This window comes from Triturus cristatus, chromosome 8, assembly GCF_964204655.1.
Source record: "Triturus cristatus chromosome 8, aTriCri1.1, whole genome shotgun sequence".
Lineage (NCBI taxonomy): Eukaryota > Metazoa > Chordata > Amphibia > Caudata > Salamandridae > Triturus > Triturus cristatus.
This window is the reverse complement of record NC_140591.1, coordinates 1,411,126,441-1,412,279,873: the sequence shown is the minus strand read 5'-3', so window position 1 is coordinate 1,412,279,873 and position 1,153,433 is coordinate 1,411,126,441. Positions and strand designations below refer to the sequence as shown.

Below are 1,153,433 nucleotides of genomic sequence, written 5' to 3'. Positions count from 1 at the left end.
ACATGATGTGCATGAGTGTGCGTTACGCATAGTGCAGGGATGTTAGCGTGTGTTGCAGTCATTTCCATTCAGGAGCATGGAGTTGTGTGGCCACTACTGTCCCCAGGGGCATCTTTTCCTAGGTATCATGTATGTAATCCGAGAATGTCGACAATCTCTGTGTCTACAGCATAGGTTGTGCTCTGTGCCATTGTCCCCTGGCACCATGTTTATTGACGTGAGATGTATTACAAGTGTCCACTGTCCAGCCTGACCTGATTTTCCAAGTACATACTCACGGTGGCCATTGCCTGTGTGTCTTGTAGCAATCATCTGATGATGCCCGTTTGTACATGATTCTTTGGACAGGCGCACCTTGGGTATTTGGTGTGCAATCTTGAATTATTACATCCCATGTGTATTTCACCCAGACTAAGAGATGTAAGTGCTTCCTGTGTCTCCACAGATTTGTCTCATGTAGGGGGTGGGTGGGGCGGCCATGGCCTACATGTCAAGACCTGTCATCTCCTTGCTCGGACTGGCCAGTGTGTGATGTTTGTCTGGACATACACTCAAGGTGCAGCGTGCCAGTCAGGGTGGGCATGTTCTCAGTATTACCTATGCTGCATGTGCCTCTAGTTCCTGGATTTGGTCCCTGCTCATCCCAATTTCCTGCCACGCTGTGTGGTGCAGATGCAGTGCTGTATTGTCCCCAGGGCCTTGCTCCTCAGTCAGAATACCATGTCATCTCATTTGCTATTGTGTCATGCTCTCCATAGTTTTTCCATGGCATGGTGGGTCACACAACTGTGTCTTGCAGGGCCTACGTATGTACCTTGTTTTGTAGTTGTAACTCATCCTTTGTTTCAGGCTATGCACTGTAACCTACGTAGATTGTACTCATGTGACATATGTATACAGGTGTATGATTACTTTCTGTCTCTTCACCCTGCCCACAGCATCGTAGGGGGACACGGAGGGAGACATGGACACAGACGGCGCAGAGGGACCGAGCACCAGTGCCAGCGGTGACATCGGGGCTGGCACTTCGAGTGGGACTGAGGCGGAGGAGAGTGAACCCGGGGACCTGCCGACTGGCACAACAGAGTATGAAGCTGACGGGTCCGAGGATGATCTCTCCGAGTGGGCGGTGGCTGCACCACCATCTGACAGCAGCCCTACATCTGGCACCGCCCCCTCCATTGGCATCAGCCGCCTCCCACGTGCTCGTGTCCCTTCCCAACGTGCCCGGTCACCACATGTCTCCTTCCTGCCAGGCACCGCACCCCCTGCCCCTGTCTCCACTGCTGCCGCCAATGCTGAGTCTGTGGACATCCAGCGGCAGTTGCAGATTGGTCAGACTGCGATCCTTAATGTCCTCCATGGCCACAGCCAGGTCCTCAACAACATGGAGGCATACTTGGAGGGCATTCATTCATCGCAGGCTGACCAACGCAACTTGCTGAGGTCCATAGACTCCACACTGACTGCAGCAGTGGGTCTCCTGCAGCGCTACGTCCCACCCCCTACCCCTGCTCCTTCCACAATTCTCACTCCCATGCCTGTCCCACATACACCCAGACGTAAGCATGCACCCACCACAACAGACACAGGCACCACACCAGCAGGGAAGGTCCGCCGCACACCTCCTGACACGCACACACAGGGTGCAGTAGGCACACCCACTGGGTCGGGGGGCAAACGTGTGACACGCAGCCAGAGTGGGAGTCTGCATTCCACCCAATCCACTCCCTCCAAATCCCCTCCCCTCAGCTCTCCTGGCCACATCTCCCCCAAAGACTCCTTCATGGCCGCTCTGTCCCTGAGCCCCACAGTGACACCACCCCGCAAGCGGTCAAGGAGGTCCCCGGTCAGGGTGCTTGAGTCCCCCCCCCCCTGTCCACACCCTCCCCCAGTGGCGCTGCGACCCATCCCTCTGACCCCCCCCTCCTTGGGGCCTGTGGTTCCTTCGGGTGCAGGGGAGTCCCTGGAGGACCTTGCTAAGGTGTGCAGCGAGATCCTGGCCTCCGCCTTTGGCCCTGCCCCACCCCCTGTGGTGGAGTCCTCCATCCCTGCACCCACGACGCCTACCCTTCACCCTCCTCTCCCTGCGGTGCCTGTTTCTTCCCCCCCACATGATGCCCTCACCCCTGTGGAAGACAACGGATTGTAACTGTGCAGGCAAGCTAGGGGACACGCATCCCACTGTGTCCCCCATCCAGCTGGGACTCCTGGACTGCCCTATGGCCTTTGTTAATATTGGACTTACGTCATACTAGTTTTTTGCTCATGCTGAATAAAGCTATTTATTTTTTGCCCTTGGAACTCTCCTGCATTGCTGGCATTGCTGTTGGTGGGGCTGCTACATGGTTGTGGGTGTTGGTCATGTGTTGGGTGTGTGGGAAATGTAGTAGTGTGCTGCTCATAGGGGGGACCCTGGGATCTGTGTGCCATCACACGGTGTTAGCTACCTTTCTCCATTCATGTAAGCAGTTGCTGCATGTTGCAATTGTCCCAAGGTGTATTCCTTCCTCTGTGTACCCTGACTTCTTCCCTGCAGGGTGTCCCCTGACTTTGGCACAGAGCTGTGTGTCCATTAGCTGGGTATGTGACGTAGTCCTTCACCTTTGCACATGCATGCTGAGCGATGTCTCCACCTGCATCATTCGTGGCATCCTTGGTAGTCATTGTACTTGTGTATGTGGCCTATTGACATGACTTCATGTGTGCATGTTTTCTTTTCTGCGCTATGCATGCGTATACTCCCAGCCTCGCACACATGTGGTACATGTACTGCAGGGTCTTTGTGCACCTGACTGACATTTGTGGGCATGGTATCTGTGACTACTCCACCCTTTGCGTTCCATGGGCACTGCTGGGAGTGATGGGCCCCCACCCCTCCTGTCTCAGGGCACTGCTGGGAGGACTCTGCACACACCCCTCCTGCGTCTGGGCACTGCTGGGAGGACTCTGCACCCACCCCTCCTGTCTCAGGGCACTGCTGGGAGGACTCTGCACACACCCCTCCTACGTCTGGGCACTGCTGGGAGGACTCTGCACCCACCCCTCCTGTCTCAGGGCACTGCTGGGAGGACTCTGCACCCACCCCTCCTGTCTCAGGGCACTGCTGGGAGGACTCTGCACCCACCCCTCCTGTCTCAGGGCACTGCTGGGAGGACTCTGCACCCACCCCTCCTGTGTCTGGGCACTGCTGGGAGGACTCTGCACCCACCCCTTCTGTCTCAGGGCACTGCTGGGAGGACTCTGCACACACCCCTCCTGCGTCTGGGCACTGCTGGGAGGACTCTGCACCCACCCCTCCTGTCTCAGGGCACTGCTGGGAGTGATAGGCCCCACCCCTCCTGTCTCAGGGCACTGCTGGGAGTGATAGGCCCCCACCCCTCCTGTCTCAGGGCACTGCTGGGAGTGATAGGCCCCCACCCCTCATGTTTCAGGGCACTGCTGGGAGTGATAGGCCCCCACCCCTCATGTCTCAGGGCACTGCTGGGAGGACTCTGCACACACCCCTCCTGCGTCTGGGCACTGCTGGGAGGACTCTGCACCCACCCCTCCTGTCTCAGGGCACTGCTGGGAAGACTCTGCACACACCCCTCCTGCGTCTGGGCACTGCTGGGAGGACTCTGCACCCACCCCTCCTGTCTCAGGGCACTGCTGGGAGTGATAGGCCCCCACCCCTCATGTCTCAGGACACTGCTGGGAGTGATAGGCACCCACCCCTCATGTCTCAGGGCACTGCTGGCAGTGATAGGCCCCCACCCCTCATGTCTCAGGGCACTGCTGGGAGTGATAGGCACCCACCCCTCCTGTCTCAGGGCACTGCTGGGAGTGATAGGCCCCCACCCCTCCTGTGTCTGGGCACTGCTGGGAGGACTCTGCACCCACCCCTCCTGTCACAGGGCACTGCTGGGAGTGATAGTCCCCTACCCCTCATGTCTCAGGGCACTGCTGGGAGTGATAGGCACCCACCCCTCATGTCTCAGGGCACTGCTGGGAGTGATAGGCCCCCACCCCTCATGTCTCAGGGCACTGCTGGGAGTGATAGGCACCCACCCCTCCTGTCTCAGGGCACTGCTGGGAGTGATAGGCCCCCACCCCTCCTGTGTCTGGGCACTGCTGGGAGGACTCTGCACCCACCCCTCCTGTCTCAGGGCACTGCTGGGAGTGATAGGCCCCCACCCCTCCTGTGTCTGGGCACTGCTGGGAGGACTCTGCACCCACCCCTCCTGTCTCAGGGCACTGCTGGGAGGACTCTGCACCCACCTCTCCAATTTCACAATATGTACGCTCATGACATACACGGATGTGGGTACGCTCCATGCATTCGAGGTGGGGGTACGTGTCGTACTTACACTGTTGGGGTGGGGCTACGCTCCATGCATTTGAGGTGAGGGTACGTGTCTTACTTACACTGTTGGGGTGGGGGTACGCTCCATACGTACGCGGGTATGGGTACGGGTCGTACTTACACTGTTGGGGTGGGGGTACGCTCCATACGTACGCGGGTGGGGGTACGAGTCGTACTTACACTGTTGGGGTGGGGGTACACTCCATACGTACGCGGGTGTGGGTACGGGTCGTACTTACACTGTTGGGGTGGGGGTACGCTGCATACATACGCGGGTGGGGGTACAGGTCGTACTTACACTGTTGGGGTGGGGGTACGCTCCATACGTACGCGGGTGGGGGTACGGGTCGTACTTACACTGTTGGGGTGGGGGTACGCTCCATATGTACGCGGGTGTGGGTACGGGTCGTACTTACACTGTTGGGGTGGAGGTACGCTCCATACGTACGCGGGTGTGGGTACGGGTCGTACTTACACTGTTGGGGTGGGGGTACGCTCCATACGTACGCGGGTGTGGGTACGGGTCGTACTTACACTGTTGGGGTGGGGGTACGCTCCATACGTACGCGGGTGGGGGTACGGGTCGTACTTACACTGTTGTGGTGGGGGTACGCTCCATACGTACGCGGGTGGGGGTACGAGTCGTACTTACACTGTTGGGGTGGGGGTATGCTCCATACGTACGCGGGTGTGGGTACGGGTCGTACTTACACTGTTGGGGTGGGGGTACGCTCCATACGTACGCGGGTGTGGGTACGGGTCGTACTTACACTGTTGGGGTGGGGGTACGCTCCATGCATACGGGGTGGGGGTAGGGTCCGTACATATCCGTCCCCACGCTATGTGATGCTTGTGCGGGCCGTACCCAGGCCTTTGCCACGTGGGTACGAGCTGTCCCGCCATTGTTGGGGTGACGTGGGTGTGGGCGTGGTACGACTCGTACCCACGCTCTTCAGGCGTGGGTACGGGACGTACCGGTCTGGTTGTGTTGCCGGTTCGCGTCGTGACGGACTTCCGTTGTGGCGGTCGCTGGCTTAGCTGGACACGCCCCCACCCCCTCGTAGTGAACAGGGCATGGGAGTCAGGTATGTCCTGGGCATGTGTGCTGTGTGACTTTGGTGGGGGGTTTGTGGCCTGCCCTGGTCCTGCCACCCCCGCCCCACCCCACTTTCCCCCCTCCCTTAGTTGTTCTGACCTTCTGCGGCGTCTGCGTCCGAACCTGTAGAGGAGGTCGACTGCTATGAGGGCCGGGATGACACCTAGGTTCGGGTCCATGTCTGTCCGTCGCATATGGGTCCTCCTTGTTCGCGTCGTCCTGTCTGTCCGTCGCGTACTGGTCCTCCTTGATCGCGTCGTCCTGTCTGTCCGTCGCGTACTGGTACTCCTTGTTCGCGTCGTTCTGTCGCGTACTGGTCCTCCTTGTTCGCGTCGTCCTGTCTGTCCGTCGCGTACTGGTGGTCCTTGTTCGCGTCGTCCTGACTTCCCGGCAGTTTTTGGCAGCCGGAAAATATTCACCGTGCGGAATGACGTCGGTGCGAATCGTAATTCCTGGTTCGTGAATGGCAGGCTGCGAGCGTCCCGATGTCAGGTCGGCGCTTTCCCGGATCGCATTTGTATGTTTATTTTGTTCGGTCGGGGTTTTTTGCGATTCGTACGGAAATGGTGTTCCCGTGCGAATCGTAATTCCATGTTTGTAAATTTTGACGACCGGGTACGCGTCGGATGGAGAATATGCTCCGTCCGACGGTTCGTACCCGGTTTTTACAGGATCGTAATTGGCACCCAAATCATGACTGTCGATATTACTCACTTCTATATTATTTAAATCGATATTTTATTTCTTACCTGATTTTCGATATTCTTCACCACTATATTTTGGCAATTCGATATTCTGTCCATTCTATATGAAAAACTCGATATTCTGTCCTGTCGATATTTTTAATTCGATATTATGTCTGTTTACCGCTAATAGGAAGGCCGCGCGCCCGGACGGGCTCTCCATGGATACTTTCAAGGCACATGTCACTTTATGGGCTCCCATGCTAACAGAAGTATGTAACTCCACAGTTAAGGGTTTTCTCCCTGTTTCTTGGACCGAAAGCACAATTGTCCCAATATTTAAAAAAGGACTTTAAGGAGACCCGAGATGCTCTCGCCCTACATCCCTCCTGGACTCTAGTGCTAAATTAATGGGTAGAATCCTCTTGGGAATGTTGGAACAATGGCTGGAGGAGAAACATGTTCTTACTGACACACAGTACAGGTTCAGGAGTGATATTGGTATGATAGAATAATGTGTTAATTTACATCTACTTATTAACAAATATACGGTTGCATGTGCACTTATGCTTCGCAGATTTAAGTAGTATGTTTGATTTTTTAAACCATAATAAGTTATGGAAAACCCTTTTGAACATGGGTGCTTCAATGGGTATTGTAAATTACTTGCCCCAATGATACTCTCATTTGACTACATGGGTACGCTATGGTCCAAAGGGGGAATGTACCGAAGAATTTAAAGTTCCCCGAGGACCAGACAGGGTTGTGTCCTTGATCTCCTGCTTTTCTCACTCTATATAAATGGGGTGGATGAGTGTCTAGAGAAAGTTAAGGCTGATGCTCCCAATTTTACTATATGCAGACGATGTTGTCCTCTTATCTAGAACAGCAAACAGGCTTCAGCATTTGATTGATAACTTTGTTACCTTTATGGAAAACAAAGATATGAAAGTAAACCTAAAGAAAACTGTCACCATGGTGAGTGGAAAGGGAAGAGTAAAAAAGAGGATACATCATACATAGGGAGAGAGACTAGTTGAGTCTCAAATGTTTTCATATCTGGGAATACAAATTACTGCATCGGGGTTCTGGGAAAGCCTAATAAATATCTCTAAAATAAAATTTCTGAGATCCATAGAATCCAGTTTTGATTTGTGAATAAAATAGGCCAGAAACCAATTAAAGAGATACTGGTACTGTATAAATGTAAATGTCTCCCAAGTGCTGGTCATGGTGCTGCTTTGTGGGGGTGTACCAACTGTGCCCTGCTGCAAACCCTTGAGAATACATTTTTGGCTCGACTGTTGACTGTCCCAAAAATAAACTCAACATATATAATTCATAAGGAAGTGGCATATAGATAGTCAACTAAGAAAAGTGGACAATAGCATTGGAGTCAAGGATACAGACAAAGTCTTAAAATACTCCAAAACTGATGTTAGATCTATACTTAGGGGCGAGACAGGCTTAGAAAGAGACACCCAAGAAAGCAACAAATCCATGATGTGTATTTATCCGTTGGGCCCTGTACAAGTGGACTTTCAAAATTACCTGACAATTGTTAAGAACAGTCAACACAGGTTCTACCTCACTAGATTACGTTTAGGATCATTGCACTTAAGGATTGCCTTTGCTCAAATTGGGGCATGGACTGTCACCTAACAAATTGTCCATGCGATGGTAGAACTAGCCAAAGCACAATGCACTTTGGGGCATATTCTCAAGGATCTATCGCCGAGTAATTGGCACTTTATCGCAGCCAAAGTCGCAATCAATTTATCGCCCCATTCACAAGCTGGTGCTAACAGCCGTTAGCACCAGTTTGCCTGTGATAGCACCCGCAAAAAACATCGCCATAGATGACCCCGACAACTATCGCTAATGAGATGCAGAGTAGGCTTTCCCGAGCAAAAAGCCGTGACAACACCACACCTCAACATTCTCAACGACCAGCCAGATCAGCGATAAGACCACAGAACAGGTGCTAAGGCGCGTTAGCTGCAGGAAACTAACACCTGCTCTGGCCTGGGGCAAAGTCAGATGACAACCTGCACCAGAAAAGGGAGTTCAGCCCACAGCCACACCTGAAGAACAACAGATGCCATGGAGCCACTGATCTTGCAGCTTGGAGCCCCAACAGGGCCACGACACCCACTGCCACCACCCCCAGGACCACCCCCCCGAGCCCCTGCATCCCCTCGGACCACCACAGAGGTAGCGCAGACAAAGACAGCGGACCTTCAGGAAATGCACCAGCCTCACAGACCTAACACCAGACAATGTCATTGCCCACTACAGGCTCAAAAGGACAACCATCCTCCGCATCCTGACCATCATTGCCCACAGGCTGACGGTACCAACACAGCGGACAACCAACAACCCACCTCAGACAAAGCTGCTGGCTGTGCTGCACCTGTTGGCCTCTGGTACCGCCCAACCAACAACCCCCAGAGTTGGAGGAGTCTCACAGCCAACCCCATCCAAGTTCCTCACACCTGGCCTGGATGCCATCATCAGCTTGGTAACCCAGTACCTGTACGTCCCCCACAATGCGCAGGAACAGCTGGAGATGAAGCTAGGATTATACGCCATAGCTGGATTCCCGCACGTGCTGGGGGCAATCGACTGCACACATGTCCTACTTGTGCCCCCTGCTGACACTGCACACAATTACCGCAACAGAAAACACAAGCATTCCATCAATGTGCAGGCAATAGTGGACCCCCGGGAAGTCTTCACCAATGTCGTTGCCAACTACCCAGGCAGTGTGCATGATTCCTACATCTTCCGACAGTCCATCATCAACCAGCGCTTCCAGGAGAGCACATGTGGAATGCACTGCTCGTTAGTAAGTACCAAATGAACACACCACACACCTCAACTCCACAATCATGCAACTCTGGCAATGCACACATTACAAAATCACATGCAAAATGCCAAACAACATGCTCACCCACCAGACACGACAGCACAATTTACTGTGGCAACCTGGGCTAGCCATGTACATTAGCCATCAATGCCATGGTGGGAACCAGGCATGTGCGAAGGAGGCAAGTGACCTCTGAATGAGAATATACACAATGCCAAGTGTGGCAGAGATGTGCTGGACAGACTGCAGTATGCAGACCACAGACACATTCATGTCTACATGCACTGCTGGTGTTTGGAGTGTAGTGGACAGTGGACGCAACCATGTCACCCCAGCCAGTGGGGAAGATCGCGGAAATGTAGATTGTGACGTCCCCCCATGTAAACGTGTGCAGAGTGGGCTGGCCCGGCGTGTGCCAGGCCAGCATAGGGGTGTGAATAAAAAGCATGTAGCTCTGGGCGTGGTTCTCTTCCGGAATGCCCAACGTGTCTGCCAGGGCGGCGCCTCCCACCCCGCCACGGGGCCGATGCCATGAGCGGTGTTGCCTGCGATCCTGTGCGCCTGTTGCACCCCGGGCTGCTGGTCCCTGAACCCGTCTTGCAAGCCCCTGCGCAGCCAGGCCTCACTGCTCACCTGCCGACAGTGGCGTGTGTCAAAGAGGGCCCACCACGTGCTGGCGCAAGCTCCAAGCCTGCTGTACGCCTTTCTTGTTGACGTACTCTACCGCAGCATCCGGTCTATACTACAGTCAAGTAGGTCACACATTTGGAACTAAGTCTTCATTATACAATGGCCGAGTACACATATTAATGCAGAGTTTAAATCACTATACTCCCTTCGAAGTGGTGACACCAAGTCTGTGCATAACATCCCAACCACACGTGTTTGTGGGCCCTTGATGACTACACCTTTGACCTACACTGCTGTCCAGTAGGCCTCACACCAATCCAATCCAGTCCGTACCAGGCAGGACACAGCATCGTCGCTGGCTAAACACCCGCTCAGCTCTGGTGCTTTTACCTCCGTAAACCACAAGTCATCCCCACATGTCATTTCAAAGTCTTGTGTTAGAGTTCCAGGAGGAGCTTGCTGAACAGTGGTTGGCCCGCACTGACTGCTGCCTCTGGCCTACACAGCGGTCAAGTAGTTCACACATGTGAAACTGAGTCTTGATTTGTGTATGGCAGAGTTCATATCATTGCACACAAGGAGAGGTGTAAGAGGAAGACGCCTTTAGGTCTGGAGGAGAAAAGGATCATCGTTACAGAGGTGATCGAACACTGCCAACAACTGCTCTGGTGTCTCTAACTCTGTGCATCGCGAGCCAACGACACGTGGCTGTGGGCCCCTGCTGACCGCTGCCTCGGGCCTACACTGCGGTCAAGTAGGTCACACATTGGGAACTCAGTCTTGATTTATTTATGGCAGATTTGATATCATTGTACTGGCCTCATCGCAGACTGCATCCCCTTTCAGCTCCGGTGCCACTAAGTCTGTTCCCCGACATCCATGGACACTTTCTGGTTGAACTTTGGTGGCGACTGAGTCAATGGACTGGGGGTTGTCTTAATCATCATGTCTGTGATACTGACTTTGTGCCAAAACGAGGCTGTAGCATTCCACTCCTCCATTTGTCGCTTCCAGCCGGCTTCTGCCCTCTGCATCATGCCCTGAAGGCCACCTTCCACTGTCCCCCGCAACCCTTCACTACATTCACTTTCGACATCAACGAGGACATGATCAGCTCGTGTGGCCATATCTCACTGCATCGCAAGTCACTGTCCTGTGGCGGTGTGCCTGTGCCGGCCGCAGTGCATCCGGGGCCACTAACTCTGTGCATCTCAAGTCATGGACCCTGTCTGATAGCATATTGGATGGCCTCTGAGTCGATGGACCGGGGGTCATCAAGGCCATGAGTCTGTGGCCCTGCACTGTCCGCTGCCTCCGGTCTCAACTGCAGTCCACCTGAGCTCACACATCAAATTGAGACCTGACCTGCCCGACGTCGCATCACAGCAGGATGCACACGCCACCACCGCCAGGACAACTCCAAACAACAGGTGCCAGAGTCGGAAGTGTCTTACTGCCAGACTATCAGAGTTGCTCACACCTGTCATGGGTGCCATCATCAGCTTGATAGCCTGCTCAGCTCTTCAGGTGCCACTAACTCAGTGCACCGCAACTCATGGACCATTCTGGTTGCATATTGGGTGAACACTGTACTTTCTCCGGCTACCACCATGATGCTTCACAGTTGTTTCTGTTATGCTGGTGTTTTCTGTTTCCACTTTAATTGTGATCACTGTTCAAGTTGTTGCCAGCACCAACGACTCCATGAGGGCTGGCTTACACTCACCCCACACACATCCAGCACAGGCATCACTGTACATGTGACCCTGGCAATAAAGATGTCGATTGCACGTGCCCGTAGCCAGTTCAACGAACTATATGAGTGTGTCTGTGTGCTCATGATGTATGCATTAGGGCCCTGGGCCCTACAACATTACTTTGTGCCATGTACAGGGGATGCAGCCATGTCACCACAGGCAGTGGGTGAGACCTTGCACATGTAGCTTTGTCGTGCCCCCACTCAATACATAAGAGGAGTGAACTGGGCTGGCGTATGCCAGTCCAGCGTGGGGGTGTGGATGATTATCCCGTGGCTCTGGGTGTGGTTCAGTACTGGAAATGTGCAAAGGCATGTGGCTCTGTCACAGTGTGGGTCTCCATTGGGGAGTGTAGGTGGTCCCTGAGGGGACTTAGACACCCCTGTATTTGATCTAGTTCGGCTTCCATGAGGTAGAACCCCACCCACACCTGTTCGGCCACCCCCTTCTGGCAGTCTGACACCTGGCCTTGGAATGCGATGTGTGCTTCGGTGGGCTGCTGGGAGCCAGCCGTGTTGGTGGGTGCGTCCAGCTGTGTGGTCTGTGCAGAGGGTGGGGTATCCTTAATGCAGCTGGGCTGTCCTGCTCCTGAAGGTTGATTGCCTAAGATGTCCATGAACTGCTGTAGGGCGTGGGTGTCAAAAGTGTGGCGGTCCTCTTCAGCATCACTGTAGAGTTGTCTGGTCTGCTCTGCTGGAGGTGTTGTTTGTCCCTCTGCAATGTGAAGAGGAGATGGTTGTTGACATTGTGTTGGCATGTATGTTGACGCATTGTTCAAGTTAACACACAGACTGCATGACAATGTACATAGTGACTGTTTGGGAGGAGCGGACTATTTGATGCGGGACAGTGGACATTTGGTCTACATGACGTAGGTGAGGTTGCACACATACATTTTCATCTCACAGTTTCCTGCTATGTCAGATGTGATTGGCCACTTTCTATGCACAAGCGGACCCAGTTGTGTCCTCTGTTCTAAAGTGTAAGTGTTGCACTGTGTACCACCTTGTCATCCATGTGGATGTGCTGTCATTGCTATGTGTGTGTGCTGCATTGTGGGAGAGTAGCCCCTGCAGCTGTGATTTTGCTGCCCCTTATCCCTTGAAGGCGGTGTGCCTTTGACTTTTGTGCTTTTAACGTGCTGTGATGTTGGCAACATGGGTCATTTGTGCTCTTGGATGTTTTTTGTGCTCTTGTGCATTGTTTGTCTGCAGATGTATTGTTGACGTCAGTGGTTGTTTGTGCACGTGGGTGTGTCAGAGTGTGACCTGCTCCTTTATGGATGTGGTCCACACTCAGCCACCTTAGGCTCATGGCGTGCACAATGTCATGGTGATTGTACTCCAGCCATGCTGCTCGTCATGTAGTGTCACTTGCATTGTCAGTGTGGCTCACAAAGACGCATCTTTGCTGTGTTTCACATGGGTGCATGTGTGTGTTGTGGAATTGGTGATGTGTGGGATGGGACCCCTTTGGGCACATGGTAGATGGGGGCCTACTTGGTGTTTGTATGTGTGCTGCAGTGTGCCACGGGGATCAGGGACATGACCCAGGGTCATTGTGGGTGTGCGGTGTGTTACACGTCATTGTGCATGTGTACCATTGTGCCAGTCACCCCCCTCCCCCAGTCCCTGTTCTTTACTAACCTTGTTGATGTTGTGTCAGGTCATGTCGAGAAGTGTCTGGACTCCCGACTCCTTACACCATCTCCACACTGATGACTGTGGCCACCATTTGCTCCAGCTCCTCCTGTGGCACAGGACTCCCACCTCCATTCGCTTTTGATGCCTTCCTGTTGGCAGCAGGTTTCTGCTTGGTTTGGCTTTTCACATCATGCCAGCGCATCGTAGCCTCCTCAACACTCCGAATGCATTCACGATGGAATCTGTGTTGCCAATGACATGATGGAGGTGATGGACAGATGTTGTTAGTGTTCTGTCACCTCCGTGACGACGATCCGGTTGTCATGTGGACTGTACCCCGCCTTCCTGTTCCTCTTCTCCTTGGCCTTCCCCGACCCGAGGTTCCTTACTGGTGGTCTGTGGGGCTTGTGGGGTTCGCATTGACCTGGGCACTCAGTCCGGGTGCATCCATGTTGCTACGCAGTTTATTTCGTTTTTGGTGTGTTTTTCTTGTTCTGCTTTTATGGTGCATTTTCCCGCATGACGCGTGGGAATTGCAGGCCTGTCGATGGTTATCGAGGATTTTTGTATCGCGATGGGCCTCATCGCAACTTCTTTCGGGTTTCACATTTTTGCGGCGTCGCGTTGATTTTAACACGGTTATTTGACGCGTCATCGTGGGACTGTCGCATGGTGCCGCCGGGTTGAGAATACTACGTTAACACGGCGTTTTTTTCCCTCGATAGACTGCGATATGCAAAGTTGCGTTAAGCTAATTTTGCGATGATTATCACACGCTCTTGAGAATATCCCCCTTTATTTTATTCCTGCAGTTTTTATAAGGACCTCAGGAAACGATTGTGAGCGCCGATCGTTAAAACAATTATATTTATATATTTTTAACTATTTATGTGCTCTGTAAAATGGAAATATCTATCTATCTGTTATAGCATTCATCATATCTGCAGTGGGAAGAAGGAAAAACCTTGCTTTTCTGGAAGCCTTAACTTATGAGGCTATTTTATAAATCCATCTCCCATGAACTGTTTGATTATAATGACATTCGACGATTGATCAAATTGTACTTAGTGACGGGACTGTGTCTATTGATATAACCGGATTGCTAAATAGGACCTGGCCTGCCTTCAAGAGATGGATCCCATGATGCCATACAACAAATGTTACAGACTACAGACTTTAGGAACGACATTCAGACGTGTGTTTTGTATCTTTTTAAGGTATTTATTAATTGTATTCGTTTTATTGGGTACTTTCATGGTTTTATCTTTATAGTCGAATAAAGATTTTTAAATGACTGACTGACTCACTTTCTGAAATGTATACATTTTCAAGCACCCCAGCATTGAAGTGGTAAAGTCTACCTCTCCTAAACTCTGGTTCATCGAATTGTAAATTGTACATGATGCCCCAAGTACAACACCTGTCTGTTGCTCATGATCCCAGTGTTTCTGTCAAATTGAATTCTTGCACTCTCTTCCCTGATGATTTCCTCCTGTTTGTGACTACTCTTTCTCTGCCCACCATGCTTGTTCCTGCTGTCTGTCTCTTCCTCCCTCTACTGCCACACTTCCCACTTGTGTGTTTGACACTTGTTCCTTCTGTAATAGCATTCACTTCCAGTGTTGAGTACCCCTTTTCTACATTCTGCTCTGCTGGCTATTGCTACTGTGCTTTCTCCTTTGAACTTGCATGCTATCCAACAATCATTTAAGTGCAGAGGAGGGTAAAATTAAATCTCACATTCTGTGTCTCCTCCTCCTCCTCCCCTATGACTTGTGGGAGTTGTCTGTATCAGAACAGAAGACATGAACACACTCACCATGTGGTTTGCAAAGTAGTCATGCAGAGACATTATGGCCCCAACTCCTGACTCCACATCTCCTTTACGCTTGACACCAGGAAGGATGGGTGGGAACTAAGGAAGAGTGTCTTGTTGATTGCTCGCACTTGGGACTTGTCTTGGAGCTATCGAACCTTAAAGAAAGAGTGCAAGTCAGTCATTAGTTCCTACCTCTCGGAGCTTTTCTGCAGGTGAGCGCCTTCCCCGCCCTTGTTTCCTCATGTACCTGCGAATCAGTTTTCTTGCCCATGGCGCCAATATACAGTTGTGGTGTGGTTAGTACTCTTGTAAATTTGTTATATGAAGTCTGCAGCAGTTTCCACTTCTGTCTTGTGTTTTCTCCCAGGAGATTCTGAACCTCTGATTCTTACACAAACTCTCTATTTTAATCATTCTATAATGTTTACATTCATAAAATGAGTACCTTTGAGTTCTCAATAAATGTTTCTCGGATTTCCACAGATAGTCCTTCACACTTGCAATCAAGGTTTCTACATGCTGTTTGCAAAATTCCTTTCTGTCCATTTTTTTCCCTCTGGATTAGTGTCTCTTTTTAGCCTGATACCTTCGATTGTCTCTTGTGTTTTTTTTAATTTTCATTCAGATTGCAGGACTGTGGACCCACGGAGTTCTCAATGGCGATAGTAAGGATGTTGGAGAGTGGCCTGTGCAATGGATGATTTGCAGGTAAGTCTTCGGCATGCAAAGAGTTGTCTCTTGTAAGTCCTCAGGACAAACAATGCTCAATTCCTTGGGCGTGGTTTAAAAAATAGTCAAGCCCAAGATGGCAGCTAAGACTTGCTGATATCTCACAAGACCTCAGCAACTCGCGTGGTTAGAATCAGAGCTGGCCCAAGGGGTATTGGAGAAAATACAATGGTGCTACGCAACAGTCATGTGGCAATACTATGGCACATGTCTAGCATTGGTTTATGCTTTGTCATATTAAGCAGTGCTTGGGGGGCTGACATCTTTTCATGGATGATTCAATGATTCATTAACGCATGCTTGGGGGCCTGAGAACCTTATGTTGAATGCTACTCTCTAATATTCCACAGATTGTTCATTGGACCCGGAAGTCTCACAGGTGTTGGAGTGTTGCGTTGGGGTGATAAAAGTGCTTAGTGCAAACAAGTCTTCTGAGAAGTGAGGTAATCGGACGACGAATCATGACAGTCTGTTCCTAAATACTCTTGGAGTTGTCCTCATTCGTCAATTTTGTTGACCATTCATACAGGAGTTTGGTATTTTTGCAGATCATTGATCTGCAGAAACTCTATTGTCACCAGGATGCTATAGTTTTTCCAGAGGTCACATCAGCGTTTGCCTTTAGGTTTTAATCCATCAGCCCTGAAAATTCTTTGTTCACCTGAAGTATCTCCTACTCTGTATTTTAATTCGACACGGCACAACAATGTGGATGGGAACATTGGCATTATCATCTGAGTTATAGGGAGTGATGGCAGAATGAGGGGGCTCTTGTCACAGTTCCAGTGTCAAAGGGACATATGTATCTAAAAATCGGTTTGCGAGTCCTTAATAATGAATTTTAGTGAATCACTAAGAAGGACTCGCAAAATGAAATGTATGTAGGTTTCGCAATATTAATTGTGATTCCTAAGTATTCAATTAAGAAAATACCTTCCCATTCATTCCTGTGGGCCTAGAGGCCCATAGGAATGAATGGGAAGACATTCGCAATTTGCTAATGCAATTTCAAGGGTGCAAGGGTGTCAAAAGGACACCCTGTTGCACCCCTGAAATATGCATGTTTGCACATGTGGCTCAAATAGATGCCCTAAGGACATGTATGTGCGTCACATGGCACTTTGAAAAAATGCAAAAAAGTGAATTTTTCTAGAAAATCGCAAATTACCACCAGCTTGAAGTTGGTGGTAATTTGCGATCTCTTATGGCAAATTCACACAACTTGGGTGCTTCCAGAATTGCATTTAAGGAATCGCAATTTGCGATTCCTTAAATGCATTAGCAAAATGGGGAATTGCAAATTTTGCAATTCCCTATTTTGCGATGACCTTTTTGAGGATGATACATCCCAAAAGGCTTTTTCCCGTTTGCAAATGGGCCGATTCTGAGAATCGGCCCGTTGGCGAACGGGAAAAAGGCTTGATACATAAGCCCCAAAGACATTGATATGAATGTCATGGGGACACACCCTAAAAAAATGCTGGCACTTTCGGAATTACAGGATAGCAATACATTAAATGGAGAATCACAGGGAAAGAGATGGGTGCTGTGTCAGACCCAGGTATGGGCGTTGTGCTGAGTGGACTCATAGGCCACATAGAATAACCCAGAACGAGTATAACCCTGGAGTACTGCTCCCAGCCATCAGGGCCGGACTGCCTACCGGGCGTTTTGGCATGCTGCCGAGCTGGGGGCTAATGTCACTGCGGTGGGGGCTAATTTCGTTGATGGAGACCTGCGTGTGCTTTGAAATAAACAAAACAAAACGAATTTCATTCATCACACGCAGGTCCCCATCAACGCAATCAGCCCCCAGCTCGGCAGCATGCCAAAACAGTCCGGCCCTGCCAGCCATTTGTAATGAGACCTTAAGGAATGGCAGCTGGGCTTTAAGACACTTTAAGCAACGTATGTCACTCTGCTGCATTTCATCCTATGATTATAAATATAAATACAATACTCCTATAAATAAATAAGCATCAGGAGCAAGGAGAGCCAGTAGTGTGCACACATATAGCATTAGATTGGGAATGTTTGTAGTCAATACTTTTACAGAGATGATTCCAGGGACGGACTGGCCATGGCGGCACCAGGCGTTTTCCCGGTGGGCCGGTTTTGTGGCCACGGGTGCCAGTTTTGTCACTGGGAGCTGGTTTTGCATATCGGCCCCCCTGTAACAAAAACGGGAGCGGTGCTTCTTACTAGCACACCACAACCCCCCCACCCCCCTCCTTCTCCCAGGGCCAGTAGAGCAGCAATCTGCCAGGGCTGGTTGCAGTTTCCAGTCTGGCCCTGGCAGATTCTACAGAAACCACTCCTCCACAATCATGTGAAACCGATGGGTTGTAAGGTCCTATGTCCACCATGGGCAATGATGGACAGATTAAGAAGAGGAACTGACAGAATACATTTAAAACAATTGCCTACAGTATAGATAGGATAAAGAAACAATATATTGTTTGAAGCAAGGGGAACTGGGGAAGAATGTATCCAATGTGGCACATTAGAGCCACACTCTGCACAGTGCTTACCAATTTGCTGCACAAGAGGATGTGGGTGGTAAATAAAACACAGTGTTCTTGTACCAAGGAAGCAGATATCATCTGGGTCACCAGACAATGCATATCTGATGTGTTGACTTGAACCTGATAATCTGTATAAGGATGTGTCATATTCACAGAAAAAGAGCATGCCATTAGTAGCTGTATGTGTAGTCCAGGCACAGTCAACAGTGGTGCTGCAACAATTTTAAGAGTGGGTGTGCTGCCATCAATGTTACATCACGAAGTCATTGGGACTGTGAAAATTCCAAGTGTCACACAAAGAATAGGTATAGCAAATGAGCCACCCGCATTCCACTGGAGAGTGGCGAGGGTGTCCTATCCAGTTGATGGTGCATTTTGGAGCATACCATAGCAAATCTAACATTTTACAGAGCACATTTTCCATTTAAAAATAGCCACGAAATTCGCACTGACGAGCAGTTTTCTCCTAAAACCATAGCACACAATCAATGAGGTGTGAACAGCGGGTTTCAGCAAATATTTATCATTTGCACATAAACAAGTAAATTATCTTGATTGGTTTTGATCCTATTAAAATCTTTGTTTTCATCACACTTTAGAATTATTAAAAAATGTGCTTTATTTGTGCTTTCCTAACTGCAGATATATTTTGAAATATTTGATCGTTCATTTACATATTTTTCAAATTTGTTGTACGAAAAATAAACTGACATTCTACAGCCTCTCCTATCACACTCCTTGGAACCCCTGCATGATTGTCAGATAGTCCACTTTACAATTGTTCTAACTTTGGAATTTTGAGAAGAGTAAACACCAGTCTCCCTTTTAAAAGAATAAGAAGCAATTTTGTCAGAAGACATATCCTGACATAAGACCTCTGACTTTGAAGGCACCACGAATGTGTCAAGATAAAAACTAAATTTAACAGCATTGTGCATTTACCTTCTGAACTCCAGCATGATTATTTTTGGGGTGCTGCAAACCCTCTTACCCCCACCTCGCCCCCCTACTTCCAGCGCCTATCACAGTCACGTGAACGGCTTGCATCAAAGTCAGCATCTAAACCTAGGACCACATTTGTGCATCGACTAAAGAGGCAGTGTTGAAGACGAGTAGACATGAGGGTCTGCAAAGCATTCTTTTAATATCCACTGAGTTCTGCAGTGAACACATTCATACACGTCAATACACTGAGCTACCGTCAAATGGGGCTTCCTAACAACCATAAGGTAAAGGCATGAAACAATGCCCTTTTTGTATATTAAATAATGTCAACCCCACTGAATACGAATAGTCAGGCTACCGAAGCATCTAAAGCCCTTTGAGAAATTAAACGTTTTACAGTAATTCAGAGCTTTCAAATAAAGCATAATTTGGTTGTTTTGAATTACAGCATGCGCTTTGAAGCTCAAAGAAGATGGCGGACTAGTTTCGTCATACTTTACCTGCATGCCGAGGTGTTGCTTGAAATATCTCCTCCAAGCAGACCCCTGGCCACCATTTTGAAAATTCCTGTAATATGCTTTTCATTTTTTTTGTGTGTGTTTTTTTCTACTGCTAAACTCATAACGAGGCTCAGGATTTTCTTGGCTTTCAGAATGTGCAGCACAGTGGGATATAAATGCGCTTATCTCTGAGTCTGAGAACATCTCCAGACCTCTCGCTGTTATGCGTATCGCTCTGCTGCAAGATAAGAACTCAAACGCTTCTAGTTGGTACTTGAGAAGTGACACCATTAGACGGAAATCTGTAGCATTCTTAACTACAAAGCTTTTGAGCATTGACAATTGCACATCTTCACTGGAGAATTCGCTCAAATCTAATGTACTTTCAGGCTTAGACGATCTGAATGGCAAACTTCCAGCAGTTCAGTTCTGACTTCATACTGCCAGCCATTGAATGAGTTTTATCGGAGAAGTTCATAAGTAATATATTATTGAAAAGTTGGATGAGCCGACAAGATTTCAAGTTAACAGCTATTGTTTAAAATGTTCGTTTCCTACCTGCACCATGATGTGAATATTAATGGAGGCCTATAAGGTTTTATCCAATGTTTGTCTCTCTGATTCTCCATTTTTCAGTTGCAACGCATTATCCACAGTTTTGGAATGTTATATTAGCATAGCTCTCTGCTATCCCACTTGTTAAAAGCCCTTGGCAATGTGCTTTAATGTTATAGTTGGCAGAATTCACATCTGCCAATTACCAAGGCAATAATAGAAAATCTGGCCAATTTAAACTGTTCTGTTGGGTAGAGATATGATGATTATTTTTACAGCAAAACTAGCAAAAATGTATTTCCGGTCGTAAACTTGTACGCATTTCTTTTAGTTTGCAGAAGAATTGGAAACAGCCACCCATGTAGTTTCGTAGTTGCATACAATTCTAGCAGGCATAGGGCGTAACCAGTTTTATAGAAAATTTACTAGAGAACTGTAATTCACGAAAACGTTAAGCCGTGCTTGCAAAGAAGAAAAAAACTGCATAGACGAATTCGAGGGGAAAGTGGAAACCCCTACATAATAATGTCAAGAATACTAAGCAGAAATGTCACAAAACTTTTCCTGTTTCATAAAATGTGCATACTCCTGACAACCTTCGTGACTGTATCTGCCATGGGGACACAATGAAGCGAAAACTTCCTGTGTAAAATCCACCTGTGCCCTTCACTACTGTCAGAGTCTCCCCCAGCCAATTTGGGCCTGGGAAATGCATTGTCATTGTTTTCTCATGTTATGCACACACATCTCACTTTTCTAACATGTTGGAGGAGAAGGGAAAATATTCCCAGCAGGTTAGGGGCACTGTTAGACCTGGCATCTTAGGTGTGTTTTTTCCCTTTGTCGTTTTTGCGTCTGACCTCCTGTTTTTGACTATGTGCTGCATGTCATGTTTGCTGGTTTTAGAGCTCTGGGCACCACCTCTGCTGGTCACTGCTAAAATGCACGTGATCCCTGTGTACATTGTGATGGTGATTGGTTATTCATGATTGACATATTTGATTTACTGGTAAGTCCTTAGTGCAGTGCACTGTGTGTGCCCAGGGCTTGTAATTCAAATGCTACTAGTGAACTTGCAGCACTGATCGTTCCACCCACATGAGTAGCCCTGCCACCATGTCTCAGACCTGTCCCTGCAGTGACTGTGAGTGCAGTGTTAAACTGCCATGTCGGCCTGTCAGGTGCCCCCACTTGTCAGGTCCTAACCTTCCATTTTACTACATGTAAGGCACCCGTAACGCAGACCCAAGGTAGCCCCATGGGCAGGGTGCAGTTTATACGAAAGGTAGGACCTGTACTGGTGTGTTTTACATGTCCTGATAGTGAAATGCTGCTAATTTCATTTTTACCTATAGCAAGGACTATCTCTCCTATAGGTTGTCATTGGCGCTGCTTAGTAATCTCTTACAAGTGTAACTTCAAATTGGGAAGAGATAGAGATTTGGAGTTTGGGGCCTCTGAACTCACAATTTAAAAATACATCTTTTAGTGTAGTTGGTTTTTAAATTGCGTGTTTGAAAATGCCACTTTTAGAAAGTGGGCATTTTCTTGCTTTACCATTCTGTGCCTCTGCCTGCCTGTGGAATTCATGTCTGAGAGGAGGGGGGCAGTTAGGCTGTTTTCATTCACTCTAGACAGTCACACAAAGGGAGCTGAGGTGTGCCCTGCATATCCTCATGGCCCATCACCAGGCTGATGATTCTTCCTGTGCTAGAGTGGTGGGAGGAGCTGTCACTGACACCTGACGAGGCCTGTGCCTGTCCTCACACAAAGCTGTCTCCACCCCACTGTAGTGTGTCTGGAGCCAGGTCAGGGAAAGACAGGGTTTTATGTACTACAAATACTTTGATTTGAAGTTTGCCCGCTTTAAAGGCAGAAAGTGGTATAAGTACTGGATCTGTGACCCCACATTTTTAGAACACTTCTGGACTATGCTGACATTCTGCAAAGATGAAGAGCTGGAGGGACTACCACTTTGCTGTGTTGGCCTGCTGCTTGATGCTTCTGTCTTGGGCAGTGATAGGACTGGACTTTGCTTTCTGTGTCCTGCTTTCCAAAGTTCTTCAAGGGAATGTGTGTGCTTGCCTACTGTTAAGAAGTCCCAGGGCCATAAAATACTTCACCTGCAGCCCCATAACTCTTCTGCTGGCAGTTCTGACCTGCCAAATGGTGCCAGTTCAAGTTCTGGGCCCTTGGAGGTAGTTGTTTGTAGTGAAGATGCTGGAGCCACGGTAAGTTCAGAAGATTTATTGTAGAGGCTACAAGGTTGACAGGTCCGTCCAGCTGTAAGCCCACCAGTAACTGACCCAGTCAACAGTCCCTACTTGAACCATAACATTTTCAGAACGACATTCATGACAACATGAGAACTACTGGCAGAGAATGGTAAGACTGTTGAGGACAAACCATTCTCTGCCAATACTACATTACTACACTGTTTCTGCAAAGCAGCCCGAAAATCCATGCATCGATCTTCAGTGCCTATTTTTCCTGACACAGTCCCACCATACGGCTGAAAACCAACAAATCACCGCAGTGCAGCTGAAGAATCGACTCAGCATCTGCCATGCAGCCGAAAGATCGCCACAACCCAAGTCTTGAGCACCGTATCTCTTACGTCTGAGGCACCCCCTCCGACTCAAATGCAGGCCCTGCTGTGCAGCTGAAGAAATCAACACATCACCTGCCACGAGGCTGTAAAATGAACGCAGTGTCTGTTTTGCTGCCACAACGACCCAGAGCATCCAGGCTTTCGAAGCATTGCACCTGTGCGTCAAGTTCTTCATCGACGTGGCCCAGCAGTAAGGAACCGATGCCACATGTCCAGAGATCGATGCAGCACCTCCCCTGGCAGTAAGCAATCAATGCATCACCTTCCCTGACAATAAGGAATCAATGGATCACCTCCCCTGTGCTGCAGTAAGGAATCGACGCATCACCTCCCCTGGCAGTAAGGAATCTATACATCAACTCACTTGGACATAAGGAACCAACGCATCGCTTTGCTTTTCCAGTGACTCATCTCCCCTGTAACTGTTTTCGTCTTTGATTTTAATGCATCCCAGGTACTTTGTTATAACAGTGACACATCCATAGTTTCCTATGGACTGAACTGTTTTTAACCTTTAAAAAATGATATCTTTACTTGTGTAAGTTGGATTTTTGTTGTTTTGGTCCAGTTTGATTCAGAATAAATATTGGTTATTTTTCTAAACTGGTGTGGTGTCCTTTTTGAAGTTTTCTGTGTTACTGTGGGTGTTGGTACAAATGCTTTACACATTGCCTCTGAGATAAGCCTGGCTGCTCATGCCAAGTTACCAAGGGGGGAGCAGGGGTTAATTTAGATATGTAATCCCCTTACCCTGACTAGAATACTGGTCCCTACTTGGACAGAGTGCACGCCACTGCCAACTAGAGACACCCATTTCTAACAGACACCATATGTAACTTCCCATAAAAGCCTGCTGTCATTTCCATGGTAGGCATTCACAGCCCTAACTCCATCAGACATAGTACAGACTAGTAATCCAACACTGAGATGTTGATCCATCACCATATCTGGCAGAATTTACTTTAACTCTTGAAATAGCTGATGCGGACATGGAACAGCTTCCAACTAGCCTACCTGAGTTTACACTAAATATGGGTGATGAAATCAGGATCGGTGCAGATGGGAATCTGCTGTTTTGTGGCCACATCTTAGCCAATACATTGCTTTAAACCAGGGCAGCTGTGTTTCACAATTATGTAAAACACAAATAATACAATGCATTACATAGTTAGCACAAGATCTTTACGCAATATTGTGATGAGGGTATACAGGCTCATTACTGGATGATACATTTATCAAATATACGTATATAATGCATGTGAAGGGGCAGAAAGGTTGTCAACTCCTTCGATCACATTCAGAAGCAAAGAAGCGTCAGATGATAATTTGATAGATAGAGCTGCCACCAGCTCCACGGTGAGCGGGATGGCCAACTCCACCAATGCTGCGGCTGCAACAGATGGTTCTGCTGATTCCAGTAAGTCATGTTTATTACTATTTCTTATTTTTAACTATTATCACTAGTAATTATGGCCTTCGGTGTTTTCTTTTTTTGAACTCTCCTACATAGATGCCGATTCTGATCCGGGTAAAAAAATTTGCGTACGACTCGTATCCGTATATTTTCACGTACGAATCGTACAAGTACCGTACAAACTGCGAAGTACGATTCGTACGTGAAAAATACATACGAATTGCGTCGGAAAAATGGTCCAAGAGGGAGCCGTAAATTTTTACGTCCGAATAGCGTCGGGAAAAGTGTCCGATAGGGAGCCAGTCATTTTTACGTGCAAATCGTAAAACAGAAGTCCGAGCGCGCAAGTACGATCCGTCCGAATACACAACCGCATGTAAAAGGCCCCGTGCGGAGCGAACGCTGTAGCACACATGTCCACGGGTAAACTTGTGCCCGGATACGAGTCGTACAGCCCCCCCACCCCGCACATGTCAGCACCGTACCCCGTATGTCAGCACCATACCCCCCCTCCGCACCGTACCCCAACACCGTAGCACAGCCCCGCACCTGTACGCGCCGCACCCCAGGCCTGTCTCCCAGCCCCGCACCTGTACACCCATACCCCAGGATCATACCCCAGCCCCCCGCCTGTAGGCACCGCACCCCAGCGGTATAAAAGGGGTGGTGATGGACGGAGCATCAGAACCAATCAAATACTCACACCCAGCAACAGATCTGGGTTTGATCCATCACCGTTCTTTAGCCCACTCTGCCACCCCAGTTCAGACATGGCCATATGCAAATCAGTCTGACCCTGTGCCTCATGGGAACAGTCCAGCCCGAACTGCCAAGCCATGCCTTCCCTGGACCGGAAACAAGCTTCCTAGGACCGGTTTCTGGCATTTCAGCCGTCTTCAGCCAGGCTTGCTCTATTCCAGTGGCAAAGTGAGCAAGGGACTCACGTCTGAGCATACCCTGCCAACTTATGGCAAACAAAGCGGTATAAAAGGAGGTGGTGATGGACGGAGCATCAGAACCAATCAAATACTCACACCCAGTCAACAGATCTGGGTTTGATCCATCACCGTTCTTTAACCCACTCTGCCACCCCAGTTCAGACATGGCCATATGCAAATCAGTCTGACCCTGTGCCTCATGGGAACAGTCCAGCCCGAACTGCCAAGCCATGCCTTCCCTGGACCGGAAACAAGCTTCCTAGGACCGGTTTCTGGCATTTCAGCCGTCTTCAGCCAGGCTTGCTCTATTCCAGTGGCAAAGTGAGCAAGAGACTCACGTCTGAGCATACCCTGCCAACTTATGGCGAACAAAGCGGTATAAAAGGGGATGGTGATGGACGGAGCATCAGAACCAATCAAATACTCACACCCAGTCAACAGATCTGGGTTTGATCCATCACCGTTCTTTAGCCCACTCTGCCACCCCAGTTCAGACATGGCCATATGCAAATCAGTCTGACCCTGTGCCTCATGGGAACAGTCCAGCCCGAACTGCCAAGCCATGCCTTCCCTGGACCGGAAACAAGCTTCCTAGGACCGGTTTCTGGCATTTCAGCCGTCTTCAGCCAGGCTTGCTCTATTCCAGTGGCAAAGTGAGCAAGGGACTCACGTCTGAGCATACCCAGCCAACTTATGGCGAACAAAGCGGTATAAAAGGGGGTGGTGATGGACGGAGCATCAGAACCAATCAAATACTCACACCCAGTCAACAGATCTGGGTTTGATCCATCACCGTTCTTTAGCCCACTCTGCCACCCCAGTTCAGACATGGCCATATGCAAATCAGTCTGACCCTGTGCCTCATGGGGACAGTCAAGCCCGAACTGCCAAGCCATGCCTTCCCTGGACCGGAAACAAGCTTCCTAGGACCGGTTTCTGGCATTTCAGCCGTCTTCAGCCAGGCTTGCTCTATTCCAGTGGCAAAGTGAGCAAGGGACTCACGTCTGAGCCTACCCTGCCAACTTATGGCGAACAAAGCGGTATAAAAGGGGGTGGTGATGGACGGAGCATCAGAACCAATCAAATACTCACACCCAGTCAACAGATCTGGGTTTGATCCATCACCGTTCTTTAGCCCACTCTGCCACCCCAGTTCAGACATGGCCATATGCAAATCAGTCTGACCCTGTGCCTCATGGGAACAGTCCAGCCCGAACTGCCAAGCCATGCCTTCCCTGGACCGGAAACAAGCTTCCTAGGACCGGTTTCTGGCATTTCAGCGGTCTTCAGCCAGGCTTGCTCTATTCCAGTGGCAAAGTGAGCAAGGGACTCACGTCTGAGCATACCCTGCCAACTTATGGCGAACAAAGCGGTATAAAAGGTGGTAATGGTCAGACTGATTTGCATATGGCCATGTCTGAACTGGGGTGGCAGAGTGGGCTAAAGAATGGTGATGGATCAAACCCAGATCTGTTGACTGGGCGTTAGTGTTTGATTGGTTCTGATGCTCCGTCCATCACCACCCCCTTTTGTACCGCTTTGTTCGCCATAAGTTGTCAGGGTATGCGCAGACGTGAGTCCCTTGCTCACTTTGCCACTGGATTCAAGCAAGCCTGGCTGAAGACGGCTGAAATGCCAGAAACCGGTCCTAGGAAGCTTGTTTCCGGTCCAGGGAAGACATGGCTTGGCAGTTCGGGCTGGACTGTTCCCATGAGGTACAGGGTCAGACTGATTTCCATATGGCCATGTCTGAACTGGGGTGGCAGAGTGGGATAAAGAATGGTGATGGATCAAACCCAGATCTGTTGACTGGGCGTGAGTGTTTGATTGGTTCTGATGCTCCGTCCATCACCACCCCCTTTTGTACCGCTTTGTTCGCCATAAGTTGGCAGGGTATGCTCAGACGTGAGTCCCTTGCTCACTTTGCCACTGGATTCAAGCAAGCCTGGCTGAAGACGGCTGAAATGCCAGAAACCGGTCCTAGGAAGCTTGTTTCCGGTCCAGGGAAGACATGGCTTGGCAGTTCGGGCTGGACTGTTCCCATGAGGCACAGGGTCAGCACGGTAATCCGCGCCATGCTGAAGGGGTTAAGCGAGGCAGATATCCCACACATCACCTCCATGCCTATTACATTTTGCTACCTAAAGGTGCAGTATTGTTTAATTCAGCGCAGCAGTGTAGGCAGTGAAATGTGGGTCTGCTTAGTTAATAGCGCAACACTAAGTCTGCAGTGCATACAAACCAAAGGCAAGGTATGTTTCTTAATACCTTCTCAGTCACCCAGTAGTACTTCACTTAATAATTCTTTCTTTCTATCCTAGCCTACCAAAAAATGTAAATTTCATATCAGCATGTGGCACATTGTTCTGCTCTCATGACTAATATTTCATGACTTTCATTACCAATTTAAGGATCCAATTTTTTCTTTCCATCTACCAATGTGACTAAGCACAAGTGAAAAACATGATCAGTTACACCCTACCATTCCATGGCTAAACCTCTACCTAGCACAATCCCTATAACCTACCTTCCTGTAGACTACCTTTCCCCACTTCCAATGAAGGTATTTGCTGAAAATAATTTGTGGTAGAAGACAGGTCGTAATGTGGGACTAAGGGCCTGATTTAAGTTTGGCAAATGGGGTACTCTGTAACAAACATAGCAAATAAAATATATCCTATTCATTGCATCAATTATATTCTATGCACTGTTGTTTACTGTAATATGGTGGATAGGATATCTGTTATCCACCACATGTGTGACAGAGTATCCCATCTGCCACACTCTATCAGCCCCTAAGTTTGGACTCAGGGTAGAATTGAAGATGGAGTAGGAGAAGAGCAGGACCATTGGAATTAATAAATATGAGTTAATAATTAATAACATGCCATCATAACTTCCCCAAAAACTTGCTGCAGCTGAATAGCAGACCTGTCAGCATTGTTTCATTAATGTTGCACATATATAGTCAAGTAATTGTGCAGCATATACACCTTACTCATCATTAATGGCAGCTACTTCATTTATTAACACCCATAAAGTGACTGTTTAGTTTCACCAAGAAATCCTTCAAACTAAAATCCCTTTTTGATTATGTTAGTAGTCAGTGTTTTTGCATTACGTGATGCATGTGTAAGAGAAACTTGGCCCTGTGACGAATCACATCAAAATTAAATTTCAATGGCCCTATGAGACCAGCAATGTTCTGCGAACGTGCCACTGTAGACAGTGTAAACAAGTTTGCATTGAGCATCACAATTCATGTTTTATTTCTTTCTTTATATAGCTACTCCTGCTGTTTGAGCCAGCCAGCAGTAACCAACCGGCCGGGAGATAACCGACTGAGTGCTGCACCAAAATGTGGAAGTTGGGGTAGCAGAATACCACCAGCTGATAGTCTTGTAGGAGGAAGGAGCGGAGGCACAAGTCTCTAGTTCCTTGGGCCTCCAACAGCATGGTTACACTGCCTCCCAGAACACAACTAGCCCCCCTCCTTGTCCTCATATTCCGATCAGCTCCTCCACTGCATCCTATCTGAGCTGGTGCTTCTTAGGTGTACGCAACAGAACCTGGCCGGGGAGGTGGCAAATATCAAGAAGGAGATGGACGCCATCAAAGCCCTTTTTTATTAAATCTATTTCGTTTTTTGGGGAGAGCATGTTTTGGGTGGAGAGGGTGGGAAGGGGATTTGGGAAAAGGATCAAAGGGACTTGTTGGTTTTTTGCATGGGTAGGGGGGTGAGCCTATTATGGTTGGAGAGGGTGGGAGGGGGAGTTAGAGAAAGTGTCAAGTGACATTTGAGGTTTTTTGCTTGGAGTTAAGTGGGGGCTGTTGATGGTAGAAAAGGTGAGAAGGGGAGTAGGGGAAAGGGTCAAAGGGACATTTGAGGTTTTTGCTTCGGGAGGGGTGTGGACCTGTTTTGGCTGGAGAGGGTGGGTTTCTTATGTTAAAAAATTAAAATGGGCCTTTCTATGTCATTGTATCTGTCTTTGCATTGCTAGCTAGAGTAGTATTGTGATTTAGTGACAAGAGTGAGACGAGAAGCTGACCTGTGAAATTGTCACACAGTATATTGTACATCAACTTTTCCCCTTGGCTTCTCCTACCTGAATTCCCTTGCCATGTATTTATTCTTCAGTTGGTTACTTTCTTTTTCTTGCAGTCCAGTATACCAGAGCAGGAATGGAAGACTAATTATGTTGGACTTTATTGCTTGAAGAGGTTTTGCAGCACCCAGCCACCTACAGCCGCGGCCCGTGGAGGGAGTTCCGTGGGGCGGTAAGGCGGGGCAGGGGAGGGGCAGGGTGGGGGGTTCTAAAAACCGGAATATGGATAATTGCAGGTAAGTAAACAATGAAATAAATAAAACGAATTTCGTAGCGCGCTGCATCGCAAAATGCGATGCAGCGCGCGTTACGAAATTCGTTTTATCTATTTAATTGTTTACTTACCTGTAATTATCCATATTCCGGTTTTTAGAACTCCCCACCCTGCCCCTCCCCCGCCCTGCCTTACTGCCCCACGGAACTCCCTCCACGGGCTGCGGCTGGCCACCTATCAGTAAATACTGTATACTAGTTAGTTACTGCCCTTGTTCTAACCTCTTTAACTAATATTGAGCGCTAATGTGATCTGCCGACAACATAAACAAAAATCAGAATCTTTTCTCTCCTTCCTAAGAACAATGTCAGTTGTACTAAGTTTTTAATGAGTTTATCTGAATAGATTAAGCAATCGCTGCTACCTCCTTCAATCTTCCCAAACCTTATTGCAGGGTTTCCCAAAGGGCATTCTTAATGCTGGTGGTACTAGTGGACTAGCGCTCACAGGAACGACATCTCAAAAGGAGGTCCCACCTATTCCTAATGATGCTTGAGAGGTAAACTCCAGTGTAGGATTATTCAGAAGGATTATCCATCACAAGCATCTTGACTGAAAGAAAACACAGATCTAGTGGATAATCCAAGACTGAGACCACCAGGACAAAAAAGTCAAACAAACAACAAATAGCAGCAGTAAGCAATCCAGGGATCTAGTATATAATGTATTAAAAAAATTCAAACTAAACTTACAAAATCCTTGACTCAGGAGTTAGGACTTAGGAGAAGGTTACTCCATGTTGCATAGATTTTGTAAACAACACAAGGCTTGAGTCACAAGGGTAAAGTAAGTTACATGTTTGGTGATTCTTGCAGTGTAAGTTTACGACAAGTAACTTTGCATCAGTAACTTTACCTTATGAGTAGTCACCTTGTGTCTAGTAAGTAAGTAACTACTAATATTTTAAAAGGAGTTACTACTGGTAGGTAGTTTCTACTCTTAAAGTTATGACTCGTAAAGTTACTGGTAGTACAGTTTCACTTCAAGAGTAAACTTACCTCAAAAGTGTAAATTTACCTTTGTGAATCAGGTCATAGTGCACACTAGTAGTAATACCGATCTGGGACAGACATTTTTCTAAGACTCCACACTATGTTGATGGCCTTTTCATGCCTGGGTGGGTAGTAGTGCTGGTGTGGGCTATTGTTTAGCTAAGAAGATACTGTAACAGTTGGCATCGCTTTTACCACGTCTGCGCACCCAAGTGTATGATCCATTTGTGGTGTAAATTATTAAGTCACAGCTCAATAAATCCCACACACACTGGGGGAAGAGGGTAAGGGCTATCATGATTGAATGGTAAGGAGGAGATGAGAAAAGGTGAAACAGGCAAAGACAAACACTCATCAGGTCAATGAGCAGCACATCATCATCTTCACATCTGTTGTGGAGGGAATGACACAGTTCAGTTACCAAATGTAAACAGTCCTTCAGCCCCAGAGTCCTGAGTTATCTAATTGTTATGTTACCTAAGGGTGAAAAATACAAAATAGGGAGGACCCTCTCAGTTCCATATACTGTTACTGTGAAGACAAGAAAAATTATACTGCAAAGCGCCATAATGGACAGTATATCTGCATTCTTCTTCTTGAAATGTCCATCTTGAGTGCAGGGCTGAACAGGTCCAGTAAGCAGTAGTGTCATTGTTATGGATCTTTCATGCAGAAGTAGAGAAGGCCCGTGGAATGCAAAAAAGTAAATGTCAATATTGTAGAGTCAAGGTAAGCTTCATGGTGGATGACGATCAAGAGGGCAGAGCATAGTCTGGAGCAGTTGTGTGCTATTAACTGAGAAGTGAACACTCTTTGCCACCAATCCCAGACAAGTAGCTGCATGTACCTGGCTGACCAATCTCACAAATGTCAATAACATTTAGCTGTGCGTGTCCATCATGTGACATTTGTACAGTGACAGTCTCCCCAGACCACAGCCACTTAATTAGAGTTTGAAATTGGAGCCAGCCCACTCCTCTCCATTTTCCAAATCAATTAACCTCTCGCCATCTCACAGTTGTAGGCCTTTTTGAGTCATGTTGCTTGTTTTCCATTGAAGTCAATAGTCATTGTTCCTAATGTCCTTCTTCTGGCTGTTGTCATAGTCCCGTCCTGACTCCTGACCATAATGAGATAGACCTGTAGTGCTGATGAACAAGAAAAGCAAAAGAATATGAACATTTTGTGAGGCTTTGTTAGCTAAAATAACTGGTCTCTAAAGAACCTGAAAAGAAGAAGAACAGGATTGGAGTGGGTTATGTAAGTAGTCATAGTGAAATGTGAAAGCAAGGCAATCATCCAGGAAGATTCATCCCTAGGTCTCAAACATTACAAATCAGGTTTAAAAATTAGTTAAAACACCCTCCCAGTCAGCACAATTAATCACTCAATATATCACTCATAGGTGCAATTGATACCTGTTCAAAGCGTGGTGCACATTTGTCTATTGTATCTCTTTTCCCATGGAAGTGATGCAGTCTTGTATAATTAATGATCTTCAGTGTCAGCCCAGCTAGGGAATGAAGAAAAAGATAGGGAAGGAAGGCATTGTTTACTTCATGTCCTTTAAGCGAATGGAGGTTTCATGTGATGTGGCTAAATGGAACAGTATTTAGTCACTTAACTGATGACATCATCCAGTGACTACAAGTGTTTTTAAAATGTTTATGAGTGTTAAATATATATATCAAGGGATATTGGTGAATCAGTGGGTGTTTGAGTGCCTGTATGGATGATTCAGTAGGTTCAAGACTGACTTTATTAGTGAGTGATTACGTGTCTCAGTGAATGTATGGTGGTTGACTGGTTGCATGAATGTCTGTATCAGTCTGTCAGTTGGTGTCTAAGTGGCTGTATGGGTGTGTGAGTGAGTATGTGAGTGGCGATATTGGTGAGTAATTGGCGGTCTGAGTACATGTATGGTTGTCTGAGCATCTGTGTGGTAGGTGAGGGGGTGAGCCAGTGGCTATTTGGGTTAGTTAGCATTTTTGTGAAGGGCTGTATGGGTAGATGAGAGTGTATATGGCTATGTAGGTAAGTAAGTGGATGTGTCAGTGGTATCTGGGCAAGTAACTGGGTATATGAAAGGTAGTATAGGTGAGTGATGGGGTATATGAGTGACTGCTTGGGTGAGTGAGTAAATGTGAGAGTGACTGTATGGGTGGGCATGTGCTTGTGTTAGTGACTGTATAGGTGAGTGAGTATGTGTTAGTACTTGTATGAGTAAGAGAGTGGGTGCCTGTGCATCGTATGGGTGAGCAAGTAGCTGTATGATTGACTGTATGTTTGAGTGACTAGGTGTGTGAGTAGCTCAATGAGTGACTGTGAGTGGCAGTATGGGTGTACGAGTGTATATCTCAGTGGCTGTATTAGTGACTGATTGGGAGTATGAGTGGTGTATGGGTGAGTAAGTGGATGTGTGTGTGGGTCTATGAATCAGTAAGTGGGTGTGTAATGGTGTGGGTATGGGTCTTTGAATGGGTACGTGAGTGGTAGTGTGGGTGTGTGAATGGGCATACAACAGGTTGTATGGGGGTGTGAGTGGGTACATCAGTGGTTCTATGGATGATGTTATCAGTGATGTCATCAGTGATTTTACTGACTATCTCATGAGTAATGTAATATGTGAGGTCATAAGCAGTGCATTGCAGGGGACACAAGTTATAGTTAGGTCAGCTAACTAACCGCTGAATTTCACTGGTTTTGTAACAGTGAAATCTGAGCCTAACTATAACATCCCCGTAATCTTTGTGTTTTTCAGTGATTTTCTAAGTTTTTCAAAATTCCATTTGCTAACTATAACGTCCCTCTAACCTTAGGTTTTTTCAGTGAATTTCTAAAGTTTTTTAAATGCTAATTCTTAACTATAATGTCATTGTAACCTTTGGTTTCTTCTGTGGATTTCTATGTTTTTTAATTCTATTTCCTGACTATAACATCCCTGTAACCTTTGTTTATTATATTGAATTCCTATGTTTTTTTTACATGTGTTGCCAAGTGTCTGCTAGGCTGTTCATGCTTAGCATGTTGTTCAGGATCCGCTGGGTATGGGGGTGAATAGTCTGCCGGAGTGCAGTGCTAATTGTACATATTAGTGATGATTACAAGGGGGGCTTAATCTGCTTCCTTGGATGTGCTGCTGCTGCCGGATATACAATGCAGTGCTTACGACTGGGCAGGACTACTAGCGTTGTGTCCATCCCAACTGATAGTGATGTCCTGAGCTGATTTATGGGCAGGTGGGCAGAAGGGTCAACCCCCACACAGAAACATGCCAGGATGAAATCAAATCAGTATGTCTGGGGCTTGGGGGTTCAGAGACAGCCATATAATTCTTCAGTATCCTTGGTGTCCCTCTTGCTGTCTATATATACATACCAATGAGGGAGTCAGGCACTGTACCACTTGTAGAGGCTGGAAGGTGAAGTAAAAAACATGAACAAATTCCAAAAATTACAGATCCCACCAGTATTAATGAGCACATGTGGCCCAAAAAACAACAGTTGATAGCCTGAAATAAGCAGACCTAAGTGAATAGCATGGGGCACACAGTGACACAACAAGCAGCCGTAAAGTGCTTGACCTGCGTTTTTTGTTAATTCCTGTAGCATCTCATTCTACATGAATAGGAGGAGGCTGTAATGTATGATGAACGCATATCAGTGTGGTGATGTGGATGCCAGCAGTAAAATGTAATAGTCTTATCCCGGATGAGTGGCACTTGAAGGGCTGTGTTGATAATTGCTTTTGCCACAGAGATCCTTTTATTTCTTGTGGTTCAGACATAGCTGCAGTTCAGCTGTAGGTGCAAAGTTGTGCTAAGAGATAAGTTATGAGTGTAAAAGCTCTTGTTCGAGAAGTACTTGTCTAGTACTAGTTTCGAGCCACCATAAAGTAGCGCAGAGGGTTAAAATGCATTCTGTAAAGATTAGTTGCTAGTTTGTGATATAGAAAAGTTTCCCTTATTGTCATTGCCAGCCTATGCAATCCTCACTATCTTTAGGAAACTTAACTCCTGTGAATGGTTGGGATGTACTTGAGCCAGGAGACATGCAGAATATTTTCACATTTTTCAGGCGTCTGTTTAACCATACCATTTTCCAAAAGGTAAAACAGTTGAATTTCTGGGATAGTTAGGCAATTCCAGTAGCATTCTAGCTAGCATTTTCTGAAAATTTAACAAGAATTACTAAATTAATATGTGGTGTTTTGGACATGCTCATGGACTTTATCGTTATGCACATGATTGTAAATGAATGGGTATGTACACTGTACCAGGCACATGAGCATAGGTGGTCAAAATGTCCTTTGCAGTGGCAAAATATAGCGTAGAAAATAACCCCAGATTTATCTACTTCCTTGGCATATTATTCTTGTGGCATGTCAAACTAGTGCTGGAGTTGTTTATCATCTCTAATTCTCCTTGACATTTAATTAATTTATATATATTTCTTATTTGATGTACCTATAAATAGCTGCTAATCGATCAATATAAAGTGCCATAACATAGAACTGGTGAATGAAGACTGGGTTATCCCTTACTTCTTCAATGAAGAACATTTTATTCCAGACCTTTAGATTCTGATTAGTAATGTTCGAGATTTGCTTAAATGTGCAGTGTAATTTCTACAATCACTTTTGTAGGATGGTTTTTCAGGCTGAGGTAAAGTCACAAATTGATAAAGTGTTTGCATTTTGGTATGGAAAGTAGTTCTTAAATTGTATTCAGTTAAGTGTATGCAGGGCCAGCTTTAATGCTGCTGGCACCCGATGCAACAATGTTTGTTGGCGCCCCCACAATGACCACCTCCGCTAAAGATTACCTCCCCACCACCCTTTAACAGTACCCCTCAAGTCTCCATAACCACTCTCTCCCAGATGCATTTAACAGTTATGTAGTGCCACTCATACCAGTCTAAGGTACCAGAGCACATTGCATCACACAGGGACAATTAATCATATGTGTGTAAAAAAGTGTATAGGAAATGTTACATATGTTAGAGGAATACAAGGTGTAAGAGAGATATGTCATCCATACTGGCAGCGTTGTTTAAGAGTGCTTGTTCTAGAGAAGTACTAACTGTTAATTTAAAACAGAACAGCATAGTTGGGGGTTCTATTTAATAATAAGTATCAATTTCTACCTAAATTAACCCGTTTTGCAACATTAATCTATGCTCTAATCTATACCTTGTAGTGTGCTTGCAGTTCTTTGATGACAGTTAGTAGTTAGCAGTCCATTTGATTCGAGGCGCGTGAGGCCATGCTACAAATTTTTAAAAAACATTTTCGGGGTGGTTCGCGCATCCAGCGCTATTGCCGCCAATTTTTTTCTTTTTTTGCATAAAAAGTTTTATATATGGGTATATTAAATAAGACACATTTTAGAGATTTGTTAAGTTCATTTATATCAACTTTGTTATGTCCTACTGGATACTCAGATCTAGTAAAGTTTTAATGTTGCTAATAAATATATAATGACAATTAAAAAAAAATATTTATAGAAGAGAAATACTTAAGTATTAAAATAATAATGCCTTAAGGAGTAAAATTATGCTTTTTGATAACGGTTCTACTATTTTAAGGAACTATGACACCGCCGTGCAGCGTTACCCCATGTATTTCTGGGGTCGCGTTGGCGTCGCGACTCCTACTGTTTGAAAAAAAACTTTGAAATAAATTTATAGACATTTTTAATTTGTATCAATCATGAAGAAGTTAATAAAAATACAATAAAAGTTTTAACTTTATCAATACTTTGTGTAATTGAATATGTTTTAATATGTTACAAAAATATATGAAGGTGACAGTGGCATATAATCAATGCTATCATATATGCAATTTCCAGGAAACAAATTAATACAACAAACAGTAAGGTGTGCTCAATGGAACAGATAACACCATGTCACCCAGATGGTGTTAAGTATATAGGAAACAACTCCCTGATATACAAACGATATATATTAAATGTCCAGAGCACCACCAGTTGATTAATATGCAGTCCATCAATACCTTGAGGATACTATATGTCATTTGTGAGTTTTAAGGTTCTGAAATGTTTTGATATTTTTCTACTTTTTCTACATTAGCATCTTTGTCGCTCACCTTGAAAATGATAAGCTTAAGAAAATCCTTGCTTTTCTTAATACAGCCTTGAAAAAGTCGTCGAAAATGACAAAACACTTGTCTGCTGTTTTCCAATATCAGATTGTACAAGAAAGAGAAGAATTTAATAAAGCAACTGGAACCATCGGTCTCTAATAGTAACTTTGCTAAGTTTGGATTTTGCTATACAAATTTGGACCTGTCAAATTGATGGACTGCATATTAATCAATTGGTGGGGGCCTGCACATGTTTTAATATGTTTTCCGGAGTCACGCTCCAGGCTCAGTGGAGTCGCACCAGAGTCGCACACCTCATGTGACAAAGAAAAAATGAGTTTTATTGGTGTAACAGCTTTCAATCACAGGTAAGTTAAAAGTCTCGCTTCTAGAAATTGGAGGGAGTGGTTCTCATTTACATTTCTACTTCTGAGATAGGATGCAGGGAGAATTTTTCAGTGTTTTTTTTAATTTTATCATTCAAAATCAGAATGGCAGCCAGCTCTCAGCAGCAAGAGGAGGAGGAGATGAAACTGGTCAAAGAGGTGGTAGAAAGTATTGTTCAGCCATTTTTTTCAATTCCTGCAAGAGAGAAAAAAGGAAATGCGAGAAAGGTGACATGCAATATATGTCAAAAAGTCCTTTCTTGAGGAAGTGAGCGTAAATATAGTTGTGGTACATCAAGTATGTACAAACATCTCAGCACAATTCATTTGGCTCGCCTGGCTCACACAAAGATGCAAAGGCTGAGAGAAGAACAGGATGCAGCAGGTGGAACTGGTGCTGGAACTTTATCTTCAAGCAGGAGCCAAATTACAAATGTTCCAATAACTATTACAGAATTGAGAAAAATTGGCATTTATTGTCCAAAGTGCCATACATCATTGAGTGTGGGGAACACATAGTTTCCACACTCATTCAGACAATTAATTAATGCACACAAGTGCTAATCTGTTTTTTTCTTTTTTGTTACCAAAGCACACATTATTTCTCTCTGTGCATTGTTTGAGAATGATTTCATGTTACTTTGAAAAATGAAATAAAAAACACCCCAAAAATTAACAAAAAGAAAACATAAAGAAACGGTTCTTGTTAGAACCACCTATTCCAGTTACAAAAAGATGAAATATATGTTAAATGTATATCTGTAAATGTAAGTCTGTGACTGGATGTGTAAGTATGTGAGTGAGACTGTGAGAATGTGTATTAGTGTGTATCTAGGTATAGGTGCATATATCACTTTGTGAGTGGGTTTTTAAGTGAATGTGCGATTCTGAGTGGATGTGTGAGTCTGTTTAGAACTATATAGATATGTGTATTAATTGCTATGTGATTGTCTAAACAAATGTGTGTGTGTTTGTGAAAGTGTGTGAGTCTGTCTAATAATGGGTGCATGATTGTTTGAGTGGGTCTGTGACTGGATGCATTAGTGTGTGAGTTGGTCTGTAAGTTTGTGTGTGAGTGTCTGACTGTCTGTGAGTGGTTTTTGAGTGTCTGTGTAGGTCTATGAGTATGCGCATGAGTGTCTAATTGGGTTTGTGCGTAGGTCTGTGAGTGTGTGACTTCGACTGTGAGAAGATGGATGAGTCAGTAAGAGAGTCTGTAGGTTGGTAAGTGAGTCTGTGAGTGGGTCTGTCAGTGGCTGTGTGCGTCTCTGACTGGGTGTGTCACTGGGTGCATGAGTCTCTGAGTAGGTTATAAGTATGTGCATAAGTGTCTGAGTGAGTCTAGAAGTAGATGTATTAGGGTCTGACTGGGTTTGTAAGTGGGTTCATGAGTCTCAGAATAGGTATCTGAGTGGGTGCATAAGTGTTTCAGTGGGTCTGTAAATAGGTGAATCAAACTGTGAGTGGATGCGTGACTGTCTGACTCATCCTGGGCATGGGTACATGATGTGGTGAATACTGACTGTGTACGTTTCTGACTATGTGTACGAATGTGCATATAATTGTCTAAGTGGGAATGTGAGCAGCTGTTTAAATATTTAAAACGGTGTATCTGTGGGTATATGAGTACCAAGTTGGAAGTTGGCCTAGCTGCAGAACTGCATGTACAGACACAAGTATACTAGGCCTACAGAATGTTAAAAGGGCTTCTTGTCTAAATCGTTCACTTGGAAGTGTAAGACTTCTACTGTATATCTGAATACGTGTCTCAGGTCCTATGTGTTTTTTTTCCTAAATATACTAAACTCTCTTAGTACATTACTGACTGTGTTTCTGAATGTTTTGTTCTGCAAATCTACATACACCAAGTAGCATGAATTGTCTGTTGGACATGTTAGTCAGTAGTGAGTTATTTCAGTTAGCGTTTAATTGCCTTGATTTGCGGAACATACATAAGAGTAGTATTCGTTCCTGAAGGTCAAAGTGTACATGAAGGTCAAAGTGTACTGTGTGAGAACATTTAGAAGTAGCTTTGGCCTTACATAACTACTTACATGATGTTAAATTCAATATAAAACACTGGATGTATAAGTCCGCATATGTCCCTAAAACTGTCCATGCACCTGTGAAAAACTTCTAATTACATGTCTTTGCTTTTTATATATTTAATTTATTCTATGGACTAGCTTCAGGCAATCTTAAGGCGTAACATTTAAGTAGTAAAATTGCAGAATAACACTTGCCAAGGAGTTTGAAATATCAAGTCGGCCTAGCAGTAGAAGTGCATGCCCAGGCTCAAGTGCACTAGGCCAGCAACATTTTGAAACAGCTAATTGTCTGGATGGTTCACTTGGTAGTGTTAGACCGTTAGTACATATCTGGATAAGTGTCTGACTTCCTATCTAGTTGTTTTTTCTATATGTAGTAAAGTCTCTTAGTACATTGCTGCCTTCATTTCTGGCAGTTTCCCTCTGTAAATCTAAATGTAAGGGGTGGCAAGGATTGTCTCTTGGGTGTGTCAGTCACTAACAAGTTGCTTAAGTAAGAGTGTAACTGCCTCCATTAGCACTAGGTACTATACATGTGAGTGAAGGTGTAGATGGTTGTAACACTGTCTGAGAAGATGCATTATTAGCTCTTCCCTTTGATATGTACTTACATGATATTAAACTGAATTTATAATACTGGATGAATAAGTCAGCATATGTGTCTAAAAGTGTTTTATGTACCTGTTAAACGTCTATATACATATGTTTACTTTTATGAACATACAATTTACCCTATGAACTAATTACATACTAGCTTACGGGTGACTTTTAAGTATAACTACAGTAGGTTGAGGTTTTTCAAGCGGTTTCAAATATCACGTTGGTCTAGCTGTAGAAGTACATGTACAGGTTCAAGTGTACTGGACCTTAGACATGTTGAAAGGGCTACTTCTCTGGGCGGTTCTCTTGCTAATGTTAGAGCTTTACTACATATCAGGATAAGTGTCTCAGTTCCTATCTTGTGTTTTTCTTTATCTGTAGCAATGTCTATTAGCACATTCACTGGGTTGTTTCTACCTGTTGCTTCTCTAAATCTTTAAGTAAGGGATGGCAAGGATTATCTGTTGGGTGTGCCAGTTACTCCTGAGTTGTTTAACTGAGAGTGTCATTAGTGCAAGATACATAAGAGTTATGTCTGTGCATGTGAGTGAAGGTATAGATGTTTGAAATAATATTTCACCGGAGGTATGAGTAGTTCCTCCCTTTCATAACTACTTGCATAATATTCAACTGAATGTAGAATACTATACCTATCAAAAAACGTCTATGGACATACTGTTTACCCTCTGACCTAGGTACATACTATATTAGCGGTGAGTATTAAATAGAAATAAAGCAGGTTGAGATTTGTCAAGGGGTTTGAAATACAAAGTCTGCCTAGCTGTAGAAGTGCATGTAGAGGCTAAAGTGCAGTAGACCTGAGACATGTTGAAATGGATAATCTATGGATGGCTCTTTTGGCAGTGTTAGACCTTTACTACATAACAGTATAAGTGTCTCAGTTCCTATCTCAGTTTTCTTTTTTATCTGTAGCAATATCTATTAGCACATCTGTAAATCTATATGTAAGGGGTGCATGGATTGTCTCTTGGTTGTGTTAATCCGTAATGAGTTGTGTAACTGAGAGTGTCACTAACTTTATTAGCACTAGACACATAAGAGTTGTGTCTCTGTATGTCAGTGAAGGTGTAGATGTTTGAAAGACTGTCTGGGAGGATATTTTAGTAGGTCTGAGGTTTATCCCATTGCCGGCCTACAAGCTATGTTAGAGGTAACGTTTAAGTGGTAGAACAGCAGAACAAGGCTTATCAATGGATTTTAAATAGTAAATCAGCCTAGCAGTGCACCTGCATGCACACACTCAAATGTACTAGGCCTGAGACATGTCTAAAGGACTATTTGTCTGGATGTGTTTTTGGTGATGTGAGAGATTTACTAAATATCTGTATGAGTCTCTCAGTTCCTATCTAGGTGGATTTATTTTGTATATTTAGTAAACTTTTAAATTACTTCTAGTTCTGTTTCTGGCTGTTTGGTTTTGTAAATCTACATGTAAAGAGAGCCATGGACAGTGTTTGGGGTGTGTTAGTCACTGATGAGTTGTTTATGAGTGAAGGTATAGGTGGTATTAACACTATTCAATAGCATATATTAGAGGTTACTTTAAGTAGTTCTACAGCAGGTTGAGGGTTGTCAAGAGGTTTGTAATACCAAGTTGGCCTAGCTGTACAGCCACACTTTTACGCACATATATTGAATATTTGAATCCAGTGTTCTACATTCAGTTGAATTTTATGTAAGTGGTTATGAAAGGACACAACTACTAATGTATACTATTGAATAGTGTTTAAAGCATCTATACTTTCAATCATATACACACAAATAACTCTTATGTGTATCTGGTGCTAATGTAGGCAGAGACACTCTCCCTAAGCAACTCACCAGTGACAAACACACCCCAAACACTGTCCATGGCACTCTTTACATGTAGATTTACAAAACCAAACAGCCAGAAACAGAACTAGAAGTATATTAAAAAGTTTAATCTATATACAAAATAAATCCACCCAGATAGGAACTGAGAGACTCATACAGATATTTAGTGAATCTCTCACATTACCAAATAAACATCCAGACAAATAGTCCTTTAGACATGTCTCAGGCCTAGTACATTTGAGAATGTGCATGCAGGTGCACTGCTAGGCTGATTTACTATTTAAAATCCATTGACAAGCATTTTTCTGCTGTTCTACCACTTAAACGTTACTTCTAACATAGCTTGTAGGCCGGCCATGGGATAAACTGCAGACCTGCTAAAATATCCTCCCAGACAGTCTTTCAAACATCTAAATCTTCCCTGACATACAGAGACACAACTCTTATGTGTCTAGTGCTAATAAAGTTAGTGACACTCTCAGTTACACAACTTATTACTAATTAACACACCCAAGAGACAATCCATGCACCCCTTACATATAGATTTACTGAAGAAACAGCCAGAAACAGAGCCAGGAATGTGCTAATAGATATTTCTACAGATATAAAAGAAAACTTAGATAGGAACTGAGACACTTATCCTGTTATGTAGTAAAGCTCTAACATGCAGAGAATGAAGTGCGCTATGCCTGTCATAGGTTGAAAGAGCTTCTTGTCTTAGTGCTTCAGCTCCTCATGTAGGACTTCTACTATGTATCTGAATAAGTGCCTCAGCTCATATCTAGAGTTGTTCCTATACATACTAGTATTCCTCAATTTCTTCCCAAAATTGCTCAATCTTTAGGCAACCCCAAACAATGTAAGTCCATGTGCCTCCCCTTCTGCTAAGCATCGAAAACATCTATCCTCTATCAGAGGATATACTCTATGCAGAAAGGATGGAGTCCTATATATCAGCCATTTAGTGTAGAAAGGCATTCTCCTGAAATTGGCGACTTTTAATAATGGAGTGTTGAATTTGTTAATTCTATTCCAGACCATCCTTGAAATCTCCAGGCCTTCTTTCTCATGCCATTTATCTTGCCTTTTTCATAAAACTTTACAGTCTCATTTTTATTAAAAAATGTTACCCAACTACTTATTGGTCTCTGTTTAGTTGTTTCTAATAAAGCCTCACTAAGTTCTAGACTTACACTAAGGGGCCGATTCCGATCTCGCTCAGAAGGGCTCCTGACGGCATCAGTCAGTAGCGAGTCCGAGTCGTACCCGTGATTTCCATGCGACTCGTACAGCTGTAAGAGCGAGCAAATACGATGCAATAATTGCCTCGCGCTCCAAGCGACTCGTACGCATCAGCGATCCCTTCCGGACGACTCCGCCATGGCCGACATGCACAGTGCAATGGGGCGGATTCCCGGACGACCAAGTACACTGCGCGCGCCAAGCAGCTGGAGAGAGCCGGAGCGTCCGACTCGAAAAAGCTCCAGGAAGCGGAATTCGGGGGTCTGTAGCGGGCCCTCTTTCACCCAAGCCCCTACGAGTCCATCTCTGGGGGGGACCTAAGGGTCCCCTCTACACATGCATGCACTGTGCGGGTGGGACCGAGGCATCCCCATGACAGGGGGTGCCATCCGAGATGTGCGTTTATTGTCTTTGGGAGCCTATTTACGCAATGTACACCAGGCTCCCATAGACTTCAATAGGGCTCTGAGCGACCCGAGTCCATCAGCGCTGCAGCTCATCGTACTCTGTTGCTCAGTGCCCAGGAGCCCAAGTCTCTCGGAAATCTCTACGGGCGTGAGTCGGCCGTAGGGCTTTCCGAGCGAGATTGGAATCGGGCACTTAGTGTAGATGGATCAATGCTTTCTAAAAGACGCCTTATTTGAATAAAAGATCATTTAAGTATATCTCTGGAATGACTCAGGTCGCTTTCTATCTCTGTCCATTGTTCCAGGTGTCAGAGCTGAGAAAATCACCCACATAAGTATATCTGCTCTCCTCCCATTTCTGAATATATTAGATTAGATCAGCCTATGCTCCCCACCTTGAAGGTTGGCAAAACATGTAGAGCCATTTATCTTAGGTATTTCAAAATACTTGAATAGTTGGGCTTTTTGTTTTAAAAACCACTGGAATTTTGTATTCTTTCAGTATCTTTATTATAAAAAAGTTATCCATACTTGGAGGATTAAAATTGTTAATATAGGTGGTGTGTGCAAAATTTGCATATTAATATTCCCTCAGGTTTGGAAGGACTAACCCTCCCTCCTCATGTGGGTTACTTAAAGTGACAAGTGCTAAACTCGCTACCTTGTTGACCCCTATAAAAGATGAGAATACACCATCTATTTCTTTAAAAAATTACATTTGTAATGCACAGGGGATTGCTGCGAATAGAAAATAAATAATGGTAAAATAGACATTAGTATTAGTGCTACCCATCCAACTATTGCAATTGGGAGTTGATTCCATTTTACAAATAAAGGCTTGACTTTCTGCACTAGGGGAACCATGTTCAATGTATGTAATTTGTTCACATTTTCAGACCCAAATATACCTAGATATCTCTAAGGCCACAAATTGTGTAATGGCTGGAGAGCAGGTAGTAATATGTGACCTAGACAAATGCAGAGTAAAATATCAGTCTTAGCAATTATTTATTTTGTACCATCCCAATGCTTGAAACTTGAATAAATTGCTAGAATTTCCTTTTGAATGCTCTCCCTAGGCCTAAGAAATAGAACAATATCATCAGCATATAATTTTATATTTGACATGCCTTGCAATGGTGCTGTTTGTAGTGTTTTTTGTCTGATAGCTATTGCCAGAGGTTCTATGAATAGGGCAAACAAAATTGGAAATAGAGGACATCCCTGCCGTGTCCCCCTATTTATTCTACTGCTACCTACATTTCTCAAATTAATAATTATTTGTGCCATAGAGTCCTCGTAACATGTTTCACTATGTGTATACATTTTTCAGAGAACCCAAATCTAGCGAGAATTAAAATATTACATTCCCAGGACACCAAATCAAAAGCCTTTTCGGCATCTAAAAATAACACCTGTGCCTCTATTTTGCTCTGGGTAAAATAGTCCAAAGCTTCTATTAAACACTTTGTATTTGAGGAGAGCTGCCTGCCTGCTACAAAGCCACATTGATGCCCATGGGTGATTGATTCCAGGATCTTATTAAGCCTATTGGTAAGTAACTTCGTGAAGATTTTATAATCGACATTAAGAAGGCTAAGAGGTATATAGGAATTGATGTTTCCCATATCTTTGTCTTTTAAAAAAATACTAACTACCACAGTGGTGTGGAAGGATGCTGGGGGTTCTCCTCCTTTTAATATGTGGTTGGCAAGCTTTACCATTTGTATATTTAAAATTGGGACAAACCTCTTATATATTTCTACTGGTAGTCCATCTTCCCCAGCTGTTTTGCTGTTAGCCGTTGAACTTACTACTGTGTCTATCCCCTCAAGAGAGAACTTAGCCATTACCATTTCGCTTTGCTCACTGGATAGGGATGGAAAAGGCTGTTTATTCAAAAATCTTATAATGCATTCTGCCATTATTTGTTGATCCATCTGATTGGTTTTCCCATAGTGGCTTAAAAAGGCCTTCCCAGTCTCCAAAGAACTGGTTATCTGTGTGTTAGAATCCATTTATATAGATGAGAATATTCTATTTTGAGTCTGTCTATCCTTTGCCTGCCACACCAGTAATCTCTCTGTGTATTCGATCTCCTCGTATACCCTCTGGAGGTAGGCAGTGTTGGCAATATTAACCTGCAGGTAATGATATTCCTGCATATCTAACTTTGCCTGAGAAAGCTTATGTTTTTTAACTGAATTCCTATTGTTGGTATGCTCTCTACAAGCTTGCTCAAGCCTGGCTTCGAGCTCGTATCTTATTTCCCTTTTTCCCCTCAGTTGTAGGATTTATTTCGATGTAATAAAACCCCGTAAAACCGTTTTAAAGGCATCCCACACAATGCTTACCCGGGCAGTATCTGTGTTAATAAAAAAAGCTATTAATTTTGTTTGTTACCTCTGTAAACCATTCCTCCATCTCTAAATGAATTTTATTAAAATACCATCTTCTGCGTGGTCTTACGAAGCCTTCCCCTATCACTTCCATTTTGAGTGATGCACGATCTGAAAAGGCGTTTTGAATACATTCATGAGAAAACATTTTCAGGCCATGTGAGAATCAGAAGTAGTCTATTCTAGAAACAGAATTGCATTTTGCTGAAAAACATAAAATGGTTTGTTTCCTAGGGAAGATAGAGCGCCGTGGGTCTATCAGATCTAAATCCATTTTGCAATTAGATACAGCATTAGCCATTTGTGGCTTATTTTATTTTTGAGCTTTAGAGGAAGAATCGATTAGTGGCTCTTGGAGAAAATTAAAGTCTCCATCTAGAATGATAGAACCAGGGATATTGGTTAAAGCCTGTTTGAGTTGAGTTGAAGCAAAGGGAGTGGGTTGCCTGACACCGGTGCATCGATTGTTGCTATGGTAAAATTGAATTGATTAAATCTCCCATTTACAAAGGCCCATCTCCCACTGGAGTCTATCTGCGTGGCTTTCATCTGGAATGGTACATGTTTACCTATGTAAATCCCTACCGACTTCTGTGCGCAGCTTGCGTTAGACAGACAATAAAAACCGGCCCTCTGTTGAAAAATCCTACTTGAACTGCTTGTGTTCTTAAAATGGTTTTCCTGCAGGAGTATGATTTCCGGGGTGTGGCTTCTCAGCAAGCTTTCTAATGCCTGGGCCTTTAGTTTATTGTTCAGACCATTAGTGTTAAACAAGATTACTTTCAGAACTTCTTTACCCATTATTTAATAATAACGAGACTACAATGACTAAAATGACTTGTACTAATGTAAACAGATAATATGACAGATAATAATCAGAAAAATGTTGTGTGCATTGCTTCCTATTATAACTATATACCATCCGCTAAGATTTAGTAACATATTCAAAGTGCATCAAATATTCATAAAGTGACTCATTAATTTAACAAGTGTTAAAGTGAATCAAGTGCTGCATTCGGAATAAAGTGACCTGCGCAATTTCATCTTCCCCCATGCTTTCTATTCTCAGTCTCTTATGCCAACAGATGATATGGCTTCTATACTCCATTTGATACATCCCCCGCGTTCGTCAAGCACTTAGATTTGAACTCTCGTTTTAAGTTTTGCCTCACCCCAACTACCCCCACTATCCTCACCAACTCTTCATACCCTCCCTGTAAGATGGAATTGCCACTATTCCCTCTCCCCCCTCTAATACTGCATGCCATTATATTGCATCCTTTACGTGCTCCTGCTCCCCGTTGAGGACTAGTGCGGTGAGCACCCCTCCTCCCACCCTAAACAATGTGTATACCATGAGACTAACTGAATTACAGCCCTGTGGGCTAACCTCACTTGTCCCCAGCAGACATATCTGATAACAGGAAATATGTGAAAGTGTCCTTTGGCTAAATTTTTAAGTTTTGTCTGTTGTACTATCGATGCCTGAGCCCTCTGTTCTTTGAACAGGTTGTTCATTTTAACCAACTCTTTTCTTCGCCGGGCTGTTGCCGCCAACATGTCTGAGAATATCTTAAGCTGCAGAATTTCCGAAGTAGAGAAGGACCTCTTAGCAATAGCAGTGCTCAGTATTATTTCCTTAACACGATAGTCTGCGAAGTTCAGTAATATTGTCAGAGGGAATCTTGCATTTGGCTGTTTCTGAATGGGGACTCTGTGAGCGCTTGTAATTGTTACGTACCCTTCCAGCTCCAGTATTACTTTTTGTAGTAACAATCCTACCCATTTAGATACCTGAGCGTCTTCACAACCTTCTGGGATTCCCACTAGGCGAAAGTTTGAGCGCCTATTGTAGTTCTCTAAATCCTGGATCTTCAGCTTTATCTGATTTTTGCTTTTGCCCAGGTCTAATAAATCTCCCTGAATGACAGTCAATTTATCCTCCAATTCTCTGCCTCACCCATTCTTTTTGGTGTATTGGGCATACTTTCCTCCAACTCAGCCTCTCATGCAGTGAAGAAATCTCTAGGGCCTGAGACGATTTTAGGTCCTTAATTTCGCCCAGTATGGTGACCAGCTTATTTTGAATCGATGTCTCTCCATTTTCAGCCTCCTTCTCGGTAACAGCTTCGGCCTTATCGTTTCATCCCTCTCTTCGTTTTCACTGACTGACGCCTGTGAGGACCTGGCAAGCGGATAAATGCCCTCGGGAGACACTGAGCCATTGGAGATATTTAGAGACAGCCCCGGCTAAATATTTTCTAGAGGTTGCGCTAAAGGCTGAGAACTTGCCTGTTTTCTAATGAGTGTCGCCTCTTCTGAAACAGGGTGGACTGAGTTCTGATGCTTTTGATATTTCTGGAAGAGGGGGTATTGTTTAGGGGGAATAGGGCTAGTACTCGCGCCAGTGTTTGCCCCATGTAGCTCTGTTCTTTTAGCCTCTAACTCGGCCTCACATTCCGCATTGCTGGTTGAAGCCAGCTGGAGGTCCAGCATTGGATCAGAGGGCTCTCCGTTATTCTCTATCTCAGGCGTTCTCTCAGTGTCTGAGAGTTCATAAAGCTCCTCTTGCCATTGATTGATTGATTGATTGATTGAGGTACTTATAGAGCGCAGCTATCACCCTACGGGCATCTTGGCGCTTGCATTGGGAACCCGTCCTGGTTTTTCCCTGTAAGATAACCCGTACTGGGCATCCCCAAGGTGAAAGCCAGGCATCCCGCCGCGGGGGGCCGTTGTGGAGATTAAGCAGGCTTGTTGCCCAGAGCTGCATAGTGTGAACTCGTGCTTAGAGTGGGCACCGAAGCGAGAATTATCGAGTCCGTGGACAATTGGGTTCTGGACCCTGCTGCGTCAGGAATCGAACCCAGGTCCCGGGTCTGATCTCTGCTTCAGGGTATGCCTCCTCTAACCAGTGAGCTACACTTCTTCACTTCTGTCTTTAAAAGCGCATTAGCTTTAGGTTCTGTCCTGTATTGGGCATTTCTTTGACCCCTGCATTTAGCTCTGGGGGCTGGTGAAGGGGTGGTCTGGTCTCGCATTTCGCTGTTATTTTTCTTCGCTGTTTTGAGCTGTTTTGTGCGCATTCTGTTATCTCAACCCCTCAGGAAACAAAGCCGAAGCAGGCAGAGGCAGCTGAGAGTCATCAATCCTCCTAGATTTAAAAATAAAAAGTCTCTATAACGTCAACAGGTTTCACCGAGACTCTTAAGAGGACCCCCCCACTGTGAATACTTCCTCTTAAATGCTTATTCTTTTTTCTGTCCAGAAAACCTAGAAATTCCAGCACCGCTGGTATCTCTTCTGCAGCCGCGTTGCTGCTACCATGCTGCATGATGCCACGCTGCCCTTACTGTGGTCTAGTCAGAAAAAGAAGGGAGTAAGGAACCACAGAGGGGCATGAAGAAAACCAAAACAGTCATAGTCACCCCTGGTTTAACCCCTGAGCTCGGCTTGACTTGCCTTTTCTGCTGGTGGGGTTACCTTCCATTGCCCGAACAAGCGCAGTTACATGATCCACGTTTCAGGCACTGTCACCACTCCAGCCCGGCTGCCAGAGCCACTCACACAGTCCACAAATAGCGGGTATCTTCCCCCCATCCGTACTGCCCCTGTTCGAACCTCCGTAGCCACAAGGAATCACCGCCACCTAGTTGACCGCGGCTCTGTGTCTCGTGTCAAGCTTCCTCCATGGTATCTCCTTGTCTCAGCAAGTGAGGAAGTGGGTGGGGGAGGCGAGAGCTGTTGCGCTAGCGGCTGGTTAGCAATAGTAAATTTGTTTTAAATAGCAATTTGGCTTAGCACTTGAACTGCATCTCTAAGTTCAAGTGCATGAGGCCTCCGAAATATTAAAAGGGATACTTCTCTAGATGGACTACTTGGTAGTGTAAGAGCTTTAATACATATGTAAATAATTGTCTCAGTTCTCTTCGCAAGTTGAATCATTCTTCGAATATGCTTGTTGTTTACGAGTATATGGCAACACTGATACTCGTGCTTAGAGTGGGCACCGAAGCGAGAATTATCGAGTCCGTGGACAATTGGGTTCTGGACCCTGCTGCGTCAGGAATCGAACCCAGGTCCCGGGTCTGATCTCTGCTTCAGGGTATGCCTCCTCTAACCAGTGAGCTACACTTCTTCACTTCTGTCTTTAAAAGCGCATTAGCTTTAGGTTCTGTCCTGTATTGGGCATTTCTTTGACCCCTGCATTTAGCTCTGGGGGCTGGTGAAGGGGTGGTCTGGTCTCGCATTTCGCTGTTATTTTTCTTCGCTGTTTTGAGCTGTTTTGTGCGCATTCTGTTATCTCAACCCCTCAGGAAACAAAGCCGAAGCAGGCAGAGGCAGCTGAGAGTCATCAATCCTCCTAGATTTAAAAATAAAAAGTCTCTATAACGTCAACAGGTTTCACCGAGACTCTTAAGAGGACCCCCCCACTGTGAATACTTCCTCTTAAATGCTTATTCTTTTTTCTGTCCAGAAAACCTAGAAATTCCAGCACCGCTGGTATCTCTTCTGCAGCCGCGTTGCTGCTACCATGCTGCATGATGCCACGCTGCCCTTACTGTGGTCTAGTCAGAAAAAGAAGGGAGTAAGGAACCACAGAGGGGCATGAAGAAAACCAAAACAGTCATAGTCACCCCTGGTTTAACCCCTGAGCTCGGCTTGACTTGCCTTTTCTGCTGGTGGGGTTACCTTCCATTGCCCGAACAAGCGCAGTTACATGATCCACGTTTCAGGCACTGTCACCACTCCAGCCCGGCTGCCAGAGCCACTCACACAGTCCACAAATAGCGGGTATCTTCCCCCCATCCGTACTGCCCCTGTTCGAACCTCCGTAGCCACAAGGAATCACCGCCACCTAGTTGACCGCGGCTCTGTGTCTCGTGTCAAGCTTCCTCCATGGTATCTCCTTGTCTCAGCAAGTGAGGAAGTGGGTGGGGGAGGCGAGAGCTGTTGCGCTAGCGGCTGGTTAGCAATAGTAAATTTGTTTTAAATAGCAATTTGGCTTAGCACTTGAACTGCATCTCTAAGTTCAAGTGCATGAGGCCTCCGAAATATTAAAAGGGATACTTCTCTAGATGGACTACTTGGTAGTGTAAGAGCTTTAATACATATGTAAATAATTGTCTCAGTTCTCTTCGCAAGTTGAATCATTCTTCGAATATGCTTGTTGTTTACGAGTATATGGCAACACTGATATCTGCAAAAAAGAAATAACAGCAGTCTGATTTTAGTCTTAAAGCAAGTGGAGAATGTTGTTTTGTAGACATAAAAATCTGCTTTTGGGTGTTTTCAGAAAACAAACTAATGAGCAGTCCCTACATGTTGAAATTAGCTCAGCAGATAAATGATATTTCTGAGATATGTACAGTTCATCACCAAGACTAGGTCACATATTCTTACCTTTCAAGTAATTAGGATAGACCATGCTGAAAGGGGATTCTTGGCATAACATTCTCCTAAACCCTGGTGTTTTGAAGTGCCTGCTATTAAAAGCAAAAAGAGAAACAAAATATTAATATATTATCGTAAAAAAATGATGTCATATTATATTTTTCATAAATACTAATAGTGTATTATAATCAAATTCAAATATTACTTTCCCTTTTATACTGTCCATAGCTTTCATACTACTTAACCATGTATGGTGATCTGTATGTAGTGTCATCTTCGAACAGTGGAGAAAAAACAATCAAATGGATTGTACAAAAAAAAACAGGGCATAGTACATCATTATAAATATGTGTAACTATGCTTTACGCTCACTGCAATTTCTTAATTAGTTGTTTCATCTCTTTTAACTTTACTACTTGACATAAATAGATTTGAAATAATTTTCTACTACTATTAGACCTGGTACAGTACAACACACAAATATGTACTCTAGTTGTTTTTTGAAGACGTTTTTCTGAATAAAATGTCCATTAGACCAAATAATAAGCAAAAGAGTAATCATCAAACTGAGAAATTCCAATCCATTCCGTTTTTTAAGGACATCACGCCTAATAGGCTGAATCATGTCCTTAGAACTTTGGCTGCAGAAACAACAGGTAAGAATTTTGTAGTTTAGGAGGCAATCTAGCTTTGAAAAATAAAAAATAATTGCCAGTGTTGTATAAGTTCTTCTTGAAATAGATATTTGACCTTCTTTGAAGTTTTAATTTCTGTTTTTAATTTTGTTCCATCTAATCTACATTGTTTCAGCATTAAAATGTTTCCACTTCATTGTATTTGCAATATAGACATCATGTTTGATCTACAATTTGAGCAGGTCATATTTTGATTTGCTGTTTTGATCAATTTGTCAAACGATACTGTTTTGCAATCTGGTAGTGTTAAGTATAGGAATCGTTCTGCATGTGTTTCAGTGGTAGATGTAAGCCAACATTCTTCACAGTCATGCTCCCATTTGTAACTTAGGCCAAATAAGTTATCAATATTTATTTATTCTGCTTCTAAAATTCCATGCATGACCATTATAAATTCTTGGGCATCTTGTTGTATATTGAGAGTAAATGCCACTGATACGCTATATATAGTCAAAATATGTTGAATGCCAGAAGCAGTATGTCTTTTACTTCTGTCAGTAAGCAACTGTTGGAGTAAATGATATGGTGCAGGACCGGATCTTTTCTCACAGTTTTGCATGATTTCATTAAGAAGAGAGAACCACATTAGCTTTGCAGTTGATACCTGAACTGTTTTGTAACTGGTATCCTTCAATATCACCCTCACTTTCCACTTTTGTCTTCTTTATGCCTTCAACTTTGACTTGATTGCCTTTCTATCCTGAAGTTCAGTTGAATGTCTTATATATTTCCATTTTGGACATAGTACACGTTTCTCATAGATTGGGTATTCATCTAAATTAGGTGCATAGAGACCTCTTAAGCGATTGTACTCTCTTACACAAGTTCCATCAGCACTAACTTTTCTGTCATCAAATTCAATCAAATATAAACTGGATAATGTTCTTACCCGAGATAATGCAACAAATGCCATTTATTCTTTAAACACACTACTTAGGATGTTTACAAAGGCTCTGTCTATACTTAATACTACAAAAACTCCCACTCGACCTATATCAATTTACTCTAATCAGATTAAATACAAAAGTTAAATTCATCATCAATATTAAGGGACCGCAATAGATGCAATTTGTGCAAATCCAATGCACATGCCACATTTCATCCTAAGAAATAACATCCTGAAATCTATCTGGTACATTTACAAGCAGTCACAAGTCCCCACACTCACATCACATTCACATCCTCCCCTAGCAAATCAATCACACACATACCTCCCATCCATACACACCCCAGTACAACACAAAATACACAGATGTAATCACAGGGGTGACTCATCAACCCTCAATGACTGTGTTGGTGACTTGGATGTCACACCATCCGGTCGGCGTACGTTTCAGTGGAAGTTATCAATTAGCTCCACCTTCTTCAGGACCACTCATCATTAACTTAATACGAAAATATGTATATAGGTGATCAATCAGAGCTTTTTATCATTGCTCTGTTCTTGTTTAGATAGATGGTAAATACTTTCCCAGCCTATTTAGAACCAAGGATAGGGTCACAGTCAAACCATCACCAATACCTTTGTGGTCAAAGAAATGACGACAGGAAAAAGATTGTGTAGAAAGTTTATCCGGACTGTCGGACCATTAGTGAACTATGACACAAGAAACAATGGTGCATTGAGCCATATGTGGTTTAGAACCATCATCTGTGCTATGAAAAAGAGGCAGACCTCTGGAGCGTGCTTATCCAGGGGTTCAATTCTTTGAAGAAGATGCAAAACTGCAATAGTAGCGGCTGGAGGGTACATAGGCACAACTGATGGGAGCAAAGACTTTCTTCAGTCAACACCCGTGTGTCCTTCACTCACTCTATACTTCTCTCCAGTTGTGTGTTAATACCTGATGTGCCCTTTAGATGTGACTAGCGCCAATGTGTATGATACAGGCAGATACTCTATGTACAAATGCAGTAACCTCATTTACCATTTAGGGTCCCAGTATGTTAGCAAAGCTTCTTGGGGTGGACAACGAGTTGACACCCCCGAAGAGTGTCCAATATCTAGTAGGACTTTTAGTGCAATACGCAATCGCCTCTGAGACGGTTATAGATAGTCTAAAGGGAGGAGAAAAGGATTATTTAATCAACCGCTATTCTCAGACTCTAAGTTGATAAGCTACTTTCATTCAAAGTGCAATTACCGTGTAGATCTCGCAGGGCAGATTCGTCCCTTTGTGGAACAGGAACGGACTGGCTAATGCCGTTTTTCACACGGGGTTGGATTTGCGTAGACACATATTAAGAAGTGTCGTGAATACCGACGCTGTAATTCATACTTTGCAACAGTTCCTGAAAGACAAGGCATCGCCATCGTGACACTACTTTCAGATACAACTGATACTACCAAGTCTTACAAGCGCCATAAGTCACGCCGGCCAGCATTGGATCACTGATATATTATGGCATCTAGTTATATTGCCCGTCTTGATGCGTACAGTTGATTTAAGCAACCTCAGGGTTAAATGGAAATAAGTGAAACTGCCAGTTCCCCTTTCCAATCATTAAGGTTAGTGCAATGTTGCACACACCGTCGGTTGGGCACAGAAAAATGTGTACTTTGTCAGCACTGGCTAAGGGTTAAGAACTCCCATACCACAGTTGTCCTCCCACTAATAATGAGGGCAGGAGTAGGCATTACAGGGACCACCGCTAGTTTTACACTGCACGACCGTGTTCGACACTTACCTAGCGTCACTACTCTTACGTCCCACATCTGTGTTCCCCCAAGCCATCTGCCACATGAAAGGGGCAACTATTGGCGCAGACCGCTTTTTGAAGGTAAGGTCCAAACTTTGGTAGGATGCTCTCGCGATATGACGCATAGAGGCACGTTCCAAAATGTAATGCATGCCTGAAGCGCCATCTTGTAGTATGGTAAAATACTTGATTAAGATAAAAACCATACAGCTAGTGAGCTACACATGAGTGCCATCTTGTAGTAGTATAGGGTCGATTTGTAAGCTGTTCCCCTTTATCTACATCTACACTTCATATGGGAACAGATAAATACTCCCAAAAGGGGAAGAAAATAACATGATTAATACACAATGATGATACTGTTTCACTCCCAATATAAAATGCTAAAATACAGGGTTGATTAGATATATTCATCAGTATGTTTGCACGTGAAACCCCCTGGGTGTATGTCGATATTAGGCGATAGTGGAGCAGTGCCAATGGTTCTTAACTACATGTCCTCTCCTGGTCTGTATCATGCATCAATATTATGTGCCTGTTATGATAGGTGGGTTGCATCTCGCTAAGATCCACCAGAAGAGAAAGAAATTTGATTTTAATAAAATATTCCTTCACAGATAAATGAGTATTACTAAAGGGCATTCATACGAGTCTATCTTTTGATTACAATCTATATCTCAATATAGTGTTGCATAGTGCACAGGTGTAAGTGAATATATAGCCAATTGGGAAATGCATCAGATTTTTGTTTGAGTTGTCCATAACGATGGCAGTTGATGTGTGTGATACATCCCCACATATATTAGGGTTTTAATTCTCATTAATGCCCCTATGGCAGATTTAGTGAAGGTAATGGCACGTGTGGGAAAGAATCATGTTACTTTCCACACAATTTCCTCGTTTAATCCCTCCTTTACTGTATTAAGTATAAATATGATTTCCTTTGATAAGTGGGAGGCCCATAATAGATCCTGTGCAACCTGAGATCAGTATATCTAAAAATTCTACTGCTTCTGTGCTGTAATGAGCTGTACATGTTAGATTGTTATCACTGACATTTAACCATGAGGTAAATTCTTGTAGGGCCATCTCATCTCCCTCCCATATGAAAAAGATATCGTCAATAAATCTTCGCCATACTTTCACATTTTTAAAAAATGGTGTGGCTTCATTGTATATATGCTTGAGCTCGTACTCACCCATATAGATATTAGCTATACTGTGGGCACAGGATGCCTCCATGCTGGTCCCTTTTATTTGGTGATAAGTGTGACCCTTATACTCAAAGTAGTTGTTCTGGAGTACTATTTCCAGGCACTCTAAAATAAACTTATCTGGCCTGTCACCTGTAGTTCTACTTGGGAGGGCTGCAACTGCTTCAATGGCTGGCTGCTGAGGTATATTTGTACACAATTTCTCTATATCTAATCTAACCAGAAATTCTCGTTCTGGATTGAATGTCATATAACCCTGGGTGCAGCGCTACGCTCCGGCCGCGGAGTGTGCGTAGCTTTGCCTACTTCGCAATCCGCAAAGTAGGCGTAGGGCATGCAGGCTACGCACACCCACGGCGGAGTTGCCCGCCACCCGCTTCCCTCCCGCCCGCTTTTAAAATACATTAACAATGATCCTAAACTTTAAAAAAACAAGGTTTAAGTAATTTAAATAACTCACCTGAGCTGCGGCGTCCCGGGGCTCCCTCTCCCATCTCTCACTGACTTCTTCCTCACAAATGCGCATGCGCGGGCGGCTGCGCATGCGCATTTGTGAGGAAGTCGTTGGCGAGAGAAGGAAGAGGGAGCTCCGGGACGCCGCAGCTCAGGTAAGTTATTTAAATTACTTAAACATTGTTTTTTAAAAGTTTACGATTATTCTTAATGTATTTTAAAAGTGTGCGGGAGGGAGGCGGGTGGCGCGTAGTGGGGCTACGCGGAGTGTGTGGGTGGGCGTAGATTTGCCCCCACTCCGTGATGCTCCGCGTAGCCCCACTACGCCCACTATGCTCATGTGTAATGTCATATGCTCTATTATATTTATTATGTCTCCTGTGTCCCTAGTATGGGATTGATAATTAAATGTCAGGGTACATAAAAAGGCATCAATGTATTTTGACAGGGGTTCTGTGCTAAAGTTAATGAATGATACAATGGGGCACGAAGGGGGATTGTCTATGCTCTTATGTAGCTTTGCTACACCATACAGTGCCGGCGTAACTGAGTACATTTTATTTAAGAATTCATGTTCTTGACTACAAATAGTACCTACTTCAATGACTTTGTTAGTTACAGTGCTAATCTGAGAGTTCAATTTAGTAAAGACAGATGCACCTACTGGTTTCTAGTGGTCAGGAACTGCTAACATTGCTTGGATCTTATTGTTATATGTTTGAGTATCCATTATGACTATCCTTCCTCCCTTATCACAGGGTTTCACTATCCTGAAGTTTCTTGAGGGTGCATCTTTCTAACTTAGTCAGATTAGAATGACTGTTGTAGGGATGCTTTGTTATTTCCTGTGCTTCATTAGGCACAGTTTTTTCAAAAATTGCCATCTCGGGACCTACCATTTCTAAGGTAGGAGTGAATGTAGATTTGGGTTTACACCCTGAGAGATTGGCTTCACCGTCTTGTGTCTCTATTTGGGAAAAAAACTTTTTCATCCTTGTCTTTCTAAAAAATTAAAAGATATCTTGGTTGAGTTGGAATTTGTCGCATGAGGTGCTAGGTACAAATGATAAGCCTTGCCATTTTATCTTGACTTAGACAATGTCGGGACAGATTAAAAATAGGAATGGTACCTGCACCTGGGCTGATTGTACTTATTAAGACCTCCAATTCTGCTGGTTCCACGTTCTCATATATAATTGTGGAGGTGGAGGTTGAGGGTCCATCTGATGGTATCCCCCTCTGTCCTGTCTCTGGTATCTGTTTCTGCCCCTGTTCCGGCCTCTTGCTAAAAAAGGATGTGGGGCTTGATAATACTGATATTGTTCTCCTTGTCTGCCTCTTTGTGGTTGATGGTCTAAATTAGCTCCCTCTGATGCATTGGAGCCATCTCCATCTGAGTCTGTTGAGTAGGTGTCTGAAAATGTTAGGAATTTCCTCCTCTGATTACCCCTGTAAATGTGAGCTTCTGGCTCGTGTTGCCATTCCTGATAGTAGTTGGTCCTTAGATAAGGATACGCCTTTTCTTGCGTATACCATCTAATATCTTTCTTTAATTTGTCTGTTTTTTTCTTAATAAAATATTCTTCAAAGTCATGTAGCTCACTGTTAAGGTTTTCTAGTCTTAGTTTGGCCTCTTCTAATGCTGTGGTGCTTTTCAACTTGTCTTCCAATTCTAAGATTTCCTTATTAAGAATAGCCACTACTTGCCGTCACAACGATTAGAATCATCCAATCTCTTGAACATCTATTCCCTAAATGGGACTATTTTTCCCAAAATTTCCGTATTTCTATGAACAATACTGGAATGTTTCGTACTCTCAGGCCAGATGGAGTCACACCCACCTGAAGGTACTCTAGCATAAATTGTGTGTGTGATTCCATCCGCATGGCTTTCTTTCTCAAATTGAGGAGTTTGGTCTATTCATTGTTATCTACATTCAACAATGTTACCCTTTTATTGGTTGTTGGAATTTCACCTATAAGGGCAGAAAAATCTACGTAGGTGAAGCCGAATGTTTTTAAGACTTCCATATTCTAATGGTTAGTTCAGCCACCTCTATCTGAACCTATAATACAGAATATCAGTGTCTACAAGTAGGTGTAATCTACCCTACTTGCTACTCAGTGTTTGATACACTAGAAGGCTCTTAGATATGAAATGGAGTCTAAATAGAAAGATGTATTTCTATCTATTTTATTTTAGAACAGCTGAGATGAGCTTAATAAGCCCTATGAAAGAGAAAAAAGTGAAATAGACAAATAATGACTAGTGGTGATGAAAAAGAAAAAAGAAAGTATGTGGGAATAGTATTCACCTCCTCACTATAGCCATATATGAGAAAGGCGCCCCCCCCTGAAATAAGTCTCAAGGTCTGGGAGTAAGGGGGAAGATCAACAAATCAATACCACAAAAACTCACACTCAACCTATATCAATTTACTCTTGGCTTATACAGGTCTCTAGGCCACCATCTGTAACACAAACTCATGAACATTTGTTTTCCTTTGACTTCATTTTATTATTATTTTTTTAATTCATTTTATATAAACAAGAAAAACTTTTTTTCCATAGTAAGACATTGACTAATAAATAGTGCTTATTTGCAAAACATAATAAATACAAAAGTTAACATCATCATCTCATTAAGGGAATGCAATAAATGTAATTTGTGCAAATCCAATGCACGTCACATTTTATCCTGAGAAACAACATCCTTCAATCCATCTGGTACATTTAACAAGCAGTTACAAGTCCCCATACTCATATCACATTCACATCCTCACCTAGCAGATCATTCACACGCATACCTCCCAACCATGCACACCCCAGTACAACACAACATACACAGATGGATTAACAGGGGTGACTCATCAACCATCAATGACTGTGTAGGTGACTAGGATGTCACACCATCCGGTCGACGTACGTTTCAGTGGAAGTTATCAATTATCTCCACCTTCTTCAGGACCGCTCATTATTAACCGAGGATAGGGTCACAGTCAAACCACCACCAATACCTTTGTGGTCAAATAAATGACGACAGGAAAAAGATTTTGTAGCGAATTTGTCCGGACTGTCGGACCATTAGTTAACTATGACACAAAAAACAATGGTGCATATACTTAAACCTTGAGATTTATTGATAGCTACAGCATACACTAGAGACACTGGGATCTGCTTTTGTCAAACATACAAGTCCTTTACAAGCAAAAGACGTACAACACAATGCCATTATTCCATTAATCTGATCACATTTTACAACAAAAAATTCTATCTGATCCCTGTTTGGAAAATTAACGAAATCAAAAAGTTTAACAGTAGCACTATTTACTAATCTTTTCTCTGCATTCAAATTACGTTGCAAAATAACACAACAGTTTTTATACATGTGTAAATACTTTTCTTATTCTGCAGTCTTTAATAAAGACTTCTCGAAAGAATTTACATTTCTTTGTTGATTTCCGCTTAGTAAAATTGTTACTCCCTGGTGTTCCATTTTATCAATATCTGTCAATTCCAAAATGTTTTGGTTTTCCAGTTTGAGTATTACTTCATTAAAGTTGGAACACACTTGCGGTGTAGGCATTAAACAAACTATGGAATTGTGTTCTGCAATCATATTTTACATTAGTGGAGCTGGTGTCTTTTCAGATGTAATCAGTTTCTTTGTTAGTCGACTTTCCAAAGCTTGTTTATCATCTTTTGACAAAACTCCTATTCTTATGTCTTTAAGGATATGTCCATAGTCTTTATCAAATGCTTGTTGTATAATCCCTACTTGTTCCACATATTTAAAGTTTAGACAAATGTTTAAATTTCCAATGCTTCCCAAAGCATTCCTTGTTTCATTGTGGAGTAGTGTTTTAAAAACAGGGGGGCAGATTTACACGCTCCTTGCGTCACTTTTGCACCACCGTTGCATCACATTTGTGACACAGCGGCGGTGTAAAGAATGCGCCATGTTGCTGCACATTTACAACATGATGCATCTAGAGAGATACGTCACGTTGTAAAGCCCTGCGCCACATTATATCTGCGTCAGGTATAATGTATGCAGGGTGGGTGTTCCCACGCAGGAAAGCCTCATAAAAGTGACTCAGTGAAATCTACACGATTTCACTGCTCAACTTCTAGGACGCCACTGTGTCAAAACCTTACGCCTGCTTGAAGCAGGCAAAAGGAGTGACACAGCACAATAAGTATAGGCCTCCCAGAGCATTGCTGGAGTTGCGTCATGCATGCAACACAACTCCAGCAATGCGTGACCTTTGCGTCAACAGATGCGTGACGTATCTGTCAATCCTTGCACCATGGTGCGCTGCATTGTAAATGCGATGCATCCATGGTGGCGCAAGGAAACTGACACATCTCTGCTATAAAGCAGCGATGCGTCACTTCCTTGTAAATCTGCCCCAGGTTGTCCTTTAGCAGGAGTCAGTTGGAGTAGGTCTCCAAATACAATTAAATGCTTTCCACCAAACAGCACATCATAGTCTGTTTTAAGAATCTGTTGCATTCTCAACTGTACAAAGGCAAGCATTAAGTTTGACTCCCTGCTTACCTCATTGATGATTAAAAGTTTCTGTTTTTTCAGAACCCTTGAGACTTCATGACAAGCTTAACCAGATAACTTCTGGCATTCTAGTTTAGTATCATATTCGACAGTTAGCATAAGTAGTCGATGTAATGTAATCCTTTTGATGTTGTGCGCACCTAATCCAGTAGGTGCAGTGACTACACATCATATATTTGATTCTGTAGACCTGTGTAGATAACCAATTAGACCTTTAATTAGGAAACCTTTTTCAGTTCCAGCTTGACCACTGACGTATAATAGAATAGGTTTAAATGATGAGCATTGGCATTCTATTTTTTCATGCAGGAAGCCACGATGTAGTGTGTCTTTTCCTTCTTTAAAGATTTCTTTCTGTTCACTGTTGAGTTGTCCTTCAACATATTCAAAATCAATAGTCTCTTGTCTTGCTAGCTCCATTGCTGTTTCCACTTCATTCATTGCTGTTGCTGCTTCCTTCTGAATAATCGGTTGTCCACGTGGATCTTGAATCTATGAGTCTGAACTTTGACTACTTTGTGAACTTTCTCTTGCTGTTGCTACTACAATGGTTTCTACTTGTTTCATCAATTAAAATTTTCAAATTCAGAGGAAAGACTGAACACTGATCACTTATTTACAGCATTAAAAGAATCTTCATAGGAATAATAATCTCCAAGCAACTCTGTTTCATCATGCCAAGGATTGAACAGTTGTAGACATCCCAAATAGAAACATTCTTTCTTTTCTGGAGATTGACAGCTGAGTTTTCAAAGGTGGATTAGATTTCCTTTTGCAAGTTTGACCAAACATCCATCATACCCAAATACAGCGTATTCTTCTTCTTCTATGTTTTCTTTTACATTTTTTTTAAACTTGCACTATTGAAGTACTTCATAAAGGCACACATTTTCCAGATGTGGACTTCTTCTAGTATAGTATGTGTCCAAAATATTTGTTTTGACAATATGAGTACTTTGTGACTGAAACTCTGCTAAATATTGGATTTCTGGTAAAGACTTCAATACTCTGTTTCTTGTGTTGGTAAGCCCTAGGCTTACCCAAATGATTCCTCTTGACTTTGAAAATAAACTGGCTGAACTTAACCGATCTGAGCACTCATAGAATCCTATCTCTCTATGAGAAAGCATCTTCAAACTAAAGCTGTACAGTTTCTTGCTCAGACTCCTCTCCTCAGAAATATGCTCCCATATCTCTTTCATCTCAGATTTCTCTGATTTTGTAATGTATGATGTTACATATTGTGCAGCAGCAATTGAAATGTCAGCAACAATCTGTATATCTATATTTGCATTCCACATTTTCAGCATGACTGGATTATAATTAAGGCTCCCAGTTTCCCATTTTTACAGATAAATACAGACAGAAAACTATTTATTTTCCTGTCTGTTTTTATTTTTAAATACAGAAACATACGGAAAATAGGCCTTCTTTGAATGATTTTTTCTACTGTCAGTCATGAGTGCCATGTCAGTAGATGTTCAGACTGAGAGGTAGGAGAGATGAGAAAAGATAACAGATTTCCTAAATAGGCTTAATTAAGTCCAGATCTACAGTTATTTATGCTATTCTGCAATGCAAGTGTTTTCAGATAACACTATTGCACTGTATACTGCTAAAACCCTTCTGAAATTCAAATGCGACAATACATTTATCAGTTAATGAAATGTGGAAAAATACACATTGCAGCTTCATTTATACAGAAAATACAAAATAAAAATGGATAAATACAGAAAATCTGAGCAAAAAACTAAATATGGATAAATACAGATGGAAATGTTGAAAAAATAAATACCATAAAACCGGGAGCCCTAATTATAATCATTAATATATTTTGAGTCTTCTGTTCTTTGTAAGATATATGTGTTTTTTGGTGATTTGCGAGTGAGTGTTTGTCTTACTGCTGACAGAAAGCTGTTTACTCTTCCTTGTAAAATCACAGGTAATGGAAATCCAAAACAACATTTTGTATAAAATGTACATTTAGCTCTGTATTTACTATAGCAGTATTTTCCTCATCTGTGGCTTTGATGTCATATGTTATGTACCGTTCTATAAAACTCAGGAGAGCCTCATCACTATTTGGTGTATCCTTTATCCATAAGAGCATGTGTATATGAGGTGCATCTCTGTCTTGGTACTCCTTTTGCCAAAAGAATTCACTTACTTCTCCTAGTAGTGGATTTATTTGTTACAGATGAAAGACATTATAGCTCCAATCCTGTGGTTGAAATACCTGCAAACATTTGCAGGGTCCAAAGAACAAAGTCTTTAATTCAATATTCTTGATGTTTGAATCTGCTTCTGCCAGGAACTCAAGGGGTTCATCCCATGCATACTCAGCGCAACTGAGTGTCAGAATTCAAGTAAGTGCTCCTAAGTTTCTTAACATGCATTTAAGTTCTCCATGTCAATGATACCAATACTTGTTGGTGCCACGTTGTCACGCCATCATATTAATTAAACTATAGTCTAAGTTTTCATCTCTTTCATAAACTTTGCCCATGAGTTCTCTTGCAGTGAGATGTTGTAGGTGTAGTCCTGTTTTCAACACATGGTTAACACCTTATTAAAGACTGGATAAATCACTTTCAAATAGAAGATGAAATATGAAGGGAATGGATTGTTGAAATCTTGGGTCTTCTGGGTATAATCTTGTTGACCGTTATTAAGATGCAGGTATTTGTACAGGCCGGACATCAAAGCGTTCACCTTCTCCAATGGGGAACAGTTGTGGGAAACACAGAGCTTCCAAACTTTTCCCCCACACACTCTTGGGCATTCCTTTTGCTTGCTTCATTTGAAATAATTCAATGGCATCACCGATCACTTCTTTTGAATGTAGAAAATATAGGCTGTAATGTCCATAAATCTCTTCTGATTTGGATTTATCTACTTTTTCAAACTGTCCACTTCTAAAAAACCTTTCCTCCTGCACACATGTCTTCGACAACATCAACATTCTTATAAAAAACATTATCTTGTACCAGTTGCAATTTTTGTATTCTTTGTAGGCACACCATTTACTAGAATTAAAAATGGTTCATTATCCTCTATATATCTACCAATAGTTGTAATATTCTGTGTAAAATCTAAAGGTAAGTACAGAACTCTGCTTTTCAGGCCTTTTTGTAGATCAACTTGAAAGTATGGCCTGAAATGGAAGTACAGTTGAATTGGAATAGACTCATAAACATTTAAATTGGCTAGTTCTTTGTGAATAGTACCAACTCTAAGTTGTTAGATACAGCTCTAGCTAGCAAATCGTTCTTCAACAAATAAATTAGCAGCAAATTTTTGCAATTATCATTGTTTTCTTCTTCACTTTTAGAATACAAATCAACAGTCTGAGTTTGATTTTTATAGGGAGTGCATGAAATACTAACACAGTTTGGTTTTTCAGAATAAACTCTGTTAAACTTTCTAATCTCTTCTACAAAGTTATTAATAGTAGTCTCTCTGTACTCTTCTACTACAGCTGTAGATATAAAGTCATCACTTTCCCTACACTCCTCTTCAGGCCCAAAGAAACAACACTGAAGATCATCACAAACTGTTTGTTCAACTGCTATTCTACCATGCAAAAACCTGTATTCAAATCTCTTGCTAAAAGTATATTTAAAAAAAAAGTTTCCTAACAAACTTTTGCATTCCAGAGTGATGAACATTCTGAAATGATGAAAAACAAACATGCAAGTGAATGTCCCTGTAAAGTTCTATACTTTAAAAGACGACACTTTCGGCTTTTCTGATGAAGATACAACCAGTATTTACTCATTGATACAAGAGCCAGAATGCGTATCTTTAAGCACAGGATCAGTGAAATCCAATATCAAACAATTATTATTCACGGCAAAAAGGGAGATCAACCGGAGACTTCATGCCAGCACACTTATAAGGTATCATAAAGTCCAGAGGATACCAAGAGGGTTACGAATACCCCTTAAATCCACATTATGCAAGAATAATGCACATTTCACTGAACGCTGGTTTGGCATTTTGAATAAGTGTTCACTTGATTTAATCTTGCTAATAATTGAGGAACTATCCAGAGCACTTGAAGAACTTGAAAAAGAAGTCGGACAACTTAAACAAGAGTTAAGTGAGAAATTATTACCTGATGAATGGAAGAAAACCTTAGACAACATTAATTCCCAATTTGAAAAATACACTATGGAAATCAACGAAAGAAAGTTAAGAAAATTCAAAAGAGACACAGTTGATTATAAATTAGGAGAGGTCTACAGTTGGGCTGAGGCTTATGCCTCTTGGAGACATCAAAGACCCTTCGGTAACAGATCAACGGAAGAAACTTCATCGTCAGACGATTCTCAGACTAAATCATACCAAAAGGGACAGCCACCCAGAAGCATCACTACGGACAGCAGACCTTCCACTTCACAAGCAACCAACCTAACTTCGGCTCCTTTTTTAGGAAGAAACCAAGGCGTACCCGCAGAACCAGGCGGGCAAAATATCACAGAAACAGATTTACCCATAGCAAAATCCACCAGAAGCCAGAGAGTTTAGTTATTAATATCTCTCAAGTTGAACTGTCTACATTCGAAATACAAACCTTACAAAAAGGTACATCTTTCGTCGCATCTTACGATTCCAATGAACTTGAATCTCAAATTTGTCTATTCAAATTTATGCGATTATTACGTCTCAAACACTTTTTCAGTAACGTAGTTGATCAACCATCAACAGGAGAAAATGGCACACTAATGGATTTAAGACCCAAAAGTTCATTTCTAGCACCGATAAGTCATAAAGTTCTGGATTCATTTGAAAAGTGGTGCAGAGAGAACTGCATGAAGAGTACAAAACTAAAGTGATCAGAAAAAACAATCTTACAACCCGAGAACGCGCTGCAATAAGAAGATTAGCAAATAATGAAAAAATCTTGTTTAGCAAAGCTGATAAAGGTGGCGCTTTAGTTATACTTGACACTGATTTCTATCTTGAAAATGTACGTGCTCATGTTTCGGATAAATCCATTTACATGAAACTTAACTCCAATTCTACGCACAAATTTTCCCTTGTTCTTAAAACCATTATAGACAAAGCTCTACATTGGGGAGCAATCACTGACCGTGACAAGAAATATCTTATCAAAGAGTACCCTAGCACACCGTACTTGTACATGATTACTAAGATTCATAAAAGCCTGACCAAACCACCTTTCAGACCGATAGTGAGTACCAAAAATTCTATCCATGAACCTATCGGCAAGTACATTGATCGTCATTTACAACCACTAGTACAAAAGAAGACAACCTACCTTCAAGACACCACAGATTTTATTAACAAACTCAATGACATTGATATTCAAGGATATGATGATCTAACATTGTGTACAATTGACGGGAATTCTTTGTATACTTCAATCCCACATGATTTGGGTCTACAAGCCATGGAATCTTTTCTCATTGAAGCTGACATCAATGAAGATTTGAAAGTCTTTTTACTTGAATTGATGCACTTTACGTTGTATCACAGTTACTTTTCCTGGCAAGATCGATTTTACACTCAACTCTCAGGCACATCTATGGGCAATTGTGCAGCACCGGCGTATGCGAATCTTATCATGCTCCGTTTTGAGTTAGATCACATACTGTCCAAACCCTCCTGGCATTACCATCTGGTTACTTACCATCGTTATATTGATGACATTTTTTTAATTTGAAAGGTCCAGAAGTTCACCTTCTACAAGAGATCAACTCCATCAACACCATTGATGACCGTATCCAGTTCACACACTGTTACAGTAAAAGCATTATTTCTTTTTTGGATGTTGAAATCACTCTTCAAAGCAACACGCTCATCACTACTGTGTTCTTCAAACCAACAGACAGGAACAATTTTTTACATTTTTCCAGTTTCCATCAGATGAGCTTGAAAAAACATTTGCCATATTCCCAATTACTCAGGGTTAAGCGGATCTCATCTACCCCTGAATTATCCTTGGAGAACAAAAATAAAGTTTTAACAAAATTCCGACAAAGGGGATATCCAGAGACTATTCTTAAACAAGCTGAGACACGAGCTGATCTAAAAAATAGAACCAAATTACTTAAAATCAATGCTCTGTCTCAAAAGAATGCTGAACGCATGGTATTTTTTTCCAAATACTCGACACGCAGTAAACACATCAAAAGCATTATCTGCAAATATTGGCCGTTACTGCAATCAGAAAGCGATTTTAGAGGTGTATTCCAACAATTACCTATTTTTGCTTACCAACAAATTTTACAGATGAAATCCGACAAAGTCAACCAAGTGTATAGTAGCACCATTCCCTGTCACAATTGTGGGAGTTGCAATAACATCATAAAAGGTACTACTTCTACTCAAGGGACACCTATCAAACTACAAGTATCTGCCACTTGTGATTCTACCAACGTTGTATATCTATTAAAGTATCCCTGCGGATTACCCTAGGTAGGGAAAACCGAAAGAAAAATTAAAACATGTTTAATTGAACATAAATTCAACATACGATTGAAGAACACCAAATCAACAGTAGCAGCACATTTTTCCACTGTGAATCACAATATCAGTCAGCTACGATTTTTGATACTGGAACAGGTTCCTTGCAAAGAAGGCAGAGACAACAAAAATGTTGATACAGCGTGAACTTTATTGAATATACAAATTTAACTCAATACAACCGAAAGGCCTCAATGAACGATGTGAATTTAATTGTTACCTTTAAGATTCCTCTCAATATCTTGTTACACGTGTATAATAATGTTTATTGTTCTTTATTGGATTGCACAATTTATTATTTCAATCATCATTTTAATTATTATTTTAATTATTAGTTGACTCAGTCTTAGACTTTCCTTCAGAAACTACTTTCGTACTTTCTTTCTCTCTTTTTCTCTTTTCTTTTTTATATATATTTCTTCTCATAATTTTCCCCTCACTATTTTTTATACATGTTGTTTATTTTTGTACCATTCAATAGCGGGTCTACTTAGGTTAATCAACTATTCTCAGCCTCGTTTGATTCTTTTTTTATGTTAATATGCATTATATTATGAGTGTTTTGATTAAGTTTTGTTTGCACACCACTGTTCTTTTTCATAGTTCAGTCTTCGATTAAATCCATTAGAGTCTTTTTTTCATATTCAGACACCCGACATTGTTTCTTATTCACCGTCACTTTCCATGATTCACAGCGCGTTAACTTCCGGGTTCACTATACTAATCACCACCGGGTCTTAAGATGCTGACAACAGCATTTCCGATACGAGAGAGTTGACTAGCGGATGCTTGTGTGAGCACTCTTCACAGGTATTAATCTTTAGGTTGTACTGTACGTTTTCTCCCCGTTTAACTTTTCAAGGCGTCGGATGTCTACATTTTTACTTTTTACTAAGAACTTAACACACTCTATATTCATTATTTTCTTTATTTCTTGGCTTCTTTGTTTACATCACCATTTACTCCCAATTTACCGCATTCGGGTAAATCTTTTTGAGCGTCGGACGTTCACATTTTTACTTTTTACTAAGAACTTAACACACTCGATATCCGTTATCATTATTCACTTTCGATTAACCACATTTTGGTAACTTTTAGAAGACCCGCGATTCAGTTCAGTTCGTTGAATTTATTAAATGCAATTTTTACCGTTTTTTGCACAGTTAACAGATAACACTTATAAGGAAAACATAGAGTTTTTTTTTGGTGGTGGATTCTTTAGCATGTCACATTTTTTAACACTTCTTAATCACAGATATGCATTCTACTTTAGGTGCACTTAGCACCTTATTTTTCCTTTTTAGGGATTTCCCCCTGAAGAAGGGTTGTACCCGAAATGTTTTGGGGTTTTGACACAGAATTCCTGTGAATGGAAATATTACCCAACTACATATGTCTTTTGTAATGGAGAATTAAATTACAAGGATTTGTTACTACGGATTATGGATTAACCTAAAATACAATGGACAATTAAAGATTTTCCTAAAGTGATTACCACATGTATTTATTTGGTTTATTGATAAGTATATCGCATCAAGGAGTGCTTATTTGAGTTGTCTTCCCAGTGGTGGGAGCCATATATTGCATTTGGAAAGTTCTATACTTTCTCAGTTTGCATGGATCTAATCCCTGCAGATTTGCAATTTTCTTCTTCAAACTTCTGCATGAATATTCACGTAGAAAGCGTCTCATTTTATCAATAATCTCTTGTAAAACACTACAATTCTGCTACAATTCTACTTATATACAGCAGTATGTCTATGTCTTCTCTGTACCTCTTCTGCTATGACTTCTTCAACATTCCTAGCAACTATTTCCTCCTTTGCAAACGGAATACTATCCTTTACTTCATAAAATCGGCCACTTGTCTCAACTGCATGAACTAATGTGTTCTCTTCATTAACTGAAAGGCTCTGTACTAGATGTATGTTTCCATTCTCCTCTAAATATTTTACAAAAGTTACTTTTATTCACACGTTTTTTTCTGACATTTCCTCTTCATACTCAACAATGTTTTATCCAGTGTATTCATCCTATTTAAAATTAATATCAACAGTTTTCGCTTCAAGGGAAATGCTTATCTACTACACTTTCTTTAAGTTGTCTTTGCTTATAAGCTGATGGTCTTCTCCTATAGTGTTTTGAATATCTTTTTAAATTTTGTAGTACTCTACTTTTAAACATTCTTCTTCTTATATCTTTACACTATTTCTGTCTAGCTTTTAGATTACTTTTTCTTTAGAACCCTTTCGACTTTGAACTTTTATAATTTGTTTTTGTTTGTGAGTTGTTGGTAAACGTTCCGTTTGTTCACTACATTTTCAATACTTTTTTTTGTAAGAAATTTTTTAAGCAATTGCTTAGGTCTCTTACCAGCCAATTTTGTTTCCTGGAGTGTATTCTGTCCATTATGTCCTTTTTTTAAAAGACTTTTTCAAATAGTACTGTTTCCTTTGTGCCTTTCTTCTTCGTTCCCTGTTTGTCATGGTAAATCTTCTGTTTCAAGCCAAATAGATGTCAGAAAGGAAAATAGAGTATAAATGTAATGTTGTGTAACTACATGTCTTAGCTTTTATGCACATAGGACTGTACCCTATAGACTAGCTTCAGGCTACCTTAAGGATGAGTTATATGTGGCAAACAGTCAATTAAAGATTCTACTCAGGTTTTAAATGCCAAGCCACCGTAGCAGCACTACTGGATTCACACTCTCAATTGTAACAGGTTTAAAACATGACCTGCTCCTATGGACTATACCTTCAATGGAAAAGGTCTACATAGTACTATAGACTATGGGCCCGATTCACAGAACTAACTTAAGACAAAATCCTAAACTTACTACCATTTTCCTATTCACAGAAGGCACTTACTCATTTTGGTATTCACAGAAGACACTTACTCACTTCGGTATTCACAGAAGTTAGGAGTCCTAACTTTAGGACTCCTAAATGCCTTCTGTGAATACCGAAAGTCTTAAAATTAGGATTTTTCTCAGTTTAGGAGTACTAAAGTTAAGAGTCCTAACTATACTACTACTACACTGAGAAAAATCCTAATTTTAAGGCTTTCGGTATTCACAGAAGGCATTTAGGAGTCCTAAAGTTAGGAGTCCTAACTTTACTACTACTAAATTGAGAAAAATCCTAATTTTAAGACTTTCGGTATTCACAGAAGGCATTTAGGGATCCTAAAGTTAGGTGTCCTAACTATACTACCACTAAACTGAGAAAAATCCTAATTTTAAGACTTTCGGTATTCACAGAAGGCATTTAGGAGTCCTAAAGTTAGGACTCCTAACTTCTGTGGATACCGAAATGAGTAAGAGCCTTCTGTGAATACCAAAATGGTAGTAAGTTTAGGACTTGGTCTTAAGTTAGTTCTGTGAATCGGGCCCTAAGTATTCTTGACAAATAGCCATACTTCCAGACTTCGCTCTTTTACTGTTGGTGACAATTCACTAAGTGACCATTTTCCACTATGGTTCTCTATATCTTTGCCATTAAGTAAACCTGTTAGGCATGATAAATTTGACCAGGCCTTACCCAACATTATATTGGACAAAACAAATGGATATACCTTGCGGTGGTCACTGGTGGACCCTCTTTTGATTACAAAAAAAGTGCTAGAGAATTGTAAATCAGCTTTTGAGATTTGCCTAAGTGATTTAGCTGCCCCGGTCAATATCTTGACCTCCTTTCAACTTATTTCAGCAGCTGTGAGGGAGGCATTATTTGTTCAGAGTACTAAAAACAGGAAAACTCAGGGATGGTTTGATTCAAACTGCACCCAAGCCTATACCAACCTAAAAAAGGTATTACACAAGACCCCTAGAAATCTAAATGGTGTGAGGCAGGCAAGAGCTGATTATAGATTAGCGCTTAAGAAAAGTAAAATCGCTTTGCGAAATGATGCCTGGGAATCCCTGCATAAGGCCTCATTAATGGGAGACAGCTAGGCTTTCTGGAAGGCTGTTAAATTACCCTACTTGAACCCCGGAGGTGGCCCGACAATGGAAATCGCTATAAGTGAGGACCACTGGGTTGACCACTTTGTAAAGGTATATGACCCTGTGGGTAATCTTGAGACTAGCCACGAGAAAATTTCTTTGGATCTTTCACTCCAATATTGTAATCTCCAGTTTACACTGGATGAAGTTAACCGGGCTATTTCTGCAAGCCTGGGGAGCAAGGCACCCGGTCTAGACGGGGTGCCGGATGATCTGTTTAAGGCAAATATGACTTTATGGGGCCCAATCATTACCCAGGTGTTAGATCTGGGGGTCTCTAGTTGGCAGAGGTATACACCTTAGACCAAATAGGGACCGTTGCTTCTAGTCAGGGTACAGGGACACACACAGTAGATAACCCCTGCTCACCCTCTAGGTAGCTTGGCTCGAGCTGACAGGCTTATCCCCAAGGCAATGTGTAAGGTATTTGCACGTAGACACCACAATGGTCCCCCTTCCGTACACCACAAACTTAGACCACACAGGTGAGTTATATCAAAATTAATATATCTTTATCTAGTTTCCGCAGTTGAAATCAAGCATCACAGGTTTACACAATATTCGCTTTCTTGGTTGGTCGGGATCGTAGGACGATAGTCTCTAGTCTCTTGTGTGATTCGATACTCACTGAGAATGAATCAGTTTGTAGGCTCTTGATGTTTAGGCAGCTACATTGCTCCGGCGGTGTCGCTGCACTCGTTGTAAAAGCGCTCCTCGGGCTGTTCGGTGCAAGGTTTCCACAACTCCCTCGACGAGCCCCCAGTGACGATGTCGACGTCACCGGAGTCAGCCACTCACAGCGCGGCTTCGTAGAGCAGGGAAGTACGACTCTCGATCCGCTTCAGGCCTCCGGGTCGCGGCAAGGCACGTGCCGATGAGCACGTCAGTCTTCTTGATGCGGCGACCGGTGTCAGGCCTGGATCAGCGCGGCACTCTCCAGCAAGACAGAGAGCAGCCAGCCCACTTCACAGGCAGATGTTGAGAAGCTTGGTAGAACAGTCCACGGTCCCTGCGGCACACAGCAGCGCAGGGGGGGACACAGCAGAGTCTTGAGTTTTTGGCAACCTTTCTATCCTTGGGTTGCGAAACAGCTCTTCTCAGGCCCTTGGAGATTCGGTTTAAGACACAGCTCACAGCAAAGTCTTGTTTGGTCAAGTGGGTAGGGTCAGCACACAGCAAGACCCCTTCTCCTCCTCAGCTTCAGTTGTACAGCAGAACAGGTCAGCCCTTAGAGCACACAGCAAGGCAATCTTCCTTTAGTTCTTCAGCGGTCCGTCTTTCAGCAGAGGTTCCTCTTGATGGTAGAATCTAAAAATCTGTTGTCAGGGGTCTTGTACTTATACCCCTAAAAGTCTTTGAAGTCTTTGTGCAAGTGGGTCCTGAGCCCGGTGTGATCCAGTTCTGGGTGTTGCTGGAGCACTTTGTTTTCCTGGCTTCTGCTTTCTTTTCAGAGTGAGGGGCAGAGTCGTCAGCCGCCCAGCAGGAGGTGGAGCCAGCAGTGTGGCAGGCAGGCACAGCCCTATTCACTCCCAGGTGCTATCTCCTCCCTCCACTCTCCTTGCAAATGTCGCCATTCAGCAGAGGGCTGACTCAGCCAACCTCCCGGGGGATCCCCAGCCCCTGTCACTCGCAAGCCAGACAGTCAATCCACAAGAGTGCCCATGCACACAGAAGGGTCAGACAAGAGAACAGCCACTCTCTAAAAAGTACTGTCCTCCAACTCAGGATTTAGAAACAACCTCTCCTAAAAGATGTGTTATTAAATGCTGAGCTCAGGGATATCAAATACTCATGTCTTATCTTGTTCCTATGAGAAGATAGGCCGATAGCCATTGGCACCGGCCACACCCATGTTAGCCTATGGAGCAAGATAACCTTGCAGCAGTGAACACGCAAAATGGCCGCGGTTCACTACCAGCGCATGGTACCTGCACTAGTACATGCGCTACCTCTTATATGCACTGCACCCTGCCCAGGGGGGTACCTCGGGCCTTCCATAGGGATGACTGATGTACACAAAAAGGGAAGGGTTAGGCCTAGTCAGTGTGGACACCGACCAGGGTGACATGGCAGTTCGGGGACTGCGGTAGGCCTGCGGCGGCAGGCCTGAGACACCATTTTAGGGCTACTCATGTGGGTGGCGCAACCAGCGCTGCAGACCCACTAGTAGCATCTGTCATCACCCGCCCTGGCACACACACAGTGCACTTTACTCGGGACTTCCGGGTGATACAGATATGCCAATCAGGTATATCCAATCAATATGATATTTTACACAGGGAGCACTTACACTCTGGCACTGATTAGCAGTGGCAGAGTGTCCAAAGCATCTAAACCAGCAAAAACGAAATCCAGCATAGCATCAAAATCCAGGTAGCAGAGGCAAAAGATAGGGGAAAAACCCACGCCAAGGATGTCAGGTCTAACACGTGTCCCCTCCAGCTGAAAGTGGGGAGAATACCCACCCTCTTGGGAGTTCTCATCACTAAGGCGGAAAAACCTGGACAGACCATCAGCATTGGCGTGTTCTGTACCGGGACGGTGTTCCACCGTAAAGTCCATTCCCTGTAGGGAGATGGACCACCTCAACAGTTTTGGATTCTCACCCCTCATCTGCATTAACCATCTGAGGGGCCTGTGGTCGGTCTGAACACGGAAGTGAGTCCCAAACAGGTAGGGCCTCAGCTTCTTCAGGGCCCAGACCACAGCAAATGCTTCCCTTTCAATAGCGCTCCACCTCTGTTCCCTGGGAAGTAGCCTCCTACTAATGAAAGCTACGGGTTGGTCCCCACCCTCGTCGTCCATCTGTGAGAGTACTGCTCCCACGCCTTGCTCTGAAGCGTCTGTCTGCACTACGAACTCACTCGAAAAGTCAGGCGCCTTAAGCACCGGTGCTGTGCACATTGCAGTTTTCAGGGCATCGAAAGCAGTTTGACAGGCCTTGGTCCAATTCACTTTCCTGGGCTGATTTCCAGAGGTTAGTTTTGTCAAGGGGGCAACAATGGTGCCGTATCCCTTGATGAACCGTCTGTAATACCCGGTGAGTCCTAGAAAGGCTCTCACCTCTGTCTGGGTCTTGGGGGGTTCCCAAGCCAGAATGGTATCAATCTTCGCCTGTAGGGGCGCCACCTGGCCGCTCCCCACCTGGTGTCCCAAATACACCACTGATCCCTGCCCTATCTGGCACTTGCTGGCCTTGATAGTGAGGCCTGCCTTCTGCAGAGCCTTCAACGCTTCACAGAGGTGTTGCAAGTGTTCCTCCCAAGTGGAGCTGAACACAGCAATGTCATCCAAGTACGCGGCGCTGAATTGCTCCAGCCCGGTCAGTACCCGGTTGACCAGTCTCTGGAAGGTGGCAGGGGCATTTTTCAATCCAAAGGGCATGACGCGAAACTGGAAGTGCCCCTCTGGTGTTGAAAATGCCGACCTCTCCTTAGCCCCCTCAGTTAAGGCAATCTGCCAGTACCCTGAAGTCAAATCAAAGGTGCTGAGATATCTGGCAGCTCCCAACCGAACCACAAGCTCATCAGCTCTGGGGATGGGGTGTGCGTCAGTCTTGGTGACCGCATTGAGCCCACTGTAGTCCACGCAAAACCGAAGTTCTGGCGGGCCACCGGGTGTAGCAGCTTTCTTGGGAACGAGGACCACTGGGCTAGCCCAGGGACTGCTGGAGGGATCAATTACCCCTAACGCCAACATCTTGGAAACTTCTTCCTTGATGCTGGCCCTGACCTTGTCAGCTACTCTGTAAAACTTCTGTTTCTCTGGTAGACTATCTCCAGTGTCCACATCATGGACGCACCAATTGGTGTCACCTGGGGTCAGGGAGAACAGGGAGGCAAACTGACCCAACACCTGGCGACAGTCTCTCTGCTGTTCTGGGGTCAGGGTGGGCGAGAGGACCACACCATCCACTGACCCGTCTTGCTCCTTGGTTGCCAGGAGGACAGGGAGAGGATCACTATCCTCTTCCCCACCATCATCTGTAGTCTTGAGCATTGTCACTTCAGACCTCTCGAAGTGGGGTTTGAGGGGGTTCACATGCAAGACTCTAAGGGGCTGCCTAGGAGTCTTCATGTTGATCAGGTAGGTCACTTCACTCTTGCGCTCTACCACCTCGTAGGGCCCGGTCCACTTGTCACGGAGCGCGCAGGGCTCCACCGGTGCCATCAACCATACTTTCTGCCCAGGATGAAATTCAACCAGAGTGGTATTCTGGTCGTACCATCTTTTCATTTCTTCCTGGCTGGCTTCCAGGTTCTCTTGAGCGAGCTTCCTGAAGCTCTGCGTTTGGTTGCGGATGGCCAGCACATAGCTGAACACATTCTGGGGGGTTTTCCCACGGGACTTTTCCCACCCCTCCTTCACCAGTGTGAGAGGTCCTCTAACAGGGTGGCCATACAGCAGTTCAAAGGGGCTGAACCCTAAGGACTTCTGAGGCACCTCCCTGTAGGCAAACAACAGGCATGGTAACAAGACGTCCCACTTCCGTCTCATGGGCTCCGCTAGGCCCATAATCATACCTTTCAGGGTGAGGTTGAACCTTTCAACCAACCCGTTTCCTTGAGGGTGGTAAGGAGTGGTGAACTTATACGTTACCCCACACTCCTCCCACAGTGACTTCATGTACCTAGAGATGAAGTTGGTACCTCGGTCGGAGACCACCTCTCTGGGGAACCCCATACGGGAAAAGATCCCCATCAATGCACGGCCCACCACGGGGGCTGTGATTGTCCTGAGAGGGACGGCTTCCGGGTACCGAGTGGCGTGATCCACCAAGACCAGGATAAACCTGTTGCCTAAGGCGGTCTTGGGATCCAGGGGCCCTACGATATCAATGCCCACCCGCTCGAAAGGGGTGCTCACTACAGGAAACGGCTGGAGGGGCGCCACGCACTTCCCTCCGCTCTTACCACTGGCTTGACATGTTTGGCAAGACTTACAAAAGGTACCGACGTGCTTCTTCATCTGGGGCCAGTAGAAGTGGGTGACAAGCCTGTGATAGGTCTTGTCTTGCCCCAGATGTCCTGCGAGAGGCACGTCGTGAGCCAGACCCAGTAAGAAGTTCCTGAAGCGCTCGGGTACCACCAGCACACGGGCTGCACCGGGCTCAGCGAACTTAGGCTCACTACAAAGTAAGTCATCCTCCCAGTAAATCAAATGTTCCTTGGTCCCTAGGCCTGCTGCCTGGTCTGCAGCCTGTTGCCGCACACCGACGAGAGAAGGGCACTCCTTCTGAGCCTGGCAGAATTCCTCCCTAGAGGGGCCACCCTCTTGCTGCCAATGGGTCAGCTCAGGCAACTCCCCCAGTTCGGCCACCTGCTCCCCTGTAGGTTCCAGGGCATCCCCCTCAGGTTCTGCTTCCTCCTGGACCGTGGGAACAGTGGGGGCCGGTTTCCCGCGCCCTCTGCCCCTTCCTCTCCTGGCAGGTTCCTGGGCCATTGTTCCAGGCTCCAGTTCTACTAATCCACCCTTACTGGCTGTCATGGCACGTGTGGATACACAGATCCATGCTGGCAGTCCTAACATTTCCAAGTGAGCTCGATGCTCTACGTCCTTCCATGGAGAAGTCTCCAGGTCGTTACCCAACAGACAATCTACCGGCAAGGCATCACTGACACAGACTTCCAAGGTACCAGAGACTCCCCCCCCATGTAAAGGGAACACGCGCCATCTTGCAGAGGCGCACTGAAGTGTCAGCGGCCACTACTGGGCGGAGCACATTGGGAATGACTTGCTCTTCAGACACCCACTGACACCTGACAGATGTCACACTCGCCCCGGTGTCTCTCAGAGCCTCTATCTCCCTCCCATTGATGGTCACCTTTTGCCCGTATTTCTTAGTGTTAGCGGGTATCAAGGTATCCTGGACCATCTCTTGGTCTCCTAAAGAGACAAGGGTCATCATAGCTAATCCCTCTTCCCCACTGGAAATCAAATCCCCTCCCAAAGCTACACTAGTTAACCCTGGGACTGGAGCAGCAGCTGGTGCTGGGGGTTTCTTGGGACAGTTAGGGGCTATGTGGCCCACTTCCCTACAAGCATAGCAAGTAGGCGGTGGTCTGTTGCCCTTAGGGGGCCAAGACCTCTTAGGCTTGGGGGCTTGGGACTCCTTCTCCTGGGAACTGTTTTGGGGCCCTTTAGAGAACTCCTTACTGTTACCCTTGTCCTCCCCACCTTTCTGCTGGGGACCCTGTCCACCCTTGGCTGGCATACTTACCACCCCTTTGTTGACCCTGGTGCTAGTCCAGCGGTCTGCCTCTTTAGCAAGCTCACTGGGATCAGTTAACTTGCTGTCTAAAAGATGCTGGCGCAGCTCTGGAACACATAGACTACTCAAGTGCTCCCAACTAATCAAGTGACACAACCCCACATAATCAGTTACTTTGCTGCCCTTTATCCAACCTTCCAGTGCACGCGTGTACATACTCACACACTCCACCCAAGTACTTGAATCAAGCTTCTTGAAGTTCCTAAACTTCTGGCGGTACTGTTCTGGTGTAAGCCCATACCTGAGGCATAAGGCCTCCTTCATAGTGGGGTAGGTTAAGGTCCCTGCTGCTTCTAAGGGTGCTAAGACATCCCTCCCAGAGGCCTCAAAATGCTTCCACAAACCCGCTCCCCAACTCTTTTCAGGCACTTTATTCATCTTCAAGGCAAGCTCATAGGATCTAAACCATGCATAGATATCCTCACCCCTCTGATAATTCTGCACCAAATCTTTCGGTATGTATACTTTACCCGCCTGTACTGGTTGTGCGCTGCCACCATTCGGACTGGACTCCACCTGTTTAGCTTTAATGTCCAGCTCCCTCATGCTCAACTCATGAGCCAACTGGAGTTTTCTCTCTTCCAAAGCGAGAGCATTCCTCCTCTCCTCCGCCTCTTTCTCACTGTCAAGGCGCAGTTTCCTTTCTTCTGCTTGAGCTTTGAGCTTAAAAAGTTCAATCTCATGGGCCCTAATCCTCTGATTTTCCTCCAGCTCCTCTGGAGAAAGGCTCCTACTGGAATGGGTGCTGCCAGCCCTCGACGCTGGCCTATTCACTGGTAAATCATCGGATCCAAATCCGTGCTCCGGTGTACCATCCTCTCCAGTAGCTTCCTCTATTGCGCCATTCTTGGCCTCCCACCAGGCCCTTAGAGCTTTCTGTAGCTCCGTCCTGTTGGCGCTGCCCTTCACTGGGCATCCAAGGTGCTTGCAGAATTGCTTTAGTTGCTCATTCTTATATGTGAGCAACTCTTTCACTTCGAATTGCAATTCCGGCTCCTCACCTACTCCATTCAGAGACATGATGCTTCGTCGATCCTCCAAGAGTAGTCTTCAAAAAAAAACTTCGTGCAATTCTACTGCTTACTAGACTAGTGATGTACAAAGAATCACTGCAGGTCAAGTGCAAATACTGGTTCTAATCCGCACCGCTGACCACCAATGTTAGATCTGGGGGTCTCTAGTTGGCAGAGGTATACACCTTAGACCAAATAGGGACCCTTGCTTCTAGTCAGGGTACAGGGACACACACGGTAGATAACCCCTGCTCACCCTCTAGGTAGCTTGACTCGAGCAGACAGGCTTATCCCCAAGGCAATGTGTAAGGTATTGCACGTAGACACCACAATGGTCCCCCTTCCGTACACCACAAACGTAGACCACACAGGTGAGTTATATCAAAATTAATATATCTTTATCTAGTTTCCGCAGTTGAAATCAAGCATCACAGGTTTACACAATATTCGCTTTCTTGGTTGGTCGGGATCGTAAGACGATAGTCTCTAGTCTCTTGTGTGATTCGATACTCACTGAGAATGAATCAGTTTGTAGGCTCTTGATGTTTAGGCAGCTACGTTGCTCCGGCGGTGTCGCTGCACTCGTTGTAAAAGCGCTCCTCGGGCTGTTCGGTGCAAGGTTTCCACAACTCCCTCGACGAGCCCCCAGTGACGATGTCGACGTCACCGGAGTTAGCCACTCACAGCGCGGCTTTGTAGAGCAGGGAAGTACGACTCTCGATCTGCTTCAGGCCTCCGGGTCGCGGCAAGGCACGTGCCGATGAGCACGTCGGTCTTCTTGATGCGGCGACCGGTGTCAGGCCTGGATCAGCGCGGCACTCTCCAGCAAGACAGAGAGCAGCCAGCCCACTTCACAGGCAGATGTTGAGAAGCTTAGTAGAACAGTCCACGGTCCCTGCGGCACACAGCAGCGCAGGGGGGGACACAGCAGAGTCTTGAGTTTTTGGCAACCTTTCTATCCCTGGGTTGCGAAACAGGAGGCCAGCTCTTCTCAGGCCCTTGGAGATTCGGTTTAAGACACAGCACACAGCAAAGTCTTGTTTGGTCAAGTGGGTAGGGTCAGCACACAGCAAGACCCCTTCTCCTCCTCAGCTTCAGTTGTACAGCAGAACAGGTCAGCCCTTAGAGCACACAGCAAGGCAATCTTCCTTTAGTTCTTCAGCGGTCCGTCTTTCAGCAGAGGTTCCTCTTGATGGTAGAATCTAAAAATCTGTTGTCAGGGGTCTTGTACTTATACCCCTAAAAGTCTTTGAAGTCTTTGTGCAAGTGGGTCCTGAGCCCGGTCTGATCCAGTTCTGGGTGTTGCTGGAGCACTTTGTTTTCCTGGCTTCTGCTTTCTTTTCAGAGTGAGGGGCAGAGTCGTCAGCCGCCCAGCAGGAGGTGGAGCCAGCAGTGTGGCAGGCAGGCACAGCCCTATTCACTCCCAGGTGCTATCTCCTCCCTCCACTCTCCTTGCAAATGTCGCCATTCAGCAGAGGGCTGACTCAGCCAACCTCCCGGGGGATCCCCAGCCCCTGTCACTCGCAAGCCAGACAGTCAATCCACAAGCGCGCCCATACACACAGAAGGGTCAGACAAGAGAACAGCCACTCTCTAAAAAGTACTGTCCTCCAACTCAGGATTTAGAAACAACCTCTCCTAAAAGATGTGTTATTAAATGCTGAGCTCAGGGATATCAAATACTCATGTCTTATCTTGTTCCTATGAGAAGATAGGCCGATAGCCATTGGCACCGGCCACCCCCATGTTAGCCTATGGAGCAAGATAACCTTGCAGCAGTGAACACGCAAAATGGCCGCGGTTCACTACCAGCGCATGGTACCTGCACTAGTACATGCGCTACCTCTTATATGCACTGCACCCTGCCCAGGGGGGTACCTCGGGCCTTCCATAGGGATGACTGATGTGCACAAAAAGGGAAGGGTTAGACCTAGTCAGTGTGGACACCGACCAGGGTGACATGGCAGTTCGGGGACTGCGGTAGGCCTGCGGCGGCAGGCCTGAGACACCATTTTAGGGCTAATCGTGTGGGTGGTGCAACCAGCGCTGCAGACCCACTAGTAGCATCTGTCATCACCCGCCCTGGCACACACAGTGCACTTTACTCGGGACTTCCGGGTGATACAGATATGCCAATCAGGTATATCCAATCAATATGATATTTTACACAGGGAGCACTTACACTCTGGCACTGATTAGCAGTGGCAGAGTGTCCAAAGCATCTAAACCAGCAAAAACGAAATCCAGCATAGCATCAAAATCCAGGTAGCAGAGGCAAAAGATAGGGGAAAAACCCACGCCAAGGATGTCAGGTCTAACACCAGGTAATTAACGCAAGTTGTTCTGCTCCCTTTTAGGAAACTTGGGCTGAGTCCAATACTGCGCCAATTTTAAAAGAAGGGAATCGCCAGGACCCTGGATGTTACAGGCCCATCTCATTATTAGACTCCTTGATTAAAGTCGAGGGTCGAATAATCTTGGAACGATTACGTGCCTGGGCTGAGGATAATAAAGTCCTCTCTGATATCCAATATGGGTTCCGAAGGGCCTGGGTACAACAGAGCAGAGTTTAAACTTAGCCATCCTTGTAGGGAAATACGCGCAGGTGAAAGGGGTTAGGCATTTTTTTAGCTTCTGTGGATCTCACTGCTGCATTTGATTGTGTCCAACATGAGAAGCTTTGGGAGATTCTTGAGGTGATGGGGGTGGAAGCTCAAATAATTATTTTCCTTAGGTGCCTATATAAGAACGCCCAGGGGCGAGTACGATTTAGTCTGAGTGGCGAATGTACCGCCACATTTCCTATAAAGAGTGGGGTCAGACAAGGATGTGTTCTGGCCCCCTTTCTTTTTAATCTCTATATTCATGGTCTGGAAGAGGCGCTGATTAAGGATAGCTACAACTTTCCTCAAATAGCTGGACGTCCCATACCTGCTCTCCTTTATGCGGATGACGCGGTTTTAATGTCACGCACCCAAGTAGGTTTGCAGAGGGTGTTAGATAACTTCTCTAATTTCATGAGTTTTCTTGGCCTTAGGTTTAATACATCAAAGACCTTCATAATGAGGTGTGGTTGTGGAAGTCATAGATGTAAGAACATGTTTGTGAACGGCCAAAAGATAGAGCCCACAAAGAGATTCTCATATCTTGGAATACTCTTTGATCAAAAAGATTTATGGCCTCAAGCTGTATCAGAAAAAAAACTAGCGCTTTCGAGGACTATTATTGCCCTTGTACATTTTTCAATAAAATCGGGTAGGTGACCCCCTGTGGAGCTTATTAAGATATACAAAGCCAAAAGCGTCTGCACAGCTATGTATGGACCCGGTGTTTGGGACTTTGCTGATACTTACTCATTGCAAACAGTAGAAAACATATTTTTGAGATACATCCTGTCTGTCCCAACCAGCACATACTTGTATGTTTGTCATGCCGAACTGGGCCTGCCACATATCTCGGACCTTATAAAACGAGAGCCCATCCTCTTGTGGCATAGAGTGTGGAAAAAAATAGAGACCCAGCTAAATAGAGACATCTTGGAAGGGGCCCTAAAGATTCCTTGGGTAAGGTATGTCCGTGATTTCATGTAGGATCTCGGACACTCTGAATACTTTATCGACCCAAGCACCTAACATATGGTTAGCAGAAAGGATTTTAAAAAAGAGGGTCTCCAACTTTTGGACACAATAAGATTGTCAGCTGAGATTTTAAAGCCTAGCGTCCAGTAGAACCAGCTGATTTGAACTACTTTTAATATTCAGCCATATTTAACAGTCGTTCCTGGGGGTTATGATCATTTTTTATTGACACAATTTAGGCTGGGGATCTTTCACAGAATTGCTAGCCTTCCAACAATGAATGACTGGGCCCGAAAATTGCAAATGTGTCCATGTGACAATCATTCTGCTCAATCCACCATGCAGGTGTTTCTGTTTTGTAACTTCTATAGAGAATTAAGGAATGTGTGGATTGTTCCAATGCTAAAACGCTTAGAGATTAGACAATGCCGTTCAGCGTTTATTGCGTTGCAATTTTTGGATAATGTACATAGTATTTGGAAGATAGCAATGTTTTTAAAGCAAGTAGTCAACCACAAGAAAAGCATGGTAATTTAAGTTTAAATGTCATATAGACGCAAAGGGCATATTTGTATTATGGATGAATTTACAGACTATATGAATCATGCTTTAATTGCTATTTTCATGTAATAATGCCTCTGTTTTTAGTGATTTTCTTTTCTTTATTTAACAGTATGAACAATTAAATGAATGGTGATTTATGCACAGGACATTCATTTTATAATACTTATTTTAATTGATATGTATGTTTTATATATGTGCTTTTATGATTGTATGAAATAGCAGTCAAATAAAGCTGTCTTTGACTTTTGAGTGCGTCAGTGACTTTTGGGGGTGTCATGACATATGTAAAGTAGCCCGTAGGTATTAGAGTTCCTCTGTATCAGAATGTGTGGCTCTGTAAAAATGTGTAGAAGAAGCTTCATTGATCATTTTGTTGGTATCATAGAGACTACTAGGGTATGAAACTGTGTAGTAGTGCTTCCATTAGTTCTACTTAGAAATAAAACTGTGTGTGTGAATGAATGGTGAAGTAGCTTTGTCAATATGTGCTTTGGGGTGTGAGAGACCGTACAGTTTTTAAGTTAGGGTCATCAGTTGAACAACAGATGTCAGACAACATGTAGAAGTACAGACAAGGGTGAGAAATCATATATGCCAGACATTCAAACTTGAAAGGATACGTTTTCAGTTTGAAGTACATTCATCACTATCTATGGCCTACTTGCAGTGCACCTTTGAGGTGAGATATATGTACATTTTGGAACATGTTTTAAACCTCACATTTCTCCATGAGTTTAACTAGAGCAACAGACAGTTTAGTGCCAGGCGTGACTCAATATAAAAGGTTGAATCATATGCATCCCTGCCTTATTAGTGTCAGTGCCTTTCCAGATACCTGAATGAATGTGTCAGTGCCTTTTTGGGATGTGATGACACAAGTAAAGTAGCATGTATGTATTAGAGTGCCTCTGTTACAGACTGTATGGCTCTGTAAAAGTGTGTATAAGACGCTGTATGGATTACTTTCTGGGTATCATAGAGAATACTAGGGTAAGAAGCTGTGTATGGTAGTGCTTACATTAGTCCTACTTACAAAAGAGGTCTGTGTGTCTGGTACTGAATGGTGAAGTAGCTATGTCAATATGTCATTGGGGCTGTGAGAGGTTGTGTAGTTTTATAGATAGGCACATCAGTTGCACTTCAGGTATAAGACTACATCTAGAAGTACAGACATGACTGATACATTGTACAGGTCAGACATTCAAACTTGACAGAATACGTTTTTAGTTTTAAGTACATACATCACTATCTACAACTTACTTGCAGTGTACCTTTGAGGAGAGTTATATGTAGTAGGATAGTGCTTAATAGACATGGGAACATGTTTGCAACCTCTCATTTCTCTATCAGTTTTCATTAGAGATACAGAGCTCCCAGTGCCAGGCCTGACCCAAAATGAAAGGCAGAATTCTGTGCATGCCAACCTTGTTACAGTCAGTATGTTTCCAGATGCCTTAATGAGTGTGTCAGTGCCTTTTGGGATTAAGATGACACATGTAAAGTTGCCTTTAAGTATTAGACCTCCTCATTTATGGACTGCATGGCTCTGCAAATGTGCATTGACGAAGCTGCATGGATCACTTTCTGGATATTATACAGAACACTGAGATGCAAAGCTGTGTGTGTAAGTGCTTCCATTAGGCCTACTTACAAAAGAGCTCTGTGTGTCTGGAACAGAATGGATAACTTACTCTAGAATTATGTGACTGAGGGTGGGAGAGGCTGTATAGTTTTTAAGTTAGGCATATGAGTTGGACCTCAGGTGTCAAACTACATTTACAAGCACAAATATGAGAGAGAAATTGTAGATATTAGGCATTCAAACTTGACAAAATAAGTTTTCAGATTTTAATACATACATCACTACTTACAGATTTCTTGCAGAGTACTTTTGAGGCAAATTAAATGTACTGGGATAGTCCTTAATACTTCTGGGAAGATATTTTAAACCTCACATTTCCCTACCAATTTCATTAGAAACATAGAGTTTCCAGTGCCAGACCTGAAACAAGATGAAAGAGTAAATCCTGTCCATGCCTGTCTTGTTAGAGTCAGTACCTTTCCAGATATCTATATTTTTCACTTCTTACACTTACTGTCATACTCTCTATTGTTTCAGACCTCAAACATGCTAACATTCCTACTTATCTCTAGAAATAACTACTTAGTACATGCACATTATTACATATATAACTGTTAGTCTCATTAGATATCATTCTGTGCTACTCTACACATATCAAACTATATAGATATGCCATTATTTACACCAATACGAGACACACTGAATACAACAAATGTTTTTCTGATTAAATGATTTGCAACTTCTATAAACAGTTCATCTCATAGTTTAAAAAAGTAAGGAAAATCACTTAAGTGCTTCTACCAAATAGATGACACCCCTTCCTCTTTTGTAACTTACCTGTGAAATTCCTCTGTAGATTCTAAAAGTATCAGAAACTCTTCAGTAATTCTCTTTTTCATGCAATAAATGTGATGTATCACTCTCAATAAGGAAGAGCCAGTAATGCCAAATTTTCCCTCTGTTTTTCCAGAAAAATGAATGTAGCAAATCAAAATATTCCCTTAATTTTTTTTAAAATCTAAAAAGACTTTCTATTGAACTGTTATATTAACCATTTATTACTCTCTTCTAAAGAAGCCCAATCTGGTTTTGTAACTGGCTGGAGTCGCGACCCCCATGTAATTTCACAGTGGAGACGCGAACCTTCACAGGAGTTTTAAAAGCCATTTCCAATAATACTACTATCATTTTTCAACAACATTTCACATTCAAACATACTACTGAATTGGAAAAATTTAATTTTTGAACTTATAAGAAATGTAGAGGACTCCAATTTATATTTAAAAGGCACACTGTACTTGAAACCCTTCCCCACACTGCTTCACCTCAGTTTCCATAAGAACGGTTTATGAAACATTCTACTGTACCAGTAAGTCAAAAGTTCTGCATCTTTTTAACTGCAGCACACAAGCTTCCAATTCAACAATAGCAGGTGTGGTTGAGTACTTGAAAATGTTAGCATATCCAGTGTATCATACCTTTTGAAGATTTGTCAACAGCCAATCAGAAATATACTTATTTTTCAAAGTAAGATTGTTAGAAATGGGGGTCTCTAGTTGGCAAGGACTTGCACCTTTGTCCAAGAAGGGACCCTTCTTCCTAGTCAGGATAAGGGAGTTACACTGCTAAAATAACTCCTGCTCACCCCCTTGGTAACTTGGCACGAGCAGTCAGGCTTATCTTAGAGGCAGTGTGTAAAGCATTTGCACATAACTAACAGTAATACAGTGTAAGCACTACAAAAGGTCACCACACCAGTTTAGCAAAATAACCAATATTTTTATAAACCTAAGACAAGACCAAAAATGATAACAATCCACAATACATTATTCAGAAATCTTCAGTTATCAAAATAACCTTGAAAAACAGTTCTTTGATAACGATAGCTCTGTCCGGGGCTATCACAGCATCACGAACAAACAAATCCAAACAGTTCTGACTGACCGTTGCGTCGCAGGCCAGCTACAGTATCGGCAAGACCCACAAAACAGTACCTTTATAAATGCAGGGCATTGGCGACCTCTCGTTGAGCTTCCAAAAGTACGGCGTCCACAGGCGTTGGTTCCGGTGGTCGGTGCAGGAGTCTCCGGGTCCTTGAAGTCACACATGTTGCAGATCGAACTCCTCGCGGTTGAAGTCAGGAGCGCTGGTGTCGGCAGGTGTTGAGTGCTGAGGGGTGAAGTGCAGCAGTGCGGCGTGTGATGCCCTCAGGTTGCGGTTCGAGCAGCGGCTCGGTGGCGGCATCAGATGGCGGCGTCGGTGAGACCAGAGTCGCGGTGCAGCATTGCAGTGGTGCCCTCTGCGGTGACTTCAGGACACGGAGTCTGCAGCCGTGTCGTAGACGGCGTCGGGTTGCTTTTGCTTCCGTTGCAGCACAAAACACACAGTTCCAAGTGCTGAGGGCAGAAGAACTCAAAGTCTTTGCTGTTCCTGAGACTTCTTGAACAGGGGGCAAGCTCTACCTCAAGCCCTTGAAGAAACTCGCAAAAATAGATTGCAGAAAGTTCAGTCCAGTCCTTTCACTGCCCAAGACAGAAGCAGCCACTGCAGGCCAACACAGCAAAGCACTCAGCAAAGTGGTAGTTCCTCCTCACAGCTTCTCTGGCTCTTCTTCTTGGCAGTCTTCTTGGTCCAAAAGAGCTCTAAAGGTCAGGGGTTTGGGCCTAATATGTCTACCACAAACTCCTTTGTCCTCTCAGGCAGAGAGTGTCTGTGCCCAGCCAGAACCAGTTCTGCCCTCCCTGGTGTGGCTTCCTGGCAGGACATGAAGACGGCATTGTCAGAGGCAGACCAGGCCCATTCAGGTGCAAGGCAATCTCCTCCCCCTACTCTAAATGGAGCCCAGGTCTATTCAGCACTTTCCTAACCCACCTAGACTATCTGGAGCCTCTGCTGCTCCCCAGCCCCTGTCATCCAAACCCCAGACAGTCAATCCACAAACCCAGCAGAGGCCTGCTGGATGGCTGTGCAAGAAAATACCTACTTTCTAAAAGTGGTATTTTCAAACACAGAATGTAAAAATCACCTTCACTAAAAGATGCATCTTTAAATTATGAGTACAGGCATACTAAACTTTATTTTCCTACCTAGTTCCCAGGGCCAGTTATGTTTATAAGATATTATAAACAATCTCCCCATTCTTTCCTATTGGAAACAGGTAGCCTTGCAATGGTGAAAAACAAAATTGGCAGTAATTCACTATCAGGACATGCCACACACACCAGCGCATGTCCTACATTTCACATACACTGCACCCTGCCCACAAGGGTACCTTGGGCCTACCTTAGGGGTGATTGACATGTAAGAAAAGGGAAGGTTAGGGCCTGGCAAGTTGGTACACTTGTGAATTCGACATGGCAGTTCCAGACTGCACACAGGCTCTGCAATGGCAGGCCAGAGTTACATTTACAGGCTGTTTGTGGGGGTGGCACAATCCAGTGCTGCAGCCCACTAACAGCATTTGATTTACAGGCCCTGGCACACTCAGTGCACTTTACTAGGGACTGACACATAAATCAAATAGGCCAATCAGGTACTAGACCTGATAACGATTTTAGCAGCTTACACAGCAACCCCACACATTTCCCTACTCCCTGCTGACGAGAGGCAACTACCTCAAAACACGTGTCCAGGGATGGCACACGCCACGCATACTTGCATTCACACTCGAGCATAGGTGTATCCGCCGACGCTGACCTTCAGGGACCATTTTCATTGGGGGAACACGCCTGGTAGGTGTAGCAGTGTGCGACCAATCTTGTTTACCTTTATATTCAGGCTCCCTTGAGCCGGTGGAGTCGACGGACTCATGGTTACGCACCTGCGCGCTACGAGAGGTACTAGACCTGATAACGATTTTAGCAGCTTACACAGCAACCCCACACATTTTCCTACTCCCTGCTGACGAGAGGCAACTACCTCGAAACACGTGTCCAGGGATGGCACACGCCACGCATACTTGCATTCACACTCGAGCATAGGTGTATCCGCCGACGCTGACCTTCAGGGACCATTTTCATTGGGGGAACACGCCTGGTAGGTGTAGCAGTGTGCGACCAATCTTGTTTAACTTTATATTCAGGCTCCCTTGAGCCGGTGGAGTCGACGGACTCATGGTTACGCACCTGCGCGCTACGAGAGGTACTAGACCTGATAACGATTTTAGCAGCTTACACAGCAACCCCACACATTTTCCTACTCCCTGCTGACGAGAGGCAACTACCTCGAAACACGTGTCCAGGGATGGCACACGCCACGCATACTTGCATTCACACTCGAGCATAGGTGTATCCGCCGACGCTGACCTTCAGGGACCATTTTCATTGGGGGAACACGCCTGGTAGGTGTAGCAGTGTGCGACCAATCTTGTTTAACTTTATATTCAGGCTCCCTTGAGCCGGTGGAGTCGACGGACTTATGGTTACGCACCTGCGCGCTACGAGAGGTACTAGACCTGATAACGATTTTAGCAGCTTACACAGCAACCCCACACATTTTCCTACTCCCTGCTGACGAGAGGCAACTACCTCGAAACACGTGTCCAGGGATGGCACACGCCACGCATACTTGCATTCACACTCGAGCATAGGTGTATCCGCCGACGCTGACCTTCAGGGACCATTTTCATTGGGGGAACACGCCTGGTAGGTGTAGCAGTGTGCGACCAATCTTGTTTAACTTTATATTCAGGCTCCCTTGAGCCGGTGGAGTCGACGGACTCATGGTTACGCACCTGCGCGCTACGAGAGGTACTAGACCTGATAACGATTTTAGCAGCTTACACAGCAACCCCACACATTTTCCTACTCCCTGCTGACGAGAGGCAACTACCTTGAAACACGTGTCCAGGGATGGCACACGCCACGCATACTTGCATTCACACTCGAGCATAGGTGTATCCGCCGACGCTGACCTTCAGGGACCATTTTCATTGGGGGAACACGCCTGGTAGGTGTAGCAGTGTGCGACCAATCTTGTTTAACTTTATATTCAGGCTCCCTTGAGCCGGTGGAGTCGACGGACTCATGGTTACGCACCTGCGCGCTACGAGAGGTACTAGACCTGATAACGATTTTAGCAGCTTACACAGCAACCCCACACATTTTCCTACTCCCTGCTGACGAGAGGCAACTACCTCGAAACACGTGTCCAGGGATGGCACACGCCACGCATACTTGCATTCACACTCGAGCATAGGTGTATCCGCCGACGCTGACCTTCAGGGACCATTTTCATTGGGGGAACACGCCTGGTAGGTGTAGCAGTGTGTGACCAATCTTGTTTAACTTTATATTCAGGCTCCCTTGAGCCGGTGGAGTCGACGGACTCATGGTTACGCACCTGCGTGCTACGAGAGGTACTAGACCTGATAACGATTTTAGCAGCTTACACAGCAACCCCACACATTTTCCTACTCCCTGCTGACGAGAGGCAACTACCTCGAAACACGTGTCCAGGGATGGCACACGCCACGCATACTTGCATTCACACTCGAGCATAGGTGTATCCGCCGACGCTGACCTTCAGGGACCATTTTCATTGGGGGAACACGCCTGGTAGGTGTAGCAGTGTGCGACCAATCTTGTTTAACTTTATATTCAGGCTCCCTTGAGCCGGTGGAGTCGACGGACTCATGGTTACGCACCTGCGCGCTACGAGAAGTACTAGACCTGATAACGATTTTAGCAGCTTACACAGCAACCCCACACATTTTCCTACTCCCTGCTGACGAGAGGCAACTACCTCGAAACACGTGTCCAGGGATGGCACACGCCACGCATACTTGCATTCACACGCGAGCATAGGTGTATCCGCCGACGCTGACCTTCAGGGACCATTTTCATTGGGGGAACACGCCTGGTAGGTGTAGCAGTGTGCGACCAATCTTGTTTAACTTTATATTCAGGCTCCCTTGAGCCGGTGGAGTCGACGGACTCATGGTTACGCACCTGCGCGCTACGAGAGGTACTAGACCTGATAACGATTTTAGCAGCTTACACAGCAACCCCACACATTTTCCTACTCCCTGCTGACGAGAGGCAACTACCTTGAAACACGTGTCCAGGGATGGCACACGCCACGCATACTTGCATTCACACTCGAGCATAGGTGTATCCGCCGACGCTGACCTTCAGGGACCATTTTCATAGGGGGAACACGCCTGGTAGGTGTAGCAGTGTGCGACCAATCTTGTTTAACTTTATATTCAGGCTCCCTTGAGCCGGTGGAGTCGACGGACTCATGGTTACGCACCTGCGCGCTACGAGAGGTACTAGACCTGATAACGATTTTAGCAGCTTACACAGCAACCCCACACATTTTCCTACTCCCTGCTGACGAGAGGCAACTACCTCGAAACACGTGTCCAGGGATGGCACACGCCACGCATACTTGCATTCACACTCGAGCATAGGTGTATCCGCCGACGCTGACCTTCAGGGACCATTTTCATTGGGGGAACACGCCTGGTAGGTGTAGCAGTGTGCGACCAATCTTGTTTAACTTTATATTCAGGCTCCCTTGAGCCGGTGGAGTCGACGGACTTATGGTTACGCACCTGCGCGCTACGAGAGGTACTAGACCTGATAACGATTTTAGCAGCTTACACAGCAACCCCACACATTTTCCTACTCCCTGCTGACGAGAGGCAACTACCTCGAAACACGTGTCCAGGGATGGCACACGCCACGCATACTTGCATTCACACTCGAGCATAGGTGTATCCGCCGACGCTGACCTTCAGGGACCATTTTCATTGGGGGAACACGCCTGGTAGGTGTAGCAGTGTGCGACCAATCTTGTTTAACTTTATATTCAGGCTCCCTTGAGCCGGTGGAGTCGACGGACTCATGGTTACGCACCTGCGCGCTACGAGAGGTACTAGACCTGATAACGATTTTAGCAGCTTACACAGCAACCCCACACATTTTCCTACTCCCTGCTGACGAGAGGCAACTACCTTGAAACACGTGTCCAGGGATGGCACACGCCACGCATACTTGCATTCACACTCGAGCATAGGTGTATCCGCCGACGCTGACCTTCAGGGACCATTTTCATTGGGGGAACACGCCTGGTAGGTGTAGCAGTGTGCGACCAATCTTGTTTAACTTTATATTCAGGCTCCCTTGAGCCGGTGGAGTCGACGGACTCATGGTTACGCACCTGCGCGCTACGAGAGGTACTAGACCTGATAACGATTTTAGCAGCTTACACAGCAACCCCACACATTTTCCTACTCCCTGCTGACGAGAGGCAACTACCTCGAAACACGTGTCCAGGGATGGCACACGCCACGCATACTTGCATTCACACTCGAGCATAGGTGTATCCGCCGACGCTGACCTTCAGGGACCATTTTCATTGGGGGAACACGCCTGGTAGGTGTAGCAGTGTGTGACCAATCTTGTTTAACTTTATATTCAGGCTCCCTTGAGCCGGTGGAGTCGACGGACTCATGGTTACGCACCTGCGTGCTACGAGAGGTACTAGACCTGATAACGATTTTAGCAGCTTACACAGCAACCCCACACATTTTCCTACTCCCTGCTGACGAGAGGCAACTACCTCGAAACACGTGTCCAGGGATGGCACACGCCACGCATACTTGCATTCACACTCGAGCATAGGTGTATCCGCCGACGCTGACCTTCAGGGACCATTTTCATTGGGGGAACACGCCTGGTAGGTGTAGCAGTGTGCGACCAATCTTGTTTAACTTTATATTCAGGCTCCCTTGAGCCGGTGGAGTCGACGGACTCATGGTTACGCACCTGCGCGCTACGAGAAGTACTAGACCTGATAACGATTTTAGCAGCTTACACAGCAACCCCACACATTTTCCTACTCCCTGCTGACGAGAGGCAACTACCTCGAAACACGTGTCCAGGGATGGCACACGCCACGCATACTTGCATTCACACGCGAGCATAGGTGTATCCGCCGACGCTGACCTTCAGGGACCATTTTCATTGGGGGAACACGCCTGGTAGGTGTAGCAGTGTGCGACCAATCTTGTTTAACTTTATATTCAGGCTCCCTTGAGCCGGTGGAGTCGACGGACTCATGGTTACGCACCTGCGCGCTACGAGAGGTACTAGACCTGATAACGATTTTAGCAGCTTACACAGCAACCCCACACATTTTCCTACTCCCTGCTGACGAGAGGCAACTACCTTGAAACACGTGTCCAGGGATGGCACACGCCACGCATACTTGCATTCACACTCGAGCATAGGTGTATCCGCCGACGCTGACCTTCAGGGACCATTTTCATTGGGGGAACACGCCTGGTAGGTGTAGCAGTGTGCGACCAATCTTGTTTAACTTTATATTCAGGCTCCCTTGAGCCGGTGGAGTCGACGGACTCATGGTTACGCACCTGCGCGCTACGAGAGGTACTAGACCTGATAACGATTTTAGCAGCTTACACAGCAACCCCACACATTTTCCTACTCCCTGCTGACGAGAGGCAACTACCTCGAAACACGTGTCCAGGGATGGCACACGCCACGCATACTTGCATTCACACTCGAGCATAGGTGTATCCGCCGACGCTGACCTTCAGGGACCATTTTCATTGGGGGAACACGCCTGGTAGGTGTAGCAGTGTGCGACCAATCTTGTTTAACTTTATATTCAGGCTCCCTTGAGCCGGTGGAGTCGACGGACTCATGGTTACGCACCTGCGCGCTACGAGAGGTACTAGACCTGATAACGATTTTAGCAGCTTACACAGCAACCCCACACATTTTCCTACTCCCTGCTGACGAGAGGCAACTACCTCGAAACACGTGTCCAGGGATGGCACACGCCACGCATACTTGCATTCACACTCGAGCATAGGTGTATCCGCCGACGCTGACCTTCAAGGACCATTTTCTTTGGGGGAACACACCTGGTAGGTGTAGCAGTGTGCGACCAATCTTGTTTAACTTTATATTCAGGCTCCCTTGAGCCGGTGGAGTCGACGGACTCATGGTTACGCACCTGCGCGCTACGAGAGGTACTAGACCTGATAACGATTTTAGCAGCTTACACAGCAACCCCACACATTTTCCTACTCCCTGCTGACGAGAGGCAACTACCTCGAAACACGTGTCCAGGGATGGCACACGCCACGCATACTTGCATTCACACACGAGCATAGGTGTATCCGCCGACGCTGACCTTCAGGGACCATTTTCATTGGGGGAACACGCCTGGTAGGTGTAGCAGTGTGCGACCAATCTTGTTTAACTTTATATTCAGGCTCCCTTGAGCCGGTGGAGTCGACGGACTCATGGTTACGCACCTGCGCGCTACGAGAGGTACTAGACCTGATAACGATTTTAGCAGCTTACACAGCAACCCCACACATTTTCCTACTCCCTGCTGACGAGAGGCAACTACCTTGAAACACGTGTCCAGGGATGGCACACGCCACGCATACTTGCATTCACACTCGAGCATAGGTGTATCCGCCGACGCTGACCTTCAGGGACCATTTTCATTGGGGGAACACGCCTGGTAGGTGTAGCAGTGTGCGACCAATCTTGTTTAACTTTATATTCAGGCTCCCTTGAGCCGGTGGAGTCGACGGACTCATGGTTACGCACCTGCGCGCTACGAGAGGTACTAGACCTGATAACGATTTTAGCAGCTTACACAGCAACCCCACACATTTTCCTACTCCCTGCTGACGAGAGGCAACTACCTCGAAACACGTGTCCAGGGATGGCACACGCCACGCATACTTGCATTCACACTCGAGCATAGGTGTATCCGCTGACGCTGACCTTCAGGGACCATTTTCATTGGGGGAACACGCCTGGTAGGTGTAGCAGTGTGTGACCAATCTTGTTTAACTTTATATTCAGGCTCCCTTGAGCCGGTGGAGTCGACGGACTCATGGTTACGCACCTGCGCGCTACGAGAGGTACTAGACCTGATAACGATTTTAGCAGCTTACACAGCAACCCCACACATTTTCCTACTCCCTGCTGACGAGAGGCAACTACCTCGAAACACGTGTCCAGGGATGGCACACGCCACGCATACTTGCATTCACACTCGAGCATAGGTGTATCCGCCGACGCTGACCTTCAGGGACCATTTTCATTGGGGGAACACGCCTGGTAGGTGTAGCAGTGTGTGACCAATCTTGTTTAACTTTATATTCAGGCTCCCTTGAGCCGGTGGAGTCGACGGACTTATGGTTACGCACCTGCGCGCTACGAGAGGTACTAGACCTGATAACGATTTTAGCAGCTTACACAGCAACCCCACACATTTTCCTACTCCCTGCTGACGAGAGGCAACTACCTCGAAACACGTGTCCAGGGATGGCACACGCCACGCATACTTGCATTCACACTCGAGCATAGGTGTATCCGCCGACGCTGACCTTCAGGGACCATTTTCATTGGGGGAACACGCCTGGTAGGTGTAGCAGTGTGCGACCAATCTTGTTTAACTTTATATTCAGGCTCCCTTGAGCCGGTGGAGTCGACGGACTCATGGTTACGCACCTGCGCGCTACGAGAGGTACTAGACCTGATAACGATTTTAGCAGCTTACACAGCAACCCCACACATTTTCCTACTCCCTGCTGACGAGAGGCAACTACCTTGAAACACGTGTCCAGGGATGGCACACGCCACGCATACTTGCATTCACACTCGAGCATAGGTGTATCCGCCGACGCTGACCTTCAGGGACCATTTTCATTGGGGGAACACGCCTGGTAGGTGTAGCAGTGTGCGACCAATCTTGTTTAACTTTATATTCAGGCTCCCTTGAGCCGGTGGAGTCGACGGACTCATGGTTACGCACCTGCGCGCTACGAGAGGTACTAGACCTGATAACGATTTTAGCAGCTTACACAGCAACCCCACACATTTTCCTACTCCCTGCTGACGAGAGGCAACTACCTCGAAACACGTGTCCAGGGATGGCACACGCCACGCATACTTGCATTCACACTCGAGCATAGGTGTATCCGCCGACGCTGACCTTCAGGGACCATTTTCATTGGGGGAACACGCCTGGTAGGTGTAGCAGTGTGTGACCAATCTTGTTTAACTTTATATTCAGGCTCCCTTGAGCCGGTGGAGTCGACGGACTCATGGTTACGCACCTGCGTGCTACGAGAGGTACTAGACCTGATAACGATTTTAGCAGCTTACACAGCAACCCCACACATTTTCCTACTCCCTGCTGACGAGAGGCAACTACCTCGAAACACGTGTCCAGGGATGGCACACGCCACGCATACTTGCATTCACACTCGAGCATAGGTGTATCCGCCGACGCTGACCTTCAGGGACCATTTTCATTGGGGGAACACGCCTGGTAGGTGTAGCAGTGTGCGACCAATCTTGTTTAACTTTATATTCAGGCTCCCTTGAGCCGGTGGAGTCGACGGACTCATGGTTACGCACCTGCGCGCTACGAGAGGTACTAGACCTGATAACGATTTTAGCAGCTTACACAGCAACCCCACACATTTTCCTACTCCCTGCTGACGAGAGGCAACTACCACGAAACACGTGTCCAGGGATGGCACACGCCACGCATACTTGCATTCACACTCGAGCATAGGTGTATCCGCCGACGCTGACCTTCAGGGACCATTTTCATTGGGGGAACACGCCTGGTAGGTGTAGCAGTGTGCGACCAATCTTGTTTAACTTTATATTCAGGCTCCCTTGAGCCGGTGGAGTCGACGGACTCATGGTTACGCACCTGCGCGCTACGAGAGGTACTAGACCTGATAACGATTTTAGCAGCTTACACAGCAACCCCACACATTTTCCTACTCCCTGCTGACGAGAGGCAACTACCTTGAAACACGTGTCCAGGGATGGCACACGCCACGCATACTTGCATTCACACTCGAGCATAGGTGTATCCGCCGACGCTGACCTTCAGGGACCATTTTCATTGGGGGAACACGCCTGGTAGGTGTAGCAGTGTGCGACCAATCTTGTTTAACTTTATATTCAGGCTCCCTTGAGCCGGTGGAGTCGACGGACTCATGGTTACGCACCTGCGCGCTACGAGAGGTACTAGACCTGATAACGATTTTAGCAGCTTACACAGCAACCCCACACATTTTCCTACTCCCTGCTGACGAGAGGCAACTACCTCGAAACACGTGTCCAGGGATGGCACACGCCACGCATACTTGCATTCACACTCGAGCATAGGTGTATCCGCCGACGCTGACCTTCAGGGACCATTTTCATTGGGGGAACACGCCTGGTAGGTGTAGCAGTGTGCGACCAATCTTGTTTAACTTTATATTCAGGCTCCCTTGAGCCGGTGGAGTCGACGGACTCATGGTTACGCACCTGCGCGCTACGAGAGGTACTAGACCTGATAACGATTTTAGCAGCTTACACAGCAACCCCACACATTTTCCTACTCCCTGCTGATGAGAGGCAACTACCTCGAAACACGTGTCCAGGGATGGCACACGCCACGCATACTTGCATTCACACTCGAGCATAGGTGTATCCGCCGACGCTGACCTTCAAGGACCATTTTCTTTGGGGGAACACACCTGGTAGGTGTAGCAGTGTGCGACCAATCTTGTTTAACTTTATATTCAGGCTCCCTTGAGCCGGTGGAGTCGACGGACTCATGGTTACGCACCTGCGCGCTACGAGAGGTACTAGACCTGATAACGATTTTAGCAGCTTACACAGCAACCCCACACATTTTCCTACTCCCTGCTGACGAGAGGCAACTACCTCGAAACACGTGTCCAGGGATGGCACACGCCACGCATACTTGCATTCACACTCGAGCATAGGTGTATCCGCCGACGCTGACCTTCAGGGACCATTTTCATTGGGGGAACACGCCTGGTAGGTGTAGCAGTGTGCGACCAATCTTGTTTAACTTTATATTCAGGCTCCCTTGAGCCGGTGGAGTCGACGGACTCATGGTTACGCACCTGCGCGCTACGAGAGGTACTAGACCTGATAACGATTTTAGCAGCTTACACAGCAACCCCACACATTTTCCTACTCCCTGCTGACGAGAGGCAACTACCTTGAAACACGTGTCCAGGGATGGCACACGCCACGCATACTTGCATTCACACTCGAGCATAGGTGTATCCGCCGATGCTGACCTTCAGGGACCATTTTCATTGGGGGAACACGCCTGGTAGGTGTAGCAGTGTGCGACCAATCTTGTTTAACTTTATATTCAGGCTCCCTTGAGCCGGTGGAGTCGACGGACTCATGGTTACGCACCTGCGCGCTACGAGAGGTACTAGACCTGATAACGATTTTAGCAGCTTACACAGCAACCCCACACATTTTCCTACTCCCTGCTGACGAGAGGCAACTACCTCGAAACACGTGTCCAGGGATGGCACACGCCACGCATACTTGCATTCACACTCGAGCATAGGTGTATCCGCCGACGCTGACCTTCAGGGACCATTTTCATTGGGGGAACACGCCTGGTAGGTGTAGCAGTGTGTGACCAATCTTGTTTAACTTTATATTCAGGCTCCCTTGAGCCGGTGGAGTCGACGGACTCATGGTTACGCACCTGCGTGCTACGAGAGGTACTAGACCTGATAACGATTTTAGCAGCTTACACAGCAACCCCACACATTTTCCTACTCCCTGCTGACGAGAGGCAACTACCTCGAAACACGTGTCCAGGGATGGCACACGCCACGCATACTTGCATTCACACTCGAGCATAGGTGTATCCGCCGACGCTGACCTTCAGGGACCATTTTCATTGGGGGAACACGCCTGGTAGGTGTAGCAGTGTGCGACCAATCTTGTTTAACTTTATATTCAGGCTCCCTTGAGCCGGTGGAGTCGACGGACTCATGGTTACGCACCTGCGCGCTACGAGAGGTACTAGACCTGATAACGATTTTAGCAGCTTACACAGCAACCCCACACATTTTCCTACTCCCTGCTGACGAGAGGCAACTACCTCGAAACACGTGTCCAGGGATGGCACACGCCACGCATACTTGCATTCACACTCGAGCATAGGTGTATCCGCCGACGCTGACCTTCAGGGACCATTTTCATTGGGGGAACACGCCTGGTAGGTGTAGCAGTGTGCGACCAATCTTGTTTAACTTTATATTCAGGCTCCCTTGAGCCGGTGGAGTCGACGGACTCATGGTTACGCACCTGCGCGCTACGAGAGGTACTAGACCTGATAACGATTTTAGCAGCTTACACAGCAACCCCACACATTTTCCTACTCCCTGCTGACGAGAGGCAACTACCTTGAAACACGTGTCCAGGGATGGCACACGCCACGCATACTTGCATTCACACTCGAGCATAGGTGTATCCGCCGACGCTGACCTTCAGGGACCATTTTCATTGGGGGAACACGCCTGGTAGGTGTAGCAGTGTGCGACCAATCTTGTTTAACTTTATATTCAGGCTCCCTTGAGCCGGTGGAGTCGACTGACTCATGGTTACGCACCTGCGCGCTACGAGAGGTACTAGACCTGATAACGATTTTAGCAGCTTACACAGCAACCCCACACATTTTCCTACTCCCTGCTGACGAGAGGCAACTACCTCGAAACACGTGTCCAGGGATGGCACACGCCACGCATACTTGCATTCACACTCGAGCATAGGTGTATCCGCCGACGCTGACCTTCAGGGACCATTTTCATTGGGGGAACACGCCTGGTAGGTGTAGCAGTGTGCGACCAATCTTGTTTAACTTTATATTCAGGCTCCCTTGAGCCGGTGGAGTCGACGGACTCATGGTTACGCACCTGCGCGCTACGAGAGGTACTAGACCTGATAACGATTTTAGCAGCTTACACAGCAACCCCACACATTTTCCTACTCCCTGCTGACGAGAGGCAACTACCTCGAAACACGTGTCCAGGGATGGCACACGCCACGCATACTTGCATTCACACTCGAGCATAGGTGTATCCGCCGACGCTGACCTTCAAGGACCATTTTCTTTGGGGGAACACACCTGGTAGGTGTAGCAGTGTGCGACCAATCTTGTTTAACTTTATATTCAGGCTCCCTTGAGCCGGTGGAGTCGACGGACTCATGGTTACGCACCTGCGTGCTACGAGATGTACTAGACCTGATAACGATTTTAGCAGCTTACACAGCAACCCCACACATTTTCCTACTCCCTGCTGACGAGAGGCAACTACCTCGAAACACGTGTCCAGGGATGGCACACGCCACGCATACTTGCATTCACACTCGAGCATAGGTGTATCCGCCGACGCTGACCTTCAGGGACCATTTTCATTGGGGGAACACGCCTGGTAGGTGTAGCAGTGTGCAACCAATCTTGTTTAACTTGATATTCAGGCTCCCTTGAGCCGGTGGAGTCGACGGACTCATGGTTACGCACCTGCGCGCTACGAGAGGTACTAGACCTGATAACGATTTTAGCAGCTTACACAGCAACCCCACACATTTTCCTACTCCCTGCTGACGAGAGGCAACTACCTCGAAACACGTGTCCAGGGATGGCACACGCCACGCATACTTGCATTCACACTCGAGCATAGGTGTATCCGCCGACGCTGACCTTCAGGGACCATTTTCATTGGGGGAACACGCCTGGTAGGTGTAGCAGTGTGCGACCAATCTTGTTTAACTTTATATTCAGGCTCCCTTGAGCCGGTGGAGTCGACGGACTCTTGGTTACGCACCTGCGCGCTACGAGAAGTACTAGGCCTGATAACGATTTTAGCAGCTTACACAGCAACCCCACACATTTTCCTACTCCCTGCTGACGAGAGGCAACTACCTCGAAACACGTGTCCAGGGATGGCACACGCCACGCATACTTGCATTCACACTCGAGCATAGGTGTATCCGCCGACGCTGACCTTCAGGGACCATTTTCATTGGGGGAACACGCCTGGTAGGTGTAGCAGTGTGCGACCAATCTTGTTTAACTTTATATTCAGGCTCCCTTGAGCCGGTGGAGTCGACGGACTCATGGTTACGCACCTGCGTGCTACGAGAGGTACTAGACCTGATAACGATTTTAGCAGCTTACACAGCAACCCCACACATTTTCCTACTCCCTGCTGACGAGAGGCAACTACCTCGAAACACGTGTCCAGGGATGGCACACGCCACGCATACTTGCATTCACACTCGAGCATAGGTGTATCCGCCGACGCTGACCTTCAGGGACCATTTTCATTGGGGGAACACGCCTGGTAGGTGTAGCAGTGTGCGACCAATCTTGTTTAACTTTATATTCAGGCTCCCTTGAGCCGGTGGAGTCGACGGACTCATGGTTACGCACCTGCGCGCTACGAGAGGTACTAGACCTGATAACGATTTTAGCAGCTTACACAGCAACCCCACACATTTTCCTACTCCCTGCTGACGAGAGGCAACTACCTTGAAACACGTGTCCAGGGATGGCACACGCCACGCATACTTGCATTCACACTCGAGCATAGGTGTATCCGCCGACGCTGACCTTCAGGGACCATTTTCATTGGGGGAACACGCCTGGTAGGTGTAGCAGTGTGCGACCAATCTTGTTTAACTTTATATTCAGGCTCCCTTGAGCCGGTGGAGTCGACGGACTCATGGTTACGCACCTGCGCGCTACGAGAGGTACTAGACCTGATAACGATTTTAGCAGCTTACACAGCAACCCCACACATTTTCCTACTCCCTGCTGACGAGAGGCAACTACCTCGAAACACGTGTCCAGGGATGGCACACGCCACGCATACTTGCATTCACACTCGAGCATAGGTGTATCCGCCGACGCTGACCTTCAGGGACCATTTTCATTGGGGGAACACGCCTGGTAGGTGTAGCAGTGTGTGACCAATCTTGTTTAACTTTATATTCAGGCTCCCTTGAGCCGGTGGAGTCGACGGACTCATGGTTACGCACCTGCGTGCTACGAGAGGTACTAGACCTGATAACGATTTTAGCAGCTTACACAGCAACCCCACACATTTTCCTACTCCCTGCTGACGAGAGGCAACTACCTCGAAACACGTGTCCAGGGATGGCACACGCCACGCATACTTGCATTCACACTCGAGCATAGGTGTATCCGCCGACGCTGACCTTCAGGGACCATTTTCATTGGGGGAACACGCCTGGTAGGTGTAGCAGTGTGCGACCAATCTTGTTTAACTTTATATTCAGGCTCCCTTGAGCCGGTGGAGTCGACGGACTCATGGTTACGCACCTGCGCGCTACGAGAGGTACTAGACCTGATAACGATTTTAGCAGCTTACACAGCAACCCCACACATTTTCCTACTCCCTGCTGACGAGAGGCAACTACCTCAAAACACGTGTCCAGGGATGGCACACGCCACGCATACTTGCATTCACACTCGAGCATAGGTGTATCCGCCGACGCTGACCTTCAGGGACCATTTTCATTGGGGGAACACGCCTGGTAGGTGTAGCAGTGTGCGACCAATCTTGTTTAACTTTATATTCAGGCTCCCTTGAGCCGGTGGAGTCGACGGACTCATGGTTACGCACCTGCGCGCTACGAGAGGTACTAGACCTGATAACGATTTTAGCAGCTTACACAGCAACCCCACACATTTTCCTACTCCCTGCTGACGAGAGGCAACTACCTCGAAACACGTGTCCAGGGATGGCACACGCCACGCATACTTGCATTCACACTCGAGCATAGGTGTATCCGCCGACGCTGACCTTCAGGGACCATTTTCATTGGGGGAACACGCCTGGTAGGTGTAGCAGTGTGCGACCAATCTTGTTTAACTTTATATTCAGGCTCCCTTGAGCCGGTGGAGTCGACGGACTCATGGTTACGCACCTGCGCGCTACGAGAGGTACTAGACCTGATAACGATTTTAGCAGCTTACACAGCAACCCCACACATTTTCCTACTCCCTGCTGACGAGAGGCAACTACCTCGAAACACGTGTCCAGGGATGGCACACGCCACGCATACTTGCATTCACACTCGAGCATAGGTGTATCCGCCGACGCTGACCTTCAGGGACCATTTTCATTGGGGGAACACGCCTGGTAGGTGTAGCAGTGTGCGACCAATCTTGTTTAACTTTATATTCAGGCTCCCTTGAGCCGGTGGAGTCGACGGACTCATGGTTACGCACCTGCGCGCTACGAGAGGTACTAGACCTGATAACGATTTTAGCAGCTTACACAGCAACCCCACACATTTTCCTACTCCCTGCTGACGAGAGGCAACTACCTCGAAACACGTGTCCAGGGATGGCACACGCCACGCATACTTGCATTCACACTCGAGCATAGGTGTATCCGCCGACGCTGACCTTCAGGGACCATTTTCATTGGGGGAACACGCCTGGTAGGTGTAGCAGTGTGCGACCAATCTTGTTTAACTTTATATTCAGGCTCCCTTGAGCCGGTGGAGTCGACGGACTCATGGTTACGCACCTGCGCGCTACGAGAGGTACTAGACCTGATAACGATTTTAGCAGCTTACACAGCAACCCCACACATTTTCCTACTCCCTGCTGACGAGAGGCAACTACCTCGAAACACGTGTCCAGGGATGGCACACGCCACGCATACTTGCATTCACACTCGAGCATAGGTGTATCCGCCGACGCTGACCTTCAGGGACCATTTTCATTGGGGGAACACGCCTGGTAGGTGTAGCAGTGTGCGACCAATCTTGTTTAACTTTATATTCAGGCTCCCTTGAGCCGGTGGAGTCGACGGACTCATGGTTACGCACCTGCGCGCTACGAGAGGTACTAGACCTGATAACGATTTTAGCAGCTTACACAGCAACCCCACACATTTTCCTACTCCCTGCTGACGAGAGGCAACTACCTTGAAACACGTGTCCAGGGATGGCACACGCCAAGCATACTTGCATTCACACTCGAGCATAGGTGTATCCGCCGACGCTGACCTTCAGGGACCATTTTCATTGGGGGAACACGCCTGGTAGGTGTAGCAGTGTGCGACCAATCTTGTTTAACTTTATATTCAGGCTCCCTTGAGCCGGTGGAGTCGACGGACTCATGGTTACGCACCTGCGCGCTACGAGAGGTACTAGACCTGATAACGATTTTAGCAGCTTACACAGCAACCCCACACATTTTCCTACTCCCTGCTGACGAGAGGCAACTACCTCGAAACACGTGTCCAGGGATGGCACACGCCACGCATACTTGCATTCACACTCGAGCATAGGTGTATCCGCCGACGCTGACCTTCAGGGACCATTTTCATTGGGGGAACACGCCTGGTAGGTGTAGCAGTGTGTGACCAATCTTGTTTAACTTTATATTCAGGCTCCCTTGAGCCGGTGGAGTCGACGGACTCATGGTTACGCACCTGCGTGCTACGAGAGGTACTAGACCTGATAACGATTTTAGCAGCTTACACAGCAACCCCACACATTTTCCTACTCCCTGCTGACGAGAGGCAACTACCTCGAAACACGTGTCCAGGGATGGCACACGCCACGCATACTTGCATTCACACTCGAGCATAGGTGTATCCGCCGACGCTGACCTTCAGGGACCATTTTCATTGGGGGAACACGCCTGGTAGGTGTAGCAGTGTGCGACCAATCTTGTTTAACTTTATATTCAGGCTCCCTTGAGCCGGTGGAGTCGACGGACTCATGGTTACGCACCTGCGCGCTACGAGAGGTACTAGACCTGATAACGATTTTAGCAGCTTACACAGCAACCCCACACATTTTCCTACTCCCTGCTGACGAGAGGCAACTACCTCGAAACACGTGTCCAGGGATGGCACACGCCACGCATACTTGCATTCACACTCGAGCATAGGTGTATCCGCCGACGCTGACCTTCAGGGACCATTTTCATTGGGGGAACACGCCTGGTAGGTGTAGCAGTGTGCGACCAATCTTGTTTAACTTTATATTCAGGCTCCCTTGAGCCGGTGGAGTCGACGGACTCATGGTTACGCACCTGCGCGCTACGAGAGGTACTAGACCTGATAACGATTTTAGCAGCTTACACAGCAACCCCACACATTTTCCTACTCCCTGCTGACGAGAGGCAACTACCTTGAAACACGTGTCCAGGGATGGCACACGCCACGCATACTTGCATTCACACTCGAGCATAGGTGTATCCGCCGACGCTGACCTTCAGGGACCATTTTCATTGGGGGAACACGCCTGGTAGGTGTAGCAGTGTGCGACCAATCTTGTTTAACTTTATATTCAGGCTCCCTTGAGCCGGTGGAGTCGACGGACTCATGGTTACGCACCTGCGCGCTACGAGAGGTACTAGACCTGATAACGATTTTAGCAGCTTACACAGCAACCCCACACATTTTCCTACTCCCTGCTGACGAGAGGCAACTACCTCGAAACACGTGTCCAGGGATGGCACACGCCACGCATACTTGCATTCACACTCGAGCATAGGTGTATCCGCCGACGCTGACCTTCAGGGACCATTTTCATTGGGGGAACACGCCTGGTAGGTGTAGCAGTGTGCGACCAATCTTGTTTAACTTTATATTCAGGCTCCCTTGAGCCGGTGGAGTCGACGGACTCATGGTTACGCACCTGCGCGCTACGAGAGGTACTAGACCTGATAACGATTTTAGCAGCTTACACAGCAACCCCACACATTTTCCTACTCCCTGCTGACGAGAGGCAACTACCTCGAAACACGTGTCCAGGGATGGCACACGCCACGCATACTTGCATTCACACTCGAGCATAGGTGTATCCGCCGACGCTGACCTTCAAGGACCATTTTCTTTGGGGGAACACACCTGGTAGGTGTAGCAGTGTGCGACCAATCTTGTTTAACTTTATATTCAGGCTCCCTTGAGCCGGTGGAGTCGACGGACTCATGGTTACGCACCTGCGTGCTACGAGATGTACTAGACCTGATAACGATTTTAGCAGCTTACACAGCAACCCCACACATTTTCCTACTCCCTGCTGACGAGAGGCAACTACCTCGAAACACGTGTCCAGGGATGGCACACGCCACGCATACTTGCATTCACACTCGAGCATAGGTGTATCCGCCGACGCTGACCTTCAGGGACCATTTTCATTGGGGGAACACGCCTGGTAGGTGTAGCAGTGTGCAACCAATCTTGTTTAACTTGATATTCAGGCTCCCTTGAGCCGGTGGAGTCGACGGACTCATGGTTACGCACCTGCGCGCTACGAGAGGTACTAGACCTGATAACGATTTTAGCAGCTTACACAGCAACCCCACACATTTTCCTACTCCCTGCTGACGAGAGGCAACTACCTCGAAACACGTGTCCAGGGATGGCACACGCCACGCATACTTGCATTCACACTCGAGCATAGGTGTATCCGCCAACGCTGACCTTCAGGGACCATTTTCATTGGGGGAACACGCCTGGTAGGTGTAGCAGTGTGCGACCAATCTTGTTTAACTTTATATTCAGGCTCCCTTGAGCCGGTGGAGTCGACGGACTCATGGTTACGCACCTGCGCGCTACGAGAGGTACTAGACCTGATAACGATTTTAGCAGCTTACACAGCAACCCCACACATTTTCCTACTCCCTGCTGACGAGAGGCAACTACCTCGAAACACGTGTCCAGGGATGGCACACGCCACGCATACTTGCATTCACACTCGAGCATAGGTGTATCCGCCGACGCTGACCTTCAGGGACCATTTTCATTGGGGGAACACGCCTGGTAGGTGTAGCAGTGTGCGACCAATCTTGTTTAACTTTATATTCAGGCTCCCTTGAGCCGGTGGAGTCGACGGACTCATGGTTACGCACCTGCGCGCTACGAGAGGTACTAGACCTGATAACGATTTTAGCAGCTTACACAGCAACCCCACACATTTTCCTACTCCCTGCTGACGAGAGGCAACTACCTCGAAACACGTGTCCAGGGATGGCACACGCCACGCATACTTGCATTCACACTCGAGCATAGGTGTATCCGCCGACGCTGACCTTCAGGGACCATTTTCATTGGGGGAACACGCCTGGTAGGTGTAGCAGTGTGCGACCAATCTTGTTTAACTTTATATTCAGGCTCCCTAGAGCCGGTGGAGTCGACGGACTCATGGTTACGCACCTGCGCGCTACGAGAGGTACTAGACCTGATAACGATTTTAGCAGCTTACACAGCAACCCCACACATTTTCCTACTCCCTGCTGACGAGAGGCAACTACCTCGAAACACGTGTCCAGGGATGGCACACGCCACGCATACTTGCATTCACACTCGAGCATAGGTGTATCCGCCGACGCTGACCTTCAGGGACCATTTTCATTGGGGGAACACGCCTGGTAGGTGTAGCAGTGTGCGACCAATCTTGTTTAACTTTATATTCAGGCTCCCTTGAGCCGGTGGAGTCGACGGACTCATGGTTACGCACCTGCGCGCTACGAGAGGTACTAGACCTGATAACGATTTTAGCAGCTTACACAGCAACCCCACACATTTTCCTACTCCCTGCTGACGAGAGGCAACTACCTCGAAACACGTGTCCAGGGATGGCACACGCCACGCATACTTGCATTCACACTCGAGCATAGGTGTATCCGCCGACGCTGACATTCAGGGACCATTTTCATTGGGGGAACACGCCTGGTAGGTGTAGCAGTGTGCGACCAATCTTGTTTAACTTTATATTCAGGCTCCCTTGAGCCGGTGGAGTCGACGTACTCATGGTTACGCACCTGCGCGCTACGAGAGGTACTAGACCTGATAACGATTTTAGCAGCTTACACAGCAACCCCACACATTTTCCTACTCCCTGCTGACGAGAGGCAACTACCTCGAAACACGTGTCCAGGGATGGCACACGCCACGCATACTTGCATTCACACTCGAGCATAGGTGTATCCGCCGACGCTGACCTTCAGGGACCATTTTCATTGGGGGAACACGCCTGGTAGGTGTAGCAGTGTGCGACCAATCTTGTTTAACTTTATATTCAGGCTCCCTTGAGCCGGTGGAGTCGACGGACTCATGGTTACGCACCTGCGCGCTACGAGAAGTACTAGGCCTGATAACGATTTTAGCAGCTTACACAGCAACCCCACACATTTTCCTACTCCCTGCTGACGAGAGGCAACTACCTCGAAACACGTGTCCATGGATGGCACACGCCACGCATACTTGCATTCACACTCGAGCATAGGTGTATCCGCCGACGCTGACCTTCAGGGACCATTTTCATTGGGGGAACACGCCTGGTAGGTGTAGCAGTGTGCGACCAATCTTGTTTAACTTTATATTCAGGCTCCCTTGAGCCGGTGGAGTCGACGGACTCATGGTTACGCACCTGCGCGCTACGAGAGGTACTAGACCTGATAACGATTTTAGCAGCTTACACAGCAACCCCACACATTTTCCTACTCCCTGCTGACGAGAGGCAACTACCTCGAAACACGTGTCCAGGGATGGCACACGCCACGCATACTTGCATTCACACTCGAGCATAGGTGTATCCGCCGACGCTGACCTTCAGGGACCATTTTCATTGGGGGAACACGCCTGGTAGGTGTAGCAGTGTGCGACCAATCTTGTTTAACTTTATATTCAGGCTCCCTTGAGCCGGTGGAGTCGACGGACTCATGGTTACGCACCTGCGCGCTACGAGAGGTACTAGACCTGATAACGATTTTAGCAGCTTACACAGCAACCCCACACATTTTCCTACTCCCTGCTGACGAGAGGCAACTACCTTGAAACACGTGTCCAGGGATGGCACACGCCACGCATACTTGCATTCACACTCGAGCATAGGTGTATCCGCCGACGCTGACCTTCAGGGACCATTTTCATTGGGGGAACACGCCTGGTAGGTGTAGCAGTGTGCGACCAATCTTGTTTAACTTTATATTCAGGCTCCCTTGAGCCGGTGGAGTCGACGGACTCATGGTTACGCACCTGCGCGCTACGAGAGGTACTAGACCTGATAACGATTTTAGCAGCTTACACAGCAACCCCACACATTTTCCTACTCCCTGCTGACGAGAGGCAACTACCTCGAAACACGTGTCCAGGGATGGCACACGCCACGCATACTTGCATTCACACTCGAGCATAGGTGTATCCGCCGACGCTGACCTTCAGGGACCATTTTCATTGGGGGAACACGCCTGGTAGGTGTAGCAGTGTGTGACCAATCTTGTTTAACTTTATATTCAGGCTCCCTTGAGCCGGTGGAGTCGAAGGACTCATGGTTACGCACCTGCGTGCTACGAGAGGTACTAGACCTGATAACGATTTTAGCAGCTTACACAGCAACCCCACACATTTTCCTACTCCCTGCTGACGAGAGGCAACTACCTCGAAACACGTGTCCAGGGATGGCACACGCCACGCATACTTGCATTCACACTCGAGCATAGGTGTATCCGCCGACGCTGACCTTCAGGGACCATTTTCATTGGGGGAACACGCCTGGTAGGTGTAGCAGTGTGCGACCAATCTTGTTTAACTTTATATTCAGGCTCCCTTGAGCCGGTGGAGTCGACGGACTCATGGTTACGCACCTGCGCGCTACGAGAGGTACTAGACCTGATAACGATTTTAGCAGCTTACACAGCAACCCCACACATTTTCCTACTCCCTGCTGACGAGAGGCAACTACCTCGAAACACGTGTCCAGGGATGGCACACGCCACGCATACTTGCATTCACACTCGAGCATAGGTGTATCCGCCGACGCTGACCTTCAGGGACCATTTTCATTGGGGGAACACGCCTGGTAGGTGTAGCAGTGTGTGACCAATCTTGTTTAACTTTATATTCAGGCTCCCTTGAGCCGGTGGAGTCGACGGACTCATGGTTACGCACCTGCGTGCTACGAGAGGTACTAGACCTGATAACGATTTTAGCAGCTTACACAGCAACCCCACACATTTTCCTACTCCCTGCTGACGAGAGGCAACTACCTCGAAACACGTGTCCAGGGATGGCACACGCCACGCATACTTGCATTCACACTCGAGCATAGGTGTATCCGCCGACGCTGACCTTCAGGGACCATTTTCATTGGGGGAACACGCCTGGTAGGTGTAGCAGTGTGCGACCAATCTTGTTTAACTTTATATTCAGGCTCCCTTGAGCCGGTGGAGTCGACGGACTCATGGTTACGCACCTGCGCGCTACGAGAGGTACGAGACCTGATAACGATTTTAGCAGCTTACACAGCAACCCCACACATTTTCCTACTCCCTGCTGACGAGAGGCAACTACCTCGAAACACGTGTCCAGGGATGGCACACGCCACGCATACTTGCATTCACACTCGAGCATAGGTGTATCCGCCGACGCTGACCTTCAGGGACCATTTTCATTGGGGGAACACGCCTGGTAGGTGTAGCAGTGTGCGACCAATCTTGTTTAACTTTATATTCAGGCTCCCTTGAGCCGGTGGAGTCGACGGACTCATGGTTACGCACCTGCGCGCTACGAGAGGTACTAGACCTGATAACGATTTTAGCAGCTTACACAGCAACCCCACACATTTTCCTACTCCCTGCTGACGAGAGGCAACTACCTCGAAACACGTGTCCAGGGATGGCACACGCCACGCATACTTGCATTCACACTCGAACATAGGTGTATCCGCCGACGCTGCCCTTCAGGTACCATTTTCATTGGGGGAACACGCCTGGTAGGTGTAGCAGTGTGCGACCAATCTTGTTTAACTTTATATTCAGGCTCCCTTGAGCCGGTGGAGTCGACGGACTCATGGTTACGCACCTGCGCGCTACGAGAGGTACTAGACCTGATAACGATTTTAGCAGCTTACACAGCAACCCCACACATTTTCCTACTCCCTGCTGACGAGAGGCAACTACCTCGAAACACGTGTCCAGGGATGGCACACGCCACGCATACTTGCATTCACACTCGAGCATAGGTGTATCCGCCGACGCTGACCTTCAGGGACCATTTTCATTGGGGGAACACGCCTGGTAGGTGTAGCAGTGTGCGACCAATCTTGTTTAACTTTATATTCAGGCTCCCTTGAGCCGGTGGAGTCGACGGACTCATGGTTACGCACCTGCGCGCTACGAGAGGTACTAGACCTGATAACGATTTTAGCAGCTTACACAGCAACCCCACACATTTTCCTACTCCCTGCTGACGAGAGGCAACTACCTCGAAACACGTGTCCAGGGATGGCACACGCCACGCATACTTGCATTCACACTCGAGCATAGGTGTATCCGCCGACGCTGACATTCAGGGACCATTTTCATTGGGGGAACACGCCTGGTAGGTGTAGCAGTGTGCGACCAATCTTGTTTAACTTTATATTCAGGCTCCCTTGAGCCGGTGGAGTCGACGTACTCATGGTTACGCACCTGCGCGCTACGAGAGGTACTAGACCTGATAACGATTTTAGCAGCTTACACAGCAACCCCACACATTTTCCTACTCCCTGCTGACGAGAGGCAACTACCTCGAAACACGTGTCCAGGGATGGCACACGCCACGCATACTTGCATTCACACTCGAGCATAGGTGTATCCGCCGACGCTGACCTTCAGGGACCATTTTCATTGGGGGAACACGCCTGGTAGGTGTAGCAGTGTGCGACCAATCTTGTTTAACTTTATATTCAGGCTCCCTTGAGCCGGTGGAGTCGACGGACTCATGGTTACGCACCTGCGCGCTACGAGAGATACTAGACCTGATAACGATTTTAGCAGCTTACACAGCAACCCCACACATTTTCCTACTCCCTGCTGACGAGAGGCAACTACCTCGAAACACGTTGATGAATACAAGCCCCAGCTAGGCCCGCAAGAGACAAGGGTTCGCTCTTCTGTAACGAAATCTATAAGGAAGTTGGCACGGAAACTGCAAAGTACAAAAACAACGTTTATTAACCCTCAAGGGTGGTCCTACAAATCCACACAACACTCTTCAGTATTGCAAGGAGTAGCACAAAGAACTTGCATACACAGTCCCCTTTTATACACAGCAAAGGGGCTCATGGTGGGTGGATACCACAGAGTTGAAGAACATTACCATTTAGGGTCATTCTCGATACCGAATCAATACATGGGCGGAGCCAACACGCTTTTTGGGCCCGCGAAAACACATGGTCAAGCAAAGCTAATTATAACAGATGTGGTCAAGTCTGGGCATGCGCCAGACGGACAAGAGAGAGCTATTTATAAACTGTTGCTAGGCAGATTACAAGAGCAACTAACACAGAGGTCGGACTCTCCTCGTGGTGAACACATGGCAGCATGTCAATACAAATGGAGTCCGGACTTCGGCCAACATAATGAGGAAAACACGATAAAAGGGAAGCATTAATGTTTTCAGTAAATGCTTAATCACATTCTGCCTTAATTTACAACAGACGACCCTTTCAGCATTTACTGAAGACATCCGGTTTCCAAGAATAATCATCATATATGTCAATTATCATCATTCCTTTAACCTCTTTAGCTAGACCCTTCTGGCGGGCAACATCGGCAATAGTTTTCTTATCTGGAATGCAGAGTGAAATGCATACGGAACAGCACAATGGTCCACATTGAATACACATACAGAAAAAGAACAGAATTGCTATAATAATGCAGAGACCAGTTAAGACCTTCCATCCCCAGGCAGTAACCAACGCCCAAAACCATCCAGAAAAGGACCAAGTGCCGTTTTCTGTGTGGATTTCAGCTGCTATTTTATGCAGCTTATTAATGGCGTTATAAACGGATAGCGTATGATCAGGAATGAACACACAGCAGCTACTTCCAATAATTTTACAGGCTCCTCCTCGATCAGCTAGCATTACATCCAATACCATACGGTTCTGCAATGCAACAATTCTGGTAATCTGTAATTCTTCCGTAAGATTCCCAAGAGCAGCAGCAGTCTGATTAGTCACAGCTTCTACCACTCTTGTTAATCTTCGGATCTTCCTACTATTCAAAGCAGCTCCAACAAAAAAGAACAATCCTAAGTTAAAATCAATATACTGTTGCAAGCTGGTATCTGTTTGATCCACCTCATCAATTGATAGAGTACGTTTATATCTATTTACAGTCACATTATTCAACAGTTTTAAATCCTTATGATATGACGCAGGTGCTAAGAATACAGGAGGTAATAGGAATGATACATAGCATACCCCAGACCACCCAGCCGGCAAACGGTAATAACCTTTATTTCCACATACAAAGTAGGTATTATGGGACGCTAAGAAGGTGCTGTTGTTTAACCCATCGATGTTTAGTACGGTTACACAATCACTGACACCCACAGGAATAAAACCCACACTCTGGACACACAGGTCCGCTTGGGCTTGTGCTACTTGGATTACGAACTTGTCCTTCCCCACAGTGTCTCTGGTGTTTGTGAAGATATAGGGGATGGATTCATTGTCCGGTCGGTACTCTTCCCATTCCCAAATTGTCCCATTCGCTTGTGGATATCCATTCTTGTCCTGATGGCATTCTTTATTAAGTCTGAAAAGCAATCGTCCCACTGTCGGTTTCCGAGTGGCAAACAACAAAGTGTACCATGCTCTACAAGAGCCATTGTGAGAGAAAGGAAGTGGTATGAATGGCGTACCTCCTTTCTTCTGATGGGCTGGCATCATCCCACATATCCAACAGTTCGTAGCGTTCGTAGCAACGTGGGTGTGATGCAGCATCTGAATGAAAGTGTTATTCAAATAGGATTGTCGATGCTTCAACTCTTGATATGGCAATGTATAAAAGTAGTGCTCCGCAGGCACTGGAGTCGTCAACACAAGTGTCTTTCGAGCAGGAGTTGCCTCCTCCACAAACCATGCGGTTATACCAACGATGGCTACTGTTAGCATGAACCCCAATGCACAAAGAATTTTCTTCTTCTCCATGTCAAAGGAAACAATACCCTGATATCTTCCTGAAACTAAAAAGGTCTGTCAGAACTCTTCCCCTTGGGCAGCGGTTGATTTCTTCACCAGCGGGCCAAGACGGGTGTCGCTACACTAATGCAGGGCTGATCCCCCCCCCTTGCCTCATCGGCTCTCCGTTTCACTAACCCAAGGGCCGTTCTGACAGTATGTCCCGGTACTGGAAATCTCACTTCCTTGGTCGCAGATGATATCGCCTTCCTCCAGAAGTCGTGTGGTCCGAAAAGAGCTCCTCAGTGTCGTTTGGCTCTGCAGCACGGCCTGTCTCTGCTGCTAGGATGTCTCGTTGATCAGTCAGCACGGCAGACTCCACCAATCCGGGCGGTACCTTTCGACAGTGCAAGGAATGGATCCAATTCTTCCTGTTCGAGACTCGCACAGCCGTCCTCGTTGCAAGAAGGACTTGCTCAGGTCCGACCCATCTCGGCTCCAAACTGTTCGATCTGTCGAAAACCTTTATCATCACATGATCTCCAGGCCGGAGACCATGTCCTTCGCCAGTAGACCGATCAGGGAGCGCCTCTCGGACCTGTTGATGAATAGAAACCAAGTTATCCGTTAACTGTGCCAGATAATCACTCATCATCACACAAGGTACATCATACACAGCCTTAGGCCTTGGTGGACCCCAAATATTCATTGGGCGTCCAAATACTATCTCATAGGGTGTAAGGCCGGTTCGAGAGTGTGGCACCGACCTAATTGACAATAACGCCAGTGGCAAGGCGTCTGGCCAAGTCAAAGATGTTGAAGCTTGAATTTTGGCGATCTTAAGCTTCAGTGTACCATTATACTTCTCGACTAGTCCTGCAGACTGGGGGTGGAACACGGCGTGGAACTTCTGGGTGATGCCTAGGCCCTTCAAGACATACTTTATAACATCCGCTACAAAGTGAGGGCCATTATCACTCCACAGAAGTCTACAGACGCCGTATCGGGGGAAAAACTCTTTCAGCAATAGCTTCGCTGTAGTCATTGCAGTATTGTCTTTCACAGGGTACGCCTCAACCCATTTACTGAAGGCGCAAACCACTACTAGAACATACTTCAAATTGTTACAGCGCTCAAGCTGGATGTAATCCATCTGCAGAACCTCAAAGGGTGCAGTGGGCGTCGCAAATCCTCCTGCTGGAGTTCGCGTGCCTTTCCCTGGGTTATACTTCAGACAGATCATACAGGTCTGCACCACCCTCTTTGCTGTGCTAGCAATCTCTGGATGCTCCCAGACTTGGGTAAGCAATTTCACAATTGCGGAAGCTCCAACATGTGCTAGCCCATGTGCCATCTGGACCATAGGTTGTACAAAAGCCGTGGGTAATTTCCATCTATCCATCTGCTTATTTCTCCAGCAACCCTCGTCATCCAGTTCTCCTTCGCTAGCCCATTGTCCCCGCTCTTTGTCAGAAGCGGTCTTTTGTATTTCTCGCACTTCCTCCTTCGCATCATGCCATCTCTCCACCTGTGACTTCACTACATACATGGCAGTAGTACCGGGCTGCATCGCAGTCTCCCGTGCTACTCGATCCGCTAACGCATTCCCTTCTCCAACCTTATCAACCACTTTCCTATGGGCGCTACACTTAACAATGGCGATTTTCTTTGGGTATGTCAATGCAGTTAAAAGGTTGTGGACTAACTCCCCATGCATTATCTGCACCCCATGTGACGTTAGAAACCCTCTCTCCTTCCAGAGTAGGCCGAAATCGTGCGCCACTCCGAAGGCATAGCGGCTGTCTGTGTAAACATTCACACACAACCCTGTACTGAGCTCACACGCTCGTGTTAACGCTATCAGTTCCGCTGCTTGAGCTGATTTCTGTGGTATGCGTGCTGTCTCCACTATCGTCTGTAACGTGGTAATTGCATACGCTGCTGAAGTCGTACCATCTGGTAGCTTCAGGCATGACCCGTCTACCCACAACTCTCCAGCTACCTCTGAAAAGGGCGTATCCTGGAGATCAATACGACCCTTTGTTTGTTCCTCAGTCACAAGAATACAATCATGCGCTTTCTGCGCCTCAGGCTGGGTCTCGGGGTATGGCAACAATGTGGCCGGGTTTAATGTCACGCACCTCTTTAACGTAATATGAGGAGCCAAAAGCGTCAGCTCATATCCCGTTAAACGGGCACTGGTCAAATGCTGCGTCTTTGTTTGATTAAGCAGGGCATCCACAGCATGGGGAACTAACACCAACAATTTATGGGACAACACAATTCCTTCACTTTGGCGTATTGACACAGCTGTCGCCGCTACCGAGCGAAAACACCCTGGTAATGCTCGGGCGACAGGATCAAGCACAGCCGAAAAGTATGCACAAGGGCGCTGCTTGTCGCCGTGCATCTGCACTAAAACTGACAATGCACATCCATCTTTCTCATGCACATACAACGAAAAGGGTTTTGCATAATCAGGGGTCCCTAACACTGGTGCTGAACAAAGGGCCTGTCGCAGTTGCTGAAAAGCAGCATCACACTCATCTGACCAAGGGATTGGGATAGGCGTGTCTTTTGTCAAAAGAGCTAGTAATGGCTTAGCTATGTGTGAAAACCCCAATATCCACTGCCTACAAAAAGAAACAAGACCCAAAAATGCACGCACATCCTTCTGCGTGGATGGCCTTGGTGTGTCCAAAATTACTTGGATACGATCTGGTGTGAGTGCACGCCCCTCCTTAGACAAAAGGTGACCCAAATAAGTCACCTTTGGTCTACAGAATTGCAATTTCTTCCTAGAGACCTTGTGATTGTGGGATGCTAAAAAGGAAAGTAAGGCTATCGTACTTTTCTCGCACAACTCCAGGGTGTCAGCCGCCAACAGGATGTCATCGACATATTGAATGAGGGCGACCCCCTCGAGTAAAACAAAGGAATCCAACTGTCGCTTCAAGGCCTGACTATAAATACTAGGGCTTTCTGTATAGCCTTGGGGAATTCTACAAAAACGATAAGATCTATTGTTTAATGTGAACCCAAAAAGAAATCGGCTATCAGGGTGAATGGGAATAGAAAAGAAGGCATTTTTCAAATCAATCACTGAGAACATGGTCGCCGTAGGCGGGACCAAGGTAAGCAACGTCGTGATATCGGAAACCACCGGGTACTGAGGTATCACGATCTTGTTTACCTCCCTCAAATCAATTATGAACCGATAGACCTTTGCATCCGTGTCCTTTTTCAGAATAGGGAGAATCGGACTGTTACAGATATTATAGGGAACTTCTTCCACTACTCCTACTGCGATCAGGTCTTGCACAATCTGTATGAGAGCCTCCTCGCCCTCCTGGGAAATACGATACTGTGGGAGGCGCGGCAACACCGCCCCCTCCTGGACACTAATGTGGACCGGAGGAATCACCATTTGTCCCACATCTGTGTCCGAAGTCGCCCATAAAGCTCGGGGGAGGGTAGCCAACAACGCATCCTCTGATATCGTACACATCCGCCCAGACCGGGGATAGTTGTCATTTAAAATCACCCTCACACCCTCAGGGGAACAGCGGATTGTAGCCCTAAAGTACTTTAACATATCAAGGCCCATAATGTTATCCGGTGTGTACGGAGCAAGCAGAAACGGACAGGGCGCAGAAAAGCAATCAACTTTAAATGCAAGGGGCTGTGAAAGAGGGCTTCGGGAGAGTGTACCGTCAAACCCTACCGATGTAACTATTGAGCCGGATGGGGGAGCCCCCGGAACCAAGTACCTAGACAATGCACTACGTGTCGCTCCTGTATCCACTAGGAACTGATCAGTAGAACCTAAAACCTCAGCCGATACATAAGGACCCGTCTGATCGACCGGCACCTCAACTGATTCGGACCCCCATCCTACGCATTCCTATGCATGCTGAGAATCATGATATCCCGATCGATCGATGTCCGATACATGATACTGGTGCTGGCGATCGAAAACGTTTGAGCTATCTCGGTGCTGTCCGGCAGTATCGAAACGGGCAGTATCGTTGGAATTCCCTCTAAAGTTCGAGAAGCCCCCTCTACCTCTCAGGCCACCCGGAGCGTGCCCCTGACGCGAAGCACGCAACGCTGGGCAATCCCTGGCCCAATGGCCCAACTGCTTGCAATACGCACACTGGTTCCTATTCAAATCAGATCGGCCCGAAGGGGGACCATAAGATCCGCCCCTTCCTCTATTATTATTACCCCGGCGGGGCGGGCCATATACTTGTGCTAACATCACTTTGGTTTTAAGATCTTTCGATTTCTTCTCCTCCTGGCCCTTCGCCTCGTGCTCCTGACGCTCATAATACTGGGCGATGGTCAGAAGGGCCGTCGGTGTCGCGGAGGACCAAGAACTCTCACTCGCTTTTAACCGGGCCGCAACTGCCGGCAGCAGATTAGCCACATATTTGTCCGCGAAAAGGTGGCGGCCCGTGTCGTCAGTAAGCGACTGGCCACTAAAATCATGAAACGTCTCCTCAAAGCGCGTAAAGAAGTCCGCGACTGACTCGTCAACTTTCTGTTTACATGCAGCTAACATATTCCAGTCAATCTTTTTAGGGGGGGATAATCGTCTTCAACTTAGCCACAATAGCCGCAGGGAGATCTAAAATATTCTGGGGTGGTTTCTGTGCGGGCTTCCGTTCCCTATCCTCATCCTCAAGGTCAGACCACCGGGCCTTGAAGGCAACCGCATCATCTACCTTTCGGACAGAGCGCCACGTATCCGGCGGTAGGATAAGGCCAAAGAACAAGTCTATATCCGCTAAGGTCATAATGCAAGAATTCAAGGCCCCCTCGACTTCTTCATAGAAGGCCGCTGGATTCTTGCGGGGGTCAGGCAGCGCATTCTTTAATGCCATAACATCGGCCCTATGCCATGGAGTATAAACCCAATTATACACAAAATATCCCCTAGCATCGACAGAATTAATATCCGAGCTAGTCCCTGCTCCCTTGGGAGGAACATACAAAGGCGCCGCCTCTCGCATTGGTTTAACATGCACTATGTCATCCTTATCTGACTGGGAGGCGGATGAGTGGCCCCCTGCTGCAGACGAATCCGACTGCTTCTCCTCCTCCGTTTGTTGACGTGCTTTCTCTCTAAGGGCCAGCACCTCGTCCCGCAAAGCGAACAGCCGCCGAGCCGCCTCAGAAGCCTTAGGGGGAGAAAAAACACCATTACGTAATGCTCCGGCATCCGAAGACACTTCGTCAGGCTCAAGGACACTAGAATATTTTCGGAAAGCAGCAATTACTTCATCCGCGAAATGAGACAGAAAATACACCCTCTCTCTATCTTGCCACGACCCCCAAGTATGGAACAACTCATCCTTAGACATCTTGCCCTTAAGTGCACGGAGGGAAAGTTTCCGAAGATCAGCCATGTGCTCGGTCGATAACATGGACCGCGTGTCGACCTTACCCGAAGCCGGGCCAGAATCTTGCGGCCGCGGAGCAGATGCGCCAACATAAGGGGGCGGAGAGCGATCTAGTAAATAAAAATCGTCATCAGGATTATTAAGGACAGGATAAAGTGGCTGACGAACAACATATTGACCCGACACTTGTAGCCTACGCTCTTTCTCTTGTCTGTCCGTTTGCTCTTTGTCCTCCCGACGCTTCGCTTCCTGCGCTCGCACATGATCATTCTTTCGTTGCTCCTTATCAAACAGCGCTTTCTCACGTTTCTCTCGCTCACGCACTTCCTTCACCCATAATCGCACACACTCAAACATATCCTGACGAGCACGTCGCTTACACATACACTGTTCCACATACTCAATCTTACGTATATCAAACGATCCATACAAAGGCCATCGCAACTCAGGATCCTTCCTCGTATATTTCCTCCATAACGTGCTGTACATTATGGAAGAAAGACCATGCTTCACGTACATATCCCTATTAGGAGTCCCCTCTGGGGGAGCTGGAGCAGATTCCTCGAGGTTTCCAAGACAGCAGCACCACTTACGAAGTGCGCTAAAAGCAGGCATGCTAGGAATAATGCAAAATATGCAGTATTATCAAGAAAAAAATGGCACTTAATCGTTGCGCCGTTCAAAGTTTACACAGCTCCGGAGAAATTTCTCCACATTACCTGCCTATATGTGTTGCAACGCATATATTTTCACAAAGACAAATTCAAAATATGACTAGTCACCATCAATCAAACTCAAATAGCCAGACCAGGCTTCAAAACTCGGAGCAAGTACCGTACAACGGTTCTTACCAATCAAGAGTCCAGGTTCCAACTGCCAAGCTCCACAATCGCCCAAACGGCTCTCACGGCAGGACCGACAGAAGAGGTCTCAGTCGATGACCGGCGCCACCCAGATGGTCAGCTCGGAAGGGAAGGAAGAAAAACCTCGGGATGCCAGGGCTAAGACGCCGCTGGCAGTGATCACGTCCCCGGCCAAACTCCTCACCTTCGTCGCGACCAATCCTTCGAGCATCCGAGTCGCCGATGAGCCCCACGTGACGGGCGCCAATTGATGAATACAAGCCCCAGCTAGGCCCGCAAGAGACAAGGGTTCGCTCTTCTGTAACGAAATCTATAAGGAAGTTGGCACGGAAACTGCAAAGTACAAAAACAACGTTTATTAACCCTCAAGGGTGGTCCTACAAATCCACACAACACTCTTCAGTATTGCAAGGAGTAGCACAAAGAACTTGCATACACAGTCCCCTTTTATACACAGCAAAGGGGCTCATGGTGGGTGGATACCACAGAGTTGAAGAACATTACCATTTAGGGTCATTCTCGATACCGAATCAATACATGGGCGGAGCCAACACGCTTTTTGGGCCCGCGAAAACACATGGTCAAGCAAAGCTAATTATAACAGATGTGGTCAAGTCTGGGCATGCGCCAGACGGACAAGAGAGAGCTATTTATAAACTGTTGCTAGGCAGATTACAAGAGCAACTAACACAGAGGTCGGACTCTCCTCGTGGTGAACACATGGCAGCATGTCAATACAAATGGAGTCCGGACTTCGGCCAACATAATGAGGAAAACACGATAAAAGGGAAGCATTAATGTTTTCAGTAAATGCTTAATCACATTCTGCCTTAATTTACAACAACGTGTCCAGGGATGGCACACGCCACGCATACTTGCATTCACACTCGAGCATAGGTGTATCCGCCGACGCTGACCTTCAGGGACCATTTTCATTGGGGGAACACGCCTGGTAGGTGTAGCAGTGTGCGACCAATCTTGTTTAACTTTATATTCAGGCTCCCTTGAGCCGGTGGAGTCGACGGACTCATGGTTACGCACCTGCGCGCTACGAGAGGTACTAGACCTGATAACGATTTTAGCAGCTTACACAGCAACCCCACACATTTTCCTACTCCCTGCTGACGAGAGGCAACTACCTCGAAACACGTGTCCAGGGATGGCACACGCCACGCATACTTGCATTCACACTCGAGCATAGGTGTATCCGCCGACGCTGACCTTCAGGGACCATTTTCATTGGGGGAACACGCCTGGTAGGTGTAGCAGTGTGCGACCAATCTTGTTTAACCTTATATTCAGGCTCCCTTGAGCCGGTGGAGTCGACGGACTCATGGTTACGCACCTGCGCGCTACGAGAGGTACTAGACCTGATAACGATTTTAGCAGCTTACACAGCAACCCCACACATTTTCCTACTCCCTGCTGACGAGAGGCAACTACCTCGAAACACGTGTCCAGGGATGGCACACGCCACGCATACTTGCATTCACACTCGAGCATAGGTGTATCCGCCGACGCTGACCTTCAGGGACCATTTTCATTGGGGGAACACGCCTGGTAGGTGTAGCAGTGTGCGACCAATCTTGTTTAACTTTATATTCAGGCTCCCTTGAGCCGGTGGAGTCGACGGACTCATGGTTACGCACCTGCGCGCTACGAGAGGTACTAGACCTGATAACGATTTTAGCAGCTTACACAGCAACCCCACACATTTTCCTACTCCCTGCTGACGAGAGGCAACTACCTCGAAACACGTGTCCAGGGATGGCACACGCCACGCATACTTGCATTCACACTCGAGCATAGGTGTATCCGCCGACGCTGACCTTCAGGGACCATTTTCATTGGGGGAACACGCCTGGTAGGTGTAGCAGTGTGCGACCAATCTTGTTTAACTTTATATTCAGGCTCCCTTGAGCCGGTGGAGTCGACGGACTCATGGTTACGCACCTGCGCGCTACGAGAGGTACTAGACCTGATAACGATTTTAGCAGCTTACACAGCAACCCCACACATTTTCCTACTCCCTGCTGACGAGAGGCAACTACCTCGAAACACGTGTCCAGGGATGGCACACGCCACGCATACTTGCATTCACACTCGAGCATAGGTGTATCCGCCGACGCTGACCTTCAGGGACCATTTTCATTGGGGGAACACGCCTGGTAGGTGTAGCAGTGTGCGACCAATCTTGTTTAACTTTATATTCAGGCTCCCTTGAGCCGGTGGAGTCGACGGACTCATGGTTACGCACCTGCGCGCTACGAGAGGTACTAGACCTGATAACGATTTTAGCAGCTTACACAGCAACCCCACACATTTTCCTACTCCCTGCTGACGAGAGGCAACTACCTCGAAACACGTGTCCAGCGATGGCACACGCCACGCATACTTGCATTCACACTCGAGCATAGGTGTATCCGCCGACGCTGACCTTCAGGGACCATTTTCATTGGGGGAACACGCCTGGTAGGTGTAGCAGTGTGCGACCAATCTTGTTTAACTTTATATTCAGGCTCCCTTGAGCCGGTGGAGTCGACGGACTCATGGTTACGCACCTGCGCGCTACGAGAGGTACTAGACCTGATAACGATTTTAGCAGCTTACACAGCAACCCCACACATTTTCCTACTCCCTGCTGACGAGAGGCAACTACCTCGAAACACGTGTCCAGGGATGGCACACGCCACGCATACTTGCATTCACACTCGAGCATAGGTGTATCTACCGACGCTGACCTTCAGGGACCATTTTCATTGGGGGAACACGCCTGGTAGGTGTAGCAGTGTGCGACCAATCTTGTTTAACTTTATATTCAGGCTCCCTAGAGCCGGTGGAGTCGACGGACTCATGGTTACGCACCTGCGCGCTACGAGAGGTACTAGACCTGATAACGATTTTAGCAGCTTACACAGCAACCCCACACATTTTCCTACTCCCTGCTGACGAGAGGCAACTACCTCGAAACACGTGTCCAGGGATGGCACACGCCACGCATACTTGCATTCACACTCGAGCATAGGTGTATCCGCCGACGCTGACCTTCAGGGACCATTTTCATTGGGGGAACACGCCTGGTAGGTGTAGCAGTGTGCGACCAATCTTGTTTAACTTTATATTCAGGCTCCCTTGAGCCGGTGGAGTCGACGGACTCATGGTTACGCACCTGCGCGCTACGAGAGGTACTAGACCTGATAACGATTTTAGCAGCTTACACAGCAACCCCACACATTTTCCTACTCCCTGCTGACGAGAGGCAACTACCTCGAAACACGTGTCCAGGGATGGCACACGCCACGCATACTTGCATTCACACTCGAGCATAGGTGTATCCGCCGACGCTGACCTTCAGGGACCATTTTCATTGGGGGAACACGCCTGGTAGGTGTAGCAGTGTGCGACCAATCTTGTTTAACCTTATATTCAGGCTCCCTTGAGCCGGTGGAGTCGACGGACTCATGGTTACGCACCTGCGCGCTACGAGAGGTACTAGACCTGATAACGATTTTAGCAGCTTACACAGCAACCCCACACATTTTCCTACTCCCTGCTGACGAGAGGCAACTACCTCGAAACACGTGTCCAGGGATGGCACACGCCACGCATACTTGCATTCACACTCGAGCATAGGTGTATCCGCCGACGCTGACCTTCAGGGACCATTTTCATTGGGGGAACACGCCTGGTAGGTGTAGCAGTGTGCGACCAATCTTGTTTAACTTTATATTCAGGCTCCCTTGAGCCGGTGGAGTCGACGGACTCATGGTTACGCACCTGCGCGCTACGAGAGGTACTAGACCTGATAACGATTTTAGCAGCTTACACAGCAACCCCACACATTTTCCTACTCCCTGCTGACGAGAGGCAACTACCTCGAAACACGTGTCCAGGGATGGCACACGCCACGCATACTTGCATTCACACTCGAGCATAGGTGTATCCGCCGACGCTGACCTTCAGGGACCATTTTCATTGGGGGAACACGCCTGGTAGGTGTAGCAGTGTGCGACCAATCTTGTTTAACTTTATATTCAGGCTCCCTTGAGCCGGTGGAGTCGACGGACTCATGGTTACGCACCTGCGCGCTACGAGAGGTACTAGACCTGATAACGATTTTAGCAGCTTACACAGCAACCCCACACATTTTCCTACTCCCTGCTGACGAGAGGCAACTACCTCGAAACACGTGTCCAGGGATGGCACACGCCACGCATACTTGCATTCACACTCGAGCATAGGTGTATCCGCCGACGCTGACCTTCAGGGACCATTTTCATTGGGGGAACATGCCTGGTAGGTGTAGCAGTGTGCGACCAATCTTGTTTAACTTTATATTCAGGCTCCCTTGAGCCGGTGGAGTCGACGGACTCATGGTTACGCACCTGCGCGCTACGAGAGGTACTAGACCTGATAACGATTTTAGCAGCTTACACAGCAACCCCACACATTTTCCTACTCCCTGCTGACGAGAGGCAACTACCTCGAAACACGTGTCCAGCGATGGCACACGCCACGCATACTTGCATTCACACTCGAGCATAGGTGTATCCGCCGACGCTGACCTTCAGGGACCATTTTCATTGGGGGAACACGCCTGGTAGGTGTAGCAGTGTGCGACCAATCTTGTTTAACTTTATATTCAGGCTCCCTTGAGCCGGTGGAGTCGACGGACTCATGGTTACGCACCTGCGCGCTACGAGAGGTACTAGACCTGACAACGATTTTAGCAGCTTACACAGCAACCCCACACATTTTCCTACTCCCTGCTGACGAGAGGCAACTACCTCGAAACACGTGTCCAGGGATGGCACACGCCACGCATACTTGCATTCACACTCGAGCATAGGTGTATCTGCCGACGCTGACCTTCAGGGACCATTTTCATTGGGGGAACACGCCTGGTAGGTGTAGCAGTGTGCGACCAATCTTGTTTAACTTTATATTCAGGCTCCCTAGAGCCGGTGGAGTCGACGGACTCATGGTTACGCACCTGCGCGCTACGAGAGGTACGAGAGCTGATAACGATTTTAGCAGCTTACACAGCAACCCCACACATTTTCCTACTCCCTGCTGACGAGAGGCAACTACCTCGAAACACGTGTCCAGGGATGGCACACGCCACGCATACTTGCATTCACACTCGAGCATAGGTGTATCCGCCGACGCTGACCTTCAGGGACCATTTTCATTGGGGGAACACGCCTGGTAGGTGTAGCAGTGTGCGACCAATCTTGTTTAACTTTATATTCAGGCTCCCTTGAGCCGGTGGAGTCGACGGACTCATGGTTACGCACCTGCGCGCTACGAGAGGTACTAGACCTGATAACGATTTTAGCAGCTTACACAGCAACCCCACACATTTTCCTACTCCCTGCTGACGAGAGGCAACTACCTCGAAACACGTGTCCAGGGAAGGCACACGCCACGCATACTTGCATTCACACTCGAGCATAGGTGTATCCGCCGACGCTGACCTTCAGGGACCATTTTCATTGGGGGAACACGCCTGGTAGGTGTAGCAGTGTGCGACCAATCTTGTTTAACTTTATATTCAGGCTCCCTTGAGCCGGTGGAGTCGACGGACTCATGGTTACGCACCTGCGCGCTACGAGAGGTACTAGACCTGATAACGATTTTAGCAGCTTACACAGCAACCCCACACATTTTCCTACTCCCTGCTGACGAGAGGCAACTACCTCGAAACACGTGTCCAGGGATGGCACACGCCACGCATACTTGCATTCACACTCGAGCATAGGTGTATCCGCCGACGCTGACCTTCAGGGACCATTTTCATTGGGGGAACACGCCTGGTAGGTGTAGCAGTGTGCGACCAATCTTGTTTAACTTTATATTCAGGCTCCCTTGAGCCGGTGGAGTCGACGGACTCATGGTTACGCACCTGCGCGCTACGAGAGGTACTAGACCTGATAACGATTTTAGCAGCTTACACAGCAACCCCACACATTTTCCTACTCCCTGCTGACGAGAGGCAACTACCTCGAAACACGTGTCCAGGGATGGCACACGCCACGCATACTTGCATTCACACTCGAGCATAGGTGTATCCGCCGACGCTGACCTTCAGGGACCATTTTCATTGGGGGAACACGCCTGGTAGGTGTAGCAGTGTGCGACCAATCTTGTTTAACTTTATATTCAGGCTCCCTTGAGCCTTTGGAGTCGACGGACTCATGGTCAACATCCTTCATAGATATCAAACACACAAATGTTGATGGGAGTATGCTTGCAATAAGTCTAACCACTGGCAATCACCAGGAGCAGCATTCCAAGCCACCATTATTTTACTCGCAATGCCACCTCAGATTAGGCTCAGCCATATACAAATCAGTATTGACCCTGCTCCAATAGTAACATGGTCAAGACTGATTTGCAGATGACTTGGTCTAATCTAAAGTGGCATCGGGAGGAAAATAATGATGTCTTGGACTGTTTGGAATTCAATAGGAACAGTCAGGCCAAATCTGCCAAGCCAGGAATTCTCTTAAACAGAACATACCCCAAGGCCAGTTAAATCCTGATTGGGGATCTTCAGTAGGTTGGATCCAGTGAGCAAGGGCCCCACATCTAGGCATATCCTTGGCTACTCAGGTCAGTACAACAAGCACACAAACATTGATAGGACGTTGCTTGCAAAAAGCCTATCCCCTGGCAATTGCCTGGTGTAGCATTCTAAACCTCTGTTCCTTTGCTCCGCAAGCCACCTCAAGTTAGACCCCGCCATATGCAAATCAGTCTTGATCCAGCTCCAATAGTAACAATAAAGCCCAAAAAGCCAAACCAGGTCCTATCTAAACCAGAACACAAGCAACCCAAGACTGGTTTACCTCTGATTGCAGCTCTTCAGTCGGGTGTAATTTGGTTCCAGTGGCACAGTGAGCAAGGGATTCATGTCTGGGCATACCCTTTTCCACTTAGTGTAGAACATCAAACATACAAAAGGTAATGGAAGGATGCTTGCAATAAGTCTAACCACTGGTAATTGTTTGGGGTAGCATTCCAACCCATTGTTCTTTTGCTTGTACTTTTTTGTATGCTTTTTTGTATCCTTCATGGATAGACAGACTTCACATACATGACCATCATGCACAATATCTAAGAACCCTCTTTCCAGAAAGTAAATTATTAAAATTGTTCTCATCAGTCTTTGTTTTTGTGACATACAGTCCCTATATCTACTAATTTGTTAATAACAAATGGAAAAGTCAGACTGTAACAGTATGATAAACTGATGTTTTCAGCTGCCAATGTTCAAAGTTCTTGTCACAACCATCATGATTGGCTTGCATGTGAGATGGCCTTAGTGTCTCCACTGACGCTAGGGCTAGCTTTAGTTTCCGGGTAGTGGAATGCAGCCATTATTTTGACATGTGCATGTATGGCCAGGGAACGAAATGTAGGCCAATTGAGCTCAGGCACTCGGCCTGCAACCATGCCAAGGATCACAATAGGTGAGAAGTAGTGTCCAGAAATTACTGCTTTCTTGGCCATGCAAAAAATATGAATGTTCTACCCATAAATCCTCTCTCTTCCTCAAATAATTGTTCCTCAATATGAGGGTCAAGGCAGCATATAAATTCAGTGAGATGGACAAACACTTTCTGTTTGCCGGAGTCTTCTTTCCTCATGTCGGCAGGCTACGTGTGATTGGTTGATGGTGTAATGAGTTTTAGCCATTGATGAGTGTGGCTTTTTATGTAAGACATGTGTATTATAGAACCTGAATCTAAAATTATAATTTTTTATTTTTTTAATGAAGAAAGAAGGTCCAGATGTACAACTGTTTTTTGCGGTCACAAACAGGAGATGGACCCGTTTGCGCCCGCAAAAAAGGTTCCTGGTATGTACAAACAAAAGTTTGCGAGTCACTGACTCGCAAAATAGCGTTTGCGACTCTCGCTATCAGGAATGGGTGTCCATTCATAATAACGCGTTTCAATGCAATGTACTATTGTTTTGCGACCACATTTGTGGCCGCAAAACACTCGCAGTTTACCACCTACTTCCAGTAGGTGGTAAACTGCTCACAAACGATAAGGGGTTTCCCAGGGGACCCCTTCCCCTTTGTGAGTGTTTGCGAAAATATTTTTTAAGAAAAGGCAGTGGTTCCAGGGACCACTACCTGCAATTAAAAAATTTAACTGAAAAGTTTAATTTTTCTTTTTTAAATGCATCCCGTTTAAAAAAAAAAACTGCTATATTTAAAAAGCAGTCACAGACATGGTGGTCTGCTGACCCCAGCAGGCCACCATCCCTGGGAGTGCTTGACATTCCCAATAGGGTCACAAATTGCGCTTGCCTCATGAATATTAATAAGGCATGCAATTTATGACCCCATTGGGAATCGCAAACAGTGTGTGAGACACTGTTGTACATTCACTTTTGCGAGTCGCAAATTTCGAGTCGCAATTCGACGCAATTTCCAACTCTCAAAAGTGAATGGGCGTACATCTGGCCCGAAATCATTTAAACAAAAATTTAAAAATAATTTTCCAAGTATTTTCTTACTTCTCGCTATGTGGGGGCTGATTTACAAATTAAATTTTAAATGTGAGAATCTTCCTCACATGTAGATATACACCAACAACACCAACACCTAGGAGCAAAATCTTTTAATTGACGGAATTCACCATTCCCAAGTCTAGATCTCAGTGTGGGTGTGGACTTAGGAGTCTCCACCTTTTCAAAGGAGGGAGTGGAGACTCTCAAGACTGAATTTACAACTGAAATTTCAATAACTTTCTGTGTCTTGTGGGGATCTCTGCAATGGAAATGCAGATCTCCAAATCAATCATAAAAGGCCATTTTTAGAAACAAATGTTAGTTAAAAATAAGGATTATTGCTTAATTAAAAAATATTACAGTGCATTTCATTATGACCTAAAACTACAACAATAGCAAGGGACAGCAGACTTGCACTAGAAGTTAACATTTAATTTAATTTTGAATTCATCAATTTTTATTTTTGTTTAAATTAGTGTTTAAATTAAATATTAATTATCTCCGAACCACCTCTTATGGTATTATTTGCGCTGAATGTGTCATAATCTTGAATTAAAGTTTTGTGTTATCATATTTGTGATTTTATGATTTACAATAGATTATTTAATTCTAGTATCGGAATCAGAAATTAACAGGTTTTTTATTTTAAATAAATTTAAACTTCAAATTAAACATAATTTAGATTATGTTAAATTTAAAATGATGTTTATTTTTGTTTTTTATTTTTATGTTCCCTTGAGTGTTAATGTTCTTGTCTGCCTTCAGTGGTTTTGATGGGAGTATGTTTCAGAACTAGTATATGTCATTTTTTAGGTTGAGCCGTGCGGCAGCGTGTACGTGCTGCTCGCTCTGCAAGACTGCTGTAGTAGAGTATGGGAGAGAAGCCACGCCCACTCTTCTACCATATTTTTCATTGGCTTGTATCATTGGATTTCATAAATATTGCCTTCTGATTCGTTAATAGGCCTGTTAGTCCCTCCTTAGGACGGCCTTGTCTTCATTTGTACTCTCCCATGGCTACTGGTCTTACTTCTATTGTTACACGGGACCTGTTATATAGTCTGTAAGCACTATTTACTTTAATTAGTTTCTCTTACTGCCGGCCGGACATGCGCTGCTTCAGCTGAGACTGCTCGTGTTTTTTTAAGCAGCACAGCCACCACCATAACACAGGCGCCTGTTTTCATTCACTTTAACCCAGCATTATCTCGTGTCTGTTTCAACCCAAGTAAAATGGATTTAGAAATGATTGGCGAATTAAGTCATGTGAATTCCAGGTAGCATATAATCCTGTGCTAATGGACTGAAGCTGACAACAGCACATCTGTGTTACGTCTGTACTAAAGCTACCTGACGGGTTGATTTCAAAAGCCTGTTTTATTAACACCACCACCTCCACCAATACCAACCCCACCAATACTGCTACCATTGCCAATACCACCACCAATACCACCACCAACAGCAATACCACCACCAATACCACCACCACCAACAATGCCACCACCACCAATACCACCACCACCACCACCACCACCAATACAACCACCAATGCCACCACCACCAATATCACCACCAATACCACCACCAATACCATTACCACCACCAACACCAATGCCTCCACCACCACCAATGCCACCAACCACCAATACCACCATCACCAATACCACCACCACCAATACCACCACCAATACAAATACCACTGCCAATACCAATACCACTACCAATACCGCCACCACCAATACCACTACCAGTACCACCAGTACCACCACCAATACCACCACCACCAATACCACCACCATCAACACCAATACCACCACCAATACCACCACCACCACCACCACCAATACCACCACCACCACCAATGCAACCACCAATACCACCACCACCAATATCACCACCAATGCCATTACCACCACCATCACCAACATCACATCTGTGTTTTATTATCACCACCACCTCCACCAATACCACCACCACGAATACCACTACCGTCACCAATACCCTCAACAATACCACCACCACCACCACCACCAATACCACCACCATCAACACCAATACCAACACCAATACCACCACCACCAATACCACCACCACCAATACAACCACCAATACCAACACTATCAATATCACCACCAATACCATGACCAATACCATTACCACCACCAGACAAATACCTCCACCAGCACCAATACCAGCAACAACCAATATCACCACCACCAATACCTCCACCACCATCAATACCACTACCACCAATACCAGCACCACCACCAATACCACTACCACCAATACCACCACCAATACCACTGCCCCTACCAACACCAATACCACCACCAATACCACCACCACCAATACCACCACCACCCCCCACCACCACCAATACCAACACCAATACCACCAATACCAATACCACCACGAATACCACCAATACTACCACCACCAATACCATTACCACCAATACCACCACCAATGCCAACAATACCACCACCACCAATACCAGCACCACCAATACCACCACCAATACCACCTCCACCAATAACACCAATAGCACCACCAATAGCACCACCCATACCACCACTGATACCACCAATACCACCACTAATACTAATACCACCACCACCAATACCTCCACCAGTACCACCACCACCACCAATATTACCACCAATAACACCACAACCCCCCCACCACCACCAATACCACTCCACCAATACCACCAACACCAATATCACCACCACCACCAATACCACCACCACTATCAATACCACCACCACCACCAATACCACCAACAATACCACCACCAGCAATACCACCACCACCAATGCCACCACCAATACCACCATCACCAATACCACCACCAATACCACCACCAACAATACCACTACCAATACCACCACCAATACCACCACCAACAATACCACCACCACTACCAATACCACCACCACCAAGCCAATAGCACCACCACCAATCAAATACAAATACCACCACCACCAATACCACCACCACAAATACCTCCAACACCACCACCAATACCAACACCACCACCACCATCTATACCTCCACCACCATCAATACCTACAATACCACCACTATCACCAGTACCTCCAATACCACCACCAATACCACCACTACCAATACCACCACCAATACCACCGGGAATACCAGTACCACCACCAATACCACCACCACCAATACCACAACCACCAATACCACTACCACCTATACCACCACCAATACCACTGTAGTATTTTTCCTATTTCCCTAATAGGCTCTGCACATTGGAATAATATACACTATAGTTTTGGCATAGGACTGAGGTCAGTATGCCCCTATCGAGTATATTAAACTTAATTACTTTGTGTGTCAGCTAACTCAGCAGCCACTAGAAACTCTGTGTGAAACAAGAAGGGAGTAGTTTTTGGCAACCGCATAAACATGACAACTTTGTTTCCCTTTAGAATAGGAACACTCTCAGAATCGTGGAAAGAATAGATGACAGTTTCACTCAGCTAATTGTGCATGCTTAGTTTCTGCAGAGTTTACACAGAAAGAGTAGATGGGTGTTTCAATAAAAGGATTTAATGAGCAGTCTTATTTCTCGTGTAAGAGCTATGTGCTGTTGCAATCATAAGACAGTATGCAAGATATATTATGTACAGCGTAAATAGTAGAAAGAAATAACACTGCGCTAGCATTATCTTTTAGCTATGACACATATATTCATATGCACAAATAACATAGGCTAAAAATGCGAGTACTCATACGATGCATTCTCTAACTTGTTCTACCCCAGTGTACCTAAGTGTAGGACACGGTAAGAAGTAGGTGCTGTATTCTATAGTATGGTATGCTATAGTTTGTATGCCAAGTTTGTATGCCAAGAGTCCCTCTAGGTTCTAGTCAGCTTCATACCTTAAGAATGAGAGAGGTTGGAATGTCTATCCGGTTCTCGAAATCTAACACCCTGCGAAGGGAGTCAGAACACTGGAAGCTGGATTCTCTGCAATCAGGGATGACAGCGTCTTGTCAGTGCATCAGGCTGGGACACGGGCTCCTCTAAGTCGAGTTCTCCTCCTTGCTTGCCACCGTGGCAACCAGTATCAAGTCTTACAGCCGAGCTGTGGCTTGCCATGGTAAGGGAAGGTATATTTATACCTGGAAGGTGCATAGGAATGTTTGCATTGACGTAAAGTCGGGCAGAGGAAGACGTCATGAATAGACCCTTAGGGTATAGCGGTTCATGCATAATAAATGAGTTCTTGGAGAAATCAATAATCCTGGGCTAGGGAAGCTCCCAACAGCTTAAGGGTCTGTTTTCTAAGAACTCGTTGTGACGTTGGGGTGGACGGATATAGGTGACCATACCAGTGTTTGGATAGCATGGCTAATGCCTAACTAAGGACTGGGATCCTATGCCTATATAAGGGCAATGCAAATTGTGCCTATATAAGGACATGTATCATGAAAACCTATATACAGACACCTAAAGCGGAATACAACACCACTACCACCAATACCACCACCACCAATACCATCACCAATACCACCACCACCAACAATACCACCACCAACTATACCACCACCAATACCACCCCAATACCACCACCACTACCACCACCAATACCACTACCACCAATACCCCCACCACCACCACCTCCTATACCACCACCACCAATACCACCACCACCAATACTGCCACCACCAATACCGCCACAACCAATGCCACCGTCACCAACACAAACACCATCAATACCACCACCACCTATACCACCACCAATAACACCACCAATACCACCATCACCAATCCAATACTACCAATACCAATGCCACCACCAATTCCACCAGCACCACCAATATCACCACCCCCACCAATACCACCACCACCACTACCACCACCAATACCACCAACAATACCACGATCACCACCACCACCAATACCACTACCCCCACAACCACCAATACTACCACCCCAATACCACCACCCACCACCACCACCGATACCATCACCACCAATACCACCAATACCACCACCAATACCACAACCACCAATACAACCAACACCAATACCACCACCAATACCACCACCACCAATACCACCAGCAATAGCACCAGCAATACCGCCACCCGAAATACCAGCACCACTGCCAATACCACCACCACCAATACCACCAGCAATACCACCCGCAATACCACCCCCACCAATACCACCACGAATACCACCAGTACTACCACCACCAATACCACTACCACCAATGCCACCAATATCACCATCACAATACCACTACCACCAATACCACCACCAATACCACCATCACCAATAGCACCACCAATACCACCACCAATACCACCACTAATAACCCCACCACCACCAATACCACCATTAATACCAATACCACCACCATCACCAATACCCCTACCAATACCACCACCAATATCACCACCAATACCACACCACCAATACCACCAACACTAATATCATGACCACCACCACCACCAATACAACCACCACTATCAATACCACAGCCTCCACCACCACCGATACCACCACCACCAATACCACCACCACCAATACCACTACCAATACCACCACTAATACCACCATTACCAATACCAACACCTCCAATACCACCAAGAATACCACCACCACCAATACCACTAGCAATACCACCAACAATACCACCGCCAACACCAATACCACCATCACCAATACCACCACCACCAATACCACCAGCACCAATCGAATACCAATACCACCACCACCAATACCAACAACACCACCACTATCAATACATCCGCCACCATTAATACCTCCAATACCACCACCACCAATACTACCACCACCAATACCACCACCACCAATACTGCCACCACCAATACCACCAATGCCACCATCACCAATACCAACACTACTAATCCAATACCACCAATACCTCTGCCAATACCAATACCAACTCCACCACCAATACCACTACCACCACCAATACCACCACACCACCAATACCACCACCACCAATACAAATACCACCACCATCACCAATACCACCAGCACCAATACCACCACCACCACCAATACCACCACCACCACCGATACCACCAATACCACCACCACCACCAATACCACCACCAATACCTCCAGTACCAATACCACCACCACCAATACCACCAACACCACCAATACCACCACCACCACCAATACCACCACCAACGCCACCACCACCAATACCAGTACGACGACCACCAATACCACCAATACTAATACCTCCACCAACAATATCAGTACCACCAATACTGCCACCACCAATACCACCACCACCAATACCACCACCACCAATACCAACACCAATACCACCATCACCAAAACCAACATCCCCAATACCAATACCACCACCAATACCACCACCACCAATACCACCAACTCAGCGCCTCTCGCTCACTAGTAATAGCAGGGGCACTGCACGAGGCTGGAGCTGCAGCCAAGACCACCCCTCCCTCCATGCTTGCCATAAAGCACATCCTGCCCTGCACCAGGAGGTGAAGCCAGAGCCCTACTGCAGCTGGAGTGTTTTTTATTAGGCCAAGATAGCAATGACATTACGCAATGCCGCACTGCACACTCTAATCACGGAGAGGGGCAGTGTAATCACAGAGCAAAAGATGTTGGAGCACTTTGTTATTTTTTTTAGCTTGGATTCTATGTAACTCTCACTTCACACTTTGTGTCTGTGTAATTTAGAACACTTATACATCTTCTTCACTGCACTATTTATCACTACTGTGAAGACATCGCAGGCGTTCTCTTTCTCTGATATTTACAATCTAACAAGCGGTCGAGAAGGCCCTTTATTGCAATGCAAAAGGTCTGGCATTTGCGAGAGTTTAAGCTATTAGTATTGTAAATGACATTAAAACCCAAAGCATAAAAAAGGCATTGTCATTTACAATGTCAATAGCTCAAACTCTCGTGAACGCGAGACCTTTTGCATTGCAATTGCTTGTTTAATTAAACTGAGTGGAATCTACGATGCCATCTACCAGTTCAGGAAAGCCTGCTAAGAAAATAAATGTATATTTTGCCTCACAAGTGACTGCGCATGGCAATTTGAAATTGGATTCTGTGTTCTCTATCTATGCGCTACTGCACCTTTTATACCTTCAGAGTCCTGAGACCTGTTACTAAAGAACTTTTCAAAGGAGGATGTAGACTAGTAGTCTCAAATTGGTGAGACTACACACAATTATTACTCTGATTATGACTTTTTTCACTTGTGCAGTGAGGGTGTTTGACACTGGTGGTTTGTAAATAATGGAATGTTAACTGCATACTGTATTTTGATATATGTTCCTTACAGAAGGTGGACCTGAATACAGCTGGTACCACTGATCAATGCCATATCAGTTACAGTATGGTGTTCTCTTTATGATTTATTCACTGTTTTAGCAGAGTGACAAAACATTTGGTCCTGAGGAATGCCAAGAACCATCCGGTCTCACTAGGCAGAATCATGTTGACCAGAGCCCAATAGGGAATATCCATATCCCTATTCTCACTTATCTGTTTTTAAATCTATCCACTGGGGAAAACAATAAAGGATTGACTTTGTCTATCCAGGAGATAGTTTTGACCCACTTTCTGACCTTTTTGCACTCTGCCCCTCACTCCTACCTCCATTGGATGACTTAAAACACCTCATGCTCCTCTCCTGCGGGAGAGTTGTAGCCCACACTGTGTACCTTGCGGTCACAGTGTGCAAGAAGGAACCCAATGATGAAGCATGTCACCTTAGGGTGAGTGAGGGTTCTTGTCTTAACACATTTCTGTTCCCCCACCCTCATAACTTACATTTTTGTGAGTTATGTAGATATACCATCCGGCTACCTATTTTGTGAGTTTTGATTATATGGAGTGGTACAGTGGATGGGTATAATTCCTCCTTATAGAACCCCAACAGTGTGATAATGCTCGCTATGTACTCCCTTTTTATTTAAAATGTATTATAACATGTTCTGCTGCTTTGAATACTTTAATACTATCCCCACCAAAAGAGTTTGTATGTTGTAATATTTCAAACATTTTTAACTCATTTTTTACACAATTTTAAATACTTTGACATTGTCAGTAGGAGATGAATTCATGTGATATTTCTTATTTTATTTCATTTGTTAATCTCAGCAGAGGTTCTGATCAATAAACTTAAACTGAAAGTGAAACTGAGCCCTGTCGCATGGAGGTGTCTGTGTGATTGGTGTCAGGAGATGTGACTGTTCAGATAAATGAGGCCTAAGTTGTGTAATGACTTGAATATGTGTGAGGAGTTTGAAATGAGTGTATTTGCGTAGCACAAACCAGTGGAGCCCCTAGGCATGGCGTGATGTGAGTTCTCTGTGGAAGGTTGAGGATGATTCTGACTGCTGAGTTCTGAATGGTTTGTTGTCTTCTTGTGTGTTTCTTAGTGATTTCAGAATGGAGGGTGTTCCTGTAGTCCAACTTGGTGGTAACTAGGACATGACTGACGTGTTTTTCAATCAATCAATCATTTAATTTGTAAAGTTCACTACTTACCCGTAAGGGTTTCAAGGCGCTGGTGTTGTGCCGCTGCTACTGGTCGAAGAGCCAGCTCTTGAGTCGTATCCTGAAAGTCAGTAGGTCTTCGGTTTGTCATAGGTAGAGGGGGAGGGTGTTCCAGGTCTTGGTGGCGCGGTAGGAGAAGGACCTGCCTCCGGAAGTGGTTCTACGGATGCGTGGGACCGTGGCCAGGGCGTGGTCAGCAGAGCGGATTTTCCTGTTGGGTACGTAGAAGGAGAGTTGACTGTTGAGATAGGCTGGTCTGGTCTTGTGCAGTGCCTTGTGTGCGTGGATCAGGAGCTTGAAGGAGATTCTCCTGTCGACGGGGAGCCAGTGCAGGTTCCTCAGGTGGGGGCTGATGTGATCGCGGCGAGGGACGTTGAGGATCAGGCGTGCAGAGGCATTCTGGATTCTTTGCAGTCTGTTGATGAGCTTGGACGAGGCTCCGGCATAGAGGGCGTTTCCGTAGTCGAGTCTGCTGCTGACTAGGGCCTGGGTGACTGTTTTCCTCGTGTTTGTCGGGATCCATCTGTAGATCTTGCGGAGCATGCAGAGGGTGTTGAAGCAGGTGGAGGAGACTGCATTGACTTGTTTGGTCATGGTGAGTTTTGAGTCGAGGATGACTCCCAGGTTGTGTGCGTGGTCGGTGGGGGCCAGGGGTGTCCCCAGTGATGCGGGCCACAATGAGTCGTCCCATGCTGAGGGGTTGGACCCGAGGATGAGGATCTCCATCTTGTTCAGCTTAAGTCGGCTTTCGTTCATCCAGTCGGCGACTGTCTTCATTCCCTGTTGGAGGTTGGATTTGGCGGTTAGAGGGTCCTTGGTGAGGGAGAGGATCAGCTGCGTGTCGTCGGCGTAGGAGATTATGTTGAGGTCGTGCTGTCGGGCGATGCGTGCTAGTGCTGCCATGTAGATGTTGAACAGCGTTGGGCTGAGGGAGGATCCTTGTGGGACGTTGCAGATGATCTCGGAGGCCTCGGATCGGAACGGGGGGAGGTGGACTCTCTGAGTTATGCCGGAGAGGAAAGAGGTGGTCCAGTCCAAGGGCTTCTCCCGGATCCCTGTGTCTTGGAGCCGCGTGCATAGAGTGCGGGGGCAGATGGCGGTGGAGCGATCCAGAAGGATGAGGGCCTCCGTCTCGCCATTGTCGAGAAGGATCCCGATGTCGTCTGTGGTGGCGATGAGGGCGGTCTCGGTGCTGTGGTTGCTGCGGAATCCTGATTGGGAGGGGTCCAGGATGTTGCTGTCTTCGAGGTGACGGGGGAGCTGGGTGTTAACAATCTTCTCGATGACCTTTGCTGGGAACGGAAGCAAGGAGATGGGCCGGAAGTTCTTGAGGTCGCTCGGATCCGCCTTGGGTTTCTTCAGTAGGGCGTTGATCTCTGCGTCCTTCCAGTTCTCAGGGAAGGTAGTGGTCTCGAAGGAGAGGTTGATGATTTTGCACAGGTGGGGTGCGATGGAATTGCCGGCTTTGTTGAAGATGTGGTGTGGGAGAGGGTCGGACGGGGATCCGGAGTGGATGGTGCCCATGGTCTTGATTGTGTCCTCGATGCTCACTTTGGCCCAGGTTGTCAGGGAGTCGTGGGCGGTGGGGTGCGGTGGGTCCGGTGCGACGAGGCCTGCAGGGGTTGTCCGGGATTTGAAACTCTCATGGATGTCAGTGGTTTTTCGGTGAAAGAAGGTGGCGAGGGAGTCGCACAGGGCTTGCGAGGACGGGATGTCGTTGGCGCTGGAGCTGGGGTTGGAGAGTTCCTTCACGATGTTGAAGAGCTCCTTGCTGTTGTGTGCGTTGTTGTCAAGGCGGTCTGTGAATGAGGTCCTTTTGGCGGTCCTGATGAGGTGGTGGTGGTTGCGGATTGCGTCTTTGTGGGCAGCACGGCTGTCCGGCGTCTTGTCGCTGTGCCATATGTTCTCCAATTTCCGGCAGGTGCGCTTTGAATCGAGGAGTTCCGGGGTGAACCAGCTGACTCTTATGCTGGTGTCTCTGTTGGTGGTTTTTTCCAGCAGGTCTACGGTGTTGGTGCAGTCGTTCATCCTGCGTTCGAGGGTGAGTGCACCATCGTCGGGGTTGGTGGGGTTAGTCGGAGGGTTGAGTGCGAGGCTTGTCTGTAGTTGTTCTTCAGTGACTTTGCCCCAGCAGCGGCGGGGGGTCTGTAGGGTGCGGTGGTGTGTGAGGGGTTTTCGGAAGGAGAAGTGGATGCAGTGGAGGTCTGTCCAGGTGAGTTCGGAGGCGTGGCTGAAGGTGACGTGGGTGCTTGAGGAGAAGATGACATCAAGTGTGTGACCGGCAATGTGGTCGGCGTCATGACGAGCTGTTTCAGTCCGAGGTTGGCGAGGTTGTCGATCAGGGTGGAGGAGTTTTTGTCGTTGTTGTTCTCCAGATGATAGTTCAGGTGTCCGAGGAGGATGTAGTTGGTGGTGGTCAGCGCGTGCGTGCTGATGGAGTCGGCGATGGAGTCGCAGAATTGAGGCCGGGGTCCTGGCGGTCTGTAGATGAGGGTGCCTCTTAGGGTGGTCTTGGGGTCTGTGTGGATCTGGAAGTGCATGTGTTCGGCGGTGCTGAGGGTGTCGTTGGTGTTTGTTGAGACCCTGATGGTGTTTTCGCGGACGATGGCGATTCCTCCTCCGGCCCTGTTGGTTCGGTCTCTGCGGGTGATCTTGTACCCGTCGGGGATGGCTATGGTGATGTCTGGCGAGAAGGTCTCGGTCAGGAAGGCAACGTACGGGGATGCGGTGTCGAGTAGGTCCCAGAGCTCGGAGGCGTGTTTGTGTGTGGAGCGGGTGTTGATCAGGATGCATATAAGCTGGTTGGGTTCCGTCGTGGCGGGTGTCTCGGCTCTTTCGAGGCAGGAGAAGCTGCAGTTCAGGCAGGTGAAGGGACCGTGGGTGCGCTTCGGGTGACCTTGCAGCAGGTGTGGGTCCTTCCTAGGTTAAGAGCGCCGAGGGTGTTGGCGTCATAGCAGTGGCGGTCTTCGTGGCTGGTGCGGGGGGCAGGGGTTCTGGCGCTGGGCGTGGTCCAGGTGCGGACAGGCGCAGACGGGCTTGCCTTAGGCATGCCTTCGGCACGCCAGCTGTGCAGCTGCGCAGCGGCTGCCATATACGGGGAGGTGGGGAGGGAGGAGCAGCTGGGAGGCGGGAGGTGATGGTCGGGTGGAGCGAATGGGCGTGGAGGGGCGGGGCCACAGGGGAAGCAGCGGCAGGGAAAAGGAGACAGGCACGGGGCACGGACTCGAGAAGGGGGCACAGAAGTCAGCACAAGGGGTACAAAATAAAAGGGGGCACAGAAATCACAGAAGGCACAGAAGTCAGTTGGTACAAAATAAAAGGGGGCACAGAGGTTGGCAAGGGGTACAGAATAAAAAAGGAGGCACAGAAGCAAAGCGGCGAGCGGGGGGCAGGGGGGCACAGAAGAGGAGCGGGAAGATAGGTATAGGCACACACAACAAAGCGGATACGAACCTAAGGCCACCACTGGCCACCAGGGATGAGGTGTAGGTGGAAGCCTGCGGGTGGTGGAGGACCTCGACTTCACCGGCGGCAGTAGAGACAGCGGGGGTGCAGGCGGAGTTGCAGCGGGGGGAGCAACCTACCAGGGAAGGTCAAGGGTTGCTCTCCTCACTGCGCAGCGGCCGCCATATATGGGGAGGTGGGGAGGGAGGAGCAGCTGGGAGGCGGGAGGTGAGGGTCGGGTGGAGCGAATGGGCGCAGAGGGGGTGGGGCCGCAGGGAAAGCAGCGGTGGGGAAAAGGAGACAGGCGCGGGGCACGGACTCGAGAAGGGGGCACAGAAGTCAGCACAAGGGGTACAAAATAAAAGGGGGCACAGAAGGCACAGAAGGCACAGAAGTCAGTCGGTACAAAATAAAAGGGGGCACAGAGGTTGGCGAGGGGTACAGAATAAAAAAGGAGGCACAGAAGCAAAGTGGCGAGCGGGGGGCAGGGGGGCACAGAAGAGGAGCGGGCAGATAGTTACAGGCACGCACATCAAAGCGGATACAAACCTAAGGCCACTACTGGCCACCAGGGATGAGACGCAGGTAGAAGCCTGCGGGTGGTGGAGAGCCTCGACTTCACCGGTGGCAGTAGAGACAGCGGGGGTGCAGGTGGAGCTGCAGCGGGGGGAGCTACCTACCAGGGAAGGTCAAGGGTCGCGCTCCTCACCGCGCAGCGGCCGCCATATATGGGGAGGTGGGAGGGAGGAGCAGCTGGGAGGCGAGGGTCAGGTGGAGCGAAAGGACGCGGAGGGGGCGGACTGCAGGGGAAGCAGCGTCAGGGGCGGGGGAAAGGAGACAGGCGCGGGGCACGGACTCGAGAAGGGGGCACAGAAGTCAGCACAAGGGGTACAAAATAAAAGGGGGCACGGAAGTCACAGAAGGCACAGAAGTCATTCGGTACAAAATAAAAGGGGTCACAGAGGTTGGCGAGGGGTACAGAATAAAAAAGGCGGCACAGAAGCAAAGCGGCGAGCGGGGGGGAGGGGGACACAGAAGAGGAGCGGGCAGACAGTTACAGGCACACACAACAAAGCGGATACGAACCTAAGGCCACCACTGGCCACCAGGGATGAGGCGCAGGTGGAAGCCTGCGGGTGGTGGAGGGCCTCGACTATACCAGCAGCAGTAGAGACAGCAGGGGTGCATGCGGAGCTGCAGCGGGGGGAGCGACCTACCCGGGAGAGTCATGGGTTGCTCTCCTTACCGCGCAGCAGCCACCATATAAGGGGAGGTGGGGAGGGAGGAGCAGCATGGGAGGTGGGGAGGGAGGAGCAGCTGGGAGGCAGGAGGCGAGGGTCGGGTGGAGCGAATGGGCGTGGATGGGGCGGGCCGCAGGGGAGGCAGCGGCGGGGACGGGGGATAGGACACAGGCGCGGGGCACAGACTCGAGAAGGGGGCACAGAAGTCAGCACAAGGGGTGCAAGATAAAAGGGGGCACAGAAGTCACAGAAGGCACAGAAGTCAGTCGGTACAAAGTAAAAGGGGACACAGAGGTTGGCGAGGGGTACAGAATAAAAAAGGGGGCACAGAAGCAAAGCGGCAAGCAGGGGGCAGGGGGGCACAGAAGAGGAACCGGCAGACAGTTACAGGCACACACAACAAAGCGGATACGAACCTAAGGCCACCACTGGCCACCAGGGATGAGGCGCAGGTGGAAGCGTGTGGGTGTGGAGGGCCTTGACTTCACCGGCGGCAGTAGAGACAGCGGGGGAGCAGGCAGAGCTGCAGCCGGGGGGAAGGGACCTACCAGGGAAGGTCAAGGGTCGCTCCCTCCCCGTTTTTGTGATGTTGCTTGGGAGTAATTTCAGCATGGCATTGACGTGTGCGGTCATGTCCAGTTTGCTGTCTATGATGCTTCTGAGGTTCCTAGTGTGGGTGATGGGTGTAGGTCCAAGTTCAGCTGGTATCAGCTGGAGTCCCATAGCATGGTGTTCATGTCAAAGATCACTACTTCTGTCTTGTCAGTGCTGAGCTCGAGACAGTTGACTTTCATCCAGTCAGCATCTTCAGTCATGCAGTTGGTTAGGTTGTTTTGTGCGTTGGGGTCTTTACTGAGAGGGAGAGTATGAGTTGCATGCCATCAGTGTAGGAAAGTATGTTTATGCCATGTGTGTAGATGATGCTGACAGAGGAATTGTAAATGTTGACGAGAGTGGGGCTCAGCTATTAACCTTGAGGCACTCCACAGATGAGATCGCGGGCTTCAAAGGAGTAACATGTCAGGCTAAAAGTTTGCATTCTATCCATTAAGAAAGAGCAGATCCAGCAGAAAATGCATACTTGGATGTCAATTGTGTGCAGGTGCCTGATGGTGACTGATCAGGATGGGGTGTGAGATTGTGTCAAATGCTGCCGAGGGTTCAAGGAGAAGGAGGGTTCCCATGTCACAACTATCAAGAATCATGCAGATGTTGTCTTTGGTGGTGATGAGTGTTGTTTTGTACTGTGGTTGGCCTGAATCTGGACTGTGTGACATTGAGATGGTGGCTGCTGAGGTGGTAGGTAAGATGCCAGTTGATTAGTTTCTCCATGACTTTGGCTGGGTATGTTGTGGAGATGATTCTGTATTTGACAAGTGTAAAAGGGTCAGCCAATGGTTTCTTGAGCAGGGGCATGATGGTGTTATGCTTCCAGGTCTCCGTGAAAGTGGATGAGTCGATGGAGGCAATAAGAATGGGTATTAGTGCTTCGCTTTTCGGTAGGTGTCGTTTGGTAAATGTGTGGTGAGGGCAGGGGTCATGTGTGGCTGTCGAGTGGATGGTCTTCATGGTAGCAGTGGGTTTTAACAGTGTGATGTTGGGCAAGAAGCTCAGGGTTCATTCTTCGGCTGTAATGGGAAGTTAAGTTGCAGTGGTGACAGGGTCTATTTGAGGGTGAAGTTGTCATATATGGAGGTGATTTTGTTGCATAAGAATTCCAATATTTTGCAGCAAAGGTCCTGAAAGGGTGTGATGCTGCTGGAGGTGGCAGGAAGAGTGGTCAAGCCTTTGATGATATCAAGGATTTCCTTGCTGCTGTTTGTGCCAGCATCAATCTTGTCTGCACTTGGTGTTCCATACCTGCTAGTGGTAGAGTCTCGGGCAGATTACCCACATTCTCTGGCTCAGCAAACAAGGTGACCAACAACCCTCAATGTGTTTGGCACATGTTGCTTGGGTTTGTAGTTGTCGATGTTCCTTAGAAGTGGATTATTTATTCAGATTGTTGCTCCTGTATTGGGAACATTCAACTTATACAGCCATCTTGATGTGTGCCTATAGCGTGCCCCAATTTTCAACCTGTAACTGTATGTCACAGTGAACTATTTACAAAACAATTGCCATTGCGTCTGATAGACCCTTCTGTTCAAGGAGATATAAAGTGTTTGTAGGTTATACAAAAACATTGAATATTCAATAACAGAGCTGCCGCTTACAGTGATTTTTCATTTTCTTCCAACTTTACAGCAATGCATATGGTAAAATATAGAGAATGAAAAGTGAGTGTGAATGAATCCTATTTTGTTCTAAAATGTACATAAGATGCTGAATTTAGGAACAATAGCTGCACCTCTTAATTTGTGGTTACCCATGCAAACATGATTCAGAGGGAATTTTGAAAAAGGTTTTCTTTTTTGCATGCTGGTTTACATCTAGAAGCCACAAGTGCAGAGAAATTCAAACAGTGATATCAAATATTTTACTATTTTGTGTTCCCAGATGTCTTCTGATAAAAACAGCCTCTGGGTGCATGGGTTTTTATTTATGTCAGGGTATAGTAGGTTTCCCTGGGAGGCAGTTGAGCTAGGGTTCAAATTCTGCAGCTACCCACTACATAATAGAAAGTTTTGATTTTGCTGGTTGAACTTTGATTTCTCCAGTTGGTATTTTGGTGCATTTTGTGTCACAGACACTAAGCCCAGCCACACAAGTGGGGTACTGTTTTTATCAGAAGACATCTATGGTTCAGAGTCGGCAGTCCCTGAAAAAAGTAATTCACTACAATTGAATTAGAGTTTTACTTTTTTATTGTTAAATTCTGCACAACATTACAAAAGGAAAGTACTAAAAATGTATGTATAACACATATATAGCTATATATGTATCACAGTTTGATCAGTACAACCTTAGGGTGGTACAATGGACTCCTTGTAATTTTTCCATAGGGGCCAGTAGAATTCTATGGTCCACCATTTTGTATGCAGCAAAAAGCAAGATTGTCAACTGTCGTTGTTGGGTCAGTCAAACATTTGTGGTGCTGTAGTCGATGAAGGTGGGAAGGTTCAGAGTGGATGAAGTCTGAATTCCATGTCCACGAAGGCCCCAATGTTGATCGGATGCTGCTCGGTGTTGGTCCCAATGAAGCCCCCTACATTCAAATTTAGTGACTTTTTTTGAAGTTGGATCTTCCTCAGCAGGCCAAACTAGAAAGTTGAGGCTGACCAGCGATTCAACATTGACGACTGTGGCTTCGACAGCGACCCCGTTCTCTGTCTGGCAGAAAGTAGGAGAAGAGTTTCTAAGTCACACCAAGTTTGGGGACAGGAGGAGTACACTTAAACAACAGCTAACTTTCCAGGACCTAGGGCACCACTTGGGGGTTAGGACTAACTCCACAGAGGCAAACCACAAAGTCCAGGGCAAAAAAGAGGTCTGTTTGGTCCACTTGTATGCCCAGTACCAGCCTATGGGTGGAAGGCAAGTCTTTGTACACCTCTTAAACTAGTTCTCACCAGCTCCTCTACTGCAACTGGGTTTTATTGGGTCTCTGATGTGTTTGAGTTAGCTTGAATCTCTATATCAATCTTTGAAATCTGGTCCTCAATGACACCTTAAACTGGATATTTGTTCAGTGTGCTATGCACAAAAGAAGGGCATTCGGCATTGCTTCATGCACTGTCCATTCTCAAATGTTTGTTACCTGTTCTTTGGTACCAAAAGACCTCAGGGGACTCACTCCCCCCATGCTCATTGCACCAGGAGGCACAGAAGCAGCAGCTTGCTAGAGGGGGCGGGTCCTCCCTTCCACCCGATATAAAGTGCTGTGCAATCCTGTAGCACGGGTGACTTTGGCTGCATTCCCAGGGGCCCACCATCTCTTTGGCCCCCAGGGACGTCAGGGGACTTACTCCCCCAATGTTCATCATGCCAGGAGGAGCAAGGGCAGCAGCTTGCTAGAGGGGACAGGGTCTCCATTCCTCCCGATATACAGTGCTCTGCAATCCCGAAGCACAGGTCACTTTGGCTGCATTCTCGGGGTCCACCATCTCTTTGGCCCCAAGGACCTCAGGGGACTCATTCCCCCAACGTTCATCACGCCAGAAGCCGCAGGAGCAGCAGTTTGCTAATGTGGATAGGCCTCAGTTCCTCCCGATGTACAAGGCTCTGCAATCCACCAATGCAGTAACTTTGTCCGCATTCTTGGGGGTAAACCACCTCTTTGGCCCCCAAAGACCTCAGAGGACTCACTTCCCCACCGTTCAATGTGCCAGGAAATGCAGGAGCAACAGCTTGCTGGAGGGAACGGGACATTCCGTCCTCCCAGTATAAAGTGCTCTGCAATGCCACAGTAAGGGATGCACGTGTGCGAAATCCCGGGCCAAGGGCAGGCCCATCCTCACCTGTCAGAGCCAGAGGAGGCTGGGCTGGGCCACTCCTCTTGGTTTCTAAACTTGGGCAATTTATCTGCCTGAATCTGGTGGATCATCCAAAAAAGATCACTTTGATTGGGCACAGGTATTGTGGCCATATCGCCCTCAAGAAGTCTCTTTATTTGTGCTCAGGGTAGGCTTGTGCACCAAAAGTGTTTGCGTATTTGCATCCTGATTGCTGAACTTAAGTACTCAAAATACTTGAGGTATCCTAGACCTACATCACACATAGCTGGAATTTTTCACCCCACAGCATTAACGGCAACTGTTCCTGGTCTGTCACAAGATTGATAAACTTTACTAAACCTCCCTTCTTAGAAGTTGGCTGCCAAATTTAGACCACCCATTTATTTTCCATATTGACTGTTGGTAATAATATCAGGATTGGGGAAAGTTTTTCTGTTTTGGACAATAAAATTACGGAATTATTCACTGGAGCATAAGTGCCCATTTCTTGGGCCAGGGGGTGATGTCCTGTACGGATATTGATATGTGGAAACATAAAGAATGCGAAGCACTCCCTGGTAAGGGGGAAAACACGAAAATAATGCGCAATGCGGGGGACAACTGCACAATGGCTGAAATAGATAATTTAATAGAAATATTGAGTCTATGTTGGGAGAGAAGGTCACAAACATCCCACCGTCCAAATGGCAAACCCATTGAAAATAACCTACTTTTAAAAAAAATAATGAGGGGGAACAACTGGGCCATGTACCACAAACAGCAGCACCCTTCCCTATAGATGTAAATATAGTTTCCTCAAATCAGCCACTGGGTCACTTTCTAGGAGAGAGCAGAACCCCTGCCTGGATCTGGGGAAGGGGGGGAGAGGGTGGCCTTTAGCCTTCTGTGTCCAAATAGATTTTCACCCCTGACAGAAGAGGAGTTAAACATCACAGCCGCAGTCCAAGTGTCTCAAAGTCGTACCCCAAGAACATATTGTAATAGTAGAAGGAATTAAAGTGGGGGTAGAATCAATCCATCCACAGGGAACTCAAAAGGCGTAGCTGTAATGCTGCGGAATTGGTTGAATTGGCAGAGAAGATTAACATCTCAACTAGTGAAGTTTCAGACCTAAAGGGCCTAGTCAAATCTCTGCTGCCCCAGTTAAGGAGTTGTGAAGGGTCATCTTGTAGCAAGAAGGTAAATTTGAGTAGTGTGCTACCCAAACCAGTCTATTCACAAAACTAAAGACTTAAAACTATGCATAGTAAACCGTTGACTACCACAACCCACCCGAATTATAACTCCAGTGAATTTCCTCCCTGGCAAAGAAAGTATGGCACCGAGCAAGGGATTACAATGAGTATCGATATTAGACCACCAAATGTAGTAGGCCTTAGTTCGCAAAGGATAAAACAAGACCAGAAGCCACTTAGAGTAGCTCTACATCACCAAACATCACACCCTTATCTAATGGGAAACATACAAACGCCTTACACCAATCACCATTATTGGGAAGATCCTGATCTCACAAATCACTATTCTGATAGAAAATCTATCAATAGAACAAAAAAACACATGGTGCACCTAAGGAATGTACCAAAATTAAAGCATGCAAGCTGATAGGATGGGGACGCCCTAAAAAACAAAGTAATCAACTCGATTAGGCATGGACGGCAATGCTTGTCGGTGGTGTGCTCTGATATATTGAAGGCAGAACGATTACAAGGCAAGAATGGAGACAATGACACCTTTGCCCTTAATTTTAGTGACAAAGCATTTAGTGGATGGCCTGATTGCTATGGATCTGAGATCCAGTGCAGTGTTAAAACCTGTAATGAGGTTTAAGTTACACAGACTATTTCCCACTCCAATTTGTACACTGAGAAGTTGTTTAATCACACCTACTGAAGTACCCTTGAGCCAAAATCTGATGAATCTCGAGGCAGTACACTGATTTAGCACATTGACATCAGCTGGCCACAGCACCTCACTAACACCACGCATCCAGAGCCAAGTATTGGAGGGAATGGGAGCTGCAGAGTCAGATAGAGCTGTCTGCTAGCCAGCACAGAGTGTAGGAAGTAGGGAATTGAATGAAATCCCAGATGTTGAAATTTGGCAAACTGTTACAACAGCCACCCCCTGAATACTAGACCAGGATCTCATAAGCTTGAGCTCATGGAATGTAGCAGGATTAAAATATAAACTTTTGGATCCTGATTGGCACAAGTAGATAGACCAATTCCACTTCTGCCTCTTTCAAGAAACTTGGTAAATAGATCCGCCGCACAAGTCAAGGTACAAAACTTTTTACATTTGTGCATCCCCCTCTTGGATCACTAAATGGCCTAGAAACTTTAATGGAGCACGAGGATATGGTTAGAAGCATCTCTCAATTAAAACCCGGCCCACCCATGCCATGTACTGTAGCAGCTTTGCAACTGGTAAATTCTACATTAGAACATGGCCTAAGAGCATAAAACAGCATGATTAGCTCCATGAAACACCACCTCTCTATACACTTTTTAAAGGGGCAGTGCAAATTCAAAGATAGATTATGTACTTCACAGCCTTACTACCTGGCATAGAATAACAGCATTAGACGTTGTAGAAGATAGCGACCATTTCCCTCTTTGTATGGAGACGACAGGATGCTTTACAGAGACAAGATCAACTGGTAGAGATTATTTGGCAATTTTTCCAACATTTGGAAATAACCGCAGGACAGTTAAATGGGTACGAATTAATTCTAAACAGTATAAAGACTATGACAAATATTTATAATGTCTTTTCTGAGGTGCTGTGCCCGAAGTCTGAGCATGTCCAAATGGGAACCCCAGCTTCAGCCATGGCCACTCACAATCAATGGTTACTGCTTTAAGACCAGTCCTAACAAGAATGCCGGAAAACAAAAAAAACTCATGACATGAAATGCTCCTTCGTGTAATCCGTGGTATTATGCAAAAAGGAAAGAGGCCAAGAAGACCTTTCTTAGGGCTCCAAAAGGTGAAAGTGTACCGATGGTCAGAGAGGCCAGGGACAGCTATAAGAAAGCTCTCCTTAGAGCACGGTGAAGCTGGGAGAAGATAACTTGGATGACCTGTTGTAAGCAAAGATGCTGTGAAATTTTGGAAAATAGTTGCCCAAAGATGCAAAGACACTGCCACCCGCACAGAGCATTACTTGGACCCAACTACCTGGGTTCTACACTTCACAGACCTTTACTCCGAACCAGAAGAGTACCTGCATGAACAATATCGGCCTCTGAATAACCCCACAAATGCAGATATGGAATACGCTATCCATTTTGCATTAGAAGAAAATGTGGAGGCAATTCATGCTGTTAGGTTGCGTAACGCCCCTGGTATGGATATAATCCTGGGTGATCTGTTGAAACATGATAAAGAGATTTGGGTCCCTAATGTCAATCTAATCTGCAATGCAGTCACATCCGGAGCACTAGTTCCTTCCACATGGAATGGGGTTGAAATAGTACCAGTTTTCCAGAAGGAGAGTAAACATGAACCAAGGAACCACAGGCCGATATGTCTCTGAGACCTAATGCTGAAAAGTTACGCCAGGCAAGTCCTGAATAAACTGAATGAATCGATCCCCGATAAAAACATCTTAACAGTTTTTCAGGCAGTATTTAGGACCCGCACAAGCATGGTTTACCATGTGGTTAGGTTGCTGTGCATCCAGTGGAAGTGCCTCAAAATTAAGTGAAGCCACATATACATCGCATTTATAGACCTGGACCTGAGGGCTGTGTTTTACCTTGTCCCATGAGGGCCTCTATGGGCCACACTAAAGAACCAAAGTGTGCCTGATGATATTTTGACCCAGAAAATTAAGTTGCGCCAAGATAATTTTGCCAAAGTACGCTGGGGACTAAATGAAGCCATCCCTATAAACAGCAGAGTGAGGCACGGGTGCGTACTCGCACCTAGCCTGTTCTCGCTCTACTTTAATGATCTTGTAGACCATCTTAGGAATTATAGCCACAATTCTGCAAAGCTCTGTATTTTTGCTGCTTATACCATTTGCGTATCACAGACGCCAAAGGGCCTTCAAAACCTATTAGATGGTTTCAATGCATACTGCATTGAAAAGGGATTGAAAATAAATACCAGTAGGACTACATGTATGGCCATAAACCCCCACAGGACTTACAAGTGAAGCTTAATAGTTAGCACACAAATACTGGATAAAACGCTAGTTGTTTGAGAATAACACCTGATTCTAGATAATGATGGAATCTCTAAATAAATCGAGCAAGAACAATCCACACTAACTGCTCATGGGCCTTTTTTAATAAACATCACATGTCCACAACCAAGATGATCTCACCAGCCATGGAGATCTACAAACATAAGGCCCAAGCTGCAGCTTTATAAGGGAAAAGCTGTGGTGGACAGGCAATATAAAACAGCTTGACCTCGGTGAGAACAAGTTCATGAGAGGCTTATTAAACTTGCCTTTTTCGACACCATTAATACCTATGTTCCATGATCTAAACATCAAACAGATAGAGCACATGCAGTCTTGAAACCAATACTCTACTGGATCAGAATATGGATTACACAGGAACTCGTACATTACAAGGAAGGCCTAAGAGAATTGCTGACATTAGATAGAACTTTAACATTCCCTTGATTGCAACATTTTGAGACTTGGCTTATCAAACTTGGCCTAGACTCTTATTGGAGTGAGCCACAAGCATTGACAGCAAACTCCAAGAAACACCTGAAGCAAGTATATTGGGAACATATTTTGGCAGCTGCTCACTCTAATCCAAGTTTAGGGAGGCTGACTTTTCAATTTCTTGCCATAAAACCGAGCCCCAGCTATGAGGAGTTCCTTGATAATGATCAACTCTATCTAGCCAACATATTGTAGCTGAAGTTCTGTTATGAAACTCTCCAAGTCAAAGCCTTTACTGTAAAGTGAAAACCACACAAAAACCAATGAAGAGTCTATTTGCACTTTATGCACCCAAGGTAGCATCGAAAATCTCTCACATATTTTGTTCTTTTGCATGGCCTATGACTAGATCAGGGAGAAATGGATCCCCCCACTTTGCAACAAAATGGGGTTCAGGAAAATCAAAATGCCCTGAGAGTCCAGAAACATGACACTTCCCCGTAAATATTTTTTAGTTTGAGCTTATATCTACTAGCAGTTGGATTTGCACTCGATAAGATGAGTCAAAAATTGCAATGAATTCATTTTTATTACAAGATAGGTCTACTAATGTTTCATTACATAAGTAGAACATGATTTTAACTGAATTTTGCTTTGTTTCAATACTGTTGGGTTTCTGACACAATCGAACATGTATGAATTGTATTGATTTTATTAAATGAAACATAGGATTGGATGTATGCTCTCAATGGTTTTTACCTTAAATTAAAGCTAATACTCACTCAAGTTAATAATGGTGGCATTAGGTTAATCTAGTGTTAAATTAGTTGCTCTAGAGAAGGATTCGGGAGAATTTTTGATTCACAACCACAAATAATTCATTGATCCCTGTGCCACATTGAAAGCAGACCAATATGTACTTACACTGCCTGTTGGAAGTGAAAAGAAGGGTTTGTTCCAACCATCACTATGAATGTTTTCATTCTAGGACTTGCACCAAGACTGTGAAAGGCAACATCCTCAATAGACATCTAGGGTTAGTGCAGTCTACCAAGTCATTTCCGACAATTGATGTCAAAAGGCTGGATGGCTCCCTCAGTCTCATCATTAGTTAGCAACTACGCAGTGCAGGCTACCATTTGACTGGACAATAAATGAGAGTGTAAGATGACCCCTTTCTCTGAGCAAGAGAATTTAGACTTAGGAACCAGACCCAGCCGGCAACCCTCATCAATTCAAAGCATTGCAATCTCCTTACTCAGGTCCAGCCCCTAAGTGTTCACAATTATTTCCTGGAATGTCTGCATGAAATCTTCAAAGTCAAGAGGGCATTTAGTTTCTGACACAATGGGACATCATATTCCACCAGGAAACCTGGTTTATGAAATCAGTACACCTCAATTATGTTCAGGAATATTCCAAACTTGTGATTTCCAAAAGTACTCATTAGAGGCCATCTGGAGGTCTAGCTATTGTCTCCACGGCCCCCAGAGCAAGGACCAATCATTTCAAGTAATTTTCTTTTAAGCAATGGTTCTCTATACATTAAGTTGTGAAAAAATAAATATCAGCATTCTTCTGATATCTATCTATCTAAATATTCAGCACAAAGATTGAAAGGCATTAGTATTATAATTCATCAGTGTTAGGTCATTTTCACCCATATGTACGAACCTTATTGGTTGCGATTACCAAATTGCAAATGTCTGCAATTCGCTACTCGGCAATCGCAATCACAAATGTACAAAAGTGTGTTTTACACTTTATGCAGTTCGCAGTGGGTCGCAAATAGGCCTAACTCATAAATATTAATGAGGTAGGTCTCAGTTTGCAACCAATTGGGAACATAAAACTTCACCGGGATGGTGGCCAGCGGTGGTCAGCAGACCACCATGTTTGTGATTGCTTTTAAATAAAGCAATGTTTTTTATAAATATAGCCCTGTTTTACTTAAAGGCAAACAGGGTGCATTTTAAAAAATAAATAAAAGGCTTTCTGTTTCAGTTTTTTTTAGATAATTTATTTAGAGTATACAGTGGCCTGTGGGACCACTACCTGCTCTTAAAAAATATATTTTTCATTCTCAAACAAGAACGGGTCCGTTTTGCGCGAGGCTTATGACCAACTGCCAGTTTGTGGGAAAATGAAAATATTTTCAGGTCATAAAACATTTGTTCATACCAATGCAAATGGTTATTAGAAAGGAACGCTTTAAACACGCCCCTTCCAAATACTGATTCGCAATCCCACATTGTGATTTGGTAAAGTGTTACTGAATAGCAATTTAGGCTTTGTACATTTGAAAATGTCTTTTTGTGTTTCTAAACTGCCCAATTATGTGAATCAGGCCATTTGCAAACGCAAAAAACTTCGTACATCTGGCCCTTAATTTTCTCATTTGCAGGCTATGAGTGCATAATTACTGGAGACTTCAATCTAATCTTCACTGGGGATGAGGTGCTCCAAGATAATTTATCTTGGCAATCAGCAATGCAGCTTTGACATAAGCTGAAATAAGATCAATTAGGAAAACTAATCAACCCTTTTTTTCTCCAATATTCAGATAACTACTTTGACTGGTTGTAGTAAATTCAGCTCTGCTGGCAACATCACCCAGTGCTCGCATAGCAGATGTGCCATCCTCGATTACATCTACTTTTCTAGTTTTCTTTTTTCTATATTCAATAGTGATCATTTGTGTGAAACAGGGTTGTTGTTTGAGAAGGGTGTGAGCTATTCTCAAGCAACAGACACAGTCCCCGTCAGGGTGCACCACTCTGGTAGCTTGGTACTAAAGCAGTCAGGATTAACTTAGGCGCAATGAGCAATGTATTTATGCAGCACACAAATAAGAATAAAGTGAAAACACAACACCAGTAAAATAATACACCAATTTAGTAAAACAGAGTGAATTTTAATAAATTATTTGACCAGCAAAAATCCAATCAGTAGAAAGGAATAATTCATTTTTAAAGTTTAAAGTGAAAACTACTGCCTAAAAATCAAAGCACCAACCACGGGCATATAGCAGCATGAGACAAGGACTGTAGCGGACGAGTACTCCATGAGGCTGGATAGCCCTTCTGCAAGGAGCAGCAGAACAGGGTGCACCTAGGGTGAATCATCGAGCAGGTAGGTCCAGGTCTCCTCTCGGTTCTCAGAGCACTTTTTAGCCTAAAATTGCCATGCCCCAAGTTTGTATTCTGGCTATCTGGGCACCTCTAGCAGCACTTCCGAGGGTTCAGGTCTGGAGGGGCACCACTTGGAGGGTGATAACGCAAGAAGCTTAGTCATTACCTGTTCCTTCTTAGTGACATAATTGTGGAATGAACTACCCATTAGATTTAGAAAGACAGACAATGAAAGCTGTTTCCGGAAACTATTGAAAACACCTCTGCTTGCGTAATTGGGGCTTAATAGGTACTCAATAGTCTTAGAGCGCTGTGAGGCCCTTTTGGGTAGTCATACACTGTGTAAGCCCTAATGAATTGAATTGAATTGGAGGGTCAGGATTCCAGGTGAAGGTTCAAGATGGTTGTATGGTTGTATCCTTTTCTGTCCCTGAGGTTCTGATGAGGAAACCTGCCAACTAGCCCTTGGAGTCACTTCTGGAAGTCCTCGGTACAAGGAAAAGAGCAGGGCAGACCTCTGGGGCTAAGAGCAGGCTTCAGGCAGCAGAGAGTCCTTCTTGGTGCAGCGATGCAGTCCCTATGAAGTACCCAGCAGGCCAAGCAGCAGGCAGTCTTCTGGAGGTTCTTCCGCAGGTCCAGGAGTGAATGGAAGAGTGGGTCTGAGAGACTCCTTTTTATCTCGGATGCCTTCTTTGAGGTGGTAGAAACTTTTGGGGCTTCTTAAACAGAAGTGTCTGGAATTTCCTGCATCCCTTCCCTAGCTTCAGCCTCGCTACAGGCACAAAAGGCAAGCCTGAAGTTCCTGGTCTGTGAGCAGGGACCAGCCTATTGTTGTGTAATTGGGGCTGTGCACAGCTCCGGCTCCCCATCCTGTCAATGACGGCTCATTCAGGCATACTTAATGTCTCTGTTGTGTGTGTGTCTGGGAGGAATAAGCAAAGGACAAATTAGCCCTGCAGGAGGTAAACAGCCAGGTTTTAAGTCCTTTCCTGGAATTCATCAGTGAGGGTGAGGCTTGGAGGTGAAGAGGTAGGTCGTTCCAGGACTTGGCAGCAAGGTAGGCGAAGGAGCAACCTCCACTGTAGCTTCAGCAGATACAGGGTGTGTGAGTAAGGAAGAGGGAGACAGAGAGCAGGTGTCTGGTAGGTTGGTGGAAGTTCAAGCAACGGTTGATGTATGTTGGTCCTTGGTTGTGTCGTGTCATTCCTGCATGGCAGAAATTACTCTATAAACTATACAGACTTGCTTTCACAAGGAACCTGCATATGTTTTTATGTTCTGTTCTTTTAGTGGGATTCAGTCTGAACATTATAGACAAGATCAAACAACAATGCCCCTTGTTAATCTCTCTGGTCAGACACTAGCACCTATACATACAGCTGCTATTTGTGAGTACACGTTTTGCATTATACCTGAGCACAAGAGTTGAAGCAAAAACACACACTGAGCAAAGGTCCGGAGACAGGATTGCTATTCCAGCTGAGATGTAGAACATCCATCTGTGTATGCTAAGGTACGGGGTCTGCCTCTAATCCCAGATAGCTTTGATATATAATTATTTAGCTTCAGTAGAAGAAAGGGGTGGTTAGGATTTAGGCTAAATCTGTCTTATAACATGGCAGGGCTATTCATAGTATATGGTTCATTAGCCATGCTAATGGTAGTTTTGATATGCATTCGATTTCGAATTATGGCATTATGCTGCATTTTAGAGCACAATAGTTTAAATAAATATCCCAAACTTCCTGTGGACGAGTATGAGTAAGAGAACAAAAGGGTGTGTCCTGTTACCGCAATCCCTTAGAGGGCCGAGAGTGTTGTGTTCTGGCATTCCAACTTATTTCTCCGGTAAGGTTAGGATGGCAAGTGTGGCACTATAGCTAGTCGGACTGTGGCTCAAATGTAGATGCCAATGTTCTATGGTCCCATGCATAGTTCTGTTTCTGAGCAGAATCCTTACAACAATTGTACAGCATTTTGTAGGAGTGGATCAGCAACTTGAAGGGACATCTTTTCTGAATGAGCAGCCAGTGAAGCTTACTTAGGGGGGGTGATGGGGGTTCATCTGGGAAGGTCGAGGACGAGTCTGGCAGCTGAACTCTGTATTGCTTGTAGTCTTTTCAGGGGGTGTGAGGTGAATCCTGTATAGGGTGTGTTGCCGTAGTCCAGCTGGCTGGTGACTAGGGCTTGAGTGATGATGGGGAGCCATTTGAAGATCTTACAGAGCATGCAAAGGGTGAGGAAGCAGGTGGATGAGACTGCTTTGATCTGGTCTTTCATACTGCCTGCTGATCTCTGCTCTGCTGAGGACAAGGACTGGACCCATCTCATTTGAAACCAGAGTGACTCCAAGGGCTTGCTGGCTTGCCCGCTGTTCTGAAGTCTTAGGGCCATCAAAAACTTTCTTAAACTCAGCAATAGTACCTGGCTCCGCAATCTGTGCGTCCTGCCCTCCCAAGTTGTGCCAATCCAGTCCTGGGCCCTTGAATGGGGATTTCTACTGTCCAGAATCATCAAAATCAATGTAGTGATGACTTTGTGCCGATTGGAGTCTACTTATTGCCCTTCGATGCCGAAGCTGGAGTCGATCAACAGCTTCAATGGATTACGCTGCTTGATAATGACGGACAGCATGGCTCAATGATGATGCAGTGCCTGCATCATAAAGGGGTTCATCCATGTAGCCTTCATCGCCTGCACGGATCAGGACCGACTCCTTGAGTCTTCGACGTTGATGCTTGCTCCATCAAAGGTACTTTTTCAGTAGGACCTGTGTGAGTCCTGTCACTGGCCTGTCCTCCATCGCGGTCAACCTGAACTTTGGATTTACCCTGATCCAGCGTGACTTCAATTAACCCCTAAGTGCTATTTGCTTCTAAGTACTGCTTTTTGATTTATTCTTTAAAAATTAATAACTCCAGTTGTACTTATTGGAAGTTTGTAGTTTTGGTCTTGTTTTACTCATAATAATAATAATATCTATTTTCCTAACACTAAGGAATATTTATGTGGTGTTATCATTGTGTTACTGTGTCTGTGTGCGTTGCACAAATGCTTTACACATTGCCTCTTTAGATAAGCATAACTGTTCTGTGCCAAGCTACCAGAGAGTGAACACAGGTTGTCTTTTAGTGTGTATCTAGCTTACCCTGACTAGAGTGGTGGTTGCTGCTTGGATAGGGTGCATACCACTGCCAACCAGAAACCCCATTTCTAAAATTGGTGGCAGGGGAGGGATGGTTCATAAGATCCATGAGCCCTCAAATGCTATCAAGTGTAGGCAATGCATCACAATCAATGGGCAAGGTGTTGAGGCTTTGAGGGATACAGGTGCCAGCATGAGTATGGTAAGAGGACAGCTGGTGTCCCCAGAGCAGATCATTTCCCATTCATTCACCAGGTTGTGGTGGCTGTCCTGTGGCCCTTGTTTCATTTGAGGTGGGGGAATTCAGGACTTCTGAAGGTTGCTGTGAGCTGTGCCATGCCAGTGGACTGGTTGCTTGGTAATGGCCAGGAGCACACTACCTGGAAGGAAGTATCAAGGCTCACCTGGGGTTTCCACGGGAACGAGAGGCAGGAGACCATTGCACAAGTCTCAACTTCCCGCTATTGCTAGTCCGGCCAACTACGTCAAAGCAGAGCCAATGAGCAGGGGGAAGAGGGGAAACAAGGGGAGAAGACAACAGCAGAAGGACCCTCGACTCGACCTGGCAGTAGAACCACTGGAGGAGAACCCCTAGGCACGACCTGGGCAGCAAGGACTCGTCACTGGAGACGCTGAAATCATGTGGACCAAAGTACCATCAACGATCTACTCTAAGCTGTTACTGAGACTAATAACATCCCCATGCATGGTCATGAAACCAAAAATTCATAGATGGCTATGTGTTGGCTTCCCCTCTTTCACTTGTGTCCATCAACTGTAAAACCAGGGCTTCTAATGCGACACTACCTAAATAGAGCAGAAAGGAAATTACTCACAGCACGGGGCCCAGTAGTGTATTAGATGATATGATGGAAGCTTACCAGTAATGTGGTGCAGAGAAGAGAGGAAAATAGCCCAAAAATGATATTGACTAACGGCCTAGAGTCAGTTTGGAAAAGGTAATCAAAATGTGCAAAAAGTGTGGGCTTCGCTATCTAGTATCTTCGTCTCTGCTGGAATACGAGATACAGAAGCTAAAGGAACTGTCATCATACAATCATCAAAAGTCTCCTTAATCTCAAGAGTTGAAGTATATTCAGAAAGCCCCCTTACATCAGGAGAGCACCCTTTAATTCTTACATATGATGCCAAAACGTTATGCTCCCCATCAGGGAAATGCAGATGCTCATGAATCACCCCAGTACGTGAGCAAGGTAATGCCCCGTTTAAACACACAAACAGACGTCTGCCATTCACTCAATGCCAAAGCGAGTTACCGCATTGTGTAAGGTGCTCGGTTTGAATTAACAAGACCCCAGAATGGTGCTGAGCGGATGGCCAGAAACAGGAGACTGAAGGACCCCTACACGGGCCTGCAAGGCTCGAGGAGAAACTGCGGTGCTCTAGGAGGCGAGGAGCCGGGCGTTCGTGGATGCGGCAGCGGCCGCTGTGAATCCGGAAGTGAACGCGATGAAGAACCAGACAGGAAGGGAATGCTAGAAAGGCTAGTACGCGAAGCACTCCTCCTGTCCGGAAGCAGGAATTTAACTCCCTTCAAACTCCGCCCCTTGCACCAACAGCAGCCGGGACGGAGCGTTCCTGACAGGAAGGTGATCTCAAGGCTCATGTGGAGAGGTTGGGGTTACCTGACTGGATCTGTGCTACCAAACAGTCTGGCGCAGCCCAGGATGGAAGTCAAAAAGGGATAGAGCCTGGAACAATGGCCCAGCCAGCTGCTAAAAAGGAGAGAGGCAGGGGGTGCGGTAAACCAGCTCCTGAATATACTCCCAGTGAGATAAATGTGGCACCTGTGGTGACCGGCCCGGAGTCCACTGAGGAAGGCGTTGCTTCCCTTGGTGCTCTGCCTATACTTGATGGATGGCATGCAGAAGGAGGACCCACCAAGGAGCAGTTTTGTAGGGCACAAAGGGAGTGAGGGCATGAGGCAACAGGCTGAAGCCCAAGCAGCAGGTGATGTCACTAGGAGTTATCGCATTTACTGGGAGGACAACCTCCATTTACAGTGGGCCTACGGCTAACCCTGGGCGGTAAACTCCACTCCGCATGCAGAGTTTCCTGCACTCCGTGTTACATGGAGATTGCGGAGTTCCGAAAAACTCCGCTTCGCGTTGCGGAGAGTTTTTTCCTCAATCACAATCATCAACGTCAAGTTGGCGACTGCAACCGAGGAAAATCAACCTTCCGGCGAGTTTTTTCCTCATTCGTGATCGTCAACTTCAAGTTAGCGAACTGAAGCGTGAAAAATCAACATCCCGGCAAGATCTCTCAATGCGGGGGTTCAGGTTTCTCATTGTGAGTGGTGCATATGCTCGCGTTGAGAAACTGCCGGTTTGTGTTGAGAAAGCTGCCGCTCGATTAAAAATCTGCTCAAGTGGCAGAAAAGGAAAGCAGGGACCGCTTGCACTGTGCATGGTGCCGTTGGCAATGATTGCACAGTGCAGTCAAGCATCCAGCACTGTGCAATCACCGCGAGCGGCATTTTTCTATCTTACTCCGCCGCTCGCGTAGCTCTGCGTAGTGTGGCGGAGTATTTTTGCACTTCGCGGAGTGCAGCGGAGTGCAGCGGAGTGCAACTCCCGAAACTCCGCCCAGGGTTACCTAAGGCCGCTGTGAATGGTACAACAAGGGCCCTTGTCGTCCCTCAATGCTACAGGGCCTTCCTACTGGAGCTAGCCCATGAAATTAGCTTCACAGGACACCTGGGCCAAGACAAGACATTTTCAAGGCGTGCCAGCCCCTTTTATTGGCCTAGGGTGAGGAATTCCTCAGATGCATTATGTAGGACTTGTGTAACCTGCCAGGCCAGTTGGAAGACAGGGCAGAGGCTGAAAGCCCCTCTTTATCCCTTGCCTGTCAGTGGCACACCCTCTGAGCGATTATGCATCGACATTGATCCCTAGACTGCATCAGGCAACAGGTTTATCTTGGGTCTGGTGGATCATGCCACTAGGTACCCAGAGACAATCCCTCTGAGGACCATTACTGCACCTGCAGTGGCCAAGGGTATCTTTTACCAGAGCAGTTTTCCCCAAGGAAGTTGTGTCTGAAAGGGGCACACACTTCATGTCAGCATACATGTAGTCACTGTGAGAGGAGTGTGGGGTAACCTACAAGTTCTCCACCCCTTAGCATCCACAAACACATGAGCTTGTAGAAAGATTCAGCAGGACCCTGAATAGCATGATTAGAGGCCTACCTGAAGCCCTGAAGAATATGTAGGAAAGCCTCTTGCCATGCCTGTTGTTTGCCTACAGGGAGGTACCAAGGAAGGGAGTGGTATTTAGCCACTTTGAGATTATGTATGGACACCCTGTCAGAGGACCTCTGAGTTTGGTCAAGGAAGGATGGGAGCTAGAGCCAAGGCAGATTCCCCAGGATGTATTGAGCTACATGCTGGCCTTCAGTTGCCAAATGGCTAAGTTGTGGAAACAAGCTTCAGACAACTTAAAAGCCAGTCAGGTTGTGATGAAAGAATAGTGTGACAAAAATTCTAGAACTGTAGAATTGCAGCCTGGGCAGTAAGTGTGGGTTTTCGGAACCTGTGAAACCCACGGTCTTTCAGGACCATTGGACTGGGTCCTATGAGATGATTGAGAGGAATGGTAAGACCACCTACTTGGTTGACCTCACTACCCCTAGACAACTCCGCCGCGTGCTCCATTTCAATTGCCTTAAACACTACTTTAAGAGTTCTGAGCTCACCATACTATTAGTGACAGATGGAGAAGAGGAGGAAGAGAGTGAACTCTCCCTGACCTCCTAGATGCCAAGGAGAAATATGGGTCTGTGGAGGGAACATCCTTTCCCCAGTCTAACTGCTGAACATCAAAGAGACTGCCACCAAGTGTTGGGACAGTACTCCTATCGGTTCTTTCTTATTCCTGAGATCCTGGAACCCACCTGTGTACCCATGATGTGGACACAGGAGACTACCTCCCTGTTAAGAATAATTTCTTACAGGTTGTCGGATAAGGGGAGGGTCAGCATTAAGAGTAAAGTCTCTAAAATGCTAGAATTGGGGTGATATAACCCTCCAGTAGCCCCTGGTCCAGTCCTGTAGTTCTGGTACCAAAAGCTGCCCCACCTGGCACCACACCTGAGCTGAGGTTCTGTGTGGATTATAGAGGGCTAAACTCAGTGACAAAGACAGATGCTCATCCCATCTCCAGGGCTGATGAGCTGATTGACCAGTTAGGGGCTGCCCAGTCTCTTTGATCTTACATCAGGGTGCTGGCAGATCACCCTATCAGAAGGTGCCAAGGAGAGGTCAGCCATTTCCACTCTAGAGGGCCACTACCAATTTTGTGTGATGCCCTTTGGACTCAAAAATGCCTTTGCCACCTTCCAGAGGTTAGTGTCTACAATAGCAGCTGGAAGGGCCACCTCTTTCACCTCCAGGAAGTGCTTCAGGCTCTGCAAAAAGCAGGCCTGACTATCAAGGGCAGTAAGTGCTAGATAGGGTAGGGGCCTGTGGTGTACTTGGAAACTTGGTGGGCAGCGGTAAGGTGCTGGCCCTCCAGGCCAAGATAGAGACTATCATGTCCAGGGAGCCCCCCAAAACTCAGACAGGAGGTCAGAGCATTCTTGGGCCTCGCTGGGTTCTACAGGAGGTTTTTCAAGGGATATGGCACCATTGTGGTCTCCTTGACAGAGCTGACTTCTAAGAAGCAGCCCAGAAATATGATGTCTACAGAGACATGCCAAAAAGCCTTTGACTCCCTTAAGCAGACCAGGTGCACAGCCCCTGTGATCAGGGCACCTGACTTCTCCCAGATGTTTATCATTCAGACGATGCCTCAGAACATGGCATAGGGGCAGTGTTATCACACCTAAGTGAAGAGGGCCTAGACAAACCTGGGGCCTTCATTCCCAGGAGGTTACTCCCCAGAAAAGAAAGGTGGAATGCTATTCCTGATCAAAACTGACCACAGGCACCTCAGGAATCCAAAATTGTTGAGGTGGTCCATTTCCCTACAGGGTATGGACTTCAGGGTGGGACACGACCAGGGATAGACAGGCCAGTGCTGATGGCCTTTACAGGTTATTCTGCCTTAGGGAAGAGAACTCCCTAGAGGTTGGGTAGATCTCCTCACTTTCAGCTGGGGTGGACACATGTTAGACCTGTCATCATTAGGGTGGTTCTCCCCAAACGTTTTGCCTGCGTACCACCTCTTTTTGCTGTATCTTTTTGTTCGCTTTAGGACTCTGAGCACTTTACCTCTGCTGACCAGTGCTAAAGTGCATGTGCTTCTCCACTAAACATGGTGACATAGGCTGTTTACAGGATTGGCATATCTAGTTTACTTGTAAGTCCTTTGTACAGTAGCATACCATATAGCCAGGGTCTATAAATTAAATGCTACTTGTGGGCCTGAAGCACTGATGGTGCCACCCACACAAGTAGCCTTTCAAACATGTCTCAGGCCTGCCCTTTCAAGGCCTATGTGTGTAGTTTACTGCCACTTCAACTTGGCATTTAAAACCACTTGGCAAGCCTTAACCCCCCCTTGTATTACACATACGTCATCCCTAAGGTAGGCCCTGGTAGCCAAAAGGCCAGGGTCAATGTAAGTAAAAGATATGCCATGTACTTTTAAGATTTATATGTCCTGGTAGTGACAAACACCCAAAGTCGGTTTTCACTACTGTGAGGCCTACTCCTCTCAAAGGCTACTATTGGGAATTCCTTAATAGGCTCCGCTTATAAGCATTAATTCCTGATTAGAAAGGAGTAGCTGCATCATATCTTTGGAATAGTAATGTAAATCCTCTTTACTGGGAACATTGGATTAAATATTATAGTCATAAAAATGCCACATTTAGAAAGTGGACATTTATTTGCTTTTACTACTCTGTGTGGCTTGCAGCCTGTCTCCAATATACATCTGGATGGGTGACAGCTTCACTTTGTGCATTCCCTCTAGACAGCAACAAACATAGGAAGGGTGGGTGTGACAGATATCTTTTAGTGTGTATCTAGCTTACCCTGACTAGAGTGGTGGTTCCTGCTTGAACAGGAGACATACCTCTGCCAGCATGAAACCCCATTTCTAACATCTGTCTTGAGTTTTAGGCGGTTGTCTATCATCCAGTCGGTGATGCTAGTCATGCATTTGCAGAAGTTGACTATGGTGGTGGAGGGGTCTTCTGATAGCATGAAGATGAGCTGACTGTCATTGTCATAGGAGATGATGTTTAGTCTGTGGGTTTTGACAATGTTGGCGAACGTGGTCATGTAGATGTTGAACAGTGTAGGGCTGAGTCTTGAGGGATGCTGCAGATGATGTTCTTAGGTTCTGTGGTGAACGGAGGTAGGCAAACTCTCTGTGTTCTTCCAGTGAGGAAGGAGGTGATCCACTTGAGGGTGTTTCTTTGAATTCCAATATGGTGGAGTCTCTTGATGAGGGTGTGGTGGGATACGGTGTCAAATGCGGACGAGAATACCAGGAGGATCAGTGCCTCTGTTTCTCCCCGGTCCAGGAGGGTTCTGATGTCATCAGTTGCAGTGATCCTGGTGGTTTCAGTGCTGTGGTTACTGCAGAATCCAGATTGGGAGCTGTCTAGAACACTGTTGCTTGCCAGGTGCTCTATGAGTTGGTGGTTGAAAGCCCTTTCGATGACTTTGGGAGGAAAGGGGAGTAGATAGATGGGACGGTAGTTCTTGAGTTTGTAGAGGTCAGCCGAAGGGTTCTTGAGGAGCGGCTTGACTTCTGCATGTTTATACTCTTTAGAGAGGATGTCTGTGGAGATGGATGCATTGAAGATGGTAGAGAGCTCATTGCTGATTATCTTGCTCCAGAGGTTGAAGATGTGGTGGGGACAGAGGTCAGAGGGTGATCCCGAATGGATTTAGTTCAAGATGGTGGTAGTGTCCTGAGTGGTGAGCTGGTCCCAGGTGGTTTTTGTAGATTGTGGCGATCTTTTCCTGGAAGAAGTTTGCCACAGTGTCACAGAGTTCCTGGGAGGGGGTGATGATGTTCTCGTTTGCTGAGGGGTTGGAGAACTCTCTGTCAATGCTGAAGAGTTCTTTGTTGTGGTTGTAGTTGGTTTCAGTATGGTCAGTGAGGGTGTTCCTTTTCTTCTTTTTTCAGGAGTTGTGGTATTAGTTGAAGGATCAATTGAAAGTGGCTCGATCTGAGGGCTCCTTGTGAATGCGCCATCTCCTTGCAAGACGCTGACTTGTTTGGGGGGTTTCTTGAGTTTGGTAGATTTGACGGGGCGACTCTGTCAGAGCATTTGGTGATCCTATTCGAGAGGTTCTTGATGACTTTTTCTAGGTTAGTGGGTTTCTCAGGGTGGGTGGCGGTAAGGGCATTAGTCCATTGGGTATCAAATTCCTTGTTCCAGCTATGGTGGTGTGTGCCGGGCAGCATGGTGGTGGAACCGTGGGATCCCGTAATGGTGAAGTGGACCATGAAGTGGTGTGTCCCAGTGAGCTATATGACATGGCTGTACTTGACTCTGTTGCTGGCCATGAAGATGGGTGGCTGTACTTAACTCTGTTGCTGGCTGTAAAGATGAGGTTGAGTGTGTGACCTGCTATATGTGTGGGGCTTATGACAATCTGGGAGAGGCCGATGTTGTCTATGCTTTCTAGGAAATTGCCAGTGTTGGTGTCATTGAAGTCGTCAAGGTGAAAGTTGATGTCTCTGATGAAGATGTAGTGCTTGGAGTCAATGGCAAGCATGGCGATGAATTCAGGGATGGCATTGCAGGAGCTGGGGCGAGGTCTGGAAGTCGGTAGGGGAGGGTGTATATGATGGTGGTTTTTTCTCAGTTTGGAGTTGGAAGTTTAGGTGTTCGATGAGTGGTCTGGCGTCGTCCACTGTGGAGGTGCAGAGGATGTTTTCTTTGTGGATGATGTCAATGCCACCTCTGTGTTTTTTTATGCTGTCTCGGTGCAAAGTTTTGTAGCTGTACGGTGTTGCTGAGGTGATGTAAGGCTTGGAAGTAGGGTAGAACCAGGTCTTGGTGAGGAAGACATCATCCGGCGTGAGGGAGGTGAAGGTGTCCCAGATTCCCTGGCATATTTGCGTAATGATTCAGCATGGTGGTGGATGCCTTTCATGCGGGTGCTTTGGTGTTGCAGGAGAAGAGGCAGTGCTGGCAGGTGAACGGTCCCTGCATGGAGCACGGCAGCAGTTGTTGTTAAACGAATTAGGGTTCAGAGCTCGGAGCAAAGTATTATCAGGCAGCGGGAGAGCCAGGGTTCCTGGTCCTGGGTGCACTGCAGGCACAGATGGATATAGATAGGCTTCTCTTTGGCGTGCTGTCAATATGTTGGCAGCATGCCCGCTGTGCGCATCCGCTGCGCGGCCGCGCTTTGTCCTCCGTTAAGTGGGTTGGGAGGAGAGAAGGGCAGAGTTTAACAGAGAAGCAAGCAAAACCACTTGAGGACAGGGAGGAGTGAACAACTGTTTGCCCGGGAGAGCTGGAGAGAGGGAGCCTGCTCCATTGTCCAACTTTACCATTAAAGAGGACTTTAAATTACAATTTCTCAGATACCAAACATGACTTTACTACCTGCTCCCAATCAAATGTTCGCACTTATTAAATGTTGTACGGTAGCCCAATGTCATATTGGAGAGGCTGGCCTCGCAGCAGGAAAAAACGAACTTGGGCATTTTTCACTACCAGGATATGTAAAACCTAAAAGTACATGTCCAACATTTTAATTACAATGCACCCTGCTCTATTGGCTGTTTAGGGCCTATCTTAGGGATGGTTTATGCATAATAAAAAGGGAGTTTTAGATTTGGCAAATGAGTTATATTGGCAAGTCAAATTGGCAGTTTAAAACTCCTGGCAGGCTGCAGTGTCAGGCCTGAGATTGTTAATAAAGGTTTGACTGCAGCAACTACATGTTACCCAATAAAGAATGTGCTGAAATGGTTGTATGATACAACAATGCATGCCTTAACCATCCATGCCTAAACAATGTGGTCTGAACCACGACTGCATCTTTACTACGCATACCTTTGCAATGAATTTTATTGTAAAGGTATGATTGGTAAAGGGATATATGTGGTAAAGATCACACCCCAGCCCCCCCACCCTGTCCCCTAAAATCCGATACTCCAGCTCTGCAATCCACCATGTCCCAGGTCTAAAAACTACTGACTCCTCACCCTGAGCAATAAAACCATGCCCCTTGCCCAAAAAACTACCCTGACCCCAATCCCCCCGTCTTGAGCCCCAAAACTGACCCAGCCCTGAAAACTGCCCCTTCCCCCACCCTGAGCCCTAAAACCCATCCCCCAGCCCTACAAAATGCCCCAACTCCCCTGAGCCCTAAAATGAGTCCCCAGTCCAAAAAACTTCCCCCCCAAAACCCGGCCCCAAGCTGCGACCCAGTCTTTCCTCTCCTGATCCTTACTGTTTCCCTCCCATCCGCTCTGCATCTAGACTGCTGACTGCCTTAACTACACATATGCCTGGTTAAGGCATATGCGTGGTTCAGGGAAGCTTTGTTCCGCTTATTTTGAACCCGCACGCTTGTCTCAGCCCGCTTGTAAATGCAGTTTCTCCACTGAAACACAAGAAACTTATACTCCATGAAACTAAGATGGCCACCACTGGTGCAAATCTTATGAGCATTCTGTAGCTATCTGAGAGTTGTAATCTGCCTCCCTATGTGTGCTTTGCATGTGTTACACTTGTGAAGCCTCGCACTAAGCATGACCCACATTTTGCACGTATGGCTGACCTCCTCTGCTGTGAAGTTCAGAGAAGTGCATCTCCTTACCTATCCAGTATGTACAAGGGACCACAGTCTATGAATCATGACATTCACCATTTTGAACACTGTCAAGTTGGAGGGATATATTTGAAATGAACACCAGATGGTGTGAGGTATTTCTTTCAGATATAACTGAGAGATATATACATATGTTTAGCAGCATTTTTCCACAGAAATGCATTTTTTTGGTGTGCTTGTATCTTTGACACCATTTGATGAATCTTCAGGAAACTTTCCCAATTTTATTTTTTTCTAACTCAACTCCTAACTGGAAAGTTCCATGGAGATCCGTTTTCCTGTTTCATGCATGAAAATAATCATCCCTGCAACGTAGGCACCCTTGCACCATGGGAAAAAGGAAAGGAATGCGCCATTTCTAATAGATATACCATAGGGCAGCGGAGCAGCAAGGCCTGCTGCGCTGCCCTACAGCAAAAAACACATAAATGAGGACCTCGGTTTACTCATCAGAGGTCGGAGTGCATAATAAAAGTATGAGAACGTGATGCCGAATACAATGGGGACCGAACCAATGTGTGTTATGCAGGGTGTGGGGCATTGCTAAATAAAAAAAAAATCATAACATTTTTTTGGCCTTCAATTTAGGTAGCTGCTTATAACATAAAATGCATCCATACAGACAACTTAAATGATAAATGCATGCAAGTGAAATTTATCTGTTTGAAATGTATTGTTGTGGTAGGAAAGCTCAGTTGGATAATGCAATGACCTCAGATGGTAGTGTTTGTAACTGGAAATTCACTGATCTTAATCATGCTTGGTACATTGATAAATAGCACTGTTTATTTGTAGTTCTATTTGGTTTCAGCCTCTGACTGAAAGCACAAACAATATATGTCATTAGTTTAAAATGTATTAGACACAGTAAATGATAGGCTGACAAAAATAGTTTACAATGAATCAGTATTTCGCACATACTTTTATTATTAGGCAATCAGGCCGTACCTATTGCAAACTTTCTTTTATAGGTTCCCATTATAAAGATACATTCCAGAACTGGCTACAACCTTACAGTACGTCTCGAAATCTCGGTCATCATGAAGCTTAAAATTGTCCTATCACTTAAAGCCCATATCGGCTCCCAAGCTTCCTTTAGATCTGTTGATCAACCAATTGCATACATTTACATTTTTAGGTCGAGCGTGAGCCAGTGTGCAAGCACTGCTCTGCGAAGAGCTGTGGTAGTGAGTATGGAGAGAAGTTTTGCCCACTCCCCCGCCCTTATTTTTCATTGGCTTTTGTGTTTGTCGTTTGTAAATGATGTCTTCTGATTCATTATGAGGCTTGTTAGTCCCTCCTTAGTCTGGCATGTCGTCATTTGTATCCTCCTACGGCTACTGGCCCATTTACTTTTGTTGTTACATGGTATGAGATATTTTACACTCTGAGCACTATTTTCTTTGATGAGGGTCTCCTCCTCCTCAGGCCTGACATGCTTTGGTGCCTTCTTTAACCCCTGCCCTATCTCCTGTTGCACGTACATTCTTCCCCCACCTGCCCTCCCGTTCCTTGTGCCTTCTCTCCCCCACCCACCGTCTGCCCTCCCGTTGTCCATGCTTTCTCAAACCCCCCTACAGCCCTCCCTCCCGTTGTCGTGATGCCTACCATTTACAATGCAATAGGTCTCGCTTAAATGCGACACCTATTGCATTGTAAATGCTTGTTTACATAACCAGCGCTTTTTAACAAACATGCAGTTTCTAAGTATTATAAATAATATCTTACTGTGACACAAGGTATAGTATTTCTATTTACCGACCACAGGGGAAAAGGAAGCTGCGAATGCGTTAGACGTATAGCGGCTATGTTTGCCATCCTACTGGCTTTTGATGAGCAAAACAATGTATACCTACTCTGTGTACTTTGACTTAATGCCAGTGTTTTATAAGTGCCAACATAGTGCCTCTTTGCCAAATCAGAGTGTCATTTATGCACCTGGAACCCGGGCACTGGATACTTTGGGAAGGTTGATTCAGGAACAGGAATAAGACAGTGACAGCGAAGTACAGTGGCAAAGCATGGGTCAGTGTTGAATTGCACTGGCCGAGCCGAGTCCGAATAATAACTGTTGTTTTACACTGGAAGTGCCAAGTTGGAAGGGGATGGGTGCCCTGGCACAGCTGCACCACAGTTCAGGTGTACTCACAGTGCTGAGGTGGGATTATGGCTTAGGTGCACTGGTAGAGCTGAGTCTGGCTCAAGACTAAGATGCAGTGGCAGGAGTGAATTTGGATCAAGGTTGGACTGCAGTGAGCGAGCCAAGCGTGGATGACGATTGAACTGCAGTGACAGAACTGCCTGTCTCAGAGTTGAGTTGATAGAGCTGACTGAACTATGGTGGAGGTGCAATGTAGGAGCCCAGTTTGAATCATGGCTGAGGTGGGTGATGTTAGGATTTGGGTGGTCCAACATGTAGGAGACGGGAGAGGTGTTGACAAACTTCCCCCCAGCATGGACATGGTGGTTGTTGCTGCAGTCACGTGCAGGGAGGACAGATAATAAAAGAGGTTGAGGCCCTGCCGCCCGCACCTCTCCATGGTCGTTGATCTCCACAATGCCGTGCCATGAGTTGAGTTGAGTGGCGTTCTTTTGGGGACCAGGGACATTCTGCGTCATCAGGCCTGTGGGGGCCTCATCACATTGACCTCGATGCAACAGGGTGCAATGAAAGAGCCGAGTCTGCATTAGCGCAGTGGCAGAGCTTGGTCAGGAACCTGGTGAAGGGCTGAGGTGCGCCCAGAGAGGGCTCTATCAGGACTGAGGTACAAGGGCAGAGTGGAGTTTCTTGGGTTTGAGGTGCATTGGGAGAGGTGAGTCGGGATCAGGCTCGAGGATCACTCGTACTGTGCTTCTCACGCACTGCTGAGGGACCTCTCAAGTGATAAAGCAAGCACACTTTCAGGCCTCATAATACCCCCTACCTGCCTCAAAACATAGTGCTCCTTTTATGCTTATAATATATTATAAAAGCTGACAATATGCCCGAGGGTTACATTTCCAATTATCCACAGTAACATGGTATCGCTGGTTTTTATTGTATCTAACCAGAAATTGTAGGGAGGCTCGGGATATTATCTGGGGGACAGAGATTACACCTGCATTTATATTCAGCAGGGTCCGCGTGTGTTATCTGCAGGTGATTTGTTGGAATCTCACCGAGATAGGAGAGTGGGTGAATGCACTCACTGCTGACATCTACACGTAACCTGCAGTTCTCTAGCATATTATAGTTAAGTAAAATAGCTATGTTAATGAACACACACGCTTTAGAGGTACCTAGATTGCAACACGAGGTACTCAGCTCCTTTCTAGGTCGAGCCTATAGCCAGCGTGCATGCGCTGCTCTGCAAAACTTGTTGCAGTGGAGTAGGGCATAGAAGCCCCGCCCACTTCCCGCCCATATTTTCCATTGGCTTGTGTCATTGTCCGTCCTAAATGCTGGCTTCTGATTCATAAATAGGCTTGTTAGTCCCTCCTTAGTACCGCCTCCTCTTCATTTGTCACCTCCCATGGTGACTGTCCCCTTGACTTCAGTTGTTACACAGTACGTGTTATTTAGACTGTGAGCACTATTTTCTTTATCTAGTTTCTCTTTCTGCAGGTACAACGTGCTTTGGTGCCTTCTTTATTCCCCCGCCCTCCCTCCCATTGTCGTGCCTTGTTTACCACCCCTCTCCCACCCATTGTCTGTGCCTTCTCCCCCCCACCCGCCCACCTGTTGTCTGTAATGCCCATCATTTGCAATGTAATAGGTCTCGCATTTACGTGAGTTTGAGCTATTGGCATTGTAAATTTCAATGCCTTTTGTTTATGTTTTGTTTTGAAAGCAAAAATAAAATACTTTGTCATTCACAATGCCAATAGCTTAAACTCACGTAAATGCAAGACCTATTGCATTGCAAAAGCTTTTTTCTGGTAGCAGACATTTTGGAGAGAAGGTATGTGTTAGGCCTGACACCTTTGTGTGCTAGTCTCTCAAACATGTTGCCTTCACCCCTCCTGTTTTGTCAAATTTGTTTTTGTTGGCTTTAGAACTCTGCACACTTTACCACTGCTAACCAGTTCTAAAGTCATTGTGTTTACTACTTTCAACTTGGTAAAATAGGATTACACCCAATTGGCACATTATATTCACTAGTCCCAAATAAAGTGGTACCATTGCTACCCATGGCCTGTAAATTAAATACTACGAGTGTGCCTGCAGCACCTATTCAGCAACAATGCACTCACAGGAAAGGGGACAGGATGAGGCATGCCCATAATTAAGGGCGCTCTAACCCAGAAATACGGTCTCACCCCAGAAAAGAATAGGCAGATATCTAGGATAATCAAAACGGTTGCTGATATTGATGATATCAGCAACCGTTTTGATTATCCTAGATAGCCAGGAGTTACCCCAACAGTCCAGGGTGGATTGTGTGTATTACTTTAGGAAGGCACTGTATTGTTGGTTGGAAGGGCAATGATGTGAATGATTACAAGGGGCTGTACAATTTGGTTGCCAGGGTGGATATGTTCAACAATTGTTTCCAGAGCTGTGCCAACACCTTGTGAATAGTAAGCTACTGAACCCTAGGAGCTTGCTAAGGAGGCAAACCACTGGCTCAACTCCTGTGTCCACAAGAAGATATCTGGGGGGTTTACCCAAAGGGTGGACAGTGTCGTCCACAGAAGAAAGAGGGGGAGAAAAATTAAAAAATAAGGGAGTTCTCAACAGGCCGCAGAAGAGTTTTCGCAGACAAATCCTGACCCCTTGACGTCACTTCACCCCTAAGTGCTTTGAGTTCCACAGGTAAGGCACTCAAAGGGAGACCCCCCAACTACCTGAAAAGACAGCAGACCCCATAAGTGGGCAGACCCCAGGAATAGCCAGTGCAGTTCTCTGGGAGAAGGTTGTCCCAGTCAGTACGTGGATAGTGCAGAGGTCACCTTAGTGTCCCCGGGAGACAGAGAGATGGTACCCAAGACTCTTGTGCATAGTAATACTAAGAAGTATAGGCATAGGGTCACCATCAATGGGTGGAGGATTTGAGAAACTCAGGAGACAGCATGACTACTGTCATGTGTCATCTGGTGTCTTCAAAGCAGGTACTTACCAATCTAGTCCATCAGGTGGTCACTGATGAAAACCAAATGAGAGACTACCCTGTGGCTCTGGTTCCCTTTGAATGGGGGGCTATCAGGTTTCTTGAAGGTAGCAGTGAGTCAAGCCATGCCAGTGGATTTTCTCTTTGGTAATGATGATGTGGTGCACATCATCTGAAAGGAGTTGGAGCTCTGGCCACACTTGGAGATGCTTACGGCGCCTGAGCCACAGGGTTCTTGGCCTCCAGAGAGGAAAACCCAAAAGTCCTGGAGCCTGAAAGAATGGTCCAGTGTGAAATACAAGAAAGGAGGTACGCTGAGATGATGTTAAATCCAAGAGGTAGACTTATTCTTCGGTTTAATCAGGACAGGAACATTAGATGATAAGATAGTTGTATCAAGAGTAGAATCAGGAGGATCAGCCCCACTGGGAGCAGTATCCCTGCCACTCAGCTCACATACAGAAACTGACAATTCAACTCAAACATACACAATGTAGTTTGAGTAACAGTATCAGAAGAACCCATCACCACTCAGAAGAAATTTTAACTCAGAAAATGTCCAGCACCAGACAACAGTAAATGCACAAATGGAGAGAAAGCGTCCCGTAAATGAGGTTTGAGTATCAGTATAAGAAGAACCCACCACCACTCAGAAAAGGTTTGTACGCAGCAAATGTCCATACAAAGATAAGGAGGCAATATGCTATCAATAGGTAGCATGAACTTAAATATCACGCTCACCAACAGTCAGTTCAAGTATAGTTTCAGCACAGCAAAAAGAAAAAAAAATAGTTTAGGATGTAAGTAACCAGCAATCCAAGCACTAGTAAACAGTAAATGTAAAAAGATTTGAGCACAAAATTTGCCCATCACCAGAAATTTTCAACCTCAAAAAGATGTACCATTAAAATGGTTTGAGCTCAGTAATTTGCTCACCAACCCGAAAAATACACGCAAATTAAGGACGCAAAGCACCCCCTCAAAATGGTATGAGAACAACATAACCCAACACCATTAGCACACAAAGTAAGAAAGGTTTGGGAAACAGGCACTCACCACAAACCCAGCAACAACAATATAGTATGGGAAACAACATGCTAGATTGAACCCCAGTACTAGTAAAGACGCATAACGTATGGGTGACAAGATAACCCCTATCACAAAGAACCTTAAAGACACAAGCACAAGGCACACTACTCATACCTTCATTCATGCATTTCACACAATGGGTTCGTATCCCATCCTCGTCGCCAGTGTGGAATACAAGAAAGGAGGTATGCTGAGATGATGTTAAATCCAAGAGGTAGATTTATTCTTCAGTTTAATCAGGACAGGAACATTAGATGATAAGATAGTTGTAGGAGTAGAATCAGGAGGGTCAGCCCCACTGGGAGCAGCATCCCTGCCGCTCAGCACACATACAGCAACTGACAATTCAACTCAAACATACACACCTGGAACATTATGTGATATCACTTACACTGGCTGAGCAGCAGAGAACAGAACACAGAGAAAGGACTAGACAGAGATGAGAGCAGGATACCACACACAGACACCTGCCAAGAAGAGGAGAAGCAGGAGCATGAGAACCCCACCACAGAGATTTCCACCCTCTGAAATGAAGCAGGACCTGGGGTGAATTCTCTGGAACCTACAGGGAAAAACATTGCTGCACTGGAAGACCTACCTGAAGTGGCTTGTTGGCAAGGTGAAGGAGACTTGTCCAGGGCAGAATTTTGCCAAGCACTGAAGGAGTGCCCCACTCTCAAGGATGTCTGTGCCAGGCTGAAGCCCAGGCAAAGGGAGAAACCTCTGGTGATCACCTCATCTACTAGGCAAATGATGTCCCATGCAGCAAGCCTAAGGTTCCTGCGCCTGGGTCAACATGTGTTGGTGGTCCCCCTGCTACAGGGCTTTCCTACAGGAACTGGCTCATGATGTATCCCTGGTAGGACATCTGGGGTGGACCAAGACCTTTGAAATGCTGAGCGCCCACTTTTGTTGGCCCTGGATGAGAAAGGCCTTAGATACATTCTGTAGGTCCTGACCTGTCTATCAGGCCAGTGAGAAGACCGGAGGAAAGCAGAAAGCTCCTTGTTGTAGGCACCTTCTTTGAAAGCTTGGGCATTGATATTGTAGTGCCACTGGACCCAAAGGGAGCTTTGGGCAACAGGTTCACTCTGTTCTTGGTGGACCATGCCACCCAGTATCTGGAAGCCATACTTCTGAGTACAGTAACTGCACTTGTTGTGGCCAGGACACTGATGGGGATCTTTGCCTGAGTGGGTTTCCCCAAGTTGGTGTCTGACCAAGGCTCCAACTTCATGTCTGTGTACATGAAGTCCATGTGGGACTTCCCTACAAGTTCATGTGTAGACTAACCTACAAGTTATCCACACCCTATCAACCCCAAACCAATGTGCATGTTGAGAGATTCAACAAGACCATGAAAGGCAAGATAAAGGAAATATCAGAGCCCTTGAGGTGGAAGTGGGATGTCCTCTTCCCATATCTGACAGGGCAGTCAGAACTTGAGCCAGGGTGAGCATCCTGAACTCGACCTTCCACATGAAGAAGTTCCAAAAGCGGAGGTCTAGCATGGGACAAAGGCCCTCATCCTTTTTTCGGTAGCAGAAAATCACAGGCGTACCAACCAGTCTCAATCACTGAAGCCCGCACCCTCTCTATTGCTCCCTTGGCCCAGAGTGTAAAATCTGAAATAATCAAACATTAGATGATCTTCAAATGAAGTTTATTTCCAGATAAAAAGGCCCAATGGTGAGAAGCCTAAAGCGCAGCCGCTCTCTCCCAGCTCAGTTTCCAACTGTCCCAACTTCTTATCAACATTCTAAATAACCTCAAAGAGTCAAATGATCAGAGTCCTAGCCCAAAAGCACTTGGCTTTTTGAGGGGAAGACATAGATCTGAAAAACACCATATCCAAGATGGCTCTAATGAAGGGGAGCTGTTGTGAAGAAGGTACGTGTGACTTCAGCACGTTGATGGAAAAACCCAGTGAGGTCACCAGGGCAGCCATCATCTGGAGGTGGCTTACAACTACTTGAGCGGAGCCAGTCTTTAGCAGTCATTCGCTGATATATGGGAAGACTAGCATCCCAACCTCAATAGGTGGGCTGGGGCCACCACTGTCAGTTTTATAAACACCCATGATCCACTGGTATTGCCAAAGGGAGCACAGAGAAACAAAAGTGCTCTTAGCCTCCCTGAAACCGCAGGTAACATTTGTGGGACTGTATGATGTAAATGTGAAAATATGCATCCCGCAAGTCCAGCACTACCATCTAATTTCCTGGATCCAGGGCAGATAGAACTTGAGCCAGGGTGAGCATCCTGAACTCGACCTTCCAGGGGAAGAAGTTAAAAAAGCAAAGGCTTAGCATGCGGGAGTACCACCAGTCCCAATCACTGACACCAGCACACTCTCTATTGCTCCCTTGGTCTAGAGTTTAAAATTTGAAATAATCAAACATTAGATGATCTTTAAATGAAGTTTATTTCCAAATAAAACAGCCCACTTGTGAGAAGCGGAAAGCGCAGCCGTTCTCTCCCAGCTCAGCTTCCAACTGTTTCAACTACTTATATGCCAACTGCTTTTATGCTTATGTTTGCATATATAGCGGTGCCTCAGGAGGGGGGTACGGTTCATCCCCTTTGAGCTTCTGTATGGTCATCCTGTCAGAAAGTGTCTTAGCCTTGTAAAGGAGGGTTGGGAGCACACTTCCAAGAAACTCCCTCAGGATGTAGTCAGCTACATGTTGGACCTATGATCCCAGATGAAGCGGTTCTGTAAGATTGCCACTGAGAACTTTGAAGCCAGCTAGAAAGTCATGAAATTCTGGAATGACCAGAAGGTCACACTGGTCGAGTTTTAACCTGGTCAGAAGGTGTGGGTGATGGAGCAGATGGAGCCCTGGGCTTAGCAGGACCTGTGGACTGGTCCATATGAGGTAAAAGAGCGCAAATGGGAGGGTTAGCTACTGGGTGGGCCTTCAGACACCCAGGAACCCTTTATGCATCCTGCGTGATAACTGCCTCAATCCACAATTTGAGAGGTCTGAGGTCATTATGCTTTTGGTAACAGATGGAGATCAGAAGAATGAGAGTGAACCTCTCATGGATCACCTCAAAAGAGCATGATGGATCAGTCCCATGGATCTCCTCAAAAGAGCATGTGAACCTCTCCCCCTCTCTGACCCCCCAACAGGAGAGAGACTGACAGAAGCTATAGGAGCAATTCTCCTCCCTGTTCTCACTTCCCTTGGCTCACTCATTTGTGTACCAACAACATTGGCACAGAGGTCAGATGTGTTAGCTAGGGCTGATTGAACATTCCAATAGTCTTGGTCCAGCCCAGTAGTGCTGGTACCCAATGTAACCTCACCAGGCTCTATCCCAGAACTCTGGTTCTGTGTGGCTTTTAGAGGGCTCAATTTAGTCACCAAAACTGATGTGCACCCCATTCCCGAGCTGATGAGCTTATTGATAATTTGGGAGCTGCAAAGTTCCTGAGTACCTTCGATCTAACATAGGTGTACTGGCAGATTGCCTTGAATGAGGGGGGCAAGGGGAGTTTGGCATTCTCCACCCCAGAGGCACACTTCCACTTCAGGATGATGCCCTTTGGGTTAAAGAATGCCACCTTCCAGAGTTTGGTCAACAGGGTCCTGGCTGGGTTGGAGGACTTCAGTACCGCCTACATCAATAAAATTGTGGTGTTCAGCTCTAGCTGGAGGGCCACCTGAACCCCTCTGGACAGTGCTTCAGGCCCTGCAGCAGGCAGGTCTGACTATCAAGGCCAGTAAGTTTCAGATAGGGCAGGGCTTTGTGGTCTACCTTGGTTACAAGTTGGTGGGGGCAGTGTGCTGCCATTCTAGTCCACAACCAGACCATCCTGGCTTGAGAACCCCCAAGACCCAGACTGAGGTGAGGGCCTTCCTGGGCTTCACTGACTGCTATGGGAGATTAGTCTAAATCGCAGCCCAGGAAGGTGACCTGGAGCGAGATTTGTTACAAAACACTCAAAACCTTGAAGGAGGTCATGTGCACAGCTCTCGCGCTCAAGGCAGCCCACTTTTCTAAGGGATTCATTGTCCAAACAGATGTCTCAGAGCATGACAGAGGGGCTGTGCTCCCACGGTTAAATGAAGACAACCTAAACAAACCTGTTTCCTTCATCAGCAAGAGCCTACAACCCAGGGAACAGAGGAGAAGTGCCATAGAAAGAGAATCCTTTGCAGTGGTCTGGTCACTGAAGAAGTTGAGGCCATACTTGTTTAGGACTTTCTTCCAGATTCAAACAGGCCCCTCAAATGGCTCATGCCACTGAGGGGTGTGAATCCCAAACTGTTGAGGTGGTCCATCTCCTTACAGGGAATAGACTTTATGGTGGAATTCGGTCCTGGGAGTGAGCACTCCAATGCTGATGGTCATTCCAGGCTCTTCTACCTTTATGATGAGAATTTCAATGATGGTGGGTAGTTCTCCCTACTTTCAGCTGATTCCCTTGGGAGGTAGTCCCCCAAGGTTGCCTTCACCCATCCTGTTTTGTAGAATTTGTTTATGTTGACTTTAGGACTGCACATTTTACAAGTGCTAAGCAGTGCTCTAGTGCTTGTGCTCAATCCTTTCACCTTGGTAAAATTGGCTTACACCCAATTGGCACATTTAATTTACTTTCAAGTCCCTAGTAAAGTGATACTACAAGGACCTAGGGCCTGTAAACTAAATACTACTAGTAGGCCTGCAGCACTTATTGTACCACCCACTTAATTTGTTTTTTTAAACCTGTCTCATGTCTCCCACTGCAGCCATATGCAGTTTTAAACTGACGTTTTAACCTCCAAAACAAACCTTTTGCTAGGACTAAACCTTCCTTTCTAAGACATATAAGCCATCCCTTCACTAGGCGCTAAACAGACCATAATCAAGGGTGCAGTGAATTTGAAAAGTTGGCCTTGTACTTTTCAGTTTACTATATCCTGGTTGTGAAAAAAGTAAATGTGTTTTTTCCTACTGCAAGGCCTACCTCTCCCATAGAATAATATTGGGTTACCTTATTACATTTAATAAATGATAACATTTGATTGGCAACAGGTAGAAATATCATGTTTACACTCAAATAAATTTTAATTTTAAACCCTCTTTAATAGTTGTCAGTTTTTAAATCACAGTTTGAAAAATGCCACTTTTAGAAAGTTGGGGTTCCCTTGTCCTAACCATTTGGTGCCTGCAGCCAATTCCTGGGTCACATGACTATGTGTAGTTGTCAGTTGGCCTTTGTGTATTCCTCCCAGACAGCAGTGGCGGCTCCTCTTCAATGGTGAAGCATCAGCCCCGCCCTTCAGCTGCCTTAAAACAGCAGGAAAGGAAAAATAAAATGATAATAAACATGTTTTATTTTTTCTTTCCTGCTGAATCTTTGGGGGTAGGGCTATGGAGAATGAAAGGCTGCAGGAGGAATGGTGGGCACTGTTGTCAGTGCGCATGATGGTTTGGACGGCCATCTCAGGCCTTCCAAACCCGTCATGCCCACTGAAGCCGTCTCTAACCCGAGCTGCATTGCTGGGTTGGAGACAGCAGGAGCAGGCTCCCAGTCTCAGGCTGAGTAAAAATTCAGAGCGCATAGGCCAAACCTGACGATGCTCTCATGACATGACAGCAGCGTCAGGATTGGCTGCAGTGGAGTCTGGCAGCCTATGCCTGCGAGGAGAGTAGCAGAAGAGTGCAACACTGCCGGCATCAGGTAAGGGTTTTGTTTTTGTTGTCTCACGACCCCTTGCCACTTGCCCTGCCACTCTTCCACAACACCAGGGCTACTGCCAGACAGTATCACAAAAGAGGTACTGGGTGTTGGCTGGAGGATATTCTTTCTTAATGGGAGGGGCGGGTTCTATCACAACTGCACTTCAAAGGATCTAACTCAGCCCACACACAAAGAACTTCACACTATACTTTGTGACCCCAGTCCCAGTGGAGAAAAGGTAGGGAGGCAGAAAACTCCAGACACCTCTGTGGGGGGAAAACTCCAGATGTTTCTTCCACTTCAAAGCGGGCACTAGGTATAAAGCTAACACTCTCAGACCCACTCTTTAGTACACTCCTGGATGAGTGGACACTAAAGAATAAGGACTGCCCTTCTGCTAAAAGACTGCCCTGCTTCCTAAGGCCTGTCCTGCTGTCTGCAACGGAAGACTGGACCTGCTTACTTCATCTGAGGCCACCTGAGTGACTAAGAGATACAGTTAGCTGGCCTCATAGTCTGAACAACAGGGACAAAATAAGTCCCAGAGTTATGCTGCCCAGCTTACCTGCTGCACTGGACCTGCCTGGACCTGCAACCAGACCTGCCTAAGCCCTGCTGGCCTAATTAGTGATTGCTTAGCATGCAAAAAAGGTTTGTCCATACCCTGGCTGGCTCATGTGAAGAACGCATTTGAGGAAACTGGCCTTAGTCAAGCCTTTTTTAGTGCCGCACACCGCACTTTACCTGGGAAAAAGCAAGTTCAAACCCTTTTATTGAAACAGGCACATCGTCACAGGCTGGATGTAAAATCCCTCAAACTTACGGTTGCAAACTATTTGCTACTATGTCCTGAAAAGTCCCTCACTAGTTATCTGTGGAACACTGGAGGAAGACGGGATTGAGCATTATTATTTTGGTTTAGGGCTGATACCATTAAATACCTGTTGTCTTTCCCTTAAGGTCATCAGCACAATCTCGATTCTGAACTGTGCTCTTGTAATGATCGTTTTGGCCATCAATGCTGCATTTTCTTTTCTTTTGTGGGTACTACATAAGATTTACCAAGCAGTACCTGGTCCCCTTACTGAAGAGCAGAAACCAGACACAGTGCAGGTTTGCATATCAATACCAAAGGGAATTCTTATATGTTGAAACCTGCTTTTGTGTCAGTTCATTTTTGCGAGCTGTTGTTTGCTTGAGGGGCACTATGCACTTTGACTAACTGTGCTCTTTTTGGAAATGTTTCATAGTATATTTATAATTACGGCTGAACACGGCCTTTCTGATCAATAACAGTCAATTGCAACATGTGATACTGCTGAGAAATAATGGCTGGCCTGGGTTATGTTGTTGTATTTTTACTGACATAGTGAACCTGCATTTAAGTGCTAGACACGGTTTTGTTATTTTATTGTATGCTTGTACTTTTATGACCGTGCTGGTGGCCGGATAAAGTTTTATGAAATTAAAATTAAATGAAGCCCTGCTGGTCTCTGCTGGAGTGAGTACCAGATCCCCAAGAGTTGCCTTTTAGGTCCTGGACCCTTAGTGTGGCATCAGCTGTGGCCCTCTTGAAAGAAATAGAGGAGTCCTGAAGTTTTGGGCTTTTCACAACTGTGAACAAGTCAGTTCGCGCAAAGATCCTGCTTCCACATCAGACAGCCAACCCGGCACGCTGTTGGACCCGCTCTTCACACTACAGCGAACACCAGCAATGCGAGATCTGCTGTTTACGCTACAGCATCGTTAGCCTGCCGTGACCGCCAATGCATAGCTCCAGCAATGACTGTCTGCGATGCACAAGATCTTCGCACTACAGCAATGGCGTCCACAATGCCCAGCCTGCTCTTTGTGCTACAGCGTTTGTGGTCAGTCTAATCTTTTGACTTTCTACCAGTCTAGCAGGACCAGATGACAGTGAGTGGTGCTTTGTGCTTTTAGCTGATATATTTACCTAAATCTTTGAAATCGCACAACTTGGGTACTGCTGATTGGATGTTTGTTGTTTTGAGTCCAAATAAACTACCAAAATGTACTCTATTTTTTTTAATTGGTGTGGGATTTTTTTATTGTGTTTTCACTTTATTACTGTTTGTGTGCAACAGACATACTTTACACATTCCCTCCAAGTTAAGCCTGACTGCTTTTGTGCCAAGCTACCAGAGGGTTAAGCACAGGTTAATTTAGTGATGTTTGTGCTTCACCCTGTTGTGGCTCTTGGTTGAGAAGGGCTCAGACCCCCCCCCCAACCAACAACCCAATACCTCACAGTGTTAGATCTCTACTGTTTCTATCCCTTTACAGTGCAGGAGATTCTCTCCATCCCTTTTACCCTAAGGCTGTCATTACCGATTCAGGAACGGTTGTTCTTTATGATAAAAGAAAAGGGACTGTTAGGGTACAATAAAAAAATCAAGGATTATTATCCCCAATAGATCCCTTCCACTTCAACCTCTACTCCTGATGAAACGTTTTGCCACCTCTCAAATCCAGCCGGCCCATGCAAATGGCTATGTATGAGGCCAGCTTTGAATGGCTGTTTTAAAAAGAAGGCAAGCTGTAGATGTGCACATTTATAATAATTTAGCATTTTTATTTCTGTCTTGAAAACCCCTTTTTCTTTTCGACACTCTCTTTTAAGAAAAGTAAAAGAAACTAGAGTCATATCACAGGTCTTTAATACTGTTCAAAAATACCTGACTGTACATAAACATCAACTGTAACATGATGTAAATAATTTAGAAACAAGCAAATGCAATTTTAAAAATACCAAAAATAAATTACATTTATACAAGTACAAAGCAAAACCAAAGCTGATATAAACGTTTTTGTCCATGAAAAATCATCCTCATTTCACATCGAAATAATAACATGGCATTCACAAGTTCCTTTAGTAATATATGCAACAACAACATAAAAAGATAAACTGCCTGCAGAAAGATTAAAAACATGTAGTTCTGTTATATGTTAATGCAAATAATTTAATTACCCACACGTGTAGCCCACACAAATCTGTTTTTAGAATTGGCACCATCATTCTAAAACATTGATAATGAGTTCTAATTACAAATACTGTACCACCAGCTGCCATTGCATTCTATAAGTACATGTAATATACATGGTATATTATTTGGCATATCGTAGAAATGTTGCCATTTATTTTATGTTTGGAACATTATCACTCCCACAAGAACATCTATGTACACCTATTTCCATCAACAAGATGAACCTTGTTTTTCTCTATGCTCTGTAAAACATTTGTGTTAACATTTCTTTCACAGTATATAGTGTAAGAATCGATAGTGTTGAGTCTGAGACATCTAACAGACGTAAAGTAATAAAGCAAAAGTTGAAGTCTACGACTGAAATAGGGGAGCCATCTAGCATCACATCGGGCAAACTTACATATGGAATATTGGTCTTCTCTACACAAGTGTTTTGATTCCAAGAATGGCAAGCATTATGTTGCGGTGGAAGTAGTTGTAGTTACCTCACAAATAATTGGATCAGTGGTACGAAAAGTATGAAACACACTTAATCAAATGGAATTCTCACATTTCAAATGATAGAACGTTTACCTCATGGCTCAGCTTTCATTTGAATTAACATGTCCTTTTTACTATACTGTTTTCTTTTTGTTCTTTGAGATGCTGCACAGCCATAGTCTCTATGCCCATCAGTGAGCACAACATCCAAATTAAGCAAAGAATATGGAAAAGATGAATTTGCCAATTTCAACGTTCTATTTCTTTTAAACACCAATCACAAACTGAAACAAGTTTGAGTTCAGGGGGAGCACAACAGGGGCACATAAATATTGATATCAAATAATCAGCAACAGGCAAACTATGGGGATTTTTTCACATTTGTTTTCCAGTGTAAATTTGATCATGGACAAATGATGTATTGATTTTTGAAAAAATTATTTGGGGATGATTCACAAACTTTCTCATCTTAAATTGTGCTTTGTATAAAACGAGCATTTTATTGAAAAGCCGTTAAAGTGGTTTGCTAAGTGTCCTGAAGAATGACGTCACAGTCATGGAAGTGTTTTAGACAGAAGAGGAAGGGAAATAATTCACAGTTAGGAAATATTTTACAAAAATATTTTTGTTTTTAAAAATCCTGACTGATTAACTTGCTTAAATCAAGTTATACAGGGAAAAATGACAACTATAGCAAAAAAGGGCTAATCATTTGCTACTGATTTGTAGGTCAGAAAAAACTATTTATGAGTTGATGTAGTTTGTTTATGTCTGTCTTCTTCCCACATAGTATGTATTTAAGTTATGCATTTTTGCTTTCAGGACACATCAAACCACATGTGAGTGACTGGAGAGAAGGATAGGTGAGCAGGCCATCAACTTAAATATTGTTCTAGAAAAAACGAATGATGCCTCATAGAATCTTGACGTACTAAAACGTCTTATTTATTTAGTTTCATTTGGAATTGTGTTTTAATTATGACACAAATCACTTGCATGAAACATAATTCTATTTCCTCTGTGCTGTATTAATATATTTGGATTTTTTGTTTTCCTCTGTGACCATGCATAATGAAGTCTATAAACAAAAATATTGAGCAAAAACAAAATAAGAACAGATGGATGCCTTACCTTAAATTGTTTGTTGGGAACATTAGGGTTGACACAGGCTTAGGGCTCAGTGTAAAGCCAGAAGGATAGAAGCTGTACTGACTCTGCTGATCTGAACTGTAGTTGTTTCCTTCTCTTTCATCATGAGACATTCCAATGTCTAAAAAGCATATGTTTCTGCATCTTTGTGAAAATTTATTTCATAATGATGTAGAACAATATCTTCCAGGAAATACCCCTGTGTGATTTTGCTATTCCTTGGCCCAGTTCTCAAAGTCATTTGAGAATGTAATCTGAACTTTGGTCCACAAATTGCTAGCTCTGCGAATCAGAAAATGTGGTTGGAAATCAAAAAAGATGTATTCATACATAGCTGTATTTTTGCATAAATGTGCTTGCGTGGGATGAACACCGGTATTCCATGGTGGAGATAATCTCCCATGTTAGTAAATGTCCATAGACATTTAGAATTGTGGTTAATCACAAAGATTTAATAGACCATTCTAATCATCAGCACAGTGGAAACTGTACAGCTTGTACATTTACACTTCTGAAGATGCCTTCTCCTGTCCAACTTGAAGTTCACAAAAGAATTCCAGAATAACACATGGGAAACTGTGACCATCTCATATGAGAACTCCTGGAAACCTCTATGAAGTAAAAATAATCTGAAATTTGCTCCAAAGGTAAGTGTGCGTCTGTATAAGTGCATTTTTTACTTTATTGGGAAAAGGACCTGCTGTGTCTCTCAGAAAATTTGGGACATTCCTGTCAGACACCAAAGGCAACAGGAGCACCCAGAGTTATTCTACCACCAGAGTAGGATCCTGGAACTAGAACTCATTAGAAACAAAAAAGGCAACACAAGGCGGGAGTCGAAGTTTAAACACGTCTTAAGTGTGCTGCAAAAAAGAAGTTTGATGGTGAAGGGTGGGAGTTACATTGTTGGCATCTCACTAGGCATTTGGGTTGGTACACCAGAAAAGTTTTGTAAAGTTTCTGCATTTTTTAATTTGTAAAGTTGAAGTAGATTTCTTTACTTTATTTTGTCTTCACCAATGCATCGATTTTCTATGTACCATGGGAACATTTTCAATCTGATAAAACCATCCACGAAGGAAAATGTATTCAGAGGTTTTTTTCAGCAAGTTACCCTTTTGCAGCATAATTTCTAAACAAACTATCGGTAAGTGTAAAACTTTGCAACCTTCCATAGAACTTCAAGGCTGCGAGGAAAGACTTTGTACATTCCTACTCATAATGTGCAGCCATTTGTATTGTCCCTTCCGAAGAAAGGGAGCACCAGTAATCCTATTGAATTGGATAGTGCCAAGGGACGAGTTAAATTGTAAACCTAACCCTTCAACTAATTAGCAAAGATAGGGGGCTTCCCAAATTCATCCAACTTCACTTATGAAAACAGATTCTTCATGACATTTTTTGCAGGATAATTTTCTCTCAAGCCATTTTCACAATAGAAATTCCCCACGAAAAGAGTTCCTAAAAATAAATGTTCAGTGGAAATATTCACCAATCTTTTTTAAGAGTTTGCAGCTTTTGTGTAGCTGATGAAGACAGCAGTGTTCAAAGTAGCAAAAACTTGATGCAATTTATCACACTCCTAAACCGTAGTGTCATTTTATGAGCGTTGTTATATTTTTGACTGAAAACATGGGTTTCCACAGAGATTGAGCTGTGCACGACACAATGCTCAATTGGTTTATCGAGGAGAGCAGCCAATTAATTCCAACCTACTGATTGGGTGATACATTACTAACAGAGGTAAACATGCGTGGTTCCGCAATAAACAGAGAAAGATAAGGCTTTTTCTGTGAACTAATCAAGGAAATTATAGAGGACATACCTAACAACCTTTAAGTGTAAAATACATTTCAAGTAAGTTTCTTTGTGTGGGTTTTGGACTGTACTCATTTATGTATTTCAAATCATCAAGTGTTCTTTTCTTCTTTTTAAACTTCCGCCATTATTTTGATAAGCCCACAAATGTAATGTGTTACACCAACTTCAAATTCAATGCCAATAATCATATCTACATCATGTTTGTGTGCACAAAAAGGCTCCTGCCATCGACCCACTATTATCTGCATGCTGTAAAATCAATAATGAGCATGCGGGAGTGTAACGTGTGCGACAACCCATTTTGAACAAGGAGTGAACTGCACAAAGGCAGTATTTCCATATTTGCTCAAACAGGAACTATTAAAGCATAGAGAAGTAATAGGATTTCAGTACCTGTCTAGCATTTTGAAGAGCAAGATATTATAATAATAATGCAACCCTGAAATTCAGTTACTTCATAATAGTAGAGTGGCAGTAGTTATCACCACACCTCATCAGATGCGAGGGACCCAGTGCACCCCATCTATAGCTGCCTTTTACTATTAAACCATAGGGCATGAAGAAAGGCTCCACTGGGCCATATCTTCCTCTTCACTTGGATCTGACATCTAATGCAAATTCACCATGCATAAGCTGGATTTCTTTCTCTATGAATATGAAATTAGAAGGCAAACAGTGCAGCACTGCAGTACATGCAGCGCTCTGAACTCTGCAATTATGTGCCTGCTCATATAAAACATATGCACTTTCTTCTAATTGGCTAAACCATGCTTCACTTCTTCTAAATTGGCCCAGGCCTTTTTTTTATCACGTTCAACAGACAGCCGTTTTACTTGCAGATTTTATCCATCAGCAAGTTTAATGGATGCCCCTGCAGTCCTATTTTTTTGTTTCAGAACGAAATTTGCATAATGCGCAAGCCGCTCGCATGAAGTGTTTTTATAGCACATAACACATGTATAGTGTGGTGGTGGCTAATCAAGCTGTTCAGCAATGAGGCATTCTGGCAAGGACTGATCATGTGATGTCTTTTGCATACATATTTTAAAATCTAGACTGTAATAGACCCATCACGGCGAGCTCTGACCATTAACTCATCCTCAGTGCATCTTGATAATACATATGAATGATGCTGCTAAAGATAGCTCCAAACTGAAAGCCACTTCTGTATGAAGGGTTTCAGAAAAGAAAGTTTTCTCACTCGAAAAATGAAGTTGTTGTGGGAGACCTACAAATAAATACCCTTTTTCTAGCCCCCATTACCTTAAATACTTATGCTTTGCTTGTACATATTTTTCGTGACTTTCTTGCTTCTTTATTTTGACAGGCAGTTTCATTTTCTAAGTCCGTTCCTGCCTATATTGTCCTGGTTGTTAATGGTTAACTTGCTGCTGAGGTTACTCACAACATTAATTTGGCACTAATTTAACAAGGTTGTCATTCAAGCAAAGATGCAATTATGGATCTCAAGTAGCCTGGTTGGAAAATGAGTCCCACAAGTCTCCTTGTGTCCCACACATCTACACCTTGTGAAAATTCATGTTTAGGAACCAGATTCAAAATGGACCAGGTGTATATGTAAGTTACTTAATGTTTTTTATAACTATGAAGGCAAATGTAAACTATTCACATATGTTCATATTGCATGTCTATTATCCTCCATTGTATATGTGTGAGTCTAAGGGGCATAGAGATTGACTCTGTGTAAGACTAAGTAAAAAAGTGAAATTACAAAAACATATTGTTATTTTTTCTGTTCTCATGGAAACATTTTTTATTGTGTGTATTACTTGCTGCAGCAACCCTCTGAAAAGGGGCAATACTAAAGCATTACACTTACGAACTTTGAACAGCACTTTCATATATCATTTTAGAAGTATATTATTGAGTGCACATAAGTGTGGAATATGTATTATACATGTATTATTCTTGTTTGGAAATACCCTCAATATTTGGTGATTGAGTACAGGGAACCAGCTGATTTGCAGTGTTTTTCGCTGACCATTGATCTTACAATCCCTGGCAGGACTCAATTATAATCATGTAGGTGCTACTTTACAGTACCAAAGTTATTTGCACTTAGTGCAAGTTCAGCAATGTTTGATGACATATTTCCATGACTAAGATGTTTCTGGCACTTTGAATATAAACTAAACTAAGTATCCTTGACTGCAGCTGCAAGTGGGTGTGCGGCAGGCAAATAGGTCCAAGGTACTCTTGTATTTTTAAAAGTCTTTATTATCCAATTAAGTTTTTCAAGTTTAAGGAAACATGAATCTCAGCCAACGCTTAAACAAAGACAAATGGAGGGCTTAAGTCAAGTAAAGCACCAGTCATGGCTGCCGCGCTTGGGTTTCTTATTCGGATCTTCTCTGTTGGGCACTACCTTGCGCTGGGAATTCCCTGGTGTTTCCAGTTATCACACAGGGGCACTCACACTGGACCACATCAACTTGTCTTTTCGTAACTGGTGCTTTACTTGACTTAGCCCTGATAAAGTTCTCGGTTGATAAAGAAATGCATGGGTTGAGTTTAACGTTTCCTTAAACTTGGAAAAATTAATTGGATAATAAAGACTTTAAAAAAAAAAAGAGTATCTTGGACTTCTTTGCCTGCCGCACACCCACTTGCAGCTGCATTACTCATGATCTGGAACGCAGAGGCATCACGTAATGGCTGGTGCCGGGGTTTCGGTGTGCAGGAACTTTGAATTTGGGAAACTGATGTGAGGTGCAGAACCACCAGTCCGCCATTTAAGATTTGCTTTCTTTGTAATCATCCGTGACTATTCACTTTATATTTCGGGCACTTTATTTTGCACAATTAAAAATGTTTGTGAATCGGACCCAAAAGAATTACTACAAAATAGTCTTCTGAAACTCGGGCAGTGTTTGCATTGCCCCCTCTATGTTCATGCTAGTCAATAGCAGTGTGTCTACAATGGAATTAGACATTGATCTAGGCGTGTTCTCAGCTGTAACTTAGAGTCTTGCTTTCTATGTAATCCTTTTCACAGTTTGTGCCACCACATCTGAAAAACTTGAGAAAGGTGAAGCACTCTTGAAATATATCACTCTTGAAATACATTTTTGTCAACTTAAGATCATAATTGCTGTTCGATGTATAATGCGTTATCGATAAAGTAACATTGGGCCAACTGAAAACTGAATTCCGAGACCACATTGAAGAAAGGGGTTCATCACAAGCATAATGTTTTAATAGGCAACACAGATAATGTGTCAACCGAACAGTGGGACCTAGAGCTGGAGACAAAACCTTGTTACTTCTCCTAACCATCTCCAACACAAAGTTCATTGTAACTATTGTACACATTTACAATATATTTAGAAAAGGTATTTATGTGCTGGTGAAAGATGAAAATACTACATAGATTGATAATCCACAGTTTTATAGTGACAATGTTCAATAAGCGAATCCCTTTCAAAATCACAACTTATAAGATCCATGCACATATACATTCAAGGAAATCAGATGAATCTGAAGTCCACAGAGCTATCAGCTTTCTTTTTCTGAAGGTTTAGATTGTGTCCACACTTTGGCCCAGATGTATTAGAAAAACAGCTGCCATGTGAATAGATTTATTTCTACAAAACACAATGTGATGACAGCAACATATACCACAGTGTGTTCATGATAGCCCCCTCTATGAACTGCACTGTTAAAGAATGACAGGATTCAATACAGGTTTTGAATCCTGGTGGGGATCACTGCTAAACAGAAAGAACAAGAAAGTGACTGGGGGCCAGGTGTATGAGAAAGAGACGTGAGAAGGGAGAGAGATAAAGAAAAGGAAAGACACAAAAAGATAAAAGGAGGGAAGGATTGTTCCAGTTGGCGTATACTGAACCAGCACAAATGATTTTGTAATGCCATGGTCTCTTTAAAGATATTCTTTGAGATGATCACACAATGAGCTATAAATTGTATAAAGCAGTGTCTATGTGTACTGTACATGTCCAAATTTCAGTAAAACCATTGACTACGTAAATATTTTTTTTATTTAACTGAACTAAATGTAACATGCACATCTTGTATGGATCTGGCCTTTATAGACATATGTTGGACACCCCTGATCTAAGATTAGTAGTTTTTTTTTTACTTTGTCACCAAATTTATTTCAAAAGAACTGAGAAAGGTGTGAGCTATGTGTTTTATGAAGAAAGGAATGGCATTCACAGGGCACTGACCCATTTCAAGAACTATTTATTTGAGCAAGTTAAAAGTTATTGCTCTTAGATGAGTTATAAGACTGAGAAGCAAACATTCACTAGCTACGCTGTGTAATTGGTTTCTGTCTGTGAACAAAAATCTTATTTTCTTACTTTGTAATCTAATTCAAATATTTTTGTATATTGACGTTTTATATTTTCTTTATAAGTCTGTTTATCAAACTCAAATAAAGAAATGTGCATTTAAATACCCCATGCCTGAGACATACATTTGCTGTTGGTGCAAGCCATCCAGTTGTAAGCTGCATGACCCGGCAGGTATGAATAGGTGTTCCTCACACTGTCGAAATGCATTCTACCACTTCACGTATCTCAAATGAGAATCAACGTTTTGCTCACTACAATGTCATAGCACAGCTTAGGACTCTCCACAACTCACCACTCCTCTCCATCAGAACCAGCACAGCTGGTCCACAAAGGGGTGGGCAGAATTGTGATAGGGAGTAGTAAAGAGCAGTCTAAATTTAAGGGTTCACATGAGCAACTCTCTCTGCTGTAAAAACAATCCTTTGCATCACTGGAAAGCACATAAACCACAAAGGATTTCCTCTAGGTTTTGAAATTGGATGGATCTTGGCAATTTATTTTTCTTGAAAGAAGTTAAAAAGTGTTCAAAAGTATATATTTTAACATGAAAAGCCACATTGCGAAAACCGTAGGAACTACAAACAGTAGTAGTAATGTTCAGGGGAATTACAGGACGATTGAAAGAACTAAACTATTCACACCCTTCACAAATACTATGATTATATTTATATTTCTGTATTGGATCATACAGGAATAATGAGATAAAATAGTGTATAACTGTATGATCTGTTTGTCGGGTGGCATACACATGAGGACCTCAGCACAATATGACAGTGAAAGACATTACATTGTGGTTCACATACATATATGCCAATTGGAAGAATCTGTGAGTTGTGAAAAGACATTGCCCCCCACTCTGTGTCTCTTTTTTGTACTCCTTTGGTCTTGCAACATCTTAGCTAGAAACTTGAAAGTTCCAGAATATTCTGTGGATGATCCTGCAGATGAGAAAATGAGTTACATCTAGGCCTACGGTGGGAGGACAACACTACCAGTCATCAAAAGAAGAGCACAATAAAAGTTACAAAATAAACAAGAAATATACAAATTTTTCATGTGAGATATAGAAGACTGTATTACATGGTTATTCAACACTCATTTGCAATACACAAACCGTAAGCGTTTAAGTTTTACAAAAAGATAGTAGAAATATTGTTCTGAAATGGCTAAATGTGCTTCAAATTGATAATCAGATATTGTTATTATTTCTTTGACATTAGCAATATTACAAGAAAAGAAAAACAGCAACTTTTTTTGTAAATTTCCTTCGTTTCTCCCAGTAAAAAACACGCCAGCCTTTTTCTCAAGACTGTTTTCCCTAAGGCTCTCTCAAAATAAGGCTGCATCATTCTGAACTGCAGTAAACCTTTTTCCTCGAGTGCTATCCTATTTAGACTAATTTGGCACCTTAGGATAGCTGTCTGATGAGGGCAAAACACGTTTCAGCATTTGTGAGGGATGTCTTAATGTCAACACACATGGATGGAAATCAAACACACTGCTACTCTCTCCAGGCATGCAACGAAGTTAGCAATGTGCTAGGATAATAGGGTAGTATCATAGAGTTATAGGGTTAAATGTTCTAGGTTATTTGGGGGATGTGCTGTCAACATTATTTGCACCTTAAATCATCCATTTGTCTTTGTTTAAGATTAATAACAATTATAGCTTTACCTAATCTGGGACCATATCACTTTATCTGCCCCAGTAAAATACAATTCTGCACTACCCTTTGCACTTACCAACTGGTGCATAAACAATATTTGGACCACATGTCCGGTAAAGACATTAGCACTGAACTTCTGGCGCAGAATGACATTTGCACCAACTTTCACCAACTGATTGGGGCAAAAGCTGGATTTTTTTTCACTTGGTAAGAATAAATGCTGCTTTTTCACTGTTTGGTAGGTACGTATGTTGGGTGAAACTGTTTTTCTGCTAGGTATTGCTTTTAAAGTGATAGTTTGCACAGTCCACCACTGAAAGCCACATAAGGTGCTGATCAATAAAAATGACATAGCCTTTCTTAGGAAGGTCTTACATTTTTACTTTTATAACTTTTAGGGAACACTTTTGCTGGCATTTGGTTATCATACTCTAAATTTGAAATCCTGGGCCCAAAATGTTTATTTGTGTTATCCACCCAGATAGGCATAACATGCTCAAAAACAAATATGCAAAAAGCCTTATAGGGAAGAAGTTTGTAATTGATTCACAATAATAATGCAGTTAGAAATGTATTGTTCCCCTAAAACAAGTTACTCTAAAAATAAATTACAAAAAAGTGCTCCAGAAAATATTTTTTGCTACTCTGGTGTTAGTCAGCAAGAAGGTGAAAAAGACAGGGAATCTTAAACAGGGTTTTTTCGGCGGACCTTCTTTTTTTAAATGAGGGATGGAAAATTGAAGTTAATGTTAGATCAAGATGTATAAAAACAGATTCTCATAAACAAATTTGTATTTTTAGGTAAGTCTCTTTAAAGCCCTAGATCACGTAGTCGCTTACGGGAGGATGCCAGCTATCCTTATGTGTATCGTGTGCCTCACACATTTTGGGATAGTTTAGTCGGTTGTGGATGTACTTTGCTGCCCTTTGTTTCCTTCGTTAAAAAGCCTGGCGTTTTGGTCCCATATTTTTGAGTCTGTTAAAAAATGTACATTCATGTTTGGTCTTCTCTTCTTGCTAAAAGGTCATGGTTCAACTCTGGGTAGAGAATCAAAGTAAATGAACAAAACTTTTCACAGTTGTTCTACAATCTGATTTGTTCTTGTACTGTATATGCAGTTACATGGATACTCTAAAGAAAAGCACTTGGTATGTTATTGTTTGAACCATCTCTTCATTCATTCCATCAAAGGCGCAGTGATTCTCAAAAGCCCCTGTGTTTTAAGGCCACTAGAAAGAAATTCTGCCCCTTGTCTTCAAAAACCATCTCTTCCAAGCCATTAGTGGTTCCTCTCACTTCGCTTGTAACGCCGCAGAGATCGACGCCTCTTCCTGAATCTGTGCAGACAGTGTTTAGAGTGCTTGTATCTGCCTTCAATGGTCTGTTCACAGTTGTGGAGCCCCAATGTGACCTTGAAATACATTCACAATGATGAGGAGCTTTGAGTATAGTCTCTCAGGATAATAGTGTCGTATTTAGGGGAGGCTGGCATACAGAGAGCTGACTCTGACACTGGGGAGGTAGGGGAGGAACTCCCGGAGTCCACAGAATCTCTAAAAGGTGAAGGCGGTGTTAGAGTAACGAGCTCCTCAAGATCTGGCTTTGCTGCAACAGCCTCTGATGGCCCATCTTTGACACTGTCGTTAGGAGGTTTACCGGTGGGCTTGGCACCACCATTGGCATCAGTAGCAGGTGCTGGCTGGATCTCGGCAAATGTGGTCATAGTGGTTGGAAGCTGGATCTCTCTTGGGATCAGGTAGGAGGAGCAGAGAGGTGTTGGCACCATGGTTCCTGGAGCATTTACCGTAAGCATCATAGAGTTCAGCTCACTGATGTTTGCAGTAAATCGAGTGACAACACTACTGATTTGATCCATCAAGGACCCTTGGGAGGAGCTGCTTCTCTGTGCTTGCTCAGAGTGAAACGAGGGGATATCGTCATCCATGTGGCTGACAGAGGCAGCTCGCTGGCTCACCGTGCTGATTGGCGAAGGAGTCTGGGGCCGGTACTGCACTGGATAGTGTTCCTCTGCCTCTGAGACATCATAAAGCATTTTGGCACTGGCATCTGGGAAACTGGTGTTGCTGTACCGGCTCTCTGTGTTGCTTTTCGAAAAGGGCTTGATAACAGCGGTCTGATTAGGATTCTCTTTCTTCTTGATGTGGACAGAAAGTCGCTGCCAAAGGTGTTGCCCTCTGCTGCTCTTCTCATTCTGAGCCCATGTGACTGATTTCCCATTGGAACTGAAAAACAAATTTAAAATTAATTTACCTAAACTGTATAATAGAGTGATAATATAATGTGTACATGTTAACATATTCAAAATTGATTATTGGTTCTATGCACCTGCATCAGCTGAAGGTATTTTTTTAATTGCAAGATAATGTTTTACAAAGTCAAAAACCAATTCAAATCCATATAATTAATTTATTGAAATGTAAAACCACAAAAACATCTCTGCATTCAATGAACACTATTCAAACCTCTCTTATGTTTGTATGAAATTGTGCAAGAATATATCCCTAAAATATAAAAGGCGATTCTGATGTCGGCAAACAGTACAATAGAGGCCTAAAATCATTAAGATCTGATTCATATATGCTTTGTAAATATTCGATTAATACTCAATTGCCCTTACAAAAGCTTTAGATGGATGTTGTAATCAGTGGCGGCTCCTCCGCCTTAGCAGAGGAGCGTTACCCCAATGCTTTTTGCAGTGAAAAAAAAGGAATAATAAAATCAGAGCTCAACATTATTATCATTTTATTTGTTCCTGCTGCAGCATCTTGGGGGGGGCGGGGGGATCTGCTCTGTTCTCAGAGCAGGGGGAGGAGTGGTGAGCACTATGTAAGTGTGCATGAATGTTTGGCCAGCCCTCTCGGGCAGACCAAACATTCATGCGCACTTTGCATGTTCTCCACCTAGGCTGCATTACAGCATGGGTGGAGAACATGCCCAGGATCCCATTCCCTGGCTGAGCGCCGAACCAAGGCGCTCAGACCAATCACAACGCTGCAAAGCAGCATTGTGATCGGCTATGGAGTCCAGATGCTTCCTGCTTCTTGTTTGCAGCCAAGAAGTCAAGAAGAGGATGGAGGATAGGTGGCGGCCGGCCGGCAGGTAAGAGATTTTCCCCCGCTTCCCCCGTTCCTGCCCCACTGATACTTCCTGGGAGCAGCTGCCACTGGTTGTAATGTCATTTACACATTCTCAGAGCATAGCGATAAAAATGAGCTTTAACTGAGCATTAGTGTAAATAGGTGCTCAACTCCGAGCACTCAAATAGTTTGAGAATTTAGGTACTATTAATGGTGTTCAGCTTTCGTAAATAATTAATGAGCCTCCATTTCAAAATTTGTCCGACTGAGCCAGTTCTGACAGAATCAAATCTGTGCTTTTTAGGTTACACACAAGCATATCAAAATAATGATTTGAGGTATACCTCTTCAGCAAGGCCACGACTGGTAAAGAATAATTCATTTTACGAGTAAAATATTTTCTTATCATAGTTTTGAATTGTGTCGAAATAATCACGTACCTATTTTTGGAAATTGCTCAAACATCTGAATACATCATTCAATACAATATACAAACAATGGCCACATATAAGAGTTTCCATTGTGTAAAACAAAAAGCATAAACACCTTAAATGTTGTACTAGCTTTTAAAAATACTGCTAAAACTTTAAGCATATATTTCGTATTAGGTGTTAATCTTTTCCAATATAGACAATTCAATTTTAGATCTTCAAACTGAAAGCTCGATTGGTTCTGCAAAATACGATGTGATAATAAAAACCTATGAAAGACCTTATAAGACAAGGATCTCACTTTAAAAAAGAGAAACGCAAATATTATAAGGCATGTGAAGTTTCTAGGGGTAGAAAGTTGCAGATTGGCTGACTTAATACATTTTCATGATCAATTTGAATAAAATCTAAGTGCATTTTGCTTTATCAGTGTATCCCAATTAAAGGAAGAGTAAATCTTTATTTGAATAGGACACCTATATCTATATTTTTAGGACCAAACAATTAAATCATCACTAGGCTTTTACTGAGGTGTGCATTGGAAATGTGCACATTTCACATATAACTTAGATAAACTATGATATTTTCCAGATGTCATCATTCAATGTACAATATTTGTGTAAATAAAATAAAATTCTCAGGATCTGAATTTTGTATGGAAATGTATGAGCTGATCGGAGATTTGTAGTATAAAAAAACACTTTGATTCATAACCTTTGAGCATTGCTCAACCCACATTTTATATAGCAGACTGAACATGTAGAATTCCTTTATTGTATCCACTTATACATTACAATTATTCTACAAACAGTGAAAATGGCATTCTATTTTTAATAGCAACAATCGGATATGTCTCTGACTTTTTGAATGATAATTGAATACAATCTTGGAATCAGTTCCAACTGTCATATCCGTTTTTCACAGAAACTCAAACATTTGAGAAATTCAGTGAAAAAGATGTTTTAAAATAATAAAACTGTGTAACTAGACCTAGTGGCCTGCAAAATCACAACTCGGGGCCAAATGTACTATAGTACTGGTCACAAAAAGCAGTCCTAAATGATGCCCCTACTTGTTGTGACCAGTAATTTCTTTGCAAACTAACCTTTGTACTTATAGGTCAGTTTGCAAATTATGGAACTGGTGGGTGGTCACAGAATGACCCGCCTAGTTAACATTCATTAGGCAGGTCACAAAACTGAGATTCCCTCTGATTGGCTACCTTCACATTGATGGTGGGAAGCAAGGGACAGAAGACCATCGTCCAAGTGAAAGTATTTAAAAATGTTTTAAAGTAGTTTTTCTTATAGGAAACAAGACCACTTTTAGGAATAAAGGGGGTCATTATGATGTGGGGTGGACCGCCACTGACAGGCCGTCGTGTCAGTCCATTCAACATCCTGGGAATCAGACTGACCACTGGATTACAATATCAGCTGTCGGAGCTCAGAGGTCAGGAGTAGGACCTCCGCCTCTGACAGGACCAAAGATCTTGTTGGGACGGCGGTCTGATTCCTAACTCTACAAGGTGCAGGCACCGCCATAGGGATTAAGATATCACTTTCTGACTGCCTTTTCATGGCGGTCCCACCACCAATGGCAAGGGAGCCAGAAAGGGACTTTGGGGGACCCAAAGCAGGATCCCTGTCCCCTGTAGGCCACTTAGCAGTGTGGGACACACGTGAGGGACACATGTAGGGCCCCCACACATCTAAGCACCCTTTGTCTGGCACCACATGTTGCCTGGCACTCAGTGCATGGATGTGCACAAACTGCCTTCTTCCATCGCGGCTTGTGCTGCGGCCCTTTTCCTGGGCCGAAAAAGGCAGTTTCTGACTGCCTAAACAGCTGTATAATTGATATATGGTGGCCTCTGTCATGCCATTGTAATCCCAAGGTTTCACTAGTTCGAAAAACTTGAGTGAGATTAGCCAGTGGTCTCATGGACCACTCCATACAACCCTTGAAGTTGCTGTTATGATCCCCACAAGGGAAGCAGTCCAAAGGGGACCCCTTCACTTGTGTGAATCGGTTGACACCCCAATTTGGGAGTTGATAACTGGTCAATGCTTTGCGATGGGCATTTGGGTCACCTTCCATGAATATTTAGCTCACGGATTCACAATTTGGAAGGGATGCCCCAAACACAGCCGTTCCAAATTGTGAATCATAAATTATTAGTAAGCACATTTAGCAATTAAGAAAAACCTTTCCTAAATAGGTTTAGTACATTAGAAATATATTTTTATTGGTAACAAACCTTATGATTTAGTAAATCGGAAGTTTGCGACTGATAAAAACTTACCCTTAATCCCCCGAAGTATCAGATATATACAAAGTCCAATGGGCAATACACATTAAAGCTTTAAATATGAAAATGTGTTAATGGTGGTCATTATACCAAAGGCCATTTCATCAAATCTCCATTAGTGATAGCTGCTAATTCCCTCCATTCTACATGGGAACATGATGCCCGGGCTGGTCCTTTGATGCTGGATTTTTCCAAAGCCCTAGATATGGTGGATCACTCCATTCTTCTATACCACTTCAAAGGGATGGGCCATGTAGAAATAGATCTGGACCTTTTTCATTGTTTCATGCGGCTGACTTTAGTTAGTTTATCTCCCACTATTTCGATCCAGAGAATGGAAGCTGAACTGTAAATTGACACAAGGCTCTTCCCTTTTACAGACACAAATTGGAGGCTGAAACTACACATTAGTTACTCCAGAGGCTGGGCATAGAAACTGAAAAGGATTCGTGAAAGGGCAGATCCTTGTGATAATTTATAGTTCACCTTCCACTCTCTGGATTGAAACTATGAGAGGAAAACAGACTGCATTCAGTCGGAGAGAAACAGTGAAAATCTGTCCAATGCTAGTCTTACAAGGATAATCCCTTATATTTGATTTAGAGAAATGGAGTGATCCACCATATTAAAGGCTGTCAAAATGTACAGAATCGAAGGTCTAGTCGGGGCACCTTGCGCCCAATTCAGAACATAGGGAACAAAGAACTATCTCTTGTCTTGGTGATGTGGCCTCCTCTAAAGCCAAACTGAGACAGGTCAAGCAGTTTCAGAATTTCTCTTCTCATCATTGTTATCTTCCTACAAAGTGTCCCATAAATTTTGGAGACGACTTTATGAAGAGTAATAGGTCTTCAGTTAGTTTGGATCCAGGCCAACTATTTTCAGCAGACTATGCCTTTCTTGCAAAACTGGGGAGCAATACCCATATGAAATGTGAGTTCCTAGGCGCACATAAAGCTGGAGTAGGTGCTCTAGATTTTAAAGCAGATGGAGAGCAAAGGTAATCAGCTGACCCCAATTTTAGGTATCCAAGTGCTGAGATGACCTTCGCAGTTCATACAGCTTTTTAGAAGGTCCATTACATACTAGTAGAAAGTATGGCACTTGTTCAAGCCACCACAGGAGCATACTCCGGTATGTGTCAAAACAGGCCTGGCCATGCTGGCAGTGATTTTTAGCCAATCAGGTCTAACTCAACTAAATCAATCAAAAACAACAAGACCTGGTTTTTAAGGCACCTACTGTTAGGCTACTCAATTTCAAAACGGAGGCGGGGATTCACCAACTTTGGGTTCTTTTCACGTTGTTACACGTTGATGGAACTATTATAAGAAGTGGTGACTGCCAGTTGTTAAAACTGTTTTATTCTTAAATAAAGGCGAAAAACGTATCGCGATTACCTCATAAAAAGAAAGAGAGGAATACATGGAATTCACAGTTGGTGAATCTCCGCCTCCGTTTTGAAATTGTGTAGCCTAACAGTAGGTTCCTTAAAAACCAGGTCTTGTTGTTTTTGTTTGATTGTTGAGTGGAGGACGACCTGTGTTTTTTCTTCCCTCTAAAGCTCCTTTTTTAATGTAATAACTCAACTAAAGCCATTGTGGTCTAAGAAAGCATTGGGTCTCCATGAGGATGTAGTCACTGGGAATCAGCAACACATCAGCAGCACTTGCAGTTATTCTACTCCAAGACTATAGTATCATCATATTGCTCTGAAATGTTCCTTTAACTCTCCAGGCAGAGTGATATTTCTCTCAGAAACAGGCTAAAAGACACTGGAAGTCTGGTGAGTGAGACTGATAAATTTTAAAAGCATCACAGAAGCAAAACATGGAGCACAAACTGCTTCTCAGCCCTATACATAAGTACCCTTATGGCTTTGTTGAGTACGTTTGACGCTATAGTTCTTGCATTTTTAATGCAAAATGTTATAGAAGGAATGGATGGTATCAGACAAATACAGCATGGGCGCACAAAGTTCTCTTCCCAGGAGTACTGTTGTTCAAAGGTATTTGGTCCATACTCATCTGGTGTACTCAAGGTCTCATTTCTTTGAATTACATAAAGACCCCTGATAATGAGACGCCAAAGAATACCTAGCCTCGATTTAAGCAGGTCTATTTCTTAGAATATACTTTTCTACAATATGGGTTCTAATGGGACCCATGTCCTTACTAATACCTCTGAACAAAATAGGCTTTAATATACACAGAAACATGTTGATAAATGAGACATGAAGATACCTAATTAGTTTTATAATTAGAAACAAGATTCCTATCTTTAGACGATTATGATTGATTTTTGGAAGCTTCCTGAGAATTACAAATAGATTTGTATGTTGTTTCATAAAGAGATAGGTCTGGAAAGCACTTACACAAACAGTTACTTTCACAAAAGTACTTTTTCAGCTTTGTATATTTTGGCAATGCCTGGGAATTGAAAACGTCTTTGGAAGTTACAAAAGTAGTAAGGTATGGTTGTTTACTTGCTCCACAGCTCATTAAAATCTAAGGATAGATACATGTTTAATGCATGATGGAGCTTTGGTTCCTTTTCTTCTCTATTCCCATGATGCTACCCTTCCTTTTAGGACAAACCTCTATCTGCCTTTGAAAATGATTGTAGCTACAAATATTTAGAAACAAATGTTGCAAAATGTAAAACTCAAATTGTTGTCAGCCAACATATCCCTGGAAAAGTGTTTACAATAAATGGTGCTATATTTAGTTAGTTGTTGAGTTTGAATAGTTGGCTTTTGATTGTGTTTTAGTGGAATGTGGGATTCAAAAGTCCTATAAAGCTCTAATATACGTATACATTATTTCCAAATGATATCCTGATTGCAGGCAATTACCTGTTACCTGCCCCTCTGGAAACACATTGAGCCAAAGTAGAACTAGGTGCATTATAGTGAAATGAACTTGGGTGACGTGCAAAATTAAATGTTGAAACCACTCCATAAAGCTTTCCTAAGAAGAGTTTACTGCTTTCTAAAATCGACTACAATGAAATTATTGTGGCTTGAGTTAATTGTCAGGAATGTGATAAACATAGCCCCTGTTAAACCTATTCTGTTTACAGCTAACCTGTGTAGTAATCCAAATATTTCTCTTTATCGGTACAGCTGCTGTGATCGGTCAAAATTCAATGCTGCTCTTAAACTTTAATTCTTTATGCATCTCTGAAGGAAGCTTTTGGATATGACCTTAATTAATTATGGGCAGAATTTATTTCTATTAATAAATCCATTATTCAATTACTAACATTGTGTGACTGGAATATTGCCCTCTGGAGGATGTAATTGCTTAGTATTAGACACACTTGGAGTCCTGTTGTCTATGCTATTGTGAGAAAATGATTCATTAATTGGGGGGATAGTAGTGCACCACTAGAAATAAAGTCAGTAACCTCTTAGGTCCAGTCAAAGGTTTCAGTAATTTAAACTTGAGCTCAACCTCTGGTAGCTATGGAACAGAACAGATCGTCTTAATGAAAAATGTGTAAAGCATATAGAAGTAGCAGAAAAGTAAAAATGCCGAAGACACAACCTAATAAAAATCCCACTGCAATTTATAAAAAAGAGAGAATAATTATTTAAACAAAACAACAACATAAGACAAAAATCCAATTAGGGGAACAAGAGATATAAATGTTTAAATATTTTAGCAAAAAAGCGTCAAGAAAAAGTAAAACACGAATTATAGTCAATAGTCACAGTAGACCAGGAAGAAGGTGCGCTTTAAGACTGATCAGGATGAGGCCCGGTTCAGATTTACAAAGTATATTGATCCAGATGACACTTTTTGTGTGGTCACCACATTGTCTGCTGAATTATACTGCTGTTTTTTAAGACTCTGCACACGGAGGCACTGCTGTCCAGTGCCCAGTGTTTGTGCTGACCCCTACAAAATGTGGAAATTGGCTAATCCATGATTGGCATGTTTAACATTCTTGTAAGGCCATAGTATTAGTGCAGAAAATACACCTATGGCATAGAAGGTTAAAATGTCACCTGTAGACCGCAGCACTTTTGTGCCATCCACTAGTGGACATAGAAAAACATGTCTTCAGGCCTAGTATTTTAGCCTGACTGCTTCAGCGCAAAAGCAGCAGTGCAACCTGTTGAAACAACCATTTTTAACATAAGGTAAAAAAAAAACCTTTTCAATATTATTCAGTACTGTAGCCCACAAGGGAGATTGCTTTGCATTTAAAAAACAGGACATGTAGAAAATTAGTGTTATCATGTCCCTACAGTGACAAGCCCTAGAATGCGGTAAAGTCAGATTTTAAAATAATTGGAAGGCAAAGTAACTTTTAGAAAGTTAACCTTGTCCCTGCCTAAAAATCCTAGAAGCTAATTTGGATTACCCATCATCTTCTCCCAGCCTGTGCTCAGATGTAAAATTACTCCCAGACGCACACAACAGGCTGACCTTAATGGCCAGATATGACTATTCTGACTTCAATATAATGTACAGAGTGGGGTTGTGGTCTGTTGACACCACTTTATCAGGCCTTGCATGACAGGTCTGAAGCATATGGAAAAGCTTTGCCTTTTCAAAGGGAGCAAAAAGGATGGCAGGACACTTTGTGTGGATAGCCTGTCTGGTTGCTGAGGGCCCTGCTTTTGTCCTACCAGACCTCTGTCTCTGAGTTTGTTGTGTGTACAGTGCCTGCTTCAAACTGGAGTTTATTTATGAATGATTGATTAAATGAGGGAGAACACTAGTGATTACCATAGTGCTCTTCCCTACACACTCACAACCTTCAGAGCCCAAGTTTAGCATGGACGAAGATTTTCACCATCTTGAAACTTACCTGATAAATGTCATTTTGGGCCTGTTTTTCAGTAGCTCAGATTTACCTAACTGCAAAGAGGGTAGGGTGCCCCTTGGAACTTTCATCCTATTGGTTAGGGAGTGCCCAGGAGTGATCCCCATCTACTACTAGCTAGTCCCAGGCATAGATGTGGTACCCCAAAACCCCCCATTGGAATACTGCTGGAATTGGAAAGGATACCAGATGGACTTAACCTGATGCACTTGGCAATCACCACCTGTGGGAAGGACCTGAGTAGGTTGGAGCACTTCCACTTGAACTCAAGGACAGAAAGACCTTCAATGATCATAAGGCTGATCCACGAATATAACATAAAATAGCTGAAGAGGACAGTGCTGTGAAGAATCCCAGCTGACCAGTGGCAAATGGACTTTTTCTATTGTCCTCTGCTTCACACCCAGAGAATTTCAGAAAAACAGCAAAGTCCCTTTCCAGATTGGGACTTAGAATTTTTTTTTAACCTTCCTACTTTCAGGACCTAATAGAGCTAATCTATTTGGAGAAAATAACCTGTGCTACATCATAAATTGTGCCTACATCTACCACTATCTACACTGGCCTGACTAACAGACTGTGGACATTGGAACTAAGCCTTAGCAAGGAGTAATATTCAATTATGAAGTATGTTATATGATAGGAGTGAAGGTTTGACGGCCTTTTACTGACACTAGCGCAGTGCTTGTATGAAGGCAGAGGGGCATCTACATTAGGCTTATTCACGCCATATGATACATTTTTAAATATTCATACATTTAATTCAAGCCTCGCCTAACAAAAAGAAGTTAGACAGTTCAAGCTGATATGCTTGGACTAAGCTAGATATGAACCTACAACATTATGTCCCATTAGTACACATGGTCTGTACTTTGGCAATAAATGTTTTTAAAAGTGGCTTCACACAGTATCCAGAATAGTGGCCCTCGCTTTAATGAGATCGATGGTACCAGCTTTAGATCTAGAGGTTATAGTATTGATACTAGTAGTCCAGGTACCTTAGCATAATTTATTTATTCATTCATGCATTCGTTCATTCGCTAAATGCAGTGACGTAACGAAACTTGAGGGGGCCCCCAAGCAAAGTACACAGAGGGTTCCCCGTCTTCACCCCACCACATATATTTTTCTGCTGAGGGGGCACCCTGGGTCCCCGCCCCACATTGGCTAAATGGTAGATTTAGTCACCCCAGTGATTCAATAGCCCGGCACTACTACTTCAGGGACTGGATGGTAGATATCATGATGTACATTGTCATGTATAACATCTCTCACATAACTGGTGTTATTAAAATTCTTGCTTTTCTAGCACAGCCAAAAGCACTGATGAAATATAGATTTAGTTTTCTTGATCACATTTTTCGTTTCACTTCCATACATAGAAGCTGAGGTCATAAAGGCAAGTAAGTGATTAGTATTCTTCAGGCATATGAGTTTTGTTCAATTCACTGATTTTTTTATGCTCAACTCAATAGCATGAAGGCAAATTACACTATGTTCCTGCCAAAAGTCATATTGTTCTCTTTACGGAATGTACTTTGCCGAAATCGATAGCGTGACAGCAAGTATGCCGTGATTTCCAGCACAACATGGTATTATCAATTTGAATAACATTATAAATTCAACTCAAGCATTATGACAAGAGCAATGTGATTCTTACAAAATATTGTGTAAATTTTTCTACTGACTTTCTTTGCTGCTCTCCATAACATGAAGAGACGCTTCCTGTGTTGCTGAAACAGGGTGATTTTTTGTCACTAGCCTCCTAAGTGGTAGAGGGAAGTCAGAGTCCTATATATAGAACCCTGACACCTCTCAACTTCATTCTACACTCCTAGCCAGTAATTGAGCAATCAGGGCTTTCCGAAGGCGGGACCTTCACAGTGAACATATTTGTAAATCTATATTTAAGACTGTCCATGTATAGCTTTATGCATTTTGTGAATCCAAATACTTATTTTTGCATAAATAAATGTAAATCACTGCTGGCCTATGCCCTTATCTTTACAAGTGTTTAGCTATTATCTGTTTCAAACCAAATGTATTATTGGTGATTTTGGTTAAGACAATCACACATTTTATTTGCTAATAATACTTTTAGTCTTGCCTTATAAATGTTTTATTGTTATGTAATGTACATAAAATGTACTATTCAAAAGAAATTCAAAGACATGCCCAATACGCATGCTGTCACAAAAGAAAATCATGCTTCTGTTCATTTATGTCATCATAAGTTAATGTTATGCTTCCAGTGTATTTCTATTTCTTGTCACCCAATATGATTTTGTGGCATTTCTGTTTTTACATCATATATAAAAAATAATTATTCTTTGATTATTGCAAACAGTGATATTTTGTAGTATCTCTCTTCATCCTCGTCACCTATAGTCAAAAGTGGCAGCTTATTTTAACAAGCTTGAGTGGCAAAGGTTATTTGCTTATGAGACATTGCTATGAATGGTAACTTTTTGTATCATTTTATTGAAATGTTATATTATATTTACATGAAGAAGTGTACTTATTCACTTACGCGTGTATTCAATTATCCGTTTCAGCAGGAAACCAGGGAGCGAGATGTGAGTTCAGGACCAGGGTTGAAGGAGAAGAAGGGCCTACGCCACTGAATAGACACAGAATGGAGGCCACAGCACCATAGATGATGAAACATCTACCAGCAGGGAGGATGCACTCAACCAAGATCAACTTGATTACAACCAAACAGACTCAAAGAGGAGGCAGGGGTGACCACTTAGGGGAAGGCTAATTTGGACAACATATGCCAGGAAGAGGAAAATGATGGGACTTCTCCTAGCCTACAAGGAGTACCATACAGGCTCCTGTTGTCATTGTGGCTTGTAGCTTCAACCATCATAATCAGTATAACTCCACACCAATTGGGCTGCAAGCCGCATGACTCATTACCCTTTCGCCTACTGCAAGTGCCTGCGTGGAAATTACAGTGAAGCTTAAGGCACACTGAGCGGGGTATGCTGGCAGTACAAAGAGATATGCGTCTTTTTGTCTCACTGTACTGCAGCCTTATCTACATGTGCGATGTCTCAATATCCACTTGTATCTTATTAATTCAAATTTGTTTACTGAGAAACAGCATGAGTTATTTTCTAACACTACTAGTTGCACCACTAAAAGATTAAAATGTGGTTCTTTAAATTTAATTAGATGCAGTGTCAGTTGTGTGAGTGGTCTGTGACTTTGATCGCTGACTGGAGAAAGCGAAGGAGCATCCTTCCTATAATGTTAGTAAGTAGCATCAGCATTCTGAGTGTACCCTGGCTTGCATTCTCTGGCAAACCATCCCGTATTGTGTCTAGAGCTGTTTAGAGAAGGCTTGGTTTCAAAGCAAAACCAGTCAAATTGGTGGGCCTGGACCAGGGCAGCGACTTTCTCTCCGGACATTTATAGTGCTTGAATATTGGATGCATGAATATGGACTGCCAAGCAAATTTAAATGATGATCCCCATGGATATCAACCATGATGATAAACAGCTCAATCAGCCAGACTTTCAGAATGTTTAGGTTGAAAGGTTCTAGTGTTGAAAGAGAGGGCTCCAACCATGTCATACATTTGCAAGTCAATTTATGGGTGCCATTCTCAGCTTTGTGACCAACCTGTGAAGTTTAGTTTAACGGATCAGAAGAGCACCTTCAATTCAAATTGTCAGTACAGGTTATACCAGCTGTACTGCATAGGCAGTGCATAAAGCATGCCCCTTTATTGACATTGGACCTTCAGCTGAGTCTTCTACCATTAAAGGGTTGTGTGTCAGTGAGAAAGTACCAGAGTGCTGAGCATTGGGGGTTTAGTAATCTGCCTCTGAAGAGGTTGTAGCTAGTGATGAACTTGATCTATATTTCATCAGCAGTCAGTAGAGGATCCTAAGTGTAGGCCTTGGTGGCCATAGTATAGAAGACATCAAAAGAAACTAGCCACATGATTGTGACCTCTCTGAACCCTGTAGAGAGGCATGCACAGAATGTTTGACAGAAATCTAAGAAAGATATCGGCATGAAAAGACAAGTGTAGTCTTGTAACAAGAAAGGACAACAAATTGTGTCAACTGGGTTCTTGAGCTGGATTTTATATGTAGGTAGGTCCGGACTTCTCATAACTAATTCTGCCCATGCTTCAGAAAGACCAGCACTTGTTGTTATTCCTTACCCCCCTCTAGCAGGCTGGGTATCTCTCAAGACAGAGGCCAACATTCTTTGAACTGTCACTTGGCGATTAAGGCCAGGACTTTCAGGTGGTCAGTGATACCAGGTACAGCGGGACTACTTGTAGCTTATCCCTCTCATTTACCAAGGACTTACTTTGCCAACCCCCATATCTGACTTGTGTGTCAGTAATGTAATATGGGAGGAAATTAGCAGTCCATGGCAAGGGTGCAAGTATAGTTATTTTAGGGCATGCATTATAGTTACATGAGATAACTACAACTGGTGGGGCGTATGGGTGCGCCTCATGCTTGGAGGCCTGCATATTGTATTAACTGCCTGACTACACCAATGCCTTCTTTTTTGTTTTTTATGGGTGTCCCAGTCCCACTCAGGGGCACCCATCCACATCCATTATTTACATTGTGAGCAGTGGAAGAGCCCCAAAGCCCCTTAGGCACATCCATGCTCCTCACATGCTCTGCACAGTTCCTGTGTGAGACATGGGAGCTGACTTCCTTCCTTGCTCCCCGCAGGAGCAAGACTGCCCTTCTACCCACCCAAGGTCAGCATGTGTGGAAGGTTGTGCATTGATCTCTCAAGTGGGTCCAAGAAAACGGGGTCACAAAAGTGCAATTTCCTATAGGAAAGTTTGCTCTCCAATACAGAAAAAACAGTTGCATAGAATTACACCAAATTTTGCGAAGTGTTAGACCTTTTCTCAGAAAAAGTGTTATGTTATTTTGTGCAAATCCGTTCAGCCGTTTTCCTGAAATTAACATTTAGAAAGGTGCTTGAGTGAGCATGAAAGAGTTAACACTGGTAAAATATTATCGACCACACTGTTGTTGTTGAGGTATGCTCTACTTAGCACATTCAAAGTCGGTGGGAGGATCCTGATTTGCTGGCCACAATATGTACTAATGGAGGGAGCTGACTCAGTGGAGCACAAAATAAGTACATCTGCGCTATTTGTTTACCTGTCCCTGAGGGCCTCCATCTCTTTGGGGAACCAGAGTCAGAAGATCATGCCCACACTCCTCACGGCCCCATGGGGCACATGTCTGGAGGACAACCATCCTCAAGTCTCCCACCCATTCTGACCTCGGCTGGGAAGAAGTGCTGTTTCACTCCTGCAGGGGAAAGGAAGGAAGTCAGCTCTAGTGTGATACACAAGAACTGTGCTGCGCATGTGGGAAACCCGACAGGTGTTGGGATGCTATATTCAATGTTGCTTAACCCCAGTCCCACAATGAAAATAATGGGACTGGGATTCCCATAAGAAAGGAGGGCATTGTTGCTGCAAGGCAACTCATAAAATGTACATGCCTCTAAGCATGAAGCACACAATAAACCCTTATGAGCGCCAGACTATTTCAATCCTGGTGGCTAACATATCTTGTTTGATGATTAATAGGGTGTTCTGAATTGGACAATGGAGCTGGAAGGCTGAACGTCAAGCGGTAGTGATTGAGGAGGCAATTGCTCTACAGATGCCATGAATGTTGAAGATTTTCTATTATTTCCTATTTTCCAATATTTATTTTTGCTCTACTTTTGTGAGGGCCCAGTAGTTTCTCATTCTCTCTTACAAGGTTGCTTACAGCTGCTTGCAGTGCCCCACGTCCATCACAGGCACTCCTATAGCAGCCATCTTAAAATGAGGTTTCCCATTCTTCTTTATTATCAATAAAACAATACAAAGCAATTCAGAGATGCTTAACAAGTGTGGTGGCCATCTTTGAAAGATTTTTAATAAACATTATTGCAGAAAGCTTTCAAGATGCTGCTTATGTGTGCACATTTGTGTAGATGCATGTACAGCCATCTTTGAGTGCTTTGTGTTATGGTTACAACAAATAACATTTCAAAATGACTGCACATTAATGAACATGCATTTTCAAGCATCTGTGGCCTTCTTTTAATGTTTGTTGACTAGACCTTAACAAAAACCATTCGTACATTTCTGCACACACATCCATGTGCATGTTCATGCATAGACAGCTCTCTTGGAAAGCTTTATTTATCACTCCAAAATGACTGACACATTGCTTCCAAAGCATCAGCTATATAGGGCAGACTATGGTTGTTCCTCAAGTTGCAAAAGAAAATGAAGATCCATTTCCTCAGATTAGCGTTTGAGTACAAGATACACCATCAGTCTTTGTCATGCAACAACTCATAAGCCATAAGGCATTACTGCCCAGTCAAATGACTAAAATGGCTTGCGTCTTCTGACAACCCATCCACTTTTTCACTTAACTTCATTCCAGTTTGGTATGCAGTATCTGCTGTTCTCCACAGAAAACCTCACCATGTGTGAAAAATGTGTCTGGGGCTAAAAAATTACATATTGGAAAAAATCAAAGTTATCAAGCTTTGCTTCACTGGAAGAACCACAACTTTGCAAAGATGTACCGCATTTTGCTTGAATTAACTGAGAAGGCTACTGGGTCATGTTTTACTTGAAACCCCCAACTGAAGGCTTGCTTTGAGTTCCAGTCCTATTTAGAGTGCAGCCACGTGGAGGTTGTTTCACTAAACTTCATGGTGATCTCTGACAAGGTGTTATCATCTCACTGCTTATGGGAGGGGATTTATAAAAGTTTGATTTGAATATCATGCTATTCTTCCTGGACCTAGATGGTACTCTAAGTGTATCTATACCAACCACCTTGTTTGTCCTTCTACCTAGTGTATACCCCTCCTGATCCAGTTTCACAACCCATGCCTTCTAATAGGAGACCACCATGAGAGTACCTTCAGACAACATTGTTGAGCCAGCTGTAAACTATTCAGTCCATTGCAAAGCACTCATATATGGATTACATGTGTAAAGAGTTTAACCCAAAAATATGTCTTTTGATAATTTGCTATCTACAACCAGATGACCAGAGCTCAGGAGGTTCAGTCAGGTTTGCATAGGTCTTTCAGTATTAGCAAATTAAAGTGATTTGATTGGCAGATTAATTAGCCATGCTTCTGGATACAGAGCATGCCAGGATTACAACCTAATCATACCACATCAAATCCACAATTTACCACTTACCTGTGAACAGAATACTCTCTAGAAATCTTGTCCAGTCCACTAAAAAATAAGAGTGATAACAGTTAAAAACAGAACCGCGCAGCGGCTGCAGTAGTCCAAAGTATACATTTTAATGTCTACACCCAGGTTTTTGAGTAAAAACCTTGTGCTCTGGTTGATTTAGTGCAACATCTAGTTTTGGATAGCCATCTTTGTTAGAAACACTTTTATATAATGTTTAATGCATTTTGATATACAACAAAATAAAATCATTAAAATATCTACACTCCTTTTTTCCTGGACTTTTACATTATTCATTTCTATAAAAGATGAAAAGCAATTGAATGTTAGCAATGTCATGCAGCATCCTTGTTCTAAGTGATGTGATCTAGACATTTAAAACCAACTCTTTAAATCTGTATGTCATGTGTGGCAGTACATGCAGCCATTCCTGGCCTATTCGATAAGCACACAAGCTATGACGCTCTGGTGTGTATTTCTATTTGGGAATAGAAACTGTAGGTCGTAGAATGCAAAGTGCTAAAAAGCCTTGACTGATAGGAAGTGTGACACCGGGCTATTTAGCATCTCTTAATTTCGAATAAGCAACATCAAAGCTCAACACAGGTCAGGTCACTTGAGCCTGTTACACCGGTATTGGCATATTATTACTTTTCTCAAGACCTGAGTAGAAAGTAGTACAAAACTTTCTAAATCACACCTTTTTGTAATCAGGAGAGCAGAGAAAAATGCAAGACTGATTCACAGACAAGTGGAAGAAAATCATGTACTATCATATAATATCACCAGTATGTAATTTGTACAAAAATAAGTGCCGGGGCTCTAGTCAGGAGGCGACTGCAGCTTGCGCCACACATTGCCCCAGCCATGCTGCCAATGATAGTAACAGCACAACGACTAATCATCACACTCCTGCAAGTGTGATAATTCAGACTATTTCAGGCCCCCCAAAGAAATAAGAATGAGTTGGGAGGCAGGTAATAGTCATTTTTTATGTATATTGAATTAATAATTAACAGATGCTGTGGTCATCTCTAAATTAGCCAGAGAGTGCCACCTTGTGGCAGACTGTCACAAGCATCTGTGTTGACAATTAAGTACCAGTGCCGAGCACCGGATACCAGCAGCTCAAATTAAGCACCGAATATCAGGAGCAGAGAAACATGTGTCACCTTTAACTTAGAAATGTATTAGCGACTTATACATTTACGAATAACATGATGTTTTAATATTTATGTGTTTCTGTTTTAATAACAAGCTTCTAAAATGTACCAACACACTGTTATTAGGTGTATGCTGTGAAGGATCTAGATCAGGGATAGACATACACATAGGAACATGTGTAAATATCCAACTTTTTATATTTCACAAAATTCTGAGTTGTGTGGGAGCCTCAGACGGCTGGGATTTTCATGGGACACCCACCATTTTCCCACTGCAGATTTAAACACAGGGTATACATTTGCATATAATTTTGGCTTGGGGAAATTCAGTCAGCTGTGAAAATGCAAATATATTTTACACCTAAGGGAAACTATTTATGCAAATTTGGGAAGCCTGACTGCAGTGCCATCTGTTGGTGGGGAAGCTGTGGTTACAGCCTCGAAGATCCCAGCCCCAGGGTTTCACTCATCTTATCAATTTCCAGAGGCTCATCAATAGCAATACCTGCCATAAAATCTCCGGAGGATGTCCAAAGAAAAAGTTTCATGGAAGCACATATTCTTTATGCAGTTACCTACTAATATTGGTACTCAGCCACTAAAATTGGACATTAAAACTATTCTCCTTTGATTAATTCCAAATCATTGTGCTTTATCCTCTATCTACTGAAGTTTCATTTCGTTCATCTTTTATTTCACCATTCATACCTTTTTTAAGGGAGTCATCGGCGTGGCAAGATTCCGCAACCTACCTCTTCAGCGGCAAACTACAAGACAGGAGTGGAGATACTGCAAATGGAAAAGCACTAACGGGACTAAAGAATTTTCGTCTTAACGAAAACAGGACGCCGAAATGGGCTGTGTGAAGCCCGCAATGTAAATCTGCTGCTCTACTCTCCCGCTAGGTTGGGACTTAGTTCCCCAGCCTGCACCAGTGAATGGGAGGGGCCTCTACAGCTGTAAAAATGGCGTGGGTCTCCCGCAGTGTGGAACGCCGAAACAGGCTGTGTGAAGCCCGCAATGTAAATCTGCCGTTCTATCCTCCCGCTGGGGTGGGACTTGGTCCTCCAGCCTACATCTGTGACTGGAAGAAGCTGGGCTGGGCCCAGTCTCTTGCCTTCAGCATTTGTGTCCATCAGCAGGCAATTTGGTTAGATCGTCTGCAAAGAAGTGTTCCCCAGCTCATTCAAGTGCAACTAAGGTAACTCTGTTGATCCGTGAACCCTAAAATGGGGAAGAGAAAGGGGAGTCACCAAGGCCCAAGTGGGGAAACGGGCAAGGTGCAATCCAACTCCTTCAAAAGTTCTTTGACATCTGTCATGGGCACCATTGAAAATGAGATCGATAGGGTTGAGGCAAGGATGGGTTCAGTGATAAAAACAGACTGTTTCTCCTGTTCCCAATACTATATCTGTTGACCTAACTGAAACCACATGGAAAGACTCTGTCTGTCGGACTCCATCCGAGGTCTTAAATAGTGTGTGATTATCATCTTCCTCTACGAATATCGACAGTACTCTTCACCCAACTTCTAATGAATGCGCGGTTACAGACAACAAGCACTATTGGCACCCAAAGCCATATCATCCCCCCATGTAAGAAAAGCCGACAAGAGATGACGAACGTGGCACCCCATAATTATACCTATTCTGAATCTAACCCCCACCCCCTGCCAAATCTAAGGCCTAAATAAAAAGAACAAATGGGGAAAAAGTATACAAAGAAGACTCTCAAAGGTGACTATGATATTAAGAAACCTGGCGCAAATTATTTGGGCAGATTTGATCAACTAGGAAAACAGTTGTATTCTATGGCTCAATTATGTTCTACAGCAATTGCAAAATTAACCCTCTCCGAGAGAAAGATTGATAATATATCTTTGGTCCAAGAAAAGCTTATATGCAGATTGGTTGCCTTGGATGAACAGGGTTAGTCTCAAGGGGCCCAAAGGGTAAACGTGGAGTCACTCAAATCAGAACATGTTACTCAGCACAGTGAAGAATTAATGCATATGCCAGTACAGGATTATGAAACACCTTTGTCTACCTTGCAGCCAAAAGTAAAACAAGCAACACCAGAATTACGGGACATTGACAACAGGGTGCCGCGGGTAATATAGTGACAATCGATCTGACAAGAAGGATATATGACCCCACCTTCCCCCGGCATGTACACCCTATATAATTGTATTAGAGAATGTCCCCCTACTCCGGAACGCACAGATCGAATCTCATGTATCCTTATTTAACAAAGTCTCTTTTTGGCTAAAGGAAAACTAACTGGTCAAATGCTTTATCCAAGGTAATTATCACCACAAGAAGAGTGACCTGAGCGGGCTTAACCCCAAAGTCATCCCCAGTTGACTGTATTACTATACATTTTCAGAACCTAGGCTTGGTTAGAGCTTTATTACAACGCCTTCCAAAAATATTTAGCCCTCAGTGAGTATTAGAGCACAACCTCTAAGATTTTTTTTCATCAAAAAATCCTCGAATGTCCAGCCTATCGAAACAGCCCATCACAGTTACGCTCCCTAACCGATGAAATTGTTCTACAGAGATCACAAAACAACTTACCCCTGTCTAATTGATTTAAGGTTTTGTCAACCTTGGAACTTCAAGATTGACAGCCACAGACAACAGAAAATACAACCTTACAAAATGACCTCTCAATATTATCTGCTCTGACCCATGATGTGTCCAATCTGGGAACTATCCAGGATGAGACTTTTAGCGTGATCTCATGGAACGTTGATAGAAAATCCTGACTGAAAAATGCTGGTAGAGCAATATACAATTATCTGCTGCCCAGAGACCTGGCTCATGGACTCACCCTATGTTGATGAATACGTCTCCTATTGTGTTCCAGCAATTCCCTCCAGGTCAGGTCAAGCAAAAGGGGGTTTGGTTACCTTTATTACAGTGACCCTGATAGACATTACTGTTAAAGAAGGCTTTAGATCCCCGTATTATCAGCTGCTCTTAATTACCTTACAAAAGTCATTTGATTTGCCTTTAATTAATTATTATTACAATATATTCAACCTAACTGAGACCAAGATTATAGATGGCCTAGAGGATGCAATACGTCAAGCTCAATATGATCATGTAAAGGATCTTCAAATTATTTGGGTTGCAATTTTAACATAGATGTATGTGAGCCTAGAGCACAGGCATCATGTGGTATCTGAGATGAGATGGATCAACACTTGACGCATTTTAAACATGCCCCATATGGAGTATAAATTGAGTTGCTTTTGCTAAAATGTGATATTTCCCCAAGAATCTGATGAGACAAATTCTCCCCAGGTTCCAACATATGTGGGAGCGACCTCTAATTCAATTATTGATCACATTTTAATTGATAAAGGCTAGACTGTAATGGTTAGTTGTATATGTGATCATAATCCCCTAAAATTAACTCTAAACTTATTTTTTGGCAATACGTTGGGTAATACACCGTAATATAGGGCTTCATATAATAAGAAGTGGGGTGTAAGCATTAAATGGGAGAAAATCAACAAGGAGGCCTTTTCTAGAGACCTTATAAGAAAATAATAAGACACATATTGATGTAGCTCTATCAGATTTCTCTAGCCCAGATGACGTCATACAGGCCTTTTTGTCTCTTAACAGCTATATGGCAGATAAATTAACTAAATGTTCCAAAAAAAACAGCTGACACCCCAATAGTCCTTGTTCAGAATCCCACAGATCTATAAGGCGAGCCCTGAAAATAACCCAAAGGAATAAGGATGAGGTTGCAAAAGCCAGAAAAAGCTAAAAAGAAATAATTTTGGAACAACAATGTACTTTATGGAGAAGGCCTGGGAAGACTTAAAATTTACCTCTACAACAAAAGAATCACGAGCCTCTTGGCAGGTTGTGAACTCCACTTCTTTGCTGGGAGATGAAACACCCAAACTAGAGACTATTGTGTTAGCAAAAGATTGAGTAGAATATTTCTCAAAAATATTTTCCTGCAACCCCCAGACCATCAATAAAGTTTTGGACCCAAAAGCTCCCTTTGACATAACAGCAGCTCAGGCTCTGTGTAATCCAGTTGAGGTACCTGATGTAACATTAGCGATAGAGAATAGTCTGCCAGAGAAAGCTCAGGGCCCTGACAGAATCCCAAAAGATTTGCATAAATATCTACCATATTTGGGCCTCATTGATAACCAATGTAATAAAAGCTGCTAAAGGGGGACCCCTAGTCAAGAAATGGGAGGAAGCTAATATAGTTTTGATTTTGAAAAAGGGGGACAAGAGTCAGCTTAATTGTTATCACCCTATTTTTTTGCTGTTTGGTACAATTAAAACCTTGGGCAGGGTCATTTTGGCCAAATTAGAACTCTGGGCGTCTCAGACTCAGGCGTCTCAGTCTTTCAATTTGGGTTTCGACCAGGGCTTGGAACTGTGGAGCAATCGTTAAACCTTGTACTAATTGTCCAAAAATATAAAAAAGGCTCTGTGCATCTAGCCTTTATGAAGTTAAAGTATTTTTTTAATAAGGTGTTTATAAACACAGTGTTGATCACATTCATTAATAAATTGTGTCATCTGACCAGAGTGTCTCCCAGATCAACTATGATATGAAGGTGTATGCTAGGATGTTATCTGCAAGGTTGTGCAGGGTAGCAGAGGGCAGGGTTGATCTAAGTCAATCAAGAGGTATTTATCCCTGTCAGGAATCTGAATCTATTACAATACCTTTGTATTAACTATGGACTTTGCAAAACAAATGAGTCTCCCTTTACCAATTTGCACTTTTTTATGCTGACAACGATTTCAGCTGTGGTTATATCTAAGGGAGAAGCTCAAGTATTTTGACTTGCCAAAGAAAACAGATCAATGATAACCCTGCCCTATATGAACAACAGACATTGATGGAAGTGGTGGAGGATCATACTTATTCACCATTTAATAATCTTCAGGGTACAAGATGGTATGGCCCTTTTTACATTATTAAATACAATAGGAGTTGAACCCCTAACACAAAGTCTGTATATGGAAGAAAGGATCTCCCTATTAATTTATAATTTTTAGTCTTTTAAAGTTTGGCTTTATACACATAACTTTATTTTATACATCAGTGGTGTTGAATCATTGTTGAGAGCAGCTCATACAATGTTAGCTGGGATGTTATCTGAGTATAAAATGATATAATACAAATTAGATGCAATGCAGTGGATCAGCCCATTAACACAAATCTAGATAACAATCATCTCAGATACTTTGGATATACAGTTTTCCATCTGAATTACCAAGATGTTTTAGAGGTGGCTAGAGCACTCCTCAGCTCTCTTGCAGGAGTGAGAACAACTTTATCTGCCTTTTACTGGCAGAATTAATTCACGAATCATGGGTAGTCACTCAAAGTTCATCTTCCTTCTCAGTAGACTAAAAGAAGTGATAATTATTTTCTAGAAAGTACCGTCTACCATCACTAGGTTTGTTTGGGCATTAAATTCTCTAGATTTGCATGGAGGAAATTATGAAATTCTCTGAAGGGGTGGGCTTTACAAGATGCAAATCAGGGTTTTCCTATGCTTGGAGTATGCAATCAGGATAGTTCGCTCTACTAAATAACGTTATTTCTAGCTGTGAGGCCCTTTATAAACCTTGGGATAAATTGTTCTAAAAAAAGTTAGCTTAAGATTTTAAAAGGGTTGTTGCAGATAAGCTAGGAAATAAGGTGGTCTTTTGGGTTTCCAATGAGATCTGATTACTTTCTGGAGTGGTGTTATAGTGGGCTGAATGAGCTGAACAGCTTGAACTGTATGCTAAAATAGGTGGTGCTGAACAAATTAGAGGTCCTTTTGTAGAAAACAGACTTTGATTGCAGAAAAGGTTGCAGTGGAAGGGATGACTTGCCTGCAGTGTCTCTAGTTCAGGACATTGTAGACATTGATTTAAGGAGCTGACAAGAGCAATCTAGATAAACATTGTTCCATCTTTGGAGATGTGATACTAGGGTGTTTGCAGTCAACAATAATATGCACATGGAGACCAGTGATGTTATCCAGTCTAATCAAGCAAAGGCAGTGGCAGAATTGAACCGCCACAAGGCAGTTGGGTATTTGGTTTGCAAATACACTTTTACATTAAGTTATAAAACCTGCCAACTACAGGAATTACTACTTTTTGTGTCATGCCTCATCTCCATTATTCACCAAACAGATTGATAAGCATTGCTGGTCATATAAAATGCATCCATTGCTAAAAGTGCAAAGAAAATATATTAATTCTTTTTTTGCTAATTGTGTAGTGGAATTCCCTGAATATTGCCATTTTATTCCCATAGTAGATATTTTGATGCCAAATAGCAGGCATTGAAGAGTATGTAAAGAAGTACTACCTCACATAGTCATAAATGCCTTTGTAAATTGGCCCGCATTCTAGAAATGTGGTGCGGCCTCGTCTGAAGTGTTGCATGCAACCTTACACTCTACCCAAGGATAAAGACATAATGGAGACACTTACACTGAGAGACAGACTAACAGTAGTGCTGATAATGACCTTAAACCTTGACAACATGAGCCTTTACTTATGACATGCCAGATTGTGATAATAAACATATGAAGTGTGCAATGTTTGATTATGCTAATTAGCACTGGCCATATTTCTAGAGAAGTTGAAACTTTTCTAATCTGCATGACAGAAGTAGAGGAAAATGTGAAGGATAAACAACTGTAATTGACATGTCTTTCATTTTTTTACTTTCATTGTATTAACTTTTGAAGTATTCTTTTACAGGCATAGACAGTACATTATACTATGGTATGTTGCAATTTGCTGTTGTATTGGACGTTTCAGGCCTATAACAGGACTGTGTCCAAATACCTGTATTTTGAATTGTTGATATTGTGTGATTGTAGTAGACATGTTCCCTTCTAACTCTATTGTTTTCTCTGTTTGATTCATTTTCAGGTTAAATTGCCTTCTTTAATTGAGATATCAATATAAATGATTCTGGGCCTGCTTCACAAACAGCATTGTGTGGTACATAAAGTAGTACTCCAGTAGTACTACTCACAGATTACAAAGTCAAATTTACAACCTACGGCAGGAGACCCCCACCTCCTCCTCAACAATAGTTCCTATGGCAGAGACCTACACACACACAAGTATACATTTTAGTAGTAAATGTGGGAGAGCCTAGGGGGAATTGGGGAAAAATGGGGAATAATTACCACTAAATAGGAAGGGCTTAGGGAAATTTAAGAAGGATTTTAGTGAGAAATGCTAATACAAAACACATCCCACCAAAAGAAAACAAAAATTGTAATTCCCAAAATACACTTCTATAGCAACTATAACACTATATGTATTAAACCAGGTTCAAATGTAGGGTAATCCACCCTCGGAATACATCTGGAACCACACTTGGTCAACCATTGGAACTTCAAAACACTCACTTAGAAAACAATGGATGATGGGCATTAAAATAAAACCATATAGGAACTAATCTTAAATGAATTAAATTAATTCTACATTTAAAGTATATATATATATATATATATATATATATATATATATATATATATATATTCACTTAAAAAACCATAGGTTTCACACATGTTATAGTTAGCTGGACATTTCACTCGTAAAAAACCAATGAAATTCCCCCGTTATAGTTAGTGCAGGCAACTATAACTCACGCGACCGCAATCCTCTGCAGATGACGTCAGATATTACATCACTGATGACATATATGTCTTTATGAAAAATAAATATTTGTAATATATGTATAGCTAAAGATTAATGGAAGAAGACATCGGTAAATAAGTGTCTAAATACAGTGATGTAATATCTGACGTCATCAGCAGAGGATTGCGGTCGCGTGAGTTATAGTTGCCTGCACTAACTATAACGGGGGAATTTCATTGGTTTTTTACGAGTGAAATGTCCAGCTAACTATAACATGTGTGAAACCTATGGTTTTTTCAGTGAATATATAAACATATAAATATAATCTGCATATCTATATAAATATAAATTCATGCAAACATATACATATATGCATACATATGCATGGTATGTACATGAAAGTTTGAAAAACTCTAATACAAGCAAAGCTAAAAAGCCACCTAATTACAAACAGAATTGCTTTAACTTAAACGAGGGCGAGACCTATTGCATTTTCAATGCTTGTTTACTTTGATTCCATCAAGAAGGCATTCAGATATGTCCCACATTTTCCATAAATTCTGAATGGTAGCACTCTAGTTGCTCATTAGATCACTGTAGTAAAGCTACTGCTCACCAGGGAAGTCTGCTGCTGGTATTGAAAGTGCATGTTTCAGTCTGCATGTCAGAATTTTTTAATGAAATAGAAGAGGATTTGATAAGTCACTCAAAATGTGCCCTAATTTTTCTTTTTTCCTCACTAATCATAATTTCTATGGCAAAATGAACCTCCTCATTGTGTTCCTTTTAAATTAAACTACTCACTCTCTACTACTCACTCGCTACTACTTTCTACTACTCACTCTCTACTACTCACTTTCTACTACTCTCTACTACTCTACTACTCTCTACTACTCACTCTCTACTACTCACTCTCTACTACTCTCTACCACTCACTCTCTACTACTCTACTACTCACTCTCTACTACTCTCTACTACTCTCTCTCTACTACTCTCTCTCTCTACTACTCCCTCTCTACTACTCTCTCTACTACTCACTCTCTACTACTCACTCTCTACCACTCTCTACTACTCTCTACTACTCTCTACTACTCTCTACTACTCACTCTCAACTACTCACTCTACTACTCTCTCTACTACTCTCTCTACTACTCACTCTACTACTCACTCTACTACTCTCTACCACTCACTCTCTACTACTCTCTCTCTCTACTACTCACTCTCTACTGCTCACTCTCTACTACTCTCTACTACTCTTTACTACTCTCTACTACTCTCTCTGCTACTCACTTTCTACTACTCTCTACTACACACTCTCTACTACTCACTCTCTACTACTCACTCTCTACTACTCTACTACTCTCTACTACTCACTCTCTACTACTCACCCTCTACTACTCTCTACTACTCTCTCTCTACTACACACTCTCTACTACACACTCTCTACTACTTGCTCTCTACTACTCACTCTACTACTCACTCTACTACTCACTCTCTACTACTCCCTACTACTCACTCTACTACTCACTCTCTAATACTCTCTACTACTCACTCTCTACTTCTCCACTACTCTCTACTAATCACTCTCTACTACTCACTCTGTACTGCTCTCTACTACTCTCTCTACTACTCTCTACTACTCACTCTCTCTACTACTCTCTCTCTACTACTCACTCTCTACTACTCTCTCTCTACTACTCTCTACTACTCTCTACTACTCACTCTCTACTACTCTCTACTACTCACTCTCTACTACTCTCTACTACTCACTCTACTACTCATTCTCTACTACTCATTCTCTACTACTCTCTCTCTGCTACTCAGTCTCCACTACTCACTCTCTACTACTCTCTACTACTCACTCTCTAATACTCACTCTCTACTACTCCCTCTACTACTCACTCTCTACTACTCTCTACTACTCCCTCTACTACTCACTCTCTACTACTCTCTACTTCTCACTCACTACTACTCTCTACTACTCACTCTCTACTACTCACTACTACTCTCTCCTACTCACTCTCTGGTACTCTCTCTACTACTCTCTACTACTCTCTCTACTTCTCTCTCTCTACTCTCTACTTTCTATTACTCATCCTCTCTCTACCTCTCTACCTTTCTCTACCTCTCTCTCTACTACTCTCTAGCTCTCTACCTCTACCTCTCTACCTCTACCTCTCTACCTCTACCTCTACCTCTCTACCTCTACCTCTCTACCTCTACCTCTCTACCTCTACATCTCTACCTCTCTACCTCTCTCTACCTCTCTCTACACGCACACATATGCACATATATGCATTTATATATATGTATGTGTATAGATATGTATATACATACATATATTAACATATATATAATCTGCATATCTATATAAATACAAATATAAATGCATGCATACATATACAGATATGCATGTTATTTACATGAAATTTTGAAAAACACTAATAAAAGCAAAGCTAAAAAGCCACCTAATTACAAACAGAATTGCTTTAACTTAAACGAGGGCGAGACCTATTGCATTTTCAATGCTTGTTTACTTTGGTTCCATCAAGAAGGCATTCAGATGTGACACATTTGCCATAAATTCTGAATGGTAGCACTCTAGTTCCTCATTAGATCACTGTAGTAAAGCTACTGTTCAACAGGGAAGTCTGCTGCTGGTATTCAAAGTGCATGTTTCAGTCTGCATGTCAGAACTTTTTAATGAAATAGAAGAGGATTTGAGAAGTCAAAATGTGCCCTAAGTTTTCTTTCTGCAGCACTAGTCATAATTTCTATGGCAAAATGAACCCCCTCATTTTGTTCCTTTGCAAATTAAATGTTTTAAATGTTACCACTTTATTCCAATCAAGATGGCTGCAGGTGTGCCATACCTTTGTCATAAGTAAGACTGTTAGCGCTCTAGTTGTTCTTTAAAACACTCTGGGATTTTTGTCATTGGGCTATACTTGGGCTACATCTCGGTGATATTTGTGCTACATTTGGGCTCTTTTGTCTCTGGTGGCCATCTTGGGAGACTTGTTATGAAGTTTCCTAATTTCCTCATTTACTGCAGTCTCCTCAGTAGGCATACTGTCAGTTTTTTACTTTGATTCAATGAAGAAGGCATTCAGATGTGTCACACATTTGCCATAAATTCAGAATGTTAGCACTCTAGTTGCTCATTAGATCACTGTAGTAAAGCTACTGCTCACCAGGGAAGTCTGCTGCTGGTATTGAAAGTGCATGTTTCAGTCTGCATGTCAGAATTCTTTAATGAAATAGAAGAGGATTTGAGAAGTCACCCAAAATGTGCCCTAATTTTTCTTTCTGCAGCACTAATCATACATTCTATGGCAAAATGAACCCTCTCATTTTGTTCCTTTTTAAATTAAATGTTTTAAATGTTACCACTTTATTCCAATCAAGATGACTTCAGGTGTGCCATACCTTTGTCATAAGTAAGACTGTTAGCGCTCTAGTTGTTCTTTGGAACACTCTGGGAAGCTGCAGTAGAACACAAAGGAATCAACTGACAGTCTCTGCCCTTGTTGGATGTACATGTTTTACTGAGAATGTCAGACTTCATTCTCACATGACTGAGAAAGATAATGTGAATTTACAGAAAATATGCTCTCAGTTTAGCTTATAGATCACCTTCCAAACCTCTGTGGGAAAAGCATGTGAAAATAGTTTTCTCTCAAACATGATTCATGATATCCCAGCAGAAGGCTTTTTCACATGGTAAAATCACCTTAGAACAAACTACAATTCCTAAAATGAGTATGGTACCATCAACAAATGATTTATAATGTAACTAAAGTCTTAAATTAAAACCTTCTATTAACTGCAATGCTTTTTAATGAGGTGCTATCATGTATATTGGTCCCAAGTTGGCTGCCAACACTTCTTGGATGAAGTGCTGACAGCCAATCAGATCTCACAATGAGATGTGTGGTTAGGCTCCGCCCAGATATGTATATGATTTTACTTTTGATTTTCTCAGGAACTACTGAACGGATTTACACCATATATGCAAAAGGCACATGCCTGACCTGAGAACTACCTCTTTGCCAAATTTCAAGTAATTCTGTTTAGCCGTTCTGGCTATAGCTGTGTCTAAAGGTCCTATGGAAAAATGCATGGGGAAAACGCGTTTTGGGACCCCCCTTTTTTCTCGGCCCCCGCTTGACGAATCACCCCGAGACTTTTAGGGTAGGAGCTGAACGGAGCGCCCCATTAGTTTCGAAAATTTTGCGAGGATTCGTCAACCGGCGCCAAAGTTATTCAAAATAGAATTTTGAGATTTCCGACCGCCAGTAGATAATATATATATATATATATATAAATATATATTGTACCAAGAAAAAATGTAGAGCCCAACTCCGACTTGTTTTCAAGCCTGACATTTATTTGTCTGCATGACAGCATTGATTAAAAACCACTCATATACCTTACGCGTTTCAGCGTTTGCCGCCTTGCTCACTGAGTGTCATTGAGTCCCGGAGTTGGGGCTCTACATTTTTTCTTGGTACAATCTGCAGCAACAGGATTCTCCGTTCCTGTTTTCAGAGCCCGCCCTGCAGGGTCGGGTGCCCCCGGTAAAATGGAGCTTTTCTTGGAACATTAAATTGAGGGGGCATGGCCCGCTTTACGAGCGTACCACTGACATGGTGTTGAGTTGCACACCGTTGTACTCTGTTCCTTTGAAATGTTTATTCGTATTGTAATGTACTCCTACTGTTTCTACTTTGTCGGCGTGCTCGCTCACTCCGCGCTCTGCCCACTTGCGCTGCAAATTATTGAGAACACGATGGAACCTCATTGCGATTCCCATTAAGCTGCACAGCCTATTAGAATGAATTCAATGAATTAAATTCATAATCAACTATATTTTTCTTCAACTATTTTGTCCATTAATAATGATCCTTTTTTCTCTTTCAATTTCTTCAATCCATTGTACCCATTCGCTTTTTCTTGCTGTTCATAAAAACGAAGGAGAATGACTGTTTCCACATGTCACGCTTTTATTAAAATCACCCAATGCATTTCGGGAATGAATCCCTTCTTCGGGGGTTTCGTGACATGTACTGCTGAAATCTTGGAATCACGGAGCTTGGCTGCATCTCCTGTTTCATTTTGTTTCAATACCTCTCTCTGAAGCGCCCACGCGCTGTTAACTTTCCCCTTGATAATGAAGACTCAAACGTACCTGCCATCGGATTACCACGGCTATTGGGTAAACGTGAGTGAGAAAGGGAGATGAGAAAGGTGATCCCTCTCTTTTGCAAAACTGCATCTGAAGCAAATATCAAGAGGAGATGCCTTTCTTTGAAACACCGCAATTCAAGCAAGTATCAAGAGCATGACAGCAACAATATGCATTTTGCTAAAGAAACTAATTTACGCATGCACCTTAAATGAAAACGCTATCAAGCATAATGAAATGATGACATTATATTTCATGACATTTGGCAAGTAAAAAACGCTATTCAGCGCAACGAAATTACTTTACCTTGTCATACCATGAAGTTGGATACCGGTGCATGATGGGGCCTGTAGTTGTTTTCAAGGCCATGTGACCACTGGGACTCAGTGACACTCACCTGTGAGCAAGGCGACAAACGCTGAAACGCGTAAGGTATATGAGTGGTTTTCAATGCTGTCATGCAGACAAATAAATGTCAGGCTTGAAAACAAGTCGGAGTTGGGCTCTACATTTTTCCTTGGTACAATCTGCAGCAACAGGATTCTCAGTTCCTGTTTTCAGAGCCCGCCCTGCAGGGTCGGGTGCCCCCGGTAAAATGGAGCTTTTCTTGGAACATATATATATTTATATATATATCCAAAACAAAGTTTCTTTAGCCTTCCAAAGCTGGTAACGCACTCCAAGCCAAAAGATTTTTCAAAGTGCTTTATTCCACCATGCTTGACAAACCGGTTTCGGTCATGACGACCTTTCTCAATGTCAAAAGTCCATTTAACATCGATCTCTTAAATACACAGATGTAAAACGATAAACGGTTATGGAGTCTTCAATCCGTACGAGGGTCCTCCGACTCGCCGCCGAATTGGCTCCTCCTTCACCAGTGTTGTTGCTCTCGCTCTGATCGGGATACAATGTAACTCGATCCGGACTTGCCGTTTCGCTTTATCCGCGTCTCCGTGTATGCTGTAAATCTTCCCTTTATTCCGAAGCAGAGCAGGCAGTACTCATTCGAATTTTTTGCCAGTTCCCGCCAAACGCCGCCGCTCACTTGCTTCCGGGTGCTGTTACCTCACGGTGGCAGACCGTGAAAATATCCAAAACAAAGTGCCCATAGCGGTACCTTGTATTTGGATGTACAGCTGGTTACCAAATAGGAAAATATTATTGTACAGGCAAAAAGTCATAAATTCCAAGATCATTTGATTATGTTCCGCATATTGAACGGATCTAGACTTCAAAAAAGTTTCTACTGCTTCTAAGCACTGTACATGGTTAATACTAGTGTAAAGGCTGGTTATATCCATGGTGACTAATATATAGTTCTCCTCCCATGGTATGTCAGCAATTTGTTTGATGAAATCAGATGTATCTTTAACATATGATACTAGATTGCATACAAACGGACTCAGTACAGTGTCAATCAATATTGAGGTGTTTTCAAGGAGGCTTCCTTTGGAGGACACGATAGGCCTCCCAGGAGGATTCTTACTTACTTAATAACTCAAATAATGTTTACAAAAAATGTTGGCATTATAACAATAACAATCAGAGTGGATATTAACACTGTATGAATGTTTTATGCCTTTTTTCAGTCAATATACCAATGAATTAATCTTGGATAAATAATACAATGTTTAGTAAAGAGTGTCTTTAAGATGGCCACTGTGTTGCAATTTAGAAGCACTGAGGCCCTTCTTTTATGTTTATGTATCTGAACATGGAAATCCTCTCTCTATATCGTTTTACATCTGTGTATTTAAGAGATCGATGGTAAATGGACTTTTGACATTGAGAAAGGTCGTCATGACCGAAACCGGTTTGTCAAGCATGGTGGAATAAAGCACTTTGAAAAATCTTTTGGCTTGGAGTGCGTTACCAGCTTTGGAAGGCTAAAGAAACTTTGTTTTGGATATTTTCATGGTCTGCCACCGTGAGGTAACAGCACCCGGAAGCAAGTGAGCGGCGGCGTTTGGCGGGAACTGGCAAAAAAAAAAAAAAAAAAAAAAAAAAATTATATATATATATATCTATCTGTCTATCTATCCACCTATCTATCTATCTATCTATCTATCTATCTATCTATCTATCTATCTATCTATCTATCTATCTATCTATCTATCTATATATATATATATATATATATATATATATATATATATATATATATATATACACACACACAGATGGAAAAGAGGACGCCCAGCCAAGCGGGTCAGGTCGGGCTGGGTTAGCAGATGCTGCCACTCGAATATACAGAAGAAATTGTTTCCCAAAAGTGTCCTGGGAAAAGAACCAGCCACTCCAGAGCTGTTGTAAAGGTACCAATTGTTGATTTAGCGGTAGACATAAGATAACGTGTTTCGACTCACCAGAGTCTTGATCATGTAACCACAACAGTTTCTTTGGCATCTAAATACTACGTCAGTGCGAGGATATGCAAACGAAATACAAAACAGATGCTTGTTTGGGCTTCATGAGCCTGTAAACAATACACAAGTTGTATCTCTTATAATAAGGAAGTGTATGCACGGGGTGTAAAATAATCCATTATGTACAAAGTGTATTAATTCAAAAGATAAATTAAATATTAATAAAAAAACAAATAATGTACTGAACTCCTCTGTGGTACACTCGATTTCCCATAATGCCCTATAAAGTTTAGCAAAAAACAAATCTATACTATACATTACCTCATCTTGCCAAGTGAAGAGGTGAACTATAAAGTGGTAGCAGTGTTAGTCAAGATGCCATATAAAGTGGCGAAGAATGACCGCATGTTCTGGTTATATAATCATTTGAAAAAGGGTCAAGTACCCAGGTACATTGTTCGATTTCTCCCTTGTGTAGGGGTGAGCAATTAGTGTAGTTCAATTGGGTGGATCAGCATTAAGTAATTAAAATATTTCAGAGGATAGACCGTACCCAAAGACAATATCGATGTATTTTGTTAGGTAGTTGCCAATGACATTCTATCTCTTAATAGACAAACCAACAATGGGAAACTATGCAAACGCTACAAAAAGTCTCCACCCTAGTGATCAAACCTGTGAACCAATGTTATGTTAAAGATATTTCTAAAGCGCACGTACACCACACAGTTTCATGGCGCTAGAGTCCAAGGGACACTACCTATAGATCATTCAATCAGACGCTTGGTGGAATAGCCAGGTCTTTAGGAGTTTCCTGAATTGAGAGTAAGATGTCAACAATCTGATGTCCAGAGGGAGAGAGTTCCAAAATTGAGGGGCCAATACCGCAAATCTAAGTCCCCCAATTTCTTGTGTTTAAAAGATGCAATAGCCAGAAAATTACGATGGGAAGAGATTCCGAGATGGGAGGTATCCCTGAATCTGAGAAGATACAAACAATGGGCATTTGCCATGGAGTGCTTTGAAGATAAAGCATCCCAGCTTGAATGTGCTGCGTTCGACAACTGGAAGCCAGTATAGTCTTTTCATCAAGGGGGTGACATGGTGCCATTTAGGCTGGTGGTAGATTAATCTGGCTGCCTGATTTTGCACCAGTTGTAGTCTTTTCGAATTGTATGCTGGTATACCAAAGTAGAGTGAGTTGGCATAGTCAATATGAGAAATGACTAAAGCCAATACTACTTGGGTTATGGCTTCAGTGGTAAGGAATCTGCTAATCTTCCTGATCTTGTGTAGATGGACCGAGGGGGAACATAGTCCTCATGTGTAGAGAAGACTACGTGAAGGAAGCCCTACAGCAGTTAAGGAACACTCAATGTTAAGTTAGAGTTAAGATGAATTACATTGATAAATTGCAGGAAGAGTATCATAGAGTATCATAGAACACTACAAGGCTGGTGCAACTCACACCTTTTAATGTGGGATGAATTACATTTTATTAAGAATACCACCTGACCACACCCACCCTCTATCTTCTAACCAAAGTCCACAAATATCTAACCAATCCCCCTGAGAGACCTATTGTCTCCTCGATGAATAGTCTCTGCGAGAACACTTCAATTTCTTTTGACCTCTTCCTCTCTCTCTTTGTACAGAGTTGCAACTCATATGTATGGGACACCAAAGATTTTTTACAAAAATTCCAGAATTTGTTCTGGGGCAGAAAATGCTGGTTAGTTTGTCTGGATGTTGAAAGCTTCTCTAAGAGCATGTAAACTATACCTATGTACTAGGAACATCAGCATGCTGGAACACACACATATGTTGTTAAAAATTATATATCTATGGCTGCATGAAAATTGTTTTTTTTTAAAGGTTTTGTACTTACAGTATCAAGGAACTGCAATAGGCATCTGTTTCGCCCTGAGTTACGCTAATCTAGCGATGGGCTGGTGGGAGGAACAGATGTTCTGGGGCAGTGATCTAGCTGTTTGGACTGAGAGGATCAACATATGGCTAGAATACATCGATGATGTGTTTTATGTATAGGAGGGAAATGAGAGAGATGTAATTGTTTTTGTACAGAAATTTAACATCATTGATGTAAATCTAAAGTTCACCATGCATCCCAGACAGGAAACAATCACATTTCTAGAATTGAGAATAAGCATTACCGAGGTTAACCTGCAAACTAAGTTATTTAAAAAATCCATTGCAGAGAACTCTGTCTTGCATTCTGCCAGCTGCCATTCCCCCAGTTTACGATGGAGTATTCTGCATAGTGAGTTCCTGAGAGCTAGGCGAAACTGTAGCTCAGATCTGGGCTACGTGAGAACTAGAACAGAGATATTAGAGAGATTTTGTGAAAGGGACTACCCACAAAACAAACTCGATTTGGCCAAAAAGAGAGCTGACAACACCCCTAGAACACAGGCTTTATTTCGCACCACACCTAACAAAGACCCAGTAAAGAGTAAGTGAATATGTTTCATCACACAATAAACCAATCAAGCAGGCAAACTAAGAGATATTCTCAAGAAAAGATGGGGAATTCTAACTCAGGATACAGTGTTGAAGAGTAAAATAGGGATAACCCCGAACATAACATACCAACGAAATGTGTCCTTTCAGGAAAGGTTAGTCCAAAGCCACTTAAGACCCAAAAACACTAATTGGCTTGGGGGGATCAAGGGCTTCAAACGCTGTGGGACCTGCAAAGCATGCAGACACAGTAGTAAAAAGTCAGATACCAAATTTCAAAGAGTTAATAAGAATTGGAAAATTCACAAACTGATCACATGTAAGACCGACTTTGTGGTCTGTGCCATAACATGCCCTTGTGACAAGTGGTATATCAACCACTTTCCCGGTCTAGAAAAGAATTCTGGAAAACTGGAGGGCCATAACAAATAATGACCTGAGCTACAGCACAGCTAGAAATTTCCATGAGGCACACCAAAGTGGCTTGACCAAAGCTGAGCTCTTCAGCATAGATACTGTACTGAAACACCCCAGAGGATGTCATAGAGAAATGTAGAATTGAATCTAGATTTATTCTGCAAGCTGGTTGGTTGTTTGTTCCCGGATGGGATGAATAATGATGAAGAGTTACATTCACACTTATGAGCCCATGTTGATGTTTTTCACAGTCCCAACTGTTTATCCTCCTTTCTTTCTTTCCTCACACACAGTTAGCTTATTGACTGGTGTATTTGTTGTCTTGGACTTTGGTTTCTATTTGATTGTACCACAGATGTACTGTGAAATGTCAGGCATGGGGTAATTACAGGGAATTCTTGAGGCATTCTTATGATTGATAGCTGCCTCTGCTCTCTTGATCCTAGCTCATATTTACTCTACTTTATGTACCTTTCTCTCCATTCTCACCCTCCCCAGCCTTGGCCCAATGAGGTGATAAAAGTGGGTTTGTGAGCATTATAATTATTTAGAGTGATAATCGATGATTTGATAGACAGGGCATGATTACCAAATGTTAGTTATGCATTTAATTTTTCAGATTTTAGATTTGCACATGGCAAATTGACTATGGTCTGTCCTCTAATATTCTTTAATTACTTCTTGCTGATCAACCCAATGGACCTGCGCTAATTGCTCACCCCTACACCAGGGAGAAATCGAACAATGTGCCTGAGTACTTGACCATTTCTCCAATTAATAAATAACCAGAACATGTAGTCATTCTGAGGCACTTTATATGGTGTCTTGACTAACATTGCTATCACTTTATAGTCCACCTATCTCCTTGGCAAGACGAGGAGCCCAGATTTAATGTGTAGTATAGACTTGTTTTTAGCTAAATAATATAGGGCATTATGGGAAATGGAGTGCTACTAATTGCAGGTACCACAGATGAGTGCAGTACATTAATTGGTTTTTCATTAATTTTTAATTTATTTTTTGTATTAATGCACTTTGTATATAATGGATTATTTTACACCCCGTGCACACACTTCCTTATTTTAATAGACACAACTTGTGTATTGGTTACACGCTTGTGAAACCAGAACAAGCATCTATTTTCTATTTTGGTTGCATATCGTCGTACTGACGTAGTATTAAGATGCCTACGAAACTGTTGTGGTCATGTGACCAAGACTCTGTTGAGTCAAAACGTGTTATCTTACGTCTACCGCTAAATAAACAATAGCTACCTTTGCAACAGCTCTGGAGTGGCTGGTTCTTTTATCGGGACACTTTTGGGAAAGCGATTCCTTCTGCATATGCATATTTTATATATATATATATATATATTACCTACTGGCGGTCGCCAGTAGGTAGTTATAGTTAGGATCTATTTTCCATAGGAAATCCGCAGCATTCTATTCCCAATAAGTCTGGCGCCGGTTGACGAATCTTCGCTAACTTTTCCAAACTTTTGGCCAGCTCTGGTCCGCTCCTATCCTGAAAGTCTCGGGGTGATTCGTCAAGCGGGGGCTGAGAAAAAAGGGGGGGCCCAAAATGCGTTTTCCCTATGCATCTTCCCATAGGACCTTTAGCCGCAGCTACAGCCCGAACTGCTGAACGGAATTACACCAAATTTGGCAAAGAGGTAGTCCTCAGTTCAGACTCGTGCCTTTTGCTTAAATGGTGTCAATCTGTTGAGTAGTTCCTGAGAAAATTGCAGTTAAATGTACATATATATCTATGGCCTCGGAGAATCCGCGCACCCTATGCGCACCCTGAGCGCACCCTCTGCGCACCCTACACGCACCTTCCCGATCACGCGCTGAATGCTGATTGGCTGTCAAGTGGTTGTCAACATTCAAAACCAGGAACTGTTGGCAGCCATTTTGTGCCTCGGTAGAAGCGAGGCTGAAGAAGTCTGTGGAATAAGTGTGTAAAATATATAAAGGGGGCAGGGTAGAAATACTATGACCCTCTAGACCCTCATCAGTGATGTCATTTGAGATGTCATCAGTGATGTCACTGACCATGTCATGAGTGATGTAATATGTGACGTCATCAGCAGTGCATTGCGGGGGCGTGAATTATAGTTAGCTGAACTAACTATAACAGGGGAATTTCAATGGTTTTGTACGAGGGAAATGTCCGGCTAACTATAACGCCCCTGAAACCTATGTTTTTTTCAGTGAATATATATATATATATGAAAAAAGTAAATATATTTAATAAATATTTTCTAAAATGCAACTACAATAATATCATCTGTCTCCAGGAGACATGGGAGACTGAAAATAACCTTTTTTTGATGGTTATAAAACCTTCTTATGTCCGGCAGTGGGCTCAAGTACGGGAAGAGCAAGGAGTGGCTTAATTATTTGTATAGATCTGAGGCTCTGCAGAATTGTGATGTACTTGAACTGGGATTCTAAAATTGCACGAGGGCTGACATTAGCGGTTGGCAGATTACCTTGTTTCACTTGAATTCATTTTTATAACACAAAACAAAAGACCCACGGCCCCTCAAGTCTGGCACAGCTAAATGGCTGTTTGGAGTTGTTACAGGGTGAAGGTTTTTTACAGGGTGATTTTATTTTAGTGGGGGATTCTAATTGCCATCTATGTACAGATTTAGTATTGAATACATGTGAGGGGGCTACATGTGCGATCAGGGACGGGTTGCACATGGAGCACTCTCTACAAGGACAGGAATTTAATACTCTGCTAGATACTTATGGACTAATATATACCATAGATTTGGGGGTGTAGCACCCTGACCTCTTTTCATGGCCCACCTATAAAGGTAGGGGCTCTGCAACAATTATTGATTTTGTTTTTATTTCCTTTTCCTTGAAGGGGTTTATACTCTCTTTTAAAATCCAGCACAGCCCTTTTAGTGATCACAACCACTTGATTTTGGTGCTCGAACTGCCGGGTAATTTGACTGTGCACCGTAAGGTAATTGTAGGTTCACTTGTTGCAACCAATCAAGGGAGGTGTTTGAGGTGGTCACAGCTGGATATTACTCTTTTTAACCGAGCGCTTTTTAATTTGAGGCAACAGGAGATTTTAAAGTGCTTAGACTTAGTCATGGGAGAAGAAATCATATATGCATTTGTTACAATTGCACAATCAGTCACCAGTATATTGAAAGTACCCGTTGCTACTGTTTGTGCGGATTCACTGAAATGGGTTGATAGTGAATGCTCCCCAGACTTGCGGCAACTTAAGAAGGCTGTGAAACAGATCCCATGTGACAGTGCCTGGGTGGCAACTTGTCGAAGTAATTATAAGGGGGCCATTAAGGAGCGGAAGCGCTTGCTACAGAAACAAGCGTGGGAGGAGCTGAAAGAAGCATGTGAAAAGAAAGATTGTACCTTTTTTGGGAAGATTATTAACAGCCCCTGTTCTAAAGACCCAGAGCAGTGGAAGGACCATTTCGAGGGTGTGTATAATTATGGTCATAGTGAGGAATCCATCATGGACGGCAGTTCTCCCTCTGGCACCAGAGTTATCTCTATTAGTTTTGATGAGCTGAGATTGGGCATTGAGGGCTTGTCACAGAATAAGGCCCCTGGTCCTGATGAGATCCCCCCGGTCCTTTTTCGTGACAACATAGAGGTCTGGGCCCCTGTTTTAACCAGGGTACTAAATACTGCTGTGAGGACAATAATGCCCCCTTAGTGGTCTACGGCCACTATTGTCCCAATATTCAAGAAAGGGGACAGGGACAATCCTCACTGCTACCGCCCTAAATCCTTCATTGATGCCACAGTGAAAGTCATTGGCCAAGTACTATTAAACAGGCTCTTAGACTGGACGGACACTAACCAAATCATTTCAGAGGTACAATATGGGTTCCGCATAGGTTGGTCAACAACGGACCAATGCCAAAACCTCTATCTTTTGAAATATACAATAGCTAAGCCTGTTGCTCTTTTTTCGGGTTTTATGGACCTTACCACAGCATTTGATCGGGTGAACCACCACAAACTTTGGTCCCTGCTCGGTGACCTCGGGGTTGACCCTGCGATTATAAATGTTTCAATGACCTTACATGTTAATACTACTGCTACAGTCAGGTACACCCAGGACGGGATCATGACTGACCCTTTTAAATATTCTGGAGGGGTGAGACAGAGATGTATATTGGACCCATTATTATTTACGTTATATATTATTGGACTGAAAGCATCTCTGACCGATTTACAGGCTGATACCCCAGAATAGGCAGAAGATCAGTCCCAGTCCTGTTGTATGCAGATCACACAGTATTGTTAGTTCGAACATCTAGAGGCTTGCAGGTTTTATTGGATGGATTCATGGCCTTTATGAGTGGGATGGACCTTTCACCGAACTTGTCAAAATCGTACGTTATGGAATTCGGTAAGCAGGCCACCAGAAACAATACCTATAAAGTAGGTACTCATAGGCTAGCAAAGGTCCCGGCCTTCTCCCATTTATGCTTTTATTCAATGAAAAGCTTCATTTTAAACTTTTGCAGGAGGGGAAGACACTTTATATGAGAAAATCAATTGGAGCAATCGCAAATTATGCACACAGACTAAGTACATGGTCATCGGGGGTAATACTAAAATTGTACAATTCTTTCTGCATTTCTAAGGTGCTGTATGGAAGTGGGGTATGGGGTTATTTAGCAGTTAATATTCTTCAAACCACAGAAAATAAATATCTCAGAAGAATGTTGAAAGTTCCCCAGGGTATCACCGCATACACAGTACACGAAGAATTAGGAATGAGGTATATTATGGATTCTGCAGTGGTTATACCATTGTTATGTTGGGTAAAGATTTGGACCAGTAAGGAGGTGGGTTTCAATCAACTAATGATTGAGGATTGTCTCTCACTTGACCATGGATTAAAAATCCCATGGATGAGATACGTTAAGGATACCCTTATGGCTCTAGGCAGAGCAGATACCTTCATACAACACGACGCAGTGAAAGTACAGGACAAGCACATAGTGAAATAAAAATTTTATAAGCACGCTATGGCCTCTAGGGAGGAAATGGAGCTTAGAAAACCCAGGGTAAGAGGACATGTCCTAGTGAAGTCAGTGTTGGAAATGAAGACCATTAACAAATGCCTATTATAGATTTTTAATTACCCGTTTTAGATTGAACTTGTTGCATCATTTATTGGCATCACCTCTTGGCTTGTTGTGCATTTAGAAAACAGAGGTCCCTGTGGCTGCGACAATAGGTCTCCACAGGATACCCTACATTTTGTTTTTTATGCCAATATTTTATGTAGTCTAGGCGACTGTTTCTTAAACCACTATTAAAAGAAATTAGATTTAGTCATGTCCGTGTAGCTTTACTGTATCTACAGCTTCTGCCTAATGCCCATACGCTATTTTGTGCTGTTAACTTTTTAAGAGCTGCACTCAAGTCTAGACATTCTAAAGGTGACTAAAAAGGTGTGGTGATTATGCACACTCTGGGGCCGATTCCGATCCGGGTCGGAAGGGCACCGAATGCGATCCGGCCGGAAAAACTACGCGCCGTATGGGTGTTTTCCGCCCAACTCCTACAGCTGTACGAGCGAGCAAGTACGATGCGAGCTACATGAAATTCACCGACCGACTCGTTTTCGGGTCCGAACCGCTCCGTACGTCTCCGTCAGAAGCTAACCGTGGCGTGCAATGGATGTGATTCACGACCGAGCCAGTACGATGCACGCGTCGGACAGCCTGTGCGAGCCGGAGTGTCTGGCTCACAAATCGTTCGGGTGGTTGCCATTGGGGGTTCGCGTCGGACCCCCTGTCACCCGCAGCCCTATGACTCGGACTCAGGGGGAGACCCATGGGTCTCCCCAACACAGGCATGTACGGTGCAGATGGCACCGATGCGTACTCACATTAGGGGGCACACTTGTCCGCGACGTACCCATTCAGTCAATGGGAGCCCATGTAGGCGTTGTACAACCGGCTCCCATTGACTTCTATGGGAGTCTGACGGAACCGAGTCCGACAGCATACGGCCGCATCGTACTCGTTCGGTCGGACTGCAGGACTCCGGCTCAGTCGGAAAACACTCCGGATCCGGCTCGGTCGGAGTGCTTTCCGACCCAGATCGGAATCCGCCCCTTTATGTGATAAGTTGGCCCTAACGAATTGGTCCAGGATTTTAATCATGGGTTCTCTTCTGTGTCAACAATCAGATCTACGACTCTAAGGTTTTTTGGCCAATATGTGGTGTATCAATTTTTAACTAATTGAATATGACAATTGTGTTATGTGTCGTGGGTCTGATAGTCTATTCAATTGTACTGTCTGTTTTTATACGTTTATAGGTTGTTGTATGCTGCATTTATTCTGCTAGTATTTTTTAAACGTTTTTCTATAGTTTTTATGAAATTATCTGTCGAAATAAAGCTTATGCAACAACAACAACAATCAGCTTGGTGGGAGTATCAGAACTGTATCTGGATTCTCATTTGATGGTGGAAGTGATTAATATTTATATTGTTAATTTGTGATTCTTGCACATTGGCATTATGATGCTAGCAATTATCCTGTTGTCAATATTTTTATTCTTTGTAATGTTTTTTCTTTTATGGCTGTGACTCATGTTGAATAAATATTATTATTATTATTATTATTATTATTAATATTAATGTAAAGACATTAAATTAAAATGTTAACTTATTTTTCAAATATAAAATGTAATTATATTATTTAAATGCATATCATGCAATGCAATTTACAAAAAATCTATTAAAAATATAACTGTTAGTGAGGGTAGTTTTTCATATATTACAACTTATAAATGAAATCAATATATTAAACTATTTTATTATTTAATACACATTGAATTTGATGAGTTAACATGCCATCAAACTATGTTTTATTACTTCCATGTAAAAAATTATTATTTTATATAATTCACTAGAATATTGTTATTTTTTAATGAAAAACCTCTTTACATATCTCTATAATTTCCCATAGGGATTTGCTCCTCTTGGTGGAGAACTTCACCAACAGGTGAAAATTTACTAGTAGTAACTTTAAACTCTTAAATTGTGATGTAGGAGGTACTCCCCTTCCAATTTAAGGGGAAGACATGTCTGTCCAGACCCATGTGTAAATCTTAAAAATGGTGAAGAGTAGAAAAGCATAGAGTTACTCCTAGGTATAGGAGTAGATGTACATCTCAGTAGATCTACACATGTATTCACATGTGTGAATTTGGACCAATATGTTTAAAGTGCATCTTTACTGCTCTCAGGAAGAGTCAAATACTCTAAATTGTGATACTATGTTTTGGAACAAGTGAAAGCAGGCATATGTTTCCTGCTGGTATGTTGTGTTAATTCAATAAAATGTATTACAACAAATAGTGTGGATTTTTAGATTGGATTAACATACCAATCTAACCATTCTTTTCCTGCAGAGTCTAAACACCCAACTCCACAGGCAAGATTTCGGACCACATTTGCCATACTCTCCCACTGTGCAGTGGTAAATCCCCTTTTTCAAAAAGATACCGACAACCACTGGACTAGTCTTTGACTCTGCCTCATAGTTTTTCTTTCAGCAACAGGAAATTCCAGATGTCAGTCCTTACCAAGACTTCTAGTAAAGGATGAATGACCAGCAAGTGTATCAGTTCTGTAATCACTCATCTATCATGACTTTAAAAGCATTGGCCAAGATGACAGAACTAAATTTAATGAATGCCCATTCTATATACTGTTTCAACTATAAAAGTATGTACATATCACTTTGTCAGAACCCCATTCCCTACTTTCCGGTGGATGTGTGTCACCATGTTCCATTTTCTTTTTGTTTTGAGGCCAAGCAATTACAGTACTGAATTGTAATACACTTTTCTGCATGTTATGACAACATTTAGCAATGATATCAATGTTTGAACAATCCTAAAGAATAACTTAAACAGAGTGGAGGATTTTACTAAATATCCAAGCAACAACTTGCCAGAGAAACCACGTGAATTTAACAGAACATGTGCACAATGACAACTCATGATAACATGCTTTCTTACTGATATGGTAAACAACGAATCACAAACGTAGACATAATTTGGAAACTACAAAAAAGAAGTTTCTATTTTGTTGTTTGACACAATCTTAAAAGATTAGGTAGTGGTGAAGTTCTTGCACAAACATGCATTTTGTGATAATTTAAGGTTTGCAAAGTTAACAAATTGTAATCTTCAAAAAGTGCTACACCTGTCAGTTCCACAAATGTTTGCGGGCACACTTGATTTCCACATGTCCCTAGAGTTTGCTGAGCAAAAGATTTTGTGATGTCAATAAAAAGCTACATGTAATACTGCTAAAATATGATCATTTTGATGGAAGAACAACCATGTATTAGAATCTAATAGAACTCAGCAAGATTGAATTTTTGTGTGCTTACTTATTCACAACCTGGTCAGAAGGCTGTGCTTTTGCTTATTGTTTTACTTTGTTACGAGCACTCCTTTGTCAATTTCTCTTCATAATCAATGTGGGATGCAAGGCTCTAAAAACATATGTGAACATTTGAAAAAAATACATAACATTCTCAAGCATTCAATGTTACTCTAACAGTAAGTAATTTCATTTTACTGAAATAGTACAGTAATCAGGACTTACTGTCAAATTGTGATCAAACATAGGTATATATGTCCTTAGCTAAATCATTGCAAATGCAATCAATTTACGGTGACTCACAAAGTTTAGAGACATTCTCACCTTGCAGGACCTACAATATTTTTGGAGGACCTAAGAGCTGGAAGGATGGCAACAGATGGGTCAATAATTAGTGTCAAGCAGCAAAATGTTAATGAATATGGGCAACTTCAGGCTGGCGAGTGAAATGTTATGTTTTTTTAAAAAGGTGGGAGTGACTCACACGCCTCTCACATAACTATCCCACTGACATTTACATGTGTTTCACACTTCAGTGCACTAGATTGTGCCTGCCAGTCTTCAGAGCTAACTTCTATGGCTCTCTGAACAAATTGCTATCATTAGATACCCTGTCATTGAGTGCAATTCGGGCCTCCATGGGAGAAGAGCCTTTTCCATGTAATTCTACCATTCACCATCATTATCAGGCCTTCCAAACTTTATTTCACGCATCTGCCTTGATGAACGACTGACGGACCCTGCAGCCATACCTCAATTCACTCTCTCATGTAATATTGCAGATGAACATGAAAAAATTAAGCGCTTACATTCCGATTGGCTGATGACAATAGACGTGAGTAGGCCCAGGTGTAAATGAAATGCTAGAATAAAGAGAATGGATGAATTAATAAATGAATTGGTAAAATAATAATAATAAAAATGTAATTTTGAATTTACTCTAAAAACATTAGTTGCAGATATTCCCCAGATCATGACATACATGTTGAAACATGCATGTATGAAGAAATGTATTCATGCCCATAATCAAACACATGGATCTCTTAGTCGTTTAAGAAAAATGCAGTCCATACTATATGTACCTCTTATTGTCTTATTTTATTGACGCATTTCTTTTTTCACTTTGCACTCAGTGGCAAAAAAGTCCTTTCACAGAGAATACGCCTAAACATAATTCTTTTTATTTTATCCCCTCACAAACTGTATCATTTGACCTTCATATATTGAGTCTGGGTAATGTCTTCAATGTATTGTAAAGAGATAACAAAAAAACCTAACGTGATATGCTTCCTCACAGCAATTCTGGAGTGAGGCAATATGGCAATACATCCTGGAAAAATCATAACTGTTACTACAATAAACAGTTGGTTGTCGCTACTCTGCAAACAAATGTGGAAATTCATGATTTCTGCAGATGAGCCAAATTTATGAGTGGAAAATTCGAAATCAGGAATCATGACGCTCGTTGTAAATGCTTTATGATTTTACCACTGTCTTAGCAGCCCACTCTGAATTTGGTGTTTGTGGGAAAGATGCATTTCACAGTTGTTGATCCAAGCTGATTTTCAGGCATATTTATATTTTTGCTTGTTTACTTTTTTTTAAAACAAATAAATAATGAAACAACATTTTTCAAAATATGGATGTGAAGAATGATACATAGTAGTTCAATAAATATCTGTAATATTAAATTGAACAAGATGAATATTTGTAATAAGAAATACATTTATTGCATCTTTTATGATATCTATGATAGACCACTGCACTGGGAAAACCTCAGTGCTGCATGAAGAGACAGACTCCATAAAGAACAGTTTGGAATCAGACACTGAGCATGGAATAAGTGCACTCCTGTACCTATGTATATGATCTGTAGAGAGCATTTCAAAAGAATCCAAGGGCAAATTACTATGGGCATAGCGAGGTTGGTAGACCATAGGCACAAGCTCCTATGTAAACTTTTCATATTACCATGGAAAACAAATATCAAGTATTACATACACTAGGACACATGCACTCGTGTCATGCTGTGAAGGTATATTTAATTGGACAGCAGATGATACATTAATGCTCCAACCATTGTGATAGAGGCTCAGTTTGTAGCCGTTATTTGTCGTCTTGTCAAATCAACCTTCACTGCATGACTCCTACACTGTTCGGTGTCCAAATCAGTTGGCGATTAGCATGTCTGAAACAATGCTGTTTTTGCATGTGCACAGCAATGCTGACTTTCCATGTCCCTAACATTGCTACAGTCACATGCCCATATCAATGTGGATGGGTCTGACCAAATCAAAGCTGGATTTTCATGTCCAAATCAATGTGGAATTCGCATGTTGTTAGTCAATGATGGATTTGCATGTACAGATCAATTTGTATGAATCCTGCCAAAAGTAGTGTGAGCTACTGCAGATGTCTTTATTGCCAGTTTAAAATCTACACATCAAGTTCAACATTCAATTTACAATAACAGTTCAAATCAGTTCATTAGAATGCACAGAAGTCTGCACTTTCCTCTTTTAATTGGATATGCAATGCTGAAAAAATTCCATTGTTGAATGTATAACGTTACTACGCCATACATTACCACGCAGTAGGTTACAACGCGGACGTTACATCGTCCGCGTTGTTACCACGCATGGCTTTACATCGCATGTCATTTCTACGACTTGCACTAGATGGTGTGCAGGACTTAGGAATAGTATAAATTACTATTCCTACTCCAATTAGCGCAACAGCAGGGAATGTGTTGGATTCCAACACATTCCCTGGTGTTGCGCGCCATCTAGCGCAAGTCGTAGAAATGACTTGCGATGTAATGCCATGCGTGGTAACAACGCAGACGATGTAACGTTCGTGTTGTAAGCTACCAGCGTGGTATTGACAGCGTTGTAAACGCTGTTTCCCTCCATTGTTTCATCGGATTAACGAGCAGGAGATGTCTAACCATGCTGATAGTACTCCAAGTACTTTTGAAATGTTTTTAATAGCTTTGTGCTCAGTTGACTCGAAAACAATGTTTCACTGCCATCTGATTATCTGGAATGCTTGATCAATAAATAATCATTGAGATTTGAAGCTACTATAAATTATGGGCTTGAGGGAATACTGATCAACTTTTTTTGTGTTTTATGCTGCTCTTCTGATATCTAGCATTCTTTAAGTATATAAGGAAAAAACATCAAATAATATATTATTGTCTTTGATACATTTTTCTGAAGGAAAATCTGACATTCAGCAAAGAAACTCAGTTTGGCTTGGAGAATTGCTATCTCTTAAATGGAACTAAAACTGCATTTGTTTGCTTGTTTTGCAGTTATTTTGCAGTAGTAGGTTTAAGTTTTCAATAACGGTTGATACCTCTAAATAATGAACACCAATATAAATGCTATCCAATATGATTTTCATTGTGCTGCATACACATTATAGAACTTCTTTTATTTCCCTGAATTATTTTTTTGCTTATAAAGCAGACATGCTTTTGTCTACAAAATGAACCTCCATCTATCATCGCTGTCATTTTTCACAGACTGCAATAACTGTCAAGATCAGATTAACTGCATTAACCCTTCTAGCTTTCATACTCCATCCACAGTTGCACTTATATCTAGAGGAATTAAACATTTGTGATCTCAAACGCTGCTTTCTAATTTAGTAGTACAGGCTCCTAAATATTTGTCTCATTATAATATGGCCAAACTATGTCAGAGCTATTAATAACTGATAGTGTGCCTACTTGAAAGTAATTCTCATAACATCAGTAAACTTCTTGTGCTTATGTGTGTTATTACTTGCATTTAAAACAGCGAGAGAGCTTAGCATGCTCAGCAGTTTAGAATATTTCCTTATGTATCTGGCATGGTCCAGATTTGATCCCCAAGCTCATTAGTTTACTATCATTCTGAAGTCCATAACATTAGCCCCATTGAGCTGAGTAATATTACCAGCTGTTATCTACCTTGAGCCACAGGGCAGGAAGTGCTATTCATGAAATATTTTTTTATGAAACATCATTCAAGATGTATGCTACAGCTCTTTCCCTTCTTTAGTCGCCTATGCTCAGCTTCTGCAGGGACCATCTATCTGAATGTGGTTAAGCAAATGGCTCAAATATTTTACTGAGTGTAAGTTAGCATTTTACAGCATCCAAGGTATCACCAAAGGTTAAGTGAAGGACAAAAGTGAATTTGACTCTCTAGATTGACTTTCTCAGGGTACTAAAAAGAAGGGTGCTATATTGACAGACATATGCTGCTACTAAGAAAACGGCTTTATCAAAAGCTATTTTAATAATTGAATATTGATTATGCTTCTGAAAACCATATGGTATTTAAGAAGTAAATGACTCCAAGCAGTTTGTTCCAGGCGGCTGCACCAATTAGTTAAAAATAGTTGAAAGGTTTGTTATGGACGTCCAACATTGACTTTAAACAGATGTCTATTTACTGTTATCACATTGTAATAATGGGTTATCTAAATTACTCACACTGTTAAGTGTTCCTTTGAGAGTTCTATTGGTGAATGAGATGGGAGGCTTACAGATGGTAGAGGGCGATTGTTTACATGTTAAGGTAATATAATTGTGTAGGGCAACAAGCTTATCTTGTAAAAGCTCCCTTGGTAAGACCATAAGAATGAGAGAACAGATACTTTTCAAACATACCCAGAGTTTCATAGGAAAGAGCATGAAATACATAGGGTAATGCCATTAAAATGTTAATAGTTAGCCAAAATACTAGTGAGTCTATTTGGGTACCTGACCAAAAGTGTTTGGCCAAGTGGAATGCACCATGTTTGGTAGAGGGAGATAGAACATGCGGGCCTCATGCACAATGCAGAGAGTCTTGCATTTGACATGGTCCTGATCATAAATCAGTGAAGTGACATCAACGTGGAGAGGTGTGGCCTATATATTTAAATCAGAAGATTTGAATGATTTTGTTATCACTGGAACATGAATGCCATCTTGGAAGGGGTATCTATTTATTTATATAGTAGATTTAATAGCACACAGCACCACAGGGATATTAAATAACTTTACAGATGAATGTTTTGGAAGAGGAAAGAGACAATAATTGAGTAACCTGGTAATGTGAAAGATAAAATGCAAAGAAAGTAGAGAATAAAGAAAGGAAAGGATCATTCTTAGTTCAGATAGAATTGAAAGATTTGTACTTTTAAGTGTTTCCCAAATTTGAGGAGATTGGGTTTAGTACTGTTTGCAAGGAGTAAGAAGTTCCATTAAGAAGATATTGTTCTGGAGAAGCAGAGTGTTTGTGCATGAGAACATTTGAAACAAGAAACTTTGGCTTTTTAGATCACTTAGTTTGCCTGAGATGGTTTGGAGTCGGCCGAATAGGTGTGTTTTACAGGAGAAGAGGTGTATACGAAATGCTACATGAGTTCAATACAATTAGTTTAGAAAGTGAGTGAAAAGACGCACAGTATCCACAGGTGTTCCCATTTTTGTATTTTTCAATAAATATATCAAATGAGTGTATTACTTCCTTTATCGAGGGATGGGATATGTGTGGGGTTCCTATGAATATTGCATTGCTGAAATACATTATTGAGATGAATTGAGCTGGAATAACAGTTTGAAGTTGGTTTGAAGAAAAAAGATGATTGGCTTTTTTGACTTGATGGAAGTTATTTGCAGAGTTGGTAATTTGGTTGGTGTGGAGAAAGAGGGAGAGAGAGCAGAGTCTGAAGGGGAGAGCAAAAGAAAAAGTGTTAAATGGTCAGGATATATAAATGAAGGCTTGAAATGGACGCTATGCTTACATACAATAAGGGCAAAGTTTGTTTTTTGTGGATTTAGCCTTGGGCAGTTTTTGGACGTCCATGAGTAAAGCGTTACCAGGCTTGAGTAGAGAGAGGATGTTCACAAGTGTAGACATTATTAAGTATAACTGTTTGATCCACATTTTGATTCATGCAGACACCTGATTCTTTGAAAATCAGACTATGTGGCACCATTTCAATGTTGAACAGTGCAGGGGTTAAGATCAAGCCTTATGCAATGCCACAGGCCACTGCAGCTTTCCGTGAAATGAAACTCACAATTTGTACCACACACTGTATTTTGGAGAAAAAAGAGGTGCAGCCTCCCAGGGCATTACCATGGAAATAGACAGGAATCTCCCTTATCCCAAACTTATTATACATAGTGCAATATTTGCAAGGTAGCTGTTTCTATGTTGCACCCTGGCTGGAAGCCAAATCTGATGATCAATCGATAATCCAAAAACAGCTGTGTCAGGAAAATGAGGACATTTATTTGAATTGTTCTACATTTCGCCATATACTTCCCTAAGCATGGGAGACTTGATACTGGACAGTAGTTAGAGAGTAGACTGGGTTCAAGATTTGAATGTTTGAGGATATAGGGAGTTGAACAGTTTTTAAGATGTCTGTAAAATCCCATAAATTAGAGAACCATCACTAGTGCACACCAACTGGAGTCAAAGATATAAAAATTGGCATTGTTGTTAGAAGGAAAGCAGGCTATGAAGTAAATAGCTGCTTTTAGTTTTTAGCCTAAGACTGGGAGTACTCAATATGTGCTCAGCACAAAGGAATATAAATGATTTGAAGATTTTGGGGAAAGTGAGCAATTTGTAGGGAGTGTAAGTAGCTATAACCGATTTAGTCTAGTAGGAAATATAGGGAAGGAATTCTTTACAACAAAAAAAATTAAGGGCAAGATGTTTTCAGGATGTAAGGTTATGGTCCAGTGTATGTGCCAAACAGAAACAGAATACCACAGACGATGCACCAATATAAATAAAGTTTCAGTGACCTCACTGACATTTTGGCTATTTCATTTTAAGTTACAAATAATTTTAGCACTTATTATGATATACTACTGTGAACAGATTTCTACTTCACCTGCAACTAGGTATTGTTTTCTGAAGGTTTTCATATATTTATATTTCTAATTTTAATAATAATTATTATTATTTTGTTATAAATACTAACACATTCAGTTAATGTATCAGCATTAATAGACTTACCGGTAGTTTCATTATTTGCTGCACTTGTTGATTATAGCATTCCAAAAAGATGAATACAGGTGCAATCGCAATGTATTCTGGATTCTAGGTAGTACACAATCGTGACATTGCAGATGTAAACATGAAATCTCAATGTCTAGATTAACTAATCTATCTTGCTTGAGAGAAATAAAAATCCATATTCAGAAATATATTGATGATCTAGCTGAGAATAGTACATACAATGTATTTAATGAAAACTGGATAAAAGGTAAAACATTTATGACATGATCACAATTTTGTTAGATCTGCTGTGCTTCTTTCAAGGGTAGGTCATTAAGTTGATAGTGAATTAGCAATTTGCCATTATATTTCTAGTAATATCAAAATATAAATAACTATATTAAACTAACACTATTTACGATCTGAGACTTGTTCTAGTATCTTAGATGTTCATTTAGGGCATAAGTACCAATCCTAAAATTATTGGCAAAGATGAAACCTGGTTCAAGTGATGAATTTTGTCTAAAATAAGAAATAAAACACATATCTGTTTTACTTTTTCTTCAACACCATGAAATTGTTTTGCTTTACATTGTTTATAAAATCAATAGTCTGTGTAATTTCAGAATCTGGGGATTTGGATGATGAACTAAGTTGGCATTTATGTTCCAATTTGAGCTAACATTTGTAACTTTAAAATATATCATGATCAATTTTATTTGATATTTTGGAGTGATTATTTATATGAAATATAGATATGGTTGTGAAAAATTAGCACACAAAAAAGAATACTCAAATCTGTTTGTGTTAAGAAAATAAATGTTGAACTACATCGGAACAGCTTATTGTTGTACTTTACGTTAAACACCTTACCATTTGAAAATGTTTTGAGAACGTACATCACTATGTCAGACTGCGTAGTTCCCTTGCTGTGCTTACAGAGAAGATGCACATTTGCCTCTATCCACCATCATTGGGCTTTGAATAGATGCAGATGCCTTCAGTGAATGAATAAATGAATCAGCCTCTTGGCTATATTGATGCATAAAATTGATTGAAAATAGGCAACTAAAAAGCAGGAATAGAAACAGGAAACTATTCTTTGAGGACAGGGTGAATAATTAGTGTTAATTGCTATTTTCAAAATAGCAAAAGATTATGCATGTTTGAAAATATGAATGTCTTAGACCTGACATGCTGGGCGTGGTATTTCCTGAAATATTTTCCCTTCACCATTCCTGTTTTACTCAATTCATTTGTGTTGGCTTCACTACTGCTAACCAGTACTAAAGTGCTTGTGCTCTCTCCCTAAAACATGGTACATTGGCCTACACCTGATTGGGTCTGATAATTAAATGCTGCTAGTTGGCCTGCAGCACTTGTGCCACCCACTAAAGTCGTACTTTAACACATATCTCAGGCCTGCCTCTGCAGTCTGAAGTGCAGTTTTAAACTGACATTTAGACCAGGCAAAATAGACCTTTTGCCAGGCCTAAACCTTCCTTTGTAATACTGCTATGTCACCTGTAAGGTAGGCTATAAAGCCTCATAGGACATGGTGCATGGTATTTAAAAAGAAAGACATGTATGTTCTGGCAATGAAAAACTCCTAAGGTCTTTTTCACTGTTGTGAGGCCTAACTCTCTGTTAGAAATGGGGTTTCTGGTTGGCTAGGGTATGCTAAGCCAGGCAAAAACCACCAGTCTAGTCAGGGCAAGTAAGTTACACACCAAAGATAACCTGTATTCACCCTCTGGTAGCTTAGCGCAGAGCAGTCAGGCTTATCATCAGAGACAATGTGTACAGCATTTGTGCAACAGATTCACACTGAAACACAATGACTACACCATAAAAGAGACTTCACACAATATGATATAAAAATTATATAGTATATTATAAATAACACAAGACCAAAATTACATAAATCATAATTACTGTGACTATTATGCAGTCATTTATATAGCACTCGTTATCCTGAACAATACCAGGCAAAAACTAGATATATCAGTGAATCTCTAGGACATGTAATGCATACCAGATTATGAAGACACACAAGAATCATCACATGTCACCATAAATGCATGGATCACAAATTACCCCCATAAGCACATAGGGGGCAGCGCACCTGCACTCCTATTATGCATTATACGGTAATTTACGGTGAGTCCTGTGGACACAATGGCATTCCGAAACAAAACGTAGGGCACAGGAATATATACCATATACGGGAAGAACAGGGAAGGATCTTTGTGATTACCAAGTAGGCAGTTGTGAAGCTTTAGAGTATACATGTTACTTCCCCTAGCATCCGAGCAATTGCAGGCCAAAAATCCCTGCGTGACTTCTCATGGCTTTACGGTAATACCAAATTAAGTTGCGCCTCTAATGTACCATATACGTCAATATTGAAGAACTGCACACAGTAACAAACTTTCCCCGAGTGGGGCATACATGTTCCCTGCTGTATCTTTTTTCTTGTCATACGGAACAAAGGAGGCACCCCAAACCTACAGCGGGTCAGAAGCCCTGAATGTCCAAAGTCTTGCTGGCTTAGATTGACTCCCGCAGTCCGGCAGGTGTAACCACTTAGAGACCACTGCTGGGGGGAGCATAGCATGGCTAACATGGACCTTTCGAGTTTACTTGCTAGTATGAGTAGAGTCACATGAGGCCACAGAACTGGGGCTAGCTGCTGGCTAGCAGGGGTACCCCAGTTCATCTTGTTAGAGACAAAAGGTACCTGGATACAATGCCACAAGGCTGGGGTACATCTCCAGTGGCATTGAGGTTGTTGCTGGTCTTGGCATTCTCGTTTCCCAGGCCTTGGATAGGGGAGGTGAGGGGCTGTGGCACTCGAATGCAGCATGCTGGACTCAAGCCAAACTCAACTTTTGCATAGAGACTAAAGTCTTTCTCATCACTCTGCCTCCACTCGAGGTTAGAGTGCGGCTTCTGGTTGCTAAATTACCCGGGGCACCACACTCCACTGTAGAACGAGGAAGGTGAAACACGGATCCCTCGGCGAGACGCCCAAGGCGGAGTTAAAGCCAGTAGGCACTCAGGCCGCACTACCCTTCATGATTAGAAAGTGCCGAAATCAGTAGACACTCGGGCAATGTGGTCATGCAGTTCCTAGCTCCCGGAAGGCAGAGCACTGGTTCTACAGAATGGGCCTGTGCAGAAATGTTGGAAGGAGCCGGCAACAGCTGTCCCTGAGACCTTAAGAGAACAATGGGGAAGCTAACAAGCCCTTGGAGAGCACATTATGCAGGGCACAAAGAAAGGTAGCAGGCCACCACATCAGGCAGGTAGCAGAATGGCAGTTTCCCCTGGCAGCCCAGCAGTACTCTGGCAATGTGGACATGTGTAGAGCCAGCAGCATCTGGTTACAACTCACACACAGTGTCTGGTTAGACCAGAGTCAGGGAGCAGTAGGCAGAAGGCAGTCTAGTTAAGTCCTTTGAGCAGGGCAGCAGTTTGCAGGCAGCAGGGCAACACCCAGAAAAGCAGTCCAGATGAGTACTTTAAGCAGTGCAGCAGTCCTTTCTGACACAGGTTCAGTTCCAGGTCTAAATGTGCTTCAAAACACATGGGGTCAGAGCCCCTGTACTTATACGCCAAAATGTCTCTGATCAGAGGGGGACTTCAAATGAACCCTTTCAAGTGCACAACACTCCCTTTTCAACGCAACCCTGGCTCTAGATGTCAGTAGGGAGTGAATCAGCCCTTTGTGTGAGGGCAGGATACAATCTATACAAATATAAAGTGTAAACAACCTTTCCCACTCCCAGCTAGGAAGACCATCAGTCTGCAGATTAATGCAGCTGTAACCTCTGTCACACTCAACCCTTCCTGTGTTGTGGCTGTCTGGAAAGTATGCAGAAAGTGTAGCGGTCACCCAGGCCTTGATGTGTATTGCAAAGCACAAAGAGTCATAAGTATAGAGAAACACCCACTTTCTAAAAGTGGCATTTTGAAAATAGTAATGCAAAATTCAACTACACCAGTAAACAGGATTTGTCACTACCATTCTAAACATACCAAACATGGCAACGCCACTCCTTTCAGATCAGGTATTGCCACTTAACAGCACAAGGAAATTTCCAATGCTGGCCTAGGAGAGGAGTAGGCCTCACAGCAGCGGGAAACAAAATAGGCTGATTGTCACAACCAGGGCATGCCACACGTGAGGCACATGTCGTACCTTTTACTTACACAGCACCCTCAGCATAGGGCCTACCCTATGTGTGAAGTATGTGCATTACAAGGAGAGTTTAGGGCTTGGCAAGTAGTTTAAATGCCAAGTCAAAAAGGCAGTAAACTGAGCATGCAGGCACTGCAGTGGCCTGCCTGAGACAGGTTTGAAAGGCTACATCTGTGGGTGGCACAAGCAGTAAAGCAGGTCCATTAATAGCATTTAATGTACAGGTCCTGGGTATATAGTATACCACTTTACAAGATATTTACAAGTAAATCAAATGTGCCAAACCGGTGTAAACCAATCATACCATGTTTAGAGGAGACAGCACATGCACATTAGCACTGGTTACCATTGGTAAAATGACGAGGGTCCTAAAGTAAACAAAAAGAAGGTCAGAAAAATAGGCATAGGAAGGCAAAAAGTTTGGGGATAACCCTGCAAAAAGGGCCTGGTCCAATACTCTCCCATTAACTAAGAATCGGTTACCATATTACACTTAATAAGTGCTTACTTTAGACTGGGAGCAGATAGAAATGTACTGTTTACCCACTAATGAATTATAATTTAAAATCCTCTTTATTGGTGAAGTCGGTTTTTAAGTTACAATTTTGAAAATGCCACTTTTATAAAGTTTAACTTTTCTTGTACCAACCAACAAGCTTCAGAGGCTTCCCTGCAACTGCCCAACTGACCAGCTGCAACTAGACCTGCTGGACCTGCTTGAGCCCTGCTGCTGGTCTCTGCTGGAGTGAGTCCTGATCCCCAGGAGGTGCCCCCTGGTTCTGGACCCTTGGTTACCATCAGTGCGAGCTCCTCCAAGAAGGAAAGGCAAAAATCCTGAAGTTAGTCTCTGCGTGATGTCAGAAGGGCCTGTTTGCACTGAAATTCTGCCATTCATGATGACTGACAATGCGAGACATACACTTCACGCTACAACAACGACAGCCCACAATGACCACCAACGTGAAGCTCTAGCAACAACCAGAACTTTGCGCAACAACAATGATTGCCCACAACGCTCGACCTGCTCTCTGCACTAAAAGTCACCCCCAACATGAACAGAACTCTTAAAACCAGGCTTGAGAAGGCAACTTTTCAGCGGACCTAACCTGGTACCTGTATCCAACCCACACTCCATTGTGGTCAACCTGAATTTGTGAATTTCCCTGGTCGAGTACCACCAGATGATCAAGTAGTCCCTTGTGGTTTTTAGCACTATTTTCACTAAAAACATTCATATTTAATATTTCCGCTTCTATTGATTGCATTTTTGTCGCTCTGGTATAATTTTATTAAAATGTAATCTATTTTTCTATATTGGTTTGGGATTGTTCTTGTGTTGAGCTTTCACTTTGCTACTGTTTGTGTGCTGCATAAATACTTTACACATTGCTTCTAAGTTAAGCCTGATTGCTTTTTTAAGCTACTGAGAGATAAACGCACGTTCATTTTGTGTCTTTTGAGGTTCAGCCTGCCAGGGACTGTGGTTGTTGCCTGAGTGGGGCTTCCACCCCCTCAACCAATAACCCAAATTCTTACAGAATGGCATACTCTTGTATACAACTGGTGCCAGTACATCGAAGTCAATGTTTCCTTTCTTCTGTTTGGCAAACTGAGGCACAGCAAGTAGGCACTGGGTAAAGCTCGAGAAATGTCCTGGAGAGTGTTGCACTAGTTTCTCCTTTATAAACTGTAAAGATTCTCTGGAAAAGGGCAGATAAAGAATGCAAATAATTTTACATTTTGTTATCTGGACTTACCATGTTCAGCAGGTAGGACACACAATTGTATTTCCTGGTACCTTAAAGAAGATGTGGCATACCGTTTTGAACTAGCTGAAGTTAATCTTAAAGTTTCATGGCCAGGTTCAAATGATAGGCATTGCCTCAAACAAGTAACGGGCCAGTGATGGTTGCAAATTATGAAACTCAAAATGTGCAGTGGGGTTAGGAGGATTCAATTCAAATCTTGAGGTGGAAGATACAAACAGACACTGGCTTAACAAGTGACACAGATATTCATCCATCTAAAAAACAAGATTTTCACTATTTTTACCATGGCAGAGCAATCTGCTATGCTTTGATGCCAAAAGGTAACAAGGTAAAAGGTAACTATGGTCTGGTCAATGTTAAGTTCAGCCACTCGTACGTCTTACAGTTGCTGATTAAAACCATTCACTGTTGTAACTGTGCTAATGTGGCCACCAGCAAACCCTAAACTCTAAGGCAAAAATAGGGTATAAATGAGACAAGCCAATGTACAGACATAGATTATGATCAAGGTCGCTAAGAAAAATCATATTGGGAACGCTGGAAATTCTGTAGAGTATGCATGCAGCGAAACTGATTATATCGTGTTGGGCAGAAACTTAAATACTTCTGTGCGTTGTGAAATACGTTAATATCCTTTAGAAATCTGATTTAAATGTAATGCTGCACATGGCCAAACCCTACTGAAAAGTCAAAGATGATCTCCACCACCAATGGATTGCTTAAGAAGACCATTAACAATGGAAATAAGCACAGGTTCAGTGCACTGAGGTGAATAGGAGTCTGACAAGGTATCCCAACGAGTCAAGGTAGTCCCCTGCATTAGTCCAAAGATATCATGCAGACAATGAAAAAAAACTGCAGCCAACGTAGAAGTGGATCTAAGTTTGTTTGGGCATGGTGGGTTCAGACAAGCCTTCTTTAGATTGCTGCACAATACATCCTGTTTCACACCAACTGGAATGACATGACTTGCAATGAGTTCTTAAGTATTATAAAAAAGACCCTGCTGGAGCAGGTGTCTGCAATGCCTTCATTGGACCTAGGTTAAAGTGAGAGTTACATAGGAAGTTATTGCTAAGCAATCTGAGTGAAGGTGATAACAGAGGCTGGTATCGAGAGGGAAACCCCACATTATTGGTAATATCTGACCTTTCATATTTCCCTAAAAAATGAGAGCACACCATGATCAGTAGGACATTTGCATCTCTAGCCTTCTTTCCAAAGAGATAAAATGGTCCCACATTGCCCTTTTAGCTTGAGTTGGTCTTCTAAGGTTAGATCCAAAGGTGTAGAACGCTCTTACTGGAAGGCTCATCGACATATGCTATTTTTTTCTATCCCTTTCATGGAAGGCCAAGGGAACCTCACACCGCTATTTAAATTCAATGGGAGCTCGGGTTTGGGGTAGCATTTTATTACAGCTTGTAGAGTAAAGGTTTAGAAACCTAAATTCCCCCAAAAAACATCTTATTCTTTTGTACGAATACAAATTGCCTTTACCTTGTCATTTTTATATAGAACTGACAACCTCAGGGAATCATAACTTTCAAAATCTAAATGAATTTTTTTTAGTTTAGATCTACTAGAAAACAGGACTAGTGTTGATCTTCCAAGCAGTCAAGAGCTAGATCTAGTACAGAAACTGGCAACTGTGGAGAAGTGGCTTTCTTTCCAATGCAAACTTTTTGTAAAAAGAAATGTAGCACACATCTGTATTGATGCACTAAGCTGTGGCATATCCATGAATTAATTTTATACCTAAAGTAGCACTTCTTAAGTACTCTTTTATGTACTCTTACATGTTTTCATAAATTAGCCCTAAAACAGGAATGGAAATAAAACATAAATATTCAGGGAATATGCACGTACAATTAGTACAATAGAAAGGACGATGGCCTCTTCGTACTTTTATGAGTAGGGAGTTGCACATTTCGGCCATTTCACAAAAGCATACAAGTGCATGAAAAATGCATTGACCTGTATCTTTGTGGGTGCTCCTGAAAATATATGACTGGTGCAGATTTCCAGAAGTGCTCTAAAGAGTCTGCATTATTCCTTGAAGTTGAAAATGTGCTCTAGGAGTAATAATGGGGGATCAAACGTATAACTTTTTCAGATGAGAACATAGTTCAAGTGGTCAGAAAGAGTATCATGTGTTTTACCCATTGAATGCTTTGCTCAGTTCAAATAATTATCAAATTTTTTCTGAGAAAGACCACATTATATGGTATGTACAGTAATGCATGTGTGTGAAACAGCTGTCTTGCTAGTTTGCTTCTAGATCTACAGACATTGTTTACAAAATAGTGAATTGAGTTGCCCATTCACTCTGTAAAGCATTAAGAGTGTTTCTAATTGTTTAGTAGCATACATGCCACACTTTCAAAATTGACATGGTTCACTTCATTAAAAAACTCAAAATGTCAATACTTTTCTACTCAAATTAAATATATAAATATATATATCTTTTCAACAAGACATTTTGGACTCACTGTCCATAACAGGCACATTTAGTGATCTATTTACCTCAGCGTCTCTCCAGATGATCCTCTTCGTTTCCAAAGGTTCACTAAGCTACTTGATCGGCTGGCGGCTGAAGAAGACTTTCCATCCCCCACGTGCATGCGGACCACAGTGGATGTGGTGAATGCGCTCCGTACATTTCTTTCTGGCTTGGCAAGGATAATGTACACCTTTGGCACAAACATACAGCCGAGCGCCACTGTGGCACTCAGGCTTACTGAGAAACACATGGTGATGATTTTGTAGTTGCTTCCAAAATATATTGGCACAAAGGCCAGCCATATGATGCAGGTTGTATACATTGTGAAGGCAATATATTTTGCTTCGTTAAAGTTAGCTGGGACATTTCTGGTCTTGAACGCATAGAAGGTGCAACTTAGGATCAGCAATCCATTATATCCAAGGGGAGTCACGACACCCATGTTGGTGGTGTTACATATCAGATAGACTTCCCGTATGCTTGGGTAATGAAAGATCACATTCGGTGGTTCCATTATGAAGAGAGCAACGATGATGCCAAACTGGACGCAAATTAATAGAAAAGCAATGACCAGTTGAGCACAGGCACTCATGAACCTTGGCTTCTTCGTACAAATTTTCTTCTTGCTCCCAGCCAGAATTCTTGCAATACGATTGGTTTTAGTTACCAGTGCTGAGTAGCTCATGGCTGGTGAGAGGCCGATGCCAATTCGCTGCAGATAGCAGTAGATCCACTGAGGCTTTGCAATGAGACAGAATGTGCACAAGTACCCTAAACAGATGCCTGCTAGGATTATGTAGCAGAGTTCTCGGCTCGATGACTTGACCACTGGAGTATCCCGATAAAGAATGAAAACTGCTGTCACAAACATGGTGGCCAAAAGTCCCAGGCATGCAAACACCACAGCTGCAATTGGTTCAGGGTCACCCCATCTAAGGTACTCCACTGGAATTAAATCACAACCTGATCAAGAAAAAAACAAGCAACAGAATTAGAAATCATGTATACTGTTAGGTTATACATATTATGCAATGACTAATTGGCAATGGTGAATGAAGTAACACTATCTAATAGGAAGTCCAGAGCAAAATATATATAACCAAATTGAGTCACCATAGAAATGGTTAATTCGAAAAAATACATTAGAAAAGGTTTAGCAAACCTTGCAATAGTCTAAAGACATTACTGGACAGAGCTCAAATGTGACCCATTACATAGGCAATCGATACACTTTAAAGACTCTTTAAAATGAAACTTTGGTTATGACACTGGTTTTACTGTCAATGAATCTTAAAATCATAGCTGACACATTTTTACTGGAAAATGTGATCCGAATCAATTTTCCCATAAACATGTCTGTATGTGAACCTATATAGTGTGAACCTAGGCAGCAAACAACATAATGCTGTGTAATCTGTAACCTATTGAAGAAGCCAGATACATTCTTCTGTATTAGCCTCAAAATAGCTAAGAGAGTTGGTGTGATCAACAGGTCACAAAACTAAATCCTAGAAAGGCCAACTCTGCTTTATCCATCCATGGATCACAAACTGTGTACCATTAAATTAGTTAATAGTACCACACGGTATTTACTGCGCTTACAGATTGCAAAACTGTGTTATTAGAAGTTTTTAGCATTCCCTCTGAGCCTAGGTTTTTATCTAGTGTGGCTTCGGCCATAAGGTTCACTTGTTTTCTGATTTTCTTGGTGTTGTGTGTTCACTGTTCCTCTCTTGGTATGGTGCTACTCCTGATGAAAAGTAGGCCTGGGCAGTAAACTGCTCCACCGGTGGAGTCCACAGAGTTTTTGCCGCTTGAGCGTGGAGTTTGGCAAAAGCTCTGCACACCTCTGCGCAGCGGAGTTTCTTGGCACCCACATCTTCTTCGCCCGGGTCTCACTAGGCATCATAAGGAAAATAGTCAAAGTTAAGATGGCCACCATGTTTACATTCACGCATTGGGCTTTGCCTTTAAGTTTGCTCTCTGCCTTTGTCCATGGCACAAGACTTGGACAAATGCTTCCCCGCTCCTGGGCCCGGGTTCGCTGCCCCACAGGTGGAGGGAACACTCCTCCCCTGCTTCTGACATGGCTAGGCATGTGTGAATGAAGTCGGCGAAGTGGGTGCTGCTGTCTCAGATGGCCCAAAGACCAGAGCTGTTGTGTGGAGCCATCACCCTGACCTGTGCTATCATTGTAGCCCTCAGGTTTCTCTGCAGGTGTGGAAGAGTTTCAAGGAGAGACCGGAGATATAAGTGGTGATAAAGTGGGTGTATGAATGAAACTTGTAATTTTCTCTCTTGCACAGGCAGCTAAATCTTAATGAAATGAAAACCTAAAAAATGTACGAATAAAGAGCAGGAACACAATCTACTGGCCTCAGATGGCCAGAGTTACCAACATGGCTTGTTGTAATGGAATGACATTTTTCCAGCTCAGTACTTTGCTTCTGCAACCCATTGCATTCTGGTACAGACAGTCTGATTGGTTTTTGTGGAAACTTTATTACAACTCCCAGAATGGACTGGTGTGTTGAATTAACTCCATGGCCTGGAAATATGTTGTGCACAGATGACATGACATGACACTAATGCTAGGACAAGCCCTCAGTTAAACAAGATAAATGTTTACCAGGACCCAGTGTTGCACGCTATGTAGGCCTGGGCGAAGCACTACGCTACGCTCGCGTAGTTTGCGAAGTTCGCGCTACTTCGCACTACGCGAACTGCACGTAGCACAGTGCGAACACGCGTAGCGTAGTGTTGCGTAGTGCTGCGGTCATTTTTTGCTTGCTCGCGGTCCTCAACGTCAAGTTGGCGACTGCGAGCAAGCAAAATGACATCCTGGCGAGACTTTTACCTTGTTCGCGATCGCGAGCATGGAAAATAAACCTCCCGGCGAGATTCCCAACGCGAGAAGGTCAGGTTTCTCATTGCGAGGGGTCGCGTATGCTCCCGACCGCTCGCGATGAGAAACTACCAGTTCGCGTTGAGAAAGCTGCAGCTCGAGGAAAAATCTACTCGAGCAGCAGAAAACTACAGCTCGCACTGTGCAAGATGCCATTTTCAATGATTGCACAGTGCCGGTTGCTTGTCCGCACTGTGCAATCATTGAAAACAACATCTTGCACAGTGCGAACATGTTACTTCGCAGTTCGCAAAGTGCTACGCGTAGCTCGCGTAGTGCGAACTTCACTTTGCGTAGCTTCGCGAAGTGCTACTTCGCGAACTACGCCCACCCTTAACGCTATGGCACATGATGCAGTCAAAGCTCGTGAAGCTTCCGGGCAGGTGTAAGCAACTCAACCAGAGCACTTTAGCAGGGTAGTTAAGTAATGACAAGTTAAGAAAATAAGTCCATGACAGAAGAATTTGTGCCTGTTGGCTGGAGCTGCCTGCCTAAATCCCATGGGTTATTAAGCACTCCACAGGTTTGACAGCAGCGACACGTGGTGGTTAGTGATGTCGGTTTTCTTTAGCACATTATTTCCTGTCCTTTAATGATTTATCTACCAGAGGTCTAATGTGGCCAATGTTTGTGCATGGGCACTGGGTGACAGCTAATCACACTGGCTGAAAAAAGAGGCAGACCTTTGGGTGGTGCAGAGATGTTTCGATTAGTACAGCGGGGGAACTGACTCCGGAGCCTGCTGCACCCCAATTAAATTGCTTCACTGCCAAAGCGTGCCCATACTAAATGTTTGCGTTAGGGCACATAACACGACCAGCCCACTACCACTCCTGCCCCTCTTTGCAAAAAAGGGGGTCCAAACTTCCTGCTCACCATGAGCCTGTGGTGTTAGCTATCAGATTCATGGCACGGGTTGCCTTTAGCAATCCCACAGCATGAAAACAAACCCAATTTGGTGTACACACTGCCTCTTCAATCTTCAATTAAAAACGATACATATTGGAGTATGTGCTGTGGCATGCTATAAAAAGTAGGTAGCTGGGGGTGTGGCCAAGATGGCGGCTGTGTAATATGCTCGGTGCGCTGCTCTGGTCCCTAGGCTGCTCAGGTGGCACCACTAGTCACAGGCGGAGGTCCCAGAAGGCCAGGAAAGGAGCTGAAGCTCATCTGTGATCAAGGCACAAGGGGCCCTGGTTTGAACTGCAGGGCTGGTGTCCTGAGACCAGTGGAGACCATGGAGTCCCTGATGCGGCACCCAAATAAAATAGCAGCTGCAACCTAATGTAGAACTAGCACCCACCTCGTCACATGACTGCCTGCTGCAGGAATAAGAGACCTCGATCCTGCCTGGACCCGCGGCCCATGCCCCTGGGTCCTCTGCAATTGGGATTTGTGCAGCTCTGCTCACTGCCTGCTACGGCACCACCACCTGAGAGTGGAGCCCTGAGGGGATGGTGTGGCGTGGGGGGTCAAGGCCCTTCTAGGACCAGGGGGCCAATTATCAGCTTTGAGACACCTGGATCCGGTGGTAGGCTCTAAATAGAGCTACTGAGAAAGCTCGAGAACAGCGCAAGGACTTTGGGGTCGATCCTCCTGCCACGAGGGCCAAGGACCTACATGAGCTACACACAAGAGAGTGCTCTGCACCCCTTTGGCAAATGGAATGCCAAGGTGCTTTTCCTACCTTTGTCCAGAGACCTCAATTCACTATTTCCTGGTGCTGGGGAGGCATGGGCTCGCAGGAGGTTTGAGAACTCATGGCAGTGTGACATAGGGGCCAAGCTGCAGCCTGAGATGCATAAGCAGAGAGTTGTGGGTCAGCATACAAGGGCTTCCTCAGACCAAATCCTGAGCGCCTTTCCCGTCATGATGCCTAAAGTCGTCTGAGACCAGTGCCACCAGCGGAGGCCATTGGACTCTTAGGGGAAAGAATAGTGTTTATACCAGCTTGCTCCACACTTACGCACCCACCTGCCCTAACTGCCAGGATCACAGGTGAGGTGTGACACCCAGTGCATGTCTACGAGTGCACTCTGACAGCTGAAGAGTCCCCAGCAACCCACTTGGCTTCTTCAAAAGGCAAAAAGGACCACAACCTGTGGGACATGCTCATCCACTCTAACAACTCTTCTTCCAAATTGACCCCTCTGCCTAACACACCACTTCACCAAAGAACGCAGAACAGGAGGCCACCCGATCACGCAGGCCTTCTTTTATTCACTAAGAAGGTATTTGCAGATGGTCTAACATGATTTGTCTGATGAGCTGCAGGAAATGAGGCACAATCTGGACTCGCTTCGAGAGAGAGTGTCCTCCTTGGAAGATGATTAATTCACCCGAGGGGAAGACATTGAGATGCTCCACCAAGAAGTATTCAAACTCCAGGTGTAGTAAGTAGACCTGCAAGCCCACGCAGGAGATCTCAAAAACAGATCAAGCTGGAACAACATATGGGTCAGAGCAATACCATCTGCAGGAGAAGGACCAGATATCAGCAATTTCGTGCCTACCATCTTCCTACATGTTCTGGGCCGGGAGAAAGGCAGCCACCTACAACTGCATCAGGTCCGTAGAGTTTGCCATCCTGGGATCAACAATGCACACCCTCCGGCCATTCTAGCATGCATACACACCTTCCAGGTTAAGGAGGGAATCATCAAGAAATATGGAGACCTGCAACATCCCAATTCCAAAGGCACTTATTCTCCCTCTAACAGGAGTTCTCACATGTCCCCATCCAATGGCGCAGGGACTTTAAGCCCATCACGGAGTTCCTCTGCTCCAATTCCATCCCATATGGATGAGGACACCCCTCCACATCATCTTCCGCTGGAAGGGCAAGAAGAGCTAACTACACCAGCTGTGATCACTGAGGGATGCTCTCCGAATCTTAGGCCTACCAAGAGACGAGACCCTCCAGAATCCCCACCTTCACATACCACCTACTGGCAAAGGCTCCCTATAACTTTGAAGAAGTAGTGCTTCAACCCTGGGATGATAAGGCAAGAACACAGGGCATTGTAGGACAAGCTCTCACAGAACACAATAGGTGGCCCAGACACACCCTGAAGTCACCTCTCTGGGCACAGCAGCTCGCTTTATACTTCAGTGCCAGGACTCACCTCCCACGACCTATATGCTCGCCCGGGAGGGAGTGGAATGACCTTCCCTATTGCGGATGAACTCTCAAGCCCACCTCTGGCACAACACGCCAGACTGAATTGATGGACCAACATGGTATATGGACTTAATTTTGGTACCCTTGTTACGGTTCTTGTTGGGGATTGTTTGGTTTTTCATTCCGCACAATATGGTCACACATTCCACTACATCCACCTCATTCATGGCCCACTTTCTGCACCCCTGGGTACTGCAATCTGCCCTCAGGCACATTGCACTCTCCAAAGCCCAAAGCATTAACCACCTTCCCTGATCTCCTATTAGGGGAATTGAAATTCTTATTCTCAATATTAAGGGTTTAAACCTCCCGGTCAAGGGGCCGTTATCCTGTCCCTCCTATAGCACAGTGAGAGCAACATATGTCTGCTCCAGGAGACACACCTGTTGCCAAAAGACGCTTGAGAATGCACTCCTCCTTCAGCAGTTCTGGTACTCAGGGGCCACTAAAAAGGGGGGGGGGGCATATACATTTCCCAGACTTTCAAAGGGGAGGTGATCTGCAAGAGTTCTGACATCAAAGGGTGACTCCTAACATACCACTTGTGGCTCTGCTCCTTCCCAGTTATGATATGGCCTGAATGAGCTTCAGGAATATTTAATTGAGGAAGCCGTGTCTGAAACCATGCAGTCTCTGACCATAGCTGTCTTGGTAGGTGGCAACCTGAACCTGGTAATGGACAAAGACCTAGATTGATCTGGACAAAGAATCGGGGAGACATGGGCGGTCACAAAGAACAGTCTGACATGGTTTTGGGAATGCAGCCTATCTGGCCCATGAAGGTGCACGCACCCAAATGACAGGAACAATACATTCTACTAAGCTGAACACAAGACCTATGCCCGCATAGACTATTCCTTAGGTACTCCCACAATCACAACCCGAGTCACAGAGGTGAGCGAGCATAGACCCCATGTCGCTGTCTGATCATGTCCCCATTATGATGACTTTACATGTTGATGAAACACAAATGATGTCCAACAGCTGGAGCTGTGTGATAGCCGTATCCAAAACCCAAGTAACATTGCCTCCATAAACAAGGACTGCATACTTGAAGTACAATGACATGGACAGGGTGATTGTCTCCACACTCTGGAATGCCCTAAAATTGGTGATCAAAGGGGAGTCATAGTGCTGGTAGCCCAATCAATCACATAGAGAGAAGCAGGCACAGCTACAAGGGGCAGTGAAAGAATTGGAAAATATTCATAAACACACTGGGGCTCCCAGAGTGTGGCATTAGCTGAATAGAGCTCATACGCAGCTCAAACGCCTTGACCTGGAAAGGACAGAATATGCCCTGTTGCATCTTACACATAAATGTTTTGTGGGTGGTAACAAAATGATCTCTGCCTTAGCTAAAACGATGCTGCTAAAGTCCCCAGGACCAGAAGACCTTTTCCCCCTTTTCCACAAGACCTTCTATCACACACTGGCCCCCATACTTATAAGATCATTCAAAACCTTCATGGATCCCAGAGCATTACCAAAGACCATGCTGGAGGCCTCCATCATGGTCACCCCAAGCCGGAGAGGGATAAACTTTCCCTCCTCAAAGTTGACACGAAACCATTCACAGGTATTTTAGCGTCCAGACTCAATGCATATATGCTGGGACTGATTGAGTCCGATCAAGAAGGTGTCATCCCTAATAGAAAATGCAGGAACGGCATTAAATGTATTCTTCACCTGATCAACAAGGTCCATCACTCTAAATGAGAGGCACTTGTACTCAGGTTTGATGCAGAAAAGGCATTTGATAAAGTCCATTTACCATATTTATTTGCTACCCTGAAGCCCTGTGGCTTTGTGGACAAGTTCTATCACTGAATCTGCAACATCTATAGCACTCCCCATGCCAGGGTGAGGGTAAATGGGGTTTCTTCTGAACCCTTTCCTGTACGATGGTGCACACAACAGGGATGTCCTCTGTCACTGCTTTTGTTCACCCTCTATATGGAGCCATGTTCTCAGCGAGTTTGAGCAGACCCTCATATCAGTGGGCCCCATATGGGAATAAAAAACATACAATTAGCCTTTATGCAGACAAGGTGATAGTGACACTCACTGACCCTACATCTTCGCTGCTTGCCCTAATGGCAGCACAGCACTTCTTTGGTGCAATTTTGGGCTATAAAGTTAACCTCCAGCTGTCCCAAATTCTTAACCTGACAGTCCCTCTACCCCTTGAAACTCAACTCTGTGACCAGTCCATGATCAAATGGTCGTCCACCGATGCCTCCTACCTGGGAGTGTGACTCACACCCATTACAAACCAGACCACTGAGATAAATTAGATAACCTCCTTGCATCTGTCTGATCAGAACTTGTCATCTGGAGTTGCCACCACCTCTCCCTGTTAGGCAGGGAGGCAGCGATTAGGATGAAAATCCTCCCTAATATTCTGTTCATAGTGCACTCTCTCCCAAGGACACCTTCCCGCAATGCCCTCTGGTCCTTACAGCTCAACATGATAAAGTATGTTTGGGGCAGCAAGCAACCCCGCATGCAGAAGCAAATTGCCTATAGTCCAGCAGGCAATGGAAACCTGGGCATTTTCCATATCCAACAAAACTTCCAAGCTATGCAACTTTGCTTCATGGTTAATTAAGTTAGAGCGGTGACAGAGAAGCACTAGTGCTTCATGAACCAGACAATAGCGTGTGCACACATTTGGAAGATTTCACAGCTGCACTGCTGCCCAAAAAGCATAGGGTGTGGGGACTATACTCCTCCCCATCACAGAAACTGCCCTGTTGGTGACGGACAGTTTTTTTAAAACAGAGGCCTGACTAAATTCCCTCCACCCAAGACTCCTGTTTTTGCCAACCCGAAGTTTACTCTGGGTCTACCCCTCAAGAGGCATCTTCTGTGGAAGGAAGAAGGCTGCAAATAAATAAATAAATAAGCTATTTCTATGCCATAGCTGGGATTATCCCTTTCAAAAGCATTAAAGCTGAGTATAATCTCTCAGAAACACACTGCATACCCTACCTGCAAATCATACATATGGTAACCAACACCTACGTTAAACCCTAAGCACAGAGAGCGCTATTGCTTTTTGAGAAATGGATCTACCTCAAAATCGATGACAAAAGCCTTATTGCTGAACTATACACTCTTCTAGCCCAACACTGATCACACGAAAAGATAGTGGGGCAGAAGTGATAGGAAGGGCTGTTAGGCTAGGAGGATGGGAAGGGGAAATGTCTACTACAGAGCAAAGCACACAACTCATCTAGCACTGACACTGCCTTTAAGATTGCTTCACACAGGTACTTAAACCAGTGAGATCCAGAAATGGAATCCAGAGCTGAACCATGAGTGCTAGTTGCACCATTTATGAGATACCTCAAGTTGGCACAATACTGAGAAAACATACTGGATGCCATTGATAGGGCCTTTGATAACAAATCCCATGGTTCCCTGCCTACACGCTGCTGGGTCTACCTAACCCCCTAACCTACTCCCTCAAATATACACAAGGCCGAAAAATAGCTGTCATCCTGGACAAGGCCCACCAGACTATCCTTGCCCTCTGGGGCACAGCCAAGGTTCCAAACCACACAACATGGCTACACAAACGGTGGTACATCCTAGGCATGGAGAAGCCATTACTCGATACTGATCTCAAGCTAGACACATACTGTGTCCTGTGGGCTCCCTTTATAAGCAACTGTCTACAGAGTTCAATGAACTGACTTGCCCCAAATACTTTCAATTATTGCATCTGACTCCAGACCCCCCCCACAGACATTGCCCCCAACACAACATGTCACTTACTGGTAGGAGGGGAGCTACAGCCCTGAGAGACTCACAAGGGGTGTTAAGAAAGGTATGCATGGTGTCCAAAAACAATTTATCATAGCGAACGAGTGAGACAAGGGGTGGAGTGCTGTGATTGTTAGCGTTTGGTTTGGTTTGGTTTTCCTGCCACAGCCTAAGATTGGCTGCCAACCCCAGGTTGTAGGCGAAAAGCTGTGTAATTAACCTGTGGCATAAAGTTTCTCAAAAATAAAAGGAACTGATACTTGAAAAGTACGTAGCTTACCCAAATAAGGAAACTCTGGTTTCATCTTGAATGCATCAGTAAGAAAATTATGGAGACACTTTGGAAATCAGGTTTTGTGAAAGCAGTGTGGCAAAACATGTTCTTTATGTTCACTATTATATACCAATGAATCATGGATAATTGAATTCACATTTGGACTATTATTTTTTATTGTTATTGTTCCTTGAACTCAAATCTGAGGATTATGTAAGATGTAAGGTTAATTGGATACCTGTGTACGGAATCAAAATGGCACTACCTGGGAGCCACAAACTATCAGGGATTGATGTCCCACGTCAAAGCCATGAAAACCATGGGTGTTGCTTAGATATTCATCACAAGTTTCTTACAATATTCAATAAACCATCCATACTCTTTCCATTTAGATTTTTTATGTATTTTTGGTAACTTTTATAATTTTATTTTCCAAAATACCTAATTTCAACATGAATTATGCTTTCAATGTTCATCCCTGAAGAACAAATATGCAGTTAACTTTATCACCCTTCCAGGGGTGGAACTGATATCCTCCAGTAACCAGCAATGTATACTACCCTCTGAAAAGCCCATCAATTGTATGTGGCTTGTCTTAATTCCTGTGGGTGACAAGGTTTCTTAGAACCCCACGTTGTTCAGTTTAGGCTGCCAAAATTGGGCTTTGTTGTGTCCCCTACAGAATATATTGCCATCCTGTCTTCAGTGGAATTAGTTCCCTTGAATGTGCAATATATAACTTTCAAAAAGACTTGCCCACACCCCTGTAGATTCTTCTTCAAACAGTATAATTCCTTTTTTGTTCGGTTTTATTCAGTCGGTATATTATCAGGAGATTTAGTGTACACAAAAGTAAAACATTTTCCCCACTTTCTCCACTGCATAAACTCAATTCTAATGATATGGCGAGAATAAGAGAAAAAAGGTAACTACATATACTAGCAGGAATTTCTGTGCAAGAGACTTTCTCTAATAACCTACTAAAGCTCTATAGGAAGATATAATTAAAAACTCACATAGCCTTAATGTGTATTTAGAGGGACAAATACCGTCTTATTCGATCCATCAAATCTGGTATTTGTCACCTATTTTGAATGACAAGACTTTCTCTACAAATATTAATGATAGATTCTCTGTGGTCTAGCAACAACATGGGATTCATTTGTTCAAACAACTGTTTGGTGAATACAGGCTTGATATGATCTTCCTCATGCCCAGGGGGTCAAATATGTCCATTTTAGAGTAACCACTCAGAAAACTTTGCCAATCCCACATAATTGGAACTGCACAAAATTGTAAGAGCTTTCCTAAAGACTAATCATATCTCAGGCTATAATTTATCTCTACGTGAAAATCGCTACAGGAAGTATTTTCAAATACAGTGCATTATATTAAATCAGTTAATATTTGCATGCAATCATACCGCACTATGACTATAAACTATTACACTCTACAACTGTTCGTCTGTAGAGGCTTGTGGCCAACATTTTTGCCCATCTCTTCAAACAATCTATGTGTCTACAGGGCAATAATCCTGATCTGATGCATATGTTTTGTAATTTCCCACAATTAACCACAATAGAGGAGTTTCTTTTTTAACTAAATTTAATAAGCAACATTACCCTGCCCAGATGTATGGTTGCCATTATGTTTGGACTTAACCACATTTTTATCATTGCAAAGCAATTTAACCCATTATGTTTAACTGCATGGAATTTGTATGTCACTTGTCTTGAAGTGTTGGATTGATATAGAACTTTGTGAACTGTCTTGGCTCCAGGAAGGTATTACTTGTTTCTCCCTTGAGCAGACTAACTACTATGCAAGACTGGAGTCAACCTTTCAGTTAAAATGTACACCAATTATAGGCTAGTTCATGGAACAAACACTAGTCTGTCTGAGTGAGGACCAACTAGCTGTATTGCTGTTTTGTGTATCTCTTCTTTCTATTTATGTGTGGTTTGACAGTACAGCTAACTCCATTACCAATTGTTACCATTTCTTTACATAGAGTGGGCTTTGACTCTGCCTGGAAGACTATTTCACATCTCCCAACTCATGCAGTTGGTTTGCGTATCAGTTTCCCTCCAATGAAGTGCTTACATTGCAATGCGTGACCCCAACCCTTTTCAACACGCACATGATACCTCTAGCTACCCATTCACTCAATGTCCTCTCATACACCAATGGCACACAGCTCATTCTCTCCCTCATGAACAAGATTTCTAGTACCTGGATCAAGTTCAAAGCCTGCATTACTGAAATTGCCTACTGAATGAAGGCCAATTGTCTGAAGCTGAACATCAACAAGAACAACAGTCTAATCTCCAGGAAGAGCAATTCACTGTAGGACTCCACCTAGTGACCACCAGCGCAAGACCCGAAATCCACACCCACCAGTCACACAAGGAACATCAAGATCGCCAGCATCGACAGCAAACTCGATGTGACTGCCCAAGTAAATGCTGTCACAACCTCATACCTTGAGGATGCTGAGGAAGATTTTCAAATGGCTTACAATAAGTACCCGAAAAACATTCACAAAAGCCTTTGTCACAGACCAAGCTGGACTATGGGAACACTCTCTATGCTCGGATCAACAAAAAACTCACCCAAAGGCTGAAGACCATTCAAAACCCGGCAGCCAGAATCACTCTCAACCTCCCATGCTGCACTCACATCACACCAGACCTGAAGTACCTCCACTGGCTCTCCATACACAAATGCGCACAATTCAAACTCTTCATCCACACCTTTAAAGCACTACATACACTAGCTCAGCATATCTCAATGATCGCATCTTTCAAAAACTTTTCAGACAGATCCGCTCGTCCGAACTATAACTTGTACACATCCCATGCATACAGAAAACCAGATCCGGTGGTCGAGCCTTTACCTACATCGCTCCTAAAGTGTGGCACAACCTGCTGCTACACATAAGAGCCTCCCCTCACTTCTTGAATTCTGCAAGAAGCTGAAGACATGGCTTTTCGAGTAGTCCCACCAGACCCTAGGTTTGGCTAGACTCACACCTGCTCACTGCCATGACACCCTCCCGGTGAGAGTGCGCTCTACAAATCTGCAGAACATAAATGGGTTGTAGCAGATTGCAATTGTTTTTTGTTTTGTATATTTTTCACTGAACCATGCCTTTTAAATATTTTGGTCAGGAGTCAAAATTCTGTCATCTTTATTGGCTTTGCCAATACTTGTTATTGTTCGGCTTTAGGTGATACTTTGTATAAAGTTAAAAGCTGTCAGTCCATGATGGAGGTTGGTCTTTCCTGAAATTTGATAGGATTGCATCATGCAGTAGCTGCTGGGATCCAGGACTACAGAAACTTTGACTTTAAAATCCACAGGAATCAGCAATAAGCAAAACTGATTTCTACATTCCCACCCAGTAGCGGCTGCTATTGGGCAGTATCGATGGGGCGGGGAGGAGGGGTGTTAAAAAAAGGGGAAATAGAAAAAAAAAATCGCTTACCTTCCCCGCATCAGTCTTTTCCCCGTCCTTGTCCTCTTCATTCGATGAAACAGGAAGCATCCAGGCTCCCAACTTCCCTGACCAATCACAACGCTGCCTTACTGCAGCCTTATGATTGGACTGGTTCGGTGCTCAGAGAGGGATTGGGAGGCTGGGCATGTTCTTCACCAGGCTGTACAACACAGCCCAGATGGAGAACATGCCAAGTGCTCATGACGGCTTGGCCAGCCCAAGACGGCCGGTCAAACGCCATGCTGCGCAGTTAGGAGAGTGCCACCACTACTAAAATGATAATAACATTCTTATTTTTATTTTATTTTATTATTTTATTATTTTATTTTTCCAGTGGGGCGACTATCCTCTGCCTTAGTGGAGGAGCCGCCACTGTTCCCACAATGTCCAGTCAGTGAAGCAGGTTCCAGCATCTCTCTCATCCAGGAATAGAAAGAAACGCTGCTCTACCATGAACATTGAAACATTTTTATCAAAGAAAATAAATGCTAGGGTAATCATGACGTGTGTTCTGCTTGTATGTGCTGTTTATAGTACCATTTACAATGGACTATTTGGAGTCAAAGGCCTGAATCCCTCAACTATTTTAGCTGCTACTTTGGACTTGAATTTCCATCTGTAAAATGAAAGACTTCCCTGTAATACTACATCAGTATGGTTAAACTTTAGGCTTAGTTTTATATGGATGGACCATCAGCATTCCTGGAATGGGAAAGCCATCCTTAGAGTCATATTACCTCGCACCCGGATCAGTAGTCAGCATTTATTGCAGCCGATGAAATCTAACTCCTTAGTGTTTAGATTTATACGGCTTAATAAATAGCTCATATGCTGAGATTATTTTTTGGTAAGAAGGAAAAACATGAGATTTTTGATGCATACTGCACTGAATTCCCAATGTCCTGATATTTATCAGACACTTATCAGACCTTTTCACCCCTTAAATTTGTGTTTGGGTTTGACCTCCTGAAATGTAAGTGGGGTTGTGAACCTTATCACACCTGTGAATTACCAGGTGTGATAAATATCATACATCATACCACGTATAACTGCAATCCCTTTACAACCAGATGCAATTAAACCGGGCACATTTAATTAGGTCCTTTGTAGGTGAAATCTGGTGTTTGTTTTTAAATACTTACAAACCTTTGGTAGGCAGATTCAGAACCCAGAATGCATCAGAGATTTACTCCTGTCAAGGACACAAGTAAGTAATTAATGTATTGTAAAGAGATGGATTACTATTGAAATAAAAGGGGTATAAGGTAAGGTGTTTCTCCATCAAGAAACATAAAAAAAGATTAAAATGTGCAAAGGCTAGTGTACCTTATATTTACATGTGTTAACATGCACCTGTTAACTTTAGGTGTTTGAATGTATGTACACTTGTACACTCCTGGAAAACTTTAATACACTGCTTCCCAGCTGTCCTCCAAGTCTACCTGAGAATTACAAAACTGTGGATAATTTACTCCAAACGTAGCTGTACGCCTACAGAAATACATTTCTGAGTTTATGGCTCAGAGCTGTTAATCATGTTGTGATTGTGAGCTACACTCCAGAAAGGTGGATGAAGCAATAAAGATTTCCGTCTGCAAACTACGATTTTTTTTTAAACTTCAAAACATTTTGGAAAAAATATTAAAATTGCATGTTTTATTTGTGGTGGAACCCACTAATTTCATACAACACACCCTAGGATTGCAGGATAAAATAAAAATGTTGTATCTTCTCTAGTTTACATTATAGTCTTTGTAGTAACAGAATGTTGCAAAACCCCTTTTTGCCTCCACATGCTTTGAGGATTTTGTTCAGCTCTGTCATAGTTTCCTTTCATTCCCTCTCAAACTTCTTAGTTGTAATCGTCATCAACATGGTTTCTGGTATTACTAGCTTCTGATGGCATTACATATTCCTGTGTCAACTTTATAGGATAAAGTTCCCCCTGAATACAATATAAGGATATTTCAAGCTACTGAGGAGGTCCATGACCATAGAGAGGAATGAGGCTGAAGTCCAGGTTCTTTTTAAGGACATGGAACTCTGAGGTCACTTGCAATATTCTTTTACTATACGACAGGGGTTCTTTTATTCCTGATAATACATGGTCACATCCTCACCCAACCCATAAACCGATTAAATGCTTGGTGTATTGCTCTTTGATATAAAGGAGACAGTAGGGCTGCAGACATGAAGAATAAAAGCAGAATCTGTAGTGTGAAATTAAAAACACCACAAAGAATGTAGCAATTTGCTGCAAAGGAACTATTAGGATCAGTTTAATGTAAGTCAGTTGAACACACTATGGCTTACAATGTGTAGGAACATGCAGAGAGACTTTATCTCTCTGGTAAAGACTGATAGAGTGCAAAAAATCAATACAAGTTGCCAATATTAGGTCCTTTCTGTTGATCACTGTTCAATTAAGAAAAAATAGATCAGAAGTGGAAAAGGTCAGTTCGCGTTGTCCCTTGTTTAGCCTGCACCCTTTAATTATGGCCCAAGGCCTGCCTTTCAGCTTGGCTGCTGGGTCTGGCAGGAGGCAATATGATGTCACAGCTCAACTGTAATAACTTATTACAGTTGAGCAGCAAAGTCTTTCTCTTATTACAGGCTATTGAAGACGTCGCAACTCGACTGTAATAAGGAAAATGGAGACAGGAATTTATGCAGGGATTGCAGGTTCTTACTTATTATACTATCAAAGAGCAAACAACACTACGCTGTAGAAGGGGTATTAATCACACAAAAAAAAATTAAGTCAGATTTTTTCCAGTAAATCAGTAGTTGATGCTATAGTCTTGACTATTACGTGTATTTAATACCTGACCAAAATATTGTACAATGTAATGGTATGATCAGTGTGGCTTTATTGTACAAGCGGAATATGAATATAGGGGCACATGTATCAACATAAGGAACTGTGATTCCTTAATAGCGATTATTAAGGAATCGCTATTTAGGAATCGCAATTTCTTATGCATTTAGGAATCGCTAAATAAATTGCGACTCCTGCACATTCCCTATTCCCTATGGGAATGCCTTCCCATTCATTCCAATGGGCTTAGAGGCCCATCAGAATGAATGGGAAACTATCTGCAATTTGCGATTACCAAAAAGGTAATCGCAAACTGCTCATGCAATTTCAAGGGTGCTAGGGGGCCAAAAGGCCACACCTGATGAACCCCCAAAATTGTCATGTGTGCACATGTGGCGCACACACATGGCATGTGTGTGCGCCACATGGCACTTAAAAAGATTCTATTTTGTGCATTTTTCTAAGAAATTGCAAATTTCCATCACTTTGAAGTCGATGGTAATTTGTGATTCCTTAATGCAAAGTTGCATTCTTAGAATGCTTCTTGCATTGCATTTAGGGAATCACAAATTGCGATTCCCCAACTGCATTCGCAAAATAGGTAACCACAAATTTTGCGATTACTTATTTAGCGAACGGCTTTGGGCTTGATGCATCCCAAAAGTCTAATTACCGGTCGTAAAGGGGGCGATTCTGCGAAGTGTCCCGTTTGCGACCAGTAATTAGCTTAATTCATGTGCCCCATAGTACCTTCCTGAGCAGACTATCACTCAGCGTGAGTCACAACCCACCCAGCGCAATTGCTAGCACCGCTCAGCTGTCAGAGTTGACCTGCTAAAATACCGAAGAACTGCCACAATCATTATCCTGTTCCCTCGGGGAAATAGACCTGCAGAATATCTGCATGCATTCTCCTTTTTATTGGAACTGAAGCAATTCATTTTGAAAAACCAATTGCGTGAGAAACATGAGAAAATGAACATAAAATGAAACAATTACATTTTGCTATATTTTTGGAAGGCTTCTATGCATACTAATGATTACATTTAATTTCCGTATTGTTTCATGATGTTGGCTAGGAGTCTGGTGCTCAAGGTCAATGGGATGAAATAGAAGCAATGTTCCATGCACTGAATATTATGCTGCCTTAAAGGGCAGAAGCTGGCATTTGTACTGCAGACTAGACTCCCACTGCATGTGACTTAAAATGCACTCTTTAGCGATATTTTTTCTTCTGGGAAGTGCTGAGCATGCTCACCTATACAGAGCAGTGCAATTTGGGCTTCTGACGTCCTTTCTGTAAAATCTGAATATATTTCAAGAAATAGATTTAATATTTTATACTGCAATACCCCAATTATTCCATCACGCTTCATTCTGTCAGTGCGACCCTGTGATAATTATGCTTGTGATAATTATGCTACAATTTGGTCTGGATTTCAAAGGAAATAATTAATTTACTGAATTCTGTGTCCAATCCTCAACCTCTCTGGCATCTTCAGGATTTGTAATGTTTTACCGTCAAGGCTGTCAAGGATACATGAGTGTCCCACTTGCAAACATTTTTGGGGTTTAGGAACTTACTTCAAAATAAAATCATTGAGGTGCAGGGAAATTACAATGATTTCAGAATTTGATCAAACATGATCTAATATATATAGTTTTTTCTTTTTGTTTCTTTTTTTTCTTCTTTTTTTTTGCTCCCCCACCAGTCTTCGGCTGCTCCCCCACTCACCCTAGGACACCCACCCCTGCTTCCTCATGGACTTGATGTTAGTCCGTTTTGGTGCACCACTGAGTGCCCATCACCAAAAACGAAAGTGTGAGTATATTCGTGAAAATCCCCGCCCCCGCCTCCCTAGAAGGAGCGAGCAATAACCTACAATCACTCTCTCATCCTGAATACTATCTTGCCCACCCTTGTCAGCTTAGATTATTTTCCTGCCCATCCCTTCTTAATAGCCTCTAACAACTCATCTGCCTCTCTATGACCTCTTAAATTGTGCATTTTGTTATTGTGCATGTGACTTAGAGAGGCAGAAAATCTATGCTGTGCTGTGGCCCCTACTTATTAAAATTCTTCGAGGTCCTTCCCCAGCTCCCATTGCCTATCTAAGGTGGCTCGAGATAAGTCAGATCTACTCTCAAAGGAGAAGTAATTCCATCTTAATGTCTTCATTTTCAATGCATTGGAGAGAATGTTTTCCCCGAAAGCATAAGTCTGAAAGTTAAGGAGAATCATCCGGGGTTTAACCCTATTGGGATTTTTTATGAACAGATGTCTATGCACTCTCTGGATATCCTTTGCTTCATCTCGCTCACTAACCATAATCTGGGCCCCTACTTTTATAAGAGAAACAACAAATGCCTTTAAGTCATCACCTTCCTTTCCCTTCAGGACAGTCCAAATTTTTAAGTTATTACTTCTTGAGCAGTTTTCCAACTGTTCCAACTTCTCCTGTATCTCTTGCTCATCATGTCTCAGGGCCTGAATTTCCCCCTTACTATTCCTCACATCTTCTTTCAAAATCCCAAAGGTATTCTCAAGGATCTGCGGTCTTATGTAAAAGAAATCTATTTTTTTCTCAAGGACCTCACAGAAGATCCATATTGCACCCTGGCTTGCTTCTGAAACAGCAAAATCGTTCCTGATACCCACAGTAAGTGAAGAAAACCTGCCTTTCTCCAGAGCTAGCTGAAACCTCTAGATTTGTGTCAATAGTTTTTCCTGCTGACTTTGGGGCTATGTCTAATGGAACTCTGTCCTGGGTAGAGTCACTAACTGGGGAACCAAATCTTTCTCCAGTTCGTGATGTGTCTGTCCTAGCGCTGTTTGAGTATTCATCCTGATTAATCAGAGACCGGGGTCTCCACACCTCTGGCTTGGACGTTCTCCCATCTGCTGGTAAGGCTGCCTGTCCCACCTCCTGCTTTGCCATGCCTATAGTTTGTTTTCTAATGGTCATAACGGGGGTAGAACCTTAAAGAAGGACCTTAGCGAGGGAGTAATTTTTAGCCTTCTCTCTAAGGCCTCAGGCTTCTTCTTGAGTCTCCCAGTTCTCTACAAATCTCTTGAAATCTGGTCCTTAGGTATGCACACCTGAGGCCGGGGGAAATCGTCACCCACACTATTTACTGGTGCATCAAATAGGCAGGTACCTACCTGAGTGAGTAAATGAGAGTGCTTTTTCCTGGCACCCAGTGCTTTAATGCGCCTCCCTTTTGCAGAAAGCTTGCCCAAATCCTGTTGCTCCCAACCACCCACACTAATCCTTCTGCCTCTTGTTTAGCAGCTGCCAGTCGCCTCTTCCCTTTTGTCAGATGTGTGCACCTTTTTTCCTGGTTGCTCTGCGTGCACCTTGGTGCTGCAGGGGCCACGCTTTTGCTGATGCTGCCCCCGCTCCGCTGGAGGAGATTTTGCACTGCTGCCCTGCGGCGCTTCCTGAACTCCAGGGCTGCTTCAGACCAGCATGTGTTTATGTTGGTTCGGCAAAAAACAGCTCCTCCATGCCCTCAACCAGAGCGGTAAGGCACATTCCACCTCTGTGAATTTGAGACAAGGGAAATTTAAAACCTATCTGGTGGTGGGCGCCAGATATGACAGCACTCAAGCGACCTGCCAATATCGTGGCCACCATGATCTAATATTTTTATTGTACAAATGTCAGTTTATTGCAACTCCAGCAATTAATATGCACACAGCTGACCCCCTCTTCATGTACTATATTTTGTCCATCTTGCTATATTTGCTAAGGTCAATAGGTTGGCATGTATGGATAAGAAATTAGCATCTTGTGAAATGCACAAAATTTATCAGCAGCATGTAGTGCAATATATTTATTAAATTAATGTTTCCATGTGCTGAGAGTTATCCCTGAAAAGTAGCAGTATCACAAGGATGTACAAAAAGGTGTAAACAGATATACATCGAACTGTAATGAAGGTTACCAGATAACTCCATGTCACTAAGTATATAATGCTCCAGTCTTGGTGTTTGTTTTCTTTTTTTACAAGTCATTGAGCTCCAATGATGAAATGATGAAGTGAACCAGGACTACAACTCATTGTATGATTTAGGATGTTAACTCAAAACTTAGTACTAAAGCACTGCCCCCTTAGAGATGTGGAGTCGTCGGGCAAACTTAACTGTGGGGAAGAAGGAATTAAACAGCTTTATGCATGCCATTATTTTTCTTGACTGTATTTTGTATGCAGTTAAAATGTGCCTTATTGCCATTTTACTGACTATGGGCCTGATTTACAAAGATAACTTACACTTTTGAGTAAGTTTGCACATTTTGGTAAACACAAACTCCGAGTATAAGTCACAACTAAAACAAACAGCAGTAAGTCCAGCATTGCACATGCTGCAGCAAGGTGTTGCAGTTCCTGTGCTTGGCAATGTTTGGTACTGAACATCAACTCTGAGCTGGAGTCATTTACTATTGTTTTGGCTCCCTTTTTAACTTTACTAACTATGTAAATGCACTTTGTGAATAGCAATGGGCTTACTCTTTTGTGGGTAGGTAAATGTCCCTCCCTAAAGCACTCCTGTAAGAAATGGGATTTCTGGTTGGCTGAAGTATGCATCCAGGCCATGCAGGAACCACCACTCCTGTCAGGGTAAGCTACATACACACTAAAAGATAACCTATGCTCACCTTCTGGTAGCTTTTCACAGAGCAGTCAGGCTTATTTAAAGAGGCAATGTGTAAAGTATTTCTTCAACACACGTTCAGTAACACAATGAATACACCATAAAAAAAGTCCACACACGTTTAGAAAAATAGAGAATATTTATTTGAGCAAAATAAGACCAAAACAACAAAAATCCAATCAGTAGAAGTCAAGAGTAGAATTTTGAAAGCTATAATGCAAAAACAGTGCTTAGAAGTCAGTAACGGTCAAAAGGTTACTTGAGGTAGCGAGGGACTGGTGAAAATCCAAAGTTCAAGCGGACTGCAATGGATGGCAGGCCAGCTGCAGGACCCACCTAGGGCCCACCGAGAAAGTACTTTGGATGGGACAAAGCATCGACACTGAGGGCACGATACTTCGATCTTTTCCATGGAGTTGAGTCGTTGCGTCATTGTCGAGCTTTGCTGAAGTGAAGGTAATGTGTTTTCGTCATGCCACACAGGCTCTCGAACCTCTGTTGTCGAACACTCTGCGTCGGCGGCAAAGGGGATGCATCAGTTCCAATTCGTGCAAAGTTGACAATGCGCTAGTTTTGTAGCAAAACCCTCTTCTGAGGCCCAGAACTTGGAGAGGACACCTCAGGCAAGGGTAGGACTTACAGAAGGCAGAGTGCAGCAGCACTAGCAGAATTGCAGGACATCTTTTTTGTCCCTGAGACTTCAGAAAACAGGAGGCAAGCCAGAAAGCCCTTGGAGATCACTCGCAAGGAAGGCAGAGCTCAGTCTCCTTCAGTAGAGTCAGAGAGAAGCAGGCAGCAGGGCATCAAGCAGAAAAGCAGTCCATTTGAGTACTTCAAGCAGCAAGCAATCCTTCTGACAGAGGTTCAGTTCAAGATCCAGAAGTGTCAGAGACCCAGTACCCAAAAGTACCTTTGATGCAAGGGGTGACTTCAAAGCAGATATCTGAAGAGCACAAGGATACCTTTCTACCAGTCCTGTCTGCCAGGCTATCTCTGGGGAATAAATCAGTGCATTGTGTGTGGAGAGGATACTACCTATTGAAGTGTAAGTGTCAGCCACTCCCATTACTCCCTGCCCAGGAAGACCCATCAGAATGCAGTTGAATGTAGATGAGTGCTCAGAATGCAGATAAGCCTCCCCTTCCTGTGTTTGTGGCTATCTACAGAAAATGCACAAAGTGTAGCTGTCACTCAACCCAGGTGTGTATTGGAGACATGCTGTAAGGCACAAAGAGCAGTAAGTGCAGAGAAATGTCCACTTTCTAAAAGTAGCATTTCTGAAACAGTAATGTTAAATCCAACTTTGCCAGCCAGGAGGATTTATTATTACCATTCCAAAGATATAAAACATGCAAAAATGTCTCCTCTCTGACCAGTAGTTAAAGCTTAAAATTGTATTAAGGAATTCTCAATGCTGGCCTATGCAAGGGGTAGGTCTCACAGTAATGAAAAACGAAATCGGCTGTCTGTCACTACCAGGACCTGCAAAACATAAATGTACATGTCCTACCTTTTACTTACATGGCACCCAGCCATGGGGTTACTTCGGATCTACCTTAGGAAGTGACAGTAAACTGCACACACAAGCACTGCAGTGACAAGCCTGAGACAGGTTGGTTTGAAAGGTTACTTCTGTGGGTGGCACACTCAGTGCTTCAGCCCATTAGTAGCATTTGAAGTACAAGCCCTTGGTAGATGGTATGACGTTACAAGGGCCTTAGCAGTACAGCAAATATGCCAATCCAGTATATTTCAATCTGATCATGTTTTAGAAAAGAAGCCCTTGCACTTCAGCACTGGTTAGCAGTGGTAAAGAGCTCAGAATCCTCAGGCCTACTAAAAGAATCAGCAAAAAGAGAAGGAGGAAGCCAAAATGTTTGGGATGCCCCTTCAGAGAGGACCATTTTCCAACATCTCCCTAATCCTGCCCTAACTTCACCCTACTCCTCCCTATCCACCTCCCCTTTATTAGTAAGTATTTCCCATTTTTAGGCCACTCCCCTATCCTTCGCACATTTACTACTAAAACATATACTTTCACGTGCGGAGACTCGGTGTAGGTTGGTGAAGAGCATTTTATAGTTCATCTGTAGTACTAGTGTAGTACTACAAAATGCAGTATGTGAATAGACCCCAAAGTCTTCTTTTTCAGACAGAGTTTTATGCTGCATTTCTGCCTCTTCTAATCACTGAAGAATACCCGTGTTGAAATCGCGCAATTTAATGGTAATTCAGTTACCAACCTCAGAAGGATGGAATGCTGAATTGGCCTTCTCAGGATCAGAATGTCAGACTTGATCACTGCATAATTTGGTTGTGTAAAAACATACCTCATCAAGCCATCCTGCATGATGTTCTATCTGTGGACGCCACTGTGATGTAATTATGGTCATGACTCTATACTTTAAGACAGGAGAACTCTTATTTTTATTTTTTTTTATTGAGCAGAGCAGGGATAAAAGCAAATACAATCAAAAGAAGTAACTCTTCATGTACGTCAAATTCATATTCCACATAAAACATAATTGAAAACTTTTTCCATAATATGTAGGTGTGTATACAACTGATTTAAACCACAATGTTGAAAGAAAAAAGAAAAAATAAATAAATAAATAAAAAACACAAATCAACTTCAGGCCATATCAGAATAATCAAAAAACTGCCAGGTCTTCTTAAATTTGCTCATTGCTCCCACCCTCAGCGCATATGCTTCTTCAAACGCCCTCGTACGCTTCATTTTATTAAACCATTTCATAAATGAGGGTATCTCAGGTGATCTCCAATTTTGCAAAATTAACGATCAGTGAACAAATCATTACAAATGCCTCTTCATATTTAGTCAAACCTGAGATAGTGCTGGAAATTCCAAATAAGGCAATTTTTTCTTGAGGATCTATCGATTTATGGATGGCCTGACTTATGCATTGAAAAATATTTCGCCAGTATTCATTAAGCTCCGGACAGGTATAGAAAATATGAAGCCAATTCCCTTCCTCTCCAGCCTGACAACGAAAACATCTATTTTCTACCTCCGGAAATCGTTTACTCAGGGCCAACGTGGTAAAATATGCTAGCCATCTATTTAGAAAAGCCATCCGTTTGAAATTAGCCGCTCTCAAGACCTTATGGCCTAACTGAGCTTGAAGGTGCCATTCTTGACTTGACAAAACGCACCCCGTTTCCCGCTGAACCTTGTCCAAAAAATTATTCAAGATAGGGAGCTCACTATCCTTCCGTAAAAAAGAATACCATTTTCCTATGCCTTTCACTTTGGTTTCGTATAAAAGGGAAGCCAGATGTATCGTTGCCGAAGGAGGGGGAAAATTGGCCATTTGGAGAAAATGAGAAATCTGTGAATAATCAAGAAAATTAAGCACAGTTTGATCTGGATATTTGTTCTGAATCTCCTGCCACGAGATGATCTTATTATTCTTAAAAAAATGTCGCAATTCCTCTAGACCCATTTCCTTCCATTTCAGAATACGTCCTGGATGTAGAAATAGTCCCAAAGCCTTACATTCTTGAAGCTTTAAGTAAAGCCATCCTGGGAAACTATTTTGTTTAAATAGTGATAGCAATCTAATTGAAAAATCACGTAGTGTTTTATACCTACTTTTTTTTGGCAATTTGATGATTTTCAAAAAAATAGGAAGTTGTACACCTGCCTCCTGAAGCATTTTGTTTAAGAAAAAATGATCTTCTGAATTATTAATATCTAATAAACAAGCTATTTTATCGAGCATGACCGCCTCATAATAAGTTCGCATTTTTGGAAGAGCGAGCCCCCCATTTTCTACCTCAAGATGTAAAACCTCTAGTTTAACCTTGGATGCCTTCTTAGCCCAAATAAAATTCCTAAATAAAGAATCAATTTCTTTAAAATAACTCGCATTAAGTTTTAAAGGTACATTACTGAAAAGGAACAACAAAAGCGGGAGAATCGCCATTTTAATCTGGGACACCCGTCCAATTATAGATAAAGGAAGTACAGACCATTTATCTAGAAGGGTTTTTATTTTTGTCAATGTGGCCCTATAGTTCAGAGAGAATAATTGATCTATTGATTTAGAAATAAAAATACCTAAATAACGTACCGGGGCTGACTTGGCTGCTTGCAATTGTAGAGTGGGTGGTAAAAAAGAGTTGTCGTTTAGGTTTAGTAGAATGATCTCCGTTTTATTTTGATTAATTTTATATCCCCCTATAGACTCAAAATTAGAGAATTCCGCCAGCAGATGATCTAAATTCGATTTATCCGGATGTAAATAAAGAACAACATCGTCGGCAAAAAGCTTCAGTTTCTCCATCCCACCTATTGGAGGTCTTATTTCGAGATTTTCTCTAATTCTTATTGTAAGGGGCTCTATAAAAAACGTAAACAACAAAGGAGAAAGGGGGCAGCCCTGTCTAGTCCCACGTTTAATAGATACTGATCCTATCTGCTCGGCATTCAAAACTACTCTAGCTTCAGCTCCCGAATATATGTTTCTTAGCATATGTGTTATTGAAGATGGGAATCCAAACTTGTTTAGCCCGATAAATAATGCCTCCCAATTAACTAAATCGAAAGCCTTTTCGGCATCTACCATCATAAACATTGATGGAATTTTATTACAAGTACAATAATCAAGAGCTTGGATCAAATAGTTAGTATTAGATGACATAAAGCGACCGGCTATATAACCTGATTGATTACTATGAATTATTTCCTGGGCGGCGGGTGTAAAACGCTGAGCCCAAATTTTCATGAAAAGTTTATAGTCGACATTAAGCAGACTAATTGGGCGGTAAGAATTTACATCCTTTGGATTTTTACCTTTTTTAACAAAGCTAACAATCAACGACTCTTTAAAACTAATGGGAATGTCTGAGCCATTTTTAATAACATTGAAAAGCTTTGTCAAAAATGGGGTCAGCTCCTGAGAAAAAGTTTTGTATAGTTCTGCGGGAAAGCCATCCGCTCCAGAAGCCTTAGCACCTGAGATAGACTTTATCGTTTGTATAACCTCTAATTCAGTAATTGGTTGACTAATTAACTCACATCGATATTCTGACAGATGAGGAAAAGAAACCGCCTCAAAATATTCAACTATTCTTTCCTGAGATATGTGATATTGAGTGGTATATAAATTTGAATAGTGGTCCATAAAAACCTGGGCTATTTGTTCTTTTTCGTACGTTGTGTTCTCAGTTCGGGGGTCGATAATCTCATTTACCGATGCAGCTTCCTGCTTAAATTTAGTAGTCCCGGCCAGTAATTTGCCTACCATCTGGCTTTCTTCATACACCCTCTGCTGGAAATTTTTAGTATGAGTAATCTCTTCTAATATAAAAAATTCTCGCAGTGAGTGTTTAGCCTTATCCAGAAGAGATCAGGGGTTAGGATTGACGGCGCCTTGTAGATTATTTAGACGATGTAAAGCTATTTCTACATCGCGCTGAAGTTTAACAATTTTATCTCGCCGTAATTTATTCTGAGCTGATGAATAAGCTATTAATTGACCGCGTAATGTCGCTTTAAATGCACCCCAAACCGCTAATATCCCTGCTGAGTCCAGGTTGTGAGAAAGGAACTCAGCTATCCACTGTTTAGTATTTGCCACCCAGATGGGGTCTTGCGTTAAACGCCGGTCCATCTGCCACCTGGAGCGAGCTTTTAATTGTTCAAAAACCTCAACTTCTATTTTAATAAATGAGTGGTCAGAAAAAGAATTAGCCCCTATCTCCGAACTCAAACACTTTAGTGACTGAGATAAAAGGAAAAAATCAATACGAGAGGCCGTAAAAAATTGACGCGAAAAACAGGTATATTGATGGACGGACCGATGTAGGTGCCACCAGGTATCATATAAATGATGCTCCGATCTGAGGGCTTCAAGCACTTTCTTAGTACGTGGTTTCAGCTCTTTTTTATTTACATTAGAAGTGTCTTTTTTAATGTCTTGAATAAAGTTGAAATCTCCTCCCATAATTATTTTTCCTGGGGCCCCCCTTATTAGATTTGCAATTTTAGTTAACTGTAGGGTCTCATCAACCACAGGGCCATAATAGTTTATGAAATTAAGTATTGCACCATCCAATTTAGCCACTACCCAAATCCATCTCCCTTGCGGATCTCTCTCTATTTGAGAAAACTCCCATGAAAGATTCCTGGAAAAATAAATTGCGACCCCTCTTTGCGCTAGACCAGACAAAGCAAAGAACGCATGAGAAAAAAAACCAGGAAGAAATAATTTAGGAAAGTTGGTTTTCAGATGCGTTTCTTGCATAAATAAAACATGGGGGGAAAAGGAGATGAGCCATCTAATTAATCCACCATATTTCTGCTTATTTAAAATCCCATTTACGTTAACAGACATTATGATACTTTTATTACCTTTACTAATCATTCTCATGTAGAATTATCCTGGTCGTAATTTCTTTTGATTTTTCCACATTATAATTTTCCCTGATACTGCTCATTTTATTTTTTTCAGCCCTAACCCCCCCATCCCACAACCACCTAAACCCTAGAGATGTGGGACTACCCTGCTTTTCACATCTCTCCCACCCATACTGCATGGGGTGCTTTGTTGTTGCACCCTGTGTGTGTGACCTATACCCCTCCCACCCCAGTAAAGGCACAAGGTATTTAACAGACTTAACTCGCCTGACAACATACATTCTCCTAGTCTTTTCCCTCCTCCCCTCTTTCCTTGCTTCTTTTCCCCCCCTTACCCTTTCCTTCCCTTTCTTCTCTCTCACCCTCACACTACTTTCCTTCCCTCCCCTTCCCTTACTCTCCTAATACCCTTCTACTCTTCTCTCGGTTTTCTTCCACTTCCCTTACCCTCACTTCCCTTCTATCCTCTAACTCTCCAGTCTTAAACCCCTAGAGAGACATACTACCCTGTTGAAAGCTCTTTCAGTAGATCTTGGTCTTCCTCAACAGAGGAAAACATTAGAAATGTGCCTCTAACTAACACCTTTAGTTTAGATTGCTGAGCTATGGAGGCTTGTGCCCCCTTAGCTTTGAACAGATGTAGAAGCTTAACAAACTCCTTGCGTCTCCTAGCGGCCTGCGCTTACATGTCTGAGAAAACACAACACTTTGATGTCTCATTAACCGTAAATTGTCTCAATTCAATTGCCTTAGTCAATATTTTCTCTTTAACTCTGAAGTCAGCAAAGTTGACTAATAAAGTACGTGGTATCCGAGAGTTAGGAAGAGGATGCGATGGAATCCTATGTGCCCGTGTGATTGTTAAATCATCCATACAGCCTGGAAGAATCTGCTGTTTAACGAAAGATTCAATCCACTGGATCGGTTGTGCTCCCTCAATTCCCTCCGGGACCCCCACAAAGCGGAGATTGGTACGCCTGGAATGATTCTCAAGCTCCTCCAGTTTATTTCCCAGAAGGCGTTTTTCCTTGACCCCTTCTTTGACTCTCACGGACATACTAGCCATCTGATCCTCTAATTCTGAAATTCTTGTCTCGGCTTCTTGCATTCTAGCAGGGAAACCTGCCATAGTCTCTTCGATTTTATCCAGACGACGATGAATGGATGCCGTAACTATTTCTTGAGATTGTTTTAAGTCTCGGATTCCCTCTAGAATCATGTTGAGCATAACCTTGATATCCATTTGAAGGGTAGTATGTTCTTTGGTCTGAGCCGACTGAGGCGGGAAGGATGATTGAACAGAGAATATAGACCCTGCTTGTTCCCTGGTTGGTGGGAGGGATTCTCCTCTTTCTATTTGAAGATGATCCTCCCTAGACTGCGTAGCTAGGATCTCAGAAAAGGCTGTTGCGAGTGAGGAACTTACTACTGTCATATTCTCCCCCACTGCTTGAAGGATAAAGTCTGGGCCTAACTGTAGGGGAAATATGGAGGTAGGCGTTAGAACAGTGGATGTCATTGCCGGAGAGTCTGCAAGTTGGATAATTAATTTAGGGGGTCTCAAAATAGACTTTTCAGATGACTTCTCTGAAGATGAAACCGAGGCTTGAGATATATCCAGTGATTGAATTGATGTCGGAGTAGAGTTATTCAATCGAGATGGTGAAATATCCTCTCCCCCGAATGCTTCTAGAGCAGATTTATCCTTAACTAGTGCGGCATTAAGAGTATCAGATGATATTTGTGAACCATTTTTTTTTTTAAATAACGGAAATTCTCTTAAACTGGGCCCAGCAGTTAAGGCTAGATGAGCTGGAGGCAGACTAGAAAGCAAACTTGAATTTTCCGGAATCGAGCCTATCTCTGTACTGGAGATTAATGTCGACACTTTTGGGGGGAAATCAGCGTCTGCAGATAAACGCGCCTCTTCAGCGACGCTAGCTTGAATAGAAATAGCTGTCCCAAAGAGTCTCCCAACCAACGCACTCTGGAGGGCATATATTGGATCCTTTTTTTACAAATCTCACGGAAGCTTCAATACGCTCCGTGTCGCCCCTCGGATGGACAGATCATTTTCTAGTGGATATTCAGGTTCCTCTACCTGATACTATTCCAACTCCTTTAGCTCGATCTATTCCTAGAAGACATTGGGGCAAGCTTAGGTTAGAGGATCTTCATCTCGCCCTAACTGCTGATCCGCTCGAACTCTCGAGTGATGTTGAATTGGGCTATGATCAGTTCTGTAATTGGATTACCAGGGCGCTGGACTTTTTGATTCCCATTCGGACTAGTAAGATCAGTCCAAAAAAGTCTAACCCCTGGTATGACAGTGCTCTACGTGCACTGAAAGGGAACTGCAGGCGTGCCGAGAGAGAATGGCGGAGATCCTACGATACGGCGAAGAAAGCGCTGTACTTGGCCTCTATTAAAATCTACCACCGTGCCATCTGTAGGGCTCGCGCGACGTTCTACTCTCTGGAATTTCGGAATAGCCCTAACCCATCTAAGACTATTTTTAAAGCTCTTAAGGATCTGCTGTCAAAGCGCTCCATTCCTACAGTCACGGCCTCTACTTCGCACTGTGAAGCCCTAGCTTCTTTTTTTCTGGAAAAAGTGCAGAACATCTACCGTGCCTTTCCAAGTTCTGGGCTCGTTCAGAAGACTGCGGTGACTGCCCCTGCCTGTTCCATGCTGGCATCTTTTTCGCAACTCTCATCCGAGGCTTTTGATATTTTGGCTCAGAAGGTCAAATCTGGTTCGCCTCTCGATCCGGTATGTCCTGCCCTGTTTAGGAACCAGTGTTTTGTGGGGTCTTCTACGGTTTGTTCCTTGATTAATACTTCATTGGCTACGGGCACGGTTCCATCCAAATGGAAGTGTGCTGTGGTTTCTCCTATTCTGAAGAAGCCAAACTTGGATGCTTCGGGACCGGAGAACTACCGGCCCATTTCCTTGCTCCCATGGCCGGCCAAACTGATGGAAGCCCATGTCAATCAGGCGCTTACTGACCATCTTACTCAAGCTAACATTCTGGACGAGACCCAGCATGGGTTCCGAGCTGGGCATAGCACGGAGACTGCCCTTCTCGCCATGGTAGAACACCTCCGGTCGGTCAGGGACTGACGGCGGCGCTAGTTTTATTAGATCTGAGCGCCGCCTTCGACACGGTCTCGCACCGTATCCTTCTACACCGCCTGGAAGAGATCGGCGTTACGGGGCTTGCCCTTCAGTGGTTCCGCTCCTTTCTCGTGGACCGGTCTTTCTGCGTTGCCATACCCCCCCATCAGTCCAAATTCCATCCTCTGGACTTGGGAGTACCACAAGGTTCCTCACTGAGTCCCACTTTATTCAATCTCTATGTGAGACCGCTGGCTGATGTCGTCAAGCAATGGGGCATGTACATGGTCTCTTATGCCGATGACACTCAGCTGGCGGTTACCATCAGTGGGGATACCGATGTGGATGCTCCCAAGTTCCAGAACGGGCTAAGGGCGGTGGCTAGTTGGATGACGGCCAACTGTCTCCAGCTGAACGCAAAGAAGACCGAGGTCATGATCGTCGGGAAGGGTAGGGACCTCTGGGGTGACAGATGGTGGCCGCCGGAACTTGGTGTGGCTCCAACCCCAGTTGTGGAGTTGAGAAACTTGGGAGTTTGGCTGGATTCTACTCTCAGCTTTGTGGGGCACACCAAGAAAACCGCGGCGTGTTGCTTTGGTGTCCTTCGGGGCTTAAGACCTGTCCTTAAGTTTTTTGATCCCTCTACCAGGCAGATGGTAGTGCAGGCAACAGTTTTATCTCGCCTGGACTATGCCAGCTCGCTCCTGTTAGGGAGCAATCAGGCAGAAATTGTGCGGCTGCAACGCGTTCAAAATGCCGCTGCCAGAGCAATTGTCGGCTTGCCTAGGTCTTGCTCGGCCTTTAGCACTCTTCGAGCACTGCATTGGCTGCCGATTAGGTCGCAAATTCATTTTAAAGTTTTATGTCTGGTTTTTAAAATCTTGAAAGGATCTGCTCCCCAGATTCTCTCCAATCTTATTTCCGGTTATGTACCAACCCGTGCATTAAGATCTTCGGAGCAGGCGCTTGCAGTAGTCCCGAGGTTCAGGCTTTGCCGAGCTGGTGGGCGCTCTTTCCGGGCGAAGGCTGCAGCGTTATGGAATTCGCTCCCGCTTCAGCTCCGTACAATTAACCATCTTTTGTTATTCCGGAAATCCTTAAAAACCTTCTTGTTTTAAATCTGTGGCTTTCCTGTGGTCTTGTGTTGGTTGTGTTGTACCTTGTCGCGCACCAGGACGCCCCTTAGCTGGGGCAGCTGTGCGCGTAATAAATGCTATTAACATAACATAACATAGCCAAAATTCGACCTGGATTATTCTCTGGCATCGCTATGGGTAGGGTTGATTTAGTCTGACCCAGGCGTGTCTTGGCCTTACGTTTTGCGGCTGCATCAGGTATTATGGCAGATTTAAGGCTTTTCCCCATTTTTTGCAAATGACAAAGTTGAGAAAAAAAAAACTTTGTTAGAGTCTTTAAACTTGCAAGAATGGAGAAGCGGTTAAGTACCTTACGCCTCCCCAACAGTGTGAAATAGGAGAGTGGAACAGCAGTGGCCAAGCACAATATGATATGAGACTCACCGCTTAGCCGGATTGACTAAAGCTATGCCTTAGACCTGTAGAGACACTCTCCGTCGAGGAACAGTCAAGAAGCTCATTAACGATGCTTTTACGTTTTTTTACACTGGTTCAAAGCACACACAGGAATTTAACCGCTTTTCCGCCTTTCCGGGACTTGATTTTAGCAGGGAGCCGCCTGCATAAAGCCCGCACGGCACGTCAGCAGCCACTCACATATCCAGCTCTCATGCCGCTGCAGTCCCGATATTAACGAATCTTGAATGCCTCTGTGGGTGGGAAACTCCAAACTTCGGACGCTTTACTCCGGGAGAAAGAAGCAGGAGCAGGAGCAAAAAACGGAATCAAATGGATATCCCCTCAAACATAGCAGAGGAACACGACCGCCATCACCGCCATCACCGGCTGCCGAGCAAACAACTGCCTCCACAACAGGGGGGAGGGGCTCAGGTCACCTGTGGCTATGGGGCAGTGGTTTTAAATGCCAAGTCGAAGTGACAGTAATTTGCACACACAAGCACTGCAGTGACAAGCCTGAGACAGGTTGGTTTGAAAGGCTACTTCTGTGGGTGGCACACTCAGTGCTTCAGCCCATTAGTAGCATTTGAAGTACAAGCCCTTGGTAGATGGTATAACATTACAAGGGCCTTAGCAGTACAACAAATATGCCAATCCAGTATATTTCAATCTGATCATGTTTTAGAAAAGAAGCCCTTGCACTTCAGCACTGGTTAGCAGTGGTAAAGAGCTCAGAATCCTCAGGCCTACTAAAAGAATCAGCAAAAAAGAGAAGGAGGAAGCCAAAATGTTTGGGATGCCCCTTCAGAGAGGACCATTTTCCAACATCTCCCTAATCCTGCCCTAACTCCACCCTACTCCTCCCTATCCACCTCCCCTTTATTAGTAAGTATTTCCCATTTTTAGGCCACTCCCCCATCCTTCGCACATTTACTACTAAAACATATACTTTCACGTGCGGAGACTCGGTGTAGGTTGGTGAAGAGCATTTTATAGTTCATCTGTAGTACTAGTGTAGTACTACAAAATGCAGTATGTGAATAGACCCCAAAGTCTTCTTTTTCAGACAGAGTTTTATGCTGCATTTCTGCCTCTTCTAATCACTGAAGAATACCCGTGTTGAAATCGCGCAATTTAATGGTAATTCAGTTACCAACCTCAGAAGGATGGAATGCTGAATTGGCCTTCTCAGGATCAGAATGTCTGACTTGATCACTGCATAATTTGGTTGTGTAAAAACATACCTCATCAAGCCATCCTGCATGATGTTCTATCTGAGGACGCTACTGTGATGAAATTATGGTCATGACTCTATACTTTAAGACAGGAGAACTCAATAGGTGACCTCCTGATGTGGTGCTCTAAATCCTCTAATCACACTTTTCTATCCCCGATAAGGCTGATAATTGAAAGATCTGAGAAATATTGACATTTCTGGATTTAGAATATTTCTTGATTTTATGATTCATTAGTATTCCTGACAGTTCACAAATATTGCAGTCATCAATGACAGATGTGTACCGTGGACGTTCATAAAATATGTTGTGTCCTAGCTCTATGTAAAATATTGCATTTGAACTTGAATGCCACCATTTCTCTACTACAATGAACATTGGTATTCCATTGAAGTTGTTGTGACTACGGCATTCACTCTGCCTTTTTAATCTCAGTAAGTACATCAGGTATCAGGAAAACATTTGCTGACTTCCATCATGCACTTTGCTATAGCCACAGGGAACCTTCACAAAGGGTACTGATTAGCAAAACCATTTCAGAGTACAGGAAGTAGTACCACAGAAGTACTCTTTTACATATTCTTTACTGAATCAGCCTAAAAATACTACTCCCTTTAGTAAAAGTGTGAAGAGGGCACAGACATCTCACTTTGTATGAATATTCACATTTTATTCAAATTTGAACTGTTCTGATACCAATTTACCAAGGCTTTTACCAGTATGCCAGAGTGCTGGGCTGCATGATGGCTTCCTTTGTGTGACATTTTGTTGAAAATTGACCACTCACCACCCTAAAAGAGCACCCATCTAGACATGAAACTGTCACCCCTCACCCTCCTGGGGTGATCTAAACAGGCATCTATTGACCCCGCGGTAGCTGCCCAGCGAGAAAGTGGAGCTTGAGCTTTGGCCCCGGCCTGGACCTCCTCTTGCTGTTCTTCCCTGGGACATGTTTTTCAGGAGCATGGCTTCGGGTGACCAAGAGATGATGGCTGTTGCTGGGAGACTCTGGGGAGACTGCTTAGTGGACGCATGTAGGGCTGGGACTGCTGGGGTATTGCTGCTGAGATATTGGCACTGCCTTGGGCTGGGGTGACAAGGCCGGGGGGCTGCTGTGGCATGCTCAGAAAGTGGCAGCCTCAGGGAGATGAGAATCAGTGGTCTGATGGGGGGGTCTGGCCTGGTGACTGGTGTAACGGGTGTGGGAAGGGTCAGGAAAGTATGGGGGTGACCAGCAGCACTGTTTAGTCCTTCCTGTCTGTCTCATGGGTCTGCTTATGTCCCCCACTACATCTGGGTGGTGGGACATTGAGATCATGGAATGTGCTGGGATCCACTCACAGGGTAGCTGAGGTAATCTCTGGGCTCCATGTACTAGACTCCACACTGCGCTGGACTAGGTGGGCTCACTTTGTTCGACTTGGAGTCCAACGGGCTGGCCCTTAACATGCACAACCTAGGAACAACATAAAGTATGGCCAGGTGTGGTTTTAAAGGCCATCACCTGACTACCAATGTGTGAGAGCTGCTGAGCCGATGGATCCCAATATTGTTCTGCTTGTGCACGCCATCTCGGTTCTTTGGGGTGAGGTAAGACCCAGGGAGAACACTGGTGACTTGTTGCCCCGCAGATAGAAAGAACCTTTGCTGTTGTAGTATTAATCAGTTGAATGCTGTGGGGAGGTCACTGCTACTTTCACTCTTTGATGTGGCTCAGGGACCCTTGCACAGTTAAATACCACACTTGCCCTGCCTACTCTCTTATGACAAACTAGAGAAACAACACCACAAACAACCTAAGTTAGTCTTAGAGAGAAAGCACTAGATGAGAACCCCAGCTAGGACACAAATAAAGAAGCCCACATACAGCCAACTGCCAATGCAAAATGCACCTAAGAAGTAGTGTCTACATAGTCTCTTGTCTGACATGAAGAAAAGCCTATCTACAATAGATTTCAAGATTGACACACTTACTGATAGGATTGTTCGAATGAAGGAACGGATTGCTAAACATGGCAATTGCATCATTAAATTAGGACAACAAGTATCGAATGCAGATGGCCGCAACAAAAACTCCTATGAAAGGAGAAGGTTTTAGAGATCATAAAGACTCAAAATTAAGATTTGAATGCCCAGTCTTGCAGGATTACTCTGCGCACATTGGATGTCCTGGAATCTATCAGTACAACCTTGTAGAGATGATATTAAAGAGCATGTTTAAGAAAATTGACTTCTTCCCCATGTTGTGGATTGAGTGGGCACACAGATCACTAGGACAATACCCCCTCAGCCATTCCCCCCCAAATTCTGTTGGTTTAATGTCTGAACATCACTAAATCGGGGCGGTGTATGCAACCTCGGTGATGATGACTGAATCTTAATAACTGTCCTGTGCAAAGGAATTATGTAAAGAATGTTAATAGTATATAGAAAAACATTCCCCTGAATGCTGCTTTATGCTACGCTGCTAACCCTAGAATGGATAGCTAGATCGCATCTTAATGCTCAAAGGTGGAGGCCAGCTTGGGGCCCACTATTGCCAAACAGACCTGAAAAATTCTGTGTCAGGTAACATGTGGTACTTTCTGTTGGCAAGTTATTATTAGGAATATGAGGGTCCTCTACCCATGCTGCTTCTCCATTATGGGTTGGGATGATGACCTGCACTTCGGTCACCTGCAGGATGCCCCTGATCCCATTTGTAAACATTTGCCCACAACCCTCTCAGGCAACACTCTAGGATTCAAGGAGACAGCTCTCCCATAATCCTGGCATTGGACTCACACCATCAGAGCAGAAACATGGCTATTCTGAACTTTTCTCTCTACGCTTAGCGCCTGGATACCCTCGCGGGTGAATAGCAGCGCTTTATAAGTCCTGATTGATTTGATTGATTGAACACTTAATTGGTATCTGAATAGGGTACGCTTTGGGAAGACTTCAAGATCTTAATATATGGTGCATGAAAGGAGAAACAGTCTGGGATACTTAAAGCACTTGAAGGGCATTTTAGTACACTAGATACTGTTATGCAACAGGTAGCATTTGAGTGCTGCCCGAAACAAACATCAAGTTTGAGGAGTATAATGAAGCAGCAGACACAGAGGTGAATTACCTGGAAGGAAGTTTAAGGTAAGAAGAGATGGCGAGGCGAACAGACCTGGTAAAACACTAGCATGCCTGATGTGCAAATCATGAGTCAGCCTGCATATTGCCAAAATTAGATCTTAGATAAACACAATACAAAGCGGCACAGATGATATTACACAAGCATTCTTCAAATTTTACACAGACCTGTACAGTTCCACATCTGATCCCATTTGTAAACATATATCCACTCATTTCTTGACTCTATTGAGCTACTGTGGCTTGATGATGCACACAGCCAAAACTTAGATGTGCCCATCTCCGCTGAAGAAATTCTACTATTTATTCAGAGTGTCCCATGCAACAAAGCTCCTGAGGTTGATGGATTGCCTATGCAGTGTTAAAGAAACTAAAGTATGCACAAATCCTAGCAACCCACCTCCTCAACTGTCAATGAGGAATCCGGAGAGTATCCGATCCACCTTCTCTCAGTTCATAAGGTGTTAAACGTCACTATCATAAAGACTGATGAAACCCCCTAAGCGGTGCATGTCTTATCGACCATTAATGATGAGCAACATAGACAATAAGAATCTGGCAAAGCTAACGGCCAACATAATGATCCGAATGCTCCCCCTGCTCCCCTAAGTTATCAAGCTTGACTAATTGAATTGAATTGAATTTAAAATGCATTTCTAAAGCGCATGGCTAGCCTCGAGCATCCCAGCGCTACAGCAACCCTTTGAGCAGATAGGGGATTTAAGGGAACAAGAAAGTCTTTAAAAGCTTACGAAACGAAAGATAGTTTGACTCACAACGAATCGACAATGGCAAGTTATTCCAGAGTTTCGCAGCGTTGTACCCAAAACGACGTCCTCCACTGCGCATTCTTTTTATAATCGGAACTATAGCTAGTTGCTTTTTGTCTGATCTGAGCGATCTGGTCGGGCAGTAGGGCGGAATAAGAGATCTAATAACAGGGGGACCCTTGTTAGAGAGGGCTTTGTGAGCAATGCATAATGCCTTAAAATGGATTATTTGAGAGATCGGAAGCCAATGAAGTGCTGCAAGCAACGGTTTGGCTGAAATGCGCTTAGAGGAGTTGGTGAGTAGCCGTGCTGCACAATTCTGAATGACCTGGAGCCTCTTAATGGCTACTAGGGGAGCTTCCAAATAAAGGGAATTTGCATAGTCCAGGCACGAGAGAAGAAGAGCCTGGACCAATATTCTTCTTACATTGGGTGGAAGCAAAGGGAGAATCTTCCTAAACATTCTGAGTACTCCATACAAGCCCGCAGCTACCTTACTCGCCTGCTTCTTAAAATCCAGATTATGGTCTACCCACACTCCCAGACTCGTAATTTCTACTTTGGGGGTGGGCGGGAGACCAAGACAGTTAGGCCAAGTAGGGGCTATTGTACAAGGGGAATGGTTTCCCAAAAACATAAGTTCCGTCTTGTCTCTATTGAGCTTCAGACACGATTGATCCATCCATCTGGAGACTTCTTGCAGGCAGAAGGCCAGATTTGGGGCAGAATTGTCCTCTTGACTAAATGAAACCACTAGCTGGGTGTCATCTGCGTACGTGACGATCTGGATACCATGAGGGATTACAAGTTCCGCCAGGGAACTCATATACACATTAAAAAGAGTGGGGCTCAGGGAAGAACCCTGAGGAACCCCACAGCCCAGGGGCATTCACTCCAAAGCACAATTTTCCTCAAAGACCACAAAAGAGCGGTCCTCGAGGAAAGATTGCAGCCATTTTAATGCCAGGCCAGTGATTCTGATCTCCCTAAGCCTTTGAATCATAAGCTGATGGTTAACCGTGTCAAAGGCTGCGCTGAGGTCGAGTAGGATTAATGCAACGCAGCCCCCACTATCCGTAATGTTTCTTAGGCTTTCCACCACTACCAGAAGAGCTGTCTCAGTACTCTGTTGAGCTCTGAATCTGGTCTGAGTAGGGTGGAAACAGTTGTAATTTTCCAAAAACTTAGAGATCGTGGTGTTACATATTTCTCTGCCAGTTTCCCAATGCCGGGAAGCAACGAGATAGGGCGATAGTTGGATAATATCTCTGGGTCCAGATGAGGTTTCTTTAACAGGGCTTTAACCATGGCCTGTTTCCATAAGGGAGGGACTATCCCCGTTTCTAGAGAAGCATTAATTGCTTTGAGAATCACGGGGACTACGGTCTCAGAGACTTGATTTAGGATAGTAGGGGGGGCAGCATCTGAAGGAGCCCCAGATTTCAGTTGACTAAGAATCTTCTGAAGGGTGGCCAAATTTAAAAGGGGTAGATTCTAGCTGGTCAACAATAGGGCATATAGGGGGCCCTGCCTGTGACTCAGGTACCACGGGGAACAATTTATAGATGGACTGTATTTTATCATTAAAAAATGTGGCGATTAGATTACAACGTCGAGGGATGTCCTTAACAGTGATAGGGGGGGGGGGGGGGGAGAAATAAAAAGAGATTTGGCAATTTTAAAAATTTCACGGGTGATTTTCTGCTGAGATAATTGGATAATTGGGTTTCCTACCTGGAAGATCACAGTCCCACAATCCCTCAACAATTGTGGTCTACTCCATCAGGCTGATCTCCACACTGTCGACCTGGAAAGGAACGTTCGTGACATACAGCTCATAAGGTTCACGCCACCAGGCCCTTATCAAGGAGGCCCTCACTGGATGCTTTATCACAAGCCTGAGTTACACGCTTCTTCGAGGAAGACATTTCAGAGCATCAACACTTTATGCTTCTTCAGCCTATACTTATAGCTATTGGGGAACCAAGTACCGCGGCTCTCCATCAGGTTTCAAGCCATCAGTGCCCTGAAGAAGTTCATTCCTTAATGAATGAAACACGTTGGCTGGAGCTCATTCTGTCTGATGACATTCAAAATAAAGGACTGCATTACATAAAGGAATTGGCCAGTCTCACTTATTGGACAAGACACTTTGGGAGTGCACCTCTCCACGCGTGTACAGAATGCTCCGAATGCTCCCCCTGCTCCCCTAAGTTATCAAGCTTGACTAATTGGGTTTCATACCTGGAAGATCACAGTCCCACAACCCCTCTACAATTTTGGCCCACTCCATCAGGCTGATCACCAGCTAAATGCCAAAGCAGTGTTTTCAGATGCCACTAAAGGCTTTGATTCCTTGGAGCGGAGCTACGTATACGCACTGCTGGAGTGTCTTGGTTTGATTCTTGTGTGAATCAAACTACTGTACAAGCAACTGACAGCACGCAGCAGGCAAAATGGACTAGCTTCCAACTTTTACCCCCTATCCTTTTTGCAATTGTGATGCAGTCCACCGGTTCTAGGCTCCACCAACACCACTTTGCGCAGAGTTTAGCGTCATGGCTCTTGCTCTCACTATATGTGGACGATGTCTCTCAATATGCTTGGGACCCTGAGGCTAACACCTCATTGATGACAAGAGAGTTGATTCAATTGGCTATCCCACTGACATCACGATTAACTGCTAAAAATCCGTACTCATCGCTTTGACTCTTGCCAGACCTGAAACCCCTCTTGAATACCCACGAAAAAGGAATATGTCCAGAGCGAAATACCAGGTCCTCTGGGTTTGCAGATCCACAATGAGGTAATTACTAGGCTTGAAGAGCATTGATCCTCTTGCATAGACCCTTTGCTGGTTGGATTTTAAGTGCAAAAAATGGTTGTTCCTTTGCCCATTAATTTGAATATTCCTTTTCTACTCAATTTTATATGATTGAGATTAACTATGGTTAGTTTGGTGTGAGCTGGTAAACAACAGAGGCTGAGGTGGAAAACACCCATGCTCCCCATTGAACAGGAAGGCTTCCTGGCATCTGACTTTAAAGTCAACTAGTAATGTGTCCAGGACCATTATGCACACAACTGGCACTGCCTTACTCCTTATCATTGGCAGACAGCCCTTGAGGCATATACTGCACACCCATGTCCAGTCAACACTGTAATCGGATGCCCCATGCAGCATCTTTGTGCACAGATGGATACTGTTTAGTGACAGGTTTGGGCCTGAGACAATCTCTGCTGTAGAGACCAACTTGAATGAGTACACGCAATAAACATGCCACCTGCATTTAACTCCATGTTGCCCCTCACAGCTGACCACAGGTTATGTAGATAACTTAAACGTATACAACTGCATAAGCATTGCTGGTATTTTGTATCACCTGTGGCTATTAAGGAAGTTACTGGTTACAGCCAACCCTTGACATGTTTTTGTATTTTGGACTCCCAGTCACTCACAGAAAGATCAATAATGTGTCTCCATCTGCCCCTCCATCATTACCATGCTGGCAACGGTTCTGGACACCCCCTCTCAGCGAAGACTTGTTTCCCACATATATACTGTTATGCAAAGCAATGCACCATTCTGTGTTCCTAAAAAATGATCCAATAGCTACTAGCTTTTGAATCATCCCTTGTTAAGCAGCAGTGGAGGTTTTGCTGTGACCAAAAAGTGCTCTCTCGCTTAATTCTAGGCTGACTTGATAGATGTTAAGTTCCTACATAGAATATTTAACACCCAGACTCCTTGTGGAAAATGGGCCTTAGAGACAATGCAAACTATGCTGGCTTTGGGGCCCGAGATGCAGGCATCCTCCACTTGCCATGGTCATGTCCAGGAGTTGCCGGATTCTGAATGATGTTAATACAAGTGACAACAGCAGAGATTATCTTCATCATCCAGAGGATGCTACTTATGTCCCTTTTGGCATCATGAGACATTGTAGTGGAGGTGCGGAAATTGATGGCCTTGATGCTTCTCTTGTTGAAACACAGAGTAATCATTCTTGGTTTGGTTATTGACTATCTGTGTGATGTGGTATACTGACTGGAACAATTAAATGCACTTTGGGAATTGAAGCAGATCAAGTTCAGGCCCACAGGAGTCCCTTCAAAGCCGATCTGTTTTGACAGAATGACGAGGAAAGCTGTGGAATAACTTTGGACATAAGACTAATGGAAATCCAAGATGGCCACAAGGACGCTGAGAGCAATTGATATTAGAAGTACAGACGCATATAGTGTTGATTATTAAGGTGGTGAATATAGCATTCTGGCATCATGGTGGTATTTGGGGGCATTGGGAACAACTATGGCAATTATTCAGTCCTCTTCTGTGTTCTGTATATGTGCGGAGTGGTCATAGATTTTATTTATTTCTATTCGTATTTTTAAAACTGTAATAAACAAATTAAAATAAATACAAAAGAGTACTACAGGAGTATCCATTTACGTACACCAAAATGCATTTGTGAAAAGGCCCCCATGTCTTGCGCTGAATAACGAAATGCAGTAGTATCACAGCATACACACCCATGGAGACACCGTAACATCTTCTGGTAATTGATGGATTAAATAAAAAAATGAATGTATATCTCTGTTCTGAGGTCCTTTTTGTGCATTGCTTCATATTTTCTGTCAGATGAGATACTAAACACATGAAACCTTGGATTTTTTTGTGAAGTTCAATAACTCTCATATTTCTATATAGCAGGTGACTTTCATCTAAAAGATTCAGTCCACTCCTTGATTAAAATTTAAATTGTGATTTATTGTGCAGCACCAAATCTTCATTATGGCTTTCTGGAGTTTTGAAGCGGAAAATAGTGGAAACTGATCGCATATGGCATTTTAAACCAGACCGCAAAAAGGAAACTGCGGATTGATGGTTAGAAAGCTCCTAACTTTCCCCAAAAGGCGATTCATAAGTATGCATTCATCATTAGTTCTAGCCTATTTCACGCCTTTCAGAGTTTATTACACCTCTGTTGGATTCCTTATAACATCCCAGCAGGGTGATAAAATAGAGCTATATTTTCACCCCGCTAAGATATCCTTTATGTGCAGGCTACATAGAAGATCTGCTGTGATTCATTTACGAAATAAAGTTTAAAGGCTGGATTAATCCTGCATTCAATCAATGCTGTGAAGCAATGTCCTCTGGAGCATTCATAGGAAATGTCTCTATGGTGAAGGTTCAACTAAGAAATCAGAGGCAGGATACTGAAACAGAAAGCGAGAAAAGCCATGAGCGCATCTGACACCTGAGCCTGAAGCCAGTGTGACCTTGACACCGAAAATGGTGGACACAACACAGCTCTGGGGAAAGATCTGCATGATGACTTAGTGAGTTAAAAGCTCGCCCCTGACATCTGCTGTAACCTGGAAGTTTAAGTCATGGCAAGGCTAACTCAGAGGGCCATCTTTTTAATGTTGGTAAATTAATATGTTGATAAATTAAGTGCCATTAAAATGAGTGACAGGAGCACTTGTTATTCACAGTGCTGTGAAGCCTTCAAAAACTATAATAAGCGCTACATAAAGACAAAATGTAAAATTTAGCTCCTGTTTCACCTTCAGAAGACATAGAGAAGTGTCCATGATTAGTCACACTGCTCCTGACTGTAATATGAGATGCGATGTTTATAGCCCATACCCAGTTTTTACAGTTTCAAGTGTATTCAACTATAAAATACAATCAAACCAATTTGTAAACACGGGCTGGTGTAACTTGAAAAAAAAATAATTAACGACACAATTTCTTTATGAAATTTACGGAATATTGGGCCACATGCATCAAAGTGAGCAATTGCGATTCCTAAATTGCGATTTTTAAGAAATCGCAATTTGGGAATCGCAATTGCTTATGCATGTATGAATTGCAAAAAAAAATGTCATTCTTACAAATTCCTTAACTACGACTTGCAAATTGCAATTAAGGAACTTATTCCCATTCATTCCTATGGCCCTAAAGGCCCATAGGAATGAATAGAAATTGTATGCGCAATTTGTGAGTACCACATAGGTACTCGCAAATTGTGCATGCAATTTCAAGGGTGCCAGAAGGACACCCTGGTGCACCCCTGACATTGCCATGTGACCACATGTTGCGCACAAACATGCCCCAAAGGCATGTATGTATGTGTGCAACATGGAACTTTGAAAAATGCACTTTTGTGCATTTTTCAAAGTTTGAGCAAATTACTATCAACTTGGAATTGATGGTAATTTGCGATTCTTATTTGCAAAATCTCAATTTTTGGGGGGATTATGCATTGCATTTAGGGAATCGCAATTTGCAATTACCTAAATGCAATCGCAATTTAAGTCATCGCAATTTTAGTGATTACTTAAATTACAATTTTTGCATTTGGGATGATCCATCCCAAATTATTATTATTATTATTAGAAATTTTTATAGAGCGCGTAGTCACCCTGAGGTATCCCAGCGCTAAGGATCCCTACACCTGTGGGGTCGGGGGTGAGAAAAAAAGGGGGGGGGACAGCAATTTTAAACAGATGTGGTTAAAAAAAATTAAGGGAACAAGTGTGTTTTGAGTCGTTTCCTGAATCGCAGGTAGTTAGGTTCTTTCCTCAGGTCTCGGGGGAGAGCGTTCCATAGGCGAGCTGTGTGGATCGAGAAGCGCCTTCCACCCGTGCGGGCTTTCTTGAATCTCGGCAAGATGATGAGGGACTCCTTGTCTGATCGGAGGGATCTAGGGGCTTTATACGGTTGTATAAATTTCCTCAGAATGGGGGGGCCCTGATTCTGCAGTAGTCTATGGGCCAGGCTTAAGGCTTTGAATATTACTCGTTCCCTTACTGGAAGCCAGTGAAGGAGCTTCAGAGCAGGTTTGGCTGAAGCTCTGGCAGGGGTGTGCGTGAGGATCCGGGCGGCAACATTTTGGATTTTCTGTAGTTTGTTTAGGGTTGCTTCGGGTGCGCCCAGGTATATAGCGTTGCTATAGTCAAGCCTGGACAGTATGAGGCCTTGGATGAGAAGTCTTTGCGATGTGGGTGGAAGAAGGGGCAGGATCTTTCTCATCGATTTGAGTAGCCCGAAGCAGGTGCCTGCTACTTTTTTGGTCTGCGTGGAGAATGAAAGGTCTGTTTCAATCCATACTCCCAGGCTTTTTACTTCCTGTTTGGGGGCAGGGGGGGGTCCCAAACAGGGTGGCCAGATGTTCAAAGGGAAGGTGAGTCCTTTCTGACCCAAAAGGAGAATGTCAGTTTTAGGACCATTCAGCTTTAAGGCTGAGTTATTCATCCACCCTTGGATCTGCGTCAAGCAGTTAAATAGGTCCGCAGGCTGTTGACTAGGGTGGGAAAGGGAGACAACTAGTTGTGTGTCATCCGCATAACTGACAATGCTCACTCCGAACGGGGTGACAAACTCCTCCAATGGGGACATATAGATGTTAAACAATGTGGGGCTCAGGGAGGAGCCCTGAGGCACGCCACATTGGAGGGGTGTGTCGGAGGAGCAGGTGTTATTCTCCCATATCTGGAAGGAACGTTGGGCCAGAAAGGAGGAAAGCCAGGATAGAGCGGTGCCTTCTACTCCTACCTTCTTGAGCCGTTAGACCAGGAGTTGGTGGTTGACGGTGTCGAAGGCCGCGCTCAGGTCGAGGAGGATCACTGCCACTGATCCTCCCTCGTCCAAGAGCGCTCTGGCCTCCTCCACTGCTGCCAGGAGGGCGATGTCGGTGCCCTGTCCTGGGCGGAAGCCTGTCTGCGAATTTTTTAGCAGATTATTGGATTCAAGAAACTGGCAGAGTTTCTTATTCACCAGTTTCTCGGCGACTTTGCTGGTCCCGGGGAGGAGGGATATTGGTCGGTAGTTGGCCAGTTCAGCTGGGTCCAAGGAGGGTTTTTTTAGCAACGCCTTAACGACTGCCGCTTTCCAACTAGGGGGGACGACTCCCTGTTGAAAAGAAGCGTTAATCAGATGGGTGAGGGGGGGAATGATGATGGGAGCGACTTCTTTGAGGGTTCGTAGCGGTGCGGGGTCCCTAGGGGATCCGCTTTTGATGGATTTGAGCGTGTTCTCCACTTCTTCGTTGGTTATTTGTCCCCAGGAGGTTAGGCGCGGACCGATCCCAGTGTCGGGGGGATCATCAGTGTCGCTCGGATTAGTCGGAGGGATGGAGTCAAGAATTTTTTGGATTTTTTCTTGAAAGAAGCTGGCTTGTGGTGACATTTTTCCTGGTCTGCCTTTGGATCTGGGGGATTTCTAGGTGCGGGGTCGGGGACCTTAAGAAGTTCTTTCAGGATGGTATAGGTTTCTTTGCTTGAACAGGCTGCTTTTTCGATTCGTTCCTGAAAGAATCGACTTTTTGTCTTGTCGATCAAAGATTTGTAGGCTGATAAGGAGGTGGAGTAAGCGTCCTTATTAGCGTTGGATTTTTCCTTCCTCCATGATCGTTCAGCTCTTTTACAGTCCTGCCGTAGCGACTTGAGCTCTGGAGTATACCATGGGGCTGAGGGTATGCGTTTGTTGTGTCTGAGGGTGGCGGTTTTGGGGATAAGGGTGTCCAGAGAGGAACTGATCCAGGTGCGAAACTGTTCATCGGCCTTTATGGCGTCGGAGGAAAGCGCCGGGATAGTGTTGGAGAGGATGTCCGACCATTCTGATGGTATGAGTTTATGCCATCGTCTGTCAGTGACATTGATTTTCGTAGGCTGGGTGGTAACAATGGGGGCCTCCCATGAAATGGGGACTAAAAGGTGATCCGTCCATGGCAGTGGCAAAGGTGGACTGGTGGTGATATTGGCATTAGTGAAGACGGGATCTAGCAGGTGTCCTTTAACGTGGGTGGGCTCGTTGTTGACCAGCCTGATATTAAGTGACAAAAGGTCCGCTAGCAGGTCAGAGGCAGACCGGTCAGTGGGATCTGTAAAGTGGAGGTTCAGGTCGCCAACGTTGAGAAAGGTGGAAACGGAGGCGGCTAGTTGAGAAGCCGTTTCGGTGACTGCATTGAGAAATTTCCCAAGAGTACCTGGGGGCCGGTAGACTAGGAGTCCCGAAAGGGAGTGCGTCGGGGAGGATTGAAGGGAAAATTGACAGCTTTCGGAGTCATCAGTTTGGGCGTCACTGGTTCTGCAGGTGAGATGTTCCTGGTAGATTATGGCCAACCCACCTCCTCTTCCTCTTGGTCTATGGAGGGTTTGGATGAGATAGCCTGGGGGGAGGGCGGAGACAGCATCCGCATCGGTGCTGTCAGAAAGCCAGGTTTCTGTTAGAAATAATGCATCCAAGCCTTGGTCTTGGATCATCTCATTGATTTCAAGAGCATGCTTGGGGAGGGAACGGCAGTTGAGAAGACCAAGCTGTAGCCTGGGGTTGGCTGTGGTCTGAGTGGATGGATAGCAACGCGTGCAGCTTATAAAGGGTTTACCTGCATCGTGAATATATCGACAGCCGAGGTTTTTTTCGGGTCGGAGCTCCAGTAGCGTGTCTGCTAGGTACATTAGACGACTGGGAGGTGGATCTGGCAGAGTCCCTGAGCCTGGGTCCGTCCGGGCCCGGACGGGCCCAGACGGGCTTGCCTTTGGCGCGCCTTCGGCGCGCTGACGGCGCGCCCGCTGCGCCCGTCCGCTGCGCGTACGTGATGCAAATATACCGGTCGCAAGGGGCAGATTCTGCGAATCTGGCCCTTTGCGACCGGTATTTTGGATGATGCATGTGGCCCTAAATCTTCTGTAGTGAATGCCCACGCTAAAAACAACATGCATTTCTGGGCGCTTTGCTTTTACTTAGCTGCACGAATTTATCATCTGAGACGAAGAACACATGATTCTGAACTTGGGGGAAAGCTGCATCACAGATGGAATTTACAAATTTCAGCTGCCTTGATTTTTCACAGTCATAAATTTACTTAAAGTTAGGAATATTGGCGTTCTCAGGGAAGGTTCAAGGGAGAGACTATGTGGAAGATTGGGACCTGCCACAAAGTCATAATTTTGTGGTTATGCACAAACATTTGCAGAGCTTTTCCCCATCCTAAAATCACATAAAAACGACTGCGAAAAAGTTCTCAAAAGGTGTGCGTTTAGAGTTCAGCAGGTCATCAAAAACTTTATTATTTCGAGGAGCTGCAAGGTTTGGGATTTCGCCACACAGTAAAATATATAAAATTAAGGAAAACGCAAGTTCATGTTTTCGCCTAACTGTAAACCCTTGATTGTCACTTTGTGGATAATCGCAGGAACAGAGTAAGCGATTTAGCAGCACTCAGGACAATTTGTGATTTTGTATCTTTCCAATCCCATAAAATGCTTAAAGGGCCATGCACCGTAAGAAAAAAAAAAAACATTATTATTTTTTTTATATTGGCTAGGGTCCAGCAGCTCCCCCACATTAAGTTTTACAAAAAACATGATAAAAGAAAAACGAGCATTCACAAAGCCACAAGGCAAGCAGCCAAAGCCAGAGCTAATGACTTTGCCCTGCTTGTTGTCAGTGTATGGGGGTTGCTTCAGAAGGCAAAAGCCCACACTTTAGCTGTGCATGTTTTTAAATTCCTGCCAGATGGTTTTTGTTGCTGCTTAGAAATGAAACAGGGGAGTTAAGAAATCCCATTTCATCGGGTTTGGCAGCCGCAACAGTTTGAGATGAACTTAAATGGGGGAAAATGTGCGATGTGAATACTTGCACTGAGAAACTGGTGTACTTCTCAAAATTCTTAAATTGAAAATTCATATTTTCAGCAGTCATCTATGTCAGATATGCATCACAGCGGTACAGGCTGAATTTGTAATAGAGTAGGTGCACGCTATTCTCAGCGGCACAGCCGAGTGACGGGGTTTTTGAATACCAGGGTTGTTTAGTCCTAATTCCACCTCATGCCTCTTTCATACCCAACCAGTCTCTCCATGCCCCTTTGTCTCAGTTTTGCATGTTCTTTTTCATCCGTTCTTTCTCCCTTTTCTCACTGCTTTCCCTTCCTCCTCCTTTCACACTTCCCTGCCCATCACTCCCTTGTTCTGGGTCAAAGGAAGCTGATGAAAAATAAGTCTTTGCCCCCAAACGAGAGTGCTGGTGGGCCCCACTTGCAATCGCTAGCTCAATTTAAACACTTATCGTTCACTACAGATCTCACAGGGACCCTGTCTTTCCAACCTCATCATGGCACTATGCTCACCTTTAAACTCTCGGGCAGAGTAGAATGTTCTATTCCTTCAATTTCAATTTGTTGAGGCTGGATGAAATTGTTAGTTCCAAAACACAAGTATGAATCACAGATAGTATGAGACAGTATGGAGCAAAGGTGTCTGTTAGAATTAGACAAACACAAACCCTGAGCCCTTTTTCAAGTCCAGATGGATAGGTTTATGATGCAGTATCTCCATAGTGAGTTCCACTGCTTTGTCTACTCTGGTTATCTTCCTTATATGGGACTGCAGAGGAGATCTGCTACTGGAAGCCAGAAGGTCCTAGTTTCCAATAGAATCCAGAATCAGATTCAAGGTTCTCTGCACCATCAACAAAGCCTAGAGGAGTATAGGCCAAGAATAGATGCAGAAATTGGCCCCACACTACACACTAACTAGAAATCTCCAATCAGCATCCACCCATTTAATCTATTATTGATTATTCAAGCATTGACTGCCACTATATTGTTCTAAGTAAGAATAATAAGCAAATGTATCTTAGGGTACTTCAATAGATTTATTTTTAAAGGCTAGGTTTACATCTTTAGTTTAAATTAATCTGATTGAAAAATGTAAGGGTTAGGCTAAATTATTGACTTTAAATTACTAATATTAATCAATGTTAAGCGTGAATGCTTAATGAAAGTACAAGATATATGAAATTATTTTATGCGGTATAGTCTAATTTATTGAACCAGTATAATCAAAATATTAATCTAAATTAATTCCATTTATTGTGCATTACATTCGTGGAAAAAAACCATTATATAATTGATTAAATGAATTAAGGACAAGAGGTAAGGTTAATTATTATAAAAGAAATAGCTTAATTATAACTAATGAATGTTTTGCATTAGGTGAACAGATGTGCATGTTTTTAAATGTTAACTAGTATAATTTAAATGAATTAAGGTTTAATGCTGAAAGGAAGTATTTAAAATATCTTAATTTTGACTATTTGAAGGTTGGGTTGGCATTGTGTTATTGCTCTATTTCAATTTAATTTGATGACATAATGAATAAGATTGAGAGTTAGGGTTATTAATTCCGTAACCTAAATGTTAACTAAAATACACTAAGGGTTATGTTTAGCAGTAATTGTGTATTTTAATTACAATTCATAATTTAAATATAAGGATTAAGGTTAAATGTTTACTTTAACCTACTATAATCAATAACGGTGTTAGGGCTGGCATCCTGATTAGGCTAGAATCATTTTGCATTTTAAAATAACTAAATGGTAATACAGAAAAGATACATATTTGAATTGAGTCAACCTAATTAAGTTATTTATTCTAAATGGACTAAGGATCTGGGGTTTCAATTAATGTGATGGAAATTAGTTATGTATCACTGTAAATAATAGCAATTTAGTTCAGTGTTGTTACTTAGAATTAACCTTAGTTAGGGATTTACTTTAAGCATTTAAAAAATGTTACTTTAAAAAAGTTGATATAGGTGCAGAGTCAGTATAGTGTGGCTTAAGTAAAAGTGAAATATATTAGAAATGTACGTTAAGGATCTGGTGACAGCCAATGAAGTGGCATCGATGTATTTATACCTCGAAGTAGCAGTGATCAACGTCGTAGCTTACAACCTGTTGAAGGATATTGGGTAGTTGAGCATTAAAATCCTGGAGGCTACCTTTTGGACAACGTGGGCCTCTAGACGTAGCTTCGTGAAGGATGGACACATAGGAACTTTATGGCTGGCTTCAGATGCAGAAAAAATCCTTTCTGTGGTAATATGTTGGGACATGTGTCTGAGCAAATCTATTACACTTTCCTTCCAATGCCTTCCAATGCAATCTAAGGCTCAGTCAAGTGTGCCCTACCCTATCTTCTTTTAGAAGATTGTAATTGTACTCCTAGGACTATATAGCAGTGGACACACCGGTGTGCTGTGCTACTGTGGGAACTGTTCTCAGGGAGGGTGCATGATCCCTTCTTGTGGCAAGTTTATTTAACTGTTTTGCTATTCTTTTCCAAACATAATTTTTGTTTCTATATACATTTATAGATAATTTCACTTTTCAGTTCCTTATAGAAACGTCTTTTTGGCTACAGTGTTGCAATTTCAAAAATGCTTGATGGTGTGTTCATTAATGGACATTAAAATAAAGTCACATTCCATCTGTATTTTAAGAATGACAATTTAGCTTCAAGCAGAATGTCTAATGAGCAACTGTTTCTGAGATACACAGATGCTTTTCTGGCTAAAAGTTTGCTCTTCACACTATGACATCTTAGATCAATGGAGAATGGATCTCAGAAAGGAAATGTGTTACGATTTGCGTTGATTTTCAGAAACGAGGCCCATCGTTCACTACTTCTGTCCCAATCCATAAACTAATCAGTACTGTCCAGATCAATGACAGCAGCTCTCTATTGTTGATTGGCCTTGTTGGTGTTCTCGCATGTTAGCTTAGGCAGTGTGATTAAAATTATGATGTGATTATTTTTGTCCATGTCCTCTGCAGTTCTGCATTTCTGTTGGTCTCATTGGCAGTGTCTAGAGACAAGCACCTTGTTGTTTACTAAATGTATTTTTTTAGGGAATATAGGAAATCGTTAAGTGTCCTTAATTGGAGCAGGTCAATTAAAAACGTCAATTATTAAAATGCATTGTGGGGTTTTTATGAAGTGCACTATCGCCTGACAGGGCATTTTGACACTATCCATCCACATAAGTACAAAAGAGGAGTGATGCTATTTCACATAGATGTTAGAGGCCAGGTAAATCCATATCGATTTGTGTAAGTAAACATTTGTGTTTTTGTCAGTTCATTCGGAGAGAACAAGATTATAGGGGCATGGCCTTCCCCTTTTCTATAGGCCAGGAGTTGGGAGGAACAGAGTTCAAAACTATCAGTGTAATCAGAGATGATATCCTCTTTTCTTTTATCAAATATCTTAGTTTTGTCCTAGCCAGGACGTCTGAGTTGGAAATTCATCTATGCAAGAGACAAGACATCTCACCCCTGCGCAGTGGCATATATTGCATGTTTGACAGCAGTGACATAATACAGGCCCCTGCAGCCCCTGCATCGCAGGGGGCCTGAACTCTTGGGCCCTCAACCCCAGGCTTAAGCATATCTGTGACAAATGGAAGACTCTGAGGCTTCTCGTTAAATTTTGTGGCTGGGCCCCATCATTTATCGTTATGGCTCTGGTTGATGGTGAGGTGTGTTCAAAAGCTTAGGGAATTAACTAATATCTACATAGGCTCTCATCATGAGTTAAAGGTGAAATTCTGATCTCTTCTCAATCGGGTGTGTGAACAGGGATTGGAATTAAACGTTGTGTGACAATTAGCACACTCTTTCAGTTCTCCCCTATGTTACAATTCAATTATTAGAACCTTAGAAATTCACTGACAAAAACTAAAGGTTACAGGGATGTTATAGTTAGGAAATGGAATAAAACAATCCTTGGAAATTCACTGAAAAAACCAACGGTTACAGGGGGATTATAATTAGGCTCAAGTTTCACCCGTACAAAACCAGTGAAATTCAGCAGTTATAGTTAGCTGAGCTAACTATAAATCGCGGCCCCGCAATGCATTGCTTATGACCTTACATATTACACCACTCATGACATCTCAAATGACATCACTCATGACATCACTGATGACATCATCCATATAAACACTAATGCACCCACTCACACTCCCATAGAAACTTTCATACACCCACTCCCACACAACCATTCACAGACCCATACCAGTACTTACACATGCACTCACTGATTCATAGATATATGAACACATCCACTCCTTCACCCATACAGCCACATATACACCCACCCACTCACTCACTAACACAGCCACTGACATATCCACTCATATTTTATTTATTTTATTTGATGAGTTTTAGATAGCGCTGGCTAGACCCTTAGGTATCAGAGCGCTTTACATGAGGTTCCACATTGTTACAAAGTTACATCAGTTACAAGTTACACTTGTTGCAAGAAAACATTTGAAGAGCATAGAGGACGAGGTAGAAAGGGGTAGGGGAGTAAGGTAAAAGGGTAGGAGGGAGATCCTGCGGAGAGACGAAGGAAAGTCTGCTCAAAGTCCGGCTGGGTAGGTGACGGCCGAGGGGGAAGTCCACAGCCCATCTACTCTATAGCTAACAAGGTAGCTCTACCGGGCATCGGCCAAAATGCTGGGTCTCCAAGGAAACATTTAAAGAGCATAGAGGACGAGATATATGGAGTGTAGAAGGGTAAGGGGGTAGGGTGAAGGGGTAGGGGGGAGATACGACAGAGAGATGAAGGAAAGTCTGCCTAAGGTCCGGCTGGGTAGGTGACGGCCGAGGGGGAAGTCCACAGCCCATCTCCTCTATAGCTATCACGGTAACTCCCCCGGGCATCGGCCAAAATGCTAGGTCTCAACGGTCGGTGGCAAGGTCACAGATTCAATGACCAGATGGGTGAGCCAGATGGGGGATATGCTAGAGGTCTGGTCGATGTCCAATTTTTGTCCAAGAGTAACACATTCGCTGATTTACAGGGCACCTTGGAAGAGATACACATCGCGGCGTTCCAGGCCGCGGAAGCAATGCACCGCCTGTAAATCAACGAAGGTCCTGCATGACCGAACTAATTCGGCCCTGCGATGGCATAACAGGATTTCAAATTGAACGAGATAGATATGCAAATGGACTACATGTCCCAGCGTCCTTTGTTCAATGAGGGATTTAAAATTTGGCGCACCTGAAGCCAATTGGATACCGGAACACGCAGGAGAAGATGTGTCAGCAAGCAGTCGAGTTCAGTCACGGTCCCTGATGAGAAAGCCCCAATGCTTTTGAAACGCGCCGGACCAAGAGACTTAATGCAGGACGGGAAGTCACATATTGATATTAATAAAGTGTGGTACACTTACCTGTGATGGAGTGCGGCTTTAATTCTGGGCACCTTGGAAGAGATACACATCGCTGCGGTTCTAGGCCGCAGAAGCGACAAACCGCCTGTAAATCAACGAAGGTCCTGCATGACCGAACTAATTCGGTCCTGCGATGGCATAACAGGATTTCAAATTGAACGTGTGAAATCTCGTCCTGGAGCCTAATGGCAGGCAAGAGAATGTCTCTAGAATTGGTGCCAGAACTCGGACCCACCGAAGGGAGATAAATATGCAAATGGACTACATGTCCCAGCGTCCTTTGTTCAATGAGGGATTTAAAATTTGGCGCACCTGAAGCCAATTGGATACCGGAACACGCAGGAGAAGATGTGTCAGCAAGCAGTCGAGTTCAGTCACGGTCCCTGACGAGAAAGTCCCAATGCTTTTGAAATGCGTCGGACCAAGAGACTTAATGCAGGACGGGGAGTCACATGTTGATATTAATAAAGTGTGGTACACTTACCTGTGATGGAGTGCGGCTTTAATTCTGGGCACCTTGGAAGATATATATATATATATATATATATATATATACATATATATATATATATATATATATATATAATTTCTCCTCCACGCTTGAGTAACAGCCGCCGCTGCTCCAGAACAGAGGGTGCGTCGTCGACCGCGGACTACCCTAGCAAAGTCCGCATAATATTACCACACGCCTTGAAACAAACCCAAGGATGACGACGCCTTGTACTGGCTCAATTGCTTTTAAAGTCAGTCAGCCGATTGAACGCGTTTCGCCTGTCCTGCAGGCTTGATCAAGCCTGCAGGACAGGCAAAACGCGTTCAATCGGCTGACTGTCATTAAAAGCAATTGAGCCAGTACAAGGCGTTGTCATCCTTGGGTTTGTTTCAAGGCGTGTGGTAATATATATATATATATATATATATATATATTCAATGAAAAAACCAAAGGTTTCACACATGTTATAGTTAGCTGGACATTTCACTCGTAAAAAACCATTGAAATTCCCCCGTTATAGTTAGTTCAGCTAACTATAACTCGCGCGCCCGCAATGCACTACTGATGACGTCACATATTACATCACTCATGACATGGTCACTGACATCACTCATGACATCACTGATGACATCTCAAATGACATCACTGATGACATCACTGATGACATCATCCTTGTGATAGAGTGGCAGACCTCCTCTCCCCCTAATATAACCATTGAAACACACATTCAAAAATAGAAACTAAAATGTTCAAAATAATGAACATATCAATATCAGTTACAACAACCTATTCAGTAATTCTAAGAACCACATACACATACAGTAATTCACCAACAGTCCTCTACAGTCACTCATACATGTACTCACTCATCATATGTACTCATACACCTGTACATCCCGTTACACAATGCCACTCATCCATAGAGTAACTCACACACATAGTCACTCATGCTAATAAAGAATCAATCATCCATTTACTTGCATATACAGTTATACACACACCACCACACTTACTTCTACAGAAACTTACATATACTTACTCTTTTAAACAATCACTTATAGAAACACATACTTATTCATACAGGAACTCTTCCAATCTCTCACTCTCACATATACTCACTTATATACACCAATAGTCACATATACTAGTTTAAAACATATGTAGTTACTCATAAAGACACTATTGAGACAGTCATTCACTCACTAACACACCCATGCACACACTCATCCACCCATACAGTCCTGCACACATGCTGTATTCAACACATACAAACAGTGAGTCACTCATTCATGCACCTATGCACTAAGTAATACCCCCCACCGAACCATACAGAAACTCAGACACTCATAGTGATAAAAAACCAACTAATAACCTATATAGACACTCATGTAGCTACTCACCAACCCATGCAGCCACTTATACACAAAGTAAGAAACTGATACAGATATTTAAATATTTAAAGATTACTCAGTAAGCCATGTATTCACTATGATACACTTAAACAGTCAGTTACACAAAAAAAATTCCAAAAAAAAGTATCCATTTAGACACTTATATACCCATTTATTCTTCCTTTGACCTTGAGATATACATAAATATAAAAAATATATAATTTTCATAAAAACACACAATCACTGGATGATGTCATCAGTGATGTCATCAGTGATGTCATTTGAGATGTCATCAGTGATGTCATGAGTGATGTCAGTGACCATGTCATGAGTGATGTAATATGTGACGTCATCAGTAGTGCATTGCGGGCGCGCGAGTTATAGTTAGCTGAACTAACTATAACGGGGGAATTTCAATGGTTTTTTACGAGTGAAATGTCCAGCTAACTATAACATGTGTGAAACCTTTGGTTTTTTCATTGAATTTCTAAGGTTTTTTAAATGCTAATTCCTAACTATAACGTGTGTGAAACCCATGGTTTTTTCAGTGAATTTCAAAGGTTTTTTAAATGCTAATTTCTAACTATGCCTACAGAGATAGGACATGTGAAGAAAGAAGAAAAAATGCACAGAAAGAAACAAAAGAAGTGCAGAAAGAAGCAACAGAAGTCCTCAAATACGAAGATAAGTGCAGGAAGAAGGATAACGTGCAGAAAGAACAAAAAGAAGAGCAGAAAGAAGCCTTGTTGCAAAATCATCCTGTACCCTCAACTTTTTCAGACGGATACTGGTGGTAACTGAGTCTGACTAACCAGTCCTAGAGCCAGTGCTATGTTAAAAGACACTTAGAATACAGTGAAAACACCTACATACACTAGGGAACATTATGCGTTGGGGTCCCCCTGTGATTAGCATGACCTCCTCTGTAAGCCCCTAGTGTATAATAGGGCATGGGGATTAAAACTACCTCTTAAAACAGGCCACAGGGCGTTTTTGCACACATTAACTCAGGCCCCGTCCCCTCCCTTCACCACTGTGTAAACACGCCCTGTGTCCATTTTTAGTTGGGAGATTAAGTTCATTTGAATCCTGAGGGTCCCTAGGGTCCAACTAGCCCACTAGGTACCTCCAGTAAGTGCCACAGAGCTGCGTTGCAGAGAGGTGTAAAAAGTGGCACGGCCTGGACCACCTCTCTGCAATGCAGCTCAGTGGCGCTTACTGGAAGCACTTGGTGGGCTAGTTAGCCCCCAGGGGCCCTCAGTATTGAAGGGAAATTATATCCCCAATTTAAAACATGCCATAGTGCGTGTTTGCACACGTCACCTCAGGCCCCGTCCCCTCCCTTCACCACTGTGTAAACGCGCCCTGTGGCTGTTCTAAGTTGAGAGTCCCCCTGAATCCTAAGGGTCCCTAGGGTCAAACTAGACCACTAGGTACCTCCAGTAAGCGCCACAGAGCTGCGTTGCAGAGAGGTGTAAAAAGGGGCTTGGCCTCAGAACACCTGGCTGCAGCGCAGCTCCCTGGCGCATACTGGAGATGCCTGTTGGGGGCGCGTTTGCAGAGTGCTGCACGGAGGGGGCATGGCCTCCGGCACGATGCCAGTCTTTTATTTATTTTAGTTTTTTAAGAAGGGGGGCTGTTTGGTTCCCCTTCTTATTCTAATTTATTGGCCCTGATGACCCCATCCCCCAGGGCCAGTCTCCTAATTATATTTTTTTGACCCCAATCCCCAGGGCCGGCCACTGTTTTTTATTATTTTTAAAAAATATATATTTATAGACACACCTAGGACATGCTGGACAAACCGTACGTACCTATCACCATGACGATTTGCGTGATATTCATTAAAAGGCGACTATGGATGCAATGAATCCATGTGGAATGTATTTACACCACTAGTGAAGCTCTGACATGTCTGATGCCCTACCGTGCCTAATCCTGGTAGACACCCTTGTCGTTTATTTATACAAACATGGGTAGCTATTGACGGGCACATTTAATACACATGCACACCAAGCCATTCAAAGGGGATTCGACAAAAATTCGACCAAAACTATGCAAGAAACCCCCCTCACGGTTAATAAAACACACATCCACTGCCGGATGTGTAATACTTTTTATTTTACTCTCTGGAAAGGGGACGAACATCACTTGAGAGTCACAGCGTGCTCCTGACAGAGCCCAATGCTGTGTTACACCCACCATTGCCTGCCGAGTGCCACACACCTCTGTGTTGTATTCCACTAGCTAGTGCATATGCTATGACACTCTCTAGCCCATGTGCACTGTAACACCACCCCGTGAATATGTCATGCCACACTTGTCTTCGCACGGGTTATATTGCCCCATCTAACGTGCCTTTCTCGATGCCTATGTTATAACGCACAGTGCTATGCCATACATATTACAATCTGGGATCCATATATTTGTCACAGTGCATATGCAACGTTACACTCCCCAGCACATATTTTATATTACAACTTTAGAGACTAGTTAGGTTACACAACACTGCCCTGTGCATATTACACTCCAAGGCGCATATCGCATAGCACGCGCTAGTGCCTGTGCTATCTCGCGCTCTCCAATGAATCTGTCATTGCGCACAATGTATTGCAAATTATATTTCACGCCCGGTTCATCTTATATCACACTTTTTGGTGCATAGTTTATACCATACACTATATCTAGTTTTCATTTTCAATCGTGCTCTCAGGACTATGTTCTATATAACACTGTGTTCACCTACCCTTTTCACGGGCATTACATTTTGCGATAGGGGGTGGAGGGTCAGGGGGTGTTTCTGCCAAGTGAGCCCGGAGTCACAGTCACAAACGTCCTCTTCTTCCTGAATAAAAGTGAGATTATGCTGCATACTTGTTCATATTTTAAGTAGTTCGCACAGACACAATGTTTTAAAAACAATAAAGTTCCTAATACCCGCCTTCTCTGAACAGTTAGCTTGCTGCCCCATCCCCTTCCTCCCTATCCTCTGTTGTGTGAATCCATGGACTAGCCTCCTCCCTCCTGCCATGCATGGTCTGATGTGCTGCCACTGCCCTCAATTTAGTATGATGTACCAGTCCACTCCTCCTGCCCTCCATTGCCCAATTCTATGCCCCATCATTGACCTCCTGCTTAAACTCTGTGCTTAGCTTGCTGCCCCTATTCTCCTTCCCCCTGCCCTCCGATGTCTTTGTGCATGCCCCTGCTCCATCCTTTTTGCCCATCATGTCCCATGGACCTGCCACTCCTATCTACTCTGAGTGTTCTGTTGAGCTGCCACTCCCCTCCCACCTGCCTAGAATTGTCAGATGACTGTAACCTGTCCCTGCCACCTCCACCCTGCCTGTCCACATGCCATGCCCCTATCCTCTTCCTCCTGTCCTACATGGTCCATTGTACTGCCACACCCTTCTGCCCTCCCTGGTCTGTTGTGCTGCAACTGCTCCTCCTGCCTGCCCGTGTGGTCTGTTGTGAGGTCCCTTCCCCTGAACTTTCTTGTCTGTGCACAGGTCCTGACCCTCCCTTCTATCCTCCATTGTCCTTTGTGCATGCCCCTCCACCCTCCTTCTTGCCCATCATAGCCATTGTGCTGCCACTAACCCTCCCACTTGCCATGCATGGTCTTCTGTGCTGCCATGGCCCCTCCCACCTTCCCTGTGTGGTCAGTTAGCTGCCCCTGACCCCCTCCCACCTTCCCTCCATGGTCTGTGTGTATGCCATCACAGTCTCACTGTTGCTCTACATGGTGTGTCTTGCTTCTAGTGCCCACTGCCTGACCTCCATGGCTATCTTGCTGCTCCTGCCCTGCCCCCTTGCCCCCAGCCCTACTCCCTCCCTCCTGGCTTGTCTGTTCCATTGTAATGCCCCTGATCCGTCCCTCCTGCCCTTTATGGTCTGTTATGCTGCAGCTTTCTCTCCTGTCTGTCCATTATGGTCAGCTAGCTACCATTGCCTCTTGCCCCTCTGTTCTCTGTTGTCCATGTGCATGGTCCTGTCCCCTCCCTCTTGCTTTCTATGGATTGTTGTGCTGCACTCCCGTCCTGTATGCCCTGTGTGGTGTATTGTGCTGCTGCAAACCCTGATGCCTGCCCTGCAGGGTCAGTTTGGTGCACCTCTCCATGTCCCTCCTGTCCTCTGTTATCCAAGTCCATGTCCCTATCCCATTTCCTTCCATGATCCAATGTACCATACTTGCGAACATTTTGAACTTGGTAAGAGGGAGATTTTGAAAAAAAACTGGGGTATTGATTTTCCCCTTTGAGTTACATTGAAAAAGAGGATATTGTAGACAGGAGACAGATCAAATAAAGCCCATTTGAGCTTAAAAACATTGGACGTTTCCTGGCTGAATCGGGTCTGTTGGCATGTATGGTTGTACTACCATTGCCTCTTCCTTCTGCCCACAATGGTCTATTACATTGCCACAGCCTTGAAGGAGGGTAGATTTTGTATCACAGGGGGCCCCTGGCCCGTTCTGTCCACACCTGAAGTATGAGACCCTTGTCCTTGCCCTGCCAGCTGCATTTGTAGGCCGTATTAAATTGACCAGCGGGTCCTGTATTGCTATATAATTATCCTGAGACATCCTTACCACTCAGCCAGCATAAAACCCCTGTGTAGGCCCTTCTGTTCAATATGTAGGCCTCTTTGTTAAATTGACCATAGCTCTGCAATTTTAGTGTATAGCAGTCTGAAGGCAGGTCTGCGAGGCCTTCTGATCCAAACTAGTAGCCCCCACCCTACCCGAGTGCTCCGTGCTCGGTATCAAAGTTCAACATCCCCCTGAAGCTGTCGACAGACAGTAGGCTGCATCCTGGACTGGTACATGCGTCCTGGGCAGGTTTCCCGCTTTTAAGGAAGTGGCAACCGCAGAGCGTCAAGTTAGGAGAACTGAGGAGATTTTATACATGAATATATTGAATTCCCGTACAATACCCATTATTTTCTGCTTGCTCTATGGAACTTACGATAAGCGATTGGCCTGAGAGACTGACCTTTTCACCCAGTCCATTGTCAGCATTAAGTGGGTAAATGACGAAATGTCTGGTAAAATCTGCAGTCGAAGCTTTTGGGTAGCATACGTAGGTAGATGTAGCGTGCAAAGGAGCCCACAAAATGATATAAAAAGGGAGCACCCACAGATATCGACGGACTACCTCGCCGTCTGTATGTAGGTTAACAGGCAGTGCAGGTTTTCCCCAAGAGCTGGGAGCTCTTGTCTTCCTTTGCTTAAAATGTCTTGCTCTGCTTTGCTTGAAGTATCTTATTCTATTTTACCTATATGAAATGTCATGTTATGTTTAACCATTGTTCTCTTTACTTTTGCATTTAAAAGATTTTGTATTGTAATTGCAGGAATGCTTGCTCTAAGAGTAAACGTGAGTGTTCCTAGGTAACATTTTCCTTGGTGTAACTTGTTTCTCATGATGCATTTATAGATGTGTTTTCTCTCTCTCTCTGTCAGTACATTAATTGAGATACAGAGAATATTATGACAGCTGTATGATTATCTGGATTCTGTTTTTTGTACTTTATGTCTCTATTCTGCGGTTTCTTTGAAGTTGCATCTTCTCATTAAACTGCCATTGTATTCTGCCTCCAATTCCATGTCTCATATGTCTGTTTTCTTCATTTTTGGAGCAAGCGTTCCTAGGCACCCCGGCTCAAATTAAGGTGCCCCTTTTGTCCCTGACTCACTCTCCTGCTCAGTTCTGTGGTGGCTCCCGGGGATCTGGGGACCGCCCCTAGCTTCCTTGACCCGTAATAGATCTTCCCTCCAACAGCCTCTCTTGCAAGTCCTGTATTGTTGGTTTGTTGCCCCTGCCCCCCTTTCCACTGCCCTCCATAGTCTGTTGTGCTTCCACGGCCCTTCCTGCCTGCTCAGTGTGGTTAAATTGTTGCCTTTGCACCCTCCTACCTGCCTTCAATTTTCAGAGTCCGTGCCCCTGGCCTCTGCCTCTCAACAGTATCCTAATGAACAACTAGATTGCTAACATTCTATATTTATTACAAAAGTGTGGAACGCCTGACATCATCTTGATGTAATCAAAACTGTAATACCTAGAGCATTTCCTTTAGAAATTACATATATGAGAGGGTCTTATTGGCATCAAAATTATGGTTAGTGCTCTAAAAGACTAAAATAAGGACATATTTTCTGAGTTTTCAAATAGCGACAAAGCACTTTTAAATTATTTGTTATCTTTATGTTTTTTTATCCAGTTGACCACTTGATTAAATGTTGCACTTAGGGGAGAGGATGTGGTGTTACTTCCAGAACTGCAGACTTTGCAACTGGGGAACCAGGTTGAAGTTTCTGCTTCAGCTCGACATTCTGTGATTCTGGTCAAATCACTTAGTCTCCCCATGTCTACAACCAAAATGAATTTGTTCTTGTGTGATGTAACCAATGCTCATGTAAAGCACTCCAATACCTGACAAGTCTGCACTATATAACACTGCAAAAACACAAAATAATAAGTGTTTTGCACACTTCTGTCATTGGGCTATATTTGGGCTACATCTGGTTGATTTTGGGCTACATTTGGGCTCTTTTGTCTCCGGTGGCCATCTTGGGAGATTTATTTGTTATGAAGTTTCCTAATTTCCTCATGTACTGCAGTCTCCTCAGTAGGAAATGCTTTCAGTTTTTTACTTTGATTCCATCATGAAGGTATTCAGATATGTCACACATTTGCCATAAATTCTGAATGTTAGCACTCTAGTTGCTCATTAGATCACTGTAGTAAAACTACTCCACCATGGAAGTCTGCTCCTGGTATTAAAAGTGCATGTTTCAGTCTGCATGTCAGAATTTTTTAATGAAATAGAAGAGGATTTGAGAAGTCACTCAAAATGTGCCCTCATTTTCTTTCTTCAGTATTAATCATAATTTCTATGGCAAAATGAACCTCCTCATTGTGTTCCTTTTTAAATTAAATGTTTTAAGTGTTACCAGTTTATTCCAATCAAGATGGCTTCAGGTGTGCCATACTTTTGTCATAATGAAGACAGTAAGCGCTCTAGTTGTTTTTAAGAACATTCTGGGACATTCTGTCATTGGGCTATACTTGGGCTACATCTGGGTGATATTTGGGCTACATTTGGGCTCTTTTGTCTCTGGTGGCCATTTTGGGAGACTTATTTGTTATGAAGTTTCCTAATTTCCTCATTTACTGCAGTCTCCTCAGTAGGAAATACTTTCAGTTTTTTACTTTGATTCCATCAAGAAGGCATTCAGATGTGTCACACATTTGCCATAAATTCAGAATGTTAGCACTCTTTTTGCTCATTAGATCACTGTAGTAAAGCTACTGCTCACCAGGGAAAACTGCTGCTGGTATTGAAAGTGCATGTTTCAGTCTGCATGTCAGAATTTTTTAATGAAATAGAAGAGGATTTGAGAAGTCACTCAAAATGTGCCCTAATTTTTCTTTCTGCAGCACTAATCATACTTTTTATGGAAAAATGAACCCCCTCATTTTGTTCCTTTTTAAATTAAATGTTTTAAGAGTTACCACTTTAATCCAAGCAAGATGGCTTCAGGTGTGCCATACGTTTATCATAAGTAGGACTGTTAGCGCTCTAGTAGTTCTTTGGAACACTCTGGGAAGCTGCAGTAGAACACAAAGGAATCAACTGACAGTCTCTGCCCTTGTTGGATGTACATGTTTTACTGAGAATATCAGACTTCATTCTCACATGACTGAGAAAGATAATGTGAATTTACAGAAAATAAGCTCTCAGTTTAGCCTATAGATCACCTTCCAAACCTCTGTGGTAAAAGCATGAGAAAATATTTTTCTCTCAATCATGATATCCCAGAAGAAGGCTTTTTCACATGGTGAAATCACCTTAGAACATACCACAATTCCTAAAATGAGTATGGTACCATCAACAAATGATTTATAATGTAACTAAAGTCTTAAAACCTTCTATTAACTGCAATGCTTTTTAATGAGGTGCTATCATGTATATTTGTCCCAAGATGGCTGCCAACACTTCTTGGATGAAGTGCTGACAGCCAATCAGATCTCAGGATGAGATGTGTGGTTAGGCTCCGCCCACATATATATATGCTTTTAAATGCTATTTACTCAGGAAATACTGAACAGATTTACACCAGACCTGCAAAAGGCACTTCCTTGACCTTATGGCTACCTCTCTGCCAAATTTCTAGTAATTCTGTTCAGCCGTTCGGGCTGTAGCTCGTTCTAAAGGTCCTATGGAAAAATGCATGGGAAAAACGCGTTTTGGGACCCCCCTTTTATCTCAGCCCCCGCTTGACGAATCCCCCCGAGACTTTCAGGGTAGGAGCGGAGCGTAGCGCCCCACCTATTTTGAGAAATTCGCGAGGATTCATCGACCGGCGCCAAAGTTATTCAAAATAGAATGTTGCGGATTTCCTATGGAAAAGGGGTCCTAACTATAACTACCTACTGGCGACCGCCAGTAGGTAATATATATATATATATATATATATATATATATATATATATATATATATATATATGAACGCTACCAACAAAGTCCTTGCAACAAAGTTCAGCACTCACGGGGAGGTTCCGTATCAGTTAGTCTTTAATCAGCAGATAGGCCAAACAGCAAACAGACGCGTTTCGGAAATTCCTTCTTCAGTGTCTAATTATATGCGCTGCGCGCGAACATTTTAAAAGGCAAATTCATTGACATCACTTCCGCCGTACCACAACAAGAACAAATAACGGGCATAAATGCCAATACTGTTTGTACGGCGGCCATCTTATAACGGTGTAAACAACATATTAGTTGCTAACATTTTGACATGATATTACATTCATCAAAATTCGGACAGTATGTTTTCCTCGATGCTATAGATATTATTATAACAGCGAATATGCAACCAATATATCCATATAGCAACATATCCACATCACCTTCTATGAATATATACATGTTAATTGCCATGTGTTCCTTCAACTACAAAGCAGCCCTACTAATCATTATGCAACCGTGCCAGCAAATTCCGCCGTGTATCGGCCGTTAATAAAGAATCTCGCCAACTATTGGCGCTAAATTCCTTGGATAGATTCTCATAAACATTTAATATGAGGAAATGGGTTGCTCTTTGTCTACACATTGGTAGAGGATATTTCTCATATTCCGCCGTGTATCGGCATTTGTATGTCCTCAACATAACATGTATTAAGTTAATACTTCAATGATGTGCTGTTTTGTGTATGCATCTCATGAGGCAATATATCGTTGTCAGAATAAAAAGTCAGAATACCCGCAAAATTCAAAAGGTTCAAAAATTTCAAGAATTTCAAAAGATTCCTCAAAAGAAATTTTTCTCTTTCAAAAAATCAAACAAATGGCAGTGAGCGATAAGATGATAAACAAATGGCAGTGAGTGATAAAATAACAATAAGCTCAGTGATGCAGGAGAATGAATTGGATGAATCCTGGTTTATCTTCCAAGATGCATGGCCAATTCTTCTCCACTATTACATAGATTTGCTTTAGTGTGCAAATCTATGATGTAACGAGACTCTAGTCGTCGTAATCTTTGCACTCTGTCTCCGCCCCTAGGATTATAGGTACCTGGTCTAACCCAAAATATTGTAGCAATTCCCTGTTGCTCTGATGTTTAAGGGCAAAATGTCGAGCCACAGGGTAGTTGCTATCTTTGTTCATTATGGCGCGCTGATGTTCGAGGATGCGCATTTTGACATTATTGATGGTGCTTCCAATATATCTCAGCCCACACGGGCATAGCAAGCAGTAAACCACATGAGTGGTAGAGCATGTGATGAATTTCTGTTATAACTCAAAGTTCTTTTGCTGTTTGTGCAGGCCCTACATTTTCCACATGGGAAAAAGCCTTTCATGTCTTTGAGTGTACCACTTGTCAGAGTGTTAGATGACAGATGGCTCCGAACCAACTTATCTTTGAGTGACCTCGATTTACGAAAAGTGATCAAAGGTACCACAGGGATATCCTTGCCTATCACAGAGTCAGTTTGGAGAATATGCCAGTTTCTTTGCAGCATTCTCCTGAGGACATTAGTATCATCCGAAAAAGTTGTGATCATACGGAATTTGCTGACCTCGTTACCTTTCGTCTTGTTGTCAACTGTACTAGCATCTTTTTTGGTAGTTAAAAGTTCTTTTCTAGGGATTCTTTCCACTTTTTGAAGTGCAGATAACAGTACTTCCTGTAAATGTTCGCGCGCAGCGCATGTAATTAGACACTGAAGAAGGAATTTCCGAAACGCGTCTGTTTGCTGTTTGGTCTATCTGCTGATTAAAGACTAACTTATACGGAACCTCCCCGTGAGTGCTGAACTTTGTTGCAAGGACTTTGTTGGTAGCATTCGTATTGACAACGCGGGACACCGCCGCGTGATAGCACCCGCCTGAGAGTGCCTTGGCTCATCTGGTGTAACTTGGTAGCTGTATATATATATATATATATATATATATATATATATATATATATATATAAGGTCCAAATACCCACTCACTTCTAAGAACGGGTCAGGATTATTAGTCAGCGCAGGAATCTGTGGTTGACTGTAACTTCTGGGCAGACGCCTTTCAGCATGTGTGCTTTCTTCAGTGCCGGTTACAGAGGCAGGACCTGACACCTGGGGGCTGTTTTGAATCCTGCTGAAGCCCCTCCCTTAGGAGCCTCGTCACAACCTCCCCTCCGCCTCCCAGTTGTATTCCATCCTGCGTTGCCGATCTGGACTGCTGCATGCCGGTAAGTGAAGTCCATTATGGATTCCCCTTTAGTAAGTAGAAGATCCAAAACACCGAGTGATGTCCCAACATATATATATATCATTTGGCAACACAGAAGTTATACCTTTACATTTGAGTTGTGAAAAATACAAACAAGGAGTCCTCCACAATATATGTTTTAACACTTATAATTCTCCATAACCACACAATGTGATCTACTTTGATTCCACTAATGATGTGTCCCCTTGTGATAAACAAATATGTTCAGCGCCACACACCCATTTACCTCAAATTAAGTAAGGGACTCCTCATAGGTGCCCTGTCTGATCAGAGAAGACACATTTACGACTTTTTAAAGCATTAAAGACTATCCTTCCAGGCATATCACAAACGAGCATGATCATTAGTAGATGAGAAACCTAAAGATAAACACTTATGGGCCTTAGACAAAAGCATTGCCACCTAGGTTGATGTATGTAACAGTTCAATGTTAAATGCTAATTCCGTTGAGTTTAGCCATTAGTTCCACAGTGCTTATGCACATGGTGGCCAAACAGATGGCCATTTGTTGATATTCCCTTCCCACCAAGAAATGCTTGGAACCTCGGAGATTAGGAGACTGATTACGAGTTTGACGGATGGTTTACCTCGTTACAATCGTGACGGATATCCTATCCACCATATTACAAGTTCCCTTATATCCAGTGGAATATAATGGAACTCGTAATACGGTGAATGGGATATCCGTCACGTTTGTGATGGAGTAACCTGTCTGCCAAACTTGCAATCAGGCCCTTAGGAAGTAGACATTTGCAAATTAACATGAAAGCCTAGGTAGAGTTTTATGGTCAGTATTGGGTAAGATGTGTGCCTTTGTTTGATTAGACGGTTTGAGCACAACAACTTTCTCACTAGATCTGATTTCCACTTTTGTTATCACATGTAGAAATCATCTATAACACAACATAAAGCATAAAATCAGCTATGAATTCTGGACTTTCCACATATCACATATCATATATCAAGTGGTATGTGTTATGTGAACAGGATGACCAGAGTTGCCATTTGGATAAAATACCAGTGGGACCCTGTTTATCTATGAGGAGTCTCTTTGGAGATGAACAATCATGACACCAATAGAATCTAATCACTAACTGTTCCCACCTAAAATATTTGCTGCATTTTAGTAATGTCTTTCTTTAAAGAGCATGTTGGGTTTATTTTAGTTGCTAAGTTGATATTCAGAAGAAATAACACACCTGCCACACCAGAGAATAAAGGGTGCAGTCCTCTAACTGTGACTCTATGAAAGGTTGTTATCACTAAGAAGACAATCTTTGCTTACATGCTTTGGATTGATCACTCAAGAAAAGACCTCTAAATTGGAACTGAATCTGGTGGGCCGTCATTGATGATTACAATATAAGCAACCCAGAAGTTGACATGGTAATTCTTTATCTCTAGTAATTGTGTTCCAATAATGTGAAAGATCCTTTTAATCCTGGCCTTAAGTACTGTTCGTAGACTAGAAGATTGACTACTGAGGAATCACCATTTATGTTTCATGCTAAGAAGACCCGTGGACCTCAGACAAACCTTTTTACATCATGAGAGCGGAGCCTTCATGAAAAAAATCCACATGAAAGTTATTTACAATCGTGTGACCCAAGCTTGGCTCTGAGAAACCCCATTGGTCCCCTCTACTTGTGTGGCCTATTGTGACTGCATTCGGTGTCAATCGACATTTCAGCCTGTGAAAAGCTGCTGTCTATAGTGGCTGTATTGTTTTCTTCATTGCATACCATATATTAACAGTCATTATGACTAAGGAACATCTTTCAGAGCATATTGAGGAAGCATAATGATTGGCTGCTATGGAGAGAACTGTTCAGCACCTAAGAGAGCATACTGCTGATGGCTTTTCACTCCTACGTTGTCCAATGCAAATTATCACTCACATAAGATTGACATCATGTCATGGTAGCTCTTGAAGGTGTTACCACCTGCATCTCCTTATAAGAATCAAAGTTGTCCAGAGAGCAAATGCTATTTTATCATTTGACGGAAGCATCTGCTATTTTCTTTTGCGGCAAATTGAATAAAGGCTTTGTGCCAAAGAAGCTAATTTCATTGAATGATAACCTAAGAATCCCCATCTCTCTTTGGAATGTAGCTTCTTAATAGATACCAAATGTAATCACAGTAACTACTGCCTGCACCAATACTTGCTTTCCTTTGTAATTAGAAAGGCTTATTAGTGGTATACACACACCCTTTATCACAAAATCATATTTCTGGACACTGGTTATTTACTCACATTTGTGTCTTAGTTCGTGTACAGGCATACACTAATGACCTCGTCTTTAGAGATTAACTTTGCTGTTCTTCATCAGTTTCCCTCAGAGGAAAGCTGTCCAAAAGATCTTACAGTTCTCAATCACTGGCTCTCCCATTTAGTGAAAGTCACTGGCAATCGGCGGTTCATTTAGCAAACTCTAAATGAGTGCTTTATCTTGAAAACATCCATGGAGTTTTTCTATTTCTAAGATTCAAAGCCTTGAGCCTATAAGAGTGGGATTCACATAATATTACAATTTACTCTGAGGCATCTCTAAATATGGCTGAGTTGCTGAACATCCTCCCTGGTAGTCTGAGCAGGGTCTCCCAGAGTTCCCTGTGACATACACAGCCTGGGTTATCCAGGCTCACTGGAGGCACTGGGTCCTGAGTAGTCCTCTTCCTGCTCTGAAGCTGTGCCATGCGAGGAGCTAGTGCTGCTGTCCCGGCTGGGTAAGCGGTGGGCCTTAGCTTGCTGCACAGCCCCCTTCTAATGAAGCTGTTTGCCCTTGGTCCCAGTGTGTGCCTTCTGACCTGCCTCATGTTTTAAACTCACAGAGCGGGGGAGACCTATGGGGTAAAGAGACAGCTGAGGGTGATTGCTCCAGCCACTCAGCTTGAGGGAGTTACCAGCCGAGATACTCTTGCCTGCTCAAGGGATGGCATTTTAAGCGGTCAATCGAAAGATCTAGTGTGGCCCATCTGGGGGTGCCTGCAATACTAAGCCTTGACCGCTTGGCCCAGCCCGCCCCCTCTGCTCACCACCTGGCCAGTTCATCAGGTACCATAACACACACTGCTGCCCTCACCCATCATCCTGGTACCACTGAGTTCTACGCCAACTGCCTCTCCGTAGATTCTCCAATGCGTTGTCGAGGTCTGGGGTTGGTCCAATTGGGTGGTGATTCTTCCTGTCCTGCCACTTGGGACACAGCTCTGGGACATGAAGGTAGGCTGCTCCTGCTGTTGGCCATAGGATCACTGCTTTCCTGGTAGTCCTAGTCGTTGGCAAGTGGAACCACATTCCCCTCTGGAGTGTTCCAGTTGCTCCACAAAGACTGGACTGTCCTATTTGGGGGCATCTGTTGTTCCATTGTCACCAGTCGGACCCACCATTACTTAGAAGCAACGCCCTTATCATAATGGGAAGAACCAAGTTGACATGCTTGAACCCCCAGCATAAGATGCTCCGTAGTTGATACTTGGCAGAGCTGATGAGTCATCATGTCAAGATCAATTTGACGTGCTTCTAGAGGCCATTAATTCTTCCTGAGCCACCATTGAGGCTAAGGTTGATGCCAACATAATCGATCTCAGCTTTCTCTGAGTGGGTAATAAGAAACTAGAGGATTGTGTTGCCCAGAGGGAGGGCACAGTGGTTTAACTATCTATGGTTATTCAGGATAATCGTCTCCAGCTTCAGGAACTCATGACCCATGCACATAGTCTAGAGGACGGGATCGAAGACGCTCAAGGCAGCTCAAGGCGAAACAATCCATGCGTTGGTGGCCTTCCAGAGTAGACTAAAGGGAAAACCATATGGAGCTCATCAAACAACAGATCAGGACTTTCACGCAGGCCCAGATCTTGACCCCTTTTTAATCCGTAGAGATGGTGGACTGGGTCCTGGGCCAACACCCATCACCCAATTTGCCAAACCCGATATTGAAACAACTGACGTCCCTCCCTCCCAAGACCTCTGCAACAGACTCAGCTCCTTCTTTCACCTCAAGATCAAGAGACTCTACAACCACTTCGACAACCAAGACCTCTGCACCGCCCCAGCGATGCAACCCAACAGACCCTCCTCACCTGGACCCCACTCATGAATGAAGACACCCTCAAGACCATGAAGAGCATCCACTCCGTAGCACCTTCTGACCGCCGCCCGCCGCACATCTTCCACAGGGCCGCCACTGCCATCGCACCAGAACTACATTGAATCATCAACAGCCACATTCTCCAAACAACTGGAAGTGTGCCAAAGTCAGCTCCCTCCTAAAGAAGCCCTCCGCAGATCCTACAGACCTCAAGAACTTCAGGCCCATCTCACTGCCTCCATTTGCAGCCAAAGTCATCGAAAAGGCTGCCAACAACCAGCTAGCACACTTCATCGAAACCAACATCCTAGACACCTCTGAACCCGGATTCCGCAGCAACCACACAGCCGCACCGTCCCACGGCTCTTACCTGCAGCGTCCGCGGCCACTGCAGGTAATAGCGGTGGGTCCGGCTCGGGGTGGATTTCGAGAGATTTCCACAAGGGGAAATTAAATAAATAAATATTTTTCCCTCATGCCGACTCTAGAAATTCCCCCCCAGCCGGCCCCACCGCTCTTACCTGCAGCGGCCACAGCTGCAACCTCAGCACCAAGACCACCCTCCTTGCTGCCACTGACGACATCCGCACCCTCCTCGACCAAGGCCAAACAGCAGCCCTCATCCTCCTGGACCTATCAGCAGCCTTCGACATCATCTCCCACCACACACTCCACAACACCGGCATCCAAAGAAAGGCGTTAGACTGGTTACGATCATTCCTCTCAGCCAGAACACAGAGAATAAGACTCCCGCCCTTCCACTCAGAACCAACAGATATCAGATGTAGAGTACCCCAAGGATCCTCCCTCAGCCCCACCCTCTTCAATGTCTACATGGCCCCCCTTGCAACCATCATCAGAAACCATGGACTCAAGATCATCCCCTACGCCGATGACACCCAGCTCATCCTCTCCCTCACCAAGGAACCTGACATCACCAGGCACAATTTCCAAAAACGGATGAAAGCCACCGCAACCTGGATGAGGAACAGCTGCCTGAAACTCAACTCAGAGAAAACAGAAGTCCTCATCCTCAGCTCCACCTCTCCGCATAGGACGACACCTGGTTGCTCCCCCGCCTTCGGAAACCCACCCATCCCAACGGACCATGTACTTAACCTCGGCATCATACTTGACTCATCACTCACCATGAATCACCTGATCAATGCCTTCTCCTTCACATGCTTCAACACCATCCGCACACTACGCAAGACATTCATGTGGATCCCCCCCGACTCCGGGAAAACCGTCACTCAGGCACTCATCACAAGCAGACTGTACTATGGGAATGCCCTCTACGCCAGAATCAACAAAGAACTCCTCTGCAAACTCCAGATCATCCAGAACATTTCAGCCACACTAATCCTTGATATCCTATGGCACAACCACATCACCCAACACCTCCGCAACCTCCACTGGCTCCCAGTCGAGAGAAGAATAACTTTCAAGCTTCTCACACACGCCATTAAGGCCCTCCACAACACTGGCGCCAATACCTCAATGACCGCATCTCCTTCCATGCCCCCAAGAGACACCTCCACTCAGCCACACTCTCCCTCACCACTGTAACACGTGTCTACAGGACCAGAGCAGGTGGAAGGTCCTTCACCTACCTTGCTGCCAAGACTTGGAATGAACTCCCCCTTCACCTCCGGCGGAGCCTGACACTGCACCAAATCAGGAACGACCTCAAAACCTGGCTTTTTGAATGACCTCAACAGAGCTGCTCACATCCATCCCCAGCGGCTTGAGACCCTTGCGTTGAGTAGCGTGCTTTACAAAACCCTGATTGATTGATTGATCACCCGGGGCCCAACAGTGCATTTAACTAACCCACTTGTTGCATTATTGAGAGAGGGATGAAGTGCTAAGGGAGGCCTGTGGTTTGGGCACCTCCAAAAAGAAAACCACCAAATTAATTTGTTTCCTGATTATTTGTTGGCAGTCCAACATCAGCACGTCACCTTAACAGGGGTCAAGCATAATCTTCAAGAGATGGGACTCAAATATGCTCTCCAAAACAGGTCCCCAATGTCAACACAGACCCTGTCACCGACACAGGCTCAGGATTCTCAACAGGTGGCATTGGCAGCAGAGGCCTGCCTCCAAGACCTGCCCCTGTACATCACCTAAATCCCATGATGACGACACATCAATGTCCCAGTTGTAACTCCACAAACAGCAGATAAACAAATCTGTACTCATCACAGGTTTCTAAGTCACTCTCTTATCTGGGCCACCCTCACTATCCCTTGGAAGAAAGACATTTACAACTACACTCTTTTTGTACACCAACCCTGGGGCCCTTAAAACTACAATACACCCTGGTTAACCACACCAGGGCTAGCGGCCCCATCCAATCAACATTCTTTGATGGGATTCTCTTTTTGATGTTTTCTGCCACTTTGGTTTTGGCCTACGCATTGGACGGCTCTACGGCTACTCTATTCAGAGCAAACTTCTGAGTGTAAATCAAAAAGTTTATTTACCCCCCTTTGCAGTGGGCTGATGTATGTAGCAGGACTGTCCCTTGTCCCCACTTTTATTTACCCTGGCCATGGAGCCATTGGCAATTAAACTGCGTCAGACTTGGACAAACTGGAAAATCTCTCTTTTAGATAGGGTCCAAGTGGTTTCCTTTTACGCAGATGATCTCCAAGTCTATTTTAAGGGTTACCAGTGATCTCCACCAGAGCACCAATGCCTCTTTCATAACTTTGAGTTTGGCCAACTTGGTTTCCTACTGCCTAACAGCTGGATCAACACTCATTAGAATTCTCAACTTCCACTCTTGATTACAGCCTGGACTTGTGTCCTCTTGAAATGGGCCAAGGCTGAAGGATCTGCTCTGCACAGGGTGGAGGCTAGATGCCTTTTTAGGCATCCCTAAGCTGCGCAATGTAATGTTGTGGAAGTTGGCAGTCTACTAGGGGTGGGCGGAATTTGTGTAGTCGCGCTATGCAAAGCTCTGCGAAACAGTAAAAAATCTCCGCGAGCACGCAGAAATTCCACGAACATGCGGAATTGCTTGTTCGTGATGCTTTTTTCCTGTTTGCGAACGCTGTTTGCGTGCTCGGGGGGAAATATCTCGCGAACACGCATTCTGATAACGCGAACATGCAAAAAATTCCGCAAAGCCGCGGAACGCAGAATTTTGGGCAATACCGCGCTCTCCACGGAACGCGAAATTACCCAAATTCCGCAAATCCGCGAGAAGAACAGAATTTACCGCCCAGGCCTAGATTCTACCACTGTTTTCGCTTGCAAGCAACCAATCTCTTTAGTAATTCGTTTTCATTTATTCTACCAAAATATCTTTTAGCACCACACCTCCTGGCCTCTCACCAACATCCATTAGACCCTACACCTACCCACTGTCTGCGTGCCCATACCCATCCTCCATAATGCTCTACCTTCCCTATATTTTCCCTACTTTCCCCTGGTTCCTACCCAGTCATGAAATGAAATGAAATGAAAAAAACACTTGTTAAGCGCGATAGCTACCCTCAGGCATCCTAGTGCTATGGACAACGCGTGCCGTTGAACAATTGGAGACTATTCAGGCTCGTTAAAAAGCAGGGTTTTTAAATGTTTGCGGAAGGAGAGTAAGTTGGGCTCTGATCGCAGATGGAGAGGAAGGGAGTTCCAAAGTTTGGCCGAATTATAAGAGAACGAACGGCCCCCACATCTGGCTCTCTTAATCCTGGACACTGTTGCGAGGAGAGAAGCTGCTGATCTGAGCTGTCTGTTCGGGTGGTAGGGGGTGATCAGTGATTGATTGATGGCAGCACCTGTTTTTCAATAGGCTCGGTGGGCGATACACAGGGCCTTAAATTCAATTATTTCCCTGACTGGGAGCCAATGAAGGCTCTTTAGTCCTGGTTTAACTGGGAGTCGACGGGGATCTGGAGGAGTGTTCGGGCTGCACAGTTTTGGATGATCTGGAGCTTGCGCAAGGTGGTTTGAGGGGCCCCTAAGTAGAGGGCATTCCAAAAATCCAAGCGAGACAGAATGACACCCTGGACCATGATCTGTCTCGCTTGGAGAGGCAGTAAGGGGAGAATTTTCTGTAGAAGCCTGAGTAGACCGAAGCAGGTGGCTGAAAGTTTAGCTGCTTGACAATTAAAGTTAAGGGACTTGTCCAACCAGATGCCCAGGCTCTTGACTGTGTCCTTTGGCATGGGAGCAGGGCCAAGATAGGTAGGCCACAATGAGTCAATGGTGAGCTTGGGGGAGTTACCTAAGAGCATCAGCTCAGTTTTGTCTCCGTTCAACTTGAGACATGACAATGTCATCCATTTGGTCACTTCTTCTAAGCAGTCCCTCAGGCTGTTATGCGCGGTGTATGGTTGATTGAGAGCCACCACTAGCTGAGTGTCGTCGGCATAGGTGATGATTTTTATCCCGAAGGGTCGGACAATCTCAGCTAGGGGGCTCATATATATATTGAATACCGTAGGGCTCAGAGAAGAGCCCTGCGGCACACCGCAGCCAAGAGGCTTGCTGGGGAGGTGATTTCGCCCCCGAAAACCTGGAAGGAGCGGTCTGAAAGGAAGGATTCAAACCAGGCAATCGCTTTTCCTTAGACTCCTAAGCTGGTAAGTCGATGTAATAGAATGTTGTGGCTTACAGTATCAAAGGCGGCACTTAGGTCAAGGAGGATGATTGCTGCAGAGCCTCCTTGATCCAGGATCTTTCTTGCCTCCTCCGTCACTGCGACCAGGGCGGTTTCAGTCCCATGCATGGGGCGGAATCCCGTCTGGGAGGGGTCGAGCAGGTGGTTGGTCTCTAAGAACTCCGCCAATACTGAATTGGCATGTTTCTCAAGAATCTTGCTCAGCCAAGGTAACAGGGAGATTGGTCGATAATTACTGGGGCTATCTTGGTCTAGGTTGGGTTTTTTGAGGAGGGCTTTAACCATGGCCCGCTTCCAGGGAACCGGGATGGTGGCAGCAGATAGGGAGGTATTAAACACGTCGAGTATGGTGGGTAGGATTTTGCCGGTGACTGGCAGCAGTGTGCGTGGGGGTGCCGGGTCATTGGGGGAGCCGGATTTCACTTGATGCATAATGGATTCTAGCATGGTGGGATTAGGAAGGGGGAGGGAATGGAGTGTATCTAGGGGCTGGGGCCCTGATTCAGGTGATTTGGTGGGCAGAGTGCGAATCTGAGTGGGGGAAAAGGAGGTATAAATGGTTTGTATTTTTTGGAAGAGAACTCTGCCAGGTTGTTACAGCGGGTTTGTGCATTGGTGGGGTTTGGAGGTTTTTCTGGGAGCTTGAGGAGGGTTTTCACAATGCGATATATTTCCTTAGGCCTGGAGGCAGCTGCGTTAATTCTTTCTTCGAAAAAGGTCGATTGTGTGATTTTAATTTCGTTTTTGTAGATTTTTATCACTTCTCTATATGCAGTTTTACTGGAAGGGGAATAATCCAGTCGCCATTTCCTCTCTAATTTTTTACAGTGACGTTTCCTTTCCCGTAATCCAGAGGAAAACCAGGGAGCAGTCCCGGTGCTGCGCTTAGGTTCGGTGCGTTTCATAGGGAGTACGGAGTCTAGTGAGTTGGAAATCCATCTGTTGTAATCCTCATTGGCTAGAGTGGGATCAGGGTTGTTAGGTGGTCTGGAGGTTTCAAGAGCCGCCAGCCAGTCGAGTAGGGGGAATTTTGACAAGTTTTGTCCCATACGAGTAACCGTATTGGTAGGAGAGAAGGGGTCTGGGGTGACCCAGGAAAGGGGGATCAGGAAGTGGTCCGTCCACGGGAGGGGGGAGGGAGTTCCCACTATGAGATCTGCGCAGTTACTAAAGACGGGGTCAAGTAAGTGACCTTTGGTGTGGGTCGGTTTAAGCATTAGTTGTCTAAAAGCATGGAGATTTCCATAGTGTGTTTAGGGAGTGACCTACAATTCAAGAGGTACATGCTTCGCTGAGTCTTTTTGGCTAGTGGGGCAGAATGGAGCGGAAATCCGCAGTGTGAGCATGTGGTATGTTGGTCTTCTAGGTTCCAAAAAAAGTGGCATAAAGCAGGAGTTTTTCCTCTTAGTTTGAGAAGAGAATTGGGACTATAGCTCCTGATATGAGTGGAAAAATTAGCAGGGGTTGTGGTCGCTTGCCTCACTGCCGGCGCGCCCTCTGCGCGCGTCTGCTGCGTGAAGCGTGTGGCATTAGGTTTTTATGCAGCAGTTAGAGATGTGAGCAGCCAATGATGCTGCGCCCTCCTCCCCTCTAGCCCGGAAGTGGTCTAATGTGCCGCGCCTCCCTCCACATCAATCGGGAAGATTCCTGTGGTGGACCGGGGAGATTGCGGGGTGCCGGGTGTCAGAGAAGTGCAGGAGAGCGTGTGAGTAGAAGGAAATTACTTTTTTTAAAGTTCCCTAAGGATTGCGGCGTTTTAAAATCAAGCAACACAGTGAGATTCGAACTAAAATACCGTAGGAGCAGAGCAGCTGTTCTGCTACAGCGCGAATCCACTGCACGAAGCGTGTGGCATTAGGTTTTTATGCAGCAGTTAGAGATGTGAGCAGCCAATGCGGCTGCACCCTCCTCCCCTCTAGCCCGGAAGTGGTCTAATATGCCGCGCCTCCCTCCACATCAATCGGGAAGATTCCCGTGGTGGACCGGGGAGATTGCGGGGTGCCGGGTGTCAGAGAAGTGCAGGAGAGCGTGTGAGTAGAAAGAAATTACTTTTTTAAAAGTTCCCTAAGGATTGCGGCGTTTTAAAATCGAGCAACACAGTGAGATTCAAACTAAAATACCGTAGGAGCAGAGTAGGTGTTCTGCTACAGCGCGCGTGCGGTTGAATTACACCAGCACCATTCAATCCAATCCTTTCACTCTGGCGTACTGCATGGCACTACAATGCAATGTAAGCTATTTCTTCTCCCTATTCCTCCAGCTTTTCACAGTTGTCTTCAGTATCACCTGTGAACTCAATATGTTATTTGCTTGATGCCGCATTCTGCTGTGACCGTATTGTACATGGTCTTTGTCATCGCAGAAAAAGCATAAAAAAAGATTGTTTTAAAAAAAACATGTGGGCACCACCTTCAACCATAATAACTAAAGTACAGTTGTGCTCCCATATATGTTAGATAGATGACTTGAGACATCTTGCCGCTGTAACATTTGGGTAGCGGGTGACTTGATGTGGTAACCAAGTGTGAACGAAGTGTTTATGGACATACATGGCCTTTTTTTTTTTTAAATATCTGGAGCTTCAAAAAAGTGCAAAGCTCTCAAAGTCCTTTTCTTAAAAAGGAAGGTGGCAGTATCAGCAGTGTTTTGTTGTGGTGGAGAACCATTTCACTGCTGTGAGAGGTCACTCACGCTAAAGGCTTGCCAGTCATTCACCAGCCATATATTAAACCCTCAAGTGCAAAGTTTCCCAGGCTCACTGGTGTACCAATGTACTCTGACTACCATTATACATTGAAGGGCATGCTCTGACCCAGCATCTCACATCTGGATCACCCTACCCTGCTCATACACTGAATTGTCCCCTCCACAAATTGCATTGACACCCCATCAACATCCTCTGCTGATATACGGTGCTCACTGATGATCATGGAAGAGCGCATTTAAAGCCCCACAATTCCCTGCTCAAGGATGTCCTGTCCAATGGACAACCTGGAGCAGGTAACAGCCATTAGAGAGGTGTGTTGGGGCTTTCCACTTTTCCTGAGTGACTTGGGTAATCAGTAAACGCCAGCCGTATTTGTGTAAAGTGGAGATGGCAGCACACAAGCATGTGGTGGTCCAAATCATTATGGTCCTTTCCTGGATGCTCTGGTGACAGTTAAATGCCATAACCTCTTTAGAGAGCTATTTAGAAGTATTAAATCATATTTTTAAAACAGCAGAGGATTTTACCTGACGGTGATTCCAAGGAAGACCAAGCCAATTAAAAGAGCTAATCTGATGTGCATAATTTCGAAAGGCTATGTTCACTGTTTCGCTCTTCAGCAAGCTCAAGATCATCGTATAGGAATCATTCTTATCAATAATCCTGGATAGAATCCTCTGCTTCCAAATGAATATCCACTGATAGGTGGTTAATTGACTTAGATTTGGAAATCTGAATAATGCCTCCTGATGATACCAGCAAGAGGCTTTATACAGAGGATGAACATAAAGTCCCACATCTTTGGAACTACTGATTTGAATAAAAAATTGGCCAGGGCTACGTTTCTCTCATGTATAAAACAACCTTGATTGATTATGACAAATAGTCTTGTCACCTTCTCAAGACACTCAAGCAATAAATGATGATCCACTCTATTGGATTCCCGCATTAAGCCATCGGCATTGGCTGCCAGTGGAGCAGGAGATTAATTATACTTATTCCAGACGGTCATGCACTCTAGTTGGAGGTGGTTCTCTCTTTCCTGAAAAGGTAAACTGTTTCAGTAAAGTTGGTAAAGATTCTTTGTGACCTCTGTAGAATGCTGAATTAAACACAAAGAGCGGGGACTAGGGTCTAAAAAAGGTCCTACTTATGTGCCCCAAGCAAATAGTCAACAAGAGGTATGCAGTTCCTATAGATAAAAAGAGTTTTTTTAACACAAAAAAAAGAAATGTCATTCTACTGATACTGGCAAGTCCCATTAATGTCCCCACTTGGGGTTCCAGGGCTCCTCATAATGAGGGAGTAAGGGTCTAGTGCCGTTATCCGATTGAAACTGATTACTGGGTAGTGCTGGGGGTCTGGTACAATGACATGGCTCTCACATCCATTGTAAATACACTTTCCTAGCATGAAGAACATCCCTGTCTTCATAACTCAAATTGTAATCTGTGGGCCAGATATATAGGACCTCAAAATACTTTCAAAACCATGTATGTATTTACACAGATTAAATCTGAAGGTTTCTAGATTTAATAACATCAACAATATGCCCAGAAATCAGATAATACAATGTTTACAATTGCTGAAATGTGAAGGGAATACCATGTATCTGTCGTGAACTTTATGAAGGTTATAAGCAGATGAATACAGACACTACATCATCTATTGGTTTAGAATATGTAAGAATGTTCACAAACAGAATTATTTTGAGATTTTTATACATGTAACAAATTGATGGCATGATCATAGGAGATGAACCTGTGAAATACCTGTTAGCTCAATATGTGATACATGAATTTTAAAAACAAAAAGATAAGAAACATAAAAACGACTAAAGTTGACTTGAAGATGATAACATTTCTTTAATAAACAATTAATGAAGGCGGTGCTTTAAAGTGTGTGCCCCAATCTTCTGTTGATATATGCTGAAAACTGGGTAGATCTTGGCAGCATTCTACACAATCTCCTGTTCATTTGTGCCAGGTCCACATATTGTTTACAACAGAATTAAATGTTGATGAGGCCCGGATATTTCCAAATATTGAAGTGTCTATTGCATTGTCTCTAACAGAGCAGATTTCAGATCCTTACTTGCCTTTCTAGAAATGGATCGAACTCGTTAATCAACACCCTGAACCACAGCCCTTTTCAAAGGCCTGTTTCCAGGCAGGAACCTGGGGACATTATTTCTATCCTGCTTTTGAGCTCATATTACAGTCGCATATTTAAGACGTCGAAGGGAAAGATCAATAGATATTGAAAAGTCTCTTGCAGAAACCCCACACACTGCTGCTGGTGAAAATATACTTTAATTGATTTCTTGGTGGCTGTTCAATAAACAGCAATAAAAACATCTTTTCTGCATCTGTCACAGAGGTATGTACAGATCTCAATCTGCTTGTAGTTATAGTGTGGAAACACATTTACCTGTGAGGTCGTGTCTTGGCCAGGATCCGAGGTTGCATGCCTGGCATGTGTACTCATCAAATACAATTTCATTTTCCTTGCACGGCGTGCATGTCCAACAGCAACTGACTTCGCCTTTGCGAATCACCTGGAAATGTAAAAGAACGAGCTTTGATTGGAAATCAGTTCGCACACTTTTCCTACTACGAAGCAGCATAAACAGAGCAAAAGTAGTTTAACAATTGTTTGACAAAGGTCAGATACGGTTTTTCTTGGGTGAAAGGCTACTAAACAAGGCTTATCATGTATAAACAATTGGATCACATCTGGTAAACAAACGGAGTCAAATTCAATAAAATCAGGTTGCACATTTGAGGGAGACAAAATGACTCTTGAGTGTGTGCAGCTGTGTTTTTGTGGCAGCCCTCCTGATTCGCAAACAGATCTTGCCGTCGATGGGGTAGTCAGGCAGGCACTGAGCTCACATTACGCCCCATGCATAACCAAACTTAGGCTGCTCTCAACAAATGTGGCTCACATCCTCCCCCCTCCTACCTCCTGTGCCGGTGAAGAGGACTTGTTGTCAACACTCTCCTGCCACCATACCAACATCACACTAGGAAGCATCACTGGCCAGTAAGGACCTTGATGGGCTCGTATCTGAAAGGCAGTCAGGGGGCATTTCTCGCCCTGCCTCCACTGCATCTTCCACTGTGTATACATGTCTCCAGACAGTGCCTTCTGATTGAAATCGAATGGCCACAATTGTAATTGAAAAATCAGTCTCATCTCCTGAATTTTAGGTGAGTTGATGGGAAATTATTTCCTTGACAATAAAAAGTTTTGAACACAGCTTAGATACTGATCTATATATATTTATTTTGTGTAGGCTGTTATACACTACCTATGTCCTGAAGAAGACCCGATACGACTTTGCACAACGACTGGTTACTATAGGGTCGAAACGTTGACGGTTCTACAGTCCTGTATCAATTGGAACTCCTTGTATTATAAAACAATTAGGACATGTGGCTTACAAGGTTTCTCCTTTCTCTATAATTAAACGGAGGACGTTTCTTTGCGAATCTCTGCAAAAATTGTTTGTGTATTTTATTAATTATCACGTGTATATATATTGTAAATACTTGCAACTTCACATTTACACTTAGTCACCTTATTCACTTTGTCACTGCGTCGCTTCTTTGCCAATTCTTGTATATACAGCCTTCTCTATGTTTCGTTCATATTCTAATGAATTGATAACTGAGTTGACACCAAAATGAATCTCCATAAATAAATTATTTGGTTTTTTGCAAATGTTATTCATTGCGTAACATTGATTGATTTTTTCTTTTGATCTACTAATGCTGTGTTTTGTGAAATTTGATTTCTTTCTAGTATAAATAATTACTTCCCCCTTCCGGAACCATTGTTCATTTTTTGTTGATAAAGCCCAGGTTCCTTGGGTTATAGGGTTACCCCTGTTTGTTTAATTGTTGCGATGACCTAGGCCAGGAATGCCTCAGCGGAACAGTGGAGTGTGGAAGACACACATTCCACTGAATTTTACTGTGCATTAAGGGTGCACCTGTCAGATGCATCGGATGCACACTGGCATGCCACCTGAGCTTAAAGTCAGCAAAAAGTCAAGATATGTGCACAAAATAAATTGCTCTTGCCCGCAATTTCCTTGTGAATCTGTGTCTGTGACAAAATGTGACATTTTCCCATAGTCCAAATAGCGTTTGTGAATGTGGTCCAATTTATGAGTTCCATGTTGCAGGGTTGCAAAAAATACCAGGCCTCGAATCCACACATCTAGCCAGTAATTGTACGCCTGCACCATTCAATCATGAGTTTTCCCCCAGAATGGGAAATGACTATGCAGACATTCAAGGTTCCGGACCAAAGTTTCTGCAAAACCAAATGTTAGCCAAACATGAATTTCTGCACAACTAAATCGTAGCCAGAAATGAGTTTCTGCAAAATCATAGTGGACCGAAAAATAGAACATCTAAAAACCTGGTCACGGTTACAACCCACAGTACACTAGTGCACACATTTGGCTGAATGAGTTGCTGAATAACTGATATATACTCAGCCTCCTTTATTACTAGAACCCTAACAGAGTTCTGCTTCGTTGACTCTGGTCTTAGAGTCCCTGTGTTCTTCACCGCAGTATTTGTCTCTGCATTTACTCTAAGGGCCTTCTTCTCTTTCCGGGTATTCTGTGGTTTCCCTGGGTTACTGCCTGGGTTGATCTTTCTATATCTAGAGGATTCGCCTGGAGATCTGGTTAGGCAAAAAGGGGCAACCATTGGTCCACCTGAGCAGGAAGTACCAAGAAACCTCCCTGCATCCTTCATCCTCAACAACAGATAAACATTCTACAACACAGGGCTAAAGAACTTTATGGAAAATCTAATATGGCTCCAGAAAATAATCAAACCTTTCCTTGTGTGTTTCATTTACATATTTTATGGGGGAAATATATTAAGCATAGGCAATTGCAAAACCCGTAGAAAGTCACTGACTAGTTCTCAATGGTGACGTTTGAAAAATAACCAAAATAGACTTATTCACATTAATCAGGAAATTATCAACCCCCTATAACCTACAGACCTGGATAAATATGCATTTCAGATACATGTGTAATCGGTGGAATTATGAACTCCAGGCTTTTTTTTATATGTAATTCAAGAAGGGTATAATTGCATGCATGTAAATATTATTCATGACTAAATTCAATTTATATTACAAGTTCGCAATGAGAATCAAAAAGTGAGGCTTGCTTTTACGGCAAGAGTCATAAATCAGATTAGGGCTGTAATTTGCATATGCAATGTGATGTGAATTTATTGCTGTTTTCAGTTCTGTGTCAGGTAACATACAGACAAAGAAAAAAACTCAAAATGCATTTGCACAAAGGAATCCATTCCCCTGATCGGAGTTCATTGCCACGAAGAACTCTGTGTGCAGGAAAGGAACAAAACTAGGATGATTCTAATAGGAATTTATGAATTCTAAAAAGTAGTAAATCTGCACGTGCATGTAGGAGTAAATCTGCCAGATTCACTACTTTATGAATAGAATCCTCTGTCTGCAATAGAACATCTAAAAATCGACATCAATTGTCATGGGTGTGAGACAACCTAGCCTTGGCCTCATGGATTTCAAATGGCCAGAGAACGAAGTGGTGTTTATTGGCTTTCCTCTGTGTCATCTCCCTGAAAGCATTGCTTTCTTGCCACATTATAGATGGGGTACAGTGGCAGGAAGCCTCCAGGGGGCAGCTTGTGTAGCACTGTTTCTGGTTTAACTCTGCTGTGCTATGTCTTAGTCTCCCTACGGGAGTACCCGAGTTTCCAAAGTGACTTAGTACACCGTTTCGATGGCTTAGTTATATTTCACATTCTCCAGGCTACATTTTTTCTCTCATGAGATGCTAAATCATCTCCAGAGGTTTGGCTGTGATAATGTTTCGAAGACATGTTGATGATGGTCTTACGCCTTTCCACATACTTTCTATTTCCTTCTTCTGAAAGAGTGAACCTACAACTGCCTGTGCTTTGTTTACATGTGTTTTTCTTCCAGACATTTTCTGGGGATGACTCTGATGAATTGGGCAAGCTCACTTGGTTTGTGTGCCCTTTCAGTAGTAGGCGGGTTCTATGATCAATACCCTGTCTTAGCGGTACCTATTTCCATTTCAATATCAAGCTTCAAGGCGTAGGAGCTCTTGCATGATCAATGTCCATGGATGACGTCACTGAGAGTGCGAGCACTGCAGGTTCATTTTCGGTTACTTGGGACTGCAGATTGATAAGTATGTTTTTCTGTCTGTGGTGCATCTACTCTTTTTATTCTCTGACTGTTCTATTTACTACAGTTCCAATGCTTGTATTAAGAAAACTGAACAGTCCTGAACTATGTTCTTGTATATGCCATGGCACGTTGCACTTTTTTCTGCTTCTGTAATGCTGCCCTGTCCATGTTTGTTTGATGTTTTTGTGGAGTGGTGGTGTTGATGATGGGATTTGATTGTTTTTTTAGTCCATATTTATTACAAGTCTGATTTTTATCGTTAAACTGACTGCTAAAACCAAATTGATGCTCTTTGCCCAGGCACTTTACATGCACTGTCACTTTAAACTCGCGAATGAAACTACTGTGACCATTCTTGTCTCTGTTGAATTTTAAAACGATGGAACTTTCATGTGATGTTTTATCATGTATTTTTATCTGTATCTTTTATGGCCTTTCTTCGGAAGGCCGAATAAAGAAAGTTTTGATTTTGATTTGAGTGGTGGTGTTCTTTTGACTTGCGGCTATGGTAGTGCTTCTCCTGTTTTCAAGTTCTTAGACGTCATCATGCTTATTCAGAGATGCTGAAAAGGCCAATTCCTTGGAAAGATTCTGGGCTTTAGGGGATCCTCTCTTTTGTTTTCGGTTTCTTTTGTAAGTTATGAGATCATTATTTGGGGTTTATCATATCATCTAGTCTAAGACAATTTAGGTCAGTTTTTACTAGTTGGGCTGCTTCAGATACTATCCTTGACTGCTCAATATGTTTTTCAGGTCGTTCTTGAATTATCTTACTAAAGTTTGCTTTTCTGCTGATCTCTGTCTGTTAGGCATGATTGATTGTTGGAGGTTAAGTAACACTTTAATGTGTTGCCTAATTATGCTTTCACAATACAAAATTGCGTGCGCCAATGTGAAAGATTGGGTCTTGTTTCTGGATTATGTGTTTTAGGCTGTTAATTTTGAAGCTTATTGTGAAGAAATGGTTTTTCTAGCAACAGAGTGTTCAACTTTATTTTTAATTGAGATATACTTTTGCATTCAAGATGGCTCCTTACATTTAGGCCTGGGCTAAATTTCCGTTCCGCTCGCGGAAATTGCGATAATTTGACATTTTCGCGTTCCGCGGAGAGCGCAAAAATGTCAAAATTTCCGCATTCCGCAGCTTAGCGATAATTTGTTTCTTGCTCGCGCTGTAAAATGATACATTCTCGCGCGCGCGCGATCGCCTTAACTGAATCCCCGCGTTCGCCGACAAGTTTTCCCGATCCGGTCGCGTTCTCCACGAGATGTTGGATTGTTGGTAGCCATTTGCGCTGTCTCGCGACAGTTCGCGCCCGCAGTTATGTCATTGGTCGCGCTATCACGTCTTTCTTCTCGCGATCATGCACCGCGAGAAGAGTGAAAACAAGATGGCCGCGCCCGCAAGCAATCGCATGGGTAAGTTGGCGAGCCGCGACCACGCAGAAAATACCGCGAACGGGCGGGAAAAAAACTTCCGCATCTTCGCGATATTTCCACGTGTTTGCGGAGATTTTTAACATTTTTGCGATAATAAGCGAAAGTCACTTTCGCAAATTCCGCCCACCCCTACTTACATTGAGGAAGGCAAAACAGAACATATGACATGTAGCATCAGGTCCAATGCATGGAGTACAAGTACATATTTTCCCAATTATACATTGTAATAGGATAATGGGAAAGTTACCTGCTGAAGGCCAAAAAGGCATCGCTACTAGAATATTTGAACCGTATTACATTACGATCATATTAATGAGAACAATAACAGCAAAGCCAAAGGAAGGCCTGTGGCCACTGCTATAGATTTTGAACCAGTATGATCAGTCTAGGCCTAGGGGATGAGGGAGTAAATTAATGTTTCATCTCTGGAAGGAAATATAGTCAAAACTAGCAGCACCATCTAGCATAGATACTGCCCAGTTTCACCGGTCCGTTTGCAGAGCAGATGGGTTTAAGTGTTGAATCTGGGATACCACGGCATGAGTAGGACCCCCTTAATATTTGGTACAAATGAGGATTCCAGGAGATGTTAGAGAAAGGTAAGCCAAAGTAGGAGGTAGGGATTTGTGGACTGTAAAATGAAAAGACCGGCAGTAGGACAATGAGGAGAATTCCGTCATCTGCTATAGGAAAAATTATGATACTTTGAGAATGGTACTCACATTGGGTGAGGCTATCAGGAGCCTAGCGGCCATCTCCATATGCAGGAGCATCTATTAGATGCACGGGTGGCGAAGCGGGGTCCATACAGGATCCACCTACATGCTTATATGTGTGGAGTAAAACCATCAAGAAAGGGTTTACAAATAAGTTTAAAAATCTCCACATTACCTTGCACCTTGTAGATGAGTCACTCATATGTGGCCGTGTTGTATATTTCGGCCAGCTTCTCGTTATAGGTCGGTCTGTGTGGCACCTGCAATGCCGCAGGATGCATCTTTTCGCTATGGTGACGGTTGTGGCCAGTAAGCATCTAATATGATTTGTCAAGGGCAGTAGAGCGTCCATATCATAAAAACAGGACCAACTTACTTGTCATGGGAACAGGCATTTGCAAAGAATCAACACGAGAACTCTATATGGAGAATGAGTACACAGTCAATTCGAAAACAATGATAGAGTACATATGGTATGTAGCACCACTCATGAGCAAATCTCCAGCATGTTGTGTGGTTTAATAGCCCAGCTGCCCTGTGTTTCTGGGGGGAGGGATCAATAGCAGTCCAGGAGCATCTTGAAGAGGCTAAACTTCATCCTAGTCTTCTTGAGTATACTTCCTGACTCCCTTGTCTAAGTTCTCAACTATGACAAACCAGTTGTCCTCTGTGTAGTCCATTTGAAGTAGTGTTTTCCTGGTGGCATGCAACTGCATTAGAAAAGGTTGTGCATAAAGGTGATGCACTATGAGGTATTGGAACCCTGAGACTGCCCCCATGAACAACCCCCAGTGTTGAAAATATTATAGTATAGAGGAATCTGCTGTGTCTCATGGAGTGAAATTGAAGGGGCTGAAGAGGGAGTGTTTCAGTTGTAAATATTTCCATTCCTGAGACTGGGGTAAATGAAATTCTTCTTGCAGGGCTGTGAAGAATTTAAGTTTCTTATCAGCTAATAAGTGGTCCTGAGTAAGTATGCCCACTTGCTTCCAAAGTCCCCAAAAGGTAGGCCAGCCTGATACAGATGATTGTGCTATGCCATACAAGTGCTCATATATGCAGCTTGGCATCACTCTTGAGTAACTTATGAGTGTAGATACATACCCTGGACATGGTCTAGATGATAGGGCCAGTAGTTTGCAAGGGTGGCGAGATGCGGCCATACAGCAGGTGAATGCCTGGCCAACGTTCAGGCCTGTGAACCCATAGAGGTGCGTCATTCATTTGTGGCCAAAGATATACTAGCTGGAATGAGTGGAATGGAGGGTATTAATGTTCCAAATATGAGAGGCTCATGCCTCCATATTGTCTGTGAGCAATCAGTTTGCATACTTTCAGTGGAGATATTTTAGTCCTTTCTGTAAAGGTTTTGATACCCTTCTCAATCTCTTGCAACACAGAGGGCTTGACCATGAGTTGGAGCCAAGACATATGTGATTCGTGATAGAACTACATGCCACTTGTATTCTCCCCCACATCAATATATTCAGGTGGGTCTACGTAACATAATCTGCCTTGGTTTTGGCTATCAGAAGGTCAAGATTGTCCATGATTATTCACTCCAGACCCCTGTTTGTCTACACATCCAAATATTTCAGGTGGTCCAATTCCTATTGGAATCTATCATTCAGTATGATCGCTTTCGTAGTTACCTGATAGAATGGTATGTCTTCACTCTTGTTCCAGTTGACCCGGCATCCAGAAATTTCCAAAAATGCCATGATAGTAGACATTAATGTAGGCAAGGATGTGGGCAGGTTGGCAAGGGTAAGATGTTGTTCGCGTACAGAAGGATTTTGGAAGGGCCAGCTGGTGTAGGGATGCCTGTGATCTGCGTGTCCAGTCATATGGTGGCCACTAAGGAGCCCAGAGCGAGAAGAAACAGTAAGGATGAGAGAGGACATCCCTGATGTGTTCCACCCCATATCTGTATGGATTCCAAAAGGAACCTTCTGCAGATTACCTGTGCCATGGGTGCCTCATAAAGCCACTGAACCTTAGAGATGAAATCATTGCATAGCCCTTATCTCTGGAGCATCCAAAAAATATAGTTCCATTCGATACGTTCAAAGGCCTTCTTGGCATCCAAAAAATGAGCCACTATGACCTTCTGAGAGCCCTTAGACAGCCACAGTATATGGGCCAGGGTACACAGGTGATTGCATGATGTTCTTCTTGGCACACAACCTACATGAGAGCTATGGAACGGACAGGGATCACTTGTTTGGCCAGGTGGCTGGAATCACAGCCAGGATCTTCACGTCTGCAATCAGTAAGGTGCAGGTTTTTCTGAGGTTTGGAGAGGACCGTAATGAGCACTCTATTGGAAAAGGATGACAACTACTAAGTTCCTCTGCTTTCTTGTAGGCTTCATGAAGTGAGTCCACTGCTTCCAATGTAACCCATCTGTAGAATTAACTGGGGAATCCACCTTCACCTGGTGCTTTGTTGTTTGGAAGATTGAAGATCACCTGGGCAATGTCCCCTTAATTATTTCTGACCCGCTAAGAGTGTTTGGCCCTTGTCATTAAGGAATGGGGGTGCCAGTCCTTCAAATAATCAGTTCTAACTGGTTTTATCATTTCCTATTTCTGAGTTGTAGAGCCCAATGTAGATGTCAGTAAAGGTAGCGACAATCTCCCACGGGTCTGTAAATATTCGCCCTCCTAGACCCTTGATGGGTGGTATGCCCATCACAGCCACTCTTTCTTGCTACTGAGTGGCTAGTAGGCAACCTGCATGTCACCCTGTTTGTACAGACAGGCTTTGAGTCAGAGCAGCATATATTCAGCTTTATTGGTGAGTAGTGTATTCAGTTCCATTTGGCCTTCTCTAGGTTGCAGATCGGCCTGCATCATGGACATGCTGTCTCTCTCCAAGCTCAACTGTTGTTCTGCCCTGCGCCACTTGGCCAAAGCAAAGTCCATCATTTTTGCCCTTAAGAGTGGCTTTAATGGTGGCCTATAGGATTTGGGGAGATTTGAGTAAGCCCTTACTGTTGTCCAGGTAGGTGGTCAGATTCGTTTTCAATTGTGCCTGTTCTATTGGCAGCTTGAAGCGGGAAATGTTGAGACGCCATGGTTTTCTGTGAGGTTGCTGCATGTCCTAGGCCAATCTAATGCTATCACGAGAGTGCTGTCTCTATGATTGCACTATTCAGCATGTGTGCTATAAGAGCGTGTGACAAAAGTATGTAGTCTATTCTGGACTGTGTGTTGTGTACCTTTGTGTGATAAGTTAAATCCTTAACTACAGGGTGTATCTGGTGGCATATGCCTTTCAGGCCATGATCGTCCCGTAAATCATGAAAGATAGCACTTTCTCTGCCTTGGGGTAGTGTCCAATAGGCCAGTCCTGTCCAAATTCACATCTGGGGCCATATCCCAGTCCTGCCCAAGATCATCTGTGTGATCCTCCGCTCTGTTAGTACCCTATTGAGATGGCGAAGAAAGAGCTGTTTATTTCCTGTGGCTGTGGAAACCGAACCCACTCACAGTACCTTACTGCCTATCTAGAACTTGACCTCAAAAACCATCCTTCATCATCTGCCCATGATTGTAGTACCCTACACTGAAGTGCCTTTCTCTCAGTATGGCTACTCCACATTTCCTAGAACCTGTGTACTCAAGTAACTCCCCCTGCAGCTGCAGTGGGAGTCTGTAGCTGTAAAATGCCTGGCCTACCCAACCTCATTTAAGTTTCATAGATTTTAATGTTGGTCAATTGTGTTTCCTTATTGAGTGCAATGTCAGCCTGCCTAGAGACCAAATAGGAAAATATTTCTTCCTCTTAATACAGCTTGGCAGGCCGCGTACACTGAGAGAGATGATCTGCAGAGGATGAGCTGTCATAGCGGTAGGTGAAAAAGTGTGAAGTAACATGAATCAAACAGGAAGTATGGAAGGGATAAGGGGAAAAATATTCCACCCCAAATATGGAATAGACGAGAGAAGATAATACATTAACTCTAAAGTGCCAAATGCATAGGTACTCTATGTCAGTGGACCAGCCACATAAGTTTGGCTATCTGAAACAGAACACCACAATGTATGTCTTTCGTCAGTAGGTCTAAACCTCAATCCAATTGCTAGGCGGGGAGAGGAGAAAAAACACAGATGTGAAGAGAGTGAGGTAGGTGTATGTGAGGTCAAGGCGGCGAGAAAGGAGAGGGGGTAAAGGGCCCTCAATGAGCAGTGCTGAATGTAGCCAAATGCTGAAGGGGGCCATGATAAAGGGGGTGGTAGGTGAGAGGTGGAGGGGACACGTGGTCCCATAGTTTTGATATCTACGTGGTTGATGAACAGGGTGAGTTTGTATCATACAAATGAGAGAAACAGACAGTTTGATTGATCAGGCAGTCTTAAAGGATACTAATCTGTTTCCATCAGTCTGCCCGGACAGCGTTCATCAGTTATTTTGCCGGCTGGTTATAATGACTTGAAGGGTGATCTCAATATCTCTTACATTGTCCTGCATGAGTTCTTCCACACTGCGGACGGCCCTCTCCCTGACCATGTTCTTTTTGAAGGATCGATTGTGTTGTCTGCCCGTGTGATGTGCCATTGGCCCACCTGGTGTCAGTGGCTCATTGGTCGAGGGTAGTGTTGGAGTCAAATGCATGAGTTCTTTATTCAGGCAATCCAAAAAGCTAACCAAGTAGTCGGGCTCAGTATAATTTCTTGACTACCCAATTATTGTGATCCACATTGTGGTCAGCTACAGTAGGCCATATTTTAAATCGCGTTTCAGAGCCGTGTCTTGAACTGTAGAGAAGCCTTTCATTTAGCATTGGCTTGCATTGAGAAATCAGCAGCAATCTGCACCATATGACCATCTAAGTCATATGGGCTCTAGCTCCGGGCAGCTGTTAAGATCAGGCGGACCTGTTCATTGCAGAGAAAACAGGGTATGATCGGCCACGACCTTGATAAGTTATCTTTCGGCGAGGGTCAGGCATGAATTCATATTGAGGATGTGAGTGAAAGTCATTCCTAGCAGCTTTGGCAGTAATTCCATCAGTCGACTTCACACATCATTCTTCCTCTCCATTTTCTCTAGGATTCCGTAAAACTGTATGTTATTCTGCCGCACGCCCCATCCTCTAGGTCAATCACTTTTTGCTTATGATGCCAGATGTAATGGCCAAAGGAGGGTGCATTGTGCAGGCATTCCTCCAGGAGAGCTGTTTGTCTGTCCAGATCATCTACCTTGGAATGGAAAAGACCCATATCGACCTGAAAGGTTTTTACTTCTGCAGCAAGAACCAACATTTTCGCATTCATGGCTCCCAGCTGCACCCCCACTGCCAAGATCTCTTTCAGAATAATTTCCATGGAGGCTTTAGGTGAGGGGGCGCTCAGCGCTTCCAGTGTTTGGGTGCCCCCTACCACCTCCTAAAAGAGCAGTTGTCTCATGGCTTTACAGCTGGCATTACATCATACCTTACCAGCAGTTAGGAGAACGGTGTGTTTGGTGATATCTGACTCTGTGCATCTCAAGGGAGGGGGCGGTAAGGGATGGTGGGGTTCTGGAGAATCACCAAGTAGGGCCATTGATACACCGTCAAACCAAGTAGACTCTGAAAAATATGCCTTAGTCCACAGCAGTCAGAAGAATCACAAAGGAGCTGGAATATATCAGCATGCAGGTCATAGCCCTGTTGCCACAGAAGCAATGGGTGGGACTCATATCAGCCCTGCAGTTGGTGGTTTGAGGAGTCTTAGTCTCCCTCAGCAGCAAAAACAATCAAACCTGAGTTCGGTGTAGGGCAAAGGAGACGGGGACGTTATCCCAGTGTAGTAGTGCACTTGTACTTGGAGGGCCTCTATCGGTGCAAGACTGTTCACCACCCCTAATGCAATGCACATGGAGACTGTCAATAGGAAGGGCAGCCAGTGTAATGTTGCACCATAGTACTCAGCTGCCGACAATGTTTCAGGCTTAAAGGCATGAGTTGGGAAACATGATCTTCGATAGTGTATGCTATCCTCCGGGGTTCCCTTTCACAGTGTGGGAGTCACGTGTGTACAAGGCCGCTACTAAGGTTGAGGCCGTGTGGGGCCCGCAGGGGAACTACCGCAAGTCACCAGGCAGAAAAAATTAAACAGACTCCACAGGTATCCAGGGCATGATCGTTGTATCCCTTCTACTCACATCACTAGAGTGGGGGACCTTACTTACATGTTTGGGGTGGCTTTTACCCCGAGAGCGCCACATATCACACCCTCTGCCAAGTGCTTCTCTACAAGATGCCGACACCACCTCCCTTGGAGTGTCGCAGGCCACGCATGCGGCGTGCTCCAGACAGACTAGTAGGCCACTGCATTGAGTGATCTCACAGCGGCTCTGTGGCGGACCTGAGTTTCCGGGCAACAGGATTTTCTCCCCCCACACGTTCTCCTGCAGTATTCTATAAAATTGGCAGTGACACATGCCAATGATATCGAATGCAAGAGGTTTCTTCCCACAAGCACTATGGTTTTAATAAAAGTAGCATTTAATGGAAAGATTAAAGCTCATTTAGTTTTTTTTTTTTATAGTATATTCACAATATCAAAAGTTGTACACCCAAGGAGTCTGGCTGCCGAGTGACACAGCTGCCAGACCACAGACAACTGGGATTTTCTCACACATAAAATGGGGGTCTGAACACATATAAGTAGCATTTTCTTACAGTAGTACCATTACTTAACCTTGGTGACAAATTAGGCAGAGCTCAGTGCACATACATTTTGGCATCATTTTATGAAAACAAATTTGTGGAGATGGTGATATGTGGCAAGAATATTTGTGCATATTGTATTACATTCTGTTGTGGTGGTGATTTGTTCTGTTGTTTTTCTGCTGTTATTTCATGTGGCATTATTGCTATGTACTTTTCTTGTGTAGTTCTGTTTGTTGCGTTACAGTGGACTGCTTTGTTGTATTGTTATTTCGCTCTGTGCTGTGCTGTTAAATTTTCAGCCAACAGTAGCACCTTCCTTTAAAATTCCAGCAGCAGGCAACCATTTACCATTGTTTACTGTGGTAAAATATCACTGAGCCAGCCCTTTAACTAAAGACACCAACCAGCCCAAACCCGTCTCTGCCCATATGCGCGTATTAGTCATCCGACAGCATCCTTTTAAATCTGTTGATCAGTAGCAACATCTACACTCCTTTTCTTCTCCGAAATATTTTTAAGATGGAAAAAAGCACCTGTTGCAAGATCCCTGGAATAGGCAGTTGTTCCACCTCTACAATACTAACCCCAAATGTCATACTTAATTTAGCAATAATGGCAACGAGGTGCATAATAGCCTCAAACCAAGCCTTAATCCTACCAGTGCATTTATAGGCAGGAACTATTTGACCTTGAATTCATCTGTAACATAACGCAATGAAACCGACAAATAGATTATGTGCGTTATTTGAGCAGCTGTAAGGCTAGTTGCCTGGGAAACGGAGTGCTTCATAGTCTGTGGATTCTGGGCTTTTGGCCAATCAGGGTGATGCATTTTTGCCATTGTCCTAGCCCAGGCGTCCTAGATTTCTAATTGTTCTGAATCTCCACGCATGTATTAAAGGAAGAAAGAGCTGATAAATGGAAGTGGGAAACAGGAAAAGGGGTTTACAGTTGATATTTGGTAGCTGTGCGTGATCTTTAACATTGATACGCAACTGCGTTCTATTTTGTGTATGACACTACATCTCTGTTTACTTCAATAATGCTAGAAAATAAGCTTTAACACAATTTCTGTATCATATTGTTGCCAATGATATCCACAATTGGTAGGATGTCAGGAAAAAGCGCACCTAGAGCCCGGTTAGCTAGATTGCACAGGTGCATTTTTGCACCAATGTTTCTAGATTGCACTGGTGTTCAAGGCTGGAATGATACCTCAAAGCAGCCCTGGCAAATGTTGACAGACCAGTCCCTGTACGGTGCATAGCGAGTGCAGTGAGCAAGCCTGGTCACTACAAAGGGGAGTTTTAGGGGGGTTCACTCCCTAAGAAAATTTGTGGACAAAATTATGCATTCTACAGCATATCTGTGATCGTATATTAAATTGTATTCACTTTTAAAGCATAATAGAGGAAGACCCAGTTATGCACCAGAATGCGGCAATCTTTGATGGGGCTCGTCAATGATTCCCTCACTATCACCATTTAACAGTGCCTCTCACCTCTCCATGGCCCCTCTCTTGCATGTATTATATTTGTATTATAGCACCTCTCATACCGATGTAGTGTGTCGGAGCACTTTGCATCGCACACACATACAGAGACAATAAATCATATATGTGTAAATCAGTGTAGAGAAAATGTTACATAAGGCAAAGGGGACTACAAGGTGTAGGATTCACATGCCATCCATATGGGTAGGCATTTTTTAAGAGTGCTTGGCCTGGAGAGGCACAAACTCAGGATTCGGAACGTAACACAGTGGTTAGGGTTAACTTTAATAATATAAATTTAGTTCTACCCAAACAAACCATTTTAACAACATTGGGATAGCAAAAGAATGGGAGAAAACATAAATTCTAACCTGTACCATGCAGCTTGCATGCACCTCTTAGATGGCAGTTCATAGCTCACTGTGCTAGATTACGATTGTGACTTATGAACTGCACAGTAACTCAGCCGCGGCTCGCCAAGTTGCCTCCCGCTCCAGCTAGCTGCTGACATAGTGTTACACTTTTTCATGAAAATGATTGTTTGTTTCCAAATTATAGTGCAGCATCATGCTAGCACCGAGGGGGCACAACTGTTCCTTTGAACTGCGACTGTGCAAGGCGGTAGCTTCTTCAGCCCACATCACACATTTGCAGTGCAGCATGTCTGCAAATGAGGCTTTGGTGGGGTTTAGCATTCTTCTTCCACATGTCCTATCAGAAGCCAGGACAGAGAAGGAGGGCCCGCTTCCAGCCCTATTCTGGCATCTGATAGAGTAGAGGTGTGTGTTCTGGGCCAGCACAAGCAAAGGTTATCAGACATGACGCTTCTGCTTGTTCATTGTGGCGTTCAGAGAAAGGATCATGCAGAAGTTGGCCAGATGTCACATGATAAAATGTTAATAATAGCGTGTGTGTAGGTGCATGATTGTGTGTGTGTGCATGGCTGTGAGTATGTGTGTGTCTGTGCATCACATGACTGTTTGGTAGGGTGACCAGGCGTTCCGGATTTGCCAGGACGGTCCCCGTTTTTCACCAGCTGTCCAGGCAGATTTTGAGAAATCTCATGCCCCAGTTTTTGGAGAGGGTCGACTAAAAACGGGGGGAGGTGTTTTTTATGTTTTACAAAGCAGGGATAGTTAGCAGTTGTTCCAAGAAAGCAATTTAATTCACATGCAAGGTACTGGGTTTAAAAATAGCATCTTATGTATGTTCTTACTGCCTGTTTTGTAATTTTGTGCTGAGGAGCGCTGTCATTCTGTGCGCTCGCTTGACGTAAAATTATAGTCCTTCTTCTATTTTTGTGAAATATCCCGGGTTTTGCTTTAAAATTCTGGTCACCCTACTGTTTGGGCATGTGTGCATGACTGAGTGCACGTGTCCATTACTTTGAGTGTGTATAAAGCCACCTACATGCTCGCTCTCGAATGAGCGGTATCTTTTAATGTACGCTTCATTCTGGAAAATCAGCTGAGCAAAGGCCTCATAAAACTCGTGATTCAAGGAAAACAATTAACTTAATGTACTTACACAGCTGAGTATTTTGCAGAGGCTTAGTAGAGTGACTTGCATGGCCGGGGGTCTGGTGCTACAAATTTGCCAGGGATGCTGTGGGTTCCCAGTCCAGCCCTGTCTCCAGCATATCAAGCACTCGGAGAGAGATATTTTTTTAACCCAGACTGTTAAAATCACTTTTATTGCTCTGTGACAAATAATGTGAAACCCAGTTAGTCCCTTCATGTTTATACTTAATATCTCCCACTTATTAAGTTGGGGAATCTTATCCTTCTTGGGAATAAGCACTAGAAGCTCCAACTGAAAGAGATAGGCATCCTTCTAGGTCAAAGTTATTCTGTCTCCTCTCATTCAACTCTGCCAAATGGCAGAATTATACCTGTGTTTTACTCGATTACAAGCTTGCTCCTAATGTGCTCTTGCCGAGCTTATTACCCTTTAGATTTTCTATAAAAATTGCACTGGAAAATGCATTATATGACCTCATTTAAAAAAGAAAATCAGGGGATAAGCACTCCTGCACCCCTTTCCTCTGGACGAAGTTGCTGAAATTTGGTCCAGGAATTATGCCTCACCACTTTCAAAGCTCACCAGCCGCCATTGCAGTAACTAAAGAATCTCTGTGTCAAAAGCAGTCCCCCAATGAGCTATGCACATAAGATATTGTTCTTTGATATGTGTGGTACACGTTCGTTGCAGCAGGCATATTAACTATCTGTGCTACCTAAGATGAGTCAAAACTGCCACTAAACAAAACTCCCTCCAGCAGGTGCATCAATCATCAGTTAATTTTGCACTTTAATTGTTGCCCGAAACTGCTGACTATTTCAGGACTTTTTCAGTGCTTTTCAAGCTGCTGCACTGTACAAAACCAGCCCCCTCGTCCTTCCAGCCTCCTGGAGAAACTCCCAATGCCTGGTAGGGCCAGTCCGGCCTTGCTGATGTTGTTCCACTAATCGATGCAACATTTGGACAGATGAGTGTAAAATATACATTTTTAAATCCATCAGTCACCACAAATGTTGTGTTTGCACTAATCAGTCTGTGCACAGTTTCACCTAGACCATTACCATATCTGTATTATCAAAATATTCTTGCAAAATTGCACCATGTACTCATTCCTGTTTTTAGGATTTAAACCATGAGCAGAGATTACTCACTTGGAAACACTACAAGAACATGCCAGTCTCTGAACATTTATACTCATCAGCTAGCCAACCATCTCAACTTCCTAAATTTGGTGCATGTTCATCCGGCTCGTAAACTCAAAGCTATACATAATTAGCTGTTCTCTGAAGTCATTTTAAGCATTTGTTCTGCAAAAGCTTAATCAATCCTGCTAAATACTCAACCTTAATTTTATTTTTGGTACAACAATTTGTTGGAATGTTAACCCTAGCAATTGCCAGTGGTTAGATGTATTGAAAGCATCCCTTCTTTGATCTTTTGTTTGTTTAATGTAATTCCCTAAATTGCCAATGGTATGCCCAGACATGGGTCCCTTGCTCACTGTGCCACTGGAACCAAGCTACACCCAATCAGGGTGAAACTGGGCAATGCTGAGCAATCTTGATCAAACTAATTGACATTCCTAAAATCGTACACGATATGCTAGGGATTTTATGTGGTATGAAAATGGGTCATTTGTTGAAACCAGACCCAACTGGACAATACTGTGCTCAGTCTCTAGTTCTGAAACTAGGTTATGTGTTTTTCTATGTAGTTGCCCCAAATGTTCTGAGGCCTGTGGGCTTGCTGCGTTGGTCATAGGTTCTCAGTTTGAAGCAATGATTGTTCTCAGGAAGGAATTTTACTATGAATTAGCCTTAAAAACACGGGTGTCAGAGAGCTGCATATTTCTCACATTTTAGACTTTTTATCCATTCTTATATTCTCAGTTTACTAATTATCAGTGTTTAGCCTGCCCCATTAACTCCAATGTGAAAAAGATGGCATGCACTCACCTGCCTGTAAAATTTCTAGAGGACGTTGCAAAATAAAAATCTAGCTGTAGATTTGCATATATCCAACATTGGTAGGGGCCACAGTGTGTCGCTCTTGCTTTCCAGGGTTAAAGTGGTGACTAAGTGGGTACTGAGCATCAAGAACCTTGACAAATATCCTTCCTTTACTACCTATTCTAAGAAAGGTCTGTGGGTTTTGTCGGCTCAAATTTGTGCACCATACTGGCGCCGGGCACTGCTTCTTCTGGGCTAGAACAGGGAAGCAACCGAGGACCCTGCTATCACGGCTTCAACAAATCTGCAATGAGGACCAAATGTTCGTATTGATTGGTCCGAAAATACAAATATTTTTTTTGCTGGATGACTTTTACAGTCTTGATCTTTGTAAGCAATATGTGTAAAGATCGATGTTGGCTAGTATGGAGAGCTATGTATCCCTTAGAGGTTTCAGCTTGTAATAACCCTGCCACGTTTGCTGGTAGTTCATTGCTCGATGGGTGTGATTTGTAAGACACTAACAAGCAATGAGGGATCTCCTTACACTGGGCAAGCAAATATTATACAAATAAGAAGTTGGGCTACAGGTCTACAACCTGGAAAATAGGACATAACTGCTTCAATGTCCTTAGTTTAAAAAAAAAAAAGTTCAACAAATCAGAATAATATAAGGGATAAGTAACCCCCTGCAGTACATTATAAGGATATTGCACGTCACCAAGGTGTTCCATAACCATACAGAGGAACGAGGATGAAGGCCGAGTTCCTTTATAATGTTGTAGAATACTGAGAGGACTTGCAATATTTCTATCATGTACGCCAGCAGGTACTTTATCTCATGTATTATAGGTTCACTTTAACACCTTTCCCACAACCACTTAAAACCTTGGTGCTTTGGTCTTTCAAATGGAACAGCAAGCACGTTTGCAAACATGAAAAATACAAATAAAACCTCAAGTGCAAAATTAAACACATCACAAACCTCTTAGATATTTGTTGCAAACAAACTTTAGAAACAGTTCAATAATAATCCTAATATTAATAAAGTCTATAAAGCTCATAGCTACTTCAACAGAAGTGCACCAGTGCAGGTAGGTCTAACTCCCAAAAAAGAATTGAAAAAACCTAAAGAAAAAGACAACATATCTAAAGAGCCAAGTTTTTAAGTTTTTTGTGGAACAGAATCTCAGTCTTTGATTGCCTCAGATAAAGTGGAAGAGAATTCCTTAACTTGGGTACTAGAAAGCTAAAAGAGCTGCCCCCAGTGCGAGCTTTCTTAACTCTGGATAAGTTTGGGTTTTGTTATACAAAAAAGCTGTAGTAGCTCAGAATGAGTAGAAGCATGTAGAAAGATTTTTGCATGTCTCTAACTAAGGTGTACGACAAAATCAACATGCTCTTTCTGGTTGTCATTGTAAACTAGAATAATAGAGCAGATGAAAGAAAATCAACCTTCAGATTTTGTTGCTTTAAACAGCTGCTTCAATTATGCTCTGTGACCCGACCTGTCTTTTACCTCAGCTGCTGGCTCTGGTAGCAGGCATTATGACATCAGAAGTCAACTGTTATAACTTATAGTTGAGTTCTGACATCTTTTCTTTATACTTGACCACTGGGTGTGGCACAAGTCGCTGATTATAAAGAAGTTAGAGACTGGTGTTTATAGAGGGATTACAGAAACCCATGTGTTACACAAGGTCTCCTTATGGTTCTGACTGGTAGTTACAGGAGTTGGGGGTTTGTTGTTTTAGGGATCAATTCTTCAGTGCATTCTTCTCTGGTGCCAAAAAGGGGCACCACTTTTCTTTGGCATTAAAAGGTAAATTAATTAATTACTCTTTGGGTGAGGTCTGCCAAGTATTGAGGATAAGCCGGAAATGTATATACATTTTATGGCTACAATAGAGATAATGCATTATGTTATGTTATGTTATAGTGATTTATAAAGCGCGCGGTTACCAAGTAGGTGTCCTGGCGCTGTCCACAATTCCTAGATCCTTGAGCCGACTTAATTACTGAAACAACCAGGTTTTTAAAGCTTTCCTAAAATGCAGTAGATTCTCCATACGTCTCAGGTGGAGAGGCAGTTTGTTCCAAAGCTTGGCGGCCCCGTAGGAAAAACTACGTCCTCCCCAACGGGCTTTTTTTATGGCTGGAATCGTGACAAGCCTGGCCTCCGCTGAGCGAAGATGCCGGGCAGGGACGTACCTGGTAAGATGCTTAGTCAAGTATTCTGTGCCTTCTCCCTTTAAGGCCTTAAACACCAAGCACAGAGATTTGAAGTGAACTCTCTTATGGATTGGCAACCAATGAAGGTCACAGATGGCCTTGGATATCGGGGAGATTTTTGGGATGCCCGTAAGTAATCTAGCAGCCGCATTCTGCAACAGCTGCAGTCTGTGCAGCAGATTTTCCTGTATATTCAGATACAGACTATTGCAATAGTCGAGTCTGGAAGTTACAAGGGCGGTGACCACCGTTTGTCGACTATCAGGAGGAAGCAAAAACAGGATCTTTTTTAACATTCTTAAAATAAAACCCGTTTTGGAAGCTACTGCCTTGACCTGTAGTGCCATGGTGAGTTTGTCGTCCAACACTATCCCGAGGTTTTTTACGTTGTTAACCGGGCTGGGACAAACTCCTAATTCCTGCGGCCACCAAGTAGGGGTCCAGAAGCTAGGGTTGTTCCCAAACAGCATTACCTCAGTTTTATTAGAGTTTAGTCTAAGGCAGTTGCTAGCCATCCAATGGGCCACCTCTAACATACAGGCCTGGAAATTGTGGTCCATCCCCACTTCACGTCCGGGGTATAGAGACACGACGATCTGCGTATCATCCGCATATGAAGTGACACTAAATCCATGACTTCTAATGATGGGAGCAAGGGAGGCTACGTAGACATTAAAAAGTGTTGGACTTAGTGAGGACCCTTGCGGGACCCCACAAGGCAGAGAGAAAGGATGGGATGTAAAATTACCCATGGCCACTGTTTGACTCCGCTCGGAGAGAAAGGAGTTCAGCAATTCCCATGATCTTTGCCGAATACCTCCTTTCCTCAACCGGTCCATCAACAGTCCGTGATGGACCGTGTCAAACGCGGCAGATAGATCCAAAAGGATCAAGGCTGCGCTGCCGCCTTGGTCTACTGCTGACCTAATCTGTTCTGTGGCCGCAATCAAAGCCGATTCGGTGCTGTGCCCCTCCCTAAACCCATGCTGGGATATATCCAGCACTGAGGATTTCTTTATAAATGCTGTAAGTTGTATATTCATTGCCTTCTCCACTAGTTTAGCCGGAAGAGGGAGCCGAGAAATAGGGCGGAAATTGTTAGGATCCGCCGGATCTAAACTAGGTTTCTTCAGCAGAGGAAGAATAGAAGCCGTCTTCCAAATATTAGGAAAGATTCCTTCTTGAAACATGCCATTAAAGATAGGTGTAAGAAGGTTGGCTATCGGCACAGATGCTAATTTAATGATCCTCTGCGGGCAGGGGTCCAGCGGGGATCCCGAGTTAGCTTTAGCTAGCAGATCCAAGGTGTCTTGTACGGTGAGAGGACAAAATTCCTCCAGGGTAACTGATGACATGGCCCCTTCCGTGGACCCTTCCTCTGACTTCTGCTCACCCCTGATTGAGTTGCTGAAACTATTAAAAATATTATTAACTTTAGTGGAAAAGAACAAGGCAATTTTTTGGCAGAACTCTGTGCTAGATGAGATGGGGGCTGGTGCCACAGAGGATATCTTAGTGATAGTGGAGAACAGCTCTTTAGAAGAGTTTTTGGCTGCTAAGATCTGGGTCGCGTAATACTTCTGTTTTGCTTCTCGCAACATACATTTGTAGGTTGCTAAGCTAGCCAGATATAGGGCCTCATGTAGGTAGCCAAATACCGGTCGGTAACGGCCGATTTTCGGTAATTATACCGTTACCGACCGGTATTTTGGCTTTTGAGATGTAGGGGGCCAATTTCTGTATTCGGAATTTACCGAATCGGTAAAATTACCGATTCGGTAATTTTACCGATTCGGTAAATTCCGAATACAGAAATGAGATGTAGGGGGAGTGTGTGGGTGTTGTTTGGAGTCGGTATTTACCACCAACTAATAGTTGGTGGTAAATAATGAATGGATGTGTAAATGCATTTTATAGCGCTTAGAAGTGTGCAATGTGGCAGACATACATGCCCTTAGGGCATGCATGTGTGCCACATGTGCACACATGGCCGAATCAGGGGTGCAACAGGGTGTCAATGTGACACCCTGCCACCCTTGCATGTGCTCCCCCATTACCGAATTGGTATTTACCGATTCGGTAATGAGGCATACCTTCCCATCAGTGGGAAGGTATGCCTCATTACCGAATCGGTAAATACCGATTCGGTAATTACCGAATTTTTCCGAATCGGTAATATTTACCGACTCATTACCTACATTGCATTTACCACTTCATAAATACCGAATCGGTATGATTCGGTATTTATGAAGTGGTAAATGCAAGCCCACCTACATGAGGCCCTTAGTCTTTTTTCCATAGCGGTATAATTCTTCCTCCAATTACGCTCCAATCTCTTGCAAATACATTTTTGCATTTTGAGATCGCTCGAGTACCAGGGGGCTGAAGGTACAGTCCTTTTAAAAAGAACTTGTTTAGGAGGAGCAAGGTCAGCACAGGCCTGCATAAGCCATTTGGTATAGGCCAGTGCAGCCTCATTCGTATTCCTTGGGATGGGTGTAGAAATGTTAGTCAGAGCTTTAGAAATGTTCTCTGAATCCACCCTATTCCAGGCTCTAACTTATGTCAATATTACAATTTTGTACAAAGTAATATTTAACATCCTGCCTGCAAAGCTCACAACAGTGTATGCAGCAAGTGACACTGAACATGTCTTTGGTTCCGGGTCATGCCCCATGCCGCAGGTCCGCCCTTGCTTCTTTGGTGTGGATACCAATGCTAGGAAATAACATATAAAACTCTCAGTGCAGTGAAAATAGGAGAAGGAGAAAGTTAAAAACCCTTTAGGCACTGAAAAATGATATGGTATCCACTGGAGACTGCAAACTTTAAATTATGATGTTACATGGACAGAATAATAATTCATCATTTTCTTATTAAAAAAAACTTGCTGCAGCTAAAGGGTGAAAAGCAAAGATTAAAGCAGTAGCATAATACTTCTAAAGTTTTATTTCTTAGAAAATGCGGGTAATCATCAAAGGAGAGAATATCACTCTGGGATATCACACACAGGAGACTGGGGTGATAAAATGTTTATAAAGGAAGGCAAAAGAGCTGCATATGAAAGAGTAACTATAGAAAAAATAGTCGATCCAAAGGCCAAAATCAAAATAGTAAGTCAGTCAATCAATTAGAATGGTAATATTAAGTTTTTATATTATCATAAGAAAAAGGAAATATAGAGAGGAAAACCAAGTCACAAAGTAAAATAAATTCTTCAAAGCGAAAATGATGTTTTTTGCTACAATGTTGCATAGTACACCAAGACACTCAGCCAGGGATTGCACACAGGCCTGCATTGATGTGTGCGCGCGGAAGAACCACATTTTAGAACGGCTGGGACCAGACTCGAGCTTGCACTGTGACATCACATTGCATTTGCAGAAGGAACTGTGCAAATGTTTATGAACTTCAAGTCCCCTGTAGGAAAGAGGGTGCACTCTGGCTCACACAACGTCTGAGCCAATCAACTACATTGAAGGCAGTGGGGTTTCAGCCATTGGCTGCCTAGCAGTCAAGACAGAGCATCAGACTGATGTGATTGCAAAGAACATCCACGTTACTCTTGGATGAGGGTTTGGGCAGCACACGTGACGAATCATGGGACCATGTTATTGAGTTAAGTGTCAGACGTTGGAACCTTGGAGGCAGGCAATGACGACCCCTGCAAGAGATAGGGAAATTATTAAATAAAAGAAAGAGACAAAACAGTGAACACCGCATACGTGTACGTATGACTTTTCCTGTGATGGGAAAGAAGCGACATTGATACCTGGTGACCTAGATTCAAAACTGATGACACTTGACCATAAATTGTGTTATTTTAGGCAAAATCACTTTAGCCACCAGATCTTAAAATACAAATATTTGTAACATGAATATACTGTCCCAGTTGTTCGTGTTCACATCCTGGTGTCTCCTTAACCAGACCCATAGTCCATACAGCTCTCTTTGAAGCGTGTGATGTATGAGATGCTTCTGCTACAAGTGTTATTTGTATAGCATGTTTCTACTAAAGTTGCAATCTCACCGCTCTTTTTACATATTTGGTAGCTGCAGGCAGGAGCCTGCTTACGTTGTATGAATGGATGCAGGCCAGATCCTGTATGCCTTCTCTGAATGGTTGCAGGGCAGACCCTACATGAATGGTTAGAAGAGGTTGTGATTGGAGAGAAGTCTAGATGGAGAGTGGGTGTTGGACTTAGTCCTCTCTGAAGGGTCACTACAAAACATCTTGCCTTCACCTGTTCTGTTTTCTAAATTTTGTTTTTGTTGGCATTGGGACTCTGTGCACTTTACCACTACTAAACAATGCAAAAGTGCTTGTGCTCTCCCCCTAAAACATGGTACAATTGGCCTACACCTTATTGACATATTTAATTTACTTGTCAGTCCCTAGTAATTGGTTCCACATGTACCTAGGGCCTGTAGGTTAAATGCTACTAGTGGCTCTGCAGCTCTCATTGTGTCACTTACTAAAGTAGGCTTTTAAAACATGCCTCGGGCCTGCCACTGCAGCCTATGATCCAATTTTAAACAGCCCTTTTGGTCTGGCAAAATAAACCTTTTGCCAGACTTAAATCTTCCTTTTTAATACATATAAGCCACCCCTAAGGTAGGCCCTAAAGAGCCCATAGGGCAAGGTGCATTTACTTGAAAAAGTATTACATGTGTTTTTAAGTTTTACATCTGGTAGTGAAAAACACCTAAATCTGTGATTCACTACTACAGGCCTACCTCTCGTGTTAGATAACATTGGGTTACCTTAATACATTTAGTAAGAGCCCAATTTGGGTTGGGAATAGATAGGAATGTCAAGTTTGGACTCAAATGAATTGTAAAGTAAAGATTTTAAAGTCACTATTCTGAAAAATGACACATGGCATTTTCTTTTCCTAACCATTTGGTGCCTGCAGCCTGCATCCTGGGTCACAACACTGTATATAGCTTAGCAGTTGGCCTTTGTGTATTCCTCCCAGACAGAGACACACGTGACGACAGGTGTTGGCAGGATGGCCCATCCTGCAAGAATGGGTGATGCTGAGCTGTTCCCTGCCCCACTTATATTTAAAAGGGCTGCCTCAAGCGCACACACACAAAGGGGCATGACACTGAGCTTTTGTAACCCGAGACTGCTTGGAGCTGTGACATGGGAAGGGAAGAACTTTCCAGAGGGGGTATCCAGGTTGTCATCCCACTTCAAAGGCTGGCACCAGGTATGACTATTGGACCACCTGAACCATCTATTCACCACACTCCTGGACCTGCGGACTACAGAAGGAGGACTGCCTTGTTCCCCAGATTACTGCCCTGGTACTTGAAGCCTGCCTTGTTCTTTATGGATTAAATTTCTTTATTGTGATTTCTCAGTAAACAGGTGTAAAAACGGCTGATGGTGGAGCCACCAGTTGCAATTATTACAATCATATATTACCCCACAACTCCCCCCTCCCACCCTGCCTGGGACCTTGTGACCTGGTTAAAGAAAGCGGTAAAAAGGGGCCCCTGTCTTCTCCCCCTAACCCACTTCAATAGCCGTATGTTGGTGTAATGTTAACATCCGTTAAGCGCAGCAGGCGTAAATACCTGGGGCATGTTAGCTCATGAAATTCCATCGTCAATAGGGACAGGAAGGGCTTCCAATGCTTGGGGAACGTAGAGCCCTGATTTGCCAGTGTGAGGGTGATGCACTCCATCCCCATCATATGCAATAATCTATGGAGCCATCCTTGGTGTGCGGGAATGTGTTCCGTGCCCCAGTGCATCAATATATTCTGGAGGGCCGCCAGTAGCGCTAGTCCAATTTGTCTACCCCTGCGAGACTTTAATGGAAAGGTACGTGTGGTAGGAAGTCCCAGAAGCACATATGCTGGGATTCGGGGGATTGTTGTTTCTAGGTGTTTACCTATGTCGTTAAGAATCTGTGCCCAGTATGTAACTAGCTTCGGGTAGTCCCATAGGATATGAAGGCACGTGCCTGAGGCTCCACATTGGCGCCAGCAGTCGGGTGACTTAGATGGAGAGAATTTATGCACTCAGGCCGGGGTGAGATACCAATAGGTTACGATTTTAGTGGCTGTTTCAATGCCTGAGGTATTAAGGGCTGTGTGTCGAGTGCGGTAATAAATATCTTCCCATTCTTTTGAGGATAGTTCCAGTCCTATCTCAAATCCCCATCGCTTTTCACCTGCGGATTTCGTAGGTGTGTTTTCAGGGGGCAATAATTTATACAAATGTGTAATGAGTTGTCTGTCCATCGTGCTGGAAAGTATCCAGCGTTCATATGGAGTGAGTTGTCGTAGTGCTCCTGTGCGATTTGCTAGGTGAAATACACAAAGGCGGATTTGGGTGTAGGTCCAACGTTCGCTTTTGGGGAGGTTGTGTTCTTGGCGGAGGTAGTCAAATGGGATGGGGCCCTCTGCATCGAATATGTGTCCCATCGATCTGCATCCCAGCTGGTTCAAGCGGTGGAACCCAGGATCAGTAAGTGCTGGGGTAAAGTCGGGGTTCCCAACAATGGGTGTCAGGGGGGAAGGGAAGGAGGTGAGGGACCTCTTAGTTGCCACCCTGTCCCAAGCCGTTAGAGCAGGTTTAGTGATGGAAGAGAGGTACAGGTTGGGGGGCCATGTGCTTTTGGGAAGGAAGGGGATCTTCCACAGGGGCTGTCCTGCAAGAGCCCTTTCCATAAAGAGCCAGTGTTTTTCGGATTCGGCACGTGACCATTTAATAAAAGCTCTCAATTGGGTGGCCCTATAATACCGGACACAGTCCGGGACACCTAGGCTGGCCTCCAAAGGGGGTCTATAGGCCAATTCTTTGCAGAGGCAGGGGCGTTTGCCCGCCCATATGAAGTGGTTCAGGTCATTCTGCAGGGAACGAAGTGAGCCCGGTGACGGTTCTAATGGGAGGACCTGGAATACGTACAGAATTCGAGGAAGGAACGCCATTTTCACCGCTGCTATCTTCCCAAGCCAAGAGTGGGGGTGGTGTCACCAGCGGCTAAGATCAGAGCGAATCTGGCAGATCAGAGCATGGTAATTGAGGGTCACCGTCTCGGGTAACGTAGGGGCAATCTGGAGTCCTAGATATTGAATGTGTGTAGTTGCCCACTGGAGGGGATAGGACCGTCTGACAATTATTGTTGTTGGAGAGTTAGGTTAAGGGCTTACAGCTTGTGAATGTTCATTTTGCGCCCCTATACCTGGCCGAATGTAACAAGTTCCTCCAGGAATGCCGGTAGGGAGGAGGATGGATACTCCAGAGTCACCAGTACATCATTGGCATATAGGATTATGATATGCTGTACGCCACAGAATGTGATTCCCTGTATTGCCGGTTTAGATCTAACTCTATATGCCATAGGCTCCATGTATACAGCAAGGAGCAACGGCGACAGCGGGCACCCTTGTCTGGTGCCCCTGTTGATTATGAGTGAGGAAGAGGAGTGTCCATTTACCCGAATTACTGCGGTTGGGTGATCATAAGCACTGGAAATCCACTTTCGGAATCTTTTGCCTATTTCAAAGTGCCACATAGTAGCCTCTAGGTATGGCCAGTGGACCATGTCAAACGCTTTCTCAGCGTCGACTGATAGCAGCATTCGTTCCTGACCGTGGCTCTGAGCTTTGTCTATGAGATGTATGACCCTTCGTGTGTTGTCGCCACATTGGCGTTGTGGGACAAAGCCTGCTTGATCTGGGTCGAGACCCGGTAGCAAAGGGTTGAGGCGTACAGCCAGGGCACCTGTAAAGATTTTAAGATCCACATTTAAGAGAGAAATCGGCCTGTACGAGAAACATTGGGTAGTATCCTTCGCTGGTTTGAGCATTACTACTATAGAGGCCATCCTCATTGATGGAGGGAGGGTTGTAGATCTCCCCAATGCGTTAAAGAATCGAACCAGAAGGGGCGCTAGGTTCGAGCAGAACGTTTTGAAAAAAGGGCCTGGAAGCCATCCGGGCCCGGGGATTTATCCAGCTTTAGGCAAGATATGCAGGAGATGACCTCCTCAATTCTGATGGGGCAGTCCAGCTCTTCCCTCTGTTCTGAGGTCAGAGTGGATGTGTGTTCTTCCTGGAGGTAAGCTGATATCCCCTCGGCTGGAGGTGTGTGGAGTGTATAGGTAACAGTCCCTAAATGTCTCTGTTATGTGGAGGTCCTCGGTTCGCGTCTGACGCTCAGCGTCTCAGATCTCCTGGATCTGGTGTTCCTGACATTGGATCCTCAGCCTATTGGCCAAGAGTCACCCAACCTTGTCTCTGCTTACATAGTATCGGTGCTTTAAATGGAGTGCGATTTGAAAAACGATTTTTTCTTTTACTTATCAATTTTTGACTGGATGAACACTACTCATTAATCATACACTTATTTTATACATAAAAAAATCGTTTTTCAAATCGCAGTCATTAAATAGACTAGCTGATAAAACAAATGTTGTGATCAATGGTGTCAGAGGAAAAATGTATGTTGTAAAAAGTTAGTCCAGATTCCAGCCTCTGCTACACCACATTGAATCTTCCCCCAATTGCATATCCATGATTAGAGTGTGCACCAGGCACACGAGGGCAAATAGGTAGATTACCACTACTTGGGAAAACAAAAATCCTAGCACCTAGAATAAATAAACCTAGGTCCTTAATTTTGATTGAACACTACCCCTTTCACACACTAGTCAGATCCACAGCATCACAAAAAACAAAGAAACAGTCAACCTTACGCTCTCACATTTCAAGATCACACCATTTAAACGTTAACATTGGAGCAAGCTCATACCAATGACAGAACCCAAAACCTTAAGCTTTAGAGAGGAAGACATCGAAGAACTCCTAAAACGACCGTCGTCGTTTAACCTAGGAAAGAATTCTACCAGTTTTGCCCAGCAAACAGACTTGGAAAGAATAACGAGACTGAAGAAAAAACAGATAAGGACAGCCCTACACGGAGAAGCCCTATTAGAACATCTAAGAGCGGGCACAATACCAACAGGCCTACAAGTTAAGAACATACCTGTGATATTTACAGACCAACCAGAGTACCTCGAAGGTTTCAGCCATATCGGAACAAAATGTTCAAGAGATTGGATGTTCCATTCCATCAAAAGCGCTGAACGCTTGAGTATAAAAGAACTGGAACTAATTCAAGAACTGGAAGAAGCCTTCCTAAACAACACAGCAATAGAGGACGCTAAGAACATTCTATCCAAATTGGAAAAAGAAAATACGACCTTTAAAAAGAACACTGAAGAAGCCAAAAGATTCAAACTACAGAAGGATATAATAAACTTCTCAATATCTAAAGCTTACCCTTATTTGGAAAAAGAATATTACAGCCAGCCCCAAAACACTGGAATATTAAACGTATACGGAGGCAGAAGCAAGAGAAGGTTTCTTACCTTCTCAGAACCCTCTTCTTCATCCGGGACATCTAGCAACAGCGAAGGCCCCACAGACAACAGAAACATTCAACAAAGGCCGTTCTACTAGCAGGCACCTTTTTTAGACAGAGGCAACAGCCGACCGAGAGGCCGTCCACGAGCCAACAGATGGTACAATCCCCAATCGAACCAATACCAGGGAGAGATTACAACCAGGAGGAATGTATACCGGTGGTAAGGGAAGAAATAGGCTCCATATACAATCTTTCAAACGAAGCCCTTCTTCCAGCTGAAATCCAAGTACTCCAAAAAGGCCTATCATTCATCCCCACGGCAAGACCAGATTTAACCCAAATGAAAATGGAAATAATTCAACTCTTCAGAAAAATTAGACTTAAAGTATTCTTTCAAGATAGAGAAGAAACCACTTCTCGCAATTTCTCTGGTTTGAAAAACCCATCGTCCTTTTTTCCAAACGCACAAAATATGCCCGTAGAACTCTTAACATTCGAGAAGAACGTCTTAAGAGATCTTGACAATCTAGACAGAAAGAAATCTTTTATGAAATGGAACCTGTCAAAACAAGAAACGGAAGCCTTGGACCACCTGTCACATAACAAAAATCTCATAATCAAACCGGCGGATAAGGGAGGAGGAATAGTCATCTGGCCGAGGGACAAATACGAAGCTGAAGTACAGCGCCAACTAATGGACAAAAAATATTACAGAAAAACCACTGATGATTGGAACTCGAAAATAAAAAGTAAACTTCTGCCCATTATCAACACAGGCAAAGAAGAAGGATGGCTGACAACAAAGGAATCACACTTCCTGATCAATGATAACCCCAGGACACCCATCATGTATGTCCTCCCAAAAGTGCACAAAGACTCCAGGAATCCTCCAGGGAGGCCCATAATTTCAGGAGTAAACTCGATACTGGAGAGACCAGCAAAATATGTGGACACCTTTTTAAAACCATTGATTAAAGATACTCCAAGTTATGTGAAAGACACAATGCAGGCCATCATCATGCTGGAAAATTTCCCCTTTGACAAAGACAATGAATTCCTTGTAACTCTGGACATTGTCAGCCTATATTCAAACATCCCACAAGAAGAAGGCCTAGAAGCAATACAAGTTTTCCTTGACAAAAGAGCTCGACCACACAATGTTCCAACAAACTATCTTGTCCAACTAGCAGAAATTTGTCTCAAAAACAACTTTTTTTCCTTTAACGACACCCAATATCTACAAGTCACGGGAACCGCGATGGGATGTCCCTTCGCCCCAGAAATGGCCATAATGTTTATGGCCCTATACGAAGAAAAATGGGTGTATAACAACAACCCATACGACGGCCACATAAAAATGTGGCGTCGCTACATCGATGATGTTTTCCTGCTGTGGAGAGGTGAGATACAAGATTTAGAAGCGTTTGTGACATGGCTGAACAACAGGAGTCCAAATATTCAATTTACCACGAATCATCACAGAACAGAAATGAACTTTCTGGATCTCCTCATCAGACACGAGGATGGTCACCTCTATACAACACTGTACACCAAAAAAACTGACAGAAACACATTTCTCAAGTTTCCACCAACGGAACTTACGTGAAAATCTCCCATACAGTCAATTCCTGAGAATTAGGAGAAACTGTTCTAAAAAAGAAGATTATTTCGAGAACGCCCATATACTAATGGAGAAACTGCTAAAAAGGAATTTCCCCAAAAAACTACTGAAGAGAGCATTAAAAAGGGCATGGTGCACGCCCAGAGATTCCCTTCGATCTTCAAGACCAGACAAAACAAGCCCAAAACTGGTATGCGTCACTACATTCTCAAGTAGAACAACTGAAATGCAAAAGATCATCCGCAAAAACTGGGATACAGTAAAAGGAATTCCATCATTCGCACAGATACCAATTTTCGCTCTCAAAAAAAACACCAGCATAAAAGAAAAATTGGTACGTGCAAACACCAATTACAAACAACCAGCAACATCATTGAGGTCCATGCTTTCACTACCTCCAATAATAGGCCACAAAAAATGTGGCACATGCGTATCATGCGACAGTACAGTGGAAGGAACAAAGTTTGTGTATGGGCAAAAATACATGATCCATGAGAACTTTACCAACTGCAATACACATAACGTCATCTATTGCGTTTTATGTCCTTGCCCACTGGCCTACATCGGAAAAACGACACAACCCGTGAAAAATCGCATCTCGCAACATCGATCAAGAATCAAATGCAAAATCCAAAATGCACCAATGGTTGCCCACTGTATTGAGAAAAACCATAGCCCAAACGAACTCAAGTGGACAGTTCTACGCCATATTCAAGGCAAAAATGTGGACGCAATTCTTTCAAAAGTGGAAGCAAAAACGATAATGTTCCTAGGGACCATAGAAAATGGATTAAACGAAATGACGGAAATATCCAACATCACTTGATAGGGGCCAGACATGTCATCTCCTCGAAAAGCCAATTTCTGCAACACAACAACTAGTTCACACTACAACTGAGTAACCCACACCAGTTCAAAAGTGCGAGTACATCTGATGCCTCCTGTACTCGTGCAGAACTTTGGACACATCCATACATCCAGTATCCAGCTCAGCCAAAAAACAACATCGAAAAACGACTACCTCCAGTTGCAGTAACGCACAAAAACATGAAGCTCTCTTCAAGGAAGTTATTAGACTAAACAACAGAGTGTCAACAAAAGACATAATTAGTTCAAGGTTCACGCGATTGAAAACAAACTAAAGTGTGAGACCGTCATCCCACCAACCTAATAGAGAGCAACAAAATAATATTTAAACACCTCCATGCCTCAAAAAAAACCCTCGCACACGAGTCAGCAAGCGCGGACCAATAAAGTTTCATGAAAAACTTCACATCCCCGCCGGGACAACCATTATGTTACCACCACAACGAACGCAATCGGGGTGGAAGATTAGCAACCACGACCGCGATGGATGTCACTGAACATGTAGCGGCACAATAAAGTTTTATTCAACTCGTTGTTTTCGGAAGTGACAACAACTTTGTCACTATGACTACAACATACCCTTTCACGTCGAAACAGCTGCAACCAGGATTACGCAGCACGCTAATGCACCGGAAACCCCATAAACTAACCAATCCTAAGAGCGCTTCCTAGCACTTCGAAAACGCCAGAAAAGTGACAGCAGCCGGAAAAGAGAAAGGAGATCACGGAGCACCGAACAAGACGGTTTTGAGTACTTACAAGCAAAGAGGTATGAAATAGCAAGCCCACACGGGCCCCTTGAAAATAGCAAGACGCGCTACGAAAAAACTGCCCCAGCGCTAGGTCAGGAATCGGTCCATGCGTGCGCGGTTTAATAATGCCCAAGCGGTCAACTCAAGATTTTTAACCCGACCAGTACGGTGACATTCAAGGCACTACTAAGCAAAGCGCAATCACACAAATCTCTTTCATGCACCTAAGAGGTGAAGTCACGCCCCATAGCCTAAGCACCACATCCAAGGCATTTATAATCAATGCAAGCTACGAGTAACCAGCATGAAGGAAAACGATTAATCACAGTGCACCAGCAGTTCTACCACGCAAAAAAACATCACTATTTAGAGACTATGTAGTGATCCATGACACCTATAATTCTACAGCATCAGCGTCATTATTAGGGTGGAGATGCCAACCGTTTTGACTTCTTGTCCCCCAGAAAGAAACTAGCAAGACTTATACGAGGCAAGTCATTTCCTGAGAGCTGGCACCATACACAACACGGCAAGATAAAGAAGACAAGCCACCTTGTCTCGGAGTGAGCGTAAGTTGACACATGACTTTTTTCATTCACAACCTTTCAATACAGCACCAAAATTAAATAGATACCATTGTGATTCGATTACAGGAATAGAAGTCCGATTACAACTTCACATCAGCCCTGAAGACGACCTCATAAACACCACACAGGTCCCTAGCTACACAGGTCGAAACGCGTTGGCGAACAAGCAGAGATCGTGAACACCTTTGTGGGAGACTAACCTAGAACCAGCTTTTCCACACAAGCAAACACACAGAAGGATCATAACCTGCATGCTTGGTTGATCTCTTTACAGCCACAAGTATCCGACTCTGCTCAGGACCGCAACAATAGCTAGAACTATAGGAGCCAACCGGCTCAAGTTCTTAAAGTCAAATAGTATCGGACAAATGATTATTGTCATGCCAAAATAGGCTTTTTGATTGCTTTCAAATTCCTTGCAGTGTTATTTTTGACATGTTATGAAGTCACTGTATAAATGTAAATATATGTCACTGTTTTATGTATAAAATAAGTGTATGATTAATGAGTAGTGTTCATCCAGTCAAAAATTGAAAAGTAAAAGAAAAAATTGTTTTTCAAATCGCAGTCATTAAATAGACTAGCTGATAAAACAAATGTTGTGATCAATGGTGTCAGAGGCAAAATGTATGTTGTAAAAAGTTAGTCCAGATTCCAGCCTCTGCTACACCACATTGAATCTTCCCCCAATTGCATATCCTTAAATGGAGTGCGGCATACTCTGCCCTGTCCGTATCAATGCAGGCTAGTGGGGTTCTGGTGGCCTCCAGTTGTCTCTACACCCTGGGGGCCCCAGTCCTTTTGTGGATGCCCTCGAGTTCTGCCACCTTGTGGGAGAGGGCTTCCCTTTTAGCCTTGCGTTCTTTATTTTCGGCCGAAGATATGGTGATCAGTTCCCCTCTTACCACTGCCTTTAATGCGTCCCATATAATGGAGATAGGAGAGTCAGAATTGTCATTGATGGCCAGGTAGTCGTTAATGACCTTGGTAATGCGATCTACATTTGTAGGACTCTGCAGGAGGCTGTCTCTCAGGCGCCATGTTCTAGTGATGGAGCTAGTGTGAGGGATCTCACTAGTGGCTACAACTGCCGCGTGGTCTGAAAGGGTTCAATGGTGACACTGTGTACATTATTGCAGCTCTCGTGTGCCCAGGAAGTAATCCAACCTAGTGTATGTTCTGAGTGCAAATGAATAGAATGTGTAATCTCTGGTTTGTGTATGAGAGTTCCTCCAAATGTCGACTAATCTCATTTCCTTCAGCCAGTCCAGTCCGTTTTTGGATAAGGCCCACCAGGACTGCACTATTTATGGTACCCATTGTCTCCGTCACCACCTGTCTTAGAAAATTCTCCTGCCCTTCATTAGGTGAGTATGCCGCCGCTATTGTAAGAGCTCTGGAGCCCATTTGAAATGAGTATGCCAATAGTCTTCCCTTCAATTCAGCCCCTTTAGATAGTACTTACCCCCTAAAGTGCCGGGGGGTCAGAATGGCCACCCTGCTGTCTTGTTCTGGAGTAATGAAAAGTATTGGTGTGGGAAATGTCTGGAGCAGAGCCTATGCTCGTCCTTCGGCAAGAGATGTGTCTCTGCAACATGCAAATGTGGGCCCCATAGTGCTTGAGATATGATAAGAGAGACCTTTGTTTCAGGGGGTGGTTAAGGCCTTTAACATTTAGTCTAAGGACCTTCAGTTGATCTGTTATTGGGTACCAGGGATGGAGGCTATAGAGGCCGTCCTGTAACCAACAGGGAGGCTTATGAGTACACGAGGTGGGATGCTGTGCACTTGGGCAGAATAAGATCAACGGCTTGCGTCCGTGGGTCCCAGGTCCAAAGAAAAGGGAAAATATTAACATATCTATACCCATAACAAATAACAACAATGTAAAGTAAAAACAAATATAGAAAAATATAAGGTCCATTTCTGGTGAGTCCATTCGGTTACAAGTTAGGGTCGTGGGTGCGGCTCCTCCTCCCGCCACCGGGCCATGTGCCTTGTGCTCAAGTAGTGCGGTCAGGCAGAGATGGAGCAAAAAAAAGGAAAATAGCGCAAGTCGGAGGGACAAAAAAGGAAACCCCATGTGTCCGGGTGCAATCAGGGAGTATCAGATCTTGTGACTGATCCTGATAGTGAGTCTATTACTGCCTGTATCTCCCTTGCTATTGTTTCAAGGTCCGGATGAAGTCCTCCCGGGGAGCCCCCAGCACTCACCCGTCCAGAGCCGCCTGCTCCGCTCGGCTCCCCTCGGTCACCCCTCTCCGACTCAGGCGAGTCTCTAGTCAGGCCCAGCGCACGTCGTGCCTCCTGCTGCGATCTGAGCTAGTGCAACTTCCTATCCTGGTTGAAGATTATGTGAAAGGGGTGTCCCCACAAATAGCATACCCCCGAAGCACGGAGGTGTGCGGTGAGATGTCCTTCTGCTCCTGAAGAGTGGATGCAGCTAAATCTTGATACAGGACTGGGTGGTACCCTTGATATTGGAGGGGATGTGGGCTTCTGGCTTTCTGGAGGATGTTTTCTTTAAGCAGGAATTTGTGCAAGCACGTAAGGCTATCCGACGGTGAGGCTTTAGGCGAGCATCTGGGGCCTACTCTGTGCATTCTATCGAGCTTGATGACTGTCTCTGAGGTGGACCTAGGATGTGTCTAAATAAGTCCTGACCATAGGAGGTGATGTTGGATCCCTCACTTCCAGAAGGAACACCGCGTATGTGGATACTATTCCGGCCCAATCTGTTCTCCGGGTCTTCTGTGTGGGCTTGGAGGTCCAGGTGTGGGTCTCTAAGGCGGAGTATTTCTTGTAGGAGTTGTTCTATCTCTTCCTCCCTGCCTGTTTCGTGATCTTCTAACGTGGAGTCTCTTTCACATAGCCCATCCAGATCGTGCTGAGTTTCTTTCAGCTCCTGTGTGACTTCCTTACGAAAAGATTGTAGGTCCTCCTGCAGGGAGACAAGCAGCGACTCGAAATACGGACGCATAATCGGCTAGTCTGGTGTCCCCGAGCCAGGCGGCCCATCAGGTGTCATCGAGGGCACCCCTCCTCCCAGGCCCCCCGTCGTCTTAAGGAGCATATCCTTTAGAGTGCAGTCCTTCTTCCCCAGAGCCGGGGCAATGTTTGCACTGAGGAAGGTGCCTAATGGTGGGCTTATTTATGATAAACTGTCCGTCTCTACCCTGTGTAGGTGTCGGCTTCTGGATCAGCCCCCAGAGGGTGCAACGCAGACCCCCGCAGTGAGGGTCCCAGAGGTGTAGCTGGCTCCTCCGGGGTTCTCCCACCCTTGATATGCGGCTACGCTTTACAGCACCTGCTGAGCCTGCTGTGCTCTCTATTTCGCGGGCTCCGTCGTGCTAATTATTGATGTCCAGTAGTCGTGCTGGGTGCTCAAAAGGGGCCCTCCGCAGTCAGCCTGTGTGCGGTATATGGCTCCTGAGGCTAGGAATCAGGTCCGTAGAGGATTGTGCCCTGCCGTTGGGGCGATACGTGCTAAGTTTGCCCCACTCCCAGAGGGCAAGCACTGCGCCGCGGGGTATCTGATAATCCAACAGTCACTGGACCTATAGAAAGTAGTTTGTTCCTGCACTCAGGCTCGTCGCCTTTTCCGCCTCGCAGGGTACCACTGCCCGACCTGGATCCTCTATTAGGGTGGGCTGCTGCTCTCTAGTATTGCAGTGTGCCTCCTCCCACCGCCGTTGCCACTGCCTCTCAGGGGGCCCGAACCAAGTCTAGAGAATCCCACCGCCGAGAATCTGTACAGCGGGCAGCGACTTTGGCTCCCCCGCGGGCCTGTCTATTGTGCTCAGTCTCCTTCTCATCTGGCATGGGAGATGAAGAACCTCAGCTGACGATGGCCTCCCTCACGTCAATGCTGTCTTTTCCTTCCGGCCCTAGCTCTATGCGAGATAGGTTTCTCTGTCCGGCCGGACCTCCGGGGGGATCAGAGGCCCGACCAACCCACGCTGCTGGAAGGGCGTGTCGCGGCCCGACCACTGCTCCCTGGTGTGCCTCCTACCGTCTTCAATGCCGTTGCTCTCCAAGGCGTCCTGTCACCGGGGGCCTGTACAGCGGGCAGCAGCTCCGGCTCTCCACCGTGGCGTGCGTTCCGTCTCCCACTCGCCCGGTGCCAGAGGCGAAGGATCTTCTCTGATGGCAGCCCGGTCTGTGCCATTGCCATATTCCTGCTTCTGGCCCCTGATCCACACTTGTCCAGCCGGCCCACCGGGGAAGGAGAAGCTCGACCAGCCCTCACCACCAGAAGGGCGCGCCCCTGCCCGTGCTCTCCCTCAGTCACTTGGGTCTCCAGGGCTGATATACAGGCTGCGTCTCCACTCCGGCGTGGAAGAGTAGAGAGGGTGCGTCCACTCAGCTCACACAGCCTCCGGGCCTCACCAGTACTTCAGCCGGGCCATGGGATTTCACTGCAGGGTCCACCTCTGCATTTTATGACGATAAGCTGCCAGGCCCAGTGGCAGGGAGCAGAGAGACTCGAAAACACATCTCAGCCGTCCGCCATCTTGGCCACGCCCCCCGTGCCTTGTTCTTTAGAGGACTGTCCTGCTGCTGCCAGAGGACAGCCCTGCTGATTGAGGCCTGCCTTGTTCTCCAGAGTTCCTTCTCTTTGAAGCAAGACTGAACCTGTTCCCTTCACCCCAGGCTAAACTGAGTGACTCCAAGGGTCGGCTGGCTGTCCTCCTGTTCTAAGCTACAGGGACACAACAAGCTCCCGACACCTACCGGCAACTGCCCAGTCTACCTGAGCCCTGCTGGCCTCTGGTAGATTGAGTCCCTGCTTCCTAATAGGTGCCACCCTAGGTCCTGGATGTGAGAAGTTGGCCTGGTATATGCTGTCCACTAGTTATAGTGGGAACCTTGCACCAGTCCAAACAACCCCTTATTGATGATAGGTTAAAGACAACCTTATTTGAAAGCTATCCTAGTGGTAGCTATGGAGAGCAGCCTTCAGGCTAAGTCTTGAAGCAGCTTGTTTTACCCGTCTATAATCTCTTGAATGACCAAATGAAAGGAGAACCACACCAGGTATGTATATAAAATATATGTATTTATTTCTAAACACACCCTACTAGTCTCTTTATGAGGCTAGAGGTACAAGCACATATGTTACACTTCAAATATTACAGTAAATTAGGACAATACACGTTAGGCCCTAGGGGCGGACCAAACCATATACTAAGAAAGTGGTATTAGAACTACGACTTGACTAGACACCAGGCCTAGAGCCTGTAGAATCGCTGGGACCCCAAGGAACCACCCAAGGTAGTGACACAGGAGACCCATGGGGGACGTGTGCAGTGTGAGAACACAGCCGTGGGCTCCCATTAGCTTCTATGGGGAAAGTCGTGGTTAGAATCTTAAAGTTTAAGGACACTTAGGAGTGGACAAGGAACAAACCCTTTTGAACTTAGATGGTTCTAGGGCCAGCACCCATGGGAGCACCGGAGTACTCGTGTTACCTCACCCAGGGAAGCCGGGCGCATAGGTGTCAAATGGTGTCGGGTTGCGTCGTTGTTTTTAATGGCAGGAGACTGAAAAGTGCTGATGCCGGGAAGAGGAGAAGTGTCCGAAGAGACCCAAGCCTGGATCGAAGATGTGAAAAACCTGAAAGCAGAGGGGTCAGAGTCTGGGTCACTTGGCAGTGATCAGGGGCTCAATAGACGAATGCCCACAATGGTGGGTGCTTCAGGTGCGAAGAGGGGAAGCTTCACTCTTCAGCCACGAGGACCAGGAGGCGTCGAGGACAACCAGGAGCTGGATTCGAGCTGTCCCGCAAAGAATGTCGAGTGCTGCAGTGTCGGTGCCCGGATTGGACACAACAAGCCTTGACAACAGCAACCCACACAGGAAGAGAAAAGATGCTTCGAGGTCCTGGTGACTCCCCAAGCGATGGACAGTCGGGGCATGTCTGGAGCAACCAGGGAAGTCCAATTAAAGTAAGAGTTGCCTTCGTAGGGACCCACCAGTCAACGGACCAAGGATCGCGAAGGAGCCTCGAGCGAAACCACAAAGAGTGGGCTCACGGAACACTCGGGGAGTGTAGGCCAGCAATCTTCAGTGGAAAAGGTGCTCGGGGTCTGGGCTACAAGTAACCCAATGCACAGCCTCAAGGGAGGTCAAGAAGCTGATGCACTTGCAAATGTGCACGGTGTCCAGGGGTTCCGGTTCTACGGCACCCACGAGGGCTACGGGTCTCAGCTTTGCTGGGGACTCGGGTCAGCCTCTGGGAAGTCTGGAAACCCACCTGCTGTGTTGCAAATTCTTCGGCGTCCGGCGGAAACTTCGGGCATGCAGACCAGACAGATGCGTCTTTGGTGCCTGCCAAGCAGGGGAGTAACTCCTTTACTCCAAGGGAAATTCTTCAGTCATCTAGTCATGTAGATCGTCGAAGTTCCGGGATTTCTGTAGCAGAGTTTCATCCAGGTGTAATCTAAAAATATCCTGTAGTCAGGGGTTCCTTCTTTAAACCCAAGGAAGGGGTTGGACTTACTCTGAGGACCCACCTATGGGAGAGTTTGGAAAGAGGGGTGGCTACACCCATTTCCTTTGTCCAGTTTCGCGCCAAAGCAGGGGCTGGTAGCCCCTGCAACCGGTTTGAGCTGGACTATGCACAGGGACACCAAATGTGCCCCCCGTGCAGACTTCAAAGCACTCCTGGAGTGTTTGGTTTCTGCCTTTGAGGTACTAACCACCATGATAGGGGAACTCCTGAAAGCAAAAGGCCCAGTAAAAATTGTAACACAGCCACGCTGGTTTAATCCCGAATGCGCGAGAGCACTTAGGGAATTGAAACTATGTCTCAAAATCTACCCTAGGGACAAACAGGCAGTAGCCCTATGTAGAAAGGCATATAAGACAAAGGTCAAGCAGAGGAAGATTACTCTCCAAGCAGAAGTGTGGGCGGACCTGAGGGAAGCGGGGGAACATAGAGACTTCAGCAAATTTTGGAGGATTATCAATAAGCCCTGCTTCCAAGAGAAAAACTCCCCGGGGATCAGTAACAACATTCTTCCCGACCAGTGGGTGGCACACTTTAAGAGTCTGTATAATCATGAAAGTGATACCACGACTACAGTGGGATGGGAGGAATGCCGATCGGGCAAGGTGGAATTATCACTCCAAGAAATTACCCAAGCAATCAGAGGGCTAACTCGCAACAAAGCACCCGGGCCTGATGGGACGCCACCTGACCTTTACCTGAGTAACCCTGATCTCTGGGCTCCCATTATGACGAGGGTCCTAAATGCAGCAATTGCCACGGGTCTGCCACGGTCTTGGTCTACGGCACTGATTGTCCCTATTTTTAAGAAGGGGTGTAGGGACAATCCACAGTGCTACAGACCAATATCGTTGATAGACGTATCGGCCAAACTACTGGGCAGGGCAATTTTGAGTCGCTTGATGTCATGGACAGAAGAACACAACATTATAGCAGACACTCAATACGGCTTTAGGCCAGGCAAGCATACCAGTGATCAATGCTTGAATTTGTACCTATTAATAACTAAATACACAAAGGCTGGTAAAGGCACACTATTCATGGGCTTCATGGACCTGGCGGCAGCCTTCGATAATGTGAACAGGAGCAAACTTTGGGATCTGATGACCAACCTGGGAATTGAGCCTGGACTCATTGACATCTTAAAAGAATTGCACTGGAACACCACTGCTAGGGTCCGCTGCACAACGGGGGGGGGGTGCACAGATCCCTTCCCCTGCACGAGCGGAGTGAGGCAGGGGTGTATCCTTGCCCCATTTTTGTTCTCTCTCTACATTAACGATTTGGAGAGAAGGTTGGTTGCCTTAAACGCGGATTGTCCCAAAGCTGGAAATCGTCACATACCGGTTCTACTGTATGCTGACGATGCCGTCCTGCTTGCCAGGACGGCTGTGAGCCTACAACAATTGGTCAATGGATTTGTGGAGTTTATGGACGAATTAGATTTGTCCGTAAATTTGAGCAAATCGTATGTCATGATAGCTGGCAAGAAACCAAGCAGGAAATTTGCTTTTAAAATAGGGTCGCACAAATTGGAAACAGTGAGCTCTTTTTCTTATCTGGGTCTACTGTTTGACGGGGATACAAAGTTTGATCTGTTAATGGAGGATAGATGCTGAAAGCTGGTATCGGCAAATGGGGCTATTCATAACTTTGCTCGTAGACTGGGGAGGTGGTCGCCGGAACAAGTGATGAATCTGTATGTGGCGGTCAGCACTGCAAAAGCCATTTACGGAGCGGAGGTCTGGGGATTTAGAGATGTAAGGCCCCTGCAACTGGAGGAAGATACATTTTTTAGGAGGATATTGAAGCTACCACAGGGTACCCCAGCAGGAATAACACACACAGAACTGGGGTTACCTTATATCACCGACTTGGTAAAGGTGAGACCCATTATGTTATGGCTCAGGTTATGGGTGAATCCCGCAGCGGAACTAAGCAGGCAAATAGCCCGGGACTGCTTGCAAATGGACAACCACCTACGTATCCCATGGCTGAGGTACATAAAAGAGACATTGGTTTCAACCGACCACCTATCTCTTTTCAGTGATCCTACCTCCATTACCCTCACATGTAGACACCAGATTAAAAGAGAGCTACTGGATAAATTTGAAGCACAAAGAGCAAGCACTGACTCCTTAAAGAAATCAGTTATAGCACACCACCGAGTGAGTAATGGAGCAGGAATGGAGCCCTATTTATATCTAATGCATAATCACCAGGACAGATTTTTAATGTGCCGTTTTAGGCTCAACCTGTTACACTACATTTTAGCTTATCCTCCAGGTTTCACAGTAACGGTTGAGCAGAAGGGTGCCTGCGGCTGCGACAATAGGTCTCCGCAGGACACCCTTCATTTTGTACTTCTGTGTTCTTTTTATCAAATCCCCCGTCGCAAATTTCTTGTTCATATCCTAAAAGAGGCTAAAATACGTGAAGCCAAGAGTGCCCTGAATTTCTTACAAATGGCCGTGGACACCCGCACTTTGTGCTCGATTGTAAATTTCTTGAGAGTGTCGGTAAGATTGAGGAATACCCGTGATTGAATAATGATGAATTAATAATGCAATGTGCCCTTTGTAAAGTGCCTTTTTAAAGTTTCGTTTTTAACCTGTTTTTAATGTCCGTCGGTTCAGTTCTAATGTAAATATACTGTACACTGTATATTGTATTTGTATTTTGTACTTTTTATGTTGATTTTTAATCAGCGAAATAAAGATTTACTGACTGACTGACACTCCTGGAGTGCTCCCACCCAGCCCTAATCCACTAAGGCCTGTCTGGGAGGTGGTATCACCTCCCTGTGACAGGAAACCTATTGTCCAGGCCTTCCCTGACAGAGTTTCGGTCGGCAGCAGGAGGCCAGACTGTGGCTGGTAGCATCCATTTTGCAATGCCAGGGCTCTGTTGGCTGGTACCCGGTATACCGGTGCTGTCATGGCTCTCCCTCTAGAAGGGTGGGATCACACTCCCACACCAGTTACTAATGTGGGGGTATGATTCCAAGGTGTTTGACACCAAACATGACATGTTTCTGTGCAGCCAGACTAAAGTTAGCATTTACTCTTTAGTTATAATGCACTTAAGAGTATATGGTCAGGCTGCATCACAGACAACCCCGGAGAAGAGATTCCGAAGGCTGCAGAGGGGCTCTGCTCATGTATGGGCACTCTCTCACACAAAACCAAGCACCCTGCCTTCAGGATTGATAAGGCCTGCCATAGGGGTGACTGATAGGTTTATATGTGCAGTGATAGGGTGAGGTATGGTGAACCTATACCTCAGTAAGGGGTGCATGCACCACCTTACCCAGGCTGCAGTAGCAGACCTGTGGTGCCATTTTAGAGGGTTTCCCAGGGGTGGCATAATACATGCTGCAGCCCCTGGAAGGCCTCTGTGGTACCTATGCCCTGGGTACATAGTGTACCATATACTAGGGACTTATAAGGGCGCCCAGAATCCAATCTGTGGTGTACCTAAGGTACATGGAATCAATTTACAAGAGATAGCAAATACGCTGGGGACCTGAATAGCAGGTTCACAGCCAAACTAAGTCAAAACCCCTCAAAACACCAGGAAAAAAGTGGGGGCAACAATGTTGTCTGATTCCACCTTCCTACACTGGACCCTTTGCTGGCATCTGAGTACACTCCTCTGGAAGAAAATGAGAAATCCTGAAGTGTTGTGCTCTTCCTAACCAAAAAGGCAGCCAATGTGAAGCTCCTGTGAAGACTGTCAAGACCTGCACTACAGCAACCGCTAGTGACAACCGGCAATGCATGATCTATACTTGTCCTATAGCAACGGCAGCCCATAGTGATCATTAAAGTGAAGCTCCAGCAATGACTGTCTGCGATGCCTAGCAATATATTCATGCTAGAGAAATGACTGTCCATGATGTCCGACCTGTTCTTTGTGCTATAGCAACGACCATTTGCTACGTTCTCTCTTCTTCCCGTGGCCTCCTCCACCCCAAACTGGACTCTTCATGCAGACTTTGAGAAGATAACATTTTCAGCATGACTAACCTGGTCCCTGTATCCGGCCCACACTCCTTCACGGTCAGCCTGAACTTGTGACTTCCCCCAGTCTAGCAACAAGATGACTGGGAGTAGCGCTGTACTTACCTAAAATTTCAAAATTGCACATCTCTGGTTCTACTGATTGGATTTTTGTCGTTCATTGGTATAATTTTATTTATTAAATTTTACTCTATATTTCTATATTGGTGGGGGACTTTTATTGTGTTGTGTTTCTCTTTATTACTGTTTGCGAGCTGCATAATTGCTTCTATGTTAAAGCCTGACAGTTTTTGTGCCAAGCTACCAAAGGGTTAAGCACAAGAAAATTTACAGACTTTGTGGTTCATCCTGACAGGGACTGTAGTTGTTGCTTGAGCTAGATTTACACCCCCTCTACCAATGACCCCATTTCTTACAGTGAGGCTCCAAGGAGTGTTGGGAGAAGTCTGGATGTACACTGCTTGGAGACATGCTTGTGTTCTGAACAGTGTGAGCAGCACTGAATGTTGACAAACTTTCCATGACATATATTTATTTATTTATTTAAAAAGTTTTATATATACATAAAATGCAGATGTGTATCTCTTTGCATATTCATTTATAGGTTCAATTCTAGTAGTGCTTGCTGGGTAGTGTTTTGTTAATTAGTACTCTGGCTAAGAGTGAACAGACACATTCTCTTTTATATTGCTCTCCTATACTTTGGAGCTAGGCCGCTTCTAAATCCAATAATTAAAACAAGTATTAGCAAAGCCAATTGTTCTTGCCGTGGTGAGCTGGCTCAAGGGTTGCATTTATTTTATTGTGGGAAAGACATTGTCGTTGTTCAGCCTTCGTTGTAAAGGCTGTTTCCCATTTTATTTTGCATAGCAAGCATATGGCACAAACATAAAAAGAAGTAAAACAAAAGCATGCGGGCACCAAACAATGGTGATTATAAACTTGCAGTAAAAACAAAGAAAAGTGAAAGAAAAATAAATTTAAAAAACATGCGCCCACCAAAATATGGCGATTATACACTTGCAGTAAAGCGTTCAAATACAAATAACTTGCCTTCAATTGTAAGAAATTAGTATGGGTGCTTCCTTTCAAGGTGTTTAGAGCACGTGTAAAAACCATTTAATTTTAATGCTCTTCATAATAAAATATAATCATATTAGAACAGAACATGTACTATTGGTTATGGTTCAATGCGTTCTAAATATATAGTTTAAACACTTAAGGATGACCAAAAAATAAAATCAACACTAAAAGAGAATTGAAAAATAAGCACGGATGAAGAATTTGAAAGAAAAACATCAATAGCAAACAAGTGTTGTACAACAGCTGTGGCACAGAAGTACACATTTTTTTTAGGCAGACGTGCACATGTGGTCAGGTAAAAGGCTGTCAATCATAGTGCAAGAGAGCCAATAGCTGAAGTGAGTTGACCCATTGCCGGACGCAGTATGCTTTGGTGGGTGGACGAAAAAGCGAATGACAGATGAACAGAGCAATGGAAGATAGCTGTCTCAAAGCCCCTCTGTGTATGGATAATTACATGTATTTATTTATTCATGACTTTATTAGATTGCATGAGGCTGTCGATACAGCTTAGGATGTCTCTGGGCCAGAACTAACATTAATGGTGACGTGATTACAGGATACTTTACATCCCTGCATATAATAGGAAAATGAGCAGTTTGAGCGTGCCTGGTCTGAGTTTCTGTATTCCTGCATATCTGCAGTCTGTGACTGCCACAGTTTGCGCGTGCCCATTACTGGATGTACAATGGGAAGCAGGCAATCATTCACTTACGGCGCGTGAGCAGAAATGGTTTTACAGCTCTGCGTCGCTCGCGCGTCTTTGTGCTCGTATTCTCGACCCTCGTGGGCTCTCAGAGCCTGGATCTACTACTTCAGGGATATGAAATATTGGAAAATCTATTTCAGAGAAAAATCAACAACAACAAAAGGAAAAGATAAATAGCTTGCTTCTGAGAGTTATCGTATGCCTTCATCGCGTGAGAGGCAGCAGTGGTATTTACTACCGGCCCGAAGAGAAACACAATATGTTACACTGTACAGCGGGCGGCAGAAATAATAATAACGATAGAAAAAAATCCTATTAGGGAGAAGAAGGACTGCTTTGCTGTCTCAGCGCAGCGCGAGGGTGCGTTTCTTCAGCAGAGGCGAGCCGGCACCTGTGCTGTTTACTTTGCGTCTCCACTGTAATCCACGGGGGCATTTCCGCATTCGTCACAGGTATTAGCCCCGCAGAAAGAATACAAAAATAATGCACACAGGTAAATACTTATTCCAGACCGAAACCATTACGAAGACGAGCATCACACTGCAATGTCGTGTCCCACTGACTACTACAATAGCGATTTAGTACCAGTTGTGAAAACAAGCACTAGCAAAGACACTATGGGGCAGATTTATGTTCCCTGGCGCATCCCTGCAAATCAGCATGGATGCGCCAGGGAAGATGCGTCACACAAGTTTGCCCTTGCGCTACCGCAGATGCGCCGCATTACAATGCGGTGCATCGTGGCGCAAGGACAAGCAGATACGTGACGTATCTGCCGGCGTAAGGTTGGCGCAGTGCTGAAGTTGCGTCTCAAGCGCGACGCAACTCCAGCACTGTTCCAACCTACCCTATCCCTAACATGGTGCGTCAAGCCTTACGCCTGCTTCAAGCAGGCGCAGGGTTTTGACGCATCAGCGTTGGGAAAGTGACTCAGTGAAATCTTATAGATTTCACTGAGTCACTTTTCAGGGGCGTTCCTGCGACGGAACGCCCTCCCTGAGTAGAAACGCCCACATGAAACCTGACGCAGGTTTCATGTGGCGCAGGGCTTTACACCGTGACGCATCTCCATAGATGCGTCACGATGTAAATGGGGCGCAACATGGCGCAGGGTTTACGCCGCCGCTGCGTCACAAAAGTGACGCAACGGCGGCGTAAAAGTGGCGCAAGTCTGATATAAATCTGCCCCTATGTCTTTCCTATGGGAGAGCTTTTTGCTATGCCAACGTCTTTAGCCATGTTGCACAGCAGTGCGGCAACACAGACAATGGGCTGTAAAAGGGGAAGATGGAAGACGCCACATGGACAACGAGGGTGGGGGAGGGATAAAAGCAGTAAGGACAATGGGGTGGAACGTTTAGAAGCAACAAAGTCAACTCTAGAAGCAACACTAACAATTGGGGGGGGAGGAGGGGAGGATTAGAACCAGCACGGAAAACGAGTGGTGGGAGGGTTAGAAGTAACATGAACAAAGAGGGTGGGAGGTGTGAACAAAGAAGCAACAAAGAAAGGGTTGGTGGCTGTGAAAAAGCAACACAGACAACAAACAGGGCGTGGGAGGGAAGAAGCAACATAGACAAAGGGGGCTGGGAGGGAAGAAAGCACAGACAACAGGGGCGTAGGGGGGAAGAAGCAAAACAGACAAGGGGGTTTGAAGAAAAGCAACACAGCAGATGCAAAACAGACAATGACGAACTAAAGGCGAAAGAAAAATAGTACCGCAATCACAGCGCGAGCAACGGAAGGACATTAATCAAGCTGAAGCAATCTGTTCTTCATCCATGCCCCACATGAGGAAGAGAGGAAGTGAAACTGGCATGTGCTGGCCAATTAGGAGGCAGCAAAAAAGAGTGACAATGAAATCAACGAATGGTAAGCAATGGGCGTACTCCAAGGCCCTTGTAGTAAACAAAGTCTTTCACAAGTGACAGTGCATGCATACTGTCTTAGGTGAGACCTAAAAAGCCATTGTTTTGTAGAAACAAGTATATTTCGTTATCACTGAGTGATACTTGGTATGGGTGCTTAAAAACTATGAAAATTGGAAAAAATTACATAATAATGTGAGTGATCCTTTTAGGGGTGTCCTCACAAATCAAAACCTTTTGTGTCACAAGCACTAGCTTTCCATCCATCAGCATGTTTTAAAGATCTATTCTGATTTCCCAACATTGCTGATTACTCACAAGAACTAATTTTCTCTCCCTCACTCTCCCGATTATCTCGCTCCCCTACTCCAACACTGTACCAGGGACTGCATGTGACTGATACCATCTCATTCTCTTTCTCAAATTGGATTTTATTAGGTCTACTCTGGCGCCGAAAACAAATCTTTCTGTGGCAATATGACACAGAAATGCAATTTATAAACATTGTGGACAAAGTCTGCATACAGAAAACAGAAGCATACATATAATTAGAGGAATGTGCTCCTTGTTCACAAAGCTGTGGACGCGTGTTAGTGTCAGGTGTGCTCTCAAAATAAGATTTAATTTAACATATTCATTTTTAAAGTGCTTGTTGTCCAATGTGTGTGTCTCACAGTTATACACAAATATCACAAACAGAAACTCCACTCTTTAGCATAGAGCAGAAGCTTAATGTTAGCACTGACAAAGCCCATGGGTCTAGTTTCCTCATCAACTGTGAACACATGCTTGGAAACAACACTGCAGGCAAGCAAGCATGTTCAGAGAACAGGTGAAAAGATATACAGGGAACACATACACATATGTGGACACACAAGTATAATTTGGGTACCTGTTCCTCAGAAGATTACCACAAAGTGTGGAATTCCCACAAAGTGTAAAATGCACACTGTCTGCAGAGTCAAGTAGGAAAGGTGTGACGTAGGAAAGGACATGCTAGACAGAGAAAATACTTGATGGACAAGTGAAGGGCTGGGCAGGTGCTGTGCTGGGCAGTCTGTGTATGGATAGGTTATGATAATGACAGACATATGAGGCCAGCAGCATCCTAAGGTACAAATTGACTTAAGACAGAAAAGGCATACTCAGATTTGGTTGTTGCTTCTGTAGAGCATGGGCTTCATTTACGGGTTGCCAGGAGTCCCAGTGGTGAACCCTGGCTTGTCTATTGGGACCCGTGGCTTCAGAGATCACAAAAGAAGTGCGAGGACTTCAAATTAAACAAGCTCTCCTGAGCTTGGTCATTATCTGTAGCTCAGTTAAGAAAACTGAAGCACATGTCTGTCAGCTTCAACAGGAGAACACTGAATACAGTGATGAGATCCTCCCACTTTGTAATGTGTTCACTGGAGCCTCCTTTCCCATGTGCACCGCTGTAAGAATTTGGGCTACTGGTTGAGGCAGGGTGAAACCCTTCTCAAGCAGCAACCAAAATTCTACTCAGGGTGAAGTCACAAGCAGCCCTCAAATTAACCCAACTAGTAGAACCAGAGCTATAATTTTCTAAAGATTTTAGTGAAAATAGCAGCAAAAAGCACAAGGTGCTAACTATGGGTATCTGGTCGCTTTGGACCGGATCAAAGTCACATGTTCAGGACGACTACAATGGAGCCCCGGTCGGCTACAGTCACCAGTGTAGTCCTGCTGTTTATCTTCTCAAATCAGCGCCATGAGTCTTGCTCGCAGTGGATGGAGCCACGAGGAGAAGGGAGAGCATCACAAATGGCTGCCGGAGTAGTGAGAAGAGCAGCCCAGGGATCACAGATGGGTGTTGCTGGACCTTCACGTTGGTGGTCCCAGCAAACGGTCAATGCTGTAGCAGGCAGCGGTGGCTGCCAGAGCTTCATGTTGAATCACTATGCAGGCGGTGAGGTCTGTGAGAATGGGCACTTTTGCAGCCATGAAAAGCCCAAATACTTCAATAGAGCTCCCTGAGGCTGCACAAGGGTCCAGGACTTGAGGTGCACCACTTTGGGGTCAGAAACTCACTGGCGCAGGATGTTGGGGAGCCTTTTATGTTCCTGAGGCTAAGATTAGGAGGCCAGTAGACTAGACATTGGAGTCCCTTTGGTAGTAGATTAAGTTGCAGGTCCAGTGTTCCTCTCCCAGGCAAGAGGACAGCAGGGCATCAAAACCGCAGTCCAGCAGGGCAGCAGTCCAGCAGAGTAGCAGTCTTTTCAGCAGCAAAGCAGTCCTTTTTCCTGGCAGAGTATCCACAGACCCAGAAATGTACTGAAGAGTTGATGTCTGAGGTCCAGTATTTAAACCCAGTTGGGCCTATCAAGTGGGGTAGCAGCTTCTTAAGGTTCTTCTTTGAAGTCCACAGGCATCCTGCCTTCCCTGTCCTGGCTCCAGACTAACTACAGGAGGTGTGCAGCCCTTTGTGTGGAGAAAGGACACAGCCTATTCAGATGTAAGTGGGACTGTACCCAGCTTCTCCCCCTTTCTTGCCAGTGATAGCCCATCCAGGCACACCTATGCTCCCTATTATGTGTGGCTGTCTAGGATGAATACACAAATCCCAACTGTTAACTACAGCCAGTCATATAAAACAGGGGCAGGCTACAAGCACTAAATGGCTAAGGCAGAAAAACGCCAACTTTCTAAAAGTGGCATTTTCAGAATTGTAATTTAATATCCGACTTCTCCATGAGTTAGGATTTTACATTACAATTCTAAAGGTACAAACTAGTTACCTGCTCCCATTTGGAAATTAGAGCTTATTAAATGTAATAAGGTAGCTCCAATTTTAGCCTATGGGAGAGGTAGGCCTTACAGTAGTGAAAAACAAATTAAGAGTTTTTCACTACCCGGTCATGTAAGATTTAAAATTACATATCACACTTTTTAAATACATTGCACTCTGTCCTGATGGCACTTTAGGGCCTACACTCCAGGTGACTTATATGTACTAAAAAGGAACGTTTGGGCCTGGCAAAAGGTTTATTTTGCCAACTCAAAATGGCAGTTTCAAACTGCACATACAGGTGCAATGGCAGGGCAGAAACATGTTTAAAGAGCTACTCAAGTGGGTGGCATTTAATTTAGTGGCCCTAGGCACAAGTGGTGCAAATTTTCTAGGGACTACAAGTAAAAATACCCAATGTTACCATATTTTAAGGAGGAAACACATGCACTTTAGCACTGGTTAGAAGTCATCAAGTGTGCAGAGTCCCAGTGCCAGCAAAAACAAAATCAGCTAAAAGTGGAGGAGGAAGGCAAACGGTTTGGGGGAAGGCCACCCTAAGGCTGAGAGGTCTAACAACCACAGACATTACAATTTGCAAGAAAGCATACTAGGGATGTGAAGACCCCTTTTGAGAGCGGATGGGGTTCATTTGGAGTTTAAGGGCATCGTAGATGAACGCCATGGCCTGCTGAGAACAGCTTTAGCTGACAATTGCTTCTCAGTGCTTGAAAGAGCTTTTGTGCTCTTATGATGCAATGTGTGTGCATAATAATGCTTTAAAGCTAAAGGAAAACTACCTCAGTCTGGCAATGATGATAATATGGTCACATTGCAAGGGACAGAAGTATTGGGGTTTTGGCTATGTCAGACTTGGGATCAGTCCATCCATGTAGGGAAGGCAATTAACATAAGGCTGGTACCCTTATTACGTGTTTGTAATCATGTGTTTTCATATAGTGCCTCATTTATGATTCTAAGCACTATAAGTAATGTTTATGGCAGGGATGCCATTAAGTAATGGTGCAGCTGTAGATAGTATAACTAGTAGAACTGAGGTTGCTCTAAAAAAGGTTCCTCACTGAACACATTTGTATAATTCTTGTTAATTCACTTTACCTCCAGGCTGGACTTCATTTCGGTTATTTCCAGTAATAAAGAATATTTTTTTTAAATGTTGAAACTAAATGAGATTTATTTCACTTTGTGACTTTGATGCAAAAATGAGGCATACCAAACCTTTGGCTATACAGGACAGGGACTAAAGTCCTTCTGGGCACTGCTAGAAGATGACTGCTCGTTAATCTTTTTATGATTTCTAAGAGCAAATATGATTTATTCATTTTATTGCAAAGTTTTATATAGCGCTGGCCAGACCCGAAGGTATCGGAGCGCTTCAGAGCATGGGTAAAAAACACATAGTTTGGCAGTCATAAGCATAATGTTTCAAGGAGCAATTGGAAGTCTTGGCGCACTGAACGATAATGCAGGAAAGGAAGACACAGAGAATCACAATATAGAGCAAAATGACTTGAGCCGAGCCTCCTTTAGGGGACGGGAAAGAAGGAGGGGTCAGGAAAGGGGTGAGGAAGAAGACTAAGTGATGAAGTGACTGTGTCCTGCAAAGTGCAAGCTTAAGCGATTCAGCAGCGGCTATCCAATCGGGAGAGTGAGTTCTAGACAAATAAAACAACAGTATATATTTTTATACAACAACAATTGGCCTAGAGTTCAGTTCTTGAGTGTGTGACTTCATTTGCTGACTGAGTGTGTACATCAAATGCTTAACACTGTCCTCTGATACTGCCTTACTGCTCGACCAAGCTTCCACTATCGAGAGTAAGGTTCTATCTAACTTTAACCTCTGCCTACCTTTGGGGACTCTTGGACTCTATACACCCTGTACCTCACTTTGGTGCAGTATATATAGAGCCAGTTTCTTACATTCGATTTTACACAGAATTTTTCTAGTGAGTTCCTGGTGACTGGAATGGTTCCAAGTGTTCCAAGAGAAGATGCGGTCTTGGGTTAAGTAAACTGTTTACCGTGGAACAATAAGCAGAACGGTTTCATCAGTGCATGCTCCCTCAACACAATTGTGTGATCTTGGGCAAGCAAACAGTGCCTCACTTCTCTTACCTGAAAAAAAGCATGAAAATAAAAAAAAGTCAGCAAACCTACAGGAAATTCTGTTTGTACTTTGGTGTTGGTACTATGGTAGACCAAACTGGTCCATGGTCTTGCTAAAAGGATAAATCATTGTGGGTACTGTTGCACACTGTGCATGGTAGGTATCAATCACCATGCCTTAAATGGTTGTTTTGTGACCTGACGTAGAAGAAGACTGTTCACCTTTGCTCTCTCCAATGAGGCTGAATGTTGTGTGATTGCCAGTTGCTGAGATTAATCCAAGCATTCCACCCATCCCTTTTGTGCATTCCTCACTGTAACGCCCTATATGCAACAGGTATGCCCAGATGTGGGTCTCATTCTCAATTTCTCGCTGGAGCCAAGCTGCCTGGCCCAAAAAAGCCAGAACTGACCTGGGCTTGCTAGTATCCTGGTTCAGAGGGGGGCCGTTATTGGAGTTTGTGCTGGACTGTTCCTGTTGGAGCAGGACAAAGGTTGATTTGTATATGGCTGGGTCCTGTCTGAGTGGCACGGCAGGGACAAATGATGGAATGTGATAGGGCCACAAATATTTACCAGTGGCTGAATGTTGGAAATGTCCCTTTTTGCAGGGTTATCCCCAAAAATGTAGCTTATTTCTCCTATGTTTTCCTGACCTATGTTTGTTGGCTATAGGGCTCTGGGGACTTTACCACTGTTGATCAGTGCTGAAGTGCATATGCTCTCTGTGTAAATTGTTATTGTGATTGGTTCTCCCTGATTGTCATATTTGATTTACTAGTAGGTCCCTAGTAAAGTGCACTGAGTGTGCCAGGGCTGCTAAATCAAATGGTACTAGTGGGTGTCTGCAGCGCTGATTGTACCACCCACATGAGTAACCCTGAAAAGAAGTCTCAGGCCTACCACAGCGGTGCCTGTGCGCAGTTTGTTAACTGCCATGTCGACTTGGCAAGTGCACCCACTTGCCAGGCCCTAATCTTCCCTTTTCTTACATATAGGGCACCCCTATTGTAGGCCCAATGTACCCCCTGGGCAGAGTGCAGTGTATGTGAAAGGTAGGAATGTACTGGTGTGTGTAATATGTTCTGATAGTGAAATACTGCCAATTTAGTTTTTGCAGTATTGAAAGGCTATATTGCCCCATAGGACAGAATGCTTTGTACCATTTTACAAGAATATCTTCCCGTAGGGATGAGATAGAAAATTGGAGTTTGGTATCCCTGAACTCAGGCTTTATTAACTCATCTTTTAGTGAAGATGATTTTTAACTTGTATTTTTGAAAATGCCACTTTTAGAAGGTGGCTATTTTCTTGTTCAACCGTCCTGTTCGCCTCTGCCTGTTTGTAGATTGACTGTCTGGCTTTGGAGTGACAGGAGGGGTGCCGTGGCTCCAGGAGTCTGGATGAGCCTATGCTGAATAGGCGTGATCTGCATTTGGAGTGGTGGGAGGAGTAGCACCTGTACCTGAATAGGGCTGTGCCTGCCTTTCACAATGCTGGCTCCGCCCACATGTGATGTGTCTGGAGCCAAGGCTCACACTGACAATTGATGTTGTTGTGCACTTGCAGAGTGCCCCCCAGCACTGGTTTGAACTGGGCTCAGAGCCCCTTGCACAAGGAGAACAAAGACATTTTTGGGTATAAGTATCAGACCCAAAACCTCAGACTTTAAATCATTCCTGGAATTCAAGAGGAACCTTTGCCAAGGAGAAGAGCTGGAGAGACTGAGGAGAAGTACTACCTTTGCTGTGTGTCTGGGGTTGGCCTGCAGTTTCTGTTTCTGCCACCAAGAAAAGGAGAAGGACTTTGCCGTGTGCTGTGTCCCCTGCTTAAAAGAGATCTCCAAGGGCCTGAAGTGAGCTGGCCTACTGTTCTGAAGTCTCAGGGACACAAAGACTTCACCCCAGCTCCACTGAACTCTGCTGATGTGCGTTCTGACCTGCCAAGAGGTGCCTGTGCAAGTTTTGGGCCTCTGGAGGCTGTTGCTGCTGTTTGGGAGCTGGAAGCAAGAAGAAACTTAAAGAACTATAGAAATCAACGCATCGCTCTTCTTGCGGCTGTTTTTTCGACAAATCTCCATGGCGCATGAAGAATTTCCACACATCGCCATGCTGCTGCAAAAACCGTCGCAGCGCCGGTTACCGCTGCACGAATCGATGCATTGAGGGATCATGGTTGAAGAGGACTGACGCAGCACCACTCGACGCCGCTGCATCAATTGCCAACGCATCCCGGATTTCCATGCATTGTACCTGTGTGGCACGCTTTCCCGACACATCACCTGCAAACCGGAATCGTCGCGAAGGATCGATGCATCACTCCCCATACAGACCGGATTCAATGCAACTCGTCCTCTGCCTGTCGCAGAACTGTTGCATCGCATCTCTTTGTTTTCCGACTTTTCATCTGTTTGGCTTTTGGAACTTTGATGCATCTACAGGTACTTAGGTGAAAACTCACGCATCCATAGTTTTCTATGGTACAAGTTCTTGAAACCTTTTCAAAGTCATATTTTTAACTGTGTATGTTGGATTTTTATCGTTTTGGTCTTGTTTAGTTTAGATAAAGATATTTTATTTTCCTAAACTGGTGTGTTGTCCATTTGTGTTGTTTTCACTGTGTTACTGTGAGTGATGGTACAAATACTTTACACATTGTCTTTGGGATAAGCCTGTCTGCTCGTGCCAAGCTACCAAGGGGGTTAGCAGGGTTTATTTAAAATGTGTATCCCCCTTACCCTGACTAGAAGCAAGGGTCCCTATTTGGACAAAGGCACCTACCTCTGCCAACTAGAGACCCCCATTTCTAACACTGAGATTAATGCAACATTCAACCCTTTACTTTTGTGCAAGTAGCCAGTGTGCTCTACCCACAAGTCTATGCAACTCTATGTGCCTTCTATGCTGGTATTCCTATAGCTGCACACTGGATTTCCATAACCAAGGCATAAAGTTTCAGATATGATTCAGCTAATTAGGTATATAGTAGTAGCATGCCAGCAGGAGTCCAGCTGACTTCTCATATCGATTAGGCATTGAACCTAAAGGGAACAGCCAGAGGGAGAAACATATGAAATGTAAACAGTGGTACCAATAGTAACCAAATGCCTTTCCTGATGCCTGTTCATTGTATTTTTTTCTTTCCAAAAGTCTCATCCATGTGTTCTGTACTGATTGGTGGAATGGGTTTGGGTTCTTTGGGGTTAATATGGGGGAATACTAAAGGGAGTTAAGTGGTACCCCAGCTCACGGTTTCCGTATGTTGATATTTCTAGGAAGACATATCAATGAAGAACACACGCAGTGTGCCTTTAAAAATGGCATCTCTCTGTGGAAACAGGGGTCCCTATGTTGTAAAGAATTAGACTATAGTCACAATAAAAGTTTTTTATATTAAAATAATGTATCCAAAATTATAAAAGCATTTTCAATTCATAAACGAGACTTAAAAGTGTAATTTTTGTGTCACAATCCAGAACCAGCTATACAGCCCAGCAAATGTCATTTCTTTTAAATACAGAGTAGGATCTTTGTGCAATGTCGACAATATTTCGTTTCTTTACAAATAGCAGGATCATCATCGGAACAAACATTAATAAATGCTTGGGATGCAGAGTGCCATGGCTTTGAGGAATGTCATAGGTTCAATCCTAATCAAATATTAGCATCTGAAAAGCATGCAGTGCGGGGGGGACCCAGTGGTGTTCAGTCCAGTCAAGATTTTGAATATAATAGTGATGGTAATCCCAGAATGTGGGTGTGTGCATTACCAGATTCTCCTACATGCATCATTAGCTTTCTTAATTACATTGGGCCTGAAATAGCCTTTAGAACCTTCTTTAAAAGGTCTCAATAATATCATTTATGTTCTTTATTAAATAATACATTGCATACAGTATTTTAATCTTATCAAATCCATAAAACAGCAGAATCACATTAAAATAAACTAGAATATGTGTGTTATGAGTTCCATGTACTGTAGGAAAATGATGATATGGGAGGAAGCAATGTTGATCGGTGCACAAGCATACAATAGGTGTGCACGGGCATTTTAGGCTACAGATGCATATGACGGTATTACCTTGGTAGGTGTTTGTGACCCCTGGCATATTTTGGCGGCACTCTGGTTAAAATATAGACGAGTGACTAAAGCAGACAATAATCTGCTTCCATAACTGCTGTCTTTTTATTGACCTAGGACTTATTGACCTGTTCATAACACCAGCAATGTCACTTCCTTGATGTCATCAGTCCTGTGAAATTAGGTTCTGCTGTGTCTGTGAGTCAAGGGTAATATGATGTCAGTTCCTGTGATGTCGTTGGGGGTGAAAGGGCATGTGATTACACTTCCAACACCCCTGGCATTTGGTGAATCGACATCCATGTTGTAGAGTACTGCTGTGAGGCAGTTTTTTGTGGGTGCAGAGGTACAGGTAATTACAGTGGATGAAGGGTAGACCGTCCACAGTTTCATTAAACAGGGCTTCGTTTTGTTAGAACTAACCTTAGAACCTCGTAGATGTGTAAAGTTTTGCATAAAATCAAAGGTGGTTAGTATATTCCAGTACTCAGAAAAAAGGAACATGATTAATTTATTGACATCGAATTAAATGCATCGAATTAAATGCCAAGGATTGTGTGACCCCTGAGGTTAGAGCTACAAATATAAACTGCAATAGTTTTGATAAACAGGGGGAATAAAAGAGGCAGGATAAACTTGGCGTTGTACCATGGGTGTAATGTTTTACATATGGCCATGACTTTCTTTCAACATTCCCTTTTCTGTAGAACCCAAAGCTACATATATATATATATTCGAGGCCATGATCAATATTTGCTAATTCAGCATTTGTCAATCTTTTTGAGTTAGTGTGGGTTTCCCCTGCATAATCTTCACCTCTACTATATTTGTTCCTCGTCACTCATATAATCATGTTGTTAGCAGCCAAGGTATCATCATTTTGACAACTCCTTAGTTAAACGTATGGTATGGTATGGTATGACAGTATGTCTCATCGCTAAAGTTTCATAAGAATGCTGCCAACCTCACACCTTTTTTTGATTTGGAGAGGTTTAGCAAAAACTCAAAAATGCTTTTTTGTTATTTCTATATTAATTTTTCTATAACTACAGGTTATTTTAAAATTGAAGCAAAACAGTATTTCGAAAATTAGGGGCATATCTATGAGAGGTTTACGCCATGCTTGCACCACGTAACGTGGTACATGCATGACGCAAAGCTCTACTACAGATTTATTATGAAGCCATGCAAAGCCACTTTGCGGGGCTCTGAGTGGCTTCATAGATCTGGAGTAAGGCAACGCAGCGCAAATTGCTGCGTTGCCTTATTCTGCCCTGTGTAGGCGTTCCAAGGGCGTTGTGGTGGATGTTCTCACGCAACTCCCATGGATTTTTGATGCATTCTCAGATTTACAAGGACTTGTAAAGCTGGCAATGAACCACAATCATACATCTTCCCAGGGGAGGCGTAACGAGGAGAAATATCTTTATTTCTCCGTGTTTTTCCTATTTCTATGTTTGCTGCATTCTGCAGGACACGTAGGAAGAGGGTGCTCCTTCCTGCACAAAACAATCTGGAATACAACATATGCACAATTACACCATGGTGCAAGGGTGCCTGCGTTGGCACTACGCTTCAAAAACGGTGCAAGGGAAGAGGACAGAAATGCGCCGTATTGGATACATACAGCAAATTCCTGCCCTTTCCCTTGGGCGCAGGACAGCACACCAAGTCACCTTGCTGCCCTGCGCCACAATCTTCATAAATATGCCCCTTAGTGACTTTTCTACTTGTGGCCCAAGTACATTGTTCAGAATTATTCACTGTGCTCACAAATCTCTATTACATTATGCATCTAGTTTGGGGACAATATTTCTCAACTAGACATTATGGTGCCAAACATTTTCGGGAAGATTATATAATAACAGCACGCTTACATCTCTCAACAAATGGGAAGACTTAGCAGGTACAGTGCTTACGTCTTTCGAATGGACAAGACCCTGCCGCTCCAATCTCACATCTCTGCCAGAGGCAAATTTACTATATAAGACGGTTATATTAAATACCAAGGCCCAGATGTACGGAGATTTTGGATCGAGGTTGTGTCCCTTTTGTGGCAAAGTCCTGACTCAAAATCCATGTTGGTGTTTACCAAGCCGCACAAATCAATATTTGCGTTGAATTTTATCCCAACCGTACGTAACACTTCCCTGCGTTACCTTATTTAGGAGAGAAATGTAGCACAGGTGTTCCATGTATTTTGATGCAAACCTACATTTACTATGATCAGTAAACAAGGGTTTTTTCCAAAACGGTGCGCCTACTCAAGGCTGGCGTAACGAGAAAAAATATCTTGTATTAATCCTTGTCACTTCCTCTTTGTATGTGTGCTGCAATATGTAGCACACATGCAAAGAGGAAAACAGCACTATGAATAGCTTTTGTGCAAGAAGCTATGCCCTCCTACACAAAAACAATTTTGACCGGGATGCAGGTACCCGTGTGTCTTGATGCAAGGATGCCTGCACTGGGGATAGGCAGCTAGAACTGCACCAGTGCTATGAGTGAGCAGAACTGGGCCATATCTTAGGAGATACAGCACATTTTTGCTCTAGGTCTAAAACCCAGCGGTAGGTGAGCCACGCTATATAAAAAAGTGAAATGAATTAATTAAGTAAATGTATATTAAGGCTCCTTTGCAGTCAGGCTGGGTTTTCTAGATGAGGATATGACATATTGAATACACCTTTGCCCTCTGAAACAACTGTGTTCATAAATTTGAGGAAATATGGGCCTGTTGGTAACAAGGGTACAGTTTTGAAGAATTCATTTTATTTTTGGGCTTTTCTTTTTCTTGGAAGGATTACTGTTTGCAGCGTATGGATGACATTTTTTCCCTATGGACCATGTATTAAGTGCATGTGTAAAGCTATTTTCTATTTTGCAAAGAGTATTTGCACTGAAAAAATATGAGGCCGGCATTTCACCCTCAAGATTGCTTATAAAACATTAAACACAAAAAATGCTTGCTATTTGTCAACCTAATGTTCTTTTACCCACAATGCCACCTCAAGCTGGATTCAGTGACATGAAAATCAATCTTGACCCTGCTCCAATGCGAACAGTTTAGCCCGAACTGCCAGTCCAGGTCCTCCCTGAACCACAACACAAGCAACCCAAGACTAGTTTCATCCCGTCTGGGGCCCTTCAGTGAGGCGTAGGCTAATTCTAGTGACACACTGGGAACAGAAGTCACCTCCGGCATCACCCATCACATTTTGAATATATCTCTTTACAACGCATGCCATTATAACGTGGTCGTTACAATAACCGCATTGTTAAAACGCGAACCATTACATCGCAAGTCGTTACAACGACTTGCTGTAGGGGGCCCGCTGGACTTAGGAATAGTATAATTTACTATTCCTACTCCAGTTTGTTCAACAGCAGGGAAGATGTTGGATTGTAAATCCAATACCTTCTGCCCCCTACAGCATGTCATTGTAACAACTTGCGATGTAATGGTTCACGTTGTAATTAAGTGGTCATTGTAATGGCGCGTTGTAATGGCATGCGATCTAAATGCTATTTCCCTCACGTTTTACCCACTATGCTACTTTTTCTTAGACCCACCCATATGCAAATCAGTCTTGACCCTCCTCCAATGGGACCAGTCAATCCCGAACTGCCAAGTTAGATGAGAGTTATTTCAATATGCTTATTGTATTTATATTGATCAGTGGCTTTTATGTGGTTGTTGATTTCTACATATTAGCACATATTCTGAGACGTGCACTTCCCACAATATTTCTTTAAGAATACTTGTGTTCTTTTGGTATGATGTGGTCATTTTTTCTCTCACTACACACTGATAGATATTTCCAGAGGTTTATTTGTGACATTCGTTGTGATGCTATACCCTTTGGAAATCACTTTTGGTGGTTTTGGATGAATGAATTCCTTATTTTGCAACACCTTCACATTCCTGTACCAAAAGGAAAATATCTAAAGACTGTCTCCCTTGACCCTTGGGTGCTCACTGCACACTGCAGGATAAATGGTATTATGGAATTGTTGGTCTGCTAGTCTGTCTGGTTGTTGTATGCTGAGAACCTGGCTGCCAGTAATATGGAAAGGATTGGTATTGGAAGAGGTGTGGCGCAGCGGCCAGTGTGCCTGACTCTGGACTTTGGGGTTCATGGTTCGATCCCCGGCACAGTCGGCAGGTTAGCCTAGCACCATGTGACTCTGGGCAAAAGGTCGCTTAATCTTCCCGAGGGCCCACGACACCACTTCAGAGGTAGCTGTGCGTTTTACAAATACTGGTATTTGATATGACCCCTGGCCTTCTCCTTTTGTGATACTGTGCTCTAACTCTTTGTTGCTGCATGGTATAATGCAGTAGAATCGGTATTTGAAGTAGCACAAATAAATGTACCTGAATGCAGCATTGTGTGATGGTACAAGTTTGAGCTTCCTATATCAGGGTTTAGTAAGTAATAAACACCTGCTTTTAGTGGGTGGTGAATAAGGTACACTTTATAAATCTATCAGGAATATTTTGTCATCTGAAAGTTATCTTCTGTCAGTACCTGAGGTAATTCCTTATGAAATATTATTGATTGTTGCACTGAGTCACACAGAATGAATACAAGACCATAGACACAGTGGTCCTGGTTGGGCCAGGAGCCCATAAGAACACTTGCCCCCTAAATGCAATTAGCAACAGGCCAGATATTACTTTCAAAACAAAAGCTTAACTCATGTTAACATTTCCTTTTTTTTAATCACAACAAATTTTTAGTGGAGGGATCCAGCATATAACAATACGAAAATAATAGCACAGCATCATATGTTTAATCATGGCACGGCAAAAACGTTGTCAGATAAAGACACCCTTAGCACATGATAAAAGCATTCGCAATTGCACAGATCTAGAACAAGGTATAAGCAAAGGATAACAGAATATAGAGATTGCGTCACAGAGAATAAAAAGTATAAAGAGGAAGGAGGAGAGTGGAAATAAAGAAGGGAGAAGGTAAAGTTTGTTAATAGTATGCACTATAAGAAAATACAAGTCTTCTATGCTGTTTATGGGCGCTGTTCAAGGAGGCTTGATTTCTTCCAAATAAAGATCCAGTTTTTTACCATAACAAACTAGAAGATTTTGGTGTTGCAGTTGCAGTTGTGTGAGATGTTGTCCACACTTCTTGTAAAACATACCCAAGTCCACCAAGTATGATGAGGGATGTGGTTGTAGTTTTTCCAGTTTGCCAGGATTGTTTTTACGCCAATAGGACACATGATATCTATCAGGAAATGGTCCTATGTGTTTATAGAGTCTAAGAGTGGGGCATTTGAGCAAGCCAGAATTCCTAAGGAAACAATCAAATGGTTTAGAGTAAAACTGATATTAAAAATATCATTGATGGTCTCCTCTATCTCCCTCCGTAAAGGTCTTACATGTTTGCAGTAAAAGAGAAGATGCTCAAGCTCACCAGAAGGGGAACCACAATGCCAACAGGCCTCTGATTCGGATAGCCCATGTTCATACAGTCATGCAGGGGACCAGAAAGATCTGTGGCAGTCCAATATTTGCACTGAAGGATTAGGGGAGATATTTTGTGACGCAGGGGACCCATTTTATTTCCCCCGGAGGAGGGAGGGATGGTTTCCATATTGCATCTAGAGCAAGAGCCTTCCCATGCCGGTTGAAAATAGGCATTCTATGGTTTTGAGTGTTTTTGTATAATTGTAATATCTAGGAAGCTGTATGAGATTTGGTTGAGAGTTTCTCGAAAGCGTAGGCAGTCCGCAGACTGGGAATGATTGTACACACGCAGGGCAATTTTGACTTTCTTAAAATTGTAGAAATCATACGGTTGAAGGTTGAATCTTCAGAAAGAATAGCAAAGGAGAGAAAATTACTGGATGTGTCAAGATCTTTAAAATAAAGTATGCTAAGACCAGTCCAGTCTTTCCAGAAGGTCAGGGTGGGGTCCACGTTGATGGCACTGTTTAACCAAAGTGAGGTAAATTCTGACCCTCCTATTTTGTGGGTGAACCATTTATCAAGACGTTTTTATCGCTAGTATTGAGTCCTTAATAATCTGAAAGGAGTGGGAAACCTTGAGTTGTTTAATTGTAAGAGCGCTGATTAGAAAGAGGGGGCTAACTAGGTCAGCCTCACTGGCTACCCAGGCAGGTCGGGCGGGGAAGTTCGAGTTTAGCCACCATGTAGCAGGTCAGGAAAGCACTTTGGTAAATTTTGAATTTCGTGAGGCTCAGGCCACCCTTAAATCTATTTGTTTGGAGTTTCTGTAGTGAAATTCTTGCTCTCTTATCTTTCCAAATAAAAGAGGATATTAGTATCCAATAAAAGACATCCAGTTAGGTGAGTAACATGCACGTTTTTGCTCCAGTACATTGGTATGTCATTCAACTCCCTTGTGCAGCAGCAACTGCCAATTCTGAAACATTCCCCCACTCATCTCCCAACATTCCATGTTACATCCCCACAATTCTACAAGCTACCTAGGAGATAATAATGCAACAATCAGTTTATTAGAAGATTTGTAAAAAGAGTCAGAGATATTCACTGGGAACGGATCACTGACAGAATATCGACAGCAAAAATGTCGAGCACTAAAAATATTGGGACAAAAATATCGTTGTCCAAAATATCGAAGTCCTATCCTCATAATGGTAAGTACAAAAACATAGATAAAAAAATATCGTTTAAAATATCGTTTTTTAAAAATGTTTAAAAAGTAGTGTGAAATAATCCAAATAATACATATATTTAAAAAAAAGATAGTTAGAATTATTAGAAAATCTTTAAAAGGATAAGTAATAAATATAATGTAAAAATACATTAAACCTACATATATATACAATATAATATATATATATTAACTTAATATAACTAATAAATAATGATTTTAATACATTATAAAATATTAAAAACATATTAAAAATTATAAATACATATATAATACCAAATTGAAATATATATATAATAAATTAAAATATCAAAATATTTATATTTTTTTTACAATTTCATTTGACACTTCATTAACTGCAACAGTAGTGAAAATGTTGGATAGTGGAGGGGATACAATTACTATTCCCACTCCAGGAAGTGCAACAGTAAGGAAAGTGTTGGATAGCTTAGGGGTAAAATTTACTATTCCCACTCCAGAGAGTTCAATAGGTAAAGTGTTGGATAGAGTAGGGCTAAAATTTACTATTCCCAATCCAGGGAGTGCAACAGTAGGAAAAGCGTTGGATAGCGGAGGGGAATAATTTACTATTTCCACTCCAGGGAGTGCAACGGTAAGGAAAGTGGTGGATAGCGTAGGGGTAAAAATTACTATTCCCACTCCAGGGAGTTCAACAGTAGGGAAAGTGTTGGATAGCGGAGGGGAATAATTTACTATTCCCACTCCAGGAAGTGCAACAGTAGGGAAAGTGTTGGATAGCGGAGGGATAACAATTCCTATTCCCACTCCAGCGAGTGCAACAGTAGGGAAAGTTTTGGATAGCAGAGGGGATAAAATTGATATTCCCACTCCAGCGAGTTCAACAGTAGGGAAAGTGTTGGATAGCGGAGGAGATTAAGTTATTATTCCCACTCCAGCAAATGCAACAATAGGGAAAGTGTTGGATAGCAGAGGGGATAAAATTACTATTCCCACTCCAGCAAGTGCAACAGTAGGGAAAGTGTTGGATAGCGGGGTGGAATAATTTACAATTCCCACTCCAGGTATTGCAACAGTAGGGAAAGTGTTGGATAGCAAAGAGGCCACAATTACTTTTCCCACTCCAGAGAGTGCAACAGTAGGGAAAGTGTTGGATAGTGGTGGGTATAAGGTTACTATTCCCACTCCAACAAGTACAACAGTAGGGAAAGTGTAGGGGTAGAATTTACTATTCCCACTCCAGTGGGTGCAACAGTAGGAAAAGTGTTGGATAGCGGAGGGGAATAATTTACTATTCCCACTCCAGCAAAATAATTAACATTAATTAACAAACAATTAATTAATTCTAAATAACTTACCTGCCACCGTATTCCCCTATAATAACACCAATGTTGTAAAACATAACACAATTAACATAATTAATTAACAATGTATTAATTCATTAATCATAATTAAACAATTTAAAAACAAAATTAATTCACACAAATAACACTAAAAACAACAGAAAATACATTTGATAAAATACATATATTAAAATTAAATTAACTTTCTCCCTACTCCCCTATCAACCCACAACCTGCTCTTAAAAAAATAACACAAATGACATAATCAATAATTAATTATTACTAACCAATTAATAAATAAATAATACATTATTATTATTAACCATAATGAACAATATGAAATTTTAAATACATAAAAATTAAATACAAAAAAATATAATTATTATTAAAATACTTCCCACCCTACTCCCCTATAAACCCACAGCTTGCTCCTAAAAAATTAAACAATTAACGTATATACCAATTAATTATTAATAATTAACAACCAATTAGTAACAACTTAATTACCACAGTTAACAATATAAAATCTTAAATATTTATTTAAGTAACCATAACATATTAATTAATTAATTATAATTAGATTACTTCCCACCCTATTCCCCTATAAACCCACAGCCCGCTACGGAACAAAAACACAAAATTTAATTAAAAAAAATTAGTAACTTCTAAAAATTATTATTACATTTCTTATAATTTATTTACTTCCCACCCTAATCCCCTATAAAACCCACAACCCGCTATGGAACAAAAAGCAAAATTTATTTTTTTTAAAATTAGTAACTTCTAAAAATGTAACACATATATCCAAAAACAAATGCAATACTTTCACAAAAAAATATAGGACACATACATTAAAAATACACACTAAAATACATAACACTCTATAAAACAACAATATTTTTAACAACAATATTTTTGCAAACTATATTAATTACTTAGATATTTGGCAAAACAATATTACTTACCTTCAACTCGATATTCTTGACAACGATATTCTGACTGTAGATATTTTTGTATACTGATATTTTGGACTCAATATTAGTGTTAGTCGATATTTGCAACTAGATATTATGTCTGTTTACCACTGGGAACATACTCAAGAAAAAGTTAATTCAGGGGCTATCATCATCTCAACTGTTTCTATATGTCCCTACCATGTAATAAAGTTATGTGACCAAATGTCACTTAGTGTTTTTTATCCTAGCCAATGTGCTAGTGTAGCTATATTTTGGAGACATAGCACGTTTAAGGGAAATATTTTGGTGTTTTCCTTATTTAAGGAGTAGCCTGACACTGAAGCCTATTTGGAAATGATGGCAACAGCTTCGGGAATTGCTGACTCTTCCTCAGCCAAGAAGATCAAAGCATTGTCAACATAGGCCGCCAGCTTTTGAGGTCCACTGGTAAAGGGGATACCATTTATAGTAGTGCTTTCTCTGATGGAATGGCGAAGTAGTTCTATTAAAAGGAGAAATAACAAGGGGGAAGGGGGTAGAGGAGATCTTTGTCTTGTTCCGTGAGCTAAGAGAAATGTATTCACTAAGTGGCCATTAAGTTTGATATGAGCCGAAGGATTATAGTTAACCACTAGGGCCATACATATGAAACTGCCTCCTAATTTTACTTTTTTCCAAGACAGCCCTGCAGAAGGTCCATGAGACTTTGTCAAAAGCTTTCTCCACATTCAGGGCCATGGCCTTGAAGGGATCAGTTTAGCCTTTTCTATTACATGACAAAAGGTTTGAATATTGCCTGTAGTCAAACTTCTCTTTACAAAACCGGTCTGGGATGGATGTATGAGAGAGTAGAATTAGTGTACATTTTATAGTGGGGGTTGAGTTGTTCATCTCCAGCAGATCTTTATCCTCTTTCAGTATCACTACTATGTGGGCTTCAGAAACTGTCCCTGAGATTTTACCTGACGATTCAAATTTATTAAAATGGTCAGTCAAATGAGCTAATAAAATGTGTTGGTAGCATTGATAAAAAGAGGCCAGGAATCTGTCTGGCCCAGGTGCTTTCTTGGGTTTTAGGGAATTAACAGCCTTTGTAATTTCATCCGGATCAATTGCTATGTTAAGATCAACTAAACCTTTGCCCGCTAGATGGGGTAGCTTGATTGGGTCCAGGTATACTTGACAAGCTTACTGCTGAAATAGGATGGATTATGAGTTTTTAGATTCTTTAAGTGTTCAAGCTAGAAGTTTACCAGGCTTGATTTGTTCAAGAAGATTTTTGGCCTTAGTTTTAGTGGAACATACATGAGCTCTTTCACTTAGGTTTTTGTTATATTCATTTTTATCCTGGTCGTAGTGTTGGAGTCTAGAGCTAGCTTTCTGTCATGCTCCTTTTTTTTATCTGATTTCTAAAAACTTCCACCTTGTGTTGAGATTTTTGGTCTCCATATTGCTGAGCATCTCCCCCTTATAGTTGATTTCATCGCATCCCAGATTATCTCTATCTCCATATCTAGTGTTTTATTGGTTTGAATGAATTGAGAGATAGAGCGGGAGATGGTTCTCTGGTTTCTGGTTAGTAAGAACTATCTCGTTCATTCTCCATGAGCAGCTTTAGGTGGACTATAGGGAGAGGTTGATGGTATGGGTAATGCACACATGATCTGAAATGTGGATTGTCTCTATGCATTTTAAAACTTCCTTGACCTCAAAAATTGTTGAGCATGCAAGCTAAAATTAACAGCCTGCACTGTACTGTAAAACAAACTTCAAAACATTTTTTTCATTTTCAAATGACCAGTGAATCTGCTCTTGCAAGGACATCTACATATGTAGATGAGACATGGATGATGGGGTAATCATAATGCTAAATGAGTGACTATAAAGAATACATTAATGTAATGCCTGTTTTGCTTGAACTCTTCCTTTGTGAATTAGGTATATTAAAAGAACAGTATTTCACAACTTTTTTCAACTTATCCTTTATAAAACACTGTTTACACATGATCCATTTTTTTGATTATCAGACCGCTCATCCATCTTTGCCCTCACCATCAGGGCTTTTACATCCGTACATTGTACCTCTAGTACAAAGCTCTTAAGTTTTGAAAATTCTTATAAATGAGAACTAATTTGTCATACTTGTTGACATCACAGATAGTGATGTTGCATGACATTTCTTAGCAAGAACAACATGCAAAGTGACATCAATGAAAAAATAAAAATATCAAACTAATTATCAAATATAATAACACTTATACTTCACGTATGTAGTGTCAGGGTTTACAAATGTAGTAACTAAGCAGTCTAATGGTCAAAAGAAGCTCCTTCATCAACTGAATAGGGAGGAGCCTGCAGCAGAGTTCCGCCTTCAGTGGTCTGGCTCCCTGAAGCCTCTACAGCACACAAATGTTACTCATCGCACATCAGAGCTCTTGACTGAGTTGCAATTTAGAGTTCAGTTCTTAGCCATTCAGTCCAGTTGTGATTTTTAGCTTGATTTGAGTGAGATCTCACTATCAACCCCCAAATACACGAGTCTCACCATCAATGCGTTATAATTGAGGTCTCTCCCAATACTTCATGAGATGGTGTCTGGCATTCAAGTCATGTGCCACTGATGGCATTTTAGTGATATAGTCTTGATGCTTACAGATTATTAGTAGTACTGGCCTGGCAGCAGGGCCGGACTGGCTACCTGGCGTTTTGGCATGCTGCTGAGCTGGCGGCTGATTTCGTTGATGGGGACCTGTGTGTGCTGAACGAAATTTGTTTTGCTTTGTTTATTTTCGAAGCACACGCAGGTCTCCATCAACAAAATTAGCCCCCACAGCAGTGACATCAGTCCCCAGTTCGGCAGCATGCCAAAACGCCCGGTAGACAGTCCAGCCCTGCATGGCAGCAGGCACTGCCTCCATAAACTATCTCACAAGGTGGACTGCCATGGTGAACCTTTTCATTTAATGGTACTTGCTCCTTGCAGACTCGGATGGAAAAAGATAAAATGGCCACAATTCAATGTGCTTGACTCCCCTATCAATGAATGGCTGCTTTGTGGGCTAATCCAAAATGTGAATGCCAGCTCAAGACAGAAAGGGCTGAAAGTGGCTGATCTGAAGTTCTGCTCTATATATGGAGTATTTGTATTTATTATTTTTCTTTATTAAAATATTTCCAGCAAGCCAATCAAAGTGTTTTTTTATGCTGTGCCTAAAAATAGAGCAAAAAAATAGTATATGAACCTTATTTACCTTAATCTGGCCTTTTGCACAAGGATCACTGCAAACAGATCTAATAACTGTGTTTTTGGCCGACCATATTTCATCATCGTCCATTTTCAGTTCACCATTATCCCAGCTTCCAACATTAATGTAGTCGTAGTAATCTTTCCCCATTTTCTTGAAGTTCATAATCTCATACCTAATAATAGAAAATAGAATAACAATAACAGGGTTGTTTGAGCTGATTACATTAATACATTGCAAGAAAAATTGAATATTGGTTGACAAAGGATATACATTGCCCTAATGATGATAATAATATTAATGATAACAATATTAATAATAATAACAATAATAAGTTAATATAGCATTATAAAGTTTATTACATGGTCATATAAACCCTATTCTCCCTTGAGAAATGGCCTTGAGGCGCCAATGAGGGTGCTGGTCATTACATCACTCTGTCTACTGCTGCTATGCAATAACATTTCTGCCTGGAGGTTCTGTGGATTGTTGGGCTGAATATATGATTACTTTAATGGGGGAGTGGATGCAACATGGGGGAGGTTCAGAGAAATGGCAGTTCAGGAGGGGATGCGAAAGCAACAGGAGTGAGGGCTGGAGGAGACTTGAAAGCAACAGGGGAGGAGAGAGTGAAAGCAACACAGGGGTTTTAGGAAGGCAACATGGACGGTTTGGGTGAGGAGAGGTAATGGTGTGAAGCACATGGGAGAGCACAAGAGGGAGGAGAGCAACACGGAGTGCAGAGGAAGAAATGTGCACAAGGGAGACAACTCAAAAACACACACACTCTAATAAAGTGCTTCACTCAAAATATGTAAGCAGTACTTGAAAAGCAAGCAATGGCAGTAGTGATGCCAGCCAATCAAATAGACTGTAAAGAGGTAATGCACCATGGGAGGGACAAACACAAGATTGACAAGCTGGGGTATGAATAACAAGCAGGCAAATCAGTGTGACAAGGAAAGCAAACCAATGCTAAGCAATAGGAGGGCTCCAAGGCCCTTAATGTTCCTGGTGAGTCATAATATACTTCACAATAGATAGTGCATGTGCTGTCTAATAGGTTCAACCTTAAAATGGGGGACATAATTCTAGGTTGTAAAACTTGGCCATTCAGTTTACATCAGGACTTGAAATTGTTTACTTTAAACATACATAAATAACAGTTAGTATAGTAAATGATATGTATTTTTTTCCTTTGAATGAATTGGGTTTTTGGCATGATTTTACAGGTGGACAATCTGACGGGCATGTGAGTGATTAAAAGTTTAATGATTACTTTAAAATGTATACTGTGAAATTCTTTAGAATATAACTATAATGGAAAAAGCAATCCACCAGACAATAGGACACTAATGCGTTAATTCAGGTGAATAGCTCACAAAAAGTATTTATCATTCAGAGAAAAAGGGTTCAGATATCCACCTTAGTACCATATCCTAATGAGTATTTCTTGAGTTTGGGACTTTAATCAACAGTTATAAAAATACTAGGAACTTTTGTTGTAAATTGCAGATATGAAATCATGGCAGTGTTTCCTCTAACTATGGAATGCAGTACGCACTGAACAGTTGTATATTAAAACTGATCTAAATCCAGAAAGGGTATGTTTGACTTTCATGGTGCACTTGAGTTGAGCCATCAAGTAACACCTGGTGATCCAGCACTCCAAGATAAAGATGCTAAAGCACTTGACAAGTAAGCAGATGATGATGCTGATAATAATAATAATAATAATAATAATAATAATAATAATAATAATAATGGTATTATAATTAGCAGTAGCAGTACACTATTACTACTAATATTCAAAATAATATATGAAAAATCATGTAATTTTTTCTTATGAAATTTCGCAACATTCCATGAAAATTTCACAAAATTGTGCTGTTCTAGGTAAATGAGTTTTACCGGTAGCTGGCTTCAATTCCTTTGCAAAAAAAAAAGTCTTGATGGAGGTTGGCTCAGCCAGAAAATGCCTCTCAATGGCACAGACCAAGCTCCCACTACTAGCTCCTGAGACTTTGTTTTACGAGAGCAGTGCACTCAGGAAAATAAAAGTTACGCAAAATCATGTTATGCAAAATTGTGAATAATTTCACAAATTTGGCATAACAAATTTTTAAAACTTTGCACAATTTGCTATGGTAATGAACAATTTTCCTAGGCCAATACTCTATTTGTGTTACTACAACTACTACTGCTAATACTACTGCAACTAATAATAATAACAATAATTCCAATTATTATTGTCAAAATTATTATCATTGAAACGGACGACAAAACGTAATAATGTCTATTATTATGATTGTTGTCATATTTACTATAATTATTTGTAGTAGCTCTAGTAACATTAGTAGTAGTAGTAATAATAAAGTAGTAATAGTCATATAACTATTTGTAGTAGTTCTAGTAACATTAGTAATAATAAAAGTAGTAATAGTTGTATTTTTATTTGAAGCAGTTCTAGTAACATTAGTAATAGTAGTAGTTGTAGTAATAACGAAAGTAGTAATAGTCGTAACATACACGTTTCATTTATTGAAAATTCCCCACAGATATCAAGCTGTTTTTAAATATGCTATACAAATAGAAACACCACTTCTAAATGACATGTAGTTGTTCAGATTTAGTTATTTTGGAATTCCTCGTCTGTGGACTGTACAATCCAGTTACACTATTCCAAAGAGGTGAAATAATATCTACTTAGAAGTCGGTTTAGCAGAGTTCAGAAAATGCATAGAGCCTCTAAATTTAGCATATCTGCTAACCACTGAGCTATAGAAGCTAGATGAATGATCCCTTTCTTTCTCTGAACACCGGAAGTGCCTAATGGCTTGGAATGATTGTATGAAGCAGCCCTGTAATCTTGATTCTAGACAGTAAATTGATCATGGTTACTCCACTTACTTTGAATTGAGCCAACTCTAATGTTGCTTTTGTTGCCAATTAAATGGAGTTATGACTAATTATAAGTCAAGGATAGCTAAATGCTGGCAATGTATTTCAGGAAATTCATACATTACTAAATGGAGGGAAGAATTCCAAACCATTTGCAGGAAATACGAAAATGCACAAAAACAATATGTTCTTGTGAAGCTCTCAGTGTATATGAACTCCCTCCTGTGGTCTTTGGAATTATGACTATTATCCAGCATATCCTTTGGAATGTAATGTACATGTTACACCTGCTCTGCCCCCTGTGTCTTTAATCTATCTATCTTATTTGCTCCATCCAAATCTGTAAACCCATGAACTCAAGCATAATATTTCTGCCAGTTTGAGATCACGATAATCTAGGTATTTAAACTTGCTTAAAACTGATTGGCAGACTCATTTCATAATATTGTTGCAAGGAGAATTTATGAATGTATTGGTGTGTATATATAGCATACATAACTGCAGAACAACAGATTGCTGCGCTATAATGGGAAGGGCAGACAAAGGGCTTAATTTGTATGAAATTGAGGCAATTCCCCCACTGGTCCCCTGCTTCCACCACGGGCTCTGCCCTCTGCCAGCATGGGCAAGCTGAATTGCAACCAATGATCTTGTCTTCCACAACGGGAATTCAAGAGGTATTTTTCCCAATAAAATATTGAAAAATGCTGTCCAATAGTACTTTTTACAGATAAATACATAAGAAAAAAAATGGAGGGTGGGTGCTCTCACGCATCCACACATGGATCTGGGTGCATTCCCAGAGTTACCAATAGTGGTAGACCTGGGAATGCGTCCAAATGCTACGCCTCCCCAGGTGAGGCGTAACAAGGAGAAGCATCTTTATTTCTCCTGGTTTTCGCCCCTTTCTACGTGTGCTGCATTCACACATCGAAAGAGGAAAATGCCTCTGATGATTGTTATAGTGCAGGAAGGTGTCCCTTTCTGCACAAAAACAATCCTGCCTAAAACGTAGGCACCCTTGCACCATTATGCAAGGGTGTCTGCATTGGTGCTAGGTAACCAAAAGAGCGACAGCGGTAGGAAAGGACGGGAATGCGCCATATAATGTTAAATATGGCGCATTCCTGCACTTTCGCTTTCATGCAGCCCAGCACAGCAAGGTGGCTTGCTGCAATGCGCTGCATGAAAAAAATATAAATATAGGCCTCAGTGCTTGAATTGCTGATGAAGTGTGTCTCTCTAAACCAATCGATCTGGTAGTATAAGTCACATGGCCGGGCAGTCTCACACCTTAGCAAAGGGTGAAGTGACAACTTTGCTAGGCAGATTTCACTAAGAAAAGATTCTACTAAGGTTAAAGTGCAATGAGATTGTGGTGGACAGTGTACATATGTTGTGTGCTTTTTAAAAATAAAATAGTCTGCCAAGAAAAACATTTAAAAAGAAAACTGAGACGTACTCATATATATAAATATAAAATCTTGAACGGCAACTGTAAGATATATATAGAGATACCTTTTGGCAAAGGCTTGGGTCCTCTGAAGACAGGGATGCTGAATGGGTCAGTGCGCCTTTAAAAAAAGTCAATCCAGGTCATATAGGTCTGCATCCACAATTGCAAGACAGTGAGTTTTCAAATTACATAGACTCGGTAGTGGAAAGGTGGTAGGAATGACTGACCAAGGCTTGAGATGAAATAGCTCCTACTAAATTGTGCAGGAACTGACAGCTGAAACAGCAGGCACCCTAGTATAGCGAGGCGCCTAAATTGGAGAAATGCAGATGTAAAAAATTAGAGAGAGCCTGGCATCAGTCTACACCTCTTCTGGAGAAAGAGATATATAAATCGGCCCTCAACACTTGTTATAAACAGCTAAGGGCAGCTCGCCCAAGATGTCTGTGATTAAAATTCAGAATGGGGTAACGCTGCAAAGAGATTTTCAATGCAGTGAATGCATTTACCAATCCTAATGTACGACTGACCTCAATTCACCTGATCTGTGTACTGGTCTGTCCATTTGCTGTCAGGACAAGGTGAGGAAAATATATGAAGAATTTGATCAATTGCTGAGTCTACCTGTATTAATGATAGATAGACCAATCCACCTACTAGCACACTCAGTAACTTGGGAAGTGTCAAATCCAATGATTCAAGGCCAAGAGCTATTTCATAAAGTCAAATCAGAGTCACTAAAAGATCCATCCCAAGGTAATATTTTTGCCTCTTTGCCTCCTCTCTTGGTGCTCCATTTTACTGAACTATATATTTTTTCTCTAACAACAGTCAAAGTCCCAAAAATCTGAACATTTGCTTAGGTCTCACCAATTTGAAAAAAACATTAGCTGACCCAGCCAGTTTCTCCAGCTATCGGCCAATCTCTCTACCGTTATAAATTAAAGTCTTAGAGAAAGCAATTAATAGGCAACTTTTCAAATTTCTGGATGACAATCTTATACTGGATCCTTCTCAATCAGGCTCTAGGGCCGAACATAGTACCGAAAGGACTCTTGCAGTCATAGGGGGTCATTAGTATAGCGGGCAGATAGCCATCGCCCGTATGGCGGTGGCGATGTGCCCGCTAAAAACCTCCACCCGCTTAGAATTTCCCCCCCACCACATTACCATGGCGGATGGGACCCCGGCGGACGGAAAGACAGTCTGCCGGTTTTCCGCCAGTAGGCAATCCGCCCGATTGCCTACCGGGCAGAAAAGCTGCTAACATGGTGGCGGTGTCTGAGACACCGCCATCCATATTAGCATGTAAGCTGGGACATGCCTTTCCGTGGCGGCAACACCGCCACGGAAAGGCAGGCGTTTTTCACAATGGGGGCCCGTAGCGGGCCCCCAGGGATTCTGTGGGGTGCACATGGGGGGTACCTATGGTACCCCCTGCATTTCAATGTACAACTTGGCAGGCACCGCGCGGTGCCTGTCACGTTGTGCATTGAAAGGTACAACTTGCTTTTGTGGCATTGCGGCGGGCGGTGCTGTGTTACAAATGTGGGATGTGCCCGATAGTGTGGCGGGCGCATCCTAGTGTCACCAACGGGACCCCCGCACCAATGGCGGGCGGTCCCATTTTACGATAGGATGGCGGGCGGACCCATCCTAGTGATGCTTATAGACTCTATTATGTACTCCCCAGACAAGGGCAGTGGAGGGATTCTGATACTTCTTCATTTTTCCGCTGTGTTTGATACAGTATCGCATGCAGTACTCATTGGCTGATTGTCTGGTATAAGGGAGCATGGACAGGCCTTGGATTGGCTGAGAGACATCCTGAATGGAGGTAATCTCTATTCCACCTTGTAAATCCATGGTGGCTGATAACAGCTGTGAGTAACTCAGAGATCTTCCAATGAGCCCTATGCTCTTTAATATCTTTGTGCCCCCACTGACGAAGGTTGTGTGGTCGTTCAGAATTGAAATTCTATCCTATGCAGGTAACAGCTCGCTGGTATTATCTTTTGGCCAGGCGATAGACATTACTAAAATCAGATTTAGGGACCTCATGTGTGCCGTAACCACATGGATGAAACAGAGTTTTCTTTATTTGAATGGGGGGAAAACGCAAATTATGCTTTATGGAATAGCTTCTAAGGCTTGGTCTGAGGTCAGGTGAAACCTCAGCTTCACAATGTAAAGTCAGGTCAAAGCCACATGTGGGTACTGTTTTGGCATATTATGCCTTTTTAGGATTTATTTTTATGGCTACCTTTGGATTATATGAAGGCTATGCCCCAGGCCCTTATAACTAGTCGCCTGGATTAGGGAAATACCTTGCTGGTGAGTATTAATCTATCCCTTATGACACCTCTTCAGATTGTTTCAAAATTGGTGGCCCTCTTGGTCTGCCACCTACAAGTAGCTGCTAAAATTAGTCTGGTGCTAATTTCTATGCATTGTCTTCTAGACACATTTTCAAGTCTCTCTCTCTCTCTTTCTCTCTCTCTCTCTCTCTCTCTCTCTCTCTCTCTCTCTCCCTCGCTCCCTCTCCCTCTCCCCCTCCCCTTTTCCTCTCCGTCTCCGTCTCCCTCTCTCTTTCTCTCTCTCCCTCGCCCTCTATCGTAAGGCCCTGCACTGGATTGGTCTACTACATCTTCACTCCCGTATCAGATTTGATCATCCAGCCAGGGTTCTGAGATTGGCTGAAACTGCCTTGGCTGCACCCTGTAGGATTCAAACTACACATACCGGGAATGCTACTTTACCCATCTCACCCTTTACTACACTGTAACATGCTGCTGGTTCACATCCACTCTTGTAATTCATTTTCACTTTTTAAAAAGCTCCTTAAAACCTGTCTTTTTAGTCTTACTTATTTATGAGAGTCTGGTTGAGTTTGTCCCAAGTTCATAAGGTTTCAGCGCCAGGATACTCTGTATGGAGTAAGACATTTCTGCCCTATACCAAATATATGTAAACTATAAATACATATAGTATAGTATTTGTATATGTGTGTTATTAATGGCAGTTGCTACTCAGTAATTATAGTTTTATGTTTCACACCATATTTCTGCGGAAAATAGATTTTCTGGTTTGCTTATAACTTTGGTGCTGTTTAACAGATCTTGACAAAACTTTGGTTAAAAAAAAGGCTCCTCAACCTCATCTCCTTCTTGGAACATTTCCATGAAAAAACAAGAGATCCCAAAAAGTGTTTCCCCCATGAAATTTTCCATAGAAATATTAGACGCAGATACGGCCATACCTTTTGAAGAGACTTATACCATATGTGGCAATAAACTAGATCTTGGTCCAGAAAGAATGTTTTTTTTAATTTGGTGTTAGTCCTTTCAGTAGATTAGGAGAAATTAAGGTTCAAACTATATGTATATTTCATGGCGTGGAGGATCCGTGGAGCTGACAGATCCAGTTATAAGGTCTGATTGGCTGCCACCACATCACCAAAGATGTGATGGCAGCCACTTTAGGGCTCAGGGACTCAGTCCCCTGTTCTGAAAATAAGTATACAAATACATATAGGGGGCAGAGTTGGGAGTGGGGTACAACATATTTTGAATGGGGAGGGGGGTGTCCCCCCCACTGAACCTATTCCAGGCCCCATCCCATGAGGCTGATTTATTTGTGATGGCGAAGGAAGGCATGTGGCCCAGGCTCCTGAGATATGGTATAGCCACTTGGATCCCATCCCTAAAGGCCAACTCAGTGACCTCTCCCCTGAGACACCCTTGTTTCACTGCCCGCAAGACCACAGGCAGGGATGAATCCTGAGCTCCTAGCCGGCGAGAGCAGAAAGGGTCCGCTGGGTGGGAGCGCACTAATGGGGAGAGAAACATAGAATTGCTCCCACATGGAGAAGGTAGAAAGAAAAGCTGCTCCTGCCTCATCTGGTGTGGATGCTAGCAGGGGTGCCAGTAGGGCTGAGGGGTCCATGGGCCTCCTCCAACAGCCCCCAATGTAACAAATGTTGGGGGGGTGCCACAAGATGTCACAGGACACCATGGTGACAAAAATAAATAAAGGGAGTGCTGCTCGCTCATGCTCGGCCCCATGAAATTGGGCCACTTGAAGGGAGCCGGAAGGGTTGCGGGGGCCCTGGGGCTCCCTCCGCAGCACCCAACAATAAAAAAGGTGTGAGTGCCCTGGGGCACCCAAAAAAGGAATCAAAAGGAAAAAATAGCACAATAAAAGTAGTAATAAATGAGCATCAGGAGCTGCTCCTTTATTATTCATTTCTCCAGACAAGGAGCACCTTATAATGCCCACCGGCACTTTTAAGTGTTATTTCTTTTACCTGGTAGTGCCCCTAAGAGGTAGAGGGGCAGTACCAACCATTTTTTGTAATGTTGTCTGTAGCTGCAAGGAGTGCCACAGGCTTCCACCATAGCAGGTGGTTGGGCTCCAACAGGGGGCGGGAGGATTATGCGGGGTAGCTCCTGAGCCCAAGCTGTGCACTACGGAGAGTAGAACACTCACAGAGTTTGGGCGCAGAGTAGCAGGCCAGGCCCTGACTCAACTCCACACCACGCACAGCGATGAACATCTTGCTTTACATTTTAAAATACATAGAAATTCACTCAAAAAAGGTTAAAGTGGTGTTATAGTTAGGAACGGTAATAATACCTTGCTTAAAAGTTTTACAAAAAATGACATTTATTGGAAGAAAACAATGGTTTAAGGGACGTTTTAGAGCGGTGAAAATGCCAGTTAAGACATACTTTTTAAACAAACAAAACTACTGTTTTAAAAATAGAAATTCACCAGTGATAGTTATCTCATATAACCAAACCTTAGGTTATCTAAGTTATAGTTATCTCAACTAACCTAATCTTAGATCTTATTAAAGACAAGGAGAGGAGAATAATATTTCTCCACACTCCCAGTAGTCAATTTGGGTTATCATTGTAGTTCAATTTTGTTTCCTCATGTCAACGTTCTAGGCTGCTCCTCAAGTTTGTTTTTCATGACTTTCTTATTCACTTCTATGGTTTTGGAACAGAGCTACTTCAAGAGGTCAGTTATTCATCTCCAAGCAATTCTAATATTGTTTTACAATATCAGCTTGTCCCTCTCTTAAATGTGTGTTCTTCATTCTTTGTGGTCAGGGCTGGTGATATGCCAAATTGAAGTAATTTGCTTTTGCAAGATTACACAAACTCCAGCAAAATGACGCATAATCAAGCAAAATCGAAATCTGTCATTTTGCAATTTTATTTTTACACAATGGCTCCTTTTGTCAATTTCTGATGACTGAAAAAATAGTGCTAAAAAATGAAAACACAGTGGACAACAGCCACTCGCATTCGCTGTTCCCATGAGTTCACAGTAATTTATTACTGTGAATGGTGCATCATTACACAAAGTAGCAAAATTGTGTAATTTTGAGAATTTCACTGAACAAACGTAATGTGAAATTCCCAAGTTTATACAAATTAGTCAGAACACTGGCCTTTGCTCCACTGTCTGTCCATGGTGCTGCCCAATGATAAACCATGTTTCTAGCCTGGTAGTTTTTCTAACAATCCAATTACTTGACAGTTGACCTCGTGATGTAAGACAATCCATCTTTTTCTCCAATCACAACTATGCAGCTCTAAAAACACTGTTTACACAACTTACCAGTAAAAGGTCATCGTTTTCTCTGATGTTCTTTCATGGTATTGTTCAATGTATGGCCATCCTATCACACTACCCAACTGCCCTACTCTCCAATGATTATTGATCCTTTCTCCAGTGGCCAAACATATTTCTCTCTGAAAGCTTTAGACCTGTGTTCTATATCCAATGAGAGTGATGCACATAGCCATCTCTCACTGACTTCACCAATGGCCACCTACAATGAGAATATGAGGGCTAACAGTACAAATTAGGGAAATAACATTGGATAAAGGAGATAACAGAGTCACTGGATAGCACTACTCTGATTTTTCACTCTGCTGGGCACTGATGTTTACAGGTCAAACTGGGTATTTAAGGAAATAGTAGATAGTTTATAACCTGCAATGAAAGTGTTATCTATCCTTATCAGCGGAAAGGATGTACATAACTTTATCTCTATGTAACCAAGTCTCTGTGTTCTGATATTCCTGAAACTCAAACATAGGAGGCAGGGCTTGGCACTAAGAGCAATCGCTGTGCTCTTGTGAAGCTCTGCAGCAGTGGTACCATGATGCCAAGATTAAAGTGACACAGATTAACCATTTGGGGTCTTCAAGAGATCTGGTGGGCCAGGGGATCTTCTCTCAGTGAGGAAGAGCCCAATCTCTGCCCCCACATTAAAATCCTCTCCGTTTCGTCTTCTTAGGCACCACAGAACTGAACAGCTGCAACCAATGTAATCTAAACTGAGATCTCACAATGCCATACCAATACAAAGAATCAGGCGTCTGTTTGAGTAATCATCTGGTAATTTATGGCATAATCCTCACTCCCTGTCCACCCCCGTTAGGGCTGGAGCTTACCGGTTGTTAGCAATGCTTGGTGGGAACAAGCCCAGCTCCCAGGACTTCATGGTGAAGTTGTAAAGCCAGGTGGAACAAGAAGGTAAGGACCGGGGCTGGCTATTTGGAGAGAACAAGATGAAGACGGTAGAGAATGGGAATCAGGGGCTCTTTGGGCCTAAGGCAGGACATAACAAGGAGAAACCGGCACCAAGAAAAACATTGGTGTCAACAGGTGCGTTAGAAAGAGGGCTAATATTAGGCGACAGTGGGCATTTTTGAATTCTCTCCTGTCACTTGGAATGAAATCTGTGCCAGGAATTTCCATTCTTATTTTGATAGTCAGCATCAAAGGAAGTGACAGGGCCCTCACAGAGACAGGTATTCCTCACTACCAGCAACGCAATAGCTTTTGCCATCTGATAAATGATCTCTGTCGAACCACAGATGAATTCTTTACAATAATTATAAAATTGTCAAGGCTTCTACAACAACTACATGGAGTCAGGAACACAGATCCTAATGACATCACCCAAGCAGGGATAATAAGAGTGAGGCATCAGAATGTAAGCTGAATTGCAGGAATCACATGACCAAATATGAATGATACACATTGAGATCCTCCTTACGGATAATAATGCTTCAACTTTAGACTACACACACATGCTAGTTAACTTTGGGCTGGGATCATTGTCACAGGCTGAACCCTAAGATATGAGTGTCCTGGTGTCCCGCATGTTTTTTCTTTCACGGTCCATGATTCACTTTTGCCAATCCTTTCCAGGTCAATTTGACAACTTCTCCTCTCTGAAGTGACAGCCTCCAAGTCACTTTTCCCATCCAAGACAATGGCAGCGACACCAACACCATAATCAAGGAACTGGTTGAAATTAAGGTGTCAAAACACGCAGTAGATACTGCAGTCACTACAACGGCAGCTGAGGTACAATCCTTGAGAACAGCCATTGATGCCTTAAACAATTGGCTTGACACAACAGAAAAAAAGGAATTACATGCCTTGAATCGTGTATGGATGTTTTACAGGAATTGGGCCCAGACTTTGGAAACTGCACCATAAAGTGATTGATTTGGAAATTCAAAGCAGGAGAAATAAAATGAAAATTAGTTTTGTATAGCGCACTAATGCACGAAGATGTCTAGGCACTGCCTGCAGCGGAAGAAGAAATCAAGAATTAAAAGATAGTGAAAGATATCCTAACAGAAAAGAATTAGGTGGCCTTGTCTTTAGGGCCTCAGTAAAAAGAGAGAAGGCCTGTACACTTTTTCAAATATAGAGGAAGAGAGTGTCACTTTTTTGCACTACAATAAATGAATCTTTTGCCTCCCCAGTGGACTCTCTTGACCTTGGGAGTCATCACATTATAGGCCGAGGACGACCACAGGCTTCTGGATGGTTGGTACCAGATGAACTTCTGTTTCAACTAATCAGGACCTGATCCATTCAAGGCTTTAAAAGCAATGCAAAGTGCTTTGATGTCAATGCGCTTTCGGACGGGTAGCCAATGGAACGGAGCGAACCTCTTGTGAACCTGAGAGATGCTTGAGGATCCTAAGTAGCATGCGCACCACAGTGTTCTGCAGGACTTGTAGTTTATTTATACGTCTCTGCTGCAAGTTCATATATGTAATGTATTAAAATAGTCGAGGTTCGAGAGCATGAGAGCAGTGACCACCAGCTTCAGCATGTCTTGAGAAATGAATGGAAAGATCTTCCTCAGGAACTTGAAAACAAAAAAAAACTGAAGTCACAGCATTAATTTGAGAGACAATGTGAGAATCTCCAGGATCCTGGCACATCAAGGAAAAGATGACATCTTACATTTTCTGAGAAACCTTTTACCTACACTATTGAATATCAAGTTTGAACTTCCACAGGAATTTCAAAGAGTGCACAAGGAGCACATTCTTCAAGGTCAGAAACTGAATGTTCAGAGAAATCCTAGTTTGCTTTTTTAATTGATACTAACAAGCATGTCGGGCAATGTCAGCGGTGCAAAAACACAGCCCCTACACTTACCAAAATCATCAAATATATCTGACTTCAGACCTCTCCCAAGAGATTAACACAAACAGAAAAGATTCCTCAGACCACAACTACAAAAATGGAACATTAGGTATGGTCTTCTAGAGCCAGCCACAATACTGATTACTATGTACTGTCAAACTACTGAATATGAGGAGCCAGAGGATTTTTAGAGGTTTCTGGATTCCTTCCGACCGAGTGGAATGGATACAGAGACTGGCGCAGGCACTGTTGATTTGGTGAGAGAGCCAAGGAAGCCCAGGAAGAACAAGAAAGAATTGCACATAAACTAAAGATAGGATGGATGATGGCAAATAAAGAGCTAGGAGACACTCACCAACAAAGGACACATCCCAATTGCCACTGAAAGACAAAATATCATGTTAAAATGGTGAATGAATCATGGGATAACTTCACCAGTTAAAATGCCAGGTGATCCTATTACACATCCATAAAGAGGTGGAGATTGCTATGTTATTTGACCATGTATGTGTGTTATTGAGTATTAACATGGAACAAAGGCATATGTAGAAATCACTAATTCAATTATAGCAATGTCATGCTTAGAATATGTATGGTTTATTTAATGTTCATCATCTACATGCTTGGATAAATCTGGGGTGGACAGTGAGGTAGAGAGTGAGGGGGTAACGTTGGGATGAGGCCGAACCCAATTCATCTAGCAGGACTCTTTTTACCCCATAGAGCTCGATACGAGGCATTGGGGCACTAGTGATAAACAGTTCTGTTTGCATTTAAGGGTGGTACACCAGACACCAAGATAGCCACCACAACTGCTTGCCTGCAGGCTAGTGCAACATTAGGACTGAGCCTAGCACAGTTCGCATAGTTTAAGTAGTTGCTTTAGTATCTCAATGCAACGCCAAGAGACAGCCCATCCTAGCTTTTGTTCAAGTCCACTCCTTTGTCCCGCACATATTATAGGGTATAAGTACACAACCCTTTTTCCATACACTCACGGAAGATGGCCACCAAACCACTATCCATAGTGTCTCTAAATGTTAATGGTCTAGTACAATTAATAAAAAGTCAAAACATTTTTTGGGGGAGGAGCCTAGCACGCATCCAAGATGGTCGCGTGAGCACAGGGCTCCCCGGACCCTCGCTGCTCCTCGGAATTTATCCTGACTTTATCCTGACTTGGTTGACGGATTCTGGAAGATGAACGTTGGCTGAACCCTAAACTCTTTTCAGAAACCAAATTGGACCTGGGAGACCTGATCTACGGTGGCTTGAACTTTTGAGGCCCAACTGATGGCGGTGCCCGGTGCGAAGGTGAACTGTGGAGCCGGGGCATAGTTGAACAACAACGGCATCGGGGCTGTGCCAGCGGCCGCCCCATCACTTTCGGTTTCACTTTTGGATCTCTGAGTGGCTGGACCGTGGAGTTGCTTTGTGCGGCTGGGGTTATCACTTGGCCTTCGCTTGGTGCCTTTGCCTCCGCCTGATACCAGTGTGCCCACTGACTTTGATCCTCTCGCACCGCCATATTGCGGTCTCTGGTACGGCTCTTGTCTGCTTCGCCTATGCCCCCTCGCCGCTTGCTCGGTGGTCCCCTTCGGCGAGCTTGGTTCAACATGGGCGGCAGGGGGGATCCCGAGAGGCGTAAGACCAAGACATCCCTACGTGAAGGACCGGTCCAGACTAACAACATGGACCGCTACACTCAAGGTAAAGGGTCCCCTGGGACGGCCAGTGTTCTCCCGGATGACGCTGGTGGTGTTCCGTCCGTCCCTCCGGATTTGTCATTGCAGGACATCATGGGCGCCATTAATGGCATCAAGGAGACCATCGCCAAGCAGTACGAGGCCTTGGCCCGTAAAATCGACACGGTGGCCATTGATGTTACGCTAATCCGGGCGGATCTCTCTAAGACCAATGAGAGGGTTCAATCGCTGGATTTGCGGACGTCCACCCTTGGTACGGATGTGTCGGATCTGCAGACTGCTCTTGGCGACCTCAAGTTGGCCAACGACCTGATGGCCCGGCGGCTGGAGGACTTCGAGGGACGGGCCCGACGCAATAACATCCGCGTCATAGGTGTTCCAGAGACCTCCGACAATCGCCCGGTTGATCTTCTGGTTGAGGATCTCATCCTCAACCAGCTTTCCCCCACTGGCCTGAGTAAGTTCTTTGCTGTGGAGCGGGCCCATCGAGTCCCAGGCGGTCGGCCGCGACCGGGGGCTCCCCCGAGGCCTATTGTTGCAAAACTTTTTCACTACAGAGACCGAGACGCGATCCTGCAGGCCTCACGGGTACATGGCCCGGTCCGATATGAGAACTCATCCGTTAACTTTTTCCCGGACTTCACCCAACTTGTCCAGAAGCAGCGGATGGGTTTCCAGGGGGTGAAGCGCCGTTTCCGGGACCTGGGTCTTAAGTACTCTATGCTTTTTCCTGCTAGGCTCCGAGTGGAATACGAAGACCGGACCACCTTTTTTGACTGTCCTGCGACTGTGAGTGACTGGCTGGATTCTCTACCGGACCGGGGTGACTGGCCTGGGCCTTCTGGTGGTGCCGAGGGTGGCGGGCCTCTTTTGGATTGACTTTTGGTCCTTGACTTAGACATTTTGTTTGGTTCAGCTGGGTTCTACTTCTTTTGTACATTTTGTTTAATTATGATCTGTGTTGGGGGCGGGCAGGGACGGGTCCCTTTCCTCCTCCGGGGTCTTTTCGTAGAATGGGGTTGCTAGGGCGACAGGCACACTGCAAGTTGGGGTGGTTTTTTGGACCGCAGGGGTGCAGGGTGGGGGGAGTTGATTTCGGGGGGGGGTTGGGGGGTGGGAGGGCTTGTTTGGATTTGTGTTTTTTGTTTTCAAGGCGATGTATTGGCTCTGTTTCAGTCTCAGGTGTCGCGCTATGTGTTGGGGGACCCTTGATCTACTGGAGGGGATGGGGGGGACGGGCTGAGATTGATGTCTTGGAACGTCAATGGATTGGGGGATCGTATCAAGCGGGGTGTTGTGCTGCAATATTTGCGTCGTTTGACTCCTGATGTGGTTTTCTTACAGGAGACGCATTTGGTTGGTAATGTTTGTCATGCCATGAACAGGGGGGGCTACCGACTCGTGGCCCATTCCGGTTTCACCACCGGCTCTAGAGGGGTGGGCATCCTCCTACGATCTTCACTTCCGCTAGAGATCACCAGGGTTGTCCTAGACGATAGAGGGCGTTATGCGGCCCTGACTGGGAGGTGGGAGGGACAGTCCCTCTCCTTGGTTTCGGTTTATGTTCTCCCGGGCCTCCAGAACTCCACTTTCTCAGACTTGGGTCGTATGCTGCTTGAGCTTCCTGACAGTCTTTTGCTTTTGGGTGGGGATTTTAATTCGGTCGTTTCGGGAGATCTGGATCGCCACCCGCCCAGGGCCCTCCCTGCGGCCCAGGCGTGGCTCGGCGGGCTCTTGGATACCCTCGGTCTGGTGGATTGTTGGAGGTTAATGCATCCGACACAGTGTCAGTACACATTTCACTCTGGGGCCCATGGGAGTCTTTCCAGATTGGATTATTTTCTTATGCCCGCGGCCCAGACTGCCTGGATTCGAGAGGTTAAGCACCTGGCCCGGGGTATCTCTGATCATTCCCCACTGTGGTTGCTTTTTGACACCGGGACGCGGTCCGCTGGGCGGATCGCCCCTATTAACCCTTGGTACTTGCGAGACCCCAAAATTTGTGATAGCCTTGTTAAGTCGATTGATCTGTATTTTCTCGAGAATGAGGGGTCGGTGTTGTCCTCAGTGTCCCTGTGGGAAGCCTTCAAAGCAGTGCTCCGCGGGCATGCCCTATCCCAGATAGTGGAGGCTAAGAGGGTTAAGAATGAGGCGGTGGTGAAGCTGGAGACTGAAGTATCAGGGCTGGAGGCAGCCTTGGAGACGGGTGTCACTCAGGACGGGCTCCACGCCCTCAGCTTGAAGCTGTTTGAATATAAGTCTCTTGTTACTGACGCTGCTAAGACCATGTATAGGGAGCAGCAGGGTAGGTTGTATGATGCCGGGGACAAGGCGGGTAAATTGATTGCTTGGTTGGACAAGAAGGAGAGAGTGAATCGTGTGGTCCCAGAGCTTCGGGTTTCGGATGGAGTGTGTGTGACTGACCCGGGTGAGATTGTGGAGTGTTTTGCTGACCACCTCCGGGCGGTGTACTCCCCGGTATCTGATAGAGATGAGGATGACTCTCGTCTCTTGCTGCGGGATATTGCCTTGCCCGGCTTATCCGTCGAGGATCGTGAGCAGATGGAGGCCTCCCTGTCTGTCGACGAGATCGCTACCGCGATTCGTTCCCTTCGCTCGGGCAAGGCTATGGGCCCCAACGGACTGCCGATTGAACTGTATAAACTACGCCCGGATAAAATCGCGCCCTTCCTCCGTCGTATGTTTCTGGAGTCGCTCGAGCGGGGTTCCCTTCCCGACGACCAGCGTCTGGCTACCATAGTTGTGATTCCCAAGGACGGTAAGCCACGAGACCGCTGTGCCTCGTATAGGCCTATTTCCCTACTAAATGCCGAACCGAAAATCCTCGCCAAGGTCCTCGCTAATCGCTTGCTGAGAGTTATATGTGACCTGATACATCCGGATCAATGCGGCTTTATCCCGCATCGTAATACCGCTCTTAACTTGCGGCGTCTCCATGGCGTCCTCGCTAGGGCGGAGTCCTTCTCTGAACCGGCCATATTGGTTTCTTTAGACACCACGATGGCCTTTGATACCATCGAGTGGCCATTCCTTTGGGCCGTCTTGGCGAAGTTTGGCTTTGGGGAGGGATTTATTAGTTGGGTTAAGCTCCTCTATGCTGGACCAATGGCCCAGGTTGTAGTCAATGGGCGGGTTTCTCGGCCCTTCGCTCTCGGGAGGGGTACTAGGCAGGGGTGCCCGTTGTCCCCTCTGCTCTTTGCTCTCGCCTTGGAGCCGCTCGCTGCCTGGCTCCGCTGGGAGCCCTCGATCAGAGGGATCCGGTGGGCCCCGGGTTTCGATTGTATGCGGATGACATTCTTCTGTACCTCACCTCGCCGCGGAACTCGCTCAATGTGCTTTTTGATGTTCTTACTTCCTTCGGGAGAAATTCGGGTTTGACAATTAACTGGTCCAAATCTTGCGTGTATCCTATCTCCGGTGGCCTTCCTCTTTTGCCGCCTCGGCTTCCGATCCAAACATCTCAATCCGGCTTTAAATACTTGGGGGTGTACGTTTCGTTGGACCCGGCGGCCCGCTACGAGCAGAATCTCCTGTCTCCCCTCCGACGTTTGAGGGTGGATACGGTTCGGTGGTGTAAGTTGCCCTTGTCTCCACTTGGTCGCGCAGCACTGTTTAAAATGATGTCCCTTCCCAGATTTCTTTACGCACTCCAGAACTCCTTCAATATCATTCCGGCGGCCTACTTTAGGGAAGTGGAGAGTTTGCAGAGGAGACTGGTTTGGGACGGTCATGCGCGCATCGCTTTGGCAAAGCTGACTCTTCCCTGGTATGACGGGGGCATCGCGCTTCCTGACATTAAAAGGTACTATTGGGCCTCCCAGCTGGCTGCCATTAACCATGCTACGTACGCTCCTGGTTCGAACCCGGCATATGAGATGGATAAATTCCTGCTTCCCGGCGGTAACTATAACAGAGCGCTTTACTCTCGATCTGTCGGAAGGACCCTCACGGGCCCTACTAGGATTGCGGTACGGGTGTGGAAGGCGGCGAATGTAGCTGTGGGCTGGAGTGAGCGTTTAACGTGTGCTACTCCTTTATTCGCCTCAGAGCGGTTGGGAAGCCTCTGGACAACGAAAGGCTTTGAGCACTGGGATACGATCGGCATTAGCAGAGTGGGGGACCTATGGGTTAAAGGCGCGGTTAAATCCTTCGCGGCGCTTCAGAGCGAGTACGAGCTTAGTGAAAGGGAATTCTTCCGCTATGCCCAGGTTCGGCACGCCCTGCTCTCGGTCTTTGGGGAGGGGACCACGGTCCCTGTTTCTTCGCCTCTCGAGGACCGTATACTCGACGGCCACGTCCCCAACAGTACTATCTCCCTGATTTATAAAAAACTAATAAATAATCGGGCTGATCTCTTGGTGCGACTTCGGGAGGCGTGGACGGGTGATGGGGTTGAGTTGGACGGCGAGGACTGGCAGTCTGCGCTGTCCTCCCCTAAGGAGGTTGCCATCCCGGCCCGTCTCCGTCTGGTCCAGCTTAAGATTCTCCATCGTGTCTATGTGACGGGTCCCCGTTTGGTCTCGATGGGGTTTTCTGACGACGGGCTCTGTAAGCGTGGCTGCGGGCTCAGTGCCACCTTTCTCCACATCCTTTGGGAGTGCCGCGAGGTGGCGGAATATTGGCGCCAGGTGCATGATGTTATGAAACAAGTCACTGGGGTTGCTCTGCTGCCGGAGGTGCGCCGATGTGTTCTGAATGTGTGGGAGCCCAGTGACTATTGCGCGGCCCAGGCTCGGTGGGCGGCCCTTGGGAACATGATCGCAAAGAGAGATATTGCGCAGCTTTGGGGTTCCCAACGGCCTCACACCGTGTCCGTATGGAAGGAGAACATGGACTGGTGCATGTTCAGGGAGAAGACGGTGTATGTGGCTCGTGGTAAACCGGGGGCGTGGGGTAGAATCTGGGGTCAGTGGAATGTGTATCGAGGGACTATCTGTTCTCCCCCCCTGGTGGATACGTCTGAGGTTGCCTTGTCCCCCTGATCCTTGAGGGTTCCTTGCTTAATTTGTTCATCTGTGCATAGATTTGGTTTTCCCGTGGCCGCCCCTCCCTCTCATACTCCCCTCCTTTTTATTGACCACCCCAGGGTGGTCGGGTGTGGAGTTCCTCTACTGTGGTTAGACGCCCTTTCAATGTTTTTCGCCTTGCTTTTTGTTTTTCTTTATTTTTGTTGATATTTATGTAAAAAGAGTATATCCTGACGTCCCTTTTGTGCAGGCTGATCTTCTGTAACTTAGCGGAGCCCCTGTGGGCCAGTCAATGTTCTTTTTGACCTGCTCGATCATTTTGAATACTAGCGGCCGGCCCAGGAGGTTGTAGGCCCGTGCTTGTACACTTTTTCTCTGCACAATAAAATTTAAAAAAAAAACATTTGATGTTCTTATGGTCTAAACAACCAGATTTGGCTGTGATACAATAAACACACCTGACCCCTACAAAGTGCAAGAATATGAAGCGTGATTGGATGGTACATTGATACATGCATGTAGAATCGCTCAACTGCCGCAAGTACAAATAACCCCTTTAAAGCATTGGAAAAGGGGGCGTGGCCTCTTGATTCCCAAATCACTGCCACTACTTATTTTACATACATGGAAAGATGACATAGGTAGATATGTAGCCACCAAATTGAAAATACAAGATGTTAGTTATTGTGAGGTTGATATATGCGCCCGTAGGGGTTAAAATAGAACACATGATCGATCTTTCCAGATTTCTTGTGTCCTTTGGAAAAACAGAAGCAATCATAGATGGAGAATGGAACAGCATGCTAGACCTGGTGCCAACCGATTGGGTAACTCAGATCCTAGGCAGACACATAGGAAGATATTGCACGACATTATGATGGACCAGTCTCTTATAGACTTCTGGAGATTGCTCCACACAGACGAAAGAGAATAAACCTTTACATCTGGGGTACATGGCTCACACTCCAGGCTTGACTTTGGTTTACACTCCAGGAGACAATCACTAGACGACTTGCAGATACATATATTACACTGAACAGTGTTTAAGATCATGACATGACATGAGTTAGCACTGGAGTGGGAATCCTGATCACTCCCCCGAGCATTTGGCAAACAAAAGTTGCTAAATAAAGAGAACAGGCAGACAAACAGAAATTGTGTCCCTTTCTAAAGACCTACCCTCGACCTTAATGACGGTTCAGTAACCTTAGTGCAAACTCTATGGGCCCCTAGTAAATTATATGTCTGTGACGAGATAATGAGAGAGTCCACAATTGATAAACACAACCCCATAGTGGAAAGACAACAACCTGAAACGGAAATTCATCACTCAACTACACAATATAATAATTGCCCTATGCCACAATGCTTGAATGGACTGGTTCAATACAAACATAACCCCACTAGGCTATACACCACACAGGCAGAATTAATGCTTTTCCAAATCAAGCATCAACACTATGAAAGGGGCGAGAACATGGGGGCCTAGTTGACGCACAAAGAAGGCAACAGAAAGCTACTAGAACAATTTCAGCAGTCACAAATGACAAGTGCCAATTACTCGTAAATCTCCTATATATTATTGGGGAATTTGTAACATTTTACAAGACACTTTTTATAACTCTAACTTACAAAATATAACACCTGCTGTAGACAATTTTCTGTACCCTCTTTCAGTGTCTAGACTCCCAGATAAATATAGTCATTAGGGATGATATCACAGGAAGAAATTAACCCGGTGATTGATAGCATGGCTACTAGTAAAGCATCAAGGGACAATGGGCTACCTATAGAGTATTACAAAATTAATAAAGGGTAAGTGAGTCCACTATTACATAGACAATATTAGTAAATAGATGAAAAGGGCCCACCGAAACAAGTTAAATAAGGCCAAGACAGCTTTTATACCTAAAGATGGCAAAATACACCAACTACAGACCCTATATCTTTATTGAATTTTGATATGCAGATTTGTATGAAAATACTTTCCAATAGATAGAAGGCCTTTAGACAATGACTGATACACCCCGAATAAGTTGGTTTTGCCCCTGGCAGATCTTCTCCTCTTACAAACCTGAAATGACAACGTTGAACAACTCATGATCTCTCCGGATGCTGAAAAACCATTTGAATGGGTGGAGTGGCCATATCTATTTGCCATAAAATGGAAAATGGGGCTTGATGTCACATTGGCTTTATACTAGTACCACAGTGATAATGTTTTTTTAAAACTTGTATTAGTTATATAACTAAACGCTTTCTGTGACAATAACAAGGGCATATTTTCAATTTGCAACATACATATGCTTCATCCAGTTTTCGATACATATTTTGCAACATACAAATATATACTATCCTGGCCCTAACATCTTTAGTAGCATTAATTATACTATGAGGTGCTTGGAAGACTATATAATCTAGTGTATGGGGTCCCACACCAAATCATTGTGTTGCCTGTGTTAGTAAATAGCAGCGCAAGTGGTCCCAGAAGTCTTTAGGATGGAATTTGGGAAGTATACTTTTAGCCTATGTTTCTTGCTGGTCTCTGCAGTATGGCATGTCTAGTATCAAGACCCCGTGTTGGGAGCTATTTTGTTCCTCCATAACATTGCCACCCATCATTTGGACAGTAGTAGAGCCATGCTAACAAATAATCTAAACCTCTTTGAGACTTCTGCAGTAGTCCAAGGCAGTGCCATCCTTGGATCTGGTTCAAGAGCATAATTAACATAGTCTACAGTAACAAATACACTTTGACGCAATAGTTGTGTACCCTAAGGTAGGACCATTCCATGTTTGGGAAGTTGACATTTATCATATCACATCTTCTACATGCAACATCAGTGTCTGAGCTAAATTTAGCCATGTGGCCTAGTGAGTAGTAATAGCAGTTCAGGAGTTCAAACTGAGTTATCTTATGTCCTTAATTGAATGGTATTAGTTGGACTTAAGAGTAGGAAAATGTTCAGGGCCGTCTCCTAGCAACTTCTATCCCCCAGCGGAGGGTAAGTAGGACATGATTTCCAAATAAAAGAAGGGGTGGGAGTGCCAGCATCCGCTAGTTAGACTTCATTAAATGTGGAAATTACTTGTGAGGTTTAGGAAAGCAGCTTTGGCTGCTGAGATCAGACACTAGCTGACAATGTTGACAAAATGTAGTGTTGTCTGATTTATGACATGATACAAATGGCATAATTTTGTGTTTAAAACAAAAAGAGTTAAGTGAAATAAATCACACGGACTTTAGAAGTACAGTCTAAGGTTTCGTTTTATCATTCAGATGTTGTGAATGGTCTACCTGGACACCTTGATGGTTATGTATGATTTACAAAAGTTTAAGGCAGCCGTGTTTTTTTAAGGCCACTTTCCCTATGTTCTGGGTAAGGGGGTTAAATATAGGTAAGTATTAGCTTTTATTATTTTTCCCTACCTATTATGACTTAATTAAGTGCCTACCTATTAACACTATTAACCTATTTAATAATAATGTAATATTTTATTAAAGTGGTAACAGGTAGTATCTGAATAAATGCAAAGCAGCGCCAATCGTTGTCTTCCGTTAATCGGCACACCATATTGTACATTCCTTAAAAAAATATGGTTCTTATATTTTATTTTTTTTAATTCATGGAGGACCGCTAGACTACCTAGGAGGTTCCACAATACTTTAAAATAATGCAAAACAAGGGAATATGTGAAAATAAACACTAATACACAATATGTAGTGTACTAAATTGTATTTGAAATTATTTACTTATTTCATACTTTTTTTTTACAAAAGGTACAAAATGGGCGAGGCCCAACAAGTACATTACATATAATGCAAAAGACATAGTGTACCTGATTTTATCTTTCCATAACAACTTGGCCTGTAGAACACCAGGCTGGATAATTAAACTACAGCGAACCAAGCTGATTATTCGTAATTGTGTATTTTTAAAGACGTGTCATTTAGCTATCAATTTTATCTGTCTATGGTGCGCTAATATGACCCATGTGTTGCCTAGGGGGATTATGAAAGGTCTGAATGTGGCAAGGGGGGCAGGTCAATGCCCCGACATGTCGCCTAGCAGTACCAAATTTTCCTGTGCTGCTGTGGGCATCCCCGTGCTTGAAAGACTATGATTTTGGCACCCATGCACCTATCCATTGCCTTCTTCCATCCCTCAACACTCGGCAGGGAGGTCGCTTTCCATTTTTGGGCTATGTCCCTTTTAGCTAGAGTTAGGCCCAAAAACAGGGGGTGCTTCTTATAATGGTTTCCTCCGATCTCCTCAATGCTATGGAGGAGCAGCAGTCTGGGATCAAAGGGGATGGTCCGGGCCAGCCCCCGGCCCAGGCAGGACGTCACCTTCTTCCAAAATGGCTGTAACACTACACAACACCACACCGTGTGGAAAAAAGAGCCCTCTTCTGTTGTACATCAAATGCATTGGGGGACTGGATAGCTCCCATCATCCACAGCCGGGATCGAGTGTAATATACACAATGAAGGTATTTAAATTGTATGAGGCGGTATCGCAAGGAAACCGCCGCATGTCGGGGGCTGGCTAGGGCCTCTGTCCAGTCGTCTTCTGTCAAGGTCGACACATCGAGTTCCCACGCCGCGCTGGTCTTATGTAATGTGTTGTGCGTGTGAGTGATTAATGTCTGGTAAATTTGTTTGATCTTGTGCGCGCCAATGTCCCCCATTAATAGACGACCTTCTAGTGGGTGAAACTCTGGTAGGGTCTCCAATTGACGGATGTGAGGGTCTAGAACATGTCGCAGTTTAAGATATCGGTGGAACTGGAATTTATGTAGGTGAAACTCAGTTTGCATTTGCTGAAAGGATTTAAGTGTACTGCCATGTATAATGTCACCTAAGGTGGAGATTCCAATGAGGCCCCATTTATGGAAGCCAGCCAGAGCAGAGACTGAGCGTAGGTATGTGCCCTGCCTAAGGGGGGTTGTTTGTGTTAGTCCCCCCATCCAGCCCATGGATTTCACCGTATGTCTGCATAGTTGTATGACGATCCTACTGGCCGAAGGGAGGGTGTCTAGATTAATCCGACTGTATAGGAATTTCTGCAAGGGGGCGTCTTTCATTGCCAGCCGCTCTACTGCATAAGCTGGATCTGACTGAGATCCGTACCACCACTCGTTAATAACTAGGAGATGGGATGCAGAATAATATGCATATTTATATATCTGCTGCTGCAATACCGCCGCAGTAGATTGATTGTGTGCACATGTGGAGTGCCACCCGGATCGCCCCTCCTTGCCATAAAAACGTATTTAGGATCACATTTAATTGTGTGAACCATGAGTGGGGGATATTGTATGGAAAGTGCTGCAACTGATATAATAAACAAGGTAAAGACACCATTTCAAAAATGGCTGAACGCCCGTATAAAGTTAGAGGCAATTGGGACCATACTGTACTTGCGCTACAGACTGCGGGGAGCAATGGAAATATTATGAGTCCACGAGGTCGAGGGACACAGCAATATGAATACTCCCAAGTATTTAAAACCATCTGCGGCTTGGGATAGTTGTGAGGCCCAGGTCTGACATTTCTGGTAACCGCATACAGGAAAAAGTATAGATTTGGAGGGGTTGGTTCCTAGCCCAGTAGTTTTTCCAAATACTCGAAGGATCTGGAGGATACAGGGTCCGGATAATGATGGATCTGTTAGAAAAAAGAGGGCGTCGTCAGGCGTCGTCAGCGTAGAGTGTAATTCTGTCAGAATATTTTGTGACCATTCAAACTCACGAATCAGCGGGTCTTGTCGTACCCATACAGCCAGGGCGAAGAGCAACGGAGATAGGGGCGGCCCTGTCACGTGCCCCGGTGGATGAAAAAGGGGGTCGACTGATGTACCGTTACCCGCACTGAGGCTGATAGGTCTGTGTACAGCAACTGTGTGTATGCTAAAAAGCTGGGTCCTAAGTTTATGGCGAGAAGGAATTTGAAGAGATCGGTCCAGCTTAAGAAGTCAAACGCCTTGTCAATGTCGGCCAGCAGAATAACCGCCGGTCGGCCAAGCTCTTGGGCCTTGGCAATCGCTTTGTGGACAAGTCTGATGTTGTGCCTGGTGGATCGCTGTGGCATAAAGCCAGACTAATCTGGATGAATGAGGTCTTGGATGCATGATCGAAGGCGATCAGCGAGGTCTTTGCCAAGGATTTTTGGCTACAAATTGAGCAATGAGATAGGGAGATATGAAGCAGGATCTTCTGGGGGGGGGCGACCGGGTTTGAGAAAAACTAAAATTTCTGCATGTTGCCAGTCGGTGGGTATAATATGTTGCTAGAGGGCTACTTGGAGTGCTGCTAATAAATGCATGCCCACCGTTGTCATATGCGGCTGCAAAAAGTCACTGGGGAATCCATTGGGTCCAGGGGCTTTACCGGGATGGGTGTTGGTCAGCGCTGCTGTCGCTAGTCTAATGTTATGAGGGCATCCAATCTGTCACTTACCTGATTGGAAAGTTTGCGGGGGGATGTCTAACAAGAACTCGTCAATAAGGGATTCCGATATAAGCTTCAGCTGTTGGTATAGCGAGGCGTACATTATCTCGAAAACCTAAACTACCAACTCGGGGGAGGTACATAGCATTCCGTCAGCATCTCGTAGTATCGGTACTGGCACAGGGGCTGTCTTGGCGTGGCATAACCAGTGCAGCATTTTGCTGGACTTGCGCCCCATTAATATATCCGGTGTTGCGTTGACAACCATATCTCTTTAGCCTCATCAGTGAGGACTTTGTGGATTTGTTGTTGGATAATAGAAGGTTGTGCCGAGATCCCGGGGCAGTCCCAGTTGCTACCTGCGACTCTAATGATCGCTAGTGATCTTCAAGGTCCAATATTTGGGATAGACGTTTGTGTTTTTTGCCAGTTCGGAAGCTTATATCTACTCCCCTTATCAAACACTTAAGAGCCTCCCACAGGAAGATTATTGACGGGGCTGTATCTGAGTTAGCCAAGAGGAAATCTGTGATGGCCTGTTGTAGAACCTCTTGATAATTAGAGTCCCTGAGAAGCCAGGGGGACATGCGCCATCGGTAAGGGCCCGTTGGGCTTTAAGGCACAGCTTAAGCTGAACCGGTGAATGATCTGATAGTCCCCGGGGTAAGATAGATGTGTGTGACACCCTATGAATATAACTATGGGGAGAAATGTGTAATCTAGTTGTGACAATGTGTCGTGCACCGCTGATGTATACGTGAACCCACTCGTCGAGGGATGGAAAGCGCGCCATGTATCCTACCACCCCAGTGTATTAGCCAGAAGATTCAGTTTGGATTTGTTGAAGTGGGGTTCTTGCCTCGTGGCCCGCCAACAGTCTTTGGGTGTCATCACATTGTTCCAATTCCCACCCAGGATCGTCAGGCCCTCTGGGAGCTCTCCCCATAACTGTGTGACTTTATCTGAGAATGTTTGTCCCATAGGGGGCAGGGCATAAATACTTCCTTTAGTTAACTGCTCCCCGGCCACTATTCCCGTGACGAAAGTATATTACCCCCCAGGGTCTAGCCAGTGTCTGGAGATAGTGTGTGGCACGCAGTGGCATATGAGGACTGCCGTACCTTGAAAGCCATGTACAAACCCAGAATGGTATACTGTAGTGTAACCGAATCTGCTGATGCATGGGGTTTTGTTCCTTAGAATATGGTCTCCTGGAGTAGGAGTATGTCTGCTTTGCAGTGCTTTGCTTATCGAAGCACAGCTCCCCTCTTGATTTTATTCAAAAGCCCTCTAACATTCCTAGATATTATGTTCAGTACCCCCAGTTGAGGACTATGCGTATGGTGTGTCATCTACCACCCATATAGTCAATTTCTGCAATTACTGGTGCGTCAGTGCATGATCTAAGTGTGCGTTTGGTGTCCACAACCTTACAAACAAAATATAACAATTCCCACCCCAGCTCCCCCCACCCCTATACTTCCATAACCAAGGAGTACCTGTCGCGGCAGAGACTTCACTGAGGCCCCAACACGGGAGACCTATGGAGCTCCACCAATCTTGCCCAACCATCCCAACTTTATAAAACATAATACCAAATGTCTAGGGGCATGGATGTTCCATTTGTGACCATAAGCCAATGTAAGGGACCCCAGAGTTGTGAATTTAAGTGCACAAATTGTATACGGTACCTGTAGAGCGCAGCTATCACCCAACGGGTATCTTGGCGCTAGTACGTGAATCCTCATCAAACAGTGGAGGGAAGAAACAGGCATAAACTGAGGACAGCTCCAAGATTTATCAAACTCTGGGAAACAGCCATGTTTTAATTTTTTTCCTAAACTGTAATAGATCATGCAGCTGTCTAAATCCCAGAGGGATGCTGTTCCAAAGCTTGGCAGCAGCCGAGCTGAAAGCTCTTTCTCCTGATCTAGCTCTTTGAATTTTCGGGACTTTCACCAAGCAGGCGGTAGCAGACCGAAGGCACCTTGTTGGAGTATACATGTGAAGATCCCTTGAAGAGGTCTAGGACCCAGGCCATGAAGAGCCTTAAAGACCAGACACAGAGACTTAAATTGAACTCTGCATTATAGGTAGCCAATGAAGCTCTGCAAGCGCTAGTGAACCAGACGAGCGTCGTGGTTTCATCAGTGCCAACTTGGCTGCCACAGTTTGGACTCTTTGGAGGCGCTCAATCAGAAATTTAGGAGCCTCTAATAGTAAGGCATTACAATAGTCAAGATGATGCTACCAACAACCAACGCTCTGGCCGTCTTTGGCAGCAGCGGAAGGATCTTCCTTAGTGCCTTAATCAGGGAAAAACTATTTCCCACCACCTTATTTACCTGCATTTCCATGGTCAGATTCGCGTCAAGCATCACTCCCAAATTACGTACTGCTCCAGCTGTCACCTGAGCAGACGTGGTTGGAGAAGGCCAAATATTGTGCGGGAAAAGGGGGGGAACCTTCCCCACAGCACAGTATAAGACTTCCGTCTTATCTGAGTTAAATTGGAGTGAATTAGGTCTTAACCAATGGGCAGTATCCTTGATGCAATCGTGAAAAGATGCTAAGGAGATCGACTGGTCTCCCTCTAAGGAAAAGAAAAGTTGGGTATCATCGGCATAATTTACCACTCTCATACCATGCGCCTTCATAATTCCTATCAAGGGTCTCATATAGATGTTAAAGAGAATAGGGCTTATGGCCGATCCCTGAGGAACGCCATGGTGGATGTTGGAAAATTTTGACTAGGGGACGGCGGAAGGGAGACTGCTTGACTTCTATCAGATTGATAAGGCATCGGGTCGAGCTTCCAGACACTAAATCATTTTGAATAGCTCACGGTGGTCCTGCATAGCTCCCAGACGGTGCCCCCGGCTGCACCAACAGAACGTCTCCACCCAGGCCCGGCGATCCAGCCGTCCCGGGCCACCAAATCTCGGCATCTGCTGGGCCCAGGGAGTGAACACCGAATTGCCTTACTGGCTCATGGGCCCCCACGCTCCCTCGACGTCTCCTCCCTCAAGGCTGCCGGCATGCCGGCAGTGCTCACAAGGTGAGGTCGCGTCTGCCCTAATCCTCTGATCGCCAGGCGCCATGCTGCTGATGGTATTACAGTTGGTGTGGCTGCAGATGTGTTGTCTTGCTACCCGCCTCAGTATTATGCCACACATGCCGGTTGCCAAGGCCACTCCCACTCAGCTCCGTTCTCGCCGCTGCAGGACTGCTTGGCGGGGTGATTATGCAGCGATATTGTCCCCAACAATGCCTGGTATTTTCTCCTCCAGCGGCGATGTAAAATTTAGGCTATGGGATCAGGCTAAACAGCGGATATTGGTGGATCTTGGCTTAGGCGGAGGGAGCTTCTCTAGGGCACATCCGCCATGTTAGGCTGCCAAACCACGCCTATTTAATTATTTTTAAAAAAGTGTAGAGTACCACAGAAATGTCAAGAAATTACAGGTCAACTTTAAAGAATAAAAAAAAAGGCACATTTCATAAAACATGATAGTTCTTAGGTGCTAACGCAGGAGTTGGTAATTGTTTTGGGTGTGTACAATTCTTAATAGCATGGTAATAGTTAGGATCCGGAGAAACGGAAGGCAGTGCCAATCTCCGTCTTATGTTAATCTGCACACCATATTGTACATTCCTGCAAATTTCAGCTACATCCGTACGCTGCTCCACTTTGCGCCACTCTAATGTACGACACACAAGTCTATGACACTCCACTGTACTCCACTCCACTGCACGCTACTCTACTCTATGCTATTCCACAGTACACCACTCCACTCTACTCTATTCCACTGTATACCACTCCACTGTACACTACTACATACTAGGCGACTCCACTGTACGCCACTCCACTTTCTGTATCTCCACTGTATCCCACTCCACTGTACACCACTCCACTCTATGCTACTCCACTCTACACCACTCCAGTGTAAACCACTTCACTCTATGCTAGTCAACTGTATGCCACTCCACTGTACTCTGCTCCATTGTATGCCACTCAACTGTATGCCAGTCTACTCTACTCCAATTTTCTAAAATTTACGACACAGCTTACCACTCTGCTGTATGACACACCACTCCACTCTAAGACACTTTACTCCACTCTTTGCTACGCCACTACACTGTACTCCGCTCCATGGCACTGTACTATAGGAGATACCACTGCACTATATGACACTTTACTCCACTCTACCCTAAGCCACTCCACTTGCCTCCACTGTACAACAGTTTACCTCACTCTACACCACTGTACAACACTCCACTCTAAAATACTCTACTGCACTCTATGCCACTTGATGACACTCTACTATGATGTATGTCCCTACACTCCATTGTACAACACTCTACTCCCCTCTCTGCCAGTGTACGACACTCTACTGAACTCTATGCCACTCTACAACACTCTATTCCACTCTAGGACACACTATGCAAGTACCTCTATGTCATTCCACTCCACTTGACTTCCCTCTACCCTATCACACACCTCCACCCTACTTCACTGTACTCCCCTACTCCACTGTACACCATTCCACTCTATGCCATGCAACTCCACAACACTCTATACTACTACACTCTACTTCACTCTATGAAACTGTACTCAATGCCACTCCACTCTAACCCTCTATTCCACTCTATGCCACTCCACTGAATGATACTTTCCAACACTCTGCAACACGCCAGTCCACTCAAGTGTACCACACAACACTCCACTCTATGACACTTTACGCCACAGTATGATACTCCAGGCCACTCTACTCCACTCCATTCTACTGTACAACAAAACGCTCCACTGCATTACAGTTTACTCCACTCTATCCTAAGCGACTCCACTGAAATACACTCCACTCTACTCCATTGTACGATACTTTACTCCACTCTACACCACTCCACTCCATGCCGCTCCACTGTACAATACTGTATTGTACTCTGTGCAACTCAACTCTACAAGACTCTATTATACTCTATGTAACTCTATGACACTCTACTCCACTCTATGCCCATTCAGTCTACACCGCTGTACTACACTATATGACACTTTAGCACACGCCACTCTACTCCTCTTTGCGACATGCTCGTCTTCTATATAAAACAGCTCTCTAGTCTACGACACTCTCCTTGACTGTACAACACTGCCTCACAGTCTACTGTATGACACTCCATTGTATGACACTACACTGTATGAGACTCCCTGTCACTCTAATAAACTCTACTTTTACACAACACTGAACTGTACATCACTTTACTGCACTGTACTCCACTCTATACCACTGCATTGCACAACACTGTTCTCTAATCTATAGAGACACTATACTTGACAAAACACTCAACTCCATTGACACTTTACTCCACAACACTGCAGTCAACAACACTTCACTGTAGGACACTCAACTGTACTGTATGACATGCCACTCCACTTTACAACATGCCACTCCACTCTACGATACTCCACTCCACTATACGACTCAACAGGCCATTCCTTTGTTTAACACTTTACTCCACTATACGCTATGTCACTCCACTCGGCTCCACTCCACTCCACTCTAGTCCACTCTACAGCACTAGACTCTATGACAGAAAACTGTACAACACTGTCCTACATTATACTCTACAACACTCCACTTAACAACACTCAACTGATTGGCACTCAAAACTATGATTTGTAACACATTTTTATTAAAAAATGAAAACCATTTAAATTCAATGAAAAAAAACAAGGTTAAGGATACGTTATAGTTAGGAAAACATTATGTATTCTTCCTATACAAACTCAAATTAAGCTTTAGAAATATTAGTAATTCAAAAGTCATAGTTATAAAATAAATGTATTATTTCTGCATCACCTTCAATTTACTATAAATCACACAACTCCATACACAGTTGTTTCTTCGCTGGCCACACTATATTAACTATAACTTGCCACTCTACCATGCAGTATGTTTTCAAACATTATGTCATTAGATATGTCATGTGTTGTTATCAATGCTCTAATTTCACACGCTATAATCATGTAATATGCAAGGGTATAACCAATGCATGGAGAAGGCGTGAGTTATAGTTAATGTAGTGTGGTGAGTGAGGTGACAAGACTGCTCAAAGGTGTAAGACTTATAGTAAATTGAAGGTGATGCATAAGTTATAAATTGAAGGTATAACTATAACTTTTGTGGTAAAGGGATCCAGAGGGTGCGGGAAACTTTTCTGGATGGAAACAAGTTAGCCACCACCAAGAATTTTACTTATCTCGGCATTCTAGTAAATCAAAACGACACCTGGTCTCAGATGTAAAACACGAAAAGACTTGCGTTTACTAGAACGATGACAGCCCTAGTCTCCTTTGCCAAGAAACTTGGGAGGAAGCCGCCACTGGAGCTTTTGCAAATATATAAAGCAAAGTGTATCACAGCTACACTGTATGGGGTAGGTGTGTGGGGTTTTGTTAATACCTACCCACTTCAGCTGGTGGAGAATTCTTTTTTGCGTTATATTCATTTAGCCTCCCCATTCATGCCCTCCTACACATGCCATGAGGAGCTGGGTCTCCCTTTGATTTCAGACCTCATCAAATTGGAACCAGTACTTTTATGGCCTAGGATTTGGACTAAGGAGCAGACCAAGTTGAATAGAGAGATTTTAAATGACAGCATGAGCTTGGATGGGGGCGCCAAGATCCCTTGGATTAAATATATATGTAATTTTATGAAAGACCTAGAGCATCCGGAATACTTTGTGGACCCCTCTACTATGCTGTCAGTATCGAGTAAGATCCTAAAGTTAGAGGGTCTTCAATTATTGAGTTCAATACGACTAGCAGAAGAAGTGCTAAAACCTAGCCTTTAGGCAGCATCAATTAACGCTTACATGTATGGGGATGGAGCCCTACTTGTTATATGTCCCAGGAATATTTGATAGGATGCTTTCTACAAGATTTAGATTGGGAGTCATACAAAGATTGCTATCAATACCAACTATGAATGACTGGTCACAAACTCTGATACCCTGCCAGTGTGACAGCCACTCTGAACAGTCTAAGATCCACCTAGTCCTATTCTGTAAATTTTACGTATAGTTGAGGAAAGTCTATTTACTTCCACTTTTAAAACATCTGGGCGTAAGGCAATGTCGCCCAGCTTTTCTTTGGCTGCAGCTTCTGGTAGATGAACACACTGCGTGGAGGGTGGCCAAGTTTTAAAAAAAGGCGATCCAGCTGAGGAAAAGTATGGTATTTGAGGTGTAAATTGTGGGCACTAACTCCCCTGATGGTGCTGCATCCATTTTTAACCCCTTCAGCGCGGCGTGGATTACCGCGCTGTGCTGAAGGGTTCGTGCGCGGGCAGGGCCATGACGGAGCGGTTCCGTCATCCGCACAGCGCAACCGATGCGCATGACGGAACCGCTCCGTCATGCGCATCGAAGGGGTTAATGTGTAATTATATCAAAACATGTTAAGTTTATAATGAAACTTGTATTTGTTTTTATTGTATGTGCTTTTATGATTGGTATATTAACAATCGAATAAAGCTTTCCTTGACTTGACTATAACTTTAGAATTTCTAATGTTTGTATTATTTAAATTGGGTTTCTATAAACAATAAATAAAGTTTTTCCTAACTATAACTTATCCCTAACCGTTGTTTTTTTCATTGAACATATTTATATATATGAGAGTCCTAAACTGACAGTCTTCCATCTTCCATAGATCTGGGTAAAACAGATCACTGTATATATGGTTGGAACCCCCATCAGCTTTGTAAGTAGTTGGTGTAATTTTGTAAAAACATTCAGTAGGAACACGTACAAGAATGTTCGCAAATATATACAGATGTTTTGGCATTATCATCATTTTAATCAGAGAGATGCATCCGCACATGGATAATATCTGCAAACGTAGCCATTGTTCCACCTGTGTCATGAAGGAGTCCAAAACCCAGTGCTTAATTTGTGCCGGTGATTTCCGGTACTCAGCACCAGCACTTAATTATCAGCACTGACTCTAGTGACGGTCTCCCACATGGTGGCACTGTCTTTTTAGTTTTGAGCTAAGCACAATGACTGTGTTTGTTAAGTCCATATACAATGAAAATAAATAATATCAGCCTCTTATACCATTAATAATACGAGAATCTCATGCCAGTAATATATATTTGTGTGGCCTGAAATAGTCTGAATTGTCATACTTGTAGGAGTGCGATGGTTAGGTGTTTTAGTTGGTACTGCCATTGGCAGCGCTGGCAGTGTATGGGTGGTGCAGGATGCAGTAGCCTTCCGAGAAGGGCCCTGGCACTAAATTTTTAACAAATTAAGCACCAGCAAAACCACACCAAAATTGCATCTTATGAGTTCAAGTATGTCCCTGGTTATGTGGATTCCTAAGTATTTTGCAGTGTCTGTGGTCCTTTTCAGGTGAAACTCTATTGTAATTTTCCTAGTGGCCTCAGTAAGTGGGAATAGCTCTGATTTCTCCCAATTAATTTGAAAGCCAAAGTAACTGCTAGGTTTTGCTAATGATCTGAGGTAAATTCTCATCTACATCAAAAATCAAGGTTTAGAGAGGGTCATCCCTGTCTCGTTCCCCTGCCAGTCTCTATCAAGCCAGAGCGTTGTTTTTTATTTTTATTCGGGCAGGCGGGTTTGTATACGATAGTGCAATAATAATTTTTAGGTAGTACATACCAAGCCCTATGAGCTGCAGAACCTCGGACATGTATGGCCATTTCAAGATGTCAAACACCTTCTCAGTGTCTAAGCATACAGCAGTAGCTGAAAGATGGGGATCGATTCTGTGAAGTATTGTCAGCAAGGCGCACAGACTGACAGCAGTAGATCGAAGGGGAATAAAGCCAGACGGATCTGACATTACCCAAAATGTCTTCAGCGACTGCAAGCGCTGAGACAGAAATATTCCGAAGATTTTATTAGCAGCATTCAGCAAAGATAACAGCCTATAAGAGGTATACTAAGATGTATCTCTACTCAGCTTCACAATCATAGTAATTACATCTTCCATCATTGTGGTGGGGGTCTTGCCTTTATCAATAGCAACATTATACATATCTAGCAATCTAGGGGCAAAAACATTAATGCATTTTTAATACAATTCAATGAGGAGGCCATGCACCTGCAGTGGGTGTGTATACTATTCTTTATAGTTTTGCATTAAGTTTTCTAGATCACCCCTTGGTGCATTCATAAACAGGATCCCTCTCCAAACAAATGGGCTATATTTCCTAAGATAATCAAATGAGCCATGTTTCCTAAGATAAAGAATTTCACAGTCTGTATCCTCTGGAAATCCACCATCAGCCCCTGAGAGTTAGCGAGTATGGCTTTTGCTTTAGTTATAGGATATGCTACTTCTAGGTTTTTAAGTTCATCTTCTGTGATCAGTGATGATACATTGTAGTGCATACCTGTCTAATCCATTAAACATCTGAAAGGATACCCGGTAGGGCTGACCCGTTTCACCTTTCCTATTCTTATTGGCATTGGAACCACTGACAGCAGCCACTCGGGAAGAGAGTAAAATTCATGGAATACATTCAGCCGATAAAAATGTATGTACACAGATGACATATTGGTGACTTTATCCCACACTGACACCTCAGTACCAGCTCTGATGGCCCACTTAGATTCATTTATGACATTTTCAGGGTATGAAGTGAACTGGTTTAAATGCAAGGCCCATCCAGTAGATAACAGCATGACCAGAACATTGGGGCAAACCCATTCTTTCCATGAAAACAATCTAGTCTAAAGTATCTGGTCATCTGTGTTAACGCAGGCCTATCAATTATGGTAAACAACAATAAAAGATTTCTATTAGAGCAAGTGACTATGATATTAGGAGTGGCCATCACTACAACTCTTGTTCTGTGGTCGAACACAAATCATTAAAATGAATATTACGCCACAATTTATTTATGTGTTCAGAATGCTGGCTCTAAAAATACTGAGAGAATGTATTGAAACAATAGAGAACACTATAAAACTTTATTTCAATATAAATATCATAAAAGCATCACAATTCACCATTATTACAGGAGGAGAAACGAAAAAAATGCAGTGTATTACATTCCAGATAGGACAATAAAGTGCAGTCTAATATTTAAAATACAAAGCAATTTCCTGTAAATATAAAAAAAAAAAAAAAAAGAAAAATAAAATCAATTTGCATAATACAGGTTAAAAAGATAAAAAGATGATAAAAATAAGAGATAAAATACAGCTGTCCTATATACATGCTCGTAAGCTTCCTGAGTCGATTATGAGTCGCCCTGCGAATAGCCCTACACCTAATTGACCAAGCTCGGCCCAAAAACTTAGCAATACTGCAAACATAAATAGTTCTTGAGTCAGTTCTCAATATGCACAAGGCAACTCGGTGGTCAAGAGTACCTAATTATTTGCAGATTGGTATAAGCCAGCAGGTCCTAGCACTTGCATAGGCGGGGCAAACGAAAGTGAGGCGTGCAATACTTTCTTTTGAGGTCCCACAAGAGGTCTGATGGGGGGGACGCCACTTTGCAGTAAATTTGTGAACTGGGAGTGAACCAAGTCTAAATTGGATATATGATGACCTATCGATGGGGATCTGGTACGGTTTGAGGCCTCTGGATTGTTTGTGTTGGAACTATTCTTCCGTAAGCCTTCCCAAATTTGGGTTACTGAGGTCTCTAGCATCTATCCACTCCCAGTAGATTCTTTTAAGGTCCGCTTTACTCGGTGGACTTTGAGTATCCCAACACTCTTTAAGACCAAGGGTTTTCATTAATGCCTTAACATTTGCAATCCATTTGATTCTCTTACAGGTGACAAACCCCATTACTTCTTCAAAGGTCTCTGCATAATTTACAAGTTTGGGAGTTCTTCTTAGGCGAGCCCAGTATAACAATGGGCGAAGTTTGGCCAGATCTTTGATGTGTCGCCTACCTAGATCATATATCAAGGGGGTTAGGGGCGTGCCCTGTGGTACCATGCCAGGTCCCTATAGAACTTATGTTCCAATCTACTGATCTCATCAAGGTTATCGAAACCCCACAGCTCGGCTCCGTAGAGAGCCGAGTTGATTGCCTTGGCTCCATACACAATGAGGTGGCGGGAAATCGGTCTACTAAATGATGAGCGGTGTTCTTTGCTCAGTACCCCGGCAGCTCGTTTGTGATTCAGAAGCATCTTGTCTAGATGTGGTCTCCACGCCGCTTTTTCTGATAGGCGTATCCCAAGATAGTCAAAAGTAGTGACTCTCTCGAGATAAGTCCCGTTTAAGATGATATTGCTTCTGAATTTTTGGGGGAATTGAATTGTTTTGGTTGTATTTATGACCAACCCCTGATTGTTGCAGAATAGTTGAAACCTATTCAGGAGTTTTTGTAAGCCTGCCGGGGTCTTTGAAATCAGCAACATGTCGTCAGCAAACAGGAGAGTCGGAACCTTGTTACCTGCCATGGCCAGGGCATCAGCTGGTGTTTCTTGCAAGAAGCTGACCACCCCGTTCACATATAATGAGAACAGGGCGGGTGCCATCACACAGCCCTGCCGCACTCCCCTGTTTACTGGAATCTTGTCCGTGACTTGTCCCTGAGACACCCATCTAATCTGGGCATAATTGCCCTCATGGAGCCTTACTAGAAGGTTAAGGATCAGAAGAGGGATACCCATAGATCACAAGGTTTCCCATAACTTATTGCTGGGGACCAGGTCAAAGGCAGTCTTTAGATCGATAAAAGTTAGGTAAAGACTGCCCTTGCCGATCACCACCACCATCCAGTAAATCAGAAGCAATCTAAAAACCTGGTCAATCGTTCCCGTATTACTCCGAAAGCCCGCCTGGTATTGAGAAAGGATATCCTCCTCCTCAGCCCAAGACTGTACTCTCTGTAGTATGACCCTCCCAACTACCTTGTGCATTGCATCTATAAGGCTTATTGGCCTATAGTTGGAAGGGTCATCTCTAGCTCCCTTCCATGATTCTGGGACTGGGCAGCCTCTGGAGATGAGATTAATGAGAAGGAGAACATACTCGACCCATTTATCCCATTCGGCGAGGAACAAGTCCCCGGGAAGACTATCAGGTCCCGGGGCCTTAGCAGGGACTATTTTGCTTATCGCAGACTCAACTTCTTGTAGTGTAAATGGGTCACTATCGCTGTTCCCTAGATTTGGTGGAAGATGGCCACATTGTCCTTACGTGGCACTTACGTCAGTAGACCCAGAATATAGGTCACCAAAATGATCATGCCAGACCTGAGGTGGAATATGATTGGGGATTTGGTCAAGATCTCCCTTATTTGAACACCTGAACAGTGACCAGAAGCGATTTGTGTCTCTTGCTAGGCTGGCGTTTTTAAGAACTTGCCATCGAGTTTCATCCCAATCCAGCTTTGCTTGGAGCTGGGCCTCTCTATACTCCTTCCTAGCAGTTTTAATGGCTGCTCTATTCCTAGCTCTAATAGCTATTGCCAGGTCCTTCCTCTTAAGTCCGCACTCTTTATTAAACCATGGGGCATATCAACAAGGGCTTTATCTCTGCTTTTTTGGCTTTAAAAGCCAAAAAAGGAGAGATAAAACTAGCGCCCTATCAACAACAGGGTGCTAACATGCAAATTTGCATGTTAGCACCCTTTTACTCTACGCTTCCCCTTGCATCTCTAATGAGATGCAAAGGGGGCGTTACAGAGTAAAATAATAGGAGAAATGTCGCTAAGCGACATTTCTCCTATTATCAAGAATGTCGCTAACCCTGTTAGAGACAAAAAAAGCAGCGCTAACCGCGGTTAACGCTGCTTTTTTACGTCTGGTATTTTTCTGACTTAGCCATGATATCCTATGGAAGGAGGATATCATGGCTAAAATTGCCTGTCCCTATCAACAAGGTAACGTGAGATTATCGCTGTGTTTCCAGCGATAATCTCACGTTAGCCTGTTAGCGTGAGGATTTTTATCGCTATTGAGATAAGCGTTGCTAATAGCACGCTATCTCAGCGATAAAAATTCACGCTAGCCGGCGATAATTATCCTAGCGCTAAGTGCGCTTAGAGATAATTATCGCCGGTTGTTGTTGATATGCCCCCATGTTTGGCCTCTCCTAGGTGCTACTGCAGTTTTAACGAGCTTACTTGGTGCTTGGAAGTGGATACCAACCTGTTCAATAGTACGCTTGTGTATGCTAAGGGGATGGGCAGGGCCTACTGCTAGTCCTTCTCTTAGCTCACTAGTGTTTTTAACCAGTATTTGCTTAATGGCCTCTAGTTTCACTTCTTGTAGGGCAACCTTGTGCCTTTTTAGGGTTCTATTGGAATTTTAAAGTTATCACCTCTTTTGTTACAAAAAGCGTGTCAGTAGTTGGTGTAGGGCAAGTAGGTGCCCATGGAGATGTGAGTGACATGCAAAGAGGATTATGGTCACTGTCGGTTGTGGTCCCTACTTCCATAGCTAAGACATGATCCCAAAATCTAATGTCTACTAAGATATAATCAATACGAGATGGGCATGTGATTCTATTATTAGTAAAAGTTCCCTGGGCATCTGATCTAGTTCTACCATTCACTGCCCTTAACCCCTTCAGCGCGGCGTGGATTACCGCGCTGTGCTGAAGGTTCAATTGCGCGGGCGGGGCCATGACGGAGTGGTTCCGTCATACGCACAGCGCAACCGACGCGCATGACGGAACCGCTCTGTCATGCGCATCGAAGGGGTTAAACCATATTCGATGGCCATCCGTGAGCATCTTCTTACCGGTGGTATGGTTAACGATAGAACACCCCATTTGCTGTTTTCCTCCTCTATTCCTATTATATCTTCAGAGCTAAGAGGATCAAAAGTGCAGTTAAAGTCCCCTGCAACTACTACTTTAGAATGAGACGAACAATTTGATAGACCTTGTTCGAGTAGTGTAATGGCAGGTGAAGCTTTGCCTCCTGCTGTTCCCCTTATATGAACATTAAATAAATCCAACGTTTCCCCCCAGCCTTGGCCCTTAACGGTTATCCTCAAAATATCTGGACTCAAAATTTGGTGGTTAGAAATTCTGCAGTTAAGGGCAATATTGACCCATATCGGAATGAACAATGGCCTGCCTTGCCGAGGCAAAGCTATATGCCAGCACTAGGAAAGGAGGGTTACAACTTGACATCTGTTGTCTACACACACAGGGAAACCCTTTCAGGGGTGAAGATAGAAAAACAATTTGCAAAGACACACAGCAGGTTGAGAAGCTATTACAGTGGCCAGAACTTAAATTCCTATAGGAAAACACCACACTTGGTGTATCCCGATAGGTATAGCAAAGGACGTACTCCCTGCTCCAGGTCAAACGCACACATAAAGACACCAGCACTCATCTGGCACAATAGTGAGATAGAAGCATACCATGAAGCTCCACACTGACCATCTTGGATCAGTAAGATGATTAATCAAATCATTCTATGAAATAGGGGGATGCAATTAAATCCTTTCACTCGTCCCCATCAGAGTTTGTGCTACTGTGATCCCAGTATTGGCAATGCACCCCTTTAAGAATCAGCAGTTATACTACACATAGAGACATAAACACCATTCTCAGACACAGTATTAGGATTATACTCAACCATCATGAGGAACCTCATTTCCTCTCTGACATTGTCAGCTCTCAAACACTGGTGCGGAAAGTGAACTAAGACACAGATCCCCAAATTTGATTGGGTGGAATTAATAAACAGTCATGATAACTTTCTGAGAGAAGCCTGCCTGAAACTGTCCTACTATAAGACACTTCACAGGTAGCATTGGACACCTTATAAGCTGTACAAGGCAGGCATGACTACAGGTGCAGAGTGTTGGCAATGAGGAGGTGGACAAAGCGATATAGTCCATGTGATATGTGAATGTTCAAAGCTTAAACGCTACTTGGATACGGTATGAACTGATGTAAAATCATTAGCCAACATTCACTTAGCCATAAGTAACTGCCTGGTTGTTTTTCATGACATGTCTGATCTCTCGAGCATGCTGCTCTACCATAGTAGATGGGTGGCCATGGCACTGTGAGCAGTCAATATGGGAATTTTTCATCTATGGAAACCAATAGCTATGCAAACCTGTTAGACCACCTTAGGGTGGTCTTACCCCAAATATTTTGCTTTACACCTCCCTTTTTGCTGACCTCTTATGTGCTGGCCTTAGAATTATGCACACTTAACCATTGCTAACCACTGCTAAAGTGATTGTGCTCTCTCCTTCAAACATGATAGAGTTGCCTTACACCCAATCAGCACATTCATTTTACTCTAGTTAAGTGGTATTACAGGTACCAATGGCCTGTAAATGAAATGCTACTAGTGGACCTGCAACACTCATTGTGCCACCCACTTAAATAGCCCTTTAAACATGTCTCAGGACTGCCATTGCACCCTGTGTGTGCAAGGTTTAAGCTGCCATTCGATCTGGGAAAATAAACCTTTTGCCAGGCCTAAACCTTCCTTTGTCATACATATAATTCACCCCTAGGGCAAGCCCTAAACTGCACAAAGGGCAAGGTGCAGTGCATTTAAAAAGTAAGACAGGTACCTTAAAGTTTTACATACACAAGTAGTGAAAAACATGTCACTACTGCAATGCCTACCTATCCAATAAGATAACATTGGGATACCGTATTACATTTATTAAGCAATAACTTTCAATTAGGAGCAAGCAGGGATGTCAAGTTTAGTGTCTAAAGAATTCTGATTTGAACCCCTCTTTAATGGTCAAGACAGACTTTAATTCGCAGAAACTGAAAATGGTACTTTTAGAAAGATGGGCCTCATGATTAGGTGTATCGGGCATTAGGTCCTTTTGTATTGCTCTGAAATAGTAGGACAATGGCAGAATAGGTGTTGGCAGAATGGACTATCTATAACTTGATAGGGGGAGGAGCTGGCACCTACCACATGTGCACATCACAAAGCGCCCATCTGAGCACAATCAGAAAGGGTTTGACACTAGTCTTTTGTGCCCCTAGGCAAGCTGGGGCCAGTGCAGAGAGGCAGAAAATTCCTAGCACCTCTGGGGTGGAAACCTCCTGAACCTTCTACCTCTACATGGCACCAGGTAGAACTATTTAACCCTCAGAACTAATACTTTGGTACACCTCTGAACCTGTGGAAGACTCAGGAGGACGGCTGTGCTGCTCTGCAAGAATGATTGCTACTCTGTTGCCCTGCTGAACTATTGCCTGAGTGAAAAGGGCATGACCTACATGTTGAACCCAGGACCACCAGAGTGACTCCAAGGGCTGGCTTCCCAATCAGAGCATCAGGGACAGAAAAAGTTCCAAACACCTTCAACCCAGTGCCTAGACTCAGTCTGCTGTGAGTCTTGCTCCCTCTTGTTCTACCCCAGTCGTGGACTCTTAGAAGTTTGCCTGAATGTACTCTGTCAGCCTCGCTGGGGTCCTGTGGGAAGAACAGACGCAACGCTAAAAATCTCCTCGCAGTTCCACTTTGGAACCACTACTATGTGTTGCAACCCCAATGCAGGGCCTCTCATCACAGCTCATTGGAAAGGATGCAGCGCAACACATCCTCAACACACGATGTTGAATTACAAGCTCCTTCACCAACCGCATCCTTGTTCACAAAGCAGGACCCCACATCATAGCCCTGCAGCTTCCTCCAAACAGTTGCTGTGTGACACAACACAACCACAGAACTGGATCTCGCAACGCTATGTAACCAGGATTTTATGGACTTTATACATCAGGCATTACTTGCACCCTGTATCTGGCCAAGTTAGGCCTGAACTTGTGAGTTTATCCTTGTCTGGTGCAACCAGATAACAACAGTCTGAGATTTTTGCTTCTAGGTGCCATTTTCACTTAAATCTTTGAAAATGCATATCTGCGGTTCTACTGATTGCTTTTGTGTCATTTTGGTCTCAAACAATGTATTACATTTTTCTATATTTTTCAAAATTAGTGTGGGCTTTTTCCTGTTTTGTGTTTTCACTTTATTAGTGTTTGAAGTGATGCATAAATACTTTACACGTTGCCTCTAAGTCAAGCCTGACTCCTTTGTGCCAAGCTACCTGGGGGTTAAGCACAGGTTAATTTGGGATTTGCTTGAGTTTCACCCTGACAATGATTGTGCTTGCTGATTTAGTACCAGTACCCAAATATCATAGAAGACCTATGCTATCTGGTTTGATAAGATGCATTAATTTGCCTTGCTTGAACGAACAATATCCAAATTAAACAATAGGTTGGCCCAGTTTGATTTCTAAGGTTTTTCAAATGCTAATTCCTAACTATAACATGTCTGAAACCTATGTTTTTTGCAGTGTATATATATATATATATCTATATATCTATATATAATATATATATATATATATGTCTAAAGGTCCTATGGAAAAATGCATGGGAAAAACGCGTTTTGGGACCCCCCTTTTATCTCAGCCCCCGCTTGACGAATCCCCCCGAGACTTTCAAGGAAGGAGCGGAGCGTAGCGCCCCACCTATTTTGAAAAATTCGCGAGGATTCTTCCACCGGCGCCAAAGTTATTCAAAATAGAATGTTGCGGATTTCCTATGGAAACGTGGTCCTAACTATAACTACCTACTGGCGACCGCCAGTAGGTAATATAATCCATCAAAAAGAAAATAATCATTTATTCAGTCTAAAAGCAAAACAGCCTTTACAATCCCACCTACAAGTTTCAACCAAACTCGTCTTGATCTCGGTAAACGCTTTAATCCATTATTGCTTTTCATCTTAAATACCTCTCTTTCACATTATCCATAAGGAGGCATTGTGGGAATGGTAGTACCACATAAATAATAATACAAACCAAATACTTTGCATAAATCCATATCAACTATATCAAGTGGTATATTGTGATTATGTTGTTTCCTAAATAATACACATTATTATATGTTTATAATATAATTCAAATTACTTCGTTGTTCATAACACTACAAATAGTTTTTATTTCAAAGTAAATGTCATGACTAAGTCTGTCTATGTAATGTAGCCATAATCCTCTGTAATCTAAGTGATCTTCATCATGTGCCACACTATTGATATCAAATATGAAACCAGCCCATTGGATTGTATAGTACCTATCCAAATTTCATTTGTGACACAGGATTCACTGACACCTTTATACTATTGGGGCAACTAAGTGCTTTACCTCAAAAGCATAATACTTTTTCTGTTTTAGGGGCTATACTGCTTTATGTGTAGTATAAATATTTTATACCTACTGCTACGTGCCTAGATAGTCCCCATATATTAGTATATCATTAGTACTCTCATGTGTGGTATACGGTTTACCCTTCTTATGAACATTGTTTTTCACTTAGTAGCCAGATATCTATACATATAATTCCTGCTGATTGTGTTGCTTGTATTTTCAATATTCAAGCCTATTACACATATTTTGTACTTGCTAAAAGGGCCAGAAGCAAGCTATAGTGTTACAAATTAATGTACATTTCCTCATTCCCCATTCAAGCCTAAAGGGATCTTTATCTTAAATCTAATGATGAGTCGTGACTCCAAAAGTCTCAATTTAAGAGTTCTATTGCCAATTCTCTCATCTCTTGGGACCATAGCTATTCCGGAGTAGGTTATGTTGAGCCAGGTTTTTGCTACTTGTGTTGTCATATGTTTGGCAATTGCATAACTTCCATCTCTGTTCAGTACAGCTCTTATATGTTCTAAAATTCGTTTTTTCAATGGACATTGTGCTACCAATACATTTTTACCACAGAAACACTCAATGAAATAAACTACATATATTGAGTCGCAGGTGATTTTCTCATTGATGGTAAATGATTTGCCTCTTGGATTTTCAAGAACTTTTATGTTCTTTCCAACTTTGCATGCTTTGCTTTTGCCACACTTCACAAAGCCACTTTGTTATTTCCGCAACCAGTTATTCGTTTTTTTTTGCGTTAGAGTGGCATTTTACTAAGTGGTCCTTCAATTATAGTGCTTTTCTAAAAGTTATTTTTGGTCTTGTCCCCAACTTTTCTCCAATGTCTGGATCCTTTTTTAACACGTTCCAATATTTGTTCAAAATGTTCTGGATTTTTAACTCTCCTTACTGTAGGTTAATATCATCGCAATGGTTGTATCTTCTTTGTTAGTATTCTTTCTTCCTTTATTCACAAGAGTCTGTGCCCAGGTTAGATATCTCGCTTTTACTTCACCACAATTGATAGCACTATGTTTGTATCCTCTACACAGGAATCTCCCCTCTGTATCCTTGAATTTGGATTCTATCTCATCTGTGCTTGAGCAATGTTTCTTCATTCATTTGAATTCTCTATATGGAATACTCCTGATCAATGACTTAGGGTGGAAACTCGAGCCATAAAGAATGCTATTAGTCGCTGTTGGTTTGCAAAATACTGTAGTTTGTATCTCCTTGCTATCTATGTAGACTGTTGTGTCCAAAAATTGTATCTCTCTAGTACATGTATTACAAGTGAATTTCAAACCTACTTCATTGTTATTGAGTATAGAAAAGTATTCCATGAATTAAATTTCAGTCCCATTCCATATCAGATCTCTTTCTGATATGGAATGGGACTGAAATGGGACTGATATTCAACTTGGGGGTAGTACACCCCTGATGCTTGCACTGGCTGTGCAAAGGGCGCACTTCATTTTGGACTATCTAGGTGGAAAAAAAAATCATGTAATTATATTATCTATATATATATTTGGAAAGCGTCACCCTAAAGAAATAGGGGCCTACGAATTTTTGTCTTGCCCACCCTGAGCGATCTAGACCCAGACCTCCTCTCCAAATGGCAATCAGACACAATTGAATGTTCTATGAAACTAATTAATACGCTGATTATACATGCGGAAAGAAGATTGACCCAAACAATTGAGAAAGTGAAAGATCTGGAAAAACTATTAGAAAAAAATAAGGAAACACCAGAGGGAAACAAAGTATTTGAGGAGCTGGAGAAAAAACTGGACAAACACGAACAGGAAGTACAAAATAAAAAAGTACGAAAATTCCAGCGTGATAAAATAGTTTACACTACAGGAAGAGTATGTACTTTTGCAAGGAAATATGATAGCAACTATAAAAAACAATCTATGGACTGGGTTTTGGACCGGGAAATGACAAGGTTGGAGGCAGCTAGGATGTCCAGTACTGAAAGCTCTGAGGTGAGCTCAGGAGAAGAAGGGTTATCCACTGGCAGACCGGGGATGGATTTTTCCGGGGAGATGAGTCTCAAGAGAATGCCGACACGAGGCAGAGGGAGAGGTGTCCCCCAAAAAACGGAACACCAACAAAAAGAACCAGACGAGGGCACAAACACAAGTCCAAAAAAATGAGAGATCCAAAAAACATGAAAGTGAGATCATCGGACCAAGATTTCCAAGGGAAAGAAAACCACTTGGTCATTAATCTCCCTTCAAGGACATTAACAACGAAACATTTGAAATTACTGAATAAAGGACTAACGTTTTGCCCTTCTAATAACATGGACCTAGCTATGTCTAGGGTAGACCTATACCAATTCTGTCGAAAATTAAAATTGAAAAAGTATTTTGCCACTATGCCATCAAGAGTGAGGGAACATCAAAACCAAGAGATTTTGACACCGTTAATCCTCAGCGACATCCCACCATTCTAACACTACACAGTCTCGAGTCTGAAAACAATATGGACATAACCCCTGCAACAACTGAAATTATGACAAATACACCAATCTGTGAGGAAATGGCCATTACAACGAACATGTCCATTAGTAGTCAATGTAAGACCCGATCTAGATTCTGTCCACAATTACCGGCTGGAAATCGAGTGGATATTTTTCAGGAACTCATGACAGAGGAACTGCGTACCATATACATCAAGGAAAAGATAAGGAACCACCACAAATTTGGAAATATGACCAATGATTATAGGTGAGTTCTGAATGATTTGAGAACAGATGGCAATATTGTCATAAAACCCTCTGATAAAGGGAGTAATATTGTTGTTATTGATGATCACAAGTATTACTTGGAAGTCAAAGGACAGCTTAATGACATAACTAACTATGATTAAAAGAGGATCCGACACCAACGATAATGAAAAAGTTTCACAAGATGCTTGAAGACTGGCATCTAGCTGGGCTACTGGATGAGAACGAACTGGACTATCTCTTGATAAAACATCCTATCACACCAACTATTTATGTCCTACCAAAGGTACATAAAATTAGAGAATCCACCAGGATGCCCCATCATCAGTAGCTGTGGCTCACTCCTTGAAAATACTTTGAGATTCCTGGATATCTTTCTGTTCCAGTATTCACGAGATCTACTATGGTACATCCGGGACTCAATGGATTTTTTAAACAGAATCGACAACATTCCCTGGAAAGAGGAATATACAATGGTGACCATTGATGTGGTATCATTATATACTTCTATCAGGCATGAAGAGGGGATCAAAGCCTTTGAGTTCTACCTCCGGTCAAAATCTTTGAATGTTCTCCAACAGACCAATATGATATTGGAAATTATGTATTTCTGCCTTACGAATAACATCTTCATTTTTGCCCAAAAATTCTACAAGCAGAGCAAAGGAACTGCAATGGGGACTTCCTTTGTGCCCACGTACGCCAACCTAATGATGGGTATGTGGGAGGCAGAACAAATATGGCCAGTTATGAACAAGCACATGATAGAGAACATAGTACTCTGTGTACGTTACATAGACGATCTGTTTTTAATTTGGGAGGGAAACACAGAAGATCTAAACGCCTTCCTAAAAATTCTAAATAATAACAGTTTTCAACTTTAATTTACATACAATATCAATAAGATGGAGATAGACTACCTGGACATACACATCTATATAAAAGAACAAAGACTTTGTACGACACTCTTTCGAAAGCCAACTGCTTGCAACAGCATCCTTTCAGCGAATAGTGCTCACCCCAGATATCTGAAATGGAGTGTTCTGCATGGAGAATTCCTACGAGCACGAAGGAATTGCTCGGAGGAATCAGAATTCATCCTACAGATGGACCAAATGTACAACAGATTCTTGAGTAGAAGATATCCCACAACAGTCATGGAAAACGCCAAATCAAGAGCCTTAAAAAGGAAGAGAGAATCCTTACTTCATCCAAAGAGCACAAACATTGGACAGAATGATGATTCTGAGGAAAACAAAATAAGATACATTACACAGTTCAAGTCCTCGAGTAATATAATAAGAGATGCCCCACAAGACCATTGGAAGATTCTGAGAAGGGATGATTATTTAAAGAAAGTCACTGGGAGACATCCTTACACATAGCCACTATCAGAGAGCAGATTGTAGAGGCAGCAAAATGCAATGGTTGAAAGCGAAGGGGTTCTTCAAATGTCCAAAATGCAAAGCATGTAAATATGGTCTAAACCAACAGGAAACAAACACTATGTTGGGTGGAAAAACAACATCAGAGAGAGGATCACATGTGAAACCACACATGTGGTCGATGCCCTTAAATGCGAATGCGGAAAAGAATATATTGGAGGTACTGTGAATAAGTTGAAGCTACGCATTTTACAACACCTCAGGGCAATTAAGAACAAAGACTTTGCATATGCAATTGCTAAACATGTATGGAAAGAACAAGAAGGACACTGTGAAAACCTCAGATTCTATGGAGTTGAACACATTCCCCTGAATATTAGAGGAGGAGATCGAGAATTGCTGTTAAGGAAAGCAGAATCCAAATGGATAATCATGAAAGGAACTGAAATATCATGGGGACTCAATGCAGATGCAGAACTGCACAACTTTCTGTGAATTAATATTCCTATGAGAATCCCTTACAAACCATCTACAAACTTTGAAATATGAAAAATGTTGCAGACAAGGCTTAGCCTTATGATGTTTTCTATTGTACATACTTTAGTTTACAATTTTTTGAATTTTTTGAATTTTTGGAGTTGTTTTTAGCCAGCACTTGCACTTTAGTAGGGCAGCTTGCTTTAATATTACGGAGATTAATACAATAAAAGATCATTACCATAACAAATTTGAGGAATAGAAATAGTATAAGATGAAACTCACAGTCGTTCCACAATCTGGCCAACTCTTAGACCCTGAGGATAATCATTGATTTAAGCTCTGGTATTATGGGGTATTTGGTGTGCATATTACTAGCAAACTTAAAGAGTGTAATATTTATATTCTGTGCTTTTAAATGAGTCACTTCTTATACTTAGAACAGTATGTTTATGTCTTTTATAAAAGGTATAATAATGTGCATCCTTTGCACATAACTATTGCACTTTAAACTCTATGTTCATTGTATTCAATACACACGAACTTTCACTTTTTGCACACAACCTAAAACTCAGTATTGACTAAGAACAAACCCCTCAATAGTTAGTTTTACAGCATGTCATCCAAATGTTAATGAACTAGAAAACAAGGTCAGGTGAATCGCATTTGAAAATGGTCACTGGCACTATACTGATGGTTGAAATGAGACTGATATTTTGCCTTGTATGTGCTCAGATATACATCTATATAATTCTCTTAATATTTTGTATATGGTTTTAATGACATTATTTGAGAAAAAGAGAATATTTGTTTACAATAAAGGCACAGTTTATATGTCTTCAAACTTTAGGTAGTTTACGACCTTAATACTGTTTTATAATGAAAAGATTAATGTGCCTAAACATTATAAAATTAGACCTGAAGTCTCCGTTTTAAGAACACAAGTGCTCTTTCAGCTGGCTATATGTAACTAATGAAATGTCGAAATAAGAGACTGTTTCTTTAAAGAAAATCCTTTTTCAACCTTGGGATGCTTTTTTGGGAAATGAGGGAGGGTCAAACCAACCTCTTTATAATCACCCTACACTTGTGATCATGTGACACGGACGAAGGCCTCTGGCCGAAACGCGTACGTCATTTGTTTGTCTCTAATGCACTCTGCACCTTGCAATTTTGAAAAAGATAAATAATGGAGAAATAACAGAAAAATGAAGTAAAGAACCTCTTGTAACTATGGCTTGCCGTGGACTTACTGTTGTGAGTGCTGCCTTTCTGTGCCCATCGGGAATCTTGGTGAGACGAATCGAGGGGAAACACGGGAAATCCATATATATATATATATATATATATATATATATATATATATATATACGAATGTTTGCGGTGAACCTATTATGGAACTTAAAGACTTGTAGGATGATAGTAGGCTGCCACTATGGATTTTGGGTATACGCCCACTGAGGCGAGATGTATCAATCAGCCGTGAGTACGGTGTCACTGTTTCCAGCCTCTCCATCCACAGCCAAGCCAGTGATAAAGGGACAGACAGCCCCGAAACGCGTATGGCAGAAAATTGGCGTATGATTAACCTTGCTGCAACAACGAGTATACATGCCCTGCATTCAGCCGATCAATAAAAGGTTTTAAGCTGCACGCCGCGTGTGGCGCCTTCATTTGCGAGCACCCTTCATGTGCAATATTTCACGGTTCGCTCTGACCGCGAGGGCGTCCTGCTGCGGACGTCGCGGGTCCTCAGCACTACGGATTTCCAGCGCGGATGGAGTGGCGTGCACCTGTTCGGTGAGACATGAAAGATGCGGGTCAGTTTACCCGAATGTTTGCGGTAATCCTATTATGGAACTTAAAGACTTGTAGGATGATAGTAGGCTGCCACTATGGATTTTACTGGACTCGAAAGACCATAATGCACTGGTGGTATACGCCCACTGAGGCGAGATGTATAAATCAGCCGTGAGTACGGCGTCACTGTTTTCAGCCTCTCCATCCACTGCCAAGCCAGTGATAAAGGGACAGACAGCCCCGAAACGCGTATGGCAGAAAATTGGCGTATGGTTAACCTTGCTGCAACAACGAGTATACATGCCCTGCAGTCAGCCGATCAATAAAAGGTTTTAAGCAGCACGCCACGTGTGGCGCCTTCATTTGGGAGCACCCTTCATGTGGAATATTTTGCGGTTCGCTCTGACCGCGAGGGCGCCCTGCTGAGGACGTCGCGGGTCCTCAGCACTACGGATTTCCAGCGCGGATGAAGTGGCGTGCACCTGTTCGGTGAGACATGAAAGATGCGGGTCAGTTTACCCGAATGTTTGCGGTGAACCTATTATGGAACTTAAAGACTTGTAGGATGATAGTAGGCTGTCACTATGGATTTTACTGGACTCGAAAGACCATAATGCACTGGTGGTATACGCCCACTGAGGCGAGATGTATAAATCAGCCGTGAGTACGGCGTCACTGTTTTCAGCCTCTCCATCCACAGCCAAGCCAGTGATAAAGGGACAGACAGCCCCGAAACGCGTATGGCAGAATATTGGCGTATGATTAACCTTGCTGCAACAACGAGTATACATGCCCTGCAGTCAGCCGATCAATAAAAGGTTTTAAGCAGCACGCCGCATGTGGCGCCTTCATTTGGGAGCTCTCTTCATGTGGAATATTTTGCGGTTCGCTCTGACCGCGAGGGCGCCCTGCTGCGCACGTAGGGGGTCCACAGCGCTACGGATTTCCAGTGCGGATGGAGTGGCGTGCACCTGTTCGGTGAGACATGAAAGATGCAGGTCAGTTTACCCGAATGTTTGCGGTGAACCTATTATGGAACTTAAAGACTTGTAGGATGATAGTAGGCTGTCACTATGGATTTTACTGGACTCGAAAGACCATAATGCACTGGTGGTATACGCCCACTGAGGCGAGATGTATAAATCAGCCGTGAGTACAGCGTCACTGTTTTCAGCCTCTCCATCCACAGCCAAGCCAGTGATAAAGGGACAGACAGCCCCGAAACGCGTATGGCAGAAAATTGGCGTATGATTAACCTTGCTGCAACAACGAGTATACATGCCTTGCAGTCAGCCGATCAATAAAAGGTTTTAAGCAGCACGCCGCGTGTGGCGCCTTCATTTGGGAGCACCCTTCATGTGGAATATATATATATATATATATATATATATATATATATATATATATATATATTGAGAGAGAGAGAGAGAGAGAGAGAGAGAGAGAGAGATATCCATCCATCCAAACTGCCAAATCAAAAGCCTCACAATCCCTTGGAGACAGACACGGAAATGGACTCCAGTTTTCCTTTGTGCAGAATGTCATTTATTTAATCCAACTCAGTGCAAAATCCGCCATTATATCTATCTATATATATATATATATATATATATATATATATATATATATATATATATATATATATATATATATATATATATATTCTCCAACAAAAAGTCCCTACTTACAGGAACATGACAGGAGCACTCACAGGCTTTCATTAAAATAATTTATTTCACCAGCATGACGCGTTTCAGCCGCCAGGCCTTTATCAAATGCTTATATGATGAAACAGATCAATGGTGTTCCAAGGTTTAAATAGTTCACTGTGCTCCCCCTCTGTTGTCATGGCAAGAAAGAAAGGACTACATTTGCATCATAGTCCCTTTGTTGTTTTTCACGGCGCCATTATGGAGTGTGAGTCGATTGCATTAAAATCCCATAGTGGTGATATTTTACTTCATATGTTGCCCTTCAAAGTAGGCTTCCATTTGCGTAATGGGTTAATTAATCAAACTTCACACAGTTCTTTTCATTATGCCACTGTTCGTTTCTTTCAGGGTGCAGTTCTATTTGTGATGCTATTTATAAACCATGCCTTTCGTCAGCCACTCAATGCACATCAGAATTTTTTGTACCTGAAAGCGTCGATTTAAGTAATCACTGCTTTTCCATATGGTCATGTCCCAACTTCATCGTTAGCAAGTACATTTATTCATTTGGCTGGGGCGGTTCTGGCAGTTTTCATTTCATGTTCCCACAACTCAAATGCCAAACAAACTGTCGAACGCCTTGCGTGACGGTGCCTCCTTCGTGCATTTGGCTTTGCACGCTTTAAATTCTCCAACAAAAAGTCCCTACTTACAGGAACATGACAGGAGCACTCACAGGCTTTCATTAAAATAATTTATTTCACCAGCATGACTCGTTTCAGCCGCCAGGCCTTTATCAAATGCTTATATGATGAAACAGATCAATGGTGTTCCAAGGTTTAAATAGTTCACTGTGCTCCCCCTCTGTTGTCATGGCAAGAAAGAAAGGACTACATTTGCATCATAGTCCCTTTGTTGTTTTTCACGGCGCCATTATGGAGTGTGAGTCGATTGCATTAAAATCCCATAGTGGTGACATTTTACTTCATATGTTGCCCTTCAAAGTAGGCTTCCATTTGCGTAATGGGTTAATTAATCAAACTTCACACAGTTCTTTTCATTATGCCACTGTTTCATCATATAAGCATTTGATAAAGGCCTGGCGGCTGAAACGCGTCATGCTGGTGAAATAAATTATTTTAATGAAAGCCTGTGAGTGCTCCTGTCATGTTCCTGTAAGTAGGGACTTTTTGTTGGAGAATTTAAAGTGTGCAAAGCCACGGGAACATATATATATATATATATATATATATATATATATTCACTGAAAAAACCATGGGTTTCACACACGTTATAGTTAGGAATTAGCATTTAAAAAACCTTAGAAATTCAGTGAAAAAACCATAGGTTTCACACACGTTATAGTTAGGAATTAGCATTTAAAAATCCTTAGAAATTCAGTGAAAAAACCATAGGTTTCACACATGTTATAGTTAGCTGGACATTTTACTCGTAAAAAACCAATGAAATTCCCCCGTTATAGTTAGTTCAGCTAACTATAACTCGCGCGCCCGCAATGCACTGCTGATGACGTCACATATTACATCACTCATGACATGGTCAGTAACATCACTCATGACATCACTGATGACATCTCAAATGACATCACTGATGACCTCACTGATAACATCATCCAGTGAATGTGTGTTTTTCTGAAAATTAAATATGTTTTATATATGTATATCTCAAGGTCGATGGAAGAATAAATGGGTATATTACTGTCTAAATGGATGATTTCTTTTTGAAAAATTGATTGTGTAACTGACTGATTAAGTGTATCATAGTGAATACATGGCTTAGTGAGTAATGTTTAAATATATAAATATCTGTATCAGTCTCTCACTTTGTGTATAAGTGGCTGCATGGGTTGGAGAGTAGCTACATGGGTGTCTATATAGGTTATTAGTTGGTTTTTTGAGTATCAGTATGAGTGTCTGCATGGTTCGGTGGGGGGTATGACGTAGTGCATAGGTGCATGAATGAGTGACTCACTGTTTGTATGTGTTGAACAGAGCATGTGTGCAGGACTGCATGGGTGGATGAGTGTGTGTATGGGTGTGTTAGTGAGTGAATGACTGTCTCAATAGTGTCTTTATGAGTAACTACATATGTTTAAAACTAGTATATGTGACTATTGGTTTATATATGTGAGTATATGTGAGAGTGAGAGATTGAAAGAGTTCCTGTATGAATAAGTATGTATTTCTATAAGTAATTGTTTAAAAGACTAAGTATGTGTAAGTTTCCGTAGAAGTAAGTGTGGTGGTGTGTGTATAACTGTATATGCAAGTAAATGTATGTTTGATTCTTTATTAGCATGAGTGACTATGTGTGTGAGTAGCTCTATGGATGAGTGGCATTGTGTAACAGGATGTATAGGTGTATGAGTACATATGATAAGTGAGTACATGTATGAGTGACTGTATTGGACTGTTGGTGAATGAGTGGATGTGTATGTGGATCTTAGAATTACTGAAGAGGTTGTTGTAACTGTTATTGGTATGTCCATTGTTTTGTAAATTTTAGTCTCTATTTTTGAATGTGTGTATCAAAGGTTTTATTAGGGGAAGAGGAGGTCTGCCACTCTATCACAAGGATGATGTCATCAGTGAGGTCATCAGTGATGTCATTTGAGATGTCATCAGTGATGTCATGAGTGATGTCACTGACCATGTCATGAGTGATGTAATATGTGACGTCATCAGCAGTGCATTGCGGGCGCGCGAGTTATAGTTAGCTGAACTAACTATAACGGGGGAGTTTCATTGGTTTTTTACGAGTAAAATGTCCAGCTAACTATAACATGTGTGAAACCTATGGTTTTTTCACTGAATTTCTAAGGTTTTTTAAATGCTAATTCCTAACTATAACGTGTGTGAAACCTATGGTTTTTTCACTGAATTTCTAAGGTTTTTTAAATGCTAATTCCTAACTATAACGTGTGTGAAACCCATGGTTTTTTCAGTGAATTTGCAAGGTTTTTTAAATGCTAATTCCTAACTATAACGTGTGTGAAACCCATGGTTTTTTCAGTGAATTTGCAAGGTTTTTTAAATGCTAATTTTTTTTTTTTCTTCTATTTTTTCTAACATATTTTTATTTTAATTTTCTTACCTTTTATAAAGACTATGATTAAATTTTTAAAATTCTTTAATATGTTTTTTTTTATATATTTTTTAAAATAAACATGTAAAATTTATTTGCAGTACTTTTTTTCTATTTTTTTAAAAAAAATTTTAGTACGCGTACCGTAAGCTCACGGTAAGCGTACGGTTTACGCAACGTCCGTAATTTTCCTACGCTGCTTGCGTATAGTTACGCAATTTGCGTAGCCGCGCGTACTCCGCGTGGGACGCGTACGCGTGTACGCTACACGCGCACGTTACGCGGAAGTGCCGGGAGTGACTGTTATGCGCATGCGCGCAAGCGCGTGTCTTTTTTACGCGCATGCGCACTTTTGCCGTAAGCGTACCGTAAGCGTACCGTAAGCGTACGGTAGGTCATGTGATCATGAAACACAACTTTTGATTGGTTGAAACTACTTTCAGTTCTAGAACTCTCCTACACCACACCCATTCCCCTCATTTCTGCTTGTGATCCCTTGGGAGAAGGAGCTGGTTTGTCTTTGGGATACGATGGCAGAACAGCAGAGCTCTTCTGAGAGTGAGGCTAGCACTAGCAGCACTGTCTTGAGGCAGAGATCGAGGAAACAAAAGCCCTCTTATGTATGGGATTATTTTACTTTTCCTGAAGGCCAGCAAAAGGTAAATGCTCCCTTAGTGACTTGTAAGCTGTGTAAGCGTGTACTTTCTAGAGGTAATCCTAACAGGAAGTATTCCTTTGGGAATCACACCATGAATAGACACCTCCAGGATGTACACAGAAGGACACATGGTCATCTTTTTGGAGGTAACTCTTCAGAAAGACAAGCCAGTACATCCACAGCAGCTAAGCCTGGACCATCATCTGCAGGGCTGACTCCTTCTTCTGCAGGTCAGGTGAGCCCTTCATCTGTGGGGGGAGCATCTCCTTTTGCTGGCCCTCTGGAAATTAACCCTCGGTTTGCGAGGGTTGAAGTACGGTGCGCCACTTGTCACGATCTAATTACTTATAGGGAGACCAGTGTTTCCCTGGTGAACAGTAAAATAGATCAGCACACTTGTCGTACCGTCTAATATTCCCAATCTTTCTTTCCTCTGTCCCTGCATGAACACAACGGCTCTTTTAAGAGCCAACCTTATCTTTCATCTTTTTTTTATATATGTTTTTAAAAACTTTTTTTTTATTTTTTTTTACCGTACGCGTACGGTGCGCGTACTTTTTTTTTTTTTTTTTTTAAAAAACACTAAAAATCAATAAACACATTACAAGGTCCTTGAGAGACTACAATTATTATTATTGACTTACCATACTCACTGAAAAAATATTTATTCATTTGTTTTTTAAAAAAATAGTTTTAAAAATGTTTGTAGTTTTCGAAAATTTTCTATATCTATCTGGAAAAAAAGAAAAAAGTATTAATATTTTTAAAACATTTTATAATACAGTACACATATTTACATTTTTTTCCCAAAAATATTTTTGCCTTATTTTTACTGTTTTCAGAATATATTGCATTTCACTATAAATTGTGAAAGCAATTGCATTCATCATTTTACAGCGGGCAAAAAAAAATAACAATCACAAAGATTGTATTAAAAAAACCCTGATTCTTTTTTTACTTAAACTTAACATTATAGAAATGCATAATATTCTAAAAAAATATCATCTAATACCAATACTTATTTCTTTAAAATACCGTCTGATATGTTTGTTTCAGAAGTATAATCACAATATTATATCTCAAATAACTCCAAAATACATCTGATTTCATTTCCTTTAGACCAAATAGTAATTTTAAATTTTTTTTGGGAATAAATTTCCAACGGTAATCCAATAAAATTCTAAAGTTTAATTTGTCCAGATCTCACCGATTCTCTGTAACATTTTGGTTCACGAAAATTTTTTGAATAATTTATTAAGTCCACAATAGAATTGGTTACTTTTCCGCATGGCCAAATAGTAATTTTTTAAATCATTTTTGAAAAAATTTCCAATGGCAGTCCAATAACATTCCAAAATTTAAAATGTGCAGAAGTTACCGATAATCTCTAAATTATTGGTTTTTCAAAGTTTCATTAAAAATTTTAAAAGTCCACATTACAATTGGTTATCTTTCCATTAGGCCAAATGATAATTTAAAAAATCTTTTTTCTACAAAATTGCAGTGGTAATCCAGTAAAATGGTAAAATTATTTTGTCGAGATCTTGCCAAATCTGTCTAAAATTTAGGTTTCAGGAAGATTAGATAGGAATTTGCTAAATCAAAAGGCAAACGTTGTTTGAAAATCAATTGGGAATCATTACACAGTGTCCAGCCTTTTTCACATTTAAGATAAACTGTGTAATGTCCAGAAGTAACAGTAGGTCCATCATGGAAAATTATTGCAACAGTTACAAAAGTTTTTCCTGAAATTGATAATTGCTGTCCTGTAAACTTCTTTATTAAAGTATCCAATTTTGAACCATCAGCTCTACATCGTTGCATCATTAAAATTACATACTGTCCGTATTCCTTTAAAATTAATGTTGAAAACATGTCAGAATTACACTCACTACATTTCATGCTATGATTAGCATCTTTAACTAATTTTGCAAAAGTGACTGTTTTACTCTCTGGCAATGTCAAATAAATAAATCTTTCATTATCAACAATAGAGCCACATATATTATAACAATTATCACAACTATGTTCCCATTTATAAGAGAGACCAAAAAAAATGTCAATGGGAACTCCTTCTTCTTCCACTACCTGAAGAAAATACATCAAAAATTCATGTGCATCTTGCTGTTCATTTTGAGAAAACTGTGTTCGTCCTGAACATACATCTAAAAGTTTTCTAATTTCAGTAGCACTTTCTATTTGAGTTTTATCTTTACTCAGCTTTTGAAAAAGGAGACTCAGCTCTGAACAGAATCTTTTTCCCTGATTTACTATTATCTGCTCTTGCAAACTTTTCAGATAAAATGCAACATTCAGCACTACATTTGCGTAGCAGTTGACACCAGAGCTATTTTCAAAATGACATCCTACAACCTGTTCTTCATTTTCCTTTTTCTTTTTGCTTGCAATTACATCACTCCTCTTTTTTTTCCTCTTCTCTACATCTTCATTACAGATATTCTCATTTTTTCTTTTACGAGAAACTACACGTTTCTCCAACACAGGATACTGACCTAAATGAGGAGCATAGCTTCTTCTTAATCTATTATACTCCTTTACACAGTTTGTATCAGCACTAACTTTTGAGTCATCAAAGTCTATCATGAATAAACCTGATAATGTTTTCACTCGTGACAAAGCTACATATGCCATACCTTCTTTGAACACAGTTGAACCAATGTTCACAAATGCACAATCTACAGTCAATCCTTGAGACTTGTGAATAGTTACAGCATATGCTAGAGAAAACGGAAACTGCTTCCTACGTACATATAAGTCTTTCACAAGCATAAAACGTACTGTACAACGACAAATATCTTTAACTTCTTCTATCTGATCAAATTTTATTTTTAAACATTCAACTCCTTCTTTTTTCTGGTAATTAATAAAACCCACAACTCTTCCCATCGCTCCATTAACTAAACCTTTTTCAACATCCAAATTTCTCCTTAAAAATACTCTACAGTTCATGCAAACATATAGATTTTTTTCTAATCCAGCTGTTTTGGAGATGTTCTTTTCTAGTGAGTCCAATTTATTTTTCAGTTTGCCTGTTACTGTGACACTAATTCTTCCATCCTCAATTTTGTCCACTGCTTCCAATTTCCTGATCTCTTCCTTTTCCAATTTCAAAAGCTCCTCATTGAATATTGAGCATTCACGTAGAGTTGGCATTAAGCAGATGACACTTTTGTTTTCTGCAATGTTCTTGTATATCTTCTCAGCAACTATTTCTTCCTTTGGAAATAAATTATGTAGCAGCTGACTCTGTAATGTTTTTTTGCCAACTTCTGTGAGTAGTCCAATCCTGATATCTTTCAGAATACTTCCATATTCTTCATCGTTTGCTTGCCTCATATTAGTAGTAAGTTCCTTGTACTCAAAGAAGGACCAAATATTTGTATTTCCGATGCTTCCCAATGACTTCTTCGTGTCTTCATGTGTGACAGTATTAAACACTGGTTGTCCTTTAACTGGAGTAAGTTGCAAAAGATCTCCAAAAACTATGACGTGTTTTCCACCAAATAACATGTCATAGTCTGTCTTCAAAATTTGCTGCATTCTTAAATGCACAAAGGCAAGCATTAAGTTTGATACCATGCTCACCTCATCAATAATGAGAACTTGCATCTTCTTCAATACTCTTGAAACTTCCAAGGATGCTTCTCCAGTTAGCTTGTTGAATTGTATTTTGTTCTCATGCTCCACTGGTAACATTAGCAAACGATGTAAAGTGATTCCTTTTATGTTATATGCTGCTAACCCAGTTGGAGCAGTAACCACACAAGACAAAGTAGAATCCGTTTTTTGCTTTAGGTAGCTTCTGATGACTTTTATTAGGAAACTTTTTCCAGTTCCAGCTTGTCCGCTTACATACATCCTGATTGGATGAAATGATGTGCATGAGCACTCTTTTTTTTCATGTAGAAATCAGTGATCAATTTTGTTTTTGATCTCTTCATAAATTTGTTGCTGCTCTTGATTCAGTTGTCTTTCCAAATTTTCTAAGTCTATAAATTCTTCTTGAGCTTGATTCATAGCCGTTTCCACTTCATTCATGGCTATTGATGCTTCATTTTCAATGATTGGTTGTCCTAGGGGATCTTGACTGAGTGTTCCTGAACTTTGGCTGTCCTGAGAACTATCTCTAGCGATTTCTGCTGCAATTGTAGTTTCCTGATCAATTTCTTCATTTAACATTTGCAGATAAGTTGAGAATGTACTGCATTGTATGCTGTCTTTGCAAGCATTAAAAGAATCTTCATAGCTCTGGAATTCTCCCAGTAGTTCATCCTCTGTACGCCATGGTTTAAACAACTGTAAAAGAGCCAAGTAGTAAAATTCCTTCTTGTCAGTAGTGTCGCAACTCAGCTTCCGGTGATTTATCAAACTTCCTTTTGTTTGCTTCACCAAACATCCTTCTTCACCAACGACTTTATATTTTCCATTATTGATGTCTTCTGCGGCTTTCCGTGAATAAATGTAGTTCTGCAGCACTTCATAGAGACACATGTTCTCCAGATGATGACTTCTCTTGGGATAATATGTGTCCAACATGTTTGTTTTCAAAATATCTGTACTTTCTGGGTCATTCTCGGCCAAATATTCAATTTCTCCTACAGATTTCAGTACCCGATTTCTCATTGCTGCAAGGCCTAAACTTGCCCAAATTATTCTTCTTGACTTCGAGTAGAGACTTGCAGAAGATAACCTATCTGAACATTCGTAGGATCCAATTTCTCGATGCGATAACATCTTCAAACTGAAACTGTACAGCTTCTTACTGACAGTCTTCTCGTGAGAAATCTCTTCCCAAATTTCCTTCAATTCTGTTTTTTCTGATTTCGTAATGTAAGACGTTACATATCGAGCAACAGCAATGGAATTGTCAGCTACATACTGTATATCCATGTTAGCGTTCCACATGGATAAAATGACTGGGTTGTAGTCATTTATATTTTTTGATTCTTCTTTTCTTTTTAGGTTGTAGGTATTCTTAGGTGATTTTCTTGTGATAGTATGTCTCACAGCTGACATAAAACTGTTGACTCTTCCATTTGAAAGAACAGGTCTAGGAAATCCAAATCGACATTTAGTGTAGTATTTTTCTTTGCTCTTGTATTTCCGTCGACAGTATTTTCCACACCGATGACTTTGGAAACGTAAAACTTGCTCCTTTAACTTGTTCTCTTCTGTGCTTTTTGGTATAGCACATGTTGCATATTCTTCAATGTAAGATAACACTGCTTCATCAGCATCTGTTCCAAACTTTGGGGCATCCTTGATCCACAACAGCATATGAATATGAGGAGCACCTCTTGCCTGGTACTCTTTTCTCCAAAAGAAATCCACTACTTCTCCAAGGGGTGGATTTTTTTTATTGCAGATGAAGGACATCATAGCCTCAAATCTATGATTGAAATATCTGCAAACATTAACCGGATCCAATGAGCACAGTTCTCCTGCTGTCTTGTATTCGATGTTTTTAATGTTTGAATTGGCCTCTCGTAGAAAATCCAGTAAATCATCCCAAGCGTACTCGGCACAGCTTAGGGTAAGGAACCATGTTGGTGTTCCTAAATTCCGTAACATGCATTTTAGTTCACCATGGCGTCGGTACCAATATTCATTTGTCCCACGCTGACAAGCCATCAGATTGATCAGTTGTGTTTCCAAATGATCATCTCGGTGCTGCACTTTCTCCATAAAATCCTTAGCAGACACATTTTGTAAATGTACTCCACTTTTTAAAATGTGATTTACTGCATAAGACAGTGCAGACAAGTCGCTTTCAAATAAAAGATGGAACAAATAAGGAATACTTTGTCGAAATCTGGGATCTTCAGCATATAGTCTTGTAGTCCGATACTCAGAAGCTGGAATCTGTTCTGGACGTTCATCGTATCGTCCTCCTTTTCCTTTAGGAAACAGCTGGGGAAAACATCGAGCTTCCAAGCTCTCCTCCCATACACTCACGGGAGTTCCTTTTGCTTTCTTCATCTGAAAGAGATCAATATTGTCTCCCATAACTTCTTTCGAATGAAGAGGATGTATGCTAAAATGTTCATAAATTTCTTCTTCCTTTGACTTGTCCACTTTTTCAATTTGTCCAGTTGGTATTTCTGTGTCTTCTTGTAAATCTTCTTCTTCTTCTTCTTCTTCTATATAAATTGATTCATACCATTTGTTATTTTTTTTCAAATACAAATTTGCTCTTTGTACTTTCCGCACATCTACCAGCTCCTGCCAAATCTTCTTATTCTTTGTAGGTACACCATTAACCAGAATAATTAATGGTTCAGTTTCCAAAGTATCCGCATCAATAGTTTCCATATTTTTTTTCAAATCCAAGGGCAAATACACCACTCTACCTTTTAAACCTCTCAGTAAATCTGAAGGAGGTAATTTACCAGTTTTGGGCTCCATACATACTATGGTCTGGAACGGATGAACACATTGAATGAGTATAGACTCATATGTATTTAATTCAGAAAGTTCAGCAGGAATAGCATCCAATTCTAAATTATTATGTACAGCTCTGGTCGGCATTCTATTTTCCTCTAACTTGTTGTAACAGTATTTACAAATACGCTGATCTTCACCCAATTCAAAACAATTTTCTAGAAATATATATGTGGCAAAATCCTTCCACTTATAATTATCTTCATTTTCACTCTTTCTGTAGAGATCAACATTCCTAGTTTGTTTTCTATAATGAGTTCTGCGGCAACAAATACAAGTAAAATTTGGTCTTTCATTAGAGACTATTGCAAATTTTGTTATGTGATCATTAAATGTGTTACTTACAGAGGGTTCTACATTCTCTTCCACTTCTTCCTCATTTACTGTGTCCTTCTCTGCACTGTTTTGTTCAGGACCAAAGTAACAAAACTGAATTTCATCAACAACCTTCTCTACATCTGATACTGTTCCTCGGAACAGAGCCCTATTCAATTCATTTAACTTTATTGCTGGACTTTTGGCAAAATACAACCGTCTCACAAACTTTCTCATTTCAGTATGATGAACAGCCAGCATCCTAAAATGATGGAAAACACTATTGCACACTTTTCTAGATAGACAAGCCAGAGAATGACCCTGCAAACCAGTATTCTCTCTCACTATGCATGGATCCAGACTTTGAAGCACCTTAATCTTCTGTTTTACACTTTTTTTACTATATTCTCTTAGAAACTCTCGAAATTTGTCAATAGATTCCTGACGCACAGTGCAAATACTACTACAATTCCAAGTGTACACTGGGGCTTTAGGACGTCTCCCCATTGCCTCATCTGCCATCACTTGTACCTCATCTCTTGGAACCATTATCTCCTTCTCCATTATGCAACCATTTGTTACTTCGTATGAACGACCTCTGGTGTCAACTGCATGCAGCAAACTATTACTTTGAAAATAGCTCTCTTCATTAAAAAAAGGTTCACTACTTGAACTATGCATCCACTTTCCTAAAAACACTTTACAAAAGTTTGTTCTGTTCACTACTCTTTTCCTTTTGCTATGTGATTTCAGTACATTAACCATTTTGTCTAATGTACGCATCCTATTCAAAATTAATATGAATAGTTTCCTTTTTAATTCTAATGCCTTTGCTGCAATGGCTTCAATTTCTTTTTTTCTCTTGTAGTATTTTGCCTTTTGCTTATATTTCTTCACATCCTTTATCAAATTGGACATAACTCTTCTCTGAAACATTTTTCTACGTATCTCTTTAAACGCTGTTTTTCTGTTTATGTAAATCTTTTCAGTTGCAGAAGGTATATTTGCATTAACTAAATTCTCAATTTTTTCCTGTTCTGTTCGTTTCGTAACATTCTTTCCAGTACAGACATTTTGTACATTTTTCCTTGTTTTGAATATATTTTTTAGAAATTGTTTTTTCTGCTTACCAGAAGATTTTTTCTTTTTCCCAACATGAGCATCTTCTACTAACTTTGGTCCTCCAGTTGTCTTCAAATATAGTTTTTTTTTTAGCGTTTTTTGAACTCTGGATTTTGGAGGCATCTTAAATTTTGTTCACTGCTCTTCAGCAATACCTGAAAAAAACTAAAAAAAAATTCCTTTATTGTATTTAAATATATTACTACATTTCTTTTCACAATAGTCACAAAACGAAATTTCTATGCCAATTTGAATGCACACTAACTGCTCTTTTTTTTGGGCAAGTGAAAATCACTTTTACAAACTGTCACATTATGAAACCACTTTTCAGATTTTTTAAAAAGCCCATGTCCAGACTGCTACACTACAGCAAGGGCAACCAGCCTTAGTGATGCTGAATGTATTTGCATTACAGACTGAAACCTGAAAACCCCACTCGCTTGTAAATACTGTGCATGATTATACATGGCAAGCACATGGGTGTGTGCTAAGAGTCTGCTTCTTCCCCCAAAAATTCGCTCCCCCTTTCCATCTAATGCAACTGTGAAATCACCAGAGCAATACGCAATAAATCTCTGCCTATAATTCCTCTCTGCACACAGAGTCATGTTTTCACATTAGTCCCAAAACGAAATTTCTTTGCCAATTTGAAAGCACACTTACTGCTCTTTTTTTTTCGGGGCAAGTGAAAATCACTTTTACAGACTGACACATTATGAAACCACTTTTTTTGATTTATTTAAATGCACATGTCCAAACTGTTTTTTCAGACCACCACCATATGTATTCTCGGTGACTGCCTACACTCCAGCAAGGGCAACCAGCCTTAGTGATGCCGAATGTATTTGCATTACAGACTGTAACCTGAAAACCCCACTCGCTTGTAAATACTGTGCATGATTATACATGGCAAGCACATGGGTGTGTGCTAAGAGTCTGCTTCTTCCCCCAAAAATTCGCTCCCCCTTTCCATCTAATGCAACTGTGAAATCACCAGAGCAATACGCAATAAATCTCTGCCTATAATTCCTCTCTGCACACAGAGTCATGTTTTCACATTAGTCCCAAAACGAAATTTCTTTGCCAATTTGAAAGCACACTTACTGCTCTTTTTTTTTTCGGGGCAAGTGAAAATCACTTTTACAGACTGACACATTATGAAACCACTTTTTTTGATTTATTTAAATGCACATGTCCAAACTGTTTTTTCAGACCACCACCATGTGTATTCTCGGTGACTGCCTACACTCCAGCAAGGGCAACCAGCCTTAGTGATGCTGAATGTATTTGCATTACAGACTGAAACCTGAAAACCCCACTCGCTTGTAAATACTGTGCATGATTATACATGGCAAGCACATGGGTGTGTGCTAAGAGTCTGCCTCTTCCCCCAAAAATTCGCTCCCCCTTTCCATCTAATGCAACTGTGAAATCACCAGAGCAATACGCAATAAATCTCTGCCTATAATTCCTCTCTGCACACAGAGTCATGTTTTCACATTAGTCCCAAAACGAAATTTCTTTGCCAATTTGAAAGCACACTTACTGCTCTTTTTTTTTCGGGGCAAGTGAAAATCACTTTTACAGACTGACACATTATGAAACCACTTTTTTTGATTTATTTAAATGCACATGTCCAAACTGTTTTTTCAGACCACCACCATGTGTATTCTCGGTGACTGCCTACACTCCAGCAAGGGCAACCAGCCTTAGTGATGCCAAATGTATTTGCATTACAGACTGAAACCTGAAAACCCCACTCACTTGTAAATACTGTGCATGATTATACATGGCAAGCACATGGGTGTGTGCTAAGAGTCTGCTTCTTCCCCCAAAAATTCGCTCCCCCTTTCCATCTAATGCAACTGTGAAATCACCAGAGCAATACGCAATAAATCTCTGCCTATAATTCCTCTCTGCACACAGAGTCATGTTTTCACATTAGTCCCAAAACAAAATTTCTTTGCCAATTTGAAAGCACACTTACTGCTCTTTTTTTTTTCGGGGCAAGTGAAAATCACTTTTACAGACTGACACATTATGAAACCACTTTTTTTGATTTATTTAAATGCACATGTCCAAACTGTTTTTTCAGACCACCACCATGTGTATTCTCGGTGACTGCCTACACTCCAGCAAGGGCAACCAGCCTTAGTGATGCTGAATGTATTTGCATTACAGACTGAAACCTGAAAACCCCACTCGCTTGTAAATACTGTGCATGATTATACATGGCAAGCACATGGGTGTGTGCTAAGAGTCTGCCTCTTCCCCCAAAAATTCGCTCCCCCTTTCCATCTAATGCAACTGTGAAATCACCAGAGCAATACGCAATAAATCTCTGCCTATAATTCCTCTCTGCACACAGAGTCATGTTTTCACATTAGTCCCAAAACGAAATTTCTTTGCCAATTTGAAAGCACACTTACTGCTCTTTTTTTTTTCGGGGCAAGTGAAAATCACTTTTACAGACTGACACATTATGAAACCACTTTTTTTGATTTATTTAAATGCACATGTCCAAACTGTTTTTTCAGACCACCACCATGTGTATTCTCGGTGACTGCCTACACTCCAGCAAGGGCAACCAGCCTTAGTGATGCTGAATGTATTTGCATTACAGACTGAAACCTGAAAACCCCACTCGCTTGTAAATACTGTGCATGATTATACATGGCAAGCACATGGGTGTGTGCTAAGAGTCTGCCTCTTCCCCCAAAAATTCGCTCCCCCTTTCCATCTAATGCAACTGTGAAATCACCAGAGCAATACGCAATAAATCTCTGCCTATAATTCCTCTCTGCACACAGAGTCATGTTTTCACATTAGTCCCAAAACGAAATTTCTTTGCCAATTTGAAAGCACACTTACTGCTCTTTTTTTTTTCGGGGCAAGTGAAAATCACTTTTACAGACTGACACATTATGAAACCACTTTTTTTGATTTATTTAAATGCACATGTCCAAACTGTTTTTTCAGACCACCACCATGTGTATTCTCGGTGACTGCCTACACTCCAGCAAGGGCAACCAGCCTTAGTGATGCCGAATGTATTTGCATTACAGACTGAAACCTGAAAACCCCACTCGCTTGTAAATACTGTGCATGATTATACATGGCAAGCACATGGGTGTGTGCTAAGAGTCTGCTTCTTCCCCCAAAAATTCGCTCCCCCTTTCCATCTAATGCAACTGTGAAATCACCAGAGCAATACGCAATAAATCTCTGCCTATAATTCCTCTCTGCACACAGAGTCATGTTTTCACATTAGTCCCAAAACGAAATTTCTTTGCCAATTTGAAAGCACACTTACTGCTCTTTTTTTTTTCGGGGCAAGTGAAAATCACTTTTACAGACTGACACATTATGAAACCACTTTTTTTGATTTATTTAAATGCACATGTCCAAACTGTTTTTTCAGACCACCACCATGTGTATTCTCGGTGACTGCCTACACTCCAGCAAGGGCAACCAGCCTTAGTGATGCTGAATGTATTTGCATTACAGACTGAAACCTGAAAACCCCACTCGCTTGTAAATACTGTGCATGATTATACATGGCAAGCACATGGGTGTGTGCTAAGAGTCTGCCTCTTCCCCCAAAAATTCGCTCCCCCTTTCCATCTAATGCAACTGTGAAATCACCAGAGCAATACGCAATAAATCTCTGCCTATAATTCCTCTCTGCACACAGAGTCATGTTTTCACATTAGTCCCAAAACGACATTTCTTTGCCAATTTGAAAGCACACTTACTGCTCTTTTTTTTTTCGGGGCAAGTGAAAATCACTTTTACAGACTGACACATTATGAAACCACTTTTTTTGATTTATTTAAATGCACATGTCCAAACTGTTTTTTCAGACCACCACCATGTGTATTCTCGGTGACTGCCTACACTCCAGCAAGGGCAACCAGCCTTAGTGATGCTGAATGTATTTGCATTACAGACTGAAACCTGAAAACCCCACTCGCTTGTAAATACTGTGCATGATTATACATGGCAAGCACATGGGTGTGTGCTAAGAGTCTGCCTCTTCCCCCAAAAATTCGCTCCCCCTTTCCATCTAATGCAACTGTGAAATCACCAGAGCAATACGCAATAAATCTCTGCGCACATGGGTGTGTGCTAAGAGTCTGCTTCTTCCCCCAAAAATTCGCTCCCCCTTTCCATCTAATGCAACTGTGAAATCACCAGAGCAATACGCAATAAATCTCTGTTTTTTCAGACCACCACCATGTGTATTCTCGGTGACTGCCTACACTCCAGCAAGGGCAACCAGCCTTAGTGATGCTGAATGTATTTGCATTACAGACTGAAACCTGAAAACCCCACTCGCTTGTAAATACTGTGCATGATTATACATGGCAAGCACATGGGTGTGTGCTAAGAGTCTGCTTCTTCCCCCAAAAATTCGCTCCCCCTTTCCATCTAATGCAACTGTGAAATCACCAGAGCAATACGCAATAAATCTCTGCCTATAATTCCTCTCTGCACACAGAGTCATGTTTTCACATTAGTCCCAAAACGAAATTTCTTTGCCAATTTGAAAGCACACTTACTGCTCTTTTTTTTTTCGGGGCAAGTGAAAATCACTTTTACAGACTGACACATTATGAAACCACTTTTTTTGATTTATTTAAATGCACATGTCCAAACTGTTTTTTCAGACCACCACCATGTGTATTCTCGGTGACTGCCTACACTCCAGCAAGGGCAACCAGCCTTAGTGATGCTGAATGTATTTGCATTACTGAGTCCAACCTCAAACCCTTAAACTATTCTTTTTTTTTCCAGTACACCTTAATTTATTGTGAAAACATACTCCATATTATTTTACATGTTCCTCACATTTAAATTTCTCCCAAAACAGAAAATGATAAACGCAACTACAACAAAAACAATTTCCATTTCTATTATTCATTTCTTAAGTTACCACAGACATCCCCTCTCAAACTGTAAACTCACCTTTAAAATTAGTTAGTTGTGAAAGAAATGTGACACTCAAACAGCAGATTATCAGAGCCAGGATCTCTGTTGTGTTCACCTCTCTCCTCTCAGCAGAACCAGATAATGGCAAACTTTCCCTCTATTTTTCCACACATATACATGTAAGTTTCAAATCTCAGTGCTTCCCCCTTTTTTTCAAATGTAATCACACATTTCTATTGGTTGAAAACCAACCCTTTTCCAAAAGTACCCTTCCCCCAACTTGACTTCTGCCTAGTACCCTTCCCCCAACTTGACTTCTACCTGCTACCATAGCAACAGCTCATGGAACACTGCTGTGTTGAGTTAGGTCAGAAGTTCGCCAAACAATGTTTCAATTCCACAGAGCAAGAGTGCTTGACTTTTCAAACCTAACAGCAAATCCATAGTACTGTTCTTTGGTTACACATTTTTTTGTACCAATACAAAACATGCTTCTATTAATTTACACATACAGCCTAGTTTTTATTCTAGAATGGTATGAAACAGCCAATCAGTTCTTTTTGTTTTGAAAAAAATATGTATGCCTCCATTTCCAAACTGTCTTTCTTTTCATATTGCCATTCTACTGAAAGACACCTCCTGAGTGCATCCAGATCTCCTTTGAAGATGTTCACAGTGTGGATTGTAGGGCACAGCTATGTCTTCTGGAGTGAAAAGTTTGCAGAGAAAACAGATATGGTGAGAGACCTTGCTTTGCCAAATGTAGACATTAAATGGATTGGTCAGAGAGGGTTAAAGTGGCACCAATTGATGCCATTGGTGAAATCCTTCATGCAAATCCAACACCCTGACCTCATAATAGTGCACTGTGGTGGCAATGACCTAGGCACTTTGACTGGGGTAGGTCTGGAAATGCTTATGAAGGACACCTTTGCACAACTGTTTTCACTTTTCCCTAAAACTGCCTTTGTGTTTTCCAACATATGCCAAAGGCAAAAATGGAACTGGTCCAATCATTTCTGTCCACAGATTGACAAAGCAAGAAAGCACGTCAACAAATCTGTTTCTGCTTTCCTCCGTGACTATGGTATGGGTGCCATTTACCACAACAACTTGCGTTATGACATGCAAGACATTTATAGAGGAGATGGTGTGCACTTCAATGATGAAGGGAACAGAGTCTTCCTTTTGAACCTTAGACTCTGCATCGGTACTTACTTGTAGGTACCACTAAAAAAATGACTTCATAAACACAACAGCTCTTTTTAGAGCTCCCTAATATCTAAACTCTTAAATCTGCTTTTCATTTATTTATTTTTATTTTTTTACCGTACGCTTACCGTAAGCTTACCGTACGCGTACCCCGTGATATTTTTAAAAATCAATAAATGTTTTTTTTGTACTTTTCTGTCCTTCTTTGACCCCCTTACAAATGTTAGGGGGTCTGTAACTCTCCTCATTGCCCCCTTTTCTTGTTTTCACTCTTTTTTTTCAGAGTGAAATACACAAAATGGCGGCCGCCGCTTCCTGGTTTCGGCCGATTCGAATGTTTACTAAGATCTAAGAGCCAATCAGAATCGCGCTCGCGCACGCCACCGTACGCTTACGGTAAGCGTACGGTAAGCGTACCGTAAGCGGGCTCAGATATATATATTGATTTAAAGGCTATTTTCTCAGAATCTACTGAACAGATTTACACCAAACCTACAAAAGGCACTTCCTTGACCTAGGGACTACCTCTCTGCCAAATTTCGAGTAATTCTGTTCAGCCGTTCGGGCTGTAGCTCGTTCTAAAGGTCCTATGGAAAAATGCATGGGAAAAACGCGTTTTGGGACCCCCCTTTTATCTCAGCCCCCGCTTGACGGATCCCCCCGAGACTTTCAGGGTAGGAGCGGAGCGTAGCGCCCCACCTATTTTGAGAAATTCGCGAGGATTCATCGACCGGCGCCAAAGTTATTCAAAATAGAATGTTGAGGTTTTCCTATGGAAAAGGGGTCCTAACTATAACTACCTACTGGCGACTGCCAGTAGGTAATATATATATATATATTATCTACTGGCGGTCGCCGGTTGACGGTTGGCGCCGGTTGACTTATCTCCGTGAAATTGTCAAAACTAATGGGGCGCTCCGCTCAGCTCCTACTCTAAAAGTCTCGGGGTGGTTCGTCAAGCGGGGGCTGAGAAAAAAGGGGGGTCCCAAAACACGTTTTCCCCATGTATTTTCCCATAGGACCTTTAGTCGAAAGTACAGCCCGAACGGCTGTACAGAATTACTTGAAATTTGGCAAAGCGGTAGTCCTCAGGTCAGACATGTGCCTTTTGCATATATGGTGTCCATCTGTTCAGCAGTTCCTGAGATAATTGCAGTTAAAAGTACATAAATATCTATATGCGCGCACCGTGCGCGCACCATAATGTCCGCGAGCGTAATTCTGATTGGTGGTTAGATGTCAGTCAACATTCGATGCAGTCGAAATCAGGAAGTGTCGGACGCCATTTTGTGTGTGACAGTGAAAAAGGAAGGTGGAGAACGTGATAAGGGGGCAGGGTAGAGAGCTCCTGACCCCCTAGCCTTTGTCAGGGGGTCCCTGAAGGACCCCGAAGGGTGAAAAAAACATTGTATTTTTTTTCAAAAAATTGCGGGGTGCCTGCACCGTGCGCGCACCGTGCGCGAACCGTGAAAAACCCTTAAAAAAACAAACATTTTAAACTGTTTATAAGTTTATAGAAGATATTAACTATGCTGTTCAACTTTATCCAAATTTAAAAAAAAAAGAGCTGAGCCATTCCATATTACAGGATACAGTCAATCTATAACTATATACATAGGTAGTTTATTGTAAAATAAATATATAAAAAATATAACAATACATACATAAATTAGCATTTAAAAAACCTTGCAAAATCACTTAAAAAACCATAGGTTTCACACACTTTATAGTTAGGAATTAGCATTTAAAAAACCTTGCAAATTCACTGAAAAAACCATAGGTTTCACACATGTTATAGTTACCTGGACATTTCACTCGTAAAAAACCATTGAAATTCCCCCGTTATAGTTAGTTCAGCTAACTATAACTCGCGCGACCGCAATCCACTGCTGATGACGTCACATATTACATCACTCATGACATGGACAGTGACATCACTCATGACATCACTGATGACATCTCAAATGACATCACTGATGACATCACTGATGACATCATCCTTGTGATAGAGTGGCGGTCGCGCAATGCCTCTCATTTTATGTGTGGTGTTCCTTTGTCCCTTCTTGGCCTTGTTTTTGTTACTTCTTTTAGGACCACAAACGGAGAACTGATAGGGGTTTTGATTAAGCAGTTACAGTTGCCATCCACATATGCCTCACTGAATCCCCCATTAATATATATCTGCCAGCCCTGCCTTATTCAATTGCAGGTTTCCTCATTATCTACAATTTGAATCTTTTGACCCAGTTCTCAATCAATCAATCAATCAATCAAGGGAATTGTAAGCACACTACTCACCGGTGAGGGTCTCGAGGCGCTGAAGGGGGGTCCGCAGATCTGTTTAGCCAAAGAGCCAGGTTTTGAGGGTCTTCCTGAAGGTGTTCAGGGAGGGGGCGCGTCTAATGTCTGCCGGTAGCTCGTTCCAGGTCTTGGCTGCAAAGTGAGAGAAGGATTTTCTGCCTGCTCTGGCTCTGTGGATGTGCGGGGTTTTAGTCAGTGTGAAGTTGGAAGATCGGAGGTTTCTTTTGGGTACGTGGAAGTTGATTCTGTCTTTGAGGTATTTGGGTCCGTTGTTGTGTAGGCATTTGTAGGCGTGAGTGAGGATTTTGAAAGTGACTCTTTTCTCCATGGGGAGCCAGTGGAGACTTTGTAGGTGTTGGCTGATGTGTTTATATCGGGGAATGCTGAGGACGAGTCTGGCGGTGGTGTTCTGTATTGTCTGGAGTTTGAGGAGTAGGGACTTGTTGATGCTGGCGTAGAGAGTGTTTCCATAGCCCAGTCTGCTGGTAAAGATTGTGTGGGTGACTGTCTTCCTTGACTCAGGAGGATCCACTTGAAGGTCTTGCGGAGGATGCGGAGGGTGTTGAAGCAGCTGGAGGTGACGGCGTTGACCTGTCGGTTCATGGTGAGTGATGAATCAAGTATGATGCCGAGGTTTTCTTGGCATGGTCTGAGGAGGTAGGTGGGCTTCTGAGGGTGGTCGGCCACCAGGTGCTGTCCCATGCAGAAGGGGTGGTACCGAGGACGAGGACTTCTGTCTTCTTGGCGTTGAGCTTCACGTAGCTGTTAGTCATCCAGACAGCGACGTTTTGCATTCCTTTCTGGAGTTGAGTTTGGCAGTGGTGGGGTCTTTGGTGAGGGAGAGGATGAGCTGGGTGTCGTCGGCGTAGGATACGATGTTGAGGCCATGTTGTCGGACAATGGCTGCAATGGGGGCCTTGTAGATGTTGAACAGTGTGAGGCTCAGTGATGAACCCTGTGGGACTCTGCAGGTGATTTTCGTGGTGTCGGAGAGGAAGGGTGGGAGTCTGATCCTTTGGCTGTTTCTGGTGAGGAATCATCGGATCCATTCCAGGACTGTTCTTTGTATGCCTGCGTCGTGTAGTCTGGCGACTAGTGTGCGGTGGGAGACGGTGTCGAAGGTCGCTGATAATTTGAGTAGGATGAGGGTGCGGATGTCGTCTGTGGTGGCGAGTAGGGTGGTCTCTGTGCTGTGGTTGCTTCGGAACCTGGATTGGGACGGGTCGAGGGCGGATTTCTCTTCAATGAATCGTGTCAGTTTTCTGTTGACTGTTTTCTCTGCAACTTTGGCTGCGAAGTGGAGGAGCGAGATGGGCAGATAGTTTTTGAGGTTGGTGGGGTCAGCTGCGGGCTTCTTGGGCAGGGGTCTGACTTCTACGCGCTTCCAGTCCTCTGGGAAGGTGCCTGTTTTGAGGGTGGTGTTGATGGTGCGTTGCAGTTTGGGTGCAATGGCAGCTGCAGCTCTGTGGTAGGTGTGAGGGGGGCAGGAGTCGCTGGGGGCCCCCGAGTGGACGCTTTTCATGGTTGAGGTGGAGTCTTCGGCTGTGATCGGTGTCCAGTTGGAGATGGGGGCTGTCTGGTGTGTCTTGGGGCGGGGGTCCATCTGTGGCACCTGGTGGATGGCCGATGAAGTTGTCGTAGAGGTTTTTGATCTTGAGGTGGAAATAGGTTCCAAGCTTGTTGCAGAGGTCTTGGGATGGGGTGATGTTTGTGGCTTTGCTGCATGGATTGGTGAATTCTTGAATGACACGGAAAAGTTCCTTGGAGTTGGTGGAGTTGGCCAGGATTTTGTCGTGAATGAAGTTCCTCTTGGTGGCTCTGATCTGGTTGTGGCAGTCCATCATGGCGTCCTTGTCGGTGGTGGGGTTTTCGGTTGTCTTGGTGTTTCTACAGTTGTTTTCCAGGCATCTGCCGGTGTGTCTGGCTTCTTGGAGAGCGGTGATGAACCAGTTGGCTTTCCTGGGGCGTTGTCTGTCAGGGTTGCATAGTGGGGCGAGCTCGTCTGCGCAGTTGGAGATCCATGTGTGGCGTTCTCTGGCTGCGTCGTTTGCGTTGTTTGTGTCGGGTGCCCAGGTGTGGTTGTCTCAGGTGAGGGTGGAGTTAAGTTGCTCGTCGGTAAACTTGCTCCAGTTCCTTTGTGGTGGGCGTGGGGCTGGTTCGGCTGCCTTGGGTTTGTTGATAGCGAACTGTACGCAGTGGTGGTCGGTCCATGGCAGCTGAGTTGTGTGGCTGAATTAGATCACTGTTTCCTGCTGCAAAGATGGGGCCGAGGGTGTGTCCTGCTCTGTAGGTCAGAGTGCTGATGAGTTGTTTAAGGCCAATGCTGGCGAGGTTGTCACAAAGGATACTGGAGTTGGGGTCGCTGGGGTTGTCGAGGTGGAAGTTCAGGCCTCCAATGAGTTTGGAGTTTGCTGAGGCGATGGCATGGGGTGCGATAAAGTTGGTGATGGTGGTGGTTAAGGGTGTTCGGGCCAGGAGGTCTGTAGACGAGGGTTCCTCGGATTGTGGCTTTGGAGGTGGTCTGGATCTGAAAGTGCAGGTGTTCGGTGGAGGGTAAGGTTTCGCTGGAGGTGGTGAGGCGGAGGGTGCTCTTGTGGGTGATGGCAAGGCCCCCTTATGGGTGGTTGGGGCGGTCTTTCCTCTGGATCTTGTATCCGTCTGGGATGGCGGTGCTGATGTCGGGGGCAGAGGATGCGTTGGTCCAGGTCTCTGTGAAGAAGGCAATGTCAGACGAGAGAGAGTAGAGTAGGTTCCAGATTTCCATGGCGTGTTTGTGTATGGAGCGCACGTAGAAGAGAATGCATTTTAGGGTGTCGCCAGTGCTGGCATCGGTGGTGTTGGAGGCCGGGATGGCGGTGAGGGTCTGGCGGCAGTGGAGGCAGGAGAACTGGCTGTGGGTCGTGTTCGGCAAGGCCTGTTGGCATTCTCTAAGTCTTCCAGGGTTGAGTGCAAGGAGGGTGGTGGTGTCGTAGCGATGGGTAGTGGGAGGTCCAGGGTTCCTGGTGCTGGCCTCGGTCGGGTAGCGGACGGGCAGAGACGCACTTGCCTTTGGCGCACCTACGGTGCACCAGTGGCGCGCCCGCTGCACGACCCCACTGCGCATGTCCGTTGCGCGACCACGCAGTGGCCACCATTAAGTAGGGGAGGTGGGAGGGAGGAGAGGCTGGGAGGTGGGAGAAGTGGGAGCGGGGAATTTCGGGGGAGTATTCTGGGGGGAGGGGCCACAGGGGCAGTAACGGGGAAAGGCGAAAGGAACAGGCAGGCACAAGAAAATAAAAACAGGAATTAGAGCAAGACACAGATGGGCACAATAACAGTGACACAACAGGGAAAAAAGAGAAGAAAAAAAACGGCTGAGAAAGGTTACGGTGGTTGCAGGCAGTCTGGTCCCAGTTGGAGTGGGCAGCAGGCGCAGGAGCAAGCAGCAGCCTCGAACCTCCCAAGGAGGAGGTCGGGGTCTGGAGGCAAGAGACAGCACAGCGGAGCTGCGTGAGAGAGTGGACCTAGACCGAGGGTCGGAGGTCTTACTCGCGCTCCCCCGCAGCGGCCGCCATTAAGTAGGGGAGGTGGGAGGGAGGAGAGGTTGGAGGGCGGGAGCGGAGGAATTCTGGGGGGGAATTCCGGTGGGAGGGGCCGCAGGGGCAGCAGTGGCGAAAGGCAAAAGGAACAGGCAGGCACGAGAAAATAAAAACAGTGGTGGAATGAGGAGGTCGGGGTCTGGAGGCAAGAGACAGCACAGCGAAGCTGCGGGGAGAGAGTGGACCTAGACCGTGGGTCGGAGGTCTTCTGTTGCTGGGCCTGTCCTCTTTGGTGGGTACTCTACCCTTTCACATATTAGTTACTCTGGATTTGATACCCTCCAACAATGCCTGGTAGGATTCCTTTCACATGATGATCCCTAGATTGGATGCTCTACATAATGTTCTCTGGATGGGCTTCTTGCTGGTTTTGCATGTTCTTTTTTGCAGCCTTCCCGCCGGTCTCAAAATAAAGAAGCTCCGTCTAGGGGTCTGCCGCCCCTGAAGACCTGGCCTGGCAGTTCGGGCTGGACTGTTCCCGTGAGAAACAGGGTCAAGACTGATTTGCATATGGCTGGACAGGAGTGGCGAAGTGAGCTAAAGAAAGATGATGGTTTCAACCCAGATCTGTGACTGGTGGTAGAGTCTGAAAGGTTTCAGCCCTCCGTCCATCTTCTCCTTGTGTTTGCCCTACATAGCATACCATACCATTCATCATTTTTATTGCTTTTAGGATGAAAATAATAAAGGGATACTGTATTTTGTACTCCCCTCTGTGTTAACAATACAATCCTAAATTTCATATGCTCTAAAGCTGGGTAAATCCCCATAATAACTTAGTGCCCAATATGTTCTTTCATAGTACTTTGTATATGAGAAATGAACCACTGTTTTCCAAGCACTTAAGAGTCACTGGAAGTGAGAAGCAGATTGTGACATCACAGTCTCATGCTACATAGGATAGTGGTCCCCTACTGCACCCTTGTTTGCTGCTCCTGGGGCTCTAATATCAAACTTTTATCAGATGTACTTAGATTCTAAAAAAAACAACTAAATCAAATGCCGCCAAAGCCACCGTTGCCCACAAATCGCTGTCTTCCTGCACCCAGGCACAGAATCCCAGACTGCACTGCGGCCAATCCTGAAGCTGCATGAATTCAGCGTCAGGATTTGCCCGAGCACTGGCAACTTGCACTCCCAGACAGACTAGGAGTCTGTGCCTGCTCTCTCCAGTCCCAGCAACGCAGCTGGGGCAGGAGAGAGCTTCACTGTGAATGAGAGTTTGGCTGGCCTGAGATGACTGGCCAAACCCTCATGCACAGTGAAGGACCTGCCCCCCCCAAGGCTCATCAGAGTCCTGGGGGTGGGTCAAGGGGCTTAAAACAGAACCAGAATAGAACGAGTTTAAACCCGTTTAATTTAGGGTAGTGGCAAGGGGGGCGGTGCTCCTCCACCTAAAGAAGGGTCCACCCGTGAAGATTACCCTTAATTAGTGATTCAATAACTGTCAGTAAGTTGTACTGCACCTGATGAAAACTAAAAACTCTACTTTGGCATAAAATATTTTCCATTGAAGCAGAATTGGTTAAACGTAACAAGTGGGGTTCTAATACTGTCATTGTCTTAAATATCTGAATATTTAGGGAATTGCCCAATGACTTTATTCATTGCTCAATTTCTTTTACTGCGGCTGAAAATTCTATAGTTGTATAATTAAGGTTTATCTGGTTCAAAAGTAGATGAGAATTTTGATCCCTTTACCAAACCATTTCTTTCAAAACAATACTGTTTTATACCCATGGGATTAGGGACTTCTTCAACAATCCATACACCAAAAAGGAAAGGATAAAGCTGATTTTAAGTAGGAGAATTTTCCAAAACCCCTCATCATAGCTAAAGAATGTTCTCTATCGGGCTTTACTGCAGCAATCGTCATAGATGCAGAAAGCCTCTTGACCTAGTAACATTGAAGCTCTTCATCAGGCTTTAATTTGACATAGTTTTGGTAGAATGTTTGGTAGTATTGTAATGTTATTAGAAGTCAGGTTTATAATAGACATCCTACTACATAGCATGAAGTTAACAAACACCTACCTATATTAGAACTGAGAACAATAAAACTATGAATAAATCTCAAATAAAAGACTGCCACTACCTCTGTGATGCCCCATTTGTCCTCAAAGTTCACATTTAAAGCCCAGACTTTAGATTTCATAATTGCTTCCGCCTTGCTCTTTTGGCTTCTTCTAACTGGGAACTCCACCAGAGATTTCTATCTCCTGAGTGCTTCATAGGAAAAATAACCACATTATCTACACTAAAGCCATTCTGAAGTTTGGAGGAGATCGGTGAGGTGGACCACAGGTACAAAAAATATGTTCAAGTAATAATGAGACAAATATTGATGAAGACATTGAAAAGTGTAGCCCCACTGAAGACCCACTTCAATACATTCTAAACATGAGAGGAAGAATCAATAAATCTTAAGACACTGACTGAAAATATATTCATGCCTGCCCATTCCTGAGAGGTAGACAAATATAATAGTAATAATATCATATTTACATAACAAAGTAAGACAGGGGTATAAAACCTGTCCTGGAGAAGAACCTATTTAGAGACATGCCCCATAGATTTGCTGTACTGGAGGTGAATACAGTTATACCTAATATAAGTATGTTTATATGAAAATAGTCTGCAAGTTTCATATTTCTCAGAATTTGCCTGAGTGAGACTCATGTAGTGAAACTCGCTCACATCAAAGTTTGAAAATCAGTTATTCAAAAAGCAAAAAATCAAAAATCCAGGAGCATTATATGGTCGGAATCAATTTGCTAAAGCGAGCATTTGAATCAATCACCTACTGAGGGACATTAGGTTGTAACTCATTATAAACCTTATACACCATACATATATGCTACTTTACAATATTTATTTGAGATATAAGCCTTTTCATTCTTAGTGTGGCCCATCTGGGAAGTTGGCCTACAATATATTGGGATCCAAACATCAGCCCAGTTAATGTAGTAATTAATAATAACATGTGACAGTACCTTCCTGGTGAGTCGCCATTCTCATCAAACCGGATCATATCCCCAGAAACTCCAGTGAAGTTAGCCTTCATGAGACAGTCAAGCAGCTTCTGCCCATCAATCGGTTTCATCGCGTCACAGAGTCCTTTGTAGCCTGGGCACAGAGCCACCTGCATATTGTGGAGACCGTATGCCATTGCATATATTGCATTGATGACAAATCCCATTTTAGAATCTTGGACATGCTGAGACTTGAGCGTGAATCTGCCTATGATATAACAAACAAAATATTTGGTTTGAATAATGTTATTCATGTAATTATGAATTCTTGAAGGATACTTATATTTAACAGGGCAGCTAAAAATATTAGAACAATGATGCTCATAGTATAAAATACAGAAAGAAGCCCCCTTTTTTGTTGTGTTAAGGCTTCTCTAAAAGTTCCCATTTAATGTTGTGTGGGGAAATTATGGCTGGAATTAATGATTCCAGTTGGTGTCTCCCATCAGTTAACAGGGTTTATGAGTTATTTCCTCCTAGAATGGGAAACAACACATAGACCTGGAATATTGTGTCCAATTCTGCATTTTTTCCTCTTTCCATCTCTTGGAGAAAGTGATAAATATGAGGGCTTCTTTTCTTGGCCATGGCAGGGTGTATGGGAGCAGCTGTTCTTTAATGTCATCTGGGGAGAGCATTTTGTGCACCAACCATGCTGAAATAAGCAGATCGGCAGTGGCAGTGGCTGGGTCTTGATACTATGCATGTGGTGTCTGCGGCCCATGTGCCTGGCCATGGATTATTTGAGTCTGGAGAATATGGACCGAATAATTCCAGGTCCAGAAGCACCAGGACCGTTGCAGTTGCGCAGAACAGTATTACTCCCTTTAGGTGAAGCTGCTGCAGGCAGCTTATAATTAGACCAAAATAAGGAACATAGAAACTGTATTGTTTTCATCTACAATATTGAGTTTGAGTAGAAGTTGTCTTGTGAAAAGTGAGTTGTTTGCCAATAAGGACTCTTTACCTACTCATAGTAGTTTATTAACAAATAGGGAAGTCAGCAATCAGTTCTCATGTAACACAAATATACGGATGTACGACCCTTTTTTGCGCTTGCAAACGGAAGATCGGCGCTATTTTGCAAGTCACTGACTCATGAATATTGATGAGGCATGCAATTTGCAACCCCATTGGGAATCGCAAACAGTGTCTGAGACACTGTTGTACATTGCATTTGGCGAGTCGCAAAATGCAAATATCGTACATCTGGCCCATAGAGCCATATTTATCAAAGTGTTGCATTGCCTTTGCATAATGCAAGGTAACACAAGGACAACAAAAAACTAAGGGGCATATCATATTAGCGTGAGGATAATTATCGCCAGCCAACTCTGAATTTTATCGCGGAGATAGCGTGCTATTAGCAACGCTTATCTCCAAAGTGATGAAATTCAGAGCGCAAGCTGCCAAATGTGCGATTATCGCTGGAAATCCAGCGATAATCACACAACTTTTGACGATAGCTTGCTGATAGGGCCTCACATACTTAGCCATGATATCCACCTTCCATAGGATATCATGGCTAAGTCAGTTTCAAAGCAGGCGTAAGAAAAGTAGCGATAACAGAGGTTATCGCTACTTTTCTTGTCGCTATGCTGCTTTGCGTGAGGCTTGATAATAGGAGAAATGTCGCTTAACGACATTTCTCCCGGTATCCTGGGGAGAAACGCCCACTTTGCATCTAATTAGAGATGTAAAGATGGGCGTTAAGGGAAATGGCGATAAGGCAAGGTTTCACGCGATAGTGTGACTTTGCTGATAAGGCGATAAATTTATTGCCGCTTTTCGGCCGAAAACGGACGCAAAAGCGGCGATAATTTTTTATTGCCTGCTTGCTGATATGCCCCTAAATTCAGATTTACCAAGCCATGCAAGGCCACATTGCGTAGCCCTGTAGTGCATGGTAAATCTGCATTAACGCAAGCCAGCACAAATCTCGTTACTCTGCTAAATGGAGACGTTCCATTGTTGGAGCCTGGGTGTTCTCAAGCATACACCCATTGAATTTGGCACATTCCCAAATTTAGCATGAGCGGTAGACCTGGGAATGCATCAAAATGCTACACTTTCCCAGGGAAGGTGTAACAAGGAGAAAAATCTTAATTTTGCTTCGTTTTTTCCTCTTTTCACGTACCTAGCTTTGTGCAGCACATGGAGAAAGAGGAAAAAGCCTCAAAGGATTTTTTGCAGGACGGTGTCCCTTCTTTCACAAAAACAATCCTGTTTACAACACAGCTACCCCTGCAGCATGATGCAGGCAGATAAAAGCGTGCCAGTGCAAGGACAGGACAGGAATTCGAAATATAATAGCAATTATCGTGCATTCCTGACCTATCCCTTTCACGCAGCACAGCAAGGTGTCTTGCTGTGTCACATGAAATATTGATAAATCTACTTCTTAGGTCTCAATGTAACAACTGTGGACTATCAAGAATGTTTAATATCAATCTCAAACCTTGTGGGAAATATGTAATTTCCAGACTCAGCTGCTTCATCTACATCTGCAGCCAGGGCAGCATCAGGCTGGAGTAAAGATGAAGGAGAGCAAAAAATAAAACACCACAGCCACAGGCCTTCTCAGTCCAGCAGTTAGAGCAAGATCTCTGTATCCATAAAGAATGCTCCAAGTTGCTCCAACTTTGGATAGAGATGAAGACCACTACATCACAAAGCAGAAACAATCTGATTCCACTATCAGAAATCCGCTACCCCTCTAATCACTCTCTAGCTTTCCCTTTGACCCTCTACATTGCTCTGCTGCCTTTTGGATAACTTTGCACTTTGTAATACCACATACCTGCAAACATAGTGACAGATATATGCATTGAATTGAAAGACAGTCCATTGCTCTTCTTAAAAACATTATTTTCTATATAGTTTTGAAACATGTTTACAGTTTTCTTTTTATAGTCAGTTGTGCGGAATGCAGTGTAAAATGCATATTATTCAGAATAATTTGGCTGACTGTAATTTAGGAGTTGTTGCTACATTTTATATTAAACCTATTGAAATAGTTTCTGGTTTTACCTGAATTTGATCATATCTTGATCCTCATTATGACCTTTTCAATTCTATATATGTGTAGTTGTTTGGCTGTGTGTTTTAATGCATCATTATTGACAGTAGAGTCAGTCTTTAATGCTAGTTATTTCACCTCATACTACTTAGAGGCCAGTGCTGTAGCTGATGATGCCTTATGAGGGTAAAGGACAAGATCAGCATATTGATATTATGGTTTTTGAGGTTCATTGAGACATGTATAAGCCATGAACCATAGGCAAGGAATGTGGCAGGGGACTGGAAAAGTTAGAACACAAAGTTAAATATGGAACAACTTCAGTGGCTGGAATAGCTGAGACACTGTGGGTGCAGGGGGAACAAGTACAAGGGTACTGAGATCAGTTCAAACGGATAGGTCAGTCCAAGACTAACAGCTCGGTGGGACTAGGAATACACCTGAAAGCCTAATTCCCATACATGGCTGTGGTCATCCACAACCTATTTCCAATGTGGCAAACCATTTGAGGTTTAGAGTTGTTTACTATGGATTGGTTCACTTATCCCACCTTTTCTCAGATTTATTATATATGAGTTATACTAAGGAACCTTTTAACAAAGCTTACATGTACAAATTTGCGCTTGTAAATCTACACCTTGATGCTACTCATTATTTCAGAGTGTGGATTTATAATTATGGGGCTGATTACGATGTTGTGCAGAAACCTTCTGCCCAACACCGTCTCGGTTTCAGGACCGACCGACTCACGGTCAGCGGTTCCGCTCGGCCAATTATGATGCAACCGAACACTGCTCGTCAGAGTCCCATTGTTTCCTATGGGAGCCCGTGCTCCGACCGACAACCGGCCTTAACACAGGCTCATATGGGGAAATTGGAGGTGTGCGGAAAACCCTGTACCCTGTTATGGGCACCCCATTTTACCAGCCACACAGTGCAGGATTTTACAGAGGGGTCCCGTAGGTATCCCCTCAGCCACCAACCGGAGGCCTCAGGATTAAGGTCACTTTCCGACCGCCTTTATGTGTCGGACAGGCCGACTCGGAAAAGCTGTTTGAAAAAAACATCGTAATCACGAGGTCGGAAATGCTGTCCGTAGAGGTGTACAATGCGGTTCCGACAGACACAAGTCCTCCGAGAGCCAGTTGGAAACGATTAGGAATTGCCGTGTGGTTTACATTCCAACTGCGGATATCGTAATTGGTTGGGCAGATTGTAAACCAACCGAGTAGGTCGTAAGTGTTCCGACACAGTTGAAGAGATTCTGACTGAGTGTAAAGTTACTGTTAGTAATTTTTCACACAAAGGTGCAGACCTCTCAGAAGAAATCTCCCTGCGGGAAACAATAGGGAAATTTAAAATTGTTCATTAATTCAAAAATATATAGAATAATGTAACTTATCAATGAGAACTAATTAAATAAATTATTACTGTGCATTAACTTATCAACTTAAATGTTTAAGTAATTAAATATTTTAAAAGTATTCATTTATCTGATAAATATAAATTTTTAGGCAAAATACAAATGAACATTTAATTCAAAATTTGAAATAATTTAATTCTTTTAACATTTACATCAGGTTATTTAAATTCTTTGCCTCAATTGGTGTCTATTGGAGCATGTTGTAGAACCTGTGAATTCCCAGGATGGGTGAGAGTATGCCAGTTTTGTGACCTTTAAGGCGGCAGTAACTTTAGAAGTGAACTTTGTGAATAGGAATGGTCTTACTCTTCTGGGGGTGTATGTTCATATTAGCAAGACCCCACCTGTACTGCTCCTAATATTTCCCTAAACCATTCCCATTTTTGGGTAATCATTAACCATTTTCTTACGACTCCACCAATTCCTCGCACAGTTGCGCCTAAAACATATTTTTGTTTCTGAATAACAGAGGTGACTCCTCCACTAAAAAGAAGAAAAGTCATACCACAGAAAAAAACACAATGATAATAACACCATGTTATTATAAAAAAAAAATCCATTGCGACTGTGTAGGTGTGGGGCTGGGCTGCCCACAGAGCAGGGGGAGGAGTGGTGGGCACTTTCTAAGTGCGCTTGATGGTTTGGCCGGCCATCTTGGACTGGCCGAACAGTCATGCTCACTTAGCATGTTCTCCACCCAGCTGTATTGCACAGTCTGGGTGGAGAACATGCACAGCCTTCCAGCCCCTGTCTGAACGCCGAAACACGGTGCTCAGACCAATCACGACTCTGTTGTCATGCTGGTGACAGCAGCATCAAGATTGGCTAGGGGAATCTGTTAGCCCGGGCGATTCCTGTTTCCTGCGCCGTGAACAGAAGGACGGTGGAGAGGCTGCCGTCGGAAGTTATGTTACATTTTGTTTTATGTCCCCTTTTCTCTTTTTATTAACCCCCCCCTCCCTGCGCCAACACTAATGCCCAATAGCAGCCGCTACTGATGAATAGATTTTTTAATACATGAGTAACACTGCTTCAGTAATACTTTAGGAACTATAAAATGGAGATTGAAAAGAGTCCCCTATTTTTTATTTTTTTACTGCATTCACCATGAACTAAAATTGTCTCAGAAGGCATCGGTACAATTGTAGATTATATTAAGCAAACTGTTATTGAATATCAAGGTAATCAGGGGTGGGCATGGCAAGAGCAACTCTTTTTTGGTTCTTCCTAACAGGGAGAGGGTTGATTTGGTCCAGAGGCAGGCAAGAAGGGTAAACCTGAGCCTGCTAGTGGCTTAGGCTAAGGCAATTCATTTTTGTGTGTGCTATGTCTGCACAAAAAGTGTGCAATCTCAAATGTTTGCTGAGTTTTCAGAACTTTTGTTTGGTAGTCTGGGAATCTTAAAATTGGGTTTTTACTCAGTTGGTCTGCCTTTAAAGGCTTCAGAGTATGATAGCATTTCACGCGTCGTCTAGGAATCTAAAAAGTGGGTTTTTACTATGTGGATCAGCCTTTGGTGGCTTCTAAGAATGAGGGCCATAACTATGTTTTTGGTAGGGCTGCAATTAGTCCTGCTACCATGTTTTGGAACTTTTGAATGTGCTTATGATGGTATTAATGCTGACGTGTATAAAGGGCATTGTTGGACTACGGTTTGGCTTTAAGCTAGAAGGTCATATTCTGACCACAGATGAGGTAGACACTAAGGTCTTTTGTATTTTTAGCATATGTGACAGGGTGGGTTCAAATGTGGGAGATGTAGACATCAGCATGAAGGAGAGTGTGGGACACACCTAGCGATTAGGATGAGGTATCAGCTCTGGCAGATTTGCTGGCAAAATAAAATTGATGATGAGAACAAATTTCTTCCAGGGACCCAAAAACAGATGATGGGGAAGCGGCATTCACTAGGAAGGACTTTGAAAAGGAAGATTCATAGGGTGCAACCTCAGAGGGTATTCAATAATTGACTGTCAGTCGATATATTGCCAGAACACATGTATTTATGTGCCTCATACAATCAAGCTACAATGCAAAAGAGCACTCCAAATGAAGGGGGGTTTAACAGTGAGCAGTAAGGAGGAAAGAGCATTGTGTTTACAATCTTGGCCTCCGCAACCATTTATAACAATCAATCAATCAATTGAGATTTGTAGAATGCAGCTAATCACCCTTGAGGGTATCCAGGTGCTGGGATTCTGCTGCAATCAGTTGAAGAGCCAGCTCTGGAACCCCTTTTGAAATTCCGTGAGAGAGGATGCTGTTTGGAGGAGGAAGGTAATTTGGAGGCGAGGTCAGAGAAAGACCATCCTCTGCTGTTGATTTGGTGGATGTGGGGAGTGTGAGCGAGGGTGAGGGAGGTGGATCGCAGGCATCTGGAACGTTGGTGGTAGTTCAGGGAGCTGATCCCTGTGCAGACCACGTTGCCAAAATCGAGTTGGCTGGTGACTAGGGCACGGGTTACTGTTTTCTGGTGTCAACTGGGAGCCATCTGAAGATCTTTCAAAGCATGCGAAGGGTGTGGAACAAAGCTGAGGAGACTGAGTTGATCTGGCATTTCATGGCGAGACAATAAGAAATGCTATAGTAAAGCCGATCCAGCATATTCACTGGTCAAAGACAGACCAGGTTTCATGGTCATTTAGTGGGATAAGTTGCTGCAGAGACCTACGTGTATATTTCAAGTGTCAGTCTATAATTCTGCTAAGATAGGTCTAGGGCCAGATGTACGACCATTGAATTTTGCGACTTCCAAATTGCGAACAGTGTCTGAGACACTGTTTGCGAGTCCCAATGGGGTCGCAAATTGAATGCCTAATGAATATTAATGAGGCTGTCACAATTTACGATCCCATTGGAAATGGCTGGCACTCCCCAGGGTGGGTGGTTTGCGGGGGTCAGCGACCACCATGTCTGGGACTGATTTTTGATCAAGAGTTTTTTTTTCAAATGCTGCCCGTTTTCCTTAAAGGAAAACGGGATGCATATAAAAAATGAAAATTTAACTTTTCCATTTAAGGCAGGCTGTGGTCTCTGGGATCACTGCCTGCCCTTAAAAAATATTTGTGCGTGCATTCACAAAGGGGAAGGGCTCCCCTGGAGACCCCTTCCCGTTTGCGAGTGCTTTACCACCTTTCTGAGAAAGGGTGGTAAACTGCAAGTGTTTTGCGACCACAATTGCGGTCGCAAAACATTCATACATTGTTTTTGGAGTCGCTATTAGGAAGGACGGCCTTAGAATTCCCCTTCCTAATAGTGAGTCCCTAACCCTAATTTGCGAGTCGCAAGTTATTAGCGACTCACTAAATAGGGTTTGTGCATGGCCCATACTTTTTTAGCGGTTGCAAACGCGACTGCAAAAAACATTTGTACATCTGGCCCCACGTGCCTACTGAACATGCTAGAAAGATCTGTGTATAACTTGCTTGGCACAGGTTGGAACAATGTCTTGTAGTATGTTTGACGTTCCTCATTGCTCTGTTAGCATTATTAATCATAAATTAAAATGCTTCAATTTCTCAGTTTCTCACTGTGATATAAGAGAGATATTACATGCATCAGGTACCTTTGTTTTCTTTGACATGCTGCTGATACTGAGGCAATGTATGACAGTGTCCGGTAGAGCACCCTTTGGCTGCCCATACCAATTACACGCTAAGATGTCACTCTGCAAATAGAATTACTAATTGTCTTTGAAGTGAGGCATTGGGCAGCTCCGCAAACTATAGGGGAAATGAGCCTTCAGTCTCTCAAAGTCTCTGCAGGCATCTGCTAAGCAATAGGCACAATACTTGGAATGTGCCTTGGTGCAGATGTCACACAGGGTGCTTATCACAATGCTCTGAGACACAGCCACAAAGAGGTGCACTGATCAAACATCTCAGCGGCAGTGTTCTCCAAGTCCAAAACATATGGGTTTAGGAATGTATTGTGGTGAGTTTAGGTAAACTTATTTGCACATTAGATATCGCATCCTACATATATTTTAAAATGATTGAAGAACTGGTTCCAGGGGTCTCTGGGCATTCAGGCATTACTAGGCTTCACTTGTGTCATATGAAGCTCTTTACCTCTAGTGTCCTGGCAACATTTTTGTATTTAGCCAAAACTGACCATCAAGTGCATCCCTTTAGCTCTTGATCCTTCGATAACAAGACTGAGAGGTACAAAGCTTATTCACGGAGGTGATGTGGGCTAAAAAGTCAGAACTGAAATATTACCAGTATCAATAGTACAGCCTGTTCTATCACTTTAAAAAGAATATGTACTTCATTCTACACATTTCTAAATGCTAACATGAAAATATACATGAAAATGGAGAAACAACAATCAATGTGATACAGGTTTTACATAATAATCAGACCTATCCATATCAGCATTGAGAAAGTGTTTTCATAACCAATAATAAACTGTCTATTGGCTATAATAAAATATTGTAAAGCTCAGCTTGGGAACTGACCAAAGGTTTCATAATACAAAAAACTGCCCATTGGCATTACCAATAGCTTTTCACAATTAACCACCCTCTGCATACAGACTTTGTTAGAAGGCTTTTCACAACCAATCACCTACTGCCTATGGGCTTTGCCTACAGGGTGTATGTGGTACACCGGCAAATAAGCAATCATTTTCCTCCATAGTAAATGCATTTTAGGAGGCTAAAATTCCACTTATCTTTCCGGATTATGTTAATCAGCATGATGAATGTAGATGTGCACATATTTCATTCCACGGAGGCATGTTAGAAAAATGTAAATCCAAAACGAACCCTAAATTCCTACCAATGTCACTCACGAATATTTGCATTAGAAACAGTCTTTTGGGCACATGTACAGATGCACACTCTGCCCTTGTAATGCAAATCACCTCTCCCTGACTCACATTTGGGACATTACCAAGAGGAAGGACAGTGCGGATGCAAATTGTAAAACATGAAATCCCCCCATACATGAAACAGTATCAGGAGAATACCCGATGCCTATTTATACTCAGGATCAATACACATTTATAATGGAAGGCTAGGAGATGGCTGGTGTTTGTTGATCAGTGATACAACACCTTTGTTTAACTATTCATTTTGAAATGTAAAAATGTAGCATTGTTCAATAATTGTATAGCAGATGATAACTTTTCTGAATCCCAATAAGAAGTTTTAAAACATGCAAGATCAACCATAAAGGGAAGAATTGTTGTGATCCACTATATGGGATACTGTCTCATTTCTTTCAATGTAGGACACACATTTTTAAAGTTGACAAGGGAATCAATGAAGGAATTACAGAAAGTGCCCAGATGGCACACAGCATTTGAACACTCTTCATGCACCCACGAGGCATGATAGAAGGGGCTGCAAGTGCGGGAGGGGCCTTTTCTTTAGTTTGGATCATGTTGGTGCACATTTTGCAATGGCGCAGTTACAATGTGTATTCTCTGGGGTGAAGACACACACAAAGGCGGGAGCACTTTTCTTTTGTGCCCGCACCGTATTAAAGTCACCAGTGCGGAGGCTGAGAAGAAGTGGGAGGCACACTAACTGCCACATAGAGTTGTCCCAGTCAGTGCAACCGTGGAAGGGCAGTCTAAGGAGTGGAATACCTTATGCCACCCCTGTAGGCAGTGCACTAACGCATTGCACCCACCTGCAGGGGGAAGCATTGTCTCCTGTTTAAAGAGAGGTCGTCATGTTTCCCTGTTTTTCACTACTGCGCGCTCCTCAGCGCAGGCGCAAACTATCAAAGTAGTGACGGGTGTGCTGGAGATCAAGCTAGAAGCACAGTGTGTATGATATATCATTTGGGCCCTAATAAAAAGTTGCATTGAAATGTTGGAGCTCTCTGTTTTGTTGCCATTTTTTCAATAAAGATGGTTATCAAACGTTGTTTTCTCTTATGTTTTTGCTTAACCTTATATTAAGACTTAAAACCTTCTGTTTCACCCTGAGTTAACACAGTCTTAAGGATACCTTACCTGGCTTAAAATAATTTTTTGACAGTTCAATCCGATTTACAGTGTGTTTTCCTTGACTGACGAAAGAATGACCTACATTTTCTAAAGCGATGATAAAACCCTTTGTATACCAAGACCCCTTAACAGGCTTCACTTTGTTTTAAGACTATCTTAATTCTGGAATTTTTCACCATGAATCAGCCGAGGTTTATTAAACATCTGTTTACTTTACAAATTTTAATAAAGACGATGTTTGAGCAAAAAGCACTCCTGCTGGCTAAGGTTTCACTTTTTCATAAAAATGTCAGTATTCCCATTTACGTCCTTTGCAGGACCCTCGTCATCTTGTTTATTTGGGGTAAAAGAAAGAATTCTTCCTACGGAACGTTTATTAAAACCAGTGTATATATTAATATTAGCTATTTCAAATAAAATGGCAAAAGGAGGCAACCAAGAGAATGGTGAAAGCTTTAATTTCTATGAAAGTTAAATATTGACTGTTTTCAATTTTCGGTCCTAATTCTGAGACAACTTTGACATATCCAGAGAAACAGTTACAAAGGGCCTAATGTATGACCGTTGTTTGCGGTTGCAGAGGGGTTTCAGACCCTTTTGCAACTGTAAAAAACGAGTTGGCCATGTACTATTCCTATTTTGTGAGTTGCAAATTATTTGCGACTTGCAAAATAGGAATAGCGAGTCGCTATTAGGAAGGGGCGTTCCGAGGGCGTCCCTTCCTAATAGCGAGTCCTTTAGGTATGTATGACCCTTTTGCGACCACAATTGCGGTCGCAAAACAGTCGCAGTTTACCACCCATCTCAAACACTGTTCTGTTTACCACCCTTCTCTGACACTGTTGTACATTGGATTTAGCGCCTCACAATTTGCGACTCACAATTTCCAATGGTCGTGCATCTGGCCCAAAATTACTTCTAATGTATTTCACCCTGTAACACTTCTGGATCCCCATTTTCGACCACCGTACTATCCTTGTATCTTTTCCACAGGATATTCTAAAGATTCTAAGACATTTAATGAAGTCTGCTGCACAACCTCTTTCATGCAGCTGTCTAGCCTGGTTCATAGAATTAGGAAGGGAGAGCCCAAAGTTGATGCAATTGATCACTTAGTAAAGCTTCCTGAGTCTAACTAAACAAACATCTTTGAGGCCACCAGACCAGCTAAGACTTACCAAATGTCTACTTGAGAATGATATGCTTGGCATTGAAACCGTACATATTTAATCAATTGAAATGTTATACATGAGGCTTTGTATATGCTTTGTGACTGCTTCTATTCATTCAAGTTTACGAAAAGATAGGAGCGGTGGCACAGGGATATGAAGTGGTTTGTCCCAGATTTCACAGTGTGGTCAAGTGGGGAAGTTGGAATTAGAACTCAACTCTTATTGATCCAAAGTCAGGAATGTAGCTATTAGACCATAGTTCATCCCAGCCAGAGCATAGAGGCAAAGCATGGGTATTAACTGACTATTGACTGAAGGATATTTGGTCCTTTTTGCTTGATGATTATTTGAGGCTTTATTTGCAAATTAGCTCTTGTAGGTACCAAAGGTTTGCATAGATTTACGATTGTCTAGTATGAGCCCAACATTTCCAGCAGAGTTACCTGTATGATTTACAACCTGTGTATGGAATATGGAGTATTCACTTACATTTCTGAGAAAAACATTTTATTTATTTTATTTGTAGTTTTGTACAGCTCCAACTAGTCCTGCTGGGGTATCAGAGCCCCATATTCCCAAACACAGTTCCATGATTTTCAAGAGAGGGGTGTGGTTGATCACGTCTAATGCAGCAGAAAGCCAAGAGTTGACTTTGGCTTGCATGCCAAGGACTAGAGTGGGAGTAGGATGAGCTGTCAAGGTAACTGAGGGAGCTGAGTGTTATCCAGTGTCATTTCTCCCTGGGACAAGTATAACGCTGAGGTTGTCAACAGATAATAATGATTCTGTAGATGGGTGAATGCATGCCCTCCAGAAGGAGACTTTGAAAAGTATGAAAGAGTGGTTGAAGATGTACCTTAAGATGAGGTTATGAGAAGCGGTGGGGGAGTTTGAGGCACAACTGTGGTGTATTTGGAGTGTGAGAAGTAAGCTGGCTCAGTTAGGAAAGTGCATTGAAAGTGAGGCAATGATGGAGGGATGGTTGAACTGTGGGGGTGGAGGGTGTGAATGATCAGAGAAGAGGTCTGATTTAACTTGGAGTAAAGTGTGGAATTTGTTGTGGAACTGTGTATGACTGTCGTTAGATGTTTGTATCATTATCTTTCATTGTTAAGGAAGGAGATTCACAAATTACTGTATGGATGGAATAGTTGAAAATTTCTTTACATAGGATAAATATTTTGCTTTGGAGATAGTTAGGGTCTTCTACCATTTTCAGGGACTATGGGAGAAGAAGGAGTCTGTTTTAAGGGAGCCTTTTCTGCCACGGTGATACCTACCTGCCACTATATATTCTTTGGGAATTCTCGCATAATCTTGTGTTTGAAGTTTTATGTAGCAAGCTTGGAACAGCTGAGAGTATAAGATTGTGGGAGAATTGAAGAATACATTGGAAAATCCTTTGAAAAGAAAACATTTATCTGTGGTGGTTGACACATTAGAGATGATCTCAAACTCAGCACACCTCTGGGGTAGATGTATTTCAACTGGGGAAAGCAGATGGAATCTGAGTTGAGAGGTTGCACTGGGCCAAAGAATAACCACAATACCCTATTTCAAGTGGTGGAAGGATCTTTCTCTTCGCTCTTCTGAGTTAAGTGCTTGCTGTGGGCAGAGATATATCTGCAGGGTTTTAAGATGCATAAGATTTGTTGCTGGGAATGGATATTTGTTTGGTTCACACATTAAAAGGTTCAAGGTTCAAGTGTTTTAGGAGATTCAGAGTCACCAAATAGATTTTCATGCATGAAGTGGATATATACAAATCTGCAATCTGTATAGTTCTAACTTTGATGCAAAGGAGATTTGGGTCTCATTATAAACATTTAAGAAGTAATGAGCATCAAGGACAAATGTGTAATCATGCTTAACAGCAAGCTGTATAACAAATTCCCACCAAAAGCAGTAGAGAATATCAGTCTAATATGGCTGCCACTCTAAAATAGTTCTATTGAGTATGGTGGAAAGGTAATTACAATATGGCTGCTGATAACAGAAAGAGATTCTTCGGGCGGAACACAAACTAGACATCTTTTACTGAGGAAAGAGCAAACATGACCACTTCGGCACTCCGAGATGGATGGCCCTATTTGTTATGGGATGAGCTACAGTAAGCCCATCGCCTCAAGACTAGCAGGGCACTAGACTATTGAACGCTGTTGGCATTTGCTTCACCTGGGATCGCTCTTCCTATCTATTTGTGAGGAAATCCATGGAAATCGGGACTGTCAGCTCGGCTGAAGTTCCCTTTGCAAAGGGTTGTTCTTACTCTGTCCTTGTGAAAGAGTCTGTTGTGGGGTGATGAGCCCACCGGGACCACTCCACTGAGCCGTAGAGACTTGCCATTGCAATTTGTTTGCTCTTCTCCACATTGCCAATCTACCTAATCTGTAGGATTAGGAAAGAGTGAAATTTCACTAATATGTTGATATTATTTGTGTTCTTTATTGTGCTTCATTGAAATGATCTTCTATAAGATGTATACCCTGAAGACAACTACCCTGTGAAAATATGGTCTAATGATGCACTTTTTCACGCCATCTGCAGCACTTAGATGTTTATTATTCAGAGGTAAACTTAGAAGTGCATATCATTATGGAAAATGTGCTACAGATGTTTTGTGATCACCACATGTTTTTGGCTGTGTGGGTGGTCAACTATTTTATGTTACTGTTCTGTTACTAAACCTTTTACACTCCCCAGAGAAAATCCACTATTACCTGACAAGATGACACTTCCTCCTGCGGAAATTCTCATTACTTTGTTCTACATCTGGACACCTAAATTTACTGCTCCATTTGTCTAACTGGCATTATGACTCTCCACGTAGTTACACATGTGGAAGTTATGAATCTTTCCTTGTGTAATTCCCACTTATATGCAGGTAAAAATGTGTGATTGAGACCGTAAGAATTCAAGGATAAACATGTTGATGAACTGTGTAACGAGAACAGTAATACTACTTATAAAATAGATTTTAATATAACAACCCAAACGGCAGTTTTTATAATTTCTAAGCCCTCTAATTATCGTATGTTAACTCTACATACTGTATTGATAATAAATTCATCTGCCTCAGAAGGATGGCCAAAAAGTCGTCTTATGACTAGACATCAACTTGTGACATGCAGAGGACATTAGATGTGAGCAGTTAACTCAATAAGCATCCTATCTATGCAGGCACGGCCGGTACAGGTAAGAGCGGTGAGGTGGTGGGGCAGGGCAGGAGGAATTCGACAGATGACCAGATAGGGAAAATAAAATAAAAAAATTAATAAAACCACTTACCTTGCACTCACCGCAAGGTAAGTGGTTTTATTATTATTTTATTTTTCATATTGCGTTGTCTGTCCTCTTCCCCCACCCCGCCCGACTGCTTTTACCTGTACCGGCTGCGACTGCATCTATGTGACAAACCCATTCATCCAGTCAGACAATTTTCAATCTAAGTGATGACAAATCTTCAATTTCTCATTACAAATGTGAATTTAGTTGACTTTTTTTTACAGCTGGTAAAAAATAACATGAAAGTGTGATTAACATCTGCAGGGGTGTTAGTCTCCCGACTGCGTAGTTTTGTTCTTCATAAAAAAAATTGGTTTTCTGTTTATGATGGACAACTGTGGGACTGTAAATGCAGATGTAATGCCTCCACATGATAGTTCTCCACATGGGGGGTGATCCCGAGATACATAGCGATTTAACAAATGTGACCATGGCCGTTGGGGCCTTCAGTATGGACATGGAATAAGAGTTGCTCCCCATTATTACAGTCAACGTTGTATTAGCATGTGCATTCTCGTGTACACCAATTGTAACTGTACATTATCCTGCTTCGTGGTATGACATATGTCATCATCTAAACTCTAATAAACAGATTTCTAAATAAACTGGTTGAATAAATGTCCTTTTGTATGCATTCTTTTTCAGTCTGCTTTATTATTGTTAAAATTACTGCCTACACCTTATGTGCCATTAAGATGATTTGTTGCATCGCGACATCTAAAAGCAATATGGCCAGGTGAGTTCATTCCATGCCACATTTTTGTCTCCTGTGAATTTCAAAGCATTGCTCCATCTTTTCTATACCGATATTTCTATTTTAATTAAACAACAGGCGTAGTATGCCAATTACCGTGCATCTCCCTTGGCCAATACTGTAATTAACAGTTAAAAACAAAATTGAACAATTAGACTGTATGGCAATACCCAATCCCATAACGAAATATTTATGGACTAAATTAACTGCAAACTAATTGTGCATACATAAGTGATTTCATTGTATTAAAAATTAACATCATTCAGGTTTATGGAGTAACAGTATTAATTTGCGAAAATGGTCCCGCTACCCTGTTGCATGTTGTTATTTGTAATTCGTACTATGTACGTGCAGAAAATAAATGCTTAATATTCCATTGGGTTTTTTATTTCCTTCTCAGCTCTTGCCAATGTCTCATTAACATTTATTTGCATTTATTTATTTCGCATCGCACACACTACTAGATGCATCGAGCTGCATGGTACAGTTCCAAAACACAAATAGGATTAGGCGAAACCCTACATTAATTATGGTGCCATATAATCCATTTAGTACCACCGCCGAAGATGTGTTTTCAGCTTTGGGTTAAAGAAAAGGAAAATAATCAAGTGGCAGAGGTACAGAGCAAAAAAATCCAGAGCTCCGTGCCTGCAATAGTGAGAAGGCACCCCCAAATTTAGCACACTGCCGTCTAGCACCAGGGTCACCTGCAGAACGCAATTGTCTTGCTTCTTTAAATTAAAAACAAATTTCAAGTAACCAGGGCCATCTGATTAGCCAGCCTTTAGACTGGCTGTACACCGACAAGGTGGTGTCAAATGTTTATACAACGAGCTCAATCCCGATTCCACAATTTTGTACTGTCTGGAGATCCTTCATATTGTAATGAGACACCCTTAATCAACCTGCAGAGTGGTACTATGAGTGGTAGACCTGGGAATATGTCGAAATGCTACAACTCCCTAGGTGAGGCGCAACAACAAGAAATAGCTCTATTTCTCCTCAATGTTTCCTCTTTTTACATGTGCTGCATTTGCCACTTAGGGTTATTTTTGAGCTGGAAGGTGTGCCTTCCTGCACAAAAACAGTCCTGCCTACAACACAGTCACTCTTGCACCATGACACAAGGCTGCCTGCGTTGGCGCTAGGCAGCCAAAAGTGCACAAGAGCGAGTAAAGAGTGTGTTAAATACAGCGCATTCCTGGCCCTGTCCTTTCACACAGTGCAGCAAGGTGGCTTGCTGCGTTGGGCTGTGTGAAAAAACAATAAATCAGCCCTTGGGTCTGGAGGGTAGATCCCTCGGGATTCTCAAAGCCTAAACTGCAGGGGGTTGCACTAAACTTGCATAGTATAGCAATCTGGGTATGGCCTGTGATAAAGGAATACATTCAGTCCAGACATCTGCCATTTATTCACATTTGTTTCTCCAAAGCAAGATGCTCAAAGCAGCCCCCGGTACACAGTATTACATTCTACAGAGAGAGAGAGATCTAATAAAATTGGAGCAGATGAGTTTGCCCTGTCTCACAGTGATAATAAAACCTCAAGAATAATCGAAACAGCTGTTTCGGAAACCAGATTGAAAATGCAAAAATATCACACATTTTCCCCAAATAATGCTGAAGTAGCCCAGTAAGTAGAGATTCAGTTATGAATGTACGAGTGAAGTGTTAAGCCTGCAAATCACAGGCTGACTGGGGTTTTGGTTGTTGTTGTTTTTTTTTTATTTTTTACATAAGGTAGCACTGTAGCATTCGTTAGGGGAGCAGGATCAAGGCCTTTTTGTAAAAACAAAAACATTGATCAACCAGTGGCGTAGCTAGGAATTCTGCCGCCCTTGGCGGTCCCTGCCTTTGCCACCCGCGGCCGCGCTGAAGAGCGGGGAGGTGGTGCTGAATATAAGTTCTGCGTTTGCCACCCCTGCGGCAAACGCATATGAGAGCGGGGGAGCCGCCCCTTGCTACGCCACTGTGATCAACTTAGTAATATATTGGGATAGAGATTCTATAGTTTTGACCACAACAGCAGGACACACACATTTCTCAAACTGGAGGGTATAGCTTGCCTACTATTTGGAAGATAACATACCAAAACGTATTTTCAATGTTGGTGTTTAAATATATGATCTTTTCATGAAAGTATGTGATAAGCTTGCCACAAAACTATTAGGAAGCTAGGTATTTCACTCGTTAGTTAGTTTGTTAGCACTCTATAAGCGTCTAAAGGTTCTTGGGTAGTGGAATCCACCCTGTCAATAAGCCTGTGACAATGACATTGGATGTTTGTTTTAGTTGTAAATGTTTGCTGAAAAAACATAGATTTTGATGGCTACTAGAATAAGTTGTTTTAGGTTTTCCATGAGCTAGCATCAACATTTGGTTTAGATTGTGCCTAAAAGCTATGTAACCGATCTGAAAAACTGGATCTAAAACCCAAATGAATGTTTGGTGTGGAAAAGTGTAATGTAAATCCTCAGCAATTGTGGCTTTGAAATTTCTTACATGTCTGACTAGTAGGACCACAGTAAAAATATGGGCAACAGTTTGCTGGACAAAGCAGAGCGAATCCAACAAATGAAATAACTCTTTGGCTAACATGTAGTCTTCATCTTCCACAATCAATCAGAGTTTTGTAAAGTGTGCTACTCACCTGTTAGGGTCTTTAGGCGCTGGGGGGAGCAGCTGTGTTGGGGTCATTCGAAGGGCCTGGTCTTGACGTCTCACTTGAATTGGTCCAGTGGCGGGCTTCGCCTGAGGTGGAGGGGGGGGGCTCGCTTCATGTCTTGGATGGAAAGTAGGAGAAGGATCTTCCACCCGCTTTGTTCCTGTAGAAGCGTGGGAAGGTGGCTAGGGAGAGGTCAGATAATTCGTAGGTTTCTCCTGGGTGACGTGGAGGGAGAGGCGGTTGTTGAGGTATTGAGGTCCGGTGTTGTGGAGGGCCTTAAATGTGTGCGTGAGCAGTTTGAAAGTTATCCTTCTTTCGATGGGGAGCCAGTGGAGGTCACAGAGATGGTGGGTAATATGAATGTGCCTTGGAATGTCGAGGATCAGTCTGGCTGCAGCGTTCTGGATGGTCTGGAGTTTGTGGAGGAGTTTCTTGTTGATTCTGGTGTAGAGGGCGTTGCCGTAGTCAAATCTGCTGGTGATGAGGGTGTGAGTGACCGTTTTCCTGGAGTCAGCGGGTATCCATTTGAATGTTTTTCATAGTATGCGGAGAGTGTTGAAGCATGTGGAGGAGACAGCGTTGATCTGGTGATTCACTGTTAGCGATGAGTCCAGTATGATGCTGAGGTTACGTGCATGGTCTGTCGGGGTGGGTGGGTTTCCGAGGACAGAGGGCCACCAGTGGCGGGGAGCGGGGGAAGAGGGAGCGAGGCTGGCAAGAGAGGAAAGGTGGCAAACAGAGAAAAGGGGGCAAAAAGAAAAGAGACAAACAGAGAAAAAGAGGCAAAAAAAGGGGCAAAGAGGCAGACAGAGAAAGGAAAAGAGGCAGCGAAGAAAGAGGCAAAATGAAAAGGAGAGAGGCTAGGAGAAGAGAGGCAAAAAATGAAAGAGCGAGGCAAAGAGGGCACAGAACAGAGCGGAAAAGCAGAAGAGCAGGGTACTCTTCTACTAGACCACCAGGAATGAGGTGCAGGCAGGAGCCTGCGGATGGAGGAGGGCCTCAAACACCTAACTGAGAGGAACTCGGGCTGAAGCTTCAAGGTAGGCCCTTAGCGGTGGAGCTGCGCAGGGGAGAGCAGTCCCTAACATTAAAACTTTGCTGAATGAGAATGTGTTTGCCTGATTTTTGTATACTGTACAAAATTCCACTTTAAAATTCGGCACTATGTTAAGGTGGACAAATCTGCTCCTCTAGTGATTTTGATAGAGGCCCATAAGAATACTATATTGTTTGACCTCTTTGTATTCATCAAAACCAATATGAACAAAAAAATAGACACACTGCCACACTTATAGCCGTTATGGCTAATACAGATGACTATCTAAAATGAGGATGATATATTATTTAACACTACCTGGAACTTTCAGAAAATCAATATCTGTCATTTTACTGATTATCTATATCCATCCAATCAATTCTTAAGACAGTTCAATCAATGAAAGACTTTCATTCAGAATGTAAATTCAAGTCAAACAATCACTTCACAAAACTAGTAAATTTATTAAAAAAATTATTCTATTTAAATGAAGTTATGCACTACAAATAACTTTTTTTAATTCTCAATTAATAACAATTGATATCCAGCAGAAGGTAGTGGCCTTTTACAGCTATAAAAAATGGCATGGGCATTTTATAAATAAAACTCATTTTATATAATCTGTAATAATCCCTGTTACATGTTAATAAGAATGATACTTTTGGCTTTCGCTGTCTGTTTCTATGTATTGTAAATAACTGGTATTATGGCTTGCCAATTTCCCGCATTTTGCAATGATATGCATTCAATTCACTGAGACTTTCTGGAAACGTTTCCTTTTTTACTAAATTTAAAAAACAAACATCGCTACAATGATTAATAATATTTACTACATTCATTAAAGAATGACATAGTCAATAATTTCAATCACAAAGACCTCACTCATTCTAGGTACCTGGTAACCGTATATCCAACATGTGGTTTGTTGGTCATCCAGCAAAATTAAAAGGACATCCATTTTTGTTTGAATCGCATGCCTTTTAAAAATAAGGATCAATTACAATGATCTGGTATCTTATGAAATGATCATAATGAAAGGAAATTGTCAAAGTGTTCTGGGGATGCATCAATATATTGACAGCTTTCTGAGAGTGTGTAGGTCCATTGTCACTTGTTCAACTCTGCAAAAGCATCTTTCCTAAGTACTGAAGTAAACTCTTTCCTAAGCAAAGAAGTAAACTATGGGATTTGTTTGCAGATGGATGGGTGTACATCATGTCCAGAACTGCTTTCAACCAGAGAATGGGTAGTTGCACAGACCATAAGCCCCCATATGCTGGGCCACATAATAGTAAGCCTCAATCCACTAACACATTCCATGTTGTGTCCACAGATGTTCTAGAGCAACATAACAAATTGCCAGCTACCCAAGAATAATTATTTTCATTATCCTTAGTCAACAATACCATACTGTGTTTCAATGCAGGTAACCCTTTGCTTTCACCTGTAGCATTTGCTGCTGATCCATTCATTCCTTGAACCCCCACATCAGCCTGACCACAAAATAGGGTTTGACATAGTTTTGAAATGTTTATATTCAGCTGTAATTGGAGGGAATAAAGTACAGCTTCCCCAAATCTCTTCACCACTTGGAGCAGATTAAAAACGCGTTACCCTCATATATGTACAGTGCAGCTAATGCTATCTGCTCCCCAAACTTCCTTTTGATGATGTTGAGCAGAGTTATTACTAGGGCTAGGACTTTTGAACGTATCCCACTGTAAAGCAGCACTGTTGACAACTCTGTCCAACTCCTGTCTTTCAGGGAGGGATTAAAAACTTAAATAGATACTTAAACTAACACATTTTTTACAGCTTACCTCGATTGTGCAGATTTGGCAGTACCTTGCCAAATCTGAAAATGTATAAATTAATTGTTTTCCACATTAACAGCTTTAGTGACTCCTATCCATGAACTGCTCGTTATTACATACATCTTACCTGAAGATTACACCACATATTTTAAAAAATGACTATGTTGTTTTTTTTCTTCTCATGAAGAGTGTTCATACCACTTGCTTCAGATGTAGTATATGATACTATGAAATAAATGAAATAAAAATAAGGCCTGATTAGACATATGCAAGTTGTATGTCTACCACCTTATTTTGAGCACTTAAATGTGTGCACACTTTACGTCTAAAAAAAACCCTTACCCAAATGGACATATTTTGGTAATGTGTGTTTTGACAAAGTGACAGTGATTTTGTACAGGGAAGAAAGCTTCCTTTGGCATGGCAGCAAACCAAGATTATACTTGTCAATTTGGATAGCCTTTAGTGCATTCAGCAAATTTGGTTGTGTTTGTAAACAGCTCAAGGTAGACCCCTGACATCTAGTATTGAATTCGTTTAAATGCAGATATGTGTATGTATCTGGTATTCTATACTGCAAACCCAGCAGAAAGGCAGCCAAGTTTGTGGCAAATTCTAAGTTATAGTATGTATTTTGCCAACAACAATTTGAAGTGCAGTTTACTGTCACATAATTACTGATAGTACTTGGGAGTCTGGCCAGAGCCCAGGAGGTTTGATGTATATGTTCAAGCTCATAAAACTTTGAATGGAACATCGGGCAGTCTGAATGAGACTGATGAGTATAGATGACCTTATTATTTCCATCTGAACATTGTGCTGTTTTCCTGACTGAAGCAAATCAATATAAGGTAGAATAATTAATGTAAATGTATTTGGGGATGATGGAGTGCATAGTATGGCGATCAGTGGGTTGATGACTGCCATTAAATCAAGCACGAAGCAGGGATCTCCATTGCCAAGGATGTGAGCAGTGTTCTCGACAGCAAGGACAGTGTACATATCTGGGCTTCATACAAGAAAGAAGACAAATTGGTGTGATTAGAGAAGGAGGTGATGACAGATATTGGTGTGTAGTTATAAAACTACTTAAGAGCAAAAATAGCTAAAAACAGAGTCATTCAGAGATGTTGTTTTCAGAATTGGTGAGACAAGACAGTTATTAAAGCAGTAGGGAATGTGCCTTGCTGTGTAGAGGAATTTACTATAGGCAGGTTTGTAGGCTAAGGGCCAGATTTAGCATTTGGACCCAAGTTTACAGATTCCTGCTGGCCCAGCGGTCATCTCTATACATTGAAAGGAAACGCCATCATAAGTGTGGCGACAAGATGGTTATATGCAAACTTAACATGTACGTTCATGGCGCGAGTTCTGCAGAAGTATTTAGCACATGGAGTTATGCTTCACATCATGCCAGACATCACAGACTTCAACTATCACATGTTTGACACACTCCTAAATGCAACAACATGGCTCACCCCTACATCCTGCACATCCTACATGTCCTCCTTCACACAGGCTACAGCATTCATTGCATGGACCATAGAAAGGTGGAGGCCTTGCTGCCATTCGTAAATCATCCTGACCCTGCACCATGGATAAGCAAATGGCATTCTCCCCATGGAGCTCCGTTACATGCTACTTCGGTCTCTATGCAACCCAGACCACCACCTTCAATCTCATTTGCAGGCATCTCACGCAAAACATGCACGTCATTGATGAATTCTCATATCTCTTTGCCAACTCATCCATCTGACACATCCACACAAGCCTCACGGTGTGTTCAACCACCCAGACAACATATACTCTAAAATAACAAGAGACACCCTCCTCAACCTTACTGACACACTTAATATAGTACAGCACATTACCCAACTAACAAACTCTAATCACCACATCCTCAATAACAAGTGACACCATCCTCAACCTTATTGAGACAATACAGTACAGCACGTCACCCAACCAACAGACTCTAATCATCACATACTCCACCTCTTCTTCTCGAAATTACCAACAATCCAATGCAAATTACCAACACTGTTGGACTGGACCAACCACATCGCCATCCCTATTTCCCTGCTTAGCACCATACTAACAAAACAAGGTCAACCAAAGAGAAGACCAAATCTTCAGATCCTACAAAGACTTCTTGATCTTCAAACTAATGTGTGAACTTATCTCTCACCTTGCCAGCACCACGTTCAATGACCACTTCCTTCAACATGACCATCACTTTTTTTTTGTAAACTACCTAAACATTAATTCTCCAACTAAAGTATGCAAGGTCAAGCCAAGACCTTCAGCACCTTGGTACTCTAAAGTCCTCATTGACAATAAACATTCCATCTGCGTACAGGAACAAAAATGAAAGAAAAACTCAGCCCTTGAAGACCTCATGTTGCTGAAGTCCCTCCAATACTGTCAATAAATCAAACAAAAGAAGCAGAACAGTCTTTAAGATATTCAAACACAACACCAATACCCTACCTGACCCTCCTACCTCTCTCTTCACAGGCAAGTGCAATGTAATTGAACTCTTGTTGACAAAATACAGAAAAACTGACAGCACATTACCAACACTAAATGTGCTTCTTTTCTTCGTACACCGATTCCTTCTTGTAGAATCCTGCAATGGTCAACCTTCAACACGATCTCTCTCACACATCTTGCTGGCATGCGCAAGTCCCTCAAAGTCACTTTCTATTAATATGATGTCTTACTCTTGTCCTTCATCAAAGCTCTCGTGGAGAAGCTCTCTCACCCCTACTGACCATTGACAATGACACCCTCATTCAAGGCATATTTCCAGAAGCTCTTAAGGCTGGCCACATTGTCCCATTTCAAATGAAACCTACACTAGGCCCAGGTGATCTCTCCAACTGTCAGCCCATCACTCCATTCCCCGCATCAGCAGGATCAACGAAAAAGCAGTCTATACTCAACACCAAGAGGACATCACTGCTAACCATCTCTTGCAAAACTATGAATCTGTTTTCAGATCACGCTGCAGCACATAGACTGCAACCTTACAAATCACAGATGACACCCTCTTAACCACTGATGAAGATGTCCCTTGCCTCCAGATATTGCAGGACCTTTCAGCTGCCTTTGACACAGATGACTAACTCACCCTCACCCACACCCTCGAGTCTTGAAGGGGATTCACTGGCAAAGTCCTTCACTGGTTATTCTCCTACCTTTGCAAACAGTTTATTTATGTGGGCACCTCAAAGTCCCAAATGATTCCTATCACCTTTGTAGCTCAGCAGAACTCCATGCTGCAGCGCCATCCTCATACTCTAAATGAAGCTCCCTGGAGCATTACTCACAGATAACAGCATCAAAATGAACCAATGTAGCAATAGAAAATAGTGCTACTTGAAAGTGTCTACCCCGTGAGATATGCAATGCCTCAAACTCTGTCAGCACCTCATACAGACCTGGATGACCAATGCCTGAAGTTCAACCCCACCAAGAAATAATTACTTTTATTCGCCAAGAGCAACAAGCAAGAAATATTACAAACCTGGCTTACTGACATTGTCCTAGCTTCAAGACACCTCTGGGTAAGTCCAGGCCAATTTTGTCATGAATTATATTCACTTAGACCTGATGACTTCTAGGTACCTAAAGTTTGGAAATGCAAAGTGAGAACGTTTTGTGAAATACGCAAACAGGTGTAAATTACAATCATGCCAGTATAAGTTATGTACATCATAACTTACGCCTGTTTTGTGAACCCGGTACATTGTTCTTCTTGCTTGTTTCTTACGTTTCTGGTTTACGCACACAATAAAATGGAAATAATATTGCCTTCTGAGTTTCTTATTTGTAATAACTTCACATCCCTTATTGTATTTTAACTTTGGTACAGACTTGTTCATTTGCCCTCCTTACAGTCCATATTTATAGGCCGTGCTAAATTCTTTCTTAAAGTATTTTTTCAAATCTCACCATCTTTAAAAAAATGAAATCATTAAGTTAACTTTTTCACGGATAATTTTTGCTACCACCACTGTGGTGTGTAATTAGAATGTGGTCCCTCAGCCCTGTAATAAGTCTGTTTTAAGGATGCTACATCAGTAAATTGTCATGCCTCTGGATGGTACTAGGAGGCGCATACATGCTTATGGTTGTTTTCTTTAGCAGATCTGTTGTGCAAAACCAAGCACGTGGAGTAGTTTCACAAGAACATTATGCGCGAGTTTTGGGGCATCCAATCAGCAAATGCAGGAAAATTAGAGAGAGTTTCCTACAACCATTGTAGGACCTTATATACAAGGAATAGTGTATGCTTGCTACTCTGAGTAGGTTCCTACCACTCTTTAATTATAAAAATAGTCAGCATGAATTTGTTTTATGTCTTTTAGGGCTTTAATGGGAAAATGTGTGCACCATGGTAAATTCATGCCAGAAGTAGTACAAACACTACAATTTGTTTTGCTTGAAGAGGTGGGAAAGGTTAACAGCTGCGGTTGCTTCTAAAGGTGCACTGTGGAGGATGAAAGAAGCGCTCACTGCCAGGGCGCGAGGTTAACATCCGGAAGCAGTGCATTAGGCCTGGGATCAGCTCCAGTCTATTTGGAAGATGAATTCAGGCCGAAGGGTTCACATAACGAAGGCGATGCATTAGATAAGGGTAATACTTTGAACTCAAGAGTGCAGTGGGAGACAAAGGCGGATTTTATTTAAGCCCAGTCCTATCCAGTGTGGCTCTTGGGAACAGCACAGAAAACGAGCTAGAAATAAGTGACTAAAGAAGGCAGAATACATCAAGGGCCCGTCGGGAAATGGCGATACGCGGCGTTTTGCTGCAACTACTAGTCCAAGCAGAGAACGTTTGTGAAGTCACAGAACTGGAGGGTTCCTCTTCACCAGAAAGATAAGCTGTGTTTTGTAGCTACATAAAAAGGTTCAGATGTACAAAGATAAAGGTTGCAAAAAGTGGTTGCATACAGTGCTTTAAATGGGCCGGTACTGCCCGGTACTGCGTACCGGCCCTTTTTTATTTTGAGAGGAAAAGTATTGGCACTTCTCAAGAGAGACGTAATACTTTTAATTGGAGAGTACAGGCACTTCTCGGAAAGAAGCAGGTACTGCACCTGCACTTCTGTTTTTCCATTTCAGCACTGGTTGCATATTATTGTGCATTGATTTTTTAGGACCAGTATCTGATTTTGCGGACTGACCTATGTTCTATCAGATCGACTTGTAAAGTCACCATTCACAGAGGGTTGCAGAATAACCTGTCTATTAAATATTTAATAGGCAGATTGCAATTTCAAACCCCTTGTGATTTGCTTGACACAAGAATGGTGCCCTGCAAGGGACAGCGGACCAATATCTCTGCGTTCACATATCCAAATGGAAAACATTTTTTAAAGCAGCCCATGTCCCTTAAAGGAACTGGTTCTGTTGTAACATTACATTGTTTTTTCATTTTGAAAAACACCAGGGGAGTTGGTAGTGATCCCAGAGAACACTGCCCCCCCCCCCATGAGCATGCCAACATGAATCCCGCTTGTGAATCAACTACCATCTCCTTTGAGGTGTTGGTAACTATACAGTGGTTGTGTGTGCAAATTACTTATGGATTGCACATTTGTGGAAAACTGCTTCATTATTTGTGGCCCCAACCATTTTTTGGGATTGATGCTGCTGGTGTTTTGACTCTTTGCTGTTCAGGCCCCAGTGCATGGGTTCTGACCCCTAAAATATAGTTCAATTCGTTACACCCTACTTGACTTATTTAACTTTTCCATAAGGCCATAGAATACAGTATACTATGGCACAGAAAGTTAAATATCACCTGTAGACTGCAAGGATTATTGTGCCATCATCTAGTGTTACAAGAAAAACATGGCTGTAGACATACCATTCTAGTCTGACTGCTGAATTTAAACCTGCAGTTCAAACTTTGAAAATAAGAATTTTTGACAAGGAACTCTCCCTTTTAAATATTATTAAGTCACCCCTAAGTATGTCATGTAGCCCACTAACGTAAGGTGCAAGGTATTTAAATGTGTGACATGTAGAAATGTAATGTTACCCTATTCCTACAGTGACAAGGCCCCAAAAGCTCTTGTCACTGTCGAAGGCTCTGGCTGTCCTATGAGAAAACGGAGTCAGGATTAAGATATTTATTCTGCTATCTCGTGCTGAAAAAAAAAATAACCACTGTTTTTTATATTTATGAAACATCGAATCTAATGGTAAAGTGAGGTTTTAAATAAATATTTAGGGAAAGTAACCTTTTAAAAGTAACTGTTTACTGCTTTCATAACCCACTCAACACTGTGAACAGTACTACTGCATTAGCCGAGTCACAATGGGTGTATAAGTCCTTTTCCTGCATATCTTCCAATCACAGGGATACTCCTATGGCTCAGCCGAGCACTTGAATACTAGGCCTTTGTCACTTCCATCAGCATCTGGAACCTTCTTGTGGATTAGCTGTGCCTTACAAATCCCTTAAGGGAACCTTAGTCTGCATGTAAAAAATAGAACTTTAGAAGGATATTGCAGGTCACCGACGAGTTCCATGACCATATAGTGGAATGAGGCGAAGGGCGAGTTCCTTAATTAGGTTATGGAACTCTAATGTGTCTTGCAATATCCTTATCATGTACGGCAGAGGGTACTTAATCCCTTATAAGCCACACCACCACCTTTCCAACAGATCATCTACATGCTTGGTAGGTAGTTCTTTTGTTTAAAAGAGAGAAACATGTTTGTAAACATGAAGAATAAATATAGAATGTCTAGTGTAAAATTAACCACATCAAAAAAGCTGTGAAATGTTTCGTCACATGAAGATATTAGAAACAGTTTAATACAAGTCAGTTTTAAAAAGGAAAGTGCAGTAGCTGGGAATGTGTAGAAGCATGCAGAAAGATTCTAATGTTTCTATTATTGCCAAAGTAGTGAAAACAAATACAAATAACCACATTGGCATGAATATCTCCTTTCAGGTTGTCACTTTACAGCTAGAAAAACGGAACAAATGAAAAAAAGCCCCCTTTTGTTTTAATTCTGTAAACAGCTGCTTTATTTATGCTCCATAACCTGACCTTCCCTTCCCCCTAAGCTGCTAGATCCGGCAGCAGGTATTGTGACCTCAGAACTCGACTCGAATAAGCTATAACTTGTTGAGTTCTGATATCATTTCTTTATATTAGGTGACTGGGTGCGTCGTAAGTCGCCTATGATAAAGAAATTAGACATGGGTTTAATACATGGATTACAGAATCCCATGTGTTATAATAGGATATCTTAACAGACACAAAAGACAAAAGTTCCCAAGTTAAAGCGTATATGCAAAGAGAAAAAAAGGGCTACTCACTGGGCCATATAATTCCTAAGAGTAATAAATCTTATTAAGAAAATCTCTTTTTTCAGTGAGAGCCACTATCTAAAAAGACCTTTAAGTAACTCTTATTTGCGGTAACACAGTACAACATGTGGTTTCAAAAACATACTATTCAATACAATCACGGTTAAAACAACAATTTATTATACACAGAAAAATATCGTATTACATATTCAGTCGAAATACTATATGTGGCCTTCCTCCCACTATAGGTTACAATCTAATAATAAAAACGTTAAAAAACAGTCGACGCGGCGTTTCGGTGTTTAGTTCAATGTTTTCACCTTCTTCAGGACAAAGAGTTTTCATAAAATCTTAATTATGCGGTAGATTATGTTTATTCAATTACATAATCTTGTGGAGGCACCTTTTTCACCACCATTAGGGTCTCAATATAGGGTGCTCTATTAAAATGTAGTTGCTTTACTTAATACCCGTTGACGCCACCGTATTATATTTTGAGGTGGAAAAATGTTATCGATCCAAATTCCTTTATATAGGGGATTCTATTCAAATGGCAGAGCAGGCACTTTATTCCTTTTCAACCGTGGCTTTTTTTGAATTTGCTTATATTATTACTTACTCCTCGTAGTACCGTATTTTAGCTCTGTGCGTATGGATGCGGCCTCCCTGCGTCAGCGGATATCTGGGATTCAGTAGGACTGAATCCCGGATATCCGCTGAATCCCGGATATCCGCTGACGCAGGGAGGCCGCATCCATACGCACAGAGCTAAAATACGGTACTACGAGGAGTACGTAATAATATAAGCAAATTAAAAAAAAGCCATGGTTGAAAAGGAATAGAGTGCCTGCTCTGCCATTTGAATAGAATACCCTATATAAAGGAATTTGGATCGATAACATTTTTCCACCTCAAAATATAATACGGTGGCGTCAACGGATATTAAGTAAAGCAACTACATTTTAATAGAGCACCCTATATTGAGACCCTAATGGTGGTGAAAAAGGTGCCTCCACAAGATTATGTAATTGAATAAACATAATCTACCGCATAATTAAGATTTTATGAAAACTCTTTGTCCTGAAGAAGGTGAGAACATTGAACTAAACACCGAAATACCGCGTCAACTGTTTTTTTAACGTTTTTATTATTAGATTGTAACCTATAGTGGGAGGAAGGCCACATATAGTATTTCGACTGAATATGTAATACAATATTTTTCTGTGTATAATAAATTGTTGTTTTAACCGTGATTGTACTGAATAGTATGTTTTTGAAACCACATGTTGTACTGTGTTACCGCAAATAAGATTTACTTAAAGGTCTTTTTAGATAGTTAGTGGCTCTCACTGAAAAAAGAGATTTTCTTAATAATATTTATTACTCTTAGGAATTATCTGGCCCAGTGAGTAGCCCTTTTTTTCTCTCGGCATATACGCTTTAACTTGGGAACTTTTGTCTTTTGTGTCTGTTAATATACCTCGTCCCTATAAATACAAAGGGGTACCTCCCTTTTCTTTTGTGGATCATAATAGGATATCTACCACTTCCTTGATTAGATTGAATTAGCCAGGTATAGAGCCGGAGGCTGAGCCAAAAAGAGCCAAGGTAAAAGTGTCCAAACCAGCCCTGCTCCCTGCCTTCTCTGTCTTTCTCTTTCCATGCGTCCATCCATCTGCTGTCCGTCCCTCCATCCATCCCTCCATCCATCCATCCATCCATCCATCCATCCATTGTATTTACTTCTCTCCTCTGTCTCTCTGCATCTTCCGTCTCTCTGATCTCTTCCGATCCTCTCTCTTTCCTTCTGGTCTCTTTCCCTCTCCTCTAACTGTCCCTGCTTATGCTCCTGCTGTGCCTTTTGTAACAAACTCGTTTGAGCTAGAGAAGGTGGCAGAGGTAGCAGGCCTGGCCACTGAACTTCTACCCACATAAAATGCCTGAAAGGATACATGATCAGTACAGTTATGGCATAAGACTGCAAAGCTGCCTACTACTGGGCGGAACAGCTAAACCCAGTGAATGACTGGATACACGCCCCTGGGGATCACCCCACCTATAAACTAAAGAGGGACACTATGGCGGGACGTACCTGCCTGCACTATTTCTATGGAGGCAGGGGCAAGGGGAGACTTCTCCCGGCCACCCAAGCCACAATAGAGGTGTGGGGGAAAGCAACGAAGGCAATGGGGTGGGATCGAAAACCTACTACGCAGACGCCCCTTTGGCACTGTGCCTGGCTAAAAGACATCCAGAAATTGAGAGGCTTCAGGGGTTGGGACAACCCTACCATAGGCAACATCATTGACAAGGGTAACCTCAAAAGCTTCCACTCCCTACAGAAAGACTTTGCATTACATACCTCCCAGTTTTTCAAGTATGCTCAACTTAGGCATCCCTGGCAAGCAGAGAACTAAACCTCCTCTCCACTGCCAGATTATGCACCATTGGAGGGACGTCTGTTACAGGAGCATATGCTCACCAAGGCGGTATCACTCACTTATCGGACCTTGAATAATAACATGCCAGGCAGGCTGGGCAAGCTGAGAGATACCTGGGAAGGAAATTTAGAAACACTCGAAAACATAGATTGGGAAGCAGCCCTCATGCACCACAGAGAGGTGGCAATTAAATCCTGCCTTCGCCTCATTCAATATAAAATATTCCACAAAGCCTATTATGCCAGGGCTAGACCACACAAAATGGGCCGAGCCAGCGAACCTAATTGTCAGAGATGTGGCTATGAGAAGGGAGACTTTTATCACACCATCTGGGAATGTACTAAAATACAGGCCTACTGGGGAAAGGTATTGCGGGAATTGAGCAATGTCTTAGAAGTGGCTATACCATTGGACCCTAAATTTATACTGCTGGGCATACCGGGGGGTGTAGATCTGGGCCGACCACAGCTCATCTTTACTATGCTAGCCCTGGTAGTTACGAAAAGGGACGTGGCAAGAACCTGGGGAGCTTCACATATGAGAACACATATGACCAAAAAACGAATTAATGAGTGCACAAAATGCAAGCAGCAATGCCATTACTTGTGCATTAGATTTAGGGATATTCTGCAGTACATGAGAGTACATGACACAAAAAGTGAGCATTGGAAGTGCTGATTAAAGACATGGTGTGTGACACAGTTTTGGTCCGACTGTTGTCTTGAGCAGTTGAAAAACTGCAGTAGCGCAATCTTACTAGCTTAGATAAAATCTGAACAAGCAACAGTGGGTCGTTAAGGGTGATTTTGTCAATTGACGACCGTAGGTATTCAATCTCTGTTAAATTACTCAGTCCATCAAGAAATACCACGGAAGGATTATGATTCAAAAGTAAATGTAAATCACACCTGAACAACATTAGGAGGCAACAAAAAGTGATAAGTGACTGTGAAGTGCTCAAGTGATAATCATGTGCAACGATAGTAAAGGAAAGAAGGGAGGTGGTATAAATATTTCAGTGGCTGATTGATTAAAAAGCAGGTAGGCCAGAGTTGATCATTTCCCTGTTTAAGGGGCACGCCAAGACTAATTGATTCTGAAGTTTGAGGTGTCATCATAAGGACACAGTGAATAAAAAAACCTACACTTAAGCTGGGGCCAGTGGAACAGTGATAGGGCTGTCACTCAAAGTGCAGTCATAATGTAAAAACATATGCAACCAGTAGAAAAGAGAGATACACTATCTGAGTACGTGGACTACTTCACACACAAGTGATCGAAATAGGGAAGCTTTCCTTAAAAAGTTGGCTGACAACTTGCGTAGAGGATTCCAGAGTCCGACTAGAGCAATTACATAAAAAAACAAGCAATTTCTGCCTCCAATTTAGGAGGATATGAACATGATTGGCCATATTCTTGGAAGGAACCACATGCGATGCTGCAATTTGCTCAATCGTCTGAGTTCTATGTCGAAAAGCTGATTCAGAGCTATTTTACCACCTTACATGGTGGTAAATGGTTGCCTGTCACAAGATCTTTATGAGCATCTGATGCTTTTAGCTGGAAATACAGCACTGTTTCTTGTCACATTTAAAGTGAACATTAGGCAATAACATTCACAAATCAACTTAACTCCTTAGCTGCTGAAGCTTTTCCATTCCCAGTGCCAAGATCTTTTTGGGATGTTTTGGGCACTTTGTGTTCAAGCCTTTATAACATTTTTCCATAAGAGGTATCCAGGACAAACTTGTGCCCTTTTTTAGGTCGAGCCTAGACAGCGCTTGCGCTGTCTGCAAGACATGTTGTATTGTATTCTATGTGTATTAAAAAATTAACTGCTTTCTATTGGCTGTTGGCTGTGCCATTCAAAAATGTAGCTTTTGTATTGGTGTTGGGTTGTAAAAGTCCCTCCCTTCTCTCCTTCTGGCGATTTCACTTAGTGAGTATTTAGTTTGGCCATCACACTGTTTAGCGTCTGATGGCCCCTGTTTACAGAGACCTGCATCTGTTAGCAATTATCCTTATTCTAACTGCAGTCGGACTTCCATTCTGACCTAAATAATATCTGTGGCTTTGTTTCTGTTTCAGCATGCATCTCTTAGCAATTATCCTTATCTTACCTGCAGTTTCACTTCAATTCCAACCTAAAAAAGCTGTGCCTTTGTTTATGTTTTAAAGTGCATTTGTTATGAATTATCCTGATGGTAACTGCAGTCTGACTTTTATTCCAACAGTCAAACTTAAAAAAGATATGAAAAAAACCTTTTATTTTACTAATAATAAACAGTGTGTGTTATTAATTGAATAATACGGTAGAGCGTTTTTAGTTTCCTTTTCGGTTGAAATTGCTGGGGTTTGTTTTCTGTTTTGCCAGCGGACATGGGCAGAGATGCTGGAGTCATGTGAGGTGTGACTGGAAGTAAATTGCAGTGCATATGCACTTTTACGAGCTAACGATGGTGAGCACCGGCAGGACCCGGGCCATATAAAGCTTGTGCTATTAAAAAATAAGTTAGAGCATTTTTTGTTTCTTTTTCTGTTGACAATGTCGAGGTTTGTTTTCTGTTTTTCCAGCGGACATGGGCAGAGAGGCTGTAGTCATGTAAGGTGTGGCTGGAAGTAAATCATAGTGCATATGCACTTGTTTCGACATGAGCTTTTTAGAGCTAACGAAGGTGAGCACCGGCAAGACCTGGGCCAATTAAAGCTGGTGTTATTAAAAAATACATTAGAGCATTTTTAGTTTATTTTTCTGTTGACGTTGTCGGGTGCTTGTTTTCCGTTTTGCCTGCGGACATGGGCAGAGATGCTGGAGTCATGTAAGGTGTGGCTGGAAGTAAATCGCAGAGCATATGAACCTGTTTCCGCACCAGCTTTTTAGAGCTAACGATGGTGAGCACCAGCAGGACCCGGGCCAATTAAAGCTGGTGTTATTAAAAAATAAGTTAGAGAATTTTTAGTTTCTTTTACTGTTGACGTTGTCGGAGTTTGTTTTCCGATTTGCCAGCGGACATGAGCAGAGATGTTGGAGTCATGCAAGGTGTGGCTGGAAGTAAATCGCACTGCATATACACTTTTTAGAGCTAACGATGGTGGGCACCGGCAGGACCCGGGCCAATTAAAGCTGGTGTTATTAAAAAATACGTTACAGCATTTTTAGTTTCCTTTTCTGTTGACGTTGTTGGGGTTTGATTTCTGTTTTGCCAGCGGACATGGGCAGAGATGATGGAGTCATGTAAGGTGTGGCTGGAAATAAATCGCAGTGCATATGCACTTTTTAGAGCTAATGATGGTGAGCACAGGCAGGACCCGGACCAATTAAAGCTGATGTTATTAAAAAATACGGTTAAGCATTTTTAGTTTCCTTTTCTGTTGACGTTGTCGGGTTTGTTTTCTGTTTTGCCAGTGGACATAGGCAGAGATGCTGGAGTCATGTAAGGTGTGGCTAGAAGTAAATCGCAGAGCATATGAACTTGTTTCGGCACCAGCTTTTTAGAGCTAACGATGGTGAGCACCAGCAGGACCCGGGCCAATTAAAACTGGTGTTATTAAAAAATAAGTTAGAGAATTTTTAGTTTCTTTTACTGTTGACGTTGTCGGAGTTTTTTTTCCGATTTGCCAGCGGACATGAGCAGAGATGCTGGAGTCATGCAAGGTGTGGCTGGAAGTAAATCGCACTGCATATACACTTTTTAGAGCTAACGATGGTGGGCACCGGCAGGACCCGGGCCAATTAAAGCTGGTGTTATTAAAAAATACGTTACAGCATTTTTAGTTTCCTTTTCTGTTGACGTTGTTGGGGTTTGTTTTCTGTTTTGCCAGCGGACATGGGCAGAGATGATGGAGTCATGTAAGGTGTGGCTGGAAATAAATCGCAGTGCATATGCACTTTTTAGAGCTAATGATGGTGAGCACCGGCAGGACCCGGGCCAATTAAAGCTGGTGTTATTAAAAAATACGGTAGAGCATTTTTAATTTCCTTTTCTGTTGACGTTGTTGGGGTTTGTGTTCCGTTTTGCCAGCGGACATGGGCAGAGATGCCGGAGTCATGTAAGGTGTGGCTGGAAGTAAATCGCAGTGCATATGCAGTTGTTTCGGCACCAGCTTTTTAAAGCTAACAGTGGTGAGCACCATCAGGACCCAGCCCAATTAAAGCTGTGTCTGTTGGTGTGATTAATACAACTATACCAAACAGTCAACCTTAAACATAATATTAAAAAAACACAGAGCATTTTATTTTACTAATATTAGGGATTGTGTGTTATTAAAAAATACGGTAGATCATTTATTTTTTCCTTTTCTGTTGACGTTGTCAGGGTTTGTTTTCTGTTTTGCTACCACTGCTCTTTAATACTTTCACTGCTCTTTAATACTTTTTATGTACTAAACTCCAATATACGGCGAGACCTATTGACAATGCCAATGCTTGTTCAAACATGTTGAGGATGCTAAAAGTGCCCAGGGCTTGTGGATTCCTCTGGAGGGGACCAGGAAATACCCAAAGTATCAAAACTTTGCTTTTTTACAAAAGAAATGGGAAAATACTGCTGCACAAGAAAGTCATATGTTTTTGTCTAAGAATGGCATGAAAAGGTGTGCTGTACAAAAATGAAAATGTTTCCAAAGTTTAGTTGATTTTTTTCTATTTTATGGGCTAATCAATATGGAATCTGCAGAGATCCAGAAAATCCCTACCAACCAGTGATTCCAAACTTTCCCCAATACAAATGGTAACCCGCTTTTTTTGTGGCATAAATTATTGTCGTGACAGGAAAAGTCCAAAATTCAACATGGAGGCATGAAGTTTTTGCCTTGAAAATTGCCCATTTTGGTGATTTGGATAGCTGTGGTTTCTAGGCATTTATGAATGTATTCATGGAGTGGGATCCAGGCAAGGCACAACAACATGGTTTGCCGAATGAATTGGGTATCGTCTTTGTTAGCAATTGAGATCATGCTGATAAGACCCATGGTCAGAATGAATTCTTGTCACAAGCAACCTTCTATACAAATGGATATCCTTTTTTTTTACTTGCATCTCCTTCAAAACCATGAACCAGATGCAAACAACCACGTGATTTTCTCTACAGTTCATTAAGAATTTTCAGCTGCACAATTATTTAATAGAGAAGGTACGATATTTGGATCTGGAAACAGGAAGTGTGCTCCTATCTACTTAAATTGGATTTTCAGTCAGGAATACGTTGCAACTTTATGGGCTTTTTAATGAAAGCAAATCACACATAATGTATTCCCCCTGCTTAAGACAGGTGGATCAAAGATGGAACAATCAGCACAACATTAACACTCATCAAGATTCCATAAAGTTCACTATAATATACTTGGCTAGCATCTTACCTCCAACTGAAAAATAGAAATAGAAAAAACTAACTATTGCTGGCCACAGTACTCAAAAGGCCAAATTACTAATGCAAATACAGTTCCCACAAGTACTATAGTAACAAGATTGCAGACCATTGCTAGACTGATCCACTTTGAGACTGCCCACATATTTGCTACCAACAAGGGCCAAAAATTGCACACTGTTTATATACGAGTTACTTCACATCACATGACTTATAAAGAGTAGGGGACTGAAATAGAAAGGCCTGCCCTCCTCTGAAAGTGGGAAGAATGACACGAGGTGACTGCGGCACGAGGGGAAACAGGAAGGGAAAACAAAACAAATTTGTAGGATGCCAAAGGCAGAGTGTCAACTATCAAAAGGGGGAAGCTGACAACAAACGTTGCTGAGCAATGTAACTTTCTTCTGACTTTGATTCTATGTGCCTGGAAGTACTTTGCAAAAGTAACTCTGCTATGGTTGAAATGTCGATGAGAAATATCCGTTTTGGCCTGCCCTCTCAAAGCAAAAGGAGTCAACACGAAAAGGAATAGTGTCTACCCATTTGCTACTCAAGCCATTATGCCACTCTGGCATTTTCCCGGTGGATTGCAAGCAAGGCAGCTGTTGTTGGTATTGGATGGGCTGCAATAACTCAAATATAAAAAGCCCCTATGGACACATTCTAGTCACTCCAAAAGTGAGGTAACTGGTTTCAACCTTTTTTCCACAGCTGACTTTGGTTTCAAGTCCAACCCTGGAGCCAACGATCGTATTTGAGAATTCCTAATCCCCCATAAAACAGCTACATTAGTTATAGTGCATGAAGTAGGACAGTATCTTGCCATAACACACTGTAGGAACATTTATTTGTCCGCCTTCAAAACTTCTTCCAATCCCAGACTTCACATTTCCAGAATGAATCCCTCATCAAAACCAACTTTCAACTCGGAGTCCAACAAAGACAAGACCCATTGCAGTATCAAAGGGAGATTTTACCATCAAGTCATCCTTACCCACTGATCAATATATTAATTATATTAACATAACATAAAGAATAATAACGATAGTATTAATACTTATAATAATACTGATACTACTACTAAAATTAACAAAAATAAGTAATAATGACAATAACTATTAATAATTAGTATCACTGTCGTTATTATTAAAACCTTTATTATATATGACTTAGTAACATTGTTTTCCCATTTCTAAGCACTAAAAATAGTAAGTGTTTCTATTTTCTAATTTATTTTAATTCATTTACATGACCTCAAATGATAGAAAGCCTGGTTTACCTTGCTGTGATTCAAACTAGTGACATACAGGTCAACTCAATATTAGTAGGCATTCCTCATCTTTTAAGTTATATTGTCAGTTTTGAATAGATTGTACATTCAACAAATTCCCCGCCCAAAAACCAAAGATCTAATCCGTCATGGCAGCCAATCACCTTCTTAATTTATTGCAATGCACTGTATGACACCCATTCTTGTAATGCATTTGTCTACCTAAATTTTAAAGGTGATTTATGCAATTAATTTCTTGCCCAGTAATGGATGGCAAGAGAAGTCATATCCATTCCAAAACTCCTCGTTCTTGCATGTCCTCTTAGAAACCTCTTCCATGTTAAGTCTGAAGAGGATTAAAAATGCATTGTCACTCTACAAGCAAAACCACTGCACAACAACACTCCTGCATCAATTGTTAATGAATTCAGGGGCCCTTTCACTAACAAAAACAATATAAAGATATTGAATGCATCCTTCTCTTAAGGTAAAGGCCAACAAGTCTTAAAATTGAACATGATCACTCCACTGCCAGAAAGCCCAACATTGACTTATGAAACCTCTCTAATCATCATCCCAATCAAGTCAGCAATATTTTCTAAATATGATCATGGTAAACACACCAACTCACAAAGTTGTAAATATCTACGGCACATTTTTATGCGTTTAATTTAACCACTTTTAACCACAAGTAACATGCCCCCCATATCTTCCTGGTCCACATCACAACATGCACCGCTGTAGACCACCTTATACTCGTTCAGAGATTCCATCACAGAATGGCAATGTGTTGCTCTGCTCTCTCCTGTTTATATTCCTTCCACACAGACAGAAGTAACTTAAGCTGTTCAAATTGATAGATAATAAGTGAAGGATTTTATCCAAACAGTGAGAAGTGTAATCAGTTTGAGCCAGGCAGTTCTAATCCTGTCGACTGAATGAGCAAGAAGTGCAAAATTAGATTACCCAATTTCCCACTTTAAATTTAATCTAAGTGCTATTGTAAGAGACTTTGGGTCCTGAGAGGCAAAGGGAAGTGTTAAAAATTGGGTTTCTGGTTGGAAGAGGTATGCACCCTTTCCTAGCAGGAATCGCAATCCTAGGCAGGGTCAGTAAACCACACATTTAAATTACCTCTGGTAGCTTGGCGCAGAGCAGTCAGACTTATCATAAGGGGCAATATGAAAATTATTTAGATAAGGTAACACACTGAAAACATCACAAAAAAAGACCCCACGCTAGTATAGAAAAATAGTAGCCTTAACGAGACCAAAACAACAAAAATCCATTAATACATACTCAATGTATGCACTTTGAAAGTATACAGGTAAACAGAGTGCTTCAGCAGCACTCACAGTCATCTAGTTTCTGGTGGTCACGTTGATTGGGGAGAAACGACCCAAATTTAAATAGGGAATGTTTGTTATTACTTCCTTGCAGTATGGTGGCCAAAACACTGCTCAAGGCAGCACTTAGAGAAAAAAAGGGTTCCACAGGTCCCTCAGGACCGATGCAGTTGGGTGATATCAGCCACTTGCGCAAGCGCAGGCAAGCTTCTGGGACCTTGAAAGTCCCGTTCTCACACACAGTACCCTTCTACGAAGCAGAGGTGATGAACTGTGCTGGGCTGTCCTCGAGACAGAGTTGGTAGTCCGATGCAAAAGAAAAGCACCGATGCTGTAATCCCCTCAGTCAGGCCCCTCACCTCAGAGTTGCTGACGTCAGCGTTGGCTCTGCTTGCGTAGGTGGGACAATCTGAAGTGCCATAATTAGGGAGCTTTGGTTACCAGGGCAACACCAAGTGAGACGCTCAGGAAGGGTTTCCCTCTGCAGTTGAAGCTACTTTAGAGGGACTGAGGCGCCAATCTCGATTGGCGCGGGCACTGATCCTCATAGGTTGTAGCTGCAGGTCCAAAAGCGGAGTGCTAGGCCTTTGTAGAGTCCCATCTGCTGGTCAGGAGGGGACAGGCTATCCCGGGTGGAACTGGGCTGCGAGACTCACGGATTGCAGACTGCAGCAGCTGTGTAAAAGGAGATTGAAGTATTTTCTTTAACTGGAGGCAAGCCAGCAAGCCCTTGGAGATCACTTGGAGGGATGGCAGTGCCCAGATCTCCCTGAGCAGAGGCAGGGAGCAGCAGGCAGCAAGGCAACAAGCAGGACTCTGAGAGTTCATCCACGTAACGCCACACGTGAGTCACTACACTCACTGGACCGTAAATGGTCCCCTCTTGCATGGGACTGAAATTGTATACCTAGTGGGTTTCTAATAGGACACAGAGGATCTGGAACTTTGTTCTTATTGCAATCTTCAAGCAAACTGCTTTTGCCTCGTCACCTCTACTTTGAGGAAATACTTATCTAAGGGCCACAAAATGATTAATCATTTTAGGTTTTGCACAATCTTGAAAGGAGAGCATTGAGTAATCCAATGTTTAAGGCGTCTCCCTCCTCCAGATAAGGGAAGGTTCGCTTTACTACCACATCACACAGAGGATACTATAATCAAAGCTCTAAAGAAGTCCCGTTGGGATGAAACACTTTGGGTCCTACAAAATAAAAAATTATATTAAAAAAATTAGACAATAATGAATAAAGAAATCAAATTTTAAAGACCAATCTTCTTTGAGTCTGTGCATCATATGTTTCAGGTGTGGTTTAATACCATACCTTAAATCAATCTGTATATTGTCACAATAATGACAAATGGTAGGAGCTGAATCATGCTTTTTTGATGTTAATGGAGTTTTTTTGGTGTGGAAGATTAAGATGACGGGCCTTCCAGATTCGTACACCACTGTATTCTCAGTTTAACTATCATCCACTATACAGATAAGTGCAATATCCATTGTGCCTCAGTCTGTCTTTGTAAATCTCCAACAAGCAGAAAAGCAGTCCTTCCAGAAAAGCAGTTGAGATTGGTCCTTTAAGCAGCACAGCAGTTCTTCTGACAGAGGTTGAGTTCAAGATCCAGAAGTGTCTGATTTTAGGGTGGTCAGAGACCCAGTACTTCTACCCAAAAGTGCCTTTGACATAGAAGGTGATTTCAAAGCAGCTCTCTGAAGTGCACAAGGATCCCTTATAACCCAGTTCTGTCTGCCTGGCTATGCATGGGGTATACATCAGTGCTTTCTGTGTAGATAGGGTACTACCTATTGAAGTATAAGTGTCACCCCCTCCGATCTCTCCACACCCAGGAAGCCCCATCAGAATGCAGATGAGTGCTCAGAATGCAGACGAGTCTCACCTTCCTGTGATTGTGGCTGTCAGGGAATGCACAAAGAGTAGCTGTCACCCACCCCAGACGTGTATTGAATACAGGGTGCCAGGCACATAGGGAAGTGCAGAGAAATGTCCCCTTTTTAAAGTGGCATTTTTAAAACAGTAATGTTAAATCCAACTTCACTTGTAAGGAGGATTTCTCTATCATTACCATTCCAAAGACATGAAACATGGAAATGCTACTCCTCTCTGATCAGAAATTACAGTTTAAAAGTGTATTAAGGAATTCCCAATGCTGGCTTATGAGAGAGGTAGGCCTCACAGTAGTGAAAAACGAAATAGACTGTTTGTCACTACCAGGGCATGCAAAACATAAAAGTACATGTCCAAACTTTTACTTGCATTGCTCCCTGCCCTTAGGGTTACTTAGAGCCTACCTTAATAAAAGAGGAGTTTGATAATTGGCAAGTAGTTTTAAATGCCAAGTCGAAGTGGCAGTAAAACTGCATACACAGGCACTGCAGTGGCAGTCTTGAGATAGGTTTGAAAGGCTGCTTATGTGGGTGGCACAATCAGTGCTGCAGGTCGACTAGTATAATTTGACCTACAGACCCTGGGTATATGGTATACCACTTTACAAGGGTCTTAATAGTGAATCAAAAATGCCAATACGGTATACACCTATGTCATTATGTTTAGGAGAGAAGCATATGCACTTTAGCACTGGTCAGCAGTCCTAAGGCCAACAAAATTAATTCAGCACAAAGAGGAGGAGGAAGACAAAACGTTTGGGGTGACTCTTCAGAGAGGGCAATTTTCCATCAGGGAGTGATAGATCAGGGGCAAGGTTTGGTGATTACAGTGTGGGTGGTATGGTAGGATTCCATCTGTATTAACAAGACCGCTATATCAAGCACAATTCATAATATTTGATTCGAATAAATTGCACTTTACCTATAAAAGGGCTTTTTTGTTATAAATCATAGAACAATTTCAAATGTTAGTTTAAGTAATAGTTCCTCAAACTATGCATATGGAATCAAACAGGTATTGAGTTCTGAACCTAAAATATATATAAGCGCCCCACAGAGAATGCATGTTCAGTGCATATCTTTTCATCATAAGAAATGTAAATACTTGCTTCTCACGTGTCATTCGAAAAAGAGCTTGCAAGCTCAAGTACTTCGAGCCCAAGTCTTCAAATAGTCAAAAAATTGCTTACGTAAATTTGTGCATGTCAGTCATTCAAATACAAAAACATCTGCATTACACCATGAAATAAGAAATCATTCTTGATTTTGTACAAAGGTTTATGTCATTATTAAGGCCATGGGCAGTGTAATAATGGTCAGATCAATATAAAAATAGCCACTGCATTAGAGGGTGAGGTAATGAGGTGTACCTGCTAATAATAAATCATCATTTGGCGAATTTCTAAACTGAATAATATCAGCCTGATGAAAACAGGGTGGCGAAGCGACATTTTAGAAAAAGTTAACAAGTCACGTCGGTCTCGATTCGCAGAACTAACTTAAGACAACATCCTAAAGTTACTACCATTTTGGTATTCACAGAAGGCACTTACTCATTGATGAGTAAGTGCCTTCTGTGAATACCAAAATGAGTAAGTGCCTTCTGTGAATACCAAAATGGTAGTAAGTTTAGGATTTTGTCTTAAGTTAGTTCTGTGAATCGGGCCCAATATCTTTTTCACAAATATATAACATTTTGTAGAAAAGGCAAATGTAGAGAGAAAAAGGACAGTGTGACAAAGAGGTAAGAATGGAAAAGGGGGTGGAAATAAAGGACGGGGATGGCGTGGCGTGCATGGGCAAAAGGAGATAGTAAGGGACTTGCAAAAAAAAAACAGGAATAAAATGCTAGTGAGAGTGTTTTTTAAATAAGAGTGAGTAATGCATGAGGAGTAGGAAGGGGTAAAGCGGGAGTAAGGGGGTTGTAAAAAAGGGAGGAAATTGCCAGGGAAGAAGGGGTTTATAAAAAAGAAAAAGGAGTAAAGCAGGAGGGGAGTAAGGGATTGTGGAAGTTGGGGGTGATAATCTAAATAAAGGTAGATGGTTAAGACAATGACACCTCCCCTAAAACAACCGAAAAACAGCATGAAGAAACACATTTTTCATCCAGAAAGGCTTTCACCGGGTTGAATTCCTCAACCTGGAGAAACCCATTCTTGATTTTAAAAAAATCGTCATCAATGGTTGGACGAAAACAATTCATTAGAACCACTTTCAAGTAAGACTTCTTACAAAGGCTGGATCAACTAGATCACCCATCTCAGAGGTGCGGACAATATTGCACTACAGAACTCACCCTGGAAACCGGCATCCAGAAAGATGTGGAAATCTCTTGACACGCACCTAGACTCTTATGAACCTCCATGAAAATAAGATATGCCGGCGGTACACACACAACTTGATACCCCTATGATCGCACCACCCAGACAAATGTACTTAACTGGTCTCAACCAATGTCGCCTTCTTGGGCCTGCCGCAAGGGGGGAGCCCTACCAACACCGGCCTACATGTGCGCCAACATCCCCACAGAATGTCAGATGTAAATAATAAGGAATGTAACTCTCATTGCCTGTCTCCCACCTCCTCTTTCCCCCCTGTGTTTTCTGCCTTTTTCTGTCTGCCTCTCTCTCTTTTTCTCTAACTATCGTCATGAGGGGTTAGCGAAACAAACGTGACATAATGTCTCAATACACTGATGCACAAGCTGCTCTTGGTACAACCTATGCTAACACTGTAACAGAATTGCTAATGTGTTCTTGTATAAAAAATATAAAAAAACACGTTGAAATAAAAAAATAAAATAAAAAAAAAAGAACCGCTTTCTTTAAGCTGAGCTGAAGTTTCGTTCAAGCCACAGACAACCTCCGGTAGAACCACAACTCCTCACGGGGCTGTGCTCCTGCGCATGCTCCACATTTGGAACCACCATGGATGTCTGATACATTTGGTTATTGAGGGTAATGGGTTATGTTAATACAATTATTTAACATTCACATTAGTAACGCAATATGCATTCTAAAACAGTCTATATATCATAATCTATTCAATCTTTAAATTAAATTCCATCGGGCATGACCATGCATGTTTTCTTATATATGAGACCCCGCTCCTCAATAAATACACGCTGACCTCAAACTTGTTTACAACGTAAACAAAATAAATGAAAAGGCCCGGCGCTGGCGTGCACTGACTGACTGAGATTGAATCAACCCCGCTATGCTTTCCAGTTTCCAATTGGCTGACTCTCCCAAACTAATTTTCAGAAAATTACAAAAGCAATCACAGTGTGACACATTTCCAGAGACTTGACAGCTCAACCCTTCCCAAGGATGAACTCTTGCCCCCCCCAAGCCACGCGGCGGTGTCGGGGGCCGCGCTCCCTCCATGCTGTCATGGGCTTGCTTTGCAGCTCAGTGTAACATGATGGCTCGCGTCAGCTTTATGACAAACAAAGTAATAACATTTCAAATCGAAGCAGACAGGGCTCGAAAGTTTGCACACTCTGCGGAACTTCGCGTGGGCAGAAAATCAATGTGTTTTATCAGCAGCAGACATTGGATTAACTCTGCTTAAATCCGGGCACGAAAAATGTTCTTGCTTTGAAACGTTTCACCTGGGAATGAGTAAAGATGCAGCTAATAGTATTCGTGTCTAATTAGAGCAGAGAGATAGCAAAACAGACGTGTGAGTGGCTGCTCCTCCGAAAATACAGGTACCCTCCCTGCACGAGTCGAGTAATTGGACAAAATAAACAGTTGATGCGCCTCCTGGAAGGTGACTTTGGCTTTGTAGATAGACTGTCAGTCATTGTTGAAGGAACTGCTGCCAAAGTAGGGAAGTACAAATGGAATACAGTATTATTAAAATATGAATGGAAGCGCCTTTGATGAAAACCATAAAACCACACCACTGGCATTTTGAGAAATTCACTGACAATAGCAGAATCAAACTTTAGAATAAAATAAAAAGTAATAAAAAGGGTTTATTTGGCTCAGACATCAGACCTTTGCAACTGTCAGGCTGCATTTGATAACCGACACGCACATTGTTGACACATAAAAATGTTTGCTTTAGGAGTAAAGCAGATAAAATTCCACATCCTAGCCACCACACAGGTGGATATGTGTAGCATATGAAACTGTATTAAAGCCAAGCTGTAAATCTAATGTTACAAGTAAATAACTTGCTTCTTGAATGTAGTTGCAGTAATAGGACCTGAGAAGTGCGCCATAAAGTTGAAAAGTTCAAGCTGTCTTAGCGAAAGACCTCAAGGGCACAGGTCGACTTCTAGTGGGTCAACTCAGCCTTTCCATTTTTTCTAAGGCTGATAAATTGAGTACCATTGTTGTAAATTGAAACAACGATGTGATTAAGCATTTACTAAAGACATTAATTCCCCTCTTATAGATCATGTTTTCTCTGTTATGTTGACCGAAGTTCGGACTCCATTTTGTATTGTTATGTTTCCACGTGTTCCCCACGAGAAGAGTCCAACCTCTGTGTTAGTTGCTCTTGTAATCTGCCTAGTAACAGTCTATAAATAGCTCCTTTGTCCATCTGGCACATGCCCAGACTTGACCACATCTGTTATCAGTTAGCCTTGCTTGACCATGTTTTCGCGGGCTCAAGGAGTGTGTTAGCTCCGCCCACATATTGATTCAGTATCGAAAATGACCATAAATGGTAATGTTCTTCAGCCTCATGTTGTATCCACCCACTTATGAGCCCCTCTGTTGTGTATAAAAGGGGACCGTGTACGCAAGTTCTTTGTGCTACTCTATGCAATACTGAAGAGTGTTGTGTGGATTGTAGGACCACCCTTAAGGGTCAATAAATGCTGTCTTTGTACTTTGCAGTTTCCGTGCCAACTTCCTTATAGATTCCATTACAGGAGAGCGAACCCTTGTGTCCTGCGGGCCTAGCTGGGGCCTGTATTCATCAATTGGCGCCCGTCACGTGGGGCTCATCGGCGACTCGGATGCTCGAAGGACTGGTCGCGACGAAGGTGAGGAACTTGGCCGGGGACGTGATCACTGCCAGCGGCGTTTTTAGCCCTGGCATCCCGAGGTTTTTCTTCCTTCCCTTCCGAGCTGACCGTCTGGGTGGCGCCGGTCCCCGACTGAGACCTCTTCTGTCGGTCCTGCCGTGAAAGCCGTTTGGGCGATTGTGGAGCTTGGCAGTTGGAATCTGGACTCTTGATTGGTAAGAACCGGTGTACGGTACTTGCTCCGAGTTTTTTGAAGCCTGGTCCGGCTATTTGAGTTTGATTTGTGATGACTAGTCATATTTTGTATTTGTCTTTGTGAAAATATATGCGTTGCAACACATATAGGCAGGTAATGTGGAGAGATTTCTCCGGAGCTGTGTAACTTTGAACGGCGCAACGATTAAGTGCCATTTTTCTATAATATTGCATATTTTGCATTATTCCTGAGCATGCCTGCTTTTAGCGCACTCCGTAAGTGGTGTTGCTGTTTTAGAAACCGGTTGAACCTCGAGGAATCTGCTCCAGCTCCCCCAGAGGGGACTCCTAATAGGGATATGTACGTGAAGCATGGTCTTTCTTCCATAATGTACAGCACAGTATGGAGGAAATATACAAAAAAAGATCCTGAGTTGCGATGGCCTTTGTATGGATCGTTTGATATACGTAAGATTGAGTATGTGGAACAGTGTATGTGCAAGCGGCGTGCTCGTCAGGATATGTTTGAGTGTGTGCGGTTGTGGGTGAAGGAGGTGCGTGAGCGAGAGAAGCGTGAGAAAGCGCTGTTTGATAAAGAACAACGGAAGAATGATCATGTGCGAGCACAGGAAGCGAGGCGTCGGGAGGACAAAGAACAAACGGAGAGACAAGAGAAAGAGCGTAGGCTGCAAGTTTCGGGTCAATATGCTGTTCGGCAGCCACTCTATCCTGTCCTTAATAATCTTGAAGATGATTTTTATTTACTAGATCGCTCTCCGCCCCCTTATGTTGGCGCATCTGCTCCGAGGCCACAAGATTCCGTCCCGGGTACGGGTAAGGTAGATACGCGGTCCATGTTATCGGCTGAGCATATGGCTGAGCTTCGGCAAATCTCTTTCCGTGCACTTAAGGGTAAGGTGTCCGTGGATGAATTGTTCCATACTTGGGGGTCGTGGCAGGATAGAGAGAGATTGTATTTTTTGAGTCATTTCGCTGAGGAAGTGATTGCTGCTTTTCGGAAATATTCTAGTGTCTTTGAGCCTGAAGAAGTGACATCGGATGCTAAAGCATTACATGATGGTGTTTTTTCTCCCTTTAAGGCTCCTGATACGGCTCGGCGGCTATTCGCCTTGCGGGACGCGGTGCTGGCCCATAGAGAAAAAGCGCGCCAACGAGCAGGGGAGGAGACGCAGTCGGATTCGTGTACTACAGGAGGCCACTCATCCACCTCTCAATCAGATAAGAGCGATCTAGTGCATGCTAAGCCAATGCGCGAGGCGGCGCCTTTGTATGTTCCTCCTAAAGGAGCGGGGACTAGCTCGGACATTACCTCCGCCGATGCTAAGGGATATTTTGTGTATAATTGGGTTTATACTCCGTGGCATAGAGCTGATGTGATGGCATTAAAGAATGCGCTGCCTGACCCCCGCAAGAATCCAGCGGCCTTCTACGAAGAAGTCGAGGGGGCCTTGAATTCTTGCGTCATGACTTTAGCAGATATAGACCTGTTCTTTGGCCTTATTCTACCACCGGATATGTGGCGATCTGTCCGAAAAGTAGATGATACAGTTGCCTTTAAGGCCCGGTGGTCTGACCTTGAGGATGAGGATAGGGAACGGAAGCCCGCGCAGAAACCGCCCCAGAGTATTTTAGATCTCCCTGCTGCTATTGTGGCTAAGCTGAAGACAATTATTCCCCCTAAAAAGATTGACTGGAATATGTTAGCTGCATGTAAACAGAAAGCTGACGAGTCGGTTGCGGACTTCTTTACGCGCTTTGAGGAGACGTTTCATGATTTTAGTGGCCAGTCGCTTACTGACGATACGGGCCGCCACCTTTTTGCGGATAAATATGTGGCTAATCTGCTGCCGGCAGTTGCGGCCCGTCTAAAAGCGAGTGAAAGTTCTTGGTCTACCGCTACCCCGACGGCCCTCCTGACTATCGCCCAGTATTATGAGCGTCAGGAGCAAGAAGCAAAGGGCCAGGAGGAAAAGAAATCGAAAGATTTGAAAACAAAGGTGATGTTGGCACAAGTCTATGGCCCGCCCCGGCGGGGTAGTAATAGAGGTAGGGGAGGATCTTATGGTCCTCCCTCGGGCCGATCTGATTTAAATAGGAACCAATGTGCGTATTGTAAGCAATCGGGTCATTGGGCTAGGGACTGCCCGGTGTTGCATGCATCGCGTCAGGGGCATACCTATGGTGGCCCGCGAGGTAGAGGGGGTTTCTCGAACTTTCGAGGGAATTCTAACGAACAGGCTCGTTTTGACTCTGCTGGGCAGCACCGCGATAGATCAAACGTTTTTGATCGCCAGCATCAGTACCAAGCGTCGGGGATTGACCGGTCGGGGTACCATGACTCTCAGCATGCATAGGAATGCGTTGGATGGGGGTTAGAATCAGTTGAGGTGCCGGTCGATCAGAAGGGCCCTTATGTATCGGCTGAGGTTTTGGGCTCTACTGATCAGTTCCTAGTGGGTACAGGAGCGACACGTAGTGCACTGTCTAAGCAATTGGTTCCGGGGGCTCCCCCATCCGGCTTAATGGTCACATCGGTAGGGTTTGACGGAACACTCTCCCGAAGCCCTCTTTCGCAGCCCCTCATGTTTAAAGTTGACTCTTATTCTGCACCCTGTCCGTTTCTGCTTGCCCCGTACACACCGGACAACATTATGGGTCTTGATATGTTAAAGCATTTTAGGGCTACGATCCGTTGCTCCCCTGCTGGTGTACGGGTAATATTGAATGACAATTACCCCCGATCAGAACGGATGTGTACGATGTCTGAGGATGCGCTGTTAGCTACCCTCCCTCGTGCTTTGTGGGCAACTTCGGATACTGATGTGGGACAAATGGTGATTCCACCGGTCCACATTAGCGTCAAGGAGGGGGCGGTGTTACCACGCCTCCCACAGTACCGTATTTCCCAGGAGGGCGAGGTGGCTCTCATACAGATAGTGCAGGATTTGATGGCGGTAGGGGTAGTGGAGGAAGTCCCCTACAACATTTGTAACAGTCCGATTCTTCCCATACTGAAAAAGGATACGGATGCCAGAGTTTATCGGTTTATAATTGATTTGAGAGAAGTGAACAAGATCGTGATACCTCAGTACCCAGTGGTTTCTGATATCACGACGTTGCTTACTTTGGTCCCGCCTACGGCAACCATGTTCTCAGTGATTGATTTGAAGAATGCCTTCTTTTCCATTCCTATTCACCCTGATAGCCGATATCTTTTTGGGTTTACATTAAATAATAGATCTTATCGTTTTTGTAGGATTCCCCAGGGCTACACAGAAAGCCCTAGCATTTACAGTCAGGCTTTGAAACGACAATTGGATTCCTTTGCTCTGCTCGAGGGTGTCGCCCTCATTCAATATGTCGATGACATCTTGCTGGCGGCTGACACCCTGGAGTTGTGTGAAAACAGTACGTTATCCTTACTTTCCTTTTTAGCATCCCACAATCATAAGGTATCTAGGAAGAAATTGCAATTCTGTAGACCAAAGGTGACTTATTTGGGTCACCTTTTGTCTAAGGAGGGACGTGCACTCACACCGGATCGTATCCAAGTAATTCTGGATACACCGAGACCGTCCACACAGAAGGATGTGCGTGCATTTCTGGGTCTTGTTTCTTTTTGTAGACAGTGGATTTTGGGGTTTTCGCATATAGCTAAGCCATTGTTAGCCCTCTTGACAAAGGACACGCCTATCCCAATCCCTTGGTCAGATGAGTGTGATACTGCTTTTCAGCAACTATGGCAGGCCCTTTGTTCAGCACCAGTGTTAGGGACCCCTGATTATGCAAAACCCTTTTCGTTGTATGTGCATGAGAAAGATGGATGTGCATTGTCAGTTTTAGTGCAGATGCACGGCGATAAGCAGCGCCCTTGTGCATATTTTTCGGCTGTACTTGATCCTGTCGCCCGAGCATTACCGGGGTGTTTTCGCTCGGTTGCGGCGACAGCTGTGTCAATACGCCAAAGCGAGGGAATTGTGTTATCCCATAAGCTGTTGGTATTAGTCCCCCATGCTGTCGATGCCCTGCTCAATCAAACGAAGACGCAGCATTTGACCAGCGCCCGTTTAACGGGATATGAGTTGACGCTTTTGGCTCCTCATATTACGATAAAAAGGTGCGTAACGTTAAACCCGGCAACATTGTTGCCATACCCCGAAACCCAGCCTGAGGCGCGGAAAGCGCATGATTGTATTCTCGTGACTGAGGAACAAACAAAGGGTCGTATTGATCTCCAGGATACGCCCTTTCCAGATGTAGATGGAGAACTGTGGGTGGACGGATCATGTCTGAAGCTACCAGATGGTACGACTTCAGCAGCGTATGCGATTACCACATTGCAAACGATAGTGGAGACAGCACGCATACCACAGAAATCAGCTCAAGCAGCGGAACTGATAGCATTAACACGAGCATGTGAGCTCAGTACAGGACTATGTGTGAATGTTTATACAGATAGCCGCTATGCCTTCGGAGTAGCGCATGACTTCGGCCTACTCTGGAAGGAGAGAGGGTTTTTGACGTCACATGGAGTACAGATAATGCATGGGGAGTTAGTTCATAATCTTTTAACCGCATTGACATACCCAAAGAAAATTGCCATCGTTAAGTGTAGCGCCCATAGGAAAGTAGTTGACAAAGTTGGAGAAGGGAATGCGTTGGCAGATCGAGTAGCACGGGAAACTGCGATGCAGCCCGGTACTACTGCCGTGTATGTAGTAAAGTCACAGGTGGAAAGATGGCATGATGCGAAGGAGGAAGTGCGAGAAATGCAAAGAGCCGCTTCTGACAAAGAGCGGGAGCAATGGGCTAGTGAGGGAGAACTGGATGATGAGGGCTGCTGGAGAAATAAGCAGATGGATAGATGGAAATTACCCACGGCCTTTGTACAACCTATGGTTCAGATGGCACATGGGCTAGCACATGTTGGAGCTTCCGCAATTGTGAAATTGATTACCCAAGTCTGGGAGCATCCAGAGATTGCTAGCACAGCAAAGAGGGTGGTGCAGACTTGTATGATCTGCCTGAGGTACAACCCAGGAAAGGGCACTCGAACTCCAGCAGGAGGGTTTGTGACACCTACTGCGCCCTTCGAGGTTTTGCAGATGGATTACATCCAGCTTGAGCGCTGTAACAATCTGAAGTATGTTCTAGTAGTGGTCTGCGCTTTCAGCAAATGGGTTGAGGCATACCCTACGAAAGACAATACTGCAATGACTACTGCGAAGTTGCTGCTGAAAGAGTTCTTCCCTCGATATGGCGTCTGTAGACTTCTGTGGAGTGATAACGGCCCTCACTTTGTAGCGGATGTTATAAAGTATGTCTTGAAGGGCCTAGGCATCACTCAGAAGTTCCACGCCGTGTTTCACCCTCAGTCTGCAGGCCTAGTTGAGAAGTACAATGGTACACTGAAGCTTAAGATCGCTAAGATTCAAGCTTCGACGTCTTTGACTTGGCCAGACGCTCTGCCACTGGCGTTATTGTCAATTAGATCGGTACCACACTCTCGAACTGGCCTTACACCTTATGAAATTGTCTTCGGACGCCCAATGAATATTTGGGGTCCACCAAGACCTAAGGCTATGTATGATGTACCTTGTGTAATGATAAGCGATTACCTGGCACAGTTAACGGATAACTTGGTTTCTATCCATCAACAGGTCCGAGAGGCGCTCCCTGATCGGTCTACCGGTGAAGGACATGGTCTCCGGCCTGGGGACCACGTGATGGTGAAAGTTTTCGACAGGACGAACAGCTTGGAACCGAGATGGGTGGGCCCTGAGCAGGTCCTCCTCGCAACGAGGACGGCTGTGCGAGTCTCCAACAGAAAGAATTGGATCCATTCCCTGCACTGTAGGAAGGTGCCGCCCGGATTGGTGGAACCTGCCGTACTGACCGATCAACGAGAAATCTTGGCTGCAGAGACAGGCCGTGCTGCGGAGCCAAACGCCACCGAGGAGCTCTTTCCGGACCACGCGACTCCTGGAGGAAGGCGATATCATCTTCGACCAAGGAAGTGAGTTTTCCAGTACCGGGACATACTGTCAGAACGGCCCTTGGGTTAGTGAAACGGAGAGCCGATGAGGCAAGGGGGGGGATCAGCCCTGCATTAGTGTAGCGACACCCGTCTTGGCCCGCTGGTGAAGAAATCAACCGCTGCCCAAGGGGAAGAGTTCTGACAGACTTTTAGTTTCAGGAAGATATTGGGTTTCATTTTTACCTTGACATGGAGAAAAAGAAAATCCTTTGTGCATTAGGGTTCATGTTGACAGTAGCCATTGTTGGGATAACCACATGGTTCGTGGAGGATGTAACTCCTGCTCGGAAGATTCTTGTGTTGACAACTCCGGTGCCTGAGGAGCACTACTTTTATACATTACCGTATCAAGAGTTGAAGCATCGACAGTCTTACTTGAATAACACTTTCATCCAGATGCTGCATCATACCCACGTTGCTACGAATGCTACGAACTGTTGGATATGTGGGATGATGCCAGCTCATCAGAAGAAAGGAGGAACGCCATTTATACCACTTCCTTTCTCTCATAATGGCTCTTGTAGAGCATGGTATACTTTGCTTTTTGCTACTCGGAAACCGACAGTGGGACGATTGCTCTTCAGACTCAATAAAGAATGCCATCAAGACAAAAATGGGTATCCACAAGCGAATGGGACAATTTGGGAGTGGGAAGAGTACCGACCAGACAATGAATCCATTCCCTACATCTTCACGAACACAAGAGACACTGTGGGAAAGGATAAATTTGTGATTCAAGTAGCACAAGCTCAAGCGGACCTGTGTGTCCAGAGTGTGGGTTTTATCCCTGTTGGTGTTAGTGATTGTATTACTGTTCTGAATATTGATGGGTTGAACAATAGTACCTTTTTAGCCTCCCATAATACGTACTTTGTGTGTGGAAATAAAGGTTATTACCGTCTGCCGGCTGGGTGGTCTGGGGTATGCTATGTATCATTTCTATTACCTCCTGTATTCCTAGCTCCCGCATCTTATCATAAGGATCTGAAATTATTGAATAATGTGACTGTAAATAGGTATAAACGTACTTTATCACTTGACGATGTAGATCAGACTGATACCAGTCTGCAGCAGTATATTGATTTTAACTTAGGATTGTTTTTCTTTGTTGGAGCTGCCCTGAACAGTAGGAAGATCCGAAGATTAACAAGAGTGGTAGAAGCGGTGACAAATCAGACCGCTGCTGCACTTGGGAATCTTACGGAGGAATTGCAAATTACTAGAATTGTTGCGTTGCAGAATCGTATGGTATTAGATGTTATGTTAGCTGACAGAGGTGGAGCTTGTAAAATTATTGGAAGTAGCTGTTGTGTGTTCATCCCTGATCATACGCCATCAGTTTATAATGCCATCAATAAACTGCATAAAATTGCAGCTGAGATCCATACAGAAAACGGCACTTGGTCCTTTTCTGGATGGTTTTGGGCGTTAATTACTGCCTGGGGATGGAAGGTTCTAACTGGTCTCTGCATTATTGTAGCGGTTCTGTTTTCATGCTGTATCTGCGTTCAATGTGGTCCTTTACTCTGCTCATTATGTGTATCATTTTGTATCCCCGATAAGAAAACTATTGCCAATGTTGCTCACCAGAAACGTTTAGCTAAAGAAGTTGAGGAAATGATGACAATTGACATACATGATGATTATCCTAGAAAGCCGGATGTCTTCAGTAAATGCTGAAAGGGTCGTCTGTTGTAAATTGAAACAACGATGTGATTAAGCATTTACTAAAGACATTAATTCCCCTCTTATAGATCATGTTTTCTCTGTTATGTTGACCGAAGTTCGGACTCCATTTTGTATTGTTATGTTTCCACGTGTTCCCCACGAGAAGAGTCCAACCTCTGTGTTAGTTGCTCTTGTAATCTGCCTAGTAACAGTCTATAAATAGCTCCTTTGTCCATCTGGCACATGCCCAGACTTGACCACATCTGTTATCAGTTAGCCTTGCTTGACCATGTTTTCGCGGGCTCAAGGAGTGTGTTAGCTCCGCCCACATATTGATTCAGTATCGAAAATGACCATAAATGGTAATGTTCTTCAGCCTCATGTTGTATCCACCCACTTATGAGCCCCTCTGTTGTGTATAAAAGGGGACCGTGTACGCAAGTTCTTTGTGCTACTCTATGCAATACTGAAGAGTGTTGTGTGGATTGTAGGACCACCCTTAAGGGTTAATAAATGCTGTCTTTGTACTTTGCAGTTTCCGTGCCAACTTCCTTATAGATTCCATTACAGGAGAGCGAACCCTTGTGTCCTGCGGGCCTAGCTGGGGCCTGTATTCATCACCATTGTCTTGGGTAATACTAAAAAAAAATCTTCAGTGCCAATATGCAACAAAGGGTAAACGTACGCTTTACAAATACTTCAAGCCAAGTCAAGTCAAAGATCTTTATTCGGATATAAAAGACATCCATAAAAGTACATATAAATCACAACAATCATCCGATAAAAGAACAATAAAATAAACATTGAAAAATTATAAAAGAATGACTAGTTAATCTTGTGATGTAGATATTTCATAGAATACGAATATCATAACAGTGACAGTAATTCCACAATGGAAATACAATATGATTTAAACTAGAGTGAGCCACAGTAAAGACAAAACACAGCTAGTTAGCTATGACATGTGCAAGGGAACAGTCACTAGTGCAAAAATGCAATGTGCAAACGATGCAAAGATAGTGCAAACTTATCAGGCCACGTTCATTGTTGCTCGGGATCGAACAGCAGAATGAAAAAAAACGACTGACTCTAAAGATTACATCATCAGAGCTTAGCATCAATAGGTCTCTAAAAGCTAAATTAAAATCCATCAGGAAGTTCTTTTTAAAATAAGGAATTAGGTAATATTTGGTGTATTTTACATAAAAACCACAAAAGAATGTAAAGTGTAACAGGCTTTGTTTGCCGCCTAGGTTACAGGGACAGCTTATATTTTCCGAATTTTTGATAAAGCCTAAAGGGAAGCAAAGGAGATTTTTAATGCTCCCGTCCCTGAACCGAAACAACAAACTCTTATTCCATTTGCCCAGTTTCTTTCGCAGGTAACCCTGGGGCATGTTATGGGGCCTACCGCATAATTCCAAAAGGGGGATGTACATTATAATAGCCGGCTTTACATACTCGGTCTTTTCTCTAGTTTTCCGGTACAGATCGTACAACGCCCATTTTACTGAATTCTTATGTGTACAGTCAATAGTTTGGGGTGATAAAAATAAGTGCCCCATCTCCACACTTACTAAGCTTTTCTCGACTGCCCTGAGCCAAGGTATATAATTGGCCCGCTCACATTTTAGGCAGTCCGAGATGATTTCACGGGTCAAAGAGGCAGCAGAGTTCCGCCATATTTTCAACCAAAACAGGGCGGGTCTAGATCTTATAAAGTCTTCTATATAGGGGAGATTCAATTCTCTGTGACACACATAAGATGGGGCCGAAATGACCCCCCCCAAGACCCTCCTACAAAATCTGTTCTCTTCGATCTGTATATTAGCACAGTTTGAATACCCCCACACCTCTGCACCAAAGGTCCCTGTCGGTAAGCACTGTGTTCTATAAATTTGTAACAGTGGTAAAATAACCTCAGCATGTTTGGGTTGACGGAGGGTAATTATAGAATTGATAGCTTTACCCAATTTATTCCTCCCCCTGGCAACATGAGGTTGCCAGGAACCAAAATCGGAGAACAACAGGCCTAGATAAGGAAAAGTGCAAGTACTATTTAAAACATTGTTCCCTGACATGATGTGGCGAATTCTATGTTTCTTTGGGCCACAGGACATTACAAATACTTATTATTTTCATGTCACAGATGAAAATACAGAAGCTATAAGAATGCCTTTGGAGACAAATACTAATAATTGGAAATGTAAATTGAAATAATAAATAGAAGTTGTTGTGCTCGTACCTAAATTGGCAGACATCACTACCATGTGGCAGACAGTCATAAGCCCTGGTGCTGGTAATTAAGTGCCGGTGCTGAGCACCGGAAAGCACCGGCACAAATTAAGCACTGGTTGCCATGCTTGTAGAAGAGGTAATCAATTTCCTAAGAATGGAAGGACTGTGTGCCCTGAAGCTTTCATCGTAAAGTGCTTTGCTGTTCACCTGAATGCGTAATGAAAACTTCTCCTTTGGACGTTTATAGAAAGATGACAACACTCAAAGGTCTTTTAAGTCTTTTAAGAGGCAATGAGTTTAGGCCACTTGACACTTTCCGACACATAAAATAGTTTAAAACTGTGGCAGCAGCTGCATTAGTATCTATGGAGGAATGGACTGAATCGAAACTATGACTATGATTAGTGTTAGGACGCATTGACATATTTATCTGTCCATGAAATCTGATTAAGAATTTTCCAAACATTTAGAATTGTGTCCGGATCACAAGAGTGCCAAGATAGCACTTGGTCTACCCAAATCTTAGGCAGAATATCATTTTCAGAGGAAAATCTGCTTGGTATGGAATTCCAAGAACACCTAAATCTTCTCTTCCAAACCCAATGATTGGCAACAGAAGCTTGCTAAGAGGGGTAAAAGAAAAAAAGACTGTTACTTATTGTTCAAAGACCCATCAAAATTATTCGGCCACACTATTATCTGTAAAGGACTAAGGTAGTTAAATGTCCTTTTAATTTCATCCAGAGTTTTCTGGGAATTTGCCCTAGGGAAAGACAGGGACTGGCCATTTTATTTGAATTTGCAAAATTTTGTAAAAGCCTGAAAACCTGTAGCATTTTTCTGTAACAAGTTTGACAAGCAGACTGGTAGCCATCTGAAGGCATACAATCTCCACAAACAATATACTGTAAAAAAAAAAAAAAAAAAACTGAATCCGGCTGACATCTTTGGGTTTTTGGAGCGGGGCCAAGAAAATCAGTGAGATGTTCTTACACCTTATGATGTCTTAAACCATTATGAATGATAAACTCTGCACCGGTTCGAGAGAGGTGGTGAGAATCTTGATAAGGTCCATCGAGGATACACTTTAGCAGATGTGACCATGACAACAATTTTATAGATTGAGTTAACAAGAATTGAGGATTACTATATGAGATTAACCCTACATTGTAGCCAATGGCAGAGTGAGACCCCCAGTTTCCTTCAACTAGGGTGGGGTGACGCTGAATTGTCTTTGGATATAGCAGTGCTGCAGTCTGTATTGTACTGTCCTGTAAGTATGAATAGCGGGACCCTTCTGGTCCCTGATGGAGTCTGTAGGATAATGACAATCGTTGGGGTGTGTCTGGGTGTAGTTATTAAGGTTTATGATACAGTTCGTACAGTTAACGGTTGCACTCTGAAGAGCAAAGACATGCACTGCTGAGCTCTGTGTGTGGCATGGTTATTTGCCTTCTGCGTGGCTGGGTCGGAAACTACATGTATGATTTCCTGCTTGAGAAGCCATCTCATGGTATCAATGCTGCACTGGGTTTGTAGTGTTTATTACGGATCACAATGCAATGTGTGCATTGTAAAATTGAAACTTCAGTTTGATTTGTGAATGCAAAATCTTTTGCTCTTCAGACCCATGATCACTTTTCATTGTGCTGTTCTGTTGCTGGAAAAAATGTCAGCCACTAACGTGTCACCACAGATCACGCCGCCTCACCTCACCACTGCACATTAGATTCTGTAATTACTATGTCCATGTGTGAAATTTTTTGAATATGCTTACTGACATACCACATTAATGTCGCCTTTCTAATTGAATTCAAACCTATACCTGTAATTTTGTGGCTTTGAAATAAGCTGCTCGCAATGGTGCTCCCAGGGGGTTACAACATTTCCTGCGGTGAAGTGCCATGGCATGGCGGCATCAAGCACTGAAGGGAGATTCTACCTCGAATGAAGAGCCCCGACATAAATAAAATACCGTCATTAAAGACAGGCCGGACAGTTTTCGAGTCTTTACAGCCGGCCCTTGGGGTGGTCTCTGTTGTTGCTGTGGTGACCAGTAATTCTCTTTCTCCCAATGTGTCACTAAAGGCCATGCAGGTCCACTTACACATGTATGGGGGTCTCGAATTTTAGGACAGGCAAGATCATTATGGAATTTTGAGCTTTTTCTTCTCCTCCTACCCACAGTCTTCCGCTTCTCCCAGATGCAGACATCTGTCCAGGGGTAAGGAGGGCTGCGGCTGTACTAGTGAAGTTGCTTTCTGAAATACATCATAATGCCAAAGTAACAGATTAAATTTCTGTTGCCTGGCCATCAACATGAATGTAAACATCAACAATCCTTATTCTGAACACTTGCCATTGATTGTTGATATAGTCACTACTCTTGAGACAAGAGATGAATTTTACCATCAGAATGACAAAAAGACTTTTGTATTTGTGGCTAGATTTGAGCATGGTGACATTTTACCTTTGAACGTCGTTACTTTTTTAGCTCCCAAAATTCTTAAGCAGGGCAAAGTCAGAAATTGTAGCCAGGCTAGCTTCACAAGGCTGATTACCTTTACTACAACGTCCACTTGAACCCATTTTCAGTGCAGAAAAAAGATCAGAGTGGGAAAAACCCAGGTTTCTTGTCAGTATAGGGTCTGCCCTTCTTGTGTAAACCACAGGCCCTTGTCTCAATCCTATGAAGGTGGAAAACAATCGCACCTTTCTCCAAATGCATGGAAGGTTCCTCCTGGTCACCTCTGCTGCTCTCAGGTCCTCATGGCAGGCTTCTAGGAACCGGGTCTTTCTCTGTCTAGGGCTCCTACAAGGTCCACAGTTGTCAGCTATGTCTTCTTGGAGTCAGGCCTCCTCCTGCTCTCTGTGTCCCTAGGTCAGGCAAACAGGAGACCAGACACTTAACCCTTTGAGAGAAGTTCCAGTTTCTGGGTGCCAGCAGGAGTCAGGAGTCCAGGCAAATTATTTCTTCCAGAACAGCCTTCTTCATCAGGTGTAGTTATTCCAGGTCAGGAGTGTTTGGAGGAGGTGGTGGTTAAGGTGCCACTTATCTTGTACACTAGCAAGTGATTGAAGATTTCCCCCCGCCTGTATACTTTGTCACTTTATGCCTGCACCCTTATGCAGCACTTTTTAATTTTACTGTAGAATTTTACAGAAGACCTTAGTCATAAATTGGCTAACCCTTCTTCTATCAGGAGGGGCTATGGCTCCCCATATACCACTTCTCCATTCATTTTAGGTCTCTCCCATCTGTCTGGGTGAAGAATTGATTTACCCCTGCTGTGGCTAGAGCCAGAAAGTCTACTAGGGACCTAATATGAATCAGTGCTCATCCTGTCAGTCCCATATGGCATCTCCAAGTCAAAAGTAGGGGTGGGCGGAACTTGCTGAGATTTCCTCCATGGAGTTCCATGGAGTTACCTAAAAACTCTGCGAAATTTCACAGAGTTGTGCACATCCTAAACACATATTTAATGATGCTCTCATACGTGAATATGTTTGAAATGCCTCCTACTGTCTTCCCACTGATACTGAACGTAGGGCTGGAGAGCAAGGACAGGCACGGCCTTTGTATGGTGCATGGCCTGCAGCCCGGGAAACACAGAGGCTAAAGGGGAAGGGGATGTGCTGATTCCCAAGTGGTAAATGTAAAAAGACAATTGATGGACAGAATGCAGAACAATATCCTACATTCACCCCAGTACAGAGAACTGGGCCTAAATCCATTGTTTTATTTGCTCCCCATGCCATTGCAGTTTGAACCCAGCCATATTCAAATCAGTCTTGACCCTGTGTCTCATGGGAACAGTCCAGCCCGAACTGCCTGTCCAGGTCCACCCTGGACTGGAAACAACGATCCTAGGACCGGTTTTGAGGCTTCACCCCTCATCAGCCAGGATAGCTTGACTCCAGTGGCATGGAGAGCACGTGACCCACGTCTGGGCATACCCGTTTAACTCAAGGTGACAAATGCAAAAAGAACAATTTATGGACAGAATGCAGAACAATATCATACATTCATCCCAGTACAGACATCTGGGCCTAAATCCCTCGTTTCTTTTTTTTTTGCTCACCATGCCATCCCCAAGCGATGACACCTGCAACCACCACCTCAATTTAAGCAACGTGGGCCTCTGAGCATGGTTGTGCACATTTGTTTATGTGATGTCACATTACAAAATAAAGCTATTACCTTCTATATAAGGAGATAGAAAGGCCTTCCGATAGAGACAGCAGAAAATGGTAGAACTGAGCTGGTGTCCTGACAGGACGACGCAACAGTCAGAGCCACAATGTCCGAGTTGCAATGGAGAAAGCCAGCGGCTCGTTTATTAATGCTGGATTATGTGCCACACAAGATAACCACAAGATGTAATCACACCTGTTATTTACAGTGCTTATACCTATAGAAGTGCGGTATAAAGAACTCCATAGAACACAGTATGGTGATTAGTACATTGACAGTGTCCACAAGAAGAGGTGACGTGCCTGCACATTTACAAGTCACTTCTAGCAGCTAGAAGTGACTTGTGAACTTGCAGGCACATTACATCTTCGAGTGGGCTTTGTGGGTGTACCAAACATAGTCACAGCTTTTTATAGAGCGATTTATGTTATGCTTCTGTCATTTCTAGGCACTGAATATGTACATCTACCGGTCTACTGATAGGCATGTACATGTGGGTCTGCCAATGGCACTAAGGGCTGTCCAACCGTCTGATTACCGTCATTGTTGTTCCAACTGATAAATATGCTGTGTACGAGGCAGGGCTTGCAGCTCATACATCACAGCTTAGTTCCTTTTAGCTGCACTCTGGTCACTGTCCGACAAGTACACTGCAAGATGCACTGATATATACCGCTAACCTTTCCATATACACTAATTTACAATAAGCAGAGTTATGTTTGATGACCCCTTGTACCTAAATGTCCCATTGTGGACTCACTGAGGTGTATATCTCCTTATACAGTTGTCTACCTGTATAAGGTAGATGCAAGAATATGAATCACTCTGCACATCTGTGCACGCTTATTGTGTCTTTCTGCCAGATGTCATCGTATGCACCTGTACATCAGGTGCCCCTTGTACACTTTACAGTAGCTGAGGCAGATATAGTAATGCGTAGACTCTTGCCTAATACTTACATAGACATCTCTATATAAGATACATATCGTCATGTGCAGTCAAGCTAGATGCCTTGCTGTACATTCATAGAAGTAAATGTCTTCCAGTATACTGTTCTATAATCCATAGATGCCTCTATGTCAGATGCCCCCTTGTACGCTGGCCCTGGAACATTTCCCCGTAAACCACTTGAAGTCTTCATACACATCACACTAAATACACTATAGAGCTTTGAAGGTGCAGTGAAGTAGGGTGTCTCCCTGTACATTAAACAATCCCCTATGCATTAATACAGGTGGTGTTTCCATGTACAAAAGGTGTAGCTGGTGTCTCTTGGATGCGGGATGAGACATATATCTGCATGTACACAAGACTCCTTAGACACCACATGCTCTTGCCACATGGTTTGGGGCTGATTTCTCCATTACAGATGTCCCGCTGTACAATACAGGATAGTCTGTGTTCATAAGATGTACTGATGGACAGTGTTAGAGGTTTCTCTCTATGGTGTAGTTCACTAACATGTACCTCTAATGCACTAAGTGCTGTACACTGCACTCCAACTTGCACAGAAGCATCTCCCTTGCGCTCAGCACTGCATAGTAAAGAGTGTGTGTGTGTGTGTGTCTCCTGGGGGTGCCTATATGCATCAATATGGATACACGCACTCTGAGTTATCCCTTCTACTTAGTGCGGTACACACAGTACTTATGGGAAGCTCCCTAGGTCAAGTTAAGAGACAAAAAATTCAGTATAGCTCCATCTAGTGAATCTTTGCATAAATCCTTCAAATAACAAATCACCACTTTGGCGTGCATTGGACAAGCCAAAAGTATTTCAAACTACCGGTGGATGGTAAACTCTGCCACGCGGCGGTTGGCAGAGTTTTTGCTGAACTCCGCACTCCAAGCGAGTGTGGTGTGGGCAAAACTCCGCCAGCAGTAGAGGTAGTGCTAAGGCTGTCCTTTGCTCAAATAGGAACTCCAGTGACCCTCCAAATTGGCTAATCCCTGTTCAATAGCTACTTAATGAGAATGCCGCAGGCTCTCTGAGTCCAGAGGCCATGCCATCATTGTTCTGTAGAAGATAGGGTCATGAACCACAGCTTGGATGTGTATTGGTCCTACGGACGTGCGTGTCTAGAACAATTTGTTCTATGTCAGTTTTGGTTCAGACAGTGCAAATATATTTTTATGAACTCACTTTTTTCAGAAACTTTGTTAAAAATCTATTTTCACCATGAAATTACATTATCATAATTAGGTGTAAAATAACTTTAAATCATCTTGCTAGTACTATTTTCCCAGGTGGATGTAAAAGTGGAGGGTTTAACTGTACCCAAGTTTGCTCATGGAGAATGTAACTGCACCTACACAGAGAAACATCCTTTTGACATTTAGTGAATATGAGGTCTCACTATTCCAAATTTGTAGAATGATATTATTTATGTATAGAGCACCCAGCTCTGTGGACTTATACGACACACTTAAGCAGTAAGAAATATTTATTTTTCTTTTCATGTGTCACTGCAGTGGTTTCAAACTGCATCTTAGCCAGAGTCCAATGGTCCCTTGTGACTCACATGGGCCTTTATCGCTAATAAATACAGACAAAACAATTCTCCAAAAATATTGGCTAATAGACTTGCATGGCCTGGGCCACTCTGCATACAATTAACGCCTTTGACTCAATGGCATGGCCATTACTACAGACTGTCCCTGGTAGAATTGGGCTTATTATAATGGATTGAATAGCTGTACACATAAACAGTTGCAAATATTAATAATCAGATATCATTCCCAAGTGATGTCCCTTGTTGCGGATCTTCTTTGCCTTGATGACCACGTGCCAGGCCGCCCTACCTCGAGAGTTTCACCGTAGCTGAGGTATAAAATTTGGCTCCTGGAGGATTCTGCTGTCTCTATATGTGGGCGATATGCTACTAATAGTAAAGAATCATGAGGTCAGTCTAAACCCCATCATTAGATAGATCATAATGTTTGGAATACGGTCAGGAATAACCATTAACTGGACCAAAAAAATAATGTTACCCTTCACTAGAGTCTCGTTGAAGCCCTAACTGGAATATCCTATACAATGGTTGGAAAAACAAGCAGATATCTGAGCATTCAGCACCACTGGGCTATGGAGATCATATTAAGAGAAGACTTTGGAAAATGCCTGGATGCCTGGATGCTATATTCACTCAAATTGAATAATGGAATAGATTTGAAACATTCCCATATAACTAAACGTTTTTTCTGACAAGTTAGTCTCTGTTGAAGAGACTAACTTGTGCAAGAAAGCATTCCAGAATATGTTGGAGGACACTGCAACTGCCATCTGAAGTGAGGGGCTTTGCCACTCTTAACTATGAGGTGTATTATTTGGTTTCCCAGGCCCAATTTCTGCATCATTGGTATCATAATGTTAGGTGAGTAACACACTATGAGTTTGAAAGGGGGTGGTAGACCCTCTCCCAGTAAATACAGTGCCAATGAAGAAACCCTCTAGACCTTGAAGGTAGATACACACAGTGGATTATGCAACATGGACATGCTCAAGACTTGTAGAAATTGTAGATGGAGTCTTCAAGACAATTTCTGCTAAGCAACAATCTTTGTATTGAAGTGACATGTGAACCACAGACAATGGGGAGATTTAAGATGAGGCAACTACACACACTGGGAGACTTATTCATATATGGGTAAATGTATTAACATAGAGGAATATGAAACCAGTGCCACCTGTATCTCAGTGGATACACTTGTTATGATGATCCAGAACCAAGCTGTTCTTTCCTTGCCTATGGAGCTGGAGAATGATGGTTATGAACAATGATCTTATCAAGCCCAAACCTGACCAGGCTGGTTAGTAAAATGTGCAGTGAGGTACTCAAAGATATGAAAGTAAGTCGAGACCAGGCAAGAGAAGGTGGTCCCAGGGTCTAAGGAAGACCATAACAAACCACCTGCCTGTTGGCATATAACTGTCAACCGACCAGGAATGTATTCCCTAAAGGAAGACATAGATCTATACATCATAAATTTATAAACATAGTGTACTACACACTGGAGATCATAGTTAAAATTTGGGACAGTTTGGAAGTGCACAAGATGTACTGCTCACAATGTGGGCCTTCTGCATCTGGTTTGGTCCAGGTATCAGTAAATGCGGGGTGCACATTTTGGGGATTGTTGGAGAGATGACTGGGCTACATTTAGAGTCACCAAGACTTAGTGCTCTTGTGGGATATGTGGAGGATGGCAAAAGGCCTACAGGTGGTACACCACAATTGCACTAAAGCTGGGTAAAAGAGGAATACCTATGTGCGGGGGAGGCTTGCAGTCGCAAAGTTTGCAGACTGGCTGGATGACTTAGTCCTGTGTAACACACAGTCAGAACATGTTATGCAAAGTTACTACCAAGTAAGTCTAGAGACAAAGACATATGAGAGCCGTAGGACAGTTCCTGGCAGGAAAAGAATGAATTATGATAAGATATGATCATAAAATTGAGGAACTTTAAGATGTAATGTAAGTAACGATGATCGCAAATTATAATGGAAATGGTAGGCCTTTTGTTATTAATGCGATACAATGTGAATCATTGAACGTACTGGTTTGCCAAAATCAAAATAAAGTCACATTTTAGCAGTTACAGTTAACTGAAGTAACTATAACTGGCACACTCGCTTTGAAAAGTGATGTCATTAATGAAGTCATTGCAGATTTCATCAGTGATTTTATCAATTATATCACATACATATAATTGGTGAAGTAATATCTGTGGTCATAAGCAGTGCATGGCGGGTGGGAAAGTTATAATTACTTCAGTTGACTATAACTGGTAAATTTCTACATTTTTTGGAGTTTAAAATGTTATGTTTTAACTGCCATTTGAACCTAACTATAAAGTCACTTTATCCTTTGTTTTTTCATTGAATTTCTAGGGGTTCTTTAAATGAAAAAGTAATATATTATTCCTAGATCTAACTCTATAGTCACTTAGACGTGTATTTTTGTTCTTCAATGAATTTTTGAGGTTTTTTTAATGGAAAGTAGTATTATAAAGAGGTGTCACTTTAAGTAAGGCAAACCTAAAGACTTTGTCAAAGGGTCAGAACACCAACATATAAAAGGCTGACCTACTGGCTTTAGCAGGGGGTCAGCCCATCAACCTATGTAAAGCAGATCTATTTGCGTTGTCAAAATTCACCACAATAAATAACCAAAAGTGATATTCCATAGTATTCCTTATTAATACACCCATGGCACTGCATAGCAATAAATGTCACAAACAATTGCTAAAATATATATATTTTTTATTCCTAACAACCATAAATGTGTGTTTGAGTCTTTCCTTAATACTTTCCAGGCCACAAAATGCAGCCATAGAACCAATCACAGTGGGCCTTTGCATTCAAGCTAAAGATCATCGAACTCCAGCTTGAAGTGCTTTAAAAATAATGGCAAGCTCTCCTGGGGGTCAAGCATTCAATGACCCAGGAGATTTATAGTTTTGTACATTTTCTTGGGGGGCTGCTGTGCTCCTAAAAGCCCCTCCCCCACAACACTTTCATAAATTGTCAGTGATGCCCCTGCCTCTCCTAGTGGTTCAACAACACTATTTAAAAGCAAAACCCAGGCAGGCTCCCAGGATAGGGAATATTGAATAAGCGGCCTCACCACTTCAAAATTGAAGTGGTGAAGCCACAACTATGTTTTTGTCATAATGTGGGTGCCGTGGTCCCTTCCTGGGTGCTGGTGGGAGCCAGCAACGTGAATGTGCTCCCACCTAGCGGGGGCATAATTTCTGCTCCAGTGCAGGTGCACACTTGCTGTTCCCTGTCCATGCTCCATCACTAACAGTCTGTTGCTTAGGGAAAGACCTGCACACAGCCCTCACAGTGGTGGAGGTGCAAGCTGTGGATGTGAGAAACCTGTGTAATCCAATGCCTCTTCCTCACCTCAATCATGGAGAAATCACACACTGATAATTAGATTGCTGAAACAGGATTGAATCCATTTTGCATCTGAGTATGGCAGCAATAAAGTTGATACATTTCATCTTGCACCTTTGTCAAAGGACATCAGAAAGTTCATACACACATACATTTTTAATATGTACTGTGCATAAAAATAGACATAAAAGAGGATGTTTGTGGAGATAGAAGTCAAATCAGTGGTGTCGCCATGCTGTAACATTTGTCACTAACAGACCACACATGTATCAAAATCAATTCACTATACCATAACCACATTTTTTGGGCTAACAATGTATCCTTACATGGACAAGGAGCCAAAAGTCAATCCACACATCAAATCACTAATCAAATATATAAAACAATATGGATATTGAGACAATCAAGTCAAGTATGCCATGGACGTCATCAGAATTAGCATGCCACTCTACGATGCAATGGACCAGGCTACTATACTTGTTTAAAATGTACTTTGCTTGGTGTCCTCAAACATTCCATCTAATCATGTCATCAGTACTTAATATGTTTTAACACATTTTTGTTACATGTTAAGCATAAATAAGCATTAACAATACACATATATATGAACCCATTAACCCAATGCCAAAAAATGTCAAAGGTAAAGTTTGAGTAAACGTCTGACCCAAAGATCTGTATGAATCCAAATGCCCCTCATGTAAATGTATACATAAAAATATGCAAAAAATATTAAATAAGAACAATGTACCAGTATAAGTCTGGAAAATATCCCAAGAAAAATGTAAAAAAATAAGTTATACTGAATACCCCTTTAAGGAAATTGCAGATATAGTTCCCCATCAATCTTATAATTAATAAACATAGGACAACAAATCAACCTATGAATACTATGCCTTGGAGTATACATGAAAATCAAAATTAATACATGTACTAGGTCGGTGATAAAGCCCAAGTGAGTAATAAATGTATGTTGATTATAACATAAAACTGAATCGCCCAAGTGCATAACAATGATCCAATCGATAGGATATATGTATTAATATAATTTGCTCGTCTGAATAATTCTTTGGTGCACCTCCCTTTCCAATGAACTTTTCTATGTATTAATATCTCCATTATTGCCTTGGAAACTGCAGGAAAAAAAATCACAAATCAGTAAAAAACCTAAATGTTTGTGTTGGAGCTGGCATTCGCGTTGTGGTATTTCCCCAGACTTTTTGCCTTCACTCCCTCACTTTGCTGAACTCATTTTCATTGGCATTAGGACTCTGCACTTTCCCTCCAGCTAACCAGTACTAAAGTGCTTTTGTTCTCTCCTTACAACATGCTAAAAGTGGCCTACACCCGATTGGCACAATTAATTTATTTGTAAGTCCGTAGTAAATGGAACTACCTGTAGCAAGGGCCTGTAACTTAAATGCTGCTAGTGTGCAGTAACACTCATTGATTCACCCACTAAAGTAGCATTGTAAACCATGGTCAACGCCTGCCACTGGAGCCTGTAATGCAGTTTTACACTGCCAATTAAACCTGCCCCAAAAACGTTTGCCAGGAATAAATCTTCCTTTCTATCAATTATTAGTCACCCCTAAAGTAGGCACTAAAGGCTCACTGGGTAGAGTGCATGCTGTTTAAAAAAGTAGGACATACGTGTTTCAGTTTTACATGTCATGGCATTGAAAAACTCCTAAAGTTGTTTTTTACTGTTGTAAGGCTATCTCTTCCATAGACTAACACTGGGTTACTTATTACACTTAACAAGTGCTAACATCAGATTTGGAAGAGATACAGAAATTATGTTTACACTCAAATAAATTATAGTCTATAATTCTTTTCAAGTTCGAATTTTGAAAATTTCACTTTTAGAAACTTGCCAATTTTCTGCCCAAACTAATTGTGCCAGTGTCCTGGGTCACAGGACTGTGAATGCCCCTGTGGGTTATGTTTTGCTTCCAGACAGTGGGAAAGGAAGCATTGGTGTGAGGGCAGCGGGTCTTCCTGGCTGGTTGACCGGGGAGGAGCTGTACCAGGCCCTGACTTCATTTCAAAGGGTCCTGCCTGCATCAAACACAAAGGAACCCAACACTAGGCGTGTCCTTGCCTGATTCACTATGGACAGTTCAGAGTCAGGGAGGGGGAAGGACTGACCAGAACCAGTTTTTGGGGTTGCTGAGGGGATTCCCCCAGACGAAGGCCAGTACCAGGAATGAAAGTGGGTCCTTCAGAACGTCTCATCCGAACACTCCTGGGTCTGTGAAAGATTTAGAAGAAGGACTGCCCTGCCGTCTGAGGAAGAGGGGCTGCCTTGTTGACTGAAGAAGGAATATTGGAACTGCTTGTCTTGAACCCAGATACTGAGAGTGACTCCATCAGTCAGTTGCCTGACCTCCTGTGAAAGCTACTGGGACACAACATCCAGAGGCCTCTGCTGGAGTGTCCCCAGGCCTCATGCCTTTGGCTGTTATCAGTATGCATTTGTGCCAAGCTACCAGATGGTTAAGCACAGATTAATGTAGTTACTTTTGTAGTTCACCCTTACAAGGATTGTGTTTATAATTTGAGTAGGGCTTCCATCCCTCTCAACTAATAACCCAATTTCTTACAGCGTTGTTTTTGGCTTCTGTGACTTGCTGTGGACTTAAGTGGCACCCGCTTCAAGATATTTTCCCTTTGGGTGGCATAACTAACAGTAACCAACTTATTTCAGGTTGCAGTGTGGTATTTTTTTTTTTTTTAAACCTTTATTCATCAAAAATGAGGACACAGCTATTCAGCCGACAACCCGGAGGTGCGGCAGCTTCAAGAGAGCAATACAGAGAAGCATCCACAGTGCATAGAAAGGAGAAACAAAAAGGTTCCATTTTAAATAAACACAAACAGGTATTTTTTATTTTGACATAATGTATTAGCTGCTAATCCAAAAGCTGGATATGTCAGAGACGACAGTTAGCAGGGCCAAGTGGTATAAAAAGCGTGCAACACTGACCTTCCCGTTTAGGAGATATTACTCTATATGTTGGCGTAGTGGTGTTAATGAAAATGCGCAATTGTATTAACATGGTGTGATTAACATTGTGAATTTGAGATATTTTGCTGAAAAACTGTGTTGATGTTTTGTTTTTTATAAACAAATTTTTATTGTTTTCACACACAAAAACTGTGTTGATTTTAACACAAATTATAAAGGTCTCTATTTTAAAATAGTTGTTGCTGCCTGTCGCCGCCTTATTCCTACAAACAGTTGTCTTTCTAAACCATGCACTCAGCTCACAATTTGTAGGCCTGTCAAGTACGATGGTAGTTGCTCATGTATCACGTGATGCATCGTTCTCAAGCTTCATTCTCATGCTGTGATAGCAAAGTGAATGCTTTCTCAAGCCCTCATCTATTGAGACTTCAATAGGCTTGTCATGAGACCTTAACTTTGACTTTCAGCAGAACTTGCACTAACTATATGGTGTCACAGGGGCACCGGGGATAGCAATTGCATTTTAAAAGTCTGTGGGACAGTGCTGAAAAAACTGCATCATTCTTACTGTTGTATGATTGGGTGGGGTCCCTATAGAATTCGCTTTGCCCAGAGGATGTCAGGTCCTCTTAACCCTCATAGTTAGCAGCTGACACTCTTTCTGTCTGATCCCTCATTTATGACCTATTTACTGAGCTGCATTATACTCTGTTCTGCTATTTCATGATTTGCATGTTCTTCTGATCTTCACTCTTTTGTATGACAAATGACTTTCAGACTGAGTCTCCGCCGTTTATTTGCTTTCTGCAATGCTTTTTGGCTTTCAATAAACCTTCATGGTTTTGATTATAATACTTGCCAGTTTTTATTGTGAAGGCTAAGCTGCTTTATATTTAATTATGAAATGTTGCTTGCTGTTGAATCTACACGTTGAGCAGATCCAGTGAGCAGCAACAAAATCCTGAAGGGGATTAATATAGCTTCCGGTTCATCAGTCAGTGGCACTCTGGACTGAAGGTGGAGGAAAGAGCGCTGCATCATGGGAAAGGGCAGCAGGGAAGCCTCATTGGACACACTGCTCTGTGTGGAGGAGCTATTGACTGTCAATGTTTATGCAGCTTTATTTTGAAAAGGATAATGTGTTGAAAAAATATTGCCATCCAATTTTGGTTCAAGGTTAGACAGTGCAACGTTTTCACACTTTTGTTAACCAAAGGCCTCAAGTTATATACATCAACATCACAAGGAAACTACTGTCACTGTCCAAAAACACTACTCCAAAGGATGCTTTTAATGGTCTGCTTCGATCTCTTCAATAATCTAAAGCTGCATCATTACTATATCCACACACACAAAGTCTGCACGTGTAAAGTTGATTTTCTAAAATTACTCTTTATGTGGAAGAAAGTAGAAGTCAACCTTTTATTACAATTCTAATTCTGCTTTGATTTGATATGCAAATAAAAAAGTGTATCATTTCTTACTGTTGCAAGTTTTGTTGAACTTGGGGTTTTCCTGCGAAAATCCTTTCAGCTTGCACTGGAACCTGTGCTGCCAGAACTCCTGGAACCAGGGGTTTCGGTGATTGGTCTCGGGGCGCAGCTGCAGGTAGTAATCGTCGAACCATTTCACATCGGGAGACTGCAGTTTGATGGTTATTCCTCCGACAGCCTCGCGCTGGTACCCGTCTGTGACGTCATACCTGTCGGCCCAGCCATCGCTGTGGAGACAAGGACAGAGGATCAGAACCTGCCTCTGAAGGGCAATTAACTCTGATGCTTCAGCGCGTGACAGCAATTGTTCTTTCCGGTTTGTTGAAATGTTTGTGTGTGTGTGTGTGTGTGTGGTTGATGGTGGAGAAGGCAGCAGAGATGTGAAAGGTCACCTGAATTGCAACAAATAAAGGGCAAAAGAGTTCGATTAGGTCAGGCAAGGATAGGGAAGAAGAGGGGAGGTTTTAACTTCGACAAGCCCCCTTTCACTCTGACTTGCGATGAACAGGCCTTGCTGGTGAAAGTTACATTGGCTGATTGCTTTTGGGGGCAAACAGTCACACTGTATGTTCAAGTGCCTTCTATTGAAAAGATTTGCTAAATGCGGTCCTAGTTAAATGAAGATGGAAGACACAAATGGGGAACCACATAGAACATTCGGACTTACAACTTAGAAAAGAAAAAAAAAAAGAAAAAAAAACAGTGAAAAAATAAGTTAGAATGAATACTTAAAAATAGGCTAGTTACTAAAATGTCCAAAAGATTGAAAAAATAAAGTAGAATTACCCCCAATATGTGTATTTTATATCATTAATGGCTTTGCTGTGGATCTGCAACACTTTTTCTCAAGTAATATGTGGTTCAAATTGTTTTTTGAATGATTCATTGCATTTCTCCTTCCTATAACGGCCTTTGCAATAGAGCAGTTTACATGGGGCACCCCTGCCGCGTTGAGGCTGCAGCGTCTCTTTTTTTAGGCTTGCTGCCAGCCCACAGGGCTAGGCGCCAGAATATCTAGAATTATGAAATAAAACTGATCAGTAAATTAAAAAAAATTATGGCAAGTGTAAGGCACAGGCTTTTCTGGCTATCTTTCGAAGAAAGACCCAGTGAGAATTCTCATTGCGGAGATTACGCCCCAAGTGTGGAGACTTCCCCACGATTGTCGTGCCTCCGCCACGAGTGCGGTGCCTCCGCCACGAGTGCGGAGGCCCTTTGTGAATCAGGACCCATGTTTTAACAATTTTCAATTGGACTTTCACTTGAAGGTTCTTTCTTTAACTGTAAAAAAATAAATAACATGAAACATGGAGTCCTAATAGTAATGGATTTATGTACTCATTGATGTGTAACAATAAAAATACTGCTTCATTGCTTTTGAAACTTGATTGTACCATTGGATAGCGCAACTACTATTTCTAATAATTCAGATTTGTAAACAATGTCCCATGAATAGAAATAGAAATTCAAATGCATGCTGCTGCCTTAATAGCCATGTGCCGGAGAGGAGTGCGGCATATGAGCAGCGATTCGGCTGAATGCAAACCAGGTGGGCAATTTGAATATTGCTCACTTGGACGACCACACTGTGCTTCCGATCTGATCCTTCCACCCACCCAGTGGGCCATTTATAGCCCTGATTAGCAGCCTTGTAATTGGCATCCTTATGCATCATCGTAAGACAGAGGGTGTGCAGAGCTTCACTTTTAGAGCACCTCTATGCAATTTAGTCACCAGTGAGGAAAGAAAGAGTATAATTTGCGAACAATTACATATGTAGAGACCTTGCAACCTCCTCCCATGGAGGAACTGCTGCCCTGAAATGCACCCCGCCTTTTGCACACCCCTTCTGTTGATCATGCCTGGTTACTAGCAGCACTGGAAGGCCTTTAAGTATTTATTTTTAAACATCTCAGATTTGCCTCACTGTATGTTAACTGTCTTGTATAAGTCAGACGGCCTGATTATTGCTGGTCCAATGTCGGATGGGATAAATATCGCATCTGATAATCTTTGACACTGAGGTGTTCAGAATGTATCCTGAGTGATAATTACATTATCGCCCATTCCGAGTTTTGTCTTGAAAATGGGGCATAACACGGGGATTTTGATGCTAAGTGTTGTGTTTTCTAGGTCTTTTTCACTCTTTAAAATCTGACAATTTTTACCTGACGAAATTGATTGAAAGATGTAGACTTTATTACAACTGTTAATTAAGGGGGGCAATAAACATTGCACTACTTATAATTGAGATCCCTGTGCAAACAGATCTTTGAAGAGCGATTGAAATTCCCTGGACCACTCATAATCAGGCTCTAAGTAAGTAACACGTTTCACAATAAAGAGTGCATGCTTAGAAGAAGATAGAAACATTAGTGGTGGGCAATACTAACATGTGGCAATAAATTACAAGCAAACTCAACATAATAAGTGACTGTTGCAAAATGAAACAATGAAACAGTCTATGATTTCCAAGTCCTCTTCTGGTCTGCGCCTAAAAGTGTCCATGCTAACTTTGATATTAGCCAGTGTATCCAAATTGTAGCAAACAAGAAGATGCTGTTTTCTTGAATCATGCAACAGTGTATCATTACGAGTTTGCTAATATGATACATACATCTGAAATTCTACATGCATGTCACTGGACACACGAGATTGTGCAGTTGTGGAGTTTTCTGTTGGAATATGAATTTGCTGCACTTGGCCCATAATCTATCATCTTTTGCATAATTTGCTGATTTCTCAAATAGATCAAAAGTTATAAAAATAGCTCTTGCTGAGGAGCAATGTGGCACCAGACACATCATTTAAAATGAGGACAACATTGACAAGATAGGGTAATCACCAATTTACGGTCTGTGGGAAGGGTTTTTGTTGTCTGCACAGAAAACATAAAATCCTGAAATACTAAAGGGTAACTTAAACAGGGTGGTTAAAATGAGTCTTTTTCCGAATTCTATTTTTACTATAACACAAATTTGTGTTCCCTTCACAGGCGTTGTGTAATCTGCAGTTAATTCAACACTTTTGAATAATCTTTACATGTGTTTTATATGTTTTTAAAAGCTCCTGACCTAAATGCTAAAGTACCTCCTAGTGGACTCGTACATAATGAAGAGAAAAACACTACCCTATTCTGAAGATGGAAAGAGGTGCTGCATAATTACTGCATGTTTTGCTATCCTTATAACATAATATAGTTATTAGTCCTGTTGCATAGTTTGGTTCTGTAATGCTGCAAAGGTCAAGTGGCCCCGTCTATGAGCTTGCCAGTTGCCAAGATATGAGTCATGTATTTGCCATCTTTGGGGTCGTGTTGATGGCAATTTATGAACAATTTTCACGCTTAGATCCATCCAACATATATGCCATGGCTACATTTGGCATTACAAGCCACAAATGTGTCAGTCTGTAAGAATGAGCCATTTTATCAGATATGCATTTGTCACTACGAGCCACAACGAGCCACAAACTTGCCAGTCTTTGAGCTATGAAATTATTAAGCCACAAATTAGGGAATATAACATACACAACAGTTCTAAATATAAGATTTAGATGTGCCAAGAAGCATTGTTTTTTCTAAAGTATAAAAGATGCTAATGCACCACATTAGGTTTTCCTTAGCTACGACATAAATAATTATGTTGACGGCATATGAGACAGGATGTTGCAGATCATACGCCAGTGGGGCCGCACCATTAGGGCGCTGGAGAACCACCCCAATGCGAGAAGCAGAAAATAAAATGGTATTTTAAATACCATTTTAATTTCTGCTTCTCACGCTGCGAGAAAGCAGAAGGGCAGGGATATGCCTGGGTGGGGGCGGGTGGGTGGGCGGGTCGGAGAGGAGTGGCTTGCACCACTTTGAGTGCCCTGACTGTTTGGCCAACCAAAGCAGTCATGCGCACTCTACATTTTCTCTATGTAGGCTGCATGCAGCCTACATACAGAAAATGGCGTCCTTACTGGTGCCCGGCTGGATGCTGTCCGGGCCCCCCCACCAATCACAACGCTGCCATTGCAGCGTTGTGATTGGCTTACAGGAGGGGAGGGAGCATCAGCATGCCCGGCCCAGGAGCAGAGGGCAGAGGCAGCACGGACCCGGTCAGGTAGGTTTTCATTTTATTATTATTTTAACATTCCCCCCCCACGGTAACCACCGCACAAAACCCCGCACACCCCCCTTCCGTGAGTATATTGTGCGCCGCGACTGAATTTTACATTTTCTTTTAATCAAATAAAGAAACAATCCTGTAACAGTTTGGGTAGAGAATAAGCCGCCAGATAATTTTCATGTTTAAAAAGGTAAATACATGAGAATTTTCAGAATTCAAATGTGTTGAAACTAACTAAAATAATGGAGGCATGCTCAAGTGCATGAGCACTCGGACATTAGAAGAGTTCTCCAGCCTGGCCCTCCACTTCTTTTGATGAATCATTTTTCGGTTATTTAAGGTGGAATAAAGCAGCTCAACCAGTGGGCGAGATGAACCTGCACACGCCCATCCCGTGCCTAACTCGAGAGGCCTGTTAGAGCTTTCTGTTTGTCCTGAATAAGTAGTGTCTGTCACTCTGTCTGGGATCTTGCGGGACATAAATCAATTAATTAAACATTTCCAGTATAATTAACGGCATAGCGGTGGCCAATAACTGCTTTGTCATTCTGCAATACCCGCGCACTGCTGTCTCACTGCCATAGTTACGTTCTGTACCCAAGAGTATTGCCAATGACTGGTTGAGATTTGAACAGGCACCTTTCAATGATTGTCTTCCTGGTTCAGTTCTAGCATCCCTGCTTGATTAAACTACTTTCTTAAACCATCGTTTCTTTAGCTAGGACAGTTTCTCAGTAAAAGAAACTTATTACATTTAGATGAAAAATAGTGACTGTTAGTCGGAACATTACAGTGTTATTTCAGCATCATGTCTAGGTACAAAGCATACAAAATATGAATGTTGCAATCAAATTTGTTCTTCGTCAGTGGCAGTGAGTGATTGGTAGTAGTGTGGCTAGGTTGAGGTGAGTGGGTGACTCTATAAAAGTGAAAGCTTGAGTGGCTTTGGAGAAGTAGTGGTCTGAGTGGCGATATGAGTTGAGTGAAAGTGGCAGTGGGGCGGTCATGGTGTCAGGAGAAAGCATAGCGTGGGTAATAGAGAAAGTGGCCCTCGGTAAGAGGCGGTGTTAGTGGTTTGGTGCCAATCAGTATCTCAGTGTGTTAATTATAATGTAATTGGCAGTAGACGACTATTGTAGAGGGTGATTGTTTGCTAATGATGATGCAGGCCATCAGGGAAATAGTTGTAAACATGTTTATGATGGCTGAAGGTATTTGGACCTGTTAATGGGGTTGGGCCACAGGAATCGCCAGCACATCCCACTCTTCATACGGCCGCCATGGGTGGCTAACTCAGGGGACGCCACGGGCAGTCGAAAGTCTTGCTACGCCACCGGAGAAGGCCCTGGTTAGTGCTGTGTTTCAAGTCACTTGGTCACAAAAGCACCACTTCTCAAACCACCATCGAATGTTCCTCGCTGTTATACGTCTCCTGGGGCTCAGCCTCCTTTACTCGGAAACTTGCTTAGGAGCAGGTATGCACTACATCACATTGCTAAGCAGCCTGCCCCAAGGACCCCTGCCTGTCCTGAGTGCTCCTGCTGGCTTACATTCCTACCCTTGCGCAAAGATCCATATACAGCCCAATGCTCCCAGTGTCAAAGCACGCACTGCCCTCTGAACATTATTACTTGCCAGTAGCCTGATAAAATGCTTCAAAGGGAGTGACTGGACAGACTAGAACCTCTCCACAGCAGCCACGTCACAAATGTGTCTCCTCCTTGCTCTGCCTGTTTATCAGTTAGGAACACCTGCTCAAGGTCTCAACAGTAAATTAATTCAACTCCAGGATTCAGCTGGCCCACTAAAAACTGATTGTAGGAGACTCGGAAGCAGGGGCGCAACACAGGCCCCCGCAGCTCCCATGGTGGGGGGGGAGCCCTAAGCTCAAGGGGGCCCCCTCAGCACAGCACTCGGGCTGCAGCGCTCCTGATTGAGCCCAGAGGGGCCCCTAAATGTGTCTTGCAGGGAGGCCCCCTCGAGTTTCGTTACGCCAGTGCTCGGAAGTCCAATATAATAACCAATCAAAACCCCTGTAGTCTAAGCAGGCAAAGGGTTCCCACGTCACAAACATGTATGAAATTAGTTTCAGCATACTTTAAAAAAAAATTGTTATTTGGCTCACATTCTAAAATAGGGCAGCTACCGTTTTGCGTGTCACAAACTTGCTGCTAGCGGTGGCCATCATTTTGCTGAGACATTTCAGAGCACAAATCAATGATGACTTGGATAATTGCACCCCTGACAGTGACTGAAGTGTGACAATGAAACCCTATCATTACACCAGACTGCTATTCATTAGGCGTACTCTTCCTAGAGGCTAATGAGCAAACACAGGGCAATTGTGTACAATAGACAAACTCCATATACCAGGGTATATTCATTTTAGTGGCAGGCAGTCACAAGTGGGAATCACTTTATTTAGTTTACTTTGAAAAGGATAAGAGAGCTTGAGTTAATTATGTACCGTCGTTTATGTCATGTCAGAATGTGGGGTTATAGACGAGGTGGCATAACATTTCAGGAAAAACATAGAAAATAACAGCCAAAATAGTGTGTGTGTGTGTGTGTGTGTGCGCGTGCATGCGTGCGTGGGTGGGTGTGTGTGTGTGTGTATATACACAGCTCAGAGGCTATTCCAGCTTCTTTGGACATTTGCAGGGATGATCTAGGAAGGAGTTTCTTCTTCTGTGCCTCTGGCAATTTCTGAATGTTGGTTTCCTTACTTCTCACGCACAACGGTCCCAGATATTTTCTGCCCAGGGCAGAATGTGGGCTGTGGATTGTAACTTTTTTTGTTTGTTTGGAAAGTCATACAATTTGAAAATGGTTCAAAGCTCAATCTACAGGAAATGTAGTTGGATCTAGGTGGGGGATTCGCATATGGATCAAACGTTTCCTTCAGTTGAAGAGGCACGCAATGGTACGTGAAGTGCCTTTATATAGGAGTGTGTAGAGCAGAGAATAAGGCATTCAAGGGTTGAAATCTAAAGGCTAACAGAAGATATTCAGTCTTCCATAAATTATTAGATTCATTATTGGCATAATTTCTCTAACTAGTCAGATTCAAAACCAATCTTTATTTTTGTTAACGTTATGAAGAGCTGTTATGCGTTTGCAGGCCTTTGCTTTACAAATAGTTACTGAAAATACAATAGAATCCGGAGTGATAAACATAGCCAGGCAGTCAGGCCCGGCTCCCTTTGTCTTGTTTCTCTTCTCATCCATGAAAAACCAGACAAAGTCCACCCTTAACTACAGAAATGTTACTATCCTTCTTTCTTCAGTATTTGAGAAAGCTGGTCAGACTGTTATGCTAAAATAACCCTCACCCACCATAAGGTCCCTTGGTGGCATGCTTCATCATTGGGTTCTTCACGCCCCGCTGCGGGACGGCCGTGCTACGACCGACGATGATGTGGGAGCACTTATTAGTGAAGTGATACTATATGTGATGTGAGAGTGGGAGGGTCTGAGTGAATATAGTGAGATTAAAAAATACCTGTCTGTGTGGAAAGGAAACTACATTTTAATACTCCTTATAGTTGATATTATAAAAAATGGGGAGTAGAGGTTTGTATGCTATGATGGGCTACTACCTCCCTAGTCTACATGTTTCGAAGCCATCCCCCTGGCTTCTATTCAGGACCAAAAAGTGATCCCTGTACCACTCTATCAAATACCACAGTTATCAAAGTAACTGTGTGACTACAAGCGCTCCTCCCCTTCCGTGCAAAAACTCATGGGGCTATAGTTTGGTAAAATTAGTAACTAAAACTCGTATGATCATACCAGTTGGGTATTGTATCAGTGCATGTTTTTCTATATGCACTAAAACCTGCAAAATTGAGCAGGCAACCCACAAGGTTGCTCGCTAACACAGAGTGGGAAGAACCCGATGATGAAGCAGGCCAACAAGGGACCTATTGGTGGGTGAGGGTTATTTTAGCAAAACTGTGCTTTTTTCCTATACAGACTTCTGAAAACTGACCAGCTTTCTCAAATAATGAAGAAAGAAGGATAGTAACATTTCTGTAGTTGAGGGTGGACTTTGTTTGTTTTTTCATAATTTACAGAGGAGGGTGAGTCCACTACCTATCGAACCTCTTCACTCTTTTTCTTGTTTATATCTCTCTTCTCATCCATCCATCCTCTCTCTCTTCCTCTCCTCTCACTCTTGTCTCTTTCTGGTCGCTTTCTCTCTCCCTTCCCCCTCCCCCATTCTCTCTTCTCCGTCCCTGCTGCAACCAAGGTCAGGGAGTAGGGGGAAGTGACAGAGGCCCCAGGAGCTGCCCTGGGCTTCAAACCCGGCCTCCAAGTGCACCAGTCTACCAGGGAAATGCCCTGTGGAATAAAAGGCCTGTCCAGCCCTGTTCTTACCCGCCATCCAATAATGTGAATTTTCGTGTTAAAGCAGCGTTCACTAAAGCTACCGTCCGTCCTGTCTTTTTCTGTTTTACAAAATCTGTTTCCGTTCCACATCATTATTGTGGAAAATGCTGTTCCGCCCACGTGAAATCACTCTGCTGTCCAAGCTCGAACAGATTGCCGGCCAGAAGATTCTTTGAGGCCTCTCGAGTTCAGATCTTTTTCAGCTTTTAATCATCCTGCGTTTTTAACGATTCTGCCTTTCCAAACTTCTGCTCCAGAACGGTAACATGAGGTGTAAACATTAAAAACAGCAATCGCTTACGTTACACCTCTCAAATTTTAGCAGCAGCTTGCCGTGGGAGACTCTAGTTTTCGCTTCTCTTTATTTTTTTTTAAATGTATGACATTATTGTAAACTGTATATTTTAATCCCTATATTTAGAACGCATTTCATAATAGTTTTTGTAGGTGGATGTAATTTTTTTTAACAAAGTGAAGTGGGAGGATTTGCATACTGGCAGGCATGTCTGTCCTAGTTATCCCCAAATACATGATGGTAAATCTTTCCTCGCAGTATGGAGCCCAGTGCTTGTTAACCTTTGGCCCATGTTTAATACATTCAGTATTCTTCAAAAGAGTAAGTTTTGGTGGGTTGGGGGATAAGGGCCAGTACAGATTCTCTTTATCTCACCCATGAATGCATGCTCTCATGTATGCCACTAGCCTCATTGGAGCAATAATGTGTCAGAGGAATGGATTTAAATGACTTGACACAAATTATTGGCTATTCTTTTGCCTACTGAATTTTACTTCCTATTTTGCTATTGCTTCACTTCATCCTCTTCTGTGTCAGGGTGTGTGCACCAAATGTGGTTCTTGATTGTGCTTAACTATTGGAGTTATTTGTCTACGATGCATCCAACCAGTAGCCGCTCCTCCGCTAAGGCGAAGGAGCATCGCCAAACTGCGCAAAAGGAAAAATAAAATGACAATAACGTATGAATGAATGAATGAATTGGGTTTGTAAAGCGCACAATACCCGAAGGTGTCTTAGCGCTGAGCGGACCAAGCCGACACGGCAGAACCACAACCAGGAAGGTGAATCATCAATCGTTAGGGCTGAGTCGGCGGGAACAGCCAGGTCTTCAGCTGCTTTCTAAACAACTGCAGGTTTTGTTGAGAGTGGAGGGCCGGAGGGAGGGAATTCCATAACCTTACCCCTTGAAATCTCAAAGTTCTCCCACCCCATTTTACTCGCTTAAATCTTGGGATCTGAACCTTGTGTTCTGTGCTAGACCTCAGTGTTCTATTGGGAGTGTACAGGTAAATAGTTCTTGAAAGTAAAGGGGACCCGTACCATGTAGTGCCTTATGCACCAGGTACATGGCTTTGAACGAAATTCTCCTCTCCACAGGGAGCCAGTGCAGGCCCTGTAGAAGATGCGCCACAGGTTTGAACTCAGGAATGTTCAAGAGCATTCTAGCCACAGCATTTTTAAGAGACTGCAGTTTTTCTATCGAGTATTTTGGAATGCCTAGATAGAGTGTATTACAATAATCTAGCTTCGACCCCACTAGGGCCAACATTACGGTCTTCTGAAGATCAGTTGGAATAAACGGGAGTATTTTTTTCAGAACCCATAGTAAATAGTAGTCCCCGGAGGTCACTGCATTGATCTGGGCACTGAAGCAAAGACTGGTATAAAAAATTACTCCAAGATTTTTAGCCTTCAGAACTGGCTTCGGTAACTCCCCCAACTCCTGGGGCCACCACGACGCATTCCAGAAGGAGGTTTAATTCCTAAAAAGCAGTACCTCCATCTTCCCAGAAATCAGCTTTAAGCAGTTTTCCTCCATCCAGCCCGCCACAGCGGACATGCAGCTGCGGAAATTGCGAGAGTCCATCTCAACCTGGGATATTACCGACACCACAATTTGTGTGTCGTCTGCATAGGTGACGTAAACGTTAAAGAGCGTTAGACTGAGTGCTGATCCCTGAGGGACCCCACATGGGAGGGAGAAGGGGCTAGATTTAACCCCACCCACCTCAACCCACTGTTGCCTGTTTTCGAAAAAGGAGGTCAGCAGCAACAGTGCCGTACTCCTAATGCCCAGCGTGTGCAAGCGTCTACCCAGGAGCACATGATGGACTGCGTCAAAGGCGGCAGAGAGATCGAGTAGAATTAGTGCCGCTCTGCCGCCCTTATCCACTCTCTCTCTAATTTCCTCCGATGCTGCCACCAGTGCTGACTCAGTGCAGTGCTGGGCTCGGAACCCATGCTGGGCAGGGTCCAGTAGTCGATGGGCATCCAGAAAGGTCTGTAGATATGCGTTTATGGTCTTCTCTAGGGCCTTAGCAGGAAAGGGGAGACGGGAGAACGGTCTGTAACTGTCCACTGACCTATGGTCCAGAGAGGGCTTTTTTACAAGTGGGAGGATACAGGCTTTCTTCCAATTATCAGGATATATCCCAGTGCTTAGAACCTGGTTCAGAAGGTCATTGAGTGGACCCACCATCAGACTAGACAGCTTATTAAAAATCCCAGAGGGACATGGATCGGAGGGAGCCCCCGACTTGATAGAGCTCATCAGACGGATGTTTTTTTCCTGTGTAAGTGGAGAAAACTTCTTGAAGGTGGGGGAGGCTGCCTGACCGTAGTCTGTGTCAGAGGCCCAGGACCCTTTCAAGTTCCCTCTGAGGCTGGCACTGGACGGCTGCTGCGAAAACGCATGGAAGATGGAATTGACCTTAGATTGAAAATGAGCCACTAGCTTGCCGCAGAAGGCTTCGTCAATCTCAAAAACCTTATTGTTACTCCAGTGTGACAGATCATTCACAGTTGTAAACAGCTCCCTGGAGGAATTCCCAGCTGTTTTAATTTTCCTTGAGAGTAATTTGGTCTTTTCAGCTTTGATAAGCTCTTTATACCCAGCAAGGATCTTTTTGTACCTCGCTTTTTCCCGGGGAAGTAATCTACTCTCCAAAGACGCAACTCACGCCTACAGCTCAGTTGTGCTTCCTTCAGCTTAGGGGAGAACCACGGCGCCAAGGGATGGTTCCTATGAGTTTTTATTGTTCTCATGGTTACTATTTTACTGCATGCAATCTCCAGCCATTGAGTGAGGTTGATAGCAGCTTTGTTATTATCCTTCCCAAAGTCTGGTGTGGGGTTAGAGAGAGCCTCCAATAGTGCCTCTATGTTCACACTTTTCTAAGGCCGGAACTCAACCACTTTGGCTGAGTTGCCCCATTCCACTCCCTTCCACTGGGTCAGGATGGAAAAGAAGATAGCAGAATTATCCGTCCAGGAAAGTGGAAGGGTCTTAATTGAGCCCAGCTCTGCATTATTGGTAAAAATGCAGTCCAGAGTATGGTTAGCTGTGTGAGCCGGAGCATCAATGCGTTGGGATAGGTCAAAGCTCCTGAGAGTATCCACCAGATATCCTGTATCGACATCAGTGGAGGACTCTAGATGGAAATTAAAATCCCCAATCAAAGTGAAGTTGGCATAGGTAATACATGATTCCATGAACGTTTGTAGTTTGTCAATAAAGCCCCTCCTGAGCCCCGGGGGGCCGTATACTAATAGTTCTTGAAAGGTGTAGGATTTTGTCAGATTGAGGCTGAACCTGAGCGCCTCGCAATATAATTTGGGTACTGGGGTAAAATTGGCCACAAACGTACTGCGATAGATAATTGCTAGCCCCCGCCCCTGAGGTCTGGTCTACCCAGCCTTTTGATATTATATCCATCTGGAAGCGCCCCCTTAAAATCTGGGTCCGACGCATTATCGGCCCAGGTCTCCGTAAGGAAGGTGATATCCGGGTTGTGCTGGGTACCATGAGATCGGCGAATTCAAGCTTATGCTTGATAAGAGACCTGGTATTAAGGAGTACGCACCGGTGTGTCATTACGGCTGGTGGCTTACCCATGGTAGATTGCAGGGAGCCAATCTTGGGCAGTTGCTGAAACCGCAACAGTTACATTTGTATTTCCCCTTGCTAGCAACCCAATCCCGAGGAGAGCAGCTCCTTTATGTATCGGTCGATCAAAGGGCAAGAAGTTCACCCCTCATATAGGTGATGGCAAAGGCAGAGTTCCTGGGCCCTGGCGCTGTCCAGGCATGGACGGGCACAGACGGGCTTGCATTAGGCGCGCCCGCGGCGCGCGCACTGTGCCTTGCTCCCAATTATGAGGGGAGGGAGAGGGAGACTGGACCGCCAACCTCCCAAGATGGCAGCTCCGCCCGGAAGTGAGTCCGGAAAGGTAGTGGCAGGGTCACCTGCTTCTTACTCCCTCTGCTCGAACCGGCAAGCCGGGCGGCGGACCGAGGAGGTCAGAAGCAGAGTGACAGTAAGTTGTGGTAACAAAGTTTAAAAAGTAGCAGCAATAGTTTAAAAAAAATAATTTTAAAAGCGTAACAGACAGTAATTCCCCCCAAACCAGCCCCCCCCCACAGGAAAACCGCAGCAGCGCTCCGCACTTGCCAAAAGCAATTGTTTAAGTAAACACAGCACTGTGGTGCTGTCTCAAAGCGAACTTGATCCGCTGCGCGCCCGGTGCCTTACTCCCATTTATGAGGGGAGGGAGAGGGAGACTGGAGCGCCAACCTCCCAATAATTATTATAATTTTATTTTTCCTATTGCAGTCAGTGACCTTGTTCAATTGGGGTGGGCGGGGCTGACCAGAGCAAGGGAGGTGTGGTTTGCACTCGCTAAGTGTGCGTGACTGTTTGGCCGGCCCTCTTGGGCTGGACAAACAGTTTATGTGCACTTTGCATGTTTTCCGCCAGGCAGTTAAGCACAGCCTGATGGGGAACATACACAGACTCCCTGTCCACGTCTGAGTGCCGTGACTAATCACAACACTGTATTGCAGCACTGTGATTGGCTTAGGGGAGCCTGAGAGACAGGGTGCTTTCTGCTGCTTCCTGCTGCCGGGACTGGAGACAGTAAGAAGGAAGATTAAGAGGACGGGGAAAAGTGGCGGCCAGCCGTTCCAAGATAAGTGCTTCTTTTCTGAATCCCCCCTGCCCCACCACCGTCCGGTACCATCCACTACTGCATCTAACATATGTCTCCACCACTCCTCAGTTCTTTCAGTTCCCACCTGGAATCACAAATGCTGCCATTTGTTAAGCAGCTGTGGTCCACGAGTCCTCCACATTCCAGGAGGCATAGGCAAGCTCCTTGCTACATTTCCATTGTCCTCTTGAATAGGCAAGGCCAACATAGACTAGAGATTACCAACACACCTACAGAGTGACATCCTGAACTACAGGGAAGCTCTTGATGACCAATGCACACTAGTTCAGCTTGCTGGGGTTCTAGAAAATATAAATGATGCTCTGATCACGGATAAACCATGAATCAGGGTTAGTCTCACTGGATGGTAAAGGGCAGAGAATAAACACATGGAAGTCAACCCTGTTGGAAAATGATGTCAAATGGCTGTACAATCCAGATTATTCAACCCAACGGGATGGTACTCCATAGAGTGGATATTGACCTCATTAGACAAAAAGGCCATCTTTCCCAGCTGTGTGAAACTCTAACTCACACTTTGTGTATTGAGGGAGAAGGAACTATCTGCTATTCTGTAAGCTTGGAGGCCTACATCCTGCTCTAGCCCAGAAGGCTGTGGATTATTCTGGAGGAAAGCATTACCATTAGGACTGTGAAGGTATGGCAACCAATACACTCCATTTAACTCATCAGGTTCCACCTCCAGTGTTTATAGCTACGCATGTCATCATGGGAAACTACCTGCATAGAATGAAAGTACTTTCCATCTTCTCACTAAGGATGACCCAAAGAGGACCCTTCACTACTATGATCCACTTAGGAAAAGTCAATTTGCTGTGGGAGACCTCTGGGAATACCTTACTGCTGCTTTTACCAGGAAAGTAATTTTGGACGGGCGCTGTCTTTGGAGACAGTTGTACAGCAGAAAACATGCATTACAACGTAGATGTAATGCCTTTACAACGGAAGACGTTACAACGACGCGTTGGTACATCGCATGCCATTACAACGCAAGCGTTACAACGTCTTGCTGTAGGGGGCAGAAGGTGTTGCATTTGTTTGATTTTCAATCCAACACCTGTTGCACACACTGGAGTTGGAATAGTAAATTATACCATTCCAAACTCCAGCGCCCCCCCTACAGCTAGTCGTTGTAATGACTTGTGTTGTAATGGCATGTGATGTAACAACGCATCGTTGTAACAACTTCGCTGTAATGGCATGCGTTGTAAACGCATGCGTTGTAATGAGTGCTCTTCTTCTACAGGAGTTTTGTTCTCTCTCCAATTATGTCTGCTGCAGTTTATGCCAGCTATCTGCACACTCATCTAAGGCGCACTCATCTAACATATATCTAATGCCACTGTGGGGATCCTGCATAACCTGCACTTATAGCCACCTCTGGTCCTTTACTATCCCTGTATCAGGTCACAACTCTACCCATTTGGTACAGACACGGCCTGTGAGGTTAGTAAGTCAAACTCCTGCTATGTGCCTTTTTCCCAGGGTTGCCCAAAACACATCAGCACACTAACCACATTTCATACAGTAATTCAGTAATTTCAGAAACAGCACCATACACAGCAAGCAAGGGGGCAGCTCTTTATGGTTATAATAATACTCCGAGTACAGGAGCAGAGGCAAATTTCCTGACATCTTCGCCTCTGAGTCTGAACCCACCGACTTTACACTCTATGTTAATATGGCTCCTCTCCGACGACCCTCGTCGATGTCACCTGCACTGTAACAATTATGACTTGGGTTTATTATTCGAATGTATACTCTAATTTCTTTTTTTTACAGGAAGGAAGGAGTGAAATCTGCATGCCTTTGTATTTGAACCTGGTGAGCCCTCGTGTCACTGCTAGTTGGTCTCCTAAAAGTTACTGTTTCGCTACATTTCTTTGGAGGAAAATCCTCTGAATTGTTTCCTTCCAAAAAAGATAACAAGAAATCATGCTACAACCCGCATTGCTATTTTTCCCTGTTTTGTGTTCTTGTAGGAGGCCAGGGAATATTTTCAGGGCGCACGGAATTCCTTTTGCTGAAGTTACATGAAGCAGCAAATGTATCTGCGTGCGATGCGGCACGCGCTGACCTTTTTAGTATGTAAATGGGTTATCAGACGTTGTCAATACGATATGATTTAGGTAATGAGGTGGAAGCTGTGGTTTTCTGTGTTCACTTGAATTGAGATTTATGATTTAAAGGGGACGGTCGATATTCAATCCCTTTTCTGAAAACTTTGCTCAATTCAGGATGTAGAAGTTGATAAAAAAAGAGGCTTATGCGCAGAGCACACTAAGAAGGTGGAGAGGTATTGAGTAGAAAGGAGAACACATCTTATTTGAATTAACACCATCAACTCAAAATGCAAAGTGAACACTTCAGAAAGAAAATGCTGAGTGTTTCTGCCCCTCTTCAAATACCTGCAAAACAAACAACGTGTCTAATGTGTATAACATCCATCAAACCCCAACTCAGCAGTGAGTGTTCTCGAAACTGCAAAGGGACTGTGGCAGGATGGCTGACCTGATGTGCACTCAGCCGGGGCCCATGCAGGTAAGAGCAGTGGGCCGGTGGGGCCCGGTGAGGGGGGATTTCGACAGACGGTGACGAGGGAAAATTAAATAAATAAGCCGGTGCTGTATGCACTCTGTAGGTGTGGGTGTCTGTGGGGATCATAGCACTGATACAGTCATATAGGTCCTAAGATTTACAGGTAAAGGAGGTGCCCCTAAAGCAGCTGGCACATGTGACCTTGAATGACTCACTAACAAAAACATTACCTTCCACTTGAAGAAGAATCATCATCAGAGGACGGGTGCCTTGCATCTTCCTTTGTATACAAGCTTTGAGAGTGCTTCTTAAGGGTCGGACGGGTTGGCCACATGTTGTATAAGGGTGATAAAAGGATGTTATCTTTGCGAACGAAGCAGCTGACTCTTTGGGACTGGACATTGGCGGTGCCCTGGCTGTAGACTGTGGAGCCTGTCCCCTGCTGCTATTGGTGCCCTCGCATCTCGGAAGCTTTCAGGTTAGAAAGTCTTAGGAGTGAAAACAGAAAGATATGAAACACCCTCAGAAATTGAATATAGAGGATTTTGTGACCTATGGAGTACTGGGACACGGTGCCAAAGCTACCAGGGAAAGACACATTTTCTACATGATAGATTTCTGTTTCATTCCAATCTCTGATTTTCGCCACAAGAAAATAAGCTTCAGTGAGAAGTCATGGAGAAGGAATCCAGCCCCCACATAGACCTTCCCAGCTGTACATGGTGTAACAAAAGCCCCCACAGTCCCCACGGTGCAGGGGAGCCCCTGAGCTCTGGGAGCCCACTCCAGCAGAGTTCATAGGAGGCGATCCCCTGGCCTGAGAGCTCCTGCTCCACCACCCTGTCTTTCATGGCATAAACCCTATCACTCAGCTCAGAAACACCCATCTAAATTTCCTATAAGTCATGTTTCAAATCAGTCTTAACTAAAATGATCTCTTATTTGAGCTCTTTGAAGACTTCAATCATTTAACATTTTGTGATTGGGGTGTATGATGCCGTGGTGAAGAAGTCTGATCCAATAGCAGCATCCTTTACCAACAGCGGCGGTCGCCACATAAAGAAAGTGGTGAGGCTGGGGGGAGAGGAGAGATGGTGAACGCAGGGAGGAGGTAGTTAAATAATAATAAAAAGTTAAACTTACCTGCTGCTGGCCACCTCTGTGCGGGTTCTTCCTGGTCCCAGCAGACACTGGAACCACGTCACATGCTGGTAGAGCAGCGTGGGGAATTGGCCTGAGCTGGCTGGAAAGACGCTCCACTCAGGTCCAGGAGTCTGTGGGGTTTCTCCAGCCCAGCTGTTCAATGCAGCTGGGTTAGAGAAACCTAACTGCGCATGTGTGTTTTGGTCGGCCTGAGACGGCTGGCCGAATACACATGCTCACTTAGAGAGTGCTTATAGAACTCCTTCACTCCCCTCTCATGCCCCGGCCCTCCCTGCACACGCTGGCTGGGCCAGCTGCTTAAAAACAAAATGAGAATGAAATATCGTTTTATTTTTTAGCAGCTGGCTCTGACCAGTGGGGCGACGCTCCTCCGCCACTGCAGAGGAGCCGCCCCTGTTTACCATCAATCTGAGGGGGAGCAAGCCTGGCCCCCCACCTATTTCTTAATCACTCCCTGTTGAAACATATCTTTAATGTTACAACCTTTCCATCCTCTTTTTCTCCATCAGGCTTGCGATGACTGGAACCTCTGCCTTCGGACACCACTGGTTTTGTCTGGGTTCAATAGGTACTGCTCAACCAAACTGAAGAATCGTCATTGCATGTTACAGGCATTATATATAATTTGTACACCAGTTAGAATCTGAGGAAAAGGACGAAGGCAAATAAATGACTTTCACTATCGCAATACAGCGCCTTCTTTAAAACACTCTATGGCCAAGCAACAACTCTCCATTCTCTTGGCTGATAACCCCCATCCTGTTTTCTTGACTTGAAAGGAAACTGTGTTCATTTGAAAGGAGCAGTTTATTTCCATTCTTGGCAACACCTACTGTCGACTTGCAGACGAAATCGCACTTTTGATTTCAAGCAATGAAAGTGAGGGTTCCTATTGTAAAGACGCGCAGGATCAAAGTGTCTGGCTCGCATGGTGCATTTAAGCTAGAGCAGAGTTCTTCAAACTTTTGTACGTTGAGCCCCCCCAGCTGAATTTTTTTAGATTTTGGCCCCCCCACCACCACCTGACAGAAATTTCTGGAATCGACCGTCACGCGCATATTCCGGGCATATCCAGCAAATAATGTTCAATACAATAAGAGTGTTTAGTAAACTGCAGGTTTGTGAGTGGGTGTGGTGAAATGACAGAGGCTTATTACACAGCTCAAAACACCACTTTTCAAGATAAAATGTGCGCAGATTTTTTTAATAGGATGCTTTGTTTTACACATGACATAGATTGATAATAACACCCTCAACATAAATGTGACAAGGTGTGCCTGTTTTTCAGAGACGGTCAATCTGTGGATAGATTTTAGCTACTGCCATCCTCAGGTTGTGCTCCACATCCAGTCTTGAACGGTACTTAGTATTTAACGCCGCAAGTGCTGAGAACCCAATCTCACATAAATAGGACGAGCTGAAAGGCAAGAGAGTTTTGATAGCAGTTTCTCCCAAAAGCTGAATATTCTGCAGACATTTTCAGCCAAGACAGGGACTGTAAGGGAGACAGTGTTAGATTTTTCAAGCACTCCCTAGCTCAGAGCTGGTACACGAGAAACAAATCTTCTCTAGAAATCATTACCAAACATTTTAGGCAGCATTATAATGGGATAATTGCCCACCAACCAGTTATGGATCCGAAGACAGTTGAAAGTCCACAGATAGGGCGTTGAAAGAACTCCTAATTGAGAATTCCTTAGTAGTCCGATTAGTTGCTTGCCTGAAGCAGTGGGAGTTTAGGACACGTCGGGCTTATGTTTAAAAAAAATAGAACTAATAATAAATTAATGATGTTGTCTATTTTACTTCAGAGTAATGTTGTCTGACAGACTTTGTGATGGCATGGACATGTTAGTAATTTTGGGTGCTCTAGGCCAAAACTATTTTGGGGGCCCCTGTTCAGTACAGCTTTGAGTTTAAATGATTTACTTTCAGCTCTGCCATACCCTATTTAGCCAGGCTATTAACGGTGCACAGGCGCTGTAGTCGAAATTCTAAAAGCGTTTACATCTAATATTCAGAGATAGTGATGTGTTTTCACTGTTGTAACAAAGCAGCAGCCCACTAATTTTACAGTGAATAATATCTGTGATATCCTCCAATTTCTCATATGTGAGGACTCGCTTGGAGCTAACTTTTTTATGGTTAACTTTTTTATGGTTGTTGCATGAAACAAACACATTTCTCTGTAAATAGTAATAGACTCCCTCACATCAATCACATTAAAAAGACATTAAACAAAACGGGTATTTGCAAGAATCTGTTTAGGAATTATTCCAGGCCATCAAGGCAAAAACAGAACTGTCTCTATCAAGGAGCCCCTGGAAGGCTGGATTGCAGTGCATTTAGATGTCTCCTTTTGTAATTGAGGACGAAAACCTTGATGGGGCATGACATGCCCATACTTGTATACAGGGGTGAGTGAGGTGACCATATGAATTTGGGTGCGCATGTTGGTGCAGAGTGGGACAAATGAATGCATGTGAGTGCATGGTGATCCGTGTGAGCGCATTGTGATCGCTGTGAGTGCAGAGTGATCACTGTGAGTGGATGGTTAGTGGGTGAATGGTGTGAGTGCATGGTGATCAGTGTGAGTGCAGGGTGAGCGGGTGAATGGTGTGAGTGCAGGGTGAGCGGGTGAATGGTGTGAGTGCATGGTGATCAGTGTGAGTGGAGAGTAAGTGGGTGAATGATGCGAGTGTATCGGATCAGTGTGAGTGCTGGGTGAGGGTGAAGGGCAAGAATGAGGAGTGAGTTGTCTGAATGCAAGGTGCAATCCCAGACACTTGAAGTAACTCAGCATGTTATTGACCACTGCGTAGGGTTTCAAATGTGTTAAACTATTGCTCTTATGGCAGTAACCAGGGATCAGGGTGGAGGAAAGAAATAGTGTGCAGATCCCTCAACAAACTTCCAGTCTTATGTTTAGGGTAGCCAGCTCATTATTTTGATGTCACAGATGGTATAAAAATAAGCAATCACCTAAAGCCGTATTTTCAGCACTTGTCTGTGCATACTTTGAACAGCAAATATAAATAGAAAGAACTTTTAATTGTTTTCTAGAGCTGCCTGAATGATCCATGACTGATAATAAAAAGGGAACAAAAACAGAAAAGTCACATTACAAATGAATACATACTACTTTATTTATAACCATATTTAGTGTCAAGACAAGCAATTTGCAGGCTGTTTAAACAACACATGGCTGGCTGGCATTTTGCGCGCCTGCCTATGTAATTTTAAAATAAACTTTCAGGGACGTTTTAAGGATTTTGAGGGCCCTGGGCCAAATGTATTTTGGGGGCCCCTGTTTGGACCAGCTTTGATTTTATGATCCAGTCTCAGCTCTTTCATGCCTTCTTTGGTCAAATACTAAATGTGTGTACATATGATATTCAGGGATAGTGATGTGTGTTTTCAGAATGTAACACAACAGCAGTTCACTAATATTACTGCAAATAATCTGTCACACCCTCCCATTTCTCATATGCGAGGTCCTGTATTGATCTAAAATAACTTTTTATATGGATGTTACATGATGCATAAACAACTTTTGGCTGCAACATTTCTGTAATAGACTCATTCACATTAAAGACGAATGATAGAAAAACGCTATTTACAACATTGTGTTTAAAAAAATGTGAAGGTCATGAGGGCAAGACTCTGTAGAACAGAGCTGGCTCTTTTAGCACCCCCCTTCCCCTCACCCGCTTTAAAAGGCTGGGGCCCTGGGCCAGAGCCCACCTTGCCCAGTCCTTAAAACATCCCTGGAAACTTTGTCTCCTTTCTGGGAAGAGCTAACTCTCCCAGGAGGGGGTTAATTCAGAGACCTGAAATGCTTCAGCTGCAGTGGGAGGCAAGGGGTCTCCTCTGCTATGATATCGAAAGCAAGGAACAGGACTGTCTGTTCCTTTGCTTTCGGTTTTAGCAGAGGAGTCATCCTGCCTCCCACTGCAGCTGGAGCGTTTCAGCTCTATGAATTAACCTCCCCCTGGGAGAGTTAGCACAAAACCCTGGGATCGTAAGGTAAGATTAGAGAGGAGTGCGAGCCCCCTCTGAGATGGCGTCGCGCCACCCCGAGGGGGGCGCGCCCCACAGATTGAAAATCCCTCTAGCTATTTACAACGTGAAATCGGTTATTCTACCAGGAATAACATTTTCACTTTAAAGCACAGCATACACTCTCAAAGTTGCACTAAAGTACCTGCAGTTTTCAAAGTAGCAAACCACTATAAAATTAAAGCCGAGTGGAATTGTTTTAACTTGGTCATTAGAAATGTGCAGATCTTTGCGATCAAAACCCCCTGCTCCAAGTTGAAATACCAGATAACACCTAAGTCCTCCAACCCATTTCCCATCTGCTCCTGGAAAATGTCAAACATGTAAATAATCTACTATCCAAAGACCAAATTCACTGTCTTTTAATTTTATGAGTGGGTAAGGTTCTGAACGCCTAAATGGGACGCCACTTGGCTTAAGGCCTTACCTGATGGCCATTTGCAGAGGCTTGTTTCCCTATACTGAAGTTTCCCCTGTCATTGTTACATGGTGGGCCCCTGGTTGAGCTGTGTGTGTGGCATGGCTCTGAGCCATCTGCAAACTATTTTGCAGCAATATTGTTTGCTGCCTGGACTGAGGGTTGCTGCATGGTTCTGGAATGCACACACCAATAACGTGAGGATCCGTGTGCCAGGGTTATGGTAGTGGAGTTGTATCTGCTGTATGTGTGCATGAATACTTGTTTTTATTACTGACAGTAACATTTTCTGTCTGTGGGGACGAATCTGTGTCTGTATAAAAATAGGTCGTTGAAATGCGCCATATGCCCTCCTCCTCCCTCATTTAACTGTTCCCTGCCTTGCAGTGAGTGCCATCCTCATGTCTGAAATATGGTGCAACTCTCAGCTCATCAGTGAATGGTGGCCCTTATATCCAACAGATTTATAGTGCACAAACCCCTTGGGCAGTGAGTGTTCTGTTGCAAAGTGCACATGTTGGCCATCTTACAATGTACCTTACTCCCTGTTGAAGTAAACTATTCTGTTCATTCTTAAGAAAATTGTTATCGATAGAATAGGAGGTGATTTCAATGCTAAAAGAAAGAAAAGAGAACAATGGTTCATGTGCCATCTTAATACTGTAGATGCTGGCTTGAATTCCAGGGAAGACTGGATGAGGATTATAGTAACATGAACATGGAATAATTCTGAGGAATAATAAGAATAGGAATACATGGAGAATGTAATAAGCACCAAATATAACAGAGTTCTGTGTGATCAAGAAATTAATACCACGGCTGTGTCAATTTGATTATATCCTATAGTTGTATAATAAAGTTATAGAACTGTTGAATCAAGCCCGTAGAAGCATAGTGGCAGAGACAGCACATGTCACACACGGGAGGAGAAATGCGTTATCCTCCCGGCTTGTAAAATAGTGAGGCAGAGTCAGCACATGTCGCTCAGGGGAAAGGCAACTATAACAGGTTTCGCCGCGAAGAAACATGAAAGAATGAAACGATAATCTAAGGGAATTAATTTAGAACCATAATTGTAGAGACGCTAACAGATGGCACTCAATATATGAAATAGAAAAACAGGAGGTTATCAAAATATAGAATCGTGTGGAATCAGCGGAACAATAAAATAACAGAAAAAACGGCGGTGGAAATCACGTGAACAAGTAACCAATGACAGATGAGATTACTTTGGTTAAATAGGAGTAGAGATTACAAGCAAACACAAGGGACGCCATAGAAGGATACATGCATTCACGCCATAACGCGACACGCTGACAGGTGAGGTTGGAGGGATACTCCCTGGAATTTTAACTCTTGTGGGACACACCGATCCGGTTAGTTCATTAACTCCTTGAATTGGAAAGAAGTAGTCTAAGGATAAAATTAATAGCTTATACGCTTTCCAATTTTGTATTAAGCAGCGCATATAAGAGTGAGGATCATTGCAGACCTCTTAATCCCACCGTAGTGAACATACATCCAACCGGGAAACATGGGGGTCTTCATAGTGCAGCAATAAGGTAGGCATTCTAAAGTAGTTAATATAAGTAGGGAACGGCAGGGATGACATCTCCTCATGCATTAGGCGGTAACATCATGGTTATTTATTGTAGACCTGAAGGGTCCACAGAGGTTCCAAATATCTTCAAAAAACACAGACCGCACATGAGAGCCTGCCGGATACTACAGATGCTACGCAAAGTCGCGCAATTTATGAAGCGCACTCTATACGCAAAAGGTGAGGATATATACAATAGCAACAAAATGTGGATAGATGCTGCCTAGAGTTAAAGGGTTGACTAACATTTTAATGACCGTAGGATTTATGAAATTGTAGGATGTGTAGAAGCTCCAGATAAGGTCAATAGAGGAGAGAGAGTTTAGAGATTATGAATGCCTCAGATTATTGTTACAAATATCAAGTGGAACTATAGTATCGGGAGCGATAAGAGTAAATAGGGGTCTCCAACCTGAGAGTATATGACAATATATTCCAAAATACGAGGAGGGAAGTCGAGTCCCAATTACTGACATGTTATGAAAGAGGATTCATTTGAGCACACTGTCGGTTTCCTACTTGTGTTACAGTAGGATGAATTTAGTTGAAGTAGAACTTAACTAAATACAACAATGATTCTACAGGCATTAATCATGTTGTTAATATTGACCAATTGAGGAGTTTTAGCTGAAATGGGCAAATTGAGTAAATCAAATAATTTTTCTCTCGTTACTGGAATATAAAAAATAAAAATTAAAGAGAGACATTATGGGAAAACATACCATATTAATTCAAGGTATTTCAATCATGTCTGCTGTAATGACCAGTCATTTTATAGTATTGTCATGTATGTGGTAGCTATGCTTTTCAAGTTAAAAATCTTTGATTGTATATATCTGTTTTAAACAGGATAGTGAAACTAGAAATTACTTCTGAGAAAACCATTATTATGTTGTCTTGAGAAAGATGGTAATATAATTACAGCCCATCGAAACGCGTTGACGCAGTTGCAAGCACAATCTAGAGGATCGACTAAGTCTTGTAGATATAAGTGTTTTAGAACATATCAAAAGCTATGTTATGAAATTTATGGTCCTATCAGATGTGTAACATATGACAAAGGGCATTGTCTTTTATGTTGTTTTCTCTGTTATGCTGGTTCATAACGGGTGTTATAATTTGTATGACATAAAAACCTTTTGTTTTTGTTCTTGATTAAGTGATCCATATGAGGGATTGTGATGTGACATGTTTTTAATTTTGTACAATGTATGTTTTTAATGTAAATAAATTGAGTATGGTATGACCCAAATGCGGAAGTCTATAATTGGACGTTAGTGTGTCTCAAAAAAAAGATTTATGTGTTTCGGTGCAAGTGGACTCAATATTATTATTTGATTGGTCAAGGAACATCCATCTTTTACTTGCTATGCACCTTGTAACCACTACATAATTTACATTCTCTTTATTTTTCAACCTTTCTCTTCTTCATGTTCTTTTTCTTTTTTTTCTTTTCCTACTTTACTGCTTTTATGCGTTTGTTGCAGAAGGTGTCTAGACACTGTGTTATAGCAGCAGCGCATTTTTCGTGCTGGCGGCTATAGGAAGGGCACAGGTTTCCAAGTTCACTGCAAAGGAGAGGGCTGGAGGTCATGTGTTGTGCGGTAGAGCTGAGAATGTGCAGATTTGCAGTGGGTCACAGGTTGTTTAATATCACAGTGGACCAGTGCTTAGTTTCTAAATAATATAAAAAATGCGTGTCAAGGCTATCGTCGGGAGGCCACTGCAGATTGCAACACCGATTGCCCTGCCAGCGCTGTCAGTAAGCAACATGGCACATGGCATAGCCAATAGACCTTGCCTTTGGGACCTTATAAGTGTTTAGCCATGCAACAGTTGATGTTGCTGCACCAAGGATATTGTGCTGGATAACTAAACACTTATAAGGTCCCAAAGGCGAGACCTATTGGCTATGTCAATGCTTGTTTAAATATTAAATCTTAGAAGTCAATAGCGCAAAAAGGTAACTTGAGGTCACGCTAGACCGGGTTGCATCCATAGTTCAGGCTGACCATTATGGAGGGCATGCCGGCCACAGGATCCATGCAGGGCCAGCTGCAAAAGTACCTTGGATGGAGCAGGCTCCGGTGTCAAAGACTCAATGTGTCAATTCCACTTCATGATGTTAAGGCAATGCGGCAAAGTCGAGCCTTGCAGCGGCGTCTTCGGATCAGTGCTGCATCGTTATCGAACCTCACAGTCGGTGACCTGCGTCAGAAAACCAGAGGTACTCTTGTTGGGCAATAAGATCCTCCTATTGGTCCCCAGCTTGGTGGCTGCAGGAATTACAAATCCTGCCAAAACTTGTCTCTAAAGTATAAAATGTAGGGATCCTTTTCAATGGCAAATTGACATTAGAAAAGCAAATCAATGCTGTGACATCTTCATCCTTTTTCGTTTTGAAAATGTTGTGGAAGGCACTTGCCTTTTATTCCGCAGGACATGCAGAAGTTGGTTGTGACCACCCTTGTGTCTTGTACATCAACATGCAGCAGAAACCTTTAAACAAATTGCAAGTCTTGCAGAATGCTTCACAGGCCTTAGTCCAGCCCATCCGAAAGCCTATTGATTTTAAGGTTTTATGCATTGCCTTCAAAGCACTATAGCAAACAAATGATGAACTGAATGCTGAAAATGCAAACATTCTCCCCCAGTGAAAAGATCTGGGTTAAATCCATCGTTCTTTTGCCCACTAAGCCACCCCAGTTTGGACCCAGCCATATGCAAATCAGTCTTGACCCTGTGCCCCATGGGAACAGTCTAGACCGAACTGCCAGGCCAGGGCCTCCCTGGACCGGAAACAAGCATCCTGGGACCAGTTTCAGGGTATGTCACCCTTCTTCAGCCAGGCTAGCTTGAATCCAGTGGCTCAGTGAGCAAGGGACCCACGTCTGGGCATACCCATCCCACTTAGGGCGAAAAGTGTTACAGCAAACAAATGTTGGCCGGAATGCTGACAATGCAAACATTCTCCCTCCAGTCAAAAGTACTGAGTTAAATCCATTGTTCTTTTACCCACTACACCACCCCAGTTTGGACCCAGACATGTGCAAATCCGTCTGGACCCTGTGCCCCATGGGAACAGTCCAGACCGAACTGCCAGGACAGGTCCTCCCTGGACCGGAAACCAGCATCCTGGGGCCGATTTGTTCTTTGTGTTCTTTATGACCTAACTCTCCTCTCCTAAATATATCCAGCCTTTCCTTCTTTATCCTATTCCTCCGTTTCCTCTTCCTTGCTCTTGCTCAAACCTTTCACTGCTCGCCTCATCTTTCTGCTCTACTGTCTGTTGTTTTTGCTTCTTGTACCTCGTTTGCCATTCTGCTCCAAACGCTATTCAGCTGTTTTTTCTCACAACTCAATTTCATAACTTTCTCCTCAGACTATTCCCTAACCTAAATAAGTCTTGACATAATCTCAAGAAAGTTGAACCACCTCTCATATAGTCTGGTCTCTTTAAAATGGCTTGCCATAAAAGTGAGGAACATATCTAGACCAACTTGCATCAGTCAGAAACGCATACTTTTAGGAACCCCCAACCTCCTTGATCATAAAGTGACAATCTCGGGTGGTCATTGGAGCAGGGACACCTTCTCCTTGAAGCACCAGGAATTAAGAAGACAAATGAGATAAACAATTTTGTCTAATACCATTCCAATGGACAGCAAGACAACTGTATCCTGGCATGTGTCTAAAAAAGAGGCGAAAGCTTGCTACCTCAGTGCCACTTCCGGCTGTGAAACACCTCTCTTGAGTATCTGCAAGCTTAAGAAGGGGTAATGTGCTTGACAATGCTTTTATCTTATTGCTTACTATTCACTCTGAAAACTTTATTACCAGGTGTAAATGTTTTACATCACTAGATTATAAAACATATTATAGAGTTTTAGCAAATATTTAATTAGCATTGTCTGATATGTTTCTATCTGCTTTCCCAAACTGTTCATAGGTGAAATGCTCTGCAACACTTTTTGTCTTGTACGTGCTCCACAGAGCTGCTAGTAAATATACAAATGTGTGTATTTTTATGGCTCGAGGCCTTTCTTATTAATTATATCACAGACGCCTGTAGTAATATGCTATGTCTGTACTCAAGGGGGCATGATGCTTAGCAAAACCTCGTGGCTCTAAAAATGGCGACGCCCTTCTTTTGTTCAAAGCAAACGGTTCTTTACAGCGAATATATGTTAGCTCTTCAAACAATATGTTTGATAACGAAACAATGCAGTATCATCAGTTTTGGAATAATGTAGTGTGAGATTCACCTTCTACCTCATGTTTAGCTAATGCATAAATAACAGGGCGCGAGGACTGTTAAATCCCTTTATGCCTGACGGGGTTGTACAGGGAACTACGGCGTCAAGTGAGGAAAAAAAACTGAAGTGGCAGTGACGCTAATTATTTTTCCTCCAGGAACATACAGAGTAATATGATACCAAAATCTTTGCAACTTATAGTGAGAAACCATCTCAGCCTGAAGCATAAGGACTGAAAAGCTGTTTTTAAATTCAACTGACAGCTTGAAAACCTTAGTTCGGGTTACACACCACGCTGTGTCATTCCCACCTCTAAGTGGCATTACAATTTTAAACTATTATGACAACGAGTTCAATTCATTAATTTGGGAGGGAAACACTTATATTTCTTGTCAGCTATAAACACATTGCCACCAAAAGACTTGAACGGCACTTGTATTGGTCATGCGCGTGCCACTGATCTCCCGCGTGTGTTGTAGGAACGTTTGAGAGATCAGCGTCAGCGTGTGCGCCAGTACACTCACCTGGATAAGTGAGTGCTATTCTGCGCACTGTATTGGAACCTTCTGTGAACCATGTTTTTGAACATCCAGCTTAGCTAAGCATAGTTTGACTTGTTAATAAGTGTTCATAATTTTAGGAGCCCGGTTATCAGGAAAGGGGTTCCCATTCCCAAGAGTAAACTTTTGCCTAATAATATTTAGAAAGCATCAGAAAACACATAAAACAAAAGTACAGTGGATTTGGCAGGCATTTATAGGCAGATTTATCATTGGGTTAGGCCGCCCTTGCACCACGGGGGTCCAAGGGTGACGCAGCTACTAAAGTTAGATTTGTCAAGTCACACAGGGCCACCTTGTGTGGCCCTGCGTGGCTTGATGTGTGAGTGGATGTATGGGTGTATGAGTGGGTGTGTGAGTGGGGTTACTGAGTGCTGCGGTGGATCCGTGGATCCTCACGTGCCCAAACAAAAACATTTTTGGATAATTTCTTCCCCATGAGCGGACCCTCACATACCCTCCATCAGTCCCATTGGGTCAGGATACCTCTACCCTGACCCCTCATATCCTAGTTACACTTTATTCCCCCCGCCTCGGTAACCGTCTCCCGATTGCCAAAATGGCAGCCGCAACTTTTCTCTCAGGTTGGGGCCAGCCAAACACGGCATTGCTGTTGGCGCGTAGATCAGCAGATCCATTAGCATCTCTAGATATACATAAATCTTTCTCCTTTAATAACTCCAAAACTACTGAACAGATTTACACAACATTACAAAAAGCATTCTTTTTGGACCAATATCTAGCTTTTTTCCAAATTTGATGAAGTTCCATTCAGCGGTTTGGGCTGTAGTTGTGTCTAAAATCTCTATGATAAATTGCATGGGAAGAACACATTTTGAGACCCCCTTTATCTCAGCCAGCATGACATAACTACCCCCAAACTTTCCAGACAGCAGCAGAAGTGACTGGCACACTAGTTCTGAAAATTTTGGAAAGATTCAGCAAATGGCACCAAACTTATTAGCAAAACAAAAAATGCTTTTCCTATGGAAACTAGGAACTAACTATAGACACATCCCATGCATCCCATAGGTTGTAGCATGCCCCGTTCCATAACGGACTGGAAAGGAACTCTTTGATGAAGCATGTCACCGAAGGGTACCCCTGTTTGGGTGGGAGTTCTGTAAAGCAAAAGGATTCTTTTCTCCTTAGGTCTACAGGAGGGTTCCTTTTTTGATCCAATTGAGTTGGGCTCTATTTCTGACCTCCCAGGTTGAGGATCTCTGCTCTCAGGAGATCTGAAACAAAGCCGGTATGGGAAGAGGGTGTTCACCCCCCCATGCGTTCCCCCCCAAGATGACCTGCTGATTAGCATCCTAAGGCAGGGGAGCTTTGAAGCTACTCACACGGTGCCACGTTAGGAAAGTGTTGACACTTAATAAGGTGTTAAGCTTTGACTTTTGGAGCTTACCTCTACCATAAGGAGAAAATGCATTTCGAAATATATCCTCATGGCGCTATAAATTACAACTTTAAAAAGCCCTGATGAAGTTCCACAATTTTCATTTTGGGAAAAAAATGTGTTGGCTGTTTTAATGAATGAATATGAATTTTGGAATAAAGAAACAATTTGAAGAAATTATAATGAACTAGATTCACTTTCTTTGGTGCACCTCCTTTTGTTTATTGAGCTTTAAAGAAGTCAGTGCCTTTGAAATGCGAATCTTGCTCCCCTCACAGGAGACGAAGCAGACTCCCTTTGTCCAGACCCGTTTGGAACCTGGAGAGGCTGGAAAATTAGTCATTCAGGTAGGCCTGCCCACCCCCCAGGCTAGTTACCACCCCTAAGGTGTGCTAGCTGAAGTAGACACAACTTTTCAGAGTTAGCTATCTTTGTGATGAATTAAATAAGAATTGGCATAGCCAATAGGTCTCGCCTTTGGGACCTTATAAGTGTTTAGCCATGCAACAGTTGATGTTGTTGCACCAAGGATATTGTGCTGGATAAATAAACACTTATAAGGTCCCAAAAGCGAGACCTATTGGCTATGCCAATGCTTGTTATATGTTCTCTCTGCTCCACTGCGCTTGGTGACATCATCTCTTATGTTGGCTACTCGGACCCCTTCTTCTCAGATGATTCACATTTGTACCAATTGTCCACATCCTTCGCTTCTGGCGTTCAAGCCAAAATGGCTGTCTCAAGGCTATTTAACACAGAAATAATGTCATTTGTGGCCTCTGTTGCACCATCATTGTCCCTCTCTCTATATTTCTTGAGGACATTCTTCTACAGCTGCTGGAAGATTCAAAGACGTCTTTTCTTGCTTTCACTGAAGCAAATCTTATCACCACACTGGTCATGAGTAAGCCTATCTACTGCAACAACTTCTGTTGCATAGAGAACACGATCCAAGACTGACTTCAGAAAGCAGGCCAGGAGTAGAAAGATTAAAAGTCTATAGAAGGTCTGTAAGTAAAAAAAAAATATGTGATACATGAATCAATTCAGCATTTACCTAAGGTGTAACCAACCCTTATACACTACTTACACACCCTGCAGTAACCCCTGGTGGAGTTTTAGCTCCTTGGTTAGAGTTCTGCAGGTTTGATTGGATGATAATACCATGGGTCTTCCACCTGTTGGACCTCCAAAACTCTGAATCCTGTGTTTTTCCCCACACACATTTTCCCAGATATGGCCTGGTAAAATCTGCGTAAAAAAAAATCTGAAATGTGTGCATAGTTTGGAATGTTGAATTGGGCACTAAGAACACATATTTGCACTTGATGTGACTAATACTAGAGCAATTACAATCAAGAACAACATTTTTCTCCTCTTCGTCTTTTTGCTAGGTTTGCCATACAGAAATAACACATCCACCCATACGTACGTTCAATACCTTCTTCTATTGCTTGGTTGAAAATGTTGTTTTCTAGTTGTGGAGGTGAGTCATTAGGTTTTGCTAGGGAGCCTTGCTGAAAGCAGCCATCTTGGATTTTAAGGTTAGTAGCGTTTACATTGTTTACCAAGCTGTGTCGTTATTGAAATATGAAGAGTTTTGTGTCGTTTCTCCCACTGATGGAATTAGCCGTGATAAAGTTAAGTATATTGCTGTAAACATAACGAGTAGGAAAGCCACTTCTTAGTCCTTCTGTCTTTTAAACAGTCTTGACTGCCCGCTTGACTATCCTAGGGAGACTTATTTTTAGTGTTCACCTGGGCCAACCAAAAAGGTGTTTCTCAACAAACTTTTATATATGTTTATACAACCATCTTTTGTAAACCATTCTCATGACAGAGACCCTGCTTGCTGGGGCTGCTGTACAAGAATTGCTTGATCACAACGAAGAAATGTCGTAATCATGGAGCGCACTCCACCAGAGGGTATCAGCACACTGCACAGCTGAACAACTTGAGACGTCAATCATCTAGGCAAATTAGGGTACCTAGTCTGAGTGGGAAGTAGATGTGTATTTGACTCCTCTAGCCTGACTTCATCATAGCAACTCCTTGTATGGAAAATGGTGTAGATTATGGCTCAAGCCATGCCCACAGGGCTCCTGTAAAGAAGCTATATATCCTGTGAATCTGCCTTGTTACAAAGGGTCACAAACACGCTTTACATAGTTGCACCAGATAAACTCAGGAGAAACTAAAGGGATGACCCTGCTATGGGTAACCTGTTTTTTTTAATATGAGAGCTGGTAGACCTTGTCCCATCAGGCCGAATAAAAGGCGATTTCCATAAGAAAACTTCCAGCAACCAGGCACTCACCTTATCAGTGTGATTACACCTTGGAGAAGAAAAGGGGAGATCTCAGGTGTTCTTCAACTGGGTAGCACTAAAGAATCACTCAGCACCACTCTGCAGCCTGCCCTTTGATGGCTCTAGGGTTCAGAAGTCTCAATATGAAAAAAATGGGAGAAACTTTCAGTGGCAGAATTGTGACTTCAAATTTTGAAAAGAGAAAGAAACAGAACTGGGTTTATTCAGCAACATCAGTGGCTGCATATAAGCATTTGCCCCTCTTATCAACACAACAATTAGCTAGATCAGATATTAGTTTGAGTAATGCTCGCTTTCTTCCTGGACCAGTGGTGCCGCTGTGATTTCTGGGACGGGTAAGGCGGTGCAGCCTTAGCACAACCAATAAAACTCTCCGCAAAAGCACCATGGGGTCACGGCACTGATTACATCTGAAGTTGGTTGACACTGACCCAAAATAAGTGAATAACTACGCTCCTTTTCAGAAGACAATAATACAGTCAAGTTCCAAGATATCAAGGCACGGCCTCTAGGTGCTAAATTGTCACATCACGTTAACATCTCCTGCCTGTTACATCTTTCCAACTGTAACCCGGCCGTGAAAATCATCAGCACGCATGAGCTGTTTAATCGTGTGTGTATGAACATCCCCGGTCACTCCAGGGAGGCTGGGGGCCGATCCACGAGGTGGGGGTGTAAGGAGCACCCCACTTGTTTCTGGGCCCCACTGCCACCCTCTCCAGCCCCTCCCTGGCTGACTTGTGAATCCAAAGAAAATTAGCTGTCAGGGGGCTGCTGGCACCCATTAATCCTAGAAGGGAGAGCCGGTGACAGGGGGAGCGACTGACGCTCCCGGTTTGTTTTCCGAGAGATAAGCTAGTAAGAGAGTGAACGGAAAGGGCACGGGGAGAGAGGTGGGGGCTGAGGGGGGCGAGCACAGAACCAGTGACTGAGAGCCGGCAGAAGACAGACTGCGACAGCTTTATACCCGAGCCTTTTTTGCGGGTGTGCTCCGTAGTCAAGACTGTATTCAGAAAAAAATGCATTTTCACCGCCAGCTGATGGGTATTTTGAGTTGTGTTGGGCTAGTGAAAGTTTAGATTCATCTGTACAGCATTGCTACTGTACATTTTTATATAAAAAACGTGTCTTTTTTTAGAAAGTATATTGTGCTTTGGTTATATGTTTTTTTACATATAAAACACTAACAGTTGCTGACAATAAAGAGATGATTTTTAATTTCATTGCTATATGGTACACTGGCTCTTATTAAAAGTTTTTCTACCGTTCTGGCTTTATATCAACTTATCTAGTGGCGGACATTTGTATCAATTTTGATTGCCTAGGAATATACTTTTCATTGTCTTTGTTGCCCTGTCCTAGGAATTGACCTAAATATTCTACAGGGGGTCCTTGTTACTTTCAAAGACAGCATTGCTACTGTCTGCAGCCACGATGGCTGCCTAGAAGTGGGCGAGCCTCAGCCAAGAAATTAACAAGCGCTGAAAGACCAGCGCGGCCCCGTGGCCGCGAATGTTAGCCGAGAGCAGGTTTGGCAGGAGAGGAGGAGGCAGCAGGGGGAGGGGAGAGAGGAGGGGGCCTGTGCCTGTTTCCCTTGTGGGAGCGAGCAGGAACCATATGTTAATTACAAACACATGGTTTCAAAGCTTGCTCCCGCAAGGGAATCGCCAAACGTGCACGCGTTGCATTCAAAGCAATGCAATGCGTGCACGTTTTTGCCTGCAAAAGTGAAACGATGGCTAAAGGTCTTTTTCCTACGCAGCGCATGTGTGCGCTGCGTAGGCGAGACCTAAAAAGGGTTATGTCCACTTCCAACAGAAAGTGGTCATATAGGGGGCGTAGTGACCCCAAGGGTAAGTAGCCAGTTGGCTGAAACTGTACTTGTTCTTCCTCCCGTAGGATAACATTGCAACATCTGAAAATTGCACTGTGTCGACTTTTTAAATGCAAAAGTATTTATTTTGAAAAACGTGCTTACCTGAACAAATTGCTTCTGGTGCCTAAATAAATATATATATATATAAAGACACATGTGTCTCACTTATCGACTATTGTGCTTATTTGTGACTGTCTTAACACTCCCCTCTGATAAGCCTAGGGCTGCTCGACCACAATACCCCCTAGACACATGTGTCTCACTTATCGACTATTGTGCTTATTTGTGACTGTCTTAACACTCCCCTCTGATAAGCCTAGGGCTGCTCGACCACAATACCCCCTAGAAGAATGCTGTGGGATTGCTAGAGAATGCTTTTGTCCACTTATAAAGGGACCCCTGCACTCTTTGAACGCTTTATCTAATTTTGATATATCATATAAAGAGTCAGCTTCCTACACAGATACACTTGTATTTACTTACGCATACAGGAGATTTTAATCTCAGATGAAATTCAAGAAGATTATGGGAAAAGAGTGTCCCAGAATTCAACCCAATCAGGAAATTGCAAACTCTGCTGTGCTTCAAGGAGATGGTGAGTAAAAAAAGTCTCTGATTCATGGAATTCGATTTATCAAATGTCAGTGAAAGTGACATAAAACATCATTTGACACTGATTATCTCTTATCCAAATCTTAGGTGCTCAACATCCTCTTTTTGCTTCAGAGGTGGTCAGTAAATGGCAGGGACTGGAAATACTGAAAGGAACAGGCTTTTCCGAATTGTGTTAGCTATTGTTCCTTTTTCTGCATTGTTGCCCACCGAGAATGGACGTAGCAAAGGCAGTGGCAAAGGTACCAATGAGCAAGCTAGAGGTCGAAATGGCTACCACTGGCAAACCGAAGTGGCTACCACTGGGAAACATGCACTGATTTCCACCCTCTAAGGGATTAAAGTCTAAAAAGTGTTCAGGAAGTGGTTGATAAATAGAGGACACAGCTTCCCCCCCACTCATTAGATTGCAATGTCTGACATTTTTCAAACAGTCAGCAGGTGAACAACCTTCCACACTTGCTCTGCAGTCATGATTCTCTGTAAAACTAGAATGGTGGTGTTGGAAGGAAATACAAGGATTCCAAAGATGTACTCATATTACACTTAGCAATTTTAGCTGAGATTCTTTTAAATAAATTCTGATTGTTTATTTTGTTTGATTGCTGATGTCATTCAAGATTTTGGAGCTATAATTACATTTTGCAAATGGTCCGCCTACAATAATTTTGCAGAATGACAGAATCGACAAACTATTTCTTAATTAGCTTCCATTTATTATAGTGCATTTGTGTGAAGATTTTCTGGAGATTTCATGATTCCCTTAAAGAGAACTGAAGTGGCAAACATATGCCATGGATCAAATAGTATTATGTATTATTTTTAAGTTTGTGTCAACAACAAACACTCAGCAGTGATGTTAACCAATGCAAAATTAGCACAAGACTTAGCTGTGCCTGTCGCAAAATGTGTTAATAGAATAATTTAGACTAATAGGTGGAGTCACATGTATGTTTCATATTTCATGTTATTCTTGATGCCAAATGATTTCTCACAGGTGGAAAAAGCCTTGATTATGTCCATAGTGATTATGGAAACTCAGTACTTGATCCTGCCATGCAAATCTGCCTCATATTAGAGGAGTTATGTACTAGAAAACAAGACGCATCCTACCACGAAGCTGATTCCTGATGGAGAGTCTCTGGCTGCAAATTGGAACGTTGGTCATGGTTTTCACAGACCTGGAATGGCAGAGGTGTGGACAATCTCTTCCAGTCAATGCCAGAAAACCCTGTTGAGGCCCCTCGACAGTCGAAATTTTAGGGCCCCTCGCAAATTATCCCCTAATACGTTTTTAATTTTACCAACCAACAATTTTAATAAACCAATTTTATTACATAAACTAAACATTAACAATTATTGTTATTAAACAAAAATTACTGTTTTTCATTTTAATTAGCCAACAAAACTTTAAATATTCACTCTCCTCAATTTGTTTGTGGTGTAATCTTTCAGGATATCTTGGGAGTCTACCTATTGCAAGACATCATATTCATCGGCTATAATGGCAAGTGATTTCAGTTGTTCTTGTGCCATTGAAGGTCAATTTCAAGATTAAATCAATATTATTTTGATCTGTAGTCACAGGCCCCTAAAAGGAATGGGGCCCATAGGCTGGTGCCTACTTTGCCTATTTGGTAATCCAGAACTGCTTCCAGGAGCCACGTTGCTGCAGTCATAGAAAGTGTCTAGACAGAAAGTTCCTTCCCGAAATGGTCCCAAGAAGGAGGGAAAAAAAAGGTTAAAAAAAACATCTAAGATGACTTCTGGGCACAGTTGGGACTTTGAAGCACAAAACAAGGCTGAGGACTCAAGCAAATGGAGGTGACCGGAGATTCTGGAAGAAGCCAAAGAAAGACTGGAGATCTGAAATTGGTGGAGGCAAACTGCAAATTAACAGAAAACTGAATATTCCTGGTGGAGACAAGGAAAGACTGGAGCACTGGAACACACCACAGGAGACCTGGAGCAGTGTGACACAAGGAGAGAATGGAAACCCTTCCTTATATAGACCCAGGACAGGATTTACATCACAGGAAGTTAGGCCACCATGTTGGATTGGAATCGGAAAGAATGGACAAGGCCCCATCTTGAAACAGGCAGTATTTCCTATCCCACAAATCCGCTCCAGAGGATTCTTGGAAGAAGAAGGAGAAGAAACATGAAGATGCCAAGGCTGTCTCCCAACAGGATTGGGCCTCCATCCAAGAGAGTGCCAGTGGGATGGCCGCCTTTAGGTAAGTGTCCTTCAGGCTCCTGTGGGAGCACGCATTCCACCAGTCGGAAGCTGGCTGCGAGCGGGGTGCAACATTATGCCCCCTCTAGAAGCTCAGGGGTTTATTCAGACATCTATAGAGGAAGCGACAAACCAAAGCTGGAGCACGAACAGAAGACCGTTCACTAGGAAAGTATCCTTTCTAATGGTTAACAAACTGAAGTTTCCCACAAAAAAATGGGAGAACCACTTATCCCATTTACCTCGAACTCATGTTCATCTCCAACAAAAATAGAAGGAGATCGCTGAAAGTGTTGCAGGGATTCTGCTTATGCACAGAACTATGCACAGGAAACCAGGACCTCAGTGAATTGTGGTGTACCAAAAACTCACCTCAGAACCCAGAACCCCTTATCCGACCAGCATCAGTGTCCCATTCGTTATCCGAGTTTTATCTCGGCGGTCCCAATGTATAGACAACCCAGAACAAGCGACTTAGGGTATTCTCAGGAATGGTGGGAATCAGAAATACCTGTTCGTAAATATTCTCATATCAGTCCACAACAGAATAGACAGAGACAAGGTAAAGTTTAAAGAGTTTATTTTATAAACCTCGTGTCCTAAGATGCAGTACTTTGGCTAACATAAGCAGACAAATGATTAAGATCAAAACCATCAGCATAGTTACAATACCATAGAAAATGAAAGGAGTAATCATACTAAAATGACAGTGGATATCAGCCACCTTCCTTTCGCTAGTAAACTAATATTATTATTATTAGACTAATAAAAGGTCTCTAGGCTTGAATGGGGAACCCCATACCGTAAAGATGTTATGTTAATGTTATGTTAATCGTTTTCATAAGGCGCGCAGCTGCCCCAGCCAAGGGGCGTCCCGGCGCCTGATCAGGTACCACAACACAACAAATCGATGCTAATAAGGGAAAAGGAGGGAATCAGTCAGCGGTTGGAAACAAAAAAGTTTTTATGGCGCGCCTAAAGGAAGTAAGGCTGTTCAGGGCTCGAATATGGACAGGGAGAGAATTCCATAATCCTGCTGCTAATACTCGAAAAGAGCGACCTCCCATCCTACTCAGTCTAAACCGTGATCAGCTTAGTGGAATCACATCACAGGATCAGCTAGACTCTGCTCCTGGGAAAGCTCTTCTTCAGAATGAATGCAAAACATGCAGCACTGCAATATTAAAAGCACTCGACTTTCAGGCATTTGCAGCTGCGTGCGTGTTATGGCTAAATAGTGGGCCGATCAACCTGAACCCAACAACATGCACCGTCTAGCGACCCAGACTGTTTCTTTACACAATGTTCAGACCAAGGTCGCTGCTCACTGTTAGCGATGTCAACAACAGACAGTTCTCATGTGAAGCAAAGTCGAGCAAGCATTTCTCAATTAATAACATGTAACTACAGTGTTGTGTGAAAAAGCAGCAAAAGTGGCAAGATGGCTTTCTAACATCTAACGCGGTTGTGCTAACTTAGCATTGTACGTATATAAACAGCAGTCTTCGCCACAAAAGGGATCAAAGATAATGTCTCAATTGGGAGACAGGATGGATTTCCCAATGTAGAGTCAGTTGAATCTGGTAGGCTACTGTATTAATGACTTGAACAACCTTAAACGGCCCATAGAATCTCAGAGTGAGTGTACTATGGGAGAGGTGAGATGGGAAGACCTTGGAGGAAACCCAGACTTTATTTCCAATCTTGAAGGAAGGTGAAGAGTTATTGCGAGAATCCACATAGAACTTAATAATTTGTTTATTTGTGTGATGATTAAGAGAGATCTTCCATCCAACAGCTTGCAGCTGTTGAACAAAACAGGTTGCAGCAGGCACCATGTGCAAACTCTGGATTCCAGAAGCAAAAGACAGAGGATGAAGGCCATGCTGACAGAAAAATGACAAGGACTCAGTAGTGCTATGGATAGAATTATTGTAGGAAAACACGGCTATGGGTAAAAGAAAATGACTGTCATTTTGAGTGGAATTACAGAAACAGCAGAGAGACTGTTCTAACCGTTGGTTCAGTCATTCGGTTTGTCCAGTAGTCTGCGGGTGAAAACCACAGGATGAGGTACTTCAATTTGAAAGAGATTTTAAAAAAGATTCCCAGCAGCAGAAAATGTCCTGAAGACCACAATCAGAAAGTAAAACCTGAGAAAGACCATGTTCACAAAAGAATTCTTGCAAAAAGATCTGACTCAGAGAGTTGGCAGAGGGCAACATTTTAAGGGTAGTGATATGAGCGCTATTTGTGAAATAGTCAACAGTGACCATAATAACTACGTGTGGGGAGAACTTACAGAGTTTCACTCTGAGGAATTCTGCGGATTTACATGAAAACTACGTAAGATTCCACAGAGTTCCACGAACAGGCAGAATTAGGTACGTCGCACTACTTGCACTGCTTTTTAGTGTTGGGAGCAAGTTCTGTGCTGAAAAATCAGTGCGAACTGCACCACGTAGTGCCCCAGAGGGGGCTGCTTCTAAAGATGATTTAGCTTCCACTTGAAAAGATTTCCTACTCGACTGGCAGCTATCTGACTGGGAAAGTTCGCAACTGCCCACATTGGGAAAATCTCGCCAGGTGCCCTCCTAGTGACCGAAAAATGCTTAGGGGACCCCAATTCTCACTCGCATGTGCCAACTAATGGTTGAGGAGCCGTGCATGAGAAAATACTCCACCATGTGGCAGTTGGTAGAATTTGGCCAGTACTCATCGTTACATGCATAACGCGGAGTGGCTAAAACTCCACCAACTCCAACAGTGGAGTGAAATTAATCGCCCACCCCTAATGATTGCCCGATTCTCTTCTGAAGGAGGTCGAGCCACGATTAAATCAATAGAAATAGTATGCCACTGTTCTGGTGAAATAGAAAGGGGTTGCATATGTCCTGATGGACGGGAATGAGAGAACTTTCCCTGAGTGCACATTGGAGAGGAACCAACGTAGAGTTCTATATCATGTCTGGCAGTTGGCCACCAAAAAGAGAGAAGAAGGAGCTCCAATGTAGATTTACTTGCGTTATGGCCAGCAACAGGGGAGTCATGACACAACTGAAGACTTCAACCCTCAGATCTTTAGATGTAATAATAAGGGCCTGTTCCGGAAAGACAAGATTTGCCTTCTTAAAAACAGAGCCAGACAAGGTTTCCCATCCTTTCCGGGGAACTGAGGAATAACTAGCTCGAACTCTGTCAAGAAATAGCTTTGCAATGCAAATGATCTTTCAAGGTGCTTGAATGTATTGACCAAAAACTGATGGAGCTTCAGTATAACTTCGCGAATGAGCATCAGCCAGAATATTTCTGGAACCAAGAATTTGCTTGATGATAAAGTCATACTGATTAAAGAAATAAGCCCATCGAGCTTGGTGACTGTTCTGGCACTGCATACTCCTGAGTCATTGGAGATTGGGATGATTACTGCCAATTTCAAAGGGTTCTCCAGGTCTCATTAAGAAATGTCTCCATTTAGAGAAAACCTTCCTCATAGCTAAAAAGTTCACCAAGGCTGTCTCACAACTACACGGTACTTACAGTATCATGCAGAGTTTAGTGCGTTAAAGAACAAAACCTGCATGTTATTCCACAATAACTTGTAATAGGTTGTTTTTTTCCGCACCTAATAAATAAAATAACCCCAAGATATTGTTATTTATCAGGGGCGATATATAATGCCTAAACTTGTAATCAGGCCCTGTATGAGAGAAAATACATACAGACCTTGAGCAAAAGGATTTGAAGGTTAAAACAAGCAGAGCAAACAAAGAGAGAGACAGAAATAAAATGGGACAAAGAACGGTGCATGCGGTAGCAAAAGTCAGAAATAAATGGAGACAGATAAAAAGAAAGCAAAATAATTTGTGAGTGCCTGAAAGTGAAAAACAGAGCCAGCATGACTGTGCACCGGGCATCTATTTACTAGTTTTCTTGGCAATTTTCTTCAGTATGTGGTGGCTCAGGGTACTTTGTTTAGTTGGGATGATTACACCTCACTCATGGCATTGCCATTGTTTCAACTGCATTTTATTTTAAAGGCCAAATTTCTTATTCCTATTGAAAAAAGATGGTGTGTGGGCATTTCTGCTGAAATCACTTGAATTATTTCTAACGAGTCCGAAGTGACAAGGACTCTAGGATATATGTTTTCTCGTTCGTCTAATATATTGTATGATGATATTATCGCATCATTTGAATTATATTTTCCCAAAGGAAATTTCAGTTTCTATTTCCTATTTAGTCTCATAATAATTAGCCTAATAACGGCATATTGTTTTTGGTTACATACTTAGATATTTCTTTATATATAGTGAATTTTTGTAGAGTTGACTGTCTCTGACTCGACGAAATGCAAAAAGGTGATGCAATGGCGGAGGAGCATTGCCCCACTGCCTGGCTCAGAGCCAGCAAATGAAAAATAAAACGATGTTCTTGCATTGTTTTATTTTCCATTTGCTGGCTCTGTGCCAGCGCTGTGGGATGGGTGGGGCCAAGGCATAGGAGGGGGGAGGAGGAGAGTTACATGCACTACCTAAGTGCTCATGTGGGTTTGGCTGGCCATCTCAGGCCAACCAAAACACACATGCGCACTTAGGTTTCTCCAGCCCGGCTGCATCAAGCAGCTGGGCTGGAGAAACCCCCACAGACTCTCTGGCCTGAGCATAGCATCTTTCCTGCCTGCTCAGGCCAATCCCTGCACTGCTCTGTAGCACGGGATTGTTTGGGAGTCTGTCCCAGGGGCTGCTGGGACCCAGGAAGAGGGGAGGAGGCGCGACTCTGGAGGTGGCTGGCAGCTAAAGGTACATTTTTTAAAATGTAATTATATTATTTCTAACCCAAGCCCTACCCCCCCTCTGTACTCCCCCCACATTCCTTCCACCTGCCTCACCACCCTTTGTTTGTGGCAGCCGCCACTTTCTGATGGGAGGGTCCAGGTCTGATAGTCTTTTCCACTTATGTGTCTCAGGAGTGTGGGTAAGTTTAGATTTTAAATCTCCCTTTTTTGTAGTTCACCAAGGCAGGGACAGGCAATACTATGAAAATATATACGGAAGTAGCACCAGACTATAAGAGAGATGATACAGTTGTGCCTGCCTGGAAATATCAAAATACTTTTAATAGCATAGTTTTGACTACTAATAGGTGGAGTCACATGTATGCTCCTAGCTTCAGCTTAAGCTATTTCTGATGCCAAATGAGTTCACACTGGTGGAAAAAGTCTTGGTTCCCTCCAAAGTTGATTATGGAAACTCACTATTGACTGATGATCCTGCCATTCTAATCTACCTCACATTAGAGCAATTATACACCTGGTGACAAGACTCTAACTCCACAAAGTATGAATTTATTAGTCTGATGATAAAAGATCACCACTGGCTCCCTTTTGAAGGCAGAATAAAGTTTAAGATCACATGCATCACCTACAATGCTATACATCAAAAGAACTGGAAATCAGCAAACATCTATCAAAAACCAAGAGAAGACAGCATTAAAAGAGAATACACAATTCACTCGGGAAAACCAAGAGATTTTCATCACTTTTCCGACGGTTTCTCTATTTGCCTACTTGGCGGTTGGCCCGTTTAACTTGGATGCAGGTGGGTCTATGGACGATAATCCGTCCGAGTGCCACTGTCTTCGCCAGAATTTCCACCCTGCGTCAACTGTGTGAAAGGCAAAAGTGACTGTTGGAGGGAGCCCAGCCAAGATTACTACTGGGCCAATCACGATGTGCCTTTCCGTAAAGGAAAATTAGGTACAAACTATCTTTTTTCTATCTTCCACTTCCGTTTCCATCTTGAAACCGATTGTCCAGGTCCTTCATTTGCTGCAACTACCGGACCAAGAAGAAACTCAACCCCGTTGTCTCTGGGATCTAAGGTAAGCTTCTTTTTTACTTGTTTTACTCTGAATCGTGTGTCAACACTTGCTTTGGCCTCGTGTAGTAATACATTGCTCTTACATGCAATTCTATTCTTATGTGTAATGCATTAGTGTTTATTTTACAACTTATCAAAGTAAAATAAACACACCTGTATTGACACTTAAAAAAAAATGTTGTTGTGGGTGTCATGCTTGTAGTGGTTGTGGGTGTAGATTCATTAGTATGTGTATGTTGTTTGTGTGCTATGCTATTGAAAAAAAGGGGCATAATACATTACCAACATCTAATTTTGAAGCAAGCACGACATGTATGTGTAGTGACAAATTAAAAAGTATTACTTTCCGGTCTCCACTCCACCAGGGACACACTCCATCAGAATCCGTCACTAGGACAACACCAGCAAAACTGGGAAATCTAAATAGGCTCGGCTAAAGCTGCCAGCTTGACAGCGACCTAGTACTGTTAGCCATCAGAGCAGTCCACCGTGTTGAAGGTGGTGTGCTGCTTATTTGAGGGTAAACAGCCTATTAATGTGGACGGTGGTTCAGCCAGCTCAAATCTAAATACGAGGGGGTGGCATGACTCAGTCACTTGATGGAGTACTTGTAACCACTGCCACTGAGGGATGATGGGAGGCCCGCTAAGATCAGGCCCTTAGTTCCGGAAGAGCAGCCCTTTCAGCCTTGTCTGGTGCTGTGATAATAATTTATAATTTGTTGTTCGCATGGATTAAATTTACTGAATTCCTATTGATTTTCCATAAAAAATTGAAACCTGTCCCTGCTTGAGCCTTTAACGTCTGAATATGAATTCTATGCTGCATTGGCCAACTCCTTTCTTACCCCCACATCCCATTGATTACCACCTACTGTTCACCTTTGTCTAGCTGGCTCTTTGCTTCTAATTCAGCACTTTATCTTCTCTATATAATCTTCATTCTGATGATTTTTACTCCTCCCAGATCCCTCCCAGCCAAATTTGGCCTCTCTCTTGGTCTCTCGGCCATTTATACCTAGATAATATTGCTTCCAACTTCACTTGTATTCATTTAACTCTTCCAAATCTTCATTATAGGTATCCATGCCAACCACCCACCCATCCCATATGTATCCATGCCAACCACACCCCATCCTTCCATTCTTTTGCTATCCACACTCATATGTCTCCCATCTTTACTGTCAATAATTACTCATACATTACTTTAGAATTCTTAATGTACCTGGTTTGTGGGATTTAGTTGAAACAACACTGGAACAGTTCAGTTTTCAGGATTTCCATAAAAACGTTGTATTTTGATGTGACCTTTTGCATATATTTGCGTGCGTGACAATGTTGGATTCATTCCTCTGAAACTGCTTTATTCACACAGCTTGCTTCACATAACATTATCATTGTGCCTCGAACACCATGTACAAGGCCTCTTGAAGAACTATGTACAAATGTCGTTCTATCTTTATCCATGGAGCGACAGAGCTATCTACATATTCATAACATTGCTAATCTATACACACAACACAAGGATGCTTTAGATTATAAATGATGCATATCCACAAAGATTAGCAGAGGAGGCTCTTCAGCTGACACTGAGGGTCACTGTATGCTAAGACTTCACCACGCAGTGGTCTGACATTTCCATGAGCGTTGTCCAGTCCCTGACCAGGAAGGGGTCCTACATTTCCTCCCAACAGATGATGAGGTTTGATAGTCCCTTGGGGGTATTCTTGGCTTTACACCTACACACACTCTAGGTACACGCAGAGTAGGGTTCGCATAGTAGGAGTACGCCTGATTACTGCCTTGTATCATATGCCTGCATATATACACTGTTTTAGTACCATGGTAGAACTGTATCTACTATTTACTCTTTTGGTGCGTGTAATCACTTTCATCTGCTCCTGTCTACTGATTATCGAGCACAAGTATTCTATACAAGAATAACATTGGTTCAATAAATATATTGAAAACGTCCCACTGTGTATTCTCTGTATATTTCTCTGAGCACAAGTAAGCATGAGTGACTAAGCAAAAGGTTCTGATCTGTTACCACGATCCCTGAGGGGTCAGGGTTGTCATGTTCAGTGGTTGCCAGGAACTATTTGCTCACTGGTAAGGTTAGGGGGTCTTATGGTGGCACTGTGAGCTAGCTGGTCTCTAGGCCAACATATCCTGCAGGGTGCCTGGAATCAGTCTAGGCACCTCACCCAAAGTGTATGCTGTCCACCAAACACAAAGGTCCTACGCATTTGTGGGAACTACACAACAGTAGATGACTAAGTGACTATTCTCCAAGAAGAATGCACAACATGGAGCATAGTTAGGCTCGGAGTAATTGGGGGTGGATAAAACCTTTAAGGTGCCAATGAATATACACAAGCTTATGACTGACCACCACCTATTGTCCCCCAAGGGACATAAAGAATCCTCCACCTACAACTAAACGTAAATTGTTCAAAATCCAGCATGCCACTGGCCTTTCTCTGGTACTAAGTTCCATCTGTGGCAGTAGGATCCTAATTCTCTGAATCATGGTGTGTCAGGTGTGATACAGGCCACATGGATTGCTTGAGCCATAAAAGACATGAGACTTATATACTGTATGTTCAAGGAGCACCCTTCTCATGGCCCATGAGCAACAATTGAAAAATGTTCCTAAGTTGGTCTCAGTTTAATAACTATGAGATACTTTGACAATAAGTGCTGAAACTGAACACGCGTAGCTGGGTTTTATCTTTCTCAATAGGTGTAATTTGTGAATCAGGCTTGACAATAGCAATTTTATTTGAAACAAAGTGGATGTAAACTGGATTAACTTTGGAAAACAGCCCTCTCATCGAAGTATTTGACAGTAAGTGGGTTGCACTGCTTTCAGAGCTGGTGTACGCTTAGGGAATCAATGGCAATTTTCTTCCTCCTGTCACGGCATTGTGGCTTTGGAACGAGCACTTTACAATTACAATCTCAGAAGAACAGAAACTTCCAAGTAAAAGCAGTGTAGTAGAGAATGTCAGCCTTTATTCATTTCTATATGCAACAATATACATACATATATTTAATTGTGACCATCGCAGAACCCAAAGCAGCATTGTGAAGCAGAATAACAGCGTTGACTTTATCTCATAAGGTTTTGGAAAGGGAGAAACAATCACACTAACTCACAGAATACCGCCCCAAGAACAACTTGTATTGATACAATGCTTAGAGCAGTCATTTTGCCAAAGGGTAGACCTGTAAACCGGGGGAGATGGCAAATTCCTTGACCCTTTCCCATCAATCAAAATGTGCCCCGGGGAGCCACTCAGCCTGGTATCAATATACCAGTCCAGGGTGGGATGCCTTGGGAGCCACTCAGCCTGGACTCAATGTGCCAGTCCAGGGTGGGGGTGGTCACACAAACACTATAAAGTCCAGGAAAGGGACAAGGGCCTCATAATGCCTTGCCTGTTTGCATTACCCTTCACTTTTGATTCAAAAGACCAATTTGCTCATTCTCACAGGTCAGTTGTGCTTCTCTTTGCCCTGCACCTCATCTGTGTTTGTCTTGCTATCTCTTTTAATCAAGTCTGAAATCATACCTTATTTTATGTTTAGGGCACAGTGCCCAGGTTAACTATGAAGTGGTGATTGCCTTGGCTCTTTTACAAGTTAAAAATATTATAGGTTGTTTAGCAAACATTATAGATTATATACCTTCAAAAAGCACCTCACACATGGGTCACATTGACAGCAAAATACAATCCTATGGCCTTGAAGATGTTAACTGGTAATAATAATGTACTTGATTGGGGGCATTGTCGGAAACATGTGGAGCTCTGGGGGCGGTTTGGGAATGTCTGTGCCTGTTTTTGTATCATCAATATCAAGCGACTTTTGTCAACTATTATCTTTCATATCTATGGGCCAGTCAGGCCTAGATGTCTCATTAAAATGCAATAAAGTTTGTTGTGAATAAAAAACAAATCACCTCAGAGCTTTTCTGTTTAAAATTATGAATTTCCCCCTCCAATCACGTAAAGCAGAAATCTTTATTGTTGTTCTGTAATTTTCCCAGACGTAAAACATACCATTAGATTTCTTTTTGGAGACAGCAATTCATATTGATTTGACAATGTCTGATGGTTCTAAATATTTTTTCAAGAGTTTGAAACTATTAAATAAACAATCACAACATTATTATGGGATTTCTATAAAGGTTTTTAAGGTGCTTCTGAATTTAAATAGATGTTTGCAATCAATCAATCAGAATTTGTAAGGTGCACTAATCACCGTTGGAGTATCCAGGCGCTCTTTAGAAGAGAACCTAGTTATCAGTTGCAGCTTACTTATAACTTTCTCATATAGTTTACCAAAAAAAAGCTATTTTTCTTTTTCATAACATTTACAATCTTTGAAGTTTTTTTTAGCTCCCCTCTTATCACTCCTAAAAACACCCCAATCAATACAGACTTCTTAAATTTCTGTATTGTTTTACATGATAGAGCTCTCATGTTCAACCTCAAAACAAGTTATAGCTAACTTCCATTAATAACTAAAATAATGAAAATTCAATCTAACTAAAAAAACACGCAAAATTTTGTGAATATTTTACCTAATAGTGCCGCTCTCACACTTTTTTTTAATAAAACCTTCAATACATTAGGTATTTTACCTACTGTATATGTGTTTGAAGTTCCCTACAACAGAGCATTTTATTAACAAATTTCCATATTTTAGAAATACCTAACCACTATTTCAAACATCCTTTATTTCATAACCAAATGACACATGTTTAACCAACATGTCCATCTTTTCCCAAGCCCCATCCTTTTTAATCAATATGCAGTATTCATACTTCTATTTGTATGAATGTAAGTATCTACTTCTTAACTGCGTTCTAGCAAAAATTACTTTGGACTGAAAGCTCTCAAGAAAGAACGTGACTGATCGCTGGGAGTCAAGATTACTCGAAGAAATAAAGCATCTGAATGTATTTCCTGGTAATATCAAATTGAATTGTAACTGTGTTGAAGGTATTTCTATTACTTTACTTTCTTGCATTAAAAATAGAAATAACAATCACTGCTACAAATGTGCACTCTGCATAACCCGTCTATCAAATGCAAACGCCAGTTAAACCTGATTTGCAGTGTGCTGAAGAGGAAAAGGAAACAAAATTCTGATGCCTGCAATACATTTTTACATTTCAAAAAGGATATCCTTTAAGAAAACATTGTGAGTATCACTGCAGACTTCTCAATAATGCTTTAGCTCTGCATCTCTATTCCTTTACTACAGGCTTCTCCAACGACTAGCTCATTAGCCACAGGTAGCTCAACAGCTCTCTGTAAGCAGCTCTCCTGTGGCAAATCCAGCTTAATAAACCAGAAGCTTTTGCAAAATCAACTAATATATCTATATCAAAATTAAAATGATTGTATTTGAGAGGGAAATGTCTGTATTTTCAGAGCTCATAAGCTGATGTTAAGCAAAAAAATGGTTGAATTTCCATAATATGTATAAATCTGATATTGGTTGAAAAATCATGTGGTGTTGGCGTGGTTTATTACTAACATTATTACCTTGGTGCCAGGGGCAGTGCATCTATGGCTGTTCTGTATTTCCCATGACAAGGCATTCAAATTTGGAAAAGCCTTTTTTACATTACTGCTGGCAACACAGAAGTATTTATTGCTGGTAAAATTGCATTGGGTGGTCACTAATGTAATCTCGTTTGATGCAGATTAATAATCTTAGTAACTCGGGGTGATTTTCATTGCAAACAAGAAGCTCTTATTAATGAAAAGGTTGGAAACTTCTGCTTTAATATTTGGTTTCACACAGAGGCAGATAGAAACTGAGCAGCATTTATGAAATGGTGAGGCTATGGCATGGCACTGCTTCCGTGCCCGGCCTGCAGACTAGGAACATAAGGCTCTCCGGCTCACTTACATGGTGAACTAACTGCAATAGAAACATATTTTAGAGGAAGCCAATCTGAATTTTAGGAACTGCTGTCGAGCCTTTCGGCAGTAAAAATAGCCCAGGCCTCTACCTGCGGCTTCCTAGAGCCCCTTCTGCGCCATTCTCCCTGCAAACCTTCTGCCCTGCTATATAATGCAACACAGCAAGAGATGAATCCATAGACTGGAGGTAGGATGTGAGGAGGATCTAATTAAATGAAAGTGATATTCTCCTGCACTTAACTGCTGTGACCTCAGAATTAAATAAAACAAAAGCTTCCACCTCTTTGTTCAGGATGTTGGGAAGGGATGAGGTTCTGGTGAGATGAAGGTTGGGCAACTAATATCAGGGTTGTCAATAGCTCTACATGTAACCACTTCCACACAAGGTGTAGGCTCAAACATTGGTGCACCACCAATGTCAGAATCATGGCACCTATATTATTTTTGTGGAAATTCCCACAAACTTATTTTGTATCTCTATCTCTTGATGTGAGATGTATCATTTCTGTTCTGGGTTTAGGCCTGATATTCTATTCCTGCTGGACAGATTGTGTTTTGTTATCTTTCTATAATACTGTGGATCATTATATGAATATATTCCATATATGATGCCGCACCATATAGTAAAATCCGGTCGCGTTTTCCTGCTGACCAAAACTATGAAAATGTTTTCTGATTTAAGCTCATAACATGCTTATTTTGCTCATACTTATTGTAGGGAAGTGTTTCTTCTTGCGTTTTTCTCACTGGCTGTTTTGGAAAAAAAAGTCTAGTGAACTGAGAGGGTGCTATACAACTCCCACTGCAAGTGCACTGCCCAATAAAATATGGTAACTGTTGCTGCTTCAAAATGGCAAATCTGGCATTTTAGTAAAGCCCCAGTAACATAGTGAAAAGGCATCAGAGGCAAAAAGATCAGTTTTCCCATGTGGGCTGCAGTGCCCTTACACCACCCACAATTATGACTTTAAAGGCATGGCTTCACGGCTGCCAATGTAGGCCTGGGTAGTAAACATTTGTAGTCTGCATATGTCAAAGGAAACTATCTCAAGGTATAAAAGCATACCTGTTATAGTAATTAAATCAACACCAGGAAGTGCCTTATAGCCAAGCATGATCTTGATGCATAATATAAAGGTAAGGCATGCTAAAAATGGAAAGATTCAAAGTACCTTATCATTGTATAGGCTGGAGTAGCCTTTTTCCATGTTAAAGGTCTACCATAAACTACTTAGTGTCATGTCCAGTCTATTATCAAGTGCAGGACATCGAGGTCAAGCCACCCTTCCCCCTTGCTTGTCAGCTCGTCTTCAGTGTTTAGAAAAGTGAAGCAAACCTTCTGGAGCAAAGAGAGAATAAAGATACTTGCTCCAGCAAGTAGAGAGTTAGAAGGCCTGGAGTGTAATAACAGAATGTTTTGATGGAAAGGGTCCTAGAATGTTATGATTAGCCTAAAGCAGGAGTTGAGAAAGGATGCAGTGCTAGATTGCCCCCTCAGGCCCTTTAATGATACTTCATTAAATCTACCCTGAGTCTCACCTTGGATTTGTTCCATCTTTATTTACCTAACAGAACCAATGGAAATGGCACAACATTTTGGACTGTGTGGAGTAACTGCTACTTCCCTGCCAAAAGGTAGCGATAATGTGATAAGGAGGAAGGCTATAGCACATATACCAATTATCTAGAGCAAATATTTAAGAATTTGATGTACCCAGTGCAGCATGTATGTAAGTTTGCGCAAGAACGAAAGTAAATTACAGAGACTTTACAGCACTGTTAAGAAGTCTAAGTATGGAAAGACTACTTTGCCTAGACTGACCTCTCGATGGCCAGCTCTATAGCGACTGATGGAGCGCACTGAACTATAATGCCCTGGAGATGTTAGCACTGCATGTTTGTGGTTTCAATTGTCATATTCACATGACAGTACCACTCACCCCCTCTCCTATTAATTTTGGGTTTACCTGAAAACGACTTAGGAGCGATTGAGGCCAATAATGGTGCATGAATAGAGGATGATGGCTCCCTGACACATTGCATTCTTTCCATGGCACTAAGTACTGCAACTGTCCTCTATTCGATCTCTAATTTGGGATTTTCTAATCCAAATATTCTTGAGTTCCATCGATTAAAGGAGGTGGCGACGTTAAGGGGGTTTTGGACGTCACCTTCTAAATAGAAGATACATGGAATACACGGTGTTTAGGCCATTTCAACTCTACTGCAGCTTGCGGTTGTTATTGAAAAGGGACCTACGAACCTAGGAGAAAATTTAGGGTGAGACACTGGAATAGAGATGTAATCTCCTACATTGAAAGCTGGACTCAGACTATGACTTCTGAATTTAAAAAAATACCATTTTGAATTAAACTTTATTTTTCAGCATAAAAACATTTTAAAAATAAATGTTATTTTTAATAGACATATAATTTGAATGCAATCTTGAATACATTTTAATTTTAACTTATTAAAAAGAAACCACAAATAAAATACTGCAAGACGTGCATCCAAGATTGTGATTCATTTGACAAAAATTATATTGTAAAGGGTGGGGTGGGAAAATTAACATTTAGTTTGAGTAAAAAAAAAATGAAGTTAACATTTAGTAATAAATACACTAAGTTTCGTACATATGTGTTGTATTTTGATACTGTGGTAGCCTTTGGTGAAAAGGTAATGTTTTGAATTAAACATATTCAATCTATTTATCTAAAATTAATTCTCTTAGAATTCCCTATTACTTTCAATAGTGAGATCTCTGCCCCACTGGCAAAGATTTTTGCCAACAGGCAGAAAGCTACTAATAGCACATTTTCGTTCATAAATTCAGTTGTAAGAGTCTCCATCCCCTCACTTAACTGATCACATAATAACCAAAAGAGTAAGAGTGGGCACCTGTTCTGTTACACCACTATGAGCCATATCACACAATATTTTTGGTCAGTGGTATTTGGCACTAAGTCGTATATTGTTTAGTGCAAACAAGTATTAGAATTAATGGTTTGAGACAACAGTACTGTATAACGTTATTGCGAGACATGAGTGCTTACCTCTGTTATATCAGATTGCAGTTCTAATACTACACTGCATTGAGACAACACAATGCTTCTCCATATTACAATAACATAAAAAATGAAACAAAATTAATAAAACATAACATATTGATATATGAAAACTCAGTAACATAAGAAAACAACAAAATCCACACTAACACAAATGTATAACTACCCACCACAAGAACACAACAAATCATGAAACAGCAACATTTCAACATTTCAAAAGAACAACAATGTAAAGGCAGTGAAGAACACACAACACACCAAAACAACAGCTCTTTGTTAAAGTATCAACATAAAACAAGACCTCAACAAGATAATTAACTGCACAACAACAAAAATGCACATCCACTAGCCAACACAATACACCACAAGAACTTCAACATATCACAATACCACAAAATAACACTGCACCAACTTAAGGAAGCACCACAACACTACCACTGTGTTGCATTAAGGTTGTGTTGGTAAGGTGTATTGTGGCTAGCTTATATATCATGCTTCCAGGCAAGAAATGCCAAGAAGGGCAGTGGCCAAACTATATTGGTACATTTTGATGCTCCTAGGAGCAGGAGACCCAGAAGGGTCAATGATCTGGCAGCCGATTATTTCATTGAGTGGAGAGGAACACTATGGTGGTAGTGTACTATTCACCACACCTCAACATTCCTCCTTTTCAGTGTGTATGAACTGAATTTCTTGCCTTCCTTGAGTGGCTTAACGAGTAGGATGTGACCCGGCACACAGTGGCTAGAGTGAGTGCATGTACAGGGGCCTGTCCATGAGTCAGTAGCGAGATCATTTTGAAAATGGCTAAGTGCTAGCTATGCACAAGTGTAGTGTGTGTGAGCCATATTAAAAATGTCTCCTTAAGGCCCCTGATGGATTAAATACAGTGCTTCCCAACTATCAAATATCCAATAAGTGTTGCTGGTTCCTGCATTTGGGCTTGATTGCTGTTTGCTTCTTCAAGCACTATTCCTTTGGTGAATAACCTACTCTTCCATTGTGGTCAACTTATTCTCTACTTTTTCTCTTTGGCTACCCTATTACCCTGCACCTCCTGTATTGCCCCAGATAACCACCATTTCACCAAGGTTCCATCTTTAGACCTGTAGAATAGTAGATCGGGTAAGATTGGGGTGGTAGTTGCTACCCGTCAGCACATTCCTACCTATTCTTCCAGCAACCATCCATAAATTGTAGATGCTGTTCAATGTGCCTCATTCATCCCATGGAAGTCAAATCACCAAAATGCCAGGGGTAGCGGAAGTGACATTTCATGGCATTTGACCTTTGCGTTGACTCACACACAAACATGTGTACACTTACTAACACATTCACACTCTCATGCATATAAACACACTCTCACCCCCAAGCATGCATACAACATACATTTAGCAGCAGTTTTTTTATTTAACTTAGCTTCCAGATAGGGTCATATTCCAGCGAATGTACTCCATGTTTTATTACACTAATAGTGAATAATATTATTCACTATTTGTATAATAATAAAATTGACAGAAAGCAGGCAAGTGGAGCTCCAACCAGCATCCATTAGGAAATGTACCTCCGTGTTCCAGGCACTGATTTTGCCACATCTGAGGCCAGGGGTCCCACAAGCAGTGCCAGGGGTAGAAAGGGGCAATCCAAAGGTCCCAGCGGAGACCCCTGGCGAGCCCTATGACATCCATGATTCATCCCTGCCTTATTTCATGACCTAGCCTGCACAATTCACAGCTTCTTGCCCCTCAGCCTCACTGTGACGAGGAGGGAGGGCGACTGAGACAGAACCTTCTGGTGTGGTTGATCACTGCATCTTGGGAGACTAGCGAGGAACATGGCTTGTTGCATTACCCACTCCCGTATAGCCGCTAACAAACAGCACATCTCTGAGGAGTGGGCACCCTCTTGTTTCCCGATACTGAAGAAAGCTGTAAAGTTATCTGTATTCACCCTCTCGCCCCGGATCTGCATTAATAGAAAGCCCTCGATGCTAAGAAGATTGCCTTTAGTGCTGACACGCGTGTGCAGGTATACATCTTCATCTGTTCAGCAATGCACTGCAACTACCAGGGGCATAATGCAGACTGGTGCAACCCCTGAAGCACAAGGGGGCCTCAACCTTCAGGGGACTCCAATTCACCCTAAAGACTATGAATATCTGTGAGATATGAGAGATTAAGGGGCCACTCGTCACAACCTATAGGGGGAGTCCCATCCTTTCGCTTCATCCATTGGCACCTACTGGTAATGTCCCTCAAAATACAGCTTCCTCTGCACTGGAACATAGATGAAGCTTATTTGTCTCAGATGGACATACATACATACTGTTGTCTCTGCTGCTCAGCCAGTGTGTCTGTGGTATGGAATGTTGGTGTGTGAGGATGCTGCAGAATGTTGGATGTGAGAGACTCAGTTGAAGGATGGGCTGAGCAGCAGGAAGGATGCTCCTGGTGGGGCTCTTTATTACATCTTGGATCTTAACATCTTAATAAAGCAACTTATCTTTTCTACACTTGGACCACCTTCATCTTCTGATTACAACACATACATGCATAAATACATGCATACATACATTTTAAGGATGACAGCACACAAACTGAGTCATCTGAGACGGTGGCCACTAAAAAACAGCTACTGCAGCTCAGTCGGTTCTACCCTTGACCACCTTTGTTTAAACAAGCTTGCTTGCATGTGTGCTGCTCTTTTGTAAACAGCACACGCATATTCACGCTTGTTTATATGCAGAATTGTTGTTTTTTTAAACTTCTACTATGAGTCATGTGTTGCGCATTTGCTCTTGTAGAGAGAGGCGACCTCCGCGCGGAACACTGAGTGGCTTTCAAGCGCACACACGTGCTGCCGGGTGCATTGTTCGGCGCAGTGGAGGGGGCGTTTGCCAGCCCTTTCAGCGGCCCGATTGATTTTCATGCTGTTCCTTCTGCTGTGAGTTATGTTCAGCCTGCTTTTCAGCGTCGCGGTAAAGCAGTGATTAATGGAATAATGCACTCCTCGGCTTTTCTCGCCGCACCTGCACCCCGCGCTCCTGCAGACGTGAAAAGCGTGGATTCTTTGTCTTGCCGACAGTAGGGTGGTTGATGTGGGAGACGCTTTGCTGTGTCTATTTCAAGACCAGTGCCTCCTGTTTGATGATTATCAGAGAGCAAAATAATCAGGTGAAACATCTTGTAAAGCCCCGTTTGGCTCAATGAAACAGAAAATCCCCCCTGATTCTGGTTCACATTCGACTATGTCGTGAACAGAAAAATGATTTTATTTGATTAATCATGAGCACAGCGAGAAAGGAGCGGGTTATGAAGAGTTTATGGACGAAACGACTTCTTGTTCTGGAATAAAAATAAATAAAACTAATTCCTGTTTTGGTATGATATAATGAAAATGAAAGACTTGAGCAGTCATCCGGTTTGCATGAAAATATGATGTGAATCCGACATACTTTGTGCACCATGCAGGGAACTGTTGCCATATCTAAGTTTATCATAAGCGGCCCTTACATACCACCACCTCTCTCGGGTTTGTACTCTGCTCATGGAAAACTATCCTTACTTATTTCCTACTAACACTGACTAAATATAATTCTGTCCCAAGGTTCCCATGCAAGCATTGTCTGTAAATACACATCTGTGTGTTACCCACAGATAAGGAGCTCAAATGTCTTTCTAAATGCTCCTCTGTAAATTAGATTTAAGACAAGAAAGAATCCTTTCATTGCTCCAAGCAAATATAGGTGATGGTAAAAGAGCACATTAGTTTGTAAAACAAGTTGAAACTTAACCCATAATATTGAGAGCTTGAATGAGAGTTGGGTGTTTATTAAGACTGCATGAAGTAGCAACGTCAAAGGCTTTGAAACTTCTTGGAGCTTTTTTTTAACTTTAAGTCGCAGGTCTTTTGGTAGGCAGGGCAGGGACAATGCACTGCTGCTGTTTCATATGCCAACAGTGTCTCCTGGTAGTTCCAGCAGGTCTCCGCTGCCACTCAAGGCTAAAGCAAGTAATGCTAAAGGAACGCAGATCTTTAGTGGGGAGAACTACTAATAAGCGGTCAAATCCATGCAGCCTGTTTTCCCACCCTTTTTCAGAGGAACTCCTGGCTTCTCTGAATCTGTGTCGTCAAGAAACTAAACTTCATCTTCGAAACTCCACCCGCCCCTGAGAAGTACTGATTTTGCCAACTTAGCCAGATATTAACCAATCAATCCTCAATCAATCAGGATTTATAAAGCGTGGCAAATCAACCGTGAGGGTGTCAAGGCGCTGAAGTTGCTAGCTGCTTTGTGGAGAAAGGAGTAAAACGAGGCAAAAGCAAGAGAAAGCACTCAGAATAATGGGGGGGGAGAAGAATGATGCAGCAGCGCGGGAGAGATGGCCTCGGGCCTCGGTTTAAAATTAGCACACTACAGCTAGGCAGCCATGCAATGCTGAACATCAGGCTTTTCCCACCCATCAAATAGGCCTCAACCCCCACAACCATAGCACTTGCCTAGTGCACATTCTGGTTAAAACTGCCATCTCTTGTTGTACAGCTATAACACAGTATTTCCCTGAAGCCATTTCTGGACAAGTGAACGCACATGATATGGCGAGGCTTGATCAACACACTCTGTAGTGTAGTTCCTATATCCCTGAGAAGCTCTGCGCATTGGAATAATATACACTATAGATTTGACATAGGACTGAGGTCAGTATGTCTCTATCGAGTACATTAAACATAATTACTTGTGTGTGCCAGCTAACTCAGAGGTCACTAGAAACTTATCGAATATACAAGAAGGGATTAGTTTCTGACAACCGTATAAACATGACAACTTTGCTTCCCTTAGAGTCGGAACAATCTCAGAACCGTGGAAACAATAGATAACAGTTTCACTCAGTCAATCGTGCATGCTTCGTTTCTACAGAGTTGCATAGAAATAGAGAGACGGGCGTTTCAATAAAAAGGGTTTATTGAACAGTCTTATTTCTCGTGCAAGAGATATGAACTGCTACAATCGTAAGACAGACTGCAAAGTACAATATGTACAGAGTTAGCAGTAAGATAAAATAATACTGCAACAGCATGGTTTGTAGCTATGACATATATTAATTCAAATACATACATGAATAACACAGCCTAAAATGTGAATACTCATCTGATGCTTCCAAATAGTTCTACCCTAGTGTACCTAACCTAAGTGTAGTACGAGGTAAGAAGTAGGTGCTGTTTTCTAAAGTATAGCTAGCTATAGCTATAGTTCTAGTTTTTGCCAAGAGTTGCCAAAAGTTTCTCTAAGTTCTAGTCTGCTCCGACCTTAGAATGTGCGAGGTTGGAATCTCTTTCCCGGACTGGATATCTAACACCCAGCAAGGGGAGTCAGAAACACTGGAGCTGGATTCTCCGCAAAGAGGATGACAGCGTCTGGTCAGTGCATCAGGCTGGGACTCGATCTCCTTCCGAACTTGCCGTGGCGAACCGCAAGTAGACAGTCGAGCTGGACCGTACCGGAACCGTGGTTTGCAAGGACAAGTGCAGGTATATTTATACCATGAAGGTGTTTAGAAATGCCTGTATTGACCTAAAAGTCGGGCATCGGAACGGCATGAATGAACCCCTAAGGAATAGATGTTCATGCATACTAAATGAGTTCTTGGAGAAATAAATATACAAGCAAGGGAAATTCCTAAAGGCTTAAGAGTCTGGTTTTCCAAGAACTCGTTGTGACGTGGATGGACGGATGTAGGAGACCATGCCTGTATTTGGTTAGCATGGACAATGCCTAAATAAGGGCTGGATTTTCTATGCCAAAATAAGGGCAATATGAATTGTACCTATATAAGGGCATAAATCGGGAAACCTATATACGGAATCTAAATCTACACACAACACCCACTCCAGTTTCGCATGAACGACATTACTAAATCCGAAACATACTAAACATGTCTAAAAGAGAGTATCGCATGACTAGCTAAAACATGCTAAAACATATGTCCTAAAAACGCATTACAAAACCATTGCTATGCATAAGGTGCTGTACATATTAAAAGCAATGCTTCATTCTAAGTATATGTGTGCATTGAAAATGCTAAAAAGAATGAATCATAAATATATACACATGATGAAATGGCTCGTTAATACAGACGAAAAAGGGCCGAAACCATTTCATATCAGGTTAACACAAATCAATTGTTGTTGGGACAAGGTGGTATAATGTCCCTGGAAGATGTTTCAAAGAATTCTGTTCTCTATGAATAGTTCTGTGCCAAAAAATGAAAAAATACAAATTTGGAAAAAAAAAAATAATCATAGAAAATGTTCCAAAGTTAGTCTCTTGTCAGAAAAGAACGAAGGCCAAATTCAGAGTCTCATCGGAGCCTGAATCAAAAGTCAGTAGTGTGTGGGTCTGGAGAAAACATGCAATCTTTTAATCCTGTAGACAAAAAGTCATCTACCGTTGTAGGTGAAAGTTGAATACCTCGTTTAGAAGATTAACTGCAAATAGATGTGAACCATCGCCTTCAGCATTGGTTGCATAAGGAATGTTCGAATCGGATGTTACATGCGTGCCTGATGTTTCCTCTCGTACCTCAGCAGTAGCAATTTGCGTCTGTGAGATGTCAATGAATGCCGTCATCAGGATTGGTAGCCACTGGGGACAACACAGAGCACGGGCCGTAACCGGGTCCATCAGAGTATCGATATCCGTAGGCATGACTGATGGGAGTGTTAGACAGATGTCTAGCACGCATTCTTCACCGCAGAGCAAGCAGCGTAGAACAGGTAAGATGCAATCTTGCCAGATTGGTCTGAATGACAGAAACCATGTTGTGTTTAATTCTCGTAGATGAGGTAAACCCAAAATTTGTACGATGCGCTCATGACACTTCATTTCCAATAGAGCTCTCTCCATGGTGAATTGGGTGTCGATGGTGAGTTGGCTTGCCATATGGCAGCAGAAGGAGCACCAAATTTGGAAATATGCAGAGGACTGCTTGAAAAGGTGCTAACAGTCCTGCACACACGTTCTTAAATACATGTATAATACCGCTCGAATCAGACATGTTTATGATACGACCTAACATTTCTGAGAAATGTACAGAGCAGTTTGTATTCAAAAGGGTATGTATCTCCGCAGAAGTCCTTGCGACTTGGAGATCATAGGTGTCTTTGGCTGAGGTCAGTGGCACCGTTTTTGTAAAAGAATGGCTTTCACTTTGCTTAGAGTATCAATTCGTATAGAAAATGTTCAGTGAAGGCCATTAAGGCGACTCCCTGACTGTATCTATTTGTGGAAACAAGACTTGCATACAGCAAGTGACCATGGATGTAACTGTAACTAGATATGGAATACCTGACAACATACCACAGCAGCTGTGATCATTCAACATAATGTAACTCCCATTAGAAAGTTGGCCAAAAAATGTACTGCAGCCAGTGAACCTTGCAGGTGACAGGATAAATTTGTAGTGGAACCATCACAGGCCCGTGTAAGTTAATACCCTGACAAAGGAGAGAACCGCTTAGTGTTTGTTCACAGTTTTCACCGCTAAGAAACACTTCACGTTCCCCACTCCAACATCTATGTGTGTAAGGTAAATCCCAGGATGTCTTGATGTATCCTTTACCCAACCTTTCATATTTGCCTACCGGTATATGTTTTAGGCAATACTGAAAATGGAAAGTTGTACCAGGCAGAGTAATTCTACCATGTATGATCCACACAGTAGCTTGTTTTTCTGCCACCGTGAATGGTATTTTTTCCAGTTTTTCAATGCTCAGCATAGTGTAGTCTGCTCCCCTTTGTGCCAGTCTGATCTGTTTATCAGTGAGATTGAATTCTGAAAACAGTGACGTAGTATTGATTAAATGCCAAGGCACAAAGCCTGCATGCATGTTGTGTAGCGTCCAGCCCAATAGCATGATAGAACGTAGCTGAGACTGACCATGTTGCAACATGACCAAGTCTTGTTCCATGATGTCTATGACAGAAGACACAATGCTGTCCAATGAATATATTCTGGACGACAGAGTCGTTAACCCATTGTCTACTACAGAGAGAGTTTTCTCTAAATTAATACGATCAATTTCTCGTATTCGTTCTGCAGTCTCTGCTTGGGTAACCTTCCATGCTTCATTATAAGCAGCGTAGATACCGGCATATATGAAACGTTTTTGACGTGTTTTTCTTGGTCCTAGCAAGAATTCCCTAAGGTCTGCGCCTTTTTTAAGTAAAGTTAAGTGCTGTTTTACATCCTGCTGTCTTTGAACATAGCGTGAGTCTGGCCCATTAATAGTGAAACCCTGTGTTTTGTTCCGGAATCGATCTTGACAGTTATTCGTGTCTGTTGGCCAGAGAAACCATTTTTTTCATTCTGGATCTGATCTGTTGTGATGAAAAATATTATGTACGTCAACCTCCCCCGTGTAGTGCTATTACTTGCAGGTATAGGTATGTGTCAGGACCCACAAGAGGTTTCCTCCCTGTAACGCTTTTCTGGCTACTACCTCCCTTTCGCAAGATTATCAAAAGTCATCTAATCCATTAAGCTGGGGTGCATGTTGGCATCGATGGAACTCCAAGATGGCTGCCAACATGCACATACTGCTGCAGCACTCTGCTGTTAGCAGTCTAGTCTTTTAGAATTCAGGACACCTGGTGAAGTGTGCTCCAACATTCTACTGCGCACTTCACTGAAGAAGCTGAGAGAAGAGCATCAGAATTCCCTGCGTCGTGTTAGTCAGTTAGGGTAGCTTGCGAAAAGTGCGGGGTTAGTTTCGCCGGTACTTAGTAATTCCCTTCAGCTTCAGGTTAGTGTGTTCGAAGACTTTCAATGTTTAATTTCCATAGAGCATAAAAATTGTCAGTCGAGGTTTCAACATAAAAGTCCAGTCTCTCAGTAAATAAGAGTTGACAGAAGTAATAATGACTGAAATGTCTATCAAATTGCAGCGAGCTGAAGAGGAGTAGTATTTCAGAGTCCACCGTTAAATAGGAAGGGTTCAGATGCGGGCGCATTCACTATGGCACAGCGTCTGAAAAACCTACCGGAATACCTTCCTGAATTAAATAGTATTCCGGGTAGCTTTAAACATGGGCGCGTTAATTCGAGCGCCGCGTTATAAAAGATTGGTGTTTGGTATATTCCGGAGTCTCTGAGGCCGACGCGGACGCATCCATTCAACCGCCGCGTCAGCCATTTGGGACTTAAACACTCTTCTGGGGCACGGAGAGAATAGGAGCGGTGATTGGGCAAGCTCCTTACAAGCCGCGCATCTAAGTCTAGCGGTGAGGATTATCGATTTCTCTCGGAGGCACCTCAAAGGGGTGCACGTAGTTCCTTCGCATCTTGTTGGAGAGAAGCTTTCTCTTTGGTTGGATGCGAAGGGTAATACGCGTGTGAGTCTTCTTTCCCTCACAGCGTAAGGCCCATACAGTACATGCTGTAGTCACGATAGGAAGGCTAAGCTCAATTCGGATAAAGAAATACCTCTAGGCTTAAAAGGTTCCAGATCGAGCAAAAACTAAACACCTTTTGAGGAGGAATTAATTTCATTTCTAAACTAGAAGAAACTAGAGAGTCAAGCAGCCAATTCCTAAACAATAATTAGTACTCTCTACAATACTCTGGAATGAAAAGAATCCAGGCTATATTTAGGAACAACCAGAAACCCCAGTACATCTCCTCACTCACGTCTCTACCCAGTAAGTCATAGGGAGAAAGGAAAGGCACACCAGCAGTAAAATTTTAAAGGCATGCTTACACTTACAGTATTTCTTCTTTCTTGTGTAAGGGGTTAGAGAATAAATCCTGAGCAGCACGACCCAAAAAACAAAAGAAGAGCATTGAGGGAAGACTTCTCATCCTAGCTTGATGGAATTAGAGAAGTAAGAAGAGTAGCAAGCTTCCAAGACATTCTGGTAAGATAAGGAACTAATGAAAATGAAAGGAGTAAGAACAGTAGACAAGTTTTGAAGTAAGTTTAATTTGATGTTATTGTTGGCAGACCTGTCAGAAGAAAGAGAGGAAGTTAACGAAGCAACAGGCAGATCTTGGAGCAGTCTCTTCTCTGTCCCAACCCCTTTCCCCCTTTGGAACTTACCTGTAACGGAACTTAAGAACCAAACAGGAAGTGTTCTGAGGAGGGCATTGGGACCTATCGCCGTCCTGCTCCTGTGCAGTTAATAAGGTGCAAGTTTGTTAGAACCCTGACAGAATGGTAGGTGTGTTCATGTCTTTGATCTTGGCTAATCCAAGGCAAGACGTTTGCTGGACAGTGTCATTCAAAAACATAATTTGCTCAGGGATGATACAGGCTCTAAACAAAGCTTCTACCCCCTGTACTTGCCAATCTTTTGTACCCCAGACAGTTTTTGTCTCAATGTTGTCTTTTCAAAAGTCGAAACCCTGTCTAGATAGTTGGGCAATAAAGGCTGCAGGATAAATCTGTTTCGTATTGGTTAACATATTTTTCGTTCCTGTCTTGTTCACATTTTTAAAGTAAAATGTTTCTGGATTAGACAAATTGTAGCCTGAAAAATATGGAAATTTCATTGCAAAAGTTTTCGAACTACCCTTTGGAGGTGTAGGACAATGTTCCCATTCGTTATGCATAAATCAATTTCTAGGTTTTGGAGATTTATGCAAGAAATGATGACCATACTGGTTATAACATTACATTTGTTCATAGTCTGATGAACCCTCTAAATATTCATGATTCGTGAATAGAGTAGACATCTCTAGATCAGACATCATGTTATTAACAGTCTCGAAGTCCCAATCATCAGAAAAGGTACTAGAGGTAATAAAGTCACTTCAATCAATCAATCAAGGCATTTGTAAAGCGCGCTACTCACCCGGAGGGTCTCAAGGCGCTTGGGGAGGGGGGGTCCGCTACTGCTCGAACAGCCAGGTCTTGAGTTGCTTCCTGAAGGCGAGGTGGTCTTGGGTCAGGCGGAGGTGGGTGGGCAGGGAGTTCCACGTCTTGGCAGCCAGGTAGGAGAAGGATCTTCCTCCCGTTGTGGCTCTTCGGATGCGGGGGACGGCGCCGAGGGCGTGACTGGTCGATCGGAGCTGGCGTGTGGGAGTGTAGAAGTTGAGGCGGTCGTTGAGGTATCTTGGGCCTTGGTTTTGGAGGGCTTTGTGAGCGTGGGTGAGGAGTCGGAACATGATTTTCTTGTTGACGGGGAGCCAGTGCAGGTTTCTTAGGTGCGCGGAGATGTGGCTGTGTCGGGGGATGTCCAGGATGAGTCGAGCTGAGGTGTTCTGAATCCGCTGGAGTCTTTTCTGGAGTTTTGTAGTGGTTCCGGCGTAGAGGGAGTTGCCGTAGTCCAATCGGCTGGTGACGAGGGCCTGGGTGACCGTCTTTCTGGTTTCGGTGGGGATCCACCGGAAGATCTTCCGTAGCATGCGTAGGATGTTGAAGCATGACGAGGAGACGGCGTTGACTTATCTGGTCATGGAGAGGGAGGAGTCCAGGATAAAGCCCAGGTTGCGTGCGTGGTCCGTTGGTTTGGGTGCGTTGCCCAGGGCAGGGGGCCACCAGGAGTCATCCCAGGCAGAGGGCGACGATCCCAGGATGAGGACTTCCGTCTTATCTGAGTTCAGTTTCAGGCGGCTGTTCATCATCCACTCGGCTACGTCTTTCATCCCTTCGTGTAGGTTGGCCCTGGCGGTGGCGGGGTCGTTGGTGAGGGAGAGGATCAGCTGGGTGTCGTCGGCGTAGGAGATGATGTTGAGGTTGTGTTGGCGTGCAATGGCTGCGAGAGGGCTCATGTAGACGTTGAAGAGGGTGGGGCTGAGCGATGATCCCTGTGGTACGCCGCAGATGACTTCGGTGGCCTCGGATCTGAACGGGGGAGGCGGACTCTCTGTGTCCTTCCGGCGAGGAAGGAGATGATCCACTCCAGTGCCTTCTCTTGGATTCCGACGTTGCTGAGGCGCTGCACTAGGGTGCGGTGGCAGACAGTGTCGAACGCCGCGGAGAGGTCCAGGAGGATGAGGGCCGCTGTTTCCCCGTTGTCGAGCAGGGCTCTGATGTCGTCAGTGGCTGCGAGGAGGGCGGTCTCGGTGCTGTGGTTGGCTCGGAAACCGGACTGCGAGAGGTCGAGGGAGCCATTCGTCTCGAGGAAGGCGGCCAGCTGTCTGTTGACGGTCTTCTCGATGACTTTAGCAGGAAACGGGAGGAGCGAGATGGGGCGGTAGTTTTTGAGGTCGGTGGGGTCGGCTGAAGGTTTCTTCAGGAGGGCGCTGAGTTCGGCGTGCTTCCAGCTCTCCGGGAAGGTTGCGGTGTCGAGGGAGGTGTTGATGATGTCTCGTAGATGGGGAGCGATGTCGGAGTCGGCCTTGTTAAAGACGTGGTGGGGGCAGGGGTCGGTTGGAGATCCGGAGTGGATGGAGTTCATCGTGCGTATGGTTTCTTCGGTGTTGATCGGGGTCCAGGCGCGGAGGGTGGTGGTGGGGGGCGCTGGTACGATCGTAGGGTGCGTCGGCTGTGTGCTGAAGCTGTTGTGTATGTCTGCGATCTTGTTGTGGAAGTACGAGGCGAGGGAGTTGCAGAGGTCTTGCGATGGGGTGATGTCGTTGTTTCCGGCGCTGGGGTTGGAGAGCTCTTTGACGATGTTGAAGAGTTCCTTGCTGTTGTGGGCGTTGTTGTCCAACCGTTCCTTGAATGCTGTTTTCTTGGTGGTGTGGATCAGTTGGTGGTGTTTTCGAGTAGCGAGCTTGAGGGTGGTCATGTTGTCTGGTGTCGGGTCTCTGCGCCAGGCTCTCTCGAGGGCTCGGCAGTTCTTCTTGGAGCTCTTGAGTTCGTCGGTAAACCAGGGTGCTTTCTTACAGCCGGTTCTGCTGGGCGGGGTCCTGAGAGGGGCGAGGTCGTCTGCGCAGTTGTTGATCCACTTCGAGAGGTTGTTGGCGGCATGGCTGGGGTTCGCTGAGCTGGCGGGAGGGTCCTGGCTCAGGGATGCGGCGAGCTGGTCGGCTGTGATCTTGTTCCAGCTTCTGCGTGCAACCTGTTGCTGGTGGTGGTGGATTGTGTTCTTTCTGAAGCTGAAGAGGACGCAGCTGTGGTCCGTCCAGTGGAGTCCAGTGGCGTGGCTGAAGGAGATGTCTTTGCTGGAGGAGAAGACGGGGTCAAGCGTGTGGCCGGCGTAGTGGGTGGGGGTGGTCACCAGCTGCTCGAGTCCGAGGTTGGCGAGGTTGTCCAGCAGGGTGGTGGTGTTGTGGTCATTGTTGTTCTCCAGGTGGAAGTTGAGGTCCCCGAGGAGGATGTAGTCAGCAGAGTGGAGGGCGTGCGGGCTGATGAAGTCGGCGATGTCTTCGCAGAACTGTGTGCGTGGTCCCGGGGGTCTGTAGATGAGGGTGCCTCTGAGGGTGGTCTTGGGGTCAGTGTGGATCTGGAAGTGCAGATGTTCTGCGGCTGTGAGGGTGTCGTCGGTGTTGGTCGTGATGCGGATGGTGTTCTTGTGGCCGATGGCGATGCCTCCTCCAGTCTGATTGACTCGGTCTCTCTGGGTGATATTGTATCCGTCCGGGATGGCGATGGCGATGTCGGGTGCTGAGGAGGCATTCATCCAGGTTTCCGTGAGGAAGGCGACGTCTGGTGATGTTGTGTCGATCAGGTTCCAGAGTTGGACGGCGTGTCTGTGGACGGAGCGAGTGTTGAGTAGGATGCACTTCAGGTGGTTGCTGTTGGTGTTCGGCTTGGCGGGTGCAGTGCAGGTCCGGATGCAGGAGAAGTTGCAGGAATGGCAGCCGAAGGGCCCGTGGGTGCGTCTTGGCGTGGCTCGGTAGCAGCCGGGGATCCGACCGGTGTTGAGTGCGTTGAGTTTGGATGCATCGTAAGTCCGGCGGGTGGGGTGGCCTTTGCGGGGGCCAGGGGGTCTGGCGCTGGGCGCGGTCCAGGCACAGACGGGCACAGACGGGCTTACCTTTGGCGCACCTTCGGCACACGTTCGGCGCTCCCGCTGCGCGCATCCGCTGCGCGGACGCTCTGGGGGCGTCATAAGTAAGGAGCCGGGAGGGAGGGTCAGCTGGGTGGCAGGAGCGGGGCGGCGAATGGGCCTGGAGGGGGGCGGGGCAGCAGGGAGGCAGCGGTGGGAACCTCTGCGGCGGGAAACTCTGGCTGGGCGATCGGCTCACAGGAGCGGTGGAAGTGGCAGGGAGCGGTGATCAGGAGCGTCAGCAGGCAGGAGGAGAGTGGAGCGACCTGGCCTGAGCAGGCAAGTGGTCACACTCGGCCGATCCCGTGGGTCCCCTTAAGTAAGGAGCCGGGAGGGAGGGTCAGCTGGGTGGCGGGAGCGGGGCGGTGAATGGGCTTGGAGGGGGGCGGGGCCGCAGGGAGGCAGCGGCGGGAACCTCTACGGCGGGAAACTCTGGCTGGGCGATCGGCTCACAGGAGCGGTGGAAGTGGCAGGGAGCGGCGATCAGGAGCGTCAGCAGGCAGGAGGAGAGTGGAGCGACCTGGCCTGAGCAGGCAAGTGGTCACACTCGGCCGATCCCGTTGCTCCCCTTAAGTAAGGAGCCGGGAGGGAGGGTCAGCTGGGTGGCGGGAGCGGGGCGTCGAATGGGCTTGGTGGGGGGCGGGGCCGCAGGGAGGCAGCGGCGGGAACCTCTACGGCGGGAAACTCTGGCTGGGCGATCGGCTCACAGGAGCGGTGGAAGTGGCAGGGAGCGGCGATCAGGATCGTCAGCAGGCAGGAGGAGAGTGGAGCGACCTGGCCTGAGCAGGCAAGTGGTCACACTCGGCCGATCCCGTGGGTCCCCTTAAGTAAGGAGCCGGGAGGGACTTAATGAAATCTTAAATAAATGTGGAATCTTCGAAAGCTCCGACGGGTCAAAAATGTCATATTCAGTTTGGTCCCAAACTATACCATCATGTATAGGAACAGCTTTGATGTTCACTGCTGACAAGTCTCTTGCTTCACGATGGCATGATTTGTGTGGCTGGAGAAGTAAGTTCACTCTTTTACTTGCTGTGTCCATTTGAATATATCTTCCATTTATCAGCATACCCAGAGTTAATACCAGAGCTAACCAAAGTAGAAAGAAGAATATTCCCAAAACAATCCGCAGTTCAATCCATGGTGAAACCAGATAAGTCTTTTTCAGGAGATGAAAAAAGTCTGTTGCTTGTTCTTTGAAAGTTCTTTGTGCTGGCGTCATTTCAGGTTCGCTGGGATCCTCAGAAAACGTATCAAAGTTCATGAAGTACCCAGAGGCAGTTCTGTCAATGGTTGGAATTACAGCAGGATTTGTTGAATTTGCTGGAACCAGTTAATCACTTTTTACTTCGTTGTAGAGCTGTGTATCAGGACGAACTGTAATTTGGGTCTCAAGAGGGACAAGTTCCATAGCGCTGTTGCTTAGTCCTTTATTTCTTACTGTAGAATCTTCAAAGGTGATGAGTCTCTCAGTTTGAATCTCTTGGATTGTAGCCAGCGGAGTGCGTCTGCTACATTGGCGGAGTCCACTTGGCCTACTGTTTAGTATCGGCCACATAGTGTGGTTTGATCAGGTTGATGGACACAAATCTTTTCTCCTTTTTACTAGCAAGGGGCGGCAGTAGTACTGTTCTTGATCTGTGGATTGCTAGGACAGGTACTGGTTGTCTGTAAGAAGGCCCAAATTCCTTCTTGTCTGCGATCTTTTCTCTGACTAGATCACCAAACTTTGGGATCCAGGCAGACCTTGCTGGGACAGCTAGTATTTCATTAGTGATGGTTGGCTTCAGGATCACGTTGCTTTGTTTCGTTCTTAGTTCATTTAAGTCCTGTAAAACAGCCAAATGATCTTTGATATCAAATTTCTTATTTTCCATCACTGTGCCTTGCATATCAAGGTCTGGTACCAATATTCTAGTTCCAAATAGAACTTCGTATGGAGTGACAGCCCCTAGAGAACTTCTTGGCAAATTATTAAGTGCGCGTTGGACCCCATAAAGATGTTTGACCCACTCATCATCCGAACCTAACACCCTAGCTGTTATAGACTGCTTTATGTCCATTTATTTTTTTCACAACAGAATTTCCCTCAGGATGGAATGGAGAAGAATACCCCAATGCTACGCCCAAACTAGCCATGGCTTCTTTGTAAGCTCGAGAGCTAAACGCAGGACTCTGGTCAGAATGTAGGGTGCCAATTGCGTATGTGCTGATAAAGATACGCAAATCTTTTATAACAGTTCGAGTGTCAGCCGAGCGCTGAGGCCACATCCATAGGAACGTTGATTTAGTGTTTGTGGGACTGCATTTGTCCAAGAGGACGCCTGCACGTAGATAGTCTAATGCTGTCTAATAATGGTGCCTGAACTGGGCTGGCTATGTTATAGTCAGGTATATGGTGGCGTTCTGTACTGCGATCTCTATTGCAGTCTATGCAGTTATTGATGAAGATATGAATCAGTGTATTCATTCCTGGCCACCAGTACATCTCTTTTAGTTCTAAAATTGTTTTAGATATCCCCTGATGTGTCAGACCCTCTCCCAGATGTGCTTCGTAAATCTAAGCCGCTCTTCGTTCCATGTTTGGTATTGCCCTATCCCCCACTCCAGGGATTCGAGCAAATGGAACATTGTTTGCATCAATTATATATGAGTATTTGAGTGGAAACTTTTTAGGTAACACTGCACCGCTGCCTTTGCTTAAAGCATTGACAGCCAGCATTATTTCACTGTCTATTTTCGTTTTTAAACGTGTGATTGCAGCTACGGAAGCCGTTTGCACAGCCCCTTTCGCGGCTTCATCAGCAAATGAATTCCCTTCAACGTGAACGCCATCACGTTGATGACTCAGCGTGTGTATCACGTGAGTGTTTTGTAGTCCGTTTCACAACTGAACTACTTGTTCCCAAAGCATTTTATGCTTGATTGTGCCACCTTTTGCATCTTTGAAACCATTTTGAAGCCAGTTCTGTAAATATTCATTATAAGATTGGACACAGTAAAAAGAATCGCACACTATTAGTGTGGGGAATTTGCGATCCGTGATTTCAAGTGCCATCTTGAATGCTTGTAGATCAGCTCGCTGAGCTGTACAATCTCCCAGAGATTGCGTCTGAATTTGCCATCGCACATACGACCTTTAACGATCGCGCATGCTGCACGGTAAGCTTGCTTACTCCCCGTAGTGGGTTGTGCAGATACTGATCAAGAGGGAGAATTTCAGTAGGCAGAGGACATTCGTGTTCGTATTGCAGGAATGCTTGTGTTTTCAAATAAGGATCAAAAACATATTCAGCATCAGTTGCAGCAAGAGAATTAACCCAATGTATCCATCTCGGATGTAAAGCTTTTGCATTCTGAATGCTGGCTTTAGTAACTGCCTCTAAGGCTGGTACAGGAGTCACGACTATAATGCATCTCCCCTGTGCTAGGGCTCTTTCTTTTGCTACAGCAGTTTGAACTGCTGTCAGAATCTTTTCTGTAGAAGTGAATTTCATTTCTGCTTGCGTATACAAATGTGACTTGTATGCAATTTGTACTATTTCACCTTCATTAAAAGTTAAGTAGGTGAATCCGCATTGACCCGGAATGATTCGGCTCACTAAGTTGCGTACGTTTACACGTGTTTGTAAGTGTTTTGTTGCTAACATGTCTGTTTGAAGTGAACGCAGAATTTCTGTGTGTCCTTGTGTTCATGTTGTGGTTCTGAAATCAGGTTTGATTAATTTGTAGAGAGCTTTAACCCTCTCTCTGTAGTTTAGAATAGATGTTCTTCCAAAATTCAGGAAACCTAGAATCAACTGTAAGTTCTTCAGCGTTTTTGGAGGTTGGAGCAGCACACACTCTTCTAAAAAGTTGGCTGCCAGGCTTATGCCTTCACTTGAAAGTTCATATCCTAGGAAACGGATGTTGAGATGGGCAATTCTGGACTTTTTAAAGTTGAATTTGTAACCCTCAGAGGCGAAGCCCAATATAATGGTGTTCACACTGTTCAAGTGTCTGTCCAGGTCATCGTCTGTCAGATATATATCATCGACATATGACAATGCCTCGTCATCATAAATTTGTAGTAACTCTGTTAATCTTGCTGAGAATAACCCCGGGCTGTTTTTGAACCCCTGTGGGAGTCGACAAAATTGACGCCGAGTCCCCATTATTGAGAAAGCGGTCAAATATCTACTTTCAGGTGCAATATTTTGACAAAAGTAACCATTTGAAATGTCCAATGTGGTTTTGTACTTTTTGCGCACAATGTTTTTCATTAATGCTGTACTGTGTGCATTCTGCACTGCAAATGTTTTACAACATGAGTTTAGGTGTCTGTAATCCAAAACTAGACGATATGTATTGTCTGGTTTGGAGACAGGAAACAAAGGATTGTTCATTGATGAGGTGCATGTTTAAATCACCCCCTGGTATTCAAGTTGATCTAAGATCTCCCTGACCTGTGTTTTAGCTTCTTGCTTAACCGGATACTGCCTTTGTGCAGTTGGTTGATTTTTTAACTGGGTCTTATGGTGAGGTGAGTCCTCATCCCATCCTACATGATTTTTGTATAATGCTGGTGCTTGGGCCACTGCCCATTTCCTGATAAGTATATTTGAAATGTACTGGAACTATGTTAGAGAAGGCTGGCATAATTATGTCTTCGCCATGTGGGCACTCCCTGACATATTCTGGTGGCCAGTCTCGTTCTGCTAGAAGTATATCATAACCCATCCGGAGTGTTATTTCATATAACCTATGCGGAGAACTAACCCTGGTGTCTGCAGTTTCAACTTGAATGTCCTCATTCAAGTCCACTGTCTCCAGAAGCCCCTTCAGGTTCTGGCAGGCTACTGTAACTTCTGCTGCACTGTCCAACATTGTCTGAGCTCATTCTCCGTTCTTGAGTTGTGTTCTCAGTATCCTCAGCATGTCTGTTCTTCAGACCTGCTACCTTCTTTTTGGAGAATTGAGTTTTTTTTTTTTTTTTAACGTGTTGATTGTCTTTGGACTTCACGCGTTCTTCTTTCTAATCTGACCGTCCTCTTCTTTCGGATGTCTGTGATGATATCTGAAAGGTACGAGAGGAACGTGTATCAGTATCTTGATACCTGTCAGGTTTTCTCAAATGATCCCTATTCCTGAGGTTGTACCTCTTTTCAGAGGGCTCCTTTTGAGGAGACCTACCTCGGGATTGAGAACACTTCTCTTTGGAATGCTGTTTGCTATTTTGCCACCTCTTTTTAGAGGAGGTAGGAGTGTTTTTAGGAAAGACCTTATCAGGACTTTCAGACAGTTGTGGTTTAACTGGTTTCCCTCCCAAACTGTCTCTGCCTAATTCCTCATAGGATTTTTCAATTATTCTTGTTGTTGTTCTGTTACATCAAATTCCCTTAATTTCTGGCAGATCGCCACTGATGCTGCTTCTCCTTTAATATCAGATAATATTATTGTTGAGACATGGTTGAAATTTTTAAGTAACTTCATACCTAAATTCAGAGCAGGCTCTGCCCCGTATTCGTTTTGAATTTATTTCAGGACATCAGGTATTACCACCATGGACGGAACACCATGTGTTTTTGTGTAGATTTCAGCAAAGACTGTGCCCTAAGTGGTGTAGTCTTCCAGATGTGGTGTGATCCCCATCGGTAAACAGATTGTTAGAATTCTGTGTTTCTCATAAGGGCTAGTATTAGGAAATACTGCTTCGATTTGAGTCATTTTTTGAGCTATCCAGAACGGAATTTGTTCACGTTTTGTGGGCATTTTATCCATAACTGCGTGTAAAGTCTGTGGAGTGATTTTTAGTGTATTCCCCTGATGAGGGGCTGGATTTTGAATGGTTAATGGTGGTTGGACTGTGAAAGTCCGCATGACATATTGAACCAATTGTCTATAAATTCTACATCTGTCATTTCTTCAATGTCAGGATGAGGTGTGTAGCCGGCTAAAATCGGCCGTGTTGCTCCTGGTCTACCTAGTGGACCGAGCCTGGTAATGTGATTGTAATGTTTTAGGGCGCCTTTAAACCAGAGCTCATGCTACTGGTATGTAAGTGGAATTTCAATATTCTCGAAAGGAATATATTCCTCAGGTGGATCATCTTCTTTGTAGAAGTGAAACAAGTGTGTTACTGGATTTGATTCTGGGAATACTATCCATGAATAGAATACCTCTGTCTGGTGAGATTCATGTGCCTCTAGCACAAAAACTGCTCTACCACCTCTTGGTGTTAGGCCATGTTTTATAAGTTTTAGAGTGATGGTTTTCCTTAAATTTGGATGGATGATTATTGCATCCTCGTCGATTTCTTGAAAACCTGTACGATTAAAAGCTGCTGTGGCTTGGTCAGCCGCAGCTCCACCAGTATCGGTGTTTGTGCCATTTTCGGTCATTGTTCCATGAAAGTTTCAGAGCAAGTTTCAAGGGAACAAAGATAAGGTGCCCAATATTTTGGAACACTGTATCCTTCAACGTTGAACAAACCAAACAGCTAATACATAGGATTTTTGTCCTACTCAGCTATGGCAGATATTATCCCTACCCACTCTCTGATGTCTGATGGAGTATTATGAGTAGAGGGTCTCTGAGAAAAGCACGACTGAGTTACTTCAGTATCTAGCGTTAAATTAGTGCCGTACCAAACATTGGGCACCATGTAGTGTAGTTCCTGTATCCCTGTAGGCTCCGCGCATTGGAATAATATACACTATAGATTTGACATAGAACTGAGGTCAGTATGTCTCTATCGAGTACATTAAACTTAATTACTTGTGTGTGCCAGCTAACTCAGAGGTCAATAGAAACTTCTCGAATATACAAGAAGGGATTAGTTTCTGACAACCGCATAAACATGACAACTTTGTTTCCCTTAGAGTCGGAACAATCTCAGGGCCGTGGAAACAATAGATAACAGTTTCACTCAGTCAATCGTGCATGCTTCATTTCTACAGAGTTGCATAGAAATAGAGAGACTGGCGTTTCAATAAAAGGGATTATTGAACAGTCTTATTTCTCGTGCAAGAGATATGAACTGCTACAATCGTAAGACAGACTGCGAAGTACAATATGGACAGAGTTAGCAGTAAGATAAAATAATACTGCAACAGCATGGTTTGTAGCTATGACATATATTAATTAAAATACATACATAAATAACACAGCCTAAAATGTGAATACTCATCTGATGCTTCTAAATAGTTCTACCCTAGTGTACCTAACCTAAGTGTAGTACGAGGTAAGAAGTAGGTGCTGTTTTCTAAAGTATAGCTAGCTATAGCTATAGTTCTAGTTTTTGCCAAGAGTTGCCAAAAGTTTCTCTAAGTTCTAGTCTGCTCCATACCTTAGAATGTGCGAGGTTGGAATCTCTTTCCCAGACTGGATATCTAACACCCCGCAAGGGGAGTCAGAAACACTGGAGTTGGATTCTCTGCGAAGAGGATGAGAGCGTCTGGTCAGTGCATCAGGCTGGGACTCGATCTCCTTCCGAATTTGCCGTGGCGAACCGCAAGTAGGCAGTCCAGCTGGACCGTACCGGAACCGTGGTTTGCCAGGGCAAGTGCAGGTATATTTATACCTTGAAGGTGTTTAGGAATGCCTGCATTGACGTAAAAGTCGGGCATCGGAACGTCATGAATGAACCCCTAAGGAATAGAGGTTCATGCATACTAAATGAGTTATTGGAGAAATCAATATCCAAGCAAGAGAAATTCCTAAAGGCTTAAGAGTCTGGTTTTCCAAGAACTCGTTGTGACGTGGATGGACGGATGTAGGAGACCATGCCTGTATTTGGTTAGCATGGACAATGCCTAAATAAGGGCTGGATTTTCTATGCCTAAATAAGGGCAATATGAATTGTACCTATATAAGGGCATAAATCGGGAAGCCTATATACGGAATCTAAATCTACACACAACAACTCATTGTTACAAGCTGTTGTAAATGTCTATGCCAGAGAGGTCCATATGACTATGGAGGGATCATACCAGGGATACCTCTGGCATCTAGCAATCCCTCTCTAGGCTTTGTGTCCTGAAGGTCTTTCGAGGGATTCTGGTTTTTGCATACATACCTGAAAGACGGTGTCACAGTTCTGGTGGCCTCCTATAAGTATTAGCAGTGTCGGCTCCTCTGCTAAGGTGGAGGAGCGTCGCCACACTGCCAGGAACAGCAAAGAAAGAAAAAAAATAAAATGATAATAAGCGAATGTTATAAAAAAAAATCCTCCTGCTGCGGGAGTGCGGGAGTGCGTGAGGGAGAGGGGCAGAGCTGCAGGGGAGGAGTTGTAGACACTCCTGTGCGTAATGACTCTTTGACTGGCCCTCTCAGGCTGCCCAAAACAGTCATGCGCACTTCCCTGTTCTCCAGGCTGCATTACAGTCTGCATGGAGAACATGCACACCTCTACAGCCCCTGGCTGATCTCCGTGTCATGGTGATCAGACCAATCACAACACTCCATTGGAGCATTGTGATTGGCTTAGGGGTGGGAGCCTGGCTGCCCGCTTCATGTTCCGACCTGGAGTCGGACACAGGTGAGCAGGAGAGAAGACGGGGGACCCAGTAGCGGCAAGATAAGTATTTTTTCTTTTCTTTTTTTTAAATCAGCAGCCTGCGAGCCCCTTTCTTCCCCCTCCCCTACCCGCAAGCCGCGCCGGATGCTCCTGAGTATTAGTGAATTATTTGGCCACTGCAAGTAACAGATCGTTGTAACAAGTAGTGGGGAAAAGTATCGCTCTTTACCACGGAACTCTACTTTTCAAGTTTTACAGACTCTCCGATGTGGTTGGTAATGCAAAATGTCCATAGGAAAATGTGAGCCAGAATGGGAAATTACAGGGAGAATTAACCCTATAATTACCAATTCCCAAGCAATTCCTTATATCTAAGGGAATTCTAAGGTTTCAACTCAGGATCCCAGTTATCTCCACACCCCCAGTATTTACAGAACCTGTGGTATCATCAGTTCTTGGGGTTCCAAATTTAAATTCTTGCATCTGGGCCAATCGGAATGAGGCCCTAAATGTTTAATTTGAATGCTTATAACAGAGTATATCCATTACTGTATTCTTCATAATGAACTGTTTGGGTATTATGTGACACCTGGAAAGGAAACGTACTTTCGCCATGTTGATATAACTAAGTATTTTTATATATTAGTACATTACCCCTTAAGTGTGACTTCTAAGACCACAGAGCAGTGTGCTTAGTATACATCAAAATTGCACTTTATATATTATGTGTCTACAGTGTGCCCCATAGTGAATAAGTAGCCAAAATCTGTTTCCACTGATTTGAACATTGTTCATAGCTAGTGGCATGGTGCAGTAAACTGACAGCATTCAGTTGTTTTCATTTGTTGGTTGCCCTCTAGTCGGAGTAGGGTCGGAGATCTGACACAGGAGTCAGAATGGGCCACATAACCTCTTTGGTCCTGGTGGTACAGTTTTCATACTAGGATGCTTCTTTGATTAGGTAAGGGTTAATCTCATCTAGCTGTCAGCTTGGAGTGGCTTTGCAGCAAAGTCGCCTTTTTATGGGGACAACTTTTTGCTGGACAGTATTGTTGCAGGTTTTAAACATATTTGCATGTGGTCCTTGAATTCAACATTGCAGTTCTGCTCTGTGCTTTGCCCTATAAATGGCATTGTAAAATTGGTTTCACCCATGTAAATTGGTGCAAAAGCTGTGCTATGGCAATGGAAGATAAATGTGATATGGAAGTTAAATGTCATATGTGACCTGTAGACTGTATGATCTATGATTGCGGGAAACACAAGAGGAGCACCCTTACGCTACGGCTGGCCTACAGTTTAATAGCCATGCAGTGAAACATGTTGTGTAGGAAATCATAGATTTATATATTATTAAGGAAACATAAAGAGTGCTATGTAAACCTACAGGTCTGGGTGCTTAGAATATAAAAATGTGTTACCTTAGATTTTGACAATTGTGTGCTATCACAGAGAATAAATACCCAACAATTGTTTTCTATGTGTATGGTAGGCTAGATTTTCTATATTTAAAGGTTATTCTCAATTTAGTTTGAGAAATCTACATTAATGCTCAAAGTATATGTATTTTAATAATGCCAATGGCAAAGTAACGTATTTAAGTGCAAGTTTTGGACCCAGTTTCTCACTCCGCTCCACTCCAGAGGCTCAATACACATTCCTGGCTGAGAGTTAAGAACCCTGCTTCCAGAGGATAATGCTTGGTGTCTGGACTGAGGAAGAAAGGGGTGTTGTCAACAACTGGTCACTTAGTCTGGGAGGCAGGAGGAACAGTTGGCAGAACAATTGATAGACTTCACACCTCCTCTTTTGACTTGGAGATGCAAATTAGGCTGCCATGCCATTCGCTCTCGGAACTTCCCCCCAGACTTTCTGGCAGTAGAATGGAGAATTGTTTTTCTATTTTTTATTTTGAGAGAGCTGAATGGCTATAGGAGTGTCAAATTCCCTGCAGAGGGAAGAAGGGGCTAGCCATTTTTGAAGTTAGGGTTCCTGAAATTTTTAACAGAAAAGCGAACTGAAAGTGTTGCCTAAGAAGGTGGGCACTGAGAAAGGAACAGAGAAGATTAGGTGTGGGAAATTCTTCAGTCACTGGCTAGTGCACTGGCCATGACTAGCATTTCATCAGCACCTCCGCGGAACACTCCTAGACCTAGGAAGACAACGCACGAGGAAAGAAGAACCTGCTGGGGAAATGGGCTTAAAGACTCCTGACTGATGCTAGCACCCAGAGACTGGGCCTGCTCTTTAAGTGTCAGGTGGTTAATCTCATGTTTGCCTGTTCAAAGGACTCAAAAAAATAAAAGGCTCCTGACTCTAAGAAGGCCAATCTGAACACTGTAGATTAATACCTTCAAGAGTGGTTGCTGGTGAGAGCCCTATTGTCTAGAAGCCTCCAACTGAGGTCCTGCATGCTGCAGGAGTGACCGGGAGATACTTTCCCAGCAGATAGAGAAAAGGATGACTTAGTCACTGTTGCAAAGTGACCCCTATTTCAGTGGTCGTCCCTAGCTTTTTATTTATTTGGGGCTCATCTGCTGGTAATCTTAAACTCTAACACGGGAAATCTGCTATTCAGTGAACAGTATATGTGCCCTGGTCTTTAAAGCATGTCTAAACTGGTTTATAATCTATCTGATGGGCACACTCTTTCCTATATAGTCATAGTATATGGTGCAGAAATACACTGATGACATGCAAAGCTGCTACATGTGGACTGCAGTACATATTGTTTCATCCACTGACATCTTAGCTCCAGGCCCACCCTGTGCAGCCTGACTCCTCCACTGTAAGACCTGTAGTGTGAACTGCCAAAATAATAACCCTTTTAGACAGGTAAAGACCTCCCTTTTGACTATTAATAAGTCATCCCTACGGTGGCCTTGCTGCCACAGGGTGGGGTGCATGGTATTTAAAAGTAGAATATGTATTAAATGAATGTTACCATGTCTCTACAGTGATAAGGCCTCAAAAGATATCTTTCATCATGGTATAAACTTATGTATCCAAAGATAGTGCAAATTAAAATAATCATAATAATGTCTCGGAAATAGGACCAGCTTGAAAAATAATGGAACCACTATTTTAATAGTTATTAAAATCCAATTCAATGGTGAATGATTTTTAGTAAATAAAGGAAAGAAACTTTCAGAAAGTGACCTTTTTACCTGTATGAACATTCAGGAGGCTAATTAGAATCAGCATCTGACAGCTGATCAGCCAGTACTTGGCCTGAAAGAGGTGTGACTAAGGAGTAAAATTCCTCCCAGGTCCACAACAATAGTCAGTATGATTGACTGGTTGACCTGAATGGACAGGGATGACTAATCTGAGCTCAGGAGAATATTCAGAGTGGGGGCTGTGTGCATCCTGTTGGCACAGCAATGTCAAATCCTACCTGACATGTCTGTCTGAGCCATATGTAAAGCTGATGCACCACTGAACAAGATCAAACAGCACCAGAACCCAATTCTTATGTATCTCCATAGTGGTTGCTAAGCTCCCTTTCTTTGATCTACCAGACCTCTGTCTCCTGTTTTGTTGTGGGTCCATGGCTTGCTTCAAACTGGATTTTAGTGCTGCTAGATGTGGGACAACACTGGTGAGTTTCACAGTACACTCCCATACACATCCCCAGCTCTCAGACTCAGGTTTAGTGTAGCTGAAGACCTTAGCCATCTTTGCATTGCCCTGGCACATGATATTTGGGCTTGTTGGCAGTAGGGCAAACAGAAACTACTGGGAAAGAAGATAGGTCAGGGTCTCGGAGCAGTTACTCCATTTGTCAGAGAAGGACTCGTAGTGTCTAAGGGTGTCCCCAAGCCAGAGGCTGGTGAACCCTATAAAGCCACACCTCTACCCAGCAATCCTAAGAACACTTTCAGGATCTGTGGAGGATCAGAAGAGGGCTGGACCTGCTGTCAGTGATGTGAAAGTAGCCCCAAAGGACTGGACCTGCTCCCTCTAGTATCCAAGACAAAGAGGTGGATTGCAAGGGTCACATGACTGATCTCCTGTGAGGCTACAGAGTCACACCAAGCTGCAAGAAGTTGTTTCCCTGAAGTACCGAAGTACCCATCTGACCAGGGGCCAATGGACTTGGTTGGGAGTTTGCTGTTGGCATCTGACTAACACCCTGAGCGTCTGTAAGTGGCCTCATCTGAGCTCCTGGGGGCATTAATAAGTATACTCCTGTAGATATTCAAGCTCAAGGATAAAGTTTTAAAACATTTGAAATATTTTCCTTCTGAGTCCCAGCTGGACCCCAGGGAAAAACATCTACCTGGCCGAGTCAAGGCACTGAATTGAATATCAGCTTTGTCCTTCTCAAGGCTCCCAGCATTTGCCGAAAAATGAGTTAGCCTCATTCTGCGTTGGGACTTGGGGCATGTACAGGAAGACATCTCCAAAGCTCCAGCAGGACGAACCTGCATCTGGCATCCGTCCTTCGGTTCCACAACAGTGGCTGCAATTTCAGAGGCAGCCCACTCAGATAGGGCTTTTCTTCTCAGAAAGTGATAAAGCTCTTTTCTCCAATGGAGGCTTGAAGACATTTTAAAACTTTTTATCTTCCAGATTTTCACAAGGAACAATCCACTTGTATCCCACCAGGGCCCCATTGCAGTTGACCTCAGTTTGAGCTTACGTTCTGGTCTTCCACTTCCAGAAACTATTAATGGTACCTTGGGCTTTTTGGCACGTTTTTCACCTAAATCATTTTGGAGTTATAAGGTGTTTTGTCTGGCTTTTTGTACTCTGTAAGCAGTCCTTAAGTACTTTACACATTGCCATAATTAAGCCTGACTGCTTTGTGTCACATTACCAGGGACAGAGCACAGGCTTATTTTATTTAATTTGTGTGACATCTAGCAGGTGATAGCCTTTTCCTTTGAGGTAGATACTTGTCCATCCCAAACAATAATCCACTTTCTCAGGGTAATGTGTTCTGTCGCAGGAGGACCAGGATAAGCTGCAAATGTATGTTCAGGAAGGGGCACTACAGATGAGCAAAAGAAATCAGGTTTACCCTGCTCTGAACTTTTCACCAAGCTGAAATATTGTTCCTCAAGTTCCCCAGGGAAAAGTATCTGACTGTGTGGAGTCCTTCCAAGCTACAGCTTCCAGAATCCCCCTGCTGGGGGATGTTGAGAACCAAAAAAGAGAGATAAAACTCTGACTTGGGGTAAGGTGTCAAATCTATCCCAGAAGTGAGGTGACTCAGGCAGTTATGGGATCAAGCTTTATACTGCTCTGAGCTTTTAGTGCTAAAACTAATGGCTTCAACAGGACCTCAACAATGATGTATCTGACTGTGACAGGCCATCGCCACCTTCAGCCCTAAACCTTGCCCCACCAGAAGACTTTTACCTCCAACTATTAGACAAATTCAAAATTCTTTGCCTGGGGTGACTCTCTTAAAACATTCAACCTCTACTACACTGCTATCACCCTGAAATATAACTTAGGTCCCGTCAACCTAAAACTGAGATTTTACATTGATGCATAATTTGAGTGCCACTTTTTGCCTCAAGACGTGATAAAAAAAATCATATCTCTAGTTCCTCTTTTTCTGTTTCCATCATTTTAGTATCCTTTTCCTTATTAATTTCTTCTCTGTTTTTCTAAATTGGTTTGAAATGTTGCTTACTGGATTGTTGGTACTACTTGAACTTAACAAAAACTTTGCTAGGGAATTGCTTGCAGCTCTGTCACCGCTATCAGATGTTGAGCAGCGTTTGACTGTAACTTCTTTTGCGATGTAACTAGGAAATTCTTATTAAGTTGGTAAAGTCTCCCCTTACTAAACTAATAATTCAGTTTCTGAAAAATCGTCACAAAAGTATTTGAAAACTTGTTACATGACCAATTAATAAACATTATTTTTGTTATATGTAACGTGCTTTATGTAAATTTGTTTTTCACAATATGAGTTGATTGTATGTCTAATTGGGGGAGTTATGTTTTGTTTCCCCTGTTCTGAACACTAAAAAACAAATGACTTCTTAATGAAATAATGAAAAATGAGTAAAAAAAATACTACAGACCGAAGAAACTGATTCATGGTCTGCTGTCTGAGTAATTGACATTAGTTAATGTGATGACCAGACAATTTGTTGTTCTAAATATTGACAGGCACTATCTAGTTATCGTTTCAAGGGCCAACCCCTTCACATTTAAGACTTTGAGAAAGTTGGCATCTGCTTGATCTAACCATTTGGTGCCTGCAGCCTGTTCCTGGGTCACCTGACTAGGTGTCTATTCCTCACAGACAGCCAGACAACGGAGGGACCGGGTGTTGGCAGCATGGGCCTTCTAACCAAGTTGGGGGAGGGTGGGTGGGGTGGCGGAACTGTGCACAGCTCTACCTGCATTTCAAAAACACTGCCTCAGCTCACACATGAAGAACTTCACACTAGCCTGTTGTGACTGCAGACAGACTGGGACCAGGGAGAGAGGCGGGAATTTCTAGACATGACTTTTGGGGGAACCTCCAGAGGTTTCTTCCACTTCACAGCTGGCATTGTGTATAAAAATAGAACTCTCAGATCCACTCTCTTGTTCACCTCCGGATCTGCTGAAGGGCTCTCAGAGAATTGCCCTGCTTCTTGTGGCCTGCCCTGTGCCCTCACAGGACTGCCCTGCTGCTGGAGACCTGTTTTCCTGCTTTAACCCAAGATTTCCAGAGTGAATCTAAGGGCTAGTTGGCTTAATCGGAGCCTCAGGGACAGAAAAAGCTCCAACCATCTTGAACCCGTAGCTGGATCCAGGCTGAGTGACTCCTGGCCCTCCATGTGGTGCCCGTCCTGGACTCTTCAAAGTGGTGCAAAAGGTGCCCTGATAGCCCAAATCCAAAATTCAGCACTTCACATTTTTACTTACTTTTTAGGTATTTTGCCTTAATTCATTTTAAAGATGCATTTGTGGGAATCTACCATTTTATTTCTCTTCTTGTTTTAGATGTTTTGTTTTATTCCTCTAGTCCCATCATATCTTTAGGGAAGTATTATGCATGTCAGAAATGCAGGTGGAATCGTAGGAAAAGTATAAAAGTAACATTCCAGTTCTATTGCTGACTACAGGAAATAAGTATTAGCACAAAAACATTTCCATCATACTCTCCCCTTGGTTTTACCTAATCCTTTTTTATATCCCAATGTATTAAGGGAAAACTTTTCATGAACAAGTAAAATATAGTAACTATCATTTGCATTTGTAACTAGTTACTGAAGGACCTGAGCACTCATTTCTTTTGGCGGTGTAGGCAAAAGATGCAGAGAAACAGGCAATGGTGTTGTATTGTAAAATTTATACAGCACTTCATGTCTCTAACAAGGTTGCAAAGCACTCCAATTTGAATAAGGTTCCTAGTCACGCTTTTTGCAGTGCATAGCTGGATAGGCTGTTGGATGTAGAATGGCCTATATGGGAGGTGTTGTGTGAGGTGCGTGAATTAAAAAGATGCGCTTTAAATATGGTGTGGCTCGAGTGATCTATAACCTTAGTACAGCACCACAAAGCAGGGAATGGGACCTAGGCGTAGTGCAGGATAGTTACTTCCCCAGACTAATTTCATAAGCGAGAGTGGGCATTTGCCATGTTGATTGTATTATTAAGAATATGTGCCACAATTCTTCTGGAAACCAGAACTGAAGCTCACAGAACTGCTTGGTACCATATCCTTGCATAACTTAGATAAGGTATACCAGGAGAGTAGCAAGAGTTTTGGAAAGAATCTTAGGGCCAGATGTACGACCCTTCCAATTTGCGAGTCGAAAATTGCGTTTTGTGACTCGTAACTTGCGACTCGCAAAATGGAAGTTACAACACTGTCTTAGACACTGTTTGCAATTCCTAATGGAGTCACAAATTGCCTGCCTTATTAATAATCGTGAAGCAGGTCCAATTAGCAAAATGGCTAGCACTCTCAGGGGTGGTGGCCTGCTGGGGTCAGCAGCCCACCAATGTCAGTGACTGCTTTTTAAATAAAGCAGTTTTTTTTAAACTGCAGCCCGTTTTCCTTAAAGGAAAACAGGATGCACTTAAAAAAGAAAAATGAAAATGCCTTCCCTTAAAAAATATTTTCACTGCCAGTCACAAAGGGGAAGGGGTCCCCAGGGCGCCCATCTCCCATTTGCGAGGGCTTACCACCCTTTTGAAATGAGTGGTAAACTGTGAGTGTTTTGCGACAGCAATTACAGTTGCAAAATATTTGTACATTGAAGTGTGACTCACTTTTGGGAAGGGACACCCTCGGCACGTCCCTTCCTAATAGTGAGTTGCAAACCCTATTTTGGGAGTCGGGAATAGGTTACAGACTCACAAAATAGGTTTTGTACATACGGCAGACCTACTTTGGGCCTATTCCCCATTTGGACTGCTAAAAACGTTTGTACATCTGGCCCTGAGTTTCTTAAACATAGCTTTTGCATGTTCACTCAATGCTGAAGCTTCACAAACTATGTTGGGTAGAGAGAGTCTTTGAAACCAGCCCCTCCGATCTTAGAGAAAGAGTAGGAAGACATACACCGCACATTGGGCAGGAAGTCCTGCATAGAAATGTGATGTTTTAAAAAGTACACTGCGGGAATAGAAGGTTTTCAAATGGACAAGTGCAAGCTTTTTACATATAGAAGGTTGTCCATCTTGCATTTAGTTAGACATTAGCTACTCTTCTTTGATGTAACTCACCTTCAGCGAATGGTGAGTGAGCCTTTCCACCCCAAAATAACACAACACAGAGCAGTGTGATGCACAGCAATGCAAATGAAAATGGAAGTGTTTGATGAGTTATTTCAATGTTAAAGATGGTGCCCTATGTTTCACGTGCTCTCTTATTGAATGTGGTATATCTAATCATCAGCCTTTCTGTGAAGATAAATGCATGCTGAAACCTTCTTCTGCTTCTTGTGTTGAGCCACAGGTGCAAAAGTCTCAAGACGTTGGTTGGTCTCTGTGCTTTGAGGCTGTAACTGATGCACTGAGGCTGAATTATTTTCTTGGTAACTGGCACACTTGGTGCCTCTTTTCATAAACACATAAGTACACTCACAGAAACGTGTAATACATGGCTATAGGAGTCATGTACCTACCAACTAGCAGCCAGTAACTGAGCAGAAGGTCGGAATTTTTTATTAACTCATTTTCTATTTTATTTCTTTTTTCCTAAATTATGCAAATTGTATAGATCAAAAGTGTTTCTTGGCAGTATTTCTGTACGTTGGCTGGTGTTGCTCCAGATATGCCTAGTTTAGGAAGCTGGAGAGCATTGGCAAAAGCTGCAGACTGTTGCGCCACCAAAGGAATGGAATGGTTAAGTACTTCTAAATTTGATGTGCACAATTTCAAACTCATTTCATCTAACACCTGTGTTACTTATTACCTGTATTCTAAAGTGTACATGTACAAATCCACTTCACAAACTGCTGACAAAGGAAGCTCTAAAACATGTTGCAGTCTACTTTGATAGCAGCAGTGCGCCCACTGCAGAGAAACCTATACAATTTATATCTTTGATTCGAACAAAATAGACAGGTCCGCTCATGAAAATGAAGTCAATTAAAGAGGATTGGGATGCAAAAAATTGGGTGTAAATGATGCAGCAATAAGTTGTGATTGCTCGGGTTCCACAAATCATCTGGGGCAGTATTACACAAAGTGCCTCTGAAGGCCTGAGGGTGTTTGTGCCAATTTTGCATGCCCCAGGGCACTTTGTTATTACAGAAGGGGCCGCAGGTGCTTGTGCGGCCCCTTTTGTAATACTGAAAGTGTGGGTGCACATACAGTGCCAGTGCATTCTCAAAAGGGTGTAACCCCATTTGCTTGGGGGAATGGCCCCATGCAAATTAGGTAATCCTTTGCCTCTGCGCCTGCGCCATATTATAGACGTGGGCACAAAGGCAAAGAAGCTGTCAGGAGCACACTGACAGTGTCGCACCTAAAAGGTGGCACACTGTCAAGTGCGCCCCCTGACAGCAGACCTCCAGAGGGGGGAAAGGGAGTCCTATGAACCCCCGAGACATCACCTTGCAGGTGGGTGCAGTCACTCCCTGCACCCATTGCAAGGGCATCTCTAATCTCTTAAAAATGCAGGTGGGTTGCTGCCTGCACAGTGAAATACTGAGCGGCTGCTGCAAAGCCAATCCGTGTTTCACCTGAATGAGCTGCCCTGGGGGCAGCGCGAGTTCGCGGCTGCCCTGGTGACAGCGCAATCTATGTAATAGGGCTCACTTTCCCTGTTTGCACCTGGTGCACCTGTTTTATGGTGCACAAGACACAAATAGGGAAAGTGCGCCCTATACATAATAGGGCGCCTGGTGTGCAAGTGCTACCCGATTAAGTGTGAGACGTAGAAAAGAGAAACAATGCAACAAAAGCGTGTCATTCCCTACGAGTGTTGAAAGCAATGCATTTATATGATTTGCTCCAGGTTTTTTTCTGTCACAGATCATGGAAGTAAACACCCATGCTTTGTGCGCAAATTGTAATCTATTTTTACTTCCAGAGGGAATTGCCATGCCAAATGCAATGGAGTTATATCTGTCTGTAGTTATGTTGCATAGTTAGAGTTCTTCCGCATGTGCATTTTACACATTTATAAATGATTAGGCACAGTGGGCTCGATTCACAAGCCATTTCCCTGATAAATTTTACTTACATTTCCAAAATAGCAATATTTGTCTTTAAAACATTCACAAAAGGTGAACTTCTACTTGTAAATCCATTTCCACATGTGATATTAGTCCACGGTAAAATAATGAAAGTGAGTCAATCCTATTGCAGGGTTCAGTAGAGGAGGTTTTGCTGGAGGATTTGATTCTGAGTTGATTATATAATTTATACAGCACATCGTATGCCCAGAGGTGTCTTGGCGCTGCCAGTAAGGAAGGTGCAAGGGTGCAATTTTGGGCAGCATGTCCTATAAAACTTCTGCCTCCTCAGGTGGACAATGTCTAGGTGGGAGCTACCAAATCTCTTGCGGACCTGGAACGAACAGTCCTGACAAGCTGATACCATCTGTCCCTAAAATAGGTGGATCCAAGGTAATGGAGTGTTTTATAGGCCATGCATAGACCCTGCAAAGCAATATGCTTGTTTGCGGGTAACCAGTCAGTCTGTTATTAGGTTGTGAGGCTGAGTCATATCTCGGAACCTTCATCAGCATAGGGTCTGCTAAATTTTGTAAAATCTGCAATTTAGGCAAGATTTTTTGGGCAGATTATGGTATAAGGTGTTGCAACTCTGCACAGAACTAATGTAATGACGATGTTCTTTAACATGTCAATTGGTAGGAATTGGGCTTATTTCTTCACGATGCAGAAGATGAAGAAGGATGCAGAGATAACTCTGTTAATGTACTTTTTATACAACCAGTTATAAACTACCATGAAACTCGAGGTTGTTTACCTTCTTGGCCGGCATCAAAAGTGTGCCTAGTTCATCAGGCCACCAAGCAGGGGACCAGAAAGTAGGATTATTACCAAACGGGATGACTTCTGTCTTGGATGAATTTAGCTTGAAACAGTTTTTGTCCATCCAGAGGCTCCCTTCATTCATACAGCTCCGAAAGGTGTTACTCATTTCGGGAACCTTGTTGGATAACAAAACCACAATCTGGGTCCAGATTGTTCTAAAGATGAAACTAAAAGTCTCCCAACAGAGTAATAGTAGAAAAAAATTCATTCCAGGAATAAGAACTGGGTTTTGGTTAGTTTGATGTTGAACATGAGCGCTTCATGCACGTTCAACGAGGCTGGTGTGAATACTGCAGTAATGGAGTCACGAAGAATATTTGCTATTCCTCCACCCTTTTGTGGAGTCCGTGTAGTCTGGAGATGGTATATCCCATAGGTACCGCCACTGTCCTCTCAGGGCCTAAGGTCTGGTCAGCCCAGGTTTCAGTGATAAAAACTATATCTACTTGATGTGCACCAATAAATTCAAACTTAAACTTATAATTTGAATGCCTTGGAAAGCTTCCAAACGCACACAAAGTTGAGCGTGTGGGCATTTGAAACTTTGTTCTGATTCTGCTTGAATCTGGTCAAGTAATTACTCCTCTCAAGTGCAGACAGAATATTCTCCCTCTGGAGAAAAGAAATGTATCTACACAAAAGTGATGTGACTCCTCTATGCAAATTTTTACCCTTTGCATGTAGAAAGCTGTTGGCAGGATCATAATTTTAAATTCACATACATTTTCCAGGACTACTGTGGTATCTGGTTTCCAGTGCTATGCATCTTTCCTGCTTCCCTTCCCTTGCTGCTCAGCCAGTGAGGATGTGCTGTGGAATGTTGGTGCGCATGTTGAGGTAATGGAATGTTGGGATGCCTGGTTGTGGAGTGTCAGTTGAGAGTATGGGCTGAGCAGCAAGGATGCTGCTCCTGGTGGGGCTCGCTGATGTCTGTTGCCACCTACTACAGACCACCTAAGAACTGCATCAATAAACCTTCTTCAGTTATCTACACCTCGGCTACTGGACTAATTTACCTTCATTACAACTACTCCTAGAGCATTTATGAATTTCTGCTGTTTTAAATCTGTACCCAAGCAAGGGTGCACACTAGTGAGAGCAGATTTAAAAATCTCTTTGAGGAATGGGCACACGGCTTTAAATGTTTTACCCGAAAATCACATGATTTTATGTCAAGTGCTGATCTAGGGATGACAACCCAGATCTATAGTCTTCAATGTCAACAATTGACCGTACAGGCATATCTTCTCTTTCTTAAGGAAAATCAGCACATGTTAAATTACAATTTCCTTTTGTATGGTTGCAAAACAAAGAGTGGGTAATGGAGACACACAATAACATGTCCAACATATGAGATATACAATACCACAAATCAAACACCCACGAAAAAGACAACAGTGGACTAGATGGTCATCATGGAGGTGGAGATTGCAGCGAGAGGTGGACAGCCGGGTCCACCAAGGCGTTACACTGAGATTCAGACGCACAATGATGTGGAACATGAAGGTGATGGCGATGACAAAGATGGCTGCTTTTGAGCAAGAAGGCATGGAGTTTTTCCTAGGAGAAAAGCAAAACAGCATTGTGGGTTACTTGTCTCGTCTACGCTTCCCATGCATACGTTTCACTTCCATGTCAAGCCAATTTGTTCACAGTAATAGGACTGCACAGCACAACAATAATAATAATAATAATAATTCCTATTTGTAAAGCGCGAACATATCACTCATTAAGTGTTTGAAGGCGCTGGGGACCATCGGGGAGCTTAAGTGAGCTATTGCCCGGAGTCATATGATACTGAGCTGAGTTGCCGCCAGCCACTGAACCGCGTGCCCTGGGCTCCGAAGTTAGCCACTCTGGGCACTGCGCCACACCGCTCCCTCACACCTCACACACACACACATACCTCAGGAGAGCGACAAAGGATGGCTGAATGAGACATGAATAACGCTGTGCTACAGAATTCAAGATTAGTTTGCAGGAGGTCAGTCATGCAACAGACAAAAACTAACACAAAATATATTTTTGTGCTACATTATTCATGAACCTGAAAATGACGATTTGCTGTATTTTGCTGCCACAATTTTATTAAAACTCTACGAACATGGTTGCATAAAATCCACAGGTAGGTTCTAATTACCAGCGCCCCTGAAGGGATTTCGATATTTATTGCACCCCGTAAAACCAGATACCCTGGAGTGAGGAGTGTATTGTGTGCCATAAACAACGCCTATTATGAGTTTTGCCCAAGAAACAAGGCATGACATGCAGATCTTGGTGTTTACGCCACAAAATGCGCGTATCCTGGTACTGTCCAGATATTTTTCTCTAGTCTGTCTGAACCCGTGCCGGTGCGGGGTTTATTGCACCATGTAGTAATTATCAAGTGTGGTCAATTCTGCACCGCATAATTTATAGACTGATCTTCGCACAAACTGGTTTACGCAGAGATCAGAGTATTCTTGACACTTGTAAACAGCCCTCTAGTGCCATTAATGTAGTACAGAAAATAGACATTTTAACGTTGCATTTTTTTTTCTCAAATAAATTTCTTTACACAGGGAAAATAATAGTTTTCCCTGTCGGGAAACCTCATCTTCTCCAACCTCCTACAACAGAGCATCATTTGCTTCTCATGGGTCAAACTGGCGGCCCTTCCTCCTTCCCAGGACCGCCTTTCTGCAGGCGCAGCTTTAACTTCAGGAAAAGCTGCCATTAGGCTCATGGTGCCAATACATTTTTGCACTTTATTAAGAACTACGATTTAATTGTGCATTTTATTTAAGTCTTTTTTAAAGGAGTCCTTCATATTACATGTTCCTGCAAAATCTGGATTGTTTTCAGACATTGAGTGCGACAAGCATCTCAAGTTGGTGCTTTATTGCCGGAGAAAGCCAGCTCTGTATCGATCCAAGGTGGTCTCTCTGAGGCACTGCTGACAGGTTACTCAATGCCTTGTCTTCTATTGCTTTTTTGCTGGCTTGCAGCTGGAACGTGGCTTAGATCTAAACATGTGTAATAAGCGTGTTTGTCTGCAGTACGGCTGTAGGGTACAAAACCTAATTCATTTAAACCAAGCCACAGTCTATTGTCTATTAAAAAGAGAACACACGGAGTAATTAGTGTGTTAAATTAAAATAAATTAAAAGCTTCAGTGAATCCTGCCTGAGAATATTTCGACCAGCTGAAAGGCTTTCCATCACTGCAAGATCTATTTTTTTATACTTTAATTGCAATTAAGCGCTCCCACAAGCCGGAGCCTCTTCATAACGTAGAGGTCTTTAGGTTTTATAGTACTGTAATAGGGTAACTGTATAGCGCTTACTATCCCCATGTGGAGTACTCAAGCGCTTGTTCGCATAGGTTGCGCGCTACACCATCTGGGTGTGTGACTGGAATAGTGTTGTTTTTGCTCTGAGCCTATGTGGACATTTTTCCACGTTCTACATGATGACTATCAGGTGTGGTCATTGTGTAATGGGAAGCATCGCTTCACTGCGAGATGATCAGGAATGGACTGCGACAGAAAATAGAACCAGACACCAAAATAAGAGGCCTGGTTAGCGAATCAGATAGCTAAAAAGTGACCCATGTTTGTAAATTAGGGCAGGTTTGAACCTGTACAGACACGCTGTCTGTACAAGTTTGTAAGATATGGAAGACTATATTGATTTGTGCTTGCTGCTGGCAAGGTTTCTTTTAATATCAGGGAAATCAACAGTAAAAACCAGCCTAGCAAACTATAAAGCAGACCCACAAACAGCCGGAAAAACAGAGGTCAGTGCTCTAAGTATGTGCAGGGCCGGCTTTAGCGTTGATGGCGCCCGGTGCGACGGTCATTTTTGGCACCCCCACATCCCATGACTGTCTCCTTGGATTCTTTCACTACCACTGGGCAAAAGTGCCCCTCATCTCTCCAATCATAAGTTATGGCTAAACACTGCGGCCACCCCCTGAGGTCAGCGCCCCCTCCACAGGTCAGCACCTAGTGCGGCTGCACCGGTCGCACTGCCCTAAAGCCGGCTCTGAGTATGTGCCTATTTCGTACTTGAAGATTGGACTATGTTAGTGTCCTCCAGTGACCAGCAATCTGCGACAGATCTATTTACTTATTTATAGTGTTTTATAAAGCACGAACATGACCATCATGGTATCAGAGCACTGTACAAGGGACAGATGATTAGCGTTGCAGTACATTAAGAATACCTGTTACTTATGATACGCTGTCCATAGATTTCGAAGAGCAAGGTACAAACAATCAGAAACAATATACTGAAAGGTAAATGACATTTTCATAAAGTTCTCTTGTCACATGTTTTTCTAGTAGTCGGGCTTTCACTTCCTTCTTCAAGAGCCTGAGGGAGGGAATCGATCTAGTAGCGGGTTGTAGTGATTTCCTGAGTTCCATATCCTTGGGGCAGATATGGAGAAAGTGCGTCCGTGTGCTTTCCTTTTTAGGTCTCGCCTGACCCAGCGCATGCGCTGGCCTGGCGAGACTTATTGAGAGGGCTCCAAAAAGTGCTACCAGGCCAGCCTAGAGCTACAGTGCATGTGTGTGGGCGCGTGCGCCACACTTTCCCGCGATTACTTTCACTTTCGCGGCCACTTTGATGTTTGATCGTGATCGCGATCACTTTCACTTTCGCGGCCGCTTTGCATAGCCAATAGGTCTCGCTTTTGGAACCTTATAAGTATTTAGTTATGCAACTGTTGCATGGCCAAACACTTATAAGGTTCCAAAGGCGAGACCTATTGGCTATGCCAATGCTTGTTTTTAATCTGGCTGGTTCTAGTACGAGAGATTTAGAACTTCTGGAGACCCTTCCACCGCCTGATAGTTTGATCCTATTTGGCAAGTATTTGGGACTGGGAATGTGTTGTGCATGCGACCTTCAGTTGTATCCTAACTTCAAATGGGTCTCTGCAGACTTTTGTGGTTACAGTTACGTGGTTACTTAAGTGAGCTTGTGTGGCCTGTATCTGTGCCATCCAGTTGCCAGGTAGGTTCCACAGGCCCTTTCATTTATTGTATGCCTGCACTACAGATGAGCAGGATCAGGGAAGTGAACTTGCACATGATAGAATATGGTGACAGGGGTCACAGCGATATATGGCAAACTTTATTCTGAATGTTAGGCCAATTTGAATCTGCCTGAAATCACTAGTTAGAAACTGCACTCCAAAGATCAAACCAAGGTTTGCACCACTGCATTATGTGAAAGGGTGGAAAATAGTCTCTCTCTACCACAAATGAAATGTATATACATCCCCTTTACCACACTGTTTCAATTTTAAAAGGCTATAAAAAAGATTTTAAAAAATGGAGAGTTGGATTATGTCAAATTGATCCTGAGAGGATTCTCATACAGATTAAACATCCTGTCTGTGATATTACAAAAGCTATGTACAATAATGCCCTTGCAATATGGCGGACAGTACATCCACAAAGTTAGTGACGGAGTAGTCCGTCTGCCAAAGTCTAGCTAAGGCCCTATGTTTGTTATGTGTGGCTGGGCTATGGTTAGAGTCACACGCTATAAAACAGATTGTGGGTATTCAGGTGCATAATTAAAGTGGGTACTTCAAGCATTGATTCCATCCATATGTCAAGGTCATTGCAAGGTTTCCTTGAGTGGAACTCCCCAAATTAGGCTGGGGGCCTATGTCTGTTTTCTTGGCTTGATGTGCTGGTTGGGACTGTTCCTTAGTTCTTGGCCATGCCTATACTGGTAGAAGGTTACTGTTCTGGATTCTATCCCTCGGTCAGCATTTGATGTAGTTATCTTGAGAATAACCACATTTGACCTCTTTTATGAACTTTAAATGCTTTTGGATGCTTTCAATCTTTGCAGGCAATGAATTCTGGTGCCTTTTTGCTTGTACCTGCAACGTGCTGCAATGTTTTGGAGCTATTACATTTTGCATATAATGAAACAAGGGGCGCCAAGGTGCCGGCTATGGCCATACTCAAGTTCAGAGATCATGAGAGGGAGGATGGCTTGCAGTTATTGTTGGTATCCAAGGTATGGGGAGATGCGTCACAACATTTTCATTTTATAAAAGGTTCTTCTTTTGACCTGATTGGCATGTTGTATCAGGGATAGATGTAAGTCTCTGGATATTTCTAGTTTTTGTCAACTTTCTTGATGTAAATGGTGGGGCATCACATTTGTTGGGCAATATATCTGTAGGCTGGTGTTTGTGCAATTGTCCGTTGGTCATGATCTCTGTCTTTGCGGTTTTGAGTTTAGGTGGTTAATCATTGTTCATCGGTGCTTTTGAGACGATAAATTATCATACATTAAGTAAGGTGGGAAGTCTTTAAAAATATTGTGTTTTATTTTGTGATCGATTATTGACTCGTGGATGTAGAAGTGATCCACAAAGTATTTTTTGGTGCACTTCTCTGAATTAAGCAGTGAAAAATAAGTTAGTTTTTTCAGTCCTCATACACCAGAGCAGTGCTTCGGTGGTTTTTGATAAGTTACCTCTCATGGGTGTCTTGTCACCTAAGAGAGTCATTGGAGGTGGGGGTGATGGCCTGATGTCCAAACCCACCACCTCGTTTTTGTCTCGGGGCAATGTGAGTTGTGTGAGTGGGGCATTGAGGCCACCAAACATAATCTCTTCTGTCATCCTAGGGGCTTTGCAGACTCGCAGCAGGCATGAGGTTTTCTTTTATGTGGTCAGTGGCTTTGTGAGTGCCCCTGTCAACACCATCCTTTCCTTGAAAGCAGAGAGAGAGTCAAGAGGGGTAAGGAAAATGCTTAAGGTGGCAAAGTGTGAAGCATGTTTAAAAAAATATGTTTGATAAGGATTGGGTAGGGGGCTTACCAAGGACAGAGGTGGCAGACTGTGCCACAATGCATGGGGCAGGATTGAGTTTGCACGCCAGTCCCTAATGGAGAAAGATTACTCTGAGCTTCCTGAACATGTGGTTCTTCAGCAGTTGATGTAGATGAAGGAGTGCAAAATGTTTGGGTGATGCCTTGAAAGATGCTTTGTGTCTCTGATGGATGCACATGTTAAAGACATTGGTGAAGAGAAGAAGGACTACATGTACCCTGGAGCCTCAGAACTCTCACAAGGCTTGCAAACAATGTTAGCAATCTGGAACGCTTGGAGCATTGGTTTTCCCTGGTCCATAGCGTCTCGACAAGGCAATCCTGAACTACAGTTGGTTCAGCCAGAATCCATTGTTGTGAGGTTTAGAATCCGCACAATCTCTTATTCATAAAAATTGATGGAAGGCATATCTGGAGTCAAACCAGTATTCCAAAAAAACACGTGTAAAATTAAATAGACCTTCCTCTTAAATGTTATTTCAGGAACCAGCCATCAGAACTACAAACGCTTACTTTGTACATGTTTAATACAAAGGTAGTCATCCATTGAGGATTGTGAACTCTCAAATTGCACTTGTTTGCTATACAAGGAGTCATCTATTAGAATTACAAACTCTATTTACACTGCAAGAGGAGTTAGGAAACTCAGGGTTTTAAGGTATTGTTTAAAACATGATCTATATGGTATTAATAAATGCTTTTTCAGGTTACAGTTATTCATCAATTAGCTTGAACATGACCAGAAACACTAAGGGCCTGACTAAGATCTTGGCGGAGGGGAATACTCTGTCACAAATGTGACGGATATCCTGTCCGCCGTATTGCGATCCCATTATATCCTATATGGATCAGGGCCGGACTGGGAACCAAAACCGGCCCTGGCAAAGTTCTCGGCCGGCCCCCCGGGACTTGGGGGTGCCACCGAGCTCTTTGCAAGGGCCGGTTTTCGGCCGATTTTGTTACAGGGCCGATTTTGCAGCTATGCTGCAAAAACGGCCCTGTAACAAAAACGGCCCCCAGGGCCCAAAACCGGCCCCCTCCCGTGCGGCGCACCGGGTGATTGCCCAGTGCCTGCTCGGCCAGTCCGGCCCTGATATGGATCGTATTTGGCGGACAGGATATCCTTCACGTTTGTGATGGAGTATTGCATCCACCGAGATCTAAATAAGGCCCTTAATGTTATCACATCATATTGAAGGTAGTTCTCGTTACCAAACAGCGTATAAAAGCTCAGAGTGTTCACATTTAATATATAATTTCCAATTGTGTTTCGATTCTGGTAAACTATTGAGCTTCACTCCACAATATAGGTGGAAATACAGAGATTGTCTGCAGGTATATTGCATGCTTCACCAGGAGTTAGATGCCAAAGTCAATAACTTAGCAATACAACAAGTCTGCTCTTTCCTTGGCTATCAATGCTCCTGCAGTGCTGACCGAGCCCAGCTGTGCAGCCAGGCAGTGTCCTGATACCTCGAGTCTCTATTTCTCTCTACTGCCCCATTTCCCTTTCCCCAGGTCTACATCTAATTTACATGTTGTTAGTGTATGGCTGGCAGTGGGTTCAAAGAAGTGTGGAACATCACATCACTCACGTTAGATCTGGATTGCAAGCGTAGTGAATCTTAACAGAATGGCAGGTATTATTTTCAAATGTGTAGCTGGCATGGGGAGGCTGTTATGGAGATGGAGTGTGAGTTTGGCAGGATGGCAGATGTGTAGTTCATTGCTGCATTGGGAGCAGTTTGGACACTGGGAATGGGAGCAGAGAGAGGGAGGGCAGTCCACTGAAAGGGTAATGATTGAATGACAGGTATGTTTGCCCTCTGATTATGGGGGTTAATGAGAATGGTGGGCAAAGGTATATTTATTTTTAAAGTATGAGTACTAAAGGGGAGAGGAGTTGGCCTAACGGCTAGGGTGCTCGACCTCGGACCTGGGGAACTGGGTTTGAGTCTCGGTAATGACGCTAAACATCCTGTGATTCTGGGCAAATCACTTAGGGGCATATCAGTAACAACCAGCAATAATTATCGCTAAGCGCACTTAGCGCTGGGATAATTATGACCGGCTAGCGTGGATTTTTATCGCTGAGATAGCATGCTATTAGCAACGCTTATCTCAAAAGTGATAAAAATCCTAGCGCTAACTGCCTAACGTGAGATTATCGCTGGAAACCCAGCGATAATCTCACGAAATGTGGCGTTAGCTTGTTGATAGGGACTCACAAACTTAGCCATGATATCCACCTTCCATAGGATGTCATGGCTAAGTCAGTCCTGAAGCAGGCGTAAGGAAAGTAGCGATAACAGGGGTTATCGCTACTTTTCCTGCCGCTATGCTTCATAGCGTGGGGCTTGATGATAGGAGAAATGCCGCTTAGCGACATTTCTCCTGTCATGTCAGGTCAGGAACGCCCACTTTGCATCTCATTAGAGATGCAAAGCTGGGTGTTAAGAATAGGTGTGCTAATGCAAGGTTTCATGCGTTAGCGTGACCTTGCTAATTAGGCGATAAAATTTTCACCGCTTTTCGGCCGAAAACTGCCGCAAAAGTGGCGATAATTTTCTATCGCAGCCTTGTAAATATGCCCCTTAATCTCCCTGTGCCTAACAAAAAATGAATGTGTGTCCTCATGTAACGTAACTGGTGCTATGTAAAGTGCTCTGATACCTGATTGGATTCGGGTCAAGTTTGCGCTATATAAAACTCTCCAAATAAAAAATGGAGGTAAAAGTGGGTGGATGAGGCCAAGTACTTCGTTGTTTGGCCAAGGCTAAGAGGGAGGCCATAACCATCATAACATTGTAGATGAATAGCTGTCAATAACAAGGTTGGATTTCATCCATTTACCACAGTACACAATAAAACCGAAGTTGGGGTTTTCTATGATGCCGGGTGGAACCCCTCAGTCGGAAACAACCGTGACAGATATATGATTTCCCTGGATACAAACTGCTTACGACAAATAATGCGGATGAAACACTCCTTTTTCCCTCCCTCTGCTGTCCCGTAGACAAGCAGTGAATAGATTTGGTATGGACCTATTCTGGACCTGTTACAATTTCTCTTTTGATTCCTGAAGACCATACACCTTCGTCACAGCTCTCTGCAACACCTTTTACAGCATCAACGCATAAAATGCATTTTACCCTCCAACTCTTTTTACCCCATTATGCAAGCAAAAATATCAGACTTCTTGCCATTCACTTCCTGGATCCGAACGACTGCATAAAGTAATATTACTGGAATCCTGAAAGGCTCAGCCACATACATTTTATATCCTTACAGACCACACAAAAATATGCTTTGAAACCTGGAAGCTTCTCACTCTCATTGTATACACCTGCAGAAAGAACAAATAAGCACTGGGAAAGCCAATAGGCCTTGGTTTTGGGATCTGTTGGCTATGCCAATGGTTATTAGTGATGCTGTACAGCATCATTGATGGAGTGTAGCATGACTAAAGAAAAAAAAAATCTAATGACAATTTTCTGCCTCATTTTGCAGGCGTGTGCAACCATGCATGGGTGTTTCTACAACATGATTGGTAAATAAAAAGAAACCAAACTAAAGCGTTTTTATTTAAACCAGGTGGTGGAAGCAACACAGCTGTGGAAGCAACATGGATAGGGTGGAAGCATTAACCCCTTCAGTGCCCATGACGAGATAGTCTCGTCATGGAGCGCGGTTGCGCTGTGCCCATGACGAGACTATCTCGTCATGAACCCCGCCCGCTAATTCAACGCCCGGCACAGGGCGGGGAAAGGGCGGGGCACTGAAGAGGTTAAGGGGAGCATGGACAGAAGCAACATAAGGTTGGGGGGATGCATCAATAAGGGCATGGGTGGGAGAACACATAGGTTGCAGGTGGGGGCCGGAAACAGCAAACATGTGAGAGTGAACAGCATGGAGGTGGGGAAGAAACACACCGGTGAGAAAGAAACAAAGGAGGAGAAGCAAACAGGCACGAGAGAGTAACATAGTGCACAGAGGTGGAAGAGAAGCAGGCACGAGAGAGTAACATAGTGCACAGAGGTGGAAGAGAAGCAAGGGAGGCAACTGGAAAACACATGTACTCTCATGAAGTGCCTAAGACAAATAAATAGTAGTTCCCTAAAAGAGAGTAGTGGAAGGACAGAAATTGTCAATGCTCCAGGGGAGAAACAGACACAAGATAGACAAGTCAAGCCACTGAATAAGAAGAAGCAGGTAAATGAGAGTGACAAAAAAAAAACAACGGTAAGCAAAAGGTGGTCTGCAAGGCCCTATATGTTCGTCATAAGCCTATAATATGTTTTTTACAATCAGACAGCTGTGCTGTCTGGTAGGCTCAACCTAAAAATGCCTTACACCCTGCATATCTTTCCCACCTCCTTGTTGCTACCTGCCATTAAAAAGAAACACTTTTTTGTGACCCCCAAACAATGTAAAACATGAAAGGTTCACTGCTCTCACTTACTATTCTATTATGACTCTGATTTCGGGTGAATGGAGAGGCCCAGCCCTCAGAATGCAAGGTCCCGCTCTCACAAAGGTGAGGCCAGTTGTATTTCCACCATATCCCACACTGATTACAGCAGAGTGTGTAGGGGTGGGGCTAAACACACAAGTGCCAAGCGTGCTGAGCTTTTACTGTGCACTGTCCTTCTTTCTCCTTCCATCTTAAGAGGAACATAATATTTGTGTGTCCTCCACTCCTCTATCCAATTCAGAGCCTTAATTTATGAAATTAATATTACTTGTAAGAGAAGGCTAAGCAAAGTATGCACTCTCATGCCATGTCATGATTAAATGGATGCACTGACCTGCGAAAAAGATGGAATCTTCAAATCTCCACAAGTTATGGCGAAGCCAATAATTGGAAATTGTGTAAGGTTAGTTGTGCTGCAAAACAAATGTACACCCTAAATCAGCACATACTTTACAAAGCATGCTTCTATTAGTATACCTGTGTATATGATATCTTTATTAAGGTGTTGTCCGAAAACACAAGCGCCTGTGCTACACTATGTCAGCCATAAAAGCCAGCTAATGCCAGTGCTCAAGACCTTTGTTGTACCTTTTCTTCCTGATACCTTTCCATTTGTGATAGTTTCCTTTCCCTTGTTTTTGCTTCTGTTTTCTACTTCCACCACCTGAATTCTGCTAGTCCTCGTTCACTCCTCCAGATGTTCCTTATTGCTGCAATCAGTGCTTAATTTGAGCTGGTGCTTTCCGGTGCTGAGCACCGGCACTTAATTGGCTTCCGTTGCTCGGCACCAACACCTAATTGTCAATACCACACTTAGGGCAGTCTGCCACATGGTGGCGCTGCTCATGCAATTTAGAGATAAGCAGCATAACAGTTGTTTAGGAAAACAATATACATTAAAAAATTGCTAATACGTGCCTCCCCAGCCATTCCTTTAGTTTAGCGGAACTGGCATAATCTGAACGGTCGCATTTACATGCGAGAGAGATGGTTAGTAGTTGTTTTTTGGCAGCAATGACAAGAGCGATGGGTGGTGCAAGCTGCAGTTGCCTCCTGGTCAGAGCCCTGACACTTAATATTTTACAAATTAAGCACGGTTCCTCCTGTTTCTCAGTCATTCATCACCACGTTAGCTGCTTTCTTCATCAGCATATTACCATTTTCCCTGACCTCTGCTTGCAACACTATATACCCCTGAGATATTTGAGCGCTCCACGACAACACAATTCTAAGATGCAGTGCACTCACTCATTAGTGTTCTTCTGAATCACTGACCAGAAAGACTGAAGGATTAGGTGTAACACAGAAACTAAGGGCCTGATTTGTATGTCGGTGGACGGGTTACTCTGTCACAACGATAACAGATATCCCGTCTGCCAAAATATGAATCCCATTATATCCCATGGGATATATATAATGTTGTGACAGAGTAACCCGTCCACCGAGATCTAAATCAGGCCCTATGTCACTCCACAGCTGTTAACTCGTTACACAAGTGCATTACAGCACTTGCACTTCCCCCACAATCCATCAGTTCCCTCAATAAATGTGGGAGTGTTTTCTCTTGATCCAATCTAATTGATGGAGTAAGTACATGTATGGTGCACAGCAATTACCTACCTTCCACTAATACTGCGGCATGCTCATACAAGAGCATCTGTGCTGCTATCTGAAGAACAAGAATAATGAAATCCAATCCTGGCCTTCTGACGTAAAAGACAGTGGGATTAAACTAGGACCTGATCTTAAAACTATATCAAGATATTTTATATCCTGCTGATTCAGGCAAGTCCTTATACTAGCCACAATGAAGTAAATATATTCCAAAACCTATAACAACAGACATTTACTTGAAAAGTGGTGAAGCTGTCAAACAGTTTCTGTTTAAGCAGTCTGCAAATAGGCATACCAGCAACCATCCTAGCTAAATGTTTTTGTGATTGACTTAGGATAAACTATCTTTTCAAGCAAGCAAATTAACTATTTAATAATTACACTATGCAACTCTCCATGAAAGACAATTGTCCTGAGTTCTGCCGTCGACGATCCTCAGAAACATTGGGTTCAACAAAGAAGTGTTGAACGCCCTTACAGTCCTCTTCCTCATCACTCCAGGACCATGGCAATATATGTGCAGTTTCATAGTGTCAATTAAACCAAACAATTGTTTGTTTTGTATATGTTTCCCTAACTACAACACAGTCACAGGAGACATATTGACAGGGAGCCAACTCACCTAAAATGTGAAAGACTGATTGTGATTATTTGAAACTCTTCTAAAACATTAGTCACTTAGAAATTCTGTGAATGGGGTGCGGACTATTGCAAAAGGAATAGGATTGTTGTGAGGTGTGGACACCTGGAGCTCATTCCACAAGAAGTGGACTGGGTGCTGGGCGTCGACTCAGAAGGAGACTTAAGGCCTACTTTTGAGACTTACTCTGGCACAACTACAACCACAAAGGATGTCCCGTCTGTCTTATTACAAGTGCCAAAGAATATAATGCTCTTATAATAGGGGGGCAGGACAACTGCCATGTTTGTGATGGAGTATCACATCCACTACTCTAAATAAGGCCTTTAGGCTGGAAAGACTACCATCAGTGAGTGAGTGTGTAATTTGTAAAGATATAAGTGAAAAAGAAATAGGATACAATCACTGTTGCTACAATGCAGACACTTGCCCAGATTGTGATGAGACTTATCTTGTCTTCACTACGCCAGTATGTGGAGATGCTTAATTATGTTCTAAACTTCTGTTAAAAAAGAGAAGCAAATGCTCTACATAAGCTTTTTCAAGGGGTGTGAATCAATTATATTTATGGTAAACAGTAATACTCCTCTGTCACTTCAAAACAAGGTAACAAACAATTATATAGAAATAACATATTGTTCAATGTGATGTCATGTTTCTGTTGAAAGGTCTCTGACAGGCGACAACATAGACACACACACACACACACACACACACACACTATGCTACACTGAATTCAGAAGACAGTGACTCAAATAAATGAGTGTACTGAAAGAATTCCCACTGACTGACAAATGTTATTGGTCATACTCATTTTAAACATGTGTGCAGAATTTTATGTTGCTGGTACATTTGAGGCACAGTACTATAAGAGAGGAAAATTAGTTGCTAGTTTGCCGTAAGCATGTTTTGGCTTGAAATACAAGAAGAGAAGTACCAAAACTAAGTGTTAAGCATAACATAATGTTAATCAAGTTCAATAGGAAATGCTTGAATAAGCTGTACTTATGTAGAGGAAAATGGGGTTACAGACACAAGACAATGAAAAGGCATTCAACATCTTCAAAACAATAATGCACAACCCAAAACAAATCACCATTAATGAAGAAGCAAATTGCCTGAGAAAAGAAGAACATTACACCATCAATTCTACAAGGAACTGCGAGCCAGACATACAAAGTAATCACATATTTTGCACTAACTGTTTGAGAATGGAATAGGATTTGAGAAACTGATCCATGTACTAATAGGTCGGTTCACCAAACAACTAATCGCAAGGGCTGCAGAACAACTCGCTTAATTAGTATTCATTTGGCAGATTGCAATTTGCGATCCCCTGGGGTAGGCTACAAGCACAGGATGCTGGCCTGCAAGCGACAGCAGACCACCATCACGGAGTTTCAATTCCAATATAGAAAACTCTTTTTCTTAAAGCAGATCACATAACCCAGAAGAACCGTTGTTGCTTTATTTATGTAAACTCCAGGGGGAGCAGGCATGGTCCCCAAGACCACAGCCTACTTTCCCTTAAGGCTGCCAGACGGAATATCAAAGTATAAGGGTCCCTTTTTAAATAAGTTACCACTTTCTTTGAGGAGTCAGTAATTTGGTAATGGTTTGCGGCTGAAATTGTGGATAAAAGCTAATAATGCATTCAACACTAAATCATGTCCCTTTCAAATTTAAATCTAATATGGGATGCAAAAAGGGCCACAGCAAAAGCCTCAATTGAAAAAAGGATGTTTTTAAATATCCATGCTCTGTGTGCCAGGCACCATATAGTGCCTGGCACACTGTGCATGAATGTTTGGGGGGCACCACCTGTGCACCCCTGACACCATAGCAGAGTCCCTTTCCGTCTGCCCTTCCATGGCAGTGGCACCACCATGTAAAGGCTGAGGAAAAAGGACATCCTAATCCCTATGGAGGTGCCTCCACAGACACCGCCTCCAATGTTGGGATTAGGCTCCGACCAATGTCCCGAAGTTGTCCTTGAGCCTGTCGGAGGTGACGGTCTTTCCCCCCACCCAAATCACTCCAAACACTGGTATCTTAAAGCGGCAGTCAGATCGATACACTGGATGTCAGGCAGACCGCCACCGGCGGCCTGTCAGTGGGGGTCCGCCCGACATGAAAATGAGGGCCAAAATGTCAAAACGAGCAGAGGGTAGAATTCAAATCAATGCCCTGGCACGAATAAAAATGGTTTAAATATCTTCTGGGAGTTTGACTGAACAGCATTGTTTAAATGAATTCCAAACTTGTCTTTAGCTTTGAAAAGCAGCTTTTGAGCTTCAATCCTATTACACTTATTTTACTTTAGAGTATATGATAATTATGGATCAATAAAAAGAGAATGTGCAGTTCCTGTTTCAATGATCTTTCTCCATCTTTCAAAGAATTAATCAATTTCAAATCTGCCCTACCACGTATGAGCTTCCCATCCATAGACAATGTTCTTGCTCCATCTCACATTGATGTAGTTAACACTCTACCTGATAGCCACTATGAGTTATCGCCGACACCATTTATTGCAATTTGTCACGCAACATCTCAATTAATCCCAAACGGATGGAGTTTGGAGACATCTCACCTTGAGGGATCTGTATTGCCTCCCTCTCTCTGTCAGAATCCAGTTTAATTTTTTTTTCTTTAAAGCACTCCCTTTGAAAATCAATGACTACCAGGCATATGAACTCTGCAGAAAGCAAATGCCAAATAGCATGTGCCTTGTTAGATTGGAAACCTAAAAGACCAACATAGAAGGCATTCACCAGCCAGGCTTTATCAGCATATGGGCTAATACCCCTGAGTGACCTCCACTTGCACTTCAGATTTTTATGTCATTGTGGCAACATAATAAAGGCTCCAGGACTCACATCTTTACCATCTTCCTATCTTCATAATAGTAACACATGGCTAAACATTGTATCCCTCATGTGGGAAATGTAACTTGATATTGTGACCAGTGCTTAGTTGCCATCAATGGCTAAGTTCCCAATTTATAAATACTAAAAAAGCTAAACCTAGATGACATTGGCGTCATTTATTTTGCAGAAATTATGCACAATGTCAAAACCATTACATAAAATTATGCTTTATTATGTGAAATTTTGATCTGAAATGTTGTGCAATTTTTCGTGAATGTATCCTTGCATCCATTTTAGACCAGAGGACATATTTGGCAGTAAAGCTGAGCACCAAATTGTGTATGAGACAAAAACAGTCACCTACATTTTGTTAGTTCATATTGTTCCCGTGCTTCCATGAAACCTCAATTACACATCATAGGGTAATAACCTAATCTCAGACATTTTGAATACCAATCGTAAGGTGAAATGCTAACAATTACACAAGACTACACCGGAGTGAAATACATTTTACATCAGGCCTGAAAAAATAACCCTAAAAAATAAAATAAAATTAATGAGTTGGATAATTTTGAAAACTGAAATTTGTATATTATGAGATATCCCATGGAGAAGAAAGAGATTATTTGATCCCTCACCCGTAATAAATGTTGTCTGCAATTTTACGGTTTGTACATTTTACGATATTGCTTCATCTACAACAAGCAGGAGGTAATCAAATGTGTCCCACCACCCTCATTTGTATGAAATGAATAGGTGTACTAAATATTATTAACAAAAGGATTGGAAAAAAAGGAAATTGATCCAAGCTGGTGTCAACATGTCTCCTTAAACAATGAGGCTGCTTGCCAAACCACTAGAATTTGACCGACAATGTATTGTAAAGCACATGACAAGCAAATACTCCTGCGCTGTGGCCTGGTAGACACTGCTGCTAACTGCTCATCATAGTATAATTTTACCACCAAACATCATGCCAAGTGATAATTTGCAAATCTGAGGGCACCAGAGGAGAAGAATTGATTCACATTGTTGTCATGTTATTTTAAAGTGCTCTCCACATTTATAAAGGCATACCTCATTACCTCCTAATTTCCTTCCCGTTAAAACATAAATTTGAATTGTAGTGCACGCCTCGTTGGCCACCCAATATCACTAGCACAACACAGTGGCCAGAGCAGTGACTTTTCTTGGTCAATAGAGGTTTCCATAATAATTTGCAATGTTATTTGCATATAAATGAATTGCATGTTTCATTCATGTCAGAGGTAATTTACTATAACTAAACAAATCAACTAAAAAGCCTAATTACTGGATATTAGGGAAAGCAGAAGGAAAATGGCTGCATAAGCATTCCTCTGGGTTTGTGAATTTGTATCTCTTCCTAGGTCATTTTTAAAAAAGAAATTGGGCAAGCTGTAACTAAAGGTAACTCAAGGGGACATGCCTGATTTCCCAGGGTCGAGGATTAGTACTTAGTGGAAAACGAGCCCATTGAAAAAAGGAGCTGAGTAGGTCTTTTGCTTGGCTGCCCCAATCCTCCATAACACAACAAATTAATAAAGTTACCTGACCTCGTAAACACAATCTGTACTTGTCTAATCTACATGCAGCGAACCACAACAGAGAGGGGTATGCACTGATATCTTTTTTTACCTTGCTACACCGTTCTAACTAATAGTCCTACCTCCTCAAGATGCACCAGGAAAAAGCATTAGAATTTCTCATCAGGGCATGCTGGCGAAAAAGGTGAACAAGCGGAGAATAATGGAAGTGTCTGGTGGGGAAAAGAGCTAATGCACAATGTGCACACTCACCACCAATTGAGGTTCGCACTTAAGGAAGAAGAAAATTTCCCCCAATCCAACATTAGGGGAACAGGACCCACAGAATAACCCAGGTAAGGGTAATCAGCTGTGTCCACCATAACATCTTCTAACTAAAACACTCTGGCACAATAAGATCCAATATGACTATCTCGTGCAAGGAAAAGGACTTAGGACTTGCACATACTTTCTGTATAGCTCAGTTAACAGATGCATGGATAGAAAATAAAATGCATTTGTGACGTGTATTGTTATAGTTCTAGGCTTCCATTTCCATAAATGAAAATGCTTACTTAACATATTAAGTGACTTTGTTTTATTTTTCCCTATTAGGATAACACATCTTGTGGTAAAACCCCATAAAAAATATGGGGTATGGGGATGCTATCCCCCACATTTGCACAAATACTTCAAAAGGCTTTGGGTGGAAATTTGTAAGTGTGGCAAAATAAACAAGGAACCATTCTGAGGACTTCAAAAGCTATAACTTAATGGATGTTCACCACTTTCTTTGTCTCAAACCAAGGTGCCTAAGTTGGGACAAAGCATATTCTTACCACTACCTTTAAGCTTATGCCACCAAAACCTCTGTTTTGAATTTCCCTCCATCATAAATGTCTTCCCGCCCAGTAAATGCCCAATGATCATCATGATTCTGCATCTGTCTATTTTTGAGAATTACATCCAGTGTTGACGATTTTTTTACACCTAAACTAAGTTTTTCTGAGAAAAGGGTTTTGAATTTATAGATTCATGGGTTGATTCTCCTCAGAAAATAGTCTTGCATGTTTACTCCTACATTTTGAATAAATGAATGATTTTTTATTCCCGAATGTAAGAAATTGCATTATTGATTGAGAGGGATGTAAGCCCCACTCAGGCAACAGCCACAATCCTTGTCAGGGTGAACCACAAAAGTCACTAAATTAACATGAGACTAACCTTCGGGTAGATTGGCATAAATCAGCTAGGCTTAACTTAGAGGCAATGTGTTAAGTATTTATGCAGCCCGAAACCAATTTTGAAAAATAGACAAAATTGTAATATATTAATGATACCAGAATGACAAAAATTCAGTAGAGCCGGAAATATTCAATTTCAAAGTATTCTTTTAAGTGAAAATAGTGCTGGTCACATTAGGCCGGAGAAAGTCACAAGTTAAGGCCAATCACAATGGAGCATGGGTTGCATATAGGGGCTAAGTTAGTCCTGCAAAAGAGTTACTTCCTGAGTTCGGCACAAAGTGTTCCATTTGCAGTGGAGTAGGTCATGAGGAGCAGGCAAATGGTCGCGAATGGTTGTCGATGTAGTGTGAAAAGCAGGCTAGCTTCCTGGGCTGTCGTCACTGTAGTTCGAAGAGCTGGTTGGGCGTCACGGACGATCATTGTTGTAGCTTTGTGTTGATGGTTACTGCAGACAGTCGTGTACTGTAGGAAAGTGTGGCTCTCAAATTGCCGGTCTTCGCTGGTCGACTCTGTAGCACAAAGCGAAGGTCTCACCTGAGCTTCACATTGGCGGTTGTCGTGGGCAGCAGAGGCTCGCAGCAAACTGGTTCATTTGCATTGTTAGGAACTCAAACTTTAGAATTTTCACCTCTTCTTACAGAGGAGTAAACTCTGATGTCGGCAAGGGCCCAGATTTTCTAGGGAGACACCTCTTGAGGGTCACACACTTACTCCAGCAGAGGCAAGCAGGGCCCATGCTGATTTAATTAGATCCAGTTGCAGCAGCTCACCTGGGCAACTGCACGGTGGCCTCTGAAGATTTTTCTGTCCATGTAACTCGCACAAAGGTCAGCCACCTGACCCTTGTATTCACTCTAAGTTAGTCTGGGATGAAGGAAAGTGGGTCCAGTCATTCTTCCCAGACAGCAAGACAGTCACCCGCAGCAGGCAGTCTTATTGCAGCATGGCAGTCCTTCTTCTGTAACTTCCACAGGTTCAGGATTGTTCTAATGAGTGGCTGTAGAGGTCTAATTTTTATCTTGGTGCCAGACTTTGTGTGGGGGATACCCTATCCTACCCCCACATCTGGTTCTGGTATGTTCTTCCCCTGTCAAGGCTTCACATTGTCTGGGGAATGACAAAGGCAGAGCAGGCCTGGTGTCAGATTCCTTTTTGTGTGCAGGAGGCAAAGTCTTTCCCATTTATCCTGCCGGAGTGGTTCTTCTTGTCCACACCTAAGCCCACCCCTGTGTTACAGTCTAGAAGCAATACACAACCCCCAACAGCACAGCATCTCACACAGTCATGTGATCCAGGACACTGATAGAGGGTTGGAACTTTCTAAAAGTGGTATTTTCAAATCTGTGACTTAAAATCTGAGTGTTCTATTAAAGTGGATTTTAAAATACAATGAATTTGAGTGTAAACACCATACCTCTATCTACTCCCAATCTAAATGTTTTAATTATAACTGTAATAAGGTAACCCAGTGTTAGTCTACCAGGACATGTAAACTTTAAGTGCACATGTCCTACCTTTTAAATACAAAGCACTCTGCCCTATGAGCCTTTAGGGCCTACCATGAAGTGACTAATACATTTTAAAAAGGAAGGATTAACCCTGGGAAAAAATGTTTTTGCCAGGTCAAAATGGCAGTTTAAAACTGCACTACAGGCTACAGTGACAGGCCTGAGACCTGTTTTGAAAAGCTACCTTAGTAGGTGGCACAATGTGTGCTGCAGGCCCACTAGCAGTATTTAATTTACAGATTCTGGGCACCTTTAGTACTGTGTAGGTGGGACTTACATGTAAATTATGTAAAGGTATGTGCCAATTTTACCATGTTTTGGGGAGAGTGCACAACCACCTTACCACTGGTTAGGAGGGGAAAGAGTCGTAATGCCATAAAGGATTTCAGCAAAGGGAGTGAAGTCATAGAGTTTGGTGCTATGGATTCAGCAACAGAAGGCAAACAATCAGGGGGACACCCTGCAGAAAGGGCCAGGTCCAGCAACAAACAATCTAGAACTTCCCTTGGAAGTTTGCGACATATATTTATAACCATTTTTGCATGTATAAAGAAAGCAGCTTTACATTTGGTGCATATGCGTAAATGTTAACCAAAAGTGGATATAAAACTTGTTTCTTCCTTTTCGTCTTTAGGGAAACAATGTTGATACATTTTCTGGACTTCAGTCTAGAACACAGCCCTGGAATGAGTGTTCTACCCCCTCTGGCAAAAAGGACTCAGTAAATGTACCAACATGAGACAGAGGACTGAAACTACCCTTCAACAGATTCTACAAAACTTGAGTCAAGTGTGTGTTTAGGGGAACAACCTTTACAACGCAACTTTTACAACGCAATACCATTACAACAAAACTGTTACAACGCAAATGCATTGACAACGCATGCCATTACAACGCAAGTCTTTACATCGACTTGCACTAGATGGCGTGCTAACATTAAAAATAGTGTAGTTTACTATCCAAACACCTTCCCTACTGTTACGTGGACTGGAGTTAGAATAGTAAATTACACTTTTTTAATGTTAGCACGCCATCTAGTGCAAGTCGATGTAAAGACTTGCGTTGTAAAGACTTGCGTTGTCACTGCATTTGCGTTGTAAAAATTTCGTTGTAACAGCATGCGTTGTAAAAGCATGCGTTGTAACATCATACATCCGTGTGTTTAGGTACGATTAGTCCTGTGAGACTTCACAGTAATAATTAGTGGAACTCATGCTTTCATCATGAAGAGACACTCAAGGAAGCTAGAAATATATTTTCAGTATTTTCTAAAATTAAAATCTCATCATATTGCAAACAATATTAATAGTATTATAAAAATAACCTCTATTCTGGGAATGATACTTGTCAGACGGCAGAACAATAGAAAATGTTGTAACATCATGCCAGCATGTTTGGGTTTCTTTATCGTCATTCCTGACTCCCTCTTCCCTATTCTAACTAAGCTAAACATAGTACCAAAGGGGTCCTACTTTCATTTAATAGGTGGTTCATAATGTGATGGATTCAACCCAGATCTGTGACTGGGGGTGAGTGTCTGAAAAGTATCATCGCTCCCTCCATCATCTCCCTGTGTTTGCTTTGGTTCATAACAACATACCTTTTCTGAAGAATAGAAGCAGCGTTCAATAAAGAAACAGCAGCTGCTGTTCTTACCTCTGCGGGAGTAGCCAGAAAATTAAAATACTCCCCCCTTTGAACCTATGCTCTGATGGCAGCAAGGAAGTGAGGCATGTTAGCCCAAACCTCACTAGAAGAGATCCCTTGTCTCTTCCATCCAAAAACTGATCTATTCATCCTTTCACCCTTCCGTCCACCTACTGATATCCACCATTTCAACTTTACATTTTAACACCCATTCATTCTTTCATCCATCATTCAATCTTTCAACATTCAATCCATCCATTGGTCATTCCATCCATCCATACAAACATCCCTCATCAATGCTTGCACCCATCTATACATCCATCCACCTACATATCCATCATTTGACTTATCCGTCCATCAATAAAGTCTTCCATACACCAACTGATCCTTTGGCCTATTCATTTATCTATCCTCTCCGATTTCCATTTACATAGCGGTCCATCCTCTCGGGCGTTCATTTACTATGCCACCCATCCATCCTCTCAGATTACCAATTGCTCTGCCATTCTTTCACCCATCCATCCTCTTACGTTTTCATTTTCTCTGCAATCCATCCCTCCATCCTCTCAGATCCAAATTTACTCTGCTATCCTTTCAATACACCCACCCATACATCCATCAGATTTATCTTTACTCTGCAATCCTTTCACCCATGCATCTATCCTCTCAGACTTCAATTTACTCTGCCATCCTTTCATCTATCCATCCATCCAACCATCCTTTCATCCATCTACCTCAGATTACAATTTCCTCTGTCATCGTTTCATCCAACCATTTACCCATCATTTCAACTGCTCATCCTTCCATCCTTTCACCCTTCTATACTTTAACCAAACCTATGTATCCTTTCACTCACCCATGCTTTACCTACTCATCCGTCATTTTACCCACTCAACCCTTCACCCACACATCCATCCTTTCTTCACCCCACATCCATTCTTTCATCCATCCACCCTTTTATCCACTCACCCATCCATCCTTTCATCTTCTCATCCTTTCACTCACTTATCCAGTCAATCTTTCACCCACTCATACATCTTTTGACGTACTCATTCCTCCACTTGTTCATCTTCCTTTTCTTTTCCACCAGCCTTTCTTTCTTTCTTTTAGCAATAATTATAACCTTTTATCTGCCAAGTTGTAGATAAAAGAGGCCTATAAAGAGCCCTACCCTCGCTTTAGCTGGTAAAGCGTGGGGGATCAAGACACCTCTGCCTCTGCTTCTCAGTGGCTATGTTCTCAAGTCGGCAGATAATTAGGAATACTTGAGTGCCTTCTCTGTAACTTTAAGCAGGAGAAGGTGTTTACCTCTAGTAGATGAAACTCAGGGTCTCATTATGATGTAGGTCGGTAAGCCTCCAACTGCTCGTCTGAGGCTTTCCGACCAACATCGTAGGTACACAGTCCAACCACCGAATTTCAGCGTCGGTGGTCAGAGTTTAAACCAGCTGGTCAATCCGACTGGCTTCCAATGGGTTCAAGGAGCCCATCGGCCAGTCCGAAACCATCCATAATCCCTTCAGGACGGCATTTCCACCATCAGGATTATGATGGCGGTTTCCAATAGCCTCCCCATGTCGTCATTTCCGACATGGAATGGCTGTCGGAAAGCGACTCTTGGGCCCTGGGCAGGGCCCCCATCCCTCCGCGGCCTACGGTTGTGGGCCTGGGGGCACCCATGGTGCCCCCAAAATATCCCTGCACCATGTGGCAGGCACCATGAGGTGCCTGCCACACGGTGCAGGGATTTCTACAAACTCCCATTTCTCAATGGGAGCTAGCGCTGTGGGCAGCTTCAGCCTGCCGCACAAGCTACCATTGAGAATTGGGAGTTTGCAACTGCACCATGTGCAGTCGCATTGTAATAGGATATGAAAAACCACCTGCCTATGGTCGGTCGGTTCTCGCACAGAAATGTTGTCGGTCAGAGGCAACTCTGACTGACATCGTAATAGGGCCCTCAGTCTCGAATCCCTGGACAGAAGTTCTTCACTATCTAATAAGGCGTACTTTGTGTTAACATACTGCACATTGCTGAACATCATTAGAATAAACAATAATGATTCCTTTAAAAACAATAACAGAAAAATCAAGAGATTAATTTAAATGAAATCTTGATCGCTAGTTAAAAACAATAACTAGAAAACAATGCATGTCACATTAAAAAAGAACATTTACATATTCAAGCTAGCTGAATTGTCATATTGCAATGATAATCTAAAGACATTGACATTTGTGTATTTTAAAACTTACACCTCAATAAATAAATGTTGAGTGCCTTGCAGCAGCCTGGGTTAATTCCCGACTGGTCAGCATGTACTAGACCGGAAATGTGTGATAGCAGGCACTGTACCAGTACTCCACTAAGGACTTCTTAGTCTTAGTTCAGCATTGACAAAGGCCTGGATGCTGTCATATCAGTAGCAGGTTTCCCAGGCTTAGCATTGGTCCAAAAATGGCTTCCCGCAGAGGGGCAAAACCAAAGATACAAGTTTCTGCCGGTAGAGTGCAGTCAGATGAAGGGGCAGCAGATCAGTGTTGGCTGCGTAGAACTCCACCCGGTGGCCATCCGTCCCGGAACTTTCCTGTGACCCATGTGTCCGACCTCAGCATGGATTTTCTCTTCCGAAACGTCCCCTCCTAGCACCTCCACGAACTCTGGCATTAGCCTGCAAGGCTGAATGTCAGTTAACCATCCATAGATGGCCTGCTCCCACGGTACACCCCTCATGGTGTGAAGTCTGGTATAATAATTGACAAAGGATTAGTTAATCCAATTCAGGTATATTATCTGGCCCCTTCAGGTGTTACCACCTCCAACGTCAGCGAACTGTGCCTGGCGGCATTGGCCAACCACGCCAACAGGGGTGCCGTCTTATCTGCCTCGATGTGTGCTCGAACCATGTAAACTTTGTCATCAAAGAAGCTGAGGCTTTCCACATGTTTCACCACCCTCTCCTTTGACTCTAACAACACCAGTTGTAGATCCGGCCTACCCGGCCGCAAACGCTCAAGAACCCTGATGGCCTGTTCATGAGTAACTACTTCCCTCAATAGGGTCCGCCACACTCTGCCGATTCCAGCAACCATTGTCCCCGAATAACAAATTTGAAGGTCTCATATTCAGCAAGTAGTGCAGAGGCACAACCTTCATTTTTTGTCAAAGTAGCACCGAATCCCCTCCTTGATTCTCTCCCGAAAAGCCAGATCTTCCAAGTTAGAAGCTTTCAAATGTCAACTCGGTATACAGGTACGTGCACCACCCCATTGTAGTGTCAAAAAAGGGGGTTATGGTCTGAGATAGTCCTGGCCAGGTACTCAATATCTGTAATGGCCCCAAGCATGTTGGGGAGCATAAATAAGTATTGAGCTGGACATGGGGCGCATATATGATTAAGTGGAACAAGTCGTCTCGGTCTTAGGGGGTGTCGATGACGCCAGCCATCCACAAGTCCCCAGCAGTGTTGCCAAGCTGTGTCCTCCTTGTCAAGTGAACGGCAGGGGAGTCCCCAAGTGGGTGATGGAAGCAATTTAAGTCAATATTGGCAACACGATTAAAGTCGCCCCAATAAGAAGCTCCTGCAGCAATAGGGGAGCTGGCACATTGACAATGTATCAAGAAACATGGATTGGTCAACATTGGATGCATAGACATTAATGAAAGAAATATCACAGCCATCCAGATGGCCTGTCAGAACAGAATAGTGCCCCACTGTGTCCACTTTGTCACAAGTGACTTGAAAGGGCATACCAGGCCTCACCCAAATTAGTTTCACTTAATCAAAAGCTGAGAATGTGGTGTACAACCCACGGCCCCACCAGCACCTGCATAAGGCAGAATCTTCCTTAGCATTCAAGTGAGTTTCCTGCAACAGTGCTGTATGAATTCCCCACCGCCACAGGTAAGCTTGCACCTTGTAATGCTATTCAAGCCCTGCTCCTTCCCGGCGAGAAGTTTGTAGGCATTAAAATTAGACCCCATTAGCCAGCACCATGCCTACACCCTGGACTCTGTAGTAGCAGGTGGTAGCATTACCTCCACAGCCAAGGGTGATCCAAATAGGAGCAGACAACCACTAGTACCCAACCAAAGAAAGTCACAACCAAAACAGCCCAACTCCCCCTCCCCAGGACAGTAAGGTAACATCCTCCCATCCAAACTAATATACTCAGTAGAGCAAACCAGTAGGCCAGAAATACACGTATAGCACCTCTTGAGGTGTTGCAGAAGCGGGACGCAGTACCCATCAAAAGGAAAGAGCACCAGCAGCCTCTAAGGAGATACAGAATTCCCCATCCTGCAGTCATGAACAAAGCAAACCATCCCACACATTTCACTCACAAGTACATCCCGTATACTTAAGAGTCAGTTCTGCTGGGTGACCAGGGGTGACCAGGGATAAGTCCCCACTGTGAGCAGTGTTCCGCATACAATCAGACTCCGAGCCTGTGTCCTAATCCTCTGATGCCTCCCCGTCACTGCCGGGTGCCATACCGAGTACAAGGACATGAGTTTTGGAGCTGCATCCACTGCGCTCTGTCGGTCCTGCCGCACTGATGCCACTTTGGGTGCATAACCCAGTCCCCGCTTGGTGCTCCCCCACTCCTCCGGGCTCCGGTCCAGCCAGTTTCATACCTTAATGGGTTCCATGAAGTACTTGGTTCACTGAGCAGTGACAACGTGCAGGCATGTGGGGGAGAGCATGGCATAATTGATATTCAAAATTCTGAACATCTGTTAGGCTTCTAGGAATGAGGCCCTGTGTATCTGGACTGTTAGGATAAAGTCAGGTAAAATCATCACCCTGCTGTTGTCAACACACTCACAGCTCCCCCAGCTCCCTGGCATACTTTCAAATATGGTCCCGGACTCAGAAGTGCAGAAGGCACACCACAATGGGTCGAGGCATACTTCCAGGGGGGTGGCGGGTGCGCTGGCACTCTTTGCACCCTCTCCAAGATGAAGAAAGAGGACAGGCCCTCTGGGGCCTTCTCTCATTAAAGCTAGCCCTCTAGGAAGGCAACCATGTTTATCCCATACGCCTTTCCCGCATTCCCACTACCTGGATATTGTTCTTACAGCCACGACCCTCTGAGTCCTCTGCCCGGGCCTCTAAGATAAAGACCCTCTCAAAGACATCAGCCATCTGGGTCTTTATGTCCCCAGTTGTCAGGACTACCTCCTGCAGTGTAAGTTCAGCCGCTGTATTGCACTCACCCAATTTACGTTGGTCCACTCGTAGAAGGCAAGGTCTTAATAGCCAGTAGGACAGAGTTGAATTTGGCCTGGGGAACTGACTGCCCCCCTCTAACACCCCAACTGGTTGGCCTCATTTCTGAGCTGAGCACAGGGGCCCCTTTGCCCCTGGCCCCGGGGTTTCCCCTCCAACTGTTGTGGAGCTGCATGACATCAGGCTAGGGTCTATATAGTACAACACCAGGCCCCCCCAACAGCAGGCAATCGGGGCAGGAGGGGCCACACCAGGTTTCAGGGCACTCCATTGCACCTCTGCAGCAGAAACCTGGAAGGTGGAGAGGCAGGCAGTGACAGCAACAAAGAGTGGTAGGTTGCACCAGCCATACCCCAGCCGTGTGCACGCCAGGCAGGTTGCAATCAGTGTTCGCCCCCACACACAGGTAAGTCAGGGGCCCAACCGCCAAGGCCACAGCTCCAATGTCCCACCACAGAAATCATTAACTGCATTTTTAGTCGCTGAGGGCCAGTGCAGGTGAGGAGACACCTCCTAAGTCTCTGGGGCAGTCCTACTTAGTCTACTTCACGGTGCAGTATAGGCTTAGGTCGAGATGGTGTATCCGGGCCTTCAGAGCTAGTAGCCCTCAATATGCTGCCTCAGCGAACAACAAAAGCAAGTGGGGGAGCCCACTCCGCCCTTTCCGACTAGTCCCCACCACTAGTCTTGCATGCTTCCTCGAATCTCTTTACCCCCATACCTCAAATCTCCCCTACAGTCCCTCCGATACTCCCAGTTCTCACCAATATCCAGGGGTGGGCCCAAGTAGAGCGTACCACACAGGCCGCCAAAGGGGGTCGCCTCCCCCAAGGCCCTTGCGATTCACCCTGCGTCAGCACTGCATCCGCTCCCGCAGCAGCCAGATTGCAGGTTCCGCGTGTCCCCCTGCAGAGTTCTGTAGCTGTGGGCAGTGTCAGGGGATGCTCGTCACTGTATCTGAGGGCCTGGTGCACTTCCTTCCTAATCGCCAGTCAGTGAGTGCAGGCGTCGGTGTAGGAATTCAGGACAGGAAGCTGCCATCTTGGTGAGGCTTCCAAAGCGCAGTTAATCTTCTTAGTGGGTCAGGAAGGCTCTCCTCAGTCCCACGATACCAAGGGACCAGAGGTCTGGTGCAATTGCATTGCACCAGACCTCTCCTGGGGACCCCAGTCTTCGGGGGTCATAGTACACACCAGGATGGGACCAGATGTGGGAGCCCCAAAAGAAACTCCTGCAATCCGTGTCTCACTCCTCCAGAGTTAGGCCACGCCCCTCTCATAACTTTTCCAGTTATTTCATTTGTTTTCAAATTACAGTCCTGATACAGTTCCCAGAAAAAAAATATTTGTGCGAAAATTCTCCTACAAAATAATGTATTTTGTCTGTATAGAAAAAGATGTAAAACAAATTCACAGGATTTTTCACGAAATTTCCGCGGTAAAAATTCAACACCAGGTCAAATTGAAAACGTATTCCGCCTGAAAGCCACTTTCTGATTATTTCATGCTCCGCTTGTTTGGAGTAAACACTTTTAACAATACATTTTCAAAGTTTTACAAACAATTTCATTAAGCTCTGCAAAGGAGATCCTGACACGTTCATACTCCCCTATACATTGTTTTCTTATTTCTGAATACTTGAACAATTATGTGAAGATATGCGTGTATTTTATTAATTACAATGTTCCAAGTTGAGGCTGCTGTATTTTCAATCCCCAAGGCAGATGGAATTTGAGAAGCCAAATGAAGAAAAGCAGACCCCATGCTGACATGAGCCACAGGTGGCACACATAGCTAAATGGGCTTCTCAATTACAGCCTTCCAAAATGACAGATTTATTTTTCCCTGCGTTATTGAAAATGACTTGATTTCATTACAGAGGTTGAAAAGCAGGCTGATGAATTAGAGGAGATTTCTGAAACAGCAACAGATGTTGTGTTGTTTTCTAGCAGTGATAAAGTAACTGTATAAAGTAACATGCCATTCATGCTGAAAGAATGGAGTTCAGAAGACAGTTCCCCTGTCGCCCCAGATAGCCAAAATCTATACAAGCACAGCTAATGCAATATGTAATTATATGTTTCGCTTTTATTTCATTTGCAGGGGAGTGCATCTCTCAACTGGTTCCCATATGTTTAATCATTTAATGCCATTTGTGGACTCTGGGCAGCTGCTTCAGAAGGCACGTGCTCTGATGACTAAACACAACAAATAGCTGACTAACACCAGGTGACACTTTGACTTTTAGGTAAGCCAAAGTATAGTGATGCAGAAACTACACCGGTGGCATGAAAGCCCAATGCCACATGTGGGTTGCAATGTGCATTTATGTCACCTACTTGGGCCACAGTGTTGTCGTTGCAGTCTTATACTCGTTGCCAAAACATGTGGCTGAGGAGAACACTGAGACCAAAGCGCCTGCTTTCACTTCTACCCAAGATTTGAAGGGCTTTACTAGGGCCAAACCAGCTGGCCTCCTATTCCTATGGCCACTGCGACAAGGTATAATAAGGGAATCTTTCGAGAAGGACCAGCCGATTAGTGGACTAGACTTTGCCAAGGCCCTCGCTGAAGAGAGTGGTTGAACTTGCCTTCTATCTACGCCTGGTAACTTAGGAGCTGCCCTTTACAATTTAGAACTTTTAGGATTGACCAGAAGAAAGGCCTTCTGCATAGAAAAAAGAAGAAACATAGAACATTTTCACACTACATAGGATATGGACAGGCCACAGGAGAATTTGGGGCCACAGCACAAAGCTTTAGCAGGAAGGATAAAAGGCTGACTTGGCAGTACAGGATTCAAATTCATAACCTGCTTGTTACATGGAGCCAAAGTGTTTAATCAACCCAATTATAATTGTGCAAGGGGCTCATGTCCCATTAAGAATTAATGAAGAATAAAAGGAATAATTCTGCGTATTTGAACTGACTTCTGTATATTTTTCTCCATTTGTTAACCTGGATATGTTATCTACTTATTGCATCCAGCATATGAGCATGAACTACCAATAGACAAAATGTATGGCTCATGCCCCAAGAGTTCATAGCAGGATGTAGTAGGAGAGGTTGGAGGAGGTGTCAGCGTACACTATGGAATGGCTTTCCAAAGAGGGAAACTCACTCTGCAGATAGAGCACTTCTTCAAGTGTCTTTGTTTCTGCTATAAAATTATATTTCTTTGGAAGTGACAATGGACCTCATTACGATGGCGGTCGCCATTGCAGCGAGAATGAGACCGCCGTACAAGGAGTCGGCAGTACCAAACGCCATATTTTGATAAGACTGCCCCGTAGGTGATTGTAAGCTGTCTTTTTCTACTGCAGCTTGTGCTGCAGCCCTGAAAAGGGTCGCAGCGCAAGCCGCAGTAGTAAAAGGCATTTTGCCAACATCAATGCACCATGTGCCAGGCACCATGTGGTGCCTGGCACACAGTGCATGGTTGTTTTGGGAGGCACCACATGTGCCCACCTGGCCACTTAGCAGTGGCCCATGGGGATTGGGGCCCCCAAAGTCCCTTTCTGGCTGCCTTTCCTTGGCGGCTGGACCGCCATGAAAAGGCAGTCGGAAAGGGACATCCTAATCCCTATGGAGGTGCCTGCGCAGGTACTGTCCTAATAGCAGGGATTGGAGTTTGACCCCCGCCCGACGGGCTTCTTGAGCCTGTCGGAGGTGGCAGTCTTTCCCTGCAACATCATTGTTCTGACTGCCGGTATTGTAATCCGGCGGTTGGACTGATGCCCTGGATGTCGGATAGACCATCAATGATGGCCTGTCGTGGCGGTCACCCATTATCAACAGGAGGGCCTATTGTTTTTAATTTTCTTAGGGCATTGTTTATGCCCGATTGAGCTTCACAGTGTCTTTTGGCTTAGTTGCCTCTCCACCACCTTTGTTTCCCTGCATTTCTTGATCTACCAGTTTTTCATAATTTGCTGTATTCCCAGTACAGGCCACACAGGCCCAATTAGTTAGCCTGGTAGAAGAGTTTACGTTTGACTCTCATGGCTGTGAATCCCCTACTAGTACTTTATTACACTGCAGCAATAGAGGGTCACCTATGTATTTATGCATGTGGTATTTCTGTAGCGTGAGCCTACCCAAAAGGCAGACATGCTAATGGAAGCTTATTGCACAGTGCGCAGTAGTTGTGGTTGCATCAGTTCTGGGCCTCCTTTTCTCCTCTGGGCTCTCTAGGGTCAGATCTCTAATGCTAGTTAATATGAAATGGATGCCTTTGCCTCTGTTCAGATAGCTTTGTGTGCATATAACAACCTGATGTAACTGGATAAGACCTAATAAGACTTTGTATTTCATTTGGGGATCCAAAAAGAAATGTGCTGTTGCTTGCCGGCTGAAGTACAAATCTGTAGCATTTAAACATTTTTACAATTTGGATAAAATAGGCATTGGCAAGGGGGGGAAGATTAATTGACTTGTTCTTGTATGTGAACTGCTGGGCTCTCAACTCATATAAAATATCAGTTTTACTCTTTATGAATTCTTTACATACATAAATAATGCATACTTCTCTGAACCAGCCTTAGTGAGATTCAAGCTTTGAGCGTTCTGCCTGGGAGAGTTCATTGTTCTGCTACCCCAGCTGCTGGATCAAAGACTCCCTGAACATAATGCCCACTCCAAGGAAAATGGACTTCTCCTGCTAGAGTAAGAGGGATTGGGTAAAATCAACACTGCTGTTAGCAGCAGCCCTCTGTGTATTAGCTTGATGGATGGGACAGGGAAAAGAGATGACAAGCAGTCCTTACGGGACATTTCTTTGAAGTTTTGGAGGGAAGAAACCAGGCCTGTGTGGGTGATGCTTGACTCGGAGAGGGAGTCGTACTATGATTTTGAAGTGGCCGTCATTTTGATAGATTCCCAGAGTGTACCACAGGGTTGGGATAGACAGAGGTCAGGAAATGCGAGTGACTTAAGGACTCGATGCCCAACCAATCAAAATAAACTCTATCTTACATTTCAAGAGCTTGCACAGTTCTATAAACCTGAGAAGGAGTCTGTGGAAGACAGAGGAAGTACGAGCCTGAATTGATTCACTCCAGTCAGGAGTTTTAAAATTCATGGCTTGTACTATGGACTTTTGTGGACTCTTTCCCGACCTGTTTGCACCAGCTCCCTGGCGCACCCTCACTGCCCATAGACAGTGCACATGCTGGGCACCCTTAGGTAGAGGTGTCCCTGGACCTCAGTTGACTGGTGTCTGTTGTGGGTGTCCCAGGCTTGCTTGAATACAGCTGTCACCCTGCAAGTGGTGGGAGGCCTCTTTGGCTGAGGAGTGCAGATAGGGAGACTGGGCTCCAGTGGAGGACCTTCAAGGGCTTCTGCCAAAAAGACCCCAGGTCACATGCTAGGCAAGAGGGCAGGTCTAAGCTCATTTCGACAGGCTGCTGCTAGGCCGGAGAAAGCAGTAGTGCCAGAAGCAGTGGAAAGCTGCAAGGAATTCTAAAAAGGTTTGAGGGTCAGATGGTGCTAGAAGACTGACCCTGGTGGAAGGAGTGGAGCCCAATGTAACAAAGCCCATTAAAATTGGCCCAGTGGGGCACAAAGTGTCCGTAACAGAAATCACAGCTTACATGTGGCATGGAAGCAGTAACATTGGGTGCCCTGGAGTACCCATCACCTACAAAAAAAATAAGTGTAACTGCACTTTCCCCAGCAAGGGGTCATTTTGTACTTAATCCACTGTGGAGACGTGAGCGCAATCAAATGCTGTGAAAGTTTACCCATGTTAGAGGTTTGGGCAGCGGTTTAGGAGGGTCCAATGCATCTGGGGAGCTCAAGAGCCAGTGTTTGGAGGCCCTGTGAGAGGGGCCCAGGGAACCGCTCTCCTTCCCTACTCCCTGACTGCATTGGAAATAAGAGATGGAGCAGATATTAGAGTAGTAAACAATAGTCTTCCCACCGCCTCCGATGGAAGCAGAGAGCTGTGAAGTAATGGAGGTGGCAAGACCATGCAGGGCAGGGCCACCCACACTCAAAGAACCAGCCAGAAGATCACATCAATAATTTAAAAAAGAAGAACAAGTAAAGATTGTCCCAAAAGAAAGTGAGACAAGCATTGGCATAGCCAATAGGTCTCGCCTTTGGGACCTTATAAGTGTTTAGCCATGCAACAGTTGCATAACTAAATACTTATAAGGTCCCAAAAGCGAGACCTATTGGCTATGCCAAGCGGCTTATCACAACATTCTACCATGAATGTAAAAATAAAAACACAATAGCACACGTGTGATTGTAAAATAAGTTGCACACATTCACGTGGGAAAGTGTTTCACAATAAAGAGTTGAAAGTTTTTTGGAATGAACACAGAGTGTGGTGAAAGAAATGTGTATAGTGGCAATAAACTTGATTAGGCGAATAAATGGCTATCGGCACCAAAATAGTGAGCACTTAGTCGGGGTGTGCACACATACTGAACACTATAAGAGTGAATAATAGTATGATAAAGGCACATCAGCATAAAGATGCATATAATTATGCGCATATGTGTATATTCCTTTTTCTTGCCTTTACTCTTATAGAAAATCTACTGGAGTTCGAGTACAAGAATTTTAGGTGAGTGCATTAAGCCTCATGAGTGGTATGCATGAAGTAAATGCGTAAAGATAAGGCAGGGACCTTAAATTAAGGAACAGAAGAACAACGCCCTGACGAAGGCCCCAGACCCGATAGGGCTAGCTACGTGGGCCGAAACATGTTGGCACTTAAATGAGGGTATATTTGAAATATCATGTTCAAAAGAACCCCAACTTACGATTTTAACGGTACCACAAGTACCCCAGAATAAACGATTTGACCGGGGTATACTTGTAGGTATTTTTATTATACCAAAAAATCTGGTTCCCTGCTTAACCAGTTATCTTATATAAGAACTCCCAAAACATCCTTGGTTGAGTCCGCCCAGACAGTACCATCTTGTCTGGGTGTGGAGAAAACGCCTATGATGAAGCATGTCACTATTATGTGAGTGAGGCGTCTTCTTCAATATCTTTGATATTCCACCCGACAAAGTGAACCTTAATGTGCCTGCCACAGGGTGCAGGGATGAATAACACCTCCCATTTCCCTATGGGAGCATGTATTACAACTGGTTTACGGCCGTAATACATGCTTCCATAGGGAAATGTCAGAATGCGACCGAACAGTGTTTGGTCGTATCCTAATAAGGCGGGCGGGACTGCAGACCGGAGGTCGGTTGGTCCCGTTTACAAGACGGCTCTCCCAACATCGTACTCGCCCCCTAAGTGTTATTGTCCTTGCTTGCTTGGCTAAGTCCCAGATAAGAGTTTTTCCCAAAATCAGGAGTATTCTTAACACAAGTCACATAATCACGAAACAAAAGACATTACGAGAGTGCCTCTGACAGGTGGTAGAATCTAGAAATGTTCTACTTTTTATACTTCAATGATGCTTGCATGTTTCGAATTACAAGGATAGCAATCAACAGCTAAACATCTTTCTGTGAACTTGCTACTTCTTCTCCTTTAAATCAAGCCTTGTCTCTATTTGTAATATCCAACCAAGTGCGTGTCAGTCTGCTTGCCAAGTCTTGCCTTTCATTTTGGACTATCTAAGTCTGTCTATTTTTGACTGTCAAGTTTTGCTTTTTCCACTGTGCTACCTAATCTTTCTCTATCTTGGACTGCTTCACTAAGTATGCCCTTTTATCTTTTTTGTACTATGCAATACTGCAGGGACGAGCATGGACTTCATTTAGGGGTTACAGCTGCGACCCCTGGCTTGATTCTTGTGACTTCTGACACTGCCTTTGTGACCCCTGACCTGACAGATCCCAAAGGCAGTGGCAGGAACTGAAGGGAAATGGATTCGTTTTTCAAAACTGGGACATTTTAATCAATTTTTTTCTATCCTGAGTGTTTCCATAATCGATTTTTAGGGGATGTTCAGACATAAACTGGACGGGCCATGTATGACGTGCAATTGTGAGCATGTGTGCATTAATTATATATATATGTGTGTGTATTCATTTATAGATTAATGAACTAATGCAAAGGATATCTAAACCAGATACAATACAAGATACAAATCTACTTCTGTATCCCATGCACACACACACATACATGGAACAAAAAATGATTTAAATTTGCTTTGGAAACCTGTTGCATTATTTTGTCTTAAACTTAGGAGTCAATTTATGTGGGCGGTGTGTATACTCCATCGCAATGACGATGGAGTATACACACTGCCAACATAATGGTCTGCCCACTAGATTTAATTTCGAGCAAACCATAGGTTTGGCTAAGGTGGTGACTACATCCATCAGTAATGTGATGACCCAGTCTTCTCCTCCAGCAAGTACATCTCCTTCAGCCACTCCACCGGACTCCATTGGACTGACCACAGCTGCGTCCACTTCAGCTTCAGGAGAACCACGACCCACCACCACCCGCAACAGGCTCCCCGCAGGAGCTGGAGCAAGATCACCGCCGACCAGCTCACCACCTCCCTCAGACGGAACCCTCCCGCCAGCGCAACGGACCCCAACGTAGCAGCCCGCATCTTCACACAGTGGCTCACCGACTGCGCAGATGACCTCGCACCACTGAAGACCCCTCCCAGCAGACCCGGCAGCAAGAAAGCCTCTTGGTTCACCGACGAACTCAAAAACTCCAAGAAGAACTGCCGCACCCTCGAGAAAGCCTGGCGCCACGACCAGACCACAGAAAACATGACTGCCCTCAAGAACGCCACCCGCATACACCACCAGCTGATCCGCACCACCAAAAGGTCAACACTCAAAGAACGACTGGAAAACAACACCCACAACAGCAAGGAACTCTTCAGCATCGTCAAAGAGTTCTCCAACCCCAGAGCCGGAAACAACGACATCACCCCCTCGCAAGACCTCTGCGACTCACTCGCCTCATTCTTCCACCGCAAGATCGCCGACATACACAACAGCTTTGGCGCACCAACCACGCACCCAACCACCGAACCAACGCCCCCCACCACCACCCTCTGCAACTGGACCCCGGTCAGCACCGAAGACACCACCCGCACGATGAACACCATCCACTCCGGATCCCCAACCGACCCCTGCCCCCACCACGTCTTCAACAAGGCCGACTCCATCATCACACCCCAACTAATTAAGCAGTTATATGTTTACAGTTGGAGAGGAGATGGCACGTCAGCAAGGACACTTTCAACAGGGCAGCCTTCAAGACTTCCCTCAAACTCTACCACCACTTGCTATGGCCACAAAGAAGACATCCCTTGTAGCACACATTGAAACTACACCATCCAGGAACTTTTCAACATTGTTAAGGAATTCTCCAACCAGGTGGCCAGCAGAAACAACATCATACCCTCACAGGAGATGTGCGACAACCTCGCCCACTTCTTCTACAACAAGATCACAACCATATAAAGAAACTTCGAACCCCAATCCACTTCTGCGACAGATACGCTATCACTGTAACTGACACGAACAACACACTGCCTACCTGCAAAATCCTCTGCACCCAGATAACCACCTCCATCATGAAATCCATCCACTCAGGAGCTCCCACAGACCCATGTCAAGACCAAAGGATCGGCCAGGAACTCACCACTCACCTCAACACCTCTATCACCACTTCAACATTTCCTGATGCCTGGAAACATGCCATAGTCAGACCACTACTCAAAAATCCCTTCACTGACCCCACAAACTCAAAAACTACAGGCCAATCTCCCTACTCCCATTCCCAGAGAAGATACTGGAAAAGATCAACAACAATCAACTCATAACAGACCTGAAGCAGAACCAGGTACTCAACGTCTCCCAGTCTGGCTTCAGTAGCAATCACAGAATCGAAACCGCCCTGATCGGAGCCAGATTGACATCCAAAACCTCCTTGACCAAGGAGAGACAGACGTTTTGATCCTCCTCATGCTCTTAGCAGCCTTCAACACCGTATCCCACCACATGCTGATCGATAGACTCCACCAGATCGGCATTCAAGGAGGCGCGCTCAGATGGATCACCTCCTTCCTCACCGGTAGAACCTTGAGGATCCACCTCCCCCCTTTCACCACTGAACCCAAGAAGATCACTCTTGTTGTCACCCAGGGCTCACCCCTCAGCCCCATGCTCTTCAATGCATATATGACCCTGCTGGCCAACATCATCAGATCCCACGGTCTCAACGTAAGTTCCTGTACAGATGACAATCAACTCATCCTCTCACTCACCAATGACCACACCACCACCAAAACCAACTTCCACAGATGCATTACAAATATCACCAACTGGATAAAGAACAACTACCTGCAGCTGAACACAGGCAAGAAGGAAGTACTGAACTTTGGCAACAGCAGCAACACATGGAATGACTCCTGGTGGTCATCAGACCTAGGATCTACACCCACTCCCTCAGATCATGTCAGAAACCTCAGAATGATCATTGACAACAAGCTCCTCATGATATCACATGGTAATACTGTCTTCTCCGCCTGAATCCTCACTCCCTCTCGGCATGCTGTGTAAGATCTCCAAGTGGCTACCCCTACACAGGAGATGCAACGTGACACAGGCCCTCATCACCAGCCAAATGTACTATGGCAACGCCCTCTACATAGGAATCGCCACACACCTCCTACAGAGTTATTAGACCGATACAGAACGCCTCAGCCAGACACATCCTCGGCCTTCTCCACTGGCTCCCCGTACAGAAGAGATGCCAATTCAAGCTGCTGACCCACGCACACACGACTCTACACAACTAAGGACCTGAATAATATATTAACCACCACCTGAAACTCCACCAACCGCCGAGAAGACTACGCTCTGCCTCCCTATCACTTGTCCACACTCCCTGCATCTACTAAAGCAGAAGTGGAGGACGCTCCTTCTCCCACAAAGCAGCAAAGACCTGGAACAGCCTCCCCACGCACCATCGGACCATCTCCTCACTTATGGAATTCTGAATGGCCCTCAAGACCTAGCTGTTCGAAGAAGCCTCTGGGACCTGCAAGGGCCTGGATACCCTATAGGGTGATTAGCCGCACTTTAGAAATCCTGAATGATTGATTGACTCACTCCAGGATCCCTTCTTCCTACACGGAAAATGTCCTTTCTCCCCATCCTTGCTCCCCACACATCCCGGAGTTTTCTATTGCTGAATCATTCGCAGCATTCTTCAAGCTCTTTAATCTCACCTTTTATCTCTCTACGAATCTTTATACTGAATTTGTACTTGTGGTGTGTGATCTTTTTACTAAACTCACAATAACATGACTTAACTCTCTACCTTCCCCTTCTTCCTGAATGTCTACCCAACCCGACATATGGACCGTTTTCAGATCTACATTTCCCCACTTTCACTCTCTTTATCACTTTCTCTCACTTTGCGTTTTTATGTAAGTTATTTTAAACAGAATTTTAACTCATCTCATTTAATTCTGTTTTTACGAATCTCAGATGTTATTGCACACTATCTGATGACAAAAGTTCTTAATAGAAAGCCGACACCACGATCAGCTAAAAAAAATGCAACATCTGTTGGATCACACTGCGTTATATTACTTTATATTATTACATTACTGATTCACTAATCGCTGGATTAGCTTTGAGATTTTATTGGGGTATTTCCCTCATAGGACATTCTGGCAACTCCAGTTGAGGCAGCAGGACACAAAGAGAAAAGCTTGCACAGAATTACACTGTTGAAATAAAATGTCACAAACTTTAGAGCTTATAAAAAATGTAAATTAATAGCACGGCATGATTCCGTCAGCCCACGCCCGAGATTGAAAGGGATTTCCCAGCAACGCCGGCGCTCATGTCACGAGGAAAACTTCCATGAAAGGAACCGATATTAGAAGGAAAAAAATATATTTTCACGTAGGCAAAGTGTGTACTTAATATCGGCACCTAGTAATCTACTGTCAGCCGTGGCATGCCCACTCCTAGTGGGAGGAGGTTTCTATAAAATCTCCCTTTAATAAACTATAGTTTTAAGCCGGGTAGGAGACAAGTGGGTCACCTGGTGACAGGTGTCTTCTAGCTACCTGGAATTCTCCGGGGCCCAGCAGCCTTTGAACGTCTTACAGCGCATGTCAGGAGGGCCTGTTATCAACACTCGGTAATTCGAAAGAGGCCCGGCCGACGGCAAGGACAGCGGCCGCGGAATCCTGCTGACAGGACAGCGGCGGGGAAGCCTGCGGCCTTTTACTTGTCAGGTTATTAGGCACCCGAAAGGGCCTGGCGCGCGCGCCTTCATCGCGTAATGAAGTCAGCGGGAACGGATGGGTTGACACTGTAACCCTCCGCCGCGCGCACTGCCAGTATTTTTTTGGGTATTTAAGGACAGGCAGCATTCGTTTTCTCAATCTCAGCAGGGAGCCGGGATCGATCCACCAGCGGGGAAAGTTATTGTCAGTGCTGCCTTTCAGTACAAACATCCGTCTCATTATTTTCAAACGAGACACTGAGTCACAGCCAGGAGGAAAACCACACTACAAGACCAAATTACTAATGGACCTAACATTAAAATTATATATACAATGATTGGGCCAAATGCTGTTTTAGGCATCGATTCTTTAATTTAATTTGTTTTCAATGTGACATTTCACTTCCTATGCAACTGTGGAAATATATTATACAAATAAAGTCTGTAATACAAATTCTAACTAGAAAGAACCGTGCAGCATTAGAGTGATTACTTCACTAATGCAAACGGAGTTTCTTCGATTAGAAAATAGAATTGATAGCAAAAAATGCCTTTGGATATTAGCACCCAGCGAAGATCACGAATAAGTAGCGCATGGAGGTGATGCGGGCTTTCTGTAAAGTCATTGAAATCACAAATATTCCTTTGCCTATGCATGGGAATCTAAGAAAATCATAGTTTTCCTTGTATCAGTATTACCCCAAATTAAATATTTTTAGCTTGCAGAAAGCCGACCGGGGGCATATTTACAAGCCCCTAGCGCCACCGTTGCGTCACTCTTTTTGATGCACCAGTGGCGCTGTGGGCTGGCCGATATTTACACGGCCCCGCATTGCCACTTCGCGTGGCTTTACACAACCTTGTCAATATGGCCCTCTTTCACACAGTACACACCGTACTCTGTGTCAAAGGGGCGTGCCATGGGTGTTGCTGTGGGTGTTCCCACGCAACACTGATGACTTTTTTGACACTGCCCCAGATTCAGCCGCTGTCGGGGCAGGTAGCAGCGGTGGGGCAGTGAAGCCGGGTAAGGGGGGATTTCGAGGGACGATACAGAGGGTAAATTAAATAAATAATTACTTTTCCTTTGGCATCATCCCTCAAAATCCCCCTTTACCCGGCCCCACCGCCCCACCACTATTACTTGCACGAACCGCGGCTGCCCAGATTTACAAGGATTCTTAAATCTGAGGCAGAGCCAAACACTGACGCTTTTCCACAGGAGGCATTAAAGTGGCGCAACGGGAAAAATACTTTATTTCTCCTCATTTTTTGCTCTTTCTATATGTGCTGCATTCGGCAGCACACATAGAAGGAGCAAAACGCCATTAATGATTGGTCTTGTCCAGGAGCGTGTCCCTTCCTGCACAAATATAATCATCCCTGCAATGCAGGCACCCTTTCACCATGGTGCAAGGGTGCCTGCACTGGTGCAATGCTGCTGTTGTGTGCCGGCGCAGGGTGAAAGTACAGGGGTGTGCCATATTCTTGTAAATACGGTGCATCACTGTGTTTTTTAAATGACACATCTTGGAGCAGCAAAATTGCTTGTGGTGCTGCACCATGTTATTGTAAATATGCCACCGGGTTTGATTTAAGGTGCTTTTACATGGCAAATTTTCTTCTAATTATAATCCCCGAAATATGAGGGCATTATAAATATTTTCACACAAAAGTCATGCGGAGGGCACTGTGTTACCAGACTCACAACAGATCTGGCAACTCTTCAGATCTATTTCTCAAGAAAATCACTTACTACCTTCATATATAATTAAAGCGCCCAGTAATATCAGACTATGGAAAGGAGTTAAAATCAAATTAAAATGTATTTTAAATACAGGTCTGATATAAAATTAATTTGTACTCTTTAATGAGGTATAATAGGGGGCACAATGGAAACAACTGGTGCTACAGCAAAGTCGTATGGTGGGCAAAAAAGTACTCTCAAAAATTAGAAATCTATTCATGAGCCACAAATTGACTCCTGGATTCTAGAGGACATTGACTAATTTAGCGTTAATTGAAAAAAGTGAATTCAGATGGAGAGGCCAATTGCAATTATTTAATTTCAGAAGATTCCTTTGATCTTTAAATCTTTAAGGGTTGACATTATAGACTCAATAGTGTTATTCCTAAATATCTATGCTAAATATGTGATTAGTTTGCAACCTTGTATTTATTTAGGTATATTTAAGTTATTCACTTTTGGTATACTGTAGAATTAATGTTCTTCTTAACGTCCTCCTCTTTTCAAGCGTACACCACAACCTAATTTTATCAGTGATATCACTTACGGTTGTACACAATTTTATCTTAGATTCCAGATACAGGTTTTCCTTGTCAGTAGTACGGAGTGGGATAAGTGTGGGGACCGTGTTGTGTTGACCATTGAGGGATCTGTTATTCATTATGCCATGCTGCTAGGGGTTTGTTGGTGATGTTAGTTGAGAAAGTAGGAACATTAGTGTACATTTCTATTGAAAAATAGCCAGCATCTTTAGCTTTTCATCACATTAATAAATTAATATTATTTGTTAAGCATGACAGCTGTGCAAGGACGTTCCAGGGTCAAAAATAAAACTACAGAATTAGCACAAGAGCCAGGTTTTTAAACATTTTAAAAGCTGTAGATAATTTTGTTTAGCCCAAATGTTGTAGGAAAGATCACTCCATAGCTTGAAAGCTGTGTATGAAACGTATCTCCCCTGTCTGGAATAATGTATTCATGGAACAGTCAGTAGCCTATTCCCTACTGATTTTAAGATTTGGCTAGGATGGCAACCCCTCAGTCTTTCTTGAATGAGGATTGGGCCTCTTTCATGAAATGCTCTGTGAAAAATAGTCTTGAATCAAATCGGTCTTTGGACTGGGAGCCAATGTAGTCTCTTCAAATGATCTGAGGTTCGGCTACCAGGGTGTAGGTTCAAGAACGCTTTGTCAGCAGCATTTTGTATTTCTTGTAAGCTCTGGGGCTGTTCATTAAGGTACATTTAGATGTGAGTTAATCTACAAGTGTAAGTTTACTCTTACGGTTTGTAGTAAATATATTACATTAGGATATTCATCATTTACAAGTGTAAATTTACTACAGATTGTAGGCTTGCATCTCTCCCTTGGGTGGAACCTAATTTACAAGTGTAAAGTTACTACTTGTAACTTTTCACATGTAGGCAGAGATCTCCACCACCCCAGGGCAAAGAGATCTCAATGGCAAAGTACAGGGAAAAGTTTAACAGCTTATTTAAGTATAAACAAAAGTAGTAAATAGATTTTTAAGCTGAATATTAATGTATATGAATTTAATATATTTATTTAAATGTAGAACAAAATTTTTAAAAATGGTACAGCATTATCAATTTTGAGTTTAAAAACCCAACTAAAGTAATACATTTATGTTTCTTTATAATCTATAATAAATGTTTAAATGACATGTATAGAATTTAATTCAATAAATGCAATTCCTTTTTAGAAATAGTTACACATTTAAATTAAGGATATTAAGATAATTGCAAAAAATTATTTGTAATTTATATTTTTTAACATTAAGAAAATGTATACATATTTTAAAGAAGTCTAAATAAATTGGTTTATTTTGAGATAATATCATATGGGGTCTATTTTAAGTCCTTGCCACCATTTGTTTCTAAGACATGGTGATGCATTACCAGTGGTTGGTCATATGTGGTGCTGGACATACTCCAGATCTGAGCTGGAGTACATTTACAACTGCTTTATGTCATTTTTGACAGAAGAAACTTTAGAAGTGAAGTTTGTGAATAGTAATGTTCTTACTCTTTTGTGGGTGAAGCACATGTCCCTCCCCAAACAGTTCTAAGCCCTCCGTTAACCCCTCCTTCTCTTCCCCTTCAGTAGTAAGCATTCCATTTTTTTCAGCCACACCCCATCCCTTCCACATTTACTACTAAAATGAAGGCACATGTTGTTGGAGATTTCCCTAGTCGTGGAGGAGATCTTTGCTCAGAAAAGATACGGGAAGGGAGACAGAGACCTTTGCATATTGGTTTGTTGATATCATTTTGTAGTACGTAAGTATTATACCTTTCTAATGAACTTTGGAGGCTGGTCTTCTCCTATACTTCAATGCGAATACAATGGTTGTCTTTACCGCCAAGTGTAGCACGTAAGTATTACTATTGTGGTACTACTAAACGTACTACCAGATGCAGTTTTTGAATAGGCCCTATATTATTGCTTTGATTGACAATACAATATATAAAGGGTTAGAAGAGTCTATGCGTGATAACAAAACAAGCATTGGCATAGCCAATAGGTCTCGCCTTTGGTACCTTATAAGTGTTTAGCCATGCAACAGTTGCATAACTAAATACTTATAAGGTCCCAAAGCGAGACCTATTGGCTATGCCAAGCGGCCGTGCGGCCACGAAAGTGAAAGTGATTGCGATCAAACATCAAAGCGGCCATGCGGCCGCGAAAGTGAAAGTAATCGCGGTCAAGCGCGGTGCGCGCACCAGCGCACATGCACTGTAGGTCTAGGCTGGCCTGGTAGCACTTTTTGGAGCCCTCTCAAAAAGTCCCGCCAGACAATCGCATGCGCTGGGTCATGCGAGACCTAAAAAGGGATTGCCTGAATATCCTCATATAGTCAGGGTTTTAGTACAAAGAAAACAAAGAGAAAGTTCTCTCTGGATATGAATTAATATATGTGGTCATTTCCCCACAATGGCAATCATTTCTCATTGGATACCTGAATATATATGTGTTGCTATCTGGTCAAGAGTATTTATTTAAAATGCCAAATAAAGAGTTCTTTTACACCACTCATTGAACCTATTACTCTTTCCTTGTCTTTCGTTGTTTGTAAAAGACCAATAGGTGTTTATATGACTGGATAGTTCATAATCCACCTGAAGCTTGTTCTAATCTCAAGTAGTCAAATGAAGAACCCTCCATTTTTTTACTCACTCTTTGTGTCCAAAATTGATTAATACATTGTCCATTTTAGTAGCAGAACTCCTCCATTGTTAAAGGTCAAAACGATTCAGCTAAATGACCTCCTCGGGATGAGGGCACAAATGCCTAAGGAGTGAATATTTACTCTACTTAATCTATTTACAAAATTATAATTTACAAATATTGTCATGGAGTTTGCTTCCTGTTTATACCACAAAGCACACACAAGTGAATTACACAAGCAATTGCATGCTATCTAAACCAGCTTGCATGGCATCAACCTTTGATTTGCCTTTTTCGGCTGCCCTAGGGTCTCCAGCTTGAAACTTAGACCAGCGAGGTGTTAGTGTATTATGATGTGTCATGGATCTCGAAAGACATTAATATGCCCAGCATTAACCCAAAAAGGATTTGCAAATGATCGGCTCATGGAAAGGTCATGGGTGTGACAGTTTTAATCATGTTTGGTGTAGTAAAAGTACCATTTACATTTTTTCTGGCTGAGGCATATGCCATTTAACTAATTGTTGTAGACCCAGTGAGCTTAATTGATCAATTTGGGATGTTACCTATGGTCTTTCTACCCCTCCAACCATAAATTGAAATTACCTAAATCCAATAGGTCTTTGTGCTTGTAGGCATAACATGGAATTATCTCTGCTACCTCTTCTTGAAATTCAGTAGCTGGTCCATTGAACTGTGAACACATCACTGACTTTACCATGCATAATTGCATTTGAAATGCCTTTAGTGTGACAGATTTCAGTGAGCGCATTTTACTAGGGCCAATTTTAACTTCTGTCTGTAAAAAACTTGGCCAGGGCCCCTCCCTGTTTGATTTCCCTGTCCTTCCTCATTGAGGGGCTGATTTTGATGTTGGTTGGAAAGCCTCTGACCTCAGGTCAGAGGTTTTCCTTCCGACATTAACGGTTTCAATTTCGAATGCCTAATTTCAATCTAGGCGGTCGGAATTTAAACCAGCCGATCATTCCGGCTGGCTTCCGACAGGATCAAGGAGCCCGTCGGCCAGTCAGAACTGGCACATAATCCCTATGTGATGGCGTTTCCGCAGTCGGGATTACGATGTTGGTTTCTGACAGGCTTTCCATGTCAGGCTTTTGGGCATGGAAAGCCTGTTGGAAAGTGACTTTGGGGGTGCCTATCAGTGCCCCCTTCTCCCTGCGGCCTCTGGTTGGGGGCCGAGGAGGCAGCTATGGTGCCCCCCTGTTAATTCGTGCACCGCGCGGCAGGCCCCTCAAGGTGCCTGCCGTGCGGTGCAGGAATTAACAGAATCTCCCATTTCTCTATGGGAGCTTGTGCTATGGAGGGTTTACGGCTGCAGCACAAGCTCCCATACAGAAATGGGAGTATGCGAGTGCACCATGTGCGGTTGCATTCTAATACTGCGGTCAGGAACACCCAACAGATGCCGGTCAGTCTCGAATCCGCAATGATATCAGTCAAAGGCAACTCCGACTGACATCATAACCAGGGCCTAAGTGGTTATCTGTAGGTACTTCTCTCTCAATATCCAGCCTCAACAAGTCCTTCCATGAGGACTCTGTCACTATTAAAATACCAATTTGTTGGTTCACTAAAAGAAGGCTAATGTGCTCTGAATGGCTAGTCAGTAAGTGTACATTTAAATGCATTCATTTAAACCCTTGTCCTTTATTAATAGCTCCACTCATTAGTTTCTGCTGCAGATGGATCTTCGCCATCCCAACCTCTGTCTCTGTATTTCTTCTCATTATCCACTCCACCTTTTCAGCCGTTGCCTTCTTCAGGACCAGTAAGACCTCCCTGGAGTAGCACGAATGGCCAGACTTACTGGTGCTTTTGTGGCACTGATAAGTGCAAAAGGGTTAGCTTTGGCATGCCCCCATGCTCTGACTACACAGACCTGCTGCTTGACTGTTTATATATGCTGCCAATGGGCAGCACATGCTAGCTTCAGGAGACTAGAGTACCAAACACACTTCTTCTAAGATAGCAGTTATGTGCTTTAATTAAGGTGGTCAATAGGAGGCAATCCCATCCTTTCCCGCTTCTTACACCCACCCAAGTGCCAGTCTCCAAAATAAAAATAAAGTATTTGTCCGGCTCCTTGGAAGATGTTATGTTTACGTGGTGAATACGTGCTTGGAAGGTATGTGGAAAGAGTGTGACTTGTCTGAGAAGCAGACATTATTATAATTGTTTTTAAGTTTAGGGGGAGGAGCTGGTATTGTGGTTTTCTTCTTTCAGAAGTTTGTGTCTAGATAGGGGTCCACTATAAGGATACGTTTTGTGATCGTTGATCAGTGGCACCTCAGCAGTGCCACTGCCAAAAGCCTTGACTTCAATTTCTCTAAAGTTGTGAACAGGCTACCAGCGGTTGTAAAGTGTGTCTGATTAGAGGGTTAGCGTTACTGTGACTATTATCCTAAAAATGGATAATCCCCAATGACTGTTAAACAGTTTTTGTTCACAACGTTGCCCCTAAAATCAAATAAAGAGAATCATGTTAAAAAAAGACGGAAAATACAAGGGAATGGACCAGGCATTTAGCAAAATTGCCTATGGGTATTAGATTTTAATTGAGTGTTTTCGGACTCCAGGTATTACAGGTTAGAAGTGTTCATAATGAGGGAGTTTGAATACAAATGATGATAACTTTCATTTTTAATTAACTTAGTGACTTTTTTATTTAAGATATTTGTTTTTAGTTTGAGGTTATTGATACTGAAAACAATAGCAATAACCATATTACATCCAATGATACACTAAAATATTACAATTTGTGACAATTCCAATATTCAAATACTTTTACAATACTGTGAGGGAAACGATCATGTGTAGGCAAATATTAAAAAAATAACAATTATAATTATCATTAATTATTCAAATATAATAAAACAATATATAACAGGACTGAGAACAAGAATCATACAGGTCCATATAGTATTCCGTCCAAAGCCCATAAAACACCAATAAGTTATGCACTCCAATGCTGAGACATTTTTCTGATAAAGGAAGAAAAGTGCTAACCAAGGTTCTTGCACTATAACTGCACCCTATCTGAGTCATCATACTTGGGGTTCAAGACAGCTACATTTCAGAAGCCCATAAAAAAGTTGAATGGATTAAGCTCAGCTTTGAATGGCTAAGAAATAATGCAAAATATTTTATTTAAAACCATATCAGTGATGGAAACAAAGTCTGTCAACAAATCTTTACATGTACACGTTTAAACTATTTGATCATGTGTAATAGTGAGTGTTGTTCAGGTCAAACCTTTAGATAAACAAGCATGTTTCAGATAAGAGTAACAGCTTCTGCTGTTTGGATTTCTAGTGTGAATTTCGAATTTGCAAATGTCTCACAGTGTTTTATTATAGACAGCCCTGCGATTCTGTGCTGGGATACTCATAAATGACAACGTGCCATCTCTTTGCAGGAACATGAACCCCCACAGGACAGCAGGATGACATGTCATGTCCATAACAATAACTCCATCTGGGTTCTGGCCCCATGTGGATCATGTCCTAGACAACAGTCCTACAACATCATTGAACGCTGCTGTCATTTTCAATTTGTGCAACTCCAGCTTCACATGACCCGCTGCCATTACACCAGTGAAGACAAGGAATTTGTTAAGGTTGGTGAGGGGCCAAATTGCCAGAGTCTAAATGCCCAGCCAACTGAAATGGTTTGTCTGTGAGTGTGAATTGAAATGACATTTTAGCAAGTTCTGCAGTATCAATATTATTCCCTTTCTTTACACTGTTTTAAGAGATTGAAAGGCTAGCTATGTCTATCAAAAACAGTATGTTATACTTTAAGATGTTTCCAGTTAAGGAGCCGTGGTTTGAGGCAACAGCTTTAATTAATATTATCAATAGCATAGTTGTTGTTTCAGTGTTTGAAAAATGTAGATTTTTGGCTGTTTGTTTAGTGATTGTTTCTTGCTTAGAATGAAGTGGTTCGGATTTACATTATTAGTATCAAATGCTTTGCTCCAGCAAAAAAAATGTGCACTTTTTGTATTTGGGTGATTTCCTTAACATTGTAAACATAAGAAGCAGGGCTTTTTGATTAATTTTCGAAGTATTCTAGGTGCCACAAAGAACAGTAGTGCTAACACATATTTGTGATCCTTCTTTTTTAAAATAATTTTTTAATTGAAGTCCGTAAATATTGCAATACATTAAAAACATTAAGATCAAAAAATCCATTTAAAAAGAGAGTCACTATCGGGCCTAACATTAAATTTCCAAACATTTATAAATATCACATAAATTGCATAGAGCACTTAAATATCAGGGAAAAAATACATTCAAAACGAAACAATAACCCTTCCCAAACTTAAACAAAATATGTGACCCAGATTTTTTCAAACTTCCTAAGGCCCCCCCACCCGAAGTGCATAAGTACGTTCACTTCTTCTAACCGCTTGCATCTTATGGGTCCACTCCAGGACAGAGGGAATCGAATCAGTACGCCACCTTTGTAATAACAGTGATCTGGCTACAGCCGTTGCAATGTATACAAGTTTAACCAATTGGTCACAAAGGAACAGATCTGGGTCATAACCGAAAATAATTAACAAATCGTTCACTACTAATTAAACACAACATTCAGTTTCCAAATAGCAAAAAATATCCTGCAAGAACTTCTGAATCTTAGGACATTGCAGCATAATATGCGACCAATTAGCTGAAAGGTGGATGTTACAGCGAAAACATTTTTGAAAGAGAAAGAGGGGTTCGGTAAAGTTGCCATTTACTAAAAAACAACATCCTTCGCCAATTCGCCCCCCTTTCTACGCTAAAATTCAGTTTATTGATAGCCGGCCATAAACTAACAGAAATTTCAACATCTTCATGGTCCTTCCATTTTTTAATTGCCTTTTGTCCAAGATCCAATCCCCTGATTGAAGCTAAACGCTTTCTCCATATCCCGGGGTTTCTGCTAGGTGTATCCTCTAAAAGTTCAGTGACCAACTGCTGATGTTCACCAATTTGGAAAGCATCTAGCTCAACAAGAAATTTAAGGAGGATGTTATATGGCCTTAAAAGAATAAAATCATTAATGGTCACTTGCGACATTTCTGTCAAAGTCAACCATCCTCCATTCCTCAGAAAATCTGAGACCTTGCAGAAACCTACCGAGGCCCATCTTGAAGCAAGTTCCGAAGATTGCGTAATACCTGCTAATGGTAGAATACTAAATAGTAGGGTGGATGAATTGATTACCGGGATGGAGAATCTTTTATAAAGTGCCTGTCGTTTTTTAACCAATGAAGACACTTATAGCGAACCAGTTTGGGAGATTTAAAAATTAGAAGAGGGAAGTGAATCTGACTTTCCGTACACATAAGATCCACAAAACTATTAATAAAAGGGTTTTCCTGTAATTCAGGTTTAAATCTAGATAAATATTGTGCAAAATAAGCATAATAATAATCCCTGAGATTCGGAAGAGCTAAACCTCCTTGTTCCACTTCTTCATATAAAGTGCTAAGTGCAATACGTGATGATTTTTGAAAAAAAACATATTTGTGATTATTCTTGTAGATAAAATAAAGAGATGAAGTGTATTTAACTTTATTGTTGTTAGTCGCCACCTTGGTGAACCTCAAAACTAAATCTCGATTCTCACCATGTATATGTTCGAAACAGAGACAAACTACAGAGGTTAAATATAGACTCTTCGTTTCATTTTGCGAGAGATGTATGTGTATATTTTTCAGCTTTGTGTGCTGCAGATTTGGGGTTGGACAATGGCCTTCATTCAGGTCAGGCCCTGCAGCAGGAGCCTCTGAGCACAGCCGGAGACCCTTCACAGCTGGTTTGGTGGCATGGGCAATGGAAACAGGGCCTGGCTGCTGGCCATGCACAACTGGTCCTTGGCCAGGCCATGCTTCTAAAGTCTTCTGCACATGGCTGAAGGCCTTGCACAGCTAGTCTGGTTGCATCAGGGGACTGGCTCTGGCCCTCATCCCAGTGCCCGCTGTGCATGGCCAAAAGCAATGTAGAAGGGGATCGGTGCGTGGGCAAAGCACAGCTGGATCAGTGGTACCGGCACCAGTGCATGGTCTTCATTTGGAGCTAGTGCAGAAAGTTACGGTTAAGTAGTCAGAAAAAAGTACAAATTATTAAAAAACACAGAACATCCCTCTAAAAACGTACTTTAGTTGATTTAGATTTTCATTCAAAAAACTACTGAAACACACCAGACATGACTAGCAATACACCATTAATACAGCCCCAATGCACTGCTCATGACCTCTCACATGATGCCACAAATGGCATCACTGATAATTTAACTTGGAATATCAGTCAATACGGCCCGAACTGGGCAGGGCATAGCCCTGGTCCTCTACACGTAGTTCATGGCCCACTTCTGAAGACCTTGCACAGTGGGATTGGGTGGAGTGGTTGATGCCACAGAGCCCAACCTCAAGGTAAGCACTGAGCCCTGTGGTTGCGAAGCACAGCCAAAAACTATGCACATCTGGTTTGTTTTATTAGGTTCCCCTAGCGGGTCTTTCTAGTCACCATCGATTGTTTCACAGCGTTGCAAAGGCTGTGGAACTACATGTTCGGACATGTGGTTGAGATACACAGATATCCAAATAAATCCCAAACTTTCCACTAATTCATTGCCTCTGTATTGGAACTAGCATTCAGTTTAGGTCCTAATACAAATGTATAGCCCATGGCCTCAAACATCCCTTGTTGTTGATTAAAAAAAACTATTGTTTACTGACTATTTTAAATGATAATGCTGTGACAAAAAAATAGCAACTAGGCAGCAAATACATGACACATTTACTGGAACCCTTAGAAGATGTTGTAATGACATTAGCTTTGATTGACTGCATAACCCTGTCGTCTCTACTACACCTCTCGAAGAGCTGACTTTGTTCTTCTTGAATATGGATTTCTCTCCAATTTCGACTACATTGCTTTCAAAGAAAATTAGCTTTGTTTTACTGTTCTGGAAAAAAACAATTAACCTGTTTGTTCTAATGCTTCGTGTTCATTTCCTCATCTCTGCTTGTTTTTAACCTCCACAGTCACTGACCTGTCCTCTCCTAGTTAGCTCTCATTACCTAATGGCTAACTTAACTTTTTCAGAAACCCATTCCGGCCATTAGTTTCTCTTTATGACTGTGAATTTTCATAAAGATGTGTTGTGGTGTGGGACTAGAGCTTGGCTTGAATTATTGCTGTATGGTGTTGGACTATGAAAGGGTGTTCTTCTGTTGCCAATTGCTGTGCCGATTTCAAGTTTGAGCGATTGGTGTTAGTCAGATGTGAAGACCGGGTTCTTCTCTGCCTACCTGTTTGTGGAAGTTCTGACTTGTGCAGTGTGCCAACTTCTGTGTGGTTGTGAGGTTTGTTCCCCAGCAATATCTCAGCTGAGGGCAGTCACTGGGCAGCACATTGAAGGGCATCAATGACTGGGCTCTTCTCACAGTCCAACATTGAGATTTTCTCAGTTGACAAGCTCATTTGCCGCCTGCCTTTACAGCTTGAACAAGGGAGGGTGGTGCTGTACTATAATAGCCACACCCCACAGGGTGAGATGGGGGCTTTAATTGTGATAGGCTGTTAGGTTATTAGTAAGCAATATAGTTGTAGTTAGAGGAGGGTGTGAAAATGTGTCCAGTAGCACTGGAATACTAACATCTGTAATCAAAATACAATCTCCAACCTTTTACCAGTTCATTGATGTACCTTTTATTGCCTTCAAGAATCAAGGCTTAAAATCACATACTGCATCTTGATTATGTTTTAACTTTATACATAATTGCGAAGTGACTCACTGTGATGTGTGACAGCTTCATTCTCTCCTAGTGTTTCAGGCACCAGCATATTGTATTCTGGAACATGTGTTTTTTGATATTGTAAATTTGAGTTCAAAATCCCAAAATGTAAACTGTTGCTGACTGGAAAGTTAAGACACACTTCAGAAGTCACACATGTACAGAGATCTCTGTCCTGACTGCAGAGAGCTCCACACATGTAATTATACATTTTAGTAGCAAATGTGTGAGGGACACAGGGGATTGGCTGGAGAATTGGAAATACTTGTTACAAAAGAGGAAGGGTTAAAGAAGGAGTAAGGAGGGGTTTAGGAACAGTTGAGAAAGGTACATGGACCCACTGACATAATTGTAGCTCATTGGTCTTAAATGACACCAGAGTCCGTGGGTCTATAGCAGTCTGCCAGAACACAAGCATTGCGCGCCAGCTACATACAAACATGCGGAAGTCCTTTTAAAAGGGACCAAGTCCCATCACCCACCGAAGTGGCATGCTTCATCATCTGGGACCTCCCTTAACCGCACCTAGTGTGGTTAAAGAGCTACAACTCCTTTGATTACTATAAAAAGGAGGAGCTCAAGGATGTTTTAACTGATGTGAATTGGAGGATATCAATCTCAAAAATGGAGAGAAGCTGCCAGAGGTGTAGTGAGACTAAGTGCAGTGTGTGAGAAGTGGTTTAAAATTGATTACTGCTAGAAAAGTATTTTTATTCGATATCCAGTGGTATCAAGAATAAAAAAGCAGAAATATTGGAGGAAAACGTGTGCGCAAGTAATTAAGGGACACGTCCTCTAAGTATAGGTCTTCATGTTTCAGCCAACTAGCGTCTCAAAAAAATATGACAGTGGCTTTCTTCAGGACCATGACATACCACTACTGCAATGTGAAAAACTATGAAACGTGAGTATAAAAGGAATGGTACAACCTACGAAGGTACCTGCTTAGCTTGGTATATGCGGCACCGTAGGGTAATATAATAGTCACCTGTTAAGAGAAAGGGGTAATTATAACAGGGAAGAGTATTAACAGGGACAAACATACATAATTGGTAAGAGCTGAACAAAATAGCAAATGCAGGTAGACTCATGCAAACATTTGAGAAGTAAACGTATGCCAGGAAGGGATCTGAAATGCCTCCTTACCCGTCAAAGATCGGGGAACGTCCCACACTCCTGGTCACAACTCAGGGCGTGAGGCAACGCTCTAAAAGACAAAAGGAGCAGACCAATACTAACACGACATGGTATTGTCTAGTCACTAACGTCAGCACAAACAGAATTAGCTGTATACACACAACATGACAGGGCGGTAGATTGACTGACTTGAAACAGAATATTGCAGTAGACCCCTCGCTGGGGATCCTAGCGTTCACCCAAGGATTGGCTGATGCAATGCACGACTTCTAACTATAATAAAAGCGACAAAAATACTGGAGCAGTGCCGCAATAAGCGTGCTCCTCACCAGTAAGACCGGATTTGTTTACTAATGCTGGCAATGCAAAGGCATCCAAAGAGCACTAGATCGAGTGACGCTACCCAGTGCCCTTATTCCTGCCTACACAGAACGCCAACCAAAATGTCAGTGCTAAACCCCATTAACTCCGGTGTCTGGTGATTCCAGGAAATGAAAGCCCGGCACAGACCAAACGGGTCTAAAAGAAAAGAAGCCTTAGGGGAAGTGTCCGAGATGCGGATAAAGCCTCAACACATGTGAACTAAAGCCTACAGCCCAAGGTATGCTTACCTGTCCGTCGCTACCCCGGACCTTCTTCCTGATTGTTCCGAGTGGTAACCGGAACAGTGTAAGCATACCGCCCTTAAAGCCTCACGGAGTCACACCCACATCGCTAAGCCAATCCCGCGCGTGACCCTTGTCACATGGCTGGGGAGTTCCAGCAACTAGCGCGATGATAAGCATGCCAAAAAAGCATGACGGGTAATGTAGTTGAACAGCAAGACCCTAATGCGGGCACGACAGTTTCTAAACGTGCTACACCAACCATCATGGCGAGTAGAAACTCTGACGGCGCTTGAAAAGGATCGTCTTCTCGAAAACATCGTCGGAATGGATCGAGAGCGATCAAGCTAGCAAAAAGTAAAAGTTTGTTATGCCTCAATCCCTCACAGTGCTGTATTTAATTCCTAGTGTCGAACTGAATAAAACGGACACTAGAGGGACAGCGTCCTGTACATACCAGGTGTAAAGGAACGGGGGAGGAGAAAAGGCAACAAATCTGACGTGGTGCAGTGTATTAGGTTGGGAGCAAAAATTAGAAAAAGACAGACAGAGGGGCCATCAGGTATATAGTGGCAAAAATATTTACCAAAGTGAAACGGATACATCTAATGACATGTAACCTATCAACAGCCATCAGCCCTGGATATATGGTTCTCTGATATGTAATAAACAGGTGATGACAAAGGCAGTCAGCAAGTTGTTATTTCAAGCACTGCAAAAGAACCACAAAGAAGCTATCATGATCATGAGTCAAGTAGATACCTCATGGCCTCGAAGTAAACAGGACACAACACTATCACAGTGAAGTCCAGAGAATAGCCTCATTCAACCCCACCTGGTCACTGCTCAGTTTAAAAACCCAACGTTGTTCTTTCCTAAACAAAAACTTTGGAAATGTCAGTGACTTGGGGCGGGATAAAAGGTTGTTCAAGTATCGTCCACCTTATGTCTTCAGGCCTGTGCTTTAGATCCAAAAAATGTCTAGTTAGACGTGTCGCCTGTGTCTGGCATCTAATGGTGCTTTTGTGTTCCATTATTCGCATCTTGACCTTCCTGGTGGTCATCCCCACGTATTTCTTGTCGCAGGGGCAAGCAAGTGATCAAGTAAATTACTCTCTCGCTATTGCAGTTTGTGTGTTTCACCTGTCTCCAAGGTTTGCTTGTTCCAATGTCAATTTCGGTGGTATGTTGCGTATGTACACAAACCGCACAATTACCACAAGCATAATGACCCTGGACCGGTGGCAAATTCCAAAGAGTATTAGTCGTAGAGGCTAATGTGTTCCTCGGACGTGTGTGAACCAAAGTGTCACGCAAATTAGCGCTTCTCTTAGACGAAAATAATGGAGGAGCTAGATGTACCTGTCCTACATTCAGAATGCGCCAGTGTTTGCGTATGATTTTCTGTAGTTGGTTCGACTGAGTACTAAACGTTTGTACGCAAGTCAGTCTGTCCAGGGGGGGCTTCGGTGTCGAGGGCTCAAATAAAGCTCATTGGTCTTCACAAACTGCCCTTCTATAGTTAGTATAGTCAAAAAGGACCCAAACAGATGTAAATGTACTCCAGCACATAGCTGTCCGTTGTTCCCTGGTGTCTCTAGAAAGCTATCCTTCACTGATGAGCTCTAACTAGAGTGAAATACATGTATTGGGGTTGGTCTTATTCATTACAGGTTGGCTTGGATGGCATTTTACCAATCTAAAACTGTAATTCTGTGTCTGGAGTGGTAAAAGTCTTCTGTCATTTTTAAAATCTAGTGGATGGAATTTCCTAATCCTATGCTTAAAGACTTTACTGTAACAATGGCAAAAGGCTGTGTCACTCTCTAGCTCTGCATGGACGGTACTGTGAATCCTATGCTTAAAATGTCTGCTAGAGAAACAGACATTTGAGGTGAGCAGATTCAGGGTGTCCGTTGTATTGTAGGGTGCTCCATATAAAGGAGCTGCTCTCCATCTAAACTTGGGAATAACCCCGAGATCCCTGCTTCATTTTTTGCATAATTTATGTGGCACTCTAAGCCTGAAAGGGTATTGTTTGAATTTATTAATTCTGTAAATTAATTAATAATTTCTAAATATAATACATAAAATGTTTTTATTTTCTGTGGATTTTTTTTTCCAATTTAAACTTCAGAAAAAAGATGTAAGTTTATTTAAAATTTTGTAAACTTTTTATTTAAAATTTGTATTAATGCAGTAGCATTTTTAATATTGTTCTACAATACATTTAAAGTAAAGATATGAAATTAACATTAACTTTTAACAATTATATATTATTTTTGAAATTTACTTAATGATGATATGGAAATCTCTGCAGCAATTGCAGAGATCCCAGCTAAGTGTACAAAACATCACATACGGTCATACAGTCACCACTAGTAGTAACTATACAGCTGGATTTGACTCCACCCCCTATTTTAGGGGGTCCGGACATGTTTATCTACTCTTTTGAGTAACTTTACACTCATGAATGGTGAATCACCAAAAGTTTTAAAGTTAATCAAAAATAACTATAACTTGCTCCTCCACCATGCACAGTATTGTCATCAATTATGTAATTTCAGATGTTGCATTGATGTTATAAATGCCATCATGGAACAGGTCATAAGTGCAATATGTGAGGAAGTTAGCAGTGAATGGGGAGGGCGCAATTTATAGTTACTTTAGGCAACAAGCTATAGTTACTTGAGATAACTTTAACTAGTAAATGTCACTAGTCTTCTTCATTTAAAATAGTATGTTTTAACTGCCATTTTCATCTAACTAGAACGGCCATTTAATCTTTGTTTTTTTTCAGTGACTTTCTAAGGTTTTTTTTAATGCAAAGTAAGATATTATATCCATACCTAACTATAACGGCACTTTAACCTTTGGTTTTTCCATTACATTTCTATTGTTTTTTTAAAGTTAAATAATATGTAATGTAAAATATTATTTTATTAGCAGATGTAACACCAACCCCACGCTGCGCACGGCCTTTGCCCATGCACAACGTTGGGCTGCCTGCAGCCAGTCCCTGGCACCTAACTCCCCATTGATGGGGATTTTGATGCAGGGACTGGAATTCAAAACTTCGCAGGTGCCCAAGGCTGGCTATGTTATGGTACGATATAAAGGTCGTGATTTTGAGAAAGGCAGAGTCAGAACAGAAAAATATAAAAAGTGGACATATTGGTTTTATGAAGGGATCAGCATATCAATATTGCCTTTGCCATAGAAAATCACCAAAATTTAAAATCAAATGTCTATTTAGTCTTTTTACACAGTGCAATGTTTCATAAACATAATTTTAGGCAAGGAATTAAGCACATTACCTCATAATCATGGCAGTGTTTCATTGCTTCACAATAAATATGCTGCTTTTTTGAGATGGGGCAGTGGGTCATGGAAATACCCCAGGCACTTCATTCAGGAAGGCTTTATTTCATACAGTGACTAATCATCTTTTATTAAAATATCTATAATTCATTTAATACACAGGGGGCTCATTTACTTAATTTGAAGGCTTAATGAATGGAACAGTACATCCATGTGGAACTAAGTGGATTTGCAGAAACATTCAAATGTACAGGTGGCGTTATAGAACCCAGGAGCCTTGACAACAATTAATTTGTTGCCTCGTGTTGGTCAAGCACTCATACAGGAATGTGTGTACACACATGTGTACACATACATACACCAATCAACACAAATATCATTGTTACTGTTAATAATGATGATAACAAAAATATTATCCGTAATACACTAACTCAACGTATCAATTCTCATTTATTTACTTCAACCTACAAATGGAACTTTTTCTTGGAACGTAAATTAGGTATTACAATGGCTAATTAGCATAGTACTCATTTAATTTACTCGATCAGACGATATTTTGAGTCAAACCATCAGGATGTCAAATTATGACTTTCTGCTCATGCACATATCTTTCAAACTGGTACAGTATAGCAAAGAGCAATCTTCCAATCTTGTCATCCAAGAAGACCTACGATTCAATTAAACAGGTATAGCATATAATGAGTTTCTTTTGTATTCAACGCATTACTTGTGTGATAACAATCAAAGTCATTATTCCTTTCAACTCAGTTAGGCTCCCAAATTGTGTGCATTGCTACATGTCTCTCAATGTCACTGATCCTGTTCATGGAGTGGTTGGTACTGTATGAACGATGAGGTCCCTGCCTTATAGAACTTTCTTGCCCATTTTAAAAACTCTTGCACAAGGGAAAGAGGGCTGTTCCTTGATTTGGACACTGGACTGCAAAAGTGGAAATTGACATGGACAACTCGAAGGACAAGCTCTCTGATGCCCAAATAGTCTAAGGACTCTGCTTACAATGGACCCCAGGATTGGTGGACCCCTCCAGAATCAGGGAAGCTGGGTCCCTGACATCCCCTAAGGACCAGTTTGGGGAAGATCTGGTCATTTGTACCCCGAAAGGAAGAGAGGAGTGCCAGAGCTAAAGACCAAGAGAAAAGCTGGTGCAAAGGGCCAGTGGAAACAGCTCCCTTCAAAGTACATCACTTTTGAGGCCAGGTGGCCTGTTGCAACTGTATATGGTAGCTGCAGCTCACCACCAGGAACAATATGAGCCCAAGATCTTTGACCCCCCAGCAAGAAGCATGTGGTGCAACCCCGCATTTTCAGAAATTACCCATGGAGAGTCCCACTGCCCGCGCGAGATTTATTAAATCGTTTTTGGGAAAGGGGCGTGTGTTCGGCCCCCCTCCTCAGAGCTCTGGAAGCCTGAGGATCGCAACCTTGGCCCAGTTTATACAAAAGGGGGACCTAGACATGAGAAGGTGGGAATGCCTTGGCACCCCCTATGTTTGCGGGATCAAGGAAATTATTACCCCCCCCCACCCAGGATTTTCACCATTATTTAAAGCATTCCCAAGGTTTTCTCTTCAGATGAGTGGAGCACTCTCTAGAAGGTTGGTTCTAGGGCACTTCAAAAGGCTTATTATTATAATAATGCTGACAGTGTTTCTTGATCAAGCACTTTATTGACAATTGCTGATTGCATTTACATATGGGTATAGATTATAGTGAAATGACTGTGGTATTAACATGTAGCTATTTGACTTTTAATGTGGTGACCATTTGGCAAAGCCAGTAGGCTTGCCATATATGTTGTTGTGATGATTCTTTGACAAAGCCAATAGGCCTGTTTTTTAAAAATTGACACCCCTCTAAATTGTCATGTACCATCTGATATAGGTGGGGAGGGTACTGTGATTTTGGGGGTCATGAATCTTTAGGGGTCAAATGTAATTGGAGAATCTCATCCAAAATATCGCTTACCAAATGATTTCCCTGCTGAAATTAATGCCAGAAAATCTACACCTACCGGAAAAATAATTTTGTAAATATTATTAAGAACATGAAATTTGTCAGGGAATATTTTGCTAATGATATTATGACATCCAATGCTATAGATAGATATAAATATAAAGATATATCATTGTAGTATATATTATTCTTCTCTAAATCACCGGGAAGCGAACTGTTAATGCCTCGAAACGTATGTGATAAGTAAATATTTGTTTGATGTATGTGGGATGTCATCATGCCTTATAATAGTCAGACTTGCAGACATAGGCAAACCTATTTTTTTAAAAAATATATATAATTATTTGTGTCATCATTATTGTTGTCACTAACAATTACTATCATTAATATTAATAATACAAATATACAAGTATATTTTAACTTCCTAGCCAATATGCCTCTTTCATTGTGTCCTCCAGGGCCCAGTCTCTTCATGCCACATAGAATTTAAGAATCTCCGTGTTACTGCGAGTTCATTATCCTTTGTGAGATAAAATGACACATCCTCTTCTGCATTTAAATGCATTATCATCTTTCCGTCAGCCACTTCCGCCTCTGAATCACGGTTTAACCTTCTGACAGACTATTGGGCCTTCTCAACACACAGCATCAATCTGCCTCTGTGGGCTCCGGTTGTGGGTTTTAACGGTTCAAGGTCACTGCGGCATTAGAAAATGAAATCTCCAGGCAAACCTTTTAAAGCGGTCTGCTGCATAAATCCAAGCCTGAAATGTCCTTTCAGAGCCCACAATAATGCCAGGAAAGCCCCCCACGCGTATACAGAAAATGCAAAAAAATTAAAAAATTATAAGCTAAAAAAAGGACAGTCTAAATGAAATATTAATCCTTGCTTCCGCGTTTTAACTAGTAAATACATGTCTTTTTACACCAGTTTGTAAAAATGCTTTGTAAAAAGGCAGGGTAAAAGCAGCCATTATACTGTGCAAATATGTACAGTAATATGCTGATTCGTCTTCTGATAACACTAAAGCTTTATTGTATATCAGAGGATAATGTGGCGCTGGTGGCCATTTTAAAAAGACAGCAGTCACCCGATACCACTAATAATTAACTTAGTGGTACCTGAGTGTGCTCGAAAGAGGAAAAATTTTGGAATTCTACTTATGTCACCTAGAGATTACTGAAGCAACCACATTAACTGCTCTACTAATGTAGGTAGGTGAACAAAACTGGTAGGAGGTAAAAAGGACCATAATATGGAATTAATAAGGGGAGAGGGAAGGGTACACAGAGAATGAAAAGAAAGTATTGAGGAAACAGGAATGGACATAGGAAGGGATGAAAGAGGTGAGAAGGGTAACTTACGAGATGAGGGAAGAAAGGAGCAAGAAAGGAAGGAAAGGGAAGTAAGTTAAGGACAGGTGGAAAGAAAGAGGAAAAAACCCTGAAAACGCATGTGGCTGGCAAAAAAAGAGGTGGTTTTTATGGAAGGTGTACATTTTTTACATAAATGTAATCTCATATCATAGAAATATGCTTTAACAGTAAGATAGAAAATGCATATCAAAATAGTGGTTGGAAAATGTGCTTTAATTAAACGTGCAAAAAGTGAAATGCTGCTTATTTCTGCAGGAAGCTCTAATGTTCTTCGACTGCTAGGCCACAGTGTTTCTTCATTCTCTCCTGTCCCCTTAATAAATACCTTTTTGTAAAATGATCATTTAAAGTTACAACTGAACTGGAGGACTTAACATCTTCATGAAATGTGCTGTTTGCTGCAAAATGTATTTCTATCATTCCTCACACCACATGACTTCATTATATTTCAGATCACTTCCACTGCCCTATGCTCACAATGAACAAGTATATTAATGAAAGAATTGTTAGTTGTAGGTTTAAATTCCAGGATCTAACCAGGACATGCGAGATAATAATGATTCATTTCATAGAGCAGACCATTGTTACACAATGCAACACAACAGCTAACAAAGTAGTTTTGCAAAGGTTCTCTTGAGACCTTTCCTAGATGTATCTTTTTGTAATACGCTGTAGCCACATTCAAATAACTACTCGACATGGATGTTTACTAAGGGAATCGAAGAAGAAGACAACAGACCATGGCAAGATTCTTCCTCATTGGCTATAGATGACATAATCAGCTGTTTTTGCAACATGTTTTGTGCTTTCTATATAGTATGTGTTCCTAGTTAGAGAGTTAAGGCATTCTATGCACCCCTACCCTGCCATGTTCCTTAGTACTTTGTTGTGCTAATCTGGAATGCCATAAACTATTGCTAACTGTGATTTTTTTGTATGTTTTTACAATTTATCAGGGAGACTTTCTATTTTATGTTGATCATAGCTACTGCTGCGATTAACTCCTTTACCTGTTTAATGGTTGTTACTGTGGCTGTTAGGGAACTCGGCTGGGTTTCCAGAACAACTCTTTATGGGTAGTCGTCCTTAATTTTCATATTTATCAGCCTTTGCTCTAAAAATTGTATTTGCTCTTGTCTAAAAGAAACTATGAGTTCTTGCTAGGATAGGTTAGGCCCTTTAGATTAGGATAGGGACTAATTCTTTATGGAACACACTGGTATTTTGTATGCTTGTTCTAACCAAACTTTTCTCGATATTTCTGTAAATTGATTTGTTGGACTAGCCTGAATAAAAAGACAACAATACAGACTAATCCATTAAAGAGAAAATAAAACTTTTAAAATTACACCACATGTCTCATTATTGACTGAACATCTAATGTTGAAGACAATGTTTATTTTTGAGTTTTATCTGGGCTAAGTTCCATTCTAATACAGTGGCAAAGATTAATCGACTCAAAGAGGCATGGAAATTGGAAGTTTACTTAGTAAGTTTGATGTGGAGCTACTTATAAACTTTTTATGAGATTTCAGTGCTTGCTTAATAAAGGATGGACGAAAGGAAGGAACGCAGGAAGTAATATAGGATGGATGCCCTGAACTAGGCTGAACAGACAAAAAGAAACTGTTCTGGATATTTATTAAATGCAGCTCCAAATTGGGATGAGCAAACATAGCAAGCTATACTTACATTCTCCAGGGGGAATTTTACAGGCAGGTCTAAAGGGCAACTACTAAAACATTTCAATATGTCTGGTGCTGCCACAAAATCCAGGAGAAATATTTTTCGATTGCAGAAAAGCATACATGTATTCACAAAGAAATTGTGTGCCCAAAACACGGAATGTATATTCAGGCAAATATTTGTGCTGCAGAAAAAGTAGTACCCAACTGATGTAATGAAACTTACCAGAATGAAACTCTTCTGAAGATCTTCTATCATGATAAGAGAATTAAACCAGTTTTAAGCATAGGCGTATTTACATTGCATGCATCTGTTACCATTTAGTCAGACTAGTCATCTCTAGTATGGAAAGGACCACAGAAAGGCCACCATGGGCCCCGTACAGAATGTATGATAGGCAGGACTGTTTACTCATTGCCCCTTTATAAAAAGCACCTTAGTCAAGCCAGGTTCCAAAATGCCACAGTGTGAATAGAATCCTTTTCATACCCAAGGATGTAAATAACCATAACTAATACATTGTTTCCCCAGTGTTTCTTTAAATACTGGATAAATAATAGGGATGGGCGGAACTCATGAAGTCTCACTCCCTTGAATTCCACAGAGTTACATAAAAGGCCTGCAAGATCTTTGGAGTTCAGCCAAATATGCACATGGTGCTGCACTTTAGCTTTGTAGCATGAGCAGCACTGAAAAATCAGCACGAACAGCCCGATGATGCAGTGAGCAAGAGCCCATAGCTTTGAGTTGATTTTGGTGCCGCTCGTTTAGAAAGTCTACTTGAGCAGCAGCAAATCTAATCGAGAAACAGCCCTCTGACAGTGACCGCTTGCATCCACCCACATTAGAAAGTTGTACTAGGGGACGCCAAATCTCGCTTGCGCTCGCCAGCTTGCATTTATGGAGCCTTGTGGGAAAAAAATTCCGAAACGTGGCGATTGGTGGAGTTCGGCTGGAACTCTGCATTACAAGAGAAGTGCGGAGTCGCCAAATTCTGCTGTTAGAAGAAAACATTCTGCCCACTCCTGGTAGATAATGGACTGGCAGTAGTTTTTTTCCCATGAACCACCACTGCCAAGTTTTCCATATATATGTGTGAGTAGCTAAACAGTTTCTGTTTTCTTCGTTCTGAATGTAAAAACCTGGACTGGATGAGCTCATCAAGCAAGGACCTGGCAAACCGGAGAACATTACTGGCTTGGCTGGTTCTTTCAACATTGAGGCAGGCTATATTTCAGATTTTCCTAAGCAAAATTATTGTGCGACAGAAATATCATTTCTTAAACATTGTTTGGAAAAAATATGATCCCAATTGGTGCAGGTTTTCCATTATTATCTTCAATGGAGGGACATATTTGTAAATCATTTTTAAGGCACAATATTTTTGTCAGACGATATTTTGCTTCCAACATACTGGTCATACCCTGAAGCATTGTGACTGAACCTTTCTTGTGTATGGTTTGATAGGTAAAGGGGCTATTTGCACGCTGTGCTAGCTACTGTACTGTGTAGTAAAAAGAGGACTATATATAGTGTCCCAGCATGAAGGAACCTGAGACATGACAGGTTTGAAATCCTACTTCTTCACCTTGTTCCCCAGAAAGAAGAGTAGCCGAACATAAACCTAACAGCCACATACCATAATGGCTTAATGGTAGCCCTTATTCATGAGCATATGTTAAGATGAGGATGCTGTCCAGTGGAAGATCCAGCATGCCTTGAATAATTTATACCTGTTCTTGAAGTATAGGTAGAGGAGAACAATAGACATTCTACAGGGTTGGAGGCTCCAATCTAGTCAAAGGGGCCAAGGCAAGGCCTGAGCCATCCACGTGTGGCTTTAATGCCACATTGTTTCTACTACACAAATAATGCTCTTGCTAATGGCTTCACCAGTGCAGCCTAGTTCTCTGGGCAGAACCACTCTCAGGACTGCTGGACATACACAAATTGCAAAAGTAATAGGGTGCAAGGCCTCTGCTGTGCAGTGCTGCAGCTTATCTCCACTGCATAGGCTCCGTGTGGAGTGCATGGGCAGCACATGCAAATTGCATAGCCCGTAACTCCGACTACAGGATGGGCTACTCCTAGATTGTGCTGTGGAGCTGAATCAAAGTGCTCCTTTTAGGGTTGAGATAGACGGATGTCTGATAGAATATCAATGACAAAAGTATCGTGCAGGCAGAATATTGTGGTACAAATATCAAGGACCAAAATATCAAGAATAAACATAAAAAAAGATAAGTATTGATTTACTTTTCTTAACTCCACATCAATGTACCTTGAAAATATATATATTTTCAAGGTACGTTGATAAGGAGTTAAGTACAGTACAGCTTTGCTTTCCCATAGAAACTTACCTTCACAATTTTGGCCTCAATTTTCTTGACACAATATTTTTTCCACACACCAGATGGACAGCCCACCATTCAGACCTGACTCTAACATTTCCAGCATACTGAAGAACCCCCATGATCAGTGGCTTAGTCCAGCACTGAGTGAGAGTGCTGCTGTGAGGGATAGGATGGCTAGCCCAATGCTCATTCCAGTCTCTTAAGCCTTTGGCATACCCATGCCGATGAACCCCCTGATGCTTGGGGTACTTGCTTCGGCACCCAGAAGGAACAATAGAATGAAGGAAGAAACAATGAAGGAAAATGAAGAACCAAGGCAGTAAGGCAAGAAGTAAAAAGAAAGGAAGAAAAGAAGGAAGGAAGGAAAAGCAAGGATTGGTGGAAGGAAAGGAGGAAAACAAGGCAGGGATGAGGCAAGAATGGGAAAGACTAAGAGTCAAATATTGAAGAAAAATGGAAGGATGAACACAGCACCACTAAAATGCTGAGAAACAGTGTTATTTGAAACAGTCATCAATTGTAGTTTACATATCTGTTGGGATCAAAGTCTGCACAATTCCAGATAGCTAGGAAAAGCCAATTGGCATTTAGGGCTTGTGACTGGTAAATAATAACTGTCTGCCAGTGTTTATCACACAGCGGTACAAAGCGCTTCACCTGACAAGCAATGAGTAAAAGTAGCCTGTAGGAAGCCAGAATGTGTGTCCTAATTCTGGACAGACAACGTTTAAATTATTCACAAACTAGCACTGTTCAATATTCTCTGGAGAACAGCTATGTGCTCGTTCTGTAGATCTGCGCCCTTCATTGTATTCAGAAAAAATAAAGTTAACATGCCATATTTCTTCTCAATATCTCATATAGAGGAATGTGTTATTGTCTGTGCTTATCAGTGTGTGATGAAAATGGGTGCATGCACATTTTGGTGAAATTCCTTAAGCAAAGGGAAAATGAATTCACAGAGGCAATTATTAGGACAGTTTGTTATGCACCAATGCCCCTCTGGGACAGGCGTTGAGTCACAAGTATACCTGGTGATTAAAGCTAATGTAGCACCTTACCTAATGCGAATGTGCCACTATGCTTTGTATGCGATGCATAATGCAAGAGAACACGTGGCACTTACCTGGGAACTTAAAGCTCAAGTAAGGGCAGGAAATGCCCAGATTATTGTTGAGCAACTGGAGCAAACATTGCATCTCAGCACTTCTTGGTCGGTGCAAATGTTGAAATTGCACTGGTCATTCGATCAATGTAAATGACACCGGCAACATAGCACTGCATGAGCAAAATGTAACATAATCTGATACCATCATCATCATCATCAAAAAACTTTATTTCGGACAGAATGTCCTAAAAAGTACAACATAGAGCAAACAAATACATATACATGCAATTTCAGGTATAAAATACATTGAATTTTGGAATATATGAATTGGACAAAAGATGGCACAGTTGGAATAGAAAGTGAATGGTGCAATAAATACATAAATTAACTAAAAACAGAGCTATGATAAAAAAACGGAAACATAAGTTCCTATATTAAAACTATGCATGAGCAAATAACGGAAAATGTATTTACACATTTGCTACATAGGGAATCAATTCATCATTATGAGATCTCAAATGGGCCCTTCTGGTGCACCACAAAGAAAACAGGAAACCAGCCACCGAGTATACAATTGGTATTCCCGAGTCGGATTTCAGTATCCTAAAGGCTTCGAGGCAGGACCTGCTGCCAAGATTCCTACAGATCTGAGCCAGCCAGCGGCTCCTTGCCTTCTGATAGCCAGAGCAACAAAAAAAGACATGAAGCTCTGTTTCCTCAGAGTGGTCGCAGACCGGACATTGGGTCATATTTTGATTTCTCCACTTAGATGTGAAACAACGAAGTGGAAGTACCCCATATCTAAATTGTAGGTAAAGCTTCCTGGCCGCTGGTGGAGTAATGAGATCTATTGCCGGTTCAAAACGAGGGAAATCTTTTATTTCTAAAAAAGCACTAGTACATTTCCCAATCCCAAGAAAAGTTTTAAGTTGGGTTAGACAGTAGTCTCTATAGCATGCCTTCATATGACCCTTAGATATTAACGGACAAGCTGACTCAGGATCGAGCCAGCAATCTCCTAGGCCCATACTAGATAAAAGACATTTTATATAGTCAAACCACGGAATTTTTGCAGCACCCCGAGTCCTCAATACCTCTGATAACTCCTCCCTATATGGTATAAGCTCGGGGGAGGTCCAGAGGCGACGCCAATACAATATGGGCTTGAGGCCCGCTACTTCAGATATTGGTGTTATGCCTGTATCCAAACGTAGCGGGACCAAGGGGGTACTACGTGGTAGTCTAAATAACTGTCTTAAATATTGATTCTCCACCTGTGATAATTTCGTCAGGTTTTGGTGGGCCCATAACTCAGCGCCATATAAGGCCCCTCCTCTTGCTTGAGCCCTATAGATTTCAATTGCTGGGCTAACAGTTCTTTTACTGGACCTGTTGAAGACCTTCATGATGCCTCCTGAAGATTGTGCTAGTCTTAGCGTAGATTTTGTAATGTGAGCCCCCCAATCCATAGACTCGGTAATAGTGAAGCCCAAATACACAAAAGATGACACTCTTTCAAGGGGTTTACCATTCAAAAGTGGGTTAGGGCGTGAGGTTTTTGGGCAATTGAATGCCATAAATTTTGTTTTTTGGAGGTTTATTTCTAAACCTCTATCCCTACAAAACTCCTCAAAATTGTCCAGAACCCTTTGGATCCCCATGGGAGATTTGGCAATCAGCAGAGTGTCATCGGCAAACATCATAGCCGAACTTCTACGAGAGGCTAGCTTGGGGGCATCCAGGTCTTTTGCTGATAGCAGGGCATCAATCAAACCGTTAATGTAAAGGCTGAATAAGGTTGGCGCGAGCACACAACCCTGTCGAACACCACGATTAATTGGTATAGGGGCTGTGAGATTGCCATCCTTCCCATACCTTATTTGGGCATAGTTACATTCATGCAAACGTTTAAAAAGATGAATTAAATAATCTGATACCTGCAAGAGCACTTCAATGTTTACATACAAGATTCTTTACCTCAATACCTGCAGATGAAGGGCCCTTTGGCAGCTCTTTAGCAAGCCATAATTGGTTTGATGTTTTTATTTCTTACCAGTTTATTTTTCAGTAAATATTCCAATGTACTGTGGCAGTCTGATATTGCTCTAAACAGCTGAGTGTAGATGGTGTCCCTACTTGTGTTGCACACAATTTCCAAACTGCAGGGTTAATAAGTGGTGCAAAGTTTGTACAAAAAAAGTACTTCTTTGCAGCAGAGTTTTACTATAAATTATAAGTACAAAAGGCATACCTCCTACATTTCTAAGGTGTGAGATCTTTGCAGCAGATTTTTTATCCACCGAGTTATTTTATTACCTTGGTTCTCTCACCATTCTCAATAACAAACTTGTGCTTAAAAGATATCAGGCAATGAAGAATTATCCTGAGGCAATTCACCCTAAAGGGTGGACGAGCACCACCTCGCAGCAGGTAAACAAAAGTTAATAAAATTGTAATTATCATTTTATTATATGTGTGCTACCGGCTTGCACTTTTATAGCCCGAGTGTGAGAGCGGGGCTGATTCCAGCAGATTTCAGGATGACTGCTGCTACTGCGGAGTGCGCATGTTGGATTGGCCGGCTGTCTTGAGACAAACAGACCGACATGCGCACTTCAAACCTAGTAATCCCAGTGGTGTGAAACAGCTGGGAGTATTGCAGGCACAGGCCACTAGCCTCAAAATGAGGGCTGGGTTAGCCTTCTCCAGTCGATCCTGGAGCTGCTCACAGGCTGAAAACAGCATGAGAGCAGCTCCAGAATTGGTTGGATTCGCATTGGCATCTGGCAGGAAAACAATCATCTTCATTCCCCTTCTTGCTCGTCCCCCTCATATAATTGGGAGAGGATAAACACCAGATTGTGGGCCAGCGGTATCTCAGTGAGTTTTTCTGCATTGTGCCGAACCCCACCATATTTTAATGTTACCAGCCGCCCCTGTAATTACCCAAACAGTAGAAGGTGGTTTGTATCTTTTCACGACAAAATGAGCAAATAGGTCTGACTCTTAGGGCTAGTCATCTATCCCAAATCCTCTTCCCTGTGGGGTTAGGCTGGATTAAGGGCCCTATTTATATGTTGTTGGAAAGGGTAGTCCATCGCCGTTCCGACATAGTACTCTTCTGGGCAAAACAATGGTCCGCCAACCAAATTTAAAGTGGGCAGACTATAATTTGATTACAGTGGAGACTACTCCGTCTCCACCATGGTCATAGCTCTCCAACGGTTCGTCTGATAATTGGCAAATTTGTCTGCCCGCACAATTTAGATGGGCATTTCAAAAAGTAAATCCCACACTGGAGTCTTGTTTTTGAAAATAAAAAAAATTGTCATTTTGGCGTACGGCTCGGTCATGTTTGACAGAGCCGTTTGTCAAAGTTATAATGCATTCACAGAAACCACCTGGATCCAGGATTCGGTGGATCCAGCGAATACTAGAAATGTCCATCTGCCTGACGGACATTTCTAAATTTGGCTGTTAGGACCTCCAACAGGTTGACAGAGTAAAATACTCAGTCACCACGGTGGAGGGCGGCCCAGCCTCCAGCATATAAATGGGCTGTAAGTCTGGTGACTGATGTTATTTACTGCCCTCCTAAATCTCTAGTTTGCAACTTAAAATATGCATGAATCTCAATGGCACACAGGTTTATTTTACTATATGGGGAGGACAAAAAGCTCTGCTTACCTTTGCCTGCTTTTCCAAAAGTTGTTTTACAGATTATTTAAAACAAGCTGTTCACCAATACTTAGGGCTAGATTATGAGTCTTGAGGTCCTCAGACCGCCACATCTTCTGGTGGCATGGTGGATCTAGCCACTCCCGCTCCGACAGTCTGACCGCCCACTTATGACTCGGACAGTCGGATCACACTAGGACCACCAGCTCCGCCAGGGAACGGTGGTTAGAGGCCCCAATATGCTTGGTGGGACTGCCACGGTCCTGCCAAGTATATTATGGGTTTCCTCTCAGCCAGGGTTTTCATGGAGGTTCCACCACCATGAAAAGCCTAGCAGAGTAAAAACAAAGGGGGTCCTACAGGGACACACTGTGCCTCAGACATATGTGGATGCACACAGGGGGGCATAACATGTGACCCCCTGTGTGCATGCACATAGGTTCCTGCACGGCATAGACTTTCAAATCCATGACATGCAAGAACATTGTGAGGCGCTTACATTGCAGTGCCATTTTAAAAGGCACTGCCGCATTTTAAAGAGCACATCAGGGGGAACTGCCACGCTGCCCGCCCACCAAACCACTGGAAAGTAGTAATCTGGCAGGTGGGCAGCAGTGACCTTCGGTGTAGCGGTGGGGTGCCGGTTTACACCGCAGCGCCACCTCTCTGCTGTAAGGTCGTACTTAGGTCCTAAGTGTACAGCAATAATTAAGCATTGCTGCACTCTGTCCAGGGAATTTACTTAGGATAATGTTCTGTGTTGAGTGGGTTTAATGATGTTAGGACATATAATGAGAGAAAGGACAAGTAACAGCTGTTAACCCTTGACCACATTTGAGTTCCAAGGCCACCTTACACTCAATAATCTGATCAACCAAGCCAAATGGCCGGGCCAATAGGCCCTGCTTCATACTCTCAGTACACATAGAATATAGGAAACCAAAATCTGCCAGGGATGGCATTCTAAGCATTCTAATCGACTGAACAAATCTCACCATTCCAAACAGGCAGCTAGTGTAACTTGTTAATGCATCACAAGACTGTCAGCTTTTTGTCTGCTGTCCCTTTCCGCTGTCATGGAAGGAGCCTAAGTGATCAGTCTACTGCTAAACCCTGACCAGATTGTTGACTTATAGGTAGCTTGCACTGGAATGTATCAACCTAGTGATTCACTAGAAATAGTCAACACTGTTCAAAACAAATATTGTCTGCCATAGTTAATGCAATGTGAAGGTTTTGAAGGTCAGGTGTGCAATTTTTGGTGAGGGAGGTAGTGAGGACAGTCAAATCAATATAGTAACACATTTTAGATGTCACTTTGAAATAGATACTGGGCAAAACAGGAAGCCATCCTATGGACATACTAAAGAAAGTGCACTGTTAAAAAAAAGAGTGACTGAATGACATTTGCCTTATAGAAAACAAGGAGGCAGCATATTTCTGTTTTAAAAGGTGAAAGGTAAAATACTGGACTAGGTTTCCATTTTATCAAAGTGGTGGACATCAGACTTTGTGTAGACTGAGGAGCACTTAATAGAGAAGTCATTGTTGACCAGTTTCCACTTCCAAATATCAATGAGATTGTCTCTGTACTGCCTGGAGAAAAATACTTTACCACACTTAATCTTACATCTGCGTACCATCAGGTTGAGTTGGTTGAAAGATCCCAAGAATCTCACAGCCTTCATTACTCCAATAGGGGCATTGAAGTTGACAAGCATGCCATTTGCACCTGTATCAGCTGCCTGTGTGTTTTAGAGAGTAATAGCATCAGTGCTGAAAGTAGTAAAAAGAAGTGAAATGTTACCGTGATGATCTGTTAATCTATGGAAGTAGTCTTGTTAAACATCATTTTAGAGTGAGGATGGTATTAAAAAGACTTTTGGAAGCTGGCTTGACCTTGAAAAATGAGAAATGCAAGTTTACTGTGTGTGAGGTCAATTATCAAGGGATTTGATCTATGAAAGAGGATCATCACCTAAAAGGGAGTTGGTGGACATCATTGTGGGACTAAGGGAACCATCTTCGAAAGAAGAGGTGGTTTCTTTTCTTTGCATGGTAGAGTACTATGGCAAATTTATAGAAAATGTAGCCGAGAAATCAACACATTTGAGAACTCTTCTTGGAAAAAATAAGGAATCTGTGTGGAGTTCTGATTGTTGGCAAGAGTTTGCTGTAACACTTTTCGCCCTAAGTGGGATGGGTATGCCCTGACATGGGTCCCTTGCTCACTGTGCCACTGGATTGAAGCTAGCCTGGCTGAAGAAGGGTGACATACCCTGAAATCGGTCCCAGGATGCTTGTTTCTGGTCCAGGGAGGGTCTGGCCTGGCAGTTCAGTCTGAACTGTTCCCATGGGGCATAGGGTCAAGACTGATTTGCATATGGCTGGGTCCAAACTGGGGTGGTGTAGTGGGCAAAAGAACGATGGATTTAACCCAGATCTTTTGACTGGGGGAGAATGCTTGCATTGTCAGCATTCCATCCTTCATTTGTTTGCTGTAACACTTTTCGCCCTAAGTGGGACGGGTATGCCCCGACGTGGGTCCCTTGCTCACTGTGCCACTGGATTCAAGCTAGCCTGGCTGAAGAAGGGTGACATACCCTGAAACCGATCCCAGGATGCTTGTTTCCGGTCCAGGGAGGACCTGACCTGGCAGTTTGGTCTGGACTGTTCCCATGGGGCACAGGGTCAAGACTGATTTGCAAATGGCTGGGTCCAAACTGGGGTGGCGTAGTGGGCAAAAGAACGATGGATTTAACCCAGAACTTTTGACTGGGGGAGAATGTTTGCATTGTCAGCATTCCGTCCATCATTTGTTTGCGGCAAGAGTTTGTCAGCTTGAAAAATAAGTTAAAAATGCACCTAATTTGCAAGCATTTATTCCAGGTGAAGAAACTATTATTATCACGGATGCGATTTCCAAATAACTAGGAACAATTTTGAAGCGAAGCAGCTATGGTAAGGACCGTTTGATTGCTTGTGCCTCAAGGTATCTATGTGGAGTTGAAATTAACTAGGCTGTAGTCGAAAGAGAGGCCCTGGTAAATATTTGGGCACTTAATACATTTTGTCTGGTGGACGAAGTTCAAGATATGTACAGATCATAAACCATTAAAGAAGATTTTTCAGAAGAAAGGTCTAGATTTTATATCATCTAAAATCACATGGAGGTTGTTGCGTGACAAGATTTTGAGTTTGAAGTAGAACATGTGCCTGTTTTTAACAATCTATCTGCAGATTGTTTATCTCAGTTAGAGTCTGAGACGGATCAAGAGAATCTGGTACGGTAGTGGTTGGATAAGGATATCAATGTGTGTGAGACAATATTAGGTGTTTTGACGGAAGATATTTGGAAGGAGGAATTGATGAAGGATGATGAGTTGTTTAAAATAATACAAACAGTCCAGTCTGATCATTTGAGGTTTTTCTCCAAGTCCCAGCTCACCATCAGATTTGAGTTAACTGTGTGGACAGTGGTTTGCTACTGAGGGGAACGAGATTGATTCTTCCCTTCAGCTTGGGAAACATTAATATCAGGTTCATCAGGGCCATACGGGGATAGTCAAAATAAAGGAAAGATTGAGGGCAAATTTTTGGTGGTTGGGTCTGGTTTTTGGTGTTGAGCATGAGGTGAGAGATTTTGTAAAATGCAAGATTATCGGCAAAGTTCTGGCGCATTGCCAGATGCTGAGTCGCAAATTGTAGGATCACCCTTGGCAGGAGGTTGCCATCAATACTGTAGGCCCTTCAAGAGGGAAACACCACACACCTATTTTGTTGATTCTGATGGATTTATACTCCAGTGGGTGGAAGTTACATGTGCGCAATAAGTAATATCATCGTCTGTCTTCAAGCTCCTGGGGAGGTATTTAGAACAGAATGTTTACCAGAGTAAATTCTCTCAGATAATCAGTTCTGCTCAAAGAGTATGGATACGTTTTTCGAATCCTTTGGGCTTGATCATAAGAAGTGCTCAATATACCAAAGAGAAACCAATGGAGCTGTGGAAAGGCTCAACAAAACAATTAAGGAGAGCATACAATTATCAAGGGTGAATTCTTTAGATTGGAAGTTTGAATTGCAAAAAAGAATAACAGCACATCATATGTCACCACATACTTCAACAGGAAAAACTCCATTTGAGTTGTTTAAGGGAAGGGCCCCCAACACAATGTTAAATCCAGCTTGAATGAACTGGGACAAAGGAAAAAAATATAATGGAACTCGTGAGTGGAGTGATCGAAAGGTTGAATTGCAGAAGAAGAGGAAAGAGTATTTTGACAAAAGAAAATGTGTGAAGAGGGTATAGGTCAAAGTAGGAGATTGGGTGAGGATATGAGCCCATGTGAGATGTATGTCTTGGTCAAACTTTGCTCAGCCAGTCAGAGTGGTAAAGTGTTTCAAAAATGCTGTCAAAACAAAAGATGGTAAAGTCTGGAATAAGAGTTGAGTGGTTGTATTAAAATCTGGAGTTGATTCTAATAAGGAGGATTTGTTAGAGAATAGTACCAACTTTTCTGTTGAAAAGGAGGGGGATAAACCCTCTAAACCTGGCATTTGTAATGCGCAAACTAATCACCCCTAAAGGTCTTAAGGAGCTGGGGGCCGTCAGAAAGATTAAGCGTCACATGGTGCTGGGCTAACCTGCCGCCGGAGATCGAATTGTGAGACCCATGCTCCGGAGTCAGCCACCTTGGCCGCTGCGCCACACCTCTTCCACCCTCTGAAAAAGGCCCATGCTGTGCAGGAAAAATATTCATAAATGTAGGCTTCCCTACATATCTAAGAGACTATGTTGGGTGAATTTATTGTGTTGGAGAAGTATCAGTTTAGTAAACTTAAGTCTTATATATGTCTGTAAACATTTGTATTTTATTAGAATTCAGATGTATTGTACATTTATTTTCCATTTATAATTTGCAATTTCTTAAAGAGGGAAGAAGTGTGGTATCTAGCTGCACACTGTAAAGTGATAGAATGTAGAAAATGGAATGTAGAATGCAGTTCATGAGCCAGTGACCGGTTGCTGCTGGTTCCTGGAGGATGAGGTGCTTATGATAAAGGCTCCACTTCTACTCATTTGTTTCCTGGCGTGTTTTTCCTCATTACAATTACCTTTTTCATTGTTAAGCATTAAGCATGCTTTAAATATGAGTGAATACATTACTGTAAGACTGGGGCAATCCTATTTACTTAACTGCAAATTCAAACAAGAAAGTGTAAAAAAATAAAATATTAACGTACAGAATCCTGCAAAGCATAAATGTAATAGTAAGGCATTTTGCAACATACAGCTGCGCCTAAATCTACGAGTGAAAATGACAGATGCGCCTCTTGACTTGCACATAATTGGCTGCTTAATTGCTTTTGCATGTGACGTAAAATAGAACATCTGGTCAATCAATCAATTTCATTGCTAGACTTTTCACATCAGCAATTTCAATGTTGCTTGTAATTGATATCATAAAAATGTAATTTTATAAGCAGCAGCTTCTAATAAAGTGATACCAAATCTACATTCTTCTTCAATTGTCTTCTACAATACTCATTTGTTGACAACCATCATGTATATCCTGTGACATCACTCACACGCCTGCAAAATTAACAATTGTAAGGTTGATTCAAAACATAAGTGCAATTGTTTAGAAGTATCCTTAATTTTTTAAAGATGCAATGGATGTGTTCAACTTTAACTAACTTGCAGTATCTGTGTAGCAAGCAAATATTTATATTCCAATCATTATCTATTCGTTTTTAGAATAATGTTCTTACTTGGACATTCGTTTCCTGAGTGTGGTTCTTGATTATGGACTAATTTTGCTTCCTGGACTGTCTGAAGCGCTCTATAAAGCCATAATAATGAAGCGTTAGCGCCTGCATCTGTGGCCAATAACGAGTGTTAATTAAAGCGAGGGCCCGTAATGAGGGGAGATCAGTTAACAGACGTTATTGTCCTGCAAGTGCAGGCAATGAGGCAATTACAACCCCTCAAAAAACGAGGAGTTCTGCAGAAGCAGCTCCATTCTCCTGCAGCAACTCGTGAGATCCGCCTCTCAGGTAGCAGTATGTTTACACAGAACTAACTGAGCTCCACCCTTTGATTCTGCTGAGAGAGTAGCCCAATTAGCCAAAATATGTGGACAAGCATTGGCAAAGCCAATAGGGCTTGGCAATCCAAGAGCTATTGGCGTTGTCAATGTCCATGCCTTTTAGCCATGTGTTATTTAGTGGTGTGAAGTGGAATTATGTGGGTATGATTGGAATGGCTTGTTGTGAAATTGTGTGACATGGAATTGAGTGGTGTTGAGTGGAGTTATCTGTATTGGAATTATGTAGATAGTAATGATGTGGTATTGAGTGTACTGGAATTATGTGGAGTGGGATTTATGGAGTATAATTATGTGGAGTGGTATTGTGTATCATTGAGTGGAATGTAGTGGGGTGGAATTATGTGGTGTAGTGTTGAATATCATGGCATGATGTGGAATTGTGTTGTGTGGATCAGATGTATGTGGTATGTAGGGGAAATGTGTGGTCACTTGGGGCCAATGCGAGCGTAACTGTATACAAGACAGCTGCAGGATGGGCGAAAGGCAGCATTTCATAGATGCCTGTGATTATTACACACAATCTGGGTAACTGGAAAAAACCAAGGCAGAATCATCACTCAATTAATCAATCATGCAATAGCTAAGTCCATGACCAGAAGGAATCCTATGGCTAGTCAAATATGGTGACCTGTACATACTCGAACAACTTGCTTTGGGAATAGACAATGATGCTGGGATCTCACGGTGTGAGCTGCTCAGTTTAGGACAAGTTTGCTCAGGAGTGTCGGCTGAGTTTATGCAGAGAATCAAAGCGGTAATGGGCTGTTGGTTTTAGAAGGTGGGAATCAGCTGTTCGGTGGCAGTAGTTGTGATTTTAGGAATGCTAGTCATGCAAGAGCTGGTGGTTTTAAAGGAGCAGGGGAGATATTTTTAAGGGCTCTGCTCAAGAGAAGCACTGGTGGCTTTACGATATCCGGGTAGGGTGGTGTGTTTGGGGGCCAACTTCCTGACTCTGAACTGCCGCAGAGCCCGCAGCCCCAACTCCATGCCCTCGGGGTGTTGGGAGAGGTGTCAGGAAGGTATGAGCAGTGAAAGGCTCTCTAAATCTGTGGGAAAGAAAAGGGTGCATAACGGAATGGTGGTGGAGGAGGGGTGTCAGCTGCTCCTGCACTGCACACGTGGGGCAATCGATTCATCAATGCACACAAAATACAAGAAGAGAGTGAGTGTGTGTGTATTTGATGGTTACTGCAAATAGTGCATGCATAAAATGGGTGTCGTACCTGTAGTGACACAGGATTTCCAAAAATAAAAAAGTAGTCCCAAAACAAAACATAAAAATGGCCACGGTGTATGCGTAGCAGTAGTTAGCCAGTGCGCTTGGGGGAGGGCTAACCACCGGAAGAGGCATGACATATGCATGCCATTGACAAATAGGGAGGACACAACGATGGTGGTGCCAGCAAATGGGAAGCCATCTGCGAGCTCAAGCCCACAGCAGTAGATTTAGCATGCCTTGGATTGATACAGCACATGCACATCGTCTTGAGCCGAGACCTAAAAACGTGTGCTTACTTCTTCCACCTTTATGGCTGATTGGGCTTCTCTCTCAGCAAAATCAAATGGGGTACATACTCAGCCATTTGTAAACAGGCTACTTCTGAAGAGTCTGAGCTGTGGAAGTGCTGATGGAGAATAGTGACATTATTTCTAATTTATTCAGCTAAGAGTAAGCTTCTTCTCCTGCAACAATTCCGGGGCTCACAGCACGCTGAAGGGACATTGGGAGCTGGTCAAATACAATTGCCATAGGCTATGATGCACTTGCAATACAACAGACAGGCTATTAGCCACGTTTGTAACCGAGAATCCCATCTGCCAAACTCTAAGCAAGGCCCTAAATTACCAAAGCTATAAAGCACTGAAATAAAGAGATGCAGCAGTTATTCAACACATCAGTACTCATTCAATAGACTTCTGAAGGATGAAATGTCGAGAGAGATTGCTAGGAGTCAAGTTTGTGGCCTCCGGGTTACAGACGGATCTCTTTAACGCACTTATTAATTCATTAAGCTCTCTGATCACTCTTCTTGATATTTACTTTGCTAAATTCTCTTGGATTCTTGGTCCTTCACTTTTTTGGCCTTTTCTCAAGGCTTAACTGGCAAAATGCTCAAACATGTCCTGCTCCCTACTTCTCTTTGTGTAATCTCTCTCTTTCCATCCATCTATTGTCCCGCTCCCTCACTTTCTCTCTCTCTTCACGGAAGCCCTCCCGTGCCTTCTACAACTAACCCTTGGAAGCTGGGAGAAGCGACAGAGGCTCCAGGAGTGATCCCCTGCGCTAAAATACAGCCTCCAGGTGCTCCAGCTCACCAGGGAAATGCCCAGTGGAATAAAAAAGCTGTCCAACAGTGCCTGTTATCAAGTTCAAAGGCATTAATGCTGATATCATCAACCTAAATAATCACTTGTAGTCTGAACTGATGATCCCAAACAACAGTAACAAGAATACATAGAATCACTAGAGTGGAGAACACACAACAGAAAAAAGAACAAAATAATTAACAAAATAAGTTACTTGTGAGCATCCTCCAGATGATTTCACCTTCGCTGGCGAGAGGCAATAAATCATCAGGTCTCCAAACCGAAGCAATACCCCATACAATATTGCAGTTAGGTATCAAACACAATACAGGTAAGGTAGGGGGCAGGAGTGCTGTGGGCCAGCAGTGTGGCTCCTTCTAGACACATAGATAATTCCAGAGACTTCAACATCTAAGCCTTAACCATGCTCCTTGGCCCCTACAGAATGGATGCAGGTAGATGTGGCCGGGGTACATCTAGAACTAGCAACTAGCGCTAAAGAACAACATCTTCCATTGATTTAGGGCTATAAAGAGGTGGAAGTCAATATAGTGTGCCATCATTATATACTTACATAGGAGTGCTGCAATAGACTGGGAGCAAAGTGGACATTATTGTGGTAGGAACACCATTAGAGGTGTTTGCTAAAGTCTACCATGCTCTTATTACCTAGAGAAATATGTGGAACCCTAAGACAAAATGTATTAAGTTTTAAATCAACTATCACAAATAGGTGCTGCAGCTATAGTCAGAAGACGAGTAACAGTATTCCTACCTCGGAACAAAGAGATGCCGGCCCAATTTGGGCATTACAGAATACCTATCCAAGTGTATAGGGCAAGGAAGATCATTCTCACGGAATGATCTTCTCTTCCCTATTCACTTCGCTTCTCTTCCCTATTCACTTCGCTATACACCACGCCCATTTGTGAAAGTTGTGTTTCTTAGGAGGACGTGTGACTGTGTGACCTCCTCCTCTCCCTTTTTTGTTAAGAATTAAGTTTTAAATCTGCATCTAGAACTTCTTTTAGAAAATGCCATGAATCTCTCTCAAAAACTAGTTATAAAGCATTACAAAGTTGAGCTAAAGGAGGCATTTTGAATGTTAAACACTTATACTAATTTACATATGGACTGGTGATTTGCCTGCTGTAAAGGAAATCTGACCACACTCTTCTCATCCACATTCCCTTCCATGGTATATTTGTCCCAGTTATAATTGAAGATAGTCATCTGAATTCTAAGTTAGAGGGTATTGAGGTGTAAAGTACCTCCAAAAGTAAGTAGCAATATCCTGGTAACTCTGTAGCCAAACATTCACTTAATAGTTCATTTCTCTACATTTAGATTCAAAGGGACCCAATTGTAAAGCTACAAATAAAAGTGCTGTAAGGTTGGATGACACAATGTTAGAGTATAAACTGTATGTGCAACACTGTGGGTGATTGAAGATATATTGAATCCAAAATAAAATTAAATTATACTCCATCTGTGTGTTTAAAGACTTGCAGCGCAATACAGTAATCCCTCCTCTGTCAAAGGTGACAGAAGTGTAAAGAAGGTTTGTTTGGTCAATATTGATGACAGCAAATAAATATTATTAGGTATGCTGGGGTAAGAAATGGCCTGAGCTAAAAGGTGAAGAAGAACTAAAATCAGTGCAGCTACCTTTTCTTTGAGAGAGGAACAACAATGTGATGTTATTGAAAGGACTCCGTCTAACAAATATGATTATAGACTCTCAGGTATTCTGAAACATAGTGACACGGAAAATTAGAGAGGTTACTCAAACAGCCCAGGACCCAGTGTATAGTAAAATATTGGGAAATTAGGTACCTAGCAGAGAATCCTGGAGTACAAAGTAAAGTTATTGAATATATCTGGGCAACAAATTAGGACAATGTTGGTTTTTTTGCACTTAACAATATTGCATTCGGTAACTCTTGGCATCATTAGTGGCTCAGGAGGACATTAGCCAGCTATTTACAAATATGTTTTTATTACATGGTCAAATGTGCTGAATGGAATGATCTAACAAACGTTAACTTTGAATTTAATGAATGTAAATATTTGACCACACTAATGTCAGTCCAAAGGCTTAATAAGATATCAGCCCATTGTAGAATTGGCTTAACTGGAAGGGCAAAGGAACAAGATGTTTAAAGACATCATTTGTATTTGAGACCTGATGAGACCACCTCAGACCACATTATTGGCCATAAATTTGGAGCTTGAGAATTTATACAAATTGGAGAAACTCTTTAGGAAGATGGAATTTCTCACAACTGGGGATGCCTGTCCAAAGTGATGGTCAAGGTGTGTGGTCCAGGTGTGTGTGATATAAAGGATCACAATAGGTTTTTAACTCTTAAAACTAGAAGACATAATTAGCCTTAGAGCATTTCTAATGTGTGTCTATCTCACCACCCAAGTCAACAAATACCATCACCAATGAATTCTTTACCCTTGAAAATACTCTCCTTTGGTCTTTCTTTGTATTTGGTGCAATGCACAACTGTCCATCGCTTTAACAGAATGAATTTGACAATGAATATAAACAAATGCATCCTAGACAAAGAGAACATCAGCTGTGTGGTGCACTAAAACTAAGGATGTGTCCTATTGAGTAACATGACTTTTGTATTTTGTGAGCCCCTGGTCAACATCAGTGGGTGATATTAACTCTTTCAATTCGGTCAATGTCTTTGAAATTGATATAGAGGGTCTGCTGTGCCTATTTTGATGGCTAGAAGACGTTTTCAACCTAAAATATAATCAGAGAAAATTGCTTTTAAGAGTACCAGAAACCTCTGGCCCATTATGCACAATATCCTATGGATTCTATACAGAAAGATTAAAAAGAGCAGGGCAGTTTGTGGAAGAGACAGTTTGAGGATTTCATTACATTAAATATGTAAATTATCTGCATTGTCTTATGGCTCATTTGCAGAAGCAAACAGGAAACTATGCAAGATGGTATTTAGGCGAGGAGTGTGATAGAGCGGACATTCCATTTACATTTTAAAGACCAGCAAGAACTTGACATGACACCTTTTGAGAGAAAATAAATAAACATGCTTCAATTACACATTATAGAAAATATTATGAAAACAAAGAATGTTAGTTACTGCATCATAAAAGCGTGCAGAAATATAGTAGTTTAGATATCATTTGTATAAGTAACATAGGTTGTGGTTTACTAAAGACAAAGAATCTTGTTTTATTTACATGTGTTAGAAAACGTGTACATGTTGACGTTCTCCCATTATTGAATTTACTTCTAATTATGTTATTTCATTAGTGTTTGTACTTGCTTCATGTCAATGCAATAATTAAGACAAAGTGAAGTTTGTTCCCACGTTCTGAGCACTTTGATTGGCTATAACAATCTTGGTATTCCATATAAGGAGCTAAATATTCTTATGATTTGTTTAAATATAATAGACAAGTAACTTTACATGTTTTGCATAACTTTAAGCTCAGTTCCACAGATAACAGTCATTCTTTATAGAAAATGGCTCAAGCATTCCAGTCTTATGCCCCATCAGAGTTTGAAATAATATTACTATTGCCCTTGGCTCAACTCATTAGCTCTATAATTACTTATCATTAATTTGATCTGAGATTAATTACTAAATATATTAACCTTTCTGGAAACCAAAACAACCAATGTCAGGAGGCACAGACACATATACATTACAATGCATGTATTAACAAAGAAGACCTAAGCTGCCATTGTAGACTGAGCACAGACGAGTTACAGAGCCTCACTAAACATTCTCTCATGGAAAATACAGATCTCCATGGCAGTCCAATTCCCCTGCTACATTCCCACACGCTGCATGATTTTGGGTTTGTCAGGTGGAGCAAAGGTGGACAGGGTGATGGACAACTTTCTGTCCGCCACCCTGCCTTTACTCCATCCACCAAATTTAGAGATGTCTGTCAGCCTCACAGACATCTCTACATATTGACAAAAACGGACTGCTGTCATTGCAGTTCATGTCAAAGATTGTGGGACTGCTCAGTCAAACATGATGGCTGGCCGTCAAACTTTTCAAAGGTATTTAAAAAATATATATATTTTACCAAATGTCAGTTGAAAAATAAAGATTAATGACTTCCATACCATGGGAATGATATTAGTGACTTAATGGAAAATTCTTAACTGTGCTTGGATTCCAATGTAAAGTGTTATTACATTCTTCCAAATTCCACAATATTATTGGTCTACTTTGCCCTGAAATGCAACATTTGTCTTCTTTTAAGTAATTAGGGGAGAACCCTAACACCACCAGAAATTAATATTGTATTTCTTATTCTATTGTGAGCAATATTACAGAGATAATATAGTTAAAATGCACCTTTTTCACTATTTGTACAGGAAAATACCCGACCTTCTTGATGAAAATTTACCTTTTAACCATAACAGATTTTTATAAGAACTTGGGTTACTAGTATACTGGAGTGTGAGCCCTGATCAAGATGCAACCACAATCTTAGACAGGGTAAGGCACAAGCAAACTCCAAATTAATTTGTGCTAAACCCCCTTTTGGCTTGGCACAGAGCAGTCAGGCTTAAGTTAGAGGCAATGGGTAAAGTATTTGTGCAACATTTCAAACAGTGCAAAAGTGAGAAAACCACACAAAAAGATCCTACACCAGGCTAGAAAAAGAGAGCTGCTTTTAATAAATAAGACCAGCAGAACTGGAGTTATGAATGTTTAAACAATAAAGTGTAAAATAGTGCCTAAAACCACACATCACCAACCATAGCTATCTGGTCGCGCCACACAGGGTCAAATTCAAAAGTTCAGAACAGGTTGGCTATTGTCCCAGTTTAGTCCCGCTGACATTTTTACCTTCTCAAGTTCTATGCTATGAGATCGGTTTGCGCTGGAGACGGCCGTGAGGAGCAAGGAGAGTGTCACAGGAGTTTGTCGGCATTGTGTGAAGAGCAGGCTTGGCACTGTAAACAGGCAGGCCGGAGCATTATATTGGTGGTCCCACGTGAGCAGTCAATTCTGCAGCACGAAGAGATGGGCTGGCTGCACTTCACGCTGATTTTCTGTGCGAGTGGCATGGCCCATTTGCAGTCATTTGCAGTCACGAAGAGCCTAAAAGCTTGATTTAAGTTCATTGACCTAAACCAAGGACCTGAGAGCCACCACTTGGAGATCAGGAACTCACTGCAGCAAGGTCTATGTCCCTCAGACACAGATAACGAGGCCAGCAAACTAGCCTTTGGAGTCACTCTGAGGTCTTGGGTTCAAGATGAGGTGGCAAGTCCAGTTCTTCCTCCTCAGGCAAGAGGGCAGCAGGCAGCAGGTCAGCAGCTCCTTCAGAGTAGTAGTCCAGCAGAGTGGCAGTCCTTTCAGGAGCACAACAGTCCTTCTTCCGGGCAAACTATTTACAGGTTCAGAAGTGTACTGAAGAGTTGGTATCTGAGGTCCAGTATTTATACACAGTTGTGCCTTTGAAGTAGTGAGGCTTGCTTTTGAAGTGCACAGATGTCCTGCCTTCCTGGCACTGGCTCCAGACTAACTACAGCTAGTATTCAGCCCTTTCTGTGGAGATAGGACACCGCCTATTCAAATGTAAGTGGGGTTGGACCCAGCTCCTCCCACTCATCCTAACAGTGATGGCCCATCTAGTTACCCCATGCTCCACATTGTGTGTGGCTGTCTAGGAGAAATACACAAAGCCCAACTGTCACCCACACCCAGTCATGTGACCCAGAGACAGGCTGCAGGCACCAAAATGCTAAGACTAGAAAACACCAACTTTCTAAAAGTGCAATTTTCAGAATTGCAGGTTAATATCTGATGGTTAGGATTTGAAATTACAATTCCAGAGACACCAAACATGAAAGGATTACATGTTCCCATTTGGAAATTATACTTATAAAATATAATAAGGTAATTCCAATGTTATCCTATGGAAGAGGTAGGCCTTGCAGTGGTGAAAAACGAATTCAAGAGTTTTTCACTACCAGGGCATGTAAAAAGTAAATGTTATACTTTTTAAATACATTGCACCCTGCTCTCTGGACAGAGATTTGACTCGTAATTTTGGTGTCTCTGGGATCATAATTTAAAATCACAACTTGAAGTCGAATTTTAAATTGTAATGCTGAAAATACCTTTTAGAAAGTTGACATTTTCTTACTTTAGCCATTTGGTGCCTTCTACCTGTCTCTAAATACACAGGTGAATGACAGCTGGGCAATTCACATCCTGATCGGCCATTCTGAGCAGGATGGGAGGGAGGAGCTGACATTCATACCAGAATAGGATGTGTCATGTATACCCCTATAGTGATCCGAGAGCCAGGACAGGCATGGCAGGGACTCTGTGCACCTCAAAGGCATCGCTTTGAAGTCTCCCCCAATACAAAGGCACAACTGGGTATAAGTACTGGACCTCAGACACCACCAACTCAGTACACTTCTGGACCTGTGAATACTCTGCCAGAAGGATGGTCTGCTGTGCTGCTATAAGACTACCGCTCTGCTGGACTGCTACTCTGCTGCACTTCTGCTTTGATGACCATCTGCCTGCTGCCCTCTTGCCTGGGAGCGAGAAGGACTGGACCTGCATCTCTCCAGCCAAGAACCAAAGTGACTCCAAGAGTTTGATAGCTTTCCTACGGATTGAAGTCTCAAGGACATAAAAGACTTCCGACTCACCTTGCTACAGCACCTGGACACTGCCATCTTTGAATCTTACCCTGCCAAGTGGTGCCAATCCAGTTCTGGACCATTAGAAGTGGGTATAAAGTGCTGCTCCATCTAAAATCAACACATCAACGCCACTACGCACTCAAAACCGGCACATCTCCATCGACGCTGACACATGCTACTGCTGTGAGGATCGAGGACATTGCTGACGGCGCGGCATATCACTGGCATTCTCGATGCATGTCCGACCTTGCGCGGCTTTGAGCCTACATCCTAAGAATCGATGCCGGCACATTGCCTCCTTTGCGCCTCGCTGTTGGCGCAACCGCAAACAAAGTTACTGTTTCAGCAGGCCAAGCCAGGCACCGCTATCTTTCTCAGTCAGTCTGAACTTTTGGATTTGATGCAATCTAGCATGACCAGATGACCCAGGTTGGCACTTTATGCTTTTACGCACGAAATTTCAGTTTATTCTTTAAAAATCCATAACCCTAGTTATACTTATTGGAGTTTTGTTGTATTGGTCTTCAGCCGCGGCCCGTGGAGGGAGTTCCGTGGGGCGGTAAGGCGGGGCGGGGGAGGGGCAGGGTGGGGGTTCTAAAAACCGGAATATGGATCATTGCAGGTAAGTAAACAATTAAATAAATAAAACGAATTTCGTAGCGCGCACTGTATCGCAAAATGCGATGCAGCGCGTGCTACGAAATTCATTTTATTTATTTAATTGTTTACTTACCTGTAATTATCCATATTCCGGTTTTTAGAACCCCCCACCCTGCCCCTCCCCCACCCCGCCTTACCGCCCCACGGAACTCCCTCCACGGGCCGCGGCTGTTGGTCTTGTTTTGTTCATTAAATTAAGCTCTATTTTTCCTAATCAGGTGTGGTATCTTTTTGTGTGGTGTTTTCACTGTTTTACTGTTTGAAATCTTGCACAAATACTTTACACATTGCCTCTTAAGTCAAGCCTGACTGCTCTGTGCCAAGCTATCAGAGGGTGAGCACAGGTTAATTTGAGGGGTTAATCTGACTTACCCTGACTAGGGTTGTGGTTCCTGCTTAGACAGGGTGCATACTCTGCCAGCCAGACACCCAATTTATAACCAATATTAAAAAGCTACTTAAATGGTGAAGTCAGATTTATAATAAATATTAAGGAAATTTAACTTTTAAAACTTTTCATTTTCGCAGCCTGAACCACTGAAGGCTAATTTGCATTAACATTCATGCCATTCTCAGCCTGGGCTCATCCCAGGAAGAGGTGTGGAAAAGGGGTGAAAGTCCACCCGGGAGAACACAATAAGCCAACCTGAATTTGCAGAGGTGACTTCGATGAGCTCAATGGAATATGGGCGGTGGGAGCTGTGGGCATTTTGCTGACACCACAGTGTCAAATCCTGTCTGACAGGTCTGTTGAGCTACATGTAAACCTTTGGTGCACTTGAGAGAGACAGAACAGGATGCCAGAAAAACTCTTGTGTATTTCCTGTCTGGTTGCTGAATGACCCTGCATTTGTCCTCCCAGATGTCTGTCTCTGGGTCTGTTGTGAGTACAGTGGCTGCTTGAAACATCCTCAACACTCAGAGCCCAAGTTTAGCATGGCCGAAGACTTCTTCCATTTTGAAAATGCCTTGGCATATTGCATTTTGGGCCTATTTTCAGAAAGGCAAACAGGAACTACTGAAAAAGTGGGTAGGGTTGCCCCAGGGATCTTTTACCCCATTGTTAAGGAGTGTTCAGGAGTCACTCCCACCCACTAGCTTGTGCCGGGCATAAATATGGCACCCCAAGGCAACCTGGACAGAACACTTGTGTAAGAATAATAGGGACCTGTCTGGGACCTGTGAGGAACTCTGAAGGAACTGAACCTTTTCCCCCTTTGGGCAAAGGAATGGACTACAAGGGTCAATTGGCTGGCTTCCTGTGTGGCTGGTGGACTCATTCAGCTGCCAGGTGACCAGTGGCAACTGGAACTAGGACTAGACTTTGCAAAAATAATCCAATCAGCAGTTCCACAGTGGCAAATGGAATTTCAGATTCCTCCTACTGATACTTTGATTATCCGACCAGGGCTCCATCACAGTAGGCCTCAAATTGCACCTAGCTCTCAGTCTACCACTGTCATTGACAACCATTGGTGTACTGTGTTTTTTGGCATTATTTTTACTTAAAGTTTTAGCAATTCATAGCTCTGGGTCACTATGTTAGATTGATGTCATTTTGTTCACAAAAAGTTTTCTCGCTTTTTCTAATTCTGTTTGTGATTCTAATGACTTGGTGTTTTGACTTTATTACTATTTTTGTACTGTATAGATAACTTACACATTACCATAAGTTAAGCTTGTCTGTATGTGCCATAGGTACAAGGTGGTTGAGCCCAAGTTAATTTAGTGACTTTGAGGGTTTACTTTGTCAGGAGTTATGATTATTCCTTGCGAAGGGCAGACTACTACCCCAAATATTAATGACATTTTTTACACCCATTAAATATTCAACTTGCCACTAAATTGCACAAATGTTCTTTGGGGTGACAACCTCAAACATCTTTGTAGATGTCAATTCAAATAGGTCTGTCCCAATGTTATTATCCTAATGTGCTTCAAACTATTTGACAACTCATCCAAGATTCTATGGGGAAAGCTGCAAGCTCTCTCACAAAAAGTACTTTAATTCCATCCAATTGTGAGCATATTTTATGGCCCACCATCCTTAAAAATTCAACATTTTGCACAGTATATATATTACCTACTGGCGGTCACCAGTGGGTAGTTATAGATAGGACCTGGTTTCATAGGAAGAGAGTTTTTTTCATTTGCCAATAGCTTTGCCGTTGTTTGATGAATCCTTATGAAATTTCCAAAGCTACTTTGCAACTCACTTCAGCTGCAGTCTTGAACATTTTGGGGTGATCCATCAAGCAGGGGCAGAGAAAAAGGGGGGGGGGTCCCAAAACATGTTTTCTCCATGTTCCTTTCCATAGGAAACTTTAGACACGGCTACAGGCCGTACTGCAGAACGGAATCACACCAAATTTGGCAGAGAGGTAGCTGTTGGTCCAGAAAGTGACTTTTTTGTGAAATGGTGTAAATCCATTCAGTAGTATATGAAATATTAAGGAAAATCCAAATTTGTATATCTAGGGGACGTGGAGAATCAGCGACCCCTTCCGATCTTGAGCTGAGATCTGATTGGCTGCCAACACTTCAAATCAGGAAGTGTTGGCAGCCATCTTGTGACTCGGTTGAACCGAGTCACAGAAAAATCATTAAAAAAAAGAAAAGGGGGCAGGGTAGAAGCACCATGTCCTCCCTAGGCCTCTTGGGGTGGGGTGGTTCCACAGGGACCTGCAGGACCAAAATAGCATTTACAAAACAAAATAAGGAGGGAGACCAGCTGGATCGGCAAATCCCGAAGAACATTTTTAAAAATTGAAGTGTGGGCTACTGTGTCTCATTTCTAATCAGACCCGGGTGGGCGAGGTCATGGGGGCATGTCCAAAATATGTGTGTGCCCCCTCCAAAGACGCCCAAAGCCCTGGGAACCACCACCTCCTCAGGACATTGTGAATAAGTTATGATGTGTTGCCTTATGCAACTCCCATGCCCTGGGGAGCACAGTCTCCCCAGGGCAAATGTATTAATGCGTAGGGCACATACCACTCCCAACAGCCAACCAACTCCTCGTGGCTAAACATGACATAAATGCAGGGGGCCACACGGCAGCCCTGATGACCGCCACCTCCCCAGGGCTATGACCTGCAATGGAGGGGGGCCGCGCTGCCCTCCTCCTGGAGCCATGGATGGCCATGGGGACTACAACACCCTGGGCTGACACCTGCTGCATCCTGAGGTGCCCACCATCAGGAAGTAGCTGTTTGCTATGGCTTGGTGGGAGCTTTACCAATCCCGTCAAGCCATAGCAAACTGTGCTTGCTGTCAGCAAGTGAGAGCATTGAAAATGCTCTTGCTTGCTGAAAGCGAGCACAATTGCTTTGACAGAGAGGGAGCTGCATGTTAGCAGCTCCGTCTCTGTCAAAGCAATGCTGGCTCCCACAGGAGAAGGAGAGCTGGCAGGGACCGTGGGGCCTTGAGCCCCCCCTGTGGACCCCAACACTAGAGAGTGGGTGCCCTGGGTGGGACCAGGGCATCCACACTAGAGCGTGGGCACCGGAGATGGTCCCCCACCCTTTAATAATCAAAAAAATCAAATAGGGAAAAAAAGCCCAGGGGATGGGGTCCCCAGGCCCGAAATCTGTCTGGGAAGGGGTGCTGCGCGAACCCCCTCCTCAATACAGTAAACTCCTGGCCCCAGGTGATGGGGTGTCTAGGGGACGAAATCGATCCAGGGAAGGGGGGCCACACAGCCTCCCTTCCCTAATAATAAAAAGGACCCAGCAAGTCACAGGAGGCCCGCCCTCTTTTACAACCACTCTACAAACGCGCCTCCTGGCACTCTTCTGGTTGAGGGATGAAGTCACCTTGGCTCCAGAGGGTCCTTGGGGGCTAACAAGCCCTCCTGTTACCTCAAGTAAGTCCCACAGAGCGCGATAGTTGAGAGTACTTCAAAGGTCACGCCCCCTTTCTCCACCACTGTGCAAATGTGCCTCCTGGCGCACTGCTGGTTGGGGAATGCAGTCCCCTTGGCTTTAGAGTGTCTTGAGGGCAAATAAGCCCTCCTGTTACCTACAGTTAAGTCCCACAGAGCAAAACTGAGGAGTGGTTTTCGGAGATTATGCTCCCTTTCTCCACCACTTTGCAGACGCACCTCTAGGTGTACTGCGGGTTGGGGGATGAAGTCTTTTTGGATGCTGAGGGTTCTTGGGGGCCAATAAGCTCATCTGTTACCTCCAGTAAGTCCGACATAGTAGGGTTCCTGAGAGCTGGTTAGAGGCCCAACCCCCTTTCTCCACCACTCTGCAAATGCGACTACTAGTTTAAAAAAAACATAGAAATTCACTTTAAAAAAGCAAAGGTCACAGGGATGTTATACTTGGAAAATAGAATTTGAGAAACCTTAGAAATTCACTTAAAAAACTAAAGGTTACAGGGACGTTATAGTTAGGCTCAGATTTCACTTGTACAAACCAGTTGAATTGGGAAGTTATAGTTACCTGAGCTAACTATAGCTTACGCCACTGCAATGCATTGCTTGTTACCTCACATATTACATCACTCATGACATGGTCAGTGGAATCACTGATGACGTCACTGATGACATCTCAAATGACATCACTGATGACATCATCTACAGAACCACTCACACCCACACTCACACCCCATACAACCTCACGTAAGCCCATCCACACACCCACTCAACCAATCACCAACCAATTCTCAGACCCATACCAGTACTCAAACATCCATTCACTCCTCCATTGAGTCACTCACACACCCACTCACTCACTTCTACAGCCACTCATACAACCATTCACTCACCCATACAACCTTTCAAACAACCAGTCACTCATCCATACAGCCAGTCACATAGCCACACACTCACCCATACAGCAACTCACACATCCACTAATTTACATACACAGTAAATTACATAACCACTCACTCACCCATACAGCCTCTGAACATAGCCACTCACTCACCCATAAAGCACTTGCACACTCACTCACACACCCACACAACCACTTACATACTCATTCACACATCCATATAAGCACTCACACATCTACTCGCTCACCCATAGAAGTGTTCACACAGACACTTACTCTCCAATACAGCCACTCACACACCAACTCACTTAAGCAAACAGCCACTCAAACAGCCACTTACTCGACCACACAGCCACTTATACACACAGTCACTCACTCATACAGCCATTTATACACCCACTCACTCACCCATACAATCACTACACACCCACTTACTCATCCATAGAGTCACTCACACTGCCACTCACTCACCCATACAGCCACTAACACCCAGTCACTCACTAATACAGCCACTCGCACAGAATTTCACTCACCCACATAGCTACTCACACACCCACTTATACAACCACACAGCCACTTACATACCCATACACACAAGCATACAGTCATACAGCCACTCGCATCATATATGTTAGAAGTAGTATCACTTAATAGTAGTGCAACTAGTATACGAATCTAACTTTTGTAGTAGGTTATTATATATGTTTACCACCCATGAACTAACAGGTCAAAAAGTAGATCAAGTGTACTTACGCTTGACATGTCCTGGCATTGAAAAATCTTCAAAGTAGTTTTTCACTGTGGCAAGGCTGGCTCTCCAATAGAAGAGCACTGGGTTATATTATAACACCCTATAATGCATAACTTCAGTTTGGAAATAGCTAGGACCATGATTCAAGATCTCAAATTAATAGAAATGTAAAATCCAATCCAATGGTCCTGTCGGATTTTAAACTGCTATTTTAAAAATGCCACTTTTAGAAGAATGGTATTTTCCTGCCTAAAGTCTCTTGTCGCCTTTTCAGAATTAATCCCCAACAGACACCTTGCAGCCTGCTGTGAGGTGTGAATTGCTCCCAGGAAAGGGAACAAAAGGCCTCTGCCAGAAGAAAGTATGACTTCCTCCTGACAGGATGTCCTGGGGAATGTGCCCACTAAATGCATGAGCTTCAAAGATGCATCCCTTGTTGAAGGCAGATATCACACACACCTTGGCTTGCCCTTGCCATTGTTTGAGTAGCCAGAGTGGCACCAATCCCAGTGAGGGAAAATCTGTTCAAGAACTGGTTTGCTGGAAGAGTTTCTCACTCCCCTAAGAGACACATCAGGGGTGTGCCCAGAGCTCTGTACAAGGGAAGTGAGGTTCTGCCATATTGGTGTGAAGTAGAGAGGGGCACTGTGGAATCGTTTACAGTAAAACACACAGGTGCTGCAAACGTAGGTAGGGGCACCCCTGTGAACTTTTTCATCATTGGTTAGGGGGTGGACAGGAATTTTCCCTACCCATAGGCTGGCACTGAGCATAAATGTGTCACCCTCAGTACTCTTTTCAGAACATTTTAGGACCTGTTGAAGATAAACAAGAACTGCACCTGCTCTTTATCCTGTGGAGTGAAACCCAGAGGAGTGTACCTGTTCCCCACTTGTACCCAGGAGAGGATAGCGGACTCCAATTAGTAGTTTGCTAGTTTCCTGTTAAGCTCCAGGAACATAAAAGATGCAAGCAGCCTCAAGACTCTGCTGAGCTGAGCTCCCCTGGCCAGTTCCAAATGGATTTGCCATGGTCCCTGCTGATGGCTTCTGGGAGATTGAGTCCTAATACTATAGTGGTGCACAAAAGCTACTGGATCATTGGCTGGTGTTAAGGAGATCTTTTTCACTTCAGAACCTGCAAGACTGGACACTTAAAAACATTTTCCAAACGTTCTGCAAAAGGAACCAGAGGCTACCACTGGACTACATCCACAAACTTTGAACTGCTGGTCGGACTCAGCTTGCTGGTTTGTCCCGCTGAAAGGAACCTGACTTTCAGCAATGTTTCTAAGTCCGAATGTAGAGGACTTCACCGGGACCAACACCGAGCAGCACACTGTCATATTCCTGGGCCTGATCTTCGGAGTACACCCACTCTGAGTTTTCCTGCTATTGCCGTTGGGAGCCTTGAACTTTCCACTGGAGCTACGGCTCCCATTGAGGTCCTGCGCTTAAGCCCACCGCTGTTGACGAGTCTCTGCTTCAGATCCAGCTGACTCCCATCCCACCGACTAGCTCATCAACCAGGATTTTCTCCAACAATGTCAGACGGTAAACTTTCCACTAGGACAAAGCTGGACCCTGTATGTGATCTGCGCTTCATCACGGTGGACAATATCTTTTGACTTTGACCCAGTCAAGCTCAACAAAATACCTCTGGTTAGTGTTTTGAATCTTTTGGCAATAGAGACACCCAAAAAATTGAAAAATCTTATCTCCAGTTTCCTACATCCAATTTGTGTTGTTTTGGTGTCTATATGTTCATTAAAACTTTCTCTATTTTAAAAACTGGATTGGGATTTTTATTGGGTTGTGTTGCCTACATTTTAATTGTTTTGGTGCTGATAAATGCTTTACTCATTTCTCGCAAGTTAAGCCTGCCTGCTCTGTGCTACAATTACCCAGGGTTGAGCTCAGGTTTAAACTATTGAGACCTAACTGGATCTATTTCGGAAAAGTGCCATTATTACTTGAAGAAGACTATCACCCACTTCACCTAATAATCAGCTTTCTCACATGTTAATCCCTGAGACTCATAATCATCCCATATTAGCACAAGCATTTTAACTCCCTCTTTTTGTGCTAAAATGTACAAGCTAATGTTAAATGTACTGTTATTACATGCAACAACATTACAATCTCTAGGGATGAAATCTCTGGTTATAAAGTTGTCAGAACTAATTGCTGATTTACTCTAGCTGAGCATAGGAACCATTTGTATGCGTGTCCCTGCCAGTACAATCTTTGGGGAATTTCTCCAGACTGTAAATGAGAGTGTCTGTTTCACCCACAACACATTACATAATACTAGGCCAATTTAATAGTAGAACAAAACAGCGTAAACATTGCTCACACAAAGATTTGCAGGACACAACGTAATGGTGAGAGCCCTTGACCCAGGAGGTCTGGATTCATACAAGATTTTCCGAATAATCATAACAAGCCGATTCAGCTGTGTTACATGGAAATATATCTTATGCAAATATCCTACAAATATGGAAAGGATCTCACCCTCCTGGACCAGCCCTGGACACCTCTGCTGTAGACCTACCCTTCAGAAAAGAGTTTAAACTGTTCATGAGTGTTACACATGACCCTGCAGCTCCTATGGCAGGTTGGGGGCATTCCTTCAAGGGGGGGTGGGGGGGGGGAATTCAGCTTAAAGTCAATTAATTTTTGTGAGCTATGGAAGAGTCAGGGGGTACTTATCACATGCTGCGGGAGGGGCCAAGGAAGTTGTTTCATTTTCCCAAAGACAATAAAAACCCATCAATGTAATAACACCCACTCACTAGGCCATTCACATAACTTACTGCTTATTCTGATCAAACAACCCCTTTTTTACCTCCCCCCACTCTCATGCTTTCTGAATCCTCGCGCCCACTCCTCTGCTCTTTCGCTTTGTACTGTAGCCGGTTACCCTCTGAATACAGCTGGTTACAAATGCTCAATAAATAAATAAACCAATAAAACTAACATCAAAGGGTTTTTCTATAGGGAACCTCACATGAAACCAATAAATACTGTAATCTAATGCTTTATTTGGAGGGTTCCTAATGCTAAAGCTTCTGAGCCTTTCTAGATGGTATTCATGAAAAGGATTAGGCAAATGGCAACTACAAAAACCCAGGCTCTCACAGCTTCCCTCCATCTGCTCCCAACACAAGGTTCTGAAAGCCTTATCATGTCAGTCACAAAGGGATTAATGCCCTTTATAACTTGACAGCTATTCCAGTTACTTATGTTTATTAATCTCCGCTTTCATCAGCCTAGACTTAAGCAAATATTTTCACATGGATTTTCTATCATCAGAATGTTTTTTCATGTCTTTGTGGATGTCAGTTACATGCTAAGTGCACAAAATTAAGCTCATTTCGTTTTGGTATTTTGTGTGTGTGTTTTTGAACATTATACAACCTAAGGTTGTCATGGCCTGTTGCTTCTTTCTGGTTTTCTAAACTTCCTAGAGGTAGTTTTAATTAGTGTGAGCTATCAGATTTTTATAGTGGCTCAATCGTATCAGCCGTTGTGGCAAGATGACGAAGGGAACGTCATCATTTGGCAAACACCGAAACAAGACACACACTCTGTATCATCGTTGTGGATCAAAGGCGTACCATCTCCAGAAATGTACCTGTGGCAAGTGCGGATATCCCGCTAAGTGCAAGAGAAAGTATAACTGGAGTGTGAAGGCTAAGAGACGCCACACCACAGGTACCGGCCGTATGAGACACTTGAAGGTTGTGTACCGTAGATTCAGGAATGCATTCCGTGAGGGCACAACACCAAAACCGAGGAGGGCAGCAGTGGCAGCATCCAGTTCCTCATAAATGTTTTGTTTAAATAAAATATGGCACTTTTTTATGTTAAAAAAAATATATATATAGTGGTTATGACTTTTCAATCACCAAACATGCGTTTTTAATATTTTATGGTACGAGAGGTGAACATGAAGCTCAAAGTAGCCCTAGAAGGTATTCAGACTATTCCGATAGTGTATAGGGTGAGTGTAATCATCTGCAGAAGGATTTTGGGCATGGTTGGAGGGGGGCAAATTTGAATATTCTCTATAAGAATACTGTATGCATTCCAGCAGAGTGTGTGCTAGGCTGAAGCCTCCATCCATCCACCCTTACCAGCCATGCCCAGTCCATAGCTTAGTGGTGAAGGGGGGTTCCCTGTATCTCATATAGCCAGTCTAGTCCTGCAGGGACCATGGCCATTAACACTTGCCCCCCTGCGACAAGCTCACCGTCACTGGTGGTTCTCAGCACATCGCAGCCAGGAAACCCTAAGATTGTAGACAAAGAAGTATGAAAAGAAAGAACAAGACTACAAGCCTTTTCCACCTATGCATCCAGGATCTGGAACAACATCCACGTGTCCACCAGGACTGCCTCAACCCTGCTCCAATTTAGAAAGCAGCTGAAGATTTCACTTTTTCCCATATTAAAAATGACGCAGCACACGTGGCTTGTAAATAAGCCACACTGTATCATTATGCAGTAGCTTTCCACAAACCAGTTAATTCTCAGATCATTTGCTGACCTTACCCAGCCCTCTGCTGCCTTTGGGATAGGTTTTTAGCACATACATATCACATACATACTTCTAGGCAAAATAATATTCTTATAGCAGGGCAAGGGTGAAAGCATTCCATTCTCTCGGACCTGCTACTGAGAATGTTCTTTCTCTTTGCTTCAGAGCTAATCTGTGCTGATGGTTGCAGCTTGTGGGCACTACCACTTATTTCTGGGGACCAGTGCTTATATTTAGTCATCAGACTTTGACCCGGAAAAAAAGAGGGCAAGGCTGAAAATGAATTTTAAAAAAGTGAAAGAGAATTATAGAAAACTAGTGACATGCAGTAAAACGTGGATGAAAAAATGTGCAAGAGTGAGTTAAAGAGAAAGGAAGTGTTGGATGGTGGTAGAAAAAAGTGGCAAACAATGGTATCAGAACCTCAATCTTGGCATTCGGCACCAGGCTCCTGAGACAATCTCTGGGTATTACACTTAATTTTTAAATATTAAGCACTGCTTTGCTTCTGCTGTTCATGTTTTTTTATGGGTCTAGGAACTATATATATATATATATATATATATATATACAGCTCGCAGAATCCCTTACTCCGTCCGGAGAAAAAGGCAACAGCACTCGCGGTTTCAGTTTTTCAGGGCCAGTTTTATTCCTTAGCGCTTCACAGACGCGTTTCGGGGTTTCCCTTCGTCAGTGTGTTAACGATCTAAAAAGCGCGGCGCCATTTTTATATACAAATTTACGTGTTTCAAAAAGGTTGCAAGCAAGGAAGGACTGACACGCCCCTACGTGTTTCTTGGGCGCCATCTTTCAATGTGCAGGACACCACGTTAAACATACATTATTACAGTCAATTCATCGATAAAATTCGTGTTGTTTAACAAATATTATTTTGTCATCAATACACCCTTAATGTTATTGTCCTGACCATGATTAATACAAATCTCGCCGTGGATCGGCATACCGGCGGTTTTATAAACCGCCCATTGTCCTTCCTTATGTGCGTTCAATGGGCGGTTTATAAAACCGCCGGTATGCCGATCCACGGCGAGATTTGTATTAATCATGGTCAGGACAATAACATTAAGGGTGTATTGATGACAAAATAATATTTGTTAAACAACACGAATTTTATCGATGAATTGACTGTAATAATGTATGTTTAACGTGGTGTCCTGCACATTGAAAGATGGCGCCCAAGAAACACGTAGGGGCGTGTCAGTCCTTCCTTGCTTGCAACCTTTTTGAAACACGTAAATTTGTATATAAAAATGGCGCCGCGCTTTTTAGATCGTTAACACACTGACGAAGGGAAACCCCGAAACGCGTCTGTGAAGCGCTAAGGAATAAAACTGGCCCTGAAAAACTGAAACCGCGAGTGCTGTTGCCTTTTTCTCCGGACGGAGTAAGGGATTCTGCGAGCTGTATATTTCACACGGAGCACCACCGTGCAACAACAGCACCCGCCAGCGAGTGATCCGTTTTCTTTGGTGCAGTGGAGCAAGCATATATATATATATATATATATATATATATATATATATATATACATATATATATATATATATATATATATATATATATATCCAAGACAGAGAGTGCCTGCTGTAGAGAGAGCCCACACCAGGTAGGTCTGTTACCGAACAATTTTATTGGAGGGTGAAACGGGAACAGAACACTGCATCACAGGAGTGAACTTCAAATTCGCTGTCTGACGCGTTTCGTGTTTCCACTTCTTCAAAGACAGGAACTGGAGAGGTCAAGGCACAGCACTTTTCGGCACCTTTTCAATTGAATAGTCACGCCCCGGTGGGCGTTGCCACACCCAGGGCCTGCTGGTTAACGTAGTGCTCAATGAAGCTGCAGTGAGCTGGCGTGTCTTGCCTCTCAAATGTACAAATAAATCCCAAGTGGGGTGTGGGGCAGGGCTCAAGCCCCCGTTGACACCGTAGTTCCCCCAATACTGGCACCTAGTCCTTATGCGGCGGCGTCGGTTGGCGTCATCACAGGGGTGCTCACAAGAGCACCGGGGCTCTCTCCGCGGCTCAGGCGGGGCCGCTACAAATCCAAGACAGAGAGTGCCTGCTGTAGAGAGAGCCCACACCAGGTAGGTCTGTTACCGAACAATTTTATTGGAGGGTGAAACGGGAACAGAACACTGCATCACAGGAGTGAACTTCAAATTCGCTGTCTGACGCGTTTCGTGTTTCCACTTCTTCAAAGACAGGAACTGGAGAGGTCAAGGCACAGCACTTTTCGGCACCTTTTCAATTGAATAGTCACGCCCCGGTGGGCGTTGCCACACCCAGGGCCTGCTGGTTAACGTAGTGCTCAATGAAGCTGCAGTGAGCTGGCGTGTCTTGCCTCTCAAATGTACAAATAAATCCCAAGTGGGGTGTGGGGCAGGGCTCAAGCCCCCGTTGACACCGTAGTTCCCCCAATACTGGCACCTAGTCCTTACGCGGCGGCGTCGGTTGGCGTCGTCACAGGGGTGCTCACAAGAGCACCGGGGCTCTCTCCGCGGCTCAGGCGGGGCCGCTACAAATCCAAGACAGAGAGTGCCTGCTGTAGAGAGAGCCCACACCAGGTAGGTCTGTTACCGAACAATTTTATTGGAGGGTGAAACGGGAACAGAACACTGCATCACAGGAGTGAACTTCAAATTCGCTGTCTGACGCGTTTCGTGTTTCCACTTCTTCAAAGACAGGAACTGGAGAGGTCAAGGCACAGCACTTTTCGGCACCTTTTCAATTGAATAGTCACGCCCCGGTGGGCGTTGCCACACCCAGGGCCTGCTGGTTAACGTAGTGCTCAATGAAGCTGCAGTGAGCTGGCGTGTCTTGCCTCTCAAATGTACAAATAAATCCCAAGTGGGGTGTGGGGCAGGGCTCAAGCCCCCGTTGACACCGTAGTTCCCCCAATACTGGCACCTAGTCCTTACGCGGCGGCGTCGGTTGGCGTCATCACAGGGGTGCTCACAAGAGCACCGGGGCTCTCTCCGCGGCTCAGGCGGGGCCGCTACAAATCCAAGACAGAGAGTGCCTGCTGTAGAGAGAGCCCACACCAGGTAGGTCTGTTACCGAACAATTTTATTGGAGGGTGAAACGGGAACAGAACACTGCATCACAGGAGTGAACTTCAAATTCGCTGTCTGACGCGTTTCGTGTTTCCACTTCTTCAAAGACAGGAACTGGAGAGGTCAAGGCACAGCACTTTTCGGCACCTTTTCAATTGAATAGTCACGCCCCGGTGGGCGTTGCCACACCCAGGGCCTGCTGGTTAACGTAGTGCTCAATGAAGCTGCAGTGAGCTGGCGTGTCTTGCCTCTCAAATGTACAAATAAATCCCAAGTGGGGTGTGGGGCAGGGCTCAAGCCCCCGTTGACACCGTAGTTCCCCCAATACTGGCACCTAGTCCTTACGCGGCGGCTTTGGTTGGCGTCGTCACAGGGGTGCTCACAAGAGCACCGGGGCTCTCTCCGCGGCTCAGGCGGGGCCGCTACAAATCCAAGACAGAGAGTGCCTGCTGTAGAGAGAGCCCACACCAGGTAGGTCTGTATATATATATATATTCACTGAAAAAACCATAGGTTTCAGGGGTGTTATAGTTAGCTGGACTTTTCACTTGTACAAAACCATCAGTGATGTCATTTGAGATGTCATCAGTGATGTCATGAGTAATGTCACTGACCATGTCATGAGTGATGTAATATGTGACGTCATCAGCAGTGCATTGCGGGCGCGCGAGTTATAGTTAGCTGAACTAACTATAACGGGGGAATTTCAATGGTTTTGTACAAGTGAAAAGTCCAGCTAACTATAACACCCCTGAAACCTATGGTTTTTTCAGTGAATTTCTGAGGTTTTTTAAATGCTAATTCCTAACTATAACGTGCCTGAAACCTATGGTTTTTTCTGTGAATTTCAAAGGTTTTTTAAATGCTAATTTCTAGCTATGCCTACAGAGATAGGACATGTGAAGAAAGAAGAAAAAATGCACAGAAAGAAACAAAAGAAGTGCAGAAAGAAGCAACAGAAGTCCTCAAATACGAAGATAAGTGCAGGAAGAAGGATAACGTGCAGAAAGAACAAAAAGAAGAGCAGAAAGAAGCCTTGTTGCAAAATCATCCTGTACCCTCAACTTTTTCAGACGGATACTGGTGGTAACTGAGTCTGACTAACCACTCCTAGAGCCAGTGCTATGTTAAAAGACACTTAGAATACAGTGAAAACACCTACATACACTAGGGAACATTATGCGTTGGGGTCCCCCTGTGATTAGCATGACCTCCTCTGTAAGCCCCTAGTATATAATAGGGCATGGGGAATAAAACTACCTCTTAAAACAGGCCACAGGGCGTTTTTGCACACGTTAACTCAGGCCCCGTCCCCTCCCTTCACCACTGTGTAAACACGCCCTGTGTCCATTCTTAGTTGGGAGATTAAGTTCATTTGAATACTGAGGATCCCTAGGGTCCAACTAGCCCACTAGGTACCTCCAGTAAGTGCCACAGAGCTGCGTTGAAGAGAGGTGTAAAAAGTGGCATGGCCTGGACCACCTCTCTGCAATGCAGCTCAGTGGCGCTTACTGGAAGCACTTGGTGGGCTAGTTAGCCCCCAGGGGCCCTCAGTATTGAAGGGAAATTATATCCCCAATTTAAAACGTGCCATAGTGCGTGTTTGCACACGTCACCTCAGGCCCCGTCCCCTCCCTTCACCACTGTGTAAACGCGCCCTGTGGCTGTTCTAAGTTGAGAGATTAAGTCCCCTTGAATCCTAAGGGTCCCTAGGGTCAAACTAGACCACTAGGTACCTCCAGTAAACGCCACAGAGCTGCGTTGCAGAGAGGTGTAAAAAGGGGCTTGGCCTCAGAACACCTGTCTGCAGCGCAGCTCCCTGGCGCATACTGGAGATGCCTGTTGGGGGCGCGTTTGCAGAGTGCTGCACGGAGGGGGCATGGCCTCCGGCACGATGCCAGGCTTTTATTTATTTTAATTTTTTAAGAAGGGGGGCTGTGTGGTTCCACTTCTTATTCTAATTTATTGGCCCTGATGACCCAATCCCCCGGGGCCTGTCTCCTAATTATATTTTTTTGACCCCAATCCCCAGGGCCGGCCACTGTTTTTTATTATTTTAAAAAAATATATATTTATAGACACACCTTGGACATGCTGGACAAACCGTACGTACCTATCACCATGACGATTTGCGTGATATTCATTAAAAGGCGACTATGCATGCAATGAATCCACGTGGAATGTATTTACACCACTAGTGAAGCTCTGACATGTCTGATGCCCTACCGTGCCTAATCCCGGTAGACACCCATGTCGTTTATTTATACAAACATGGGTAGCTATTGACGGGCACATTTAATACACATGCACACCAAGCTATTCAAAGGGCATTCGACAAAAATTCGACCAAAACTATGCAAGAAACCCCCCTCACGGTTAATAAAACACACATCCACTGCCGGATGTGTAATACTTTTTATTTTACTCTCTGGAAAGGGGACGAACATCACTTGAGAGTCACAGCGCGCTCCTGACAGAGCCGAATGCTGTGTTACATCCACCATTGCCTGCCGAGTGCCACACACCTCTGTGTTGTATTCCACTAGCTAGTGCATATGCTATGACACTCTCTAGCCCATGTGCACTGTAACACCACCCCGTGAATATGTCATGCCACACTTGTCTTCGCACGGGTTATATTGCCCCATCTAACGTGCCTTCCTCGATGCCTATGTTATAATGCACAGTGCTATGCCATACATATTACAATCTGGGATCCATATCTTTGTCACAGTGCATATGCAACGTTACACTCCCCAGCACATATTTTATATTACAACTTTAGAGACTAGTTAGGTTACACAACACTGCCCTGTGCATATTACACTCCAAGGCGCATATCGCATAGCACGCGCTAGTGCCTGTGCTATCTCGCGCTCTCCAATGAATCTGTCATTGCGCACAATGTATTGCATATTATATTTCACACCCGGTTCATCTTATATCACACTTTTTGGTGCATAGTTTATACCATACACTATATCTAGTTTTCATTTTCAATCGTGCTCTCAGGACTATGTTCTATATAACACTGTGTTCACCTACCCTTTTCACTGGCATTACATTTTGCGATAGGGGGTGGAGGGTCAGGGGGTGTTTCTGCCAAGTGAGCCCAGAGTCACAGTCACAAACGTCCTCTTCTTCCTGAATAAAAGTGAGATTATGCTGCATACTTGTTCATATTTTAAGTAGTTCGCACAGACACAATGTTTTAAAAACAATAAAGTTCCTAATACCCGCCTTCTCTGAACAGTTAGCTTGCTGCCCCATCCCCCTCCTCCCTATCCTCTGTTGTGTGAATCCATGGACTAGCCTCCTCCCTCCTGCCATGCATGGTCTGATGTGCTGCCACTGCCCTCAATTTAGTATGATGTACCAGTCCACTCCTCCTGCCCTCCATTGCCCAATTCTATGCCCCATCATTGACCTCCTGCTTAAACTCTGTGCTTAGCTTGCTGCCCCTATTCTCCTTCCCCCTGCCCTCCGATGTCTTTGTGCATGCCCCTGCTCCATCCTTTTTGCCCACCATGTCCCATGGACCTGCCACTCCTATCTACTCTGAGTGTTCTGTTGAGCTGCCACTCCCCTCCCACCTGCCTAGCATTGTCAGATGACTGTAACCTGTCCCTGCCACCTCCACCCTGCCTGTCCACATGCCATGCCCCTATCCTCTTCCTCCTGTCCTACATGGTCCATTGTACTGCCACACCCTTCTGCCCTCCCTGGTCTGTTGTGCTGCAACTGCTCTTCCTCCCTGCCACGTGTGGTCTGTTGTGAGGTCCCTTCCCCTGAACTTTCTTGTCTGTGCACAGGTCCTGACCCTCCCTTCTATCCTCCATCGTCCTTTGTGCATGGCCCTGCACCCTCCTTCTTGCCCATCATAGCCATTGTGCTGCCACTAACCCTCCCACTTGCCATGCATGGTCTTCTGTGCTGCCATGGCCCCTCCCACCTTTCCTGTGTGGTCAGTTAGCTGCCCCTGACCCCCTCCCACCTTACCTCCATGGTCTGTGTGTATGCCATCACAGTTTCACTGTTGCTCTTCATGGTGTGTCTTGCTTCTAGTGCCCATCAGGCCTGACCTCCATGGCTATCTTTCTGCTCCTGCCCTGCCCCCTTGCCCCCAGCCCTCCGTTTACATGTGCAGACCCCTACTCCCTCCCTCCTGGCTTGTCTGTTCCATTGTAACGCCCCTGATCCGTCCCTCCTGCCCTTTATGGTCTGTTATGCTGAAACTTTCTCTCCTGTCTGTCCATTATGGTCAGCTAGCTACCATTGCCTCTTGCCCCTCTGTTCTCTGTTGTCCATGTGCATGGTCCTGTCCCCTCCCTCTTGCTTTCTATGGATTGTTGTGCTGCACTCCCGTCCTGCATGCCCTGTGTGGTGTATTGTGCTGCTGCAAACCCTGATGCCTGCCCTGCAGGGTCAGTTTGGTGCACCTCTCCATGTCCCTCCTGTCCTCTGTTATCCAAGTCCATGTCCCTATCCCATTTCCTTCCATGATCCAATGTACCATACTTGCGAACATTTTGAACTTGGTAAGAGGGAGATTTTGAAAAAAAACTGGGGTATTGATTTTCCCCTTTGAGTTACATTGAAAAAGAGGATATTGTAGACAGGAGACAGATCAAATAAAGCCCATTTGAGCTTAAAAACATTGGACGTTTCCTGGCTGAATCGGGTCTGTTGGCATGTATGGTTGTACTACCATTGCCTCTTCCTTCTGCCCACAATGGTCTATTACATTGCCACAGCCTTGAAGGAGGGTAGATTTTGTATCACAGGGGGCCCCTGGCCCGTTCTGTCCACACCTGAAGTATGAGACCCTTGTCCTTGCCCTGCCAGCCGCATTTGTAGGCCGTATTAAATTGACCAGCGGGTCCTGTGTTGCTATATAATTATCCTGAGACATCCTTACCACTCAGCCAGCATAAAACCCCTGTGTAGGCCCTTCTGTTCAATATGTAGGCCTCTTTGTTAAATTGACCATAGCTCTGCAATTGTAGTGTATAGCTGTCTGAAGGCAGGTTTGCGAGGCCTTCTGCTCCAAACTAGTAGCCCCCACCCTACCCGAGTGCTCCATGCTCGGTATCAAAGTTCAACATCCCCCTGAAGCTGTCGACATACAGTAGGCTGCATCCTGGACTGGTACTTGCTTCCTGGGCAGGTGTCCCGCTTTTAAGGAAGTGGCAACCGCAGAGCGTCAAGTTAGGAGAACTGAGGAGATTTTATACATGAATATATTGAATTCCCGTACAATACCCATTATTTTATGCTTGCTCTATGGAACTCACGATAAGCGATTGGCCTGAGAGACTGACCTTTTCACCCAGTCCATTGTCAGCATTAAGTGGGTAAATGACGAAATGTCTGGTAAAATCTGCAGACAAAGCTTTTGGGTAGCATACGTAGGTAGATGTAGCGTGCAAAGGAGCCCACAAAATGATATAAAAAGGGAGCACCCACAGATATCGACGGACTACCTCGCCGTCTGTATGTAGGTTAACAGGCTGTGCAGGTTTTCCCCAAGAGCTGGGAGCTCTTGTCTTCCTTTGCTTAAAATGTCTTGCTCTGCTTTGCTTGAAGTATCTTATTCTATTTTACCTATATGAAATGTCATGTTATGTTTAACCATTGTTCTCTTTACTTTTGCATTTAAAAGATTTTGTATTGTAATTGCAGGAATGCTTGCTCTAAGAGTAAACGTGAGTGTTCCTAGGTAACATTTTCCTTGGTGTAACTTGTTTCTCATGATGCATTTATAGATGTGTTTTCTCTCTCTCTCTGTCAGTACATTAATTGAGGTACAGAGAATATCATGACAGCTGTATGATTATCTGGATTCTGTATTTTGTACTTTATGTCTCTATTCTGCGGTTTCTTTGAAGTTGCATCTTCTCATTAAACTGCCATTGTATTCTGCCTCCAATTCCATGTCTCATATGTCTGTTTTCTTCATTTTTGGAGCAAGCGTTCCTAGGCACCCCGGCTCAAATTAAGGTGCCCATTTTGTCCCTGACTCACTCTCCTGCTCAGTTCTGTGGTGGCTCCCGGGGCTCTGGGAACCGCCCCTAGCTTCCTTGACCCGTAATAGATCTTCCCTCCAACAGCCTCTCTTGCAAGTCCTGTATTGTTGGTTTGTTGCCCCTGCCCCCCTTTCCACTGCCCTCCATAGTCTGTTGTGCTTCCACGGCCCTTCCTGCCTGCTCAGTGTGGTTAAATTGTTGCCTTTGCACACTCCTACCTGCCTTCAATTTTCAGAGTCCGTGCCCCTGGCCTCTGCCTCTCAACAGTATCCTAATGAACAACTAGATTGCTAACATTCTATATTTATTACAAAAGTGTGGAACGCCTGACATCATCTTGATGTAATCAAAACTGTAATACCTAGAGCATTTCCTTTAGAAATTACATATATGAGAGGGTCTTATTGGCATCAAAATTATGGTTAGTGCTCTAAAAGACTAAAATAAGGACATATTTTCTGAGTTTTCAAATAGCGACAAAGCACTTTTAAATTATTTGTTATCTTTATGTTTTTTTATCCAGTTGACCACTTGATTAAATGTTGCACTTAGGGGAGAGGATGTGGTGTTACTTCCAGAACTGCAAACTTTGCAACTGGGGAACCAGGTTGAAGTTTCTGCTTCAGCTCGACATTCTGTGATTCTGGTCAAATCACTTAGTCTCCCCATGTCTACAACCAAAATGAATTTGTTCTTGTGTGATGTAACCAATGCTCATGTAAAGCACTCCAATACCTGACAAGTCTGCACTATATAACACTGCAAAAACACAAAATAATAAATGTTTTGCACACTTCTGTCATTGGGCTATATTTGGGCTACATCTGGGTGATTTTGGGCTACATTTGGGCTCTTTTGTCTCCGGTGGCCATCTTGGGAGATTTATTTGTTATGAAGTTTCCTAATTTCCTCAAGTACTGCAGTCTCCTCAGTAGGAAATGCTTTCAGTTTTCTACTTTGATTCCATCATGAAGGTATTCAGATATGTCACACGTTTGCCATAAATTCTGAATGTTAGCACTCTAATTGCTCATTAGATCACTGTAGTAAAACTACTGTTCACCATGGAAGTCTGCTCCTGGTATTAAAAGTGCATGTTTCAGTCTGCATGTCAGAATTTTTTAATGAAATACAAGAGGATTTGAGAAGTCACTCAAAATGTGCCCTCATTTTCTTTCTTCAGCATTAATCATAATTTCTATGGCAAAATGAACCCCCTCGTTGTGTTCCTTTTTAAATTAAATGTTTTAAGTGTTACCAGTTTATTCCAATCAAGATGGCTTCAGGTGTGCCATACTTTTGTCATAATGAAGACAGTAAGCGCTCTAGTTGTTTTTAAGAACATTCTGGGACATTCTGTCATTGGGCTATACTTGGGCTACATCTGGGTGATATTTGGGCTACATTTGGGCTCTTTTGTCTCCGGTGGCCATCTTGGGAGATTTATTTGTTATGAAGTTTCCTAATTTCCTCAAGTACTGCAGTCTCCTCAGTAGGAAATGCTTTCAGTTTTCTACTTTGATTCCATCATGAAGGTATTCAGATATGTCACACATTTGCCATAAATTCAGAATGTTAGCACTCTTTTTGCTCATTAGATCACTGTAGTAAAGCTACTGCTCACCAGGGGAAACTGCTGCTGGTATTGAAAGTGCATGTTTCAGTCTGCATGTCAGAATTTTTTAATGAAATAGAAGAGGATTTGAGAAGTCACTCAAAATGTGCCCTAATTTTTCTTTCTGCAGCACTAATCATACTTTTTATGGAAAAATGAACCCCCTCATTTTGTTCCTTTTTAAATTAAATGTTTTAAGAGTTACCACTTTAATCCAAGCAAGATGGCTTCAGGTGTGCCATACGTTTATCATAAGTAGGACTGTTAGCGCTCTAGTAGTTCTTTGGAACACTCTGGGAAGCTGCAGTAGAACACAAAGGAATCAACTGACAGTCTCTGCCCTTGTTGGATGTACATGTTTTACTGAGAATGTCAGACTTCATTCTCACATGACTGAGAAAGATAATGTGAATTTACAGAAAATAAGCTCTCAGTTTAGCTTATAGATCACCTTCCAAACCTCTGTGGTAAAAGCATGAGAAAATATTTTTCTCTCAATCATGATATCCCAGCAGAAGGCTTTTTCACATGGTGAAATCACCTTAGAACATACCACAATTCCTAAAATGAGTGTGGTACCATCAACAAATGACTTATAATGTAACTAAAGTCTTAAAACCTTCTATTAACTGCAATGCTTTTTAATGAGGTGCTATCATGTATATTGGTCCCAAGATGGCTGCCAACACTTCTTGGATGAAGTGCTGACAGCCAATCAGATCTCAGGATGAGATGTGTGGTTAGGCTCCGCCCACATATATATATGCTTTTAAATGCTATTTTCTCAGGAAATACTGAACAGATTTACACCAGACCTGCAAAAGGCACTTCCTTGACCTTATGGCTACCTCTCTGCCAAATTTCAAGTAATTCTGTTCAGCCGTTCGGGCTGTAGCTGTGTCTAAAGGTCCTATGGAAAAATGCATGGGAAAAACGCGTTTTGGGACCCCCCTTTTATCTCAGCCCCCGCTTGACGAATCCCCCCGAGACTTTCAGGGTAGGAGCAGAGCGTAGCGCCCCACCTATTTTGAAAATTTCGCGAGGATTCGTCGACCGGCGCCAAAGTTATTCCAAATAGAATGTTGCGGATTTCCTATGGAAACAGGGTCCTAACTATAACTATCTACTGGCGACCGCCAGTAGATAATATATATATATATATATTCACTGAAAAAACCATAGGTTTCACACAAGTTATAGTTAGCTGTACATTTCACTCGTAAAAAACCAATGAAATTCCCCCGTTATAGTTAGTGCAGGCAACTATAACTCACGCGACCGCAATCCTCTGCTGATGCTAATACTGTATTTACACAATTATTTGCCCATGTCTTCTTCCTTTAAATTTTAGCTATACATATATTACAATTATTTTTTTTTCATAAAGACACATATGTCATCAGCAGAGGATTGCGGTCGCGTGAGTTATAGTTGCCTGCACTAACTATAACGGGGGAATTTCATTGGTTTTTTACGAGTGAAATGTACAGCTAACTATAACTTGTGTGAAACCTATGGTTTTTTCAGTGAATTTGCAAGGTTTTTTAAATGATAATTCCTAACTATAACGTGTGTGAAACCTATGGTTTTTTCAGTGAATTTGTACGGTTTTTTAAATGCTAAGTTACTTTACGCCATTCGTGGCCTGCGCGCCCAGTTAACGCAGTTCGTTCCGTGCGCGCACAGTGAGCACGCGGTGCGCTTCGCGCACCGCGCGCCCACTTTACGCAGTTAGTGCCGTGCACGCACGGTGGTCACGCGGTGCGCTGCGCACACCGCGTGCCCACGTTATGCGGGATGGGCCATGTACGCACGATGCGCTTCGCGCACCGTGCGCACATGGGGGACATATTATGCGCATCGTTGGAAAATGTATTCTATATTAATTTCATATACATGGAATGAGCCATGCACAAATGGTGCACTTCGGGCACCATTTGAACACGGGGTGGGGAGAGTGTGGATAATTTTTATTTTTTTTTTAATTTTTACCGTACGCGTACGGTAAGCGTAATCAGCGATTTTTTGAAAAAATAAAAAACATTTTTATTGGCCTTGGGGGTTGTTTGGGGACCCCTATATCAATGCTGGGTGGTTATGATCTCAATATACTGCCCCTTTATACATTTTTTGGCTTCATTTTGGCTGCCCCACTCAGAGTGCGAGAGAGAAAATGGCGGCCACCGCTTCCTGGTTTCGACCGATTCGAATGTTTACTAAGATCTAAGAGCCAATCAGAATCGCGCTCGCGCACGCCACCGTACGCGTACTGTAAGCGCACCGTAAGCGCACCGTAAGCTGGCTCAGATATATATATTGATTTAAAGGCTATTTTCTCAGAATCTACTGAACAGATTTACACCAAACCTACAAAAGGCACTTCCTTGACCTGAGGACTACCTCTCTGCCAAATTTCATTTAATTCTGTTCAGCCGTTCGGGCTGTAGCTGTGTCTAAAGGTCCTATGGAAAAATGCATGGGAAAAACGTGTTTTGGGACCCCCCTTTTATCTCAGTCCCCGCTTGACGAATCCCCCCGAGACTTTCAGGGTAGGAGCGGAGCGCAGCGCCCCACCTATTTTGAAAATTTCGCGAGGATTCGTCGACCGGCGCCAAAGTTATTCAAAATAGAATGTTGCGGATTTCCTATGGTAAGAGGGTCCTAACTATAACTACCTACTGGCGACCGCCAGTAGGTAATATATTACGGCTGAACAGAATTAAATGAAATTTGGCAGAGAGGTAGTCCTCAGGTCAAGGAAGTGCCTTTTGTAGGTTTGGTGTAAATCTGTTCAGTAGATTCTGAGAAAATAGCCTTTAAATCAATATATATATCTGAGCCAGCTTACGGTGCGCTTACGGTGCGCTTACCGTACGCGTACGGTGGCGTGCGCAAGCGCGATTCTGATTGGCTCTTTGATCTTAGTAAACATTCGAATCGGTCGAAACCAGGAAGCGGCGACCGCCATTTTCTCTCTCGCACTCTGAGTGGGGCAGCCAAAATGAAGCCAAAAAATGTATAAAGGGGATGTATATTGAGATCATAACCACCCAGCATTGATATAGGGGTCCCCAAACAACCCCCAAGGCCAATAAAAAATATTTTTTTTTTCGAAAAATCGCCGATTACGCTTACCGTACGCGTACGGTAAAATTTTTTTTAAAAAAAAATAATTATCCACACTCTCCCCACCCCGTGTGCAAATGGTGCCCGAAGGGCACCATTTCTGCATCGCATTTCACTTGTATGAAATTAATAAAGAATACATTTCCCAACGATGCGCATAATATGTCCCCCATGTGCGCACGGTGCGCGAAGCGCATTGTGAGTACATGGCCCATCCCGCATAACGTGGGCACGTGGTGCGTGCAGTGCACCGCGTGACCACCGTGCGTGCACGGCACTAACTGCGTAAAGTGGGCGCGCGGTGCGCGAAGCGCACCGCGTGCTCACTGTGCACGCACGGTGCGCGCACGGAACGAACTGCGTTAACTGGGCGCGCAGGCCACGAATGGCGTAAAGTAACTTAGCATTTAAAAAACCGTACAAATTCACTGAAAAAACCATAGGTTTCACACACGTTTTAGTTAGGAATTAGCATTTAAAAAACCTTGCAAATTCACTGAAAAAACCATAGGTTTCACACAAGTTATAGTTAGCTGTACATTTCACTCGTAAAAAACCAATGAAATTCCCCCGTTATAGTTAGTGCAGGCAACTATAACTCACGCGACCGCAATCCTCTGCTGATGACATATGTGTCTTTATGAAAAAAAAATATTTGTAATATATGTATAGCTAAAATTTAATGGAAGAAGACATGGGCAAATAATTGTGTAAATACAGTATTAGCATCAGCAGAGGATTGCGGTCGCGTGAGTTATAGTTGCCTGCACTAACTATAACGGGGGAATTTCATTGGTTTTTTACGAGTGAAATGTACAGCTAACTATAACTTGTGTGAAACCTATGGTTTTTTCAGTGAATATATATATATATACCTTGTCGGATCTTTTGCTCGAATTTACTGTTACATAACTGGGGGTGGGTGTCCCTGCATAATTGTGGGGATGCAGATGGCATTTTTGATCTTGGTTATTGCCTAATCATTCAGCAAGTGATGATTCTTTAGTATTGGTGTCTTAGCAGCCAATTCAGAAGGGCCCACTGTGGCTGGGGGGGGGGGGGGGGGGGGTGTCTGTCATTATCAGTGGGCCCGATTCACAGAACTAACTCAAGACAAAATCCTAAACTTACTACTTTTGGTATTCACAGAAGGCATTTAGTAGTAGTAAAGTTAGGATTTTGTCTTAAGTCTATCTTAAGTCAGTCTGTCTTAAGTCTGTCCTAAGTTTGTCTTAAGTTTGTCTTAAGACTGCCTTAAGTCTGTCTTAAGTCTGTCCTAAGTTTGTCTTAAGTTTGTCCTAAGACTGCCTTAAGTTTGTCTTAAGTCTGTCTTAAGCCTGTCTTAAGTCAAACTTAAGACAAAATCCTAACTTTACTACTACAAAATGCCTTCAGTGAATACCAAAAATAGTAGGACAGACTTAAGACAGACTTAAGACAGACTTAAGACAAACTTAGGACAGACTTAGGACAGACTTAAGACAGACTTAAGACAAAATCCTAACTTTAGTACTACTAAATGCCTTCTGTGAATACCAAAAGTAGTAAGTTTAAGATTTTATCTTAAGTTAGTTCTGTGAATCGGGCCCAATATCTTTACAGACGAAACCCAACTTGGCCCGACATTCGGAGTTGGTCGGTAATATCTGATCAGGAGAAAACAGGTTATGGAATTATGTTTATGACAGTATAGGAAATGCAAAATGAATGTGTATTAATTGGGTACCACACTTCGAGTCCACATTTTGGGCCATATGTAGGTAGGGTCACATTTACCGACTCATAAATACCGAATTTTACCGATTCGGTATTTATGAATCGGTAAATGTGATGTAGGTAATCAATCGGTAATATTTACCGATTCGGAAAGGGTCGGTAATTTAGAATTGGTATTTACCGATTCGGTAATGATGCATACCTTCCCATTGATTCCTATGGGCCAGGAGGCCCATAGGAATCAATGGGAAGCCAGTTACCATTACCGAATCGGTAAATACTGATTCGGTAATGGGGGGAGCACATTCAAGGGTGTCACATTGACACCCTGTTGCACCCCTGATTCCTGCATGTGTGCACATGTGGCGGACATACATGCCCTAAGGGCATGTGTGTCTGCCACATGGCACTCTTCTTTCAGCAAAATATTGCTTTTTGCAATGTATTCGGTATTTATCACCAACCTATATTTGGTGGTAAATACCTAATTCTTTTTCCTAGACATCACTCATTTGAGTGTTACCTACATATCATTTCAGGATTCGGTATTTACCGAATCGGTAAAATTACCGAATTGGTAATTTTACCGATTCGGTAAATTACCGAATCCTAAAATATGCCCCCTACATAGCAAATGCCTAAATACCGGTCGGTAACGGGATATTTACCGACAATCGGCCGTTACCGACCGGTATTTGGCTTCCTACATATGGCCCTTTATGTCATATTCTGACCTCTGAAACTTAGAATCATGTGGTAATATTATCCCAGATAAGAACCGGAAGGTGCGGTCCCTGGGTGGTATTTATTGCACAGTAATTCTTCAGAGGTCAGAACGAAGGTCTATGTGTATCTTTTATGAAAATATACTAATGCTAAAGTCCAAGAAAAATAAAGACGATTGTTGCAGATTTCTTTTTGGAACCACAGGAATATTTTATTTTTTTGCTTTTTAGGGAAAGCTGTGACAAGCAGCATTTGTGGCTTGACAGTTGCAGCACATTTTGCAAACTATTTGAAGAGCATTGGAAAATACAGCCAAAATGGAATGATTGTTTGCTTTGGAACCACCCTTCACGCTGACATGTTTGACAAGCCAGGCTAAATCATGGATAACGCCCACTATTTTTTAAGCGACAGTGAAAAAATTCAGAGTTTCGCTGAACGCGGCCTTGGGAAGAACATTCAAGTTTCAGGGCTTCTGGTGTGCAGAATGTCGATGGAGCGGTAAACCGAGCATCCATCTTGTGTTCGTGAGGAAAACAGCCAGCCTTGCTGAGGGTCCAGATTTAATTCCATGATTCACACATTCACAATTCTTTCCTTTATGTCTATTCTTGGTTTAGATCCCTTGGAATGCCTGCACACTCGAACTGTATATTGCACTGGGAATTCTTTTTCGAAAGCACAGCACGTGTGTGTAGAATGTTTACCTTTTCCTGTAGGTAAAATTGTTAATCTAGAACAGTGACTGATATTGTTATACTCGGGGTGCTCAAAGTAAATTAAAGTCAAACGTTAATGTTCGTTTTTGCAAAGTAACACCAATACTGACTATTTGAGCAGCTTTATGATTTTGACACAAATGCGTGTGTGCAGCCATGTGGCTCCTGTTACCAGGGCTTTGCAGTTTCATGCCACTGCAAATACCTATGGTGCTATTGGAAATCTCAGGCCTCCATTGCAAGACAACCAGTATTGATGGAGCAGTAATGCTGCACCTGATATTACTAATATCTGGGTTATCTGGTTGCATTATTACTGTGGGATTACACGTTAATCCAATATAACCAATTCTTGAATATGGCATTTCACTGCGCCAATCTATAATTCTCGGCCTTCCTCTACAGACAAAGTCCTCCAACTTTGTACCGAAGAACTTGTAATAATACCATTTTGGGTGAAGCTCGTGATTACCTCAAAAGAAAAGGTAGTAAGAGGCCAGTCTTAGTAAAGACCTTAATACCACTCTTTTCATCAAATGCAGAAGAATCACAAGCTAAATTCCTGTGCTTTGATTCAAACATCTGCCCAGCAAATAACACAGCATTCTAAACATCAGGATCTAACCATCTGAGCTATGTTGCTTATTTTTGTGCAGGAGGTTTCTCTACAGATTGGTCCTGCATCCTGTTTACACCACAAAAACATGGAAATATAAAAGTGTTTTTTTCTGTGCAGGATTGACAGTGGGCAACCAAAGCTAAACTGGGACCACCAGGTTCATTTCCCTTAGTGTTCTTAAAAGTAATAAGACTGCAATACATTCTGATCACCTTTGATGGGCACAAGCAATACCCCATTGATTTTCTGGTGAAACAGGACCTAACATTGTGTGCCCTTAATAAGCTAACCATTGGCTGAATCCTGCTCCACCTGTTCACATGGTTTATCCTGTTATATTATAATACAAGCAGATTTCATGGACTTTACATCAGTGCTTAATTTGTAAAGAAATAAGTGCCAGGGCCCTCCTCAGGAAGCTACTGCAGCTTGCACCACCCATTTCCCCTGCCAGTGCTGCCAATGACAGTATAAACACAACTACAAACCATCACACTCCTACAAGTGTGCCACTTCAGACTATTTCAGGCCCCCAACGCTATAAGAATGGCTTGAGTGAGAGGCCTTAGTTATTTCTAACGTACATTGAATTAATAAACAACTGTTTTTATACTCATCTCTAAATAAAACAAACAGCGCTGCCATGTGGCAGACTGTCATAAGTGCCGTTATTAGCAATTAAGTGCTGGGCCACTGGCGACCACCGGAAACCACCTGCTCAAATTAAGCACTGCTTTGCATCCTAATGAGGTCACAACAGGGTGCTTGGGTAATTAAAGCTATGACTGCGACTGCTTTGACCAAAATTAATTTCACAAAAGTAAGCAGCATTAAGGCAATTATGTTTGGTTCCCTGGGTGATGTGACAGTATTCCACCGTCTCGCCAGGAAATACAACAATATTTAACGCTTTCAGGTGCAATGTATAACACTCTAACAGGCATTACCCTAAGTGGCTGTCTAGTGTCTTGGCCTTGACAGTACACACTGGATAGTTTCACTCTCTAGGAGTATTGGCAGCCTGGGTTCTTCTTTACTTCTACTTGAGTGGGGCAATTTATATTTTTTTGTCGGAACGCAAATGCGAAATGGGGTTCAGTTCTGATATTTTGCAGTGATTCACATGTTTCATTTTGTGGAGAAGTGTTATTCAGACAAGTGGAATATGTATACTTCATAAAGTTTAGAGACCAGTATGCTGATCCATGTGCTTTGGGTGTTGGCAAAAACCACACCGAAGTCCAGAATTTCCTGTTGCGTGCAGTCGAAAAGCTCACGTTAGGACAAGAATCATGAAATTCCTCCCATGGATTGCATGTGTAAACACCTGTGCATTCTTATCACTGGTGAAATGTATCTGGGTGTGAACTGCAAGCTTTTTGCTTTTTGGAAAAAAAGGTTTCACCCGCCCCTACTTTCTACCACTGTGAGCACTGGATATATGATAAGTGAGAGTAAGGGTGGGCTGTATCATTATTCTGGTTACACAAACTGGTCACAATTTGCAGCCAGCATTTTAGCAACTGATATTATATTTGCAAACCTATCTTCATACTTATAGGTTGGTTCATAAAATTCTGAAACTGAGTCTTCTAGGTGTTCGCCAGTACAGGATAACGCTGAGAATATGTAGAGCAGATATGTCTCGGGGCATTGGTTTTTCTGTTGCTAAATACCTAGAGAGTATCTGGCCAATACGGCGTAAACTTCTTTCCCTTTTGCCCTCCCAGTCCTAGTCCAGTTTAGTTGGTTACCTCTCCGGCACGGGGCGTCTAGACACTATGTTGTAATACTGTATTTTATGATTTTATTGTTTTTACCATATCCATGCTACTATTAAGAGTTTTATATTGTTCTTCTAAAGAAATGCTTTTGACAACTGTAAAGATGTGATGTATTTGTATTGGAATGTTGATCTGCTACTTTTATGGTCTATGACCGAAATAAAGTATTTCAAATAAAAAATCAGAGTGGATCACAATTAGACCTACCTAATTATTATTCATTAGGTAGGGCGTAAATGAGATTTACTCCTACTGGATACAAATCACAGGGATGGTGGCCTGCAAGGTCAGCAGACAGCCATGTCTGTCTCTGCATTTAAAAAAAGAAAATGTTAATGTCTCGGAGAGTTGGCAGTGGTCCGATGGGCCACTGCCTACTCCCTCTAGAATCTTTTTCCACAAGTCACAAAGGGAACCCCTACCCTTTTGCGAATGTGTTATCACCTCAGCTTGGGGATTCTGTAACTTTTGAATGGTTTGCGACCGCTGATAAGGCCAAAAATCATTGTTATATATAGATAAGAATTGCAATTTGACAGGAATGCCGACAGCTTGCTCCTTCCAAATTGCAATTCATATTCCATTTTGAAAGCCATTTTAGGAGTCTGTAACATTATACCAACCCCTAAAATTGGTTTGGAACATACTAAACGTTTTGGTGGTCGAAAACCCACACATTTAGCAAATCACAGGGTTTGCAACCACGAAGCCCTTTTTGTACATGTTGAGAGTTTTCAACAGTTAATACACTTTACATTTGTATTGCAAGTGTGAAGATCTGGCTTCAGAGGAAATTCTGAGAATGATGCAAAATATTTCAAAGTTTATGCCTTCTTTGATAGATTAGTTTGATAATCAAATATTAAGTGCAAAGAAGATACACTTTATTTGACTCTGAAAGAAACCGTGCTGTTTTTAAGTTTTGGGCAATTTTACGAACTATGGGGCATATTATCAAGAAACGGCGTTAAAATCATGTTCTGGTGTCAACATGGGGTTCTTTGGGAATTCTCTGCGGCATATTATCAAGCCCATTATCGCCGCTTTAGCGGCAGTTTTCTGCCGCTAAAGCGGCGATAATTTTAACGCCCTGCTTGATAATATGCCTCCAAGCTGCAGAACGTTTTCAGCATCTGTAATTCACACCATGTGTGACCTGCGAAACACCCCCAAATTTCCAGACTGTGAAATAAACACATTTACCTCCACAAGCAAAAATAGTCTCCTAGAGGACAGAATATGGCGGCAAAATTTAGCAAAATGACATTTCCTGGGGATTTTTTTGATTACCATGAACTTGGAAAGTCAGAGAGGTACTAGCTTGGTTTGTGTAGACTTACTGCATTCTCAGAGAATCAGCTTTGAAGGGCTTCGTTGGTATTTCTAATATGGACCCCATTGTGCTATTTCCTCATATCTTTCCCTCCACAACTCATTATGCTAATGCAGAACACATGGACTGAATGGTGTTAGTATCCGCGTTATTCATTCCTTTCAGTCGGTCATCCTCGCCTAGTTTCTGATAGCGTCAGTGTTTCGGTATTCGAATCCACCCCCGCTCATACTTCATTTTACCGGACTTCTTTTCAGCTCGACTGAAAGAAATCAATAAAGTTAATTTTAAATATCTCGTTTAAGCATAGAAAAATACTCCTTTGTCGTGCTGAAATCCGTCCTCTGCGCCAAGATGTACTATCTCTTTTCAGTTCACGGGCAAGCCAAATGCTACAGGAATGAGGCTTAAAGGTTTTTGGTATTTCATTCACGTTATCAGTCGCCTTCAGCTTTAACCTCCAGAGACGCGGCGGCTTCTCCAGCAACTATCAATCCAGTCCAGAGGGGGAGGCACCGGGAAGCCTGGCCGCTTTGTCATTTTAATGGAGCATGCGGCAAAATGAATTCTTTCACTGGTGCACGCAGATCTGAATTCGACTCATTTTCATAGGATCAGAGGCACAATTTTACACCGCGTGCAGCAGGACATGGGGGCATATTATCAAGACAGGCGATAAAATTATCGCCGCTTTAGCGGCAGAAAACTGCAGCTAAAACGGCGATAATGGGCTTGATAATATGCCCTTGGGAATTCCCATAGAAGCCCATGTTCTGGTGTCAACATGGGCTTCTATTGCAATTCTCTACGGCATATTATCAAGCCCATTATCGCTGCTTTAGCGGCAGTTTTCTGCCGCTAAAGCGTCGATAATTTTAAAGCCGTGCTTGATAATATGCCCCTCAGTAAGCGATGTGTTTGTAACAATACGGTGGCTTGCAAAATGGTGTACGCTTGTGTTTTTTTCAACAATAAAGAGTGTAGCGCTTAATTTGTAAAAAAAAAAGGAGTGCCAGGGCCCTCTCAGGCAGCAATACAGCTTGCACCCTGTTAGCACTGCCAATGACAGTGCCGACTTAACAACTAACCGTCACACTCTTACTAGTGTGACAATTCCTTCTATTCCAGGCCCCCAAAGCTATAGGAATGACTCAGGTGGCAGGTATTACTCAATTTCAACGTATATTATATTAGAACATTGGAATGTTGGAAGCTCCATTGAAAACAATGGAGCGCTCCGGGCTTATAATGGCTGGTATAAGCCCGGAGCTGCAACATTCTAATGTTCGTCTTCATTAGCTCCCTTTTTAATTTAGAACATTCTATACTTAGTAAGTGGAATGTTCTAATACCATTATAGCCGTTCTGCCCCGGGCTGTACCAGTTCTTAAAAGTCCCTCATCCTTGTAATAGGCCCCTGTCTGCTGCTCGGGCCTATAACTCGGGTTCAAGGCCTATAACAATTGGCAGAGCCAGCCGCGGTCGGTGGTAGGAGTAACTGCAGGGTGATGACATGGGGAGGGGGAGGGGCAGGGTGGGGGGTAGTAAACTATGGATTACGGAGGTTTACAGGTAAGTTAACATATAAATTAATAAAACGAATTTCGTTGCGTGCACTGCATCGCATTTGGGGATGCAGTGCACGCCACGAAATTCGTTTTATTAATTTAAATGTTAATTTACCTGTAAACCTCCGTAATCCATAGTTTACTACCCCCCACCCTGCCCCTCCCTCTCCCCACATCACCACCCTGCAGTTACTCCTACTACCGGCCGCGGCTAGGTAGAGCCCTCGGCAGCGGACTATACAGGTATAAAATTTTCCTCTTGGTGCTTAGATTGTTTTGCACGGCGGAGTATAAATGTAACAAAAGGTATCGATGAATATTAGTGCTATAAAACAGGTTTTTTTACGACCTATGAGTCTAGTGGTGTTGGAATTTCCTTCTACAAACTATGTGTTGCTTTCTGTGATATTAGGTACATTGTAAGAAATGCATTTTGCTGTTATCAAATAACTTTTATCAATGTGGCCGTATCTGACAAAAGAGTTATGCTGGAATGACGCAGGCGACTAGTTTGATTAAAAATGTCTAATTTTAGGAGGAAATATCTCTTGGGGAGACATTTGCCTCTTCGGCCAGTATTGAGCGGGCAAAAATCATGTAAAATTTCATGTTATGCCAAATCGGCCTAGTTAAATATTCAGTACAAAAATCTAAAATGCAATAACTTCCTACAAAACAAAACATCTATTGTAACTTCTGATTCAATAAAATAATTGTATTGTTGTATAAGTCATTAACATCTTACCAAGCATCCAGTTAACAACTTAGAAGCTGTTCAAGCATACAGGGCTAGCAAGTATACTGCTATTTACTGGAAAAAAAATGTTGTTGCAGATTTATATAGCACAAAAGCAACACAAAGGTATTGGAGACCTTTACATGAGCATCAGTTACGTTACACAAGGTCACATGAATTTTTTTTTGTATTCATTTGACATTGTAACGTGCTTTGTGGTCACCTATACTGTACAGCAAAGGGGATAGTGGGATCACAATTGAACTTAACAAATAACACATCAGAAAGTGTAACTCTGACCAATTTACTGTGTTCCAATTCAAGAAAAATCATTTCATCCCAGCACATTTATCATGGTCTGCTCTTTTTCCGCTCTCTAATGCTATCAACAAGACATATAACATCAGCCCTTTCTTTTGGTTACAGTTTAGTGATATTTGCCAACGCCAATTTTGCCCTCGGAACATATTGTATCAAGATAAGGAAAGTGTATTGACACAATCATTCTTGCAAGATCTTGCCTGGGAATGGTAGACTAAAACTTTAGTCTCCTTATTTTAGTGCCTAGCCAAAAGTTCACAACCCGGTCGTGACTAGAGTGAATGTGTAAGTCCGGTTGCTGGAGGGAACCGTAGGCATTTAATCATCTCCGATTGATTTTAGGGAGGAACACAGGGTTGAACTCTAGCACTGTTTTTTAGATTGATGATTATTTAATATTTTGCGGCTGTATTAGATGGAAATTAGGGTCCTGAATCCGATGGCGGACGGACTTCTGTCCGTCCACCATCGTTCGGTGGATGGGGACTGCCCGCCTATAAGGTGGTGGTCCCACATATGCAATTACGATGCAGCTGCCACCTTGACAGCCACAAAAGGCATTTTTTCCATTGCGGGGGGTGCTGCTGGCTGCAGCACCCCCCGCAATGGAAAAAAAGGCAGGTTTTGCTTTTCCCTGCACTACGTAGCAGGCCCCACGCGGTGCCATTCACATGGTGCAGGGAAATGTAGGGGGGCACAATAGGTGCCCCCCAAGTGCAAAAACAAACAGCCACTGCACACGGGGGCCTGCAATAAGTCCCCAAAGGCCATCCCTGCCAGCCTTTACATGGTGGGTGAACTGCCATGGAAAGGCTGCTGGGGAGCCTGCTAGGCACCCCCAGCATGCATTACATGCTGAAGGCCTCCGCAGCACCGTCGGGTACGTGGCGGTCAGTGTTTCTGACCGCCAGTGTACCGCTTGCCATCATAATATGGCGTGCGGAAAATGGCCTCACAATGGCGGTGAACCTACCACGAACAGCCTGTCAGTGGTGTGTTTACCACCATCGTAATGACCCCCTTAGTTCTTTCAAGCTGTTGCTTCAATGAACCTGACTAAGACCTTTGCAGAGTTGGACTCTGTGGAACGGACTATTATAGAGAGACTTGTGATTCATGATTTCCAGATAGAGATTGAATGTTCTTTTTTCTCTCCTAAAAATGATCTTTAGTAATCAATCAATTATCTTTACCGTATTTTGTTACCCTATTACAATATAGTACACATCGCGTCTATCACGAAACCTTTAATTTACTGAAGTGATGGCTGATAGATTAGATTAAGGGTTTATCTCTGAGAGTTCCTTATCATGTTTTATACCTTATCCCTGTGACTTTACGAGAGATCTATATTGAAACTCTTGCCTATTACAGATTATAAACCTGTACCACACACTGGCCCCAGGTCCCACAGAAGAATTTGGGGCATAGAAAGGTAAGACAATGTGCCTTGACCTAGCCCATACAGTAAATGGTTATAACAATAGGGACTGAATCGTATGCACTTTGTTTACTTTGTAGAGCATAAATGTGCTTTCTCTTGAATATTTGGACTGAATAAATGGTACACTTTTCTCTATTTTGCATCATTGGACGAAGGGAATAGATACATAAGTAGGTGAGCTTCTTCCTCATTATGATTAGTGTGACAACCACCACGAGCAACTAACCTAGCATTTACCTATAGCACTCAACAAGATGACCAGTCCACACTTCTACTATGACACGAATCTTGATTTAAATTTTTCCATACAGTAGCACTTACCTCATGCACTTTTGGTCTCACTATCCCTCTGATTACCTTCACAATGTTCCACCTGACATGTTGATCTTAATGAACACATGACTCTGCCCTCTAAACCTTGTTATATCATTTGGCTGACTCTCAACCACACACAGTAGGATTTACCCAGCACACCTCAGGTGCCTCTTGGGTCAGTGACCCTGGTGACAGGATTACAATAATTTAGAATTTCCTCTCTATAATATTATCTTACTTGTATTATAGTCCTGATGAAGTCTACTGTTACGCTTACAGTATAAAGACAAAACACGTGCTGGCAAGTGGAAAGTCAAAGCATAAGGGTGAAATTGGATATTCAAATAAAGAACTGTTGATACCACGACCTCGACGTCAAAACGTTTTGAGTGCTCGGAGAACTTTTGCAATTCGGTTTGGATTTTCCTACTCTTGAGGAAGATTAGTTGGCTCCTTCTCCTCTAGAGCACCTGCTGAAGTATGGACACTTATTGTACTTATTGATATATGTCTCACTCTCTACCCCTCAGATGGAATAAGTTGTGTGCACCCACATTCCCAGCCACCAGTCCTTTCTAATTACACAGGTGAGGACACTTCTACACTTCATTTATGCGCAGCAGAACTGTATTTCCGTGCAAATGTAATGGTCATTTCAATTGCAAATGTGTTGTCGGTAACAGCAGTGTGATAACATACCATGCATACTCCACACTCTGCCGATTCAATCCACTCTATCACACTCCACTCCAATGTACCCCAATGTACCCACCCGACTTCGTTACAATCTACCCCACTTCCTCCCCATGCGCAGCCAGCAGGGGCGGCTCCTCCGCTAAGGCGGAGGAGCGTCTCTCCACCAAGTGCAAAAAGAAAAAGACAAGGTGAGTAACGCAACGTTAATAACGTAATGTTATAAACATTTTCTTCTTCAGTAAAGAACCAGCTAGGTTGAGGCGGGCGGGGCTTGTCACAGCCTGAGAGAGGGAGGAGGAGCGGTTCCTGCTACACCTTAAGTGCTCATGACTGTTTGGCTGGCAGTTTTGGGCCGGCCAAACTGTCATGCCCACTTTGCATGTTCTTCACAGGCTGTATTGTGCAGCCTGGGTGGAGAACATGCACAGCCTCCCAGTCCCCGTCTGAGCACCGAACCACGGTGCTCAGACCAATCAAGGTGCTACTGTAAGGCAGCATCGTGATTTTATTTGATTTCTATATTTATAAAGTGCAACCATCACTCCAGAGGAAGACTCTTGGTGCTAAGCAGAAGAAAACAGAAGTGTCAGCCAGTTTTCGATTACACCAACAACAGACAGAGTGAGTCAGGAGCTGTGAATTTGCTGGGGGAGCCTGGGTTCCTGCGCCGGAGGAGAGGTGGCTGCTGGTGTCCGGCGACATCAAGGTAAGTCTTTTTTGTTTTCTAAATCCCCTGGCCACTGTTCCCAACCAGACGCCACTGTCCGCCAATGTCTGCTTATACTCAGTCACCACAGCTGCTAACCCTCCCAGAGGCCAGCCAGCCACAGCGCTTCTCGGTGAATGACTATCACTGCTGTTCGGCTGCAAGAGTTTCCAAAAGGGAGTGTCCTCAGACTTGCTGCCCTCCCATAGCCCCCTCCTCCACTCCCTTTCCCTTTTATACAAGCAACTGTTACATTACACAAGGCCAGATCATGCTTATTGTTTGTATGTATTTATTTATTTACTTACGCTGGAAAGTGAATGGTAATTTTGTTTCTTTCTATTTGCATATTTCAAAGAGTGCTCATGTCTTAGTTTTCACTCACTTTGCCCACCAACCTCTAATTCCGCCCCCCCCCCGCCCACCACCCTTACCAAATCGCCCTCACAGTTGCCATAAGCTTCATGTAAAAATAAAAAACACATACAAACACTTGCAAAACACAGCTACTGCAGGCCAAAGGGAAAAAAACACAGCTACCTCTCATGTTATTCATTATCGTGTATAAAAGCAATTCCAGATATGTGAGTTCAGACTATCAGTTGTACAGAGATAACACTTTAAATGCGTACTTCTCAATGCAGTTCTATAATGTGCCTTGCAGAGTCAAATCTACCAGGTTAAAGAACAGTAGATGTTGTAGTAACCACGATAATGTGCTGCATGGCTACATACTTATAAGGTCCCAAAGGTGAGACCTATTGGTTATGCCAATGCTTGTTTTATAAGGAAAACAGCTCTCCATTGAAAGTGCTTCCTACCTAAATACGCGTTGATAAAACGTGGCATTTCAAGAAGGTTTTTTTCACACTTTCTGAAGCACTTACACCTCCATCTTGTAGTTTAAAGTTTAGGAACGAACAAACATTTAAATGTGCACTGCAAGCCATGCCATGGGTGTGTGTGTGTTTATAATATTAACAGGAATTACCCTGAGACCCTTTCTAACGTCTCTATAAATAGCCCTACTAATAATTTAGGTACAGCCACTGTCATCTTAAGGATTTTGGGGGCCCTGTGAAAAACATATTTTGGGAGCCGTTGTGTGGAACACATTTTTATATTATGACCCATTTTCTGATAATTCAAGACCACATGATGCCACACAATACTAAATTATGTACAGCAGTGGAGGTCCAGTACTCATTGTTGCATTTGTACAATAATACAGGAAGCTTTCTTTTGCTGCCTTTTTTATCCTTTGGGAAACGTCACTAAATCATACATGCATAACTTCAAATTTTTTGTTGCATAAATCCAGGTATTAAATGTGACATTTTATAGCTCGGTTCATAAGATAAAAACAAAAGTAGGGGTATTAGACCTGGCTTTTCCAACTGGTTTATCCCCAGACTTTCTGCTTTTTGGCCTCCTGTTTTTGTTGATTTTATGACTCTGGGCACTTTACCACTGCTGGTAAGTGCTAAGGATGCATATGCTCGCCCTGTAAATTGTGTTTATGGATTGGTGTATCCATGATTGGCATATTTTATTTACTGGGAAGTCCCTAGTACAGTGCACTGTGTGTGCCCAGGGCCTGCAAATCAAATGTTGCTCGTGGGCCTGCAGCACTGATTGTGAGCAGCCTGTAAATGTAGCTCAGACCTGCCACTGTAGTGTCTGTGCGCAGTTTGGTACTGCCATGTCGACGTGGCAAGTGCACCCACTTGACAAGCACAAACCTTCTCTTTTCTTACATCAGAGTCACCCCTAAGATAGGCCCATGGTACCCCTTTGGGCAGGGTGCAGTGTATGCGAAAGGTAGGACATGCCCTGATGTGTGTGGAATGTCCTGATAGTGAAATATTGCCAATTTTGTTTTTCACTATTGAAAGGCTATCTGTCCCATAGGATAGAATGGGAGTTTGTTTATAACATCTTTTAAATATAACTTCGCATTGGGACAAGATAGAAAGATGGTGTTTAGTATGACTGAACTCAGAATATAAAAATGCATCTTTTAGTAAAGATGATTTTTACCAAAAAGCGATTTCCTTCATCCTTGGGTTTGCGTCCTGGAGGTCCTCTTCCATTGCCCAGTCTCCCGGGAATTGCCAGTTTTGATGTGGACATCAAAACTTGTAATTCTCGGGAGACTGGGCAATGGAAGAGGACCTCCAGGATGCAAACCCAAGGAAGAAGGAAATCGCTCTTTGATAAAATTACTTACTGGAGGCGGCGGACAGGAAACTTGACCCCCCCACCCAAAAGGTCTGGGATGAGTGCTTGCCAGACGAAGAGCTCCAAATGTTATGGCAATTTTCTTTGGAAAAACTATATTGTTAATTAAATCCGCTGCACTAAGAAAGAATCACTTCTTTACAATTAATAGGATATATTGGTCTCCGCTCAAGATATCCAAAATAAGGGGAGGAGGAGAATCAAGCTGTATAAAATGCCATGCCCAAGAGGCAGATGATATTCATATGTTCTTAACCTGTTCAGTGTTGGAGGATTATTGGAAGAATGTGGGTAAGACCTTGACTGAGATACTTGGTAAAGAAATAGAGGTAAGTCTTGTACTAATCTTTTTTGGGATAGTACAGACTTCAGAGGGGGAGGCGGAGGGGGATATCACAGCTGAACAGGGTAAATTGGTGTTTTATTTGATTCTCCTGGCAAGGAGAGAAATCGGTAAAAGGTGGCGTCAGGCAGACCCCCCCATCCTGGAGGGAATGGTGGAACTCAGTAAGATATTTGTAAAGAATTAGATCAAAAGGTTAATCATTTTAGAAACAGAAGAGCGCATGGTTCTTTTTGGGGATTGCTAGATTAGTAGGAATGTAGAGGGTGGGCTGAATCAACCAACGAACAGTCCAATGATTACACCTCTTGGTCAGTCTACAATGTGCATTATGGGTTTTCCCCCATAGAACATCAGCTGAGATCAGACCCTCTAAGTTATAAGTATTTGGGTTGCTGTCATCGAGAGGATGCTTATATACAATAGTATGGAGGTTATATGAGGATAAAAAAAAAAATTAAAAAAAGGTGATTTTTATTCTGCTTGCTTAAAAATACCAATTTTAGACTTTTAGAAAGTAGGTATTTTCTTGCTTAGCCATCCTGTGTGCCTCTGCTGGTTTGTGTATTGACTGTCTGGCTTTGGGGTGACAAGGGCTGGGAGGTGCATTCTCTCAGACAGCCAACGGGGGGGATGATGTGTGTCCTGCCTTTCCTGAATGAGTCGTGGCCGGGCTGAATAGACCCGGGCAGCATTCAGAGTAGAGGGAGGAGTTCTCACTAGCCCTGAATAGGCCCGGTCTGCCTTACACAACTCTGTCCCCACCTCCTGCCAGGAAGCTGCACCAGAGATGACAGAACTGGTTTTGGCTGGGCAAAGAGCTTCTCTGCCACTAGAGAACAAATGATTTTGTACTAAAAAGTGTGGGGGCCAGACCCCTGAACTTTAGACTACTGCTGAACTAAGGAACCTGCCAGGAAGAAGAACTGGGAAAGCTGGAGGAGGAGTACTGCCCCTGTGTTGTGTGCTGTAGGGGTTGGCCTGCAGTGGTTGCTTCTGTCTTGGGCAGGGAAAGGACTGGACTGTGCTTTCATTATCCTGCTGTTAGAGGTTTTTCCAAGGGCTTGAAGTAGAGCTTGCCTCCTGTTGGAAGTCACAGGGATAGGGAGGACTTCAGATATTACTTCTGTAATTCAAGAGGAACCTTTGCCAAGGAGAAGAGCTGGTGAAACTGAGGAGAAGTACTTCCCTTTTGCTGTGTGCTATCTGGGGTTGGCCTGCAGTGGCTGTTACTGCCAAGTAAAGGACAAGGACTTTGCTGTGTGCTGTGTCCCCCGCTTGAGGAAAATCTCCAAGGGTTTGAAGTAGAGCTTGCCTCCTGTTTTGAAGTCTCAGGCATACAAAGACTTCACCCCCAGCTCTCCTGAACTCCCTTGCTGAGAGTTCTTGCCTACCAAGAGGTGACTGTTGCTGTTCTGGGCCTCTGGAGGTTGGTCCTGCTGTTGGGAGCTGGAAATGTAACACAACGAGGAGAAGCGCGATGCATCCGTACCTATTTCTGACGCATCGCCAAAGAAATTGATGCAGTGCCTGCCCGCGGCTTGAGAAATCGCCGCACGCAGCATCGAGTGCACCAATCTACGAAGGTTGAGATCACCACACCGATTCTGGCGCAGGCCCTGCTGTGCGGCTGCAAGAACTAATGCATCGTGGGACTGTGGCTGAAGAAATCAATGCAAGTGCCGTCGCTGCTGTTGCTGCAGCCGCATCGTGAACTGCCACCCCCAATCCTCACGCATCGCACCGGGACACTAAGTCTACAAGGACACCCGGGCCGCAGTAAGAAACCGAAGCATCACCTCTCCTGCATGACAGTAAGGAATGGACACATCTCCTCCCCTGGAGTAAAGAACCGATGCATCACCTTCCCTGCGTTTAAGGAACAGACGCATCACCTTTCCTGTGGCTGTTCTTGCTTTTGATTTTGACGCATCCAAGGTACTTTGTGTGGAAATTGTCGCATCTGCAATTTACTTTGAACAGAACTGTTTCTGCCTTATGAAAGTCATATTTTTATTATTGTATTCTGGATTTTTGTTGTTTTGGTTATGTTTGGTTTAGATAAAGATGACTAAACTGGTGTGGTGTCAATTTGTAGTGTTTTCATTACTGTACGTGTGCTTTACACACTACATCTGAGATAAGCCTTTCTGCTCGTGCCAAGCTACCAAGATGGTGAGCAGGGGTTATTTTCAAAGTGTATCCCCCTTACCCCGACTAGAAATAAGGAGCTCTACTTGGACAACGGTGCAAACCATTGCCAACTAGAGACCCCCATTTCTAACAAGGGGTTCCTTGTGATCCTATAGAACGGGCATATTTATACAAAGAATAAATAGCCTACAGAACAAACCACATTTAGGCAAAGATTAAATGTCCTCGCGAAGAGAAACATTTAATCACTTAAGTTGGAGAATAGACCATTTATATTGTTCAAGCTCTCTTTTTTAAAGCCAATAACTTCACTCTTTAATTATCCTACAGTTATTATTTTAATACATGACAGATCACACGTCGATTCTTATTTTATTTTTATTTTTTTCCTATTGTTTCCTTTCAGTGCTTATGCATGCTGAAAATAAGCTTATCTTTACCCGCAAACCCAAGTATCCGAATTTGAATATTGGATATGATTTACTGCATGGAAAAGATGGACAAGTTATGTGCTATAAACAGATATGGAAGGTACATCTAAACACAAAAAATTCTATTAAAAAAAACATGGTTACTAAAACTGAACAAGGAACACTTCAATAGATCATCTGTATCTGGCCCTGTCATAACTTTGCTCAAAGGCATAGGTGATTTGAAACCCAATAATGCATGTGCCCTTAAGAATGGAAGGGAGTTCAGGTCTAGACGGGGCCAATTATGAGGATTTCTCTTCTTCTGCTATTATTGATTCATTTCTTTCTTTTCTCCAATTATTTTGCATCAATATCCAAAAGTGTGGCAGGTGTTATAATAAGGATGCATTAGCCTTGGTTTTCCTGTGATTATAGATACCCGCAGAGCACTGGAGACATCCTAGTAAGAAAGATATAATTACTTTCTTCAACTTTAGGCGTTTGTATGAAAATTGAAAGTAAACACAAACAGCTGAGAGTTTTTGTCATTTGGGCAACTGTATTTCTCTACTACATTATTTATCTGTGTCTGTCAATCTAACCTCTAACATTGGATCACTAGATGAATGCTTGTAGACTATTGTGTGACAATTAGTATTAAGTTATGGGTGTTTCACAAATAGAAAAAAACTGCAATAAGGGTTTTACCTCTGTGGAAATTGGAGTGCAAATTAGGTTAATTGTATGAGGTGATAGCTTTAGGATGTTACTCAGACTGCCTATGAAGGCATACTCTTGATAGTAAAGAACTAAACCCTTGTTTCTTGCATAATCGTTCTGTTAATGTGTCACATTTAATCTAAACAATGGCGTTCCCCTTTCTCATGAAAACCATTTTCAAATATATTGAATTGTAACATCAACCTGGCTTTCCATCTAGCTAAAATAAATTATGCATTTTCACCTTTCTGATAGTTTGTCACCACCTAGAGTATGGGCCAATTAATGGCATCTTCTGTGTGTTTTAGGAACCTGTGGTGATTACCTAGGGGAGCACTCCTCGTGTGGCACCTGATGTGGGATTCATGTTTTCAAATATCTTTGCTTAAAGTTTTAACAAGCTCACACCGATCATCTCCAGTTCACATGTCGTACTAACATATTCGATTACAGGTACATCTGCATAACACAACATAGATCATTTTCACATATGAATACAGGCTCCACATCTTTCGAGGCATAATAGCCACATTGTCCAATCTCGCTCTTCGATCTACCAAACCTTTGCTTGCACTACCCCTGGGGTAGGATCTCCCATAGCCTCTCGGAGACAGGAGCTGTCCAAAAGGGGTTAATCAAATATCTCCACCGCGTGCACCAAGTACAGAGGATGAGTTGCACGTTTGTCCCTCTGAACCTACTTGTGAAATGGGTTCCATACCCTGTCATAGGTCGGGAGTGTGTCCCTAAGTGTGGCAGTGAGCTTCTACATTGCTTGGATCTCCACACCTTAGCTCGCCAAAGTTTGATGGTCGGCAATGACAGGCCCTTCTCATTGGGCAACCACTAGTCAGACAGCCAAGAGTAAATGAGTCAGTAGTCTGCTGCAGGGGTAAGATAGGGGACACCAACCCTTGTCATCCATTAAAACCAAGAGACCTGCCTGGGCTGTTTTCGGTATTGTGACGTTAATTATGTCCTTAATAACCTCTAGCACTTAGGACCTGAATTGAAAAATCAAGGGGCAATCCCACCACATGTGCCAGTAAGTTCCCCTCCCCCCACATCCCACTGCCTCCCTGAAATGTTCCAGCTCTGACATTAACACTGGAAGAGAGGCTGAGGGAGTAGAGTAAAAACAGAGTACATAACCTGCAAACAGGGCCATTTTAACTTGCCCCCCAGCCATCTGTAAGCCTGTAGTATTGGGTTTGGCCATCACATGTTGGAAAAATGGTTCCATCATCAGAGCATAAATCAAGGGAGAAAGGGGACAATCCCTGGCTAGCAGTATGGGGTCAGAGATAGGGGAGTGGTTCTAAATCTTGTCCGAAGGGCATTGTAGTTAGTAAGGATGAAAGTCTTCATATGAGGAACTAGAGTTGTCCGGTCGAGCGTTGATGTCCTGTTGGATCTCCTTCATCATTATAGGTCAGTCTAGGGCCCCTAGCGTGTCTCTGTCAATTTCTGGGAAATGGACATCCACTAAATAGGCGTCTTGAAGCTCCGGTTCACCATAGTCTCCCTGAAAGAGAGCTATATAGTACCACACAAAAGTCTCTATAATCTTCTGGTCTGATGTAAGTTTATGTCCTTGATCACCTGTAATGTCATGAATATAATTCCTAGCTCTGTGTACTCTGATCTTGTGGGCGAGCAGGCGATCGTCCTCGTCTCCCCTCTCATATTGGAGCTGCTTAGTCTCGAGAAGTTTATTGGCTTTGGGGCCAATTCACAAAGGTAATCTGAGACAAAAGTCTAACTTCATGACTTTTGGTTCACACAGAGTAATTTACGAGTCTTTACGTCCGCAGACAGGCCGGAATCTCCGCACTCAAGCCGTACTCTCCGCACCCTGGCCATACTCTCCGTCTCAGCCCAGATGAAGCAAAATCAATTGGCTGTAATGCAATTTTTACACAGAGGAACATTAGGAACATGTGATAAATGGTAGAGAAGGTCATGAAAAACAGTTTGGGCAGGGAAAAGGGTGTGGCCAGTCACTACATCATAACCCAGAAAAGTTTGCTCCTTTGCATCATGGTACAATTTGTGCTTCCCTCAGTGTTGACTGTAATGTTAACACTATAGTCAACACTGAGGGCGCTCCCCTCAGTGTTGACTGTAGTGTTGACACTACATTCAACATTGAGGGGAGTGCAAATTGTGCACTGCATGTACCATGACGCAAATAAGCAAACTTTACTAGGACATAATGTAGTGTCCGACCACACCCTTTTCCCTGCCCAAACTGATTTTCATGACCTCCTCTACTATTTATCGCATGTTGCTAATGTTCTCTTTTGCGAAAATTGCATTCTGGCCCATTGATTACACTTCATCTGGCCCGAGCCAGAGAGTATCACCCAGAAGCAGAGAGTACGGCCCGGATGCAGAGATTATGGACCAACTGCGGACATAAAGATTTTCATAAATGATCTCTGTGAATACCAAAGTCATAAACTTAGACTTTTCTTTATCTCCATCGCCCCAACCAAGGGATAGATTGTAGGGAAGACAAATATGTTGTCTATACATGAATGAGATCTGTGGACACTGGAATAATATGTGTAGTCCTTCCTGGCAACTCACCCCTATGCATAGAAATTAGAAACATTAACTTACAAAATGGAAGAACACCCAATGCTAGACAAGACTGCCACTCTACACAAGCAAGAGCACCAAAGGATACTAATATGGATGTCACACCCAGGTTTGGGTCCCTATCTATCAGGATAAAGTTCAGGACTGCAGCCCTCTTCAGGCTCTTTTTAGAGTGAGCAGGGGTCGTCCCCCTGGGATGCCCGTGAACCCCGCGACATCCTGCCCATCTCGCGCTCTTGGTCCTGTTACTTTGCTGTCGCTGTCATTCAGGACAATGATCGCTCAGCTGTGTACTGTCTTCCTCATGATCCCCAGTCAGACCAAGCAGAGAGACCACCTCCTGGTTGGTGGACACTGAAGCTTGTTTGTTCTTGTAGGGAAACAGGAGATGGAACAGAAATTCCCATCCATAGGGGGTCTTGTGATCTCACAGGTAATCCGTAGCGATTTTATGAGAGTTTCTTTTGGCCTGTGTGAAGGCAGAAACATCCTGAAAGACAGATAGGGTCGATACTCTGAACTCAGTATTTGTCCTTCTGGCCGCCAGCATTATCTCTTCTTTCTGCTTAAAAAAGGGAACATCAGGTGTCAGGTTGTATCGGTTTTGGTAGGGAATAAATACCCTGTGTATGTGGTCCAGGTTGACAGAAAGTGCATCCATCCCTTGCAGAAGATGCCGGAAGAGCTCTTGAGCATGTTGGGGGAGATCTTTGTTGGACACCGCCTCTGGAATCCCTCTGGTATGAATATTATTCAAGCTGAAGCGATTTTTGCCTTCCTCCACCCTGCCAGTGAGCCATTGGCATCATTTTGCAAGTTTGTTGACCCTTACATCCAGCTCGTCCAACTTGTGGGCTCGCTCAGCCATGATCAACTCCAGATGATCCGTCCTCATATCGAGGCTTTTGACAGCTTGGTGTAAGTCTGCTATAGACTTCACAAAGTCCTGTAGCAGCTGGGACATTTCAGTTTTGAATTCTGCCAGCAAGGTCCTTATATCCTCTTGCATCGCTCAGGAATCAAGGTCTTTGGAGGCATCCCAATGAGTGCCCAACATTCAGCCTTGTCATTACACCCCTGTGCACTCTTTGGTCCCCGGGGCTGCATGAGAATTTTGATTGACAGGCCTCTGGGGTTCACCTCCCTTGTCTTTGCCCTGATCGCCTCAACACCAGCATCGGTCACAGCTGGGGTCTTGTTCGTGGGGAGGAGGCTCTCAGCTCGAACCACCCCCAACCCCACTGGGGAGGCACTAAATGGCTTGGGACACGAAGACACCCACTTGTGGGAAGAGAAGGCAAAAGCTGTCAGTATAAGATCTCCCTGCGGTGAGGGGAAAGGGCAGAGGACCCGGTGCACAACCCAGAGGTTCCCTGTGCAGCCCACAGTCAGTCCAGGCCTCACTCACCAGTCCCGGCTAATAATACTCCCAACCCCCCTTTAGGCCTGGTGGGGCACTCTGATTGCTTCTGTGGAGCCAGAGAGCCTCCTGGTGAGGCAGCCGAGCTGGGCACCCTGCCCCATCGGCCTGCCAAAGAATGGTGAGTGCTGAAAGACAAGTTGGGGGGGGGAGGAAGAAAGGCTGCCGCAGGACCACGTTCCATGTGCAGGAGAAAAAGTTGCCTCAATGGGCCCCCTCGAACAGGGTTCCAGTCCAGTGTCTAGGTTGGGTACTGGGACTGCTGCATCAGTTACAGTCAAGGATGACTGTCCTCTAGTGTGCAGCAGAGATCCTCATTGCACCACGTCTCAGGCAGAGTGGAAGCTGCTCCCGTGCCTGTCCAGGCCACCAGGCTCGCTTCTACCAGCATCGGATGGTGCAGGATTGTCTTCTGCATCTTAAGCGTGGTAAGGGGTGTCCTCAAGCGGAATGTAGGGTGAGTTATTGCCGCTGAAGGGCATGGTGGTTGTAGGAGCTCAGCGAGGATGCTGTTATAGGGGTCATCGCCGGGGCCAGGGTCAGACTGGCCGTAGCAGGCACCAGGAGTTTTCCCGGTAGGCTGGAAGGGTGGGGGCCAGTTTGGTATAGAGGGCCAGTTTTGCAGCAGTGCTGCAATATTGGCCACCTGTACAAAAAGCAGCAGCAGTGTTTCCCACCAGCACCCCTCCAATCCCCCCCTCCCCCGTCCTCGTGGCCGCTCCGACTCAGTTGCCTTTATCAAACATGATAAATGAGAACAAAATCCCATACTCTGTATTCTTTGAGTTGTAATTTATAAGTTGAGTTTGATTAGCCACTGTGCCCTTATACATAAAATCCTTCAAGTGCATGGGGAATGCACATATGGAATAAACAAATAAGCAATCGCCCTTGCCACTACATGAAGAAACGTGCCAGGACACTCCCTGGAGTAGCCGTGCACAGTACAAGTTGCATTTCATTCATTAATTCATGTACTAATTACCTAATGCTATGCTCATTCTCGACATGGACAGACATCGACAGATTGGCACTTCTTTAATAGCAGTCTGTAGATTCTGGGTCAGTCTTAGTGGGGTATGTCCTTTTCCATGTTCTAGATAGGTATCTTATGCAGCACTTTTTGTAGCGCATTTCTATTCTATATATGTAACTTCTAAAACCAGACTGTTTGCATGCTTATGCACCTTGCATTTTTGATCAAATCTAATTTACCAACAGCACATCCCAGTTGATGTTCAGCAGTCACTTGGGAAATCTGTCAAAATATCTTTTTGTTTTACTATCCTAGCTTTTTTTACACTGCCTCTGAGACTGAGTGATAAAACTCATAACGACGGAATAGTGCTTGGTTTTCACAGAGGAATTGATGATAACAATAACAGCAGAAACTTTATGGATTCCAATAATCTCAATTATAGAACATTTTCGAGGTCCCTTCCAAACAGTCACTAGCATTGTGCTACTGAAAACAATGTGAAGGCACTCCAGAAAAGATAGGATTTCTTATCCTTCAAATATTTAGTCAGGTAGAGTTCTGCTTTCGATCTGGAACATAAACATTTTCCAATCTCACTTCGCCACCATAGGTAAACCAGTGACAGCCCTGGAAGGTCAGGCTGCATGACTGCACCTGTACCTGATAAATTGGCAGATTTAAGGTCAAATCTAGAAACCATACAGGGCTAGTTGGAGCACTGGAAAGTTGGGAGTTCCATTGAAGTCAATGGAGTAGTTCAGGAACAACAATGACTGGAATAGTCCTTCTGCTCCAACATTCCAATATTTGTCATTATATTTTTTCCTTTTTAATCTAGAACCTTCTACCGCTAGCAAGAAGAAGGTTCTATTAGCATTGTAGATTTCGGATTGGGCTACACCGGTTGTTAAAGGTCCTCTGCCTTGGTATAGGCAATCATTCAGGTTCATGGGTCTTTAACAACTGGGATATCCCTCAGCAGTGGTCTATAATACTACACAGCAGAGGTATTAATAAGGTTCAAGCATATAAATCTAACTTTCTTCTGTCATAAACATGTCTGTGTGCAATGCCACTTCCAGAGTGCACTACTAGAACCCTTCCCATGCCCTGACACACAGCATACAAAGCTTTGTATGTTCTTTACGCTATAAACATGCTCTTTAGGAACCATTTATACAGGGAACAAGACAACAACTCCACATTACTTCTGACAACACTGATGATACCAACATGCTCGGTAGGTGCTAAAACTACTCCTTCCGGCCAACGTATGTGTTTTACTGGTATTAAAGCACTAGTCATGGAGTGCCTTATGAACATATAAGGTGTTCAAAGCAGACCACAAGGTTTGCTATGAATGCATTACTTTTATATAGCATCAGTACCATCTGGGGACATTACCAGTCTGTAAATCATATAAGTGTACAAATATAAATGCAAATGGACAAGAATAATTTTCAGCAACACCCTTCCTGGTTTGGACACGCAATGGGCACTGAGCTGAAATGTCATAAAGCGTGTGTATTTTAATCTCAAATGTAGTATCTTGTACATTAATGGCCAGCTTACTTTGTAATATTTAGATTTTTCAGTTTCCTTGGCTGAAGCAGATACATTGTTTTGTATTTGCAATATGTGATTTTCTCACCTGAAACCCCGATTTTAATGTTGAAATTGCAGTGCTTGAGGTTAGCATTACATCAAGTCACATCCCCAGCACCCCACATTTGTCAGATAAACGAACACACTTCCTTTCACACCTCAGAGGAATCTATTGTTCAGTCTTGCAAGGCTAATAACAGAAATCTACTCATCCTAAAACAAACAAAACTCTGCTCCATGGCATCACATAATACACTGAGCCAACACCCACCCACCAAACACTCCACAACTAGGGGTGTCATGGGGTGTTTGGACAAAATATTGAATAAAAAAATATCAGGAGACATAAAATTGGAAATTGAATATTGTTTTTGTTAATATATTAACTTTATGTGTTACTATTGTTTATATACATGTTATTCCTTTTTCTAAAATATCGTTGTCATTTTAAGTGTTTTAGAGTGTTTTATTTAATTTGTAATAGTAATTTGTAATATCATAGTCATTGTTGGATTTAGAGGGGGATAGGGTGGGAAGTTAGTTGTATATTAATTATGAATTATTTTAGAAACAGTATTTAATTATATGCTTGATATTCATTATGGAAATTATGTAACACTGATTTATTTCCATTATATGTTATTTTCAGGTTGTTAGGTTTGTATCAGTATAAGGTGGGAATTCAATTCAATAATTAAAAAGGAATTCTTAATTGTTAAATAACTTTTCACTGTTTTTTTATTGTATAATTTATGAAATATGCATTTTACTTATATTTTCATTGCAGGCTGCTAGGTTTGTAGGGGTACAGGATGGGAAGTTAATAAAGTAATACTTATTTATTCATTATTATTTGTAAATGAGTTATTTAATTGAATTTTAAATCTGTAATTTATGGAATACTTCTATATTTTAATTAGATTTTAGATGTGAGCTGCTAAGCTTGTAGGGGTCTCGGATGGGGAAGTTAATTAAGTAAATAGTAATTAATTATTAATTGTTATTTAATTGATTTTAAATATGTAGATTATGAAATATTTTTTTTTCTTGTTATATTATAGGTGTGGGTTGCTAGGTCTGTAGGGGTATAGGGTGGGAAGTTAATTTATTATTGAATAGTAATTGTGTAAATTGATTATTTGTTTTTAGTTTGTTTTAATTGCATATATAAATAAAAAAATCATGTTAATTCATAATTTTATAGTGAGAGTTTCATTTTTCTACATTCATGGTGTTACCTATATATGTAATGTGTTTGAAGTGAAGTACTATCCCTACTCTTATTTAGATTGCAGTAAGAATAGTAAAGTTAACCGCTTTGGAGTTCAACACTTTTCCTACTTGTGCACTGTTTGGAGTGGGAATAGTAAATCTCAGCCCTCCAAAATTCAACATGTTCCCTATTGTTTCACAGATAGTAGTGAGAATAGTAAATTGTACCCTTCCAAAATCCAACAATTTTGCTACTGTTGCGCTGTTTGAAGTGGGAATAGTAAATTGAATCCCTCTGAAATCCAGTGTGCTCCCTGCTGTTGCACATACTTAAGTGGGAATAGTAACGTTTACCCCTCCAAAGTCCAACACATTCCCTACTGTTGCGCTGTTTGGATTGGGAATAATGCATTTAACTTATCCGAAGTCCAACGTGTTCTCTACTGTGCACAGACTTCAGTGGGAATAGTAAGTTTTACCCCTCTGTAGTCCAATACTTTGCCTATTGCTGAATTGTTAGGAGTGGAAATGGTACATTGTATCCCTCAGGAAATGGTTTCCCTACTGTCTTGCTGTTTGGAGTAGGATTAGTAAACCTTACCTCTCCGAAACCCAACGCATTTCCCTACTGTTGCACTCTTTGAAGTGGGAATAGTACATTTAACCCCTACTGTTGTTTAGACTGGAGTGGGAATAGTAAGTTGCATCCCTCCGAAGTACAATGTTTTCCCTACTGTTGCTTAGATTTGAGTGAGAATAGTACATTTAACCCCTATGCTATACTTACTGTTGCACTGACTGGAGTAGGAATAGTAAATCTAACTCCTCAAGTCCAACACTTTGCTACTATTGCAGGGACTGGAGTAGGAATAGTAAATCAAACCCCTCAAAAGTCCAATACTTTCCCTACAATTGCATAAACTAGAGTGGGAACAGTATATTTAATATTCTTAGTATGCCATAGTTTTCATAATATTGTTAAAATAGATTTGATAGCATTATTTCTTTATATTTTAAATTATTTGTTTGTATTCCTAATTTTAATTATTTCAATGTCTAGAGTATTTGTAATAAAGTAATTTTTGGGGGTTTCATTTTTTAAATATTTTATTTATTGGATACATCATCAAATGGTTTGCATTATATATATATATATATATGTATATATAGATATGAGAGAGAGCAACATCATTGTTAAAAATATTTATTTTACATTATATCAATATGTTTAATATTTTACATTTATTACTATCAAGATATACATATAGATATATTCAAATATACATATATTCATTGTAATAAGTTTGAAATATAAAAAAATAATGTAAAATAAACAAACATTTTGATTATGTTACACCATATATATATATATATATATATATATATACACACACAGTATTAAACATTAGTGGGAATTATTCAATTTACATTATATTACATTTATATATTAAAATATTTCGCATTTACTACATTAAAATCTATTATATAAATAAAATCGACATTTGTGTATGTTTTCAGCTGACGTTAGTGTCAACTATATATTTTTTTCTATATTTTTGTGCTTACCATTATAAATATAGGAACACAATATTGTGGTAAAAGATATTTTTTAAGCCAATATTTTCTGTCAACGATATTGTTTACTATGGTGTTGTGTCAGTGATCTGTGCCATGGACCCTAAGAAGTTGCTAAGCTCTCATTCACCACAGATGCCTAACACAAGCCATATACCAATGTTCCTATGCACATACCCAAATTTGTAAAGACCTCTGGCTACATGGACAAAAAAACACTACAACCCAAATGCACCAGACGTACAGTGCAATCCAGACAACGCATTTGGAAAGTTTACAAATCAGAAGTGATGTCCAAGTTCTCTGCAACACCAAGTTATTGAGGGCTTGGAAATATACACAAAAGAAGCATTTTAACCACATCCAAACTATTGATGATCAGGCTCAGTCAGCAAACATCCTTCGGTTGGTGACTGAATCCCTGAACCCAGGGGGTGAAGGTAAATGAACTCTACAGTGCTGTGAGGCTATACTAATGGCAATAAAGCTCCACATATATAACATAACACACAATTTACTTTTCAATGTTCTCAGTGCTAACAATTGAAATGGCATGTTGCACAGTTATAAGCCGGTGCTTTGGTTTTATCGACTGGATACCCAATGAACACTTAAGGCCTTACAATGAGTTTGACGATCCGACCGCCCGAACACATCACCCGTGGCCGACAGGAGGCCACAGCACCAGTAGTCTATACACCGCTGTATTAAGAGTTTACTGCAATGTGGCTGCGGATATTTTGCAGTGTGGTTGATTATTTTTACCCAGATATTGATGTTTTTGTGAGCATTTTGACTGCATATGTGTCCGAGGTACATATATGCACGGTACATGCGGAAAAATACCACCTACCCATTGCCGGTGTCGGACCCATATGTAGGCCACCCAGGCAATCGGTAGAGGTACAAAAAGGAATCACTTGTACATCGCCACAAACAGGGTCGTAATCCCCGGAGTGAAGATGCTGCTGTGAACGGGAAAACTGAAGAAAGGGTTCCACGTTGAACTCTGGCCAAAAGAACAAGAAAAGGGTAAGTACACACCCCAGATCCTTTATTTCCGCCAACGTGAAGCTGGTGGTCTCACCACTGTGGTAAGCTTGTGGAAAAAGCCAACTTGAAATACAGATTGTGCTGAAACTCCTCTGTACCGCCCTATGGCAGCTGCCTTTCCCCGACCGCGACCCCAGTGGTCTGCAGTGTGCTGCAGTGTTGGCGGTTCAGACGCAGTCTTACCAAATGCAATCCGCACAACTCGTAATATGGCATTCAGACCACCAAGCTGCCAGCGTTCGGGCCATGGACCACCAAACTCGAAATAAGGCCCTAAGTTACTGTTACTGTAGCACAAGCAGCTATCACAATTTGAACAACAATCCCAGCTCTGTTACGCATGATAGCTATGTTCCTTCGATCATGTGTTACACTCTGCCTAGTAGACCCGGCATTAGCCAAGACCTTTTGAGTTTTAAAAAACAATATATATGCATAAAGGGGCTTTCAGCCAGCTGTATTCATCCATTGGCCTTTTGGCGTGTCATTCGCATTTACTTATGCCCACTACAGCTTACAGCATGAGGAAGGGAATCAGCCCACATCAGGCACTAGATATTGGCACTTTAAGTCACTGCATGTTGCTCTTTCACTTGGAGCACATCCACACCTAAGGTAGTTCTCTTACGTGCCAGTGTTTCTGTTTTTACTCTGTTGCTTTGGAGATGCCTTGGTGTTTATAGTCTGATGTCATAGGAGGGCCTCTCTGTCAGCTCTCCATGTTGAGCACAGGGCACATTCCAACTTTATCAGTTCCTGTCTTCTTCTGATGATGTCGTAAATTCATTTTGGAGTGGCCTTTGTTTATCAGACTCCTGCAATGTCACAACATGGCAAATCATCTCCATTTGAGATGGTTCTTCATGACGTTGCAATATTTCTTTATTGTGCACGTAGCTAAGTCCGTTTTGTAACTTCTCTCCTGTATGTCATGCTGGTATGCATTTTAATTGAGGACCAATGTTATATTTGTAAACCAATTTAGTCTGTATGTCCTGCTTGTATGTATTTATACTTTGCTTTCAATGCTCTTCTGTGTTGTTCTTATATGGGCATTTAACGTTCATATTACTAATTTTAGCTCTGCAGTTTCTTCCAATTTCCTGTCCTATTTGTGCTGTTTATCCATCTTCATAACCCCATCTGTCTGTTTATTTATCTACCGGACATCTTTCTATTTGTCCACCTGCCTGTCAGTCTGTCTATCTTTCTATCTACCTATCTGTCTAGCTGGCTATCTATCTACCTGTCTGCCTGTCTCTCTATCTGTCTGTCTATCAATCTACCTATCTACCTGTCTATCTAGCAACCTGGCTGTTCGTATATATCTATCTATGAAAATCTATCTATCTATACCTGTCTATGTATCTCTCAAGCTATCTCTGCAAATCTGTCTATCTATCTATCTATCTCTATCTATCAATACAACTCTTTCTGTTTGTCTTTGGAAATCTCCCTTTTTACCTGTCTTTTTCAACCCTCCTTATCTATTTTTTTTAAAAAACATTTTAAAAGCATTATCAAATGCAAGAGGCTGTCAGACCACCCCAGATCAATTGACTTTTTTAGGTCTGTTATCCAGGACCTTCAGATTTTAATAATATTGTGAGGGTCATTACGCTGACAGTTGGTCAGACCACCATCCGCTATTGCGGTGCTTAGGAGACCGCCTGACAAGCCTGAGGCGGTCTGTCTGCCGCATTTTTATAGGACCGCTGTGCTGGTGGTCGGAAAGTGCTCCTTTCCACGGCGGCTTGTGCTGCGGCCCAGGAATAGGGCTGCAGCACAAGCCATAGAGAGGGGCACTTCCTGCACTTCCATACACTGCGGTGCTGATGGCGCATGGCATGCAGTGCAGGGCTGTGTGTTGGGGCACTACATGTGCCCTCTGGGCCACTTAGCAGTGGCCCATGATGGACGGGAGCACTGTCTGGGGCTCCCAAAGTCTGTTTCAGACAGCCTTTCCATGTCAGTCTTTCCAGCATGAAAAGGCTGTTGGAAATGGGAATCGAAATCCTGATAGCAGTGCCTGCTTTGGCCCCGCCTCCATTCGGGATTGCGATTCTGACAGCCACCCCATCGCAATCAGATGATCCTGTCAGAGGCGGCAGTCTTTCCCCCAACCTCTGCGGTCCGACCGCCTGAATTGTAATGCGGCAGTTGGACTGATTGCCCGTCGGTCGGTCGTACTGCCACTGACAGCCTGTCGGTGGTGGCTTGACTGACATCAAAATCAGGCCCTATGTGTATAACATAGTTATAAGGCTTTTCAGCCAGACTTCATCCATTAGTCTGTTATGTCCTTCATATTTTTCTTCCTCCCACTCCAGCATGCATCCTGGAGGAATGAGTCAGTCACCTTCAGACATTGACTGTCTGCAATCTCAGTTACAGTATGCTGCCATTTCACATCTACACTCAAAAACAAAGTAGTTGTCTTTGGTACCAGGGACTACTATGGTAATGCGTGCTTGTTGCAGACCAAAAAAACATTGTCTTTCAACCAATATTTTTTTACATTGTCTGGCAGCATCCTCAACAATAACGTTTTGCAAAAACAATGACAGAACACAACAAGAATTGCCACAGCCAAAAAGCTGGTGGCTAGTGCCAGACCGCTTGGCTTTGCCGATGCTTGTTATTTTAATGTGAGTGCCACATAGCACAAAGTAAAGGCTAGGAAAAAAAATTGTTTATTTGTCCATAATGCACTGTATTTTGCATAAGTTTTGCATTCATTACATATACTTTAAACGTATGCTTTGACTTTCAAACTACAATTTGCAATTGTTCTGATTCGAGGTCCAAATGTGAGTGTTAACCAGAAACCTTCTTCATGTCAAACTGATGATGCTGCATTTTCATCAGACAAATTGAGCTCTAGCCATCGCAGGGCCACTCACTGGAACTCTCTGAACACATTTTGTTGCTGCATCAAATGTGCTAAGCGACAAGCTACAAGAGCCAGAAATTCAACATAAAACAACCATGTTTGACAGTAATTGTTCAGCAGGGCCAACCTGTGCTCTGCCACTAGCAAAGCGGTCCCATGCCTGTCAGGCTCAGACTCAGCGCCTTGGACAGCAAGGACTTCAACAGAGGTAAACTGTCCTGATCACAACTGACTTTTCAGTACAGTTCTAGGGTTTGGATAAGGATAATAATTATATTAAATTGTATTTACATAAAAAATGTTAAAAGGTGGATTTACAGATACAGTTACAGAAACAGCCAATTAGTTAACAAGATTAACAATTAATTCAAATCATGTCCAATTAAAAAATGTTTATGTAGTGGCTGAGTCAATTCTTAGTCAAATACTTTTTAAACTTATGTTAGCCCATCACAACTACTCAGGAGCCGTATGTCCATGACCACTGAGATGTAGGACAAAAAAGGGCCACCAAATCAACAAGAAGACCTAAATTGAGTTCAGGATTCAAGTCTCACCATTAAGCTTCAAAAAAGAAAATGTTCTTTCTTTTTCAAAGTTATTTACTTTGATTAGAGATAATAGAATTTTTGCTTTCTAGATCTCCTGCATTTAGCTATGCTCTAGATTTCCTTTTTCAAAGTCTTTTTACTTTGATTGGAGATAATAGTTACTTCTGGTACATGCTATATAGAAATAATTGCACCCATTTTCTGATTTGTAATCCATATTAATCATGGTTGATGATTGAAAGTTTTTTTCTTTTTCTGTTGAATTTATGTGGTTTTGGTACAAATTCAGTCCATGCACTTTATTATATCTGTAAGGAACAGTAGTAATGAATATTTGACAACTCCAGTCTGTGTATGCACTTTTCTAACCTTGTAATGAATTTCCACTTTTAGATCTCCTGCATTCAATTATGTTGTAAATGTTCTTTTATTTGATTTGTTTAAGGGATTTTTATTCTTTGGTCCATACTGTGGATGTATAATTCTACCCCCACTTTGTGATTTGTAATACATATTAATCATGGCTTATGATTGAAACGTTTTTGTCTTCTTCGTTTTACATTAAGCATTTTCTGGTAGAAATTCTGCTCACATGAAAAACCTTTGTAGCTCACTAACCCTTTACACCCATGTATATATGTAAACAAAAGATAGAACACTGAGATGGATACAAGAAGAACTGTTTATTTTTATATACTTTATTTAACCCCTTGAGTGCCCATGACGAGATGGTCTCGTCATGGGCCGCGGTTGCGCTGTGCCCATGACGAGACTATCTCGTCATGAGCCCCGCCCGCTAATGAAACGCCCGGCACAGGGCGTGGAAAGGGCGGGGCACACAAGGGGTTAATACATGAATAAATACAAAATTACATTAATACTATGAACTAGTAAGGACACGAAGGAACCCTTCAAACGTCAAAATTTGAACACGGAATTTAGGAAAAGGGAGTGGGTGTACGAACAGAAAGCTCACACCTTAATAAAGAAAGAAATGGAAAAATAATATGAGGAAAATCAAAACTTAAATGCATATTCATGATTGCAATTTGTTGTTGAAAGAATGTTGTGTCTCAGAGCAAGCTGTAGTAGTAGTTTATTGATATTGCTGGGTGAATTAAAACCTTTGCAACATTAAAAACATTATAAAACATATTAAAAGTTTAGTTCCATAGCGATGACACCATAAAATGATTACAATATTAGGGAAAGCAGTATTCATTTATCGCGGCGCTTTATACTTGCCAGCTTGGTTTAGGAGATTACCTGCATTTTTAAATTAGTACCCTATTTTGCTATTTGAGTTAGTTTCTTTGATATTTTTTCCCTGTTTTTAGCCGACTTACTGCCCACATTCCCGCATTATAAATTGTGCCCCCACCGCTACTTTAGCGGACCGAATCTGTGGATCTCGTCGTGTTTTGCCGCCATCTTGGGGGTAGCCGGAGAAGTCTCGTGGCGCCATCGCGCTGAGCGCTCTAGTGCTCAGGCGGAGGTGAGGGGAGACACTACTTAACCCTCCCATTTGGTCGCGCAGCGGTGACGCACAGCGGTAGCGCCTGACTCGTGCCTGAGTCGGGCCAGAGTCTTGCCCGTCAGCGCTAAGGAGGCGCGGAGGCGGGAGACCTCGTACGAGCTAACATCTACTTCACACTATTACAGGTATGTCGATTGCATCCGTGCCTTCATGTACTGTACCTGTCTCACACTGCCATAAGGTGTTAGGCCCTGATACCCTGCCCGATCCGGTATGTTGTGATCAGGATAAAGTTGCTTTAACTACTGACCCCATTATTAAGGCTCCCTCTAATTCTCCGGTATTGCGAGGTGGACTAATTAACGCCCGTTCGCTCTGTAAAAACTCTCAGAATATACATGATCTTATTACTGACAACAATCTTGACTGGCTTTTGATTACAGAAACTTGGCTTAAGCCTTGGTGTAACCCTGACCTTGCCATAGGCCTCCCGCAGAGCTTCTCTATCCAGCATTTGGATAGAATTGAACAGCGGGGAGGAGGCCTTGCTATTATCTATCGTAGCTCCTTAAAATGTTCTTCCCATGAACTGGCTGACATTAAAGGAGCGGAAGCGCTCGCCTTTTCTTTGGGTATCCATGACTCATTCACTTTTTCGGGTGCCCTTATCTATCGCCCTCCGGGTTCCCCAAAAGAGTTTCTGGAAACTGTGGGAGAAGTTCTGAGCAATTTAGCACTCAGATTCTCCAACTTTACAGTATTGGGCGATTTAAACCTGCACCTTGACTCCCCCAACGATCCAGGAGTTGAGTGCTTTATGGATATCATTAATGTACTTGGACTCACTCTTTTGATTCATGAACACACACATTCAGCAGGTCACTTATTGGATTGTATCTGCTCCAACTCTACTAGGCTTGTAGTTAAACCACCCTGCCCCCAGATCTGGTCCGATCATTTTTTTATTCCTTTTCATATTTCATTAAATTATAGAACTATGGTCACCGTCACAAATAATATTAAAATTCCTAATTTAACCAGCAAACCTAACTGGAAGAAATTATCTAGTAGACCTGATGTGATAGATGCTCTTATAACTAGCATACCGGTGCTAACAGGCAATACCTCTGCAGATAATCAAAACCTCTGTGATTGGATGACCGCGGCAGGTCACCGGTTAGGCCCTACCAGCTCTAAGAATGTAAGTTCTATTAAAACTAAAAGGAGGGCCCCCTGGTTCTCACCTGTTTTGAGAACAGAATTGGGAGAATTAAGAGTACTGGAACGGAGGTGGCGCAGGAACTATGAGGTCACCGCCCGCGATGCCTATAAATGGGCTAGAAGAAAATACCATGCAGCTATAAAGTCAGCTAAGAAAGCTCACTATTCACAGGCCATCTCCATTGCAGGTCAAGGGCAAAAAGAAAATTTTAAGATAGTAAAGGATTTTATGAATCCATCAGTTCTATTGCAGGAGATCCCTCCATCTCAAAATCTCTGCAATGAGATATCAGATTATTTTGAAAATAAAATCCTTGATATCGTGAGGACTTTCCCTCCAGTGCCCTCTATTTCAGGAGATGTTGAAAGAATAGAGGGGGAGAAGTTCCCTACTTGTATGGAAACGTTTGTCCCTGTTTCCTTTGAAGATACCTCTAAGGCTTTTCTTGCCAGTAAAGCTGGATCCCCCTTTGATCCATGCCCTCCTTTGGTCTTACAGACCCTAGTAGTAGCAATTAATCCTATCATCAATGGTATCATCAATTCATCTTTAACCACGGGTGATATTCCCAACGACTGGAAGCTGGCTGCTGTCAAGCCTCTCCAGAAAAAGGCTCTAGCCGACTCAACCACCCTATCTAACTTACGCCCGATCTCCTTGCTTCCAGTGATGTCCAAACTGACAGAGAAGTTCGTTAATAACCAACTTACGAGCTTCCTGGAAGAAAACAATATTTTACATCCAAACCAGTCAGGGTTCCGGTCAAAACATTCTACCGAGTCTGCCCTGCTGTTTACAGCAGAGACCCTTCGTATGGCCATCGACCAGGGAAAGAAGGCTGTTTTAATCCTACTTGACCTGTCGGCAGCCTTCAATACAGTCTCACATAACATCTTAATAGACCGGTTGGCTGCCGCAGGAGTAGGTGGGGTGGTTTTGGCTTGGCTTAGAAATTTCCTTAGCGACAGACGCCAAATCACAGTGCTGGGTCATTATCAATCTGAAGCTAAGGTCCTCAGCTCTGGAGTCCCCCAGGGAACGAGTCTAAGCCCTATACTTTTTAATTTGAATATGGTTCCCCTGGTAAAACTGATCGCATCTTTTCAGATCAGTACAATCTCATATGCTGACGACACTCAGCTCATCCTAGTACTGGACAGTGAGCGGTCTGGCGCTGAGGAAAATCTTAAGGAGTGCTTGGCAGCAACATTTAATTGGATGACTAATAATCACCTTAAATGTAATGCCGGAAAAACTGAAATCCTGCCATTTGGAAAGCAAAATTTGTTTTCCCCGAAAATCTGTTGGCCTGATGATGCAGAAGCCCCTCCTAACACCATTACATCTGCCCGAAATTTGGGCATTAAGTTTGATAACCAACTATCCTTTAAACAACAAGCGGTTGCCGTAGCTGGCACATGCTTCCATATAATAAAAGCTTTAAGGAAGTTTTTTGATCTCCTTCCGTTGCCAGCTAGGAAAACGTTGCAGTGGCCCTAATCACTTCCAGGTTAGACTACTGTAATAGCTTATATGCTGGAGCTAATAAATCTGTACTTTACAGATTACAAATGCTCCAACATGCAGCGGCCCGCTTAGTACTACGTTGGCCCCGCAAGTCATCAGCCTCAGCAGCACTTAATGCGCTCCATTGGCTACCAATTGGTAAAAGGATTCTTTTTAAGATCCTGTTAATTACCTTTAGGGGGTTTTCAACATCAAGGACCAAAATATCTATGTAATGGTTTTAGACGATATTACCCGACACGTTGCCTAAGGTCTGTGGGTCAGAATCTGCTCATAATCCCCAGATTTAAGTTAGCAACTAAAGGTGGCAAATCCCTCTTTGTGTTGGGTGCCAAGGCCTGGAATAAGCTCCCCCTTTCTTTACGATCCCTGTCTCATGAAACTCAGTTTACGAAGGCAGTAAAAACCTGGGTGTTCTCTCTGACCGATGCAGCTTGTACAGCACTGGGGTAAATATGTAGTGTTTAGCGTGAATTGTCTCCTTTCCTTCCAACCCCTCCATCTGGGTTGGGTGAGCACCAAGATACTCCCTGGAGTGATAGAAGCGCTATAAAAGTACTCCTTACATTACATTACATTACATTACAGTTGACAGATGTGATTAAAGAAGAAGAAAAATTACATGAAAAAAATACCAATGCGAATTTAAAGTGTGCTTCAAATCTTTAAATGAAAATTTACAAACTATTGACAGCTTAACATTTCACAAATGATTGTGGAAGATAAGATTGGCAACAGAAGCACAGTGAACCTATAGCAGGGTTGCAGACTTCGGTATTAACAGTGGAGCGAGTGTATAAATGAGGCACATATCAAATCTTAAAGTGCATGCTAAACGGGCATCTGTACCACCCAAGAGGTCGGATGATAATAAAGATTTAAGGTGCAGTGTAGGTTATCTGCTGATCTTAACTGACCTTTACGGCAGCTGTGGTATGGTTTTGTTATGCCTCATTATTAAGAAGCAAACGCTTGCATTGTCAGATTCGAAGACAGCCACCTCGATGTTCCAACAGACCCGCCTGGGCTTTAAAGTTGGTAGTTTCCGAGAGGGCACCATGAAGATCGTATTGGAAGTCTCAGGTAAGAGGGGAAGATCCATAAAACGAAAGTAAGCTTAAGGCAGCAAAAAAATCACAAGTTTGCAGCTTTTTTACTGTGAGCTTTTATAATTTTGTAAAACAGCAGTTCACACTGGGGTCCTTAGCTTAAAAACATGCGATCACGCCCTGCCTGCAGGAGCGGGTGCCTTGTTGATTAAAAAGTGCTCTTAGCAGTGCCCTCCTTTCTTTCACTAGAGCACGGCACAGGCATATTAGATTAATTATGTTTTTCCCCCCAGATTTACACAATCTTCAGCAAGCCTTTTTGATGACACGGTTCCAGGGCACAATGAGGGCCTGGACTGGGAGAAGACCAAAGCGGTATCTCATAAAATGAGCTTTTAGGTGCCTGGACCACCCAGCCTCCAGATAAAGCTGGGGTTGTAGAATTGTATACCCGTTTAAGATCATCCAGGCATGAGATGTGGAGGATAGCGACTCTTTTTCATCACACCATTAATCAATTCTTTAAAGAAAGCTGGAGGTAGGGCCCTTTCCCATAATGGCTGGACACCCAGATTGTCAATAGCCAAGTCTAGGTACCAATGATAAGGGGAATCTTCATTTAGTTGGTTTGCTGGGAAGGACTTTATTTGCTTCCATATTTTAATGTAAGCCCCTTTTTTTGCTATAAGTAGATTTGTTAGACCAAACTCAAGCCTTGTCTGGGCCAGCGAAGCGTTAGGTGACGAAAAAGTGATCCGAATATTTTCATGGAGATCGAATTTAGGGTTGATGTGTCTCTACGTCTCAGGGCTTTGCTTCTGTAAGAGATGCTCAGTGTAAGGTTTGCAGCTATTATCTTCAGCAGTGGCAGGTAGCCTGGGCCACCCATTGTTTTCTATAAGGTGCGGAAGGCAAGAAGCAAGGCGTTACCTTTCCTCAGCAAGTCCAGTGGAAGGAGCCCCTGTAATCAAATAGAACTACTAGGTTTCTGTAGGTTTTCACAGGCTCCAGTTGTTGGCCTTGCAAATGCCATTTGTGTCTTTTTTTTAATCCTGTAACTCACTACTATGACCTTGGTTTTCTTCTGGTCTATTGACATGCCGTTGACTATAGAATATTGAGATAGTTCATCAATGATACGTTGCAAACAAATTTTTGTCTGACTGAGGAGAATCACATAATCTACATACAGAAGGTTCAAAATGTGCATGTCTCCTAGTTTAGGTGTGTGAGCATTTACAGCATCCAAGGCAGGGGTCAGATCGGCCAGAAAGAGGATGAACAGGTATGGCACCAAACACAGCCTTGCTTTAGGCCCTGGGTGGTTTCTATTTACCTGGACAGAAAAGAGCCATCCCAGATTCTCACGCTTGCCCAGGTGCCCGTATATCGCATCTGTATTGCTTTTAGAAGGTGAGCTGGATGCCCCGAGTGCCAGTGTTTGCCAAAGGAGGTTGTGCGGTACTCTATCGAATACAGCCTTAAAGGGCACAGAGCAAAGGCAGAGCATTTGTTTTTCAATTTAAGCTTATCTATTATTAGCAATAGAGACAGGATGTTGGTTGCCGTGCCGCTTCCTTGTGTGAACCCTGATTGGTTAGGGTGGACAATGTGTTTATTTTCTTCCCAAAGAAGTAATTGCACCACTATCAGTCCTGCAAAGTGTTTAGCCTCGGCATCAAAGAGGGTGGTCAGAGAGTAATTTTTCATCCGGTGGCAAGCACCGCTTCTGAAAATTGGGGCTATTATTAAGCCCTTCAAGACTCATGAATAGTTTCTTGCTACATGGCTCTGTTAAAATCTGTCATCAGTCTTGCTGGCCAAAAGGATGCCCGTTGGATCTTGAGCCTCGTCTTGCTTGCACTTTTAGAATAAATTGCGTGTTTTGTTTTCGGAGAAGATAAGTGTGACGTCACCCAAGCTGGTGAGTGTAGTTGAAGTTATTATTCCCTGTTTGTAGGACAGATGAAAAGTGACCTCTGTGGATTGTCTAAAATGTTCAGCTAAGAAGTTAACTCAGCTAGTTTCCGTTAGGATTGAACATAATGGAGCAGTGAGGGCTCTGTTCAAAATGTTGACCATCCTTCAAAAGTCTTTTTATTGAGGTTCTATGCTTCTGTCCAAAATTATTTTATCCTCCCATACCATCTTCCAGAAACGTTTGTTTAAGCACTTTCCCTTGGATATCTGGGTTTCCTGGATGCCTCTTGGCCAGTTTCCAGTTCCGGGTATGGTTCTTCTCCACTGCACAACAAGAGGCAGATGCTTGAATCCTTATTAGGTCTTGTGCGAACTCTATAGCTTGGCATGTGCTAGGGCCATTTTGTAATGCATGATTGCTCAGGAGTTTGTCTACAACGAGTGCCCAATTGGAGATCCGGTTGAGCCAACCATTGCTAAAGCAGTGCCTGGCGAGGGCTAGAGCTCTTTCTCTACTACGCCCTATTGTGTCTTCTGACCAGAGTAGCTTCCTGTAATTTGTTGTTTCAAGCACCCCCTAAAAAAGGGTTGCCTTCTAATGGGCATGGATCTCTATAACTTGTTGCCCGTGGTCACAGGCTCCCATTTTATTGCCTCAGAACTAAAGTAACGCCCAACTGAAAATAACATGGCAGTCAATAACCTGCTTGTATTAGGGTCCCTTCCTGATCAGAATGGCCAGAGGCAGGGGAAAAGCCTAAAAATTCAATTAGGGATAATTTCAGATCAGTATTATACACCCTGCTGTAGAGATCATAGAGGTTGTCTGGTTATCATCTTGAGGGATGAATGGCACACAAGAAGATTGAACAATCCAGGCTACACTTAGAGATCAGGAGACCAGTACATACCACTATGTAATTCCCTAACCCGAGCCAAGCAATGCCCAAAAGAAGAAAATAAGAATTACTTATATTCACTGAAAACTCCAATTGTGTGAATTGCAATTGATTGTTATATAAAATCTGTAATTCATTATCTTTGTTAAATTGACTAGCATAGGATGCCTTTAACATGAACAACTAGATTGAAATTCATTTATTCACTATAGTGACATAACATGTTGCAACATCATCAGGGGAAGTGCTCACTTCTCCGTTTACCAACCACATTGCCTGGAAGTGTGGTGCCAGAATGATAGCGGTCTCACCCACTTCCTTCCACCTCTAGCACATCTCAACAGACAAGAGGGAAGTGAGAGAATATGGGCTGGGCTCTGGCTGCAATCACAACTTTCTACTCAGTAAGTTCAAGACTCTGTAGGACAATATAACTTACATTGACAAGCCACTCTCACAGATCTTCTGTCAGCGTATTGCCAGCTCTCCGCTCTCAATGTGAGAGGAAAGAAAGGCTTTGGGCAGGGAAGAGTCCAGATGACACAGAAGGTGGTGTAAGAGGAGGAAGGTGTCAGGAGGACAGGTATTTATTTTTCACTTTGGCAAGGGGCGAGGGCATGTGTCGCGGGTAGTTGGGGTGGGTGGCAGGAGGCTATGTTTTTTCTTTACATTTGGAGATCAGGCCATGTTATGCATGACTACCTCATAATTTCCCACCCCTCTGTATATGTTTGAAACAGTGGTAGATGGTTTTGTGGGCTATAAACAAAATAATATTATAAATGGGTAAACCGTGAATAAGAAGTATGTTTTTCACATCACTGTTCTGAGACACATCGTTGACAAGTCAAGCTTCACTAAGGCTGTCTATCTAATGGCGCTCAGAAAACCACAGTGAAAAACATCCCCCTTATTCACAGTTATATATCTATAATTGCTTGTAATTGATTACTCATACTTAAGGTGCTGTGTCAGAAAGATTTGAATGTAGTTTTGCAGTGTAAAATGTTTTATAATGTTTTTAGATATAGTTGGCATGATTGATTTTCATTATTTGTTTTATAAGCAATTTTTATATGGACTGAGGTTTCTATACTTAGGGGCCGATTCCGATCCCGAGCCGTTAAAAATATTCCCCGTACGAATCGTATCCGGATTTTTTTCCGTACGAATCGTACAAGTCCCGTACAAACTGGCAAGTACGATGCGTATGTTAAAAAATACATACGAATCGCACTGGGAAAATTCCCTGACACGTCCTCGGGTCGGAAACAGTGTCCGACACGTCCCCGGACAGTTTTACGTACGAATCGGTAAACTGAAGTCTGAGCGCGCAAGTACGATCCGTCCCGTCCGTCCGAATGCACAACTGTATGGAAAAAACACCGTACGGAGCGACCTCCCATGGCAACCATGGAGACGTCCAAACATGTGCCCGCATACGCGCCGAACACCCCCCCAGCCCACCCCCATGTATGCGCCGTACCCCCACCCCACCCCCGTAGGTACGGCACGTACCCCCACCCCACCCCCGTAGGTACGGAGCGGAACCCCACCCCACCCCCATAGGTACGGCGCATACCCCCACCCCAACCCCGTAGGTACGGCGCGTACCACCACCCCCGTAGGTACGGAGCGTACCCACACCCCCGTAGGTACGGCGCGTACCACCACCCCCGTAGGTACGGTGCTGACCCCCAGCGCTACGCACAGTACCTACGGGGGTGTGGGTACACGCCGTACCTATGGGGGTGGGGTGGGGTTACGCGCCGTACCTACGGGGTGGGGTGGGGGTCCGCACCGTACCTATGGGGGTGGGGTGGGGCTCCGCACCGTACCTACGAGGGTGGGGTGGAGGTACGTGCTGTACCTACGGGGTGGGGTGGGGGTCCGCACTGTACCTACGGGGGTGGGGTGGGGGTACGCGCCATACCTACGGGGGTGGGGTGGGGGTCCACACTGTACCTACGGGGGTGGGGTGGGAGTCCGCACCGTACCTACGGGGGTGGGGTGGGGGTCCACACCATACCTACGGGGGTGGGGTGGGGGTACGTGCCGTACCTACGGGGATGGGGTGGGGGTCCGCACCGTACATATGGGAGTGGGGTGGGGGTCCACACCATACCTACGGGGTGGGGTGGGGGTACGCGCCGTACCTACGGGGGTGGTGGTACGTGCCGTACCTACGGGGGTGGGGGTACGCTCCTTACCTATGGGGGTGTGGGTACGGCGCGGACATGGGGGGGTGCTGGGGTACGGCGCAGACATGGGGGGGGTGGGGTACGGCGCGAATGTGTTGGGATGGGGGTACGGTGCGAACCGGGCCCCCTTTTCGCCGTGCATCGTGGCATACTTAGCTTTTCCGGCACTTTTTGGGTCCCGTAAAAATATTGCCGTGCGAAGTGCTGTGGGTACGAATCGTACTTGCTGGTCCGTAAAACGCTGCCTGACTCCGTGCGAATGTCGCGTACGCGGTGTCCCGGATCGGAATTGTGGGTATGTTTTAGCCGGTCGGTGTTTTTTACGATTCGTACGGAAATTGTGTTTCTGTACGAATCGTACTTGCGGGTTTGTAAGGTGTTTTTGCCGGGTATGAGTCGGACGGAGAAAACGCTCCATCCGACGGTTCGTACCCGGGTTTTACAGGATCGGAATCGTCACCTTAATAGGGGTAACTCGCCCTGCCATACATTGTAGGGATATTGTCACTGAAGAGTTCTGTAACTATATAAAGAAACTAGGCTAAAAGCTAAGTTCCCTATATAAGGTCACAGACTACTGAGGAGATTTGCAATATGCTTTTAATGTGTGGCAGATGGTACTGTATTCCTCATTGTATATGGAGACACCATCACTCTTCACACATTTCACTCAAGTCCTTGGAGTCTTGATCCATCACATGAAAAAGGAGGGTGCAAGAAAAAAATTGTATATTACAGTTTTTAAAATTAAAAGTTTTCCATTAATCTCGAAAAGATGTTCCAGGGAGATTTCACTTTGATTACTCTGGTGAAGCCTTCATCAGGACTAGGGTCCTTGTGTGCAAATCTTACTCTGGTTTAAAGGGGAAATATTCCTTCATAGTTTAGTATTATTTGCAATCCAGTGTTCATCAATGCGTGAAGTGGTTCTCCGGCTGTTCTATGTGCGTTTGGACAAAATATCAAGATCAAAATATTGTGTGAACAAAATATGGTGTCAATAATTTTGAGGACAAGAATATCGTGAAGGTAAGTTTTTATCGGTATTCAATTTTCACTATTCTTAGCTCTATATATTTGAACCTTGACTATACATATTTCTTCAAATAATGCAGATGTGGAGTTAAAATAGTAAATCTATACATACCTATTTGCACTTACCTTCTTGAAATTTTGATCCTCAATATTTTTGACATGTAATTCTGTCCACACTATATTGTTGTTCTCAATATTCTGTCACTGATCTATTCTGCGCACATATTTAATGTGCCTGCTTTCTTTCACCTGCATTCAAATGGTCCTGGCATAATTCCAGTGATCACTCTGGAGCGGAGTGATTTCACCAGTTCTAATGACATCTAGTAAACGAGAATCCAGGTCACATTCTACACACATAAGTCTTTCTCACCGACTGATGGACTGCCAAATCTTGAGTTACAAATTGACATGATAGGAGCCCCTTTAGGAAATAAAATCTGCAGTTTCCTCTGATTCTTTTCAGTTATACCTACTTCACTCATAGATACAGCCTTGACGCACCACCCAAAGCCCCTGCCTTGTGGCTGACGGCCCCTCGGACTCTGCCAACTCCAAACCACCTTCCCTCAGATCAATGTGGATAATTTAAATGCACTCTATAAATGAGGGTACAATTTCCAAATAATTCCTAAGACACTAGGAATTTCTTCCAGCTTGTCAACAACATTTTCTTAGACTTCTATGTAGGATTGACCATAAAGGCCAAGGGATGCCTGCACAATTGGCATCCTATGAGCCACCATAAATTGATTAGCCACCGGAGTGCAATTTCAGATGACGTCACAGCTGCGAAATAGGTGTCTGCCTGCTATGCCTCAGCCATCGGGGATGCTTCCTTATTTTGCCTCTGTATCAGGCAGCAAATGCACAGGAGGGGTGATGGGACATTGTCTCTTTTTGGCAACTATCCTGATATAAATCACACCCTTTTCGAAACTAGACCTAGTTTGTGAAAATAAACTATTTTGTTTAATATTATTCATTCATTTTCATAAACAAAACACGTTTGCTGTCCCTGCCAACCATTTTCTGTAGTTCCCTCTTGCTTTTTACTCTCTCTAGGTCTACACTATACCATCCGTGCATGGTGGTCTTCTATCATTCTTCATCATCTTGGAAAAAACACATCCCACTTTGTGATACAGGAAACAGAGCCGGCTTTCCTCTGCAAATCTGTGAGTACCATTGTTTTCGCCTCAGCCCACCTCCCTATTTTGTTTCTTTGCTTAGGGCCTGATTGATTTGTTACTCATAAGGATACTCCATCGCAAAGGCAACAGAGTATCCTTACCACCGACATAATTCTCGACCCACCAGATTTAAAAGTGGGGGACCTTTGGTGCAATCACAGTGGATACTACTCTGTCATCCCTATGGTTACACCCCTCTGATAGCCTGACAGAGTATGGGCCGTCGTAGGCTGACCTCTATCTCCGCCCACCAAATTTTGATGGGCAGACATACAGGTCAATTTTCACTGCTTGTCACTGCCAGAAAAAGCCTGAATGCTTCCCATAGCAAGGGAAGGATTTTTTGATCCAAAAATAAAATAATATTCAGGATTGTATTTTTGAAAATAAAAACAATACGTTTGACGGACGACTCCGTCATGTTGACAGCACTGTGCGTCAATCTTATAAAAACGTTGACAGGAACTGCTGTGACAGTAATGGTTCCTGCCAGCTTGGCAGTCATTTCGAAATTTGGAAGGTGGAGTACTTTCGGCCTGGTGGATGTTGAGTCCTCCGCTAGGCCGATGGAGAATTCTTAGTCCACCACATCTTAAATTGGGCCCTTATTCATCGACAGGGGATGACATCTTTTCCACGTCATTGCAATCTGTTTTTCACCATTATTAATGCTAAATCATCAAACCTAGCTGTTTTTTATGTTTCTTAGTTGTTGGCAGAACCCTCAAAAGACAGGTCTTACGTTCCTCCTTAATGTTTAGACCAGATATCTGACCAATCTGACTGAGTATATTACCCAGTGTAGTGATACATTGGGCATGACCAAAACATTTGTAGATCTGCATTCTCCACTGTGAAATGGGGGCATCTTTCTGAAGCTGTCTGAAACATTCTGTGAATTCTACTGGGCGACAGGTATAAACGATGCAAAAAGTGGTGCTGTATCAACTCAAACCTCGCCTTTCTGGACACCGGCTTCAGGAGGCCTATGATCCCTTGCCATTTGCAATCTTGTATTTCCTCAGTGAAATCATTTCCCAAAGTCTACTTAAGTAACATTAGCAACCTTTTTCTTTGTGAGACCAGCACACTATACATGTGAGTCACACCCCTTTTACATTTGCCACTTGTTAATATAGTTAAGATATACAATGTTCCATGCGTTTATGGTGCATATAGGTACTCTTCCCATGTTTCTAGGATTAGCCTAACCAATGCATTATGGGTCAAAAATGAATGTACTAGAAGCAGACATTTCTGGGTCAGGGTTTGATGCAAACAGAACCCTCATCTTCAAATAAGTCCCCCATAGTAGTTGCTCCCGCCCCAATCCAAACCTGTGCATCTATTGGCTCAGCCAGTTTAATGAACGCCGGCAAGGACCATAATAATGGCTCTAGGGCATATGAAACCTTTGTGTCAGTATGAACAAAAAATATTTTTCAGTAGTACTTCACCACTCCCATCAAACTTGAGAACTTCATGTCTTTGCTACACGGCTCCTTCAGGCATTTCTATATGTTTTCCCGGCAGCATGCACCGCCTACATATCTTAGTTCTACATTATCAGCATCTGCTGCTCATTCAGCTAACAATTGCACTTAGACCACCATATACTGCAAATCAAAACTGGGTACCGCTGGGCCTTCTTTTCCAGACGGCAACAGTAATTTAATAAGGGAACATCCGTGCTTCCCCCCACACCAAGACGATCAGTATCCCATTTGACATGGTAAATATTTTTTTCGCTAGGCAGAGAGGGAGAGTTGCAAACAAGTACGTCACTTCCAGAAGGGATATAATTTTGGATAAAGCTATTCTGCCTTTTGACAAAAGGGGACCTTCTTCCAGAAAGTGACCAACTCTCAGATCCCTGTTATGACTTTCACCATGTTCCCATTCATTAGCTCACCATCCGTATGATAAATATAAGCACCGAAAGAACCTGAACATTACATATTTCCACCTCAGTGCCAAAGTGGCGAGTTCATCCCATCGGATGTGGCTGTATGCAAAATTTGCATAATTTCCCTGCAAGTCGTGCTCTTCCCAAATTTTCTTAAGCTATCCAGTTTGGGTGTGTATCATAAGTAAAGCAGGACATTGTCCATCTACAGTTAGATCTTCTGCGTTTCATCTCCAACTCTGATTCCACAGTTATCACTTCCTTGCCTGAACGTTGCTGCTATCAGTTCCATTGCCAAGGCAGACAGCAGGGGTGAGATGCTCTGTAGGCCCGGATTCTGATTCAATTTTCCCTGTTCAGTCTCTGGATTCAGAACAACCGTCCATCCACCTGATCCATTTAACACACTTGTCCCCAAGCCTATCTCTCTCAGAACCACAAATAATTTCTGAAATGCAACTTAAAAATTGTTGTTTATTATAAAACAGAAACCTGGTGCTACGAGCACAGTTTGGAATACACAACTTGTGAGCTTTCAAAACTTCAGAGTACAGGGTTTTCTAACATAAGTTGTTTTTAAAGTTTGTAACATCTACCAATGAACCATCCATGGTACTCTAGGACAACATTGCAAAGTAAGATCTGCAATGGGTGGGACAATTGTTTTCTTGCAACTCTGTAGAAGTAGCATTGCCAAATCTGATGTTACAAGTTATGTAGAAGGGCTCAGTGAGATGAACGCTTGTCGCTAAAAGAAGCCCTGATATGTGTGATCACCAGCTTGAATCCTGGCAAGGCCAATTTAACATTTATCATTTTTGCTTTGAGTGACACTGAATTTGAAAGTAGCAAAGGTGGCTATTTATTGTGCTTGAAAGAGCAGAAGTATGGTATGAAGCGCTATATTTAAACAAGTTATTATAATTGCTCTTAATATGGGCAACTTTAATAGACATAATTTGACTCTTACACTGATAATATTTAACATGAAAGCTTTGCAAATGCATAACTGCGCTTCTTATAGAAATACGTTCTGTTATTTATAGTCATTGCAAAATGAATTTCTCCGTTTTGGTGCCCACGTGGTTACTAAAAGAGACATCGATCGGAACGTTGTATTCGTTAAATGTTAACTGTTCCAGTAGAGATACATCTTTTTAGAACGGCAACTACATCGCCACATTGTACCAAAAATGGTGTTAAATCTTCGACTGCCTTTGCTGTGTCCGTCCTGTCAAAAGACTACGACATTTACCCCATGCCAGCCTTTGGCCCCCTAATTGCAATGTCATGGGGGTTGGAAATTCCAAATACAGTGGCAAACACTCTTTAAACTGGTACTAAGCAATCTATGTCGACGGATTTACTCTCCAATCCGAACCGTGCTTTCATCTATAGTGTAAAGCATTTACATGTGGCAATGTGTCTATTTTTTCGAGCACGTTACAGCACAATATCATGTTTGGCACTTTGCTGAAATAGATGAGATGTATGGCGGAGGTACCACCGGCTCTAATGAGGGGAACCAATTAGCAGCGAGGAGACGAGTTATCACTAGAGAACTGAAGGTCACGACCTTTGTGTTGCATCTAGCGCGAGACACACACGTGAGAATGCATTCCTCAGCCTAGTAAAGCAGCACAGTGTACAAGGGTAGCATATTCGTACTTTGTAACCGAAGGTCGGTGTAAGCATCACTGCAATCCCCCAGACTTTCTTACCATTAGAAGGATGCTGAAGCTGTTGAATGACAAAACCTTGAGGTTGTCATGGAAACTGGTTACCACGGCTAAGCGATAGTACTTTTGTATCATTACCCTGCAACCACAAATGCACTAAAGTGGAACTGTGTGTACCTTTCTTTAGCATGTGTTTGTTGAAGTTCAGAAATTATTTTCCTATAGATTATCTTTGTGCACTGACTGATACTAAAAATGCTACCGCATGTCCCACTCGCACTTGTATAGTAGAGAGCGTGGCATGAGGTTCCTTGATGCTAACTTCAGCACTAGATGCTAACCATTGAGATATCAACCAATTCAAAAAGGTGCATAGTCCACACTTACTCTGAACTTCAGGTTTTTGTCTCTAATTGACAATATACCAATTTCATATCTTTGCATGCAGACCTTACACAAAATGTCTTACGTGCATGATGTAGAATGTTTTATATGGCACTGCATGTACTAATTCTTCGCACTTTCAAGCACACTGAAATTCAATATGGAAAAACCCAGATAAATAAATTATATGAACAGTGGCGTAGCTAGACCTATTGCCACCCGGAGTGGTCCCTAATTTTGCCACCCGGTGCCGGTAAGAGTGGGTGGGGGGTACCTGGTGGCCGACCACAACATGTTCCGGGGGAAGGAGCGGGGTCTGGAGGCCAACGGATGACTTATTCGTGGGGGATGGTGGTAGTCGACAGACAAGACTTGCTCACCTCCGCTGCCCCCAAAAACAGTGCCACCCGAGGCAGACCGCCCCCCTAGCTATGCCACTGTATATGAACTAGTGTGAATAGAAAGATAGAAATCGCCTGCACAGCCATGTATCAGTCTGATTGCTTTTATAGTTAGGAGGCACAGAGGTAGTCCTAATATTATACATGATACATGTTTCTTTTTAATATTAGCACAGACTGAGCTCACCTTCCTCTCATATAAAATCACATGTACTATCACCGACTGCATGCTCTATGGTTATCTGGTACTTCATGCCTGTAATGCGGTTCTGCAGACATCTCCCCCTAATCTTGTCCCTGATGCAGGTCTGCTCACTTGATTACTTGTTAGCAAGCGTTCTTTCATTTATTCTCAACAAAGCATAAATGTAGACGTTGACATTATGGACCTTGTGTAGGGCACGGTCCAAACCATACAAAACCAGAATTAAACACCTACTTTAGATCACTGCAGAATTACAATTAAAGATGTGCAGAACACAGGAAAAGAACTGGAGATGAATTGTTTACAGGCTTACAAACTCAGGAATCATACAAAAACCAACACATCTGCAGTTCCGGATTACCAAATGGGCAAAGAAGGCACCGGCCTATGGGTCCTACTCCTTTCAGGGGCCCCGCGACAACGGGTCAAAATATTATTGGTTTGATCTTGAAAGAAATTTATAATCAAGCTTTCTTAAATATTGTTTCCAAAACATAGAAAACATTTAATCAACTCAAAGAAACAAAAACTTTACATTAAAGACTCTATAGAGAAAATACTTTATTAATGTGATGTACCGATTAACAACTTAAAGTACATAAACCAGAGACATTGGATTTGTGAAGCAGTTTGTCTCTTAAAAGCTCATTTTCTGGTAGCTTTCAGTTTGTAAAACAAATCTGGTGCATTGGGTACTAGGAGATAGTATGAGAGGGGGCCCGAAATTTCCACTGCCTAGGGGTCTCCACAGGGTTTAATCTGGCACTGCACATCTGCATGAGATTCCATCGGATTCTAGTGTACCCCAGATGTTTTTCTCTCTGTCACTCCTAATCACCTCAACCCTGCCTCTAGTCCAAAGACATTGTGCACCTTCGAAAAGAGACCTGTAATTGTTTGTTGGATATTTAGAAATATAATTTTAATCTATCTAGAGTAAAAGTTGGAGAACATTGAAAAGTTGTCAGGCATCACAGCGACGTAAAGTTATTCCTACTGTCAGGCTCACAGCCACACATCACATGGAAAATATAAGATATATGGCGAGATCAATGTATACGTACTACATCCGCATACTTACAATCTATTCTAAGTGGAAATTAAATAAAAACTGGCAAGAGGAGAGATGTGGGGATTATGAAACACCAGTTTCCTTGGAAACACAGTTTCCTGGAAACACATTTCTATGTTTGGATATGTGTGCCTGAAATGAATGCCATGTGGGGCCTCTCTTAGGGTTTTTAACTTGGAGGGCCACTCTGTGCCTCACTGAAGTAATGGAGACTGGGCCACCTTGTTATCAATAAATAGGTTGCCACGTTCAAGGCCAGCGTTTCTGCCAGCATTCAGGTACTCAAGGCTACCAATTTATTACTGAATAATCCAGGGGTTTAGCTGTCAATATTTCAGCATGTGTACTGGCACTGGCCTACAGGAATGTGAGGGGACCAAAGAGATCAATTATGGCTGTCTTTTACTAAGAAACTCTGTGCTTACTGACCCATTTTCCTTGCATGCATTGTGAACCAGGGCACCCTTGCTATGCCATTTGGATTATCCAGTTTACAACCACCAGAATGCACACACAAAGCCTGGTATGGATGAGCAACTCACACTGAATCAGACAAATTGAGACCTCTTCAAAGTGCCAACTCCAACTTTGGAGCCATATTTAATAAAGTTCACTTGTCATTCATGTAGGTGGGAAGTTGTTTTGTTCATACTAGAAGAAGAAATAAACTACCTATCCAATGTGAGACACTGAATAGACTGTTTCTCTCAAAGCTCACTCCAATAAAGCTCACTTCAATAAATCCTGGAAGGTAAGTTTAGTGTTAATAAATTTGCACACTTATCTCCGAGCAACCGTATAAAATTAACATGTGAGCAACCTGAGCCTGAAAATCCCATGCTGACAGAGTATTGTTCAAAAGGACCACGCAGATTACAGTTGATCGCATCTCAATCTCATTTGTCTGCTCCATCACTAGGGAACACTCCTCAACCCTTCGACTTTGGCACAGTGCCCAGATACCCCTAGAGGAGACAGTGTTGTGCTCTACAAATGTGGTTTGATTGATTGATTGACTCTCCAAAAGAGCTCACTGAGACTAATCTCCACATTAATCCAGGGTCCCAAAATTGACTTCTGTCTGCGGCTGCACCCGATCCTGCTCAGATCATTTTCTGTATCCTTACCGCTTAGGCCACAAGTTCCTTCTTAAGCCCATCTTGGTACAGGATATCTTTCCCGAACAACCCACTGCAGCTGTCTTCATCTGCACAATCCATATGCTGGCAGCAACTGAAGTGATCAGGAAAATTGCTCTGTTAATCTCAGAGCCTTGCAACCGTCTTCATAGAGTTGCAGCACCTGCCACCGCAGGAAAAACTTTGTATCACTTGCAACGTATTTCCGCTTGGCCTGGGGGCAATGAAAATTTACTGAATTCAAACTAAAAAGTAGGATCCTTCTAATTCGGGTTACCAGGTGACTTCCGGTCACTGGGACAGATTTTTTCCAGGCCAGAACTTTCAGTTAACCAATCAGTGGTTCTGGGAGTTTTACTCTAGGCTTAACTCAATCTCTCCAATAGAAATAACCCACCTGAAAATGATGGTAAAAGTAATGTGTGCCCACATATTAAGAAACATTTGATTCAATATTAGGTCGCACTGCCATGGCCTGTGCTGCAGCACACATTTAACCAGTCCTTATTTTGTAAACGTAAGAGTGCAGGTGCACCAATGTATGCTCAGAATCCCGCTGTCAGTGCAAATTAAATATCAGTGTGCTGCATATCAAGGCGGGAATTCTTACATTTCTGCCATGCCTCTTTAATCCACTACCAGATACTCCCTGCCCCTTTTTCTTGCTTTATCCCTTCGTGATGTTTTTCTGTCTTTCCATTTTTCCGTCTTTCTCTTCCTCCATCTTTTCAGTTCATGTATTTTTCCATTACTTGCTCTTTGTAAATATCTGATGTGAGCAAATAAGTGCCAGTCCCCATAAATAAGTGCTGGTGGCCCCCACCAGATGAAATAAGGACTGCCTGCCCAGTGTGGGAACAGGTGGACACCTCTAAAAGAGAGCCCAGAGTGCCATACAATATTTAATGTGCTGCTCCCACAGAATCTATGAACTGGCACCTGCTGGGAGGGCAGCGTTTTAGTGAGTCTGTCACCTTTCTCTAGCGTGAGTTCAGCTCTTACGCACATACCTATCATTGAACTAATTGTGGTTGCATGAAGGACCATGACCTTACAAAGGCATAAACCAGATTGTACCTACGGGTAGCATTAGTATACTAAACCTGATAGACTGAATGGCTGAGAAGTACTTGATTTTGTAGTGATGCTACCCAAACACCTTGTACGAGAGACAGACAGCTGCCACAATAGTATAAGACTAGGGACCATATGTACTATCATTTCCTTTGGCGACTCGCAATTTGTGAATTTTAGCGAGCTACAATTTGTGAGTCGCAAAAGGAAATGCACTATTATGTCTCAGACACATTTTGCAATTCCCAATGGGGTCGCAAATGACCAGCCTCATCAAAAGTCTTGAGGCAGATCTCAATTTGTGACCCAATTGGAATGGGCACTAACACAGAGATGGTGTCTTGCTGGGCAGAGCAGACCAAGTTTATTTTTTGAACAAAGCAACAGTTTTTTTTAAAAATGAATCCTGTTTTCCTCGAGGGAAAACCGGATGTGCTTCAAAAACAAAAATGAAATGTTTCAGTTTCAGTTTCTAAGAGCAGGTAGTGGTCCCTGGGACCTCTGCCTGCTCTTAAAAAACATTTTTGCCATCAATCACAAAGGGGAAGGGGCCCTGTGGGAATCCTGCGCATTTCCCAGGTGGATTACCACCTACTTAAAGTAGGCAGTGAACTGCGTTTATTTTGCAACCGCATGCTGGTCGCCTTCACAATGGTACATGCCCTTGCAACTCGCTATTAAGAAGGGACCCCTTGGTATGCCCCTTCCTAATAGCGCCTCACAAACCCTATTTTGCATGTCGGTAACAGGTAGCCAATGCACAAATTCGATTTGATATATGCTGCAACTCGTTTTAGTGGTCCCAAACGGAGATCTCCGTTTGCGACCACTAAAAACGGTAGTAGATGTGGCCCACGGTACTGTAAGCCATGTGTATGGTGCTACCTAGCACATCAAATATTTACCCACCTTCCCACTTATTGTTTCTGGCATGTATTCACAGCCTTAAAATACAGAATAAGCATGTTATTTACATAGTTATGACAATCTTTTTATCTCCCTATTTTTTTTTTTATGTGAAACAAATAATTTCAAAGTACATGCAGAACAACTGAAAAACTATGAGATCCCTGGGGCTTTGTCTTTAAATTTGATTTTTCTATGCTCAATTAGCTATGAAAGGTCCTTAGGAAAAATGTCATCATGAAATAACCGTATTTGTGTGTTACTTCAACAGAGCATAAGGCATCAGTGACATTATATTTTTGTATTTTATTGGCAAATGTTATGTAAGTGGAGACACAAGGCTACAAAAGAAAAGGGAAGTCGTCTAGTGGCGGCTTTGCAACAGTGATGACTCTTGCAGGTGCCCATGGATTATTCCAGAAACATGCCACAAATAGGCCAACAGGCGAAAGCCGTGAGAAGTCACAGGGCTAATAGACCGCATAATTGCAGCCCAGAGACACAGTTAGGAGTCGAATTAGTTGCATGAGCAAAGTGGAAAATTAGAACGGCACACTGGGAGAACGACTCTTTTTTTAATCAAGACTTAAAGGGACATGAACATTATAAAAGAAATTCACATGGTGATCTCATCGCCAGTGTATTATAACTGCACCAAATTACCCATTCATATAGTTTTCAATATAAACCATCATTGTGCTGCCCAAGGCAAACACAGGGACTGTATTTGACTGGAGTGCTATACTTTTGTAAATTATATGTGGTACACAATGTTTGTGTCAGGTGATATTTCTGTATACTATAGTCTCACATACAACCAGGTTGATCATCTGCTTTAACAAATTTTGAAAACACAACTAGGCTAAATGGACTATGCATCAGCATATGCCATATTTGCCAGAAAAGAAAAATAAATAGGTTACTCATATCTTCGGTAGATGAACTACAGCTATATCCCAGTGTTATTTCTGATGGGGCTCAATCAGCTTCAAAACTTGACATGAAGCAGCCAGGTCTATCATGGTGCCCCTCAGTAGTTTATGACTTCTATCATGCATTCAAAATGGAAAATGAAAACCAATTATGTGACACACATAAGTCATTGTAGCTATGAGTAATAAGTAAACTAATTTTCCATCTAGAAAGATATTAACACAATTTATCTTAGTGAGGAAAAAAAATCACAAGAATGCCTTCATATTTAAAGTAAATTATTTGCTTTCCTAAAACAACAAATATTGTGTATTGCTTTGTCTCATACAAAACAGTAAACTTTCTAACTGGTATTCATGTCTCATACAGGAAGTGTGAGAAGCAAAGTGGAATCTGATAGGAAAAGGTATAAAAGATTTGGAACGAGAAATTTTAAATATCGGGAGGACTACCACTCATGGAGAGCCTGTTTTTGTTTGCATGTACTCAGAGTGTCTCACCGTCATGGCTCAACAGCAGAGTAAGAGCTGTAGTGAGTAGTAGTAGCAAGTAACCTGCCTTTATCCAACTATCTACTTACTCCTAAATATGTCGATTATTCCAGTGAATACATACTGAAACTAAATATGGCTTGTTAGTTCAGCTTATCTATGACTTTTGAATGTATTACTATTTACCTAATTACGTTATTTGAGCTAATGTCGTTTTGTGTCCCTTGTCTTTATCTTGGCTTCAGTCCAACGACCACTGAACACGAACAAGATGAGGTATAAACTAATCACTTTTTATCTGGTAAAATCACAATCTTCAAAGATTGGTTGTCTTTGTTTTGTCCAATTGTAATTAACACATTTGCAAGGGGTGCAGTGTGGTTTAGCAAGTCTACTGCTACCTTAAATATACGGAATTCCAAGACAGCCGACTAGGTCTTCCAGCGGGTCCAGAGCTGCGATGTAATTTTACAAGCAGCCAGAATCCCTGCCGGAATCTCATGAGGCATTTCTGCTAATCGCAAGTGAATGACTTTAGAGGGAATTCCCCTCTTACACATAGTACACCTTAGAGCATGCAACACATTTTGGATCTAAACACACAAACCTGATTTAGATCTCACACTTCACATACACTTTTAGGTCCTGAGGAAAGCCAGAACACATTCAAGGCCTGGCTGAAACATGTAGACCGCTCTCTGGATGTAGGAGTTCCTAATCACCACTCCACGCACATCCACTGCCTTGTTTTTAACACTGTCAGTGGCCCAAACATTAAAATAAACCCTGTGGGTAATGGGACCACTGTACAGTTTTTTATTTTCACTTTTACATCACCACACTGCACACTCAGTAAAGATAGCTGCTCCGCTGTAAATCAGGGGTGGAAGCACACCAGGGACACACTCGGTGTCACCAGGTGGGCCCGATGATGAAGCATGCCACAAACTAGGTTGGTGGGTGAGGGCTTCATAAAAAAAGAAAAACTTTTTTCTTTTACTAAGAAAATACAACCTTTCATCATCACGAACCTCCAGATTAGTTCTTCTTGATCATATATATTAACTTTGGGGATAAGGACTAGTTCTCTAATCCTCTCTCTCCTCTTGATAATTAAATACCTTAAATATATTAACATACACATTTTGAATGGCAATTTAGAATGTCATCCTGTGAATAGATCCAAAGGTTATGAACATAATTTACATTATTGTGAATATACGTATTTGTCGTCTACTATTTCTTTTTCTTAAAGCAAGGTTTTATTTTCTAATAGTTGCAAACAAGCATGTATAGGAACATTCAATGCATGGTGAAAACAGTTAAAATCCATTCTTATGCAAATTCTTGAGTTGAAGAGAGCTGACTTGAAGCTGGCAAAGTGAAGTACTTTAAGGGATTAAGGGGCTCATTATAATGGCGGGAGGATCGCCACTGCCGAGCCGGCGGTGGCGATCCACCCGCCATCAGAATGAGATTTACCCACCACCAAATTAGGATGGCGGTGGGAATCACAAAGGTTCCGTGGGGGACAGAAAGTCTGTCTGCCATGGTTCCGCAAGGCGGTCCTTTTCCGCCTGCCTTGCGGAACCCGGAACCAGGGCAACACTGCGGCGGTGATGATTATGATATGCCCTTCTGCCTGTCTTCTTGCGACAGATATTCTGCCGCTGAAAGACAGGCGGAGACTGGCTTTGGGGGCCTGTTGCGAGCCCCCTCTGGGGGGGGTGCCTTGGGCAGTTTCATGCACCAAGTGGCAGGCACCGTGCGATGCCTGCCACGTGGTGCAGGAAATGCTGTGCATGCTCTTTTAGCATTGCGGACAGTGCTGCAGCCAGCAGCACCGTCCGAAATGGCGGGCGCATCCTAATTGCAATTGTGAGACTGCTGCACGTCTGGCGGGCGGTCCCATCACCGTTATGATGGCGGGCAGACTGATGTCCGCCCACCATCATAATGAGCCCCTTAGTTCTGCTGACTTATTTTTGCCATTACCCTGGATCAAATATTGTAAAATAGGAATAAGTGAGATACCGACTATCATTTTCACTGCACACTGGCTTTTAATATATTGAAATTATTATGTTTGCCAGATGTTTAGGGTGAGTAATGTTGTATTGTTCCTTGAGGTGGAAAGTTAGCCATAAATGTTTTCATTTAGAATCTAAATTAAAACCACGAACTAAGCATGCTTTTAGTTCTTGGTTTTACATCGAGTAGAAACACAAAAAATAAAGAGTACTGGTGTCTGAGGTAACCAACAAATGTACCGGACAAAAGGCAACATTCTGGGCTGTTGTCTCATTGATGTCCAACAAAATCTACTGGGGTAGCAAAAAGGACCTCATGCACATTTTGAACCCCAAACGCAACACCAGATTCTTGACCACCTGACCCATTGGCACAACAGCCTGTCCGATTCATCGCTAAGGAGCTACGATAAGGGTTGAAGGAGTAAAACCTACAGAAAAAAGAAAATGGCTTCTTATATATGGCTATTTCCTTTTTGTCCCTGATGCTACTTTTATGAGCCTTGAAAGAAGGGTACCAAAGGCACTGCAAAGGGATGAAGGAGGCAGACGTAGGGTAGCGGCTGCTGCCCTAGCTATCTGTAACTGATATCCATGTTGTTAAATCAACATCCCCTCTATTTTTTTTTTCTTTGAAGTTGTCACCTTTATAACTTCCTGACAGGAGTGAAGAAGAAATGCAAAGCCAGTAGAGTGTAAGTGTCTGTTATCATGAGCCCCTGTACAACTTTGGAGATACTAAATGCCTTCTTTTTGATTGCATTGAAATTGGCTTCAGTATGTCTAATGGATATAAAGCAGGTATCTAGGAAGGATAAAATGGGTGTTAACATTTAACCATTTGAACAAGTGAGCGGTGAAAGGTAGATGCTCCCAATGGAGAGCCCCTTCCCAGGTCTTCTCTGGTGGCCAGGTGGGTCCAAATGGCTACTTTTTTTCTGGGGACCTCAACCAAATATGGTTGCGCCCCATCACTGCTGGTTCAAATTACAAAAATCAGAGTTGCAGAGCTGGCAGCATCAGGCCCAACACTGCCCGAAATATTATTAATCATTTCTTGGATATTTATTGGTGGTGTACCTTCAAGTCTTCCTGGGACCCATAGTTGTCTGGAAATCCCAGACACAGTCAACGCTGTTTTCAAATACAAAATCAATACTATAGTCTTATTGGCAACATCTAAAATTGTCAAAAATGAGACAAGAATTTCTTAGAAGTCGACTTTGCTCAGGCACAGGCATGTATGCATTGAATTTAGATTACAGAGGCAAACCCATCAAGGCACCAGAAGGGTTCCTGCCCCTCCAAAAAAGAATGCCCCCTTGGCATTGACAATGAATGTTAACTACTGGTTAGAAATTGTAACAAACTTCTCAGCTGTTGGCATAGAGGGTTTTCAATAATCTATCTCAGTTAACAAATGTTCATCTTGCCTCGGTACTCTCTAATTATTAGACAAATTGACCACAATTTTGTAAGAACATTTTTGAGTAGCAGTTGTGGTGCTCCTGGGCCACGCTCAAGTGATGGAAACTGACAATCGCTGGCCCTTTTCTTGTTATTGTTTCAACAGGGGCATTTCACAAAGGTGTTTGTTAGGAAAGCAGCCCTCAAGCCGAAGTGGGAGTAGGTTCCTCACTTGCAAAGAAGGAAATTGGAATTTGAAGGCCATCTTACACCTTGCAAACTTACCAACAAACTATCATATGAAAGGGAATTCTGAGCTTAGTCATTGCCTGAAACATTAAGGGCCTGATTACGAGTTAAGGGGTTATCTATCACCCCTGATAAATAACGATACCACAGGATGCGTTATTTATCGGGTGTGATATAACCTGTTACGGGACCATGGGGAATAATAATCGGATTTTGTTGTTTAACACACCATAATCCGCATGACATGGTAATCACTGTATGTTTTCCTCTGTTAATTTTTGTCAGACGTAACCTATCGAAATGTAACAAATGTTGAGTTATTTAATGCATCCGATAATTATTGGATGCGTTAAATACCTCCGCACTCATAATTTTGACCGACGTGTAAACAGTAGTTTACGCATGGGTGGAAATATTGGGAGCAACATATAATCAGGCCCTTAATACTACCTTTCTGTTTCTGAGTAGTAACTTCCCATGTTGGTAAGATGTGTACAAATAACAACCAGGGCACTGTAGCACTAGGAAAGTTCTTCGTCTGTAAGTACATTTCACGTCAAAGTAAAATATAAAACAGAAGTGAGCAGTGATGTCCCACTAATGACTGCTTTATTTACTTATGGCTGGTAATTATAAAGTCATAATACTATGGCTAGCTATGCAGAGATGTAAGAAGTCACCTTAGACACTACTGACCGTAGGGTACCAAAACAATTGTGTATGCCCCGGTAAACAGTTGCCTGTTGCGAGCAAATCTTAATTTTTCTCCTGATGAATGTTTATGAGTACCAATGCTTTACAACTGTGTAGCTATAGCAACTCCACATACAATGAACATGTTCAGTTATAACGTACCCTTCCTGCTTGACACACGTTGGCATGCCAACTATATAGTTTCAAGAGATATATGCACAGCTCTTTTGATTAAATACGCCGAGGGCGCTGCTAGTAATAGGAGCACATTTTGCAGGATTTGTGCTGGAGCTTTAAATGGACCATTGGTGATTTGCTTCCTTTAGTAGCAGCTCTCATGCTGGATACATTTCAGGCCAGGGCACCTCTTCTTGCTAAAGAGTAGCAACAAGCTCCATGCACAAGCCAGTTCAACACTCTCAGCTGAGGTGGGCTCCTGGAGCAGTGTGTTTGCAGAAAGCAAGAGCATGAACGTGCACAAGCGCGCACACGCACAAACACACACACCCTCTCTCTCTTTCTCTCTCTCTCTAATATTTGGCTCTAGGAGGGATGGTTCGGGGAAAGCGAAAGCGAGTGATGCATTAAGGAATTTAGGTTGAAAGATCATTCTTTGACTTCCAAAAGCCAAAACCTTGAACTATTTACTTAAAAATATAACACAGGTTATGAAATTTGCAGAACCCATTCAGGGTCTTTTTATACCAGTAATTACTGCCACTAACATTAAACCATGCTATTAAATTACCTTACCCAAAACATGCACCCTTAATGCTAATTTCATCAAGTAACCCATGCTGATGGGCACCCAAACACTAAAACATAACCCATGACTCTGATGCCAACCCCATCAATCAATCAATCAATCAATCAATCAATCAATCAATCTGGTGGCTTGTAAAGCGCAACTACTCATCAGTAAGGGTCTCGTCCGTCCAGGGTGTTGTGGTTCAGTCGAAGAGCCAGGTCTTGAGGTCCTTCTCTGAATTGAGGCAGTGGCGGTGATTGCCTGAGGTGGAGAGGGAGGGTGTTCCAGGTCTTTGCAACCCCATCACTTACTCCATGGAATTCCTAACCCAACCCTTTATTCTAAGCCAGCCTTCATATTCAAGGTCACTCTAATCCTATTTTTCACCCTTCCTCTATACCTACCCTACGCCATTCCTAAATATAACCCCGTCTCGAAACCTTGGGCGGGATTGATTAGGAGGCATTGATAAGTCTTCTTTGTGGTGGGGGTGAGGAGGGGGGGAATAAAAGGACACAATATGACTCAGCCCTTCCTGTATTTCGGTGTTCTATTTGGAAGAACTATGGCATGTTCCCAAAGCCCTCTATATACCATGTATTACTTCCAAACTGTCCCTCCTCAGCTAAAGAGCCCTGTCTTTCAGACCCATATTTGACAACTTTCCTTGCATTATTCTTCATCCTTCCTCACAATCCATCCTGTTGAGAATTGGATGGTTCTTTTTTCTTTCGTTGGAGAGTTGAATGGCGAAACGTGAAGCTGGATGACTGCTTACAAGTGCATGAGATCTGCCTTCAATTATGGGAAAGAGCTATAAACATTACTCCTTAAATGCACTAATTCTTTTACCTTGTTAGAGAGGATGTTTGAGTTGATCCAGTGGGAAATGCAACCTGTTATCTGAAAATTATACCCAGAGCTTGTAAGTAAAACAAGACCACGAGCTATTTTAATTGGTTTCTATTTGGAAACCACCGAAAAAACTGGATTTTATGTAGCCAGTTATTTTCAAATCACAACCTCACAACAGAAAGATGAACTCAAAGACCATTTTACAGGACTTGAAGAGTGGCTTGAAAGGTAAAATCGATCTTGCAGTAAACAGAATGACAATTTCGGTTATCAAACAGTTATTCAAATATGTATCCTGTGCATTGCACGCCCACTGATCTGCAGCAGGCAAATAACCAACCGAGCAATTGTATTTGAAGGTGGAACATTTCACTGACAATTTACAATAAAAGAAATCGGTCAGAAACACCTACCCACCTCCTATTGAGCATTCTGACTTTTGAAAAGCACAATCTGCATGTTATACACACTCTCGCACAAGCACAAGCATTAAACTGACCTGAAATCGTAGCAAATTGGGACGTGCTGCCATCAGGTTACAGGTATGCCTGGCATTCTGTGGTTGTAGGTAACGGTGAGCCAGGGAAAAACCAGGTCAGGATGAGTAACTCGCCAAGAGAAAATATTACACAGTAATATACCTTCTGTACCGTCAAGGCAGATTGAGTGGCAGGGAAAGAGATGGGGGGGGGGGGGAGGGGGAGACAGGTGTCTTTATCTCTAAAAATACACATAGAGAAGTCCTCTCAAGTTGGGTGTGAGTGCCTTATCCAGCCTCGGGTTCTCTTTTAGATTTTGGTCTCTATAAATGTATTTGCTGCTAGTTTATAAGAGACACACAGCAATGAGAGGCAGGCAACTCACTCAAGGGCTTGGGGTGGTTTGAGCGGAAAAGGTGAAGCAGAGCGGGGCCAGTGAAACGGGAAAAGTAGGGCAGTAATGCGGAGAGCTCGGGAGCGGCCGATACGGAGGAGGAAAGCAACACACGGGGAGAGCTAAGAAACACATGGGGCCATATGTATTAAGGTTCTCGTTGCATTTCTTAAATAGTGACTCCGTAACTATCGCTACTTAAGAAATGCAAGAGGATATGTACAAAATTTGCAATTCCCCAATTGCGATTCTTAAGGATTAGAAATCACAATTTGGGAATCGCAAATAGGAAATGCCATTGCATTCCTGCCTATGGGCAAAATAGGAAATAGTATGCATTTCCTAAATTGCGATTTCATAATAGGAAATGGCAATTTAAGAAATGCAAAGTCAAGGGTGCTTCTGGACTTAATTCCACAACAACAACAGATAGTAAACAGCTGTCTGTAGGTGGCACTTAATAATGATATTACCACATAAATGTGTCAGGAATTTCGCCCCCTCCAATCTTCTGTCCCTCCCCTAATCTGTTGTCTCCTGTGGAGGAACTGCATCTAAGGGGCTGTACCAGTAATTATGGACTGCTTTGTAAGCAGCAGCCTAATTGGCTGCCCTGAACTCAATATTCCAATTAATTTGACTTACAAGCCTATCTGAAAACAGTTCATTATTATGCTGCGGGTTAGAAAACAAACACTTCTATATGCTCTTGTTATCTTAGCCTCCCCAGTAACAGTGATCCTAGAGTAGGTTAACATATATAACAAAATCAATAAAAATCATGGAGCATAGAGGAATTGGAAATTTTGTGAGATGGGGGCATTGAACAAAGAGGTAATGTGGGTTAGGAATGTCAACAATATGTCATCACAGGATTATGAGTGAGCAATGTAATAATGATCTCAATGTATCCCCTCAAGCTAATTTACTTATCTTTTTCTTCTGTAAGTTTTATTTGGAACATCAAAAAAGGTTTAGATTGCCAATTATGCGCAAACACAAACACAAATTCAGACAAAGTCGTCCAGCAATGTTTTTCTAACGTATGTTGTCTGATAACCTCATCTGTTATTGTGTTGTGTCCTTTTATTGCCTTTCTTTGAAGACCAGTAAGTTGCACAATTGATTGAAAGGAATTATAATTATTTATAACTGTTTTTAATGATTGTTTTAATTGAATATTTTACATTCTATTGCGGAAATTAATTAATTATGTATATCCGAACTTTAATGATCTGTATGAAAACGGATCGAATAAAGTGATTTCTGAGTCTGAGTGTGATTTCAATGAGTATATCCAAACAGAAATAGGTTTGTTCAGAAGAGTATGTATAAATAATTCTTGAAATACTTCAGATCCCCTGACAAGCACAACATAAACTCATTTTTTACCAGCTTACGACAACATTGGAATTAAAGAGCTGGTAAGAGAACCACATTTTAAAAAACAGTGCATCAGAAAAATACAAGGCACAATCATACTGGCATTTCTATATAATACAACAAAACACAATATTGGTAAAAAAAATGTAACTGCTTGTAACTAAGTAGCAAGATGGATCCATTAGGTAAGTGCTTGTTTTACAGATCTGGGAAGACCCATAAACAAACAGCTTTCTCAGTTCTATAAAACATTCCAGAACTTTGCTGTAATTCAAAACGCAAATTAAACACCCAAGCACACAAAAATTGTTATTGAAATTTCTTCATATGACATAGTATCATGCAAGGTACAAAGAATCAATCAATTTCTTTCTGTTTTTTTCCTTTGTTTTTCCTTATATTTCATAGTTCTTCATGTTTTCAGTCAATATGCAGTTCCCAAGCCAACACGTGTTTCGTCGCCTCAGTGGGTTGTACATGCGACTTGATCATGGCTGAAAAGAATCGGTATATTTAAATTTGAAGTGAGGCAATAATTCCAAGCCACACTGGTTCTGTGGCATGAGGAGAAAACCCAGTAAGGACTGTAGGGCCGTTATCCATTAGGTGTTCTTGACTTTTTATAGAATTTTCATATCTGTATTGTGTGAATGGTCGAGCCGCCGATAAGCGTGCTGCTCTCCTCAACACCGGACTCCAAAATGCGAGTGTTTTGGAGTCCGGCGTTGAGGAGATTGATTCTTTTCAGCCGTGATCAAGTCGCATATACAACCTACTGAGGCGACGAAACACGTGTTGGCTTGGGAACTGCATATTGACTGAAAACATGAAGAACTATTAAATATAAGGAAAAAAACAGAAAGAAATGGATTGATTCTTTGTACCTTGCATGATACTATGTCATATGAAGAAATTTCAATAACAATTTTTGTGTGTGCTTGTGTATTTAATTCACATTTCTTTGTTGCTTTTTGCCACAAGCTTTAGAGAGGCGGGTGGTTCTCTCTAACCTTTAAGCACCAATATAAACTAATAGTTATTATTGATAATATTTGGTGAATTTACCTTTAGGCGCCTGTAACCTATCACCTATACCACCATTTCTATTGTAATTCAATACGCAGACTGCACTCCAATGTACATATTTTGATGAGCAGAAGAAACAGAAAAACATACTGATTTGTAATGGACAACCTTGCCCATGTCCCAGTGGAAGTATGGTGCTTGGGAAAAACGAGACGAATGTCTACTTATTTGTGTCTCTACAATCTGTATTCCTTCTTTTAGACAACTGTTTGGCTTCCATTACTCACATGCAACTTTGGCTGAGAGAAAGAAAATATTTCTGAAACTTCAAAATATCTGGAAGCTTGCAGAATTGAACAGCACGTTCTACATGATGTGATTTAGTGTAGTGCCCTGACTGTTAATACGCTCCTTGGGTGGCAGGATGCCACATTAGTCTAATAATATCTTGTTTTTTGTGGCCCTTCTATATTTGCTTAGATGTTATCTGATAGTCTAGCAGGGAATGCATTTGATAATTATCATATAGTAATTCACACACAGCAAGATCAAAAGTTGTGCAATAATCACACTTCTTTCATGACTTTAACATGACTGGCTATAAAATATCTTGTCTGGAAGAAACACTTGTTCAGTGGTTGATCCTAGTATTAGGGAGAACATTTGCATAGTGATTAGAGACATGCTGCTTCCAAGATGCACGTCTCCTGATGCAGGCTGTGTACAGCTAGAGTTCTCGAGGGGCAGAAACTCGTCTGCTGTTGGATTACCAACAGCTATGTTTATGCTCACAGAGTAAATACACTTCATGTTAATATATTGCATTTACGGGTTCCAGAGAGTTGACATGTGTCTACACCGCATGGCCACCAAAGGACAACCCACCCCTAGGAAACACATTTTAATATTACTCCCTCAGCACACACTTAAGATGGATCCCACTAGAAAATAAATGGGAGATTGTCCAATCAGCACACAGCAATTTTAACCTAGGTTGTAATATATTACTGCCTTCTTTTTAATGCCTTGGTTTTAAATGGACTGATTACAATATATGTGCAGAAAACGGCGAAGCGCCAAGTTAGTAAATAATAGCAAGTGATGGCAGACTGACAGGCCAGTGATGCTGCCATGAGGGAACCATGCTCGATTAGGGAACCATGCTGTGTGCTTCTGGAAGGAGGCTTTGTTACCATAAGTGCACATCACTGGTATTAAGGAGCTAGGAGCCGTGAGACGATGTGTGCTGCGAGAGCTGATACCGGCCCATTTGTGTTCTCTTGGGTAGAAAGCCCTTCGGTGTTTGGAAACTAAGTCAAATATTTGCTGGCATCCCATCTGCTCTAGCTCCCGCCTGGAGCATTTGTATGTACTGAAGCGCAGCATTTGGGAGCATCCGCCAATTATATGTGAGAATTCAGAGAATTTGTTTGGCAGCTTCTGCATTCAATTCCCACCTGAGAGAACTTTGATAAAAAACACAATCAAGTTATAAGGTAATGTTTCCATGAAACCTCATCCTTGCACATGCTAGCAATGTTGCCTTCATCCCCAGATCAACCCCTATAGATTTGTTCATCTAAAGACTTCTCGTCATTCAACTGTTCAAAGTCACCCACACACATTTACCTCCACACGGGGTCTGTCTTTCATCTACTGTAGTTCCCTCTCCTTCTCCATTCTTTTTTATTATACAGCTGGTTTAACAGCAGAGGTGGAGAGTTCTGGTAGGTGGGTGCCTCTGCCCCATCCAGAAATAGCACGTCACCCCTTCAACCCGACAGACACATTCTAGGAGTCACACTCAGGCTCGCCAATCACATGCAGGGAATTTTCAAGATGGAAGAATTATGTTGTGGTCTGTGAATCGTTTCACTGTAACTTAGCCTGGCCCCTAGCTCACACTGCAAAACTAGTTCCTTCTATTTAAGATGTCAAGTGTAATTATTGGTGTGATCGGTGCAAGAGTTCTGCCTGTTCCCCCTCTGTCCGTATGTGGAGGGCATACCTAGGCAAGTTGGTTAATCACCCTACACTGGTTTCTCAGCCCGCCTTCTTTCTCTACCGAGAGACGGCTAATCATATTGAAAAGGACCCATTGGCCAATAGTGGCTTTGAATTAACAGTTGGCTAGCAGATCAATTACCTTGACCCATAAGAGTAGTTCATAGCCTGAAAATCATTAGGGCTAGCTCAAGGAAATATTGCAAAATCCAGAAAGCATGAAGGAGTGCAAAGGGGGCCTAACGAATATTGTATTTGTTCTTGGCAACTTCTATAGCATTATGTGACTCATTTCTGCAAAATTATTTGTTTGCACCACTTTAGCCCAGAGTATTAATAAAGTAAAACACTACATACTTACACTTAAGTAAAAAAGATAGGGCCCATTGGATGCCCAAATAGAATATAAGGGCATCAGCAATTTATTGAAGGTGCCATGTGAGATAAGGTACCTGTACACAGATACCAGTCTGACTCAGACAGGAGTCTTCATCACTCGCAGTTATCACTCATATCAATTTATTATACCCAGTGAGTGAGACTCAGTATGACTCACTCACAATAGCTGTCCAAAATAAAACATCTACAAGAATTAAGTGGGTCGGAACACACTTCTTAAAAATATTCATACTCCCAAAAGGGGTAAATGCACTCTGTAAATGTGGGCATTCTACATATTAGACATATTTCCCTACCCCCTCTTACTGGACAGTGGACTGCACAAAACAAAAGACAGCATAAAAGTAGTATGAACAAGTATAGAGGCCCTGGATACACGGCTGGAAATAATAGTCCCTGGAGAAATATGACCCAATTCACAAAGCACAAAGGTTATTCTATGAGAGTCTTAATCCAAGCTTAAGTGTGATTTACACATTAGTTTCCAGAAGTAAGACTTGCTTACTCCCTGTTTATATGACTCTGTATGACTTATTTATATCCTGATTACTATATTAGTACTGTAAGTGGCTGTCAGTTAACAGCATGAACATCTACCTTCAAATCAATCAATCAATCATGGGTTTATAAAGCGCGCTACTCACCCTTCAGGGTATCAAGGTGCTGGGGGGGATGGGGGGTGCAGCTCCAGATCAGTAGAAGAGCCAGGTCTTGAGGCACTTCCTGAAGGTGTGCAGAGTGGGGGAGCGTCTGATGTTGACTGGGAGCACGTTCCAGGTCTTTGCTATGATGTAGGAGAAGGCTCTTCTGCCTGCTCTGGTTTTGTGGATGCGTGGGGTCTCTGTCAGGGCAAAGTCAGCGGAGCGGAGGTTCCTTGTGGGTACGTGGAAGGAGACTCTTTTGTTGAGGTATTTGGGTCCAATGTTGTGGAGGAATTTGTAGGCATCGTGGGTGAGTAGCTTGAAGGTCACTCTCTTCTCGATGGAGAGCCAGTGGAGGTCTCGTAGGTGCTGGGTCATGTGTTCATGTCATGTGGTTCCGAGGACGAGTCTGGCTGCCGTGTTCTGTATGGTTTGGAGCTTGTGCAACAGGGTTTTGTTGATTCCAGCCTAGAGGGTGTCGCCATAGTCCAATCTGCTGGTTATGAATGTGTGGGTGACAGTCTTTCTGCATTCGGGGGGGATCTACTTCAAAGTCTTGCGCTGGATGCCGAGGGAGTTGAAACAGGGGGAGGCAACGGCGTTGATCTGGCGGGTCAAGGAGAGGGAGAAGTCTAGAATGATGCCGAGGTTCCGGGCGTGGTCCATTAGGGTGGGTGGGTTTCCGTGGCAGGGGGCCACCAGGAGCTGTCCCATGCAGTGGGGGAGGGTCTGAGGACGAGGACCTTTGTCTTTTCTGAGTTCAGCTTTAGTCAGCTGTTGCTCATCCAGGCTGCAACATCTTTCATTCCTTCTTGGAAGCTGATTGTGGTGTCTTCGGTGTTCTTCGTGAGAGAGAGGATGAGCTGGGTGTCGTCGGTGTATGATACTATGCTGAGCCCATGCTGTCTTACAATGGCTTCGAGGGGGGCCATGTAGATATTGAAGAGCGTGTCCCTGAGCGAGGATCCTTGGGGTACTCCGCAGTTGATCTCAGTAGGCACGGAGAGGAATGGAGGGAGTCTGATCCTTTGGGTTCTGCCAGAGAGAAAGGAGCGGATCCAGTCGAGGGTGTTTCCCTGTATACCGGCGTCGTGGAGTCTGGCTGCAAGAGTCCAGTGGGAGACGGTGTCGAAGGCTGCGGAGAGGTCTAGTAGGATGAGGGCCGCAGTGTGGCCTGGTTGGACCTTATCATATTGATGCGAGAAGAAATCCTTAAGAAATATTGAACATTTAGTTTAAGGTCATGAAATTTAGGGGTGTGTAAAATTTGTTTCTGCATAATTATGCAAAATTTCACAAAATTATGCAAATTATGTGTAATTACGCGAAATGTGAATCCATCATTTAGCGCTATATTTTAGGGCGATATACATCCTTGTGTCAATTGATTTAAGAATGCCTTTCACACTTAAAAAGTGCAAAATAACAAAAGCATTGCGAACAGCAGCTCGTGTTAATGTCTGCACGTGGCACGTTTGCAGTACATTTTTACGTAAAGGACATGTAATTACACCAAATGGCGTAATGAAGGAATTTGGGGATTTAATATAAAAAGCGCAATGTGAAATTCTCGAAATTGCACAAATCATGCTGGCATAATTTTCATTTGCTGATGCCAAGTAACAGTCTATAAGAATGTGTAGAACTATGAAGACAATTAAAATTTACCAAGGTGAATAGTAAGTAAATTAAAGACCTGCACTCTGTAAACACCCATGTCAAAGCAACAGGATATACCAGTAGCACACCTAAATCTGAGACAACCACATCAAAGGCAAAATCGAGTCAGCGGGCTATGGCAGACTTTGAAACCAAGGACTGAAATATTTAGCCAGAGTGTTAGCGTAAGATTCGGCAAGTTCATCCACCTGGGCTTTATTTTAGCAGTGGCTAGATGAGATTGTATGCCATAAGCGTGGCCCTGTCCTGACTAGTATTTATGGCCCAGTGGTGTAACGAAAGTTTAAGGGGCTCCCCTGCAATGTACACGGAGGGGCCCCCACTCCGGATTTTATCCGGAGCGCTCAGGCCTGAGTACTGTGCTGAGGGGGCCCCTGCAGCTGGGGGCCCCCGCACCGTTGGGGATGCGGGGGCCTGTGTTACGCCCCTGTTATGGCCCTAAAAACTGAATGGAGGGTAAGGGCTGTGGCATCAAGATGGGCATGCTGTACATCACAGTCATTTGCCTCATGTAAAGCAAAGGGAAAGAGACAGTGGACAGAAGGGTCATAGGGAGCTCAGAACAGAGTAAAGGCAATTAAAATATAGAACAATGATGCCACTGAGATGCCCGAGCCACCCCAGTTCACTGCTTGGTAATTCTGGACAGCAGTCTGGCACTCTGCCAGAAGTCCTTTGCATGGACCACCCAAAATATAGAATTGTCAGTTCTTCAGTATCTCTATGCACTGATGCACAAGTGTAAATACTTAAACGTCGCCCCCTGACCTGGGCCTCTTCTGGACCAACCCCTGTTGCTCTTGTTGTTTGTGGGGTGAGTGCACCTAATGCCCTCCTGCTCTCTGCCAGGCTCATTGATCCTTCAAAGTTTGTGCAGAACGGTTCATTTATGTTTGGCTATACCTGAAAAAAAATCTTTGAAGATTCTGACTTGTTTCCGAATTTTAAGACTAGAGTGACCACTAAATTCTCTGTGCTTTTATCCAATGTCTGCTAATTCCTGGCATAATATTGGCATAGTCGATTTTACTCACTTTTGGCATATGCATGTATGTCTGTCTTTTAAATCATGGCATAAGATTGGCTTTGTCAAACAAACAAATTATTTCTATGGCCCCCCTATGATCACTTCTGGCTATCAAATCATTGCACAATACTGGCTTGGTTAACTGGCATTAGTAATACATGCTCTACACCTGTACATGTACCTACACTGGCTCAGGTTGGACGATTTTGGATTAGTAACGTGTTACTTTATCTTGCCTGCTTGTGTCTTTTTGCCACATTTGCAGACTCCAGTCTTGGCCCTGAAAATGTACTAAAAACTACCCTCCATGTTTTATGCCTTTCTGTGGTTACGCATCAATGGATTGATTGATTTTGCCACTTGACTTGCTCCAGAAGGTAAACTGTCCATGCTTTACCTATAACCAAAATAATTAGACTTTGCTTCCCTCTTTGCTGAACTCCTGACACAGATGCTGCATCAAGCTGAACAGGCATGGACTATTTTCCTGCCAGATATTAATCGCCTTTGGAGATTACCAAGCTCTTGGCTAGCTGCCACTATTGAATCCCATCAATTATTGTTGTGGGCAGCCTGGCTCTTCTCCAGTGTATCCTTAGGTTACCCACGAGTTCCCTATGTCCAGGGTCAGGAAAGCTCCATATCAACAGGACTGTGGTGACCTCCACAAGGTTCACACATTTACTGAGTGAGCAAAAACCTTATCTGGCTGATTCAGGGATTTATACGGTTTCATCATCATTGCCCGAAAACTAACATTATTGGCCACTGCCATTTTCAAAATATTGTTTTCCATTCAAAAATTCTTTTAATTTTAGCACGTGTTTCCTATATGCTGCATTCATTTGCTTAATTTAAGAGCCATATACTAATTAGAAACTCTGTATGAGGGTTTTCGCTTTCTGAGGTCAACTCATGTCCAATTGCTGTCAGTACAATTCCTCTTGAAGGTGGAAGTTTGCATGCAACAGGGTTCCTGGTTATGGATCAGATCTAAAAAGAGAGATCTGGAAGGGGGCACTAGACAGATGTTCGAATATAGGGCACGAGTCACTGCTGCCACTAAATAAAAATGTAAAATGTGAAACTTTTTATCAAAGTAGAGAGAAGGAACAGGAAAAACATAAAGGAAAATGCAAAGCCAGACAGCAGAATAATAATGGCCCTGCAAACGTAATGTAATATGGGCAGAAATCATAGAGTGATCATTTACAGACAACTTCAGAACAATCAAGATTCTCATCACATTCTCACGATTATTCAATTTGGCTTTAGGCCTCGTTGTAGGACAGAAACCACCCAGAGTTTTTGGGAGGATATTGATCTTAAATACACCTTTCATGAAGCTGCCACCCCGTTTTTTTTAATGGACATTTCCTGCCTTTGACATGGTGGACCACCATATATTAATTTGACTATTGTGAAATTTGCTGAGACCTGAAGTGAGTGCTGTGGTCTGGTTTGCATCCAGTATGGAAAACAGGATGCTCAGGATTCAGATGACCTCCTTTGCCTTCCTGGGCGGGGCCCTTATGTGTATGGAGTACCTCCCGGTGAACCACTCTCTTTGGTCCTATTCAATATCTATCTTGTTCCTATTTAGTAAATTTGTAAAGATACCCAAGTCCCTACACAATCCTATGCACATAATACTTACCTTTATATTAATCTTGTCTGAGGACCTATCCATTTGCAGAAGACTGGATGTAAACCTGCTTGCTTAGGTCACGCTTGCCACTGAAAATGCATATTTTGCTTTGCTAATAATTGCCTAGCCTGTTTGTCTGATATTTCATGCAGTTCAGTGACCTTAAAATGGTGCTTATGATGACTAAACACAAACCTAAGAGGGCTCAGCTTAGACCCTCAAAATGTTTAGTTGACAGTTTGTGGGAGCAGATGAAGTCAAACATTTAGGGGTGATATCTGACTTAGAAAGTACGCTGTCCCCTCACATCAGGCAGTAGTGAGCAGTAACCTCTTTCAACAGGCCAAAGTAAAGCCTATCCTAAATCTGTTTTTGAAAACCTATGGTGTCCTGGGGATCGGTGCAGCCTTTAGTCTTGCTTGGACTACTGTACCATACGTTATGGCGGCCTCCCCAAAAAGAGTTTTGAGACTCCAAAGATCCCATGTGACTGCTGTGCAGGCATTCATAGGGCAGAAGAGATAAGACCATGTTTCATTCCCTGGAGGTTCCAGCATTGTCTCCCCCTAGTTGAGCACATGTAGTCCAAAATAGCTTAACTGGCGTATACATTACTACACCATCAGGCCATGAATGTTTGAAAATTAAAATGTCCTTTCATACTCCTTTCAGAATATCAGTCAGGCCCACACATTCGACTTTCAGCATTGAATGGTTGTTTTTTTGGTAGCCATTTAACATATTTTGTTTAGTTTAGGCATTTCAAGATTTATGCAGATCCATCTGGGGGAGAGGGAAAGAATTAAGTAGGTAGAAATTAAGCATTTTCTGTTTTAGCTCCCTGAAGAAGGGATGTTCCCTACCACAGTAAGTGTTGTAAATTCATTCAACATTTTATTTTTTTAATCAAAATCTGTTTATTGAATGTTATCGCACAGATACAAACATTGCATAAAAAAAAAACAGGACCACAGTGCGTTCAGGCTTTCTCTACAGGTGCACATTCCAGTCCTTAGATAGCTAAAATAATCACACAGTTTCACATTACATTGGTGAACAGCTCCTGCATCGTACCTCATAAAGGAGTTTTTTTGCGCTATTTCGATGAGTAACCCAGATATCTCCCATGTAATACAAGCGCAAACCCCCTGTATAACATCTGGAGAGGTGAACGCCTTTTTTGGGTGATCAACTAAAACCCAAGTGGGTAGGTAAGGTTGCCTGCACCCGGCAACAAAGAAAGGAAAAGAAAAGGAAGCAAAAGCAAAAAATAAAAACCAACAACAACCATACCCAAAGTGGGTTGTGAGTTAATGTAATGAGCCAGAGATAGAGGGCGGGAAGCCAGACTTGAGCGGGGGCCCCCTGCATCCCCAGTGACCCATTCAAAACATTTTTGAGATATTTGGATTTGAAAAAAGTGTCAACAGGCTTCAAAGAGTTACATTTTATTGATATCTCGGCTGTCAAATGCACTAGCATGAAACTCAAATTCTGTCAATCACATTTGAATGTTTTTATCTATGTGATCGGTCTGTGAAGAGCTAGAAATATTTTTATTCTGCCATCTTCTAATTTGCAAATTCAGCCATAGGGTTGAATTCCACCACAAAGGAAAAAAATTGCAGAAAGGAAGGAAGACATTAAGACATTTTCTAAGTAACAGAGGAGAACATAGACATGGAAAAATCTTACTGAAATGTTTAGTGGCACTACAGGACTGAATGTTATGTAACTTTCTCCAACTCAGCACCAACAAGACAAAACAGTTGTTAGTAGGGAAACATCCAGAAAGATGGTCTAACCTTCTCTGGCCTGCCCAAGTGGGACAAGCCTCCAACTCCAGTAAAATCAGTAAAATCCCTTGGATTCCATCTGGACTCTCAGCTGGTTATTGCCTTGCTGTTGAAGTCAGTGATAAGTCACTCCTCTTATCAATTGAAGGTCTTGAAAAAATAAAGAGGCATATGTACAAGGAAACTGTCAGAGTGCAGCGTTAAGCCAAGGTTGCTAAAGCCGTGCTTCGAGAGTTTCCAAACACAGAGATGCACCGTATTTACAAGAATGCAGTGCACCCCTGCCTTTTACCCTAGCGCTGGCACTAAATTTAGCTGCCTAGCGCCAATGCAGGCATAGTGCAAGGCTTGTCTGTCTTCCTCACTTTCAAATCAATGGAAGCCATAGGCACCTCTCCGACTAAGTGGATGACTGAGACCTAAGTAGATGGGCGTACCCGCTTGATGAATAAAGCACTTGTGGTGAGCGGTTGCCAGACTAGCGATCAAGTAATTTAAATTTCTGATGTGTGTCACAAACAGTGTTTTTTGCTGCCATCTAACATGATTCTGGATTAGGTTCTCAAATTATCAGGGTCATCAGCACACAAAAGAACTTATGTCCTGAAGATGGTTTTACACATTTTTTCACTATAAAGACCGAAACGTCGACAACTTGAGCCATTTTCTTTGTAATTAGAGTCTCAGGAAACGTTCATTGTATAGCTAATGATGTTCTTTCTATCTAATATGTGAAATGAGTTTTGGCACATGTATTTATGATAGAAAAATGTTCATTTCAGTTAGTTTTGCCAATTGGTGAATTGTATTATGTACCCTTTTATACAATATAATTTTCTATATAAAGTCTATCTACTTGAAGTATACACCTTTGTATTGTTTCCCTGACTGAATGTATTTCAGTTTCATGATTGAATCGTTGCCTAATAAACTAATTCATTTCTAAACATTTGTTTACATTAAGCCACCAATTGGGTCTTAAGGATAATTTATTTTGTCAATTTTGCTTTGATATTATTTACAAGGCGGCATTAAGTCACGTTAAGTGGCTTAACGCCGCCTTGTAAATAAGGCGAAGGGCTTAATGCCACAGGAACTTCACAAAAAGTGACATTCCTGTGATGTTAAGCCCTTGTAAATATGCCCCTAAATATTTTCCATCCAACCGCCATAGGTCAGATATATAGCCTTATGTGTGCTATCCCGTTTGGAATATTGCAACCTACTTTATGTAGGTTCATATGAAGCTCTGATCTATCAATTGCAAAAGCCACAAAACTTTGCAGATTGAGTAGTGTGTGGCCTAAAGAGAACTGATGACTTCACCTCATTTTGGGTAGTTTACAAGGGCTCCCCAAGAAACAGAGAATTCTGTAGACCCTGTACCATATCTGTAAATTGTATTACAGAACTGAGAAGTCTCAACTTACATTCTTATTTGAAGTCTATACCCCTACAAAGACTTGCCACAATGGAAGTGCTTTATTTTGCGTGCCAAGGGTGCGGAAAGCTCAGATTGGTGGACGATCATTTGGGACATACTGTCCTCAGTTATGGAACGATCTCCTGTTGAAATTAAAATCCATCACACGCAAATGTTAGAAAAGCTCTAAGATGTTTCTATTTTAATTGTATGTTCGTCATCCCCACCATGTCTAATTGTCTGTCTAGTACATGAAAGTAGGTCCAAGATGCCTTTTTAGCTGAACATCAATGTTAAATTTAGATCCATTCATTTCTTGTGGCGTCAAGTGATCCACTACACTTTTATATACTTTTTGCAGTAGGATGATTTTTATTAATAAAGCATAGTGATTTTTTTCTCTTCTATCTTCTTGCTATATTGGTATTAATCATGTTGTTTAGGTATTATTCATGTACGCAGTTTTCTTTTGACAATTGTCATGTGGATGCATCGCATCTAAGCCAGCCTATATTGTAGTGCAGAGCTCCATTACTAAGCAAAAATTCGAAGTGGTTAATGTTCTTTTCTCAGAATTTAATATGTAACAAGTCTTAGTTTAGTATTACCCTTATACCAGCTTGGGGTAGCATTGCAACCCATCATTCTGGGGTCTGCAGATGCTTGTAGTCCCTTCTGGAGTGAGCCTTCCCTGGGAGCTCAGGGCAGATTGTTCCCATGAGAAGGAGGGTCGGACTTATTTGCATAAAGTGGGCCTCTGTTTAGAGTGGCACGGTGTGCAAAAAACAATGTACTGGAATGGGGCCAGAGTGATTGCCAGTGTCTGAGAGTAATTCAAGCATTCTATCCATCACCTGTTGTTGTTGCTTTCAGTCAGACTCTACCTTATCCTTTGTTTTACTTTCAGTGCTTAAGGACCAGTACATGGCAAAACAAAATACTGACACTGGACATTCATTTTCTGCTCATCAAGACCGTACCATGAGTTCATCGGAGTGAATATTTTTCTTAATTTCAGAGGAACTTGTTTTCTGTTAATAGGATTTCTTTTTTTTGTGCATATTTATATAGGGCGACCTCGACCCGAAGGTATTGGAGCGCTTTACATGAGCACCATATTTACATTACACATTCAGGCACGGGGAGATTAAGTGATTTGCCCAGAATCACAGGATGTGGACTTGACCCCGAGACTCGAACCCTGGTTTCCAGCACCAAAGTCGGCAGTCCAGCCGACGGACCACATCCTCTCCCCAGGATGAAGGATAGCTTTTTTAGAACCTGAAACAAAGGTATTTAACCCCATGGCAGAGCTCACCCAGGTCTTCTTTTTACCTTCTTCCCGGGGGTAATAAAGAATAGAGCACTATGATTATTAATATAATTGGTGTAAATTTATTACTTAACTTGTAATATGAGAATTACACACAAATAGAGAGTTTTTTGCGCTTCAATATATCATGCTGTTTGGGGGATAAGAGAAAACTACTGGCAAGACATAGTTTTAATATTGACATTCAACACTGAGTGGACCTTGACATTTTTGTCACTAGAGCCAATGTGAATCTTATTGAAGAGAAAGGTATTTTAACTGATGTATACTGTAAATTTATTTGACAATAATCATACTAACAAAAACACAGTTGCACTGGCAATGATCACACCTTAAAAAGTACAAAAAGCCTTGGGTAGTTAGTACTGCTTACCCATCTGTTGCTATGTTCTTTGATGCATAACTCACAATGAAACTGGAAAAGGATTTTGAAATCATTGAAGCCATTTCCCAGGTGGCACAAATGATGCATTAGTTATAATAACTAATAGACACCACTGAATCATATAGAAAGGTGGAAAATATTTAGATCATTTAAAAACTGGAAATATCTATGATCTTCCTTATTTTTTATCATTACATATGCCTGAGTTGATAAAATAAAGTAATACAGTCTGCAAATAATTCCTTTCCTTTCATTTCTCTTCTCTTTCTTTCAGCACGCTTCTCAAGAAAGCCTAATTACACCCACATCAACCACATAATTACCTGCCTATTTTTAGTCTTCAATTCTTGGAAGAACATTTCCCCATGACACAAGTAGGAAGGACTTCTTGATTGTTACAGCAGGGATGCGAATTAGGACGTGATGTACCTTTAACTCCCTTATGTGAGCAAACTTCCTACTCTGTAAACTGAGAATTTAACTTTGCTTTCTATTTAATGATCATTCGATTTAAGATTTCATTCTGTAACTCAAGCCTATCTACGTCTTTAAACAATCAACCAACAAGGTTATTGCATGTATGAATGCATTACCTGTATCTATATAGTGTGATAGTATAATAGCTGGGTAGGAACAGTGCACTGTACAGTGTGGAGTGGGACACTACTTAATTGTGTATATCAATGTAATGTGGATTTGTAGAGCTCTGCTAGTCACCCGTGAGGTTATCCAGGTGCATCGAATAGGGGTGATTATGCAATTTGTACAACACACAGTGATTACATGACTTGCTAAGAATCACACGATATTCAAGAAGGTATGGATGGTCCCTAGATTCCAAAGCAAGCATCTTATCTGTTACACCATATGTCCTCCCGCATAAAGATCTCACCATGCCAGAATAAACATGTCCTCTCTTCTTCTAATTTAAGCACATGACATACATCTGAGGTACTTGTATAAACACCTGATCTCCGGCTGACAAAAATCTGTTTATTCCATCGTTTTGTCTGCACAAGCAAGAATCACAACATATTTTAATTGTGGAAGAAGTAAAGTACTAATTAACAACTTGAGAAGGCATGTTACGCAGCAGAAAAGGGTAAAATATTTTACATTATATTGACTGAAAATATTTTGGGCTGATATAACTAATAGTGAGAGCAGTTACTGATGAATACCCATATTGAGGCTCATTAAAACCCGAGATAATCTCTCATTTCTGTGAAAGCCCCACCAATGTGTTAGCTGTGTTTACTGATTTGATGCCAGGATTGTGTCTGCATTCTATTGGCCTCAGTGAACAGGTGGTCATCTACAGTGTTCCACAAAGAGCAAGTCCTATTATCCACTGTCCAAAGGAACTTTTGTGATGGGCCTGCAGTTGTTATTAGTGTCCGATCTACACCTGCATGGAAAAAATAAGGAATAATGTACACAGATGATATTTGCCTCCAGTTGGTGCATTTTGTTATGGTTTGCACACTAGACACTAGACAGCTTGGGCAAATACCAACAGAGATAATTTGGTGTTAAGTGACTGGACTAACACAGAAAGTAAGCAACTTGCAGGGTTCCTCATGGGTGTAAATTGGCCCGCTTAAGTCATTCTGGATGCTATTCAGCAACATATTACATGCTGTCAGGTTGTGCTTTTTAACGTTGCTTTGGGTTTGTCACTGGTGCTTTTTGGGAGTTAACACTGCAGAAAGAAACTAAGAAAAATAGCACACCAAAAATATGAACTGTTGTGCTAAACAGAACTTTGATACAAATTTGAGTCACCGAGGGGCATGCACGTTACACTTGGACTGTGCCTGTGTAACTTCGTTAGTTAAATGCATGGCTACAAAGTGTTACATTGCATCCATTGGTCTGTTGTGGTGCCATTTTCTTCCACCGACTCCAGCAGACAGCATGAAGCAATGGGTCAGCCCACTTCAGCCATTGGCTAATTTCACTATAAGTGATGGCATTCTGCTCTTTCAGAAGGAGCACATCCACACTCAAAGTAGTTCCTTTCACTGCCATGTGCTACGGTGGCCAAGGATGCTTTTAGAGACCATAAAAAAGGTTTTGCTTTTAGGCATTTTTAGTTATCAGTGAGTGCTTTGCAGCTCCTGCAACAATAACATTTAACAAAACCCATGACGGGAAGAATTGAGAAAGCTAAACGACTGGAAGTCAATGCCAGAACTGTTGGCTTTGACAACACTTGTTATAATTTTATCCCAACTTTATTAGTCATGAAACTTCCATGCCTCTCCATGGTAGAACAAACCTAATAAATGATTTGTATACCCACAGTCTCTGCCCATCCTTACTTATTGCTGCCAGAGATCCACCTGTGCTCTAATTACTTTCTTTAATTCATAAGATAGTGGGTAGGGGCCTTTATGGAAAATCTAAATATTAATCAATAAATACAGCAGGGATATATCTGTTGGTAGTATCTTCCAGTTAATATCAGAATCTGTTTTTGATATGCATCTCCCATGATGACACCAAGTTATGTAGAGAACTTCTAGCTAAACCGATCCAACCATCCAAAAAGTGACCACCTCCCAATGAAGATAAAAAAAATTAAATAGGTACTTCGAGTCTTGTATAGTTTGCTTTTTATTTAAGCTTTTATTTCCAGATTTGGAGCCTGAGATTTGTTTTTAACATGGCACTCATTCTGTCTTTACTTACTCATCTCCTTGTCCACTCTCTCCTATCCCTTTGCTAATGATGATACTCTTAAAAAATGACTTCAGATACTAATTATCTAATTTTGCTGTGAAAAATAAGCAAAATAGTTCACAAGGGTATCACTTGCGCCTCCTCCAACTTTTAATTTCAATATGTATTTATAATTTTTTTTATCTTTTACAAAACCTCTGATTATGGACTATTTAAAAGTGGCTTCAGTAGAACACAGACTTGTGTTTAATACAGTTTAAGGGCCCAATTCACAAAGATTTTGCTGTGACTTGCTCTTGCAGGGGTAGATTCACAGAACTAATCTGAGACAAAATCCTAAACTTACTACTTTTGGTATTCACAGAAGGCATTTAATAGTAGTAAAGTTAGGATTTCGTCTTAAGACAGACTTAAGTTTGACTTAAGTTTGACTTAAGTTTGACTTAAATTTGACTTAAGACAGACTTAAGACAGACTTAGGACAGACTTAAGACAGACTTAAGACAGACTTAGGACAGACTTAAGACAGACTTAAGACAGACTTAAGACAAAATCCTAACTTTACTACTACTAAATGCCTTCTGTGAATAACAAAAGTAGTAAGTTTAGGATTTAGTCTCAGATTAGTTCTGTGAATCGGGCCCTCATTGCTCCTGAATTTCAGGATCAAACTAGGTATACATAAGGCTTACTCCAGAAATATGGAAGTATGTCAGGAGTACTAAAAAGTAAGTCTCATCTACTCACACATTGATCTTTGTGATTCAGGTCCTAAATGTCTTCTGATCTGTCTGCCGCTCTTAAAAGAGCTGCTTTACTACAAGTGGCAGCTACGTTATCAAGTGGACATGCTTTGGATCTCCTCTGTCATTCAGACATGAATGTAGAGCTATAGTTAGGATATGTTTCATCCATACCGATTGGGGTATGACATGGTGAGCCAATAGCCAAATGGCTTGATTTAGGTCCAGATGTATCAAGATTACATTTTGCGAGTTTATAATAGTGAATTTTACTGATTCGCTATTATAGTCTCGCAAAATACAATGTATGTAGGTTTCTGCAAATATTTTGCGATTCCTACATATTCCTTGATAGAGAGTCGCAATTTGTAATTGCTATTAAGGAATGCCTTCACATTCATTCCTATGGGCCTGGAATCCCATAGGAATGAATGGGAATTGCATGCGCAATGTGCGAGTACCCAATAGGTACTCGCTAATTGAGCATGCGATTTCAAGGGTGCCCAAAGGACACCCTGTTGCACCCCGTAAATATGCATGTGAGTACATGTGGCGCACATACATGCCCTACTGGCATATATGTACGCCACATGGCACTTAGAAACATGCAAAATTGTGCATTTTTCCAAAGATTTGCAATTTACCATCAACTTGAAGTTGGTGGTAAATTGCGATTCCTTAAAGCAGGACCGCAATTTAAAAAGCGCTTCCAACATTGCATTTAGAGAATCGCAAATTGCGATTCTCTGAATACATTTGCAAACTAGGTAATAACAAAAATTGCGATTCTCTATTTTGGAATTGCCTTTTGGGATGATACATCCCAAAAGGATTTTTCCCATTCGCAAACGGAACAGGAAAATGCTTGATACATCTGGCCCCCAGAGTCTTATTCTGAATGCTATTTTGCACACCTTTCTCTAACTTAGGTGCACAACTAGGATCATTTACAAAGACACATCACTTAATCAGGAATGAGGGACTTTGCCCTCATGAATAGAGTTATTTGCATTTAAAATCTAGCCAGTAAGGCAAAAGGTATGTATGAGTAAAGATGCTCACAGGTTGCATTGTGATTCTTTCAGGGTGAGGGCACCTGCAACCATCTGCGAACACATAGAAGCGTGCATGCTAACCACTGTCTGAGGCGCATACAATAGAATGACAAGACAGGTGAGGTATGGACAGGGAAACTGTGGATGTTTGGCGGTTTCTGTATTAACACCGTCTGCTGAATCATGACCATAGTATTGAAACTCTTTAGTTGTAAACCGCTACAAGAACACTACAATCTACAAGAACGCTACAAGCAACACTAAAAACCAGATTCATCAGGGAGTCACAAATTAACCTCTTTTGGTTTAAACTGATCTTGGTGTTTCAGTACAAAAGTAAGACATTAGCTATTGGCAACAGAGACTTTAATTGCAAGGGCAAGATGAATCTGCTTGTGCCGCATCTTGCACAATAGAAACTCAACAGATTCTACAACTCAGGAATCCCATTAGTGTCTGTGAAATATGAGCATCACGCACAGAAACAACCTCCTGAAATATGCTGTTGACAAAGAATTCTTTAATATGCAATTTTTGGAAACAAATAATTTTGTGTACCAATGATTTTTAGGATGAATATAGTCATAACTGATGATTTAGTGATGTTGCACCTAAAAAAATTAAAGTATAATGTTTAGAAGTGTGATTATTAATGTAGTTTAGTCATGCCACATTTTTTGTGAGTGACACAATTTTATTAAAATTGGTGCAGTTTTTGGTGTTTGGCTCATCTTCTCCTGCATATTTCCCTTCCCAATAAATGTCCCCCTGTGAGGCCTCTCTCCCCGCATTTTCTGCGGAGCACAGCACACTGATACACAATTAGTTATTTTCCTCAAAAAGCATGTGTTGTGAATGAGATGTTCCACTATGTTCCTGATGTATCTTTCCGACGCACACTTCCGCTGGATGTTTGGATGCAGGCTTGCTAGCACATGAATGTAAGAGCCTTTGTTTGAGAATGTTTCGTATTGTATTTGACATCCCCATATTACTGATGCTGTGGACACTAACAGAAGGAGCCTTCCACCTTAAAAATTGGTTTGTGTTATAAAACATTAAATTACAAATTGTTTCTGATTTGTTCAATAAGAGCTAATGATTGGCATGTCATGCAGAATCTGCAATTTTGCTAATTGTTTATGTGTAAAAAGTGTACAAAAACCCTTGGTTTTGGAGGTGTGAGAGATGACTTTTCATTTTCCTCCTATTTGGGATTTTGCTTTTCCTTTAAGATGCAGTCAGTATTCTTTAAGAGTCTGACAATTTGATTTTTGAGAGACGTTACTGCTTACTAAGATGTAAAAGACTTTTAATTTCTGATTGTGTGCTCTGTTTCTGACCCTTCATTGCATTTACTGCATTTCTCTGTATTGGCTAATTTGAGATTTTTGTGATAAAACTATTACATTTTTTTATCGATCTAGAACTCGGGCCACATGTACATAATTTAGTAATTGCTTCTTAATAGCGATTCTTAAAGTAAGACAACATACAAGTTTTTAATAGTGATTTCAAATGGATAGCAAATTTACCTACTAAGGAGGTAGGTCACTATTTGTGACCCATTAGGAATGATAGTCATCACAGGGATGGTGGTCTGCTGGGGTCAGCAGACCACCATGTCTGTGATTGCTTTTTAATAAAGCAAACTTTTTCTTTTTTAAACACAATCGGTTTTTCTTAAAGGAAAACGGCATGCGTTTAAAAAGAAAAAAGAAACTTTGAAGTTTCATCTAGTAAGAGTAGGTAGTGGCCCATAGGACCACTGCCTGCTTTTAAAAACTATTTTTTTTCATTCTCAAAGGGGAAGGGGTCTCTTTGGGACCCCTTCCCATTTGCTAATGGTTACCAATACTTTTTAGTAGTCAATAAGAAATTAATGTTTTGCGGCAATAATTTCGTTGCAAAACATTCATACATAGCACTGCAATTTGGTATTTGGAAGGGACACTCTAAACAGGTCCCTTCTAAATACCTAGGGGCAGATTTATGTTGCACTTGCGGCACTTTTGCGCCGCCGTTGCGTCACTTTTGTGACGCAGCAGCGGCGCAAATCCTGCGCCATGGTGCGGGGCATTTACAAACGTGACGCATCTCCCAGATGCGTCACGTTGTAAAGCCCTGCGCCACATGTAGGCGTTCCAGGGCAGGTGGGGGCGTTCCGGCGCAGGAACGCCTCCTAAAAGTGGCTGAGTGAAATCTACAAGATTTCACTCAGTCACTTTTAGGCCCATGCTGCGTCAAAACCCTGCGCCTGCTTGAAGCAGGCGTAAGGATTGACGCAGCATTGTACAGATAGGGCCCCCCAGATCATTGCTGGAGCTGCGTCGCGCTTGCGACGCAACTCCAGCAATGCGCCACTTTTCGGCACAGATGCGTCACGCATCTGTGCCGTTTTTGCCCCATGGTGCGCCGCATTATAAATGCGGCGCATCCATGGTGGCGCAGCTGTGGCGCATAATAACTGGCGCATCCCTGCTGATATGCAGGGATGCGCCAGTCGTCATAAATCTGCCCCCTAATCGCTAGACCTAATTGTGACTCCGTAACAAGTTACGAATCATAGTTTGACATTTGTTCCTATGTAAAAGCATTTTTTGCAGTAGGCAATGGCCCAATCGGGACCGTATCCGACTGCAATAATCATGTGTGCATGTGGCCCTCGGTTATCTGGTTGTCCCAGTCACTATTTGATTTTACTCTGCTAAATTGTTAGGTCTGATGTTGTGGAGGGTGATGACTCTTATTGCAAGATCAAGGGTGCTGAAGCTGAGCCGCCAGGGGTAAATTTTGGGTGAAGAAAATATAGGTAAATGTTTGGGGTTCAGGCTATCAAAACCCAAAATTGTAGCCCTGCACTACTAAACTCATAACACAGTTAATTAGAACCGGAAATCAAAAGGATACTTGTTGTGCTTCTTCAGTAGAAGCTGTGGTGGGTGTTATGACTTTCACTTTTTCACAATTGGTTTTGCGCGGTCCAGTCATAAGGGAGCACAGACAAAGTTAAAATGGTATGTTTCACTTCATCAGGAGATTTAGGATGAAATACAACTTCAGGTGTCAGTGCATAAGCCTTAACATACTTATTGTGCTAATGCCCTCTTCTAATCTTTGTGGGAAGCACCTGTAATGACACAACATGTTCTCAGTGTCCCACTACCGATTGCTGATTTTTGATTTTAAAAGGTAGAGAAGCCAGAGCTTCTGCGCCCTTTCAGCTTAAAGTGGACACAAATCGTTCAGAGAAAATAAGCGAATGGAGTCCACTCATCCAATACATTTGAGTGACTTGTTCCTGCTCATGATAAACGTAGCGGTTAGATGCACTTTGGCAACTATCGTGAGTATCAAAGTGCTTCTGCGCAGAATGTCTCCGAGACATAAACCTGAAAAAAATGACTAGTTTAGAAGCCATTTTGGAATTTACCTCATGAACACGCACAATGCACTTATGGTAATCCAGCAGACACTAGTTGCAAATGAGACGGAAAACACTTCAAAGCACTCCCAGAGAAAACGCTTCGGCGACACGCAGAAAGTAAAATGGAAATCACGAAACGTTCTAGTCCATCTATTAAAAATGCAAGCATCATAACAAAAAATAACACAAAAGCGGGTACCAATGGAAAGACACTATTTAATATGAGAATCTCTGACTGCTAGGAATGACGTTGTGAATCTGTATTTTTCCATTGAAAGATAATTTGACATTGCTGCGTGCCTTTCCTTTAAATCTGCGTTAAGAAGATTCAATGCTGCCTTCTTGTGCAGTTCTCACTCAATTGATTTTTTTTCTACAAGGTAGGTGCTTCAGTGATGGTGGATGAGGTTTCAGTTTACCTTGTGATCTAGGGCTCATTATTTTCGAAGTACCTCAAAGAGCACTCAAATTTATCCTGCACTTTCGTCAATAAATCGGACAAAAACGGTAAAGGAGATGGAGGAACCTCCAGTAGGCACAGAGGGCAGACTGATATCAATGCCACACACATAACAAAATGGAAAGCAAAAAAATACTTTTAAAATATTCAAAAAATATATATTAAACAAGGTAATGCACCATCCATTTGATGTATGTGGTTCACACTACAGGAACACTTTCAATCTGTCCCTCAGCATGAAAACGAATTTGATATCAAGACCTGGCCTTTCTTCAGAAAAATACATGTATGCTTCGAAAGTTCAATTTTGCCATCATGTGCGGTCCTGCTTGCTCTTTTTTCACAATTTTAGGGTCTCTGTGATGACAAACCAGTATTTTCTCATTAACTTTTTTTTGGTTCTCAAATCCAAATCGGGCTGAGTGAGTGAGCCAATTTCCTACTATTTTTGGAGACTTACACCAAAATATCTGAGAACTACATTTACGTGTACATATAGGGTGGGAAAAGTAATTGGGAATTTTTTCGCATGCAGCCCATAAAGTAATCACTTTGATGTAGATTTTCCCAAGATCCCCAATGTTGATTATTCTAGGAATATCCATAGTCCTGCCCCTTATAATGCAGATTAATGCAGAAAATTCAACCAAGCTTTTAGATGTTTTGATGGATATAGTGGCCATTTTGGTCAAGAAACTTTACAGATACTGATTTTGAAAATCAGAATTTTGTAAATAAATCCCCACAGATAAGATATTCGTGGGAGAGTCAAACTACACTTAGCTTGGAGAGGATAACTTAATTTGGTCAGCTTTTAACGCATGTCCACTTTAGTTGGTTGTCTACTAGACAAGTCAATCATAGTGATCAATGTATCGTTTAGGTTACTTATAATAACAATTCATATGACGATGTGGCGTGTATAAAGATAACTTTTGGTCTCCTATTATTTGCCATGACAGTTAATGGGTCATTTAGAATTTTTAGAACCTGGATTAAAAATCTTGCAGCAATTGATACTAAGGGCCCGATTCAGAATCTGCATTCGTAGTATGTAAAGGAATATTACAGTAGTAATACTTTCGTACTACAAAATGCGATTCACAAAGCTGTGGAGTAAGACAAGCAGCACACAAGGCCATTCACAGATACTTCAACACACTCCCATAAAATCAATAAATACAGATGGTTGGGATCGCTACCTACATATACAAAGTTACTGGTATTAACACGTATAAATCCTGTTGTTGAAGACTGCATATCCCAATTTAAAGTGTGAACATATATACCAACTAGGTGCAAGTCTATTTGCAAGTCTAGGATGTGGCCTAATAGCTGGGGAACAGGGTTCGAGTCTCGGTAACGGCGCACAACATTCTGTGATTCTGGGCAAATCATGTAATCTTCCCGTGCCTAACAAAAATGAATGTCTCCTTGTGTAATGCACCAGGTGCTCTTGTAAAGCGCTCTGATACCTGATACCTTTGGGTCAAGTTTGTGCTATATAAAACTTTAGGGGAAAAAAAAGTCTACACTGAATAGCAGAAAAGTGGGGAGTTGCACCTAGGTGTAGTAGTAAATATACAAGTGAGTAAAAATACACCTTTATATTTACTTTTATGAATCAGGTGTAAAGGGTTTTCAACCAAATGTATACATCAGCATAAAATTCAGATGCACACCATTAATTGCCCCATTTGTACAACGTTATCAACTTTCCCCAATTAGTACTTGAAGTTACAAGAAGCAAAAAGTGTGACAATGCAAATCACATCCAAAAGCAGAACCTACAGTCAGATATAAAGTGTATCTAGAAAGAGCAAAAACACAATATTTTTGATCATTTTACATCTTTTTTCTCGGGTCTAAATGAGACTCTTTGCTACTGTTGTGTCACATGAGCTGTATATAGGAGCTATAGATGCTATGCGTCAGCTGAGCTATTTGTGCTATATTGTATCTGAAAAAGCACAGCAAAATTTGTAATTGAACTTGAGCTTGCATCAACATACCTTTGTTTAACCTTTTCAGAATGAGTTGTTTATTTTGGTAGATAGGCTAACAACCTAGGTTTAAAGACCATAACATTCTATTGCACCAAAAAGATGTTGGTGAAACTTGGAATCTAAGTGACTGTTTCCTGAATTTGCTTATTGTGTTAAAACAATATTGAATTATTGAACACACTCGAAGGACCCTTCCATCTGTATCCATTTAAAAGGTTTCCTTTGATAATCTTTTTTTCTGTGTGGTTGCATTCCTAATGTAAATGATCCAAAAGAAGAACAAGGTTTCATTGCAATAAACCATCCTTGGGTCTCTCTAGGGCTACAGCTTGAGAAATGTGAGAACATATTTAATTGAAGAAAGAATGATGAACACCCTGTCATCACTCACCATGTACAACAGTATACATGGTCAATTATAAATGAATATGACTTAGTACAAGGTCAATTTGGGGCAAAAAAAACACCTGCCAATTAAGAAATCTTGGGATTGACAAAGAGTTTTTTTGAGGAGCGGAGTGAAGATAGAGTTAAAAATGGAGAATAAGAAAATGTGAAACAATTTTTCATTAGTAATTTTAATCACCACATTAAAAGGTACATGTATTCCTTTTGTTAAAATCTCTGGACATACTTCAAAGATAGTGCAGCAAATGACCAACTATAAATACACACCAGGAAGGATGCAGATTTAGTATAATAAATGAATCCGTCTAATGAACCTTTCTATATCTACTGTTCATATAGAAGCACCCCTTTATATTTCCGCTTTTTAGATGCCATGCTATATGAAATCTAGCGCCAAAGTGCACACATTAAGGGCCCGCTTACGAGATTGGCGGTGCAGCGGCGGGACCATCTGTTCTCCGTCTTCTTCCTGGTTTTGGTGAAACCAGGAATCTCCCGGGCTCCCAAGCTCCCCATAGCCAATCACAACGCTGCAATGCAGCACTGTCATTGGTCTGAGCGCCGCGGTTCCACGCTCAGCCAGGGACTGGGGGCCTGGGCATGTTCTCCACCCAGGCTGTTCACCCAGGCTGTTATGCAGCCTGGGTCGAGAACATGCAAAGTGTGCATGACTGTTTGGCCGGCCAGTCATCACTCATTGTGAACCTTACAGAGTGTCCACCACTCCTCCCCCCTGCTCTGAGATCAGAGCAGCCTGCCACACCCACAAAGCTGCGAGGCAGCAGAAACAAATAGAATGATAATGACGACAAGTTATTATCATTTTATTTGTCCTTCTTTGCACTTGTAAAAGCAGTGGGGCAATGCTCCTCCGCCTTAGCGGAGGAGCCCGCCACTGGTCAATGCGCCGGTTCTATAACATACAGACAGAAGATGCATCGAAATCTGTGTTGCATGTATCTGGGCCACTTCAAATGAGCCAGGCACAAGAGCAGGGGTAGAGACTTTGATATCCCTGAGTCTCACACAACAGGAGGCAAGTCAACAAGCCCTTGGAGATGACTTAGAGGGAAGGCAGAGTACATTCCCCTTCAGCAGAGTCAGAGAGCAGCAGGCAGCAGGGTAAAACTAGAGAAAATCAGGCCTTCCCAGTCTGCAGTCCAAAGATGAGACCCTTAAGCAGCAAAGCAGTCCTTTGGAAGTTCAGTTAAAGATCCAGAATTGTCTGTTTTTAAGGGGTCAGAGAGACCCAGTACTTATACCCAAAAATGACTTTGATAAGGGTGATGTTTTCAAAGCCGGTCTCTGAAGTGCACAAGTATCCCTTTTTAACCTAGTCCTGTCTGCAAGGCTATCTGTGGTGGTAATTAGTTCTTTGTGTGGGGACAGGACACTGCCTATTTGAGTGAAGTGTTAGCCTCTCCATTCCATCCTCCCCAGGCAAGGCCATCAGAATGCAGATTTATGTAGATAGATACCTAGATGCTCCTATCCTTCCTGTGTTGTAGCTGTCTAAAGGGAATACACAATGTGTAGCTGTCACCTACCCCAGACATGTATGGGGGACAGGTTGTCAGGCACACAGAGCAGTAAGTGCAGAGAAATGTCCACTTTCTAAAAGTGACATTTCTAAAACAGTAATGCTAAATCCAACCAGTAAGGAAGATATTTATCACTACCATTCCAAACAAATGAAACATGAAAAAGCTACTCTTCTCTGATCAGGAATTACAGCTGAAAAGTAACCCTGGCGGAGTTTGCAGAGTTTTCCACACCCAGGGTTACCCGGACCTCGCGGATTTATGAAAAACTCCACTGCGCGTAGCAGAGCAGAGTTTTTCCTCACTCATTGTCGTCAACGTCAAGTTGGCGAGTGAGGAAAATCCATATCCCGGAAAGATTTTTCCTTGTTCGCGATTCCGAACGTCAAGTTGGCGAGTGCGAACGTGGAAAATCAACCACCCGGTGAGATTTCTCAATGCGGGCGGTCGGACTTCTCATTGTGAGTGGTCACGTATGCTTGCGACTGCTCGCATTGAGAAACCGTCCGTTCGCGTTGAGAAAGCTGCTGCTCAAGTAAAAAATCTACTCGAGTGGCAGAAAGGAAGCTGCACCTGCATGCGCTGTGCATGGTGCTGTTCGCAATAATTGCACAGGGCGGGCAAACACCCACGAACGGGATTTATCTAACGCACTCTGCTGCTTGCAGAGCTCGGCATAGCGCGACAGAGGTTTTTTTGCACTTCGCGGAGTTCCACATAGCTGAACGCAGTGAACTCTAACCAGGCTTACTTAAAAGTGTATCAAGAAATTCCCATTGCGAACCTATGCAGGCTCTGCAAAGGCAGGCCTGAGACAGGTTTGAATGGCTACTTCTGTGGGTGGCACAATCAGTGCTGCAGGCCCGCTAGTAGCATTTAATTTACAGAACCTGGATATATGGTAAACAACTTGACAAGAGACTTACAAGTAAATCAAATATGCCAAACAGGTGTAAAGCAACTATACCATGTTTAGGGGAGAGGCACACAAATGTAGCACTGGTTAGCAGAGAGAAAGTGCTCAGAGTCCTAAAGCCAACACAGACACGGTCAGAAAAAGAGGAAGAGGGAAAAAAGTTTGGGGTGACCCTTCAGAGAGGGCCATTTTCCAACAGTGCCTCAGTAAGTTTATTCATCCAACAGCACCGAGAATCAGGCAGCAACTGCTGATCTTGTAACTCCTGCACATCACCTCTATAATTCCCTCAGTATTCCACTCCTTGAGACATGAGGACTGGAACGATGTCAGGAACGGTCCCAATACTATCTCACTAAGATTAGTATCACGTCTACATTCCGTCTTCACTCTGCAAATCTATCTAGGTATATTTGTTTCAAATCTGTTAGCTTGGCCAGCATACGAAAAATTGTGTCCTATAGAAAATCTACACTCAATGGGACAATGTTTTTGTAAACATTATTTATGACTCAATATTTATGCCAGATTATATTTCTGTATACAATATTCTGATATACAACCAAGGAAATATGAATATGTGAAAATATGGGTTGGATCTAGACATGCTCATAAAACTGCACTATAATTACATAACAAGCACTGTTAAAGCCAACAATTCTTGCCTAGGCAATATTTTTATTTTATTCAAACATGTGCAACAGAATTTTGAAGTTTAAATATAAAAAAGTAATTGGAACTACATCAGATTGAAACATTTGAATCTACATATTTAAAAAATTCAGCTAGTTTCTGAATTTTTCTTTTTTTCACGTTAAACTACATTCTGACACAGAATACCCTATGTCACTGAATTCCACTACATTGTCCAGAGAGTGGAATTCCTCAGTTGTGTCCACCTGGCACCAGTGCTTAACTTGAGCCGGAGCTTTCCGGTGCTGAGCACTTGCACTTAATTGGTTTCCGGTGCTCAGCACCAGCACCTAATTGTCAATACCACACTTAGGGCAGTCTGCCACAAGATGGCGCTGCTCATGTAATGTAGAGATGAGAAGTAATTCAGTTGTTAGGGAAACCGATATACATTAGAAAATTACTAATATCTGCCTCCCCAGCCATTCCTTTAGCTTTGGGGACCTGGAATAATCTGAACTGGTGCATTTACATCCAAGAGGGATGGTTAGTAGTTGTTTTGGCAGCGATGACAAGGGTGATGGGTGGTGCAAGCTGCAGTACCTCCTGATCAGAGCCCTGGCACTTAATATTTTACAAATTAAGCACTGCCTGGCACTCATATGAGTCTACCACACAACCTTTTTTTAATAACACTTTTTATTGAAATGGAATGTCGTACACAGCACCTGCCGTAGAGATACAAATAAACCCTGCTGCACAGCCAGCACGCGCTTCTCCTGCAACAGGAATTTAGAGCCTTGGTCGACAGTGCATATGTTACCCTCACGTAGTAAGCCCATCCCAGATGTTTGATGCTCCCCCACGCAGCCACAGGAATAATAAACACAGGTTTTTCTGCCGCAGTACGAAGTTCAGTCCATGTGTTCGTTCATTTCGCTACAGACGGCGCGTGCTCAGAGCCGTGCAATGTCCCTCTTTGCAAAGGCGACATACCAGCCACACAATTTAGTGCAAGTATTCTACCCGTAAAAACGCATCTGTGCATAGTCCTTTGTTCCTACTCCTATATGCAAAAGTTTGCTTCTCTTCGGATTTTTTGTAGACATTATTTGTACATGATAATTCAATATTTTCTGTCGTTTCTTCTCTTGACTGCAGACTAAAATAATACAAATGTGTGTAATGTGTCTGTGGGCTCAGCAAACATTATCTTTCTATTGCATCAAAAAGAAAAAGGACTGTAAGTATACAAAGATGATTTCAATATGTAACCTAATGAGCTAGGATGGCGACGAGGCGCTTTCGAAGGTGAGAAATCTCTTTCTTCAATCTTTCACCGGTTCCTAGGCAATCTCACAATTCAATGCTAATGTGATTGCACAGCCGGTCAAACGTGACTCATGCTTAATAACACCGCTCTGCTGAGAACCATGCCTATGCGCCGCAGACTGAATGTCTGAAAAGAGATAGGAAACACTCCTTTATGATTTATTATCACATTAAAGTGGAAATATTACTGAAAGGCAACAGCACGACCTGCAACCTTTTTGGGGGGCAGCAGGAGTTATCTCTCTTGCTTCGTGGACCTGCCTCGCTCGAATTCCTATGAATCATGCGGACACATTGCATTAGTGGTATGAAGGTGCAGCATGGATGGTACTCATGTTAAATTAAACTGCTCCATAGCAACCTACTTTAATATGTCTCCCTGCTTGAAGCGGTCCTTCCTCTCTGATTCAACAGTTCGCCCATACTAATGATGTCCTTCTCCACTTGTTGACAGACTTGTGAAACATAGGAACTTTTTCACAGTCACATCCAGGGGCAGACCCTCTGTTGGAGCGGGGGAGTGTCGCCCCACTTAAATTCCCCCCAAAGCCCCAGAACATGAAAAATAAAATGGTAATTTATTAAATGTGTATCTTTCTTCATCCCATCTTGAACCGAGTATCAGGATGGGGCAGGGCCTGTTGAGTGACAGCAGGGAGGAGTGGTGGGCAGAGGGCCGCCTTTGCACTGTTTGAAGTGCGAATGTCTCTTTGGCGACGGCCAGCCAGACATGCGCACTGTAAACCTCTCAACCCAGCTGTCTTAAGATAGCTGTTGTGAGAGCAAGTGAACGCCTCCAGTGCACTGGCAGAGTGCTGAGTGAGGCAGCTCCCTCCAATCACGGGGCTGCTCACATGCTGGTTAACAGCATGTGAGCAGTGCCAGGATCGGTCACGGGAGCTGCAGCATCCAGGTCCTGTGGGAGACAAAAGAGATCCAGAGCGGAGGATGTTGTGTTCGGTAGGTTTTAATTTTTTTTTATTTTATTGACGTGCATGCATCCACCCCCCCTCCACCCGTAGATGCCAGCCGCCCCTAGTCATATCGATGCTTGCATTCATTGAATGCATAATAACAATAATAACAATAATGATAAATAATATGTTCCTGCCGTGTATGTCTCTCAATAGAGCACACGCAGAGTTAAATGAACAAAACAAAACCTTGAGATAGCAAATCTGACATCCTTCTAAATTACACTTACCAATAAGAATTCATTCAAATCTGATTTAACTTGATTGGTATTTATACGTATTTATGAATTATTTAACAAAAATCAATTGGGTATTGCTGCACAGTGCACCTTTCTGGATAGCAGGATTGTCAAAGATGCTTTGAAGGGAATGCGATCTAGTGTTGAATCTTAGGATGTGATTACTTAATAAAGGATAGGAGAAATTAGACCTTTTTAGGTCGAACCTAGCGTTGCAGCGCATGCGCTGTTTGCTTTGCGAGGCATGCAGTATTCAGTATGGCGTGGAAGCTTTGTGGAAGCTCCGCCCGCTGTCTGCCCATCTTTTTCATTGGCTTAGGTCCTAAATGCTGCCTTCCGATCAGTTTCAGGCTTGTTAGTTTCTCCTTATGACGAGCATGTCGTCATTCATTTATTTATTTATTAGTATCCTTCCATGGCTACTGCCCCTTTACTTCGAACACTATTTTCTTTTTTTGTCTCCCCCCCCACAGTCTGTGACTTCTCGCCCCCCTCCCATTCCTGCCTTTTTGCCCGCCCGCAGTTCCGTTTCCAAGGCAATAGGTCTCGCGTAAATGCGGGTCTTATTGCATTGCAAATGCTTGTTGGTTCACAGTACCGGAGGAGGAGCACATATGAATTCCAACTCATTGCCTGGTAATGCGTCCCACCACACTTGTCCTTCTTTTGTTAGAATGTCTGTATGCTGTTGTCTCCTTTCTCTGTCCATGGCAGTCTCTTACTGCTAGCAGATCCACGTTGCCCTGGTCTTTGACATCATCGCGCCTGGCCCTCCGGCTTCAGCTAGACATGGCGGCCACTGTAGCAATTCAGGGAGACAAGCGCCCGAGCAGTGGAGGCCAAGGGCCGGCTGGGGCTGAACAGGAGGAGGAGCTGCCCCTGCAAGCAGTGCTGGTGACGGATAGCTTCAGTTGGCGCTTCAGCCCCGTGAGCAAGGACCGGGCTCGGGTGAGTGGAGCTGGGACAGGATGATGCCAGGCACATAAGGGTGGCGGGTACATCGACCACTTTAGTTCAATAAGAGAGCTGGGGCTAGAACTTTAGCCTAATGTGAGAGGGACTGGGAGAAGGGGAGTCCTGGCGGGAGGAGCTGCGAGAGGCACAGGAGAACCCACCCAGACCTCTGCCTGTAGGAGATAAGGACTATTGCAAACGTAACCCTTAGGAGGCTATAAGAGTTTTGGATTCTGCAGGGCACCTGGGTTATTTTAAATCTGCTTATTACACGGCTAATCTTTAAACTTCAAGATGCTCAAACATAAGGGATGCTTTTGTTTGCGAGGGAAACTTGCGTTGTTGCCTACAATGTACCCGTTCAGTGTGTTAGAGAACCTTGAGCTGCTAACCGACCCCTACCCCTACTGTGTGATAGTGAAGTACTGATAGGGACTCACAAACTTAGCCATGATATCCACCTTCCATAGGATATCATGGCTAAGTCAGTCCTGAAGCAGGCGTAAGGAAAGTAGCGATAACAGAGGTTATCGCTACTTTTCCTGATGCTATGCTTCATAGCGTGGGGCTTGATGATAGGAGAAATGTCGCTTAGCGACATTTCTCCTGTCATGTTAGGTCAGGAACGCCCACTTTGAATCTCATTAGAGATGCAAAGCTGGGCGTTAGGAATTCTGATGCTAAAGCAAGGTTTTGTGCGTTAGCGTGACCTTGCTAATTAGGCGATAAGATAATCGCCGCTTTTCGGCCGAAAACAGCCGCAAATGCAGCGATAATTTTTTATCGCCTGCTTGTAAATATGCCCCTTAGTTGCAAAGCCATCATAATTTAGAATTGTGGTGTTTCCAAGAGTCAGGCTTGTAAAAATCTTACAAATGTAGTTATTGTGATCCTGGAGCCATGTCAGTTTGTGAAGTACAGGTGCCCAGTAGGTGAACAGGGGTAGAAACTGGTAAAATACAACCATACCAGATTAGTTTTAGTTGATAGTGTGCTTTGTAGTGAGACTTCTCTTTCAGTAATAGTTTGGACATAGAAAAGCACAACGTTTCTTTTTCCTACAGTCCCTGCTAGTCAGTAAGTCCCAATTTTAGATAATAACATGTCTCAAACAGCTTTAAAAAAAAAACATTATTAGCTTGCTTTGGTTAGCAGTATCAGTTTGCCGCATTTCAGTGTACAATGCTGCTTTTGGATAATTCAGATAGTTCGAGCATGCAAGTCTACTTCTTGGTGTAGGATGTTTTTGTATATGGGATAGATAGCTACAGTTTCTTCAGCTAAGGACTTCATACATGCATTAAAAATGTCTTGGAAGAGAATATATTAAAGACAACAAGAGAGCCACTTCCCATCCCCAGTACACAGTGTCCAACCTGCAAAACAAAAACAGCAGGAAACAAGAACTGTCCTGTGTGTAAGACAGGATAAAAAGGGCACAAAAGGAACATTTTCTTTTATAACCGGGCAGCATGTAATGTCTTTATTACAAAATAGTGTTGGCCGGTATCGCAGACATTTTCACCATAAGCATGGAAAGAGACCCCGGACCCAAAGGTGTTTTTAGGTCTCGCCTAGCAGCGCGCATGCGAGACTGATTGTAAGGGCTTCAAAAAGCTCACCACACGCTCGTGCGTGTGAGGCCTATTGCTTGCGGTTACCCGCACAGGCACCATCTGTTTTGAATTATCGTGCCCAGACGTGTGCGCGATAATTCAAAACAAATGTCTCGCCGTGGCGCACGTGCGCGCACCACTCATGTGCTTGTTCTAGGATAACACGGATTGGGAGTCAGGCCACCTTTTGGGCTTTCAACTTCATGTTTAATCTGATCCAGCATTTAGATTCTCTCATGAGACTCCTAACTCGATGTAGAGAACCGAGAGATCAGCTTAGGGAACAGAGGACACTAAAATGCAGATTTTGCCTGTACATATAGCTTCTACTGTGCGCTGAAAGGCAGAAGTGAAGGGTTGTTGCGCACTGTGTACTTTGTCATTGATAAGGATAGTGCTAACGGGTATTTTTTTGCATGGTACAAATTATTGTTTAGTATAATTCTGTAAATTTTCAGTAGAAAATGTATAAATGGTGTACATCGATTGTAAAACTACTGCATTCGATTCTAGCAGGACACACAATACTGAGCAACGTGGAAGTTATGCAAAAAATGTTGCTTCGTAACAGGAAGCTGGGCAGGAATGCAAGTTGACTCCTGCGTGGTCTTCTGAAGGCTGCCCTCGGGTATCTAAGATCAGCTGACTTCCTCCCTCCCAGCTCCGTTATCTATGGCCTTTCTGAGCTGGTATCAGCACATCTTAAACAAGCACTTTATTCCTTCCTCTGAGCCACTTCTAAACATGGTAAACCTCCAGTCCAGCACCCAATTAAAAGGACCCTCTGGGGACGGGGGTCCCGGGCAGGACCAATTTTATGGGAGTAATTCCCAATATAAAGACAATTGGGAGAAGGGAAATGACGAAGCGCCGCAGTCTGAAAATGTAGTTAGCGGGTCCCGACATTGTCAACAGAGTTGATTTAGAAGAATATGCAAAGGACCCGGGGTCAAGCACCTCTCACCTTTAAGTATTTCATGGGCTAAGGGTTCTAAATTATGCTCCTTAATATGCCTCACAATTTTTCGTGGCGTCCCTTTACTCTTCCCACGAGCCAGCAATATAGCTCAGCGAGTTAAGCGCGCTTGATGGTGGCACAGGTGCGATCTGCTTTTCATAAGCCTCCACCCAGGATCGCCGATTCAGTCCACTGTTCTTCTTAAAGCGATTAGATGTCTACCATTTATTTTAATAATAGTAACACTTGTGTTTTACAAAGCATTGTAGTGGCAGAACTGCTGTAGCAAGCACTCCGTAAAAAACAAACTTCTATTTTAAAGACTTACAACACTAAACCAATGTCAAGGGATCTGGCTTCTTTTAGCCAACCCAAACCCCTCGCTTGCTGAACCAACCTCATGCTTCTAATGGACTACCAGACACACCCTGCTCCTTTATCTCACTCCTGCAGGTTCCCCCTTTCTCCCTGTATGACGTTTTCTTCCTTTCTCTTCCTTATTCTTTTCCCTTTATGAGTTGTCCCCCTAGCGTGCTCTCTGGAAGTTTCCAATGAAGAAAAGTATGTGCTGATTCCCAAAATTAAGATCCAGTGGACCCAACCAGCAACTACTAGCTCAATTTAAGCACTGGTTCCAAGCCACATTGGGACCTTATAAGTGTTTAGTTATCCAGCACAATATCCCTGGTGCAACAACATCAACTGTTGCATGGCTAAACACTTATAAGGTCCCAAAGGCAAGACCTATTGGCTATGCCAATGCTTGTTACTGTATTCTTGGTAATTTTGCATCTTTGCTAATTGCTGTTTGTAGCATAAACTGTTAGTCTGCTCGCTTAATTACTGTGATTGTCCTTTTCAAGCATTGAGCTCCTCAACTTATCATTGCACACAGGCGCAGAAAGGTTGCTGCATCAAACCTTTTGGCTTTTTTTTCTAAAGTGTCACGCCATCAGGCCATTGAGTGTGTTTGATTTTGGATTATTGTTCTTTCCTACAACATTTCGAAATGTTACTCTTGTTTTTTAGGACTCGTCGTAAGGTGGACAAGAATATTTCAGTAATGACTATGATATTTAAGGAGGCTTCACCAGGCCACCGCACCAGGTGCCAGGAGGATGATGTCATCACTGCCATGGACAGCAATACCTGCCTTGTGCTGCACTACCAAAACACTCATGGACTCAAGCGCTTCGCTTCCCCATGGTCATTACTAAAGACAGGAGTGTAGAGCTGTAGTGAGAAGATTCAGAGTCACAGGTGCAGAAGGGGCAGTGACGTAGGTTGGGATCTTGGCTAAGCCAACGCCTGCATTAAGTTTTAAAACCCAAAATTTAGAGAGACAGTTCTGCAGTTTGAAAATTTGTAATGACCTTTCAAAGTTATCTGATTTGTGTCTTAGTGCATATTACAGCCATTTGATGAATTTGGCACTGATCCATACACTGTGCTCTCAGTGTAACGAGGTTTAAAATAAATGTAACGTAAAACAATCATTTTAGTAGGGTGTTTTTCTTTATCTTTTAACTTCATGGCTGGTATTTATAAAGCACAGACCCAGTCCCCAAATGTAGCTCGCCCAGTACATATCAACAAGATACTCATCCACATGCAAGTATTTTTACAGTGAAAGTTGATACCAGTGTATTCATGAAATGCTGAGGACTTAAAATGCCAGCTAAAAGAAGGAAATTGGGTGAAAGAGATAATACATAAGACAGTGCTAATTTTTATTATAAGTCTCTTGAATAGTTTGAGTAAAAGCAGAAGTCCAAGTTCATAATTCACAGTACAGTAGTGCTTCATTAACACACTGCATGGGAGGAGGATGGGGAGGCACGGCTGACGAGACATTATTTTACTGTCCTCTGTTTAGTTCAAATTTTGCATGTAATTGTTCTTAGTCCACCATCCAAACTGCATGGTTTCTGTTGCGCCAGGGACAGCGCTTACAGAACAGGAGTTGTACATAGATGAGTGATTGAAAACCAGTTTATTTTTGATGCATTAGGCCTTGTAAGAGGTGTCCTGGGGGATATAACTATGTCAGATAACCTAATATGTATGGGAGTGTGGTGAAAACATGACTTTTGGATAGTTGTCTTTTTTACTTCACACTTTAGCAATCCTTATTTCCAGTTTGGAGACGTATTGATCATTATTTACGTAGAAGTATTCAAGTTTTGATCTATTGAGAGAGCCGGATTAGGACCCAACAGTAGATGTTAGAGCTAGACTCAAGATAATCAAGCAATAATATGACACATTGTAAGTAAATTATGTGTAATGAATGTCAGGCTCTAGGCAGCAGGTGGAGGTCGCACAAACCATCACCAGACCAGCAAGGCATCTGAGTGCTTCACCAGGGTGGCTGGATGGGTAAGTGGAGGGAGGCCAAGGCAGGAATGGTGGGGGTGGATTTGTGGCAGGGGGAGGTAAGTGGGGGGCTTAAGGGCAGGAAAAAAGGAGCACAGAAGTCAGATGTAGTAAGGGATTTTTGATGGTGAAAGTTCAGAACTCACCCAGGACTAGGAAATATATCTGGTCTAGTGAAACAAAAGAGATCCCCCAGAGGTATGGGAGGATAGGCTACAATCATCTTGGTGATGAATGTGCTATCCAAACAACTAGATTCTATGACACAGAGTAGACGTCAAACACAAGGAGATGATGGACGGAGTGCTGAAACCTTTCAGACACTCACGCCCAGTCACACATCTGGGTTGAATCCTTCATTGTTTTTTAGCTCACTTTGCCACCCCAGATCGGAGCAATCTATAGGCAAATCAGTCTTGACCCTGTGGGGCATGTCCCATGCAAATGTGGGAATCCCTTTGCCTCTGCGCCCGCACCGTATTACGCGGGCGCAGAAGCAAAGAACCTCAGGAGGTGCACTGAGAGTGTGCCATCTAAAAGGTGGTGCACTGTCAGTGCGCCCCGTGATGGCAGCCCTCTCGAGGGGAAAAAGGGGTCTCATGGACCCCCAGACATCCCCTTGCAGGCAGGTGCAGTCACTTACTGCACCCGCCTGCAAGGGGATCTCTAATTCCCCCTTCAAAAGTGCAGGCGGATTGCCGCCTGCACTGTGAAAACACGGAGTGGCTGTAAAGCAGATGCTCTGTTTTTCACCCAAATGCGCTGCCCCAGGGTAGCACGAGTTTGCGGCTGCCTTAGGGGCAGTGAATTCATAGTTATAGGGCACATTTTCACTGTTTGCACCTAGCGCACCTTTTTAAATGTGCCCCCAGCGCAAACAATGAAAATGCGCATTTACCATAATACGGCCCTAGATACACTTGCAGCCAGGGATTTGTGAATCAGGCTACTTGCCTGTTGTTTTAATTATGGAGGTCAATTCACCAAAATGCCCAGGGTAGCGGAAGTGACTTCACATGCAAGTTCGCCTTCCCTTTCACTAACACATATGCATGCTTACACAAAAACACACAGTCACACGTACGCACACACACTCTGCCTAAACATACACACACATTGACGCATACACACACTCTCTTAGATATACATACTCATAAATGCAGACATGCGCACAACATACATACATTTAAAAAAAATGATTTACCTCAGCTGCCAGGGAAAGTCATATTCCAGCTATTTGTATTTTCTAAACTAATAGGGAATAATGTAGTAATATTCACTATTGGTATAAAACATTTACAAAAAGCAAGGAGAGTGAAGCCCCTACCAACGTCCATAAGGACGAGCTGCTTCTGTTACTGGCACTGATGTTGCCACTGCTGAAGCTAGGGGTCGCAAAGGCAGTGCCAGGGGTCACAAGGGGCATGCTAGGGTCACAGCAGCGACCCCTGGCACCACCTAAATGACGACCATGTTTTTTATACCAGGAGGTAACTCAATCTACTAACATTAATAAGACAATATTGAAGATGGCCAAACTGCCTATTTATCACAAAATGAATAGGTTTTCTAACCTGTAAATGAATAATACTATTTTGCCACACCAACATGTACATATTGGGATGGTGTACGTTCTTGCGTCAGTGGATTTGTGGCTATGTCTGAATTTTGCTATTAAATCTGTTGAATATTGAAAATATGCCATTTCCTTTTGGTGCTTGGATCAATTATGTGCTGCCACGTTGATAAAATAAATGCTAAGGGTTCCTCAACTCTGGGCTAATTGAAAACCTACAAATAGAAACATCTCCACCTCTCTTGTTTCAAGAGCCTAATCATGCAACTCCACTCAACTGGAGATTAAAACTGTAGATATTGGTCGCTATATATACCCATCTCCTTGATCTGTTTTTGTGAAGACATTTCCCTGCACAGAGTAATTTAAAGTTGATAAACCCACAGGAGTCAAACTCCTATTGAACTAATGGCAAACACATCTATCAGAGACATCTCATGAAAGGTAATCCACATTAACATATTTACTGGTCTTTATACAAAAAGGGGTCAGCTATCTGTGGTGATTTCTCAAAGTATTTGAAAGATGGCAGCAGAGAAACACTGGCGATAAAGGGTGATCCAATGCACCTAAAGAACATTTTCTTTGATCACATGACACGAAATAGTTGTTCCATAACTAATAGCATTAAAAGCTATGGGAATCTACTACCCACACCACACTTTCCCCCACCGGCCACCAGTATGGTGTGTAATTAATGGACTGATAGACTAGTTTTGAGGGCAGGTAGTGATGGACTATGTATTAGGGGACATGCCATTTGACAGCTGAATATAGAGCAGGACCATGTTCTGCATGTTCTTAACAAACACATGGGTTAAGAACCTGCTTAGTATTTGTGCACCTCACAATGGACAATCTAAACCCAAAGGTAAGGCATGCATATATCCTCTGCCAGTAGCCCCATGTGGACAATATATTGAAATTATGTGGCATTCAATGTGTTTGAAGCACAGGAAATGTGGCAAGTCTTGAACAAACAACACACAAGACAGCAAGCCATGCACTCTATACACTATGCAAATGATAAAGTGAGTGACAGTGAGCTTTACACATTGCACATAAAAAAGGCATATCTGCAGTGCACACGTTCAGCATCTTGGTGCTATTGACATATAGCAGATCCCTATGTTTACCGACCTCAATGGTATTCATTTTGGGTTGAAAGACTGAGTGCATTTGCTGGGACTTGAACCTTTGACAATGGTGCCAAAAAAAAAAAAGAGATTGCTGCATGGTATACCTCTGCTATATCACATACCTTATATCACATAACAACATTCTCTCATCCACATCACTTACCTCCTAGCCACCACATTGGAAGGCTAATCTCGGTAAGTGGATGTGGAGGTAAGAATAATAATGATATACTTGCTTTAGTGATGCCGTGGTAGGCAATGTAGTGGATGCGATACTATTGTAGGTTGATGTTATGTCATGCAACCCTTTACAGAGGATACATTAGTCTTTGGAGCTACCAGACCCCCCTACAGATGTGGCAAAGCTGTAATCTGTTGGTACTGGTGATCTCCAGCCTGTGCAATGCCAAGCTCATGCTCCTAGATTCAGTTTCCTGTGTGCAGCACATCACTGGAGATGTTATGTCATCAGCAATGGCATCAGTATTTTCTGTGGGGTCATCTGTGTGATCATGTGTAAGTTCATGAGTTGTGCAATACGAGGGAAGTGGTGATTTACTAGTTCACCTTAAAATCGAGATAGTTTAGTTTTTTTGCCGGACCTTTAATACCCCTGACTCCTCTTCTTCCCACCTCGCTTTAGCTCAGTAAACACTACAACTTATAAGTGTCACATTTTCACAATTCACTGTACATTTCTTCCACGCTCCTTGTGTTCAGGTTTTACGTCATAAATTGTTGTTTCCTTCTTTAGCAGACCTCTGACAACCCCATAACATCACTATGTTTCCTTTCAATCTGTTAGTGCACATCTTTCATTAAGCAGGGGTACAATGTTGATGCAAGAACAGTAAAACCTGTTAACTTTGCCCTTAAAAGTAAACTACTTTGAAGTGATTCTACATTCGTGGTGGGTGGGACTCTGTTCAATTTAAGACATTCTGATTTTTTCATAATTTTTGAGGTTGTCTCACTGTTATGTCGTTGCTAATTACAATCAGCAGTCACACTTTCATACAGGCAGATTAGGTGCCAACTTGATGTTACTGTATTACTACCAGGGCAGCAACTGGTCACTTTACAATTCTTTACTTATAACCATTACTGTTCTTTCAATTTCAAAAGCACTCGGAAATGATTGTGATTGGATTAACATTCGCAACTTAAAATCAAGGGGTACTTCATACAATTTCTCGTTTTTCAGTGAATCTTCTGTGCAGCAAACATTCAATCAGAGAAAATGAGGATAACAAGTTAGTCTCTGTTCAATGCCACTTTGCACTGATCACGCGTACATCCTACTCTTTGCATCTGGTTGGAAAGATCCATGGAAGATGTTCAGAAAGTTGTCTACAGCACTATCTTTGTGTGTATGTGCAATGTAGCATTTTTTATCCTCATCACAACATATTTATGCTACAGCTCTAAGAATGAGAATCAAATTGTCTGCATAAGATGCTTGACATTTTCCAGGATCCCTCTAGGTCCCAATGTGCCATTCTGAAGCTATGATATATTTCTGGACTGCTGCTCCCAGGCATATACCAGCCATTAATGTCAGCACTGTTATAGTCTGAGCCAACAGAAGCATTCAATTCAGGCATCCAATACAGGGTGCTAATATCAAATACTGCCTCTTCTTCTCACATTAGCAGCACAAAAAACATCTATACAACATAGCTAGTGAAAAGATAGACATTAAATTATTGAGGAATAACAAAGTAATATTCATCAATCCTACTGCTAAAGAGGGATTTTATTCAGAACAAACACCACATAATGGAAACACACAGGGCACTCACATAAACACGTATTGTACAGAAACATGGAAGGTGAAACAGACAACAAATACACGGAACTGACAGGAATCATGAACTGACTGCACCTCAAGAAGGGAACAAACCCTGGCATTTTTACCATTCTTCTTCAAAGAAAATAAAGAAGGAAATGAGCAGTACTAGCACGCTGGATGAAAACAGTTCTAGTTTGGTAGAAAACATCTTAAGGCACTGGTAAGCAAAATACAAAGATATACACGAGATACCATTAATTTTGTAATCAGATTGTCACCATGGACCGACTTCAAGCAACAATTTGAGCAACCATGACTTTAGGTTCACATTCACTCCCATTCCCTTTGAAGATGATATGCCCAATTACAAAATGTTTAGGTTACTGTATGCTTGACCTACTGTTGGACCTGTCATCCATAGAACGGCCTTCCCTGCACTTTTTGCTGTATCTTTTTGGTGGTCTTAGGACTCTGAGCACTTTGCCAGTGCTAACCAGTGCTAAAGTGCATGTACTTCTCCCCTAAACATGGTGGCATTGGCGTATATCTGATTGGCATATTTAGTTTACCTGTAAGTCCCTTGTAAAGTGGTTTAACATGTACCCAGAGCCCATATATTAAACCCTACTAGTGGGTCTGCACCACTGGTTGTGCCACCCACACAAGTAGCCTTTCAAACCTGTCTCAGGCCCGCAATTGCTGGGCCTGTGTATTCAGTTACTGCCACTTTGACTTGCCATTTAAAGCCGCTTGCCAAGCCTTAAACTCCCCTTTTATTACACCTAAATCACCCCTTAGCCAGGCCCTAAGTAACCCTAAGGACAGGGTGCAGTGAATCTGAAAGACAGGACATGTACTTTTAAGTTTTACATTCCCTGGCAGTAACAAACAGTTAAATTCGTTTTTGACTGCTGTGAGGCCTACTCCTCCCATAGGCTTGCATTGGGGATTCCTTAATACGTCCTTTAAGCTGTAATTCTTGACTGGAAAGGAGTAGCTACTTCATGTTTAATATCTTTGGATTGATGGTGATAAATCCTCTCTAATGGTAAAGTTGGATTTGAAATTACCATCTTACAAATGCCACTTTTAGAAAGTTGACATTTCTTGGCGTGGGCGGAGCTCGCAAAAGTTCTGCTATGTGGAATTATGTGCAGTGCCTCAAAAACTCAGTGAGATACCGTGGAATTCCGCGAGTGGGCGGAGCTGCTCAATGTGCCCGTTTGTGCTACATTTTTTACATTTGGTACCGCGACGCGTGTTCTCGTACTCAAAATCGCAAGCAAACGGCACCACAAGGAGAAAATCTGCTCGAGGATGCAGCCACGGTCACTTGCGCTCCCTCCCTGTCTTCAGAAAAAAGGCGCTGGATGTCGCAGGCTCAGCCTAAAGCCGTGCTAGAGGCTGGCAAGTTCCCGCAATTCTCACTGACAGCCGGCAAATCTCACCGGCGTTCCCAAACACTCTGCAAGACTCATCATGGTCGTGCAAATACCCGGCTCGAGCGCGCCAACTGAAAATTAATTCCAGTACAAGGTAGAATCTATCGGGAACTCCACATTTTCCACAGGGCGAAATTTGACGCCCAGACCTGGACATTTCTCTGCTGCTAACTTTGCTCTGTGTGCCTGCAGCATGTCTCTAATACACTTCTGGGCTGGGTGAGAGCTATACTTTGTACATTTCCTCTAGTCGGCCACAACACAGGAAGGGCTTGGTGTGACAGGGGATTCATCTGCATTTATCTGCATACTGATAGCCTTCCTGGGAAGGCAGAGGGAGGTTGCTCACACTTGCATTTGAATAGCTTGGGTCCTGCCCTCACACAAAGGGCTGATTTACCCCCTACTGGTAGTCTGTAGCCAGGGCTGGGCTAAAAGGGATCGTACTGCAATTCAGAGATTTCTTTGAAGTCACCCCCTACATTAAAGGCACATTTGGGTATAAGTACTAGGGCTGTCTTTAGTCCTATCAAATTAGTACACTACTGGACCTGGGAAGAACTCTGCTGGAGTAAAGACTGCCTTGCTGAAAGGATTGCCACTTTGCTGTGACTGACTGTTGTAAGGCACTGCTTCTCTGCTTTGCTTAGCTGCCCTGCTGCCTACTGATCTCTTTTCTGCTGAGGACAAGGACTGTACCCTCTCATTTGAACCCAGAGTGACTCCGAGGGCTTGCCTCCTATTTTCGGAAGTCTCGGGGAAACAAAAGACTACATGCAATCCTGATGGTGCTGCTGGACTCTGCCATCTGTGAGTCCTACCCTTGTCTGCAAAAACCGACTCATTGTCTTGACTGGGTGAGAACTTCCACCACAACACCTCTTTGGCATTGATGCAGAGGGTGCTCGATGAAGAATCCACAGCCTGCACAGATCTATGATGACGATCTGCATGGCTCCATGACGATACATTGCCTTCCCTTCAAGGGTGCCCGATGACGTCTCAGTTACCTGACTGCGTGGAAAAGATAGACGCAGCGTGCCCTCAATGCTTTGTTCTATACAAGGTACTTTTTCAGCAGATACTGCATAGGTTCTGTAGCCAGCCTGCGCTCCATCGCGTTCTGAATTTGCACCGATCCCTCGCAACCTCAAGTAACCTTTTGACCGCTAGTTATTTCCAAAAACTGTTTTTTTCATTTAATCTTTAAAAAGTCATAACTTGAATTCTACTTATTGGATGTTTGTCATTTTGGTCTTGTTTTACTCAGATAATTATCATCTATCCATCTAAACATGTGTGGAGTCTTGTGTTGGTTCCATCGAGTTGGTGTAATTCAAGTGTTACGCAAATACTTTACACATTGTATCTTAAGGTAAACTTGAATGTTCTGTGCCAAGCTACCACAGGGTGAGCACAGGTTAATTTAGGCTGTGTATCTGACTTACCCTGACTACAGGGGTAGCCCTTACTTAGACCCCATGTCTTACACCTACTCATATAGTACTCCTGACTTGCTACAAAATTCTCGGATTATGTCAAGAATAAACCTGGAATTCAGATCTTTGGCTTTTCACCTGGGATTCTGTAGTAAATAAACAGTACTAGAAGATTATTGGCCTGCATCACAAATGTCCTGTTTGCCTTATCACAAGACCCACAGACTATAATGCACTTGTAGTACAGTGGATGGGAGATATCTGGCATGTTTGCGATAGAGTACCCTGACCACCGAATTCTAAGTAAGCCCCAATGTCACATCACAATTCTAGTGAGTAAGAATTGGTGTGCCCGTCAGCAGGGAATTAACAACAAGATGCACTTACTTATAACCAAACCTATGTATTTTATATTTATCTACAACTACCTCTTTTTTAGCATAGAGACTCATGTCCTGAAACAACAGCACCAATAGGAACGTGGATACCCTGCAAAGCACCACCTGATTAATGCACATCTGGAGCACAGATGTCATGTCGCCTGACTCATAACTCCTCTTATTCACCTCCATTGCAATGATGGTCTACTAATGACTACTACTGCAACAGTCACAACAATTTAATGAATTTCATTCGCTCACCAACTTCAAACATGAACATCAATCAGGAAAGATTTATTAAACAACACAATCAACATAATTCTCCAAACCTATTGAACACCCCAGCTACTGATGAAGTGAATGCTTTCACCCTAAACGTGCTGAGCACTATCATTCTCAAGCAATATGTTCTAACAATAGAAATCCAATCCATCTACCCCTAGAACTCCCATTAAGATGGAATGAAAGCTGAAAGGGAGTTGTTCGGGCACCATTCACCCACAGAACGAACATGTTAACTCGTAGTATGTATATTAATTCACAGCTGACATCTACATTTCTTTCAGAAAGGTCTACTTTATGAAAAAGAGAAATTCAATTGGACCAACAGTAGGACCACTCTGTGGCAAACTATTTTGTTAAAACTTGAAAACACCATTGCCTGTCACATCATGCCTCTATTTTACCACTAACAAATTCATAATCTTTTGTAGTTCAAAACATTATACATTAATTCCATCCTGACATCAACATTTACCTTTTAAATGGCTAGTTTGCAACCAATCAGCATAAATGATAACAAAATACACAAAATAAAAAGCAGTCCTTCAGATCGCTTGAACTATTTAAGGAATTAGGGTTGAACTCTGAACAAAACAGAACATGCCATCGTTGTCAGTGAAGCAATTTATTACAGACAGGTATGGTCTGAAACAGTAGATAGAGTCCAACATTATCAGAGGTAGCTTTCATATTTTGGGTACAATTGCAGGTTCGGGTTGACAAGGTTCTTCACAGTGTCATCAGAATATCTATAAATACCTTTTGTGAGACACACATGAAAAAGGTCTTTTTATTCTGTTGGTTTGTTATCACCCCAAAGTGAAGCACTAATAACATGGTCTTATCACTCCAAATAAAATCCAGAACTCTCACCGAGTGGCTTAGACCTGGCTGCTATCTAAAACAAACTTCTTAAAAATGGCCTACATAATCACTCAACCATGAATGGCACTGGCTCACACCCCTAAAAATGCAAATGGTGCCATGCCTGCCATTCACTATAGCGACTAACAAAACCAGTATACAGTACTTTAGCGGATTAAAAAAATGTATGTAACATTGGTGAACCTGTACAGCTATATGAAACAGTTATAAAATGTTTCATAGGGATAAAAACAGGCCATTTGAGGAGCAATTCCCTGGTCCATTTCAATATGAAAATAATTTGCAGATATGTTTGCTATTATTCCACTATTTAAATCGTCTAAGAAAGATGTTTTTAAAAATTCCTACCATTTACAATTACCTGAACGTTTTAGAAATGGTAAGTTAACCATAAAACCATTTAAAAAGGACTGAACATGTTTAAAATGTTAAACAAATATGTGTTTTAGATGTGTTAATGAAAAACCCATAGATTTTAATGCCCTAAAAAAGGTTGAGAATTTCAAAGCCCGAAATTACATATTTTAGTAAGCCAACCCTTGCTATTCAATTGACAGTGTAGCATGTAGTGACGCCTGAATCATTTATTTCCCATTTTGGTCATATTTATTCAAATATAATGATCTGGCAAAATAGCAGAACATTGTTTACAATATCCTATATGGGTAAAACTGACATTAGAGTGACATTCATTTTAGAAACTGAAGTCCTCAAGAAAAATATCTTAATACACATTTTGCAACTAAATGGGCATTTATAGTGTTGCGTATTCTAATCTTAAAATACATGCTAAAGTACCTCGAGTTAAAACACCATAATTTCCATGTAGCTAATTAATGAGCAAATAGATAATGATATTACATTATGTATAATTATCTCACGTAGAAACCTGCGGGTGTCTGGTAAACACTACAACATGTTAATAACTGCAAGACCTACCTGCCCAGAAGCATGAACTCTCCTGACAACCCTTGACGCTTCATGGCCATTAGCATTCCCCTCACAGTCATGCCTTCACAGAAGCATGCAACCACTCGGGCCTTGGGCAGATGACTTTTGAGTTTTTTCAACAGCTTGTCAAAACTTTGCTCCCCAGCGTTGCTGTAGATCTTGTAGGAATGAGCAATGCAGATTCCTTCCTTTGCTGACATATCTTTGAAGGCTTCCATTCCACTTTCTCCATAGTTACCTGAGAAAACAAAAGAAATGATCGAATTAATTTAAAATATATCAATTTCCATTAAATGTCATATTAAGATTACGAATTGTAGCCATGTAATCTTTATAGATGATACTCAATGCATGTTCTTAAGTAGCAATAATAAGTACTATGCCGTGTTAGTACCAACACAAGTAAATTGATATATTTGTTTTATAAATTCATTGATTTAGTGCTTGTGGGAATCCTAGCTGGAGATCCTAGACCATTGAACAAACAGATGTTGTTGATCAGATTAACTTTTACTTTGTTACATAAGTCTCGGATTGCACGAATGATTGCAAATAATTCTAAAGAAACATTGACAAAACCAAGCCAGCTTGAATTTCAAAACACCCCACCTGGTGGTCACTGCAGTGCTGTTAGTTACTGAAGAAACAAACAATGGAGATGTAGAAATATGGCGAATGCCACCAGTGATGTTTATGATCTGCAGCGTAATTATTTCTTTAAAGGTTAAAATAAGCAGGGTACGCAGGAAATAGGGTAATTGTGCATTGCAGAAGGGTTTGTCTGACAATTCAGTATGTGGGCTGGTTTCTTTCCTGTTGGTGGACCGGCTTTATGGTCTGGATGGCCAGTTCTTACCCTTGATTTCCCTAATATTACAATACACATTGCCTGCAACAAGCAAAAATGCATGCAGTCTGTTATACTTAACAAAAATCCTATAAACAGTGTATTTACAAGTTCAAACCTGCCCTGATTCACACAATGTGGGCCACGTTTTTTAGCTATCTGAATTGCTAAATGGGTCAATTTATTTTGATAAACAAGCCTATTTTTTGTGCCAGTCAATCCCTGGACATAAGTTAAAACAAGCAATTTCAAGCATAGGCACAAATTAACAGTGAAATAAAAGACAGACTCCCTAAATTGAGTACATTGTAAATTCAACAATCCGCAGTAGGGGCACCATCATAAATTCGGTGTAATTCCCAAGAAACTGTGGGGCATATGTATAACAAAATGTTGGAGCGTGGAGGTGCCAGCGTTGCTCTCTGACATTTTCAAAACACGAGGATGTGCCATATTTACTACAATGCGGCACACCCCTGAGTTTTCCATAGTGCTGGCGCTAAAATCAGCTGCCTAGCGCCAATGAAGGCATCCTTGCACCATAATGAAAGGGAGCCTGCTTTGCAGCCAATGACTGTTTATGTGCAGGAACGTGTCCCTTCATGCAATTAAACAATCTATATGGCTATTTGTTATGTGTGCTGCATTCTTGCGCAGAGTCAAAGCAGCCCTCAGGAGGCGCACTGACAGTGCGCCATTTAAATGATGCCACACTGTTAGTGCGCCTCCTGACAGCAGCCCTCTTCAGGGAATTAAGGGAGTCCCATGGACCCACCAGATATTCCCTTGGAGGCCTGTAAAGGGATCTCTAAACCCCTTTGCAAGGGTAGGCGGATGCCTCCTGCAGTGTGAAAACACAGAGCGGCTGCTCCATGTTTTCAAATGAATGTGCTGACCCCAGTGCAGCGCAAGTTCGCGGCTGCCCTGGGGGCAGCGCATACACCATAATGGGGCGCATTATCACTGCTTGCGTCGGGCATAAATAGTGATAATGTGTAATACAGCCCCTGATGAGAAATCTACTCAGATCTCTAACACAAATTCTGCTAATATTTAAAAGAGATTAGAAAGGTTAATGAACTGGGCCTATAAATAACAAGCAGCTCCACAGAGGATTGATTTAAACAAATATATCATGAAGTGTATCAAACGTCAGCGAATGGTTAATGAACAGAGCCACTCACTACTTTGATTCAGACATAATAATAGCCAGATCACTGCCAGTAGCAGTGGAATTCATGAATAAACCACAGCCATGAAAGCTACAAGACAATTTACATTTCCTGCTCTTGCTGATTTGCCAGGAGGATCAGAGAGAGATTTACATTTGTGAGGCTCAGCTATAAGGTGAGATTCTCATGATGGTAGCAGCTACTGTCTGCAGTGTATTCAGCATTTCTGATAATGACTGTCAGTGAATCTGTTTGAGCTCCCTGCATAGGACTGAAAAACTACAGGCTCTGCCTTTTAGGGCCACAATTATAAATGCCCCAAATGTTTACAGATCCCCGTGTGTATACCTGTTTGTGCATGGACCACAATTATTAGTGATGTCATCTTTACCACATCTAGTAATTACTGTGTACCATCTGTATCTCTTTAATACATTTTGGCTGAGTTGCTGGGGGGATAGGCTTGGCAAATAGCACAGCGCTAAGTGCTGTAAACACCAACATTAACGTCATGCCTTATATTTTGGGCAATGCCTGGAATAGGTGTTGTTTATGGCACCCCACAAAGTTTGAACCCCATGATGTCTGATTGCACCAGATGCAGTACACTCTGAGTCACTTGTAATGAGGCCTATAATGGTTATAAAACAGTGTGTCACTGGACTGTGTTACTTACCATTCAACCATTTCTACAACATGTGAAACTTTTCCTCAAATGAGCATATCTTCTGCCCTCTAAATGTTACCAAAGCTTTTTACTTTCTGTTTTTTTCCAGGCTTGATTACTTTGAAACTACTCAAAGATTACATTTTTTGGATGCTCTAAGCCTCTGCCAAGCGTTCTCTGAAAAATTATCAGAGGACAGGAAGGGTTAGTTTGTATTAGATTCAGTTTGTACTACAGATTCAGGTATGCATAGGATTTCACACTTGCACTATTGGCTGTGAGGTAATGGTGATTCCAAATAATTTTAGTCAATATGTTTATCTCACAAAAAATATTCAGAATGAGCTTTGTATGGAGTACTTGCAGCATTAAAAGGAGATGTGTGTTTTGAAGGGTGTTTCTATTTAGTTTTGTATATATTGGTATGATTCTCCTCACAGTTCTTTTAGAATGCTGTACAGAAAGCAATGTGCATGTAATTGGCTAAGCTGGAGGTCCACCTATTCTTGGGTTGTGTGTTTTCTGCATGGCCCATTGTATTTTTCCCTATGTTAGCCTAACTGTGCACATTGTAGGCCTCCTTTTCCTTTGCACGTGTTACTGCATAAACACATTCTGCTTTTGTGCCACATTGTTTTTTCCACATGGAACCTGCATATGTTTTCGCGTTCTGTTCTTTTCCTGGGATTTAGTCTGACATAGACAAGGTCAAGCAAAAATGTCCCTTGTCATTCTTTCTGGTCAGGCACTAGCACCTAGTCATAACACAAGAATGCAGCTTTTGTTTATGCGCATACATGGCTTATCATATAGATGAGCACATGAGCAGAAAACAGACAACGAAGGATCGGAGACAAGAGCACTGCATCTGCTGAGATGTAGAGGGTCCATCCATGAGTGCTAAGGTAAGGGGTCTGCCAGTAAGCTCAGAGATCTTTGATATATAAATATTTAGCTTTGTGTGCAAGTAAGGTGGTTTAGGTTACTCTGTCATGTAAAATGAGGGGGCTTTTCATGATATATGGATTATTAACCATGCTAACATTATTTTTAGTATGCATTTGTTTTCTAATTGTGGCACGTATACTGCATTTGAGGGCATAATAGTTTAAATTAATATTCTGAACTTCCTTCGTCTCTCCTGGTTATCTTTTTGTGAATGAGAGAGAGCGAAAGGGTTGTGCTGTTACCACGATCCCTGAGAGGGTTGAGAGTGTTGTGTACTGGGGTGTCAATTCATTTGTTTCTCTGGTAAGGTGAGGAGGGCGCGTGAGGCACTATAACTAGACAGACTCTGACCCATAGGTACTTAGATGGTATAGTATCTCAGTCTCTACATACTGATGTTCTATGGTTCCAAGCATAGTTCTGTTCTAAGAGCACAATCCCTGCAACACTTGTGGCTTGACAACTGATTAATATTGGTATTCTCTACCATCATATTAGTAATCAGGAATAAGGCAGGTTGAATAGGTGCGCTTTAGGCACTCCCTACATCACAGGTCTTTTGCCCTTAAGGCTAGGTTTGGTACAGAGAAGAGAAGAGAAGGAGGGCTCTGGTGAAGAATGTTATGTGACTCACATTTTAGTGTACTCAAGGTTACCTGGCTCTTTTTGCAGGGTTACCCCACAGGTTTTTACCTTCTGTGCTGAACCCATTTTTGTTGACATTACGACTCTGTGTACTTTTTCCCTGCTGATCAGTGGTAAAGTGCCTGTGCTCTCCCTAAAACATGATACAATTGGCATCAACCTGACTAGTACATTTAATTTACTTGTAAATGCCTATCAAATAGTACTACATGTACCCAGGACCTGTAAATTAAATGTGACTAGAGGACAGCAGCACGCATTGTGTCACCCACTAAAGTAGCCTTTCAAAATGTCCCAGGCCTGCCACTGCAGTTTACAATGCAGTTTTAAATTGCCTTTTCGAGTTGGCAAAATAAACCTTTTGCCAGGCCTAAACAGTCCTTTTTAATACTCATAAATCAACCCTATGGTAGGCCCTAAAGGCTCATAGGGCAGGGTGCATAGCATTAAAAAAAGTAGGACAAGTGTATTTGAAGAGGCATACATAATATAGTTTTAATATATGTGCATAATTAGTGTGCAGACTTACATAAACAAAATGCATATTTAAAGAGAAAATGTAGTATCTAGCCATATTTACATGTGCTAGACCTCAAAACTGTTTAAAGCAACATTACTTAGAAACTGGTTTGATACAAATGTGCTGATGCACACATTAATTGTTTAATTCATGACCTTTCCATGATCATTTTTATTAAATAAATGTTTCACATAACTTTGTAAAATGTTTCTTCTTATAGCAAGAAGAGTTCAAAATGCCTGTTTAGAATGTATTATTTAGTAGAATTATGATGGATAACCATATAGAATGTAGCACATAAATTGAATTTGCTTTCTTTTAGCATACTTGTTTTAATCCCAAGGATACAATCTTAAAGAAAATGTTTTTAGTTACTGTAGATGTTTTGATTTTTACCTAGTTTATTGTTAGCTAACACACATTTGCTTCATTAGAAAGATAGAAATGTAGTCCCATTTGTGAGGAGTGACTTTTTGAATGAAGAAGTCTTGCGCATCGAGAGGGATTTTCACAAGTACTCTCATTTAAATTCTTTTAAAACTTCTTTTAACTTTGTTTTAATATATTTTATATATACAACATACTTTCAATGTACTTTAGCACTGCCTAATCACTTCCATTGTTGGAGGCCTTACCTCTCACCTCTCGTCCTCACTCGTGGCTGCTCTCCGGTCTGTCGCAACTGCAAAGGTGGCGTTGGATCAGAGGGAGAAGTCCTAGAGGGCAACTTCGGGTGTCAGCTGCCACCATTTTGGGCAGCTGACTTTCTAGTCTTCATTTTCCTACTCTTCATCCGGCTTCCACTCTCTATTTATTCAGAGCCCCTAGGCGGACGAGCAGTGTAGTGAGAGGGACTTTCGAAAGTACTCCCCTTTAAATTATTTTAAACCTTCTTTTAACTTTATTTTGATATATTTTATACAACATCCTTTCAACATACTTTAGCACTGCCTAATCACTTCCATTATTGGAGGCCGTACCTCTCACCTCTCATTAGCACTCGGGCTGCTCGGTCCACCACAGCTGCAAAGGTGCCGTATGAGCGGAGGGAGCAGTCCTAGAGGACAATTTCCGGGTGTCAGCTGCCACCATTTTGGGCAGCTGACGTTCTAATCTTTGTTTCCTTATGCTTGTCACCAGGAAGGCTGCACCTTTTTGAATACTTATGCTGCATAAAATGTATTCAGGTAAAGAGCTTACAACGATAGGGAAACATACTCCTGGCACCTTTTGTGGAGAATCATTCCACCTATCGTTAACCGAAACTACTGGCAACGTAACACTTGTAACTTCGCCTGGGCTAATATAATTTCCCCAACTAAGTATAGAACCCGAGGGCCCTCAACACTTGACCCCTTAATCAGCATTCCCTCTATCAACAGTAAAACCACTACTTTGGAGAAGATTACTCACTTTGCCCTCCCAGTTGCAGTGCACCTATTTAAATGCACGTTCTATCCTCAAGCACGCCTCAGAACTTTGGGATGTTTTAGACTCTACAAAGCCAGATATATGCTTCATTACTGAAACCTGGCTAAATTAATTCTCTTTCCCCTCTAAAGCCCTAGCATTACCTCAAGCCTATAGTATAATTAGGTGTGATAGACAGCATAAAAAGGGAGGGGGAGAAGCAGTTGTGACCCGGAATCCTATAAGAGTAGAAACCTTGGACTCTTGTTCCACCCCTACAGTGGAAATGATAATATTCCAACTTGAGGCCTCAATCAATTTACGCTGGAGGGGAGCACTGGTCTACCATCCACCTGATTGTAAGAAAGATTTCAGTGTGAAGCTCATGGATCAGCTACCAGGACACCTCATATTGATATTCAAATTGACCCCGATACCAAGTGTCTCTTAGCAGATATGCAATCACTGGATCTCCATCAAATGGTGTCAGGTTCAACACATTCAGCCGGGCACACTCTTGATCTAATATTTACTGATGCCAACAACCTAGTAGTGAGCACTCCAGTCGCACAGACATGGACTGACCACTTCTCTCTAAATTTTTATTTGGACATCCAGAAACCTAAGGATGCCCTCCATCAGGCCATGAAATTCACTATACCTTGTAGAAAAGTAGTCCCCTCCACCTTTCTCCCTGCCTTTACTCCCCCTATCATATCTGACTACAAAGACAGCAATCTTGCTCTACAAGCCTTCGAAGATTATTTTATAAAGGCCTTAGACATCATCACCCCGTTAAAAATATCTATAATGAAAAGGGAAAATCCCCTGGCCCCCTGGTACTCCAAATCTTTAAAAAAGGAGAAGTCCATAGTTAGGAAGCTGGAAGGAAAATGGAGGAAATCCAAATCAGAGGAAGGAAGAATCGCCCATAAAATAGCCTGAAGGAAATACTTGGAACATTGCTAGAAGAATTCATATAGCCGAGAGAATCAACTCTGCAAAACATTCCTCCAAAGAGCTTTTTAAAATCCTTAGGGAACTCACGAATCCTAGCAGGTGTAATATCATAATACCCTCTTCTCAATCACATTGCAATAGTCTCATTGTGTACTTTGAACAAAAAATTAACATCTACAATTCCCTTGCAAATAACACAATAACTAGGACTCTGGAGTCTCAGGAAGACAAGAGTAACACTCAATCTTCCACCCTTGAATGTTTCTGTCCTGTCACAGAGGATCAAATACAGTCTCAACTAAACTCAATAAAAACTGGTTCTCCGCCGTACCTTGCCCCCTCACATAATCACTACTCTGTCCCCTATCTTACTCACTTCAATTACTAACTTATGTAATCTCTCTTTTCAGTCAGCCACTATTCCTCAGAAATGGAAGACAGTATTCATCAAACCCCTTCTTAAAAAACCTATGGCAGACCCTTTGGACATGTCAAACTACAGACCTATATCCCTACTCCCATTCATATCTAAAATCCTAGAGTCTTTAGTGAATCAACAATTGGTGTCCTATCTTGAATCTAACCACCTTCTGGACTCCTCTCAGTCAGGCTTCCGCATTTCATAGCACGGAATCAGCCTTAAAGGAGGACACTAACACCACTAAGCTCGCCTTAGACCAGGGATCCTCAGCGGTACTGGTTCTCTTGGACTTGTCAGTGGCATTTGATACCATCACTCTTCAAATCCTAGTACAAAGACTGGGGAGAGTGGTATCACTGGTAAAGCCTTGGAATGGATGGAGAACTTTCTGTCTGAGTGCACCCGTTCTGTTTAGCTGGGCAACCACTCATCCAAACTCAGGGTCCTGGACAAAGGGGTCCCCTGGGGCTCAATCCTCAGCCCTACTCTTTTTAATGTGTAAGTGGCTCCCCTGGAAAATCTCATTAGGTCATGTGGCTTTAAAACAATTTCCTATGCAGACGACACACAACTGATCATCACTATTGATCATACCCAGACTCTTACTAAAATTAACTTTAAAGATGGTCTGCTAAAAACTGCATCATGGATGACCGCAAACATTTTGCAGCTTAACACGAATAAAACAAAGATCCTCTTATTCGGAAAAGCCCACACAATCTGGTCAACAGACTGGTGGCCACAAGAGCTTGGTTTACTACCTACCCTTCAAACATATGTAAAGAATCCGGGAGTCCTCTTGGATTATAATGTCTCCATGAGTAAAGCATGTCAAAAGTACGTCAGGAACCTGCTTTGGGCTCATGCGCATGCTTAAGAAAGTCTTTCAGTGGACCCCTCTACAGGCCAGGAAAACCCTAGTTCAAGCTTTGATAATAAGCCGCATTGATTACGGAAATGCCTTACTGGTGGGAATAAATGAAAGGCTGCTGGCCAGGTTTCAGCTGGTGCAGGACACTGCTGCTCGCCTCATCTTGAACCTTCCCCCAAACTCTCCATCAGAACCAATGCTGCGCTCCCTTCATTGGTTACCGATAAAAAAACTTGTAATTTTAAAATGTTTCTGTCTAGTCTGCAAGGCTCTGCAAGGGAATGGACCATGTTACTTCAAAAATAAATTACTGCCGTACATTCCTGTTTGTAAGCTCAGATCTAGTGATCTACTATTACTATGCCCCAAACGCATCAGAACAACTAGATTTGAGAGCCGCTCTTTCTCATTCCTGGCTCCTCATCATTGGAACCAGCTACCCTTGTCCATCTGCGCCTGTTGCAATCTCAGTGCCTTCAAAACAAAATTGAAAACTTGGCTGTTCAGTCTCCAACCCCTGTATCTTTTGGCATGTCCCCTGCTGCAGTGGCGCCTAGAGATCACTTCAGGAATGATTTGTGCGCCCAATAAAAATAATAATAAAAATAGTTTGGATTTGAATTAACAAAGTTGAACACTTAAAGGTTACTGTCTGAACACTATTGAGTTCTGTGTGAGAAGACAAGGAGTGAACATGTTCCCAGGAAGAACGTGAAAGATGATTGGAAGAGAGGAGGAGAAGATGCAACATGAACTGCAACATTAAGTATTGACTGTTTATAATGGCACACGTTTAACCCGTTCCGTACTCATGACGGAACCACTCCGTCATGAGCCACGGGTTCGCTGTGCTCATGACGGAGTGGTTCCGTTATGCTGCGGCCGTTGGCGGCTGCTCCGCTCACGCGGCGCTAATTCCCCGCCTGTGCGGGCGATTAGCGCAGTGGGCGGAGTCGTGACGGAACCACTCCGTCATGAGCACAGCTCACCCGTGACTCATGACGGAGTGGTTCCGTCACGAGCACAGCGGCTTCGCAACTGCCCCCAAACCCCCCCAGCGCCGCGGCGGAATTCCTGCCGCGGCAAAGGGGTTAAAGAGTAGGTTAACACTCTACCTGCACCATTTTTCCACCTCGTTTCCATGCTTGGTGATACAGAGTCTCACACCATTTTACTCATCCTATTGAATGCAGTTGCTAAAGCTTCTGCACATTACCATTGCCTTATTTTCTTAGCTTTGAGACTCTACTGACTTTTGTGAACGTCTCTTTATGGGAAGTTCTATTTTGAATAATTGATGACTCATCCAAACTCAGGGTCCTGGACAAAGGGGTCCCCTGGGGCTCAATCCTCAGCCCTACTCTTTTTAATGTTTAAGTGGCTCCCCTGGAAAATCTCATTAGGTCATGTGGCTTTAAAACAATTTCCTATGCAGACGACACACAACTGATCATCACTATTGATCATACCCAGACTCTTACTAAAATAGACTTTAAAGACGGTCTGCTAAAAACTGCATCATGGATGACCGCAAACATTTTGCAGCTTAACACGAATAAAACAAAGATCCTCTTATTCGGAAAAGCCCACACAATCTGGTCAACAGACTGGTGGCCACAAGTGCTTGGTTTACTACCTACCCTTAAAACATATGTAAAGAATCCGGGAGTCCTCTTGGATTATAATGTCTCCATGAGTAAAGCATGTCAAAAGTACGTCAGGAACCTGCTTTGGGCTCATGCGCATGCTTAAGAAAGTCTTTCAGTGGACCCCTCTACAGGCCAGGAAAACCCTAGTTCAAGCTTTGATAATAAGCCGCATTGATTACGGAAATGCCTTACTGGTGGGAATAAATGAAAGCCTGCTGGCCAGGTTTCAGCTGGTGCAGGACACTGCTGTTCGCCTCATCTTGAACCTTCCCCCAAACTCTCCATCAGAACCAATGCTGCGCTCCCTTCATTGGTTACCGATAAAAAAACTTGTAATTTTAAAATGTTTCTGTCTAGTCTGCAAGGCTCTGCAAGGGAATGGACCATGTTACTTCAAAAATAAATTACTGCCGTACATTCCTGTTTGTAAGCTCAGATCTAGTGATCTACTATTACTATGCCCCAAACGCATCAGAACAACTAGATTTGAGAGCCGCTCTTTCTCATTCCTGGCTCCTCATCATTGGAACCAGCTACCCTTGTTCATCTGTGCCTGTTGCAATCTCAGTGCCTTCAAAACAAAATTGAAAACTTGGCTGTTCAGTCTCCAACCCCTGTATCTTTTGGCATGTCCCCTGCTGCAGTGGCGCCTAGAGATCACTTCAGGAATGATTTGTGCGCCCAATAAAAATAATAATAAAAATAGTTTGGATTTGAATTAACAAAGTTGAACACTTAAAGGTTACTGTCTGAACACTATTGAGTTCTGCGTGAGAAGACAAGGAGTGAACATGTTCCCAGGAAGAACGTGAAAGATGATTGGAAGAGAGGAGGAGAAGATGCAACATGAACTGCAACATTAAGTATTGACTGTTTATAATGGCACACGTTTAACCCGTTCCGTACTCATGACGGAACCACTCCGTCATGAGCCACGGGTTCGCTGTGCTCATGACGGAGTGGTTCCGTCATGCTGCGGCCGTTGGCGGCTGCTCCGCTCACGCGGCGCTAATTCCCCGCCTGTGCGGGCGATTAGCGCAGTGGGCGGAGTCGTGACGGAACCTCTCCGTCATGAGCACAGCTCACCCGTGACTCATGACGGAGTGGTTCCGTCACGAGCACAGCGGCACCGCAACTGCCCCCAAACCCCCCCAGCGCCGCGGCGGAATTCCTGCCGCGGCAAAGGGGTTAAAGAGTAGGTTAACACTCTACCTGCACCATTTTTCCACCTCGTTTCCATGCTTGGTGATACAGAGTCTCACACCATTTTACTCATCCTATTGAATGCAGTTGCTAAAGCTTCTGCACATTACCATTGCCTTATTTTCTTAGCTTTGAGACTCTACTGACTTTGGTGAACGTCTCTTTATGGGAAGTTCTATTTTGAATAATTGATGACCTTTCGATATATTTTTGAGTTTTATGCTAGATCTCACTCTCTTTCGAACTTGAACTCTATATGTGTTCCGACTGACACCTTTCGCCCCTTTCTTAGAATAGGGATTTTCTTCCTTTATGGAACACGCTTAATGCATTGTATTTTAATTGAATTAATCATTATTTCTTTATCAACTGTGTGAAGGATTAATTGTTTGAAACTAATACAAATAAAACTTATGATTCTGAATAAAGACAATCTTCTAAACTTTGAAAGAATACAATTCTTCCAAATCTTTAATAATTCTCATTACTGAATGAACTTAGAAATTGTGATTAATATTTATGTGATGATTTGCTCCTGATTTTCTCAACTACAATGGCCAAGGTCTGGCAACCTATTGGGCCGCAGCACCAGAAGTGGGGATTAGCCCTGTGTGCTTGTGGTGGTAAACCAGAGTTTTATTTAAACTGGTTCCCGCCCTGGTCGTGAAAACTCCTAAAGCTGGTTTTCACTGCTGTATTGACTAACACTTACACAGTTATCTCATTACATTTAATAAGTGCTAGTTTTGTATTGGGACCTGATATCTTGGTTACACTCAAATGAATTGCAATTTAAAACCCCTTTTAAAGGTAAACTTGGATTTTAGGTTACACCACTGAAAATGCCACTTTTCGAAATCTGGCATTTTCTTGTCTCAGCCTACTGAGACTTTTGCCAGAGTCTTGGGTCACATGAGAGAAGGAAGATTGGGCCTACTTCCCTTCATCCCATGCTAACCAGATTGATTCAAAGGGTCTGTTGGCTGAAATTCTGTGTGAGCTGCAGGGACTCAACAAGCTTCAACTGACCTTCTGCTGCTGGACCTGCCTGAAAATGTAATTGGGACTGCCTGAGCCCTTGAAGCCTCTGTTCGGGTGAGTCCTGATACCAAAGAGGTGCCTCTCCAGCTCCTGGACCCTTGACTGGCATCAGAGTGTACTCCTCCTCAAAAAAAGGTGAAAATCCTGAAATCTAGGCTACTGACGATCCCAAACGGGCCCGTTTGTGACAAAACACTGTTAATCGTAATTTCCACCAACATAAAGCAACGGTGAGGCCTGCTATTTACACTACAGCAGCCGCTAGCAACAACTGTCAATGCGATAGTTTGCACAACAGCAGCGACTGCCCACAGTGACAGTCAACAAGAAGCTACTGCAACAACAGCCCACTATGCCCGGCCTACACTTCACGCTAAACAGAGACAGCCATTTGTGATTCTCTACCTTCTCCTCACGGCCTTCTCCACGGCGAATGGAACTCTTTGCACCGGATTTTGAAGGTAACTTTTCAGCTGGACTTACCTGGTCCCTGTTTCCAACCCGCAGTCCATCATGGTCAGCCTGAACTTGGAACTTTCCCTCGGCCTAGCGTGACCAGATGACCGTGAGTGGCGCATTGTGCTTTTAAGCCATATTTTCACTAAAACTTTGAATTATAATATCTCACGTTTTACTGCGTGGAGTTTTTCCATTCTTGTACAATTTCATTTATTAAAACCTACTGTATTTTTCTAAACTGGTTTGGAATTTTTCTTGTCTTGTGTTTTCACTTTATTATTGTTTGTGTGCCGCATAAATGCTTTTCACTTTACCTGATAAGTTAAGCCTGATTGCTTTTGTGCTAAGCTACCAGAGAGTTAACTACAGGTTAGTTCAGTGATTTTTGTGGTCCACCCTGACAAGGAATGTGGTTGTTGCCTCAGTGGGCCTTCCATCCCCCTCAACCAATAACCCAATTTCTTGCAATAGATTTTCGAGCTTATTAGGTTATTAGCTTTTAGAGGTTATTCTCTTTGGATGAAATCTGTTCACGTTATACTTATAATAGATATAGATTTATATCACACGTTGCTAAAATGGCACGCAGTCTAATATATTTTGAATTTTCATACATTTCAAGCGCTTTTGATTGAGAGTTAGAATGTTAGTGGATAGATAAGGAAATTGCATTTATAATGTTACTCACTATCGTAAGGACAAGGCTAATACAGAGAAACAATAGTTCAATAAAGAAGTCCCTAAATGGAATGATTTATATCTGTTCATACCTTATTTGTTTAAATCATACCGAACATAAGCAAAGGTTTGGGTCAAAATATATAAACAGACCAACCTAGCACTGTAGAACTGGGACCTAACTGAAATTTGTCAATGTCATTTGAAGGAGGCAGTCTCAGTCAGGCTGGTGGACGCATGATTCATCATATAACAGAGGGATGTGTGTGAGCATACATATTGCTTCATCACTTGAAAAGAAAAGACATTCATCACAACAGCATCTTTGGAAGAAATTGCTTTCAGTGCCTGTTGCTGACTTTCTAACATAATCTGACTGGAAGCAAAATTAATGTTATCACCTGCAGATGCATACACAAATATGTGTCAACAGAAAAGTAATAATATTATTTATTTGCAGCTGGTTCTCTGTGGAGGTTTTCGCTGTGCACTTTGCCAAATCATAGTTTCATATTCAAGCAAATACAAATTGCTGTCAAATAGGGATCAAGAATACAGCCTGACCAAAACAACTTGCAGAGTTCTACTTAATAAACATCTCCTATAACTCCCAACCGGTATGAGAAAACGAAATTATTCACGACTTCAGTGCACCGTATGTTTGCTGTGTGGGGAGGAGAGAATGGGTGGAGGAAACTGACAAGCTACCTGGGTAAATTGTAGGGGAGTGTGCAATTCATTAAAAAAAATATTTGCATAATTATGTGAAATTTTGGAAAAAATGATGTGAAATTGCACATAATTACACACAATGCAAAACTGTCCTGTTCTCTTTCGCATTGTTCTCTTGTGCATGTGCTAAATTTTTACAGTAAACAGTGCAACATGACTTAATACGAAATAGTTACATTTTCGTAAGATTACACCGGCATAATGGAAATTTCATCCAGGCCTTGCAAGTAAGTTGCACCTTAGCTGGGCGGCATTGGGAACCACAATCAGCCTTGGCAAGGCAGTCCAAGACAGTCCAAGAAGACTGGACTAGAATGGGGTTGTGGGGACATACTTGGGTAATGACACCCAGATGCTCTGAAAGCAGCCCCCTTACTTTAGCCCACTGGTAAATGCCAAAGTGGGGAATGGCAATGTTGGCCCTGAACTTCAGGAATCAACCTGTCCAAAACTGAAAAATTCAGGTGCCAATTCACAAAGAAGAGTAACCTAATAAAGTGTAGACTTAACCTAACAATTTCTGTGGATACTTTTTACTTAGGATACACAAACATGCAAAAATCTTCCAAAATCAATATAATACCTGACCATAAATGTCTGTGTTTTGTACTGGTAATGCACCTCCTTGGTTTTCGCTAGGGTTAAGGAGCAGTATGAGCCTTCATGTTTTTCTTACTTTTTCAATCTGGGGATATTTTCCTGACAGGGAAATCAGTTCTCCCACCCCATCCAATTTATACACTTTCTCCAGATGTTTTTTACACAAAATGTAGGTGTGTAATTTTTTGCAAATGTGTGCATAGCAGGTGAGTCCGGTCATCACCAGGACTATTTGGAGGGGTAAACTATATATGTGTCTGCAAGAAAAGTGTGAACTTTCTCTCAAGGTTGTTTGAAAGTCTGGACAGCTGATGATACCACTGTCCATACACTCCTAAAAGCACCCCCCTGGGCCTCAGCCTAGTGTTAATTTCCCTTGTGCCCCACATAACCAGAAGCACCCAGCATGGGTTCTTCATAATATTAAGTTCCTTCTCTCTACATGATCATTCATGGATTTACCCCTTGAGGTTAGTCTTTTAAGAATCTCATCTGCACACATTTAAGACACACAATTTCTATTTCTTTCACTGCAAGGGCCTGATTGCCAGTGAACCATATTTCCATGAGGAGATTTCGGGGCGGCTTCAGTTTCCAATATCAGCCGTAATCATCTCCATATGAATTCATGCAATTAGGAGTTAGATCTCATGGAATGGGGCATAACTGCATGAAACCACTTTGTCCGGACAATATTAGAAGTAAAAAGAGTTTTTAAAGAGTTTTATATAGCACGAACTAGACCCGAGAAATTGTGTATCAGAGCGCCTTACATGAGCACAAGTTTCGTTACTGATGAACACATTCATTTTTTTTTGTTAGGCACTGGGAGATTAAATGATTTGCCCAGAATCACGGGATGCTGAGCGTCGTTGCCGAGACGCGATCCCGGTTTCCCACCTTCGAGGTGGACCGCTCTAGCCGTAAAGCTACATCCTCTCCCCTCTTCGCCATTCAAAAGGGTTTAATGCAGACATTTAACACCTACTCTGCGGGCTGCTATGAGGGGTAGCAGTGGCGCTGGAACAATTTTCAGAGTGAGGATGCTGCCATCAATGTTGCATCTTTGAAGTCATAGCAATTGTGAAAACTCCACGCATCATATAAAGAACAAGTGTACTAAATGAGACACACCAATTCAGCAGGTGAGTGGTGCTGGTGCAGTATGTAGCTTGTAGTGCATTTTAGAGCCTCTGCCGCAAATATATTACCAAAGCATGGCAAGGTAGTGCACCCTCATTTACATCACACTTTCTATTGAAATGGCCACCACATTTACACAGACATGCATTTTTACAGATAAAACTATATAGTGCTCAAACAATAATACGTGGAAATAGGGTCTCAGCAAATATTTATTAGTGCATCATCAAGAAATTTGTCTTGATTTGTTTTGATCCTATTAAAACCTTTGTGTTTCCATCACAATTCAGGATTACACAAAATGTGCCTTGTGTGCTATCCTAATGGCTGATACATTTTGGAATATTTGTACAGTTCGTGTACATGCATTGAAATGCTGTTGTGCCTTAGTATAAAATGACATCCTACAGACTTTCCTTTCACACTCCCTGTACCCCAGCAAGACTGTCACATAGTTCACTTTCCAAAATCTTCTCCCTTTGTAGTTAAAGAAAAAAAAAAAAACCTCACCATGTTAAAAGAATAAGCAGCATTTAGTCAGAAGCCATAGCCTGACATTTGACCTCTGCCTTTAAACGCACAACTAATGTGACAGGATAAAAACAAATCGCAAACACCTCTCTAAGGCTCACTCATCTTTTGAACTCCAGCGGGTTAAGTTTGGGTGTTCTGCAGCATCCTCAACACTCCCACTTCCAGTGCCTATGCTGGGCTGGGGGGAAGGCAGGGGAGGGGAACGGTGACGAAAGGGGAAATGTCACCTGGCCAGGGCAGCATTATACGCCCATCCCTTGCTTTGGCAGATGGCGGAAGGGGCCAGGAAAGGGCCTGACCTGCAATGCAGGCAGAGCCGGACTGGCTGTAGCGGGCCTCGGGCATTTCCCGGGAGGCTGGAAGAGTGCGGGACAGTTTTGCAGCTGCGGGGGTAGTTTTTGTTACTGGGCACCAGTTTTGCAGCAGTGCTGCTATATCGACGCCCAGTAATAAAAGCAGCAGTGCTTCACCCTTGCACCCCCCTCCATTGGGCCGGTCTGTCAAAAGTGCCACGGCTACTTTGGGTTCATAGTCGGGCCCTGAACGCAGGTCTTTCCTAAAGCTATATTTACCAACTGGAAACTCGGGTGTGGGTACGCTGACGAAAATATAAAATATATGGGGCAGAATTCCACTATGGAATTCTAATGCACACTGCTCATATTTTGAGCCCAAATGCATTTAATTGAAAATGGAGGTGGATCAGTTTCGATGCATCTTCTGAAGTCGGGCACACTCAGTTACACACCTCAGATACACTTTAAATGCCCTTGGAAGAGTAATAATAAGTGAGGAAACCCAGGACACAAAATACTACAGCCCCTCATAAATGACTAAGAAATGTCCTCAGTAGGACCGTGTATTTTAGTTTGCAGGAATTTTTAATTTTATACAAGATGTATTCTCTATTTTATGTACTTTTTGGATCTATTGATAGAAGTTTTTAATTTTATATATGATATTTTTTCTTCATATTTTATGCACTTTTATGGATCGATAAAAAGATTCCGAATAAAGTTATTACGATGATAGTTTGCACGGAGTGCTGGAAGTAGAAGGAGCATAACATGAGGGTATTCTGTTTGTCTCGGTCCAGCCCCGCACAGAAACAGTGCCAGTCCTTCAAAAACAGTGGAAGCCTGAGTCACTTCCGCCCAAGCTGGGCAGAGGGATGAAGTATGAAGTTGGCAGAGAGCTGGCTGACACCCTCCTTTGATTTATATCATTAATAAAGAGCAGAGGAACCAGGGGGGGTTTACACCTCCGCAATATTTACAGCCCTTCATTTTCAGAGACAGTTACTGTCATTGCTTCAGCAATAAACCAATAGTTGCGCTGTTCACCCCACACCAAATAAAAGTTCAGTCCCACTTGAAACCACATGAATGTGAAACCATATAACTCGATTAGGAAGCCACGAAGGCCATGAGTGTTTTTCCTATTTTGGTCTCGGCTGTAAATCCTTTCCCTGAGGATGGATTGATCGCAGATTCACTCTCCCTGTGCGTTCTCATAACTCATGACTTCTGACCGTAGTTCTGCTTCCTTCTCGGGTTGCTCACGAGAAGAAACAAACTTTCCATGCTTAGGGCAGTGAAACTTTTAAGACAAGTTGCCGTGCGGGAAAGTTCATCAGAGGGCACATGGGGGAGTCTGCAGTTAGGAGTGAGTATATGCGACAGGGTGACCACGTCACTCAGGGTGATTATAGATGCTGTTTATAATCTTGGGCTTTCATGTGACAACCTATTATATGAATTATGTGTGTATGGAAGGATGAATGGGTGTATGGGTGAATGAATGGGTGCATGGATGCATGAATGGGTGCATGGATGCATTAATATGTGGATGGATGCATGAACGAGTGCATGAATGCATGATTGGGCGCATGGATGCATGAATGGATGGATGGATGCATGAATGGGTGCATGAATGCATGAATGGGTGTATACATGGATGAATGAACAAAAGCATTAATAAGGAAAGAAAGAATACTGAAAGGCAGATGGAAAGAAGAAAGGAAGGAAAGGTGGAAATGATGAAAAGATAGGAAGAGGAAGAAAAAAGATGAGAAAAAAGGAAAGCAGGAAAGAGGAGCAGAAAAAGGATGAAGATAAATAAAGAAGAAATGCAAACCAATATAATTTAGTAACCATGGACGAACAGATGGACAGAAAAGAAAAGACATGTGAAAGTAGGAAAGGAAGAGGGAAAGAAAGATGGGGTTCTTTCTCAATATCCCTAGCGTGGAAAGCTTCGACCTACGTATGAGTGCTATTTCACTAAAGCTTTTAAACCCCTTTATCCGAAAAATGGTTTTTTGAAATGTACGCTGTGGCCCCATTTTCTCTAAGTTTTCTATGGAAAGTGTGACATCTTCAAAATGGTTGAGAAAGCTCAGCACAGTCGGCAGCCCTCGATGAATTGGTTTATTTCATGCCGTCCTTACAGAACTTCCTAGAAACCACTTATTTGGAAAAATTGATGCGTAGATTGCACCGTTTGGCCTCATTGGTTTCAGAATCCCCTTAGAGGGGGCAACCGTTGCACGAGTGCTTGTCTTGCTTGCCTCTATTACTTGCTCAGCGCCATTTGGAATATGGTTCAAAGCAGGGAGATATTTTATTTGTCTGGCTACTCCCTTGGGTTGGTACAATAATCCTATGTTATCTTGCTCACATTTTAACTTATCACATACCAAATTAGTTTGTTAATATTAAGTTTCCTAACATGTTTATTTCCTTTTTCTCTCGATCTTTATCACTGCTTTCAAACTCGAATCATTTTCACCTACAGCCTTTTCTTTTCCAATTATTTTATCCATTCTCTCCCCTCTTTTAGTTCCTGTTCCTCTTATATAGCTCTGTCTCGGACATTAAGCATTCTCTAACCCCTTTTATCTTTCAACCTTTGTGTATTTTCTGCCATTGTCGTTCTCGCTTTTTCTGTCACCACTTTCTTGATCGGTTCTCATCTTGTAGATTATTTTGCTTTCTTTTCAATCCCTTTTTAAATTTTTTACCTTGCTTGCCTTTCCCTTGCATTTTTCTCTGTCTCTTTCTTGCTCTGTCCCTTCCACTACTTGCTACCAGTAGGGAGAGGTGTGGCACAGAGCGGCTGACATTGGACCAGTGCGCTAGGTTTTTGGGTGAGGTTTGGGAGAACAACACGGAGAGAAGAGGTGGAGCAGGCTGATTTTGATTTTGGTGGTGGGTTGCGGATTTAAGTTTGTTTCCTAGGGCAGAGATTTTGTCACAGAAGAAGTAAGAGAATTCCTCGCTTGATATTAAGGGTTTAGGTGTTTCTCTGGCAGTTTTCACTAGTTTGTTGGATTGGTGTTGTGTGAGAAAGTGCCATCTTTCTTGCATGGTATGCCCCCACTTTTTGCTGAATTGCTGAATGTACTTTGACTGAGTGTACCCTGGACTCCGGCCAATCAGGTGCCCAGGGCCTATATTCCTTCCCTAACACTAAACCGAAATTGGCAAACCCTGGCCACATGTCAGCCCCTGGTAAATGGTACCCTAGGTACCCAGGGCCTTGTGACCAGGGAAGGCCTCTAAGGGCTGCAGCACTCATTGTGCCACCCTTAGAGGCCCTGTACCCTTACACACACACACTGCCCTTGCAGGCTGGGTGTCTGGGTGCAAGACAAAACAAAGAGTCGACATGGCACACATCCCTGTGTGCCATGCCCATCACCTACACTGCCATGGCATACATCAGCCACCCCTCTAGCTGGGTGCCCTATACCAATGGTGTGGGCACAGGAGCAGGAGCCCTGTGCCCCTACAGTACCTTGGTCCATTCCTGGGCACTGTAAGTGCAGTGCTGCTATTTAAGAGTACATGGTGCTGGGAGCTCGTCAAACACGAACTCCACAGCACCATAATGGCAACACTGCAGACTGAGAAGTTTGGTATCAAACTTCTCAGCACATTAAACCCACACTGATGCCAGTGTGGGATTTAATGTACCAAGCACCCCAGCGGGCATCTTAGAGATGCCCCCTAAAACCTAACCTACAATCCACGTCTGTTCTGAGGCTGCCTAGGCTGCCACACAGCAGACATGTTGCTGGACCCCTGGGTAGGAGAGCCCCTGCTCTCCTGTGCCTGCAATAATGCACATCCTGGGCGAGGTGCTAAATCTCCTCCCCCAGGATGGGCAGGGGGAAGCTTCAAAGGCATGCCGCCTCTGTGAGCTTCCCCATGCCACTGCAACCCCCCACTCTGGTGGGAAGCTTGGCCGGAAACCCCAAATAAGGACAGCGGATGTGCCAGCCTACCAACCCCACCCCTCAGGTGGGGGAGGCGAGGTGAAGCACATCTCCGGGCTCTCGCCATCTTGAAGATGAGAAGCCCTGCCCTATCAGGACTAGGCTATTGCCCCCCTCCCACAGGAGAGAGGCAGGATAGGGGGTGTACCCACCCCAGGACAGGGACCCATTGGTCCATGCCCTTCACCTACCAGTAACGCCCCAAAATCTAGTATTTAGGGGCACCCTGAACCTTCCTTCCCCAGATTCCAGATTCCAAAATCCGAAGAAGAGCTAGTAGAAAGAAGACCTGCCCTGCAGCTGCTAAGAAGAGGAAGACACCAACTGCTTTGACCCCAGCCCTACCGGCCTGTCGACCCTTGAACCTGCTCCTGCTCCAACCCGGCATCTCTTGTGACCAGCAACCTCACAAACCCCGGAGGACCTGGCTACCTTTTGACTCTAAACCCCTGGGACTCCCATGAGTAGAGGCTCTACTCAAAACCTACTTCTAATCTCTGGCAGCAGCCCGGAACCGCGAACCCAGCACACTCTGCACCGGCCAAGCCTGGCCTGTGCCAGAGTGAACAAAGACCACGAGGACAACCCCACGGCGACTGTGACCCCGAGTCCAGCACCCAAGGACCTCCCTCGACACTCCTGAAGAAGCCTGCAGCCTCAGAACAAGGTGCCCCCCAACCGCGATCAACAGAGGGTAACGATTTCCCGACACCAAAAGACACCCCTGCACCCGGCGCCCCGCAGCCCCCTGTGCCCAATCCCGGGGTACCTACCTATCCTACAACTACCCAACTTACCTCTCGAAGTGGTGGTGGCACCTGAAGAATCCTCGTCCCCGAACTTGCAGTCTTTTTCTAAACCAGAGATTTCCCATTGAAATCAATTGAGCGCCCGAAGGCTCAAAAGCACCCTGCACCCAACCGCCCGAGTGGCCCTGGCAGTGCAACCTCTACACCTATCTACTTCCCCACTTGCCCTGAGTAAGTGACCAGGAGCCCAGCTCCCACAGCCGCGTGGCCTGCTAGTTAGCAGCCACCAACCAAGGCTCCCCTACCTCTCATAGGATAACATTGGGCCTAACTCTCTCTGCACCCGGCCGCCCTTGTACCGCTGAGGGTGAACCAACTGTACCTACCTGACCCTGGGAGACCCCTGAGTCTATGCCCAGAACCTTAACTCTGCCAGTTGAGTACTTACCTTTAAACCGATAACTCAATTTTCTCTATAGGGTAACATTGACTGGCTTTTCCTGAAATTTCAAAACTTAAAATATTCACCAAAAATCAGCCGAGTAACGAAAATGAAAATACTCACCTGCTCTTAGGTGAGCTCCCAGTGCTGGATCTTGGTGCCCAGCACTGACTGAAAAATACTTACAACTGTACTTACCAGTAACCCAATTTTCTCCCATAGGAAATCATTGACTGTTTTTCTGTGAAATTTCTTCTGTGTCAATTTCTGCAATCTTTAAATATTCTTTAAAAATCGTATAATATCTGAAAACGTAATTACTTACCTGTTTTGGATAAAGGTCCCAGTACTGAGTCTAGGCACCCAGTACTGGATTACAAAAGTAATGAGAACATACTATACCTGCAACTTGAATTTTTTGCCATAGGGAACCATTGACTGTTTTCTATGAAATATTTTCTAAGTGTCAACTTTTAAAATAGCAAAATATTGTCTAAAAATCATCACAGTAATTAAGTCGACTTTCATCACTTGATTCCAAGTACTGACCCAGGACTGAATCTAGGATCCAGTCTTGGAATTCCAAAAGTAATCCTAAAAGCAATCTGTGGCAAATAACTTGAAACTTCCATTGAAGTCAATGCATTATGGTGTTTAGAATTGTGTTGCCTATTGCAACCACTTGTAACTTTCTACAAAAGTCAATTGCATATTGCAAAAGTATTTATATAAAGCATCTCATCCTGAGAAAGTATATTTTAATGCCTATTGTTGGTTCTAAAATAAAACAAGCATATATTTTTTATATATAAACCATTGGCCTAGAGTTCAGTTATTGAGTGTGTGAGACCATTTGCTGGCTGAGTGTGTGCAACAAATGCTTTACACTGTCCTCTGATACTGCCTTACTGCTGGACCAAGCTACCACTTTAGAGAGTAAGGTTATATATAACTTTAGCCTCTGCCAAACCTCTGGGGACTGTGGACTCTGTACACCCTGTACCTATTTGGGAACAGTATATACAGAGCCACTTTCCACATGTTTGACCAAGTCGAACAGCTTGTGAGGCCGAATTTTAGCATTCTCCAGTTCAGTTCTGAAGAATTCTTTTTTTAGTGTTGAGGATTTCCTTATTGTAGGCATTTCTGGCCTGTCAAAGGAGTTTTAGATGTGCTGCAGATGGGTGTTTTTTCCATATTCGTTCAGGCTGTCGAAGGGATCTCCTCTCCTTGTTGAGGGATCCACTGAACCAGGGATTTCTGTCTTTGATCTGGGTACTTTTTAGTTTTAGCGCTGCCAGGTCATTAAGAATGTCGGAAATGGTGGAGGAGTAGTGGTCCGCTAGGTTTGTGACCGATGTGCACTGTGGAGGGGGGGGAGGTCAGACTCACAACGAGCTGCCAGTTTCTCGTGGTCGAGGTTCTTGGTGTCCCTAACCCATTGTTTGGGAATCACGAGTTGGGGTCCCCATGATTTGTGGGTGCTGGGCAGGAGGAAAGTGATGGCGTGGTGATCAGACCAATCACAAGGATCAATGGAGATAAGTTTGACCGCTGATTCCTTAGCAATGATCCACTCAAGGGTGGCACCTTTCGAGTGAGTAGGGAAGGAGTAGGCTTGGGTAAGGGCTTGATCGGCCAAGAGGTCTCTGATGGCATTGACCTGAGGGTCCTTGGGATCGTTCCAATGCAAGTTAAAGTCACCAAGAAAAATGTCGTTAGAGTTGGAACAGTGAGATATGCCCTCATTAATGTGGAAATATCCACATTCTGGAGGCAGTGGAGTACTTTGGATATTAGTTATAACTCATCTTTTGTGCAGGTGCAGGACAAAATTTACGATTATTTTCTTTCCCTTTTCCTTGATAGACCCTGGTGTCATGGAACCTCCTCTTCTGCATTAGGGTAAGGTATATGATGAGACTTCTTCTGATTCAAGCCACGTCTCACAGTCCTTCTTTCAATCAATCAATCAATCAATCATGGAACTTATATCGCGCACTACTCACCCGTAAGGGTCTCAAGGCGCTTGGGGAAGGGGGTCTGCTACTGCTCGAACAGCCAGGTCTTGAGCTGTTTCCTGAAGGCCAGGTGGTCCTGGGTCATCCGCAGGTGGACGGGTAGGGAGTTCCAAGTCTTAGCTGCCAGGTAGGAGAATGACCTTCCTCCAGCGGTGGCTCTCTGGATGCGAGGGTCGACGGCGAGGGCGAGGTTAGCGGAACGTAGCCGGCGGGTGGGCGTGTAGAAGGTGAGGCGGCTGTTGAGGTACCCTGGGCCTAGGTCGTGGAGGGACTTGTGTGCGTGGGTGAGGAGTCTGAACGTGATCCTCTTGTTGACCGGGAGCCAGTGCAGGTCTCTCAGGTGGCACGAGATGTGGCTGCGTCGGGGGACGTCCAGGATGAGTCGGGCGGAGGCGTTCTGAATTCGCTGAAGTCTTTTCTGAAGCTTGGCCGTAGTACCGGCGTAGAGGGTGTTTCCGTAGTCTAGTCTGCTGGTGACGAGAGCGTGGGTGACCGTCTTCCTGGTCTCGGTTGGGATCCATCGGAAGATCTTTCGGAGCATGCGGAGGTTGTGGAAGCAGGCTGAGGAGACGGCGTTGACTTGTCTGGTCATCGATAGGGAGGAGTCCAGTATGACGCCCAAGTTGCGTGCGTGGTCCGTCGGTTCAGGTGCGGTGCCTAGTGCCGGGGGCCACCAGGAGTCGTCCCATGCGGAGGGTGATGGTCCCAGGATGAGGACTTCTGTCTTGTCCGTGTTCAGTTTCAGGCGGCTGATGTTCATCCATTCAGCGACGTCTGTCATCCCTTCGTGCAGGCTGGCTTTGGCGGTGTCGGGGTCTCTGGTGAGGGAGAGAATTAGCTGGGTGTCATCGGCGTAGGAAATGATGTTGAGGTTGTGTTTGCGTGCGATGGCAGCGAGGGGTTTCATGTAGATGTTGAAGAGAGTGGGGCTGAGCGACGATCCTTGCGGGACGCCGCAGATGACTTCGGTGGCCTCGGAGCGGAACGGAGGGAGGCGTACTCTCTGTGTTCTGCCTGAGAGGTATGAGATGATCCATTCCAGAGCCTTCCCTTGGATGCCGGTGTCGTTGAGGCGTTGGACTAGTGTGCGGTGGCAGACAGTGTCAAATGCTGCGGAGAGGTCTAGGAGGATGAGTGCCGCTGTTTCGCCGTTGTCGAGCAGGGCTCGGATGTCGTCGGTGGCTGCGATGAGGGCGGTCTCGGTGCTGTGGTTGGCTCTGAATCCGGACTGTGATGGGTCGAGGGATCCGTTCGTCTCGAGGAAGGCGGCCAGTTGCTTGTTGACGACCTTCTCGATGACTTTGGCGGGGAAAGGAAGGAGCGAGATGGGGCGGAAGTTCTTGAGGTCGGTCGGGTCCGCTGTTGGTTTCTTCAGCAGAGCGCTGAGTTCGGCGTGCTTCCAGCTCTCCGGGAAAGTTGCTGTGTTGAAGGAGGTGTTGATGATGTCTCGGAGGTGGGGTGCGATGGTAGAGGCTGCCTTGTTGAAAACATGATGGGGGCACGGGTCGGTCGGAGATCCGGAGTGGATGGTGTTCATCATGCGTGACGTGTCTTCGGGGGTCACCTCGGTCCATGTCTGGAGGGTGGCGGCGGGGTGCGAAGGTACGGCCGATGGGTGCGGGGGTGAAATGTCGAAGCTGTTGTGGATGTTGGCGATCTTGCGGTGGAAGTACGAGGCGAGGGAGTCGCAGAGGTCCTGTGAGGGAGTGATGTCGTTGTTGCCGGTGCTGGGGTTGGAGAACTCCTTGACGATGTTGAAGAGCTCCTTGCTGTCGTGGGCGTTCTTGTCCAGTCGTTCCCGCAGAGATTTCTTCTTGGTGGTGCGGATGAGCTGGTGATGTCTGCGAGTGGCGAGTTTCAGTGCTGTTCTGTTGTCGGCGGTCTTGTTGAGGAGCCAGGCCTTCTCGAGGGTGCGGCAGGCCTTCTTGGAGTCCTTAAGTTCGTCGGTGAACCAGGGGGCCTTCTTGCTTCTGGGCCTGGTGAGGGGGTTCTTCAGTGGCGCGAGGTCGTCGGCACAGGAGGTCAGCCACTGCGTGAGGTCGAGGGCAGCTGTGTTAGGGTCCGTGGTCCTGACAGGTGGGCTCTGGCTGAGGGAGGTGGCGAGCTGGTCGGCGGTGATCTTGCTCCAGTTTCTGTGGGGAGCCTGCTTCGGGTGATGGTGGACCGTGTTCTTTCTGAAGCTGAAATGGACGCAGCTGTGGTCGGTCCAGTGAAGTCCGGTGGAGTGGCTGAAGGTGACGTGCTTGCTGGACGAGAAGAGTGGGTCGAGCGTGTGGCCGGCGAAGTGGGTGGGGGTGTTGACCAGTTGCTGAAGTCCGAGGTTGGCGAGGTTATCCAGCAGGGCGGTGGTGTTGCGGTCATTGTTGTTCTCCAGGTGGAAGTTGAGGTCCCCGAGGAGGATGTAGTCGGCGGAGGGGAGGGCGTGAGGGCTGATGAAGTCGGCGATGTCTTCGCAGAACTGTGCGCGTGGTCCCGGGGGTCTGTAGATGAGGGTGCCTCTGAGGGTAGTCTTGGGGTCGGTGTGGATCTGGAAGTGCAGGTATTCGGCGGCGTTGAATACGTCGATGGAGTCAGTCGAGATGCGAATGGTGCTCTTGTGTACGATGGCGATGCCTCCTCCGGTCTGGTTGACGCGATCCTTCCTGATGATCTTGTAGCCGTCCGGGATGGCAATGGCGATGTCGGGGGCTGAAGAGTCGTTCATCCAGGTTTCCGTGAGGAAGGCGACGTCTGGAGATGCAGTGTCGAGGAGGTTCCAGAGTTCCACGGCGTGTCTGTGGACGGAGCGGGTGTTGAGCAGGATGCACTTGAGGTGGTTGCTGTTGTCCGTCTTGGTGGGCGTGGTGCTTGTTTGGAGGCAGGAGAAGTTGCAGGATCTGCAGGCGAAGGGTCCATGGGTGCGTTGCGGGGACGCTCGGTAGCATCCGGTGGCTCGGGCGGTTTTGAGTGCGATGAGCGTAGCGAAGTCGTAGGTCCTGCGGGGGGGCTGGCGGGCGCGGGGACCAGGGGGTCTGGCGCTGGGCGCGGTCCAGGCGCGGACGGGCGCAGACGGGCTTACCTTTGGCGCACCTTCGGCGCTCAGTCGGCGCTCCCGCTGCGCGCGTCCGCTGCGCGGTCGCTGAGGGGGCGTCATAGATAAGGAGCCGGGAGGGAGGGTCAGCGGGAGGCGGGAGCGGGGTGGCCAATGGGCAGGGAGGGGGGGCGGGACAGAAGGAGGAGGCGGGAGTGGGAGTGTGCGCCTGGGGCAGCGGCGCCGAGAAAACGGCGGGAAAATCGGCGGGAAGCGACGGAGCCCAAGGAGTGACCAGGTAAGTGGCGGTGGTCAGCGGGCGTGGGGAGTGAAGGTAGCGGCGTGGGTGGCGACCAGGAAGCAGCAGGCGGTACCTGGGAAGCGGCGGAGGCGAGATGCAGGCAGCGGCGTCAGGTAGGTGGTCAGCGGAGGCAGGTAGGTAGCAGCAGTGGGAGGGAGCGTCCGTCTGTGCAGGCACCGGGGGTCGCACTGACCAGCACGCGGGGTCCCCTTAAATAAGGAGCCGGGAGGGAGGGTCAGCGGGAGGCGGGAGCGGGGTGGCCAATGGGCAGGGAGGGGGGGCGGGACAGAAGGAGGAGGCGGGAGTGGGAGTGTGCGCCTGGGGCAGCGGCGCCGAGAAAACGGCGGGAAAATCGGCGGGAAGCGACGGAGCCCAAGGAGTGACCAGGTAAGTGGCGGTGGTCAGCGGGCGTGGGGAGTGAAGGTAGCGGCGTGGGTGGCGACCAGGAAGCAGCAGGCGGTACCTGGGAGGCGGCGGAGGCGAGATGCAGGCAGCGGCGTCAGGTAGGTGGTCAGCGGAGGCAGGTAGGTAGCAGCAGTGGGAGGGAGAGTCCGTCTGTGCAGGCACCGGGGGTCGCACTGACCAGCACGCGGGGTCCCCTTAAATAAGGAGCCGGGAGGGAGGGTCAGCGGGAGGCGGGAGCGGGGTGGCCAATGGGCAGGGAGGGGGGGCGGGACAGAAGGAGGAGGCGGGAGTGGGAGTGTGCGCCTGGGGCAGCGGCGCCGAGAAAACGGCGGGAAAATCGGCGGGAAGCGACGGAGCCCAAGGAGTGACCAGGTAAGTGGCGGTGGTCAGCGGGCGTGGGGAGTGAAGGTAGCGGCGTGGGTGGCGACCAGGAAGCAGCAGGCGGTACCTGGGAGGCGGCGGAGGCGAGATGCAGGCAGCGGCGTCAGGTAGGTGGTCAGCGGAGGCAGGTAGGTAGCAGCAGTGGGAGGGAGCGTCCGTCTGTGCAGGCACCGGGGGTCGCACTGACCAGCACGCGGGGTCCCCTTAAATAAGGAGCCGGGAGGGAGGGTCAGCGGGAGGCGGGAGCGGGGTGGCCAATGGGCAGGGAGGGGGGGCGGGACAGAAGGAGGAGGCGGGAGTGGGAGTGTGCGCCTGGGGCAGCGGCGCCGAGAAAACGGCGGGAAAATCGGCGGGAAGCGACGGAGCCCAAGGAGTGACCAGGTAAGTGGCGGTGGTCAGCGGGCGTGGGGAGTGAAGGTAGCGGCGTGGGTGGCGACCAGGAAGCAGCAGGCGGTACCTGGGAGGCGGCGGAGGCGAGATGCAGGCAGCGGCGTCAGGTAGGTGGTCAGCGGAGGCAGGTAGGTAGCAGCAGTGGGAGGGAGCGTCCGTCTGTGCAGGCACCGGGGGTCGCACTGACCAGCACGCGGGGTCCCCTTAAATAAGGAGCCGGGAGGGAGGGTCAGCGGGAGGCGGGAGCGGGGTGGCCAATGGGCAGGGAGGGGGGGCGGGACAGAAGGAGGAGGCGGGAGTGGGAGTGTGCGCCTGGGGCAGCGGCGCCGAGAAAACGGCGGGAAAATCGGCGGGAAGCGACGGAGCCCAAGGAGTGACCAGGTAAGTGGCGGTGGTCAGCGGGCGTGGGGAGTGAAGGTAGCGGCGTGGGTGGCGACCAGGAAGCAGCAGGCGGTACCTGGGAGGCGGCGGAGGCGAGATGCAGGCAGCGGCGTCAGGTAGGTGGTCAGCGGAGGCAGGTAGGTAGCAGCAGTGGGAGGGAGAGTCCGTCTGTGCAGGCACCGGGGGTCGCACTGACCAGCACGCGGGGTCCCCTTAAATAAGGAGCCGGGAGGGAGGGTCAGCGGGAGGCGGGAGCGGGGTGGCCAATGGGCAGGGAGGGGGGGCGGGACAGAAGGAGGAGGCGGGAGTGGGAGTGTGCGCCTGGGGCAGCGGCGCCGAGAAAACGGCGGGAAAATCGGCGGGAAGCGACGGAGCCCAAGGAGTGACCAGGTAAGTGGCGGTGGTCAGCGGGCGTGGGGAGTGAAGGTAGCGGCGTGGGTGGCGACCAGGAAGCAGCAGGCGGTACCTGGGAGGCGGCGGAGGCGAGATGCAGGCAGCGGCGTCAGGTAGGTGGTCAGCGGAGGCAGGTAGGTAGCAGCAGTGGGAGGGAGCGTCCGTCTGTGCAGGCACCGGGGGTAGTGTTAAAAGGCCCCCAAAGGGTCAGTGTAAGGCAGTGGTGGTAGACCACGATGCCTATGATTTATTTTAAATAAAGCAATTTTAAAAAATGCAGCCCATTTTCTTAAAAGAAAAACTGGATGCATTTAAAAAAAATGAAACATTTTACAACCCATTATTAAGAGTATTTCCACATTCACAAAGGGGAAGGAGTCCCGATACGAAACCATCCCTTTGGAAATGGTTACTACATCCTTTGACTTGGTGGTGAAATATTGGTGTTTTGCTACCGGATTTCAGTCTCAAAACATTAATACATTAGCACTTGGAAGAGACGTCCCTTACAGGTCTCTTTCAAATACTGATTCTGTATTTACCTGCAAACCCAAATTGCGATTCTGTAACATGTTACCAAATTACAGTTTGGTTCTGCACATTTAAAAATGCCATTTTGCGTTCGCAAAGGCTCAGATTTGATCTTTGCGACCGAAAAATAGATTTTTATATGAGGAACTATTTTCTCCCAATGTTTGATCCAATTTGGTTAATCTATTTATGAAGTGTCCTGTCAAGCCATACCTTTTGTTTTGTAAGGCATGCAAGGAATTTAAATTGGTTTTCCCCACAAAACACAAAGATCGTAAACAATATGTTGCAAAAAAGATACACACATATCTGTATCCAAAATAAGGTAAAGCATAATATAATAAGTTGACAATGTAATTGTAATGATGTATTTTCAATAATTGCGGTTTATGTTTAGATAAGCAATATTCTTTAAAATTATGGGATAAACTGGGGGCATGTAATAAGTAAAAAAAACTTTCACTTTGCATATTTTTATTAGTATAATTTTCTCTTCCAGTGGCAATACTGATTATTTTCCTCAATCATTCAACAGTGAGAAAACAAGCACTTTTCTGTGTGCCACAATGAGCACATTAAACCGGAATGTTCTAATAATTGACTTTGCTACAATGTTTGCAAACAATCATTAGCTCTAGTTTAAATATTGAAAGGGGGTAAAATCAGAATCCATAGAAACAAGGTTGGGTGCTAGAAATGCATATAATTAGGCTGTGGTCCATTTAAGAAATGTTAGGGCCAACTGATGTAAACAGTTTTGTGTTGACTTTATTTGTATTTGCCAAACCTTAATCACTGTCATAGTTAATATATTCCTAAGTAGTAAAATGCGAAATGCTGGCTTTTAGTCCAAACTTCACCTTATATTTCTTTTTTTCAAGTGATATTTCAATAAATACAGTTTTGTGCAATAGATTGAAGTACCTCTGATTGCTTTCACCACCACCGAATTCAAATGCCACTGACAAAAAACATGATACGGCCATCTATCATGTGTATATATTGAAAAAATGGTATATCCCTCTCAGGGCCAGATGTTAAAAAGAATGCATTCGGTAAAAGGTGAGTAATTTGAGCACCAAATGCATTCATAGTTTGTGAACCAACCTATGTACTAGTTCACCAAATACTGAATTGTAGTAGGTCACAATTCAACCCACCTCATAAATATTAATAAGGTAGGTTGCAAATTGTGACCCACTACGATTAGCTGCCATTGCAGGGATTGTGGCCTGCTGTGGTCAGCAGACCACCATATCTGTAAATGATTTTTATAAAGCAATCATTTTTCTGTCTTTTTTATAAATACAACTCGTTTTCCTGACAGTAAACCAAAATGCATTAAAAAAAAAGTTTTAAAAATCTTTTTTTAGGGGTAAGCAGTGGTCCCATATATGCCTACGCGGATGACACACAGTTGGTCATAACTCTTAATGGCCCCCGTAACTTCCCCTCTGACTTCGAAACATGCTTGGAGAAAGTGGCCTCCTGGATGGAGCACGCCTACCTCAAACTTAAAGGAGGAAAAACAGAACTCATGCTCCTAGGTAACCACTCCAACATGGATCTTTAACAGATATGGCCCAAGTGCCTAGGCCCCCCCGCCCCAACTCCCAAAACCAAGATACAAAGTCTGGGTGTCTGGTTAGACAATTCTTTCAAGTTTGACCACCAAGCAGTGAAGGTGACAGGGGTCTGCTTTGGTACACTCAGACTACTTCGAAAGGTCCTCCCCCTCCTGCCAATGGCTGCAAAAAAGAATCCTGATACAGGCCCTGGTCCTATCGCGATTGGACTATGGCAACTCCCTCTATTTAGGGGCTCTCAAAACAACACTAAGGAAGCTCCAAGTTGTTCAGAACTGTGCCACCAGGTTGTTGCTTGGGATCCCAAAAACCAAGTCAGCCAAACCAGCCCTAAAACCCCTACACTGGCTGCCTATCCCAAAAATAATAAAATTCAAGGCTCTCTGCATTGCCCATAAGACTATATGGGGAATGGGTCCGGCTATCAACAGATCCCTCATTAGCCCCTATCCTCCAAAAGAAGGACCTGCGAGCGGCTAATCTCAATCTTGCAGTCATTACCAAAATCAGGAGAACAAGAAGCAGAGGAAGATCCTTTTCCTATAATGTGGCAAACCTTTGGAACACACTACCCTCACACCTTCACTCTGAACCCCAACTCTTTCTGTTTCGCAAACTTCTAAAAACCTGGTTATTCCAACAATCGGCCATATAACTCCACCTGTCTCTCTGTTCAGTGCTGGGATGCCCGAGGGTAGCTATGTGCGATACACATGCTGAATAAATAACAAGGAATGAGTATTTGAAGGGATGTCCTAGACACGCCCTTTCCAAATACCAGTTCAGCATGGTTTCCTAAACCAATTTAATGATTCAGAAAACTTTTCCGAATGGCTAAATTGTCTTAGTACATTTATAAAAGGATTTTAGCATTCACAAACCCCTCTGATTTACTGAATTAGAGGGTTTGCAAACACTAAAACCCTTTGTACATCAGGCCCTCATTGCCTTATAGTGGTTATCCCTGAACCTTCTAAAAAACATTTTTGACTTCTGGAGTCAAATGAACATTAGAATCAGATAATAGCCGTATAAGCTCATTTACCCTCTATGTATAAATGGTTTTAAACGACAAGTGTAAACATTTTAAGATATCAGGTTCACTGACAAACAGGAGCCAAACCGATTCTTAATTTTCAAAAACACTCAACCTAAGGGTAGCATAATTCTTAGGGAACTCTCGTGTTTTCTTTCTTATGACGCCAACAGTCTGATTACATTTGACGTCCTATTTTTCTTAAACAAAGTCACATGAGAGTCAGTAGCATAAGCCAACCGTATTCCTTTACTTTGTGTCAGTTTCCAAGCAATGTACATTTAAACCTGATTCACAAAGGATCATGGGTGTTACAGGCAACAAAACAGTATAACAGCATGAAATAATCAAAGAGTCATTCTCAGAAATCCACTCGCTCATGCAGGCAGGTCGATTTACTTGATATATGTTTCTACACAAGTAAGTTAAATTATGGGAGGGAGGAAGTGGTAACGCCAAAGCATCTGTCTACACAAAAAGGTCAGAGACCTGGGTGCATTACAAATAATCTGGAGGACGTTACTTAGGCTGAAAACAAACAGAATGCAAGGTGTCTTTCTGAGGGGTGCTGGAGAGTGTAGGTGAAGGGGTTTCCTGTGGGGGGAAAACAGGAGTTTAAAATGTCTAAAATCACTTTATGGCCTATTCATAAACTGCATTTTGGAGTAGGTTAAATAATACTTTTAATGTACTAAAAAATGCTACTCACTACCCTACATGTGGCGGTCTACACCTCTGCTTCTCCCATCTTTTATGTGACTTCTAAGATCACTGCACATGTAGCTATAAGTTTCAGTAGTAAATTTGGAAGCGACAGGGCAGAGTGGATAGAACATGGGGATAATTATGAATAAATAGGAGGAGTTTAGGGATAGGGTAGGAGGGGTGAAGGAATTGCTAATAAGTGCTTTAGGGAGGGACATGCACTCACCCACAGAAGAGTAAGCCCATTGCTATTCACAAACTTCACTTCTATAGTTACTACAACCAAAAAAGACCCAAAAGAGTTGTCAATGTAGTCCAATTCAGAACTGGAGTAAGTATAACCCCACAAATGTTCAACCAATTGTATTGCAGCAGTCTCCCATAGAAAATAATTGAGGTAGGGATTTAAAACCACATAAATACAAAAGGTACATTAAATTAACTTGTATTTTAAAAAAAAACATTTAAATAAATAAAATGTAATGTAAAAACTAATATATATACATTTCACAAGTATTAGTTTATTATAAAACATGAATATAAAACATACCCAAATATTTTTATTACATAATAAATATATATAAATGTTCTACTTTAGGTGGAATTTTTTATTTAAATCCTAAGGAAAATAATTTAAATTCAGTTTAATGTATTTAAAATAAACATTTAATGAAAATCTAAGTTAATAATGCTGAGGCATTTTTTATTTTGTTCTAAATTTAAAATAAATGTTTTAAATGAATTTACATTCATATTTTACAGGAAACGTTTTTTACTAATTTTTTTAAAGTTTAATAAACTTTTAAACTTTTCCATATAATTTACCATAGAGAGAATCCTTCCTTACATGTGAAAAGTTAAAAGTAGTACATTTACACTCATAAACTAGACTCCACCTCCTGAGTTCAGAGGGTGGAGACATGTGAGTCTACACTTTTGAGTAGCTTTACACACATCACCTATTTAAATATGTGCAAATAGACCAAAACTAATGTGTTGATCATTTTTAAAGCCCACCTCTCAAGCTGAATGGTTTCACAGCTCTTCAGTTACATGTGAGACAGTATTGCCTTAGTCAGTCAATATAACAGTAGCCATCTTAGAAGTTTGGAGGAATAAAACAGTCCTCCTAAGATTTGAACCTGATTGTCTCAAGGTTAATACTGTCTATACTGAGGGAGTAAAACACTCGGAGTCATTTGACAGCGTGAGAAACAAAATCCTCAGTGCGTTACTTAGTAACACTCAGGGGCTTATTTACAAGCCCCTTGCGCTGCCATTGCATCACTTTTTATGACGCTCTTACAGTGCAGACCCATAACAATGAGGCCACACAAAGCCACTTTGCATGGGATTTCATGGACTAAATATGGTGTATGGTGGCCTTGGCCCTTTTTCCCTGAATTTTTTCGTTTTTGCAGTGTTAAGGTGCAGGTGCTCCCTTCACCCAAGATGGCTGCCACAGGCCCCTGCTACTGCAGAGTGGCCTGTTCTAGTAGCACCCTAGCTGCCAGGAGCTGGCTGGAACCCCACAACAATGTTGCGACTCCAGCCCGCCTTTTTGTCCCATAGGTAGAGTGGGGAAGCTCCTGGAATGTGCTGGAACCTTCTAGAAGGGAGGTGTGGTTTTTCTTTTGCCACCTTGGCAAGAGGTCACCTGACCTAGGGCTACTTAAGAGAGGGAGGGAAACTTTTGTGGTGAGTTGGCCATTGGGGTGAAGCAGAGCTGGAAGAATCCACCAGGAGTGTAGGCGGTAGGGCCTAGCCAGGGACTTATGCCTCTGAGAGTGACAGGATTTAGGTGCTGCCTCTTAAGTGAGTGAGGGACCCTGTGAAACCCACTGATCTTGCCCAGCCGTAGGAGGACCCAGAGACTCTCTGCCCAGCCTAACTAGGAAGGATCTAGTCGCCCTCTCCATTCCTAAACCCCTGTAACAGAACCCCTTAAGGGCGCCAGATACATCTGCGCCAACAAGACTTCATCAGACATCTGAGAACAGAGACTTATATGCCAAGCACTGAGACTGCGTGTCCAGATTGAACTCCAAAACCTATATGCCAAGCACTGAGACACTGCGTGTCCAGATTGAACTCTAAAACTTATATGCCAAGCGCTGAGACTGCGTATCCAGACTGACCCCCGAAGCCGTATGCAAAGCAGATTGAAGAGCCACCGGGGATCGACCAGGTATTAGCGCTGTGACCCCTGCGCTCCCTGACCTGGTCTGGGACCCCCGGCAGCGTGCTCCGCTGAGCGCGGAACCCCCATCCTTAACTTGAGCACCCCCTGGTGACGTGGAAGCCAGCGTGCTCACTGCCGCGGCCCGGAGGCCGGAAGAAGTGCCCTGCAGAGTCGCGAGGCCCATGAGAAGCCCGGGGCCCCGCCGCTGCCGTCGCAGCTGTGTGAGAAGGTGCGCAAGGCCTGGACCGAGTTTCCCCATCGTCGCTGGAGCGGACGCCTTCGGACGCCGAGATCGAGGTAAGCCCGGAGGCTGGGATTGCCCCTGGTACGCCCCCTACTGGTTGGGAGCCGCACCGCACCCTCAGCCCGGGTCCCCTCTCCGTGGGAGTTCCCCCTGTCATCGCGACGGAGAGACCCCACCGAGGGATCCTTTCCTTGTGGCCCCTTGAACACTACTGAAGCGTGGTGCCCTACGAACTGCACCGGAGCTGAGAGACTCGCTCCGCAAGTCCCGTGCGCTCCCTGCTGACAGCCCCGTGGGAAGCCTTGACTGTCCTTGAGTACGAGTGGCGCTCCGATATCCCTGCTCCGTTCTGAAGTGCTAAATGTCATCGCTTACGAGCAGCGCTATGTTAGTTATACTCCGTAGTGAAATGCTAAATGCTATCGATTACGAGTAGCGCCCTGTTATTCATGTGCCATATTGAAGTGCTACATGCTAGTGATTACGAGTAGCGCTCTGTTATTCATGTGCCATATTGAAGTGCTACATGCTAGTGATTACGAGTAGCGCTCTGTTATTCATGTGCCACATTGAAGTGCTACATACTAGTGATTACGAGTAGCGCTCTGTTATTCATGTTCCATATTGAAGTACTACGTGCTATTGATTACGAGTAGCGCACTGTTATTCACGCCCATGTTGAAGTGCTACGTGCTATTGATTACGAGGAGCGCGCTGTTATTCATGTTCCATAATGAAATGCTAAATGACATCTATTACGAGTAGCTCTCTGTGCTAGATGCCCCGTTCTGAGGTCGTCGCCAGTTAGCGCGCATAGCGCCATAATCACCCCCCTAACGCGCTACAGGAAAGTGAAGCGCGCGTGTACCTCTAGGTGAAGGGTAGTTGTACCTCAGGCAGTACTGATATGTTATGAATGTCATTTATGGTATTACCAGCTTATGAAATGTACTGCTACCTCATGAACTGCATCTAACGTGATCTGCTTGGATAAACTTGAGTATTTACTTAACTCCTACCGTGTGGCGTCACTTATTGTGTGTGTTCCTTGTCCCATGTGAGGTGCGTGTTGTATGGTTGCTTTACACACAGACCTTTGGTGGCCCGACCGCTCATGTCACGTTACCGCCCCATAGGGCCTGGAGACCCCAGGTCCTACATTGTTGGCGAGCGGTGGAATCCTTAGGACCTGTGACCATACAGCACCCTTCCGTGAGGCGAAGGGCGCCACAATTAAACGCCTATTTGTTCCAGAGCTCTAAAACCATTGATTGCTGCATTTTTATTTCCACTGTCCAGGTTGAGAGTACAGGAAGCCTGGTTAGGGGTATGGAGGGCCAAAGGACCGGAACTCCGCACCGCCATTAGGGCATGGGTAGAGGCCCACCCAGAAGGGAACGAGGATGAGGGACAGGAGGCGCCAGATGCACCTCAGGAGGAGAGCGCCCAGGAAGTACTAGACATCTTAAATGTAGATATGTCGGAAAATGTGCCCCCAGGGAGACGTTCTGGGGCCAGTAGTAGGACAGGGTCTAGTAGGAGCGCGTCTCCAGAGAAGTACAAGGACAGGAGGAAGGAGAGGCGGTTAAAATGGGAGCTGGCCAAGTTGGAACGAGAAAGAAATTGGGAACTGACCAAATTGGAGCATGAAAGAGAAAGGGAAAGAGAAGACAAGAGATGGGCAATGGAGGAAATTAAGATGGCGCACGAGCTTCGGCTAAAAGAGCTGGAGTTGCGTGCCCTCCAGATGAATGTGTCCAGTGAGGACACTGGTGGCAGCATACCGAAAGCTCCACAGGAGGTGGAATTTTATTTACCCCAGGATGACATCACCAGGGTGTCTGAGGAGGCATTGGTGGGTGACCCTGAAGGGGGTGGTGCAGGGCTCTTCCAAACCAGCGAGGTGGGGGAGGTGGCAGATAGCCCAGCTAGGTCCCAGGGAGAGAGGGTTGTAGGGCCTCACGACCTATCCATAGGAAGGAGTGAGACGGGGAGGTGTCCCGAGGTGCCCCAACCGCAGTCTCAGGGCCTGGAGAGTTCCGCAAGTGAGCCCCAGGTTGGAAGCCTAGGCTGTCCCGATGTGCCGCCCGAGGAAAGGGAACCCCTAGTGTCAGGAGGACCCAGGGCGACTGTAACCAGCGCTCCTGAGGTTCTGGGGTTGGCCCAGTTGCAGGGTTTAGATCCTGGGCTGGGATGCCAGGCTCAGGGGTTGCCTGACCTGGTGGGTGGGGCCTCTGTTAACAGGGTCCCCCGAAATTGACTTCCAGGGGTACTTTTCCCGTTAGGAGGGTGCTGAAATCTGGAAGGGGGTGCAGAGGGAGGAAGGTCTCGCCTCGGGCACCGGCTCAGCCTAAGGGTTTAGACCCTAGGGTGAGGAATCAGTTGAAGGGTCAAGGCCCTGTACTGAGGAGACAGTGGTGGTCTGAGGGTGCCTCGCAGGGTAGGGTGAGGAACCCCAGAAGGAGAGTTAGGGGGAGGAGAGCCTCGCCCCTGAAGGCTGGTCAGCCTAAGGGTGTGGACCCCAGGTGGAAGGACCAGAGGCAGTTTAGGACTGCAAGGAAGAGTAGAAGAGTGGTCATCGGGCACTACAGGCCTGGGGCTACTGACCCCCCCTCTGCGAGACCACGAGGGCCAGAGACATCTGGATGGCCCAGGGGCCGGTCCTGGCCACAACTAGCTAGGGAGCCCCAGTGGGGTGGTTTCGTTGGTCCAGGAAGGATTGAGAGGGAACCATCGGGTTCCAGAGTGGAAGAGAATCTGCAGTCGCGGGCCTGCATTCACCTTTTCTCGCCCCAAGCAGGGAAGACCATCAAGGCATTGATCGGTCTACCCTGGCTTTTGGCTGGAAGGGGGTTATGTTGGACTTGGCCCTTTTTCCCTGAATTTTTTCGTTTTTGCAGTGTTAAGGTGCAGGTGCTCCCTTCACCCAAGATGGCTGCCACAGGCCCCTGCTACTGCAGAGTGGCCTGTTCTAGTAGCACCCTAGCTGCCAGGAGCTGGCTGGAACCCCACAACAATGTTGCGACTCCAGCCCGCCTTTTTGTCCCATAGGTAGAGTGGGGAAGCTCCTGGAATGTGCTGGAACCAAACATGGCTGCACAAGTCACTGGGTTGCCTTAAACGGCATCAGGGGGGACGTTCCATGGGCTTTGCAGGTAGTTTTCCCACAGAACACCCATGGATTTTGACACATACCCAGATTTACGAGGATCTGTAAAATTGGGAATGCGGTAAAACTGTACGATTCCCCAGCAGAGGCGTAGCAAGGAATACTATCTTTATTTCCCCTTGTTTTTTTCTCTTTCTACGTGTGCTGCATTCTATAGCGCACTTAGAGGAAATAGCCCCCATGGATTGTTTTTGTGCAGGAAGTTGTCCCATCCGGCACAAACAAATCCTGCTTATAAGGTGCCTACGTTGGTGCTTGCCACCAAATTTTGCATTGGCACAGGCAGAAAGGACAGGAATGCACTGTATCTTGTAAATATGGTACATTCCTGCCCTTTCCAATTGGCGTAGGGCTGCACAGCAAAAAGACTTGCAGCGCTACCCTACGCCAATTCACTGTAATTGAGGCCCTCGGTTTCACGCAGTTTCCTCTTCCGTCATGGTGAGGATGCTATGTTATGCTGCTGGATTTAGGTTCAGGAGTCATTTTAAGGTCATACCATGACAGCTAAAGTACCATGTATAGATACAGTTGCATATCAAAAATATAAAGCTCAGAGGGTCAAGTAGTCTGCACAAAGGAAATGGAAAAGCAAATGTAATTGTTAAATGTCGGGTCTGGTGGCTCAGTGGACTAATGCATCCACTGCAGGGGACTGTGTTCGACCTCATGGTCACAGGGTCAAATCAGGGTGGGTCCACTCAGCCTCTCATCCTTTCTGAGGTCGATAAAATGCGTATCATTGAGTTGGGTAACAATAAATATCTGTTATTCAGCGCCAAGATGCCCCATGAGGGGTGAACGTGCGCTTCACATATACACCTTATGTTATGTTAAACTGTAATATTGTTATATTTATCACATTACAAAATAAAATATTGGACTATATTTATAGTCCAATAATTTATTTTCGAAATGTACAATTGGAAAAATAATTGCAGAAGATTGGTCTAAAGTAAGGTAGGGTGGGAAGGGGGCAGCCTGGAGTTACCCTAAGGTGGGTAGTGTGAAGGGTTCTTCTATCACTCTGGTTTAGCTCCCTTACTACCATCACAAATGTTCTTTATCAAACACATCACAATATGGCTACTCTTGTATGCACTTTCAATGCAAAATATTTCATTAAATTCTTAATTCATGTGACAAAGTGGTCTATCTGTGAATACTAATTTTCCCAGTACAGCCTTTGCTCATCATTTGAATCCTGGCTTTGGCTTTGAGACAGTTTTCAGAGAAAATACACATAGGTGACAATGGATACAAACTAATATTACTTTACAGTGGGAAGAAATTATCTTCAATATCAAAAATCTGTAAAATAAAAAAGTTCAACTCGAAAAATTGTATAGGAAAAAGAGGATATAATACCAGTAAGAATTCAATTCGAAGAAAACAGTACATTTAAAATGATAGAAAACCAAATCTAATGAAAAACATTAACAACAAAAATATATGTTTGAAAATGTTGCTGAAAAATCCATTAGAAAAAACAAAAAAGTGAATAATTGAACCAATGAATACTATTGATACAAATGTATTATTAAAAGTTAAGGTAACTCAACCATAATAGGAACTATTCCCATTACCCCACGCTGTGCCACTTGTGTGGCTGGGCCAAGTGCCCCCAACAGGAACTCGTCAAACCACGATCAATTAGAGCACTTGTGAGGGGACTCCCATAGTCCCTGGTTTGATTTGTTTCTGTCACAGGCACTAGGCATAACCACACAAGTGGCACAGCGTTTTTATTGGCACAAGTGGAGCAATGCTGGGTGGTACGAATTTTGTGGATTCCTGCAGATTACTGACGTTTCCATCATGGAAATGAGGAAAATGCATGATTTCAGGCAAATTATGAGGTTTGCTATAGACATTGTGGGTACGAAAACGTGTTATGATCCATGCAAGGCACACCAACTTGGAATTCCCTGATTGTCTAGTTTTCAAAAATGTCTGTGGGTGGTAGGTTTACATAGGTGGCGGCCGTGTAGTGGCATCTCCTGCGCTATGGCTGAGGAGCGTCGCCCCACTGCTTTTAAGCAATGCTAATAAAGGAACCATAAAATGATGATAACTTTCAGTTATTATCATTTTATGTTTCTGCGCTGCTTTGTGGGCGGGTGGGGCTGCACTGCTCTTGGAGCAGGACAGGGGTGGAATAGTTTGCTCACTCCTAAGTGCACAAGACTGTTTAGCTGGCCCTCTGGGACCAGGCAAACAGGCATGCACTCTTTCCTTGATCTCCACACAGGCTGCATTACAGCCTGCATGGAAAACATGCCCAGGCCCCCATTCCGTGACTGAGCGTCTACCCACGATGCTCATACCAATCACAATGCTTCATTGCAGCATTGTGATTGGTCATGGAAGCCTGGGTCCTTACCAATCACAACGCGGCAATACAGCGTTGTGATGGGTCAGGGGAGCCTGGCTGTGCTTTCTGTTCCTGGAGTCTGACGGAGGAGAGCAGGAGCAGAAACGGGGGACCCGGCAGCAAGGTAAGTGTTTGTTTTTGTAAAACAAATTACATTGCACGTGCCACATTCACCCCGGTGCCCACCTCTCAACATTCGAGCTGTGCCGGTTGCCACTGCAGACGAGCATGGCCTCAAATGCCACATGTACTCCTATTTCCGCTCTCGTCACACAGCACAATAAGGCCTTTTCTGTCGAGGTCTCTTGGCCCACTCACACAAGTGAGATACCATTTTTATTGGCAGACTTAGGGGAATGCTGTGCGGTAGTATGTTTGTGGCTCCCTGCAGATTACAGCATTTTTCCTCAGAGTAGTTTTAGGAAAATGTGTGTTTTTAGTCAAAGTTTGAGGTGTGCAGGGCATTGTAGGAAAATGGTCTGGGACCCATGAGAAGCACAACACTCTGGACTCCCAGATGTCTAGTTTTCAGAACTGTCTTGGTCTGGTAGGTGTTTCCAGGTGGCAGCCTACCCAAGCCCAAATGCTGCAGCCATTCACCATTTTGGTAGTCAGCCACACTCTCCTGGCCCATACGTAAAAACAGCACCCAAAATGTCCCTTCGCTTGCCATTGGGATGGGATGCTTTATTCTGCAGGGAATCAGAAAGACAGTTGAGGCTTTAGGGGTGAGGGGGGAGCCTGATGTTAGAATAGGGCTGACCCACCACATTATTTAATTAAAATATATATATTCCTGCCACACCGTGGGATTCCTGCACCCAGGGGCAAATTGGGAGCACACCACCTGTCTGCCCCTGGGGGGGAAGACTGGTTTGTCCCTTTTGGGATGGGGTGGGGTGTGGCCAATGACAGAGTGCAACAGCCGCAGCACTTGGTTTTGCCCCAGCAGAAAAAACCCTGGTGTCAGGTAGATTTTCTATCTCCCTGGGGGCAAGTATTGACCCCACTGGGAAGGGGGTATGGCTCAATGCCAGGGTAGACTGCTACATTCTTTTGTTTGTTTTGCCTCCATTTTGAAATCCCTAGTGTCTAGCAGGCTTTTTGCCCTCCCCCTGGTGTGCAGATCAGGGGTAAATACCCCATTTGCCCTCTAAGGGGGCAGACAGACTGATGCCTCATTTAATGTGGCTGGGGACATGACCATGCCCATGGTGGGCATCCCCCACCCCTATATCTTAAAAAAAAATGCTTTCCTTCGTGTCTAGTGGGCTTTCTGCCCCCATGGGGACTGATGCACCACTTAATTAATTGGGGTAGGTGCATGGCGGGCAGTCCCCTCCACTATATTAAAAAAAAATAGCTTTCCCTGGTGTCTAGTATGTTTCTGCTCACCCGGGGGATCAGATATGGGGGAATTATCCCATCTGCCCTGGGGAGGGGGGGCAGAAAGACTGATTCCCCATTTAATTGGGCTAGGTGCATGGCCAGGCCCATCATGGCTGGCCCACCCCTATATTAAAAAATATATTTTCCTCGTGTCTAGTGGGCTTTCTGTCCCCCCAACTCCCAAGCTGCAGATCGGGAGAAATTACCCCATAAGCCCCCAGGGGGTAGAAAGACTGGGGCGATCCAATCTGCTGGCAGTAAGCATAAGCCCTTGCTTAAGGGGCCACTCCCCCATCCCTTGTGGCTATTGGGTGAATCCTGCTTGGGGATAGCTCTCCTGTGGTAATTCCCAAGCAGTGCTCTGCTGGGCAGAGGTAGCATTGGAAAAGTGGAGATTTGCCTCTTTCCAACAATACCTCTCCCAAAGGAAAATGAGACTGCCTATTCCCAAAGCCCCAGGAATGCTGTTTGCACACTGAACTGCAGCATTCTTTCAAGAACGGGAAATTGGGCGTGGCTTGTACGCAGAAGACAATGTCGGGTTGTCTGTGAAACTCCGCTTCCGACAAATCTTTGAGCAGCACGCCATGACCATTCTCCACAGAGTTCATTAAGGTGAATGGTGGTGCAGCAATGACATCGGAATGTCAGTACTGCTTTATTAAACATTATTTTAGAAGTGTTTCATCTTCAACTTCAGCTTCTCTCCTCGCAGTGCGCTCCGCACTACCTTTTGCTTTCCCCGCTTCTACAAACCTCAGGGGATTAGTCCCTCAAATATCTGCTCAGGTGGTCAGATATCCCCCTATTTGATATGTTACTAACTGAAGCACATATCTACTGATTATTTGGAAAGAAGAATATTCCACCTGCCATTTAGATCCCTTCTGAGGAGAACTTTGACTACACAAAGTAGGTCAATGTACATCATTCTATTCTCTATCTGCTTTCTGTTTTAATTATCCTATGGCATCTCAATGTATTATAAATTAACACACACAGAGTGTTTCACTTGCCACATTATATTAGACGCTGTTAAGTTTTTCTTTACTTGGCACAGTCGATTAAATACAGAATGTCCACAAATGACTGACTTCTTGTGTATCTCTACTCAGATTTGAGGATTCTTCTTTGAAATATCGAATTTTTTGCCTCCTCATGGTCCACTGGCATTAGTTTTCCTTACTCTACATTATATCGGGGGAAGTAACAGAGTCCATAAGCGTTGTCCATCTTTGGTTCATATTAACTCCTCTATCATATGATACAGAAAGTCCTAGAAAAGATCTTTTGTAGCCACTGATCCGAAATAAAGATTTTGATGATGATAAACAATAAGGATCTGCACAAAATGGATTACGCTGAATCATCTTGTGATACGGTTAACTCCTCACACTCTTCTATGGCTTTTCCTAAGAAAACAACCAGCTCAGGCTCAGTTAAAAAATCCAAAAATATGTTTATTCTCCTCATCAATCACCTTCTACATTGACACTAGATGATTAAATGGATGAAGGGAGAGGTTTACAGCCCTTTGTTGCAGAATATTGTACTATGTTGCAGAGACTGTAGGACCAATGGTATTCCTTGGATAGGAACAACTTACAATGTTACCGTGATATTAAAGAATCTGTGCCTGACATTTCTAAGCCTTCAAACACATTGACCTGCTCAAGAAAACCACAGAGGATTTGGACCACAGGAATAGAACAAACAATCTTTTTCCATAGGGCATTCTTAGAGGGGTAGAGGGCCCAATATAGTCTCCTATTTCCATAAGATACTACCTAGGATTGTCCATATTCATTTCTCCTCGCCTCTTAATATCCAGAGGCCACTTCATTTGGGCCCAAAGCATGCAACATCCTCCCAATCGAAACCCAGAGGTATCATTATCCCTCTCATACAATATTCAGATTTGATGCAGATTGTTACTTCTTCCAGGCTTCAAAAAAATCTTCACTGGTCTGACACAGTTTATAACTCCCAGGATGCATTGGGTGCAACTGCCAATAGACAGAAACAGTTTTCAGCATTGTAAACACAACTTAAGGCACTAAATACTAGATGCGGACTTCTTCATCCATGCTCCTTTAAAGTTACATATAAGAATAGAACAACTACACATACAGATACAGCTCTTTTAATCGACTTTCTACAAAAACAAAGAGCTCACTATAATGGCTAACTGTGTTTGCTCTAACTTGCATTGCACTTTTGTGCTTTGTTATTTAATATAACTCATTTTTTATCCTCTGTTATAATACCACGTTATTGTCTTGGTACAGGAACCTGATGGCACTGTTGTCATGCTGTTTTGTCTAATCTTCTTGTTGACAGAAATTCCAGCTTCAATATGTTGTATTATCCCTATGCAATCCATTTGTGCTCTTTGTTGCTAAGTTGATGGCTCTCCTCCTGTGTTTATTTATGAAACAACTAGAACATGTAATTATTTATGTTTCTTTTATTTACATATATAATGTCACTCTTGATTTTTGTTCCATATGGATACATGATCCGCATTCTTGCCTTAGGTGTTCCAGCATCCCTACACCTTTAATCGTGTGTGGCTTTTATTTCATACTGACTCACCTATTATGTTTGGGATGTTTCTCTGTCTCAATTACTATTTCCTTTTCCTAACTATTTTTTTCTTTATCTTTTATTCTTTTTCTATAACTGTACTACTTTTTCATGGAACTAGACAGACACTATCAATATATTCATAAAAATGTTAGATAATTCTCAGGACTATAACCTAGAATGTTAATGGTCTAAAGAATCCTATTAAGAGGCTATGTGCACTATCCCACTTAACTCAACTTAAAGGTCAATTCGTTTTATTACAAGAAACTCACCAGTCCAATACTGATATATGACGTTGCAGTAACAATGGGTTGGAGGAGTTTTCTTCTCTTCATGTGCTGGTAATAAGAGTGGTATGGCTATTTTATTTGATAAGCATTTAAATATATCTGTGGTTTCAGAGGAAAAAGACTTTAAGGGAAGATGTCTGTTGGTCAAATTGAAAGTTAATGACTTTGATTTATGTATTATGAATGTCTATGGTCCTAATCATCCACATACTGAGTTCTGGTCCAACATTTCCAAGAAAATTACAAGCTACAATACAGAACTTATTAGGAGGAGACTGTAATCAAATAATGGACTTCTTTTCAGATAGACATTCTACTGTCAAGTTTATTTCCAATAATACACATAAAGCCTTTCAACGGACGATTTCCCAACATGAACTTACAGATTTATGGAGATTCTTTAATCTGGATTCAAAGGAATATACCTTTTTACTCTATGACTCATAATTCCCAAACCCAACTTGATTACTTATTTATTAGCAAATATATAATTCAAGCCCTAGTTGATTCAGAAATAGCGTATATAGTAATTTCAAAGCATGCCCGGGTTTGGACAGATTTTGATCTTCTCTATAGTAGTCCCAAATCTTCCAGGTGGTGATTTAGTATTACTTTGTTAAGTGATCCATCTCTCCTATCAGGATGTGAAATATTTATTCATGAATTTATTACATTTAATACAACAGAAAATATATTGATTGGCTCATATATTCTGGGACGCGCTTAAAGCAGCCTCTGGAGCATTTATTATTAATTAAGTTTCAACTATAGAAAGCTGAGAAAGAATCCTTAGATATTCAAAACAAGATTAATAAAACATAACACAAATATTACACTACCAATCATGATAAAATAAACTTAGAAGAGCTCATCAGTGTTAAAATGCAATTTAATAAACATTCCACTGACAAAGCTTGTGGTTATTTATTGAAGCTTAATGCCTGGTATTATAAGGGGGGCAAAATAGATTTGGTCACCTCCTTACAAATTATTCTAAATTTAAAAAAGAGAAATTGACTAATAAATCTGTTATTAATTCGCAGAGTAAACAAGTTTTTAGAGATTAAGAAATCGTGAATAGTTTTGTTTGCTAATATACCAATCTTAACACTCCAGATATTGACCCTTCAGAAGACTCACTAACTACTTATTTTGCAGCCCTTACTAAACGTCTGGCTAAGTCTCTTGATTTCACATCTTTAGAAACAACTCTAACTATTCACAAACATTTCCTGGCACTTACAAAACTACCCATAGGAAAAGTGCCTGGCCCAGATACCTTCACAGTAGAATTTTATTTATAGTTCTCTAATTCTTTATTGTTACCACCTTGCTACTTTTTTCTCTTTGAATTCTTCTCAAGGATCCTTTCTGGAAGCTATAATTTGTCTCATACCACATAAAAAGAAAAGGAGTCACGTTTGTGGCAGACTTATATGCCTATATCTTTCATAAATGTAGATTGAGAGATATATTCAAAACCTCTTGTAATGAGACTAAAAAGTTTATGCCTGATCTTATTGGATTAGAAAAAATGGGTTTTATTAAAGGGTGTAATATCTCTGACAATTCTATCACCTTGAATATATCACAAATCAGTCTTCTAAATTAAAATATTCTTTGGCAGTTCTTTCACTAGATGCTGAAAAAGCATTTAATAGAGTTAACTGGTAATTTCGTAAGAAATCTCTACAATGGCATGGGTTTGGCCCTAAATTTCTAGATCAAATATTTTTATTTTATTCTGCCCCTAAGTCATCAATATTTGTCAATGGGGCTGAATAATCACATTTTCTTCCTCAACGAGGTTCTATATAAAGCTGTCAATTATCTCCTCTCCTTTTTATTTTGGCTTTACACCATTTTTGATTTGAATTTAAACTCTCCAAATTTCACTGGCTTGATCATTAAAGATCACCAAATTAAGTTTACTGCCTATGCAAGTTGATTTATTATTTTGTTATGTTCGGCATCTTCCCTCCTAGCCTTTTTTACTGAACTTAATATCTACTATCAATTTTGTGACTATAAATTTAACATAACTAAATCAGAGGTTTTGCACCTCAACAAATATTGTGTTAAGAATAATTTCTGTCATATGGGTTTGGCATGGAATCCAACAAAGATTAAAGTACTGGTCATCTAGTATTGCAGTTTCCCTTAGAGCCGCTCTTAAAAAAACAATATTAATGAATTACTCGAAAGGCTTACAAGCTCCACCCAGAAATGGTCCCCTTTGTTTTCGTCTTGGTCGGGTAGATTGACACCATTAAAATGATGTTATTACCAGTTATAAATCTTTTCTTTATGATGTTTCCAATCACAATTTGACTTGACTACAATCACAATTTCTAAGACTGCTTTTCTATAAATTTATAGATTTCTCTCAATTTTTATGAAACGGTAAAAAGGCACTCATGTCACTTAGTAGACTCAAACTTTCTATGTAATATGGCTGTGTCACCTTTCCAGACTATCAAATCATTTACCATAAAACAGATTCAGAGTCTTTTAGTATCTCCCTCTTCCTTCAACACCAAGCTCTCATCCGATGTGGAACCTGCATTCATTTCTCCTTTTATCTCTATGCACATACTTTTTATGTCTTCTCTTCCCAACTTTTGTATACCATCTACCTTAACACATGCTTGTACTTTGTAAAATCACATAAGGTTTATAACAAACCAATTTTGCATCAATTTTATACTAGACATACATGGTACAATAGGCACATTACGAAAAATGGTAAAATTCTCTTCTAGAAAGATTGTTCAGAATAGGGTTTATTGACGGATTCACAATTATTTCATATTAATATTATTCTTCCCTTTGATGCACTTTTTCATAAATGTAACCTACATATGCAGCACATTACCACATTTAAGTTACTTTTTGAAATTATGAACTCTGCATTACTTACCTTCTTGCCTCCTACTATAGACTTGAGAATACAACAGTACAAATCTTTAGGCCTCATAGTGTTTCGCATAGCTTCCATTTTATACAAAGAGCTGGGTTCTTCGCACCAACAAAATCTAAATCTAATATTGAACTGCTGAGGGAAATGGTTCTAGGATGTACTGGGTTTATAGATGTTTGGTTAACATTGCATTCCACAGCTTGTCAGTCTCTAGTTTCCTTTAACCATAGGATGTTCTTTATCCCAGACAGGCTATCTAAATTTGTACTGGCTGGATGGCAGACGTGCTGAAAGTGTGGCAGTTTTGAAGAAACATACATGCACATGTATTTAATTGTCCTAAAGTTGTATAATTTTGAAAGTTAGTGTGGTTTAAGATTAATGTCATTTCTGGGATTTTCTTACCTTTTTCTTTGCACAAAATATTTTTGGGTAGTGTACATGTTATTTCATCCCGTAATACTTTGCTTGCCTCTTTGGTTGATATGCTAAATAGAGATTGCTACTCAGGTTATTGCCTCCAATTTTAAAACAAATGATAACATTTCTATACAACCAGGAACGGACTGTGCAGGTAAGAGCAGGCGGGTGGGCTGGGAGGGTAGTCGGCAGATGAGGTAGAGGCAAAATTATTTTTTTATTTCATTTTCCCTCGGCAGCACCTGTTGAATCCCCCCACCCCGCCCCATTGCTCTTACCTGCACGGGCCGCTCTTGTATACAACTCTGGTGGAATTTAATGTGACATGATCACAGATTAGATACCTATAACCTGAATACGCTTACAATCACTATTAAACATGACCAAATAGTGTTAACAGTTACTAAATACCTGTCAGAAAAATCCATTTAGTCCATTCAGTGGTTGTCATTATATTATCAGTAATAATTATTTACCTCGTTAGACATTCTTAATTGAAACAAACTCTCTTGGTTAAGTTTTTCCATATTAACACAATGTAGACACCTTTATTTATATTAACTTCATCACTGTCATATATATTTCTTTTCTCTTTTTCCTCTCTTAGTCTACTTTTACTGTTCTGCTTTTTTTAAACCAAATCTACATGCCCTCTTTTTTTTACAAGAATTGTGATTGTATAATTTTGATTCTTTACATGTATAGCTACAGCATTTATTGTCACTATGATTGTTATTTTCATAGCACTTTGTTGCATCTCTTGTTTTAATAAAGTTACTCTAACTAAAAAAAATAACGTGAGAATTTGAGCAGGAAGCTCACTGTAAATCCCCTTTCACGGAGGTGGATATAAGCAAAAACTGGGCAGTAATGGAGAAATGGCTCCACCATGAACTTGGACACACAACACTCCACTATCTGTGGTGATGCTTAGCTAGGAGTGGTTGTTTTCATTCAGTTAAAGGCCCAAGTAGATCATGTGACACTTCTGCTTCACACCTGATCCTGTGGTGAACATACTCGGCATCAGAGCAAAAGGCATAGGACAGCACAATTCACTTCTCAAAAGAGCTTATACACAACTGGAAAATACTACAATGGTAAATACTTTCTACACTACCATCACACAACAAAGAGCATTGCCTGGACCCTGTCTGTCAACTTGGCCTTCAAGTCCCATCCACCTGCCCATTCAAAGTATCATTATCAGATGACTTCATCATTCCATTCGATATTAACGTCCCTAATTTCGGTCCCAGAAACAAAATTACCACTAACCCCACTCTTTTTGACTCAAAAATACACTCAAATGCCTTCAAGACCACTCCGAAGCAAAACCATCATAATGTCTCTCACCCCCACATCTCCCATCTCACTTGATCAAATCCTAGCTTCTCTGACATAGTGGAGTACTCAGTGAAGAATTTTACTCCTTTACTGAAAGGTAAAACAAGCCTCTCCTACAGTTCATTGACCAGAGGAAAAATATAGTTTTTGGATTAGGATGCTGCAACCTAGAAACAGGTAGTTGCAAAACAATTCCAGACTCCCTCTCATATCTCAAGGAGGCACGTACAAAACACAATGGGCTATCTTTAGCACAAAGAAAAAATACTTCTCTAACAAACATATTTGAGGCAGTAAACAGTCTATGGAAGATTTTCAATCTAATACAAATATTTGCAACCAATTGGCATCAACCATACTGTGGAAACCGACAGAAATCGCTGTTAGCATGAGCTGAAGCCATTTTGGTTGTGGTAGCCATGTGTTAGCCATGTGCTTCTTCCGTCTTCACTGTTGCCTGCCCTTGTATTTCGCTTGAGTCATCAACTATAATTAACTTCTTCAGTGCTGAGCAAGAGCCTTGCGCATGCTCAGAAAGGCCTGTAGCTGCCAGAATACACCTGTCTTAGTTTGTAAATGTCAGGCTGTTTTAACTGATGCAAACAGAAATGTCTCCCCTCCCACTTTGCTGACCAAGACATGTTTGTATGCCCATGTTAGTCAATAACAATTCTTGTATGTGCCAGTACCTCCCCTTGGTCTCATGCTGACAATGCAACTAATGCATATAAAAGACCCCTGGTTTCTGTACTCCTTGTACTGCCTCATACATTGCCTGAGGGTTCTGTATCGATGTAGTCCCACTCATGAGTGATAATAAAATATTGTTTTGATATTACAGCTTCCGTACCAATCTCTATTTTGTTGGTCTAAAGGACTAAAGGACAAAGAAGGGCAAACCCTTGTACTGATGGGCCCCTGAAAAGGCTCACTTCCACAATACCCCAAACACTTTCACACAGCCACTGTGTAAATCCTTGGCTAACGTTTTCATTGATGAAGGCAAAAAATAAGGGCATTCATCAATACTAACTTGCACCCACCCTTATGCCATGTAGAAATGCCAACAGATTCAAAAGAGTAACAGGGGACATCCTTTTCATTATTACGATCCACAAACATAGACAAGATATAGTCAATCCTGTCCAGCTGCCCACCCAGACTTACCAGCATACCAAATGAATATCAAGAGCAGCTTCTTAGTACCCATAAGCATGCTTAGTTTGCACCCCTCCTCAAAAACATGCTTTAGATTTCACTCATGTCAATAGCTATGGGTCTATTCCACGACTACAGTCAAACACAAAAAATATTTTGAATGTAACCATAACTCCACTTATAACACAGAGAAACACTATCATCTTATTTTATACGTATCTGTATTGACCACTATGATACATCATAAATATTCTCTCCCCAAGCTGTTGAGAAATTATTTTTAAAGCGTACATTTTTCAAAGATATATATTTTTGATATCCTGTTTTAAATTCTTTACAAAAGGCAAATTTTGTGCATTACACAGATGTATGTATGTATGTATGTATGTGTCTTGTAAAGCGCACTGCTGCCCTGAGGCGTCGTGGCGCTGTAGACCGCTGGGGAACCCGTCCTGGCTATCCCTGTGAGATGGTCCCTCCTGGGTATCTCCAAGGTGAAACCAGGCATCCCCGGCGAATGTGGGGGGCCGTTGTGGAGATGAGACAAGCTAATGCCCAGAGTTGCCGAGTGTGTTCCTGGTTAGAGTAGGTACCGAGGCGAGAATTATCGAGTCCGTTTTGACCCTGGTCCACGACCCTGCCGCGTCGGGAATTGAACCCTGGTCCCTGGCCGATTCTCTGCTTGCGGATCTGCCGCCTCTAACCAGTGAGCCACACCTCTCCAGATGACATCTTTCAATGTACCTTTAAACTTGCACTTGGCATGTTAATGGACTTGATTTTCTAAATAAAGTCTTTATTCTGTCTCTCTTACGATCATCTTAACATCCCCCCACAGTCCTGAAAATATGTGAGGTAATCTACTTGATCAAGGCTTTAATGTAGAATGGAGAAAACTCTAGACCGCTGAGTCTCTTGACATGATGAGCAGCATCCTACTTTGTTGAGTAACCGGCTTCTCAAGCCCCACAACAAAGTTGTTTAAGTCTTTCATGGACCAGCACATCCAAAGCAGGAGAATAGGAAAACACAGGTTCCCTATGATCCCCTATTGAGTAACCAAAGCCCCCCTCTATATCGCCAGTATCTTTAACATGTTCATAAAGTGATAATGAGATTGCTCTGGCCGCACCGCCACCACCTACATTTCTATACAGATGACACATAGGTACAGTTCAGATTTACAGGTCTTACCGACCAAAAGCATAAAGACATATTTGGGGGAGAAAAGACGCTCAAATTAAATGGATCTAAAAAAAAAAAATCCTAACCTTATGTCCGACAATTTCTTTGCCTCACTGAAGTCAATTGTGTAGCCTCAATGCAAACAAATGTGTCACATCTGGCTCTAAACAAACATAACTTCTTTTGCTATATTTTACCAAATCTAGGGTTCTGAACCTACAAGCAATGCAGTGTGTGTGATACAAGGAGAATAAACATGAGCATGAATACATTTAATTGGACGTCAGAAAGCACGTTAATTTCTTTCACGCCCTGTGGCGGGGTGGCACCACGAAATATAAGGATCGAGTTATGCTACTCTTGTCTGAGATAACATATGGTGTCCTATAGATCTGTCTTTGTCGAGTGCATGAATTACCTAGGTCCCATAACAGACAGAGAGGGACCTTGCTGGTTACTTCCTGCCAGGTAGTTGGAAAACCACCAGCAGTGGAAGTGTAGAAGCGTATCAGTGCTTAATTTGAGCCAGTGGTTTCCAGTGCTCGGCACCAGCACTTAATTTTTGTTGGCACCGGCACTTAATTGTCGACACTGGTATTTATGACAGCTGCCACACGGTGGCGCTGTTTGTATGAATTATAGACGAGCAGAACAGCAATTGTTTATTAATTCAGTAAGAATTAAAAACAACTACTACCTGCCGTCCAAGCTATTTTTATAGCTAAGGAGGCCTGGAATAGGCTGAATTGTCACACTTGCAGTGTGCTGGTTAGTAGTAGTTGTATAGGTACTATCATTGGCAATGACAGCAGTGGTAATGGGTGGTGCAAGCGGCAGAGGCCTCCTGAGACTTATTTTTTTTACAAATTAAGCACTCAAGCGTATGCTGCACTCTACTACCATAGTATCCTGGTTTCCCTGCGACGCTGTGAAGAAGACCTATTTTATTGTTAAGCTTTGATAGAACGCTGTTCTGCCTACTAGTAGAACCATCTTCACGCTTGATTTTAATGTGGTTAGTGGGCTGCTATAATAGCAAAATACTTAAGTTTTCTGCTCTGAGTTAGCTGGTAGGCAATTGAAAATTAACTATCTGGAAGTCATTGTGCAGCAATTACTTTCAAATAAGTAGGCTGGCATGTATTAAGGTAGTTCCAGATCTGAGTTCTTATTGTGGAGAATTGAATGTTTCATCAGTCTATATTGCGCACATGACTCCTAGCTATCTAAGACCTACCATTTCAGAAAGGCCTTTGCTTCACTTACCTTTAATTGGTATACTTAAAGTGTGCTTTAATTATCTCTCTTATTTATACAGCCAAAGTGTTACAGCATATTTGAAGGCAGGTTCATCAAGACTGAAGAATAATGCATAAATCTACGAATCCTCGACTTACACCTATCGCATGTGTAGATACATGCATATGAGAGTATCCATAGCTATCCCATTGAGCACAAGTTGAAATACACACAAATTGTAGACTTCAATGTGGAGAAAAGAATACCTCCGTGTCAAAACCTCTATCAGTGGTCCACAGGCACACAGGGGCCACTGGGCGCAACCATGATGGTTGGGGCCTTTAACTTCTGATGTCCCGAGGCCTGATCTACCATGGATTCCATTCTACTGGGCCAAGTACCCCTTCTGCACTTGACTGTCAGTGGTAGCTGTGGTTGAGCAGTCAAGGCTCCATCGGGGGGGTGGTATAGATACATGTTAGTTGACATGACTCATAACTCAAGTGCAAGCAGAACGAACAATAAATCAATGTCCAGCCAAATTCTTGCTTTTATAAGAAAAAGTAGTATTTTATTTCTCACTATATACATGCAAAGAGATGTGACATCCAAATGCAATAACACAATCTCCCTTGAGCTCAGGGCTCTTGCAGTAGTCATACAATTCCTGTCCCACACTCCTTTGTGTAACGTGTTCAGGGCTATTCCTCTTTCACTGGTAGCCGCATCAGGGAATGCAAACTATTAGGCCGTACTCAAGAGTTCCCTTTTGACTCTTCAGGATTTCAGTCAAAAATGTCTATGGTGCTGCATCACCTTCAGCAGCGAATACCCCAGGGTCCTACAGGCCCGAGTTCAAGTCTTACCTGCTACTGCAAAACGGAAGCATTTGGTGTTACAGCAGGTGCCCTCAGCATGGACATTCTCAAGATCAGATCCGCCTGCTCTCAGTACTCGCTGCAGCATCAGGCAGGTGCAGGCTTACTCTCCGGAGTGGCACAGCCACTCTCCCGAGTGATTGGAGCAGCTTCCAGCTCTCAGCAATGCAGTAAGTCAAGTACTCCCCAGTGGGTGGGAGGGTGAATTCAGTCCTTTGGCTCCCGAATGGAGTCCTTTCAGGGTGTGTCCCCCTCCTCGACATATTCCTGGTCCATGGGGTTCAGTCAGGGCAGATCCTTCGGTGGGGCTAGACCTACTGGTCACAGCGTCACTGCAGTCCAGGGCGACAGACCAAAGTCTTAGATGATTTGGTCCTAGCAGCCCCTCCTGGCACATGGAATTGTTGCTGTACTTTCTGGATGGCCATTAGATTTAATGGGGTAACCCAGTAACCCTCAGAACCTGGGTACGTATATGAAAAGGAAAAAAGTGGTTCTGTTGGGAGTGAACTTGATTTAAGGAACACTGAATGTGTATAAGAGATTGTTACAAAAAAGTGTACCTAATCACAAGAGAACACACACACATAACAAATATTACTCTAACCAACGTAAAGTGATTTTCGTTCTCAATATATTTTTAAATGTACATGATTATTATTGCAATATAAGACTGACCCAACGGACAATACATAAATACATTTAGTGAACAATAGTGTACAATCACATTAACAATCAACATGGACTTGACATCATGAACATATATTTGGACAAAAACATTAACATTAAAAGAATGATGATCCGTAGTTCGTAGCATATAACACCACAATATGTATTATTCAATATTCCAATGGTGGAATTGCATGGATCAATCAAATAGATAACGTCGCCGTTTCGACCCTAGGAATTACAGTCTCTTACAGTCCGGACAAACAAAGAGCCGACTGTAAGAGACTGGAAGCGGATTCATTCGGCTCTAAACATTGTTGATCGCCTTGATGGTAATTTGTCTGCCCTGCGCAGGAGCTTCGTAAGGAATTTTGCCATGTCGCAGGGATATTTTTGATTACTTTCACCGTATGCGACACAAGGAGATATATATACAAATCGATTCTTAGTCCTCAGACTGACTGGTTGTCGTTGTCCTGATGAAGACCCGTCTTTGATGCGTATAAATCTACACGTATTCCTAGGGTCGAAACGTCGACGTTATCTATTTGATTGATCCATGCAATTCCACCATTGGAATATTGAATAATACATATTGTGGTGTTATATGCTACGAACTACGGATCATCATTCTTTTAATGTTAATGTTTTTGTCCAAATATATGTTCATGATGTCAAGTCCATGTTGATTGTTAATGTGATTGTACACTATTGTTCACTAAATGTATTTATGTATTGTCCGTTGGGTCAGTCTTATATTGCAATAATAATCATGTACATTTAAAAATATATTGAGAACGAAAATCACTTTACGTTGGTTAGAGTAATATTTGTTATGTGTGTGTGTTCTCTTGTGATTAGGTACACTTTTTTGTAACAATCTCTTATACACATTCAGTGTTCCTTAAATCAAGTTCACTCCCAACAGAACCACTTTTTTCCTTTTCACGTACTTTCTGGATGGAGCGTATACTCCCCAAATGTGATCGACCATACCACGGCGGCCCCTCCCTGCATACATGGTCACAGCTCAGGTGTTCACTAGTCCTGGAATGCTGGTCACGCAACTTCTTCACCGTTGGAGCCCTATGGCATACGGGGTCACTGCAACAAGGTTGTGTGGGCTTGACACCCTCTAGAAAGCACTCAGTACTTGTCACAGTCTATGGAGGCCCTCTCCTGACATACGAAGGTCACTAGAACTGTCTTGCACATGGGCGACAGCTCGATCAGTGCATAGCCAACTCACCACACTTTGTACAGGGAGGCCTCACAGCAGCGTTCCCCTCTGGACCTAGTTCCCTCTAATGCTTTCCTCTTTGTCAAAGGGTACTCTGGTCTTGGCAAGCAGGTAGGAACTGGTGCTCCAGGGCAGGTCGTCTTGGTTTTCCTGGCTAATGTCCCCTCACTCAGCAGGGAGACTAGCAATCCTTGTCCCCCTGTCCTGGTTGCAGGCAGAAGTCTTGCAGAGCTTACCCTTCTCACACATCCCATCTGGCTGCTTGGCAGATTACCAATTTTTAGGGACTCAAACTCCCCTTCTTACAGTCATTTTCCAGAGACTAAGGGGTCTATTAGGATGGCGGTCGGAAAATCTCCCCAACCACTATGGTAGCGGGAAAAGACCGCCCACAAGGACCGCGGCATAACTGCCGGTCCAATTAGGATGCTTTGCAGACGAAATCCAACCCCGGCGGTTGGATTCTGACTAAGCCTGGGCAAAGCACTACGCTACGCTCGCGTAGTTTGCGAAGTTCGCGCTACTTCGCACTACACGAACTGCACGTAGCACAGTGCGAACACGCGTAGCGTAGTGTTGCGTAGTGCTGCGGTCATTTTTTGCTTGCTCGCGGTCCTCAACGTCAAGTTGGCGACCGCGAGCAAGCAAAATGACATCCCGGCGAGACTTTTTCCTTGTTCGCGATCAGCAACTGCAAGTTGGCGATCGCGAGCATGGAAAATAAACCTCCCGGCGAGATTCCCAACGCGAGGAGGTCAGGTTTCTCATTGCGAGTGGTCGCGTATGCTCGCGACCGCTCACGATGAGAAACTACCAGTTCGCGTTGAGAAAGCTGAAGCTCGAGTAAAAATCTACTCGAGCAGCAGAAAACTACAGCTCGCACTGTGCAAGATGCCATTTTCAATGATTGCACAGTGCCGGTTGCTTGTCCGCACTGTGCAATCATTGAAAACGACATCTGGCACAGTGCGAACAAGGTACTACGCAGTTCGCGAAGTGCTACGCGTAGCTCGCGTAGTGCGAACTTCACTTTGCGTAGCTTCGCGAAGTGCTACTTCGCGAACTACGCCCAACGATAAACATTGCGGCGGTTGCTGCTGCCAGCAGTACCGCCGCGGTGTGAAAAGGAGCATGTCATGCATGTCACGGCACTGCCACCTGGTACAGGGACATGTAGGGGGGTACCATGGGTCCCCCCAGTGCACCCACACACACACGCACCCCCATCACATTGGGGGCCCACAATGGGCCCCCAGAGACATTTCCGCAAGCCTTTCCATGGCGGTTCCACCGCCGCGCAATGGCTGGCTACCGCTGGCATCATAATCGTGCATGCGGTGCTTGGCCCTGATCCGCAACAATTGTAGCAGTCCAGGACTGCGACTGGTGCAAAAGTGGCGGGTGGAAAATCACACCGTGGCGGTCATGACCGCAATGCTAATCGGACCGGCGGTTTTCTGGGTTTCGATGGCAGGCGGATGGACCGGCGGTGGCCATCCTCCCGCCATCCTAATAGACCCCTAAATGTAATTTCAAAGTCTGGTTCTTTTAAGTTTTATATTAGGGTTCTGCTACTTTTGAAGTGGGCACTTCTCCTTTTCATTTTCCTTCATCAAAGAGGTCTGCCGCAGCAGGCGTTACTTCAAAGCTAATTGTCCTATTCATGTTAGTGACAAGCATGCACACCTGGATTTCAGGAATGGTGATATGTGAATCAAAAGGTTAATCCCAGATCCTCAACCATATTCTTTATGATTCTCTTATCTGCCCAATCTCCCTTCCTGAGATGTGCAGAGGCCCCTTCCTTGTGATCTATCACTGAATCAAAGAGCAACCTTTTGAAATGTGAAGGGATTTTCTTCCTTTTCCCTCCAGTGTGTCCCCACCCAGCTCACAGAAAAACAGCAATACACAAATGTGTCTGGGGGGATTCCTCTCCTTCCTATGTCTTCAACTGGCAGGCCTCGGCCTCCCAAAATGGAGCCCAAGTGTACCATGGCAGGCACACTCAGTCAGTTAATGTTCAGAATGCACTTTGAGTCCAGCACTGTTACTTCTATGCATTGTACCCTTGCATGTACACATGTATTCAGTACAGACACTAAATCTGTGCACACTGTTCAGCACTGAAGCTTTTCTATCTTTAACCAGGATGTGTTATTTACAAACACACACACTGCCAGCACACACACTAAATATGATCGCTTTGCACAACATTTCACCCTTCATGTATTGTACTTCACACAAGCACATATACACTCAGTACATTCTTTCCCTGCACCTGCACTGCACAACACTACATCTCTCATGTAATGTATTCCTTTCAGGCATACATACACCCAGTACATGCACTAAACACACATGCACTACAGAGTACTGCTTTATCCCTGTACTGTACCCTTCCCAGGCACACATACAACCAACAGAGTCGCTACTCTGGTGCTGTGCAGCACTTCACATCTAACCGGATGTGGTTCAAAGGAAAGTTAGGCACACAGCAGCAGAACTTTTAAAAAGGTGGCCTCACTCCAGTGACACGGGAAAATAAGTCTTGTTCACTACTACTGATCACTACACGGTATACTGCCGTCACCATGCTTGTGCTGCTTAATTTCTGGTGTAGGTGGTAAGTAGCCTCCCACAACTATGAGGGTAGCATTTTGGGTGCCCCTCCTGGTCCAACAGGACCGTAATATTTGAGAATGACCTATGTCATGGCGCACATGCAAGAACCCTTTTGGCCTTTGACAAAAAAATCAGCATTAGGGACTCGGACAACAGTACAGTTGGGACCTAAGGGCAGGGACGAACGTCTTTACAATGCAAAGGACTTTTCCATCACAACACTGTAAAATGCTGGGGTGTTAAAATCTTTCTGACACTCTGCACATTACTGCAGCATTTTTAACTCCAGAGCTGTTTCTACCGCTAACCCTCAACTTATGATTGGAGAATTCTCAAAATGGCAGCATGTTCTGGGTATTAATTCGAATTTTATGATGGAAATGTACTGCAAATCTTAAGTCTGTGAATCAGGATTTAGGAATTCCAGCTGAAAATTCAAATGTTATACTTTGCACGTTACACTATCGACCATATGTTGTTTTGTAGACTGGCTTGGCTATCTCTTCATTGCCAATATGATTATATTGTATATACATCTATTTCCAAACACCACTAGAATTGTACCAACGGACATATGTAATATTCTACAGTCATTTCTCCAATGCTTGATGTTCTGCTAGCTGGTGCTCTCAATACTACAACATTCTAAATGGTATTAAGAAAACTATCACAACGGTGAAGACATAACAAAGTCCCTAAGGTCTGACTCCATATCATGTAGGCCCTGAATCCATCTTATTTCACGGAGGCTGCCATCTTCCTTAACTTAGACAATGGAAGCCTTCATATTCCCTGATTTATGCAGAATCATTGTAATTACTGTCTTTATACGCATATGTCTCAAGACCATATCTTTCTAGGAACCGAGCTAGCATCACGTTCTTCGTATAATGACATAGGTACAACATCTAATGTGACATTCGTCTGGGTCAAATGTCTACTCCTCATTATTTCAAGGTTAAATACGAACACATTTAGACATACAACCAAAATAATGTAATCTGAATTGACGTCCTTTTACTTTACATGTTCATAAGGAAACATCTAGCACGCATACCTTGATGCACATAAACTATGTCAAACATTCCTAAACTTATGCCAGAAATTCCAATTTCTGATAAGATTTAGAATATAAGGACTGCTACGTGACCACTTGTCATGAGAGGTTTTTCACTCGGATTATCGCCCGTGATTCTGCCAGAGACTGGCACACCTGCTGCCAGAGACTGGCACACCTGCTGCCAGTGCACTTCGCAGATGATACATTTTGCCTGAAGACTAAAGCCGCTAAAGCCATGTCCCAGGGAAAGACTGACAGACTGCTACCGAAGTGGGTTTTTCCCTTTTGTGGGAAACACTGTCTTCACGCCTCCACTGATAAAGACAGCCTTTGTGGTCAACAAGGTATGCAGTGCATCTCTTCTCCCTAAGAAACTCTAGATTGCAAGTTGCTCTGCATTTCATGCTCTCATAGTATTGCGCATAGAAGTAGACATTGGGGTTTTAGGTTTTACATAATATTTTAAATGACATTTTAATAATGCTGGAAAGAGTCATTTATTCACTTTATTTATAACATGTCTTGTTGCTTTTTTTATAATATTCTGTGTAGTTGTTTCAGATATATTGAGAAACAGATTGTTCTTGTAGCAATAAATACTTTTAACTTAAGAGTGTTCATTCTTCATAACACCCTGTGTGTGATACTGTGAACAAGGAAATAAGGTTGTTGCAGTTTCTATTGAGCCCCTGATCCCTTTATGGGATTGTTAGTATCCCAAAAGCAATACATCTATGTCAATTGCACTGTGAATAGCGTCTTGCAGCGCTACAATAATTTTTCTTTCACATTAGTCGCTGACGCATTGAACCAAGTTCACTTGTGACACTCATGGGTGGGAAGGCACCGCTGGTAGAGTTGCGTCAAAGTTGTAGCTTACGCAACAGACTGGTGAAGAAGAAAAACAGCTAGCAAAGATCAATAAATAGAGGACATCAAATTTTATTTCAGTTTTATTAGACACAAGTTAATTAGACGCAAGAGCATACGAAACGGCAGATAAAATGAATATAAGAAATTCACGAAGAGGCTGCCAAATGTTTCTTAAGCAAATTGCTTGCCATTGCTTGGTGGAAATCTTCAGAATTGCTAGGAATGACTGATGTATGGACGATGGAAACACTGTATCAGATGGGTTTAAAGTTCTGTGAACAGTTCACCACCCCCAGGAAGCAAAACTTCTTAAAATTTGACAGTATATTTATAAATTATCAATGAGCAAGCTGCGTTATTGTATTGATCCTTCCATTGGCAGAACGTGCACAGCATTCCCTAGCTATAATGAAGAGCTGTGCACCGTTCGTGGCAATGTGTGAGCCAAAACAAAGATTTTTTCCTGTATGTCCACCTTTGAAATAAAATGATATACTATTAAATGAAAACACCCACTTTCTAACCCTGCAAGATGACAGCTTGCTGGTTGCCTTTGTAGCATAAAGTGCAATGCTTTTTATCTACACAAAGAGTGTGATTATGTTACATACACCCACACAGCCACTTCTGCTAGGAACTAATGCAGAGCCGCACTCTCTGTAATAATGCATCAACTGGATTGCTACATTTACCACCTCTTAGTGTTTAAAATATTCAATTACTGTACTTCTTACAAATGTCACCAAAATAATAAAGACATAATTAGGCATTTTAATCCTCTGCAAGGTATGTCTCCCTTAAACAAGATGTTACGTCACACCTTCATAGTAAAGTAGCATAACATACAGAATACATGGAATTTTTTATGGCTATTTTCCTACCAGGGTTTCAAAGTAACATCCAATAGACAATAAGACTGAGGTTCCATAATTGTCTGTAATGCCAGTTCAAAAACAAAAGATGGAACACCCTAATATTGATAATAACTGTAGGAAATGGCATTCTTTTGTGTGGTTCTTTCCACTTTTTGCTCTAACTATTTTAATGAATTTATAAATCTTTGCACTCTACCCATGCTACCCAGGAGTGCCTGTTCTCCCCCTTTAAATAGGTCAAAATTGGCTTAACCCTAATTAGCATATTAATCTTTTCTATAAGACCTCAGCATATGAGGCAGAAATACACCAATGGAAGGAAAAGTTACTGGTCGCTTGTGGACTATAGCACTCATTTTGTCATCCACTACAGTGACAGATACAACATGGCTGTGGGCTACCGTGTGGAGCCTGACAGTAGCAGCCTAAAACCTGCTGTGCAGATCCTTTTTGACAAGCAAGAAACACTGCTTTTAAATATTAATGTCACCCCTAAGTACACCTTGTCACCCACAATGTAGGGCGCCTGGTATTGAAAAGAGGAACTTGTGCAAAATTAAAATTGGCATATATATCCAGTGACTGGGAACAAAAATATATTTTCACTGGCATTGTTGTAGATGAATTCTAGAAAATGTCAAAGAAGAGATTCAAAACGTTAATCTGTAACTTCTGACAGGAAACCATTATATAAGTCATTCACAGATAATTTTTCATATTTATCAAAAATACAATACATTTGTGACATGAGATTTTAAATAAGTAATTAGGAAATGGAACGTTTAGAAACTTACCTTTTCTTGCCTAAAGAGCCGAAAGGCTAATTTGAATGAGCTCTCCAGCAGCTGCCCAACTAGAGCTTGGCCTTAATGCAACATTAAAACTGTTCCCAGAGCAAGGACAATAGCCTGTGTGTAGGGAGGTGCTTTTCTTGCCCTTGCATAAAGACCTGTTGGGTGGATCCAGGAACTTCATTAACTTGTAAAGAGGCCTGCCCTTCACAAATAAATTTAAAATGAGGCCTGGAGAAGGCAGCCCTTTGTCGTCCCTGTCTGGAGGGCACAAAATCCATAAGGAGGGAAAGTACCCCAGAACCAGTTTTGAGTGACCACAGAAGAGGGGACTGCTCATTTCTCTGGCCACTCCACTGGGTGGCAACATAGGCTCTGTACAAGGGATGAAGGGATTCTCCAACTTAAATTATTCTAGTTGTAAGGTGAACAGTGAGATTGTTTGCATTAGGGAAAACAGGAACTGCTGCAATCCTGGGTAGGTTTGATCCTGTGAACTTTTACCTCATTAGTTAAGGAGGGACCTGGGGTCATCACCATCCACTAACTGGTGTCAACCATAAATGTGACACTCCAAGACATCCCCCTCAGAAAACCCGCTGGAGCTGTCGAAGAACAGAAGAGGACTACCCCCTGTTTCCTGTGACTTGAGTGGAGCCCTGTAGGACTGTCATATACATGGAATCCAAGGGTCAGTGAGCTGACCCCCTATGTGGCCACAGGGACACAACAATCTGAAAAAACACTTTATTTTTGGAAGACCAGTTTCCTACTTCTAGCTAGACCTGCCAAGAACCCTGCAAATTCCTAAGAGCTTCCGCTGACCCCGGACAGCATTAGTTAAAGGAAAAAGAAACTTACAGCAGTAAAACTGGGACTTCGAAACATTTTCGATTTCCAGAACTTTGGAGGACTGGAATCAACCAGGGCTTAATTTGAGCCTATGATTTCCGGTGCTTGGCACCGGCACTTAATTGTCAATGCCGGCGCTTGTGACAGTCTGCCACAAGGTGGCACTGTCTGCCTAATTTAGAGATGACCACAACAACATTTAATTATTAATTCAATATACATGAAAAATTACTATTACCTGTCCTCCAAGCCATTCTTATAGCTTTGGGGGGGGCTGAAATAGTCAGAATTGTCACACTTGTAGGAGTGTGATGGTTAGCAGTTGTGATGTTACTATCATTGGCAATACTGTCAGGGGCAATCTGTGGTTTAAGCTGCAGTGGCTTCCTGACATGTAGATGGCAGCTGGAAGTCAAAGAGTGACCCTACATTCCTGTGCCTCCCTCGGGTTTGCGGACATCAGAGAGATTTGGACACTTCCTTCAGATATCTGCCATAGCACTACTCTAGCACAAGAACAGAGCATATTCTTATTTCAGAGCAGGATTGTGGATGCAGACTTTTGATTGAAACTATACATAATAAATCATGCAAGGCAGCACAAGGGCTTAAATATGACTTATTAAGCCATGCAGAACCACCTTGTGTGGCTCTGCCTGGCTTAGTAAACCCAGAGTAATGCAAGGCAGTGCAAATTGCTGCCTTTCATTACTTTGCATTGGGCAAGGCGTTTCCACAGGAGGAAGGTGGGCGATCACACGCATCCACTCATGTATTTTAGCGCAATCCCAGAGTTACTAAGGTAAATAAATCTGGGATTGCTTCAAAATGCTACACTATCCCAACAGAGGCATAATAGGGAGAAATATGTTCAGCACAGCCAACTAGGCGATGCAGCGAGCGCAAGGTAAATAGTTTTATTTATTTATTTACTTATCTTACTCCATGCCATAGTATGTCCGACTCCACTACCCCCCTCCCCCCACCTTGCCCCTCCCCGGCCCTGTCCCACCGGCCCGCAGCACTCCCTCTGGGAGCCGCCACTGAATATGTTTATTTCCCCTTGTTGTTTCCTCTTTCTACGTGTACTGCATTCTGCAGCTCAAGTAGAAAGAAGAAAATGCCTCTGAAGATTGTCTTTATGATGAAGGTGCCTTTCCTGCAAAAAACAAGCCTGACTGTAACGCAGGCACCCCTTGGCCATTGCGCAAGGGAGCCTGCATTGGTGCTAAGCAGTGCGCCAGTGGAAAGAGAGAGCGGGAATGCGCTACATTTTAGTAAATACTGAGCCTTCCTGCTTTCTCCATTTGATGCAGCGCAACAAGTTGTCTTGCTGCGCTGCGTTGCGCTGCATCACATTTTAGTAAATCTTGGCCTGCTAATCTTGTTGTGTGGGAATCCTGAGCAGGTAGGCGACAGGAGGGGACTAAAAAGAAGCAGTAGTCCACCCCACAGATGCATTTTAACCCTAGTCACATGTATGAATCGGGAAACACAAGCCCTGGTGTCAGGTTGGAAGGGGAATCGGCTGGACACTACATATATCTTTGGATATTTTTCAAGAACAGTGACATCGGGACCTGTAAACCTGGTCCACGTGGATATGCCGGGCCAACAAATGGCACAACAGAATTGCAGAAACATGTTGGCACCCTATAAAAGAAGGGTCGCTTACTAACACGACCCTCTTGTTCCCTCGTGCTCCCATTATCATCCAAGACAACTCAATCTGCCTGTCGAAAGACTGCTAAAGGGAGAGAGCCAGTAAAAACTGCATGTTAGTCGTGCATTACACAATTTTGCATCTTACGCATCCGTTTCCAAGCACACCTATTTACTGCAAGAGGTAATTGTTCAAAATGAAGATACCACAATAGTGAGCATAGGTATTTGAACCTGCTGGAGAGCTTTCAAATTCAATATTAAATGTAAAATGCATAGAGCCTTTTACTGAAGTACTGTACAACTCAGTCCCTTGCCTCGTCATGGGTGTATCGCAGGGGTATCCAATGCTGGCCCTGAGACCACAATCCCTTTCACATTTATTTTCAAGGTATTAGCTCAGGCTCTATTCACCTAGAGTGAATTCTTTTTTAATTCGTTTTTTTTACTGTCTGAGGTAGTAGTTATGCTCAAAATCTGGCATGGACCTGACCAGAATGGCCCTTCTCTGTACATTCCAAGCTTAAACACCTACGTAAAGTATATATTCTCACTCAGGAAGAGCTTAATTTGAGCTGGTGGTTTCCGGTGCTCAGCACCACCACTTAATTGGCAGCACCGGCACATCGTGGGCTTTTCGTCTCATTTATAGTGAGCACAGCAACCGTTGTTTACGAATTCAATATATGGTAAAAATCACTATTACCTACCGCCAATGCTAATCTTATAGTTTTGGGTGTCTGGAATAGTCTGAATTTATTAGCTGGTTTGTTACTGTCACTGGCAGCGCTGGTAGGGGCAATGGGTGGCATAGGCTGCAATAGCTTCCTGAGTAGGGCCCTGGCACTTATTCTTTTACAAATTAAGCACTGCACTCAGGCAGGTGCAGCATTTCTCCAGACCCTCAGAGACAGGGCTCGAGTCAGGGTACCACGTGGTTGGACGGCGTCCCCCCACTTATTTTACCGGGAGCTCGATAACTGGAGCCACACATTCCCTCTTTGGCCTCCCTGGGGCGAGATCGGAGCTCATTCAGAACGCTGCTCACGCGCTGGCTTCTCTGGTGCAATCGCATCTAAAGGGGTGAGCGAGGGGAGGCAATGAGTCTGATGGTGCAAGCCACCTTTCATGACGTCACTTCCTGTCGTGACGTCAGCGCCCCCCACTTCTTTTTTTAGGACTTGTGCCCTGCTCAGAGAGCTGTTCCATCTTCAGTGTAGTAAACTCAGCCTATTATTAACAGACATGCCAACATTACAGAAGAGCAAAGTGGGAGATTTAAAAAAAAAAAAAAAAAAAACAAATCGGGAGAATGGGGCCTTCAATCGGGTTTCTGTCATGTATGGACTTTGGAAGTGTGCTGCTGCAGGATCGGACATTTGAAAGCAAATTCACGTGTTTTTTTTTATCACCTTTCAGAAGCATGGAGCGCAATGGCAGGCAGAGAAAGAGGGGGATGCAAGAGTTGTGCACTGGCCTGGCAGGTTGCGGTCAGTGCATACACCCCCCCTCCTTCCCCCGTTAGCCAGGGCTGAAACAGCTTCCGGGCACACACACAGCCGCCCCACCCCCAGTACTTCACAGGTGTTTAAAAGACCATTCGGTTGTTAATGGGGCTTTGTTGGTTTTTCACCCCTTCTAGAGCCCCTGCATCGCCATTCTGACTATTGCTGGAAGAATTAGCACGTTACACATTACCAAGCCCTGTCAGCTCTGAAACCCCGAGGAATCGGGTTTTGGCTTGCAGGAATCGGGAGGCGGGAGACTAGCCTTCAAATCGGTAGTCTCACGCCTGAATCGGGAGTGTTGGCATGTATGTATTAAAGCAAATTTAACCAAGGGATTTTCAGTGCTCACGGCGCTTTTGTCGGAGGACGTCACTCATTTTACGCAATTATTACGGCCCAGAAGCCCGCCTGTATTCCTGCGTTCACTTTGAAGCCAGTTTGGGGGTTATATTCTTTGCTCGTTATCCCCTGTGCCCCGCCAAGAGTAATTTAGTGAATTGGCTCTCTGCATTTAACCTTTGGGATTACCGGGTTGCCAGCCGCCTTTAAATGAAGGCACGGAGATACGTGTTAAGGACACGGCTGTGTCCTCGCCTTCTGTCAGCTAAGGAGTCTGCACCAGCTGTTGATGCGAATCACATTATGCAAATCATATTCATAGCGATGAGGCGCAGCTACTACGGGTTTCCGGAAGGCTAGTAATCAAGGGTAGAGGGAGCCACTTTGACATATTAATTGTAAAGGGCTGCCTCCGCGTCCCCCCGGTGTCCCGCAGCAGCATTTCCTTTAGTTTGACGAAAAATATCTCTTCTCTTTGCAAACACTTTTACAAATCGAATCAAAAAGTATAATATGGATTGCTTAGAATGCTTCTCAGTAGAGAAAATACAATTAAAGTGCACAACTTAAATCCTGCAGATCGAGACTGAATTTAGTTGGCAACAGTCAAGGGCAGATTGAAAACAGACAATGGAATGTTGAATGTATACTCTAAATTTAATTTTTTTTTGAATATAAGTGTTTTTATTGAGATATTTCCAAACAATAAGGATTGCTATCCATAAATGTTTTTATAATTAAGTAAGAACATGTCATTAAAACAAAAGCAATGGAAAGTTCCTCGTTTTATACTTCTTTTTAATTACATTGGGATATATTCTCAAGAATGTGTGATAATTATCGCAAAATTAGCTTAACGCAACTTTGCACATCGCAGTCTATCGCGACAAAATAACACTGTGTTAATGTTGTATTCTCAACCCGGCAGCACCATGCGATAGTCTCACAACAACGTGCCAAATGACCGCGTTAAAATTAATGTGACGCAGAAAAAACGCGAAACACGAACGCGATAAAAGTTGCAACGTGGCCAATCGCGATAAAAAAATCAGCGATTACCAGCGACAGGCCTGCAATTCCCACACGTCATGCGGGAAAATGCACTATAAAAGCAGAACAAAAAAACGGCAAAAAAAAAAACTGCGTAGCACCATGGATGTAGGTGTGTGGTGTGTTACTTTGGTACTTATCAATGAGCAATGCATTCCCATAGGTGCCAGCCTCAAAGCGTTGGTTGATGATGGACTGTCGGAAGATGAAGGAATCATGCATACTGCCTGGGCAGTTGGCGACGACATTGGTGAAGAGTCCCAGGAGGTCCACTATTGCCTGCACATTGATGGAATGCGTGTGCTTCCTGTTGAGGTAATTGTGTGCAGGGGCGGCAGGGGGCACGAGAAGTACATGTGTGCAGTTGATTGCCCCCAACACGTGCGGGAAGCCAGCTATGGCGTGGAAGTCCAGCTTGGTCTCCAGCTGTTCCTGCGCAGTGTAGGGGAAGTGAAGGTGCTGGGGTACCAAGCTGATGATGGCATCCAAGACAGGTGTGAGGAACTTTGATAGGGCTGGCTGTGAGACTCCACCGACTCTGGCGGTTGTTGGTTGGAAGGTACCAGAGGCCAACAGGTGCAACAAAGCCAGCAGCTTTGTCTGCGGAGGGATGTTGGTTGTCCGCTGTGTTGGTCCCGTCAGTCTGTGGGCAATGATGGTCAGGATGTGGAGGATGGTCGTCCTTTTGAGCCTGTAGTGGGCAATGACATCCTCTGGTGTTAAGTATGTGAGGCTGGTGCGTTTTCTGAAGGTCTGCTGTCTTTGTCTTCGCTGCCTCTGTGGTAGTCCTGGGCGTGGGGTTGTGGGGGGGAGGTGGCGGGCCTCGGGTGGTGGCGTGGAGTGTTGTAGCCCTCTTGGGGCCCCGATCTGCATGATCAGTGGCTCAATGGCATCTGTTGTTCTTCAGGTGTGGCTCTGGCCTGGGCTCCCTTTTTATGGTGCAGGTTGTCGTCCGACTTAACACCAGGTAAGAGCAGGTGTTAAATCCCAGCTGCTAACGCGCCTTATTGCATGTTTTGTGATCTTATCGTCGATCTGGCTGGTCGTTGAGAATGTTGTGAAGTGGTGTTGTCGCAGCTTTTTGCACAGGAACGCCTACTCTGCATATCATTAGCGTAAGTTGCTGGTGTCATCTGTGACGATGTTTTTTGCGCCTGCTATCGCAGGAAAACTGGTGATGTCGACTGTTGGCACCAGCTTGTGAATAGGGCGATACATTTATCACCACTTTGGCAGAGATAAAGTGCCGCTAACTTGGCGATAAGTCTTTGAGAATGTGCCCCATTGTGCGGTAATTCAGCACAAAAGTAGTGCAAAGGGTAGTGGATGTAGTACAGGGTCGGACTGGGAACACAAACCAGCCCTGGCAATTCTGCCGGAGCGGCCAGGAAGGAGAGCTGGTGGGGGGGCGAGTTAATGAGCAGCACTACTTCAGTTTTAGCACTGCTGCTGGTTTTGTTACAGGGGGCCAAAAACCGGCCACCCAGTAAAAAAAAAAACGGCCTGCTGCTTAAAAACTGGCCTTCACACTTCCCGCCTACCAGGAAAACGCCCAGTGCCTGCTACGGCCAGTCCAACCCTGATGCTGTATGTTGCAAGAATAGCCAGTGTTACATGTGCACATTTACAGAAGTATGTGGAAATGTGTAGAAAGCGAAGACATTGTCATTACCTCCTCGTCCATCTTCCTGTCACAGTCCTCATCAATGAGCAGCTCACCTGCTCTACTGAAACCTATTACCTAGCAGAGGTCAAACACTTCCCCCAATATGGTGCTGCCTACCCAAAATGCATAACGGGGGCATTGGTCACCACAACAGCCGAAGAATACCAAAGAAGCCCAAGGAAAAGAAAAACACAAAACAATCACCATGAACAGAAACAGGGAGGGAGGGACGGTCTCAGGAATGGAACAGGAAGACCAGGACTCAGAGTAATGAAGATTACAGGTGAGTAACTGAGATGAACTTCGACAACCAGATTCAGAAGGTTGCGGGCAAATGCTATGGAGCTATAAAAATCCTGTGAAAGATCCTCGATCTTCTACCTTCTAATTCCAGGAAAACAATTGTCCATGCGATCATAACCTCGCAACTGAACTATGGCAATGTCCTATATCTCGGAGCCACTAAGAGAGGACTAGCCAACTGACAGCGGGTACAAAACGCCGCAGCCCGACTGGTGCTTGGCTTACCCAGAAGAGCAAACACTGAGAAGGCCCTGAGAGAATTGCACTGGCTGCCAGTGGAAAAGAGGGTCACCTTTAAGGCAATGTGCTATGACCATCGCATCCTCAAGAAGTGCAGCCCCAAATATCTTCATCCTCTCCTAACGGAATATACTCCTGGTCGGACTCTGCGGTCCTAAGGGAAAGCCCTGGTGAAGGAACCAAGGATATACAAAGCCAGATTGGGAGCCCGTTCTTTCAGGTACCTGGTGGCTAAAACGTGGAACACTCTGCCTATAGCCCTAAGAACAGAGACGTGAGAAAAATTTCCGTAAACAACTAAAAACCTGGCTGTTCAGCAGTACGGAAATCTCATAGATGTCTAGCAAGTGCTTTCCAAATTGTATCAGCTCTCCCTCTCCTATGTCTCAGCGCTGGGACACACCGTTTGGTGTAACCAAGCGCTCTATAAATGAAATAAACTAAACTAACCGGCATTGCTTTGACCGGGGAGGGATGCTGAAGAAGTTTGCGTTTCGTTCATGAAGCACTGCATTAAGAGAAGAGACCTTAGGTGCAGTTTAAGTCAACACATTGCCTGAGAGCTTATGAAGAGAAGGCCTGGTCTTTGAGAGATTGTCGGATTTCACATTCCGCTGCAAGATGTTCGATTGCCTCCTGAGTTTATTCACTTGGTCATCCAATTGACTTGATTTTACAGCCTTGTCCATTACACTGGAAGCCTTATAGCTATTGGGAACTGGAAGAGTGACCCAGTGCAGTTGCTTTAGTAGAGGAATGATTTGTTTCAATTTGATAATGATAGTTTAGTGCCCTTCTTGGTGAAATACCATCTTTGGGGGAAGAAGTCTGGTGTTGGGGAGACCTGCTGAGAGGGTATTGCCATACTCATTGTGACTATTGATAGCTCAACTATGGAAAATAAATTGTTTATGGGAGGCAGACTTCTTCACATGATTTCTGAAGGAAAGGATTCAGCCATTGTGAAAATTAAGGGATTTCGTACAGGTGGAACATTATTATGTGGAGTCCTCTAACGAGATGCTATCGAGTCAGGCCCGTACTTGGTTACAGAGTGTGCCTCCACATATGGAGACAGACTCAGTATTACTCTGGTTACCTTTTCAGTAAAATATGGCGACCAAGGTGTGGTAAGTGTCAAAAGATGACTGACTTTATGTATACATTAGCTGAAAACAATGCCAAAGAGACTTGTAATGGATTCAGGTGGAACCCATTTGACGATTGAAGAGTCGTAGGTGGTTGTCATTAAGTTGTCAACGACATTGGACAACAGTTGAATTGTTAAGGGTTGGAGAGAGTGCCAAGATCGACTGAGCCCACACCTCCCTCCTTATCAGTCGTGGTATGTTTGGGGATTCTACGAAACTGTACAAGTGTCATATTGTGATTGCATTTTGCTGGTTTCCAATCTTGATAATCTGATTAAAGAATTCCATTGTGAATATTTGTTGTGTTGAAGTCCTTTCTCACTGCCGCTGTTTTCTTAATGACATGTTTATTAATTTCTGTTGGTTTGTCAGCCAAATAAGGGGTGTCAGAAGGGAAAGTGCACGGCAGCTTCAGTAAGAGCTTTGGATTCATTTTATATTTTGAGTGTGGCACTGATTTGACGATGTACGTTTTGTGCGCTTAGAGAGTTAGCCTGTGATTTGCAAGAACAGTTGGGGACTTTAATCATGTCATTTTTCGCAGACAGATGTGTTCCCTAGCTGGATTAATTTCCCTTGTAAGCCAGGGTACAGAACGTTCAGATTTTACACTTCTGGAGTGTGGAGAGGCACGAGCCTGGTGATATGTTTTAATTGTGGTGGTGAGCGTTGCATGTTCAGTAGGAGCCCAGGAATAGGGTGGTTGTTCAAAAGCATCCATGCATGGATTGTAAAAGGGCAAGAGGTTTCCTTTGGTTGCTTGAGAACTGCCATGGAGATTAGAAGCAAAAACAACAGATGATGGACAGAATGCAGAATAATGTCATGCATTCACCCCAGTACAGAGATCTGGGCCTAAATCAATTGTTTTTTTGCTCACCATGCCATTCCAGTTTGAACCCAGCCATATGGAAATCAGTCTTGACCCTGCGCCCAATGGGAACAGTCCAGCCCGAACTGCCAAGCCAGGTCATCCCTGGACTAGAAACAAGCATCCTAGGACCGGTTTCGGGGTTTCACCCCTCTTCAGCCAGGATAGCTTGATTCCAGTGGCATGGAGACCACGGGACCCATAGAGATCAGAATGGTATCACGATTAAACCAGTCCTTAGGAAAAAGACCTAAGCGGGCTAGTGACTGAGTCCCAATTATTAAGGAAGAAGTGAGCAGAAACAGTCAATGCAATGTAGGTGTGAGTGAGGTGATGATCCAGGACAAGTCTTTTTGCTTTTGTACTGCTGGCAGGAAGACTGATTGAACGAGTAGGTGTTATCTGTAGAAGAGTTGTCAGGTATAGATAAGAGATCAGACATGATACACACAAAGTGGTACAACCTGGGTGATGTCAGGCAGTGTGACATGTGATGGGAAGAGTGGATGTCAGAGAACACGCTGAGGAAAAAGGAAGTGTTGCTAGAGAAGTGTTGCAGAGATATTTTAATGAACAAACAGCAAGTTGCCACTGCCAGTGTGAGGTTGCTCTGTTTTTTGTAAGTCATCAGACCTTAATTTGGCAAGAAAGAGGACAAACGTATCAGGATTCCATAATCTGTGATAAAGAGGATTTGCAGGTTGGTTCGACTGGGTGTGCTATGATGACTAGGCCTGCCCATGAGCTGAGAAAGCTTTGGTAAGCATCAACAAGTGGGTTAGAATGGACAAGGGTATGGGAAAGGGTTGTGTGTTCTTTGTGTTTATGTGGATTTAATTAATGGAGAAAATTTGATATTGTCTAACGCAGGGGACTCCAACCTTCAGTGGTGTAGGTAGCCCTATGGCCGCCCATGACGGTCCCTGTGTTTGCCACCCCGCGGCGAGCGCTTTAAGGAGGGGGAGGTGCTGGTGAGATTCAGCGCCGATTGCTGCCCCGCGTATGCTGCAATTTAAAGTGGGAGGGGTAGGGCGATTAGCCACCCCTGAGATGGCAGGTAAGAGGTGAGGAGGCAGCCGTCCTCCAAAACTCGAGCCGCCTGGGACAGATTGCCACCCACTCACCTTTGCTACGCCACTCCCAACATTTGTGTAGGAAAAGCTACTTATCTTCATTGAAAATCATCCTGAGCTACTAATGTTATTAGTGTTGTTATAGTGACCGCATCAGACAAGAGTACATCGGTGGCCACGTCATTTAAGACTATCAGCAGTGATCACCTCAATGCATTAGGCAGGGTTACCAGCAGTAATGTGAAAAAGACTTTGTCAATATGCAGGGCCTCTACCTGGGTAATACATAAAAGCCACAGCGAAAGGACCCTGACACCAAGGTAATACAATGTTTCGCCAATACTGAGCGATTTCTTACTCAAAGATTAGCTTTAAATATAGCATGTGGATTTGTAAAGCGCACGTGTGCACTAAAGAGTATATTGCCGCATAAATAACATACGTTTAGTATTACACAACTCAATAGTTTATTTTATTTATTCTTATTTTATTTAATGCGATTTTATATAGCGCAAACTTTACCCTAAGGTGTCGGAGCGCTTTACAAAAGGACCATATACATTACGTAAGGACTTCAGAGTACATGAGTTACTTAAAAGATACAAACAGAAAAACTATAAATTCACATAAGAATGGTAGCACGTACAAAAGTCTGCTACAGATACTAGAGGTTAGAGTTACAGATATATATGTTTCATATTCACTCGAGGAAAAATACAAACAGATAAGCTCTAAAATCAAATAAGAATGGTAGTAAGTACAAAAGTCTGCTACAGATACTAGAGGTTAGAGTTACATATATACAAGTTGCAGATTCGCTCGATGCTACATTTTAATAAAAGTTGCAGCAGTAAGGGTTGGCCAAATAAAAAATACACATTTTCAAAGCATAATCTTCTCGCCAGTGCTGGGATTGGGGACTCCTCACCACTCCTGTATCTGGCAAGTCACAAGACTGAGGGAAACATGAGGTGGCATTCCTTGAGTCAACAGTCAGCAGGAAGAAATGGAGAGCTCCTCATCTGCCTTTCGCCTTAGGGTTCCTGGTTTGAATGTGCATTGTGTTGATTGCTTAATTCAAATACCTAAACAAGCTTGACATATGCAATCTGCATGTCAAATGTGTGTCCGAACCTGTCTTCCTTATGTCTTTACTCTGTATCTTGTGAATTATACTGCAACAATTTTAAGACTTAACCCCACTCAAGCAAGAGTCATGATTGTCATTTCATTTTTTCATTATAAATTTTGGATTAAAGTCGTTATACAGAAATCTAAGGTATAAAGTAAATACGTATTTGGTATTGCTGGATGCCTTCTATTATTCTTGGCTTAGCAAGGTACTCAATAAAACCGAGATACATCACATATCATAAAAAATAAACAAAATATTTTAAGAAAATTGATTAAGAAAGGAGAGTTGTTGGACTTGGCCCTTCTGACAGGTTCACCCCTAAACTTTTTGCATTTATCCTAGCCTTTTTCCCTATGTAGTATTAGTGGTTTTAGGCCTCTAGGCACTTTAGCACTGTGTCCCAGTGTAAAGTGCATGCGCTCCGTGTTACCTTTAGTGAGACTGGCCTGCCCTCCCATAGGAATGCATGGGGGATATGTGTGTCCATGGTTATTCCTGGTGTGAGAGGAGTGCAGGGTCAAGTTTAGTATGTGCAAACTCGTGAGAATAAATGCTGCGCAATGGTGTGCGCAGATTTATTGTGACTGGTGGAGAAGTACCGCTTTTAGAAGTTGGCACTTCTGTGTGCTGTTTGTCTGCCTGCCTGATGTGGAGTGCATGTCTGGCTTGTGATTGACAGGCGCTGGATGGTGTGGGGAATTCCAGGAGCCAGGATGAGTCAGCCCAGTGGTGAATAGAGAGATCTGCATGCGGATGGGAGGGAGGAGTTGCACCTGGGACCTGAATAGGGCTGTGCCTTACCTACACAATGCTGGCTCCACCTCCTGTGGTGCGTCTGGTGTCCCTAGCCTGTCCTGTGAATAGGATGAGTGGTTGAGCAAAACAAAGTGCTCCCGAACCAGTTGTAACTGGTTCTCCCCATGCCCTACAGTTGGTAACAAAGGAAATGTGTGTATAAGAAGGGGCTGTGACCCCATGTATGTGGTTCTCTCTCTGTGTTCCTAACTTGAGGGGGGCCTGCTGCTGCTGGGCGCCAGGAGATACCGCCACTGGGGACCGCCTCCCTGCTGGAGGACCCTGTGAGCTGGCCCCTGGGCCTAGCCTTTGCCCCCCCCTTGCATCCTGAAAGACTTTCTCTGGATTCTGCATGTAAGCGCCTGGGAAGCGCTTTATTTTCATTCCTAAAGAAGCGCTTTATTTTTCCTGAGGAGCGCTTTGCTTTCCACTGCTGAAGAGGCGCCTTGCATTTCTAAAGAGCACTTGACTTTTTGTCTTTGGAGCGCTGTGTGCGGCCCCAGGAGGACTGCTGGTGGCCTGCAGCACGAAGCTGCCTTGGGTGGGATTCCCCCCTTCTGGGCGTGGGGAAAGCGGGAGCCTACCCCGCGTTGTTATGCCCTGTTATAAACTTATCGGGAGCACACCCCTCTAATTTATGCTAAAAACCGAGCAGGAGCCCACCCCGCATCGGTACGTTGAAAACGGGTGCCCACCCCGCGTTTTCGCCTCATCTTGTATTTATTGGATAGTGGGTACCCACCCCGCGTTTTCGCCTCAGGACGGGAGCCTACCCCGTATTGCCTTCCCAGTAAAGGATTCACCACCGCGACCCGGCCTAACCTGGAAGTCAGGCAACCCTCAGGGGTCGGGCTGTGAGATGGAAGCTGAAGTCCGGCCGCGGCAGCCTCAGCGCGACCCAGGGATCTTTGAAGCGGGACCCCCGTAGTGCGGAGGGAGTCCCGCCGGCAGCCTCAGCGCGACCAGGAGAGGAGGCAGCAGTGCTGTGTCCGCCAGAGCCCCGCACGGCAGAGTGATACCAGAGCAGCATTTCAGGCGGGACCTCGGGTGGTGAAAGGGAAGCCCCGCGTTTTGTGAAGTCCCGGGTGAAGAGAAGGTGAGAGGAGTCCCCCGAGCAGTGGGAGCTTCCTTGTTGCCTACCGCCTGGACCGGACGAAGCCTCCCCAAGGAAGGAGTCCAGAGAGCCCGGTGAGTGGGGCTCGGAGTTTAACTTCTGGGGTTGGGGGTGCGATGGGGCACATTGGCGGTGCCCGCGCCCCCATGTGGTTGCCCTAAGGACAGGGGTGTCCACACAGTATTCCCGGCATTTGCGCAGCTGCACTGCAGAGTCGCAGGCAGCTGCTTGCATATCTGATATGGGGCATTCAAGTTCAGAGCCAGGAACAGCATGGTGCTCTGTTGGCATCGCGCGTCGAGCCCAGGATAGGGCCCCCGCTTAGAGACACCGACGTGGGAGACAGGAACCGCGTGGCAGGTGTACCATGGTGAACAGTTGATGATGGGACACCTAGCCCATTATACTGGACAAGTTTTGCCTTATAGGCTGTCCTAGGTGAAGTTAGGAGGCGCACCACTGCTGGTGAAGTTCAGGCATCACATGTTATGCTTCGTGCCCTGGTGTGCAGCGTTTATTAGGGTACGATGCTGCTGATTATAATGTCTGCCTAATAGGCTATTCTATGCAAATGCTATGATTTCCTGCCTAATGTGTTTATGCCTCCAGTGAGGCCATAAGATGCTCATGCCCCCAGTGACTGTATACTGTGTTTATGCTTAGTATGTTTGGGCCTAATGTGGTTTTATGCATAATGCGGTTTGCACCTAAGGTGATGCTGATTGCCTAATAAGTCTTATGTTGCAGGATAGGATACTGAGTACAGTATCTTGCCAGTACTTACTGGTTGTGCGCTACATTTATTATTTGTGCTACAGTTAGTATATGTTCTACATTTGCTAATTCCACTTTGTGATTGTTCTGACAGTGGCCCAATTGGCCCTGTCATGTGTATATAATCCCCTGTAGGTACTGCCCATTGCCAGTTGGCACAGTGTATATTATGTGATTATGATCTAAGGTGTTATTATAATACAAAGGCTATTTTTTTTATATATAACCTTGTGTGGAGTTCCTTTTGTGGTGTGCCTGGGGTGTTGTTGCTGTGTGCGTGTGCAAACGCTTTACACATTGCCTCTGGGATAGGCCTGACTGCTCGTGCCAAGCTACCAAGGGGGTGAGCAGGGGTTATCTTTGGCGTGTAACTTCCTTGCACTGACTAGAGTGGTGGTTTCTGCCTGGCTTTGGCACACGCCTTAGCCAGCCAGAAATCCCATTTCTAACATTGGTGATCAGCGGTGGGATTAGGACTTGCGTTTGCGCAGTACCACAGCGACGACTGGCTGCACTACAAAACACTGCATTTAGATAATCACGTGTTTGGGGATTATTGTTCTGAGTTTTATTTTAATTCTTCTCCTAAAAGTGTCATTTTGGAATTGTGTACTCTTGCTTCAGCTCAGACACCTAGGTCCCTTGGGTTGCACGTGTCCCTGAGCGTCCTGCCAAAATGGAGTCTGCTTTTAATTTCTGTGGTCTGTTTAGATACAGTATGGGGGAGTTGGTTGAGTTTTGTGAGGAGAGAGATATAGGGTAGATAGGAGGGAAGAATGGGAGTATCACCTGGCGTTGGAGAAGCTCAGGTTAGAGCATGCCAAGGTAGCGCAGCTGGGTGTGGAGGAGAAAAAGTTTGAGACCGAGAGGGTCTTAGTGCAGGAGAGGATGGTGGAGGCTGAGAGGGCCTTCGCCAGGGAAAAATTAGCTCTGGAGGGTAGATTATCCCCTGAGTGCCGTTGTAGTTTTCTGGATTCCCCAGTGAGGGTGGGATACAGTGGTGGCAGCAATATGAAGTCCAGTGCAGAAAGTCCTATTCCCAGTTCCCAGGGTATGATACCTTGTTCCCAAGAGGAGGAGTACAGGTTGAAGTTCAGGGGCAGTAAGAAGCTGTCTCACCAGGATTGGGGGGATTTTGTGGATGAATGTCATGATGCACTGGCTGATTGGGTGACGGTTAACACGGTAGAAGATTTGGATGGAATGTTCGATCTGGTTATCAAAGAGCAGATGCTCAGTTGTTGTTTTCCCGGGTTGCGCCAACACCAGTTGGAGTGTGGGTTCGCTAGTCCATGGGACCTTGCAGAGGAAGCAGACCGCTGGGAAAGTGCCCAAGGTTCTGATGAGACATGGGAGAGCGATTCCAAAAGTAGTGGCTCAGGTATCTTCCAGCCCAGAGTGGTGGAAGCGGTTCAGAGTAGCCCAGCTAGGTCCCAATGTAGCGAGAGGGGTGTAGGGGCTCACGTCCTGTCTCAGTGGAGTAGGAGTGAGTGTGGGACTGAGTGTCCCCAAGTGTCCGAAACCCTGTCTCAGAACCTGGATGGTTTCTTCAGGGAACACCAGGTTGGGGGCCTAGGATGTCCTGTTAGTCCATTTGAGGAGGATCACCTAGTGTCGAGAGAACCTGCAGCATCTCTAAATAGAGCTCCAGTGTTTCTAGTGTCTGGCGGTGCCACTCCAGTAGGGAAGGTAGAGAAGTCTGAATTGAGGGGTGAATGGGGGATGTGTTCCCCAGTGGAAAAACCAGTGGGTCAGGGACCGGCCAGTAAGGCTGAGTTCCCTTGGAGTGACCATGGTGACACCACTTCTGTTCTGGGGATCTTCACGCACTGTCAGGTGGACGGGGGACGGGAGATCTGCGCCAGGCAGACGGTCACGCAATATATGACTCAGGTGTTACCCTCGGGGGGATACTGTGTGAGTCCCCAGAAGTCCTGGCGTGCCAGGCAAGGACTCCGCCAAAGGGTTTAGACCAAAGGTTGGGAAGCCAGGTTCAGGATCGGCCTGACCTAGAGGGAAGGACAACTGTAAGCAGTGTCCTGACCTAGGTAGCTGCTAGGGGCACCACTCCAGTTGGGAGGGTGCCAGACTCTGGAAGGGGGTGCAGAGGGAGGGAGTCCTCACCCCTGATCCCGATGCAACCTGAGGGGTTAAACCCTAGGTTGGGAGACCAGTTCTTAGAAAGAGGTCCTGAACTGGTGGAAAAGTTGTGTTATGAGGGTGCCTTTCAGAGGAAGAGAGGGCGGAACGCTAGAAGAAGAGGTAGGGGGAAGAGAGCCTCGCCCGTGACTGTTGGTCAGATTGAGGGTACAGACTCTAGGCTGGAGGATCAGTGGCAATTTAGAACTACCCTGATGAGGGGTAGAGTGGAGAACGGTTACTCTGTGCCAGGGGTTACTACCCCCCACTCTGTGGATAGGCAAGGACCAGTGGCATCTGGATGGCCTAGGGCCTGGTCCTGGCTGTGGACAGCTGAGGAGTACCAGTGGGTTAGCCCAGTTGGTCCGCAGAGCTTTTACAGAGGGAACCACGGGGGTTCAGAGTGGCGTAGAACCGGAGGGTGTCCCTGCCGTTGCGGGCCCGCGTCCGTGTTCTTTCGCCCAAAGCAGGGAAGCCCATCACGGTGGTGATTGGTCCGCCATGCTTTTAGCTGGAAGGGGGTTGTGTTGGACTTGGCCCTTCTGGCAGGTTCACCCCTAAACTTTTTGCATTTAGCCTAGCCTTTTCCCCAATGTAGTATTAGTGGTTTTAGACCTCTAGGCACTTTAGCACTGTGTTCCAGTGTAAAGTGCGTGCGCTCTGTGTTACCTTTAGTGAGACTGGCCTGCCCTCCCATAGGAATGCATGGGGGATATGTGTGTCCATGGTAATTCCTGGTATGAGAGGAATGCAGGGTCAAGTTTAGTATGTGCAAACTCGTGAGAATAAATGCTGCGCAATGGTGTGCGCAGATTTATTGTGACTGGTGGAGAAGTACCGCTTTTTAACTTCCTTGCCCTGACTAGAGTGGTGGTTTCTGCCTGGCTTTGGCGCACGCCTTAGCCAACCAGAGATCGCATTTCTAACAAGAGCCATATACAATAATCTGGCGCATCAAACCATGACCTCAGTAAATGTCTGAGACTTCTCCATGCACCTTACTCAAATTAAATTGAGACAATGTCTTACATAAAGAAGAGAAAAAGACAGAGAGAAAAAGGAGATATAGTGGATATAAAATGAGACCTGCTCATAAGGGTAGATTAAATGTATCTAGCAAGCGACACCAAAGGACGGTCAGCAAGGCGTGAGGGGTATTATGGTGCTCCCAGTTCAGTCATTAAGCAGTTAACACAAAGTGGGCAGTCAAGGGGGTTTGCTATGTTGACGGTAGTCATCTGGATTACTGGAGTACTCCATAGGGTTCTTGACGAGGTAAGGGAACGCATTTTTTCGAAAACAGGTATTATCAGTGCTACGCAGTATGCATAACCAGACCCATCATGTAAAAAATAAAATGTGTGAGCTTTTCCATTCTGAATGTATTAACTTCGAACCAATGGCAAGCATCAGATCAATTCATTGTAAGCGGCATTGCTCACAGGAGAGGCGGCTGAAGAAGCATGAATACCTAATAGTACTGTTATGACATTTACTGGAAAAGTAATTTTAAAAATAGTTTGCAGAAAAAAATTGGATTTGCTGCCATAGAGGGAGAACGTGTGTGCAATTATAGAACATGCATAGTAAGTCTCCAGGTTCAGGTTTACAGTTGCGGCACAGGTTGGAATCAATAAGAACCCATCTGTGTAGCTTCACTGGAGCCCAATAGCCATTATGAAGCATCCAAAGCCTCATCTGTGATTGGTCAGGGGTCATTTTATTTTTAAAGACCCAGGACCACACATTCGTCCAAGCTGATGGTGATATATTTACCCCTGAGATAATTCAACAAAAATGTATATTTTGGAATCTATATCACCCCCTCCATGAATTTTGTTAATAATGTTGGGCGATCTGGGGTAGGACTATAACCTGCGGATATGAGTTAAGAATCTCATAAACGTCTAAATTGGACTATAAATGAGAGGACAGGGTGTTATTTTCGCATGCGCCAAGATCTTGAATGATATTGATTCCTTTCATTGCTCAATTTTCACAGTAACTGGGGCGCCATCGATCTAACATGTCTATTAAACCGCAGTGAAGCCTATACGGATTTGGCTAATTTAGACGCCATGTTTCTGTCTGATAAACTAAGCGTGTCTAATACATGTGTGAAACTCTGGTGAGAATGTTCCAAGTGAATATGATCTGTGGACGAGATTGAAATGAATGCACCCAGGAGGAGAGGGAGAGAGAGATCTTTCAATGTGTAACCAATTGGGTGTATAAAAAGAAGACCTTCAGGAGTTTTCAGCTGGAAAAAAACATCCTAATATGGTACACCGACTCAAGGAGGAAAACCCAAAGGATGTCTATTTCGTGACCATACTGGTACTCTAGCATCCATACTGATACCCTAGCATCCATACTGATACTCTAGCATCCATACTAGTACTCTAGCATCCATACTGATACTCTAGTATCCATACTGATACTGTAGCATCCATACTGATAGTCTAGCATCCATACTGATACTCTAGCATCCATACTGGTACTCTAGCATCCATACTGATACTCTAGCATCCATACTGATACTCTAGCATCCATACTGGTACTCTAGCATCCCTACTGATGCTCTAGCATCCATACTGATACTCTAGCATCCATACTTATACTCTAGCATCCATACTGATACTCTAGCATTCATACTGGTACTCTAGAATCCATACTGATACTCTAGCATCCATACTGATACTCTAGCATCCATAATGGTACTCTAGCATCCATACTGATACTCTAGTATCCATACTGATACTCTAGCATCCATACTGATACTCTAGCATCCATACTGATACACTAGCATCCATACTGATACTCTAGCATCCATACTGATACTCTAGTATCCATACTGATACTCTAGCATCCATACTGATACTCTAGCATCCATACTGATACTCTAGCATCCATACTGATACTCTAGCATCCATACTGATACACTAGCATCCACACTGGTACTCTAGCATCCACACTGATACTCTAGCATCCATACTGGTACTCTAGCATCCATACTGATACTCTAGCATCCATACTGATACTCTAGCATCCATACTGGTACTCTAGCATCCATACTGATACTCTAGTATCCATACTGATACTCTAGCATCCAAACTGATACTCTAGCATCCATACTGATACTCTAGCATCCATACTGATACTCTAGCATCCATAATGGTACTCTAGCATCCATACTGATACTCTAGCATCCATACTGATACTCTAGTATCCATACTGATACTCCAGCATCCATACTGATACTCTAGCATCCATACTGATACTCTAGCATCCTTACTGATACTCTAGCATCCATACTGATACTCTAGCATCCATAATGGTACTCTAGCATCCATACTGATACTCTAGTATCCATACTGATACACTAGCATCCATACTGATACTCTAGCATTCATACTGATACTCTAGCATCCATACTGATACTCTAGCATCCATAATGGTACTCTAGCATCCATACTGATACTCTAGCATCCATACTGATACTCTAGCATCCATGCTGGTACTCTAGCATCCATACTGATACTCTAGCATCCATACTGATACTCTAGCATCCATACTGGTACTCTAGCATCCATACTGATACTCTAGCATCCAAACTGATACTCTAGCATCCATACTGATACTCTAGCATCCACACTGGTACTCTAGCATCCACACTGATACTCTAGCATCCACACTGGTACTCTAGCATCCACACTGACACTCTAGCATCCATACTGGTACTCTAGCATCCATACTGATACTCTAGCATCCATACTGATACTCTAGCATCCATACTGGTACTCTAGCATCCATACTGATACTCTAGTATCCATACTGATACTCTAGCATCCAAACTGATACTCTAGCATCCATACGGATACTCTAGCATCCATACTGATACACTAGCATCCACACTGGTACTCTAGCATCCATACTGATACTCTAGCATCCATACTGATACTCTAGTATCCATACTGATACTCCAGCATCCATACTGATACTCTAGCATCCATACTGATACTCTAGCATCCATACTGATACTCTAGCATCCATACTGATACTCTAGCTTCCATAATGGTACTCGAGCATCCATACTGATACTCTAGCATCCATACTGATACTCTAGCATCCATACTGATACTCTAGCATCCATACTGATACACTAGCATCCATACTGATACTCTAGCATCCATACTGATACTCTAGCATCCATACTGATACACTAGCATCCATACTGATACACTAGCACTCACACTGGTACTCAAGCATCCATACTGATACTCTAGCATCCATAATGGTACTCTAGCATCCATACTGATACTCTATCATCCATACTGATACTCTAGCATCCATACTGGTACTCTAGCATCCATACTGATACTCTAGTATCCATACTGATACTCTAGCATCCAAACTGATACTCTAGCATCCATACGGATACTCTAGCATCCATACTGATACACTAGCATCCACACTGGTACTCTAGCATCCATACTGATACTCTAGCATCCATACTGATACTCTAGCATCCATACTGATACTCTAGTATCCATACTGATACTCCAGCATCCATACTGATACTCTAGCATCCATACTGATACTCTAGCATCCATACTGGTACTCTAGCATTCATACTGGTACTCTAGCATCCATACTGATACTCTAGTATCCATACTGATACTCTAGCATCCATACTGATACTCTAGCATCCATACTGATACACTAGCATCCATACTGATACTCTAGCACTCACACTGGTACTCTAGCATCCATACTGATACTCTAGCATCCATAATGGTACTCTAGCATCCATACTGATACTCTAGCATCCATACTGATACTCTAGCATCCATACTGGTACTCTAACATCCATACTGATACTCTAGTATCCATACTGATACTCTAGCATCCAAACTGATACTCTAGCATCCATACGGATACTCTAGCATCCATACTGATACACTAGCAGCCACACTGGTACTCTAGCATCCATACTGATACTCTAGCATCCATACTGATACTCTAGCATCCATACTGATACTCTAGTATCCATACTGATACTCCAGCATCCATACTGACACTCTAGCATCCATACTGATACTCTAGCATCCATACTGGTACTCTAGCATTCATACTGGTACTCTAGCATCCATACTGATACTCTAGCATCCATATTGGTACTCTAGCATCCATACTGATACTCTAGCATCCATACTGATACTCTAGCATCCATAATGGTACTCTAGCATCCATACTGATACTCTAGTATCCATACTGATACTCTAGCATCCATACTGATACTCTAGCATCCATACTGATACACTAGCATCCATACTGATACTCTAGCATCCAAACTGATACTCTAGCATCCATACAGATACTCTAGCATCCATACTGATACACTAGCATCCACACTGGTACTCCAGCATCCATACTGATACTCTAGCATCCATACTGATACTCTAGTATCCATACTGATACTCCAGCATCCATACTGATACTCTAGAATCCATACTGGTACTCTAGCATCCATACTGCTACTCTAACATCTAATTCAAGTTACTAATGCAGCTACTACTGAAAGTTCGTTTTTTGACTTTGGCGATTCATGCTGATGCTTAATATGCATATTTCTTGCCTGTATGCTCAATAAGTTCCTCCATCTCGAAATCAGACAAGTGGTTTGTTGTATCTCTGATACTCCTGCAACACTTTGTTCCTTCAGTCCATGAAGTTTTATTTCATCATCATCACGCACTAATGCATGATTTGTCCTTCATTCGCTTCATTATGAGAGGTTTATGCCAGAGTAACTGTTGTGCGTTCCTATCCTCTTACCATTGACCTCTACTGTACGTTGACTAATCAATATATATGCCTGCGCTCACAATAGTTGTGTATGCTTGCTTTAAGGATTTACTATTTTGGCATCCTTTTCATTTTTAATTGTAACTCTGCTCCCTTACATTTCCATGATGACTAGGTTACCGAGCTGTCTCAGACTTTCCCCCTTTCTAGCTATTTTGCACTTGAATCAGGACGTCAATTTAGGCTGACAGAAATCACTATCAAACCAGGTACCGATGGAGGAGCATGAGAAAGGATCTTCAGAACATCCCTCTCCAATACAGTTGCTGCAATCAATACCTTTATGTCCTTTTTTCTAGACTAAATGTTTGTCATCTATCTTGGCTTGCCAGCCTACCTTCTAAGGCTTCACAAGTCAATCCATACATTTAAACTCTTCATGTGGCACCTGATATTTTTGCTTATTGCATCACCTTTAGTCATTACATTGGCATCGGGCGTCGGAACAAATCTTACTGTGACAAGGCCAACAAGTCTGAAACAACTGAGGTACTCTGTCGACAACAAATTTCAACACTAAGTAGGTGCTTGGCATGATCTGATACTACACACCTGTCAGTGTCTGTCTCTAGTCTCATGTCATATTTCGGATGACTTGAATGACCAAATACTCAACGAGCGATGAAAGCAGATCATACACAACCTGTGTATTAACATTTCCCTTTAAAACATCTGCTGCCGGTCACATCCACTTTACTGCATCTCCTGTCCTCCCCGCCTTCTCGCATCTTAGCACTCCACCACCTCTGTACCTAAGCCCTTCACATCTTTCACTTCCATCATACATCACATGTTGATCTTACTTCTGAAGCCCCTGCCCTGAATCTTCTAGATGTATTCTCACTCACTCACATAGATAGTTCATACCCATTGTCCAGGTCCTGAGCACCACCACACGCAGATGGATAGCTTCGGAGAAAGAACGAAAGTAAGGTTTATATACGACAAAGGCGTAAAGCAGAGGCTTGAGGGCCTGAAGTTCTGCTTGTAGGTCTAACTGTACTCAAGCCACAATGCCTTAACAGCTTGACCTGCCTGAATATTTAGTACAGCATATGCAAATTTAAGATACAGGTATTCACACCCACTCTGCCTTAGCCATTCCTTCTAATAAAAGTAGCCCTTATACAGCTATATTGTGCACTTTCAAGATGAATGAGCTAACAGAGGCAATGTAAAGTATTTTGCCAGTAAGGAAGATGTTCGAAAATGGAATTTCCAGGATCGACTGGCTATTCATTTATTTTGAGAGTCTGTTTTTAGTAATAGCTTCTCATGTCTAAAAGTTAAAATCAAGTAAAACAGTTTATCAGTAACAGCCGTTTTATATTAAATCTAATGAAAAAAGAGAAGAAGGAAATGCTAAAAGATGAAATGAGGGTATGTTGGCCAATTGGAGCTTGCATGCGACTTGCAATATTACAGACAAAGACATTTACTTAATTTGGAACGCAAAGGTAAAAAACGTTTTGAGAATTACTGGAGTAAACATATTATTCCTTGCATATTCTACCAGGGGTTGTGGGTGGTAAGAGTTGTGAAAAAGTAGGGCAGCACAGGTATGGGGGAAATAATAATAATTAATAAAAGAGAACTTACCTGCCGCTCCCGGACGCCTCCTCGATGCTTCTCTGTTCCAGCCGCCTCGGTGCGCCTCTGTTCCCCTCCCCACCCAATCCAGATGCGGCTCCCAGGCATGAGAGAAGCACCAGGATTGGTCTGCACAGGCAGAAATGCCACTCAGTTAAGGTCAGGGAGCCTTTGCTTTTTCTCCCACCTGGCTGTGTGACACAGCGGGGTTGGAGCAATGTAAGTGCCCATGTCAGTTCAGCCATCCTAAGACGGCCAGCCAAACCGACATGTGCACTTACAGTGCACCTACCACACCTCCTCCCTGGGCAATTGCCCTGCCCCTCTCTAGACTGGGCGGACTTAGCTGAGTCGGAGTAAGTGAAAAATAAAATGATAATTAAATAGGTTTATTATCATTTTATATTTCAATTGCTGCCTTTCAGCAGTGGGGCGACGCTCCTCCGCCATAACGGAGGAGCCGCCCCTAGTACATTCCCTTTTCTAAGATGAAAAATTAAGTGGCCATTTCACAAAAGATCACGGGAAGCAGTATTACAGGAGAACACTTTTAGGTACTCTTACATGCCGGTGTGCACCTGTGCTAAAATGTCCAACTAATTCTTAGTAAAAGTGCAAAGAGGGCACAGTTATCTCAATAAGTCTTAAATATTTATGCCCTGCTTCCTGAACAGTCACCTTCCCTCCTCCAAAGTTTATAGTGTTACTAACTGTAAAGGTAAAAAAACATAAATGAAGGCAAAGAGGTGGAAGGTTCTGTCTTAGATCTGAATGAAGAGGTATTACTTGTTCAAACTGGAAAGGCATGGTGAGCAAAAAAACGATGGATTTAGGCCCAGATCTCTGTACTGGGGTGAATGTATGATATTGTTCTGCATTCTGAACATCAATTGTTCTTTTTGCATTTGTCACCCCGAGCGGGACGGGTATGCCCAGACATGGGTCCCGTGCTCTCCATGCCACTGGAGTCAACCTATCCTGGTCGATGAGGGCTGAAAGCCAGAAACCGGTGCTAGGATGCTTGTTTCAAGTCCAGGGAGGACCTGTCCTGGCAGTTCGGGCTGGACTGTTCCCATGAGGCACAGGGTCAAGACTGATTTGCATATGGCTGGGTTCAAACTGGAATGGCATGGTGAGCAAAAAAAACGATGGATTTAGGCCCAGATCTCTGTACTGGGGTGAATGTATGATATTGTTCTGCATTCTGTCCATCAACTGTTGTTTTGCATTTGTCACCCCGAGTGGGACGGGTTTGCTCAGACGTGAGTCCCGTGCTCTCCATGTCACTGGAATCAAGCTATCTTGGCTGAAGAGGGGTGAAACCCCAAAACCGGTCCTAGGATGCTTGTTTCCAGTCCAGGGAGGACCTGGCTTGGCAGTTCGGGCTGGACTGTTCCCATGAGGCACAGGGTCAAGACTGATTTGCATATGGCTGGGTTCAAACTGGAATGGCATGGTGAGCAAAAAACGATGGATTTAGGCCCAGATCTCTGTACTGGGATGAATGTATGACATTGTTCTGCATTCTGTCCATCAACTGTTGTTTTTGCACGTATTACTTGCCTAAGACAACAATAATTGAGAGATAAATATTTATCCATAATTGACATTTCCAGAAGAAAATCTACTAGTAAATAGGCGAAGCAACTGAATATAGCCAAATGAGGAAGGCAGACAAGAAAGCAAAAAGTAAAATAGTTCCATGATCTTCAAAGAGAACATTAAACAAAAACGCAGACTGAGGTGTTCTGTCCCAATCGGGTTCATGTAGCAACTACACGCGGTGGAACCAGGGTGTTTACATTTGTTTCAGTGTGTTGTAGTTCTCTGCAGATTGAGAAAGGCAGCAAAGCATTAACCTAGATTCACTCGAAAAATAAGGCTAAAAGGAATTCATCAATGGCAGTTTCTGAAGGAAGGAGCAGCTGCAGGTAATGGATCGCATTATTCATTAACATTAGTTTTAATGGGAGCAGGAACCCCTGCTAATTAGTTTAAATGTCATCTATGAAAGCACTGCGATGACGTCTGCATCCCCAGCCCGCTCACCGTCTGGAGAATGGTGTGTTTGAATCATCCTGACACTGTTGTTAGGTTGAAATTGAGAAAACGGTGGAAATGTTGAGGCCTTGAGGCCACAGACATCAGCTCTCACAGCAGCTGGACACTTCTTACGCAACTCTGCCAATCCAGTTTCTGAGTTTGCAGTCAATGGTTGTTGAAACGCACAATAACAGTGAGTTATAATATATAGGAGCTGGCTATCCATGCATAAATGCCTGTCTCCAATTTGCTTATTACATACGACCCTTGACGTCTCTAGTAACATGTAATAAAAAAGGGGTAGCTGCTCAACTGCAATAAGTTATTACAGACGAGTTGTGATATCGTAATGCCCGATGCCACAGTCAGCATTCAAGGTGAAAGGCGCGTCACGCTGTATTGTTAAAGCTGCAGGTTAAATAAAGCAGTAAAAACGACCTATTTATTTCTTGATCTTTTTTTCTCAAATGTACAGTGATGAGCAGAAATGTGATATTTAAGGGAACAATTGTATTATTTGCACACCAAAGGTCATTACATGAAAAATAGGTGTGCAGCAGCTGGTTGTATACAGGTCATTGGTCCCAACTTCAAATCCCACTGCAACACCAGAGAAACAGCTGGGAGGCAGAATTTGGGAGATCCATGCGCGATTAGGTAAGGAATGGTCTGGGGCACTCGCATATTCACACACCATTTCCTGAAATGCCAGCTTTACATTGATTACGTTTTCTCTTTTTCACAGAGCATTACTCTCCCCTGTAGAATCAATAGGATATTCCCAGGAGCCTCCACCTCCTGTCCTCGCTGCTCATGAGTAGCCAACAACTTTCACCAGATGCTGCGGAGCTGCCCATCTCTGTCTGCTTTCTGGGAGAAAGTTCTGTAAGCCTTGACATCCTGTCCCGGCTGACCTCTGCTGCCCACTTGGGATGCATGAGCCTCGTGGGTTTTTAAACACCCAAAACAACACAGGGCCGTGACCAGTTTTCTAGATGATTTGGGCCTCCTATTGGCAAAGCAAGCAATTACCAGGGCCAGTGGGATTATGCGGTTGTGCAGCGATTTCAGCATAATTATAGATTCGCCAAATGTGCCACATAATCCATCATCTGCTGCATAATCTGCTGATTTTAACAAAAAAAAAAATTATTTCTACCTCAAACGGATCAAAAGTTGCTAAAAACGCAGGGACACGTTGTGTGCAGTGGAACACCCTTTAAAAAGATGGACAGGTCATCTTTCTGTTGCTTACTGCTATATGTGGGCGTTAAACCAGTACTAATGAGGTGCAACCAATGCTCATACAGTGTTACCAACTTTAAAATGATAAAAAAATGAAGTAAATCTATTACGAAATGTGCAGCAATATGCCACATAATTTGGCTTTTCTTGCCGCATAGTTTACCCAACAATGTTGCATAATTTGGCCTCTCATGCTGCATAATTCCAGTAACCCTGGCAATTACTTGTTGGTGGAAGACCACCTCAGCACCTTCACTTGAATCCGGGTGCTCGATGGTTACTGTGATGGGCCCAGGCAGAGACTAAAGCCCGTCATGGGGCAGAAGGTAAACACCTGCGAGAATACCCAATAGCTGAGGACACTCATTGGCTTCTGGACGTATCGTGCCCCCTAAATGGGTATGGGAACTGCCGGGTTGGGTACCCCTTTCCCAATGATGGTCCATCCGCCTCTGGTTTCCGTTCCCCTCCCACCTGGCTTCTGGCATGTCTCCCCCCAGCTCAACCAATATGGTACCACTGACCCCCCCCCCCCCCCAATTAGATGACGGCCATGACTGCGTATCTCTTTTGCTTGGGCTTCATTTGACCTATCATCTCCACCTCGTTAAATTACTGGCATGTGGCCCAATGGCTGCCTCTCCTAAACCACCTCAGCCAATTATAACCATTTCACACCTGATATTTTGTGATCACCTGGAGCTAACTCTCTCCGCCCCTCCCCCCCTGACATTGTCTCAGATCCAGCTGAAGATGACATTCATGCTTGAGAATGTGTTACGAACTGTTAACTTTTTTTGATTTCTCTTGTTTAGTTCCACAGCTCACTGTCTTTAGAGTCCGGATGATGTACTAACACTGTTCCCTACAATTTACTTTTTTTATCGTTAATATACATATGTCCTCAAGCTGTTTTTAAGAATTGCTATTTTAGCAACTTTCCAATCTATGCAGTTTCTGAGACGAACCTCATCTAATTTAATAGGCATGTTAACTGTGTTGCCTCCACCTACCACTCGTTATTTTATTTCAAATTATAGCATTACGGCCCGATTCACAAAGGCACAATTACACTTTTGTGTAAGTTTATGATTGTTTGCTATTCACAAAGATAATTTATGAGCAGTATCTTTACGTCTCAGCACATACAAAGATGAGACAACCCCACCTTTTTTCTGCTCAGAGTCTCCACAGTCATATAGATACTACTAGTAAAGGACCTTTGTGAATAGCAAACAATAGTAAACTTACACAAAAGTCAAAGTTTACCTTTGTGAATCAGGACCCTAATCTACAAAACTGTAAATGATGAAACCTGATAAAAATATGTTTACAAAAATGGTACTTTATCCCATAAGTTACTTATTTTATTGACCTTCCTACGCCAATTCTAGTGCTTCTAGGAGCTTTATGCAGCATGTATCTGCGGCAAACTTTAACGGAATTAAGTTTTGACGATGGGGCGACTGAATTATTATGAAGTACAATCTTATTTCAGTAATAGATGCCTGAGGCATCCTACGGGCGATATGAGCATTAAAAAACAACACATCTTTCAATGCATAGACAGCTAAACGCTTTGAGTCTGATTCACAGAGCTGCTTCCAGGATTAAACCTAAGAGAACATTCTAATTAATTAATGCATACCTCACACGCTCATTCATAAAACCAGAAATAACTATATTGCACGTGGACATTATAAAACTTCATACGTTACACAGGCATCGCCTAGCCTATACATTAATATGTCATTGTGGTGGGGTTGGGATGCAACTGTAACAGTAGCATGATTCTCAAAAGCTTGGAGACACACTTGCAGCAGTTTTGAGAACATCCTATTTGCCACAGTGCACCTTAAATCGAAGTGTTTTGATCACTTTGAAAATCAGACGGTTTCAAATATTCGGTGTAATTTAAAGGATTCAAGAGACTTAATTAAAAAAAAAATCAACAGGTTTATTTCGTAACTCACATGTAGGCATGCCGAAATACTTTTGAATTGTCACAATGTACAGTTCACAAACTTTGAAGATTATTCAATGAAACCTGCAACAGTTGGATGTTTACAAGCACACTCTAGGAAACATTTGTGGTATGTTGATATTGGTAAATTTCACCCATGAGTTTGTAATCCTGCGGGTGCAAATTTACAAATATTTTAGGTATTTGGACCCATATGTTCCTGTATTTTCAACTATATCTGTTTCATCATATTCGGTAGGTAGGTAGGTATAGCTTTATTCGATAAAAATATCATAAAAGCACAACATACAATAAAGTTTAAAAGGATCAAGTAAACATTGATAATAAAAAAGGAAAATTAATCATGAATATGTCTAAAAGTGAACTAGATCACCAGATACAACACAGTGTGCAAACTGCTAAGAGGAAAGTGTCACAAATTTCATTATGAAGGTGTAGGTAACAGGGAATAGAAACAGACCACTAAAAAATTCAATGCATAAGGGTGGCAAGTTTTTTTTTCCTCAGGAGCCAGGCACGACCCAGATACTTGGCCATTCCACATACAATGATAAGAGACGAAGTATCTGTTTTTAAAATACGCAGCACAGTGACAAAATCACGACTACCCAGCATTTTACAAATCGGTCTCAACCACTTAGATCTCGCTCTTCTATAGGTGAAACACGCGAAGAGGAAGTGGGGAATAGTCTCCTTCGGAGCTGTACAGCTCGGGCAACCAGTAGATGTGTGTGTGTGGCCCTTCCAGCTAGCAGTAACGGAGTTGAGAGGTAGAGTTCCTAATCTAAATCGCACATACAATGATCTGTCCAATGGAGACTGAATAAAGTCAAGATAGGGTTCCAATTTGCAAAAGGTCTTATGCTCAAAGAAGGCCTCACTCAGCTTCCCCACATTATCATTGTTCAACTCTCTGGTGTTAACCCAACTCCAGTAAGCCTTCTTAAGGTCCAGTTTCGAAGGGGGTGACTGAGATTCCCAACAGTCTTCATAAGCAATGGCTCTCAACAGTTCGCTTACATGGGAGATCCATTTTATCCTCCTCCCAGTGTCGGCTAGTATAAGTTCACTTAGGCCTGCAGCATATTTGGCAAGTTCTGGGGTCCTCCGTAATCTTGCCCAGAATAGTAAAGGTCGAAGTCGTGCAATGTCCTGGATGGAATGTATGCCTAGGTCATAAAACAATGGTTTTAATGGAGATGATGTGGGAACAGAGATGAGATCCCTCATAAATTTATTCTCTGACTTGACCAGATCATGAATGTTTTCGTTGCCCCAGATTTCTGCTCCGTACATGGTACAGGATAGTGCTTTTGCCTCGTATACCACGAGGGCCGGTGCCACAGGTCTGCTTATAGAGAGATGTTGTTCTCTAATAATGGCACCAGTGGCCCTCTTGTGGCATAAGAGCATCTTGGTTAAGTGGGGGCTCCACTTCATCCCTTTCCCAATGCGGATGCCTAAATAGTCGAAAGAATTCACAATGTCAAGCAGGGTGCCATCCAGACTAAAAGCATATCTGAAGCGCCTAGGAGGGTTTATTACCATTAATTTGGTTTTCTCCGTGTTTATGATAAGGCCATGGGACTTGCAAAAAGAGTCAAACCTATTTAAAAAAATTTGTAAGCCGGCGGGGGATTTGGAGATCAGGAGAGTGTCGTCGGCGAACAGGAGGGTGGGGACTTTTTCACCAGCCAGGACTGGAGCATCAGCTGGGTCATCTCTAAGGAGGTCCACCACCCCGTTGATATATAGAGAAAACAGGGTGGGAGCTAATACACAGCCCTGGTGAACCCCCCTGTTCACCGCGACACTCCCAGTGAGCACCCCATCTAATATTACCATGGTTGTCCTCCTGAAGGAGCATTAAAAAGGCAAGGATCTCATGGGGGACGCCTAATTGAAATAAGACCTGCCATAATCTTTTGCGAGGGATTAAGTCAAACGCAGACTTAAGATCAATAAAAGCCAAGTATAAAGTGCCTTTGCCTAAAACTACCACTTTCCAGTAGATCATAAAAAATCTAAAAACTTGATCCATAGTGCCTACCTTTTGCCTAAAACCTGCTTGAAAATGAGATAAAATGTTCATGTCCTCAATCCACAGCCTCAATCTCATAAGGAGAACCCTGCCAACCACCTTCTGAATCACGTCAATTAGGCTGATAGGTCTGTAGTTGGCAGGGTCCTCCTTATTACCCTTTTTATATATGGGAATCACTACTGCAGCTTTCCATGACTCAGGTATTATAGAGCCCCTGGCTATAGCGTTCATTATAGTAGAAATGAACGATGCCCAGGGAGCTGGATCATGCAGAAGTAGATCTCCTGGGAGACCATCCGGGCCTGCCGCTTTGCCGGGTGCAATACTTTTGATTGCCATAGTAACTTCCTAAATCCCGAAGCTAGTATCGGGTGGGAAACTTACGGCCGAGGGGAGAAGATACTCCTCCTCCTGCTCTACAGAAGCAGTCTCTCCCGCATATATAGCAGAGAAATGGTTGAACCATTGCAGCTCTGTTATATAATTTGGGATGCTTGTCGTTTTTGCTCGCTTCCCTCTATTTAGGAGGTCCCAAAATAGAGTGGGCTTTCGATTCAATGCTGCCTCTTTTAGCTCCTGCCAATGAGTTTCCTCCCAATCTCTTTTTGCCACTACCAGGGAACTAGAATAATCCTGTCTTGCCCTTCTGATCAAGTTGGTGTCTTGATTCTTAAGGGCTTTTGATAAAATCATTCTTTTCCTTCTGCAGTATTTGGAGTACCAAGGGTTCAAACCTTGTGCAGGTGTCCCTTTACGGGGAGGATTTCCTGCCAAGGTGAAAAATTCCCCAAATTTGTTTGTGGTATCACGGTAGAGTAAAGATATGAGTTGGGGGTCTTCCGTTTTATTAAGGATCTCACTGAGCTCAGCATTTTTCCTAGCTAATATTACTTTAATACTTTCAAGCTTCCCCTCGTGTTGTGAAATTCCGTGCCATTTAAGGCGTCTGTTACAGCCTGCCAACGAGACTTCTTTCGTTGACATCATAGGTGGTTTAGTAAGTGCGTGTCCCGGGTTCAGCCAGACATCTTTAATTTGTAGGCACAGAGGGTTATGGTCGCTGTCAATGGTATTTTTTACGACCATATCCACAACATTCCCCCAGAAATGGATGTCGACAAGGATGTAATCAATGCGGGATGGGGTGGTTAACCTATTAAATGTATAGGCCCCGCTCATATCTGATTTAGACCTACCATTCACTGCTAGCAGATTAAACTCCTGGGTGAAAGCATTCATTTGTATGGACCATTTCTTGGTAGGAGGTAGCTCTAGGGGCGGAATGCCCCATTTGAGATCAGCCTCACTGGTCCCCATTAGATCTTCCAAGCATAAGGGTTCAAAAGTGCAATTGAAATCCCCACAAACAATAATACTGGAGTGGGGGTCAATGAGGGTCAGTTCACGTTCCAGGGCAGACACTACCTGGGAAGCTTGTCCACCCGCAGTCCCTCTGGCATAGATGTTAAATAATTCTAGCGTCGGACCCCCGTGTGGGCCTTTTATAGTCAGATGTAAAAGATCGGGGGAGTTGCTATTATGGGCCTCCACCTTCCAATTGTTCGTAATATTTACTCACACTAACAGCCCCCCAGAAGGACGGCCTTTCCCTGTGCTTATGGCTGGTGTGTAATATGTGGTATACCCAGTTTTGTAAAGAGGGTTTACGCTCCATGTTTCCTGGAATAGGCAAACATCAAATGTGCCAATGAATTCCTGCCATTCCGGAATTAAAAGTTTTTTTGGGAGTCCTGCAATGTTCCAGGAGACAATGTTTAAAGTTACCACAGGAATTTTGGCAGTTATATTTACCTGGGTTGGTGGAGACGTCTCACAAGGGGGTAGAGACTGTAAAAAGGGTGATAAGCCATAGAGGGACACTTTGATAGGGTCAGCAGGGTTTGAATCTATCTCCGTATTGCATCCCTGTAGTGGGTCATGGGCCAGTCAATCTACCCTGTTCAAAATTGAATCATTGCTCAGAACCCTTACTCTTCCCTGAGGCTCCTGGCCTATAGGAACCCAGAGTGGAGAGCGCCTTATCTGTATAGAGGAATAGTCTGGCGAAGATGTGCGATATTCCAAAAGCATCAGATTCTCAGCCAGGGTGGTGTTGGTGAATGTGAGCTCAATACAGTCGGATTGGCTAGTATAGGATGAGATTCTTCTTGCCTTCACAATATCATAACGAATGATCGACCTGCAGCCTCTAACATGCCTGAGCCAATGGATGGCTTTATTCTTTACAGATTCCTCGTTTTCGTGGGTTTGGGTAGCAGCAAGTCTAGGTACTTTGACCATATAGGCTGTTTATGCATTGAACAGGGAATGACCTGAAGTTAAGTTTAATGCAGAATTATCTTTATAATGGACCTGGGCTTCTTGATAGCTAAATCTCGAAGGCCCATCAGATTTGGACATATTTGTAGTGGTAAAAGGATCGTTATGGGTTATTGGGCGTTTCACAATGTACGTATACAGGGATTTGCTGCTACTAACAGAGGTCAGTGACGGCTTACGTGTGGGTTCAATCTTATTGCAAGATAAATGTGTCCCCCTTTGTGAGGTTGGCTGTGAACTGATCGGGACAGATGATAGGGGTGCTGGTAATGTCAAATTTCCAGAGTTGCTTAAGGTGTCCCTGGACACCGGTGTTAGTGGAGCCCTCTTGCTTAATTCCATAATTATGTTTTTCAATAGCTCTACCTCTTTCAATAGTTGGTCGATTTTGTGCTCAAGGGTCGCTCCCTGTACATTGTGTGTTTGTACTGCTTTATGGTATGTTAGTCCAGAGTCCTGACATTCTAGCGGAGTGGGGAGTTCCTCATCTAAGCCCTCCAAAATTGAAAACCTATTTGAACAGGAAAGTAGCAGAACATGGTAGTATTTCAATGACCGGTAGTGATTTTATAGGATCCTGGTTGACTCCCTGACTAGGCTCAGTTTGACCATTCAATGATAAGCAAGGAGGTGTTTTAGAGGTAACTTGTCTTGCGTTTTTTTTTTTTAACATAGTTGGGATCATGCAGTTCTGGCTACTAGTCATGGGTTCTACTAGTGTTACCGCTACGGCAGCTGAGGGTAACCTAGTGTCCTCCAGAATCACTTGGCAATCATTGACTATTGTTTCGATCCTTTCCAGCACACAATTACCAGCTGCATGAGTAACTTTCTTGGCCTTTTTCCCCTTTTTGTTCGTGCTATCCCCACCTCCCTCCATGGTCTTCCTTTTTGCCATACGCGTATACTGACAGAGGCTAATGACGGGGTATAACAATGCTACCAACTAATTGCTATAATTATATTAGTACACAAGTAGCATAGAACCTTGGGAATATATATTACGTCAATGGGAGCAAGAGTTCAGGGTGGACTTAAGGGACAGATAGATCGCTTGGCACAGTACCTTCGTAGTGAAAAACAAACGTAAGGGGGGCGGCCCAGCCCAGCCCTGTCCAGCCTTGGACGGCCACAGACGGCCCGCCCTCTGCCCGGGCTCAGCCCGGTGCCGCCCGCGCGCGTCCCGGAGGGAGCCGCAGATTATGAAGCGCCTCCGGGCGCGCTGTCAGCCGGAAGGGGGTGGGGCGGTGATGGATCACGGGAGCTGTAGTCTCCCCCAACAGCGGCCTGCGGTGTCATTTAGGCGGCGGGGGAGACACACAGCGTAAGTGCCCCGTCCAGGAATTTCTGTTCAGGAGCCCAAGTGAGCGTTTTAGCGGTTGATGGCTGGTACAGTTCAGGCTGACACCCCCCCCGCTCCACCGAGGGAGCCGCAGATTATGAAGCGCCTCTGGGCGCACTGTCAGCCAGAAGGGGGCGGGGCGGTGATGGATCACGGGAGCTGTAGTCTCCCCCAACAGCGGCCTGCGGTGTCGTTTAGGCGGCGGGGGAGACACACAGCGTAAGTGCCCCGTCCAGGAATTTCTGTTCAGGAGCCCAAGTGAGCGTTTTAGCGGTTGATGGCTGGTACAGTTCAGGCTGACACCCCCCGCTCAACCGAGGGAGCCGCAGATTATGAAGCGCCTCCGGGCGCGCTGTCAGCCGGAAGGAGGGGGGGCGGTGATGGATCACGGGAGCTGTAGTGTCCCCCAACAGCGGCCTGCGGTGTCGTTTAGGTGGCGGGGGAGACACACAGCGTAAGTGCCCCGTCCAGGAATTTCTGTTCAGGAGCCCAAGTGAGCGTTTTAGCGGTTGATGGCTGGTACAGTTCAGGCTGACACCCCCCACTCCACCGAGGGAGCCGCAGATTATGAAGCGCCTCCGGGCGCGCTGTCAGCCGGAAGGGTGCTTGGCGGTGATGGATCACGGGAGCTGTAGTCTCCCCCAACAGCGGCCTGCGGTGTCGTTTAGGCGGCAGGGGAGACACACAGCGTAAGTGCCCCGTCCAGGAATTTCTGTTCAGGAGCCCAAGTGAGCGTTTTAGCGGTTGATGGCTGGTACAGTTCAGGCTGACAACATATTCACATTGTTCACCTTAAGGAAGACCAGTCTCAGTTTGTTGCCGCTCTTGTCATACCATTGATATTCCTTTTTTTTTTTTTTTTTGTTTTTTTTGTTTTTATTGAGCTTGATCTGTTTCATTCAAACAAACAAGATATATGTATTCTTAATACAACAAGAAGTACATCAGTTTAGAAAAACAAAATCATTACAGCACAATACGAATGCACAATTAATATAAAATATAGAAAATGCAAAGTAAATCTCTACATGTTTTACATCATCAAATCATATCAGCCCTTCTCTCTACAGGGGGGTGATCATACATTGGAATACCAGTTGGAAATTGGGGCCCAGATCTGGGTACCCCGGAGTCTAGTTTTCCTGCCTCTTGTACTATATATAGCTGTCTCCTGCTTATAAATGGCAAGAAATCGGCTAAGCCACATCTGAAAAGTAGGTACATTGGGATCTTTCCAACAAGCAGCCAAAATGATACGAAAAACGGCTGTGCCCAGGAAGACAATCCTCTGTTCCTCCAAGCTGTACCCCAAAGATTCGTCAAAACCTAAAAGAAATAGGGTTGCGGAGGATCTAAGATTCCGCCCGAATATTTGAGTCCAAAATCCTCCAATCAATGTTTGCAAATTATCCAATTTTGGACATTCAGCAAACATATGAATTAAATTTGCCTGTCCCTGTCTACATCTAGGGCAGCAATCATCTAGTCGCATTCCCCAGGTAAAAAGTTTGGCCGGGGTAAAATAAAGGTTGTAAATAGTTTTGAAATATTGTGCTTTGAGATTGGGCGCTAAAAATAATGTTGTGTAGAGAGTTAGGGAGTAGTCAATATCTACATCTGGGTTTCCAAGTTTTTGTGCCCAGGATCTCTCCACACGATCTAAATCGTCTTTAGAGGATTGAGAGAAAATATCATATAAAGTGCCTATCCTAGTGGCTCGTTTCTCAATAATAGAAAAAAAAGGAAAACTATCTAAGTTGATATTAAGTTTTGATTTCCGTATATTAGTAAAGACTTGAAAATATTTTAAATAATCTGTAGATGGAATATCAAATCTCTGCTGTAGTCCCTCAAAAGATGGAATAAAATTTTGTCCAAGAAAATGACCAAATGTATATATGCCTAAATTCTCCCATCTCCTAGAGACATTATCTATCATAGATGATGAAATGATCTTGCTATGCCACAAAGAAGTATATCTTGTTATTTTGGGTATACCTAATTGTTTTGCGGCAAGTTTCCAGGTTTTCCATGCGTCTCCAATCACCTTAAACTTGGTCTTTTTGTAATAAGACGCTTCCAGTTGTCTCAGAAATAGCCCTTGACATTTTTCACCCAATCCCAGTTCGAAAATGGAAGGAATATAGGAGTCTATGTTGGGTAGATTGGTCGGTTTAACTTTAAAGAGAGGGCCCATTTGTTGAAGTAAAGTCGCCCAGAGATAAAATGTCAGGTTCGGGATACCAAGGCCACCTCTATGTACAGAGAGAGTTAATAATGATAATGCTCTCCTTATTTTACCGTAGTTCCATATAAATTTAGATATCGTGGAGTCTAAGATTTTGATAATACTACCGTCGGCAATCAATGGAATAGCCCGGAACAGATAAAGTATTCTTGGAAATATACTCATTTTGATATAATTCGCTCTCCCGATTATTGAGAGATGTAGGTTATCTACCCTCTTCAGATCTGTTTTTACTACCTTAATCAAAGGATCATAGTTAAGCCGGTTAATCTCTTTTACCTCAGGAGAAATAATTACACCAAGATAAGTTGCATTTCTAACTTTGTAAGGACTTTCAAATATGGTATTATTTGTACATACCACCATGGTTTTGTCTCTATTAAGTGAGTAGCCGGAATACACACCAAAATCCTGGGTTATTTGTTCTATTTCTGCTACTGCTTCGTCTGGATTCGTTGTAAGCACAGCAATGTCATCGGCATATGCCAATATGTTTGTAGAGTATGAGCCCACCGTAACTGGTTGTATTTGGGAGGAGTTAAGGAGCTTTAAAATTAAAGGATTAATCACTAGGGCAAATAATATCGGGGAGCAAGGACAGCCCTGCCTAGTGCCTCTTTTTACCTCTATAAACTCTGATTCAAAGCCGTCAATATATAGTTTAGCTCTAGGGCTGACATACAGAGCTTTTAAAGCTTTGACAAAGCCTGGGCCGAAGTTATTGTATTCCATTATTTCCCATAAGAACCGCCAAGACACTCGGTCAAATGCCTTTTCGGCATCGAGTAAGACCATTGACATCTCTCCCCCCATGACGCCCATGATGTCAAATAAGGCAATGACTCTACGGGTATGGTCAGTTGTTCCTCTCCCCGGGATGAAACCGTGTTGCCATGGGGATACAAGATGTTCAATGATCCCCCTCATTCGATTTGCAAGTATCTTGGAATATAGCTTTGAGTCAGAGTTTATAAGTGAGATAGGTCGATATGAAGATGGAAGCTGGGGAGGTTTCCCCTTTTTTGGAAATATTGCTATGTTAGTATGTTTCCAAGACTCTGGTGTAGCTGAGTGATATTGTATTCCTAAAAACAGGTCTAGTAAATAAGGGAGTATCTGTTTGCCCAGCACCTTATATAACTCTAAAGGGATCTTGTCAGGACCAGCCGCTTTCCCATTAGCTAGATCCGACAAAGCAGTTTCTAACTCTACCATTGTGATTTCTTTCTCTAGTTCTTCTCTATCTCCTTGATCAAGTACTCTAGATAGCTCTGATTCCGGCAACCACTCGCTTAGAAAGGTTTTCATATCTCTTGTAGATAGATGCTCGTTATCATTTTGATATAGTTTTTGGTAGTATTTTCGAAAGACATCTACTATATCTTGAGGGGAGGTATACTGTTGGCCCTCATATTCTATATTCTTTATTTTGTTGTATGTCTCTTTTTGTCTAGTTTTGAGAGCTAGTTGCCTCCCTACTTTTTCCCCTGCTTCATAGATTCTGTTTCTATTGGCTTGATATATTTCCGCTGCTTTTTGCGTTAACGAGCTATTAATTTCGGTTTTTAAGATCAATAATTTTTGTAGTGTGTCAGAGGTTGGTGTTCCTTGCTGGATTTGTTTGGCATGTACTATTTCCAAGTTGATAAGTGCCGCCTTATGTTGCTTATTAATATTGTCCTGAGTTTTCTTACATTTAGCAACATACGCTATAGTCTCTCCTCTGATTACTGCCTTAAAACAGTCCCATACACTAAATCTGGGTGCACTATATTGATTGCAGTCGAAAAAAGATTGAGAAACTGATGTAATATAGTTAATATAATCTGGGTTCAAAAAAAGCTTCCGGTCGAACGACCATTGGATATTAGATCTATTAAAACTATCCAATTCAAAAATTAATGTAAGTGCATTGTGGTCAGAAATAGTTTTGGGATCTTTAATTATATCAATTAAGGCTGTCCTATGTATTGATGTCATAATATAGTCTAATCGAGCATACTTATTGTGGGGGTAGGAGTAATAGGTAAAGCCATTATCATTCTGCCTCAAAGTGTCCCAAGTATCCCTTAAATCATGACTATCCATCAGACAAGATATTGCCCTATAGACTTTAGGTTTCCGGCCACTATAGTTCCGTGGGAGTCTATTGTTTACTAATTTTTCTATATTTATGTTAAAATCACCACACAGGATAAGTGGACCCGCCCAAGAAGCCAGTTCTAGTTCAAGTTCAATAAAGAGTTGTGGGTCGTCCAGATTAGAACCGTAAAGTGAGCAAATGGTTATATCCAATTCCAGTTGAACCACAACCCACCTACCATATTTGTCGACAAGTCGACGTCTAGGGCTCCCCAAACCGGGTTTTGCCAAAATAGCAACCCCACGCGTTTTAGATGTTTGAGATGTTGCTGCCATCAGGTTATATCCAGGAAATTTTAACAAATTTTTCTCGCATCCAGCTATGTGAGTCTCCTGAATACACAGAATGTCGACTGGGTCCTGACGTAGCAGTTGAAACAGTTGGGCCCGCTTTCTCCCATCGTTGAGACCCGCTACATTCCAACATCGTAGTTTTACTCTCCCCATTCAAAACTATTCCCCATTAGACCAATACCACCAAAGCTAAATAATTTGCGCCACCACCAGCCAACTTTGCATTCGATATTTACTCCGTTCCAATCAATCAAAATAGTTGATGTAAAACTCCAGTCACTTACGTAGATTATAATAACAAAAAAGCCTTTAAAGGTTCCTATACTACAGATCAAGCTCTTTTCTGCATTTTTCCCCCCCCCGTATCCCCTCCCGCCCCCCCTCCCAGCAGACCCCTGCACCCAACCCTCCACCCTCCCCCACCCATGGTGTGAGGCAATTAGACTCTATAAGAGTCTTTAGTGATGGAGAGATGCTCCCAAGCCACCCAAAAAAAAAAAAAAAAAGAAGAATGGGATAAAAAAAGGGGCCCAAAAAAAATAATAAGGAAGATATAGAGAGACTTATAGAAGCAAATAAAGACTAGTAATTCTTATATATCTTTATGTCATTCTATCCTTCTATCAATCTATCTTTATCAACTCCGAATGATGTCCAATCCACTCTCAATTCTCTCCCTTTTCGTCAGCTCTTATTTCCAAAATTCTCGATTCTCTATTCTGTATATATCAGTGTTTCAGTATAACAGGCTTCTTCCCATTCTCGATATCACTGATAGACCATTAAGTGATACTGTCCAAAAACTCTTTGGCTTTTACTTCCGAAGTAAAAAATTTGGTCTGGCCATTGTATATAACTTTCAACTTAGCAGGGTTATTAAGATAAACTAAGGCTTTCTTCTCCATAAAAGGTTTAATAAGTTGTCGCAAACGCCATCTCCTCTCCACCGTCGTGTGGCAAAAGTCCGGTCTTACAAAATAGGAAATGGAGTCCCTAGTCCGTCGAGCCTCTGGCCTGGCTCTATCCGAGATGGCTTGTCGAAGAAGAAAGTTTCCGAAAAACACAAGAACGGCCCGTGGGTAATTGTCTTGCTTCCGCGTGGGTCGTATAGTGATTGGAGTTCTATGGGCCCGTTGAACCTCATTCTCCCAATTCCATGAAGAAAGCTCAGGAAGTGTATCTTTGAAAAGTTGAATGATGTAAGCGCGAATATCAGTACCTTCAATATTTTCAGGTATTCCGAGAACGCGTAGGTTGTTACGTCGTAAGCGATTCTCCATGTCCTCGAGCTTCCATCTTACATCACTCAATTCTGCTTCGTGTAATCCCACTTGTTTCTGTGTAGCTGCAGCCTCTGCCTCATTAGTAACTATACGGTCTTCCATTTCTGTCATTCGGGTGTTAAACGCAGTAACAGATCTTGACAGTTTACGCACTACGCCCTGGACCTTATGCAAAGCAAGTTGTGCTTTGCGTCCATCCCTTGATGTCTCTTTTCGATGAGAGGCGATAGCCAGGAGGACTGTATCCATCACCGTGGAGAGCGTAGCATCCTGTTGATTTGGAGAGCACCACTGCGTCGGTTGAGAGCCGGTGGCTTGTTCTTGAGACCCCAGTGCGGTAGCAGGGGAATAATCCCAAGTTAGTCCATGGGCCCTCTTCTTCCGTATGGTAGCTCTTTTATTTTCCCGGGATTCTGCTATTCGCGCGTCTTGGTCGCTCTCCGTATCTGAACCAGTGTTAGTTTCCATGTCCAGTTCAGAGTCATCTGACCATCTCGCGTCTTCCATTCCTTCCGATATTGAATAAAAATCTGAAGGATCCCTGTCGGTGTCCGTTGGATCGGGAGTTATCTCATCCCCATCAGCTTTCTCCTTGCCGTCAGGAACCTCCAGTAAATCTCCCAAATTTTTTGAAGTGGCGCCAAGATCTGCTATCTCATGACCATTCTCTGGCATATTGCAAATGGGTTGGTGTTGCAATACTTGCACTTCCTGCTCAGCCAAAGCCAGAGTAATTGGGGTTATAGTGACTGTTGGAGTGATTTCCAGCACAGTTACTGGTGCTGACATGAGTGAGCCTGCTGAGGTGGTCTGTATCGATGATGTTGAAGAGGCTAGAGCGACATTAGACAAGACAGGAGTATCACACAAGAGAAGATTCCCTGCATCTTGTATTCCAGCATTAAAGTCTGTCCCAGCCTTTAAATCTTGCGCTCCTGCCATTGCACCTTTAGGCTCATTGCAAAGCATAGGGCTGTCCACTCCTATACTTATAGCAGCATTCACTTTGGTATTCACTATTTCCTTGTCCTTAATTACACTGTTCTGAGTTTGTCCACAAGATGCCGCTATAGGCCCAGAAATACCTCTCAAGTCACCCGCGATTAGAGAAGCAGCTGGTTTCTCTGATGGACACAGCTGAACCTGAGCCGAAGAAGACACTGGAGCGGGAGCGGGAGCGGGAGTCCTCCGGAGCAGCTCGATCACGGATGGCTCAGCTATGGCGACAGGCATACCCAGCTGCTGTCTTGGGGCCCCCGCTGACTTTCCAGCCCCCGCGCCGAGACCTGCAGCGCCGCCACTGCCCTCCTGACGCGTGCCACCTCTCTTCACCGCAAGCTCTTTGTCACGAAGAGCCTGCTTCGCTGCTCTAGTCTTGGCTGCAACTGCAGTTATCGTTGCGGCGTTTTTCGGCGCCATGCCAGAGGATACGCGGGAGAGCCTCCGGAGAGACAGAGCTGACTGGTCTTCCTCCAGGGGTCCGTCCTGCTTCAAACGAGTAGATACTCCGCTAGCCTGGACACGGGCGATCAGTCGCAGTACAAGCAGTCCAATCAAGGAAGTGCAAAATGAAAAACGTAGCTGTAGCGGAGTAGGGTCCGTAGCAGACTCCAAAGATTGACCTCCCACTCTGCTCACGGACATCATACCAGGATCACCACACGAGGCTTTAAAGAGCAGCGAGGAATAAGGTAAATCCTTTAATTGTGCTCTCAGGACTATGTTCTTGGGGAGGCAAGATGGCGGCGGCCTGCTAGACCGCTTTGAGGCAGCTCCCAAGCCAGCGTTCCAAAAAAGGCCTAAAACAAAATATGGATGAGAGGAAGAGGTCCGGCTGTAATTAAGAAAAACTAATAACCATTGATATTCCTGATGAAACTTTTGTAAGGTTTCCTCCACTCTGGATTCCTATATTTCCATATACATATTTACATCTTCTTGCATGTGTACCATCCTCCCTCTGCATTGTTTGGTATTTCTAAAGTCTTAGGTTAAGTAGTGCTTGTCCATACCATCATGCCAACAATGTATGAATATCATTTTCAATTCCACATTTTATTTTCTTAAACTGATTTAGGATTTTTAAAACATAGAATGCTTCATAATACCCAATGAATTTGTATTTGCTGCTTGTGAATAACCTTCTAGTGAATATATCCATACATATGTCTTACTAAATAAACAGGTGATACCAGCAACATGGACGCTAATTCAACAAAATGCCAGGGGTAGAGGAAGTGACATCATGTACCCTTTATCCCCAATGACATCACAGGCTTCACCATTTGTACCACCTTTTTTTCCTCATTAGAGACCTTTTTGCTGCTTAGTGGGTAGAAGAATGTCACGTAGTGGTAACTGCAAAATGTTGACTGGTAAATTAGAGTCCTGTTTACCTTCTGTTCTGGAAAATAGGTTAATGATCCTCAAATCAGGGGTAGAATGAGCAGTGTCAGGGTACCCAAGGACAGGCCAGGGCCCTGGCTACCTCTAATTGACGTCTAGGGACCAACAAGCGTCCTAGCATTAGTCATATGTGCCTTTGCAGATCAAGTCCAAAATCTTTCACAGTTATTAGTCAAATATTATAGCTATATGAAGAGTTGTTACCCCCAGATGCAAGGTTGTGTTTGAGCTTGGATAGACCCGTCTTCCAATCCAAGACAACACCTGACCGAGTGCAGATTATAGATTGTTTTGCACTGGGAAAGCTCAACACAGTGTAGGTGGGTCTGGCTTGAATAAAAAATTGCAACCCTAGTAAATAGACTTTTATTTCAGGTTCTTTGTGTGCTTTGTCGACAGATATTCAAGTTACTGCCATGTCGCAAACAACGCTCATGTGGAATAAATCTATAGCTCTCAATTTCCGCCTGTGTTGACATGTTACTAGAAGCCTGTTTCCCTTCTGAGGTTTTGCATCGGCTGTAAACACAACCATTACACCACGCGCTCAGGGCTGTGCTCTGGAGTTGCTGTACTGTAATGTGATAATATGTTATTGGATTCCCACCAGACTCTAAACATCGAAATGCTATTTCTGTTGTTCACACCTTGCGTGCAGCAGCTTAGGGGCCACAACCGTCCAGGCAGCCATCTAAGAGGCAATCTACCTTACTCAACTAAGGAAGGGCTCCAGCATCTCATTGTCTTCCCTCAAAGGGGATACCATAAATAGATTCTGTATTTAGGGATTGTGTATATAAGAGCAGAAATAGAATCGAAAAAACACAAACTACCAGTATGTGGTGGAGCATCAACGAAGAAGCATTCCATGAAAGCACATCATGGCAGAAGTGCGTATTGTCAGTAGCTAAGAAAGCACACCATCGACAAAGTGCGCACTCTCAGGCAGGTGAAAGTGTGGATGCATGGAAATGACTGGCAATTTGAATGACTGCCATAGTCTGTTTAGATTATGTTGTATTTTTAGTATTTGTAATAAAACATTATGCTACTTTTCAGTGTATGTATCTTTGCAAAATATGACGCTCGCACATCTACTGCCCACACAGAAAAAAGTGTTAAAGGGTTGTTGTCTTAGGGGCTATGGTCCGCTAGCGAGCACGTGTTGAAGGTGCCTCAGACATACAGAATCACGCCCACTTTGGGTGGGCAGTTGATTACGGTGACCCTTCTTTGGGGTACACCCCCAGCGGTTTCCAAGACCCTGTGAAACTTTTTCAAATCACAACCTAATTTTTAGAGCAAAAAACGTTTGCGATCCACCTAGCTTTAAAGGACATGAGGAGGGCGTTTTTTAATGTAACTAAAGCATTGTGTGGCAACGCCCTGTCATTTACAAACGGAACATTTTCAATTGAAATTGCTCCTAAATTTGCACAGACAGACACAGTTTTACTGATAAAACTGTATGGCATGCAAATGATATGGGGCCCGATTCCAACTTAAGACAAAATCCTAAACTTATTACTTTTGGTATTCACAGAAGGCATTTAGTAGTAGTAAAGTTGGGATTTTGTCTTAAGTCTGTCTTAAGTCTGTCTTAAGTCTGTCTTAAGTCTGTCCTAAGTTTGTCTTAAGTTTATCTTAAGTCTTTCTTAAGTCTGTCCTAGTTTGTCTTAAGTCTGTCTTAAGTCTGTCTTAAGTCTGTCCTACTACTTTTGGTATTCACATAAGGCATTTAGTAGTAGTACAGTTAGGATTTTGTCTTAAGTTTGACTTAAGACAGACTTAAGACAAAATCCTAACTTTACTACTACTAAATGCCTTCTGTGAATACCAAAAGTAGTAAGTTTAGGATTTTGTCTTAAGTTAGTTCTGTGAATCGGGCCCAAAGTGTGGAAATCGGGTTTCAGTGAATATTTATCATTTGTGCATCACCAAGTAAGTGTCTTGATCTCTTTTGATCCTATTAAAATCTTTGTCACACTTCAGAATGACAAAAAAATGTGCTTCATCTTCATTTTCCTTACTGCTGAATGTGTATAGTTCATTTACAGGTATTTATATTTTGTTGTGGGTTACATAAAATTGACACCCTACTGTCTTTCCTTTCACACTCCCTGTACCCCAGCAGGATTCCCTCTGCCTTTCCCTCTCTGACTGAAAATTGAGAGGTGTTTGTAAACACTAATCCCCATGCTAAAAAATAAGCAGCAATTTGTAAGAAGATACGGTCTAACATTTGAACTCTGTTTTTGGAGCGCAGCAAATGTGACAAGTTAAATACAGTATTTAAAGACCTTTATTTATTGCTTCAACTTTCGCAACCCACCAAAAATCGACTTGCAACCCACAGTGCTTTAGAAGGTCTTTCCAGTGGTTTTTCCACTTGTTAGGTGAGAGTCAGGGGCTAAAAGTGGTACTTGGATTCAAATATGGTGGACACTGGACACGAGAATCAAAAGACACCAGGGGCCCTATTACACATAGGGCACACTTTTCCTCTTTGTGCCACGGGGCACCTTTAAATAGGTGCTCTGTGTGCTGACAGGGAAAGTGCTCCCTATTACAGGAAAATCTTCTGCCCCCAGGGTAGCCATAAGCTCATGCTGACCTGCAGAGCATTCAACCAAAATACAGAGAGGCTGCTTCAACGCCGCTACGTGTTTCACTGTGTGGGCGGCAACCCACCTGCACTTTAAACAGGGATCTCTTTCCAGGTGGGTGCAGTAAATGACTGCACCTGCCTGCAAGGGGATGTCTGGGGATCCATGCAACCTCCTTTACCCTTTCCAGAGGGATGCCATCGGGGGCGCACTGACAGTGTGACACTTTTTTGTGGCATACTTTCAGTGCGCCACCTGACAGCTTCTTTGCCTTTGCGCCCATGTCTACAATATGGCGCAGACGCAAAGATAAGGAAATTCCCTCCTTTGCATGGGGCCATGCCCGAATGCAAATGAGGGAATTCCTTCTTGTGAAGATACTGTCACTACATGTGCACCAGCGCTTTCTCTATTACAGAAGGTGCTGCAGAAGCGTCTGCGGCCCTGTTTGGAATAACAAAGTGTCCCAGGGGTGCACAAAGTGGGCGCACATGCCCGTTGTTCCCCCCAGGGCACATTCTGTAATACGTCCCTAGATGTTACATTTAGAGCCCAGTACTTCTGATAGCTGTGGGGTCTTCTCCCCCCCGACACTTATTTCTTTGTAGCTATTGAAACAAATGATATCATTAAGCTGATAAGATCAAGCCAGCAATTTCTTTACCCAAAATCGAAAAGACAAAACTTATTGCAGGTTGAAATAACTAGGTTATCATGAATTTGTATGGAAACTTACAACAGATGTTATCTAAGGCGCAACACCAGGAAAGAAAACATGCACATTTTAATGACCAGACTGGCTAGTGTCAAATTACTAGTGCCTGAGACCAAACAAAAAACTATGAGTTCCATTGCCCCTAAATGCAAATAATGAAATCACAATTGCTTCTTTGGCCACATCGGGTCTAATATTAATTAACTCCAGTCATCGTTAATTACAATTTAGTTGGATGGATTTCCTTCCAAAGGTCAGACTAAGTCTCTCACTTTTTAAGCATTTCAGTACCTATGAAGATGGCAATTTACCTGAAGTCATTAATAGGGAACAGTATTCTGCGGGTTTTTGAAAGCCATGAAAAGATTACCTTGCTAAGGAGAACTGAGGAGAACACTCAGAACAAACGAGGAAAGGGTGAGGTTCACTCCACACAGGCTCATGTCCTCTGCAGCATATGATACTCACAATCAAGGAAACAAGAACCAGTTTTCTTGGTGGAAGCCTGTCATATACACCCCAATATTGTTGAGGTCACCTGGTGGATCCCCGTAGCCCCAAAAGGAAATGTACTCTTGTTGGAGAAAAGGAGTGCCGAGAAGTGTCTCTCATGCCTCTGCGAGTGAGTTGTGCTCTTTTAGACAAGAGAGCTTCAGGAATCACACAATCCTATCAAAGAATCTCCTATCTGCAGATAATAATCAATAGTGCTGTGCCATCCCACCCCTGAATCAATACACACTCACAATGAGTGGTATTTCACAATGACATGATTATTACTCCACAGCACTTTTCTACATAGCAAGTGTATGAGAATGATAAGATTACTACTAACAACTCAGCAGATCGAAAGGAAACTAGGGTGAAGGTTAAAAGACCCAATTATATTTCATTTTTCATCCTAACCTTTTATTCCACTCCCTACTCAAGGTAACTATGGATATTAGTTTGCGCCATCCAATCTCAAGGACTGTATCATTTCACTGGGCTTTACTAGGAGTGAGGAGGAGACACTCTCGCTCAGCTACTGCTTCCAAAACCTGTAAATAATGCCCTTTTCCAGAGCATATGGAAGCTACAAAAGCTAATGTGATTTTTCCTTCTTCCATTCCAGACAGATCTCTGCAAGGCATCTTCCCCTGCAGCCGCCAGTACGGCTCTTGCACCGGAGAAGTGAAACGTTTTCCTCCTCTGTATTGTTCATTTGAACGGAGTCATAAAAACATGGGATTTTAAACTAAAAACATGGTGATTAAATGCTAAATGCAGCCATGTTTACATGCAATCTATCTATCTTGCATTGACAGGCAGTGTTATCACACAAAAGCCATGACACATACGACAGGACAGCACAGCAAAACACCAGCACATAAAAGCAAAAACTTACCTGGAAGCCTAGTAAAATATTTAGTGTTAATAACAGAAAGGTAGAGATGGGCGAGAAGTCCTTTTGTCCCATCAGAGTATATATTACTACTCTTTAGAGACCTGCTCTGTCAGTCCTAGAGCATTCCTTCATGTGTACTAGCATTCTTTTATTAATAATCTTAGCTAATTTTTTCTTGCAACATTTTCTGCCAGAGTTTTGCTGTATCATACCCAGTGGAGGCCAGCATGATTCGTGGGTGGCGGGACAGGTGCTGGCATGGGGGCGGTGGTTGCAAGTGGGGATGGAGGGGAAAAGGTAAAAAAATATATATATAATAAAAGAAACACTTAACTTGCCTCGCCGGTCCCGCGTCTCAGCTCCTGCACTCCGAGGCACAGAAAGGCTCCTCTGACTAATCACAACACTGCAATGCAGCATTGTGATTGGTTAGCACCCAGTCTCCCCTGACTGATCACAGCACTGCATTGCAGCATTGTGATTGGTTTTGAGCATCCTGGTTCAACGCTCAACCAGGGAATGGGGGCCTGGGCTTGTTCTCCATGCAGGCTGTAATGCAGTCTGCATGGAGAATAGGGAAAGTGAGCATGACTGGTTTAGACGGCCCGAGAGAGCTGACCAAACAGTCATTGTGCACTTGGGAGTGGACAAACCACTCCTCCCCTGCCCTGCTTCGAGAGCAGAGCAGCCCCGCCAACCCGCAAAGCAGCAGGTAACATAAAAGGATAATAACTTAAAGATTTTATCCTTTTATGTTTCCTTTACTTTGCAGGGCACTGCTTAAAAGCAGTAGGGGGGTGATGCCACTGCAGGTAATAATGAATGGTGCTGTGCCATGCCACCCCTGAATCAATAAACACACACTCACACACACACGTGGTATTTCACAATTATATGATTATTTATTACACAGTACTGTTCTGCATAGCAAGTGTATGGGAATGATAATGATTACTACTAACAATTGGGCCTTTTTAACCCAATTGTTAAAAGGTTCAAAACGCCCAATTATCTTTCATTTTTCATCCTAACCTGTTAGTCCACTCCCTACTCAAGGTATGGATATTAGTTTGAGCCATCCAATCTCAAGGACTGTATCATTTCACTGGGCTTTACTAGGAGTGAGGAGGAGACACTCTCGCTCAGCTTCTGCTACTAAAACCTGTAAATAATGCCCTTTTCCAGAGCATATGGAAGCTACAAAAGCTAATGTGATTTTTCCTTCTTCCATTCCAGACATATCTCTGCAAGGCATCTTCCCCTGCAGCCGCCAGTACGGCTCTTGCACCGGAGAAGTGAAACGTTTTCCTCCTCTGTATTGTTCATTTGAACGGTGTCATGAAAACATGGGATTTTAAACTAAAAACATGGCGAATGAATGTTAAATGCAGTCATGTTTAAATGCAAATAATCTGGTTTGCATTAGCATGCAGTATTATCAGACGAACCGCCTGACACATATGACAGGACAGCACAGCAAAACACTAGCACAGGAAGGCAAATAAATACCTGGAAGCCCAGTGGAATATTTAGTGTTAATAGCAGATAGGAAGGGATGGGCGAGGAGTCCTTTTGTGCCATCAGAATATATATTACTACTCTTTAGAGCACTACTCTCTCAGTCCTGGAGCATTCCTTCATTCTAACATCTGTATTAATGACAGTAGCTTGTTTTCTATTGCAACATTTTCTGCCAGAGTTTTACTGTATCAGAGCATTGCAACTAACAGGCAATAGGTGTATCACATTTAAAGGTACTCAGTTTATCAAACTTAAGACAATGAAGAGTCACGTCCCTCCTGTTGTGATTTAAGCATTTGGCACACAGAAGAGCAGCACACTTCTAACGCAATGAGTCATCTGTATTGTAACAGAGACAAAAACTTAGCACTGTCCTTTTTAAAGAAAATGGAACATGTTTCGGCTCACAATCTATCTGACCAGCCATTAACATTTCAAATATTTTTTTTTAAGTGGGTTTGTACTTTGCCACTACTTTCAAATTTCAGTTTTCTTCCTTTTCTATCTTGTACTCTCTAGCAATCCTCAGCTTAAAATGAATGTCTGCTTACAATGCAAGCATCTGAAGAACAGGTGGTAACCAATGAAACTAGAAATGCGAAAATATACATCCTGCAGATCTACTCATGCCAAGAAATCTCCTAGTTACACTGCGGGCTCATAGGTTGGAGTGGTGGCATCCAAAACGGGCAATGAGGGATACATTCACTGACAGTAGGGATTCTCCAGATGTTAAACATGTACATGAAACAGTGCGCATCACTAAAGCCCACACACCTTAAAAAATCTAACTTCGATGAGATGTTGGTTGGTCAGCTGCGGTCCATGCAGGTAACAGCGGTGGGGCGGTGGATCCGGGTGGGAGGTATTCCGACGGACTTTGCAGAGCGAAAACTAATTATTTATTTAATTTTCCCTCGACATCGTCCCTCGAAATCCCCCCCACCCGGCCCCACCGCTGTTACCTGCACGGACCGCGGCTCTGGTTGGTGCTGGCCCAAAGAACCTGATGCTTCACTGGAGTCATAAAATATAACCTTTTAATGTGAATATAAAGGGAAAGCTCCCTTAACAACTGAAAGATAAAATCAAGTAGCTTAAAATGTTCTTGGAAGCAACAAGTGTATTAATTTCCATATGACAAATATATGCACTAAAATGATATTGTCACCATCCATCGCCTATGTTGTTCAATTGCCTTCTCTAGGTTTTCTCTAGGTATACTTACTGTAGTGTTATGCTAGTGCCATGTACAGCATGTCTTGTAAAAGTGCTCTGTGATGAACAAATACATTGAAATCCCTCTATTTGAGTCAAACACCACCCACCCAGCCACATTTTATCAGTATGTTGCTGATAAAGATGGTTCATGACAGGCCTAACCAGAGCCCATGAGCACTGTCCAGCTAAGAGTCAATGAGACATTATCTAAAATGGATTTAATTCAACTCTTAAGGTGCACATCAGATAAATGTTGAATATCCCCAAGCACCTTTTAGATTGAGAAGTACAAACACTGCAATGATGGAATTGGAGCGAATTGGACTGATAGAGCGCACAAATACCCAAAGGCGTCCTGGCGCTTGAGACTCAAACTAATGTAGTGAGTGGAATGAGTTTTAGAAAAAAAGACAGGTCTTGATTTTTGTCCTGAATTGCGCATATCTGTACAGCAACCTAATGGAAACAGGAAGAAGCTTTCAGGCTTTGCTGGTGAGATAGGATAAAGATCTTTCTCCCTTTCTGGCAGATACTAGGAACTAACACCAATTCAAGGGAGGAAGATTGTAGATGATGGGAAGTAGTGTAGCTAGTAAATTGTCATCTGATGTAAGAGGGATTAAAATGATTGAGTGCTCGAGGAGTGGTGCATAGTGATTTGAAAACAATGTTTTTTTGTTTGGGCAGCCAATGTAGCGAGAGCAAATGCTCTTTTATAGAGTCACAAGTCAAGATGTTTAACAGCAACCATGCAGCAGTATTTTGTATAAGAAGAAGGCACGATGGGGCAGGATGTCCTTTTCATATCTGATCCGCAAACTCTGGAATACGGTCCCCATAGAATTAAGATGCCTAAACAATTAATCGCAGTTCAGAAAAAGGCTAAAAGCATGGCTATATCCACAGCATCCAAGCAATGCCCACGGCTTTGCTGCATGCTGCAGTAGCAATGCGTTGATTTTGCAGGGAAGGTGGCGGTTCTGAATTATGTTTCAGGGTGGATGCATTGATTTCTTGGGGTGTTGCACCAGACACTCACTTCCTAGGGCCCAAGGCTGGATTTGCACCACTTGGAAGAGAAGAACTCACAGCAGAGGAGCCGAGGTGCTGGTAGCAAGATAAAGATGAAGTCTTTGATATCCCTGATACTTCAGTAACAGGAGGTGCAGGATGTAGAGAGTAAAGTCAAGTCCTCTCACTCCCAGGCAAGAAGCAGCAGGCAGCAGGCTAACACAGCAAATCAAGCAACAAAGTGACAATCCCTCCAGGCAGCACAACAGCTTTTCTTCCTGGCAGAATGTACTCAGTCAAGAAGTGTTCTGAGCATATAGTGTCAGAGGTCCAGTGCTAATACCCATTTTAACCTTTGAAGTATGGAGACCTCAAAGAAAGGTCTTTGTAGTGCACAAGACCCTGCCCTTCCTGGACCTGGATCCAGACACACTACAGGGGGGTATGCAGCTCTTTGTGTGGGGATGGGCACAGCACTATTCAGGTGCAAGTGCCAGCTCCGCCCCCTCCCTCTAGCTCAGGAAGACCTATCAGCCTGGTGATGGGTCATCAGGATATGCAGAGCACACCTCAGCTCCCTCTGTGTGGGAATGTCTAGAGGGAATGCACAAAGACCAGCTGTCATCCAAACCAGACATGTATTCTAGGGACACGCAAAAGCACAGAATGGTTAAATTAAGAAAATGCCCACTTTCTAAAAGTGAAACAAGCAGGAAGTACAGCACATGTGCACTCAGTGATATACTAATTCAACACAATATACTAGTCAACCAAACTTTTGATATATAAGTGTGCACCCTGTAGGGGGCTCTGCCGGCCACCTGATTACTACAGTAAACTAAAACAGCCTGGATAGATGTCCAGGGGCTCAAGATGCACTACTATTGTGTCACTTAAAATCCAAGTGTACCAAATAGTTAACGAAATTGTTTTAAAATGATCCACAATGTTCCATCAGTGATCAATGACTCAAAATTTCAACAGAAGTTCTCAATCGTGTTAATAATCATTTACGATCCAGACGATAAAGATGTATAACCAAGGTGAATGTCTAAACTCTGCTTTATTCAGTCCCTAGCGAGTTTTCAAAAGAAACAACAAAATGCTTGATGCAGCATCACCAATTTGATTATATTCTTTCCCAATGCATTTCGGGCAGGTTCATGCCCTTCATCAGGGGAATCTACAATAGTAATAGCAATAGTAACTATACAGGATAAAATTAATAAATTCAAATATTCATCGTAGATTATAATGCTCATATGGAAGGTCAGACAGAACTCTGAGGATAGCATTTGGCAATCGGGTTTAAGTGAAAGTGAAAGGTAATAAAAAATTGAAACAAATAGAAAACCAGAGTGATCTCCCATCAAACAATCAGTAGTATGGGATAGGAGTGTCAGATGAATCAACAATTCCACATCATGAGTGATACTTAAAAGACAATGAAATTGGGCAAACAAAACAGTGTGTGCGCTTGTGAAAGATGTAACTAATGCATCATTACTTCCTGACCCCGCTGCCCAGACAAGTCATTTGCTGCGCCTCAACCAGGAAGGTGCTTCATTCCTCCCTGGGACCTTGAATTAATTTCTGACACCTCAGATTATCCATTATCTTCACAATGCTGCCAATAACTGCACTACTGATTTAACATTTCCCAGCTATGGATTAAGTTATAATGCAACTAGCCATTCAACGGACCTAGCCACAAGTGGACCCCCGAGCCCTTCCCGCCGGAATTGTGCTCCCACAGTCCTCCTTCCACACCCTAATTAAGGCTCCCTCAACCCCGACCTCGCAAGTGGCTCTGTTAAGTCTGAGATTAAGCCTGGATTTACACGACCGTGCACTACTTCCCGCCGGAACTGTGCTTCTATCTTCGTCCTGACTCAGGATCCGTCAATTCGTGCAGCCTCATCCACGCAAGCAGCTTCTTCTGAATCCCTGCTGACACCGGAATTGCGACCTATTCATGGTCAGTGTCGCCCTCACAACTCTTTCAGAATTTAGACTGCTCACTATATGTTCTGAAGATGATCTTAAGTTTCTAAGATCGAAACGCCGTCGACCCCTACAACAAGAACTCTTCCCAAATTCATACAGAGTTCGTGACATCAACGAAGCCTATGCAATTAAATGGGCTGACATCACAGACTTCATGGAGCTTCTTAATTATTTCATATTCGTATTTGAGTTCCATTTAGCAAGATTACAGAGATGCATGCTTTCAGTACAAGAATAAACCTAGCCTTCCGTTTACTGGCGGTAACGAAAGGTCAAGCGGCTAAATCGTTAGCAAGGTGTTTTTTTGTAATTAAATTAAAATGCTAATTTTGGCCTCAATTAGTCGTAATGATGAAGGCACGTGCATTTGGCCTCTCTTTGCTGAGAGTTTGTTCGTCAGCAGCAATTATTTTATTCTGTAAATGCAAAGCGTGCCCAGTGATATCCTCCCCTGAAACAGGAGCTGATTCCCTTGCCATCAATAGACTGACGCACATTCTTTAATGATATAGAAAAGAGGGGCGCGTGGCCTGGCGTCAGCCAAGATGGCTGTGTAAATAGGAAGCTCTGCCGGGGCCGCGTTTAAGGCCCGTAATATCCGTATTGCATCCTGTTCCTGCAACGTTAAAGTGACAGCGAAGAAGCGGGACACCGAAAGCTATCGCCCGGTGTCTGAAAACAGGAACTTTGCCGGAAGTGGGAATAAGGAGACGGTGTACCACTGCCAGGGCCTGCTGACTCGGAAGGCCTCCGGAGCGAGTGGGCGGCGTCGGAGCTGCGCGAGTCCGGAGGCGGCAATACCCCTGGCCGCTAGAGACTGTCGTGGTGGTGAGAGGCCCGGAGGTGCTAGGGGCAGACAGCTGGGATCCTTAGACGCACTGCCTGACCCGCCCGGTAAGACTGGTGGAGCCAGGCGTGTCGGGCAGAGGCGGGCTTTGATCTGCGATGGAGGGAGGGTGCCTGGCGGCCCGGATCCGGTAGGAGCAATACATACATTGATCCTATGTGCCGCTAATGTAGGAGTGCCGTATGCTTCATTGGGAAGCGGAGGCCCTGAATAATCGGAGACTCAAACCTGAGGCTATCCTTTTAGAACTCCAGTTTGGCTACTTTACTTTACAGATCCTGTGAAGGGGAGGGGCTGACTGGAATTACCCCCCCCCCCGCACCAATAGGAGGAGCCCCCATCGCCGAGGGCCATGGCGGGCGCCGGCATTCAGCCCACAGTACTCGTGGAGGAAGCGGGCCCCGCCGCTGTGTCATCGGCCTGAGCAGCCTGGGGACCGCTCGGAGAGGAGGTCCCTGCATGAGGCTGGCGCCCCTGGCCCTGGAGCACCCTGTGATGCTGGGCGGGGCAGGGGAGTAGCAGAGACGAGATCGGCCAATTGGGGGACAGGCCTACTCGGACCGGGACCGAGAGTCGGGCCCCCCATCTGAAGTGGTCTCCTGCACTATCCCCGATACGGCACTGTGGCAACAGGAAGCGGAAAGGGGAATGGGCCATTTCGCACATCTATTGAGGCCCCACCCAACACGAAATGAAGTCCAAAGGAACCGCACAGGTACAGACCAACAAATTGGACAAATATGCGGTCCCGAGGAACCCGCCTGCGGCAGAGGGGGCCGTTGGGGGCCAGGAGGAGGCAGCCAAACCATCATTGAGATCTTTTGTGGCAGCGATCCATGTTTTCGGAACTACACTGGAGACAATGATTGATAAAGTCTCAATCGAAATGAACTTGATTTGTGCAGATATGAACAAGACCTCAGAGAGGGTCACGATGACGGAGGTGAGCATAAAAGAGCTGCAATCCACCATGCGCAGGCTGGAAGTGCGGGTTCAGCAATTGGCACACCAGCACAAACAGGTGGCCTTGAAGCTGGAGGACCAGGAAGGTAGGGCCAGATGCAATAACATATAAGTAGTTGGGGTTCCGGAAGGGGCCGAGGGCCCTAGCGTGGACCTCTTCTTAGAAGACCTCATACTGACTCACCTTAAACCTAAGCGGCTCTCCACCCTCTTTACAGTAGAGCGGGCACATAGAGCTCCGGTCCCTCCACCGTAACCTGAGGCTCCCCCTCAGACAATGATTACACGGATCTTGAACTACAGGGATCGAGACACTATTTTGCAGGCAGCCCGCACCCAAGGCGATCTTGCCTACAAAAAAACGACTGTTCGATTTTTCCTGGATTTCACTCTGAAAGTGCAGCAGGAGCGCCGCACTTCTGATGGAATCAAGCGTGTCCTGAGGGAGAGGGGCATCAAGTATATGATGTTCTTTCCAGCGAAACTGAAAGTCATTGACAAAGGCAAATCCTTGTTTTTTGTGGCCTCCTTGGAGGTGCGGGTGTGGTTGGACGAGGGGCAGCCACAGCAAAACAGTCAACGCAGGGAAGAGGGATGGAGAGACGCTCGGGACCGTATGTCTGGTTCTTCCAGTGGGGCCGAGGGACTGGAGTGGCCAGAGACACGACATCGGTGGTCATGGTCATTGAGCCCTGCGACCTCAGAGACTGGTGTACAATGAGACTCGGTGCTTAAACTTGAGGGCGGACGAGCTGCCGGCTGCATCACATAATGTATAAAGAAGCATCTGTATAATGGGCCTTGACGTTTGTCATGTGGGATGGCACCGTGAACTGAGATATTGTGTTGCAAAGGAACTGTATCGGACTCGGGCTGGACAGCAGCCCTGGGGAGATCTAGGGTGGTGACCCTTGGCAACCCCCTTTTGATTGTTTTGTGTGTTTTTTGGGGCGACAGGCACTCTGCTAGGTGTGGATGTGGGTTGTTCTAGGCCTACAAAGAAGGGTAGCAGGGAGGGGAATTGTTAGTCAAGAGGGTCCCTTTTTTGCAATTCTAGTTTGTACAATGTTGGTAGTTTCAAACCTACGCAGCAGGGTAGCAGGGAGGGGGATGCAGTTCACAGGAACTTTTTGCTGGTGGTTTTATTTCTTTTTTCATTGGGACCCAGTGAGGGTGGTTGTTGGGCTGGTAATAGATGGTCACATCTTGCTCGACCCCGATTACCAGGACTGAGTTACATACAATGAGCACCGAAAACACATCACCTTAACACAAATGAATACGCACTGGGACAAGAGCCTTAAGCTCCTGTGTTGGAACGCTAATGGGCTCGGAGATAAGGTAAAGCGGAGTATCGTGCTCCAATATATAAAGCGGCACACCCCAGACGTTGTGCTACTCCAAGAGACCCACTTAGTTGAAAACACTTGCAAGGCCTTGAACAGATGGGGGTACAAGCTTGTCGCCCACTCCGGGCTCACGTCATGGTCAAGAGGGGCTGGTATTCTTCTCAGGCAATCCTTCCCACTCAGTATTCAACACACTTGGACTGACGAACTGTGTCACTACACTGCTGTCTCGGGACAATGGGAGGGACACAACCTTACAGAAGTAGCAGTTTATGTACCACCAGGTCTACAGTGCCAGACCTTTAAGGACCTGGGCAATTTTGTGCTATCACTCCCTGAGGGCATCTTGATTGTGGGAGGAGACTTCGACTCGGTTGTCTCGGGCCATCTTGATCATTACCCACCCTGATATACTGGCACTGCAAACAGCTGGCTCACAAACTTTCTTGAGGCACTCGGCCTCACGGATGTTTGGAGGACACACCACCCAGAATGCAAACAATACACTTTCTATTCAGGGGCGCACAACAGCTTCTCCAGATTAGACTACCTGCTTATGCCCATGTCACAGATAACCACAATATGTGAAATATGACATATGGCAAGGGGGATATCTGATCGCTCCCCGTTATGGACACACTTGGCTTTTAGTGACAAGAGAGTGGGTAGCGTAGTGCTCATAAACTCACGGTACCGCCGTAATCCCGCAGTAAAAACCGCACTAGTACATGCCATTGACCTCTACTTCCAGGAAAATGAAGGGTCGGTGAGATGTCCCTTACTCACTGGGAGGCATTTAAAACAGTGATCAGGGGGCAAGCACTGTCAGCGATTGCCGAAGCGCGCAAAGAAAAGCTTAAGGACATGGTTCGCCTTGAAAACTATCTCCTCCGACTTGAGGAGGAAGGGGACAGGCAGGAGACTCTCCATCAATTACAACTGAAGAAAAGCGAGTACAAAGCCGTCGCAACAGACATGAGCAAAACTTTAGTGAGAGATAAGGATGGCAGACTGTACGATCAGGGAGACAAAGCTGGCAAATTAATTGCATGGCTAGACCGGAAAGAGAGGACGAATAGACTGGTACCCGAACTAAAAAGTCATGCTGATGACGTGATAACAGATCCCCAGGCTATAGTTAATGCATTGGCAGACCACTACAAAGTGGTATACCAGAGCGGTTCGGATTTACCGGAGGAGGACTCGACGGCACTCCTCGCGGACAGCGACCTACCTACCCTCACAGCAGAAGAATGACAAACACTGGATAGTGCCCTAACAAAAGAAGAAATAGCTCAGGCGATTAGGAAACTCCAGCCAGGTAAAGCCCTGGGTCCTACCGGCATACCCATCAAGCTATACAAGCTTAAACCTGACAAACTGGCACCCCACCTTAAAAACATGTTTGTGGCGAGTAGAGAGCAAGGCCTACTTCCACGTGACCAAAGAATAGCAACGTTAGTCACCATACACAAGGAAGGGAAACCGAGGGACTAATGCTTATCCTATAGGCCCATCTACTTTGGGACGCGGAACCCAAAATCCTAGCTAAGATATTGGAAACCCTGCTAAACCAGGTTATTTGTAAATTGGTGCACCCCGATCAATCCGCTGTTTATGCCCCATCGAAACACAGCTCTAAATCTACGTCGGTTGCATGGTGTACTGGGGTGACTGGCCACAATCCGGGAAGACCCGATCGTGGTGTCACTAGATGCCACTATGGCGTTTGACACCATCGAATGGCCACACCTATTCACAGTCCTCAATAAGCTGAGCTTCGGCCCCGGCTTCATTGGATGGGTTAAACTCCTCTACTGGCGCAAGTAGTAGTTAACACGTTGTCAGAGCCATTCACCGTTGGACGCGGGACTCAACAGGCCTGTCTGCTCTCCCCCTTGCTCTTCAACTGACAGAGGGGTGGAAGGACCGCATCTCCTTGTACGCTGACGACATTCTTCTGTATCCCAGAAATCGCTACGTGTTGTCCTCGACATTTTCACAAACTTTAGGAAGAACTCTGGGTATAAAATCAACTGGAGTAAGTCACTGCTCTACGTCTTATACAGTAACCCCCCACCTCGGGATTGCCCCATACAAGTAGCACTAGAGGGATTCAAGTGTCTAGGTATTTTCATTACCTCCAACGCCAAACACCGGTACGAGCGCAATCTACTCCCTCCACTACAAAGATTAAAGCGAGATGTTGCGACGTGGAAGTCGCTGCCGCTTTCACTGCTGGGAAGGGCAGTTCTTTTTAAAATGATGTGCCTTCCGCGCTTTCTATACGTCCTGCAGAACTCCTCGGACCCGGTACCGACTAGGTACCTCAAGGAAATAGAGAGCATCCAGAGAGACCTCCTGTGGGACGGCAGACCCCGAATTGCACTTCACAAACTCACATTAGGGTGGTACGATGGGGGTATAGGGCTCCCTGATATCAGAAAGTACTACTGGGCGGCACATTTGGCAGCGGTGAACTACTGTACCTATTGTCTCGGTGATGATCCTGGATACAGGATGGACAGATGGCTACTCCCCAGTGGGAATTTCAACAAAGCACTTTATTCCAGACTCCTCAGGCATTTATTAACAGGACCGACGTATCACTCAGTCCATGTCTGGCACACAGTAAACAGTACCTTAGGATGGGACCGAAAACTCACATTGGCCACTCCGCTATGGGACGCAGAACAACTGGGCACCCTGGGGGGGGGACCAAAGGGTTTGACAAGTGGGATCTCATTGAGCTGTCATGGATCGGAGATCTTTGGGAGGCAGGCAAGGTGATATTGTTTGCCTCGCTCCAGCAATCACATCAATTAGACGACACGGAATACTTCAGGTACTTGCAAGTCCGACACTCCCTCCAATCTAACCTCCCAGAGGGGTCCTCTCCCCCAGAATCCTCTCCACTGGAGGACAGACTGCTTGACAGCTACCTGCCAGATAAAGCCACCTCCGTTACATATAAAAAACTCATCAACAACACTCCAGATCCTCTTGTACCTTTACGAGAACGATGGGAGAGGGGCGTGCTAGAGCTGGATGACAAAGAATGGCAGGAGGCAGTTGCCTCCCCACGGGAAGTCACGCCTCATTCAGCAAAAAATTCTACACAGAATATATGTCTCTGGACCCAGATTAGTGCAAATGGGGGGGCAGATGGGCTGTGCAGGAGACTGTGTGGTCTAAAGGGCTCCTTTCTCCACATTATATGGGAGTGTGGGTTGATGCAGGAATATTGGAGGAAGGTAAACCAGTGCGTGAGCGAGGTAATGGTAATTTTGATTAGGCCTGAAGCCAAGAGGTGCCTCTTGAACATGTGGGAACCCACAGACCTTAACAGTAAGGACAAACTCTGGGCAACTTTGGGTCAAATAGTAGCAAAAAGGAACATCGCACGACGTTGCCAGCGCTTGCAGCCTGGAAGGCGGATATGGATTGGTGTATGGTAAGGGAAAAACTGTCTATGTTGCATGTGGGTGCCCCCAGAAATGGATTGCAATATGGGGCAGATGGAATGTGCATCATGGGAATATATGTTACCGCCCCCGTCCTCCCTTCCCAAGATGATCCAACATAACCGTAGTCATTATGTCGCTCATGTTTCATTGAATTTGGAGTGCTACACTATGTAACTGTCAAGTCTCCATATTTGTTTCAACGAATGTAAGTGTCTATGTAAGGTTGTGACCAGAAGGTTTAATAAAAAGAATTAAAAAAAATAATAATAATACAGAACAGGACGGCAAAATGATTCCAGTAATCGCGATAGTTGGGTGCAGGGTCAAGACTGATTTGCATATGGCTGGGTGCAAACTGGAATGGCATGGTGAGCAAAAAAACAATGGGTTTAGGCCCAGATCTCTGTTCTGGGGTGAATGTATGACATTGTTCTGCATTCTGTCCATCAATTGTTGTTGTATTTACCTCAATTTAACCTTGCCACAGACTGTAGACACGATAATGTCGTGGTGGCAGCAAAAAAATCGTCAGGGGCTAAACAGCGGGAAAAGGCGCTATTATTTATTTATGCAACGTGTCTGTTGCAGAAAGAATGCCCCTTCACTTCTAGGTCCCTAGAGACATCATAGATAACTCAGTTTTTAGGTCAAGCCTAGAACCAGCGAGCATGCGCTGGTCTGCTAGACCTAATGTAGAGGAGTAGGGATTAGAAGTACCGCCAACTCTCCGCCCATATTTGCCATTGGCTTGTGTCATTGTCGGTCCTAAATGCTGGCTTCTGATTCGGTAATAGGATTGTTAGTCCCTTCTTAGTACTGCCTCCTCTTCATTTGTCACCTCTCATGGCGACTGACCCCTTTACTTCGGTTGTTACACGGTACATGTTATTTAGACTGTGAGCACTATTTTCTTGAATGAGATTCTCCTACTGCAGGCATGACATGCTTTGGTGTGTTTTTTACTCCACCCCTCCCTGCCGTTGTCGTGCCTTATTTTCCCCTCCCCACCCTCCCTCCCGTTGTCCGTGCCTTCTCCTATCCCCTTGCCCACCTGCCCTCCTGTTGTCCCTGCCTTCCCGCCCATTGTCCGTGTCTTCTCCCTACCCCCACCCTCCCTCCTGTTGCCCATGCCTTCTACAACCAACCCCTCCCTCCCGTTGTCTCTGATGCCTACCATTTGCAATGCTTGTTGCTCTTGCTGACTGTTAGATGTCACTCAGAACCCCTTGGTGAAAAGCTTCTCATGTTTCCGAGTTGCCTGTAGACAATTCTGCATTGCAAAACATATCCATAAGAGAAATACCTTGTGTCAATTAGGTAATGTGTTGAAGTGAGGAGTTGCTTCAAAGAGTGATGGCAACTATCAAGGACTTTACTAAATACAATGCGATGGCAACATATACCAGTGGCTAGTGAGTTTTGGGAATTACAAAATGGGTTGCAAATTTCTCTCAATAAGAGCAATGAAGCTGAAGCATTTGTATGGGTCTCTTTCAGTTGAGAAAGTACTCTAACCACCCCTCTGGCACTGCTGTGACTATACACTATGTACCAGTAAGCCACTGATGCCACAGGAGGAATAATGAAGAGACAAACTCAAGCCAGGGAGGTGGGTAACTAAATGCTGCGGTTTTCTGAGGGACTTCTAAGGGGTGTGGCAATTGACATGAATTCTAACGGGCAGTTGCATTCTGGGAGAGACTTGCAGTGAAGAAGGACTTCACTGCCTCAAAAGGGGTGGCACTCTAACATTACCAAATGTAATCAGAGGGTCACAGATATAGTGAGTATGGCACTTTGCCAGCTCACACTCATTGCAGGTGGGACAAAGGAATCCCACACAGGTTGGGAGTGTTGTGCACGTCAAAACATTGCCCTTTGATTGAGCATCACTGCTCATGCGACACAGTCTGCGCTAGATAAGATTTGAGGTGTGCATACAATATAGTGATGCACTGGTGGTTAGTTAAATGCAGGTGCAGCTCCTCTTGAACTAAGGCAGTAGAAAAACCTACCAATTAGATGTGAAGTTTGGAGGCTGAGCACACAGCAAGCTGGCTGCTTCACTTCAAGCCCTGACTAGATTGGTAACAAAATCCCACACACGCTGCTATGGTATCCGTTGCAGGGGTGGATCCTCTGCAATGGCGAGGAGCAGCACCCCACTGACTCGGAGCCAGTAGCTGAAATATACAACAATATTTTAATATTGTTTTATTTTTCAGCTGCTGGCTCAGCCAGCATGTGCAGGGAGGGGCGGGGCTGGGCCATTGGATGGCGGAGGAGGAGTGGTAGATGTGCACTTTTAAGTGCGCATTTCAAAGTGGCCGGACGTCTTAGGCCGGCCAAACTGACATATGTACTTAGGTTGCTCCAACCTGGCTGTATTGCACTGCCAGTTTGGAGAAACAGCAGAGACTCCCTGTGAGAGCAGCACAGGGATTGTATGGGGAGTCCACGATTCTGGACCAGGGACTGCCGCGATCAGGAGGTGGAAGCAGAGGAGAACGAGGGGACCGGCAGCACAAGGTACGTTGTACATTTTTTTTCATTATTAACCCCCCACGCGCTCCCTGCACCCTCCCACCCTACACCCACCATGACCCCTCCACCCGCCCTACCACTCTAGATCAGTATCGCCGCTACTGATCCGCTAACTGGTTGGTTAGGCAAAGCAAAAGAAGCTGATTACAGGAAGTGTGGAGTTGGGCACACGGCATGCCTTGTAAAGATAATTGAACCGAAAGAACCGATCCCTCCTCCCTCGTGGAAGGCGAGAATGTGAAACCCTGCACTAAAGAAGATCACAGAGTTGTCAGTGCGTTTATTTACTCTGCTGGGGGTGCACAGTAATTAGCAACAGAATATAAACTGTGCTTGACACTAAAATATGCTAACACTTCAAAAACACGACTATCTAATCACCTGCTAAATGGAGGTGCTGCAAATATTTATTAAATGTCGATGTTCGTCCTACTTCTATATAACACGTGTGGCCTTTGGCATTTAAATGTACATATAGCAGAACCGGAGCATAAAATAGACAAACTTAAGCAGCAGCTTTTACTGCAGCTGCATGGGAGGATATGGAAGACACGGCTGCACTTGGGGACATTGGCTCTAGTGCAAGGGGTAACATAGCTAGTGGAACTGAAAGTAGGCTGGCCGAAAGCAGTGTCTGTGGAGGGCAAATTCCATATAGCAATGTGTTCACGCTTTATCGCTATCCTATCAAGGAGACTGCTTTTAAGCCTGATGTTGTCTTACGTTTTTTGTTCATGCAGATGACCAAGACCACATTTATTTACTCTAAAGGTGTGCAAGATTGCATATTTCCCCTTTTCCGAAAATGTGGTTAATATCGGGAACATATCTAAAAATAATAAGTAATATATGTGTAAAGCACTATATCGTACCTCGAGTGAAAATGAAACACAACGGCACACGTTGTGTTAAAAATTGTCTTCAGATACTAGCAAGGGGGCTGGTTTGCAAAGAAAATGCCTCTTGTGCCACATTTTCTGCTGGCACTTGTCTCATGTAAGATATTTCTGTTCAAATCAATCATCTCTAGCGGAAACCTGAGTGAAATGTCATGCTGCACTGATTTCTGACATTTTGTGTAATTTGTGTACCGCAAAATTGGCAAATTATGTAAAATATTGCTCCGGCCTTTATCCCAGCATGATTTAGAATTAAGGTAATTTTGTGAATATTGGTTGTGAAAAAAGCCATTAAAATGGTGGTTCACACCTACAAAGTTGCCATTTTGTGGGTGTTAACCGTATTTTTAAGGGTCACCCTCTGCTCCTTACCTGAAAACAGCTATATTCTCACTTCTAACCCTAAATGTACAACATCTTAAAATCTGCTATATTGTCAGATTTTCCAAGTTAAAGAGTAAGACTTCAGTAAGGAGTAAATGCCTCAAATAGTGATTCTGTTGAATCAAGATTTGAAAATTCCTGCCGCAAGTCCTTCTTTCTGTGTTTGTAAGTGTAAATTATGGGCCTCATGCCATTAGAAAGTAATGTGCTGCTCTCACCAATCCCACGCTTTTGACCACTCAGCCACACAATGTCTAATATTCTTAGTGTATCCACTCTTCAAGTGGGTTCAAGCACATCAGTAATTAAAACATCAATAACTGGCTTAAAGACGGGGTTACAATTTAAGTCTTCAGTTTCATGATTTCATCACTTCCCTTTTCTCTTGCTGTTCTATTGAACTCTGTCTCACAGACTGTTGCCATTTCCTCTTTGGTTTTCAACATGGGTAACTCTATTTTTGGGTATAAAGTCCTGCATGCATTAATTGCCATGTAGAGAATTGGGTTACTGGTTGAGGGGGATGAACCCCTACTCAAGCAGCAACCACAATCTCCGTCAGGGTGAAACACAAGCAAATCCCAAATTAACTTGTGCTTAACCCTCTGGTAGGTTGGCACAAAAGCAATCAGGCTTAACTAAGAGGCAATGTGTATTTATGTAGCACGTCAAACAGTAATAAAGTGAAAACACAACACAAGAAAAATCTCCATGTCAATTTAGAAAAATAGAGTAAAATGTAATACATTATTTTGGATAAAACAACAAAAATCGAATCAGCAGAATCGGGGTTATGCAATTATATAGATTTAAGTGAAAACCACTTTTAGAAGCACAGAGCGCCAACTGTGGTAGGACTGGGACAAAGTCACAAGTTTAAGCGGACTGTGATTGAGAGCGGGCCAGATACAAGGACGAAGTTAAGCCTGTTGAACAAAAGTACCTTAAATCCTGGTTGGAGGAACATTGCGAGATCTTGTGTCAAGGATGCGTCTCACAGTAGCGGTTCCAGGGAAGTTGCGCTGCTCCGTTGCGGAATTTTGCATCATCATTGAGTAGGCCATCGCTGAGGTGCTTGCGATGCAAAGTCCTGTGCCGCGGATGCATCTCGCATCGGCGGTTGAGAAGAGGCTGCAATGCGAGGTCCTCCATTGTAGGGGGTAGGACTCACAGAAGACAGAATCCAGGTGCTGGGAATAGGGTTGTTGGGGCATATTCTGTCCCTGAGGCTCTGATCAGAAGCCCAGTGACTAGCCCTTGAACTCAGTCTTGTAGTCTTGGGTTTAAGATGCAGATCCAGTTCTTCTCACTCAGGCAGCAGGGCAACAGAGTAGCAGTCCTTTTTGCAGAACAGCACAGCAATCCTTCTGAGTCTTCCACAGGTCCAGAGGTGTACTGAAGAGTTGGGTCCGAGGGTCCATTATTAAAACCTGGTGCCCACTTTGAAGTAGGAGAAGGATCTAGAGGTTTCTACCACCAGAAATGCTTGTAATTTCCTGTCACCTGTCTTGGCCCCAGCTAGTCTGGGGGCACAAAAGACTAGTGTCAAATCATGTGTGAGTGTGCTCAGGCAGAGTCTTTCTGATGAGCAAGGCTGGTAAAGGACAGCTCCTCCCCCCAACAAGTGAAAGATGGCCCATCCTGCCAACACCTATTCCCCTTTGTCTCACTGCTTGAGAGCAATACACAAAGATCAACTGTCAGCTACAGCTAATCATGTGACCCAGGGTACAGGCTGAATGCTCCTAATGGCTAGGACAAGAAAATGACAACTTTATAAAAGTGGCATTTTCAGAACTGTGGCTTAAATTCTGACATCACTATTAAATTGGGTTTTAAATTGCAACTCTTTAGGTATCAGCCTCAGCATTCCTATCTTCTCCTGATTGAAAGTTATCACTTATCAAGTGGAATAAGGTAACACAATGCTATCTTACGGGAGAGGTAGGACATGCAGTAGTGAAAAACAAATGTAAGAGTTTTTCACTACCAGAACATAAAACTTAAATGTAAATGTCCATTGTTTTTTAAATACACTGCATCTGCCCTATGGGTTGTTTATGGCTTACCCTACAGGTGACACGTCTGTTTTAAAAAGAAAGGTGTAGGGCTGTCAATCTATTTATTTTGCCAGGTCGAAATGGCAGTTTAACACTGCACACACAGGCTGCAATGGCAGGCCTTATACATGTTTAAAAGGCTACTTAAGTAGGCTACACAATTAGTGCTGCAATCCAACTAATAGCATTTAATGTTCAAGCCCTGGGTACATGGTATACCACTTTACTAGGGACTTACAAGTAAATTAAATGTGCCAATTGCGTGTAAGCCAATGTTACCATGTTCAAAGGAGAGAGCACAAGCACTTTAGCACTGTTACCAGTGGTAAAGTGTGCAGAGTCCTAAAAGCCAACAAAAATGGTTCAGAAAACAGGGGAGTGAAGGCAAAAGGTTTGGGCATGACCCTGAAGAAAGGGCCAAGTCCAACATAGCAACACTACATTGTGTGGTAATTACTGGGTTCAAGATATCCTACCCATCACAAATTCATGTCACTGGTATGAAGGGCAACATGCAGAAACAGTAATTTGCCTACCAATTTTTGCAAGATTTTCTTATTACCTAGAATATTTCCAACAACTTTGTACCTGGCAATGTGTGAATGGAGAAAGCTTTTGATGTGAACTGTATCTTACACAAGCTGAAATCCTGATTTGTGTGCAAACATCTGTTTCTGCCCAAACCTAGCTTACCTCAACACTCTGTTATATGCATGTCAGCTTCATTTTAGTTCCTCCAGAAAACGCATTCTTCTATTACTAGAAGTATGGTTTGCACAGCAGATGTCCGAGCTATGATTTGAGGAGGTAACCATAAATGACTAATTTCTTGGGTTTTTAGTTTAATTTCATATCCAAAGGACCATTTAATCTTTGTTTTTAAGTGAAGGCCAAGGTTTTTTAACCATGAAGGAGGTATGACTAAAGCTATCTGTATATTCACATTAACCATGTTTTTCTAATATGAACTGTTTTTCTGATGGTTGCATGGATATATGTTATGCGTGTTTACTGAGGGGCTCATTACGATGTTGGACGGAAAGGCTCCTCCCGACAGTCGGAATCTCCTCGCAACGTAAACCGTCTGGTCATTCCGACTCGTGGAGTATTCGTGTCGGCCGGAACCGCATCGTACACCTCTATGGACAGTGATTCCACCGTCTGGATACAATGCTGATTTCCAACGGCCTTCCCGTGCCGGCCTTTCAGACATGGAAAGGCTGTTGGTAAGTGACTTGGGGGCCCCTGGCAGGGCCCCCTAGCACCCGCAGCCTACGGTTGGTGGTCGAGGGGCTACGAAAGGTACCCACTTGTAAAACCCTTCACTGTGTGGCAGACACCATGGTGTGCCTGCGACAGGGTGCAGGGTTTTACATGCACACCCCATTTCCCCATAGGAGCTTGTGTCATGGCTGGTTCTCAGGCTTAACAAGGGCTCTCATAGGAAACAATGGAAATCCGACTGACCAAAGTCTGGTCGCATCGTAATCTGGTGGTCAGAACCACCAACCACAAGTCGGTCGGTCCCGAATCTGAGACGGTGTGCGGATGAGGTTTTCCGCCCAACATCGTATGAGCCCTTATAGAGCAGGGTTTTCCGTAAATAAACCTGCTCGGATTAAAAGTCCCATTGTGTGAAAATCATTAACAAAGATTTTGAAATTAACTATGAAAGCATTAATAACCTTTGGTTTTGGAAAAGACAATAAGTAAGTTGGGGAAAAATGACAAGTAGGCCACAAACGATTCGTGCACTAAAAACAGCAAAAGAAGAAGCAAATGATGTTATTTTCATGAGCCAATGTGAAATGAAAATGTATTTATCATTTAATTAAGCAATATTTATTACATAGAATAATAGTTTAGAATGATTGCGTTTATATTAGACTAATGAAAGATTGAAATGTAAAAAATGAAATGGAGCTTTTCTGTTGAGCAAATAAATGAATCTATTTATTTCTCCTAGAATAAAACTGCACACTTTAAAAGAAGGTCTCAAAGCTGCCATTAGGGTTAATTTTAAAATGTAGAAATGCAGAAAATTTTGTTTTATTCTTCATAGATGACTATTGTGTTCCTTCTTGTCGATGGCTACTATGTGTTCGGAGTATCAGCGGAACTTCCTATTGTCCGAGGAAATGTTTAGTTTTGTGTATAATTGTGATAGTAAAATGTTACAACTTTGTTTGAATGCACGCGTGTTGAGGAAGGAGAAGATTTTGATTTCCTTTGCTGAAGGATGATGATGACAGCGTGAATATAAACAAACAACTTTTGAGAGAAAAGAGCGACGGAAGTGGTGTGACTTAACACCCCATGCTTCTACACCAATAAGGAGAGATACTTTCCTGGATTTCGATACAAGAGTAGGGATGGACTTTTAACTTTAGGTTATAACTATTAGAATTCATGTTTTTTTAGTGGAAAGTGGTGATCTAGAGGACTTCGATTCAAGGCGTTCGTGTGAGTTGTTCCTTTGAGATCCTTTAACTGATGCTGTCTGTAAGCTGACTCCTTAACTTTGCTCCTCATACTTTTGTGAGGATTGCCCCCGCTTTCCCTTCCGGCCAGAGGGTTAGCTTTCGAGCTAATAGCACGCTGTGCTATAGTTATCTTAGGTTCGTATGTAATTCTGTATTTGCATTGATCTTGTTATATTTTGCTCTTTTGTCTCTTGCTATATCCACTCAACTCATGCTTCTAAAAAGAGATGTTATTGTGAATTACTGCATTTGTGTTCTCTTGTGTGATGGTTCTAATTCGATACCGTACCTTTTGTTTGACCATTTCATATGCTATACAAAGAAAATAGAAAAATCAAAGCAATAGAGGAAACTGAGTCAGTCGTTATTGATTATTGTAAATAATATGACCTATAGATTGTTGTATATAGTGTGGTTTGTAGAATATTCCCCTTGTTCTAGGTTCTCATGAGCGGGATATCCATTTAAATCTTTTGTCAAATCCCTGTCAACTCTCCGATCTGTCGGAGGACCTGATGTTGATGTGTGTCAAAATTTAGTCTTATAAAATAGAGATTTTCTAGACTGTTCAGCTCATGGTGTAAATATTACACACTCTGCCTTAGTTAGACAAAAAACCCTTTCTGATGGCCCCAAGCGCTAGCAGTTTTTGGTAGCAGAGGATGGTTAGTGTAGATTGATTAATATTGGCAATTGATTTAGATGAGAATTATTTTTTGTTATTAATCTTTCATACTTTTTGTTACATGTAGTGGTTGTATTGGTTTGACCTTAAAGGAATTTGTTAGTAGGTCTAAAGAGGCCTAAAATCCCGGGATAATCCCAAGGGCTTGTCTTAGTGTGGCATACACTAAGTAGTATTGCGTTGTCTGCTATTGATGCAAGTATTGACCAATAGTAGTATTGTCAGTATTGCACAGGGAACTTTGGAGTTAGTATAGTAGAGACTTATTTGAGTACCATTAGAAAGCGCATCTGGAGAAGTCCCGGAAGTCTTCACTTAAATGAGAGTAGAATCACGCTGGTCGGATATTTTACTAGTAGCGAGAGAATTCTTGGAGAGTTTGTATCTATCATCTTTTAGTGGAGAAGACAAGCTGGAATATCTATGTGTTCTAACCTTGTTTGTTTAAACATTTGTAAATAGTTGCTGATACTTTTTGTAGCAGGAGGGTCAGTTGCAGGAGTTATACTGACGTCACAAAAGCTGCGCTGCAACTGGATAGCTAGCTTGAGGTATCACAGAGAACGGCGCTGCTATTGGATAACTAGTGTGAATTGTCATAAAGAAGAATAGACTGTTATTGGTTTATTGCGTGAGTCACGCTGGAATTGGACAGCGAGAACCAATTGGATTAGTTATAAGTACGGAAGGAATGTGTTGGATAGAGTTTTAGCGGTTGATCAAAACAAAAATGAACTTATTCAAATTGTTGAAAACCTTGTTTAGAAAGGATGAGCCTATACCCATTAGAGAGGGAATCCCTGTAGCTCATGAGGGTACGCCTGCTTCTTTTATGTCATTAGAAAGGGGTTATCGTACATGTACATGGTTGGAAAATTGGGTGAAGTATACAGAGAGAGATGGTAATATGGCATTTCCAGAGCATGGTACTTTTAACACTAGGATTTTAGAAAATTTGAGATATCAGATGAATGAGTTGAAACCAAGTCCAAGACCTATGCAGTATGTAGCACTTGAAGAGTGCGAACATGAGGCATACAAAAGAGATAAGGATAGAACTGAGAATAGAGACTGAAACACTGTGAGTAGATACTCAGAGGCAAAATGGGATGCATAGATGAAACAATGGAGGAGAGATGTAGTGGCAATGGGCAAAGGAATGTATCCAGTTGTACTAGTGGAGAATAATGAAGGAGGAAAATGTAAAGAAAAGAAAAAGAATATTTCAGAAACAGAATCAGATCCAAATTAGGTAGATGATGAGTTGTTGGATGAGTTATTAATGAATAGACCTCTACTGTATCAGAAAGAACAAGAGAGACCTTCACTGAGTGCTCGACTGATTCAAATAGAAGATTCCCAAAGGAAAATTACAAGTGTAGTGAGTCAGGGGAAAGGAGATCTAACCGAAAGAATAAATCAGTTAAGTCTGAATGCAGATGCATATGACTATTGATCCTATAGTTCCATTATATATTAATGATCAGAGTGTTTCACAGGTGCATGCTCTAACAGTTCCTGCAGTTTTAGAGAAGACTTTATTTCCTGTAGCGAATGACAGAACTAATAATAATGAAAGTGCATCAGAATCATTGATTGATATTTCTGAAAGATTAGTAGAAACTCCAAAACGTGGTGTACAGATTTATCCAAGGAGATTATTACAGAATACCAAGGGAGTGACACCTACATCAGGAGGGTCTTTAGGGCCTTCACCTGAGGAGTTGGATGAGTGGATTAGAGGGATGACATCTAATAAAGTGAGCATGGATGTAGGAAGATTAAAAGCGGATTTGGAAGAAATCATATTGGGTACGATTAGTCCAGAGAGATTGAGTTGGTATCAGGAAGAAGAGTTGTTATTCTTGTGTAAAAATATCACAATGAGAGCAAAAAATTGTTATGAGAAATTTGCTGAAGTTGCACAGATGTATGGAGTGGACATAGAAAAGTAAAATTCCTTACAGAAAACATACAGATTGGATTTCAGTGACAAAGATCTGGAGCGTTTGAATGCTTCAGGGAAGTGATTGCAGATTAAGGAGTTAATAAACACATTGAGATGATGGGGTGAGTTAGATCGTTTGAAAGAAAGATGGGCTAAAAAGAAGGAAGAAACAGCTGTAAATACAGGTGCTTTATCAATGTTTCCAGTGAGAGAAATAGTTACAGAAGCGACAGAAATTATATATCCTGCGAGAGAGATACCAAGAGGTGGATATGTTCAAGTCCCATGGTCAAGGCAGGATATATTGTCTTTTACAAATGAATTTCCCAGATTGAGAGAAAAACCAGTAGAATGGTACAAACAAGTAGAGAGGTTTGTGAAAGTTTCAAATATTTTGTGGAAAGACTTAGATGGATTGTTTGATATTGTGGTTCCAGCTGATTTGTGGATTGAGTGTAAAATTGCAGTAGATTGGCCAAAAGAAGAATATTCAAGAGATGTAAAAACTGGAGCACCATCTGATGAAGTGATGAAAAAATATAATCAGGTCATTACCTATTTGAAGGCGAAGATTTCGCCAAAAGAGACAGATTGGGTTAAAATAGAAGAACTACACAAGAAACAAAACAGACAGTGCATGCTTACTACGAAAGGTTTCTCCAAGTGTTTAAACAGTATACAGGTATTGAAAATATCACTGACAAGGACATGGGTCATTTTGTATATAGGTTTGTGTTTGGATTGAGACCAGAGTTTAGCATGATGATTCAACAGCATTTAATCTGTTGGCAAAGCAAGTCTATTGACGAGATATTGCATTATGCGAAATATTGTAGTGATGATATTGAAACGAGACATAAGAAGTTGAAAGAGAAATTAAATTGGGCTCAGATGAAAGCAGCACAGAAAGGTGGATTTGTAGATTTTTCTCAATCAGGTTTTCAAGGCAAAGATCAGGTTGTTTAAGATATTCAGAATGCTACTGCTTCAAAGGGTGGTGGTGCAAGAGGTAGAAATAATAAAGAGGATATGAAGAAGAAATATCCGTGTCATGCTTGCGGTAAATTTGGACATTGGAAACGCAAGTGTACAAGTTTATTGACAAATACAGGTGGTGGTACAGGTGTAAATTATGTGAATGCGAATCAGATGCAAAATCAGAATATGATCCCAGATGGAAGAGAACAAGGTTTACAAACACCTCAAACTCCAATACCTCAAGGTCCCATGCCAGATCAGAATATGAATGGTCATGTACACTGTGAGAACTATGGAAATTCCTAACCTGCCCCTCTCGGGAGATAAGTCCAAGTTGTAGGAGTTTCCAATCAATTAATCAAAACTCCAGTAACAAAACCAATGAAAGTGCAAATTGGAGATTTCAGAGATTCACATCAATATGTGGTTTGTGATACAAGTCCAGTTAACCTTTTGGGTAGAGACTTGTTGTGCAAAATGAATTGCACCATCTACTGTACATCAGATGGAATCTCATTCCATACAAAGGACGAGGATGTTGTTTTAAAAATGGCAAGGCAAGGTACAGAGGTGAATGATTTGTATCCTTTATTTACAGCGAAGAATTTGCCTGTTGAATTGAGAGAAACTGTGTTGACAGATGTGTGGGATTTTTCAAGGAAAGACATTGGATTGATGAAGGGAGTTGATCCTGTTCAAATTTCAGTCAAACAAGGTGCAGAATTTCCCAAAACAACACCCTACAAAATGAGTCCTGAAACAATTGCAGGAGAAACGCCTATGATTGAAATGATGGTTGAACAAGGTATTTAAAAAAGAATACTAAGCAGTTCTTGAAATTCGCCTATTATGGGACTTGCCAGGCTTTAAGGAAGATAAATCAGATAGTAGTACTTTGTTGTCCAATAGTGCCAAACCCAGCAGTAATTCTTTATCAAATTCCATGTGACGCAGAATGGTTCACAGTGATTGATTTGTGTCAGGCATTTTTCTTGATACCCTTGATTCCGGATTGCCAATATTTATTTGCGTTCCGGTTTGGAGACCGTGTCTTGGCATGGTGGCCAGTTCCTCAAGGTTATATTGAAAGCCCCTCAATTTTCAATCAGATTTTTAAGAGGTGCTTAGAGTCATTGGTAATGCCCAATAACTCAGTGCTAGTCCAGTACATTTATGATTTGCTTGTTGCATCAAATACGAGAGAAGCTTGTGTAACAGATACTATTGCTCTACTAAACCATTTGGCAGTAGGTGGGCATAAAGTGTCACCAGCAAAATTGCAATTTTGACAAAAATATGTTCTTTATTTGGGGCACAAAATTGAAAAAGGAGTCAGAAAGGTGTCACAAGATCGAATAAATGTGATTTATGAGAAATTTGAATGTTTTTGGGTATGGTTTGATAGTGTAGACAGTGGGTAAATGGATTTTCATTGACAGTCAAGTCATTACAAAAACTGACTCGCAAAGATGTGTCAGATCCGATTCAATTGGATGAAGAAAGCATGAAGAAATTTGTTGAGTTGCGAGACAGCCTTTATCGTGCACCAGCATTAGGAATGACAGATTTCAACAAGGATTTAGCATTATTCTGTTATGAAAGAGACAGTTGTGTTCTTTCCCACACAACCTGCACCGCCTTGTAGACACTACCGCAAAATACTAGATTAGCATGGGGGGAGGGTAGGGGGGTCGGAGGGGAACGGCTGATATGTTATCACATTTTGCAATGGATGTAAAGTTTGTGGAGATGTACCCTTTATAATATTTTCTGTTTGGTTTTTATTAACCCTCATCTTTATATTGTATTATGCACAAAAGCAATGTTTACTTAACATATTTACTGCTTTGCTCGAGAAACTGGTAAATAAAGATTTTTTTAAAAAAAACAAGTGACAGTTGTACACTTTCAGTTCTAACGCAAAACAATGGAACAGCACGTCGTCCTGTGGCATATTTTTCTGCAAACCTTGATTGTGTAGCTGCAGCTTTACCAGGTTGTTTGAAAACAGTTGCTGCTACTTGTGTGAGTTTGGAACAGAGCGAAGCAGTTGTGATGTGACATCCATTGAGGGTGTATGTACCGCATTATGTTGAGATTTTGTTGACACAGATTCAAACACAGCATCTTACGAGTAGTCGGTTGACAAAATATGAACAAGTGATACTGGGAGCTGAGAATGTAACAGTGACAAGATGTACAAATCTAAATCCAGCTTTATATCCAAATCAAGGTTGTGAAATGGGGGTGGATGAAGCAGATCATGATTGTCTGGATGTGACTGAATTGTGTTAAAAACCAAGACCTGATATAAAAGATACTCCATTATCTGCATCAGACTGTGTGATTTTTGTGGATGGATCATGCTTGAGAGCTGAAATGGGTACCTTGCGAGCTTCCTATGCAGTTTGTACAGTAGCTAATGCCATTGAAGCTTCATGCTTGGAAGGAATAAAATCTGCCCATATTTCTGACCTAGTAGCTCTGATGAAAGCATGCTACTTTGGAGAGAACTGGAGAGTAACAATATTTACTGATAGCCAGTATAGCTTCGGGGTTGTCCACGACTTTGGACAATTGTGGTCTTAACGTGGTTTCTTGATCTCATCAGGTTCACCAATTCAAAACTGAGAATATGTAAAAGAACTACTGTTGGCACTACAATTGCCCAAAGAAATCGGGGTTGTGAAATGTTCAGCACACAGATCTGGCAGTGAATATATCACGGTTACAAATAAGTATATTGACGAAGTTGTGCGTTTTTGTGTGCTAAATTCAGTTTCAATAAATAATAAGATACAGAAATCTGATTAAAAAGAATGCAATCTGATGTTCTCATCTGTTGAAACATACGAAGAAATTAGACAGCTACTAGAAGCAGGTGCAGAAGAAAAAGAAATTTGGATCAAGGTGGGTTGTTCACATACCAAAGAAGATTAGGTGTGGATTTATCCTTATGGAAGACCAATAATGCCAGATAGTCTGTTGTTCCAAATGTCGAAGTTTTATAATAGTTCTACAAACATTGGTATAGATGCTATGATTAGGATGTTTAAGGAGTCATGGTTCAACCCTAGGTTAAGGGTCATTGCAGAAAGTCTTTGCCAGAAGTTTGTGACTTGTCAGCAGCAAAATGCAGGGAGAAAGACAGTTGTTAGTTGGGGACGAATTGGAAAAGCAGTCGGTCCTTTTACACGATTACAAGCATATTTAATGGAACAACCATGATGTAATTGACTAAAATATGTTCTGGTGATTGTCTGTTTGTTTTCTCGGTTGGTAGGAGCCTACCCAACAAGACACAATGATAGTCTAACAGTTGCTAAATTGCTTCTTAGAGAGATCATCCTAAAATTTGGATTTCCAGTCTCTTTAGAATCTGATAGGGGGACAACAATGAAATAATTCAGATGATTTGTTCAGCATTACAAATTGAACAAAAATTGCATTGTGCCTATCGACCAGAAGCATCAGGTGTGGTTGAGCAGGTCAATAGAACAATAAAATCAAGACTTGCAAAGGTCTGTGCATCCACTGCACTGAAATGGGCAGATGCATTACTGTTAGTTCTGATGAGTCTGAGAAGTATTCCTGATAGAAAAACTGGATTGTCACCACATGAGATTATCATGGGCAGTAGTTCCAGCAAATTGACTAATGAACATAACTGATGATTTGGTACTTGATTCTTGCAAGGATTGGATAATGTGGTGCGCTCTGTGTCTCATCAGGTTGGAGAAGTTGCAAACACAACACAGCAAGAACAGGCCCACGACCTGAACCGTGGAGAGTGGGTTCTTGTCAAGTAGCACGTGAGAAAGTCGTGTTTGGAACCTTGCTGGCATGGACCATATCAAGTGATATTGGTGACAACAACAGCAGTAAACTGTGGTGGCTTGCCGAACTGGATACATGCTAGTCATACACGAAGAGTTCCAAGTCCAATTGAAAGAAAAGAATCAGTTAAAGGTGATCAAGAAAAGAGAGTGATCATAAGAACTTGAACAGACAGAAAATCAAGTAAAGTGGGCATCATCTACTGGATCTCATGAGCCTGCCAATGTCGATACAGTGAAGAAATTGATTCCAGAACGAAACAGTGAAACAGAAAGAATCCATAAGAAGATATATTGACACACGTCCTGAAGCAAATGCAACTGAAGAAGTTCAAAAGAAGAAAGTAAGAAAAGGAGATATATGGCCAAGAGGAGTCAATCGATCAAAAGACTTTATAGTGCATTAAGATAAAATGCATTAAAGTACAGAGATAAAACAAGTCAAAGCATGCAGAGAACAGTCTGAAAAAGTCAAATTTGCAGTAAAAATAAGAATTTTAAAAGATGATTGGAAAATGAAAAATCATCTTAAAATAAAATCATGTTGTGCTCAACACATTAAAATTGACTAAGTTCATCATAATTGCGAATAGTCATAGGTACAGATTTTCATGGGCAGGATACACCCTCAACAAACGAGTTATAATTAATCTCATAGATTTACAGATAAACAAAGATGAGGTCTTCTAATTCTCCGCTTTTAAAATTAAAATATTGAACAAATAAAAACGATTGTGTAACAAAATACTCTATATGAAATAATACTGTATACCGTCAACCTGAGCAATAGCACACCAACCAACAATAAGAACAAAAACAATTGGCACAGTAGGGGGTAAAATAGACACATAAGATAGTTTCCCTAAGACGGAACAGATTTCGCATCAGCATCCTTGCAAGTTTTTATAGCGGCCAGGAGGAATGCTTAACAAGCAAACGGGGTATCTAGTTGGTACAAAAATAGATAAAGCTAATGCAGGAGAGGACAATGTGAATTTTTTCAACAATGGAATGATAAACTGTTTCCTCTCCTTTGCGTAAAATATACAAAAGAATGAAATGTTCCAGGTCAATTGAATCGATTTATTGTCACAAGGGCAGAAAGGTAAGTGACAATGAAAATAAATTCAATGGGTAGCCCATTATGAGCGGAATATAATTTAGTGGAAATCTGGTTAGGATATATCGATGTTTGGTATTCTCTACAAATGCAAGATAAGAGCAGGGGGCTTGGCGCAACTGAGGTAGCCTTTGAGAAGCTAAAACAGATTTTTTCCCTCTACATCTTCCCCATCTGTCCGAGGCCATCTTTTTGTTGAAGAGATCTTTCAGTCTTGATTTGGGGAAATGTGCACTAAGGGTCAGTGTATCGTATACGTGTGCTGACCCCAACCATGCTTCGTTTCCACACTGACAGCCACAGGATAAAGGGGCCAGTTTAATAACGTTAGAGATAAAGGGCAAGCATGTTTCCTTATGTGCATTAAAATTGCTACATGCTGTGGGGACGGACAAAAGTCTTTTGATAAATTTGTCCTCTATGACTTGGAGTGCCTTGACATCCAGTGTCCCCCAGATTGCAGCCCCATAGAAAGCAATTGCTGACGATTTGGCCAGATACATATTAGTAATTTCCTATATAGGCTTTCAGCCCAGTTTTTTTGAAAATCTAGAAATTCCAGCAATACCTTTTGACATGTGATTCGCTCTAGACTGTACCATCTCCTTCCAGTTTAATTTAGAGTCAAAGACCACACCTAGATAATTAAAGCTACAGTACTGATCTATTTTTTCCCCAGCCAGATGGAAGCTCCTCGGTTTCTTTTTTGCTCCCCCAGTCACCATAATAAAGGTTTTACTTTTGTTAACTTGAAGGTCCAATTCGGACATAAAAGCCGAGTATTGAACAATAAGATTTTGGAGGGCCAGAGGGGTTCTTGCCAATAACACTGCGTCGTTCGCATAAAGCAAGATTGGAACGGCAGTCGGCTGCACCTTTAGAGTATCTTTCGAGTTGATAGTCAATGCTTCATTTAGGTTGTTAGTATAAATGGCGAATAGGAATGGGGCCAGGACACACCCTTGTCTGACGCCTCTCTGTATTTTATGGTTTAAATCTTTTATTGAATTTTCTTCAACATGTAACAAGACCAACCACTCCATGCAGGCAGTGCAGTATAGCTAGTGGTAAACAGTAGCAATATGGATATAAGAATGATATGAGCCGAGCATGTCGAAAATAAACAAATAACAATAAATGAAATTGATACTTTCCTCCCTCCTCCCCCCCACCCCCTCCCTCATCCACCAGGGAAATAAACAGTTTAGAGGAAGCTTGAGTGTCCGGGATGTTGGGCAGCGTCATGGTTCTGTTCGCGGTGGATCAGAAAGGCGTAGTAGTCTCAGGTACCTGGGGCATGAGAGTTCGCGGAATTCTGATGTAAAAAGAGATATGAAGGGTTGCCATAGTTCTCTGAAGTCGGATCCTCTACCCGCTAGACAAAGTGTTAATTTCTCCATGCCCAAGACATGCCACAAGTGGTGCAGCCACCCTGTGAATGTATGCCAGTGTATCAATATGTTTTTTATAAGAAAACAATGGTTCTGTCGGGTATGAGCAAAACAATTACTTTGTTGTAAAAATGAATCAAGAAAAAGTAGGGAATCAATCAAAAGTTGACCACACAATCTCAAAGTACAAATCACGGTAAGGCTTGATTTGAAGGGTATGATGTTATTCTTTATATATAAATTGCATCATTTATATGAAAAAAACACATAACACTTGTAACGCAAGGTTACCAAAGTAATAAACTGTAGAGTGAGTCAGTGAATTTGTGACAAGGTGACATAAGTGACCGAATTGTACATAGTATATACAGTGATCAAATACAGAAAAAACTTTTTATGTACACAATATACATGAGGAGGGCCAGTATCGAGGAAAATCACAATGACACTGTTTCACGAATGAATCAAAACATATATGGAAAACAGGTCTTGGACTGGTCCTAGCAATTATCGTCGACGTTTCAACCCAGAGTAAGCGACTTTAAATCGTCATGTAGGGTCTTCATCAGGACATTAAAATAAACGATGGCAACCTGCAAGAGCAAGTAAAGTACGTATCAATACTGTAATGTGTGATTATTTTAATGTGTGGTCCCGAATAATAAAAGGCCATCACTCACCTAGCCAGTGGTCTAGGATGGCCTGGCAAACAAACGTTCACGCGTAGAAATACAGAGCGCCTCATCCGATGTAGTCTCTGTAAGTCAAAGTGAAGCGCGTGATGCCGTCAATAACCAACACTGAGACTACGCCTTTACAATGTAAGGTTACGAGGAGTACGAAAATTACGATAAGGGGTGAAGTAAGGGTTAGTAAACTACAAGAAATGCCCTCCATTTCAACCGATTTGGGAAATTAAGCACTGCAATCATCGGTTTACAGAAAACAACTTCGGTGCTCAAAAAGACGCTCACCTTAAACGGCGTTTTCCTTTAAGTAAGGCCGACTCCGGTGAATGAACTACGTCGGAACCAATCCGAAATAGAATTCCTATTATTATCTGGAAGGATAAGCATTCAATGAGGAATTATTCGTGACCGAGTGAAGAACCATGGTCACTGGATTGGGGAATGATTGCTTACTTGGGAAGAGAAGGAGCAAAGCGATCACGACTCACGCTGCAGCACCTCCTGTCTCAGTCGGAGGAAGCCGCAACTGACAGACCGGCTGCTACATGAAGGTAAACGGGGCAGTCCTGTCTGACGTAGACAGAGTGACGTGTCAGGAGGGTTGCCTAGCAACCACGGTCGCTTTGGGGAACCGAAGCAGCTGAGGCCAGCGCGAGGTAGACCGCGCGCTATGCTGATGTAAAACGACAGGCAGTGTGTCAATCTGCAAGGTTAACTTGATTAACGTGCGATTGGATGGGGAAAAATTGCCCCGGCAAGCGTTGACAGAGAGTGATTGAATAGGTAAAAGACCGGCGAGCATTTGCAGGGAGTATGGACTATTCATGCGCATAGGAGATGGTTATATAGAGGTGTGCAGCAATGCTAGGACGTGTGGGCTACTCTCGCACGTAGGAGGTGATTAGGCAGACGTATGCAAAGCAGTGTGTGGAGGGGGTTGTCCGGCAACTATGATCACTACTAAGAACAGTCGGTGTTTGTACGAGATTGTACGTGTGCTAGTCGAGGCAGTTGAAACATTATGTACAGTTGTGTATATTCACCGAGATAAATTGCAGCCCCCCATCTCTGCGTCTGCGAATACATATAAGACTGGTTCATGATGACAATGATATCGAGGAAAAAACATGCGTCATTGTTTACATCACATGTATGCAATAGGACAACTATTAAGAACAGCAAGCTCAAAGACATTGATTGGATACAGTTTGAGGGCCGTCCCAAATCCACATGTGAAAGTGCCTGTTTACAACAAGGTTTATCAAAATGAATTTGTGAATGACTCGTATATACAGACTGCAGATAAGCCAAAGGTTATGCAATACAGAGTTCATAGAGAAGTATCATAGTTGCCCCATCTCCCAGGATGTTTCCTCAAGGCTATTAAGACCTTGCTAGACAGTATTGGGGAAATGAATCCATCTACACTACATGTATGAGTTTGAGGGCCGTCCCAAATCCACATGTGAAATTGCCACTGTAGAATAAAGGTATCAAGATAAAATTGTGAATGACTCATATATACAGACTGCAGATGAGCCAAAAGTTATGCAATGCAGAGTTCAAAGGGAAGTATCATAGTTGCCCCATCTCCCTGGATGTATCCTCGAGGCTATTAAGACCTTGCTGGACAGTATTGAGGAAATGAATCCATCTACATTCCTTTCTCTTCAGATTCAAAGACATTGAACCCCCTCTGGGCGCAAGACTTGCCTTTTCTAGCACCCACCATTTCAATTCTTCAGGCTGATGGCTTAGTGCCAGAAAATGATCCACCATGGGGGCCCCTTGTGTCTTGCATCTGATGCGACTCATGTGTTGTAGTATCCTCACTTTTATTTTTTGTGTTGTTTGTCCCACATACAGGGAATCACAAGGACATTTTATCACATATATTAGATTGGAGCTGTTGCAATTTGTGAAAGTTGATGAGTTATATGTTCTGTTGTTATGGGTGAAGGAAGAGCCCTCTATTGACAACGGACAGGCTTTACATTGGCCACACTTGTAATGGCCCACGATGGAAGGTAGGCCCAACTGTTCCCTGAGACCACGTGTTTTCGGTGGTTCAAGGTATGCCTTAACAACACTGTCTTTCACATTCTTGCCCCGTTTGAACGCGAAGATAGGTTCTTCAATGGTGGGGAGCTCACTGGCAACAAGATTCCAGTACTTCTTGATAATTTTCTTCATCCCATTACTCTTCGTGTTAAAGGATGTGACACAAACAATGTTTTCACTCTTCGATCTGTTTTCCTTGACCTGCAAGAGTTCGTCTCTCGGGCAATACCACGCGCGTTTACGTGCGCGTTTCAAGAGACCCCCTGGATACCCTCGTTCCTTTAGTCGAGCGGTGAGGTCGAGATCCTCACCGCTCGACTAAAGGAACGAGGGTATCCAGGGGGTCTCTTGAAACGCGCACGTAAACGCGCGTGGTATTGCCCGAGAGACGAACTCTTGCAGGTCAAGGAAAACAGATCGAAGAGTGAAAACATTGTTTGTGTCACATCCTTTAACACGAAGAGTAATGGGATGAAGAAAATTATCAAGAAGTACTGGAATCTTGTTGCCAGTGAGCTCCCCACCATTGAAGAACCTATCTTCGCGTTCAAACGGGGCAAGAATGTGAAAGACAGTGTTGTTAAGGCATACCTTGAACCACCGAAAACACGTGGTCTCAGGGAACAGTTGGGCCTACCTTCCATCGTGGGCCATTACAAGTGTGGCCAATGTAAAGCCTGTCCGTTGTCAATAGAGGGCTCTTCCTTCACCCATAACAACAGAACATATAACTCATCAACTTTCACAAATTGCAACAGCTCCAATCTAATATATGTGATAAAATGTCCTTGTGATTCCCTGTATGTGGGACAAACAACACAAAAAATAAAAGTGAGGATACTACAACACATGAGTCGCATCAGATGCAAGACACAAGGGGCCCCCATGGTGGATCATTTTCTGGCACTAAGCCATCAGCCTGAAGAATTGAAATGGTGGGTGCTAGAAAAGGCAAGTCTTGCGCCCAGAGGGGGTTCAATGTCTTTGAATCTGAAGAGAAAGGAATGTAGATGGATTCATTTCCTCAATACTGTCCAGCAAGGTCTTAATAGCCTCGAGGAAACATCCAGGGAGATGGGGCAGCTATGATACTTCCCTTTGAACTCTGCATTGCATAACTTTTGGCTCATCTGCAGTCTGTATATATGAGTCATTCACAATTTTATCTTGATACCTTTATTCTACAGTGGCAATTTCACATGTGGATTTGGGACGGCCCTCAAACTCATACATGTAGTGTAGATGGATTCATTTCCCCAATACTGTCTAGCAAGGTCTTAATAGCCTTGAGGAAACATCCTGGGAGATGGGGCAACTATGATACTTCTCTATGAACTCTGTATTGCATAACCTTTGGCTTATCTGCAGTCTGTATATACGAGTCATTCACAAATTCATTTTGATAAACCTTGTTGTAAACAGGCACTTTCACATGTGGATTTGGGACGGCCCTCAAACTGTATCCAATCAATGTCTTTGAGCTTGCTGTTCTTAATAGTTGTCCTATTGCATACATGTGATGTAAACAATGACGCATGTTTTTTCCTCGATATCATTGTCATCATGAACCAGTCTTATATGTATTCGCAGACGCAGAGATGGGGGGCTGCAATTTATCTCGGTGAATATACACAACTGTACATAATGTTTCAACTGCCTCGACTAGCACACGTACAATCTCGTACAAACACCGACTGTTCTTAGTAGTGATCATAGTTGCCGGACAACCCCCTCCACACACTGCTTTGCATACGTCTGCCTAATCACCTCCTACGTGCGAGAGTAGCCCACACGTCCTAGCATTGCTGCACACCTCTATATAACCATCTCCTATGCGCATGAATAGTCCATACTCCCTGCAAATGCTCGCCGGTCTTTTACCTATTCAATCACTCTCTGTCAATGCTTGCCGGGGCAATTTTTCCCCATCCAATCGCACGTTAATCAAGTTAACCTTGCAGATTGACACACTGCCTGTCGTTTTACGTCAGCATAGCGCGCGGTCTACCTCGCGCTGGCCTCAGCTGCTTCGGTTCCCCAAAGCGACCGTGGTTGCTAGGCAACCCTCCTGACACGTCACTCTGTCTACGTCAGACAGGACTGCCCCGTTTACCTTCATGTAGCAGCCGGTCTGTCAGTTGCGGCTTCCTCCGACTGAGACAGGAGGTGCTGCAGCGTGAGTCGTGATCGCTTTGCTCCTTCTCTTCCCAAGTAAGCAATCATTCCCCAATCCAGTGACCATGGTTCTTCACTCGGTCACGAATAATTCCTCATTGAATGCTTATCCTTCCAGATAATAATAGGAATTCTATTTCGGATTGGTTCCGACGTAGTTCATTCACCGGAGTCGGCCTTACTTAAAGGAAAACGCCGTTTAAGGTGAGCGTCTTTTTGAGCACCGAAGTTGTTTTCTGTAAACCGATGATTGCAGTGCTTAATTTCCCAAATCGGTTGAAATGGAGGGCATTTCTTGTAGTTTACTAACCCTTACTTCACCCCTTATCGTAATTTTCGTACTCCTCGTAACCTTACATTGTAAAGGCGTAGTCTCAGTGTTGGTTATTGACGGCATCACACGCTTCACTTTGACTTACAGAGACTACATCGGATGAGGCGCTCTGTATTTCTACGCGTGAACGTTTGTTTGCCAGGCCATCCTAGACCACTGGCTAGGTGAGTGATGGCCTTTTATTATTCGGGACCACACATTAAAATAATCACACATTACAGTATTGATACGTACTTTACTTGCTCTTGCAGGTTGCCATCGTTTATTTTAATGTCCTGATGAAGACCCTACATGACGATTTAAAGTCGCTTACTCTGGGTTGAAACGTCGACGATAATTGCTAGGACCAGTCCAAGACCTGTTTTCCATATATGTTTTGATTCATTCGTGAAACAGTGTCATTGTGATTTTCCTCGATACTGGCCCTCCTCATGTATATTGTGTACATAAAAAGTTTTTTCTGTATTTGATCACTGTATATACTATGCACAATTCGGTCACTTATGTCACCTTGTCACAAATTCACTGACTCACTCTACAGTTTATTACTTTGGTAACCTTGCGTTACAAGTGTTATGTGTTTTTTTCATATAAATGATGCAATTTATATATAAAGAATAACATCACACCCTTCAAATCAAGCCTTACCGTGATTTGTACTTTGAGATTGTGTGGTCAACTTTTGATTGATTCCCTACTTTTTCTTGATTCATTTTTACAACAAAGTAATTGTTTTGCTCATACCCGACAGAACCATTGTTTCTTATAATAATCTTACCCAGGTTCTGAGGGACACAGGGTCACCCCATTGTTTATACATTAGTGTATCAATATGTTCTGGAGGGCTGAGCCTATTGCAATGGCTATCAAACGGCCTCTTCTGGATTTGAGTTGGTAAGTGAAGGGATTAGACAGCCCCAACAAGATATATGCAGGGAATCTTGGAAACTGGGTTTCTAAGTGAGTGTCTATCTCATCAAGAATCTGCTTTCAGTACGGTTGAACATGTTCACAGTCCCATAAAAGATGAGTCAGAGTCCCCACCTTCCCGCAGCCCCTCCATCAATCAGTGCTTTGCTTTGGGACATATTGGTGTATTCGTTCAGGTGTATAATACCAATATGTGGCTAGTTTTGTCATCGTCTCAGTCATTCCCGAATGGTATGCTGAATGACGGACCCTGTAATAAATACCCTCCCATTCCTTACGAGACAGGGATCTGCCCAGCTCCCGCTCCCACCGCTCTCGGCCAGCATTGTAAGTATGTTTGTCCTTCATTAACATCATTTTATAAAGGTCTGAGATGAGTTTTTTGTCAGATGTGCGGGTGATGAGCCATTTTCGTAGGTGGTCAAGAAGCGGTGTGCTCCAGATTTGACATGTGGGTGGAGGGCCCAGTGGCGGATCTGCAGGTAGTGCAGACGTTCCACTTCCACGAGGCCAAACTCAGCTTTGACCTGTGGGAATGACATCATGCCGTCTAGGTCAAATAGGTGACCCAGTGAGCGACACTCTGTGGCCCGCCACTCTGAGAACGCCTTTGCCTCCATGCCCGGTTGAAAATCTGGGTTCTCGAGCAATGGAGTGAGGGGAGAGAGGAAGGTGGTTAGATTATACTTGATATTAGTGAGATCCCAGGCTTCCAGTGTCGTGCGAGTGATTTAGGATGCATATAGATTGGGTGGCCAGTGATGCTTCGGAAGAAATGGCAATCTCTGTAGGGGTGTGGCAGCCATGGCTTGGTCTTGAAATAGCCAGCATTTCTCAGATTCTGGGCGGTACCATTCCACTAAGTATCACAGTTGCGTGGCATAAAAGTAAAGTTGAATATCAGGGACCCCCAGACCCGTTTCCTCTGGTGGGAGGATCGCTATGGCGTGTTTAAGCCGAGGTTTACAGCCTTGCCATATGAATTGTGCAAGCTCAGACTGAATCTGTTTAATCCAGCCAATGGGGGGGCAGAGAGGCAAAGTCTGAAATAAATATAGGATCTGGGGGAGGATAGTCATTTTAATAGCAGCTATCCTTCCAAGCCAGGAGAGCAGGTGATGCTTCCATCTCTCTCTATTTTAAATGATGTTGTACATTCACCTTGTCTCCCATAGCGGACCATAGCTGTGGTGTAAAGCTGTCTAATAAAATTAATAATCTGCACCTCTACTCCCATTTCCAACATGATGTTCCACAGTTTACTGTGCATCACACAGTCAAAGTCTTTGGACAGGTCCATGAAGGCCATGTATAGTTGGCCTTTATTGACCAAAGAATACTTTCCCACTATTAGAGTCAGGTTAAAGCACTCATCAATGGTAACCCTGTCCTGAACTGTGCTTCAGTGAGGATCTCCTTTTCCGCTGCCAAGGTTTCAGGTTTATTTAGAAGCAGCCCTCCCATGGGTTTAGCAGTACTATCTTTAGAAAGGGCGATAATTCGCTGGGATAGAGGCATCCCCTTTGTTATAAATCGGAATGATTAAAGATTGTTTCCAAGAGGGAAGGGGTCCTGACTTAGCTATTGAATAAAAAACTACCGTCAACAATGGGGACCAAAGTGATTTATTTGTAAGAAAAATGTCCAAGGGGACCCCATCTGGCACAGCTGCCTTCAAAAGTGGTGACTGAGACAAGGCAAGTTCCATTTCCTCTAGCTCAAAGGAACAGGCAGTTTTTATCCATAGTATAAGGGCAAGCCTCTAAAGTGTTTGACTCTTTTGGTTTTTGGAAAATGTCCTGAAAATGCCTTAGCCAAGAGGAGTGAAAAGACTGAAATACACTTTGAATGAGAGTGTTCCAAATACAATAGTCAAAAGATCTGAACATAGTGATTCAGAAGAAGATACAGTTCGAAGAACAAAAAGAGCAAGAGTACCAAACAAGAAATACACAGCACCTGAATGGACATACTAGGTTGCTGAAACAGTTGATCAAGAAGACAACAGTGGAGAATAAATCGAGCCAAATCACAGAAATTGCTATGAGCCACCCTAAATGAACTCTGTTAAACATGGGTGCAGAAGATTGAAAATGTTTCTGGAAATTCAAAAAAGAAACTGAAATTGAAACTGGAACTGTGCTAGGAATACTCAAATAAAGAATAAAATAAGGCGATGAAGAAAGTCTGCAGAATGTCTTGGAGAAGTTTCAGAGAGAAAGAAAGCTGAAGAGACCTAAGGCCTGAAAGTGCTTGGATACACATATTTTTTTGTTGTAAGATTTTTTAGTTTAAGTTTTTTTAGCTTAAAATGGCTAAATTCAGGAGACTGGTAATCAGAATCATAGATCAACTAGGTGTAAGTGTATTAACTTTTGTTGTCTATGTGTTTTAGTAATAATAATTGTCTAGTTAATACTGATAGTTGTTGTGCCTTACTTTATGTTTCCGACTAAGAGAAATACTACTAATGATTTAGTGAATATAAAAACAAATGTAGGAGAAACTCTTAAAGAAGACCCACATGCTACCATTAAGAGATCAACTGGGAATGACTTACATCAAGATAATTCTATTAATGGTTTTTCGTTAAATGTTTTTACTAAGCTTCTTTATGAGTACGTAAATACTATGGATGCTAGAGATTGTTATGTGTGCATGCACTTACCGTCTTCTGTGTCAGAAGGGGTGACTTATCACGACCTTCCCTTAACATATGGAATTTCGAGTAGTGTTCTAACAAGTTTGTTCTACGAAAGGGGCCAGATTCAGTATTATGACTCCAATCTAGTTTTAGTATTTTCTGAACATCCTATTCAAAAGACTATGAATACAGTAAGTAGCACGAAGAATGCAGAGTATATGGCAGAGTTTATTCATACTACTAAGACAATAGATACTGTATATGCCCATAGAAATAACTTAACCTGTAGTTTACAGAGTGAAGCAATTGAATTAAGTAATGTTGTAGAAGATAGAACTAGCAGGGTCTTCCATAAATGAACCTTGTTGGACTTGGCCCTTCTGGCAGGTTCACCCCTGAACTTTTTTTGCTTTTATTGGTGACTTGGTGATAGTACTTTTTGGTTTCTGCACACTTTCCCTGTGTCCCAGGGTAAAGTGCGTGCGCACTCTGAGTGCATGTGGTGAGATAGGCCTGCCCTCCCATAGGAATGCATGGGGAATGTATGTGTCCCTGGTAGTTCCTGATGCGTGGGGTGTGCAGGCCCGAGTTTGGTATGTGCGGACTCGTGTGATTGAATGCTGCGCGATGATGTGTGCGGCATGCATGTACCTAGTGTGGAAGTGCCACTTCTAGAAGTGGGCACTTCGATGTGCAGTGTAAAATGTGTGGCTTGTCTGGCAATTGGCTGGTGGAGGTCATGTGACGGACTAGGGAAATCCCCAGGGTCAGGAGGAGTCACCCAGTGGTGAATGGGGAGTTTAGCATACTGATGGCTGGGGAGGAGTACACCTGGGTCCTGAATAGGACAGGGCTTTCCCCACACAATGCTGGCTCCGGCCCCTGTGGTGCGTCTGATGACCCTGGCCTGCCCAGTGAATAGGGAGAGGAGCTGAGCAAAACAAAGTGCTCAGGAACCTGTTGTAACTGGTTCGCCCCTTCCCTGCACCTTCAGACAAAGACTTTTACTGTATAAAAAGGGGCTGTGTCCCCTTACAATTTGTTCTCTGCCAGGATCCTGCCTGAGGGGGCTGCTGCTGTTGCTGGGCCAGAGGACCGCCACTTGGACTACCTCCCTGCCTGGAGGCCCAGTGAGCTGGCTCTGGGCCCAGCCTTGCCCCCTGCCTACCTTCTTGAAAACTTTGCCAGGACTTTGTGGCTGGACTTGCTCCAAGCGCCTGGAAGCGCTTTTATTTCACTTATAGCGCTAGGAGCGCTCTATTTGTGGCCCCAGCAGCGCTGAGTTGCAATATTTAGCGAGGGACCCCCGGCGTGGGATTCCCCGCTTTTCTGCCGTGTTCTAAAGTGGGTGTTCCCGCATTGTGGCGCTTGGTGGCGGGTGCCTACCCCGCGTTTATGTGCTTTTGAACGGGAGCCCACCCCGCATTTTGGTGTGCTTGCGGGTGCCTACCCCGCTTATTTAATTATTTTCCTACGGCGGGTGCCCACCCCGCTGTATATTGCTTATGACGAGGGAGCCTACCCCTCTGACTGCCGAAGTTTAGAGTCACCGCCGCGGCCGGGTAGAGCCGGAAGCCAGGTGGCTGCGGGGGAGACGTGGGCGGGGCTTGGCCCAGCCCAGGAAGTCCCGGCTCCGAGAAAGACCGCGAGGTTATAGGAGGTCCCTGTGCCCGGATCCCCAGTGACGAAGGAAGTCCCGCAGCCCCAGAGAAGCCAGGCGGGAGCCTACCCCGCTCTGGCAGACGCCCCACACGCCGCCAGCAAAGGGAGCGAGGCAGCGCGACGTGGCTGCCCGACCTCGGTGACAGCCGGCGCCAGAGACCAGGACCGAGCGGAAGACAGCGCGGGAGTCCCAGGTGAGTGGGACTCCTCGTGGTGGCTGACTCTGCCCCTGTTCTCCGGTGGGGGCAGTGGTAGTTGTAGAGCGCTACCGCGCTCTAACGTACGAGGGCATTAGCCCGGCCCAGAGCCCTGTAAGGCTCCCCTGTTCGGCGCCCCCATTTGTTCTAGAGCCCGCGTGAGGCTCCACCTGCAGGGGCATTTCTGTTGTGCCGGAGCAGGCACCAAGGCACTACCGGCAACGGGCGGCCCCGGAAGGCAGTGGGCCGCCCCCACGTGGTTAAGGCTAGTTATTCAGAGCCCCGTGAAGGCTCCAACCCCAGGGGCATCGTGAAATTGTGTGTTTAAGAGCCTGCGAGGGCTCCAACGACGGGGGCATTTCATTTATGCTCAGAGCAGCCCCGGAAGGCAGCGGGCCGCTCCTACGTTATCTAGGGAGCATTTCTTGTTTTAGAGCCTGCGAGGCTCAGGGGCATTGCTTGTTGTAGAGCCCAGAGGGGCTCAGGAGGCCATAACTGTTCTAAGGGCCCAGAGGTGCCCAGGCCTCAGTCCCCACAGCTGCCCAGCACTTAGTGGGCAGCTGCCACGTTTAGCCCCCCCCTGACATTGGGACACAGGGCGTCCTAGCCCCGACAAGGCCAGTTGGCCTAGGGACTGCCACAGTGGTGGCTAATGTGAGTTTTGCGCTATTGTCCCTAACCTGCACCTCTGAATGTGTTTTTATGCGTCATGTGCCTTGTTTTACACCTCTGAATGTATTTATGCATCATGTGTAATGTGCGTTTACCCCTACAGGTATTGTGATACTTAGGTGGTTGTTTTCTCCTAGTACAGGTGGTACTAGTGAGGTCCTAGTTCCCTGCGCGATATTTTCCTAAGGTGGTTAGGGTTGCGTAGGTGGTACTTACCTGATACCAGTAGTTACTGGTTGTGTGCTATATATGTTCTATTTTTAGTGCTACAGTGATTGTATGTGCTATGTTCTAAAGTATTATTCCTACGTTCTAAGTGCTATTTCTACAAAGTGCTAATTCCTGACAGTGGTCCATGTGGCCCTGTCCCCTGTATATATAATCCCTTGTAAATTCTGCCCGTGCCTGTTGGCACATTGTAAAGTGTGTGTTTTTATCTAATGTGTTTTGATATAATACAAAGGTTATTTTTATATAATACCTTGTGTGGAGTTTCCTTTGTGGTGGGCCTTGGGTGTTGTTGCTGGGTGCGCGCGCAAACGCTTTACACATTGCCTCAGGGATAAGCCTGTCTGCTCGTGCCAAGCTACCAAGGGGGTGAGCAGGGGTTATCTTTGGCGTGTAACTTCCTTGCCCTGACTAGAGTGGTGGTTTCTGCCTGACTTTGGCGCAAGCCTTAGCCAACCAGAAATCCCATTTCTAACAAACCTGCTCAGATTAAACCTCACATTGTGTGAAAATCATTAACAAAGATTTTGAAATTAACCAAGAAAGCATTAATAACCTTTAGTTTTGGAAATAAAATAAGAAAGGTGGGGAAAAATGACAATAGGTTTAAGTAGGCCACAAACGATTCCTGCACGAAAACAGCAAAGAAGGAGCAAATGATGTTATTTTAATGAGCAAATATGAAATGAAAATGTGTTTATCGTTTAACTAAGCAATATTAATTACATTGAATAATAGTTTAAAATTATTGCGTTTATATTAGACTAATGAAAGATTGAAATGAAAAAAATGAAATGGATTTTTTTTTGGGAGCAAATAACTCAATCTATTTATTTCCCCTAGAGAAAACTGCACGCTTTACAAAGAAGTCCTCAAAGCTGCCATTATGGTTAATTTTAAAATGTAGAAATGCAGAAATATGTGGTTTATTCTTCATAGATGACTATTGTGTTCTTTCTTGTCGATGGCTGCTACGTGTTCGGAGTTTCAGCGGAACTTCCTATTGTCCGAGGAAATATTTAGTTTTGTGGATAATTGTGCTAGTAAAATGTTACAACTTTTGTTCCAATGCACGCGTGTTGAGGAAGGAGAAGATTTGAATTTCCTTTGCTGAAGGACGATAATGACACCGTGAATCTAAACAAAGAGCTTTTGAGAGAAAAGAGCGACAGAAGTGGTGTGACTTAACACCCTATGCTTCTAGACCAATAAGGAGAGAGACTTTCCCGGATTTCGATGCAAGAGTAGGGATGAACTTTTAACTTTAGGGTATAACTATTAGTGTTAGAATCCATGTTTATTTAGTGGAACGTGGTGAACTAGATGACTTCTGTTCGAGGCGTTCATGTGAGCTGTTTCTTTGAGATCCTTTAGCTGATGCTGTCTGTAAACTGACTCCTTAACTTTGCTCCTCCTTCTTTTGTGAGGATTGCCCAAGCTTTCCTTTCCGGATGGAGAATTAACTTTCCAGCTAATAGCACGCTGTGCTATAGTTATCTTAGGTTCATATGAAATTCTTTATTTGCATTGATCTTGTTATATATTGCTCTTTTGTCTCGTATTCTATCCACTCAACTCATGCTACTAAAATGAGATGTTATTGTGAATTACTGAATTTGTGTTATCTTGCGTGATGGTTCTAATTAGATACTGTACCTTTTGTTTGACCATTTCATAAGCTATACAAACAAAATAGATAAAAGCAAAATAATGGAGGAAACTGAGTTTGTCGTTATTGATTATTGTACATAATATGACCTATATATAGTTGTATATAGTGTGGTTTGCAGAATATCCCCCTTGTTCTAGGTCCTCATGAGGGGGATATCTATCTAAATATTTTACCAAATCCCTGCCAACTCTCTGATTTGTGGAAGGACCTGACGTTGGTGTGGGCCAAAATTAAGTGTTATAAAATATTTTTAGACTGCTCAGCACGTGGTTTAAATATTACACACTCTGCCTTAGTTAGCCAAAACCCCCTTTTATGCTGCCCCACATGCTGGCAGTCCCTAAGTGTACTAAGATGATGGTGAATGATAAAGCCTCTGTATCATGTTGTGTGGTAAACACAATACTGCATGGTCTTCAGCTTTGTTAAGCGAGGTGGACTGCAGAGCCTAAACACGCTGCCTGTTGTCTACAGGCAATCAACCTCCCAGGTGGCCAATCCCCAACTGCACTTCTAGTTTGCGAATTCAGCCCAATTGTGCTATCTCAACGTTCATCCAAATCCGTCAAAAGTTGTCAAAGGTCCTAGAAAATCAAAGCTTATTTAAGCACCCCACTCCGCTTTAGCTAATGGCAGATCTATATGAAAATGGGCTTAACTTGGCATTCTATCAGACAACTAAACGTAAACTGCTGACAAATTTTGTGCAGATTTGTCAAGGGTGCTAAAGGTATTAGCAAATGAGATCTTTTTGCTCCCCCGTCTATTTGCAAGGCCCTTCCTAATACATCTGCACAATACTCTCACACATTATAACATGCCAAGAGTATGTCCAATTTCATGAAAATGTATGAAATGGCACAAAAGTTATCAAGAAATTAAAGCTTTTCAATCTCACCTCCAACTTTGCCCCCATATGACTGAAATTTGCAATCATTACACTGCTCATAACTTGTTAATAGCCTGTAGATTCCTCAAAAATTGCAAATGATTTCAGCAAGATGACACTTTTTGACCCCTGTTTTACTGTGCCCCCAGTTGATTTCTATAAAATCCAAAATATCAAGAGTAATTTAAATATACTAAGTACTTGGTAGGTGTTGCCCCATACTCTAGCGTGCTTTGCCTTTTGTGGATCTGCCTGAAACCTGAGATTCAAGGACTGGACCTGCTAACGGACTGCCCAATTTCAAACAGATTCTTTAAAGTCCCGAAAATTATTATTACGTGCAAAAGTTTCCATCCCTTTCACCTTTGTTCCCCTTTAACAGATTCCACGAAACTTGCAATACCCACAAACGTCAAAATATATGTGAAATGTCTGCAAAATCTCATTTGAATTTGTCCAATCTGCTGTGTTATGAATGGTTGGCCATCACAGAAAACCCACTACCTAAGAAGCTGCACCAAGCACTGTGTTGGGGGAAAAATGAAAAGAAAAAGTGCATAAGGTTGCAGGTAAGTACATACTGTCCCCATGACCCATGTGGAATGGGCAACCTAAAAGGGCCCTCTGGCAATAAAACAGAAATGTTAACAATTATTTTGACCATGTTATTTGTGGAACCTATGCAGGATTTGCGGATCCTGAACCCTCCTGGCACTCATGGTTCTTGAATCCGGTAAAAATATGAAAAATAATGTTTAGTGCACTACTGCTGCCTTTGGCCAACAGCCAACATGTGGGCTCCTGCATGCAGCAGAGTGGGATAAGGGTCTGGCCACAATCCAGGTCTTGAAGAAAATCCTAACAGTGCATAGCCAAAGACCGTAGACAACGGGGGTTGATTACAAATGGAGTTTTGGGCACAAGGCCTGGAATGATGTAAGGTCCTGCAGGCAACCCCCACTATGTATGGCCAACGGCCATGCGCAGATGGTGTTGTCCACGATAGGAGTGTTGGGCACAGGGATCGGCCAGTGGCCAGGTTCTGCAGCCAACCCCACTGCGAACAGCCAAAGACTGTCCACTACCCATGGAGAAATGGTTGCATCGCCTGAGCAGAGGGGAGGCCCTGCAGCGAATCCCACACTGGATGGCTAAAAGCAGTGACCTGTGGGTGTTAGATGCCCATGGAGAGTTTGGTGTAAGGGCTGCCCAGAGGCATGGCCAGAGACCATCCCTGCTACACAAAGCTGAATACCTTGCGCAGTAGGGGGTTGGATGCCTGGGTTCGGTTGGGGGACCCTCCAACTGTAGAGCTGGCAGTCCATGGAAGGTTGGGCTTAGTTCCTGGATATAGCCTAGATCCTGAGGCCATCCCCCTCTTCACACAATAGAAGGCTGTGGGCCGACAATGTTGCTTGTGTTGGCTGCCTGCAGAGAGTTAGAGACAGAAGCGGGCTGGAGGTAAGGCCTGTGACCAGTCCAGCTACCCAGTGCCAAAGACCATGAACAACTGGAGTTGCTTGCCTGAGGAGTGTTGACTGCACAGCTTACAACTTACACCCACTGAGCATGGCCAAATGCTTTGTGATGTATGTGTAGGCCATCTGAGATGAGTTGGGTGCAGGAGCTAAATGGTGGCCAGGCATTTACAGTGAAACCCGCTGAACACAGCCAAAGGTTGTGCAGAGTGATGGTTTGCTGGATACGGAGGGTTGGGTTCAGGACTTGGAGGTCAGGGCCATTGGTAACACCATTGAGCATAGCCAAAGACTATTTTCAGTGAAAGTTAGCAACCCATGGAGTGTTAGGCATAGAGCCTGGTCAGAGGTTTAACTTGCCAATGCTGTTCGCGGCTGAAGGTCATGCTGTGTAAGTGTTGGCACCCAGAGAGAGTTGGACACGGGGCCTGGCTAAAGACCAGGCACAGGAGTCACCCCTCACTGTGCACGGCTGTAGGCAGTGTGCAGCCAGGGTTGACCACCATGCCAACCATAACTCACAGAGCAAATGCAATGATTATGACTCCACATTATTTAATCAACCAAGCTACACCCGAGTGACAAGCCCCAGTCAAGGCAAGATCGGTCCTGGGTTGCTTGTGTTCTGGTTCAAGGAGGGCCAGGCAGTTCAGGCCGGACTGTTCCAATCACAGCACTCTCAAGACTGATTTGCATTTAGCTGGGTCCAAACTGAGGTGGCATGGTGCACAAAAGAACGAAGGTTTGAATGCTACCCGAGCTAGTGCTTAGACAAATTATAACAATTTGTGTGTTTGACATACTGTCCTAAGTGGCAAGGATATGCCCAGAAGTGGCTCCCGTGCTCACTGTGCCACTGGAACAAAGCAACACCCGAATGACGTGCCCAAATCAACATGCAACTGAGGAGGCATGGGGGTGAAAGAACAATGGGTTGGAATTGTACCTCAAGCGGTTGCCAGTGGATAAACAAATTGCAAGCATTCCTTCAATCACTTTTTGTGAGTTTGACCCACAATATTTATACCAACAAATTACAACTAAACGCAAAATGAAATAAACAACGTATACTCAAACCAATTAATAATACTACATTCACATCTGTGTCTGTCATAGTGGAAAGAGTAATGTCTTATCTAAGATGATTTACATTTGTAAGTGTGTTTGGTTCATTATGGGTTAGTTCAAAAGCATAACCATTGCTGAATTTTAACAGAGTTTTCTTTTGGTGACATAATACGTTAACATTAGCATAGCTCCTCGCCATCCTATCTCTTGGCCTCTTTATTTCCTCTGCTCTTTGCAATGCCCACCCTTTATTAGAACATAGGAATGTTGAGAGCTCCATTGAAGACAACGGAGTAGCTCCAGGCATGCAATGGCTGGTATATGCCTAGAGCTTTAACATTCCAATGTTGTCTTCATGTTTCTCCCTTATTAATTTAGAACATTCTACCCTTGCTGGGTAGAATGTTCTAATAGCCTTATAGCCCTTCTGTCTCATGCTATGTTAAAGGTCCTCTCCGTCGTTATAGAACCAGAGCTCAGGTTCACGGCCTTTAACAACCAGTATAGCCCTCGACAGTCGGCTGAAACGCGATATTAATTTGTGTTTTTGTTTATGCTTTTGTAGGACTGTTGGACTGTGTGAGACGCATACATTTGTGAAGGCTAAATATGTCCTTCTGTGCTTTGGTATACAGTTCATAATAGTACATACTTTTAAAATCATAATTTAACGCACAAGAACTATATTTATACCATCAAAATGTTATATCTAATTTTTAAATCAAGTAAAACAATATATAAAAGAAATCTGTGATCAATTAACAACCTTGCAGCGCTTTTTGCAGAATCTCAGTTTGTCCTACTAAAAGGACTAAGCAGGAAACCAGTTTGCAGCAGGCTGAGTCCTGGTGCCTTCAGCTAACATCTCTAATATGCAACAAAAACACAAGATAGCACATGCGAACTGTGCCTTCATCAGGCTTGGAACTGTGGTGGCACACAGGCTTAGAGCGGATTACAGGCCTGCACCATACTTTAAAAAAGAAACAGTGTCAATCTATGTCCTTATATGACTACACCACTAGGGCTGCCCTAAAATGTATTTATGCTCAAGAAATGTTAATGTAAGCAAGATTCTGCAAAATATACAGCTGTAAAAGTTTGCTTGAACTAAAATTGGTTGCAGCAGAAAACGTTGCAGGAAATGTTTCTTTCATGAGAGAAGAAATTTCTCTCTGGGGAATTTCCCCCATCGAAATAGTTCCAATATTGGTATCTTGCATGGCTTTTGAACTCAAAGTATACCCTTGCATTCAATGTTCCTGCAAAAATGTGGTTTTGTGAAATTTCACATTGACTTTGCATACTTTTCACATAAGGAAATCCTGCCATTCCACATAGGTCCAATCGACCTCTATTGAAAACTTAAATTTTTATAGCTTGGCTCTATTCCTTCAGCCAGTGCTGCTTGACATCTCTCCTTTGCTGCATCTGTTTTACTTTTTATTCCTCTGTTTATAGATATGATGTGCATTAATACATGCAAACACTAATAACCATACCACCAAAATATGCACAAGAAAATGAAAGTGGACTGGTGGTTTATGTAGAATTACGACTTCAAGTCAAGGGGTGGCAAGCTGCACTGATCCTAAAATGATCTAAATTCATTCGCCGTGAATCACTGATGTGAAATTCACCTTTACGTTTTTATTTTCTAATAAATGACTCTCTAATACTATATACTATCAAGCGGAGTAATGCAGCAATTTACATAATCTCCCTGTTTCTCCATAAAACCAAAGGGATTACGTTTGTGGGACTTGGAACAACAGCGCTTCTCTTGTTTGTATTTATGATATGGAAACTCAATCCAATAAAGAAATTAAAATGTAATAATAAATAGTTTTTTAGTTTCACATAGTTTCACATAGTTTCTAATTGAAATATTTGTTTGCCTTCACTGAGATGGCAAATAACAGCACATTTCAGCGCTTTATGTAATCAAAACCTGACAGCTTAAAAGGAAAGGCTGATTCAGAAGTGAAATGGTTTTATTGCTTGCCCTTGAGTATTATATTCTTCAATTAAGTAGGACTGGAAAGCGATTTGCATAATTTAATTGCATAATGCTTTAGTATACTATTAGTGTTCTTGCAACATTTGCACAGAGCAGTCAGAAGTGACATGCGTCACAAAGGTGGTTTTCCGGAAGTAATGCACTGATTGCCTTCTTCGCCTGCCTGGATTTACAGTCTACAGCACACTGGTTTGTTTAGGCCGGGGTTCTCCAATGTCGGTCCTGGAGGGCCAGATCCATGCCAGATTTTTAGCATATCGCCATTTAGATAAATGTAGTTATCTTAAAAATCTGTCATGGATTCGGCCTCCAGGACCGACTTTGGAGAACCCTGGTTTAGGCCCATACTTATCATGGGTAAAGTGAAAGTACAAGTTCAAGTGTGTTAGGAGCTCTCCACTGAAACCAATGAACACATCATGGCATGGGGTTAGTTGATGACAAGAGAGAGGTGTGTGTGTATGTATACATACATGTGTGTATGAAAGGAACCAAATGGTAGACAAGTGATTCGAACTCCTTCATATGTACAATGCTGCCAAGGCTTGATTTCTCCAATGTCACTTTGCATTGTGAGACTTGTCATATTGCGGGTACCACTGTTTACATATGGCCACTGTTAGAAAAGGGGCTTCAGGTTGGCTAGGGTATGCACCTAAGCCAGGCAGAACCTACCAAGTCTAGACAGGGTAAGGGAGTTACACACCCAAGATAACCCCTGCTCACCCCATTGGTAGCTTGGCAGAGCAGTCAGGCTTATCCTAGAGGCAATGTGTAAAGCGTTTGCACAACACACACACCAGTGACACACTAGGCACACCACAAAAAGAGATGCCACACAATGTTATATAAAAATATCCTTTGTATTATACATAAAACACTTTAGACCATAATCACATAAATTACTGTGCCACTAAGCACTCATCATGACGTCACATAGATCATAAATCACTTTGTCAAACAGTCACAAGTGACTGCAATCAAGTAAATACATATTGGTTGCACCCGTTATAAAACCATCACTGCACCTATAAGGTGAATCCTGCAATAATGATTGTTATCCTGACAAATGCAAGGTCATCAAAAACGACATACATTAGAACACATTAGGGCCTAAAATGCAGGTTAGGTCATATAAAAATCATGGCTGCTGGGCATACTATGTCCATCCTGGAAATGTGAGGAAAAACACCATAATCACAACATGAGGGCATACATTTGAAGCACTTAGGAAGGAGGCAGACATGAGTCGCCAAATGATCACCATACGCATCTTACTAACATCAGCCTACTCATCAGGCGATAGGGCATCTCACTACTGTGCTCCAATTAGGTACGATGCAGTAAGTTCTGGTTCTCAGGGCAGAGTGCAGGAACCCCCAAAACACCCATCGTCCTCCAGGGCACTAAACTACAATCTATTTCCCTAAGCGCCTTAGGGACAGTGGACCCCAGAACACCTGATTTCCAAACAGCAGGGTTTGTGTCTGTACTCTAGTTTAGGTTTGTGGGATGTGTTCCTGCCCATCTCGTAGGCCGTAGAAACTACTGTGCGCCGATTCTGACAAATACGGTAAATTAAAAGGAAATCCAACTCATCATCGGCGGCCGTGGACTTCTGTTGAGGCTTCACTTTGTCACCCAACACTGGGTACTCCAGCAAATGCCCCCAGGTATGTGCACAGAAACAGGTGCAAGGGCACACACACGGAATGAAAGAAGGGAGAACTCACAAGATCCCTCTCCAGTGAAATTTCAGTTTACGGTGGCTCCCTAACACACGGCTCAGCTGTAGCCACTCTGCCACCCCAATCGGAGCGTGGCGAGAACACAGGCAGCCTCTGCCTGGAAGTGCGGGGGAGATTTCAGGCTGACTGTGGTGCCCTTCTCTGTGGCTGACAGTATTCCAGCTTCTCGAGCACCATGGCTCGCACCGGAGATCCCCTGGGCTGGGGGGGTGGGGCACTTGTTGGAGCTCCTCAATACCGGATGCTGGCCCGTCCACACCAGCTGGTGACAGGTGACTCTTTCCCCAGCCTCTCCTCACCTGGGGACAATGTCATACTTCCGAAGTGCGCTTTCTGCTAGTGTGTCTCTGTCAGGCCACAAGGCACTGTTCACCACCGCACGGCAGTCACAAGCAGGGAGAGCGCTACTTCTTCCTCAGCTCTCCCATCCCTTCAAAACTACTTGGACCGTGCAGCGCTGCATGCACTTCTGGGGTACACAAAAGCACTATTCACACGATGTAAAAATGAACAGGAAAGCGCCCTTCATGCGCTGATTTTCCCGCAGCACAGGGCAAGCCTCTCAGCCCTGGGAGATCACTGGGGGCCCAGGGTCAGGGAAACAGGCCGCAGACCAGCATATAAGACACGGCAAAGAGGTAGTCCCTCCAGCAGCCCAGCAATCAGTGAGCAGCAGGCTAACCAGCAAGCAATTAGTCCAAATGGTGATCCTTACTGGCACAAGAACAGTTCCCTCTGGCAGTGGGCAGTTTGCAGAGCCAGCAGCATCTGGTTACAAGTCCACACAGTGTCTCAAAACATGGGGTCACACCCCCTGTACTTATAGTCCAAAAGTTTTTGTTCTGGGGCACTTCAAACAACTTTCAGATGTGCACAACACCCCCAATCAGTGCGCACATGCGCTTGCACTTGCACATGCACATACACTTTAGCACTGATCAGGGTTGGTAAAGTGCCCAGATTCATAAAACTAACAAGCCCTGCTCCAGACACACAACAGGGGGGCGGAGACAGCATTGTGAAAGTCAGGCAGAGCCCTATTCAGACGCAGGTGCAACTCCTCCCACCACTCTAAATGCAGACCAGGCCTATTCAGATGCAAGGGAAATTCCTCCCACCACTCTGCAGCCAAGGTCTATTCAGCCCAGAGCTGAGTCTCCCAGAAAAGGCAGAACACACCTCAACCCCTCTGCGACTGTCTAGAGTGAATGTACATCCCCTTCTCCTGTCAGTCTAAAGTAGACATTGAATATACAACCAAGCAGGGCATAAAGAGCCATAGCATACAGAAAGGCAAATTTCTAAAAGTGGCATTTCTAAAATAGTAATAACAATTCCGCTTTTACCAATAAGCAGAATTAATTACTATTATTCCAAACATACCAAACATGGCAATGCTACCCCTTTCATATCAGAAATTACCACTGAAGCACATATCAGGGAATTCCCAATGAAAACCTATGAGAGGGCAGCCTCACAGCAGTGAGAAACCAAATAGGCTGTTTGTCACTACCAGGACATGCCACACAGCTAAGGCAAATGTCCTATCTTTTACCTACACAGCCCCCTGCCCATAGGGCTATCTAGGACCTACCTTAAGGGTGACATATATGTAGAGAAACATGAGTTTTAGATGTGGCAAACACTTTAAGTGCCACTGTCAGTAAACTGCATGCCCAGGCCCTGCACCGGCAGAGGCCTGAGACAGGTATCAAAGGCTACTTCGGTGGGTGGCGCAAGCAGGCCTGCAGGTCCATTGGTAGCATTTAATTTACATGCCCTAGGTATATGAGATACCACTGTACAAGGGACTTACAGGTAAATTAAATATGCCAAACAGATATAGACCTATCTTACCAAGTTTACAAGAGAACGCACATGCACTTTAGCACTGATCAGCATTGGTAAAGTGCCCAGATTCATAAAACCAAAAAAACCAGGTCAGAAAAAATACAGGAGGAAGGCAAAAAGCTTGGGGATAACCCTGCAAAAAGGGTCAGGTCTAATAGCTGCCAGTCCCAGTATGCACAGTATTTTTGGCTACAATGCATGGGCTGACTGAAGTTGTTACATATAGCACGTGACCCTTCCATGTCTAAGTATTTACAAATCAAGGGTATCAAGGTTGCCACACATCCAATGTGTTCATATTTCCCTAGTCCAGTCCTAACCGAAGAAGGATAGGTTACATTTTATCACTATTACATCTGCTAAGTTACCTGTACTGCCAACTGATTTTCCAGCCAACAGCGCTAAGCATGTCAGTCTACGTGTCCAAATATACTTACTTGCTTTTGCCTGTAATTCAATGCTGGTTGAAACTCATACTTGAGCCTGGTACCGTTGGACAGTTAAGTTGTTAAATTATACACTGAGAACTTAATCAATCATTGTGACAAAATGTATGTATTTATTTAGGACTGGCGTAAAGCTCAGTGTGTCCCTCTGCTGTTGCCTCAAAGCACTGACAGACAAAAGAGATCAAACTACATGATAGGAAGGGGAAGCTAAAGTACAATCAGTTAGAGTGAGTACTTGTGCCCAATTGTGTCCCAATACCACACGCGCAGGGTGTAGAGTACAGTTGTGGATCTGCGTTCCAGAAAATCTCCCTGAAGAACCACTCTAGCGAGGGTGGATGTACTGCTCATGTTTCTTTTTGTGTGACAGTAGCGTAACATAGGCCCCCGCAGCCCTTGCTGTGCGGGGGGGCAGAGCACCAGGGCCACCTCTCAGCACAGTACGCTGGTCTGAGAGCTCCTAATTGAGTCTGGAATGGGGAACCCTCCATGTACCTTGCAGGTGGGCCCCCTGACGCTTTGTAATGCCACTGTTGTGTGAGTCAAGCTAATAGGGGTAAGGTTGCCTGAGGCATGCTGCCAAGCAAGGATCCCTAGTATAGCTGGACACTTTATTTTGCCGGCCATGGTTATCACTTTTCAAATGTTTAAAACAATCGAAGACTACTTTTTCAAAACTGGGTGAACTGCTAAACTAGGCCCTGATTCTAAAGTACTTCCGATGCTATATGTAAGGGTCATTTTTTAGGGCTAATGAACTAGCCACTACCAGACAGATGTCGAACAGTTCTCTGACTTGGACGGGTGCCTCAGTAATGCATTTAGCAAGGAATGCCTTTATGACTCGCTTGATGACACTGAAAATACAATCAACAGATATTTGTTTACATTGGCAGGCCTAACTAGCATTGTGGGAGTAAACAGCATGGCATTCAGGGATAAGCTATATGGTAAGTATTGACAAAATACTTTTTGAAATCCTCTTAGTCACTGCTTTGATGCTCAAATACTTCAGAAAGAAAGAAATCTCTTGCCTGCTTTGTAAAGGCAAAGCAAATCGCTCCACATGTACATCAAAAGCACCCTACCCCTTAAAAGGAATATATATATATATATATTACCTACTGGCAGTCGCCAGTAGGTAGTTATAGTTAGGACCTATTTTCCATAGGAAATCCGCAACATTCTATTTGGAATAACGTTGGCGCCGATTGACGAATCTTTGCAAAATTTTCCAAACTTTTGGCCAGCTCCGGTCCGCTCCTATTCTGAAAATGTCACGGTGATTCGTCAAGCGGGGGCCGAGAAAAAAGGGGGTTCCCAAAACACGTTTTCCCCATGCATTTTCCCATAGGACCTGTTGACGCAGCTACAGCCTGAACTGCTGAACGGAATTACACCAAATTTGTCAAAGAGGTAGTCCTCGGTTCAGACTCGTGCCTTTTGCTTAAATGGTGTAAATCCGTTCAGTAGTTCCTGAGAAAATTAGAGTTAAAAAGATAGATATATCTGGGTGGAGCCTAACCACACATCTCATCGTGAGATCTGATTGGCTGTCAGTACTTCATCCAAGAAGTGTTGGCATCCGTCTTGGGACCAATTTACATGATAGCACCTCATTAAAAAGCATTGCAGCTAATAGAAGGTTTTAAGACTTTAGTTACATTATAAATCATTTGTTATTGGTACCATACTAATTTTAGGAATTGTGGTGTGTTCTAAGGTGATTTACCATGTGAAAAAGCCTTCTGCTGTGATATCATGAATCATGTTTGAGAGAAAACTATTTTTTCATGCTTTTTCCACAGAGGTTTGGAAGGTGATCTACAAGCTAAACTGAGAGCATATTTTCTGTAAATTCACATTGTCTTTCTCAGTCATGTGAGAATGAAGTCTGACATTCTCAGTAAAACATGTACATCCAACAAGGGCAGAGACTGTCAGATGATTCCTTTGTGTTCTACTGCAGCTTCCCAGAGTGTTCTAAAGAACAACTAGAGCGCTAACAATCCTACTTATGACAACGTATTGCACACCTGAAGCCATCTTGATTGGAATAAAGTGGTAACTCTTAAAACATTTAATTTAAAAAGCAACACAATGAGGTGGTTCATTTTGCCATAGAAAGTATGATTAGTGCTGCAGAAAGAAAAATTAGGGCACATTTTGAGTGACTTCTCAAATCCTCTTCTATTTCATTATAAAATTCTGACATGCAGACTGAAACATGCACTTTTCAATACCAGCAGCAGACTTCCCTGGTGAGCAGTAGCGTTACTACAGTGATCTAATGAGTGCTAACATTCTGAATTTATGGCAAATGTTTGACACATCTGAATGCCTTCTTGATGGAATCAAAGTAAAAAACTGAAAGTATTTCCTACTGAGGAGACTGTAGTACAAGAGGAAATTAGGAAACTTTATAACAAATAAGTGTCCCAAAATGGCCACCAGAGACAAAAGAGCCCAAATGTAGCACAAATATCACCCAGATGTAGGACAAGTATAGCCCAATGACAGAATGTCCCAGAATTTTCTAATGAACAACTAGAGCGCTAACTGTCTTACTTATGACAAAAGTAGGGCACTCCTGAAGCCATCTTGATTGGAATAAAGTGGTAACACTTAAAACATTTAATTTAAAAAGAAACACAGTGAGGGGGCTCATTTTGCCATAGAAATTATTATTAGTGCTGAAGAAAGAAAAATTAGGGCACATTGTGAGAGACTTCTCAAATCCTCTTCTATTTCATTAAAAAATTCTGATATGCAGACTGAAACATGCACTTTTAATACCAGCAGCAGACTTCCGTGGTGAGCAGTAGCTTTACTACAGTGATCTAATGATCAACTAGAGTGCTAACATTCAGAATTTATGGCAAATGTGTGACATATCTGAATACCTTCTTGATGGAATCAAAGTAAAAAACTGAAAGCATTTCCTACTGAGGAGACTGCAGTAAATGAGGAAATTAGGAAACTTCATAACAAATAAATCTCCCAAGATGGCCACCAGAGACAAAAGAGCCCAAATGCAGCACAAATATCACCCACATGTAGCCCACATGTAGCCCAATGACAGAAGTGTGCAAAATACTTATTTTTTGTGTATTTGCAGTTTTATATAGTGCAGACTTGTCAGGTATTGGAGTGCTTTACATGAGCATTGGTTACATCACACAAGATCAAATTCATTTTGGTTGTAGACATGAGGAGATCAAATGATTTGACCAGAATCACAGAATGTTGAGCTGAAGCAGAAACTCCAACCTGGTTCCCCAGTTGCAAAGTCTGCAGCTTTGGAAGTAACACCACATCCTATCCCCTAAGTGCAACATTTAATCAAGTGGTCAACTGGATAAAAAAACATAAAGATTACAAATAATTTAAAAGTTCTTTGTCGCTATTTGAAAACTCAGAAAATATGTCCTCCTTTTAGTTTTTTAGAGCACTAACCATACTTTTGATGCAAATAAGACCCTCTCATATATGTAATTTCTAAAGGAAATGCTCTAGGTAATACAGTTTTGATTACATCAAGATGACGTGAGGCGTTCCACACTTTTGTAATAAATATAGAATGTTAGCAATCTAGTTGTTCATTGGGATACTGTTGAGAGGCAGAAGCCAGGGGCACGGACTCTGAAAATTGAAGGCAGGTAGGAGAGTGCAGAGGCAACAATTTGACCACACTGGGCAGGCAGGAAGGGCAGTGGCAGCACAACATCTATGGAGGGCAGTGAAAAGGGGGGCAGGGGCAACAAACCAACAACACAGGACTGTCAAGAGAGGCTGTAGCAATATAATAGACCATTGTGGGCAGAAGGAAGACGCAGTGGTAGTACAATCATACATGCCAACAGACCCGTTTCAGTGATGTAATTTGAGATGTCATCAGTGATGTCATCAGTGATGTCACTGACCATGTCATGAGTGATGTAATATGTGACGTCATCAGCAGTGCATTGCGGACGCGCGAGTTATAGTTAGCTGAACTAACAGTAACGGGGGAATTTCAATGGTTTTGTACGAGTGAAAAATCCAGCTAACTATAACGCCCCTGAAACCTATGGTTTCTTCAGTGAATTTCTAAGGTTTTTTAAATGCTAATTCCAAACTATAACGTGCCTGAAACCTATGGTTTTTTCAGTGAATATATATATATATATATATATATTATCTACTGGCGGTCGCCAGTAGATAGTTATAGTTAGGACCCTCTTACCATAGGAAATCCGCAACATTCTATTTTGAATAACTTTGGCGCCGGTCGACGAATCCTCGCAAAATTTTCAAAATAGGTGGGGCGTTGAGCTCCGCTCCTACCCTGAAAGTCTCGGGGGGATTCGTCAAGCGGGGGCTGAGATAAAAGGGGGGTCCCAAAACGCGTTTTTCCCATGCAATTTTTCCATAGGACCTTTAGACAGAGCTACAGCCCGAACGGCTGAACAGAATTTAATGAAATTTGGCAGAGAGGTAGTCCTCAGGTCAAGGAAGTGCCTTTTGTAGGTTTGGTGTAAATCTGTTCAGTAGATTCTGAGAAAATAGCCTTTAAATCAATATATATATCTGAGCCAGCTTACGGTGCGCTTACGGTGCGCTTACCGTACGCGTACGGTGATGTGCGCGAGCGCGATTCTGATTGGCCGTTAGATCTTAGTAAACATTCGAATCGGTCGAAACCAGGAAGCGGCGGCCGCCATTTTCTCTCTCGCACTCTGACAGGGGGTTGAAAAACAAAGTGCAAAAACATTTAAAGGGGCTGTTTAGACAGCTCCCAAGCACCTAGCCATGTCGAGGGAGTCCCCAACGATCCCCCAAGTGAAAAAAGGCAATTTAAATTTTTTCGAAAATTTCGCCGATTACGCTTACCGTACGCGTACGGTAATAAATAATAAAAAATAAAAAAATATCCACATTCTCCCCACCCCGTGTGCAAATGGTGCCCGAAGGGCACCGTTTGCGCATAGCTTATTCCAACAAAACAAAACATATATTTTACCTGTCACAACGATGCTCATCATATGTCCTCCATGTGCGCACGGTGCGCGAAGCGCATCGTGCGTTCATGGCCCATCTAGCGTAACGTGGGCACGCGATGCGCGAAGCGCACCGCGTGCTCACTGTGCGCGCACGGTGCGCGCACGGAACGAACTGCGTTAAGTGGGCGCGCACGCCACAAATGGCGTAAAGTAACTTAGCATTTAAAAAACCGTACAAATTCACTTAAAAAACCATAGGTTTCACACACGTTATAGTTACGAATTAGCATTTAAAAAACCTTGCAAATTCACTTAAAAAACCATAGGTTTCACACATGTTATAGTTAGCTGGACATTTCACTCGTAAAAAACCAATTAAATTCCCCCGTTATAGTTAGTGCAACTATAACTCACACGACCGCAATCCTCTGCTGATGACGTCAGATATTACATCACTGATGACATATGTGTCTTTATGAAAAATAAATATTTGTAATATATGTATAGCTAAAGATTAATGGAAGAAGACATGGGTAAATAAGTGTCTAAATACAGTGATGTAATATCTGACGTCATCAGCAGAGGATTGCGGTCGCGTGAGTTATAGTTGCCTGCACTAACTATAACGGGGGAATTTCATTGGTTTTTTACGAGTGAAATGTCCAGCTAACTATAACATGTGTGAAACCTATGGTTTTTACAGTGAATATATATATATATATATATATATATATATATATATATATATATATATATTTTTTTTTAGTAACGGTATTCCGATAAATTTAGGAATTACCTGGATATGTAATTATAATGTTTGTTCTGTATATATGTATATATGGATGAATTTTGGAACTTAGGTATAGGAATTAACATTTCTGTACTAGCCCAAAATGGCCGCCAATTAGATCTGCCTTTTGGAGGGTTCTACAAATGTGATAGTCCTCTTTCTATTGTAACCGAAAATGACGTAGGTTGAATAATGATTATTTAAACCGTGCGAACAGAATGTGAGTTGACATTGACAAAGGCCAGCATGGCCGAAACGCGTTTGTCTGCCTTGAAAACGGAATAAATAAGAAATTTTGAATACCATCGAGAGTGTGCGCCACGTTCTTGTGTCTTTGACGAGGAAACGTTTGAAGAAATCTATTGACGAATACACCTTCGTATCTGGCGGCACCCATCCAGGAAGCAGTGCGGCGTAGTATCGGTGTACTTTGGAGGAATCTCTATTTTGAAAAAACGCCGGCACCGCCAGTAAATCAAATCAAGCGAACCGACGAAAACGGGAAGCGGAGATCGCATCAGGCAAAACGCAAAACCAGGACTGGAGCAGTATCGGAGGTGACCGAGTCGGAGGACGCGCAAGCCTATCGAGAAACCAGCCCGGGTGAGTCGAAGATGCCATTTGAAATGATGCACTTGTGAGTTTACTGGTTGGATGTTTTTTATCTCGAACTCTGCAAATAATCGAGAGTTAATACGTAAAATATGGGAAGGTGGTAAAACACGGACCCTGAATCAATCCGCGAGTGTTCAAGGCAAGCGCAACAATGTTTAGCGAGGAGGAGAGGCTGGAGGCAGCTGCCACAGTCTTCACAGTAAAAGCGAATGAAGGAAGTAAATATAAAAAACAACAAGAGAGCAGCATACCACCAAATTCTCTGAAGGGGCTATTCCAGAAACTTGAAAAAACTTACGAAAAAGAAGTACGCAAATGGTGGGAATCAACATCTTTAACACGTTACCTCGAGGTTGATCGCATCCCTCGTGGATTAAGAATCTACACGGTGCCATCCTACGAAAATCCGGACCCTAACCTGTTATTAGAATGGTCAGAACACACAACACGATCAGCAAAGGGGATGGTAGAGATCCTGATAAAATACGCGGTCAGCGATAGAGCAAGGCTCTTGGAGCAAATAAAGGAGCTCGAGGAGCAAATCGCTAAGGATTCAGCAACAGAGACAGCCGACAACCTAAGGCAACAGATGAAGCAGCGCTTGCTCAAATACGAAGAAGTAATAAGAAAGCGCAAACACGAAAAATTTGCCCGAGACCAACATGATTATGAATCGGGCAGAGTACTTACATTTGCAAAGAAATTCGATATACCAAGAAAATCGGTACAAGAGGCCAAAAAAGGTAATGCAGAAGCGATAAGAGACACATCAGAATCAGAAGTGGATCCAGAACTATCGGAACCAGAGGGTCCGATAGAGAACATGGGAGCAAGAGTAAATTTTCCAAAAGAATACGAGGTCATTCAGCAATCATGGCGCCAACTCCCACAGAGAACGAGACCCCCGGACGGAGAAAAAGGAAAACAAGAAGGGGGAAAAAAGGCAAGTGTGCAACACACCCCGAGGGTCACCAGAAGCAGAAGAGGAATGAACAAAAAGTAAAAACCGATGACCTAACAGTAGTAAACCTGTCAAAAAGGAAATTAACAAAAATAGAAGAACAGGTATTACGAAAAGGTTTATCATTCTGTCCAACAAATGATTGGGACTATGTTCAAACAAGAATTGACCTCTACCTATTCATACGTAAATTGAAATTAAATAAAATGTTCCATGGAAGACCTCAGAAGTCTGTGAAAGACCCGGATCAGACAACTGACCCGATAGATCTATTGACTGGAAGTGAACTACCAGCTTTAAGAGTTCTCCACAGTCTAAGAGAAGAAATTGAAGGAGATGATGTAATACAACCGTCCAGCGACACAGCATTCTTGGAACAGAATGAGATAATACAAACAGGAATGGTCTCAAATCTAAAAAAGAAATCTAGATTCATACCAAGAACAGCGTATGACATGATTGACAGCTTCCATGATGTAGTAATCAGAGACCTGGATAAACTAAGATCTAATCCGAAAGAAACAATGAAGAAAAATCAAAATATCACATTGGAACAACGTCAAGCCATAAAATCTTTACAAGAAGATTTGACAATTGTAATAAAACCGTCAGACAAAGGCGGAAATATTGTCATTCAAGATGGTGCAGCGTATGAATATGAAGCCTTAAGACAATTAAATGACAATATGTGCTATGAAAAAATTACAACTAGAGACTATAATCAAAGTATTTTGGAATTTTATGGAATGATTGATTTTTGGAAAAACAAGGGAATTCTTGGTCAAGATGATTTCATCAAAACAGAACATCCAATTACTCCTACCTTTTATCATATTCCGAAACTCCACAAAGATGAGAAAAGGCCCCCAGGGAGACCAATAGTCTCATCGATGGGAAGCCTCCTGGAAAACACCTCTATTTTGGTAAACAGCATATTATGCCCATTTGTGTATGCACTGGTATCGTATATAAAAGATAGCACAGACTTCATCAAGATAATTGATAACACAAATTGGGAAGACTCTTTCTTTCTTGCAACGCTGGACATTACGAGCTTGTATACAAGTATTCACCATGGCCAGGGAGAAATTGCTGTAAAATCCTTCTTGAAAACGAGATCATTGAAATATACGGAACATAGTGAAATGATTCTACAGTTTCTGTCATTCTGTCTGAAAAACAACATTTTCACCTTTGGTGAACAACTGTACATTCAAAAACAAGGTACTGTGATGGGCACGTGCTTCGCCCCCAGCTACGCGAATCTCTTCGTGGGCTGGTGGGAGAAGCACGTGGCCTGGGCAGGAACCAATGAAGCGTGGGCACAGAAAATAGGAATCTGGACCCGCTTCATTGATGATATATTCTTTACATGGATGGGCAACAGACAAGAATTAGATGAATACCTTGAAAGCCTGAATGAAAATGATGTTAATCTTCATTTCACGGGAACTATCAGTAAAAAGGAAGTACCATATTTAGATCTTATGGTATATGCTGAGAATGGTACACTCAAAACCAGATTATTCCGTAAACCCACTGCAGGGAATGTAACTCTGCATTTCACCAGCCAGCATCCACGCTGTCTGGTGAACAGCATACCGTACGGGGAATGTCTGCGTTTAAAAAGAAATAATACCACCAAAGAGAATTATGAAATTGCAACTAGAGAAGCGATGGAGCGCTTCAAACAGAGAGGGTACCCACAACAAATTCTCAAGGTAGCAACGAATAGGGCAGAAACACGTAAACGAGAAGATCTTTTACACAAGTCCCCAAAAATCAATAATGATAATGTCACCAGACTCATTTTCACCTACTCCGCAGACTCGGGAGAAATTTATAAAATTCTCAAGAGACACTGGGGGATTCTCCAAGCAGATATAACCATCGGCAAGAGAATAACAAAACAACCTAGCATCACCTATAGGAAAAACGTTTCCTTAAAGGATCTGCTAGTGCACAGTTACTTTTCCAAAAAGGATACATGCCACCATAACATCAAAGGCTACTACCCTTGCCTAAAATGTAAGGCATGTAAGAATAGTAAAGTTATAAAAACTTATCAGACCCCAGGTAGTAATCAATTAAAGAGTATCAACAAATTATTGAACTGCAATTCAGACTTCACAGTGTACTGTCTGGTGTGTCCGTGCAACCTTCAATATGTGGGGAGCACGATACACCAAACGAAAAAGAGAATCTTGGAGCACATGCGTGCTATAACTAAAATTGACACCAACTACCCGGTAGCCAGGCATTTTGCTGAAAAACACAACAGCAATAGTAATCTCCTGAAATTTTTCTGCCTAGATCGAGTTCCACCACTCAGAAGAGGCGGCGACAGGATAAGGATTCTTAGACAGCTGGAATCAAAATATATTTTAGAATTACGTACCCTGGCACCGAATGGTTTAAACTGTGAGGAAGAAATGTGGATTCATGTTGGTTAAAACATCAGTCAAAAGGAAATGTGAAACTGTTAGAAATAAATGTGATATAAGAGGATGTTAGAGTATCAGGTAATAATGATAAAATATCAACATGTGGGACAAGAGCTGATGGTGATAAATGAGAAATAAGGAATCATCATTGAAAACAACAATAAGGATAGATGGTATGGTGAAACTAGAGCAACTCAAATGAATTAAGGGTATGTTGCTCAGAAAAAGTTTATACACTTTATAGATATATTTTTTGAAGAAAACTTCTCCCTCCTGAAAGGAATTATATTTTGTTAAGAATTTTGATTGATTTTACTTGTAAAAACATTCAAACCTACAGATGGATTAATAGAAAGTGTGATTGAGTAAAGACAAAGGCCCATCCAGGGCGAGATGGAACATGAATGAAGTAATCTATGATGTCTATTATTATATGCATATGTCTCTGCCCATCCAGGGCGTAAAACATTTAGTAACGGTATTCCGATAAATTTAGGAATTACCTGGATATGTAATTATAATGTTTGTTCTGTATATATGTATATATGGATGAATTTTGGAACTTAGGTATAGGAATTAACATTTCTGTACTAGCCCAAAATGGCCGCCAATTAGATCTGCCTTTTGGAGGGTGCTACAAATGTGATAGTCCTCTTTCTATTGTAACCGAAAATGACGTAGGTTGAATAATGATTATTTAAACCGTGCGAACAGAATGTGCGTTGACATTGACAAAGGCCAGCATGGCCGAAACGCGTTTGTCTGCCTTGAAAACCGAATAAATAAGAAATTTTGAATACCATCGAGAGTGTGCGCCACGTTCTTGTGTCTTTGACGAGGAAACGTTTGAAGAATATATATATATATATATATATATATATATATATATATATATATATATATATATATATTATCTACTGGCGGTCGCCAGTAGATAGTTATAGTTACAACCTAGTTTCCATAGGAAATCTCAAAATTCTATTTTGAATAACTTTGGCGCCGGTTGACGAATCCTCGCGAAATTTTCAAAACTAATGGGGCGCTAGGCTCCGCTCCTACCCTGAAAGTCTCGGGGGGATTCGTCAAGCGGGGGCTGAGATAAAAGGGGGGTCCCAAAACGCGTTTTTCCCATGCATTTTTCCATAGGACCTTTAGACACAGCTACAGCCCGAACGGCTGAACAGAGTTCCTTGAAATTTGGCAGAGAGGTAGTCTACAGGTCAAGGAAGTGCCTTTTGTAGGTTTGGTGTAAATCTGTTCAGTAGATTCTGAGAAAATAGCCTTTAAATCAATATATATATCTGAGCCAGCTTATGGTGCGCTTACCGTGCGCTTACCGTACGCGTACGGTGACGTGCGCGAGTGCGATTCTGATTGGCTGTTAGATCTTAGTAGACATTCGAATCGGTCGAAACCAGGAAGCGGCGTCCGCCATTTTCTATCTCGCACTCTGAGGGGGTGGAAGAAAAACAAAGACAAAAAACATATAAAGGGGCCGTTTAGACAGCTCCCAACCACCTAGCCTTGATGAGGGTATCCTCAAAGAACCCCCAAAGCCAAAAATTCAATTTTTTTTTTTTAGAAAAATCGCCGATTACGCTTACCGTACGCGTACAGTAAAAAAATAGAAAAAAAAAAAATATCCATATTCTCCACACCCCGTGTGCAAATGGTGCCCAAAGGTCACCATTTGTGCATGGCATATATTTTTATACCATTGCACTTAAAAAATCAAACATTACCTTTCACAACGAAGCGCATAATATGTCCTCCATGTGCGCATGGTGCGCGTAGCGCACCGCGTGCCCACCCTGCATGCACGGCACTAACTGCGTAAAGTGGGCGCGCGGTGCGCGAAGCGCACCGCGTGCTCACTGTGCGCACACGGTGTGCGAAGCGCACCGTGCGCGCACGGAACGAACTGCGTTAAGTGGGCGCGCACGCCACGAATGGCGTAAAGTAACTTCACTGAAAAAACCATAGGTTGAGGGGGTGGAAGAAAAACAAAGACAAAAAACATATAAAGGGGCCGTTTAGACAGCTCCCAACCACCTAGCCTTGATGAAGGTATCTTCAAAGAACCCCCAAGGCCAAAAATTCAATTTAAATTTTTTTCGAAAAATCGCCGAATACGCTTACCGTACGCGTACGGTAAAAAAATAGAAAAAAAAAAAATATCCATATTCTCCACACCCCGTGTGCAAATGGTGCCCAAAGGTCACCATTTGTGCATGGCATATATTTTTATACCATTGCACTTAAAAAAATCAAACATTACCTTTCACAACGAAGCGCATAATATGTCCTCCATGTGCGCACGGTGCGCGAAGCGCATCATGCGTACATGGCCCATCCAGCGTAACGTGGGCACGCGGTGCGCGTAGCGCACCGTGTGCCCACCCTGCGTGCACGGCACTAACTGCGTAAAGTGGGCGCGCGGTGCGCGAAGCACACCGCGTGCTCACTGTGCGTGCACGGTGCGCGAAGCGCACCGTGCGCGCACGGAACGAACTGCGTTAAGTGGGCGCGCACGCCACGAATGGCGTAAAGTAACTTAGCATTTAAAAAACCGTACAAATTCATTGAAAAAACCATAGGTTTCACACACGTTATAGTTAGGAATTAGCATTTAAAAAACCTTGCAAATTCACTGAAAAAACCATAGGTTTCACACATGTTATAGTTAGCTGGACATTTTACTGATAAAAAACCAATGAAATTCCCCCGTTATAGTTAGTGCAGGCAACTATAACTCACGTGACCGCACGGCGAACCATGGGTGCTTGGTGCGCGAAGCTCACCTAGCGCCCACAGCGCGCGCACGGTGCGCGATGCGCTCCGTGCACGCACGGTGCGCGCACGGTGAAAAATCTGAAAAAAATAATAAAATAAAATACATAACTTAGCATTTAAAAACCAATGAAATTCCCCCGTTATAGTTAGTGCAACTATAACTCACGTGACCGCAATCCTCTGCTGATGACGTCAGATATTACATCACTGATGACATATGTGTCTTTATGAAAAATAAATATTTGTAATATATGTATAGCTAAAGATTAATGGAAGAAGACATGGGTAAATAAGTGTCTAAATACAATGATGTAATATCTGACGTCATCAGCAGAGGATTGCGGTCGCGTGAGCTATAGTTGCCTGCACTAACTGTAACGGGGGAATTTCATTGGTTTTTTATGAGTGAAATGTCCAGCTAACTATAACATGTGTGAAACCTATGGTTTTTTAAGTGAATTTGCAAGGTTTTTTAAATGCTAACTCGTAACTATAACGTGTGTGAAACCTATGGTTTTTTCAGTGAATATATATATATATATATATATATATATTCACTGAAAAAACCATAGGTTTTACACATGTTATAGTTAACTATAACTCGCGCCCTCGCAATGCACTGCTGATGACGTCACATATTACATCACTCATGACATGGTCAGTGACATCACTCATGACATCACTGATGACATCTCAAATGACATCACTGATGACATCATCCAGTGAATGTGTGTTTTTCTGAAAATTAAATGTTTTATATATGTATATCTCAAGGTCGATGGAAGAATAAATGGGTATATAAGTGTCTAAATGGATGATTTGTTTTTGAAAAATTGATTGTATAACTGACTCATTAAGTGTATCTTAGTGAATACATGGCTTAGTGAGTAATGTTTAAATATGTAAATATCTTTATCAGTCTCTCACTTTGTGTATAAGTGGCTGCATGGGTTGGTGAGTAGCTACATGGGTGTTTATATAGGTTATTAGTTGGTTTTTTTAGTATCAGTGTGAGTGTGTGTATGGTTCGGTGGGGGGTATTACGTACTGCATAGGTGCATGAATGAGTGACTCACTGTTTGTATGTGTTGAAGACAGCATGTGTGCAGGACTGTATGGGTGGATGAGTGTGTGCATGGGTGTGTTAGTGAGTGAATGACTGTCTCAATAGTGTCTCTCTGAGTAACTACATATGTTTTAAACTAGTATATGTGACTATTGGTGTATATAAGTGAGTATATGTGAGAGTGAGAGATTGAAAGAGTTGCTGTATGAATAAGTATGTGTTTCTATAAGTGATTGTTTAAAAGACTAAGTATGTGTAAGTATGTGTAAGTTCCCGTAGAAGTAAGTGTGGTGGTGTGTGTATAACTGTATATGCTAGTAAATTCTAGTAAATGTATGTTTCTTTCTTTATTTTCATGAGTGACTATGTGTGTCAGTAACTCTGTGGATGTGAGGCATTGTGTAACAGGATGTATAGGTGTATGAGTACATATGATGAGTGAGTACATGTAGGAGTGACTGTACAGGACTGTTGATGAATGAGTGGATGTGTATGTGGATCTTAGAATTACTGAAGAGGTTGTTGTAACTGGTATTGGTATGTCCATTTTTTTGAAAATGTTAGTCTCTATTTTTGAATGTTTGTATCAAAGGTTATATTAGGGTGAGAGGAGGTCTGCCACTCTGTCACAAGGATGATGTCATCAGTTATGTCATTTGAGATGTCATCAGTGATGTCATGAGTGATGTCACTGACCATGTCATGAGTGATGTAATATGTGACGTCATCAGCAGTGCATTGCGGGGGCGCGAGTTATAGTTAGCTGAACTAACTATAACGGGGGAATTTCATTGGTTTTTCACGAGTGAAATGTCCAGCTAACTATAACATGTGTGAAACCTATGGTTTTTTCAGTGAATTTGCAAGGTTTTTTAAATGCTAATTCCTAACTATAACGTGTGTGAAACCTATGGTTTTTTTCAGTGAATTTGTACGGTTTTTTAAATGCTACTTTTTGAATTATTTAATTTAAAAAAAAAAATTTATATTAAAAATAAAATTCCTATGTATTCATTTATATATTATCTGTATCTTTTTATTTGTTTTTGCTTTTTTTTAAAAATTTCAATTAGGATAAAGTTGAACAGTTTTTTTAATTTTTGCAATTAATTTTTCTCCACTTTTATTTTTAATATAAATTCTTGGGGTGCGCGCTCTGAGCGCGCTCCTAGTACAATTTCGTAAGTTTTTTAAGAATACCGTCGTACGTTATTTACGTACGCATATATACGTCATAGTGCACGCTGGGAGCGCGCACCCAGTACGTATGCGTACGTATGTACGCATGCGTGCGTGCGTCCTACGCGCTCCACACGGTTTACTTCCGCATACGCTTAAATTACGCGCAATAACGGTCGCGTATACGCGTTTTCATCGTATGCGCGCTACGTACGTGCATATGACATATGCACATGCGCACCTACGCTTTCGCGCATACGTAATCACGAGGTGCGCGCTCGGAGCTTGCGCAGTGCGCGCACCTTGGGTATATGCATAATAAAACAACACTTCTTATTGGTTATCATTACTTTCAGTTTCTGATTGTTTCAACACCACACCCAATCCCCTCATGGCAAGTCATGTGATCAAGAATCATCACTTTTGATTGGTTAGAAGTACTTTCAGTTCCAGATTCTTCCCAAACCACACCTACTCCCCTCATTATTAGTTCTGATTCCTTTGGAGAAGGAGCTATTCTGTTGTTGAGAGACAATGGCTGAACAGCAACCATCTTCAGACAGTGACCAGGACACTCTTGAGAGGCAGAGGAACAGGAAGCAGAAAGACAGCTTTATATGGCAGTTTTTCACTTTTCCAGAGGGACAAAAAAAGGTAAATGCACCTAAAGTTACATGTGTACTTTGTCAAAAAGTCTTGTCACGTGGGAATCCTAACAAGAAGTATTCTTTTAGCATTCACACTATGTTGAGGCATGTTGACAAAATGCATCCAGCGACTTTTCGTCGAGCTTCTGGAGCAAACCCTCCACCTGCTCAACCGACGACGTCTGCAGCAGCTCAGCCGAGCACATCTTCGGCAGCTCAGCCGAGCACTTCTTCTGCAGTGGTGCCTTTGCCTTCTTCCACACCTCTTTTTGGACCACCTTGTTTTGCAAGGTTGTCCACACGCTGCACTGATTGCGGTAAACTTATTTCTGTGTGTGAGACCAGTCTTGATCTCATTCAGAGAAAATTTGATGCCCATGAGTGCAGTAGGCCATAGATGTTTTTTCTTTTTTTTCGTTTTTCTCTTCCTGTTTCCCTCCATTAACTCAAGGGCTCTTTTAAGAGCCACTTATAAACTTAACCCCAAAAAATTTTTGGGGGGGATTTTTAAAAAAAAAAATTTTTGAGGTGAAGAAATGGAAGCATGAAAAGGGAGGATTGAGTAATACTAATATTTTTCACTTATTTTAAAAAAAAAATTTTTTTTTAAGAAATAAAAAATTTAAAAGTATTTTGCACATGTCCTAACAGCTCCTTATGACCATGACCATGTGTTACAGGGTGAGTGATTAGACTAGATCAATTTAAATGAGGCCTTGGTGACGTTGAATGTGTTCGCATTACACAGTGCTATCTGAAACAGCACACAGAGCTGAGTACTACACATGAGAGTGTTGGAGAAGCTGCTGCGTGTGTGCCAAGAGTGTGTTTCTGAAGACTGTTTATTGTCTGGTGCAAGACAGATGAGCAAAGAGACTTCCAGAACTGCATGAAGACTGCAGGGATGTATGTAACAGTGCATGTGTGCTAAGGGAGAATTTGTGTAAAGACAACAGGCTGCCCCTTTCCTGGGACTGCATTTCTTACTGAACAACATCTTCACAAATTAAATCTCTGCCCACAATTCTTGTGTGCACACAGAGTCATGCCATCATTTTAGGTACATAACACAGGCTGCCCCTTTCCTGGGACTGCATTTTTTACTGAACAACATCTTCACAAATTAAATCTCTGCCCTCAATTCCTGTGCGCACACAGACTCAGGCTATGTGTTTTGGAACAAAACAGTGTCCCTGAATAGTACCAAATTACTGTTACAGCCTGACACATTTCCCTTATCATTTACAGAAGCAGAAAACAGCACATGTCCTAACAGCTCCTTATGACCATGACCATGTGTTACAGGGTGAGTGATTAGACTAGATCAATTTAAATGAGGCCTTGGTGACGTTGAATGTGTTCGCATTACACAGTGCTATCTGAAACAGCACACAGAGCTGAGTACTACACATGAGAGTGTTGGAGAAGCTGCTGCGCGTGTGCCAAGAGTGTGTTTCTGAAGACTGTGTATTGTCTGGTGCAAGACAGATGAGCAAAGAGACTTCCAGAACTGCATGAAGACTGCAGGGATGTATGTAACAGTGAATGTGTGCTAAGGCATAATTTGTCTAAACACAACAGGCTGCCCCTTTCCTGGGACTGCATTTCTTACTGAACAACATCTTCACAAATTAAATCTCTGCCCACAATTCCTGTGCGCACACAGACTCATGCCATCATTTTAGGCACATAACACAGGCTGCCCCTTTCCTGGGACTGCATTTCTTACTGAACAACAACTTCATAAATAAAATCTCTGCCCACAATTCCTGTGTGCACACAGAGTCATGCCATCATTTTAGGCACATAACACAGGCTGCCCCTTTCCTGGGACTGCATTTCTTACTGAACAACATCTTCACAAATTAAATCTCTGCCCACAATTCCTGTGCGCACACAGACTCATGCTATGTTTTTTGGAACAAAACAGTGTCCCTGAATAGTACCAAATTACTGTTACTGCCTGACACATTTCCCTTATCATTTACAGAAGCAGAAAACAGCACATGTCCTAACAGCTCCTTAAGACCATGACCATGTGTTACAGGGTGAGTGATTAGACTAGATCAATTTAAATGAGGCCTTGGTGACGTTGAATGTGTTCGCATTACACAGTGCTATCTGAAACAGCACACAGAGCTGAGTACTACACATGAGAGTGTTGGAGAAGCTGCTGCGTGTGTGCCAAGAGTGTGTTTCTGAAGACTGTGTATTGTCTGGTGCAAGACAGATGAGCAAAGAGACTTCCAGAACTGCATGAAGACTGCAGGGATGTATGTAACAGTGCATGTGTGCTAAGGGTTATTTTCAGTTTTGAACATATGGCATCTACATGTGCCTTTGCTATTTTGAAAGGGAAATCTACCCTGTTGGTTTCAAATTTTTTAGCTTTTACCTCCAATTTGCGATTAAGTGATTTCTGCTGAGTGCTAACCACCACATTTGAAGAAATCAAGCTGTCCCTTTCCTGCAAGTGCATGTTTTACAAAACAACTGCAACACAAAATACATCTCTGGCCACAATTCCTATATGCACACAGACTCATGCTGTGTTGGTAGGCACAAAGCACAGGCTGCCCCTTTCCTGGGTCTGCAATCCTTACAGAACAACAACTTCACAAATTAAATCTCAGACAACAATTCCTATATGCACACAGACTCATGCTGTGTTGGTAGGCACAAAACACAGGCTGACCCTTTCCTGGGTCATCAATTCTTACAGAACTAATGCTTTTTTCAAATGTGCTGCCATTTTCCTCTCTTTTCTTTCAAAGTGATTTCTGCTAAATCCTAACCATCACAATTAAAAACAAGCTGTCCTTTTCTTTCAACTGCAAGTCTTACTTTTCAACAGCAACGCAAATTAAATCTCTGTCAATAATTCTTCTCTGCACACAGACTCATGGTTTGATGGTAGGCACAAAACATTATTCCTCATTGTTACCAGTACACATTAACTCATGGTGAAAACATAGTCCTTAATATCTTACAAGTTCAATACAGTTTAATATCTCCCAAACCTCAAAATGTAAAACATAACTTTTGAAGAAGATTCACAATTCTAATATTTTTCTCAAAAATCACCACATACTTTCCCTCTCAAACTCATAACTCACCTTTAAAATTAGTTAGTTGTTTAAGAAATGTGCCACTCAAACAGCAGACTATCAGAGTCAGAATATCAGAGCTCTACACCTCTCTCCTCTCTGCAGAACCAGTAAATGGCAATGTTTCCCTCTCTTTTTTCACACATATACATGTTAATTTCCAATCTCAGTGCTTCCCACTTTTTTTCAAATGAAATCACACATTTCTATTGGTTGAAAACTTCAACCCCTTTCCAAATGTACCCTTCCCCCAACTTGACTTCTGCCTGCTACCATAGCAACAGGTCATGGAACACAGGTGTGAGCAGAGAGGTCAGAAGTTCAGCAAACAATGTTTCATTTCCAAAGAGCAAAAGTGCTTGACTTTTCAAACCTAACAGCAAATCCAAACTAATGTTCTTTGCACACACATTTTTCTGAACCAATACAAAACATGCTTTTTAAAATTTAAACATACAGCCTAGTTTTTAGTGTAGAATGGTTTGAAACAGCCAATGAGTTCTTTTTATTAAAAAAAGTATGTGGGCCCCCATTTTTCAACTGTCTTTCATTTCTTTTTGCCTTTCTACTGAAAGACACCTCCTGAGTGCATCCAGATCTCCTTTGAAGATGTTCACAGTGTGGATTGTAGGTCACAGCTATGTCTTCTGGAATGAAAAATTTGCAGAAAAAAGAAGTATGGTGAGAGACCTTGCTTTGCCAAATGTAGACATTAAATGGATTGGTCAGAGAGGGTTAAAGTGGCACCAATTAATGCCTTTGGTGAAAACCTTTCTACATCTCCCACAGCCTAACCTTATTATTGTGCACTGTGGTGGTAATGACCTAGGCACTTTAACTGGGGTAGGTCTGGAAATGCTTATTAAGGACACCTTTGTGCAATTGATGTCGCTTTTTCCACAAACTGCCTTCGTATATTCTAACATATGCCAAAGGCAAAAGTGGAACTGGTCCAACCAATTTTGTCCGCAGATTGACAAAGCAAGGAAGCACGTCAACAAATCTATTTCTGCTTTCCTCAGAGACTATGGTATGGGTTCTATATACCACAACAACTTGCGTTACAACATGCAAGACATTTATAGAGGAGATGGTGTACACTTCACTGATGAAGGCAACAGAGTCTTCCTCTTGAACTTAAGACTCTGCATCGGTACTTACTTGTAGGTACCAAAAAACACACAATAAACACAAGGGCTCTTTTTAGAGCCACCTTATATCTAAACACTTAAATGCGATTTTTTATTATTTTTTTAAAAAAGTTTTTTTTCGGGTGCGCGCTGGGTGCGCGCACTCGGCGATATTTTTTTTCAAAATATAAATCTTTTTTTTTACCCTACAAGGTCCTACTGTGACCCCCTTACAATGCCTAGTGGTTCAATATCTCCCCACTCTGCCCCCTTTTCAAGTTCTCCCCCTTTGTTTATCACCCCCTCTTTATGCGAGAGACAAAATGGCGGCCGCCGCTTCCTGATTTCCACCGATTCGAATGTTTACCGTCAACTAACAACCAATCAGAAGTGCGCTCGCGCACGGCAAGGTGCGCGCACAGGACTTGCTCAGTGCGTGCACGGTACGCGCGTACAGATATATATATTGATTTAAATGCTAATTTCTCAGGAAATACTGAACAGATTTACACCAAACCTGCAAAAGGCACTTCATGGACCTTATGGCTACCTCTCTGCCAAATTTCACATAATTCTGTTCAGCCGTTCGGGCTGTAGCTGCGACTAAAGTCCCTATGGAAAAATCCATGGGGAAAATGCGTTTTGGGACCCCCCTTTTTTCTCGGCCCCCGCTTGACGAATCCCCCCGAAACTTTCAGGGTAGGAGCTGAGCAGAGCGCCCCATTAGTTTTGAAAATTTCGCAAGGATTCGTCAACCGGCGCCAAAGTTATTCAAAATAGAATTTTGAGACTTCCTATGGAAACACGTCCTAACTATAACTACCTACTGGCGACCGCCAGTAGGTAATATATATATATATATATATATATATATATATATATATTTTTTTTTTTTTACACAAAGACTTGAGATAAGAGCAAAGAACATACCAAGGGATTTCAAATGATTTTAAAATTAGGAACAACATAAAAACAATTGCAATAAATAGCATCACAAAATTGAGAACATTTGCTAACAGAAATGCTGCAATCCATAACAATTTAAATTAACATATCTTATTTTATGAATAAACAGTGTACTACCCTATTTGTAACTTTAGCAAAACAGCCTGTTATTGAATAGAACCGATTATGGGATCCATCCAAACAATAAAACTGAAGACTGGTAGTGGGCAAGAAGTGGGACTTGTTTTCCTCTGAGATTTATATAGCATTATATACAAACTGAGGATTGCGGCCATTATTAATGATCACTTGAATGCCCTTGTTGATAAATATTTATTTTATTGACAACTGTCAATCTGCAGTTGTCTTTTGTTAAGGCCTTTTTCACAAGTATGGGGGGGGCGATTGCAGGGGTAACACTTGACTGCTCACTGGTCAAATATTATAAAACTAGTGTGCCAAGACATGAATCTTGTGATGATGTTTTTCACTGACGCCGGTACCTGATCTACTGTCCCATGAACTGAGATGACGAAATGGGCACCATTTAGTCACAAGATGTTTTTAATGGTTACTAGGGAACGGTGATGGACTTTAATCAGTGACCATGGGCGGATCCTCCGTTTGAAAGGAGGAGTGTCTCCCCACTTAAAAATTCCCCCAAAGCCCCGAGATGAAAATTAAATGGTAAAACATTGCCATTTTATTTTCATCCGCGCGTCCTGAACTGAGCGTCAGGTCGGGGGTGGGGCAGCTGCTTAATGACAGCAGCTGAGAGGAGGGTGGGCAGTATATGCACTTTTCAAAGTGCGCATGTCCCTTTGGCCGGCCGCCTTGAGCAATTTGTCTTAAGACAACTGGGTCAGAGTAAGTGCAGGACTATACGGCGCTGGGGAGCACTTGTGAGGACACTCCCTCCAATCAGGGCACTTCTCTCACAGCATGAGAGCAGCGCCAGGATTGGTCTAGGGAGATTCCTGCTGGTGGCCAAGCTGCAGTCGCGAGAGGTCTGTCATAAAAGTACATTTCTTTTCAATATATTTTACCTTTATTTTTGCACACACGCCCATTTATTTTTACATTTTTTAACTGTATTTGAGCGCGAGCGCGCCCGCTCACCCCTTCCATCCCTGTTGATGCCAGCCGCCACAGTCAGTGACCAAATGAGAGGAAAGGCTCTCGGATCATTTATCTAGCACTACAGTTCCTGCTTCTTTAGAGAATGGGAAATAAATGGACTAGTTAATGTTGAAGGGCTTGCAAAGAATCGACATAGGGCTCCTTATCTTGCGATATATTAGCACTCACTTGTTCGCTCACAAGATGGCGCATACAGCTGAAGTTACTCTATGTAAAACGCACAGTGTACGCTAGACATTATTTTAACCCGTGTACTAATGAATAAATAAAGGCTGTGAAAACAGCAGAAATGCCTTATTTTCCAGCAGAGTGAGATCTGACAGCTAATCCCCGGAGAGAGCTTACGCGGGGTTTCATGCTAAATCATTAGAGGTGGTGAATAATTGAAGAAGCCCTATGGGTTTCTACACAGGTCAGCCGCGTTTTTTCTGGTTGTGTTGTAAAGAATGAATTAGTCAAAGCAATGAAACAGGCGTGGAGTGCCTTGAAAGAGACTTGCTACCCAGACACGGATTGTTAAGATTTCAGGCTTAACTCTAAATAGAAGTCATTAAACTATTCAGCAAATGTTTTACTCTATGATAGTAACAAATATCAATTTTACCAGCTGGTGTATTTTAATATCGAGAGGGCGCATTTCAATAGAAATACAATTTTAGAATCCCCGCACACATATTTGTGCATTGCACCTATTTGTATAACAAATATCAATTTAGAGCATCGCTCCGAGGTTCAGTACGTGTTGAAATGTAAAGATTACAACAGTGATACAGAAGGACGTGCCTGATTCACAGTAGGCGTGTGTGGGATTTGCATAATGTAAGTGTATTCTCGCACACTTTTTGGGCTACCTGTAGTATGCGTGGTTTCCCGTTTTTGTCAATCACAGAATTCACTCTTGCAGAAAACACATTTCTTATCAAACCTGTGTGGAACAACCGAGTCTTTTTCTTTCATCATGAGCCCATGTGGGTATTTTTCAAGCATTTTAAAGACGAGCGTATGCCTTGCCTCCTTGTTTCCTATTGATTCAACAGTGCAGACTTGTCTTTTCCATAGTTTTTGGACAGTCATGAGTTGTATGCAGCGGCATGGCCTGGGTTGCCAGCGCTTGATCAATATTAAAAAAAAAGGTATTGCGCCCCCTAACCCGTTGACTGTTAGCTCAGGAAGTGCTAACTGTCCACGGGTTCGGGGGTGCAATAATTTCTTTTAAAATTTTGCGCCCCTAATACTTTTGGGCAACCGCTCCTATGGACCCAGTCAAACTACTCTATTGGTAGTATGCGAGAAAAAACTATGCAACTTTGCACTCTCCTATGGCACATTGAAGGTGCTGCCATTCTGTGACGAGGCTCAATTTCGAGGGCTGGACAAGGGCACTTGAATCATTCATACGTAACACCAGAAGAGACATGGATCGGGAGGAGTAAGGGTGACCACGTTGATGATCTTGTGAACATCCAGAAGGTCTCACTTCTCGGTACAATGCAGAGGCATTCCAAGCATGGAGTAAGCTAAGGCGAAGAGGACGCTTGAGCAGTGTCTGGAAGAGGCTGGTTCCAGCAGCTGTCATGTCATCCCAGTGGCATAAAAGTGGGAGATGTAAGGCAGAGGTTGGAGGCAAGTGATGTAATGGATTGAGGCCAGTGGAATGACTAGATCTCAGCAGATGTAGTTATGTGATGAGTACTGTGGTTGCTTGAGGAAGAACATTAAAAATATGGCATTAGTATCAATCTAAGCAGGATGGCTTGAGGCCAGATGTACCGCTCTTAATAAGCTGACTATTGTGTCAGCAAGCAACAACCTCGGACAATAAAGACATCCTTCTGTTGCACGCTTTCCTTTTTCCTGCTTCTGTGACCCTCACTGAATTTGGTTTACTCGTGTATTTGTTAAGAAACAAGTTTTTCTTTTAGCATTACTAAATGTTAATCATATAAAATTTGCTTTGTTATTGATTGATAATGCACCAATTACCTGAGTATCAACCCTGGAGTAAAAAAGATTAAAAATATGGTATCCTTCTAGGTAATTTAACCCTCTTCTTTCATGAGGTCTTGAGCCCATCCAGAGGCACCATCTCTCCTAGATGAGGACTCTTGATGAAGCATGCTACAGAATGTCTGTATTTGAGAGTGCTTTTTACCAATTCTATGGTAGCCTGTGCGAAGGGTTTCAGAAGGATAACAAAAGGATGAGACATGTATGAGTGTTCCGGATCTCAAATATTGTGATGGGGCCTTTTTTTAATTGATTTCTACTTTGGAGGAGCCCCTGTGCTGGAGTGTAACATTCTGGGTATCGGGTATCAGTCTGTACCCCGCAATAACTCAACCGCATCCTCTGCAGGCCCAGCACATGTCTAGATGCAACGTTCAGGTTCTTCTCACAAGAATGGATCCCAAGTATCTCATACATGTGGTTGCTGGTTAGAATGGGTTGATGTCACTGCATTCATTTTAACCAAACGTCAACGTTTTTTCATCAAAATTTAAGGAAAACCCCTTGATATCTCATGTTAGAGGAAGTAAAAACACTCCTACAGTAATGGGTCACAAATCAGGTACTATTAGAGGCAGGATATGTGGCTACACCCGTCACCCCCTCACCCCGATCAATATTACTCCAAAAAAACTATGCAGAATAACACTTCTAGATGTAATTTCTAATATGGTATAAGGTGATATACAGACCATCATTGATTTCAAAACTATTATTAAACCAGCCCAATGCATTGACGACAAACTGCCTCATAAACATGGTATGCACGTTTCAATTTCTTCAGTAGCCCAGTCTCTGGAATTATATTAGTCAGACTTGGAGGTATGAGAGAGATCACAGAAATGACAATTATCTTCTTTTAGCCTTTGATAGTCTTGAAGTAGCAACATCAAATGGTTGAATCTTACACTTAAAGGGTGGTTATGGAGCAAACAGCTACATCCAACCTGCACATATTTAAGGTAAAGTGACTATATCTAGTCTGGTTCCGTTGTTTTTTATAAAAACATGTTTAGCATTCTGCCCACTATGCTGTTTAGCATTCTACCCACTATGCTGTCATCTTAAAAATAGTCCTTCCCTAGCAATCACATTAAACAATGCTTATAATTTAGCACTACAAACCTTTAATCTATATATTTTCTTCCCCTGCTTTCTTGCCAATATTGTATTCCTTCTTTTTCCAAGGTATCTACTATTCAGTATTAATGTTTCATTATTTCTAACATACTTTTTTCTACGTGGTTGTTAATATAAGTCACACTAAGATAAATCTTCGATGGCATATTTCTACATGAAAATGTTAAATAAATAATACTGGATCAATGTCAGCTGAGAATTGTCAGACATATAAACTGTGGAAATGGAGCTTTGCCACATGCCACATACAGCACTCTCTTAGTACACTAAAGCTGGATTTTGGGGACACTCTCTTACCAGAACATTATGACAATTTCATATGCCTCCTAAAGAAAAATAAATGAATTGCACCCAAGGGCAAATATGAGTTTTATATACAATGTTCTCACAGAAAGCACCAAAGGTCTTCAACTGAGACAAGCAATCCTCAAAGAGATATGATGGACATGCAAAAAAATTATGATCATATTCCAAACTTCACAAAAAAACTGTAGTTTGAAATTAAAGTTCACTTTATGAATGTATAGGGTTTTCTAGAGGAGATGAAGTTGTGAATTGAGAAACGTGAGGAAAACGTAAAGGATATTTATAATTGAGATAACATTGCTAAAACTGGAATACTTGAAAGGAAGTGACCACAATTCAGATAAACCATTCAAGGATTATGCAGTTTTCTTTATTACACAATTTAAATCCAGGCTAAACATCTTGGAAATATGCCTATGGCCTAGCAGAATAGGATCTTCAGGGGGCAGAGGTAGAGAGTACTTCCAAATCACACCATAAGGTCTTCATCCGTGGCCTTACTTCAGGTTGTCAGATTTTAAAAGGCACATATTTGTGGTGTCGCTTTTCAATTTTAGCCCCCACTGTCTTTCAAGAATATGCTTTCTCTCACAGCTTTTTGCTGAGAACTTAATATGTATCACTTTTCGGTCTATCTTGCATACGTGGTTTGTTGTATAATCTTGCCACTGGTGGCAAAGCCCATGATTGTATATGGGTTCTACAAAAGATGCAAAATATACAATTATGATCATTTCTGGTGACATACATACTTTGCCAGGAATCCTGTGTCTATGCTGAAGTTCTATAAAATCACAAGAACTCCCACAACACAATAAGAAGGCAAGGTAACAGGAAAGTATGATTATGACAGGAAACTCCAGTCTGGAAGAGAAATCTAAATATGAATCTTGCTAAGCTCCACCTTTTCACAAATCTGTGCTGCGCCCCTCTATTGAGAATACTGGAATCACAGAGCATTAACAAAGAGAGATAATGGTTCTGGGGTTGGTGAACTCTATACTATTATCTGTATGACTTCGGGTGTCATGAGAAGAAAGAGTAATATTTAACTAATGTACGAGGTAGAGTTCATAGAGTTTTGATATTACAGGAAAAGAACATAGTACATATGTGAGAAACCCCTAATTAAATCTGCCTTCTACAACTAGATTGCATTTTCCTGGTGGGTTACAATACCCAATTCCAAAATGGATGAAAAGCTAAGAGGCATAAGTGCTGGGATCTTTCTACTAGAATTGGCTTGTGTTTTTGCAGTTGGCTAAGAACCTCCAACTTTTTGCCTTCCAGCCTCCTGTCTTTGCTGACTTCACTTTTTCTCGCCTTAGGACTCTGCACACTTTGACGCTGCTAACCACTGCTAAATTGCTTGTGTTCTCTCCTTTAAACATTCTATCATTGGTTTATACCCAATTGGCACATTTAATTTACTTGTAAGTCTCTAGTAGAGTGGTATTATATGTACCCAGTGACTGTAAATTAAATAGTACTAGTGGGCCTGCAGCACTTATTATGCCATCCACGTAAGTAGCACTTTAATCCTGTGGCTGCTGTTTTAGCCTGTCATTTTGACCTGACTAAATAACCATTTGCCAGGCCTAGACCTTCCTTTTTAAAATATGTAGGTAACCCCTAAGGCGGACCATACACAGCCCAGAGGGCAGGGTGCCGTATATTGAAAAAGTTGGACATATACTTTTAAGTTTTACATGTCCTAGTAGTGAAAAACTCTCAAATTAGATTTTCACTATTGCAAGCCCTACCTGTCCCATAGGATAACATTGTTTTTTATTATTACAGTCAATAAGTGATAACTTAAAGTTGGGAGCAGGTAGGCAGGTGGAGTTTGGTGTCTAAAGAATTGTACTGATTTTAAGTCACAACTCTGAAACTGCCACTTTTAGAAAGCTATCAAAATACAAAGATTGTCTAGCTGATAATTGTTGTGCTGCTTTCCATTAGCAACCTACAACCAAACTTCTGAATTAATTGATCTACATAATTTATTATGTCAATTCAGTTTGCAATTTTTTAAATTATTCCAGTAATTCATTTCTAGACAGATCAAGATAACACATCTTGCTTACATCAATACAATACACAAAAAATAACAGTTATATGAACACAAATGACATATTAATTTCTTGTGACAAATAACACAAGTAGCAAAAACAAATTTGTAAATCAGACCAGTCAACTTTTTAAACAGCAACCCTATTCAAAAGTTCATTTTCAGCTTTAAACCACATTCAGGGGTTGCATCCCAAAGGGGATAGAATTCAAGCCAGCAGGGTCGCGTATTTAATAATAATTTCCATTTAAGGCCGTCTTTATCTTTTAAAAAGCTTGTTTTTTCCTTGGGTAATAGATACCAATGCGTTTCAAGTCCATAAAAAATTTAGGGGACTTTCTTCAGAGCAAGGACTGGAAATACCTCTTGGATCGTCTTTTTTTGTTAGTGTTGAAGCGCTCATGTTGCCGCGCTCATGTTACCGACCATCGGGTTATTAGACTGCATATAAACATCTTCAGCGTCTGCCATTAGATTTAAGCAGCATGTTCTTCATTTTAGCCAATAGTCGCAAGGAAGTAGGCAAATCAGTTTCACGCTCCGTTTCTTTAAAAAACGACAAACGCCTTTGTATTAACCGGAAAGTCGTCCAAAGAGAACACGCTGCTTAAATCTAATGGCAGACGCTGAAGATGTTTAAATACAGTCTAATAACCCGATGGTCGGCAACATGAGCAGAGAGGTGAGACAGCAACATTGCACATTTTAAAGCTAAGTCTCAATTTTGCACTAACAGCTGGTAGCAGAGATGTCGTATCTGGTGAACACGAGCTCCTCTGTGTTCTGCTTGCGCTCGCTCCCTCTTCTTATTGGGTAGAAGCTGGTATGCAGGGATGGCTGACAGTCCGGGTTGTGCCTCTTCAGCCACTGAAGCGTGATGAGGCAGTGGCATGCACAGGAAATTGGAAAGCACTGACCAGAGCGCAGTTCTTAATTTGTAAATAAATAAGTGCCATGGCCCTCGTTAGGGAGCCATTGCAGTTTGCACCACCCATTGCCCTGCCCGTGCTGCTATTGACAGTACCAAAACAACCACTAACCATCACAGTCCTACAAGCGGGACCAATCATACCAATCCAGTCCTTCAAAGCTATAACAATGTCCTGCAAAAACAACAGTTGATGAACAGAATGCAGAACAATGTCATACATTCACCCCAGTACAGAGATCAGGGCCTAAATACATCGTTTTTTTGTTCACCATGCCATTCCAGTTTGAACCCAGCCATATGCAAATCAGTATTGACCCTGTGCCTCATGGGAACAGTCCAGCCCGAACTGCCAAGCCAGGTCCTCCCTAGACTGGAAACAAGCATCATAGGACCGGTTTCGGGGTTTCACCCCTCTTCAGCCAGGATAGCTTGATTCCAGTGGCATGGAGAGCACGGGACCCACGTCTGGGCATACCCATCCCACTCGGGGTGACAAATGCAAAAACAACAGTTGATGGACAGAATGCAGAACAATGTCATACATTCACCCCAGTACAGATATAACAATGGCTTGGGCAGCAGAATATTAGACATTTTACGTATATAAAATTAATAAACAACTGTTGTTGCACTTATTTGTAAATTAAACAAACAGTGCCACCATATGGCAGACTGTTCTAAGTGCCGATGTTGACAATTAAATGTCACTGCTGAGTAACGGTAACCACCTGCTCAAATTAAGCACTGCCAGAGCGTATGGAACACATGGTAGATTGATAGATGTAACGTGAGCCTTGATAGGCACATGGCGATGTACCCAGCAGTAGGAAGATGCTAATCCCTGGCACCATGCAGAGCCCAGGCTTTTGACTCTGCACTTTTTTTTTATTTTAAAGCGGAGGTTAAGTGACAGCCTACACTGTTAATGAAGCTGTGCAGTTCTGCCCCTCAGCGGATATCGGGACCTGTCAAAACAGAGTTGTACTGTGCTTCTAAGTGAGTAGGTGGACCGTGGAGACTCAATTCGGCATCAGCTCAGTGCTGCTGTCACCATGCAGGAGCCTGCAAATGGCACTTATCTGATAAACAAGTCATTGTGTGAGAGTGGAAGCCCTATTGCTGCAAGGAACTGGGTCTACAGGAAAGTTCATCATGGGAGGTTCAGGCGGCTAGTCCCTGCAGGCCCCAGCAGGATGGACAAGATGGGTGATGCACTGGCTCCTAAGTCGAGCTATAAGCACTACTTCATTTTGGTCGATGGTTGGACACTGCGTGTGGTGTACAGCCAATAGAACGCGCAATGAGGCACCAGATAGGACCAAATGCACAGTGACTGGAGTGAGGCCATGGACTGTCCATCAGGACCAGCTCCCATCCTGCTGACCATTAGAGTTCACAACACTGAATGAGAGAAACCATAATGTGATAGACAATACGTAAGCATGTTTTACCAACTACCAAGTGAATCTTTATGGCTCCTTTGCAGCACAATTTCTCACAAGCGCTCTTTGCTATTGGTGCCCCAATGCTTCTATTTTACAAACAATAAATGTTGTCGTGGATAACACAATTATTTAAATCACTGTGTCTATATGACCAGTTTATGGATTTTCAAGATGAGTGCAGGAGACATGATCACTAACAATAATGGTATAATTTAAATTCGATGTATTTTTTTTTTAGTGATGTATTCTAGATACATGTGTATTGTAAACCTAGTTACGTGGGCAGAGGATTGCTTTACATGTAACAATGGTATACACTAAACCAAGAACAGAGCAAATGGAATGAGTTATTTTTTTAATCTTGAAGTAATTTGATTAGAAAATATTTTAGATCCTTACAGATGGGCAGCAAATTTCAACTGAGTCTAAAGTTTTCTGGGAAATTATTACAGAATCCAGGAAAAATGACTCCAGGAGGCCAATTTGTTAATTATTTACCATTAATTAATAAATTAATAACAATAAACGTATTAGGTTTTTATTATGTAATCAAATATTTATTATAAGTAAGAATTTTTAGTTATAACTTTTGAATGATAAATTATATATCACTATAAACCGGGCATATTTCTCAAATAATATATGGGTGCTATATGCATAGGAAAACGCCCCAAATATATGAATATATATATATATATATATATATATATATATATATACCTACTGGTCGCCAGTAGGTAGTTATAGTTAGGACCTATTTTCCATAGGAAATCCGCAACATTCTATTCCCAATGACTTTGGCGCCGATTGACGAATCTTTGCAAAATTTTCAAAACTTTTGGCCAGCTCCGATCCGCCCCTATCCTGAAAGTCTCGGGATGATTCGTGTAGTGGGGGCTGAGAGAACAGGGGGGTCCCAAAACGTGTTTTCCCCATGCAATTTCCCATAGGACCTTTAGCCGCAGCCCAAACTGCTGAACGGAATTACACGAAATTTGGCAAAGAGGTAGTCCTCATTTCAGACTCGTGCCTTTTGCTTAAATGGTGTCAATCTGTTGAGTAGTTCCTGAGAAAATTGCAGTTAAAAGTACATATATATCTATGGCCGCGCTTGATCTGCGCTCCCTGAGCGCACCCTGAGCGCACCCTCCCGATCACGCACTGAATGCTAATTGGCTGTCAAGTAGATGTCAACATTCGAAACCAGGAACTGTTGGCAGCCATTTTGTGCCTCGGTAGAAGTGAGGCTGAAGAAGTTTGTGGAATAAGTGTGCAAAACGTATAAAGGGGGCAGGGTAGAAATACCCTGACCCTCTAGACCTGCTTAGGGGGTCCCAGAAGGACTCCCAGGGCCCCCCCCCAATTTTCTTTTTAAATGGAAAGTGCGCGTAGGGCGTGTGGATCCTGCAGTAAAAAAAAAATGGAGCTTTTTTTATAATTAGCCCCCGGGGGGGCCAAATCCCGGGGTAAAATTATTAAATTTAAAGGGGGCCCAGAGGGGCCCCCCAGCCCCGGGGACCGCCACCCCCAGGGCTACAAAATAAATTAGGAGGGGCTCGAAAGCCCCTCCCAGTATAATTTGTGGGGGGGCTCAACGGACACCCCAAGCCCCGGGGACCACCATCCCATGGGGCTTTATGTATTGAGGGAGGGGGGCTGCGTGGCCCCCCTCATGGAGCCCTCGAGGGCCCTGGGGACCCCCACGCCCCAGAGCCAGCCCCTGCAGTGTCCTGGGGTGCCCACCCCCAGGACACTGTTGTTTGCTATGAGAGGGCAGGAGTCTCCCGCCCTCCCATAGCAAACTTGGTTTGGATTTTGAAAGAGAGAGCAGGGAAACCTGCTCTCTCTTTCAAAATCCAAACCATATTGCTTTTCCACACGGGGAGCTGCATGTCAGCAGCTCCCCATGTGGAAAAGCAATGCCGGCTCCGAAGGACGTGGGGAGCCGGCAGGGACCGTGGGGGCATTGGGGCTCCCCCCACGGTCCCCAACGCTTTTATAAGCCCCGGGGGTGGGGTCCCCGGGGATAATAAAAATTAGTGATAGGGGCTATTTTTTTTTTTTTACAGTAAAATTAGGAGACGCGGATCCAGCGCGCCTCTCAGCGTGGCCCCCTGGTGTGCATGCGTTGGATGCACAACTACTAATCTGTAGGGTGCACTACTCCAGCGCGTTTGGTGCACGACTCCTACGCGTCGGATGCATGATTCTAACGCATTGGGTGCGCGACTCCAAAAAAAAGAAAAATAATAATAATATAAGTATATTTAAAAGAATATAAAATAAAATAAAAATATATATTTATTTTAAAAAATATATATTTATAAAAAATATGTGTAGTGTAATTTAAAAAAAATATGTAAAAATAAGTAGATAAAAAAATGTAGTTAAAGAGTATAAAAAAATTAGAACAAGAAATACATTTTAAAAATATCATTTAAAAAATCTTTGAAATTCACTGAAAAAAACATAGGTTTCAGACATGTTATATTTAGGAATTCGCATTTTAAAAAACCTTAGAAATTCACGGAAAAAACCATAGGTTTTAGAGGTGTTACAGTTAGCTGGACATTTCACTCGTACAAAATCATTGAAATTCCTCCGTTATTGTTAGTTATACTAACTATAACTCGCGTGCCCGCAATCCACTGCTGATGATGTCACATATTAAATCATTCATGACATGGTCAGTGACATCACTGATGACATCACTGATGACATCTCAAATGACATCACTGATGACATCATCCAGTGAATGTGTGTTGTTCTGAAAATTAAATATGTTTTATATATGTATATCTCCAGGTCGATGGAAGAATAAATGGGTATATAAGTGTCTAAATGAATGATTTGTTTTTTGTAAAATTGATTGTATAACTGATTGATTAAGTGTATTTTAGTGAATACATGGGTTAGTGAGTAATGTTTAAATATGTAAATATCTGTATCAGTTTCTCACTTTGTGTATAAGTGGATGCATGGGTTGGTGAGTAGCTACATGAGTGTCTATATGGGTTATTATTTGTTTTTTTGAGTATCAGTATGAGTGTCTGTATTGTTCAGTGGGGGTTATTACTTAGTGCATAGATTCATGAATGAGTGACTCACTGTTTGTATGTGTTGAAGACAGCATGTGTGCAGGACTGTATAGGTGGATGAGTGTGTGTATGGGTGTGTTAGTAAGTGAATGACTGTCTCAATAGTGTCTTTATGAGTAACTACATATGTTTTAAACTAGTGTATGTGAGTATTGGTGTATATAAGTGAGTATATGTGAGAGCGAGAGATTGGAAGAGTTCCTGTACAAATAAGTAGGTGTTTATATAAGTGATTGTTTAAGAGAGTAAGTATGTGTAAGTTTCTGTAGAAGTACGTGTGGTAGTGTGTGTATAACTGTATATGCAAGTAAATGGATGTTTGATACTTTGTTTGCATGTGTGACTATGTGTGAGTATCTCTATGGATGAGTGGCGGTGTGTAACAGGATGTATAGGTGTATGAGTACATTTGATGATGAGTGCATGTATGAGTGACTGTATAGGACTGTTGGTGAACGAGTGGATGTGTATGTGGATCTTAGAATTACTGAAGAGGTTGTTGTAACTGGTATTGGTATGTCCATTTTTTTGAAAATTTTAGTCTCTATTTTTGAATGTGTGTATCAAAGGTTATATTAGGGTGAGAGGAGGTCTGCCACTCGATCACAAGGATGATGTCATCAGTGATGTCATTTGAGATGTCATCAGTGATGTCATGAGTGATGTCACTGACCATGTCATGAGTGATGTAATATGTGACGTCATCAGCAGTGCATTGCGGGCGCACGAGTTATAGTTAGTAGAACTAACTATAACAGAGGAATTTCAATGGTTTTGTACGAGTGAAAGCGGAGTAGCAACCTCTCAGCCCCCGTACCTTGCTCAGCAGCATAGCTAAAGGGAGCAGCTAGAGGGGCTCGCCACGAGATGTGCAGGCACCTCACACTGAAGCAGGCTTCCTGGGTGTGTCTTGTTGCTGTGCGGAGGACTTCGGAACAGGGCACTGCAAATACAGTGAAGGTGAGGGAGAGAGGCCATTCGAAAGAGAACTGGAACTGAGGACTTTTTCCTGTCAGTAAGATTGTAAGAACTGAGAGCGTGCTGTGCCAATAGACTGCAATACTTACAGCACGCCCGGAGCAGGCTGGGAAATGTAGTTTACCAGGACATCAGCTTGTTTTTAAGGCAATGGGTGGCGTGCTGTTTTCAATTTTAACAAATATGAACAGGACATTATGACACTTACCTGCACGCTCAAAGAAATTCCAGATTGAAAAAGGCATTAAGATGTTGAAACGCGTCTCTGGTGTATTACAGCAGTTTTAAATAAAACTCAAGTTCGTGGCCCCTCCCTCCTTTGAGTGACAGGTCTCTTTGGGGAAAGAAGGAGCGTGTGTTTATATATAGAGCTTTCTCCTATGCATATATATATATATCCGTGTTGGTTCAGTTTAGTGGATGGCGCTCTAAATTGGTGGACGGTGCATATCTCCTCTGGCCAAACCACGCCTGTCTCACATTCCAGATAAGTGCGGCAGTGGGGTAGCTGGAAATGACGGTATCTTAAATGAAAATAAATGAAAGACAGGTCTGTTTGAAACCAAACCGTGATCAAGGTCTGAGTTGAGACCGAAATGCATTAGGTTATTGTTGTGCTGCAATAAAATATTGAAATGCTGACTTCCTGGGATTGGGCTCATTTATAGTGCTTTCGCACTGATCTGGAATATATATATATATGCCCCATAGCAGTGAAAATAGATGTGTCTCAATAGCTATTGTTATTTATAACAACTGTGCTAATAAACACACATTCACACAGCTATTACTACAGGGCAAAGGTCAAATTCCAGTTTATTACCACAGTAGATTAAATTCATGTGAGAAAATCTTTATTTACTGCTACACTGATTCAATGTTAAATTACTTTATACATGAAAACAACTCTCCCTATTGTCACAAGGACTCCTCAGTGTGGTTGTGCTAGTTTAACTTCCCGCACAAATGTAATCTCTTACATCCTAGTTTTTTTAATACCTTTTGTTAAAATATAGTTGGGTGTGGTGAGAGGGCATAACCAGGGCCGAACTGGCCGTAGCGGGCACCTGGCGTTTCCCCGGCGGGCCACTAAGGTGGGGGCCGATTTGGGGCCCCTGGGGGCCGTTTTGTTACAGGGCCGTTTTTGCAGCATAGCTGCAATATCGGCCCTTGAAACAGAATCGGCCGCAACCAGCCGTGTCAAACAGCTTGGCCGCACATTCACATAGAATTTGTGGGTTTTCTGATCAAATAGTACACCCAAATTCTATGAAATTCATCACTGTCCAGCTGCTCAAAGCGTTTGGCAGAGGGCAGTGGGAGTTGGCTGCAGTGATACGTCCAACCCCACCACTGGTAGACAACCTCAGTGCAATGCAGCGAGGTTTGACTGCAGGGCCTGGTACAAGGCCCGGCGCCCACACTGCCATAGGCAGCCCACTCCACTGCGCACGACAAAAGGCCACAAGATGCTTTACCACAAAAGGTGGCCTTCCACACCTGGGTATGGCCACTGTCTGTGGACACTACCTTGGGGTTGTGAACCTTGCAGACTTAAGGACCCTAGTTGATTTGCCAGGGTTGTTGCCCTGTTTCTGGGTCCGCAAACCAGGCAGGTTCATGGACCTGAGGAAGCCATGCTTGTGTACGTGATCCACGCCCAGGAATAGTGAATGGCATACACAAATTTTATTTTATTTTGTTTTTCAGTAAACCTGAAACGTATGCATGTAAGTATACTTTCATTCATTATAAATTAATTATAAATAACAACTAATGTACATCTTTAATATACGTACTCATTTTTATTTATTACTTCCCATATTCATTATTAAATTCTCCTTAATTTGTTCATGTAATGCTAGACATTTCTCTTGATTATTGTTATGTGCCCCAATGATAACTAAATGAATGATTTACATTACACACTCTTAAAATAAAAACAATTTGAGTTTACATATTTGCAAGTTTGTTCACTATGCAGAGATTATGCGAACTATTGTTTTATTTGATGACATTTCAGTAACTCAAAACAAAATCCTGTGGTTGAGTTTTTGAGGGGCCCTTGATGAGTCATTCCATGATGCTTAAGGTTCATATACGTTGCAATATGATTGTCTAGGGGAAACAACTTTTACAACACTGTCATTACATCACAGTGCTATTACAACGTGGTCGTTGCAACGACTACGTTGTTAGTACGCGATACCTTTACATCGCATGTCATTAGAACGACTTGCTGTAGGGAGCGCTAAGGTAATGGAAATTATTTCCAACACCTTCCCTACTGTTGCGCAAACTGGAGTAGGAATAGTAAATAATACTATTCCTAAATCCAGCCCGCCCTCTACGGCAACTCGTTCTAATGACGTGCGATGTAAAGGTATCGCGTACTAACAACGCGGTCGTTGTAACAACCGCGTTGTAAAAGCACGCGATGTAATAGCATGCGTTGTGACATGCTATATTCTTGTCCAGCTCAGTATACGACGGCACGGCTGAACACAATGCCAGGCAAAACAAAAATATGCTGCCGCTGGCTGATCGGATTTGTGAAGAGGATTTGGGAGCATATGTGCAGCTCAAAGATGAAGAGAGGACATTTCAGTTATTGAAAAAAAACTCCTCAAGGAAATGAATTCCGTGAAGTGGGCGAACTGGAGTCAGGTGAGAGATGAGTTGGTACCAGTGGCCTACTTATACCTCTCTTTAAGCACTCCAGGCTTCTCTGCCAACATAGGAAATTGGCAAGGAGCACAGTCTGCAGAAGTGCTCTAGGAAACCACTTGCAGAGATCAGCCCGCTTTGATCATAACTTAATAGCTTTATACAAGTGATTACAAGAGATGCATTCGCTACTGCGTCCAGGGATACCCAAGGTTCCCTGCCAGCAAACTGAAAAATACACTGGGACCTTGTAAACTACCATTTATTTGTTTTAATCAATGACATTTGCTCCACAGCGGAGATAATATACGAGGGCATTTATTATATATTTGCACCGAGTAAAATGTTACTTGCTTTAATCAATGACTTTTGTTCCACAGGATAAATAATATACAAGGACTGAATAGGCAATGGCACCGATTAATGTGTATATTCTGAATTCAACTTGTTAGTGTCAAAATGCATTGATTAAAATGAGTAATCTGTGAAGTGAACAACGGAGCATTACAATTAATTTTCTTGCAAATTTATTTTAAATAGCCTTCTGAGTGCTAAAATATTTATTAGCCCAGTGACTAAGAGACAATCTCTGTTGGCATCACTTATTGCAGGGCTGTCCAACTTAGTTTTAGGAGGGTTGGGTCCACGCCAGATTTTTAAGATAAAAAGTCATTACGCAAATGAGTTATATAGGTTTCTTTGGGCCGCATCGCATAAAGTGAGCACTGGAGGCAGCGCAGTGCTGTGCTGGCTGGTTTATGGCAGGTTGTATGACAGAGGCACACATGGCTAAATCACGCGTGCCTCTACAACACTGCCCAAACAAAGAATGTGTCTGAACAACGCATTCCTGTGCCATGCATGCCTTTACCACACAATTTCGTGGTAAAGGCATGACTGGTAAAGGGTTATGTGTGGTAAAGATCACACCCCAGCCCCCCCTACACTGCACCCTAAAATCTACCCTGAGCCCCCAAAGCCCTAAAAATATCCCGACGCCCGAGCATTAAAAACTAACCCCACCCGAGCCCTAAAACTACCCAACCCCCCAGCCCTATAAACTACCCAGATGCCCCCGAGCCCTAAAAAGTCCCAGACCCCCGTGTGCCCTAAAAACAACCCTGACCCACCGAGCCCTGAAAACTACTCTGACCACCTGAGCTCTGATGACCTGCCCGAGACCTAACAACTAGCCCTAAAACACTCTGAGCCCTAAAAACAACCCGACCCTTAAAAAATAACCCCCCCCCCCAAATCAGGCCCCAGCCCCACTTACCTGATCGCGTCCTCTCCCGATCCTTCCTCTTCCTGTGTCCGCCTATTCCAGCATCTAGACCGTGCACGGCCTAAACCACACGCATGAGTGGTTAAGGTACATGAGTGGTTAAGGTATATGCGTGGTTAAGGCAAGCATGGTTCCGCTTGTGGGAAAACAGCACGCATGGCTCAGCCCACGTTGTAAAGGCCGTTTCCCATTTATTAAGCGCTCAAAGAGCTTCAGTACCAATAGAAGTGGTGAATTGTTGCTTGTCACAGGATCTCTGACAGCCTGCCCTGCCTTTGGTGCAAATATAAAAGACACACATATGATGGATGGAATGCAGAACAAATCAAACATTCTTCCCCAGTCAATAGATCTGGGTTAAATCCATCGTTCTTTTACTAACCATGCCACCCCAGTTTGAACCCAGCCATATAAAAATCAGTCTTCACGCTGTTCCTCATGGGAACAGTCCAGACCGAACTGCCAAGCCAGGTCCTCCCTGGACCGCAAACAAGCATCCTGGGACCGGTTTCTAGGGAATCACCCCTCATCAGCCAGGCTAGCTTGAATCCAGTGGCACAGTGAGCCCAGGACCCACGTCTAGACATACTGTGCGCACTTAGGATGAGAAAGCAAAAGACACACAGGTGATGGACGGAATGCAGAGCAAATCAAGCATTCTCACACAGTAAATAGATCTGGGTTAAAGCCATCATTCTTTTGCTCGCCATGCCACCCCAGTGTAGAACCAGCCATATACAAAGAAGTCTTGACCCTGTGCCTCATGGGAACAGTCCAGACTGAACTGCCAAGGAAGCTCCTCCCTGGACCAGAAACAAGCATCCTGGGACCAGTTTCGGGGCATCACCCCTCATCAGCCAGGTTAGCTTGAATCCAGTGGCACAGTGAGCCCAGGATCCACGTCTGGGCATACCCAGCACACTTAGGGCGAGAAAGCAAAAAACACAAAGATGATGGACGGAATATAGAACAAATCAAACATTCTCCCCTAGTCAATAGATATGGGTTCAATCCATTGTTCCTTTGCTCACCATGCCACCCTAGTTTAGACCCAGTCTTATACAAATCAGTCTTGACCCGGTGCCTCATGGGAACAGTCCAGACCGAACTGCCAAGCCAGGTCCTCCCTGGACCGGAAACAAGCATCCTGGAACCGTTTTCAGGGCATCACCCCTCATCCGCCAGGCTCGCTTGAATCCAGCAGCACAGTAAGCCCGGGACCCACGTCTGGGTATACTCGGCGCACACCTGGCTCACTTAGGGGTGGGGTGGCATGGTGAGCAAAAGAATGATGGATTTAACCCAGATCTCTTGACTGGGGGTGAATGTTTTGATTTGTTCTGCATTCCATCCATCAATTGTGTGTCTTTTGGTTTGGTGGAAATATAGCAGAGTTTGTAGACATATTTTATGAAAACGACTCAACTTAACACAATGACACACACAATGTAGCATACCACCACAATTCAAACATTACATAGCACATAACAGTCAAACAGAACACAACCTAAAAGCTGCAGTACAACAAAACCAAATCACATTGCAATAATGTGGCACAAAACGAACGCAGCACAAACAACACATCAAATGTGCACAAAGTTAATTGTAACAGATTAACTCATCTAATATCCTGTTTTCTTAATACAGTGGCAATTGGTGTTTAGAACATATCCTACATAGATAGTGTTAGTCTAAATCATTTAGCGATCCAGCCCGAAATGTGTACATTTATTTTGTGTGCATCACCTGAAAAATTGGCATGGACCCGACCTTCCTGTACATATGTTGCGTTAATGTAATTAAATGTTGCATGAGCCCAGGGATAGGAATGCAATACAAAATATATGTGTATGTTGCTTAAAGGCATGCCATTTTTACTTAAGGAGTTATGCCCCCCAGAATTGAATTCAAAATCCAATATGAGCCAAAATGATGCAAATGGACTGATTTTCAGCATATAAAACACAATCCCACTGAGCTTTGCCTTATTTCATTCAGTTAATTCTTTTTCTTGCGCTCTTTTACCTCCTGTCAATAGCTCCCACCTTACAATTCTTATGGTGCGTATTTAGACCAAAGAATGTTAGATTTGCCCGTTGCAATATTTTACACAGTAACATAACAAGAGCACATCTTCTTAGTGCAGTGCACATTTTAATGTAGGTATCATTATTATGGTCATTAATTAGCCAAATTACATATTTTAACCTGGGAAGTCATTTTTACACGTGGTTTTAATTTTTCCAGAAGATTAAAATATTGTTGAAAACCATGGTGTTGAAAATACATTGAAATGCTGCTGGAGAAGAAGAGAAGTGTTCCCCATTAAAAGCTGAAAACACTTCCCACTTATAATGAAGGGATTATTTCAACATGTTTGCACAGGGCAGCATGCTTTATCTTTAGTTTAACCAGTAGTTGGAGTGCTCTAAAGGAAACAGTTTTTCCTCCTCTCTCCCAGTCATATACTAATGTCATGGACCAGGTCAGTATACTTTCCATGGGCCCTTTTTGGGGAATAAAATAGGTCTAAAATAGAAAAATTTACTTTGATATTTCATGGTAATAACTGGACCCTAGAGGGTAAAATGTTCTAATTTGTAAAACAAAGGCCTCGCGGAGCCCGAGGGGACTGAAATCCCCTCGGGCTCTGTGAGGCCTTTGTTAAACATTGGAATGTTGGAGCTCCGGGCTTCTACCCGCCATTTGAAGCACAAAGCACTCCATTGTTTTCAATGGAGGTCTCAAGATTCCAATGTTCTAATAAAAAAAAGTCTTTGGAGTGCTATTTTTCGCACACTTTCCAATGTCTGCTAGCCACATACACAGAACTGTAATTTTAAAACTCTGATCTCTTCTCCCCACACCCCAAAGATTTATGGTTAGCCTAAATCAGGATTTTGCATTCTGGTGCTCGCAAAGTTAATGTCCCGGAATAGAAGGTAAAATCCTTACCCAGGACAGCTTGAGACCTATGTAGGATAAGAACGCCCAGTTATGTTATAAGGTACTCTACCCGCACAGGGCCACCCAACGCTAAGTAGGTCGAGAGCAAAATAAGCTCATGGCACGATCACATAAAAAGATTAATCTTGAGAAGCTTTTTAAAGGTGAGTTTGTCCGCATCATTGTGCAGCATCAATGGCAGCGAATTCCATATTTTGGAAGCCAAAAGGGAAAAAGGCCGACAGACGCTTCTACTTTTGAAAACTCTGGGAATCACTGCCAAGTAAGAGGTAGAGGATCTAAAAAATAAGGTTGTAATAAATGGTGGAAAAGGCTCGGACCCATATGTTTTACTTATGCTTTGAACTGAATCCTTTTTTTATATAGAGAGCCAATGAAGTTATATCAAAGAACCTGAATCAGATGGTTGCCTAGACAGCTTTAGTAGAAGGTGTGCTGCAGCATTTTGAACAATCTGCAATTTGTTCAGTACTAATTGTGGAAATCTCAGATCTGATACATTTCGATAGTCCAGGCGATAAGTTACTACTGCATGGACAACAGTCCTCTGGGTGGTATAACCCATATTCTACATTAAAAAGAACATTATACCTCACCCAGATTACCATGACCTCATAAAGGAGGCTTTGTGTATTGACATGGCCACTAATCTCCTCTGTGGATTGCAAATTATTTTAATGCACAATTGGGGCATGTTATCCCATACATTGAATCAAACATGATTTGGTAAATGTCCTTGTTTTTAATGAAATGGTTGAATTGTTGTTCGATATGGATAGTTTCATAAATATATTATTTGCTTATTCGAAGTAATTGTTTTAAATAACTGAACAAATTTAGTATTTCAATCTGACTTAAAATAGACCATTAATGCTGGCAAGTGTATCTGAGGGGCATACTTAATGAAAACAATGAAAGAGAACTGTTTAGGGACCTGATGGACTCATGCTTTGCATAGTGCTAACCAGCTGAAACCTTGCCAGCGAATGCAAAACAACAGATTGCAATGTAGAAAAGCTAAAAAATTTAGTTATACAAAGGGAAACAAATGGTTACTGACTCAGTGATTATTTTTAATGAGAAATTACCTAATTTTGAACCGGTAATGGCTGAAACATTTGCAATTTGTGAATACTGGCCAAATGAGATTTTGAATTCACAATTTTCCGCCAAGTGGAAGTAGGTTTTGGCCAGGTGCAACCTATAAAAGGTGAGTCAGAAATCAGATCTTTTTTTCTAAAATGGCTGCCCTTTGTGGCATGGAACGGCGAATGAGGATTCTGACAGCAGCAGTTACAAGGGAATTGTTGCCTTTGCAGCTGAGATGTCACAGAGTGCACTATCCAGGCCTTTTCAGAAATTTCTTGATGCAGTGCTGTTGAAGATGATGCCTTACATTGATTTTTCTAACTGAGCTCAGGAATGGATTAACACCAAAGTAGATTTTTATTGGATACAACATTTGCCCGGGTCATAGGTTATGTAGAAGGGATACATGTCTTATTTCTATTTACCCTCATGCCCTGAACTCCTGTATGGCAACTACAGTATCAACATTCACTAAACAGTCTGGTTGTACGCAATGCAGAGTACATCATTACAGATCTGGTGGCACTTTAACCTGGAACTACACATTTCCCACATGTTCAGAAAGTGTGATCCTTACAAATATTTGATGAGGGGAGATTTGGAGATGGTTTTATATGAGGTAAATCATGTTACTATTGCCATTAATGCATACATGCCAATGGACCTTTAAACACAAAATGGCTTTATTTTGGCTATCTCCCATCTGAAAGTGCTTCTGCTTCAATGGAAGTCAATGGGAGAAATACGTTCTCTTGATTACGGATTCAAAACCTCCCAATTTGCTCTTCTAAAATGTTGGCATGTATGTTGTTGAACAACAATCATTCAATGTTACAAGACAATTAAAAGAAATAATATAGGTGACTGAATATTAGAAATGACCCTGGCTCATCGGGCCATATCCGAATGATACAGCTAGTGAGAAGAGCTATATCATAGCACTTAGATGTACAAGGTTCAGACATTTAAAGAACAAATTCAGGTCCCTTCATAAAATGGGGGAGGACTCCAGTATACAAGAGAAATATCATGCACAAACATTGCCTGACAGGCAATGCTTCATACTCTAACCACTCAAAAAGTTGTTCCCATGGTCCCAGAGAGTGAGCATACAGACGACGATGAAGACCCCCCATTCCCCACCATGGTATATACAATATGCTGCAAGGGCAGTGGAAAGATGCGCATGCAGGGCACACAACCGCCAACCATTTTTAAGGTAAAGTATGCATTACTTCAAGTAAAATAAATCATGAATGAGCTTATTTACTGAAATAATAAAGGATTGTTCCTGCTTATGATAAGATAATAACATTGAAACTGAAAATTAATGCCATGATCTGACTATAATAAGGGAACGTGTCTTCCAATATTGCAAACGATAATAATGAACCTAAAGCATCAACATGCATTTTTAATGTTTTTACTTCCTCTTCCTCTAGTTGCTGTTGGTCTGTCAGTGGATTATTCTGCCTTGCACTTTCAACGTCTCCTCTTCCACGCCTTGCAGCGAGCGCAGCAACACTTCCATGCGAATTTGAATGTGCTCCACAATATGTGCCTTCAAAAATAGCAAGGATTCAAGGTCTGTAGCAATTTTCAGCAAACCTTTTGACGCATTATGGCTACATTGAGCAATGCCATTTTGAAAATTAATGTTTTTTCAATTTGTTATTTTGAAGAGGCAGGTTTGTAGCTATTTCTTCCAAATTGTGCCGAATGTGTCAATGTTTTGCAACCAAGGTTTCAAAACATTGAAAAATTGCAGACTCCTGAGCTGGGGTGGTAATTTATTTACAAAATCGTCTCCTTTGTGAAGGTATAAAAAGGTTTGTTGAAGAGTAGCCGTTGTCAAGGGGACCACTGCTAATTCTAAAACATATTTCTCAGACAAATACATATTTTCTTTTTAAACGCAGCCTTGTTTCCAATAAGGAAAATGTGCTGTATTTAAAAAAATTACTTTATTGAAGTGCAATCACAAACATAATTGTTTGGTGACCTTTACAGGCCACCATTTTTGTGAAAGGCACCAAGTGGAATGAATCAGAATTTGTGAACTACCTCATTAATACTCATGAGGTAGGTTGGATTGTGACCCACTCCAAATCTGAATTTAGCGAATCGACTGATTAGTACAAAAGTCATTTTGCTAAATTCTTTACTGCTCATGAAAATACTGGTTGCAAATTGAGACTAGATTATATCTTTTCATAGCTGTGGCGATAGTGGAGGTACTGGTGGGAACTATGTCAGTACGTTCTACAGTAAATTCTTCCCAGTTGTCCTCTGTGTACTCCACATCTCCAGCCTCTTCTGTGTCATCTCTCTCCACAGATAAGTAAATATATTTTATGTGATAATATGCATATGGTATGTTCAAGGTGTAAATTTCTTAACAAAATTCTTGTTTAAAGGTGCAGATTGTTGTATGAGAATAATGCATGTGCATGGGTCATGAAAAAGTATTACATATGAACAAATTTGCAAACATATGTGACTATATGCAATGTCCTACAAATCCCACAAGTTGCAGCACTGGTAAAAGTGGAATCAGTTTGGATGCGTATGATTATGAGTTCTTGTGGGTCAAAATGTAATTCTACACTTCACTAGCATGTCTTCTTGTTGTTATTTAACACTTATCTGATTAAAATAGTGTTGTACTTCGTCCTCCTGTTTTCTGAACTTTTTTTTTTTTTGCTTTATGGACTCTGCATACTCCACTGCTAACCAGTGCTAAAGTCTTTGTGCTTTCTCCTTTAATCATGGTGACATTGGCCTACACCCAACTGGCATATTGAATTGACTTGTAGGTCTCTAGTAAAGTGGTACTACCTGTACACAGGGTTTGTAAATTAAATGCTGCTAGTGGGCACACAGCCCTGATTATACCACCCACTTAAGTGGCCCTTTCAAACAGATCTCAGGCTTTCCAAATCAGCCTACATGTGCAGTTGTAAGCTACCATTTCGGCCTGGCAAAGGAAACATTTTGCCTGGCCCAAACCTTCTTTTGTAATACATATACTTCACCCAAAGGGTGGGCCCTAAACCACCCATAGGGGAGGGTGCAGTGTATTTAAAAGGTTGACTTACGTTTTACATGTGATGGTATTTTAAACTCTTAAATTCATTTTCACTACTGCAAGGCCTACCTCTCCCGTAGAATAACATTGGGCTGCCTTATTACATTTAATATGCACTAACTTTCAGTTGGGAGCAAGTAGGAATATCGAGTTTGGCATCTAAAGAATTGTAATTTTAAATCCTCTCTAATAGTAAAGTAAGATTTAAAGTCACAATTCTGAAAATGACACTTTTAGAAAGTTTATTAACACAATAGGGCAACCCAATTTCCCCCAAGGAACTGGTTATAATAGTTATCTGATACACAATATCCCTTGAGGAATTATTTATAAACAGATTATTTCCACGATTTATCACAGTCACACGTGTGGGTGTAGGTCAATGTCACCATGATTAAAGGAGAAAGCACAAATACTTTACCACTGGTTAGCTAGCAGCTGTAAAGTGTGCAGCGTCCGTAAAGCCCAAAAAACCCAGTTCAGAAAACAGGAGGGCTATGGCTCAAATGTATTGGCCATCAATAGGATCGCGAAAAAATCGCCGAAATCAAGCGTATGTCACAAATAGCGATGTAAAAGCACCCTCCAATAGGTAATATAGTCACCAAACTCAACTCTGGGTTCATATCTACAATATGCAGAAATTACAGCCATCTTCAAATGGGTTCAGAGGTACATTCAGAAATAAAACGCACTGACCAATCTCCCTATCAATACTTACGGTATGCTATCTGACTAAATTAACTGAGAAACACATAAACCCAGCATTTTAAAATGATACGAATAGACAACAACCAAGGAGGCGGACAACCACAAGACAAAATGTTTGGTTCGTCCGCAAATCATGTATTGTGGTATTCTAGGCAAACTCTGGACACACAGCAGCAATCACTGAGTGACAGAACAGGGAACCTCCACTATAATAATCCACAAGTACATAAGATAAAAGCAGTGTAGAAGCTCTATAAATGGGACAACATAACCCTGATAAGCACACACTAATAGCATGAATTGTATTATAATGTGATGCCATACTAATTGGGAAACCATCGAAGCTTTTAGGTAGAGCCCCAATATTACATTATATTACAATAGGGATAATTGAGACTCAACTCCAAAATTAGCCACACTCAGAACATATTACAAAGTGGCCAGTGTATGCCACCAGTTCTCTTTCATTGTAAGGAGGCGATCCACATCCAGTCTACGCCTCGCACATTTGACTACTTCCAAAACGAACCATTTCATTTCATGTGAGGCATGTGCCTGGTTCATATAATGATCCACCAATGGTGCATTAGCCACTTTACAACTTATACCTGACTGGTGTTAAATTATACATTTCTTCACTTCTTGTGTAGTTTTTCCTATATAGTACAATGAACAGGGACATTCAATGTAATAGATTACATTCTTAGAACAGCAATTTGAACGATATCTCAAAACCCACACTTTATCATTCAAAGTACATGTTTTAACTGGGGATGTTGTGGCGCAAGCTGAACAGTTACCGCATGGGTAATGACCCACCACAGGTTTGAGGTCCCAATGTTCTTGTATTGACTTAGGTTCACAATCATTGTATGCCCTGACTAGATGATCTCTCAGGCTTTTTCCTCTTATGAACACAAGCATTGGTCTATCCCACTGGGTATCAACAGTTTGTAATAGATGACAATTTTCTAATATGGTCTTTTTTATCCTGTTGGATTCAGTACCAAACGTTGTTACACAAGTCAATCTATTATTATCAGGTTTTTGATAAACTGTAACTTTTAATAGGGTATCCCGGTGATTTTAATGAACGCTTCACTAGGCGATGTGGATATCCTTTCATAACCAATTTCGACATAAGAGTTTTAGCCTCAGTAAAATAATCCTCCCTTTTGGTACAGTTACCTTTGATTCTTAAAAATTTTCAAAATGGGTGATTATCTCTCAAATTACAAGGATGTTGGCTTGTATATTTCAAAAGTGTATTCCTGGCCATTGGTTTAGTGTACAGGCTTATTGATAGATGTCCAGAGTCATTTTAGAAAGTTGGCATTTTCTTGTCCTAACCATTTGGTACCTGTGGCCTGTATCCTGGGTGACATGACTAGGTGTAGCTGGCAGTTGGTGTTTGTGTATTACTCCCAGACAGTGAGACAAAGGGGGAATAGGTGTTGGCTGAATGGGCAATCTCTGACTTGATTGGCAAGGGATGAGCTGTCACCTACCACTCTTGCACATTACAAGGCCTCGCCTAAGCACACTCACAAAGGGTTTGACCCTAATCACGTTTGCCCCCAGACAAGCAGGGGCTAGGGAAGGGTGGCAGAAAATCCTAAATACCTCTGAAGGTGGCACCAAGTATAAATAATGGACCCTCAGATCCAACTCTTCAGTACACCTGTGGACCTGTGGAAGACTCAGAAGGACTGGTGTGCCACTCTGCAATTAGGACTGCTTTTCTGTTGCACTGCTGCCTGGGCGAAAAGGACTGTAACTGCATCTTGAAGCCAGGGCCACCAGAGTGACTCCAACGTTGAGTTGGCTGGCCTCCTGATCAGAGTCTCAGCGACAGAAAAGGCTCCAGCCACTTTGAACCCAGCACCTGTACTCGGACTGCTGTGAGTCTTGCCCCTCCAAGTGGTGCCAGCCGAGTCCTAGACACTTGGAAGCGGGGTTGAAGGTGCTCTGCCAGTCAAGCTGTGGTCCTATGGGAAGAACCGATGCAGCATGACGCAGCTCCTTACAGCTCCACTTCAGAATGCTACTGTGCAACACATCCCTGTTGCAGAGCCTCGCATTGTAGCACACATCTCCTTGGAACCACAGCTGTGCATTGCATCCTCGACACAGAACTTTGCATGGAAAGCCCCCATCAACTGCATCCTCCACGATGATACAGTACCTCACACCACAGCTCCGCAGATCCCTCTAAACTGCAGCCAGGTGACACATCATTGGCGCGAGATCTCACAAAGCTCCTCAACGATGATTTGCGGTACTTTGTTCAGTGGGCCTAACCTGATTCCTGTACCGGGCCCTTGCACCATCATGGTCAGCCTGACCTTGTGGCTTTATCCTGGTCTGGTGCGACAAGCTGTTGCTTTGTGCTTCTAGGCACTATTTTCAAATAAATCTTTAAAATTGTATATCTCCGGTTCTACTGATTGAATATCTGTTGTTTTGGTCTTACAGAATTTATCAAATTTTACTCTATTTTTCTACGTTGGTGTGAAATTTTCTTATGTTGTGTTTACACGTATATACTTTACACGTTTACACGTTGCCTCTAAGTTAAGCCTGACTGCTTTAGTGCCAAGCTACCAGGGGATTAACCACACGTTAATTTAGGGTTTGCTTGTGTTTCACCCTGACAGAGATTGTGGTTGCTTTAGGAGTAGTTTTGTCCGCCTCAAACAGTAACCCAATTTCCTACAGTTAGTAAATTTGGCACTAACTTGGTGGTAGTTCTGTTGTTTAAGGCTGATCTAAGGGGCTCCAGAAAATTATCTGGTAAAAGGTACTTTTGATCGCAACCTTCATCTGGGTAGGTGATGACTCAGTTACTAGGTACAAACAAAATACATTTAGGATACATTTATCCTGGTACGTGCGAAGAGGGTAGGTGATCCACTGCGGTCCCCCACTTGGACACGACACCTAATTTGGAGGAGTCCATTTGGCTCACCGTACCAGCTGAGGTGAATGTCCCACAATAGGGAGGTTTCCAAAGAGCACTACTGGAGCAACCGGATGTATTGTTTGTCCTATGGTAGTTAGCAATTAGCTGCACCATTTAGTGTAGATATTTTCACTTTTCACATAATAGGTCCTGAAGAATTGCCACGGTATTTCGCAACCAGCAGGCAAGAAACATGTTGACCCTAAGAGATGTACTACAAAACAATGTTCACAAGGAACTCATTTGGAAATAATTATCTATCACATACAACATCAATAGTTGTCTCTGAGTTAATCTTTCACCAAACTAACAAAAGGTTAGCAATTCAAACAGTAAGCCTATACACAACAATTATTTTACAAAGCCTCAGCCGAGGTCTTTTATTTAGCAAAAAAACTTATTTCAAAACACATATAAAAACATATCATATATACAATATTTCTCTCTTTTTCTTATATTCACAGTGCAAAGTGACCCCAGTGAAACCATAACCAAACAAACACAAATAAACAAAGACACTTAATAAAGGTGCAAAAGGTTATTGGGAAAAATTTAAACAAGGACAGTTTTGTAAATAATATAATAATTCAGTCAGAGCTGTCTCTTATTTTGTTTGTCGACGGCGTTTCGACCCACTTCTAAATACCGGGTCTCATCAGGACTGTAGATATGGGGACTAGTTTATGGCATACACATGTCCATTTCGGATCCGGTATGCAAATTAAATAATAGTATCCACACTTTGACTTTGTTAGCAAAATAAAGCATATAATTCTATCTTCCACCGATATAGGTCATTTGGTCGATTGAGTAATTTGTGGACTGAATCACGCTTGCTCCTAGACTCTAGGAGCAAGCGTGATTCAGTCCGTTACCTGCCAAGACACGGACTACGAGCGTGTTGAAGGTGGAACCAATCGACTATTGCCTTATTACGGACCCCCCCATTTTCCTACATGACAAATCAGTAGAAATCAAAAGCATTATAAGAACTGGTCGTATCACCCTAAAATGATGGGGCATCCCGAAAATAGAGATTAATATTAACATAAAATCCCAAGAATTCTGTTCCACAAATTACTCAATCGACCAAATGACCTATATCGGTGGAAGATAGAATTATATGCTTTATTTTGCTAACAAAGTCAAAGTGTGGATACTATTATTTAATTTGCATACCGGATCCGAAATGGACATGTGTATGCCATAAACTAGTCCCCATATCTACAGTCCTGATGAGACCCGGTATTTAGAAGTGGGTCGAAACGCCGTCGACAAACAAAATAAGAGACAGCTCTGACTGAATTATTATATTATTTACAAAACTGTCCTTGTTTAAATTTTTCCCAATAACCTTTTGCACCTTTATTAAGTGTCTTTGTTTATTTGTGTTTGTTTGGTTATGGTTTCACTGGGGTCACTTTGCACTGTGAATATAAGAAAAAGAGAGAAATATTGTATATATGATATGTTTTTATATGTGTTTTGAAATAAGTTTTTTTGCTAAATAAAAGACCTCGGCTGAGGCTTTGTAAAATAATTGTTGTGTATAGGCTTACTGTTTGAATTGCTAACCTTTTGTTAGTTTGGTGAAAGATTAACTCAGAGACAACTATTGATGTTGTATGTGATAGATAATTATTTCCAAATGAGTTCCTTGTGAACATTGTTTTGTAGTACATTGTACTTACCCGGTTCGCAGGGACATAAGGGTTGCTCTTGTGACTTTGAATATTGACCCTAAGAGATGAGCATAGTTTCAACTGACCACCCCTCCATAGGGGAATTGCCACTCTACACGTTTTTAACAAGGTGGATTACCAACCAGAATAAAACATTATTTGGAATATCCAACCTCTTTTAACGCACTCACTGCACTTCACCATATCTACACCTTCACGGGCCACACACCCCCACTTCATCATACGGCAAAGGAACAAAAGATCACTGATAAAGAGCCCCTTCGTGGGTGCCCATTGGGTATTGCAGCGCCGACCCAACGAGGAGCAGGTCCAGATGATGAAGCATGACACCTAGCTTGCTGGGTGTATGAGGACCCTAGTTCCGCAAAAGCAGGATCCCCACATCCCTCTTCCTCTTAGTATTACCCCTCCACCACCACTTACTTGTTGGCGGTTGGTTCCCGTACCTAAGTTTACTATGCACCACCAGTAGAGGAACAGCAGCCATCTTTTGCTTTAAGGATCTGATAGGGCACGTATGCTGGACCTCTTTAAAAAGCCCCACTGTCCCCATTTTTGATATAGAGAAGGTTTAAGATTTGGCAATAGTCTATAGAATCACTTTCTTTCAGCCAAGGCTTTTCTAGAAGAGGTTTCAATATCATCTTCCTTAATTTCCATGGTATAGAATTGAATTACTGAGGCATTTAGAAAGGATTGAATACTTATATCCATTACGAATAAGCACCAAGTATTTGAATACAGTGTCAGATGCAGGTTCCCTAGGTGAGCACACAATTTCATTTTTGTCACCAATGATAGCTCCAAATACAGATGAATCACACTCCAAGGATAAATGGGATATGACATATATTTGGTAACAATATTCCTTTAAATTCACATCTGCTTAGTTTTTACATGCAAGCGTAGCAATGGCATCGACAGCCACCTGCACATGTTCATGCACCATTTCTCTAGATACAAAACAGGGTGCGTCCTTTTCCATGAGCTTAAGAACATAGCTGTGGCTGCCACTGTCTTACAACACTGCAACCAGCTTGAACTTGTGGGTACTATCTGGTGATGGACAGATAAATTACTGATTGCTGCTATTTTGCGAGTTTGGTGGGTGTGATAGGGGTGATGGACATGCACCTAGGGCACTGTTGTGTTTGGGGTGAGATAATAATGCATTTCTCAAGTCCATTGCACTTAAACGTACAATCTGTTTGATTTAATTGAAAATAATATGAAGATCCACCTCTTGTATTTTGCTTCATCAAATTCTGATGTAGGCAGAAAAGAATACAATCAGGTTCCATAGTATGGATGATAAAACAAAGAGTGGCACCAGTGTGCACATTGGCGAATGCTTTTATTTACAAGAAAGCGCTTGAGTATTCTGTTGTACAGACTCAGACTTGCACTTTTTTAAAAACTTTTCCAAAATAGTTTTTCCAGCATCTTCCTCTACACAAAGCACTATCTGTTCCTTCGTATATTAAATGTATGTCCTTTCTATTGTGGTGGTGCATTTGAACGGCCTTATCAACCCTGGAGCCTTGCTAACCCAAATATCAATGGAGGAATGCCCCAATCTAAAGGAAGAGACCCAGCACACAGCTTATACACGTGTTTGCCCCCTATTGGGCATGTTGATGGTCATAAGCTCACATGGGTGACAACAGTTTCACGCTGTTAATCTTCATCTTGTCCTTCTTTTTTTTTTTTTTTTTTTTTAAACCTTTATTACAGAATGCAATAGATATACAAGTATGGGCCTACAACCTTCAGGCCGGCCGCTAGCAAACAGTGGGATCATAAAACACAGTTATAAAACACAAGCGGCAAGTGGTAAAGGTCCCAGAAGTCGAAGGAAGCGTTTGCGGCCACACCGTCCAGACCCCCCAAATGGCGGTTCCATTTTTTAATGAGAAACTACAAACAAACCCACAAGGCAGCAAAAGTCTAAGCAGCATTATGTGCTCTCCTCGGGAGGACCCTACCGATCCACAGGAATAGGGGGGGGGACGGGCCGGGACAGAAACAAAGTGGGCATGATGACACAGAATCAAGGTAACAAGCAGACTAGGGAGACTGGGACGCTGCCAAGTCAGGCGTCAGTGGCGGGGTACAAATCCCGCCACAATAGGAGTTCCAGGGGCCCCACACTTTCACCCATTTCCCAGGCTTACCTCTCGCCACATACACTACCTTCTCCCGAAACATACACCAATCCATGTTGTCCTTCCATACCGAAACCGTTGGTGACCTCTGGGAGCCCCACAATTGTGCTATGTCACGCTTGGCCACCATATATCCCAGTGTCACCCACCACGTTTGTGGCGCCGTGTAATCAGTCGGTTCCCACACATTCAACAGACATCTCCTAGCCTCGGGAAACAGCGTCACATGCGTGACCACTTGCAACACCGCATGTACACCACGCCAGAATCGCGCCACCTCCGGGCATTCCCACAAAGTATGGAAGAAGGTCCCTAACAAACCACACCCACGCTTACACATCCCATCCACGGCATATCCCATACGCATCAGACCCGGCCCCGTAACGTATACCCTGTGGAGTATTTTGAGCTGGACGAAACAAAGGCGGGCCGGTATGGCCACCTCTTTTGGGGAGGCCACCGCAGATACCCAGTCCTCGTCATCCAGCTCCAATCCATCGGCAACCCATGCCTCACGAAGGCCAGTCAGCAGTCCCGAGCGATCGTTGATGAGCTTTTTATAAATCAATGAGATAGTGCCATCCGGTACATGCCCGTCTAGCACTCTATCTTCCAGAGGGGAGCACTCCGGTATGGACGCCACATCCGGGAATACAGAACACAGCGCGTGACGAACCTGTATATACCGGAAGTACTCCCTGTCCTGCAACTGGAATTCCGTCTGCAGCACATCAAACGTTTTAAATCCCCCCTCGTCCAGAGATCGCCCACCCTGCTGATGCCAATCGTGTCCCACTTATCAAAGCCTTTCGTGGTCCACAAGCAGCCCAATCGCTCAGATGCATACAATGGCGTCGACCGATCCTTCCACCCCATCGCCAAGTTTGCCGCGTGCCACACCCATACCGCGACCCGTGTAGGACCCGTCAAACGTGCGTCGAGCGTTCTAGAGTAGAGCGCACGATTGTAGTCGCCACCCGGCAACAACAATTTGTCCATTTCAAAAGCCGGGTTAAGGGCGGGCTCATAAAGCCCGTGGTTTATCGCAGCCAGCTGGGAGGCCCAGTAATACCGTTTGATGTCCGGGAGGGCGACCCCCCCGTCATACCACGGGAGCGTCAGCTTCGCGAGGGCGATACGCGGCCTCCCATCCCAAAACAGTTGGCGCTGCAGACCCTCCACCTCCCGAAAGTAGCGAGCCGGGACGACGTCCATCGTGTTTTGTAGAGCGTATAAGAAACGTGGCAACGACATCATCTTAAACAGCGCCGCACGGCCGAGTGGCGAGAGCGGCAAGCGCCTCCAACGCGCCACATCCTCCTTCAGGCGCTGGAGGGGGGGGGAGTAGGTTCTGTTTATATCGGGCCGCAGAGTCCAGGGTAATAAAGATACCCAGATACTTAAATCCCTGCGGAGCAACCTGGATAGGACAACCCCGCGGAAGGATAGGAGCCTCCCCTGAGAGGACATATACACAGGATTTAGCCCAGTTGATGGCTAGGCCGGAGTTGCGGCCAAATGAACACAATACATCCACTAACACAATCAACGATTCACACGGGGAAGCAAGGTACAAAAGAATATCGTCCGCGTAAAGGGAGACGCGATCCTCATACTCAGGAGTCCATCGGAGACCACGAATCGAAGGGTTCCACCGCAGCCACTCCGCCAGGGGCTCCAAGGCGAGCGCAAAGAGGAGCGGCGACAGCGGGCAGCCCTGCCGCGTGCCCCTGCCCAATTCAAAAGGAGCCGATACTCTACCATTCACCACCACCTGCGCCAGCGGTCCGGAATACAACAATTTCACCCAGCCAATGAATCCCAGGCCAAACCCAAACTTCGCCAGCATCGCCCAGATATACGGCCACTCGAGCGTGTCGAACGCCATAGTGGCTGGCTCACGTATGAACGGGACCCTCGCGAGCACCCCATGCAGACGCCGCAGGTTAAGCGCGGTGTTGCGATGAGGGATAAAGCCGGACTGGTCCTGATGGATCAGATCGCACACCACGCTGACCAGCCGATTAGCCAGCACCTTGGCCAGAATTTTTGGCTCCGCATTCAACAACGAAATGGGCCTGTAAGACGTGACCCGATCCCGCGGCCTCCCCTCCTTGTGAATAACCACAATAGTGGCAAGACGCTGGTCCAGCGGGAGGGAACCCGCCGAACGGGCCGCGAGGAACATATCACGGAGATGCGGAGCCAGTGTATCCGGCCGCAATTTGTACAATTCGATGGGAAGGCCATTAGGACCCATGGCCTTGCCGGAGGCGACCGAACGTATGGCGAGGGCAATCTCCTCAGATGTCGGAGCCGCGTCCATCAACAATTTATCCTCCTCCAAAAGGGAAGGCAGCGCAATATCTTTAAGCAGGTCGTGGGAATCCTCTTCCGAGCGGGTAGATACCGGGGAATACACCCCGTAAAAATACTCAGCGAAGCAATCAACAATTTCCTCCGGCTCAGTGACACACACACCATCCAGTCTCTCAACCGACGGGACAACTCGACTCGCTCTCTCCTTTTTATCCAGCCACGCAATCCGTTTACCAGCCTTATCACCCACATCATACAGTCGCCCCTGTTGCTCTCTACTCAGGCCCCTGGCCGCCTCTGTGACTAGGGCCTTGTAGTCCGCTTGTTTGAGTCTGAGAGCATGCAGTTTGTCGTCTGTGACACCACAATCCAGATCCCCCTCCAACTCAGTTATCTCAGATTCGATACGGGTCACCTCCTCCCGCTCGCGCCTTCTGGAATGGGAAATGAGGGATAGGGCCTCCCCCCGGATAACCGTCTTGAACGCCTCCCACAGAGAAACAGCAGGCGACACAGATCCCACATTATCTCCAAAATATTGCTCAAGGGATTTAACCAAATCTGAGCGAATTGTGGGGTTACGCAGGTACCAGGGGTTGATCGGGACCACCCTCCCCTCCCCCTCGGGACAATATCGAAGTGCAACAAGAGCGGGGAGTGGTCGGAAATACCCCGAGCTAGATGCCGCACCTCCCCAACCCTCCCCGCCTGTGCTGCTGGCATCAGAACATAGTCAAGCCTCGAAAGACTGCCATGAGCCCCGGAATGAAAGGTGTATTGTACCTGCGTAGGGTGCTTCAGCCGCCAACAATCCACCAGTCCCAGGGTATCCAAGAGGCCAGACAACCAAGCTTGGGCGCGGGGGAGATCCCTGGGTGGGTGACGATCCTCAGTTCCGGAAATTACAGCGTTAAAATCCCCCCCAACCACTAGAGTCCCCTCCGGCAATTCAAGAAGAAGGCGCCCCAAATCAGCGAAAGTAGTCGTCTGCAACCCCGGCGGGACATAAACAGAAACCAAAACAATCACTTTACCCTCCAATCTACCCACTAGAGCCGTATACCGTCCCCTATCATCATGGAGCACCTCATCAACCTCCAACGGGAGCGAGGTTTTAACCATAATGCCCACACCCCTCGAACCAGAGGTGAAGCCCGAATGGTCTACAAGGCGATAGCCCCGCCTGTTCATGGCACGAAAGGAATTGCCAATAAGGTGTGTTTCCTGCAGAAATACAATATCAGGTGAAATCCGTTTTAAGAACTGCAGGACCACCCCCCGTTTTATCCTGTCCCCCAGTCCATTAACATTCCAGGACAGAAGTCTCAGTCCCCTACCCCCCATCACAGCCAAAACCGATCAGTCTCCCCCCAGAGAGCACTTTAGATATAGCACAACAATACTTCTGCCTTGTGGTACAAATAAACAATACCCAACCCCAACCCAACATCCCAAACAAAACTCCCCCCTCCCTGCACCCCTGCATGAGCCCAGACAGCCCCCCCAACTTGCAGTGTGCCTGTCGCCCCTGTGTGAACTAAACTACAAAGACCCCCTAGAGGAGGAAAGAGAACCCCCTCGAGACACAGCACAACCTCCAATGGAGGGGGAACGAGATACAACAGTCAGGAAACCCTGAGCTTGGCCGAAAAGTGGCATCATCAGGAATGAGTCCCAGTGTCAATACCTCATACCCGGTCCGGTGGGCACTCTCCTCCCGCTGCCCCCATCCCATCCCGATCATGTCCCCCAGACAAAGTGTCCAACCAGTCCCCGGCCGTCTCAGGACGGTCAAAAAAGTGAGTGCGACCATCAGACTCCACACGCAGCCTGGCCGGGAAAAGCATTGCGTATTTTAAGTTCATATCTCGAAGCCGCCGCTTGACGCCCATGAAACTCAGTCTCTGCTTCTGGACCGCCTGCGTGAAATCAGGATAAAAGTTCACCTCCATGTTCTCCAGCTTAAGCGGCCCCCGCAGTCTGGAAGCTTGTAAAATCGCATCCCTGTCCCGAAAGTTGAAGATACGGGCAATAAGAGGCCGCGGGGGAGCTCCGACCTTCGGCTTGTCGCCAGGAACTCTATGGGCCCTTTCCACCGCAAAGAATTTACTCAGTCCTCGAGGCTGGAGATGAGTAGAAATCAGATCCTCCACAAAGAGATCCGCCGCCGAATCCTCCAGTCCCTCAGGCACTCCGATAATGCGAACGTTATTCCTCCGGGCCCTGCTCTCGGAGTCCTCCAGTCGCCGATCCGTGAGCGCACTGGCCTGCCGGAGCCGGTGCACCTCCGTCTGGAGGGCCGCCACCTCAGTCGTGAGGCCCGACGCAGTATGGGCCAAAGAGTCAACCCGGTCATTTGTCTTGGATAGATCTGCTCTAACAAGGTTGACATCGATGAGGACCGCGTCGAGTTTGTGCGCCAGGGTGTCGAATTGTTGACCCACCGAGGTCTTCATCTCAGCTATGGCGCCCATGACGTCCTGCAAAGTCAGATCCGTCGGCAAATCCGGGGCATCTGGAGGGCACTCGGAAGACTTATGCGACCCGCCGGGAGAACCTTTTGGTAGGGTGTAGCGATCCATAATGTTGACTTGAAGTGCGGCGCCACGCCGGGTCGATTTGGCCTTCACCTGATCTCCATCCTGCTTCGTGGCCATCGTCTTGTATCTCGCACCCCCACGAGTCATGCAGCGGAGAACGGGCAATCGAGGCCGAGGACCCCGGAGGTCACCTCAGGAAGGCGGAGCAGGTCCCCTCAGGCAGGCAGGATCCCCCAGCGAGGCAACCACCACACAAAGAAGCGCCGTGATCCCACTCGCGATGACGGCAAGGGGACTCAAAAGCGAAAGTGAAAGTGTGGGGTACGCGGCTCGCCAGGCTCGTCCCGCCGTTGTTATTCACTTCTCCACTGGATCCCCCCCAAACTCAAGTCCGGGGTCAGGAGAGGAGCAGGCCGCAAACTTCAGTCGACGCTCATCACGGCACCCGGGGTCCGATTCAAAAACGTAAAACGGGTACCACCTCGGCCCAGGTTCACCGACACAGTCCCCTCAACCGATTCAGGATGAAGACAGGATAAACGTAGGAGGTTGCGGAGGTCCTCGGGAGCCTCGCACCTACGCGGCCATCTTGGTTGCGCGCTAGGCTCCTCCTCCCCATCTTGTCCTTCTTGATTATCATTTAACAAGTCATACTATGCGCGGTCAATGGTGACGACTACTTGCATGGCATATCCAAATGGTATCAAATTATGGATGAGTACATTCACTGGCCTCTACCTACAAGGGGTCAAACACATGACTAACCATGCGTCACATTTGTCCTTTATCGTTCGTTGGATAACTTGATTTCAGCCACCAAGGACCATAAAAGTTCATAAAAAACATGTAATACAAAATTTAAGTTACTGAGTAAAAATAGCATTTAAAATACATTACATATACAACTTTACATATACATACAATACTATACATCAATTAAAACAAGGATTAAACTTGAAATTCATTATCGAACGTTATATTAGTTTAGAGAAATAAACTCGTGCGCAGCACTGGGTTCAGTAATCAATTTCCTCCGTATGTGCCATATTGTCCTTTATCATTTAGTCATTGATGGATTTGCAAAAATCAAATAAACACAGAAGCCAATACATGCTAGAAATACTCTGCGTGATAACTTTCCTTCTGAGGCTTGAAGTACAGTGGGTCACAATTTATCATGCTTTGTAGCTTCCTTAATACCTTCAAGGTTTATCGAAATTTCCACACATTTTTCTGCACGATGATCATGTTCGCAATCTCTCATTCGTTTTTTTGATACTCCAACATAATCACATTCAGGGGCCGTGAAATGAATCACTGGCTTCTTGTCAGGAGTCACTCTGCCCAGTCCCCAGAAGCTTTCAGATTTGCACAGAAGGATCATCAACAGATTATGAGCAACAGCAAAGCTGAAAGCATGAACAGCTATGTTCAAATGTCAAAGAAAATGTGGGCATTACACATCACCTTAACTAAATGATAGCTAGCTAAGGGGCATATTATCAAGCACGACGTTAAAATTATCGCCGCTTTAGCGGCTGAAAACTGCCACGAGAGCGGCGATAATGGGCTTGATAATATGCTGCAGAGAATTCCAATAGAAGCCCAGGTTGACACCAGAACATGGGCTTCTATGGGAATTCTCAAGGGCATATTATCAAGCCCATTATCGCCGCTTTAGCGGCAGTTTTCTGCCGCTACAGCGCCGATAATTTTAACGCCGTTTCTTGATAATATGCCCCTAAATTGGCTCACCGGCGTAACCAACTACCCACTAAGAACCCTTTGCAGTCAATCAATCCATCAATCAGGGATTTGTAAAGCGCACTACTCACCCGTGAGGGTCTCAAGGCGCTGGGGGTGGGTGTGGGCAGCTCCATTATGGTCAAAAAGACTTTGATTTTGTGAATTTCTGGGTTTGCAAGTACAAAATGACTTTGCACATCGGGCCCCACATTCTTAATCTAAATTCAGAAGACACACAAGGACTCTGTGATTGGGACAAGGATGCTCTAGTGCTGCTGCCATTGTTCACATCGGGGAACAACCTTTACAACGCAACTTTTACAGCGCACTACCATTACAACAAAACTGTTACAACGCGAGTGCATTGACAACGCAGGACATTACAACGCAAGTCTTTACATCGACTTGCACTAGATGGCGTGCTAACATTAAAAATAGTGTAGTTTACTATCCCAACACCTTCCCTACTGTTACCTGGACTGGGCAACCACTGGTGATCGCCTTCATTGTGCTCATGGACCGTGGTTCGAAACATATGCAAACAAAGAGCCCATCGATAGTTTTTTTATGCAACATCCATTCCGTGCTTCACAGACGACAGTGTATCAAGATTAGGAAGCGCGATGTCGGCTGTTCAAGTGAAATAAATTATCAATAGTATGAATGAAATAATATAACAAGAGCTGCCACAATCACTAACAGCTGCTGGGCAGGGGCATTGCTTTCAATAGTTCAGCAGGTGCAGTGGCACCAGAGCCATGTGGGATTAGGGGCCCAATGCACACACGTTTTGGCTGTATTCTACTATCCAGCTAGTCGCCAGGGATCAGTTTACCTTGCTTCCGCCAGACAGTGGCTTAGCTAGACAGGCGAATATTTACATTTTGTGTTGCAGTGTCTTTGTTCTCTCAGACATGCATGGCCCTTTTCCTTAGGCCGACTGGAAACAAGACACTGAGCATACGATGTTCCCACACCCCAGTTCTCCATGTTGCAGATTGTAGCACCACTGTCACGTGGTTTCTGTGCCTTGAGACTTCTTCCTCTAGCAGCACTGATCAGATCATTACAACAGTGTCTACAGTGCGCTCATATTAAAGCAGGGGGTGGTAAGGGTTGCTAACGTCCCTTAGCAGCCCCATCACTCAGTCGTGTGCATGTTATTTTCAGGTTTGACCTTTGGGACAGCTTTAGGTCTCTCGCGAGACCAGGAGGTTTTGGGTAACAAGCTTCATCCAATGGTCTCTTAAATTGTCCTTCACGTTTTGCTTCTTCCCACCCCAGTATGAAGAAATGGATCAGCCCAATCTACCCATTGGCTCCCTCCCCATTGAGTGACAGCACAAAGTCTGTGCACATTGTTCACATCCGCCTAAATATAGTTCTTTTCTCTTTCGTTGAAAAGCTGATTTAAAATGTGTATTCCTGTTTTTATTAACTTAAATACTGGCTATTTATTTTATAAGGTTTATGTTATGTAGAGATGAGGTGCCATTGTAACACTGCCGCTGCCTTACATGTTTGTGCTTGGTTAAGTGGTGATTAATTCATGCCTCCTTCATAAATATTAATAATAAAAAGCAGGGAGCAACTGAACACCTTGGTAGTTTAAAAAAATTATAGTAAGAGAGCCTTATTGGTAAATGTTTTTTAAATATAACATTTTTATTGTGAGCTTAATGTAGCAGTGTGTAGGTGACAGCATACTTTCTGTTTTTCCTTTTTATTTTTGTGGGAAATTGTTGCAATATGCTTCATGGCTTTGCCACTGGAGTTATCTGCAGGATGCTATCTTGGTGTGGAGGAATGTCAGAGGGGCAGACTCATAAACGCAGCACTGGAGCCAGTTATTAGATTTTAACCTTTCTAAGTAGTATTGCTGCAAGCAGGTTTTTATCCTTTTCCACCACAAAACTGTAATGAAGATTTATTTGCTACTCGTAAAAACAAAACATACAAAAGTATTGTGGCTGCTTCCAGGAGTTCGTTTCCTCAGCACTATTTTGTCACATCTGGGCCATAGAGATGCAGGCTAAATCGTTCCTTGCACTGATAACCTCTACGTTAGTTCCAGCCGCATCCCATCCTCTTGTACATGTTCTTGAATAACGTCCTGTATCCCTATCATCAGTGAGGGCGCTTCTGTCCTCTGCCTTGGTCTTTATTGCAAGAATACCCATATACTGACTAGCCATATAGCACGGTTTTTTATAGCTGTGCATTTTGTTTCTAAGTTAAAAGTCTACATTTTCTTCACGTCACAGAAGACCCCATATGGTTGACTACCAGAAAAGGAAATATTTTTTAAGCATCCGGTTAAAATACATTTTTATTGGTTCCCCGTTCCTGGTTCTTGAAATGGATACATGTAATAAGCGGGAGTACTGTAGATTATACTGAGATGCAATTTTTTGCATACATTACAACATGTTCATCTCTTACTGTTTGATGTTAGGACTTGATCCGCGTTTTCTGTCTTAGTAAATCCTGGTCTTTTATGAATATATATCGGCTTTTGATCTCTCAAACTGAAGTACCCCAATGGGAGCTGTCCAGCCCAAGGTGCTGGGCCAGGTACTCCCTGAATCAGAACACAAGCAACCCAGGACTGGTTTGGCCTTATTCTGCTCATCAGCCAGGTGTAGCTTGGTTCCAATAGCACAGTGTCCCTGGGCCTACATCTGAGCAAGCACATCCCACTTAGGGGCAACACTGAAGTGTACAAAAAAGTGATGGATGGAATGCTTCAACTACTCTCAGCCGCTGGTAATTACTCGGAGCATTCCGACATTCTTCACCTTTTTGTATACTTCAGTTTGATCTGTTGAAGGCATCCACACCTTTCACAGGTCATTCGTCTGTGGCACTTCTAGCAGAAGATTTACGCTCTGCAAAGGACAGTTTTCCACCGGAAGCCACTGAGAATCACTAAATACATCTCAAAGGTGTAGCAAGTGTGTGTCAGATGTTCTTAAAACAAATTGAGCACACATAAAGATCTATGCTCAGCAAAAACTAACTGAGCAATTGAATTTGTAAGAATAATAAGACAGAACAATATATTAAAGAGATACTCAAATGTGCAACTCCACGGAGGGGACTATAGGCGGCAGTGAGAGTCAGTGCTTATTTTGAGTCCGTGGTTGCACCTGCGCTCATTTTTGGGGGCCGGGACTTATTTTTCCTCATCAGACTTTGAACCAGAACAAGAGAGACAGACAGGAGGGAGAGAAAGATGGAAACATAGTGACACACAGAGTAAGAGGGGATGAAAAAGAACTCGCAAGAGTGAAAGAAAGGGACAGGGAGTGTACAGTGGCGGAAGAGGGGTGCATGGTGTGGGATCAACACTACACAGCTGTGGCATTCAGCAGTGCTGACACTCATCAGCATCATCTGTGGGTTCCTGAGAAAAACTGTGGGCACCAGCACTTATCGTTTTACAAATTAAGCACTGGTGAGCATGCCACAGTTTCTGACGGCTTTTCCATTAGTCATTGGAGGAGCTGATGCTAGAGGGTGCACCATCAAAACTGAGAGCCACTCTGCTGTCCTCCCTTCTCACTCACTCGACCATAGGAAAGGTTCTTCTGCAGTGTATTGTACAAGATTCTTCTGCCTCCTCGTTCATCCTTTTTGAAAGTGTGCACCACCCCTTATTGCTAATGAGTACAAGGGGTGGCTTGTCCATTTGAGCGGAGGAGCGTCACTCCACAAGCTAATTTTTCAGTAACCTGTCCTGAACTGAGTGTTAGGACGGAATGAGGCCAGTGCTGCCAAGCGACAGCAGCAGAAATCTATGCGCTTTAAAATGTGCATGTCTCTTTGGCCGGCCTTCTTGGGCCGGATAGCCAGACATGCGCATTTTAAAGTTCTCTAACGTAGCTGGCTTAGACAGCTAGGTTAGAGTAGCTGCAGGCTTCCAGTGCTCTCAGGAGCGCTGAGAGAGGCTGCTCTATCCAATCCGAGTGCTGCTTTCATGCTGTGAAAGCAGCATCAGGCTTGGGTAGTGCAGTTACCTGCATCAGGAGCGTCTGCATGATAAAAGGTAAGTCTATTTTAATTATTTTTTGTGCCTCACCACCCTCTGTAAAAGCCAGCCACCACTGGTTAGTACCCAGCAAACAAATAATACACAGAAGACTTGGCACAGCAAGTTGTAGGAGGAAACTCCTCCATGCACATGGTTCATGCAATGAAACTGATGCTGGCATTTGTGATTCAAGGCACTCAATGGCTGGGCTGACACAGTGGGCATCACCCTGGAAAGCCCACCCTTACACATTTTGAAACGCATCAGCTTGACTATTGGTGTACAAACAGTTGTAACAAGGGTATGTTAATTGTTCAAATGTTCTTTGCTGGGCTGTTTCTGGGTGGGTGGGTGTTTGCATTGTTGCTGGTTGCTGTGTGACCTACCTAGTGGCCACAGTGGATAGATAGACAGATAGACAGACAGGAGGATAGAGATAGATAGATAGATAGATAGATAGATAGATAGATAGATAGATAGATAGATAGATAGATAGATAGATAGATAGATAGATAGATAGATAGATAGATAGATAGATAGATAGATAGATAGATAGATAGATAGATAGATAGATAGATAGATAGATAGATAGATAGATAGATGATGGAAGAACATATTTACTTTTCTTAACTTCACTTTTATGTGCCTTGACAATATAAGAAATGTCAAGGTGCAGAGATATAGAGTTAAGAATAGTAAATGTATAAATGCTTACCTTCATGATAGTGTGATAGTTACTATTCTGAATATTATATATTTGAATGATATTTAAAATTAAATATTCTACCAGTAAACCCTAAAAGTACCTTAGGAGTGCAAAAGATATGATAATAAGGTCCCAAGTGTCTTGGAAAAAGGAAATATGATTTTTGGCTCAAGGTTGAAAAATAATAGGTGTTTGATTTGTAAATGCCGGCCACATGGACCCTTGCTTCACTTCATTGTCCTAACAAAAGCAAACGAAGTTTAGAATACAGCCTCCATGAGAGATGGAGATGAGGAGACGGTGATTAGAGAAATGTATCACATTACATATAAAAATGTACTATTTATTTTATGAAATTGTCATTGGTACTAATATTTTCAGTAGATCTATTTTCTTTTTACATGCCAATATTCTTTCTTCTGTCCTTTCTTTCTTACAACTTTTCTGCAAGCACAGTTCTGGCAGCACCCCAGCAGCATCTACTTGTAGCTCAGCGTAGCAGCTGTGTCACCTGCAGGCCATGTAGTGTGTGCCAGCAGCCTCTTTGAAGCTGTCCCAGTGGGGCATTAACGTGCATCTGATGACATGCCAGGATTACCAAGAAAGCACTGTGAATAGAGCTAACCAGAATGGGCTGTGTACACTCCAGAATTCTCTGATCAATCATCATAATAGAGAGGAATCCCCAATGTCTTGAACCTAAACTTTATAATGAACATACAATTCACTTAGGATAACAATGTATATTCTACAAACACTTACAACAAACAGATATTCATCATTCATTGATGTGCAAAATCTCACCTCTCTGTTTACACTAGAGGACAAGAAAACTATGAATTCCAAACAAATTTGTGAAAATTCTCTTAAGGGAAGTTATATTTTGCCTGTTTTTTTCTTGGGCAAGCTACTTGTGAATTACTGAGTAAATAATAAAATGAAAAAGTGATATTGTAGGTCCAGAGTCTGCAGTCAGTTTTATTAGTAGAAAAATCAAAAAAAGTCTGTTTCTTACCTACAGATTAGGACCAGGGGGTGCAATGTACAAAAAGGCAGACATGCGTGAGCATACAGGCTGCACCATGCACACACCGGTGCCCTGTGTCCTACTTCAGAAAAAAGCATGGAGGGCCCGATTCACAAAGGTAAACTGAGACGAAAGTCTAACTTTACGATTTTCGGTGTTCACAAAAGTCTAAGGACTTGTTGTCTTGTTTAAACCAAAGACCAAAACTTAAGTTTAACTGAGACAAAAGTCTAACTTTACGATTTTCGGTATTCACAAAAGTCTAAGGACTTTTTGTCTCATTTAAACCTAAGACCAAAACTTAAGTTTAACTGAGACGAAAGTCTAACTTTACGATTTTCGGTATTCACAAAAGTCTAAGGACTTTTTGTCTCATTTAAACCTAAGACCAAAACTTAAGTTTAACTGAGACGAAAGTCTAACTTTACGATTTTCGGTATTCACAAAAGTCTAAGGACTTTTTGTCTCATTTAAACCTAAGACCAAAACTTAAGTTTAACTGAGACAAAAGTCTAACTTTACTACTCGCAAAAAAAAATGCCCTTTGTGAATACCGAAAGTCATAAAGTTAGACTTTTGTCTCAGGTTACCTTTGTGAACTGGGCCTGGAGTCTCGGGCATAAGTGTGCACAGACCCAGGGTCCAATTCACAAAGAGCCTCCGCACTCGTGGCGGAATCTCCGCACTGCCGTTTCTCACTGTGGGGATTCCGCCACAACTGCGAAGGCCCTTTGTGAATCGGGCCACCAGAGTAAACATGAGATTGTGCATCAGTGTGACAGTGCCACAGGGGTGCCATCGAGGTGGACTTGCTTGCCGCTTGTTTGAAGCAAACATTCTCACTGTAGCTTGGGGTTTCTTTGCTGCGTGCACGTGTGTTTAGGTACTCGCCTATAGAAAATGCATGCTTGTGGAGGGGCACGTGGGGAAAGGGGAGTTCCTTATTTGAACTTTACTTCAACAATACAAACAAATCACAGACAAGGATATACACTCCAGGGATATTGCTTGCTTTCCCTCGAGGGGGCTCCCACACCTCGCATGTCAGTCCCAGGCATGGAAATCCCCTTATGGCTGCCTCTCTCTAGATAGGGTCTAATGATCATCACTGTGAACTGGCAGTCAAGTGGCGATCATGGTTGAATCCCTGCAGTTTGCCCTTAAATGGGACAGTGGAACAGCGAGTTTGGGACAAGGCGAATCAGCCATGTTTTGGCAAATATGCCACATCTGCCAATGTCTAAATGGGGACCTAAATGTAAAGCAATACAAAAAAGCTCTACTTAAAAAAAAAAAATCAAGCATAATGGTGCGAAAATATATCACTTTTGCTAAGGTATATGCCCACTGGAATTATCCGATTCTGTGTTTGCAGCGTTTTTCACAAAATTATGAATTTGCCGCATTTGCCTCATAATCCATCATCCGTTGTATAATTTGCAGTTTTAACAATAGCATTTTTCTATCTCAAAAGGTTCAAAAGATACGAAAAATGCAGCAACATGTCTTGCTGCGCATGTGAAACACCTTGCCACATGCTGACTGGTCGTTTTGTAGTAGTTTACTGATGTAATAGATTTTTCAAGTGGTATTAATGAGGTGACACCTTTCCAAAAACAGTGTTAACACGAGTCAACATTACAAACTAGCAATAGAATATAGTCACAAAATGTGCAGCATTTTGCTGCATGATTTGCCTTTTCTTGCTGTATAATTTCGTCTACTCTGCCAGCTAATTTGATCGTCTCCTGTAGTATCATTCGAGAGGCCCTAGGTATACTCTGTTAGCAAAACTATATAATTAACCTAGGGGTACTGATCCCCTAAACAGCAAATATGCCTCTATTAGCTATTTATTTTGTTCAAATATATTCCAAACAGCACATACATTTAAGACTTGTGCACCTGTAATGAATTTAAAGGAAAAACAAACACTGACATTAGGACTGATTGAAGATTAAACTTGGCAATTCATGGACTACAATATCCATAAATCAATGCGTCAAAAGACATAACGAAGCGCCACTGTTGCACAGCGTCACTCAAGGCACACACCTGCAAAATAAAATATTAGAACATGTGGGTGAAATGAATAATGTGTATCTTGTGATGTTGTGCACAATAGTACACATCAGGGATGGGAGAAGCACAAGTTGTCTGAATATGTCTGCACTCGCTGTTCCTAGCATATATTGGCAGAGAGGGTGTCAAGAAAACTGTCATCTCAATCTGTGCCCCTGACTGTTGTGAGGGAGGTGAGCCCCCTTGTTTAATATACAAACATTTGTGAGAGCGTTTACTCAGTAGCGGCTGGTGTGCGGGCAGAGGGGCGGGGGGACCGACGGACGAAAAAGAAAACACAAAAAAAAGACCTTCCTTGCTGCCAGCCTCTCTTCGGCTCCAAGTTCTTGCTGCAGAACAAGCTCACAGACTCTCCTGTGGCCAATCCTGATGCTGCTCTCATGCATGAAAGCAGCATCAGGATTGGCATGGGTGCCCTGTCTTGTGCTCTCAGAGAGACTGGGAGCCGGTGCTTGCTCTCTCCAACCCGGCAACGCAGCTCAGGTTAGAGACAGCTCAGTGGGTTTGTCAGTTTGCCATCCTGAGACAGCCGGCCAAACTGACATGCGCACTGATAGCAGTGTCTACCACTCCCCCCCAAGACTCTGCCTGGCCCTTAGAACTTGAAAAATAAAATGATAAAAAACCCATTTTATTATTGTTTTATTTTTCAAGTGTTGAGGCTGGTGGGGCATGGGGGCCATGCTGCTCAGGCATAGCGGAGGAGCCGCCACTGCGTTTATTCCCTTAAACGTTTAGCAGCAGCAATGCACTGGCCCGCTGCAGTATAACCCCTTGCACGCATTTGCAAGATACCAGAGATCTGATCCAATATGCATGACATGGGGGAACAATCCCTAATGTTTACTTCCTAGGATGGGACTTCGGAACCCTCCTACTTCCAAAAACCACAATATGCTGCCTGTGAAAATGGTATCCTTCATCCTGTGTGATCTACAATGTGCTCTCCACGTTGGCTGGGCACTGCCCCTCCCCTCCCGCCCCCTGCTGGTGCATGTGGCTTAGCACAACATTCAACACAGGGCTAAGTATCCCCTCGTTCACATTATGATGTGCACATGCAAACGAGAAAATATCATTCTACCAATACACTGCCAGATGGTCGCCATAAGTACATTCAGTATTCAGTAGCGCACATTGGCAGGGAAAAATGAAGTGCTTTGTCCACACAGGCTTTTAAAGTCGTTAAGGCTACGGCCACTAATGATCAGTCATTTTCGGCAGAGACAGCAGCTCAACTGTGCAATAAATTCGCAGAGGCACACGATAGAATGTTGAAATGCACAGCTCTACAAAAGGCAACTGAACACCATTCACTTAGCAAGAAGAGGCTACATGGATAAGCGGATTCTTCTCCCTAAGACACTGATTGGCCTCCCTCCCGCTCTCTTAGATGCTGATTCCGCCTCGCCTCCCGCTTGCTACAAATGCCCTATTACTTGCCGGTAATCTTCATTACTCTTGGTCCTGTTGTCATCGTCCCATTCATGACAAGTGGAGATAATCATCTACAGACAGAAAAAAGAGGAATGCTAGGACCCTGACCCCAACGCCTCCTTACCCGACCGTACCCAGCTTTCTGTCTGAACTACCAAACCCCCAACAGGAAGGCTGGCTGTCAGGGATGGAGGGCAGGACGTACTGAATGGGACGAAGACAACGGGACCGGGAGTAATGAAGTTTACCGGTAAGTAATAGTGCATTACCCTAGGTCCCTCGTCCCATTCACGACAAGTGGAGAATACCAAAGCAAGAAACCCGGCCTTCCAAAATGCTCAAGAACACCCAGGAAACCACACCAAAGGCATCAACTCAAGGGAAGCATAAGGGAGAACCACAGGAAACAACAGACAAAGCACCCAGTCAGGAAAGTACCCCACCTAAAAGATGCGGTGCACCCATCGAAACAAAGAGAAAACGACCAAGACGAAGAAGAGGGCATCCAACACACATCAGGAACCCCTGAGGCTCCCAACAATAGACGAACAGCAAGGAGGCCACACAGGAAAGAAGACAGCAAGTGGCCAAACTGACCAGGAAGCCAGAAACAGGCAAACAGGGACACAGCCAAGGACCGAAAACCGGGACCAGGAAAAAACAGAAGGTGAGAGCGACACCAAGGAGGCAGCCAACCAGAAAAACGAGAAACAGAGCACCCAGGCCCCAACAAACAGCAAACCCCAAAACACCAAGTAGAAGGGAGCGTGCCACAAAGGCGACCAAGCCAAGCAACCAAGGCCGAAAACGAGGCACCCAACAGAGACCCCAAAGGCAAAGCCCCAGAAGGAAAACAGGGGACAAAAGCAACCAACTCCACCGGAACCCAGTGGGCCAGAGAAGACGAAGCCCCAACAGGACAGGAAAAAAAACCACCAGGGTGCCCACCGGACAAAAGGCCAACAAGCCCAGCACCACCAGGCAGCCACACCGACCCGGCAGTACAACAGACACAGAGCGAGCCCCAGCAAGAACAGAAAAGAAGCCCCTACAGCCAAACGGACACACAAGCAACCCCAAAGAAAGATGAGGGGAAGAAAGGAAAGCCCCTAAAGCCCCGGACGCATCCAGGCACGAAGGGTGAAAGGGCCAACCACAGGATAAATCCCAACACCACCGGGCAGTCCCAACGGAGCCCAACCCAAAACGCAAGAGGAGAGGGCCAGACAACAGGGCAAAGGCACAAACCCAAAGGACCAATCAATGGCATGACCACCAAGACCAAACCAGGAAGGGGGAAAGCTTCTGCCAGGCACCAGCCCCCCAACCAGAACGATCCGGCCCCAAGAGAGCCCAGAGGACAATGCCACCAAAACCCACAGAAGAGGGCCAGGCCCCAGGAAAAGAACGGCTATCAACAACCACCAGAGCTGACACAGGACAACCGCCAAACACCCAGCCTGGGAGACAGAGCCAGAGCAGGAGCCCTGGGACAGGCCAAGTAGCAAAGGCCAAGGCACACACAAGAAAGCCAGGGAAACACGAACACAACCCCCGGAATGCTACCCCATAAGACTCCTAGAGCCAGAAAGGAGAAGGCCCAGGCACCCAAAAGAAAACCAGCCCCGAAAGATCGAAAGACCAACCAGGAGGATGAAACAGAGAGGCCCCAACCCCGACCGAACCAGAAAGGACAGGGTAAGAGCCAGAGACAAGAACCCCACAAGGCCCAACACTCCACAAGGAACAAGGCCAGCAACAGAGCCCTACCAAAGGAAAGCCAAAAGGGCAGAAAGCACCAGACACAGACCCAAACCGAACCAGGGCCAGACACGAAAGGCCGGAACAGCACGGTCAGGCGAGGCAAACCCACAAGCCCACCGAGACCAGGGCAAACCAAAGAACAAAGGGGAACAACAGGGAAGACCCTGTCCCTAACAACCCATCCCCAGGAGGACACCCCAACCTCAAACCCGGGGGCAACTGGAGCAGGAAACCACAATCCTGGAGAAGGCTCACACCGACCATGGGAGAAGAGGCACAACGGGCCCCCCAACTGAACAGCCAGCCAGCCAACCAAGCGACCAGAGAACCCAGGACCACAGTAAGGTAACACCCCAAGAGAGCTAAAAATCCAGCAGTAGAGGAGCAAAGACCAGAAACAACAGTAAGAAACAATCCAACCAGAGACGCCCCAAAGGGACCAAGCAGCCAGACGACTGAACCACAGACAGGCCAGCAAAGACTGGAGGCCACAAACATGGAATCCACCCAGGCCCGGAAGGAGCGGGACAGGGCCAACAGCCACAACCCCAAAACCCCCAACCACCGAGGGGAGAGATAACAAAATCCCCAAAACCAGCCAAGTCACAGAGGCAACAGAAGCCAAGCAGACCACACAGATACACAAATTCCATGGCCCAGCATGCAATAAGTGAGGGCAGGAGCAGGGGAGAAAGCCCCCAGGGTAGAAGACAAGGAAACCAGCCACAACCAAGCCAACAGAGTGCAAAAAGTGGCCGGGAAGCCAGGGCCGAAGCCAAGCATCCCGCCTGGGCCAGAGGACCCGGCAGCCCAATCCGCACCCGGGGAAAGCCCATGCAGAGCACAGAGGAAAGAGAACCCCGGCACAGAACCGCGGGACAACTTACGACTGAAACACCAACAAAGCACCAGCCCAACTGCCCAGACCAGCGAGGGCCGAGAACAGAACAGCCCAAACAAAATCAAAACAGAGGCAACAGCCAATGCCCCACAACCAGACCCGGTGCCAGTCGGACATGAAAGAGGGACAGCACAAAAACCGCAACCCAAAGCAGGAAGAGCCCAAAACAGCGAAACACCGACCCAGAAACACAGAGCCACCGGCAGAGGGACAACAGCCCAGGATCAGGAGAAGCAAGAGGCACCAGACCCCGCCCGAACCACAGCACTTAGCCACCGGACAACCAAAGCGGCAAGACAAACACCACAAGACCACACCCCTGACAGGGGGAGGGGTGACACACCGACTGACTGACACCCCCATCGGGAGCAGACCCAAGGGGGGCACGCAGGGAAGACAGGAGCAGGTGGACCAGCAAAGAATGCCCAGCTGGAAAAATGGGCTGAGGCCACAAACGGCAGGACCACCCCACCCCAGCAAAAACCGGGAACCGACAGCAGAGGAACCAGCCACCGAGCAGGCTGAGCCCACACTAGCCAGAGACCACAGGACAGCCCCTCTACTGACAACACAGGATCAGGCAGAACACATACCCCAGAAAAAAGGGGGGAACCACCAGGCTGAACACACCCCAGAGCCGGCACAAACCCCACAACACAACTAGACCCAAACATGGCCCCACCAGGCAGCCCAGGAGCATCCCAGGCCCATGCCACAAAGAGCACACAGCACCAGGAAACCCAGACGACACCCAACAAGGCAGCAACCAGGACCGAACCTGCTGAACCACCAAGAGCAGAAGCGAGCCGGTGGCACTGCCGGAGGCTAAACCAAACCATCCGCAAGCTGGTCAACCAGGGGCAACCGGAGAACATCCCACGGACTGCCAACCACACAAGGGCCAAGAAAGGGGTAACCAAAACCAGGCAAACAAGAGGCCTGGTACCCCAACAGCCACAAGACTGCACCACAGCGTAACACGGCCAAAGCATAAAATGGGAAAGGACAGCAAGAAGCACACAGCAACAGGCACTCCCAGGCAGGCCCCCACACAGGCATGAATAGGCTCTGACCCAGCGCAACTCCTGAGAGGAGAGAAGACCAGGGGCAAACAGAAAAGCATGGCCGCAGGCCACAAAGAAGGACAAGGAAGGAGGAGCGCAGGGCAATGGGGGAAAGACACCCAACTCCGGCAGCCCAACACCTGCAAAAGAAAAACCCACCAGCACTGGGCAGGCACAGGTGGTCTCCCATACAGGGACTACAAAGACAGCAGCACCCTGAATACCTAGGCAAACTCCCATCCATGTGCAAACCAAGTTTGACTCCGCAGAATGCCTGAGAGTAGACGAGAACAGGACTCCGCATGCTGGAAGGTCGTAGGCTGCGCATAACTAGATCCACAGCACCAGGTTCCCAGTCAGACTCCCAATAAGGGAGAACTGCAGAGAACAGAGGAGGCCAGGCGTCAACAACCAGTTTAAAGCACCAGGAAAACCCAGCAGAAAGGAAGAAAGCAGAGAAACCGCTGCACAGTACTCACCCGGGGGAGGCAGGAGACACCCATAACCCGAACAAGGCCCCCCTCAAGCCAGCTCCAGGTGCTCCACCAGCATCCACGCCAGGGCAGGAGGAAAACAACCAACCCGGATGCCAGGGACTTCATGGGCATCAAAGTCCTACCGTAAAACAGTAGCAGGCAACCTGAGGCGGTCACACAGCCAGGAACAGGGCAAGGCCAACCGCGCCTAACAGCAGAGAACAGGCAAGATGCAGGAAGGCAATGGGACCAGACACTTTGGGGCGTCTTCCACCTGGGCAACCCTTACGAAGAAGCTCCCTCAAACCCAGGCCTGACCAGAATGACGCGCACCAGCCACAAAGGGCCGGCTGGCCCACACCACTAGGAGCCGGCCGGAAACATCCAAGCCTCCCGGCAAGCTGGGAGACAGCACAGAAGACACCCCATCCAGAACAGCCAGGCAGCAAGATGCGGACCGAAGAAGAACGCCACTCAAGCCCAGCAGCACCTCATCCCATTCCTGTCGAAAGACAGAAAAAAGAACAGGGGGTATGTCGGGTAAGTACTGCTAATGTACTTCCAGTTGGAGGGGTTGGGGTCCCAGCATTCCTCTGTTCTTTTTTTCTGTAAAGGCAAGATTATCTTTACTTTTCATGAATGGAACAAGGACAGTAGGGACCTGGGAGTAATAGCTCTTAAATGCCAATCCCTGCATAAACTGACGTCAAGATGGAGAACGTTGAATATGAATTGAGGTCTATGAGGTATATTGAGATGCACACACTCCTTAGTGAAAAATAATAACAGTGAATACATTATATCAAATACTATTTCAAGTCGATTGTCTCCAACTCCAATCAGTGATAACGTGTTATTAGTATTTAAATCATTGGTACTAATTGTATTGACTTTCCAAGGGTAAAAAGAGGAATGGTCCCACAGGGATAGTAAGGGTGACCTTGATGTATGGGCTCCAACAAAGGCGCTCCTGAAAGAGGAAAATATGTAAACAAAGGCTTAATCCATGACTGGAAGATGTCAATATTGGCTTGGTGTAATGCAAACAAGAAACTCTTGTGTGCTAATCTTGTATCCCCGCCAGCAATGCAAATTGGCCTCTTTAGAATGATAATTAATACATCCATTTGAGGGATTTTATTTGCTTTGTGTATTTAGAGATGAGCTTCTTTAAAAGATTGTGGCTAGATATATTTAATTAGGAATCTTTAAAGTATTTTGTAACCTTTGTGTGACATACAGGTATTGGCAATAGGAAACAGTAGGAACACCACGACCTTACCCACGCGTGTTTCAACATCACAAGCGTATCCACGCTTGCCTTAACCATGCATTTGTGTGGTTAAGACAGTGTGCGGTCTAGCTGCTGGCTGCTGCTGGGCGGAAGCAGAAAAACCTCACCAAAAAGAGAACCAGAGGCCGTGGTGAGGTAAGTGGGGCGGGCTGGAGGGATAGTTTTCAGGACTGGAGGGTAGTTTTCAGGACTGGGGGTTCGGGCCATTTTTAGGACTCTGGGGTGGGGGTCCAGGTATTTTATTCAATTCAGGGTTAGGGCTTTAGGCCTAAGGGCAGTGGAAGGGGTTAGGGTAGTTTTAGGGACAGTGCGGGGGAGGGGGTTTGGGTAGTTTATGTTATGGGTTAGGGACAGCGAGTGAGGTGGGAGGGGGTCAGTGTAGTGTATGTTAAGGGGCAGAGTTTAAGCCCTCGGGGCAGGGGGAGGGGAATAGGTAGTTGGGGTAGTTTTTAGGGCTTAATGGAGGGCGGGTAATTTGTAGGCCTTCGGGGGGTCAGGTAGTTTTTTTAGGTGAGTGGTTAATGTTTTAGGCCTAAGGGCAATGGAAGGGATTGGGGTAGTTTTATGGATAGCACAGGGAATGGGAGGGGTCGGGTAGTGTATGTTAAGGGTTAGGGACAGCACGGGGTGGGAGGGGGTTGAGGTAGTGTATGTTAAGGCACTGGGTTTTAGGCATCAGGGCGGAGGATGGGAATGGGTGATGTTCAGGTGTGGGCCTCAGTGTGGGGGCCAGGTAAGGGGTTTGTAGGTTAGGGCAGGGGAAGGGGAGTTGGAGTTGGAGTAGTGGTGACCTTAACTACACATACCCCTTTACCATTCATGCCTTTACCACGAAATTGGGTGGTAAGGGCATGCGTGGTAAAGAAACACATGGTTAAGACACATTGGTGGTCCTGGTTCTGTGTTAGAGAGACAGGCATGGTTTAGCCATGCATGCCTCTATCATACAACCATTGGCCATAGATGCATTAGTCTTTTGGCTCTCTCATTCCTGGGGCAATTTTCTTCTGTGCAGTTGTATGAAACTAGTGGTCGCAGACACAAAGGGTCTCAGTATTTGCAAACCCTCCAGTTTGGTAAATCAGAACGTTTGAAAAACCCTTTCTCAAATGTTCTAAGGTCTTTCAGTGAATCACCAAATGGGTTTAGAAATAGTCTCTGAATCACTATTTGGAAGGAGTGTGTTTTGCTTATCTCTTCCAAACAGCATTCTGACTACTTCCACTTTGAGAATCTTGAAAAATATTTCAGGTAGATTAGGCAATGTTCCCTGGGACCACAGAAAATTCCCAATTAAAAACTTTAGAAAACTAGGTCTATTGACAAAAAGGTCTATTTAACCAGTCAAAGAACCTCAAAGCCGTAAATTGCTTTTTTAGTTTAGGCCTCCATTTTGCTACGCGCACAATTACTACAGATAGGAAAACTGTGACGCCGACCTTACTTACAGCTCGTGCCAAGCGGTTCTGAAGTGCGCTCAGGCAGAGAGCCACGCCTTTCACAGGGAGGAGACCATGGGCCTCTGTAAGCACCCATGTGCTCGAGATCTGTACGGTTACTTGGCTATCTTGGGAGAAACAACCAGAGATGATGCTACACCCCAATGAAGAGGTACAGGTACCATCTCAGCAGTTACCCCTACTGGTTGCTGCTGATTGCCTGCTTATGGTCCTCCAACCAACACAAAATCTCATCTCCTGCTTCATAACTCATTGTGCCTAAGTTTTGGTTCAGGGCTAATCTCCATTGCAAATACCCCAGACAAGTGGGAAAATTGGCTTCCCACTTCATTTATCACATGCAGTGTTTCTTTAAAGTGATTTGTGAAAAGAGATAGACTGCAAGGAAAAGGGTAAAGAGATATTTGGTGACCCTCCCCCATGGCCTGTGGGCTTTTCTTCACAATTTGCAAATAAGTCAGATAACTGTCATTAAAGCGGGGGCTTCTAAGGGGACTCATTTGCATTGTGGTTGTCCTCATGCAAATGAGCCATGACTCCATCAGTAGGATGCTGAAGGTGAGAGCAGTGTGGTCCATTGCTGTGGAAGAAGTAGGTCTCGGTACTAATCCAGATACATCTAGGAGGTGGTAGCACACTACTGAACACCTAAATGGACATTCTGAGTAGCAGATAAGGATAATCCTGCTAATCTGAACCCTAGAGAACCTTCTCCACTTGAATTGATGTAGCAAATTGCGGGCCTATCCGCCTCAGTTTAATAATGTTGCAAGTACAAGTGGCAGTAGCTTAGTCTGCATTTTAGACTCGTGCAATATGTCTGTCAGATATTTAATTCTGTAAGTAATACAAATTTGTATTTGAACACAAGTAGCATTATCTTCTTATTGTAGAAAGTACGCAAAAATCATGGTGCACTCATAGACGGAGCGTTATCAATTTTTGTAATGAATAGAGGTAAGGCACTTCATGCTAGAGTTTCAGATCCTCAAAATTCTAAATGCCCAAAATGTAGCTGTTTTGTTGGTCTTTGGGCTTGCCAAGAGAGTACATTTATGCTTGCCAGAGGGACATTAGTCAAGGAATAAAGAGTCAGGAATCTCCCGAAAGGCCCATTCTCAGTGTGTGGAAATCCTAATCTAGGCAGGATACGGCAGAGATTCCTTTGCTATAAATCCTAATGTAGAGTGTGGCGTCCAGGCCAGTGGGAGCTGGGGCACCCTGGCAGAGCGGGACTATGCATTCACGATGGTCAGATGACCTCCAGGTGAATATATCTTTGCCAGAAGGAAGTCTAATTGCCCTAGCAATGTTGTGGTGTAAGGGTCCTAGTCAGCATTGGATTGGGAGGCGGGTAGTCGGGCATTTGTCGATGGCCCGGAGCCTAAGGATCGCCTGTAGGACGGTTTCTGTTAGGTCCATCAACTGGGCCACAAAGCCTTACTGTCTATTCCCCGCCCGCCCACTGTAATGTGGAGCCAGCATCAACGGCAAGCAGGCTCGTTGGGGGTAGCTTGCAGCAACGTCGCTCTGCCAGTATTCTGGCCACTGCAGACTTTAGCTTGGCCCGTGGAACCGGGGAAGACGCTCATCCTAATCCTATCAGAGGAAACACCGTCCTTTTTATTGGACGGGATTATGAGGAGTTTCCGAGCAACCGACGGGCTCCAAGAGCTGACGGAAAGCGTCAATCAGTCCCTTCGACCGCAGTCATCATAATGCGTCAGTCGCACTGCAGTAGTAGATGCGACAAGCTGTCGGTTGCGGTCCGAACCGCATCGTAATCAGGCTCATCGGGTTGTAGAAAATGTATAAAATGTAGGGCATTTGTAAATGCTATCATGGGTGAAGCGAGTGTTGTAACAGGATGGGAGCTGTTAATGATGTTCCTTATCAACCAAGCATGAAATGACTAAGATTATATAAAATTAGCATTTACCAGTTTGAAAATAAAATGCAAAATTAAGCTAGCGATCACTGCAACTGCTAAGTAGCTCTTTCTGGTCTATTTCGTATCTGCATAATGCTCTCTCATCAGTTTTAAGAAACAGAAAATGGGAATGAGGACCACGACGTGATGCTGCACGTTTGAAGAATTATTGTTCTACAATCAGGTGCTTGCAGAGATTTAAATAATAATGTTGCAGAGTTTTCAATGTTCCTATCTGAACCAAACGCAAAGCAGCCAGGAATGACATTAGAAAGCGAAACTAATGTACACTGCAATTTACTCTGCAGTACAACACAACGATTGTCGCAGGAAGGTGACGCTTTTGTAGTGAAAAGTGCACATGATTGTCATCACGAGTTGTGTCTGCTACAGGGTTACACTATGAAACAAGTGTCAAAAGTAGATGCAGGTGCAACCAGACGTTTGGGCTAGTCATTGACAATGAACATTTGTTCTACTTAGATGCATGGTATGCAAATGCATCTTTTGTCAATATCCTGTAATTCAGGTATGGATCTATCCCTTCAATTCTTGCATTGAACACCACTGCTGTTAAAAAAACAAACCCTGCTGTCCATTGAAGAAGTGATGGCGTACCAAACCCGGGATAGGCCGGGCATAGGTTAATGCTATAAAACGGTTCAGTCATTAGATAGACAGAAGGGTCTCAACTCTAGGTGTCTCTTAGGGTACAGAGAAGGTCTAGTGGTAGAGCAATTGCACTGGTCTTAAGAACAGAGGAAAAAATATCTCATAGCTGTTGAACCTTCTGGAGTTACAGAAGGATCATCTAACCTTTGACCATGATGGAACAACAAGGTGTTAATATAAAAGCCTTAAGGGTAGTGTAAAGCTCATAAGTAACTTCAAAACTTACAAAGGATTAAATGCATGCTTAGGAATTACAGGGGGCGATACAAGAGTCGATGCTATTGCCCTATGTCCTGCATAGTGACATCCTCATCATCAGCTATTGTGACACAGAAGGTCGTTACAATAGTTAATTTCTAAAAAGCATCCCTCAGGAAGTAGGCAGCACCTTATCAACTTACTCATGTGCCATGCTTGCACAATGTATGCACAATCATCAGAATTTGATAGCTGGACAGAAAGGTAAAAACAAAGCAATGGTCTTCACAATACACACCGGCTGCCTCTTTAATAGAAGGCAATTATTCAAGATGTCTTAGTCAAATTCTTTAGTACCCGTGTATTTTCTTTAAAAAAGAATGCTACTCTTGAAAGCATATTTTTTTTTCGGTTCTTTTGAATCACTGCTTGAAATTGAAATATACAAGTGATACTACTTGCTGTCCCAGATTGTACTACCTATTGAGACGTGCTAGTACCATTCCATTGCAGAAACTGCATCCTTCCTGGGACTTGGTGATACTGTTCCTTCCAAACTGAAGAAGTGTAGGCACTCAGTACCAGTTAGCACCTGCCCATTTAAAGCACTGCTTTGAATACAATGAATCTTGATTCTTGAGCTGAAATTATCCATTGTCCATTTGACATTTTTGGAAACCAGAATATGTCACACTTTTCCTGAGGAAACTGAAATCCGCAGAAATGTGCCCGCCTTTTGGTAAATAACTTAGTGTAATTTCATAAATTCATTGTAATGAATGAAGGCTCTTTACCTACATCTCTTCACAACAATAGAATGTGACAGGTAGAGAGTCTAGAAAGGTAAAATAAGCAACTGTAGTAGAGAATATGATTGTATAGCCAAGGATAAAGTGGTAATTACTCGGAGCATTCCGACATTCTTCACCTTTTTGTATACTTCAGTTTGATCTGTTGAAGGCATCCACACCTTTCACAGGTCATTCGTCTGTGGCACTTCTAGCAGAAGATTTACGCTCTGCAAAGGACAGTTTTCCACCGGAAGCCACTGAGAATCACTAAATACATCTCAAAGGTGTAGCAAGTGTGTGTCAGATGTTCTTAAAACAAATTGAGCACACATAAAGATCTATGCTCAGCAAAAACTAACTGAGCAATTGAATTTGTAAGAATAATAAGACAGAACAATATATTAAAGAGATACTCAAATGTGCAACTCCACGGAGGGGACTATAGGCGGCAGTGAGAGTCAGTGCTTATTTTGAGTCCGTGGTTGCACCTGCGCTCATTTTTGGGGGGCGGGACTTATTTTTCCTCATCAGACTTTGAACCAGAACAAGAGAGACAGACAGGAGGGAGAGAAAGATGGAAACATAGTGACACACAGAGTAAGAGGGGATGAAAAAGAACTCGCAAGAGTGAAAGAAAGGGACAGGGAGTGTACAGTGGCGGAAGAGGGGTGCATGGTGTGGGATCAACACTACACAGCTGTGGCATTCAGCAGTGCTGACACTCATCAGCATCATCTGTGGGTTCCTGAGAAAAACTGTGGGCACCAGCACTTATCGTTTTACAAATTAAGCACTGGTGAGCATGCCACAGTTTCTGACGGCTTTTCCATTAGTCATTGGAGGAGCTGATGCTAGAGGGTGCACCATCAAAACTGAGAGCCACTCTGCTGTCCTCCCTTCTCACTCACTCGACCATAGGAAAGGTTCTTCTGCAGTGTATTGTACAAGATTCTTCTGCCTCCTCGTTCATCCTTTTTGAAAGTGTGCACCACCCCTTATTGCTAATGAGTACAAGGGGTGGCTTGTCCATTTGAGCGGAGGAGCGTCACTCCACAAGCTAATTTTTCAGTAACCTGTCCTGAACTGAGTGTTAGGACGGAATGAGGCCAGTGCTGCCAAGCGACAGCAGCAGAAATCTATGCGCTTTAAAATGTGCATGTCTCTTTGGCCGGCCTTCTTGGGCCGGATAGCCAGACATGCGCATTTTAAAGTTCTCTAACGTAGCTGGCTTAGACAGCTAGGTTAGAGTAGCTGCAGGCTTCCAGTGCTCTCAGGAGCGCTGAGAGAGGCTGCTCTATCCAATCCGAGTGCTGCTTTCATGCTGTGAAAGCAGCATCAGGCTTGGGTAGTGCAGTTACCTGCATCAGGAGCGTCTGCATGATAAAAGGTAAGTCTATTTTAATTATTTTTTGTGCCTCACCACCCTCTGTAAAAGCCAGCCACCACTGGTTAGTACCCAGCAAACAAATAATACACAGAAGACTTGGCACAGCAAGTTGTAGGAGGAAACTCCTCCATGCACATGGTTCATGCAATGAAACTGATGCTGGCATTTGTGATTCAAGGCACTCAATGGCTGGGCTGACACAGTGGGCATCACCCTGGAAAGCCCACCCTTACACATTTTGAAACGCATCAGCTTGACTATTGGTGTACAAACAGTTGTAACAAGGGTATGTTAATTGTTCAAATGTTCTTTGCTGGGCTGTTTCTGGGTGGGTGGGTGTTTGCATTGTTGCTGGTTGCTGTGTGACCTACCTAGTGGCCACAGTGGATAGATAGACAGATAGACAGACAGGAGGATAGAGATAGATAGATAGATAGATAGATAGATAGATAGATAGATAGATAGATAGATAGATAGATAGATAGATAGATAGATAGATAGATAGATAGATAGATAGATAGATAGATAGATAGATAGATAGATAGATAGAGGGAAGAACATATTTACTTTTCTTAACTTCACTTTTATGTGCCTTGACAATATAAGAAATGTCAAGGTGCAGAGATATAGAGTTAAGAATAGTAAATGTATAAATGCTTACCTTCATGATAGTGTGATAGTTACTATTCTGAATATTATATATTTGAATGATATTTAAAATTAAATATTCTACCAGTAAACCCTAAAAGTACCTTAGGAGTGCAAAAGATATGATAATAAGGTCCCAAGTGTCTTGGAAAAAGGAAATATGATTTTTGGCTCAAGGTTGAAAAATAATAGGTGTTTGATTTGTAAATGCCGGCCACATGGACCCTTGCTTCACTTCATTGTCCTAACAAAAGCAAACGAAGTTTAGAATACAGCCTCCATGAGAGATGGAGATGAGGAGACGGTGATTAGAGAAATGTATCACATTACATATAAAAATGTACTATTTATTTTATGAAATTGTCATTGGTACTAATATTTTCAGTAGATCTATTTTCTTTTTACATGCCAATATTCTTTCTTCTGTCCTTTCTTTCTTACAACTTTTCTGCAAGCACAGTTCTGGCAGCACCCCAGCAGCATCTACTTGTAGCTCAGCGTAGCAGCTGTGTCACCTGCAGGCCATGTAGTGTGTGCCAGCAGCCTCTTTGAAGCTGTCCCAGTGGGGCATTAACGTGCATCTGATGACATGCCAGGATTACCAAGAAAGCACTGTGAATAGAGCTAACCAGAATGGGCTGTGTACACTCCAGAATTCTCTGATCAATCATCATAATAGAGAGGAATCCCCAATGTCTTGAACCTAAACTTTATAATGAACATACAATTCACTTAGGATAACAATGTATATTCTACAAACACTTACAACAAACAGATATTCATCATTCATTGATGTGCAAAATCTCACCTCTCTGTTTACACTAGAGGACAAGAAAACTATGAATTCCAAACAAATTTGTGAAAATTCTCTTAAGGGAAGTTATATTTTGCCTGTTTTTTTCTTGGGCAAGCTACTTGTGAATTACTGAGTAAATAATAAAATGAAAAAGTGATATTGTAGGTCCAGAGTCTGCAGTCAGTTTTATTAGTAGAAAAATCAAAAAAAGTCTGTTTCTTACCTACAGATTAGGACCAGGGGGTGCAATGTACAAAAAGGCAGACATGCGTGAGCATACAGGCTGCACCATGCACACACCGGTGCCCTGTGTCCTACTTCAGAAAAAAGCATGGAGGGCCCGATTCACAAAGGTAAACTGAGACGAAAGTCTAACTTTACGATTTTCGGTGTTCACAAAAGTCTAAGGACTTGTTGTCTTGTTTAAACCAAAGACCAAAACTTAAGTTTAACTGAGACAAAAGTCTAACTTTACGATTTTCGGTATTCACAAAAGTCTAAGGACTTTTTGTCTCATTTAAACCTAAGACCAAAACTTAAGTTTAACTGAGACGAAAGTCTAACTTTACGATTTTCGGTATTCACAAAAGTCTAAGGACTTTTTGTCTCATTTAAACCTAAGACCAAAACTTAAGTTTAACTGAGACGAAAGTCTAACTTTACGATTTTCGGTATTCACAAAAGTCTAAGGACTTTTTGTCTCATTTAAACCTAAGACCAAAACTTAAGTTTAACTGAGACAAAAGTCTAACTTTACTACTCGCAAAAAAAAATGCCCTTTGTGAATACCGAAAGTCATAAAGTTAGACTTTTGTCTCAGGTTACCTTTGTGAACTGGGCCTGGAGTCTCGGGCATAAGTGTGCACAGACCCAGGGTCCAATTCACAAAGAGCCTCCGCACTCGTGGCGGAATCTCCGCACTGCCGTTTCTCACTGTGGGGATTCCGCCACAACTGCGAAGGCCCTTTGTGAATCGGGCCACCAGAGTAAACATGAGATTGTGCATCAGTGTGACAGTGCCACAGGGGTGCCATCGAGGTGGACTTGCTTGCCGCTTGTTTGAAGCAAACATTCTCACTGTAGCTTGGGGTTTCTTTGCTGCGTGCACGTGTGTTTAGGTACTCGCCTATAGAAAATGCATGCTTGTGGAGGGGCACGTGGGGAAAGGGGAGTTCCTTATTTGAACTTTACTTCAACAATACAAACAAATCACAGACAAGGATATACACTCCAGGGATATTGCTTGCTTTCCCTCGAGGGGGCTCCCACACCTCGCATGTCAGTCCCAGGCATGGAAATCCCCTTATGGCTGCCTCTCTCTAGATAGGGTCTAATGATCATCACTGTGAACTGGCAGTCAAGTGGCGATCATGGTTGAATCCCTGCAGTTTGCCCTTAAATGGGACAGTGGAACAGCGAGTTTGGGACAAGGCGAATCAGCCATGTTTTGGCAAATATGCCACATCTGCCAATGTCTAAATGGGGACCTAAATGTAAAGCAATACAAAAAAGCTCTACTTAAAAAAAAAAAATCAAGCATAATGGTGCGAAAATATATCACTTTTGCTAAGGTATATGCCCACTGGAATTATCCGATTCTGTGTTTGCAGCGTTTTTCACAAAATTATGAATTTGCCGCATTTGCCTCATAATCCATCATCCGTTGTATAATTTGCAGTTTTAACAATAGCATTTTTCTATCTCAAAAGGTTCAAAAGATACGAAAAATGCAGCAACATGTCTTGCTGCGCATGTGAAACACCTTGCCACATGCTGACTGGTCGTTTTGTAGTAGTTTACTGATGTAATAGATTTTTCAAGTGGTATTAATGAGGTGACACCTTTCCAAAAACAGTGTTAACACGAGTCAACATTACAAACTAGCAATAGAATATAGTCACAAAATGTGCAGCATTTTGCTGCATGATTTGCCTTTTCTTGCTGTATAATTTCGTCTACTCTGCCAGCTAATTTGATCGTCTCCTGTAGTATCATTCGAGAGGCCCTAGGTATACTCTGTTAGCAAAACTATATAATTAACCTAGGGGTACTGATCCCCTAAACAGCAAATATGCCTCTATTAGCTATTTATTTTGTTCAAATATATTCCAAACAGCACATACATTTAAGACTTGTGCACCTGTAATGAATTTAAAGGAAAAACAAACACTGACATTAGGACTGATTGAAGATTAAACTTGGCAATTCATGGACTACAATATCCATAAATCAATGCGTCAAAAGACATAACGAAGCGCCACTGTTGCACAGCGTCACTCAAGGCACACACCTGCAAAATAAAATATTAGAACATGTGGGTGAAATGAATAATGTGTATCTTGTGATGTTGTGCACAATAGTACACATCAGGGATGGGAGAAGCACAAGTTGTCTGAATATGTCTGCACTCGCTGTTCCTAGCATATATTGGCAGAGAGGGTGTCAAGAAAACTGTCATCTCAATCTGTGCCCCTGACTGTTGTGAGGGAGGTGAGCCCCCTTGTTTAATATACAAACATTTGTGAGAGCGTTTACTCAGTAGCGGCTGGTGTGCGGGCAGAGGGGCGGGGGGACCGACGGACGAAAAAGAAAACACAAAAAAAAGACCTTCCTTGCTGCCAGCCTCTCTTCGGCTCCAAGTTCTTGCTGCAGAACAAGCTCACAGACTCTCCTGTGGCCAATCCTGATGCTGCTCTCATGCATGAAAGCAGCATCAGGATTGGCATGGGTGCCCTGTCTTGTGCTCTCAGAGAGACTGGGAGCCGGTGCTTGCTCTCTCCAACCCGGCAACGCAGCTCAGGTTAGAGACAGCTCAGTGGGTTTGTCAGTTTGCCATCCTGAGACAGCCGGCCAAACTGACATGCGCACTGATAGCAGTGTCTACCACTCCCCCCCAAGACTCTGCCTGGCCCTTAGAACTTGAAAAATAAAATGATAAAAAACCCATTTTATTATTGTTTTATTTTTCAAGTGTTGAGGCTGGTGGGGCATGGGGGCCATGCTGCTCAGGCATAGCGGAGGAGCCGCCACTGCGTTTATTCCCTTAAACGTTTAGCAGCAGCAATGCACTGGCCCGCTGCAGTATAACCCCTTGCACGCATTTGCAAGATACCAGAGATCTGATCCAATATGCATGACATGGGGGAACAATCCCTAATGTTTACTTCCTAGGATGGGACTTCGGAACCCTCCTACTTCCAAAAACCACAATATGCTGCCTGTGAAAATGGTATCCTTCATCCTGTGTGATCTACAATGTGCTCTCCACGTTGGCTGGGCACTGCCCCTCCCCTCCCGCCCCCTGCTGGTGCATGTGGCTTAGCACAACATTCAACACAGGGCTAAGTATCCCCTCGTTCACATTATGATGTGCACATGCAAACGAGAAAATATCATTCTACCAATACACTGCCAGATGGTCGCCATAAGTACATTCAGTATTCAGTAGCGCACATTGGCAGGGAAAAATGAAGTGCTTTGTCCACACAGGCTTTTAAAGTCGTTAAGGCTACGGCCACTAATGATCAGTCATTTTCGGCAGAGACAGCAGCTCAACTGTGCAATAAATTCGCAGAGGCACACGATAGAATGTTGAAATGCACAGCTCTACAAAAGGCAACTGAACACCATTCACTTAGCAAGAAGAGGCTACATGGATAAGCGGATTCTTCTCCCTAAGACACTGATTGGCCTCCCTCCCGCTCTCTTAGATGCTGATTCCGCCTCGCCTCCCGCTTGCTACAAATGCCCTATTACTTGCCGGTAATCTTCATTACTCTTGGTCCTGTTGTCATCGTCCCATTCATGACAAGTGGAGATAATCATCTACAGACAGAAAAAAGAGGAATGCTAGGACCCTGACCCCAACGCCTCCTTACCCGACCGTACCCAGCTTTCTGTCTGAACTACCAAACCCCCAACAGGAAGGCTGGCTGTCAGGGATGGAGGGCAGGACGTACTGAATGGGACGAAGACAACGGGACCGGGAGTAATGAAGTTTACCGGTAAGTAATAGTGCATTACCCTAGGTCCCTCGTCCCATTCACGACAAGTGGAGAATACCAAAGCAAGAAACCCGGCCTTCCAAAATGCTCAAGAACACCCAGGAAACCACACCAAAGGCATCAACTCAAGGGAAGCATAAGGGAGAACCACAGGAAACAACAGACAAAGCACCCAGTCAGGAAAGTACCCCACCTAAAAGATGCGGTGCACCCATCGAAACAAAGAGAAAACGACCAAGACGAAGAAGAGGGCATCCAACACACATCAGGAACCCCTGAGGCTCCCAACAATAGACGAACAGCAAGGAGGCCACACAGGAAAGAAGACAGCAAGTGGCCAAACTGACCAGGAAGCCAGAAACAGGCAAACAGGGACACAGCCAAGGACCGAAAACCGGGACCAGGAAAAAACAGAAGGTGAGAGCGACACCAAGGAGGCAGCCAACCAGAAAAACGAGAAACAGAGCACCCAGGCCCCAACAAACAGCAAACCCCAAAACACCAAGTAGAAGGGAGCGTGCCACAAAGGCGACCAAGCCAAGCAACCAAGGCCGAAAACGAGGCACCCAACAGAGACCCCAAAGGCAAAGCCCCAGAAGGAAAACAGGGGACAAAAGCAACCAACTCCACCGGAACCCAGTGGGCCAGAGAAGACGAAGCCCCAACAGGACAGGAAAAAAAACCACCAGGGTGCCCACCGGACAAAAGGCCAACAAGCCCAGCACCACCAGGCAGCCACACCGACCCGGCAGTACAACAGACACAGAGCGAGCCCCAGCAAGAACAGAAAAGAAGCCCCTACAGCCAAACGGACACACAAGCAACCCCAAAGAAAGATGAGGGGAAGAAAGGAAAGCCCCTAAAGCCCCGGACGCATCCAGGCACGAAGGGTGAAAGGGCCAACCACAGGATAAATCCCAACACCACCGGGCAGTCCCAACGGAGCCCAACCCAAAACGCAAGAGGAGAGGGCCAGACAACAGGGCAAAGGCACAAACCCAAAGGACCAATCAATGGCATGACCACCAAGACCAAACCAGGAAGGGGGAAAGCTTCTGCCAGGCACCAGCCCCCCAACCAGAACGATCCGGCCCCAAGAGAGCCCAGAGGACAATGCCACCAAAACCCACAGAAGAGGGCCAGGCCCCAGGAAAAGAACGGCTATCAACAACCACCAGAGCTGACACAGGACAACCGCCAAACACCCAGCCTGGGAGACAGAGCCAGAGCAGGAGCCCTGGGACAGGCCAAGTAGCAAAGGCCAAGGCACACACAAGAAAGCCAGGGAAACACGAACACAACCCCCGGAATGCTACCCCATAAGACTCCTAGAGCCAGAAAGGAGAAGGCCCAGGCACCCAAAAGAAAACCAGCCCCGAAAGATCGAAAGACCAACCAGGAGGATGAAACAGAGAGGCCCCAACCCCGACCGAACCAGAAAGGACAGGGTAAGAGCCAGAGACAAGAACCCCACAAGGCCCAACACTCCACAAGGAACAAGGCCAGCAACAGAGCCCTACCAAAGGAAAGCCAAAAGGGCAGAAAGCACCAGACACAGACCCAAACCGAACCAGGGCCAGACACGAAAGGCCGGAACAGCACGGTCAGGCGAGGCAAACCCACAAGCCCACCGAGACCAGGGCAAACCAAAGAACAAAGGGGAACAACAGGGAAGACCCTGTCCCTAACAACCCATCCCCAGGAGGACACCCCAACCTCAAACCCGGGGGCAACTGGAGCAGGAAACCACAATCCTGGAGAAGGCTCACACCGACCATGGGAGAAGAGGCACAACGGGCCCCCCAACTGAACAGCCAGCCAGCCAACCAAGCGACCAGAGAACCCAGGACCACAGTAAGGTAACACCCCAAGAGAGCTAAAAATCCAGCAGTAGAGGAGCAAAGACCAGAAACAACAGTAAGAAACAATCCAACCAGAGACGCCCCAAAGGGACCAAGCAGCCAGACGACTGAACCACAGACAGGCCAGCAAAGACTGGAGGCCACAAACATGGAATCCACCCAGGCCCGGAAGGAGCGGGACAGGGCCAACAGCCACAACCCCAAAACCCCCAACCACCGAGGGGAGAGATAACAAAATCCCCAAAACCAGCCAAGTCACAGAGGCAACAGAAGCCAAGCAGACCACACAGATACACAAATTCCATGGCCCAGCATGCAATAAGTGAGGGCAGGAGCAGGGGAGAAAGCCCCCAGGGTAGAAGACAAGGAAACCAGCCACAACCAAGCCAACAGAGTGCAAAAAGTGGCCGGGAAGCCAGGGCCGAAGCCAAGCATCCCGCCTGGGCCAGAGGACCCGGCAGCCCAATCCGCACCCGGGGAAAGCCCATGCAGAGCACAGAGGAAAGAGAACCCCGGCACAGAACCGCGGGACAACTTACGACTGAAACACCAACAAAGCACCAGCCCAACTGCCCAGACCAGCGAGGGCCGAGAACAGAACAGCCCAAACAAAATCAAAACAGAGGCAACAGCCAATGCCCCACAACCAGACCCGGTGCCAGTCGGACATGAAAGAGGGACAGCACAAAAACCGCAACCCAAAGCAGGAAGAGCCCAAAACAGCGAAACACCGACCCAGAAACACAGAGCCACCGGCAGAGGGACAACAGCCCAGGATCAGGAGAAGCAAGAGGCACCAGACCCCGCCCGAACCACAGCACTTAGCCACCGGACAACCAAAGCGGCAAGACAAACACCACAAGACCACACCCCTGACAGGGGGAGGGGTGACACACCGACTGACTGACACCCCCATCGGGAGCAGACCCAAGGGGGGCACGCAGGGAAGACAGGAGCAGGTGGACCAGCAAAGAATGCCCAGCTGGAAAAATGGGCTGAGGCCACAAACGGCAGGACCACCCCACCCCAGCAAAAACCGGGAACCGACAGCAGAGGAACCAGCCACCGAGCAGGCTGAGCCCACACTAGCCAGAGACCACAGGACAGCCCCTCTACTGACAACACAGGATCAGGCAGAACACATACCCCAGAAAAAAGGGGGGAACCACCAGGCTGAACACACCCCAGAGCCGGCACAAACCCCACAACACAACTAGACCCAAACATGGCCCCACCAGGCAGCCCAGGAGCATCCCAGGCCCATGCCACAAAGAGCACACAGCACCAGGAAACCCAGACGACACCCAACAAGGCAGCAACCAGGACCGAACCTGCTGAACCACCAAGAGCAGAAGCGAGCCGGTGGCACTGCCGGAGGCTAAACCAAACCATCCGCAAGCTGGTCAACCAGGGGCAACCGGAGAACATCCCACGGACTGCCAACCACACAAGGGCCAAGAAAGGGGTAACCAAAACCAGGCAAACAAGAGGCCTGGTACCCCAACAGCCACAAGACTGCACCACAGCGTAACACGGCCAAAGCATAAAATGGGAAAGGACAGCAAGAAGCACACAGCAACAGGCACTCCCAGGCAGGCCCCCACACAGGCATGAATAGGCTCTGACCCAGCGCAACTCCTGAGAGGAGAGAAGACCAGGGGCAAACAGGAAAGCATGGCCGCAGGCCACAAAGAAGGACAAGGAAGGAGGAGCGCAGGGCAATGGGGGAAAGACACCCAACTCCGGCAGCCCAACACCTGCAAAAGAAAAACCCACCAGCATTGGGCAGGCACAGGTGGTCTCCCATACAGGGACTACAAAGACAGCAGCACCCTGAATACCTAGGCAAACTCCCATCCATGTGCAAACCAAGTTTGACTCCGCAGAATGCCTGAGAGTAGACGAGAACAGGACTCCGCATGCTGGAAGGTCGTAGGCTGCGCATAACTAGATCCACAGCACCAGGTTCCCAGTCAGACTCCCAATAAGGGAGAACTGCAGAGAACAGAGGAGGCCAGGCGTCAACAACCAGTTTAAAGCACCAGGAAAACCCAGCAGAAAGGAAGAAAGCAGAGAAACCGCTGCACAGTACTCACCCGGGGGAGGCAGGAGACACCCATAACCCGAACAAGGCCCCCCTCAAGCCAGCTCCAGGTGCTCCACCAGCATCCACGCCAGGGCAGGAGGAAAACAACCAACCCGGATGCCAGGGACTTCATGGGCATCAAAGTCCTACCGTAAAACAGTAGCAGGCAACCTGAGGCGGTCACACAGCCAGGAACAGGGCAAGGCCAACCGCGCCTAACAGCAGAGAACAGGCAAGATGCAGGAAGGCAATGGGACCAGACACTTTGGGGCGTCTTCCACCTGGGCAACCCTTACGAAGAAGCTCCCTCAAACCCAGGCCTGACCAGAATGACGCGCACCAGCCACAAAGGGCCGGCTGGCCCACACCACTAGGAGCCGGCCGGAAACATCCAAGCCTCCCGGCAAGCTGGGAGACAGCACAGAAGACACCCCATCCAGAACAGCCAGGCAGCAAGATGCGGACCGAAGAAGAACGCCACTCAAGCCCAGCAGCACCTCATCCCATTCCTGTCGAAAGACAGAAAAAAGAACAGGGGGTATGTCGGGTAAGTACTGCTAATGTACTTCCAGTTGGAGGGGTTGGGGTCCCAGCATTCCTCTGTTCTTTTTTTCTGTAAAGGCAAGATTATCTTTACTTTTCATGAATGGAACAAGGACAGTAGGGACCTGGGAGTAATAGCTCTTAAATGCCAATCCCTGCATAAACTGACGTCAAGATGGAGAACGTTGAATATGAATTGAGGTCTATGAGGTATATTGAGATGCACACACTCCTTAGTGAAAAATAATAACAGTGAATACATTATATCAAATACTATTTCAAGTCGATTGTCTCCAACTCCAATCAGTGATAACGTGTTATTAGTATTTAAATCATTGGTACTAATTGTATTGACTTTCCAAGGGTAAAAAGAGGAATGGTCCCACAGGGATAGTAAGGGTGACCTTGATGTATGGGCTCCAACAAAGGCGCTCCTGAAAGAGGAAAATATGTAAACAAAGGCTTAATCCATGACTGGAAGATGTCAATATTGGCTTGGTGTAATGCAAACAAGAAACTCTTGTGTGCTAATCTTGTATCCCCGCCAGCAATGCAAATTGGCCTCTTTAGAATGATAATTAATACATCCATTTGAGGGATTTTATTTGCTTTGTGTATTTAGAGATGAGCTTCTTTAAAAGATTGTGGCTAGATATATTTAATTAGGAATCTTTAAAGTATTTTGTAACCTTTGTGTGACATACAGGTATTGGCAATAGGAAACAGTAGGAACACCACGACCTTACCCACGCGTGTTTCAACATCACAAGCGTATCCACGCTTGCCTTAACCATGCATTTGTGTGGTTAAGACAGTGTGCGGTCTAGCTGCTGGCTGCTGCTGGGCGGAAGCAGAAAAACCTCACCAAAAAGAGAACCAGAGGCCGTGGTGAGGTAAGTGGGGCGGGCTGGAGGGATAGTTTTCAGGACTGGAGGGTAGTTTTCAGGACTGGGGGTTCGGGCCATTTTTAGGACTCTGGGGTGGGGGTCCAGGTATTTTATTCAATTCAGGGTTAGGGCTTTAGGCCTAAGGGCAGTGGAAGGGGTTAGGGTAGTTTTAGGGACAGTGCGGGGGAGGGGGTTTGGGTAGTTTATGTTATGGGTTAGGGACAGCGAGTGAGGTGGGAGGGGGTCAGTGTAGTGTATGTTAAGGGGCAGAGTTTAAGCCCTCGGGGCAGGGGGAGGGGAATAGGTAGTTGGGGTAGTTTTTAGGGCTTAATGGAGGGCGGGTAATTTGTAGGCCTTCGGGGGGTCAGGTAGTTTTTTTAGGTGAGTGGTTAATGTTTTAGGCCTAAGGGCAATGGAAGGGATTGGGGTAGTTTTATGGATAGCACAGGGAATGGGAGGGGTCGGGTAGTGTATGTTAAGGGTTAGGGACAGCACGGGGTGGGAGGGGGTTGAGGTAGTGTATGTTAAGGCACTGGGTTTTAGGCATCAGGGCGGAGGATGGGAATGGGTGATGTTCAGGTGTGGGCCTCAGTGTGGGGGCCAGGTAAGGGGTTTGTAGGTTAGGGCAGGGGAAGGGGAGTTGGAGTTGGAGTAGTGGTGACCTTAACTACACATACCCCTTTACCATTCATGCCTTTACCACGAAATTGGGTGGTAAGGGCATGCGTGGTAAAGAAACACATGGTTAAGACACATTGGTGGTCCTGGTTCTGTGTTAGAGAGACAGGCATGGTTTAGCCATGCATGCCTCTATCATACAACCATTGGCCATAGATGCATTAGTCTTTTGGCTCTCTCATTCCTGGGGCAATTTTCTTCTGTGCAGTTGTATGAAACTAGTGGTCGCAGACACAAAGGGTCTCAGTATTTGCAAACCCTCCAGTTTGGTAAATCAGAACGTTTGAAAAACCCTTTCTCAAATGTTCTAAGGTCTTTCAGTGAATCACCAAATGGGTTTAGAAATAGTCTCTGAATCACTATTTGGAAGGAGTGTGTTTTGCTTATCTCTTCCAAACAGCATTCTGACTACTTCCACTTTGAGAATCTTGAAAAATATTTCAGGTAGATTAGGCAATGTTCCCTGGGACCACAGAAAATTCCCAATTAAAAACTTTAGAAAACTAGGTCTATTGACAAAAAGGTCTATTTAACCAGTCAAAGAACCTCAAAGCCGTAAATTGCTTTTTTAGTTTAGGCCTCCATTTTGCTACGCGCACAATTACTACAGATAGGAAAACTGTGACGCCGACCTTACTTACAGCTCGTGCCAAGCGGTTCTGAAGTGCGCTCAGGCAGAGAGCCACGCCTTTCACAGGGAGGAGACCATGGGCCTCTGTAAGCACCCATGTGCTCGAGATCTGTACGGTTACTTGGCTATCTTGGGAGAAACAACCAGAGATGATGCTACACCCCAATGAAGAGGTACAGGTACCATCTCAGCAGTTACCCCTACTGGTTGCTGCTGATTGCCTGCTTATGGTCCTCCAACCAACACAAAATCTCATCTCCTGCTTCATAACTCATTGTGCCTAAGTTTTGGTTCAGGGCTAATCTCCATTGCAAATACCCCAGACAAGTGGGAAAATTGGCTTCCCACTTCATTTATCACATGCAGTGTTTCTTTAAAGTGATTTGTGAAAAGAGATAGACTGCAAGGAAAAGGGTAAAGAGATATTTGGTGACCCTCCCCCATGGCCTGTGGGCTTTTCTTCACAATTTGCAAATAAGTCAGATAACTGTCATTAAAGCGGGGGCTTCTAAGGGGACTCATTTGCATTGTGGTTGTCCTCATGCAAATGAGCCATGACTCCATCAGTAGGATGCTGAAGGTGAGAGCAGTGTGGTCCATTGCTGTGGAAGAAGTAGGTCTCGGTACTAATCCAGATACATCTAGGAGGTGGTAGCACACTACTGAACACCTAAATGGACATTCTGAGTAGCAGATAAGGATAATCCTGCTAATCTGAACCCTAGAGAACCTTCTCCACTTGAATTGATGTAGCAAATTGCGGGCCTATCCGCCTCAGTTTAATAATGTTGCAAGTACAAGTGGCAGTAGCTTAGTCTGCATTTTAGACTCGTGCAATATGTCTGTCAGATATTTAATTCTGTAAGTAATACAAATTTGTATTTGAACACAAGTAGCATTATCTTCTTATTGTAGAAAGTACGCAAAAATCATGGTGCACTCATAGACGGAGCGTTATCAATTTTTGTAATGAATAGAGGTAAGGCACTTCATGCTAGAGTTTCAGATCCTCAAAATTCTAAATGCCCAAAATGTAGCTGTTTTGTTGGTCTTTGGGCTTGCCAAGAGAGTACATTTATGCTTGCCAGAGGGACATTAGTCAAGGAATAAAGAGTCAGGAATCTCCCGAAAGGCCCATTCTCAGTGTGTGGAAATCCTAATCTAGGCAGGATACGGCAGAGATTCCTTTGCTATAAATCCTAATGTAGAGTGTGGCGTCCAGGCCAGTGGGAGCTGGGGCACCCTGGCAGAGCGGGACTATGCATTCACGATGGTCAGATGACCTCCAGGTGAATATATCTTTGCCAGAAGGAAGTCTAATTGCCCTAGCAATGTTGTGGTGTAAGGGTCCTAGTCAGCATTGGATTGGGAGGCGGGTAGTCGGGCATTTGTCGATGGCCCGGAGCCTAAGGATCGCCTGTAGGACGGTTTCTGTTAGGTCCATCAACTGGGCCACAAAGCCTTACTGTCTATTCCCCGCCCGCCCACTGTAATGTGGAGCCAGCATCAACGGCAAGCAGGCTCGTTGGGGGTAGCTTGCAGCAACGTCGCTCTGCCAGTATTCTGGCCACTGCAGACTTTAGCTTGGCCCGTGGAACCGGGGAAGACGCTCATCCTAATCCTATCAGAGGAAACACCGTCCTTTTTATTGGACGGGATTATGAGGAGTTTCCGAGCAACCGACGGGCTCCAAGAGCTGACGGAAAGCGTCAATCAGTCCCTTCGACCGCAGTCATCATAATGCGTCAGTCGCACTGCAGTAGTAGATGCGACAAGCTGTCGGTTGCGGTCCGAACCGCATCGTAATCAGGCTCATCGGGTTGTAGAAAATGTATAAAATGTAGGGCATTTGTAAATGCTATCATGGGTGAAGCGAGTGTTGTAACAGGATGGGAGCTGTTAATGATGTTCCTTATCAACCAAGCATGAAATGACTAAGATTATATAAAATTAGCATTTACCAGTTTGAAAATAAAATGCAAAATTAAGCTAGCGATCACTGCAACTGCTAAGTAGCTCTTTCTGGTCTATTTCGTATCTGCATAATGCTCTCTCATCAGTTTTAAGAAACAGAAAATGGGAATGAGGACCACGACGTGATGCTGCACGTTTGAAGAATTATTGTTCTACAATCAGGTGCTTGCAGAGATTTAAATAATAATGTTGCAGAGTTTTCAATGTTCCTATCTGAACCAAACGCAAAGCAGTCAGGAATGACATTAGAAAGCGAAACTAATGTACACTGCAATTTACTCTGCAGTACAACACAACGATTGTCGCAGGAAGGTGACGCTTTTGTAGTGAAAAGTGCACATGATTGTCATCACGAGTTGTGTCTGCTACAGGGTTACACTATGAAACAAGTGTCAAAAGTAGATGCAGGTGCAACCAGACGTTTGGGCTAGTCATTGACAATGAACATTTGTTCTACTTAGATGCATGGTATGCAAATGCATCTTTTGTCAATATCCTGTAATTCAGGTATGGATCTATCCCTTCAATTCTTGCATTGAACACCACTGCTGTTAAAAAAACAAACCCTGCTGTCCATTGAAGAAGTGATGGCGTACCAAACCCGGGATAGGCCGGGCATAGGTTAATGCTATAAAACGGTTCAGTCATTAGATAGACAGAAGGGTCTCAACTCTAGGTGTCTCTTAGGGTACAGAGAAGGTCTAGTGGTAGAGCAATTGCACTGGTCTTAAGAACAGAGGAAAAAATATCTCATAGCTGTTGAACCTTCTGGAGTTACAGAAGGATCATCTAACCTTTGACCATGATGGAACAACAAGGTGTTAATATAAAAGCCTTAAGGGTAGTGTAAAGCTCATAAGTAACTTCAAAACTTACAAAGGATTAAATGCATGCTTAGGAATTACAGGGGGCGATACAAGAGTCGATGCTATTGCCCTATGTCCTGCATAGTGACATCCTCATCATCAGCTATTGTGACACAGAAGGTCGTTACAATAGTTAATTTCTAAAAAGCATCCCTCAGGAAGTAGGCAGCACCTTATCAACTTACTCATGTGCCATGCTTGCACAATGTATGCACAATCATCAGAATTTGATAGCTGGACAGAAAGGTAAAAACAAAGCAATGGTCTTCACAATACACACCGGCTGCCTCTTTAATAGAAGGCAATTATTCAAGATGTCTTAGTCAAATTCTTTAGTACCCGTGTATTTTCTTTAAAAAAGAATGCTACTCTTGAAAGCATATTTTTTTTTCGGTTCTTTTGAATCACTGCTTGAAATTGAAATATACAAGTGATACTACTTGCTGTCCCAGATTGTACTACCTATTGAGACGTGCTAGTACCATTCCATTGCAGAAACTGCATCCTTCCTGGGACTTGGTGATACTGTTCCTTCCAAACTGAAGAAGTGTAGGCACTCAGTACCAGTTAGCACCTGCCCATTTAAAGCACTGCTTTGAATACAATGAATCTTGATTCTTGAGCTGAAATTATCCATTGTCCATTTGACATTTTTGGAAACCAGAATATGTCACACTTTTCCTGAGGAAACTGAAATCCGCAGAAATGTGCCCGCCTTTTGGTAAATAACTTAGTGTAATTTCATAAATTCATTGTAATGAATGAAGGCTCTTTACCTACATCTCTTCACAACAATAGAATGTGACAGGTAGAGAGTCTAGAAAGGTAAAATAAGCAACTGTAGTAGAGAATATGATTGTATAGCCAAGGATAAAGTGGTATGCTGATTTAAGTAACACAATGTAAAGTTACGATTAAAACAACATCTAAAACCACAAGTTGAAAATGAGCAGAAAAAAACAATTGGAGCAGAATCTCTGTACTACTAAAGATGGGAACTAGATGGAGCTAGGGAGATGCATCCAGAGTAAGCTCCTTCTTTTTAACAGAGTCCCCATTTTCTTGTTTCAAGTCCTGCTCCCCTTCCTTTTATATCATTTTTGTAACTTTCACGTCTCCCGGCTACCTTTCCTTTTTGTGTGCAATATCTCTATTTCAATATCTCTCCTTCCCTAGCTTAGAATAAGAAAATTACTGAGCATGTGTACTGCTGTATTGCACCAATTCTAGCATAAATAACACACTTTGGGAAAAACAGTAGTTCCGAGATTAATGAGCTAAAACAGCTCAAGGACATACAAGCCATACAAATTTAAGAAACCGTGGTCTATCTATGTTGAGGATGCCTTTAACTTCAATAGAACCCTATTTCTGTTTCTATGTCAAATAACAGTCGGGTGGCAAAGGATGTAAAATGAACCAGAAATAGAAATAGGTCAGTCTAAATTTGAAGAAAACTCAGGGTATGACAGAGTTGTGTTAATGCACCTTCTTTTCGAAATGTTATCTTTAGAAATCTGAGAAAAATGTAACATTTAAGAAAGTTCCCTTCTCTAGCCATTTTAAAGAAACAACTTACATGTCAACATTGGATACCTTTTACTGGCTGCTAAAATGCAAAATGCTATTACATAAACACGGGGTAGTGACAAACTCCCTAAAGAACAAGTTACTTACCTTCGGTAACGCATAATCCGGTAAAGACAAGATGTAGCCGCAGATTCTTTAGTTTTGAATTTCACAAAAGGGGTCAGACTGGATACAGAAGATTTTGGCATGAGCAGCACCCCTGTGCGCCAGTAGGTGGCGTCGGTCAGCTCCGCATGTCATTGTCGGCGTCCATAAACGTGATAATATGAGAGCATGTGGGATAGATATTATCAATATTATTCTTAAGTAGGAAGTTACAAGTAACATATGAGTTCCATGACTGTAATGATGTACTAGGCTAAGGACAAATCTATCTGTAAGGTTGTGGAACTCTAAGATGATGCTCATAAAATCGTCACTGCCTACAGTCGGGGTTACTTTATTCCTTATAATACATAGTGACCCATCTGTGTTGTACCTCCTGTACCTCTCTGGTCTTTTGTATTATGTTTGAAGCTCCAAACATTATGTGTTCGTGTTATTTTGCTTCTTTCAGTTTAATATCTGTTGATTCCTTAATTAGGGAGTGAGAGACACACAGGTCTCAAACTAATAATGCGAGGGTCTTTCCATTTTCGCTAGACGTCTCGGATTCAAAAATGGCATTCTCCTTCACTAAAAGCCAAAATGTGGATGACAGCTGTTTGGATCACTTCAACATTGCAATGACAGAACTGTTGCCACGAAAATAGCCACAAGCCGCATTCCGTGCCTACATTTCTGGTGACCCCCATGCCGATGACTCTCCGAACCATACTTCATATAGTCCGCGGTGCATTCCCCTCTCCCTGTCATCCCTGTTCGCACACATTCTGTTCTTTGCCTTCCATCTGTTGGAGCCCTGATGTAGGGCAGCTCGCTTGTTTTTAGCAGCTGACAGGCGAGAGGATTACAGGCCTTTGTGACTCCTCCGCTTGAGTGCTGCAGATTGAGTCTGCCAGGCTTCCAGCTTCTGTGGCCCAGTAGTCGGGCTATGTGCACAAGCGCTTGGTGCAGCCAGGCTACTGGACTTCACGGCTCACCTGTAATAAATTATTACAGGCAAATACTGGTGTCATTTTCCGATTATAATTTCTGATATTAGAAATAACTAGTCGTAAAAAAATAATGGGGGATTACAAAGATGATGCAGGCTTAGGTATCAAACAATGCCTTGACAACTCTTCTATTTGACATAAAAAGCCAGAGATAGGAGCTTGCTCACACTTGAAGTGAACGTCTGATGGTTCCCCCTCTAGGCCGGAAATTAACAATCTGTTGTCTACAGCCCTGAATGAAGGTATGCCACGTGAGGGCAGAAGCTTCTCCATGTCTTAAAAGGATTACATTTCATATATTTGAGGAGCAAATAAGGAACAGTTTGAGAGAATATGTAGGGCATTTTAAAGGTAGGTTTGAGGCATTTTTAATTTCATAATGGCTGGCTTTTTTGGAGTCAATTAATTGAAAGATTAGTCTGCCCGGAGCATGCTCACTGAAGTGAATATAAGCCAAACCATTAACCAAATGGATGTCCTATAACGTCCCACGCCCACACGCAAATAAGGCAAGCCCTGCCTCGTGAATGTGCAGGTGCCAGAGCAGTATTTGTGCACTTGGTGTTACAATAAGGACCATCAGGCCCCTCCTCTAGTACAAAAAGGTAAACTTGTGTCACAAATGGAACTAACAATTATATATATGCATCTGTCGTCTGTCCTAGCGCCGGGACACCCCCATTGGGGGTAGCTGAGCGCTTTATAAGTAAAAAAAAAAAAATATATATATATATATTTTTTTTTTACTTATAAAGTGCTCAGCTACCCCCAACGGGGGTGTACCGGCGCTAGGACAGGCGGCAGATGCAGGTACCAGGAGAGGACTAAGGGCTGGAGAACAGCCAGGTCTTCAGGACACGTCAGAAAATGGCTTCAGATTCAGCCATACGCAGGGACAGTGGCAGGCGATTCCAAGTGTTGGCAGTAATCACAGCGAAAGCTCTGCCACCCATTCTGGAGCGGCGGAAACGGGGAGTCATCATCGGCGGAGATGGTTCGATTTTATCTAACAGGGGCCAGGGATGTTCATTGGTCAACTGAAATAAATGGAGCTGCAGCATGATATAATTTATGATACAGTCTGCAGTCTAGACATTCTTATTTTCTTGTGTGACCACCAGTATGGTAAGTGAGATAGGCAGGCAGAGCGGAGCTCTTCTCAATGGAAAGTCTCTTTTCCCCTTTATCACACTCCAGCTTCTTTTGGTGAAATGTTTTATATGTCAACGAGTTATAGAGCTTTTTCATACACTTTATAGATCCCAAAAAAATCCCTATTCTGTGAGTCTCAGGCGAGTGTTAAAGACTCCAGCAGTTCCCTCTCCCAGCAGCACCTTTTAAGTGAATCAGAGTAACAGAGGCTGCTGAGTACATTAAGGATAAAGCGCTGTGCGATTAGGAGATGCTTTACTCGCCCTTGTGCCTTGCAAGAATTAGATTTCTTTTATTTGAACATTTTGGGCCTGATTCACAAAGGTAATTTACACTTTTTTTTTTTTTTTTTTTTTTTTTTTTTTGAAAAACCTTTATTGACGTTTCAATCATTTACACGTATGGGCCTACAACCCCCCGGGGCCGGCCGCTAAGCAATCAGAACAATAAAAGCACGTGTAAACACAGGCGGCACCTCGGAGAGCAAAGTCTACAATACAGTATAGTCCGGCCAAGGAGCCGCTCAGGTAGGACACCAGGAGAGAAAAGGTTTTTCATTTTATGATAAAACAAAACAGTAGGATCAGGTGCCAAACAGTTTCCCAACAGCGATAAGGGCCAGGATAAGAGACGCAAGCAGCAAGCAGCAATACATTGAATCAATGGCGCAGACACGGGAAAGTACGGATAGGGAGAAATATCAAAGATAGTTGCGCCTACAGGTCCCCGTACCTAAAGCCCAGCGAGCCCCCCGGAAACTGTGGCACACATTAAGAGCAAGCGATTCACGATAAGAGAGGTGTACCGCGCTGATCCCAGAAAAACAAGCAAAAAGAAACAGAGAAGAAAAAGGAGGCCATGGAAAAAGAGATAAAGACTAAAGAGTCCCCTCCCCCATCCCCCCACCCTGCACCTCTGCGAATGAGTATGGCCCCACCCCCCAGCAGTGTGCCTGTCGCCCTGGAACTAGACCCGAAATATAGAAGAGACAGGGAAAAAAGGAGTAAGAAAGAGCCCCCCCCAGACGGGGGGGCGGAAGAAATGTAATAAAACTGGAGGAGGGCCTTCAAAACATACCCCCGGCTTCTCCCTCCCGCACGGTGAAGTCTCCCCACGGCAAACAATTAGCAGCACCAAGTTGATCATATCAAAAAAAGGAGGGAGGGAGTGGGGAGCATTATGCACCAACTATGCGAATAACCATGAGAGCACGCAACCATGAGTCCGCCTGTCTACTAGGTGACCACTCCCGAAGGATCAGCCTCAGCCTTGACCGCTCTTTGCAATTCTGCCCATGCCTGCCCCTCGACCCAACACCATGTCCGATGTCCCAAGGTACAGGAGTGTCCAAAAACAGTCGGGAAGCGACGCACACAGGTGGGGTGGAAGTCCCTGAGCATCAGCACGGACCGCTTCATGGGGGGGCGTCTTTTCCAGTGCTGCCCCAGGATTTACACTGCACACAAGGTCCAGACAGGCTGAAGCAGTCGAATGAGACACACGCTGCCGGAATCGTCCCTGGGCCGCCAGAGACCGCGCACGGGACAAGGCCTCCATCTTCCGCTCAGGTCCAATACCTCCGGAGCAGATCAAGCCCACAGTTAGCCGACCACACGGTAGCATACTGTCCGGAGTGTCCGGCTGTACACTAATCGCGGGGGGGGCCGCAACATCTTCCTCCTGTGTGCAGTGTGGAAAGCCACTGTGTACTGGTGGACCAGCATGCCGCCACTGTCCCAACGCTGATACCACACCATCTAGCTTCCTCCCCAGGACCCCGGCGCCATGAGCCAAGGAGTAATGAAGGGCACCAAGGGCCTCCAGGAGGTCGCCGTACCCCAGGGCAGCTCTCTCCGATCGCTCTGCCACACTCCCGACCGTCACACCCCCCCAGTCCCGCTGCGTCCCAGCGGACAGGATGGTAGGCTGCATAGTGACAAAATGGCCGCTGGGAAGGCCCGACTCGTATTGGGGCCAGGACCCCGGGACCAACGCCTCAAGGTCCACGTCGCTGAAGACAAGGATCCTGGGGGAGGAACAGATGCAACCGTTGCGCGGTCACGGGCAATAGTCGTCTCCGCCACGGACCAGCTCCCGCAAAAAGCCGGGAGCAGCCCGCAAGGATCAGGGCGAACCAGGGACGGCGTCCGGCCAGCTCACAGTCAAAGGCAGGGGCAAACACCACAGAATCCGAGAATCGCACACCCGGGCATGTCCTCGGTCCGCAGCGCTCAGCAGGGGGGGAGCGACCACAGCAAAATGCAGGCCGAGGGGAGCAACACTCCGGCGGACCGACTCCACCCAGTCACCACAGGCCGCTGTTGTTAAACTGCCGCCCGGCCAAGGCGTCCACTCGAGGTCCCGGCTTCGGGACCGCACGGGCCGCAAAGTTCAATCGCTGATTTCTCCGGCGGTACTGCTGGCAGAAACCTCAGGATCACACGATCGGTTGCCACTTTCGTTTACAAACACGATCGCGTAGCGCAGAATAAGGATCTCATGCAGGATATCCGTGCGGGATGCGGAGGTTCACGGAGCCGGGAATCTACGCTGCCGTCCCGGTCGCCATCTTGGCTCCTCCTCTGGTAATTTACACTTTTGAGTAATGTACATTTCAGTAAGTTTGCATCGATTTGGCTACTGACAAAATCAGAGTGTAAGTTACACTCTTGGAGTAAATTTACACTCTGATTTTGTGGATAGTCAAAAAGTAGCAAACTTACTCAGAAGGGTAGAGCCCTCTGGTTCTTCAGTTTGGTGGAGACATGTGGGATACTCATTTGTAGTAAATTTACACTTGGATTTTGTGAGCAGCCAAAAAGCAGTAAACTTACTCAAAGTGTAAATTACTCAAAAGTGTAAGTTACCATTGTGAATCTGGCATTTTGATCTTAAAAGGTGTTGTAATAGCATTTGGGGATCCTTGAGAGGGTTTTACCATGTCAATAGCGGCCTTAATACTCCTTATTTTCCTTTACTTGCTTTTCACTTCAAAAGTAAGTGATTATGCCATGATAATGACTGCAGCGGTCTGCATACGCTAATGTTATGTTAATATATTAACTAGGGTGGGCGGAATTTGCGAAATTCACTTTTGCAAATTATCGCGAAAATGTTAAAAATCTCCGCAAACACGCGGAAATATCGCGAAGATGCAGAAGTTTTTTTCCCGCCCGTTCGCGGTATGTTCTGCGTGGTCGCGTCTCGCCAACTTACCCATGATGTTGCTCGCGGGCGCGGCCATCTTGTTTTCACTTGTCTCGCAGTGCATGATCGCGAGAAGAAAGACGTGATCGTGCGACGAATGATGTTACTGCGGGAGACAGCGCAAATGGCTACCAACAATCCAACATCTCATGGAGAACGCGACCGGATCGGGAAAACTTGTCGGCAAACGCGGGGATTCAGGTAAGGCGATTGCGCGCACGCAAGAATGTATTATTTTACAGCGCGAGCAAGCAAAAAATTTCCGGTAAAATGCGGATTGCAGAAATTTCGACATTTTCGCGCTCTCCGCGGAACGCGAAAATGTCAAATTAGCGCAATTTCCGCGAGCGGAACGGATTTTTAGCCCAGGCCTAATATAAACCACTGTCTAAATCCGGTATCCTACAGCTACTTGTGCACAATGGACATGCATAACATCCAGAAAAATATAAACCACAAAGCAAAGGTGGGCTGATAATGTATTACATTGAAGCAACTGCATCATGAACATCAATTCACCAAAATGCCTGGGGTAGCAGCAGTGACATCACACAGCCTTTGACCTCCACTTTCAATCACACACACATTCTTACACATACACACAAATTCTCACATATAAACTCTATCACACAAAAACACACTCTCACCCACAAGCATGCACACAGCATATATTTAAAAACATTTGTTACTTACCTCAGGTGCCATGGAAGGGCATATTCCACTACTCAATTTTAATTACACTATTAGTCAATAATACATTTTATTTATTCTCTATTAGTGTAATAAGAAAATTGACAGAAAATAAAGAGAGTGGAGTTCCAGCTGCCCCAAGGTTCCTGTCACTGGATTTGCCACCTCTGAGGCCAGGGGTCGCAACGGCAGGGCTAGGGATAGCAAAGGGCAAGCCAGGGGTCGCAGCTGTGAGCCCCTGGTGACCCCTAAATGATGTCTATGAACTGCGCCAGCTATGATTGCTGTGTTTGTTTAAAGTCTTACTAGGCTGCGGAGATGATAAATAGCCCCAAAAAGCGGCAGTTTCTCTCCTGCAGCTCTTGGCATCACTCTGTGCCTAAACACAGCACAGACAGGAAGCAACTCCTTTGGACCACCTCACACACCAGCCCAAAACTCTTCCCACACCAGTGCTTTAAATGGGGAAAAATAAGTGCAGGTACTCATTAAAATAGAGGTGTGGCAAGTGGGCGGGGCTACGGGTAAAATAACATCATACATAGACTTCTGTACCAGTTGCAGCACATAACACATGAGAAATCTGTTTATGTCAAAAAACACAGATTAACTTATAACACAACATGAAAGTCACGATGGCACTTTCTCCCCAATGGTCGCTGCGCACCTGATTGACAGTGCAGGGTCTGTCTAGAGACCCTGCTCTGTTAATCACAGCGTGACACAAACCCTCTCACCCCCCTGCAGTTTGGGGACAATGAAATGGGCACTGCTGGAATCTTCACCAGCAACTCTGTAAAAGGATAGTACTTCAGCCAAGTTAATTACAAGCTCCTCGGAGGCAGAGCGGCCTCTGCCCTGCACTGGAGCAGAGAAACCGAGACTGCCGTGCCGTGGTGGGGGTACCGGTACTCTCCCTGGCTACAGAGAAGTACTGACGGAAAAAAAATTCGGAAGTGCCGGTGCTCAGTACCGGTGATTACCGGCCCATTCAAAGCACTGTCCCACACAGGCCCTTCTGTAAACCCATGCTCTGCCAACCTTATCTGGCACCGTAGCATCTGAGGATTACCGCTCGTAAAAGGTGAAAGATGCATGCAATGAAGGGTAAAGGGTTCTACTACTTCATTTCAAATGTAGAAGGGTGTCTCTTTAATGACTCGTCGAGCGAGACCTCCGTTCCCGCCTTACACATGCGCTCACTCGCTGCCCACTGAGGCCGCAGCGTCGTCAAAGTCGCCCTTCGCGCTGCGCCACTCGTCCTTGGACTGCTTCATTAGTATGTGCGCGCGCTGACCTGCAGCCCGCCTGCTCTCTGCTGATAATGGTTTTGTCGATTCTCAGTCTGCCATGGCGGCTGGGACATGACCAGAGTTTGTTCCGGGGCAAGGCAATACCGGGCGGCTGTCTAAGGCTCCACCTGCAGAGGGCGTCAGACGGCACTCCCAGGCGGCAAACCTGTGCCACTGCCCGGAGGCCGGGGGGGGATTAGGCCTCTCTGCACAGGGCGATTAAAATCCTTGCCCCTAACTCCAGAGAAGAAGTTTGCAAAAGTGCATAAAGAAAGCATTACTTGTTCTAGATTTTTAAAATACGAATTAAATCTTATTATTTTAGATTGGGCACATTCTGAATTACTGATTTACAAACATTATTGCTAGGTACTCACATATCGAAAAAAATAAATCATGCTATGAAACTCCTCAATATGCTATGTTCATATTTAAGAAAGCAAACATCATTTACACCTTCAATTCTGAAAATTCTCTAAAAAATTCGTTGGCTCAGTTTGCGAGCGTGCAGCTGCCCACAAGGTACAATAAACGCATACATTTCACAAAATGGAAAACCAATCACAATCCTGATGGCTAGTGTTTCATGGAACAGTGGCTACAGAAACTTCTGAACTTTGTATCACGATGATTCTCCTTTGCAAAAATGGCCTGCTTTGGGCCGAAATCACAAAGATGTTGAGGTGAGTATGTGTTACCTACTCTTATATTTATTCTAGCAGGAGTAAGTCAGGAGTACACCTGGTTTAGGAGTACATCTGGCGTACTCCTATATATTTTGCTCTGCAACGCTGTTTTGTGTTATGTAATTCTATCTTTGTCTATTATAATACTCTATAGGTTACGTGTTATCAGGCGCGCAACAACCATTGGACTCACAGGGCATCAACCCCCCCCCCCCCCGACCCCCCCTCCCCCGTCGTGTGTGGCAGCCCGGGATGAGACAGCTTCCCCGGCACACACAGAGCCGCACCCGAGCACTTCACAGGTCTTTAAAAGACCATTTGCATGTTAATGAGGCCTCGCTGTTGTTTCACCCCTGCTAAGAGCCCCTGCAGCTCCACTCTGCCTATGGCTTAAAAGATTCAGCCCCCGCCCGAAATTCTTTTTTTTTAGCCCCCCTCCGAAATTTGGCTCTAGTTGCGCCTCTGCGTGTTATGAAACGTTGCGTTATACCATGCTATGCTACATTACAGGTTATGCTATATAGAGAGTATGCTTATATTATGCTATCATATATATTTTGCTGCATAAGGCTATGCCATATATTAATTTTGTTGTGTTTCTGCAGTTTTATTTGTAGCACAAACCTGCTCCAATGGTTTTTATATGTTATGAAAGGTATGATCATATCTGGTATTCTAAGACATATGCTATGCTAGTCTATGCTTCTATGCAGATTTGTTACGGAGCACATATGCAATGCCTCAGTGGCCTGGCGCTGTATAAAACTCAATCTCCCATTCAAGAGAAAGCGACGAGAGTCATAATGTGGTTGAGGCCAGGTTTAGGCACCTAGGAAGCATCTGTAGGTAGATGACCTGGAGAGGCTAATGGCTGATGTCCAGACCTTACTGGCTTCCTTGATCAGGAGAAGTTTAATATAAACGGCCTCCAGAGGGCTACCAGACTTAGGGCCTGATTACAACTTTGGCGGATGGGATACTCCATCACAAACAAGACGCATATCCAGTCCGCTGTATTACAAGTTCCATAGGATACAATGGAATTGTAATACAGCGGACGGAATATCCGTTACATTTGAGAGGGAGTATCCCATTCGCCAAACTCGTAATCAGGCCCGCTCTCGGCTCCGAACAGATGCATGCTAAGAAGGATATGTAAATAGCCTACACTCTGAAAACAATCTCGCACAGTACCGTCCATCATGAATAGAAGGAGTTCCTCCAAGGGGTTTGTTACAAATTTCTTTCCTTCTACACAATGCCGTAGTTCGCGGGCCTCCCAGGTAGGCCTTCACATGTGCAGTGCAGATCCATTTGCAAACCTCCCTCTTCAAAATGCCGAAGGTCTCTGATAAATCTGGGCTTTCCTATTGAAAGGTTTACAGACCCCCTTCAAATTAATCTAGATTTCAACCTTAGCACAAAATCTGCAACAATGTAGGGTTGTTCAAGTACACTTCACCTTCTGGAAATGGTAGATCTAAGTCACAGATGGCTCTCCAGCACTGCACTCTGAATTAAAACAGTGTGTATCAGGTCATTGAAAATGTGCTTGCCGTCTATATCTTGGTTCAAAATGCAATTTATTTGTTCATCTGTTTCAGACATCAAGAAACTGTGTCTAAAGTGGTTCCTCTCAAGCGAAGCAGAAATACCCGAAACAACACACGGAAGTATTTGTAGCCTCAGGATTTTTTTTTTTAAACAAAATGAAACTTTTAAAATAGCATGAATGAAAGTAATGTAATCATTATTATTTGGTGAGGCACCCCCAGGCAAAAATGATATGGAATATTACAACAGTGAAAACAGGGATTCTTACCTTCAGTATGTACTGCAGACACATAGGTCCAATTGTAGCGTTTGACAATGTCCACCATCGCCCGAGCCTGCTGTGCATCGGAGGGTACAACCCTCATGAAGTATTTGAATAGAGTTTTGTCACTGAGATCCATACTTGTGGCAGAATAGGCAATCTGAGGTATGTTGAAGAGCTGCAGCAAGTTCTGCACTTGGATCGCCACAGAGCTCGAACCCGGTCCAATCACCCCAACGATGGGTTTCTTGACTTTGAATGGTGCAGTAGATCCATCAACACATTTTACAAGCCCCTCCTCTTCGTCACTGGATATAAGGGAATCCCTAATGAACTCAATGCTTTGCTCAAGTGCCACTGCTGAATGCCAACATGAATCCCGGATTTCACAACCAAGGGTTATATTTGGCAGTATCGTCGGGTCTGCATTAATTCGGTCAAGAGCGTGAAGCATCGCCTCAACCCGTTGTATGCCATACTGCTCCCTTACCTCTCCACACTTCCTCTCGTGGACCTTCTCAACAGTTGGCTGGTGGTGGACAGAAAACAGAGCCCCAATGATAATATCACCAGGTACATGGGCAACCACTCTCCGTTCATTGGACTGTGCAGAGACCAAGAACCCAATGTTCCCACGGGCATCTTCCTTAAACCAGAGGATGGCAAGGAGCAAAAGGAGGACCATCTTAGGGAGTGATTTAAGCTGGTAGAGACAGCATAGTGGAATTCAACGATAAGAGGATTAGGAATTGTTATCAAGTATTTCGGTGAGGATGGGAAGCGCCTCGTTGTTAATCAAGCATTGCCACAGGCTGATGGAAGGTGTGCTATAATCACTCCAGGCACACTGCAGAGAAGTCTTGTATGTAAACATAATCCTCAGAACCTTATAAAAGGAAGAACATGTGAATTAGATGATCTGCCTAAATCTTGGAAGAAAAGATCCAGAAGAAAACATTTTGAAAAACCTATTATACGATACATTAACCTGTACATGTTTAAAGCAGCGATATGAATTCCTTTGGTATGTTTTCCTATGATGATCCTCATACCCTCTTTTGTGGAGGATGTCTTACAAAACTTTACCGCTAGATTTTTTGATCCACGTTATTCATATAACACCAGCAGCAGAGCATTCCATGTCATTTTGTGTTACATATGATGTACAACCTCATGCCTTTCATGTAATTTACAGTTTAATTTTATGTCAATGGAAAGAAATATTAAGAAAAAGAGGAATACAAGATTTGAACATATGCCTACATTACTAAATCAGTGTCTCATGGGGATAAAACACTTTCAATGCTTGGCTAAAATATGGATAAATGGCCACTAAAAATGTATTAATGCCTCTGAACTATGATTAGCTGGGGCCTCGTTCACGAAGATGTTCACTTGAGTAGGTGTACAATACTTGTGCCGCGCTTCAGTCTTTGAATTTCAAGAAGAAATTCATCCAAAATTATAAAATCCATTATTTTTAAATGGTGTCCATAGGAAGAGGGGCAGTAGGGAAAACAGTCAGTCTTGAGAAAGAAAGGTCCAGGAATCTGATGGCCATCTGGCGATGTACCTTTTTCTGTATGCGGCATCTGTAGAGGACACAATCTCCTTCCAACTTTCTATCTAGAGCTTTGCAGTCTTCAAGCTTGTCATATGGGTTGATGACCAAGCAGTTGCTAAACTCTAACAGAATTTAGTCATGGTTAGGACATTAATAATCATGCTCGTTAATTTTTACGAATAACAGCACTAAACAAATAGCTAATGAGATTGATTAACTTGCCTACACAAGTGCCATGCATTTTATCTAAGGACTCTATGCAGCTGTCTTGATTTTATGCTCTTTTAGAGACAGTAGTTTAATAACAAGTGTTGCATTAGCTTATATCCCTCTACAACTGTATCATTTCAATGAGGGATGTAATGGTTGTTTTGGGCAATACGGAATAATAGTTTCCTACACCGGTTTGAAAGGCATAGAGAGTACACAGATTGAACCTGGGAATTTTCTTAGGTCTGCTGACTATATTTTCATACAGAGAGCTGATTCGTTTCCCTTTCAGTTTTCATTTAATTAACTTCTTGGTCAATTTCTTGAACTATACTGGATGAGAGCTTGGTTGCACCAAAATCGCCTACTTTGAGTTCTGGTGATGCGATTGGTGACAAATTCCTTCTGGCCGACAGATTCCCCCAAAATATTTACTTATCATCCTCTGCATCTCTGAATTCCATTGATCTGCTGTGTAATGGGATATAGTATCGGGACACAGGCTCCTGTTCTTCGACATATGCAAATCAGTGTTTGACCCATTCCCCATGGGAACAGTCCAGCCCGAACTGCCAGGCCAGGTCTTCCCTGGACTGGAAACAAGCATCCTGGGACCAGTGTTCCCTTCTATGCAACACCTATTTACAATAAGACTGACCTAGCATGTGTAAGCCCACCAAATTCACACTGAACAGGTATCAAGTTATTAATAACTGACATCCTTCCGGGTTTCTGTAGAGTGCTAGAGACGCTTAGTCGAGGTCTGAGGGTGTCCATTTAAAAGGTACCTAAAAATTTCTCAAATGTGTGTTCACAAACAGGCTCAGTGGGCCCTGCATCTCTTTAAAAAAATATTCAACCAAATAGAGGGACTAATGGCAGTTTCCAATATAAAAATTATGAGATGTTAACTTAGCAATGTTGAACTTGAATCTATAGAAATAATCTGATTTAGCTGTTTTTTTTCAAATGATATGTTTTATTCGCCAACAAGAGGAAATTAAATGTAATTATTCACTCTAGGCTGGGGAAGCATCCAATCGTCTCATGGCGATAGTCGAGTAGCATTTGCTGACCTTCTAAATTTTCTTATAGAAAAGGCAGTAGGGGGGGGGGTGCCCTTCATAAGCCTGCAAGGAACTAGTAATTAGATGCAAAGTGTCAGAAGTTACCTCTGGGAGAGGGCTGACTAGAATCAACAGTACTGCTCCAAGGAATTTGCGCTGTTCGACCCAAAAAACAAAATGGAGAAACCGGCAGGTCGTATCCCAAAAAGATACAACTCCGACAAGATTAACTTGGGTATTTGTTACCAAAACTGTGGCAAAAGCCAGACCACATGGAAAGTTCATTTGATTGGAAAGATCCATTAACAAGTACCTCTGCATAGATAGCATCTCTGAACTTGGAAACACCCCACAAGAACTCCTCTGGGGTGTTCCCAAGTTCAGAAGGGCAAGTACTCTTCTGCAACATGCCACTGTAGACAAAAGTCCCAAAATTAAATGAAAGTCTTATGTTAAGGCCCAACTATTGGAACCCACATAGTCCCTGTATGAGTTTTGTAAGCTCAAGGCTACACTGGTGCCACCTGGTCAGTCTATCCAGCCTCCTAGAGCTCTCACCAAATATGGCCTTCAGGTTTGTGCCAATGGAAATATTTTTTCTCCATAAACTGATTGAATTCTGAATGTAAAATCACTCACCATGCCAAACCACCAGATTTGTGCTGGCCATATGTGCTTGTGAGTGGCCTGAAAGTGCTTCTGCGCAATGGCCCCCCATACTCCGTAGACTTATATTAAGTTTCAATTTCCAATTGTTTCCCATGCAACAGTTTTTCTTTTTACATTTTTAGGATTTTAATTGAATTTGTTCTGCACCTTTAAATGTAGGTACACAGCACACCTCACATATTTATTCTGGTGTTTGTCTCTTACTTTTCTCCTATATTACTATGCTAAAAATATATTTATCTTTGTGTTTGGGTATTGAGTGAACTTCATCTCAGCTCATGTTGAGGCTGTTGTCTTATCCTCTTGTTATCCTACAGATTGATACCTGACATATTCGTTTTTCCTATGGTTTCACTTTTAAAAAAAGGATTTCAAACAATGCTGGCAAGACGTCTATCAGTGTCAGATGATTTTTTTATTAAACATGAGGGTGATACCGTCCTTCATCCGCCTAGCGCTAAGACACCTTCGGGTATTGCGTGCTTTACAAAATTAATTAATTAATTCATTCATTCATACAGATAAAGGGTTTTTGGGTTTTAGGATCTTCTGAAAGAGTGGGGGGGGGGTGAATGTGTTGGTGTATGTTAGCAGGTGAGTTGGCATTTAATGGTGGTCGTTTGCATGCTGTATGAATGTATGGAGGTGGCTCTACAGGCACATGAAGGTGGCTGTGTTTGTCTGTGATGACTGTTTTGTGGATATAAGATGGTGGTTGTATTGGAAAATGGGGCATATACTAGAATAGGTATGAGTGCTTGAAGACCTAATTTGAATAAAGCTTTTTTGACCGTGACCGTCTGCTCCTCCCTATGAATTAAGACCCCATCTTGGTCTGACAAGTGTAAATGTAAGGGCCATGGATTAACTTTGAGACAATGGCAAATCTTAAAAACGATAGAGGACGGTACTGTAAGGCTTTACTTATTTCAAGATTTTAGATTAATTTAGAAATTGAAGTGATTTGCAAATCCTAATATTACTGCAGAAATGTCTAAATAGGTAGTCTGATCCACCAGCTGAATTTCTTTCTACAATATTATCTGTACAAAGGGGAACATTCAGCTGGTGGAATCAGCTCTAAAGTTAAGAGTTTCTAGCAGAAGCGGGAGAATTTTCAATGATACATTTTCCATATTTGATACTGAAAGTGCATAATGCAGCTGTACATTTAAAACCAGAGTCCTCATTACACAAGCTATCTGTAAAGGAGCACCTGCAGCAGTTACCGATAATGTACAACTGTTCTGCCTTCCATTAAGCTTTTGGGAAGAAAGATTAACATCATTATATTTCTCATAAACAATGGGGTTTTGCATTCCTGCTGTTACAGTCAGTAGTAAACAAGCCAGATGGCCACCATTTCCTCAACTTTAAATTGGGGCTCCTCTGCATTTGAACTTCAGAAGGGGATGGCATAAAGAATCCATAGATGATCAAGTCTGTCTGTTATGTTATATTAACCTGGAAGATTTTAAAAGGGGTGTATTACAGGACTGCCTCAGGGGCGCAACGGGCATTTGCGCCCGCTTTGCGCACCCCAGTGCACTTTGGTATTACAGAAGGGGCCACAGATGATTGTGCATCCCCTTCTGTAATACCAATAGTGCTGGTGCACATATTTAGAGGGTGTTCCCTCATTTGCATAGGGGTGTGGTCCCATGCAAATGAGGCAATCCCTTTGCCTCTGCACCCTCTCCATATTACAGACGCGGGTGCAGAGGCAAAGAAGCTGTCAGGAGGTGCACTGTCAGTGTGCCCCTTTATGGCAGCAATCTGGAGGGGTTGAAGAGGGTCCCATGTACCCCCCAGACATACCCTTGCAGGTGGGTGAAGTCACTGACTGCACCCGCCTGCAAGGGGATCTCTAATCCAAAGTGCAGGGGGTTACCGGTTGCACTATGAAAACACAAAGAGGTTTCAAAGCAGCCGCTCCATTTTTCACATGAATGTGCTGCCCCCAGGGCAGCATGAGTTTGCTGCTACCCTGGAGGCAGTGTATTCACCATAATGAGGCACATTTTCCTTCATTGCTCAGTGCAAACCTTTTAAAAGGTGAGCCTGGCACAATGAAGGAAAATGTGCCACATCCATAATATGGCCCCATGTTGGCAACTCTAAGATGATGTTTACTCAGCCCAATCTTCCCAAAAGGGAGATTTCCAAAGTACAGGGCAATTTGTTTTTATCAGCCATTAATGGACTGTCGCAATGCTTTTACCAATTATATGTTTTTACAATGTTTAGGAATACTTCAACAGAATTGTATAATTTATAAGCGCTTGTGGAGTGGTATTTTCCCTTTTATTCAGCAGTAACAGAAACTGGTAAATTTTCCTTGTCGCTCATATTTTAATACTGGAGCAAGAATAATAGGGCAAGATGTATCAAGCCTTTTATCAGTCGCAAATGGGACGATTCGCAGAATCGGCCTGTTTGTGAACGGTAAAAATCCTTTTGGGATGCATCATCCCAAAAGGCTTTCGCAAAATAGGAAATATCAATTTTTGCGATTACCTATTTTGCCAATGCATTTAGGGAATCACAATTTCCGATTCCCTAAATGCAATGGAGGAAGCAGGTAAAAATTGTGACCTTGCTTTAAATAATCACACATTACCACCACAAGTTGGTGGTAATTTGGAAATACCTAGAAAAATGCACATTTTTGCATTTTTCGAAGTGCCATGTGGCACACACACATGCCCTTAGGCATGCATGTGCGCCACATGTGCACAATTACCTTTTTGGGGGGTGCATCAGGGTGGTACTTTGGCCCCCTATCACTCTTGTAATTGCATTCTCAATTTGCGATTACCAATTTGGTAATCGCAGATTGCAAATGTCTTCCCATTCATTCCTATGAATGAATGGGAAGGCATTCCTTAATAGCGAATCGCAATTTGCGATTCGCTATTAAGGAATATGTAAGAATCGCAATTTGTTTTGCGAAACCTACATACATTGCATTTTGCGATTCCATAATAGTGAATCGATAAAATTCACTATTATGGACTCGCAAAATTCAATGTTGACACATCCGGCCCATAATTCCTTTAGCAGCCGGGGATTGAGATAAGGGATGTGGAGAAGCCACTGAGTAGGTTATCTTCCTTTTTCAAGATTTTTTTCAGCCAATGAGTAAGTAGTCTGTGTTTCCCTCCTGAAGAAGTTATTGAACTTACTATAAGCAACTTAGTTCTTTCTGCAATTTAACACTGTAACAACAGTGTCCCTACTGACCTCTCATATGTCTATTTTTCCTCAATCCAGAGAAGTGAAATGTTGTTTCAGTGTTTTGATTAACTATTGATTTTGTGTCCAGGACTAAGTTACTGTCAGCACACTTATCTCAAAACACGCAGAGAACACAAAATTGTTATCATATATTGTAGCGAAAGTGCCATTTTTGTCAGGCCAACTTTCGTATTTTCTAACGCAAGACTGGTGTTGCAATTCTGAAAATCGTTTGGGTGCAGCAGACAGGTGACAATGAGGATACCTAAGGGATGTACTTCATTCCCTTAATTGTGAGTGCTTCTTTTTGCTTTCCACTTTACCTTCTCACCTTAGCAACTGACCAAGTGTTTGCACGAAGTGTCAATCACTCTGAGTGATCTTTCTGCAGGCCTGATAGATCTTTGAATCCCTGACAATTGCTGCAAGCTGGGGAAACAATTTCTTGTCTCCTATTGGAGACCTAGTGAAAAGAATGACACTTTTCTGCACATCTATTAGAATACCACCAAGAAATGTTCACTTTGTGTGCCAAAGTCTTACAATCAGAGCCCACTTAGAACTGACTAAGATATGTCCAGCGAGGAGGGGGAGCAGCTACATGAGTAAATTCCAGGCACAACTTAATATCAGTGGCGGCTCGCCGAGGGAGTTCTGTGGGGCGGGGTGGGGGAGGGGTAGGGTGGGGGGTAGTGGAGTCCGACATACGGCGGACAGGCGTAAGGTACGTAATTAAATAAATAAAACAATTTGCCTTGCTCACCCAGCATCGCCAACTCGGCGATGCAGCGCGCGCACGGTAAATTGTTTTATTTATTTAATTACTTACCTTACTCCTGTCCTTCGTACGTTGGACTCCACTACTCCCCCTTTCCCTTCCCCCACCCCGCCCCACCACCTCGCAGCACTCCCTTGGCGAACCGCCACTGCTTAATATTCGTTTTCAAAGACTCGCCTGAAGAGAGGCCAATGGAATTGCAAGGAATTGTTAGGTTTGCAAACCTTATTCCTCCAAATGCCCTGCTGATAACCACATGCAATATGGAAACAAACACCTTAATGTCATCACTGGTGACATCAAGATGTTGGTGTAAAAATGAAATCAATAATAAATATTTCTGTGATTATTTGCAAACTACTTTGGGATCCATTCACAAAGGCATCTGGAGTAGGTGCATTAGTGCTATTGTAGTACTCTTTTACATACTCTTATATTATTATTAAATTAGACTCTAAAATGGGAATATTCAGGGAACATGCATGTATATTTCATTCAACAGAAAGACCTTTACCCTCATTACACTGTTACTAACTGGTAGTCTGACGTTTCACATCCGATTCACAAAGGCACGTAAGGCATTCCTGGACTGCTGCTTACCATACTCAATACATATGTGAATCAATCTTATAGTATTTAACAATGGCTGTTGCTTGAGAGTGTAACTTTGTGATTCCAGGACTGCAACCCTTTAAATCACCCTAGTAACCTCAAGCATGATCCAATAGTCTATATTTTGAAAATGTCTATGCCTATAAACCCAACCATTTTAAGGAAAATAAACAAATTGAAATATTCTTAATTTTTTTTTGAATTCATATACATAAAGTTCAAAGGATTTGACAGAATTAAAAATAATGTCACATAAATTGCAAGGAAAAGAGGTCTTCAATCTCTGGTTCTCGACAAAAATCATATCTCATATAAACATATATTTCAGATGCCTGGAGACCTGTCAGTATCTTGAGTAAAGGTGTCCTCACAATCTACTCCATTAGTAACTGCTTTTCGTATCTCCATATATTTCAATTGGTGAACAATGATCATAGCTCCATGGCTTTTTTAGATGTGGACGTTTTGGGACCCCTATTTAATATGAGTCTCTTCATCAGGACCATTTCTCATTTTTGATTATATCACACATTAAGGACTTTTTATACAAATAACTCCAAACTTACAATATTGCACTGGAGGATTCTGAGCAGGTATATTTAATTCAGCCTTAATTATGGGGAACATAATCAATTAACTTGTGTTATTTGACCCTGATTAATACCATTCATAGGTTGGTGTCAATAATTCTGTTGAACAGAAAAAAGTCCTACCAGTTCCACATTTGTTTAACAAAACTGCAAATGTTGTTTCCAAATGGTACCAGTGGTATCCAGATTTATTAACATGTCTCAGCTGTACTGCTTATCCTCTGTAATAAGCAGTACAGATCATTATTTCCCATTAGAATGTATGGGAATACAGAAAGCATTCACTAGGCGAGTAGATAATGTGGATCATTTTACACAAGATAGTGGGTGTAGGAAAATGCCTATTTGTGTGGTCACCCCCACTTTTTTCTAGATTTTATTGCTGGGTTTTGTATTCTGCACTCTGGGACACTGTTGTCCAGTGCCGAGTGTATGTGTTGTGACCCTTAAAACGTTTAAGTGGTATACTCCTAAATGGCATATATACCATATATTAGGGACCTATCTGTCCTTAGTATACTGTGCAAAGTGGACTGTACCACATATTATGCCACCCCTAAAGTGACAATGCAAAACATGACTGCAGGCTTACCACCAGTAGCCTCGCTGTTCAGGTTCAAACTGTAAATTCAACCTGTCAAAACGCTCCTTTTAAATACAAATACGTCTCCTTAAATATGCCTTAGGAGCCCATAAGGCAGGGTGCATACTATTTAAAAGTAGGATATGGAAAAATGTAATGTAAAACAGGTCCTTACAGTGACAAGTCCCTCAACCTATTTTCCCCATTGCAGGGTTAACTATACATAGGAAAATATTGGTAGTTAATATTAACATTAAATAATGGTATCTTCACCTAGGAACCAGACAAAAAGTCAATTCATGGACTTTTAAAATGTTTATCATGTGTCCAATTCATTGGAAAAGTCAAAATTGTGCTAAATATTTCACAAACTGTACTTTTACATATTCACCATTTCCTTGCCTACAGCCTCTAGAGGTCAATTTGCATGAGATTCCAACTGTCACTCAGGAGCTAAATAGCTCATTGATGAGGTGTGGACTTGCTAACAGAGTTCAAACAACAGGCTTGGGTGTGGGGAGGTGTTCTGTTCCACTAACAGGATGATCATCTGGGCAGTGCCCAGAAACTTCATTATCTTCAAAGGGGACTGCCTTGGGTAACACTGGGCCTGTCCCCTCCATTGCCCACGTAGCCAGCCACCAATTTCAGTGTGAGAGGAGCTACCCGAGAATCAGTTTTGAATGAAAACATAAAAGGGTTTGCTCATTTCCCTGGCCACACCTATAGGTTTGGCACATGAGCTCTGCACAAGTGAAGAAATATTCTGTCAAATTCATTTTAGGTAGAGAGGTGCAGTGTGGGATTGTTTGTAATAGGGCACACAGGAACTGCTGCAATAGGGTTACCCCTGGGAATTTTCCTCTATTGGTTAGGGAAGAGACAGGAGTCATCCCCATCTACAGGCTAGTGCCAGGCATAAATGTGGCACTAGTGGTCACCCTCTTCAGAATACTACTAAACCAGTGGAAGACAGAAGAAAGTCCACACCTACTGACCTGTGAGAGAACCCTGATGGTTAAACCTACTCCCTCTTGAGCCAAGAACTTAGAAGTGGACTCCAATGGTCAGTTGGTAGACCTCCTTTTAGGCCACTGGGACACAAAAGCTGCAAGAAGTCCAATTTTCTGGAAGGGCCCACCTAACTAGTTTCTACTGTACCTAACCTAAACCCTGCTGGTGGCTTCTGTTAGATTGACTTCTGACCCTCAAGTGGTGTTCTTGAGGTACTGGAAGCCTTGGCTGGTGTCAGAGTGCTCTTCTCCTGCTTAACCCAAACCTGGGGCTTTTTCAAGACTTTGTCCGGAGAACTGACAGAAGACCAGGACAAACCTGCCAAGTCAATCTGACAAAGGTGCAGTTGCCAAAGATTCAGGTTGCTTCAACTCTGAGTTTTTTCACAGTAGCAAAGCTGTTTCAGCTGAACATTGTGGAGAAGGTAGCCAGCCTTGTGGAGTCCTATTTGGCTATAGCTTTCTGCCTTGCCCCGTGGGAGGAATCTTAGCTCCGAAAAGGTGACTAAGTCTGAAGGCAGAAATCTTCACTAGGTGAAGACGCCAAACGTATTCAGCTGGTGAGTGCCTTCCTGGGGCGCAATTTTTTAATTTCATCCACTCTGAGCTTTCCTGCCAAGACCCAACAGCTTCACTGGGGCTTTGTCCAATGGCTATATAGCCTCATGGAATCCACCGTGGCCACAGCCTGCTGTGTTGCACCACTGAGGATTTTTGACTTCCATTACAGACACTAATGGCCTCATTACAATGTTGGTGGGAAAGCCTCCAACCCCTGGTAGGTTTAAAGTCTGACCGCCGTATTATGATGGTGGCAGTAAGAGTTTAAACCGACCAGAGAATCCAACATGGTTCTCGGCCGGTCGGAAATACCTCATAATCCCTTGAGGACAGCATTTCTGCCATCTGGATTATGATGTTGGTTTCCGACAGCCATTCCATGTTGGCCTTTCTGTCCGCAGCCTCCTCATTTGGGCCGGGCAACATCTGTAAGTGCATGCCACACGGTGCATTCAATGGAAGCATGTACTGCGGTAAATGAATCGATGGTAAAGTATAATTAAAGCGGCATAAGTGCCACCCGCTCCTGGGCAGGCTTCCTGTGCATGAGGGCATGCCTTTATTTTATTGTATTTATGTATGCGATTCACTGCTTGCCACACCCACGATGGCATGGATGAGCAGTATACCGACTCACTTCACTGCCGGTTCATTGCATTTGTACTGTGTATGCCTCTCTCTTCTTCTTTTTTAAGTACATCCACCATCACGCTGAGATGGGCTACTCAGCTAAGTATAAAACTAACCTTAACTTGAACGTAATATGATCGAAATGACGCATGGTCTTATATTACGTTTCTAATGGACAAGTGTTGTCGCTGTCTTTTTTCTTCCTTTTTTTTTCCTTGTAGGTTGGATTTTACTAAAATAGTGTGGTCATATTCGTTTGTGTGCAAGATCACCCCGACCACACCTGAATCTAGGTATAAATATAGGAATACTGGGTGTCGCAGTGCCAGACCCTATTTTTTCTTTACTTTATACACTTTTGCACGGTCCTGAAGAAAAGCCACTGGATCCACTAGGCACCACGAGAGGCGTGAAACATGTCGACCTGATTCCACTATTCTATAACACCACGAGCACTACAAATACGCAGAAGTAGAATACTCCTGATCCTGCCCACCCTGTCAAGAGTATTCCCCTTGTCACTAGTTTTTAACCATATTACACGAACCCCAGAATAAAGTCGCTCCAGGGTACTAGTGTGATATTTTTAACCCACCTAGCACTACACCCCACACACCCTCACTCACAACTGCGGCGTTCCTGAAAAAGATCTCCGACAAAGAGCCTTCTCACGGGGCCTGTGGGGGACTGCAGCGCCACCCCCATGAGGAGCAATGCCCGATGATGGAGCATGACACCCGCTTGAGTGTGTGAGGGCACTTCATGAACAAGGAGGAATTCCCCCCTTTAAGAAGTCCTCCAACTTACACTCGTCAACAGAATTCCTGTCACAAGTCGTTCTTGCGACTGGACTGGTCCACTCTTTTTTGAGGACTATAACAATCCCCAATCTCTTTTCCTCATACCTGTTGCCTAGCAAAGGAAAGCAGATGAACCCAGGAAGTGCAGGGTTATCGTCCTTGAGCTTGGGAGCACCAGGAGACAACGAGAAGTGATGATCAAATCAAATAATACGCAGCAGATATAGGTCAATGGTGTGTAGGTCTTCTGTGGCATACAAAGGAACAATGATAGGGCAGAACAAAACAAAGGTGCTGGGAAACACCAAAACAGTGATCGAAATAAGAGATCAAGAACCACAAATACGCATTGCAAGGCTTTGCTACTGCCACTCGGTGCTTATATTACCCAGGGTGTGATTTTACAACTATCAGGTTGGCTGCCTTTCTCTGTCTGACCTGGAAGAACTGGTTCCTGTCCTGGGGCCGAAATGAAAAAGACATAACACAGAACACACATGACAACAATGATGAAAGGTGCTGTTACTCAACTCACAATAAGCTGTGCCCAAACTCCTGTTCCATCTGCATAGGACACAAGACAATAGCATTTCTCTCTGTAAACATTGGGCGGAAAGTTCCACGCGCAGTCCACCTCTACCCAGGATAATAGGTTTGCATCAGATAAACCAGCAGAAAGGAACTGTGATCTGCCACCCACAGCATGTACAAATGCCTATTATACTACCACTGTTTTGGAGTGTGTTAGTGTGGATGTAAAATGTGGCTTTGGTGCCATATTTGGTGTTTTATTTTATTTTGTTTATTGCATAGGTCACTTGTCAGCAGTATGTGGAAGCACTGGGTTCCTTTCACCTAATGTATATTTCAGCAAGTGCACCGCATTGATTTTACTCCACATAAGGTTTGTTGGAAGACTCCTTTGAGTGATGCATGTGGTCTTCTCATTATTGATTTTACAGATGGATGCACTCCTTTATATTGACAAGTGTGTGTCTTGTAATAAAGTGAAATGTTTCTTGACGTGCAGTGAGCAGGAGCATCTATTGAACTATTGGATGTTTCGTTTACAGGGATTAACGTTCTCCAATTGGGAATATTGAACTGTTCAACAAACGCATCTCATCAACATCAGAGAAGCGATATCAATACATAATGGAAAAAATCAGATTGACAGTCGTAAATGGATAAACGGTGGGCATGGTCAATAACAAGGATTTTTGGTTTACTTGGTTAAGTGACCTTTTATTGACTTCTCACAAGCCAAGAAAAAATATTTGATGGCAGCCTACTAGCGCCTTGCGATGCTGTCGCCTTTGATGGGGTGATATGTCAAATAGACCATTACATAAAAATTGTGACTTGTCTCAGGAAAATTGGAGGAAAAATGGAGACTGGTGCAGGGCTAGATATCAGGGGAATTGGTGTTACGCAGGCAGAGTTACGCACCCAACCAGGCACCAGCGGATCCATTATTACAGTGAATAAGAGCACGCGCTGGTGATTTCCCACATATTCCAAACATCGAAGCGTAGATGGATGAAGCATCTCAGCTGAATTGTTGCCCTGTAAGTGACAATGCCTTAATCGCGTCTGTGCAGCCATTCAATGTACCTGGAACTAAATCCATAACCTCATATGGATGGCCAAGAAGACTTAGATAATGAGCGTGATTTGTCTAGCTTGTCTTGCAAGAAAATGTAGATTGCATGTATGTACTATAAGAGCAGAAGTATGTTCTTGAATCGTAAAGGGTTCTGCATATAGGGATTAACCAGTTTAATATTGATTACAAACATTTTTGGTCTACCTCACTATAGGGGAAGGGAAGGCCTTCACAATCAGCAAGAGAAACAACCAATAGGACAAAAAACAACAGAGGGCGCAACAGGAGCAGCTACAATGATGGGCAGATATAGGAGGCAAGACCAGCAAGTGAGTCACGAAGAGAGGAGCCCTTTAGAGAACTATAGAAGACCAGAAGATTTGCATCCTTCCTGATACCCCCAGGGAAGGAGTTCTGGAGACTGGTTGTGAGGCTGGAGTGGTCATGATTTCTAGTATTTTGTTTTGGTTGGAAGAATGCTCGTTTCCAGTCTGGCATTGATCCACCAGAATTGGTAACTTTTGTGGCAAAATGAAGGCTTACATGAATTGCCTTGCAGGTGATACAAAGTTTTAAAAGTTACTGGAGCTTAAAGGTAGTCTGAGTTCTGTGAGGATTGGGGTTTTGTGATGTTGTTGCACTGTTCACCAGATGGGCTACTGCTGGAAGACTTGATTTGAGTGGTATCAGAAAGGGACATGTTACGTGAGCAAACACGGAATTGCCTCTGTGTATATTTTCTGTAGAGAGAGGCTGGTTGATAGTTCTGAAATGCTCCTCAGAATGTGCCACAATACACACAGGTCCACACAATGGTGCCTACTCAAAAGGGTGGACATAACCCCCTTTAAATCACAGTTTCTATCTACACCCACTTATTGGACTGGGGTTTTGCCGCTTTACCAGGCCCTGCATTTTCGGTACAGGTTATGGTCAAATGCTTCTAGTTAGAATGAGGACATTCAGTATGCCCAGACAAGCCACCTGCCACACCATTGAATGTCAATCAGTTTAAAAACATATTCCGAGAGCACCATAAGGGAAAAGAGAGGTATATACAAAGAACCGTGTGAGGAAAACATTGAACAGTTCAAATGATTTGACTTACTAGAAATAAAGATTGTTCAAAATGATATCTTCTACGAAAAAGCAAAAGAAACATTAAAACAAGCTCCTTGGCGACTACATCTAGGGTCACACCAATTCAGAGCGCAGGACAGGGTAACAAACAAGCAGGTGTAATAAGCAGTTACGGAGTCAACAACATTCAATTTTTTGCGTCAACTTAAGGGCCCACTGCACTAACTCAAGAGCCAGACTTGGGAATACTCAGCAGAAGAAGGTAGTCAAGATGGTGTTCAGAGGATGTGACTGAGGAAGATATCTCTGAATGGGGTCTTTGTCAATGAAGCAGTGGATGTTGGGTTGACACGTGTTGTATGGAGAAGCCCAGATTTTGGATCAGCAGGAACTCGAATTGTATATTTTTTTTGTTGCGCGGATATCAAATTTCTCCTTCAACAGGATCATCATCAGTCTTCATAAATATGTTTAAAATCATCACCTGCTATATGTACTACAGAAGGGAGTGTGTATATATTTCATGGCAGGGAACATAAACATGACCCAATAACACGGTATTTAGAGCAAGTGTACCAAGAAACTTGCCTCCACACATTTATCGCTACAGTGCGAAGGTCCGACTTAAGCTTGATACCACTTTACAGCAAAATTGACTTGAGAAAAACACTGATTTATTACCACTAATGGGAGAAGTTACATGGCCCACCCCAGGTGTCACCTCTTATGAGTCAAGACCCTTAAGCACACTCGATAATTGTAATAAATAGCATATTAAACTGTGCACATCTGTATATATAACATGTATGTATGACTGGTGTCTCTCACATCCTATGTTGCAAAGGCAAGCGATCTCACTTCCCTCCCCTTTTTAAGAGGCCGTGCTGTGCAGTAGCATAACGAAACTTGAGGGGACCTCCCTGCAAAGTGCATGGAAGCGGCCCCCCACGCTCCGGACCCAGTAAGGAGGACCTGCCTGTGCACAGTGCCAGAGGGGACCCATGGAGATCGGGGCTCTCCCGCACCATGGGAGCTGCGGGGACTATTGTTACGCCACGGTCCTACACCCTCAGTCTGGAATCTCTTCCTCCTCCCTCTTCATACCAAGAATACTCCTTTTGCTTAGCCTGGAAGTGCAGCTCATGGTTCTCTGCTCTCCTACTCCTGGGAAGGCCTAGCTCATGTTCTCCTCTCTGACTATAAATTATCACCTCACGTCTTTGTATTTAACACTGTCTGAAGCGGTGCAATCTGTAAAGTCTGCCTCCTGTTTACCGAGCGCCAAGACATGCACCATGCCCACCACCTCTGCTTCACATCAGTATCGGATTACCAAATAGGCGAAGTAGGCACCGGCCTGTGGACCCCACTCCTTTTTGGGGCCTGCCATAATGGATCAAAGTAATATTGATTTGATCTTGAAATAGAATTACAATCAAGCTTTCTTAAATTGTTTCTAAAAGATTGTAAAAAACTGAATTAACTCAAAGAATCAAAAACTTTACAATAAAGACTCCACTGAATAGGAAGTCTTGCAAAAGGTAGACTTCCAAAATATCCTGAAAGATTTCACCACAAACAAATTGAGGAAAGTGGATATTTAAAGTTTTGTTGGTTTATTAAGATTTTAAAAATTATATTTTGTTTAATAATATAAATAATTGTTACTGTTTAGTTCTGTGTAATAAAATTGGTTTATTGAAATTGTTGGTTGGTAAAATAAAAACATATTAGGAGATAACTTGCATAGGGGGGGCTCCCGAAATTTCGACTGCCTGTGGACCTCCAACGGGTTTAATCCGGCACTGCTTCACATTGCCTTTTCTTCATCCCTGCCTGCCACTCGTCCTACTGCCACTTACGGTTCCGCTCTTGCTTCAACCCTGGTAGACCCATGGCACTCCTTATTGAATCAAATATTGTCCGTTTATAAAGCCATGGACCCTTGTTTTTATTGCCACGTGACTCGCCTGACTGACTGCTGCACTGTTGACTAACACGTCAGAATGACAATCAGTATGATCACTACCTGACGACTCTCTCAGTCCCTCCTCAACATAAATCACGCTCAACTAACGTTGTTCAACCTACACCTATGCTCGCTTTGGGTCTTATTGTATTCTCAGTACTGTACCCAGGGCACAAGTCCTAAAAAAAGAAGTGGGGGGGGGAATAACCTAGTTAATCAGTATGCAAGTGGCATCACAGCGCATGACATCACGCCGTGTGACATCGCGGTGCGTGGGGCGTGTGACATCACAGGAAGTGGCTTCATAAGAAGTGACATCAGATCTTAAACCCTCACGTATATGTTTAGCAGGTGTATCATGAGTACATTAGAGCACATTTGAGTATACTTGCAAACCCTCCTGATTTAGGCAGAAGATTCACACTTTTGTAAGCTTCACATAAATCAATGATGCCTTTTGTCAGCGTAAAGCTTCCTCTACCCATAGTGCTTTAAAAGTAAAAATAGTGATATTTAAATTATTACAACACCTGTTCAGGGATAGTAAGCGCTATATAAATGCTAATTATTTTGTGCAAATACTGAGAAAGATCAACACATCTGACGTTCTTACAGTGCATGCATATCTCCTAAATAGAGCCTGGACAAAGTGAAAAGCTGCCTCTCTTAAGTGTGTGTGAAGTGCTAACAAAATGTGAGCCTTTGTTTCTCCTCTTCTGCATTTGCTTCTAGGTGTGAGGCTCCTGAGTGCTGTCAGCCAGGAGACTCGAACATAAGGAGGTCTGATAATGACCCCTCAGATTCGGCCTTTGTTATGGGTCCAGCAGGAGTCAGAAATGAGAGTCCCATCCCGTCTCTGCCTGCACGTTCTTACGGATCGAAAGCAGATAACAATGTGCAGGCGCTGCTGAAAGTGTCCCGGTGTTTGGAAAGTACACCAGGAGGAATTCAGCCTCTTTTTCAGTAGGGCCCAACTTCTTGGCAGGGTGGACGGCGTCCACCCTGTGAATAAAGTGGGTGGACACCGTCCACCCGCGTGTACCCTCGACTCGTGCCCTGGCTGTACCCATTTTTGCACTTAATTTGTAATGGCTCTATCCCTGCAGGCTACTTGCCTGCAATACCCTCATTACCTCTGCCTGCTGGGATAGATGCACACACCCACTGCAGATCTCGAAGCTGATTATACAGTGCTCTGAAACGGGCTTTGGGTGAACTTTGCGCTATATAAATCATTAAATTAATAGACAGACAGCCAGACAGCCAGCCAGACAGACAGACAGACAGACAGACAGAGAGAGAGAGAGAGAGAGAGAGAGAGAGAGAGAGATAATCCATCATGCTCTGGAACTCTTTCAAGATAGTAATTTAAACTCTGGCTTGCGTGTTTACTGTGGTGAATCTCCGACTAAAAGTGATATTTTGCATTGCATGTGCGTGGGCTTTTAGAAAACGGAGTGATGGCTGTCGTCATTCAGTCGCAAGGACCAATCATGAGATATTATCAGATATTTTGGAAAGCATGGCTTATTTGTGCTTTTGGGAGCATCCTTTGTGTTTTAATCCACGGTGACAATTGTACAATATGTAGAATTCGAATTTTAAAGACGTGTTTTTGTGACAATGTCTACCTTCCAGATAACGCACATTACACCTCCTAACTCCCCCGTGATATTAAAATGCCACTCATCGCGTGCAACATAATGTTTGCAGGCGCGGTTGCCATGGCAACACCAACAACATGCTCAAAGTCAACCAGGAGTCGCTTTCCAGGTCTCGTGCTCCAAGTGATATTTTATTTATTTGGGAGGGGGCAATCCATTGTTGTGCTGGATGCCGCAGATCGGGGTTCCTCTCTAAGGCAGGGTCCAGTCAGAGGGGACTCCCATAATACCTCTGCCTTGGGTGCAGTTCGGGGGTCTCTGGTGAGGTTTAATCTGTGTTTTTATAAACTGGTGCTAGAGTCCATTCAAAGCGCTCTTTCCCCTGCCTAACTAAGGGCCCACACTGGGGACCAACCACCGGCCGTGCCCTGCTCGCGCGCTCACTCAGCATTCACCAACATGGCGCTGCTCGTTTCACCTCACATGTTCGCGGACATTCTGACAGCCTTTGCTGGGAAACTGCCGGTGCATGTGAGCGAAATGCTAAATTAGGGCGCCTTTTCCTCAGATACAAAGCTCTGCATGTGAAGCAACATTGGTATGAATTTAAAGCAGTGGTCTTCAAGTTTACCCCCTCCCCCTCATGTGAAAATATGTTTTTAAAATCATTCTAGAAAATGGTCTAACAATATTTTTAAACATTAAAGTTACATTCCGTTATTTCCTTTAAAAATGCAGTCAAATTTATGATTGCCAACATGCTATGGGCAGCCTGGTCTTACTAAAGAGCAAAGCTATCCACAATGTGAATCTTTCTCCGAAAGGAGGGGGTGGAGAGTTAAGGATTATTTGGACCCCCCACTTCTTGACACCTACCAGCAGCCAGGCTATGAGTGACAAAACATGTTAGTGATGCCACATTACAAAGTGGCCTATTTCAGCCCTATTTTTTTTTAGTAACATTGATCGCAAGGGGATAATGTATCATCTTTTCCAGTGCTTGGCGCCCCCCTTTGGATCAATTAAGCCCCCACCTCATCCCAGGTAGGAACTCACCCGTTTTGAAAACCTCTTATTTAAAGGAACAGGCGTACGGTGTGCCTGCAGTGAGTGAAATGTTTCTGGGACATAACGGGATGCGTGAAGTGATTTCACGCTCGTGCCACCCCTCCAGAAAGAACGCGCGGGTCCACCGTGCGGCGGGCTGAGGCAAGTGCTCTGCGATGTTCTCAGGAAATGTACTGGGTCTTTGTCACGCATCTCTGCAGTGAGGTAATAAAGGGATGCACCCCCGCATATGTCCCCCCTCCACCACGACTCCCCTCTCCATGTCGCACAGAGACGCCTCAAGGCAGGTTACACTCCACCTTTAGCCGGCCTCTCTCTGGAGACCAGGCCTACTTCAGTGTCGGTGGCGGCGCGCGGGAAGGCGTCTGGCAGCTTCCCCCAGTCACCTCGCCGTGATTCCTTGAATACTCCCAGCGCGTCAGGCAAGCCTGTGTCTGAAATAACCACATCAGCCGGTAATCAAATTCACGGGGGGAGGAGGGGAGCTGGCACCTGCTCTCCTCGGGTGGGGGCTGAGACCTCCTGTCAAGGTCTAGTTTAACATCGAGGAATAGAACGAGGGGTGGGCGACCCCTGCATCTCTGAATGCAAATGTGAGGCTTGATTGCAGATCTACACCTTGATAACAGCACAGGGCCGTTGTAGAATTATCGGTAAACACGACCCTTTATGCAATGGATCTAGCCAGGAACAGTGCTTGCTCGTTTGGTGAGGGGGGTGTAATTTAATCACGAGCGTGGTCCGTGGTCGCTGACAATTTATGACGTTCCATTTCTAATTCTGACGTATGCATTTGCTGTGTAAAATAGCATCGCCTAAAACAAAGAAAGTTAAGCAGACTTATAAGGCGCCTCAAACATTATTTTTAAAAAGCGAGCAATGAGATACACGTTCTCGGATTAAGCAGATCTACTCGTCAGCAGTCTACTGCAGTGCTGACAACAAACTCTGCTTTGTGATGTTTTACACACAGCGCTCTTACCACAGCAGGTGCGTGAGCACCTTTGCGTGTGCACCTTTAGTAAAGGCGATGGGCGCCGTGCTGTGTCTAGTGGTTACACGGGTGTGTGTAAGCCAATCAAAGGACCATTCGTGTCCCCACTTCCTCGCGACAACACCTCACTATCTTCTGAACCCGTCAGTCTTTGTTTGTTGAAAGTGGATATTTTCTGGAGGATGAACAAGTCCCCACACGATTCAATGGCATTGATCCGTCAACTGCTCTTCGCGCTTTTTGTTAGTGATGCGCAATTATGAAAATAGTGTCAAGAAGTGAAGCGCCTTCAGTTTGCGCACTACGTCTTCGAGGCTCACGTGTCACAGTGCGAAGGATGAATGTGGGGGAGTTTGAGACTTGTGTGGTGCATTCTAAGAGAAACTGAAGGCATTCTATGGTGTATTTTAGTGCAATCGGTCGTGGTAACACTATTGTGCACGAGTTTCCAGGCTGTTGCTAGACAATCATCACTGTCTCTCAATACGCTCATGGGGCGTCGCAGAGTCCCCTTAAATGGCGTCACAATTACACCTATCCTTCAGCAGCCCCGAAATTGAGATACCTCTCGATAAAACCCCTTATTATACTTTGAAGAGTCACTTCGTTCACTGCGACTCGTACCAACGCCTTTGCGATCACCCTGCATGTGACCCCCGCCGCCATGAGCCCCGCGCGACCAGATCACCTTGCGGACTGTTCCGCTCTAGACATTTGACGTAGTGTGTGACTCGGGTCAGCCTGAGCACTTCAGCACTGACACCGTCACCCTGGGCACCGCGCGCACAGTGGTCCCCGGCCACACTGCCCTTTGAGCCCCTGTGATACTGAGCACCTCAAGACCTGTACACGCCGGTCACACTGAGCACCTCAGCCCTGTAAACGCCGGTCACACTGAGCACCACACGCACCCTCACCTCACGCTCCCTGACCACCTTACGCTCCGTGACCCTAGCAGTTCCTGGCACTTCGGGCACCATGAGCCCCGCGAGGGAGGCATGCGCCGCTTCCCGGGCCGGTCAGGGCTGGAGCGCCTGCGGCGGTGTCGTCCTTCCGGAGCTGTCCACGGTGCTGAAGAGCACGTCTCCGCTATCCAACCATACCATGCACTATACAGAACACGTGCACTAGTGCAACCAGCACACACATGCACTTTCACTGTCCACACACAGGGCGAGCGCGATCTGGTTCATATGTCTAAACCCAGGACAGGCCATCACAAGTCCAAACATACGCCGTGTCTCGCACGTCCTTCGCGTTAAAGCACATTGTTAGCAGCACGTGTGGCTCTAACCAGTTCTTGCACCCAGTTAATTCCAGGCTCCACTTGTCTGTTCTACGGCCCCGTGAAAACAACACAGGCGACCTCACCTGCCAGCCACAGAGACCGCCCGGCCCAGAGCACCTTGAAGCACCCCGAGGGGCATAGCAAGCACCAGGCTAGGACAAGTGGCCCCTGCAGCCGACCCTGAAACAGCATGCAGTGCCTGTAAAGACACGGCGCGGGGACGGGCGCATGTTTCCACGGCTCCGGCTCCACCGTGCAGTGTTATTTACTGTAGGACACATCCCGCTTATCTCAGGGCTAAACACACATGTCTGACAACAGGAACTCCGTCCACAAAGAAGGTGCAGGGAGAGAGCAGGCGCCTGCAGACGTTTCTGCTATGAATAGGGGATGCTGTGCACATACCTGCGGAGATGAGAGTGCAGTCACGGGTGTGCAGCAGTGCCATCAATCCGCGCCCGCATCCTGTACGAGATGGAATAAGCCGCCACCGGCACAGGCGGACGGTGGGTACCGGTGCTCTGCGACGCGTACTCTCCCGGCAAGCGCAGGCGACCCGAGGGAGCCCCGTTATCTGTACATCCTTCACACCCAGCAAGGTTTCAGGTGACTCTACGCCGCCCCTGGGGTTCTCTCCTGCTCCGGTGTCTCTGTTCCAGGTCTCTGCTACTCCCGATGCACTCCACTGCCTCAGAGGCTGTCTCCTGCTCCCGAGCCTCCCTACTGCTGAGCGGGATCTCTGCTGCCTGTGGGAGGGAGGGGTCTGATTCAGCTCTCTAATGTGTCAGGGGCTCTCTGTGCCCCGCAGGCGGTTCTGCTGGTCCAGGATGGGGGATGTTTTACCAGGGGCTGCACTCAAGGTTTGTTCTGGGGAGCACTCTAGCTCCAGTGGCTGTTTTCCGTGCCCCGTCCTCCTTCGGAGGTATTCACTCCTGGACTGTGCTGCCCCGGAACCTCTCAGCAGCCTCGGGGCTATATTCAGCAAAGCTCACGCCCGAGGGAGGCTCCCCGCGAGGCTTTGATACTTTCGAGGTGTACGGGTGACAGCGACGAAGAATTGTGCTGCTCCTGGGACTGTTCCCAGGCCACCTGATGCATCCGGTCTCTACGTCGCCTTTTTACTTCTCCAGATCCCCCGGACTGCACCTCTAGGCTGCACTCGGGGCCGTCTGTTGCACTTCTCTGCTGCGCCGGGTCCCCTCTGTTCCACTCTGTGCTGCACCCGTAGGTTCAATGCTGCGCCGGGCCACCCTTGTTCCACTCACTGCTGCGAACGTGGGTTCCCCTATGTATCTCTAAGCGCTCCCTGCTCTTTATTCTGGCCCTCTCTGTTCCACATTGTGCTGCGCCCCGTGGTTCTCTGCTGCGCCGGGTCCTCTCTGTTTCACTCTGTGCTGCACCCGAGGGTTCTCTGCAGCGCCGGGTCCCCCCTTGTCCTCTCTGTGCTGCGCCCGGGGGTTCTCAGTTGCGATGGGTTCTCTGTCCTGCGCCCGAGGTTCTCTGCCGCGCCGGGTTCTCTATGTTGCACCCGAGGGTTCTCTGCAGCGTCTGGTCCCCCCCTTGTCCACTCTGTGCTGCGCCCGGGGGTTCTCAGCTGCGATGAGTTCTCTGTGTTGCGCCCGGGGGGTTCTCAGCTGCGACGGGACTTCTCTGTGCTGCGCACGGTGGTTCACACATATGTATCCCTAAGCTGCTCCTTATGCTGCGACAGGTCCTCTCGTTTTCTACTCAGTGCTGCGCCCTGGGTTCTTTGCTGCGCAGGGCTCTTTCTCTCCCACTCTGTGCTGTGCCCGTTTCTCTCTGTTCCACACTCTGCTGCGCCGGGTCCTCTCTGTGCTGCGTGCCTCTATGTATTTCTATAGCCGCTCCCTGCTCATTATACTGCACCTCTCTGCTGCGCCAGGTCCCCTTCGTTCCACTCTGTGCTGCGCCCGAGGATTCTCGTCTGAGCAGGTTCCACTCTGTGCTGCGCGCGGGGTTCTCTGCTCAGCAGAGTCCTCTTGGTGCTACGCCTGGTGGTTCGCTCCTGCGCCGGGTTCTCTTGTGCTGCGCCCGGGGGTTCTTTGCTGCGCCGGGTTCTCTCTGTCCCACTCACTCTGTGCTGCGCCCGCGGGTTCTCTGCTGCCCTTGAAGGCTGCCACTTGCTTCCGACGTCTGCTGCTCCAGGGGCTGCCAGCGGCACCCGGTTCTCTTTTCTACGGGCTTCTCCAGCTGTGCCAGAGGTTACACGCGGCTCCACAGCCGCCCTGCTGCACCTGTCGTTTCTTGTTGCCCCTGGAGTTCTCTATTCTCCCAGGGCCACTGCTTCGTCAGAGGGTCTATGCTCTTTTAAAAGTTTCCTGCTGTTCCAGCAGGCTGCCCGGTGCTTCAGCACTTCTCACCCATGCCATGGGTTCCCTGCCCGCTCTACAGGCCTCCTGTTGCGCCCGGTAATTTTCCCGTTGCCCCTGGAGTTCTTTACCATTCCAGGACTCACTGCTCTAGAACATCTCACCTGTGCCGCGGGTTCTCCGCTTCTCTACATGCTCCCCGCTGCATCCTCTGATCCAGAGTCTCCCAGCTCTCCCGGCGTCCTCTGCGGTGCCAGGGGTTATCCGCGACTCTGGAGGCGTCCTCGGGACCTGGTCTCTGTTGCCCCTGCAGTCCTCTGATCTCCCAGGATTCCCCGCTGCTCCAGAGTTCTCTGCTGCACCTAGGGTTCCCCGTTTATACGGTCGCTTGCAGCCGGGACGGCTTATCTGCGGCTCCGCAGCCGGCTGCACCTATTGTTGCGTGCTGCCCCTGGAGTTCTCTCCTGTTCCAGGGCCCACTGCTGCTCCGGCGGTGGTCGGCTCTTTCAGGAGTGTTGTGCTTCTCCAGAAGCTCTTGGCTGTTCCAGGGGTGCTCTACTGCGCCGGAGCTATGCTGCCTGCGCCTCCAAGGCCTTCCCTTCCCAGATAGCTGCGCCTCGCCGCTTCCAGCCAGCCCCCTCACACCGCTCTCCTTCCTTTGCACGGCTCGCCAATGATCTCTTGATAAGCGAGGCCTGATTGCCACAGCCGGTTCCCAGGCGCCCCGGCCACCTCAGATGACAAGAGAGATCGCTCCGGTGGTGCCCAGCAATCTCCGCTCCTCGCGCCGCTGGCACGACGCAGCCCGTCCGCCTCCACGCGCAAGGCCATTAAGTTCTGACGCGAGTGTCTGCTTTCTGGTGTTTTCATTTATATTTCACGCCATAACTCGTGAGGTTCATTATCCGGGTCCGTTCTGCCTTGAAAGAAGGTCTCATAAGGCAACACACGACCCCGGACTGGGCGCACCGTGACCTCACCGCATATGTACAGCGAGTGCAAGGAACCCACGCGCCTTAACAGCACAGCTTCGCACCGCTGGACTTCAGCAGCTATATCGAATGGCCATTTTTTCTAATTTCCATACATTGCTGATTACCAATAACTGCAGTTTTGGCTTTGCTAAGCGCTATATTAATAGGATCTACCCTCATTAAACAGCCTCAACCGCAGGTCACTTAAATATCAGCTTCTAGCCCTGAACTGGACTGGGCACCCGACCCCTACTTACTTGCTGTGCGCGCGCCTTCGCCATGAAGGCGGCTGCATTTCTGAATCCTTAGTGCGTTTACCCACTGGCTTCCGTCACTCAAGTTTCTGCGCCCTCTGTAGACTGCGCGGCCCTCCACATGCCAGGACGGATGCCCTCCGGTGGGGGAATCCGTAGCACTGACAATGGGCCAAGCTTTCCTCGGAACCTTTTTGTGCCACCAAGTGGTTCGTCTCCCTTAGGATACACGATATTACGGGCGTTACCAAGATGCTCGTTTCACCAGGCAGGCAGTTGAGTTGAACCACCCACCCACCCTGATTTAAAAAATAACCAAACAGGCACTTATAAATAAATCTGTACACCGAATGGCTCCATAACACTACAATTTCTGAAAGCAATGACTCCTGGTAAAAAGACAGCCTTCATTTTTCGCAGTTTCCTTTTCTTTTCTTATAAAATCCACATGAGCCATTTATTTGCTATTACTGTAAATAAATTATATATATATATATATATTCACTGAAAAAAACATAGGTTTCAGGGGCGTTATAGTTAGCTGGACATTTCCTTCGTACAAAACCCTAGAAATTCCCCTGTTATAGTTAGTTCAGCTAACTATAACTCGCGCCCCCGCAATGCACTGCTGATGACGTCACATATTACATCACTCATGACATGGTCAGTGGCATCACTGATGACATCGCAAATGACATCACGGATGACATCACTGATGACGTCATCCATGTGATAAATTAGTGCATCTTCTCACACCCTAATATAACCTTTGATACACCGACTCAAAATTTCAGATTTCCATTCTCAAAACCATAGATACTCCACTACCAATAACTACATACACACTCATTGACTCTTAGGTCTACACACACCTCCACTTACTCACCTGTAGAGTCACTCATGCTTACAGTCACTCAGTACAGGACTATCATATGCATTTATATACCTATATAGACACTCAGACACCACCAATCATCCATAGACATACTCACACACCTAGTCAGTCATGGAAATAATTAATCACACTCCCATTTACTCACCTATGCAGTTATACGCACACAAGTTCACTTACTCATAAAAATAGTACCACATTCTTACGCTCTTATACAATCACTGATACAAAGACACACTCATCCATACAGCCACTCTCACAATCACACACTCTCACATATACCCACTTATATACTCTTACACACATATATACTGCCTTTCACATATGTAGTTACTCACACATGTACCACTGAGATATACATTCAATCACTAACACACCTATACATACACTCACCCAACCATACAGTCCATCACAGATACACTCTTAAAAACATGCACCCACTGACTCACCCACTCACACATCTAGTCACAGAGTCACACACACCCTACCCACACAAACACTCAGGCACCCATACAGATACTCAGACAACCAATCAATAACCCATATAGACACTCATATAGCTATTCAAAAAACCATGCAGCCACTTATACACCAACACACAGACACATACAGATATTCACACAGTTTAGTCACTAGTCTGCAGTAAGATACATTTAATGACTCACTTATAGAGTCAGTTAAGCACCTAGAAAATCATCCATTCACACACTTGTACACCCACTTATTTTTCAACAGGCCTTTCCCTATATATATTAAACATAATAAAAATGTTCAGAAACACATACTCAATGGATGATGTCATCAGTGATGTCATCAGTGATGTCATTTGAGATGTCATCAGTGATGTCATCAGTGATGTCACTGACCATGTCATGAGTGATGTAATATGTGACGTCATCAGCAGTGCATTGCGGGGGCGCGAGTTATAGTTAGCTGAACTAACTATAACAGGGGAATTTCTAGGGTTTTGTACGAGGGAAATGTCCAGCTAACTATAACGCCCCTGAAACCTATGGTTTTTTCAGTGAATTTATAAGCTTTTTTAAATGCCAATTCCTAACTATAACGCCCCTGAAACCTTTGTTTTTTTCAGTAAATTTCAAAGGTTTTTTAAATGCCAATTCCTAACTATAACATGCATGAAACCTATGTTTTTTTCAGTGAATTTCAAAGGTTTTTTAAATGCTAATTCCTATCTATAACTTATCTCTGAAGATATCATGAAAAGCATTCTTTTTTAAAAGTAGGGTGCACATTAGTTTTGTGGAAAAGCATCTTTGTGATTGGTTAAGAAGAAGCAGTTTCAACGTGGAGTACATATCATAGGATAAAATTTGCTCAGCTCAACCACACCTGCTACTTGCATTTGGAAGGCACTGTTCGAACTTAAAACAATCGTCAACTTTTAACCTGCATGTGTCGTTAAATGTTCAAGAAAATGTTACAAAAAAATATCATAAAGTTTTAAAAAATGGATGAACTTTTAACCTGCACGTATTGTAGAATGTTCTAGAAAGTGTGTTGATAGAATACGTTGCACTTCTGACTTCTATGTGTTGTTGAATATTAAAAAAAACGGTTCATATGGAAAATTAAAAAGAAACCAATAGAGAAGTTTTGAAACCTAAAAGAATCAAGGAACTATTCTAATTTATTCTTTACATGTATTTATGTGTGCAGCAACAAAATTATAGACACAACAGCCCTAGGAAGAGGAAGAAGCAGGGAGTGGGGGGAGGGTGGGAGATGGGCAGAATGGCACACATGCACAATTAAGTACAACACACATATAGACTAACAATGGCCAAAATGAAACACACCAACAAGGAGCACAAGTCACACAACCTACCAACATCACACCACTGAACGAGCATAGAAGTGAAAACCACGCTGCATTCATACAGGATGTGTACAAAGGCCAGTCGTTGGTGTTGTGGGATGTCTGCGACCGTGGTCATCATGGATGAGATGCCCAGCATGTGGCACATGGTCGAGTTCACTGTGTGTTATGTTGCCAAACGGCTGCTCCTCCCTCCCACAAGCCCCCACACTTTTGTACAGTGAGCTGTTGTATCTCGTGCACTCGTACGGCACGCCATTGTAATGCCTATTTGCGCATGTCCTGCTACAATCCAACAACAACATCACAGTGCCGTTTGGAGGTGGTGCATGCCACTTTACAACATCGACTGCTGCGGCTCTTGTAACAGGCCACACCAGAACACAGAGACACACTTACCGCACTTCCTGTATACGGACATGTCCGAGACACCCCGTTCCCCTTGCCGGATAGGCACACCCCTGCACTGACCTGTGAACCCCAGACCAGCACACACCAGTTGTGCATGCAGGAGGATGCGTACGTAGCTACACATCCAGGCTCACTGCCAACGCTGAGGTGACAGCACACTGTGATGTTGCAGGGCTCGTGCCTATCATGCTAAGACAATGACCACAGGGACACACTCACTAAGATGTGGGTTTGGGGGGCATTGGCAGTCCTGGAGTTGTTGAGATGAGTCTTCTGGCCCTCATGGGTATCCCTGTATCTTGCCCATTGACTCTATGACACCTGTGGGTGTTCTGGTGTGGCTCTTGGCTGTGTTCCCTTTCTTGGTGCAGGTAGTTGTCCTGCTTAACACCAGCAGAAAACAGGTGTAAAATCCCTGGTGCTAACGCGTCTTATCGCCGGAATTTGTTTCGCATTGCAATTGGTGTGAAAGTTGTGATGTGATTTTTTGTGTGTGCACAACAATATACGAACTGAGCAGTGTATCTCGTCAAGATCCACCACCTGACGCACTATTCCCAATCAATATAAATACAATGAGATTTCTTAATAGATTTCGTGTGTACACTGTAAGTGCAGCCAATACCCCAGTGCAATACAATACAGGATTTTAGTATTTAGAATAAATCGCAAAGGTGCACCTCATGTCTTTTTGCACGGGAACGGCTACTCTCCATTTCATTATCAGCACTCTAACGGAAGTAAAGTTGAGATAAATCTAACACACTATTCAGAAGTTGGTGCAAACTGCAGATATCACTAGTATTCCAGCGATAAGTGCCCCAAAATTTAACACCATGGTGTACTCCATCAAATAACAGTAATAAGAACAAGAAAGAGTCACACAGCAGTTAAGAGAACAATCAAAAACATTATTAATTTTTTTTCAAACTTCATTTTTTATAATAATAAATATATAAACGATAAACTATTTTCAAGCTTTATTTTATTATTAACATAAATATAAACAATAAA

General features: G+C 43.5%; 2 protein-coding genes and 1 long non-coding RNA gene across 5 annotated transcripts; 2 read left to right on the top strand and 1 right to left on the bottom strand.

Annotated features, from left to right (window-relative positions):
- Positions 1 to 180,447: 180,447 nt before the first annotated feature.
- On the bottom strand, positions 180,448 to 1,147,481 carry GRM5 (glutamate metabotropic receptor 5). Of its 3 annotated transcripts, XM_085623142.1 has the most exons (11): positions 1,146,124 to 1,147,481; positions 1,123,802 to 1,124,681; positions 852,723 to 852,972; positions 548,903 to 549,138; positions 478,379 to 478,625; positions 399,506 to 399,674; positions 331,134 to 331,260; positions 251,304 to 252,243; positions 236,616 to 236,669; positions 208,116 to 208,154; positions 180,448 to 192,456 (listed from the first exon to the last, which is right to left on the bottom strand). In XM_085623142.1, exons 2-11 carry the CDS (start codon positions 1,124,478 to 1,124,480, stop codon positions 191,637 to 191,639), a joined length of 3,561 nt encoding a protein of 1,186 aa, XP_085479268.1. In that variant the 5' UTR covers positions 1,124,481 to 1,124,681; positions 1,146,124 to 1,147,481; the 3' UTR covers positions 180,448 to 191,636. The 3 variants fall into 3 exon arrangements, with proteins under 3 accessions (XP_085479268.1, XP_085479269.1, XP_085479270.1); XM_085623143.1 differs by lacking the exon at positions 236,616 to 236,669; XM_085623144.1 differs by lacking the exons at positions 208,116 to 208,154; positions 236,616 to 236,669.
- LOC146805841 (large ribosomal subunit protein eL37-like) lies at positions 728,921 to 729,214 on the top strand. Its single transcript, XM_085623145.1, has one exon. It carries the CDS (start codon positions 728,921 to 728,923, stop codon positions 729,212 to 729,214), a length of 294 nt encoding a protein of 97 aa, XP_085479271.1.
- LOC146805840 (uncharacterized) lies at positions 784,766 to 841,929 on the top strand. The gene is made up of 3 exons (XR_014967920.1): positions 784,766 to 784,889; positions 788,608 to 788,720; positions 841,502 to 841,929. It is a non-coding gene; the product is annotated as an uncharacterized LOC146805840 (long non-coding RNA).
- Positions 1,147,482 to 1,153,433: the final 5,952 nt, after the last annotated feature.

Bases quoted from the DNA above. Each gene is read 5' to 3' on its own strand.
- GRM5 (XM_085623142.1), bottom strand. From the start codon at position 1,124,480: ATGGTCCTCCTTTTGCTCCTTGCCATCCTCTGGTTTAAGGAAGATGCC. The intron at 252,244-331,133 runs GTAAATGTGTTT...TTTCTTGATCAG, and splicing joins GCCAAGACACGACCTCACAG to GTTGTGATTTAATTCCAGTG. The intron at 208,155-236,615 runs GTAAGCGCTTAA...CTTATTTTTTAG, and splicing joins TGTCATCAGCCAATCGGAAT to TGGACTGGACAAGATTTCTA.
- LOC146805841 (XM_085623145.1), top strand. From the start codon at position 728,921: ATGACGAAGGGAACGTCATCATTTGGCAAACACCGAAACAAGACACAC.